Source organism: Dermacentor variabilis, chromosome 3 (genome assembly GCF_050947875.1).
Source record: "Dermacentor variabilis isolate Ectoservices chromosome 3, ASM5094787v1, whole genome shotgun sequence".
Classification (NCBI taxonomy): Eukaryota; Metazoa; Arthropoda; class Arachnida; order Ixodida; family Ixodidae; genus Dermacentor; species Dermacentor variabilis.
The window spans coordinates 36,071,209-36,973,862 of record NC_134570.1 but is presented as its reverse complement, the minus strand read 5'-3'; the positions used below and the strand labels follow the sequence as shown (position 1 = coordinate 36,973,862).

At 48.9% G+C, this 902,654-nt stretch overlaps 3 protein-coding genes, 1 long non-coding RNA gene and 1 pseudogene across 13 annotated transcripts in view; 4 read left to right on the top strand and 1 right to left on the bottom strand.

Moving 5' to 3' along the window:
• Positions 1-100,321, top strand: part of Eph (Eph receptor tyrosine kinase) — a 273,768-nt gene extending 173,447 nt beyond the window's left edge. The window contains exons 2-16 of one of the 8 annotated variants that reach the window (XM_075684779.1): positions 54,724-54,803; positions 68,279-68,710; positions 71,161-71,392; positions 76,029-76,184; positions 83,393-83,695; positions 84,201-84,497; positions 86,648-86,759; positions 87,876-87,943; positions 88,706-88,750; positions 90,392-90,789; positions 91,248-91,346; positions 93,604-93,714; positions 94,005-94,199; positions 94,769-94,911; positions 95,775-100,321. In XM_075684779.1, coding sequence (XP_075540894.1) covers positions 54,724-54,803; positions 68,279-68,710; positions 71,161-71,392; positions 76,029-76,184; positions 83,393-83,695; positions 84,201-84,497; positions 86,648-86,759; positions 87,876-87,943; positions 88,706-88,750; positions 90,392-90,789; positions 91,248-91,346; positions 93,604-93,714; positions 94,005-94,199; positions 94,769-94,911; positions 95,775-96,042 — 2,939 coding nt within the window. In that variant the 3' untranslated portion in view covers positions 96,043-100,321. Of the gene's footprint in view, positions 1-54,723; positions 54,804-68,278; positions 68,711-71,160; positions 71,393-76,028; positions 76,185-83,392; positions 83,696-84,200; positions 84,498-86,647; positions 86,760-87,875; positions 87,953-88,705; positions 88,751-90,391; positions 90,790-91,247; positions 91,347-93,603; positions 93,724-94,004; positions 94,200-94,768; positions 94,912-95,774 lie in introns of those variants that run through there. The other 7 variants (XM_075684782.1, XM_075684783.1, XM_075684781.1 and 4 more) reach the window with 7 other exon arrangements.
• A 48,107-nt stretch (positions 100,322-148,428) lies between these two features.
• LOC142575417 (uncharacterized) lies at positions 148,429-777,814 on the bottom strand. 3 transcript variants are annotated; one of them, XM_075684777.1, is made up of 20 exons: positions 777,607-777,814; positions 704,657-704,815; positions 635,800-635,886; positions 517,945-518,053; positions 436,376-436,437; positions 248,652-250,039; positions 181,073-181,569; positions 176,371-176,563; positions 163,558-163,648; positions 163,373-163,460; positions 158,014-158,178; positions 157,292-157,508; positions 156,582-156,883; positions 155,375-155,955; positions 154,771-154,899; positions 154,416-154,539; positions 154,090-154,275; positions 153,330-153,728; positions 151,380-152,228; positions 148,429-150,273 (listed from the first exon to the last, which is right to left on the bottom strand). In XM_075684777.1, the coding sequence occupies exons 6-20, from the start codon at positions 250,000-250,002 to the stop codon at positions 149,002-149,004; spliced, it is 6,444 nt and encodes a 2,147-aa protein (XP_075540892.1). In that variant the 5' UTR covers positions 250,003-250,039; positions 436,376-436,437; positions 517,945-518,053; positions 635,800-635,886; positions 704,657-704,815; positions 777,607-777,814; the 3' UTR covers positions 148,429-149,001. The 3 variants fall into 3 exon arrangements, with proteins under 3 accessions (XP_075540892.1, XP_075540893.1, XP_075540891.1); XM_075684778.1 differs by lacking the exons at positions 635,800-635,886; positions 704,657-704,815; positions 777,607-777,814 and adding an exon at positions 598,774-599,706; XM_075684776.1 differs by lacking the exons at positions 436,376-436,437; positions 517,945-518,053; positions 635,800-635,886; positions 704,657-704,815; positions 777,607-777,814 and adding an exon at positions 345,008-345,881.
• Positions 343,986-427,656, top strand: LOC142575419 (uncharacterized). Its single transcript, XR_012826640.1, has 3 exons — positions 343,986-344,050; positions 425,895-425,997; positions 427,073-427,656. It is a non-coding gene; the product is annotated as an uncharacterized LOC142575419 (long non-coding RNA).
• LOC142576937 (U2 spliceosomal RNA) lies at positions 384,920-385,101 on the top strand (annotated as a pseudogene).
• A 106,786-nt stretch (positions 777,815-884,600) lies between the features above and the next one.
• LOC142575416 (E3 ubiquitin-protein ligase LRSAM1-like) lies at positions 884,601-893,341 on the top strand. The gene has a single exon (XM_075684775.1). The coding sequence runs from the start codon at positions 884,743-884,745 to the stop codon at positions 886,879-886,881; it is 2,139 nt and encodes a 712-aa protein (XP_075540890.1). The 5' UTR covers positions 884,601-884,742; the 3' UTR covers positions 886,882-893,341.
• The last annotated feature ends 9,313 nt before the right edge of the window (positions 893,342-902,654 follow it).

Sequence of the window (902,654 nt, the reverse complement as noted above, 5' to 3'; positions counted from 1 at the left end):
GTACGTGCCGGCTGCTCTTCCTGCGTCGTGCTTTCCTTTTCTTCTTCCCGTTTATTTCGTTATTTCCCCTTTATTGCCTTCCCTGTTTCTCTATCCGCTGTTTTCTCTAAAGAAAAAAAATAAAACGCCTCGAATTTTGGCGGTGTGTATTCTTCCTTAAGGTGTTTTCTTGACGGTTTTTCCTATTTCGTTATTGCTTCATATATTCTTCTTCTCGGGCCTTCTCTCTGAGTATGTATGATACAATCTGCAGTTGTTGGCCCTATAAATATAAGCCCTGCTTCACGAAAAAAAGAAGAAAAACCCTATAGGAAAATCTTTCCGAAAACAGGGCCGTTTGCCTCCGTGTGCAAGTGGCAGTGGTAGTGGTGGTGGCGTTCGATCTGCTTTGTTAGATCGCGCATGCGGTCGAACTGGCTGTACGCCGCTAGCTCGGAAGAAAGAGGAAGGCTGCCTCGGTGTCACGCAGCGACGCTGTTGACGCAAGAGCGGGAGACGCGTTCGCTTCGAAATTCGGCCGTTAGTGGTGAGGACGCCATAAGAAGTGGGGACATAGGCGGACCGAAACTTCGCCCGTGAGCTGGCTGACAAGTGCACGGCCGTTGTCGATCTCCTGAAAGTTGGTCGTATAGATGCAAACAGCGGCCACATGCGCGCACATCGTGCCACCAAGTCACCTTGGCGGGTGTGCGGCGGAAAGCCAATGGAAATGCTTAGCCTTTCCGCTTATTACGTGCCGCAGCTTACGGAATAGTGGAACGCCGGAGTTATTTATGGTCGGCAGCAGTAGCTGTGGTAACGACATCTTGTGGTTGGTTCGTTGAAGCACGATTTACCGCAAACGTTATTGTTTCCTGCCGTTCTATATGCAAGGAGAGGAAAGAGCTATATATATACATCCGTGATTATCTTCCTGCTTTCACCTTTCGCACTGCCGGTCATGTTTCACATAGACCTGTTATTGCTATAATAGCTGTATGCGCTGTGGATGAACTGAACGTCGCAAGATGGCGTCATCAGCGCTGATGTTTTACGTTGTTCACCTCTATATCTCTGGTGTTCCCTAAATTATAATACTGATAAGCTAAACTCTCTAACATAAAGACGCGACCGCCTCGTGGTGGGGTGGGCGGAGTGGGGTCGTGGGGAGCTGTATCAATGAGAACGAATAATCGTTCTCAGCTCCTCTTACTATCTCATCAAACCTCCAAGGAACTTCCATCAAGGTTCTTGCTTCGTTTCAACCCCTTATTCCACTCGCATTCATCCGCATGGTATAATATATGCGGTGCTGCATTATCACCATAATTATCCAGTCGGTGTTCTCGCTATTTCCGTATGCGATTGTATACCCCCAAGCGCGAACCTATCGACGAGAAAATACATCTTTGTCAAGTTGCGCCGAGATAAAGCGACGGAGAACACCCACGATTTCGTTATCTGTCTCCGCGAAATGAATTGAATGCTGTTACTGAAACGTATCAAATCGTTATACCGGAATGAATGAATGAAAAAAAAATGTTTAAATATATGTCGAAAAACGGGAAGCTTACTTTGAGCGAAAGAGAAGCCCCTTCGGTATCTCATTTTTCTTCCGTCGTTATAAGCTTCAGCGTCTCGTCGTATAATTGCCACGCGCAATACATTACCCTTCGCGCTCCGTCTCCTCGGTAGGTGTCGCTTTGCCGGGTGATTAGGCGCGCGCGATTCATCTAAATCCGCCGCCCCTGCCCGTAACCGACACCCCCGTCTCTCGCTCACACTCGTCCTTTATCTCCGAAAGCCCTCGCGGGCTCTTATTCCCGCCCGCGAAGTGACGGCGCTCTGCGGTAATTGTCGCGGCCGCCGTCCTGGCGTCGGGTTACGTGGTGTACAGTGTAGAAGGGCGCGCGACCGCAAACGTCGCCCGAGCTTATCGCGTTCGCGAACCCGAAGAACCGCAACGGCGGGTTGTTTCCGCGTTTTCTCATCTCACTCGGCAGTTGCCGCGTGTATGCTTGCTTGCCCTCTCTTTTTTTTCCTTTTTGCCATCATGCATGTCGATCAGACGGATCCTAGTGCATTTTCCTCTTCTATATCATTACTGTGAAACGCGCGCAAACGCACGCACGCACGCACGCACGCACGCACGCACGCACGCACACGCACGCACGCACGCACGCACACACACACACACACACACACACACACACACACACACACACACGCACGCACGCACACACACACACACACACACACACACACACACACACACACTTTCGCTCTCTCTCTCCCTCTCTCTCTCTCTCTCCTGCTAAGCTGCTTTCTGGAGATATAAAGGAAGAATGATTATCTTTTCCTTCGAGGGTAGAAAACTTGAAACTACTTTGGCAGTGCCGCTGAAAGAAATGAGTCTACTTAGGCGTAACAAAAGAAGCCGTGTCGCGTAACAAGATCGCATAAAAAAAACCAAGAGAAAGAAAGACACGAGGATGAAGGATGGGAATGAGCGGCTCGTTAAAGTGTATTGCCTTCCGCGCTCGCTTATATTTTCTTAAGTCTCGGAGTTAAGTGGAGATCGGCAGAATCGAAATACGGAATGCTTCCGGATCGCCGCGCGGTGCTGGGAAAAGATCATCGCGCCTCTTTATTTAAAGCCACATTCTGTTTCCAGTCATCTAAATTTATATCCTTGAGATCGCTCTCTGTGTACTTGTTATTTTAGTTCGTGCTATCTTTTTTTCTTCGGTTCCGTTCCTTCCCAGCGCTGTCGAGCTGTGGCCTCAATTGTACTTTGAGGTGACAAATTCGGCGTCAATAATTATAAAAGTTAACCTGAACGGTGAGCTGCAGTAAGTAGAAGTAAATGTTCTTTCTCTCAACTAAATTCCTCCAGTATATGTGCATCCTTGTACGAGTAACTTTATAGGTTCTTTTTCTCTGAGTAACTGCATACAAACGGGAAAATAAGCTTCATTAGAGCCAAGTTTCTCAAGACAAAGTTAAAACGTTCACGCTACCGCTTTTTGGTGGTACACGTATACGCATCATGTATACATAGACATACTGACCATATTCAAAATATTTTCAGTTCTGTGTGGCTGGCGGCAGTCACAAACATTTGCTGGCTTCCGGTGAACACTTTATTGCTCAGCAGCCATCATGACCGCAATAGGATAATTTAGAAATACCTTCTTATTTTTTCGTCTGGCGTTTTTCTTTATTTCCTTGTTATTTTTTTAATGTGTTTGTACAGCTCGATAAATTTACACCGTTCTGTCACAAAACTCCGAGCGGACGTTCACCATATAGAGAACTCCAAGTGGGATGTCTCGAAATATCGATACAAGGTTCTCTCAGTGGATCTTACAGCGCATTGGTGCACGTTCTTGTGACGGATCGACGACCGACTGTTTCGTTACTCGCCCGTATACGCATATCGCATAGTTTTGTGTTTCCTTTCGCTCTCCGCTTCAGTTTGGGATTACGGGAAAAGTCTACAAATTATTTCATGCCACCCTTGCTTTGTTTGTATTCTTCTTATCAACACTCCTCCACTTTTCTCTCGGGCACATTTTATTATTATTATTTTTCCTGCTAGACACGCCTGGGACTTGTGCGCTGACTTTCTCGCTTTCCCGACGCGGCGATTCTCCGGTGGCTGGTGCTCGCGTGTGTGTTATACGTTCACGTACGTACAACGGGACAAGTTGTCGCGGCGCCGCCCACGCATTCGTGTGACATACGACCAGAAATGTTCGCCGGAGCTGGTTGTTCTGCGTGATCAACGGTGCGCGCGCTTTGATCGATGGTTCGCGCGCATTGGCGACGCGGGTGGCACGCTGTCTCCAGCGGCGACGGGAACCGGCGGCCGAATCGGGGTCGACCGCGACCGGGCTCAAACACTGACAGGCGCCATCGAGGGAAGCGTTTTTAGCCCTTGGAATGGATATCTCGGGCACCTATACCCGCGCACGGAACTGGCTTTAAGAGCGTTTTTTTTTTTACCTGCCGGTGTCGAGCCTTTTTGCTAAATCGAAGCGGACGCTCGCCGGAGTTGATGGAGAGACTATATGCGGAACGGAGCAGGAATTAAAGTATACTAAGAAATCTGGAGTTTGTACCTCGTATGTCTGGAATGCGATGGTAGGATGTAAAGAACAGAGAGGAAAAACGGAAAATAAAACGGAACACTGCTTCTATATTTCGTGACGGGTGTCAAACGCATATGCCACCTTTGAGACCCTCTTTCACGCAGTAAAAACGTTGATTCCGGCGTTTCTTGTCGAATATGGGTACATAAATCACTGCCTGCCATGGCTTTTCTTTCGTACATCACTGATCTCCACAGCCGTTGGCCTCTGGAATTCTCCGAGTCGTTCTTGTTTTGTCTTGCAGATTTTCTTACGCAAGCACACTGGTCGAGAAAACGTTTCTTAAAAAAAAAAAGAAGAAACGTCTAGAAGCAAGAAAGGCGCTTGCTCCTGCTCACTGAGCAGATGTATGCCACGCCCGGCCATGACATGGGTGTATAACTCCTTGTAAGCGTCGGCGTGTGGTGGTCAATGTCGCTTTGTTTTCGACGTCCTACTATAGTGACATAGCTATAAGTTTGTCGATCTAATGAGTGATCTAGCAAAATGACGCGAATGCTCACCAAGCAGTGATTGCACTCTTATTATTATTATTATTTCTTTAATGCAATGCCTTTGACCACTTATAGTTATACATTACTGAAAATCGCGATGGATGGTCGCTCTCAATTCATCGCACATTACCTTAGATGCATACCGATATCGTGCCGCTAGTTTCTCTTCTACACTAGGACACCTGTGTTCCTTGCGCTACAAACAGGAAGATAGAAACAACAACAATTAGGTTTAGCTGTGTAAGTCAGGTGGAGAGGTTGAAAAATAGTGCTGCTGCATTTAAGCTTTATACGGCCTGAGGCGCAATGCGTGGTGAAGCTTGAAGCTTACTTCAGATAAAACATTCGCAATGAACAGCGAAACGACAACGACTGTAAGACCGTCGATGTCTTTGCCACCCTCTGATTTTCAGTATGATCACCCGCATCGTATCCAGAATCAACATATATAGGGGTCCACCCATGAGTCGCAATAGTTGTTCACCCACACGTAGAGAGAGAGAGATAATATTTAATGGCAGAGAGGTGGAGAGGTCGGCCTGAGTGAAGTGCCTCTAGCCTGCTACTCCACGCTGGGGAGGGGGTTTGGGGAATAAGAGAGATAGGGTGTGAAGAGGAATGAGGGTGGTGGTATGGTGAACCTGATGAGGGCTGCATAGCATACTGTTTCTGTGCAGTTCGTACGTGTACACTTCACAGCACAGCACATGTCATCTACGCGGGCATAGCACACACACGTAAACCTCGACAGAACGCGTTGGCCGAACCGAGCCTGCAAATCTGTCGCGACGTAGTGCAGTTCTCACTCTCGTCACCACCGTTCATTGGCCGCTCGCAGGAAATGCAGATAAAGTAGAAAGCGCGAAAAATGAACGAAAGTATAGAAATCGGGCATCGGATGCCACATCTCCGCGCATTTCTTGTCTGGAGAGAGAAATCAGGGGCGAGTAAGAAGACCGGGGCGTTGCGAAAGTATACGAAAGAGAATGTCAGACGAAAAAAAAAAAAAAAGAAAGTAAAGGACGAGAGCAGCTGGCCGGCGGACGTTTTCGCAGCGGACCGCGCAAGCAGAGACGTTCGATGGCCCGAGGAACATAATTCGAAGCCTACACGATGGTTGTCAAGGGATCAGTAACACGAGAGGAGTGGTGCCTCTTCATCTCGTTCTTCCCTCTATGCTGCCTTTTATTTTCTGGGAGCCACACAGCGGCGCGCTTTCGGTAGGTCTCTGCCATGAACGGCGTTCTTTCTCCCTGTGTCTCCTCCCCCCCTCCCATTGCCTCCTCTCTCCAACAAAGCAAGCAGAGTTGACGCGGCCAAGTAAATACTCGGACACTCTCGTAGAGTTAGAGAGAGAGAGAAAGAAACAAAAAAAGAGTGCCAAAGACAGGAGGCAGGCCGAAGCAGTAATCGACAGTGGCTACAGAATAGACCGGCCTGCCACGGCTTCATCTCTTGGGAAAGAACCAGGAGGAGATGGTGGGAGGCAGGATGATGGGAGTCCGAAGGAAAAAAAAAACTGAATAAATAAATAAATAAAAAGAATAGAGACCGTGTCTGGCCGATGGTGCGAGAGGGGTTGGGGAGGTGGTCGAGAAATGCCTCGTGGACGTTTTCACTCTATTTGTCTTACGCCGTCGTCCGTGCGTTTGGTGTTCACTGTGTTGGGGAGGCGCCCGGTTGGTCGGTCGGTGGAGGGCACAGAATTCCCTGTCCGTGTCTCGCGATGCGTTTCCTTTGCCCTTTTCGTTGGGAAGCGCCGCCGCCGCGCCATAACTGCAATCACGCAACGAGGCGCGGTTCCGATGTTTGTTTCCTTTTGGCTGATATTTGAGAGACAACAGGCAGACGGCCCGGTTTCTAATAAACGCGCGAACGAGGCGCACTGCGACGGCGTGCCGACATGGTTCTTATAGAACGCCGTAAAGAATGCGCTGTGCGAGACGCTATAATGTTTCGGTTGGCTGAAACGAAGAGAAAGGATGACGGCTGAGGTGAAGTACGGTTCGGCGCTCGGACTGCGTTGCAAAAGCGAAGATGCCTTTGTACAAGCGACCCTTCGTTTATTGCAAGAACACGGCGCAATATTTCTCGTCTCGAGTAATTGGATAAGGTGTCGAATAGCAGAGCGATGACCGCGTAACGTTGTCTGACCGTTTTCTCTATATAGCTTTGTCAAGATCAGCTCCGATCGGACGAGATTTCTCCGAACAAGTTCGAGGATATAGGGGGCGTATACAGTTGTCTGGGAAATTCGTCCACGTCGTGATGGGCGACGCGCTTACGACACCGCGATGTGTGCGCAAAGCTGGCTAGTCTGCGGCTGTTCGAGTGTCTCTGGCGTATGTCTGCCTGTCTTCAACCTGAATCGTGGTTTTGATGGGCACGCTTGATGTAAGTAGAAAACAAGGAAGAAGTTACCCAGCTGTTCGTTTTCCATTCCTATTCATTCTTGTTATTGGAGACATATACATGTATACACTGTATATCGACATGTGTGCTTGCTTATCTTTCTCTGTTGACCGCTTTTCACCGGCTAACAAATTTTAAACGAAATTGCTAGGCGCAGGAAATTTCCCGAGTGTTAGCAATAGTTCCATCCGTTGTCAGTTGTCACCGAACCTTATGTAATCTGATTGTATGTGCCATGCGAATTGTGTAGCACTTTCTGGAGGGCACCACGCGAGCACCAGCGATTGCGCTGGAGGCTTCGACGAGTCATGTATAAAAGCCATCGCGCTTGACCCGCTGATCAGATTTCGGCGATCGCCTACTGTGCTCGCCGCTAACGTTGTGCTTCGAGAGCTTTCGTGGGCACAGGTTAGACTTGCAAAGGTTACAGTCTTGCTACTGCGTTCTTCACCGTCACTACGACGAGAGAATATAGATTCTCCGCGTGCTAAAGTCGCGATTTTTTCATCACGCCTTGACGCTATCGTTGTTCAGCGGCTATACCGCGGTAACCAAGGTGTTATAGCTCCACGCATGTTTGGGAAGCTCCAAATTGGGGTACCCTACCTTGTGTGTGTGTGTGCAAGATTTACGGTGTTTCTCAAGGTCGCAGTTAAAGCGCTGTGTGCTTTTGCGGCTTAGTGCTGACACACCGATCGCGGCAGCCCAAAACGTGGGACCGTCCGCGGTCGCACGTGATGAAAAACGCGTCGTGGTCTAGAGGGTCACGGTAGTTTGGCCCAAAGATGATGGCGCGAGTTTTCGGTGCACCGTTATTCGCCGCGCCTCCTGCGTTTATATTCCCGACCGTGTTATCTTCGCACCTCACCGCACTGAGACTCGCGCGCGCCTCTGTAATAAGCGCGCGGCAGAAGGAATCGGAAAGGCTGCGTTGTTGAGAAGGGAGGAAGGAGAGGGGGGCGGGAGGGGGGAAGGGTAAATGACATAATGGCCGCGCGAAGCTCGGCGGGAACAAAGCATCGCGGCCGCGCCGCCGCTGTCAAGTATACTGCAGCAGGGTAGCACTCTTTCGCTACCGGTCACCCCCGACTGGTCGTGCGAAGCCTTTGGCTCAAATTTTCTTTCAGAAGGCGGGCTGTAGCGCCGCGCCGCGCGTTTGTGAGCGCCAGTGGAAGGGCTTACCGGGTTGCCTGCTTTTGCCGTTGTTATTGTTCTTCGTGTACTGGACGTACCCTTGAGCTGTACTCCACCTGCCCCTCCAGGAAGCGAGAATCGCGAAGTGCGTTGCCGAGCAGACTCCTGAGTCTGCATGCCGTCGCGTGGGAACCTCGAGAGAACCTCTCGAAGCTTTTCGCCTCTCCGCATCGCTTGTAGCTACGTGCTATATTTCAGAGGTAGGACTGCGTACTGCTTCTGCTGTAAGTTTGAGATGTCGCTGATTTGATCGACTCAATATGGGCTACTCCATCAAGTTACCTTGAATCCCTGCGTTCTTACGTCCCCAGATTCGAGTCGTGGGGAACAAGCGTTTTGCGCCTCGCTAATCCGAGTGTATAGGCAAATTTGTTACTTTCAGTATGATAACCGCCACCACTGCCTGAGTGGTCTTCCACTCGAGGAACCACTGGCATTGACTGACACGGCAAAGCTCCGCTGAGAGGAACGCATATATATATTCTTGTTGTCGACATGTTGTTTACGTCAAACTTGGAAAAACAAAAACAAAAATGCAGCGTTGTGGAGACCGTCGATCCTGTGCCTCAAGTGCGCACGGTACGTCGCGTTGTACGGCTCGCAGTTTGCCCTAATCCTTTGCACGTGTCCACTATATCGCAGCTTTCATGCTGCGATATAGACCAGAAAAGCGATGCTGTGCTTTTGCGAGCGCAGAGGGTCTTCTTTCCTGTCCTTGTGCGCACGGCGCCCCAAGGCGAGGCTGGCTGGAGCGATGACGAAGCCATGGAAGTCCCTGAGGAGCTTGTTTGATCGGAAGGAGATCGCCGCCGCCACACCGCGCGGCTCTGCGGAAGAGAATGAGAAGGGAGCGAAGCCTGTTCCGAGGATGACGTTGCTTCGTCCCCCCTCTCTCTCGATTCTGTTCTTCTTCTGGTCTTATTCGGTTTGCTTGTTCGTTCACGTACATTTTGCTTGTTGCACTCTGTTTGGCTTTAGGATACAAGCTCTACTTCCCTCTTCTTTGCAAACCCCACCCTCACCCCCCTCTTTTCTCGTCTTCAAACTGCGGTAACTCGTTGTTTCTAGGTGCGTGTGTGTGTATATGCGCGCGCGCACGAGCACTCTTTCTCTCTCTCCCCCTCCCTTTTTATCGTGCATACATTGTTCATGAGCTTTCTCTGTGTCTTCTTCGGCCCCCTGCGCGCCTTCACCCCAGGACTGGTTTGTTCCCCACTCTCCTTCCTCGTCTTCTTCGCATCTCTCTGCGCCGCGTCCTCTCCGCTCCGTTCTTTGCCTCCGTCGCCACCGCATGAATTATGGGTTCTCTCATCGCGTCTTCTCTGGCCTTCCTGCCGCCGCCGCCGCTCCCCTTGCCGCCGCTGGCTGCTCCGGCCGCTCAGTCGCTCCCTGCTGCTGCACTCTGGCCTCCGTGTGCTCTTTCTCTTATTCCTTGGCTCTTTCTTTTCTTTCTTCGTTTTATTTCTCACCTTCCTTTCTATTTTTGTGTCTGTTCTTTTCTTTCTTTATTTCAAACGACCTGTATGTTTTACCGATCTCGGGCTCTCTTTTTTTCTTATTTCGCCCACAGCAAGTTCTTCACCCGCGTACGCCTCTCTTTCTCTCTGTTCGTGGTGTGTGCGTTTGTGCGCGCCAACTCGCGAGCGCTCCGCGAAATTAAGGGACTACTACTACTACTACTGCTGCTGCTGCTGCTGCTGCTGCGGTGGTGCCCGGTTCTTGTGCGCCGTCTTTCTGCGGTCCGACCGAAAAGGAGGCACTCGCTTGCTGGCACGATCCCGCGAGGGTTGGCTCTCAGCAGGCAGTGGTGGTGGCCTATACGCCGCTGCCTCGGGGGCTCGGGTAAGGCTTCGCGCACAGCCGAAAAGCAAGGAGGAAATGGAGGGAAAAGGACCGTCGAATCTGCAGCAGCAACAGCAATAGGCCCGCGGCTTGGCATATAGAGAAATGAGCCCGCGCAGGCTCTAGGAGACGCTCGAGGGTTATCATTTGGATACACACGAGATTCTGTGTGCGCGCGCGCGTGCGGCGTATGTTTGCCCAATCTGAATACGGCGGCATAAGGAAATGAACTTCGGCAGAGCGAATGGGTGAATGTCGTATACTTGATGAGACGTAAAAAGGAGGGTCGTAGAGGAGTTCTCGCGACTGTTATATGGCCATGCTCTTTTTTTTTTTTTTTGAAGAAGCGAAAAGACTTCATCACTGTTCTAATCGCGGGCTCCGTACCGTCTATGAAGATGAAATTAATAATAAAATGGAATGATGTCTGATCTGACGCGCAGAGAGCGCTTCTGTGCGTCATGTATAATTCAAACCTTGTCATGCTATGATGGAAGCTTGTAGCCTTAAGGAAGACGGCCTCGCGCTCAGGTATATATATAACCTCGTTTGTAGTCGTGCTGTTCTGTCGGAGTTCGTACTGTTGTGCGTGCGCGCGTAGCATATCGCGGTTATTTAATGCACCCAAGGGAATATTATAAAAGAATCTCGATTCATCTCCAGTATTGCGGACCAGCTTATGCAAGGAAAGAAACGAATAAATAGCAGCAAAACGAGAATTTAAGAAATGAAGTGGTGTGGGAGCTTTCAGGTTTATTTCCCGCCTGTCCTTGGAGAAATGAATGCGAGGACTGTACCAGACGGGGGACTTGCGTCATAGTTCATGCAAGCTGTCACGAAACAGCTTTTTCTTCGCCGGGCATTAAACGCTGAAATGAAGTGGTGCGTGAGTTCCCAGGTTTCTTTTTAGCCTATCGTAGGCAAAATACACGAGAGCGCTATATCAGACGGGAGGCTTGCATCATAGTTCAACCTGTCACGAGACAGCTCCTCCTTCCCCCTCATTTAAAGGCTTAGTGGCTTCTCTGCGCCTGCACGCTTCAACGCTTCGGGCGGCCGTTGGGTTTCACGACTGTATATATGTGAGACCTTCCGCGCCAAGGGTCAGTTCTCTTGAACAGGGAAGGCTCATTCGCTCGCGCCCACTGCAGCCATGGCTTCCCAACTTCTCTCGGTTCTAGACAGGCTGATTACGTTGCCCTTAAGGATGTGCCTTTTCTGCTGCTGCGTCGCTTCCTCCACACAACTGCTCCGTCTTCTGCTTTCCTCGCCTCGACGCTTGGAAAGTGCTCGCTCGCCTTGCTCGCCGGTTAGCACTCTGTGGCCAAATAAACGGGAACAACAACACACCATCGCGCTCGTGATGAATGGACACATCCACGTGCCTTGTTCTCCTCTTCCCTCCTCTCACCGCTTCTTGCTTGGCGCGTGTGCTTGAAGCTATCGTCCATGCTTTTTCTGCCTCCTTTTCTTTCGGGCACTTCACACTTTATTCTCGTTTTGTTTTCAATAAACCGCACGCCAGCGAAGTAGTATACACTGTTTCCAAGAAATGGGCAGAACCTGCAGTGGAGGCGCCGCGATGGTGGCGTCTTCGCGATCGTCGAGGAAAACAACGTTATGGATGGTGTGCGCACCTACTCGGCCGCCACCATTTTGGTGGCGGCCGCGAAAAAGGCGAGCGGAAGAACAGCAACGCCAGCAAACAGCAGCATCAACAGCACCGTCGACGACGGCAGACTTTGAGCTCGATGATGCGTGCTGACTGGCTCCAAAGCCGAGTGCGAAGGAGGGGAAACACTTTGCGTGATGGGAGACGTAATGCACTTTTTTTACATCTTCTTCTTTTCGAAGGAGTCCGTTCGCCGGCACGGCGACGTCTTCATCTTTAGGTTGCACGCCAAATTGAGAGAGGGCGCGATAGTAGTTCACTGCAGAGGAGGCTCGACGAAGCGCTGGGCCTGCGTCCCTTTCCTTCGCTTATAGCTTGTTGGCGGGTGCGCCTTTCGGATGTTACGGTATAAAGAAAATTCAACAAATAGAGAGTGACAAACAGAGCGAGAGCAAGAAAGCCGTTGGGGAGGACAACTGGGAGGAGCCGGAAAATGAGATAACGCCACGAAGACGTGCCTCGACGTTGCGCCTGCCTTTTAGGATGCCGCGGCAGCTCGCTCGACCTGTGGCACCGGCCGTCGCGGGGCCTTATCAGTCGAAATCCCGTCTCCGCAGTGTGTGTCTGCGACGAAAGGCTTTTCCGTATACCTGTTTCCGGCACGCACGTCGTCACGTATTCGCTAAGTACGCCACGTTTTGAAATCTCTTGCGTCTCTCATTACGGAGCCCTTGTCCTGGGCTCCCTGCCTCCAGCCGGCAGAAGCCGCAGAAGATGCAGGGAGCAACATTACTGGTGGCGCCATCTTTCGATGGCCTTTGAAGTTTGGTTGTGTCCGGATGCCTCTTTGGGGCATTTCCGGATTCCCTTACCAGCTGACTATTACAAGACGGAATCTTCTCGTTGGTTCGCGTTCCCGGTTGCTCGTTTGGTGCCCGATTTGTGCCCGTTCCTTTGGTTGCAGTTCATTGGCGTGGCCGAGACGAGCGTATGCTGACACAGCATTGGTATAGCAGCTAAACAGGCGCATATAGTTTTGGTCGTTGAGAAATTACTGGGAAGCAATTTACGAAGTATAGCGCTCGGTGCTTCTGCTAGCGCTTTATTTGCACGTCGTAATTCATTATCATAACGATCATCGTCATCATTATCAGCAGCCATTTCATGTCCACTGGACAGTACGGAAGCATTTCTGCAGCATGGGTACAGTAACGGCCCGTGTGAATTCCTGCTGTACACGTATCCGCATGGTCATATATGATCGATTAAAAACTGGGTCATCTTTAGTTTTTTTCATGGTGGGGGGGTGGGGGTTGCAGTAATCTAGCTCAGCAAATGGATAGCCGGCCAATAAGCACTCGCGATGTCAGAGATTATCGGCTCCCTAGTAACGTGCGCTTCGACTAGGTGACACGAAATTAGCGGACACGACGTGAATTATTTATTGTTCTCTTCCTGCTACGGCGGCTCTCGACACGGAATGCGTAATGAGGGACACGCGCTGTCGTGCGGACATCGATGGTGGTTGCGGGAAAGAAACCGTCGGGTGGTCCCTGCCTTTTACGAGCCATTTTACGGTTATTGCTATCGTTACATTTACAGCGTCCTTGTTTTCATTTCTCTCTCTCTTTCTCATTCCCTACTGTGCCTAGCGCTTGTTTTGTGGATAACTACATCGTTTCTCTTCCTTTCTACATAGCATTGATAGTAAGTGACCCTAAAATTAACTCCAGAATAACAGCCATGTTCCGCAGGGCGTCGCATACGCTCGGAGCGCCACGGCGCCCAACGGAACACAGTTTATATTTAATTGTGTCTACGTTTGCGGGGAAGTGAAGACAGGCATGTTGAAGTAGTTTCCTCATTGTTTTTTTCCCTTATTGGTAGCTCAGTGAAAGCACATATCTGTCGTGCTTCTCGTCATTAATCAGCTATTCGTGTAATGACTAATAAAACACGCTCGTCGAAGCACCGTCCTTACAGCCTACCGGGGATCGTTCATTTCGGCGGTACCTTCCAGAAAGTGGGTTGATTTAAATATAGAAGTAGACCGGGCCTGGCTGTGACGCTGTCGTAGAGCATATATTTTGCAAGGTGACCAGCATTCGTTATATATAATGTATAGGTTCCTCAAACGCACTGTTCCTTGTTGATCTCTTTCCTGTTCACTCTGTGCGGCTTCTTCTATTTAAGTGATCCTTTTACCGTCGCTCCAGTAGTCCTAGTTGTTCAATAGTTGTAGTAGTTTAACGGCACACTAGGTAGCAGGGTAGAGTCGGGAAAACGTTGGGGCCCGTCTTATCGAAGCGCAACAACTATTCGGTTCAGCGCACAACGCTATATATCGAAGCCTTCATGTACTGGAGAGACGAGCAAGTCCAAACAGGCGCGCAAACTATGTACCAGTAGCCCCAGCAGGGCCCGGGCACACTTCCGGCTAGCACTCGGGAAGTCGAAGTATTGAACGATCAATCGGGCTTGTTTATATACAGCGTGTTTCATCGCAAGCTCCGGGCCGCAGCGAGCGAATGACCCGAAATCATAAAAAAGGAGGAGTCGACACCAGGCACCGGTATTAGTTTCCCCGATATTATTGTTTCTGCGTTCGTGGGCGCTCTTTATTTCTTTTTCTTTCACTGGCGTGCTCCCCTCGCCGGCTCTCTTCGCCCGTGGTGCTTCTTTTTCGCACGTCGATTCATATCCGAATCATTAAGGGATCCGACCCCGTTTGGTTAATGATGCGCGAGCTTTATTAATGAGAATTAGCTTTCTCTCGGGTAAGTTTGCTCCACAGCGTTATGTGTACAGTACGTATACTTTTTAATCATCTTTTTCTTTTTTTCTCTCGCTCGCTCGGGCTGTGATGTCAGGAACGCCACGCCACGCGCGAGCTAAGTTAAGCTCGGCCCGTGTGCGGACAGTGGTGGTGATGCACGGGCGAGCGCGGACGAAAAACGAGGCTGGGAATTAAATATGAAAAGCGAAGGACGGGCTTCAACCATGCAGACCCCCCCACCACTACCACCACCTCATCCCCCTAGGACCCACTCCTCGTTCCCGTGTGGTGCGTTTTCGTCGGGCCGCGAGAGATACGAGAGTCTGCAGCTTCTTGCCTAGTTCACAGCCCGGCTGCGTTTTGCGCATGAATGAATGTACAGAGGTGCGTGGCGTGGTACAGCGTTACGGATCGTTAGGAAGTACACTTACGAAGTAAAGAAATCAGGAAGAGTAAAAAGAAACAGAAGAAAAGAAACTGTCGCTACGCGCATGCAGCGCTTGAAAAGAAATGGGAGAAGGCCTCCAATCTGCGAGCCGCGGGAGTTCCTCGCTTGCGGTCACAATTAACGGGGCGTTACTCGGTATTTGATTGGCGCGACGTTGATGTTCGAGAAATTATATATGCACAGTATCGAGCCATTTTGCCACACTTTTCTAGCATCTTCCCCCTCTCTTATTATTAATCTTCCTTGTTTTGTTAAGTACACGTATGCGCGCACGTGCGTACGGCTTGCAGAGGGTGCGATAAACTAAGGACGCAGTTAGGTTCTTGCCGTTAATTAGTCAGCGCGAATGAGAACGCGCGCACAGTTCAGCCAGCCTTATTATAGTTGCCCGCATCGGCAAGTTAGTTGCGTGCAGTCTTGCATATGGATATCGCTTCATGAAAACTGCCCAACTTTTCATGAAGTGGCCGTCTCTACAAGTATAGTCACAAACCACTTAAATATCTTTAAGTGTTGGCGAAATTATTGTGAGTGCAGTTAGCGTCTATTTACTACATAAGCCTAGAAACGGTTTGAACACCCCGTGCACATCTTTATGCATGAAGCATGTGAGTTTTACTGTCTTCAGCTGGTTTTCCTACCCCTGCTTTTATTGGTGAGCCGCTGCTGCACTCAATATCGGCACTCGGGTTATACCGCCGTGTAGAAAGAGTGCAGTAAACTAAATTATCGTCGTTTAGTCGCTGCACCAAATCCGCGCGTTCCGCCATAGAGGCAGGAGGGCCCCAACGAAAACGCGGAAGATGGAAACAACAGCCGACTCGGCGGCGCGTGATTACCGACCCGGCAGTCGTCGGCCTCGACTTCTTGCGCAGTGGTCGAGCTTCCTCGGCGCCAACGAACGCAATTCCCATCGCCCAAACTCACTCGCGCCCGCAGATACGCCATTCGGCTAAGGTTGTTCGGGGGAGGAAAGTAATTGGGCGGCCCGTCCGCACCGGTCGCGAAAGAGTAACGGAATTAGGCGCCCGTCGTCTCTCGGTGACGATCGTTAGCGACCTCGGATTTGTCGCGAGCGATGATGCGCGCGCTGGTTTGTTTATCTGCTTGCTCGGTCCGTTCGTGCGCGCGGCCTGTGACTTTGTCTGTGCGGTTGTAGGCAGAGGCGCGCTTATTGCTCACGTTCTCCTTTATCGGCATGGAAGTATAGGGCGTGCTCTTATCTCACTTGTAGTGCCGTGCAGGGTTGCTAGAGCTATAACCCTCGCCTGTCGATCAGTATCTTCATAGATTTGGATGGCAGACCCTTCAGCAGTCAAGATGTAACGCGTTTGTCGCAGCTAACGACAAGGATCGAATGAGCGAGCGACAAGGACGAATTTACAGAAACGTTTGTAGTACGAAACGATGCCTTCAGAATGGATGCCACATTCATTGGCTATATTGTATGCGTGAGAGGGAGGCCACAAATTATTCAGGAGTGGAAATATCGAATCCTCTTGTGGAAATAGGGTACTTAAATATTATCGTGCTTCTAGGGCAAAATGGCTATTAGTGATAAAATAACTACAGTGCGGAAGGAACGACGTTTGAAGTGCAGTTATTGCACTTGGAACGCTTATACTTTACCCGCTCGACTCGTACAGTACGTTCGCTATGAGCTCGTGCCACGTATTGCAAATGCTTCGTGCAATACGGACAACTATTCTGTGGTGATTATCCAGCGTACTGCGGCAATCAGTCGCAAGGCGATGCTACGAGCAGGCACTTTATATGTGAGACCTACATAAGTTTACATGACGCCAAGCTGCAGGTTCGGCTATGCTGCACTGTACTATTAGGACCGAGTATCTGTTGCGCCTAGATACTGCGCGACATATCGCAAGATCCGAGAAGTTTGGCCACGTATGTTCCGATGTGCCGGGGCACATCCTATACATATAGAGGCAGGAATAAGGGCCGAGAAAATAGGGGGCAAGGCAGAAATAAGAAGGATGTTTGACTTGACCTGGCTCTCTTCTCGCACACGATGCCGGCGCGACTAGGGCGCCTCCCGTGGTGATCGCCGAGGCACTCGCGAAGACGCCGGCTAATAGAGCCGGGGCAATAAGGGGCCCGGGCGACGAAAGAACTCGCCGGTCAGAAGCAAACGAGACGGGAGGAGCGCCTTGCAAACGAGCCTGACCCCGATATGAAGAGCCGTCGCCTTGATATTGTGTGTGGACTGGTCGCTTAAGTGCTATACACAGCCGCCATGGGCGGACGCTCCAGACGTACACAGACACACTCGTGTACGGTACGGCATGTAGGGCGTGCTCGCTTAGTCAAGACCGCGGCATACTGCAGACTGTAACGAACAGGGGCAACCTTGCAATGAGCGTGTTTACATATCGGCGCACCCACGCCGTGTGTCTGTGCGATCGTGCGTGCGTGTGTTTAAAGGCTCAGTGCCAGTGGGTGAGGAGACAAAGTTGGAAGACGCTGATTGAGAGATGGAGAGAGAGAGATGATGAAAAACAAGAGAACCATAAGCGCGGCATGCACTCGGGGCGTCCCAGTTCGCGTAATATATGTGTGAATCGCAGCCGCCTGGCTATATGTATATGTGCATAGTTGCTTCTTTTGCTTCGTACCCGTTTGTATGCGACTTGTGTGCGAACTTTGTTTTTGTAAACGCGCACGCATGCGCTCTCAGCGCAACGGTGCGCGTACTAGATGCACTCCCGCCCTGTACGTATACAGGGTGCTTCAGCTAACTATAGCCAGAGTTTAGAAATATGCCGATGCACTCTAAGACATCGCTACCAAATGCATGTTGCTCGTTTTTGTACGTAGTGTGTCACGCTATATCTTGTATTTTGCTTAATTAGATAACTAGTCGAAGATTAATTAACCCACTTCGGAAGCAATGAAGCTAGCAAAAAAATGAAAAATCGAATTAGAAAGTTGCAGAGCGGTTCGCAAAACGTCCGATTAGACAGTTTATAACTTTCTATCTATTAAGTATTAGTGTTTTTCAGCTTACTGCGTATGCGCGCGAAAAAAAAAAAAAATACCACGCGACACCAGCTTGCGCGCCGTGATTACAGCGCTCCCAAACTGTCCACGTACAAACGAACATGGCATCTAGCAGCGCGCGCTGCCGCTTAAAAGGCGACAGGGCAGTGACGAAAGCGTTGGCCGTGTGATTTACGCCAGCGATGTGCTTTCCTCGCGGCGGTTCATGATAGCGATAAGCAGACGCAGCGGCAGCACACCCGGTTAAATGCATGATGTGTTCGTTTGTGCGCGGAATGCTTGGGAGCAGTGCAATCACGACGCCCAAGCGGGCATGTCACGTGGTTCCTTCTTTTTTTTATTTTGCGGGCATCCGCAGTAAGCTGCAAAACACCAATATTTAATAGAGAGAAAGTTATAAACTGTCTAATCGGACGCTTTGCAAACCGCTCTGCAACTTTCCAATTCGATTTTTTTTTTTTTGCTAGCTCCGTTGCTTCAGAAGTCGGTTAATTAATCCTGACTAGTTATCTAATTAAGCAAAATACTAAAACATAACGTGACACAATACATACAAAAGCGAGCAACATGCATTTGGTCGTGTCGTCTTTATACTATGGCTAAAGTTAGCTGAAACACACTGTTTACGTGGGCCACTTGCATGCAGCAGGCGTACTCCGCGATTGGCAGGGCAAGCGAGATACCGATCTTAATGCTCTCAGTTGGGACATGAGTGCCGCTGCTTGCAGTGATGAGTGTGTGTGTCCACGTTTTTATGTCGGCTCTTTTTTACAATCGTTCCTTTTTTTTTTTTTTTTTTACCCCTGACCTCGCGCTGCTCGACGCTGATCGTCGTTGCGAAAACGGTAGTTGTCCTTGCTCGCTTTTAATTTCTTTTTCTTTTATAAGGGGGAGGATCACCGGAAATCCCGGCTCGCTATATTACTTACAAATGGGTTCGAACGACGAACGGTTAATTGAACACGAGTGAGCGTATATAGACCCCCGTAGCGGTGTTATCTCGCATGGCTTTAGGAAGAAAAAAAAAAAAAAACGTACGCGAACGCTAGCGATTTGTCGATGGGAAATTTTGGATGAGGCTCCCATATACCCGTTACGCGAAGCGTCTTTTCGCGAGCGTCTATTATCGGACCGGGAGGGGAGTGCGAGGTTGGCATGGTGCGCGCGTCGGTGGTGTGTAGCGGGTGTTTGCCACGCTGCGTGATATACGCGGGCCTGGACTAGCTGCGCGGAGATCTGTGCACGACAGGAAGTACTTCAGATTCGACCCGCCGCGAAACGCGCGGCGATTCTTTCTTTCTTTTCCTTTTTTTTTCTTTTTTTTCAATCGATCCTGCTGCGTGTGCTATGGCGTCTTGCCGCACACCGCGTTGGCTGTGAACGGAAACTGCAGGTTCAGCGGTAGTGGCATTCGCGATCGAATTGGTAGGGAGGCGCTGGCGTATGGCCCCAGGTAGTTTCTCCCCCTCCCTCTCTTTTTTTTCTTTTTACGTTTGACATCATTAACACATCCTTTCTTTGTTCTTTCCTCTTTCTTTTTTTTCTTTCTCAGTTGGCTAAGCACGAGGTCGCGGGATCGAATCCCGGCCGCGGCGGCCGCATTTCGGTGCGGGCGAAATGCAAGAACGCCCGCGGTTCTGTGCATTGGGGGCACGTTAAATAACCCCTGGTGGTCAAAATTAATCCGGAGTTCGACCAATATACGGTGTGCCTTGTATTCAAATCGCAGTTTTGGCGCGTGAAACCCCAGAATTCAGTTCAGTCCAATTTTTTTCTCAACTATATTATTATTATTATTATTATTATTATTATTATTATTATTATTATTATTATTATTATTATTATTATTATTATTATTTGTTTTTAAAACATGGCAGGAAACACGTGGCAGGAAAGGGAAAGCGAGAAGCACGCTGGCAACTGCCACCGGAAGGTGCACAACGCCTGCATATTCTTCAAAAAGGAGGAGACATAAACATTGAAATGGAACATAGGAAGAACGGGAGGAAAGGGAGAAATAAAGAGAAAGATGATAAATTTAAAAATAACGAAGCAGAACACACACAGTACAGGTTACACACGGCACAGGTCGCACACAGTATAGAGCCGCTCACTGCAGGTCACGCTATTAAGGAATGTTAAAATAGAATCGCGTCTGAAGTATTGTCATTTAAAAAATTAGGCTACAAACGTGAGCTTAAATTAGTTACTTCTAAAAAAAAAAAAGGAAGGAAGGAGCGCGCGATCAGCCTGCGCGTCGAGGCGCACAACCGCTGGGGTTACAAACCTTCGTCGAGTGTCGTACACCGCAACAGGACAAGGAGGTGACAGTCTCCCCCACTAGCGACGTGCGCTGCGCAATGTAAGCGGGACGCTCCAAAGTCAGTTCAAAGTCAGTCAGTGTCTCGCCGCAACCGCAAGACGCACACTATAGACTGGTCACACGTCTTTACGCGAGTCGTCGTTAAAATACGCACCCAGAAGTGCACAAACACTCACCCTCACAGGGAGAGAGAGAGAGAGAGAGAGAGAGAGAGAGAGAGAGAGAGAGAGAGAGAGAGAGAGAGAGAGAGAGAGAGAGAGAGAGAGAGCGAAAGAAAGAGGGGGGGGGGGAGCGATAGACGCCAGCATTCAGAGGTATTTAAAACCCTGATTACAGCAGGTCAGTTCCAGCAGCTGCATAGGGACCGGAAGTAGCGGCGGCAGTGGACTCTGCTGCCGTGCAGGGAGTGGCGCGACAAATCAGCGACAGCAAGGCTGCTGCAGCAGCACTCGAAGCCCTCTTAGGCTATGATTACAGTTTAGCGTGTCGAGCTTGAGCGCGCGTTCTTTTCCTATATCATTCATCATGTATTCGAACGTGGGGGCACTAAATCACAGGAACGCCTTTTCGGCGGTGTGTGTGTATGTGTATGTGTGCGTGTTTTTACACTCTTCGTGTTTCTTTTTCATTGCTTTCTCTTATATTTTTCTCCTCTATGTAACGTAAGGTCGCGCTGTGTCGAAATTTTGCCAGTGGCACGTTCGCGCATCTGGTGTGCCTTACTGTGTGTGTGTGCAAGATTTAAATTATGCGCGATTTGTAGTTTAGATCTACTTAAGTCGTCTTAGTATTCTGCGTATTTCTATTTTATCTTATTTTTTTTATCAATATATGCCGGGCATTTAATGATAGATTCAGGCGAAACTACGGGAACAGTGACCAAAGTATTTCCCAGGAAGCCAAGATATAAACGCATATTGAATAAAGAAAGAATATTGATAGTCAGCGCACCGTGAGTCTGTTTAGCTGCAACTTGCTTTCATGCGCAAGACGGTCAACTGTTAAAAGGAGCGCATCAGCGCAGAGCACGGGCGATTTGTTCCATGTGGCAAGTGCGATGTTGCCCCGGCGTATACCAGCGGATTACCCTCGGTTGGTGGCGCTGGCACATCGCTGCACACACGGGCAGTGCATTGATTTGATTGTCACTTCGATTTAGTTGTCGCTCTCACTGGATTGGCGTTCTCGATCTTTTATTTTTCTCGTTTACGTTTGCCCGTGGGCGCTTCGGCAAATACCATCCCCAGCGGCACAGAGAGCGTGGATTGACTCAGAGGAGGAAGGGGCCGAGAACGCTGCTCATTTTCGCCAGCCCCCAGAACGCGAGCGAGTAGGACCCGCTAATGGTCGTCGCGTTCGCACACAAAGTTCGTCGTCGCACGTGCGGGACACGATGGGACCGGAAATAGCGCCCTCCTCACTTTCTCTCTCTCCCTTTTTCTCTACACATACAGAGCGCGCCAGCGCGTAGAACGTAAGCGGTTTTTCTTGGAAAAGCCTCCGCGAAGCGCGGTGACGTGACTGATCGAGCTCCTCCAGGTCCGTGGGACTTGTTGCTGGCGCGCGACCGACCGACCGACCGCGGCAGTGTGCAGATTGCGTCGCACGCTGTGCCGGTCCCGCTGCAGGGGCGGCATTCGTGCCGGAATGCCTTCTTTTTTTTTTTTTTTCAATGAGACCAGTGAGGAAGTGGCCTGATTCACCCCGCGACGTGAACGGTACTTCACTTGATAAGCGATCGAGCAGCGCTGCTATTTCGGCTGTGGGCGAAATTATTTGCGCGGCCGTGGGATAGTAGTGCTGCAGTAGAAGCACCTACTGTGCTGTATTGTGTTCTCTTTCTTTCTTTCTTTCTTTCTTTCTTTCTTTCTTTCTTTCTTTCTTTCTTTCTTGTGTGTGTGCGTGTTGGAGTAATCGTAGCGGTCAAAATTCACAGCGTCCATCCTTCTTATAGAAAAAATAATGGGTCATTACACTCTGTGAAGGTGGGTGACCAGCAGAGCTGTTTAGCACACGGCACAGAGGTAACACAGAATTTTGTACGAAGTTACAAACACATTTATTGTCTTGATCGGGGGTCAACGTAACGAAAGGTACGCGCACACATTTATTTATATACGTTTGCGTGGACGACTATATATAGATATGTATAGCCTCAGCTTTACGAGAGGGATGAGCCATTGCATATTTTGCTTTGCTTAGGGGGTGCTGAGCCATTGCTGATTGATGATGGTAGCAGAACGAAAATGCACGGAAACCCAGCCATACACAGCTTCGCCGTAAAACGTGTTAAAGGAGTAAAAAATTGCCATTGCTCGAGCGAAATCGAGTTGAAATCAAATTGAACTGTAACTTCCGAGCACTTGACAAAGAAAGCAGTGACAGCAGTGATACACAGTGAAACTTGTACAGTACCACACGCACAATCGTTCAGCGAGCGCCACGTCGACGCGTCCTCATTAGTCTAGTGAAGGGCATATACAGCATGATACACTGTTCAAGAGAAAACTTAAAAGATGCTAGAGAGATAGCTCAAAGGCTAAGGTTCTTCATCTTTATCACGATAAAATAGTTCTCATATGAATCCCCAGGCAGACATTTATGCATATAATTGTTACCTTCTTGCTCGCAGGTCAAAACTTGCCAGTGGCAAAGTACTAATGATAGGTGTTCCCTTTAGAAGCGACACTCGTCAACGCGGTGACCTTTCGGGTGCGCATGGGTAGATATATGCTTGCCTCGGTATACCTGAACTTGTCGGACATTTAGTCCAGAATGCGTGCCCGATATCACAGTTATCCTAGCTCGGCGTGTTCTGGTGATACAGCCAGATCAGATTGTGGGAAGCACGGCACTCAGCGCGGCGGTGTCTAACACGTAGTCATCCTCGCGCTCACAGTTGGTGCATATATAGCGCGCTGACTTGCAGAGCGCCTACGATCGGTGGAGCAGAAACGACCGGAGCCAAGGGTCTCTGCTGCGAAACCATGCTCGGGGGGTGATTTTATCTCGCTGCTGCGTATCTCTACTTCCTTCGCGGCTGGCGCATCGCGAAAACCGCGTCCCTAAAGTGTACTACAGTATATGTATGTGCTTGTTTCTTTTGGATCCACAGCAATCCCAGAGTTTTCTTTATCTCTGTGTCGCTTTGCCGGTTTTTTCTTTAATCAAAAGATTTCCTCGAGGCTTTCTCCCTCTCAGGGGATCCCCACCCATGCTGGAGCCAATTTATCAAACTGACGCTTTTAGAATCATCGCGTTCGTCACACCCTCTTACGCAAATAAAAAACGAGCAGGCTTGCAGTGAGGGGAATGAAAAGGGATAAAACAAAACAAACCGAAACAAAACCAAACAAAAATGTCCGGACACCTCCCCTACCCTTGTTTCCGGTTCGCGCGTGCTATCAATCCCGCGCGCGTCACTACTTGAAACGCGATAGAGAAAATGATATAACAGAGAAATGATAAATAAACCAGACCGAGATGCTGGGACCGGGGAGGGGGTGGGTGGATTGCTCTGGAGGAAAAATCAGAGAAGCGAGAAGGGGTCTGTGCGTACGTTTTGCATCGCAGCCCTTGCATGACTCTTTATTCTTGTATCTCCCTCGCGCATGCGGAAGGTTGGTGTCTAGGGGAAAGATGAAAATAAGGACGGTTCGCCGCGGTCGAGAGCCTGATACGAAACAACGAAAAGGCGCGTCAAACAACCGCGCACTCTCGCGGAGGGAGGAGGCGGCCGGCGTCTGCTGACAAAATTAGACGTGGCGTGAAATTTGAAAAGCGCACCCGATTTCGGGCGTCGCCGTTCTTGCCGGTGCGTGAGCACGTGAATGAATGCGCAAGCGCTCGCTCACATCAGCGCATACGCGATGCATATAAACGATATGCGCATAACATCATTCCCCATACGACGCCGTGTCGCGGAAGTACGGGCGGAGGGCAGCGGAGAGGGGGGGGGGGATTTGCGAGAACCACTGCAGGGCGCTGGGTATAGTAGGCAACGCGTATGGGGAATACCGCTTTTGGGCCTGCTGCATTGGGCATGCCTGCGCTTTGACGTGACAGATGTAGTACATCGCGTAACGTCCAATTCTGTTTTTTTTTTCTTCTCTGTCTCAGATCTAGATGACGATAACAGATGGTGAGAATGGAAGAAAAATGCGTTTGATCGGTCACTCCAGACGGGTAGTATTGCAAACGCGCAAACTCGAGCTTACTTATCGTGAATAAAGTGCCTCTCGGTATTTGAAAGACACAAAGTAGTAATAAGTGACCTCTGCGGGTGAACAGTTTAAAATGTTCCTTTTCAGTGTGAAATAGTTGTTCTCACTCGCCATTTTTGCCTGCGCAATATTGGCAGCCTCGTCACCGGCGAGATTCGACGATTCGTGAACCTTTAGACACTATAAAGGGCATGCAGTGATCGCCGGATTTCAGTGAGTCTACTTCCGAGAAATTCTCCAGTGCGACAAGCTCCTTACTTGATTACATCTCTGTTACGCTATACCGCTATCAGCCCTCGTAGTCTTATATAACGTGTCTGGAGTAACTAATCTCCGTCCTCTATGTATGCAGATTGGGGCTACGGCGCGCCTACCCATCGCGATTTCTTGTTTGAATCGTTCAACAACGGTATTCGAACGCCAAGAAGCGTTGTGTTCCTATGTCAAGTTCTCCGACTTCCACCCGACTCCCACGAAAGACTCGTGATCAACTCAGGGTGTGTCCTCGCTCTCCATGCTCTCCGTTTACGAGCCATTGTGCACGAATCGAGGTCCCTCCGAACAATCTACATTGCACTACGCCGCTCGCACAGTCGGAACCATCCGCAAGACTAGTACACGCTAACATTCATTGAGCGGCGCCGCTTGCACGTTTAGAGAGCACGGTTTCTATACGCTTTCGATCGGCCGAGTGAACTGTCTACTTTCGTTTCTCGCGACTGCGCATCGTGGCGGAGCGAGATTCCGCCGTCGCGCGCTGGCGCTCTCCGGGGTGGTTTCGCGCTAGCCCCATGCGTGTGCGTGTGTGCGACGACGACGGGTGAACGGCGCCGCGCGAGCGACGCCCGGCCGACGCGTCGCGTGGCATTCGGAGGCGAGGCGAGGCGACGCCGCTGGGCGCTGCGCGGCGGTCTCAACGGCGTCGCGCTGTGTTGCGCTTGCTTCTTTCAACCGCCGCCCGACGCTTGTTTCAGAGCCCGGGCTCTTCGCCTGCGAGGGAAGAACAACGGCCGCTCATTCTCCTAATGAAGGCGACACGCGAGCGCGTCCCGCGAAGAGGAGCCTTGTCGTCGAGCGGCGCGCGTGTGTCTGTGCGGGCGCGAAGGGAAACGGGAGACCGTGCGCCCTTGGTTCCGAGCAGTTGCGTGCAACCGGTGATGGGCTTTTGAAATTGTGCAGTATACGGTCGCGAAGGACGCGCTCAACTGGCAATACAGCCAGTGTGACGGGAACATATTCAATTACCCAATTAATGAGAGAGAAAGAAGGAGCTGATTCAATGGTATTGGAGGAAAAGAAACCTTTATTGACGGATGCTAGAAATATTTGCCTGGCTAAACGCCTGGCATACTGCTCCAGATGGCGAAGGTGACGTATGAAATGACACATTCGTACACGCTACACACGATACGAAGTATTAGGCAAACATGTGTACATGTGTGTGCAGGACTCCGTGCGATATCTTAACCGCAATCGATAGCGAAGTACAAATTAGATGTTCCTTTCAAGACTGTCATATACTATACTGTACACGACAAAATCTGATTGAAAAGACACGAGGAGAATCTGACCCCGCCTGCCACGCTATTTTCTCTGTTCTTTCTGTTTACTTTCGCGCAGGTAGAGTGACGACATGCGTCTCGAAGACGTTTGCAATCCCCTTTCATTGCATCAGTCGTCTTCTAAGTGAAAGGGCACGCGTCGATAAGGACCGCTAGCTAGACTTGCAAACGGCATCTCGGAGCTGTAATAGCATATAGTCCGCGCCTTGTGTTGCATCATTCGCGGGGCTATAACAACAAGCGCTCGCGGAGTACTAAGTGTATTTCGCCAGTCGTGCACGACACGTCGAAACTGTGTGTGTGCTGTCTGCCCATTGCCCACTCTTTTCCTTATGTCACTTCTCGTGCTAAGTAAAATGTATATGCAGTGTGTTCGAGTGGCTAGCTAATGCGAAGTACAACACTCCGAAGCCGCACTGCTCCCCTTCTACCGTTCACAGCCATCGTTGCGACACTCGGGCCAAATGACGTCCATGCTCACTATTATGGGTAACTAACGGGTGGAACAACGCGCAGAACTTCAGTCTTAGGACACCAGAGGCGCTGCGTGCAGCATTCCTTCGAGTATATATCGGATGACTGCGTTCGGGAGCATATTTAGTAATATTTGTCGCATTGAGGAGATTGTAGTGCGCTATCGTTTAACAGCGGCTCCTGATAGCACTTGCCACGCGCGTTGTGCTTATACACCCCTTTATCTGCGAACGCAGGTGCTCCTTGTCCCGTCTGGGTACGCGGCAGCTTGAGCTGAGCGCAGCTGCATCTTGTAGTCTGCTTGCTTCGTTAACATCCTGTCTTGGAAAGGAAAGATGGGACAGGGTGGCGGAAAGGCGGCTATAGAGGACCGTGAGCCTTTGCCTACGCTCTCAACTTTCGCACGCTGCTGCATAGAACTGAGCAAGCAGACACAGGCCAGCTGCTAGCAGCCAGCGCGCGGGTCCCATGCCCTACTATGCAGGCGCGACCATTTTCTGCGGTTTTCGCGCCTTGCGTGCCATGAAGACCGTTTCTTTCTCTCCCTCGCGCCTTTAGCCTGCCTACCTTGTTCTCTTACGTGCGGCACACGACGCTTCTTCGGGGACTCTTTGTCTCACTTATTGTTCTTTTTTTTTTTCTCGAGTGGCGACGGCTTGGAACGGCGAACACGTCACTGCCGTCGCTTCTGTTCAGTGGGTGGAGGAATCCTTGTGATAACAGAGTGCGCATGACAGGACGCGCTCTTTTTTTCTTTTTCCTCCTCCGGAAAGACTCCAAAATGAGCATGTGGGCTTGTTTAAGCCGTTTTTGACTCTTTCTCCTTGTCCTTGGTTCCATCTTGACATATTTTAACGCCGTGACTGCGAATTTGGCGCGAGCGTGCTCGGGTCCAAGTGACAGTGACTGTCGACCCAATGTCTGTGTGCGCACGTGCGAATCGCGTATGTCACTTTCATGCACGCACCACGCCGTTGGTATGGGGCGCCAAGTAGAATGTGCGACCTCTTTATTTTGGGCATGTACTGTGTTAGCCACCATTCACATTTGCCCTACGGAAAGTACTCGACGCATGTGGCTGAGTGTACGCTTCCGCCGACGTCAGTAAGCGCCGAAAGCAGCTCTGTTTCTCAGTGAAGCGGTATCACTGACCGACTCTTCTGATGCGCATGCATATATAGGGTCTAACCAATGTTAAGATAACCTTCATTTTTCGTGTTACTGCGGTCATGCGCATTGTTAACTCAAAAAATATTACCTGCACTTATTCGCATATGTTACAGCACATGGTAACAATATAATTCAAGCGGATTTGTAGTGCGCTTTGCCGTGTAGGCTCAGCGCGCCATGGTGCAAGAGCATCCCGTCGCTTTAAGGAGCGCTTCACGAGGTGCGTAACCGTAAACCCTTGAAGACAGTTAATGTTTTTTTCTGTTGAAGATTCAGTCGTCAGACGCGCCGCAAAGGCACACGGGCAACGTTACAGGGACCGTGTAGAAAATATTCGTCTGCAAACGCCACACGTGAACACGGAGGAAGAGAAGTCCCCCTCTGTAACAGGCAACAACATTTGTGCATCCTCGCTCTCTATCTGACGGTATTCGTGCCTCCTTCGATTGCCAGCGGATTCGGTTCAGCGACTTCTTAGGGAATAACAAAGCCTCCGCCCCCTTTCCGCTTCTCTGAAATGACCACCTCACGCGGCGCGTGCGACTCTGTGCGACCGCGCGCCGCATGCTCTGTAACGGCCCCGTGTATGTAGGAGTACGTACGTACGGTACGCGTAGCGCACCGGACCTCAGTGGTGCCGACCAGTTACGAGACGAGAGTCGCGGCAGCGTTGAGCAATTGCTTCCGTATGCGGGCGTACACGGGGTTCGATTTCCCAGCGTCTCTTTGTTGGCTCCATCGCTTCCGCGGCCCCCGGCCAGATTGGTTCCTGTTTTCATTGTAGCCTCCCGTGGCCCCTTCTTGTTCCTTTGTCTTCGTGGCACGCATCCTGTACTCCCGCTCTCCCGCCTCCCTCTTTCTGTCTCTTTTATTCTTTTCTCATTTCTCCTTGAGAAGACCGTCGGTTGCGTATACCCGTCCCGCATAGTGCGCGGTTTCTTTCAGCTTCCTCCCAAGACGCTCACCTCACGCGAGTCGGAGGATTCGAACGATGTCTCGAGAGAGGACGAAAAAAAAAAAAAAAAGAGGAGGAAACTGACCCGCCCTTTCTGACTATGACGCGTTTGCAGGGACGATGCTTGCAGTCGTCCTCGACTGAGCAGCGGTTATTTCACTCCGCCACGCTTTCCTGATTCGCTTGATGTCGCTTCGGGTATAGCTGTAACCGCAGCAGATATATATGGTCAGGCCCCGCGTACGTTAACGACTGTCTGGAGCGATTAGCGAATACGAGTGCGTCGTCATGGTCGGCTGTCGTGGGTTAACGGGACGCCGACGTGACAATCAAAATGAAAAAAAAAAAGTGAATGGTTTTTAGTTGGCTTGAAGTTCGTTGTAGGCTTCGCTGAGCTTTATTTATTTATTATTTTGAAGCGAGTACTAAAGGCGCCGTTATTTGTCTTCCATCAACCTAAATTATTCTCTTCCTTTGTGTACGCGTTTTCATTGTCCATTCGGGTCTCATTTGTAGACGACAGCACGTATACAAATGTGAAATTGCAGCTGAAGTCATGGGGCATAGTGAGGTCGTCCTGATTTTGAGGACCTGTGCATGCTTGTAGGTCGAAGTGAACCATACGCCGGGTACCCATATAAACATTGCTATATCCCTAAATATATCTTCTCTTCAACGACATGCATAGTTAAAGGTTAAGATCCCGCACGAGCTTTTGATCAGGTTCGTGAATCGCAGCCGTCTTGGCGTTGAGAACTGACCATGCGCATGGTTCCTTGCTGCTACTCCATTGTGTGCTAACACCGTTGCTTGCTTTAAATTTCTCTTCCATGAACCTTCGTTGATCTTTCTAGCTTCGTTTGAGGCAGCTGCGGCACAGTAGTCCAAGTGCATCTTACCCTTTATTCTAGGATGCGCTTGTATAATAATAATAATAATAATAATAATAATAATAATAATAATAATAATAATAATAATAATAATAATAATAAAGAACCGCGACTACCCTTGCGGTGGTTTCCGGTCCTTACATTAAACTAAGGTATAGTTTGCAGGGTGCTGCAGGCAGGTGTCCTGTACATCCTCCCTCCGCCGTCCTAGAGAAGTGTGACGCTAGGGTAAGAAACACAGGAAAGAAAAGAAACTGCCGTGAACACGCACATTCGAGACCAAGAGACCACGGAGACAAAGGGAGGAAGAAAAGAAACCATCATGGCAAGGGACAAGAGCAGCTAGGCCCGATAGTGCATAGGATGAAAACAATGAGTCCCAGAGCACACGCGGCACCGCGTATACCATACACATCGAGCGGCGAGTGAATCACGAGGAGGCTCTCGTCTCGTCTAGGGTCCGCGAATGGGAGGGGCCCTCCACGACCGGCGAGGAACGCTCCTGCTCCGTTCTTTTGCGGGCTTTTTGGAAGCGAAGGAGGTGGCACGCACACGAACACATTCACGGGGTGATGTTCTTCTTCCGCACGCGCGGTGGTGTATAGGATGCGCCGGAGAACGACCACATTCGTGCGCGGAAAGAAAGAAAACCGCACGACGACGTCGCCGACGAGGCCTCGGAAGAAAAGGAAGAGGGGGGCAAGCAGAGACCGGCTGTCGTCGCCGCGAAGCACAGTCCGAAACGACTCGCCCGCCCGCCTGCCTCTGCGCGCTCTATACGGTCCGGCCGGCCCCGTTCTTCTCAAATGCGTTTTGTCCCGGGATGGCCCCTGAGGGAAACCATCTTGTTTCCACGAGCATAGGCCTCGGGCGGACCGCGCCTTTGCCTTCGGTCGAAGTGCTGTGCTTCGGGGCCGCCGCGCAAGTGCGTGCGTGCGTGCGCGCGCGAGCGAGATGATAGCGCCGGTACAAAACGGCGCAGGGCGCTGGCTGCAGGCGGTTGGAACGAAAGGATAGGCAGCGCCGACCCAAGTGAACGCGAAGAAAGGCTGAGTGGAGGGGGTTGGGGGGTGGGGGGATGATAACAGAGGATCTAGCGCTGCGGGTGTATGCGCGCGGGACGGTTATTCCGTTTTCTGTCGCCGCTGGCCGGAGTATGCACACGCGGACACTTGCTTGCGGCGGTGCCCTACGGTGGTGAAACGAGGAAGGCACTTCTTGACGCTCGTTTGAGGTGGCCCCGCTCCTGCATTTATTTATATTTTCCCTCTTGCGAATGATTTCTTACTCTTCTTTTCTTGTTTCTTTTTATTTTTCAGCTCGCGTTATGTTTTGTTGCCCTCCGTCGCCTCATTTTGCGCGTCGTGGTTTGCAAATGCGTTGTTCGCGGCCAGTGTGTGCGGGCGTGCCGTGCGTGCAGTGGTTTTCTGATTCTGTCAGGTGCGCGGCGGCAGCATGAGTGGCATGTCTCCGTTCCCTGTGAATGTGCGCGTTCCATTTTTGAGTTCTTGCGCATATATATATATATATATATATATATATATATATATATATATATATATATAGCTTGAGGACTGCGTAACGAGCGTCGTCTGTCCTCGGGCGGTTTCTTTGGTTTTCCCAGCCTTTGGCGATCTTGCTCCAAAAATGAGAATGGAAAGAGGATGAGGTACACTAGCCACTTGAATGGGAAAGTAGAGAACGCTGACCTACTCTACATATACCATAGTATTTGCGCTCCAGTGTTGCTTTGTATGGCTTGCACGATGCGCCTTGCTGCAAGTCTTTGTCGCTTAATTTGCCTCTCGTTGCTCCGTGTTTCGAAAACGCGTGGTTGTGTTTGCGCTGCGTGCTCTGCGCTTTGCGGGAGTTCGTGTTCGCCGTTATATTACCAGTGCTCATCCGCGTTCATCGGTAACTATACAGGGTCGCGAATATTTCGCTGCGCATGTTCGAAGAAAGGCTTTACGGTCACCTCTGCACTGTTCTTGCTCAAATTTTGCAGAACGACTGAATTTTGTCGTCGACTTCGTTTGGTATAACACTTGGAACAGTCAATTGCTTGGTTTTTAACAAAACGCGCAAATTTGTCTGCGCTAATGGAGACGCGAGCTGCTGCCGCGACGGGCGCAAGCAAAAACTTATTTCGCCGCCTTCCGTCAGCCGTGAAAAGCAGCCTTTCAGGGAAGGCTGCCGTGTGTTGCCCGCTGCTGGAACAGGCGACTTCCCTCCCATAAACGCTGCTTGTTGAAGCTGACGGCAGACGGCCGCACAAGTTTATGCTTGCGCCGTCGCCGGCAGCAGCTCGCGTCCCCATAAGCGCGGGCAAGCTTGCGCCTTTTTCTTGAACACCAGGCAATTAACTGTGCGTTAGTAAACGAAGTCGACGCCAAAATGCGATCGTTCTGCAAAATTTGAGCAAGAACAGTGGAGCGGTCAGCGCAAAACCTTTTTTCGAACACTCGCAGCGATATATTCGGGACCCTGTATAGTACGTATAGAAATGAGGGTATACGTCACCGAGAAACGAGGATGTTTAGAAAATCGGAGAGCATGTACGGCAAGGCAACGGAACTGCAGGCACCGTGCTTTTGATGCTTTCTTTCTTTAATGTTACATCTATTGTGCTTTCCCTGCAAGGGCACGTTTGACACTCGATGGATATTCTATGAACGTCCGTATCAGGATTATAAAGAGTAATATGTCCACGTGATCGTTGTTGTACACCACTAATCCTTCGGCGCACACCGCGATACCGACATTTCCGAGCAAGGAGCCCGTCATGCGCCGTGTTATAAGCTCCGCATTACGCAAACATGCCCTTCACACCCCGCCCTCTCCCACCGCTTGCTAAAGTCGTGTTCCATTCAGAAAACGTTCTCGAAGCATGCGCGAAATTGTCCTCTACTTTTCGAGCTCAGTCGCACGACCATTCGACTCACGACTGCCTTGGGCTCAGCCGTGCGCGCCGTCGCCCATCTGTCACGGCCTCGAGTTAAAGGCACTGTTTATAAAAAAAGCGAAGCGATGCCCTGCGTTCTCTGCCCTCTGCGGTTTCTGCAAAAAAGAAGACTGCGCTAAATCATAAAAGAAGTTTATCTCCGTCCGTTCAGCCCCTCCCTTCATTCTCATTCTTGTCTTCTTCCTCGTCGCTTTTGTTAAAGTTGTTGCGGGCTCGTGCTCAGACTTCAATGCGGTATAGAACAACAGACGTTTGTGCGGGGACGTCGCCTGCTCCCGCCCGTGTGGTGCGTCGTAACGCGTGTATCGCGACTGTCGCACCGCATTCGTTGTTGTCGCTGACACTCGAGCCCGTACCGAAGCATGGATCGTCGTAGAGGCTCGCTCGGTGCGTTTAGGCCTCTCTTACACGGTATAGTCCCGACGCAAGGAAGGAAGGAAGGAAGGAAGGACGGTGTCTAAGAATGCTGGCACTGCGCACGTTGTTTGTCGATCCTGTTATTCTAGGGTCGATGGACGTGAAAGAAGAAAGGAGGGTGGGTTGGGGCGTAGTGGGTGCGTCATTCGTAAGGACTGACAGACACCGGAGAAGAGGAGGCTTCGTACCAGGCGCAACAACGGCGGCGGGCGACGTTTCCTTTGTATGCCGTGGCTTCGGGATGCCTTCGGCTTCGCGCGCGTTTGTATATAGATGCTCGGCTCGTCTCGGAAACGATTTGCCGCCGTCGTATAGTGGATCCCGGCGTAGTACACGCTCGATTTGGCTCGGAGAACGAGCATGTTCGATACATGTGTGCGTTGCCGCAGGTTTCGCGAGCGTGAACCGCGACGCTTGTTAGCGGTCGTCTCTGCGGCGCGCGCTTCCCGTATCTCCCGTTACTTCCCGGATTTCCTTGTGTGTGTCCCGAGCTGTTTCCTCCTCAATGAGGCGTGTGTGCGTGCATACATTGTTGCTGGTGTTTTGTGCTGTTTATGTGCGTATCATCTTCCAGTTTAAGCACAAAGCGCGTTCCGGTATCTTCCCACTCACCCCTCCCTCTCTTTTTCACCTACGTACACACAAAGTTTACTTTTTTTATTTTACAGCGAAAGCGGTTGTCGACCGTACCGCCCCTAACCGCACCCTTCTTCTTGTATTCGGTGTCGCAGGAAGCTATAGACTTGGCTAAGGCGGCGCTGGCGGAGTCGCGTCGTTAGAACTGGATGGGAGATTTATTTCGCGGAATATAATAGCCCCTGCTTTGTATGTGCGCCTCCTTCAGTGAGCAAGCCGCTTGCAGGTCTCTCGCGGCCATTTCGTTCTTTCTTCTTCGTTGCTGTCATCATTTGGAGAGCTCCGGGCTCTTTTGTTCGCTTCGAAAGCGCGGTCTTGGTCGCCGCTAAGTTAGTGTGGGCGCCTACGTCCATGTTACCGCAAGCTTGCCATAACTCGGGAGTGGTTCAGATTGCGTATTCGCGTCATTTCGACTTTTCCGTGCAGTAGAGTGCTTACTGTCTTTTCTATATTTTTGTGCAATATCCTGTTCTCGTGGGCCAACTTTTAAATCATCATGACCACAACAGGACCAGGGCACACAAATTCCGACATGGAAGGTTCTGAGATGCAAGGTACACCACGAGTGTGTAACAGCTTGTGACAGAACAGCGGCCAATTTCAATATCACTTTCAAATTCACACGGTTATTTTCTGGAGCTATGGTTTAATTTATTTGAATGCTGTGGCGATAAACAGACATTGACGGTAAAGTGTCATGAACCTGTACCTTTTTGCAAGTAACCTGGTGACTGGTTTGGAAATCGTCTCACGAGTTCCAAGTAATCTGCTTGTTGGGCGTTATCTAACATCTATGTCCATATTAGTGCGTCCCTGCAGTGGCGCAACTGTGACGAGAACAAAAGGAAGTACAAAATGTGAACACGATGCCCCCTCAATCTATACTTCGATCCGCGAAATGTTGTCTTTGCCCTTGTATCCTTGCGCGCAGGATTTTTAATAGCCAGTCACCACCGAAACGCAGCCGTTTCACACGTTCAAAGTCGAACCCGCCACCCCGTGCCATGCACTGAGAGAACACCACCACGTAACCGCTGCGCCAACGCGGCATATCCTAGCATTTTCTCGAGCATGATGCCTCTGGCCGTGAATGCCGTAGCCCTACTGTTTAATTGCGTTTCTTAATCGCTTCTTTGTTCTTTAATTGCCACCTACTGGGACCACCCCCTCATTCTTTTTTGTTATTGTTGTTTTCGCTGCTTTTCCCGTCCTCCGGGCGGCGTTTTTTTTTTTTCCCCTCCCGCGATCTTTCGCCTGCCTGCCTGGCTAGGTGACTGGCTTTGCTGTATACGTGGCTGGCTGCGTAGTCGTGCACATTGCGGGCGTTGGGCGAGAAGGCTGCTGCCGTGCCTGCATGCCGCCGCCTCTCGCGTCGTCGCCGCTAACGAGGCGCTTGAAAAGCGGCAGCGCCGACACCGTGCCACGACCGCTGGCGCGTGGAGCAAGTTCGAAGACCTCTCCTTCTTGCTTCACTCTTCCTTTCTCCGTTCTTTATTATTTATCCCCCCCTCCTCCCTCGTTGCCCGCCTCTTTCCTCTGTACCTTACACGCTCGTTTTTTTTTTCTTTTCTTTAATCATTATGCGCCGCCCTATTCTCTCCTTCCTGCTTTTCCTCCGGAGGCTACTACGCTAATATACGCAGCGTCTCGCTTCGGCATCTGGATGTTTGTTTTTGTTTGTATTGCACCCTTTCTTTCTTCGCAGCGACATGCTGTTGTTGTTTGCTGCTTCCTTTTTGGCGTAACTGCTGTCGCCCGGGCTTCTTGCCTCTTTCTCTCCTTCTTCCTCGCTTCGTAATCGCCGCCTCCTGCTCTGCCTTTTGCCGCGTCCGCGCGCTCGGCTTCGGCTATTTATCCACGAGCGCGCGCGCTCGCTGGCTCGCTGCGTCTCGGAGGCTATTTTATCTGCCCCGAAAGCTCCTTGCATTCGCCGGCCCTCTGCTTCTTTTTCTTTCACTTTTTCTTTTTCTTCACCATTTTCTTTTTTTCGCTCTGTTGCATCACTCTTATTAGGATCGCGCTGTTTGTCTTGCGCTTTCTGGACGCCCACCACCCTCCTTTCCTCCTGCTTGGCGAATTGACGCCTCTCTCTCTCTCTCTCTCTCTCTCTCTCTCTCTCTTTCTCTCTTGCGTGGCGCGCTCTTTTGCGGTGGCTGCCTCGACCATCTTCAACTCCTTGCTTGTTTATTTCAAGCTTTCTTTCTCTCTTGCTCTTTGTTCCTTTCTTGTTTGCGCTCAGGAAATTGCTGCGCCTTTGTTTTGCTTCGCCTCTTCCGCGGTGCCTCGCTGGTATAACTTTCGCACGCGCGCGCTTTGTGATCGTGCGGGCATTGCATTCTCTTACCGCACGCGTTTGCCTTGTGTGTGCGTGTGTGTAGGCTAGAACCGCGCAGCAATGAGGTCTCTTGTTTCTCTTATTTTTCCCATATGGTGTATAGGCGTAGAGTTCCCCGCGCGCGCATGGTGTGGAGTTTAGACGCTGCAGTTACTCTTCTTGGGGGTATCACTTCTGGTTTACTTTATTTCTCTTTTTTCTTCTCTCTCTCTCTCTCTTATCTACGTTTTCGGTTACTTTTACGTGTGCGCACTGACTTGTGTGCGGCTGGACGCACGCATGCGCTGTAGCCTACCGCACGACCGCCGTTTGTCATCCCCATCGCGCCGGTGTTTTGTGGCGAGCAGCTCAAGTGAACGAGTGTAGTGGCCGCGCTGAAAGGTGTAGCGAGGAGAGGAGGAAAACGAAGGAAGGAGGAGAAGGCTTGTTTTTAAAGGTGAGGACGTTGAAACTGGCCACTCGTCGTGACCCTTCCCGCTTGTGCAATTATTGCGGCTGTGCCCGGAAAAGGGTAGGCTGCACCGGCCATTCCTCGGCCGTCGCGTGGTCGTTAGAAGTTTTTCTCACGAATTCTTTTTTTTTATTTTTATTTGCCGGATGCGTTTGCCCGGCGAGTCCATGGCACTTTTTCGTGGTAGATTTTGCCTTTGCTTGAGAATCGAATTTCTCTCTGATTCTTTAAATGCTTACTGCGCACTATTTCGCGCCAGCCTGTGTTCGTGAGGAGACCCTACGGCAAACAATTATGCTTCGGGGAAGCGAATTTCGCCAGAAGAAGAATGCGAAAAGAAGGGAACGGCAAGTGTCTGCAATCAATATCGCGCGTCATCGTCCATGTTCGCATGGTTCGTTTTTAACGACTTTCCATCTTCGAAAGCATCTTCAAGGCGCCGCTCGCGAAGAAACATTCATTTCCACGAACGGGAAGGCATAGACGCGTCGTGGCAGAACAGCTAAGGGGTTGCTGAGACACAAGAGGTACGCACGTTTCTGCTTAGTGCGTCCGTGAGACGCTTGCAACGCAGCGTCGTCGGGAAGTGCCGAGTAAACCAGGAGACCACGGGAGACACACTGCAACACATCCCCGATTATTTGCAAATGCTCTTCAACCAGTTCGCAGGCCGTCTTTGTTCTTTTCCGTTTTTTTTTTCTTCTTGAAACAAACTAGACGTCTGTGCAGTTTCCAAAGTCTACACGTATTGAATTGTTACGAAGGAGCTTGTCACAGCGATTCTTCTCGACTTCCAATGATGCGCTGTTGGGTTCCCTCAGCACGTGACCGCAGCAGCTGCGCTCTGATGGCTCTGGAACGCGAAAGCGCCCGTTCTTGCTTGACTTTAGTGTACGTTGAAGGGTCCGACGGCTACGACATTACTAATGGGAAAAAAAAATATTTTATCAGTCACCCGAAAGTTACTCGAAGCTGCAAAGGACGCCCATGCGACTTCAATAGGAAGAAAGCTCACTCCTGGTCCGAGCTTGGGAACCATCGTCACCGCCTGTACAGGAGCAATCACTCTAGTTGCGCTACACGGAAATGATTTCATGATCTCCCTGAACACTCGCGAAACGTCCACACCACTGCATGTAATTAGTTGGAATGGAATACCGGTCGGTGCTGGTTGGGGAAAGGGTTCCGCTTATACTCTATTTGTCTCTTTTTATTTATCCCTCAGCATCTCAACACGGAAAGACTCTCGGGCGAGGAAATGTAATGAAGGGCTTTCGAAAATGGATTAACTCCCGTCCCTCCCTCACCGGGGAGAGCTACAGTGCGTGTGCGAGCGCGTGCGCAGGCAGGCACGCGCAAATTTCGCGACGCCGTCTGGGACGGAAAGGCGTTAGTCTGGAACGAGGAAAGGTCAGAAAATAAAGAATGAAGACGCCCTGGGCACGGGCCGAAGACGGAAGGAAAAAGAAAGGAGGAAGAATAAATAAGTTGTAGAAAGAATAAGTAGAAAAAGAAGGAACAGGATGAAAGAGCGTCAGCGTCGCCGCTGCTGAGTTGCTCAGGAAAGTGCAGAAGAGAGAGAGAGAGAGATAAAAGAAAAAGAAGGACAAGGCTTAGGGAATGGAAGACGGTTTTTCTTGCGCAGCGAATTTGACCAGTTTCGCCTCGTCGTACTCGTTTCTGTCTTTCGCTCTCTTTCTCCCTATCGTTGGCTCCTTTCTTATTTTCTTTCCTTCCTCTTATTTTTGTGTCGCTGTGTCGCCGCGCTGGAGTAATGGTGATGAAAGGGACTTATTTCCAGCTAGAAGCGAGCGGGGCAGCGTGGCGATCTCGCGCAACAGAGTATTGCTACGCAAAGAGGCTTAGGTTAGGAATTAGCTTCTCAGGATTCTGCAGCCTACCTTCGCACTTCTGTTTTATTTGTTTATTTGTTATTATTTTTGTGTCCTTCGCAACTTGTCCAGATTGCTAGGCTGAGCTGGTGTTTTGCTTTTATAAGCACTTGGGGTGTGTGTGTGCGGGGGGTGGGGGGTGATCGAACCGATAACTACTACCTCCGACGAATTGTTTCTCTTTCTTATATTTTCTTGCGTGTTTTAGACGATATATGATAAATTATGCGGCTGAGGACCTGGCGTCCACACTCTATATGCGAAGCCGAGCACATATCTTGATTGCTTTCTCCCTCCCCCTTTTTTTATGGTTATGTACTTGTTGAGTTGAAACACGAGAGCAGAACGCGCTCAAATTTGTCAGCGTAAGGTTGCTTCCAACCTCAAAAAAAAAAAAATAGGAAACCAAATATCAGATACGTCAGACTTTACGCAGAATGAGAAATTATAACAGGAATTTGAAGAGGGTTTAATTGGTTCAGGAAAAATGCAACGTATTGCCGTGCACGTCGTCGTATTGACGCCACGAAACCTCGACGGCCGACTAAGTTGGGCGTAGATTTTCGCACCCTCGAGCAGTCAAACTTATATTGGGCTCACGGCTGCCATCCGGCGTACACTGGGAAACCTACCGTATGAATGCGGACTTTACAAGCACGTTACGTGTACAGGTTACAAATTATTGTTTACCTTTAAGCGGCACCAAACGACGGAGGAGGACTCAGCTTGGTTGGAATGCTGTGTGGCTAGGGGTCTCGTTTGTTATTGCTATATATGGCTCTTACCGTTTCCTGGCTCAACCCTAAAGGAAAATGCAAATCGCGATAACTCTTACAGCTGGGGCAACGTTGTGGTAACAGAAAGGCAGGTACGCAAGTAGCTGTGCACCGACACACATTCGAAAAAAGCTGGTCGGCGCTGTCCTTCTTTTCTTTTTCTCAACATTTTGCTAGCTCCTTTGGTTTTGTGCCGTTTCCTCGTGGGCATGCATGCCCGCATGTCCCCGCTGCTTTGGGGCTTGGCACCGCTCTCGGGCCTTGCACACTCTTCCTTCTCCTGCCTGGCCGTTCGTTCATGAGCCACTCCCACGTAGGAAGAAGTCCTCAATGGACGACGCATGATGGTTTGAGGGGCCTTCGGGATGGAGACCGACGCGGGGAAGTCCTCATCATAACGGCGTCAAATTACAGCGTGTGCCGGTGCGCCGTGGGCGAGTCAGGAAGGAATCGTCGCCCCTGGGCGTTTGCGGCGCGCCTTTTTATGCGTCGTGTGCGTGTGTGTGCCTAAGCGGCTCGGTCGACGTGCTACTTTGCGATTCGGAGCGGGCGTGCGCTGTCATCGCTTCCACACGAAGAGGGGGTCACGCTTAAAGAAGTCAACTCGACCGAGGTCTCTTGTTAGCCGCTGGCCGGCCAGCTCCACCTCGTGCCCCGACCGGCTTCAAGTTATCCGCACGTCCTCGGCAAAGCCGGAGTAGATACCCGGAACGTCGAGAATGTGACGCCGTGCGTGATATTATTGTGCATCGGGCAGTGGGGAGCGGCATTCAATGTGCCCATAGTTTGATTGCCGGCGCGAGAGGCCTGCCGAAATAAGCATTGAATTATTATCATAACTAAGCGAAGGAGAAATAACGTTCAACTGAGCGCCCTACGTTACTGAATGAAGTGACTGTGACCACTTATTCGCCAATTCTTAAACATTTGCACCTTGCTCATGCCTGGAAAGGTGCGGAAATGTTATTAAATTTTATGTTTAGCTGTGCAAAGCCGCTTCTATTTTTCCAAGCTTCCAACTCTGTAAAGACGTCTTTGATTCTTTTGCCTTGTTATGTACGGTGACCATCATACTTGACCCGAGCACACCTTCAGAGCGTTTTGCTTTTGCCGCGGTAGGTGTTACATTTTTCTGGCGTGGGTTGCTTTGAACACTTGCTATCTTTCGATGTTCGCTATACCCACATCCCGTGTTTGTTGAGTTCGGCCGCCATAGACGCATCTTCGCAATTCTGGTTAAGTCTGACTATGGCTCTACCTTCACTCCTTCTGCATTGAACTACGCACGGGAAATACAGTGCGCGTTAACTTTCGCGGCTCTCGACAGAGTCTTCGCGATGTAGCGGGCAATCGCCGCCCATTGGGTCGCTGCGGATCACTGCTTCCCTTCAGCAATTGCAACATTGTCACTGTACTTCGGAGAACCGTTCTCAGTTTCACAGAGGAGCAAGAACTACTAGGAGGACGGGTATTACGCGCTCACAGCTACCGCCCCACGTTCGCTCGCTTCTTGGTGGCCAAGCGGCCGCGCTCGCCGACCACCGCGCATTCTTCTCTTTCGAGCGCTCGCTGTCCCTTGCGTTTATATACGCAGGCAGCGTAGCTGTGCGCGCCACTTTCCATCGGAAATTGCAGGTCTGCGTGCGACTAAAAGCAAACATTAGCTTTTCGCTAAGTAGCCGCGCGGCGCTCAGTCTGACCCCCCCCCACCCCCCCTCGTCATCCAACGTTTGCAGCTGTGGACGAAGCCTCGGTCCCTCTGCCTTTTGTCGTCGAAGCTTCGTTTTCTGTTCTTTTGTTGCGTGCGCGTTAATGTCCGCGCGCGGCCTCGCCCTCCCCCCCCCCCCCCCCCTCGGTGTGTGTATAGCCGCGTGTATACCTGTCACGCGCGCACGGTGGCCGCATCGTGGCGGCCAGCCCCGTTCCTTCTGACCGGTGGCCCGACGGTCGTTGCTTTTAGACAGGTCGTTAGCGATACTCGCACTACGTTCGCGCTCCTTCGTGAGTGACCGACATTGGCGATGCGGCCGCGCGCCGGCAACACGCGCACCTGTTGTCCGTGAGCCGCCTGGGCCGAGCAGCTCGTTGTCCTTGACCTTACTCTTGTTGTGTTTCCTTTCTTTCTTTCTCGTCTCCTCGCTCCGCATTCTCTACCGTCTTGCACCGGAGACGCCGGGCTATTAATTTCTGTCTGCGGGAGCGCGGCGAAGTGGCATGGGATTGTCGCGGCCGCTGTTGGCCCCGAAACGACGACGCTGCAGGGAAGCGGTGGTAGTAGTGGCCCTCTTGTCGTTTCTTTCTTACTTCCCCTTTCCCTCGACATCTCTCTCTCTCTCTCTTCGCCATGTCTCCCGCATGAACGGATTCCGGGTACAGCGTACCTGCGGGAGAAAGAAAAGCGGCGGGCTACACGTGGATGTGACTAGCGCGAGCGGCTTCGTTGTTCGAGGGTGTTTGTTCTGCGCGAGAAGGACTGTTAGGCTTAGCACGCGGGGCGTCGCGTTTACGAGCGCCACAAGGAGGAGGAAACGAAGCACAGGCACAAAACCAAATGAAAACGCCGCGCGGACCTTGGGACGTCTAGCAGGTGGATATTTTTATAGCTTCCAATCTACGTAAGTCACGTCCCCCTTACCCTGTGCTCTCCCCCTTTTCGGGTTCTCCGGTACAGCGCTTCTTTCTTTCTATTAGCTTATCTTCGTCTATCTTTATGTTGACTCGTTCCGCTGGAGAAGTGCCTGCCGTGCCTGCGGCGTACGGTGGGTGTGCGATGGCTATCGAAGAAAATTTATCGTCGAGTTTGCTTCGTTTTCTGGTCCTCCTCTTGCTTCAATGTCCACATTTCGCGACACATGCCGGGAGGAGGAAGGACGCGCGCGCGTGGTCTGGCCACGACTACTAACTTGACTAAGGCGCCATGCCTTGCTCTGGTGCACGGACACGTTGACGGAAAGTAACGAGCCGGCGTAAATCTCGAGTCCTTCTTGCGCGCTCCTCGTCGCTCGGCTCCTTTCTTGCGCGTTTGTTGCCTCCGTGGTTAATATGTGGCCTCATTATGCATATCGACTGTCTCCGCCGTCTGGTCACTCATTGGAATCTCCGTCAGATATCAAGATGTTGCTTAATTTCATACACGTATAATCGAAGACTGGCGAATTCTATCTACTGGCTTCTGCTAGGGCTTCACTAATGGATGTAGTTGGTCAGGTGAACACACACACACACACACACACACACACACACACACACACACACACACACACACACACACACACACACACACACACACACACACACACGCTTGAGACATAGAGAGAGAGAGAGAGAGAGAGAGAGAGAGAGAGAGAGAATACAAACAGAGGCCAGTATAGTCTATCTTGTCTCCTCCTGCTCATTACGACTCGGTGGGCGTATTGTTGTATGGGTCAAGAGAGCACGCAATAAAAACTCTGCCGCCGCTTCTACCCTCGGCTACTCGGCTTACTCGACTGCGTCTCTCTCGTCACTGTTTTGTTGTTGGCGTACACACCTCCTCCCGTGCACTGTTCGCTTGCTCGCCCGACGCCAGACCTCTTGCAGCTGTCGCAGCTGTTTCCTTCCATCTCCAACGGAGTCAGCAGGCCGGCTGCCAGAGGACACGGACCGCGAGGGAGCGGCGCGTTTGAACTGCTCGGAGGCCGGCCCAATGTTTGCGCTGCTAACAACCTGTTTCATCGAGATAACAGCAGCCGTCATCCTGTATCTCCGCGTCTTGTCTCCCCCTCCCTCCTTGCCTAGCTTTCAGCGTTTCTTGCCGGTTCTCGCTCTCTCTCCACATCGTCCGTAGAATTCCTTTAAACGCTTTAATTGCGCACGTTTATTGCGGCGTGACGCAAATTATCTACAGTAGAGCAACTAAAAAAAAAAGCAATAGGAAAGCAGGAAAGGGGCGCCGCCATGCTGGCGTCGCTTAATATCTCGCCGTTTGCGGTCTCGTCTTCGACCTCTACTTCTGCCATGGCTGCCGCCGTTTTACTGCCCAGAGCATCTTCGGTGCTGCCTCGGCGGCGGCGGCGGCGTGGTCGCAGTATATATCCTTCTCCGCGAGGAGCTGGCTGCCCTCCGTCGTAGCCGCCCCTTCAAGCGTGGGCTCGGGTTGATTTAGGTGCGCCCCAGTCGACCGCAGAAGCAGCCCCCCCCTTATCCCCCCACCCCTTTTTATTATTTCTTCCTTCTTTTCTCTCGGCTGGCAACGTCGCCGCCGGGAGAAAATGAAGGCTCGTTTTTATATTGCCGACGCCGCCATTTCGGCGTCACGTGCGGTTTAGCCGCACCAGCCAGCTGGATTCGTCGCGCGGGTGTCGGTGCTCGCGACGAGGGCTTTCCTCACTAGCGCGATGATTTACGTGCGACTCGCGTCCGCCACGAGACGGCGTGAGAATGGGACCGTGGCGCGTGGGTTCGATTTGCTTGTTTTGGTAGAGTTTTTTCTCGCCTTTTATTTCCCCGTAGCAGTTGCCGCTGTGTAGTGTTCGCCCTTCTTATACCGAAGTCATCTATTTCTCCCGGAATGCAGCATAAGCTGCCTGTCTGCTCAGAGCTGTGAGATAAAAAGAATACGCTTTTGTTGTAGGTTAGACTCGAGGGATTAGGAATTTGCATTAGCAAATTTAGGAATCAGGGAAATGAATATTAGGTGCTAACAAGTCCAGACAGCTAGATCACGTAAACCTGTTTTTATTAGTTATTGGCTTTATGCCACAAATTTCGGTTGCTAAACAACCATGGACACGCGCTCTGATATCTCATTTTCTACAGCCCTTCTTTCCCCTTCTTTCTCGTGTGTTGCACTCACGGATTTGACGATAGCGTTGGTTAGCCATGACACTACGACAGCAGTTACTCTTGCTTCCCTGCATTCCTTTGTTGAAATGTAACGAAATTGTCCGGAAGTTCGCGGAGAAATGGGGCGCTGCAGTGAAGAGGAACCTGAATATGCTTGCGCCGGACAACTAGGGCCACCTGTCGGTGGGGGTCTGAAACCGCCACTTCTGCGCGGTACGTTTCCCAGGTCCGGTCTTCTTGTCGGTATACATACATTCGAACTTCATCGGAAAAAGTTAAACGGTCGTCAGGAAAGTGATTGCTTTAACCAAAGTTTCTGTAACTGGTTCCTAAGTGAGCTTGCTACCTGCTCGGAAATGTAAATATTAGATGTTCTTTTCTGGAAGCTTTAGTATGTATGGTACCTCCCTTTGTTCTAAGAGCTCCAGTTGAACCACCTTCTATTGATTGGTCGCATCGCCGTGTGCGACTTCCGCAAGGAGCCCTTTACGGACCCACCGAATCAGTCGAGTCAGCCGACCGAAGCCTAAGCGAACTGCGAGGCGGATATCGCCCAGCGTTAGCGCGTAGCGGCTGGGATTGCGATCCCGAATTGGCCGGAAATTAAGCCGACCCGCCTCAACGGCGCCTAGCCGGCTTCTCTAGCAGCGCAATCTCCATGCAAACATACGAACGAACGCCCACGCATTCGCATTGTGCGCGACCCTGCAAACGCTCGTTGCCGATCGGGGGCCATACACGGATGGCGTTGAGGACAACACGGTGCTTACTCATGCGACCTTGTTTGCGATCCCTCTTATGCCTACTTGCCGAAAAGCTCGTGTTTTATCCTCATGCGTGACCTTCGTATGTGCTTTATCGCGGCTTCCCAGGGGATGACCCATCGCACTTTTTTTGTTGTTGTTGTTTCGACCGGGGACGTGCTACGTAGGCCCTGTGCACTTTCACTGCGTCGTTCTCTGCGCAGCCGTGCGCATTCCAGTTTGCAACCACGCCCTGATTGTCTCTCTCTTTCGTGCTATCCGTCTTCGCTTGGAGGGCTTATGTCTGCCCTGTAACAAAAGATTCGGAAAGCGCGAAAGGACGCGGAGGCACGCTTACAAATACTGTCTATCTCTTTCTCTCTCTCTCCCACAAAAGCAAACCCGCAGAAGAGAACAACCGAACGAACAACAAGCACACGTTGCAAGCGGATGCGCGAGCAAACACGCTCGTAAACCCGCACGTTCGCAAACAGTAGCGCATCCTCGCGCCGAAAGCGCGGTTTCCCGGAACACGATACTCTCATTTTGCTAATAACCTGCTTCTGTATCGCCATCCTGGTCGTTTTCAATCTTCCCGTTCGCGCGCATTGCACTTTCTTCTTACTTACTCTCTCTTTCTCTTTCTCTCTCTCGCTTGTTTAGTGTTTCGTCCTTAATTATTTCCCTGCGCAGGCGTCTACGCCTCAGCGCCTGGCGAACTTTCTACTGCCTCGTGCCGTTTCTTGCCCCCCGCTATATGGCGGCGCGGACGCAAAACTCGCTCGAGGAAAATTAACAGCGGGGTGGAATAACTCGATTAAAACTACACCGCGACCAGGCGCAGCGGTTTCCCTGCGGCTTGCTCTGCCCGTCTGCTCTCTCCGGGCTTTCGTATCACAACCACGCACGCTGCATGGACTTTCCCGTCGAGCCATCCTACATGCCAGAACTTGGCGTACGTGCGCTAGGGGGCACTGTGCTCGACATTTCTGCACGCGCGTCGAGGTCCCGTGCAGATTGCCCTGTTTGCTGTCAGATACATCCTTATCTCGACCCCAGATGCTGTCTGGCGGAGCCTAAGGAAATAAGGCGTGCGTATTTTTTTTTTCCTTTTCCTGCGTATGCGCGTGCTGCAGCGGACGCAGTCTGCGCGTATACTTTGCGCAATATTCATAATGCGCGTGGTGGATTTTAGAACCGTTGCTGCATGGGCGTCGCCCGCTCAAATCACCGCGATTTCTGTGTTGTTCACCGCCAGTCGCGTGCATGTGGCTTATTGATCGTTTGACTGAGGGCCAAGCCCGTTGCGCGGAGGGATGGGACGCGAACGCTTCTTGTTTGTTAGGCATTTCCGAAATTTAAAGGTCCCTCTCAACTTCTCGTCGCATATTTTGCGCCAGGAAGTCGCTGTGCATGACTGTGCACTGCGTTGTGCCTTCAGTGAGCGGTTTCCTTATGCAGAACAGAACATGTTTTCGAGATAGTAGTTGGAAGTGAGCAGTAAATACATGATGTAGTCTTTGCATTGTCGCACGATGGAATAGATATTTGGCAGCTAATGGGCTTTTGGAAATTCGTCTGCCTTGACGTGTTCGCGCGTCTTTGCGGTGCCCACCATAGCTTTCTGATTGGTTTCAACTGCTGTTGGCACGTCTTTAAGAACCTTCAAGTTGATTTCGGCAGCCCTGCAATATATTAGCCCTTGTTCTTCCGACTATATTTAGACTCTCCTGTGCGTTGCCTAACTTGCGTTTTCAACCATGCGCATCGCGCGGTATGCATGAAACTTGTCGCATCGGTGCATCGCAATTGGACGCAGCGTCGTCATCAGTGTTCTGCGTACGGCACACGCACGGTGTGCGCACATGTGGGCTCCCGAGGCCCCGACCATTCGGTTGCCTTTGAAACGAAGTAAATTACGTAAGCGGGCTTTACTGCACAAAGCCTCTTATTGTGGAGAAGCCAGCTTTCCCGAACTCCACGGCGGTGAAGTGGGCAAGCATGCAAAGACATCATATGTCAAGAAGTCTCGGTTCGATGTCCCCGTTCAATCTGTGGCAAATGGACCGTGCCTTGTCTGCAGTCTAATTCTCTTCTTGTGGTACCGAAGAAGGCGGCGGCTCGCTTCCGCCTCTGACGTTGGTCGATACGTTTGCGATGGCAACCTGCACGCCATTCACTAGGGTCAATAGCGCACCTGTGACGAAGCTGTTTCGATTGCTTTCATCTTTCTGCTTCTGATGTCAGTACAGCGGGTCCCGGGTAGAGAGGCAAGCGACAGAATTTCTATTCCGTGAAGACGCTAAGTGCCCGAACCTAGTTGTAAAGTGCACGTACTGTGCGAGTACATGCATGACTTACTTCCACAAACCCCCTTTCTTAAGGATGACCGGCCAATTTTGAGACAACACCGTTGGTACCGAATTTTTGTCATGGAATATTCCAGACATTAAAGGCAAAGGAAAAAAAAGTGTCTGCAGGTGCAGAATTGGATTACTTGAAACAAAAGGAAAAAAGAAGGGGGGGGAGGGAATAAGTGACGCCAGTAAGAAACAAATTTGCAGAAGCACACGTCTTTCCTTTTGTTTTAAAGCTAGCCACTGACTATTTCTACCGCTTCCTGTCGTTCTACCCCCGGCAGTGGTTTCATCTTTCTAGCTGCGCCCGTTTCTTGCCTTCACCGCTCTATTATTATTATTTTAGTTTCGACTGCCGCCATTACAATTCGTATTTCGTTCCGCGCCGTACTCGGAACATATTTTTCTTAGTTTTCACTTCCTCGCCGCTTATCGCTCGCTTCCTCTTTTCGTTCGTTCTTTCGTTCGTTTCTTTCCCAGTGCGCTTGTTTCTTTCCATCGTCATGTTTCTTCGCATTATTCCGCCTCCTTATGCGCGACGGCCATCTCGGAAACTTTTTTTCTCTCTCTCCCCATCTGCATCGGTCGTCTCCTTTAGCGTCGTCGTTTTGTCTCTCCGGTACTGAATTCAGCCCATTCCCCTTGGCTTCACACGCCCGCATCTCTTTTCTTTAATCCTTCTTTTTTTTTCATCTTTATCTCTTTTCCTTCGTCTTCGGCGCTTCCAAATTCATTTTCTTTTGTTTCTCGCTCTCTTGAGCGCGCGCCCGACCATCTTGAGCCTGCCGGGGGCGCGATATGTCCCGCGTTCTGTTCGTACTGCCGCCTCTTCTTTGTGTCGTTCTTGTTCGCGCTTTCATCTTCGTTCTTAGCGTCTGTTCCTATCTAAAGCGATTCTTTTCACCTCCCTTCACCGCTTCTCAAGACAGAGACGCTCGCTCTTCTTTTTTCTTCTTCGGTCTCGCCTTAGCTTTGCCCTCATCGTCTCCATTTCATATCGTCTTTGTTTCCTCTAGCTTGATACTTGGCTCGCGCGAATCTCTAGGTGTGCGGTGTCTGCTTCTCCCTTTCTCTCTCGTGCGGCCGCGGTGCGTCCGGTCGTATATATATATATATATATATATATATATATATATATATATATATATATATGAAGGTTGCTTGAAACGGCTCGCCTTTCACGTGGTGATGCGATGCGGAATGGCCTTCTGTACGGCTGTGTATGGCTTCGCGGCCGTAGTTGGTAGATAGAGGCAAGGGAGAGACAGAGTGGACCCACTTTGGGAGCAGGGAACAAAATGAGAGATATGCGTGTCTTCGCCCTCATTCGTTGTACTGCATTTTTGTTCTTGCTATTCCGTGCAGCTGTGTCTTTTTTTTTTCTTATCCTATCCAGGAAAACTGCCCCAGTTCATCGTGTGTTCTCTTCAGGTCTTGTTGCATCCTCCATCGCTTTTACTTAATTTGTGTGCGGTTTGTTCGGGATCTTTTTAATGCGTTATAAGAGCGTCACTGGTTAGTTGGCAGCTATGTGGCACTGTATTACAGCACGAGAAAAAGAAAAGTCAGTTGTGCTTATATTCTTGAGCTCATTTCGGGCGTTCATTAGGGAGTCTAGAATTCGATATATGATGTTTAAATTTGCTGTTGCACTGCTTGCACTTGCTCAGCTCCTTTCTTACCAATGTTTGCTGAGCTTTGAAAATATCTGATGACCCGTGACGACCCCGTTTCGCATTAACGACTCCAGAGGCGCGGGGAGGAGTCTAATGAATGGAGCCATACGGTATGCACTCTTTAGTACCGTAAGCATCAATGGACCACCCAGTTCTTCAATACGTATAGTCCGACCTGTTTATCCTACATTCATTTCAGTCCGCTAAACACGCCATTGTTTGCCAGTGGGTGCTCGTGTTAATCATTCTCCCGTAATCGAACGGTTGGTTCTCTTTCAGACGCTACAGTGTCGCTCAACAGGCGGTGCTGTTTATTTCTCGAACAGGGATGTTCCGCTGAATGAACCAATTCCTTCAGCTTCCACTCCCCAACCTTTGAGTACCGAATATGTTTTGACGCGCGGGGTTCGCACCCTGCTTTCGACGCGTCCTTCGTATGCACTGCGCAATCACGAATCGTCACTCGCGGTATCGTCGCCTTTCGCGCGAGGCCTTTGATGCCGATACTTCAGTTCTGACGCTGCTATAAGCCTAAGAAGCGACAACTCGAAATTTCTCGAATTTTCTGCGAAGTTTAAGTGAGGAGTTAAATGGCCTTAGGCGTGGCCATTTCATCAGCTGGTTGCTCTTGCCACTAGAGCACCTTACTCTAGTGGAAGCTCCTTATGCAGGAATAAACAGTTCAGACATACCACAATTGCTTGATTTTCCCAAGGCTGCACATGCTATATTGTCTTGGCAACCAATGCTGCTGGGAGCCTTACGGCTGAGGGTCGAAACGGGCGCTGGTAAATGCCGGCGTGCGCTTCAAAAGAAAGTGAAAAAGGGGAGTGAACAACAACAACAACAACGACAAAAAGATCTCCCTGATGCGGAATACCTGTGCCTAGAGCTAAGAAGGAAATAAGAGGAGGCGTATACCAGAAGCAACGCAGAGGCGTGCCATCGCCGTATATATAGATATATGTGCATGTATATATACGGCGGTATTTTCCATAACCGCATTACTTAAAGTGGCCGGGGGTCCGGGGCGGGGTGACGCCCGACACATTAAAGCAGCGACTCGCAGCTTCAATCCTCTCTATATGTTTTTCTCTCGGTTCATCTTCTTTTGCTTTGGTCTATCGTTGTCGTGCTACCGTTGCCTGGCCCACCGCCCGTTTTGTTGCCATCAGAGCGCGCTTCATCGCGGCTCCCAGCTTTGCTGTGTACTGCTGATCGCTCGCGTCTTGCATCGCGATCAGGGTCGGGATCGCGCGGCTCCCGAGATAAGGGATGGCGCCGATGTGTGCGGGGGCTTCGTGGGCTTAGACTTATAATGCGGCAATAGGCGCCGATCGTTATGTTGCCTGCTGTTTTTGTTTTATTTTTGTCTATTCGACCGAAGCATTCGCACCGGGTTGTTCACCTCGTCGATCTTACTCGGCGTATAGACGTTGACGTAATGCGACGTGATTCGCCATTCAGAAAGCTGAATCTAATTTTCTGACTGGTGCCCTTTGAAGTACTTCTACTGGTTCAGATTTTTGCGTGCAACTGTCACAGAGAAAGGGAATTAGACTGTGTGTACGTCCTGCAAATGCTGTGCATATTAGGGGAAAAAAAGTAAGGTTTACATAAGTTGTTCGTTGTGCATCCCCCCCCTCCTTGTCGTAGACCACAGATGGGAAGTCAGCACGTTGATAATTTTAGTCAGAACTTGTCGTATGCCGTAAGAATGGATGTCGTAAGAATCGATTCGTGTCGTAAGAATAGATTCAATAGGAGTAGCCGTCGGTTTCGTGCGGTGCCAAAGTTTCTCATATTTAACTTCACTTCAGTAGTACTGTGGAACTGGTACAACGTTGATCGCGCTCTAAAGATGGAAGAAACGGCTTAAGGAATGCAGTGAATGTTGGGTGTTCGTGTATGTCACTAACCGTGCTTTCGAATAGCTTGCTTTTGCTCCATTTTAGCAATATTCGCTGCGGGACCAAACAAGTTTGTGCACTACACTGCGCAGTCTTCAAAAGGGAGGCAGCTTTCGAAAAAAAAAATGTTTTAATAGCGCAAGGTTGAGAATGACAAACGTGGAGAAAAACGTGTCTTCCTGGAGGCGACGTTGAGCCGCGGGGACCGAACCACGTCTTCGCACTTTCAGCTACACACGGTGGCTTCCGCATATCGCGATGGAAGTCTGGGCACGCATGGCTCCGAGGCGTTGGGAACTGTCTCGCGTCGCGGCAGTGGGCTTCCTCTCAAACACGTGTGCTATGTAGTGAAGTCGTAGGCGAAGAGGGGGGGGCGAAGGCCCGGGGGAAAAGGGGGGATTCGCCCTAACTGCTGGCGCCTCTGGAGCCGCCGCATTGCTTCCGTTTTGGAGCCGTGCTCGCGCATTATAGAGGTTCCTCCGTTCATAATTTACGACCGTCATTTCGGGCACTTTCTCGATACCGTTATATAATATGTATAGAGCGACTCGGCGACGCCCTACCGCCAGCAGCGATATCCTGTAGTCTTGTGCTTTATTGTTCACGTGAGGCGTGTTTTCTGTACAACTTGGAGCTTTTTTTTTTAAATTTCATTTTGTTTTGGTGTGTGGGAGGTTTGGCATTGTGCTCTATAGTCGCTGCAGCACCTAATTTCTGTTCATCGTGAAAAAAACAGAAGTGAAAAAAAAAAGAACTTTCGCGTGCCTGAAGTGTTGCGTACCGTATCCGGTACTCGTTTCCTGTTCTGCGACCAGAAAATTTTCTCTCTGAAAGTTGTATGGATTTCTTTAGGTCTTGTAATCAGTTATTATGGCGCGATTTCGTCGCTCGTTTTGTTTTTTTTTTTCTTTATGAACATGTGCTAAAAAGGTTTCACTTTTCTTTTTGTGTATTGCTGCGCAGCCGCTCTAAAATACAAGCGCCGAACACGCAGAAAGTGCGAGGCTTCCCTGTTTCAGACGCACATCACGTCCTAGCGTCGACTATACGGAAGCTCTGGCAGTGTCAGTGTCTTCCTGTGCTGCAACGTTAAGCGATTTCGGCGTTAACGGCCGTTTTTCGCGCACCCGGAAGCGTTGAAGTTGACCAAAAATAAATAAAAAATGATAATGGCACCTTGTCATCCATCAGCGTTGTCTTTCGCTTTTGTACACAGAATTTTAGTACTTCGCTTCACGCGACAGTTTTGCTCATTTAGAGTACTGGAAGATGCTGCAAAACGACGCTTGCCGCAGTTCGCGCGGTATGAAGTGATAACAAAGGGCTCGTGCGTGCAGGCAGATAAGGCGATAAAAATGATTAACCATGGAAAGAATACGTAGTTATATATAACAATGTCATGTAATAAATATAGGTTTGTAGAGTTAAGAACAAAACAAACAGAAACTCTTATACAGAGCAATCGCTTGTTTGGGGGGGGGGGGGGGGGGAGGGGGTAGGGGGTGATGTACACGGAACTTGCGTGTGCACTTATCTGCGTGTACACTTGCGGTTCTATTAGCGACGTCATTTGAAAACGCACAACAAATTAAATATAAACATAAAACATTGGCAATGGGAAATATAAAGTTGGTTTATTCCAATCTGCACAGATTAAAGCATTTTCAACTTCAGAAGGTAGATTAATAAATCAAGGAAATAGGCACGAGCGTGCGAAAAAAGAAAGAAAAAAAGAAAAACAACTGAGAAGCGAGGCGTGTTATCTCCTGCAAAATATTTTTTAGTCAGAACGACCAGTATGATAACGACAAGAGGAAAGCGTCAACGTTAATGTGATGCCATAGACAAACGCGCTCTCTATATATGCAAAGAGAAGCACGTTGGCTCGGTCAAAACCGTAAAAGCACGCAGCTGCGCTCAAGAAACCGAAAATTCGAGGATGAGAAGTGCTTGATCGGTTTGCGAACTTGAAAGAGATTTATGGGTAGTGTCGTGCACCGGAGAGATTAATGGCGCGTCCGCATTTATTTCCGGCACACGCTGGCACGTCGAATCTAGAGCGCGCGCGGTGAAGTAAAGTAGAATTTGGTTAGGTTGAAGTTTTAGTGCACGCAAGACGGTACCGTTTTCGTCTCGGATGCAGTTGAAATCGCTCCACTCTATGCAGACAACACACTTAGGTTAGGTCAAAAGTTTCCGCGAAGCGCGGCAGCTGCAGGGTAAAGCTCGTCTTTACCGTTTCCATGGGAACCGTGCCGCCTGGCGTCACGATTATACGACGACTGCTGCTCTAAAGCAGTCGTAATCGTAGCGAGCGCAGGAGGGAAGCGCAGTTACACAATGCTGGGGCAAGAGAGCGAGCGGGACAATTAAACGCAGCCGTGATAGCGCGAATACGAGACGTTAGAACGGCTGAGCTGTCGGGAGGCGGGGGGTGGGGGGGGGGGGGGGGCACATTACGTTTCCCGCGCCCTTCGCGGTTGGGAGTGAAGGTTCATTCATTTGGCGGGTTTCAACCGAGCCTCGGCTTCGCCGGTCCTAGCCCGCGGGTCCTGCACGCCCAGACTCCGAGCGGGGCATGTCCGTGCCGCTCGGTCTTGGCTGTGTGCGCCCGGGGTACTCCTCTCTGTTTCTCGTCTCGAATTCGGCGTCACCCCTAAACTCTTTCCGGGTTTCCGTTTCTTCTTTTGGGGACGTGATTACGATTAACTCCGGTGGTCGCTTTGAGAAGCGTGCGACGCGTAAGAGTACAGTGAGCGCGCTCCGAGTGTGTATAGCGCGTACGGGAACCGGGGTTTCAGCAGTGAGGCGGGGAGATTCGACGGCCGATGGCAAAGAGCAAGGGACACTCTCTCTTCTTCAAACGAGGAAAATATGCAAATGACGAAGCGCGCACCCCCCCCCCCCCCCCCCTCCTATCCTATACATGCGCTTCGCTTCTTTCTTTCCCTGCGCGCGAACTGCTTGCCACCAATCACGCCTATATGGAGTTTCTTGATAAACTGGACCGCCGAGCAGCGGTGACAGCGCCCGCTGAGCGTGCGTCCCGGTGCTCGCGCGGGTCCCCTCTTCGTTCCCACCCACGAGCCACCCACGGAGCTCCGCGCGTGTGCGCGTCGTACGAGGCTACGAGGTGTCCTGCCAGGCTGAGGGCACACACGCCTCATAACTCGGCTTATGCCGCGCTCGTCTATACGCGCTATATTTGCAATTGGCTCTCGGGTTTCTGCGCGGCTAGCGCGCACCCGGTGAGCCGGGCGTGTCCGCCTTTCGGCGATGACCTCCCTCTGTTTCTAATTTAGGCAGGATATCGCTTTCTTTCTTGCGGCCAGACCCGGTTCTGGAAGATTAGCTTCGGCGCCGCGTTTGCCGGGCCGGAGAAGTCTTGTTTTCTCCTCGCGACTTTTTCTCGACTCGTACGCGGGAAGAGCGAAATAAAGGAGCTCTGCGCCAGCGTCACGGGTGCTTTTGTTTGACGTTCGCTGCTTGTGCAAACGATGGCGAGTGAGGCCGATTTGTCGTCTGCGTTGCGGGCGTAGTGACCTATCTCGCTGACGTTTACGAGACCTTATTGAGCTGGAGGGCACACAAATGGATTCCGGCTCCTCGTTGCAAGCGTCGCTTTGGAAACGGTGTTTGCTCCGTTAATGTTGATCGAACATTCACTCGTGAATTTGATTTTTTGTGTGTATGGTAAGCGCATTACGACCCTTTAATAAGACCTTGCAACCAACGCAAGGTGTGCCTTCGTACAGCGCTTGCAGCTTGCATATTCTCGTTGCTTTACGCTTAGGCTGCTCGCTATAGAACGAGACGTTTACCGGTGTAAATCGATTAACATTAATTTCTTGCCGACGCCAACAACCACTCGAGATTAACCGAGGTTAACTCGAGATTAACAAAACCACTCGAGATTAACAACCACTCGAGGTTAACAAAACTCGAGGTTAGCCGCTTAAAAGCGGTTAACCTCGAGTTTTTATGAGTTTCTGCAGTGTGAAAGTAAGCTTGTGGAAGTTTTTAATTCTTGTTTGTTTCCTAGCGTGCACACTTTAAGCTTGATCGTCGCGGCTGCCTCGACAATGGTGCGAACCCCCCCCCTGCTGGTGCACTTGGAACTTTCATTCTTATCGTGGCGATGGCTGTTTTGTGTGGGCGCGTTTTATGTAGCTTCATGTGTGAATATTTTCCTAACATGGCTCCTCCTTTCTTCTGCAGTTGTCCTCCTTGACACAACGACAGAGAGCATCCTGAACTGGACGCGGTATCCTTACGGGCCTCAAGCGAGAACACCTGGGGTGAGTTGACCCGCTCGGCGTCCTGCATTTGTCGTTTTATCTGAGAATCACGGCATACATTCTAGCATGTGGCTTTGGGAAAAGGTCGATCTAGTCAATGACAGGACTAGGTGAGCTACCCGGTACAGATTCGGGAACAAACAGCGCTAAGCGCGCGACGAAGAACGAAAGGACACGCGGGATCCGGCAAAGCTTGACCACAGAGTACGCACATGCCGAGTTCATGATACACGTTCTCTTACTATACCGTGCGTATAAATAATGTAGAATACTTATTATTCTGTTTTGCAATCTATGCAGGAAATATTTGATGGGAGTAAAAACACGTAGGATGGGCTTCAGTGATAACAGACATATAATCGATTATTTATCGCGTAAGAAGGACATTCATGACTCAATAACCATAACCTATTCGACGTGCGCCAACTAAAAACCGACACAAATGCTTATTGAGCTGTACACGAGAACAGGTCACCTGCGCGGCTTTGTTCAATATTGCAGTGCTGCCTTTTAGCGTATACAAGCACCGACGTCTCTTTCCGTGTGTGGAAGCATATGGTGATGCGAACGCAGACAAAGAGTTTTGACTACGATTCTAATCACTCTTCAGAGAGAGAGAGAGAGAGAGAGAGAGAGAGAGAGAGACAGAGAAGTTGAACCATCATCTGTATTTCAAAAGAGTAACGGGAGGGGAAGTCAAAAGCGACGGCTGTCCGCGGCGATCCACCGCTATGGGAACCGAATCATAGTTAAAGGACCCTCTGGGAAACAGATACTGGAATGACGGCGAAGCGTGCACTTGGCGTCCGGATGCCTCCGAAGACGCTGAGAAATAAAAAATAATAATTAAAAGGAGGCTTTTAGCCGCGGGACCTGCCGGTCCTTTCACACGAACGCACGGATCTTTTGTCATGCACGCCCGTACATAAGCCCGCGCCACTGCGCCACTCGTTAGTTTCATTTACCCGGCCAAACCGTACACGACGGGGCTTTGTGTTTCGCCGAGCGCTTGAGCGTTCGAGTCGACCGAGCGGCGGCGAAGTCGGAGAGGGGGAACGCAGCTTGGGTTAAAAGAAGCCGGCGTGCGTGTCGACTTTAGGAAAGCCAACACCGCAGCGGCGGCGACGTACGGCGCACGCACGCACTCACACACGCACGCGCACAACAGTATCCAGCTGCGGACAGCCAAATTGCGTGGCTAAATAAGTGACACCGCCGCGTTTTGCCTCTCTCTCCGACCTCTCCCCCTTCACCCACTAAGCCTTCTTTCCCTGCTGTATGTCGTACATCTCCCTGGCGCTGATTTTCGTCCAATCAAGGCGGCAAGCCGAGCGAACCGAAGCAGACATCTGGTGCCGTCGGCGCGCCTCTGTGATGCAAATTTTAATTCGCCCAAATTAGGGGTGTTTTGCCGGCGTCGTTAGCCAAGCGTGCGTTGTTGCCTTCTCTTAACCTTTTTTTTTTTGTTTTGTTTTGTATTCGTAGCTTCTCGCATTGTAGTCAGCCTTGTCCGGGTCGGTTGTCTGTTTGGTTATCGGGCTTCACTGCGCGCCTGGATATCCGTGCTGCCTTTGAGCGTCGCAATTCTTCTCATGGGCTTCCTTCGTTATTCGCTCTTGTGCGCACGAAAATCTTGTGCATACTTCTGCGCGTCTCTTCTGCATTGCCATTTGTTTTGTTGAGCTTTTGCGTGAGGAGATGGCTTCGCGAGTATCTTATTATTATTATTATTACAGGGAAACTGTATATGTCTAGGTTTCCATGCATTTTTGTTCTCCGTGAACGAAAACTATCATCATCAATGGCTCATACCCCTGTAATCAAGCAAAAAATGCAATGACTCATAGGCCCTTAAGGTTCATGGCTACTCAGTTTGCGTGAATTAGCTGCGATGACACTACACCTGTTGTCGTTGCCGGTGATTTCGATGTGGATGTGTCGGTACAGAAAAGGGAGCGGTATACGCGTTTCGTGTTGCAGACGTATCCCTTGCGCTGCCACACCGACACGGCCTAACCGAGCACCCAGCGGCGTACGTGCATCGATTTGACATTATCAAGGAATGCGATTGCTGTTGCGAGTGAAATAATGACCACCGAACAAGACAATAAATGAGTTCGTACCTTTGTTCAAAATCACGTGTAACCTCCGTGTTGTGTGCTAAGCAGCTTCGCTGGTCAACCATCTCCACAGAGTGGAATGAATCATCATCATCATCATCATCATCATCATCATCATCATCATCATCATCATCATCATCATCATCATCATCATCACCACCATCACCATCGTCGTCGTCGTCGTCGTCGTCGTTATTATTATTATTATTATTATTATTATTATTATTATTATTATTATTATTATTATTATTATTATTATTCCGCTAGTTTGAGTGCAAGTAACGTCTGAGAGAAGATGCGTTTGGTGTTGTGCTTCTTGCATAGCAGTACTGTAGTGTTTGATGGTGCATGCTATCTATTAACCAAAGCGAATCGAAAAATGAGAGGAACGACGCGGCAAGAGAGAGACACAACATGCACAGAGAATATGCTTCCTGATAATCAGCAAAATGGCAGCGACTTCGTGCTGTGGCGCACGATATAGAGGGGGAAAAAGAAAGCAGATTAGAAAAGTTAGTTTTCCCAGCGCAGCTAGTTATCACTGCGTGCACTTGTGAAGCGTTAACGTGGAAAGTAATTAGGCTTGAAATCAAGCTTCTGTCAGAAACAGCAGCCAAATACCCGCACCGGCTGAAGAAGCTTTCGCGAAGTATTGCGCAAATCCGAGCGCCCTGAATTTCGCGAGACGTCCTTAATTTACACTGCAGGCGTGAACTGCAAACGCGCACACACGCACAAGTTTAATCGTGCGCGCGCTCACTCATTTCCATCCAGGTCTCGCGATTCTCTGCTGCCTTCGCGACGAACGATTCAAGTGCTCGTGTCGGCGACGTCTCGTTCGCTTTTTCTTTTTTTTTTTTCCTTCGGCGTCCCTATTTACCAGGCGCACTTCCCAGGCCGTGTTTTCACAACCGTACCTCGTTGCGGCGCGACGCGTTTACCCAAGAGCGGTGGACGCGCAAGCGCGAGCGCGCGCTAAAAGCGGTGCTCGCTCTCGGAGCGAGCTCGACGAACGGGCACGCGAGGCCTTGTTTGCTTTGTTCTTCCGCGAATTCCCTCGTCCTCTCGCGTCTTGTGTACGCAAGGAGAGGAACACAAGACGCGGCGAGGCTCGCGGTACGCCTGCACTCCGCGAGTCGCGGGAACCGCCGAAGCAGTGCCATTGCTTGCTCGCTCGCTAGCGTGCTTTGCCTTCTTTTTTCGTTTCCTGGCCTTACTCTTTTGTTATTGTAAACTCGGCAGTGTCTAGACTAACGTTGTACTCTTTCTCGGCCACGCGAGCGCTGGGAACGCAGGCATTGTTAAGATGAGCCTGAGGACTTGGGAACCGAGGTTCAGTCTCTCGTTGAGATGGTTAACCGGCTAGCGTGGTTGCGGTTTCGCCTGTTCGAAGATGAATGCTTTGCCGGTCATGATATGTACGGAGGAGGTTTCAGCTGCCTAGGACAACTCGAATTGTAGTCTATTAAAAGCCCTACAACTGCCCAACGTTCCTTGCACAGTCTGTACTCGTTTCGTTCGATCAGGAAGAGGTACCACTGCTTAAAAGTAACTCATCTAAACTCGCAAGGCAAGTTGCGCGGTGTCAAATTAGGGCTCCGGATCTTGGTACCGGGACGCCAGCTGATTGTGTTCGCGCACTGCCAACCGTCGCACCATTTCGCGTAGTCTGGCTTCAGTGGCGTCGCCTTCTATTCTCGGCTTCTGGAGTATGTTTCGTATAATTGGAATTGTTAGATTTCCCTTGCTAACGTCTTCCCGCTCAAACAAGTCCATGATGTTCCAAATATAAGGCGATAATTTGATCGCTACTGGTCTTCCAGTTGGTCTCTAGTTGGTGTGTACCTCCTGTAATCATTTCATGTCATATTGCCATAGAAGCTGCATGCCTTCGTGATGCGGTAGTGAGGCGCGAGTCTTTTTTTTTTTTTTATCTTGGTATGGCTAACATGACGAATCATAAGGCTTGCGTACGTGAGCTCATGCATGAGTATTCACGCCCTAATAAGACGGTATTGGTTCCAGAAAACGAGTTACGTGGTCGTTCTGTATCGCTCCCCGACACCTCACTGTACCGGCAGCAGTCCTCGCCTGATGACTCAATGAGAAGAGGGATCGAAGGGAGGGGCCTTAACGGCGAACGCACCGTCCGCACCGTTTTCGCACGTGCCGTTGTGGTCTACGCACGTGTACATATAGACGGAGATGAATGCAACGTGACGCGGACGCCCTGACGAGACGGTTTTCCCGCAGCTACTAAGAGCACCGCGGTGCAGCGAAGGCGTCATGCCGGAACGGTCGTTTTGAATTTGGCCGAAACTAGGGGCGCTCGCTCGGTCGCGCGCGATTGCGACAAATCACGTAATTCGAGCTTATCGGCGGCCATTAACAGGCCCGTGACGGCCATAAAAATGCCGGTTTTATTGCGCGGGCGGGCGGCCAGGCGCGCCCGCGTGCGCGAGCCAGGGTACCCCTGCATGCCATTCGTCGCTCGGGGTGTGCCGAAGGGAGGCAAGGGAGAAGGAGGGACGGGGAATTCGCCAGCCTGACGGGACGAGGATGCACGCTGGTTGTCCGCGGGCTTTAGCCGTCGAGGGGACCCGGCGTTTGATCTCGACTTCCGCGGGAAGCCTGGATTCTGGCCCGGCTCGGCTGCCTGGCGTGCGATTTATATCTCGGGTGTACGGCGGCGTATCCGGCCAGGCGGCAGCTCGCGACGGTCGTTCCGGGGTGGGGGCCCGGCTGTGGGCTAACGGAGATTAGCATATATCGCGGCTTCCGGTCATGCCAAGGTATTCGATCTTTTCCTATCGCCCCCCTCTCCCCCGCTGCACCGCAATGGCCCTCGTTCCTTGCGATGGCCTTTCCCTTCCTGCACCCGCTTGTTTGCTTCCGTTTCGGGGTGAAGCCACCCTGGAATCGTACTGCGACTTTCCGCGCTTCGTGTAAACTAGTTTTCTTGCTCCTATGTTTTTTTTTTTCGTCCTGAGACCGAAAATATTACTTTGTGGGGCCGTATTATTCAGAGGGGATTTCTCGCATGCAGTGCCTGCAACGTGTCGGCTTCGTAAAAGGCTAATTGGGGTGCACGCTGCACGTGCAGGTGAGAGAGCTGTAGGCGTTATCTGCTTCAACTTTTATTTCGATACCAGTGCGTTCGTGCACCACCAGGCGCCACCCACATCGTAATCTTTCTTTCTGATCAGCTTAAGAAACACGTTCCACCACGTTTTCCTCCTTTTTGGTGTAGTTTGTTGAAGTATAATGCCAAATTATAAAACGAAATATTCAGATGCAAACTGAACGCCCGACATCTAGCAACTTCCAACTTTCTCTATGGCTTACCTGGAGCTTGCACGACCATCATCGATGTGGTTAAACGTTGAATTTTTTTCTTTCAGTACTGATTAGAGACTAGTCGCTTTTTATTTTCTAAACATATGAAAGAATAGAACTACTGTTTACTCATGCGCGCTTTTTTCATATGTTGTTCTAGTGTGGGAATAGGCTTTAACGTGGCTATGGTAAGGCGCCAATAACTCCTTCCCGACTTCCTTCGCTCTGCTCCCAGCAGTACGCGCGGAGAGGAAATCAAACGGGTCGATTTGCTTCGGAAGGAAAACAAAGATCCGTATATATATACGACACGCGATAGCAAAGTGGCACCGAGCGTATATACCCGTCTCTGGTCCTGGAAACGCCCTTTCGCCGTCATTACTCCGTGCGCCGTCCATCGTTCGCCGCTCCATGCGCGGCAACGGTCTCAGGTAGACGAAAGAGAGATGGGGGGGGGGAGGGGGGGTCGCTGCCATCTCGACCCGGTGTCTCGTTTCAACGCAGCCATCATCGTTTCCCCGATTGCGGTCTAGCAAACCGTTTCGAGACGCCTCTTGCATTCCCTTTCCTCCTGCCCCAAGACTGCACTGCTTCGTTTGCAGCTGCTGCTTCTTGGATTTCTTCGTCTCCGAGCCCTCGCCGTTCCGCTGAACGTTCTGTTTGTGTGCTTTGCCGCGTTTCTGCCTCTCTCTGTTTTCAGTTTGTTTTGTGCAAGAATGGCTAAGGCCGCATAGTGGAACTTGGCTTTCGCGTCAAGCACCGTTCCTTTGTGTGCGACTGCCCGTTTCAATGTGTTTCTTGCTTTTTGGAAAGCTCGGCGCTGACTTTTTGTACTATATGTGGGTCTCTGTTTCTGTTCCATACCGACAATTCTGCACGTAAAAAACGTTTTCTCTATCTCTCTTTCCTCTTTTCTAACGATTCTTTGTTTTCTTCCTGCTTTGATAGTTCACTTATTTCTCCCGCTTCATTACGGTAGCGTGGCGTGCACCATTGCCTCCTTTTAGTGCCCTTTATTATTTTTTATATTTTTTATTCGACCTTGTAAATCCGGTTTTAGCTCGTGAGCATTATGACACTGAAGTACGCTTTTGTTGGCTCTTCCTGTGACTGCGCTCGCTTTGTTATTGTAAGGCAAACCTTCTACAGTGCTGGGACCGCACAATAGCTGATAGCTACTGCTTAGCTGTGATTAACAGTGGTTAAGCCGAGCGCTGACTCGTAACAGGTTGAGCGCTTCCTTTCTTCGTGCCGTTGCATTCGTTACTGCCTCCCCACCCCCCACCCCACCCCGGAGTTTTTGTGCGTTCCTGCATTAAGGCAGTGCATACACTGCACGTGTGTGGCCGGCCACTTCTTCAGCCATTTTCACGTGCAACGCGTCTTGAATAATTGGATGACAGGTGTGACATCCGCGCATGCAAATGCGGTCTCGCGAAAGCCAACGCTAGAAGAAAGGGCTGTCGTATAACTAATTTCCCAGTTTAACGTGGCTGTCGCTGCTGTGTGCGAGCAAAAAGAGAGACGAAAGAAGAGTGGAAGAAAAACAAAAACAAACCGAAGCAATAAACGACAGCAACGCGAAAGCCTTGTTAGTCGCTTTTTCAGTCGTGCCCAATTACGAGCGAAATGCTCGTTATGCAGTTTGCTTGTTTCCACGGGTCTTCGCTGCTGCTTGCCGTCTTGTCTCGCGTTCTCCGTCCTCTTCGTCGTATAGTATTTTCGTCTTCAGAAGCGCGCTCTCCTTTTTTTTTTACCTCCTCCACAGCGTTCCGCGCTGCTGTGCTCTTTCTGTTCTGTGTCGTCTCTCGTTCCAGCGCCGAGAGGCCTCGTTTTGCCACTTTGTGCCGATTCGTGGCGTGGCCGCGACACTCTCATCTACACCGGAGGTAGAGAAAGAGAGAGAGAGAGAGCTTACCGTTGTTCTCTGCTTACTCTGCGACTGGGAGCGCGTCGTTGCCCGGCTCCCTTGGCAGCCGTTTGTGCGCTGTGTTCCCTCTCTTTTTGTCTGATCGTGTTTTCTTGCCTTCTGTCCTGGACCTCATCTCGTCGTGTCCGGCCCCTGTCTTGACCGAGCCTGGGAGTCGTCCTTACTGCGCCAAGACTTCTCGCTCGCTCTGACCTCCGCGTTGGCGCTTTTGTGCGCTGCCTCTCACTCCCACGCCCCGCCCTTTCCTCCTCTCTGTTCTCCATCCTCCTGCCTTCTAGCCTGATGTCCGTCTCCCCGCGCCTGCGGCACTCTGGAGCTTCCCCACCCCTGTAAAGCCTGCTCTTCTTCTTATATACTAGCGTCTGCCCTTGCGGCGTGCAGCCTTTCCTTCGGCCGCCGTTTCGCTCTTTCTCGCAATTACGCAGAAGCGAGCGTACGCTCTTTTACGTTGTTTATTATTATTTTTTTCTCTCCCCCGCCTTTGTCGTTTTGTGCCTCCTTATAGTGGTTGTTCCTGTCCCCGCGCCGTCTCGCCGCGTCGTTTGACGCCCCGGCTTCGTCGACTCTTTCGTTGGTTGGATTGGTTGTTCCGCCTTCATCCACTTCTTTGTTCTTGGACCTCTTCATCGAACATTGTACACACACCCACGCCCGCCGTGTGGTATTGGCTCGAAGGTGGCGTACTACGACTCCCCCAGGAACTTCCTCTGCTTCTTCTAATTTGCTCCACTAGGTCTCGTGACTCTTCTTTCTGCTGCATTTTCTTCTGATCTCGTTCTCTCTTTCTTTAGGCTGCGCCCTCCAGTGCTTAAGAGCGATTGAACTGGACTGTCGGAGGGAACAGTTGTGCTTCTGAAAGGTGTTTCACGTAGAGTTCCCGCGAAAGGAATAGACGTATAGCAATGGTATGCGAATTCACAAAGCTATGGTCATTGTGGTAACGAATGAGACAAAATGAAGACGATGAGGGCCACGAAGCTACGTGTATGTGTCTTTATTCTATCAGTACAGCAATAACAATATAAATCAATATATTTGTCAATATAGTCATCCCAATACAGCTTCGCTGGCTATCTTTCCTCATAGAGTGGAAGGACACTGTTTTTTTTTTTTTAGGGGAGGGAGAGCCCTTTGAAGTGAAGCTCTTAACTTCAGGGGTAGCAATGTGTGCTTACATTGCAAAATGTCGTCTTACAAACACCACAGTGGCCATATAATGTTAGTGACCTGATCCTTGCGACTGCCTTCGTTTCACAGCTGTCTATCACGTTAGTTCTGCTTTCTACGGTATTTCTTCGCGAAGAGCGTATGCGCTCCTTACTCATCTGATAAAACATCGTTAACCGTAAACACCCTCTCCGTGTCTTACCATATAAATGTGTCGGGCTCAATTTCGACCCCATTGCATTAATTCTCCACCTCTCTTCTTCCTGCCTGCGTACATTGCCTCAGCTCCTGCCATCTACGCCCGTCAGCGAAACGAATCAACGTTAACTATTTCCACGTTTAACGGGAGGTTACCGAGCGGAAGAAGGAAAATAATAATAAAGAAGACAGATAAGGAAAACGCGGCAGTATTTTTGCGCGATAGTGCGCATAAACTTCACTCCGTAAAGAGCGAGAAGAAAGCAGAAATATAGCTGGCAATAAAGAGAGAGCGAGGTGGCCAGGGAGAGGGGCGCAAAGGCCGCGAGTTTTCTAAACGATCGTGCCGGCTGATAGCTTACGATCGAGTCGGGACCCTGCGTTCTGCGACGACGATTTCGAGTCGGCGGCGTGCGGGAGTGCAGGAGCCAAAGCTAGACGCCCCTCTCTCACTCCTCCCATATTCCCTTCCATCCCAACCGCGAGACGACGACGGTGGTGGCATAGGGCGCAAGCGATGCTCGGCGAGCCAAGCGGAGCTGGCGGCGGCTTCCCCTCGTCTCTGCGGAAGCCGTTTCTGCCACGCGACCGGCCATTTCCGCTTCCGCTTGACCCGCCGCGCCTTGCCTCGCTCCGTCTGCCTTTTGTCCCCCCCTCCTCCGTCCTTTCCTTTCCACCGGCGGCGGCGTCCCTACGAACGACTTCCAGTTGGCGGCGCCCCGCCGACTGGCTTCTCCGCAACGCACACTCTTCCCCCGCCACCCCGACCGCCCTCTTGCTCGGACCTCTTTCATCATCATGCCTGGGATTCCTTCCCACCGCTTGCGGCCGCCGATCGAACGTGGTGCGCTGGTCCCTCCGGTCGCCGCAGTGGCTCCAACCCACACACTCACCACGCTTGCCCTCTCCAGCCGGGCTCTGTTCCTTGTCCCACTGTAACGGCGCTGCTGACGTCAATGCGGCCGAACCGTATTGGTCCCTGCCGCTGCACACTACGGTTCAACATTGAAAGCTTTTTCCTTCTGACATTCTTCTCTCCGTCCTCCTTTTCCGTATGTGTGAGAGAAAAAAGAGAATGTGGAGGGGCGTGAGACTTGTTTAGCTGTTATCAGTGGGCGTTTGTAAAGCTGCACAGGGCGAAGTCGAACTTGTAGGGCTCTGGGTGCAGTCAAACTTCGTATCGGACAGCATATCGTACCGGGGGGAAGGGGGGGGGGCGAAGTGCAAAAACATCCGTGCACTTATATTTAGGTGCACGTTAAAGAACTCCAAGTGGACAAAATTAATCCGGAGTCCCCCACTACGGCGTGCCTCGTAATCGAATCACGATTCAGGACGTAAAACCCCATAATTATATTGGGAGTAGGCTTGTTCTGCGTGTTCTTGTATTCCAGCACATTGAAAACGTCCATGAAAACGATAATATCTTAAAGCAACACTCAAAGCAGATATAGGGGCTGTGTCCAGCTCCTAGTTTGTGACGTCGTAGTGTTAAATCACGTAGCAAGTCCACTAGCCTGGATATATTTCCCATTTACGTAGCTCCTGTTTTCTTGATGCACTAGCTAAAGGATACCGAGCTAAGTATGCTTGGTATTACGGAACTGGGCCCGACATTCTTTCTGCTTTGTCTCGTCAAGTTCAATGCGCATTTTCCAGAACAAGTAGCCCGGCTGCTATATTATATTTCAATAATATAGCAGCCGGCTACTTGTTATGGACCCAGGCACAATGGCCGGGGATATTTCATTTCCGGCCATTGTGCCTGGATGTTAATTATCCGAAATAAACATTCCCTTCAGCACGTGACCCAGTGTTGCCCCCCCCCCCTCCCCTTGTTACGACCGCACATTCGCGGAAAGCGGACGCCCGAATCGTATTCGCATCCCATTTACTGCGCTAGCGTACGCGTCGAAACGTGCTCGACAGCAGTTCTGTTCAAGCTATATAGACACGGGTGTCAAGGGAACGTTCATTGCCGCCGGCTCCCTTCGACACCGTGACAGCCGGCAGCTCAGTCGAGAGAATTCTCTCCGACGTCAAGCCGAAGCAAGAGCATCATCACGCTTACTGGCGTTAGAGTCGCGCATACTGGTAGACAAGAGTGGCTGAAAATTTACTCCTGATATCTTCCTTAGCGCCGGAGAGACAGGACGTCATTTCCTGCTTGAACGCCGTAAGCCTTTAATTTTCTCTCTTTCTCTCTCCTCCCCCTCTTCACCTCCTCTCATAGGCGGTTCCCTCTCGGCGCTTTGGAAAACTGTCTCATCAGTTTTACTCGATACTCCCGCTTAAGTTGTCTTGTTCGCTTTCTTTGGCCTCTTATACTTCCTTTCTCTCTCTCTCGCTTGTACGTGAGCGGTTCTCTCCACGTCGTTTCAGCGGGCACGTGTTATTGAATTCGGCTGTGCGCCGCGCTGTAACAACCCCAACTGCTTCGTCGTCGTCCCAGGAACGCGCGCACGGGGATTGAAATTATGGTAATTCTCGCGTGGCGCCCGCCGCTTTGGTGCTCGAGTGTGTCGCAACGTTCATTTATTTATCTCGTCGATTCGCTTGGTTCGATATTTTCTTTTTTTTAAAGTTCCGTGCATCTCGCAACCCCCTATGTGCTGCTGCGAGGCAGCAGCGGAGTAATATTTCTTTTTCTGTTCTTTCTCTTTCTCTCTTTCTTTCTTTAGTTTTGTGCATCGACATTTCAACCTTCCTTTTCTCGCTGCATTTCTTTCTCGCGCTCACCGCTTCCCTAGACGATGAGGCGGGTTTGCTTCGTTTGGCGGCTGTCATTGATTTCATTTGGGGCCGCTCTTGACAGTCTGTCGCCTTGCATGGTCTCTGCTTGAGACGCTCTTTATGAAAGTGTCGGGCTGCCGGTGTTAATGCAAAAAAAATAAAGGAAATGAAGAAGAAGAAAGAAAGAAAGTAAAAAAGAATAACCTGATGGGGCAAAGAAAGGACACGTTACTGCTTACAAAACCGGATTTATATAAGAAAAGGAAGATATTCGCGCGGAGAGTTGCCACTTTATCTTGTTTTTGTTTCTCTCTTGTGCACGATTTGGATGCAATTTATATTTTTCTTGATAAGAATACTCCTAACTTCTGACAATGTCGGTTGTTCTGACAGTGAAGGGGGTTCTTACGTTATCTGCGACGTCCCGAAGCCTTACTTATGCAGGCAATTTTGAAACAGATGACGGGCTTCAACCGGTCTTTTTCTTTATTAAATTTTTGTGGGGGGGGGGGCAGGGGGGGGTTATCCTTGCAGCAGATAATTGTTACGTTTGTTCCTTTTCTTTTTCGTTCGCTCGCTGCTGTTATTATTATTATTATTTTTATATACTTGACATGCAGGAAGGTAGCTATTCTGTATTTGTAGACAGTGAATTCTTAAATTAATGGTTTCCAATCTAAATTAAGCATTGGCTGGCTGGCTGTACGATTTCTGCGCGAAGATTTTGCAGCGATGAAAGTTGGTAACGGTGTGAACCCACACAGCCGATTCATTTCTTGTTATAATGAAGCCTTATGATTTTTCTGCCCACAAGGCTTCTCCCCAAGAACGAATCTTATGCAATGAATTCACTTTTCGATTTTGCTTCTACAAGAATAACGGCTGCGTGTTTAATTTTAACAGTGCTTAGTTAGGTGGCCACGTGACCACTTTTCAAAGGGTGCCTAGTCATTGTAGTACGATTGGCAAACATCTCGCTGAGAGTGAGGCAAGATCGGTATTCTCTCCCTCTAATGAAGTACGGATTGCTTATTCGCGCCCTGACACCAAATCTATGATCAAGACACTCATGCAGGACCTTACAGAGGCATACGGAGCCTACGATGACAACATCCACAGACTTGCTTTCACCCGTCGTCGCTTTCACCCGTCGCTACGCCCACCTCATCGGCCAGTTGAACAGCCCTGATTGTGAACACTGCCGGACGCCTGAAACGCTGGAACACATTGTGCGATTTTCCAGCATATATGCTGGAGCGAAGGACGTTGGAGAGTTCCCTAGCCAGCGTTGGCAGGCAACCACTTTCGGAGGGCGCTGTCTTCGGCCCATGGGCTGACACTGTAACTTCAATTCGGGCAACTAAAGCGCTGTTGAAATTTCTGCAGGACACCAAGCTAGACGAGCGGCTCTAGTAGGGCCACTGTCTAATATACATAGGCACTCACCACTTGGCTTATCATCATCACCCATCCCAGTACTTTCACTCCCCTTCCCTCCTCCCCAGTGCAGAATAGCAGTCTAGAGCGCACTAGCTCAGGTCGACCTCTCTTCTTTCCTGCCAATAAATTCTATCTTGATGCGTCAGAGCCACTACTGCCCTCCCCCACTCCTTCTCTTTTTGTGTTTTTATGCCCCTAGGTATTGCACCTTTCGCACGCGCCATGCCGACTTGTCACGTTAAACATATGCGTTACCTGCAAGTTATTCGTCAAGCAGCCACATTCTATTATGTTAGGCATTCTTTATGCACGCGGGTTCCACGGTATTTTAATTTCTTTGGAGTGTTATAATGCACGCCTGCGTCTCCCGCTTCATTTTGCTTGTCACGTAAGTCTTGTATGCCACCTACTGCACACATACGCAAACGCGAACACCTCGTGATCGCACTCGCTCTTTTTCACGCTCTAAACGCACGTGTTCCTACGACTCTTGAGCATACTTTCGAGCCCCCCGCCTACATGTTTTTTGTGTGCCTATTTTCCTGTCGCAGTGGGTGGAGGAGAGCTTCACCAACTTCGAGCAGGGCATCAACTGGCGATCGTACGTGGTCTGCGACGTGGCCTACGACAGCGTCAACAACTGGCTATGGACGCCGTTCATCGAGCGGGGCCCCGCGCACCGCATCTACGTCGAGGTCAAGTTCAGCATGCGCGATTGCAACCTGTTCCCCGGCATGGCGCTCTCGTGCAAGGAGACCTTCTCGCTGCTCTACTACGAGTTCGACGCCGCCACGCGGGAACCGCCGCCCTGGGAACCGGAGTCGTACAAGCCCGTGGACCGGATCGCGGCCGACGAAGGGCGCTTCACTTCCAACGCCGAAGTCATCATCAACACCGAGGTCCGCTCGGTGCCGGTCACCAAAAAGGGCGTCTACTTCGCCTTCCGCGACCAGGGCGCCTGCCTGTCCCTCATCGCTGTCAAGGTGGGTCAACGTCGCGGTGGCGTTTAGCCGGAGCGATTCGCGAAGTTTAACGTCGCAGAGCAACGCCGATCAACAGCGGCCGAACGAGAGGATCTTCAGCCTCGAGCCAACGTCTAGGCAAGGGGAGTTGTCTTTGTCCAGGGCTTCCCCGGGGAAGACTAGTGCCCCTGTCGGAACGTCGGTTTCTGGCATTCTCTTGTGCGGTCGCTTTCGATCACTTTAAATCCCCGTCTTCCTCTGAGTTTCCATCTCCGAGTCTTCACGTTTCTTTCTTTTGTTTTGAAAGCAATACTGAACAAGAAGTCCATGAGACACGCCGCAGTGGAAGACTCTGGATTGATTCTGACCACTTGAGAGCGTTCAAATTGCAGCCGAGAGTCGAAACGCTAGCGTTTTCGCACACCGCCAGCATCGGAATGCGACCGCCGCGGTCGAGAAGCAAACCTTCGACCTCTCGTCCCAAGCAGCGCAATGTGCTGGAAGCTAGCGCGGCGAATGCACCGGCTAGCTGCACCGCATCGTTAGATTTGTGTCTGTTGTTTGCAAGCTTTAAACGCTGTGGAACGCTTCATCCTGCGTGCGCGGAAATCTTTTTCTTTTTTCCCCATTTTATAATAACCTCTTCTACCTTTTCCCAGCAGGGAGTAGTTAGCCGGATATCTTAGTTAATGTCCCTTTCTCTCCAATCTTTACGTTTTGACTCTCACATGACAGCACGAGGCTTCGGTTCTCAGATGCGTGACGTCATTTCTTACCACATTGTAATGGGTAATGCAGCTTCCCGTCTGCTGAGGCATCCCGTAAAGGTTACAGAAGTTCATGAGGTCAAAACTAACCCGGAGCTTTCTCCGAACGGGTCTCTGAAAGCCTTGGTCAATACCACTAGCTATCACTCTGCGTGGCGTCATGTTATTGTTCCCGTCTTCCTTCTAGCTTTTTTTTTCCTTCTATTTTAAGTGCAAGTACGCTTGCCGAGCTTCAGTTGCTATTAGCATCGTAGATGTAAAGCTTCAATGAAAGCTTCGAGTCGTGGGTTTAACTCGGCTGCAGCTGCATTTATTCGGTTTTCTGTTCGCTACTGATCAACACACGTATCAAGACCACGAGCCGCAATCATCGATCGGAAAATCGTAGGGAAAAAAAAGAAGTTTATTCATTTATTTGTTTATTTTTCTCTGGAGAATTGGTTAAATCATGGGATTAATGTGTAAAGCGAAGACGCTGCAGCTGCGCTGTAAATTTTAATGAGATAAAATTGAGAACAAAGAACAAAAAATAAAGCGCCGTGGACCCTAGGATCGAGCATCGGTCGAGTCCGACGTATTAATGGTAATTGAATCTGTAAACGTAATTAGAGGTTGGAGCCAAGCAGCGGAAGGCCGTTTTAATTGCAGCGCAAACCTGGGCAGACGCTTTTATTGTTATTACTCCTTTCGGTGGCTTTATTTAGCCTACGTACTTCGAACTGTCCTTTAGTTTTGTTTTTTCTTCACTTTAATCTAGCCCCTTCGTTGTCCTAACGAGGCTCCTTAACTAAGTTATGGGCGTAATTGCAGCGCGGCTTTTTTTTTAATCAATGCACCTGACCTCTCGATTTTAACATTTTTAATTTTTAAGCCCCTCCCAGTAATTATGTAATTGCTATATCCTGTATTCTGTCAGTGATAAGACTCAGTATGCTTTTCTATGTATTCGCTTTCAGTTCTTTTTATTCACGTGAGAGATTTTGTTCCCCTCCAGGGTTGCATTATGTAGGCTTGTATCGTCTTTTCGCGTTCATTGCTAATGCTTAGTGGTTTCGCCAGTTATAAAAACACGGCGTCGCATTTACGTGTACAGATTTTGTGCTACTTTAACAGGAGGCATGTTTTGGGTGTTCGTTACGTCTCAGTGAAATTTAGAAACAAACTTGTAGTACTGCAGTAGATCTTATACCTAAATCGGTGCCCGTAATGTTGCATGCAATGTCATGTGAACATGTGATATGTATTGCAGCGTTTGCTTTGTAAAGCGCCTGCTTTGAATGAATCAAAATGCTTTCTTCACAAACATGATATAAAAGAAAATTCAAGTTCACTGAGATGCTTGTAGCACTCGATTACACCTTCAAGTTTCATGCCTTCATAACTATCTCATTCAGCCCTACACAGGACACAGGCCTGCCTCAGAGATATGATGTTTGATTTCCCACTTGAATCGGGCCTGCCCAATGCGGCCACATTGTGCAACTTCCCTCAGTAACACAAAGCTTTGCGCCTTAGTGACGTCAGAGGAATGCGTCGCACCAGCCCCGTTCTGTGTTTGCCCTTGACGACATCGTTTTGGAAAATAATTCTCCTTTCCCATTTTCAGCAGTGTAATCTTTGGGCAAACTTAACGCGCGTTCAGCCATGCAGCTCGTTTCGTTGTGGCGGAGCTGACCTTCGACTTGCTCCCGCGTCGGTGCGCAGGTGTACTACATGGTGTGCCCTAACGTGACTACGTCGCTGGCGCACTTCCCGGAGACGCCGACGGCCAGCGAGGTGACGGCCATAGTGACGGCCGAGGGCCAGTGCGTCGCCAACGCCCGCGTGGCCGGCTCGCCGCCGCGCATGCTCTGCAAGGGCGACGGCAACTGGACGCTGCCGTCGGGCGGATGCGCCTGCATACCGGGGTACCGGGCCGTCGGAAACTCCTGCCAGAGTAAGCTGCCCCCGTCGTACCCATTTACGCGTTTCCTTGCAGTGAGCGAATGGTTGTGTGGGCGTAATAGTGTAGTTCTGATCTTCTCGCGCAACCGGGGGACTTATCTAGGACTACTCCTCGCGCGAAGTAGTTGCGATGCAGCTACTCTTAAGCGGTAAGCCGTGGCTATTCTTGTGCAGATACTCAAAACGCAGTTTCGTTTGTTTATGCGCACTGGAATAAGCGCGACGATTCGGGGCGCGCTCACGTTGACTCTGAGTTCTTGTTTTGTACTCTTCTGGAAGCGCTCTTTCATTTCATTAGAAACTTTCGCTAAGAGGGGACAGTTTTCATATATGCCTAACTGTCGACTGAGTGACCAGTTAAATGGTTCATTTAGGTCAATTGTTCATGTTTTCGCCGTGCTTCTTGCACCTTGTATTACGTTGCTGAGGCCGCTTTGCCACAAAAACATTGTACTTGTGGTAAAGCACGCTTTACAGGAGGGAACGCTTCGCAAGTTGTGGTTTCGCACCGTTTAAAAGATTTAGAATGTCATATGCTTATTGCTTTGTTCACTGCAAGTACACTGTAGGTGGCGTTGTCTGCTTTCCCTGGGTGTGGAGTGGGCTAGTCATTGCGATTAACTGTAGCACTGCGGAGGTTTCTTGAACAATCTAATGCAGAGATACAGTGACGTCTCGGCGGTGCTAGAGGAAGCTTGCCTGCAGTGCTGAAGAGAGTAATTTCTCTGTTGACGTAAATTCTGCCTTTTCTTTTCATGCCTGCGAGGCTTAACTTTTTTTCTTGCATTTACAATTGATCTCGCTCTCAGACGCTGACGTGTCCACAAGAACAACGTCATCTGCGATATCTACATGCTTGAGCATCCGCACTTGTTGAAATGTAACAGCAGCCGGCGCTGTGCGTTTAGTTCCGGACGTTGTTGTACAGCAGTGCCGTTTCTCGCTGCAGCCAGTTTTATGGTTATCGTTATTGTTAAACTGTCACGTTACTGTGTTACGTTGCATTTTTAAAACGGCGCTGAGCGCCTTAGTACCTCCTAGCGACCCGCACCTCATGCGCGTGTGTCTGTTTATCTCTCTTTTGTTATTTCCTCGTCTCCTTAACGGCCGCCGGCGTCACTCTGGCGTACGAGCGCAGTTACGGGGGGAGGATGAAATACGACATCGTTCTCGCGATTCCGTGGCACCAGCCGGAAAGAGCCCAAGTTTGCTGTTGTACGCTGCGCGCGCGATTTGGCGGCTGAGAGGGAGGGAGGGAGGGAGGGAGGGAGAAAGAAAGGGAGGGAGGGGAGAAGCAGAGTCGGCAACCTAGGAATGGGGATTCCTTAACGGTGAACAGAAGTGCGGGCACGAATTTCGAGGCGTGTTGTAGGGAGCGCGCGCCCGCACGATAACAACAGATGCCAGATCTTTCTCCTCGCTTCTGGCCGCCCGCCGCGCGCCGTTGGGTCATTTGCTTTAGACTGGCGTACCATTACAGCGGCAGTGACGTTGCCTCGGCGACGACGGTGAAGACCGGTGTATGGAGTTTCCGCTGCTTTTCTTGTCTGGTCATAAATGATGGCACCGCAGTTCGCTCTCTCTCTCTCTCTCTCTCTCTCTCTCTCTCTCTCTCTCTCTCTCTCTCTCTTTACGCGTTTGCTGTTTTCAAGCGACCACTGTGTGTGCTTGTATAGTTATCGTTTGCTAACGTTTAGTCGTACCCTGCGTTTCTCGCAGCTCCATTTCGTTTCTTTGGAAATGTAATATGCAAGTTTAATCTAGCAACGTTGTTGCAGCTTGACCGCCTCCTAGTATACTTTGTCATCTTGTTGCTGTTTCTTTTCTTGTTTTCTTTCTGCGATTATTCTAATTTAGTTGCATTGCACACTTTCAACTTGCTCTCGCCACCTGCTGGTTGCTTCGCTTTCATTATTCTGCGTCAAAATGCGTACTCCAGCACGGTTGTTTGTACAACTGCGAGGCCGTTGTACAGTCATAACTTTTATTCATTTGCTGAGTGTTTCTTTGTCTTAGTTATAATTTTTAAACTTTTTATTTAAAGGCACGGAACATTTTGGGTTGCGTTGCATCTGGTTGCTTGTACCGTCGCGCTGTCAGGGATCCAGGTACTCTTTGTTTCTCATCTCGGAAACGGACCAAATAGATGTGTGCCGCGAGATTCCTGTGCGTTATGAAATGCGCACCAAAAATTACGACCGCATTTATTTATGAATCATTTCCACTAAACTGATTTCTCGCTTTCTCTCTTTCACCGATTCTCGAACGTAAACAGTTTCAGTGTTGAAAGCTTAATGCTTCCGGTCTTGCTCAAGTGCGTCGATCAAGGCTGAAATGCACCTCTCACTGCGTTAATGAACTTTCGATAGTGTTGAAAAACACTCGGGGACTCACGTCGTTTCCTTCGAAAAAAAGAAAAACGATCTGCGTGCTTGCAGCCACCGAAAGGGAGAACTGCGCATCTGCGGTAAAGCACGAAAAAGAAGTTTAATTGGTTAGCATGCCGTATATATTTCGGCGCGTCGCGCAGACTTCCGCTCGTTGAAGCCAAGTCTGCCGCCTTTAAATGCTGCTGATAGAGCGCGGTGTGTGTGTGCGCTCGATGAGAGGGGAGAAGGTTGCGAACGAAGAATTGCAGGGATTTGGAGAAGTTGGAAAGAGGCCTCGCTTCTGTTTACGCGGCGTGAGTCCTCCCGTTTCCACGTGGAGCTAACCTCGCAGGGCCGTGAGGGCAGCAAGGGTTGTGCGCAGCGATAAGGGGAACCGCGAAACTGGGTATCATGGCCCTGGCGTATAAGGAGTGTCGGATCCAGGAGCGCGGCTGATAACTGTTGCGCCATTGCCGTCGCGGCTTCACCGCCATGCTTCGGTGTTAGCCGTCGGTAAATAGGAGCAGTCGATAAGGCGCATGCCGATGCCCGGTCTTCCTCTCCGTTCCCGTGCTTCTGGAAGAAGGAGAAGCACCGAGTAAAGCGTCCGTCCGCTCCCTTCCTCCCAACTTCCTCTCTTCCCGCATTTTTTTCCCTTCGTTAAACTCTTCGCGCTTCCCGAGCTCTGGCTTGCCGGCGGCCTCGCGTCTCCCCCCGAGAGCTCCTTTAGACGTTCGCCTAAGAAGTGGGAGAAGAAATATCAGCAAGCAGACGCACTCGTCCCCGGTAACACTCCCTCCTCGCCTCGTATATCCAGGAAGCGTGTTTTTGTTTTCGTTTCATCATCTTTCCTCCTCCGCGCTCGTGTCTCTTGGTTCGCATTGACTTCGTCGTTTCTGGCTGCCCTATCTCGCCCTCGGCGCTGTCATTTCCTCGTCGCCTTCTTTCTTTCATTTCTATTCTTCTTTTTTCTTTGCCGCACGCTGTTATTTCTCGTTCGCCGCGCGAGCTTCTCTCATCTTTCGCTCTCGCTCCCGCGAGGTCATTACCGCCACCGCGCTGTTTCGGAGAGATATCTCTCATGCGGGGCGTTATTTAGTCGTTGTCATCTTTATTTTTGCTCTTTTTCTTTATTTCTCTTTACTTTTTGTTTGTTTGCACACGTTGTAGTTCCTGTATGGGATATCCTTAATTTTCTGCTTCCCGTCTTTCTGCTTTCTTTTTTCTTTTACTTTCATTTTTTTTCATTGTCATCACATTCACAAGCTTCTGAAAGCAGATCCCTGTCCTGATGTTTCTGTTGCTGCGCTAGCTGCAGCTTTCATGTTTGTTTGTTTATTGGCACGGGACTGTGTGACTTTTTGGGGTGGGGAAAGGCAAAATGATGAAGCATTATTTTGCGTTGGTGTTCTCATTCTTTCCAAAGAGCTCCTTGTCATCACATCACATCCCCATTACATGCATTCACTGATGTAAGCACTTTTTCTTTTAGTGTGCACTTAAAGCTTGAGCAAGAGGAATAGTAGCATAATGTGCTCCTGAAAAGCTTGCTATCTGCTTCTCTTAATATATACTGACTGTAGCATGAATTCTGGAATGCAAGGCAGGTGTTAAATTTGTAAACCTATTGTTTAATGTGAAGTCAGTATAAAGTTAGCCAGGAATACAGCCAAAAATTTCCATGTTTGGATGCATCAATTCGTCAAAATTTACTAGGTAAAACAACATTATGGTACAGACTTGAGGTTGAAGTTCCCGTCCCCACCTGAGCGAATTCAGCATTGTAGGCTAAAACTAAACTGTTGTCCGGTCTAATGCCACTGGAAAAAGAAAGCAAACCTTCTGCTTTATTCTTATGTTAAGCAATCACTGTGTCTATTTGTCTGCATGTATAAATATGCACAAAAATATTCCTCTGCCTGCAGTAAGCAATCAGGTTTTAGTATTCAATGTGCAAAGTTCTTCTGTATTACTGAAACATTTCTTCACGTTTTTCCTGACATTCTTCATATCTCATTACATGACATTTGTTGTGTGATGCCCATTCTCCAGTGTCTATGATAAACTGTTTGTTGTGAGTCATTCATAGCCTGGCATTCAGTGTGTGCAATCTATCTTGTCATGCTCAGCTTGCTGTAACATCGCTTGTGTGTGGCGTCCATTTGTGGGCTACTGTGCGCTTGCCCAACATTAACCAGCTGCTTTTCGCTGCCAGCGCCTAACTGCTTCTTGTGCTGTGGCCCCTCTCTGCTGCTTTAGTGTGTCCGCCTGGCACGTTCAAGCCGAGCTCTGGTGATGGTCCCTGCCTGCGCTGCCCTTCATTCAGCGTTGCCCCACAGCCGGGCTCCACGGAATGTCGCTGCAAAGAGCGCTACTTTAGATCCCCCACTGATCCCAAGACTATGCCTTGCACGCGTGAGTTTCCCTCATCTTTGCTCTAACATGGAGTTTCCTACTAAAATTACTAGGTGGTAACCTTTGCATTGCGATCATTCAGCTACCATGGGAATAATGGGTAGTACATGGATTTGTCTAATCTCCACACTTGTGGCTTCAGATGTTCTTGTGACTTTAGTTATTCCACTTTATGTTTTAAATTTCGGAGCAATCTTATTTTTCTGAATGCATAAACTAAATAAGTCTCTGTGCATATGCGTAATTATTGCAGAAGCACTTATAACGCAATATTTTTTTTTTTAATGGTCTGTTTGCAAAGTCACTTGCAAGGTCACTATGTCATTCAAAGCCAGGAGGACAAAGTTTAGGCTAATTCGTGTGCTACCTACTCATCGTTCCCGTGCTGGCCGAATCAGCAGACTGTTAGCTCCCATAGTCTGTGAATGCCAAATTTTCCTACAGTAATATTTTTTATTAAACTTTATGTCTTTTAACACACTGGCCTGTGCATGAGATGGGTTTGTGGAAGCAAGAAGATTACGGTGAGGAATGGTCATAGGAGCCAGATATTTATTTAGTACGAGATAAGTAGGTGGGTTTGAACTGCTTTAATAGCAGGAAGGGTAAGAAGGAAAGGCAGAGGGAGTGATTTTGGGTGAAAATGTTAAGAGAAGCAGAAACATCATACCAGCAGTTTGGTCTGAAAAGCTCCGTGTCAGGTGCACTTGCCCACCAATGAATCAAAATTTCACTGGTGGGGTTTCTCACATGGGTAGAATGGTGTAAGGTATTGGAACTCATGCTTTGGAAGGGAGTGAATGATGCTTCAGATCTCAGAAGAAAGGGTGTCAGAGTAACATGTGCACACATTATTTCATGTTGATCTACCAGGGCTGGTATAATGTAAGCATTCCATTTGCTTGATTCCATACCTTTATTGTATTCCACTGCTCATGACCGGCCGGTCCCGGCGATAACATAGGTGGAGCTCTACAACACCACCGATGAATCACAAAAAGGAAAATAATTGGAAATGGGTCATAACATTGTTCCGGCCCATAAGTACAGACACCATCATTTTATTATCCAGTGTAGCCTGCTTATAGAGTTCCGCTGGTTCACTGAACTGCGGGTATGCAACTTCGCACAGGCTTCAACATCTTGCACAAAATGTACACCTGTGAGCAAAAGTATACGGATCAGGGAGTGCACAATAAAGCTGACTTTCTCCTCTGCTTCTGAATGTAACTCGAAATTGAGGACTGCAGTTCAAACTTGGCATTGTAAACTTTCCGGTCCACTCTTTGATTTCAGTTTATGCATGTGAATTCTGAAGAAATTCAGTTTTTTCGGCGACCCTGTGGTCCGTATAGTTCTGCTCACGGGTGTGCGTGACACAATGCACATGAAACTTAAACGCACCACCCTCTTACTTCCCATCAATAAGCATTAAAATGACCATATATATTTTATAACTTTTTCATGCTCTTACTGAATGGTAGGCCGATGTTATTGAAGCATTCTTAAGTTTAATTTCCTTGTTTTCTTTAAGTAGTTGCAAGTAACCAAGGTTGAGATTTATGATATAAAATAAAACAAGCTTTTCAGTGTTGCTCTAAAGTTACAAGGGAATATTGACAGAGCATAATAATAAAAAAAGAAACGTTTGACGTAAAATAATCTATTAGAATGTACACAGTTTGTACTTACATTTGTTTGTGAAACACTTTTTCTATTGATGATACAAATATATACATATTGTGAAGAGGTTTATTGGCTGCAAACTGATAGTGGCTAATGCGGCAGTCAAGCAGCAGTAAGAGTCCCAGCACGAGCGGCGAACTTCATCATGCCTAGCGCTAATGATGATAATTGGCCAGCGTTCGTCGTCTTCACTACAATTACCCCCGAAAATGAAAAGGAGCCATCCTGGTGACATATGAGTTCACCACAATGAGTGGGTCATAGTGCGTCTTCAGGCACTACACATGTGCAATATCTCATCCCCGGCGGCGCAACTCCAAAGACGGTGTGAGTGGTTCAATGACATAATTCACAGGAGATGGGCGATGATGCAGTAAGGGCCCTCGTACTCGGGCAGTAGTTACGAAGAGAGACTGGCTGCAATGGCAGGAACTGACAGCCATACAAGTGCACCAGGAAGGAAAGTGGGCACGCCGGTGTTGTCGGGGCGGCTGCTCTCCTGGCATTCCTGGTCAGATGAAGTTAAGGCCCATGAGAGTTCGCAGCACTCCTCAGCATGTCTCGTAGCGGCAGAAACGGGTGCACACTTGGATGCATCAGGCTGGTATGGGAGAATCATGTAGATAGTGTGACATGGATGGTGGCTGTACAATGAGTGCTCTGTATCATGGTGTTGTGTGCGTAGGTGACAAAGTGTAGAATGAAGTCACAATTTAAATGACCAGAGGCAACATGCATTGCAAGCATGTCGCCAAGCGTACAGTTGAAGCGTTCACTCAGCCCGTCGGTTTGAGGGTGATAGCGGTAGTTGTCTAATGAACAACACATTGCTGTTTGAGTATAACCTCAGCGACTTCGGGCAGAAAAGGCACACCCACGATCACTGAGCAGTTACTGGGGTGGATTGTGGTGGAGAATAAAACTGCGGAAGAGGAACGTAGCAAAATTACATGCTGTATCGCATGAGATGATAAACTGCGATGATGGCCCAGTGGTTACCAGCAGTTGTTGGGATTGTTAGGGGATACAAATCAATTCTGACATGTTCAAATGGCCACGCAGGGCAAGCTAGGCACTGTAGAGCACTTGGCGACTGGGGGGCAGAAGATTTGTGGAATTGGTAATCGGGGCAAGAGTGAACAAACTTTTGAACATAGCTGTACATCCCTTGTCAGTAATACCGCTGTCAAAGACGTTAGTAAGTTTTGAAAAATCCGAGTGCCCACACTGTGGGTTATCATAGAAAGATGCGCAGATTTCGAAATGCAGGCTTTGAGGTATTACCGATAACCACTGGCTGCCGTCGGAGAAATAATTACATCGGTGAAGCAGGTTATCGCGAATGGCAAGATGATGCAGCGTGCAAGCTGCCGGTTGTGTTGACGAATCACAGAGAAAGTCTATAAAGGAGGCAATCTAGCGGTCCTTGCGGTGCTAAATGCTGGTTTCATTGTCAACGGATGAAATGGTAGACTGAGACGCTGAGGTACAGGAAATGCTGTCGGGCAAGGGAGAGCATGACAGGGCGTCAGCATCAGAAGGCTGGCAGCCATTGCAGTGCACGACGCGGATGTCAAAATATTGTAGCCAAAGTGCCCACTGAGCAAGGTGGCCTGAGGGATCTTTCAATGATGAGAGCCAGCAGAGTTCATGATAGTCTTTGAAGACATTGAATGGGTGCCCATACATATAAGGATGGAACTTAGTAATAGACCAAATGATGGCTTAACATTCTTTCTCTGTCACACTGTAGTTGGTCTTGGCTTTTGTCAGTGATCGACTTGGATATGCAACAAAGTATTCACCGAATTTAGGTTTGCGTTGCGTAAGGACAGCGCCGAGACTGACCCTGCGGGTGTCCGTGTGCACTTCCGTAGGTGCTGTTGGGTCGTAATGACTCAAAATTGCGGGTGAAGTAATGAGACTGCGTAGAGTTGTGAAAGCGTCCTCGCTTTCTGATGACCATGAGGAGGGAGTGCCATTGCTTTTGAGCAGCTTCGTAGGGAGTGCTATGATGGCGGCAAAGTTTTGAATGAATCGTCTGGAGTAGGAACAGAGTCCAGCGAACTTATGTAGTTCTTTTATCGAAGTTGGTTTAGGGAATTCAGCGATGGTGCAAAGTTTGGTCGGATCGGGGAGGATACAACATGACCGAGTAATGTAAGCTGTCTTGCTGCAAAGCAGCACTTTTTCAAGTTCAGCTGTAGGCCAGCATTCATTAAGCATGCCAGGATGCATCTGAGCTGCTGAAGGTGTGTGGTGAAGTCTGGAGCAGAGACAACCACATCATCAAGCTAGCACAGGCATGTGTGCCACGTCAAGCCACGCAATACTGTGTCCATCATGCGCTCAAATGTTGTGGGTGCATTACAAGGTCCAAAAGCCATTACATTAAATTTGCATCACCCATCAGACATAACAAATTCTGTCTTTGGCCGGTCGGCTTTTGCCACTGGCGCTTGCCAATATCCCAACCGTAAATCTTATGAAGAAAAGAATTCCGCGCCTTGCAGACAGTCAATGGCGTCATCTATACACGATAGGGGATATACATCGTTGCGAGTGATCTTGTTAAAGCATCGGTAATCTACACAGGAGTGAACAGAGCTATCCTTCTTCGTAACAAGGACAACAGGAGATGCCCACAGACTATATGAAGGTCGAATCACCTGGCAGCAAAGCATGTCGTTGACTTGCTTATTGATGACATGACGCTTTGAAGCAGATACACAATACAGGCGTTGTCGCAATGGCGGGTGGGATTCGGTGTCAATGACATGCATAGCAGGGAACGTGCAGCCCAAAGAAGTTTTTGTGACATTGAAAGAAGAATGAAACTAACTTAAGATGCAAGGAAGCTGTGAACACTAAACCCTTGTAAGATCATCAGCGATGGAGGGACCAAACACATCTGTGGACAATGCTGTAGACGTAGATAAAGCACTCGGGGCAGGGTGGGGCGGTTGGCAGAGGCTCCGTTGTCCAATACATCAATGATTTGCTTGCCGTCAATGGCTTCCACACTGCCCAGCCATTCTTGTCGGAGTAGGGTCACAGGATATGGAAGCGGGTTCGAAACAACGAGATTGGTGGTGCCTTCAGTTATGTCAGCAGCAGCGAAAGCTAGCACAACAGCTTTTAGTTTAAGGAACAGGCCACATGGAGAAAACAGTTTTACTGCGTCGGAGAAGCTGCTGCAGCACAAAGCGCCTGAGGTGTTGGGGGGAATGGTCGTATCTTTCTTCATGAGCAGTTTACAGGGAATGGGCGGAACATCTGCTAAGATCACATTTACCATGAGTGATAGTTCAACCTCAGCAGGTGCGCAATGAATGACGCTGTTATGGCACGAAAGAAAGTCCCAGTTGACGATAACGTCATAAGAACACGAAGAAATAATGTTCAACTCAATGGTATACAGGATGTCCTCAATGACCACATGCGCCATGGACGCCGCGAGAGGGTTAACATCCTGAGCCCTTGCTGTGCGAAGAGAGAATCCCGAAAGTGGCATCATAACTTTACGAAGTGAGTGAAAGAGTTTGCATCCATAACAGAGACGGCGGCTCCAGTGTCCACAGGAGCAAATGCGCGTGCGGCTTCAACACGAACTTCTATAACATTTCATGGTCGATGGTAAAGACTTTTGTAGTTCAACGGCGCCGTAGTCCTTGCCTGGGGGACTGCAACAACCAGTTTTCTTCCTCTCGGGCCATAGAACGAAGTAGCATTGGCGATAGTGAGCAGTGATGCGGTGAAGGTGAACAGTGGGTAACGGTATCAGTCGAACAGATGATGGGGCTGAAGATGACTCATAAGAGCTGCAAAATGGCCTTGGCACGCCTGTACCACGGGACTTCACAGGTGATGTGGCACCAGTCGACTGAGTTTGTTGACAGCAGTGGGCAGTGTGACCTGCATAGCCACAGGCAAAGCAAATTGGCCGATCGTCGGATGTACACCACAAGTTAGTGGCAGCAGGTCCAGTCCAGGTCACAGGAAGCAGTGGATGTGGCATCTTGTGAAAGAACAGGACAGCAGGGCTGCAGCTGCGGTGTATGGTCGTGACCTGGTGACCACTTCAGCATAACTGAGAGGTGCCACTGCATGGATCTGTAGGTGGTGTAGAGGCAAGACCTTGGTGATTTCCTGCTTAATCTCATGGTAGACTGAGGGCCCGAAATCTGGAGCAGGCTGTCGAATATTCAGGGGCTGAGAAAAGGGCACTAAGGAGAGCTGGCGGACAACTTCCTCATGCACAAACGCCTTTAGCTCAGCGAGCAGCGTTGACTGGTTGGAAACGGCAGCCAATCCAGCCAGATGTCGGTCGTGCGAAGAAGGTCGGTGGGTTAATGATCGCTGCCTTCACAGCTCCTCGTAGCCTTGACACTAAGTAATTATTTCTGCCACAGCGCGGATTCTTCACAAGCAGCACGTTGAAAACATCGTGCACTATTTCCTTCATAATATTCTTGGTTCTGTCTGACTCTGGCATTGTCTTGTTGACTCTCTTGGAACAAGTCTAGAATGTGTTCAATGTAGCTCGTGAATGATTCATCCGGCTGCTGAGCTAATTGCCGCAAACACTGCTCTGTGCGCAGCTTGCGAACAGCAGGGCGGCCTAACACATCTACGAAAGAGGTCTTGAATGCTGACCACGTCTGAAAATCCCTCTCATGGTTCTTGTACCAGAGGCTGGCCACACCCACAAGATAGAAAATTACGTTGTTCAGTTTTGCAGCATCACCCATTTGTTGCGCACACTTATCCTCTCATAGGACGAGAGCCAATGTTCGACATCATTGTCATCGACACTGCTGAACACAGCAGGGTCCCTTTGGCTGAGCACACCGGAGCACACAACCGATTAAGGAAGAGGCACCTGCAGGGATGCATTGTCGGGCATGGTAGACGGTAGCGTGCGGGACCGTAGTTCCAACGTGGTTGTCTTTAAAACACCCCACACCTTCTACCAATCGTGAAGAGGTTTTTTGACTGCGGACTGAGAGTGGCTAATGTGGCAGTCGAGCAGCAGCAAGAATCCCGGCACGAGTGGTTATCCTTGTGCCTAGCGCTGGTGACCATGATTGGGCAGCATTCGTTGCCTGCACTACAACACACACGCACGCACGCACACATATTGTTGAATGTATCATTATATTTAGTCATTTGTACTCTATAGCACAACTTCTTGCTTTCTACTAAAAACCTCTGACTTGCTGCTCTTAGCAACATTTATCGGGAAGGCTTTATGCTCACATGAAGTTCTATGCATCGGAAACATCTTTGAAAACAGCCCTTCATTAAAATACAGAGTGTTTCTGTCATGTTATGTTGCATGCCGATAACAAAAGACTCAAATTTGTTTAGGGATTGCCCTGTCACTTCACACAATGCTCATCACATCACACAAGCCACAGCGCCAATTTGTAAACAGAGTTCAAGACAGTGTTGTGTTGTAGAAGCATTGAAAAGCTGCCATGGGAATATTTTTTTCACACTGCATTGTTTTTCTCATGCAGAACCTCCTCGAGCACCTCAAAACCTGAGTGCAAGTTGTGTGGACCAGTCGTCGGTCACACTGACATGGCATCCACCAGCCAACCTTGGTGGCCGTGAGGACACAACATACCGTGTTGTCTGTGAGACTTGCAGTCCTAGCGTCGTGTTCTCACCAGCGAGGCAGGGCTTCAATGAGACCAGCGTCACCATCACAGGACTGCGTCCAGTCACTCCCTATCGCTTCCAAATTTACGCTGAAAATGGTGTCTCTGGGTTTGACAAGGGCCACTATGCCGAGATCACAGTCAAGACTGATGCATCAGGTATGTGAGCTCAATGCATCCAACATGCCTGTGTGTTGCATATGTTAGGTGTGCTATGTGGAAGGGAAGAATGTGGCAATTTACCTTGTAAAGTAAGTGTTCTCGCACAAATGTACTGTAAGCAGTGAAAAGCTCATTCGAAAGAGATACCAGAATAAAGTTATTAACCATAGTTCATTATAATTTCTGCAGGCAATGTTTAATCTTACTGCAGTTGGCCAATGAGGACTATATTCATTTCGGTAAACATCTCCAAAGAACATATTGTCGGGCAACTGATACCTTGGGCAGCCTTGTAGAAGCTTCCGTTAAGACACCTCGATCCGAACCTTTGAAGTGATTCTTTGTTTTCTTTCTTTTTTTTAATGTTTGTAATACAATTCATGTGGCCAGTTGCACTTTGTGCACTCTACAACATCTTGGTCTAGGCACAGAAAGCCTTGATTAACATGTGCAGAGAAGGCATATGCTGATTATTTTCTTTTGCTCGTTTTTCCTGTTGCAGTTCAAACAGTGATCTCCAATGTTCGTGCTAAGGCCATCAAGAGCACTGAAGTTTTATTGGCATGGGATGCACCACAAGACCCATTCCCCGAAATCGATCGCTACGAAGTGCGTTACTTCCCGCGAAAGTGGGCCAAGAACGAGACAGTGTTGCAGTCGCACAAGTTACAGCTTGCAGTCACCGGGTTGCGGTCTCGAACTGAATATGGCTTCCAAGTGCGTGTCAAGACGACGCGAGGCTTTGGAGAGTACAGCGACACTGTTTTCCTCACCACTGGCCAGTACACTCACAGCCCAGGTGAGTTGCTCTTGTGATGAAATCGGCTCGTTTATATAATAACCTACATTTGGAATGAAATCATCTACTTTATATGATCCAGTGAAGTTTAGGAAATTAAGAACTATATGTCTTGCACAAGTTATGCCTGCCTGTGCATACCTCATCTTAAAAGGAAGAATTGCTCTTTGTGTGACCTCTCTACAAATTCATTCAAAAGGAAAATTGCCTTGAAGAAAGTGAGCAGAATGCAATAAAGAAGTCACACAACTTTGTATGTTAAAGCTTAATCTAGGAGGGAGGAAAAAGTGGACTTAGGCAGAACTGGTTCAAGAACACGGAAAACACAGACTAAAAAAGCATACACACATGCACGCACACACATACACACACACAGGCGCATAAGAGGACTGTGCCTATGTGTGTGTGTATGTGTGCCTTTCTTCATCGACACTTTCAGTGTGCTTGACCCAGTTCTTAAAAATGGAATACCGATGTGCCCAGACTGCCACAGGACTTGGGCAGAACCATTGATACTCAGAGCAATTAATTGGCATGATGTCTGTGACAAAATAGCTACCAAAGGAAAGAAGCAAGCAGAATTGTAGGAATTTAGAAGGAGTGGTGGAATTTTCCACTTCAGAAAGGGAGTGCAAAGGGTAACTATTATCTGTATAGTTATGGTCCTTTCATACACCAAGGGCGAAGATATTAGCTGGAGATGGTGGAGCATAGGCAGGAAGAATGTTTCCATGATGATAATGATGATAACGCTCATTACTGATTAGTTGTTTACATACTGTACACAAAGCGGACTACTAAAAGATTTAAAGGGACACTAAAGGTTACCAGAAAGTCAAGTTAAAGTGGTAGAGCAATGTTCTAGAACGTCTAAGGCGTCAATATAATCGCGAACAGAACTTTAGTTACCGAGAAATTGAGGCAAGTGCATGACACGATTTGAGACCCTCCAGCGACATTCCGGTACTAGCCCGATGACGAAAGCACTCCTCATAATTTGTGTTACTAATACTCAACTACTCGTATTAAAAATATAATTTCATTCGATTATAAGACGGAAGAAAATGCTACATGACTACGTCTATTTGATTCTAAGAAAAAATAACATTTTGATGTTACCCTTCAGTAGTATGGAGTATGGGTGGTCGAAAGGTTTCGTTTTCGCTCGACTCTGCGCTGCGCACGCTTTGGAGTTTCGGTAGTTTCGTTATCGCGTCGTGCTGTGCGGGTTCTGCTGGCTCATGAAACTTTCATTTCGAACAAGCAGTGAGAATGCCACGTCCATGTGATGTCGTGGGAAGCCCTCGTTGCTTTCCCACTCCGGAGAGCCGGTGTCGAGGCCGCCGTCATAGTACGCAACGACGCCGGCAGCGCGAGCCCTCAGCAGCAGGTCGCGCTCGTCAGTGCTCAAATCACTGAAGTTGAGCCCAGAATCGCGAGCCAATCTGTCGTTGTCAGGGTCCATTGCGACGAGCGTCGAAGTTTGCATCATAGAATGAAGTACCAGCTTATGGTCGCGCGTTTCTCCTTCCGCTAGCCACCATACTCCTGCTTTCGCTCTGCTGTCGGCTCTGGCTTGGCTCTGTTTCTGGCTGCGCGTTGTCGTTTTGCGCAGAAAAGCCGTAGCGCCGTCTGCGGACGCCGTTTTACTCACCGACGGCGCAACGTCACTATGAGATCATGATGTCAGTACTCCTCGATCGGAGGGCGGGCGATTTGAACTGCGCTAGAGGTATGCGGACGCTTCAGAACGCATTTTCTCTTAAAATAAGTCTCTCCTTGGCACGAAACAAGCGTTTCGAGGTTTCTGGGATGGTATTTCAACAGTCCACGTTGACTTAATAGTAACCTTCAGTGTCCCTTTAAGTAGCACGAAATATACAGAATGCTAAGTGCCAAGCTTAATGCTTTTACTAGTGGTTACACTTAGCATTTACATGGGTTTATGTCATCTTGTGTGACACCTCTTGTTTGTCATATGTATAATCACGTAAAAAACTAAAAGAAAGTAAAAAAAGGAAACAAGGGACCTGCAGAATTTCTCAGTTGCCTTTCGTTTGTGACTCTTTACTGTTAGAATGTGGAATATGCAATCATTTTGTTTAGTCTGCTTTAACAAGTTGCTTTCTTCTGCTTGTCTTCCCATGCAGCTCTGGTGGGTGACGAGGACAAGGTCCAGGTCAGGATCATCGCTGGAGCCACGGTTGCAGTCATACTTCTAGTCGTCATAGTGATTGTTATGATCATCCTTTACATCAAAAGGTCTGCTTTAATTTCATTTCTCGTTACTTGTTTTAAATAATGTAACGCACACACATGAAGAGAATGTTGTTTGTGGCTAAAGATATCTGGATCATTTTCTCACATTCGTTTTGCTGAAAGTTATCCGAGACCTGCAGTTTAACAAAAACAAAAGCAATTGGGCAAACACAGTGACATATAGACAGATATGATGTCTTTGCGGCAAGAACATATCTGTGCTTGAAAAAGCACACTAAAGCAAGTCACTTCGAAATATGTCATCCATGCGATTCATAACTGTAAGTCAATATTAGTGAGACTAGAAACGATAAGGGGACGAGTCTTTATGCAAGGCACACCAGTTCATACCTATATGTAAAAACATTGGAGATATGTGGTATATATAAAGTCAGCAGTGTATAAAACATGTCACTGTTCATTCCCGTTGTCAGTTTATATATGTGTAATGTATAATTAATCGTAGTATGTTACCTGCTGCTGCATTAAATATAATAGTGTTTGAATAGCACAAAAGATGACTAATTTGAGTGGGCATGTTGCATAGGGGAGGCAGTAATATAATGGTTGCTTACGTTTCTTCAACCTATTCTTTAAGGCTACACAAATAGTTTCACCTTTATAAACCAACAAAAGCATTCCTCCAGAACCAAGACTAATGTCCTAATTATACCAGTTACATAAAGCAGCTGGTATCTCTAGAAATGGCTATTTACAACTATTGAACATATATAAAGCTTTAGCAATCAGTGTGTTATGATGCTGATTTGAAGACAGTTTTATGACTGTATTCTACAGTGTTTAAAAAAAGTTTATCTTCATGTAATAATCAGTGCAAATGTTAGGTAAGAAATGTCATATCGTAATGGCTGGTCAGTGTGTAAGGAATATCAGCGACAGTCATTATAAATTTCAGCTATTCAATATGCTAGATCTGAGAAAACTATTACTGTAGATATTACTGACTTATAAAGAGTGGTCTTATCGGTTTAGTGCAGTTAGAGCCAGGAAAACTATTCACCTATTTAGTTTAATGCGATACTGCAATTTCCATTGTGTTCTGGGTCTACTGCTGCCTGCCTGTATTCATTTAAAACTAACCCTCCTCCTTTTTTTCAGAAGTTCTGACGACTGCAACAAGAAACAGCCCAGTGACTGCGACACTCTGGAATACCGTAACGGGGAAGGTAAGAAATGTAAGGATGCCAATTTTTGTTTTCAACCTCCTCTGTTTCCTGACCTTGGGCATGATGCTTCCTAGCCACTCAGAATGATTGGTAACAAAGCATAATTCACAGCTTCATAATGTGGTGATAGCCTGGCGTAAGCATGAAGAACTGGGTTAGCTCAAATTCACAGTGAATACCTCTTTCAAAATACAGTTTAGATGGTTTTCTAGTATTAGTACGCTGCCTGAAACTTGCATTCATAGTGCTATGGTGGCTAGACATCCTCTTTTGGCTAAGAAAGTCCTGTCCTATGGGGTCAGTGCAACTACGGGTTTTATTTTCTCAAAATACTGTATATTATCTCCATTTTTGCAGAAGAATCAATAGTGTTCCAGTTTAATGTCGAGAAAAATGTCCCTTATTGACAAACCCTGTGAATGGCAGACCAAGTTAAAGAGTATACAGATTCCCATGTACAAGTATGAATATGTTCACAGCACTCTGGACAAGTGATCTACACAAATCCCAAGACATTTATGTGTTTTTCGAGTAGTAGCCTATTTTATAATGATTCTTCATGCTAGCTAGACGATGCTCTAGCAGCTTGTTGACTACACCAGAGAAGCACAGTGCTGTTAGGTGACAAATAGCACCAGTAATTAACATCATGCTTAATTTTATCTAAACTTCACCTGCTTTCTTCTTCTGCTCGCTTTTCTCTGCTGGGAGCGGCTGGGTGCTGGTGAACTGACGCTTGCCTTTCCTTCTCTGCTTCTGTAGTAGTCCCTGCTTTGGAACACCCTCCAATTGTTCAGACTGCTCGGTGTAAGTATGAACTTTCTGCTAACGACTTCGCCTGCTTGCATGAATTTCAGCAACTGTCTGGTTTCTTTGGTGGCGTCATAGGCTGTCTTTTAACACTTTGACTAATAAAGCAACTGTCACAAACTTTTACCTTACAGTTAATTTTTATCAATGTGACTGTGTTGTGTTAGTACTGCTGTCCAGGATAAAAAGCTTGAAAAATTCTATAAGCAGGCTTCTGCACGCTCCTAGAGTGCAACCAATAAGACATGCCTATACCTATGCAAAACAAGCAAGTTATAGATTGGGTATGAACAGAGAGAAAGGGATTGCAGCATCCATGAATGCGCTTGATGCCTTTTATGTCCTTTTTAGCAAGTATTGAAGACTGCATGGCAACAGGGCTTCGAATTGTCATGCCAGGTACTGAAATCCCGCCGAAACACTCAGAACTTGAACGCGGCTGAGGCTAATAGAGATATACTGCCTCCCGCTGCCGCTGAATTCTGCTTGTGGTGTGTCCTACCTATTGTAGCATTTAATCAAGTACTATGGGCACTATAGCATGCCACTGTGCACGGTAGCTCAGCGCTACCGACTTTGGCAGCACTCATATGTGTCGACACAAAATGCTACACACACAGCAGTAACAAAACACAAAGGTATGGGCACTGCACCTCGCATCTTTGAAAGCTAAACAGTTCTACCGTTTCCCACAAGTCTTAATAACATGTAGTGTGCGACAATCGGATAAAAATAATTGCAAATATACATACAGCACTGTGCGTATATTTCTGTCTGTGTTTGTCTCATTGTCATGCACTGAAAGTTGTAGATCATGAATCATCTAGCCTGTACGTTTATGTTACACAAGTCTGAGAGGGGACTAATACTACGGCAGGTTCCAGCACCAGTTCTTGTCCCAAACGCAGTGGCTTTGGAAGTTTTTACAAAGGCGGTACCTGCTGTGACACTGAGCTCCACCACTTTAGTGACAACACAGAAACCACATGCCTGCTTACAAAATTTAAATATCTCTGATGAGTTTAAGAAAAATGAGAAGAGCTGATAATAATGCTAGCCAGAGATTTATTTTGCAACCAGATTAAGAAATGTCTACAGTACAGTTGCAATCTGATCATTACATTTTATTATTTTTTGAACACTATTAGTGTAGTCAGGCCCCACTATAATGAAAGTACATCCAGCATGAAAATACTTTTGTTAAATCCAACGTTTGATATAAGCATACATTTGTTACACTGTGATATCAGTAAAAGAAATTCTATATTTGCATTGTTATATTTAATAATTTTTTATATCCATGTTTGTTGTATTGAGATTTGAGCAGGTGCTTCCTTTCCCGAGAAATATTATTTTCTTTGGCCTACATATCCTTGCTGTACTCGCAAGTTTATTTCAGCAAATTTTTTCGCAGATTTTTTTTTTCTTTCAAAATACGCCTACATTGAAATCTGAGCCTTGTGGCTTTATAAACAAATTATTGAAGTGTGCCTATAAAAAAGTGCCACCCTCAATGATACTAGACACTTTTGAGATTTCGTTCAAGGTGCTACCAACTAGCTTGAGCACGTAAACTAATTCTTAAAGTTCTTAAAAACTAATTGTCTTTCTTCGTTTCTTTTTTTGTTCCCATTGCAGTAACAACACCTCTGTTCACCCACTGCCCCGGAGCCACTTCAAGGGCATACATCGACCCCCACACATACGAGGATCCCAATCAAGCGGTCCGCGAGTTCACTAAAGAAATTGACGCGCTGCACATCACAATTGAAGCCATCATCGGCGGGGGAGAATTTGGGGACGTGTGCCGTGGGAAGCTCAAGTGCCCTGGCCGGCCGGAGGTCACGGTTGCCATCAAGACACTCAAGCCAGGCTCCTCAGACAAGGCGCGAATGGACTTCTTGACTGAGGCTAGCATCATGGGGCAGTTCGACCATCCGAACGTCATCTTCCTCCAAGGTGTTGTCACCAAGAGCAACCCCATCATGATCATCACTGAGTACATGGAGAATGGGTCCCTGGACACCTTCCTCAGAGTGAGTGCACAGAAAGCTTCACATGCGACTTTCTTCTGATATGAACAGAGCCCAAGAAGGATGACTTCATCCCAACTAGTGATTACAATGATCGACCAAACCAAGCAAACCATTGCATTGGGGCCTTGAGGAAGACAAACTCCATTGTTTGATATTTTACTCCAAGTTGATGCTTTTTTTGTTTGGCCACTTCTGACATGTGTGTGTGTGTGTGTGTGTGTGTGTGTGTGTGTGTGTGTGTGTGTGTGTGTGTGTAAATTTAAAAATTCATAGCCTGTTTATTGTATAATAAACCATGCAAATGTATAATGTTAATGTATAATTTGAGATCAAAGCATTTTTCATACAATTCAGGATAATTCTTGAAATGATAGCATAGTTCCTAAGCAGTTTGGTGTCTCTGTCAATATATGTGCGTATGCTGCTAATGCCTAACTTCGTCCATATTTTTCACACAGGCCAATGATGGGAAATTCCAAACAATTCAACTTGTAGGCATGCTGAGGGGGATTGCAGCAGGAATGCAGTATCTTGCTGAAATGAACTACGTTCACAGGGTAAGTACATTGGTTTTCTGAAGCACCTTATCAGATTTTAAGCGCATACAGTCATCCACCTATGCTTGTTTAAAAACGAAGCCACAATGCTGAAGCTGCAGGACATGTGTAAAGCATAGAAATCTCATTGCACACGTTTTTTGGACACTAATTAAGATGCAGAAGAGTTTTGATATGGTTGTTTTCTCTTGGATGATTGGGTAACATAATGTTCTACTGGGTGAACCTGTATATTTTATTACCTTACTTCAGAGAGATGACGACAGAGCATGCGTGGGAACCCAATACTTTCATTCCGCATGAGAATCTCATGCTTGCAAGCTCTTGTAAATGGATCTAAGTTACCTTTTGCAGACTTGGAACTTGACTGTTTCGAACTTGGCATTGATGGTAACGGTGTTCTCCATGAAGAAAACACAAAATTAGGCACTGGTGCGAAGCCGCAAAGCAACTTGTGCACATACCATACTTCCTTCCAGTTCTTACACTGCTTCCTTTTACAACCTGTGTCTGTGCTCCAGAAGGTCTGGTGACCTTTGTTGGCTCTTTTTTCACAATGGACCTTGACTGTTAAGGCTGTCAACACACTCTCAGATTTGCATTTATGTCACTGATGTATTGTCATGTTGCCAAAACAGTTAATAAATAGTTTGAGTATTTCAATGTTGTTTTTAGAATTTCTGTAAGGTACAGATACTACCGTATTTATTCGAATTTATGTGGATAGTTTTTTTCAACTAATCATATTCTAAACTTTAGGGTCGGCTTAGATTCAAGGATTTTAATGAACTCGCCAGTTTTTCATTGAAACTGCTAAATATGGTGGATAGCTAGCGCCATCTGGAAAAGTCAGTATCGCAGCCGCTACTAGCCATGCCAGTAGCCAACCGTACACAAGCGAGGTCGCCATTTTGACCTGTGTTGTGTTGGCCGTATCGGCGTGCAGCATGGTGTTATCGCGATGGCACCAAGCAGGAGATGCCACTACAGTGCCGCTTTCAAGCGAGAAGTTGTGATAGCCGCAGAGGCATCGTTGAACCTTCAAGCCGCACGGGACTTCGGCGTCGACGAGAAAAACGTCCGTCGTTGGAGGGGACGACAGCAGCTTTTTGCGTGCGTCACAACAAGAACGGCATTTAGCGGACCAAAGAAAGGCTGTCACCACGAAGTGGAGACAGTTTTGGCCGACTTTGTTCGGACGCAGAGAGCAGCTGCCCTTCCAGTGACAACAGAAGCGCTCCAAGCGAAAGCTAGGGAACTTTCAAGGGAGTGAGGCCTAACGCCAAAGAATTTCAAAGCCAGCCGGGGCTGGCTTCAGAAATTCATGAAGCATTTCGGCTTCAGCCTCTGACGTCGCACTTCAATCACCCATAAGCTGCCAAGCAATTTCGAAGAAAAGCTGATAGCGCCGCTACGTGCTGCGAAAGAGAGGAGCGGCAGGCTACAACCTTGGGCAAATCGGCAACGCTGACCAGACGGCTGTGTATTTTGATATGCCAGTGGCGTACACCGTGAATGAAAAGGGTGCCAAGGAGGTGAAGGTGCGCTCTGCGAGCTACGAGAAGCAGCGCGCAACTGTTTTGCTGTGTTGCACAGCTGATGGATATAAACTCCCTCCTTGTATGATATTTAAAAGGAAGACACTGCCTGCTCGAGAAACTTTCCCAAGGAATGTCAAAAAAGCAAAACGTGCGACAAACTTCTGCTAATCTTCATCTTGTCGTCAAGCAGAGGCAATTAGTTTTCACGAGTTTAAAAAAAAAAGAAGCAACAGAAAGCATGCATGGCGGCATCCTTCCTATGCGCACCCTGTGAGCACTAAACGAGCGAGAAACAAGCGGTCGCCCTTTAAGCGATTAGTAACGAGATGGCCATCAGTCTTGCAAGTGCAAGAAGCCGAAACCGCCCACAGAACAAGACCCAAACCGCTGCCCGCCCGCATGCCAATGCGCGAACGGTAGTATATAGACGTGTGGGAGCAAACTAGCTCTAAAACAAACCATGCAACGAAAACCGAGAGAGGGAGGCACGCAAAAAAATTCCCTGTATTCCCACATAGTGGCAGCATATGACAGAAAAGAAAAAGTTAGGAAATTGGCACGCTTTTTAAACGTACAGACGGCACCGTAAATAAACGCCGTCGACAATTTTGAACTTGTTCGCGGCGCCGTATATTTATGTCATTGATCCTGAAAGGGTTAACGAATGCATGCATGAAACCTATACCTAATACTAATACTCTGCCCATTTGTTGCAGGATTTGGCTGCGAGGAACGTGCTTGTTAACGCCAATCTTGTGTGCAAGATCGCTGACTTTGGCCTGTCCCGTGAGATAGAGAGTGCCACTGAGGGAGCATACACAACAAGGGTGAGTCATGTGAGTGCACATTTTGTGCAGCCTTGTAAGTGTGTTTTCTTTCTCCTTTGCATTAGAATCCTTTCACGGGGCATAATATGCATGTCTGGGTCCATAGCCACATAATATGTATAAAACACCTTCATTCACATGGCACTGCCATCTGAAGTTGCCCCTATGAAATATATTGACTTGCCTGTATTTATGCATCCATGCTAGTATGTACTGTTGAACACAACACTCTTTCTGGCATTGAAAGTGAGTTACTCCCATAAACTTTCCTTTTTTTTTTCCACAAATAGGGAGGCAAGATACCTGTACGATGGACAGCACCCGAAGCCATAGCATTCCGCAAGTTCACATCAGCGAGCGATGTCTGGAGCTTTGGCATTGTCTGCTGGGAGGTAATGTCCTACGGCGAGCGGCCTTACTGGAACTGGTCAAACCAAGAAGTAATCAAGAGCATCGAGCGGGGATACAGGCTTCCTGCCCCCATGGTTAGAATTTGCATTCATTTGGTCCAATTATGTTTGTTATTGTTTCCAAATGCTGGGAACAAAGTGCTCAAAGGGATTGCAAAACAATGGCTGTATTCTGTGCATAATATATGCAGCACACACATCTGTTTCTCTTTAACCATCCTGCATTTTCTGAGCCATTACCTAAGCAACCATACCACTCCGTCAGCCTTTAATCTTGCTTCATTTGTGAATTTCTCCAACAAATAAGTTCCTTCTGCCACTTGATAAATGGTGACAAAGTTGACAAGTGTCCTGAAAAATAACTGGCATGCCATCTAGCCTGAATTAGTACTGGCGTGTAGTGTGTCTATTAAGTGCAACAAGGTGTAGGTTTGGTGGAGTCGATAGTGCACAAAAGTTGAACTGACAAGTAGAAGATGCCAGCTGGGATAAATCAAGGCACCTTAAGTAGCCTTATTTGTCACGGAAAAAGACGAGTGTCCTTGACAAATCATTTACTCCCTTGTTCAACCACTCTCAATCACTTATTTGTCACACCTTCATTTGTCGCCACTTTCCCTGATTTGGTGTTGTGCTTATTTCAGGACTGTTCGGAAGCTGTCCACCAGTTAATGTTGGACTGTTGGCAGAAGGACCGGTCACATAGGCCTCAGTTCAGCACCATTGTGAAAACACTAGACAAGCTCATACGCTGCCCCGAGAGTCTACGAAAAATTGCTCAGAACAGGTAAATCTTCCTTAGTCCCTTCTTCAGTTGAACGCCGTTCACAGAAAATGCATAGGCAATTTTTTTTCTCTAAGGTTATGCATATCCTGAATACAAGATGCTTCCTCCAGACCCAGAATTGAAGAGTGCATAAGAAATGTGTAGATTTTTAAATGTATTTTATTGGCAATGAAGCTGGTGGTGTGGCAAAGCGTTTTTATGAGAATTGAATTACAATTAAAACTCAATTGAGAAATATGATAATTGGTATGAAAAACTGAGAGAAGCAAAGAAAGAACTATAATTTTGAGTACTACTTTGCCTTCACCACAGCTTGTATGTCTGTATGAATGGAATTTCATGACTGTGTACTTACTATGTAGCGATTATGCCCCAATGATTACATGCTTAATTGGGGAAACATAAGGTCCAGGCTGAGGCTCCCCTTACACACTCGCTGTTCATCAATACGAGTCTCTACCTCCCATGACCCCTTTGTCTTGTTTGCTTGCTTACATATTTATTGTCTAATGTATGTCGACAATTTCTATCTAAGTACAACCTATCCGACTGTCCCAGCTATGGAGATTATACTGGAATCTCACACTGAATTTATTTTCCACATGCACAATTAGAGTGCATGGAGTGGCTCCAAACAGTGCACATAATGCACTCAGCTTTGCATATTTAAGTTTCCATTATTTTGTCATTTTGTCATTTCATCATAGTCTCTCATTCTTCTCTACCTTTCCCCTTCTCTGCCATTACTATTTTACCCGGCACGGAGCAGATTGCCGGACTCATGTTCCTCCAGCCGAACTCTCGGCCCTTAATTCTTGCCATTAAGTGTTCTCTCTCTCATATTTTTGTTTGCACAAATGCAGGCACCAGAACCCACTGGATCCTAATGCTCCCGACATGACGCAATTCAAGACAGTCGAGGAGTGGCTGTGCAGCATCAAAATGGCGCGCTACCATGAAAGCTTCCAGAGGGGTGGCTTCACCACAATGGAGGCTGTGTCGCGGCTTACGCTCAAGGACTTGGCCGCGCTTGGTGTTGTGCTTGTGGGGCATCAGAAGAAGATCATGAACAGTGTGCAGACCTTGAGGGCACAGATAAACGCCACCATGTCTGATGGGTGCGTCGTCTAGGCACACGGGACTGCTCGTTGACTTGATCTCGTGGCATCTGCTTCCTTAACTTAAACAGACCTGAACATGGTGCCGGAAAATGGGAAAGCAGCAACAGCAGTGGTGACCCAATGAATTCTTCTCGCCACGCGAGAAAGGCTTCCACACTTGCTAGTTCATTCCAGACACATACAAAAACTAGCAGGTTCCATGGATGGAAACTCGATTTTCGAAACTGTAACAGTAATTCTCCGGGTTCTCATTATTCTTGCCACTGCTTTCTTGTTTCCTGCGCCACTCCAGGTTTGTTAAAAAGTAGGCAAACGGTTTCCCAGACAGTAGAAGTGGACAAAGTGGGGCCGTTTGTTCTGACTGCACCTGATCTAGTTGGCAAAGGTTTACCTGCTTTGAGGGCTGCAAGAGATCCTGATCTAATGTGCATGTTAGCAGAGAGACATGGTTGTGTCTGCTCAGCTACTTAATCGCACATTTTAAGCTCTAAGAATTTTAAGCTTGAAATTCCCTTGCCAATCTAAGCCCTTCTGTAAGCTTCTGGTTTGATTGGGAAACTCTTGCTGCAGTTCTTGTAGGCAAAGCAGGGCCAACTGCATCAGGTCTAGATGAACTGAGGATTATGATGCCCCCCTGGTATGATGCAAGTGCGTGCTGAGCCTTGTGTGAACGGACAAATCATCGAGGCATGCAGCGCAGTGTGGTGGCGGCAGACTCTACTCGCTATGCAACGTGTCGCAACGAGCGTGCATCTACAGTGCTGCGGTTGACTGCCACATCTTGTTTTGGAGACTGCGGAAGTGATGGGGACAGTTGAAGCCAAGGCATGTGTGTGTGTGTGTGTGTGCCTGTGCGTGCTTGTGTGTACATAGCTGGAACTATTATAACATATCAGCGCGAGAGATGAATGGAACATTGAGACAAGGACTCATCTCACGTGCTCCTCCCCGACAAGCCTGCATATCATGCCAACCTTCTTTGCCCCCCCGTGTGCTCGCATCGTTCCGTGTTTGTCGGCAGTGGGGGAAATTCCTAGAGGTTGTTTTCTTCCCTTCATATCAACTGCCTTTCTGCAGCCCTGCTGAGTCGGCATTTGTTAAATTGTGTCATTGTAGGCACTGCTTATTGTGTATGCTGAATTCTTTTCTTGAGTTGAGCATGTGCATGTTACTACAGTTTACTGCAGCGAAGTACTCCGTTTTGGTGGGAAAACACTCAATCGAAACTTTGGAAGATTCTCTTTCAATTCATTTTTTTAGTGAAGAAAATTTTATTTCATGCAAACCATCTTGGGTTTCTTCTAGCTGGTCATACTTTTTTTAACACAAGCAGCCTACTTATATCGCCGCTTAATCTCAGCCGATAATTTCGTTGTCATCACTCACACGACAAAGAATGTTCGTCACCTGTTGCTTTTCCAAATATTTTTTATGGATGCACTGTTTTTTTTAATGACAGTAGTACAGTGACAGCCCTGCTGGAGCTGTGAGCTGGACACTTTTTTTCCACTCTTTTGACTCCCTTCCGCTAGGTGTGCCATCATTACTCAATAGGTGCTTCATGCTATATGCAAAGACATGTTTCCTGGGCTGTCAGTCATTGCGTGTGTTCTTGCCCGTTGACAATGCCACAACGACGTCTCTAGGCTTTCGGTCGTTCTTGTTTTTCCTGTGAACATGTACACTTCCCTGTTGGGTCTATTGTATGCCATTGCTCAACGAACCAATGCTGCCATGTTAGAAAGACTGAGTGAACTGGGCAGCACGCTGGCTGCTGAAAACGGAATGTTAGCAACTCTTTATTCTTCCTTTTTTTTAAAGATGCGTTTCATACACAGAACATGTTGTGCACCAGAACACCACAAAATCATTCTAGCAAGCCATGAGATATTTCTAGCTTATGGTTTACATGCTGCATTCCATTTCACATTATCTATCCGCCTATGTTGCATGACACATGACCAAATCAAACCACAGTGGTTCTCTAGGTGGCTGATTAATCTGTCAACTTATGCATACCGTGACAGATTAATTAAGTGGTAATGTCAAGGTGTAGCAGTTGAGGTGTCTGCTTTTTGTTGTCAGTCTAGAAAACAAGCAAAAGCAGCCACATGTGCAAAAAGTTTCAGCAATCCCGAGTTTTCTTCTGAATGGCCCCTGGAAGCTCAATGTATAAAGGCTTGGAAGTGACCGATTTTGTGAGTAGCTGCATAAGCACCGCAGCTGTCATAGAAAGATTTAAAGCTGCATTTTCTGAAGCCTGTAAATGTGTCGTCATGTAGGAAAATATGGGAGTCTGCAACACGGCAGACGAGAGGAAAGAAATTGAACTAAGCTTGCTCTGGGCGCAGTTTTTCATTCCACTGCCTAACGCTAGCGCAGCGCATGTCACACTCACAGTTCCTTTTCAACCAAAATGACAATGGAAAAGCTTTTAGTAGCTTCTTTTCACAAAATTTGTCAGTATGATGCATTTTGTAAACTTCTGTGCAAATCAGGAAAAGGAAATAGTTTGAAGGCTAACATATTTATCTTTTTCTGTATTCAGTGCCAGAATACTAATCAACTGTAGCCTGTAAGTGTGACACGGTGTGCACGTTGTAAGACTAGCACACTTGTGATGCCTTAATTGTTTATAATTCGCAGTGCCATTTACAGATGTCTCCTTTTCCTGTCATTCTAAAGGAACAGTTTAGGTCAAATACAGATTATACAGACGACTGCACAGAGCTTGCACATATGACATTTGTTAATTATTCACTGGTTCACAGGGTGGTAATTGATTGCTTACTAAGCAAAGCTTTCTGAATGCGCACTATTATTAGACCGCACTACTAATGGCAGCAAGCATGCCATTCTGGAATTTCTTATAGTACTACTTCAGTTTAAATTTTTCAAACTGTCAGTTCCCTTTTTATTTTATTTGATTCCAAAATTTTTTTCTTCGTAGGTTCTCGCATGATTGTAAGTTCTTTATAGAGACGAGCAACAAGCAGCAATAAGGTAGCCTGTTTCAATCACAAAATGACGCGAGGGCTCCACAACTGCTATCCGTCTGCTATAGCCCAACAAAACGAGATGCATGGAAGTGGGGAAGTTGTTGATGTTTATTTATTTTGCACTTAGCAACTGCCTAGCTATCCTTTCCTCATTATCTTTTCTTGTTTGTCCCGAAGATTAACCTGAGCGTTCAAAGAAAGAAATTTGAAAATGTCTTGGAATGCTATGAGTTGGAAGTTATTTATTTCGAGCTTAGGACAGCATATGCTTGCTGTTAGTGTCAGAGAGTTGTTGTAATATAAATACGAAAACGAAAAAAGAGAAGCTTGTGAGAGTGATAGAGAGAAAGGGGCAGAGGGTGAGGAAATATGTTTCAAGAGAAATACTCTTATGTATTATATGAAATCCTCATCATCGTCTGTCCAATGACAAAGCACGTCGGCTAAAGTGTGTATCTGTAAATGTTTTTTTTACGTGTTATTGTTTTCTCTGTGTCTGTGGCTGTTATAGTCAAACTTTCTGCGTGACACATTTATGACGGAGTGTATACTTAGGGCGGTTTCCCTTGTGAATTCTTGTTTCAGCGTCGTGTACCATGCATTTTTTTTCCTCATGGGTGTTGTTCGTTTTTATGTGAGCACATTTTTTATTTAAATTTTTTTTAAAGGATTTGTGCATCGTGAAATGAAAGAAAGAAAAGCGTGCAACGAGGTCGCCCAGCCTATGCAGCATTGTGCGGTCGTGAGCACGCCTAGTCACACACTTTTGTTCGCATACTGCCCTGCTGCGATGTACTGGCGCTTGTGATTGTCTTTTACTGCCACCGTGAACTGAATTGTGAGGGAGGCAGCTCGTCTTCGCTGTTATAGGCTCTTCGTTTTTAATTTTTGTTTTGCGTTTCAGCAGTTTCTCTAGGCATGAATACGAATTTCTTGTGTCACCGAGCGCATCTGTTTTTTTTTTCCTCTCTATCCATGGATGTGCTTCTTTCTTTTCTTTTTTTTCACACTCCCTTGGTTGTTGCGCGAAATAATCGTGCCCCTTCCAGTCTTTTTGCGTCACAATTAAGTTATGAAAATGTCGGCGCGCAGGTCGTGTGTGTTACACGAAATTGCACAAAGGTAGTGCGCGGCGATCCTTTGGACATACGTCTCATGTAAACACACACACACAAAAAAAAAGACACCTATGCTCCCGGTCTGTACATTTTGATGCATATACGAATATAATTGCGCCCCATGGGACACACTATGAAATTCTTTCATTAATAAAATTAATTTTTATGCTAACATTGTCCTGTTTTTTCTCCTGGAGCATCCTGCACGGATTGTGTGATTTGTCGTTTGCCATTTGTTTAACTTGGATGGCCACACTTAGTACATCAAAATGAACTCACTTCCTTAATAGCAAGGTGCATGCCTTCTTGAGCGTCTGAAGCTGGAGATGTTTAAATTACAGCGTAGCTGAAGTACAGTTACATTGGTTACTCTGGTATAGCAAAATACGTATGTACAGCTTCCATCAGACTCGACTCTAACAATGAAGTCACATCTATAGCAGCTTAACTTTAACAAACACAGGCTGTAAGGAGAAAACGCTGAATGTTCTGGAAGTCTCATTAGTTAAGCTACTATCCTTTCAATGCGTTACGACCTGAAATATCCAGGACTCAACAAAAGAAGCAGTAATATGTGCCCAAGGAGCATTCACGTTAAGTATGATGGTAACTGTTCTTGTTCGAGTCAGTACACAGATATGAAATTTAAAGAGGAATTCCGATTGCTTGAACTAGCTGTAAAATGCGAAGCTTGCGAAATTCTGGCATCAGCTACTCTTGTTGATCGGGATGAAGATCGACCGAACAGTTTAATAAAAAAAAATCAAACTAAATCATTGCAGCCAATGAATACAACATATGCTGTTCTTTTAATATGTCTGTGTGCTTTAGAGAAACTTATGAACTGACAATGTAGGTTGAGGAGAACGCTAGCATGATAAGCGGCATTGGAGCCAGCTGTGGAAGAAGACGACGAAGGCACAAGCGATATATTGAGGCTAAGAACTTGAGACCGAAATCACCGCACCGACTGGCTGTGGGCCAGTGCCGTCAGCGCCTTTGCAGAGGGAGGGGCAGTATGGGAACGCTTGGATGATGAGCGGCAAGGGAGCCAGCTATGGAAGAAGAGGACGACCATGGAGGAAGGAAAAAAATTGAAGAGAGGCCCTACCTACAGAGCTTCATAGTGAGAAACTCTACCCCTCTGCGCGCTAGGAGAAAAATGTGGAGGAAGTGACGTGGTAGGTTCTTTTTTTTTCTTTCTTTCTTTTGCTGTAGCGGCCATGCTTTCGGGCTGCAATGGCGGCTTTGTTACGGTTCTGTGCGCTCACACATGTTGCTCATCCTAGGTTTCGTACCGTGGCAAAGGAGTCGTGTGGGCAGGTTTGCGTTAGTCTCCGTGTTTTGTTGCGCTGTGTTGTCTGGACCGTGCTTGCCCGGGTGTTGCTGTGGCCAGGCGGAACAGGAGGAACTAAAGCTCGTGAAATGAACGCGCATGCAACGCTGTACACAATGTACCGCGCCACGGCGACGAAGGAATATCCGCGTGAAATTTTGCCCTCTTCGGCGCAATCATGCTAACGGGCCATCGCAGGCCGAAACCGACGCGTTTCAGAGTCTGCATAATGAACGCCTTGCAGGTCAGTGATTTCTGCTTTTGACAGCGCATGGTGCATTTGAGGCGCGTAGAACGCACGTTAGTCAAGATTGCATAATCCTGGTTCTAGAACGATCGTGTTCGGTAACAACTTGCTTTTGTGCATATATTAAAACACTTGTTGCGTTACACAGAATATGTGCATTTTGCTGCCCTCGGCACCGTGCACCGGCCAGTCGACGCTTCATCCGGGAAGATGGGAATCCTCCCTACCGCAGGCGTATGTTATGTGTGCGCGCAAGAAGCGCCAGGAGTTGAAGGTTAGCGGATGCGCTGCAAGAGTGAGCAAGGCTCCACAGAACGTACGCCAGCTGCGAACACATCAAACGGCCGTTCCATGGTCGCACGTGCGTACCGTTCTGCACCGTGCGCCGGCTATCACAAAAGTTTGGTTCCGTGAAGCTTCACTTACCGTGGGAAGAAGGCACCTCAGGCCGCAGTCAATGAATCTAAACGCGGAGTCAGAAATGACATTCTGCTTCCCTGCTGGCGCGCTGTCGTAGTGATGCGCGGCCACCCAAAATTTGTTCCATAAAGCGCGGCGATTCCTCAAGCCGCAGCGAGAATACGTGTTTGTGATAATAAACTCCAGGTGGGTCGCAAATGGGTTGGTGTGTCGTACGTGTATCCAGCGTATTCTTGCAGTACAGTGACACCGTACGTTTTTTTCGTGTCACCAGACGTCTAGCTCGCAAGTCCGTCTGACAGCCCCAGGAAGTCCAAGAAGAGAAAAGCAAGTAGAAGGGAGCGATAACGGCGGCATTTTTTGAAAAACACTCAAGAACTGGGCAGCGGCTGGGCTGATAAAGCATGTTTATGTTCATAAAAGGCGGTAAAAGCAGCCGATTCGACCTCACGGCCTAACTTGCGAAGTTCATTATGAACTTCTTTCAACATGACTTCGCCAACGGTAATGCTATGAGACATGGCGATTACATCCTTTTGTTTAGTATTGCTGCAGGCCGCACGCGTCCTAACAGCCCGGTTGCGCGCAGCGAGGCGTGGTTTCGCGAGAAATGTAAACAAGGGAGGAGAAATGGCTGACATGATGGCGGAGCACCGCCAACTTAGCTTCACTTAGCTTCGCAAAGAGTGACGTCAGGGCCCTTCCTCAGTTTTTCCCTTCCTCCATGAGGATGACGAACGCGTGAGCAGTGACACGAACCATTGCTGATGATCATAGTTTTTACTCGCACACATGAAAATGTCGCGGAACCCTAGCCATAAGCAACTTTGCTGTAAAACATGTATATGATCATCATTAGCCTATGTTATGTCCGCTGCAGGACGAAGGTCCGAGTCCAACTAGCGCCCTAATTTCCTAATTTCATCGCCCCACCTAGTCTTTTGCCGTCCTTGACTGCGCTTCCCTTCTCTTGGTACCCATTCTGTTGGTTCAACGGTTATCTAACGTGCGCATTAAATGACCTGCCCAGCTCCATTTTTTCTCTTAATGTCAATTAGAATATCGGCTAAACCCGCTTGCTCTATGATCCAAGCCGCTCTCTTTCTGTCTCTTAAGGTTGTGCCTAGCATTCTTCGTTCCATCGTTCCTTGCGCAGTCCTTAACTTGTTCTCAACTTTCTTTGTCAGTCTCCAAGTCCAACATGTACCATATCTGATTAAATCATGCAGGCCAGGTGACTATCTGTCGCCGCCCCGTTTCAAAGGGATGCTAATAACTCATCATCACCATCGAGTGTGAGCTATTCGGCGAGAACGCGCCGGAAGCAGCAGCAGGCAGCAGCCACGCTCAACAAGAGAGGCGCAGGGGAGTTCGCAAACAAGGCTTCGCTTTAAAAGAAAGAAATTCACACGATGGGAAACAGCTGGTGTGTAACGCGATACTTTAGTGTTGGCGGTGGTGCAAGCCAGGTGTTCTTGTAGCCAGCTCGGGACTCAAATATATAGCAAGGCACTCCCCTTTGCGTTATCGTGTCTTGTTTCCATCATTTTCATCCAATTCACCGTCTCTAGCTGTTTCTCACACTTTCTTTTTTTTCTGACTCCTGGGGTGGCTTGCACGAATATTTAATAACGAAAATAATAACGAATTGAAGAACGCGTTCTTGTGCGGACTATGTTGTCTATGGAACATTTAAGAACGCGTTCCTAAATTCGTTATTATTTTCGTTCTTAAATGTTCATGCAAGCCGCCCCTGGTTGTCTATTTAGACTTTCAATTACCCTGTACATGGTTGCCAGCTTTCTTGACCTTTCTTGACCTGGCAACTTTCCTGTGATGCGTAAAGCCCCTCAAACTTTAGTGATGCGAGCTTATACAGTAATTCTAGTGATGCGTGGACTGCAACACCATCTGGTGACGTTGCAGGGAATCGAGCCCTGCAACGTCACGTGACAGAACCTTCTGGGGACGGCGACGACGGTGCGAAACTGAGAAACGAACTTAAGGAAGTCAGCCCTTTAAAACAGCGGTGTTCCAAAGTTTGGAAGACGAAACGTTTCCAGATGATGGGGGTACGCATGGGTTTTTCGCACATTGGGTGCAGAGCCGGCACGGACGTCAGACACGACAAAAGCCGGTCCAGAGGCAAGTAAAGGGGATAGTTACACGGAGGCGTTGCGCCTATAGGGAGTATTCAAGTGACGTCACCGCACACCAGTTTATTGTACTTTTCACAGCTTCCACAGCGCTTACGGAGATAAGCGGATTGAGATAACACGCAGGCTTTCACCGTGCTCGCTGTACTACAATATGGTGACCTTAATGACGTCAGTGCCTGCCCCGTATTGGAGCGTCAGTTCTCAAGCACCGTCAACGTACTGGTCGAGCGACGTTGATTCACGTTACGTCGTTAACTGTCGAATGAGCCGATACGAGAGTACGTCGGTGCCCTCCGAGAGTTAGCAAAGACTTGCGACCTCGGGCATTTCTTGGAAGAGGCTCTACGGGACAAGGTTGTTGACGGGATACGGAGCACTGAGTTGCGACAGAAATTGCTCGTGAAAGGGTCACAACTTACGCTCGCAGAGGCAGCAGAAATGCCGCAGACGTACGAGCAGGCAGCGGAGGGTGCGGCGGTCTATGACCAACGGTCGCCACAAACGGACATAGTGTAGCGCGTATCTCAAGGCAGAGGCCCAGACAGCGACTCGGCAATGAAGCCGGTGCGCAGGTGTTACCGGTGCGGCTCTACAAGGCACCTAGATAATTCACAGAAATGCAAAGCACGGGGGAAACGCTCCCAGTGCCACAGGATGGGACATTTCCGAGCGGTCTGTGGCAGATCGGCGGAGCGGGACGTGCGGACGGTCCGAAACGACGGCGCTATCGAGGAGGACGTGCTCACTGTGCTGGCGGTCAGACAAGTGGAACGAAGTATTTTGGTCGTTGACGTCGTTATTGAGAACGAGTCACTTCAGTTGCTGGTGGATACTGGGTCGTCGGTGTCTATTTTGCCAGGCCACGTTTATTGAGCCAAGTTCGCCAACAGGTTCCCTTTGAAAGCGGCTACAGCGACGCTGCGGGATTTTTCACAGAAGAAAATTCCAGTCTTGGGATGGTTCACAGCCAGAGTTGTACGCGGGAACAACTCGACTTGCCTTCGATTTTACGTTCTTCCCCAAAGCATGACATTACTAGGACAGGATGCGGTGCACCAGCTACAGTTGCACATCATCGCTTCTACACTGGAGTGCCTACAAGTAACGGTCAGCCCCCAGTCGCTTCCTCCTGAATTATGTGAGTTTTCCTTTCTTTTCACTGATAAGTTGGGATTGGCGAGAAACTTTGTACATTCTGTGGAGCGCCGCGCAGATGTAAAACCAGTCGCACCGAAGGGTCGACGTTTGCCCCTGACGCACCGAGAGAAAGTAGCGGCTGAACTGGCAAGATTATTGGATGAAGGCATTATAGAAAAGGTCAGTGCTGCGGAATGGGTGTCTCCTATAATGGTTGTGCAGAAGAAGGATGGAACTATTCGTCTATGCGTCGATTTGCGTGAGCCGAACAAAGCAGTAGTCATTGATGGATTCCCTTTGGCGCACACGGAGGAATTGTTGCATGCGCTGAGCGGAGCAGCATGGTTCTCGAAACTGTATCTTGCTGCAGCCTACCATCAAGTGGAATTAGCCGAAGAGAGTCGCGAAATAACGACGTTAGTTACGCACGAAGGCTTATTTAGGTTCCGCAGAGTGTGTTTTGGCCTCGCATCGGCACCGGCCGCGTTTCAGCGAATGATGCAAGAAATCTTGAAAGGCTGCAATGCGTGTTGTTTTATAACGACGACATCACAGTCTTTGGAAAGACCAAGAACGAGCACAACCGTAACCTTCGCGAGGTATTGCATCGGATCGCTGAGGCGGGGCTGCAGCTAAGTCAGAAATGCTTGTTCGCTGGCAAGGAACTCTCCTCTTTGGGTCATCATGCGAGTGCAAGTGGTCTTGCCCCACTCAAGTCAAAGGTGGACGCTGTGATTAAAGCACAAACGCCTGCCGATGTAGTCTCGCTGCGGTCTTTCCTTGGGCTCGTAAACTATTACTCCCATTTTCTTCCCAATTATACAGAGGTGGTGGAGCAGCTGCCACGGCTTCTTCGTAAAGGACAGAAGTTCGTGTCGGACCAGAGCACCAAGGATAGTTTTTGCAGGATCAAGCAGATGATGGTCGTCATGCGGGGTGGTGGCTATGTTCAACGGGTCTTTGCCTGGACAAGTGGCCACTGACGCCTCGGCATATGGACTGGGAGCTGTGCTACAGCAGGTAGTCGACGGAGAAGTACGTACACTGGCGTTCGCTTCGAGGACACTAACTCGAACAGAACGCAAATACTCTACCGGGAGCTAGAGGCGCTGGCATGGTTATGGGCGTGCGAACATTGGCACGTTTATCTGTGGGGCCGCAAGGTTGTCTTACGATCTGATCATCAGGCTTTGGTGACACTGCTGTCCACAAATGGGGTTGGAAGACGCCCACTGCATATTGAACGCTGGTGTGCTAGACTTTTGAGATACAACTTCACTGTGCAGTACACAAAGGGGAACACCAATGTCGTTGCGGATGCGCTTTCTAGGTTACATTTGACCTATGCAGAGGACGAACCTGTGGAGGAAGTAGTTGCTGTGGTTTCCAGCATGATCGCCAAGAGTGAGTTGCAAGCAGCAACAGCTGAGGATTCATTGATAAATGAGGTGGCGCAGCATGTTATGTCCAGATGGCCGGAAAAGGGCTGTTTAGCTGGAAAACTAGGGTTGTTTTTTCGTATACAAGAACTGTCGGTTATGTACGGGCTACTGTTTCGTGCTGAACAGGTCGTTCCCCCAGCGACACTCACTTCCAGGCTGGTAAGGACTCGTGTGTCATGATGGCATATGAATCGTATCCAGGCATAGCAAGGACCAAACAACAAGGACCAAGTTGAATCTCTGGTTAGGAATTGTGCTATCTGCAAAGCATTAGCTAAATCTGCAAAAACCATAATGGCGCCGTTGGAGCCAGTACAGTGGCCCGAGAAGACGTGGGAAGAGCTTGGAATCGATATCGTTGGCCGATGGAGCAGGCCCCTCCGGAGCGCAGGTTTGCGATCACTATTATTGACTACCACAGCAAGTGGCCCGAGGTGGCATTTGTGTCCACAATCACTGCACAGGCAGTAGTGAAAGTGCTTTTGGAACTTTTTTCGAGAGAAGGGTACCCGAAAAGCATTGTGACTGACAGTGGGCGTCAGTTTATGTCGACATGTTTTGAGCAGTTTTTACGAGATCGGGGAATCCAGCACTGCGTTACAACATTGTACTACCCGCAATGCAATGATCAGGCTGAGTGGTTCAACAGCGTTCTCAAGGAATATATTCAGGTTGCGGCATTGGAACGAAGACCACTGAAGGAAACAATGTGGGACTACCTGGGTGTTTACAGGGCCACTCCACAGGAGCGTCACCGGCTTACCTACTGCATGGAAGAAGACCCAGGACAAGATTGGAAGTTGTTGGCCTCCCAGAAAGGGAATTTTTCGAGGAGCCGCGTGTCGCCACGGAAAAATTGGAGGACGCTTAAGCTTCGCCTTCAAGAGTGGAACGCGATAGCGTTACAGCACCCCATTCGCACCGCCCACTAATTCGCTCGGCATGCTCTTGAGTCACACAAAGACAGTTTTCATATACAACACTTCTAAGTCCACAGCGCAACCTTTTTCTAATTATTTGTTCCAGGAGCACCACGCAGACGCACGACTTTTCGCCAGCAGCACGGCACACATCGCAGGGGACGCTTTCCCACCAGACGCGCTACGGCGCAGCGATCGCGTTAGAGGCGTCCTGCATCGGACGCTGCGCGTAGGAATCGCGCTGTGAGCTCAAAGAGGAGCAGTGTCGCCTAAACACGAGGGTTCGAGTGGCGCACGCTGGAAGTTGGAATTGGAGAGAGCGAGAAAACTTATTAAACGCAAGGGTATTAGGGCATCTTCGCACCGGTCCCCGCACGGCCCCAATGCGCTCAAACGAGACGAAGGGGAGAAGCGAGTGAGTGGCGCGCCACCTGTCGGGGCAGCGCCGTACATTGCGAGGAGGGGGTCTTCTGTGTTTGCAGCAAGATGGCTCTGCGTGCGCGCCAAGCGCACAAGAAATCTAGCGGAGACGTACTTCGCTACTCGTTTAACTGCGACTGCTGTAATATACATGCTCATAATTACCGATATACACCGCAGTATAACTTTCTCCGCGTCGTTTCTAAGGCAACGCCGCATTCACTAGAGGCGCTTTTGTCATGATTTGAACGGTCGAACTCATGGCTGAGTGGTAGCGTCTCCGTCTCACACTCCGGAGACCATAGTTCGATTCCCACCCAGCCAGCCCATCTTGCAAGTTGTTTTTATGTGTGAATTGCCTTCCGGGATCTTTCGCTCATGGCCAACGCCGCCGACGACACCGGCTTTTCTGCGACAGGAACTCCTCAACGCTGTCGCGTTAAAAGTTTAAACAGCGCGTTAAGGAGCAACAACGAACAACCATTGAGCCAGGAGATTTCGTAAAACTAAAGCAAGGCGGACCAAAGACGAAACTCAAGTTTTCTTTGCCGATGCAGGTGGAGAGACGAGTGGGCGCGAATTCGTTTTTGCTGGCAAACGGTACGAAATGGAAAGCTTCAAAATTAACAGTAATTGGCAAAGTAGGGACAGAACAAGCACTAGCTGACGCGGTTACAGCGCGACGCAGTGTAGCCTCTGGGTTTTCTGCGACCTAGATCTTCACATAGGGAAGATTACGGAGCGAAATACCCTTACTACCGTCGAGAATAAATCTGAAATGGTGCTATCAGAAGACGTCCAGGGAAGCACTACCCATTCTGGCTGTGCACAGCCCACAGTAACGGAGTCTATACTAGAGGTTCCCGATCAGCAGGACATCTCTCGGTCGCAGTTCGCCACAACCACAGCACCACCACGCACCAGGCCGGAACGAACAAGAAGAATGCCAGCGCGATATCAAGACTATGAGCTTACCTGACTGCAAGAACGTCGTTCGTGTGAAGTGCTGTGAAGTGAGTGCACGAAAGAGGATTGATTTCTTTCCTTTATCTTTTTTTTTATGAGGGGGGAATGTGTTGGTGTATAGGGGACGCTGTCAATTATATCGGCTGTATATAAGCGATTGCCATCAGAATAAAGTTCAGTTCCGTGGTTCCCCGTCAATGTATAGTCTTGTCTTATCATTCGGCGCTTCGCGTCACTACAGGTATGCTTGATTGCATGAACACTTTTGTATTACTCACTTATTACTCGTATTATTAATTTTGTATTACCGCATAATACCAGTGTACTGCGGCGAAGCTAACTACAAAGATCCGATAATTATACAACGTATATAAGTCCCTTGCCCTCACTCACACTCATTTTCACGTCTACTCACTCACCGAGACTCACTCACTCTCACGTTCACGTTCATATTTATGTGTACTCTCAAATCCTTCTTCACTCACTCGCATTAACACTGACATCTTCGAAATGAGCATGACTGAGTATGCCCATCTGAGCAAATTGAACCTCGTGTGATTGTTGACTTCTTTGCACGGCGGACGTGCTGAGTGGTGAAGCGTGACCCGCCAATGTCTGGGGGCACGGGAGACGAAGCAAGCGATTTCGTAGGTATAACTGTACCTCCTGTATAAGAATTAAGTATTGAACAGGAAGTTAGAAAGGCGGCGAATATTCCATGAAAGGATAGTGCGAAGAGCTAACGTAAGATGACGATACCGCTATGTCACCTTAACAAAATGTACGGGCACCGCGTCCTGTTAAAGCCACTCAAGCGTTGTGTGGTATCACGGTGGCATCTCGCGACGCAAAAGGGAAAGGACTGAGCGTATTTCCCTCAATTGCCGGGAGATGGCGGGAGTCACCTATAAAAACTTTAATGACGCATTCGAATAACTGGGCGCGGAATCGAGTCCCTCGGCGTCGTCAGATTGGGGCATCGAACCTGGTGAATATTCTTGGAGTCTTAATAAAATGTTTCATATTATTTTAATTTGAAGCCACTGTTTGCCTACTCTTGGCATTTCCAGTCTATCTACCTAGTTATCTAGCCTCTTTCGCCGATCCAGTGACCCATTGCCTACCAGCTTCGTCCAATATTTGCATGTGATCATGATGCCGCCGGGGTCGTTCTTCTAATTTATATATATATATATATATATATATATATATATATATATATATATATATATATATATATATATATATATATATAATGTGATATATGCCATGCATTATATCACATTACTAACGCCTGGTAAAGCTTTCCAGAATTTCAAACGATGCTGGATAGCCAACTTTCTGGAAAATTCTTTATATGACATCGATACCCACATTGCGTTGGATCTCAATAATTTGTTATTGCTAGAAGGCTTGTCTCCTTTTTTATGACGAGGCTACTTTCGAAGGCCTGATGTTTGCTGTCAGAATCACGTGTTGAGGTAAACAAATGGCGTATACTTCAGCTATAAATGTAGTGGACATTACATTTAAAAAAAGATTGTTTGCTACTAGCCTGTGAGGACCTTGTAGAAAAAGTTCTTTCTTTGTCTGTCTGTCTATCTGTCTGTCTGTCGGTCGGTCGGTCTGACTAGGGCATATATAATCTATGGGTACGGTACCATGCGAGATAAATCTGCATAACACTTAGAATGGGTTCAAGCAATACAAAAATAGTTATTAAAGGGAAGCTTTCCTTGCCTGCCGAGTATATTCGAAAGGAGCACCGACACATGATTCCGAATAGCAGAAAAATTACTACTGTATGCTTCTCGCTACTGAAAGGGCGAGAGTTAGCAAATATTAAGTTTTAGAAGCAGTTGCAAGATATCTTAATTTGATACTAATGTTTTTACACATTTCATTTGGTACACGGCATCATGACACGTAGCAAAATTTGTTGATATCATGTAGCAATAAGGCTAGGTGTGATGTGGCGTCCGTCATAAAAAAGTTAACAGCTGCTGCATGCGCTTTATTGCCATTAGAATTCTTAGGACATTTCACGCTCGTTTAGGTAGGTTTCCACGTTTTTAACCAATTCCCGGCCAACTTCACTCGCTAGCCTTGCAACAGCGCACAAAATCCAGGACGGATCAGAAGAACCGAAACACACCATCAGCACTGCCGTTCTTCCTATTCGTCGAGTATTTTCTACGCTGTAATACATCGGAATGATGAACTTCCAAATCGACCAAATCGCAATTTTATTTCGCTCGATAGTCCATTGTATATAGATAGAGAATCGGACTGCTGTGCTGAGAGAACCGTGTTCGACACGAATCGTGCTGGGAGGATTGGAACCCACGCCGTATACAGTTAGAGTCTTGCCGGAATAATACGCGCCGACTAGAAGGAGCAGCGTGTCCAGAGGGATGCAAGAGAGAGGAGCGCGGCTGCAGCATGACGCAAAACACATGACGCCTTTCGGAAGTGGCACTACGGTGTGTAATTCAATGCTAATCGCATTAACGTTGACATTCATCGAGGTTAGCATTGCCGGAATTTTCGGTCTTTATTTTTTTTTTTCTCGCAGCGCTCAGCGCTCGCCGAAACGTGGTGACTCAGTACATGTATCATGGCGTCGTGAAGCATGTAATTCCTGTAGATGTGCCGAAAACTCAACTGGTCTTAGAATCAAATGTTGTAGTAAATTATTTAATGCACTCGCACGCCTGTCAGTATTAACGCGAAAGCGTTAAGGGCTCCGTGTCGCAGAAGATACGGCGTCGGACGTCGTTTCGGCAAAAAAATTTTCGAACCACCGATATCCAGGCCCTCTATGTGGCGCAAGGAAGCTACCGAACTAATTGAATTTCGCAAGCTAAAATACGTATAAAAATCCTAAAGTACGAGTTACACACAACCTACAGACATGATAGCGTGAGATTGTAATTTGACTATACGAAGAGACATAATTGTATTACGCGAAAACGCAAAGAAACACTTTTTCCAGTGTTTCTACCGTTTATAGACCAGCCGCGGCGGGCGCCATTAGGCGCGCCGCGCGTCTACCGAGCGGCGCGCCCGGTTCTTTGCAATATCTCCGTATGGCGCTCGCCTCTGGCGCATCGTGGCCCACGCAAGAGGCCGCATTTCTACCAGGAAGCCCGCCTTCGTGCATAGCGCTCGCGGCCGGCGTTTCCCGGTAAAAATTATATACGGTTACATACGCTCCAGATGCCGGGAAGAGTGATAAACAGTCAAGGATTTTTTATTGCTATCGCGTTCTACTCTCAAAGGCGAAGTTTAAGCGACTTCTATCGCTTTTTTCTTTACGTTTTATGAAGTTTGAACCTTCATTGACAGCCTCTTCCTTATTTGAAAAGAAACGAAATAATTACGGGACAAGCTCCACTGGTGTTGTCTAAATATGCGTGCGCATTGCGCCACTGGCTCACCTCCACTCAGCCCGGTGTCATTATCAAACTTATCAAACTTGATCCCACCAGAATAAACCCTTATCAATCCTTATCGCTCGTTATAAAACATATCGGACTAGGCCGACCATTACCACCCCTTATTCGACTCGATACGACCCTTAACAATCCTTATCGATCGTTATCAACCTTATCGCAATCTATCCGATCCTTGTCAACACTAGTCTGCCCTTATCAAATTTGTCGGACATGATCCGCCTCTAATGAACTATTATAGGTACTATCAAACTTATCGGACTCGATCTAACACTTATCAATCTTATCAGAATTGCTCCGATTTTTATAAGCCCTTATCGCTCTTTAGCGCCTCATCCATCCGCGTCGAACCATTGTCAACCGTGATCAGGACCATACGACCCCTCATCATTCCTTATCAACTTGTTGACTACTTATCGGTCTGTGTTGCTCGACACGATGCGCGTGAGCCATAAGAGACCGCTGGTATTTCGGTCGGTGAAGGAACGCCTCAACGAAAGACGCATCCTGCGACCACCGAAACCCAACGGGAACATGGCGAGTTTGGCATTAAATCTTGGAAAAGTAAGAATTTTCCTAGTGTATATAATGCTCCAAGTCGGCTCTACGTGTGGTCCTAGGGATTAGATTTATTCCGCCATCACAAATCTTTCAAGAATGCCTTCAAGAAACTGTTCTCCTTTGATACTTGCTTTTTTACCGCAGCTACAGAACGCCGATTAATACGCTGTATAAACGGACACGCGCAAATTGGCTTGCCCAAAATACTGAAAAAAAAGGTAAGCCTAAAACCCATGAAAATGTTGGCCCAGCCAGGTCCACTCCCTCTTCTCTAAAGCGCCGGCTCCATGCATATAGCGCTCGCAAGGCCCGTGCAGACGCCGATTAACTCGCCGCATACACAGATACGCGTATATTTAGCCTGCCAGATATGGTAAGCCTATAGCCCATGAACATGTTGGCCCAGTCAGGTCCCTTTTCTTTCACAAAAGAGCTGGGTTCGGCGCATGAAGCGCTCCCAAGGCACGTGCTGACGCCGAATAACGCGATGGATAAACGGTTCGCGGAAATTGGCTTGCCCGCAAAATTGAAAAAAGAAGGTAAGCCTATAGCTCATTAAGATGTTAGCCCAATGACATCCCTTTAATGCTCTCAAAAACGCTGATTCGTAGCATAAAGCGCTCCCAAGGTACGTGCTGACGCCGATTAACGTGCTGCATAAACGGATACGCGCAGATTGGCTTGCCCGAAAAACTGAAAAGAAAGAAAGCCTATAGCCCATGAAATCGTTATTCCAGTCAGCTCCTCTTAATTTTCTCGAAAGCGCTTGTTCAGTGCATCAAGCGCGCCCAAGGCACCTCCTGACGCCGATTAACATGCTCCATAAACGGATACGCGCAGATTGGCCTACCGGAAAAACTGAAAAAAAAAATAAGCCTATAGCCCATGAAATTTTGGCCCAGTCAACACCTCTTGATTTTCTCGAAAGCGCTTGTTCAGTGCACAAAGCACTCCCGAGGCATGTGCTGACGTCGAATAAACTGCTCCATAAACAGGTATACGCGCAGATTGGCCTGCCGGAAAAGCTGAAAAATACGTAATGAAAATGTTATTCCAGTCAGCTCCTCTTAATTTTCTCAAAAACGCTTCTTCAGTGCACCAAGCGCTCCCAAGGCACCTGCTGACGCCGATTAACAAGCTCCATAAACGGCACGGAGCAAGAAATATTTAGGAGTGGAAACTCCGCTGTTTGCGGCGACCAGTAAAGGCCACAAGCCCGCGGATATATTTTCATGCTGGCGGCACCTGGCGGCATGGGAAGAAATTGCCGCCGTTTCGGTTGCCAGGGCAACCGGTTGAGCGTGTTTCTCCCGTTCGGAGAAACACGCTCCTCTTAATTTTCTCGAAAGCGCTTGTTTAGTGCATAAAGCACTCCCGAGGCATGTGCTGAGGCCGAATAAGCTGCTCCATAAACAGATACGCGCAGATTGGCCTGCCGGAAAAATTGAAGAATAGGTAAGCCTATAGCCCATGAAATTGTTATTCCAATCAGCTCCTCCTAATTATCTCAAAAGCGCTTGTTCAGTGCATCAAGAGCTCCCAAGGCACCTGCTCACGCCGATTAACATGCTCCATCAACGGATACGCACAGACTGGCCTACCGGAAAAACTGAAAAAAAGTAAGCCTTTAGCCCATGGAATTTTGGCCCAGTCAACTCCTCTTGATTTTCTCGAAAGCGCTTGTTCAGTGCATAAAGCGCTCCCTAGGCATGTGCTGACACAGAATAAGCTGCTCCATAAACAGATACGCGCAGGTTGGCCTGCCGGAAAAACTGAAAAAAAGTAAGCCTTTAGCCCATGAAATTTTGGCCCAGTCAACTCCTCTTGATTTTCTCGAAAGCGCTTGTTCAGTGCATAAAGCGCTCCCGAGGCATGTGCTGACACAGAATAAGCTGCTCCATAAACAGATACGCGCAGATTGGCCTGCCGGAAAAACTGAAAAAAATTTAAGCCTATAGCACATGAAATTGTTATTCCAGTCAGCTCATCTTAATTTTCTCGAAAGCGCTTGTTCAGTGAATGAAGCACTCCCGAGCCATGTGCTGAGGCCGAATAAGCTGCTCCATAAACAGATACGCGCAGATTGGCCTGCCGGAAAAACTGAAAAAAAGGTAAGCCTATAGCCCATGAAATTGTTATTCCAGTCAGCTCCTTTTAATTTTCTGAAAAGCGTTCGTTCAGTTCGTAAAGCACTCCCGAGGCATGTGCTGACACAGAATAAGCTGCTCCATAAAGAGATACGCGCAGATTTGCCTGCCGGAAAAACTGAAAAAAATTTAAGCCTATAGCACATGAATTTGTTATTCCAGTCAGCTCATCTTAATTTTCTCGAAAGCGCTTGTTCAGTGCATAAAGCACTCCCGAGGCATGTGCGGACGCCGAATAAGCTGCCCCATAAACAGATACGCGCAGGTCGGCTTGCCGGAAAAACTGAAAAAAAGGTAACCCTATAGCCCATGAAATTGTTCTTCCAGTCAGCTCATCTTAATTTTCTCCAAAGCGCTTGTTCAGTGCATAAAGCACTCCCGAGGCATGTGCTGACGCCGAATAAGCTGCTCCATAAACAGATACGCGCAGATTGGCCTGCCGGAAAAACTGAAAAATAGGTAAGCCTATATAGCCCATGAAATTGTTATTCCAGTCAGCTCCTCTTAATTTTCTCGAAAGCGCTTGTTCAGTGCGTAAAGCACTCCCTAGGCATGTGCGGACGCCGAATAAGCTGCCCCATAAACAGATACGCGCAGGTTGGCCTGCCGGAAAAACTGAAAACAAGGTAACCCTATAGCCCATGAAATTGTTATTCCAGTCAGCTCCTCTTAATTTTCTCGAAAGCGCTTGTTCAGTGCATAAAGCGCTCCCGAGGCATGTGCTAACGCCGAATAAGCTGCTCCATAAACAGATACGCGCAGATTGGCCTGCCGGAAAAACTGAAAAATAGGTAAGCCTATAGCCCATGAAATCGTTATTCCAGTCAGCTCCTCTTAATTTTCTCGAAAGCGCTTGTTCAGTGCATAAAGCACTCCCGAGGCATGTGCTGACGCCGAATAAGCTGCTCCATAAACAGATACGTGCAGATTGGCCTGCCGGAAAAACTGAAAAATAGGTAAGTCTATAGCCCATGCAAGTGTTATACCAGTCAGCTCCTCTTAATTTTTTCGAAAGCGTTTGTTCAGTGCATAAAGCACTCCCGAGGCATGTGCTGAGGCCGAATAAGCTGCTCCATAAACAGATACGCGCAGATTGGCCTGCCGGAAAAACTGAAAAAAGGTAAGCCTATAGCCCATGAAATTGTTATTCCAGTCAGCTCCTCTTAATTTTCTGAAAAGCGTTTGTTCAGTTCGTAAAGCACTCCGAGGCATGTGCTGACACAGAATAAGCTGCTCCATAAACAGATACGCGCAGATTGGCCTGCCGGAAAAACTGAAAAAAATTTAAGCCTATAGCCCATGAAATTGTTATTCCAGTCAGCTCATCTTAATTTTCTCGAAAGCGCTTGTTCAGTGCATAAAGCACTCCCGAGGCATGTGCTGACGCCGAATAAGCTGCTCCATAAACAGATACGCGCAGATTGGCCTGCCGGAAAAACTGAAAAATAGGTAAGCCTATAGCCCATGAAATTGTTATTCCAGTCAGCTCCTCTTAATTTTCTCGAAAGCGCTTGTTCAGTGCGTAAAGCACTCCCGAGGCATGTGCGGACGCCGAATAAGCTGCCCCATAAACAGATACGCGCAGGTTGGCCTGCCGGAAAAACTGAAAACAAGGTAACGCTATAGCCCATGAAATTGTTATTCCAGTCAGCTCCTCTTAATTTTCTCGAAAGCGCTTGTTCAGTGCATAAAGCGCTCCCGAGGCATGTGCTGACGCCGAATAAGCTGCCCCATAAACAGATACGCGCAGATTGGCCTGCCGGAAAAACTGAAAAATAGGTAAGCCTATAGCCCATGAAATCGTTATTCCAGTCAGCTCCTCTTAATTTTCTCGAAAGCGCTTGTTCAGTGCATAAAGCACTCCCGAGGCATGTGCTGACGCCGAATAAGCTGCTCCATAAACAGATACGTGCAGATTGGCCTGCCGGAAAAACTGAAAAATAGGTAAGTCTATAGCCCATGAAATTGTTATTCCTGTGAGCTCCTGATTTTCTCGAAAGCGCTTGTTCAGTGCATAAAGCACTCCCGAGGCATGTGCTGACGCCGAATAAGCTGCTCCATAAACAGATACGCGCAAATTGGCCTGCCGGAAAAACTGAAAAAAAGGTAAGCCTATAGCCCATGAAATTGTTATTCCAGTCAGCTCATCTTAATTTTCTCGATAGCGCTTGTTCAGTTCATAAAGCACTCCCGAGGCATGTGCTGAGGCCGAATAAGCTGCTCCATAAACAGATACGCGCAGATTGGCCTGCCGGAAAAACTGAAAAAAGGAAAGCCTATAGCCCATGAAATTGTTATTCCAGTCAGCTCCTCTTAATTTCCTGAAAAGCGTTTGTTCAGTTCGTAAAGCACTCCCGAGGCATGTGCTGACACAGAATAAGCTGCTCCATAAACAGATACGCGCAGATTGGCCTGCCGGAAAAACTGAAAAAAATTTAAGCCTATAGCACATGAAATTGTTATTCCAGTCAGCTCATCTTAATTTTTTCGAAAGCGTTTGTAAAGCACTCCCGAGGCATGTGCTGACACATAATAAGCTGCTCCATAAACAGATGCGCGCAGATTGGCCTGCCGGAAAAACTGAAAAAAATTTAAGCCTATAGCACATGAAATTGTTATTCCAGTCAGCTCATCTTAATCTTCTCGAAAGCGTTTGTTCAGTGAATAAAGCACTCCCGAGGCATGTGCTGAGGCCGAATAAGCTGCTCCATAAACAGATACGCGCAGATTGGCCTGCCGGAAAAACTGAAAGAAAGGTAAGCCTATAGACCATGAAATTGTTATTCCAGTCAGCTCCTCTTAATTTTCTGAAAAGCGTTTGTTCAGTTCGTAAAGCACTCCCGAGGCATGTGCTGACACAGAATAAGCTGCTCCATAAACAGATACGCGCAGATTGGCCTGCCGGAAAAACTGAAAAAAATTTAAGCCTATAGCACATGAAATTGTTATTCCAGTCAGCTCATCTTAATTTTTTCGAAAGCGTTTGTAAAGCACTCCCGAGGCATGTGCTGACACATAATAAGCTGCTCCATAAACAGATGCGCGCAGATTGGCCTGCCGGAAAAACTGAAAAAAATTTAAGCCTATAGCACATGAAATTGTTATTCCAGTCAGCTCATCTTAATTTTCTCGAAAGCGTTTGTTCAGTGCATAAAGCACTCCCGAGGCATGTGCTGAGGCCGAATAAGCTGCTCCATAAACAGATACGCGCAGATTGGCCTGCCGGAAAAACTGAAAAAAAGGTAAGCCTATAGCCCATGAAATTGTTATTCCAGTCAGCTCATCTTAATTTTCTCGAAAGCGCTTGTTCAGTGCGTAAAGCACTCCCGAGGCATGTGCGGACGCCGAATAAGCTGCCCCATAAACAGATACGCGCAGGTTGGCCTGCCGGAAAAACTGAAAAAAAGGTAACCCTATAGCCCATGAAATTGTTATTCCAGTCAGCTCCTCTTAATTTTCTCGAAAGCGCTTGTTCAGTGCATAAAGCACTCCCGAGGCATGTGCTGACGCCGAATAAGCTGCTCCATAAACAGATACGTGCAGATTGGCCTGCCGGAAAAACTGAAAAATAGGTAAGGCTATAGCCCATGCAAGTGTTATACCAGTCAGCTCCTCTTAATTTTTTCGAAAGCGCTTCTTCAGTGCATAAAGCACTCCCGATGCATGTGCTGAGGCCGAATAAGCTGCTTCTTAAACAGATACGCGCAGATTGACCTGCCGGAAAAATTGAAAGAAAGGTAAGCCTATAGCCCATGAAATTGTTATTCCTGTGAGCTCCTAATTTTCTCGAAAGCGCTTGTTCAGTGCATAAAGCACTCCCGTGGCATGTGCTGACGCCGAATAAGCTGCTCCATAAAGAGATACGCGCCGATTGGCCCGCAGGAAAAACTGAAAAAAAAAGGTAAGCCTATAGCCCATGAAATTCTTATTCCAGTCAGCTCCTCTTAATTTCCTTCAAAGCGCTTGTTCAGTGCGTAAAGCGCTGCCGAGACATGTGCTGACGACGAATAAGCTGCTCCGTAAACAGATACGCGCAGATTGGCCTGCCGGAAAAACTGAAAAATAGGTAAGCCTATAGCCCATGAAATTGTTATTCCAGTCAGCTCCATTTAATTTTCTGAAAAGCGTTTGTTCAGTTCGTAAAGCACTCCCGAGGCATGTGCTGACACAGAATAAGCTGCTCCATAAACAGATACGCGCAGATTGGCCTGCCGGAAAAACTGAAAAAAATTTAAGCCTATAGCACATGAATTTGTTATTCCAGTCAGCTCCTCTTAATTTTCTGAAAAGCGTTTGTTCAGTTCGTAAAGCACTCCCGAGGCATGTGCTGACACAGAATAAGCTGCTCCATAAACAGATACGCGCAGATTGGCCTGCCGGAAAAACTGAAAAAAATTTAAGCCTATAGCACATGAATTTGTTATTCCAGTCAGCTCATCTTAATTTTCTCGAAAGCGCTTGTTCAGTGCATAAAGCACTCCCGAGGCATGTGCGGACGCCGAATAAGCTGCCCCATAAACAGATACGCGCAGGTTGGCCGGCCGGAAAAACTGAAAAAAAGGTAACCCTATAGCCCATGAAATTGTTATTCCAGTCAGCTCATCTTAATTTTCTCGAAAGCGCTTGTTCAGTGCGTAAAGCACTCCCGAGGCATGTGCGGACGCCGAATAAGCTGCCCCATAAACAGATACGCGCAGGTTGGCCTGCCGGAAAAACTGAAAAAAAGGTAACCCTATAGCCCATGAAATTGTTATTCCAGTCAGCTCCTCTTAATTTTCTCGAAAGCGCTTGTTCAGTGCATAAAGCGCTCCCGAGGCATGTGCTGACGCCGAATAAGCTGCTCCATAAACAGATACGCGCAGATTGGGCTGCCGGAAAAACTGAAAAATAGGTAAGCCTATAGCCCATGAAATCGTTATTCCAGTCAGCTCCTCTTAATTTTCTCGAAAGCGCTTGTTCAGTGCATAAAGCACTCCCGAGGCATGTGCTGACGCCGAATAAGCTGCTCCATAAACAGATACGTGCAGATTGGCCTGCCGGAAAAACTGAAAAATAGGTAAGCCTATAGCCCATGCAAGTGTTATACCAGTCAGCTCCTCTTAATTTTTTCGAAAGCGCTTCCTCAGTGCATAAAGCACTCCCGATGCATGTGCTGAGGCCGAATAAGCTGCTTCTTAAACAGATACGCGCAGATTGGCCTGCCGGAAAAATTGAAAGAAAGGTAAGCCTATAGCCCATGAAATTGTTATTCCTGTGAGCTCCTAATTTTCTCGAAAGCGCTTGTTCGGTGCATAAAGCACTCCCGAGGCATGTGCTGACGCCGAATAAGCTGCTCCATAAAGAGATACGCGCCGATTGGCCCGCCGGAAAAACTGAAAAAAAAGGTAAGCCTATAGCCCATGAAATTCTTATTCCAGTCAGCTCCTCTTAATTTCCTCCAAAGCGCTTGTTCAGTGCGTAAAGCGCTGCCGAGACATGTGCTGAGGCCGAATAAGCTGCTCCATAAACAGATACGCGCAGATTGGCCTGCCGGAAAAACTGAATAAAGGTAAGCCTATAGCCCATGAAATTGTTATTCCAGTCAGCTCCTCTTAATTTTCTGAAAAGCGTTTGTTCAGTTCGTAAAGCACTCCCGAGGCATGTGCTGACACAGAATAAGCTGCTCCATAAACAGATACGCGCAGATTGGCCTGCCGGAAAAACTGAAAAAAATTTAAGCCTATAGCACATGAAATTGTTATTCCAGTCAGCTCATCTTAATTTTTTCGAAAGCGTTTGTAAAGCACTCCCGAGGCATGTGCTGACACATAATAAGCTGCTCCATAAACAGATGCGCGCAGATTGGCCTGCCGGAAAAACTGAAAAAAATTTAAGCCTATAGCACATGAAATTGTTATTCCAGTCAGCTCATCTTAATTTTCTCGAAAGCGTTTGTTCAGTGCATAAAGCACTCCCGAGGCATGTGCTGAGGCCGAATAAGCTGCTCCATAAACAGATACGCGCAGATTGGCCTGCCGGAAAAACTGAAAAAAAGGTAAGCCTATAGCCCATGAAATTGTTATTCCAGTCAGCTCATCTTAATTTTCTCGAAAGCGCTTGTTCAGTGCGTAAAGCACTCCCGAGGCATGTGCGGACGCCGAATAAGCTGCCCCATAAACAGATACGCGCAGGTTGGCCTGCCGAAAAAACTGAAAAAAAGGTAACCCTATAGCCCATGAAATTGTTATTCCAGTCAGCTCCTCTTAATTTTCTCGAAAGCGCTTGTTCAGTGCATAAAGCACTCCCGAGGCATGTGCTGACGCCGAATAAGCTGCTCCATAAACAGATACGTGCAGATTGGCCTGCCGGAAAAACTGAAAAATAGGTAAGGCTATAGCCCATGCAAGTGTTATACCAGTCAGCTCCTCTTAATTTTTTCGAAAGCGCTTCTTCAGTGCATAAAGCACTCCCGATGCATGTGCTGAGGCCGAATAAGCTGCTTCTTAAACAGATACGCGCAGATTGACCTGCCGGAAAAATTGAAAGAAAGGTAAGCCTATAGCCCATTATATTGTTATTCCTGTGAGCTCCTAATTTTCTCGAAAGCGCTTGTTCAGTGCATAAAGCACTCCCGTGGCATGTGCTGACGCCGAATAAGCTGCTCCATAAAGAGATACGCGCCGATTGGCCCGCCGGAAAAACTGAAAAAAAAGGTAAGCCTATAGCCCATGAAATTCTTATTCCAGTCAGCTCCTCTTAATTTCCTCCAAAGCGCTTGTTCAGTGCGTAAAGCGCTGCCGAGACATGTGCTGAGGCCGAATAAGCTGCTCCATAAACAGATACGCGCAGATTGGCCTGCCGGAAAAACTGAAAAAAGGTAAGCCTATAGCCCATGAAATTGTTATTCCAGTCAGCTCCTCTTAATTTTCTGAAAAGCGTTTGTTCAGTTCGTAAAGCACTCCCGAGGCATGTGCTGACACAGAATAAGCTGCTCCATAAAGAGATACGCGCAGATTGGCCTGCCGGAAAAACTGAAAAAAATTTAAGCCTATAGCACATGAAATTGTTATTCCAGTCAGCTCATCTTAATTTTTTCGAAAGCGTTTGTAAAGCACTCCCGAGGCATGTGCTGACACATAATAAGCTGCTCCATAAACTGATGCGCGCAGATTGGCCTGCCGGAAAAACTGAAAAAAATTTAAGCCTATAGCACATGAAATTGTTATTCCAGTCAGCTCATCTTAATTTTCTCGAAAGCGTTTGTTCAGTGCATAAAGCACTCCCGAGTCATGTGCTGAGGCCGAATAAGCTGCCCCATAAACAGATACGCGAAGGTTGGCTTGCCGGAAAAACTGAAAAAAAGGTAACCCTATAGCCCATGAAATTGTTATTCCAGTCAGCTCATCTTAATTTTCTCGAAAGCGCTTGTTCAGTGCATAAAGCACTCCCGAGGCGTGTGCTGACGCCGAATAAGCTGCTCCATAAACAGATACGCGCAGATTGGCCTGCCGGAAAAACTGAAAAATAGGTAAGCCTATAGCCCATGAAATTGTTATTCCAGTCAGCTCCTCTTAATTTTCTCAAAAGCGCTTGTTCAGTGCATAAAGCACTCCCGAGGCATGTGCGGACGCCGAATAAGCTGCCCCATAAACAGATACGCGAAGGTTGGCTTGCCGGAAAAACTGAAAAAAAGGTAACCCTATAGCCCATGAAATTGTTATTCCAGTCAGCTCATCTTAATTTTCTCGAAAGCGCTTGTTCAGTGCATAAAGCACTCCCGAGGCGTGTGCTGACGCCGAATAAGCTGCTCCATAAACAGATACGCGCAGATTGGCCTGCCGGAAAAACTGAAAAATAGGTAAGCCTATAGCCCATGAAATTGTTATTCCAGTCAGCTCCTCTTAATTTTCTCGAAAGAGCTTGTTCAGTGCGTAAAGCACTCCCGAGGCATGTGCGGACGCCGAATAAGCTGCCCCATAAACAGATACGCGCAGGTTGGCCTGCCGGAAAAACTGAAAACAAGGTAACCCTATAGCCCATGAAATTGTTATTCCAGTCAGCTCCTCTTAATTTTCTCGAAAGCGCTTGTTCAGTGCATAAAGCGCTCCCGAGGCATGTGCTAACGTCGAATAAGCTGCTCCATAAACAGATACGCGCAGATTGGCCTGCCGGAAAAACTGAAAAATAGGTAAGCCTATAGCCCATGAAATCGTTCTTCCAGTCAGCTCCTCTTAATTTTCTCGAAAGCGCTTGTTCAGTGCATAAAGCACTCCCGAGGCATGTGCTGACGCCGAATAAGCTGCTCCATAAACAGATACGTGCAGATTAGCCTGCCGGAAAAACTGAAAAATAGGTAAGTCTATAGCCCATGCAAGTGTTATACCAGTCAGCTCCTCTTAATTTTTTCGAAAGCGTTTGTTCAGTGCATAAAGCACTCCCGAGGCATGTGCTGAGGCCGAATAAGCTGCTCCATAAACAGATACGCGCAGATTGGCCTGCCGGAAAAACTGAAAAAAGGTAAGCCTATAGCCCATGAAATTGTTATTCCAGTCAGCTCCTCTTAATTTTCTGAAAAGCGTTTGTTCAGTTCGTAAAGCACTCCGAGGCATGTGCTGACACAGAATAAGCTGCTCCATAAACAGATACGCGCAGATTGGCCTGCCGGAAAAACTGAAAAAAATTTAAGCCTATAGCACATGAAATTGTTATTCCAGTCAGCTCATCTTAATTTTTTTCGAAAGCGTTTGTAAAGCACTCCCGAGGCATGTGCAGAGGCCGAATAAGCTGCTCCATAAACAGATACGCGCAGATTGGCCTGCCGGAAAAACTGAAAAAAAATTAAGCCTATAGCACATGAATTTGTTATTCCAGTCAGCTCATCTTAATTTTCTCGAAAGCGCTTGTTCAGTGCATAAAGCACTCCCGAGGCATGTGCTGACGCCGAATAAGCTGCTCCATAAACAGATACGCGCAGATTGGCCTGCCGGAAAAACTGAAAAATAGGTAAGCCTATAGCCCATGAAATTGTTATTCCAGTCAGCTCCTCTTAATTTTCTCGAAAGCGCTTGTTCAGTGCATAAAGCGCTCCCGAGGCATGTGCTGACGCCGAATAAGCTGCCCCATAAACAGATACGCGCAGATTGGCCTGCCGGAAAAACTGAAAAATAGGTAAGCCTATAGCCCATGAAATCGTTATTCCAGTCAGCTCCTCTTAATTTTCTCGAAAGCGCTTGTTCAGTGCATAAAGTACTCCCGAGGCATGTGCGGACGCCGAATAAGCTGCTCCATAAACAGATACGTGCAGATTGGCCTGCCGGAAAAACTGAAAAATAGGTAAGTCTATAGCCCATGAAATTGTTATTCCTGTGAGCTCCTGATTTTCTCGAAAGCGCTTGTTCAGTGCATAAAGCACTCCCGAGGCATGTGCAGACGCCGAATAAGCTGCTCCATAAACAGATACGCGCCGATTGGCCCGCCGGAAAAACTGAAAAAAAAGGTAAGCCTATAGCCCATGAAATTCTTATTCCAGTCAGCTCCTCTTAATTTCCTCCAAAGCGCTTGTTCAGTGCGTAAAGCGCTGCCGAGACATGTGCTGACGACGAATAAGCTGCTCCATAAACAGATACGCGCAAATTGGCCTGCCGGAAAAACTGAAAGAAAGGTAAGCCTATAGCCCATGAAATTGTTATTCGAGTCAGCTCATCTTAATTTTCTCGAAAGCGCTTATTCAGTTCATAAAGCACTCCCGAGGCATGTGCTGATGCCGAATAAGCTGCTCCATAAACAGATACGCGCAGATTGGCCTGCCGGAAAAACAGAAAAAGAAAGGTAAGCCTATAGCACATGAAATTGTTATTCCAGTCAGCTCCTCTTAATTTTTTCGAAAGCGTTTGTTCAGTGCATAAAGCACTCCCGAGGCATGTGCGGAGGCCGAATAAGCTGCTCCATAAACAGATACGCGCAGATTGGCCTGCCGGAAAAACTGAAAAAAGGTAAGCCTATAGCCCATGAAATTGTTATTCCAGTCAGCTCCTCTTAATTTTCTGAAAAGCGTTTGTTCAGTTCGTAAAGCACTCCCGAGGCATGTGCTGACACAGAATAAGCTGCTCCATAAACAGATACGCGCAGATTGGCCTGCCGGAAAAACTGAAAAAAATTTAAGCCTATAGCACATGAAATTGTTATTCCAGTCAGCTCATCTTAATTTTTTCTAAAGCGTTTGTAAAGCACTCCCGAGGCATGTGCTGACACATAATAAGCTGCTCCATAAACAGATGCGCGCAGATTGGCCTGCCGGAAAAACTGAAAAAAATTTAAGCCTATAGCACATGAAATTGTTATTCCAGTCAGCTCATCTTAATTTTCTCGAAAGCGTTTGTTCAGTGCATAAAGCACTCCCGAGGCATGTGCTGAGGCCGAATAAGCTGCTCCATAAACAGATACGCGCAGATTGGCCTGCCGGAAAAACTGAAAAAAAGGTAAGCCTATAGACCATGAAATTGTTATTCCAGTCAGCTCCTCTTAATTTTCTGAAAAGCATTTGTTCAGTTCGTAAAGCACTCCCGAGGCATGTGCTGACACAGAATAAGCTGCTCCATAAACAGATACGCGCAGATTGGCCTGCCGGAAAAACTGAAAAAAATTTAAGCCTATAGCACATGAATTTGTTATTCCAGTCAGCTCATCTTAATTTTCTCGAAAGCGCTTGTTCAGTGCATAAAGCACTCCCGAGGCATGTGCGGACGCCGAACAAGCTGCCCCGTAAACAGATACGCGCAGATTGGCCTGCCGGAAAAACTGAAAAAAAGGTAACCCTATAGCCCATGAAATTGTTATTCCAGTCAGCTCATCTTAATTTTCTCGAAAGCGCTTGTTCAGTGCGTAAAGCACTCCCGAGGCATGTGCGGACGCCGAATAAGCTGCCCCATAAACAGATACGTTCAGGTTGGCCTGCCGGAAAAACTGAAAAAAAGGTAACCCTATAGCCCATGAAATTGTTATTCCAGTCAGCTCCTCTTAATTTTCTCGAAAGCGCTTGTTCAGTGCATAAAGCGCTCCCGAGGCATGTGCTGACGCCGAATAAGCTGCTCCATAAACAGATACGCGCAGATTGGGCTGCCGGAAAAACTGAAAAATAGGTAAGCCTATAGCCCATGAAATCGTTATTCCAGTCAGCTCCTCTTAATTTTCTCGAAAGCGCTTGTTCAGTGCATAAAGCACTCCCGAGGCATGTGCTGACGCCGAATAAGCTACTCCATAAACAGATACGTGCAGATTGGCCGGCCGGAAAAACAGAAAAATAGGTAAGCCTATAGCCCATGCAAGTGTTATACCAGTCAGCTCCTCTTAATTTTTTCGAAAGCGCTTCTTCAGTGCATAAAGCACTCCCGATGCATGTGCTGAGGCCGAATAAGCTGCTTCTTAAACAGATACGCGCAGATTGGCCTGCCGGAAAAACTGAAAAAAAAAGGTAAGCCTATAGCCCATGAAATTCTTATTCCAGTCAGCTCCTCTTAATTTCCTCCAAAGCGCTTGTTCAGTGCGTAAAGCGCTGCCGAGACATGTGCTGACGACGAATAAGCTGCTCCATAAACAGATACGCGAAAATTGGCCTGCCGGAAAAACTGAAAAAAAGGTAAGCCTATAGCCCATGAAATTGTTATTCGAGTCAGCTCATCTTAATTTTCTCGAAAGCGCTTGTTCAGTTCATAAAGCACTCCCGAGGCATGTGCTGATGCCGAATAAGCTGCTCCATAAACAGATACGCGCAGATTGGCCTGCCGGAAAAACAGAAAAAGAAAGGTAAGCCTATAGCACATGAAATTGTTATTCCAGTCAGCTCCTCTTAATTTTTTCGAAAGCGTTTGTTCAGTGCATAAAGCACTCCCGAGGCATGTGCTGAGGCCGAATAAGCTGCTCCATAAACAGATACGCGCAGATTGGCCTGCCGGAAAAACTGAAAAAAGGTAAGCCTATAGCCCATGAAATTGTTATTCCAGTCAGCTCCTCTTAATTTTCTCGAAAGCGCTTGTTCAGCGCATAAAGCGCTCCCGAGGCATGTGCTGACGCCGAATAAGCTGCTCCATAAACAGATACGCGCAAATTGGCCTGCCGGAAAAACTGAAAAAAAGGTAAGCCTATAGCCCATGAAACTGTTATTCCAGTCAGCTCCTCTTAATTTTCTGAAAAGCGTTTGTTCAGTTCATAAAGCACTCCCGAGGCATGTGCTGATGCCGAATAAGCTGCTCCATAAACAGATACGCGCAGATTCGCCTGCCGGAAAAACAGAAAAAGAAAGGTAAGCCTATAGCACATGAAATTTTTATTCCAGTCAGCTCCTCTTAATTTTTTCGAAAGGGTTTGTTCAGTGCATAAAGCACTCCCGAGGCATGTGCTGAGGCCGAATAAGCTGCTCCATAAACAGATACGCGCAGATTGGCCCGCCGGAAAAACTGAAAAAAAGGTAAGCCTATAGCCCATGAAATTGTTATTCCAGTCAGCTCCTCTTAATTTTCTCGAAAGCGCTTGTTCAGCGCATAAAGCGCTCCCGAGGCATGTGCTGAGGCCGAATAAGCTGCTCCATAAACAGATACGCGCAGATTGGCCCGCCGGAAAAACTGAAAAAAAGGTAAGCCTATAGCCCATGAAATTGTTATTCCAGTCAGCTCCTCTTAATTTTCTCGAAAGCGCTTGTTCAGTGCGTAAAGCGCTGCCGAGACATGTGCTGACGACGAATAAGCTGCTCCATAAACAGATACGCGCAAATTGGCCTGCCGGAAAAACTGAAAAAAAGGTAAGCCTATAGCCCATGAAATTGTTATTCGAGTCAGCTCATCTTAATTTTCTCGAAAGCGCTTGTTCAGTTCATAAAGCACTCCCGAGGCATGTGCTGATGCCGAATAAGCTGCTCCATAAACAGATACGCGCAGATTGGCCTGCCGGAAAAACAGAAAAAGAAAGGTAAGCCTATAGCACATGAAATTGTTATTCCAGTCAGCTCCTCTTAATTTTTTCGAAAGCGTTTGTTCAGTGCATAAAGCACTCCCGAGGCATGTGCTGAGGCCGAATAAGCTGCTCCATAAACAGATACGCGCAGATTGGCCTGCCGGAAAAACTGAAAAAAGGTAAGCCTATAGCCCATGAAATTGTTATTCCAGTCAGCTCCTCTTAATTTTCTCGAAAGCGCTTGTTCAGCGCATAAAGCGCTCCCGAGGCATGTGCTGAGGCCGAATAAGCTGCTCCATAAACAGATACGCGCAGATTGGCCCGCCGGAAAAACTGAAAAAAAGGTAAGCCTATAGCCCATGAAATTGTTATTCCAGTCAGCTCCTCTTAATTTTCTGAAAAGCGTTTGTTCAGTTCGTAAAGCACTCCCGAGGCATGTGCAGACACAGAATAAGCTGCTCCATAAACAGATACGCGCAGATTGGCCTGCCGGAAAAACTGAAAGAAATTTAAGCCTATAGCACATGAAATTGTTATTCCAGTCAGCTCATCTTAATTTTTTCGAAAGCGTTTGTAAAGCACTCCCGAGGCATGTGCTGAGGCCGAATAAGCTGCTCCATTAACAGATACGCGCAGATTGGCCTGCCGGAAAAACTGAAAAAAAGGTAAGCCTATATAGCCCATGAAATTGTTATTCCAGTCAGCTCCTCTTAATTTTCTGAAAAGCGTTTGTTCAGTTCGTAAAGCACTCCGGAGGCATGTGCTGACACATAATAAGCTGCTCCATAAACAGATACGCGCAGATTGGCCTGCCGGAAAAACTGAAAAAAATTTAAGCCTATAGCACATGAAATTGTTATTCCTGTGAGCTCCTAATTTTCTCGAAAGCGCTTGTTCAGTGCATAAAGCACTCCCGAGGCATGTGCTGACGCCGATTAAGCTGCTCCATAAACAGATACGCGCCGATTGGCCCGCCGGAAAAACTGAAAAAAAAGGTAAGCCTATAGCCCATGAAATTCTTATTCCAGTCAGCAACTCTTAATTTTTTCGAAAGCGTTTGTTCAGTGCATAAAGCACTCCCGAGGCATGTGCTGAGGCCGAATAAGCTGCTCCATAAACAGATACGCGCAGATTGGCCTGCCGGAAAAACTGAAAAAAAGGTAAGCCTATAGCCCATGAAATTGTTATTCCAGTCAGCTCCTCTTTATTTTCTGAAAAGCGTTTGTTCAGTTCGTAAAGCACTCCCGAGGCATGTGCTGAAAAAAATAAGCTGCTCCATAAACAGATACGCGCAGATTGGCCTGCCGGAAAAACTGAAAAAAATTTAAGCCTATAGCACATGAATTTGTTATTCCAGTCAGCTCATCTTAATTTTCTCGAGAGCGCTTGTTCACTGCATAAAGCACTCCCGAGGCATGTGCGGACGCCGAATAAGCTGCCCCATAAAGAGATACGCGCAGGTTGGCCTGCCGGAAAAACTGAAAAAAAGGTAACCCTATAGCCCATGAAATTGTTATTCCAGTCAGCTCATCTTAATTTTCTCGAAAGCGCTTGTTCAGTGCATAAAGCACTCCCGAGGCATGTGCTGACGCCGAATAAGCTGCTCCATAAACAGATACGCGCAGATTGGCCTGCCGGAAAAACTGAAAAATAGGTAAGCCTATAGCCCATGAAATTGTTATTCCAGTCAGCTCCTGTTAATTTTCTCGAAAGCGCTTGTTCAGTGCGTAAAGCACTCCCGAGGCATGTGCTGACGCCGAATAAGCTACTCCATAAACAGATACGTGCAGATTGGCCGGCCGGAAAAACAGAAAAATAGGTAAGCCTATAGCCCATGCAAGTGTTATACCAGTCAGCTCCTCTTAATTTTTTCGAAAGCGCTTCTTCAGTGCATAAAGCACTCCCGATGCATGTGCTGAGGCCGAATAAGCTGCTTCTTAAACAGATACGCGCAGATTGGCCTGCCGGAAAAACTGAAAAAAAAAAGGTAAGCCTATAGCCCATGAAATTCTTATTCCAGTCAGCTCCTCTTAATTTCCTCCAAAGCGCTTGTTCAGCGCATAAAGCGCTCCCGAGGCATGTGCTGACGCCGAATAAGCTGCTCCATAAACAGATACGCGCAAATTGGCCTGCCGGAAAAACTGAAAAAAAGGTAAGCCTATAGCCCATGAAATTGTTATTCCAGTCAGCTCCTCTTAATTTTCTGAAAAGCGTTTGTTCAGTTCATAAAGCACTCCCGAGGCATGTGCTGATGCCGAATAAGCTGCTCCATAAACAGATACGCGCAGATTCGCCTGCCGGAAAAACAGAAAAAGAAAGGTAAGCCTATAGCACATGAAATTTTTATTCCAGTCAGCTCCTCTTAATTTTTTCGAAAGCGTTTGTTCAGTGCATAAAGCACTCCCGAGGCATGTGCTGAGGCCGAATAAGCTGCTACATAAACAGATACGCGCAGATTGGCCCGCCGGAAAAACTGAAAAAAAGGTAAGCCTATAGCCCATGAAATTGTTATTCCAGTCAGCTCCTCTTAATTTTCTGGAAAGCGCTTGTTCAGCGCATAAAGCGCTCCCGAGGCATGTGCTGAGGCCGAATAAGCTGCTCCATAAACAGATACGCGCAGATTGGCCCGCCGGAAAAACTGAAAAAAAGGTAAGCCTATAGCCCATGAAATTGTTATTCCAGTCAGCTCCTCTTAATTTTCTCGAAAGCGCTTGTTCAGTGCGTAAAGCGCTGCCGAGACATGTGCTGACGACGAATAAGCTGCTCCATAAACAGATACGCGCAAATTGGCCTGCCGGAAAAACTGAAAAAAGGTAAGCCTATAGCCCATGAAATTGTTATTCGAGTCAGCTCATCTTAATTTTCTCGAAAGCGCTTGTTCAGTTCATAAAGCACTCCCGAGGCATGTGCTGATGCCGAATAAGCTGCTCCATAAACAGATACGCGCAGATTGGCCTGCCGGAAAAACAGAAAAAGAAAGGTAAGCCTATAGCACATGAAATTGTTATTCCAGTCAGCTCCTCTTAATTTTTTCGAAAGCGTTTGTTCAGTGCATAAAGCACTCCCGAGGCATGTGCTGAGGCCGAATAAGCTGCTCCGTAAACAGATACGCGCAGATTGGCCTGCCGGAAAAACTGAAAAAAGGTAAGCCTATAGCCCATGAAATTGTTATTCCAGTCAGCTCCTCTTAATTTTCTCGAAAGCGCTTGTTCAGCGCATAAAGCGCTCCCGAGGCATGTGCTGAGGCCGAATAAGCTGCTCCATAAACAGATACGCGCAGATTGGCCCGCCGGAAAAACTGAAAAAAAGGTAAGCCTATAGCCCATGAAATTGTTATTCCAGTCAGCTCCTCTTAATTTTCTGAAAAGCGTTTGTTCAGTTCGTAAAGCACTCCCGAGGCATGTGCAGACACAGAATAAGCTGCTCCATAAACAGATACGCGCAGATTGGCCTGCCGGAAAAACTGAAAGAAATTTAAGCCTATAGCACATGAAATTGTTATTCCAGTCAGCTCATCTTAATTTTTTCGAAAGCGTTTGTAAAGCACTCCCGAGGCATGTGCTGAGGCCGAATAAGCTGCTCCATTAACAGATACGCGCAGATTGGCCTGCCGGAAAAACTGAAAAAAAGGTAAGCCTATATAGCCCATGAAATTGTTATTCCAGTCAGCTCCTCTTAATTTTCTGAAAAGCGTTTGTTCAGTTCGTAAAGCACTCCGGAGGCATGTGCTGACACATAATAAGCTGCTCCATAAACAGATACGCGCAGATTGGCCTGCCGGAAAAACTGAAAAAAATTTAAGCCTATAGCACATGAAATTGTTATTCCAGTCAGCTCATCTTAATTTTCTCGAAAGCGTTTGTTCAGTGCATAAAGCACTCCCGAGGCATGTGCTGAGGCCGAATAAGCTGCTCCATAAACAGATACGCGCAGATTGGCCTGCCGGAAAAACCGAAAAAAAAGGTAAGCCTATAGCCCATGAAATTGTTATTCCAGTCAGCTCCTCTTAATTTTCTGAAAAGCGTTTGTTCAGTTCGTGAAGCACTCCCGAGGCATGTGCTGACACAGAATAAGCTGCTCCATAAACAGATACGCGCAGATTGGCCTGCCGGAAAAACTGAAAAAAATAAAGCCTATATCACATGAATTTGTTATTCCAGTCAGCTCATCTTAATTTTCTCGAAAGCGCTTGTTCAGTGCATAAAGCACTCCCGAGGCATGTGCTGATGCCGAATAAGCTGCTCCATAAACAGATACGCGCAGATTGGCCTGCCGGAAAATCTGAAAAATAGGTAAGCCTATAGCCCATGAAATCGTTATTCCAGTCAGCTCCTCTTAATTTTCTCGAAAGCGCTTGTTCAGTGCATAAGGCACTCCCGAGGCATGCGCTGAGGCCGAATAAGCTGCTTCATAAACAGATACGCGCAGATTGGCCTGCCGGAAAAATTGAAAGAAAGGTAAGCCTATAGCCCATGAAATTGTTATTCCTGTGAGCTCCTAATTTTCTCGAAAGCGCTTGTTCAGTGCATAAAGCACTCCCGAGGCATGTGCTGACGCCGAATAAGCTGCTCCATAAACAGATACGCGCCGATTGGCCCGCCGGAAAAACTGAAAAAAATTTAAGCCTATAGCACATGAATTTGTTATTCCAGTCAGCTCATCTTAATTTTCTCGAAAGCGCTTGTTCAGTACATAAAGCACTCCCGAGGCTTGTGCGGACGCCGAATAAGCTGCCCCATAAACAGATACGCGCAGGTTGGCCTGCCGGAAAAACTGAAAACAAGGTAACCCTATAGCCCATGAAATTGTTATTCCAGTCAGCTCCTCTTAATTTTCTCGAAAGCGCTTGTTCAGTGCATAAAGCACTCCCGAGGCATGTGCTGATGCCGAATAAGCTGCTCCATAAACAGATACGCGCAGATTGGCCTGCCGGAAAATCTGAAAAATAGGTAAGCCTATAGCCCATGAAATCGTTATTCCAGTCAGCTCCTCTTAATTTTCTCGAAAGCGCTTGTTCAGTGCATAAGGCACTCCCGAGGCATGTGCTGACGCCGAATAAGCTGCTCCATAAACAGATACGTGCAGATTGGCCTGCCGGAAAAACTGAAAAATAGGTAAGCCTATGGCCCATGGAAGTGTTATACCAGTCAGCTCCTCTTAATTTTTTCGAAAGCGCTTGTTCAGTGCATAAAGCACTCCCGATGCATGTGCTGAGGCCGAATAAGCTGCTTCATAAACAGATACGCGCAGATTGGCCTGCCGGAAAAATTGAAAGAAAGGTAAGCCTATAGCCCATGAAATTGTTATTCCTGTGAGCTCCTAATTTTCTCGAAAGCGCTTGTTCAGTGCATAAAGCACTCCCGAGGCATGTGCTGACGCCGAATAAGCTGCTCCATAAACAGATACGCGCCGATTGGCCCGCCGGAAAAACTGCAAAAAAAGGTAAGCCTATAGCCCATGAAATTCTTATTCCAGTCAGCTCCTCTTAATTTTTTCGAAAGCGTTTGTTCAGTGCATAAAGCACTCCCGAGGCATGTGCTGAGGCCGAATAAGCTGCTCCATAAACAGATACGCGCAGATTGGCCTGCCGGAAAAACTGAAAACAAGGTAACCCTATAGCCCATGAAATTGTTATTCCAGTCAGCTCCTCTTTATTTTCTGAAAAGCGTTTGTTCAGTTCGTAAAGCACTCCCGAGGCATGTGCTGAAAAAAATAAGCTGCTCCATAAACAGATACGCGCAGATTGGCCTGCCGGAAAAACTGAAAAAAATTTAAGCCTATAGCACATGAATTTGTTATTCCAGTCAGCTCATCTTAATTTTCTCGAGAGCGCTTGTTCACTGCATAAAGCACTCCCGAGGCATGTGCGGACGCCGAATAAGCTGCCCCATAAAGAGATACGCGCAGGTTGGCCTGCCGGGAAAACTGAAAAAAAGGTAACCCTATAGCCCATAAAATTGTTATTCCAGTCAGCTCATCTTAATTTTCTCGAAAGCGCTTGTTCAGTGCATAAAGCACTCCCGAGGCATGTGCTGACGCCGAATAAGCTGCTCCATAAACAGATACGCGCAGATTGGCCTGCCGGAAAAACTGAAAAATAGGTAAGCCTATAGCCCATGAAATTGTTATTCCAGTCAGCTCCTGTTAATTTTCTCGAAAGCGCTTGCTCAGTGCGTAAAGCACTCCCGAGGCATGTGTGGACGCCGAATAAGCTGCCCCATAAACAGATACGCGCAGGTTGGCCTGCCGGAAAAACTGAAAAAAAGGTAACCCTATAGCCCATGAAATTGTTATTCCAGTCAGCTCCTCTTAATTTTCTCGAAAGCGCTTGTTCAGCGCATAAAGCGCTCCCGAGGCATGTGCTGACGCCGAATAAGCTGCTCCATAAACAGATACGTGCAGATTGGCCTGCCGGAAAAACTGAAAAATAGGTAAGCCTATAGCCCATGGAAGTGTTATACCAGTCAGCTCCTCTTAATTTTTTCGAAAGCGCTTGTTCAGTGCATAAAGCACTCCCGATGCATGTGCTGAGGCCGAATAAGCTGCTTCATAAACAGATACGCGCAGATTGGCCTGCCGGAAAAATTGAAAGAAAGGTAAGCCTATAGCCCATGAAATTGTTATTCCTGTGAGCTCCTAATTTTCTCGAAAGCGCTTGTTCAGTGCATAAAGCACTCCCGAGGCATGTGCTGACGCCGAATAAGCTGCTCCATAAACAGATACGCGCAGATTGGCCTGCCGGAAAAACTGAAAAAAAAGGTAAGCCTATAGCCCATGAAATTGTTATTCCAGTCAGCTCCTCTTAATTTTCTGAAAAGCGTTTGTTCAGTTCGTGAAGCACTCCCGAGGCATGTGCTGACACAGAATAAGCTGCTCCATAAACAGATACGCGCAGATTGGCCTGCCGGAAAAACTGAAAAAAATTAAAGCCTATATCAAATGAATTTGTTATTCCAGTCAGCTCATCTTAATTTTCTCGAAAGCGCTTGTTCAGTGCATAAAGCACTCCCGAGGCATGTGCTGATGCCGAATAAGCTGCTCCATAAACAGATACGCGCAGATTGGCCTGCCGGAAAAACTGAAAAATAGGTAAGCCTATAGCCCATGAAATCGTTATTCCAGTCAGCTCCTCTTAATTTTCTCGAAAGCGCTTGTTCAGTGCATAAGGCACTCCCGAGGCATGTGCTGACGCCGAATAAGCTGCTCCATAAACAGATACGTGCAGATTGGCCTGCCGGAAAAACTGAAAAATAGGTAAGCCTATAGCCCATGGAAGTGTTATACCAGTCAGCTCCTCTTAATTTTTTCGAAAGCGCTTGTTCAGTGCATAAAGCACTCCCGATGCATGTGCTGAGGCCGAATAAGCTGCTTCATAAACAGATACGCGCAGATTGGCCTGCCGGAAAAATTGAAAGAAAGGTAAGCCCATGAAAGGTATAGCCCATGAAATTGTTATTCCTGTGAGCTCCTAATTTTCTCGAAAGCGCTTGTTCAGTGCATAAAGCACTCCCGAGGTATGTGCTGACGCCGAATAAGCTGCTCCATAAACAGATACTTGCAGATTGGCCTGCCGGAAAAACTTAAAAAAATTGAAGCCTATAGCACATGAAATTGTTATTCCAGTCAGCTCATCTTAATTTTCTCGAAAACGTTTGTTCAGGGCATAAAGCACTCCCGAGGCATGTGCTGAGGCCGAATAAGCTGCTCCATAAACAGATACGCGCAGATTGGCCTGCCGGAAAAACTGAAAAAAAGGTAAGCCTATAGCCCATGAAATTGTTATTCCAGTCAGCTCCTCTTAATTTTCTGAAAAGCGTTTGTTCAGTTCGTAAAGCACTCCCGAGGCATGTGCTGACAAAGAATAAGCTGCTCCATAAACAGATACGCGCAGATTGGCCTGCCGGAAAAACTGAAAAAAAGGTAACCCTATAGCCCATGAAATTGTTATTCCAGTCAGCTCATCTTAATTTTCTCGAAAGCGCTTGTTCAGTGCATAAAGCACTCCCGAGGCATGTGCTGACGCCGAATAAGCTGCTCCATAAACAGATACGCGCAGATTGGCCTGCCGGAAAAACTGAAAAAAAGGTAACCCTATAGCCCATGAAATTGTTATTCCAGTCAGCTCCTCTTGATTTTCTCGAAAGCGCTTGTTCAGTGCATAAAGCGCTCCCGAGGCATGTGCTGACGCCGAATAAGTTGCTCCATAAACAGATACGCGCAGATTGGCCTGCCGGAAAAACTGAAAAAAAAGGTAAGCCTATAGCCCATGAAATTGTTATTCCAGTCAGCTCCTCTTAATTTTCTGAAAAGCGTTTGTTCAGTTCGTAAAGCACTCCCGAGGCATGTGCTGACACAGAATAAGCTGCTCCATAAACAGATACGCGCAGATTGGCCTGCCGGAAGAATTGAAAAAAATTTAAGCCTATAGCACATGAAATTGTTATTCCAGTCAGCTCATCTTAATTTTTTCGAAAGCGTTTGTAAAGCACTCCCGAGGCATGTGCTGAGGCCGAATAAGCTGCTCCATAAACAGATACGCGCAGATTGGCCTGCCGGAAAAACTGAAAAAAAGGTAAGCCTATAGCCCATGAAATTGTTATTCCAGTCAGCTCCTCTTAATTTTCTGAAAAGCGTTTGTTCAGTTCGTAAAGCACTCCCGAGGCATGTGCTGACACAGAATAAGCTGCTCCATAAACAGATACCCGCAGATTGGCCTTCCGGAAAAACTGAAAAAAATTTAAGCCTATAGCACATGAATTTGTTATTCCAGTCAGCTCATCTTAATTTTCTCCAAAGCGCTTGTTCAGTACATAAAGCACTCCCGAGGCTTGTGCGGACGCCGAATAAGCTGCCCCATAAACAGATACGCGCAGGTTGGCCTGCCGGAAAAACTGAAAACAAGGTAACCCTATAGCCCATGAAATTGTTATTCCAGTCAGCTCCTCTTAATTTTCTCGAAAGCGCTTGTTCAGTGCATAAAGCGCTCCCGAGGCATGTGCTAACGCCGAATAAGCTGCTCCATAAACAGATACGCGCAGATTGGCCTGCCGGAAAAACTGAAAAATAGGTAAGCCTATAGCCCATGAAATCGTTATTCCAGTCAGCTCCTCTTAATTTTCTCGAAAGCGCTTGTTCAGTGCATAAGGCACTCCCGAGGCATGTGCTGACGCCGAATAAGCTGCTCCATAAACAGATACGTGCAGATTGGCCTGCCGGAAAAACTGAAAAATAGGTAAGCCTATAGCCCATGGAAGTGTTATACCAGTCAGCTCCTCTTAATTTTTTCGAAAGCGCTTGTTCAGTGCATAAAGCACTCCCGATGCATGTGCTGAGGCCGAATAAGCTGCTTCATAAACAGATACGCGCAGATTGGCCTGCCGGAAAAATTGAAAGAAAGGTAAGCCCATGAAAGGTATAGCCCATGAAATTGTTATTCCTGTGAGCTCCTAATTTTCTCGAAAGCGCTTGTTCAGTGCATAAAGCACTCCCGAGGCATGTGCTGACGCCGAATAAGCTGCTCCATAAACAGATACTTGCAGATTGGCCTGCCGGAAAAACTTAAAAAAATTGAAGCCTATAGCACATGAAATTGTTATTCCAGTCAGCTCATCTTAATTTTCTCGAAAACGTTTGTTCAGGGCATAAAGCACTCCCGAGGCATGTGCTGAGGCCGAATAAGCTGCTCCATAAACAGATACGCGCAGATTGGCCTGCCGGAAAAACTGAAAAAAAGGTAAGCCTATAGCCCATGAAATTGTTATTCCAGTCAGCTCCTCTTAATTTTCTGAAAAGCGTTTGTTCAGTTCGTAAAGCACTCCCGAGGCATGTGCTGACAAAGAATAAGCTGCTCCATAAACAGATACGCGCAGATTGGCCTGCCGGAAAAACTGAAAAAAAGGTAACCCTATAGCCCATGAAATTGTTATTCCAGTCAGCTCATCTTAATTTTCTCGAAAGCGCTTGTTCAGTGCATAAAGCACTCCCGAGGCATGTGCTGACGCCGAATAAGCTGCTCCATAAACAGATACGCGCAGATTGGCCTGCCGGAAAAACTGAAAAAAAGGTAACCCTATAGCCCATGAAATTGTTATTCCAGTCAGCTCCTCTTGATTTTCTCGAAAGCGCTTGTTCAGTGCATAAAGCGCTCCCGAGGCATGTGCTGACGCCGAATAAGTTGCTCCATAAACAGATACGCGCAGATTGGCCTGCCGGAAAAACTGAAAAAAAAGGTAAGCCTATAGCCCGTGAAATTGTTATTCCAGTCAGCTCCTCTTAATTTTCTGAAAAGCGTTTGTTCAGTTCGTAAAGCACTCCCGAGGCATGTGCTGACACAGAATAAGCTGCTCCATAAACAGATACGCGCAGATTGGCCTGCCGGAAGAATTGAAAAAAATTTAAGCCTATAGCACATGAAATTGTTATTCCAGTCAGCTCATCTTAATTTTTTCGAAAGCGTTTGTAAAGCACTCCCGAGGCATGTGCTGAGGCCGAATAAGCTGCTCCATAAACAGATACGCGCAGATTGGCCTGCCGGAAAAACTGAAAAAAAGGTAAGCCTATAGCCCATGAAATTGTTATTCCAGTCAGCTCCTCTTAATTTTCTGAAAAGCGTTTGTTCAGTTCGTAAAGCACTCCCGAGGCATGTGCTGACACAGAATAAGCTGCTCCATAAACAGATACGCGCAGATTGGCCTTCCGGAAAAACTGAAAAAAATTTAAGCCTATAGCACATGAATTTGTTATTCCAGTCAGCTCATCTTAATTTTCTCGAAAGCGCTTGTTCAGTACATAAAGCACTCCCGAGGCTTGTGCGGACGCCGAATAAGCTGCCCCATAAACAGATACGCGCAGGTTGGCCTGCCGGAAAAACTGAAAACAAGGTAACCCTATAGCCCATGAAATTGTTATTCCAGTCAGCTCCTCTTAATTTTCTCGAAAGCGCTTGTTCAGTGCATAAAGCGCTCCCGAGGCATGTGCTAACGCCGAATAAGCTGCTCCATAAACAGATACGCGCAGATTGGCCTGCCGGAAAAACTGAAAAATAGGTAAGCCTATAGCCCATGAAATTGTTATTCCAGTCAGCTCCTCTTAATTTTCTCGAAAGCGCTTGTTCAGTGCGTAAAGCACTCCCGAGGCATGTGCGGACACAGAATAAGCTGCTCCATAAACAGATACGCGCAGATTGGCCTGCCGGAAAAACTGAAAAAAATTTAAGCCTATAGCACATGAATTTGTTATTCCAGTCAGCTCATCTTAATTTTCTCGAAAGCGCTTGTTCAGTGCATAAAGCACTCCCGAGGCATGTGCTGACGCCGAATAAGCTGCTCCATAAACAGATACGTGCAGATTGGCCTGCCGGAAAAACTGAAAAATAGGTAAGCCTATAGCCCATGGAAGTGTTATACCAGTCAGCTCCTCTTAATTTTTTCGAAAGCGCTTGTTCAGTGCATAAAGCACTCCCGATGCATGTGCTGAGGCCGAATAAGCTGCTTCATAAACAGATACGCGCAGATTGGCCCGCCGGAAAAACTGAAAAAAAAGGTAAGCCTATAGCCCATGAAATTGTTATTCCAGTCAGCTCCTCCTAATTTTCTGAAAAGCGTTTGTTCAGTTCATAAAGCACTCCCGAGGCATGTGCTGATGCCGAATAAGCTGCTCCATAAACAGATACGCGCAGATTGGCCTGCCGGAAAAACTGAAATATAGGTAAGCCTATAGCACATGAAATTGTTATTCCAGTAAGCTCCTCTTAATTTTTTCGAAAGCGTTTGTTCAGTGCATAAAGCGCTCCCGAGGCACCTGCTGACGCCGAATAAGCTGTTCCATAAACAGATACGCGCAGATTGGCCTGCCGGAAAAACTGAAGAATAGGTATGCCTATAGCCCATGAAATTGTTATTCCAATCAGTTCCTCCTAATTATCTCAAAAGCGCTTGTTCAGTGCATCAAGCGCTGCCAAGGCACCTGCTGACGCCGATTAACATGCTCCATAAACGGATACGCGCAGATTGGCCTACCGGAAAAACTGAAAAAAAAAATAAGCCTATAGCCCATGAAATTTTGGCCCAGTCAACTCCTCTTGATTTTCTCAAAAGCGCTTGTTCTGTGCATCAAGCGCTCCCAAGGCACCTGCTCACGCCGATTAACATGCTCGATCAACGGATACGCGCAGATTGGCCTACCGGAAAAACTGAAAAAAAAATAAGCCTATAGCCCCTGAAATGTTGGCCCAGTCAACTCCTCTTGATTTTCTCGAAAGCGCTTGTTCAGTGCATAAAGCGCTGCCGAGGCATGTGCTGACGCCGAATAAGCTGCTGCATAAAAGGGCATGCGTAGATTGGTTTGCCCGAAAAATTGAAAAAAAAACGTTATGAAATAAAAGGTCATGAAAAGCATTGCCCCTTCAGGTCCTTTCAATTTTCTCGAAAGCGCTTGTTCGGTGCCTAAAGTGCTCCCAATGCAAGTGCTGATGTTGACTAACTCCCTGGATCAACGGATACGAGCAGATTGGCTTGCCGAAAATGTTGAAAAATAAGGTAAGCCTATAGCCCATGAAAATGTTGGCCGTCAGAGCCCTTCAAGTTTTCTGGAAAGGGCGGTGCATAAAGCGCCCCCATGGCCCGTGCTAACGCCGATTAAGGCGTTGCAAAACGGATACATGCAGATTGGCCTGCCGGAAAAGAAAGTAAGCCCATGGATATGTTGGCCCAGCCAGACTCCTTCAAACTTTCTCGAAAGACCTGGCTCGGCGCGTAGAACGCTCCGAAGGCATGTGCTGACGCCGATTAACGCACTGCATAAAGGGATACGCGCAGATTGGCCTGCCGGAAAAACTAAAAAAGGTAAGTCTATGAAGATATTAACCCTATCAGGTCGTTCTAATTCTCTCGAAAGAGCTGGTTCCGCGCATGAAGTGCTCCCAAGGCACGTGCAGACGCCGATTAACGCGCTGCATAAACGGATACGCGCAGTGTAATGGTTGGGGTCGGGCTTGAAATAGATGGTAACTGGCCCATGCCGTCGTCCAACTCATCCACGCTGAGGACCTGGTTGAAAGGAAGGGCTTGTTCTCATCGAGAACGAGGAATATGGGATTTATTTGCAGCATCTACATGAGAACGTTACAGTCCATCTGTCTAGCATGACCGAAAGAGAATGCACAACCAGCAGCCGCGCCACGGCTGCTTATAAACCCTCTGTCCTCCCTAGATCCCTAGGTGAGGGAAAACGGCCGTTCAACCGTCGACCAATTCGGAGCGTCCAAAGTCATCGTAACGATGATGATGTTTACGATGATGTGTTCTTTTTGTCCATCCCTTTTTGACAGCTCGGGGAATAAAAGGGGTGACGCTGTTTTGGAGAAGAAGGCGATTATGTCGACATGGGGACGCCTGCATGAACGCTTCTTATACTTGAGAGGTCGATGTCCAGGCTTACCGTAACACCCTTTTCCGGGAAGAGGCAACTCATCTTGTGATGGGAACGTAAGCATGGATGTCTCTCACACTTTACATGTCGATAATAACAGCGCTGTTATGATCGACCTGTCAAGTGTGAGAAGCATTTAAACGGGCTTCCCCATGTCAACATAATTGCCCTCTTCTCCGAAACGGAGTCACCCTTTTTCCCGAGCTGACACAAAATGATGGAAGGAGAAATACAAACCGTAGATCAAGACAGCGCCACCCCGTTCCCCACGAGCTGACTCAAGGGATGGATGACGAAAGCACTACTACTTCCACAGCCTCCGGAAGAAGACTGCGACGACCACAGGACTACCAGGGGCTAATTAAGGCCATGCTGGCCCCCATGTTAGGAAGAACCACTCGAGACTCAGATGAGAGTCACATCCATGTACCAATGAAGTTAATACAAACTTTTCTACTTTTCTTTAATCATCACGATGCCCGGCTTCTTCGTCGTTTCCTGATTCTTGCTGTGAAGACCCATCCCACTCGGTCGAGATTGTATCAGCGCATAAAGCGCTCCCATGGCACATGCTGACGCCGATTATCGCGGTGGATAAACGGATACGCGCAGTTTGCCCTGCTGGAAGAATTGAAGAATAGGTAAGCCTATTTCCCTATATTGTCCTTGATGTCTTTGTTTGTTGGCTTCTTATGATAAATAAGACTAATAAAAATCGGGCCCTCGGTTAACCGCCTTTCATCTCGTTCATTATACAGCGAAGGTCTCGAATCTGGCAACATTGATGCCTTCAGGTAGCATGTGTGGGTTTATCGACCACTTGCCTTTACCCAAAAGGATTACGTACTCGTGAAGCACGTGGCTGAAAGGATGTTCCACATCCACCGCCAAGGTTTGTGAGTGGTGGCGCTGGCGAACACTCGCAAGGTTAGTTGTAGTAGTAAAACATAAACACCCAAGAGAGTGGTGGGAAGACGGCGCCGCGGTAGCTCAATTGGTTAGAGCGTCGCACGTGTATAATGCGAAGGCCTGGAATCGTTCCGGACCCGCTGAAAGTTGTTTTTTCAGCCACCTTAATTGCCATTAATTTATCATTTCTTTAAATAAATTAATAAGGGCAAGTAATTTCCTCTATGTTGTCCTTGGTGTCTTTGTTGGCTTCGTGTGATATTTCGTGTGATATTTCGTGTTTCGTGTTTCGTGTTCGGGTTTCGTTTTCGTGTTTATATATATATATATATATATATATATATATATATATATATATATATATATATATATATATATATATATATAGTACTCTTAAGGAAAACAGCGGTGAAAGAGTACAATCACCGGTACTGGAAATTCATCTGTGTTCCCGCAAGCAGAATGGTTATCTGGACCCTCCATAGCGCCAAGAAAGAGGCTGATGACACTTTTGGGGGTGATGACCGACAGTTAGAGAAAAACTGGGTTAGAGCATCGGATCGTTGCACTGGGGGCCGAGGTTCGAATGACGGTGCCGGACTTCCTTAATTTTTCTTTAAGTGATTGCAAATCTACTCGACGTGAACCTGACCTGCGACCGAGCGGCTGACAGGCAGAGCAACCGACCGACGCTAAATCATAAAATGATATGCAAAGAAAGCTTCAATTTAATAATAGACGCATGTAATAACTTTGGAACAGTCAGCCAGCGCAACTAATGATCAATGCGGCGGATTTTAACATCCATTTAAGGAGAGGCGTGGCGTAGTACCATACAGATAGCGATGGTAATACGTTATTTGAGTTGAACTGCGTATAAGCCTTTGTCTGCTGCCTCAAGGCTGCCTTGAATAATTTGCAAGTAATTTGTCCTGCGCTTTGCTGCGCTACATTGTCAGTTGGTCCCTCTTAGTTGTTACTAAAATCGATCTTTTCGGTTCTTTCTCGAATACATGTACGAATCAGTCATAACATATGGTGTCCACTTTACGTTTCCTCTACTCCCCACACACAATCATCTTATTGACGGCTCTCACAGAGCGACAGAAACAAATCTAGGAGGTCATGCTTTTAGTTGAACTGCGGTCAGTCGAAAAGACCTGTTGCGCCGGCCTTTTTGTGGACCATATTTTAGGCTGTCGTATTGTGGCCTATACCAAACCGCCACTGGACGTTTGGTTTGCTCTGGCGACCTCTGGAACAGGAGGTTTCAACCGGAGCAGACGACGAGACAAAGTAAAAGAAGAAGAAAAAAACGGAGTGTTGTATGTTTCTATCACATCCTTTATTTTGCGGAAATGGGAGACAGGATAAGGGGGGAAATTTGGGGATCTCAAATGTAAGGCACACACAGCACTATTAAAAATCGTGATCACATCCCTCTATGTACAAGAGGCACACACGCTGAACAGTCTCGATATTAAATAACATTTGTGCAGGACGAGACGAAGAAGGAGGAGGGGGAGAAACGAAAAGACGACAAAAAAAAAAAAAGAGAAAGAGCAAAGATGAGAAAAAACAAAAGTACGAAAAAAAAGAACGAAACAATAAAAAAGGCCTTTGGAAAGCAGCTTAAATAAGTTCGCTCATCTCTGCCTTGAGGCATGCTAGTCGACGTGTGCGAACTCAAGACAAAGGAAACGGGTGAACAATGCGAGAGGAACAGCTACTGCGGCAGCGTTGATTGAACATTTGGTCAAAGCGTCGGTTGCGAGAGTTTTATCGGGGCCCGTCATTGTGCAGTGTTGACAGGGCTTCCGCACGCCACAATGTTACAGGAAAACACAGATACAAAAGTAAAGGCAACGCCAGAACATATCGGAATCACTTAAAGGCGTCAGTGACAGGTCTTTCGGGGGGCAAAAATCAAATCTGTTGCTAAAGGCGGGGTAAATGCCTGCAGACACTGCAACGCTAAGTCCACTTCTTCTTTGTGTTTTGCGACAGATCAGTCGACCAATCAGTCGATCAACCAATCAATGTACATCGATGAGTGTTGCTCGGAGCATATTTATGAACAATTTTGTGCTAAGTGTGGACAACAGAAAAAAATTGCGCCTAGACAATGTTAAGCTTACAAAGTTGCATGCATTCATGCGACCTTGACACAACGGAAGCAGAAGAATGTTTCTGAACTGCCGGGAAGACAGGAACACGAAAGCCCTTCGCGAAAGAAAAATAAAGCAAAACCAAAAGTTTGGGCACAGAAGCTGTTCGGTTAAGTATATCGTACAGGAACAAAATAGGAAGAGAACAAGAGATAAATGTGGGCTACCCATTCATAAAAACGACAAAGTACACTGAAGGAACCTAAGGAAAAAAAGGAGAAACGTGTGGCTGGGCTATACCACGACACTGAAATCCAATAAACGGTGGTTAGGGGGAACGGGCAAGTAGTATGCATAGTTTATCTGACCACTGTAGGTCGCAACACGTGCCCTGCGCCTGCTGGTATATTTATGGTATGTACAAGCTTGAAGAAGAATATAATAAAGGAAGGAAGTAAAGGAGAAATGAGCGCAGAATTGGTTCCTGTATTGCGACAGGCTGTTAATCTCTCCCTAGAAAAATAATGCTGGGTTTTTCTCTCTTTCTCTCTCTCTCTCCTGCCTCGGCGGCTCGCGAAAAAATAAAAAAAAACATGACCCGGACAAGGAACGACGATATATAGTTTCGTCGTCCGGCTACTCGTCTTTAGAAGCCAAGGCCAGCCAGCCACGCTCTTTCTGTACATTCGGCGGGAAGACGTGTTTCATTAACGCGAACACGCGCAGTTATCTGCCCTGCAGCGGTTCAGGCTCACGCGTACGGTCACCGGGTTGATTACACTTTACCCCACGCTCACTCCCACGGGGCGCTAAGAGGAGCGGTATAAAAAAAAAAAAGCTGAGATAGCGGGCGAGAAGAGTAAGCTACAAACTTGGGCGTCTCCCTATTTAAAAAGAAATAAAAAGTCGAAACCCGCAAATGCTGCCATCGGGAAATTGCTGAACCGATTTAAATAAAGTTTGTTAGTGTTAAGAAGGAAAGGTTCAGAGTGATTTTGTATTGAAGCCCTCAATATTTGTTAATAATACAGGCCAAGAATAAGAAAAGAAAGGTAAAAATAGTTAGGGCGCAACAGTATCTAAATTTGCAGTAATGAAATGCACAACAATGTTGCTATCTGCTCCCGTTAGAGCATCTAAAGCGGGTAATACTGATGGATTGTGCAGTGGGCTTTAATATGTAGGAATAATTTGGGAACGGCACTTTTGCAAAGTACGCGCAAATGAAGCGAGGGTTTCGCATAAACTGAAAACTAGTACGCTAGGTTCGTAGACTTTGGAGGCATCAATAGGTATAGCAAATCGAAGCGCAATATATATTTTATGCCTCAATAATGAAGGTGAAGACCCAAACATTTTTGTTTGGGTCGTCCTTTCAGCACTTCCCAACATTTGGTAACATTGTGATATATTTGTGAGCGTATATTAGGCCAGATTTCTTGCTTCAGGGGGTCTTATAAATGCAGTTTACAGAAATGCAACGCGCCAGATCTTGCGCAGTCCGAAAGTTGTGAACTTGTTGCGTAATTATTTATGAAGCTTGACGTCAGACTTTGTAAAAAGATTCCAGCACCCGGTAAAACTGCGGGCGCTGCCGCCAATCACTAGAATGTAGCGCTTTTTTTTTTTTAATGTCAAGAAATTCATTAAAATCGACTGGGCGGTAGTTTAACGAGAGTCATTCCTGCATTACACGTGCATTTCAATAAGAACATCGGAGTTATCCACGAGTTTAGGCTTTCTCTTGAAAATAACAAAAAATAATAATAATCAGTTATGTACACGAAGGGGGAGGTTATATAATTTACCGCCACTTGCTGAAATGCTCTGACATACAGTCGAGTGTTGGTGTGCCTGCACTGGCACACTTCAACGCCTCGGGGACGCGATCACCGGAAGTTTTCATCAAATGAAGTAGCATTCGCTACCATGTGCTAGAAGAGTACAATGAAACAGAACCGAGAAAGCAAAGCGCACAAACGATTCACGAGTGACAAAAACGGCTCTCAAAACTGGGTGCCATGAAAACATAGTGAAGACTCTTTTGAAAAAAAAAAGAGCGACATTCAAATTACCGACAGCCTGTCCAAATGTCGCCTTTGTCTCTCCAGTTTAGGCCTACTGTTAGCTTGTTTATATAGTGTGAGGCACCTAACTTGTTCAAGAAATAACCGATGAGATTGAAAGAAACAAGAAGTCATGCGCTACAAATGAAGTTCACGTGATGACAGTGCGCCAGTTGCAGTGCGTGACGTTGACCTGCAACGGTACAGACAAGCTGATATTCGAAATTTGAGTTAAATACAGATATAACCGACGACACACTACACGATGTTTATAAACTTTGTGAGAGTACACAGCCTCGTTTACAGACGACAGTGCTGCTTTCGGACACAGAAACACAGGTGGGTAATGAAAGTGTGTTCCAACGCCTAGAGTATCTAATATGTTTTCCTTTGTTTGATGTACCGAACAGACTAAGCAAATGAACTGGACAACAAGTGCAGATACAATCATTTGTCATACGGTTTCCTGAACCACGCTCTATCATAAATGCAAACACAGCAGCTCCCTCTGAGAGGCTTCTTTTTCTTTTGCACTTTTGCCGTCCTTTCATCAACTACAGCACTTCACACTCTCAGTGCTCAGTTTCGCTGTGGCGTGATTTGTACACATATACATTGGTGCATACAGCTCCATTGACTCGTTTTGCTTTCGCGATATGGACCTGCCTGCTAAGCCATCAGCAAAGCACGCAGCTGCCTTTCACGTCATCGACAAGCCAGCAATCTAGCTTCCTTAACCTAAGCTGCTACTCCAATATTAACTTTCCTCGACATGCGAACGGACCAACGCACGCGTGAAGTCTTACCGCACGGTCTTTCTTTTCACAATTCTTATTGCCCTGATTCTTGTCACCTTGCATAGAGTCAATATTACAAGTGCCGCTGGCGAGTCCTTTCAGAAATGTATACCTTCTTCATATCGAAAGTGAAAAAAGAAAGCGAAGGAAAAGAAAGGTTCAAGTTGTCTTGGCATGACACACGAAACACGCGTTCAAATATAAACTGTCAACTACAAGCAAACGACACAATTCTCTTTCTTCTTTTTTTTTCAGAAGGGCGAAAATTTCTAGCACTTCGCTCCCATTAGCGCGACGCATGAATGTTGTTGTGCAAGTCGTGATATTCCGCATTCCACGAGAAAGCTTAGACTTACATCACTCAATTCAGTAAAAGGCGCCAGTAAATTGGAAAAGTGAACCGCGCAACCACTCGTGGGCGTATAGACGTAGCTAAAAAAAAAAAAAAAACACATGCTCGCACCGCGCTGGTTGCCCTGCAGGTATGTGCAAGAATAATAAAGAATTTGCGTGCGCGCACTGACGAACAGCAGCGCTGATATTAAAGCACCGGGAAGCCTACAAAGCCGCTTTGCAGATCGTGCACACGTACGTACAGCTTGTCGTGCGAGAAGGGGAAAAATGGCAATGTACAAAATTACTGCCTCTGTTTTAGTGCATAATCTTATTTCAATTATACTGCATGACATATATGTATATATATACGTGCTGTGCAGTCTGTAAACAGTATACAGTGGCCTCACGACCAAACGGTACCGAGGGCCTAGACTTCCACCACGTTGCTTAGTGGAAGAAATATTTAAAAAAAAGTAATAATGAAGGAGAGAGGCTCGACAATCCAAGCATTGCACACGTTGTTCACTACGTCACAGACACCGCAGCCCACGTTGTCCATTTGTTCTTGCTCGCTCACCGTACAGGTTGAACGCTTAAATACACACACTCAACCAAGACCTCGACTGTATTGTGACACATAACCGTGTGACGTAAGGTCTCCAAACAAAGAAAGAAAACGGATGCAAATGTGATGACACAACGCCATCCTACTCGATGACACCAAAACACGTTTCGATGCACAATACGCCAACGAAACATTAAAAGGAAGAGCAAAGCAGGCCCAGGGAACAAGTGTTCACTATTAAGTCAGAATGCTTGGCATTCTCTACATTCTTAGGTTCCTACAGTTCATTGCGACAGAAAACAAACAAAAAAGAAGAAGATTGCTCGTCCCTAAGCGCGCACTGCGGGTGTCGTCCAACACCCACTCGTCAGACACGCGAGCGAGGAGGAAGAAGACGGACAGCCTTCTCAGCCACCACCACAAAAGTGCCGAGTACACGTGACCGGCTCGCGCAGCGCGTCACGGACGCCGCAACGCACACCGCTGCGCCCGCCAGCGCCATCAGTCAATCAGTCCATGTGGCGGTACTTGTGCGAAGACATCTGCGACAGGCCCAGCACCGCGTATTGGCACTTGAGGCAGTGGTAGTGCGTCTGCTTCGCGTTGTAGTTGCAGCTGTCGACGCCGCAGTTCTGCGAGGGCGTGTACTTCTCGAAGCCCGCGGCGTTGATGCTGTCCAGCTTGGCGTGCTGCCGGCGGTGCGCGACCACCTTGTTGGTGTCCGTGCACACGAAGTCGCACTTGAGGCAGTGGAAGTGCGACGCCTTGTTGCTGCCGCCGCCGCCCACGCCGCCCGGCCCGTTGGCCGCCGCCTGGCTCGCGGCGTGCGGGCAGTCGGCGCGGCCGCAGTGCACGTTGGCGCGGAACTGGCGGAAGTCGCCGCCCATGAGCGTGTCCAGTCGCTCGTGGCGCGCCGTGTGCTGCACGAAGCGCGTCTTGTCGCAGAAGCTGTAGCCGCAGTCCTTGCGCGTGCAGTGGAAGTGCGTCTGGTGCTCGCGGTAGCCGCAGTGCCGGTAGCCGCAGTCCTCGTTGAAGCGGAACCGCACGTAGCCCTCGGGCACCGGCTCGTCCTTGAGGATGCGTAGGCTGGGCATCTTCATGCGCTTCGCCTCGCTCACCATGGTGAGCGGCTCGTCGCCCTTGCAGTTTCCGAACAGGGGCCGCTTCTGGTCGGACGCCGCGGCGGCGGCAGCGGCCGCGGCTGCTGCGGCGGCGGCAGCGTTCATCTGGTTGGCCGAGTTGTAGAACATGTCGCCCGACGGGCACATGAGCGCCAAGTGCTGCAGGTCGATGTTGGGGTGGCCCGACATGTCGCCCAGGCCCAGCAGCGCCGGGTTGAGAGGCGCCATGCCCGGTATCATGCCGGGAGACGAGACGGGCGGCCAGAACATGTGCTGCATGTTTTGCATGTTCTGCATGTTCTGGATGTTCTGCAGGCTCAGCTTGGGAGGCGTGCTGAAGAACGGGTGCTGTTGCTGCTGATCCTCGTTGTTGCTGTTCGCCGTGGTGCTCGTGGGAGGCTGGTAGCCCTGGGGCACAAGCTGAGGAGGGCCTCCCTGGGGCCTCGGGTCGGGCGACGACCTCTTCGAGGACGGGGAATCGGTGCGCCCAGGCGTCTCTTGCTCTTCGTCGCCGTCCGAGTCTCCCTGCGCCGTCGAGGACACCGGCGAAGACTGCCCGGACAAAGGTGTGGTGCGGCCGTCGGGGTACACGGGCACAGGACTTGGAGCGCCCGAGTGCTTGCCCACGTGCAGCCGGAGTCGGGAGAAGCTCGAGAACGCCTGCGTCACACGGGAAACATCGCGGAGGGTTGGCTTCTTAGCATTACCGGTTACACAGTGGCAAAGCCGCCATAAGGCGGCGATTTCTCATGTAAATACATGTAAAAGACAGAAAATCGATCTTAGGGAGCTGATAGAACGACTTGCACAGAACGATTGCATCTAATGTCGAGTACTATTGGCTCATGGTCACACAATCTTCACTTAAGCCTTGGAAATTTTACAGAAATAAACGTGAATCAACAAATATCAATTAATAATGGCAAGCTTAAAGGTTCCCAACTTCGTAAATAACAACAAACGATTATATTCCTATTCTGTGAAGGTTACTAGCACAGAATTTGAAGAGTGCCAAATCAATATTTTATATGTTGTGTAAGTGGCGCTTGTTACCTCGATTATGTGAATTCCGCAAACGTTTAAAGACAACATATGAGTGTAGCTTAAAGCGAAATGGTGTAGGTTTAACTTGGTTACATTAAATCACACATATGGTGCTGTACCAAATTTCAAAATACGATTTTGCATCACAGCAGTGAAGTTATTAAGTCTACATTTTACTCATCTTTGAAGAGAATTATGCAGTTTTCGTCTAATTATGCAAAATATTTCGGAGCCTAAATAAAAATACTGATACCTTCGGGCATGGAGGCTTGACTTCCTTTAAATTAGTTCGGTGGCTTTTTGATGCTGTTCAGCGGCTGCCTAACAAGTGTATTTGTTCTTTTTGCATGTACCGGGGCAAAAAAATTCGAGCTTTACAGCAGCTAAATATTCTTCATGCAAACTATCATTACAGGTAAAATGTCAATATTAGTCATTCACTTAATAGTGCCTATGATACTCGTCGTGTCAGCCATATCTTCCTGATGTCATTTCTCTACCTATCGAAATAGGCTAAACAAAGAACTCTTCTGAATGCCCCAAAGATGTGGCTGAAGCGTTCGCAAATCAGCCAATCGAACTTCATCGAATAAAGGTTCTCACACATAGAGAAACGTTCCTGCTTCCTGCTACGTCGGTAAACTTCGTGTTCATCAATACGTAACTTATCACTACGACGCCGAGAGGGGGAAGTGAAGGATATTAACAGAAATGGCTCTCACCTGATTGCATATGTTGCAGTGAAAGTGCTCCCGTTTCTTCTTCTTGCAAAAGGGCCTTCCGCAGCTCTGGCACTCGCTGAACATGACGTGCCTCTCCATGCCAGGGATTATGTTGGCCACCGGCATGCTGGCCGCCGCGGTCGGCTTCATCAGGAGCTTCATCAGTGGTTGCTGGTCCGTGTCGGGCAGCGAAGAGGCCGTGCTCGAAGCCGGACTCGTGCGAAGCCTTTCCTTCTCCGCGTCTTCGTCCTCGTTGTGGCTCCCGTTGTCATTGCCCGTCTTGCCTGCGCCGCTGTTATTGTTGTTGTTGCCGCCGCCGCCGCTATTCGTGAACGCAGAGAGCGGGTAGAAGGTTCCGGAGGACTTCACGACCGTCTTCTGGGAGCTGTCACTAGCGGCCGGACTAGCGGTTCGGTCGTCGTCGCTGGAGCAGGACTTCTTCTTCGGAGGCGAGGGCCCTTCGTCCTCTTCCTCTTGCAAGGGCGAACTATTGGGCTGCTGCCGGAGATGCTGCTGAGGGCTGCTGTGCTTCTGTTCGTGCAGACTCATGGTCGAGTAGCGGACGAAAGAGTAGCTGCAGTTGGGTCGCGTGCAGTGGAAGTGCCTGTTGACCTTGTTGCTATGGCAGCCGGGCAGCCGGCAGTCGACGCTTCGGTCGTAGAAGACGAATCCCTCGATGATGTCGATGTTGTCGTGGAAGTCTTTGGAATGCAGCACCAGGATGTCTTCCCGGTCGGTCACGTAGTGACACCGCGCCTGGACGCAGTGGAAGTGCCGCTGACCAAGGAAAGCGCACAGGTTGTCCGGACATACGCTGTTCTCCGGGAAGATGAAGAAGCCCTCGTGCACCTGCGGGAATGTTGAAGAATTCGTTGATATAATCTGCGCACCACTGCTGCGTTTATGAACGGAAGAACTGAAAAAATGGAAAGGATGTGCTAAAGAACCATGCACGGTAATGCTGGAGAACGCAAAGATGTTGTTCTTAGGAGGAAGCTTTGGCTCGGGTCCAACTCCGATACCGCCTATCCAAGCACATATAAAACGCGGAAATTCTTTCGTGAGATAACCTCTGAAACAATTTGGATGAAATTTGTTTAAGTTGAAAGACAAAGTTAAATTCCATTGACTGTAGAAAGCAAAAGGTTGATTTACAGTCTTAATTTTCTTACATACATTGGCGAATATTTGTGTGTTTGAAAAAAAAAATATTGAAGCACGAAGCTTACAAATGCGTAGTTCTGCACTAAAGACAGACATCGTAGTTCAGTAAACTTCATCCGTTAAGGCATATAAAGCAGACAAAGTTGGTATTTAATTTACAGATTAAGTGACAATGTTTACAAGGCAGTTGCAAAAGTACTGTTCGCAAGCTAGTCACATATTTGACAGGCATGTATAATGCACCAGTTCTTTCTGCTTTAATGTGTTAATATGTGCAGTTCGCAGAACTGCGATATCGTTTTTCTTTGCTGAGTTAGAGCTGTAAGTTTGATAGCTTGGTTTTTCTAGATCTTGCAATTTCCAACAATCTTAATTTAAAGGATTAAGGGCCTGAACAAGAGTTATCTTCCTACAGTCACTAAGTTTTCACTTCTTTTAAAAAAAATTTAACAAACTTCATCAATTTCGACGCTGTGGTCACCGAGGAAAACTATTTCTCTTTTCTCATGTATTCTGCAGGTTGCCAGAGCTAAAGCTTTCTCTTAGGTATGTACTTTATAGCTACGTAGACATTCTGTGTTTCTGCAGTCTCTTGACAGATAATGCCGCTACAACGCATATTATTGTTGAGTTGACGAGTTGACGGAAATGTGTATTTGAGGATTGTGCCAGTGAGCTATTGGCGACTCCATTTCTCCGGCGGCGGCGTTTTCGACAGACCGTGAAAAACGACGACGCAGCGTAATCGTGTCAGAGAACGTCACCAGACATTTCCACTGTACTCACGTCAGGATTGGTCGTTGGCTGCGACGGCGTGGGCGTGGTGCGAGGCGCTGTCGTCTCCGGCTCCGACGGCTCCTTCGGTTCGGCTTTGATTGCCATCAGAGCAGCCTGTTCAGCAGAGTGCTTTTCCTGCTGCTCCAGCAACTTCTCCTGGATGTGCTGGTGCTGCTGGAGGAACTGCAGTGCCTGCTGGTTCTCGACTGTGAAGTCCATCCCACCGGAGCCCATCGGCATGCGAGGCATGCTGGAAGGGCCGGGCATCCCTAGGAGACCACCGGTGCCGCCCGGTCCTTGGAACGGTGGGAAGAGGGTCGGCATGTTTTGACTAGATCCAGGCTTGGGAAGCTTGAAGCTCGCGTAGATCGCTTGCGACAGGTGGGGTGAAGCGGGGCCGAGCGGGAACTGAGTGCGGAAGAGATCAAAAAGGACCGTCAGCAAACTTCAACACGAAAACCACCATCATACTGAAAAACCTGGCTACTGTCTTCAACTCAACGCTGCTTCTTGAGCAACGGCGAAAATGGAATTCGTGCCGTTCACACAGCATGTGTTAACAGCAGCTGATGTCAGGACGCTCCTCAATAGCTATTCTACCAGGTAGGGCTTACAAAATGAAAGAAACATCTTCCAGCTCTCTGAGAAAGACTGAACACGTTAACGTTGGGCATGATAGCCCTATAAAGCTTCAGTTTTTATATTAGTTGTACACTGCTTACATACATAAAAGCAAATTTTGCATCTAGTGACAGTATGAGCTGCTCACCTCAATCATGCGGTTCTTTGGTGGCCGTCCCCGCTTGCGCCTGAAGACACCGTCTATGGGCACCGATGGGATGGCACTGAACTGGTCCCTGGACATGCTCAACTTGGTCGTGTACTCGTGCATCTTGTAGTGGTCCAGCCGCCGAAAGGGCTTGTCAGTACTGCTCACAATGTCCCTGCAACCATCCTGCAGAAAGAATAGGATCGTCATGAGTTACACAACATTACGCCCAAACGCAAACACCAAGTTACCCTTTCTTAGCTGTTGAAAAAAGAAAGGTTTCGATCATTCTGAGATGTCAAGTGTGCAAAAATTGATGTACTCACCCATTGGCAATGGTAGTGCTTTTCCTTTAATGTGAAGGGGCAATCAGGTGGGCATTCTCCATCGATGCTCTTTCCCACAGTGTGGTAGAAGCACTGCGTGATCTGATCCTGATGCTCGTGATTCCTGTAATTACCAAGAAGCATAATTAATCATTGATGAAAAATAAAACTGTTATGGGTTGGCCCTATGCTTGGTCAAAACAGCTCAAAGAAAAAAAAAGAAAGCTTGCTTAAATATAGATTCGGTGCACATTGCCTTAATTCACACAACTGTGTCAGTAAATTCCGCCAGCAAATTAATTTTTCTATGAAATTTAGAAGTAAAATGCACTAGCTGATGAGGCCAAAGTCTCACTTCGCATGTTCTTGAACTCCTCCAATGTCTTTTCCAGGAAAAACCATGGAACAGTTGTCGGTGGTGCAGTGATAATGCTCGCGGTAGATAAACTCGCATTCGGGTCGGCATAGATCCGTTGGCGAGTACCTGCACAGAGAGAACAAACATGGATATAGTAAGCATAGTAGCGGGCCTGTGGTCATCGCCAAACGAGCAAGCATAAAATAACGGCGCGACTTAACGCATTGCCTTCCCTATATGCCGCAAAAAAAATCTATCGTGTGTATTTTGTCTGCGCGTGTTTAGAGCAACCCGTAATCGCGCTAGTAAAGTTTCATTCCCATTTGCAGAAAACCTGAGCTCAAGTGGTAAAGTGATGTTATCACCAATTACCAAGACGTTTTGGTACTGCACAAAAAAGCAAGGCTTAACTCACACTAATTAAACTAGCTTCACTGTCGACATTGCTTATATGGTCAATTCATTCTACATATGCGTCGACAACGTGCACAGATCGCCTATCTGCTGCAGGCTTCTGATTTTGCGCCGAGGTGAGCGAGTCATCGCCAAGAATAGCCGCAAGGCCCTGCGAACGACGCACGTGCACGATAAAGGGGCTCACCTGACCATGTACCGCTGCCAGGTCTCCTCCACTTTTGCCGCATCTCTGGCGGCGTCGAGCGCCCTCTGACCGTTGCTCGGCGGCGCGCAGCCGTCGTCCTCTTTCGCGCTGCTGCCGAAGCCCTGACTGGTCGCAAAGTTGAACGCCAGACCCGGGTGCATGGCGGCGCCCACGCCCGAAGCATTGGGCAGGAACGCCGACAGGAACGCCGGGTCGAGCATGTTGTGCGCTTTGGGCTGCTGGCTCGCGTCGGACGCGCCGGGCTGCGGCGCCGAGCCGCTACCGCCGTTACTGCTGAGGCCCATGCTGCTGAGCTGCTTGCTGCCGTCGAACGACAGCGCCTGCTGCTGCTGTTGCTGCTGCTGCTGATGCTGCTGATGGTGGTGGTGGTGGTGGTTGCCGACGAGACCCTTAGAGTCCGCGGCGGGGCCCAGGCTTCCTACTCCTCCAGACGCTGTCGTCACGGGCGTAGCGGTGCCGATGTTGGCACCCTGCTGAAGTGGCGACGTTCCGGAGGGTACGCCGCCGGGGAACATGCTCTGCACGGGCGAGCTGCTCAAGCTCTGCTCGCACAGGGCCAGCTGCGAAAGAGAGAGGAGCAATGCGTGAGAAATGTACCGTGCGATATACCACGAATGACGCTTCCGGGCAATCTCGAGTCGCTTCACCCCATTCCCGCTGCTGCTGCGAAAATATGTTGATCTGCTGCTTTCCATAGGATTTCGCAGAAAAGTGGAATTGATGACAAGAAAAAAAAATAGTTTTTTTGTTTTGTTTCTACCTCTTCGGAGCAAAACATATTTCTGTAGAGAAGGACAGGTGGCTGAAGTATCTCGTTCAGTTTAAGCTTCGACCTTCCGCGAAAGATGTTCAGCTCGGGGATGACTTTCGAAGTTCAAATGCGGCGCGAGGACCGTGGGCGGCTGCTTGCGAATTAATTTGCGAAGAACCGCGGGACCATTGACTTGGTGTCACTGCAGCCTGGCACTGCAGAATCGTGATGTGACCAGTACCAGCAGCCGAGGAAGTGCAACGCCCAGTACACACGACCTGTCTAGCCGATCTGCAAGGCCGGTGAGGCTGTATTGAATATCGCCTCGCAAATGTTCTTGCACGTCCACGCTGCTTAACTGTTCTGGCGATGTTTACGGCGCGGCACATAGAGCAACGCAAGTTCCAGCTTGAACCGCAGGGTTCGCTGACTTACCTGTTCGGCGGTGATTCCGGGAGGTAAGTCGCCGGGCTGCCCGTAGCTCTTGAGCATACTCTGGGCCAGCTTGAACTTGCGGTAGGCCATCTCGGTGTCCTGGCGCTCGTGTTTGCGCTTGTGGGAGTACAGCTGCCCGCTGGAATGCAGCACGTAGCTGCACCCCGGCCGGATGCAGTGGATGTGGTTGCAGATGCGCGAGAACCGGCAGTTCTCGTATGAGCAGTGCTCGTGCTTCATGAACTTCTTGAAGCCGTCCTTGTTCAGCTGCTCGTCTTTGATGTGGTATGTCTTGTGCTTCTCTGCGGGACGAATGGAGAAAGAAAGGAAAGACGGCATTAGAAAAGGGCCTAGAAGATGGCCCTTCTGCACCCTAATATATAAGCCTCACAGATGGCTCCTCTTAAAGAAGAGACCTACATATCGTAAGCATTCACAGTGCATGGTGGATCCAGATTTCACCATTCACCATAGGCTAAATGTGGGCGCCTCCGTTATTCTTGACGTTGAAAAACTGAGCCGTAACAAGAGGAATAAACGAAGTCACGTCGGCACAACTGCACCGACAACTGCGTTCACATGATCCTTTTTTCAAGGGCGAATGAAGCCCAAGTGAATGAAGTCGCAAAACGCGTGCAACAATGCTTTTTATTTATTTTTATTTTTAATTGACAGCGTGCGTGTGGAGCAAGACATGTTGGTGCGCTTACCGATATCAGCCTTGTTCTTGAAGGTAGTCTTGCAGCCTGGTCGGCGGCAATGGAAATGCGTGGTCCTCTGCCCGTAGAAGAGGCACGTCGGAGTGTTACAATCCTCGGTTGCGCGGAACCTCTGGAAGCCTTCCTGGATGATGGCCGAGTCCTTACGATGGTAGTTGGCATGCATTTGAACGTCTGACGTGCTGATGTACACCTTGTCACAGTTATCCTGCAATGTGAAAGAAGAGACAGATGTGGCATTCAATTCTCGAAACACTGATAGCGGCAGAGGTTTACCGTAAACATCTAATGAAGATCTGTGGCCTAACGCACAGAGCTCTTCGTCCACAAGAGTTGTTTGCAATTGGCTGGTCACCCTCGCTAATAACATGTACAAAAGCACAATTTACTGGCAACTGCTGCGCTCATAACTGTTCTAAGATAATTTTTATGAGTACAGCTCGTTAAATTTGAACTGGCGCCAAAATGTTTTAAATGCACTATCCGAAACAAACATTTTGTTAATTTTTCCAACTGTTACACGGTTTCGGTTTCGTGCGAACAAGTTCAAAACAGGAACAGATGGGAAGTGGGTCGACTTGAAAATTTGACACACAACGCAGTAGTTCCGACATTCCAGTCATTGCCTTAGCTCAAGAAATAGAACAGGAGTGATTAGTTCACATAACGCACGAAAAAAAAAAAGGAAGCATAAAAATCGCGGCAAAGCTCACCTTTAGACAATGGTAATGTGTCTGTTTTCTGTTGTGAGCACAGTTGGGGAACTTCTCCGAGCAGTCGTCCATGGGACTGTAGCGCAGGAAGCCGTGCTGCAGGGACTCGTCTCGCTTCTTGTGCCACTTGAAGTGCCGGATCATTTCTTCCTTTTTCACAAAGACCTACACGTATGGAAGCAAGGAGGCATCTCCTGTGAGCTATACGCTGTGTCCAGCAATCGGAAAACAGGTGAAGAAACAGTAAAAGCTGACGTGTCTTCATGACAGAAAAAAAAAAGACGCGATAAACAGCAAAAAAAAAAAAAGGCCGCCATCTTTTTTTTCTTTTTTTCCGTGACAACGCGGTACCAGCAAGCTCATGTGCAGACTATTCTGCAGTTGGGATGGGCGCCAGATCGTAGCGACCGCAGGAAATAACTCCGAAAAGATGTCATAAGGTATAAGCCGCACGCAGCGCCAATAAAGTATATTTTCCTGTGGTTTCACTTACATTTTCTTTTTGACCACGAATTTTAGCGACCACATTTAACAATAGTGTGCCCGTAGTTAGGTTAAAACACTGCCTTAAGCTCTTCTTGATAACAGGGCTGCCAGCACATCACTCATCGTGCTCGTGGCAACTGCCAACAGGAAAGAGATGGAAAGAGAGAAATGTATACGTCTAAGAACACTTTGACAATGCTCCCACATGACGCAGTTTGCCTGGCAAAGGGTACGACAACCTTCAGATTCGCTCGGCAAGAGTCAACAGCTGTCATTTCTAAATTCTGAAAGGAGTGCTCAGTTAGTGATCTGTTCTAACGTATATATATATATATATATATATATATATATATATATATATATATATATATATATATATACGTTAACACAGATCACTAATGATCATTAAGAATGAATGATCACTAATGAACGGTCCCGTAAGGTATTCACGTCACCAACACTCTTTCTGAGCGTCTATATACACTTTACACACTGCAAAATTTTCTCGGAATCGGAATGTACATAGACCTGCGCCACAGTACAGACGTAAGGCTGCATTAGTAAAGGTAATGTAGAAGCTAAGAAGCAACGTTCATCGAACTCGACATCCGCACACAGTTCAAAAACCCGTATGGCTTCTTGCAGTCTCCTCCACGGGGCAAGTTACCGCGGCGCTGAAGAATATGCTTCTGCGATCCGCCAATAAAGACAGGTAGCGGGCAAAGTGCGACGTTGGCAACTTTGTCCCCTACTTAACTCCTACTTCAGGACTATCTCTGCTCACCGATATCGCCAGCGTGCTTAGAGGACAAAACAAACAAAGCGTTCCAAATTAAATGCCCAATACTTTTTTATGCGCTTCCTCGTGTGGCTCGGCGTTCGCCCGTATATACAACAGAAAGGTGGCGAGGATGAGATGCATTAGCCAGGCATTTGCAAATGAAGAAAGCGCGGAAGCCACAAACCAGCATCCATTATCAACGGGAGCCGATGGGGTTGCTCAGTAAACGGATAAGAGAAGCCGGAGCATCGAGACACCCGAAAGGTGCTAGCATGCTCGTGCCGTCGAGACCGCATTCTCGTCTCTGTACGCCCGCTATGGCGCCTCGAGGCGCCGGCGTTATCGTAGGCCTACACGCACTGCCGATTTCTTTTGCTTCCGACGAGCGCTCCTTGAGGCCGCTCGGCCATACGCATAGGACTATATTTCACGCCGCTTCTGGCGCGGTCGCTCCGTTCTCGGCGCCGGTAATATGCGCCCCTGGGTTACCACTAAAAGCTTGACCATTCGGTCGGGAGCGAAATGAAAAAAAAAAAGAAGAGACAAGCAAGAGCACGGAGCAACTGACAGCGAGAGAAAAAGTAGCACACCACTGTGGTAATCAAGTTCCGCGCATTCATTTCGCGCGCCTCCCTAACGAGGATCGTTTCTTCGCTTCTTTAGTTTTGTCTTCCTTTCTTTTCTTTCTCTCCGTTTTCCTGGTCCTCTGCTTATTGCCGTAGATGTGTTATTTTCTCTTTCTTTCTTTCTTTCTTTCTTTCTTTCTTTCTTTCTTTCTTTCTTTCTTTCTTTCTTTCTTTCTTTCTTTCTTTCTTTCCCTGGCCCTCTACTTCTGTGGTTCGTGTGCAGAGGTTAGGCCAGTACACACTTAACTTTTCGTTACTGCGAGGCACCTGCTTCCAAAAGTGCGTTAGTTTCAGCACAAATAGAGCAAGAGAGAAACGAGCGCCAGGAGTCAAGACACGGCGGGCATCACGCGTTCTTGCTGCGCTTTTTCGGAGTGAACCGGGCGCTGTAAGCACGAACTTGGCGGGGAGCACCGAACGAAGGGCGCTTAAAACTTTAGAGGCATGCAATTAAAGCAAAATAAACAAAAAAGGACAGGATAAAAAAAACCGAAAGCCCTCCCAAGGTCGAGCGAAGGAACGTGTTCAATGGCGTCGTTTATATTTGGTTTAACACGGCCGACTTCGTGCCGTTCGGTTTCTCACCTATCTTGAACAAACACATATGGAAGACCAAGTGATGAGGGTTCTTCGGTTCGCGGAAAATAAGAAAGAAAGAAAAAACAAACAAACAAAAAGAAAGCAGATACGACCACCACCTTTGCAGCTCTGAAAGCGTAAAGTCACGAGGCTCTTCACGGAGCGCTCTTCAGTATCATATAAGCTATATTCCGTGGAAGAACTGTGCTAAATCTATAGTTCCATGTCTTGTACTGCCTTGTCTCGAAGACATCACGTTCTTTCAGGCTCACGTTCTGAGGAATAGTTCCAGGAAGCCAGGAACACAGAGCAATAGGCTCCGATGTAGACTTTTCATTGGCGACTAAATAAGCTCGCATAGAGTTGTGGCCAATGCAACAGCACAACTCTGGACGCTGCAGTAAACAGCAGAACATCGCATGCTTCAATCGTGGTGAGCCCTGCGGGAGCTATGCACCCAAGTTCGCACTTCGGTCTAATTGGTTGCTAATCAATGAAAGAAACTTTACACTACAACACAACGCACAATACAGGTAATAACAAACACGACAATGCCACTCCTGTTGTGCTCGTTCCTTACTTCACTGTCCTTTTTCGATGATTGCTAAGTCACTTCTTCAACGGTCACACGGGCGTCAAAGTGACCCAGGCAGATCCGCGGTCACTTCGCTCGTTAAGACAAAATGTTGTGCGCGACGACACATTTCCTTGACACGTCTTTCCTAACCGGCGTAGAGGCTGCCAAATGCAATAAATAGTTTGCGAAGTGTTTCGTTCATAAAACAGGTCCAGCGGCCTTCCGCGTGATGGAAATGCTCTCAGGCGACGCCTGGATAACGTACGGCCTGCGCGCACCTTGCTCGGGCGGCGCGGTATTTCCCGCCAGTTTCGTGTTTCCCGTTTACGACAGCTGTTCTGTGTTTTTTCCAGTTTCGCGTTCTTTTTCTTGCGCTTGCGCCTATAATTGTGACCAGCTAGCGCGGCCTGTTTCATGGCCTCCTCACCTCTCACTCCTTTATTTTTCTTCTTCTCTTCGCACCAGCTACATCGTTGATACATCATAGAGCGAGCAAGTATATAAGAACATTGAAGTATTTTGAGAGTTTACCTTATTTTCCTTGGAAGTAGCCAAGGCAGAAAATATAGTAATAATACATTTGCTCAGACAGAGCGGTGAACACTCATCTAGCTCTAGTAAAACCAAAGTTTACAAAATAAATGCGGTTAATATATTTATGAGAGATCAATCTATACAGATAGAACGCGGAATTCGCGGTACATGCATCCTGCCCGGAGGTTTCGCAATGATGAAAACTTGATCGTGGGGGATTGCCGCGTTCAAATGCCTGCTCACTATAATGTTAGTAACCTCTTATATCGGCTAATTAATGCTTAATTAACACCGTCACAGTGATTTGTCTTTCCAAGCTATTTGATCTTTGTATTAATTTTAGATGGAGCCAGTGAACAATGAATGCAGATAGTCGGGAAAGTGTCTTGATGCGTGTACTTTGGACCGTATTGGTTTGAGATAAATAATGCGATTTAAATCGAAATGCAGATACGTAGGTCGAATATTACAGTATTTATCGCAATTTAATACCACATTCTGGATGCGTATTAAGATTGCAGTGCTATGATGAGATTAACCACGAGCTCTTAAATGAAAGGATATATGGAATGAGGAACTCGGCGGTGGACTCAGTGGCATTGCCGCTTCCTTTCACCAAAGACTATCACGAAAGCGAAAGCACTTGTTGCCACGAACAGCTCTAACGAACGAACTTCTTCCTTGTGCCCAGATAAAGGAGGGCCCAGATAAATGGAGCCATATGTAAATTATGAACTTCGCAATCGCTAAGGCATGTTTACGAGCTGCTTTCACGCGTTCGTGCGAGCACTCTGTTGAACAAAGCTTTTCGGCACAAGTCAAAAGACTAACTGATGTGCATCGTTGCTGGTGACTTGGTAAAAGAACGCCGGAAAATAAACTATGCAGTCATAGCCTTCGAAATCTAGGCTTGCTGTCATTCCATAAGTACAACGTGTGGCCCATAACATTACGAAAATTGCGGCTAAGGCAGGAGTGAGGGTTGTGTGCAATGCCCCTAATAAACTGAGCGAGTTTTGCAAATTAGTCAACAGGGTGGATACTGTCGCGCGAAAAACTGCTTCAAGAATCATGCTCGCGGGTTCATTGACTGTACGAAGCAGGTCGTCTATAAAATCACGCTCGATCGTAGACGTTGCTATATCGGGCAAGCGGAGAGGTGCATTAATGATCGCCTGCTAAATGATCGCCACTATAAGGAAAACCTTACAGCCATCTGGCTACCCGCTGTAACACATGTGGTTGCACCCGGATCTTTAAGAAATGCGAAATAATTGGAAAATATATAGTGAAAAGCGCGCGCGAAAAATCTTCGAGGCCTTTTGCATATTCACAAGTGGCGACGCATTCGTCAGTTCTGCGTCCCTCCCACTATCAACAAAAGAAATGGATTATCTCCGTGGCTAACGCTTAACCTTCTTTTTCTTTCTTTTATGTCAGCTTCAATGATTTCTTTATACTAAACTTCTGCAAATAAAGCATCTGAATGCTAGTCAGCGCGTACGGTCCTGTGCTCTTTACTCGCTCGCCCCGTGTCGCGCTGTTGCTGTTTTATTCCAATGATGAACCAATCAGTCCCTTCGTACACATTGGTATACAGCATATAGCCTCCGCCAAGATCTCCTACCCGCCCCGAACTTTTGTGCTATCGTCACGCCTGTACCTTCTGTCACTTACCTTCCTGCGGTCAACCCCTATCACCTCATGCCTTGTAACCACATTCTTAATCTATGACACCGCAGCGAAGAACGAAATGTGCGATAAGCGGTAGCTTACCCTGGAGTTGCAGTCGAGGCAGTGGAAGTGCTCCCGGTAATTGAGGTCTTTGCAGTAATTGCTGCCACACTGGGTCGCGCTGGAGTACCTGCAATGCGCGGACACGTCGCATGTCAGCGCTCCTCTTTTGTTAAAAGGGGCGAGGGAGATATTCTTGCATCCGATAGCATGGAGTCGCGTCTCACCTGCGCACGTAGCGGGAGTAGTCGATGGGCGGAACCTTTGGCTGGTCCAGCTTCACCGACAGACAGTTGGCCAGGTTAGTGCTCATGAGACCTGCAGGAAACAATAAAAAAAAGCACGCACACATTTAGGGCCCATAACGTGTGGCAGGACGTTTTGCAGAAGGACTCTGTGTCATTGGAAGCGCCTGTCAACACGGCTAAATAATCTGTCCTTTTTTTTTTTTTTTCAGGCGCTAGAGCGTAAAATCAACCTCTCAAATGTTTGTTGTGCGCACTTCTTTAACGTCTTCTGCCTGCTATTTATGCTCAATTTCACTTTCTCTAAATTTGTAGAAACCTTATTCCCTGTTCAACGACTCGCTGTTGCCTAGAATGGCCGGTACTTAAATGACGATCAATGAAATCAAGATTGACAGTTTCCAGTGCTGGCATTCTTTCGCGTATCGCGTCGCTTACTAGTTACCTTGAATATGTTTCTTTAACGGAATGAAGGTCGCGTCCAATAAAAAATTCGTGTCGTCCCCGCTCGCAGCAGTGTGGCTCGGCTTCAAGAGTGAGTGAGTGAGTGAGTGGCTCGGCTTCAACTATGAGGCAACAACCAGTGCCTCATAGTTGCCCTACAGGTTAGCGGGCAACCGTTCAAGTCTGAAGGACAGTAGGACTGATTTCACTGCAACGAGACGCTTTCTTGTCAAGCGACGTATTACGGTTAAGCTCACTCAACCTGTCGCTAGCGATAACGAGCTACTATTACGCCAAAGGAAACAAAGAAACTGGCAACCTTCCCTGTGGGCGGAGTACGTAACCACACATGCGTTCCCAAGCGATGAATTGAAGGCTGAAAACGACACAAACTGCCCCAAGAACAAGGAGTGGCTCGAACGAGCGGTTTAAGGACGATACAGTGTTGCACGTATGCCAGGACCACGACAGCGTCGGCATTGCGGCTCACGTGACGCCGGTACACACTGCGCGCTATAGAAACCGCGACGCCGGAGTAAGCGCGCGCCTCATTACGGCAGCTCGCGCGTGTGGCGCGCTAATTGGCGCAACGGCAGAAACCGCCGCGGCATGGGCGCAGGAGGTGGCCGCCGCCGACTTCGCGCAATCTCCTGCGCGTGAGCCCTTTGTACAAACGCACATGCGTGCGGCAGGCGACCGCGTGCCGCCACCGGGACGTTTCGGTTAGCGCTTGTGCTCTCCGCGGTGCGATCGGCCGATCCATCATGCCTGTCTTCTTGGCTCTCCTCGGGGCCTCACGCGCCCACTACTCCCCCCCCTCCCCCTTCCCTATCCTTCTCTGCAGCTCGTCCCACCCGCGGCTATTGTGTTGCGTATACAGAACTAAGGCACGTTCACGAATTTGAGCATACAAAAAAAAAAGAAAACGACCGAAAACTAACAATAAATGTGAAGCGGTGGAAAACGCTTCGCAACACTATCTGCGCTGCTCGTATCTTTCTTTCTTTTTCTCGGCTTTCGAACGGCCGAGGTGAGCGAGTGGGCAGGCAGGCGGACGCCGCCGCATTATCATACGAAAATTAAAGCGATCGAACCAAGCCACCGGTTGGTCACATGCTGAAACTTTGCTCCCGCTTCTTTTTCTCATGTGTGTGTATGCGTTGCTTAATATTTCTTTTTACCTGTTGTCAGTCTCGAACGCATCTAATCTTGAACCTGGCATTCCCCGCTCCAAGTTCTATTTCCTGTTCTATTTTTTTTTCTGCCCACGGACAAGGAGGGGTCATGAAAACAATGCGAAAAATAGGGAAGCAACGGTCTGCTTGCTGCAAGTTTCGTCACAAAACTGACGCTGGCGCCCAAGAAAAGGCCTTTGCTGGGAAAGGCAGTGGTAACATCGTGCGCCGAAGACCACCAAAAACTTAAACAGGCCGTAAGAAACCAACCATATAATCGTTGAGACACTGCTGGCACAGGGTCTTATCGTTTTCTTTTTCTGCCGCGCATGAAAGGTCATGCTTTAGATGTACTCATGCGAATTCATGGCCGCAAAATACGAAAAAGAAAATTACACTAAAAAAGCATGCTTGCACGTATATCTGTTAAAGCGTCGGTCATTAGTGTAGAAAATGCCGCAAATTGGATAAAACGCATTTCTTGGGATGAAAAAGAAAATTAAAGAAGAAAATAAGGAGAAACAAAGACGCATCTAGCATAGTAGATGGGAAAGCGACTATGCGCGGCTCGCACATGAAATACAAAACGTCGCTGAGCTCTTTCGAAACCACAGGCAGCAACACAACACCGGCGCACTTCTACGGCTATGTCACAGACAGCTTGACTGACACCCGTTTCGATGCGAAAGCGTCAACCGGCGGCGTCTGTAACAGCGAAACGGCACCTAACTTCCCATTGGCTGCGACGCCACGTCGCAAGCGCGCTCGTGACGCTGGCTCGCGCCGACTGGCTCCTTCCTCGACGGTGCAGAGCGGGCGAAAGGGAACACCTATACCGCGATATTCCGCGAGGGGAGAGGGCTTCGCCGCGACGCCACGTCACCCCCATTCTCGCTCTCGGAAACCTATGTTATAGGTGGTGGTGATGTTACCCGCGCGTTTCCTGTGCGCGCAAGCTCTCACCTACCTTCTAACTGCGCCTCGGCAAGGTCAAATCAAAACGCGCCAAGCGTTTCAACGCATTCGCTTTCGCGCAACAAGTTCATAACCCAAAGAACCGCACAGCGGCGTTCAATTGGATATTAATGATTTCGCATTCACAACTGAGAAAGTGCTTAGGTATCCGCGGATTCTTTTTTCGATGGTACAAACATTAAAAAAAATGAAAGAGGAAGAACGAGAAACGTCGAACGAGCGCCTGTTTGTAAACTACCTGTGTCTTTCGTTCTTAGTGCTCTCTGAAGTTTTACCGTGAGCAACGTCCTCAAGGCAGCTCACCCCGAATTCAGCCGCATTTAAAGGTGCACCCTGAAGGGCGTGGGAGGATATCAAGTTGTATTCCTGGCTAAAAGCGTACATTGCTGTGGTAGCTACAGCTAGCGTGTCGGCCGTTGAGAAGCTGAATTCGCCAAACAGTTCGTAAATGAGATAAGAACTTTTGACTCACCTGTGCCTGCGAACTGACCCATAATAGGGTGCTTTGGCAAAGAGTTTTGCGGCATGGTTGCGTAGGAACTGAGAGTGTGGTGCACAGCGCTACATTGATCAGAACGCCCTATGCATGGCCGGCATGTGATCAATATATGCAACCGTCCACGTAAGCCTGGGACCGATATTACTATGCTTTCACAAGGCGGTTGTCTAACGACAAACAGTTCTTAAGGAAGACTGTTCAGGGAGTGCACAAATCATTGCGTTCATGCAGAAACTGTTCGTCACTGACAGGCTGTGATCGCTAATGCGGCAGGCGCGCGTTTCTTGCAAATTCCTCAAACGTTCGAACCGCTTCTCGAATACGTGCACCGTAACGTAAGCTGCAATGATAATCACCTAATCACGTTCAACGATACAGCGGGCGGCGTCTCGACCAATGCCAGAATGCCCTAACAGGTGGCTTTCACGAGTTCGACCACAAGTCCGACGGCGCCAGTAGCCTCTAACAGCGCTGCGCACATCTATAGCACGCAGGGGCTAGCGGTATATATCATCGGGGTGGCGTCGGGTTGTTTCCGATGGCTATCGATTCCTGTCGCCCTCTCATCTCTCGCCCCGGCGCTGTCCGTCGGACCGAAATGAATCGGGACATTGCACAAGGCCTCGATCGCGGCGGTCGCTCAGCGTTCTTCCACGACTTCCATTCTTCTTTTCTCCGACCGGTTCCATCGGTGGTCCGGCGGTCCAGCGTGCGCGGCGCTGGACAGGCGTGCAGTCTGGAAGAGCCTCGAATGCGCGCGCAAGTTGAGAGAGGGGGCGGAATTGGAAACGTTACTCGCGTTTCGGGAAAAACCGGCCCCTGACAATTAGGCGCATGCGACCGGCCTTTTAGCGAGCCGCTGAGGCGTAAAAGGAGGCGATAGCCGGGCAGGGCCACGACAGAGGAGCAGCTCTCGTTTCTGTTTTCCCATGGAATATGTAATGACGGCCGAGTGAGGCCACGCGCGCGCGCGCGATGCATGCAGTAGGCTTCTATATACATATACACACAGGCGCAACACCCCTCCCACCCACCCCTCTCCGCTTCCTCCATAGCGTAATCGCAGACTTCGTATGCATATCGCTGTTGCCGGAGACGCCAGTAAGGGGGGGGGGGGGGGGGGCAGAATTTAATCGTATTATTTTCGATCCGTGACACAAACTTTTGCCGCTGCCAAAGAATGTGCGCTCGGATAAGACGGAACATGGCCTTCGAAGAAACAACTCGAGCATCGAAGAGTCCTCGCCGAGGCGATCGCCAACAGAAAGCACCGAATGGGAGAAATCGTGATTCTTTCTCTCTGTTTCCCTATTTCTTTTTCTTATTGTTTCTTTTCCTCTGTTGTTTTGGTTCGCTGGCGGCCTTAGGTCGCTCGAAGATGGAAAGTTTGGTAGAGAAAGAGAGATTCCGAAACGGGGACGGCGTCTGTGTGTGCGTGCGTAACTTGGCGACGGCGACTCACTCGACGGCGAGATGGATTGCCCACTTTGGGGAGCGTTCGCGGCCCCCTGTACATAGCCTCTGACCTTCGCGATAAGCAGAAGGTTTTTTTAGTTTTTAAATATCAGCGGTGAGTGTAGCGATGAGCGATAACTCGATGTTATTTCTACATATCTCATGCGGCCGCCTATAGGCATGGGAGTGTAATCAAATGGAAATGAAGCAGGTATATCCAGCTTTTCCTCCGCGCATAGGACGGTCGACGTTGAAGAAGAAAAAAATAAGCTAGGCTCACGTCCATAAAATGTGAGCAGTTCTGCCTGATCACCATCTCGGTTACCGTAACGTAGCCTGTGAAGCCACCTTACAGCTCAATATAGGTTGTATTTCATTTCTATTTTTCAACTTCGTCTTTTTTTACGCTGTATCGTATTAAGTACTGACACAGATGTCTTGAATAAATTAAGCAGCAGGCTTCTGCTTATTAAAAAGTTTGCGCCGATAAGTACTGAATAACGTGTTATTGTGAAATATTGTTGACGAATTCAGGTACTTCCTCAACCACGAGTCATGAACGTTTTAAGAGTATAACGCCAAAGGCACTACGTTACACATACAGCAAATTAACTCATTTACAGCAGCTTGTCATACCTTATCAGCAAAGTAATAATTACTTCCTTCCGATTTTTGAAACATGTATTCTCTATCGATGGAAAGGAAAGAAAAAGAAAGGAAACGTTCATTGTAACGAGTCCGCTGTGTCACTGTGCATTTGACATACGGACTCGAGGTGCAGCTTTATTTCCGACCACTCCTTGCTCAATGTTTTCGTGTGTACCCGTTTCCTTAATATTGATCAGGTGACAAAAGCGACGCAATAACCTTTAAAAGAAAAAGGAAGTAATGAGAACTAGAACAAGTGTCTCTACAAACAGGCGATTCTGGTAAATCGTAGGCAAAGCGCAGCATTCCTTTTTTGGCCATCCAAAAGTGGGGCTCGTTCTGCGCTTACCTTTCTTGTAGTCTGTTACGTCGTGCGTCGCGAGAAATATATGGGTGGCTATTCTGGTACCTATCTTTTTCTGAATGGCGCGCTTATTTAGCTATTTATTTTTGTATAGCCGTTCTGCACTGACGGACGCTGTATTTTATGCAACCCTACCCGCTTAACCAGGCCGGCCAACGGGAAACCTCGAAGCGGTTTCCCAGGCGTGTTAAGAGGAAACGCCTCTCTCGGCCAAGCTGACCCCAACCCTAACTAATCGAACTGTCTCATCGGGCCCTGTGGTAAACAAGTTCTGCGCTAAGAGACAAAAAAGACCGCTGCAGCAGCAGTATCTACGTTTCCTTTTATTTAGGTCATTCCGTGCGAATGTCTCTGGCGCGCCGGAATTGTGATCCCCTCTCTGGTCAAATCGGAATGCCGTTCCAACGAGCCAGAACGTTCCTGTCGCGTCGATTTGTTTCTTTATTGACCGGCTAAGTGGAAAGTGATATGCGTCGAAAACTTGACTGTTACGCTAGTTTATTTTTAAACTTAATCGATACTGTCGCAAGACCGTCCCACGGTGTTGGAGTCTGTCGAGGTTGTTTGTCACAAAATCCTGAGCTCTTACTGCACCGGTTGCAGATCTCGCTCCTCGAAGAACGTATTTTCATTCCATGACACTTTCTTCAATATCCCCTTTCTTGTAATAAGCCAAAAAATTATAGTTTACAAAATAAAGCATTTCCTCAACCAATCAATATACCAGAACATTAAGATTTGTTAATTTCTGCCACGAAAAAAAAATTTTTTTTCGCTTTGACTAAAACGATGACGCTAAGTTTTCACTTTCATACCGATTCAAGGATAATTCCACATTTTGTCAAGGACACTGCCCTAAGCACGGTTAATAACAATCACCGAAATTCCACATTGGGGGCGTTCCAATCAGACCACAAGCGGCATAAGAAAAAAAAAAAAAGAGGTGGAAAAGTCAAACGTGTTCTTATACGCGGACACTTCGCTTTGAAAAATGCCTTGCCGCGGAATGACCCATTTTCGTTTTTGGTTATTCCCCCTCCGCCGCTCACGCACTGTGCTTATCTCACCATCGCCAGTCCGTTCATCGCGGCGCTGCAGGGCGGAATTCATGTCCTTGGCTCCGAGCGTGAAGCAGTACTTCTGCGACACCTATTCGCGCTCTCGCGTTCAAAGGGACGACGTCGCACCGCGTGGGTTGAAAAAAAAAAACACGGAAACAGGCATGTATAATTCCTCCCGTCGACTCGCAAAAGTAAGTAATTCGAAAACTACGGAAAGATTGCTGCGAGACAATGCGTATGCGTGCTCCTACGGATATGCAAGCAATAGAGCCTCCTAGGCGCATTGATATATATATATATATATATATATATATATACTTGCATACGTACGCAAAGAGAAAGCGATCGCTTAATTTGCGGGCTGTTTTCGCACCCAGACAAGAAAGGAGAAAAGTAAAAGCAGTCGCGACAGGAGAATGTGACCACACCGAAGCAATCCATACGCTTGAAACGCCTGCGGATTTAGGTTTCGTCGCGGAATAGTCTTTTTTTTTTATTCCATTTAGTTTCTTTGTTACTCGGCCCGCCCATACGTTAAACCTAATCATACCGTGTTGGAAGAAATAGCGCGATGCATGCAGATGTCCTTGAGCTCGTGGATTACTGAGCTTCGACACCTTATCGGCGCAGTTTCGCGCGGTCGAAATGTCTCAGTTTGAACACGACAAAAAAAAACAGCATAGCTTCAGGGTATGTAAATGGAGCGAGAAATAAGAACAAGAAGAAAAAAAAAAGAAAACTATGTGGGCAGGCGACAGACGAGCTTACTTATAGAGTCGAGGCCATTCCAAGACTGGGGGAACTAATTTGAAGAGTCAGAGCAAAGGAAGGGTTCTCGCGAGATGTGGAACGCATTGGCTTTCGTTGGTTGCGCTTATAGTGTATACCATTACACATTATTCGGGCTTGTTTGGGAGATTAGCGTATAGCTAAGAAACGGAGCCTGGATAAATTCTTTGCCTTTCCCTTATCACTTCTGTTTCCCCCTCTTCAAGCAAAGTAGCGTTTGCTGTCCGTCTGATAGCACGCGAACCTTAGTTCACTTCAGTTTATACTCCGTACTACGCAGAATGTGCTCTCTCTCTCTCTCTCTCTCTCTCTCTCTCTCTCTCTCTCTCTCTCTCTCTCTCTCACACACACACACACACACACACACACACACACACACACAGAGCGAGAGAGAGAGAGAGAGAGAGAGAGAGAGAGAGAGGGAGGGAGGGAGGGAGAGAGATCAACAGAGAGGGAGAGACAAATAGAGGGGGAGAGAGAGAACACATTCTGCGTGGCAAATATAACCACCGTAGTTGTTACAGGGCATAAGGAAAGAGCATTAAAAAAAAAAAGAATGACAGTGAACGAAAGCCTATAAATGGAACGGATTCTCGTCTATGCTTACACCAGTGCCAGGCGAAATGACGCGCGCATGCCTACGAATAATCACAATGGCGAGCTCCGCAGGACAGCAAGCGCCGCTGCGAACAACAGTCTCAATATCGGATTCGCCCCAGCAAGCAGACGCGCGCGTGTAGTATACAGCCCCATGCTCACTCCTCGTTCGAGCCTTCTGCTTATACTTCGTCCGCATTTTTGATTCACCAGAGACGCGTCTGGCCGTAGTTGGCTTTCCATGCGGCTGTTCCCCGTCTTTTCTTTATTATTGCTGTTCTTGACTCCCGATCGAATGTCTTCGGCCGACCGAAACGTCCTCGTCCATGCCATTTCCACCAGGCTCAGAAACGCAATCCCGTTCAAATTACGGCAGTCACGCCACGACTGGCGCGATGGGCTAGTAATAAGAGCGATGTCGCACTTGCACTATAGCGAAGCAGCTGCCCACTCGATGCTTTGTTTGGCTTGCCGAATGCGTCCTGTATACGCGACTGTGGCTTCGTTAACGCTGATAGCCCCAATGGAATAAACAGCCTGGTGTAAACAGCGCAAAACGTAGACGAGAAGACGAGACGAGAAGACGACGTCTCGTGTCCCGTCTGCATTTAACACCAGGATGGAAAACCAATAAGCCCAAGCTGCTACTCTAGCGGAATAAACAAGCCGCCATTATATAAGAAGCGACATCATGTACGTGACTTGAAGATCGGCAAGCAGGCGCCACGAGTATGAAATCAAATGAACATTACCTTGAAAGACGAGAGCAGGAAGCGCGCAAGTGTTTTACGGGATGGCGTAGAATTGGAGAGATCGACGTCGGTCGAACAATGCGTGCCTGAAGCTAGAGCCAACTTTTGAAAATAAAAGGCAAGTCCCCTAGTCGAAACGCGGGCTTAGGCATTCCTTGTTCGAGCACTGTTGATAACAGGAAACAAGCATTCATTCGGCAATATGTTATAGCGATTTCCCGCTGATTTCGGGGAAGTCAAAAGAAAAATAATGACAAGGGATGAAGCAGTGGCATGCAAATGCAGTGCTTGAAATGCGTACAATCTTACGTCTGCAACTAAGCCCGACTTCGACTTCGTCGCAGCTTTTCTTTTTCATTTCTGTTACTGTTTTGGGCTCCTCTTAAAACACTAATGTGCTCGGCAACGTTTAAGACGTGATATAGGCTAGTTTGTTACCAGAACAAAACTCGTCGGTTTAAAATTCGGAACTTATCAAACGCATAGATTGTCGGTACCTCTCAGACATACAAAGAAACGCTACCTTATATGCAGCGAGATGCATTCTTTACTCTCAGGCAGGTTGACTATTTTTTCTTAGCCTATCGCTGCAAATTTTTATTTACCACGTCAGCACTGCTTGACCACTTACAGTGTAAGATTAGACCCGACATTTGTACGAAGGCGAAATCCCTCGTTTTATTTTTTTTTTTAGAATCATCTTCCACCATATACTTGCAATCACAAAATGAAAATCGTTCCCGTCCGTTTTAGTTTTCACTAAGACGACAACAGGACTCACTGCAGAATAACACGAATTTAAAGCCCACTGCATGCTCGCGTGCTTTTGATGAACGGTGATCACGTGACACGAAAGCGCATGCACGCAGCCAGGTGTCTAAAAACAGTCTTCCCTCCACATCTACCTGCTGTGCTTTCTATGCGTGCCATCCTTATATGGTCAGAAAATTCCGAGCTTACCCTTATTTATTATTTTTTTTTTAACTTTTTCATTTGAACAGTCGGTCGAGTGAAGCAGAGCGAGATCCTTTTCCCGAACAGCCGTGTAATGGATTACGGCTGCCCTTCTGTCAACCCCTGCTATCGCTTCCCTCTCGCTCCCCCCCCCCCCCCCCCCCACGTGTGATCAGTTCTCCTTACGACGCCGAGCTCAACCTTGCAAAGAACACGCATTCGCAACGACGGCGACGTCACCGCTCTCGGACGTCCAAGACAAGCAAACAGAGCGGCTCTGTTCTTCTCCGCTCCGAAATAGGTCTTATCTGTTTTGCAAGGGATATAGCCAGTTTCACGGGCGAATTACGAAAAGGCAAGACGAAAGAAAACGTAAGTTAACCCCGCCGGTCCGCGGCGGTGAAAGCCAAAAAGGGTCGATTCGTTTTCGAAACATCCTCGCGCTTGCCGCCATATCTGACTTTGCATATTCAACTAACTCTCGACGCGCTCCGATTTTAACCTGCTTCCTCCTCCTCCCCCCCCCGGCGACCAGTTTGCGCGGTTTGTCGGCAAAAAGATAACACACCGCGAGGAGGACGGGACACAGGTCGAAAACTCGGGGAATGAATGCCGCCCGCTGTATACACCGACCACACGAATGCGCGCTTTCTGGAAGGTAGACAAGACGGTGAACAGCACCAAAAGAAAGAAAAAAGACCAAGAAGAAGAAAGGAACAAAGACAGCATCAGCCAGCGTGGTCGGCGATCGTTGCCTCTACCAATGGATAAAACGAGAGAAGAGATAAATTAGTGCATGGGCTGGCCTTCTAAATACTGGTTTTGCTTCGATTATTGCGTTCGTTCCATCGTATATATAGCCTTTCTTCTGCATCTTTTTGTTTTGTTGTATAGGAGCAAGTGTAAAACTGTAGCCTCGCTGTTTGCCGACGACATATGTAAGTTTTGATTAACAGGACGTTTGCCTGCCGCGAAATCTGTGGGTGCATCCGGCGCGCTAACGACGGGAAGGGCTATAGACGACGTGTCTGCAGCTCCTGATATAGCAAATAAACAGAAGAAAAAGAGACGTGGGAGGAAACAAAGTAGCACTTCGCTTTGACGAACTTTGAGGGTCATCGAGGAGTTGCTCGCTCAAGTATGCGTGCATTGACACGAAATGAAAAGGAGCTTGCTGTCGGCGCGCCATGTCATGTACAATTGCTCGTTGACAGTGTATAGTCGTGATTTTCAAGTGGTCTTCGATGTACTGGGCAGAATAGCACGAGAATGCAATGCTGCACTTTACGCTTCTTTGATTGACGACGTCGAGTGCTTGGTAGAGGCAGAACTTATTAGGTCTCAATTATCTAAGGTAAAGATAAGCTTGTAGAAACGTAGTAATGGCTGATTAAATTGTTAACTGCAATTTGTTGCTACCTCCTTCCTAAATTACTCTCATTTTTTTAAGGATTACTTTACGGATTAGTTTAAGGCGTTGAATTTCACCCTCTGCTTATTTTATTCACAGCTGAGCTATGCTCGTCGCTTCTATCAGAACCTGCGGCGTCGTAACTAAACACCAGAGGCCGCTTTGTTTTTTTTCGTTCTCGTAAGCAATATACGTTACTCCGCTGTTACGAGGATGAGCGTCGGTTTTTAATTAACTCCCGTACTCCCGTGCGCGACCGCGGATTGCGCCAGGTCACATCGAGCGCCTCGCAAATATATATGACTTATCGACGCGGCGTCGCCAGAAGGGAAGAAAGAAAAAAAGTAAGGAAGACAAATTCGCGTTTGGAAACTACAGTATATTAATTACGCCCAAGGTCGTGTTCTGGCTTGTATCCCCGTTTCAATCTTGCTTCCTCTCTTCTTGTCTCTTCGGCCTGTAGGCATGCACGCACGAGGACGCACACACACACACACAAACGCGCACGCACACTCGCACGTTTGTTCGCTGAGCGCTGTGACCACTCAATTTGGGACTGGCGTCGATGTTGTCGCCAACGAATCTATAGCACGCAGCGCGCGCGCGCGCTGTGAAAGCAATTTTTCTTCGAACCGTTTAAGCGATATCGTAAAGTTGTCCCATAGCCGGGCTTCTGTTCACGGGGAAAGTATATATGGAACGCCCGAGAAAAATGATCCGGGTGTTCTGGCCTTGTAATGACTTCGATTAGCGCGAACCATGCATGCGCAGAAGTGGCCTGACCGTGAAAGGAAGCCGCGCGCGCGGCGTCTTGCTGGTGGGCACCGGCAGCGACAACTTGACGAAGTCGCGAGCTGGTCCGAGAGCTGCACACGAGGTACCCTGTCTACACTGCGTCGGCGTTTCCTTAATGCCGGCATATACGTCTGAGCTATAAGGAGCTCATGCCGCCGCCGACAGAGTTATAATGGAACTGGCTCTGATGAGGTTCCACGACGAGAATTTCGTCATTATATCAGGAGTGCAACAAAGATCGTAGCGCATATTAATGACATAATTGCGTGATTATAGGTTGTTGCACCGCTGTAACTTGCACAGATTAAACAAAAAGGCACTCAGTTACAAACGACACGTACAATATTTACTTATGTTTACCAACTAGCCCAACGTAAAGCTGTTCCAAGACGTAGAAAAAGCCTTCGAACCAGTTTATAATTTCTGGTGACGTGTACGCCCGAGTGGAGCAAAGCTTTTTCCCACATTGAAAACATTTTTTCTTCCCCACGTAAGTGCAAGCTTAACTGGACTTTTTCTGTGGGTGAGTTTACAGGTGCGCTATAGGTGAGCTTCTATCGGTGACATGTACAGGGTCGGGTAGACAGCCCATATAGCGCGCTCCTTTTTCGAGCCGTTTGTCTCACGAAGGATAGCTGCGTTTCTTGTGTTCTAGCTCCGTTTCCCGTGTGGTATCCGAATACGATACGAAAAATCATCGTAGAAATTTTGCTATGTTCCTGTTGAGCACCTGTTACCTCGAGTGGACTTATGGGTTTTGGCAAGGGTATATAAGTAGAAAGCCTCTGAGGCAAGGTTCCTGTCGTAAAAATGTTGCCCCAAGTTTTTTTTCTTGCTTGTCCTACCGTTCAAGCTATCATCTCGTGATAAACTCACCGGCCGCATGGCTCATGGTAGGCACTGCTGCGAGCGGGCTGCTTCCGCCGCCGCTGGAAGACGATGACGAGACGGGAGCGTTGGCCAGAACGCCGCCAGCGGCGAGCGTGCTGTTCAGTGCCTCGGGCGCCATCTTGCCGCCGAGGGTGGCCAGCGTCAGCAGAGTGGTAGCCATGTCCTGAGGAAGCATCGCCTGTCGAACAAAGTCAGCAGCGTGAGAAGTTGTATATCTTTTTTAAATCGGAACGTCCATATATGTATCATTGGGCTAGAAACCTATAGCTAGGAGTTGTCAGCGAAGTCGTCGTCCACATATAGTGCCGTTCAAGAATTCAAACGGTTTTTCGCACCGCTGACAACAGAGAGTTCTAGTATATATGACGTGCAAGTCATATATCCGTCTTCATTGTCTTCATCCTACTTTAATGCAGTTACATAGCAAGCATAACTTTAATGCGGTTACAAGCATAACTTTAAAGTCGTGACGTCAATGTCAGTGGCATCATAGCCCGTATGCACAAAAAAGTTTTTAAGTTAAAGTGTTCGCAAGGACAGGCGTCAGTCAGTCGCGAGCCAGCCTCACGATATATATATATATATATATATATATATATATATATATATATATATATATATATATATAGAGAGAGAGAGAGAGAGAGAGAGAGAGAGTGTGCTCTGCACTTTGACAATGTATACTGAAAAATGCGCGTATCTGAAAAAGAATAAAAATCGTGGGAACACGGTGAGCGCGTTTAGTTTTCTTTTTCGAAAATTGGCTCTCTCTTCCCAGTCCGGAAGAACAAGAAGTGCAAGAAGAAGAAGAAGAAAAAGCAGCTGCGCAGGACGAAGAGCTCAACGCTGAACACCTGTGTTTCCAAATACTCTCTCTCTCTCTCTCTCACACTCTAAATTTTTTCTTTCCTTTCTGAACTCAGACCAGGCCGCCGGGTAAACAGACGAGAAGGCAAGAGGAGCGTAGAACCATTGTTGTGACTGGAATTCGCAGCGCTTGGAGTAGAAGCCCGCCGCGGTGGAACACGCGCGAGCGTGCGCACTTACAGATGCACGCGCACGCACACGCGCACACACGCGCAATCCAGTACGAGTCGCAGACATGCAAAGGTGACTGCCGACTGCTCCTTAGACGCGCATCTGTAGCGCGGCACTGCCTTTTAGCTTACACGTAACACGTGTCAAAATTTCATCCTCGGCGTTCTTTATTTCTCGCGCAACAAGCACGTTGATAGCTTCACCTCTCGGCCAGTGAAGACAACAAAGTAACTGTAAAATTACCAAATGCCGAAGCCCGATGAAGGCACCCGAAGTTCCAACACGACTTTCAGGAGAAAACAAGGACGCACACATCATGACGGGAAGAACACTCGTGAACAGTCTGCCGACTAAAACAACTGGCCGTTTTATCGACACGAAATTCGCGAAGCCCGAACAGCAGCGCGGATCTATATTGTCTGAGCCTGATGCTGTTGCACGTTCAAGGGTGCACAGCGTGTGCCGAAGCAATTAGTAAACGTTTAGTTGCTGTTAAGCAGAGTCCGTATTGCTTCGTTTTGCACGACGCGCCCATCCTCGCTGTAAGCAGAAAGTCGTATTGTAATTGTGGACGAGTTCAGGCGAAAGCAACAGCTCACCTTGCGAAAAATATCGCTGTTTCGCAATAGCGGCGTAGCAATGAATGCGATAGCAACATGTCGGGGTATTACACTAAGTGTAAGGCTCGTCGCTGTAGTGGCAGCGTGAATTGATCGAAGTAAACGTAAGCTAAGTAAAAACGAGCTGATGTGGTAGGAGTCATCTGTTTGAATCCTGCCATCGGACAATTCGATTTATGTTTATTAATTAAAGCCTACGTCTTTCTCAGCGACTTTACCGCAGCCTTTTCTTATCGGGTATATTTCAAACCTCTTTCCTGGGCCGATCCCGGAGCTAGTAAGCAGCGGCGCAAAAAAATCACATCAATTTTAGGTTCGAGCACCGTTATTCTTTCGCACTTTGAATATTTAAGTCTGAGTAGGTTTAGGATAAAAGGCATGAACTATCGGTGTTTTGTGTCACGACATTTGTTTGTGGGCTGCCATTCTCAAAATTCTGAGGAATAATTTGGTCAAGAATGTAAGACCCGGTATAAGCAACTTTGGTAATAGAATGGCGTTCCAAAGTAACCCGCATGTAGCGCATGTCACATAGCATCACGTGGCATATAGCATACATTACCTAAATATATATACGGAACCGCACGGCGACGCCGACGGCGACGGCAAAAAATTGCTAGGGGTGTCCACATAATTGCTATCGCAATAAATATAAATACGTAAAATACTTCCTTCCCGCATACACAAGTATTACAACGTCATTGTCGCAAAGGCCGAGAACAACTGCAGAAATTACACAATTAATGAACGCAAGCGTTCTAGAGCCCAACAGTTCTACAGCGTATACAGACCAGTTCTCGCTTGAACTGCTGAGGCCGCTTCGCCGAGAGCAGTGGGCACTAAAAGAGCCGTCCGGAGCGCTGTGACGGGCCGAACGCGGGAGAGGCGGACAAGCCGAAGCTGCCTTTTCGGGCAATGTATGCGCTTTCCTTCGCAAACTCCGCACTTGGCGCCACGTTTGAACAAAAGAAATGGATACACAAAGGCGCGATGCCCCGTCGGGTCTGTGTGCGTGCGAGGGTGAGTTTACGCCCGCGGCCCTCTTGAACTTTGACGAACGCGCCGGCAGCACGAAAGACCCGAGACGCTGCAGTCTCAAGCGCGGCGAGGGAATCCGAGGTGCAAGAAAGAAAAAAGAAAAGAAAGAAATGAATAAAGGAGGCGGGGGGGAGAGTGGAAGAACAAAGAAATGAATAAACTAACGAATCCGGCGGGGGCCCCCCACCACTAGACGCGCACTCGTCTCGCATATACGAACTGACCGGCTGGCTGGCCGCGTTATCGGCTCGACTAGGTTCTGCATTTAAAGTTGTTCTCCTTTCTTTTTTTTTCTAACTATTGTGCTCGAATCGTTGCGTTCCTGAAACGTCGAGCCGCCCCTCGTCCTTACTTTCCCGGGATCTGCCAACCAAGGCTGGCTTCTCTTTTATTTCGAGCTTCATCGCGTATAAGAGGGAGAAATGCTTCAGTCAAGGTTGAACGCCTCGGCTCGACCCTTCACGCCGCCTGGTCCGCTAATAAAGCTCCCACGAAAAGGAGCGGACTCGAGAGGGAGGCGCAAGGTTTGCTTTTGTGTGTAGGCGCCGTCTAGAACAGGCGTCGTCGTCGCTGCTGCTGCTAAGCGGGGCATAAGGCGCTCGCCTTGCCGCGTATAATAATTCAAACACGGAAAACACGCGCACGCACGCATAAGCGCGCTGCTGCGAGACAAAAGCCGAGGCACGAAGGCAATCAGGGCCGGACTAGTGTTGCTGCTGGTCGTCGAACAATCAGAGAGATTAATGAGGCTCGCCTGCGCGTTGTTAATGAGTGCCGATAAAGCGGGGTGTTCGAATCCCGGGTAAAGCCCATAACGCAGATTTCACTGACAACTCCATCAGCGAGCGGTCAAGAAAGAAACTCCGATAAAAAAAGGGGGGCCTCTGGCATGGCCATCTCGTAGTGTTCTTGAATTCCTGACGCATACGGGGGGGGGGGGGGAGCAGTTGGCCCCCCGCACACACAAAGCTTGTGTGAATATAATGGCAGTGTGCGAAGAAAAGCCGCGAGTAAATGCGCGAGGTCTTAAGTGAAACATGAAGCCTGTTGCAACGTTACAGGAGAACGCAAGATGTGCGGGTGGTTGGAGAAGCCAGAAGTGAATAAAGAACTGCAGGCTACCCTGTATGAAGACATTAAACAACCTGTCTTGCGAGTGCGCGGGCAGGATAATGCAAAGCAAGCGCTGCGTGCACTTTGTACCGGCAGTATTGTTCCCGTTCTCCTGGTTCAACCTTTGTAAGCGGACGACTTCATATTTCATCGGATAACGAGGACTCAGCAGGTGCATGCGTACACCAGCCCGTACGAATTAAAGTAGCTCTTGGGGTATTTTTAATCTAACGCACAATCCACGAACGAGTTGAATATGTCCCAGTTCGTGGAGTTGCTTCGCGACGTATATAGAACGCACCATCCTGTTGAAAAAGTGATCAATGTTAGGTAATGGTACGGATCGAACGAGCAAAACCTTCTGACTTGTCATAAGATGCGTGCCTCTCTTACCACTCTAACAAGATCTTACACGTTCATATAGTTCATAGACACGTGTACGTGCAGTCTTGTAAGCCGGGGCTATTTAAAGCTGCCAGTCGTCGCAACAACAGCGCTATACCCTATTTATGTATGAGATAGGAAAGTACAACAGAGAACGCCGCGTTGCGCTTTGAGCGCACGTCTTCTTTGCCTGCTGTTCGAAAAGCGCTGTCCCGAACTCGTATTAAAAAAGCCCTTTTTATTCATGCAGCGGCCACACGGACGCGTCTTAGCGCGCTTCCAGACGCCTCTGCGATCCATGGTTCCCATACAGAAGAAAAGCACCAGAAACATTTTCCGAAATTCCTGGTGGAGCTTTTTTTGCATCCGCTAAGCTTTCGCGTCATTTGACTGGGGCCGCTTCAAGCAAGCGCGTAGGCCTGTAGCCACATGCAGGCGCGTGGTTGGCGCGCGCATATGGCTAGCGCCTCAATACGGCGGGTTTCCTCACGTACCTGCGCGTGACTGCCGAGTAGAGACTGGGCCGCGGCGCCGGCGATTTGCAGCGCCTTGTTGGCCACGTCACCGGGAATGGAACCGGCGGACACGGTCCCCTTGTTGCCCATGACGTCAGCGGAGCACGGGGCCGCCGGCGCGGGTGACAGCCGCGGGGGCAGGGCGCCGCGGCCGGACAACGCAGTGGTCGCGTCGGTCAGCGAGGCGCCCGTGCTGCCGCAGCTCGAAGAGGCCGGGCTCAGGGGTGGCGCCGACAGAGCCCCTCCTGGACCGGGTGCCGTCGAGCCGAGGCAGGAGACGAGCACGGGTGGGCCACCGCCAGCCGTTCCCACCATTGTTCCCGTTCCCGTTCCTCCGGATTGCTGGTGCTGGCTGGTGGCACAGGCGGCGGCCGCGGCCGCTGCCTGCTCTTTGGCTCTGGCGACGGCTTCGATGTTTTGCAGAAAAGCTTGCGTGCCCAGCAGCGCTCCCGGAGACATGCTCTCCAGGATGTTGCCTGCACGGAAGAAAGTAGAGACGGCGGGTTACTCGAAGATGCGCACTACTCAACTGCGCGTGCGGCAGGGCAGTTCGGTATAAAGGAAATCAATAAGACCACTACCAGCACAGTACTGTAAAGCGCCACAACCTGCACGCCTGCGTTTCTACTGCGGATACTGAGGCAACTTTGTCGCGCCCTATAGGGCGAGCTTAATAACCATACTTCTAGTTCAACGCGCGAGGAACAGACAGAGTTAGCCGATCTGACGCACCACGAACCATTTATGTTAGGGGACTGCTCGTTATCATCCGGATCGGACATTAGGGTGGCTGAAAAGTAAACTGTCGAACAAGGTTATTTATCCTTCTCTCTCTCTCTCTCTCTCTCTCTCTGATCAGCATTGCTGACAGAGGGAGAGAGAAGTCATAAGGAAAAGGTAGGGAGGTTAACCACGCTGAACCCGGTAGGCTACCCTGCACTGCGGTAGGGGAAAGGAGATTGAAAGAGGAGAAGGAAGAGAGAAGTTCACACTTTGCACAGTTACACAGACAAGCGTTCATAGCTTAATTAGTCACAGATGGTCATACGGGTTGGGGTATAATCCTCGTTGCAATCATGAAGATGGCTGCTGCGAATTGCGAAGAGCTCATGACCTTCTGCTGCTAAGATATGTGGTTTACAGATTTGATTTCCAGCAGCAGCCGCCGGTATTCCAACAGGTCCCCAATTTAAATCCGACCCTGTGTGCTGGCACTTTCATGCACGCCACTTCGGAGTGCTGCGTTACAGTCTCCCTTGTAGTTTATAATGTCGCTTTCAGCCGCAAGACCAAATCGATTTCGAATGCGAATTGAAGCAGCAATCATACCCAAACATAGTGTGCAACGTTTCGATGCCAGCAGCCCAGAAATTGCGTGGCCACTTGGACACATTTACACGAAAACGTCATCGACCCTGAACAGCTACTGCGCTCCCAATGGGTGCGTCTATAAGTGTGTATCAGGAATCGAAACGAAAACATCACAACCCCCGAAGAAATTTCGAACGCATGCTACGTAGGATACAAGGTTCACATCGGCCCAAACAACGCGTCATCTCAAGGGCTTTTCTCTTTATTTTCGCTCTTTATTTTTGCGGAGGAAATGACTGGTTAAGAAATGCGGTCGATTAAGGTTCGTTCGACCAATGTAACCATGTCTATGCCTCGTTGTGTTACGCTTATTTCGGCTTGTCTTAGCCTGAATGTCGATACTGTAACGCAGACCGCCGTCGTAGTTATTGCGAAACGCATGGCATGGTTATCGACCTGTCAAGTACGCGAAGAAAAACGCTTTATTCTTCATGCGCATGGATGATCCGTCATATTGGGAAGCAAAATGTATCGCTGTCCGCGTCCCTTATCGCCTTTCTGTTTCTCCCTTCCGGAAAGCGCCGCGAAAGACGTGGGTGTCGCAAGTCCGCGGTGTCTACATTCCGCGGTGAGCAATTGCACCACGAGCGCAGTGCAGGGCACACAGCGTATTATTCATACGAATGCTCGCGCTGCGAAAAAAAAAGAAAAAGAAAGAAAGAGTCCTAGCGCATACTTCTCGCAGCGGGGCGTTGGAAGAGATTGCGAGCAAACCTAACTCTGTGTCAACACTTTTAAGAATGAAAGGCCGACCGAGTCGGTTCCTCTACGGAACGCTTGCTGCAGTGTTGATTTACAGTGTCGCCGTTGCGATAGCACCACGGCGGCAGACCGGGACGATTCTCCACTCTTGCTTCTGTCTATGCATATATACGGGTGCACACACATCATCTTGCTCGGCACGGATAACGTGTTCCCTTTGGAAAAGCAAAGCTGCGATGCGCCTACATGGTACAAATTTATTTTCTTCTGATCGCACGGACGCAAGACTACGAATAAACCTTCGGAGAGCTGAGCTTCATGTACACATTCATTTTACGCCTCTATCCGCGCGAAAGGTTGCTCAGTTGGAGCCTTCCGGACGACGAGTGTGTTAACGAAGGCACCTAAAGAATGACGAAAAGGGACGAGAACGAAAAGAGGAAGAAAAACGCAAAACGCGGCAATGCTCGCACATAGCTGGTGCAGCACCGACACGGTCTCTTTCCTTTCGCGGTCCTGAGAAGCGTCGGGCGGAGGTGCTAATTCTATTTCTTATTCTTGAGTCGCGGTCCGTGGCGCGGCTTGATTAAACGGGGCAGGGCAGGGCGAATTCAAACAGGCCGCGTGTTAATTGCATTTCGCGCGCCAGAGTCGAGCAGCCCCTCCCCCCCTTCCCTGTCTCCCCATTCACCTCCCCACACCTCAGAGACGCCCAGGAGATGCATTCAGTGACAAGCCTCAATGATGGATTGGGAGCGTCCGCACGCCGACGGCGCTGAGAAGGACGACAACGAACCGAGCATGCGCACTGTCTCTGTAAGCGGAGGATGTTGAAAGAGTGGCGCGATACTTCTGGCAGGTGCGTGCATGAAAACATGGTGAGAGAGAAAAGGGGAAAGAAATAAAGAAATAAGATGAGCCTGTACAAGCTGTCCACCGAACAGACAGCTCTCTCTCTCTCTCTCTCTCTCTCTCTCTCTCTCTCTCTCTCTCTTGAAAGCCGTTTTGCTTCCACTGGCATAGAGGCAACGAGTGGCGAGGAAAAGAAAAATCGAATCAGCTTCGGAATCTGCGAGCCACTCCTTGTTTGAAGTGCTCGTTTTCTTGCTATTCGGTTGCCTGTCTGGACATTCCGCCTCTGCTTCCCTTCGGAAGACAAGTGCGGTCGTCGTTGCACAAGGAACGAAAATAGAATGAATTCGCGTAAGGACGCCCGGCTCGGGATCTGGCGCCCGCCGCGGCGTGTGTGTGTGCTCGTGTCCGCTTGGCAGGCGTTCAGAGGAGGCGTGACCGACTGCTTCGCACGTTCGATCAAAACGCGAGAACGAAATGTAGCAAAACGCTTCGAATAAAGGAATGTTTCCTTTGACTCAGACCCCTGATACGGTCCCTGCTCGTTTAATTTGAGAAGTCGATCCGCGCACGATACGCACGCTCGCGGATCCTTCTTTAATCGCAGGAAAAAAGAAATATGGACGGACGGTGGAGGGCAGAAAAAAAGAAGCGACGAATGACGTATAGAGAGTTATTAAGTCGGGCAAGAAGGCACGGTTCCGGAATCCGGTATGAGAATCAACAGCGCGTCTGGCAGTGGGCGTGGTCATGACGATGCAGATGTGAACGACGATAAGACCGTTTCTTTCTCTCGTTCTTTCTCTCGCTTTCTTTCGTCGTGCTTACGTAAGAAAAACTAAGTCATTTGAATATTTCCTTTCAGATGCAAGAACATCTTACAGATTATAGCCGATTACATGTCAAAGGCTGTAAGTCGATAGAGAAGACATACAGTTACAGACTTTGGCAAATTCAGTCCGTAGACAGTCAATGCACACAGAAATTTTTAGAAGGTAGTTTACAGAACGGCATCCAATTGTCACTATGTTTGAGAGTTCAGACGCGTCTATGGACGTCTACTAGACTACGTACGAAAATAGGTCCAGTGATGAGAAAAGCGCCATCATCCCATTAGTCATAAGCCAACGTGTATTATATGTGTAGTACAGTCGCGCTGGGCTATACGTTTCTGGAAAAGACGACACATGTAGCGGCATTTCTTGAATAAAATAAGCCCTACGCTGCTTTATGTCAACAAAACCGACACTGCTTCGAATCGAAAGTGCTTTTCGACAAATAAATTCGGACGATCACTGTTCTTTGCTGAAATTGAAGCGATCAGCTGAGCGCTCTATTCGATAACGCTATATTTTCTCCTTCACGCTAATCTGCACTCCACCTCAGTAACTTGCTGCAGTGCAGTGAAAGCTACCAGGTTCGCGTTAATCAACCAGAACAGGTAACTATGGAAAGGCTCCTACCCTGCCCGCCTCTGTTATCGTTTTCCGTGTGACTCTGACTGAATGTAAGAGTCACGGAAACAATGGTAGCGCACAATTTGCGACCCATCCTCCACTCTCTGGAAGACACAACCGGCTCTAGCTACTGATTGGCTGACAAGAGTCGTAGCCTTCACTGCAGTGCCCAGGTGTGGTGAGATGGGAGTCGCGGCGGCACTGGAGTGCCAGCAAGGAGTTGAGGAGCAAGGTTGTGCCAGACAGTATACCTACTATTCACGCATTGACGCCGCATGTACAGTAACCGCAATAAGTACTGGACACGGGGCATTCGAGGGTACAATCCAGGAATAGCAAACTTGAGAAGAAGCGTCGAAGGCGGCACCGAGTGAAAAGAAAGTAGCAGCGCGTCCGCTGGACGCACGCGGAAGCGAGAGCAGAGAAGGCGCTTTAAAAACGGTCTGCAAACAACCATCGCGTAGTGCGGACAGCTCACGCAGACTGCGGACTATAGTGCGACGACGGCAAAGCCTGAGGAGCGGAGGGCACAGGTGCGCGCCGAGCAGAGGAAAACGGGCCGGGAGGCGCGAGAGATCGTAAATAAGAGCCTTATCTGGGAAACCGTCTCGGCGAAATCTTGTTCAGCAGCGAGCCGGTGGGCACACACGCCGCGAGCGGCGCTAGAGCACGCCTCGCACGCGCGTGTACGCACACGCACGTACGGACGCGGTCAGGACAAGACGTGCATACACGCGTCGCGCTGCTGCAGGCGCACACGGACTTGCAGAGCCGCGCGCGCGCTCAACACGCAAGTTTGCTGGTGCTGCTTACTGGTGCTTGCTTCACGGGGTTCTTCCCCCCCCCCCGCCCCCCCCGCGCGGGTCTTTCGGCGAAGGATGACAGAAAGCACCTGAAGACAGTGCCGCAGAGACGAGGAGGAGATCCTTGCTTCAGCAACAAATTAAGCGCGGCATCTTGCGACGCGATCGGTGTTGATCACTGCTGTTGTAATGTGTTCCCATATCACGCCGACCGTTGCGGTACATTGTCGCCTTTGTCATCATCGGTATTGCACTTATATTTATCGTCGGATCAGTTTAGATGCTGTAGGTCGCATTTAAAGCTTTGTATTAAGCGGCCATACAGTCTTTCTAAAGGGTGTCTTCCTGCTATATAGATTGCATGACACCCAAGTCACCGAGGCTCTTCAGTGCTAGTGCGCCTATAAGCCCGTGGCCTAAGCTTAAAGGTGCGATGCAAGAGAGAAAGCAGGTAAAAGAATGTGCCAGAGAGGGCTTCGGGAAACAGCTACACCTGTAGTGTTTAGAACAAAAAAGAGAGAGTAAGAAATAAAATTCAAAACCGTGACGCTTTCGCCTCATTGGTCCAGTTATTCTACTGCGTGTTCGCCTCGTTCATGGTTATCGGTGCGACGAGTTGCGACGCGGCTACAATTAATTTTTGGAATAAGAAAGAAGTACAGCGAATAAGCAGAGTGAAGGCAAGACGTCCGGATGGTATAAAGAAATAAAGAAAGGAGGCCCAAGAGCAAGCGGGCGAACCGATCGAATTGACGGATCGAAATGGAGGCGCCAGCTGTTCGCGTCGTGCGCAGACCCCGTCGGTGCTTTCAGCGGGAGTGAAAGAAGGAAATGGAACTCGCATCGGTCACTCCGGCGCAACGTTAATCAGCAAAATAATTGCGAGAAAAAAAACAGAAATGACAACCTGTGTGCTGGATCCAATACATGTACGACCGAGTTCCTTCCATCGTTGTATGTATGTCACTGTTCTGCAGTCCTTCCTTCTTTTTCTAGCAGTATAATGACAAGGAGGAACGAGGAGTTTGTCGTAGGTTAAGGGACATCGAGTTGACGAATATAGGAGTACGAAATTCTGTTCTAGACAAGACAGAAAGCGCATGAACGGAGGAGAACATGATTATGAACCGTGCGGAAGTTTCGAACGATCTGCGACTTTTTTTTTTTTCAGTGAATCGGTGTGTTGGTTAACAGAAAGCGACTTTTCGAACATGCTTTATCTGAACTGGTCAGTAAAATAGGTGGTTTTGACTTTGGCTCAAAAAAAATACGAAGTATTTGATAACGAAGCGAAACCTACCTGGGCGCGCGCCTTTGGCGCAAGGAAATTAAAACGCATATAACAAAGGAGCAAAAGTTATTTACAAATCCTTGTAGTTGATTTTTGCATTGTTCAGTTTATAATTTTCGATTGGTCCAGTCTGATGAGGTCGCCATTTCCACTCCTTTTGTCAAATAAAAGCGTTTTCATGTGTATGTCTCCACAGATTTTCGAAATCACTTTGGCAGCATAAACAAAAATCCAGCGGCTCGAGCTACCGTTGTAATGGCGCTGCTATATGAGCAGTTGCAGTCGTGTTCATTCTCGTATACATATATCCTAAAGCGTTAGGGGTCAAGGGTGGTCATCAGGACAGCGAATGCGGATGTCGGCGAATGAATTTCCCCTATAGCGGCTGAACACAGCCTAACTTCCTGCCTCCTGATGACCCAACAAAGAATAAATTAATTAATTAATTAATTAATTAATTCTATTGGTGCGACATGTCGACGAAAGAAAAACTGAATTTCACGAATTAAATTACGTGTACTATACTATGACTTGGCGAGCAAACCCTCTCAGGCAGAGCAATTCATTCCAACGTACAGGTGCGAAATACAAGGCTCTATAGTGCATCCTGGCTACGAGCTTAAGATCTGGTATTGGCAACTGTCCAAGTACCGGCATGAATGTTGAGAAATGCTACCGGCGGCTCTTCAAGTATCAGCAGCCGATTTCGAATAAGGAAAGGAATAAGGAATAAGCGGAGGCGCGCATATGTTGCCGGACGTGGATAGAGAGCTAAAATAATAGCAGCGATTTACATTCTTGGTGGGAACGTTAACGAGGCACGAGCGTTTTCATAGCAAGGACGTCACTTCCTCGTCACATTACGCTTCAGTCTGCAGGCCACTTTGCCCGTTCTTGTATACTTTTTCCTTTCGTCTATCGAAAATCCGCAAACTGGCTGCAGAGAAAAGTCGCTATCAATTTTCTTTTTTAATCTGCGGTGGTCCACAGGCTTCCCAAACGGTTGTTTACAGATTGACTGCAAACGTTAGCCGTGAAAAAGTGTCAGGCACCAAGCCCGCAGGCGGTACGTATACGATCTATTGGTACTTCACAGAACATGTCAAGAAAACCCGTGGTTCGCAGAGCGGGATCAAGTGTGCGTGGCGCATAGGAAACATTCCCAGCTTGAAGAAACAAACGCAGCAAGCGCATTGAAACGAAACGAAAATGCGGCTTGAATGAAAGTTTCTGTTTATGTCCGTCGTCTTATGCAGAATGCAATAAAATAAAACAGGCGTGGTGCGAAGCTCGTGTCGTATGGCGAAGAGCAGACAGAACAATCAGAAACCAGCAAGAAAAATACAGAAAAGAAAGGTGCTGAGTCATCAGGATTGTCAACAATGATATCACTCAACTGAGAAAGGACGCGCTAAAGAAATTCATTCGGTTTGCCTTCTTTCTTTTCATCTAGTCGACTGCGTAGTGATATCTGCGCGCTGCTTGTTATTAGATGCAAGTCCCGTAACGCCCGCAGCAGGCTTTCCCGAGAGATCGGCGCTTGCATTTTGCTTTCGGTGTTTGCCATCGCAGCACCACTACAGCAGCCTCATGCGTCGGGCGCACACAACAAGATAACCGCTAAGTGAACCGGGGCCTCACGCTAGCTCTAAAGGAAACGTGAGCAACAGCATAGAGAAGCAAGAAAAAAAAAGTGAAGTCGGAAACAAGTCAAAAACTTGGCGCGAGCGCACGCGCGCGTAGACAATTCATTTGCGGAAGGGTGCTAATGAACGGCATAAAAAATAGGACCCGCGGAACAGCGTCGCGAAATGGAAATATGCGACAAGCAAGCAAAACAACCTAAGCTCTATTCAAAAGCAAAAGTAAAAGACAGGCACGGGTACCCAACCCAACCCAATCCGACCTCCCCCCCCTCCCCCCTTTCTCTACCGCGCTGCACGACTGAGCACTTTTCAAATGGCACAAAAACAAATGAGTCTTAACAGCAGCCAAATAGAAGCCAAACACGGGGTACAACACAGAAGAAGAAAAATAAATGAAATAACGGAAGGAATGAAACATAGCATGGCATGCACGCAGCAAGAAAGAGCATCAGGACGACAACGCGTTGCTTCATGACTCACTGCAGAGAGTGCCGCGGCTTCAGCCCACATCTTTGGCGGGGCCATTTCATTTCCTTTTCTCGTTTCATTTTTTTCTGCCGCGGCGCTTCTTGCGTCGCTGTTTTCTTTCTGATTTTTCTATATTCCTGCAATCGCATTAATTGTTATTTTCTTTGAGTGCTTTCCATCGTTACAACATGTGTGTGACTGCCAGGTTGGAAGGAAAAAAAATAAAACAAGGAATGAGAAAAAGGGAAACACAATAACGAAGAGGATACTGAAGGGTGCGAGGAAGGCACCGACTGTTTGTTATTTATCGCCTTCCTTTCGTTTATCTCGAAGAACAGAGCAGGGGCTTCCAGGAGAGATCTAGAGAGAAAGGAACAGTAATAAAATAGGAAAAGTCCAGCTGCATCAGCCGGGTCGCCTCTCAGTCGGTGCGTGCTTTTATTTAACCACAGCGACACGCCTTCGCGCGTCGTATGCTCGTCGTGAGTCATGTGTGTATTGCTTCAGGCTCTTTCCATTTGCGTGACGGGCCTTATAAGTCCCGGCGCGAACGAATGGATCGACGATGCATGGAGATAACGCGAAGGAAACAAAAATGACGAATGCCCAGTTCTCAGGAGAAAAAAAAAAACGAGTAAAGATTCCCTTTTCTTTTCATTAACAAGGCCTATAAAGACTGCACCATTGTATGCGTAAAAAAAATTGTGAATGCAGCTTCAGCGCACATATTGTAATCTATATGTGAAGCGAAGCTATCATGAAGCGGTCAATCGAATGCTATAAATTTGCCCGTTTCATACCTGCGTCTTTGTGAGTAAAGGAAACTGGCTTGCGCGTATTGTGCTCTTGCGGCTCGAGCTATAGTTGACGTTGACACGATAGAAGTATACGTGTGATACTGGTCCAGTGAATAGAGCGTCAGACTGCTGTGTCGGAGGAGCGATGTTCGATTCCACCGTCAAGCCATTCTTTCGGTGAGAAAACAGCAGCAACCAGGAGCAACACAGTCAAGAAAGCCCGCAATTGTTTTCAAAGAAATCTTCGCCTGAAAATGGCGCACGGTTTGTATTTGCTGGGGCAAGCGTTTAAAGCGTGCCTCTATACCATGGCCGAAACGATTGGAACTACAGGTATACGCCAAAAGCTTTTGAGCGCAGGCTGGTGCTTGTTATGCATGATCACTAAATTTTGCGGTTGTGCATACGTTCTCGGCTACCGCAACGAGAGCGATGAACGAGCGATTCCTCTAAGATACAGGTTTTACCTACATTGTCTCCAGGCTTATGGCCCTTTAACGAGCAGTGGCCATTCCTCATAATTATAGTCAACCTGTTTTAGGTACACTGTAGAACGAATGCCTTTCCCAGCGACGGCATGTTTCAAGAGTTAGCCCAAGTATCGTCGTTTACGCTCTCTCGCTATACTACCCCATTACACAACCGAACATATCGGAACACCGGAAGTTTGCCACGCCCTCTCCACTGTCATCACGTTACTCGATGTTACATAAGTCAACAAAGATCGCTGCTTTAAAATACGTTATTGGCGTCTTCGGACCAAATCATAACGAACTGACTGCGACAACACAAAAAAACGATTTTTGCCCTGTCATTCTCTTGGCAGACACCTTGTCTGTCAAGGGAACATAACGAGAAGCAAACAAGATAACAAATATACAGCATCTGTATGCCAAGGCGGCATACATATGCGAGCAAAGGTTTATATATATGTGAATCATCCACTTCAGGCTTGTAAATGTTGCAGCCCCTTGCCCACGTGACCTCTATTCTGGAGTTTATAGGTATAGATGGTGTTGCGTTTCGCCTGCGACACGTGGTTTTGCCGGCGCGACGGCGGCGGGGCGGCGGACATTTTGGCCCGATCGTCGTCACCGCAACACTCATCGCCAGGTGTTTCCAGGCGCGTCTGCGGCGATGCGACCGCCTAGGGATTTCGTTCCAGTCATTGTGCCCGAAACAGGCGATGCCAAAGCAGGGATCTCATTCCAGTTATTGGGCCCGAAACAGGCGATGCCAAAGCAGGGATCTCGTTCCAGTCATTGTGCCCGAAACAGGCGATGCCAAAGCAGGGACCATCTTCTCGTTACAGTCATTGTGTCCGACCGGCAGCGCCACGACAGTGTGCTGCGCAGCGCCACGACAGTGTGCTGCGCAGCGCCACGACCAGGTGCTACGAGATCGTGCGCAGCGCCACGACATGGTGCTACGGCATCGCTACGACAGTGTGCGTCACCATTAGCCCATTGTACATTCACGTGCTCGTCTTTTGAGGGGTTCCTTCTTGCCCTCAACTGCGAGAGTATAAAAACAGCTGCCCCCGGACGCCAGAAGAGGGCTCCGATTTCTTCAGTTGAGTGAAGTGCTCTCCCGTCTCTCTACGTCGGTCAAACCTGACCACCAACTCTTTGCGATGTTAAAATAAACAAGTTGTTTCGTTGTTACCTGTCGACTCATGCTTTGCCGGGACCTTCGGATGCTTGCAGTTGTACCCCAGGCCGCCAGGCCAACGCTACCCTTGGGGCTTGCGACCCAGGTACAACCACGGGCGTCAGCGCCGAGTTCCCAACCGACCGCGCCAGTGTCGAGATCCAAACATCTGGTTGCCAGCGGTGAGATCGCCTACGACTTCAAACAACTGTCTGCCAGCGGCGAGATCACGACAACGGAGGCCAGCAGCAAAGAGATGCAGTTGACAGTATGCTGAGCAGCTCAACGACGATCCGGGAGCAGTGCAACGAGCCCTGTGTGACGACTGGTTGCCTGCAGCGGAACGACTGCGTGGAATTCCTGCCTGCGAGGTTTGGTGAGTGCGGGACTTTCTTCTTCTGAGCTTTGCCAGGCTTTTGTTAGTGTCAGAAACAGAGCTGGTAATTGTGGTTGTCGTTGCTGCCGGGTTAGTTTGCGGCAAGACAATAGTAAGCAGTAGAGAAAGCAGCATTCAGAGCAGCCATGGATTTGAAGTCGTTGCGCAAACCGAAATTGTTGGAGCTTGCAAGAGAGTTGGGTCTGGATGTCTCGGACAAACTCAGAAAACCAGAACTGATAAAGGCTATTCTTGAGTTAGAGGCTGAGGATGACGAGCTGTCGGAATGCCTTGAGACCATGGAGGAGAGGGAGACTGCAAAAAGACAGGAGCGCGAACTTAAAGAGCAAAAAGAAAAAGAAGAGCGCGAACTTAAAGAACAGAAAGAAAAACAAGAGCGTGACCGTCAACACGCTTTGGAAATGAAGCGTCTTGAGGTAGAGATGGAACGCGCTCGTAATGGAAGTCAGGCACACGGTGCAGGAGAACGCGTATTGTTCAAAATGACTGACCTGATGCGGCCGTTTAAGCTTGGAGAGGACATTGGTTTGTTCCTGGTTAACTTTGAGCGAACGTGCGAGAAGCAGGGGTTCTCTCGGGAAACGTGGCCACAGCGCTTGCTCACTTTGTTACCCGGCGAGGCGGCCGACGTAGTCGCTCGCTTGGATAGAGAGGAGGCAGAGGATTTCGACACAGTGAAATCGAGTCTTCTAAAAAAGTACCGGCTGTCTGCGGAGGCGTTCCGTCGGAAGTTTCGGGAAAATGAGAAAGGCAGAAGTGAGTCATATACAGAGTTTGCGTATAGGCTTATGTCGAACATGCAGGAGTGGCTCAAAGAAGAGAAAGCGTTTGGTGACCACGATAAAGTTCTGCAGTGTTTCGGGCTAGAACAGTTTTATAGTCGGTTACCGGAGAACGTGCGATACTGGGTCTTGGATAGGCCAGACGTGAGTACGGTGGCTAGAGCCGCTGAGCTAGCCGAGGAGTTTGTGACGCGTCGAGCTCGCGGAGCTAAGGACGGTCAAAAGGGTGAATTTGGCTCCAAGTCTGAGAGGCCAAGGTTCACGCCCATGAGATTTAAGGGGGACACGCGTAGTGAGGATGCGAGTGAAAGCAATCCGACCAAACGTAAAGAGACGGCAGCCGAAGCCGAACGCAGAAAGCGGTTCGAGATGAGGCGAGCGGGCGTTTGTTATACGTGCCAGAAGCCGGGTCACTTTTCGGCGCAGTGTCCGGAAACAACACCAAAAGTTGTGTTTTTTTCAATAGGCAGCACGGACGAGAACATGAAGCTTCTCGAGCCTTACATGCGAGACCTCCTCGTGAACGGGAAAGAGTGCCGAGTGCTTCGCGATTCCGCAGCTACGATGGATGTAGTTCACCCGTCTTACGTAGAACCCCATATGTTCACGGGCGAGTGCGCATGGATCAAGCAAGCCGTGGAAGCTCATAGCGTGTGTCTGCCGGTAGCAAAAGTGCTTATTGAAGGACCTTTCGGAGCGCTTGAGACGGAGGCGGCAGTGTCATCTATGCTGCCACCCCAGTACCCGTACCTATTTTCAAACAGGTCCGATCACCTCCTGCGCGAGAAGGGGCTTTTGTTTGGTGAAGCTAGTGTTCAGGCCTTAACCAGATCGAAAGTTCGGGAGCTCGCTGCAAAGGCGGTAGTTGCGGGGCCGACGTTATCAAACAACGAAAAAGGGTCAGAGGCGCAGCAAGCTGATATTCAGAGCACGCCCGAACAGAATAAAATTGAGTCTGTAGCGTTGAAGGCGCCAGATACTGGAGAGGAAAATCCCGACGCGGGAAAGTTAGAAGAGCTATCTACTGATTTGCTCATCGCGCCTACGTCAGACGGACTTGATAGGTTGCTAAAAGTCAGCCGGACGGCTTTGATAGCCGAGCAAAAAAAGGATGGCAGCCTGGAAAACGTGCGCTGCAATGTCAAAGAAGGTATCGCCAGGAAAACTGCGCGTTTTGTGGAAAGAGGTGGAGTCCTGTACCGGAAGTATCTAGACCGCCGAGGAGTGGAGTTCGATCAGCTGGTCGTGCCTCAATGCTATCGTCAGGATCTGTTGCGCTTGTCACATGGGGGTTCGTGGTCCGGACACCTAGGAGTTAAGAAAACTAAGGACCGTCTCTTGCAAGAGTACTATTGGCCAGGGTGTTTTCGGGACGCAGACCATTTCGTGAGGACATGTGACACTTGTCAGCGGGTGGGCAAACCAGGGGACAAATCGAGGGCGCCGTTGAAATTGGTACCTATCATTACGGAGCCTTTTAGACGGCTCGTTATTGATACAGTGGGACCTCTGCCGGTAACAGCCACGGGGTACAGACACATTTTGACTGTGATCTGCCCAGCGACAAAGTTCCCTGAAGCAGTGCCGCTTAAAGAACTCAGCTCAGTTGAGATAGTTAATGCACTACTGTCCATATTTGCGCGAGTTGGTTTTCCTGCAGAAATTCAATCAGATCAGGGCACAGTGTTTACTAGCGCTTTGACGACAACTTTTCTCGAAAGGTGTGGGGTAAAGCTGCTACACAGCTCAGTGTACCACCCACAGTCGAATTCCGTTGAGAAGCTCCACTCCGTCATGAAGCGCATGTTGAGAGCCTTGTGTTTTGAACATCAAACTGACTGGGAGCTGTGTCTGCCTGGGGTGATGTTTGCTTTAAGGACCGCGCCGCATGCGGCTACGGGGTTTTCGCCAACTGAACTGGTGTACGGTCGCTCGCTTCGATCTCCGCTTCGCATGCTTCGAGAATCATGGGAAGGTAGGGGCGACGACCCAGTCGTGGTGGAGTACGTGCTTAAGCTCCTCGAACGCTTAAGAAGGGCACAGGAGTTGTCAGGTGAAGCAATGGCAAAGGCCCAGCAGAGGGCCAAGGTTTATTATGATCGGACAGCCAGGGCCCGTCGTTTTGAGGTTGGCGATGAGGTCATGATATTGCGCACATCGCTAAACAACAAACTAGACGTGCAGTGGGAGGGCCCGGCGCGAATTGTTCAGAAACTGTCGGACGTTAACTACGTGGTAAGTCTGCCAGGAAAGCGGAAAGCACAGCAAGTTTACCACTGTAATCTGCTCAAACCTTATAGACAAAGGGAAGCAGTGGTGTGCATGATGGTAAACGTTCCTGAAGAGCTTCCGGTCGAGCTTCCGGGACTAGGCTCAGTGACGAACAGGGAAGACACCGGTCAAGTCATTAGTGACCTTATCAGTAAAGCACCGCTGTCGCCTGAGCAGAAAACCGAACTACACCAGCTATTACAAGAGTTTCAAGGTCTGTTCTCTGAGAGGCCTGGTAGGACTTCTGTACTTACTCATGATATAGAACTTACCTCCACAGAGCCAGTACGATCCAAGGCGTATCGGGTGTCACCCCGCCAGAGCGATATTATGAAGGCTGAGGTAAAGAAAATGCTACAGCTCGGTGTTATTGAGGCAGGTGAGAGTGATTATACCTCCCCTTTGATTTTAGTTGAGGTACCGGGCAAGGAACCTCGTCCTTGCGTCGACTACCGCAGGCTTAATTCCATCACTAAGGATCAAATTTATCCGATCCCTAACATCGAGGAGCGCCTTGAAAAAGTTAGTAGCGCTCAGTTTATTTCCACCCTAGATCTTGTCAGGGGTTATTGGCAGGTTCCACTTACAGAAGAGGCTAGTAGGTATGCGGCGTTCATTTCACCAATGGGAACATTCCGTCCTAAAGTGTTGAGTTTTGGTTTGAAGAACGCGCCATACTGTTTTTCAAGTCTCATGGATAAAGTGTTGCGGGGACAGCAAGAATTCGCTTTACCGTATCTAGACGACGTAGCGATATTCTCCGCATCCTGGTCTGAGCATATGACACACTTGCGGGCAGTGCTAACCCGCCTGCGCGAAGCAGGCTTGACAGTAAAGGCTCCTAAGTGCCAGTTAGCACAGGCCGAGGTTGTCTACCTCGGTCACGTGATTGGTCAGGGTCGTCGCCGCCCCTCTGAAATAAAAGTGGCCGCTGTGCGAGACTTTCCGCAACCGCGCACAAAGACCGATATTCGGTCGTTCTTAGGTGTCGCCGGCTACTATCAGAGGTACATCCCTAGGTACTCTGATATCGCGGCTCCCCTGACGGATGCTCTAAGAAAGACAGAGCCTCAAACAGTCGTCTGGGACGAGACAAAGGAAAGAGCTTTTAGCGCCCTAAAGAGTGCCCTAACAAGCCAGCCTGTGCTACGATCGCCAGACTATACAAAAGGGTTCATTGTTCAGTGCGATGCTAGTGAGCGAGGCATGGGCGTTGTACTGTGCCAACGGGAAAATGGAGAAGTAGAACACCCCGTCCTGTATGCTAGTCGTAAGCTGACCAGTCGTGAGCAGGCGTATAGCGCCACCGAGAAAGAGTGTGCATGTCTCGTGTGGGCCGTTCAGAAATTGTCATGCTATCTAGCCGGCTCGAGGTTTATCATTGAGACAGATCACTGCCCTCTCCAATGGCTGCAGACCATCTCTCCCAAAAATGGCCGCCTCCTGCGCTGGAGCCTCGCTTTACAACAATATTCCTTTGAGGTGCGTTACAAAAAGGGGAGTCTCAACGGTAACGCCGATGGCTTAAGTCGAAGCCCCTAACGTAGGAATCAGCCTCAAAATTGTTTGTTACTGATGTTTTTCTTCCTGAGGCAGGATTTTTTTAACATATTGCTTTTGTTTAGTGTTTCAAAGTGATGATATGCTTTCTAGTGCAATTTTTCAATTTGTGGACGCGTTCTGAGTGATGCTAGACTACTGTAAGGAACTAGGCAGTGGTATAAAAAGGGGAAAGAGCCTGGCAGGGCTTAGTGAGGGTTGTGCCGTGCTTGCTGACTGAGCGGTTGAGTTTTCAGCGTAGTTCTAACGCTTGCCGGGAACGAGAACAAAAATGTGAACTCTCCCGAAGTCACTTTGCAGTGTCCCGTGCGAACCTGAACGAGAGAACGAGGCCTTCTCTGTGCGCTGCGCTCAAGAAACGTCAAGGGACGCCCGACTTCGGTTATGAGCATCATCGAGCGACATCCCTCCGGACAGCGGATGCAGTCCCCTGTCCATCGGGATCTCCTTTCCCCGGCGGGGCGGTCTGTTGCGTTTCGCCTGCGACACGTGGTTTTGCCGGCGCGACGGCGGCGGGGCGGCGGACATTTTGGCCCGATCGTCGTCACCGCAACACTCATCGCCAGGTGTTTCCAGGCGCGTCTGCGGCGATGCGACCGCCTAGGGATTTCGTTCCAGTCATTGTGCCCGAAACAGGCGATGCCAAAGCAGGGATCTCATTCCAGTTATTGGGCCCGAAACAGGCGATGCCAAAGCAGGGATCTCGTTCCAGTCATTGTGCCCGAAACAGGCGATGCCAAAGCAGGGACCATCTTCTCGTTACAGTCATTGTGTCCGACCGGCAGCGCCACGACAGTGTGCTGCGCAGCGCCACGACAGTGTGCTGCGCAGCGCCACGACCAGGTGCTACGAGATCGTGCGCAGCGCCACGACATGGTGCTACGGCATCGCTACGACAGTGTGCGTCACCATTAGCCCATTGTACATTCACGTGCTCGTCTTTTGAGGGGTTCCTTCTTGCCCTCAACTGCGAGAGTATAAAAACAGCTGCCCCCGGACGCCAGAAGAGGGCTCCGATTTCTTCAGTTGAGTGAAGTGCTCTCCCGTCTCTCTACGTCGGTCAAACCTGACCACCAACTCTTTGCGATGTTAAAATAAACAAGTTGTTTCGTTGTTACCTGTCGACTCATGCTTTGCCGGGACCTTCGGATGCTTGCAGTTGTACCCCAGGCCGCCAGGCCAACGCTACCCTTGGGGCTTGCGACCCAGGTACAACCACGGGCGTCAGCGCCGAGTTCCCAACCGACCGCGCCAGTGTCGAGATCCAAATAATGGGAATTAAAAAAGAAAACATCCAATATTGCGTTTCGGTTGTTTTTAACATCGTACGGGATGTGTGGCCTCAACAATAGCTCATATGTACGGAAGTTGCTTAAAAAGGAAGAAAAAAAAAAGGCTCAGCTCAAAATCCACTTAGCAACCGACGTGTCTCAAATCTCTTCGACCCTTGACTGTATACTTCTGTAATCATCTCGTCAACTCCCAGCCTGTAATTCACGGCAACTCTTCTTAATCCCTGCATTCCCTTTCCACTCTCCCTTTAGCAATGACTACGCACCGTGCGTGTTTCGCCTGAACTCCAGCAGGCCGTAAAATCAGCCACGCAGCTAGGCAGTCGTAGGCCTAGGGACAAATAAAAATACAGCACAGACACCCTAATCGCACGAGCCAGGAGCAGTGCGAGCAGTATTAGCTGGAGAAAACACCACTGCGCGTCGGTTAGGAGGAATGTATCCCCCCCCCCCTTTTTTTTTCCGCGCTATGTGCAGTGGGCACCCGAGCGTTTTCGCATCGTATACGCGTTCGCCACCGCTCCTCCCCGCAGCCTATCGTCAACGGCGGCTGGCGTGGCGTAGCGCTGGCTAGCGAGCGAGCGAAAGAAAGGCCGGGAGTGGAGCCGGCGAGCGATCCACAGTCCACGCGCGCGTGCGTGTGTGCGTTTAATCCAAACACCCCGCGTCCCTTCCCACCACCCCCACCTCCCTTCACCGACCTCCCTCTCTCGTGCGTCGCGCACCTCGTTCGAATCCATGCGGGCTCGCGAGCGGCGCTGCTGCTGCTGGAAGGGACGGGAGAAAGACCGTATTCCAGCTCTTCCGCATCATTTTCGCGCGCACGACGTCGGTCGCGGTTCTCTCCTCCTCCTGCGTTGGCCCTCTTTCCACAACGCTGCCGCCGCCTCGCGCAGGCAGCGCTGGCTCGCCAAAGAGAGCGAGGGAACGGAAGGGCTGCTGCTCGCTGGGTTGAATGAAGGAAAGAAAGAACGATAGAGAGAGGCGCTGTGGCTGCGAGCGCCAGGAAAGAAAAAAAAACGCTCCGCCCCCTCCTCGTTGGCGAAAGCCAATCGGGAGCGACCACCTTTCCTCGCCGGATACGCCCCCGCTGTAAGAAAAAATAAAGGGGGGAGGAAAGTTCTGAGAGGGTTGCTTGCGCTGGAAGAGGGGGGGGGGCAGTGGCGAGGGAAGGGGGGCGCTAGCAGCAAGGCACTCTCGCTTTGTACAGCTACTTTTTCGCCCCGTTTCGCTCCCTGCACTCGCCGGGTTTCGTCTCTGTTTCTTCTTTACTTTTAATGGCACATCTGCTATCCTTATTTGATCATTTCAACGTAGACGCGAAAAGAAAAAAATAATTGAAGCGAAGAAAGCAATGGCTCCGGTGAGAGATGGGGAAGTAGACATATGAACTTAAACACAAAATACTCCTTATAAAACGAACGAGAGAGACGAGATGGCTCGAAACAGGAGTGAAAAGGAAAAAAGAAGAAGAAGGATTTCAATCCCGGCGGCCTGCGCGCATCACGCTGGTGACGTCAGCTCCCGGAGAAACAATAGACGACAGACAGACGCTGAATCCACCACTCCCCTCCCCCTCCTTCTTACAGGGAGACCTCCGCCTCCTCTTCCTTCCCTGCGGTAGACACACGATGCTCGGAGGCGGGAAGGAAATATATTACAAACTCAGGGACGGCTCCGAGGTATGCCAAGGCTTTTGAAATCTGCGGCTCTTTTTGTGCCTGGCTTCGTTTTTCGCGCCGCGCGGCGCCGAAGCGTTTACTGTTACGGCGTTTGTTCTTTGACGACCGTAGACGGCGACGCTGCGAGCTTCTCCTCTCGAGAAGCGCGCGCGTACGTGCGCGAGCGTGCCGAGTGCTTCTGCGGCTTTCTTTTTCGCCTCGCCCGAACACAAGCGCAGGAAATGCGCTCGAATGAAGCGCGAGAGGGGATCCTCTTCAAGGTTGAACAAAGGTGACTGACGTCGCCTCTTTCTCGGGGGGATCAATAGAGGTCGCAGAATGTGGCGCCATACACAGGGAACGATGTAAGAGGAGAAACGGGCATCGGCTTCAGTGAGCTGCGGCGAATCAATAAAAAATAATAATAAAGGAATTACCCGGCGCGACATGCATGACTCTCTCCTACCTCATTCTTATTTGCCACCTGTTATTGCAGCCTGCTCAGTCACGCTATAGCCTGAGCAAATTGTGCGTCACGTATCGAAAAGGCTGCAAGAAAATTTGTTAGCACTTAATTTAGATTTCCTAAGTGCGGTACATATTTTCCTTATTCAGAATATCAGTGCAGGCGCTGCCGACATACGGCAGAATCAAAACTGTCGTGAACACAATAAATTGCGTGTGGTAGCTCACGCTTCTTGGATATAGAAGAACTCAACTAAAGACAGTATATTTAACCCGGACGCCGAATGCAAGCTTCAAGCTATATTAGTTAATATGCACATGCTCTCGAGATCCAGCACGACTTGCAGCGCCAGAGCACCACACGTTGCAGCGGCGACTCTGGTTAGCACGAAGGGACCATGGCTTTATTAGATCGCAAGCAAGAAAGGTGCACGAGGAGTGCTCACTCTTTAAGGCCCTATTACTTTCACACGTCTCAGTAGAGTACGTATGCAGAGTAATAAAGGGAGCGGCTTGATACTTTTTTGAATGTGAAGACTATAAAGTTTGCGCCCTAGGTGGAATAAAACGGGAACGCATCTTTCGTCTCACCGAAGGTAAACGCCTCTTCGGTGAGGGGCGTGTACACCAAACGGGATACAGCACACGCCCAAAAATAAAGTCGACAAGCCACATATATCATTTCGCTTCGTGTCCCCTAACGAGCGCCTACCGCCTGAAACCTTTTCTTCGTTCTCGGAAACGTCGTCTTCTTGCTCGAGGCATTAACGCGGCTGACTTCGCAGTCTTCTCGATGCGTGCACGAACACGCGCATATAGGCGGGCGAGCGCGACATACACATAGATGGTGGGCAAACGACATGCAACTTCTGTCATTCCCAATCGCGATGGCGTGTGTCAGCCATTTGTCAGGGGCGCCCCGGAAGGCAAGACGTCGGCGCGACGATGGAGCGAGGAGGAAATGTAGAGAGAAAGAGAGAGCGCATGTGCCAATGTCCTGCGAGAACGAAGGCAGGAAGGGATGCCGCATTGGCGCGTGCACTTATGTGTACAGGCGCACGGAGGGAAGTGACCGGCCTGCCTGTTTACGCGAAAACAAGCAGAAGTGAAAAAACAGAAGCAATAGAAAGGACCGGTGGCAGGGATCCGGGCTACACCCTGCTTAAGTAATAGTGCGCAGCGACAGCGAAGGCATGCACGCTGGCCAATCAGGGGGGCTGTATAGTTCGCATCGCAGTTAGCACGTGATAACAGTTCGCGTTTAACAGCTCGCACGCACGCCGGTCGATCACGACTATGCCCACTATGCGAGACAGCCAAAAGACTGCGGACAACCAGGAAGCGTTGTTAAGTGCCAACGCGGCTTTGAGAATTCGTCAGCCGATCCGAGTGAAGCGCTGCTCAGGCGGCCGTATAGCGCTGCACGCTTCTAATGAGACACTCGGCGCATAGGAGTCAGCGGCGGCTCCGCGCTGGCGCCGGATTCGGTCCGCGGACAGAAACGAGACTCGCGTATATGCACGCACAAATTTCATGCGCGCGCTCGCGCGACCATCAAAAACAGGCAGCGAACGCGGCCGAACGTGAGCGCAGGAGAGGAGGGCAGTCGAGAGAAGGGGATGGGTATAGTGTGATCGCATACCTGGCCAGTCCGTGCAGCTTACGGAACGTATACATATACTAGACGGCTCACAAGGGCGACCAACAGAAGCGAGCGAAGGATTTCGACTCACGATTCGACGGCGCCAGCAACTGCATGTATTTTTTTTTTTTCCTCGCTCCGTCGAGATCAAACTACACACAGTATAGGTATATTGATGGCGAGCGGGTAATGCGATTCCAGCCCGGACGCTATGCGCTGCGCTGCCACCGGTGGAAGCGAGGCAGGCCCGGTTCGAAGAAGCGTTATGGAGGAAAAGCTGATCTGAGATAAGGTTCGCGTCGCATTGGACTTCTGGGAGCGCAGAAAATGGGCGCCCGCGATGGCGTGGCTCATAAAGGCGTCGCTTGTTCGAAATGGCGTTGTGTGCTTCGTATGGAAATGAAACAGACCGTAAAAGTCCTGGCTTTGCCTGTTGAAACAGCAACGACCGAGAGTTCAAACGGGAGCACGCCTCCTGTATAAGTTATGTAACTACTGGATTAAAGTGATATTTGACACACGTATATATGTAATGACACTACCCGGGACAACTCGCTGCGGCATTGCTTTCAACTGCATGCACTGTTTCGTTACCATCACCAGACTTCAGTAAATATAAATTCTTTGTAATGTCCCCTTCCTACACATAAGCTATATATACGCTTTGACGACTCGAGCAGGTGATTAGCAGTGAAGTCGTCGCGGCCGCTGTGTTGGCGAATCATTCACACAGTCGGAAACCTGCGGGTTCCCGTTTTAAGCTAATATATTCAAAGAGCGCGGTATAGGAGCTGCGAACAGCGATCGTTCGTGACTTGGCGTGCAAGCCACATGTAGGTATGTACGCATCACGCCGTTCATTTCAGGAAAGGCCGTCCTTCCATATAGGCGTACACGACGACGCAAGCGACATCATACGACCAAACGACGAGGTGTCGCGACAGTGGCGACACGGCGCGGGCGCAGACGTACTATCGCGTTATCATCGCAGCTCAATGAAACCGACAGACGTGCCTCATCGCGCACACGAAGATGAACAAAGCAGGAAGGCAGGCGCGGGACGATGGCCGACACGAGCAGTTTAAACGCGGGGAGCGACGTCGTTGTTGACTCTGCGCGGCGTGACCGGATACGCGCTGCGCACAACCGGCAGGGCACCACGGCGTGCAGCAAACGCTGCCGGCCGATGGCGACGCAACCACGACGACAGTGACAAGGCTTCTTCCCCCGTGGTGTCGTGGTGAGCGCGTGACTCGTGATCGTGCAAACACGAGCGAGCCTGCACGCGGACAGATCAAGGTCTGGGACAGCCTCGTGGTGTGAGGAAGGAAGAGAGATAGAGAGCAAGGACAGCAAAGGCAGGAAGGTCAACCAGACGAGCACCAGGTTTGCTACCCTACACTGAGGGTTGGGGGAAAGGGGAATAGATAGAGGAATAAAGGGAGAGAGTAAGCACTGAGTGCGTGTAGGAGGGACACTATACACAGGGACACGATAAACGGTTTCTTAAGCCGGTGCACTTCAAGTATTGTACTAGTGCACGAATCGCTTTTCGTGCCAGTGACGGGTGTGGCCACGGTCCGAAAATCTTTGACTCGGTGAACGGTCTCGAGTCCAGTTGGTGTAAAGTTGCCCGCAGAGAGAGGCGTTGGACATCGTAGCGAGGGCAGGTACACAATAGGTGCTCGATGGTTTCCTCGCACCCACAGGAGTCGCGCACCGGGCTCCACACAAACAAATCGGAATGAGCCTAATCGACACTCGAACACTTCCGTCCGGAATATTCTCATGCGAGCGCAAGATCGTATTGGATAAATAAGAGATGATAGCTGAATGCTGAGCAGCCACAAAAGCCAGCGAAGATATGCTGTGGTAGACCTGAGATTAGGTGGTCATATACTCACTGCGAAAGGAAATGAAAAATGCGACGTGGAGAAGCCGAGCTATAGTGCATCATGTGAAGACGTACCTTCGTCAAAAGTTTAGGGAACACCTCGAGTGTATGACGAGAGCTGACCAAGGGAGACGCGTATAGACAGGTTTCTCTTGCAGCGTCCACGCATGTCTTTGAAAAAGCGAGCATAAATCTAGGCGTCCCCTTCCACTGGTTATAGAAAAAAGGGCCACAAGAGTGTCTACGTGAATTATTGATTCGGTCACGAGCGTGGTGTCTCGTATGCAAATATTCAGAAGGCTTATACATTTGTTGATAAAATTCGGGTTCGATTACTTGTCTGGTATTCGTTGTATATGTGATGCAATAAGCACATTTCTCATCACTTCTTTTGCTTAGCAGCACAGCTCTGTAAAGGCTGTACCATGTAATTGCTAACCGAAACACAAGAAAAAATAAAGACACAGGACGCATGTGCTGAAGGATGATATATTTGCGGAACAACTTCCTGCTCAGATCGCTAATAAACTAGCAGTCCCTTCACGAATCGTGATTGGCTATCGCTGGTGCATTCGTCAATCATGTGAGATTAGTTCTGTGAAACCGCAGGACCGAATTTCGCAACGATTCTTCCCTACAGCTTGCGCCGTATATGCACTGGTTCACACGAAGCCCCGGTTACCGTCGGGAACGGCAGCCCAGCGCGCTCCGAGAATCTGAGGAATGAATTCCCCGACGAATTTAGTTCCTTTGCCAAGTGACAAGGAGTAGCCGGTGCCACCATAAAGGCGCCAACCTCTCCTAATATTCATTACAATTAAAAAAATGCGAAATTTGACCGCATCTCTACACGTGTTCTTTTTTTTTTATTTCGCTGGCGCGGACAACCTGTCTCATGCGGCACGTTGCAAACGGAGCGAAGTGCGGCGCGACCGTTTCGCTAATCTGGAGATGGCGATAGCCAGCGCATAGGTGACGCATGGGCGCGATCCACAGCAGCCGCCGCCGACTGACCTCATAGACGACGCGTGCTACTCTGGCGCCATCTCGTAGTCGTGGTCGCCGCACTACATATTTATTCTCCCGCTTTCGCCATACCCTCCTCCGCTTTCCGCCTCATGGTAAAGCTGCACCCTCCTCTCCGCTTTCCTCCTCGCGTCTTTCATTGCCCGCTGCATTCATCTCTCTCTCTGTGTTCGTTCGCTCGGTTATGCCGCCGCCGCCGCCGCTCGCCGCTGGAACAAGAGCCTAAAGCCCGGAATACATGGAGCGTTTTTGAGGCGATTTTCGCCTCACGGCGCCTATTTGACGCCCGGCGTCGAGAAAAACGCCCGCCGCCGCCGTTCAGGACCGGCTAGATTTTGACGCGGCGCGCACGCGTCTGACGCTACCGGAAGTGCCTGTCGGAGTCACTTCCGTCTGTTTTCGGCGGGAGCGGCCAGCCGTCTCACCGTTCCTTGCCGTTTTGCCGTCCCTTGAACACTTCGCGCGCGTGCGCTGAAACTCTGCGCAATCCGCACACCCGTTTCAGTCGCACAAGGTCGCCAGACGAAACATTTCCGGCCAACTCTCTCCGCTGAACATTCACAAAAATATCGATACAATACTAAACTTACCTGGTAATGTGTATAGACATATTAGTGGGGTATTTATTGCATAATTTATTAATTATAACACAAACAAACAACATATAAGCATTGTTCGTTCATTTAGTGGTAGCCAAAACATTTTTGCCTTGTCTGGCCACACTGCGGCGGCGTTCGCCGCTCGTACGCCTCGTGTAGCCTGGCCGGCGTCCCGCCAGCGCGTTTTTTTTCTTTTTTTTGGCGCGCGATAATCGCAGAAGAAAAACGCCCCATGTAGCCCCCGCTTAAAAGTTGCGCTCTGAAATATTCCTTACGAAATGCGGCCTCTGCTTTCCCATCATTTCGAGCGCTTTAACGCTGGCGGCAAAGCTTGGCAACAGCGCGAACAAAGGAAAAATAAGCACGAGGCAGGCGTTCGTTATCGGTGCACATCTAACGGCCGCACACAGCGCCGGCATATTCCATCGGCTGCCGCGCGCACGCGAGCGCGTGTTTCAGAGCTTCGCTGCGCGTAGTGTATGTACACGTGTATACGGGAGGCAGTAAACAAGGATCAATGCCAAAGCCTCCGGGCGTGTGGCGATGTCTCGAATTCGTGTATATATATGTGTGTGTGCGCGTGTGGTCGCTTCCACGCTCCGCGACTCCAGTATACGAAGGCGTCTTCAGCGATTCAAGCGACAAGCTTCTAGACGGCAACGCTGATAAACAGGTATGCATGCACACACGAAGCTATGTGAAATGGCGAGGAACTGCAAAGGCACTTTAAATCACCGAGCACAGGCCCAAAGACGGGTCTGATGCGGGTCCGTATTCAAGAAAAAAAAAATCTGGTATTGGACCTATCATTACTGACGGCGACCGGGCTTTAATACCGGCAAAGAGTGCTTGCAAACGAAAAGCTTTGTAACTTGGGCCCGTGGTCTGTTGCCCTAACGAAGACAATCGTTCCTTTCTCGAAATGTTAGTTCCAGCGATATCACTTGCTTGGCTCCTTTTGGTCACTCCAAGTAACTCAGCTAGTGAACTTATATTACATAGATCTTCGCAAGCTCTGGATCAAGTGAATAAAACTCCACAAGCGGAATGAATCGACTTGGGCTGCGCTGCTCGCCTAAAAGGACGGTGACCCGAGATGCATATGCGGGAGCGCTAAAAACATACAGGCACTTTAAGCAGGCAGGCTTTTACATAGTCTCCCCACTCACATACTGTGAACGCTAGCTGTCGTGCAATTAAAAGTAACAATATTAAAAAGAAGTAGAAAAGAAACAGCGCTCGTGGAAATAATCCATGGAATCCGCGCGGATATTTGACACCGTTCAGATATGCCATAAATTTGTACTGTTTAGAAAGAAAGCCACTGCGCCTTTAGTTCTTTATCAAAACCGCTGCGAAGCAACTAAGGGCATACATCCCATGAATGCGTGTACGCAACACAGTCAAGAAAACTATGGACAGATCGAAAAAGCGGGAGGCGAGGCTTCGCACACGCCTTTTCCCTCGCAATTTCTATACGCGCAACAAATGGGCGCATGTGTATACGTTGCCACGTAGAAGACGCGTGTATTGGCAAATCAAGTGCGCGCTGCCGACGCCAGGTTCCAATACCACTTTTCACCGCCACAATGGAATCTGCCAGTCATGCGCTATAAAAGGAAGAGAATAATCGTCACCGGCATATATATATATACACGCATTCGCCAAAAGACGCAAGACTCAACTACTACGCACAAGAAGAAGAGAGAAAGAAAACGAAAACATGGAAAGAGGAGGAATGATGCAGGATTAATGCGTCTTTCTTTTTTCACCTTTTCTTCCTTCCGTCTTCTTTTCCCGCAATTTCTGGCGGTTATATAGACTTGGCTGCCGACTTTGCGGCGCTCACAAAGCGAGACACGCCCAGTTTCTCCGACATTCGAGCGCGCTTTGGACGCTTTTATTCGGTGTTTATTTCTTTTTTTCGGCCTCTCTCACGTGCCGCTGTGGCCGGTGTCTGCGGTGCGAAGGCGTTGACATAACCCCGCCACGAATTCGCTTATTCCTCTCTTATTTTCTTTCTTTCTAAACGCGGTGTCGCAATCTCCTCTTTTACAGTCAGCCGTCCGTTGTATATGAGGGCGTAATAGGCTTCTTCGTTGCCTTTCCCGCTGTTGCTCGGAACGGGAATAGATGCCAGTGGGCGTCAGAAAGACGAAATAGCTGGAAAAAAAAAAAAAAGAATACGCGAAGAGCGATGGCTAACGCTGCACGCGCGCAAATACGCCGTTAAAGAAAGAAAGAAAGAAAGAAAGAAAGAAAGAAAGAAAGAAAGAAAGAAAGAAAGAAAGAAAAGCGACTAATGCAGAGAGGCGCGACCTGGAAAAACGCAGTAGCAATAGGGACTTCGTCCTTTTGTCGCTGTGTGAAAAAAAGAAAGAGAGAAGAAATGCTAAAGAGAGAAGGAGCGTTTTAACGCCGTTCTCTCTTTTCCAAATCTTTCGACTCACTCCTTTTCTCGGTGCTTTCACAAAAACAGAAAGAAGGTTATTGTTGTTATTTGCTTATTCTTTCGCAACACGCCAAAGTGCTGCCGAGCATTGTGCGCTTCTGAAGGCTTGGCAAAAAAAAAAAAAAAAAACATACGGAAGAAAAGAAGAAAAAAGTTTGGAATGGCTAATGGACGCCTTTTGAAGAAAGAGGCGCCTACTGAATATTATTACCCCACGATCGTGAAAAACGCTTTTGAGAAATGCGTCGGCGTTGCAACGCCTGCAAATATTAGTCTCGAGCTACTTTAGTGTCGCTTTTGCTGCCTGCCTGCATTTGTCCACGAGCAACGATTGTTCGCAAAATAAACTTTAAAACCATTTTGGTTATTCTCTTTAAGATATTGTTTTCAATTTGGCGGGCGGCCCAAAGCAGGTATATTCAGTTTACGAGATCGTTGTTTCTCGCTACTGGAAGGGTTTTTAAATGGCGTAATGGAAGTACTGAAGGTCAAGAATAAGTAAATTTCGTTCGTTTTTTCGTTCTTATTTTTAGTGGTTTGTTTGTTTGCGAAACGCCGCCAACGATCTAGAAATGACAGACTGAAGACAAAAGATGGCGAATCGCTATAAAACTCGCCAGCAAACCGATTGAGGTTCATTATCTGCATAAACACTGTCCGAGATGTTGTCAAGTGCCTACATTTGGAAACGTGTACACCGTTCACATCTCATACGAAAATAAGGTAGGACGCCTAAGGGACAAGAGCGCCATACAGTCCGCCATTTGGGAAGTGCGAGTCATTTTTCTTATTCCTTTGAAACTAAAAAGTACCATGCTTGCACGATGAGATGACTTTACCTATAGGCTGTGCTGCAAGCTCAAGATCGAAATGCGCACAGTGGTTATAAGGCAAGTGAAGAAGCCGAAACCAAGACTACATTTGTGTCAAATTCACCTCACGTTGAGTTCACCGTGAAGGGTATCTTTAACTGACGTGCTGACGGAGTCGCTCGAATGACAGCAGGGCTGGACAAAAATACTGCGCAATTATATCATGATACCGTAGAAGACGTTCGGGCAACAAGTACTTGAGATAGAGGTACAAGATACTACCGAAGTTATTGTATCCGATACGATACTTTCCATTCTTATTTTAAGATACTTCGATACATTCGCAAATTTCTTATTATACATCTATGTAATGCAGCAGCAAACGCGTACGCAGGAAAATGTTTGCTTGGAAATTTCTTAACGCCGACAAACCTTGTTTCATTTGAATGAATTGTCTTTTGGTACCTAAACTGTTAGTATCAATTGTTAGTAGTGAATTGCTTTATAGCTGCTTAACGCCAATGCTCCTTATATGCTACGCTGTCACCGGTTGCTACTTGCGGCTTTTGTAAGTGATGGGAGTCGCTGCTCCGCTTGCGGACCAGCCAGCGGGTCCACACTTAACCACAAGAAAGGCGATAGGAATCCTCTGCACGATGAGACAAACACCGCTGTGGAGTTTTACCTAGTCCCTAAGCGTATTAACGTTGACGCAATACCAGATCACCGGACAGATATACAGCAGCAACTTGTAGCGACATCTCTTGTGACGCATCGTGTATACATGAGAGCACAGCAAAGCTGCAGTGACCTTTTATATTCTAATTATCTGCTGACCTAAAGCGGTCGTTGGCGACATTTTCATTAAGTGCAGTCCTTTCACGATCTTTATTCTACGAGAAAACGTGCAGCCGAAAAACGTTTCATACATATAGGGTCACAAAGCGACGCAATATAAGTTGGAGGGCTCTGACAGAAAGATAGAAGAATGTCGCTGCCTTTAGTTTTATTCAAGTGGATTAGTAGCAATAGTATCAGCTCGATAAGCGGAGTTCAGCCTACGTTTATAGTTTCGCAGGGTGATGTTGCGAGAGCAGTATCTTGTATCTTAAGGTAAATGATGCATTCATTCATGTATCAGAAATACAGATACTTATACACGTCTTGCCAGAAGTATCATGATACAGACACAAGACACCTAAAGGGTATCTAAGATGCATTTATCTTTGATATTGCCCAGCAACTAATGACAACTATGACCCCTTAGCCCTTTCGATGATCGCTACACAAATGACATTACCAGAGAAGTGTAGTGCCATGTGCACGCTCAATGGTGATAACGCAGACGTCGTCAACAGTCATATTCGCGACGAGAATTCATAGCAATAGCGACAACTAAGTCTGAAGACCAACAGTAAGAGGTTGCGTGCCCGGATATCACCGGTGTCGTCTTCATTTTTCTTGCACTCTCATTCCCTTTCAGATCACATAATTCTATAAACAATAAAGACGAAATTAGCACTCCCCTGCACCCAAACCACTTGCTGTTCCCCTACGCTTTTCTATAGGCTACGGTTAATGATTAGCTTCTATCACTCCCAACTTTTCCACAATTCTTTCACGCAACGAGTACACGCAAAAACTCTAGGCTATTTACAGCAGCAAACTATGACGGCGCCGCAGATTTCCGGTGACGAACAAAGACGTCAACGCACAGCCAGGCAGGTGATCTTCGCGTCCTCCTCTCAAAAGGTCACGCTCGAAGGGCGCCCTCTGGTTGTGGTTTAGAAGTCAAGGCGCGACCGGGAACGCGCCCAACTCAGTCCCGGAGGGTTTGACCGCCCGACAACACGGGGTCGCCCGAGCCGCGCAGAAATAGTGAACCAACCGAGCGCCCTCATTGAAACACAGAAAATAAAGACATAAATGAAACAAGCTCACCCTTTCTATAGCAGATGCAAGCGGTCCGTAAAGGGGTGTCGTCGGCAGACAAAGGGCAGACCTGTCCGTTAATGCTTCTTCGCGAAAAATTGCCACTCTTGACGTTCTCTTAGAGCGCCTCGTCAGCCTTTTCTCTTTCATTCGCTCTTACATCGCCCCCTCCCCTTTTCTTTTTCTTGCCCGCAGGGGGACACTCGAAGACACTGGTTCCCCGGAGACGTTTTCACAAGCAGACTGCTTTTCAAAGCGCCACCTCCCTCTCTGCGTAATCTCTCTCTCTCTCTCTCTCTCTCTCTCTCTCTCTCTCTCTCTCCGTATCCTCACCAGTGCTAACTTTTGTTCCGCACGTGGGCGACACGCGACAATTATTGCGCTGACGGTCCGCTTCGCCTTCCGGGCTCGGTTGTTTGAAACGGCCGCCCGGCTTATTAAGAAGGAACGGTCGAGGCTGAGGAGAGAGAGAGTAATGCGACAGACAGGGGAGCAAACGAGGAGAAAGGGTGCTGCACGGCGATCTCCTATTGAAACGTTCTTCAGACCGCGGCCTCTGTGTCTCCCAAGGGCCCCCGGCCAAGTCGTAGAGAAAAGGGAACGAGAGATGAATACCGGTGCGGCTGCCATATCAAAGAACTCGGGCAGGCATGCATGACTGATGCGCCATGTGACACGGGTCAATGTTAGGGCAGGTAAGAAAGGAACGAAGATAGATCTCGGAATAGAGTTAAGACAATAACGTTTCGTGGCGTTTTTTTTCCCTCTCTCTCTTTCTCCTATCCGGAGTGCGCGAAGCAAACGAAAATGGAAGCGGCGGCCAAGGCTAGGAAAAATGAGCGAAAACGTATTCGATCTTGTTATACGTAGCGTTCCTGGAACTCCTTTTCGCAAGTTTAACGTCGACGTCTAAAGTCACCGTTGCTCCTTAGAGCGAGCTATGACGTCACTGCGAAGGAATATATTAATTAATTCGCAGTGAAGAATGCTCGCAGGTGACTCCGCCAAAGTGCACATCATTTTTAGCAAGCAAGCGGTCACACCTAACGTCAACACTTCTTTAAAATATCTTCGCAGTGTTCTTTTGTTTTCATCTTCTATTTAAGGGTATCCACGCAGAAAGCACTAGCATTTAAAAACCGAAGTCGAAACTGCACTGCGTACGAAGTTTGCATGCGAACTTTGAACCCTTCGTTCACTCCCTTGCAACCTATAGGATTGTCGCTCATTCGAGCGGCATGCAAGGCGAACGTGACACCATGTTTCTCTTTGTAAGACGCATCACGAAACTCCGGCGCACCGACGAAATGCATAGCGGCGGGTCCCTGCCGTTTGGCCTCTATACAGGTGGCCCCCGGGTTCGCGTGCAACCGCCTTATAGCGCAGGCTGCAGTTCAGACTCCAGCAAGACAGAAAGAACGGCGACCACCGTGAAATCATTTTTTGAGACGCACGTGCGCGAACAAAAGGTGCGCTTAGCGCCGTTCCTTGTGCTTCGGGCCCCCTCATAAACATTCTTCTTTTCGTCTTTGTTCTCCTCCTCATCCACCTCTCTCTCTCTCTCTCTCTCTCTCTCTCTCTCTCTCTCTCTCTCTCTCTCTCTCTCTCAATTTCGTTTTTTGTAACTCGGAACATGCACACCACGCGCGCGTGCGTGGCCGACCCGTTCCGGACGCGTGCCCGTAACCCCCGACATGCCTGCGTCGAGCGATCTTTCGCCGTCTCTTTAGAATTTGCATAATGAAGAGCGGGAAAGAATAGAATAAAAAAAGAGGGACGGCTGAAAGGGTGCAAGGTGGTCGCGGGAAAGAGAGGCGATCTCCCCGTTCAGTATCCTGCAGGGCGCGCGCCGAGGTGGCAGAACAAAAGACTTTGCAAGGGCGAGGCGTCGGCAACTGGGCTTCGCCGAGTTGACGTTGGAGGAGGTGGCACCGCGGAAACGGGAAAAATAAGGTTTTCACGCCGTACATTTGCGCTCCAGCTAATCAGATCGCATTCTCAGAGTGACGTGAAGTGTGCACCGACGTGGTTATGTATAGAAAAAGAAACTTTCGTGCTCAACAAGAGGAGGAAAGAACGCGAATAAGATAATACGGTGTCCATGTTAACTTGAAATCTCGATTGAATTATTGAAGTTCACTGCTTGAGCGTCTTCTGCTAGTAAAACGATCGTAAGCACACCTAGCGAATATTTAGAGGGCGTGATGACCTGCCGCGAAGACGTAGCAATAAGGGAAGGCGCGATGGTGTTGGAAGGAATGATACGCCTCGCGTTTAGTGAGCTAGACGCATTGGTGTCTATGCGCACTCCGCTCAGGTATATATGCGGCCGTCTTGCATGCGACGGCTTGCACGGACTGATCCGAGATTCAGCTATTGCAATGGCGGATATAAAAGCACCCGTCTGCTAAAGTTTTAAAATTAAGCCAAGTGTTATTTGATCAGTGACCTAACAGTTCTGTGATTTGTGTCTGCACTCTCCTCTCTTTGCAAGGCGACGCCATTCCATAGTTCGGACTTGGCGATATCGTACATCTCTAAAGAATTACAGTCAGTAAAGCACCCTCTTACGTCTGTAGATTCTCTAAATTTACACACACACAAAAAAGAAGGTGGAAGAGGAGGGGGAGGAGACTCCTGTCAATATTTCTACGACATTTTAGTTGGCGTCGAAGATGGCTAACAATTCTAAATGTATTCCCCCTTAGTACGCCATTTTTCTGCATTGCTTTCAAGAGACCACCCTGTGAGACGCCGAAGGGCAGCAGTCTCTTTAAGAACTACACGGTCCGCTAAGCAACTGACGTCAGAACGAAAGTTTGCGATACGCAAAGCGTTGACCCGTCGCCATTGCAGGCACTTCAGATGCAAGATCTCGGAGCACGTAATGCTATTATAATAACAACGAACAATGACCTCGTTGGATAACCCATAAATGCAAAATAAAGGGGCATCAACTGGGAAAGAAATAGAGTGCACAAAGACCGGTTTTACAGTGACAAGAGCTGCTATTTAGGGAAACAACGCAACAAACTATATATACAGTGGACATGCATAAGGGAAGTGTAAGTATACTATGCGGAAAGAACGAGAGAAAGATCATCGCGCGGGGCTTAAAATAGCGCCAGTTTCCGACAATACGGGGAAGCAACATCAGCTTTTTCCGAGCGAGCCGCAATTTTTATCGCGCTCTAATTGAAGGGCGAGGAGGAAAGACAGAGAGGCCAAGGGGTGTGGGGTACTTGCGGCTCGCGGAGCAGAGGAGGGGGGGGGGGGGTGAAAGGCCCGCCGCGTGCACTGACCCAGCACGACCCAGAAGGCGACCCCGCGACGACGACGACGACGACGGAGAGGATCCTTTTACGCATGCACCGCCTCGCAGACGCAATCTCGCCGCTATATTTCTGTCCCGCGCATCTCTTCGCATCTCTTCGCCCAGAGGCTAGTTACGTCGTCCGAGCAGCCCTTCTTCGTTCGCCCTACAAAGACAAAAGGCGAGCCGCAACCCACCCGTGCACGTCTCACACTGCAGGGTGGGAGGGGGGGTTCTAGATACGGCGTCGCAGGGGCCACGTAATCACGGGATGGAAGAAACATGGAGAAATGGGTGGATGAGGACTGGGAACCGTGCGTGGGGAGGGGAGCGGGCGCAAGCACGCATGTCCGCCACTCACATGGCGACGACGCGCAACGCGGCGTATACAGTTAAAGGCGCGTATCAGAGTGTGTAAGCACGCATAAAGAAGCTGCGTGACGGCGGCAGCGACGACGACTGCAAGAGAGAGAGAGAGAGAGGAAAAGGGCGAAGAGTGGTGTAAGCGGAGCAGTGCCATTAGCGAGGAAAATGCAGGTGCGGAAACAAAAGGATGCGAACGCGTGGTCTCCGTTTCCTCCGCACTTATAAGCCTGGAAAAGAAAATGCGGGATGATTGCGTGTTTCTCATTGCCCACGGCTGTAAGCGCGCGTATAACGGGTTCCGCAGATGCGGTCGCGGAATTGTATGTTTCCTTATTTATTCTTTTCTCTCACCCTTTCCGTCTTTCCTTAGATTTTTTTTTTTTGGTTTTGTTTTCTCGCGGGCAAGATGTACAAACAAAGGCCGTGCGCATGCGCTGGGCGTCGCATTTGGACGGCGTGAGGCATGCATGAATCTGCTTAATGCGTGATTCAGATTTTTTGTGACATCTTCGGGTTTTTGTCGATGCGCTATATAAGCACGCAGAAATGCTTTGACGATATAGACACCGTGAGGATCGTTCTTCAGTTTTGCGGACTTAAAAGGATATGTTTTTCACTCGAAAACTATGTATCTGTGTCACGTAGCTGCACAAACTCAATGCCTCTGAGAGCGCAAAATCGTAAGAAAGGAAGAAAGAAAGAAAGAAAGAAAGAGAAAAGGACATGTCTGCTTTTGTTCTAAATACTCAATGGGCAGCACACCTAGGAAATCCTGTGACATTATCAAACCTATTTGTCGTATCACTGTCAACCTGTTCTCTTTCCATACCACTTCTATTTCGTACACTAGAGCTCAAACTAATTTTTATTACCAGTGTGAACCGCTATACAGTGCGCGTATAGTCGTCCAGACAAACAAATGCGAGTTGTGCGAGGTCGGACAGAAACGCTCCTAATTTAGTATACAGTTGGAAATGCAAATAATGTTTACCACCGATGACCGCGTGAGAAGCGAATCGAGATGTCTTGGGCGATAAGGCAGTGCCTAAACATGAAGCTCCTTGGCCATCACGCAAGGACGCACGACTAATTCGCGTTTACTCCGAGACCACTAAAAGAAGTAAGGAGAGAGACGTCGTGTAGTCGCTTTACTGGGTGCACGTTCGCATGCACTATATGTACACACGGAGAGATCGCATCCCATCAGGCCAACCTGAAGCACACGCGTTCGCGAATTTGCAGGAAGCGTCGATTGCGCAATGTAAACGGAGAAACACGTCACATTAAGCGTCGTCAGCTGCATAAGCGACGACGGCCCGAACGCAAGGAAACACGCGTGCAACTTACGCATGCGAAACGCGAGCGGAATGCAAACCAGAGCAGGTATCGCGTTAAGGCGCGCGGGGACACACTGGCGTTTCCCACGGTAATAAATGCAGAATAGGTCTAACCTCGCGATTCAACCGCTGTCTCGTGCTTATTTCTTTTTTGTCTTGAACGGGGAACGCATTAATCGCGCAGAGTCAGGGACTTGCTCGCCGCCGCAGCCTTTCCGCATGTTGGGGCTCGCCAACGCAGACGTCGTGAACGAAGGTTTTTCCTTGCATGCGTTATACGCTTCTTAATCCCTGGACAACGGCTTACTATATCTGCGCCTTCTGAAAGGCTCAGTTTTACTGCGACAGCAGTTAGAAGCTCGAAACCAAGTTTGTCTAAGAAGAAGAAGAATATAACGATGATAAATTTATTAATCATCACCTTGCCCATCGTCGGCTTCGTCCTTCGCCAAATGGCCGAGGAAACTCAAAACTTTGACCGCCCCACCGCCACACGAATCGAACCCACGGCCATGCGGCAATTGTACCGTTGAGAGCAGCGGGCGCTCTAACCACTGAGATATATCGCACCAACACCCCTGTTTGGATGTACCTGTGCATAGTCTTGAGCGTCATGGGAGTCTCAGAGTTGCGGAGTCAGTTCATGCATTTCGGGGGGAAAGGGGGGGGGGGGTCGGAGCACGCATAGCCGGCCATTACACTGTAGCTGAAGAAGACGACGTTGTTCTTTTAGTATAATCGTTCTTGAGAAGATATAGTGGGGTCAGTCGTGAGAGCCAGCATCCACTGCTGGAAGAGCTCAAGGCCCGAGGAATCGCCGAAGTCTCTGCCTTCTTACCTTTTGGCTCAACTACATTTATTTTATTCAGTTTTCCACGCCATGCGCAGCTCGTAAAAGCAACTCACAAAGTGGATTCTCCCAGTTTGGGAGAACACCTGCGACCCGCTCACATATTTTCACCTTGCCGGCTATGTTTGGAATGAGAGATACAGCCGCGTTGTAGTGGGCCGCGTGCTGTTGTAACCTGTTTACGTTTGCTTGCCATGTATCTGCGCAATCACGTTCACGTCGCCCTACCCCTCCAGTTTTTGCGGACACATAGATGTAGATGAATGCGAACGTGTACCTCGTGGTGCAGCGCTGTTAGAATAATAATAACAATAATAATAATAATAATAATAATAATAATAATAATAATAATAATAATAATAATAATAATAATAATAGCTCTGACAGATTCCGTATAATGGAAAGCTGCAAAATGGTTTTGACCACTTGGGGCTCTTTGAACATGTGCTCAAATTTAGATACGCAAACATTCTTTTTTTTAATGCAGCCGACTGTCCCTAAGTTACTATTATTAAGGTAACGTTTCAAGCAGACAAGTAAAGAAATGAACAAGAAGAAGAGCAAGACTGAATGCACGAGCACATAGCGTTATACACTAACACGGGCCACAGGCGCCCACGGAGCGTCTATTCTACATCACAAGGGTCCCTTCAAGCATAAATCACGCTGTTGAGAATTCATGAAAACGGTTGACCAGGCTAGCGCACTTTCCACAACAGGGCTTCCATTTAAATGAAGACCCAGTGTAAATGATGATCAGTTACAGCGGAACCGCGTCACATTATCAAGTCAAAAGAAGAACTACAACAACCACAGCAATGACGAGTACTGAGGCAAGCGAGCAGGTCGTGTTCACAGTGTAAAACGCGCAACTTGCTCCTGTTCCACGACCCTTAATTCCACAGATAACCGTATACGCCTGGCCAAGTCTATTGCGAGCACCGAAAGTCTGCTTCTTGCGACGAAAATGCAGCCGGAATGCCACAAGCATTTTCTTTTTTCTCTCTCTCCCTAACGACTACGTGGACCAACGATGGAGCGCTATTTATTTTACCCGTAAACGCGGCTTCTTTGCAGCAAACGCGCTCTTTCGTCGGCACAAGCTGCCACGAGGAGACCGCTCATTTGTCTCACGGTTCGGAGGACGTGATAAATAGCTCGTATTTTCGTTTCCATAAATCCACGGCTGCTTCTCTGGCAAGACACGAGCCCTCTATGCGCGCGAGCTTCACTTGCACCCCCCCCCCCCCCCCCCCCACTCCGACGTCAACTCGATGTACCCCTCTTCTCTCCCCAACCCCCTCACACTTGGTCCCATCAACGACCACACCTTGCTCTCTCTTGTGCTCTCATCGCCGCTTGTCTGTGGCTGCTCGTGTGGACTTTGGTAGAGACAAAGTGTCCTTTGGCGAGAACATATGAGGACGCGTAAGACAGGACGCGAAAGGAAACAGGGTGGGCGATGGCGTCTATAGGAGCTGCACGAAGACGGCGAAGTGCGCCTGTACACAAGGGTAGGAAAATTGCTCCAACTAGCGTTGACACAACCGATCACTGACTTTTCTTTCTTTCTTTCTTTCTTTCTTTCTTTCTTTCTTTCTACAAAGCTGCTCTTTCTGCTCACTTAAGAGCGGCGGAATGCGGCTAAAATTCAGAAGCGCAAGCCCTATACAGAAATGGCAAACGAGGGAAATCAAGTAAGCTAAATAAAAACAAAAAGAAAGAATAGAGGCTAACAAGAGAGAGACAGAGAGAGAGAGAGAGAGCGGAAGCCACTAAAGGGAAGGGCGGTGTCAGCAGGACGCACAGTAGCCACGGTGGCGGCCCGCGCGTTGAAACACAGCAGCGCATCTCGTCCGCACGCACACACGACACACACGCACACGCGCGCGGCCAGCTCGGCGCAGGCTTGAACGCGCGGCGGCGCGATCCGCGGAGAGCCCGTAATAAATAGTCCCCTTCCCGGAGGACTTCCTCATTTGCCTCGAACGCCAAAGCATCGGTCGCACCAGCAGCAGCCGCGGCGGGCCTCACCAACAAAATTGACCTTCCTGTCCCTACGGGCACGCGGGTTCGCGCGCTCGCTCGCGCCGCTGTACACAGCGGACAGGGCCAGAAAGCAGCAGCATCCCGACGCTGCACAGCGCTGCGAGGTCCCATCGCAAAAGAAAATAAGCGAAGCGGAATGAAAGAAAGAACATCATCTGGTCGAAAAGAAGGAAACGAAAGAAAAAAAGGGTCTATCAACGCGCGGCCGCTCATGAAGGGAACACGAGATGGCGAGGAAATAATAAAGCGGGCCTACGCTACAGTAGCTATAGCTCGCTCCTCGGTGGCTCAAGCCAAACTCCCCCCCACCTCCCCCCCTTGGTCCTACAGAAATGGCAAAAAAAAAAAAAAAGAGCGGGCGTCGGGAAGAAGCACATAAAGAAACGAACGAGAGGCGGCGGCAGCGTGCAGCAGCAAAGACCGGGGGCGCGCGCGCGCGCATCATGAAGCAAAACTGACCCCGCAGCGCGGAGGCACCGCCAACCACGTGGTTGAGCGGCCAGCGCGCGTATCGAGTGATTGTAGGCGGCTGCCGCCGGGTAACCGCTACTTTTCTATTTCCTGCCCGTGTGCACGCACGCACGCACGCAGGCGTATATGTAGGAAAGGACGGAGGAGCTGTTTGGCGCTGTGGCTCAGGGGGTGTCTCAGAGGCAGCGTCAGCGCCACGCCGAAGTCCCTCCGCGGGGCCAGCCGGCCGAGCGGCGGGCCATCGGATAGAGCTGCCCGGCAGCTAGATCACGCGCGAGCGTGGCCCTTGGGAGCCGAGCGCGCGCACGAACTGCCTAGCTGCCACCGCGCTGTCGTCGAATACACGCCGGGTGATGCTGTTGGCTTGCGAATCACATCCCCGCAGCTGTGTGGGAAGCCACGGTGGCCCGAGAAAAAGAAGAGGCGAGGCGCCAGGCAACCTAAAGAAGCTCATACTTTTGAGAGAGAGAGAGAGAGAGAGAGAGAGAGAGAGAGAGAGAGAGAGAGAGAGAGAGAGAGGTTGCTATATGCACACTGGCACCTTTGCTTCCCTAGAGCGCTTCGGGGGCTCACGAAAAGCACGAGATCGGGCCGAAGCGAGCTCTACGAAGGGCATGCTTGCTATACAAACGGACAGACACGCGCACGCGGGGTACAAAACCAAAAGACGAGGCGCCGTGTATAGTAAATGGAGACGAGGTAGCGACGGGCAGGTCGCGGCTACCGTGACTCCCGAGCGAGGCGCATACCTACGTGCGCGCGTTGCGCACGGTTCCGTGCGAGCGCGTTCGTGCGCAGATGGCGCAGGGTGCGCGCCAGCGACCACGGAGGAGGACGAAGAAAATTTCTTGAAGGATCAATAAAGCCAGACAGGCGGCGCGCATAGGGGGCAGGGAAGGGGGCCGGCAGAAATGAGTCTCTCGGGCGGTTAATGGCTCGTTAAATTATTATTAAACGGGAACGCCCGGCTACGCTTCCAGGGGCCCGCAGAAGCAGCAGCAGCGGCAGGAGTGAGAAGGCAACGACGACGTGTTTACCATGCGAGCCCGCATGCTGCTGCGGGACGTGTTGCCCAGGCGATGTTGGCGTCACTCTTCACATCGCTCGCTATAACCCTCCCCCCCCCCCCGGCTTCTGGTTTTCCTTTTCTTCTTTAAATTTTTTTCCCCGTTAATTACGGTGCACATGACTTTATTTATAATGGGAGCGAGGTTTACTTCCAGAGGGGAACCGCTTGCGCCGTCTTGACTGCGTGCCGTTGCCATACGCACGTTTAACAGCGCGCTTTTATTGCTTTTCAGGCGTCAACAGACGCGGCGAGACGCGAGTATACGTTAAAGCGGTAATGTACACTATATACCACGGCGTCCCCGCAGGCCGTGGTACCACTTGGTCGATAACAGGGCGTGTCGCGTTTTAGGAGTCGCTATATGTTCCTGTAGAGAACATAACGAGCTGTCGAGGGACCTTCGCGCAGTTTCCCCGAATTCAGATTGCAAGTAACTATAGAACGACAGTTTCTGAGTAAGCGCGCTATCGGGCAGTGGGTGTACTCGCTATACGTCGAATGATATAGTCACTAAATCTTGGGCCGTTAAATTAAGATTTTGTTTTCTGTAGTTCCTTGCCGTGACCTCTATACATGATCCGGGACTCCTGGCCCATGCATATATAGAGGTCACGCGTCATGAACCTGATTAAAGTACACACCGCTGAATCTATAGACCCATCGCGGACTTTTTTTTTATAGGGTAAAGACATCATGAATAATGCACAGGTATATAGGCTGCGTTTGATTAGCATTCCATTCGTGGACATCACGTGAGCGAAACGGGACCTTTTTTTTTTTTTTTCTTTCAGGAATGAGTCCCCGTTTTGCGCAGGTGCAGAGACAGTGCACTGCTACAGCGCCACTGTCAACGAGGAATCCATAAGAAGGCGCGAGAAATGTCGGAGGCGGTTACCCGTGCGGGTTAGACGGTGGTTACTTCCTCGGCGACCCAACCTTAATAAGCGTGCCTTGCTTAGGAGGACAAGGCCCTGCGGGCACACACGACGCGTGGAGTCACCTCTCTTATAGCATGTGTATATATATACGGGAGGCGGTCACTGCAGTCCCGCTGCATAGGCTGTCGTTTTTCCGCGCAATTTCCCGACTCGCCGCATGCAAAACCGCTCTCGATCCTAAGTACCTGCAGGTATGAAACGCACAACCAAAGCAATCGCAAGTAAATAATGTCGCCGGGACCACCCATAGGAATTACGCGAGTCGAGGCATAGGCGCCGGTCGCGCTAAGCGATTGCAGTGTCCTCTGCGTCTCTGCCCCGTCCGGCCAATATTCTTTTTTTGTTGTTGTTTCGCCGTTTGCTCGCCGACCCTCCGTAATGCCACCGCAAGCGTTCTTGCTAATGTCGGGGAGGTATCTACGAAGATTGGCGTCCGCGTAGAATGCTCCATTTCTTTTCTTTTTCTTTCCCTATTTTCCGGCGCACCGTTGGCCGTTCCGGAACCCTCCTCCGTGCACGCCGCCGCGACCTGGCGCACGTCGCGGTTGTGAAACACTGTACACGCACAGGCCAGCGTTCAGTTCCTTCTTGCGGGGACCGCGCGGTCGCGAGAGAGACAATTGATTTGCGATGTAGGACCGAGCATACTGCCACGCGTGCAAACGGGACCGCCGCAGAAATCGAAAGAGGATAGCGCCCGGAGCCGGAAATGAATGGCTGAGCCCGGAAGAGCGAGTCGTGTGACGATCGCCGACTCCGCATTGAGGACAATATCCCACCCACTGGTTCTCCGTAATGTTTCGATGGGGTTCGGCCGCTGCGGCCGATGAAATCCCTTGACCGGCGTCCCTCGACGATGCGCGCGTTTGTGAACCGCCTTCCGTCGCAACCGCACGGGCGATGGTGATGCTTCGCCGGCAGACACAGCGCGAAAGACACGAACAGAGGCCCGTGTGGGCCTTCTAACGCTTGCACTTCAGGGAGAGCCTAACTTCGCTATACTCGCATTAAAGAAGTTATCAATTGATTTTGTTCGCGACTTTGGTAATTCGTGTTTTCTACTCGTCGTTAAATTCCGAAGTACTTTGCCGATAATAGGTAACAGGGCGAAATATAGGCTCAAGCGCATATAGGAAGGAGAGGTGAGGTGACATTTCTTACGCATTCTATAGATCATTCGCCGATAGTACATAATCATCATAATCATCGTCATCATCATCGTCATAATGATGTCCGCTGCATGAAAAATACGCCTCTATGCGAATTCACTTGCTTCAGTATGCATCATTAGTCATTGAGTGTTTGCACCAGATAAGATTAAATTTTATGACGTCAGTGGCCAAGGCTGGTGAGAAATAAAACTTTTTTTTATTCCGGCATATTGTAATACAATACGGTTTGACAGCCTGATCTGGGTCCTTAGCTTGCGTGGGTACTTTTGGATCGATAACAGTATAGAAGAGTACGCGGTAAAATCCTAAAACCCGTAATCAAATAGCCAAGTTGCAATTAACCTTGACAGAGCGCAAAAGGCGACGCTGCAGCCAGCGGACAACCTTCTCTAAGTTCCTGGCGGCTTTTAAGAAGATTTCCGAAAAGTTTAGTTATTTCTCTTTTGACTCCAGCATCAATCAGTTAAATATCGCATTTGAAATTACTTGCGAGATTTTAAGGCTAGGGCTCTCAGCTGAAGCTCTTCTTGGCGCATGCCCACGAACAGTTTGCATGCAGATGTGCTAGAGTTCTCTCTGTATTTTTAATTGCGCAAAAGCTAAACTTCTTTTTGATGAATTATAATTGGGCCGACATAAGCTCTTGCGAGAGAAACGCAAGGTTATAGCACCTCAGGGGCCAAGCACGATCGAGTCCCGGCGTTGGGAATGTCCTGTACTACCACTTTTCCAACTCTCTCTCTCTCTCTCTCTCTCTCTCTCTCTCTCTCTCTCTCTCTCTATCTATCTATCTATCTATCTATCTATCTATCTATCTATCTATCTATCTATCTATCTATCTATCTATCTATCTATCTATCTATCTATCTATCTATCTATCTATCTATCTATCTATCTATCTATCTATCTATCTATCTATCTATCTATCTATCTATCTATCTATCTATCTATCTATCTATCTATCTATCTATCTATCTATCTATCTATCTATCTATCTATCTATCTATCTATCTATCTATCTATCTATCTATCTATCTATCTATCTATCTATCTATCTATCTATCTATCTATCTATCTATCTATCTATCTATCTATCTATCTATCTATCTATCTATCTATCTATCTATCTATCTATCTATCTATCTATCTATCTATCTATCTATCTATCTATCTATCTATCTATCTATCTATCTATCTATCTATCTATCTATCTATCTATCTATCTATCTATCTCGACTACATAAACTCCAAAGCACCGAACTCAACTTACAACCACGAATTTCACACGTTTACGTCACGCGGTAAGGTAAAAATAAGACTTGGCGCCTCGTTCGTGTCAACAATGCATAGCGAATGCCTGTAACTTCGCGAGTGGAAAAACGTTGACCTAATAAAAGATGATCTAATAAAGATTCCCCAATAACAATTTACTGCAGGGAGTGCCGAAGATCGAAACGAGTTTGTTTACTGCGGATGGACTTGGCTTTCCCTAGGAGCTGCCATACTTCATTATCGCTCGGCGCGACGCAGCATGGTTTCCGAGTTGCTGAATTAAACCGAACCGCGTCACATCTCCTAGCCACACACACGCACGGTCAACAGCACACGAGTTTCCGCAGCATGTGAAGCGAGGTAAAGCTAAGGGAGGGGTAGGCGACTACAACCGTCCCTTATTTGTGGCGTCTGCACGAAAACTCGTTCTCCCGGCGAACACAACTGCTTGTGTAAATCGCTCGCACAACCGACGAGCGTGTACATAAAACCGCGATGGCCGTTAGCCCGTCACGAAGGAAACGCTCTGTGCGGCGCCTGCCGCGAATGTATACTACACGCTGAAAGAGAGAGAGAGAGAGAGAAAAAAAGGATACGAAGGAAATAAGACAGAAATGTGACGTCACGCGCAAGATTTAAATCATCGCGGCGCCCAGGAAAAGGTCGTAATAAAATTAGGCACCTCACACATATCTTTTCTATTTCTGTTTATTCGGTACTTTCTTTTTTCCTTTTTTTGTCTTTCGCCGTCTTTCCTCTTCTTCGCTTCCTCCTTCGCGCAGCTTTATTTTCCCCCTCTATATCTCATTCCTGTCTTTTTTTTTTCTTTTTTTTTTCTCTTTTTCTTCGCCGCTGACTTCGGCCTGTTTCTATGCGAACGACGGTGTACAGGAGGATCAGGCGCGAAGCAAACGAGGTCCCGGAATGTTAATAAGCTCGAAGAATTAATAGAATTAAAAGATAATAAATGCGGAGACAGGACCACACCTTTTCATTATTTTCTTCCCCAGAAGGAAGTGAAGTACAAAAGTACTAAAGAAATCCAAGCGATGTGTGCCGTCCGAGAAAGTTCGAGAAGGGAAAATAAAACCCTACACGCGTATTTCTTTTTCTAACGCAAGAACATTAATAAAGAAGGAGAGAAAGAGAAGTGCACGAACAAGGAATATGATAAATAAACGCGCGAGAAACGTATAAGGCAAAGTCCTGTCAGTTTTTTCGTCCTCTTCTTTCCTGCTATTTATTCTCTTATTTTAGCCCGTCCTGGCTTCTTTTCTTCAGGGAGCGAGCTGGGAAAAAAAGAAAAAAAAAAGCATTGGTCACGACAGTCGATCTCTCTCCCTCTCTCTCTCTCAACACGCATATACATATATGCGCCAAAGAAGCCATTTCTCACGAGAAATTGCTTAGCGATGTCTTCTGTTTATGCCGCCTCTTCGAAGCAGCCAACACGTATATTTCGCTCTTCTTTCGTTATTCCGTCTAGCCTTCTCCTTTTTTTTTCTTCTTCTTTAGTTTATTATCCGCAGCTCACATACGAGGCGCATGCTGCCCCGAGCTCATAACGAGGACCATAAACTGCCGGAGACTAACACTTGGAGCTCGTTTCGAGGCGCCTCGGCGATAGAAATATCTGGCGCGCGCGTTTTTCACGAACGCACCGAGAAGAGGAAGGCGAGAACGAAGAAAACGAAGGGAGGAGAACCGTAAGTATACGATCGAGGAGGAGAAATAAAAGAAGATAACGAGTATTCAGCGAAAACTCGTGAATTAATAAAGACCGTCCGGGATCGTGAACACGCCGTGAAAAAAGCTCGAATGTGAAAGAAGAGGCGGTCCATAAAGCAAAAAAAAAAAAAAATAAAAAATAAAAAATAAAAGCAAGAAGAAGGAAGAAGGGCAAAGAAAAAGAAAGAAGATTAAGCATACGAAGAAGTGGAAGAGGCTGAATAAGAATTAAGACAAATATGGCGCGGAGGAAGAAAATGAATAAACGCCGGAACTAATAAAAACGCATCCGGGAGCGCCAACGCGAGCGGCCGGACGGCTGAAATGTAAAAGAGATAAAAAAAAAAAGATTCGTAGGAGCCGGAGTTGAGCCATCGCAAAACGAAGAAAGAAGGAAAGAAATTGAACAGAGCGTGAGAGAGAGAGAAACTACAAGTGTAGTGAATTGAGAGTGCATGCGTGGACCTGCGTGAAAGGCCCGAGCAAAATGGAGGAAAATGGACGGAAGAACAACAAAAGTGCCGTACTGCAGCGGCAATGATTTGAGGCTCGCGAGCTTTACGTCCCCCCCCCCCCCCTTCCGGAGCCGCGCGAATTTAATACGAATCTCGATACCGTGCCAGTTTCGGCCGAGCCCACGGGCGCCGCGCATGAAATATGCATGCAGAGTTGCTACAATTACAGCAGCAGCAGCGGCAGCAGCAGCGAAGGGAACGACGAAGCGGTCCAGGCATGTGGTGCGGAGCAGTCAGAGTGAACTGTACGAGTTAAGAGGGAAAGAAAGATAAGAAAGAAGGAATGAAAGAAAGAAATTGAAGAGAGATGGATAGACGAAAAGAAAGGAAAAAAGAATGAAAGAAAGAGAAAATGAAGGAAAGGAGAACTTTGAAAAATGTTTAAAAAAGAAGTATGGAATACGCGAGCAGACATTGTTAAAATCACTTCCAACTTTTGCTGCCAGTGAGCTCGGCGTTGGTGTGTAGCGAGTGTAAAAAAAAGAAAAAATGAGAAAGGTCAGAATAAATAAAACCGAAGGTGTGCGCGGAGAGTTGTTCGCCTTCGCTGCGGCGACTGCAGGATCGCGCGAGAGGCGGTTTGCATTAAGAGGCTGCCCCTAATGACCGCGTCGGTGCGAAGGGACTCGGTTGGGCATGGGAAACACGAGAAAGAAACAAAACGAAGGAGAAGGAAGGAAGGAGAGGAGGAGAAAGAAAAGAAAAGAATGCATGTGTTTAACCCATATATCCACGATCGTCGTTATGTGTGGTGCGTGTGTTTGTTGCGCGTATACCGCGAGAGAGCGCCCGCGGTATACAGTCACTGTGGGAAAGGACGACGAACATCCCTCAAGGATTGGCCGACAGTTCTGGAACGCTTGGCTCTGGCCTCGTGCCGCGCTCCGCAGTGATCGTGGCTGAGAGGTGCACGCGTTTGCGGCGCGCCGAAATGGATGTCAGCTACACTTTGGGACCAGCAGCGACGAAGCGGAGAGAGACGGCGAAACTAAAAGCAAATATTCATAATATTGGGGCATTCATTTCTTTTGCGGGTGACCATATTCTTGAACGCGCCACCAAAACATCCTAAACACGTAAAAAAAAAAAAGAAAAGTCACAAAGGACAGAAAAACGGCGTAGTATACAGGGGCGCGCGGACATTATCCGTCCACCTCGCATTTCTGCCCATTTTTACTTTTCTTTATCACCCGCCGTAGTTGCTCAGTGGCTATGGTGTTGGGCTGCTGAGCACGAGGCCGCGGGATCGAATCCCGGCCACGGCGGCCGCATTTCGATGGGGGCGAAATGCGAAAACACCCGTGTGCTTAGATTTAGGCGCACGTTAAAGAACCCCAGGTGGTCAAAATTTCAGGAGTCCTCCACTACGGCGCGCCTCATAATCAGAAAGTGGTTTTGGCACGTAAAACCCCAAATATTATTACTTTTCTTTATCGCATTTACGTATTTATAAGAAGATCCCACCTACTGCATAGTGGCCATGTTACTCAGAACTGAAATTATGATGGTGTAAATACTGCGTGACAAATAATGAATTGCCATACTGCTCCCTGTTGAAGAGACAAATACAAGAAGATAAAGAAAGGAAGAACAGGACCGGCAGGTTAAAGCGAGATATACGTACGGTTGGCTGCCTTACGCCTAGGGACGGCGATATGGGAATAAATGGTAAAAAGAATAATCAAGCTTGATGGGCACTGAATAAGGCGCAGAGACCAAATATAGGTGGTCACGTACGCAAAATCCGTTGATGTCAGGCAGCAGCGTCCTGGTTGTGATTACAATGCACACGCACAAACAACAAAGGGACGGAAGTGGGACACGTGGATGTCTGTGGGACATGTGAAGTGGCACGGGTGGATGTCTGATTTTCCCTTCATTCCTAGCGAGAACTCCGAGTTGTAATACATTCCGCTCGGGTGAAATTGTGGGACTGCTTTCGCAATCTCCTAGCATCCATAAGCTATTCGGCGCCTGTTTAGTCGCCTAAACGTACATTATAGAGACACAGAGGTATCAAGCAACAATTATGCGCCTTCAAATTATGGACGTCGCACAAAGCCATCTGGTTCGGTCAACCGCCGCAGAAGACGCCCTTGCCCTTTAAAATGTCGCAGTTGCTTCACGTTGCCTAATGTGACGCTTCCTCCACAAAATACCTCGAAGAACGGACTACAACGAGATATTAATAAAGCACTAACATAATATCCCCCCCCCCCCCACACACACACGCACACGTCCGCGCGCGCGCGCAAAATCCGTTGATGTCAGGCAGCAGCGTCCTGGTTGTGATTACAATGCACACGCACAAACAACAAAGGGACGGAAGTGGGACACGTGGATGTCTGTGGGACATGTGAAGTGGCACGGGTGGATGTCTGATTTTCCCTTCATTCCTAGCGAGAACTCCGAGTTGTAATACATTCCGCTCGGGTGAAATTGTGGGACTGCTTTCGCAATCTCCTAGCATCCATAAGCTATTCGGCGCCTGTTTAGTCGCCTAAACGTACATTATAGAGACACAGAGGTATCAAGCAACAATTATGCGCCTTCAAATTATGGACGTCGCACAAAGCCATCTGGTTCGGTCAACCGCCGCAGAAGACGCCCTTGCCCTTTAAAATGTCGCAGTTGCTTCACGTTGCCTAATGTGACGCTTCCTCCACAAAATACCTCGAAGAACGGACTACAACGAGATATTAATAAAGCACTAACATAATATCCCCCCCCCCCCCACACACACACGCACACGTCCGCGCGCGCGCGCAAAATCCGTTGATGTCAGGCAGCAGCGTCCTGGTTGTGATTACAATGCACACGCACAAACAACAAAGGGACGGAAGTGGGACACGTGGATGTCTGTGGGACATGTGAAGTGGCACGGGTGGATGTCTGATTTTCCCTTCATTCCTAGCGAGAACTCCGAGTTGTAATACATTCCGCTCGGGTGAAATTGTGGGACTGCTTTCGCAATCTCCTAGCATCCATAAGCTATTCGGCGCCTGTTTAGTCGCCTAAACGTACATTATAGAGACACAGAGGTATCAAGCAACAATTATGCGCCTTCAAATTATGGACGTCGCACAAAGCCATCTGGTTCGGTCAACCGCCGCAGAAGACGCCCTTGCCCTTTAAAATGTCGCAGTTGCTTCACGTTGCCTAATGTGACGCTTCCTCCACAAAATACCTCGACGAACGGACTACAACGAGATATTAATAAAGCACTAACATAATATCCCCCCCCCCCCCACACACACACAGGCACACGTCCGCGCGCGCGCGCGCAGGCATATTACGTCCTGGTTGTGATTACAATGCACACGCACAACCAACAAAGGGACGGAAGTGGGACACGTGGGTGTCTGTGGGACATGTGAAGTGGGACGGGTGGATGTCTGATTTTCCCTTCATTAATTACTTCTCTCCACCTTGCGGGTTTCCGCAAAACTACTACGACAAACACTTGCCTTTGCTTCGTGTTGTCGACAAATTCGACTTCGCCCTGCCATCTGCTAGCCGCCTGGTTAGCTCAGATGGTAGAGCAGCTGCCCCGGAAAGGTGGTGGTCCCAGGTTCGAGTCCCGGATCAGGACGAATTTTTCTTCAACTCTGAGGCTTTTCTTTCGAGGAATCCGTATGGTTTTCCTTTGTAGCAATTGCTACGAACGAGTGGATGTCTGATTTTCCCTTTATTAAGTGGGACACTACAGTTCATTAAACTACCAGTCCCTTTTTTCGTGCGTGTGCTTGCGCTTGAGACAACAAAGCAGCGTCAACAAGCCCGATTACACGATCTTTCATATACAGCACGTTTTTGGTCGGTGTCTTCACTTATCGTTCAAGCTCTTCTAAGCCCGGAATTCCCCCAACTTTCAAGGCAGAAACAGAGGTTAATTACCTTGAGCGCGCGCCAGAACTAGGACAGGTGCACGCCGTTAATTACCACCCAAAGCTGCGCTATAGGATGTTCCTGCCCTGGGTTGTTATAAATGGACCTGTTGGGGGGAGATGGAGGAACAAAATACCTCGGATACTCCATTTCTTTCAGCTCCAAGAAAAAGAAAGAAGGCGAACTAAAAGTATTATATTTTAAATGGGAGAGAGAGAGAGAAGCGGTTTACAGCTCCACACAAATACCTGGATTCACTTCCCAATATTTACCATTTATCGAGAATCTGGATTAGAGGACATGTCTACAATACACGTGTATAAACCGCCTGTAAGGACATGCATAAACAGCTATAGAAGCGATAGAAGTTATCTACAAACAAAGAGAAGCCGCGGCATACATCTCGCGTGAGCTCCGTATACAGGGACATCAACGTAAAGAAACATAAACTGTGCGCGTGCGTGTATGTGTGTGTGTGCGGGGGGGGGGGGGAGGGGGCATGGCGCTCATTAAATAAAGGAAAATCAACGTAGCACCACCTGCGGCATCACCACCACTCCCCGAGACGACCTTTTTTTCCCGGCCCGCGTGTTCTGGCATACATGCGGGGCAGTTGATCACCCTGCTCGCTCGCTAGCACCCACCGAGAGCAGGCGTTCTCATACGCACCCGTGGCTCTAAAAATAATAACGAGGGTAGCCAGCCACTTCGGGGGAGGAAATCAGCCCACATTCATAACACAGAACGGCACTAAACGCGCGCTTTTCGCAAGGGCTTGGGCACGAAACAACCAAGAAAAACACTTCCGATGGCAAGAAATAACAGGCCACGTGAAAGCGCGACAGAAAAAAATAAAAATACATGAAGAACGGGGGCTTTCCGTAACATAAACTCACGGGCGCACCCATAGAAGCAGCCGCAGTCCGCTCCGCCGTAAGCATAATAAAAATGCGAGAGACCAGTACACCAGAGGTCATCTGGTTTCCTGAGCCTGCACGACACTCCTCCTCGAAGCGATCTTCCTCGTCGAGCTCGAAAAGTAATGTTATTAGCATTGAAACGAGCGCGCCTCACCGAAGGGACGGAGGTTGAGAAGAAGAAGAAAAGAAAAGCCAGTGTGAGTTCGAAAAAGAAGTTTTCCCGGCTCTGCGCCTCCTGCCGAATCGCTTCTTCCTTTACAGTGGCCTTAATCGAAAAGGCTGGGATGCATTGCTTTCTCCCCAAACATTCTGCACCAAGAAATGAAGTGCTTGTTCACGACTGCACGCATACAGTGCTCTCTATCTCTCACGCGCTGAACACGCACGCACACACGAGCCAGACAGGGGGACCACGGCAGCCCACGGTGCAGTGAGCAAGTGCCGCCGCCATATTGTGGTCATCCCAGGTGCGTATATTTCCAAATGCCTTCCTCTCTTTCACCCCGACCATCTCACATATTTATTTTATTCTATCGAACACCTCCCGCAGTATGCATTACTTTTCTCACTTCCAAGTCTTTCTCGGCCTCACTCTATCTCTTATCATCCGAACTTCACCTTGCCTTCATTCCCGAGGCGCCACGGAACTTGCCATGAGTGGACACTCCGCGGTCGCGACTCGCCAGAGAGATTGAGCAAATTTGAATTGATATAAAAGAAAGAAAGAAAGAAAGAAAGAAAGAAAGGGAAAAGGAAGGAAGGAAAGAAAGAAAGAATCGAAATGGCGGCGTCTTTCTTTCTGCGTTTTCTGGGAATTCGCCCACGTTTTTACGGGTTTGCGGCTTGCGCAGCCCTCCGCGCGGCCTCTCCTTTTCACCGTATTCAGCCTCTTTATCTTTTACCGCTTCATTTTTAAGTCGCTGTTCTTTCTCGGTCCAACGCATATCTTTCTGGAATCAGTAATGGCGTTCTTCGCCTCCTTTAATTGCCGATATGCATCTTTTCTTCCCCCTTGACGGAATCCAGCTCTTGTATGCGTGTACGCGACAAAACCGTGGCTGCTCTTGAGCTCTAGATATTTTTTTCTTTTCCCGACTTGCAAATACTTCTCCGCAATCGTGGGTTTTGGTGCGAGAACTCGCTATGAAAGACCTTCATTCGTAATCACTACGGGGGCGCTTCGCAGAGCGAACGTTTCACGCAAAAAGAAAAAGAACTTGTTTCAAAAGAAAAAAGGAATTCCAAAGAGCAACCTCGAATTGAAAACGCATATCGATATTACCGAACCAGAACAGAATCGAACGCACGCGCTCCCACAGAGCGCGCAGCTTCTAACTTTTATCATTGTTATTTTATCCTCGTCTCTCTCTCCCCCTCTGACCGGCTTTAGTTCACCTTCGCTGCAACTAATTCTCGCCGTGAGACGACGGGAGAAAGAACGCGCTAAGCACGCAACGCGGATTAAGTAGAGAGAAGGCTTATATAAGCAAGCGAACAATCTAACACGCGCGCGGGATTCATTAGTCGTTCGCCTTTCTTTTTTTTTTTAATTTTCATTTTCACACTTTAGCGGTCGTGGTGTGGCAAGGCGATCCAGCAAAACGACATTCCTGTTCCGAACCGAAAAGTCGGCTTTCTCTCTCGAGGCGTCGTATATAGTGTATGCGCTAAGGACGTACGCCAAACTCTCTCACTTCTCGCACAAGTGTTGCGCTTGTGATAAAGCGATCACACGTGGCTTGCGGGTGACTTTCGCTCGAAGATGAGTTCGTACGTTGTAAAAGACAATGGAGGCACCTGGGAACTCCTTCATGTCGAAGAAATCGTTTGTCCCGTATCGAACTCCATTTTTGGAAAAGTCTAATAACTCTGCGGGCTTGCGCAACATGAGAGTACAGATATTATTAAATTATGGCAGGAGGGGGAGGGTGGCACGCTGCGTGGTCGGGGAAAGGAGGGAATCGGGGGGGGGGGGGGTGATCGATATGTTCGAGAACTGCTGGAAGTTGAGTTCTACGTTGGGATAATCAGTTTCTGCAGCAAAAAGGGAGTTTGTATACTTTTAGAAAAAATTGGTAACTCTCAGGTGTTCAAGGCCACTGCAGCGATGCCAGGCTCCGCTGTGAACGGGAACGGCCAGATGGAAACAGCTGCTAAATGAAAATTTTCACGCCTGCCTGAACGACGCATGCATGCATGGACAGTTCGCCGGGAGCGGGAGAAGCCAGGAATCTATTATTTCCCTAAATTATTTTTATCTGGTCGGCTTGCACGCTGAATAATGTTTACCTGCATTTCGTCTGTACAGTAGCTTTCTTGTAATTAGTTCTTTGTTTAAACTGGAAGCATGTTCTGCAGAAACCACTATCGAGCATAATATGTCAAATCAAGGTCGCGAAGGCGTATCGAAATTGGTTTGCGTGGCGCGAAAGAAATCATACCTACGCACTTCTTTGTAACGTAGGAACAAAATCTAGGACGGAAGTGTCACGGAACGTGAAGTATCTTAACTATATATCTATAACTAAAGGCTACTAATAAGCAGCGCAAAGTCGTTCATTATGCGCTAATCGGACGAAGACTCGATTGAGCTCGGCTGTGTCTGCGTACCGACCGCCGGTCGTCGAGTTAGCTAGCTCGAGCAGGCTCACTGACGCCGGCCGGGTTAGATCAGTCCGAGATTAAAAACCAATTTCCCGCAGTCGCCTCCCACAGAAGTCCTTATAGCGTTCTCGCGAGGCTCGAGAAGCGCACGGGCCCGCACGCATACAGACGCTAAAAGGTTTGTAACCTTGCGGCGGTCGTGATGGCAACATCAGAGCTTGCTTTCCGCCTTGTGGTTGATGAATGAACCGATGACAAGAGGAACTTCCATTGTTCCGATTCACTCTCACCGCCACGCGCGCGCGGGGGCCTAATTGCTGGAGCTAACTATGTTTCTTTGTTGTCTTCCTCCCCAGAAGCGTGAATCGTTCGCTTGCCCTCGAGAGATCCGAACCACGCTTGACGACGGCGGTTTCCTGCCAAGCGGACGAAAAACGTTTCGGAGAAATCGACTTCCTGCATCACGGCTTATGTACTCGGCGTGACCAGGTTTCACCCTTCTCACGTCCCACTTTAGAGGACAAGAAGAGAGCGGAAAGAAACCTGGACGAGTAGCATGCTGCTCGTAAAAAGAAAAAAAAATATGTCGATGCAATATGGGATATTACATGAGGCGAGCGGTCACGGTGTAAGCGAGCAAGCATGCAAGCACGTGTATTCTTTTCTCTGCTTCACAAGTATATGTGGTGGGCTCTGCAAGATGAGTCATGAATAAGGCTGCACGGCTGAGCTCGTGCTCTTCCTCTAAAGCCCTTTGTTTCGCAGTGAATCAATCAGTGTGGTACGAACCGTTCTTCCCTATATAGGAAGTCGAGCGTGTATACTTCCGTGACGGTGCCTTTTTCGTCTATTCAGTATGACCCGCGTTATGAATATCATCGGGTTGTTACTGTCTCGCGGCATGAGGGGTTGCTCGCCAAACCACCAGAAAGTCGCCAAAGAGTGGCGAAATGTGTTTTGACTAACTTTACTTCCTCGAGCTTCCTCAACGTGACGCAAACGATAAAACACATTTGAATAAATCACTGAGGAAGAAATTCGTGCAATACCCCGAAAACACGCACACACGGTTGGTAACGAGTACCTATATGACCTGGCGATGGCTACGGGAGGAGAAAAGAGTGAACCTTCTAAAAGTTAGGGAGAAACGTTGTTTATAGAGACACAAGAAAGAAATGCTATACGTTAAGCTACCTTGGCAGCCTACAATTTCTTATCACCCCTCCCCTCTATCCCGAGCCTAGGGTAGCAAACAGGATTTTCCCATCTGTTTAACCTCCCTGCCTTTCCCATTTCTCTCTCTCTCTCTCTCTCTCTCTAAAATTGCTGATAGGTCAATGTTGCCTCCAGCAATGACATCGTATGCCAGAAAAAGACGCAATAATTAAAGGCAGCTGCTGAAGCCATCTTGAATTTTCGGCAAGGGCTACGCATGATGTCACAGACGTTGGTAGCGCTTGCTAGAGGCCAATCTAGTTTATAGTGAAGGAAAAGGGTTACAATAAATGCTCGCAAAAGGCAATTTTCGTATAGCTTTCTTGCACAAAACGGCCCCAATACGCGAAAATTCAGCTAAATCCCCAACGGCTCAGTGAGGTCGTCGGTATTGTGGGTTGGTCGCGAAATACAGTACGCCTAAGCCGTGAGTTAGTTATCTCCTGTAATAATTTACCTATTCATCGAAAGGAGTGCAATAAGTGTTTTGGAAGAGTACTTTGCCGTCTAGTAGTGCTTAAGTGTCTTCGACTAGGGTCTCTGTGGAACGTGGACGTTTAGATTTCAAACGCACGTGTCCCACCTGTACGTGGCAAGTGTTGCCGCACGCTATGCCATCGAACGCGTAGCTTCCTTTTCCAGGCCTCTCATACATATCTGTAAGAATTTATGTAGCTCTAGAGTCGAGGCGTTCTCGCGAAATCTTCGCGTAGCTGTTAGGGGGCGCTGGCTGGAGACTTACCTCGCCGCGCGGACAAACTAATTACGCGGTCTCTCCCAGAGGCTCAAAGCAAACTATTTCGGGCCTGGCACTTGTCGATCATTATAACGAGCGGCGCCCCAACATGCTATTCACGAGACGGGGCCGAATTCTGTGGGCGAGAAAAAAAAAAAGAGGCCGCTGACAGCGCTTGTCACTGTTATCGAGCAGGCCCTACGCTGAGCATGGAGAGAAATACGGTCAGCAGAGCGGGCAATTATTTTTCTCCTCTTTTTCATTCTTCTTGTGTGCAGCTGTCGCACCAGACGTGCCCAGTTGGGCCATTTCTATGCGTGCGTATGCGACGCATTGAACAGCTTTAGGTTCGTTTTACGCCCAAACGCAGCCACTCTGAAAGAGCCGACGCAAATTAAATCGGGCCGTTTCACCGGTGGACACTTCCTGCTCATTCATTCATTCATGCTATCTATCTATCTATCTATCTATCTATCTATCTATCTATCTATCTATCTATCTATCTATCTATCTATCTATCTATCTATCTATCTATCTATCTATCTATCTATCTATCTATCTATCTATCTATCTATCTATCTATCTATCTATCTATCTATCTATCTATCTATCTATCTATCTATCTATCTATCTATCTATCTATCTATCTATCTATCTATCTATCTATCTATCTATCTATCTATCTATCTATCTATCTATCTATCTATCTATCTATCTATCTATCTATCTATCTATCTATCTATCTATCTATCTATCTATCTATCTATCTATCTATCTATCTATCTATCTATCTATCTATCTATCTATCTATCTATCTATCTATCTATCTATCTATCTATCTATCTATCTATCTATCTATCTATGTCCGTCTGTCTGTCTGCCCGTCCGTCTGTGATAGCGATTCCTTAGTCGTGTTCTCCGCTGCCACCACAGACCCTGCTCTTTCCTCGTGCTGCGTCCCTCTGTATGTCTCACGCATGCTGAGCATATACGCATACTCCATGGTTGGGCATTGGCAGAGACTGGGAGAACCGTTTTCGGTCGCCTTCAGTTGGGGGTATATCTGTACTATTCAGAGGCGCGTTCCGGCGCCTCAGTTACTGATTATCTCGTTAATATTGGGCCAAAAATAAATGTAGAGAACCCCGTAGGTGCATCACGCTCTCATCGTTCATTTTTTTTTCTGTAGATGAAACCAACAATTGCTTACAAGGATAAATACAAATAACAAGTCTTCAGTTCAGGTCCTCCGTAAGTACCAAAGTTGCCAAGCCTCCATACACGCGCACACTACAATGCTCACGTACGCTCTCTCAGACAATGCAATAATCACACAAGGTCGCGAAGCACTCGAGAACGCTCACGGCATATTTCACGAACACATTCTGGCGGCTACGGTCCCAACAGCTCGGCAGTTGAGACCTTGGCGGCAGGGATCGAAGAAAGAAAGAAAAAACCATCTCAAACACCCGAAGAAGCCGCTGCAAGTGATTAAGTAGCGCAGCCTGCATATACATAGCGCGCCACACCAATTAAAGCAGCCTTGTCGATCAAAGTCATTCCCAATATAGTTGGCGCAGTATGCGGCACGAATACGTCGACGAGCAGCGACCGCGTCGGCAGCGGATAAAGAATGTTGATTAAGAGGTTGCCTTAAAATTCAGCTGGCCCAAATATATGCCTTCTAGCTCGCCCGCGCCTACTTTGCCAGCGCACTCATAATATGTATGGAAATTAGCATCCGGAGCCCACAGAGAGAAAATATGCAGGCGAAACGGTGGCACCCTCTCTGGCGTTAGCAAGAAGCGCAGTTTTATGATCCCAGCAAGTAGGCGCGCGCTGACGCTGGTAAGTTTAAATGAGATAATTATACAGCGTCAAGAAAGTACACGTACCAAGCACGAGTGTACACAAGTATATAGCTAAAGGCGTTGTTTTGAGCAGGAAATTGGAAAAGGCAAATGACAGAAATATGTAAGATATTGTAAGTCTGAGCTAAACACCCCGGAAAGAAATATTGCGAGTGATAATACGACGTGCATAAAGCTTGGTTTGGGGGAATGAAAGGGGGTGGGGGGTATTTGGAGTTAAAACAGTACCAAGAAAACTGTGTCGCAAACTTTGCGAAATGAAAAAAAAAATAAATAACTAAAACACTGTTAAATTTGACCTTCAAGTAAACGGAGAGACAACATGATCGCGTGGGACATTAGTCTGAACGCAACTCGCAGAACGGCGAAATAATAAGCGGGCATACCAGACTCCGTGGAACCTAAAAAAAAAAAAAAAAAAAAAAAAAGCTCTGGAGAGAGCACTAAACAGCTTACGTGAGCGCGTAAATTGCTCTGTGCTTGCGAAAAAAATTGGCTTTTTTTTTTTTTCGTTTCAGCAACTCCGGGAAAACAAAAGGAGCGACAGTGGCGAAGCCCCGAAGAGACACGCAGAAGGAGGCAAGGGTCGTCGCAGTCAACGACCGCCGCACGCCGGCGTTGCAAACCGTCGTCGGCGGCACCTCGGCGCGCGAGCGACGCCACGCCACAATGACGCCTCACAGAAGCGCGGCGGAGGTGACTCCAGAGGACGGGGCCGCTACGAAACAGGTAAAGGAGCAACGCGAGAGGTCGCCGAGAAAAAAGAGCCGCATTGTGCAAGCACCGCTAAAAACACAGGCGAGTTGTAAGGAGTGCGGGAAAAAAAAAATTAAATGGAATGAGTGTCGTAGCCGGGAGACGAACGGGGGAAAAGAAGAAAAAGAGAGGAGCAGCATCGTTTCCAGCGACGCGCGAAGAAGCGCAGAAAGAAGACGAAGAGGCTAAAATAATACGCGTACTAGAGAGAGAGAGAGAGAGAGAGAATGAAGGAGCGAAGTTCTTGGCCATCCATGGCCGCCTGACCCTTTGCCTCGAGGCGCGACTGGAGGCGGCAGCTGCGTAACTCCTCGAGCGCCTGAGAGGAATGAGAGAGCGAACAAAAAGATGAGTAGCTAAAGGAGCAGAGTTCCTTCATCCATTCCTAGCTGTCTTTTTTCTTTCTTGCTTTCTCGCTAGGTCACTCTCGCAACGCGGGCACTTCCCCGTCGTCAGGCTCTCTTATCCAAACCACCCAAATTACGCCTTTTCAAAAGTAGCTTCTTCCCAAGTTTTCTTCTTCTCCTTCGTCTATTTCTTTCTGCCATCATTTTTTTTTTTCCGACCAGTTCACCCGCGCGCGCACCATTTTGCCGTCGCCCGCCTCCTTCCCACACCGCAGCCCAGGTTCATCCTCATCCGAGCGTCTTCTGTCGCACATAACCCGCGCCACTCATCTACCTCGTTTTCCATCGCAGATTGTGCGTGCTTGTACCCGCACTACGGAGAGCCGCGTGTCTGTCTGCCTGCCTGCCCGTGTGCGTGCGTGCATATCAAAGCTGCCACTCTACCAGAAGCACTCACGCACACGTGCAAGAGGGCGCGGAGAGGGCGTACCACGTGCAAAGAAAAAACGAGCGGCGATGATCCCAGACGGCTTCTTTTCGCCCATTTCGACGGCGCTTCTCAAGTCCTATTATGATTCCCCTGAAGTAAGAGCGCGCAGAGAAGAAAAAGAAAAAAGAGCTTTCCGCGAGAAGACGATGGCAAAAAAGACGAAAAAGAAATTAAACACGCTAGGGAACGGAACGCGATCCCTTCTTTCTCGCTTTCTCTCCGCCTAATTTCTAATTCACGTGAAAGAGCAAAAGCCACAGCTGTTACTTCCCCTCTCCCTCTCGACTACCAGCTCTTTAATCGCTTTCTTTCTCACGGCGTTTTGCTGCTTCTTCCGCCATCTCCTCACGTGAATCGTCGTCATCGTCGTCGTCGCGTTTCGTCCCTGTATTTTTTTTTTTTTTTTTCGAAGCACCGACGAGAACCTTCGTGGCACGGCTGCCTCATTACAGCACAGGTGCCTTGCTTCTGCCGTCGCGCAAGGCGGAGGGAACGGAGTCGAGCTGGAGAGGGGGAGGTGACTGCGGAAGGGCACACGGGGCCACCTGCGAATTCGCGGCGATTTTGGAAGCGCCAGTGGAGAGCGCGTGAGGGGCGCTCTTTCGTGGTCGCTCCCGCGGTTATGCTCGAGAAATAACCTTCTTTTATGCTCGCTTCTACACCGCACACCCGCTGTTCCTCGCGCGAATGTGGAATCAACCCCCCCTTCCCCGTCTATTTCGTCGTTCTCTCATTGCTACTTGGGACGCCTAGCTAGCTCTGTGTTCCTCCTCTTCCTCATATTCCGGCACTGTTGTCTTCCTAGTTGATCTTCGTGTCAGCTGCCGGGCAGCGCAAGGACTTGCTGTTTGTTCCATTTGTTACTTTTTTTTTTTTACCTACCGCTATGTCTGGCTTCGCTGTTCTGACTGTCTCGTGCGCACAGGTCGATGGCAGGTGGGTTGTCGAAAAAGCTAAATAGGTAAAGAGAAGGAAGTGAATAACAAAATTAACCACCGTTGCCGAAAGAAAATGCAAATGACAGTTCCAAGAGAGACGTGACGGCTCGCGTATACATACAATAATCTGAGGAAGAAGAGAAGGTGGGCGGATGGGGACGACCGGAGGCTAAGAAGATTGGGCAATGCCTAGAAAAAAGGGCAAGAAAAAGAAACATTGCTCATCCGAAGCTCTATGCAGCTGCAATGACAGACGCTGACATGGGAAACGATCGCCCTAAGCCCGCCTCGCTACTCCGAGTTTGGAGAAGATGTCAGGGAACGGGCGTTGAGCGCAGGCCAGGCCGAGGCAACAAGAGCTGTGGTCAGAGAGAGAAACCGAACGTATCGGTGCCGCGGACGAATGCGCGCGCATGCAGTCGACCTTTACGCAGGGTGATTGAAAGGTGGAGGCGGAGCCTGTTTGTGCAGGTGACTGTCATAATTGTGCAGGTGTAATATATGCTCTGCATGAGACACGCAATGTATCTAGATCCTGTGCCTTCGTCGTGAAACTCTTTCTCAACGACATAAGAGATTATACAAGTAACGAGAGGGGAAATAAGACGAACGTTGAAAACGCACAATACACAAAGAAAATTTAGAAAAAATACTTAAGTTGGAAAATGATATAAACATAACTGCTTAAAATGTGGCAACAAATGTGACGTGCTCGGTAAATATTGAACAAGAAGCCGCCATAACTCCTGGCAACGTAATACCAGACGGCGCAACCGAAGCTCTCTGCTCTTTCTTCTTGCACCTAAATATCTTCGTACTATAGTATACGAATGTATGAAATTGGCAAATAGCAACGTCTAAGTAAGGGCCAGCGTTATGTTATCCATGCAATATGTCCCGGGCTGCACACGACGCACGTGCTGTCATACCACCAAAACGTGAGCACACCACACTGGTATACTACCGTTTTGAGGCACATACCACTTTTGCTATGCTGCTAGCCCACGCACGAAGAAAATAAATGAGGCACTTTGCGTCTATGCAAGTTTTATGCTCCAAAAGCGAGAAGAAATAACCACCCTCGCACACTCTAGCCCCTAGCCGAACACCCTAGCCGATTGCTGCAGCCCCGGTGCATTCCAAACATTTTTTTTTTTTTAGAAAATCACTAGACGGCGCTTTGTCCGAACCTGCGTCTGTGGCATGCCTCAATAGGAGGCGTGGTGACTTCGCGAATAACAAAATAAATGAAAAAAATAGAGGGCGGACGACGAAACTGTTGGGAAATAGACCAGCACGCACGCTTCTTCGTCGGGCAAATTGTCGCATGCGTTGAGCTGACCGGCAAGCTTATGGCTGTCTCCTAAGATTTCCATTACAGCCCGCAGTCCCAGCGCACGCAGATTGGCGACTCCGGCACGGTAGCTTCGCGTGAGGACGGCACATTTCAGCCGTCCTCGCTGGCTGACACTCGCGCGTATGCGTCCGTGCGCAGTGGGGAGCCGAAACCGAGATGAATAAAAAGAAGCAAGGGCAGTCGACCTCCCAGCACCACACCATAAGTGCCCGGGACCTTTGCAAACCTCCGGCGAGCGAGAGAGCGAGGTCTCTTCTATTACACTCCGAGAAACAAAGCCACGTCGGAGAGCAGCTCAGCAGGGAGAACTAAAACGGCACTTTGAGTACAATTTCTTTCTTCCACTTCTCTTCTTTGCTGCGCGCCAGCGTTCCTTGGTCGCTTCTTTTCCCTGACCTCGAACAATTTGGGAGCCTGGCTCGATGGCATTAAAGCGTGTTCTTCCTCATTTCGGGGCACATCCATCCCGCTTGCATTCTACAACTGCCCCGCTTCGCTGTACACCCCCTGAAACCACTCACCTCGCGTCTTCTTATTTTCTCTCCTACTTCTTCTATTTCCAGTTGGCTCCTGTTTTTTTTTTTTAACTCTGTGCATTCGCAGAGGAGAGAGGGAGACCGGCAGGCCGTGTATTCGCGTATTACGACTAGTTTTGCGAGAGAAACTTGCTGCGCAGCGAGCGGCGACGACCAATTATGTGTCATTTTCTGACGGAGACGGCAAGGAGGGTCGCCCCGGCGAGGCAGAAGAAGATTCTCAAAGAGACGCGAAATATACTTGGCGTAGTACTAAACGAAGGAGGAGCATAATGCGGTGTCGACCGATGCTCCCGTAGGGGAACACGTGACGCAGAGAAAGAAAAAGAAGCGTAACCTTTCCGCGGAGCGGGCTCGAAAAGGAGAGAGACGTAGGCATCTGGCAAAGAGGCCCAGGAATGACACAGGCGAGGATAAAGAAATATATATAAATATAGGATAATTTGGCTCCCATTCGCTCGGCTGCGGGCCTTTATATAGACGGAACGGGCACGGCACATCGTGTTAGAACACCGCGAAATAAACAAATAAAAAAGAAAGACGGGAAAAAACTCGAAATCGTTCGGAGCCGCCGGTTTCTCATATTTCGTCTTGGCCCCCGACGCGAACACTTCTTGTAGTAGCCCGAGGCGCTGGATGGGGCCGAGCAGCGTAACAGAGCGAGGCGTTGCAGCAGCATTGCTCTTGGCCGTGCACCGGGGTCAGTTTCCAATTGGCCGAGCCGCCAATTAAGACGCGCGAAACATTCCGCCGCGTTGTTACGACTGTTGCCACACGCTGCGGGTAAACGACTGCGGCGTGAGGGAGGAGAAAGAAGTATCAAAGAAAAGCCGAAAGAGCAGCGAAGTGCGATTTCGTGCCGTCCACGTGTCGTCGTTCTCACGCCTCGGTCAGGAAAAAAATGACGCCAGCATGTCGGCATTGGGCAGCGTAACGAAAAAGCGTACGAACGTGCGCATATATACGTCATCGTTTCCTTGCGCCCCCGATGGATACAGCAAAAGGAAACACCGTGTGCCGGCTTCCTTCAGAGGATCGGCGCCGCAGAGCTAGCTCAGTTCGGTGCAGGGCTTTGGAAGGGATATCACATTGCAAATCGTATTTTCTGTTTTTACTCCAGGGCGCAAGTATCCCGGAGCAGTGCGCAATCAGCAGGATGCATGCATATGTAAGAAAAGACATTTCCTGAGTTTTATTGCCCTGTGCGTAGTACTTCAACGATCTCCTAACCGGGACCAATTTAAGTACGACACGAATTGGCTGTGCCATGAGTTATGTTTTGACGTTACGCCGTTTATTACACAAGCCATTAGAATGATGATCTCGTAAGCGCGGTAGTTAAGTGCTGAGAGTGCGAGATACTTCCGTAGTATCTAAAAGAGCCGGTTTCGCCTAGTAATGCTCACAATAAGCAAACTAAAGTGGTACTGTTGCGCTAGCGAGCCACGTCTATTTAATTTACTGCTCGGCTGATTACAGTGATCTACAGTGGTACATAAGATACCCAAAGAAGAAAATTATAATTGGAAGAAATAGATATAGCAATCAAATAGAGAGAAAAAGAGAACGCGTCACTGGCTTGCGTATAACAGCAAGATATCGTCGCATCGAAGAAGCAATGGCAACGAGGTTATCAAGAGTGTCGTTCCCGTTGGTCGCGTCGCGTCAATTTGGCTCTATGCTATACAGAAACAACCGATTACACGTATGGACTCTTTGCCGATGATTGACGATGTTGTTGCTTTACCTGTGCCATCCGGCGAGTCTAACGACTTTTGTAGAGCAATTTAGTTGCGTCGCAATGAAGCGTACCAGGTGTTGTAATTCATTCTTTACTGTCATTCGTGCACGGAGCACTTCAACCAATGTAGCCGGCATGTCTTCAAGTATGCATGCACGGCTGAAAACATAGGTGTGTCGGTACGGCCGGAGAGATAGACAGGCACAGAGCTTTGAAATCGGCTGTTCGGTAAAGTTTCATGCTCATATATGGGCTTGTGAACTGGCGATAGCCATCTGCACGGACAACTTCTGACTATACAGCCGGTGACGATGGTGGCGTCCAGCAGGCAAAAGCATCTAGTGTGATCACACCTTCACAGGTGGCGTAACAGGTACCAAGTACGTAGCAGGTATTAAAGCCCGGACTAGATGGCACGTGACAGAGTAGCGGGGAGCCGCGCGATAGGCAAGATCATGCTGATGTCTGTCACCGAATCGAAATTATGAGTGAGCTAGGTTGCGTGAGTATCGAAAGTAAGGGCAACCGGCAGAATCGTTCACTGAGATGAGCCTGTTTGGATTCGCTATTTAGACGAGAGCACACAATGCGCTATTGTTACAGTGCATACCCAAACACCTCAGGTAAGAGAAGCAAGATCGGCTACGCTCATCAACAGTGCCGAGATTTGCGTGCTGTTTCTTCACGCACTGGAACAAATACTGCACGCGCGTGTATGCGGCACGTATGCGCATCGCATACAAGCACAGGAACGCGCATGCGTGCAATGAAGGAGCGCCACATGCATTTTTGCTCCGAGGGTGGTGACGGCTGTGCGCGCGCTGCGAGCCGACGAAAATCGCCAGTCAGCGACCGAATACCCGGCGCCCATTTCCATGTAATTATTCTATCTGCCGAGTTCCCCGAAAATAATTGGCTCCCGGCATCATGCCTTCTCTCAGCGGGCAAGAGTTATATAGCTCGGTCCGAAGGGCGCCCCGAGCGCGCGCGCAAGGGGTAAGCCGATTCTGCGGAGGGCGGCACAAACACCCCCGAAGCTAGTCACGTGACTCTACTCGAAGCGCACCCCGCGCGCGATGCATGCAGACGCAACGTGTCTCTCCTTCAACAGCGCTGCTGCTAAGTGGCGACGACGCCTGTTTACCCCAAAACCGCACGAGCTAGGATTCCGCGCTCCCCTCGCCATGCATATGCATGGCCGATCCCCACAGTGGCGAAGGCCCCCAGAGCATGGCGTCATGCGAGGGAGGGGGTATAACCCGCCCATCTGTATATCTTGAACGACGCTTTCTGTTTCGCGCGAGCTTGCGTGTGCGTGTGTTATGTGCCTTGTTGCTACACCCCAACCCCCTTGTTCTCCACACCTCGGGTCCCGTCTGGCCTTTTCCGTCGGTGCACGTCTGGCGGACGTCTGGAACGTGCATGGAGCGCCTGACTTTGCACCTTGCTCGCGGCATTATACACTTTCTCTCTGCAAGCGGGCTTTCGCGAGAGGCCTTTTGTATTCGGCTGCGTACTAGAATGCGCAAGTTGAGGGGCAGGTCGTCCGCCACATCGCTTAACCTGCCCGCGAAGCCGAGATCCGACGAGACTGATCGAAATGGAGGATCGGATGAAAACGAGCTTGCCGCACGAGGCCACGGTGTCACGCGTATGCAACCTATAGTTTCACATTCTTCGTCCCGCTCGCGCATAGTCTTTGCCAAAAGTTTAGAAGCCACAGCGCGAGAGATCTGAGCTGTCGCTGAGCCGCGTGTACAGTTGCGTGGCCTTGGGGAACTTCAAAAGTTTCGAGACTGAAGAAAGTGCCTCGACTGATCCAACCGCGATGCCTCAAATAAGCTTGGGCGAACCGAACGATCCAGCAATATACATGGCCCTTGGTGACAGCTGTGGAATCGCGAAAAGGGGCTTCGAAACTGTCGGCGAACTCTGCGAGCGTAGGCAAGGTAGAAGACAAGTAACACATGCTTTTGCATCGAGCCAGGTCCAAAGCCTCGGGAAACAGATGTGTTGTAAATGTTACGTTCACGCTTCAATCATTCACAATTAGCCCCCGAGAGAAACAGCAACAGCAGAAGCTGAAAGGCAAATAATTGTGGGTTTCACACGCGCGGCGTTTATTTTCGGAGTTTATATGCCCATTCACTTCGTCCCTGAGCTTCAGCCTTAACCAGAGTGTATAGTACATGTTCTGTGCATGATGGGTTCGCGATGGCAGTGTCCGAGTTTGCGTTTTCTTCGCACCACTTCGTCGCCGCAGCCGCTGCTGCTGCACAAATTGAACCATTCGCGAGCGAGACAACTATTATGGTAATCACCGCCACCTCTTTCAGGCGGCCGCTTGCACGGCAGCTCGTACGGGGGCGCATGGGATCCGCGCTGGTGCCGCGGCAGCGCGTGCGAAAGATCGTTTACATGGGATCGCGCAGCGCCTCGCAGCTGACGCCGCGTGCGTGCGCGTGCACGCATACGAAACGCTGCGCTCGGTGCAGTTCGGAAACCTTGCGAAACGGGGCTCCCAATACCGAGAAGAAGAGGGCCGCGCTATCAGACAGCCTCTCTCCGAGATCACGCGGTGCCCGTTGGCGGCGTTCCCGGGCGCCATACTGGCACGATAGGACGCCCTCTCCTTGTTATTAACGGCGCCGGACACAAATTACAATGCCCCGCGCGCGAGGAATTCGGCGCTTTTTATCGCCAACTCGATCCGCGAGCTAATTAGGGTGTCCATGTGCATGCAATATGGTCCGCTTCGCAGCATGCGAGTGAAGGTGCTTGCGCGCACGCTATGCAGCGCAGGCAGTGCTGAAAAAAAAAAAAAAAAGAACTGCTACAGAGGCCGTCCTGGTTACGCACGCACATGAGCTGCCCTTATAGCAAAGCGCGGCCAATCAGGGATGCAGTGTCCCAAGAGGTGCGGAATAATTTAGACTATACCAGGAGTATACCTCGAGCGCCAAAGTATTAAGCGTGTATAGTAGCGCAGTTGCTCTCTGTTCTTTCTTTCTTTTACTTCTCATCGCATCCACGAAACCTTAACGCGTCCGTCTGGCATAGGAGAATCGTGCCTGCAGGCTCAATATCTGCAGTTGATCGCTCGCTCCACCGCGGAGGCTGCCTCACATATATAGGATGTATCGACACGCTCTGTGCCAAAGCCTTTCGCACAGGCGTTGAGTGTCCGCTTGGCGGCGTGCCACTATTGTGACAGCGCCAGGAGCAACGGCGTCACTCTCTTTCAACTACGCCATGTCTAGAAATGCGCCGAGAAAGCTGAAGTAAGGAAATCCTAATGCAGGTCAAGGAATTGTATAAGAGAGGCGCACTGAAGCGGCGTATATATATATATATATATATATATATATATATATATATATATATATATATATATATATATATATATATATATATATTTATACGTGCGACGTAAAAGAGAACTATGGTAGTTATTACGCCCTGCAGACCGGCGCACAACGCAATTACTGATTTCACGCAGAATGGCGGTATATCCATCCGAAGGCGCCTAATGCGGCTTTACTGTATACACACGGGCGGACAGCGCATGTAACCACCGAGCGAAGGTTTCGTATACTATTGCCAGAATTTGCGGCGTCGTGTCGACTGCGCAGTCGTAAACAAAGACAAAGGTACAAATAGACAAACAACAAGACAACAAAGCAGGGAGGCAGCTTGTCGTGAAAGTAGACAACGAAGCCCCAAATAGAGTCGGAGCAGCAGTTTGAACCATGTATTTTGTACGCTTGAACCACCGACTATTTAGGCGCTCTTCCGGATTTCCTGCACGGAACAAGCTGCTCTCTGCATCTGTATGTTCGCCATAGGGAGATTATAATGTATACGCAATTTCGTACTGCCAGTGCATATAGAAGTATATAGGTGTCCGATAAGGTGTCGGCGCCCGTTTTTTTTTTTTTTTTGCGCATAAATAACACACCCTTCCCTTATCGTGTAACACTGCGGAGCCTTCAACAGCCGAGATCTATGGGAGTCCCTGTGGGCAACCAAGAGAACGATCGACCTTACACATGCTTACACGCCGCCGGGCACGCGATCGCAACTTGCTACGAAGTTCGCTTCCCGCGGCTCACGTTTTCCTCCCAAGGCTATATCTCGCCGCCTGTTTCCCACGATCTCGGGGCCTTTCTAGAGCGGGGAAGTAATAAGAGCGCACCACTTCGTCACCTATTCAACCATTTAGCTCGAAACTTTGCACCTATAGCTCGAGCTGGTCTGGCACCGAAGCGTGAGATTCAAAAAGCCACGCTGTGCACGCATGCCTCGAAAAGGACGACTGGCTGCTCGTGTATACCAGCGGACGCGCGAACGAAGCAAGTATTAACTATCAAATGCGGACGAAAGAGAAGACAATGAAGTAAAACGACGTAAGGAAGCAGTGCGAACGAGGTCGCGTTCGTGATCCACGATCGTCAGCCATCCATCAGAATCCATCATCATCGCGCGTACGCCGCACCGGTTAGGAGGGTATACAGAACACGGTAAACGTCTTCCGGTCGCGAGGCGTATGGCCACGGAACGGGGCGTGACATTAACAAGAAAAATATCGCAACGAATCTTACTACGGCTGCTGTTCCATGAAGAGAAGAAAGGAACAGGCTACGGCTGCAGGAGCAGTGATTGCCACGTGCATGTGCTGCCCTGAAAACGTAAGATATAATCCACGAGAGAGACACATCAACGGAAGACGTGAAGAGAGCGAATGCCCCGACAGATGCAGCAGTTCAGCGTTACCTGAGCAGTTAAACGCTTAATACTTCATTTTTTTGTTTTTTTTTTTTGTTCCTGTGTTTCAGGAAAGTAACGCTGATTTATGCGAACTCACAGCTACAGCGTGGCGCTCTGAGATAATTACGATTCTTACTTATTTCGGCTGGTTAAGATCTAACCTATAGTAGTGACTCAGTGGGGCACAACATAATGTATGCCGGCAGGTTTCAGCTAACTGATAATAATAATAATAATAAAGGAGTGATCTTTTGTATAGATAAGTTCGAGATTTCCACATAGAAACGACATAGGAATGAGCGATCTGTGTGAGTGCACAAGCTACTGATTCTGATGCAGTCCAGCTTGCAAGATAGTGCAGTTTGCGTTCACTTAACCTGGCAGTTACGCTCTCAATTTGTGCCTTAGGGATAAAAGAATAACGTGATTCTCTTGACTGAGTGCTCTGTCCCGGAATTTTAAGGAGAAACAAAGGTGAAGTATCACTCACCGGAAGAGAAGTGATGCAGAGGCACGTGCTTCGTTATAGACTCGACCACATCGTGCAGTCCGTACATGCTCAGCAGTTCCTTCATCGTGTTTTCCGCATAGTCCTTCATAAGGCTAGCGTCTGCAGCTCGGTGCTGATGGTGCTGAACTGGAGGTTGCTGCTGCTGCTGCTGCTGTTGCTGTTGCGGTGGGTGCGACTGTTGATGCTGATGAGGCGGTAACTGTTGGTGCTGATGGTGATGGTGATGATGATGATGTAGGAGATGCTGCCGCGAGCCGCCAACAAAATGCGACGAGCCACCGCCCACGTTCACAGGGGGTTCGTTACAGGGTGCTTGCAGGCGCAGAGGAGACGGCAATGACGCGGACGACCTACCGTCTTCCGCCGCGGAGGTCGGCCCGTCATCGTCGTCGTCCTCGCTCCTGCGACCCCCACCACCACCACCACCACCACCACTACCACCACTGAGGTCCACCACGGCCTCTGGAAAGCTGGAGAGCCTCGGCAGCGCCAAGCCCCCGCCTTCCGCGGATATCGCGCTACTGTTGAACAGCACCCGTTTGACGGGCTGCTGCAGTTTGCGGCGCGTCGAGCCACAGTCACTGAGGTCCAGGGGTCCTTCCTCGCGAACTGCGCCGGAAACAGCACCTTCCGAGCAGGTCGTCGGCACTAGCGGAGGAGGCGTCGTCACTGAGGACGCGGTAGCTTCCTTGAAGCACGCCGACGGCGAGAGTGCGCCGTCGTCGTCCTCGTCGTCGCCGTCGTCGTCCTGGGCGGCGTCCGCCACCAAGGGCAGTAGCAGAGAAGGCGGCGGTTGCGTGCTCTGCTCGGCGTCCTCCCGCTCGTCCTCGTCTTCGTCATCCTCCTCTTCTTCGTCCGAGTCGGCGAACACGGCGGCGGCGATGTTCTTTGGCTGGAAGTTCTTCCTCTTGTTGCGCATGCGTCCGTCCAAGGCACTCTCAGTGTCCGGCCAGGGACAAGGCACTTCGCTGAAGGCAGTGCCCGTGGGCATCGAGGAGGCGGCGGCTGTGCTGACGGCGACCAAGGGTTCCTGCGGCGCGTCGTCGTCCGCTTCGTTGTCGTCCGAGTTGTCGTCCGTTAAGGCCCCGTTCAAGGCAGCTTGCGGCCTCTCGTCATCGAGGTCGTCCTCTTCGGCCGGGTCCCGGAGAGGAGGGGGCGGCGCCCGCGGCGAACACAGGTCGTCGGGCGCCTCGTCGGCGCAGGCGTCGTCTCCGCCCGCTACCATGGCGGCAGCCAGGTCTTCCGGGTCCGAGCTGCGGGCGAGCTTCTCGCAGATGGCGTTCAGCTTGAAGGCACTGCTGGGCGGCCGGCAGGCGGCTTCCGACGTCATGTCCGCCGTCTGGCCAGCGCGTTACTTGCTGTCGGCCCTGCGCAAAATAAGAAAGAAAGGAATAAGAACACTGGGCCTGTCAGCTGTCAGCCACTATTTTATACGAGCTCCGTGCGCGGAGAAACAAGAAGGGCCATCGAGGCGTTCGGGACAGGTTGTTTTGGAGGTGCTGAACGGGTGTATAACGACAGCACAACTGGCGACTAGCTGCATACGCTAATACATACAGACTCGATATTTGTTCCTGTCACCTGTATGCATCCACTATAGGCCGAATCCCTGAGGCGGGGGCAGCCCGCGTTCTTTCTATTAATCGATGCGCACGTGCCTAGCATGAGTTACAAACGTACAGCGCTCGCGCACTGTACGCTTTTTATGTTGTGCGACCACTGAAAGTGCAGCAAGGCCAACCCTCTCGTCCCAATGTCAAACCCTGGGTACCTACAAAACAGAAATGTACGAAGAACTCTCGGATTCTGCATGCTCTAATGCGCACATAGCACTGGCAGTGACTCGAGAGTCACAAAAGAAGAACGGCGTCGCATTCCAAATGCACTCACACACGATATGTGATCACCGTATGCGCTAGCGATTATCCTCCGCCTCGCACGCTCAGGGGTTTCCGAGAGGTCGTCGTCGTCGTCCATTTTTCGTTACACTTTGCTTCGTTGCGGAAGTGGCCTACACGTCCGCGCGGAGACACCGTCCGCTCGTTCCGAAAGGAAACGGACAATCTTTTTTAGAGCACGAAAAACTATGTACCGCCCGCATTTGCACAGCGATCCCACGCAAATTGCACGCCGCAGTCACAGGGGTGAGAGGTCGCCCACGCTCCCCCTATCAGGAGCGCCACGCAGCTCTCAACCCACGCCCGGAATCACAATACAAACAAACGTGTGTAGTATATATCTCACGTTGAACTCACGGGCACTGCGAGAATATACATAAAGACGATGTGCGCGCAAATATCTCCGTAATGCGTCTTCGGGAGGGGGTAAAGGGCGAACGTGGAAGAGGGAGGATTCGTGGGTCTAACGAGAAACAAGAATAAGATAGCCGGGCGCCTCAACCACCACATCGCCAGGCGCCACGGACGCAGCAGCCGGGGCAACGCAGCGGCTGTAAAGGATCGGCGCGCGCAGTCGTGCCCGCATTCTCACGGGACCAAGGGAGCGCGCTCGCCCAGTTCCAAAGACACCACCGCTATGCTCTCTCTCTCTTCCTCCCGTAGCGTAATCACGACCTTTTGTAATGACACCTCATTAAACGGACGGGAAAGACCAACACGTGATTGTGCGACGACAGGGACCAGAACGCAGATGGGAGAGAACAAGTGCAACGATAGTTCGAACAAAGGATAGCGCGAGCGTTTTCTGATCGTTAGCGGGCCTGAGGCCATCTTTCCTCTTTTTCTTTCCTTTCCCGCAGGACAACCAGTTCGAAGACCGAAGATTTCTACTTTCCCTGAGCAGTTAGGCTACGGTTGTTCTCAGTGTAGGTTACCACTGAGCTTTAGCGGCGTGTCTAATTCGATAGAGTGCCGGGGTATTACGAGGCCCAGGCTATAAGTGGCCCGCGTAATTTGCAGCGACTGATTGTCAGCGTGGTCGTTAACGACCGGCTAAAGCAGTCGGTTAGCTAACGACGGGGTATAACTCCGTTCAAGCAAGCCGGCACAGCGTATCCCGCGGTATATACGCTGACTGCTTCATCGGGCGTTGTCTTACAATCGCGGGATGTGCAAGAACTTGGAGGTGGCCACAGGTATCGAACCATTCTCGACAAAATTTAGCCAGGTCTTCTACTTTAAACATTGTGATGAAACATTGTGATGAAATAATGGCTGAACATTTAAATGTGTGTTCAATGAACGAAAGACAAATTTGCCTCAAAATAAATAGCACTGACCAGCTGATCCGCCTTCATATTTCTTTTTCAAGTTGCCGAAGCAAGCGTCAGCATACCGTGCTTACGTGTATATATAGGCGCGACGATAAATACAGCCCGGAGAAAGGCGAAATCGCGAAATAATAAATGTACAAAACTCACAGCAGTCAGCCAAATACCGCAGTAATCGTCACACGGCGGCATTCCGTGACATATCGCCGTTCAGTGCTGCACGACGTCTCAATTCGCGTCGTCGCACGAACCACATGCAGCGTCGGCCTGCGTGCCAGACCACAGCGCGACGGCTTCAACTGGCAGAGAGAAACACGAAGGGGGGGGATGGAAGGGTAAGAGGGGGGGGGCACAGCCATACCCGAGCACAACTGATTGCAATTACGATTTCGTTGATACCAGCGCGATGCGATCCCTGCATCTTCGCTGCGATGGCTAGCCTATAGTGGGGTACAGAGTGGGAGAGCGCATCATTAAACGTCGCTAATTGCGGAAGACCCCCGAAATGAGCGGGGCAAAATGAGCATGTGCCGAGGGCGCCGGCTGTGAAAGGAGCGAGCTTGTTCCGCACCGAAGCGTCGTCCCGCATGTCAACCCTTTCCCCCTCGATTCGCCTTCTCGGAGAAGACGTTCTTTAGTCGCATAACCGAACATACATGTACGTGCTTGCGCTATCATCTCGACACACAGTCATTTCTGTAGCGCCCCAGAGTCCTGCCTGTGTATATGCGGCCACTCTCGGAGACGACATACATGGGTGGAGCTATCCGCAATGCAGCAATTAAAGATCGCCCGAAGAGCACGTGACCGTGCCCAGGCGACGGTCCCGCTGCAGACAGGGCATGTCTGTACGGACGCGGTGCGAAGGGGGCAAAGGAGGGCGGATTCCCTATGGCGGTGTCGCGCGCTCAGCCACGCCATCACCGCAAGGCAAAGCGGAGAGCCTAATAACGTCCCATTTGCGGTAGTGGGACGTCCTGCCTTTGGCGAAAGGCTTTGCTGCGACGTGTGGCGGCTGCTTCGGCGGCTCTGAGCCGGCCGCAGGTACGCCATCATTGGCGTATATTAATGCGACAAATGATACCCGTGGACTCGTATTATTCTGTCATTTATCTCATTTTTTCTCATTTAAAATTAGGCTGGACAGCCTCCGCGGTTTAAGTTGGAATTAAGCGTGCGGGAAGTGCCTTCCATCGCATAGAAGGGAGCCCTTGTATGAACTGGCGTCTACGATCTCCAACCGACGCCCGAGCCAATGGCCACACTGTGCGCAGACGGGCGCCAGCGCTTACAGAAACTTCCCACTCGCAGCTGTGAAAAGTAATCCACGGCGATCTCCACAGTGGAAATGTAAACTATATGTGAACTCAATCGGCACTAATATGGGATGGGTCTTATTGGGTTTACCGCGGCATACACGATCGAAGAGGGGTGGCTCGTTTCGCATTAGAGGCGGCCATAACGAGTTTGATATCTTCTCATCACCGATTCGAGCCGACTCGGCATCAAGGTTCGCCGACGCACAGCTATAGTACACAGGCGCGGATAGCTATGGGGATAAGACAGATGACTAAGTCTAGAATCGAGATAGCAATGAACAAAAGAGCCATAAAACGGCAGAAAAACGAAAATAAAAAGAAATCAAATGGGCGCGCACGGGGGGGTCTCTATTGAGTCCATATATACGCGAGCAAGCCGTGCTGGAATCCGCTATGAACTATACACTCCCACCCCACCTCCCCCGAACTCCGGCAACTGCCATTATTACACGCACGCGCGCGCGTCCTGACTCCTTAAGCGGGTCAACAAACTCCGCGTTCATAACCACTCCCACCGGCATCCCGAATGTAGCAACAAAACGCCGCAGCCCAGTGCATTTATTGTGCGTATAAAGGAGGAACCACGGTGCGTCGAAATGCGCAGCCATACGGAGCACCGTCGTACAGCATGCAGCCGCCGCCGCAACCGCCAAAGCTCCCAAGACGGAGGCCCCCGCAATCCTCCACGGTGGGCTTGGCCTGACTTGACTAGGAACTGGCAAACTCGTGTATCGGTCGGCTCGGGCCCCCGACTCGCATCGCGCCTCTAGCGAAGTGAGCGCGAACAACCACGGACACGCGACGCGAGCGTTCCGTAGATGATGGACGGCCCCAAGAGCTCTTCGCAGCGGGGATCGCGAAGAGAGAGAGAGAGAGAGTCGCTGTTGCGAGTATGGAGGGAGGGGGGGGGGAGCACGCGAGATGGCGTCCGAACGCTGCAAGGTCTGTACGATAAAAGAACGAGAGAAAAGTTGATTCCAGAGCATTTGTGAAATAGGTCACTGAATGATGTCGGAAACAAGACCGGCGGTGTTTCAGAATCCCGTACGCACTCGCTATGCACATCCCCGTATAGATAGATCCCAAAGCATTCGACGTCTTGCGAATTACGCCCCGAGTGGGAAAAAAAAATATTCCGATAATCGATTTCATATCGGTCGCTATTCGGAAAATAGGTAATTGACTTTTAACAATAATAAACGCATCGTGGGTTGACGAATCTGTCGATGAATCTGTCGAACATTCGCCCATGCGCCAGAGTGCGTCGACAAATGTTAAAAGCAAAGACCCTGACGTTTCGCGAACCGCACGGATTAATTAATATCACCCATTCCGAAACGTCTAATGCTGTACCAGCGCCGCGAACGCGTTTATGGTTAGCGTTGGTCAATGACCTGCTTTCCGAATGACGCATATACCGGGATGCATTACCAAATCGGTCTATCGATATCTTCCCCTCTGCACAAGGCGCACGGTTACAGGACTGCGCTAGAGACAGTGAAATTTTGTGAACATTCGGGCCACGTACCGCAGTCCTACGCGAACCGACAAGGTTTTAATAAAAAACGCATAATATAGTTGGCGTGCAGGTTTAGCATTGGCTGATAGAGTAGATTGAGTAAATATATTTAATTGTGCTTTTACCACAACAAAGTACGAACAGAAGTGCGCACGTTTGAAAAGACCAGATTCTGATAGCAAAAAAATTAAGCACGAACGCCCAAGTAACACCACAGCGTGAACACTTTGTCACCCGCGGCGCGAAGACGTCTCAACTGGCAGGTCGTCGTTTCGCGAGCTAACCAGGAGTGAAACGTCCGTGCCATCTTTCGAAACTGGCTTATCTACACACACTCTAGTCTCGTGCACTTAAGTCGTTGAGAAAATAGATTCGTACGGGCGCAAAGTTACCTCCTAGCTTCTACAGCAACCACCGTTTCTGTACATGCAAAAGACAGAATTAGGCGACGCAGAAAGAGGGCGAAAAAAAAATAAATAAAGCAGGCGCGCGAATTACCGTGTACTGATGCAGCCAGCAGGAGCAATATTTCATCTCTCGAGCTTCCAATAGGGCCGAAAAAAAGAACCGCCCGTCTCCGAAACCGAGATACGAAGGTCGTAAAGGCTCCTTTTCCAGAGTTTCTTTGCTTTTACGTGGGCGCCCGGGCGATGGGAGAAGACTGAAATGAAGTAGGCGTTGTAGAGTCCTTCGGTGATTAATAGTGCCCAGTATCATTTGCATCATTCGCGAAAACGGGCGTAGCGCCGAACGAGGAGACAGAGCAAGAGAAGGGGGGGGGGGGGAGGGGTTGTGAAAGAGAAAAAAAAAAAGCCATTTGCTAGTGAATACACAATATCGTGTTCTCCACCGGAGACCTCCACCTATTGATGGTTCTTAAGGGACGCGGGAGAGATATATGGCGCCTGGAGGAGCGCGGCATAATGCGGTCTCTGGTGTTTGGCACATGCTGAACGACTGAAAGCTGAGCATGCAGTGGGGAGGGAAAGAGATGTTGAAGAAGAAAAAAAAAGGAAAATCAGGCTATTCTCGATGTAAATGCAGTAATGACAAATAGGTTTGGAAAGGCGCGAGACGCGTATTGAAGGAATGCTAGGGTCGTTACTCACTGAGGCGATGAGTTTTCAGTCGATTTCTAATGAAAAATTAATGCCAGCGCACTTGCTGTCTGCATAGCACAACGGTCCTCTTGCGCCGCCTCGTTTACTTTGCATAGCGGCCTTCCTATCGAAGCTCGCGTACTACTTTTGAGGCAGGATACCGAGCTTATACAGCATAAAGAAAGGACGATATCTCGTTTCCATGGCAACTGGGATGTCAACATTTCGTTTCATAAAAGGCAAAGATTACCATCAGAAACAACTTAATTCTCTCTGCAATTATTATTATTATTATTTTAGACTCGACACCCGAACGGCCTAGCTGCGTCCTTTCATGGGGGTGGGGATAACTGGACCATAACGTAGCCCTCCTGCGCCTACAGTATCGTACGCTCTTAAGGAGAACATCAATTCGCTTATTATTTCGCCATCTTTTACAGACCAGATAACTCACGAACTATATAGCACACTACTTCTTTCTTTAATCACGGGTACGTTGCTTATAACACATCGTATCGGCCACATTTCACCGATAAAGTTGAAGAAACGATGCAGTTATGCGGGCTGTAGTATCATCAAGGTACCAGAGACAATAGAGCTCGTATAGACGATAGTGTACTACAGGGTGTGTGTGTGCCCCCTATTAGAGAGACAACGGAGCTTGCGAGAAGGGATCTCTTATTAAATAAAACGAGGGAATTACTGGCACGTATACTCCGCAACGCCGGGCGCGACGGCGACTTCCAGCGCGATTCGGGCAGCAAGGGTTCTTCTCTGTAACAACAGGCGTTTGGCTCCGCGCTATCAGTGGAGCCATTCTACTCGGCGAAAAGAAGACGTCTCCGCGCGGAGCCCACTTCTCACGCGCGGGAGCCATGCGGACCCTGCCGCGACGACGACGACGCTTCTCGTGGAGAGAGCTTCCCGCTCTTTAATACCGGCGAGACGCGCTGGATCGAAGGAGCTCGGAATGGCCAGGAATTATAAACGCGTGCGAGCTCCGCAGCAGCAGCAGGTGGCGGTGGTGGTGAGGAGGTGCGTGTTGGTAAGAATACTTACTTATGCGCGGCGAGTCGAGACGCGCGTGAGCCGAGGAGCTCCATAGAGCACGGCGCCCGAACCCGGAAAGCATCGAACTTTTCAGAGAGGTGCCAGATTGCGATCGAACGACGACGCCTCGAGAAGGGTCGAGCAGAGAGCCGCGGACGGGACCGAATTCAGTGTGTGGAGTATTAATTACGAAGCATTAATCACCGCCCTAATTGGCACCTCTAGCGCTCCTCCGGAGCCACCGTGAACGCGCACGCATGCATGCGCGCTATGAGACGGGACGAAGAAAAAGCGGTCCCGGGAACAAAGGGGAACCGAGGTGACACCGTTTTGTTTGTTTGTTTGTGTTTGTCCTGTGCGCGCACGACGGCGGCCGACCTTTCATGCTCGCCCCGGCTGCTCTTTTCCCTCGTGACTCGGCTGAGGCACAAAGGCGGTCATCGACTTCCTGGGTGCTCGACCACGCGGTCCTGCTCGTGCTGTATTATCTCGCCGGCATTTCTGGCTCCTATTATTTTGTTTTCATTCGCTCGCGATGGGTGCCTTCAAGATACCTCTTTTTGATCGTTGTTTACGCTCCAGGTCGTTGCTTACGTTGCGTTAACTTTAGTTAGAGGCTAGGTTGCACGCGGCGGATAAGCCTTATTTATTCGACAAGACCAGCCCGCGTTCAGTACCATTCATGGCGGCCCCGGCCAACCAACAAGAGCAACTGCGTGCTGTACTTCCTTGCTCCTTTGGCACTGCTTGTGATAGTATGGCTACCGGTTTGTTAGTTCAGTCTGTCGTTGTTTCACTCGAGCGGATACACGCCCTTAATTCTGATGGATCAATCGATTGAAACCCTCTCACCCCCGCCTTTCCCCTTTCACTGATCTAATCACTTGATGTTCACTCACTCACTCACTCACTCACTCACTCACTCACTCACTCACTCACTCACTCACTCACTCACTCACTCACTCACTCACTCACTCACTCACTCACTCACTCGCCTGAATCAATGATGAGTCAACCAATGAGTCACCAAACGACGCGTCTTTTCTTCTCCTTCCAGTGTACGTGAATTCAAATCTAAGGCAAACACCCTGTAGATCCCTTTATGGAAGTTCGTTCTCTTGGAGCTCGCCACGACTCCTTACACTCACGTCCTTCAGGCGTCAGCTCCATTCGGCTTCTATATAGACGGCACTGCAGGCGCATCGCGCACAGCAGCCGCGAACCTCTGGCACCTACAGCACAGCAACAGTCCGTGTGTACATGCGTATGTGTGTGTGTGTGTGTGTGTGTGTGTGTGTGCGTGTGTGTGTGTGTGTGTGTGTGTGTGTAGTTTCTTTTTTGTTTTCCTTTATCCTTATCTCGCTCACCTATCGCATCCCCCCTTGCCCCCTATCCCAGCACAGGGTAGCCAACCGGAGATAATCTCTGGTTAACCTCCCTGTCCTTACTCTCTCTCTCTCTCTCTCTCTCTCTCTCTCTCTCTCTCTCTCTCTCTCTCTCTCTTATATATATATATATATATATATATATATATATATATATATATATATATATATATATATATATATATAGCTCAGCAGGCGCGTCCAGGCCATTGCTGTGCTATATGCAAACCTGCTGGTGACCTGGCGTCAAAGCCGCCCTTTTTCAGCTTCATTTATTAGGTTCACCACTCCCAACGGGGAAAAAAAAAAAGTACAGGAGAACATTGCTGAGACCGAAACTGTCGAGGAACAGGAAATGTCAAACTAAGAGAGAGAGAGAGAGAGAGAGCAGAGGAGGATGTGGGGACGGGGTCTAGATAACGAAGCACACATACAGACATGCGCTCTGCGAAGAGTAGACCCGTAATACACGTACGTTGTATGGAGGCAAGAACAATTATCGCAACGCTGTGAAATGAACGGAAAGAAAAGAAGACGCGAAACAGAGAAAAAGCTCGCAAGCGGAGTGGGCGCGACCAAATGCAAAAACCCTTATCACAAAGGGTAATAAACGTTTCCGCCTCCTTCCGAAAAAAAAGAAAGATGAAAAAAAAAGGCCTCTTCGACTTGGGACACGTACTCGACCCTTGAGAGCGAAGTAAAGCGCAAGGTAAAAATAAGGCAAGGAAGGGTTCGCGGATGTTCCAGCGTGACGAAAAGAGAGTTCAAACGTGCATTAGTCGGCGAGCTAGAAGGAACGCAGAAATTAGGCGGCGCGGCGGCGGCATATTAACATAAATGGAAAGAAAAACGGAGAAAACGGAGCAGTAAATGAAGAAAAAAAGAGAAACGCCCGAGTAGCTAATGAAGGCGTACGCGAGCACAAAGGAAGTGATGAGAAACTGCATATATAGCATGCCGCCTACGAGAGATGAAAAAACGCCTCCTAAAGCGAGAAAAGGGTAAGATAAGAAAAGATAAGGAGCGGGTTTTCTTTTCTCTTTAGTTTTTTTTGTTTGTTTGTTTGTCGGGCGAGAGACACGGTGGCGCGAGGCCACGGTCGGGCCCCTCGCGAGCCGAGTAAACCACGTCATATCCGGCTTGTTAGAAAAGAAAAAAAGTAAACAAAACAAACACGTCAAAATGCAGCAACACATGGGAGGGAGAGACCATAGCATTCTCTCGGTTCGCTCGCGCCATTTGCAGCTTAAACGTCGGCGCGCTCTCGAAAGCTCGGAATCGCGCCATCTTGAAGGAGTCAAAAACGCAGGCCGCGATGTGGGATGGCCCGTTGCCGTTGGCCGCCCACATTCAACCAGACGGGTGGAAGGGGGGGGGGGAGAGAGTGAGATGCATGGGCCGGCCAGCAAAGCTCTGCCGCGGAGCATGGGTGGGGATCCAATAATTTGGCGCAATTACACGGCAGGCGCGATATGAGTGGTCGGCTGGAATACGACGGCTCGCGCGCGCTATACCGCGCCTTGCGGGAAACGCGCCAGCGCCGAGTTTGTACGCACACACACACGTACACACACGCACGGCGTATATGCCAGATAGACCGAACGCGCTCGCTACACGTGTAGCACGTATCCGTCGACACCAGGCACCGCGGTGTCGTTTCGCGCCTATGTAGCCGATGGGCGCGCCGAACCGTTGGACGAGCAAGAAGGAACTCTACTACGAGGCGTGGTACAAGCGTGCGTACACGTGCGTTGTACATTGTGTGTACACGGGTCGAGTGGTGGTCGTCGGCACACGGTGGGGCCTCCCGCGCCAAATGCGGGGCCGGGCCGGGGAAGCGTTGAGATTGCTCGAGATACAACGTGCGATTCGAGAGCGACAGTAGAACCCGCGCCAGGCCCTTCTCCCTGATACGTGCACGGGCCGAATGTATGCGCGCGCGTGCCGGCGGCTGCGAAATAAATCGTAATAATAGAAAAAAGAAAAGGGCAAGAAAGAAAAATGAGGAACGCGCGGATCGTGGCGGAATGCGGGCGGTTTCGGGCATACCGTGAGGGGCTTCTGTGCGTTGGTGCGACGGAATTGGAAACGGGGCTGCCAAACGGAAACGGCCCACAAGTTTCCCAATTTCTAGCTGAAACAAACCACAAAACAAGAGAAAAACAAAGAAAGAACAAAAAAAGGCCTTTCTTCATTGCAAGATTATACAAGACACCAGTAAGAACAAAACTTGGCCCCTATTAGGGAGCTTTAAATAGAGAGTTTTAGTTTAGGAGACGCAACCGGCTTGCGTACGCAACAACTAGGAGCGACGGCACTGCGCATGCACGGACTCCAGCGTATGCGCATGCGCAGTGCCGTCGCCCCTAGTTCCTGCGTACGCAAGCCGCTTGCGTCCCCTAAACTAAAACTCTCTCATGTTGCATGCCCGAAGTTAGGGGACGCAAACCGCCGAGCTAACAAAAATAGCACAAAGGGCCTACAATTAAGTTTGGGTGTTGAGTTTGCAAAGCCGCTTAGGTGCGGTATTTCTAAGATTGCCCATTGACAAAAAAGGTTCTTACGATAGAGCTGTTCTAAACAATACACGTCAGCCAATCGTGATGTTAGACAAACCTGCTATAGCGAATGCGGGCGGCCAAAGGCAAACGGCGCTGACAACTGAAAAACTTTGTGGATTCGTTCCCCGTACCCACTAATATAGAACATAAAATTAAGTTTCAAATATGCACATATTATCTGGCGCTGTGACACTCGTGAAGAAATCTTAATCTCGTTGTAATAGTTGAGTCCGCAACAAAGCACAAAAAAGAAGTACAGATGCAAGAATAAAAACGACGTCAGACGAAAGCATACACAATTTCACTGTCACATGAGAAAGTCATCCTAGCGATGCAGTGAGATAAAAATACACATCGCGAGGATTGCACACTAGTATTCACAAAGCCCTAATCGGGTCATTGTCAAGGGTGAAAAGGAAAAAAAAAAGGTCGTATTGCATTAAAAGCTTCTATTTTGTTAATAGCAACAGGACCAGCTAGGGTCTAAGCGTCTCTGTTAGCAGTCAGTTTAATTTAGTCATTTATAAAGCATGAAAAAAGGGGAGCGACTTTATCAACCTATACTGAAGAACAAACTGAAGGATTCGCCAATTATGCTGTTTATGCCGCGGGACGGACTATCAGACGATAAGAAAGATTGTCTCATTTCTATCTTCTCTACATACTGACGCGGTTAATTAACGTAACGCCATGCTAAACATGAAAATAGGTCTGATTTATGTGTTTAGGGGCACAAGTAAACGTGCTAGCAAACAAGTAAAAACATGCAAAAGTACATGTGTGCGTAGGACGTTCAGAGATGAAATTTAGTTGCGAGTTGCTTCTTCCAGAAGTTCGGCCTGTTGATGCATAGATACGCACACAAGTAGGTTGTTGCTAATTCAGCAGAAAGAAAGCGCCTATAATAATTATGTCAAATAAAAAAAAGTTATATATTAGCGGCTTCGTAGCGAATTATGATGGCAAACTAAGAATCTAAAATTAAAAAGAATGATGTTGTAATACTAATGGCTTAGCCTTCTAATAAAATGCATTCAGGAAAGAGAAGGGCTGCTGACTTAATTAAGATTTTTCGTACAACAGGAAAGCCAGTGATTCTCTTTCTTTTTTTAAAATTTAATGGCGCTATTTTCTCCACTAATTCCGCTATCACTCGATCAGGGTCTCGGGGAGCCGCGAGATAACCGCGAAACGTCGTCTGTAAAGGGAGAGGGTGCGTTCTCCCGAAAGCACTTTCGAAGATCTCATTTTACAAACTAATTTAGATGTTCTTAATTGCGACAGCAGGGAGGCACACACGGAGCAAAGCGCGAAAGAAAAATGGGCCCCAAGATATGAGAGGGCTGTCTTGTCCACAACGGCTTGGCTCGGATTACGGACGCCTGCCTCATCATTGCCGCAGCCGCCATCGGGTTCGCCGTCCCCTTCGCGCTTTCCTCTCTGTTGCTATTTTTAGATACACCCTGGCTTGTAAAACCGCTTCGTATTTGGGCTTTTGGATAAAAGGCAGCCGCCTTACCTCAAACATGTACCCCGTTCTTGCGTCTTTTCCTGGCTTACCAAGTCGCCGCTCGCAGTAAAAGTGGTCATTTCGCTATTCCGCAAACGTTGCTCGCTAATACTGCTTAAGTTATTTTTTGTTTCCCTCTCCAGTACCCCTTAGCAGCAGTGCAATATAGATAAGAGACTTCGGGAAGACGTAATTCATGTCGCCAGTGTAATAAACTGTTCGATCATCACTGATGTGTATACTTATAGGATCACTAACCAGAAGTCGCTACTTCTGCCGCTAACCGGTTGCTTTGAGGCGCACTTTGCAGTTTCCCACTTCAAGCATGTCTCTGCTCGGAGCACATTCGCTTCTTAGCAAGTATATCTCGAAAACAGTTCCGAGAAACCCCTCTGCGAACTTTCACCAAAACCTCAGAGAACCTCGTTCACAGGCAACGGTGAACGAATGTTGTTGAGTAAAGAAAAAAAGAAAGATAACATAAAAGAAAGCGAGTATGCCATATATGAGCGAAGTAGAGAATAAAAGAAGGCTGAGCGCCGACAATTAGCAGTCAGACGTTGAGAGACTTCATCCTGCCGCATATAAGCGTATCATGCCCAAAGCTACATATGCACGCGCGCGCTCGCATGCCCTCGTGACAGCGTCAATCCAGCCGATCAAGCAATCAACTACATTCTCGTGCACCCCAGCACGGCAGCCGCGCTGCTCCGTCAATTGTTGACTCACTGTGTAAGCGTGCTCGCTTCAGGCCAGCGCTGTTCTCGATTCGTGGGAACCGCAGGCACTGGCTATGCGCGAGCGCCATCGAGAACCCCCCCCATCCCCCCTCCCAGCGCCTGCAACGACTTGGCCTACGGAAGCTACGTACACAGGCAGAAAGAAAAGCCGAGGGCTGTCGAGATGGGGCAAGGGTGTTCGCATCGCGGTGCTCCTCCGCAGACACCGGCTACGCAGGGGCGAGAAAGGGCGAAAGGAGGCACGTTTTAAGCATATCGTGCGCCAAACCAAACGTAAACCGAGCGAGAGAATAGCCAGTTAGCGACCGTTCGCAGTAAACAATGGCTCCCTAGCAGCCATATGAAGCCAACAGACAATTGTCTGTTGGCTTCATATGGTATGTGGCTGTACCAAAAAAAAAATAAAAAAAAAACAAGAGAAAAACCGCGCCCCTCGTTTTCTCTTCTCGTTCACTAGTGACCACTGTTAGATGTCTGTAGAACATTCTCTCGATGACGCTTGACAATATGCGGGGAAGAGATATGTGTACTTTGCGAATACTCTAAAAGCCACCACAGTGCTATGTGATAGCGTAAGAATTTTTTATACGTATGCGCGGTTGCTGACAGTATACTGACTTTACTTTATGCTAGGTTGGTAACCTTGTAGTGTTCGCTATAACTAAGGCTGACCTCCACGTTTTTCCTTCGTAATAAACGCTCCTCCTCTTTCCACTGCTGTCTTTTTCTGTTTTCTTTTTTAACGACGTCCTTTTAAAATTTTCTTCATTCGTCATCTTCATTCGGCAAGAGATAGCTAGTGGGACCACCAAGTAATGTCGAACATTAACAAAAGATATCGCGACTAGGAATTAAGAAAGAGAGAGAGAGAAATAGAAGACAGGGGAGGCATGGAGGTAAACCAGACGCACCTCCGGTTTGCTACCCTACACTGGGGGAAGGGGTATGGGGACTAGTAATTAACAGAGCAAACTAAAGTGTGCCAATGCGCATTCGGCAACGAATAATATCGACGCTTTGCAGTAATTCCGCCCTTTGCGTTTGCCTACGACTTCCAGACGTAAAACAATATGCATCAACATTTCTCGTGAGTTGATCTATCACGTGTTTGTGCCGCGATTTACTTCCTAATATCACGTTCGAGCTCCGCTCTGCTTTTCCAGTTGAGCATAAACAGATCCTCGGAGCAAGTTTTAAGCCCCGGCGGGTTCTGCCGCCACTGGAAGAGAGATGACATGATGTTAGACCAGGCGCAGGAAAGGGCAGAAACAATTCGCCTGTCAGGCAAAGCCATTTGCGTCGTCTGGCAGCGACGGGAAGTGTAAACCAAAGTCCAGAACCTAACGTAAACCAAACAAACTATGTCAGTCAGCGCGTCAGGAACACGGAGAGTTTGCATGGGGAGTTTACATTAGTGTGCCGCTTTATGTCTTTGTTTTTTAAGGCTTCGACGAAGGGCCTTACGCTTCGTGGAAAACGAGCTGCAAGAGCGGATCACACCCCGTTAGGCTTAGAAAAGCATCTTCCCGAAACGCTTACGCAATATAGGACCCGAAGCGCGATTCTAACTCCGGTTAGATCCGGTTAGATCCGGTTCTAACTAATTCGAAGAAGTATGTGAGAACGATTCTGAAAGCTTACCGAAACGAATCCCTTCTCAAAGTAGTAAGACAACGCATTCATACAATATGCTGTTCGCGTCTTTCCTTTCTTCTGTTCTTATCTTAAGCGTAGCGGTTTTCTTTGTTAGGCTGTTCACGATAATGTAGGAAAACGGCCCTTAGCGCTAGTACAGATGCCAACGATATTAGTAGTGAGCGCCAGGCTACATGGCAGCACCAAAAATCGAAACGCGCCGCCGGAAATAACAACAAAGCCATTCGCAAAGGCCATCTGGTCTGAATGCATGAGAAAAACGCCCTGCCGGCTAGAGGATCACGTGATCACGTGGATTACAGACACGGACACTTCGCTTGCAGGACGCTTTAACAAGGCGCCGTGACAACGATGTAGGATAAGTGCTGATATCTCCGAGGCACTATTACCTAGCCTACAACGGATCACTTTCCTTCCGTCGCATTCGAGAATGACAGGTGGTCAAACGCTGGGTGTTTTCCGAAACAGAGAACCGGCTCCTTCACCGGGGCGCTAAAGAATGCGTAAACCGCCTGGGAGCCCGCGGACAGCACCGGATGTGTCAGCGGCTCGCTGGACGCTTGGCAGATGCGAACCGACCACCGCAACTTGGCGGGTGGGGCGCTGGGAAGCAAGGAGGGGGCAAGAAAACAAGCGTCACAAGCGGACGTTGTGGGCCGTGGCGTCAGGGCAATAACGCGGCTTCGAAATTATCTTCGTTGCTGCGACGGGTGAGACAGAGTTGCTTTCTTTATCGGCTCGTCCGCGGGTTGCCTTAACCACTTCGCCTCGTATGCGCCTCAATTTCCATAGTTTTGTGTCACTTCGAATTTTCGCGTAAGCGAAGGCATTCGTGACGATCGTAAACAGTAAACCAGTTTAGGTCGTGCGATGCTGACGCCGCATATAATTTTCAACGCACGCATGCCTTGTCAGCTATAGGGAACTCGTGAGGCAACGTCTCTCACGATCACACGTAGGGGAGGTCACAACGAGCTAACGCGGAATAATTTCGATGTTGCAAATTCAAGGCCCATAAAGAAAGCTCAAGGAGAAAATGCTACAGTAGCACCGCTGTCAAAGTGCATCATACACGCTACAGAACACTATAAATAAACGAAAAAAAAAGGGAACCGTAACGAAACTTCCACAATTAATCCCCGTCGTCGAAAACATGTGCCTTCGAACAAAGATGTTTCGCCCTGCCTGGTAACCTCGTAAGAACAATATAGCAGCAAAAGAATGACAAAATGCGTCGGTTATGCACGCATGCACGGTTATGCCCCGGGAAATGCACGCGGCCGTAACTTTTGCTCCTGTCTCAACGTGTCAAACTTGTGAGAAAAAAAATAACTCAATTCGCGGCAGAGACAAATGTTCCCGACCACGCACTGGTTGTTAACGCGCGGGGAGGATGAAACGGAGCGAACCGGGCTGAGCACACGGACGAGCTAAACAGAACCGATCCTCGAAAGACGGAGTAGGCGGCGACTCGTGTCTGAGAGGTAACACGAATATCGCTCGATCGGGCTGGGTATAAAGCATCTTGCTCAAACAGCCCCACAGTAGCATCACCAAGAGAAACAGAAATACGGCAGAAGACGCCGATTACGACCCGGCGCGGCGCTCCGTAGCTCGAGCTTCTTTTCTTTTCCTTTTTGTTTTCTTGTCCCGGTGCAACGCACTTCATTAACATTCATTCAGCGAAGGATGCGCCGTCTCGGACCGCGTCACACAAGCATCGACGGTCGGAACAAGCGAGACGGTACACCGCCCGCGCTACGCGAACGCGTGCTCGCGATTCCCAGACGGTCACGTGATTTCCGCGCACGCTACACTGTCAAAGACGTCTTCGCTCGCCTCGGCCCAACCGGCGCACCCTTCCGTGATCTCTCCGTTTACCCTGTTATGCGCACGGGCCATACATACACGTATGGATGCCCGCATCGCAGAGATAAATGGCGTGCGGTGTGCGCGCACCTTACCGGTTCGTGAACAGAAGCTTGTCACGTTTATGCAAGTTCGCCGAACAAAAACTAACTCTTCTTTATTTGCTTAGTTTATTGTCTGTTCTTTTTGATTTTCTTCGCTTACGCACCTATCTGTTTATATCCACGTATGCAGGAATGGCAAGCGAGCAGGAAGTCGTCGCGAGTCGCACCGAAACAGGCAGAAAAAGTCATGGAGTTATCTACGACTGCGTTCTGCTAGCGAGCTGCTGGAGGTCGGTTACTCAGTACCGGGCTGCTGAGGCCATATTCACGTTATAGGGCGGAGCGCAAAAAGATACGCTCGCGTACGGAGTTCCCAGTTGTCAAAATTATTGAGGCGTTATCTGCTACGGCGTCTGACGCAGCCGTGCAGCTATAGCGTAGGAACATAAAACCCCACCGTTTATCATCCCTGCAACTTACTCCCAAACAAAGAACACAAACGAAAACTATTTATGCACAGCTCTTAAGGGCCTCTATGATGGCTCGAGTTCGGCGAGGTTGAACGACTGACCAGGCACATTCCGTTTGGATATCAATAAATAAATGAATGAATAAATAAATAAATCCATATTTCATGGTCTTGAAGGAAGACGCATCACGCCACTCCGACATCACGTCCCAATCTTTCCTGATGTCGCGCTAGAGTACTCGTTACGGCGATGCCAGTTACGCAATGCATAACGAGTACTGGCAATCTTTGCAGCTAACTAATTTATTTTTCCATCTGTCTAGTGACGTGAGCATATCTTGCATCGGGGCGCTATACATTGATGTATATCGTACCCAGTCATCTTATTGCTATTGTGTGTGCGTGTGCACGCGTCCACAGCGCAAATAACGAAAGATAAGAGAATCGAGCAGCATGAAACGCATGCGCATGCCAGACAACGAAATGAATCTAGGCTGGTGGGAGTGCATGGGCAGCCGTTAATATTTTAAGCCGGCTGTTCGCCAGTCATTCTTCGGCTGACGCGATCGACCACACGGTTGCATTAGTTGCGTGTCCAACAGAACAAAACGGCGTATTATGCGTTTGGGAGTCATGCTTACTACCAGGTCGTCGAGCATGTAGTGAAAGCAAAGTATACCGGATAATCCTCCTCCTGCCTGTCCTTACTAGCACGTCGTGCTTATGCCTTTCGTCACTTGCTTTCGGTGAGCTAGGCTCGCGCTGGCGAACAAAAATTGGTCAGGTTGGCGCGGTCTACGCGGTGCAACATTAGAAGGCAGGTTTGCCAGAACACACCAGTTAAGTAAAAATACAACGTTCGCAAGCCCCTCCACTATTCCCCCCTCGCATTCAGTTCCTTCAACCGAGTAATGCTCATCAAAATATTTATTTTAATTAAAACATTAATTGACTAATCGAAAGATTACCGATCATTCGTCCAGTCGTGTCCACCTTCTGTCGACGAGGGCGGTCGTCTGGGTTTAGAGCGGAAAATCACTGCTACTGTAAAGGTCAAAAGGGAGAAGCAGACGACAGTGTAAGACCAGAGTCGTGTAGTAGTACTCCTTTGGTACCGGAGTCGCGCTAGAGGGATGCGTTTCCTGCAATGGCTGCGTCACAGGCTATAGGCGTATGAGTCACTTGCAGTGGCGGACGCGAAGGCGGTAACGATTTTCCTGCTTCCCCCCCCCCCCACCCCATGTGTCGCTTTCTGTTTTTGTCTTTTTGTGTTGAGAAAGGTATACAGCGTAGTCGCCATATCAATGCGAGTCGCATCGGTCTGGTGTTGAAGCGTGTTTGGAGTTCTGGCATTATGTCAGCGCGCACTATGCAGCATGGACTGAACTCAAAACGCAAAGCTTAGCCATTTTCCTCCACTCCTTCTTGAGGGTAAATATACGCTAAAAGTTTTCAAAGCGCGTTGGAAAGGCCGAAAAGAGAGAGAGGTAAAACTAACGGAAATGCAATGACGTTAACCAAGTGATATATCTGGTTAGCTGCTCTGTACTAGCGGAAGGGAAACGGTGCACGAAAGATGAGAGAGAAAAGAAACAAAAAGCAAGAACGAAGGGAGGAATCAAACACGTAGAACTAGCAATTGTGGTGGCACTGCTAAACAAGTACGCGTCGAGTCGACACATAACTTGCACACCGTGTCAGTGTCCCACGCACCGAAATAGACATCGCGCAGTGCACTGCATCACTCAGTCACAATTTGTCGCACTAAGAGACGTAGCACCGACACTAACACATATATAACCGAGTCAAGGGTACCTTGTGCCTTCTTTCGCATTGTTGGGTGAAGCAAGTGCTCGTTCCTCCTTTCTCAATGTTGAATCAAGTTCTCGATAAGTACGCTTGCAAACAGCTCCTACTGACTTCGCCTGTAATAGCCAAGGCAAAGAAATGCTAGATCACGATCAAGCAATAAGAACGAGTGCTTTTTTAGATGAGGGTGTGATCGTGCCATAAGTGGTATATCTAGAGCATCTTGAAAGATAGCACAGGCAAGGTTTGGATTAATGATATAATTCCGGCAGACATCGCATCTCAACCCCCCCCCCCCCCCTCAATTCTATTCCCCTCGTTGCTCCCAGCTTTTGCAAATATGCAGTTAATTAACGTTACTCACCGCCGCCATCCCAAATTTTTTTCCGAAAACGAAAGAAAAGAAAGAAATAGGAAACACGCGTTGCAAAGATCGACCTATAGGCGACTGTATAGTGGTGTTTGTGTTAGTGCGTTCCTTCGAAACGTAATGAAGATGACGCCGGTGCAAAAGCAAATCGGAGATAAGAATCTCCCGCGAAACGGCCAATTGGCGGTAATTTTCGAGACGCAGCGGGAAGAAAAACAAGTCGAACGGCGGCTCTGGCCGCGCAGCGCTTCGTGTGTATAGAGGCGGCATGATTGGGGTTGGAAGAGGCAAATTTTTCCTACCCAAGGCGACAGCTAGAGAAGCACACCGCGCATAGGTTAACACACTCGCAGGCTTCATCATAAAAGAGCAATGACGCGTGGTATTTGAAAAGCTTCATAGACCGGGAGGAATTTGGCTTCGCTTTTCCTGCATTACCTGCGCTCATTCCTCTGGAAAAAAGAGAAACGGTAAAACAACATTAAGAGAAGACAGGTGCAGAGGCCGAGCGTGAAAAATAAGGCGACCCGCGACTCTGACCATTCCGAACAAACGGGGGACGGACACTGCTTGCAAGAGCTAGAAGAGACGGCGTCGTCTGCTGCCGCCGTCTGCTACGGAGCTGGAAAGCTCCATCAGTGTCGGCATCACAACTTTCATTATTTTTCTAATACCTCATCGCTTGTGGAAGTTACACCGAGTAGTGCTACTCCCTGCAAGAAGCTAAGGTGCGGCCGTGAAAAAAGCGAGGGGAGGGAGAGCTGAAAAGTTGAGGGTAAAAAAAAACTGAACAAATAAATGTCGGTGTCCGAGGATCGTCGCCATTTCCTTTTCTTTTCTTGTGCGCCGTTTCTTCCAGCGTTCGGAACAAACGCGCGGAAAGCTTTTGATTAGCCTGGGCTCCATCTTTATTCGACAGCATCTTGTTTTCTGTTTCCTGCCGTCCACGAGGTGGCGTATACGGTAAAAGGCACCGAAGATTGCTTGAAGAGGGCAAGGCGGCCGCTTGTTCGATCATTTTTTCAGCCTTTCCGCTTATTAATCCCGAGAAAGAGAGACGCGGTTCCTTTCTTTTTTCTTGCTCTCGTCATTACACCGGTCGTTTTTCTTTGTTTTGTTTCTTTCCTTTAGTGTTTCTTGTATTTATGATTTTTTTTTTACTTTTTTTCTTTTTTGCGCGCCATCTAACTCCTGTACGTCGCGTTTCTAAAGTGGGGCCGGTGCCGCGCAGACGTATACGCGACTTCGGCTCAGAAAATTGGGAGGCCTTCCAACTTAATTACTTTTTTCTCCCTCCCGTTCGCGGCGCTGTCGCGTTGCGACGCCGTCCTCCGATATCAGCGTGAGGCGATCGCTCGTAAGAGCAAAAGAAAACTGAGAGACCCCCATTTTTTTCCCCTTTTAAAGGATAAAAAAAGATATCAAGAGGCAAATGCAATCTGCTGTCTCGCCCGCGTTTTACAAGCACGCCGGAGAGGAACCGCGTGCGTAAAGGAAGAACACAGAGAAAAAAAAGAAGACGGAAATAAAAAAAAAGGAAGGGACTCATGCATACAGAAAATGCGTACATGTACGTGTATACTCTATTGAAGGACAAGCGATAACGCGAAATTTTCCACGAATCCCAGACAGGCAGAGCAGAAAGAAAGAGGGGGAAAAAATGAAAGAATGTACCCCGGCCAAAGCATCAGTGCGCGGAATGTTGGTTATTAGCGACGACTAGATAGAGAGCAAAATTAGTCAAGCGGACCAGAGCTTTCAGTGGACTGTTTTTAAAAGAATTCCACGGGCGAAGAGTTAACGTCGAGAGGGGAAAAGAAAAACAAAATGTGCCCCCCCCCAAAAAAAAAAGAAAGAAAAGAGCGTACGTGATCCATTTTTATGCAGATTAGACAGAGACGGCTGTATGGCTGTTGGATCAGCAATATGACCTCCTCACAAAATGGAGCTTCGCTTCACAAAGCGTTTGACGGGCAATATTTCATGGAGAGACGAGGCGCAGTTCACTAACGAGAAAAAAAAATAATTTTTTTTAGTTAAGCGAGCGTCAGTATTCCAGCCTAACTTCGCCGCCGCCGACAGATCTGGCCACGGTTATTCGGGTGCGCTCTGTTTTAAAACCAGACTGCGTTCGTAATGGTCAATTTGCTGGAGCGCGCGCCTGCAAGCCAACGGGGGCATTTCCATCAACCAAAACGACAAGCTCGTTCTCTAATTTGCAACAGTTACGAGCACTAGTACGAGTACTTGCTAACGCGTTTGATTATGTTTGCTTCCAGTTGGCCCCTCCACGGTCTCTGTAAGGCATTCCACAGGCCACTTGGCGTCGATGTTAAAAGCGCATCCAGCAGAAGATAAGACAAACGGGAATATTGCTATACAAGGCAAATCTTCGAACCATGTAAAGTACTTAGCGCAAGAGTTTTGATTAAATAATCCCCCTTGCTAGGAGAAGCAAGAGGTCCGTATTTATACACAAACAACAAAAATTCTTACGCTACATACTGTTCCTATGGGAAGAGATTCCAAGCAAACATGATTTCGAACGCGCTATTAGCGATGGCGACCGGCCAATGGCAGACAACTCTTACCAAACAGAAGCTTTGTGAGTTCGGCTCCGGTGTAGTCTGAGCCAGCACCTAATCGACACGAAAGCATCGAAAGAACGCTGCTAGACTTCGCAGCTTTTGTCGCATGCACGATAAAGCTCGTCTCAGCCGACTCTTAGACATTGTTGCAAACCTCGCGGCGGCAACGCACAATTCCGTTGAAGGCGTCAGTCTTCCGTCCCTCGTTCGCCTCGCTGACGGCCAAGGCCCAAAGTGATGCCGCCAGTCCTAGAGTCACGCGCGCGGCACAGTTTTCCAGCACTCCTTTCATCGCGGGTTGCTCCGTTGTTTCTCGCGCGCGCACCGATCGACCAGATTGGCGGTTTTGGGGAACGAAAGCCGCCCGTATGCCTTCTGATCTCGCAGCTAGAACAAAAACTCGCACTCGACGGCGACAACTACCAGCAGCAGTGGCAAGCAGGAGCAGAGAGCCATACCATGGCGAGCATCAATTGTATACGCCGCCGCTTCGCGTCGCATTATTATACGGGGGGGCACCACGACCCACCGCGACGAAGACAACGCGTGAAGCGCTTTCGGCCAGGCGCATTATAGCCGCAGAAGAAGCTCGCAGCGCTCGTCCACTTCGGCTTCGCTACAATGCATCTCCGCTGTGTATTTCTTCTTCTACTTCTTCCTGGCACCCTTGTGTGGGACCTTCTGTGCCGCGCGTTCCCGAGAAGCTCGGGAGAGGGCGAAGCAGAGAGTGGCAGGGACAGAGGTGTCACGGCAACGCTTCGCTGCGCGATCCGCTCGAGACGTGTGCGCGTTACTGTAAAAGCGGGACGCGATGGAGGCGTACGGACATCTTAGGATGGAGAGAAGACAGAAGAAAGAAGAAGATGAAAAACGGCAGACGGGCCGCGGACCGGTATGCGCGGCGCAAGGGGCTCGTGGCACCCGGCTGGCGGAGTCTCGAGCTGGACGGTCGTCGCTGTGACCCAAATAGGCGTGCGAAAAAAAGGTGAGGTGACCGTTTGCGAGGACAAACGGGATGCCCGCGTGCACAGAGGAGAGAGAAGGCAAAACAATGTAATAGTAGCAAAATGAAACACGACGGCGTGTCTGTAACAGTGAGCGGAGAGTGAATGCGCTGGGCGGTAGCGGCGGCGGAGTTACGGAGGTGTCAGCGGCGTTAATGGTGTATCAGTGGAAAACGGAAACAGACCGCGCCGGCGACAGTGAGCGCGTGCCGCCTCGACATAAAAGAGTCGTCGTGACCGATGAGAGAACTATGGACCAGCTGGGCGATTCTTACTTCGGCTCCGATCGCAAGCCTTTCGTTGGGCGTTCTTATAAGAAGCAGCGCGAGATCATCGACATTAGGCATGGCACATGCGGCTGACACAGAAGAACAGAGAGAAGGAACGAGCATTAGTACGCAGTTAAATGATAGCAAATAGTAGTTATATATACATATATTTAAACGGCTGCGTCACATCATATGAGAGGCGTACTGGCTACACTTATGGCAATGCCCGCCCCAGCGTCCGCTTCCCTCCACCTCTTCTATTTTAAATAGATATGTGCACAGCGCACTTTGTCTACACGGCTATTCCAATGAGGACGAACCAATTGCCTAGTTCTATTTTCCTTGTCTTCGCACGGTACGAGTCGCCTTTGCCTGCCACGGTATAGTTACTTCAGTTCACAAAATCTAAGCGCATTATCTGGGCTACAGAATGGCAGGTGAGACTGACGCGTTCTTGTGTAAGGAGCGCGGTGCAAGAACAAGCGAGATGGGGCCAGTAAAAAAGTCCGGATCATGTTTGAGGAATGAATATGTTGCGCGCCGCCGGACAAAGCTCCGATTTTAGAACGGCCGGGAGCGGGCGATAGCAGCTGTTCCCAGTAGCGAGAGTTCAAAGAGGCATGCCGCCGATGCATGTAATTTAGCTCGTGGCAGTTAATTAAAGCCAGACAAACAAGCAGCGACGTCGCATGTCAAACAAGGGCCCGGGACACAGTGGAACAACTGCTTCTCGTTTCGTTAGCGTTTCGCCATAATTCTAACTACCAGCTATACAGCGCAGCTATAGCGCTGTTCTGCATCGTGTGACAGTATTATGCACGAGCGAGGAACTTCGCTCAAACGCAGTTACGGTTTAAAGGCTCGGCAGGCAGCAGACAAATAAACGAGGATGCAGGGTAAGTCTGAACGGCTGCGCAAGAAAGAATCCCTGGAATCCTCGATGCGGGCTTCCAGCTGATCCACTCCTTGACAGAATCTCGAAATCGTAGCCCGACGGCGAAGAATTCGCCGTAGCGATTCAATTAGTGGTTTGAGAGATTTCGTGGAAACAAAGCGCGAATAAGTTTTAAGTGAGCCTACGTTTCCAGGAAGCAGAAATAGGGTTATATGGATAGCTGCTGGAAATGTGGTGTTTGCAGCTATGCCAACAATGACAAACTACAAGAAGAGACAGGCTTCCCGAGTAGCTGCCGTTAAATGTTGTATAGCGAAATTACAATCATGCGAAGGTACTCTGAATGAGCTAGAAGCCTCACTGGAAAGCTCGCGTTTGTCCGGAGGCCTGGACTTTCGTTTAGCCTCTCGTCACCCCTTCATTTAGCTAACTATATTTGTTTTTGACGGGGCTTGCGATATATTTGGTATCGATCGATCGATCGATCGATCGATCAATCAATCAATCAATCAATCAGTCAGTCAGTCAGTCAGTCAGTCAGTCAGTCAGTCAGTCAGTCAGTCAGTCAGTCAATCAATCAATCAATCAATCAATCAATCAATCAATCAATCAATCAATGGACTGCCTTATTCTTAAACCTGCTGTTTCCCAAACAACCTTCGAACTTCGAAAGTATTATTTCGATGCAAGGACACTTATCATGTCTCATTTGGTGGATATTTCCATAACATTTTGTAGCTCATGGTACCTATGGTCCTCAACAATAAAAATTATTGCTTTCACACGGTTGCATTCTTTCTTTTTTCGTCCCTTGGAGATCTTTCTTCCCCTTAACCCGGGTCTTGCAACGCGCTTCTTAGAGCATATGAGACAGCGACGTATACGCACAGAACTCACGCAATCTTCAGTCAGCCCCTACACAATGCAGCCCCTACACAAAATGTAGAATGGTCAAGAGGTTAAATCTGGACCGATTGCTTCTGGAATAACGGCGGTTCTAGCAAAGATGCTCCTCCAAGAGCTCACAAGTTAGTCGTCCGAATGCCACAAACAATATTCCGAGAAAGGCTACAGAGAAAGGAAAGAAAGACGGCGAGAACTTGGCATTCGAAGACTTTCAGTGCAAGAGAAAAGAGAACCGAAGGACGCAGCAACAAACGGGTGGCACCGAAGAAGCGGCCGTCCCGTGCGTGCAGGGGGGCCACCGAAAGCGACGGCGTGCCTCAGGCCCCGCCGCTAATGTACAGCGTCAGCGTTATTAACGAGAGCCTCCACAGAGACAGCTTCTGGTAAACATGCCTGCGGGAACGATCGAGCCACCGATATGATTAACGACGACCCGCGAAAGAGACAGAAACACTGCGGAGGCCGGTCAATATGATTAAAAGAAAAAGGAGAAAAGGGTGAGTCTGTTACGCATGCCCCGTGTATATTAGTACATAGCTGCAGCCCGGCCCCCGTGGACACAATGAACGCCAACGCGAGGCGGGTGAAGCACGCTTTCTGCCGAAGGCAGCGCCACAGTGCGGAGGCTTTCGTGCTAATATGTACGCGGCAAGCAAACGGGAGCAGCGAGGGAAGGATGAGAAATGATCGACGGGGAGGACCATTTGTTTTTGACCGAAGTCGCGGAGCGCTGACGACGTGAGCATGACACCGTCTATAGTCGGTAACGCAGTTCGTCGCAGCGCCAGCGCACTCTCTTTCACTGAAGACCGTTTAGCCTATGGATAGACCGTAGTTGGTGCCCGAAAATTAGGGACTGATTTCTCGAAACTTTCAGCATGTGATCACACCAACGCCGAATCTCTACAGATAGTCATCGGCAGAATTAAGTATAGCTGTAGTATAGGAGAGCTGTAGGCCAATTCTATTAGTGAATTGCTTATATAGAGAGATTTCGGCAAGACTTTACAAACTTCTATACAAAGCCACAAAACCACTGATCTATGAAGCGCAGGCAAAAGTGTGATGCCAAAGACCCATAGCATATCTGTAGACAGTCGTGACTTGTGGCCGCAAAGGTATATGTAGGTTTTGTAAAGACAAACGGTAACCTTTCACACAGGTGCAAATCACTTTAAAAAACCTCTGTGAGATATCCGTGAGACGTTTATGTACTGACTATGGACACCTCAAATCTATTGCTGCTCGTGATTCGACGATGTGCATGTGCACGCGCTGGAGAATTACGCTAGCCGCCTTGCCCATCTTTAATTGCAAGCAGACTGTCGATCGAACCCGCTACCTCGTGGTCTGCAGCAGACGGCTAGCCACTAAGCATCAGCGGTGTGTAACGAGCCGGCATATAGTATCAAAATTGACGTCGGCGAGTCGATTTGGGAGAAAAGAGCACGTAGTCGCGTTTCGCAACGTTGCAGTGAAATGTGCAGTGCGAGACCATGCAAAGCCAACTAGCATATAACGTCGCGCTCTGTCACATCTTAATTTTCAATCGAGTGAAGAAACAAAAATAAAAATAAATAAATAGCAAGTCGACTATCCAAATATCCATGAAATTTGACAGCCTTCCTGCACTAGCGGAATTCTCGCCGTGCTAGAAAAAGGTTGTGCAATTCTCTAGTTTTCCTTTGGATGGGTAGTAAAACATTAACTACGAAGAAAGCGAGAGACATTATTATAAAGTATAGTAAAATACAGGTACCGTATACTGTACGGCATCGCTGACGAACAAATGAGAGCGAGTGAGCGAGAGAGAGAGAGACGCACAAATGGTTAGCGCAGCAACATGTTTGGCGAGGCTGCGCTACTTTTTTTTTTTTCCTTACCGATACGACCGTGTTTGGAAAAGCTCGCGCTGTCGTAAATAATTCTCATTTTAGCAGATCCCAACATGATATACATAAATGAAATTCGCTTCATTTTCCGGCTTTGGTCATGCTGATAAAAAAACGGCTGTTTGTAAGGAAAAAAGAAAAAGAATAAAAGAGACCTTTCACTCATGATCCCATTTTAGCCGATTAGTTTTGGGGGGAAAAATAATGAAGAGTCCAATAAAATTTTAAGCCACAACGTTCAATTAACACACAAATTCCGCAGAACGCTGGAACACAGAATGGCCATTTAAATGCTTACGAGCCAGATAACCTATCAAAGCCACGGATAATTATTGTTCGTTGCGAAACATTAAATCACTGCTGCATTCCTAAAACAATGGAAGGACATAAAAGGTGAAGGCATTATAACAGGCGTTCACTGGATGCACTTGCCCGGCGAAGCTAAAAAAGGCAGAGATTTAATTTCACCGTGCTTTCGTGGCATCAAAATGGAAACTATACGAACGTAACTTTTAATAAGGCGGGAACTACGCGCTCCAATACTGCAGCCATTGAAGGCTTACGGATGCCGCGTGCTGGTATATGCGTTAATCCGAAAGATATCCTAGCGTATGGAAGACGATACGGCCTCCTTTAGTTTGGCAACTCGAATTACTGGGTTTTTGTTCCACGCTCTATTATTCTGTTTATTACTCCCCGAAAGAGAAGGCTTCCCATCTAAAACATTCAACGTTTTACAGCTCAGCGTTCTTTCTTCTTATTATTATAATTATTTTCTTTATTTAGCGCAGCATCCCTTTCCTATACGTACCCTCACCCTTAAACACGAGACCCGTTTAATGAGTATTTCTCGCAGGCAAGCAGACAGTTACGGATTTACGACGATGGGAAATCGTTACACTTCAGCTGCTATCTCTCCACGTTACTGCTAGACTTTTGTTCTTCAACACAAGCACTATACTCGCTTCTTTTTACGCTTTAACCTCCCACCTGCCTTTTTCTTTTCTTTCCTTTTATTTCTTTCGTAAGAACGCATTTTTGCCTCGTTTCCAGCGATGTCTTCATCCACCCGCATCTTCTCGGGACCGTAAATTATTTGCGCTGTAAAAAGAAAATAATAATAAGAAACTCTCACACCAAGCGCCGTCATTACTAAAAAAGAAAAATAAAAGAAAAAAGACTTGCACGAGAGTGCCACATTTTTCTCTCTCACGTTTATTTCCTTCCTCGCTCTGGCTCAAGGGCTACATTCCTCGAAATATTTAAAACGGCCACATCACTATCCTATCCCCCTCCCCACCTCCCATCTATTTCTTCCTTCCCTTCTCTCGTCTCACGGAAACGTTGTGAATCTTCGCGCCTTGAAAGAACAAAATCAGAAAGGAGAGAGAGAGAAATATTCGAAAATGAAGAAACCCAGAACACAAGAGAACTCCGCCGCCGCAGAGACAGCCGAGAAAGGGGGAGGAGGCGGGAGTGAAGGATGCGCCCACTGAAGCCGTAAAACAAACTTTAGACGATACGACACTTTGCTGCGCATCCTCGCGCCGTATCAAAATGCAAGAGAGAGAGAGGGGGGGGAGAGTCAAAGAAAAAAGAAAGACAAGACAAAACCGACAACTCCGAATAGCTCGACTGATAGAGAAGGAAAACTAAGAGAGGAAGAAGCCTTCCGAGAGAAGGTGAGAGATTTTTTTTTCTTTCTCAGAACCAGATCAATATATATCGCTGCAGTCGCGTCGCGTCGCGTATATGGCCTGGGGCGAAATAAATTTGTTCCCGCATTCGCGACGTTCGCCATAGCGAACGACTCCCCCCCCCCCCGTCTCTCTCGTCATCCATCGTATATTATTTTAACACGCGATGCGTAAATGGCTCTTTCTCTCTCCGCTGGCCTCCGCGTCATGATACCTCGGCCCTGCCGCGCACTTCTTTACTGTTTCCGTTGCTTTAAGCGAACGAACATTTCCGACTCGGGAATCCAGAATCAAGCGACATATATAGCAGACGCCGCGCAGACATGTCTCTCGTGGCATTTCTTTTAAATTTCCGTCTCTTTATTTCTTTTTTTCCCGAGCGTTCAAAAGCCACGTGCGTACGGTCTTTTCTGCGAGGACGTGGCAAGTGACACGACAGTGAACGTTGGGACCTCGCTGAATAGATAATAATCCCAGCTGTGACTACTGAGACAAAACGGCCAGAAAACCTCTAAAGCGTCAGGTGCATGGCTTGCTCTTGTGAAGAGATTTGTATTCAATGCAACTTCGTCTTTCTTTCTTAACTTTTTGCGTGTGCGTGTGTGTGTGTGTGTGTGTGTGTGTGTGTGCGTGTGCGTGTGTGTGTGTGTGTGTGTGTGTGTGTGCGCGTGTGTGTGTGTGTGTGTGTGTGTGCGCGTGTGTGTGAAGCGCTCAATGCGAAAATGTGAAGGCACACACTCGCCGTTTGTGGAGGTGACGCCCGAAAAAAGATATAGAGACGTCATCCGCACCTCCGTTGTTTCTTCAGGAACGCAAGCACGCATGCATTCAGGGGAAGTGCAGCACGCTGAGCTTGACATTCGGCTTCGCTATAAATGCAAGCAGCACTGTGGAGGCTGTAGACAGTGAACCTTTAGCCAATTATAGAACCAATTATGATTTTGTGGAGCTGCTTAGGCGCCACTATAACGCTTCGTCATTGGCTGGTGACAGTCTGCCAGGCAATCGATGTGGCAAAGGAGACGATACTCATACACGACGTCACATAGGCCGTGAATCTCCAGCAAAACGTCTGGGTGCATGAATTCGGCTCCTCATTAAACAGGACACTCCGTAGCTCCCAAATAACGCTGCGCGTTACTGAGGAGGCTCGTAACATACTATAAAAAGAACTAGGTCGCTCGCAATTCCAGCTTAAAGAAAGAAACGTGACCCGCTGGTTAAGCCTGAATGCCCGACGCAAATAAAATAAGAATCCGGCAGGTGAAGAGGAAAACAAGGTTGACATTATTGTGTAAACGATTCTTGTTCGTCGCTTCAGTTGAAGGGGAAGGCGTCCTTCAGCGTTAGAAGCGCAGTAAATGGTAGAGGAGAATAACGAGAGAAAGACAGAACCCCTTCCCACTTCGTGGAATTTGTTGCCGGCTACACGGTTCGTAAAATACTGCCTCTTCTGAACGTGGACCATTCTTTATTAACGAGGTGTCAGTAATTGAAAGAGACACGATCGGGAGTGAATGACAGGTGAAAGACAAGTCAGCTGCATTTGTATAACACGTTACCTCGCTTTATTCGTTTCGTGCTCCTGGTGTCTCAGTCGCGCGTCCGAATTATAATTCTGCGCGGCGGCCCATTTCGCAAGTCGTATACATTCAGATTCCTAGGCGGAGCTTTTCAATGCTAAATATTATCTCTCTCTGTCGAGTCGCGCAAGTCATGACAAACTGCGACTTGACTGAATGGGAGGTGCGGGCATGGAAAGAAACGTGTCAATGGGGTATAACAATGCGCGTTATAACTATTACTATTATTTCTTTTTTTTCTTTGCGAGCGCCGAATGTTTGCGCAGGTGAGCAGTACTACAGGCAACGCTTAAATTATATACGCCCTTTCCATATAGGTCCAGAACTTGAAACAAGATAGACGGGTATTCACTTGTGCAGAGCAGTATTCCACACGTAGAGGTGTCAAAATACTAAGACACACGACAGAAATCTATCAGCTTACAATTAATAATAAGTGAGTCGGCGCTCAACAAGCTCTCAATCGTAGGTTTCTTAAATAAGAGAGAGAGAGAGAGAGAGAGAGAGAGAGAGAGAGAGAGAGAGAGAGAGAGAGAGAGAGAGAGAGAGAGAGAGAGAGAGAGCCCTTTAACGATAGGCAGAGATTTTAGCCGGCGTATAGACATCGCTGACATGCTACTCTGCGTGGGGAAGGGAATTGGGGAGAGAAATAGAGAATGAGAGAGGCGAAAAAAAATAATAAATTTTTAAAAATTGGCCACTGAGTTTTCTGACTCATGGACAACGGCGCGCTATGGTAAAGTCCTTCAGTGTATGCACCGTCCTACAATGAGGTGACAGAATTCGCTCGTGAGAGGTGCATGAAGGTGACAAAATAGAACTACAGTTTGCCGAATTGACCAATGTTTTCTAAGTATGTGAACAAGAAGTTCATCGGATTGGATTTTTGCGAGAGTAGAGAGAGTAGACCGGACCTGAGGTGTCGCCCTGGTAAGTATGGAGTCCGCCCACCACATCGTTGGAAAGAGAGAGAGAGAGAATGTTGAGACAAGGAGAGCGAAGAGCAAAATTATCAGAAACGCAGCCAGAAATAACGCTTCGACACGCTTGAGTCCTTCAAGCTTACACTTCATTGAACAATAAAGCCGCATCCCTCCATTCCGAAAGTCCTCTCGATACATCGTGCTTCGGCGTCAAAAATGCCACCTCCATTTTATCGGCGTAAGCATACAGACGGGGCGGGGCGCCAGGAGAGAAAAATCTCGGGAACTCCTGCCGCTGCTGGTGCTACGAAAAGACGCTATCCGCATCAACGTCCGTCAAGCGGCCATCGAGAGCAAACACGACCGCACCCGCCCGCCATTCGAGGCGTCGCCAGAGATAAAAATAGAAAAAGTAACGAAAAAAGGAAAACGGCCTCAGGAGACCTGAAAAGAGACTCTCTATTGGTCTGCGGAGGTGAGGCTCTACCTTTGTAATACACTGCAGCTTTGTGGAAGGCACATACCGCGTCAGCTAATCTTCAGAGAGAATGCATGCCGCAGTGCCTTTTGTCCTTTGACGTATTTCAAGAACAACACTGCAGCTTTGTGGAAGGCACATACCGCGACAGCCAATCTGCAGAGAGAATGCATGCCGCAGTGCCTTTTGTCCTTTGACGTATTTCAACAACAACGTCAACACGACGTCGACTGCCTTTGGAGCAGATTAAACACACGGCCACTGCTATAGACAATCAACGTGCACACAAAAGCGCTTCGATGGGTGATACACATCAGTAATGTCACAACTGAAGCATAACTCTTCGATATAACCATGCGTATGATTCGTCTCTCCTGCAATGCAGACAGCGCGCGGACATAGTCGCCGTTGCGTTCTGCTCGTATGAAATCAATGAATGTGTTAACTCTTTTCTGCAGTAGTGCGGCACCGGAGTGGAATCTGTGCAGCTGGCGTCAGTCTGACCATGCGTACGCGCGTGATTCTAACGCCACTTGTCCTTCAACGCGTCAGGGCAACGGCTGCTCAGTCTCGCGAACTGTCTCGAGCAGCAGACCACAACCTGGCCGCTCGTACTCCAGTGTCACACTACAGCGAACGGAAATACAAGATGGACCTGTCCAGTGCCCTTGATGAACAAGCAGTTTATAATCATTAAGTGGGCGTACGAAAGCGAGTGAAATTGCCAGAAGCCTGCACTATTTTCTTCTCCGCAACATAGTAAGTGGCCTCCAGCGTGCTTCACAGCATAGACCGTGCTGCGCACGTACCGGCCTGACGTTCTGGGAGCTATAGCAACGGAGGTTTCGCTATGTAGACGCCGAAGCCGTTCCACTCGATGAGAAGAAGAGGTTCGGGCGTGAGGCAGGTCGGCGTGTCTTCTTTGGGACCAGAAAGAGACGGCCGGCACCGAGAGGCGGCAAAAAGGCCAGTGAGCGGGGAGCGGCCGCAAACGGACGTCGTCGTCTGGACAAACAGAAACGCGCTCGGGCGTACAGGTGACCCTGTATATACATACTACAGCTTGCCACCCGGGCAGGGCAGGAGCATGCACGCCGAGCGAAGCGCCCTCTCTGCAGCCTCCCTCGAAGGAGGGCGGTTATTAAGCTTGACAGCGAAAACGTATTAATCAACGAAACGACGTTCGTTGTTACCGTATCACTGTTATTACCAACGCGGAGAGGCCAAGCGCAGAGGCTATCGGCCATCGGGCATCCTTCTTCGGCGCAAAAAGAGGCGCGCACGTTCCTCGACGAAGCGAGCACAGACGCACGAGTCGGCTGCAAAAAGACGTGCGCTGGTGCGTTTGTATGTGTGCGAGCAGAGCTCTCACGTTCCTGGACGTTAGGGATTCGACGGAGGCACTGCGTACAACAACAGCGAGAGAGAGGGGGGGGGAGAGGCGCACGCGCGGCCATCTCTACGGGAATAGCAATGAAGCGAGTAACAAATGTACATCTTCGAACGTACACTCGAAGAGAAATAGAAAGAAGAAGACGGCAGGGCTATTCTTGCTTTTCGTTTTTCTCTCGTTTGCAGCTCTCACTGGTGCGTCGCTATTACGGATGGAAATAGCTATACGGATCGGATTGGCAACGGCGAAGCCAAATTTGCTACAAAGCGGCGCCTGTCTGGTAAAAGGACGAAAGTGGGGAAGCTGTTATTGGAGAGAGAGGGGAAGAACATCGTGATAGCAAAAGTACGCAGGTTACATTCCAGCCCATTTTTCACGAATGCGGGGAGCGCGTCAAAGAAAGGCTCTGGGGGGAGGGCGGGAAGCCCCCGCCATGACTCGTTCGTGCTTGATGCTATGGTATATAGTGTTGCAAGTTGTTGGCCGAGCTACGGCTGCATCGCGGCTCGCTTCAGACGCTATACAGTTGCAATTTGTGCCGCACTGGTAAGAACTTGCTCGGTCCCAATACACCTGGCTCGGGCGTGTGCGAAGCATTTCTCGGGTGCGCGGTGTCAGTACTGCGAGACGCCGTATACCACTCCCCGCAACATTAATCTCAACGTGCGTCCTGTTCGTATAATGCGAACGTCGTATAAGGAGAGACAATACACACCGACAGCATGGCGATCAAAGCGACGGCCATCAGGAGACAAACAAGCAAGAAACGAGGTTCAGGGTGAGACGACATGCGGGATATTTTAGCGACTCCTATACGTCGGCGTGAGCTGAGCGGTCGCAGTGTCTGATTGTCGTTCGAGATTTCCAGAATGGCCCCAGACAACGATGCACGGATGAAGAAATGTACACGGTACCCTCCCTCCCTCCCTCCCTCCCCCTCTTTCTCTCTCTCTCTGAGCGGTCAATTGCTCTTAATAGGCCACGTGCGCAGTTATCCCTCGGGGCTTACATGGATTTGAGGTTGCGAACGAGCGACGATCGCATCGTTTCGATGTGCGACTTAAACGTAGGAATGATGAATGACTGCAGGAGACGGGAATGACCGCGTATGTTGCTTAATGACTACACGCAACGACGAAGCGAGCAACAATGGCACAGTACAGGAACTCACTGCTGGGGCCACGAGAACGACATAGTATATTACGAAGGGGAAGAACGCCAGGCCTCGTACTTACTCACTGAAGTCGCCACCATATCTAGCCGTCTATGCGGATCCTTTCTTCTCGGACATTACATGCGCGGCGCTTCTTTAACGACACTAAAGAAGTATTCTTCGTTTTTCTTGCGCTTTCTCAGCTACGTGCCGATACGCCTGAATGCCTCGGCGTCACGGGTCGTTCTGTTTTCGTTTTTTGCTAGCAAGTGGACAAAAAACTAAAGAGAAACAACAAAATTAGAGCGTCGAAACAAAGAGCGCCAGTCAAAGCAGGCGAGAGTTGGACGGCGGCGGCGTTGTGCCGAAGTTTCGCGCGTTATTATCGTTCTTTTATGCTGGAAATCGCCCGACGCTTCCTTCGCGCGTTATTATCGGAAGCCCGTGGTATATAAACAGCGTAATTGGCCCGGCTGGAGAGGAGGTGCTAGAGGAGAAGTGGTCGAAAGGAAACCACGTAACAAACCCCAGAAAGCAGCTGAAAAAAATAAAAAAAGAAGTATAAAGAAACGCACCCGAAACGAAGCAAGCGAGAGCAACAGAAGAAAAAGAAAGAAAGAAATATAGAGAGAAAACGTTGACGGCTTTATCGGCATGGAGAACAAGTCTCCGCTTCCTCTCAAAGTCAAATCTCCCTCTCGGCAGCTTCGATATTTTTCTTTTTCTCCGGGTAAAAAACGACGAGGAAACGAGAAGAAAAGGCGGCAGCGGCGCGTTTGCTTTTCGTTTTGTGCCGTTCATTTCCTGCATCCGTAATGAGCAACAACTGCGGCCTTTAGAGGAGCTCAGCTTTATCTGCTCCAACGTGCCCCCGCCAACACCACTGCCATTCCCCTTCCCCTCGCCTCGACCCCCTGCCCCTCTCCATCACGAACACCTCAGCCTCACTCGTTCTCGCACTCTCTGCAATTTTTCGATAAACAGTGCCGAAAGACAAAAGCGACGGAAACGAGCTTGCATGAAGGCAAGATGCAGTTAAAAGGAAATAAAAAAAAAAAGAAAGGGTTTCCGCAGGGAGCGTGTGAGTCCGGTCACAAATGAAAGCGAAGAAAGCGCGAGTAGCACGCGTTGAATACAAAATACTTAGTCGGCTATATACCTGAACGAAGGTGAAACCTATCATGTTTCCATCGCTTTCTCACAATCGCTCGTTTTCCGCTGACAACATCAACAACAAGACTAAAACAAAAGCGCTGCGCATAATGTATCCGCATTCAAGGCGAGATCATGCACGTTCCAAATTCACAATGAGACAAGCCTTGGTACGTGCTGAATTCACGCGCCGACATCCCCTTCTTATCTGGTCCGCAAATAAGGGAAGTTCGATACTTTTACTGCAACAAGTGTCGCTCGAGCTTTGTTATGACTAGTCAGAGAGCAATGAACTCAAATAACCCACGGCGCGTGGACAACAGGCACGGAAGCCGGCAACGCAATCCTTATAATTGCGCTCAAGGAACAGAGGTCGGCGCCTGCACAAGTGACTGCTATCGCAGTAACGAAAGACGCGTGATTGGAAACTCGCTTAAGGTTTAAGAAAGTAGCAATAATAGAAAAAGACAGAAGTAGCACCGATTTAACAAAACTTTTCTGTTCATAAGTGGTGTTAAGCTTTTGATAATAATATTATGTTCATCGGTACGTCACGCTGGTATACGCTTTTACGAATAGTTTTATCGCGTAAGAACGTATTTTGCGAATACGGGCCACGCTCTGCCTGAACGAGCTCAGCTTACATAGTACAACAAAGTATGTTCGCTACCACGTTCTTGGCATGGAGCGCATAAACTCACGACCCAGCTAACGTATACGTCCTTCTGTCTCGAGAAAGAAGACAAACTACAGTAAGCCTTGTTTACCAAGCTAGCAGCAAAACAGAATTGCCGTTGCGACAGACCCTGCACACAGTCGAGGGCGCACAGGTGCAGCCCATGGTCTTGCGTGATTTCGCCTCTCTCACTTTCTTGTCTCTTTCTTTTTTTCTCCAAGCAAAAGGAAGAGAGAGTTCCGCGCGTGCGTGGTGCTTCTCGACCACGCGCGGCTTGGCCCTCTTTAACTGTGCGATTACCCCTAAAAATACTCTCAAATCTGCGCGCTCTCTCGTCCGACAGCAGGAACATGTCAAGATGCGGCCGGCACCTCCCCTTTCCTTTCCCCCACACAACAGGACGCGCTCCACACTAACGTTCCCCCTTCCTTCCCCCCAACCTTGCACATTTCCAGCTCTTTCTTCCACTTGGCTCTCCCGAGGCTCGCATCCACATCTCGCTCTCCACTGAACTGCGCCACCAGTTTTCCACGCTCGATTCAGCCGCGCGCGCCGCCGCCTCTTGCCGTCATTCTCGGCATTCTTTTTGGCCCTTTTATTCGGGGCTCTCCATCGTGCGCACGCACGCGGCGCCGGTAGTATGAACCAACAACTCTCACTGGACGCTTTTAGAACGCGGCTCGACATAAACAAGGGCGCTCCAACAACGAAGCCTCAGAAAAGAATCAAGCGTCGGAGGAGCGAGTTGAAGTGAAAAAAAAAGGTTTATATATATATATATATATATATATATATATATATATATATATATATATATATATATATATATATATATATATACTATACAGCACCAAGGAGCGCGTCAAAAACTAAACGGCAAAGGCTGAGTGGCGTCGTCCCATCGCCGAGCGTGTATTGTGTATACATATAGCGCGCGGGGACCCCAAACGGAATCTCGTGAGGTCTCGCCCCATTCCTCTCGCAATCTTGCCGGGAAAGCTTGCGCTGCACACTGTTTCAAACCATTCGTTTTCCGAAGGTTTAAAAAAAAGCAAATCGCGCCGCTATTGCCAAGATGCCGAGCAGTTTCTGGTCGGTTCGCGCGCGCGCGCCACCGTGTTTTAATTGTCGGGCCCACCCGTGACGACGCTATGTACACTCTTATCTCTCCCGGAGCGAGGTATTCTCGAGGAGGTCTCGTCTTTCTTTGTCTCTTATATTCCTCGACCGATTTACTCCCCTTCCACTCTCGTGTTGTTCCCTGCGTCGTTGTTTCTGTTTCTTTCCTTCCTTCCGGTGCCTCAATTTGTCACCGTAATCTTTGCTTCCTTTCTGCTCCTCGTGACGTCCCAGTGTGACACCGCTCAGGCGTATCTTCACAATACGAATTCCACCAACTTCTGTGGTCCTCCATCCCCCCCCCCCCGCTCCCCTCTCTAGCCGTTACCGTTCCAAGGTTCCGCTATCTCGAAAGCCTGGCGCAGCAACCGCAAGCTCGTGCGCAACGCGACGCTATTTTCAAGATTTGAACCCCGGCGTCCCGAAAAGAGAAGCCAACGCCGCCGCCACGCCGACCGCACTATCTCTCGCGATCTCCTGGGCCCGTTCCTTCATCCTTACCGCTCTTCTTCTCCGGGAGAGCCGTCTTTCTCGGCGCGATCGCGACGATTCCGCATCAACGGTGAGGCTCGCTGCCAAGATTCAAACTCGTCGCTGACTGCAGTGAGGGAGGGAAGGGGTGGGGGGGGGGAAGCAGCCGCCCCACGAATTTAGACGCGCCGCCGCCAATGCGTATTCGGCAGGACTTGCGGCAGCTGCTGACGGCGTCATCATCTTCCTCGTATAATCGTTTTCGAAAAGCCGAGAGAGTTTCGCAAGGCACCGGGAAAAGCAGCAGCGGCAACATACGGAGATGCCCTTGCTGGAAGGATTCGGGGCGCGTCGTGGCAGCGTGGGTTGACAGCCGGGCGGCCGGAAAGTGCGCGGTGGTGGTGGGCTCGAATCGGGCGTGTAACGCAAGACGCGGAACATTTTTATCCTTGATCGAGCAAGAGGCGTGAGCGCGGATGAGAGATAACATAACTGGGCTGCCTGAACGAAGAGAGAAAAAGGGTTCGGCCTTGTACCCGAGATACGAATGTCTCGCCCTATACTGCCCATGTGCTTGCTCGCCGAGAATGTGGCAGACAGTTTTGGAATAGCGTATGTCGCCTTACGTACGCTGAACGCGAGCGCATTAGCGGAACGTAACGGTGCGCGTCCCTTTAATATACGTTTAGCTTAACCAGCTGGTTTGACGCACGGGGACGTGAACGTAAGGAAGACGGTAGAATACAGGCCGCCGTTTGGTGCCTCGTGCCAAACATATCCAACTTGAGACGATCCATTAGCAACCATCCTCTCGTTTGTATGTCGACACGTCTCGTTAAGTCTATGCACACCGGAATCTCCGAACGACCTGAGAAATTGGTCGCGCTATGCGCTGCTAACGCAGAAGGCGTTATTCGCATATCAGGCGAGTTTAGAGGAAGCGAAAGCTCATTTGAACAGTTAAAGATCACCCGCGCAGAAGGTCTTATTCGCGCTGCTGAGATTCCTGCGGCCTACGGGGTTTCACGATAGACTTTAAAGGGACGCCAAAGTGAAAAATGATTTCTTCTGCATCAGTAAATTGCCGTTCTACAACACCAAAAACACCACTCTTACAACGATGAGACGTTTGGTAAGCCAGAAAAAGCGCAAGAACGAAATACGGGTGGCGACGCCAACTTAAGTTCCCGTACCTGAGGGCTGTGACGTCTTGGATTTTGATGGCATCTTCTAGGGCCTACTAATTATATATAGCGGTACAGATTGACTACATTGTGTTCTAAAGGAGCCAAATATTAAACACGGCAAGTTTCGGGAACCTTTACTCAGCCAACGCGGCCCAAATGCGAAAACATACTTTGGAATCCCTGACGTCACGCCGACGTACCGGCGCTGGGGTTTCGGCGCGAAATTCAAATACTGACACTTGGACCTTCATTTTCTCGTCTAATAATCAAACTATCTTTTTTAAGTGACTGCCTGCAGGGTTCTCAAACAATGCTTCGTTAGTCTAAACTGATTTATTGTTTCGCTTTAGTGTCCCTTTAAGAAGGCCGCCCCCTAACGCTCATATAGTTTAGGCGGTTTGTTTGTGATTGTCTCTCTCTCTTTCTCTCTCGCTGTCTCTCTATTTTTATCCGCCTACTCCCTCTCCACGTGCAGGGTAGCCTACGGGAACAACCTCTGGTTAACCTCCTCGCCTTTCTTCGCATCCTCTCTCTTTCTGACAATCGACAATAGCGAGAGCGTAGTCATCACGAGAGTTCACGCAGGAGCGGGAGGCGCCATTTTCGACAATGCTATTTCTTGGCGATCGCAAACATTACGTTGTGAAACTCGCCCTATAAGAAACGTTCGTATATAGTGTACGTAAACCGTGGTACCCCAATAACGTACGGAGCATGCACAGTGAGAACAAGGCTACTTCTTTAGGTACGTAATGCGCTTACGATTGGTTGTAAACGCCATTCGAAAGCTCTCTAATATGTAGTCGAGCCACTTAATGGCATCAGGCTAGGGAATGCGTCACTATAACCGCGGTTCGCAGGAACACCCTAGCGATGCATTTTTTTTTTCCTCGGAAAACCTTGCTTGAAACATCACCAAGAATTCCGGAAAACGCCGCCTACACGCACTGTTTGAAATGAACGCTGCTTGCCAGCTACATGTGTTTTCGATAAAGTTTTATCGGCTCTCTCAAGGAGAAGTACAGGGTGGAGCTTCCAGAGCGCACTACTTCAATCCACGCACAAGAATATTGAAAAAAAAATTATACGGATAATCCAGTTGGTGCAGCCAGCTGGCAGCTCACGACGACCACTTGATGTAGCAACCGGTACGTTTACTACGTCACAAAGGCAAATGTCCTATAGAGTAAGAAGAATTATCGGAAACAAACCTAACAAACTTGTACTCAGCATGACCCATTTCAAGCACGCATTACGCATAGCTCTCGAAAGCATAAAATAAGTATTATAGTGCTCAACAATATCTGTGCTAGGACTTAATACTAAAGTGCTTGTGAGCTCTACAAAAGAGAGCAAAATAATTTTTCATTTACTGACCAATTCATACTATGAAACATAACATTTCGGAAAATATACTCGTTCCTTATGAAAATAAGGATGAGAGGATCCTGTCGTAGAGTTTAGCTTGACAGGAAGTTAACGTTTACCATCATGGCAAATCTGATGGAACTGCAGAATATCTATCCTACAAGCAAAACTGTTTTAGGAACACGACTCTGAAACAAATTACTCCAGCATAGATTAATCGTTCTTCACTAGCGTAATTTCTCATAGCCATAGTTCACGTAGAAAAACTTCTTCTTACCTTGGTGGTCACAACATTTTAGCAAGCATTTCCGGCAAAGCCTCGCGGTTTATGATGCATGCGATGCGTTACAAACCGTCTCAAGTATAAGCTGCAGCTAAATTTCCCGCAAAGGTCATACAGGCTCACTGGTATATAGGCCCGACACACCCATACAGTTTGTTTTCGTTTAAATAGTTTTCTTCGTTCTCCAATTTGCCAAGATACGACGGGACACCGCATCCGACAGACGTTCCGGACGGGCACGCAGAAAGCGGTGCGGTTCGCGCCCGAACCAGAAACCGGAGATTCTCGCGCCGTAGAGCCGGAGAGATCGAGCGAGAGAGAGAGCGCAAGTGAGAACTGCGGTAAGGCATAAAAAGATGGCCCGCACCTAAGGCCGACAGCAGACAGCGTGTCGCTTTATGCAACGCCGCTCCGCGGCGGGACGACCACGCGTTTAATTTTAAACTCCGCGAGAGTACCGCGTTTCAAGGGAGAGCAGCAGAGGGGGGGATTCATCGAGAAAGACAAGCCGAGACAGCGGTGACTGCGGGGGGAGGAAGGGAGAAAGCATCGTTCCGCCCGACGCGATTTCAGGGAACAGGTGAAACCGAGAAACGACGCCGCTGCAAATAGGAGAGGAGCGGCCGCCGCATGGATGGAGCTCGGTCCGCATGCAGTTGAGACTTTCTGTCTTTCCGTCGGTTTGTGACTGGCGCTGCGTCTCCTCCTCCGTCTGTCCCGCAGGTCGCGTCATGGCAACCGGGAAAGAGAAGGGCATGCATCCCTCTACCGCCTCCCCCCCACCCGCCTCTCCCGCGTCCTTTCCCCGGGAGACCCCGTTGAACACCGATGCTGCTCATTAGACGCGACTCCGAGCTGCGCAGCGCAGCACGCGGTGTTGAAGTCCGCCGGACAGGAAAACAGCTGCAGCTGTCACGCCAGGAAAGGGGCGCGCAAAATTCCGGGTCAGAGACTGGGAAAGAGATTCGTGTACAGTACGCGAGAATTGCTCGCCTGCTCGCTGAAGCAGACAGGCCGACGGCCAATCTCTGCGTATACTAGTGATATTATAAGCTTAGATAATGGCTAATCACAGGCAACCTTTAATTAAGAACACGGAGCTTGGCGAGACCAGGTTTTCTGATTGCATTCGGAAATATTTTCGTGCGTAAGGAAACTGCTCGTCCTTGGCCGGCGCTTAAGAACCGTCGCGGGCACGTATTGCTCTGCGAATACGAGCCTAAACGTTTGTGTCTGAATTGATGGGGCCGGGAAAAAAGTGCTTGAAGAAAAGCAAAAGTACCTTGAAAGCGAAGAAAGCAGGCCTGGGAGTGTAGACTGGCTCACATTGTTGTAAGCGAGGAGCCGCAGTTTCTAACCTGTGAGGCATGTTTTGCGCTGCCTTGAGCCAGGAACTTTCAGTTCAATCCGGCGTGTCATCATTGTTAGCCTCCACTGAGGGTTTCACGTCCGGCTTCGACGCACCAGAGGCGTGTAACCGATTCCGCCAAACTGCGAAGAGTATCCACGAATATAGGGTACCTCGCTGACTTGACACCGCTGCTCTATCGGGCATGCCGCACTCCCTCGCGGGCCGCCTTGCACGTATATAGCTGCCTCGGAATAAAACTGGCGGGAACCGAAGCTGATTTGTAGCTCCCGCATCGCGGCGAGAGTCCGTTATAAATACGCCGCGTGCCGTGGTGCGACGCGGCTTCTGGAAACCGCTTTGCCGTCGTCAGCGGATGCCAAGGCGAGAAGGTAGGGGGGGATAAGGTGGGGGGGGGTCGTGAAAGAAAAGAAGGAGGGAAAGGACGAAAGAAAAAAGCGCACAAAGGGTTTATTTGACCGGTATTTTAATGAGCGCCCCAACGACGACGACGCCATTTCTGCTCTATGTATAGGTACCTCAAAACGGAGCTTTGTTTTCTTTTATTTCTCAAATGCAGCTTTTCTTACCTGGCCTCAGGTTCGCGCGCAAGTAAGACGACGTGGATTAATCATTGTGAGCGCGCGCAGCGGCAGCACGACGCAGCGTCCCCGCGCCGCGCGGCGGAAGTAAAAAAGACACAAAGAAATTAAAAGTCGGGGGAAAAGGTGCGCGACACGCAGCATGAAAAGAAGCGGAAAGGTGGCAGCCAACGTGCCACGCACTTGGTAGACTGCGCCCATTATTAGAACCGAAACAGCATGGCGCAGGAGGCGCACGCATTTTAGGCCTCGCGACGCGCAGCGTCTTCGGAGATGCGTGCGTGGTACAGACGTGCGCTGTCCCGTGCGCATTGCACCGGACTCCCCCACCCGAAACCGGAGAGGCGACCCGCGTAGAGGGCCACGTGTGCGTGCGTTAGGTTCTAACGCAGGAGGGGCGCGCACGCACGCACGCACGCACGCACACCGCCGCCACTGCAGTCGTAGATTACTCGGATGCAAAAACCGTGAGACAAACACCTCGAGGACCCCGGGCGCGAGCACAGCGCCGCGGCTTTGTTCTATTTTCGAGCGTCCCACCGCCGCTGGAACCCCTTTTTCCAGCATCCACGTCATCCGAATACACGGGCTCCGCGGAGGGAAAAGATGGAGTAAAACAGATAGATGTGGCACAACGCGATGCACAACAGGAGGACGGAATACCGCGCCGCGCGACGCGCTCTTGTCACAGAGAGAGGGAGAGAGAGAGAGAGAGAAGGAAGGGGCTCTTTATGAAGAAGGGAAACGCATGCCTGCTCTTCCATCTCCTCTCTCTCTCTCTCTCTCTCTCTCTCTCTCAGTACCTCACTCTCTATATACCTTGCGCCTGTTTTTTCGTCCACTCTCGCTGTTTTCGCTGCTGATGACGATTTAGATCTCATTTAGCGCAGCCGCTCGCTGCCGTTGCGCTTCCTGGGTTTCAACCGCCGGGACAGCTCTTGCGTCAGTAGCTGCAAAACAAAGGTTTCAGCTGGGTTCCAACCCCCACCGCCGAAACTCTCGTCCTCTTGCTCCAACCTGGGCGCACGTCGTTTATTTGTTAGCTTCTTTGTCTCCCGCTCATCTAAACGCGGTCGGAGTGGATTCGTCTGGAGAGCGCTGGCTGCATTCGTGGCACACCTGTCGCGGCAGCTCAGTGGTAACGTCACCTGTCGGCACATCCAGGAGATCGCGACTCCTTCAGTGGAGCCGTCAGCCTGAGCAGCCTCTTAATGATTGGGTTGAAATCTGCAGTAGACGCTGCTTGCGATAGGCAACGCTGTCTCAGTGGAACGATTTGCTACTCTTGTTAAATAGCTGCAATGTTTCACTTCACCAATCGTGACACTTCATTCATATAACAACTTAACGTTGTGGAGAAGCGGACAATATATTGTATTCGTTGCCAACGTTTGCAAACCACAATCAATCAATCAATCAGTCAGTCAGTCAGTCAGTCAGTCAGTCAGTCAGTCAGTCAGTCAGTCAGTCAGTCAGTCAGTCAGTCAGTCAACTTTGTTCCAGCAATTTCGTGTGAGAAAGAGAGAGGAATATAGGAAGGCAGGGATGTTAACCAGTCAATAGTCTGGTTGGCTACCCTACGCTGGGGGAAGGGAGAAGGGGAAAGAGAGAAGGCAGAGAGAAGGTGTAGACGCGTGTACGGGCAGCACTTGAGTTAAAGCCGCTCGCGCATACCAGAAGTTCTGAGAAAGCACAAAAGTGCCTTTACTGCCTTCTGAGGCGATGATCGGTCGGGACGGTGCTCTAGTACTGTCGGTTCACTCACACGACAATCATCTAATTTGCTCAATGTGTTGGACAAACATTGTCTTTGTGCTTGAAATTGAGGACAATGGCACAATAAGTGGTCAATGTTCTCCTCGCATCCGCAAACATCACATGCAGGACTATCAGACATTACCAGTTAGTGCTGAGTACGCCCGTTTGGCCAACCAGAAACTAGAATCAGAACAAAAGCAAGGCACATTGCTCGCCGTTGATCCTGCTGTACTTGACCCCTGTTGAATAGAAATATCACGAACGGATTAGCGGAGCACGAAAGGCGAGCCGGTTGTTTCTTCCACAAGACGTGCATTAATAGAACCGCAGCTTTCGTTTCGCTGTATACGGAAACCGTGGGACCTCCGGAGCAAAGGCACGAATTACACTGTTTAGAAAGTTAATACTCAGGTTTAGCGTAAGCCTATGGGTTCACGCGCTTCAGCATGGCTTCTGGCTGGGGCTGGTTCTGACCGCGACCTTTCATGGGTCATCATCACTGCATTGATTCTTGCGGCCACTGTCGCTCTCACGTGATTTACCCTTTTCACTCATTCTCTTGCATCCAGAGTTTGCGCCTCCATGTTTCCTTCTCGCATCGCAAATAAAAAAAAAAACGCACCGATGACGGAACAGGCGGTGAAATCGGGCTTCACGCGTTTGCTACTGTGTGGTTGCATACGACGGCAAAAGAAGCAATGCCGCAGTCGAATCGAAACGCGGCGACGCGTTTCCTTTGTATTGTTTTTTTTTTCCCTCCGCAGCGGAAACGTCCGTAACCACATCCGCGTGCGAATCAGCCGTTGCCAGAGAGTATATAGTGCGTCTCGGCCGAGCATGTAGAGTTTACACATCGGCTGCGTCTCTGAGACAGACATAACAACGGGGTTTTCCTGCTTCGTGTGAGAGCACGTGTGAGACGAGCGTCGGCTACAGATGCCGAAATAACATCGAGAGAGAGAGAGAGAGAGAGAGAGAGAGAGAGAGAGAGAGAGAGAGAGAGAGAGAGAGAGAGAGAGAGAGAGATGACAGCTCGAGAGCAGAAAACAAAGAAACACAGAAAGTTGAGATCCGGCGGAAAGTCGTCCAGCATATAGGCAGCGTAGCTGGGCCACGATCTTCACGCCGACCGCCAAAGTCCGCGATCTCACGGCGGTTGGAGCGTCACACGTTTTGTATACGCGGATAAACGGACGCAAGCGCGCTAACACTGTGCAAGCCACTCGAGCCGTTCTGGGAAAGAAACGTTGTTCTGTTATTGCATGTCTGGCGGCGCGAGTGACATTGGACGCGAAAGGCGTGATGCGGTCGGGCCTACAGAGATGCGCCGTGCGAAAGCTTCCTTGTTTTTAAAGTGGTCCCCAGAATTTTCTGTCGAGGAACGCTGGAAAGCTAAAGAGAAGAAGAGCATTTTTTTTGTATGGCGCGCCTGCGCGGTAACGTTGTCACACATGTCGCTGTCGCGTGAAACCGCCAAAGGACAGGAGGAACAGTCAACGTAAGCCCAACGGTGGCCCATATATACCGTAGATTGATTTCCGTTGGCGTAGCCTTGGAATTATATTAGCCCCGCTTCTATGGTGCGACTTGGGCACTGACGAGACGAGAAACTGCCTGAAGTCGAGGTGCGGTGGTCACTCGGCTTTCTTTTCTTTCTTTGTTGTCAATAAAGTTTACCAGCAAGGTAAAATATATATATATAATCCAAGACAAATATATTAAACTCTTTAGGAACCTTCTTTTGTGCAAGAAAGCGATGGCCCCTGCATCGAAGTTATACATTCTTCGGCACTGCTTCCTCATATAAATGCGAAATGTTTTGGAGACGGCATTCGACTAATTCGTACGAAACCTCTGCTGACTTCAAAAGAAGCGGTTACGCATGCAGATGTCATGAAGCGTATTTGATCTCCAATGCCAGGTGTCTTGTTGAAAAAAATAGCCATCAATTGGATACATTACTATATATTTTATTATATATCGATTCGCTCCCTGAGTAGACGATCTCGCCGCTGATTGTCCTGGGATTCTATAGGAGAATATTAACTTCAATTAGTGCCCCTCACCGGTTCCTAGAAATGAGCCTAAGCTATGAGGTGTAATGTATAAACTGCGAGATGCAACATGTATAGATGCAACTACATGAGTTGCATCAAGTTGGCAGCAATATTATGACTCGCCAGAGGTTATGATCGGCGATCGCTGACGGTGCCCCAGCGCAGTTAGTTGTAGGCCGGCGTTCGTCCGCATAACGACAGCTTCGTTCGCATGATTGGACCGGCAAGCTTGCGCGCGACATTTCCCTTTGAGGCACTCATTCTAGAACTGGGATCAACATTTGAATGTGAAAACAGCCACTGGCAAGCCGAACATTTTGTTCATGGCGTCACTCCGCGATAGCAATTTAACTCTAAATGTATATTCCCTTCCTCATATATATCGTGGATGGCACCACACCAGTCGTTTCAAGTGTAAGATTATGCGTGCGTCGAAGTTGACGTGGCTAATGCAGGAAGTGCCAAAGATTGCCAAGCACCTCAAGTGGACGTTCATATTATGTTCTTTTTTTTTTCTCATTGCGAAGAAAATACATTTGTAGTCACGCCTGAGGGACATAGTGCTGCGGAAACGCATCCCTGCCGGCAGTGTGTGCAAGATTTGGTTAGGTGCGTCGCTGCGAAGGAAATATATAGCGTCCTCTATAGGTAGCTAATTAAGACGTTTGCACAACTGCCCCACTAGTAAAAGTGTGATCAAGATACAATCAGCGTTCAAAGTTAATAAATGTGGTTCGGCGGATATATTTTCGTAAGAAATACGCTACAAAGTTTCTGTCCGAGAGATAACTCGCCAAATCACATTTGAGACCACCGCTCATCCCGACAAGGAAAACAGATACAGAATTCTCGGCTATTACCAAAAGGTTGGGGGCGCTAATCCGCTTGGCAACGACTCCAGGCGGTTGGCCCTAGCCTATCGGTAACTCGGGAATATTATAGCAGAACCCAAGCAATTACTAACGAGTGGTTCAGCGATATTTCTTCGGAGCATGTAGGCGCACTTCGCGCCGAGATTACGCATAATAATACTCAATTAACGACACGCAAATAAGCAGCGGTCAATGCTCGCAGTCCAAAGTCCCGAATTCGAGAAAACCGAATCGCAGGGAGCCGACGCCCTAGTGCTCCCTCGGGTAAAACCAATCGCATTTTTCGTGCGCCTGGCCAGTTGGCCCAAGCTGGTTCTCCCTTTTGCCTCGGCCCGTCAGTTACTTTCGTTCTATAGCTCTAGGAGAAAGTGCCTCCGAGCTGGCTCCGTATTTATAGGCGCCGCGCATGACCCGGCGCTGTGGGCCCTTGAGATTACGTGCACCAGAAGCCGCACGCTAGAAATAGTGCGGTTTAAATCGATATCCCGGACTGGAAGCCGCGGTTCTCTGCGCACCGTGGGTTCGGTCGGATCGAGTGGGCTTCTTCGCAGAGCAAGAAGCGAGCGTGTGTAGTGTGCAGTGCGCTGTACAGACTCGCGCGGGGTGTGCACGCACTGCCTGCACCACGTGACGCGGCCGCGTGGCACGGCAACGCCGCCGTGGTTCGGTGGTGGGCTTCCTCCCTCACCGATTATAGACGCACGCCAACTCTGGGTTTCTATGTAGCGTCGCCAGCCTCTGTGTATACTCTGGCAGAGGGTGCGGAAACCACGCGGCCGAGGTTGCAATTGCGGAGGAGCTGTTTCTTGGAGCCTTCGCGTTCAGGCGCAAAAGTATGGAGACGGAGGAAGTGAGCGGAGGTGTAGAGGGGAGGGGGAAAGGAGGAGGCGTGCTGAAGACGACGATATACGGCAAAGCGCGATCGCCGTTGATGAATTTCGGCACGCTGCAGAGAAATCACCGTTGCGCCGTGAAGCACCGCAAAGCACGAAACGATTCACTATAGTGAATCGTTTCGTGAGAAAGAGTGAGAAAGAGAGAACAGGTACCTCTATAGAGGCACCTGTTCTCTCTTTTTCAATTTCCCCTTCTGTATTTCAGAAAACTCTCAGCAAAGCGCAGCTTATAGCCGTCGCGTGTCATTCCGTGCGATGAGAACAGGATGCAAGCTATAATGTATTCCTCTTCCTCGAGTGCCGTTAAAAGCGATGGCACACGAAATACCGCGAAGTATATAAGCCTGTGTATAAACTTACCTATTCTTTCAGAATTTACATATTCCTGAATACTCTTAGAAAAGTCAATGTATGTTATAGTAACCATTCTATAGTCAGCTAAGCCAATTCTGGGGGACCTTATCAAGACACGGAAGTTCAATATGAGGCGCTCTCGCCTCTTGGGACACGCTTCTCATTCCGAGCACGCGCATTTGGGTGATATGGCAGTACGCTCGACGATGCCGGAGGACTGTCCGACATTCTGCGTGCCGCTCGAACGAAACACCGCAGTGGCCTACTTGTTAAAGACAAGCTTTAAAGCGAGCTTCTGAAGACTGCGTAACTCGTTTCCGAAGGCGTCTCGCGATGCTTGGCATGTCATTTCGCAACGCAACAACCACTGCAGGCGAGATCCCACGCGAGACAAGCTCGCGCGCGCCGCCGGTAGAACACTCCACGAACTTGTCAAGGATCCTGTCAGAACTTTTGCAACGGCCTCAACTTTCAAGTCGCGCGTCATTCCCACTCGTGTGTACGAATCGTTTGCCGTGTTGGCCCGTGCCGTAAGAAGTGACGGGGCGGTTTCGACAGGCTTCGGGAAAATACGAAACGACCAGTCCCAGCTCGGGCGGATTCGTGCCCAGCGCGTGTACGAGCAACGTGCAAGCGCGCGCGTGATTCGGGCACATGCTCGTCGCAAGAACGCCCGGGAGTTCAGCGAAGAAATCGATTGCGGCGTGAGCAAGGAATGGAAGAAATCTGGTCGCATAGTAAAATAAACTAAGAGAACACCAACTATTCTTCCGCCGTTGCTCCCACCCCCCTACCCCCTCTCACCCCCTCGTCACCTCCTCCTGATCCTCTCGCGAGGGAAGCGAAGCGAGAACGGCGACTCGGAATTTATAACTTCCGTCCCGTAATCCTTCGGCGCCGAAGAATAAAAGAGACAGATGCGGTGCAGAGAAAGAGAGATTGAGAGATAGAGAGGGAGGTGGTGAAAGTGCTCCCGCCTCCTGTCACCTCTGTCAATACTTACCGTGATGCTTTTGTGAGCGTTGTGTGTTCATGTCTGAGAAGCGATACACACTGAGGTAATCCCGTGTACACGCATCACTGAGCGCCGCACACTTCTTTTTTCCCCTTCACCTACGAAGGAAGAACCCAAGGCCGACGAAAACATCGGTATCCGTATATTTCGAGCACGCCACGCTAAGCACCGTAAGCAAGGATGCAAGGTCTGAAGATGGCTAGTAAACAGATGAAGATCGACAAAAGCGTAACACACTTAGGGGAGAAAGTAAGATTTACTAAACATATTACCCAAATATTCAGTCGCTTAGCTTCGCTAGCTTTAGCGCAGCCTCCCATTGGTGGAACTTGCTATTCCCACTACTTCCGAAGCGGCTACAGGAGGGCGGAATGCACACTTAAAAAAAAAAGAAAAAGAAATACGGTACAATTCTTCCGCCAGAGCTTTCCGTTTCGGCCTCTCTCTCTCTCTCTCTCTCTCTCTCTCTCTCTCTCTCTCTCTCTCTCTCTCTCTCTCTCTCTCTCTCGGGTCAAGCCCACCTTACGCGGGGCCAAGACGCGAGCAGCCCACCGCATCGAGTGAACATCTGTTGTGCGGCAGTGACATAAACCAGGATTGTTGGCGGGCCGACCGAAGCCTCGCCGAGGTAATTACGTCTCGAAACTCCGGTTGCGACACGGCTGCAGCGCAGCCACTGTCGTCGTCCACCCCACGCTCCGCACCCCCCCCCCCCCTCATCCACCTCCTTCACCTCTATCTCTCTCTCTCTGAGAACCGATGATGCTTTCTTTGCATCCACGTGGCAAACGTGGTCCGAGTAAGCGAAAGCGAAGGAAGTTTCACCACCTTTCATGTTTTGTTTTTTTCTTCGTTCTCTTGTTCCGCGCCTACGAAACGTAAAAGCGCTTGCGAGATAGCAGCCCTTCTTTCCCCACTTTTGTTTCTTTATTTATTCTAAATTCTGAGCAAGGTATTCATAAGCAAGAAGCGATATGTAAGCAGTAACCTTGCCCACGAGAGCGTTCGTGACTCGTGGCAATACTAATTCTAAGATTTTAAAACGTATTTGGACCGTGGCCGCATCCGTCATTGGCACGAAAAGCGATTCGTGCGCTAGTACAGTACTTCAAGTGCACCGGTTTGAGGGATCACTTGTGGTGCGCTTGTGCATCCTTCCACGCGCACTCTGTGTTCACTTTCTCCCTCTTTTCCTCTTTCTATTTCCCTTTTCCTTACTCCCAGCGTAGGGTAGCAAACGGAACGCTCGTCTGGTTTACCTCCCTGCCTTAACTCTCCTTGCTTTCGCTCTCTGTATATCTCAAAACTGTCTATAGTTCGTTAACTTCAGAAGTCAAAGTTTCCGGGTTAAATAGAGGCATGACTAAAAAATAAGAAAGAAAAAAAGAAAGAAAGAAAGAAAAAAGAAGGAAAGAAACCTCTTTCTTTGTTTTCGGAAAATGCTCGCGGCCGAACAAGCATTCTTTCGTGGTTGTTCATCTTTTACCTTTTATGACTGTCAAGGAAGTAAAGCTGTCAGCTATGAGTGTATTTACCTCTCTCGCTCTCCTCTTTTTCTTCCAATTTTCGACATCAGTCATGGCGGACATCAATCATGGCAGATTCCTTTCCGATCCACCTGAGTCGCTATATGTACCGTTACTGAAAGCGTGAGCAAGAACACTCCGTTAATTATTCATTTACTGTTCTTTGTGTGTAGCGGTAGTGGTCGTGGGTGGTGCTAGACGTCGAGATGCCCCTACGTTTGTCGTCACCGCATTGCATATCGGCTACCGCGTACGATCATCCTAGGCCTGATTCTTTCTTTCGTTCTCTATTCTTCGCGGGCAGTGGCATTCACGACCATTTTCTGTCGCAAGCTCAAGCTCGTCGATAAGCGGGTAGGTGGTGGGGGGAGGAATGATGCGCGCCCTTAACGGCAATCGGGTCCACCGGAGTCAGCAGCGGAACGACCCACCACGAAGCGTCCGTAAAGGTAAGGCAGACAAGCGCGACAGGAGATAAAGTAAAGAGCGAAAGAAAAGAAAACAAAAGAAAGACGTAGAGGCTGACGCGTGGCGACAACCCAGTCGTTTGGTCGCCGGACACGTAGGCATCAAGATTTCACGAAGGGCGGGGGAGACGTAGGAGCAGTGGTGGCGGCGACGTGGAAAGGGAATTGGGCGAAGGGAAGAGAGAGAGAAGGCACCGTACGAACTGCGAAAGCAGCCGGGTACTGATCGCGAGCAGGAATTACGAAAGGCGCGCGATGTCGTCTGGGCAGGCTAGACGAGGGATGTAAACAAACAAATGGCCGCAGTCAGACGGAGAAGGAAGCATTTACGGCCAGGTGTCTTCAGGTGGTGGAGGGTAATCGCGCGAAGCTCCCTTTTGGATAAGAACGATGCCGCAAGAAAAGAAGAGAGAGAGAACGCGCGCTCGCGCACGCACACGCAAAAGAGGACGAAAGAAACAATTGCGAATTGGTTCCTCAAGTGACATTTCCTGTAGCTGCTCTTCCAACTGTCCCCCCCCCCCCCCATATTTCTTCTTTTTTTACATTTCGTGTCTCCTTTTTCTGTTGTTTTTTAGAATGGCAGACCTGAGCGAATGCTTTTGAAAGAGTGGCCTTGCCTGCGCGCCATGGTTGTATTCGCAGTTTCCTCTCTCCCTCTCTCGTCTTCCTATTACAATCCTCCAGCGTAGGGTAAGGAACATAATGCTTTGCTGTTTAACATCCCTGTCTTTCCTCTCTCTCTCTCTCTCTCTCTACCCTTCATTTCTTGCTATGTTCATGTCTTCCGTTTCTTTCTTTCTTTCCTTAATAATTCTTCATAAACCGAAGTAGTGACAGTGATGTCGCGTACCGCGCAAGAGTGACGGACTGTAACTGACGATGTGTTTGCTGTGTTATGTGCTCTCTCTCTCTCTCTCCTCCTCCCATCTTTCATCCCCCCCATCCCGCTCCCATGTGTAGGGTAGCAAACCGGTTACGCTACACTGGTTAACCTCCCTGCCTTCCTTCTCCACTTTTTCCTTCCTTCCTTATTAATTTATTTCCTTTCTGCAGACCACAAAGAAACTGATTATATTGGGCGTATAGTTCTTTCAACGTCTGCGCAGCAACGCACAGAACAGCATCTTGGAGAACTCAACGCGCGCCAATAATATCTTAAGAGGCAGAAGACGCGGAAGGAGAAAAGAATATATAGGTATACGTCTTAGACATACGAGTCAAGGACGAACGCCCTAAAAAATGGGAGTGCCAACAGCGGTTCGCAAGAAAATTTGGGGGGGGGGGGGGTGTAGGGAAGATGGCGGGTTTTCGAGCATTCTGACATGAATATAAAAAAAAAGCACACACACACACAGAGGCGAATGTGGGTGCACACTTGACAGCGCTGAGCGAACGAACAGAGAAGAAACAACTTAAATGCGAAAGGTAAGCATCCGGGGGTGGGTCGGTAGATATCCTCAAAGACGCAAAAGGAATGAACGAAAGAAAGAAATAAAGAAAGCCAGGAACTTCGAGCGGTCTTTCTTTTTTCTCTCTATCGCTCTCTTAACCGAAACAAGCGATAAAAGTCGGGTCGCGAACATTGCGGTACCGTCGTGATTGCTTCGCCCTCCGATTTGTTGACAGTTGACCTCGATCCTGGTGGTCTCTCTCTTTCGATTTGTATTCGTGTGCTCGCGTCTGCATTCGCGTTTCGCTTCTTTCGACTGCAACGGTCTGTCGCTTGCCCGCAGATGCATCACGTAATCCGGGCTCTTGACAACAAAGTAAACGCGCGCAAAGAAAGAATGCAAACCGGCCATCCGATTTGTTATTTATTTGCTTTTGTTTTTCTTTTTCCTTCGTTTCCCCACTCCTCTTTCCCGTGCTTTCGCAGCACGCCCACACAACACCAATGTCGTCCGTATATCTATATGGCTTTTTCCTTAACGCTGGCTTATTTCGGTCCAACTTTTAACGATTTGACCGAACGCCACAAGTCGCTCGGCCTCTCTCGCATCCATCTGCCCTTTCTTGAGATTTTGCTAAAAACCGAGAGGGACACCCATTCGTCTTGCGCGCCGAGCTCGCTCGGTATTCGGCAGGCAAAAAAGCTCGCGTCGGCGAATGTACGTGAATGCAACTTTGCGCGCGGTCTGCCGTCGCGCGTAAAGTGTGTATCTCTCGCCGGGTCGTTTGTTTCGGCGATAGCGGAAGCTCCCCGGGCGCAACTGCGCCAGGATTGAGCACATTTAATCGGGCATACACGGATAAAAAAAAAAAAAAAAAGAACCGCACATGGGAGATCACGCTTTGCCAAATGTCGACCGGCTGCCGATGCGCATTACGATTAAGAACGAGAGACAGGTGATCGAATAAATAGACAAGAAAGCCTGGAAACGAAGAGATATTATGCGCACTTTAATCTCGTACGTTGTCCGCGGGTTTTGTACGTGTATACATGTAAGAAACCTTACGGAGACCCACGCGAATGACCTTTGACCGGTAGGAAGTTTCTCGTCTTTCTTCTTTCGCATGGCACACGCGCACTTGCGGCGGAAAAACCAACGTTGATTGGGAAAACTGCTTCGTTTCGTCGATGTACTTTCTTTTTTCTTTCCTCTTCTTTTGATCTGTTTGCCTCTCTTTCCATTCGTAGCAGGAGGAAACGTGCGCGTGCACCCGACGCCCATCGCTACTCAAATCGAGTGAGCATCGACACGAATTTACACAACACCGGGGTCAAAACGTGAGTCTCCGAATCTGAAACGGGCGGCGGGGTATTCGCGTTTTTCCGCGCAGAGATACGGCGTTGTGTGCGGTGCCCGGTCTGCCCTGCATGCTTAGCGGGTCGTCGTCCGTGCTTCTAGTCTGCGGTGATGAGCGCCCGCGATTACAACTCTTTATACCGGGTTGCATACAATTCGCTATAAAGTGGCTTCTATGGAAGACCTCGCGTGCTCCACCCCCCTGCGGAGCTTCGCACGTAAATCTTCCACGGCAAGCATGGCACACTTGGCCTCCTGATCTCCGTTCCTCCTTATGCTCGCTTTCTGAAATAGGCCTATAGATCCATCGTGAGAATCTATCAATCTGATCTAATCTACAGTCGGCGCACAGAGGCCCACCTGAGCGCTATGCGATAAAGTTGAGCAACACGTTTCTCGAACACATCTGCGTCGCTCGGAGTTTGTCCGCGACGTTCAAAACTGAACTTTGTGTTGCACACCTACTTGTCGTAGTAGGTCGCTCTCTTAGTTGGTGGTGCACTACTGAACCCCCCCCCCCCCAAAAAAAAAGAAGCTATTTAATTCTAAAGAAAAAGTATATCCCAAATATGAGTAAACGTAAATTAGCAAGTAAAATGAGAAACACGAACGAACTGCAGTACCCTTGATAAGAACAGTTTGCTATGAGTCCGCACGCGCAAATATATATATATATATATATATATATATATATATATATATATATATATATATATATATATATATATATATATATATATATATATATAGGAAAGACGGAGTCGTCCTCGAAACGGAAGAGAATGAAGGCACTAAAAAAGGGAAAGAAAGAGAGAGAGAGAGAGGCCGCATTGTATAACGAGATTACTGCGTACACGTTGTCGTGAAAGGTAGGAAATCTGCGGCCTGATGAAAAAGCAAAAAAGATAAAAGTTAGACACCCTCACAAAGGGGCAGAAAGAAAAGAAAAGAAGGAAAGGACGAGAACAAACTGCAAAAAAAAAAAAGGAGAGAAAGATTCAAGCGCATATAAAACAGGTGTAGCCGTCGGAATCGACTCGCCAGAAAGGCTCCGAGAGGAGCGGAAAACGAAGCACTAATAAGAGGAACAAAAAGCTGGGAGTTTTCCAACTACTCATACCCGGCCAGCCAGCGCTGTCAGACAAAGAACGGCGGCGAGGCCCAGCCGAGAAATGGCGAGAGAGGAGATGATGCCAGGGCGTGGGTTTGACAAAACCCTGTTGGAAGGCTCTCGACGTAAAGAGGTATAAAAGAACGAAGAAAGGGAAAAAAAGAAAGAAAAGGAAGGTCTAGCTAGAAGCGAAGGAAACGGCAGCAGGCATTGAAACACAGCGATGAATTGGAGAGTGGGCAGGCACAGCCCTTTCACCGTGCGCGGAAGGACGATACAAAGATTCTCGCGAAAAAATTATGCAAAGGAAAAAAAAATGTGTTCGCGAAGTAGACGTAAAAAGAACGAAAAAAGAAGAAGAGTTCAGAGAGAGAGAGAGAGAGGAGAAGGTAACAAACAAGCTGGTCGACGCAGAGAAGCGTAATTGCCAAAGTAAGCGAAAGCGACAGACATGCGAGGAGCGCCGCCAGTCTCGCGAGCGTAGGATGAATTCAAGGTCAACGTCACGCTGAGCTGTTTTCTTTTCTTTCTTCTTTTCTCTCTCTCTATCTCTCTCTCCCGATATTTTATTCATTTCCAGCCACAGAAGCAGCTTAAAACGCCAGATTGCAGCTGGTCGTTGTTCCTGCTGCTTCCCGAGCTGACTGATGTGGGCTTCTCTGCATAGCGCCGAGCCGTCGGTATCTATTGGCAAAGGACTACGACATGCGACAAGCGGTCATAAAAAAGGAACAGCTCCTGATTAAAAGAGGTGCGTCGAGGTGAAAGTTGAAGGTCAGGAGCGAACAAAGAAATACATAAGCTGACGTCGACTCTCCGATTTCTACTGAAGCTAAATTGGCGACAGCTGCGTTTGAGATATAGGCTTCACTGTACGGGCGCGTATACGAAGTGGTGGCACTTTCGAAGGTCACATGTCGGTACACTCTTGTAACACTGGCGGGTGGCGACATCTAATGGCTTGGTTTGTCAATTGACTATCTAAGGAAACCAATGTCTACAAATTCAATAGTGAGCCCTCCCCCTCCTCCCGCCAATATAACTATGCAGCTGTTACATTCCTCTCAGAAAATGACGACGCATTCTCACGGTCCTGTAACTGCGTCTAGTTCTTCGTTGTTTCCCATAGACAATGACGATCATAAAATTACCTCAAAATTTGATCGCATTTGCATAACCGTGCGAGCTGTTGGGCGTTTAATCTTGATGGGCAGTTCTGGATGAACGCGCTAGCTGGTGTTTCTTCTTCTTTCTTAGGCTGCTTTGAGCCGCTAACCACCTTACCCCCGCATACTACACCAAACCGGACGTAACGCCCGGTTAACCTCCCTGATCGAATTTCCTTTCCTCTCCCCTATACCCCCCTTTCTCTCAATATCAAGCCGATCATTGGCTCGCTAGGCAGCCCAACAGCAAGTATTGGCGGCGAGGAGTTACGGAGTCGCCATCTATCGGAAGCGCCTCGCTGGCGTAGTATGAGGGATCACGTGGCGCGCTCCTCATAGGTTTTGGTGTCAGCGCTCACTGAAAACACCACGCGCGAGCTCTCCCGGACATTTCTGTAAGTACTTTCGAAACGAGAGAAGTTTCTTACTGTCTAAATAATAATCTTGGGCAAACTGAAAGCACACAATCGTTTACAGACGCTATCTCTTTACCGAATACGTACAGTGAACGCCACTGCGCGCGGTCGCCGCGATGGAGTCTCCCGAACCGGCTTGCGTGAAAGGTAGGTAAACGCTTAGAGCAAACTATCTGAAATATGTTCTTATAGTGTTTGTATAACTAAATGGAGCTTAATAGAATGAAGCCTCAATGAAGCGATCGCGCAGATTCGCAGCGACCGACTGCGCGTCTGCATGCTTGTCCGCGCACTGTTTCGCTTTCTCCGCGCGCGCGTCTTCGCACCGTGCCATGAGCTTTAGGCCGCAGAATATGAGCATTTGACAGTATACAAGCAACCATTGTTGCGTGGGCGCTATCAGAGCTGTTCAAAAATAATTTCATCGTAGAGACTTCGACGCCTACGGGGACTGTGATGTGCCGTCGTGACGATTCAATCTTTTTTTTCTTCTAAATTCTTTGACCTTTCAATACCATTTCTCGAGTTGCGTCGCACTGTATGTTTATCGGTGTTCTCAGCGTGCAATTCCCCGCTGCTCCTTTTTTTGTAATCCAGTGCATTAATTCATAACACAAATATGACCATATGCCATGCTTTTTTTAAATGTGCTTCTTACCGCTGCCTTCCCACTCCACTGAACTTGCCAGTTTCTATAGCATCGACAGGTTCACAGACCAAACCGTCATGACATTAGACGGGCAGCGGACTCGGGCGAGCGTCTCAGTGAGCGTTTTCAGAACATCGCAGACCGGGCGCCGTAGCAGAAATGTTCCTCGCGTCTGTGCTTGCTGCATACCCGAGTTGTAGCCGATGACTGTTTTCCGGTTTTATGTTTCGCGAGCCAAGCTTCACACAGCTTCTTGTCCTGCGGCTACGTGTGAATAAGGCTGACACCTATGGCTGACACCGTGCTCCGTTGCGTGCATCCGGCATTGCGGCACCGAGCAGTAGCCTACCATGTTGTGCGCCTTCAAAGGCAGCCACTACCTATTGTAGTGCTTTCAAGCGTTGTAAAGGAGACCCTCGAAGCGGGAAAATCTCGCCACTAAATGAGAACCGCAGCGCATGAAGGAATTTAAACTCTCGTTTTCAGCTCGCTTCAGCGCGCCCGAAGCAGCCGACGCGGCCGCTATGTCCACGTGATCCCTCCTAGCACGTCACGCCGACGGTGGCGCCAGCTTTTCCAGTGGTGGAGCTCGAGGCCAATAAGGAAGAACAAAGCGCAGCAGCAGCAGCACGACAGGAAGAATAAAAAAAAAGCAATTATTATTATTATTTCTGTTTGAAGAATCGCAGAAAAGAATGCGCAGCGCGCCACAAAAGAGCTTCGAATATAAAGACGCAACGGTGCGTTTTCAATTGGTTTCTTTCTTTCCGATGACCACGCTTTCCTTCTAACGCATTTTTTTTTTTTTTTTGAAGCGCCGTCTCCTTTGTCTGCCGCACGTAACCAGCGGATTTTCCTAGTTTCAGACTAATATTGGAAACAAAAAATGTCACTGGAACGGGCAACGTCGCGGCTTCTGGATAACAAGCTGCATCCTGGAACAAGACAAATGACCAGTGGACCCATTTTCCTTTTTCTTTCTTTCTTTTCTTTAAATTATCTTCTTTGTCATTTTACTCGCTAGTCAGAAACGGGGCGAAGAACAATCGCTTATTCCTAGAATACACAATGGGTCAGAAAATGGGGGAAAAACGCAGACATCAGCATTTTCTGTGCCTCTACACGCATACGCTCAAGCAGACAAAAAAATATTTAAAAAAAGAAGTGAGATGACGTGGAAGGGATATAGATTTAATAAAACATAAAGAGAACAAAAACATGGGAAGAAACGTTCTTCGCGGAGCTCTATTTAAATGCATTTTTCAAGTAGTTTGCAAAAATTCGCGCCACTTTAACGTTAAGTTACACAAGTAAATCCGAGAAATCTCCGTTAAGTGTATATCGCTGTATATATTACAATCATCACCCAGCACCTGGATTAGCGTGTCAGGCGAACAGCCAGGATAGCATCTCCAGCCTGAATTCGCTTCAATGTATGTATGTATGTATGTATGTATGTATGTATGTATGTATGTATGTATGTATGTATGTATGTATGTATGTATGTATGTATGTATGTATGTATGTATGTATGTATGTATGTATGTATGTATGTATGTATGTATGTATGTATGTATGTATGTATGTATGTATGTATGTATGTATGTATGTATGTATGTATGTATTGTTGCGTTTCGCCTGCGACACGTGGTTTTGCCGGCGCGACTGCGGCGGGGCGGCAGACATTTTGGCCCGATCGTCGTCGCCGCAACACTCATCGCCAGGTGTTTCCAGGCGCGACTGCGGCGATGCGACCGCCTAGGGATCATCCTCGCATTCCAGTCATTGTGCCCGAAACAGGCGATGCCAAAGCAGGGATCTCGTTCCAGTCATTGTGCCCGAAACAGGCGATGCCAAAGCAGGGACCATCCTCTCATTACAGTCATTGTGTCCGACCGGCAGCGCCACGACAGGGTGCTACGAGATCGTGCTCGACATGGTGCTACGGCATCGCTACGACAGTGTGCGTCACCATTAGCCCATTGTACATTCACGTGCTCGTCTTTTGAGGGGTTCCTTCTTGCCCTCAACTGCGAGAGTATAAAAACAGCTGCCCCCGGACGCCAAAAAGGAGGGCTCCGATTTCTTCTGTTGAGTGAAGTGCTCTCCCGTCTCTCTACTTCGGTCAACCTGACCGCCAACTCTTTGCGATGTTAAAATAAACAAGTTGTTTTGTTGTTACCAGTCGACTCATGCTTTGCCGGGACCTTCGGATGCTTCCAGTTGTACCCCAGGCCGCCAGGCCAACGCTACCCTTGGGGCTTGCGACCCAGGTACAACCACGGGCGTCAGCGCCGAGTTCCCAACAGATCGTACCAGCAGTCCGATCCCAAACATCTGGTTGCCAGCGGTGAGATCGCCTACGACTTCAAACAACTGTCTGCCAGCGGTGAGATCGCGACAACGGAGGCCAGCAGCGAAGAGATGCAGTTGACTGTATGCTGAGCAGCTCAACGACGATCCGGGAGCAGTGCAACGAGCCCTGTGTGACGACTGGTTGCCTGCAGCGGAACGACTGCGCGGAATTCCTGCCTGCGAGGTTTGGTGAGTGCGGGACTTTCTTCTTCTGAGCTTTGCCAGGCTTTTGTTAGTGTTAGAAACAGAGCTGGTAATTGTGGTTGTCGTTGCTGCCGGGTTAGTTGCGGCAAGACAATAATAGGCAGTAGAGAAAGCAGCATTCAGAGCAGCCATGGATTTGAAGTCGTTGCGCAAACCGAAATTGTTGGAGCTTGCAAGAGAGTTGGGTCTGGATGTCTCAGACAAACTCAGAAAACCGGAACTGATAAAGGCTATTCTTGAGTTAGAGGCTGAGGATGACGAGCTGTCGGAATGCCTTGAGACCATTGAAGAGAGAGAGACTGCAAAAAGACAGGAGCGCGAACTTAAAGAGCAAAAAGAAAAAGAAGAGCGTGAACGTAAAGAACAGAAAGAGCGAGAGCAACAAGAGCGTGACCGTCAACACGCTTTGGAAATGAAGCGTCTTGAGGTAGAGATGGAACGCGCTCGTAATGGAAGTCAGGCACACGGTGCAGGAGAACGAGTATTGTTCAAAATGACTGACCTGATGCGGCCGTTTAAGCTTGGAGAGGACATTGGTTTGTTCCTGGTTAACTTTGAGCGAACGTGCGAGAAGCAGGGGTTCTCTCGGGAAACGTGGCCACAGCGCTTGCTCACTTTGTTACCCGGCGAGGCGGCCGACGTAGTCGCTCGCTTGGATAGAGAGGAGGCAGAGGATTTCGACACAGTGAAATCGAGTCTTCTAAAAAAGTACCGGCTGTCTGCGGAGGCGTTCCGTCGGAAGTTTCGGGAAAATGAGAAAGGCAGAAGTGAGTCATATACAGAGTTTGCGTATAGGCTTATGTCGAACATGCAGGAGCGGCTCAAAGAAGAGAAAGCGTTTGGTGACCACGATAAAGTTCTGCAGTGTTTCGGGCTAGAACAGTTTTATAGTCGGTTACCGGAGAACGTGCGATACTGGGTCTTGGATAGGCCAGACGTGAGTACGGTGGCTAGAGCCGCTGAGCTAGCCGAGGAGTTTGTGACGCGTCGAGCTCGCGGAGCTAAGGACGGTCAAAAGGGTGAATTTGGCTCGAAGTTTGAGAGGCCGAAGTTCACACCCATGAGAGCAAAGGGGAACACGCGTAGTGCGGATGCGAGTGGAAGCAGTGCGACCGAACCTAAGGAGACGGCGGCAGCCGAAGCCGAACGCAGAAAGCGGTTCGAGATGAGGCGAGCGGGCGTTTGTTATACGTGGCAGAAGCCGGGTCACTTTTCGGCGCAGTGTCCGGAAACAACACCAAAAGTTGTGTTTTTTTCAATAGGCAGCACTGACGAGAACATGAAGCTTCTCGAGCCTTACATGCGAGACCTCCTCGTGAACGGGAAAGAGTGCCGAGTGCTTCGCGATTCCGCAGCTACGATGGATGTAGTTCACCCATCTTACGTAGAACCCCATATGTTCACGGGCGAGTGCGCGTGGATCAAGCAAGCCGTGGAAGCTCATAGCGTGTGTCTGCCAGTAGCAAAGGTGCTTATTGAAGGACCTTTCGGAGCGCTTGAGACAGAGGCGGCAGTGTCATCTATGCTGCCACCCCAGTACCCGTACCTATTTTCAAACAGGTCCGATCACCTCCTGCGCGAGAAGGGGCTTTTGTTTGGTGAAGCTAGTGTTCAGGCCTTAACCAGATCGAAGGTTCGGGAGCTCGCTGCAAAGGCGGTAGTTGCGGGGCCGACGTTATCAAACAACGAAAGAGGGTCAGAGGCGCAGCAAGCTGATATTCAGAGCACGCCCGAACTGAATAAAATTGAGTCTGTAGCGTTGAAGGCGCCAGATACTGGAGAGGAAAATCCCGATTCGGGAAAGTTAGAAGAGCTATCTACTGATTTGCTCATCGCGCCTACGTCAGACGGACTTGATAGGTTGCTAAAAGTCAGCCGGTCGGCTTTGATAGCCGAGCAAAAAAAGGATGGCAGCCTGGAAAACGTGCGCTGCAATGTCAAAGAAGGTATCGCCAGGAAAACTGCGCGTTTTGTGGAAAGAGGTGGAGTCCTGTACCGGAAGTATCTAGACCGAAGAGGAGTGGAGTTCGATCAGCTGGTCGTGCCTCAATGCTATCGTCAGGATCTGTTGCGCTTGTCACACGGGGGTTCGTGGTCCGGACACCTAGGAGTTAAGAAAACTAAGGACCGTCTCTTGCAAGAGTACTATTGGCCAGGGTGTTTTCGGGACGCAGACCATTTCGTGAGGACATGTGACACTTGTCAGCGGGTGGGCAAACCAGGGGACAAATCGAGGGCGCCGTTGAAATTGGTACCTATCATTACGGAGCCTTTTAGACGGCTCGTTATTGATACTGTGGGACCTCTGCCGGTAACAGCCACGGGGTACAGACACATTTTGACTGTGATCTGCCCAGCGACAAAGTTCCCTGAAGCAGTGCCGCTTAAAGAACTCAGCTCAGTTGAAATAGTTAATGCACTACTGTCCATATTTGCGCGAGTTGGTTTCCCTGCGGAAATCCAATCAGATCAGGGCACAGTGTTTACTAGCGCTTTGACGACAACTTTTCTCGAAAGGTGTGGGGTAAAGCTGTTACACAGCTCAGTGTACCACCCACAGTCGAATTCCGTTGAGAAGCTCCACTCCGTCATGAAGCGCGTGTTGAGAGCCTTGTGTTTTGAACATCAAACTGACTGGGAGCTGTGTCTGCCTGGGGTGATGTTTGCTTTAAGGACCGCGCCGCATGCGGCTACGGGGTTTTCGCCAGCTGAACTGGTGTACGGTCGCTCGCTTCGATCTCCGCTTCGCATGCTTCGAGAATCATGGGAAGGTAGGGGCGACGACCCAGTCGTGGTGGAGTACGTGCTTAAACTCCTCGAACGCTTAAGAAGGGCACAGGAGTTGTCAGGTGAAGCAATGACAAAGGCCCAGCAGAGGGCCAAGGTTTATTATGATCGGACAGCCAGGGCCCGTCGTTTTGAGGTGGGCGATGAGGTCATGATATTGCGCACATCGCTAAACAACAAACTAGACGTGCAGTGGGAGGGCCCAGCACGAATTGTTCAGAAACTGTCGGACGTTAACTACGTGGTAAGTCTGCCAGGAAAGCGGAAAGCACAGCAAGTTTACCACTGTAATCTGCTCAAACCTTATAGACAAAGGGAAGCAGTGGTGTGCATGATGGTAAACGTTCCTGAAGAGCTTCCGGTCGAGCTTCCGGGACTAGGCTCAGTGACGAACAGGGAAGACACCGGTCAAGTCATTAGTGACCTTATCAGTAAAGCACCGCTGTCGCCCGAGCAGAAAACCGAACTACACCAGCTATTACAAGAGTTTCAAGGTCTGTTCTCTGAGAGGCCTGGTAGGACTTCTGTACTTACTCATGATATTGAACTTACCTCCCCAGAGCCAGTACGATCCAAGGCATATCGGGTGTCACCCCGCCAGAGCGATATTATGGAGGCTGAGGTAAAGAAAATGCTACAGCTCGGTGTCATTGAGGCAGGTGAGAGTGATTATACCTCCCCTTTGATTTTAGTTGAGGTACCGGGCAAGGAACCTCGTCCTTGCGTCGACTACCGCAGGCTTAATTCCATCACTAAGGATCAAATTTATCCGATCCCTAACATCGAGGAGCGCCTTGAGAAAGTTAGTAGCGCTCAGTTTATTTCCACCCTAGATCTTGTCAGGGGTTATTGGCAGGTTCCACTTACAGAAGAGGCTAGTAGGTATGCGGCGTTCATTTCACCAATGGGAACATTCCGTCCTAAAGTGTTGAGTTTTGGTTTGAAGAACGCGCCATACTGTTTTTCAAGCCTCATGGATAAAGTGTTGCGGGGACAGCAAGAATTCGCTTTACCGTATCTAGACGACGTAGCGATATTCTCCGCATCCTGGTCTGAGCATATGACACACTTGCGGGCAGTGCTAACCCGCCTGCGCGAAGCGGGCTTGACAGTCAAGGCTCCTAAGTGCCAGTTAGCACAGGCCGAGGTTGTCTACCTCGGTCACGTGATTGGTCAGGGTCGTCGCCGCCCCTCTGAAATAAAAGTGGCCGCTGTGCGAGACTTTCCGCAACCGCGCACAAAGACCGATATTCGGTCGTTCTTGGGTGTCGCCGGCTACTATCAGAGGTACATCCCTAGGTACTCTGATATCGCGGCTCCCCTGACGGATGCTCTAAGAAAGACAGAGCCTCAAACAGTCGTCTGGGACGAGACAAAGGAAAGAGCTTTTAGCGCCCTAAAGAGTGCCCTAACAAGCCAGCCTGTGCTACGATCGCCAGACTATACAAAAGGGTTCATTGTTCAGTGCGATGCTAGTGAGCGAGGCATGGGCGTTGTACTGTGCCAACGGGAAAATGGAGAAGTAGAACACCCCGTCCTGTATGCTAGTCGTAAGCTGACCAGTCGTGAGCAGGCGTATAGCGCCACCGAGAAAGAGTGTGCATGTCTCGTGTGGGCCGTTCAGAAATTGTCATGCTATCTAGCCGGCTCGAGGTTTATCATTGAGACGGATCACTGCCCTCTCCAATGGCTGCAGACCATCTCTCCCAAAAATGGCCGCCTCCTGCGCTGGAGCCTCGCTTTACAACAATATTCCTTTGAGGTGCGTTACAAAAAGGGGAGTCTCAACGGTAACGCCGATGGCTTAAGTCGAAGCCCCTAACGTAGGAATCAGCCTCAAAATTGTTTGTTACTGATGTTTTTCTTCCTGAGGCAGGATTTTTTTTTAACATATTGCTTTTGTTTAGTGTTTCAAAGTGATGATATGCTTTCTAGTGCAATTTTTCAATTTGTGGACGCGTTCTGAGTGATGCTAGACTACTGTAAGGAACTAGGCAGTGGTATAAAAAGGGGAAAGAGCCTGGCAGGGCTTAGTGAGGGTTGTGCCGTGCTTGCTGACTGAGCGGTTGAGTTTCAGCGTAGTTCTAACGCTTGCCGGGAACGAGAACAAAAATGTGAACTCTCCCGAAGTCACTTTGCAGTGTCCCGTGCGAACCTGAACGAGAGAACGAGGCCTTCTCTGTGCGCTGCGCTCAAGAAACGTCGAGGGACGCCCGACTTCGGTTATGAGCATCATCGAGCGACATCCCTCCGGACAGCGGATGCAGTCCCCTGTCCATCGGGATCTCCTTCCCCCGGCGGGGCGGTCTGTTGCGTTTCGCCTGCGACACGTGGTTTTGCCGGCGCGACTGCGGCGGGGCGGCAGACATTTTGGCCCGATCGTCGTCGCCGCAACACTCATCGCCAGGTGTTTCCAGGCGCGACTGCGGCGATGCGACCGCCTAGGGATCATCCTCGCATTCCAGTCATTGTGCCCGAAACAGGCGATGCCAAAGCAGGGATCTCGTTCCAGTCATTGTGCCCGAAACAGGCGATGCCAAAGCAGGGACCATCCTCTCATTACAGTCATTGTGTCCGACCGGCAGCGCCACGACAGGGTGCTACGAGATCGTGCTCGACATGGTGCTACGGCATCGCTACGACAGTGTGCGTCACCATTAGCCCATTGTACATTCACGTGCTCGTCTTTTGAGGGGTTCCTTCTTGCCCTCAACTGCGAGAGTATAAAAACAGCTGCCCCCGGACGCCAAAAGGAGGGCTCCGATTTCTTCTGTTGAGTGAAGTGCTCTCCCGTCTCTCTACTTCGGTCAACCTGACCGCCAACTCTTTGCGATGTTAAAATAAACAAGTTGTTTTGTTGTTACCAGTCGACTCATGCTTTGCCGGGACCTTCGGATGCTTCCAGTTGTACCCCAGGCCGCCAGGCCAACGCTACCCTTGGGGCTTGCGACCCAGGTACAACCACGGGCGTCAGCGCCGAGTTCCCAACAGATCGTACCAGCGGTCAGATCCAAACAGTATGTATGTATGTATGTATGTATGTGCAAAGTGTGCAGAGAACCCCTTGTAAAACAAATGTTTTTTTCTGATGGGGGAGGGAGTCATTATTATTTTTTTTTGTTTAAGAATAGAACAAGTGCCACCGCAAGAACCTGCCCAGGCCACGCAGCAAATTCGGAGACAGGTTTGTTGGTCAATTGACCAGTACGTACATGTATACCACCGGAATCAGTATTAGATCATGACCTGTCTGGACCCGAAGAGCAAACCATTTACCGATTAAAAAAAGAAGGATTGCCAGTAATGAAGACATCCTAAAAATTTTTCAGGCCACACATACAGTAGCGCAAAAATGTTTCTAGCATACTACTAACATCGTGTTGTGTTTCTGTTGATCTCAGTAGACTTTCTCGAAGAGTATAAAAATTCACTTTCTACATCTGTACATATCATAAGAAGCCAACAGACACTGACACCAAGGACAACAAAGGGAAATTACTTGTGCTTAATAAATGAAATAATATGACTGATAAAAATCGGGCCCCTCGGTTAACCTCCTTTCTTTTCGATCATTACATCTGTACACGTGTCTTGAGAAATTGTCAATATCTCGAGCTGCTATAGCATTGGTCAGGAGGCAGTAAAGAAACCTACGATGCATAGACGAGTGGAGAACATTGAGGCACAAAAAGAAGAAAAAAAGGAAAACGTCCGCCAAAGGGCATCTTCAGGGTAAGTTGAGGTTAAGGAAAATCGATAACCTTATGGAACGTAAGATTGCACGTAAGTCAGCAAAGCTTGTAGACACGCATACGGACAAACGAACACAGGGGAAGTGAGTATACGCCTGCCTTCGGCCGGCATGCGCACATGCCATTTTCGGAGCGAACGTCACTTTCGATTTTTGGCGAGCGCCTGCCTGCCTGCCTGCCTGCCTGCCTGCCACGAGCTGCGGCGCGCGCGATTCTTTTTTCGTTTTCTTGCTCCCCTCCGCCCCCCCTCCTTTCCCGCCCCCTCTTCGCCGCTTCCTCCACGGCGTTTTTCCTCACGCCTTCACACTTCGAAACGACAAATATGTTTGTCCTTCTTTCCATTTTTTTTTTCTCGTGCTCACGCGCGCGTCTCGCTACTGTCCTTCGCGTTTTATTTTTCGCTTCCTCTCCTAAAAGGCAGCGGGGAGAAAAAAAAACCGCCGCCGAACCGTCTAATTTCCTCCCACGACTCACTCCCCCGCACCTCCTTCGTATAGCTTTCTTTCGTTTATTTTTCACCTTTTCCTTTTCTTTTTCGTTCACTTGTGTTTCCATGTTCTTGTGTTTCGTTCCTTCCCTCAGCGAGAGTCGTTTCCGACGCTGCCTGGCGTGACGCGCGTTTCGCGCACGGAGGCGTGTAGAATAAGCGTGTACGTACTAATACGAGCACGGCGCGTCATAATGCCGCCCTATGTGTGTATGCACCTCAATTTCGAGGTACTCTTAGCGCAGCCACCGAGGCGAGCGAAGAAGGCCTCTTTCTTTGCGGTTTTCCACAGTGTTGCGGTTTTCGTACACACACGCACGCGCACACGCACACACACACGCACACACACACACACACACACACACACACACACACACACACACACACACACACACACACACACACACACACACACACACACACACACCGCAGCGCCTGTGCTCGCTCGAAACGCTACACGTTGATGGCAGGGTACCGCAAGTGAGACGTGACTGGCTGATTGAGGCTATACACTTCCAAATTGCTGCCGCAACTCTCGTAAGTTTGTTCTTAACGAGCGACGTTAAAACGTCAGGCAGAGGCGAGCGAAACGAAGGAAATAGTTCCTGTTTAACAGCCTCTGACGCACTGCGCAATCAAGTTTGCTGCTTGTGCAGACTGGCACAGTGCACTATATAGTGGCTCACACAATTGTAGGCTGTTCGTTGAAAGCACGCGTGTCAGCTCAAAAATGGTCTGCTACAATCGATGGGCTTTTACGACCGCTAGAACAAAGCGCGGTAACATTCCTATCGCTCTGCTGGCCCTCCAAAGGCCTGGAAGTCATACCGCCCGCGCCCTCCTCACGAACTTCCATTTCGTCTTCGCTCGTTTCTATATGAAAAAAATGTGCCAGTGCTTATAGATAGGACTAACGAGAACCTTAAGCAAACAGTCAGTTGAATAAAGAGCAGCGATATAAAGAATTTAGAAGAGCTGATGATGCTTCATTTATGCACGAAGCGTGATGATGATGATGATGACGACGACGACGACGACGATGATGATGATGATGATGATGATGATGATGATGATGATGAACTCTAGTGGCACCCCCTTAGAAAGGGGACGGCCACAGAGGGTCACCTAGCCTGCTTGCAGCTAATCAGACACGCATACAAGTCTAGGCTTTTGTCTATCTCTCCTTGATCTTTACAATCGTCATTCAAATTTCTGCCTCTATATTCTACAGTTACCTATGCCTGTAACGTGAGGCGATCAGCGCCACCGGAACACAATCAGTAACGCACGCGGTTTGGTTGCCCAGTTACATTAACAATGTTAATTAATTAACATTAACAATTAACAGTTAATGAGCAATTAAGCAGCCTTCTCAGGGAAAAAAAAAGCCTTATTTGAAGTTGAATCTGGAAAGGTATGCCTCACTCTAGAAGGTGTCACAAGAAGTTTGTTGTCGCCGTTTCTCTGTACACGCAAAGAAAGTCGTACGGTATTCCTCTCAAACTGATTAGCTATTTCTCGTTCCTGCTGTTCGGCTGTTTCAGAGGGGACAAAAAGCAAAAACAAAAAGAAAGCGCCCAGCCATTGATTAGCTGTACCCTTTCCCTCCACTTCGGCAACGCTGCTCTCCCCCGATTCACGCATATATGTCGTTTTTCACTTCGGCTGTCTCGGCAAGCATGATCGCCGAAACCGCGTCGTAAAGGAAGGAAATACTAGCGTATACGCGCACGCAGCAGTAGACGGACCCCGAAAGCGCGCGTCTGTGCTCGCATAGAGAGAAGAACCTCGCGAGCTCGTAAAGTCTCGCCAGGCGCCGGCAGAGGAGTTTCCCGAAGACGAGGCTCCGCGGGAAGACGACTGGATCGAATAAACGGAACGGCCAGAGGCGCGCCTACGAAATGAGCGTAAACGGGGAAAAGAGAGACGTCAAATAAAAGATAAAAGACGCGGCCCCGCAACTGCCGGCAGAGTCATATGAAAGAAACCGACAGCTTTTCTTTCCTTTTTTTTTTTTCGTTCTTTTGTGGTTTTAGTTTCTCGCGAGGTGCTCCCGTGTCAGCAGTAAAGTTTTACAAGCACGATTTTTTTTTAAACTGTCATCTGCACTGCTTTCAAAAGTTCGTTGAGCAATTCCCGCCGGGAGGTAATTGGCAGAGACAGCGTGTAGACGGTTTTGCAACGAACTTTAAGGAAACCTCTCAGTTGAAAATATATGGGGTAATAAACGTCAGTCACTTAATTAGTGGTTGCTCAGCTTCCTACACGATTTGCTTATCTTCTATAGGTAATCAGTAGGGTGCATGAAAGTTTCCTAAAGTTGGCCACATGGTCTAATAAATAGGGTATAGATGGCATATAAGAGCGTAACGCCGGTGTCGTCCGGATGGTATGGAAGGACTTGTAACCCCTGTCGTGCATAAGGGACGCTTCAGCGTGGAGCTAACATTTGGATAAATGCCCTTGTCGAAATCTTCATCCCAGGGTGAAAAGAATTACTGTCAAAGTTTGCAGAGAATTCAACTTCGGGGCCTATGGCGACCTCCTTCATTGAATACACTGGAAAGGAGACACCACTCGCGCCACCTCCGTCCCAAGGGTGGTCAAGCGATCGTAAGTGCAATGGTCGGCCTAATCGATACCTTCATCGGTTACCCCAGTCAATAAATGTCTGTTGCTGCGGGTACACCGAGAGAGACGCGATCGCAATCGGCATTGGCCTTTCCTGCCCTGACGCAGCCACCTTGAAGACTGTATAAATTCATGCATTACAACTTCTGAAATTGTATTCAAGAAAAGAAAGAAAAAAGTGGGCTAAGATGATTATGTGACGATGCGTTTCCCGCACCACAGCAGAAGAGAGAGAGAGAGAGAGAGAGAGAGAGCCTGACGTTTTGAGTAAACGCGGTATACGTTATTCTCATCATACTTTGTGACGTCGGTCTATCGTTTCCGTGCACGCAAACTTGATAATATATCGCACTAGAAAGCGGCGTCAGAGCGCGCTGGGTACCAGCATCGATTTCTAATAGGTTTTGTACAGGCAACTTTTGTGCGACTTTCCTAGTTGTTATCTTCGCGTGAGTTTTTCCCAGGCTTTAGTTAGCGGCTGTCTGGCGCCTCTTATTATTTCCCCGTTTAGTCGTGCGCATTAGCAATTGTGGTTAGAGTTTTGTTTGGGATTTGCATACACGAATAGGTTTTTTCTTTTTTCTTTCTTTCGAAGCAGACGCTTCACGCACGCTGATCCACAGAATCTGTTCGGTTTTTTTCGCAATGCATACTCTCTCTCTCTTCATTTGTTTTTGTACCTTTGTCCACACCCACCCTAGTGCAGAAACGTCTGCTATGGTTGCTGACAAATTCTTTATTACACTGCTCAACACGGCAACAGCATTTCTAGATATTATCAACTCATTATTCCAGCAACCTTGACACCCTTTACTTGTACATTTCTTTCTTACCTGCGGCGTAGGCGTTCTAATCCATTTTTAAAATCGTTTTCTTCTTTAAAACATAGCTCCCGCTCTAACGCGAGTGTAATTGTGTAACATATAACATTTCTCTTCTTATTAGGGGTGTGTGCTTCTTCACTCCGTTGAGCACGATTAGAGTTTCTGCGAAGTCATTGTGGTTACTGGGAAAGCCACTGTAAATACAACAAAAGTGGATGGAGACTACAGCGGAAAAGCGAACAGAACCTTAAAGGGTAGTGTGACGGAAACACGCAGTATTTAATGCTTACACCTGATTTCATGCAAAGGACAGCCGGCACGTTTCCTTCTGTTTTAAGCACCTATGCATCAAAGTACACTCAACCAACGGTATTTCAATTAACGCACAATGCAATTTCGCATCTGCCAGGCGGTCACGCTTACAATTGGAACGCGGGTCATCACCTCTAGCAGGCTCCCTTCTTTTTTTTTCCCTTTTTGCCCTACCAACAATCTGCACACCAGAATGTAGGAAAGAGCCGGCAGGTATGTAAAACTCACCAGACGAGGACGAACATGCCTCGCGCAGGAATCAAAGCATGCGTGTCGCGTCTTAAACACGCAGGGGAAGCAATCGATGCATGCGCTTTCGCGAGACAATGAAATTCTAGAAAGAATCGATGAGCGACGCTTAGAATGAAGAGCAAGAAAAGAGGCGACCGTGTGCTTCTCGGGAAAAAAATAAAGGAATAGGAGCGGAGACAGTCGCTTGAGCGGCGATAACTATACGAGCCGCATTTACGTATACGCATCTATATGCAGGCCGGAGTTTTTGAAAAGCTACGCAGTCAGGAACCAAAAAAAAAAAACACGAAAAGTAGGCACGGAGAACGAAGTTTCGAGAGAGAGATAGAAAGAAAGAAAAGAGCAATACGAAGGGAATCCTGAAAACCAATTCAGTTTTACGTCATCATCCATCATCTTTTTCGGCTTCACGGAAGCCTCGAATAACAACGGTGGCGAGGAGGTAAGGATGACTGGGAAAGGTGGGAGGCGATAGGGTGGGGGACAGGCAAAGGTGGGTCTCAAGAAATAACGCCGCGTATAGGAGTCGGCCGAGCTGAGCCTGTGGCGGAATCGCCGCGCGAAAAGAGATACACGAGAGGACGACACCAAGGTTGGCGGCGCCGGAGCAGACTGTAGGGGGGCAATGCGAGCCGAGGAATGAGAAAAACATCGCGTAAGGGTACAAGGGGAGAGATAGAGGGAGAGAGGGGAGAAGAAAAAAAAAATGTTTCGAGGCGAGCTGCGAGCGAGCCGCAACCAGGAATGCGTGCGGACCGAGCGAAACAAACGAATTGGTTATGAGGGCGAGGGATGATCTGGTTTAATTCGCAGCCGCTGATTGATCGGACCAGATATCGGCGACTGCAGCATACGCTGCTGAAGCTATTGCAATCTTCGATTAAGGCCAAGGCATCCCGAGCTTTAGAAGGACTGCTTGCCCCGAACTGGCGAGCAGTCAGCGCGCTTTTCCGTTTGGCCGCTGATGCACAAAGTTGAACAAGCAGCGAGACAAGCAAGGTTATGTATATTTCTTTTATTTCTAAGTTGTTTTCTTTTGTTCGTTGCCAATGACGAAGACACAAGCCTTCAAGGTTGTAGAGGACAAGTAGGCCAGTCACCGGGTGTTTGAAGCCAGAAGGAGTTGGAAGACACGCCCAAATGCTTAATCAGTCCTTAAAACCCTCGTTACGGCGCCGTTCTATCCGTGAGAGCTGCATCACCAAGTCGCGACTAAAGCCCGACTAAAGAGTAAAAACTAATAGCTAGGAAGTAAACTGATAGTTATGCAGAGTCATCAAGGGAACGCACGTTTTCTCTTTAGTTAAATTATGTTTGCCAACAGCCCCGGGCCTCCAGGCATACGATTGTTTTTCTCGCTTTCGGTAGTCATATCAATCAAGTTTTCCTTGCATTAGGCACAGGTTCATCTACGAGGGTATATCAGAAAGAGTTTGCCCCTATTTTTTATTAGCCAAAATGAGGTGCACATAGGTAATTACAAATATATGTGCAACTCTATGTACCTTACACTATTTTTCCACAAAGTCCCCACACCCGATCAGACATTTGTCCCATTACAGCACTAAATCTGAGATGCTTCTGTGGTAGAATTCGACCGGCTGAATGTGGAACCACTGTCGGACTGCTGTCTTGGCTTCATTGTTGCACGTGAATCGCTGTCATGCCAGGAAACTCTTCAGTAGACCGAAAACGTGGAAATCACTAGAGGCGAGGTCCGGTCTGTATGGTAGGCGGTCCAGACTCTCCCAGTGAAATGACCGGAGCTTGTCGGCGGTTGCGATTGCCACACTTCGTTGCTCGTACGCTGTGGACGTGTGAAGCACAATCGCCATCTTCAACAACTGACAGCAGCGACACGCCGCGGAGCTAGCGGCAGATAAGGATGCGCCGGTCCAAGAAAGGTCCACCGCTGGGAATGGATACGTTGACTTCACATTTACAGCCGTAATTTGGCCAAGAAAAGGATAATGGCAAATACTTTCTGATTCGTCCTCATATATTTGAGGAAAACAACAGGGGGGGGGGGGGGGTATAAAGGCGGCAGACGGTGTCTTGCCAGCCACAACATGTGCAGCGTCACGAATACGCTCCTTGGGTATGTCAACTAGTGAACCATTAACAGGAGTGGTTAAACACAATGAACCGTCTAATGTTAAAGGTACGTGGCATTTCAAATAGCTGCGGTACCCGTTGCTTTTCATCGAGCGATATTGGACGCAAGGCGTACGTTCTTAGTTTCGGTTAGGTCAAGAGTGACGACACAATTGCCTTCCCCTCCCCCCTTCTCGCTCCCGTTTTAACCCATCCTTACACGTATGCGACACATGCTATCTATCTTGCCTTTCATACTCCATTGTCCCTCCACTCCTTGGAATCTGAGAACTGGAAAACAAACAACAGTCCTCAGAAAGTAATCCCGAGGCGGTCAGAGTTGGCTGACGCTTTCCCTGATTCGGACATTCTGCTACCGCAGCTGAAATCGAGCGGCGGGCTTGATTTCGCCGAATCCAGCGCTGCTTTTCCGTTTCGAGAAAAACGCGATCGTTGGCGTGAGCGCGCGCAATCATAACTCTCTATAACTCTCCGAGGGCTCTGCGCAATGTAATGTAGAAAGAAAAAAAAGGCAGCCTTTTACGAGGAGGCGCCCCGACGCACCGAACGAACGAAGGAGCGATAGCTGCACGCACACACACTCGCAGCCTTCAGAGAATCTGGCCGAGCGAGCTGCTGAAGCAGTCAGAAAGCTCTAAGAAAATGGGAGCCCGCGTTTCGGTGGGGCTAAATAAAATCCTAGCCGGCAGCTGACGACGACGTCATCGCGGTCGATCATCGTCGCTTCGAAATATGGTTCTTCTTCTTATTTTTCTTTTTTTCGAATCCTGATGCGGGGCGCGTCTCTCCGTATAGACTCGGGAAAAGGCGCCGAATATCCGTTCAAGGCAACTTCCATATGTGACAGCCCGATGGAGGACAACGGCGGGCTTCGCGATGTGACAAGGGAGAGAGGGAGACATAGAGATAGAGAAAATATGAACGCTGGCAAGAACTAGAAAAGAAGCAGACAGGGAGCGGCCTGAGGAGAAACGCGAGAAGACGACGTTCGCGCGAATACGCTATGAGGCGACGCAAATAAGCAAACAAACGAAATAAAGAAAAGGGCGACGCGGGCGCGCGCTGGCGCGCGAAGAAGAAACGTCCCTCTCGAGGAATACGACGGCACAGCGAGCGCAAAAAGTCGCGCGGCGGCGGCGACGCAGGGATCCGCCAAGTCTTGAAAACATGAAGCGCCGTCGTCCAAAAAGCCGTCGCGATGAGGCAACGAAAAGAGAATGGGCAAAGAAGAAGCAGAAAAACGGGAGGACCCTTCTTCGAGGGGCAGACAAATAAATAAAAGAGACGAGAACGGCGGTCGTCGTCGCGGCGTTCTGTCCTTGGCTCTTCGTTGCCGCGTGCCTTTTGTCGGCATCAGAGGAGCGGCCGCCCGGGCAGCATCAGCGGCGGCGGTGGCGGCGTGCGTGCTTGCTTGACGCCACCAGTCGTGGCGACGACGATGCACATCACACACGGGCAGCGCAATACGGTGCATAGCGCCGCGCTCTGCGGCGCCGTCGTATGTCGTCGAAGCCCTGGGAAGCCTTCGCGGCAGTCTCTGTGCACGCCACGCACGGTGGGTGCCGCCGGAGACCGCATAATGGCGAATGATCACGTGTCTGCGACAGCATAACAAGCGGCCATCAGGCTCAGCGAGGAGTGCAAAAAGTGTGGACTCTTTTTGGAGCCGACCCGACAAGATTGCGGCCAAGTATCCCTAGAACCTCGCGAAGAGCGTGGGCAGACGTGCAGTTGTCAGCAGGGTCTTACCCTGGCACCTTCGTCTAGTTCAGGGACGCCCCTGGGAACTGTCTAGATACCATGTTAGCGTATACGGCGCGCTAATATCCCGACGTGTCTCTTCTTTTTTTTTTTATTTCCCCCTTTATCTCACAGTCAATTCTTCCTGTCCCTTTGTGTCGGCCATTATCAAAAACACAGTTGTTTGTGTGCTTAGCCATACCGGATGGGACCAGCCACTGGATAAGTGACGTGCACGGCATAATCGGCGCGGCACGTTCAGCTTCACGATGGCAGACGTGCAGATGAAAATTAGCCCACTGCCTACATCAACGCTGCCTGTCGTTCCAGCGGAAGCGTGGCGGAGGCAAATCACGATTCCTAGGGCAAGCTATTGGGAACTTAGCCATCGCAAACAACCACAACGTTCGAGAAGTTCCTATATTTGTAAACTACCAAAAGTGCCCTTGTCAATTCGAGAATAATCGAAGGTGCTACGGCGACTCAGGGGCTAATCATGCCATAGGGAAGTGCTCAAAGGCAACAGGCAAAAAAAAAAAAAAAAGAAAAGCCTCCACCAGAAGAACGTTTGTTGCTATAGAGCAGAATCTTCAAACTCACTCAAGGCATCGAGATCTGCTCAAGGTACTCTGTAGCCTGTCGGCCTTGCACGCATATAGAGAAGAAGAAAAGCGTTGCTTAAAGAGTGGGAAGCTCAGGAGAAGATTAAGCACGATGCATTCAGACTAGAACAGCGCGCGTTTGGCACCCCTGGTAGTCAGAGGTTTCGAGCTCCAGAACTGCCACGGGAGTTCCAAGAGAGGCATTGCTCAATCGTTTGACCATGCGCGGAATATCCTCGACACTTCTGACTGATTACCACTGTGCACAGCGCGCATGAGCGTGTACGATCGAGCGGAAAAACTTGTATCGCTAACATGACAGCAGTGGTAAAGTCACCGCGAGACAAGGCAACTCTGTAGTCGCCACAAATGCGAAGAAAAAGCAGGGACTCCGAGAAGGAGACAAACAGTGTGTCCCTCCAGGAAGAGGATCGAAGCCAGCCGGAGCGGAGAGGGAGAGAGAAAGAGAGGCGATGGTGGGAGAGCAACGCGACGCAAGAGCAGCAGAAGCGACGGCGCGACAGCAACAGCGAAAGCAGCCCTGCTATTCGCAATCTAGTTTAGCCTAATTCCCAGCTTCATCGCAAACGCCGCGGGCAGGATATCACCACTTAGGCGACAACCTCGACCACCGCCGAGCGAATACATGCACGCACAGCAACGACAGCCGCCACCGCCGCTCCTAGTCGCCGCCGTCTGGGAAAAAAAAAGTCGCTCGGGACAGCACGAAATGAAAGGAATGGAGGCGAAAAGAAAGAAAAATAAATCGGCGTTCACACGGCACATAACCGAAAGTCGCACGCGCAAGCGTTGGGGGACGACGCCGATAACGGAACGACTCGTCGGCAAGCGCGACGAAAAACGGATCACCCACCACCCGCCCGCCAGGACCGCGGTTCGGGAACGGTCTTTTTCGGGACGCCAAGCTTTAACGGAGGTTCCGCTGACACCTTTCGTTAAATACCACGCAGGTTCTTTGGCACTTCTTCTCGTGCCTTTCGTTAGTGACGCGATAGCGTTAAGGGGCCCGGCCCCATATGGCAGAAAATCAGTCGCCGGCGTCCCGCCTCTGACGTCAACCGTCGTTTCGGCAAAAAGCATTTCTAACCACGCATACCCAACCACGCAGGCCCTTGACGTAGCGCAACGGAAGTTACTGAACTAATTGAATTTCTCAGCTTAAAATACGTCAGAAAAATATCTTAAAGTACGACTTACACACAAGCTACAGACATGATAGCGTCGGAGTGTAATTTGAATATACGAGAAAACGTAATTCCGCTACTCGGAAACTCGACTCAATTCAATTCTATTTATTGACCAGAAGATATCCTGGCTGGACTCCTGGGCTAAAAGCTGCAAGAAAACAGCTTGACGGGGCCCAGGAGACCATACATACATGGCGACATGTGACAGGTAAACTGATAACAGATGTGTAAATGCATCACGCACGAAGGTTATTTACACAGATAGTAGAATATAATTATACATTAACTAAGAACGTGTACTCTTGCTCGAAAGAGAAAAAAAACAATGCATCTGTGTTGTAATGCACAACAAACATAAATTGAAGAAACTAACAAAGCACAATTCTATCATAAAACGTAACACCAATTTTACTAACAGAAAGAAATGGTAACACCATTAATACAAAAGCCAACCCCGTAGTAGTATAATATAACATCAGTTATATCACAAAACACTAACCCCTTTTCCAGCGTTTCTATGTTTGATAGAGCAACTATGGCCTCCGAGATTCGCGCAAACTTCAAAGGCCATAAGGCGACCCACCCGGTTTCTTGAAACACCTCCAGATGGCTCTCGCCTCCGTCGCATCGCGGCCCCCGCAAGAGGCTGCGTTTCTACCAGAAAGCTCGCCTTCGTGCATAGCGTTCGCCGTAAGCGTTTCCTGGTAAGCATTACGGTTACATAAGCTGCAGCTGCCGGGAAGCATGAGAAGCAGTCAGGAATCTTTGAATGCTATCGCGTTCCACTCTTAAAGGTGAAGCTTAAACGCCCTCTATATTTTTGCAAGCGCTCTCGATGATGCATCAGGGGGCTTCGCGCAGCCCGCGGTGGCATTCAAACAATAGGAAGACTGCGCGTGACGTCACGAAGACAAAGATGTTTTCGACTCCGTAAAACTTGGTCTAAGTACAGAGGTTTCAAACTTTCTACATAGTCACGCATCGGCCGCATACAGACTGCACATGGCCTGAACATGTAGGAGGAGGAGGAAATAAAGAGAGAAGGCAGGGATGTTAGCCAGAAATACGTTAGCCTCAAATCCAGTAAACACAGGTACACCAGGAGCAGCCCAGCACTGCCACTGTACCGACAAGCGCGAGATAAGTGTGACGAATGCTAATGCCGGATCATAGGAACACACAAGGTTCTCCGTCCTTGTGTGACCGCCAGCGGATAGGAACATACACGTTTCACATCCTGAAAGTCATCTTTGTTAACGGGCATTAACTACAGGTGCGAAGACGCCGCAAACTTTCCTGTTTTGTGCTGGTATTTAAGTGGACCGGAGACAAAGCTATAGACTGCTCTTACGCTCAGCGGTGGAAACAGCACCTTTCGACTAAGCTCAACAGCCGTAGCCCCAATAGACGACAGCGGCATAATGTATATCGACAAATTTCTTATACGTCGCACAGTTTCATCCTTGTGACGTAGGCGGTGCCATTTGGCTGCTAGAAATGTCGTGCACACAGGCGCATGCGTAGGAAAGGAAGCTATATTTCGTACACTTCGTGGTACGAAGAGCCGCCATTATAGCTCGTGCGGAAGTCGGAAACCGACGACAACAAAAAACACTATCTCTGACAAAGGAGCTCTTTTAAGGTAACCGATAACTAACCAACGCGCGTCAGAGCCGCAACAACGGTAATGAAAGAACAGCCCATTTGCGTCACCACTTCGGCACGCCAGCATTTAAAACCACGCCATCTGCTTTGCATAAGGAGAGCCCGCACTGAGATATTCAACAGATGCTTCCCGCGAAAGCGCATTTAAAGACACAATGAGCACTGCGAGACAACCGTTTTATATCTCATTGGCTTGTTATAACTCCCGCGTCGTTTGTCGTTCTGCTGATTCTGCGCTGTTAGTTCCCAGTCTCCTTACAGCATACTCAGACAATGCCTGCTCCTTTTTGTTAAAACCGCGCGCCTGGCACTAATGTCTTGCTCGCTTTTGCTCTCTCTCTCTCTCTGTTTTGTTATGCATGAGTTACCGTGGAGAGCTTGAGATAAAGAGTACCTGGGCTGCTTCATTTCTCTATTCTATAAGCAAAAATATATAAAAACACGCATAGGAATAAATGGTGATGCTCAAATAAATAAATCAACAAAAAACAACAATTAACCTAATAAATATAGGCCCATCACGGAGACTTCCTTTGACTTCTGTTCACGCCGCTAACTAAATAATATGTACACTTCGTAGCCGATCGTAGTCAGAGTCAACTTTACGACCTCTAGCACCAATAGATAACGCGGGTTCAATTTATTACGTGTCCTCGGCGAATTATCTTCGTACCTTCTTTCGCGTTCTGTTTTGGCTTGAACTTTAACACGAACTTCGACCTAGAGAGTCCCGACTGTGCTTCTCTCACATGCAGCGGCGTAGCAAAACAAAGATACTTAGGGAAACGCATTAGGGTTCCATGAAAGCGAGTCAAGTTAACCTAAAGTATGGACCAAGAAAAGTATTCCATATCAATATGCTGCTTCGAACTTGCCAACACATGTTAATGACTTAGTGAGTCTAAAACGCCCTCTCATATCCGCACAGCACTATCTTTTCATGCAAGAATGGAAATTTGAGAGCCTCTTCCCAGGAAACCAGCTTATCTTCCCAAAACAGCAGCTGGTGTGAGAAATATATAATTATGGGTGCGATACGCAGGATTGAAGTAGAACTAATTAAGATGAACCTACATGTCTGAGCGCTCTATGATGGAGTAGGAATACCGAAACACAATAGTGTCCACCGGAGTCTAATAAATGTGCTGCGCAACAAAAGCGGCATTTACGCCGGCGGTGACATGACCTCCAGATACACCATTAGAACGGGCGTAGCTGCTGTTCTCAACATCGTCGCCCAATAGTGCGAACAGTTGCTGAATAGTTTTAATGTTGCTACAGAACGTTGACATGAATCCGACGTGTGTGAGCGGAGAAAACACAACAGTCTTGCCCAATCAAGTTAGGTAATTTGCAGAAATGCACTTTAGCAGGGAAGAAGTTTGGGCGTGTTGGTGGGATACATACAAAGTGGGATACATAGCGCAAGAATGGCACAAGGACGAAGCAGAAACACGGTACGAGCGCTATGTATGAACGTAGCGCTCGTCCCGTGTTCATGCTTCGTCTTTGTGCCATTCTTGCGCTATGTATCCCAGTTTGTAAATTTTCAGAAGCCTGGAAACGATTCAGATCTGTTTCAAGCGTTCACCGTTTTAAAGCTAAGCTTTTCTTGGTGAACATCGCCGGTTTTCATGACCGTGTCTGCAGCCTGGCTGTTCCCTTGCCGGATAGGGGAGCCAATCTCAGCGGAGCGCGCGCCCCGCTGGGTTCCTTGCAGCACCACCAGATGGCGCTCGCCTGCGCGGCAGCGGCGGCGCCGGCCGTGCGGGGGAGAGAAAAAAGAACCAGAAAGCTCGCCTTCGCGAATCCTTGGATGCGAGGTAATGAGGAAGTAAACGCTTCTTGCAGGTAGAATGGATTCGAATTTCACTACGTACGTATGCGCATGCTGCCTCTGAAACCATGGTGCGTTCAAGCCGTCCGTCGTGTTGGCTGGTAGTCAGCAACTCTGCTTAACAAAGGCTCGGCACAATTTGTGTGCAGCCACGTTTTCGCGTGCGTTTGTGTACGTGCGTGCGGGCACTCGTGTTTCGGCTCTTTATGCACTCACGCAAAGCTGCGCTTTACATAGATTCCAGCTAGTGGGATCTGCTGGAATTTTTTTTTCTTTAAAGTAACCACAGCGTTGCGTAGTAGTGAAGTAATCAGTGAAATGTATTTAGCGAAATGTAGTATTGCGCCTTGTGAATAATTAGGACGCAGCAGCGTGAATAATCTCAGTGTTTAAATTTCGTAAACGATTCACAAGTTTCTCAATCGCTCCTTAAGACGGTCTCGTTGTTGTGTGCAGTGTGTCCAATGCACCTCTTGAGTGGATTACGTGCGAGTAGCGATTTATTTTTCTTCTTATTTTTCCCCATGAATCTCTAGGTGATGGAACGTTTTCCGGAAGTGGGTGGCAAAGGCATCCGCGCAGGCTAGCGAATATTTCTCGCCTGCGATGCGCTCCATGGAATGTTTTTTGCAGTGCGAAAGTCTTAAACTATAATGACAGCCCCAATTACGAAACCCGGCATACAAACACATTAAGAAAATAAAACAAAATAAAGATGCATAATTCCGGACTATAACAAGATCTGTATAGAAGATCTGTATAGTTACCGAGTTCATTATACTCCTTAAGTCTCCCGAAAAGCTAATCGAAACGTCGCGTCGTCGACCTACGAACGGTATAAGCACAGCGACGGATTTGGCGGACGTAGTTAGCTTTTTTGAGCGGTGCGTATTACGTCGGCGGAAACTGATGGGCGAACCCGAAAAGAGAGACACAGAAGAAAGGAAAGAAATCAGGGAGGTCAACCAGAGGGGAAGATCCGGTTTGGTACCCTACGCTGGGGAGAGAGGGGAGGTATAGTTACAGGAAAGTAGAGAGAGAGAGAGAGAGAGAGAAAAAAAACGAGCACAGTTGGACAATCACAGTCGGTCAGCCTCGCCGCATACTATTGCAGCAAAGCACAGCTAGTAGCACTTGTAACCCTTTAAAAAATCAGTTCAGGCTACAACCGCTTGACTAAGCCGGTTGTCATTAAAAACTGAGTCAACAATTAGTAAGAGAAGCGGGTTTTTTCAATGTATACAAAGCGGCCACGCGCAGCGATAAGCACTGCGCGGACCCGCTATATCACAACACGCGTGTTTCACAATCGGCGACTGACCCCTTGTCGCCTTAGAGTTTATTTAAAGCCCGGAGTTCCGCAATTTCTTGCACATATATAAATGAAAAAATTTTACACGGAACACGTATATCGGCTGATGTAACTTTTTTCCCTCGGTAAGAAACAATCAAAGTATCAAAATATATGGGATGTAGCTCCTGTTGAAATGCTACTGCAGAGGTATGTGGGAAAATGCGAATTCATAAATGTTGATTAGAGAGTACAACGACGGCAGCCCTTCTCCAATATGCCGCCAAAGTCAACTTAGGCGAATTAAATAGTACCCGAAGCGTCTCTAAAGTTCCAGACCAGCGACTTGACTAGACTTCGCCATGGTTTTGTGAATGCCGATCACCTACCTACAGCTAGGGAACAAACCGCCTTAATTACCGGGCCTAAGTCTCGCTATTTAAGTGGAATTTAGAAACACTCATATTTAAACACCATGCTTAGGTTTCGAGCGATGAAACATCCCACACCTGTGGTTCGACAGGCAGTGGGGTTATATTAGACGAGTCTGTTCAGTTCTTGTTTTTTTTACATTAATGTTAAAAGCATTGGAACTTAAGGCCGATGCTTAAGTCTCGAGCGATGAAATTAGACGCACTTGTGTCTCTACATTCTTTGCCACGCTTCTAGATTCATGACGCAAATCGGTGCGTACAAGAATTTTGTTATGTGATCCTCCGCCTGCCGCCCGTACCATCTGGTTGGCGTTTTCTTTAAGACAAAACAAGCTGGAATATTTCAGGAGCAAAGACGACAAAGAAATGGGGAGAAGGGAGAGAAAGAGAGAGAGAAAACGTGCTGTTTTATGAGGCATGCTCGCACCGCAGGCTAGCGGTGCCGGAGGTTTCGCGAACATTTGACAAATTACACGCTGCTTTTGAATTTTCGTTTTTTATTGTCAAGCGCGCTACTCAGCATACGAGTAAACAATTTAGAAAGAAAGGAATAGCAATAATAAAAGCGAGAAATGTCAAGGCGCTTGAACTACGTCGTTCCTTGTAGCGGAATGCCAAGAAATGAGAAAAAAGAAAGAGAACGCGACAAGCGAGACGATATCTGCGAAATGTCACTACCGAAGACGCAGAATCTAAAAGGCGCACGCTGGAAAGCGAAGGCTGCGAAGACAGATATTTGCACACCAGCGCTGAAAACGCGCGCCCGCGGTACAGCACATATAGCGAACGGCCAGAGGAGGGAGGGAGGCTTGATTAATCACCGTTCATTGTACACGTCGGTTCTATGGTGCCTGACTGGCTGGAGCGCATTGAGAGTGCGACTCGAACAAATTGGTTCGATTGAAACCGAATACTCACAGTTAAATATTTTTTTTTACTTTCTTTCTTTCTCACAGAATGCCCAAAAGGAAGGGAACACAGATTGACTGATCGCTGTCCCCCGTGGGCTTCTTAAGAACACCCAGGTGCGGAGTAATGGCGGAACAAAACACGCCTTCCGCCCACAGTGTGATTCTTCGAGCGCAAGGATATCTGGGAAGCGCCCGCCCCGTGACAATGTATACATGTACGACAAAGAGAAGGAAGGGGAGCTCTACAAGCGTCGATGCTTCTATGCTGCAAAGCCTCGGTGCCCTCTTTTAACATTTCTAGAGCGCGTACGCGATGGAGGCACCATCAGAGGCGTTTCGCAACTCCATCTAGTCAATGGAATATCTTCCCTCACTTTCGTCTTGACGTGCCAGACCGAGTGTACGACGCGAGGTTCGCTGACCTCTGCGTCGGCAGGTCGCGCTGCGTCAGCGCTGTAGCTCCGCGGAAAGGAGAGGCTGATCGCCGAGCATTCGCATTCTTTCCGCGTGTCCCCACGACGCTGCTGGGTAGCGGGCGGTCGACGCGCGTGGAACGGGAGTACACTAGCAGCGACCTGTTGTAAGACAATGGCAAGAAACCGTCGTCTTGTCTTCTTCTTATTCTCCTTCGGAGTCTTCTCACTCACTCACTTCGGCTCCACCGCGGCAATAACTGCGAAAACACGGTTAACGCTCTTGTATGCACGATGCGGCTTTCAGCTCGATAGACCAGCGAAGAGGCTCGCAGACTCGCTCGCCTACTTATTTTTTCTTCATTTGCTCGTTCTCGGTCTCCCTTTCATACACTGTGTTCTTCCCTTAGCCTTCGACAATGATGTTACTGCAGTACCCTTTCGGTATACGAAATCGATACAGAACGACGTCATTTCACACGCGTTCCTCCGCGTTCAAACTTCACTCTCCGCCGAACACGCAAGCGTGGCGGGAAAGGAAGTGCGAGGCAAAAGGAACGATGAAGAGAGATAGATAGAGAGAGGGGGGGAGAGGGAGAAGGGGGGGGAGGCACTCCGTCAGTATGCACAACATTATGGAGTCCGAGAAAGCAGTCGCGCCAGCCTTGTGAAAGAATCGGGTTCCGCTTCATCGCTTTTCTTCTTCTACTTTTATTTATTTATTTTTCTTACCTCCTTTATGCAGCGCGATTTCTGCGTTTTGCTCGCAAAGCGATAAACGCGCGTGCTACGTGTGCGACCCATAGTGGCGGCGGCCGGTTGACTGGCTGCACTGCAGTGCACGGCACCCGGCGGAGAAGATGCCCGAACGCCGCCTCGCTTCGGTCCTCGCAGCCAGCTTGCCAGCCCCGAATGTCTGCCGCGCCGATAACCACGGCGAATGGCGCGCCGCGACTGTTCCCACGTCCTGCCGGACGTTCGTGTTCCGCGGCGAAGACGGCGGCAGCGGTGGCTACGTTTGAGCGCGATACAATGTGCCGCCAGCTTCGCTATGATACGCCGACGGTCGCGCTCATGCGTGGAAAAGATTCGAGGGGGAATAGCGGCCCGCCGTGTCGAGTAGTCGTTGTACGACTGTAAACACGAGAGAACATAGGCTGTTTCCTTGCACATACGCGGTAAATGATGTCGAGTCAAGTTTCAGTTTCTTCTATAGCAGTTTTCGTTTCCTGTCTTCTATCTTTTCTTTCTCTCTTTCTTTTTTTTTGCAGGAATTGCCGCGAGAGATTATCCCGAAATAAGTTAAAGAAAATCAAGTAGCCCTGCATCATGTAGAAACTGCGGCAATGTCTCTGAGAACTGTAGTGATAGCTCACTAGTTTAAAGCAATGGAAGCCTCACGTTCTTCCCAGAAGCCACGAACAAAACTGACGTTGAATGCCTCGCTTACGACGCACTACTGCTGGTAAGTCTCGAAAAGCGCATCCACAGAAACAATCTCGCGCACGCGAATAATAATAATAATAATAATAATAATAATAATAATAATAATAATAATAATAATAATAATAATAATACACTGTTAGCCACTGCGCATGCGCGATGCACAACGCTGCAGCTTTCTGCGCATTCGCGTTTTCGTTTAGCACTTTTATATATCGCGCCTAAAGTCAACGACTACTGCAAGTCGGAAGCAGTACTAGTATTTCGCAGTCTAGAACAGACTGCGGTTCGCGGCCAGGTGACACGCCACGCAATACAGGCAGACATGCGTGGCTCACTGCTATAATTTTCCGTATGCGGGTGCAGAGAGGAACATCTGCGTGATGTGCGCGGCTTCCGCGCCACATGGGCGAAGCCTGGCTTCCTGTGCAATGCGACGGCTGGTTCTAACATGCGAGCCCGCCTCTCCAGTAGCTTCGTGTGCTCATTGCAACGCGTGCACACGTTTCTGGGGCTGTCTCAGCCTTGCTGGAGAAATCGATCGAAGCACGTCGAATGCTTGGACAAAGCGTGTTTCGCCGAGGAATTTTCGGCGCGTCCGTATTATAGCACACGTCCGAGTGCCACAGTCGCTGTTGCGTTCTGCTGCAGGGTACGGGTTCGTGGGTGCGATTGCGAGTCGCAGCGATTTTTCTATGGCTGTTGGCATAAATCCTCGTCTCATTACTCTCTCTCTCTTTCTCACACACACACTTTGTTTTTCTGTGGAAGAACATGCACATATAAAGCAGCAAAGGTTTGTTCGTGCCTGCATTTACACTCATGCACTGCAAAGAATAGCATATAAGACTTGCTGAACTGAAACACTAAGATGAACGAATCGACATCACCGCATGGCAGTTATGTGATCGAACCTCTCTTCGCAATAGTAATCGAACCAAACTGGCTGGCACGATGTGGCAAGCGGCCGCCGTAATATCTTCCGTGCAACGCATCCCTGTTCGGGTTAAGTGTGTGCACGACCGTAGGCAAGCCCGATGGCATCTCTTCCGGACAGCGCACCTGCCGAGCCCAAAGAAATTTGTGTGAAAACGATAAAAAGAAAGCAACACCGCGCTATACCGCGGGCAGAACTACCAGCCACGACAGCACCTAGTCGTGGCAGTGGTGAAAACTGACACTTCCAGAGTTCGAAACATGTTACGAGGTTGCAGCGAGCGCCGGCCGCTTGTAACTGCGGGCATGACATCGATCCCGGTGCGACCGCTGTTCGCGATTCGTGCCGATCGCGTCGGCGCGCTTCCTCGTCGTCGGACAGCATATGGCGACGACGTCGCTGACAGCAAGTGCTGGTCTTGTACCCGGCACATCCTGCAAATGACGTCCGAACGACGTGGAAGGAACGCCTACAGGCCCGAAGGAGGGTTTGACATACACCCCATTCATTCCTTCGACGTCACTCGCAGGTATCTCGAGCGCGCCTTGCGGGGTGATCCGTGCGCGCATCGCGACTGGAATGCCGACGTGGTACAGACGTTAACCACTAAAGAAGCGGATCTATGGAAATGAGTAGCGAGTTGCTCACGGGAAGGAGGCGAACGCGTACTGGTCTGCCTGCACGCGCGTGCACGTTCTTTTGACGAAGGTACGATTCAAGCGCGCATAATTACATCGCTCGTATAGCCAACGTATACGCCACAAAACACACGATTTTCTTTTCTCTGCAGTTTCTCCGCAATGTCGGTCGGTCTGTGTTGGACAGCTAGGCCGTATGGGCCACTCAGAGGCAGGCTACACAACTTTTGACACAAATTTTCCAGCAAGCAAATGCAAGCTTGCGTCAGAAACACGGGACATGAGGACAGTTCGTAGTCACGAGCTAACTTCGATGTGCGCTGTTATGAATTAAGTTCAATCGGATGAGCGTTCTTCCTTGAAGTATGCAACCCGTTCGGCAACCTCCTCCAGGCTTTTTCCAACGCTGACATTTATACTTATTCGAAAAGTTCGAGGAAATTACGATACGATAGAGTAAATAGAAAGACAAGATAGTGTAAATTAACAGTGTTCCTGATTCTTTAAGCAGAAGTATGGAGGTACTCCATCGCGTCACATTTTGAGTACTTGCACTTGTGCAACTGAACTGTATAGCTAACCACCGTGTAAGAAGTCGTCTTGTTCTTTTTCTTCATTTGGAACAAATACAGCTAGTTCAACAACAACCCCACTCAATCACTGGACTCGTCAGGCTTTGTCAATGAGGGCCAGCCACCTTCTAGGCATTCACTTTCGAAACGAGCACGCTATTGAAAACGCAAAACAACGTAATGCCATGAACTGAAAACGACATGCAAAGTTAGAGCGCCTTCGTGCGCCACGATGGGAGCGCGATAGGCGAGCGCGTGAGCGTTTGGTCGCTGACGTATAAAGAAGCCACTCCACGCTCTTCAAAAAAAAAAAAAAGTCACCTTACAAAATAAGGCTGCTCCGACTTTTTTTCTCGAAGCTTACAACCAGCGTTTCCTTTTTTCTTTGTGTGTGTGTGTTATTTCTTGTGTGTGTGTTTATCTGTAAGGGTTAAACCACAATCACAGATCTGCCATCCTGTATATATACACACACAGACACTACGACCTGCCGAGATCTTATACTTTCGAAGAAAAAGCTCATCCGTCGGGTTCAGCCGCCTCTCATCGAGCGAGTCCATCGCAGGACATTTGCATCGCGTGAGTCGTTAGTACCTGCACTGCACTGCGCCCTTCAGCCCGCCTTTTTTTTTTTCTTCTTCCTCCTTTCTTTTGCTTCCGCGCATTTTATTTTTTCTGTCCTTTGCAATCTTCAGACACCCTGCGCGGGGTTCCGATAAACAGTCGGTTAGTACACCATAAATCTGGAAATTCTTGTTTTCCGCTCGTGGCGCCGAAATCGATATGCGAAATGCGAGCTTTTGCCGCTGCTTTATTTTCTCGTTGGTTTCCTTGACCTTTGGCGTGCCTGTCTCGCGCATAACTCAATCTGGTTTTCAAAGAAAGCGCGACGGTGCGACTCAACGTGGCGTCTTGGAAGACTGGGAGTCGAGAGAGAGGCTCGCGCCCTTAACGAAAATCGATGTTCTCCGCACGCCAGCTTATTTTTATTCTTTATCTGTATATATCGCATAAGGTGCCGAGATGGAGAAGGACTGTTCCGAACGGAAAACGAAGTTTGACGGGGACAAAAAAGAAAAGAAAGGAAGAGAAATAGTCTCGGGTGGGAAGCTTTATCACGATAGCAGAGGACGTTAACTTGTGGAGACCGGCAAAACCGTGGTGAGTCACATGCGTCCGTCCGGAAAACAACTTCCATAAGCGGCGCCTTGGAGGCTGTCGTTCGCTTATGCATATGTACAGCCGGCCATAAAGGCTTGCGGGACACAATATTTGAGAAAAAAATAAGGGTGGGGGGGGGGGGGGGAAGGCAGCGTCAAAGACCAATTTCTCGACGAGTATACCTAAGCCACCGCTGTCTCAAAGCTCTCGTCGTGATAGCTCAGTGCATGGCTATGGCACCGTGCACGTTAAAGAACCCCAAGCGGTCAAAATTATTCCGGAGCCCTCAGCTCTGCCGTGTGTCATAATGAACTATGCAGTTTCTAGATGCTAAACAGCACAAATGAACTCTTCCTTATTTTGTCGCAGAGCATGCTGGTGGTGTTCTTAGTGGGCTCAAGGGCAACTATAGTAAAATGTATGTTCTTTGCGCTCTGATAAACCCGCTTAGCCCAAAGATCAGAGAGCACGGGGTGAGATTAAAGAAAAGAAAAGAATATCTACAATAAGAGTCGAGTTGAGGATACGCACCTCCCAACTTGGTGCTAATTTAACTAGAAAAAAAAATCTACAAACGCATTCTCCGGAGCATTCTTCTCAAAGTTACTTTGAAGCCATGCACAGCGGGAGAGAGGACTACTGTCATCATGGCGCCGGCAAAACGGGTACGCACGCGCTTTGAACGTGGCGCAATCGGTCGGCGCATAAACTTGAATTCAATGTTTCAGATTGTATTGCAGCGTTTGTGACCTATACCTAATCATCCATTAAATTAGAAGCGTCGTGCCTCAACTGAGCGAAAATTCCCATTGCCCGCGGTAGTCTCATCCCGTGAAATTTCGTGGGTGACGATACGTACATGCTTTTCCTTCCATGTAATGAGTAAATGTTTAGCTCAATGTCTAACTCGCATGCTTCAAGTTGATGGCGCGGCCGAAATGGCCAGGCAGCCAAAATTCACGGCGTGCTACGTCCGACGTCGAGCGCACTGTAACTTGGACCTTACAACAATGGCACGGCTTGACCAAAGTTTCATGGTTCTCTTCGACAGTTTCTTTTTCCTTAACCATGCAGTGGCGAAGATGAGCCTGAGGCTGAGAAAGGAGGCCTGGAAACGATGGAGTAACGGAAAGGTTTTCCTTAGTGCATTTTTCGTTTCTCCTTCTTAGAACAACTATTCTATTTAATCTTACGCTGTCTCCAGCTGCCCGGTTCTTGGACTATCCCCCTTAGTGGACACGCGCCAAAGATGAAGGTCCTCCTCCTCCTCCGCCTCATCATCATCATATGAATGGGCGGACAGAGCGAACTGAAGTTGCGAGTTTTTAACTTTCACTGTAAAAGACCGAGGTTAAGCATGATGGAAATTGCTACCAGGCTGAAACAATGGTCCATACTTTGGAACTCTACAATTTCTCGGGTAAGGAAATACAGCGTGTCAGAATATCAGCTCGGGAATAAATAAAAAAAAAATGAAGGAAGACTATCGATTCTCCGAACGTGCCAAGCTAAACACTCAGCATGCATCGGCGGCAGTAGCAGCAGCAATCAAAAGAAGGAAAAACAAAAGTAGGAATAATAATAACCGTCGCCATCACGTTCCGCACCTACCGCCGGAACTGTCGACTTGATTAATGGCTCTGGAAAAAAAGATGCCGTATACGGGGAAAAAGGAAAAGAGCTTCGCCAAAGCAAGCAGAATGCGGAAACCGCTTGTCGTCAACATAAAGCTGTGGTTTTACGGCTAAACTAATGGACACCGGGGTTGGGGAAACTGATGTAGTCGCTGACGCCAGCGAGCCGCTTTCGTCCCGGTCGCTCCATTATCGAGCCGAGAGGCAAGCATAATTTGCAACTGTCTTTCCATGTTTGTCCATCGTGAGTCAGCCGTCGAGCTCGATTGCCACAATAGGAGCAGGTTGACGCACTGTACAGGCTGCTCCGACTATGTGAGTGAAACAAACCTTTCGAGTGAGAACATTTAAGTATAAAACCCAGTCGTCAGTGCTTTGCGAGTAACCGTTATCTGGTTAATCAGTCATTGAAAGAGTTGAACGAAGGAAAAGTGAGAGAGAATAACTGTGAAAGAATCCGGTTCGCTACCCTGCACGAGGAAACCGGAAAATAAGTCTAAAGATAAATGAAGGGAGAAATGTCGGATCAGTACTGGAAATCGGCGCAGAAGGCTCTGAGGTGGCGCACCGTCACTCAGCCTATCTCGCAGGAACGTATATTAACAGCAGAAAGCAAAGTAACGCTGCAGCTGCCTTTAACAGATAAGTACGTCGTGACCACTGTTTTGACAGTACGTGGCTGTCTGCTGTGTTGGGGATGACGTTGTACATGCACTGTTAGCAGGGCAGACTTGGTCGGTAATTGCACCTTCTTAAGCGTCGCTTTCCGTCTCCCGAATATGCATCGTCATAAGGTAGTCTGTTTAGTATCTCGCAAAAAATGCGAGTAGAATGCGCGACACCTACTAGCAGAATATGTGCGGTCATTCCGCGAAATCGAACTGTTTCACATTCTCGTAAGTCAACCCTTTTCTTCTGTCTAGCACATCTAACGCTTTTACACATCCCTTGCCTCCACGTGGGCAGATGCAGTCATAATCAGTTAAAGCAACCAATAATAATCCCTAAAGCAACTAAGTCATCCAGTAAGATATATATGTAACGTGATGCACGCTCCTTTATTGCCTGAGCTTTTCAGTGAGAAAGATGCAGACACCGCTGACCACGTTTTGTATCCGTAGAGCTATGTTTTACATCTACGTGCAGTTATTACAGCCCACCTTAATAAAAGCAAAGAAAGAAAGTATGAACACAATGCAGATATATTTGTTGCTATAGATGGCGCAGATCTCACTGCTATTGTTGATGCCTTGCTTTCCTGAGCGAAAAGCGAGAGAAGGAACCACACAATAGTCGCGGCGTTTCGGAAAAGCTGCATTTCAGCCGATTAAGGCTCAATCTGCAGCAATTGAAATCTACCCCATGGCTATTAATTAAATAATCACTAAGTTTGCTTGTGAGCGTCGTTAAACAATCAGCAAAGCACACGGAATAGACGTCGGAAGCTATAGGATGTAGTAATGGTAGCAACAAACAGTTGATCCTAGTACAGAGTACTCAGCCCGCCTATACACTGGCTAACCCCTCCCTACCCCCCCCCACCCGCGTCCCCTGACTTTCCCTTTCCTCTTCCTATCCTCCTAGGCGCCATAACCATGAAGCCTATACTATCTCAAATTTCTTTATAAATGATCATCACATTCCGCATGCAATACGCTGTACGTGTTTCCCAGCTGGCGTGAATGTCATAACAGATCTCTAGACAAAAAAAGAAAGCAAAAAGGCAAAGGCCACAAAGGCGCTGCTGCGTTTCTTGAAATGCGCCAGCCTGTATTTCTGACTGTGACTGACTCAGCGATGAAAGCTTGTGTGCATAACAGTTCAAAGTGTGAATTTCTGTCCTTCTACCCTTTCCATCCGCTTCCCGCTTTCCCCAGTGCAGGGTAGCCTATCGGGCTCAACCTGGTTAACCTCCCTGCTTTTCCTTTACGACTCTCTCACTCTCTCTCTACAAAAAGGAAGGCCGTCTGAAAATGCCTGTAAAATGGGTTTCGCGATGTGGTCAGGGCTGGTGAGAATGCGGTAGTGTTAGGTGTAACATACACAGGTGTTAGCGGAGAAGAGAGAAGTAAAAAGAAAGCTCGGGGACGGGGGAGGGGAATGCATTACCGCAGCAGATGTTCCACGAAATGACTGAAAGCTGTTTCCTGCCACGTTAAACATTTTCCCTCTGCGTCGTTCTTTGTTTTATTTGTTGCTCTTGACATTTCTTTTTATGATAAAATCCGGTAAAAGCTGACTGCTGCTACGTACGCGTCGAGGACCACGTCGTGATCGATGGTTTCGTGCGTTCCATAGCAACGTCGGCAAATGAGGTGCAGATCTTTAAAAGAGACTAAAATGTGACTCGGCAGCCCGGAAAGTTTCTTTGGAAATTGTTCTAAATCAAGATGCAAGTAAAGACAAAAATGAAATGAAATGACGCCTGACTATCGTGTAAAGAGCAAGGCGCAATAGACCAGGACAGAAGAAGAACACAAACGACAGGACCGTTGCCGGTTCTGTCGTTTTTCTTCTTTTCTCCTAGTCTATTGCGTCTTGCTCTTTACACATTCAAGCATGAACCAACTAGCCCAAGCAAGAGTTTTGCTTGACTACCACGTGCAATTTAAGCCTTTGTCGGGGCATCTAACTGTCTTCAGGGCAAGATTTTCCGCACTTGTAGTTTAATTTTCATCGCCACATGTTGGTTGACCGGTTTGACTCCCGGCCACTTCTCTCAGGTGTATGCGTGTGAGTGATGGAATGAAAGGGAACAGCAGCAGCAGCTATACTCTACCGTCAATCCAGAAGATTTTTCGCTGTTGTTTACCAACTGCGACACAGTAAGGGAAAGCTTTGCTGCTGTAGAATTAGCAGTTGCTTCCAGTGCGAAGAAAGATAGAAACAAATAAATAAATAAATAAAGAAAGAAAGAAAGAAAGGTCATATTTTCGTATTTGAAAACTCGGGGGGAATAACGCCTGACAGCTCAGTATCGTACGAACAAATTTTTTAAATACGGGTGCCACGCCTGAAGAAATGTTAATTATTAGAAGCAACTTGAAACGTAAGGACTAGCCTCTGACACAAGACACGTAACAGCCAAAGTAAAACCTTTCTTCGTCACCGTGGAGAAGTACACGCATATAATTTGCGCACGCAGGGTGTGTACAAATGTACGAACATGCCATATTTCCTTGCAGCCATAGATCTGACCATCATGCTAAAGCGACATTAAGTATATCCAGTGTTCTACTGAGCGTTATATTTTGTGTCGCTATTCTCTCTTTTTATGCAAATTTGTTTCGTTTGTCAAGTGACAAGGAGTAGTTGGTGCCACCATAAGGGCGCCAACCTCTCCTAACATTTCACTTCAATAAAGAAAAAAAAAATAATAAGGAACAAGAATAACGAACGTTTGTTGTACGGCTCAGTTTCTTATGTCCTTCGGTTATTCGTCGAGCAACGTTTATTTTCTCTAATTTCTTCCTCGAGACCTCTGCAACATGAATGTGCTAAGGAATTTAGTTATTCGAACACACACGCTGCAAATTGGAAGCGAAAAAAAAAAAAACAATGTGGACTGCTAACCTACCATGTGCACGCGTTACTACCGGTCTGTGAGCGTGCCTGCTCGAGTACTTTTATCGAAGGATAGGTAGTTGGCGCCACCACGAATTCGCCGACATGTCTTATCATACGCATGCGCTTATCAAAGAAAAAGAGGTAATAAAGCACACGTCCAAGCCGAAACACCTAACCATATGGGCAATGCTTAACGACGAAGTGCTGAAATACAATATTATTCTCATTAAATACCGTTATGCTGATAACACAGTGAGAACAACGTGGCATAGCGCAAGAAGTGCACGAGCACGACAGCGTGCACGTAACGGCATCACGGTGGGTGGTGTCTGGCTTGCGACGCAGGGAGAAAAACAAGAATGAAAATTCCGCAGAACGAAGCCGAGAACGAATCATTGAGTCGAGTGGGCAGTTTCGCAATCAATATTTTTCGACACAATGAAGCTTGAAGCCGCGGTCGCGGCACAGTGAGATTTCACAATTACGTTCTCCCTCCTGGGAGGTAAATGCCAGCAGCCGCCTTCGCAGTACCGCCGCGCGGGCGACTGCTGTTCACGGCCTAGCCGAGACACGGTGACGTAGCGCAGACGGCTGCGCATCGCCCGAGTTTGACGGCGGAAGACGGAATCTCGTGAGCACCGCTTTTTGTTTATAGAATCCTTTTCTTTTAAATTGCACTTGGATGCCTTGCGCTTGGCTGCGAACTGCTTAGCTGAAATGTTTCACTTCTCCAATCATGTACCTTTACTGAACAAGTTAAGCTGCGAGAAGACGGAGAAAAATTGTGCTTGTTGCCAGCATTTCCAATTTATAGGAAATCAATGGATGAGTGAATGAGTGAATCAATCAAACAATCGCTAACACTGCTATGCAGCGAAGCCTTCTAGAGACACGGTGACGTAGCGCAGACGGCTGCGCATCGCCCGAGTTTGACGGCGGAAGACAGAAACTCGTGAGCACCGCTTTTTGTTTATATAATCCTTTTTTGTTAAATTGCACTTGGCTGTCTTGCGCTTGGCTGCGAACTGCTTAGCTGAAATGTTTCACTTCTCCAATCATCAACCTTCACTGAACAAGTTAAGCTGCGAGAAGGCGGAGAAAAATTGTGCTTGTTGCCAGCATTTCCAATTTATAAGAAATTAATGGATGAGTAAATGAGTGAATCAATCAAACAATCGCTAACACTGCTATGCAGCGAAGCCTCCTAGCCCCCCCCGCCCCCCCCGTTCAGGATTTTTTTCATGAAAACGTTAGCGATGAACTGGACTGAAAACGTGAACAGTCCACTGTTCATCGAGATGAACAGTGGTTCATCTCGATGCCGAGTTGCTGACTACTCGGCCAGAAACGGTATTGATAGCGATCAAAAGTACGTAGGACACGGTGCCGGTCGTGTTCTATAGCTTTGGTCCAACAGCAATGATCCGAGACAGGTGGAGATGTTTCTCTGTCTCGACATTCAAGGCAATAGATGAGAACTGAACGAAGTGATGGTCGATCTCGACGCCGAGCTGCCAACTAAACTACCGCTAATGAGTGTGCAGGCGATTGAAAAGCGTAGAACGCGCGACTCCGGTAATGTTCTACGTAGTTTTGGTTCTACAAAATAAGGATCCTTAGACATGTACAAGTGCTTTTCTGTCTTGACAGTAAAAGCAACAGATCAGGACGGTGGCGAAGTGAAGTCGGCGAGACGTAGTTGGAAGACACGAGAGTATAGTTGAAGAATGAATGGAGTAGACTGGTTATTTGGGCTGCGCCCGCGTCATTCACGATGAAAAAGGAGTCTGAGGAGCACTCAAATGTGCGATGCGGGTGGCACGCTCCGAAAGGAAGATAACGCGCGACACATCGCGGTCGCGCGGCGAGACCCCCCTTCGCCTTCCTTGTTCGGCACGGTTCGACTCACCTCGGTATCCCGTGCGAGTGGACTTGCAGTAATCCCACGCTGCCGCGCCGCTGGTCACAGTCGTCGAAGGTGACGGCAGCACATCCGGCGTCGCCGCCGCGACAGGCAACAAGCACGAACACGAGCCGCTGTTGTGGTCGACGACGATGAGAGAGCACGGGAACCGCGAGAGCACAAACGAGCACCGAGCAGGCGACAGTGAGTGCAGCCGACGGAAGCCGTTATGGGCGGACTTCTTCAGCGCCGTTGTCGTCGTAGTCGTCGCGGCCGTTGATGTCGTCGCAGAAAATTTTGCACGAGAAACGGAGTCGTTGACGGCCGGGGCAAAAGGAGCGACGGATCCTCGCGCGGTGACTTTAGCCGATGTCGTCGATGTCTTCCTCGCTCGCGTCGCCACCGGAGCGATCCGCAGTCCCATCATGCCGGGCTACACACCGGTAGAATGCGAGGCGCGCGATTCGAAGGCGTGTAGATTGAAATGTGTCCACGGGTCGGCGACGATTTCTTCGGTGGAGAGGCAACGGTGACAACCACCACGAACGGTATGGCGAGATAAAACACGGATACGCCGATCTCTCACAGTGGTGGCAAATAAAAAAAAAAAGAAGGCACAAAAAGAAGGAACAGAAGGGGGCGAAAGCACACTTTCCGTGGAACGATACACCACACACGCGCGCGCGAGCGCACGCACACAGTGTTCGCGCCGCGCGCACGCGACCACGATGCACGGAGAGAGGCCGGGAGCGCGAACGGCCTGCGGTGGCAGCGATCGGGAAGAGAGAAGTGAAGAGGAGATCGAGGCGGCTGCGGCGCCGCTCGGGTCGGAAGCGCGCCGGCCGAGTCTTTGCCGCCGCTGACGGAGCGCGACTCGAAGCGCTGCGCCGGGCCGCGTACAGGCGCGCCTAGTTCGCCGCGCGGCCGCGACGTGCCGCTGCCTCCTCGCGAGGGGTGGGCGAGAGGGGAGGCGGCGCGCCCGCTCTGCGGAGGAGGGCACGAGACAACCACGACGACGGGAAAGGACGCACGCGTCACACTCGCAAGCCGCTTGCTGAATCGCCTCTGCCGCTGTTGCCGCCGTTGCTTCTCTCTACGTGGCGACGCGATTAAAGGCGAGGGGAGACGAGCGGGTCGAAATAAGAAAAAAGATAAGGGGGGGAATTGAGAGCGAGCGAGAAGCGAGACAAAAAAAAAAAATATGTACGAGGAGAAAAATGAAATCTTGAAGAGGAGGAGATTGGGAGAGAAGGGAGAAAGTAAATAGTGGCAGTCGCGAGGGGGGGGAGGAAGGACGGGGATTGCCGGGGGTAAAAGCACGAAAAGAAGTGTATGCGTGAATATATGATGAGGAAACAACAAAAACGATGTCTGCGCAGAAGAACAAGAATGCGAGGAACCATAAACAGGCACCCTCCTTCAGACGCTATAAAAGTGTACAAGGACGGGTGAATTGAAACTGGAGACTCCGCTCTGCTCCCAGACCCTGTTAGTCCTTTCCTTTATGAGGGCGCCATCCTCAATACAGTACTAACTCCCGCGTCTTGCCGCCCGTGTATCTTTTTTATATCGAAAAAGAAAAGAAAAATAGATTACGTCCCTTAAGCCTGTCATATTCGCAGGCACGCCGCGGGCAAACCTCGCCAGATTCAAAAGTCGACTGGTGCGCTACAGAAACGCCATACTGCCAGAAAGAAAGAATAAAGAAAGAATATCTTTCTCGTAAATCAGTGCGCACTTCGATTCCAGAGAACACAGCTTGAAAGCGTGCTGGCAAAAATCCAACGTGATTTCAGTTGCGCTTCAGTGAATAGTTGTATGGCTCGTAGCCAAGTCTGGCCAGGGCTCCGGTATTGGATTGGCGATGTCGCCCGGTCAGGTGAGCTGATATGAGGTGAGCGCAGGTTTTGCGTGAGACATTCTGACACATTGGCCTCTGATGTGATTTGTGCAGAAAGCTACGAGAACAGTGATCCGACCTTTGAAGAGAAGAGAACATTTCATTACCATCTCAAATAGCGTGTCGTCATCAGCCAGATGCGCAGCCGTGTGCATTCGTTAACCTTCTGTCTCGTTATTATGTGTTTGTGCGAGAACGCCCTGTGTGGACCAATTACGCTGGTGCGTATAGTGCGCGTATAGGGCACATCCCCCTTACTGAACAATGTGCATACATTTAGTGCATTGTCGCCTGCCATTTGCATCTCCCTTTTGCGCTGCAATGAAAAGTGGCGGGCTATAACATGATCTTCACGACGAACTGTCCTCGTTTCCCGTCATCAAAACTTCCATTTTCGTTCTTTAACTCTCTGCCTCGACGCAGCGTAGCCAACTGTGCGCTACCGTGCAACTTCCACAGCTTTCCCCCGTTCTAAAGCACTATCATTCGATGCAATACAAGTTAGTATGTGTCTGGGAAGCTATTAGCCAACGTGAGATAAGCTGACGCTTGGCAAAAGACTACAGAAAGAAAGAAAAGAAAAAGAGGGCTGTGTTCGGTGACAACCTAGAGTGAAAGAAATCAGTACAAACTCCGCCCATGAAAGCAAACTGCAGCAGCTCTCCGGGCATCCGAAACATGTGCAGTTCCCGAAAGACGCCCATTATTGAAAGTTTAGTCTCCGAGGTCGCGAGCATGAGACAGCGATCTGGCACAAGCGTCAGAACGTCGTTCACTGGCGTCGCTGTTGTTTACGAGCATCGCACGGGTGACGTCATCTCTATGTTTCCGTTTCCAAGAATAAGAGCAATGTCGCGTTCAGGCCTAGAAGGTTACCGAGCAGTAGCAAGCGAGACAGCAACGAAGCAAGGAAAAACACATTGTATAGACGTCTTTATTATTATTTTGTTAACCTTTTTTTTATCACTTAGGAATAACGAGCTTACTTTGGCAACGCTGCATGATGGCGAAATGAGAAGCAGTTCAAGCCTGTGGCTTATGTACACGATCGCAAAATCAGGAGTAGTTCGCTGAACAAGAAATATCGAGAAATCAGACTTTCTAAAATTGCATGAAAACTGAAAGTTTGTCGGATGCCTAAACATTGCACGCAGAAAATTTAACGGCCAGCTTCGACGCTTGAATGACTCCAGACTTGAATGACTTGACGTTAATTAGCTACCTGAAAAATAGTTTAATGCGCTGCGAGGTTGCAGTGGAGGCGTTTAAGAGGATTAACAGACAGTTCCTGCGATCCACATTGCTTGGCCAAGCAAAATCTATATTCCAGTGTAATCACAACAAGAAATCCCATACCGCTATCTTCAATCCAGCACCTTTTCATTTTATTATCAGCCTCCGGACGCCCTGCAGAATGAAATTAATCCTCCTGCACAGACTCTATAGAGCTTCGAACCGCGAGTAGTTTATCGGTAGCTGTATATAAACGCGCTCCAAGCTGCAGCAGCTGCTCTCGCATGCGCACTGGCCTGCGTACTTATGACGGCCACTGCATGCGAGCGCAATGGTAAGCAAGTGCCCTCGAAAAGAAATGGAAGAAAAATATGAAAAGTGTGAGCGTTAATTGCGTGCATTGTCAGGTCAGAGGGCCTGAATTTCTAGGGTACAATCAATTAGGCACTCTCAGGTTTAACAAACGCTGATGAATGTGCATAATATGGAAGCGAACTGGAGGCCTAGATGCAAGTTCAGTTTGGCCACGCATTCGTAGAAAAAAAGAAAGAGGAGCGGGAGGGATTATAAAGTGAATATGAAGAAGGGAAACGTTCGCTCCACCTCTTGACGACCTGAGGGGTCAAGTTCGTGATTCTTGTTTACCACAGCGCTGCCTCGGCGAGGAGGCGAGTGTCCCCTTTGTTATATATATATTCAGGGATTCCCTTCGTAATTAGCAGAAATTCTTTTGAAGGCCCCAAGTTGCGTCGTTCATTGGCGTGCCTTTACCCTAATTGTATCAGTCGAAGAAGGAACGGCAAAGAACCATTTTTCTTTCTACTCGGGCAATAAATATATGGGCACCCGTTTAGGGGGCTGTATATACCCGTTGCTGGCATCGTTGTTGTATTGCTGTTGTTTAACGGTGAGTATATCAGAGAAAAGGGAAAAGCATTTTTTTGTTGTTGTTTTGCAAAACCGGTGGTGTAAATATGGTGGTGCCAATAAGAACAACGTTTAGGGGTTGCCTTTTGACGCCATCGCTCGCTTTGTTTTCGTGTATCCTTGTATACTCGCCTATAACAACGTGGGCTAGATGGACAAAACGGTTGCGCAGAAGACCGTCTTAAAGAGTAACCAGATCGAAAGTGTCTGCTTCGGACGCTTAGGTCGATATGATTTATGCACACCAGTATTAAAGCTTAGTCACTCACTCACTCACTCACTCACTCACTCACTCACTCACTCACTCACTCACTCACTCACTCACTCACTCACTCACTCACTCACTCACTCACTCACTCACTCACTCACTCACTCACTCACTCACTCACTCACTCACTCACTCACTCACTCACTCACTCACTCACTCACTCACTCACTCACTCGTTCGTTCGTTCGTTCGTTCGTTCGTTCGTTCATTCATTCATTCATTCATTCGGCTATAAGATAGCCACGGATACAGGTTCACAGTGGCGGCAAATACCCGCGGCGTAGTAAGGCATTACAGTGCAGGCCTAGTAAAGACATTAAAGAGCAAAAGAGGAACGTTTCTACGTAATACTGCTTCTAAATGGCGGCGCCTGAAACAACAACGAAAATCGTCAACACGCGAGTTGCAAGAAAAAGGCAAACACGGAAAAGAGAGCACGCACATCGTTTCTGCACCGTATACACGTATATTACGCGCGCTCCCTGTTTTTCATCTGCCTTCTCTCACGCACTACCACCGTCGTTTTGCCGGCGTTGATCGCCTCCGCGGTAGAGGAAGTGAGGTCATCAAAGACAAAGCGCGGCCGTTTTATTTAAATCTGCTATCGACTCGTCTGGCGCGTGTTGTTGTCTTTGCACGCGGTTGCTATAGAAGCCGGCTGCTGGCAGACCGGGTACTGCCCACTGTGTACTCTGCAGCTGCCCCCGAACTGCTGCTGCTGCTGTTAGTTGCACCTAGCTCCCCGGGTATTTATTTGTTACGATGCAGAAGGCAACAAAAAGACTAACGGAGAAGGGTAAAACTAAGCCCACGGGCGTCTGCTGTCGAGAGTAGGCTGGTACGATCTCAACGGTGGCGCAGATGTAGTTGTGTAGTTGCATCAAGCGATCGTATCGTCCCCGCTTGTTCACTTGCGAATCTGACGGCGCGTATTTGACGTGCACTGTAACTGTGCAATGGAAATGAAAATAGTTGACTGAAACGCTGCGAGTTAGTCACCGTAATGACGAGATTTCCTTGTTTAGGGTGAATCTTTAAACGAGTTTCTGACGATACTGTGCTGACCCGTCGATATATATATATATTTTTTAGATAACACTTATATGTGAAGTGCCGCGTGGTTGTTTCAACTCACTTGTAGCGAGGACTTGGGAGACGTATAGCAAGAGAAGCTGGGACGTCGACGGGACGACATGAAATATCGTTTAACATATTGAAATTTAATTTGAGTTCCGTCGATCGTTATTTTTTTCTTTGACCACGGCAATTATATAGAGTAGAGAGTAGTACGCGTGGCCAACAACTTTAATACAGAAAACTGCAAGAAGACTCTTCAAATAAATTACAATAGTTCCTTTCGGCTTGTTTTGAGATAGATTAGAGATACATGATATGATCATATCGAACGGACATAGCGGACGTACGGCTTCTGACTTTAGGCAAAATACTCCAAGCAACTGGCCAACTGCAATAGAGAAATTATGCCGGTTGGTCGTGGCCACGTCGTTAATGCGTGATCCAGTGTCACACTATACGCCTGAACACACTGCGTTTCATTCACTTGTGTGGACACTCTAGGCAAATTTTCTCCGTTACCGTGATATTCCGTATATATCTATGCATGTATGCTACATGTTCATCGATACCGTATATGCAAGGCAGATGCTACATTATTCAAACGACATAGTTGCTCAAACACCATCCCGGCTTTTGTCTGATAATTCCTCAGAACTATTTACAATTAATGGTTGCGGGCAAACAACAGTCGTTAAACATTCGATTCACCGCGCATGCCTTTTATCTTAATTCTTCGCAGGGATTTAAAAAGCGCAAAACAATATCACTGCTCGCAACCTGAAATTGATGTTATTTAACTGGCGCCGCTCTTTACTAGGCAGCTCTGTGGCGCCGGTGCGATGCCATCACAGGGCCTGCAGGGCGTGCTAAAGCATTTAAGGATGCCAAAACTTTTTATGCACCCGCGTATGTCGCATCCCTATGTAGTTGTGTCTGCGTATAGTTATAACGTCGTCCGAAGAGTTCAAGCGCAACGCTAAACCTGGCTATCAATGTGAATTCTCCTCCGGGAGAAACTGCCGATCTTCTTTTTTCTTTTCTTCTTCTTCTTTAAACTTGCGCTCAAGCTAAAGTAATTTTTCTATGCGAAAGCTCGTCCTGTGGCACAAAACGTTTGATGCCCCCCACGCAAGTTACAAATAAATCAAAACGCGAAACTGTACAGTACACGTACCGACTCACACGAGGCGTTCAATAACCCCACCCGCGCATCTCCTATATATGAGAAAACGTCTCTGCCCCCCCCCCCCCCTTCCCCATCGCACCTGCACGATCTCGCATAACTCGTGCATCAGTGGTCAGAGCCAGTACCGGCAGTTCAACGCCGATTTTACATTCACCTGCATCATAGGAGGAGGTGAGCGTCCTGACAATTAGGTTACGGCTCGCGTTCGAACGCATCGCACTTTCGCCACGGCTTCGGTCAGGCATCGGTGACCCGTCGCAGTAGCGCAGGAAACGGGTTCTTTCTCGCAGAACGCGGCTGCAGTGGGGTGAAGAGAGCACCTGCTCCGGGGCAGACGCTTGTCGCGGCAGTGAGTGCCGCCTATTTGGATCCGACTGCTGGTACGATCTGTTGGGAACTCGGCGCTGACGCCCGTGGTTGTACCTGGGTCGCAAGCCCCAAGGGTAGCGTTGGCCTGGCGGCCTGGGGTACAACTCGAAGCATCCGAAGGTCCCGGCAAAGCATGAGTCGACTGGTAACAACGAAACAACTTGTTTATTTTAACATCGCAAAGAGTTGGTGGTCAGGTTTGACCGAAGTAGAGAGACGGGAGAGCACTTCACTCAGCAGAAGAAATCGGAGCCCTCCTCTGGCGTCCGGGGGCAGCTGTTTTTATACTCTCGCAGTTGAGGGCAAGAAGGAACCCCTCAAAAGACGAGCACGTGAATGTACAATGGGCTAATGGTGACGCACACTGTCGTAGCGATGCCGTAGCACCATGTCGTGGCGCTGCGCACGATCTCGTAGCACCTGGTCGTGGCGCTGCGCAGCACACTGTCGTGGCGCTGCGCAGCATACTGTCGTGGCGCTGCGCAGCACACTGTCGTGGCGCTGCCGGTCGGACACAATGACTGTAACGAGAAGATGGTCCCTGCTTTGGCATCGCCTGTTTCGGGCACAATGACTGGAACGAGATCCCTGCTTTGGCATCGCCTGTTTCGGGCCCAATAACTGGAAGGAGATCCCTGCTTTGGCCTCGCCTGTTTCGGGCACAATGACTGGAACGAAATCCCTAGGCGGTCGCATCGCCGCAGACGCGCCTGGAAACACCTGGCGATGAGTGTTGCGGTGACGACGATCGGGCCAAAATGTCCGCCGCCCCGCCGCCGTCGCGCCGGCAAAACCACGTGTCGCAGGCGAAACGCAACAGACCGCCCCGCCGGGGAAAGGAGATCCCGATGGACAGGGGACTGCATCCGCTGTCCGGAGGGATGTCGCTCGATGATGCTCATAACCGAAGTCGGGCGTCCCTTGACGTTTCTTGAGCGCAGCGCACAGAGAAGGCCTCGTTCTCTTGTTCAGGTTCGCACGGGACACTGCAAAGTGACTTCGGGAGAGTTCACATTTTTGTTCTCGTTCCCGGCAAGCGTTAGAACTACGCTGAAAACTCAACCGCTCAGTCAGCAAGCACGGCACAACCCTCACTAAGCCCCGCCAGGCTCTTTCCCCTTTTTATACCACTGCCTAGTTCCTTACAGTAGTCTAGCATCACTCAGAACGCGTCCACAAATTGAAAAATTGCACTAGAAAGCATATCATCACTTTGAAACACTAAACAAAAGCAATATGTTAAAAAGAATCCTGCCTCAGGAAGAAAAACATCAGTAACAAACAATTTTGAGGCTGATTCCTACGTTAGGGGCTTTGACTTAAGCCATCGGCGTTACCGTTGAGACTCCCCTTTTTGTAACGCACCTCAAAGGAATATTGTTGTAAAGCGAGGCTCCAGCGCTGGAGGCGGCCATTTTTGGGAGAGATGGTCTGCAGCCATTGGAGAGGGCAGTGATCTGTCTCAATGATAAACCTCGAGCCGGCTAGATAGCATGACAATTTCTGAACGGCCCACACGAGACATGCACACTCTTTCTCGGTGGCGCTATACGCCTGCTCACGACTGGTCAGCTTACGACTAGCATACAGGACGGGGTGTTCTACTTCTCCATTTTCCCGTTGGCACAGTACAACGCCCATGCCTCGCTCACTAGCATCGCACTGAACAATGAACCCTTTTGTATAGTCTGGCGATCGTAGCACAGGCTGGCTTGTTAGGGCACTCTTTAGGGCGCTAAAAGCTCTTTCCTTTGTCTCGTCCCAGACGACTGTTTGAGGCTCTGTCTTTCTTAGAGCATCCGTCAGGGGAGCCGCGATATCAGAGTACCTAGGGATGTACCTCTGATAGTAGCCGGCGACACCTAAGAACGACCGAATATCGGTCTTTGTGCGCGGTTGCGGAAAGTCTCGCACAGCGGCCACTTTTATTTCAGAGGGGCGGCGACGACCCTGACCAATCACGTGACCGAGGTAGACAACCTCGGCCTGTGCTAACTGGCACTTAGGAGCCTTTACTGTCAAGCCTGCTTCGCGCAGGCGGGTTAGCACTGCCCGCAAGTGTGTCATATGCTCAGACCAGGATGCGGAGAATATCGCTACGTCGTCTAGATACGGTAAAGCGAATTCTTGCTGTCCCCGCAACACTTTATCCATGAGACTTGAAAAACAGTATGGCGCGTTCTTCAAACCAAAACTCAACACTTTAGGACGGAATGTTCCCATTGGTGAAATGAACGCCGCATACCTACTAGCCTCTTCTGTAAGTGGAACCTGCCAATAACCCCTGACAAGATCTAGGGTGGAAATAAACTGAGCGCTACTAACTTTCTCAAGGCGCTCCTCGATGTTAGGGATCGGATAAATTTGATCCTTAGTGATGGAATTAAGCCTGCGGTAGTCGACGCAAGGACGAGGTTCCTTGCCCGGTACCTCAACTAAAATCAAAGGGGAGGTATAATCACTCTCACCTGCCTCAATAACACCGAGCTGTAGCATTTTCTTTACCTCAGCCTCCATAATATCGCTCTGGCGGGGTGACACCCGATACGCCTTGGATCGTACTGGCTCTGTGGAGGTAAGTTCTATATCATGAGTAAGTACAGAAGTCCTACCAGGCCTCTCAGAGAACAGACCTTGAAACTCTTGTAATAGCTGGTGTAGTTCGGTTTTCTGCTCAGGCGACAGCGGTGCTTTACTGATAAGGTCACTAATGACTTGACCGGTGTCTTCCCTGTTCGTCACTGAGCCTAGTCCCGGAAGCTCGACCGGAAGCTCTTCAGGAACGTTTACCATCATGCACACCACTGCTTCCCTTTGTCTATAAGGTTTGAGCAGATTACAGTGGTAAACTTGCTGTGCTTTCCGCTTTCCTGGCAGACTTACCACGTAGTTAACGTTCGACAGTTTCTGAACAATTCGTGCTGGGCCCTCCCACTGCACGTCTAGTTTGTTGTTTAGCGATGTGCGCAATATCATGACCTCATCGCCAACCTCAAAACGACGGGCCCTGGCTGTCCGATCATAATAAACCTTGGCCCTCTGCTGGGCCTTTGTCATTGCTTCACCTGACAACTCCTGTGCCCTTCTTAAGCGTTCGAGGAGCTTAAGCACGTACTCCACCACGACTGGGTCGTCGCCCCTACCTTCCCATGATTCTCGAAGCATGCGAAGCGGAGATCGAAGCGAGCGACCGTACACCAGTTCAGCTGGCGAAAACCCCGTAGCCGCATGCGGCGCGGTCCTTAAAGCAAACATCACCCCAGGCAGACACAGCTCCCAGTCAGTTTGATGTTCAAAACACAAGGCTCTCAACACGCGCTTCATGACGGAGTGGAGCTTCTCAACGGAATTCGACTGTGGGTGGTACACTGAGCTGTGTAGCAGCTTTACCCCACACCTTTCGAGAAAAGTTGTCGTCAAAGCGCTAGTAAACACTGTGCCCTGATCTGATTGAATTTCTGCAGGAAAACCAACTCGCGCAAATATGGACAGTAGTGCATTAACTATCTCAACTGAGCTGAGTTCTTTAAGCGGCACTGCTTCAGGGAACTTTGTCGCTGGGCAGATCACAGTCAAAATGTGTCTGTACCCCGTGGCTGTTACCGGCAGAGGTCCCACTGTATCAATAACGAGCCGTCTAAAAGGCTCCGTAATGATAGGTACCAATTTCAACGGCGCCCTCGATTTGTCCCCTGGTTTGCCCACCCGCTGACAAGTGTCACATGTCCTCACGAAATGGTCTGCGTCCCGAAAACACCCTGGCCAATAGTACTCTTGCAAGAGACGGTCCTTAGTTTTCTTAACTCCTAGGTGTCCGGACCACGAACCCCCATGTGACAAGCGCAACAGATCCTGACGATAGCATTGAGGCACGACCAGCTGGTCGAACTCCACTCCTCTTCGGTCTAGATACTTCCGGTACAGGACTCCACCTCTTTCCACAAAACGCGCAGTTTTCCTGGCGATACCTTCTTTGACATTGCAGCGCACGTTTTCCAGGCTGCCATCCTTTTTTTGTTCGGCTATCAAAGCCGTCCGGCTGACTTTTAGCAACCTATCAAGTCCGTCTGACGTAGGCGCGATGAGCAAATCAGTAGATAGCTCTTCTAACTTTCCCGCGTCGGGATTTTCCTCTCCAGTATCTGGCGCCTTTAACGTTACAGACTCAAGTCTATTCAGTTCGGGCGTGCTCTGAATATCAGCTTGCTGCGCCTCTGACCCTTTTTCGTTGTTTGATAACGTCGGCCCCGCAACTACCGCCTTTGCAGCGAGCTCCCGAACCTTCGATCTGGTTAAGGCCTGAACACTAGCTTCACCAAACAAAAGCCCCTTCTCGCGCAGGAGGTGATCGGACCTGTTTGAAAATAGGTACGGGTACTGGGGTGGCAGCATAGATGACACTGCCGCCTCCGTCTCAAGCGCTCCGAAAGGTCCTTCAATAAGCACTTTTGCTACCGGCAGACACACGCTATGAGCTTCCACGGCTTGCTTGATCCACGCGCACTCGCCCGTGAACATATGGGGTTCTACGTAAGACGGGTGAACTACATCCATCGTAGCTGCGGAATCGCGAAGCACTCGGCACTCTTTCCCGTTTACGAGGAGGTCTCGCATGTAAGGCTCAAGAAGCTTCATGTTCTCGTCAGTGCTGCCTATTGAAAAAAACACAACTTTTGGTGTTGTTTCCGGACACTGCGCCGAAAAGTGACCCGGCTTCTGGCACGTATAACAAACGCCCGCTCGCCTCATCTCGAACCGCTTTCTGCGTTCGGCTTCGGCTGCCGTCTCTTTACGTTTGGTCGGATTGCTTTCACTCGCATCCTCACTACGCGTGTCCCCCTTAAATCTCATGGGCGTGAACCTTGGCCTCTCAGACTTGGAGCCAAATTCACCCTTTTGACCGTCCTTAGCTCCGCGAGCTCGACGCGTCACAAACTCCTCGGCTAGCTCAGCGGCTCTAGTCACCGTACTCACGTCTGGCCTATCCAAGACCCAGTATCGCACGTTCTCCGGTAACCGACTATAAAACTGTTCTAGCCCGAAACACTGCAGAACTTTATCGTGGTCACCAAACGCTTTCTCTTCTTTGAGCCACTCCTGCATGTTCGACATAAGCCTATACGCAAACTCTGTATATGACTCACTTTTGCCTTTCTCATTTTCCCGAAACTTCCGACGGAACGCTTCCGCAGACAGCCGGTACTTTTTTAGCAGACTCGATTTTACTTTGTCGAAATCCTCTGCTTCCTCTCTATCCAAGCGAGCGACTACGTCGGCCGCCTCGCCGGGTAACAAAGTGAGCAAGCGCTGTGGCCACGTTTCCCGAGAGAACCCCTGCTTCTCGCACGTTCGCTCAAAGTTAACCAGGAACAAACCAATGTCCTCTCCAAGCTTAAACGGCCGCATCAGGTCAGTCATTTTGAACAATACGCGTTCTCCTGCACCGTGTGCCTGACTTCCATTACGAGCGCGTTCCATCTCTACCTCGAGACGCTTCATTTCCAAAGCGTGTTCGCGCTCTTCTTTTTCTTTCTGCTCTTTAAGTTCGCGCTCCTGTCTTTTTGACCTCTCCTCAATAGTCTCAAGGCATTCCGACAGCTCGTCATCCTCAGCCTCTAACTCAAGAATAGCCGTTATCAGTTCCGGTTTTCTTAGTTTGTCTGAGACATCCAGACCCAACTCTCTTGCAAGCTCCAACAATTTCGGTTTGCGCAACGACTTCAAATCCATGGCTGCTCTGAATGCTGCTTTTTCTACTGCTTACTATTGTCTTGCCGCAAACTAACCCGGCAGCAACGACAACCACAATTACCAGCTCTGTTTCTGACACTAACAAAAAGCCTGGCAAAGCTCAGTAGAAGAAAGTCCCGCACTCACCAAACCTCGCAGGCAGGAATTCCGCGCAGTCGTTCCGCTGCAGGCAACCAGTCGTCACACAGGGCTCGTTGCACTGCTCCCGGATCGTCGTTGAGCTGCTCAGCATACTGTCAACTGCATCTCTTTGCTGCTGGCCTCCGTTGTCGCGATCTCGCCGCTGGCAGACAGTTGTTTGATGTCGTAGGCGATCTCACCGCTGGCAACCAGATGTTTGAAGTCGTAGGCGATCCCACCGCTGCCACCAGATATTTGGATCCGACTGCTGGTACGATCTGTTGGGAACTCGGCGCTGACGCCCGTGGTTGTACCTGGGTCGCAAGCCCCAAGGGTAGCGTTGGCCTGGCGGCCTGGGGTACAACTCGAAGCATCCGAAGGTCCCGGCAAAGCATGAGTCGACTGGTAACAACGAAACAACTTGTTTATTTTAACATCGCAAAGAGTTGGTGGTCAGGTTTGACCGAAGTAGAGAGACGGGAGAGCACTTCACTCAGCAGAAGAAATCGGAGCCCTCCTCTGGCGTCCGGGGGCAGCTGTTTTTATACTCTCGCAGTTGAGGGCAAGAAGGAACCCCTCAAAAGACGAGCACGTGAATGTACAATGGGCTAATGGTGACGCACACTGTCGTAGCGATGCCGTAGCACCATGTCGTGGCGCTGCGCACGATCTCGTAGCACCTGGTCGTGGCGCTGCGCAGCACACTGTCGTGGCGCTGCGCAGCATACTGTCGTGGCGCTGCGCAGCACACTGTCGTGGCGCTGCCGGTCGGACACAATGACTGTAACGAGAAGATGGTCCCTGCTTTGGCATCGCCTGTTTCGGGCACAATGACTGGAACGAGATCCCTGCTTTGGCATCGCCTGTTTCGGGCCCAATAACTGGAAGGAGATCCCTGCTTTGGCCTCGCCTGTTTCGGGCACAATGACTGGAACGAAATCCCTAGGCGGTCGCATCGCCGCAGACGCGCCTGGAAACACCTGGCGATGAGTGTTGCGGTGACGACGATCGGGCCAAAATGTCCGCCGCCCCGCCGCCGTCGCGCCGGCAAAACCACGTGTCGCAGGCGAAACGCAACACGCCGCGCTCATTTCGTTGCCTATTTTTGGTGTCCATGTTTGTTTGTTTGTTTGTTTGTTTGTTGCTGCTTCTCGCGGATCCCGAACGTCCTGCAGTAGGCTCAGCGGCGGGCCGCTAAAACAACCCCGCGCAGAAACCTTCCAAGCCTAGAAAAACAAAAACCCAAAGAGGAAAAGAAAAGAAAATAAAGCGGCACTAAATGCACTCCCTCGCACCGTCCTTGATGGAGACGAAAAATCAGCAAACACGACAAACGACGGCGTACATACACGCTCGTTCCGCGTTGGCGGACTCTTGCTTTCTCGATTGTTTCGTTCGCATGCTTCTCGCCAACAGCGCGTGCCTCCACCTTTATGGTCCATCGTCGTTTTTACATGCACGCCCCGCCGTCGGGCGCTGCTTCCTCGACGATACGCGCTTTCTTTCTGTCTTCCGCCGCCGATGCTGGCTTCGCTCGCATAACGACGACCACGGCAGCGAGCGAGCACCTGGCGCGTCAGCGGAGTGTGAGAAGAGTTTTGGCGAAAACCGTTTCAACGGACCGCTGATTCGCTCAACGGTTGTCTCCTCACTTCCGCGCGCCTCTTTTATTCGTTCATATTTTTTTCCCCCTTCTACGCACTCTCTCTGTGTCGCGCCCCTGCATGCTACGTGCCTTTGCCGCGACGCGGCGGCCGCCGTGACGATGACGAGACGTTTCGGTTCGCGGCGGTGGCGTAGTCGTCGGCGCGCATGCGGCATGGTATATGTGCGCGAAGCAGGAAGCGGCCGGAAAAAAAAAAAAGCGAGAGTCGGCACCGCTTTAAGAGCTGTCCATGCGTGGAAAAAGAAAGCGTCCTTCTCTCGGCCGATATTCCCCCCCCCCCCACCTCCCGTGGGAACATCGGCTGGCCCCCGTCGATGGCTCGGACATCAATCCCGGTTTGGTCACGCTAATTCTACATCAGCGTCGTCGCAGGGAAAAGCCAACCAGCGTTTCCGCGCGACCCGTCTCTGTCGCCGGTGCATGTACCATACACATGGCATCTACGTACTACATAGTTGTCCACGCGCTAAAAATGGGGACAGTCGGTAATGACCGGAGTGGTTCTGTGCAAAACCGCGAATTTGTGATCGCGGCACCCTGAAAGCATCGCGCTCGCGTGGCCACAGAAGAGTTCAAAGGCGGGGGATGGTGACTCGCCCTCCGTACGTCTCACAACGTTGGCGGTGTTCCTGATCTGTGCATGCTTTGCCTGGGCGGAACGTTGACTTCTGAACATTAGTTGCATTTATATCTACAGCTTAACTATACTTATTCACCCTACATCACGTATGTACCGTGCCACTGTCTTTTACGACGCCTAGCTATATCATTATTGCGTAGCTGCTCGCATTTTACTCAATGGTGCCTGAACTTTAGAAGGATGAAGTAAAAGCGGTAACCCACTTGATAGGAGACGGAGAGAGGAAGATGCTATCAATGTGAACACGTGCAGTTGTCCGTCACTTCACGCCTATATTCGATCACTGAGGCCAGTAGATTTCATGAACTGTAGCAATGCCCGCGTCGCTTTGTAAGCCTGCGATACCTAGGGCTCCGAGAATCATCGCCTCTCAATATGGTCTGCTATCTAATCGGTTTAACACTGCGAAGAACGTCACGTTCGATGTCACAACGATCGCAATAACACAACACGTGTTCGATCGTCTGTTCACACTTGCATGCGTCACAGATGGATGTGTCTGGGATTCCACTAAGGAATCAGAAGTGATTTCGTAAGAAAGCTTATACTACAGAATATACATATACATACACATACATAATATACATATATATACGTTTACAGTTAATGACTCGGCATGTGCGCTTTATACCATCTTTCTTTATCCCACACTATTTGAAATCTATGAATCCAAAGTTTCAGCGCGTTCGATTATCCAATGAGCAAGTTCTATGGTCAATAGCTTCGACATAGCTTCGACGTATGCACCCTTCCTTTCTTCTATTCCTGGAATGCACCGATAAATTAAGCCTGCATCCTACGGCTAACCATGACATTTCTGATAATTCGACGGCCGCGCCACATACGACGCACGGTGCGAAGTTATGTAAGCGTAAAAAAATAAGAAGAAGAACGCGCGTGCTTCTACATAGCGCGCGCGGGAACTGGCTGCATACGTATCACTCGCGTTAATTTTCGCGCATGGCTCATCCGTTTTCTGCGTAAGCGGCCGAAAATTGAGCTATACAACAAAACAGAGTCGATGCCCCCAGAGAGTGAGAGAGAGAGAGAGATCGCAATTACGCAGGCCGGTCACGCTCGCTTGTAGTTATCGCGCATGCCGTTTACATTCCCATTGGTTACACCCTCGATAGAGCGGCGGGGCGCGTAAATGAGTGTACACACACACACCGGACCAGACGTACACTCGAACAAGATCAAGAGTAAGAAGAACGAGATGATGAAGAGAACGAGAGGGGATGAGACAGAAACAGTGTCCGTGAAACAGCGCTGTTTGGCTGCAGGGGCAAATGCCCGGCTCTACAAGCGCGCCGAATCACTCCCCGTCCGAGGCGTTCCCCACCCTTGAGCGAAACGACAGAAACGTAGATTGTGCGCGACGACTCCGAGGAGAAGAAGAAGCAGGAGAAGTCGAGAGGGAGTGTGTGTTTGTGAGTGAACAGAAGAAGAAGCAAAATCTTGGTTACTAAATGCGCTACGAAGAAATAAAAGACAGAAGATAAGAAGCAAGGAGACTCGCTCTTTCTCCGCGAACAGCTCGAGTGTGTGTTTGCGCGCGCGTATTATACACAGAACAAATTGCAAACGCCGGGACAGAACAGGTGCGGAGCTAACACCGCTGTGTACGAGGGCGCGAGAGAGCTTCGCCGACAATTTCACGCGCATAAAAGAAAGCGCGCGGTAACGAGGAGAGCCGGCCGAAGGACAGAACGGTAATGGAAGCACGGTGCTAAATAAAAACAAGAAAATAACGAGAGAGAAAAGAAAATAATAGCAGAGAAGGGGAGAAGAAGGCGTGTGTCTAGAGTGGGGAGGGGGGGCAAGGAGGAATGTCCCCGACGGGGGAAAAAAAAAATACGCCGGTAATTGCGAGACCATTTTTCAATCGTCCGCGTCGTCATCGTCTTCTTCTCAGTCTTCGGCAGCGCGAGTGTCCGTCGTGAGAACTCGGAAGGTCGCGCTAATTGACGACACGGATATAACACGACGCGAAAACGAGTTCGTTCGGTACCGCGCGAGGCGAGCAGCTCACGCTCCGCGCTTCGGCTCTGCTCGACACCGCTGCTTCCACGCAGAGCCAGACGCGCAGCAGACACTAGCAGCAGCCCTCTCTCAACCGCCTCTCCACTTGGCATTAGGAGCGCCGGCTCGACCGCTCGACCAGCGTCGGCGGCGTTAACGCTCACGGTGTCATGGGAACGAGGCTACGGCTACATAATACGTCTCCCCTTTCACTCCTCGATTTGGACACGCTCTCCCCCTGCTCCTTCTCTTAGTCCTGGGAATACGCGCTGGTCAAACGACAGCCACTTTCAGCGTCGCGCACCGTTCCATTTTATTTCTCTCGCCGAAAGTCCGTGATCGCCGCACTGTGACGCGCTTAATAGCGTGCAGCTTTTTCGGAAGTCGCAAGCGCGCCTTCAGCCAATCGGAGGCATAATTTACAAGAGTGTGCGCAGCTAAGAAAGTGTGCGTGATCAGCTGGCAACCGTGCAGCGGTCAATCGCGATAGTCTGCGATAAGATATACCAAAAGTATACCTGCCAAATAACGCGTTGCTGAGTGAGATTAACTGTGTGACGGCAGTCTCTGTGGCATGATTCCAACCGTATCCAGGTCCATGATTCCAGGTCCCACAGACACGCTGCACGGTTTTCTTTCCGAGTAAAGGTCTACCAACGACTACAGTTTGCTAGAGTTTCTGTATATATGCTACCTTTAGTAGCATATAAAGTAACTCTACACTTTGCCAACGCACAATCTGCTCTATCAGTGCATCAGCTGCCCTTCCAGCCAGTGCGTCGTTCGCGTGGGACATTTCGGCCAAGGGTCACTTTTCGACCGCCCTTTCCTCGTGGCCCTAGCTAACGCCGGCGCCGAGAGCTTCGCTTCTCGAGCGCTCGCTCGCGATGGGACACTGCTTAATTGCGCCGATGCGAAGAGAACGCGCGACGAAGAATTAATGGTACACCGGGCAGCGCTAGATGACCTATGCCGGCCCGTCGATCGTATTAGCGTTGCTCGGCCGTCGCAGGTTGGATGCCGAGGTTTCTCGCTGGACGTGTCGCAACCTCTATCGAAGACAAAAGAGGGCGCCTTTTCGCGACCGTATTATATACCCTGCGCTTCATTGTGCGGCGATGCGGGTGATACTGCAAGGAGCAGCTCCCTTAGTACAGCTTCCTCGGAGCCCTTTCGCAGAACGCGATTTGCTAAAGCACGCGTGCTCGATCCCATAAGGATCGCGCGGTGCATTTGATCGAGCTGAGACGGACGAGGTCACCGAGGCGGGCAACTTACGCACCCGGGGCGGCCGGCTCCTGCAAATTGGTCACTGAGGAAACGATACGTGATAGAGAGGGCACAGCGAGGTGAGTTAGAGCCGCATAGGAGCGAGAGCGTGTGAATGGGAAGCCCGTGAGAGCTTGTGCCCAGAAAATTGGCGTCCCATAGTCAAGGAAGACAGAAGGACCTCTTCGAAATGAGGAAATGTTCTGGAGAACATTTGGTGCTGTTTGGTGCAGGAGGTCAGCTGCATGCGCGGGACTGTTCAAAAAGGCACACCTGACGGTACAGATAACTGACCGAGGTTTCTAGGTTGCTCAATGTATCCGCAAGGCGACAGAGCCGAATTCCACTCGCAAAGGTGCCAATTACGCATGTATATACAGGCGAAAAAAAAAAAGAATAAAGCAAACGAAAAACACCGCAGGAAGTGCGCTTCTGCGTAGTTGGTTACGTATATCTAATAGAAAACTGGGGATTGGTTGCGGAGTCGGCTTAATTCTTCGGGAAAGGCTGCATATTCTCGCGGTGGTTTAACTCGCTTCCCTTTCCTTCCATTTTCTTTCTTGCAAAAAACACAAGAACTAAAAGAAGAAAGCGACGATACATGGCTGCCTCACGCAAGTATCAAGAAGAGCAAGCACAGTCCAACACACACTCAATTATACCGCCCCGACATCTTGTCAGTTGGCGGCGACCAGTAAACCCGAGCAATATATAGTGCATGCAGCAATATAGCTCCCTTCGTGCGCAATATGCACAACATAAAGTAGTACACAAAGCGCGCCTGCAACTCGACCTGTCTATACCTGTCCGCACTGATGCCACTGTGCGAAGGCTTATACTTTGGCAAAAGTGCCTTCGCACACGTTCGTATAGCGGTGCGCATTTTCCCCAAATCGCCGCACGGATTCGCGCAAGCTGACACGCGCGCCGGCGCGCGCGCGTGGTCAGAGCCGGGAAACCCCTTATTTCGATTCGCCCGTGGCAGCATTAGTAGTAGCAGCGCCATGGAGGAGGAATCCAGACAAGCGTGAGCGTTGGAGGCGCGCGAAGCTGGTTTCTGGCGCCGCCGCTGCCACCAGACTTTTCATCAGCAGCGACTTACGACGTTCGACATGCGGCGTGCTCTCGCCGTTGATGGATAAAATGTGGCGTCATCCGCTCGGCTCGTTCGCATCCGCAGATGGGTAGGCGAGCTGCACAGGCCCGAAGGCGAGCGAGTTGACGGGGCCCGGTCGGTTACGCGTGAAGAGGAGAAAATGAGAGTTTTTTCACGTTTTCGGAGATGGAAACGAGATTCAGCGAGTTCCTCCCTTTCGTTTCTTTCTTTTCTTTTGCCGTTTTGCTCTACCAGAAGACGTTCGAACGCCTCCTTTCGAAGGTGTGGGCTCGCTTGTCGATTACCTACGGGAGCGCGCGCGCGGGCGCGCGCTTTTTGCGGTGGCGTTGGATGGAAGTGGATGTCGTCGTCTTCTTCTTACGTTTTCTCATTCTTCTCCCGGCAGGAACGACGAGCGCCGAATACACGTGCGGTCGCCACCTTATCAGCGATATGTATCGGGACGACTCGCAGGAGTCCCTTCCAATTTGCGCCCGCTGCCCCCGACAGGCGGCGTGACGGCTGTCCAGAGAACCTGCAGGAGAAACCCCCAAATTTCTATTTTCGCCCGCTTGTCTGTCCCCTCACCCCCTCCCCCCCTTCGGCCCCCTTCCTACCCACCCCCCGGCTACTTTGTTTTGTTCTGAGACATGTGCAGACGCACAGGAAGGCGGTCGCCAGTTTCGGACGCGTGTCAGTGATGCCGCATCGCAGGCACGTAAATTCCTGTTCGCTCAGTGGCAGACACTGTTTGCTAGAAGGCAGCTTCGGTCCTTTAAGCAGCGGTTTTCGAAGCGAGAGGGGAAGAACAACGACCCTGTAAAAAAATCGAGTTATGCTTTGACAAAGAGAGAGAAATCTCTAATGGTTAAACTGCGGCGATTTTCTAACTCACATGATGCTTCAGATGATATGAAGATAACCTTGGAAATTCATGTTACGCGATTAGCTTTTTTTTTTTTTTTTTTTGCGAATGGAGTTTACGGTATTGTCAAATAAACCATTGGTTTTTAAATAGATATCTTGTGCCTATTGGACTCGCCCTAACTGTCCAAGTCCTGAAACAATGACACTATAATGAAATCCTGGCGATGGGTGGCGAGGGAGGTGATGGTGGTGGGGCGGAGGGGGAAAGAGTACGCGGGGACAAGTGGTTTTTCACGAACTCCCCTACCGGCCCGCTTCCTCAGAGCCCCTCGTCAGGCTGTCTACGAGGTTCTCTCGTCCGTTCTGCTTTCGTGAAATCGTCGTCCGTCTAGACGACCGCAGCGCCACCCAAGTTTTTATTCGATTAAGTTGAAAGGAAAAAAAAAAGAAATAAACGGTTGACAGGAACACGCGGAGGTCGAGAAACGGCGGGCGCGCGAGAAAAGGCGGTTTCCTTTCCTCCGTCGTCACGAGCGGCTCTTTTGTTCCCCTAATTGCGACTTCCCGTCGACCAACTCAGCGTAACGGGCCCCTCGCCCAAAGGAGGAAGAAAAAAAAAACATATTAATAAACCCAAATCGCATACGCTGGCGTGGAGGGATGGAAAACGACGAAAGAAACGACAGTAATGATAATGAAAGAAAGATGTACGACAACGAACGTTCCAGGCAGTCGTGGCGGTTGCGCGAAGACCGGAAAGCCAAACTGACGGTTTGGCACTTCAATACTTCACGTAACTCGGCTTTGTCCGCACCGCCTTCTCTCTCTCTCTCTCTCTCTCCTCTGAACGCAACTCCTGGCTTTCCCCTTTCACTTCCGTTCGCGCTCTCTTCTGTAACGACAGAGGTTAAATTAAGCGAGTGGGTGGTGCATACTCGGACGCATCCCCCATTGTATAACCGATAGCTGTTAAGCGTTGTAATTCATGCTTCAAGATGGCTGCCATGTGTATCATCTCGTTTAAGATCCCTACGTATAAGCACAGCCCGAAGGAGCCGCCAAGAAATGGAATGCTATTCGTCTCCACCCACGATTTAACCACGCGACCGCGAAAGTTGAGAGCCATTGGCTGTCGTCGTCGTCCTACCGTCACCAGTGTCTTTGTGCCAACGTCATCGAGCATTTGATAGAAGTTGTCGTCACTGTTCTCGTGCCAACGTCCCCGTACGCTCACCATCGCTGACGTCGTTGTCTTGGTCAAACGTCGTCGTGCCTTCATCGCCATCGTGCCCTCATCGTCACTCGTTGGCTTTGTGCAAGCGCCATCGTGCACCTGTCGCGTCGTTGCCCTTGTGCCAAGGTCATCATGCCACTGTCCTCATAACGTAGTAGTCGTGCCGGCGTCGTCCTTGTCGCCGGAAGTCGATGTCTTGGGTGGAATTTGAGGCTCTTCTTTACATAACCGTTTACTGTTAAGCACACCTGATAAAAGGAGTGCAGGCGATGTGCCTTGTGAATCGCTATGGTCGCCACACTTCTCGGATGGGTGGCTTCGATACGACGAAACTGAGCAGACAAGAGCGGACAGCTGCAGTGAAGCTGCGCCCGGACAGATACACGCGTTGGACGTCACGTGGCCCCCCTCGACACGCTGGCGTGCACCGAAAAAGCGCGGGACGAATAGAGTGAGTTGTGCGAGCTCAGGTGCGAGAGACAGAGCCAGCATGCACACAAGCATGCATGCAGTGGCGCGACGCCTGCTTCGTCTTATATATATACGTATATATGTATACTCAGTTCGTTGCCGTTTTTGGTTAACCGAGAAACCATGAGTGATTCCTGCGCCACTCGCAAATAAGGAGAGGAGGGTGACTCCGCTCTAAGGAGTGGCAAAGCGTTCAAAGCGGCGCTTGCTATAGCTTGTTTCGTTTTGATTCATGCGCTGTGACCAGAGTCAGCAGGTCGGAAAATTGACGGTTGCGCGTTCGCAAGGGGGAGGGCGCTATGTTTACTTCGCGTCGCAAGCTGCCCGGCCTTACGGCCCGCTATGTTCTCCAGTTTTCTTTCTTTTCTCTTTTTCAACTGCGACCCGCTTGAGAGACGGTCGCCGTTTTCTGAAGTGTTTTGCGGGATGGAGATAGCGGTAGCCGAGCCAGAACGGACTAACAACGCCGGGGGGGTCTCGCGCAAGTGGGCACGGAGGCAGAGAAACGGAGGAAACACGCGAAAAAAAAAAAAAATGAAGCTTTAAGAACGAAGCGCGGTCGCGAGGGTGTGCCTCGTGCACACACACGCGTGCGTTCTCGCCAAGAAGCGTGCAGGCTCTCGTACGCGACGCGTGGCTCTGGAAAAACGGCTGTGGTTTCGCTCGCGTGCGCTGAAAAATTGAGCGTGGCAAAGGAAAAGCAACAACAACAACAACGCTGGACGAAGAACAACAGCGAGTACAGCGCGGCAGTATAGTGAGAACGGGGAAAATGCCTCGCATTTCTGCGCAACAGAATTTGGCTGCTAGCCTGTCTCATTTGTCTCTAAATTTCCCAGCGCATATCTTTTCAGTTTCGGCGGCGCTCTTGCGCGCCATTTGTGCCTTCGTCAGCGGCATATGTCTTTATTTCTATTTCCTCAATTCTGTTTGGAGTGAGGGATTAAGCGTAAATTAAGTTATACCTTGCTCTTTCTCGACGTTTTAAACTCGATGGCATTTGTTCAACTTAAGCTTAGTTGCCTATGCTCTGTAGTCTCCACATGTTACTTGTCGAGTAAACCATAATGCTATAGGAAACGCTGCCCGATCACATAAGAGGTGACATTACGTTAAAGCAATGGCCAAATGAGACAAACGTAATCGACACCATCGACAGCTGCGTTATAAATTTTAGCATATAAACCGAAAGCGAGCTTATTTGCAATGTAGCATCTGTCGAGCAAGAAAGCATCGCTAATACCATTAATAGAAAACACCATTTTTGTTAACATTCAACAATGGAGAAAAAAAAAAAAAAGCCTGCACAAGAATTGACGAGTTCTGTATACAGGTGGCGCCTGACTGTCTACGCTCTGCTCGATGCGAGAACGCAGACCAACTTCGTTGTCGTTGTTTCACGGAAATGGCCGTGGGTTAGGCACAGACCGAAAAGACGTGTGCCGACAAATAAATGCACGATGACCGCGCAGTCGTACTAGCGAGATCCGTACAAATCGTACACCGTGCCATGTGCGACGTAGACCCAAAAGCCAGCTATGTGTATACGAATACCGAAGGGATCCGCATTACCTAAGCGCGCCGCAACGGCCTCTGATAGGCAGCCTTCGAGTGTGGAGCGTAAGCAGACAAAGAAAGCAAGATTGGAATTCGTGCTTCCTATAAATACGGTAGCAGGATCGATCCAAGCCCAACCGTGCGCGCACGTGGAAAGCGAACGGAGGAGCGACCGTCGCACAGGAAGCGGTCCATCAGCTGCGACGAGTGCGCTTGGCAACCGCGCGGAGAAGGCGATCGGCACGACCGTGACAAGATGTCCGGAATAAAAAAAAAAACCCATCGCAATCGATGATGAAGAGGAAAACAAGAAAAAGACAAGTCACTGGTCGGCTGCCGGGCTACGCGCAGCCGTGGCAGAGCGTGGAAACTCATTTCTTCTTCCTTTTCGTGAAAGGTCGAACCAATGCGATGTCCGGCTCGCTCGATCGACCACATCGCGGCCGAGAAACTTTCTTTCACTGCCCGGCCTGTCCGCGCGCGCGCCCAAGATGAGAAGGAAGTGGAATATGAACGCTAACGGCGTCATCGTTGCTGCTTCTCGAGTGGTATTATACGCGTCCCGCTTTTCGTTTCGTTCTTTTATTTCCGTGCGCGTCACTGACTTGGCACCGACAGGCGCAGAGTCAGGCGGCGGCAGTTGCATGGGTCGAGGCGGAAATAATGCTTCGCAAAAGGGGACGCAGCACGACACGCATATTTTAGTGCGCATGCGTGAAATACTGTTCCCGAACTGACGAAGGCGAACTTACCGCGGTCCTTTGGCGAAAACTGGAGAGGTTCGTTTGCATGCCCTTATACTGCGGGCGAACTGGTTGCGAAGCGTTTCTCCATACTAATCCGATGCAGTCAACTTCAGCCGACGTTTAAAACACGCAAGACTTCGGCGCAACTTCAGTTTATTTCGCACGCCGCATATCGCATAGAAAGTAAAGCAAGGAGCAGCGCCGAAATAACTCGCGCGCTCATGCGCACGAGCACTGTCGCGAAAGAACAATGACCTTACTGAAAAAGTGTCGGCAACCAGTTGTTTTTGTCTGTCGTTTAACGCAAACACGTTGTTATTTGGTTGCGTACAGGCACTAAAACGACGACACCTTGAATATTGCAAAGACCCGCCGTGGTGGCGTAGTGGCGTTGGTTTTGCGCTGCTAAGGCCGAAATTTCGGGATCGAATCCCGGCCGCGGCCGCCGAATTCCGATAGGGGGCGAAATAAAAAAAAAAAAAGATGCCCACGTGCCGCGCGTTTGGAGCGCGTTAAAGAACCCCATGAGGTCAAAATTAATCCGGATGCCTTCACTACGGTGTGCCTCGTAATCATATCGTGGTTTCGGCGCGTAGAACACCAGAATTAAGCTAAATTACATTCACAACCATGGACTCAAGACAGGGGTGCATGATGGGAGACCACTGGGAGCGACATCGTCACGCGCGCGTGGGCATAGCACGTGAGCTACTGCCGCTGCGGCCGCCGCTGCTGCTGACGATTGAGTTTCTAAAATTAAAGCGCAGTCAAGGAATGTGTCGACTTTATTGTGTTATAAATCATAGTTAGAATAGTCTGCACTCCAGACGTTTTGTATTTCGAAAGAAACCTGGCAGACTTGACGTCTGCAGCACCCCGTGGAGAGTGTCAACACAGGCAACCTCTGCACAGTGATCTTTGCAACAAACGGCCGCACAGACGATGCCAGCCGTACCGCTATAGGTCGCCAGACTCTTTTTTCATTAGTGATTTCTCTTCCAAGTTAATTTTAACTGCTTCTGACATTTTCACCAGCATTTTTTTTGCGTAGTCTGAAGTGTTCAGGTTGCAATGACACGGCGTCAAGCTGGGCGAGATACGACGCTGTTCAGCCCGCCTATCTCGACAGGATGTCTAGAAAATTGATATTGGGCCGTCAATTGAAAAAAAAAGAAAGGAAAAAAGCGTCATAGATCACTGAGAGATTTATTTTATTATTAATAAACGATTATTCTGATCATTCACAAATGATGTCGAAGTCTGTGTGACGCACCAGAGAGCTAAATTTCAATATGACGTCAGTAGTCTTCTTCGTTTCCTTTTGGCATACGGGTATTCGCTTACGGTAATGGAGACCTATCTGCAATTCCAAAAGTGTAATCTACCAACATATTTTAACTTAGTATTTACCTTCAGTGTTTCCACAAAAAAGAATAATGATATGGAGATTAGCATGAGCACGTTCTGCTTGGCATGTGCCATCCGCAGAGAGAAATAAAGAAGTTAATCCAGAAATTATGTTAAAAATAGAAAAGAAATTAAGTTATTGTGCGCACGGAAGCGATAAAGCGTGTAATAACTTTCACAGTCGTTTTCCACGATGTGGTGTTATTCCTCGAATAGGGATTCAATGTGGTCAAGCGCTGTACTAAACAAAATGGCCCACGCTGAGAACATCGTTTCTTCGCTGTGTGCCTATAGTACATTATATATATATATAGACGGTTATAACGCACAGACTTATGCTGAAGAAATATTTCGATATATCAGGTAATTTGTTACACCCAAACTCACTCAAACCAAACTTAAACGAATTTGTTGTGATGACTTCGTTATATACGGGTTTGATATCTACCCTGGAGAAAAGAAGCGGGAAAGGAATTAATTTCTGCAAGACAAGACACGCGTAGTTACAAATAATGGTAAATCGATCGGATCTCGCTTCTATACCCTTCTGATACGCTCCAGGCACTCTTTGGAGCATGAGCGTAGGTAAGCTAAAGAAGGAAAAAAAAAATAGAAACTAAAGAAATAAAAACTACCACAAAAAAAAAAAACAGGAATCCGCTTTAACCAGTTTCGTTATATTCAGATTCGACTGCAGACTCGAACCCGTACAACCGACACACCGATTTTGACGAGCGAACAAATGCTTGGCAACGCAAATATTGCTAACCGGAGTATTTTATCAGCCTGTTAAGCCAGCTCGGCCAACAATATTTACGCCACCTAGCGGATACACCAGTCAAACCGAAGACGAAAGACAGACGTTGTGCCGCGCCGCGAAGGCTAAACGAGCTGTTTCAGCGAGTGACGACTGCAGAGACAAAACGCTTCCCCGTCGTAGATCTTCACCCCCAACGCAGCGCTCCCAAAAACACCTGCTGCCTTTTCAGCTGAGTACATGAAAAGATAATACACAAAGAATGAATACCGACCTGATATTCCAACAAAACGACGAAGCCTTTCACGATCGCTGAAGTTGATAGCAAGAAAGGACGCGCGTTCCTAGATGACGGTTAAAGCAGCCCGAACGGGGGGAAGGGGGCGGGAGGGGGGGGGGGGAGACGGATGAAAAAGAAAGAAGAAAAAAGAAGCGCAGCGCTTGAAACAAAAGATTTAAGTAAATGAACGTATCGACCAAGAGGAAGCTCGTTCCAAGCGTTGCCAAGGCGAAACAGGGGACACAATTCGGCGAATTCGAAGAAGAGCGAATGCAGCGGGAGAAAGGGAGACGCTCGCAAATCACGGAGCCTGCAGACATTTAATAACAATAAACAGCGAGCGACGCATCCCTCGCTACCTACGAGAAAAATGGTGGACAGATAAAAATTGGATCCAAGCTGCCGCATCACAACGACTACAACAGGCGAGAAGAGAGAGGGAGAAAGAAGAAAAGATATAGTCAGCCAAGGGCTTGTTGTATATAGGCAAGAAGAAAGCCGTGGCGCCGAGCAGGCACGTCTGTCAACTGGGATCTTTTCGGACGTGATTTCTGGTCCCCATTTCTCGACACACGTGTGCGCACTAAGGTAAAGCGCGCAGGTCGTGTATCACGTGATTTCTGAAGGGCTCACTTTGGAGATGTTGCAGACGTGCGCGCGCGCACACACACACACACACACACACACACGGAGAGAGAGAGAGAGAGATTGGAGCCGTGTCAAGAGGAATTCGAACCCAGAAAACGACAGAATAAGCTGGAGCTGCAAGATGGGCAGATGGAACCGAACAAGTGCGAACGAGGCGACGAGCGCTCGGCAGAGAGGACGAAAGGCCTCGCAGGGGTGGGAGTGAGCGCTGCTACCTGTTCTCGGCGTTCTTTCGCGCGGCTGTTTGTCTTTAGTTTTTATCTCCCAACAGCCGCGCGAATGCACAGTAGCCGCTGCTGCCGCGGCTGCCGGGCACGAGAACGGATATCTATCTCCCTGCCGGGGTCCAGTGCGCGGCGACCGCGCGTCGTCGGCGCCGACGCAGAAGCGCACGAACTCGGCGCAGAGGGAAGCGGAGGAGGAGAGAGAGAGATAGAGCGACGGACACGGGAGCGAGACGGAAGTCTCATAGCAGCAGCAGCAGCAGCAACGACGCCGCAGCTGAATCGTACAGGCGCGCGAGCTCCTCCGAACGGGATACGGGCCCTGGCAGAAGCAAAAACGGCAGGCAGGCCGCAGGAGCCGCCGATGTAAAACAGAAGAGACGGGTAATGCGCGCGTTTCGCCGGCCAGGCGCTCACGTAAGAGAGGAAGGCGTGACTGCGTCCGACAGCCAGCGCCGACCGCCGCCGCGAAGAGACGTCGTCCCATTCCTCGACTTTTCAATCTTTCCTCTTGGTTCCTCCTCCTCCTCCAGCAGCAGCGCCAGCAGCAGCTATCCTTCGTGTTCCCCGCAGCAAAAGCTGCTTTCCTCTTGATCGGCAGCAGCGGCGGCGGCGTGTCGGCTCCCGGCCGTGGTAGATAGTTTCGGCAGTTTTATAAGCGTTTCTCACGGCGTCCTCCGATGATGCGGGCTTCCTCCCCCCCCCCCCCCTCGCTCGACTCGGCCCCTCTTCTTCGCTTTGCCAGCTCTTTTCTGCTCTCCTCCGCTCTGGGCTTCTCCCCTAGGTCCCCCGACTCCGCGCGGCAGTAAAGCAAGCCGTTTTGTGTTGTGTCATTTTTCGGCCGTCGTCACGAATGGCAAAGCGATGGGGCCCCTCGCTGCGCGTCGACTCAACACGACCGGATTGGCAGCGAGAAAAAGCCTAGAAAAGCGGCGCTGCGCGCTCACGGTTGGTTTACAAGGCGTGCAGGGGAGCAATTTTTGCCTCCCCCTTCGTCTCGCGTCCAGGGCCAGGCTCGGCGTGGCCGCAAGGCGAATTAAAAGGAAACCGCGATCAAGCGGTCCGGGAGCAACGATCGCTGCCATCTGACGAGCGCCGCGGCGACGTCTGCCTGTCGCCCGAGAGACTCCGCCGGCCCCGTCGCCGCCGTGTGCGCGCGAGCTCTTGCCCTCCCGCGTCGCGGCTGTTTTTCCAGCGCTCATTATGGGGACGCCGGCCTTTGGAGGAGCGTACGAAGCAACAACGAGCGAAGCCCTGTTGCCTACTGCCCCTTGTGCGCAGAAGCTGCGGGTGCACGATTGCCGCTAAGGGGGAAAACAACTGTGTAAAAAAATCATCGATGATGATTGTCGATGATTCCTGAAGAATGATTCTGATGACTCTGAACGAACGAACAAAGGAGCGAACGGAAGAGCGAGCGAGCGAGAGAGAGAGAGAGAGAGAGAACGAAGGAACGAACGTTTTCCTTGCCGAGTCCAACCACCGAACACCTACCTACCACCCACCTACCACCGACCTACCACCAAACACGACCAACCGCGAAAAATTTGGAGGACGACAACAGCGTGTATAAGAAAGCTACAGCGAGAATCGTGAAAGCGACGTGCCACCAGCCACAAGCGATATCTGCTTCGACTAAGCGACGACAATGGCACAACCGCAGCTGCGGTACGAGTGCATCCTGACGACGATGATGACAGCGGCAAGATTACGACACAACGGATCTCACGTAGCGGACCCACGTTCGAGTTCATGTGCGGAGAATAGGATTTTTCGTTTGCAGTGGCTCCTCTTGCTATATGCCGTGATGATGATAGACTTGAATGCGTCTGCGATATATTATGCCGGCAGATCTGACTAAGCTACACTCAATGGCTTTCGCTGTAAAGGATTGATTTTTTTCATTTTTTAACACCCTGCTCGATTGCCACATTGTGCACGGCTCAACTAACAAGTTCTGCCGGAATTGAAAAAACAAACAAACAAAAGAAAACAAAAAACTGAGGTGCTTTCAGAAAGAGAACGTTTGTCATCCATCCGCCTCTTGCAGAAACCTATGAAGGGGTGCCCACATGGGTAAATATTAAGAAATGAGACATCGTGGCTAGCGAAAAAGCTGTTCTTGAGTTTGCTGCATTCTGCTGGTCACGGGCAGGATGGATGACAAGAAAAGGAGAGTGAAGAAAAAAAAAAAGGAAAGGCAAACGAGGGTTTTTTTACGTCCCAAAAAACTTGTTTAAGCATGAGGGGGGCTTCGCGCTAATTAAAAAAAAAATCATTTTGACCACCTGGGTTTGATTCACGGGAACCGAAATTTACGTTTAAAATATTTGTTCTTTTCCGCGACCGGGAAAGGAACGCGAGACTTCGTGCTTATAGCAGCAGGAACGCCACCGCCCTTGAGCTACCCGTCATGTCAATCCCTGGTGGAAGCCTAGAGCGCTAGGAATATTTTACGGCCACCGCGCTAATTCTCGTCCATTTTAGCCAACCATATGGCACAAACGTACTTTGTCAGTAAGGTATATTCGGGCTTTCGACACCGGTCTAAAAGCACGGCATGCTTTAGCCGTGCGGAGAAACTCGTATGCCACATGCAGAAACTTGTGGTCGACAGATGGAACAATGAATAAATAAATAAAAACATACCACGTGCAGGATTCCGTGCAACGCACAGCGAAACCTCACTTCTGGCGTTTCGTTCCCCGCATGTCCACCAACGCTGCTTGCCGCGCGTGTAGCGTGCTTCCGTGTGTCTGCATGCACGACATAGATCGCTACCTCTAAAACCCCAGTAACTTACGACATTAGCCCTTTCATACATAAAGGCTTTCATACAAAGGGATCGTCGTGACCTAAGTGTCCTCGGCGGTAACAAGCCCCCCCCCCCCCCCCCCATGTTAAGCAAGTAACCACTACACGAGTTAAGGCTGGGGCAAGCTGGTTGTGCATTTTCAATGATCGCAGCGCATTATTGTGAAATAAAACGCACCTATACGAAAAGAAAATGAAGTATAGGGCCCTACAACGTAAAAATATTCCAATATATTTTTATTACAATCTCCTGACGTCAAATTTGCGTAACCGCCGACGCAAGCATCGGGCGGTCACCCGCAGGGTTGTCTGAACAGACCAATCAAACGCTCTCCTCGTTCATAGGAGGTCACTTTTGCTTGCTTGAAAAACGAATAACATTGCCTGCCCTGAGCGGCTTGTCTTATCTAATTGGCTCACAAGAGGCGAGGAGCACGTTCAAGTGGAGAGGGATTCGATAGGGCCGAGCCACTGCACTAAAGATCGATAACCAGATGAAGAGGGTGGTGCCAGCGTCTGCGATTGGTCCGCTTTCCCTTACTTAGCTTGCGGTGGCTCGTCGACAATCGCGACGGCATGCAACGGAAGCTTCAGAATGACGCTAAAACGGATCCTCAGCAAAGGAGTTGGCAGAACGAGGTCTTAAACGTGCCGAAAGTGCTCGAAAACGTTACACGGCCACGCAGAAAGTTTTATTACACGCAAATAATTCCATGCTCTCCAACAGGTGCAAATCCAGTGCCTGAGCGATCGGCGGCAGCCATCTCTTATTCCTTTCGGAACGGGGCAGCCTGCGGCTATTCAGAAGAAAATTCAGTTTTGTTCGGCATATTAATGCATCTTTATCGCGTACACGTCACTTTGACGCGGTGAATTCTGGCGGTTTTGTGACGTCGCTTGAGAGGCAGGTGAAGTGGGCGCAGCCGGAAAACTTTTGACCAATAGCCAAGGGCTAATGGCGAAGAGGCGTCGAATCAGAAGTAACTATTTTTTCTTTTGTTCGGTCAAATCATGCATAATCTGTGTGTACACGTTATATCAGATGGGGAGCTATCGCGGTTTTCGTGACCTCGCGTGACAGACAGGTGAAGTGGGGGTGGTTTAAAAAGTTTTTGACCAATCGCGGTGGGCTGATTTCAGAATTGGAATAGAAAAGTTTGGAATAGTTTTACGTTATAGCGCCCCTAGTGTAGTTTTCGTCCTTTATTTGTGTCCGTGCGTCGTACTTCATAGTATAGCGCGCTGCAATCATTCAACAAGTACGAGGGCGAATCAGAAAGTATATGCCCCATTTCTTATTGGCCCAAATTAGGTACACACAGGCAATTGCAAGTATACCTGCTATTCTACGTACCGTATACACTATTTTTGCACATAGTCACCACACCGGTTCGGACCTGTGTCCCATCGCAGCACTAAACTTGAGACGCCCCTGTCGTCAGTCAGCGATGCGTGCGGCCTCCCTGAACGCTCATTTTCATGCAAGTCTTCACGGCCCTTTTGCGAACTCGCACCACCACCACCACCTCACACTTCCCAAAGCGAGACACCTTTCGCCATACGTGGGCTGCATTTCCCTGTGGATTATTGGCGTTCGCCCCTTGCTCCACAGAAGACGAATCACACTTCGTTGCTCGTACGCTGTGGACGTGTGAAGAATGTTCGAAATTTCTTTGAGGTGTTGCTGTTTTTCGCTACATGCACCAAACAATTGTGGACAGGAGACACATAAAAGAGAAAGAGAAAAGCAAAACCGCCATGTTCAGCAACTTACAACAGCGCCGTGCAGCTGAGCTACCGGCAGATAAAGCCAAGCCGGTCCAAGAAAGGTCCAACGCTGGGAATGGATATGTTGACTTCGCATTTACAGCCGTAATTCAGCTAAAAAAAGAGAAGGAAAATAAGAAAAGAAAAGAGAGAAATAGGGGTGGGGACTTTCTGATTCGTCCTCGTATAAACACGCGTGTTGAGAACTGCGTTCTCACTCGCCCATTCTCCCAAGTGTTCACGCACTTCCCGCATTGAATCAGGCATCCTCCTCAGGCATATACTTTGTGAACACCTGACGGCGACGGCTCATGTGAGCCGGAGTCACAAGTGGAATCTGAAACGCGCCGTGGCCATGGTGCTGGAATATTCAGATTTGCAGTGCTGGGGAACACGGCATTTGAGCCAGACGCTTGGCAGAACAATAGGAAGCGTGAGTACGGGGTAGACAATATGGGTGCAGCCGCAGTGTTAACTCCTCTGCCTGTCGTCCACCATCAGCATCGTTATTAGAATTATCCCTCTCTTCTTTATGTTTCGTTCTTCGTCTTCTTATCTTGCTAAGCTTCGCCGCAAAGGGCGGATTTCGTATCGTTTGCACACAAGGTTTGACTACGCTCTGAGCCGGCAATTAAGCGCTTTTTGCTATTATGCTCCTTTTGCACAAACACGCGCTGCGCTAAGCACTTCAGGTGCTTTTAGAAATGAAGCGATAAGAGAATGATTTCCAAAATGTGCTTAACGGGATTCACTCGCGCCAAGTTTTCGGCTTCGTCCTGCGTCTAAAGCTGTCCTTACTACGTACCAATTCAACGGCTATGAGTTTCATTCGACATCTGTGTTGAGCAACACGGAAGCAGTGGCGCAAGCATTGTGAAGGGAGCGACCATTAGAATGGGTAAAGCAAAGAAAAGGAAAAAAAAAGACAGCTAGAAGAAAGCCCACAAAAAGGGAAGGAAAAGAATCGAGTGGTGCGGGACGATGGGTGCAGCAGGCGGTAAGGAGCACATTCCCGCCTATATGCGCAATAGCGAATCGCACGGCGCCGGCGATTCGCGGTGCAATTAAAGGTTCAGAGAGCCTACGGCCGCACAGGACTCAAGGAAGAGAAAGAAGTGCGTCGTACGCATTTACAGCGTGGCGTGTCCGAGATAACAACGCAAGAACTACATAAAAAGAAATACCAACGATAAGAGAAAGAGTGCTGAAAAGCGTGCCAGACGAGAGGGACGAGACGATGGAATGGGAAGGCGTAGGCGGGCCTTCGCGGCCTGGAAGAGAAGGCAGGCGAGAAAGAACACGGCCCGAGGATCATCGCGCGCGAGTGACGACGCGTATGCGATGCCAACTCGAGCTGCGACCAAGCCAAGCCAGCCAGCCAACCAGGCGGCGAGCGGCCATAATGAAGTCGGCATTATTTGCAGAGCCAGGTAGTCGTCTCTGCGCCGTTGCGCGGAGCCCTGCCGCCTTCTCCTCAGCGCAGCTACTGCTACACCCCCTTCTCCACGCCCTCCCGCAGATCCTCCGTCTTCGTCCCCTTCTTCGTTTTTTGACTTCCTTTTTTGTTTTCTCGCTTCCCGTTTATATTTTTCACTTGTCCTGCTTCCTCATCATTCACGCTTGTTCTCTGTATCCTGACGAGCCAGCACTTGATGATGGTGTCGTGTAGAGTAAAAAACCACTTTACCAGCAGAATCGGCAATGGCGTACCGCCGAATAGTAAAAGATAACAGGTTTTTAATACCTTGGCACTAAAACAGCCAAACCCTGTCATGCCCGAAATTTCCAGATATGTTAACGAAACACATGCACTAACCACTGTATTCTTCTTACCATTCATTTAATTGTTGCTAATTGTATGATTTATTGTGTCCGAGCTTTTATATTAGTGTATCGTTCTCGTAGCAACTCAACATGTTCGATGTATGTTAGCATTTATTGAACATTCTTCCCCTATTATGTCTATCCAACATGTCAGAGCTTATATTATGTAATGTTTTGTTTATTTTATTTATTGTTAATTGAATGATTTACTCTGTCAGAGCATTATCATTGATGTTTCATGTTTGTGGCAGCTCACATGACTAATGTATGCTGACATTTATCGAACGTTGTACCGTCCCCCTTCTCCCCACCCGCAAGGGGCTTTAAGTGTATACTAAATGGTGGTGGTGATGATGATGATGATGATGATGATGATGATGATGATGCTGATGATGCTGCTGCTGCTGATGGTGATGATAGTACGCGAAAGTATGGTGACGAAGATCACAGGCGCCTGCCTTTGCACAACATCTGCGGGTGTGCAGACGACCAAGAAGCAAACTCAGCGCGAACATACCTTCTTGACTGCACCAAAGTTAGTGATGTAACCATATCCCTTATAAGTGTGCACAGTAATAGTAAATGACCCCGCGCCTTCGCCAACAACGACAGAAACAACAACAATAATAACGACAACAAATTAATTCTTTCTTTACTGCTAACTGGGCAAATTTTCCCTCGCCAGCAGCACCAAATAACTACGGTTGGCCCGCATATGAACGTCTGAGCCGCTGGGAGCTTCCAAGAGAAATCTTGTCAAATGGTCAAAATGGCCGTGAACAACGCCCGTACACAATTAAGAGCGGGTGCGGGGGGACGCGTTGAGTGGCTAAATCTGAGGTGTGGAGGCACTTGAAATAAAGCAGTTGCCCGCTCCACTCCGTCTACAGCCGCGCTTACCTGGTGCTCTTTAGGAAATGCGTCCTGGCGACCTGCCTGATATGAACAAGGCGGCTGCGAGCTATAAATGAAAAACCTTCATTCTTTTATGTCAGATGATTTGAGAAACGGCGTACAGGGAGACTGCTTGATGTAGTCGTAAATCCTTGACGGATATATATATATATATATATCAGTGAAGCACAAAATCACAGGATCCGGCACAGAAATAGTTTAAGGAATAGAAGCCTGCAGGAAAAATAACATGACTTTACTGACGTTTCGGTCGGATTGAATCTCGATATATTGCGCCTGCGAGTGAACGGGAGCTCTAGACTCGGTCTTTACGACACGGAATTCAGACTTATTGCCAACTTTTGCCGTGTTTTGTCCATTGGGTCAACCGGAGAGGATGTGTTTTCCGCCTGGGTCATTCGATAGCGGCGCTCACTTTATCCCCTTCCACTTTCTGTTTCGATTTTGCACTTGTGGTAAGAAATCTTATGGTTTGAAACTGTTCAACCGAAGCAAGATCGCAGCCCTTGACAATGCCAGCTATGCCTATGTTAGCTGGCGCCTAGTCGGCTCCGGTGCGTTGCGCCTCTCGATGGCAAAATGATCCACTGAATCTGCTGAGAATTCTACCGGCCCGAACCTATAAGCTGGCTTAAAGCAAACTCTTCTGACCGAGAAATGAGAAACACCGTGATATTATTGCCAGTTATTGCACAACACCTCGGCAGTTCGTTCCCCGTAGCATGCACATAATGTTGATAAAAGCAAAGAAAAAGAAAAGACAACAACAACAACGAAGTGCGGCGATCGAGCCCCCCCCCCCCCCCCCCCCCCATTTCGCGCGCGTGGCACGTGGTTTCTTCGTCTCCTTGCTAGGATATACGGCAGCGTCTGCTCTCGGCTTTTCGGGCATATTGTCCTTTACCGTACTTGAAGCGTGGTCTACCGGACAACGAGGTCATCGGACTTTACACGGGTGCCGAAGACCTGGACCGGCTTTCGTGGAGTTCATATGAATGCAAGTCGCTAGTTATAGTAAACAAAGGCTGGGCACTGAAATAGTCTTAATATCAGGGACTTCTCTGGACCTCGTATTCCACTCTTGGGCAAGTTCTGTCGGAATCTCGCAAAAGCTTTAGGAATCTGGGCTTTCCGGAAACGCTTGATTTCCTTCCTAAGGTCTCCCGAAACCTAGCCAGATACCTACGCCCCTATAGCTTCTTCAACTCCAAACTCACCACTTCAGGCAGCGAAAGCGCTGTTTTCTCGAGTTTCGCATTCCCAAAAAAACGTGGGCGGCAGCTGCGCTCGCTCATGTTTCCCCTTCCAGTAGTGTTCGAAACGTCCCGAAAATGTCGCCCACGTACGCGTTTACTGACGGGGCGAGTACGTAGCAGGCTCTCGCCGGGACATTTAACACAATGTAGCGACGTGGTCGGCCCGTTGGGCGCGCACGTTCTCTCCACGGGCACATCTCGCACGAAGCGAAAGGAGCGAAACTCGGCTTTGTGCGAACGGCGCTGGCAGCTCGCGCCGGGTATGGTCCGCACGTTGAAACACTCGAGTGCGCACCTGCTCCTCCGCACCCAGCGGGGACCACTGCGCGCCCGGGGGACAACAAGAACGTCGCGACGTCACCCGGCCGAGACAAGAAGAAAGAAACAAAGATATCGACAAAGAGGACGCTGCGTGCAGGCTGCGCTGAGACAAAAGAAGGGGTGAGGACGAGGGAGCTCTTGCCGAATCCAAACACGACGATGCGTACTGCGCGAGATAAATTTAAAAAAGTAACGACGCTGATAACAAAGAAACGAGCGAAAGAAGGCTGCTGCCGCACCTGAAACGGGTCACCGATTTCAGCTGCGTCACGCCAAGAGGGCCAGATCGAATGAAGCAAAGAAAAAAAAATAATAGAGAGAGAGAGAAACACACACAAGAGGGCGCGCGCGCGCGCGCGACCCACGGCAGCGGTGGCAACGCCAGGAATACTATAATGAAGAAGGGAGATCAAGAATAAGTGGGGGAAGGGTGGTGGGGGGGGGGGGGTCAGATAGGAGCTCCAGAATTGTTGTGGAGACGAAAGGGACTACGCGAGGGCGGGGGCTTCGTTTTCCGCGGCTCAAGAGTCACCGCTTGGAGCGCTACTGTCGAGGTGGAGGTGTAGCCGTCGCCCTTACTACGCACGGACGACGCAGGGAAGCGCGGAACGCGCGTGGATGGCAGTGCGTGCGTGCGTGCTTGTCCGCAGTGTGCGAGTGTGTGCGACGTTCGTCACGCGACTATGGAGACGCGCCGTCACCTCGTTGCTCGTTATGCGGCACCCGTTCGCGCCGTGGGAATAAATTAAGTGGAAGGTGGCTTGGGGGGCGAGCCATCGTCGTGTCTCTCCGGGCGTATATTAAAAAAAATAAAGGAACTTAGAGATAGATAAAGGAGACGAGACGCGTCAGCACACGTGTATAATGATGCCGTGAAAAGAGCGAGGCGCTCTGCTCTACAGGAACGCCCCGAGTCGCGCAATGAGAGGCCTCTGTACAAGGAATCGTAGCTTCCCAAAATAAATTGGTTTACGCTGCACGTATAGAGCACCTATAGATGGCTTTCTGCGACGACGACTGGGTTTATATATGCAGAGCTTGTTATCATATGGCCTTAAAGGAGTACTGACGCATGTTTGGGAATTTTATAAATCACGGACCCAAAGTTAGGGGACGCTGTAGCTGCAGGCATAGAAGACAACTCAAGAAAGAGTGCAAAATAACGCAAAAGGCGCACGAAAGAGTTTTTGAATTTTTGGACTCGTAAAACCACTTAGGGACATTATTTCTGAGCAAAAAACAAGCACTGGTGCCTACATGGCGACCGCGTTCCTTGCACTGTTTTATCTTTAGAATCATGTACCAACTACCAGAACAGCAAACTGTTGTTTATGCGCAAAAAAGAAAAAAAAATCTAAATATAAGTAATGTTCGTCTAGCGAACAATTTGGCTTGATCGGTTGCAATACATCGGTTTAAAGAAGGAAAGGGGGGCAGCGGAAAGGTGTTACGTACAAACCTTGTTGGTCTCGGCGGGAAAAAAGAGGAAGCCGCCTGATCACGCGTTTAGTGATCACGATGTTAAAGAGCCCATAGTGGTATATCATTTCGAGCATATAAATAATGGCTCTCCTAGTTTTAGCGATTAACTTGAGCAGTTGTAACCACGATTACTAAGGGCAAGTTAGCGCTAAACACGGAAGAGATAGGTACAAGAAAAGGAGTGCAGAATATACAGAATACGAGTACGAAGTTGCCGGTAACCTTATAGCCCTTTCTCGGGACGCTTTCCGCGGGCTTTCTGAACTGCATATGCGTACAGGAGTCGGTGTTGCGGAGTTTGCACATGACCCACGCAAGACCATTCTCGCAGGGAAAGCCCCGATGGCCCTGCGTTAAGCTGTTCCGTTTCACACTGAATGCTCCCCGTTAGCGTGTTTCGAAAGCTCTCTTGTAGGCGGTGCACTGCTTCAACCTCACCAGGTGTGCTCAATAGCATAGTATGTGGTTGCGTACGCTGCGAACTGAGCGGCACAGTGACCCTCACTTTGATGCTGCGGTCTTCCTAATTGAACGATGCGTTTGCCTCGCGGCCTAAGCGACGTTAATTCGAGCACCGCGATTCATAAATGCGCCTGATCTGTCTTCGTCCACGCGTTGAAAGGCGAAAGAATACACGATGGAGTGGCTTACAGTTCAGTTGCTCGGACCTTGCTTCTCGGAACGCGTTTTGCCAGAGAGGCCGCAGCAGTCAGCGTTGCTATGGAAATCAGAGCGTATACTGTCAGCGATCGGGATCAATTAATTTCGAAATCAATAATTTGAATATGGAAACTGAGCCGCTATCTGCGAGCTGCTTCCGCCCGGCATTGCTAATTAGGCCTTAAATAAATAAAAAAAAAAAGAACAAGGAAAAGTTGAGGGCATGTTGGACTTTCCTGCGCATGCATAATTAAAGCGCCTCATGAAAAAAAAAAACTCTGAAAAGAGGCCCGATAATCGTCGTATTCCAGCCTTGTAGAAACGAAAAGCTGCCCTTTTTTTTTCTTTTTTCGTTGGCGGTCGGTACTTGATTGCTGCAGTCCAATGTTTAGTATATGCAATAGTTCTGAGTATCGAACGGGTTAGCGTTTCACAAAAGATCGCAGCGGTTGCTTGATATTAGATAAAAACAAAACAATAAGATGAACTACACTACAAAAGTACACTGTTCTATCTATATATATAGACAGATTTAGAAAGAGGGAACGCATAGCTAGGGGACACTATGGACCAAGCTTACAAAACATTCAGTGCCATTCCGCTCTCTGGAGGTGTATGACTAGCGAAGCTGCGTATGTGGGCCTCTTAATGGCGAACTGTCCATTGCCGTGGGACAAACGCCGTACGCACATAAATGGAAGGCGAGGCGTGACCAGTCGCTCCTCCACGATGTTGAGCCTCGGAAGATGATGAGGCACTGGGAAGTATACATACCCATATAATGTTGCAAAACGCGGCACGACACATTTTACTAACGAATGCCTGCACGTAGAACAGACACGCACCTCCCGAACTCCGAGGGCACACACTGTTTCACCGTAATCAAAGCGATCGTGTGTTGGTCGACGTCCCGCACTGTAGTAACGGTTGTGAGGTCACTCGAACACCACAAGCGGTCACACACAACACAGGCCACACCAAATTGGTTCCCCACAAACTCCCCCTGAAACCTTGCCGTTGCTCTGGTGAAACTTTCGAAGTTGCGGGATCGGGGCCACATGCAAGGTTCTCATTTCCGCCTCGCAGTACTGGCGGGTGGAAAGGAAAGAAGGTACACAAGCACTTGGAACGCCGACAGAGAGAGGGAGGGCACTGCGAACGTAAACATGGCCGACGCGAATCAAAGTGTAGTATCTGTTCTTATTAGCTTAATGTTTGCTACGGGTTGTATTTGGACCCAAGATATTAAACTTACTTTTGCAAGCTGGCGAAGTGCTTGAAGCCTGCTTCACCTCCACCGCGGGTCGACCCGGTATTGCCCAATTTTCAGGATCGCCCCATGGTTTCTCTGTCAATGCGACTTGATAGACGGACGCAAAAAAATTTCAGAACCTCACCTCCATCCCCTCCCCCCCCCCCATATGCAGCTACGCTATTCAAAAAAAAAAAGCGCGGAAAAAAAGTACAAAATTGGAAGGATGTTTCAGTTTCGGAGTGAGACCAGTTGGGTGCGCTATTTCGAAAACTCCGTCATGTAAAAAGGGTGTAATGTAACACCCTGGTGTAAGGGTGTTTATGTAAAATGTAATGTAATGTAAGTGTTAATGTAATGTAAGATAATGTAAAAGCGTGTAATGTAATACGTAATGTAACCCGTGTAAAGTGCCCTTTGCGTTAAATGACTGTAATGGCTCAAGCTGCTGATATTCCAAGTTGCATTCTTTAATTTGTTCAATTATTATCCGCTAAAACGATTAGCAGAAATGAGTTGCGTTAACCGCGTTCGAAATGTTTGTGTTTATGCTGCGGACGCAATCGTGCAGACCTTCTGTTTCTTTTCAACCTCCTTCACGGTAACCTCACCTGCGCCGAACTCCTCAGTTGTATCATGTTTCGTGTTCTGCGCAAGGTCACCAAAGAACGGAAATCTTTCCGTGTCCCTGCCTTTTATCAGCAACACTCAGCCGTCCACAGAGTGCCAAGTCCTTATAACGCTTGTTCTCATGATCTCGATACCTTTTTTTTCAAAACTCGTTGTCATCGTTCTTTTCCGATCTTTGCGTTGTTGTGCCATAGTTTCATGCATTGTTCAACTGCCTTTCTCCTCCTTTTTCTTTTTTAGAGAGGCTAATAGGCTAAAAGACCACTTAGAAGACAATAATATGTACACTCACAACATCGTGGGTTTTAGGTCCACATTTTCCACGCAGGATGCAATGAAGCAAATGAAACGCCACATACTCGACGGATATTCTAGAAATACCAAGGTCATACTTGGATAAGACTTGGGAAAAACGTTCGACAACATCAAGCATGAGTACATCCTCAAAACAATAGAAGACATTGGACTCGGGTTGAGGACTTCTAACTACATCAAATCCTTTCTCGCAGCACGTACGGCGAGGATAAAGGTCGGAGGAAAAAACTCGGAAGTGGTTCAGCTCGGAGATCGAAGAACCCCCCAAGGATCGGTGACCTCTCCCGTACTTCTCGACCTGTGCATTATTGGTCTGTCCAGAAAGCTGGGCAACATTAAGCACATTGACCATACCACATATATGCTGATGGTCTCACTGTATAGTGTGCTGGTGGCAGCGAAGGGAACATACAGGACGCGTTAACTGAAGCGATCAGGACGGTGGAGGAATACCCGAGACCCACTGGACTCAGGCGCTCCCCAGATAAATCATAGTTGCTACTTTATAGAGGTGAAAAAGGGGGCAGGCCTAAGGGCTGGAAACCTCTAGCGGAAAGCGATACACACCTACTTACGGAAAATGGTGCTAATATACCCAGAGTCAACGTGATCAGGGTACTAGGCTTTTCATTGATGCCAACGGTGGAAACCATACGGAGCTCAAGAAAATCACCCTTAAAACGGATAACGCGTACAGGATTATCAGACGCCTGGCAGGAAGACACAAGGGCATGAAAGACGATAACTTCATCAGGTTAATCAGCTCTTTCGTACTCTGTCATATTTCATACGCCGCTGCCATGTACAAAAGGACGCAGGTTCAACTCAGAAAGCTTGACGCTGCGATCAAGAAGGTTGTTAAAAGGGCATTGGGGCTCCCAATTCGAGCCAGCACTGAAAAATTGCTCAACTTAGGAATTCACAACACGACCATGGAGATCACGGAGGCTCAAGAAATATCACAAATAGCGAGACTATCTACAAATAGCAAGGGAAGATCAGTCTTAGACAAGATCATGATCAAATCCATTACGGATCCAGCACAGTACACTAAAGCTCACCAAGGATTCGCAGACAACATAATTGTCGCACAGCTACCCAGGAATATGCACCCAACACATAACATCAACAGGAGAGTTGCACGAGCCAGGGCGTTAATCAAGAAAATGGATAAAGGGGGCAGATGAGCTTGCTTTGTTGATTCGGCTGCCTACAAGGATTGAACTAAGTTCGCGGCGGCGGTAGTGCGTCTCCAGGGCAAATGCACCAACTCTGCCACGGTCTACACTAGCAAACCTGAAGTCACTGAACAAGTTGCCATTGAATTGGCACTAACAGCCAATAGATGCACAGAAATATATAGTGACTCGAAAACAGCTATTAGAGCTTTCAAAAGGGGCGAGATTGCCCCCCACAGAGGATAATTAACACAAGACAAACAAATGTGACACATTACATTTATTGGTTCCCGGCGCACCTTGGTTCACTTGATGATATTCCCGTCAATCCAAATGAATCGGCCAACGGCGTCGCCCGCGAACTTACAGACCGGGCCGCTTTTATGGCTTTTATTCTGCTGCATTGGAGAACCTACAGAGAGATACGCTCATGCCATACAATGAAATTACAAAACATTACTACATGGGAAAGAGAGAGTTTGCACCCCCTCACTATCGGCTAAAAACACAAACACAATCCTATGATTCACCTGCACAAATGAAGGAATGGTATGACATTGCAGACATGAATATTAAATGCAAAGCATGCAAAAAGGAGAAATGCACGCTTGAACATATGCTCTGGGAGTGTGGGTCGCTCGGTCATGGCATTTCCCGGAATCAGTTTTCAGGAATGACTAAATCCCACGATCACATCCCTCAAGTACTGGCAGTCGCGTACGCCCGCAATAGGAATAGGAGGCTTGACCTCCCGGTCCCAACATGGGGCTAGCCAGGCAGGTGGCAACACCTTGTACAGGACCTGAATAAAGTTCTTTCCTCCTCCTCCTCCTCCGCCTCCTCCTCCTCCTCCTCCTCCTCCTCCTTCACAGCGTGTATTGCGCACAGGCCTGTGACTTCTTTATTTACCATGCGCTTTGTTGTAGCTACACTTTTCTTTTTACAATTGCTCTTTTTATGCGTTGCGTTTTTTTTTACCTGTCTTCCCCTGTTTATATTCCACAGTAATTTTCGTTCTTGTTTTTCCTTTTTTTGTCCGTGCATACGTACACCCTGACCTTGGAGTTGGTCCTGGACATGGTAAATAATTGGCTATTATTATTATTATTATTATTATTATTATTATTATTATTATTATTATTATTATTATTATTATTATTATTATTATTATTATTATTATTATTCGGTATCTTTCATGCTCTCTCTTTTTTCTTGTGCATCACATTACTGACAGTGAATATTCTACAACAATTGCTTCCCAGTTTTGATGAGAGCTTGTTTAACAAAAGTTTGTAAAACTTTCATACACTAATTCTGCGTCGAGAAAACCTTAGAAAATAGAACGACCTTTATTCAGTTACCTGTCATGCGTTGGAATTTTTTTCATGTACATTCGCATGACGTCGGGATATTTCCGAGAAGACACCTAGATGCGCAGTTGTCAAATGTGAATGACTAATCCACATTATTCCGAAAACTTCGTCACCCAGGACGACCTCTCTAAAGAACAGGAAAGAAGATAATGACGAGAACGCGACAAATCCCTTCTTAGAAATCTCCTGGGACTCTGGGAAGAACGCCTTCATCGACGACGATTGGAATTTCAGCGTCATCTTCGAGCGAAAGGAAAGAAGAAAAAAACACAGCGAACAATTGGGAATACAAGTCAGTTTATAGCCACATTATTTTTTTTTTACCGTAGCTGTCGCACGGACCATTATTCATGCGAAATCTTGTCGACGTGAGGGGTCGTTCACCAGAAATTCTAATAATACATGCGTTCAGAAGCACGCTGATGTCAAAAATTCTTTACTCCGTAGAGACAATCCATAAAGTGCATGTTTGAAGATGTTATTTTCCTTCTTCTTCTTTTGGAAAACCATCGGACGTCACTGTAGAACTGCCAAGAATGCTAAAACGTCAACGACGTGGAAATTTCTAAACAACAACAACAAAAAAAGAACTTGAGACACGGTTTTTGTGCGGTGGCAAAACCTCGCGAAAGTGATCGTGTGCCGCCCTTACGCGACCAACAGCGTTGCTGACAAGGCGCGAAGTTACCAAGCTTGACACGGGGCCGGGAACGCTAAAGCTAAATTAATTAAATTATGGGGTTTTACGTGCCAAAACCACGATTTCATTATGAGGCACGTCGTAGGCGACACCGGAAATTTGGACCACCTGGAGTTCTTCAACGTGCACCTAAATCTAAGTACACGGGTGTTTTCGCCCCCATCGAAATGCGACCGCCGTGGCCGGGATTCGATCCCGCGACCTCGTGCTTAGCAGCCAAACACCATAGCCACTAAACAGCCATGGCGGGTACCAGGAACGCTATATAAGCCGACTTGACGCAAAGAGCTACGCGAAATCTCGCGAAAGTGATCGCACGCCCGAAATTGATCGCACGCCCGAAAGTGATCGCACGCCCGAAAGTGATCGCACGCCCGAAAATGATCGCACGCCCCAACGTGATCGGTCGAAAAACGCTGGCCCAGGAGGAGCAAATTTAGACAAATCCGCGTATTTCAATCACACTGTTCATGGTGGCTGGAGCGCCCTTTAAATTTAGAATTGAATAAATTCTGAGGTTTATGCGTGCCAAAACCACGCTCTTATTGGGAGGCATGCGGCAGTGGGTAACTTCGGATAAAATTTGACTGTACCCGAGATTCTTTAGCGTGCACCTGAAACTGAGTACAAGGGCGTTATTGAATTTTGCTCACACTGAAATGCGCCCGCCACAGCTGGGATCAAACCCATGACCAAGAGCTCGTCAGCATAACACCGAGCACAACCCTAAATGCCCTGTGCATGCATAATATTGCTTGTCAGCAACACTCGAAGAAGCAGGCTCACAGTACAGGGAATTTGGGATTTTTCTGCCACTGCGATAAACCGTGGTGTGAGAAAAAGGGTGCACGAAATCACTGATACAGTTTCGCTGCCGTTGATGAATCAGTTGTCAGATTGGCATACAGCTGTGAAGACATTTTTAATGCGATTAGCATTATTTTCCTACTTCAGGAGTTCTGAATCTATCTATCTATCTATCTATCTATCTATCTATCTATCTATCTATCTATCTATCTATCTATCTATCTATCTATCTATCTATCTATCTATCTATCTATCTATCTATCTATCTATCTATCTATCTATCTATCTATCTCATCTCATCTCATCTCATCTTACGCTGACTCAGTGGCTCAAGTTGTCTACCTGCTTGGGCCACTATTGGTACGCGGCTGTAGTGCTGATGCCGTCGTCGTCGATGCATCGTCATTTCAGCTGCATCATGTGACTCTCGTCATGGCATCGCCGTCACACCTTATTGTCTACCCATTGTCCCAAGATGTACAATAGTTTGGCCCACTAGTTATGCGCTCGTGGTCGTGACGCCGCTGTATTCCTTGCGTCGTAGAAATTCCAGCTTTGTCATCCGTCCCTCGACCCATGCCATCACGCTGTCTTCGTTCCGCCATCATCGTCGCACCGTCTTCAAGACACAGACGTCTTCACGCCATAGTCGTAGTATACACTCGTGGTCATCCCGTTGTCCTTGTACCGTTGCCATGTCGCCGTCGTCGTCATTGCCTTATCGTCGTGCAGTCGTCGTCGTGCATTCGTTGTCACACCTTCGTCGCGATGCCGTTGTGGCGTTACGCCGTCGACATTCTAACGTCGTCTAGCGACTCTCTCGCCATGCCTTCGTTGTCTCACCTTCGTCGTCACAATGTCGTGGTCGCACCCTCGTCCTCGTGCCGTCGTCTTCACGCTGTCGCTTTATCACCGTCATTACTTCATAAACGTCAATCTCCCTGTCGTCGTGCCGTCGTCGACATACCGAACTCGTCACACAGTCAACGTCACCACGCCGTCCTCATGCCGCCATTCTCGTGGGCGACCTTGGCGAGCGAGTGACGTAGCAAAGTAGGCCGATGTCGCAGACGGCGTACGCAGCGTGTAGCCGAAGCAGCGGAAGCCTCCGAATGAATGCTACAGATTTTGAACAAACCTGACTTCAGCAATACAGTGTGTCGCAACATTGCTTGAATGTCACAGTGACCTTCTACAGTCGTCGTGAGATGGATTCAGCCGTAATTTCTTTTCACTATATTTCTTGCTTAAAAAACACATGAAATAACAGTCCCCGCTATAGTAAGATATGCAGCAAGCACTTTCAAGTGCTTGCTGCCTCGGTAAGGGCATTTTTGTTAGTCCATGGGGAAAGAAAGCAGTACATAAACAAAGAGAATTCTCCGATGTCAGTTGGTGTCGCGTTGGTTAAGTTGACTTTTGTACGCAAACGCGGTACGACGAACAGGAGAAAGCGCTACTTCCAAATAAGCAGTAATAAAATAATAATAATGATAATAGAGGAGAGGGGGATAAATAGCGCAAATAAGCAACACATTATACGCCGCGAGTGTTCGGGATCGCTAGCGTATATTTCTTCATCCCTTATGTTTTCGTTTCGAAATCATATCGGAAACAAAGCGCAAATTTTGAAATCAAACCTTTGACATCTGAGCAGCATGAAACGGAGAATAAAGAGAGAGACCCTAAACCAGCTTAGACTGGTAACGCAGTAACGTTCTTTCAAAACCACGTTTTAGTTAATTTTGCAGTCATAGGTTGAATATTACAACAGAAAGTCAAAGTGCTTCCTTTTTTTTTTTTTCGCGCCTTAACCACAGCGCTGGTACGTCGATCTGATGTCACGGATTTCGAAGTGGTTTTTAGTATTTAGGTCGCAGAGAAACACTAAAGGTTCCTAGAACTTGCCAAGTTCGGTTTTTGGATTTGTTTAGGAATACGGTGTACTCCCTCGTTAATATTAAATAAATAACCAGGTCCGAAAAGACGCCATCAAGATTTGTGACGTCCCGGCAGGCTGGTGAGGGAACTTTAAGGCGGCGGCGCCACCCGTATTTTGTTTTTGCGTCGTTTCTGTTTTACCAAGCCCCCTCTAACGGTAAGAGCTGCTTTTCTTTCTTCTTTTCTTTTTTGTTTTGGTATTGCAATAGGATAGTTTATTCATACAGCTTATTTTTTCCCTTTTTAGTGTCCCTTTAAAAAGACGCTCTAGGTGGAAAGTTAAAGTTGAATGCATTAGTAAACTACGCAATGGCGAAGTGGTACCGTGAAATGAAATCACAACTCAGAAAAGGCGCAAAAATTAGCAGACAGGTGGCGACGCCGCCGCGAGGTTTCGGCAACACTGCAGTTCGCCATGACGTCATGATTTTTGACAGCATCTACAAGCGTATCGTTGTTCATTTATGGGTTAATGAAAGATGCAATGAATTCGTAAAAGAACAGAGACAGAGAGAAAGAAGGAAAGAAAGAGAAGAACTTAGAACCGTTTCCCCTTCAATTTTTGTGCCAGTGATATATCATTTTCTGCCTCACAAGTCAAAATAGCATGTTTAAAATAGTGCTCTACTAGCCTAGATATCTTTCTTTTTTTTTCTTGCGCTGGAAGTGTCCCTTCAACGAAAGAGATCCGGCAAAGGCGCAGTGCGCGCGCACAGTTTGTCTTGGCTCGCGCGCTTACGGGCGTGCGATATTCATGTAGACTCATGTATGGAGATACAGAAGAGAGAGAGAGAGAGAGAGAGAGACCAAGAGGGCGGGGAGGTTTTGCCGCTGCGTGCGCGTTGCTGCGGCCTTAATTGGGAAATGCGGAGACGGCGGCGGAGTAGGTCTGCCGGAACTTTATAATTGCCCCCGCTCGGCGAAAGACAAACAGCAGAAGGCGCGGCGGGCGGCGACGGAGATGCGAAGAAGGAGCAAACCGAGCGAAACTCGAGTGAATGCATCACTGCTCGACCCGGCTGGAAGAAGGCTTGGATGAGGAAACAATAACGCACAGAACGAGCGAGCAGAAAGAGAGAGCGAGCGATAGGAGACCCAGCGAGGTAGAGAGCGGATACCGTCCCTAGAGGGAAATAAATAAAAAAATAAATAAGAGCATCATGGCACTGAAAGCCGGTGGCAGGGTCGCGCTCCGGAACGCCGACCACGCGAAGAAGTCGACACGACGTCGCTCGCGTTGCATTGTCGTCGCCGAAAAGAGAAGGGCATCCTTGAAGAGAACGCAGAGCGCTTGATTGCTGCGGCAAGCCACGCGAATGTGCGGTTGTGCGTGCACGTTCACGTGAGTTGTTTGTGCAGGTGTGGCTCCTTGCGCCGGCGACGCGGAAGCAGTTTCCCGCGCTTTTCTGTCCCGGCCGCGCGGTTTATTTGCTTCGGCAAGCGTGGCGCTGCGACACAGAGACAGGCAGCTCGTGACTCACTGCGTCACGCGTAGTGAAGCGAGCCTGTTACGCTTCAGGTGGAACGGTTCTGTATCTGCCACGAGCCTGGAAGGGATAACAATCGGTTCTCGTATTATAATGAGGGTGGTTTCCAACTAACTGAAGAGCGGCGCCATTTCAGGGTGTGATTTCCACCCCTTGGTGCTGTATAGGGTCACGCGCAGGCGCAGTTAATCGGTAGTCGCGCAGCTCGTCCCGATTTGCTATCGAAGAGCGGCCTGCCACTACATGATAGCAAATGCGGCACCGAACTGCGCGTCGACGCCCTCGTAGAGCGACATACTTTTGACTGAGTCTGAGTGGACGCAAGAGATGAAATAATTTGAGCCAAGAATGACGCTCGGGAGATATCTCCGACTTGCCGAGAGAAAGTCGACGCAGTAGCGAGGCAAAAGTAAGAAAAACGTGGCCTCCCAGACAAATGGAGCCTCGGTAGCCCATCGAATGCAACTCCTGCGCCGCCCCTTCGTTTCTTTCACGCCGCTGCCAACTCAGTCTCTAGAAAAGAAAGAAAGTTCCTTCTACACGTGATACACCGACGTCTGTAACCGCTGCAGACACATCGCGTGTCTTCTCGTGAGGCGCCTACCTCGGTATGTCACCGTGAGTTCAAAGGACGAGGGCGTACCCCCATACGTGGCCTCGCACCCTCCTCAAACAGTCAATCCGAAGGCGGCTCTTCGAGCCGCGATGTGAGCTCGAACGCCCACAGCTCGTATCGTCCGCCACGCGCCGACCAGGCCGCGCGCCACCGTCAACATTACAACCGCCGCGTCAACTTCGAAGGGCAAACCGCTCACACTCACGCCCACGCAACTCGCGCGCCCTCTCTGTGGACGCGTGTCACCGCTGTCCTCCTTTTAACACTGCGTACACTGCGTAAGCACACGGTCCCGTTTCTGTCACATTCAAGGTCTCCCTCCTTTCTCCCTTTTTTGCAGAAGACCGAGCCAGGCGCGTGTACAAGCTGTTCTCCAAATCACCAGTGCGGTGAAGAACGAGCGAGAGAGAGAGAGAGAGAGAGAGAGAGAGAGAGACACGGCAAGCCACAGCGGCGCTCTCCAGCGCACTGCCCTCTCCTGACGCCAGCGCAGGCGCGCAGCTCACACGTCCTCCGCCGCCCGCTTTCGCCTCGGGCAAGCTTGTTTATCCTTTGGACTCGCCTCTCTCTCTCTCGTTCTCTTCCGCATTTGCGAGAAAAACACATCGTTTCGTCCTCGTTCCCACGCTCTTGCTCCTCTTTTTCCGCCGTGGCGCCAACGGTGCGGCCTTCCTCTTTCTCTCCGGCTCGCCGCAGTCCGGTGTCCGTATTTCTCGTTCTCCCTCATTTCTGAAAGCCGTTGCCGCTCGCCGCGGTTACGCCGCCGGCTCAGATAGCGCCGAAAAAACAAGAACGAAGCGGCGGCGTCCGACGGCGTCCGACTCTTTTCTTTCCGCAACCGCTCCGTCGCTGGCGACCTCCACGTCCGACCACTGTCGTCCCGACGTTATGCAAAGTACCCCGGTTTATATCTTTTCGCTTGTAAAACAAGGCCGACGAGCACCGAATAATAGAGGAGATACCGAGAAATTGAAAGATAAATGAAGGAACGCCTTCGCATGCGCAATGAACACTAACTCAATCGGGTTCTGTCGTCTCTCTCTCTCTCTTTCTTTCTTATTTGTTTAACCGAAAACCAGATCTACAGTCAGACAGAATGGCCGCTGCATCCACAAAGGCCTACCGCGGGGCGAACAGTAAGTAGGGAGATAAAATAATTAATAAAACAAAGGTTAGAAAGCAATCCAAGCGGTCCGTTATCTATTGAGTTCGCGTGCCGACGGAGCGCCGAGCAAAGGAAACCGATAGCAGTGCAGTTTTTGAGATGATTAAGAAGGACACGGAAGATAGCAAGAAGAGCGCTGCAATTCAGGAAAATGCAGGAGAGATAAGCGCGAACGCGAAGGAACTGAACGCGGCGACTGCCTGCACATGGTGGGCAAGAATAAAGAGAACACGTGACCGAAGAACTGAAGACAGCAGTGGTGCGGCAAGATAAATGTCAGTCGGAAGTGCGCGGACAAGACAAGGTAAACGGCAAGCAGAAAAATGGATGGCGGAAGAGGAGCAACGTTTCATTCTTTTGAGGACCGGGTACAAATACAAAAAAAAAAAGAAAAGAAAAGAATCCGTCCTTTCAAGCTGGCCGCGAATGATCCTTGCGAAAGTTGTCTCTACCATTCAGAACGCGGTCCTCTGAGGGCGGTCGATTGGAAGAGAAATAAAGGAAAGAAAGCGGGAGAGTATTGCCTGAAACGAGCAGTACATACGGCCGCCCCATCAGGACGACCGTTTTCCTTTCAAAGAAGACATTTCATGTCGAAACGAGCCGTTTTGTGAGCTCGTTGCGCCTTCTTCGGGGCACTTTCTTTTCTCTTCGTTCTCTATAAGCCAGCTCGCCTTCTCCGCTCTTTTCTTCCATTCTCGGGTGAAATCGATAGCCCAGATTTTACGTTTCTTTTAAGAGGTTGTCAACAATAGATATGCGACGAAAAAATAATGAAAATAGTTGTTTAGGAGAAATAACAACAATTTGAGCACTCTTTCAAGAAAGAGAGCACATATTTGTATGTGTTGTCTCCCTTCTTCTGTATGTATCTCCTTTCGCACTACCATCATGGCCGACGCTGTATACTGTATACTGTGAGGTTTAGATCAGTAACTAATATCACGAAAATACGATGACGTCTCGGGACCCGCACAGTTCTCATTACTTGAGGAAAGGCTGTCAAAATTAGCAAATGAGCTGCTTTCACAAGAACCGTGCTATAACCTGAGTATAGTGTCGAGTCATCGACAAGACTATTGCACCGTTTAGTCAAACACAGCTGCTTATCACCCAGCACCCGGGGTAGCGTGTATGGCGAACAGCCAGGCTAACATCGCCAGCATCTCATTAAAGCCCCTCCCTCACTCTCTCACCCAATAACGACATCTCAGGCCAGGCGCTAAATGGAAAGCCTGAGAAAGTAGTTTTTCTGTATCAGTTAAGACTCGGATCAAAGGGTCTACATGCAGTCCATTTGATACAGTGAATGCCATATTACATCCCTTCTGGTGACACATGACTTCTCTAGGCTCTATAATTGTTTCTGTCACAATCGCGATCGAGGGGTGCACTGAACTTCTCTTGTTGCACGCACTGTATACACTCTTCAAATGTACAGGGTACTGTTTCTCGGACTCCTACGTTACAGTCTACCAGTTTTGTCAAATACATGCAAGACGAACACTCGCGCTTTGGAGAGCATACAAGGTCAAGCCCTACGCACGTGTTTAGGGCTGTTTCGGTGCACCTCTACAGCAGCAACATTGCGGCAGACCATATGATCCGGACACACGTAGCTGTCGATTCTGTCAGAGCGCACATTCGCCATCTGTCAAGGATCCCCGACCATCATTTCACCTCCCTACCAACCGGGAGACCTCAAGCGACCTCTTCAAGAGTGATTAGCGCTCATCAAGAGTGCATACCGGCATCTTATACACCGGTGGTGAAGCCTTCATCGCCCCTGTGGTGCCTGCGACAGCCTCAAGGGAAATTTGCTTTTCCTGGAATTACAAAGAAGGCCAATCATCCATCGCCTGCTCTGAAGTAACTTACGCTCCTATTAATATATATACCGATGGTTCGACCTCACTTACCAGCTCAACTGCCGCATTCGTCGTTCCAGCTAAGCAGGTTAAAGTTAGATTCAAATTGTCACGCATGACAACATCTACGTCTGCAGAACTTGCAGCTCTCCATGCCGCTATGACGTACGTCACCCAAGAGCCAACACAGAATTGGGTCGTATTTTGTGACTCTAAGGCAGCCCTTCACAGTATCAAGTCTACATTACATCACAGAACTTACGAGCAGATGATACCTGATATCAGGGAAGTGCACCACCATGATCTGGAAAGAGGGCACATTGTCTTTCAATGGACTCCTGCTCACTGTGGCACCGTCGGCAACAACCTTGCTGACAAGGCTGCCCGGTCTGCCCACGAAGACACCCAGACACGTTCAACAATTTTGGCGAGGTCGGCCGCTGCCACGGAACTTCGTCTACTTGCACAAAAAAGGTGACAAGATCTCTGGAGTTCAAGTGCCTTCAATTGCCGATTGCATAAACTGGACCCCACGCTACGGCTACAACTGCCATCTAGCCTTTCCTGCGGAGAAACAACCTTGCTCTGCCGCTTGTGGCTGGGAGTGGCGTTCACGAACGCCTACTCCTATCTTATGGGAATGGCCGAGAGCCTGGTATACGACTCCTGTGGGTGCGAGGAAACCATCGAGCACCTATTGTTTATCTGCCTCGCTACGATGTACAACGCCTCTTTCTGAGGGCAGCTTTAAACCGACTGGACTCAAGACCCTTCCCCGAGTCAAATATACTCGGACCGTGGCCACACTCGTCACTGGCACCGAAAAGCGATTCGTCCACTAGTACAATACTTGAAGTGCACCGGCTTAAGAGACCGTTTATAGTGTCCCTGTGCATCCTCTCACACGCACTCAGTGCTTATTTTCTCCCTTTTTCCTCTTTCTATTCCCCTTTCCACCAACCCCAGTGTAGGGTAGCAGACCGGTTGCTCGTCTGGTTGACCTCCCTGCCTTTCCTGTGCTTGCTCTCTCTCTCTCTCTTGAACGATGTTCCTTCTGCCATTGCATAGATCTCGTTCTGCAGAATCTTCGCTTTCTCGCTCCTCGACCATGAACTTTCCCACAGAAATTACTTGGTGAAACTCTGGCGCGGTGATTGTTCAGCTGTCCTGGGAATGATTGTTAGTATCCATTGAATTGTCGAATCTTCGTGCTTTTGGATTCAGACGTTCTCGTGGCGTTAATTACTGCGCTGAATTTCTTAAATTTCGAAGCGATCATAACTTTTTAAACACTTCGAAGCAATAAGCCTCGGCGTGGATGCGCAATAATTGCAAATTTGTTCATTCATGACGCAATATCCCATATTGTGGAAAATTGTTTCTTTGCAGAATCACGAAGCCGTTTGAAGCCGCAAGTACGAAGTTTGCGGCAATGCAAATACTACCTATCATTCCCGCCATGCTGACCGAAATGCCATACATGCAGCTCCCGTACGCAATAGCACCAGAGTTCCTTCCAGCAACTTTTGTACGAAACTCTATGCCTTAGAGCACACGTTGCCATCGCATCGAGAGCAGCGGCCCCAACGCGGCCCCCCCGCCGTGCCCCCCTCCCCCCTCCCCATTCGGTTGGCCAGGAACAGCGAGCCCCGTGTCTATAGCTGTCCTCATTCGATAGTGACCAAGTGCGGGCTCACTGTGCGCCATCAGCAAACGAGAAGATTACATAGAAAAAATACGAGGAGGCGTGGAGACTGCCATTATTTCTAAAGGACCGGGGTGGGGCGTAAACGGAGCTACACATACAACGTGCGGCGGCCGGCGTTCTCTATAACGTGGCCGGCGCGCTTTGACGACCCACCGCCGTTCGTGTTCCTCGCAGGGCCCTTGGCTCAATTCCGCGCCCTCGCGTCGGTCACAGAGAAGCGTGCTCCCAAGGCGGAATTTTTCGTGTGCCGCAAAAGTGACGTGTACAGCAATGGATCTGCCGGCTCCTACGTATATGGGACCGTTTGCTGCGTCTAGTAGCGTAGCTAGATCATTATTTCGGGCGGGTGTTGTCGATCTGCTTTCAATAGCGAAAAGAGACAGATGGGGAGGTGTCCTAGCCTGCTAGTATCCTGACCCGCAATGACAAAACTTTTGTGATGTAAGCGTATGTACGTTTCGTAATAGTCCGACGCAGTCAAGATAGAGATTGGTATACTATCGAGGCGGTCGTTACGGCGAGAAAGAGTTGCAATATAATCCTACGGCTTTTCCTTTATCTTTTCCTTTTTTTTTCTGTAGGCGGACCCCGTTTTTCTTTCATATGAGGGTGCGCTCCTGGTAATCAAAAAAGTTCGTGCATGTGTGCGTGCAAGGAGAGGAAGCGAGGGGAAAGAGGATGCCTATTGTCAAGCGAGATCTGCATTACGCTTGCACCATAACTTCGCCTTTAACTTTTTTTTCAAAATTCGCCGACGAAATACTTATACTAACGCTGATCTAGATTTTACTGTGGATAGCATATATGAAAGCCAGGTCGAAGCATATTCAGCTATCTATAGAGTGAGGTCACCGAAGTATACCTCCGTAATCTTGTTTGTTAATTATGTGATTTCGATGAAACTATCGAACATCTCCTCTGTGGGTCTTTCTGGTTTTGCAAACAGAGACCCTCACTTCTGCCCTCGACAGGCCAAGGGTATTCCGCTTTCCATATATAGAATGGATATATAGACTTTGGGCCTCAACATACATTTACACTGCATGCTTTAAAAGTTGTCATATGTTCTTCAAATACGACACGCTCATGCGAAACGGCGTAACCGTATACGGAAGCAGAACACTAAACATTGTAAGAACTGCAAGGCTGACATTTTCTTATTTAAAAGGTAACCCACGCTTTGTTATCTCATATGTCAATAAGGTCCGCACGAGTTTGGAGGTTGTGAATATTTTTTTGCAAAGCTTGCCTAATGTTAACTTCAACTGAGCAAAATATAGGGGAGGTAATCATAGAAAACTGCTGCGCCAATCGACATGTCATAGCATGTGCAATAACATGGTGCCCTTTAAGCGAGTCTAATGACAATCATACTTACAGGAAAATAATAATAAGCACTTTCGATCGTACCCGGCTGTTACCACTATTCAGCGTAAAGGAGCTCCGCTTATCCCTTAACTGCGAAACGTTACCGTAGTTACAGCCTTAACGCCCATGTTTCGTTCTTTATCTTGTAATCCCTTTATCTCCATTCCTCTGCGTGAAGCAGCGCACCAGGTTAATTGTCTGGCTAAGCTCCCCGCCTTTTGCTTTTGCTATTTTCTTTCTATCAGCGCCAATACGAACATCTGTAAACGAAGAACGCCGCTACATACAAAGCATCAAATAACAACATGTGTCATATAACGTGGTTATGCGAGCCTCCCGCACAGGCTAAGACTAGGTGTCACCTTCACGCGACAATATTTGCATCGTATCCAACGCGCGCACTTGCCAGACTGCGACATGGGCAAAGTAACTGAGACCACGCAGCCCATATTTGTTGCTTATCCCTCTCTGCTAGCGCTAATTAAGAACAAGCAAACAAGGAAGAGGAGGAGGAGGAAAGGCAGGGAGGTCAACCATACGCACATCCGGTTTGCTACTCTACACGGGAGAAGGTGTTTAAGAGATGAAAAGAAAGAAAGGAGAGGGAGGGAAGAAGGTACTGTCAGCGTGAACAGGTGCGTTTGTCCATCACTTTACGCCTACAATCGGTCACTCTGGCCAGTCGATTTAAGAATCGTAGCAATGCCCGCGTCGCTTTGGAATTAAGCCTGCTACGCGCGGGCCATGGTCCAAGAATCTTTGTCTATAGTGAGAAAGTGTTATAGGTCCCTCGGCAGTCATGAAAGCTCACTTAGAATATTTAGCGAAAACAGGCCTAGATGCGGGAAGGAACACGCATATAATCGCATCCTGTACTATGTTTCCTCATCAACACTTCTCATGAGTCATCACCCCGTTTTTCTCCCCCTTCCCTCTGAGCAGAGTATCAGGCTAGAGAACCATTACTCTATGCTGACCTCGCGTGCGTTCCTTTCACTAAATCATGGTCTCTTTCTCTCCATAGTTACTATAAAAAATGTCATTCTATAGTTCTTTACGGCCAACTGCACTGCCGTCCTCATGTACAGACAGCTCACGAGATCAGATCACAGCCTTCTAAATAGTTGAATACATATTTATAAGTAAATCTCGGCAAAACAGCTGCATCGAATTGCGCCGACGAATGTTAATTCCTTCGGGAGAATGCGACCTTTGCAATTAGCAAAAGACTTTTCGTTGACAGTGGAAAAGTACCGAATGCAACTACATGACCGCGGGAGTCGGCGACAGTTTCTGTCTGTACACACGCAATGCAGGCGCGATTTTCCTGTAACCAAAATAGTTGGCTCAAGGTCATGCTCCGCTAAACACGGATGCTCTCTCACAGCTGTCCGAGATTTCCTTGTGGACAACAGCAACCTAATTTATTACCTGTATGTGCTTGCGAACACCACTTGTGTTGAGTGGTTGCTTTTAGGACTGCTAAAACAATATATTGCATTCAATGATGTGGCTACAACAGTGTTTCTCAAAGCAGTGTAGGCTTGAACTAACCCGCGCGTGCATATGAGACGTTGTTCTGGTTAGCTTTAGATTTTGTATTGTTTATACTTAGGTTTCTTCTGTCTACAGAATTAATATTTTTTTTTATTTAGCATGTGCGTGCGTGTTACATGGGGAAAGGGGGTAACCTCAGTTTGTTAACTGTGTCTTGGGATAGTGAGCTCTGATGGTAGCCTGCCTTTACGTTCATCAACAGTTACCAAACAAAACAACACGTATATATACCTATTTTTTGTATTGCTTCTATCCTATTGAATAGGATATCTCCAACGCTATTCCCGTAGTTCTGCAAGTTTTGCGAAGTCTCGGATATCCTGCGTCCCATGGTAATGGAGTGCTCGGGACCAGCGGGACCCCCGCAACAACCGAAGACGGAAGATGAAACAGTCGAAGGAGGGAAGACAGACGAGGACAAGGAAGAACTGCGGTGAACCATGCTGTCTTGCTCAGGGATGGATGACCAGTGACAGTTGGTGGAGCGGGCCAAGGTGGCAGCGAGAACCCACGGATCTTTAAATGAGGAAGCCGCCCACGTGAGGGCGAAGAGAGATCTCACTCTCTGTCACTCGCTAGTTTAGAAATAAACGCTTATTTCTCAAGAGGGTTTGAAGGCGAGCTCGTTGGTAAGCATCCATGGTAGAAAACAGCGCTAAAGACGCGGACTAGAAGGAAGAAGACAGGACGTTCTCTCTCTCTCTCTCTCTCTCTCTCTCTCTCTCTCTCTCCATGTGACTCCTCTTCCCACGGGAGACCAATAAACTGGGCCGGTTGGTTTTCATTCACGTCTCATTCAGAGTAGAGGAACTACCTACGCAGTATAAAAGATACGCACAGGACGACCGAACCAATCGCTGACATGAGAACACAGAAAAGAGCCTTTGGAACAAGAAATTCCATTAACGAGAATAGCAAACTAGACAAATCGGTATGTTTGAAGGGTAACGCGAAAACCTACACAGGATACGCAGCCCGAAAGAGAGACACGGAACTGCTGCAGAAAGTGCTGACATTGGAACCCAGAGACGTGGCCCTGAGTCAGCCGGGCCGCCAAATGAAGGCGCCGCGGCGACTCGTCAAGATGTTTTGGAAGGAAACTCAAGAAGACCCCGTGAGTTTCTCTCGAGGAACGGAAGCAAGGTCGGACTGCTATAGTTGTGAAAGAATTACGGGCGCTGCCGACTGCATGACACACGCGCACCCCGTTCCGCAGATGCGTCGTTGCGTTGCCACATGAAAATTGGCGCACAACTGCCACTTACAGCGAGCTTACCGAAGTTGACATGTAATAACATATTTTGCATGTTCCCATTGTTCACTGCCATTATGTTTATTGACTCCATGTGACTCAACTCTCGGTGACACTTCTTGTAGCCATCGTTTGTTTGCTACGAATGTTTAAAGCTTTAATGCACTAGTCAGCGATACCACGTCCGGCACAGCCCATTCCGGCCCCACCCTCGTCTATAACTTCTGAGTAATTAAGCGTTTTTTGAAAAGTCGTTATTGACGCATATTTCTTAACGTCGAAGTGACTAGAATGTCGCCAATTGTACTGTCACGCCGCTAAAAAGTGTCGCTCATCGTTAAACGATTCAAATTTGTCGCTAACACTGCTCATTAGTGCATGCATATTGCAATAAAAAGTTCGGCGCCTCGCAAATGCATAAGCTCTCCGCTTCAATGACAGAACTGTCAAAAGCCCGCCTTCTAAAGTGATAATTAATAGTAGTATATAAATAAATAAAACACGTATATTGTCTTGGTGACCTGCGGTAGACTAGGGGAAATGTTTCATATACGTGTGAAACCACATGTCTAACTGAGATGACATTTCCCGTAGGTGAGTTGTAAGGGCGCTTCGTTGCAGCTGTCGCAAGGGTTAGTTCTTCGGAACATTTCATACAAAACGAGGCCTTGCTCTTGAGGCATTTCATTTGATTGCACTTGGCACGTCCTTATAGGGTGTTTTAGATTTTACGCACCCAAAGTTGGGGGGGGGGGGGACGCAAGCCAGCAGGCTTAGAAAAGAATGTAAAAAGGTATACAAAAGAAAGAAAAAAGGGTACAAAAAAAAAGAAACGCGAGCAGGGTATGGTGCTTTGGGTGGGCCAGATTTAAATCTCCCGAATAGCTTTAGTAAGTTTGCGCCTGTCCCCTCCCCCATTTCTTATTTGACCCAAGGCCTTTTTAGCCATAGCGCTTGAAGTGTGCTTCCCTGTTGCATTGTTGAGTTGCAATGTTCAGCGAAGGGAGCGTATCAACATCCGGTGTTGCGTTTCGCCTGCGACACGTGGTTTTGCCGGCGCGACGGCGGCGGGGCGGCGGACATTTTGGCCCGATCGTCGTCACCGCAACACTCATCGCCAGGTGTTTCCAGGCGCGTCTGCGGCGATGCGACCGCCTAGGGATTTCGTTCCAGTCATTGTGCCCGAAACAGGCGATGCCAAAGCAGGGATCTCGTTCCAGTCATTGTGCCCGAAACAGGCGATGCCAAAGCAGGGACCATCTTCTCGTTACAGTCATTGTGTCCGACCGGCAGCGCCACGACAGTGTGCTGCGCAGCGCCACGACAGTATGCTGCGCAGCGCCACGACAGTGTGCTGCGCAGCGCCACGACCAGGTGCTACGAGATCGTGCGCAGCGCCACGACATGGTGCTACGGCGTCGCTACGACAGTGTGCGTCACCATTAGCCCATTGTACATTCACGTGCTCGTCTTTTGAGGGGTTCCTTCTTGCCCTCAACTGCGAGAGTATAAAAACAGCTGCCCCCGGACGCCAGAGGAGGGCTCCGATTTCTTCCGTTGAGTGAAGTGCTCTCCCGTCTCTCTACTTCGGTCAAACCTGACCGCCAACTCTTTGCGATGTTAAAATAAACAAGTTGTTTCGTTGTTACCTGTCGACTCATGCTTTGCCGGGACCTTCGGATGCTTGCAGTTGTACCCCAGGCCGCCAGGCCAACGCTACCCTTGGGGCTTGCGACCCAGGTACAACCACGGGCGTCAGCGCCGAGTTCCCAACAGATCGTACCAGCAGTCCGATCCAAATATCTGGTTGCCAGCGGTGAGATCGCCTACGACTTCAAACAACTGTCTGCCAGCGGCGAGATCGCGACAACGGAGGCCAGCAGCAAAGAGATGCAGTTGACAGTATGCTGAGCAGCTCAACGACGATCCGGGAGCAGTGCAACGAGCCCTGTGTGACGACTGGTTGCCTGCAGCGGAACGACTGCGCGGAATTCCTGCCTGCGAGGTTTGGTGAGTGCGGGACTTTCTTCTACTGAGCTTTGCCAGGCTTTTTGTTAGTGTCAGAAACAGAGCTGGTAATTGTGGTTGTCGTTGCTGCCGGGTTAGTTTGCGGCAAGACAATAGTAAGCAGTAGAGAAAGCAGCATTCAGAGCAGCCATGGATTTGAAGTCGTTGCGCAAACCGAAATTGTTGGAGCTTGCAAGAGAGTTGGGTCTGGATGTCTCGGACAAACTCAGAAAACCGGAACTGATAACGGCTATTCTTGAGTTAGAGGCTGAGGATGACGAGCTGTCGGAATGCCTTGAGACTATTGAGGAGAGGTCAAAAAGACAGGAGCGCGAACTTAAAGAGCAGAAAGAAAAAGAAGAGCGCGAACACGCTTTGGAAATGAAGCGTCTCGAGGTAGAGATGGAACGCGCTCGTAATGGAAGTCAGGCACACGGTGCAGGAGAACGCGTATTGTTCAAAATGACTGACCTGATGCGGCCGTTTAAGCTTGGAGAGGACATTGGTTTGTTCCTGGTTAACTTTGAGCGAACGTGCGAGAAGCAGGGGTTCTCTCGGGAAACGTGGCCACAGCGCTTGCTCACTTTGTTGCCCGGCGAGGCGGCCGACGTAGTCGCTCGCTTGGATAGAGAGGAAGCAGAGGATTTCGACAAAGTAAAATCGAGTCTGCTAAAAAAGTACCGGCTGTCTGCGGAAGCGTTCCGTCGGAAGTTTCGGGAAAATGAGAAAGGCAGAAGTGAGTCATATACAGAGTTTGCGTATAGGCTTATGTCGAACATGCAGGAGTGGCTCAAAGAAGAGAAAGCGTTTGGTGACCACGATAAAGTTCTGCAGTGCTTCGGGCTAGAACAGTTTTATAGTCGGTTACCGGAGAACGTGCGATACTGGGTCTTGGATAGGCCAGACGTGAGTACGGTGGCTAGAGCCGCTGAGCTAGCCGAGGAGTTTGTGACGCGTCGAGCTCGCGGAGCTAAGGACGGTCAAAAGGGTGAATTTGGCTCGAAGTTTGAGAGGCCGAAATTCACGCCCATGAGATTAAAGGGGGACACGCGTAGTGAGGATGCGAGTGAAAGCAGTCCGACCAAACGTAAAGAGACGGCGGCAGCCAAACGCAGAAAGCGGTTCGAGATGAGGCGAGCGCGCTTGTGTTATACGTGCCAGAAGCCGGGTCACTTTTCGGCGCAGTGTCCGGAAACAACACCAAAAGTTGTGTTTTTTTCAATAGGCAGCACTGACGAGAACATGAAGCTTCTCGAGCCTTACATGCGAGACCTCCTCGTGAACGGGAAAGAGTGCCGAGTGCTTCGCGATTCCGCAGCTACGATGGATGTAGTTCACCCATCTTACGTAGAACCCCATATGTTCACGGGCGGGTGCGCGTGGATTAAGCAAGCCGTGGAAGCTCATAGCGTGTGTCTGCCAGTAGCAAAGGTGCTTATTGAAGGACCTTTCGGAGCGCTTGAGACAGAGGCGGCAGTGTCATCTATGCTGCCACCCCAGTACCCGTACCTATTTTCAAACAGGTCCGATCACCTCCTGCGCGAGAAGGGGCTTTTGTTTGGTGAAGCTAGTGTTCAGGCCTTAACCAGATCGAAGGTTCGGGAGCTCGCTGCAAAGGCGGTAGTTGCGGGGCCGACGTTATCAAACAACGAAAAAGGGTCAGAGGCGCAGCAAGCTGATATTCAGAGCACGCCCGAACAGAATAAAATTGAGTCTGTAGCGTTGAAGGCGCCAGATACTGGAGAGGAAAATCCCGACGCGGGAAAGTTAGAAGAGCTATCTACTGATTTGCTCATCGCGCCTACGTCAGACGGACTTGATAGGTTGCTAAAAGTCAGCCGGACGGCTTTGATAGCCGAGCAAAAAAAGGATGGCAGCCTGGAAAACGTGCGCTGCAATGTCAAAGAAGGTATCGCCAGGAAAACTGCGCGTTTTGTGGAAAGAGGTGGAGTCCTGTACCGGAAGTATCTAGACCGCCGAGGAGTGGAGTTCGATCAGCTGGTCGTGCCTCAATGCTATCGTCAGGATCTGTTGCGCTTGTCACATGGGGGTTCGTGGTCCGGACACCTAGGAGTTAAGAAAACTAAGGACCGTCTCTTGCAAGAGTACTATTGGCCAGGGTGTTTTCGGGACGCAGACCATTTCGTGAGGACATGTGACACTTGTCAGCGGGTGGGCAAACCAGGGGACAAATCGAGGGCGCCGTTGAAATTGGTACCTATCATTACGGAGCCTTTTAGACGGCTCGTTATTGATACAGTGGGACCTCTGCCGGTAACAGCCACGGGGTACAGACACATTTTGACTGTGATCTGCCCAGCGACAAAGTTCCCTGAAGCAGTGCCGCTTAAAGAACTCAGCTCAGTTGAGATAGTTAATGCACTACTGTCCATATTTGCGCGAGTTGGTTTTCCTGCAGAAATTCAATCAGATCAGGGCACAGTGTTTACTAGCGCTTTGACGACAACTTTTCTCGAAAGGTGTGGGGTAAAGCTGCTACACAGCTCAGTGTACCACCCACAGTCGAATTCCGTTGAGAAGCTCCACTCCGTCATGAAGCGCGTGTTGAGAGCCTTGTGTTTTGAACATCAAACTGACTGGGAGCTGTGTCTGCCTGGGGTGATGTTTGCTTTAAGGACCGCGCCGCATGCGGCTACGGGGTTTTCGCCAGCTGAACTGGTGTACGGTCGCTCGCTTCGATCTCCGCTTCGCATGCTTCGAGAATCATGGGAAGGTAGGGGCGACGACCCAGTCGTGGTGGAGTACGTGCTTAAGCTCCTCGAACGCTTAAGAAGGGCACAGGAGTTGTCAGGTGAAGCAATGACAAAGGCCCAGCAGAGGGCCAAGGTTTATTATGATCGGACAGCCAGGGCCCGTCGTTTTGAGGTTGGCGATGAGGTCATGATATTGCGCACATCGCTAAACAACAAACTAGACGTGCAGTGGGAGGGCCCAGCGCGAATTGTTCAGAAACTGTCGGACGTTAACTACGTGGTAAGTCTGCCAGGAAAGCGGAAAGCACAGCAAGTTTACCACTGTAATCTGCTCAAACCTTATAGACAAAGGGAAGCAGTGGTGTGCATGATGGTAAACGTTCCTGAAGAGCTTCCGGTCGAGCTTCCGGGACTAGGCTCAGTGACGAACAGGGAAGACACCGGTCAAGTCATTAGTGACCTTATCAGTAAAGCACCGCTGTCGCCCGAGCAGAAAACCGAACTACACCAGCTATTACAAGAGTTTCAAGGTCTGTTCTCTGAGAGGCCTGGTAGGACTTCTGTACTTACTCATGATATAGAACTTACCTCCACAGAGCCAGTACGATCCAAGGCGTATCGGGTGTCACCCCGCCAGAGCGATATTATGGAGGCTGAGGTAAAGAAAATGCTACAGCTCGGTGTTATTGAGGCAGGTGAGAGTGATTATACCTCCCCTTTGATTTTAGTTGAGGTACCGGGCAAGGAACCTCGTCCTTGCGTCGACTACCGCAGGCTTAATTCCATCACTAAGGATCAAATTTATCCGATCCCTAACATCGAGGAGCGCCTTGAGAAAGTTAGTAGCGCTCAGTTTATTTCCACCCTAGATCTTGTCAGGGGTTATTGGCAGGTTCCACTTACAGAAGAGGCTAGTAGGTATGCGGCGTTCATTTCACCAATGGGAACATTCCGTCCTAAAGTGTTGAGTTTTGGTTTGAAGAACGCGCCATACTGTTTTTCAAGCCTCATGGATAAAGTGTTGCGGGGACAGCAAGAATTCGCTTTACCGTATCTAGACGACGTAGCGATATTCTCCGCATCCTGGTCGGAGCATATGACACACTTGCGGGCAGTGCTAACCCGCCTGCGCGAAGCGGGCTTGACAGTCAAGGCTCCTAAGTGCCAGATAGCACAGGCCGAGGTTGTCTACCTCGGTCACGTGATTGGTCAGGGTCGTCGCCGCCCCTCTGAAATAAAAGTGGCCGCTGTGCGAGACTTTCCGCAACCGCGCACAAAGACCGATATTCGGTCGTTCTTAGGTGTCGCCGGCTACTATCAGAGGTACATCCCTAGGTACTCTGATATCGCGGCTCCCCTGACGGATGCTCTAAGAAAGACAGAGCCTCAAACAGTCGTCTGGGACGAGACAAAGGAAAGAGCTTTTAGCGCCCTAAAGAGTGCCCTAACAAGCCAGCCTGTGCTACGATCGCCAGACTATACAAAAGGGTTCATTGTTCAGTGCGATGCTAGTGAGCGAGGCATGGGCGTTGTACTGTGCCAACGGGAAAATGGAGAAGTAGAACACCCCGTCCTGTATGCTAGTCGTAAGCTGACCAGTCGTGAGCAGGCGTATAGCGCCACCGAGAAAGAGTGTGCATGTCTCGTGTGGGCCGTTCAGAAATTGTCATGCTATCTAGCCGGCTCGAGGTTTATCATTGAGACAGATCACTGCCCTCTCCAATGGCTGCAGACCATCTCTCCCAAAAATGGCCGCCTCCTGCGCTGGAGCCTCGCTTTACAACAATATTCCTTTGAGGTGCGTTACAAAAAGGGGAGTCTCAACGGTAACGCCGATGGCTTAAGTCGAAGCCCCTAACGTAGGAATCAGCCTCAAAATTGTTTGTTACTGATGTTTTTCTTCCTGAGGCAGGATTTTTTTTAACATATTGCTTTTGTTTAGTGTTTCAAAGTGATGATATGCTTTCTAGTGCAATTTTTCAATTTGTGGACGCGTTCTGAGTGATGCTAGACTACTGTAAGGAACTAGGCAGTGGTATAAAGAGGGGAAAGAGCCTGGCAGGGCTTAGTGAGGGTTGTGCCGTGCTTGCTGACTGAGCGGTTGAGTTTTCAGCGTAGTTCTAACGCTTGCCGGGAACGAGAACAAAAATGTGAACTCTCCCGAAGTCACTTTGCAGTGTCCCGTGCGAACCTGAACGAGAGAACGAGGCCTTCTCTGTGCGCTGCGCTCAAGAAACGTCAAGGGACGCCCGACTTCGGTTATGCGCATCATCGAGCGACATCCCTCCGGACAGCGGATGCAGTCCCCTGTCCATCGGGATCTCCTTTCCCCGGCGGGGCGGTCTGTTGCGTTTCGCCTGCGACACGTGGTTTTGCCGGCGCGACGGCGGCGGGGCGGCGGACATTTTGGCCCGATCGTCGTCACCGCAACACTCATCGCCAGGTGTTTCCAGGCGCGTCTGCGGCGATGCGACCGCCTAGGGATTTCGTTCCAGTCATTGTGCCCGAAACAGGCGATGCCAAAGCAGGGATCTCGTTCCAGTCATTGTGCCCGAAACAGGCGATGCCAAAGCAGGGACCATCTTCTCGTTACAGTCATTGTGTCCGACCGGCAGCGCCACGACAGTGTGCTGCGCAGCGCCACGACAGTATGCTGCGCAGCGCCACGACAGTGTGCTGCGCAGCGCCACGACCAGGTGCTACGAGATCGTGCGCAGCGCCACGACATGGTGCTACGGCGTCGCTACGACAGTGTGCGTCACCATTAGCCCATTGTACATTCACGTGCTCGTCTTTTGAGGGGTTCCTTCTTGCCCTCAACTGCGAGAGTATAAAAACAGCTGCCCCCGGACGCCAGAGGAGGGCTCCGATTTCTTCCGTTGAGTGAAGTGCTCTCCCGTCTCTCTACTTCGGTCAAACCTGACCGCCAACTCTTTGCGATGTTAAAATAAACAAGTTGTTTCGTTGTTACCTGTCGACTCATGCTTTGCCGGGACCTTCGGATGCTTGCAGTTGTACCCCAGGCCGCCAGGCCAACGCTACCCTTGGGGCTTGCGACCCAGGTACAACCACGGGCGTCAGCGCCGAGTTCCCAACAGATCGTACCAGCAGTCCGATCCAAACACCGGCCAAATTTCTTAACTAAAGAAGTGCGCAGATGGTGTTGCAAGAACACAGAAGGCGGGGAAAGGAAAATGACACTGAGAGAAGAAAAAGAAGATGAAGCTCGTGAAGGACATCGTTGAGCAGCTGTCAGGAAGGGTGAACTAAAGATAAACAGAAAAGTAGAGCGAATGGAAGGAAAGCAAGATCTGTACAAAGTGACAGCGTTTCTAGGAATTCTGAATCCCACAAGCCCGGAAGTGACTATGGCGACAGAGTACATACGTAGCAAAGAGTTAGAAGTATTGCAAAAAGCGTTAAAGAAAAAAGGAAGGAAAATAAATAAAGACAAAACCATAGGTAATTCCTTTAATGCCAACATCCCTTGCTTACTTCAGCCGTTTTGAGCCTGCCTGCCTGCCTGCCTGCCTGCCTGCCTATCTATCTATCTATCTATCTATCTATCTATCTATCTATCTATCTATCTATCTATCTATCTATCTATCTATCTATCTATCTATCTATCTATCTATCTATCTATCTATCTATCTATCTATCTATCTATCTATCTATCTATCTATCTATCTATCTATCTATCTATCTATCTATCTATCTATCTATCTATCTATCTATCTATCTATCTATCTATCTATCTATCTATCTATCTATCTATCTATCTATCTATCTATCTATCTATCTATCTATCTATCTATCTATCTATCTATCTATCTATCTATCTATCTATCTATCTATCTATCTATCTATCTATCTATCTATCTATCTATCTATCTATCTATCTATCTATCTATCTATCTATCTATCTATCTATCTATCTATCTATCTTACGCCGACACAGTGGCCTGTTTACCTGCTTGGGCCACCAGTCATGTGCTCATAGTCGTGATGCGTTGCGGTCGTTCCAGTGTCGTCATTCTAGCTTCGTGATATCTTACTCTCGTCATGCCGTCGTTACGCCTTCTGTCTCGATCCAGTGACCCAAGTTGTCTAATAGCTTAGGCCACCAAATATGGGCTCGTGGTCGTAATGCCTTCTTGGTGGTTGCATCACCGTCATTTATGTCGTCGTCATACCGCCGTCTTCATACACCCCTCATGCTTTCGTTGTAACATCGTCATAGTGAGGCCGTCGTGGTAATTCAATCGTCGTCACTCCAGCTTGGTGATCGGACTCTGGTCATGCTGCCCCATTGTTATTCCTTCTATTCCAATCCAGTGGTCCAAGCTGCCTAATAGCTTTCACATTTTATTCGTTTTACTGCTTTTCCCAGCACAGGGTATCCAGCCGATACTTACACTGGCTAACCTCCCTGACTTTCATTCTCTCTTGTCTCTCTCTCTCTCCTGGGCCACTAGGTATGTGTTTGGGGTCGTGATACTGTATGGTCGTTGCGTGGTCGTAATTCCGGCCTTGTCAGCCGACTCTCGTCGTGCCGTCGTAATGACGCCATCGTCGTCACATAGCCGTCGTAATGCCGTCGTCGTCACGCTGTCGTTTTAACATTGCCATCACTTTCCTCGTTTCTTCGTCACTGTATTGTAATCATACTGTGGTCATTAAATGGTGATTAGACAGCCCTTATCGTGCCATGACAGTCCCACAGCGGCTATCATGCCTCCACTGCCTGACCGTCGTCGTAATGCCGTCGTGGTCATGCCGCCTTTGTCCCTCCTGCCTCGTCATCCGACTCTCGGCATGCCGTCATCGTCACACCATCGTCGCCATACAGGTTTCGTGATACAGTAATCGTCACGCCATTGTCATCATACGCTTGTCGTCATTCCATTGTCATCCTGCCGTTGTCATGCCATCGTCGTCCCTGTATCATCGTCATACAGTCGTCGTCGAGCACTCGTTGTCATACCGTCGTTGGGGTGACGTCGCGGTGGTTTCATTGTCATCGCTGTAACTTCGACATCCAACTCTCGTCATGCCGTCGTCATTATACGTTTGTCGTCGTGCCATCGTCGTCACGTTGTCATTTCAGCATTGTCATCACTTCAGTATAGTCATCCCATTGTCATCAGGTCATCGTCGTCATACCACTTTCCCCGATCCATGGACGCCATTCCTTGTTTGTCATTAGACCCGCCGTGGTTGCTCAGTGGCTATGGTGTTGGGCTGCTGAGCACGAGGTCGCGGGATCGAATCCCGGCCACGGCGGCCGCATTTCGATGGGGCGAAATGCGAAAACACCCGTGTGCTTAGATTTAGGTGCACGTTAAAGAACCCCAGGGGGTCAAAATTTCCGGAGTCCTCCACTACGGCGTGCCTCATAATCAGAAAGTGGTTTTGGCACGTAAAACCCCAAATATTATTATTATTATTATTATTGTTTGTCATTCTATCGTGGTAATGCTGTCGCCATTCAATCATGATTATGCCCCCGTTGTCGTGCCATTGTCGTCACTGCGTCGTTGTCGTCGTCGTTACACAGATGCTATCATGCATTCGTTGTCATACCATCGTCGTTATGCATCCTTGGTGACGTCATCGTTGACATTCCCTCTTCTTCATCCGGTTGTCTTCATATCGTCGGCGTCATGCCGCCGCCGTAATACGGTCGTCGTCACATCATGGTCCTGGTGTCATGGTCAAGTTGTCGCCTTTATACAGTCATCATAATTTAAATAATGGCATTACATTGTCTTCATGCCCTCGTCGTTACACGCGTTTGTCATTCGATCGATATAATACCTCCTTAGTTATTCCATAGTCATTGGGTCGGCTACGTCACACCGTCGTCGTTATGCCTCCATACCCATGCGCCACCTTGGCAAGTGAGCGCCACAGATAAGTGGAACGATGTACGTGGCGTATCGCCGAAGCAACGAAAACCTAATAATTACCACTATAAGCACGTTAAGTAAACGAGACTCCAGGAAGATGATCTGGCGCTACATTGCTCGATTGCTATTTGCATTACCATCGACGGTCATCGTGAGATGAACCCTACCGCAACTTTTTTAATAGAAGAATGCGGCCCCGGAAAAAAAAAAACAGAAAAAGAAAACAGTGCCAACGCAGCAGAGAGGCTCGGCCTTTCTCAACAGACGTGGGAGCAGCCCGCTACTTGCTGACGCGCGTTCCGAAGGACCAGAATAAAGTTTTACCGTATACTATACCATCTGCAATACGCGGAACAACTGGCTCACAACAATAAAAATGCCAGAAACAGTACTCTTCCAGACAAAAAATAAAACAAAATAAATGTGACAAGCCAATAATAAGAAAGAAAGAATATGCGCATTGGAGTAACATTTACTGACGCATGTCTCGTCGGTAAGAAAGCGCAGTTCCTTGAGGTGATGAGAGATTAAAGAAGAAAAAAAAAATGTCGTTCTACGTGATTCATTATTCTCGATGACGTCTGTGCGGTTTTCTTTCTTTTTCGTAAATGCAGTCAAAGTTTAAAAGCCAGTATATGAAGCGAACAAAAATTAGCGCTTCGTGGCCAATCAGCCTGAAGTACACGACCCTCGATGACGCACGGGCAGGAGCCAACGGCAGTACGTGATAGTTAATGTTTTTTTTTAGATGTTTCAAAATCAGCCTCGGAACATAATTAGAATAATCTCATCTATTGCGACTCAAATAGAAATCGAAAAAAAGATCTATAAAGCGTACGTTTCATATCTCCAAGTAGACGTTATCGATTGAAGCATTGAAATCGATAATGAAGCTGCGGCTCTCGGAACTATGCAAATAGGCGAGAGCGTGCTCAATATATTTTTGTTAACCGACAAGATCATGTCTGTCGCGATAGCTCCGAGCTTGTGGTGCACTTTTGCTGAGTGCGAAAAGCCATTACTGAGTGCAAGAAGTGCACTTCTTCAGGTGCACCGGCCTTGAAGAGACCCTTTAGAGTCCACCTGCACGCTCACAGTGCTACCTCTCTCTCTCTTTCTATTCTCCCTCTCCCTTATCAGAAGTGTAGGGTACCATCTTGAAACTGAGCAGCCAAGTGAGACCGTACGTAAAATATTTGTTCTTGAACAAGAAGAGAATATCTGACACGAGCGTGGACGTATATACGGCCTTGTTGGTATATGGCGTGCTTTGGATTGTTTAAGCGCATACACAACCGGGACACGAAAGCAGAGACGTCACACAAGCATTAACTTTGTTGCAAACAGCAGCACATATTTACAAGCACGCATATCACACTCATGCGAAAGCAGGGATGTCGTTTGCGCCCTATATGACATTCAAAAGAGATAAAGTGGGGAAAGGAACCCAACGATGCTTAGAAAATACATGCAAAGCGCTCAAAAGGAAAGAAAAACAAGACAATACATACAATACGTATTGTTTTGTATGTATGTATTGCTCCATAAAAATAAGCGCATGAGAGTACATACATGCAGAAAGCAAGAAAAACACAATGAAAGGAAAGCTGCACAGCTCGGTAGCACAAGTTTTCACGAGCGTTCATTGAAATTTCGGGACTATCCGTCAGCGAACCGCTGTTTATGCAGAGCCATCTTGTTTATTAAGACATTCTAACGCGACTACGAGCATGATATCAGCAGCGCGCAGAAGAAAAAAAAGATCACCCCGCGGCCAATCAAGGAGGAGGAGGAGACAGAGGAGAAGAAAGACAGGGAGGTTAGCCAGTGTAAGTACCGGCTGGCTACCCTGTGCTGAGGAAAGGGGTAAAGGGAATAAAAGGAGAAAGAAGAAGAGGAAAAAAACACCGAAACCAGAAAATTCACACAGTAACGCGGAACTACCCGCTACAACATTCAAAGGCGGTCGCACAATTCGCATGTCCTTAAAAACTTCAGCAAAGCCCTTAAGGCCTTGAGTGCCGAAGCCCGTCTGGACCAATGTCCTAGAGCTTTTTGCTCTGTAAAGGGGCGATTATCCAGTTTTTCGAGAGCGGTCACGAGCACTATTCTTGGCACTTTGTAACGGGGACAGTCACAAAGGAGGTGCTCAATCGTCTCCTCGCAGCCGCAATATCGCTACGCTGCATTGGCATAGAGTCCTATATTAGCCCGCAGCTCACAAAGCACCGTGCAGATGTGCATAGCTAACTGCGATATCGCCTCCGACACTCCAGTGTGACGCGTCACTTTCAACCGTAGATCTCGGAGGCCCATTCCTACCCTTATGAATCGCACCGCTCTCTTGGTGCCTTCGCAATAGTACACGCAAGACTCCCCCCCCCCCCCATTAATGAAATGCAAAAAAGAAGGCGCTCAAGCGGCACCTTGAAGTGCTTGCCGTTGATCTTTAAATATTATGATGATCTTTAAATATTATGCGATCAGGAGGAAGCCAAGGCATGGTGGGGAAAACGACAAGAGAGATTATTAACTCAGTTAAGTGTACCCTCTACTAAACGATCACACAGGTCTGTTTCATGGGTGCAAAAAACGAATCCGACACTCTCTACTCGCGCGGGACCCATGCTTGGACCCCGCTGGATACTGTCAGGATTAGGGGCTCAATCCCATCGCTCGTAACCCGTTGTCAAGATTGGAGTCCGGCATGAATTCCAAGGTAGCTTGCCCATGCCGTCGTCCAACTTATCCACGCTGAGGACGTTGATGAAGCGAAGGACTGCTTCTCGTCGAGAACGAGGAATACGGGTTTATTTACAGTATTTGCATGCAGTTCATCAGTCTAGCATGAATGCAAGCGAAAGTACGTCAGTCTAACACGACTGCTTGAGTGAGTGTCTCAGTCTAACATGACTGCTTAAGAAAGTGTGTCGAGCATCCGCACAACAGCGGTTTATAAACACTCGGTCCCCCTTGATTCCAAGGGGACGGAAATGTTCGTCCAGCCATTGTAAACACGCCGCCTCTCTCCGGGACGGCTTACACACACGCACGCACACACACATACACAGGTTCACGGTCCGGTCCGGAACCGACGTCACACGGACTTCGTACAACCCGGAGCTGCCCCTCGCAGCGCGACCGGATAGCCATTGTCCTGCGTCTTGGTCGGCGCGTGGGAAGGGGTCACCGACGACGTTCCCGCGGCAACTCCCCCGCTCGCTGCCGACCCGGTTGGCGGTGTCGTGTTGCGGCACAAAGCCTGCTTCGTCGAACTCATTGCGTCCCAACGGCGACGAGGCTAGAGCGTAACGGTGGCGTTCCTTGAAAGTTGACGCCGGCGTCGTCGCAACTGGCTGGCAACACTTGCACCTCAGCTGGGCCGTTCTTAACAATACAAACCCAACGCACATGGACTGCAATGCGAGATCCACAGAGTTAAAAAATATCCGGTAAGAGTTCACTTCACGTGAAATGTACAGTCCACTAGGTGGGCTCTTGCAAGCCATCACCCCCCCCCCCTTCCCCCTGGTGGCTCGATTGACTTTTTAGCTTGTCTAGTTCATGCATTACAATAGCCCCGACCATTAGTTTCCACTGTTTGTCACGTTTCCTAGAACGCATTAGCAACAATAGGAGATCGCCTGGAATAGCACGCCAGGTCATCCATCATGCAGGATGTCACTAGGTTTTCATAAAAGGCAGCGTCTGGCTGGCTTTGTTCCCGTCTTTTCGGGCCGGCAACATTGCCAAGCATTTCAGGCGGTACAATTTCGCGCCAGTGATGAGGTGACAAGGCCCTCGACGGGAGAGACCCATTAATGTAGCAGCAGTATATCACACCAACCATTTCTGTTCATTTACCAGCTGCTTTGCGCCATTAAATACGCTATATACGATCAAACGCACTTTCAGGAATGCGGAAACTCAATACAGGAGCAGTAACAAGACACTGCCGCCGTAAAAAGCGCCCCTTGGATGATCGAGGTCTTCCCTATGTGCGTCATGTATTCGCCTTACCCGGGACATTACCTCTACTCCGTGCCTACGAGTCTCTTAACCCGCCATAAACGCGTCCAACGCCAGAACGACATACAGGCAAAGAAGGCGAAGAGGCCCCTGGCTGAAGTAAGATAGCCATATCCAACACAGGCCGCTTTTGTTTCAACGATCGTAAACGTCCAGGATCACAGACTGCTTCTTCCTGCAGTCCTTGGTCTCCAGCATGCAAATGACGCGTTGCTGCTTTATTGGAAAAGCAAAGCGAGACCAACACGATGATTCAGCGGACACAGTGCCCTGCTGAAGAACCACGGAATGACCTCGGCGTTCCTATTGGACGATATATATTCACGATCTCCCATTCACATGAAGCTTTGCTACCAACATGCTGCGGCCCTCCACAATATATTGTCTCTTTGGTGCATAAGACAAAGTTAGGTAGTTCATAATTAAAAAAAGAATATTTTGAAATAATTTACAAGTTCAGACACAAGTGTCTGCCGAAACTGTTTGATCCCATAGTCAATAGCTATCAGCAGGGCCATTAAATATAATACAATGGGCCATAATGTATAAGCATATAACACATGGTGGCCAATATGCTCAGTTAACCACAAAGTTAAGAAACACTCAAGAAAAGGAAATACAAGAAATTATGCATGATAACATAGAAGGACTGCAATCAATTCGCCTACGAAAGTGCCGCCACAACTCTAATTTCAGCGCACAAGAAAGCGTAGAAAACAACTCAGCTTCAAAAAAAAAAAAAGCCATTAAAGGCATCACGTATTTTATTTAGGTGGTGGTGGTGGTGATGTTGCAGCATGCGAGGTTCGCTTGGCATACATAGCCGGCAATCGTTCCATCTGAGCCTCCTATAAGTTGAGATCAGGGGGTGCGTCACCAGGTGCTGATGAGCCCCGTGTCTCTATCTTCTATCTAATGTATATCTTACGTTCATATCTCATGCAAGATCTGTATGTTGCATGCAAGACGGACTACCCGTTCGGAATGCAGGACAAGACGCAAAATTAGGCTCGCAAGGCTACGCAGAAAGCACCGCGACCAGCTCCAGAAATGTTTACGAAAAAAAAAAATGTTTACAGAGCCAGATCATCTAGATATTGCAGCGGGACGCGTGATACCGTGATTTCCCCCTGAAGCGTAGGCTGCAACTGTACATCGCAAGCCGCATGAGCCTTTGTCTACAAAAAGAATTGGACGAAATGCGTCCGCGCTCCGATCTATGTTTTGCCACTACTGAAAGACTTCCGTGTCGTCAAAGGGAAGGACCAGTATACATGCCATGCACGTCAACAAAAACTTCAATGACGACGGCATGGATGCGCGCAAACGGGGGCCTTCGCTTCTAGCTTCTTTGATTATTTGCGTTTTATTTACTGTCATTAGATATTATTGTAGCCCTGCGTAATTGTCAGAGAGGTACAACGTTGACAAAGAAGAATTGACCGGCACTGAACAAGCGACAATCGGAAGCACCTTACCTGTGTGCGAACGTGTCATACATGCATTGGCAGAATTTGGCGGTTTGTCACGGGGGTGCGTCGAGTACGGCAGGTGCGCTGAGAGCATAAACGTCACGAACAAACTGAGAGAAAAAAAATTATTTTAGGAAGGAAGTGGGGAAGGAGAGGGGGGCCCGTAAGCGAACGCCATAATCCAAATGATACATTTCAGTAGCTCGAGAGGCCTGCCGCCCATCGTTCTGTTGGACATCACAGCCCAAAACAGTGTCACAACAATGGGCTTCGATTGATGCGGCTCCTCGGAAACGTGCATCGTTATTATTCCTGTCCTATAACGTTCCTGTACATATTTTTTTTCAGGTCGCTATTGTTCAAAGCAAATTGGTTTCCGTGACGTGATTCTACGCATTTTGCTGCCTGTTAGTTTCTGTCCGGATGACAGCGTCTGTCACCTTCACCATCGAGCAGAAAACACGGAGGATGCGGGCGGGCTTTAGTTTATTTGTATTTTTGAATACGTGTTAGTGGCGGTGCATTGAGCGCCGACGTTTCTTCCCGCCGTTCGCCCGCTATGGAGTCCCGCCCATTGTTGCAGCCGATCACGCTGCAACTATTATGCGCGATGACATTTCCCGTTTATTCGCGGTCCCATTTTACTTCCACATTTTTTTTTTCATCGTGCTTAAACATCTCTGTTCCTGCCGTGTGTGCAACTTGACAGTGTCTCGCATTCAATGCGTCCAGGTGTAGGATAGAACAAGAATACGACGCTTATACCTCCCTAATGGCAACGTTTAACACCCGAACTCTCTCGAGTGAAGCTAGCTTAGCAGGACTCCTTGAAGAGCTATAAGGCATTGTATGAGATATCATTGGCCTTAGTGAGTTTAGAAGAAGTGGCGAGGCTTACACAGTACTGACTAAGGGCCACGTCCTCTGCTATAGAAGACTCCCAGATAAGAAGCAATACGTGGTAGGATTCCTAATCCATAAGGACATAGCGGGCAACACTGACGAATTCTACAGCATTGATGAGAGGATAGCACTACCCGTAATAAAACTTAATAAGAGGTATTAAAAGCAATCTACGCTCCAACCTCCACTCGTGATGATGATGAAATAAATCAGTTTTACGAAGATGTTGAATTAGCGATGAGAAAAGTGCAAACTGAGCATACTGTAGTAATAGGCGACTTTAATGAAAAAGTGGGGAAAAAGCAGGTTGGTGAACAAGCAATTGGTAACCACGGCGTCGATTCTAGGAACGCTAGATAAGAGATGCTGGCAGAATTCGCGGAAAGGAATAAGCTGCGAATAATGAACACCTTTTTCAGGAAGCGTAGCAACAGAAAGTAGACCTGGAAAAGCCGTAATGGGGAAACAAGAAATGAAATAGATTTCATACTTTCTGCCGATCCCAGCAAAAGGCAGGATGTAGAAGTGTTAGGTAGGGTAAAGTGCAGTGATCATAGGTTAGTGAGGGCTAGGATTCACCTCAATTTGAAGAGGGAAAGAGTAAAATTGGTCAAGAAGAAATTAGGCCAACCTAGACGCAGTAAGGGTAAAAGCAGACCAATTCAGGCTGGAATTTTCAAACAAATATGCAGCTTTAGAGTAGAGAGTTGAAGATGACATAGAGCTAATTAATGAAACCGTAACTAGACTGGCTTCAGAAGCAGCAATTGAAGTGGGAGGTAAGGCACCAAGGCAACCAGTAGGTAAGCGCTCCCAAGTAAAGCTGTCAGCGAAAATCTCTGTGCGGCGTGCGCAGCAGAACGATTTTTTTCGCCCCAATCGCGCCATTTGAAACAGCCTTTTGGTATAAGTATCATCGGCGAATATCTCAGCAAGCTTCAGTTTCCAGATGAAAATGTACTGTTCAGCAACACTGGAGAGAAGTTACAACAAATGATTGTGGACCTTAACAGAGAGAGTGTAAGAGTGGGGTTAAAAGACAAAGCTAATGATCAATAGCTGGGCAAGGGAACGCTCAGTATCGCAGTCAGTCAGCCTGAGTCTCTGAAGGAGTACGTTTACCTAGGTCAATTAACTGAAGGGGACCCTGATCATAAGAAGGAAATTTACAGAAGAATAAGAATGTATTGGAGCGGCATACGGCAGACATTCTCAGATCCTTACTGGAAACTTACCATTATCATTGAAAAAAAAAAAAAAGGTGTACAATCAGCGCATTTTACCGGTGCTAACATGTGGGCCAAAAACTTGGATACTGACAAAGAAGTTTGAGAACAAGTTAAGGACCGCGCAAAGAGCGATGGAACGAAGAATGTTAGGCGTAACGTTAAGAGACAGAAAGAGAGCGGTGTGGATCAGAGAGCAAACGGGGATAGCCGATATTCTAATTGACATTAAGAGAAAGAAATGAACCTGGGCAGGTCATCTATAGCGTAGGTTAGATAACAGGTGGACCATTAGGTTTACAGAATAGGCGCCAATAGAACGGAAGCGCAATCGAGGACGGCAAAAGACTAGGTGAGGCGATGAAATTAGGAAATTGCAGGCGCTGGTTGGAATCGGTTGGTGAAGGACAGGGGTAATTGGAGATCGCAGGGAGAGGCCTTCGTCCTGCAATGGACATAAAATAAGCTGCTGCTGCTGTTGATGATGATGATAATGATGATGATGATGGTAGTGATGATGATTGTGGTGGTGGTGGTGGTGATGGTGGTGATGATGATGTCCCCAATATGAACAAGAATGTAGTCGTAGAAATTATCACATGTTATACAGCTTACAGATAACTTACGCTAAGATTGCTTCGTTTGCGAAATCGTTTAAAAAAGCTCGAAACTGGGCACTCAGCATCACGCTAGCTATATCTGTGGGCCTGTGCACCGGTGTAAAAACACTGCGCCTTGGTCTCCGAAGTAGTGCCAGTGAGTGGAACTTTGTTGGGCCCAATGAAACAATAAATCGGCACATGAAACATGTACAAACACTGTCGCCTCATAGGTATCTCTAATGCAACATATATATCTCACTGAAATAGCGCCTGATATTCAACAATTTCTTTATCAATATTTCATTTGTCCTACTCCCATTCTCGGACCAGTGCGTATGCGCCCACTACGTCCTGTGCCCGTTCTTGGTCAATACTCCAGAATGGGTATGCATCGCTGTGACACAGAGGGGATATAGAAATATTTAAATGTGCTTAAATATCGGTACTGCGTGAACAGAAGTGGAATATTACGTAAGTACCACTATTCCCTGACAAGGATCAGATATCGCCTTCGTCGTGACCTCTCAGCGTCGTCGTCACACACAGTGTGCATTCGCATAGACTGCTGTTTGCGCTTGCGTATAGCTTTTGAACGGCGTTACGCATGAACGTAAACACTGCGAGACATTTATAACCTTTAGGGTGCGCGAACAATAGCATGAGAATACCGTGGCACAAAACTAAATTACAGATAATGGCATGAATTGGATTTAATTCTATATAGAAATTGATTAGCCGCTTAACGATTCCATGCGCATATACTATTCCGCTCTCGTCATCATCATCATCTTCTTCTTCCTCTCCTTTTGTCCGCCTTTCCCTGTTGCCCCAACGCGGTGTAGCACGCTAGACATCGAAGTTCAGGCCAGCTTCCCAGTTTTCCTGTCATAATAAATATCTCTCACAAGGTATCGTGAGATATCGTGACTCTGTTTTGCTCTTCAAACAATAAATCGCCATAACATGCCCGCATATGCGTAGCTGGCTCACAAGCATCTCAAAAGTAGACAAAGCTGACGCAGATGGCGCTTGCAAATGAAAATGCCAGGTGTTGTGCATAGGAGCTCAGCTCTAACTGCGCTACAGCTATACCAGAGGGAAGGCGGCCACATTGGTCAAGGCAAGTTAAATGTGCGGTAAAGCCTGCTCACGGACCTTTGGATATCGTCCATTTTCTCGAGCATACAGGTCCCCCTCGCATCGGGCACCTACAACCTACATACACTGCCTCGGAAAACAACGTTTCAGCTCCCTCGCTTTGTAAGGACTGAAGCAATGTTATTCAGCAAGATTACAAGTTTGATGTGCTTAGCATCTTAAGCACCATTAAGAGCTCTATATTTATGTCTCTCAAACATGGAAACATAGAGCTGACGGACGATATAAGTACGTGACATTCGCAAATGACATTACTGAAATGCACTCATAAATTCGTACCTGCCTATACGATGCTAGACTCTTAGAGGTTATGCGTCAGTAAAATGATGATGATGATTATGATGATGATGACGATGAGGAGGAGGAGGAGGAGGAGGAGGATGAAGGAAATGGTGGTGTTGGTGCTATAGCTTCAGGCGGATCTAGCGTTGCAGAAGCACGCCGGCACTTGTTCCGCCGGAACAACTCCTGTTAAAGTGCGGAACAGGAATGGGCAGTATCAGCAGTTCATCATCATCATCATCATCATCATCATTTATTTACCCTTAAAGGCCCTTGGCTTAGGGCATTACATAAGGGGGGGGAGCAGTCGTTACATATACAATGGTCGGTAACAACAAAAAAGCAACACAAAGTTCAGGATTCATGTTCAACATTAACATCATTAGAAGCATCAACACTAAGATAGACACAGCGGCTCAAGAACAACTTGGAAACAAAACAAAACACGCATACACATTCAAAAACACGGCAAAATAGCTCAGCTCTTGAAATGTACTGTTAATAAGTGCCTGAATTTATTAGGTTCTATTTCAGTAACTATGGAATCGGGTAAGTCATTCCACAATGTAATGGAGCTAGGTAAAAAAGATTTATTAAATGAGTTTGTGGAGCCATGTATGCGCTGCAAACTTAAGGAGTTGAAAAGACGGCGTGAGGTGTAGTCGCAGCATGGGCTAGAATGCTGTGACTCGACCCCAGTTCATCCCGTATGCAATGAGACTGCCTGCTGCATCAAACGATTGGTGGCGTTTAGCACTATTAATGCTAAAGTCGTGCGTTGCATTTACCTTCTGCGACGCGACAAGCGCGTAGCGAACTAAACCCAGCAGCTGTCCCACACAGTCTACAGCGGCAGTCTAGAATATTGCACAAAAACGTGACGAAAATTAGCAAATTATATCTATAGAGTTGGATAACGAAACGACCAACTCAGGTGGTCCTCTGATGAAAAAGTGGTTCAGGAGCTTCAGAGATAGCTACCTCTATCATTTAAAAAGGTCACTTCGGGGAAAATCTCAAATAATAAATAACGTAGCCGTTTTCCGCGCCAACCGACAAATATGATAATACCAAGAAACGAAGGGCTAGCCTGTTCTTATCGAGACAGTTGCTTCGAAAGAGCACTTTCCTCTTTTTGTCTTTCCCAGAATCGAGAGAAGCACCTGAAATCTCGTTGGCGTAGCGCCTTAAAAGCAGGAATGCAGAACCTCAGAAAAAAAAGAAAGGGGGGGGGGGGGAATCGCGAGTAAGGGCGCGTGATGATGCGCTATAAACATGACAGCCTAGCTCATAAATCAAGCTTTGTTGCCCCAAAGTTCGTGCGACATTTCAAATCATCGCTCGCCTTTCCACCCAAACTCGTCGAGTGTTTCAACGCGCACGATCTCGACGCCTAGGCGAATAGCAGTAGTACCCCCGACCACGAGGAACGCCACGTTGATGTTCCATCAGTGCGGGCAGGCGATCAGGCGGGGCGCCGCTATGCGCGGGCTTTCCTGGCCTGATAGGCATCTGATAAAAAAAAGCAGCCGAGACCACGCACAGGCCGCTGTTAATGAGGCCCTTATTGATCACTCTTAAAGTCATAAACTAATCGCGGTCCCTATTGACGTCACGATTTGCAGTCATCTTTCTTGCCTTCTAAATAAGGCTCGCCCCGTGTTCTTTCGTTATGTTCCTTTTCCTAACATTTACACCTGCCTTGTGTAACGCGTTTCACGGCGCGGACAGCTCGCGCCATCTCAGCCACGGGGCGGAACGTGACCGATACAAAAATGGATAACGTCTGAGCGCGCCTTGCTCTGCAGGCCTCTTGAGCGCATCATTGTTAGCAGAATGGCTGCGCTTATACGCTGCGTGAGTTCCCAGGTATCGAAGGGACATTATACTACGTACCCAGCTAGTGCCAGCAAAGCTTTCCAACGAAAAAAAAAGGAACTAAAAATAATAACACGGTGCAAGACAATTATAGGACCTACTTTGTTCGGTTTCAGAGGTTTGACCACCCAAGAGCGTATGTAGTAAAATCGTATCTTGCACCGCATATTTATAATCCTTTTTTTTTCCCCTGAACAGCGCGGCTAAAGTTTGCTGGGACCTAAAGTAACGCAAATATTAATTTGGAAAAGTGTGATTCTAGAACATTATCTTAATAAATCTGGCGGGAAAAGGTTTTTGTTGTGGTAGCGAGAAAATGAAAGAAAAAGACGTTGGTTTTCTTCAATATCGCACCGAAACCTCAGCTTTTGTGCGTCAGTGCGACATGGCTAAGTTCAAAGTATCTTCTCGTATTAGACTCGTTTCTAGCACCGGAAAGTTTATCACAATAGTTGAGCATTTTATTCCTTCAAAAATGCAATGGGGCTTTCTTTTACTTACATGAGTCCGTGACGTCACAGCGACTTGGTGCACGCGTGAGCGCACGCGCGTTTCCTACGTGCGTGTGCTTCCCGACACAGTCTTCAATGCGGTGAAGAAATGTCATTTTGAGAAATCGTAAAGTCTGTCGCAACACGCGAAAACTGTGCGTTGCTCTTAGTACCGCATTGTTCTGCATCTGAGTATACAGCCTGTGAATGTGCGTCTCCCGAAACGCTGCGTGGTTTTTCTTTTCTTTCAGACAAATATTCGTTAGCCTTCAAAAGACGCTCGGTGCAACGGACGTTTGGAGTGACTACAAAATGTCAACGAATATTTCTAGCAACATCTCCTCACGCTGGTTGGTATGTTCATGCAAACATTTACGATCTCTATCACAATGACGCTATTTCATGTTAGTATTAACGTGCCGTCTTAGCCCCAGCCGTAAGAAACATCAACATTCGCTGTCGGAGCATGCTTGAAATGCTAGGATGCGCGTCGAGAAATACATATATTTTTATTATTATCTGACGGAATGCTAAACGATGAATGTGCGACATGAAAGAATAGACATGAAAATATCTTCATGGTGTATCATATCAGTATAGCTCAAGAAAGCCTACAAAAAAAACAAAGTCTATTGAAGTTGACCAAATACTAATCCATTTTCCTGTTTTGACAGCCAGAAAAATCTCTTCCGTTAAAGTACGCGGCATTTTTCTTTGCATATCGCAGATTTTCTGCAACGCGTGCGTATTCTTCTTTCCGAGGATGAAGTTATATTAACCTTTAAAGCCCGCATTAACACTGGATCACCGACCTTTCGAAATGCCTCTTTTGTTAGTAGGACTCAGAATTGGCGAAAACAACGTTTTCTTTATTCGGTATGTTTTCTTTGCATGTGAAATGTCATATCTAACGTTTTCTTACAATGCCAGATCAGGTACAGCTTTACTAAGAAAAAAGAAAGAAGGAAGAATAGCCAAAAAAAAAATGCTTTACCTTGTACTGTCCACCCTCACTCTCGTATAACGATTAAACAGTTTGTTCGACAGTGTTTTAACGATACTGACTGCTTTCTGACCCCCCCCCCCCCCTAACAGAAAGAGATGAATAAAAAAAATAACGGCAGGACTTGTGATCGCAAAGGTTACAGCTCTTCAGCGAATGCGTACGTCAAGACAAAAAGTGCGCACATATTATGACGATATCAGCAAAAAATATTTCGCTCCATTTCTCGGAATTACAAGCTCCGCAGCTATGTAAAGTTCACGCATAGCGAGCGGCGTTTTGCGACAGATGGCTATGTTCTGCTCGTAAATCAACGAGGAACGATCATGTTTTTTTTTTTTTTTTTACCGGATGTCTTGTTGTCTTTCTTTTTTTTTTCGAACAAGATTTTACAAATCGCATGGTTATTTATTCGTATTCCACCAGGGTTACCACGAGCGGAAGGAACACTTCTATGCCGCCTGTGGCTCGGCGTGGCATTCACGAACTCTATTCCTTCCGCACTGGAATCGCCGACAGCCCTACATGCGTCACCTGCGGCTGCGAGGAGACGATTGAGCACTGTGACTGTCCACGTTACAATGTGCCGAGAAAAGTGTTCGCGACCATGCTTGAAAAAACTGGACAGTCGCCCCTTCACAGATGAAAAAGTTCTAGGGCACTTGTCCAGACGGGTTTTGGCACTCAAGGCCTTAAGGGATTTGCTGAAGTTCTTGAGGGCTGGCCAAGTGTGCGACCGCCTTTGAATGTTGTAGCGCGTAGCATCGCGCTACGGTGTGAATTTCTCGGTTTACTTTTTTTTCTTTGTCCTTTTATTCCCTTTACCACTTTCCCTAGCACAGGGTAGCCATCCGGTACTTCCACTGGCTAACCTCCCTATCTATCCTCCCATTTCATTTATCTCTCTCTCGCTCTCTTCAGGCCGATTACCCGAATAAACGGACATTAATTGCATGACAACTAGCAATTCCCAGGTGGCTACGTAACAAAAAGAACGAGAACTGACTGATTTCCTTCACTCGAGGGCACATTTTGCAAATGTAAACTCGAAGCCCAGCTATAGCGAAATGCTCTGCAGAAATCCGAATGAATCGTTCACGATAGGGAATTCGGCGACTACGGCGACCAGGATTCTACTGCCGCCGATAGGAAGCCTAGCACGACTTTCGAGATATGCGAGCGGCTTTGACTCCAGTACTGTCCGTGCACGTCTCTATACTCCCTCTCTCTCAACCTCTCCCTTCTCTCTCTTACCCCCCTGTCTTCCCCTTCTCCCTACTCCCAGCGTAGGGTAGCCAGCAGGACTCTTGATTGGTAACATCCCTGCCTTCCTTACATCCCTCTCTATCTCGCCCTCTACGACCTCCAAATCGCTTCAAAGAACGCATTGGCGTTCCAGTGGAAGTCGTTCCTTACTGCTTCGCGCGGGCTCTCGAGAAACTGTCAACTGGAGCGCCATTGTATTTCGCAACGGAATTTAAGGCTGCACAACTCGAAAGTGGTGCTTGTCTTGCGATTTGTGCTAAGGCAACGCGACTTCACTAATGCTCGTCTTCACTTTTTCGTCACAACGTCTCCCGCTAAACTGAATAATCAGTAAGTTAAATAATGAATTTCGTATTATTAACTACTTGGATATTCCGACTTTTCGTGCTGGCAATCACCGCCAGCTTCAGAAATTCATCTGAAAATCGCACGTCACAAAAAAAAAAAGAGACAAATAAAAGAAGAAGAAGAGAGAGAAAGAAGGCGCCTGTAAGGTATACACGCGCATCTTTTTCTAGCAGTTTATTCAGACAGGCAAAGAACAGCTGACACATACATGACGCACGTAATATCTTTTTCTCCGTATTGAGCGAAATGCCAAACGCAAGAGAGAAACTTGAACTTCCGTGCTAGAATATTTTATTAATTTATTATTTTTTTCCGTGGATGAGGAAGGATTTGCAGACTTCAGCAGTTTTTTAACTTGAGTATTAATTTATGTCGTAGTGATGCTTCCTCAGAGCGGACTCATGTGGTCATATGACGATGATGATCCATTAATCAATGGCATCGTTCGACAATAACTTCTCTGTTCTGTTCCGCCACAGAGGGGTTGTTGTGAAGAGATTGAGGTAAAGAGTACCTCAGTTACTGCATTTCTATGTGTTATGCGGCCAAAATAATAAATAAATAAATGATAAGAATAACTCCTCAGTTCCGTATTTAAAAGGCAACTACGACAAGAAAAATGACAACAACTTTCTTGCGATGTCCACAGCATCGTCTTCGTCCATTACAGCGTATATACAACTACTTTACCTCAAATAAATAAATAAATAAATAAATAAATAAATAAATAAATAAATAGAGAAAGAAAGGAAAGAAAGAAAAGGGGGAAGCGAGGCGCAGAAGACACCACACACACAAGCCTCATCTGCCATTGTCTCCGTTCTTGCGCTATTACTCTCTCTGAAGCTGAAGATGAAGAGGTGTGGCCTGACAAGACGGCACGATGACAGCGTAACGGATATGTTGGACAGACGGAGGAGGAGACGCAGTGAACCCAGTTCCGAGCTTCTAACTGCTGTCGTGGTAAAGCAGTAATAAAAGGAAGAACTCGGCCAGATTCTGTTTCCTTTTTCTTGCGTGTTTGTGTGTGTACGTTTTTACACGGGAGGTAGGTGAAACGTTACGCATCAACCCCGTCATGTTACGGGTACGAGGTTTCCTCAACAGGGACGTTGTATGGCGCTGGAGTGGTACGCTCCACTATGAGAGCGAGAAAAGGAGCATACAAGCATCTTTCCTTCTCCCCCCCCCCTTTCTTTTCCCCTTTAATTAGTTGTTTTTCGCGTATCTTCCTTCACGCACTTTTGGGGAGTTATCGCACATCCCGGTGGGTGTCGCGGGTGGACTCACCCAAGGTGCATCGATACAATGGTGCCAGGACACTTATTGCATTGTTATCGGTGCACCCCATCCGTTAACCGCTACTCCAGGGCATAGCTGGTGTGTGAGAAGTAAAACGTAGAACGTAACTCGTACTGTGCGGCCGCGCAGTTCCCCGGGCAACTCCGCAGGACGTCGACATACTGGTGCAGCTTGCTTGCGCAGAAATGGTTTTTGCAAGAAATGCCTCGAACCCGCAACCTTATGTGATACTCTGATGGGATTCTCGCCGATCGCGTATCCACGACGCTATAGGAGCGTATATTCACGCGCAGACACTGGGATGAGTTGATGACGCACCAGGAGCCTAAGGGCAAATAGGCCGACATCGATAAGGGCCGCGATCCCTATCAGATGAGGTAAATACGAGCGCGTGATTTCGATCCCACACACATGTATGCAATCAGAGCTGAGGCGTTGGCACTCAGTACTGTCTATATAAAGCCAAGTCCCCAAGCCCATTCAAAAGATCAAAAGTTATTTCGCTGAGCGAAATACAGGCTCATATATATATATATATATATATATATATATATATATATATATATTGTAAGGAAGATGACGAGCGTGCGCTCAGTCAGCAGCATCAAGCGCGCAGCAGAGGCTCGAGCTCGGCAAATGCTCGGTGCATCGTAGAACCGGCGGTCGCTACGAACCCCAATAAACCTCCTTTATTAGTGGTGGAGGTGCGGGGTAACGTTCCACTCTACCATCCTGGAACTCCGTTCTCGGACGCTACCCTCCGCCATGCCGGACTGTTATGTTTGTGCCTTGGGATTTGCCTGACGGGAGGCCAGTGCTGTGGTGTGTCGACCGTGGAGGCATCATTCATGCCCACATGGTGCCCGCTTCGGGCACACGACGACTAAGTGCACGACTTGGGTGTCCTCGCGGCTGCACGGCGTCAACTACGGAAGCGGCCGCCGGCTCACCGACTGCTATTCGGCCCCTCCTCGTGCGGGCAGCAATGCACCCCCTCCCTCCTTTGTGCGGCGGCGCCCAGGGGCAACCCTTTTAGTGACCACCCAAGGACTATGTTTCAACACCTTGCCTTGCAGAGTGGTCCCTTTGTCGTATGCCCGGCCATTGAACTTGCCCAGCGCACCATACCGACCGACCGCCAGATTGGCCTGACGGCGCAGCGCGGTGCCCGGAGGCGCCGGCCACTGAAAGCGGCGTTGGGACCACGGAGGCTGCCCGGACCCTCTCTCTCTCGAAACTGTTCGTCCTTAGGGACTGTCTGGGGAATCTGGGGACGGGAAGTGTTATTTAAGCAGCTTGCAGCTGCTCTGTTGCTCTCTCCTGATATCTACGCCAACTTGTACATACTGTATAAAGAATTCTTCGCCGAGAAAGCTCTCCTCGTCTCTGACTCTGCGTGAAGCGGGGTCCAGACCTCCTGCCGGCCACGCATGCCTCGGCACACGCAACAGCTGGATGGCGAGCGGTGGGATCGAGCCTGAAGTATGACGGATGACAGCACACCGAGATCACGGGGACGGACAGCTTAGGGCTGGTGAGTGTTGGCTTTGCTCTTTTGAGTGACCAGGCTGACTGGATAGAGGTGTAATCCTAGTCGCTGGTAGGGACCTGCCGCAGAAGCGTGTGTTTTGGTACTTCTGGGTAGAGGTCGAGGCATTGTCACACCAGTGTTCCGCGATGGATCTGAAACGGTTGCTTAGAACTCAGCTCATAACCCTATGCGAGGAGCTAGGCGTTGAAGTTCAGCTTCAAATGACGAAAGCAAGTATCATTGAAGCGATTGAGAGCACGGATCTTGCGAAAGAGGAAATCGTAGAAATGTGGAACGAAATCCTAAGGCGCAAGGCGGACGAGCAGAAGCTAACAGAGCTTCAGATAGAGAAACTTCGACTTGAAGTCGAGTTGAGAAAGACAGGTGTGGTTCCGGAATCAGAGGGAGCAGGTAGACATGACCTTTATGATCTATCTAAACTTATGCAGCCCTTCAAGGTTGGGCAAGACATAGGCCTGTATCTAGTAAATTTCGAGAGAACTTGCGAAAAGTCAAAATTTGTTCGCAGCACTTGGGCGCGGCGCTTGCTTAGTTTGTTGCCCTGCGAGGCAGCAGATGTGCTTGCGAGGTTGCCTGCGGATGATTCTGACGACTATGATCAGGTAAAAGAGAGCCTATTGAAGCGGTTTCATTTGTCAGCAGAGGCATTCAGGCAGAGATTTCGAAGTCTGAACAAAAGGCAGGGCGCGACTTTTGCTGAGTTTGCTTATGAGTTAAAGGTAAATTTGGCCGAGTGGTTAAAGGGCGCCAAAGCTTTTGGAAGCTTCGAAAAGGCGTTAGAAGTGTTTGCCTTGGAGCAGTTTTATTCAAAGATGCCAGAGGCAATGAAACTTTGGATCCAAGACAGGGATCGTGTCGAGTCGGTGCAGTCAGCCGCTGACCTGGCGGATCAGTATGCCTCACGCAGAGGAATTAAAGAGGAGGCTACGATCGCCGGTGCGGTGGAAATGAGAGGCTGGAAGGGTACAGCTAAGCCCAGTAATGGGAAGGATGCTGCGAAAGAAGTGGAGCCGAAGGTTCACGAGCAGCCGGTAGGGGAACAAGAGAGAGAGATTCGTGAGAAACGTTCACAGAAGAGCTTGTTCGAAGAACGGAGGCCGGTGACGTGCTTTAATTGCAACGAAACCGGTCACATAGCTGTCGGCTGCCGCAAACCAAAAGTTGTGTTCGCGTACGTTTCTGACACGCAGATTAATGATGAGCTGCTCAAACCGCACCTGTCTAAACTGCAGGTGAATGGGAAAAACTGTAACGTGTTGCGGGACAGTGGAGCAACCATTGACTTGGTGCACCCAGATTATGTGAAGCAGGAGCAGTACAATGGCAAATGCGCTTGGATAAAGCCTGTGTTAGAGGACACGATTGTCTGCCTTCCGGTCGCAGATGTGGTGCTCAGCGGGCCGTTCGGTGAAGTGTGTGCTGAGGCGGCTGTTTCTAACAAGCTGCCGCCGCAGTACACTTACTTGTTCTCTAACCGCACCGATCGCTTACTGAGGGACCAGGGTAAAGATTGGGTAGAGGGTAGCGTTCCGGCTCTAACGACATCTAAAGCGCGTGCCTTGGCTGCTAAGCTGGAAATGAAAGAACGGGATACCGACGTGGAAGTGAGCCCACCACTCGGCGATGAGTGCGAAATTGAGCCAGAAAACCCTTCAGTATCTGTGAGTAGTGAGGGAGAGACAGTTAAGCATGAGAGAGAGATTGCAGAAAATGCAGAGGTGAAGGCTCTTGGGCAATCAGGCAGAACAACCAGACAAACCAAGTTCGAGAGCGCATTGATGAAGGACGTCGAATGTGTCGACAGGTTATTTGTCCTCCCGTGCTCTAGCTCGCTAGATAGCATGCTGGCAAAAGTGACGAGAGAGGTTCTCATTAAGGAGCGGATGCTAGAAATTCAAATAATCGAGCCTTGCGAGAGCGCTTATGCTTCTCCGCTCATTCTTGTAGAGGTCCCGGGTAAAGACCCACCACCTTGCATTGATTACCGGAAGCTGAATGCGACAACCAAAGATCAGATCTGTCCCATTCACCAATATTCAGAACTAGCGGCTACACTGACTGATTCTCTAAGAAAATCGGCTCTCGAAAGAGTAATTTGGTATGACGCCAAGGAGCACATGTTTCAGGGGCTCAAAGCGGCTCTCTCGGCTTCTCCCGTGCTGCGTGCACCGAACTACGACCGACCCTCCATTGTACAGTGCGATGCAGGCAATCGTGGGTTGGGGGTTGTGTTGTGTCAGGAGGGTGACAATGGTAAAGAGCACCCAGTGTTATGCGCCAGCCGAAATCTCACGGTACGAGAGGAGGCCTATAGCTCATTGGAAAAAGAAGGTGCATGCCTTGTTTGGGAATCTCAAAACCTAGCCTGCTACCTTTACGGAACGACATTTGTCTTTGTGACTGATCATTGCCCGTTAAAGTGGCTGGCTCAAATGTCAGGCAAGAATCCCCGATTGTTAAGGTGGAGTCTAGCCCTTCAGGAACTGAATTTCAGCGTGCGCTATCGAAAGGGAGCGGCCAACGCCAATGCTGATGGTTTAAGCCGCGCCTTTTAGTTTATCTTGCCAGCTTGTACTAGATTTCTTTTGACTGCAACTGTATAGTTTTGTTTATTTGCCTTGTGAAGAAGCGAGAGCACTTGTGTGACTGCCAGAAGTTAACGAAGTACATGTATAGGAGTTTTCACTTTCAATGCCAGCTTGGTCGCTTGGGGAGTACGGCTTGCACTGCCGAGCCAGTGGTTTCGTTCTACGTAATTTAGGAGAAAATCAAGAGATAGGAGGCGAAGCAGATCTGTTCCGTCGAGCAGCTGAGACTTCTCACCGTACGAGATCTTCCCCGTCGGCGGAGGAGCTGTTATGTTTGTGCCTTGGGATTTGCCTGACGGGAGGCCAGTGCTGTGGTGTGTCGACCGTGGAGGCATCATTCATGCCCACATGGTGCCCGCTTCGGGCACACGACGACTAAGTGCACGACTTGGGTGTCCTCGCGGCTGCACGGCGTCAACTACGGAAGCGGCCGCCGGCTCACCGACTGCTATTCGGCCCCTCCTCGTGCGGGCAGCAATGCACCCCCTCCCTCCTTTGTGCGGCGGCGCCCAGGGGCAACCCTTTTAGTGACCACCCAAGGACTATGTTTCAACACCTTGCCTTGCAGAGTGGTCCCTTTGTCGTATGCCCGGCCATTGAACTTGCCCAGCGCACCATACCGACCGACCGCCAGATTGGCCTGACGGCGCAGCGCGGTGCCCGGAGGCGCCGGCCACTGAAAGCGGCGTTGGGACCACGGAGGCTGCCCGGACCCTCTCTCTCTCGAAACTGTTCGTCCTTAGGGACTGTCTGGGGAATCTGGGGACGGGAAGTGTTATTTAAGCAGCTTGCAGCTGCTCTGTTGCTCTCTCCTGATATCCACGCCAACTTGTACATACTGTATAAAGAATTCTTCGCCGAGAAAGCTCTCCTCGTCTCTGACTCTGCGTGAAGCGGGGTCCAGACCTCCTGCCGGCCACGCATGCCTCGGCACACGCAACAGGACGTTGACCAGCAGACTCTTCCATCGCCACCCGTCCCTTGCGCTGGCACCGTTCGCCAGCGGGAGCTTCCCATCTTGAGCGGAACCGACGACAACGACGTTGAAGAGTGGCTATCGTCCTACGAACGGGTGAGCGTTCACTACAAATGGAATGACTCGGACAAGCTGGCTTACGTATCATTCTACCTCGCGGGCATGGCCAGTCTCTGGTTCAGCAATCATGACAGGGATATCCGAACGTGGTCAGCGCTCAAGACGTCGATTACAGAAGTATTTGACCGACCCGCCGTCAGGAAACTCCGAGCCGAGCAGCGTTTGCGTACACGCGTACAGGACATGGGTGAGACATTCACCAGCTATATAGAAGACGTTCTCGATTTGTACGGGCGCGTGAACGCTGCCATGACGGAAGCGGAAAAGATCAAGAACGTCATGAAGGGAATCTACGATGACGCGTTCCAAATGCTTCTGGCCAAGGACCCGCGCACTTCAGCTTGTACCAGAGCTATGATGAATTGCGTAAGCGGCGAGCTCTGACAAGACGACATCCCACACCAAATGCGGCATCACTCTGCAGCCTTACCACCGGCCCAAAACAAGCCTCCCTGATAACGCAAATAAAGGATTTCGTCCGCGAAGAAGTCGTACGACAGCTATCTCTGGTGTCCCTCACTCAGGAGTCTACCAGCACTTTGCCGTCTCATATCCGTAAAGTGATCCATGAAGAGGTCGCGGAAGCGCTGCCGGCTGTTCACCAGCAGGATGTCGTGACTACACCAGTCACTTATGCTACGGATGCTACAATGGAATGTATAATGCTGTCGTCATATTTCAAGCTTACACGCTTATGCACGAAGCGCTTTACCTGTGACGTCTAAATGGTGAATGAGAAAAGGCGAGGTTTCATGCCAGAAACGGAGTCTGTGACGACTCATTCTGCACTGAATGCCATGCGGTTTGCGATTTACGTCAAAGCATTCCTTCGTCTTGTTTCTAGATCAGCTCTGAATCGAAGCGGGGATCGCGGGGCTTCGTACCAGGCCGTTCGTCGCAAATGTGTCCTTCACTTCGATACGCGGACCTCGTTCATTTGCTAGTGTCGCGAGACACTTGCTCCGCATTAGCATGTATAGGTGGTTGTGAACGGCGCTTCTGCAGGGAGCTGCCCGGCAGGGCGAACGCCTTAGAGGACCTCTAGGCTCAACGAAACGTACAAATCGACAAAAAAAAAAAAAAAAACGGGGGGGGGGGGGAGAAAAGTATATGTGGAAGAGGATAGGGGAAGAAGCTTTCTTTTTTTCTTTTCGCAAACAGGCGTTTGCCTCTAAAAAGCGTTACGTTTGAGGAGGAACGTGAAGCGGTTTCGTTGTGTGACACGAACAAGCCTAATTAATAATCATGCGGCGAGTGGTCCCGGTAGCACGGTCGTTTAGTGGTTGTGATATTGAATTTAGTACGGCTGCACTAGGATTCAAAGCTCGTGGTTGTCGTAAAAAAAAAAAAAAAAGCTGTTTCTTCCCGTACGTTTAAGGAAGGTCACATCGTGCCCCACGCACATAATCGCCGGACACTTCGCTCTACAATCTACAAGTGCGTCTTACAAAGCTGTCACCTTAGAAGTACTTTCGCGTCCGTTTCGCGTGCAATTTGAAACGGAAGCTCCCGTTTCTTTATTTTCTTTTCAGAAAAGCTGGCCTTAACCGCTCCTGCAAAGGTTCAGGTTCACTCACCCCATCGGATGCAGAGCCTTATCCTGCTGCAAAGGACACCTTCTGTTCCTTTTGGTTGGTCACTGCGTGAAGAAAAAAAAAACATAGAAAGAAAATAAGGGACAAAAATGGAACCGCGTAGAAGCATATTAAAAGATGAAGAAAATAATAAAGGGAGCAAGCCGGTGTAGAAGGCGGTGTTTTACACAGCACCGTACTTCATAGCACACTGGTCACGTTGCTTTGAGTCAAGCCGTAGCCGATTGGTATGCCCACCAATTTTCAAGCGATCTTTCACGAGGCGTTAGGTTATATTATACGCACGGCGCAAAATTACATGGAGGGTGTCGGTTCACTGCATCTCCGAACCACGCCTCCTAAGCGAGAGGCCTGCAGTCTAGCAACTGTGGCGTCACGTTAGTGTGCTGTACGTGCGGTGTGAACCCCCCCCCCCCCTCTCTCCTTTTCCTTTTGCCTCAGCACTGTGCCTTTCTTTTTGGTCTACCCTTCTTCATGCATGCCCTTACCCTGGGGCGAGGTATATAGTTGCATGTCCCCTAGTTGATATCGATGTCTTTCCGTGCCTTTGCATCGCATCTATGTTTATCGGTATAACTGAGTTCGCGCACCACAAGCCCAGGCCCTACACCCGACTTGTACTGCTGCATAGAGTTAAAAAAAAAAAGAAATAAAGAAAGGGAAGGCGAGGTGACACCTCGAGATAAGCGTGGTGTTCGACCACCATTCAAAGAGACGGCGAAGGAGCCACATGAATCGTGCATAGTGCAGCGCATTGCAGGCAAAGGTGACCACAAGCACAGAGCGAACGTATAAATTTGTGCGTTGTCGTTCAGCTCGAAAGTGCGCATCATTCGTGGGATTTACTCGTCGACGGTTCCAGTGCAGGCATAACATTATGGCCAACAACGAGGGTGTAAGTTTCAGGCATTTGAAAGGAAGGGTATGGGGAGACGGGGGGCTTATAATTCGCGTAGCTCATTCTCGAGAACAAAGTAACTGCGCCCGACAGAACACCGGCATATAGAAGAAGGCGTGGCACATAACGCGCAAACTACCATTTCTCGTTGCAGATCGAGGCGTTAAATCAAGGGGCACTGCTGCCGCGCGCCGAAATCGCTACCGCCTTGATGACAGGCACATTTCAAGTAACTCTTATCAGATCATGCGCACACGTTTCGGGCGGCGATACACACTTAGTCAACGAGGGATAAAGGCTTCCTTACTTCTTTCTTGCCTCAAGAGAGGCGGCCCTTTGTATAGCGCCGACCGTCACGAACGCATTAACCCGCATGTCCAATTTATTTTCTTCCTGTAATCAGCCCTGTTCTCCAGAGGTGTTAATAGCTTTGCGGAAACGGCAAGCTCGCTCGAATAAAAAAGAAAGACCCAAGTACGTCATTGGCGTGCCTCGGTTTTCTTCACAACGAGCCAGGTAGCGAAAGTGAGTGAATGGGAGAAAAACATCTTCAGGAATTTTCGGCGTTCTTTTACGAGCACGTTCAAAGATCGAGAAAGAAAAAGGTTATTCCTTCAAATGTCAAACGTCGCAGACAGGCTGCGAATGACTTTTACGGGAATCGAAGTGCGAACGACGAGAGGCACAGTGCAGCAAACGTTGCCTCTGCACACCGTAAAGGATGCTCCGCCTCCTACATTCTCAAACACTTGCCCGAGAATAAACGTGAACCTGCAAGTGAAGCACAGACACAACCGAGCAGCTGCGCAGGCAAGTATACCTACGCACGCACGCACGCACCCACGCACGCACGCACGCATGCTTGCACAAACGTACAGACACGCCGAATCTCAAGAAACGTAGATATCGTTTGTGCTCTAGGAGGGAAAAAAGAAAAAGACACCTTTCAGCAGAAAGAAAGGGCGCACATTTCTCAGAGGAGATAGGGATCGCTTTCCACACAGAACGCTCGCAATACGACGTCGTGTGAGCGAGACCACGCGTTCAACGAAACCCGCTCTTCTGACCGAGCCACGAAGAACAGTCAACCGCGTTCCCGTTCTGATTGGACTGCAAGCTGGCTGGCAATTTCGACTCGATTGCAACATCCTCACGTCGTATCTCCTTTATTCTTTTTTTTTCCCTTCTGCCTTCCCTCCGTCCGGCAAGTATACGGGGACACAAACTGTAGCCCACAATTAGACATCGTCGTCGTCACGAAGAAAAAGAAAAAAGAAAAAAGCACGATTGGAAGGGGACAGACACGGTGCAGTGAAGGTGGTGAGGGTTTGGATACGGATACAGCGACGGTAGCGAGGGCTTCGACCACAATGAAAACAAGAGCGATCGCGAGACGTCCTGCCCGCAGCTGCAGTAAGTGTCCGCGCGAGCGAGCGCCCAGGCTTGGCTGTATGCGCGCGAGTGTAGACAGAGGGGGTCGCTCGGAGAAATGAGCTCTATACATCACGGCGGAAAACGACGACGCGTTCGTGTAAGCGTTGTAAAGTTCGATTAGGGGCGCTAGGCGATCTCATTGCGATCGCCGGGGCGAGCGGGGGTTCATCAGACTCGCGCGGTATTCATTGGCGTCGTCGTGGCGAGAGGTAGCGCGGGAACGAGGAGGAAAAAAAAGAAAGAAGGAAGGAAAGGAGGAAGGCGAGCGAGTGAGTATACGCACGCGCGCGCACTTCCTTATCGGTATTTAATCGCGGAAGCGCAGGGGGAATTAACCGCAAATGCGGCCCGATAAATAATTGCGAGGGTATGGAAGAAGGGAGAGAAGAGGGGCTGCGCGAGGAGCGCGGACACTGGCGCGGCGGTCAGCGACGGTGTGAGAAAGAAACGGGGCTCACCACGCCGCGGCTCTTGGTCCGACTCATTGTGAGTATTACGCGTCCAATTTTCTTCCTTTCTTTCTTTCTTTCTTTCTTATACGTGCGCATCGCAGCTCAGGAAACGAGACGACGCCCGAGAGTCAAGCCTACGCGCTGGCATTATAGGACGTAACGAGGGGACCGAAAGGCCCCGTGGATCGAATCCCGCGCGGAGCATTAAATCAGAGCGGCGCGCGCTCGGCTCCAGAGTCAACAACTTTTCGCCGAAGGAGGCGCACAGCGAGGGTGATAATGTGGGGATTCTTTAATGTTGCTTGCTTTCTTACTGCGGGCCAGAAACCAGCCTTATAGACCCTCGACGCAATATACACGTGTAGGAGTGGCGGACTTCGCATCAATCAGGTAGCCAGCCACCTGGTGCGTTGCGATGTTAACGAACAGCGTCTCCCATCGCGTATAAGCAAACAGCGAACCAGCGTGGGTCGTTGTCTTGCGTTTAGGGATGCGACAACGGCAGCTTGGGCTGAGTCAGGGAACTGAGTTAAGCAACCATGCGTCTTAAATCTGCGTTTATTTACATAGGCGTGGCATAGCGGCGAGCATGTTACACCGCACTCGCGTGATATTCCACAGAACGCTGCGATGGTTGTAGTCTATCGCTGCATGGAACGCCGCTGAATGAACGCCAGATTTTCGATTTTGTTCACGCACTCCGCCACCTACGTCACAAACGCTGTTAACACTGTAACGAGTTGCTGGCATGACTGGATGCGCCCTGAGAACTTTGGCGCGATCTTTAAGATGCTCGCGAATGCAAGCATTGACGACCGGTATGTCAACTGCGCTGTCGCCTGTATTCCTCCGCTACTTCCATCGAATTAGCTTACGTGGGTCTGCACTACCTGTTGGTTATCTGTCTTAAGCATTACGTGGCTTATTCAAGCAACACTTTCTGTTAATCTCAACTATAAATGTTACCCTCCACCACAGCTTGCTTTCCAATCTATCTGTCACTTAACGGGACAACAAACAGGGGAAAAATATCATTTGAGCAGCATGAATAAATTACACTACTAGAGTGCAAATAAAAACGTCGTTTTCATCCTGGTAAGCCAGAAAAGGTAAGCCGGGAAAGTCTCAAAAACGAAAGACGAGCGCCGACGTCGCCTTGAAGTTTCCGCCTTGAAGTTTCCGGGTGCAGTTAATTTTTCTTTATCTATAAAGATTGAATGCATTGTATTCTAAAATGATCAAACACAGAGCTTAGCGAGCTTAGCAAGCGGCCCACGTAAGAGAATATACTTTTAAATAAGTGACGTCACGCTGAAGTACCGGTGCTGAGATTTGCGCACGAAATTAAAAAAGAAACTGAACTGAACAATTATATTTTATCTTGCAATAACTAGCATGTTACCGCCAAATTAACGATGATAAGAGTTTCGAAAACATACTTTATCAGCCTAAAGGTTAAACTCACTTCGGTGCACCTTGAAACGTTGCTGCGATCAATTTTCCTTTCGATAACTCATCTCGCGGTATTCAGCATGTTTTCAAGCTTCTTTGTTATCCGACAGGTTTCGGTCACATGAGTTTGCGCCGACAGAATGAAACGTTCGGTTTCCCAATCCGCTGGCGCCATCTGTCGTGCCTACGCCACTGTACGCATCCGCAACAAGACAAAAACGTCCTCGCGCACTTTCACGCTGGGGTGCACGGGTTTCGCAGCACGGGAGAATGATCTCGCGAATATCAAGAAAGATCACGAGACAAGTGTCGCCGCCAGCGCTGCATAGCGTGTCGTTACACGCTCGAAAGCTTTGTTCTCGAATCCTTGCACATTCCAGGCGACGCCCGCTTTCAAGGTATAGGCGAATCTCGGCTGACAAAATTGCCAAGGAAAAAAAAAAAAAATATCAAGCGAGCGTTCTTGCAGGATATCTGGCAGCAATATTTGCTTTTCGCGTTCCATTGAACAATATGACATTCGTGTCTGTACGTGCGTACAAATATCTATTATTGAGCAGTGTACTAATTAGTTTGCATTAATTACCCTAACACGGGTACACACGGGAAGACTCCTCGTGGTTAGCCTTATTTTTGGTTTTGCTTACCTTTAATGATTTTATTCTGAGCTTGGTATAAGTGTTTGGGCTTAGTTACGGCCATTTGTTGTTTGAGGAAAGGGGTAGCGTCAATTTGTTAAATATAACGGTGTGTTGGGACAGCCGGCTCTAATGTAACCTACCTTGCCGCATGTCTTCGGGGTTAACATGCAAAAACAAAAGAAAACGAGAAGGCATGTCCTGAGCGTAGCTCGCACATGAACGCATTAAAATTGTGCGTCCTGACAGCAACGTGTACCGCTTCGACTTCTAAATGGGAAACGTCGAGTGTTAGCTTTTGGTGCGTATGGATGCTGTTCAATACAATGTACGCATGAACGCAAGATGAATAGTATGCTTATGAGTGATGTTTGGGCTACGGTGGAGCGTGCGTATGAATGATAATACTGGTGCTTCGCATTAGCGCTCGTATAGGTGTTGCCGCCTTGCCGATTACGTGTTCGTCGAATCGGAACGCGTTGTCGGCGGTTACGCGGCTTAAAACCGCGCACGCATCGCTACGTAGGACAGTCGAGCCAGTTCTTCTTGGGAAGTCGTATGCATGAGCAGCTGTAGTATTTGGCGCACTGGTTTTAAGGCGCCAGGCCACGCCCTGGAAGGATACCACCGAGCTAACGTCAGGAAGTTGCGATAAGGGTCTAAAGCGAAACGATCGAGGGCTCGGCCCTGCACGCGACCGCACGGGACTTTGACTTGCGGAAGAGTCAGCATCACGCATTTGAAACAATGAGCATTTTAATCTGTTGACCTAGTGCGCTTATTTTAGGTGAAACTCAAACTCATGTGAAAATGTGAAATGCTTATAGGAGGTTTGAGTATGATTAGCGCTCCTGCACAAGCGACTGTAGCACTGTGCACAGTGTTGATTGTTATGCTGTGCTATGAATGGCTGTGATTATGTGTGTATGCTCTCGATTTTGTTATCTTTCTACGTAGCCCTCCTAGCGTAGGGTAGAATAACCCTCAGTGTAGGGTAGCAAACCAGAGAGAGAGAGAGAGCAAATGATAAAGGAAAGGTAGGGAGTTTAACCAGGACTGAGCCCGGTTGGCTACCCTACACGGGGAAAGGGAAAAGGGGACGGGAAGATTAAAAGAAGAAAAGAAAGTCTACTGGGTATATCGTTCGGTCACTCAGTCCATATCACAGACGCTGATTCAATCCAGTAGCCTTCAAATATCGCAGCAGAGCTTTTGTGGCCTTCTGTAGCTGCGATATGCGAGGCCTTGGTCCCAAGATCTTCTTCAAGATGAACGGTGTTCTATCTAGCTGATTGAGAGCTGTGCAGAGGTCATGTCTTTCGTTTTGAAAAGATGGACAGTAGCACAGTAGATGTTCTATAGTTTCCTCGGCACCGCAGGCATTACAGTCGGCGCTATCCGTCATTCCAATCAAAAACGTATATGCATTGGTGAATGCGACGCCCAAGCGTAAGCGGCACAGCATTGTTTCCTCATTTCGCAGAAGCCCTGGTAACAGCCGCAGTTGCATAGAGGGGTGGAGGGAATGCAAGCGTTCTTGGGTGAATTCAGGTGTGTGCCACTTCTCTAATGTCATACGGTGTGCTACCTTGCTTAGGTGTTGGGCTGCGTCGGTCCGCGATAAAGGTACAGAAACAAGGGTTACTCCTTCGTGTGCTTTCCTAGCAGCTTCGTCAGCGAGGTCGTTGCCGGAGATGCCGCAATGGCCAGGCAGCCACTGAAACACGACGTCGTGTCCTTCCGCTATCATACGATGGTGCATTTCTCGTACCTCCGACACTAGTTGTTCACACGACCCGCGACGAAGAGATGACGGAAGACATTGTAAGGCCGCCTTCGAATCGCAGAATATTGCCCACCGATTAGCGGGTTGGTAGCAAACCAGATTGTTTACTATGGTAAACCTCGCCTTCCGTCTCTCCCCCTCTCTTATGCCGGGAGGACTGGCCGTAACAAATATGGGGAATAAAAGAAAATCAAATAACAGCTTCCAACGCTGCACTGTGCAGCAACTGCAGCAATGTCTCTGCAAATTTATTGCCCGTCATCCAACCGGCGTAGTTTTCAGGATAAGAATTAAAATCTCAAAAAAGGCAGGAGCGAAGCTAGACGTGTACACTGAAAAGGCTATCTCCCTCTCGGCCTCAAGCTGTTAGCGTTCCTCGTTTTCCGAACATCACGTGTCTAAAGGTGCACGGGTTCCACCGCTCGTGTTCTATGTCAAATAGGGTCAGTGCCGCTCAGCGCTGTGCGGAATCTGTCAAAGGTTTCGGCGCCACTCCAGAGAAATTGCTGACGATTATATAAGGCTAGTCACCGCGAATATCACACCCTGGCTAAAAGTTTGGGAAAGGCGAACTAACGCATCCTCCTTATACTTCTTACTAACACGCTCCTCTGTACCGTTATCATGAAACATTTTGACCCTGTGGTCAATGGCAGGTGCCAGCACTGTGGGGAGCTAGCCGATACCTACCACGTGGCCTGGGCCTGTCAGTGTCGTCGTCGCAATCATCATCATCATCATAATCATCATCATCAGCCTGGTTACGCCCACTGCAGGGCAAAGGCCTTTCCCATACTTCTCCAACTACCATGGTTATGTGCTAGTTGTGGCCATGTTGTCCCTGCAAACTTCTTAATCTCATCCGTCCACCTAACTTTCTGCCGCCTCCTGCTACGCTCCCCTTCCCTTAGAATCCAGTCCGTAATTCTTAATGACCATCGGTTACCTTCCCTTCTCATTACATGTCCTCGGCGTCCCCTTTCTTATGGATTAAGATTATATTGGTGTTCTTCCAAGATTCCGGTAAGCTCGAGGTCATGAGGCATTGCATATACAGGGTGTGTAGTTTTTCTAGAACAATCGGCCCACCATCATTCAACAACTCTGCTGTTACCCTACCCGAGAGGACTGCGAAGCAGCCCTGCTTCGTTGCTCAGACATTCAGGCCTAGAAGTCCTTGGTTCAGAGAGCCAGGCTGGCGGCTTCGACCAATGGGATTCCGGACTAGGGGCTCCGCCTAGTATGTAGAGCCCCACTATGGGGCTCACACCTCTCACTACTGTAACAAAGGCTTTTCACCACTGCCACCACTACGAGCGACAAGATTTGTCGCGGGCTGACTTGTCGGCTGCCGGGTTACAGTTCACGTTTCTCCGAAGCTGGCTCCCCGAAGCTCGGGACGATGAGCGTAGCACAGCCGCTCACCTTCACGAGAATCCTGCGAGTTCAGTAGACCACGGGTCAGAAAGGGGGAAGGGGAGGGGTTCTCAAGTCGCCTTCCCCCCCCCCCTCATTTCGTACGGTAACAGAGCTAATATCCCGTCACGTTGGCTCATGCAGAGATTACGGTGTTCTACTGCTGAGCAAGAGGTAGCGGGTTCGATTGCGGGCCGCGGCAGTCGCATTTGGATGGTGGGAGAATGCAAAAAAAGAAAAAAAAATGAATAGAAAATAAAAATGCTCGTGTACAGTGCTTTGTGTGCATGGTAAAGAACCAAGTGAGGTCAAAAAATTAATCCGGAGCCCTCCACTACGGTGTGCATTATAACCCCACTGCGCTCGAGAGTACGAAATTGCGCTAGTTGGTTTGTGAATACCATGGCGAGCAGTGTACGGCGCAGGACAACTGCAAAAAAAGAAAGAAAGAAAGAAAGAAAGAAAGAAAGAAAGAAAGAAAGAAAGAAAGAAAGAGCAAGTGTTCCGTCTTCGCTCTCCTATCGTCCGCGCTGTTCATAATATCCACTGTGTAGATGTGTGGCGTTAAACCCTATACTTTAAAGTAACAGCTAGCTAAGATTTGTATAATGTGATTAGTGTAGTAAATAATGATTATCTTATTAATGAAACCATTCCTAGTCATTGTGGTCGCTATGGGCTCCGTGACAAGTGGACACCCTGCGCTGTCAAGCGGCGTAGCTTCGCCTGTATAATTGTAACCGCGTCTGTTTACGTTCCAGCTTGACTGTTTAGGACGGAACATGTTCTTTCTCGGCTGTATAAGAACCGAGAACCTCCTTAAAAACAAAAGCGCTCCTACATGCCTGCGCGCTCCTGCAAGTTTTGGGGCATCTTCGAGAGATCGTGTGTTCACCAATGGAATACGTTCGCTGTTACTAAAGGCGAAGGCAGAGTGAACGTACTTTATGTAGTAGTACGAGAGCTTTTGAACTGTAGTTAATTTTTGAGACCGGCATCTACTCCTACAAAAGAAGTTGATATAATAATAATGTCCAACCGCCTCCCTACGCAATGCCTCATGACCTCGAGCGTACCGGAATCTTGGAAGAACGCTAACATAATCCTAATCCATAAGAAAGGGCACGCCAAAGACTTGAAAAATTATAGACCAATCAGCTTACTGTCCGTTGCCTACAAACTATTTACTAAGGTAATCGCAAATAGAATCAGGAACACCTTAGACTTCTGTCAAGCAAAGGACCAGGCAGGATTCCGTAAAGGCTACTCAACAATAGATCATATTCACACTATCAATCAGGCGATAGAGAAATGTGCGGAATATAACCAACCCTTATATATAGCTTTCATTGATTACGAGAAAGCGTTTGATTCTGTCGAAACCTCAGCAGTCATAGAGGCATTACGGAATCAGGGTGTAGACGAGCCGTATGTAAAAATACTGAAAGATATCTATAGCGGCTCCACAGCCACCGTAGTCCTCCATAAAGAAAGCAACAAAATCCCAATAAAGAAAGGCGTCAGGCAGGGAGATACGATATCTCCAATGCTATTCACAGCGTGTTTACAGGAGGTATTCAGAGACCTGGATTGGGAAGAATTGGGGATAAAAGTTAATGAAGAATGCCTTAGTAACTTGCGATTCGCTGATGATATTGCCTTGCTTAGTAACTCAGGGGACCAATTCCAATGCATGCTCACTGACCTGGAGAGGCAAAGCAGAAGAGTGGGTCTAAAAATTAATCTGCAGAAAACTAAAGTAATGCTTAACAGTCTCGGAAAAGAACAGCAATTTACAATAGGCAGCGAGGCACGGGAAGTCGTAAGGGAATACATCTTCTTAGGGCAGGTAGTGACGGCGGATCCGGATCATGAGACGGAAATAATCAGAAGAATAAGAATGGGCTGGGGTGCGTTTGGCAGGCATTCTCAGATCATGAACAGCAGGTTGCCATTATCCCTCAAGAGAAAAGTATATAATAGCTGTGTCTTACCAGTACTCACCTACGGGGCAGAAACCTGGAGGCTTACGAAAAGGGTTCTACTCAAATTGAGGACGACGCAACGAGCTATGGAAAGAAGAATGATAGGTGTAACGTTAAGGGATAAGAAAAGAGCAGATTGGGTGAGGGAACAAACGCGAGTTAATGACATCTTAGTTGAAATCAAGAAAAAGAAATGGGCATGGGCAGGACATGTAATGAGGAGGGAAGATCACCGATGGTCATTAAGGGTTACGGACTGGATCCCAAGGGAAGGGAAGCGTAGCAGGGGGCGGCAGAAAGTTAGGTGGGCGGATGAGATTAAGAAGTTTGCAGGCATGGCATGGCCACAATTAGTACATGACCGGGGTTGTTGGAGTAGTATGGGAGAGGCCTTTGCCCTGCAGTGGGCGTAACCAGGCTGATGATGATGATGATGATGATGATGATGATGCCTCCCTGCCCTACACTTCCCCTTCCTGCCCTTCCCCTACAAGCACACTACTTATTTTTCATTTCTTATAGTGCACGTAACTTCGGAGTATCCATATTGCTGCTATTGCGAAAGGCAACTGCTGTTGCGTGGGATTGCGGAAAAGAGGTATTTGGTTAAGTTTAACGTTCGTTATTTTCCAAAAGGGCCACCATACTTCTAAGAGACTCCCAGGCGATACACTTTCCGAGATAAAGGCGCCACCATCCCGACAATCACAATGATGAGTGCAGACATTCCCCCAGTGACATTTACATGCAAGATGTGAACGTCGCGATCTAAGTGAGCACAGACGTGTCTGTGACACACATCTGCACACCCGCAGTAACTTGCCTTCCTCCACACGTAACCACGTTGGACCGGAACTAACTGAGCGAACTTATCACCGGTGGCTGACAAATTCACTGGCCACCGCTCTTACGTTCCCGTCCCGGTGCCAACGCGAAGCGTATACAAAGAAGTCGCGCCTCGTAGAACTCGCCCGAAGAACGGGGCGGCAGGTGTAGCCTTGCGATCAAACCGCTGGCACCGGGCCCAGGACGTAATCTATGTAACTGTCTCATGTTCTCCGCTGGAGCGAGCACTATGCTCACTGTCGAACTAATCTAAATCGATGCGTACGCGAACACGGCGAAGGTTGTAAAACGAGGGAGAAACGGCTTGCGGAGCTTCGGAGACCGAGAGCGGTCGGGCTGTGGGAAACGAGCGAAAGCAGCAGAAAAACACCATAGGAGGCACCGCGGGCAGGCAGCTTCGCGGTGCCCGTAGCCTCGCCTCCCGCTTCGTCGGGGCCCCGCCTTCCGTTCCAGCCGATCGCAAATCGCCCCGCTGCGTCCGACTTGAGTAATTGCGCGACGGGCACTAATTAGCATAAAAAACACTTGCCGCCGCCAGCGCGCTAGCGAGCGCGCGCTCACTCGGGCGCATTCGCGAAATATACACGCCTACACTCGAGCATTTTGACTTCCAAGGCAAAACTGCCGCGCGCGCGCGGGGCTGTTTGGCGCAGAGGCAGCGCGAGGGGAGAAACGTTTATGCTGCATGATTGATAGCGCGGAGGCGAATAAAGATGGCCGAACCCGATACGCTAAAAACGAACGCTCTAATGCGCGGCGCACCGAGTCGAAATCAGTGCACCGGTTCATTGCATGCAGGCAGGCAGCCAGAGCTTCATTTGCTGGGTAAGGCTACATAGAGTGTGAGGGAGGTGGGCAGGGGACGGGAGGTTGAGGGAGTCGGGAAAAAAAAAAAGTGTTTTTCGAGAAAGCGTGCTTCGACGCGTCAGGAGCAGACTTGCGTGTGTCGCGGATGCTAAGATAGGCGCACCTGATATAGCCTTTCGAGAAAACCGCATCGATCGAAATGTCTTCGACAGACCGAGTACAGGGCCCTAATGAATGAGTCCATTCATTAGGCGCGGTCCGGAGACGTCGAGGACGCGGCGCGTTAATGATTTGTTTATTGCCGTTTACTTGGCCGCCTCGCTGCGCAACCAACCCGCCCTCCTCTTTGTCGTTCTCGTTCGCTTCTTCAGAGCGGGGCAGCATTTAACAAAAGCCAGATCACTCGTTAGGCCTGGGATTCGGGAGAAGCTATTGTGTTTTGAGCATGTCCTTGATTTTTGGAGAGCTAGCGGCCCTCGGTGCGTTTTGGCGATGTTATTAAACGGTTTCTTCATTGAGCCGACTTTCGTCATTTGGGGCGATGCATGGTGTTTATTAGGACTATACGTACGAAAAAGAAAAATAAATGAGAGAAATAAAAGGGGTGGGGGAGGGAGAGTGAGTTGCCCTCGCTGTCTTTCGCAGCTCGTTTACAGCAGCAGCTGCTCGGAGTTTGCAGCAACAAACATTCCTGGGAAACTGGAACCAGTCGACGACGACAGAAAATAAACGAAAGGGGAGTAACTGCTCCAAATATTTACGACAATGCCACGTGTAAGAGACAGAAACGAGAAAATAGCCGACACCGCAAGAACAGCTGGCTTTTACAGTAGCGAATGAGAGGTCCCCTGTATATTTCACGAGGGACACAGCTCATGTACTACAGCGGCCTGCGTATTTGTGATGACAACTTAAAAAAGTAATTCTGAATTTACGAGTTCGTACGTCTTCAGCGTCTAAACCTGACAGAGCGTTTCGCGGTTTACTTTGTATAGAAAGATTTTTGGCGTCGCTCACCTTATTCATGCGGTGTAAATAGCAAAATTAGAAAGAAAGAAAGAAACAAACAAAAGAAAGAAAGAAAGAAAGAAAGAAAGAACAGATAAACAAAACTTGCAGCGATGAGTGCTTAATTGTACGATGCTTATAGGCAATGCAGGCTCCCCAGCCTGACGCTATCCATGTACTGACATTAACACAGGGGCACAAAAATCCCTGTTCATCCCTCAATATTCACGAAAGCTTCGATTCACCGAGGTGCCAATATGCGCGTTCGATTTGCATTTTCCTTTCTTTTTTCTTCTACTGTGTGTCAGCCGACTGTGGTGAAAATACACTAAAACTCACTAAACACCAAACTCTTTTCCCAGTTCGCTGTAGCAGGCTAGAGGGACGTCGGCCAGGCCGATACCCTGCACCTCACTCCCTCCCATCCCTCTCTCTTTCTATAGGCGCTTAGAAGGCTCACATACGTGTGCGCAGCACCTGATAGCGTCGAGCTAGAAGCCGGACTGGAAACAACTTGACACGCCAAATGTTAATCAAGTCCATTCATGGATGACCGGGATTCTATAGCGTCATCTTGCGTCGACATAAAAAAAAAACAAAGCAAATCGTGGGCTCGAGACGTATCATTCAAGCGGACCATGATTCGATCTCTCTGTTTGAACACGCACCAGGCAGGTGGCAGCTGCGTGCCCATGGGACGTATGCGCTATTTATTTTGGTCTCCTGACTGTTGGACAGTGTTGCGCGTTTTACTTTTCGTCGTCATGTATACGGCGACACATGCCTTATAATGGCAACGGATGACAACGGTCCTTCCTTCAGAAACAGAATCATGGTTTGGACCAGTTCGCCCTTGTTTTGACTCTTACTCGGATCAACGCGTGTGAAGGTTTGTTGACGTAACGAAGAACCTTGCACCCCAGGCATTCCCATCAGGCTGTCAGCGCGGTTTCCGATGTCCATGCACATTTTCCAGCCGTCTTTGACTTGCACGTCTATTATGTTTTGACTTCTGACGGCGCAGCTTCCCAAGCACAGGAATGTATTGTGCAAGTTGCAGCACTAAATTTCATCTCTCTTTCTCCTTGTATACCAGTACGAGTCCGGTTCTGTGGATGATGGCTGCCGCGACGGAGGTACTTCATCACTCAAGAGGAGACATGCACGAATCAGCGCCACGTGCTGTTCTTTCCCTGGGACAGTGAAGTCTTCGGGAGGCGATATCGTAATTTTTGATATCTAATCATCCAGCCATGTTGTCGCTTGTTCTCGCTGGGAGACTAGCGACCAGACTAATGTTTCACAGTCTGCATTGAAGTTACGTTCTGGAGCGACTGGCGAACGCGTCACAGGAGGTTTTCCTGAAGTATTTTTTGTATCAGTACGGCTCTACATTTTACAAAGTGTTTTGCTTTTCATCACAAGTCGGGGCAAAGGAGCAGCCGGTGTTTCAACGAGGCACCCGCATCTGCATCGATGTGGGAACGGCCTGTTTCAGGCTAGGAATTTAGAGCGACCTGAAGGAGCTGAATAAAGCTTTTCATACCATACCATACCAGCATCTACTCACGCATGCTTACGAAAAAAAAAAAGCTAAACCAAGGTGCTCTTCAGTGCACCGAAATACTTCAGATAGCTGAACCCTCACCACCGGCGACGAGACTACTAAATTATTACGCTTGCCTGATCAATAGAAACTGTTACAGCATCATGTGCTCGCCAAGCGTCCAAACAACTCTTGGGATTTACTTCAAGATCCCCTTCGTCATGCAGAATAGCAGGTGGGACGTCGTTGAAAGACGTCGTAAGCCGGACAGCTTTCGAGATTCATGGCTACTTCAAGACGTTTCATTGAATGCTTTCACTTCTCTCGTGCGCGTCGCTGCTTATACAGTCGAAGATGTGAGGCGTCTCTTCGGTGTAGCATCGCCAAAAGCCAGCTTTTGCGAAATTATCAAGCTATCCAGTGACACTTAAGCATAGCCACTTAAGTATCTGTCAGCAAACCACGAGACAAGCCAGCAAAGAGTGCGCCTGAAATGGGGAACCTTAGCGGAAACACATATGAAGGACGAAGAAGAGATGACACATGCAGGCACGAGCACTGGGGCGTCTGGCGTGTCTGCCATGCTCCCTTCGTTCTGTATATTGGCGCTATAAATGTCCACCATGATGGGCACATAAGGCAACGATAGCGACAACTCTCTGCGGCTGTTGAGACTCTGCGTGTATACATTTACGTCTACACTGAACAACAAGAAGGAAGGGCAACGAGTGGCCCCATTTTGTTAGTCACAACCATATATATGTACGCAAGTAATGCTCTCTCTACCTTTCTCTTTCCTTCTTTCTGTCTTGTCGTCCCTTTATTCCCTTCCCCCAGTGCAGGATAGCAAACAGGACATGCACCTGATTAATCTCTCTCTCTCTCTCTCTCTCTCTCTCTCTCTCTCTCTTTCTGCGTGTCCACCCACTGGCCCCGCAATCAACAGTTGTAGGGTAGCACATCATGCATCTGAAAAACCAACGTTTCGCTTGCTCTAAACGCGACCATTCCATCATTAAGCCGTCGAAAAATAATTAGACCTTGGTGGAGGCTTACTGCCTCGCATTTTTTTAACTGCGGCCTTGAGACGACTGACAGAATTTCCGTCCGTTCGGAGCACGTACTCGCGTTCGTACGAACTTTACCTTTAGGCCCTGTAGTAGAGTTTGGTGTGTATCTGTTTCTATAGCCAAGTGCACACGGCTGCCTCGGGGGCAGACGAACTGGTCACTTGTACATGAGCCGCCCTGGGAGGTTTTCCGCGGAGAGCACGCGCCGCATTTTTTTTTTCTTTCTTTCTTTTCTGTGGTCCCGAGAGAGCGATGGCGGCGCACGGGCGAGCGACGGCTAAAAGGAGAAGAGGAGGCCGTGACGGGACCAATTGAAATTGGCTCGAAGGACTAAATACCGACCTCGGCGGCGGGTTCGCGAATGAGCGACTCACGATCCACCCCGAACACGCGTTCATGGCAGGCGTCTGTATATTGAAGAGAGAGAGAGAGAGAGAGAGAGAGAGAGAGAGAGAGAGCACCACGCACGGTGCATATAGCCTGTCGGCTCCCTGTAGTTGCCTGTTTCTCTCTCTCTCTCTCTCTCGTTTCATTTTTCTTCTTTCAGCCTTGTTTGAGCACGAAGACAGACAAATGAAACGAGGGGAAAAAATTGGCGTTCCCGGAGGAAGTTGTGTACGTTCCGGACGTGATGTCGACGGGCTTTTTGAGTTGCTTGGGCCCGCCTTGCACATACGTGCGTATACACGAGATGCCTGCGAGGCACTGAGTTAGAATTCTGTGATGCTTTCTTTTTTTTTTTCTCCCCCTGCCCAAACGAATAAAAGACTGCGCAAAAAGCTACCGGATGGTCTGCGTGTAGCATCTTCCCGCTTTCGCACTGACGTCTCTCTCTTTTCTTTTTGTTCGGTTTCCTCGCGAGGATTCATTTATCGCCCCTTTTCACTCTTTCTCCTTCCCTCCGTCTGCCGTTGGACCGCTGCATCATTTAATTGTAGGGAAGGCGGCTGCTTTAGGGGAAAATCGAAGCGAATGCAAATTCGAAACAATCGGGGAGCCGGAAATAGGAGCGTCAAGATTAAGAACCGCACGGCCAAGCACGAACGCGAAGAGTCAAGGAGATCAACTCATACTTTATAGCTGAAAGCGCCAACACGCGGATGTGGACGACAATGCTACAAGTCCGCACAGCACGGGTGAGAGAGAAGATAGCGCGAAACACAACGATGAGGGCCAGGCCTGAACTCGACTCGCCCTCAGGGTTGGTTCGAAGTCGAACGGAAAACAATCTACTTCGGGGCCGAGCGCGCGCCCCCCTTCCTCTTTTTGCGCGTTATTATGCTAATGAGGGACATTTATTCATCCGTCTCCGCGTTGCGGCCGCTCACGGAACAGCCGCCGATGGACCGGCGAGCATGTATACGTAGTATACTAATACACGTGCGGCCCGTTGTTGTGCTTTCCGATCGCACTCACTCTCTCGCCTTGGCGAATCCGCTTTGGAACTCTTTTGGCGCGTATGCGTATGCGTGTGTTCGGCTGCGATAGTCTCTGGCGGCGGGTACGTATGAAAGGCAATACGGCGACGCGCGGTTCTCCTAATTGTAATTGTTGCCTCACGTTTTCGGGGCGGATCAAGGCGGCGAGCCCGTTTCGAACCGCTCTCTCCCCTTTATCGACGCGGCGACGCAGGCGCGTTCGCCGCGTCGCCTAATTCTCGCATTTTCTCTTCTGCTTCCTCTTCGTCTCCCCGCACGGAGAATTGTTTCACATTTCTGCGATTACGACGGTCAGCTATGACGAGTGGCTCGCCATTACAGACACCGCACACCGTCGTCGATGTCCGCAGATATATATATTCGTAAGCATGAGCATGATTGCCAGCGCCTGTTTCTCCAGTTGCGCTGCTCACCACGAACACTTCCCCTCCCCTATCTCCCTCCTTTCCACATCCTCCTCGACATCTCCCAGTTTTTACTTCTCCTTCTCGCGTCGACTCCGGCCGCGGGCTCTAGCTACGTGTGTGTGTGCGTGTGTGTATAAGGGCGGCTTTTGTTTTGCTGCCCCGAACGGTCGTGCCGTGTCGGCATCGCCTTTGTGCGGTTGTCCCGCGGCAATGAATAATGTGCCCGAGTTACTGGGAGAGCAAGCGGTGCGGCGAGAGTCTACCTGCGCGCCCATGCTTCGATTCGATTCTGCTCTTGTTTACGCCGCCACCGCCACCACACGATCTCCGATCGCGCACGACGTCGACAAGAAAATTACGCGAAGCGCGTTCTGCGCGCACGGCCGGTACAGGTAATACATGCGCGCGGGCCTTGAAATGACACGAACGGACGGAACTGCTCCGCGGCACCGTTGATTACAGGCACTTACTTCTCGCCTTGCCTGAACCACGTCCTGTTCGTTTCACCTGACTCAGGGGAGCACGCGGGAATCGCGAGGCTTCTTAGAAAATGCCTGTCTCTGATGAGACGGCGATAGGCATCGGGAGTCCGGGCTTTATTATTTTGCATTTATCACTCACGTCACATAGAGAGTTCCACTTGTTTTAATATTCAGAACGTCATCATCAACCTATATGTGTCCACTGCTGGACGGAGGCTTCTCCCACTGATCTCCAATTGCCTCTGTCTTGCGCCAGCTCAGCCAATATATTGCATGCAAATTTCCTAATCTCTAGAATGCCGCCTCGGGTTAACCTCTCTGCACCTCTCTCTCTCTCTCTCTCTCTCTCTCTCTCTCTCTCTCTCTCTCTCTCTCTCTCTCTCTCTCTCTCTCTCTCTCTCTCTCTCTCTCTCTCTCTCTAATTTCAACATCTCATGGAGTTCCGGTGTTGTTCCCTCTGAGTGGAAGCGTAGCCGTCTTGTCCCGATCTTAAAGCATGGAAAGTCTCCCTTTGAACTGACGATATCGACCTATTGCTCTCACCAGCTGTGTTGGCAATTTGACGGAAAGGATGATCCTCACACGCCTCGAGTGGTTTCTTGGACATTACATTGTTTACGAGACGCGATGACAGGTTTTCGACGTGGCCGTTCGTCGGTCAACAATGTCATTGATCTTGTGTCTTCGACTCAACAACAGAAATCATCTAAACGCTTCTCTGTAGCGCCATTTCTGGATGTGAGGGGCGCTTATGATAATGTTTCTCACGAAGCCATTCTTGACGCGCTCGTGGCTGCTGCGATTGGAGGCAGCACCTTTCGGTGGATTCGGAGCTGCTTGATCCAAAGGAGCTTCTTTGTATCCACAGAGAATGCTTAAAACCTATAAAACGTATTTAGAATCAGTTTTACGCTTGCAGAAACGTGCTGTTCGTACCATAGCCTTTGCAAAGACAACCGACCCTAGTCAACCACTCTTTCAAGAACTGCGAATATTACCGGTATCAGTTGCATACAAACTAAAGATAGCTCAAATAATAAATACAGTAATAAGAACTAATGATCCATTTCCTCTTACACTGTTTAGATTGCCGCTGAGAGAAACAAGAGCCGCCGCTGATAATAGATTTAACCTACCGGCTTGTCATAACACTTACAGTCAAAGGTTATTAGAGTACAATGGTGCTCAGATATGGAATGAGATTCCCGATGACATCAAACCCAAACATAATTTTTCGGCCTTTTTGAAAAACATTTTTTCTTGTCTGTCCAGAACTGTGGGACTAAATACCTTTGTGTTTGGTTTTGTATATTCATAAAGCTATTTTTTGTTGTTTTTCAGAATATGTATGCGCTTTACATATTTGCAATACCGCTATTGTAGTATATCACGTCTTATTGTACATGTATTTTGAATTTCTGCCATTTCTTAAGTGAATATCTTGTATTTGGACCTTTCAGTAGCCGAGCTGGCTATGGGTCCAATCATGTTTTGTTGTATTGGTGTCATGTGGTAAAATGATGATGATGAAAAAAAAAACTTCCGACCATTACACCAGCCATAGAGTTCCACAAGGTGGCGTTTTGAGCCCGGTTTTGTTCAACCTGGATTTGACTGGGCTGGCGCAATCCCTGCCACAGTCGGTCCGTCTGTCAAGTTACGCAGATGACATATGCATCTGGGCTTCAGGAGTAACTCGCCCGCAGGTTCGCGAAAGGTTACAAAACATTGCAACGATGACATCTACTTATATTCAGAGACAAGGCCTCGAAGTTTAAAAATTCGCATTAGTCGCCTTCTTGCGAAATTTGATGACTGGATACCCGTTGTCCATTAATGTCAGCCTTTCTTGTAGAAGAGAACTCCTAGATTTCTAGAGATCATTGTCGACCGCGACCTCTACTGGAGGCCCCACGTATTTTACCTAAGGAAGAGACTCCTCTGGATCAGCCACCCTTTCAAAGCCATCGCTGGAAAAGCATGGGGACCGTTGGTGTGCTCTATGGTTCAACTGTACAAAACGCTCTTCATGGGTTTCTTGCGTTAGAGCACTCCGGCGCTGCCAAGCACTTGGAGGACAAATCTCATCGAGTGCTTAAGAGCATGCACGCTCAAGCGCTTAGAACATGTCTTGATCTACTGCGACATGCTTCAACAGCCACAACAATCGCCATCGCCAGGGAACAGCCCATCAGTACGCATATCGCCACAGACAACGTTAGACATTATGTCTGCCACCTTTCCTGACTCTAGCCTCAACGCCTTGCCTCTCTCTCTGAAAATAGACCGGAGGCAACTTTATCGGGCACTGTAGCCTCGTACCGACACTCTCTTCCATCAGATTTCACGCATGCAACAAGATCACCCTATCCTTTGTAGTGTCTCCGGCAGCCACAAGTGCGGCCTTCCATTCCAGAAGTTGGAAAGAAGTACGACCTACCAACTTGTACCCTCAATCAAGCAGCTCTACATCCACTGTATGATTCATACTCCAATCGAGTTCACATATTATACAGATGGCTCTTCGACTCTAACCAGCTATACTGGTGCAGTAGTCATTCCGTCGATGTCTGTCGAAACCACCAAACATCTCCTGTATGACTGCCCCACATACGAACATGAGAGGAGTGCCCTTCGGACAGCTTTGGGGCACTTAGACGACCGTTCTTTCACAGAGGAGAAGATCTTGGGCCCGTGGCCTCGGGCGTCTGCTGTGTACAAGGCGACAAAGGCGCTGGTGCGTTTCTTGAAGTGCACTAGCCTGTATGACTGCCTGTGACTGACGCAGCGATTAAAGCTTGTGTGTGTAACAGTGCAATCTGTGAACTTATTCCCTCCTTCTCCTCTTTCAATCCCGCTTCCCCAGTGCAGGGTAGCCAAGGGCTCAGCCTCGTTAACCTCCCTGTCTTTTCCTTATGATCTCTCTCTCTCTCTCTCTCTCTCTCTCTCTCTCTCTCTCTCTCTCTCTCTCTCTCTCTCTCTCTCTCTCTCTCTCTCTCTCTCTCTCTCTCATTTCATCATGTCCCCTAGTCCTCTACCGTCCTTGACTGCGCTACCCTTCTCTTGGCAGACATGTATATGTCTAAAAGACAACCGGTTATCCGGCCTACGTATTACATGCCTAGTGAAACTCCTTTACTTTTTCCTAATGTCAACTAGAATATCGGCTATACCCTCGTTTTCTCTCTAATCCGCCCCGCTGCTTTCCTGTATATTAACATTACGCTTAACATTTTTGTTCCGTCGTTCGTTGAGAACGTAATTTTTCTTCTAAAAAAAAAAAAAAAAGGCGGTAGCCACGACAGACAGAAACTGTGTCGAGACAGAAAGTGTGTTCTATTTCGGTCTAATTTTCCTTTTTATATTATTTTGATGTATGCGACATCTTTTCCATCCAGAATTGTTAAAACTGTAAAATAATGCTACTTCTGGCAGCGGTCGCCCATTTCCTTGTCCCGAGCACAGTAGCTCCTGGACGGCGCTATCCTCGAAATGTAATTTTATGAAATGCACCTTGGACGATTTCTCGGCTTGTTCTGGCTTATAAGGGAGCTCACGGATGTGAAATGCATAAGGCCCACTATTGCTCTTTCTTATCTTTGCGCGTATTTCACGTAGTAAGGTAGCAGCAGTAGCCGCTTTGGTCAATGACTGAACATATGCAGGGAGGATATTCTTCTAAGGGTATTTCGGGTCTGGTAAACGATTGCGGAAGTAATTTCTAGCTCGAGACATCTGCAAGAGGTTCAAGCCAAGAGCCTTCTGCGAGCAAGCTACCGCGAGCACGAGGCAGCTAGCCGCCGCTCTGTTCATACCGAAAGCCTCGAACCGAAACGAGCGCCCGAACTGCATCAGTCTCGTGTAGGGAGGCAAGAAAGACGCTCGCGTCGCTATTAATACGCCGCTACATCGCCTTCTACACATCGCCGTCATAATGGCGCGTCCCGCCCACAACTGCGCTCTCGCATGGGCGCTGTTAAACAACGCAAACGCGCGCGCAGCCCTGTTATCATCAGGAAGAACAGATCTTTATTAAATGCCGCCCTCTTTTTCCTCTAATTCCCATGGAGCTCGGCCCTCACTGTCTGATCGGGTAAGGCCGCGATAGCCCCTTGTCTAGTAATTAACATTCAGCAAGTATGTTACACGGGCCCCGAACGCCCGCGTACCCTTCCTCGCACTGCGGGCGAGCGGCCCAGTATTTGTCTAGCGCCGTGCAAAGGATGCTGGCCTTGCTGCACCGCCCGTATTACCTCAGCGCCAACTCGATGAACGGCGCAAAACGCAAAAAAAGTACACCCCAGTAATCGCAGGTGGAGGCGAGGTGGGGGGGGGGGGAGGGAATGGAATAAATACACCCGAAGAGACGGAGTTGCGGCGCTGCATCGATACCACGTGCGCTGGCGTGTAATGTTCAGGTTCAAGAAGGATGCCGCCGCAACGTCGAGGTATAGAAGCGTCCGGCGTCGAAATAGTGCGCGAGAACTGCGAGGCTCTCCGAACACGTATACTTCCGAGGCGAAGCGGCGAGCCCGCGGATGCCACGGCGAAGCGCACAAAGAGAAACGGAGACAGGGGGATGACTCGGCGCGGGGGTGCGCTCTTCCTATATACGATAGCGCGCGGAGATGGCGGCGACGGAGAGATGTTTCTGTAGGCGCAACACGGAACAAACGAGCAGGGCCCACACCGCGAGGATGCATTCCGAAGGGGGCGGAATTACATCTTGTTCACTCGCACGCGCGGCCACGGACCAAGCCTTCGGCTGGCTCGGCGTCCCTTCATGCGTCTTGTAGTTCGCTTTCCTTTCCTTTCTTTCTTTTTCTGCTTTGTTTTTTTTCTTTCGTTATTTCTGCGGCTACTTCTGACCCTCTCAGCAGTTTGCCATTCGGTGTGCCGCAATGCGCGTGGCTCCGGTCCTGCCTCGAGCTGCCTCGAAGCACGCGGCGGTCCAGCCGTTTTCCGCCTTCGCTCGGTTTGTGTGCACGGGCTTGCGCCAGACACGGACCCTGTAATTGAGGCTAAAGGCGTGGATTTGGTCCGGCCGATTCGCAGGAGTCGAGAAGTAGGAGAAAGAGGCGCGCGCTAAAAATACTACCCTTACTTCTTATTTTTTTGGCGACATTTCTCTTGTTTTCGTTTACGTTCTCGCCTGGATTACGACCCCGTAGGGTACGTTTCTTCCTTTCTCGAGTTTTCTTTTTTTGCGCTCGAGTGCTCGTCATTACAGCGTTTTCTCGCCCGCTATCGCGACAAGCTTGAAACATCGTTCGAATCGAGACTGCGCTATGATGAGGGTGGCACGGGTGGGCAGACCTCCGCCCCCCCCCCCTCGCCTCCCCCCCAGGAACGGCAGGAAAGCGCGCGCACGACTCCAAGCAACTTGGGCTGCAGTCGCTTACGGTTCCGATTTGGGCGCAGCGCCATTAGGGAAGCAATGCTAACCAAAATCACGGGCTTTCGTTACGTTATTAGCGTGCGTTAGCGGGCTCTGTAACACGCTGAAGGCGTGAATAACGGATAGATAAGTAGACGTGGGTGCAGTCTCCGTTGGGCGACCGCGACTTGGGAAGTCGCTCTTGCGGGTGTCTGACAAGGGTATGTCCGCCTTGTGCGCACCGCTGCGGGTTCCGTGTATAACCCGGAATGGCTGTCGCCGTCAGTAAGTGAATCTGCGAGCAGACGTTTCTACGGGCTCGTGGATGGAGCAGTGTCTCCTTAACACTGCAAAAATGGCGACGCCTGCGTAGAAACGGCTCGCTCGTTTTAGCACACGCTCAACTCATTCACTCACTCCTCTGCAGCTCGCAGTCCGCGCACTTGCTCGCGCATTGATGTTCACGTAGTAGTAACCTCTCCCATCCAATTTATCATCAACTATACTCGCTAATTCACTCACTGAGAGCTCTGAGCGACCGACTCCGCACTTTTCTCTCTCAGACACTCACTCGAACTTGAGTCATTCAGTAGATCCCTATTGCAAGCTTGTACCTTCGCCTCTGCCTCACTAAATTGGTCAAGGTTTGCGACAGAGCTGAACCTTTCGCTCTGTTCGTGCTCGTTCTTGATCGCAGGCGCTCGTCTTCTTTTCGCTCTCTTGTTTTTGGCGCTGATTTCAAAAGTCGCGACTCTAGAACTAGCTCTGACTCGTTTGCGACGAAGGATAAGATGTCCGCGTGGCGTCTCCCGTCACAGTCATCAACAATCGGGCGAAGAAGGGCAAAGTTGTCTTCAGACGCGGAAGACGTGGCGAAGGGCAACTCACGCACACGTCATCATCAAGACACCTTATAAAACAAGCTGCTTGACAACGGAAGGAATTTGCTTTATCCAAAGCCCTAACTAACGAATTTCAAGCATCTTAATATATTTCTCTGTTTTATTAGGACTCCAGTCAGTTCGCACTCTAGTGAAGTAAAAAGCAATGCAGAAGGAAGCCTTCCTTTTACCACGTATTGCTCTTGTGAAACAATGCATACACTTATCCTACCGCCGTCCGTTAGAGGCGTCCACTTAACACGCCCAAAGGTTGCAGGCTCCATTGCAGCGAGCCCAGGTCAGGTGATCGCACAAGCCGCCTTTATACCTTGAACTGCGAGCAGGCCACTGGAGGGCGCAGTGTACGCACACCGGAAGCAATTCTGTCACTCGGTTGCCACTCGGATTCCCGAGCAGCTGCGGGCGTTCATTCACCCTCGGGCTACTGCTCGTCCCGCCATTTTTCCTCGCATCGAGGCAGGTGTGCCACGTGTGCACGGGTATCGCCGAGATTCCAGGGGATGACCGCAGCGCATTCTGTGCGGCGAGGGGGCATCACCGCCGACGCTCGAGCGTTTACGTACGTTTGCGCACGCGGACAGGCAGCCGCCTGACGTGTATTGCACGCATGACACTGCAAGGCACGCTGCCGTGGCACGGCTGACGTCCGGGCCTCTCTCTGCAGGCAGGTATACAAACGCACGTAGCCCGAACCCCGGTGAGACGAATTTCTCTCCCAGGGAGGTAGCAAACAACTGCCACACGGCTGTATCCGCGCTAGTCCTCGCTTTATACCGGAGCGGTCATCCTTTCAGCTGAATGCGCTTGTTGTTACTCGGCCGCTAGACGTATACGCTCCCTCATGCATAGGTTCCACCTAAAACTCCTCCTCCCCCCCCCCCCCCCCGCCCCCTCCCTCCTCCCGCTCCTTCGTCGCCCAGCTCCGAGAGCTTCGCTGACGTTGCTTCGTTGTTATTGCATTACTGTCGCGCTTGGCCGGTGCAATTTCCAGATTCCGAAGGTTTGCTTCTTGCTTCGCAGACGCGGCCGGCGAAGGATAGGCAAATTATGGGTTTCGTATACAAGAACGGACAGAAAAAATAAAAAACGTCGTCAAAATTTTTTTTCTTTTTATATATATATCGGCGGGCAGGCCCTCCGCTTGCGTAGGTATTTTATTATCGTCACGTTTTCTTTGTCTTCTTCTTGTTCTGCCACTTCGCCCCCCTTCCGCGCCGACCTGCAGAGAACATCGCGCGTTCCGGTGCGGGGCAACTTTCGTCTCGCTTTTATGGGAAGTTAACGCCCTTCGCGCAATGTGCCATACCTGCTCCATCGCGCTCTCTCCCTCGCTTTTCTCGATGCTGCTGCTGCTGCTGTCGGTGTGGTGGCGTGGCGCCGGCGTTTAATTTTGGGGCCACGCACGGTGCGGGCCAGCGTCCGTAAAGCACCGCCGGCGAGCGGGCATAAAATAATGCATCTCCGCCTCGTTCCGATTAGGGAAAGAAGCGAAAAGCGCGCGCACAATTGATGGACGCGAAGATCAGGGAGGCTCCTTGGGAGCGCCCCGTGATCTGCTTTCCACGACCACCGGACTGCTCGGGTCAAAGTGATTTTGCCCGGAAAGAAGAGAAACAAAGATACGCCGCTCCGAGGAATAGAGAGAGGCGAAGCAGTGTATAACGAGACGGCCTGCCTTCTGACGTCGGCGTGCAGGCAAGAAAGAGCAAATTAACGAAAAAGAAAGAAGAAAAGAAAGACGACTCGCACGTCGGAGATGGCGGATGATTTACAAGAGAGCAAGATCAGCTAACTCCGCGCCTTAGGACAGAGGGAACTAGAAGTGGGCACAAGGGTAGATAGTGTGTTTCTAAAGGCTTTTATCGTTCGAGATGTGAGGCGACACTTCTCAAGATTATTTTCGTTTCTGCCAGATTACTGGAGGAGTATTGAAACTGTTTCCTATCCACTTGTCTCTCAGTGTTGAAAGTTTGCATGACATGCACGTTAACATGTGAAGAGTAGTGGAAATGTTTGCATGCATCAACGCCGACAACAATAACGCCATTAGAAAAAAAAAGAAATACTCACGCAAATTTACTGGACCGCTACTTTCACGCCCCGGCTATGAAAACTGGATGGAAATCCATGAACGTGGGCGACAGTGACAGAATGTATCGCCGCGCGCAGGTTGGCTTTGCGAAATCGGCAAGCGTAAAACAAAACGCGGACACGCATAACCTCAAGCGCAATAAGACATCGGGAAATCAAGGCTGTTTTCCACAGTGTCTGAACAAGCATTCTATTTTTATATCGCAGTTTATTCCACGCGTGTTGTTCGGGTCTGAATTCCAAAGCCACTCGGTGCACAATTCATTTTCACCCCCCCCCCCCCTCCCTCTTTCACACAAGACGGGTCATGTCGAATGCTGCGGAGGCCGAGGATAGAATCGGACACGCTAGCCGCGTGCTTTGCCCAAAAGATTCATTACTACTTGTTCCTCGAGGAATCCTCACTAAAAGCATCGCGTACACGAGGAACGCCAAAGTGTCCGTAAGCGAACACGGGCACGTATAAAATCGCGGCGACGCCTTCCAGATGGGCCGTCGCGCACTCTGGGCGCATTGGGCACGTCGTTAACGAGTCACCGGCGACTTCGCAAATCGACGAGGTGTCGGGGAGAAAAAAAAATAACAGAAACAGGAATATCTCCAAGGCGAGGAAGCAAGGAATGGGACCAACGCGCGCGGACCACCCCCGAAGGAAGCTCTCGCGAACGGACCGCGACCTCCGAGCGATTGGTGGCGTCTGCTGGCTGCTCCAGATCAGAAGGGAACAACTGGCCCCGACACACGGGGCCCGCAGTAGGTCCTATGGCGTCCACGCCTGAAGTTTGGGATGTAAAAGAAAACGACCGTGACTTTTTGTCGCATTCCCGAGTGATACACTGACAACCGAGAGAATATCGTTTGAGCACACGAAACACACATGTGCGTGAGAAGCACCCGGGCCATCGCTCGAGTAGTACCAAGAACGGCGTTCGACAGATTCCCATAAGGTTTCCGATATGTCCCACCAGTAGGCTCCAACTGTCCGAGCAGCCACATTTTCCGAAACGTCGTCTCAAGGAGGCACATGTGGCACAGGAACAAACCTTATTCGAATGGTCGCCCTCTTGACTGTCTGATACCAGCCGTGGTTCTGTCATAGTTTGTCACTTCTGGACGCAGTCTCTCTTGTGGGCTAGGGGAGCAAGCTACTATATTTCAACCCTTCTCTAGATTCAAACCGCATTTCATTCATTGATATCCATGAGTCGAACAAAACTAACGTCGAATTGATTGTGCAACACACGCGATTGCAAACTTTCGTTCTCGAATCAGAATACTTTCGTTCGGGCACTGAATTCAGGTCTATTGTTCTTTTGCGCCCTCGGCAAGGTAGAACCTTCACAGATTACTCATATTGATGCACGGTAGGCGTCATGGCACTTCCTAAGCATTCATTCAGTGCCCAGGCCACTTAGTTTAATCAATACTAATGGGCTACGACATTCGTATCATGTGACAACCCGGCAGTATGGTGGTTGCCTCCGAGGTCGGAAAGTACAGTTCACTACGCATCTTTCTTGTATACATTCAATCCATGAATGTGATTGATAATTGTGAAGGCTGTTCGACGCGACGTCACTTTAATTCCGTCTGCAGAGTCGAAACTCGGCAGAACAACGTGCGTAGTGTACTGTGTTCTACTTTAGTCTTTAGATTTGTGCTGTTGCTCTTCCTTCCCTCTTTCCTCCCTTCCTTCCTATCTTCCATTTCTGTGATGCTGTCACCTCCCTTCAGAAGAGTAGGCAGGCGTTGTGCCCCTTCCGGTGGCAGTTACCAGCCTGCTCCTCGCTTTCCCTTTCCTGTTAACTGTATATATGTGTATATGTGTTCAAAACAAATAATAATAATAAATAATCCTTTAAACACCTAAAAAGCCTCTTTTTGGAATCGACTTATGGTACAGTCGCCCTGGCTAACAGTATAAATTCAAGCAAAAAATAAATGAAACAAAGAGGTTTTGCGAAAGCCTCCGTGTTAAACACAGGAACTTTCGAGCCATGTGCACGCCAGTCTTTCATTACGTGAATGTATGATATGCAGATCGTTGGTACTGCATTTTTGGAAGCTGCCGAAACATGAAACGTAGGAAAGGAAAACACCAAGCCAGGTTTCACAATCACCGTGTCCCCTATCTGTGTCCCTTTAGTAGGCACTGCGAATGCGTGTTTTTTTCTTGTTTGTCTCAAATGTGCAGCGCATGAAACTGTCGACTATAGTATGTACCTAAGTCACGAACTGCCGCCAGCTAGCGTCTCAGCTTAGATGGCAGAGCAACAGCCGCAGTAATTCGCAGGCCTCGGGTTTGATTCCCGTACCACGACGAACAGTTCGCTAACTGCGAAGTATGCTTTTCGATGGTCCGTTACTTTCTCTACGCGATTGATTATTACACACATTACGCCATTCGACCGATCCTTTATCATTTTTTTGTAATTACCGCGCCTCGAGTCCGACTAGATATAAGAAATACGATTTAATTGGTAACCTACTTGACACGCATGAAATTGATTTCCTTTGACTTCGTTTCCTTTGAGCTTTGATCGTCAGAGGAAAGTGCGAAACTCTGCGGGATCTTCGACTGCATTTTTGGAGGCAGCAGTCCGGTCCATCTTCGTCGCTGATGGACTTGGCTATCATATGTGTCAAACGAGGAATGCGTCTTCCTGTGTGCGCTGTCTATCTGGATCTATCTATCTATCTATCTATCTATCTATCTATCTATCTATCTATCTATCTATCTATCTATCTATCTATCTATCTATCTATCTATCTATCTATCTATCTATCTATCTATCTATCTATCTATCTATCTATCGTGTATGTGGTGTGTGTGTGTGTGTGTGTGTGTGTGTGTGTGTGTGTGTGTGTGTGTGTGTGTGTGTGTGTGTGTGTGTGTGTGTGTGTGTGTGTGTGTGTGTGTGTGTGTGTGTGTGTCTGTGTGTGTGTGTTTGCGCGCGTGTGTGTGTGTGTGCGGGGGTGAGGGGGGTTGGACTTCTCGTGTTGTTGCTGGAAAGTTGAGCGTGGTGCCGTGTCTGTCGTTTCGAAGTCTCTCACATTACATCCACTGTCTGCGGCCTTGAGGGTTGCACGTCGCACATACAGTCATACACACCCTTTCATTGGTTTCATCCCCGGAATGAAACGATGTGTATGTACAATGTGCGTTAGCATAATGGATGTGTATGCGCGTGCGAAACGCTGCGAAAGTAAATGACACTAGCTCACGGTGTCGGAGAGGCAAGCAGACCATAGTTTGGCGAGACCGCAGTAATTTCAGGCGAGATGAGCCTGCGAGAGAGAAGGGGCCAGGGGGTAGACAGACAGAGAGACAGAGGGTGAGGGAGAGGGGGGCCAGCTCTCTTTATTATCTGCTCCGCGGGCAGGTCAACAGTCGTCGGACCGCTCGGGGCGAGTAGGTGGAGCTTATCGCGCCCGCCAAAAACGTGCGCACGCGCGCGCACTTCGGACACGCGACGAGTTGGCCGCAGGTCGCGAGCTTCCACGGGGCCACCCCGGGGCGCCCATTAATGGCGCGGACGCCAACGAAGGGGTGAACAGGGAGAGGCGGAGACCGGCGCTCCAACGACGATGACCGATCTGCCGTCCAGATTAAACACACCAATGCTCGTATATAAAAAAGGAAGGGATTTACGCAGCCGGTGTGGACTTTTGCGGACAATCCGGGATCGCCAGTGAGAGAGAGGAGGAAAGGAACGTGGCAATGAACGTGATAAGCCTGCATCGTGATGCCGCCTTTTTATTTCAATTTTGTTTGCCACTGCCTGCTGTTAGCTGTGAGCCATAGGATTAGACAGAAAAGAGAAGGATCGTTGGTGCGTGCAGTCGAGTTTATGTTTAGTGCGCCTTGGCGGCACAAGTACGCGGCAGGTAGACGCCGTGCTTTCTGCTTGCGTCAAACATAAGTTTTTTTCGTGCGTGTCTCAGACTATGTGAACAGTGTGCTTGGCACATGCTAAATGCATTACGTAACCATGCCCTATTTTAAAGAAATTTCTGTGCTCTGTCCGACTGGCAAGGATTCCTCTAACGAACTCACGAACATCAATCTAACAGAAACGAATACAAAACAAGCCTTGAAGCTGTCACTGCGGGTAATGCGCTTGGCTGCACATTGTGTCTGGTCAGTTTACCCGAGCCCGCAGATCTGTTTCCGACAGAAACGCGGGGAGAATGCCAAAAGAGGGAGGGTAGGTGAGAGGTGGAAGAGCGGGCAGGGGGCGCGCAAGCTTGTCAGAGACGACGCGGGAGGCAAGACGGTTCCGGCGCAAAACGCCTCTCATGCGTATTTCGGTTTCTTTTTTGCACTCCCAGAGGACGCCGGTGCAATCTTGATTAAGGGGCCGCGCATTTCACGGCGCGTTTATGCCGTCACCGTTCCTGGAAAATCAGGCTGATTTGTCATCAGCGACTGGAAACAAGGTGACATCTCTCCGGGACGAGGGCTTCTTTTAGCCCCCGAAGAGCAGAAAACGCGTCCGGCGCCTTCTTCACCAGAACGGCGTACGCAGTCGTGCGCCCATTACGACTGCGCCGGACGCGCCGTTTTCACGCTGACATTGCGCAAGGGTCTTCCAAGAAGAAGCGAGTTCGTTTTCTTGGCACGTTTTCTTTCAAAAACAGTGCTTCTTTCTTGAGCTCCCTATTCCGAGAGAAGGGAGCATGGTCTTCCCGCAGTTTTGTGGATTTCGTGCAATCAACAGGCGTATTGTATGCACGATAGCTACATCTGCCCCAAAATCACGAGGTAAAATCTAGATAACATGCGAGGAAGCAATCTCCGTGAAGGGATAATCATTATTTATTTTTCTAAAGAGAAAAATAAGAAAATGAGCAAAGGAACAAAAATAGCGACGAAGGGGACGGTTCACCACAGCGCGGACAAAATGCAGACAACACCCGAGATGGACAGCTTACTGTCCAGAGACTCTTAATTGAGAATTTCGTTGATCATGCCTCTTCTTATTGCGTTTCTGTGAGACGATTTCTTATATACATATATATATCTTTTCATCTTTTCTTGGGGGGGGGGAGTGTTCGCTGTGGGTGGTATGTCACCTCACCACATATATAAAAGCTATTTCCAGAACATGCGTGTTCAGACGGTTTGTAGTCTGAAATTATGAACTCGTGCAGATTTGTTAAGAGCTCGGAAATTTTAGTCCATGGACGCCATGTAACACACGGCACGCACCCGAACCATGAGTAGAAACCGCGTGATTTGTATCATTTTGCGTTATCTCTGTTGCCATACCTGTAAGCATTTGGTAACAATAAGGTAAGTTAGCTAATCGAGCAAGTTTTCTGCGGGAGATAAGCTCGCCCAAAGCGACGAACTTGTGTATCTTCATGTGGCTTAGTTTTCAGTCCAAGGGGTATGTATCAGTGAAGATACGTGAACTACAATAATAGAGAAACCACGCTTGAGGAGCGTCCGTTATGTTTTTATGAAAGATAAGTCATTCCCCCGCCTCTACTGAGTGTAACAATGCACCCAGGTCGTAGAACAGGGTCAACAACACTACGGGACGTGCGGTACGCGATTCCACGACGCTTGAGTCATCGTATTCTTTCGAGCGCAAGGACACAGACCAACCGTTATGGGTCTCGCGGCCCTTCTGTGAGATCCTTTGGCAGGAAGAGCTGCAACAAGGATCGTCGAGGAGGCAATATCTCAAGAATCGTCCATTTATGGCAGCGGAGCGACGGCTTTTTCACACACATCGCTGCTCTACAATGTCTCGCATAGGAAGAGCTTCGCCACCAAAGAAAAAGCAAGGACAAAATAAACGAAGCTTCAACAATGACAGCGTGCTGTACTCCCTCGTAGCTCGGTCGCGGCTCCCCAGCGTTGAAATAAACGGCGAGAAGAATATGCTACGATCAAAGTGTTCAGAAAACAACAAGAACGTATACGGCCCGCTGAAGAAAAGCACGACATCAGACTGAAGTCAAAGGAGAAAGAGAAAAAAAAATGCTAGGAGAACATCAGGCAGTCGGTATAAAGAGACGAGTTGGCGTGCGAAGAACAGCCCAACAATGGGTCGTAAAGATATCATTACAGGTCGACCAAGAAGCGCATCCTCCTGTCTCGCGACACACCGCTCCGCCGCCGCCACCAGGAATGACGACTCAAGTGCGGTTTTTCGAGACAAATTTTATCTACTTCCTTGGTTATTTGGCCTCCCTCACCCACCGCCGAAGTATACCACCCCCACAGTCCTACGCGGTCGTTCGACGGCTGTTTGGGGGCTCTCTTTCGAGCTCGGTGCGTTGCCGGAGATGAAGAGGAAGCGTTTGGCGTATATACTCAACTCGAAGGGCGACTCCGTCGACAAGGGCGCGCTTGCATGAGCAACTCGACTACGTAACCGGCCACAGGCGGGCATCAAGAAGCAGCGAATCTGAGAAAGAAGAGAAGGCTGCTCTTCTGTTGTCCTCTCTCGAGAGAAAAAAGAAAAGAGACGACAGGGGAGGACAGAGAAGAGCGGTTGTTACGCGGTCACTGCGCAGGCGGCGTGCGGAATCTCCTGCTTTTTCAAGGTGCGCGCGGCACTGTATAGCGCATACGGACGAGCTTGTATACCCCGTTCGTTCGTGCGTGCGTGCGTCAGCGCGGACATGCAGGCGCAACAGGCGCCGGCGGGCGAACGACTCTATATACTCTTCTTCCGGACGATCTGGACGCGGCTTTTGCGACGACTTCGCCGCCGATTCTCCGAGATGTGCTCTGTTGCCTATCCTCCTTCCTCCCCCCCCTTTTTTTTCGGCTATCTTTTCTTTTGTTTCAGTTCTTTCTACTTCGCTTAGTTCGCGTCGGCGTTGCTTCTCCCGGAACCGCCACCTCGTTCACCCCGCAAAGTCAAGTTCACCGCGATGGCCGTCGTCGCTCTGGGCTCACTCTTGTTTTGTGTCCTCTGCCGGCAGAAGAAAAGAAAAACTCGGAAAGAGAGAGCGCGCTGTCGGCACAACGTGGAACGGTTGCGTATGTAAGCGAGACGACGAAGAAAACAAAAGATAACCGTTCAGTGAGTCTTGTGCGCCTGAGAAGGCTCCGGCCACGTACGGCCCGCTTCCGTGTACACCCGGGTTTATCTTTTCTTTTTGTAATATTATGCTTTCATGCGCCGAAGGACTGCGAAAAGCTCAAGAGCAAGCGCACTGTATACGGATGCGTGGTTTGGTCACAAACCTCCAAGTTCCTGTTAGCTCACGTTGGTAATGTTTAATATGTTTGCCAATATAGCTATATATATATATATATATATATATATATATATATATATATATGTGTGTGTTTTCTTCGAATTGAGGAATCAAAACACTCGAGAAGGCCACATGTTTTTGTCACCTCTGATTACATTCTACGATCAGTGGTTTATAAAGTGTGGTGATTTGTAGGGGATTAAGGAGTAAATGTGGAACTCTGCCCGAGCTCGCCGATGTTATCCGATGTCGACGGGAGCGCTGACGCGCAAGACTCTGAAGGCACTTGTGCGCTTTTTAAAGTAAGTGGCTACGACTGCATGACACTTTCCTTTTGGACGCATCGGTTCAGGAAATCTTCTAAGCCACTTATCTTTATATCGTCTTTTCTTCATTCTCCTTTGTACATATATGGTAGCCAACCAGAGGCCCTTCCAGGTTAACCTCCTTGCCTACCTCTTCGCACCCTATCTTCATACTCTCCCTATGTCTGGAGTATTGATGGTGCCTTTTCTATCCCGAAATACTTCAGGTATCGCCATTGGCAGGGACATTTTATCTGACCCTTCCCTATTTCCACTATTTCCACTATTCACAACGTCTTACACACACGCACACACATACACACACACGCACGCGCACACACACACACACACACACACACACACACACACACACACACACACACACACACACACACACACACACACACACACACACACACACACACACACACACACACACACACACACACACACACACACACACACACACACACACACACACACACACACACACACTACTCTTCGACTACTGGCATATGTTGACCCTTCTCGCGGAACAGTTTGTTCTAGAGAAATGAGATGGCGCTTTCGGCGGCGCGCTGGACGTAGCCTCTGTTACAGCACACGAATACGAAACCACCACCGATTCCACCTTGCTTCTGTGCGATCAGATTTCGGTAATGCAACGAACTTTTCACTAATGCACTGTGCTTCAATCATGCTGGATTGAATCATGTGGATTGAAAACGTGTGCAGTAGTCTGTCGCAAAAATAGTTACTGGCATATTGAAGAATGGAATGAGTCTGTGCGGCCAAGTTCGCGGAACGCTGATGCAACTGTCCGTACGTGTCGCTGGCACTGCGAGATGTACGGCTTTCCTCGAGGATACAGAAATTTGTGAATCCGCCAGCGTTGTATCGTTAGCGTTCAAGGACAGTGCTTCAGCCACGAAACGTCGGCAAGAGTGAGTACCACTCGTTAAACAATGACAAAGGGAGTAGCGCCGCGTCATGTCATCGTAAGTTTCGCGCATAATACCCCAACACACATACACCCCAACGGGCACGGATACTTATGCCCACTCTATCGTCAACGTGTCAATGAGTGAATGGACGCGCACGTGAATATAGGCGCATCATATGCGCACAATAAATGACGCACTACACCGATAGCGCACGAACGGTCGAAGCTGAGTGTTTCGTGACGGTCCACAAGAGTAAGCGAGTTACTAGCGATAATACATCTTTGCTACAAGGTACTAAAAGGCAGAAAACGGCGACGTTGCAAGCCTTGCGCGCAGCAAGAATTCGAATCTATCGGAACTGTGAGCTGTTAGGCAGAAAATAATCATACAGCGACCGCACCAAGGTAATTTACTGAGTCAGAAAAGCGACAAGCCGCTGATTCAATACATTCGCCAACTAAAGAAAGAAGAGGAAAACACACTAATCCTGATTCATTTCATGAGGGGAAAGTTTGGATAGCTTGGAATACTTATTTAACCTCGCTTTTAGAACAAGCACGATATGCGCTGCTCGCGCCGTTTGGGCATAGCTTAATCAGCTCCGAAAGCTTTTGCATGTTCTCTGAACCATTGGCCGAAGCTTCGTGTCATCGAGCCATCACCGTCTACGATATCTCCCGAAACAGAGGTTTGCTAAGCCGCACCGGCGTCGTACACACCCATTGTAAACTATAGGAGGCAATGGAGGCAGTTGAGGCAAGCAATGGGCGCGTTTGACCACGTGGCCATGTTTGACCACGTGGTCAAACATGGCAGCGCCCGCGGGATCGCCGCGAAAAGGGTTAATATACAAACTGGCATGTATACCTGAGAGCATGCCGTCCCTCACAGCGCGAAGGACAATCTTAACGAGCGCAAGTCGTATTCCTCCCATATTACAACGAAGCTGTATATGCCTAGGCGAAACACTCGTGTTCCCACCACAGAAATCCTACTGCGGCGGTATGGGGGGTATGAGCCATTGGCGGTATGAGCCATTTAGGGGGAATGAGCCATCGCATTTGTCTTCAGTGACCGACGGACAAATTTCTCGTTGAGTAGGCATAGAAATTACGTATTATTGCAGGGAAGCGACACAGAGGGGGACGGGGTTGAGACAATTTCATGGTGACATAATTAAAGAGATACTTTTAGAGCGCAGCTGTACATGACCTAGGCGAAACGCTCGTGGTCCGACCACAGAAACCCTCCGGCGGAAGCTTCGGCGCGCCTTTGGTTAAGCCGATAGCGACGTCGTTTCTCTCTCGCAGCAACGGTGTGGCGCGCCATTGGCTACACCGATAGTTATGACATTTCCCTCTCGCCGCAGAGCACCGCGCGCAGCATTCTCTCTCTGACTTCGCAATAGGTTAAGAAATCTGTCCCTGTCTTTAATTAAATGAAGTGCCCGGCCCCGGTGTGTCATTTGGTAACTACAGCGCACAACCGAATCATAAGCAGTATGACTAACGCATAACGAAACACAAATGCGTAACATAATTCAGGAAGACTTTGATGAACCCGCTGGGTGAACGCAATGAATCGCTCATTTCACCCCTCCATGATGGTGATTATGCGAAGCTCAATGTGCGGCATTTCAAATAAATACTGTGATAAACCCAAGCCAAACGTGTGCGTAACCTCATTAAGAAACACAAAGACGTAACCAATAATTGAGAAAGAGTTTAATAACCCGTCTGAATATACCCAGCGATAGACATCGGGGCCGCACATTTCAGCTTCGCTGTTCACTATCTCTACGAGGTGCATGGGCGGTGTTTTTTTATTCTACAACCTTCAGCTTAGGCATCTTTCTTTTTTTTTCTTTTTTCCATCCCAGGGACAGGCTTCTAGCATGAATGGTTTGCAGGATTTCGCGAAGAAAACGACCTGAGCCTACTAGGTCTTCGAGACCTTTGCCTCGACTGGAATCGGGGCTGGCTGTCGCAACATTTTAGCGGCTCGCACAGTTTTCCTTTGAAAAATGCGACCCGTGGACGACTTCGACGTCCGCGAAGTTTGCTCTGCGCCCATAGGCGCTGCTTCATTTGTCATTCCTGGCACCGGGACTCCTGCCTCCCTCGCATGCGGCCTGCTGCGCTCCCGCTCGTCGTTATTGTTTATTTCCAACGAGATTGTTTGCGTTGCTGCAGCATGTTTGGATCGCACCGCTGGTACGATCTGTTGGGAACTCGGCGCTGACGCCCGTGGTTGTACCTGGGTCGCAAGCCCCAAGGGTAGCGTTGGCCTGGCGGCCTGGGGTACAACTGGAAGCATCCGAAGGTCCCGGCAAAGCATGAGTCGACTGGTAACAACGAAACAACTTGTTTATTTTAACATCGCAAAGAGTTGGCGGTCAGGTTTGACCGTAGTAGAGAGACGGGAGAGCACTTCACTCAACAGAAGAAATCGGAGCCCTCCTTTTGGCGTCCGGGGGCAGCTGTTTTTATACTCTCGCAGTTGAGGGCAAGAAGGAACCCCTCAAAAGACGAGCACGTGAATGTACAATGGGCTAATGGTGACGCACACTGTCGTAGCGATGCCGTAGCACCATGTCGAGCACGATCTCGTAGCACCCTGTCGTGGCGCTGCCGGTCGGACACAATGACTGTAATGAGAGGATGGTCCCTGCTTTGGCATCGCCTGTTTCGGGCACAATGACTGGAACGAGATCCCTGCTTTGGCATCGCCTGTTTCGGGCACAATGACTGGAATGCGAGGATGATCCCTAGGCGGTCGCATCGCCGCAGTCGCGCCTGGAAACACCTGGCGATGAGTGTTGCGGCGACGACGATCGGGCCAAAATGTCTGCCGCCCCGCCGCAGTCGCGCCGGCAAAACCACGTGTCGCAGGCGAAACGCAACAGACCGCCCCGCCGGGGGAAGGAGATCCCGATGGACAGGGGACTGCATCCGCTGTCCGGAGGGATGTCGCTCGATGATGCTCATAACCGAAGTCGGGCGTCCCTCGACGTTTCTTGAGCGCAGCGCACAGAGAAGGCCTCGTTCTCTTGTTCAGGTTCGCACGGGACACTGCAAAGTGACTTCGGGAGAGTTCACATTTTTGTTCTCGTTCCCGGCAAGCGTTAGAACTACGCTGAAACTCAACCGCTCAGTCAGCAAGCACGGCACAACCCTCACTAAGCCCTGCCAGGCTCTTTCCCCTTTTTATACCACTGCCTAGTTCCTTACAGTAGTCTAGCATCACTCAGAACGCGTCCACAAATTGAAAAATTGCACTAGAAAGCATATCATCACTTTGAAACACTAAACAAAAGCAATATGTTAAAAAAAAAAATCCTGCCTCAGGAAGAAAACATCAGTAACAAACAATTTTGAGGCTGATTCCTACGTTAGGGGCTTCGACTTAAGCCATCGGCGTTACCGTTGAGACTCCCCTTTTTGTAACGCACCTCAAAGGAATATTGTTGTAAAGCGAGGCTCCAGCGCAGGAGGCGGCCATTTTTGGGAGAGATGGTCTGCAGCCATTGGAGAGGGCAGTGATCCGTCTCAATGATAAACCTCGAGCCGGCTAGATAGCATGACAATTTCTGAACGGCCCACACGAGACATGCACACTCTTTCTCGGTGGCGCTATACGCCTGCTCACGACTGGTCAGCTTACGACTAGCATACAGGACGGGGTGTTCTACTTCTCCCTTTTCCCGTTGGCACAGTACAACGCCCATGCCTCGCTCACTAGCATCGCACTGAACAATGAACCCTTTTGTATAGTCTGGCGATCGTAGCACAGGCTGGCTTGTTAGGGCACTCTTTAGGGCGCTAAAAGCTCTTTCCTTTGTCTCGTCCCAGACGACTGTTTGAGGCTCTGTCTTTCTTAGAGCATCCGTCAGGGGAGCCGCGATATCAGAGTACCTAGGGATGTACCTCTGATAGTAGCCGGCGACACCTAAGAACGACCGAATATCGGTCTTTGTGCGCGGTTGCGGAAAGTCTCGCACAGCGGCCACTTTTATTTCAGAGGGGCGGCGACGACCCTGACCAATCACGTGACCGAGGTAGACAACCTCGGCCTGTGCTAACTGGCACTTAGGAGCCTTTACTGTCAAGCCTGCTTCGCGCAGGCGGGTTAGCACTGCCCGCAAGTGTGTCATATGCTCAGACCAGGATGCGGAGAATATCGCTACGTCGTCTAGATACGGTAAAGCGAATTCTTGCTGTCCCCGCAACACTTTATCCATGAGGCTTGAAAAACAGTATGGCGCGTTCTTCAAACCAAAACTCAACACTTTAGGACGGAATGTTCCCATTGGTGAAATGAACGCCGCATACCTACTAGCCTCTTCTGTAAGTGGAACCTGCCAATAACCCCTGACAAGATCTAGGGTGGAAATAAACTGAGCGCTACTAACTTTCTCAAGGCGCTCCTCGATGTTAGGGATCGGATAAATTTGATCCTTAGTGATGGAATTAAGCCTGCGGTAGTCGACGCAAGGACGAGGTTCCTTGCCCGGTACCTCAACTAAAATCAAAGGGGAGGTATAATCACTCTCACCTGCCTCAATAACACCGAGCTGTAGCATTTTCTTTACCTCAGCCTCCATAATATCGCTCTGGCGGGGTGACACCCGATACGCCTTGGATCGTACTGGCTCTGTGGAGGTAAGTTCTATATCATGAGTAAGTACAGAAGTCCTACCAGGCCTCTCAGAGAACAGACCTTGAAACTCTTGTAATAGCTGGTGTAGTTCGGTTTTCTGCTCAGGCGACAGCGGCGCTTTACTGATAAGGTCACTAATGACTTGACCGGTGTCTTCCCTGTTCGTCACTGAGCCTAGTCCTGGAAGCTCGACCGGAAGCTCTTCAGGAACGTTTACCATCATGCACACCACTGCTTCCCTTTGTCTATAAGGTTTGAGCAGATTACAGTGGTAAACTTGCTGTGCTTTCCGCTTTCCTGGCAGACTTACCACGTAGTTAACGTCCGACAGTTTCTGAACAATTCGCGCTGGGCCCTCCCACTGCACGTCTAGTTTGTTGTTTAGCGATGTGCGCAATATCATGACCTCATCGCCAACCTCAAAACGACGGGCCCTGGCTGTCCGATCATAATAAACCTTGGCCCTCTGCTGGGCCTTTGTCATTGCTTCACCTGACAACTCCTGTGCCCTTCTTAAGCGTTCGAGGAGCTTAAGCACGTACTCCACCACGACTGGGTCGTCGCCCCTACCTTCCCATGATTCTCGAAGCATGCGAAGCGGAGATCGAAGCGAGCGACCGTACACCAGTTCAGCTGGCGAAAACCCCGTAGCCGCATGCGGCGCGGTCCTTAAAGCAAACATCACCCCAGGCAGACACAGCTCCCAGTCAGTTTGATGTTCAAAACACAAGGCTCTCAACACGCGCTTCATGACGGAGTGGAGCTTCTCAACGGAATTCGACTGTGGGTGGTACACTGAGCTGTGTAGCAGCTTTACCCCACACCTTTCGAGAAAAGTTGTCGTCAAAGCGCTAGTAAACACTGTGCCCTGATCTGATTGGATTTCCGCAGGAAAACCAACTCGCGCAAATATGGACAGTAGTGCATTGACTATCTCAACTGAGCTGAGTTCTTTAAGCGGCACTGCTTCAGGGAACTTTGTCGCTGGGCAGATCACAGTCAAAATGTGTCTGTACCCCGTGGCTGTTACCGGCAGAGGTCCCACAGTATCAATAACGAGCCGTCTAAAAGGCTCCGTAATGATAGGTACCAATTTCAACGGCGCCCTTGATTTGTCCCCTGGTTTGCCCACCCGCTGACAAGTGTCACATGTCCTCACGAAATGGTCTGCGTCCCGAAAACACCCTGGCCAATAGTACTCTTGCAAGAGACGGTCCTTAGTTTTCTTAACTCCTAGGTGTCCGGACCACGAACCCCCATGTGACAAGCGCAACAGATCCTGACGATAGCATTGAGGCACGACCAGCTGATCGAACTCCACTCCTCTGCGGTCTAGATACTTCCGGTACAGGACTCCACCTCTTTCCACAAAACGCGCAGTTTTCCTGGCGATACCTTCTTTGACATTGCAGCGCACGTTTTCCAGGCTGCCATCCTTTTTTTGCTCGGCTATCAAAGCCGACCGGCTGACTTGTAGCAACCTATCAAGTCCGTCTGACGTAGGCGCGATGAGCAAATCAGTAGATAGCTCTTCTAACTTTCCCGTGTCGGGCATTTCCTCTCCAGTATCTGGCGCCTTTAACGTTACAGACTCAAGTTTATTCAGTTCGGGCGTGCTCGGAATATCAGCTTGCTGCGCCTCTGACCCTTTTTCGTTGTTTGATAACGTCGGCCCCGCAACTACCGCCTTTGCAGCGAGCTCCCGAACCTTCGATCTGGTTAAGGCCTGAACACTAGCTTCACCAAACAAAAGCCCCTTCTCGCGCAGGAGGTGATCGGACCTGTTTGAAAATAGGTACGGGTACTGGGGTGGCAGCATAGATGACACTGCCGCCTCCGTCTCAAGCGCTCCGAAAGGTCCTTCAATAAGCACTTTTGCTACTGGCAGACACACGCTATGAGCTTCCACGGCTTGCTTGATCCACGCGCACTCGCCCGTGAACATATGGGGTTCTACGTAAGATGGGTGAACTACATCCATCGTAGCTGCGGAATCGCGAAGCACTCGGCACTCTTTCCCGTTCACGAGGAGGTCTCGCATGTAAGGCTCGAGAAGCTTCATGTTCTCGTCAGTGCTGCCTATTGAAAAAAACACAACTTTTGGTGTTGTTTCCGGACACTGCGCCGAAAAGTGACCCGGCTTCTGGCACGTATAACACAAGCGCGCTCGCCTCATCTCGAACCGCTTTCTGCGTTTGGCTGCCGCCGTCTCTTTACGTTTGGTCGGACTGCTTTCGCTCGCATCCGCACTACGCGTGTCCCCCTTTAATCTCATGGGCGTGAACTTCGGCCTCTCAAACTTCGAGCCAAATTCACCCTTTTGACCGTCCTTAGCTCCGCGAGCTCGACGCGTCACAAACTCCTCGGCTAGCTCAGCGGCTCTAGCCACCGTACTCACGTCTGGCCTATCCAAGACCCAGTATCGCACGTTCTCCGGTAACCGACTATAAAACTGTTCTAGCCCGAAACACTGCAGAACTTTATCGTGGTCACCAAACGCTTTCTCTTCTTTGAGCCACTCCTGCATGTTCGACATAAGCCTATACGCAAACTCTGTATATGACTCACTTCTGCCTTTCTCATTTTCCCGAAACTTCCGACGGAACGCCTCCGCAGACAGCCGGTACTTTTTTAGAAGACTCGATTTCACTGTGTCGAAATCCTCTGCCTCCTCTCTATCCAAGCGAGCGACTACGTCGGCCGCCTCGCCGGGTAACAAAGTGAGCAAGCGCTGTGGCCACGTTTCCCGAGAGAACCCCTGCTTCTCGCACGTTCGCTCAAAGTTAACCAGGAACAAACCAATGTCCTCTCCAAGCTTAAACGGCCGCATCAGGTCCGTCATTTTGAACAATACGCGTTCTCCTGCACCGTGTGCCTGACTTCCATTACGAGCGCGTTCCATCTCTACCTCAAGACGCTTCATTTCCAAAGCGTGTTGACGGTCACGCTCTTGTTGCTCTCGCTCTTTCTGTTCTTTACGTTCACGCTCTTCTTTTTCTTTTTGCTCTTTAAGTTCGCGCTCCTGTCTTTTTGCAGTCTCCCTCTCTTCAATGGTCTCAAGGCATTCCGACAGCTCGTCATCCTCAGCCTCTAACTCAAGAATAGCCTTTATCAGTTCTGGTTTTCTGAGTTTGTCCGAGACATCCAGGCCCAACTCTCTTGCAAGCTCCAACAATTTCGGTTTGCGCAACGACTTCAAATCCATGGCTGCTCTGAATGCTGCTTTCTCTACTGCTTACTATTGTCTTGCCGCAACTAACCCGGCAGCAACGACAACCACAATTACCAGCTCTGTTTCTAACACTAACAAAAGCCTGGCAAAGCTCAGAAGAAGAAAGTCCCGCACTCACCAAACCTCGCAGGCAGGAATTCCGCGCAGTCGTTCCGCTGCAGGCAACCAGTCGTCACACAGGGCTCGTTGCACTGCTCCCGGATCGTCGTTGAGCTGCTCAGCATACAGTCAACTGCATCTCTTCGCTGCTGGCCTCCGTTGTCGCGATCTCACCGCTGGCAGACAGTTGTTTGAAGTCGGAGGCGATCTCACCGCTGCCAACCAGATGTTTGGGATCGGACTGCTGGTACGATCTGTTGGGAACTCGGCGCTGACGCCCGTGGTTGTACCTGGGTCGCAAGCCCCAAGGGTAGCGTTGGCCTGGCGGCCTGGGGTACAACTGGAAGCATCCGAAGGTCCCGGCAAAGCATGAGTCGACTGGTAACAACGAAACAACTTGTTTATTTTAACATCGCAAAGAGTTGGCGGTCAGGTTTGACCGTAGTAGAGAGACGGGAGAGCACTTCACTCAACAGAAGAAATCGGAGCCCTCCTTTTGGCGTCCGGGGGCAGCTGTTTTTATACTCTCGCAGTTGAGGGCAAGAAGGAACCCCTCAAAAGACGAGCACGTGAATGTACAATGGGCTAATGGTGACGCACACTGTCGTAGCGATGCCGTAGCACCATGTCGAGCACGATCTCGTAGCACCCTGTCGTGGCGCTGCCGGTCGGACACAATGACTGTAATGAGAGGATGGTCCCTGCTTTGGCATCGCCTGTTTCGGGCACAATGACTGGAACGAGATCCCTGCTTTGGCATCGCCTGTTTCGGGCCCAATGACTGGAATGAGATCCCTGCTTTGGCATCGCCTGTTTCGGGCACAATGACTGGAATGCGAGGATGATCCCTAGGCGGTCGCATCGCCGCAGTCGCGCCTGGAAACACCTGGTGATGAGTGTTGCGGCGACGACGATCGGGCCAAAATGTCTGCCGCCCCGCCGCAGTCGCGCCGGCAAAACCACGTGTCGCAGGCGAAACGCAACAAGCAGGAGGAAGCGTCGGAATACGACCGACTTCGCGATCCCGAGCAAAGTGAAACACGCTGCAAACGATTTACGCGTGAACGTAGAAAAATGACTGTCCCAGTGGCCTTGCTTGCGCTAGCAAGAGTGTCATGCGCTTCGGAGGCGACGCAAACGTCCTAGTTAAAGAAAGCTATAGAGTGCTTATAGGTAGTGAGACTCTCGTTGGGATTCTGGCCTGTTGTAGGTATACAGTTGGTCTCCTTTACAACGAACGCCTATACGACGATATGACCTGTATAACCAAGGAATAATTCTGTCCGGTTCTATTGCGAGGTGTGCGGTGTGTGACCTTTACAACAAAGTGACCTGTATAACGAATGATTTAGGAGGCACCAAGCACTTTGTTATAAGGGTATTCGACTGTATGCTGTTACGGCGACGCCCGTCGTATAAACCACTCAACTTCTTTATTCGAAGTCCACAAATAAAGTAAAAAGGAATTCGACAGCTATAAAATGATAAGTACCGCCACGTCCCTGTCTTCAGCTAGACCGATGTTTATATTTCTAATCAACACAAACTAAAGCAGCGTTCTTTCTCTTTATTTTGCTTCTCCTGCAGAGAAGAAAGAAAGAAACGGCGTGCTTGTAAGGCCGCCCTGATTAAATACATTGTATGACAGTACAATAAATTGGTAGCAGCTAAGGATATCACGCAAATACTGTAGGCATATTACAGTTTCTGTCCTCTGACAAGTGACCAAGTGATTAACCATCTTTATTGTCTTCCCAGTAGGGCCTGCTGCCCCTGCCCTTGAATACCTTTGAAATGTGGCGCGGTTTAAAAGAAACAAATGGGGCACTTCGGCCGTTCTCTCGGTGGTGACAGCACGTCCAGATCAGTCGCGGTACCGCGCTGCACTAGCCGATAAGTTTATTCATTAAAGTCACCATGCACTTGGCGACTGTGAGACTGTGAGTGTCATGGATACGTAAGTACGAATTAAGAAACACCCCCCGAAGCAGCAAAGCTCACCTGATTGGATTGAGGTTAAAGGGAACTGTGGTCACCCCTATGCAGGAATTGAACGCTTGCGGCTAATGCCGAACATGAAGTCAACATGTATATAAAATAATACTCTGCGCTGTACTATACGGTTCCCAGTACACGTGATTCACATTTCGCAAACTGCATGCCACAAACACCTATAGTAGCCTGCGACTTAACAACTTGGCATCGAAGCGGAAACGAATACGGACTCGCAAACAAACACACACACACACACACACACTGTACGATTGCTCTCGCCATTCGGCGTATACGATTCTCAGTTTACGTCTTACACGCGTGGGGAGCGTGGGGTGGACGGAAGGATACGCACAAGCCGCCGGCATATAATGAGACAAGGGCGATGTATAGGTGTACTGCACCTTCCTCGCTCGGGCAGCCGCTATGTAGACACGCCATTCGCGTGGTCAACCCATCCCCTTCCTCAGCCCTGTGAAGGGGGAGAGAGTCCGGCGAGCCCCAAGCCAAGGAAGCGGTGAGGGAGGTAGTGGGGGGGATTGTGCTTCGGTGGCGGTAATGATCCAAACGAACACACCCCGCTATCCGGTGCGTGCATCTGTCTGAGCGGCGGCGCTCTGCTCCAGAGGGCAAAAACGAAACGGCGGCATCGCGCGCAATGGCTCAGCGGCGGCCAGCTCGCTGATGCAGCAGGTATGCGCGCGCCAACGACCGGCTTCGCAAAACGAAGGCACGCGCGCGAGCGCGCGCGCACGTGTGTGCATGCGTTCGCTGTGCGCGAGATAAGGAACTCGCCGCGGAATAGGAGGCGAGAGAAGAACAGAAAAGAAAGAGGAAAACGAAGACGGCGAAAGAGATCATCGGGCAGCGCAGGGCACCGCATCTCTGGCTTGCTTGCTGCCCCGCGCTTCTTCCACGGTGCGAGCGGAGGAGAGCGTGTGCGTGCGTTTGTGCGTATAAAAATGCAGAAACTCCGCAACAGGAATGAAATATAGTCGCCGACGGGGCCAGTTGCTGGCTTTGTTGCGCATGGATATGAGCTCGCTGGTGGTGGTGGTGGCCCAACCCGGCTGGCTGCCCGGTTGGCATAATGCGCGCGCGAGCGCGAGAGAGCGCCCTTTCGAAAATGTGCGCCTCCCTCTCTTCCTTCCTTCGGACCACGGGCGAACGAACGAGGACGCATGAGCGGTGACCAGCGGGTGCGCACGAGCTTCCTTCTCTATTTCGTGTGTGCGCTCTCGGGTTTCAAGTGTAGGCAGGCCCAGAAGGAAGGGGCCAATAGGGGACGCGGCTAATGGCCGCATAGCCAGAATCAAGCCAAGCTCGAAGACAGTACCGGTATGGTCTCTGCCGTCTTTGTAGCACCACCTCATTATTCTTTCTTTTTATTATTTTCTTAAGTCGTCCGCACAATTGTTTAGGATGGCGACATGGCTTAATTGGATACAACGTAACACACACACACACACACACACACACACACACGCACACGCAAACGCACACGCACACACACGCACAAGCACAAGCACACACACACACACACACACACACACACACACACACACACACACACACACACACACACACACACACACACACACACACACACACACACACACACACGCCATATGCCTGACCCGACGGAACCTCGTCGCATAAGGACGACGACATCGCTTTTAATAGTCATTGAGACGGTGTTCCCTTCGTATACGTGAATCCGCCCTAAATGTGCTCGGAATTTGGAAAACAGTCTTATGTGGAATCTACCGTAAAAGCTAGAAACGTTGATCAAATCCAAGCATGAGCATCTAGAGCCTGCAGCTACAAAATAAACCCTGTGCAGGCCCAAACTGCGGTATGAGTGTACCCTTGGAGGCTTCAACCTTCGAATGCGAAATTGTACTTTTTCATTTTCGTATACCTTCTGCATTCTAAGAACTCGTGAGAAGCAGGCGTACAACCAACGAGCAGACTGAGAGTTTATGCTTAAACACGATGCGCCTGACGATTGAAACAACGGATCCTCGACAATAATTGGACTCGAACGAACTCCTTCCAACAAGAACGACAACTTCTCAGTGCCGAATGCATAAAGTTCGCAAGCCTCTCCTGGAACTGCAAAAGGCTCATTGCGAACGTCTTCGAAACGGTATAAAATGTGTGACTAAGTGCGGCAAACAAACTATTCGGTTAATCACTACCAGCCAATCATTACCGTTGCCAGAACTTGTCAACAGAGACCGTACGGTGAGCGAGAGTCAAGCCGATGCTCCACGTGAACATGGAGTATACTCACTCTCAACTAGACGACATGCGCTTCAGTTTAGGTCTTCGCCAGCCAAAAAAGTGATCAGCTAGTTAAGCAAGCAAGCCTGTCCTTCCCGGAGCGAAGCACCGCCTTCATGCAGACAGGACAAACAACAACGGTGGTACTTCCTGCGCAACTCTTCGGACTGAGCAATTGCTCTCGACTAAGAGCGAAGGACACCGTGAAGCATCGCTCCTCTTAGCCGACATGGTAATAAACCTTGCGATATAAATAAAGTCTTGGTCAGGCTTGTCAGGCACGTAATACGTGACGAGCCAGACAAGCCCAGCCCACATGCACGTATGCCGGCGAGTTTCTTGGCGCTTGATCTCGCACTTACATATCGTAAACGTGAACGACAGCACACAAGAAATAAGCGCTTACGAGGAGCTGACATATATCCAGCTCGGCAGATCTTTCTTGATGACAGGCTTCAAAATGAATATGAGTGTTAGACGTTTGATTGGCCACGTTATGGAGCAAAACGGCTAAGAATGGGAAATTCGAAAAACAGCGCTCAAAAACAAAAGATTTTTGTCACTCGCAAAATAAATATATGGTTTCAAGTCAGAGTATATATGTTTGTATCTTTTCCTCATTCCGTTTGTCTGCACTTTTCTCATCTTACTGACCATTACAGGTGGTAGTAGAAATCTATACGAACCGCAAGATCTCAGAAGAAAGCTGAATATTACCGCAGCCTGGGCATGCTTGCATGTCTCAATTTCACAGCTTGTATATTGTATGAAAACAGTATAGTGTTGTACGAATTTACTGGTTATGGTCACGAACTGCTCGGAAGTTCAACGTTTTGCGGTAGATCAAATTTAGACGTCGACTGTGCACCACCTGTCCCGGCGAGAAACTTACCTGAGATTCGAAAAACTGCGTTAAAAAACGAAAAGCCACTGGTCCAACGAAAGGCACTGCAATACTTGGATGCTGCAAACGAGAAATGCTTTGAGTTGAAATATAATGTATACTACTATACTCCTGATGTCCAAGGACATGCTTCGAGTCGGGCTGAGCTGTTTATACTGTACGCAAACTTGTAAATTACATTAGTAAAGTGCAATCACGCATCCTTTTCCTGCGCAGCTGAAGCTTATTCTTGTGCTAATGGGATAATCAAAAAAGAGTTAGCCACCGCACAGTTTCTGCGCGGCATGAACGAGTCTAATCTATACTTCTTGTTTACAACATCCTGTTCTTTCATTTATCCACCACAGGTTCACTCTCGGTATCGCTGCGAGTACGACACCTGCGCCTGCAAGCATGCGATCACCCTTGGCCCCTTAGTGAAAGACTCGCATGCATAACGCACTGCAGCGAGGGATGGCGACGGCGCATGCGCGCCCACGCAACACGACCCCGCACGGGGCATTTGCATATACGAGGGAACGGCATCGCGCTTTACGAGCTGCAACCGGGTACCGTGCGTACGGAATGCATTCACTACACTGCTACGAGCCACACGCTGGGTGCGTACAGGAATTTCCTGGCCTGAAAGCGAACTAACTGGCCTGGGTGAGAGTTCACGACCGTAGCGTCCGGCCCTCTGCTAAAGCGTGGGCGCTATCGCCCACTCAGCGAGACCATTTACATCTGCGGGTCTAATTACGGCGTGGATATCGGATTTTCGAGCTTGGCGTCTCGGTTCTCCGTGCACCAAGCCGTTGACGCTGGGAAACGACGAGCGGGTAACGATGAGAAAGTGCGGCAATGGCGCGGTAAGGATGCGACGATAGCTGTGGCGTAATTGGCCGAACGAGAAGACAGATCGTAAAGGACATATACTGGACACAGTGGGTGTCCTTTCGTCCTTTACGTGCCGTACATCTTCTTATTGAGCTAACCCGCCGTGGTTGCTCAGTGGCTATGGTGTTAGGCTGCTGAGCACAAGGTCGCGGGATCGAATCCCGGCCACGGCGGCCGCATTTCGTTGGGGGCGAAATGCGAAAACACCCGTGTACTTAGGTTTAGGTGCACGTTAAAGAACCCCAGGTGGTCGAAATTTCCGGAGTCCTCCACTACGGCGTGCCTCATAATCAGAAAGTGGTTTTGGCACGTAAAACCCCATAAATTAATTAATCTTATTGAGCTAATATGTATCAACTAAGCTATCAGCAACTCACCCAGCAACAAGTAGATAGTTAACTATTGGGCGTTATTTCGAGTAAGTGTGCAACTAGAGCTGAGACGAAAACAAATAAATTAAATACCGGGATTTTACGCGCCAAAAGTACGGTATGATTATGAGTGACGCCGAAGTGGGGGGATGCTGGACTAATTTTGACCACCCGGTGTTCATTTACGCGTGCGCCCAGTGCGTGGTACACGAGCGTCCTCGCATTTCGGCCGGTAACGAACCCGCGACCTCGAGCTCAGCAGCGCAACGTCAGAGTCGCCAAGCGATACCACGGCGGACGATGGTGACACGATGCTATAGTTGCGGAATCAGAGGGATTGTTGGCTATATTGTACATGGATGCACTCGTTAACGCGCTTGGCAACAACGCCTCACGTTGATACTCCTGTGTACTGCGCTCCAATGTGCAGTTTACTTCCCTATCTATCATCGCGTCTTGACAAATTACGATGTTGGCAAGCGTGTCTCTTTCTTATGTAAGTATGTTTTGCAGCGTTTCGCTTTGCCGATTCTTTCATATAAACGGAAATATTATGTCGGTGTATCCTACATAATTACTTTTCTTTTTTTTTTTTTTGCTATTCTAAAAATCTCCTTTACTACCACTGCACTGTCTGTATACATTCGTAGTGGATAACTTTATTCAAGCTCTGCTATACTTTGCTGTCCTTGCACAACTGATTTACTCGCAGGGGCGGCGGTATTTCGATGGGGGCGCAATGCAAAAAGGCCCGTGTACCGTGCATCGGGGTAAAATTAAAGATCCCCCGGCGGTCAAAATTAATCCGGAGTTCCGGCCCCCACTACGGCGTGCCTCATAATCAGATCGTCGTTTCGGCACCTAAAACCCCAGGATTCAATTCGAGCACAACTGATTTATCTGTCTGCTGTGTAGAATGCACTATCTAATATTGCGCTACTACTATGCACTATTGCGTGCAGCTGTACTTGGCGTCTCATCGTGGAGCGCACAATTAGCCGAATAGCGAACTAGCCATGGATGTGATTGATAACTGTGGGGGCTGTTCGACGCGGCGTCACTTTAATTCCGGCTGCAGAGTCGAAACTCGGCGGAACAACGTGCGTAGTTTACTGTGTTCTACTTTAGTCTTTAGATTTGTCTTGTTGCTCTTCTTTTCCTTTCTCCTCCCTTCCTTCCTATCTTCCATTTCTGTGTTGTTGTCACCTCCCTTCAGAAGAGTAGGCAGGCGTTGTGCTCCTTCCGGTGGCAGTTGCCAGCCTGCTCGTCGCTTCCCCTTTCCTGTTAACTGTGTATATGTGTATATGTGTTCAAAACAAATAATAATAATAATAATCAACTCTTGCTTTGTCTATGGCCCGCATTTCCTGTATTTACTGTATTTACAGCATTTGCTGTAATGACACACATAACCGAATTCCGAACCCTGCGTGCGCGTTGAAGCCCGGAACTTGCTCCGTATTCCACGTGCACGCCAAAGCTAAACCCGATAGCCAAATCAACGACGTCAGTATTTCTTTTTTCTCTTCTTCTTCCTTCTTTTTTGCGATAGTAACTCAACTCCCAACTAGAAAGCCGTATCACCGTGTTAAAGAGGTTTATTTTCCTCACGGAGTTATAGAACGCGTGCAGACAGGCGTTCCGGTCACACGGGATGTGAGCTCCGTGCATACGTTACACATGACGCGACGCGTTACCAGCACTAACACGCCTGGAAGCTACACGTCGGAGAGAGATTGCCGTCGCGGAGTGACGTTCTTCTACGGGCCTCGGTGAGGGTGTATACTACAGTCGTTGCAACTATACCACCACCATCGCTACCAGCACAGCCGACCCGGAACCTCCGCGTGTAGCGAGAGAGGCAAGGGATGAAACAACAGGCAGGCGAATCCGGTTCACGAGTGCGTCGGTATCGGCTCTCGAAAGAAGAGCGTGCAGGGAGACTTCGCCAGTGCGAGTATAAGAGAGAGAGAGAGAGAGAGAGAGAGAGAGAGAGAGAGAGAGAGAGAAAGAGCAAGCGAGTTCATTGGGCAGGCGAAGTTCGGAAAGGAGAGAGATGGGGGGGGGGGGGGGTAGGGTGGGGGGGGCTTATCCAAGATTGCTCCTCATTTATCACGCGTGCGAAGATTCGCTCACGGCTAGACCCGGGGACGAACGCGGATTTCGGCCCAAACGGCGAGAATGGGAAATGAGCGTGCGAGCAGGGCAGAGGCCGTGCCGGGCGTAAGTATATACCGTAAATGTGTTACCGGACGTGGTGGAAACAACACAAAGGCTGAACGTGCATACGTGCGGGTACCATTGTATAATCGGTTCCAGAAGAAGAGGGGGAGAGAGGCATGGGGGTACCCGGAGGCTCCGCGAGATGTAATATAGACCGCGTTTGTACTTCCGTGTGATCGTATGGAGCACTTCCGGATCGACAGCCACGCCTGTAACCGACTTGAACGCCCGCTCACGAGCGGCTCGAGAATTAGCGCAGTGCCACTGTGCGCTTCGTGTCACTCCCAGAGCAGGGCAGATCTTGCATTGTGTCGTAGACGAGATGCGACCGCAGGAAAAATAAAATAATGTTTATAAGATAGCACAACAACAACTACGAAAAACAGAAAGACGTCGTTATTCTTGCTATACAGAACAGTCGCCGGAGTCAGTCAAAACAAAAACGCGTGGCGTACGAGTTAGCTTGGCGAACTGGTGCGCACTCCGAGAAAAGGTCGCCATTGTGACGCCCGCCACTATATGTACACCTGCTATGAGCTCCGGGGAGGATGTATACCGCGTAGCATAACGTACATACGTCGTTGGGTCTACGCGCTGAAAGGACGGGCGTCCGAGAGCGCACTCGGCCCTCTTGTGAAAAAAATAATAGGGGGCGACGGGGAGGGAGCCGAAGGCGAATAAAAGCGAGCCGAAAAGGGTCACCGCTTCGTCCTCAGCTGCGCGGGCCAACACGGATGAATTCATTCGCGCTGCGCTGCTGCGGCTTGATTCCAGCGGGGGCAGGAGCCGCGCGTTGCGAAGCCACGGTCTGGCGCGTCTTGCAGCGTCATCGCGCGAGGCGGAAGAAGAACGGGCGCCATACTTTTTCGTCTCGTTATAGAAAAGGGCCGGCTGCAGCAACCGAGTCGAGGAGACGACGGCGCGAGAGAAACAATGCGACGATCCCCGCCCGAGCCCGAGCCACCGCCGCCGCCGCCGCTTTAATTAGCACGGGCGGGGTTTGGCGCGAGCATTCGGCTTTAGCGGGGCGCTCGGGCGGTCTCCCTGAGAACGAGGGGAAGAGATATAAAAAAAAAAAAAATGAAGGAAGGGGTCAGATCAGCGGCTCGTTTCGAGGCTACTCACAATGATCGCCGTATCTTCTCGGTCGGCCGCGACGCAGTAGTGCGCGCCTGAATGCATCGCAGAGCGCGAGGCCATCCCTCCCCCCCCCCCTCACTTTGTTTTTTAGCCGGAATGAAATCAGCGAACGGCGCCCTCGCCGTAAAGCCTGCCGCCGCCCAATGCAACGCAGCCTTGCGGACAGAGCGAGCCCTACGTGGAAGCGCACTGCGCTGAGGAGCGAGGGCGCATGCGTAAAAGACGTTTCGGGTATTGAGGTTCTTGGACTGTTGGTCCTGTCTTTAGCGCGGGTTGGCGCTTCGTCGGCTTCAGGTTGATTGGGACTTGTAGGCAATTAGTGCAAAGCATCCAAAGTGCTTGCATATTAGGTGCAAGCACTACGCGCGGCCTTTCTGGTTCGGCGCGTATAGATGCGCACGACAGGCCAAGTCACTGATACGGTCCGTGGGCCGGGATATCTACGCCGTCAAACTCCGCCATTCTGTCAAGTTAGGCTTCTTGTCGACTGTGACCGATTGACACCTACACGTAAATGTAGTCCCCTTCTTTACTCTATACCGTCTCTGCCATCCTCTCTCCGTGTAAAGGACGAAAGAACGCCCGTGTTCCGTGGATTGGGGACACGTGAAAGATCCCCTGGTGGTCAAAATTAATCCGGGGTCCTCCACTGCGAGGTGCCTCAATTTCAAATCGTGGTTTCGGCACGTAAAACCCCTGAATTCAATTCTCTCCCTGTATTCTTACTCACCTACCGCTACTCTCGCACTGCTGAGTGCACGTGCTGTTCAGTGGTCAGCAGACTGCTCTGGTCAGTTACAGTGCATTCAGCAGTGATTTCCTTCCCTTTATTTTCTTTCATTTTCCTTTATTTATTTCAATAAACAACCAATTACTACTACGTCTTTGATTGGCTCAAAATGCCAACATGGAGGAATTTTACATGGATAAATTTGTCAGCTTCGACAAATGGCACCGTATGGCGGACGAACGTGATGTGGCCAACAGACACAGAATCATGCGGCGCATGAGGCCATGCTCCAGGCAGGCTGCTAGCGGCACTTTTCGGTGTTGCCAGATCAGCGTGAGTCAGCAGTTTGATCCCGTGTTTGAGTCTGCTTAAAGTGCGCAGACCGTTGTTTTACGGGAATTCTCCGGAAACCGTCCCAAGGATCAAGCGGCAATTCGAAGCGACGCGTACGTTCCTGTTGCTGTGATGCCTACTCTTATGACACGAACATTTCAGGAACGAGACACTGCGCCACGATATACAGTTTGGAAGATCTCCGCGAGGACGTGTACGCACCCGCACCTCTAACAGGCGCGGATTTAAAACAGAGCGAAACAATAAACAGAGCCACGGGAGAATTGCGTAGAGAACGGTCATTCACGCGTGGCGCTCTTTAACCCCGGGGCTCTCTTCGCCGGCGTTAAAGCCGAAAAGGGAGGGCTACAAAATGATGTGACGCTAGGCTTTCTAGTGGGCCGCTCTGAAATGAGCGTGAAAGGCGGCCAAACGAAGCCATAAAACAAAGAACGGTAGCCGGAAAAGTGCCGAAGGAACCAGAAGGAAGAAAAAACAGAAGTACAGGGAATGGGACTAAGCGGGAGGGGGTGTGAGGGGGGAGGCGTATCAACAATGGCGCCCAGACCGCGAGCTGGCCGCGTGAGATACGAGCGGCCGATAGTGCCAGCCGGAAGCGACGAGCCGCCAGCCAAGTGGAGTACAAGTCGTCGTCGTCGGTGCGGCTTTTAACAAAAAACCCCGCGAAAGGGTCACAGGCACGCGGCGGCGGCGCCGGGGAAAAAAAAAAAAGAAAAGAGCACCCGAAAGGGCCGCCGCCATCCAACCCCCAGCGCTATATAACGGGCGTCGGGTCGTTCTGTGGCTGCGGCCATTTTCTCTCCTCTCCTTTTGTTTCTCTCATTTCAGACATGACTCGTATCTTCAGTCCCTCTTCTTTCTCCTTTGATCTTCTTTCTTCTCTTCCGCTTCTTCTCTCTTCCTGGCGTATTTATTGCCCCCTCTCCGCTTAAGTGGCGACCCCCGGCAACTTGACGTCGGCGAATGTGCGCGTTGGTGGACTCGACATTTTCCAGGTGCTCTCCCATTGCATGCCTGCTCGTTGCGTCTTTCTATTTTTGTCATTTTTTTTTCGCTCTCTTCTAGTTGAAGCTCAGAGCTAATGGAAGAATTAAAGAAAGTAATGGCAGCCAATGGAAACGCCGGGACCTTTCATTTACATTTCCCCATTCCATCGACGTGAGCAAGCGCTTAACTGGTTTGGTCAGAAAACTCGAAGCTTACCCCTGTAGCATACACAGCCGTGGCCACGGGAAGTTCCCCATAGTTGCCTCTATATGCATGCCGGAAATTCTGCGCTGTCAAAGCTCAGAAGTGCGATGAGATGCGCCACGTACGTTATATAGGCTGCCTGCTCTCGTTACGCACTTAAGAAAGCGGAAATTACCGTTTCTGAACCGCCGAATGAAGAGATAGTTGCGCGATATGTGCGCTCCTTAAGAGTTATTTCCCTCTACGGACGAATACAAAACGACGACCTTGACGGTCGTATTTCTTATATTCGAAACGAGCTTGAACTAAATTATAAGCGACAGCAGGAGTAGCCCAGAGAAGCTGCTTCGGTGAACGCAGATCGAAAGGGAAAGGTGAACCGCTGCCCTTGCTGTGTCCTGTACTAGACTCTCCATTTTCGCTCCACGTTCTACAATGGCATACGATAGAACTCCCCATCCTTTTCTTTTCCTTTCACGCATTTCGTTTTCCGATCGTCGAGTTGTTCAACTACCGCGTTCCTGTTATGACTGTACTTCGAGTTCATTTCAGCACGCCTATTTTCACGTCATGCAGCGTCCGTGAACAGCATTTCATGAACGCGATAGACGTTGCGTCCCTGGTACAATCCTTAGTGCTTGTGTGCCTTTCGATAACGTTATTTAAGCACGACGAACAGCGCTTTGTACAACGCATCGGCTCTATGAATGCAAATCTTTTCCGCGTAAAGAAAGAATAATAATGAGAATAAGGAAAAGCTAAGCAACACTAAATTGGCAGGAAATCCGTCATGCGAACCGAATGACAAAGAAACATTGGGCCACTTGCACTCGTCATGCTTCAATGACAAAAAGATAATTTGGCTGTCCGAATGACCCGTCTGAGGTGGCAGTGCACACTACAGATACGTAAATCCATTGGTATATACGCCTGGGTCATCTGCAGAAAGTATAGGAAATTGTTGGAGCCAGAGGTTGGTGTAAGGAACGAAACACACTTCCCCCTTTAGGAAAGAAAACAAAAGTATAGGCAGCCACCCTCCAGAAACGCCACGTGCGGGTTGACGGGTGTCCACGACACGGCTCACAAAAGGTGAACAAAGACGCGAGCCAGAATGGCCCGTGGCCCAACTCTGCAAACAGAGAGGTCGCCGAAATGCGAGTATTCAGAGATCCTTTCCAACCGGTCGTCGGGGGTCCCTTCATCTATGGGGGGCGAAGAAAGGGAATGGACTAGAAGATCTCCCCGGACAAAGAGCGGGGGTCCGAACTCCGCGGCGCGCTGTTGGCCCAAAGTTGCAGTCCTATTGTAAAACAATCAATGCACGCCACGGGCTGGCTGCAGTTTGAATGACAGTTGGCGCGTGTCCGAGGAACATTAAAAGCAGCCTGGAAAAAAGACGCGTTCGAGACCCTCCATGAGGTGCCCGCGAGGGGCGAGCGTTTTACCTTTCATATATTCTCCGTCCCCCGTGGTTTCTTTTACACCTGTTGGCTGACCCTGCTTTCTGCCGTTGCATACAATAGACTGCGGCTCGAAAGCTGATATTGGGGTGTCTTTCTTTCAATCGCCCCAATTTTCGTGAATTCCCGAAAGAAAAAAAAAAAAAGGAGAGAGGGGCGAGGTATACACGAGGGGCGTAGAGTGCGGTTTTTTGGAAGCAGTAGGCACGCGACCGCCCCGCCCCGGTGGTGTAAACACGATGCCGTAGCGCAGAACGCTTATTTGCGCCCGCTGCTACTTGAGTGGGGTGTCGCAGGTGGTTACACCCGTTTAAGACGGAAGCGTTATATTTTCCTTTGGCTATTCTTGTCGGTGTTTTCCACATACTTTTTGGGAAGCTCTCTAACGGGGCTTACTTCACCACACGCACATTAGTCAATTAGTGAGCAAGATCTAAAGAAGCATCTAAGCCTGTTTAGCGTAGTATAGCAAACCAATTTGCCCGTTTAACACCGGAGCACTTTGCCACATTTGCACTGACACGTGGCCACTTACGCTGACCCGCTAAAATTGCCGGGATGTTTCGACGCGCCGATCAACCACGTAGCTTTTGACTTCGCTTAATTTTGGCATGCGTGCGTGCGTGTGTGTGTCGATATTAATTAAACACAACACTCTGATATCGCCACTTCCACCAAGACGGTGAAGAGGCGGCCTAGACTGCAATGCCATTCTAAAAGCAGCAGAGCCACACAGCGCTTAGAACACAGCCACTGACCTCTTCTTGCTGTTTGTACCCTCTGGCCCGAAAAAACCGTTGTCACGAAGTTTCTATTCTCGCAGCGACAACAATTATTTGTCTTCACCGCCGCGCATGGGACAAGCGTGGCGGAGCCGCAAGTTCAGGTAAAAATGGCGCACCGACAAGAGAAGCCGCTAATTGGTGGAGCGAACTACTGTGTAATGAGAGGACGCCATTTCGTGAAACTTCAGAGCTTTTCCTGCCTCCGTTAACGAAAAGGAAAAGAAAACAAAGAGAAGGAGAAAAGAACACAAAGCGTTTCAATTGCGGCAGCGGCGGCAGGCGTTTGAGGAAAAGCGCGCTGGGGCAGGAGTCATATCCGGGAAGCCGCTTAGAGAAGTAAAGAAAAAGAAAAGAACATAAAACGGACGCAAAGAGAATAGGGGTGATATAAGAGAGGTTACATCAGTAGCCGAAAGAAAAGTGAGAGACAGACAAAAAAAAAAACGAGAAAAATAAAAGAACGCGAGTGCTGAATCACGTGAGGAGAAAAAAAAGCACGAAAAAAAAGAATGGATAACCACCTGTACACGTAAAACACATTTAACGGCGAACGAATACACGTGTACAACAACGATGATGGCACCACCCACACGACGGTCATGTATACGTGTGTCTGTAGAACTCAGCGCGAAATACTGCCAGCTGCAGCGACAAGGGCGTGTATGTGTTTCAGAAACATCCTCGAATAAAAAGGAAAAAGACAGGGGGGGGGGGCGTAAATTGAAAAGAACGAATAGGAAAAAAAGAAAGCGAGTGAGTGATCAGACTTCCTGGTTTTGTCGAAGGAACGCGCGCGCCTGTGTAAAACGGCGCTCTCTCGAGGTAATCTGTTTCTTACGCCTGTCTAATTACACCTCTTAAGCGCTCGCACGCGCAAAAGCCATGATCTCTCTGCTCGCACCGGAGAGAAATAAATAAAAGGTGCGGACCAAGCGCTGGCACCCGGCCAGGAGCCGATTCGCCGCACGCAGGTACGTATACGCGCATTCGAGACAGCATTCTCTCTCTCTCTCTCTCTCTACACGAGCCTACTAAACCCCGTTCCACACCCCACCAGCCCCATCCCCAACATGGTGGTATGCGTACAGCGCGTATACAGCACGGGAAAGTGAGCGTTGCTGAGGCAGGCGCGAACGTCACCGCCGCCGGTGACTAATATCTGCGTTCGCGTGGCAGAGACGAATGGCTCTGACGACAAACGAGCTCGTTTCTTCAGTGATGCATCTGAGGATGGGCACAGACGCTGCAGCCGCCGCTGCCGCAGTGGAGCTTCTTTTCTTTAATTTTTGACCAGGCAGTATATTTAATTATCCCGCTTACGATTCTGAAGATCGGTCGCGTAAGGGGCCTTGTTCCCGTCACGACGCGTGATAACTACGAGGAATGTGCAATGAGAGCGGTCTGCTCGTTGGTGCCGCGTTATCGCAACCCGTTCAAGAATGCAACCGGCGCACTTAGCAAAAGTTACTCTAGTGCTTCTCCCAGCGATATACTTCCCATCTGGAACGTGACACCAAGTGGCTCTACTGGTCTCACTATATTTAAAAAAAAAAATGTTGTCGCGGTGTACTACAATGTCGAAATTGCCACCACGTACGCCACCGTATCTGTCGCGAGAGACGCATTATTTTGCTGCCAGTCATTAAGTAACGGAGCACAGAAAATTCTGCACCACTGGAGCAGTCAGGAATACCAGCCGAAATGTGTGCGCCCTGAATCATGCACTCTCACATGATAATATACTCAGACAGTGCTGATTAGATCCTCTAGCTGTCCCGCTGGTGTTCTGGCAAAGTGCGCGCAACGAGCTGGAGGACAAAGAAAACCAACTGAATGCGTGCGTAAACTAAGAAAAACAACGGCGGGACAACAACCAGAACTGGATAGTACAAAACTTAGAAATAAGCTGGTCAAACCAGCTCTGTGAAGGTATCAAGAGAGAGAGAGAGAAAAAAAGGCAGGGAGGTTGACCAGAAATCAGTCTGCTACCCTACACTGGGGTTGGGAGATAGGGATTAGAAAGAGGACAGAGAGGGAAGGGTTGAAAAACACGCACAGGCACAGACACATTTCCTTACCCGATAAGGACAAGAATGGAGTGATGGTGCATCCGAATATTTTACAAAAAATTTCTGTTACTTTCATAAATTCTAGCGTGGATTTGTCCCTGCTGCTTCGTTTGTCGTTCGTGTTCTTTTCTGGGCTGTCTGATCCTTGGCACGCTGCTGAAAGTTTCTGTTCGTTAAGTACTTACCATACTAATGTCAAACAATGCATTCTACGCTAATCGCTACTTCCGGTTACGGGATGGGCGGTAATTTCGAAGCGCGTAAGCGCTATGGGACAAGATGTCGCCTCGCAACCTGATCTCAAGCATCCGCATAGTAAAACTCATGCATCCCAATCTTCGTCATCTTGCCATTAGGATTTAAACTTTGCGCACAACAATTACTTCCAGACGCCCCCGCTGCACTCCCAATCCCAGAAAGGTAATTTTACAATAATTCCTAAAATGGCGCCCGAAACCGCTGTTGCTGGTTCGGCGATGAAAAGGCAGTCGGGAACGGTGACTCACACATTTGAAATCCGGGGTGAAATACTTAAGGAAGGCATATATATATATATATATATATATATATATATATATATATATATATATATATATATATATATATATATATATATATATATATATATATATTCTGGCTCGCGGCTCTCTGGGATAACGAGGCCGCCAACCTAGGACGCACAGTGTGCTTGCTCAGAATAAAAGTCGACTCTCTCTCTCTCTCTCTCTCTCTCTCTCGTTTGTAGTCCCTTATCTCAAGGGGATATAACGATGGCGCACGTTATCACGATACTGCTACATACGGACGCGCCTCAAAAGTTTAACTGCCAGCAAACAGGCTGTCGCTTAATATTATAAAGCCGTGTGTCTTCAACGTTTATCAAAAACTCGCGTGTCCTTGCAACCCAAACAGGCAAAACAGCTTGCAGATTTGCCGCACAGGGCAAATCTGTTTAAATTCAACAGAGCATGTCCACAACAGCCGTCCCTCCAGCACAGGACGTTTCTCAGCGGGCTGAGAACGTGTTCAGGGATCGAGCGGGCACCGCAGTGCATGCGCGACTGAGCGTCTCTCTGCCGCTGCCGCCAGCGGACGTGTGCTGCCAGGTTTACGCATCTCACGCGCCGCGTGCAGTGGTCGTCAAAAAAATGGCCCCGAGCCCCACGACGCGCCAAGGCGGTCCGGGACCGGCAGAGTCGCAATGCCCGCGTAGCCGCTCCGTCTCCGCGGCGGTGGATTCTCTCTGACAGGAGACGACACGGTCGTTTTCCACGCCGAGGGCTGCTATCGACAGTCGGGAGCCAAACGAGCCCCCGGGCCAAGTCACGACTGTGGGCTAGTTGCGTGCAGTCCTGCGTAGCCCGGAAGCGTGCCCAACCGATCAGAGGAGTTCCGGCGTGGCAGTGTTCGGTCCTCCGCTATGCTCGAGCGATTACGAATGAACCAACGGGGAAGACGATAATGAGTTCATATCTGTGACGTGTACGACTAAGACGAGACAGAGGTGCGCATCGGTAGATGCGCAAATTTTGTTACTCCAGGCAAAGGAAACCGCAACATTAGAAAAATACAGTTTGCAATGAAGGAGACTTGTCTGGGCGTATTTTCGGTAAGCGAACATGTCACTGTGCTGTTGAGAGGCATGTGAAATATTTCAGCGACAGCGTATTGTTCGACATGCAAGCGCTCAAATCTCGGTAAACCTGGATTACTTATGATATGCAAAGGTGGGGAAGTGTGAAGAAGTGTCGGGGAGAATTGTGCAGCTGCACTCTGACGGCGCAATTACAGAAATCGGTCACTGTCGGCGCGCAAGCGCAATACTTGCGTGAGCTGTGAGAAACAATCGTGGAAGCTTACACCGGCTGCCACATTCCTGCCGCCACGTTTCTTCAACGCCACGGACACGCCGATAGCGACAGTTTCGAGCGCATCGGACGAAGCGCAACGTGACGTCACGCCAAAGCTATCCTTGCCGGCCCACGAGCTGACATACGCAGCTCCGGTCTTTCACCGTCGCTGCACCGTACTGCAACCGTTCTCCGGTTACGTGCGCCTCCAACGGCGCCGGACTCAACCGCCGCCGCCGCCGCCGCTCCATGACCGCGCGGCGTGCGCATGCAAATGCGCGGCCACAGTCGCAGCAGCGGTAACGCGCCGGCTTCTCAACGCGCGGACAGAGTGAGAGGGAGGGGAAGGAGGATTGCGAGCAGCATCGCGGCTTGCTCCCTCTGACAGATCGACGACCTTGGTCGGCTGTCGGCGCGCCACCACCACCACGCCGCTCCCGCGCGCCGTCTTCACTGCACCGCGCCGCCGTCGGGCCCCCCTACATTCGACTCGACGTACTCTTCCTTCCTCCCCGCGTGAGATGTTTTCTGCTAGCCGTTCCGCCTCTCTCGACCGAGCGCCTTTTTACGCTCCATCCTCCACCACCGTCAAACTCTTTTTCCTAGCCTTCCACCCTACCACGCTGTTCACCTTGTTTTCTTTCTTCCCTCTGTCTATTCTTTTTTCTGCATCTTTCCGTGGTGCAACACGGTTGTTTGCGTTGTAACCTTTACGCGGAGCACGCGAAAGGAATCAAGGCTGAGACAAGAAACGCGCCCAACCGGGGAATAAAACGCGCCGCACCTTCAGCGGGTCGCCGCGAAGCGGGCAACGACGCACGCGCGCGCGTTTTCTTTGTTGCGCAAGACGCCGCCGCAACAGGATCGCCGTCGAGATTTTTAGTGCCGCGGTCACTTTTTTTTTTTTTTTTGGCTCTGCGTTACTCCCGGATGCAGAGACCGCACGTGTGGACCGGGACCAGGAACCGTGGCGCAGAGAAGGGGCGTGCGATGCAAAGAGAATGCGGCGGGACACTTTTTTAGCGGGCGAACTGCCGATGAACGCTAATCTGGTCCAGGCCGAGACAAACTCGGCCTGGAAGTCTAGACCCGTGAAGCGGCGATATATGAATACGAGAATATCGGTCAGACAAAAACTGGACGGTTTCGGAAGGACGCCATTTCTAGCCGCAGTGCAGCTTTGTTTTGTTGAACTAGTAAAAAGATTCCGGCAGGACCCACCTCACGATGGGCGCACACGTTAATGCGGTTCGTATAGAAGCAATGCAGCGGAACATCGCACTGCCACCGCGCAAACGCATCATGCATGATGCGCGTATCCAGCCGGGATCTTCTCGCACGTTTCCCTCTGGACAGGATGCGCCATCTAGCGGTGCCGACAAAAAGTCCATGTATGGCGCATGTGCGAATATATATTCCGAAAAGCTTGCCCAGAATAGATATGACGGGGGGGGGGGGGGAGTGTTCCCGCCCAGCACCGCGCAGAAATTTATATATATTATTGGGCCCAACTTGGTCCAATGATTTGTTTGGGGCCCGGTTCCCTCAGCACAGCATCCCGTTGCTCTACCCAATAGACGATGGACTACCCAGTGACTCAAGTTGGCGGAAAAACAGCTGGAGACACTGACGGGTACATAATTAGGTAGTGCGTCAGACAAAGCAAAGTGGTGAAGTATCCTAAGGATGATCATTGCTTTAGTATTCAAACGATGGACCAGCCATTCTAGAGTTCCAGGAGTGCAAACGCAATCTCTTGGTTTACGTACTATAAGGTGCTAAGTGCACTGTGACAAAATAAGGTTCAGTTTCAATTCGCTGTGGCGCCGAACGAGTATGCGAAAACACTTCTTTTCGGGTAGCATGAAGAGGGACACAATAATGCATTGTGGTACGTCATACAACCGTTCAAGATAAAAGCGACGACTATCTCATGCAGGATCAATGAAGCACACACGAAAAAAGAAGGAAAACAGGCATGTGCGCCGCCGTATGCGACGTTCTTGGAAGGCGTTCACTAATATATCGTTCACATCCAAACAGATGCGTCCCCGATAGCAGCATAATAATTACCATTATCGTGGCTCTGCGGTGAGGGTACGTAATCCTGTGACACGGAACAATTATTTACTGTGCAGCGTGACGCATGTCACGTCGCCACGTCATCACTCAACTCCTGTCAAATCAGAGACAAATGATTAAATCTTGAGAAGCTTGCAACTCCGTCCTGCAGAATCAGATTCCTTCCTCACGCGAAGCAGCTATAGGGGCCAAGGACAGGCACGTTTCGCTCGAAGCTCAAACGACGGCACTGCTTAATGGACACGTGACGAAATGATAACGGAGCCCAGAACCACACCAGAAATCACGCGCTCAAAGAGAGCGAGATAGAACCGCTCCTCGGGCCACACCGCCTCCCGAGAGTCAAAGAAAATTATGACGAGCACACAGGAGGAAGCCTCTGTCCACAACACACGACTCTGCTGTGTGCAGGGCTACTGTTAGTCCCCGTGCGACTGGTCTGGCATTATGCTATCACAAGATCTCGAACAAAGTGCGGGCGACGACTGCGTTTGCCCGGAAACAGCTCGCGTACGTACATGAAAGCACTATAGTATACCCGCTGGAATCTTTCTACGTTCATGCATCAAGAAGAAAATCACACACACACACACACACAAAATGCACCAATCCCCTCCCTCCTCATCAGCGCTGTCCGTTCTCTTTCTGCAAATATCACGAGCCTCCCGTCCGTAATACGTCGCGGACGGAACGAGCAGCGGCCGCTCCGCGGAAGCCGCCGTAAGAAAATAGACGGGGAGGCTCGTCGTACTTACGCCGCGCTCCTGCCGCCGCCACCGCTGCCGGAGTCTGCGCCAATTTTGCCGGCAACTGTGTGTACACAACGCGAGCTTTCTTTCCCCACTTCATCGTAGCCTCTACTTACGACGCGAACGGGCGCACGGAACCGACCATCCATCAGGCGCGCCGAAAACAGAGCGGTGAACAGTAAGTATAAAAGGAACACGAAAAAAAAAAAAGAGAGAAGAAAGGGTACCGGTTGGGCTTTTTATTAGGGCTCAGGTCGTCCGGTCGCACGGTCGATGTCAGTCAGTCCCTCTGTGAGCGACGGAGCAGCCCGAACGGCAGGGAATCCGCGCGCCTGAGCCTGAATGCTCAGCGCACGGACGTCTACCGCTCCGCGAAAAACAGCAATTACCTGCCGAATGGACAGCGCCTCAGTACATCAGCCCTTCGTTCGAGAAATCGGAAGCCGACAGTTGATCACCTGTTTTTCTTTCTTTTTTGTCCTTCCCTCTTTCCTGCGCTCTCTCTCTCTTTCTCCCTGGCTCGTTCTCTAACGCACATGCGCATCAAAAAGACAGCCACGTTCGCGAACACCATTGCGCGTCTGAGAAGTGCTGACAGGTTTGGCTCAACGGCGCGCCTACGTGGCTCAACCATGCACATGCAGGCGCCGAACAGAGCATCGTTGCAAAGCGTCCCGACAGAACGAAGTTCTCCTGGATTAATGTAACGTGACACGAACCGTTCTTGGCTCTAGTACAAGGCTCTGAGCATCCGACGAGCGCGAAGTGGGTAGGGGAAGCCACTTACCAAAGGCAAACGAGTTCGCAACAAGTAAGAAACCAAGTAAGCGCGCAAACGCACGCACACCCCTCCACGACGGCGGCGCGTCCGCGCGGGCCACATAGCTGAGCGCGTGTGCGTTTCGTCGAGGTAGGGAGCGATAATTTGGGCCGAGCGTCCACCTCTTCCGTACCCTCTATCGGAGGGCTTCATCCATATACTTTGGCACGGAGGACCAGCACGCGCGTGACAAGACGCCAGCTACGCGAGATCGGCTATATGCGTAAGACGCCAACCAGAATTCCTGCACGGGGGATGCCTTGCCCGGAATCAGCCCTTCATTTGGCCACTGATTTGGCCTTGAGCTGCATCGTGGAAACACCGAGGAAGCTACGTACGCATGCGTGTCAGCGTCGCGCTACGCTTATAGGCCCGCTCTCACCACGCCCTCGGACGAGAGGCGGTACAATGATCAGGTCCGTCAAATTGCGAGTTGATGATCAGAGTTGGACACTCACCGAGTTAGCTTCAGGATTCTCGGCGTTGACATGCAGACGGAATTCGAGAATGATTTTGGAAGCTATCCTGGTTATTTAACCAACGATGCCGGAGTGTTCGTGACTTATTCGCATGAACTAAAGTGAGTTCTAGTGACGAGAGGCATACCTACAAACCCGCATCGAAAAATAAATAAATAAATAAATAAATAAATAAATAAATAAATAAATAAATAAAGAGAGAAAGAGAGAAAGAAAGAAAGAAAGAAAGAAAGAAACTCACTCAAAAGCAAGCTATAACTGCCATTCAAAGCAGCGGCAACTAACCCAGCCACAAGGACGACGACGCACTACGACGACGACGGCTGGCAAATGAACGACGGCGGCGGCGCGACGACAACGAGAAGCGCACTAGAACGCCAACGTGGCTAACAGATTCAGAATGGAATCTTGGGTGAGGACAAACAGTTTTCTTTTCTGGCGAATGCTTCTGCCATGAACGGTAGTAGTAAGAAGTGATGATGATGATGATACTTGCGACAAATGCAACAAGCGCTGGATGATATACCCTTAGTGACTATATCGCTGTGAAACGGGTCCATATGCCCTCATAATGCTGTCTTCCCAGCCTGGTCTTATGAAGCAGTTCGTATGACAGAAGCTCCAGCCTCTAGCAGCCCGGGAAGCAATGCCGGTGTGCAGTTGGGTCAAATTGAGCCGACGTCAGAAAATCCAGGCATAACACTGGTCCCACTTATACTTGGGAGTTGACGGGGGCAGCCGTTAAGAACAGGCACCGGCCAGTCGGCATAGCGAACGGATCTTATAGTGAATGTGATCTGCCCATGCCACCTCACATGAAGGAAAAGCCTTCTGGACTCGTCCTTTGATTCTTTCGGAGTGGGTGCCGTCAAATGACACACTACGGTGTGATTAATAACCAGGCACACCTGAGGGGCACAGCACAATGTAGTGACATTCAAATTAAAGGTCCCTAGAAGGGCTACCCGAGCTGCTTACAATGTGAAAAACTGACGCGTTCACTAGCCTTTTCTCAAGCTCTCATTAAAGTAACATCCTCCTTATATCTTTATGCTCTCTCTTTCTACTTTCGGTCAGTACCAAACATGCACCTCGTGTTTTACCATACGTACCCTTACCCCTTTCTACCCAACAGAACTGCTTTTATTTTAACACTTCCCTTTCATAACGCCACGCAGGTAAACAGGAGGACACAGTGATCTCAAGCGAGACGTGTTTTTCTCATTATCTGCCCACGGGTCCTCGAGCGAGTTCCCACTTTAGAGAGGGCTTCGCGCGGCAGCGAGCGAACCAAATGAAAACTGCACGCGAAGCAAATGTTTGAGCAAGACACGCCCACAGTGTACGTTTGCGGAGCACGTGAGAATTCCATATTGAATCGACGCAATTCGTCGCCGCAGGAAGCCCAACGTGTCCATGGGAGGACTCGCCGGTGCACTTAGCCGGCTTGCCGTGGGAGGAACACGGTCGCTCACGGGCGGCAGCGCAACGAGCTGCTGCCGATGACGAAACCTAAGTCGCCCGGGACCACTCGTTCAGCACGAAATGATTGAACAGCCGCGCACTGGGCGTTACCGCTGTGCTTTGCGGCATACTGGCTTGATGGATGGAATTTTACAGAAACGAAAAAGGAAAAGCTAGAAACGGAATCCCAGAAAGCTATATAAGCGAAAATGTAACATGGGAGAGTTTCGAGGCCGCGTCATATAAGCTTAGAAAATATAAAGAAAAGGGACAAGTAGAAATTGATGCCCATGATGCCTCTTGCTTGACGGTGAGGGGAAGCGTATGATCGAAAGATGCGCAGGTTTTACTCTTCCGTGCACACCGGAGTTGGCAACAGATAGTTTCAGCCTTGTCGCTTTCACAGAAATATTTTCACGCCAGGAAATGTTAACGTGTACATCACATTTTCGCTGCGCGTAACTTCCGAGATTCCCTCAATGTGAAACAACGTGCAGTCAAAACACGTTTATCTCAAGATTTCCGCCCCCACGCTCTGAGACATAACTTCGAAGCGCGAAGATTGATAAGAATTATTCACGGACGGAGGTTGCCACAAGTAAGGTAGACAGAACTTTGGGCACTAAAAACGCGTGACTGCCAACGTGCAACATACCCTATGCCCTATAACCTATGCGTGAGCGAAGCCAGCGACCAAACTTATACGTGCCAACGGAGGAAACAAGGACGGAAAGAACACAGCACAAGCGCTCACTTTTTCATCCTTTTCAATGACCAGGCACCGTGTAAGACTTCAGAATGCGAACTGTCAGTAAGACAATGCAAGCAAGCAAGCAAGCAAGCAACAGCGGAGAGCTGTTCATAACAGTAACATGGCCGTGCAAGCACTTTGGTCCAGGAGGCAACAGTAATGCGTGTCCACCCGTAATTTATCTCACGTACTGTTCTATCTAGATACGCACTCCACTTGTCCTGCGCGAGCAGGATAAATAGAGAGTGAGAGAGTGGTAGATAGGACTAACGAACTTGAACAATGGTTACACACGCTTGACTGAACACGCCGAACAGGTGGGAGGAACATCGTTTCTTCATCCGCTTTGAGCTGGCAAGGGAGGGCGGGGGATGTAGGCAGTCCAAAATTATGTAACGAGTAACCACGTGAAAAAAAAGAACGAAAAAAAAGAGGGAAAGAAAAGAAACCGTGGCCATGAAAAACTACGTACTTCGTTTCCTTCGAAATTCACGGCTGAGAATATGAAGTGGGAAAACAAACGCATGGGGCAAGGCGCAAAGACCGCCTGCAGCACAATGTGGCGAAAGAGAGGAAAACAAAAGACAGAAAAAGAAAGGCGGAAGGCTGGGAGGGCCAGTAGCTAGAGGGCCGACTTCTTTTCAAAACACGCGAAGCGTAAAGGAACATTGACAGTGGTATATATGCACGAAACGTCAAGGTAAGCGCGAGTGTTTCTCCACTTGCGCTGTAAGACAAAGTAATCAGAAGAAAAGCGAGTGGATGGGGATAAAGGAAATGTGACGGTGCGTGTAGAAGGCACTCTGGGGGCAGCCGCCACTCTTTCTGTGGCGAGTATAAACAGTCTTTTTTATATACAAATATATTTTTGTCAAAAAGGAGCTGGACAGGCAGAAAGGAGGGCGAAACAAAGGTTAAAGGTAACGTTGCGTCGACACAGCGCAGACTTTTTTTGGCAGCGATAGTAAAACTGCCTCAGTATTTGTGTCCCCGCCTGTGTCGATCTTTTAAGTAATTCCTTATCAGACCTATGAAAAAAAAAAAGACTTGTTATGAACTTATGATCATGGGTTGCTCCAATCGGGGGAGAAAATGCAGTAACGAACTAGGTTAGGTTTCTTTTCCCTTATTTTTTTTTATAAAGTGCAATGGCTAAGTGGGCGTGACGCGTTCTGCAACTTAGCACAAGATACACGATCGTTTACTGGCCCCAAAGGCAGAATATTCGTGAGTACTAAGCGTGAAGATACAATTTTTTTTTTCTTTCTTTACAGTACGGTGTCTGCCAAGAAGAGACAATTCGGAAGTCCAGAGTAAATTGTATTCCTGTACTAAGGTGTCCCGGATGGATCATATCCCCATACCTTTCGAAGAACGTGATCGACAATAGATATTCGCAAAAACGGGTTTTCCTCAGCCAGCAGTAGCGTCTATCTTTGTTGCGTACGTCAAATCCATATGGGATCAAACCAATGCTATAGAACGATCCATTACTTTTCTTAATTTACCTTTTTTCTATCATTTGTCGCGGCCAGTTATGAATTGTCGAGCCCAGTGGCCGATCCCAGCGATAGCGGAAGCAGCCAAGCCAGCAGTGACAGGCGAGGAGAATGCGACATAATATTTATGCCGACAATATACGGCCTTACAATCACAGTAGACAACATCTTTAATAGTCAGATGCTTTTCAACTGTATGCCAGCAAATTCACTGCCATAAAATGCAGTTGCTTCCATGTACACCCGGCCACAAAAGTTTGAGGACCACGGGATCTCGGAAAACGTTCAATTCCCGAGCAGCCTGTAGTAGCAGCACCTAGTAAAACTGTATACGACGATGTTAGCATATGCAAGTCGAGGCCCGAAATGCAAATAACAGGCTGCGTTGTGATGTTCCGGAGATATTCAGCTTTTTCTCGGATTTCATGGTCCGTAATATTTTGTGGCCGGGTGAACTTTGTTCAGGCTCCTCCACCTGCTTCTCTCTCTCCTCTCGAAGGTTTATTTTTAAATGCCTTCTTTTTAAAGCCCACTCGAAACGCTACCGAAGAGCAGGCTTCGCGAAAGGAACAGAATAACAGCGGGCGCTTTTCAAAGTCTGGGCAGCCGCTATTCTCTCGTTTCTGCACGGATTGTTGCCCACGCCCAGTCACCCCCTCACATCTGGGCTTCTCGACGATGTCCGCCAGCGAACCGGCGTGCAAACAGAGAATTCGTTTAGGGCACCGAATTGACGTCGTCCGGTCGAAGTCGACGAAGGGAACGCAAACACGTCTCACGAGAAAAGAGTATAGGGCGAAAAACAAAGGAAACACTCAAAGTTGGCACAGTGGATTGGCAAACAGCTGCGAAAAGAAGGCGAGCACGAAGGCGAAAACTAAAGAAAAGAAATAATATAAGGAACAAAACCAACGCAACCGAGGACAGCGACGCCGCTCGTTCGCCGTAATGCCAAGGAAGAGGGGCGGCCGTAACAGGTGAAGAGGCTTGCGTGGCCAGAGCCGCACCCATGGAAGGCACATGCTCGGTGTGCGCGAACTGGAGGTGCGAGAAGCGGTGCGCTTCCAAACGCGTGACGCGGTAAGGGAGGAAACGAGAAACGAAGCGGGCTCGCGCGAAAGAGACAAAATAGAAAGTTTTCCAACGGCAGAAAGCCAGCGCCACCGGAGAAGGAAGATCAAACAGCTTCGACCAGAAGAAAAGAAATAAGGAAAGGTGACAAGGCGGCTGGTCGCCGGAATGAACAACGATCGGTTGGGTAGCTGGGCTGGCCCGAGCTGCGCACGCTCTCTCTCTCTCCCTCGCCTGGCCTCGTGTATATTCACGCACACATATCTGTCCCGCTCCAAAGTCAGGACGAAGTAGGAGCGGAAGAAAAGAAGCAGCAGTTCGTAGCAGCAGCAGCAGCAGCAGCGGAGGCGTTCAACAGACGCCAAGCAGCGAGTGAATAACGCAGCCGACGAGCCACTCTCTCAAACACGCGAGGAGCACCGAGAGCTGTCTGTCTGCCCGCCGCGCCGCACAGACACACGCGGGGGACTGCTCCGCCAGAGAGGAGCAGCGGCTTCGGGCGCACGAACGCACAAAAGCGCAAACATTTCCAGGATTGAAGCAGTTTCTCGTTCCGCGCGGCGCTTCGCGTGCGCGCTCGCTGCTCTCGCTTTGCTTGTTTTGCACCCGCTGAGTGTGGGAACCAAGATGGTGGTGGTGGAAGAGCAACTTGAAATTGTTTTTCTTCGCGCGCCTTGGGGTCTCCTCCTCTTTCTCTCTGCTTCACCCTTGTCGCGCCTTTTCGGTCCGACGCTTGTTCGCGGCGGAGGCGCCGCGGCGTTTGCTTCTCGAAGCACTCGAAGCCGTCGTCCTGGTCCTCTTCTCGATGCGGAGAGAGACGTGGCAGCGTCGCTCAAGAGAAGCGAGATTTCAAACCGTTGCCGCCGCAGGACGAATGTCGTTCCCGGTATCGGCGGAGGAGGCGTTCGACGCGCCGGACGACGACTTTGCCGGACGTCCAGCCAGGGAAAAAAAAAAAAAAGAAAGAAAGAGAACAAGTCAGGGAAGAACAAGAGCGTAGTCTCAAGCAAGAAACTCTCGGTGTAAAAGCCCATACGAGAGCGAGACAGACGCAGGCGAAGAAAAGGCAAAGAATGTTTCTCGAGCGCGCTTTTTCGACGTCCGTGATAGCAGCAGAGCCGTCGACGACCACGAGCAGACGGTTATCGCACGCGCCAGTTTCGACTCGACTCCAGTCGTCGTCAACGGGGAAAAAGAGAAAGCCGGCGCCTTGTTCTTCTTTTGAGATGAACCTGCGCCTTTTATTCCCGATAACATTTTGGCGTGACTTCCTGACGGTCGCGAAAAGTGCAAAAGGCAACCATAGCTGCGCGTGAGGTCCTCATGACCTCCCCCTCTCCCCCCCCCCGCCCGCCAGCCCCTGCGGCACTATTACCTAGCCCGCCTTCCCCACCGTTCTTCAACGCGATGCCCAGACGTCCGGATGGTTGCGCAGCTGATTTCCCGGCCGCTCGCCCTTTTCCCACTGAGGGGTCGGAAGAGCGTGACTCTCGCTGAGGAGACCACAGGGAGCCCCGCTTGCCCATTTGAAGTGAAAAAAAAAAAAAAAAAACTCTTCTTCGGCAGGCTTTCAATTACCACAAGCGAGTTCCCGTGGGTTTACAGTTTAAGCTTCCGCGTTCATTGGCGTGGCATTGGGGCTAGAAAAGCTCTCGCGACGAGTTGTCGCTTGAGGTGCTTTCGCAATGAGCGATAAGAATACGGGGATCCGAGAGACTCGTATTTTTATTACTCACATGCATGCAAATTAACAGAGAACGAAATCAGAGAAAGAGCAGAGGAAGTTCATTGTTATGATTAATTATTATTATTATTATTTGTTTTGAACACATATACACATATACACAGTTAACAGGAAAGGGAAAGCGAGGAGCAGGCTGGCAACTGCCACCGGAAGGGGCACAACGCCTGCCTACTCTTCTGAAGGGAGGTGACAGCAACACAGAAATGGAGGATAGGAAGGAGGGCAGGAAAGGGGAAAGGAAGAGCAACAGGACAAATCTAAAGACTAAAGTAGAACACAGTACATTACGCACGTTGTTATGAGTAATTGAAGTGTAGGAATAACAGAGTGAAAGGAAACAGAAGTGGACAAAAAGATGACTTGCCACTGATGGGAGCTGATACACATTACGCGTTCGGTGCTTCACCAAGTACGCTACCACGGCAGCCATCCTCCCGTTCGTCTCGGCAAAATGATTTTCGAACCACCCATATACTTAGGCCCTCCATGTGACGCAAGGAATTTACTGAACTAATTGAATTTCTCAAGCTAAAATACGTGAAAAAATCGTAAACTACGACTTAAACACGACCTGCAGAAATGACAGCTCTCGGATTGTAATTTGGTCATACGAGAAGACATAATTCTGTTGCGCGAAAGCACAAAGAAACCCCTTTACACACACATATCGGCCTCGGCGTTCACAGACCGGCCGCGGCGTCCGCCATTTGCGCGCGCCGGCCGGTTCCTTGCAATGCCTACAGCTGGCGCTCGCCTCCGTCGCATCGCGCCCCACGCAAGAGGCCGCGTTTCTACCACAGAGCCCGCCTTCGTGCATAGCGTTCGCGGCCAGCGTTTCCTGGCAAACATTATGGTTACATGTGCTCCAGTTGCCGGGAAGCGTGAGAAGCAGTCAGGAATCTTTTAATATTATCGCGAACCTTAAACGTCCTCCAACTTTTTATGGGTTTTTGCCTATTTGTACAAGGCTAGCCTTGGGAGTGCTAGCGAGCGCCGCTCACGGTGAAGGCGTCGGATGTGGAACGTCCTTTCTCCAGGCACAAGCGTCACGTTACGCTAGCTTAGGCTCAGGGAACTGTCTAATAGACCCTCGTATGCTACATCGTGACATCAAGACTGCAAAATTGGAGGCCTTATTCGATATGCAGTGAATATTTAAACGTGTACTTTATATATGGGACATTTGCACTGATCAAGCCACCAGAGCATCGTCCTTTCTCTTCTGCGTAATAAACGACGTGCGTCGCCAAAATTCAGATTGCTGCCCTTCACAGCTATATGAAATCTCCTGATATTTGCGTTGTCGAGAGTTGACATATAGGAGCGGAGATTTGTTGATACGTACCTGACCTGGTGGACCTGCCGATTTACCGGACAAACAAAGCAAACAAGAAGCACTTATCTATATTTATTTAGTGATCTTTCGATGACAGCAATGTGTCAGAGTTCCAGAGTTTGTTAGTACAGTGATCGGTGTATTTCATTCCTCTTTGCGCATGTCCATGTCGGGCGCGAATTACATATGCTCGAACGTTCTATGCGCCAGATGAAGCGACTCGTCTGAAAGGCGGGAGCATGAGTTCCGCATAATTTCCTACCGTGTAACTTCTTCCGTAGACAAGGATCTCGACGGCACACCTGCTTCATGCTTCGTGCGAATATGAATGCGAGCTGCAAATCATGCCTTATATTTCCTGCTAGTAAGCCTGCAGCACGACTAGCGAGGTCCACTAGCCGCCAACCATTCATAGTTAATTGTACGAGTCTACCACCGGGTTTTAGGATCTGAAACATATATACTGCTAACAAAGACGAATCTCACACGCCGAATCAGCACGCCGCATACATGCAGGTTGCTCGCTTGTGCGTGGCATGCTCCCACCGCGAAACAACCCCGTCACGGGTCATCTCACGCCTCATCCGCGTGGCCGGCAACATTGAACACCCATTGCTCGAAGCGTTCTATTAAACATACACCACTGGCGAGCTACGTGCTTAACGAACCGATCAGTCACGCCGCACGGAAGCTCAGCACCTGCAGGGTCCCAGAAGCACCACGAACCGCGGTAATCGGAGACCGCAGAAAAAAAACCAGCCAAGAGCTCGCAGATGCTGCATTCGCTCTCGGCGCGTAGTAAAGCGCACCACCGCGCCCGCGCTCGTGGTTCTGCGGAGAATACGGACGGACAGAACCGAGGGAGGCTGTATACGCGATGGCCCGGCGATCGTTTCTCACTCTCGAGTCCGCAGCGTCTTCGCGAACAAGCGCACGAGGAGATGACCCGTGTGCGATGGTGCAGATAGCCTAAGGCCACCCGTGTAATCCGTCACGATGCTCTTTTCTTGCCCACTCCTCCGCGTGTATATGTGTATTCCTGGCGGAGAGGCACGGACTCGGAAAGAAAAAAAACACGCTTGCTTGCTTGCTTGCTTGCTTGCTTGCTTGCTTGCTCTGGCGGCGATCGCTATCGGCAGAAGCTCCGTGGCCTGCAGCCTTCTTCCTCTTCTGCCGGATTCGGAGCGTCGTCGCCGCATCGCATCGAAATGGCGGCCGCACGCGATTAAGAGCTTACGTGCGCGCCGGCCTTTGGCGTATATTAGCGCGCCGTTGGACGCGCGCCCGAGCACGAAATGCGCAGATTCGCGTGAGCACGAGCTCTTCTCTGCCCGCAGCCGCAGTGCCCGGGCGTGTGCGGCTATCTTCTCCGTTTCTTGGGCGAGTTGATCACTGCGGAAGAACGCACGAACTCGGAGAGAGAAAAAAGTAAACAGAAGAGAGAGAGAGAAGAGAGAAGAAAAGGGCAATCGAATGAGGTGACCAATGATACCAGTACCGGCTCGCACGACGGTGCCATAAAGAAGAAGACGGTTCGCAGCGCAACAACGGCCGTGAAGCCGCACGGGTGCTTTTCCTTTGTCTCTATACGGGGCCGTATAATGGGCACAAACACGCGAAGGTAAGCGGCCTAGGAGGACTGCAGGTGAGAGTAGGTGTGTATATATGCGGAAGCGAAAGTGGCGTCAAGATAAGTCACTGAGACTCAATGCGGCTTCCTCGACGTTTCTCCTATAATTACAATGCCGCAGAGGAGCAGTGGACTTGTTGTTTTCGAGAGAGAACACTTGACTGTAATGCGCAAACAGTGACGTTCAAACGCTGATCTTAGTAAGAATTATGTTCCCATTAAGCTCACGGCAGGATTGTGCAGCCTGGGCATGGCTGATGAAGAAATATTACGTGTGGTTTACATGAATGTTACTGCAGAATGCCACTTATGCAGAAACAAACAACTCGCTGCGATTCCTTCACACGGACGTCGCAACCGTGCCATCTTGGAAACAGTCAGTCACGCACGACCACGTTATATCATCCCCCCCCCCCTTTTTTTTTTGCGATTCAAAGGCGTCATTACGAACTTCACAACGAACGGCGACCCTTCAGCGCCCCCTGGAAGAGAATCCTTCACTATCCGCCGGCACGCGAAGAAGCAACCTTTACGATGACCCTCGCAATCAAAAATCGACCGGCAAGCTTCTGGCCGCCCACTGTTCGAGCCGGCGCGTCTCGTTATATTATTGTTCGCAAGACGCGGGCTCCACATACATCGTCGCTCGGCCATCGAACAAGCGGATCTCTCTCCGCCGCTCAACAAAAAAAAGCTCGCGAGAAAGCCCCGAACACAGCACACGCACGCGCGCATATAGGCGCTCGCTCGAGTGGTTGTGGATAGATTCGTGCTCTCCGTGTTTCTCACGTTCGACCGGCTGCTTTTCGCATCTTCACGCTCATCACGCAAGCGAGGCGCGCTGAGACCTCGCGGTCCCGATCTCGAGCCCGCGCGTAAAATGCGCACGCACGAGAACCGGCGAGAGACCGAGGGAGAGAGAGCCTCGTGCACGAAGAACAGAAGGGGACGTACGCGAGCACGCCGCGAGAACCGCACGCTGCCGCATCTCGTCGTCTTCTCTCGAAGGGAGAGCGGATCCGAAATAAAGGGCCGCGCGTATTATAAACAAGGGAAGAACCGAACGGCGGCGAGACCGGGAAAGGCATGCTTCACGCCCGTGCCACATTGGAGGCGCTTGCAGCAGCAACTACAACAGCACGCCGAAGGTGTACGTACATATACACGGGACAGGCATACGGGGGGGAGGCGAACAACACGAAAATCAAGCATCAAAATCTCTTTCTGGGCGCTTCGCCGCGGTCGACTCGCGGACATGAAGTTTGGAGACCGATAAGGCGCTTCTCGCCGTTACCGCGCACACCCTCCCGTACATAGGTGTACACTATAAAAGCACGCGGCGACGTGGAGCGAGATATTTCCATACAATCAAGCAGGGCGAAAAGAAAGAAAAGCACACTCTAAAGAAAGCAATAAAGGGGTGCACGAGGAAACGCACCCGAGTGTATCGGATTCGTGCCTCCGCGATTTCTTTTCGACGCACACACAACAACAGCATGCACCAGCAGCAGCAGCAGCAGCACCTAGCTTCTTGTCATGCACCTCGTGCTCGCGCGCGCGGCTGAGACCAGAGCAGGGCGTCTTATTATCATCAATATTATTATTTTTATCGCATTAACCTTTTCCTTCCTCTCGCACCCATTATCTCGGACGAACTCGGTAACCCTTCCTGAAAGCGATGAGCGAGATCCTGTGTAAATCACGCGAAGAATATTCGCATCATGCCTGGCACATGAGCGCGTGGGGGAGGAAGGAGGGAGGGAGGGGAGACCATGCGGGCATGGCCGGCATGAATATCCACAGCGCGAGAACTCGTGGCGCTCGCGATCTGGCCATGCAAAGTGAGAAAAGAGGCATAACGCTCCGGCATGCCCGCGATGGAGTTCGTTGGTCCTAAATAATGCGCGCTACCTCCTATCGCTGTCCGCCGACGCCTTATTTAATTGCACGCCGCGTGCGTCGCGTATGTAGCGTTTTCGTTTAGCGTGCTCTCTTAAGTCGGTTTCTCCCGGGTAGGAAAGATACGTACACCGCGTAATCCATACAGGAGAAGACACGATGAACTGCGCTGTGTTCATTTTTTTTTTTCCCTTTTCCCATCGCCCACGTATAGAGGTAACGACAAATGTCAGCAGCATCGCAGCTGGAAAGAACAAGGATTCGCATTGGAGAATACGTTCTCACCAGTTTGATACCGATAACGTTAGGAGTAAAAAGAGGAGAGCGGCAAACGAAGAAAAACGAAAACCGCGCAGAGGCAGAAGGAGGCCATATTTCTGCCCCTCCACACCACAACTTTTCCACAGCTTTTTTTTTTAAGTGTTCATTTTTTTAAGTGTTGATGCCAGCTGGATTACCTCTCTTGCTCTCCTTGTGCTGTATACACATTCGCGAAAAAGAAAAAAAAAAGGAAAGAAAGAAAGAAAAGCTGTATACGATTAACCACACTGCGGTACATTGTGCAGTATTAACAACCTCGCGTAGTCCCGGAGACCAGGCTGGCATAAAATGGGAGGGGAGGAGTAAACGAAGCGCCTTTCTGACTCTCAAGGTTGAAATTAAACGCGGCGGGCCGAGAAGGAGAAGAAAAAACAAAGCGCCCGATTGCGAAAGGCCGCACCTCACGAGAGCGAACTAAAACGAAAGGCCGTTGAGAGCTGCGCTTTTCTTTAGACTTTTTTTTTCCCCCTCTCTTCCTCTCCATCTGCATTTGCTAATCGGCAACCAAGGGCCACGCCGAAGCAGCAGCGAAGCCTCGAACAGGCCAACACCATTACCTCAATAATCGGCAACGCGGCGAAGCCCTCTGCTGCTGCAGGCCGCACCTGATGACCCGCGTGCGCACCGTGCGCTTTAGCGGCCATCTGGCGGCAGAAAGAAGAGACGTCGGCGAACTCGGATGGACGACGGCGCCGATCGAAACGCGGTGGTGTATAACGCCGAACGGAGAGGCCAGCCGCTCTATGCTGCAGCCTAGTCTAGTACACTCTACCATAGCCCTAGTTGTTGCGCGAGCGAGAGCACGGGGCACGAGAGAGAGAGAGCATTAAAAGCGTGCGCGCGAGCCATGCGGGAATGAAAATGAGAAAGAAACCCAGGAATTTCGTATACCTAATCGCGGTTGACTCCTCTATGGTCCCGGGCTTGGCGGGTATGCTTGTTGCCGTTGTTGCGTGCGAGTGGGAAAAATAAAATGCAAGGAAAGAAAACCAAGAAAAGATTTCGGACAGTGCGCGGGGCTAGTTCGCTTCATTTCCATAAAAGAACCGTCAGCAAACGCGTCGGGCTTCTCTCTCTGCGCCTCTCGGAGGCGCAATTATTATTCGGTTCATGGCTAAAAGAGAAAGAGTGGAAAAGAGAGGAATAAGAGCGTCGGCAGGTAAGGCAAGAAAGAAGAAGACGAAGGAGCGGGCAAACCAAGGAAAAAATAAGTGCGCGCTAGGAGGAGGAGATGAATAAACTGCTCGTCAGGAGACTCGGAACAAAAGACTGTTCGAGAGAGGAGCGTCGAGGGTGCAGAGAGCAAAACATGCAGGCGTCGTTGCATTAGGAGCGCGCCTCCCCCCTTGGCTAAAGCGGAGGAGCATCGCGGCCACCACCACTACTGCTCTGCCTCGGAAGAGGTGAAAAAGAATAATAATCATAAACCGGCGGCGTTTTGCATAGCGAGCGCTGGCTCACAGAGGCCGGAGGCGATCCTTTTAATTCGTGCACCTTCTATACACCATCTTGCCGGGCTTCTCCGCATTAGTCGCACGCGTGCTTCGTGAGAATGGCCGCAACGAATGCGCATGCCGACAAAACTAAAGAGATAGACAGTGCACGGACTGCCTGTACAATTGAATGGCGAGAGCAGCGAATAAATCGAAACTATATTTTACTATGCCTAATTCATTGTTTTATTTATTTATTTATTATTTCTCTTCTTCTTCATCTTCTTCTTCTGAGGCCGGATGTTCTGGCTGTCATTGTTGAATAGTCCTTGCGGTGTTTTTCTGCGCTCAGGAACGGCTTTATTTACTTTACGTGGCGGTTCAAAATCTGAGCGAGAGATTTCACCAGAATTGCATCAACGGCGGGATATGACGCCACAACTGTACGCCGGGTGCACCGTTTGCACACGGTCCTAGCCCGCAAACTGCGAGCTGCTCCGCGCCAGACCCGCAACTGGAAAGGCTTGCTATAGCTAGCGCGTTCAAAGATGCCAGGTGCACGGGAGTCCGAAAATGCACCGTCCCCACTCAAGGCCCTTGTCTTGACTAATCGGCCACGGTACCTTAACGTGCCTTAGTGTCCGACACGTTATGCGGCGGCATGTGTTAAATTGTGGCGTTGCAATGGAGTTCACGGTACTTTAGCACGCTCGCCATTAATTTGAGCACATTCGCTAACGATGACGTTAGCGAATGTTAGCGAATGAAATGTACAGTTAAGCATAACTGGGACATCAACAGGTCGAAGGAGGGTAGGTGCCAGCAATTGCTTCCGGTTACTCCATCGAACTTGCAAATGTGCGTGGGAACCCCATGGCTGATTTGCGTAGGGAGCCACGAACATGCACGGCGCTCTGGCCGAGGAGGCGTGCAACATCCGTACCTCGAACCGTGCATCATTTGTGCGGAGCTTCTGGAAGCAGTAACACTTCCGTGCGACGGACACATTGGGAGCGCCAGCCCCGTGGAAATGCGTGTTATTTAAGCAAGAAGCGAGCACGACACCAGAGCGGTTTCTCGGAGCTAGGGTAAAAAACAAGCGCGTCGCAAAGGGGCAAAGCAGCTCGATGGGGCGTAACCCCGGGAGGAAGCAAATGGGGAGGTACGGAAAGCGAGCCGCACGCCTGTGACCAAAATGACGCAAGCGTGCGTGCAACGCTATAGCGACTTACGTGTGTGTGTGTTAGAGGTCGGGCTTTGGGTGTCGCGTGACCAGCCCGCATTTGCGGGAAAAAAAGCAGCCCCGGAAAATGCGGCGCCGGGGCAACGAAAAGTGGATACACAGCGCCGCGGGAGGGCTTGCAGAGATACAGACAAGAACGCACACACACACACACACACGCACACGCACACGCACATGCACACTCTGCGCGGTGAACGCGAAAGGACATGAAAACGCGTCGTCGATGATATAACCCCTCCCCGCTCTTATTGCTTTTTTTTTTTTTTACTCAGCGGTTTTACTGTGCATTCTCCGATATAACCACCGGCCATTAGAGCAAATTGTCGTCGGCTACGTGTCTGCGCCCACCCAAAAAGACGCCACACGGTGAAGGAAGAGCAACAGCTAGTTGATGTTTATGTCACTTTGTGTTGCTGTTTTCTTTTTTTTTTCGCTACTAAGGTCATCTCTTCCGTAGCCAAAGGAAACCAAGCGCACAGCAAGCTCCATACATCCAATCGCGCGAAGCGCTCCCACAAAAGGGAGGCCGAAAATCGCTTCGAGTTGCGAAAACGCGTCTGTCGCTCGGCGGCGCCTCTTTCCGCCTGTGTGCCGCATCGCCAACGTTATAAGCGCACAAATTTTGCGGGAAAGTAAGCCCGTGGCACTTTTTATTATTATTATTCTGTTCTCTGTCGTGCACTTACGGGCGTGCGGCCCTTTTCGGAGGAAGCTTATTCCACGCCAAAGGGAGGGGGTGTTGACGAGAGCCAGTTTACCTTTACACGAGTGGGCACTCAACACCGGGAGTGTTGTTGTTGTTGCGTGCGAATCAAGCGGCGGATGCACAATGCGCGGTGCCGAAGATGCCGCGTGTTTGACGACAATGACGCGGACGGTGAGTGACCTAGCCGCGGCTGTGGCGGGGCTCCGCTGCGAGAAATAGCGAAAACTTGACTCGGCGTTGGACTGAAAGCGAACGGGGCTGCCGACTCGAGAGCGTGTCTGCATGCGACGCTTCTGTGCGGTGAAAGAACGCAGGGCGCGGCGGTTTCCTTTCTTTGCCGCAACTCCCGCGACCACGCATCTATAGTCATTGAACTTCGACTCCACACACACGAACATTCACCCTTGAAAAGCGAAGACGCGGAAAGGTTCTTGCGTTCGTCAAGCACGGAGGCCAACGAACTGTGAAGCCCTGGGCGTACACCGGAAGATTCTGAGATATCGAGACAGACAATTTCATTTTTTTCTTTTCTGATGTGCGTAGGAGTTCGCAGGTAAAGCTGGGTGTATGCCTCTGGTGGTCTGCAGATCTAGCTTCGTCGCACGTAACCATAACCGATATGGTCCTAAGTGACACCTGAGGAGGGGTATCATGCCTCGATTCCGTGTCCGCTTACAATGTGGTGAACACTTTGCGTCACCGCCACACCATCGGTCAAAATTATGCAAACAAAGAGAGAGAGAGAGAGAGAGAGAGAGAGAGAGAGAGAGAGAGAGAGAGAGAGAGAGAGGGGGGGGGAGAAGGAAACGCACGAAGGTTAACCAGACTGAGTGAGTCCAGTTTGCTAACCTACACGTGGGGAGGGGAATGGGGAGTGAAAGAGAGAGAGAAAAACATGAGCCTATACCGCACGTTCACATGCGCTAAGTTAGGTGCAGGATGTCTATAGTCGGGCACTCAAGTCTGTTGCTTTCAGGTAGTGAAGAAGCGCTCGAACTGCTTTCTGGGCTAAGGAACTGTGAGGTCAGGTTCCCAAGATCTTTGCTTATGTGAATGGCCTGTCGTCCACTCTACTAAAGGCACACTGGAGAGACTGACGTTGGTATCAAAGCGACAACAGTGGCACAGAAGATGACTGATCATTGGCCTCTTCACACTTGCACTTAGCGCACAACATGCAACCAGGTTACTGTGTACCTTAGTATGCTGTTTCGTTGTGCTGGTTTTGTTTTCTTTTATGCGTATCAAACGAAGTTTTACCCCTACCCCCCCTTTCTTTCTAAGGTCATTGCAGAAGAGAAGCCATTGTAACCTAGGGTCTTAAAAGATGTCATTCCTACATTTAATATGAGTCGAAAATGCTATGAGCCGTAGACGTAATCGACCTGTGTGTACGCGTGGTTTTTTTTTTTTTTATCACTTATGTTTGTAATGTCAAGCGTTCGTTGTGAAACATTTGGAGGCGCTGACTCGCTTCGGTAGCTTGTTACGACCAGCGTGAAAGACCCTAAGAAGTGAGAGGATGACCGTGTCGTGCAGGGTCGTTTCCACTTTGTACGCTGCTCGCAGTGTGTAGCCTAACGTTGCTTACCTCGGCTGGTGGTCGGGGTGTCACATGGCGATTTCCGGTTATCACGCATTTTCTAAGAGCAGACGTATTGCTGAAAGGTCGCCCAGTCGTCGCAGAGGATCAATGCACCCTGAAATAGAGAGCGAGAGATATTAATCGAAAGTTCAGGCAAACATAGTGCACTAAGTTCAACAGAGACAGTTGTACGTCTGATAGCGTATTGCTCACTTCCTGATGAGGAATAACATCTTGCTCGTACTATAATGGATGTTGTCTGTTGCATTTAGATACCATGCGCGATCGAAGCCCGCCCCTCTAGAAGGCTCGTCAGTAATAAAGTAGATTACGCACAATTAACTAAAAGACAAATCGAAGAAAGGTGGAACAACTTAAAGGGAAACGAAAAAATGAACATAGGCTTAAGTACGCGAAATTTGGCGGTCAGTTGCAGTTATAGAAATTATTCATATCATTTGCCGTGAAAATATATGTACACTTTAAGAAGAACAATCTGAAAACAAGGAGCAGGCTGGCAACTGCCCCCGGAAGAGACACTGTACCTGCCTACTCTTCCGAGAGGAGGAGATAGAAACATGGAAATGGAAGATAGCAATAACGGAATTACGCATTATTGAAAAGGCCATCGACCTGTGAAACATCCACAATGCACTGTGCTTTCGCGTTGCGTCAGTACTATCGCGGGTCTCCGGAGCTCACAAGGCCAGAACCTGAGCGCTTGAAGCCGTGACGTCACACGCGTGAATCCGCATCAGAGCGATGCGTGCATGCCAGCAAGCAGTCAACACCTTTTGCTCAGCGTTAAAGCAGGAAGTTGCAGAGGCACAGTAGTAGTAGTAGTAGTAGTAGTAAACGACTTTATTGCGGTCCTGAAGACCTAAGCGGGGGCCTGCAGGTCCCTACCCAGCCGTTGGCTAGTCCCATGTCGGAACACGGGCCCTCTGGACAGCCAGGAGCTGGACGTCTTGTTTCGGGTCTGTGATGGCCTTCGTCCAGTCCTCTTCTCGGTTAAAATCCTGTAACACAGGGCATTGCCAGAGCGCGCGATTTAATGAGCTACATTCAGTGCCACAATCTGGGCCGAGTGGATCAATGTCCGGGTGGAGCACGTTCACAAAGCCCCTAGAGGGGTAGGACCCCGTCTGGAACATGCGGAGCGTGCTAGCTTGTGGCCTGTTGAGCTTATGATGGGGGAAAGGAAAACTCTGCCTATTCGTTCTGTAATGTGACGTGATTTCATGAAAAGTAACTAGTGGATCACTGTGGACGAGCTCTCCCGAACTCACCCGAGACACCATCCCATCGCGGCATACGAAACCTCGTGCACAGTCACAGCTGTCGGTTATAGTTAAATGAACGTACAGAACATCGCCAACAAGCTCTACTGGCGTTAGCTTTCTTGCCTGAGGATATTAATACTTGAGGGCAAGTTCTCAAATGCTGCTCGCCTTATAACATTGTTCGAAGTGGAAAATGTCTAAAACGCAACGAAGTGTCAATGTGTTTGTATGCTCTTTTTGCGTATAGTACATGTCCCCGCGTTCTCTTTGTTTAAAAACAAGAAGCTTTAAGCGCTGCGGCATATACTAGCATCTGAAACACGTCGCGTGTTCCATAGTTTCCCGTTGCACCATCAAGCGGCGGTGTTTACCCGACGGAAATGTCGTCCTCCGCTCTGTTCACGACTTAACCTGCACGCGGTCCCTTTACCCTACAGTCTGTACCACACTGCGATCCGTAAGAACGCTTCTTAGGTAGCCGTATAATTTAATTCGCACATACAACGGTAACCTACGCAGGTTAAGGCTGCCTCCGAGACGGTTCAGTTACAATCAACCTTTGAAATCCAAAGTTTCATGTTCGATACGTCTTGAGATATGGCACCTGGCTTTGCAATTATGGCGCCGATATTTCCTACACTCCATGGTCGCTCCACCTATAAACTTCCGATTCTCTCGCCGTGCTCGGAAAGTAATTGTTTTCTTTTTTTTCTCTTCCTTTTTCTCTCAAGACGCATGTCGAAATACGGAACAATGCACTCGCATCATTTTGTCAATACTGGCCAACCGAGCCTCGCAGGTTTTGCAAAAAGAAAGAAAAAAAGCTGAGCGTATAGATGTTCCCCAAGAACACATGTGCCGACAAGCAAGACACCCTCGGCCGCAGCAGCATCGCTTAGCCCAAAACGGGCCGCTACAGAAAGAAAGCCTCTCTTCGCGACAAGCGAATCCTCGATTCTCTCCAGTCTCGATACAACGTTGCGGGAAATCCCGCCAGCCGCCATTCTCCGCAACGTCTGCGACCTACAGACTTCTCTAACTCGCGCGCGCACACACACACACACACACACACACACACGAAGGAGTCTCGTTTGCTTTCGTCGTTCCGCGTAACATTCACGCGTCTCTCTTCCTTTGACATTCTTTGTATTTCTCGAATCTTCACGGCTCCGATGGCAGGCGGCAAACGCACTCCACATACGCACACACGCCACGCACGCACACACGCATGCGTACAGACGCACACACGCACACACACACCCGCGCGCAGGGCGGGCAAAGGTCGCGAAAAGGGTAAAGAGCACATCTGCTCGCGCCGTGGCCCGCGCGCGGCGTGCAGGCCGTCCAAAAAGAAGCGAAAGGCGCACAAAAGCAGAGAGAGCGAGAGCCCGCGAACGGGCCGCGCCCGCCGTTGCGGCAAAGAAAAAAGTGCTTTGACCCCAGGATTTCCAACCGCGACGGCAAGGGAAAGCCAGAAGCGCCTCCTGCGTCCTGTTTTACGTAACCGCCACTTCTCGCGCAGCCTGCGTTTGGAGACAAGGCGGCGAGGGAGGGAAGCGACTGTGCGGTGCAGAAAATAAAGGGTGAGGCGGAAGGCTATACGAAAGGGAAGCAAAATACAGAAAGACGATTTAGGTTGGAGGCAGGGAGGGAAAGGAAACGTGGAAGTGACGCAACTGGCAAGGAAAAGGAAAAAAAAAATTATGTGACATTGATCGGCCCTAAACAGAGATGCTCAAAATTATGCTTTCGGTGCTGGTGCCCGTAACGAGACAACCTTTGTGCGCTTGTCTTCGTGTGTGTATCGCGTTCTCTGAAACTTCCTTCTTTCTTTGTTCTTTTCTTCTTTCTTTTTGCGTAACGAATGTGGGATTTTCGGATAGTCGGCTTTGACGTAGCCTACCTTCCCATGCTTCTCCGTCTAATTAAATAAAAAGATCTATATGGCAGGTCTGTAAATTTGAAGCATTGTTTGCAGTAACTGTATTTTTTTAATAAGAAGCTTTGTGTGTTTTTCTGTCCGTTACGATGTCGAGCGCGACCTTCTCCGTACATTTACGAGAACCCAGTAATTAAGTCGGCTCGAGCCGGCTAGTCGGGCCGAAAGTCCAGTCGTTGGGGTTCGCGTAGGCCTTAAGGTGAGCAGGTCAGGTCGTGCGAGCATCGACGCGAGTTCGGTCAGTCCGCTTTCAAGCGGTGGGTTGACTCGCCGAACCCGCTTCGCAAAACGCATGTAAAAGCTGCCGGGTCGGGCTGGGTCAACTCGACTTCTGACTCGACCAGCTCGCATCGAGTTCACGTAAACGAAGTTCGAAGCTTGCGTGAAACCGGCTGGAGTCGAGGCCTTCTTCAGCAGCAAATATTCTTCGAGAGCGCCTTCGTACGTCGTAGACTCGGAAATAAATGTGGCCATCGGCATTGCTGTATTGCCATTGAAAACTGGTGATGTTTTCCTAGCTTGATACTCCAGGTGAATGCGATGATAAAGAAAAAAAAAAGAATGCAAGTGTGTTCGTAAGTGAGAGTGATGTTATTAATTGAGAAAACGAATTAATCTTTCTAGTTGCACCCTTGCCACGTGCAAATGGTAATTACACTCTGCCTCTTTTTTATCTTTCTAACCTCGCCCTACTCCGTCCCGCAGTGCAGGATAGCAAACTGAATTTTCTGACCTCCATGTTACTTCTCGTTTCTCCACCAGAATGCTACGAGCGGAAAGACACAAACGAAAGAGGCTATTTACAGGCTATTTACACTGGAGCCAGGCAGCCAGGCCGACACTCGCTCGCGCCAAGTGCACAAACCAACTTCATCGACGGCGTTCTCGCGGCGGCTCGTCTCTTGAGCATCTCTCTATGATATCGTAATACTATCTCCATTTCTCTCTTTTTATATGCCTTGCCAACAAGTTTAGCGTAGAACTACTAAACACCCCTCGAAGCTTTCAAATATTTCCCATCGCTTAGTATGCGTTAGAAAGCTTTTCCCAAGTGACGACTCATATAACAGCTCCTCCAACAGCAGCAAAAAAATACTGCTTCCTGTACGCGCGTGAGCATCGTAGCGACTTTGTGCGCTATAGGTACACAGGCTCCGCAAGGAACACACAGAAAAACACACGCACACATGACACACGCAAACGCAACACATGCATGAAACGCTTAGCTGGCACCCAACAATACGCCCTCTAAACAAACCAAATGTAGGCATGGGACAGGCGTTTTCTAGAGTAAGCAAAATAGAAATTCGCAAGTCTCAAGCAACAAGCAGGGAAGCTGGCAGTGGGGTCAGTCTCATGCAGCGCGTAGACGGTCCCTTTTTTGTCCCCACGCGGAGCCCTTCATTCCCTCCGAGCTTTTATTTCATCTCGAATTTTTTATAACAACCCCACCCTTTTTTTATACTCACCTCAATCCGCGCCATACACACACGTACAGATGGATTGCCTTGTGTTCGTACGGCGCCAAACAAAGAACGGGAAGGCGCTTTCGTTGCATAAAAAATAATGCCGAGTGCGGGCAGGTCGAGTCAAATGAAAAAAAAAAGAAGAAGAGGGGGGGGGGATACGCTTTGGGAGCCGAAAGGGTTGAATGAGTTTTGCGAAACACCAATCTATAAATACCTCAAAGAAAAGAAAAGCAAATATAGCCTGCAGCTCTCACTCTGCTGAATGCGCTGCTTCCCTCCATCATTCTTTTTTTCATTCTTGCCCTTCCACCGATGCGTCAACACACAAGCGAAGGATTGAAAAAAAATGGCGTAGGAAAAAAAAATGTTGAGAGGTAGTTAGGGTAGGCTGCCCAATAGGCATAGAACGAGAGCGGTAAAGCAGCGAGCGAAGCGAAATATATACGTAGAAAAAAGAAAAAAATGAAAATAGGAACACTCACGTCGTTAAAAAAAATGACGTGACTGAAAAAATAGAGGAGGTGCGGCGTACGGAGATTCGTGGCCCAACCCTTCCGTTCCCAAAGCCTAGGGAAAAAGGGCTGCGTTTAGTGGAGAGGCGAGAGGGACGCCTCGGGTAAGCCCCGGTCTTCGAAAAGTACAGGGAGGAAGAAGACATGGCGCCGCATAGCGGAAGGCGTACACAGGGTCTGAAGCGGGCCCAACAAAACATTCTCTCGCGTCGCTGTCTTCGTAGTGGTGGTGTGCTGCTTCAGAGAAGTGCCCTACTATTAAAATGAAACAACACAAATAGAAATGACAGGTGCAGTATTTGGTGTGTTTACTTGAAAGTGTGCGAAGACGTGGAGCACAGCGTTATAAAAAAAGAAAAGAAAAAATGCGCTGGCGCTGCGTGTATTTTGTTGTGAGAATAACATTAGATTATTTCTTAACTCGAGTGAACTCTGTCACTGGGGTAAGGGAAGAGAATGTCTTGCAACTGTGCCATTTCCATGTATGTCTTTGTGTCACCGTGGGTACGTACGGTCGTGGGAATCTCAAGAAGCCACCGGCAAGTTGGCTTCTGCTGTACGAGCCCCCCCCCCCCCCCCCCTTTTTTTTATTTATATATTGAATGACGAACCACAATGATCACCAACACATCATAGTAAACAATCTGCCATGAGCACAGTGTGAGAGCGAGGAGTGGGAGACGACGGGATAGCAAATTTTTTTTTTTTTTTTTTGCCCACAAAGGATTACTGTGCGCAATTTCTTTAAAAAACCCGAAATGTACGCGTAGGCCGAATGCGCAAGACATTTCATGTACACAACAGCAGCGGTTTTCTTCATCAACTTTCTCTCAAGAAAATCACAGAAGCACGAAATTTTTGCCACCAGCACCGACCACACTGAGTCACTGACATAATCAGCACGAAGTGTTTAATTAGACAACGATAGATGAAATTCCTGTGATGCGCAGTCACGGTAACTCGAGCTGTGCTAGTTTGTGGCACGAGGACCTCTCCTTGCGCGTACATACACCAGACAAGACGAATGGAAAATGACAAGGCGAGTGTTTTCCAGTAGTTAAGCGCATACTCGGATAGACAGTCTCTGCACTCTACACTGTACAAGTCGTCAGTTTGTGTGTTTTTTTTATATGTCTTAATTTCTAAGCGGAATAATAAGTTACTAAGTAAAGCGCTAAGAAATTACTAACTGGTACCCGCCGTGGTTCCTTAGCGGTTATGGTGGTGGGCTGCTGAGCACGAGGTCGCGGGATCGAATCCCGGCCACGGCGGCCGCATTTCGATGGGGGCGAAATGCGAAGAAACCTGTTTACTTAGATTTAGGTGCACGTTAAAAAACCCCGGGTGGTCCAGATTTCCGGAGTCCCCCACTACGGCGTGCCTCATAATGAGATCGTGTTTTTGGCACGTAAAACCCCATAATTTTCTTAAATTAATAATTGCCCTTTTGAAAGAGAAGAAAGGGAACCGAGGGGCCCGATTTTTATTGATCATATCATAAGAAGCCAACAAACAAAGATACCAAGGACAACATAGTGGAAATTACTTGTACTTACTAATTGAGTTAAAGTAATGATAAATTAATGGAAATGAAAGGGGTGAAAGAACAACTGGCCGCAGTTGGGATAGGAATCCGCGTCTTTGCATTATGCGTGCGATGCTCTGACGAATTGAGCTGCCACAACATGAATATCCCAAAAAGTGGATGGGAAGACGGCGCCGCGGTAGCTTATGATATAACTGGTCTTTTGTCATTTCGAAAGCTGCAAAAGCCGCTGTAAATCACGATAATCTGCACGGTCATCATCATACTTTCCTTCTCTCTCTCTCTTATTCTTTTTCTTTCTTTCTCGGGCAAGCCCAACTTCAGCAAAATTCTATATTCAGGCCATCAATGCAATGTACACCAAGCAAACGGATGAGTTTTGCTTCTCTCTCTCTCTCTCTCTCTCTCTCTCTCTCTCTCTCTCTCTCTCTCTCTCTCTCTCTCTCTCTCTCTCTCCGAGAACCTTGTAGCACCTAGTCCCTGAAAGAAGTTACCAGAAGGGAAAATGATGTACCTCTCGCTCTCTCTTTTGACAATAACGTAGCGAAGCGCAGACAGACATCAGTGAAGTCCACGCTGTTCTTTTTACACTTCCCGTCAAAACAACCAGACTGATTGTTAGCATAGGCCGAGGATGATTAACCCTAAGCGGAGAATAGCCCGCGTATCAATGCGCACATCGAAGCCTGTCTTATGGCGACGGCGTTCTGGCCTCCTTGCTGCCGACGTCACCGCTGCCACATGACCTCGCGCCCCTTCTCCGACATTTTTTTTTTTATCCCTTATTCTTTTTCAGTCTTCACCTTTGTCGCAGTTTCTTTTTCTTTTTTTTTTTTTTTGCGCTCCCCAAAGCACGAAGGCAACAGAAGCCGCTTCTTGTCGCAGCAACGATCCGTTGGAGTTCGTTGGAAGCGTCTTGAACACTGTGTGAGGTGCATGTTAGGACTAAGAGAACGAAGAGGGAGCGTTACTTCTTCGAGAACACTTCTTATACGCGTATGGTGAAGGAGTTAGATGGCGAGTGGATGGAGGGGAAGGGGAAGTGGGAGGGCGGTGTAGCGTTGCCAACCGCTTAGGGGCTGAATGTTCGAAGACGAGGGCTCTGCGCGGGTCTTTCAAGAAGAGCGACGGGCCGTTGCTATATAGCGTTAAAAAAAAAGCAAATGAAGCGATTCGACTATATCTTCGGGTGCGTAACCCGTTCGCAATGGCGGAAGCACTGTTGGTCTTGTTATTGGAGAAACTTGGTTATATATGGTGTTATAGGATAGAGGATAGCTCCAGATTGAGGTGCGATGCTTCGGGATTTTCGTCGTTCGTCTGCGAGGGAGAGAAAGAGAAGTTGCGCGAAAGGCTGTTAAGCATTCCCAATCGGAAGAGGTGTTGTGTCGATTTCCCTATGCAGAATGGAGTTGGGGAAGAAACACGCGCAGGCGCTGGAACAGCGTCCCGCCTTTGGAGTTGCGCGCAAATCTAGTAGCCAAGAGGTTCACTAGAGGATGGAGACATGAACTGATCAAAAACGGCCTAACAAGGGAAGCCTCAACTTGGAGCTAGCAACCGCTTCGACGAGAAACTTCTTTTCGTCCGGGCAACAACTGCTTTTCTTTGTAGCGTTTGTGTAGCTCATTCCTCCGTATAGCCTCGAGAGGAACGGAGGGTTGTTGATTGTATATTGGCGCATGTATTGACCTGTAGGCTGACGAACGGTGAGGCTGTGGTTACAATAGTTTCTTAATGGACAGTAGTTGGTCGCAAAGTCACATCTAACGCCTTGGAGAGAGTGGATGTCTCAGCAAGTAGAATCAGGGACGTTAGCAGAATAAGTGAGCGAAAGTTTCTTAGTATCCGCAGACACACAGCACATGCCATCGTTAGCCATTCCGATTATAAATGAATGAAAGTAAATAGCAGACACAGGCTAGAACGGGGAATCAAATGGCAGGACCGTTGTAGTATCATGTGTTCGAACTCTTTGTAAACAAAACCCCGTGGTTTCTAGCTATTGAGATACGGCTGTTACGGACCTCATTTCATGCAGAGAAATTCCATGCCATCTCCGACGACCGCTCAAGCTGATTTGGGATGCTCAGCTCATGCCTGCAGTTCATGCTGTAGTGACCCAATGACACAGTGCAATGTTGACTTTAACACTAGAAACAAAAGCCGTAAGGCGGGGGAGGGGGAATAAACGTTTATTTTCGAAACAGTATTCCCGAGTAAGCCCCGGAGAGGTCTCCTCATTCCTGGAACCCTCTGGCCTTCGCTGCCTCCTTGGCCCTGGCGATGAGGCGTCGTTGTTGTTCCAGGTCCTCGGAGACGAGCTTGGCCTCCCAGGTTTCGATGAGGTCTTCGCTTTCCTGTGTGGCGTTACAGTCTTTCGGCGAAGGCGATTTGTCTGTGTCTAGATGCCATGGACACTCGAGGATCAGCTGCGCCAAGGTGACCGGTACGCCGCACATTGGGCAGTAGTATCCCTGTAGCGTTGGGTAGAGTCTGTGTGTGAGTGTACCGTGGGTGTAAGTGTTACTCTGTAGTCTTCTGAGCGTAAACTTACAAGAGAAGTCGTGCCTGGCACCTTTTTATTCGTGAGGTGAAGCAGACACAGAGGCCGCCAATTATGCCGGCCGCGACGTATGAAATTCTTTCTTCTCGGACACTCTTCTTATAGTTTTTTCAGTTGCATTCCTTACGAGCGATTCTGCTCTCGTAAGTCTGTCAAGGTTGCCAGCATCTCGACCTATTACGAGCCTGGAGACTTGCGGCTTTGCTAAACCTTTCCCACGAGCAGATCAAGCACCTCGAGATTACAGTGTAGTGTAGGCGAAAAACAGAGACGCACAAGCATGTGCTCTTGGGTATAGCGTCATTATGAATGGCTGAGCGAACTCCGCTCTTCCGAAACCCTCGACATGGTGGTTCGTGCGTAAGCGTTTGTAAACGTGTCGGTCTCCACTAACGACAAAAAATAAAGACGCGAGAGCTCAAAGCAGCTAGCAGGAGCACACCTTTGCATGGCATCTGGCCACCTTGGCCGCATCGACCTAAGGCAAAAAGAACGACGGGCGAGAAGAAGAGAAAATAAAGCGAGAAACAAGAGGTAGGGGAAAGAAAGACAGACGCGTCGGCGGCGCGAGCAAGAGCACTCTACCGCGGGGCCGCGACCGCTGCAGTCCGATGGCGCGCCTCGACAGAGCCGACAAGTGAGATGTCTTCTTCTCCTCGTTTGACGTGGACGCGCCCACGCCCAAATAAACCCGCAACGACAACGCACGCGGTCCAAGCCAGAAGAAGAAGTAGGAAAGAATGCGACAAGAGAGAAAGACAGAGAGAGAGAGAAAGAAAAAAAATCGAGATGCAGACACGAAGACGAGGAGGCCTCCTCTTCGTCTTGCAAGAAGCCGGAAGACAACGCGTCTCCCTCGCTGCACCGCCAGTCGAGCACAGTTGAAGTCGCAGCAGAGGACGACCGGCACCGCCTTCTTTTTCACGTAGTACACGGGCTCCGAGAAAGGAGCTTACGAGCAGATCGAAAGTTGCGTCAGACAGCGCGGAGATCGAGCAAGCCTCGCTTACGCTCTTTGCCGCATCCGCTAAAGCTACCAGCGCTGCGTATTTAACCGAGACGAGCTCAAACAGAGACGCCAAAAAGCGAGGCGGACGAAGCGCGCCTGTCTCCCTTCGCGCGAGCCGCGCGTCGTCGGCGATCATCGTTGAGCGCCAAATGAACTGCGCCGAGGCCGAAGGCCGTCGCTTCCTCTTTTCTCGAGGAAAGGAAAGAGAGAGAGAGAGACAGATGCGGCTTCTTGAATCGGAAATAACGTATATCCGCGCGTTGCTCGCATCCCACCACGTATACCCTCGCTCACGCAGGCGTTGGAAACCCGACAACGGATACGTGGCGCGGCACCGGTAGAGGAATGAGAGAAAAACTCGGCGACTTCTTCTCTTTGTTCGTTCCCGTTCGACTCCATTCGTCGTCCCTGCCGTCAACTCTTCCACGAAAGGTGAACGAACATCGCCGCGGACAGCAGACCCTGCGTGATATACGAGTATGCATATATATATATATATATATATATATATATATATATATATATATATATATATATATATATATATATATATATATATATACGAAGCCATTCGTCGGTTTGTCACCGGTCGTTGCATCCGATCTTCCGCGTAGCTGCTCCTATCGATTCTTCCTCGTTTGCGCCTTGGATCTGCTGTCCTGAAGCACCGATCACTATAGGTGGCGAAAGTTTAATACCCCGTCGACCGCGCCGCAGACAGGGAAGTGAAGCTACGCGTGCAGTATAACGTATACCGTTCGGCATATCGGGCGGGTTGGGCGACCTTCAGCTTTATAGGCGAAAGCGGTGTCGCACTTTAAATCGTGACCGGAGAAAGCGGCGACGTTATACGAACTTTGTCACTAAAGCGAGTAAGCTGAAAGAAAAATAAATGCATTTGCTGTACCAGCTGACTTGTCTGTTGTGAGTAAAGATACAACACTGTCGAAGGCACGAAAAAAATGCAGTCGGCTTCCCAATGTGTCCGTTTCCTTTTTTTCTTAGATTTATTCGCATGGATTCTGGGCTAATGTATTGCTTCTGTACCAGTGCTATTCCTTCAAGAGCTTCGTCAGTGGTCCGAAAGACGAACCGCTTATGTCACCTCTGGAACAGTCCGGCCTTTATTGGTGGTTGATAAGATCCTTGATAAGAAAGGAGTAGCGCTGAGCAAAAGAAATCTTTGTATTATGACGGCCATGATCAAAACAAAACATCTAAATCTGGTACAGCCTGTCTGTTACGTTTCAGTTTGTCGCACTGACGGCGGCGAACGTGACATTGCAAGTCCCTGAAATGAAATATTGGACGAGTAGCTTTCCCACTCTCTTTTTTTTTTTCGTCAAAGGCTCACGAGCGCATATATCCTAACAGCGCGAGACAGGGAACAGTAGGCGATCCAACTAGCACCGCTAATCCAAATCAGTACGTTGCTGAAGTAGTGTTGCTAGTTCACGGAAGCGTTTGAGTGCCGCCATCTTGGACTGATAACACTGCCATTTACCTGTACCAACTCGGTGCACGGCACTGCATCCGAATCATATTTACGAAAACAGTATTGCAGAAGCGCTCGGTGTTTCATGGCGACGTTAGTGGGACGTAACTGCGCACGAAACTGATAAATTGTTCGCATAATAGTCCAAAAAAGGAATGGCGAGGCCCGCGAGCCGAAAATAACGCGTGAACACTCTGCACCGGACAGGCGTGGAAGCGACGACTCCTGCGCTGTGCCGTCGTCGCGTTTACCGCATTCGTGACTGACGCGTGAGTATATACGTTCCCGACCGGAGAGGTAGCTGCGCGTTTCGCGCGCTTCGTCATCGTCTCCGTTTTCTGCTGCTTAAGTATAGCAGAAAACGCAGCGCAAGAAAACCGGCGCGAAGCGGCGGCGGCGGCAGTGACATTGGCGCGCGCTTTTCCGGACCGGCGACTCGGGCGCGCATCCATCTGGCTTTGTCACTCGGAATTAGGAAGAGCGCGGTGGCTGCGGCGGCGGCGGCTCGCCCCTTTCGTTCGACACCGCCAGAGAGAGAGAGAGAGAAATAAAATAATAATAGTAATAAGAACGGAGGAAACCGTCAAGCCCAGCCCACGCGTGACTTCGTCGTGGCGGCGGGGGCACACGCGAAACGCCACGCCTACGTAGAATCGCGAAAACGCGCCCGCGAACAGGACCACGAACAGCACCGGCGAGCTGTTCAACCGCTCGCGCCAGCGCCGGACAGGCTGGGAGACCGGTGCGAAAGACGTGTGCCAACATATATATATATATATATATATATATATATATATATATATATATATATATATATATATATATATATATATATATATATATATATATATATATATATCAGGCATCTTTGAGCGAGCGCTTCTTGTGCGTGTCGCTGCAACTCCTTTCTCGCTTTGTTCTTCCTCCGTTCATTTCTTTCAATCTGTCCCCCCTATTAAATCGAGAGAGCAGCCTGGGTCAATTGCAGAAGCATTCTATGCGCGTAAGAGCTGTCAGTGCTCAAAAATCATTTGCGCGAGTCACGGTTATAAGCTGGATTCTCACGATGGGGCGGGTAGCTATAGTTCAGTCCGCAGACGAGCGCGACCGTGGTCGAGCGGCGATGAATCGAGTCGTTAGAAGCTTATCTATGCTGCGTCCGTGCTTGCATGATACGGCGCGATTCGGCGACACCGAGCCTGTATACGTCATGCTCACCTGCAGACTGAATCAGCGCTTCGCCACCGCCGCGTGAATTCAAGCTTAAGTTGACGCGGGGTAGGTTGTCGAGCGAAATAAAGGAAATGAATGCAGCTGGTAGTTCAGGTTAAGGAATAAAGGAGCAGATGACCAGTTGTCTACTAGAGTAACGAATAGAGTACCAGGAGGGAGAGGGGAATATAAGGAAGGCAGGGATGTTAACCAGTCACAAGTCTGGATGGCTACCCTACGCTGGGAGGGAAGGGAGGGGGACAAGATAGAAGAGGTAGAGAGAGAAGGGAGAGAAGGTGTAGAGACGTGCACGTACAGTACTTGAGTTAAAGCCGCTCGCGCCATCCAGACGTTCTGAGAAAGCAGAAAAGTGCCTTCACTGCCTTCTGAACCGGTGATCGTTGAGGGCGGTGCTCTGTAGTACTGTCTGTCCACTCAGGGGACGATCTTCTAATTTCCTCAATGCATTTTCTACCAGGGGGTAGAAAATTCAGTAAAGTACGGCGTAGGATTTGGTGCTGTGGCGAGATTGGGAAGTCGGCAGATATATAGAAGGGAGTTGGCCGACGTAATACAGTAGAAGATTACTGGGAGAGGCGTTCGTCCTACGGTATAATGATGATGATGATGATGATGATGATGATAACAACGCTTCGCGCGACCGGCGCCACGAGTGACATGCATCGCTGGCAAACGTGACTTTTCAGTCCTCCTTTCACTAACGTAAATGATAGCGAAATATCGAAGTATGGAAGCACACGGACATTTCCGCATAACGTCGACGCAGTATCCTGAGCACCGCACTTCTCTGCTGGGCGCTGCTTTCTACACGCGCGTGCCGCGGCTTTATACCAACCGACAAAGACAGCCAGTGAAATGCAACACATGGTTCTCTGGTCGCTATTGCACTGCGTTATGGTTAGCGCCGCATTCCTGAACGTCGTTTTTGTCACGACTTCTCATCTCAACCTATCTCGATCAGAAACATTCGTATGTCCATTAATCTCCACACTGCATGCCACGTATGGTTATTTGGGACGCTGTATGAAAACCCAGATGATTGCAAATTATCAAATGGAACTCATCGATTGTTCAAAGCAAAACACTCCACACAGAGAACGCAAGTGAGCGAAACTGACGGTGGCTTCGGGCATATATACTGCGTTGTGCCCTTCCTATACCCCATGTACACGTGTGGCAGAACTGTGAACTTCCGTGTTCAGTGCGTAGCCATGACATCTCACCAACCAGACCTAACAGTCGACTTCTACTTACCATCTGGAACGCTTCGGAGTGAAAGTTGCAAGGAAATATATTTTATTATTACTTTTCTTTAAGTAAAAGATAGCAGTCGAGAATGATTAAAATCGCTGGTATGCGCTCATTCGTTTGCGACATAAAAAAAAGCATGAAAATGATGAATGCCCGACACAAACCTGAAACCCATATATTGTGGCTTGCCTGGTTGGTTGCGTGTTCCGGTGACATCGCGGTTAGCGGAACGCCGTCATTTACAGGTGTTTTCTTTCGGAGAAAATTAGCGGCACGGAGAAATGCGCGGCACCCGAAGCAGCGCTGTAGGAAGCGACGCACGGACCCCCCCCCCAACAAACCCCACCATCCCCCATCAGTCGTTACTTATACGTTCTCATTACCGGAGTGGCCAGGAAACGTCAGCAGCGGCAATTCAAAGCAACGCTTAGACAGCTGTTCCCCCTGGCGAAGAGGAAACAGAAAAAAGTAATAACCAACGCGTAGCAGTCGTCAAAAGAGATGCCGCACGCAGTCACCGCCAAACGCTCATATATAGACGCCGAGACTGGCGTGATTTCTTTCTGTTTCTCAGTAAATAAAGAAAGGAAGCCCTCTGTTAGGCTTGCCACCTCTCTCCCCCTTCTCGGCCCAATTTAGCTTTCCCAGTTCTCCCGACTCGAAACTGGTGTAGTCACGTGGTGTCGCTAACGATCTCTGACGGCATCCGGGAACATTTTGACACCAATGACTACAGGTGACAGAGTGATTCCGACGCTGTCTTCTAAAAAATTCTAATTTAATCTGGGAACTTAAAATCCCCTGAAATCGACATCATAAGTTGTTCGCATGCTGTCAGGACACCTACTCTGTTCAGTTATGTGGACGTGCTAAACAATATACGTGACATATGCCAAAGCGCCCGTATCTATACTGATCGGGCGGAGCTTTGTTGCCTGACAGCGAAGCCCTGTGCCGGCGACTCTGGAGCTAAACCGTGAGCTATGCCATATAGGTAGCAGCTAGTTTATTTTTAAGCAACAATTACTCGCGGTACGTGGATCGCAACGGAACAATTTGATGTTTGCTAAATAGTCTCCCTGTTAAGCATGTTGTCTGTGCTCAACTTTCCTTGTCGCCACAGATGCTCGGCCAGTATGTCCTTTAGAACGAAAATTTCAATCTTCATTTTAATAAATGTTAATGGCAGTACGCAGATTTACCACGAAGTGTTTGAATAACAGCAGTACCGAGGTGTGAATTCGCCTGGTACTACGAGGTCTAGCAAATTTCAGTGTCCTTGGGGGCAGAGAGCGAGGTGGGTGGAGGAGGTGCAATGCGGGTACGTAAGCGTGCCGTGTAACACGCCCTACGTCTCCTCCGACCTTCCTCGCGTTTACGTGCTATTCTATACGAACACAATCTGCATCACACCCGAGATCGCGTGCGCTCACATTTTTACGAGCGACGAGACAAAAAGGAACCGACAACGGCACCCCTAGGACTGCTTCGCCCATCCGAAACGAAGCACACCGACATAACGCGCGCGAGATGACGGTTCGGAGAAAACGAGACGCCCACGCACGGTGCTGCTCGCTTACTATGCGAAGCAATGGATATGGCAGGCGAGAGCTCCCGTGACGTCACAAGCGTTGTCACTAACGATTCCATTGCGAGAGGCGCCAGAAAACGTAGGCCGCCGCGGCGAGTCAAAGCGCCGGCGAGAAAAGACAGGCTTAAGGTGCACAAAGGGAACAAAAAAAAAAATCTATTGGTGTCAAGGGAGGAGTTGGCACGAACCAGTGCTTTTCCTTTGCGCCACGCTCTGACTCATTTATTCTGAGCAGCATTGACGATACAGAGAGGCACGGAATGAAAACCGCGTGGACGGCAGCCCTTCGAGATGTCTGGGACCTTTTACGTATATGTTGCATGACGCGTCTGAATACACGTGCATGGTATAGCATCACAACCATATAGTCGTCGGACCTGAGTGTAACTGTCGCTTTATGGTAGTGGACAGCTAGAGACGATGCCACGAATACCACCTATTTTTGGAGGCATCATTGGAGCTGTTGCAGGTGCTCAGATGCATCGAGAACAAGGATAACATATATAGCTATCATTCCTGCCGAATATGTCTTTGCGAAACTCCGAGGCTATTTCTCAAGGGAACACAACAAACACGATATCGTTTGCTTTTCATGTAGTGCATCATGTTGACAATGATTATGCTGATGATCTGCTCTCTATGTTCCCGTGATGCAGTACTCCTTTTCCTCATCCTCAGTGCGTTGCACATGAAGTGCGCTTGGTCTTTCTATATATAAGCTGTCTATACGAAATGTCACAGAGGCAGCTTCCCTTTTCTTCACACATTTGACGACACCCGTAAAATGAGCTGGAGCTGCAATACCGTTCTTCTACCGGCGCCATAATTGGGCGCTTCGTCGTGAACGAGGTCTGTCTTTCGAGGTCCATTCCACCTATTTGCACCTTTCTGGAGAACTGCACACAACTAATTATGCAACGTGCGTGTGCAGAGCTCTACACGCTCCTGCCATCGACGCCGACGTTCGGTGGCTTCCTCCGGCTGGCTGCTTTTGAAGACGAAGACGACAGTTTGAGCTTCTTTGGGCGGCGCTCTTGCCGTCGCTACCGACCGATCAACGCTGGCCGTACCGTGGATATTATTGCTCTTCCCGACAATGGCTGCATCGGTCAGGTTCAGGCGTAAAGAACAATGACGCCGGGAGGCCCTCGTTCTTCCTGCGTGTCCACCTACCTCACTCGGCGCTCCACCTCATTGCTCTCCTTTTAAGAGCTCGACGGAGCGACAAACGTGGCGGCGGGCGTTGATTTGCACCGAGTGCGGCAGAGAGAGAGCGAGAGAGAGAGAGAGAGAGAGCAGACGGCAGACAGGCCGCTTTTGATTCGAGAATGCCGCCCGACGCGGCACCACGGAGACGGATGAAGAATGGCTTGTCAGGGTGAAATCGAATGCGCCCCGAGCAGTCCGCGTCGACTGCGCACTGTAGGAAAATGTCCGAGAAGTGAGGCTGGCATCTTTCTCAAGCTTTCTTTTTGTTTAACGTCCCACCTCCGTCCGTTGCCCAACCCATTTGCGAACGCTCGGGGCATTTTCGTACGCTCGGACGCGTGGTGCTTTAATGTTGCACAATGACTCAGAGAGTACACCCACCGCGCCCTACGCAGTGCGTCACGTCTCTCGCCGCCACGGATTTTTGTTGTGCGGTTTCCGCCGCGCCGCGGCCGTTGCTGCCATAAGGTCTCGCACTTGACATGCAGTGCAGATCGACAGTCCAGTGCAAGACGCACGGTTTTGAAAATTACCGCGGGAAGGGAGAGGCCAGCTTTCAGCTCGCACGTAGGGACTCGTGATTGATTTTGGATGTGGTTGCGTCATCGTTTTCCGCCACAAGGACGACTAACCAGTTTGAGTTGACGTCACGAATTAAAGTAGTGTGGTCGGACATTTGACGGGGGAAAGCGTCTGCGAGGCAGGTAAAATCAGCGTAACAATTGATAAACTTGTCGTTAACAAAAACCCGAGGTCTGTTGTCCGTGCACGGACTATCAGTTGTTCGCAGCGCGGGGAACTCCCGGTCATCGATTTAAGGCCGCTGATTTCAATTGTATTGACATACAATTCAGCGATTTCTCCCTCTTTCAACTCGTTCCCCTGCGACAGCAGCAGGGTCTCACAGAGGACACCGCCATCGTCCTTGCTTTGTTGCTCGGGATATAATGGGGCTATCTTTTCGAGATCAACTTCGTTGCGATATGTACAACGTATTCGTTGTCCGTTACAGTATTGCCTACTGCGCCCTGTTAGGGTTGGCGTCTGACACCACGTGGCGACAGGTCATTCACCCTACCCTCTGAGCCGGAGCCCACGGGCGACCTCATCCCCTTCACCTTCTCTTGGCCGGACCCCACGGCGCCGGAGAGGTCATTCACCCTACTCCCTGAGCCGGAGCCCACGGGCGACCTCATCCCCTTACCCTCCTCTCATGGTCGTGGCATCGTGTGTGCTTACCTCATCCCCTTCTCCTTCTCTTGGCGGGACCCCACGGCGCCGGAGAGGTCATTCTCCCTACCTCCTGAGCCGGAGCCCACGGGCGACCTCTCTCCGTGCCTGTCACGTGTCATTCTACGGAAGCAAGATCCCGCCCACACTTGTAGAGAGCCTATTTAAGGGGCTCCGAAATTTACTTTGAGAGAATTCATACTTGAGACTTCATACTTGATACTTCATACTTCATGCTTTTCTTATTTTCTTTCAACTACCTTTGAATAAACCGTGCAAGTTTCGCACTAGCAAATCGTCTCGCCCCTGCTTGGTCGTGTTTGGATCGGACCGCTGGTACGATCTGTTGGGAACTCGGCGCTGACGCCCGTGGTTGTACCTGGGTCGCAAGCCCCAAGGGTAGCGTTGGCCTGGCGGCCTGGGGTACAACTGGAAGCATCCGAAGGTCCCGGCAAAGCATGAGTCGACTGGTAACAACGAAACAACTTGTTTATTTTAACATCGCAAAGAGTAGGTGGTCAGGTTTGACCGAAGTAGAGAGACGGGAGAGCACTTCACTCAACAGAAGAAATCGGAGCCCTCCTTTTTGCGTCCGGGGGCAGCTGTTTTTATACTCTCGCAGTTGAGGGCAAGAAGGAACCCCTCAAAAGACGAGCACGTGAATGTACAATGGGCTAATGGTGACGCACACTGTCGTAGCGATGCCGTAGCACCATGACGAGCACGATCTCGTAGCACCCTGTCGAGCACGATCTCGTAGCACCCTGTTGTAGCGCTGCCGGTCGGGCACAATGACTGTAATGAGAGGATGGTCCCTGCTTTGGCATCGCCTGTTTCGGGCACAATGACTGGAATGAGAGGATGGTCCCTGCTTTGGCATCGCCTGTTTCGGGCACAATGACTGGAATGCGAGGATGATCCCTAGGCGGTCGCATCGCCGCAGTCGCGCCTGGAAACACCTGGCGATGAGTGTTGCGGCGACGACGATCGGGCCAAAATGTCTGCCGCCCCGCCGCAGTCGCGCCGGCAAAACCACGTGTCGCAGGCGAAACGCAACAGACCGCCCCGCCGGGGGAAGGAGATCCCGATGGACAGGGGACTGCATCCGCTGTCCGGAGGGATGTCGCTCGATGATGCTCATAACCGAAGTCGGGCGTCCCTCGACGTTTCTTGAGCGCAGCGCACAGAGAAGGCCTCGTTCTCTCGTTCAAGTTCGCACGGGACACTGCAAAGTGACTTCGGGAGAGTTCACATTTTTGTTCTCGTTCCCGGCAAGCGTTAGAACTACGCTGAAACTCAACCGCTCAGTCAGCAAGCACGGCACAACCCTCACTAAGCCCTGCCAGGCTCTTTCCCCTTTTTATACCACTGCCTAGTTCCTTGCAGTAGTCTAGCATCACTCAGAACGCGTCCACAAATTGAAAACTTGCACTAGAAAGCATATCATCACTTTGAAACACTAAACAAAAGCAATATGTTAAAAAAAATCCTGCCTCAGGAAAAAAAACATCAGTAACAAACAATTTTGAGGCTGATTCCTACGTTAGGGGCTTCGACTTAAGCCATCGGCGTTACCGTTGAGACTCCCCTTTTTGTAACGCACCTCAAAGGAATATTGTTGTAAAGCGAGGCTCCAGCGCAGGAGGCGGCCATTTTTGGGAGAGATGGTCTGCAGCCATTGGAGAGGGCAGTGATCCGTCTCAATGATAAACCTCGAGCCGGCTAGATAGCATGACAATTTCTGAACGGCCCACACGAGACACGCACACTCTTTCTCGGGGGCGCTATACGCCTGCTCACGACTGGTCAGCTTACGACTAGCATACAGGACGGGGTGTTCTACTTCTCCATTTTCCCGTTGGCACAGTACAACGCCCATGCCTCGCTCACTAGCATCGCACTGAACAATGAACCCTTTTGTATAGTCTGGCGATCGTAGCACAGGCTGGCTTGTTAGGGCACTCTTTAGGGCGCTAAAAGCTCTTTCCTTTGTCTCGTCCCAGACGACTGTTTGAGGCTCTGTCTTTCTTAGAGCATCCGTCAGGGGAGCCGCGATATCAGAGTACCTAGGGATGTACCTCTGATAGTAGCCGGCGACACCTAAGAACGACCGAATATCGGTCTTTGTGCGCGGTTGCGGAAAGTCTCGCACAGCGGCCACTTTTATTTCAGAGGGGCGGCGACGACCCTGACCAATCACGTGACCGAGGTAGACAACCTCGGCCTGTGCTAACTGGCACTTAGGAGCCTTTACTGTCAAGCCTGCTTCGCGCAGGCGGGTTAGCACTGCCCGCAAGTGTGTCATATGCTCAGACCAGGATGCGGAGAATATCGCTACGTCGTCTAGATACGGTAAAGCGAATTCTTGCTGTCCCCGCAACACTTTATCCATGAGACTTGAAAAACAGTATGGCGCGTTCTTCAAACCAAAACTCAACACTTTAGGACGGAATGTTCCCATTGGTGAAATGAACGCCGCATACCTACTAGCCTCTTCTGTAAGTGGAACCTGCCAATAACCCCTGACAAGATCTAGGGTGGAAATAAACTGAGCGCTACTAACTTTCTCAAGGCGCTCCTCGATGTTAGGGATCGGATAAATTTGATCCTTAGTGATGGAATTAAGCCTGCGGTAGTCGACGCAAGGACGAGGTTCCTTGCCCGGTACCTCAACTAAAATCAAAGGGGAGGTATAATCACTCTCACCTGCCTCAATAACACCGAGCTGTAGCATTTTCTTTACCTCAGCCTCCATAATATCGCTCTGGCGGGGTGACACCCGATACGCCTTGGATCGTACTGGCTCTGGGGAGGTAAGTTCTATATCATGAGTAAGTACCGAAGTCCTACCAGGCCTCTCAGAGAACAGACCTTGAAACTCTTGTAATAGCTGGTGTAGTTCGGTTTTCTGCTCAGGCGACAGCGGTGCTTTACTGATAAGGTCACTAATGACTTGACCGGTGTCTTCCCTGTTCGTCACTGAGCCTAGTCCCGGAAGCTCGACCGGAAGCTCTTCAGGAACGTTTACCATCATGCACACCACTGCTTCCCTTTGTCTAAAGGTTTGAGCAGATTACAGTGGTAAACTTGCTGTGCTTTCCGCTTTCCTGGCAGACTTACCACGTAGTTAACGTCCGACAGTTTCTGAACAATTCGTGCTGGGCCCTCCCACTGCACGTCTAGTTTGTTGTTTAGCGATGTGCGCAATATCATGACCTCATCGCCAACCTCAAAACGACGGGCCCTGGCTGTCCGATCATAATAAACCTTGGCCCTCTGCTGGGCCTTTGTCATTGCTTCACCTGACAACTCCTGTGCCCTTCTTAAGCGTTCGAGGAGCTTAAGTACGTACTCCACCACGACTGGGTCGTCGCCCCTACCTTCCCATGATTCTCGAAGCATGCGAAGCGGAGACCGAAGCGAGCGACCGTACACCAGTTCAGCTGGCGAAAACCCCGTAGCTGCATGCGGCGCGGTCCTTAAAGCAAACATCACCCCAGGCAGACACAGCTCCCAGTCAGTTCGATGTTCAAAACACAACGCTCTCAACACGCGCTTCATGACGGAGTGGAGCTTCTCAACGGAATTCGACTGTGGGTGGTACACTGAGCTGTGTAACAGCTTTACCCCACACCTTTCGAGAAAAGTTGTCGTCAAAGCGCTAGTAAACACTGTGCCCTGATCTGATTGAATTTCTGCAGGAAAACCAACTCGCGCAAATATGGACAGTAGTGCATTAACTATCTCAACTGAGCTGAGTTCTTTAAGCGGCACTGCTTCAGGGAACTTTGTCGCTGGGCAGATCACAGTCAAAATGTGTCTGTACCCCGTGGCTGTTACCGGCAGAGGTCCCACAGTATCAATAACGAGCCGTCTAAAAGGCTCCGTAATGATAGGTACCAATTTCAACGGCGCCCTCGATTTGTCCCCTGGTTTTCCCACTCGCTGACAAGTGTCACATGTCCTCACGAAATGGTCTGCGTCCCGAAAACACCCTGGCCAATAGTACTCTTGCAAGAGACGGTCCTTAGTTTTCTTAACTCCTAGGTGTCCGGACCACGAACCCCCATGCGACAAGCGCAACAGATCCTGACGATAGCATTGAGGCACGATCAGCTGATCGAACTCCACTCCTCTTCGGTCTAGATACTTCCGGTACAGGACTCCACCTCTTTCCACAAAACGCGCAGTTTTCCTGGCGATACCTTCTTTGACATTGCAGCGCACGTTTTCCAGGCTGCCATCCTTTTTTTGCTCGGCTATCAAAGCCGACCGGCTGACTTTTAGCAACCTATCAAGTCCGTCTGACGTAGGCGCGATGAGCAAATCAGTAGATAGCTCTTCTAACTTTCCCGAATCGGGATTTTCCTCTCCAGTATCTGGCGCCTTCAACGCTACAGACTCAATTTTATTCAGTTCGGGCGTGCTCTGAATATCAGCTTGCTGCGCCTCTGACCCTTTTTCGTTGTTTGATAACGTCGGCCCCGCAACTACCGCCTTTGCAGCGAGCTCCCGAACCTTCGATCTGGTTAAGGCCTGAACACTAGCTTCACCAAACAAAAGCCCCTTCTCGCGCAGGAGGTGATCGGACCTGTTTGAAAATAGGTACGGGTACTGGGGTGGCAGCATAGATGACACTGCCGCCTCCGTCTCAAGCGCTCCGAAAGGTCCTTCAATAAGCACTTTTGCTACGGGCAGACACACGCTATGAGCTTCCACGGCTTGCTTGATCCACGCGCACTCGCCCGTGAACATATGGGGTTCTACGTAAGATGGGTGAACTACATCCATCGTAGCTGCGGAATCGCGAAGCACTCGGCACTCTTTCCCGTTCACGAGGAGGTCTCGCATGTAAGGCTCGAGAAGCTTCATGTTCTCGTCAGTGCTGCCTAATGAAAAAAACACAACTTGTGGTGTTGTTTCCGGACACTGCGCCGAAAAGTGACCCGGCTTCTGGCACGTATAACACAAGCGCGCTCGCCTCATCTCGAACCGCTTTCTGCGTTTGGCTGCCGCCGTCTCTTTACGTTTGGTCGGACTGCTTTCGCTCGCATCCGCACTACGCGTGTCCCCCTTTAATCTCATGGGTGTGAACTTTGGCCTCTCAAACTTCGAGCCAAATTCATCCTTTTGACCGTCCTTAGCTCCGCGAGCTCGACGCGTCACAAACTCCTCGGCTAGCTCAGCGGCTTTAGCCACCGTACAAACGTCTGGCCTATCCAAGACCCAGTATCGCACGTTCTCCGGTAACCGACTATAAAACTGTTCTAGCCCGAAACACTGCAGAACTTTATCGTGGTCACCAAACGCTTTCTCTTCTTTGAGCCACTCCTGCATGTTCGACATAAGCCTATACGCAAACTCTGTATATGACTCACTTCTGCCTTTCTCATTTTCCCGAAACTTCCGACGGAACGCCTCCGCAGACAGCCGGTACTTTTTTAGCAGACTCGATTTTACTTGGTCGAAATCCTCTGCTTCCTCTCTATCCAAGCGAGCGACTACGTCGGCCGCCTCGCCGGGTAACAAAGTGAGCAAGCGCTGTGGCCACGTTTCCCGAGAGAACCCCTGCTTCTCGCACGTTCGCTCAAAGTTAACCAGGAACAAACCAATGTCCTCTCCAAGCTTAAACGGCCGCATCAGGTCAGTCATTTTGAACAATACTCGTTCTCCTGCACCGTGTGCCTGACTTCCATTACGAGCGCGTTCCATCTCTACCTCAAGACGCTTCATTTCCAAAGCGTGTTGACGGTCACGCTCTTCTTTTTCTTTCTGCTCTTTAAGTTCGCGCTCCTGTTTCTCTTTTTGCTCTTTAAGTTCGCGCTCCTGTTTCTCTTTTTGCTCTTTAAGTTCGCGCTCCTGTCTTTTTGACCTCTCCTCAATAGTCTCAAGGCATTCCGACAGCTCGTCATCCTCAGCCTCTAACTCAAGAATAGCCTTTAGCAGTTCTGGTTTTCTGAGTTTGTCCGAGACATCCAGACCCAACTCTCTTGCAAGCTCTAACAATTTCGGTTTGCGCAACGACTTCAAATCCATGGCTGCTCTGAATGCTGCTTTCTCTACTGCTTACTATTGTCTTGCCGCAAACTAACCCGGCAGCAACGACAACCACAATTACCAGCTCTGTTTCTAACACTAACAAAAGCCTGGCAAAGCTCAGAAGAAGAAAGTCCCGCACTCACCAAACCTCGCAGCCAAGAGTCCAGCGCAGTCGTTCCGCTGCAGGCAACCAGTCATCACACAGGGCTCGTTGCACTGCTCTCGGATCGTCGTTGAGCTGCTCAGCATACAGTCAACTGCATCTCTTCGCTGCTGGCCTCCGTTGTCGCGATCTCACCGCTGGCAGACAGTTGTTTGAAGTCGGAGGCGATCTCACCGCTGCCAACCAGATGTTTGGATCGGACCGCTGGTACGATCTGTTGGGAACTCGGCGCTGACGCCCGTGGTTGTACCTGGGTCGCAAGCCCCAAGGGTAGCGTTGGCCTGGCGGCCTGGGGTACAACTGGAAGCATCCGAAGGTCCCGGCAAAGCATGAGTCGACTGGTAACAACGAAACAACTTGTTTATTTTAACATCGCAAAGAGTAGGTGGTCAGGTTTGACCGAAGTAGAGAGACGGGAGAGCACTTCACTCAACAGAAGAAATCGGAGCCCTCCTTTTTGCGTCCGGGGGCAGCTGTTTTTATACTCTCGCAGTTGAGGGCAAGAAGGAACCCCTCAAAAGACGAGCACGTGAATGTACAATGGGCTAATGGTGACGCACACTGTCGTAGCGATGCCGTAGCACCATGACGAGCACGATCTCGTAGCACCCTGTCGAGCACGATCTCGTAGCACCCTGTTGTAGCGCTGCCGGTCGGGCACAATGACTGTAATGAGAGGATGGTCCCTGCTTTGGCATCGCCTGTTTCGGGCACAATGACTGGAATGAGAGGATGGTCCCTGCTTTGGCATCGCCTGTTTCGGGCACAATGACTGGAATGCGAGGATGATCCCTAGGCGGTCGCATCGCCGCAGTCGCGCCTGGAAACACCTGGCGATGAGTGTTGCGGCGACGACGATCGGGCCAAAATGTCTGCCGCCCCGCCGCAGTCGCGCCGGCAAAACCACGTGTCGCAGGCGAAACGCAACAGTCGCCATGATCTACCGGATGCCTGCAGCCCAGTGACAACGCCACGCTACCCAATAAGTAATGTCGGTCGAGCTTCGATAGGCAGGCGTCGCTACTTCTCGGCAGCAGTGCGGTACGCTACCCTGGAGTACGCAACAGCCCCCTGATGTGAATGCACAGACGCCACGCCATCACATTTAGAGTCTTCGTGGCACACAAAGTGCCACAGCCACACATACTGCCGAGCGCAAAACACTGGGCGACAGCTCAGCGGTGAGCGCGTACGGTTACCTAATACATATCGCCGCAGATGCCAAGTTTCATAGTTAGTGGCGGCTCGGCGACAAAGTTTCGTTTTTCTTTCAGGCATGTCAAGGTGAAATCGGGGATGTCTTGGTGGGGCATGGCGATGACGGCGTAACGGAGAGGGCAGACACGACAAACTCAGTTAACAGCTCTTCATCGAAGTTGCAGTGATAAATACAGTATTCGCCCAATACTTCAATCTATGTTTAGCAGAAGTTAGGCTTCCCTGAATAGTTCCGCCTCCTTCATATATAGTGTAGGCAGGGCATAACGCATAATGAAAGCATGGAACTGCTATCCCACCTGGTAAAGCGGGTTAGTCTCAAATGAAACAAAGCAAAGAAGAAACAAGTGATGCTCGTAAATATCTTCCTCCTTAAGCGGCGTGCTTACTGCTCCCTCAGCATATAACGCCTTCAGAAGAACTAGTTTGTTAGGTCTCTTCCTGGATGCAAAATTACGGAACAACATGAAATTCTAACGAATGAGAACCGGATGGTGTAACATTTCTATTCTTTCTGTTCGCTGGAGTCAACTTCAATCATACGTCTTAGTCACGGTTCATTAGGAGAGCTTTAAATGTCCCCACGCCGCAGTACTCGGCTGAATGGAAATTCTGTTTTTGGCGTCAAAAATGACGGCGGCGAAATAGTACGAAAGCGGTGCGCGGTTGATTTACGCACAAAGTTTGTGCTTTGCCTTCTGCGGAAAACAGCCAGAGCTACGGTCACCATTAGCGTCACTGGCGCGCCATCCGCAATTATGAAATTAAATCGCTCGAACCGAGACAGTAGAGGACACCGAACGCATCTAGCTGTCAGCGCCGCTGAAAGCTTGCTAATTTTACGCCCAGTTCCTTACAATTTAACGGCGTATATAACATTACATTTCAAACTTTTTATTTCTTGGTTTAAATAAATGTTCTTGACCAAGAAACCCTTGAAAAAAAAGAAAATGCTAGCTAACTTCAGAGCTAGCGCCCTCAATACTTTACTATAATAGCTTTCCTACGAACTAGGGCCCATAAATTCACAGGAAGCTTTTACGCTAAAAGTTCTTTTGTGAGATGAAAATTGAGCTAATGTTGATGCTGGACATATATGACCACCAAAGGCGGCCGGGCAATGGAAAAAAAGAAAACAACACTTACGAACGAAAAGCTTTGTGAATTCGGCCCCAGTTTGGGTTATAACGTGGTAGCAGGATGATGCACCGTATTAACACTCGTCTCCCATCCGCTCTGTAGGCGGCTATGTTGCTACTCACTGGGCAGCCCGATGCAGCAGCATAGTAACAGACCCAACGAGCGAGTTGGAGCAAGTGCTACAGAACATTGCGATGTTTTGTGGACATGACTACAGTCTGCATCTTGTCGTCATCACATGTACACCTCCTGGCAAACGAAACCTAAACTGGTCTGTAGAAAAGCTAAATAATAAAGAAAGAACTGGTGGTTTACATGCCAGTTGGTGACTCCGGTTTAATTCCGACCACCTGGGGTATTAGAGAGTGCATCCAAAGCGCGGCGCACGAGTGCTTTTTTTTTTTTTTTTTTGCATTGGGTATGTGGCACAGTTCTAGCTTTCAACTCTCGGGGTTGGCGCATGTCAGGTATGATGGCACGCATAGCACGCGGTGTCTTTTTACTCGAAATTAAGTCATTCATTTTTAACTTACTAATATATGGCGCGAAAGCCAATGAAGCAATGACAAATCAAGCACAAAAGTGGAATGACAGGTACAAGCTTGTGTCCAAGCCCAACAAGTGACCGAAGAGAAGCGTTCAATTTCTTCTAAACGGAGCATCCCATCATCCAATGCACGGAAAGGTAAAAGTTATCTAAGCCGGCACAGCATATTTTGAGATGTCAGCGATATGCAGCGCCGGAAAATACTGCCTCAATGGAAATAAACCAAACAACGACGCCAGACAGTCAGCGTAGCGCTGAAAGAGCGGATGAAACAACTGCGTCTACATATTATCAATAAGGTTATGTTTTTAACGTGCCCCACGGTTTGCAATCAATCACCGCCTCCAGGCGACGCCATATGCACAGCAGTGTATGCAGACGATGAGACGTCGAAGTCGCGCCTTCGAAAACAGCAGGACACAGCACCGGGAAACGATTTTACTTTTCCATTATCATTCCGAACGCGCGTCAAAGCGATCTGTATACAGCAGGGTGCTAAAAGAATAAAATTGTATTTCTCTCTCTCTCTCTCTCTCTCTCTCTATTCGATCGGTGCAACTGCGCGAACCAGCCTGTGTAATCAGAAGCACGCGGCGAAACGGGCATCGCCCTCCTTGTATCCCTCCCCCTCCCCCCTCTCTCTTCATCTCTGGCATAATCTGAAAATCCCGCTCGCGCAGCGCGACGTTCAATTCTCCGGAAGCACAAAAGACATTCTTGGAGTCTGACGCGAGCATGCACGCCCATCAGACGAAGGAAAACAAAACGAGAAGACGTCGACGGTCGCACAGAAGGAGCCTCGCTGCCGAGAAGCACAGAGACCACGTCGACAAAGACAAGCGCCGACAACGACGTAAGAAAAAGGGGCGGAGGGGGGTCTCGAGAAAGAATAATCATATCGAAGTGTATTAGATCACCGCGAAAAGGAGGCTCCGTCGCCCCCCGCTGTTTAACCGAGTGGCCGAGCGCGTCGCGATTCCCGAAAGGTGCTGTGCTAGAAGCGCCGAAAGAAAGAAAAGGAAATAAAGAAAGGAACGAAAGAAAGACGCCTCGAGATACAAATAGAAAGCAGCGCGCGGTACGTTCTCCGCGCATGCGGCCGAAATAAGAATTAGCAAGCGCACGGCTGCCGGCCTCGCGTTCTTCGCTTTAAGAGAAGAAATGCGACGGACGCGTCGCGTTGAGGAGCTATAGGTAGACGCCGCGCGCTTAGCCAAGCCAAGCACGACCGCCCAGCCTCCCGCCGTACTTTCTTACGCGATTGCCGAACACGCAAGCGCGTCGACGAAACGACGATGCGGTCAGTCGAAAAAAAAAAAAAAAAAAAAAAGAAGCAAGGGAGCATCAGGTATGAGAAAAATAAAAAGTTAAGCGAACGGAGGAAGGGCACGCACACAAAAGATGGAGCGAACAAACGAAGTGCGGCCAGCAGCAGCGGTGCGACGGCGGCACTCTTCGAAGGGGAGGCAAAATCCATTTTGAGCCAGCTACGCCCAGATTTTTTCGAAGCCACTTTGGCCGGCCCGGTCCCTCCTTCACGGTCTCTTTCTCGGCTTTGCCCGATCGCACCGCACTTGCCTCCGCTGACTCTGCCTTGGACGGGCCGCATGCAGCTAGAGGTGCTCGAGAATTGAGTCCGAAGAGGACTGGGCGGTGAAAAAGAAAGAAAAGAAGGAAAACAAAGAGGGGTGAGGGAGAGGGAAGACAGAGGGAAACAGCCAAGTGGTCGCTCGCACATTTCCCTGCTACGGCGGCAAAAACAAAGGCGAAATAGCGAGGTCCGAGCCAAAATGCATCTGGTCACGCACTCGGCTTTTCCTCGCAAAAGAAGAAGAAGAAGAAGAAGTAAAGAGGAACAAAAGAGCGTGACGTTAAAAGAGCGTGACACGGGTACGATATAGTTACCCGCCCCAGCGTACGTCTCAGTAGACTCTACGGAGTTCCGCTTCTAAGCAATCGGTCGCGGGTTCAAACCCCCGGAAGCGGCGGCAGCACTTTATTGCGGGTAGAGTGTATGCACGCGGGATGCTTCTTAGACTTGCGCTGACTTTAAAGGGACCTTAACGAGAAATATTACGATAAGCTGTATTTCTAGAGTGCTAAAAAAATATACCAGCTAGCCCAACAGCAAAACTCTTTTGCAAGTTACGCTTCGACAAATAACTAAAAGTAAAAGGCCACTCTTAGCGCGAGGGGAGTCTATAGGTAAGACGGATAAGACGAAAGGCGGGCGGTGGCCCAGCCTTGAAGTAAGTGCGAAACCGCTCCCCATGACATCACAGAATCTCACAGCCTCTACTCAAGTTCAGTGAATCGCTTCATGGTTGAAAAGCGACCACACTACACTCCGTAGACGAACTAAAGAGCCAATACAAGAAGTATCGTCAATTTTTTTTTTCATCGCCTGAACAACGGCTTAAACAAAAACGAGAATATTCTCTCTAAATACGTTACGTGACAATGACGTTCCAACGCTATAATTTCGGAGTGAAATTCAAGGAAAGCCTACACTAAGCGAGGACAGACGGAACCAGGAAGGACTCCCCTTTGTGGCAGGCAATCGACTGCAATGGTGGTGTGAACACACGGATGTGTTTTCCAACTACATGACCGGTTTTCGACAAAATCGCTGTACAATGGATGCAGTATTAGACATTGTCGCATGCGTCGAACATGAACGAATGTGTGGAAATGTGATAACAGCAGTATTCTTAGACGTTCAGAGTATTCGACACTGTAAGTCACATGCACGTCCTTGCTGGTATGTTAGAGCTTGGCCAACACTGTCGAACACTGCGGTGACTATAAAATTTCTTGAACGGAAGAAAAATATTTATGGAAACAATTGAAGGAGAGAGAAATTATCACAGTATCAAACAGTGCGTTCCGCAGGCCACTGTTCTCAGTCCGTTTTTATTCAACGGTGCATTGGCAGCCTTACCACAAAAACTACTGTCTGCTCTACAGTATTCTCTGTACACAGTTGACATCTGCATATTGGCCTCTGTATCTTGTATACAAGACATTTAAACAACGCTGCAAGAGGGTCTTGATAGTTTGACACCTTTTTAAAAGAAAGAGGCATTAGTCTTTCATACGCAAAGTCAGCCGTACTTCCTTTCACTAGACGACAGCTGAATAATTTCCAACTTACACTTAATGGGCAAACTTTGATGTTCGTGAAAGAGCATAAATTTATTGGGGTTATTCTTGACCGCCAGCTGACATGGGCATCACAAATCCGCGCAACTGAAAAGCAGACCAATGCTGTAATAAGCGTACTTCGTTGACTTGCTGGCACAACGTGGGGGGATCAGTCTCTTCACTACTACAAGTTCATAACGCACTCATAAAACAAAAAAATTGCTTACTCGGCACCTTTTCTACATGTTTTATCGCAAACTTCTGAGAAACGTCTTCAACGCCTATTGGCAAGGGGGCTGCGAGTATGTCTTGGGGTTCCGCAGGCTACCTCGAGTTCTCTAGTAATTGCTGAAGCCCGTCACCCACCATTTCGAGTCATACGAACGGTTGAAACATGCCGACATAATTATCGTATCTTAACGCAACACGAGACGCATCCATTAAACCTCGCGCTTAACGAACGAAACAAATGCAAAATTCATCATGTTCAAGAACATAAAGCATTATTACAAAGATTTGAATTATGCACAGTGGATGTTAGTTACGCTCCGTGGATGTTAACAAGTCCTAAAATAGAATTATCGGTCGAAGGGATTATATCTGAGACATGTTCATCGTAGCCGCACAGCAACTGGCACTTTTCCAAATTTACTTATTATATGCCCTGTACATCCACGTATATGCAGACGGTTCGTGTCATAAAAATTACTCGACTTCAGCATTCGTCATTCCACATTTATTGCTAGAGCACACATTTAAATTATACCGAGAGACATCTTCCACCGTGGCAGAACTGTGTTTGCAGTCCTGTGTGCTTTGTGTTTCATAACATAAGAAAAGCATTCGCAAAAATGGGTTATTTTTAGCGGCTCGCAAGCCGCTTTCACATTACTACAAAGCAATAAGAAAAATTATTTGAACAGTTTGCTATTGGTATGAGACGCTCAAAGAACATACAAAAGCAAGCGAAATGAACCATGTAATTGCATTTCAGTGGTTATCTGGGCACTGCACTATTCCTGGTAATACTGCAGCGGATGCAGCTGCAAATCGGGCGCACAATAACGTAGAGACAACCAATCTTCCCCTATTGCGTAGTGAAGTCCGTCTGCTCCTGAGACAGATTTCCTGTCATCTCAACAAAACTACGTGGTTTGATAAGCAGTTTAAGGACTCGGAGTCATGCTTTATAAACCCATGTATAGAACTATCAATTCCCGAAAATCTAAAGGAAAACAGAAAATGCGAAACATTGGTGTGCCGCCTGTGCCTTGGTACTGAATTTACGAGACACTTCTTACACAGGATAAAACGTACCTCTAGTCTGCAGTGTTCTTGTGGACATCCAGACGAAGATGTGTGTCATGTCATATTCGAGTGCACTAAATACGATCCACAACGAAGGTTATTGCAAGCAAATTTGTTTCTTTTAGACAGAAGACCATTAACTCTAGGAACGATACTTGGTGCATGGCCAACTGCACGCCTTCAGAAAAGAGCGCTTCTTATTTTGAAGAAGTTTTTCGAGGACACCAACATTTTGGGGAAATATCAAGTTTCAATTGCTCCTAATAAGCTAAATCACTGATATGGGTGTTGTTCTGGGTTAAAAATTTATTTATGTGGTGATCGCTAGTTTCACGCAGTATGTGACTGTGTTCTGTGCTTGCAGTGTAATCACATGTGTTTTGTGTTTAGCTATTCAAAATATATGTCTTTATATAAGAAAATGTGTATTGAACTCATAAAAAAAACTTTGGGATTCATGTACTGTTAGACAGTGTAGTTCTTATTCATCTGGTGTACTATAGAGCGTCATATCTTGTGTCAATATTCTCCCTTCTTACGCAAATTTGTTTTCTTTGCGGAGTGACAAGGAGTAGCCGGTGCCTCCGTAAAGGCGCCAACCTCTCCTAATATTCATTTCAATAAAAAAAAAGAGGTCGAGCACATGCGCAGCATATGCGCAGGTGCGCATTGCGTTTTAATTTCCGTCTGTCCTTGGTTTTTTGCGCTTCACTTGCAGCGTATTGTACGAACAAGGCCGAATCTCTATCCCTTCAAAAGTCTCGAGTTTTATTTGTGCAGTAATAATGAACATTTACCCGCCAAATGAACGAAAGTAAAGTTTCGAAAGAATACTTTACCAGTTTACACTGATTTAGTATATTTCTTTACTGTGTCTCGTTCTACATGGTAAAGGAAAACGCTAAACCAGTGTAAACTGGTAAAGTATTTCTTCGAAACTTTCGCAACCACTCCCGCAAATCTAAGCATCTTTATGCTCATTAAAGGTGCTTTTCTCTCTCTCTAGAACGAGAGATCTCTCGTTCTAGGACGCCAAGTGACCGAAATGATGCGAAAACATTCCTTTACTGCGTCTGTCACAGCCTTGCAGTTGCCATGAGGCGTTAAACAACGCCATTCAACTGTTATTGTTTAAGGAATTCATAGGTACACTTGCCACGGCAAGCATCCCCCGTGATCGACTGTTGCGCAATAAATTGCACGTGCGCATGCGCCGACGCTATCCTCGACCAAACCAAATAACGTTGCTTCTTTCGAAGCACGTGCGTCTAAAGGAGAACAATATTTACTGTGCATCATTTAAACGAACGCTATTGCGACCACGCACGTACGGCTATACTTCTACGCAGAGCAATATACGTTGCTCTGTTTACAAAACACGCTCTCAGGATAGGCTTTCTTGTTGCTGATGCATTAATTAAAAAAGCGTAGCGAGGGCCTTGTTACAATACTTGAGTGCATACACACCAGTACACTTGTATTGCATGCGGACAGTCTGATTTAATGCAGTCCACATATCCGCGCATTGAGATAGCACGCCATTGAGGCCAGTGGCGCAACGTTTTAGCGGCTGCTTTACGCAAGCCCACAGACGCCACGGACACGGGCTTAATATTTGTTTTCCTCTGGGCTAATTGGGCAATGTGCTAATTCGCCATCAGAGCTGGCTTCATCAGAGTATGTACTTTAATGTTCATTCAGCCTTTGCTCATAATCGACATGCAGGACGGAGCACATTTATTCGCATCGGACTCAATGTAACCTATTAACTAACTATATTCTCAGCACGAACAAACAAACAAACAAAAATCAAGAGTCAGGTTTGCCAACGTGTTCTAATAGATACAAGGATGCCTGAAAACTCCTACCTGACGGTCGCAAGAGATTCCGGCGAGTTTGCGTCACGACTAGCGCCTCGAGCAGTTGACGTTCACGGCCCATGGAGAGGCATTGCCGGCGCGTTGCGTGCCATGAATACGCTTAGTTACGGAATTAATAAGGAAAACGCAATTTAACTAGACACTGAAATAGGCAGCACGCGTTTGCAACAGCTGCGTACGTATTCACAGAGCGCATCTGTCACTCTATATGTAGAGTACAGAGCCAAGCGGGCCTCCAGTTATGTTAACATAAGGGCTTTAACTGATCTTTTATTTATATTACTCAATACAGCAGGAACCTGTCCAGCCTAAATACCAGCTTTTTAGTCGTCATTACTAATTCCATATATGTATAAGAGAAGCCATTGCAGGAATGGAGTCCTGCAGAGACCTCGACGATATACGCATAGCTATTTGCACGTGCCGCACGTGCCTACAAAATTTGTCCGGACCATTTCGGGGACCCATAAGTGTGTCTTACCAACAAGGCTGTATGTCAACGCTTGTTAGCCTTCATATAGCTGTTATACTTTAGTGTTGCTATCATTGCTTCCACTTTTGGGTGAAGCTTCAACTTTTTTTGCCATTGAAATTCATTTTTTCCGGTTGCCTGATAATTTGATCAGGTTTACGCACCCTTTTGGGTAAGAGAAATTTTCTGTGAGTATAAATAAATTTATAAAAGGTCAAATTTTCATTCAACGAAATTTTTATACAACGAAGTAAAGTGTTGGTTTTACTGGCTTCGTTATGGAGGATTACCTGTACGTGCAAATGAATTATATAAAATTCCAATGAACAGCTGCTAACACACTGACCTGTTCTTTATGCATGCCAAAGAGCTTGGCGCCAGTACTGGGATGTTTATCTTCATTCTGCCTCTGCTCTTTACAATATCGTGGTGCACACCTGATAACTGCAGACCCTGGCTCAAAGTACATAACGTATGACTGACACTAGCAGTGTGGCCTGCACTTAAACATAGCATAGGGCTTCAATTTGTTATTCTTTTATTAGAAAGCTAGAAAATCCTGCATGCATCGGTAATCCTATGCTGTATTTCTTTTCCAGACTACACATGCTCCAAGTTTCCCTCTGCCAGCCTCTCCTACATAAAGAACATCATCTCCTCAATGCTGGCAAGAGAAATGAAGGAGCCTGAAGCTCAATAAATTTGTGGGCTATTGTATAAAAGGAATTATTCACATGCTTTTTGTTAATCACGAAGTTGTTTCTTTTCATAACACCACAGGGAAAGAGGCCTTGCAACGGAAAGCTAGAAAATGCACCTTGAAAATGTCCCGAGGCCAAGCGATGCCTCAACGGCGAATATCACCATTAGTTAATTTCATGTTGCATTGCACCTTACAATCCATAAATTTAATATTGCATTCCACTTTACAATCCATAAATTAACACTGCATTCGACTTTACAATCTATAAACTTAATGTTGCATTCCACTTGAAAATCCATAAACTTATTGTTGCATTCGACTTTACAATCCATAAACTTATTGTTGTATTCCACATTACATTTCATGGAAATACAATTGTTCATCCATGGGAATTCCATAGAAAGTCAAGACAATAACTGGTAAATGAAATTACAATGGTTTCACGGTGGCCACTTTTCAATGCTGGTCAACAAATCTGCAATAGTGGTACAATGATATTTCAACAAAAGTTTTGTTGATTGAGCAATAGGACCGCAATGGGATATCTACTAAAATTCAACACTAATTTTCATAAGGGGAACGGTTGTTTGTTGTGACTTCAGCGTTAGTATGTGTCTATTTCTTTCTTCATCCGTGCAAGGGTGCGCTTTTTTTTTTTTCGCCAAGCAAACGCAGGGACACAAGGGACTGCGATGACTTCAACAACGTACTTCTATTGTAAAGGTTACGTAGCGGTCATGACGGCTTGTTGTAATTCTCTTTTTAATGGTTTACAACTGTCATTAGAGACGCAACTATATATATATACATATATATATATATATATATATATATATATATATATATATATATTCTTTCTTTGAGCTCAGGCAACATAGTCCATTGATAGAAGAAACTAGACCGCTGGAATACAGCCTCGACGACATCCTCCAGCAGTTGAATTTTCCAAACGGTAAAGGGAGAAATAAATAAAGGGATTAGAAAAAAAAAAGAAAGAAACCAACGAGTAAATTCGACAGGTTAGGCCCATAAAGAATGACAACGTAACACGAATTGTAGACGAATTCGATGCAACAGGGAGGTAACAATGGAGAGCAAGATATTGGAATACGGGAAAGAGAGGAGGTTATCGAGAAGGAAGCATTCAGTTAGACCATTGCAGCTTGAAGCTTCAGGTATACAGGAAAACGACAGCAGGAAAGGGCTGAGCTGAGTCGAAAGTTCCAGTTGCTCCATCCTCCATTCGACTGTTTTTTTGACAGACAAGCCTCGAGGGAAATGCCCGTTAAAGTGAACGCGCTAAAAGGTTGCGCGAAAGCGACAGGGAAGTGGCGCTCTCATGTGCATACGCTGGAGCTTTCGCTCGCCGCTGTGGCGTTGCGTGCCCTGGCACGGCGTTTAATCGTGTCAGATTGAGAGGGCAAGACACAGCGCTAGGCTGATTTCCTACCTGTTTTGACAGCCGGAAAGGAGAAAGAACGAACTTCGGAAAGAACAAAAGGGAAACGCGCTCTGAGAACGAAGAAGAAGAAGAAATAAGGCAACCGGCCGCGAGCTCGCGCACAACTGCATCCGATTTTTATCTCGTCGCCTCGCGGCAGAAGTGTCCAGCGATGGCGCTATAATCTCGACAAGGCGAAGCGTGTCACTCGGCGCGAAGCAAACGTAAGAAAACGCGGCGCCGCGTGAAAGCTTTCGAAGCACGGCAGGCGTGCGTCCGACAAGTGGGAGATCAAACCGGCGGTTGCGCAGGACGTCGCCTTTGCACGTCCTCCAGCGGTGGCATAGCCGGCGGGCAGCGGCAGTAAAGCTGCGCGGCTCTCCGACTGCGCAGAGATGGAAAAGCCGGACGCGCCGCATTCGCGACTCACTCCCTGACGCAAGCTACAACACCGGCGGCGAATTGAACCGTCAAACGGTCTGGGCGTATACACTTTTCGGCTCTCTCCTCTGCTGCTGCTGCTGCGGCCGTGGTTCACCGTCAGCTCAGCGGCAGCGCCGAAGTTTCACGCAAGCAAGGATGGATCGTACAGAAAGGAGCGCGCTACCCCCGCAACGGAGCTCGGTTCCTCCTTCGAGGCTTGTCGCCTCGCCGCCTTCCTTTTCGTTTAATGCGCCCCGCGGTTGATGGATAACCGGCTGAGCGCGAAATGAGGCACCGCCGCATTTCGCTTAAGGGCCTTCCCCCCTTTCCGTCAGTGTGTTTTCCTTCGCAGCTACTCTTCGACGTTACGCGCCGCGTACTACGCGTGCCAGGTCAGTCGTCGAGAGGGCGACCGACGGACGAATGCCACCACGGCTTCCGCCGCCCTCCCCTTGACACTCGCCGACGACGGCGGAGCGGCTTCTCTGTCGAGACGCACCACGTGGGACGACGTGTCGCGACAGCGGTCCAGTGCACGCAGCGTTCGCTAGTGGCGCGCTCTGTTTGCGGGGGCCGCGCTGTCCACAGAGAATTTGTCTTGGGACGGCACTCGCTCGTTGGCCGCATTGGCCCGGCAGGGTCGTAACGTATAGTGTAACGAGCTGCGTGGGAGAAACGGAGCTACGTCTCGCGGCGTGAAACAGATGCGCTCTGTTGCGGCTGATGTATATACCGTCGTCGTGCGATTGCACGCGAAGAGATCGAAGAGAGTGAGGTGTTGACTCTCCAGTGTGAATTGACGTTGGTGCGCGAACGCGGGGAAAGGAGACACCAAGAATGGAGACGTAAGGGTGCGTTGCTCGAAAGGCGACGCCCCCAGCCATGGTGGCTCGGTGACGAGGCTGAGCGAAACGTTGCGGGTTCGACACCCGAGCCGCGGCGGCCACCTTCATATGAACGCGGAATGCAAAAAAAACGTTCCAGTATAGGTGCATTGGGTGCACGTACATTGAAGAAACCTAGGTGATCAAAATTAGCCAGCAGCCCTCCACCACGGCGTCCATCATAGCCCGCTGTGCAGTTTCGACACGTTATAGACACCACAATTTAAATTATTTATCGGTGGCACCGTCATACGCGATCTCGAGCTACATCCACCTTTATTCTGGAAGCACGGCCTACAAAGGCTCGCTGCGATGCCAAAGCCCGCATGTAACGCCTCAAGATGGTGCTGCATGCTTCAGGCACACATGTCAGACATTCTCAGGATGTCGTGGCTTCTTTTCTGCCGCGTCACCATGTTCTCAGCAAGAAATGTGACGCATCTTATGCCTCCCTGCACGCCGCGAGCTAACCCAGGAAAAACGTATTGTACGCGCTTTGTGACAGCGTCTTGAAGGCGGGTAAAGTCAGTGCCTTTTAACCAGGACACTTAATATTCCTTTTGGAACACTGTTCATCGTCCGTTTGAAAGGAGAGCGTACGCGCGCCTATCGTGGGCGAAGGAATAAATCTCGAGAGAAAAAAAAAATGAGCAGCCTTGAGACTGACAGGCACTTCACCGATGGGAGGAAACGTATGAAAAGAAATAAAATAACCAAAAGGCGTCCTAAAGAAAGCAGGAGCAGACCTAAACGCTGGACGCCCGCTTTGTGCGTGCACGCTCCGCGAAATCAAGGTTCCCTTCGTCGCGGGATTGATGCGGCGCCGTTCGTTCGGGTCCCTCGGAAGAGAACGCTTCCCAGCCTCTCCCATGTGAGTGTGTGCGCGCAAGATGTGGCCGGCTCAACGAAGCTGCGTGCGTACGTGCGTATGCGCGCCGCGTGTGTGAGCACACGCGCTGACACTGGGGGCTTTAAGCTGCAACTCGCGCTTGCGCTACATTCCCACTCTCCCCTCCCCTTCTCCCTCGCTTTTTGACGGCGTCGGCGCGCCGTTTTTCAAGGTTTCGCCAAAGATTGATCCCTCCGCGGATCGCGCTGCGTCCGGCCCTGCAGCGGCAGTGGCAGAGACCGGCCGGTTGCGCTGGCTTTTGTGAGTTCCCTCCCTTTGATATTCATCGCACGAATGACGGCCGGAGAAGACTGCGGGGGAAATCAAGTTTTGTAAACTGCGCGCGGCGCTTGATAGCCGCTCCTTTATTTTACCTGCGCGCGTTTTCTCGCATATCCGCGTCCCACTGAATGGACGACGATGCGCGTCGTGTTAGCGGCGGCCTATACCTCCCGTGCATACAAATCTACCGGTAAATGACGGGCACTATAGCGAGTGTAAAGGTGAATGCGTTTTTGCCGGAGAATAGGATGTTCGACAGCATAGTGGAACGCCTGTCAGAACAAATAGCATTAGGAGCGAGCAAGACGCGGAAACCCACCGATGAATCAGATTAGGCGCCGCCATTTTTCTTCTCGTTTTATTGCAAACCAGAACTTTCGTGTCTTGGGAAGCCACCCACGAGACTTCAGATACATTTAAATGTACGTGTGCCGGTGTTATGCGAGCTTCCCATCTTTGTGTTTGATAATCACGACAACTGCTTCGACTTCTCGATATTTATTGAGCACGAATAATTTGCTTAGATAATCATTGTTCAGCGTGTCTGCAAATAAATAAATAAATAAATAAATAAATAAATAAATAAATAAATAAAGCAGCTTTGTCACGCCGAAGTGACGACGAATGCTGTCGTAGGGGCTGCTCATGTCTTCTTTCCTTCGCAGTTACCCTCTGCACCTCAAACATCGAACGCTGTACCAGCAGGCGTTCGACCTTGTCTCTACGGAAAATAAGCGCACAGGAGGGCACACACAAACAGCCGAGAAAGACGCACGACAGGCGCTACCTGTGTCTGCACCTGTCTTGTGACTTTCTCGGCTGTTCGTGTGTGTCTTCCTGTGCACACATTTCCCGTCGACCTGCAATGCACCATCCAGCCCGCATGAGGTGTTGTTAGACCTTGTCTCGACTCCCATGCTCGTGACAGCTAAGAAATTGTAGAATATCGTTGGTTAATCATTCCAAAAATTTTTAAAGTTTTTTTTTCCCAGAGGTGTGGGTAAAATATTAGTGTTGATAGGCAATGTGTCTGTTCGTAAAGTTTTGTGCGCGGTCAGTCTCTGGACAAAATATAGATCCGCTAGACGAACCATTAAGCTCGTCTCGAAACTCCTCTTTTAAGCAAAGTCGTCAATATTATGACGCGTTCTATACATGGTTATCGTAAGACGGTTACGAAGCTGACTTCTCAATCCTTTCTATAGTGGCCGATTGGTCTTTCATGCGCCATGACCATTTTACTGCTATAGCATTTATATACACCGGCACCGTCGTTATGTCCCAATATCAACGGCGCATGCGCAGTCCACGCTAGGAAGTTTAGAAGGCCTCCAAAACGCGCAGCCGAGTTTGGCTGCATGCAGCCAAACTCTGGCTTCGTCGTTTGTGCACAAACGACGAAGCCAAGTGGACGCACCATTACACTGCGCTTAATTGGCTCTGCCGGAGCCAGGGAAGAGTTCTGGCCTCCACTGCTGGCACGGGTGTTGTGCGCGCACAGATATTAGCCATGCCACACCGCTGTGTCTGAACTGAACGGACAGTATACGTAAAGATCAAACTAAATGTTTATAATTTTTTTCTTTAGGTGCCGACGGTTTTCCGTCGATCTCATCGCGTGCATCACCGATGTGTGACGCCTGTAACGCTACTGCCGGTATTATTCCTTGACACACCAGCGTTGTGAGACGCCTGGTATCTGCCAGGGCGCTGTTTCTGGTGCGCAGCATCAGCTGTATCGCGTGATGCGTTGCCCCATTTTCAGATCCGCGTATACTGTCGCACAGAACAGCGTGTGAGGAGCTCGAGCGCCACAATAAGCCTTGCTATCGCTTTCCGCGCTTCCCTTCCGGTCAGAAACGTAATTTATCTTTTTCTGTATTTTTGATGAGCGCTGATTGGGTAAGCTCTCCGTTGTGGGCTACCAGAGAGAGAACGGAGTTGCATCACCGGAATCCGGACTGCCGCGATTCATAACAAGGCTCGTTTAACCTAATCGGTCATTCTTATCGGCAGAAAGCGCGCCATGTACAGTCGACCACCCGTTTCTGGTTTAGCAGACGCGGCGTACATACACGCTTAATTTTTTGCCCTCTGTAATATCGGTGGAAGCCTGCGAACGCCGACTTCTATATAGTTTCAACTGAAGCTTTCTGCTGATCACCGCAGCTTGTTGGCACGGGGAAAAATATATACAACAAATAAACGCCAAAATGACGCTGCCGTAAAACGCGGATGACTAGAAAAGGAAGCACAAACCGGCTTCACGAGCGAGAGAAGACGACAGGAGTCGCTTCTGACACGTAACCGAAAAGCGCGAGTGAAACAAAGACCGAAGGAGCAAAGTGTATCACGTAAGGAAGACGTCGAGGTCAAAGCCGTTGGCCCGCGGCATAGCGCCGTTGCGAACGCGGTACAGAATGTGTATAAGCTATATATACCTGTAGCGCGCTGCGCCGTATAGGCGCCTTCGCGAGACGGTCTCGCGCAGGCTACATAAGGGCCCGAAAGCATGCAAATCCGGCGTGACCGAGGGATTACGTACGCGGTCGCTCCATGGGAACAAGCCGTTGTATAATGGCAAAAAGTGCCGCGTTCCGGCACTTGCCTCTCGCTTCCGACGCATCGCGCACGCGAAACACTGCATCCGAGAGATTAACGCCGAGCGAGAGCAACTCGGCGGGAACCGCGGCAAAACACGTTTCCAGCGCGAATAGCTGCCACGGCCCCTTAGGACGTGTCAGCGTGCATCTAACGCGGTATAGTGTCGTTCGAGCAGCACGCAGCGGTTATTGCAGCTGCGCGGTCTCGGGCGAGTTGCGCATTTGCGCGCATACGCACGCCTGCGTCGTATCTTCCTGCCGTCGCCGCCCTATAGACATTGAGAAACAGGATAAAGCGATTCCCGCGGCAAGTCTATACCGCAACTGCTACAAGACCAGCGTGTATACGAGGTGGATCTCGCTACCTTGTCTGTTCGCGTCACCGGCAGGAAGACCTGGCGACACGAGCGCAAACATTCCATAATGCGAAAAAAAAAAAAAAAAGAAGACGAAGCGTCGCAAACATTGGGATCAGTCGTCTTCATACACTTTCTTTTCTTTCTGGATTGAGATAGCGCGACTTCCTGCACAAATCAGGATAAACCTGCCGCGGTGGCCTAGCGGCTATGGTGTTGAGCTGCTTAAGCACGAGGGCGCAGGATCAAATCTCGGCCGTGGCGGCCGCTTTTCGATGGGGGCGAAATGCAGAAAGGCCGGTGTCCAGTGCATCGGGGGCACGTTTAAGATCCCATGGTGGTCAAAATTAATCCGGAGTCCTTACAATCAAACCGTGGTTTTGGCACGTAAAACCCCTAAATTCAACCTTGTCAGGATAAGGACATGAACAATGCGCGCCCGAATACTAGTGAGGACAAATTGGGCAGGTCCCGCTGGAAAACACTTTATTATCAGAATTGTTTCACTTGTTCGTTGCTTTTGGTAGAACCTTTTTTTTAACCGGTTCATTATAGCGGCATGCTTTGATAAAGCAATTCATAGAAGTTACAATTGCAAATAAAACAATGATAATAAATAAATCACAACTATGAGGCTCGGAGAAATTAAAGAAGAGGAAAATAAGCATACAAATCTAAAGGCATAATATCGCTGGAAGGGTCACTGTTTCAGTTCTTTGGGGGCAAAGACAACGCAGAACAGCAGAGACAGTATTAAACAAAGACAGTCTTGCAGACACGCAGAACAGCCCTGCAGTACAGTACACCGAAGAAGAAGACGAGGAGGAGAAGCAGGATGAGAGATTAGACCTTAGCCAAGTAGACTATGTACCAGAGCAGGGGAAGAAACACGTGTTTGGATGCAAACATCAACTGTGCACTCCCCTACAACCTCGACCTATACACCGACATACATGACTTCTTTGTCGGACGTCTACAATGTTTCAAGCGGAAGACGATGAATGTCCAAAACAAAAAGAAAGTTTCACGCGGCCTCTCTGTGGAACATCGGCTAGTTCCCGCCTCTCCGAGGTGACAAGTGCCCCTATATCTGCGAGAAACTGGGCAACGCGCAAATTGAACAATAAAAGAAAAAAAAAAGGAAACGGGCCAAAGAGCATGCACGCGAGCAGTCGGCAATCATCACCTCGCGCAAGCGCCGCAAGAAAATGCGACGAACAATGCGACGGCGTGCAAGATAAACTGTAGCTGCTGTGCCGTCGACGGCGGCCGAGCGCGCACCGTGTGTGTTTGTGTCCACTGGCGTTCACTTCCGTGGAAGCCTTCGAGCGGGCATAACGCGCTTGACCCGCGCGAGAGAAAAAGAAAATGCGGAGCAGGACCGAGCACCTTCCGACATTCTTTCTTTCTTTTTTACTATTCCCGAGGTTATGTTTTTGTTTCTTCCACTGAGACCCGGAAGAAAGAGAAACGGGAGAAACAGCGTGGCAACTTGTATTTGCTATATGTGCCACTTGCATCTGTGTGCGCGCGGTACGTTGAATGCTGCGCGCTAAGCATCGTCGCCTGCTTCTCGCGAGCGCGCGAACCTCTAGCTTCCGTGCATATTCAGCTCCTGTCATTACAAACGTGACCTAACCTAACTTACCTTAGCAAACCAACCTGAGTAAGCCATGGGCCTTGCGTTAGGTCATTGCGTACACATTACGTAAGAAGGCGAGGGGAGGGTTCTGTAGTGCAAAGAGGACAACGGCAACTACAATGGAGTGATGTAAGGTCACTACAGAATGCGACAGCATTTTCGGCTTTATGTGCCAAAGCAAAGTAAAAATACAAACGAGCGCTATATAGGTAACCATTAAGCGTAGCCCCCCTTGTGGACATAGAGGGATGTTTGATCTGGCATGGATATATGAGGCCCTCATTAAACGTCTGCGGTATTTGAACAAGCCTTATCATTAGTGAAGGTTGCAAGTACCTCACCGGTGACAGGATACTATACAGAAAGCGAAAAAGAAACTGGGACCTTTTCAGCGCTGTCTGCGATCGAACAATAAGGATAAGATTGCCGAATAGAAATAATGGTGGTTTGAGAGTGGCTGAATTAAAACATTTTCGCGTTTCATGAATGCCAATGTGTAATTACGGAGAGATTCCTGCGAATCGAACGAACTAGTGCTGTTGAATCTATTCGTTGCTAACGGACGCGACCCGTACGTGCTTTTAAGTATGCGAGCAAACAACTCACCGGGCAAAGCATACATTAAAAACAAGGGAGGCAGGCGGAACGGCTTTGATGGCCGGGTTACGAAAAATCACTCGATGCGATCGCTTAGGCCGGTGCGCGCGTTATCCGGACAACGGACAAGGCGCCGGCCAGCATGCTGTTCCGTGCTCCGAAACCTTACCGCGCATTCGCGTGAATTTCCATATAGCGCGTTGACGCCAACAGGCACTAACCCGCTGTGCATATGAGAGCGATGCGGCAGGCGCCGCGTGCGATTGTCAGAAAACCTGCGATGTGGAATTATTCAAAGACGTGTGTATAGCTGGATCTCCGCTTCTTGCAGACAACAGCGCAGTTGCAAGCTTCTTTTGTTTTGTTTTTAACGGCACTGGCCCCAGACTGGTCTCGGTAGTGCAAGTACTGATAAATGTTGTTCCACCAGGACCGAGGGACCCGAACTCATTTGTCCTGTTGTGCGCGGACTTTCCATTTTACCGGTATATTTAGCCTTTGCAGACTTCATGGTGCGTCGGCGAAACCTATGGGCGTCAAGGCGACCTGTGAAATCACCCCTGCCATTCACAACATTTATTCTGCCCCGGGTTCTATACAGGTATAAAATGAGTTGCATTCAGGTAAATAGCAAGAGTCTATGAGTAACGTTGCCATTTAGAGGATCTTCCGCTAGATCAAGTAGATTTCGGGTACACTTAGTAGCCAAGTCGTGCACTTAGCGAATCTGTCAAGTCGACTATCGAAAATTATTTTGTAATTGCTTATCAAATAAAAGGAATCCACGTCGCAGTGCTTCCCACGGGACCCCGGAGTAGCAATACAAAACGACCACTCGCTTCATGCAGAATGGAGCGCGTTGGTTTATCACACATGTCAATTAGTACTTTGTTGTGCTTACATACATAGGCATGGACACTACTTTTCCTCTACGGCGTTCCACGGCGAAGTATCGTACTACGGTATCACTTGCGTGCTTGAAGTATTTCCCATTTAAGAAGACTCCCTTGGAGTCACTAACTGCATTTTACGCGTTCTTTAATATACAACCAACCAGATAGTTTGTCACACCAGCTCTAGTATCCTTAATGAGATACAAACAATTTTTACTGAAGCGGGATGGTGTAGTACACGCAAAAGTATAAAGAAGGTCTTAAAAACGATTTTAGTTGAAACGCTCTGTTGTATTGTTGGGCAGCTGATCAATGTACAGCGAAAATATGAAACCTGATTAACAGCGACGTCGTCCCTGCATTGTTGTGCGCTATTATTATTATTTGTTTTGAAAACATTTATACATTTGACAGGAAAGGAAAAGCGAGGAGCAGGCTGGCAGCTGCCACAGGAAGGGGCACAACGCCTCGCTTCTGTTCAGAAAGGAGGGGATAGAAACAGAAATGGAAGTTAGGAAGGAGGGGAGGAAAGAGCAAAGAAAGAGCAAAGAAAGAGCAAGATGGCAAATGTCAACGAATAAAGTAGAACACTCAGTGCAGGTTACACACTGTAGGGGCGGTCACTGCAGGACACGCTACTACAGAATGTTAAATAGAAGAAACAGTTTCCGATCTACAAACGTGAACTTAAGTTAGTTAATTCTAGAAAAGCAAGTAAAGCGCGATGAGCCTGATCGCGTCGAGGCGCACAACCAGTGGGGTTACAAACATTCCTCGAGCATCGTACACCGCAGCTGGCCAAGGTGATGATAGTCCGTCACTACAGCGACGTGCGCTGCGCACTGAAACAGCGGGACACTGCAATATCAGGTGCTGGTCTACCTAGAATCAACGCACCAACACGTCCAGACCTATACGTATAGGTTTGGACGTGTTGGTGTGTCTTGTAAGGCTATACGGGAAACGGAGTAACCCGCGTCACCCTCGATGCCACGTCTGCGGCACCCACATTTAATAATAACAGGCAGTGGGGTGCAGAGGGTAAGCAGCGCTAACTGGATATTTCCTTACTAACACCTATACCGCTGCGCAGGCGACAATCCAGGAAAATGCGCTGCTAACTATACACTCCCGAAGAAGCGAGAGCTCGGTATAAGATGCGCTGGGTTGCGTGCTGGGGCTCCGTAACCTGGGGGCGGCCCGTGACAAGGAGGAAAAACGCTCGCGAGACGCAAACTACATATACGCGTCGTCTACTTTCCCACCGACCAGAGCTCTTTCTTTCAGCCGTTCTCACGGAACACTCAAAGCGCGACTGACCGGGTCTCCTGGACTCGTGCGAACGGCGTTCGCGCTCTCTGGACACAGGGGGCGTTTAGGAACGCGTACGACACAGTTTACGCGCCCCGACGAGGAAAAGAAAAGCGGCCGAAAGCGAATTAGACTCGCTCTGACACGCGCCCCCCCTTTGCCCCCCGGAGCAGGGCTTCGACTCACACCTGCTATGTACGTTGACCTGCGTTGTAAGTGAAACAGGCGATGCCCTCCGGACGCTGACTGCGCCTATGTATTCTTCAGTTAAGGTGTGCGCATTTGCGGACGCGATCATTTTTTTTTTTTTTGCTAATTCTGTCTAGTAATGGCAAACAATAAACCGAGGACATTAAGCTTTGGGTAAGTTGAAGCCCATGCGACCTCAATTTAACTCAGCAACGTGGCAGACTGGGAACGTTGCTGTTCCGTTTTTAAGAACTGTACAAGCGCAAGGAAAACACGGACGAAAAATGGTACAAGTATAACACACAGGCGCTTTTAATTCCATAGTTTACCTTCACTTCAATTCGGTGTGCTGAGTATTGTGCACATATTGCTAATGCACTCTTACGTATTACGGGACGTTCGAAGTGTCCGACGTGCCGCATTCCAATACAATGGTGAAAAAAAGAAGTTCTCTTGCCCGCAGTGCTAGCACTCAATAAATAGCTTGAGCTGAATATTTGAATTTATGAACACATTATTTTTACAGACACGTAAACACACACACGCGCGCGCACACATACATGCGCACACGCACGCACACACGCACACGCACGCACGCACGTACACACACAAAGTTTCTTACGCACAGACTGTTCGTAAGTGTAGGTGCCAGCCAATGGTGGCGTTGCACATAGTATTAACGAAGGTTACCGGCTAATGGTGAAGAACACTTACGAACGATGAGGTTTTGTGAAATCGACATATGATCCAATCAGGAGCCCTTCTATTATACTTTAATCCGCACATTTCATCGGTGCTCTGTTGGGACAATGTAGCTTCAGCTTTCTGTTACGTTAGTTTCTAGTGCAAGGAATGAGTTCGTAATGCTTGTTAGATATACATACTACTTGTCACTGTATAGGCCACTTTCTATGGTATTGCGCTTCTGAGCTTAAAGTCACGATTTCAATCTCAGCCACCATGGCGGCATTTCGGTTGAGGCGAAATGCAGAGCCTTTCATGCGCGTAGATTACGTGTGCGCTAAAGAACCATGGGGGGGGGGGGGGGCGGTCAGAATTATTCCAGAGCCCCCAGAACGGCATGCCTCGCAATGAGATCGTGGTTATGGCTGCTGAAAACGCGGAACTGATTATTTAAACATGTGCGCTGTTTTTGTCGTCATCTTTAAAAACACGTTATTTAGTTGCGTTAAACACATTACACCAGTTAGCAAGATCTAAATGTCTTTTGTCAGTTTTTTCCGGCAGCACGTATTTGGAAAATTAGCGGTCGTCGCATCAATGTGAGGAGCAGCTTCACATTGCAGCTTTCTTCGTGTGCTTCTAATGCGAAAATGATCGACCACACATCGGCGAGGCTCTGAGTGCACTTCGGCATTTCTTGGATCGTAGTAGTTGATAATTTTTTTTCGAAATTGGACCCCTGCATGAGCACCACACATGAGTGAGAAAATGGAGCGTTTGTTAAGCAGTCCTCACCTCGTAACTACATATGCATTCATAGATCGTTCTTCTACGACACGGGACGATGCATGCCCAAATTTCTAAACAGAAAGCCATTACCGTCTAGGCGGTTCAATAAACACCAGCGTCAGTATCCTGCACCTCTTAATCATCTCTGGCCGCCAATGAGTAATAGTTAATCTACGTCACGCGGGCAGCAATTCGTTCTCCTGCATCGTGAGACCACGCATGGTCTGGTAACCCTATACAGCCGCTTAAAACTGAAGCGTGGCGATCACCTTCACGTACCACGAGCTGCAAGCGGTCACAATTTACACGCGAAACACGAAGGACTTTGTGCGAATACCGCGTGAACTGCTTCCAGATGCCCTCAGAGCGCAGCGTGAGCAATTATGCGCAATGCCTGTTGGAGGCCTCGAGCAAGTACTCCGGCGATGCCGAGAATTTCACGCCTCCTTGGCGAGTGCGCCTGCATGTTTCGAAGGGTGCCGAAGCGAACGGTCGTGCACTGTGACCGCCGCCTGCCACACACACACACACGATCATTATATACACTACCGCGCACGCGCAGTACGGCGGCATGTAAATATTGTCGAAGGCAGGCCGTTTTCGCGCAGCTTTCTCGGCCGCCGAGACGTCGTTATGACGACACCCTCGCTGCTGCCGACTCGAATTTTCGTTTCCCACGTCCCCGTTTTATTCGTACGCCGGCAACGAACGGACAAAGCGACGCCCGCGGCTCCAGCGAAACGCCGGGCAGCCCAGCGAAATTGGCGAGGAATTGACCGCAATCGCCGCTCCGGAGACTACGCGTGTATACATCTTATATGCTGCCTGCTTGCCCCCCTCCCCTCCCTCTCTACGGAGGCGCCCCCTCCTCCGCAGCGATTTCGCTCGTTCGGCAGGAAGAAGACCGCGCGGGCGCCACACGCGGATGAACTGCCTATTCCAACCGGCCGCCCAGTGCGTGGCTCTATAGCTGTACCGTGCAGCGTTCTGGATGCTTTACGAAAGTCGCTAAGGTGGGCACTGTCATTACTATATAGAGCAGTCGGCAGTGCAGATCAGCATCGTTTGAACGACACTATCCTAAACCTACCGAGAAGAACGGTATTCTTCTCCACCTACCAGTTGAGAGGTTACCAATCTCACTATCTGCCATGAGACCAATTGGAGCGGAAGCAGGCGTCGAGGAAGAAGATATCGGACGAAGGAATTTTAGTCATTGACAAATGGGCTTCAAAACATACGCTATAGTTCTCTATTTTGCATCATGCAGAAGTTAAAGCACCACAAAGAGTGACCGTTCGGCCTCACTGCGTTAAAACGAACACTAATCAACAATATATGCATATAGTTTCTCTCTCTCTTTTTCTTACGCACCGTGCATGCAAGCTTCTCATTTAGTGCGGAATAGCACGCCTCTACGAATCCCTAAAGAAATTGGGCCTGAACATGCGTCTGATCTGCAACCCTGTTTACATATAACAGTGTGAATGTTTGCGCTACAGGTCATCATCTTCTCGCCTTTTGTCCACGCGTTTCTACCGCGTTTCATTTAAGTTATTCACACTAACCCAGTACTCGCTTCTCTTGAGGCGGCTGTTCATGTGTCCGCGTTAGGCAGTATACTCCTACATAGTAGTTACTGACATTGTTTCGTAGAGAGTTACGAGGCAGACCAATCGAACTCTGCGCTTCGTTCTATTCTATCATATTGGCACACCTGGAAAAGTATTAACAACAGTGCATCTCGCATCGCCATCCTCCTGCGTATAACAGCAGGCGACACCGGCCGCGGATGCTTGAGACGCATTGCGTGTGGAATCCGCTCGCTCTTCATTGCCTTGCTTCAACGCTAGCTTCAACAGTGCTGCACAGTAGTATAGCAACCCTAAGACGTAGGACCTTTCTCCGTGCGAGAGCGGAGACGCCTTGAGGCCAGCGCGACTATCGGAGATGGCCACATTTGTTTGGTGGCAGCTGTAGGACTGATGTATACAACTAAGGGAGTCAGCTAATGTCGCGGCGCAGTTCCCGAAGGTCGGCCAGATTGCAGGGTTCTACATATCCATTCGCGACAGGCGAGTAGATATGCAAATTTTCTTCTGGCCAGACCGAGCTGCGCCTCCGTGTTTGTATACGCTGGGAAACAAACATCGAAGCCTAAAGGCGGCACAGAACCACCGTCCGAAAGTAGCGCAAAAGGAGGAGGAGCACTTCTTGCCCGCCAAGATGACCCGGCATTTAGACCTGATACCGGGTTGCATGGTCTTCCTGGTTTAATTAAGGCAAAAAGAACGATTGGGGGTTAGTTTAGGGTATTTTTGGTTAGGTCTTACCCGATACCGTGGCGGTGCGTGGGAACCGTTTCGTCTTCCTCAATCATGACCTCGTCATTACGGTTGATGTCTATACACGGCGGCCTCGTGCGTTCTGTTTCATGGTAAAATCAACACACTCCCACAGCCCCTGCGTCTTCACCGTAGAAAAGCTGTTCGGGGGACGTGTGGCGAGCCCAGTGCTTTGCTTAGTTACCACTGGCTTAAAAGACTGCCCTTTGTAGAATTACAATTCGCGGGACGTAATATCACTTTACATATCGGTGTGACGTAAGAGGTACTGATGTCTTATCACAGAAATGCTTAATAAAGCATGACTTCATAAAGCATGATCGAGCTTTATATTGATCGACTGCACAGTGCCTAGAGAGAAAAATACAAAGAGATGATGATGTTTGGCGACAAGGAGAAAGGTTAGCCTCTCTACCTACAAACCCGGCAAGACCTTTTGTGGTGTGCACGACGTAAAGTTAACGAAACATATATTAAAGTAAAAAAAATAAAAGAAAGTATGCACGCGCACGTAAGCATATACGTGCAAAAGCGCGCACGCGTGCGAGAAGCCCTCATGACATGCGAACGCCAAGCAATTTATCGGACTTGGTTGGGGTGCGCGTACCACAAGAAGTGATGACCTTGCTGTTCACCATTATAGGTACACCTGGCAAAACTATTTATTGCACAAGCGCATAAAAAAAGAAAGCCTTATCGCGCATTTGGTAAAGTGAATCAAGAGATTTTATCCGCCCCGATCAAGCATACCATTTTAATAGAGAAGGACGCCGGCGTCTTAATAAATCAAGCGCAGGTGTTTTCAACTAAATTGAGGTGCCTGACCGTGCTTGGTCTACTCATGATTTTGCTTTTAATTTCTTCAAGAAATCTTGGTAGTTCCTTCTTTTTTTGTACCATACACGCATCTCTTATCTGCTTTTACCACGCCGGGTGTCGCCAGGAGGAGGAGGGAAGAAAGAGAGAAGGCAGGGGTGTTAACCAGAAACGCGTCTGGTTGGGCGTCGCCGGATTTATTGCACTCAATACCGGCGCCCAGTCTCGCACATTTGTTCGCGCACGGTCGTTGCAAACGGCGCCGGAGTTCAGTGTTGAGGGCAACGCGAGGTAGTGTACGAACTCGATGCGCTGGCCGGAATGCCGTTTTCGGGATGTATACATTACGAAACACTGCTGGAGCGACCGTTCGTTGATACCATAGCGAGGTGAAGATGATTTATAGGCACATTTATATCTATCCGCAGTGGGAGACCACCGGCGAACGTATTCCTTTCGAGTTCCTCTGGCGCGTATATGAATCACGCACGCCTGTATTTTCTTTCCTGTTTTTTTTTTTAATATTTGTCTCTGTCGTACTGCAACCAGGCATTAGTCGCTCGCACGCTCATACATTTCCCGACCTTTTTCCGGCGTCTAGGTCGACAGGAGAAACATCTTGTTAAGCAAATTTGAAATTGAAATTAAACGTGCGTTCCCCACTCTCCTTTCCTTCTTTATTTTTCTTTTTTAGAAAACGCAGCGGCCACGCCGTGTAAGTCGGTATAATGGTTTCACTTCCAGCGCTTTCGAAGGGCCGTTCTGGCTTTACAAATGACCAACGCTCTTTCATAGAAACGGACGCCCGGGAAAGAGTTATGCGCAGTCAGTTCAAGGCGTATAGGGCGCCCTTAGCATGCAGATCGCGTGTTTCATTACGCGATTGAAACCATACTGCCGGTTTGCTGTGGCCTTATATGTTCAACGCATAGCCAGGTTACTCCTCGCGGTTATCGTTTCCGCATGAACAACCCCGACCGCAACGCGATGGTTCGTATCTACACAAGCACTAATACCGAACGGTGCCCGCGTGATCGTTCAAACTATACGAACAAGAGAAACAGATTGCAAGGGGTGGGATTAACCAAACCTTACGCAACTACCTAAAAGCACCAGTGATCGGCAGTTGTGTGGCGCGAAACCTGGTCGGGAAGGCGCGCTCGTTTTTCACTATTACAAACGTCGTGTAAGCGGACCCGCTCCATCTATGCCACTTCACAGGTTGTAAAGCGAGAAGTGAGTGAGCGGTCCAAAGTGACGTTACTGTGTGGGAGTGTATCTGAGACGTAAGCGCCCGCTACGCGGATAATACTTTTTCACTCAATCGTGCGTCAGGTCGCGCCATCGCATCGCTCGACGTCTCCGCAGGTATGCGCTGTTGTACGAGTAGCGAAGCATCTTGTTTTCGAATGATTTCGGGATTTTGCTAAGACATTACCCGAACATTGGTCATCGAACAATGCGCGCGTAGCACACGTGCAATGTACAACTTAGACTATTATAATCGCAGACGCTGCGAAACCTAAAGGACTACTTTACGAACTATAACTTAGGCGTCGTTACGCGTGGTTTCCACCTTCAGCTGTGTTGTTGAATCACGGTGGTATGCTCTCTCTTTGCCGAGCGATGCAATAAAATATGATTCTGATGGCTTGGAACACGAGCCTCGCCTAAGCCCTGCAAAACTGAATGATTGCTTACTCTGTGTACCTGCGTGTGTTGTCTTTCGTGTGCCTACACCATAAGGATTCCGAGTGGCTACAGCCGTAGTCACTGCCGTGCCTGAGAATGTGGTCCGTGTATAATCGAATAAAGTAAAAACGAAAGCATGATGTGCTACACAGTCGGGACGCATGGCATGGAAGTGCTGCCACTATATAGGTAGCAAACGTTTTTTTTTTTCTTTTGCCAAAGGTTTCGATAAAGCCAATTTCTACGACTCCAATCGTTACGCAGACGTTCACAATTCGTATAGGTGCATGCCACCATGGCCTTCAGAGTATATATATATATATATGGGCTTCAATAAGTAACCTAATCTTCACTATATTCTACAGGGCCGTGGAGTACGGACGCTGTATTCCTTTTTTACGCTTAAGACAGGACACCGCGACAACAGCGAAAAAGGCGACTGTGTGCCACCTTCTAAACGCTACACAAGAAAGGAGGCGACGTATACGGAGTCCAGACGTGAAGCAGCTTCACGTGCGCTCGCTTCAAGGCCGCGCCGGCTATACCGCAAACCAGGCAAGGGGTCAGGCAGACCGTGCGCGATCGTTTCCGAAGCGACTTCTCACAAAAGCGAGCTAAGCGAGGCACGGCTGCGAGCGAAACAAGAGGGGACGATCGCGTGCACGTCCGCGCGCTCAGGTTCCCGCGGCGCGACGGCGGTGGCGTGTGCCGTGCGACAGCGAGCGACCGCGGAGGCCTTCTGTGCCGCAGGTACACACGATCGCGACCGAGAGCTTCGTGCGCCGAAACGTTCGAAAGTCTCGGAACCAGCGCGAAAGGCAGAAGAAGAATACAAAAATACCAGACGGCCAGGGTCTTTCTTGCGAACGGCCGTGGACTGCAGTAGCGGAGCACCGCGCGGTGGCTTTTGAAAAAGGCCCACCAATTATCGACGCGGTGGGAGGAACAGACAATGGACGCTGCAGACTTCAAGGACGCACGCAAACTGAACAAGCTCGAGACAAAAGGAAAGACACCGCGTGTACACTTGTTAACCAGCGAACCCCTTTCCCCCCGGTGTTTTTTTTTTTCTCCATCGAGAGACTGAATGGTGCAAGACGCTTTCGCGCGCACATTTAAGCCTCGAGCGGAGGAAGACAAAATATAATGGGGAAAAAGAATGCAGGCTCTGGTGCGTTTTCTTTCAGAAGCGCTTGCCGCAAGGCTGGCAAAAGAAAGTACTCGGACCAGGTACTACCGCTGCGTGCAACAACGGCAAGGTATATATGTGCTGCTCTGACGTACGAGCGTATACACCTCTACACTGTGTGGCTTCTGCGCGGGGTTTGCGAACGTGGGACTCTATGGCTTCGTTTCCCACGTGTTCAGTGTGTACAGGGCGAAACAGTACCCACTCATACACGGTCGTGACAGTCGGTGGCATTTCGTCTCGTGCTGTTTTGTCTCCCCGATTTACGCTCGATTCGTGGCCATCTCGTATATCCTCTTTTCGACCTGTGGTTGTTCTGGGCGATTCAGCCCCTGTCTAGATTGCGGCTACTACGCTTTTGTTTTCGTTGCGTCCTCGATATTTGTCTTGCAGCGGACACACCTTGGGTAACTCTTGATTCCTATAGCAGCTCGTCAGTCTTCGCTCCTCATTATTGCTGCAGGGCGCCATTGGTGCAGGGCGCCATTGGTGAGTTCATAGTACTCGCCCAGCACCCATGCCTTAAGATCACCGCCTTTAGTGAACTAAGCGTAGAGAACTTAGAAATCTCAGTACATTCTTTACGCAGCGGGGAAAGGTGACATAACAGGTAAGGAAAAAAACAAACAGGAAAGGCGGAGGGGGGAAACACTGCACGCTATGCAGAAGCGTCGAGGTTGGGTTGGCTGCCAAACCGAAGCGCGAGCGAAACGGGAAAGGAAAGGGGAGCGACGCGGGCGAAGAGCGACAGCCGGACCCGAAGCGTCGCAGTCGGTTCACCGAAAAAAGAAACTCGAGTGCCAATTATTTACGATATCGGAGGCAACAGATCGGGGGAAAATAAAACATAATATAGTAGAGGGGTGCCTGCGGTTCTGACAACGTCAACTGCCACTTCTCCGCGACCCTGTCGCGCTCTCGAAGCTCGCAGGAGAAGCGTACGGCCGAGCGCACGGCACGCACGCGTACGGCACGCACGCACGCACGCAGGCACAAGTGCACCGCCGAGGCGCAGACGCTTGGCCCGTATATCTTTGAAAACGGACCCGCGGGCCACCAAAACTGGAGTCAGACAGCGCCGTCCTCGCATGCAGCGGCACACCTTCTCGTCCTCCTGCTGTTCCTCATTGCCGCTTTCTCCGTTGCATGTCTATGCCATTTAGACCCTCTTGTAGCGTTTGCCTTCCTTTGTTTTTTTTTTTGTCTGTTGCCGCCCACGCGGATGCCCCAAACCTGTCGGTTCGAGTTCCCTGTCACGCTCGCGTATTTTGATTATTATTCTTTAACTTTCCGCTTTCTGCTAACTTCTCTGGATACCCGTCACTCGGCTATTGCGGTCGCGACACTTTCTTTTCTTCAGTTTCTTTCTTCCTTTCTTTCTTTCTTTCTTTCTTTCTTTCTTTCTTTCTTCCTTTCTTTCTTTCTTTCTTTCTTTCGATCGTGCAACGAACGACCCTTTCCTTCCTTTCACCTTTTGGCTGGTCCACTCGCGAGTGCGCGCGCGGACTGTTCGATGTCAGCTTCCGGAACTTGCCACCGAGCGGGGCCGCGCATTCCGAAACGTCAAGAATCTTCCCCCAGCCAGTCAGCGAGTAAGCGAGCCAGTCAGCCAACGCCGGCTGCCGACGACGTCCGTCGACAACCGCCGCCGCCACCACAGCGCTGTGACGAGCGAGCGAACGACGCCAGCGCAGTTCGCGCGACACCGAGCGACCAGGCCCGCTCCTTCTCTCTCTCTCTCTCTCTCTCTCTCTCGAAGTCCCGGCCACGGAGTCTGGGCGACGGTTCTCACCCAGGAAGGCGGGTTTGCCCACCTGGTGACTCAGAGCCCGGACGCGGTTGTCGCGTGGCAGCGCGGTATCGCGGGACTTGAAGTACGCTTGCGGGCCCGGATCATGTGGCTCGTCATAATTATCAAGCTACGGATGTAGCCTTCTCCGTTGTCTTACACGCGTGGTATACCAACTAGAATAACCACAGCGACCAAAGGCAACGCGACGAGAGCGCCGAGGTTCTTTCAGGTAGCGTTACAAGCGATTGAGATTGAGAACTCAGTGATGTAACGGTAAGGGCCAGGACGAAATCGCCACGAACGCTTCCAAAATGCTCATCTGGTGCTGCCATCACCGCATGCTTGCATCATTTGAAAAAAAAAATCTGTTGCAGCTTTCCAATGTAACTGATAGGAATTGGATTGACCTGTATGTTCTATATACAGTTGGCACAAAATATAAAGATACACGGAATTTTCAAAAAAAAGGTCGATCCCGCGAATCTAGACACACAGCGTCGAAATCAAGGCTTCAATCTGTAGTAATTTTTGCGTCCTGCATACCAATATCTTAAATTAGAAGCGCCATGCCTTAACAGAGCAGAAATTAATGTTTGTTGCGGAACCCGTCCCGTAAACTTCCGTGGCCGACTGTACGCGCTTTGTTCGTGCTCGTGTCGCTTTCTCTCTATCTCCCCCTTCGACTCTCTTTCTCTTTTTATCCCCCTTAACCCTTCCCCCCGTGCAGGGTAGCCAACCGGAACTACCTCTGGTTAACATCCCTGCCTTTCTCTGTATTCTTTTCTCTATCTCTCTCTCTCTGCACGTTCAGTGACACTGGAAGAGGACGTGGACGGCAGTGCATTGATTTAAAGCGTAGGGGAGATAATGGAGACGATTGGCGCTAGAGTGCGTATCGATTGGCTCGTGTAGACACTGCTACAAATGAAAGAATAGCAAAAAATATAGCGTAATTGACCAGTGCTGCAGTTTTTTATGACACAAATGGTAAGCGATAATGCAGAGAAAGTATAGCACAGAATCGAATGAACGTGACTGCAACAAAGCCTCAAAGAAATATGCTCAACTAAAGATCTTGTCGTTTGCGTTCTTCTTCTGTCCTGGTCTATTGCGCCTTGCTCTTTACACACTCAAAGAAAAGTCGCGGAGGGGGGGGGGGGGGGCTCAATAAGAGGTCTTGTTCTGAAGCGTGCGCGTGAAGTCATAATAGGAAACAAAGCAATGAATAAAGACGTACAGTGTAGGGGAGAAGCCAAAAATATAGCGTAATTGAGGGCCCGACGACAACGAATCCTAAAGACAGGAAAGAAGAAGAGGGAAAGGAAGAAACCTATTCTCGATCCAGCCGCCTCTCTGCTCCGCGCTTTCGGTTGACTGGCGTCCCCCACTCGAAGCCTCGGCTCGAAGCTGTCACGCGCTGAGCGCGCAGCGGACGTCACTCTTAATTGCGATCTGGGACAAAAATCCTGGAAGCACTTCCTCTCTTTTTACATCGAGATCCTCCTCTCCGTTCTTTAGCTCGGCCTCCATTTTGTGTTCATTTCTCTTCGAGAACCTGCCTGTACAGACATTCAATGCGGCCTTCCGGCACTTTCGGTATTTGTGTGTTCGCACTTCGCATTCTGTGCTTTTCTCTCGCGTTGGCAGCTCGAGATAGCACATAGCTGTGGACGTGGCATGGCGTCGTTTTCAGTTCGAAGGCCCGCGGCAAAATATAGTTTCATGGAAATTGAGGTCGGCCCTGTCACCGTCACACTCGCGAAACGCTGGCTGTTGGGAAGAAGGAGGCGTCGTTGTCAGCTTAAAGTGGCATGCTCCACGCATAGTCTTTCCTCGGGAGTCAATCGCCGCACATTACCGAGTTAGAACGTGCAACCGCTTTCTGGAGTCGTCTGACTGGATGACTCCTTATCTCTGATCGAGTAAATGTGTAAATGGCCTTTAAAATGTGGCGATGAATGACTTATTCTTCTGTGACCGCGCGTTGAGGACTGACATGTATACCGGTGTAGACAGGCATGTCGCCATAGACTGGCGTGACATGGAGTTGCCTATAGAACAATCCATACATAGTGTGAGAACCCCAGATGCCTAGCACACTCAAAGGCATTTGGACGTGGTTGCACCGCAGAATAGTCTAACACATATTTCAGCCAATGCAGGGGTAGTACTTTGCAGGCTTTAAAGTAGCGTCGCAGTCTCTTTTCTGTGTCTGTTACAGGGGATAATTTAATGGAAAGTGTACGAACTTTCCAGACAGTGTCCCAATCGAAAGCCATATAAGAGTTTCCTCGTGTGTATAGCGGATGATTGGCAATACGAGTACGTGCCTACGGCAGCAAGAATATTCGATGAAATAGCTTCTAACCGATGACATTTCTACTTCATCCAAATAAAACAAACAATACACTTTAGTTAGCTTTGATTTCGAGCTTCTTGGAACTTGGCTGATTACATGGAGTGGACCCAGGAGTACTTTTATATGAGGCTAACAAAAACAGCATATTAGTCAACGATGCGGAGCTAAGTAACAAAATAAGCGCGCATATGAAAATGAACAGACCCAGTTCATTTTCTGATAATTCGGAGGCACTGTACGGTAGATCTGCAAGGACGACTTCTCCCCGGCTTGCTTATTCATCGCGAACTTGTGAGCGCAGCGTATAGGGTAGCAAACCGGAGACTAATATTTAGTTAGCCTCTTCATATCTCTTTCTCTCTCTCTCTGCTATTCACCATGAGCGCATGGCATGGTTATAACCTCCTCTGCTCGCACTTTCATCTCGTCATAGTCCACAGGGGGCTTGTACGTAGAAGGGGGCTCGAATGTGCGAAGGAGATTAGCGCCCGATGGCACTTTCGACACCACCCATCTTTCCATTTTATGCATATCGAAATGTAAGCAAGATATCGCGAGGGATCCGATGATCGACATGATACAACACGTCCTTCCTATTATCGCGTCACATACGGAACGAAGATGTTAAGGCCCGTCATTCGGTGTATAATTGGCTGCGTTTTTCTCACCATCCCCAGTTTGTTTATGTGTACAAGCTGAAATAAAGACTTGACTTGGCCATTGTTATACTTCAACGCCTGGCCGCAAGTATACATCCCCGAAAAGCCTACTTACCCCGCGTCCATCACCGGCCCGCAAGGTTTCTCACCAGTTAACGCAATGCGAGGACGTGGGGAATCAGCATTTGCAAGACCAGCATTTGTGACGAAGGTCCCAGCACCTCGAAACTTTGTCCTTCCGAGTTTGGTGCAGACATTAAGCGAAAAGCGTCGATGGTACAGAAAGCCACGAAAGCGCTCTTGAAGTACCTCAAGTCGACAGGTCTTGGGAACCGTGCGTAGACTCGGTGCACTGTGCGGTCCACTGTGCTCGAAACTGTGCTCTCTTTCTCTCTCTCTTCATCCCCATACCCCCTTCCCTCAGTGCAGGGTAGCAAATCGGACGTGCGTCTGGTTAATCTGCATGCCTTTCCTGTCTTCTATTTCTCTCTCTCTCTCTTAAGCGAAAACCAAGCTGCTAAATTTTGGCGACGCTCAGACCACAACCTGTGCTGAACCCCCGAGTACAGAGCGAGCAGTCTTTTGAGCACTCGGTCTGGAGAGTGACGAAATGACTTACGAGATTAGGAAGTTTGCGAGTATATAAGATGGAGTGAGCTGACGCAAGACAGGGGTCATCTGAGATGGCTGGGACAATACCGGACAAAGAATGATGATTTGCAAACCAAGTGACGAGCCTGGGCGACTTGCGGGGGGGGGGGGGGGGGTAGTGCTACTTAATTCATACGAGTGGCTTACGTGTCCGCAGACCCTCTCCGCATAACCTTTATTGCTAGAAAAATGACTATACCGAGAGGAAGAAAGGAAAACAAGAAAGAAAAAAAAGAAAGTCAACCGACGAAGGAAAACTAGAAACTTTCGAGATCCGTGATGCCGGAGAGAAAGAAAAGGGCGAAATAATTCGGCCGTGCCTCCGCGTGCTTTACTTCGTGTGGACCACACCCCTGCGCACTGGAAGATAACGAACCACGTAACTTCTCCGCGTGGCGTTGGCTGTACGCGGCTAAGTGAGCGAGAGCGCGACGGCGGCAAAAGGAAAACACGACGAAAACAATGGGGCGATCGTGTGCGCGCGCTGGCGAAGAATGAAGCCCCCGCCGAGGGCTGGCTACTTTCGTTTTACCAAGATCGAACACCGCCAGCTCTGGCGTGGCGGGCAAAAAAAAAAAAAAAGAAAGCAGAGCGGGGTATGTGGCGCGCAGTGCATGTATATAGCATGCATAAGGGCGCCGGCTCGGATGGAAGGCTATTTCGCGCTCGAGCTTTGGCGAGCTCCGCGTTTTTGCCTCGCCTCTTTCGGCCGAGCACGCGCATCGCACGCTGGCGCGCACCTAGGTAAATTGCCGAACGGAGGAAGTAAAATCAAAAGCGCACGAGGCACGCGAGAGAAGAAGGAGATAAGTTCCGCGAGAAAAGCGGGAATACGTCACGGCGGTCAGCGCGTGTGCGCGGGGAGGAAGAGCGGAGGAGCACGCGCGCACCTTTTATTTATGCGCGCTTACGCAGGTGTGCGCGACCGTGCGATAAATTACGACAGCGCGTAGTAAGGGACGCCGAAGGGAAAGAAAGAAAGTAGACAAAATGTGGGAGGAGAGAACTGGAACGTGATGCAGCGAGAGCGGAGAGGACACGCCGCCCTTCGTATCGAAAGCGATCCCGCGCACACAAAGGGAGCACAAGATAGCTCGGAACTTAAATGCATGCGGAGTTAAAGAGAATTCTACATCGACGTTGAGACACCGCGTAGACCATCATTAACATGGAGCTCCACTTGCTCTCTCAGATGAATGTTCACGAACGCACGAACAATCTATGGTGTGGGCAAGGTAGTGTACATAAACTATACGTTCGTGTGCCTCCAAGTTCAACGACATCAAAAACAGCTCGTAAAGACACACGAAAGCGGGAAAGCAGGGATTTAAAGGAGGAAGGCGTGTACGGAGACGGAGGGAAAGGGGGTAAGCGTGGAGAAGGAGCGTCGTGCTGGTCAACGGGGGAAAGACCATTACTCAAGCGATTGTACGCCCTTATTTTTCCTACATCTCGGTGTTTCATGATGCGTGTAAGCATATCCACGAAAGCAAGCCTCGCAGGCTCGAGAGGAACGTCGCGCGGAACAAGATGTATATTCCTCGCGAAAAAAACAAATAAATAAAAAGTAAAGCTGAGCTCTTTTCTCCCCGTCTTTTGTGCTGTCTTCCCAACCTCCACCGTATACCGTAGCCTCGTCTTCAGCGCCCCCCCCCCCCCTTTTTTTTTCTCCCGAAATCTCAACCGCGCGCACGCATGAAGCAGGCTGCTATCGGAGCGCATCTAAGTTGCTAAACGAGATGACCGCGCACCGCCCTCCTTCGTGCCGTGTATACCTATGGCAAGGCTCACGCGGGCTCACCCCGGAGGTTTCTAGAATTAATCAGCCCTTCCTCCTTACGCGCCGATTTTCTCTGGGTATTTTAAGAACCTCGGGAGGCAGCGCCCACGATATGAGCCGAGGAACAGGTAAAGACCGCGCGTGCAGACTGCAGCGCGAAGAAACGAGCGGGGGCACAAAAGGGCGGCATGGTGCGTCGCGTCGTTGCGCGGATATGGAGAGCGAGAGAGAGAGAGAAGTCAGAACGCACTGGTGCACCTCCGATCGTTACGTTGCACGGGGTTCGTGTTCCGGACGGCCTGACAAACGACGGCTCGTGCGCATGCTCTCGCGTCGTTGTTGTGCGGCCTACACAGCCTCCCGTAAAGCCTACCTGGGCTTCTTGTGTACAAGAACGCAGAGAAGAGAGCGCGTGTGCGCACGCGAAGCTTCACATAAGAGAGCACTGTAGAAGGAGAGAGATATGTGCGAGCTAGGAAATGGGAGCAACGTACACCACACATGAGACACATTGCGATTAGCGCACGCATCTCTTGGCCGGTGTGTACTATACAGCAGCCGCTATTCGAGCGAGCTCTCTTCTTCCATTGGTGCAGTGGGGAAGCAGCGTTGTTTTCTTCCCGAGGCGGCGTTCATCTCCATCCGCGGAAAGTGCGGAGAAGCCAGAGGGAGGGACAGCGTGTGCCGTAGGAGTTATAGGGTGCTGTGGCGGAGAGGCACCTCGCGTTGGCCCTGCAGCTTGGAAGAAGGCATCCGTGGACGCCGCGGGCCTGGCATATGCGGGGTCAGGGCAGGTCGCTCGCTCGCTCGTTTCCAAAGCGACTCGCGTGCGCGCAGGGGTGTAGCTACGAAACACTAACTGCGCAAGGAAGAGAATACCGAAGAAGGAAAAAGGCCGGGCCGAACCGGCGGCCGCGTCAATTATGAAATCATTTCGAAGATAGAGTGCGTTTTCCAGAACGGTCGGCGCCACTTCTCCTTCACGAGCGGGTCGCTTTTGGATGGGACGCCGCCGTATTCTTCGCATGCGCGAGCTGTATAAAGTGCGAGCGCGGGCATATTTTTGTCCGAGAAAAAAAAAAAGGCAAGGAGAAGAAAAGGAGATGTTTGCAGTTCGGCGCGCGTCTGCGTGTCTGCGTCGAGTGCGAGCGTGGTTTAGGGAACGCGTGAGACGTGAAGGCTCCGCGGCCCGGCGTGAGCGTCGGGCAACGCTGTGCCGGCCGGCAAGAGTCTCGACGGCCGCTGCTCCACCTGAATACGTAACAAGCTCGTACGCGCATCTCCGTTGCTCGTAATGGCCGCTCTCCTTAACCTGACCGCCGTCACTCCTCTTTTGTTGTTGTTCTTTTTTTAAGACTAAAACGAAGCATCAAGAGAATCCCGGGACCAAGTACGAAATGAAAGACTATTAAGATTTCATGGTGGTCCCGCGTCTTCCGTTCCTCATTTTTTTTTTTCTCCTGCGGGTACCCGCGCCACGCATGCATGAATCCTGGTGGTGCATGCGTTTAGTGCGTGCCGAGGCAACGCTGTCAGGATGCGTTGGGTTTCGGGCACGATTTGGGGCATTATTAAGGGCCTGTGTACGCGTCTTAACGCAGCTGATATAGAGATTCGGAGCGTTTCGGGCCTTGTTATCATATTGCCCATGGTGGAGCATATCAAAGGGGTATACACTACATTCACTAAGCTGCGCAAGACTACACAGCACGCCGAAAGCCACCTAGTTCGCAGGCCACTGGGAAACGTGAGTTCTTTTGCCTGTCTTTCCTTCTTATAGGGAGATTATGTGTAGGTCAGGCATTGTCTAAACTGCGGCTATACCCGGAGTAAGTGATACGACAAAGCGCATCATGTAAAAAACGCAAAATTAAACAAGTTTCGCTGTTGGTAAATTCCTTACCTTGCTGTACTTTGCTGGTTCGCGTTCTGCGTTTGACCTCGGTATAGTCAAACAGATATACGCGTTTAGCCGGCGACGAAAGTTTCCACGGCTTCCGCTGCAAACGTGAATTTCTGCTCTATTGAGGCGTCGTGGTTCTATACTAACGGGTCAATGTGTAGGTCACAAAGGTAATTCTGCAACACTGGAAATATGAATGCGAGGCTATGTCGCCAGGCTTCGTGGCGGTTCAAGGCCTGCATATATTCACGAAAACCTCTTACGCTAGAATTTTCCTACGATAAAATTTGAGCCAGTCCTGATGCTGGACATGTCATCAGCGAAGGCGGTGGTGCAATGCCAAAGAACACTTACGAAAGAAGAGCTTGGTGAATTCGGCCCCAAACTCTTTAGCAAATCCCGTGTCCCGACAACTTTTGTGGCTCACCGAGAATTCGCCATTTCCTTCGTTCTTTTGACCCCGGAACCTGAGAGTTCGGCTGTATAAGCGGAGTCGACCGTGCCTCACAGCTATTGTATTATACATAATCTGTCGTATCCTCTCCTTCGAATCCTTTTGACCTGCATATGCCGCACTATCGATTTTTTTTCTGCCGCTACATATCCGAAAACAACGTACGTGCACATCCGCTCTGCGCGTCTTCGCAAAGTAATCCGATAAGAAAACGCGTCTGAGGAAACGAGTTTAAGCTCGCCGCTTACTCGCGTTTAGAGACTTCCTCGTTCGCCTGGGAACCGTGGCGCCACACCGAGAAAAAAAGATTACCGAGCCCATTTTTCCGCGAGGTGACCGATCATTACGAGCTCTGCAAGATTGATTTACAAGATTACCCATGCGATACCGAACGGCCAGCATTACCTTATGCTTCGCGTAAAGAGCGAGTCGATTCTATTTATTTTTTTTTCGTTTGTATTTACGAGAAAAAAAAAAACAAATAGAACAAACAGAAGCTTTCGAGCAACGATCCGAGCTTTCAAGGAGCGAGCGCTCGATCAACCTGCAGCGCGCAAAACAAACCAGTCGGGCGCCACCTGCCCCACACACATGCATGCGCGCCGGCATGCACTACGTCCAGCTCGTTTTCCTGATAGATATTACCAACTGGACGGCGTCAGGTACAGCACCGCCCTGTGGTACACAAGCGATGCCATACGCACGCCACGCGTGCTCGTTTCTGACGGACAGCCCAAAATTGTTTCCTGCGCTGGCCTGCGTATAAGCTATAGCTCCGCCAGAAATTAGGCACTGGTATCTCTCTCCCTCTCTCTCCGGGGAGACTTGATATATCTACTGTCGTGGGCGGCCTATCGAGCGAGGGCGCTCCATAAGCGCAGCAATTGGTTTAAGGAGGCATGCATCGGTCAAGCCAGCGTCAGTGCGTATATGCGCGAGACAACAAAATCGCCCGCCTGCAAACAGCCCCGTTGTTCTTTCTCCTCGGCGCAAACGCATCGTACACATCGTACGTGAACTGCGGTGCATATGGTACATCTCTCCACTTCCTTCCCTTCCGCTACCCCCTGCCCCTCTTATTTGCCTCGCCTCCAGAGGCAAAGCACCAGGGTCGGTTTCCCAAAGAGGGTTTACTCGAAACCACAGCCCGATTATCCTTTTCTACGTCGCCGAGAAGAATGCTACATAGCCATGTGCGGTGCATATAGTACAGCCTTCTTCCCGACGTGTCATGCGCGTACGGAAAGTGGCTCCCCATCCATCACACGATGATGGCTAATCTGTGGCTCGAGCGCGGTCGTTGCGACATCGCTACACTTCAAAATCGATCAAGCTTGTTCGAGATCGGCTCGCGCATCCAATCGCGTCACCCCTTCTCCGAGCGAAGATCGCCCCCTCATTCATGACCCGCGGTGCGTAGCTTACAGTGCCGATGGGCGACGTTCGGCTATACACGTTCAGAACTGACACTCAGAACCGTCGAGGTTCCTCGGAACCGTATAGCGTCTTCTACACAGATTACCAGAGGTAACTCTGACGCTAATACCTGCGGGATCCGCATGGCTGTTCATGCTGCGTGAGAATGATGGACGTGCCCAAATGCCTAAACTTCGCCCGTCTGGCTTCAAACAGCTTCGTGACTTTTCGACCTGCAGTCCATACTTGTACGAAGCGTTCACTTGAACAAGGCGAGGGCGCGAAGCTGTAAGCTAGACCTTTTCAAGAGCTAAGGAGTAGCCGGCGCATTAAATTTTGCGTCAACATCTCCTCATGTACAGTGTCAATAAAAAAAATTAAAAAGCTGTTAAGAAAACTTTAAAGACACACTTGAACCTCGCACGCATATATTAATCTTCGTGTGACAAGTACGTCTTACTGGCGTAAGACGAAACTAAATTAAAATGGACGTTTGAAAATAATGAACGAGTTGCATGGCGAAGTAATTATTCCATTGATCCAGAGCCAAGGTGTTCCCAAGGAAGGTTATTAAGACAAATCAGTTCCTATAGTGCAGATGCCAGCCAGGAGTAGTGTCGGACATATTACTAAGCGAAGGTTTCATGGCCGGCCAACAGCAAACAGCTCTTACGAAGGACAACCTTTGCAAATTAGGTCCCGGATCCCCGCGTCTTGCATATCTTGCAATTTCCCCATCGTTCTTGTGATACAAAGTACGTATACGTACAGCAGTGTGCAATATCCGGCTCATCAGGTGGGGCATCCCGCGAGGTATAATTCTGCTACATTCTTTCAGACACGAGAATCCCTGCGATTTGTGAGAACATCAGTTCCACGTATTGTTCGGCGCCAGTGAGGGTATATAGTGGATGTGCACGCACAGCCTAGACTCTAAAACAAAATTACACCCTTTCAAGGTTCAAGGTTCAAGGTAGTGTCAAGGTTCTAGCGCACCTTGACACTAGACCATTGTCCCTCGACACGATTTTCACATGCCGCCGACAGAAGACATCGCAGGTGAAGGCGACGAAGAGACTACTTCGGTTTTTGAAAGAGACGGGATTGGACAAGCGGCGGTGACAGTGATACCACGTACCACGCCAGATTGCTGGACTCTAACGGACGATGTGTGTGTGCTGTGATATGCTCTCTCTCTCTCTCCCCCACATCTTTCATCGTCCCCATCCCTCTCCCATGTGTAGGGTAGCAAACCGGTTAAGCTAAACTGGTTAACCTCCCTGCCTTTCCTTCTCCACTAACTTTTTCCTTCCTTCCTTACACCCTTTGAGTCGTATCTTGCCGCACAACAACAAACGTCATCTCTCTTGTCCGCATTTCCTTTCTTTAACGGTGCGAGCCCGGTACTTCCCAGTAACGAACGGCATGCGCGTTATCAGCATGGCATGCATCCCCGACAGGAAAGTAGCGGGCGCGGCGATTTCAAGAAAGGAAACGCAAGCAAAGCAGATGACGATTATCATCGTGTGGCAGATATACACCCTAAAGGGTGTACGTTTGTACAAGAGTGTATACTGCGGACGTGCACCGAAGTGCAAAACTGTCCTTTAACGTCATCACCTGCGTCATGTGGGTCCTCATCCGAACCAGCCGTCATGTATACTTGCGCAACAGGACTCGTGAACCACATTTCCGCGGCATGTTGAACTTTATGCGGGAGACAAGGATTACGTGCAGATAATGTTTGACGCCGAAGGGCTCAACAATGCTCTTTCTTAATTTTTTTTAAAGGCCGCTATTGAAGAAAGCCCATCTATTATGTTACTAATTTTAGTTAGAGCACCGAGACTATGGGTGGTACACGCAACGGCAGCTAAGTTTAGCTATACGTCAGCTATAAGTATACATGCAGCTAAAGCATGGAGATTTCTTCCGAGTTGTACCCCTGACAGCGGCTAAGGTTAGCTTAAATCAGCTGAGTTTAGCTAAAGCATATATATTTTATAGTGGAACACGCAACGGCACACGCAATGTACAGAAACTCGAAAAGTTAGGCAGGAGCGAGAAAATGCGGATGAGGATATGGGCGCCCATTTTATTTTCCTCCCTACATCCGGGAACGGCCCGTAAAACCTGCCGCGTCCGTTCTGCCGTTCCGGGTATATACGCGATGGAATAAAAGAAAACAGAAGAAACAACGCGTAGGCAGCATCTTGGAAACCAAGGATGGGCAGAAAACGATAAAGGAGGCGAGAAGGGCAACTATAGGAGGAAGTTAACTGAGACGCGAATAACGCTAAAAGCAAACTGTGCGTCTCAAAAGGAATGCAAAGTTAACGCCAAAAAAACAAGGCTGGATCCGAGGAAGCCAGCTAATCGCACCCTCACGGTTGCAAGGGCAGGCAGGCTTCGGTATACAGACGACGTGGTCGTAAAATCTGGCGCGTAAAAAATTAATAATAAAAAAAAAAACTCGACATGGGGAGGACGCGAGTGCAGAGCGGGTCAGCCGCGAGGATGGTGCGCTTGCGACATCGTGTTGTGCAACGGAAATGACGTCAATGTGCGTTATATGCTTCTACGTACGTGACGATGTCATGCAGTGGGCAGCATAAAGTATGCTTGAAGACGTGGAGCAATTTTTTTAGCCATCCCACTCCAAAAATTTGCTAAAAGATGCATTGACACCGCAGTTAAGATCATATTGAACTGCTTGACGCACGCATTTGGTAAACTGTTATCTGGAGTGCCCGTGTATTTAATAGCACAATTTAAGGCGGGAGATCTCTAAAGTGGTGACAGTTTCAGCATTTCTGTTAAGCAAACGTGACTTTATTGCTGTTTGGCTTCCATTTTGAAATTGAAACATGTACCCTATAGTGAATAGTTTATATAGTAAGGTAATTAATAAATCATTTTAATTTGCCTTTTGGGCACTGAAATTTGTCGGGCATGTAAAATTCACCTTCTATAAGTGCACCTGAACAGACGAAACGCCGCTATCTGTCACAGGCGATTTTTTTGAAAAAAAAAAATGAGCGAGAAACGAGCAAAAAACAAATGGTATATATGCACATATAATGCTTACCACATCCTGTTTTCTAGTCCTGTATTGTTTTATTCTTCTTCATTTGTGCTCACAGAAAAGATGGAAGCATACAATACGATAGCGTTACTGATGTATCGACCTGAAACTCTGAACGCCCGTGTGGTCTCATTCGCGCAATGTAGGCGTCCTTGCATACAAGCAAGAGATTGAAAACGTGCAACAAACACCGCTGCGACCAGCATTCGAGGTGGGAGAAGAAATAGCTGCAGAAGGATATAGTGTGCTGGTTTGATGCAATCTGTCTGACTGTTTTACCCCCGCAGAACCATCAACATTTGGTCCTAAGTAGGCAACCTGGCTCCAAACAGCACTCGCTTGACTTTAAGTATACGGCGGTCCGTCCCAGGACGTACATCACTAAGCATAAAAGAAACGGCCCGTAGTTTCGCATACCCGAATAGCTCAGCATACCGCTGTCTGTGTAGAGTATAAGCGCGGGCAATTAGACTCGCTGGCACAGATAAATGGCACTCTAAAGATCTTATCGCGAATTCGAAGTCAGGCCTTATTCAGGCTAAAAGTGCCATAAGGAGGCGGAATGGGCAAAAATTACACTCGATGGTGCTATTATCCTTTTAGGAGCAGAACGTGGGGGGTATCGTTGGTTGCCGGTAGTATATATGTCGAACGAAAAAGCAATAATGACAAAGAAGAGAGAGAGAGAGAAAAAAAGAAGTGCAAGAACGCAAGAAGCTAACACATTTTATACAGAGGTTAAGTGTTTGCCATAATTATGAAATATACGCCGGGTTACTCGAGGGAATTTTCGAAAGCCTGCAAATGGGACAACAGCGTAAATTGCGCGATTGAGCGGAACCACGTGCGCACACCACATGAAAAGATGATAAATTTGCAAAAGTGCCCAGCTGAAGTTATATGCAAGCCGATATTGATTATTCTATCGAAAGGAAGAGGACGTGTTTCTAAGCTGTGAAAATATGCGATACTTTAGAGGATAACGGTTGATGTGTAACCCTGACTCACCAATATACGAAACGGCGAGGAATAAAATCCTGCGTGTAATTGAACAATAAAACAGAAACATTAGGATAATTGAAGTCAAAGGATGAGTCACACGAACGTCAACGGTGCCTTTGCATACCATTCATAAGCTAACCTATAGGTTTCTTTCTACTCCTCAACTCCTTTCTTAGAATTGATTTTAAACTGGTGGCAGCTATATAGGCGTCGCCGGCTGCGCCTTGTTTCAGAGCTCATGATAACAAGAAAACAAAACGAGAAAAGTCGTCAGCCATTCCACTCCGTGAAGGCTGATGACCAGCGAAGCTGGTTAGCACAAGACGCAGAGGTGAGACAGAATTATGAACAAAGGTATTATTATTGTTATTATGGGGTTTTACGTGCCAAAACCACTTTCTTATTATGAGGCAGGCCGTAGTGGAGGGCTCCGAAAATTTCGACCACCTGGGGTTCTTTAACGTGCACCTAAATCTAAGCACACGGGTGTTTTCGCATTTCGCCCCCACCGAAATGCGGCCGCCGTGGCCGGGATTCGATCCCGCGACCTCGTGCTCAGCAGCCCAACACCATAGCCACTGAGCAACCACGGCGGGTGAACAAAGGTGCGAACACATTTGTTGTCCCGATGGGTGGTCATCGGGACGATGGTGCGCACACACATTCTCGTATCACTTATGTTATTAAATGCGTAAGCATTTATGTGCCTACCCAACGAGAAATTTGTCCGTCACGTAAGTCAATGAATGGCTCATACCCACGTAAGCAAGCAAGCAAGCAAGCAAAAAAAGAAAAAAAACAACTACCTGAAAGTTTACTGATCTTGAAAATGGCGCCTGTTGATAACTAATCCACCGAAGATGCATAAGCTTTTGCATAGAATGAAGCCATTTTGCATCAAATTCGGGAGCTGAGTTTTTGCACACGCAGATTTGTTGACGGAAACCAAAAATACGGTGAACCCTAACCGCAAACAGCTTCGCTGTAAAAAAACTTGGAAAACTAGTAAATACATTTACAATTCCATAGACGAGATGGAACAATCCACAAACAATGTAAAGTTCACAGACTTACAATTCAACGATTGTGTGCAAATAATAACGACTACCATTTCGATATCTAAGCACAAACGCCCGACACCAAGTAAGCGGTCGCATTCATAAAGCTTTTCGTTGTCAAGTGCTCTTTGCTGTTGGCTGCCGGTACTCATTAATGATGTGTAAAGCACCAGGACTGGCTGGAATTCGCTCTTACGAACAATTCTATAGCGTCAGATGTTTTTGAGAATACCGGGCTCAGGGAGCCGAATTCACAAAGCTTTTCGTTCTTAAGCGCTGTTTGCCATTGGCTAGGCACTTGTTCCAATAATATATGCCCCCGATGACAAGTGGCTGTCACTCGCACTTACAAACATTTCTAGCGTAAATGGGCCCAGGTCGCGAAGGGAAGGCTGACTGCGAGTTCTCTTCCGAGCAGCGTGGCGATGTCACGCGCGTATCTCTGTTTCTTCCATCTTCGTATCGCCAACTACCGAACGATTTATTACGCAGCGCCAGACTCATGAACCCGGCAACCGTGCAGGCCTCAGCAGCCCTCTGTGTTTTTTTTCTCTCTCTCTCTCTCTAATTTCTTCGTTCACGGCGTCGAATTACACGTCCGGCACCCCGACGGTCCCCCACGGTTACGCGTGCAGGAAAAAGACCGGCTGCAAAGCACGGAGAGACTGCCTCGCCGCTGTATACTATACAGCCTCATATATTGCGGCCCACGGCTATCTCAGGGGGCACCCGCAGCAGCGCGCCAAAGTACCGTATACTACCGGATCGCGTCACGGCGTCGGCCGGTCGGTCACGCGCCCATTATCACGTGCGAATTGCGGAGCGATCCCGATATCCGCGTGAGACGCGGAAAGCCGCGCGCCAACGGCAGCACAGCGGTGGCGCACGGCGGAGAAATCCAAAACGCGAACGTGGGAATCGCTTCAAGGAAATAACGGGGCGGCAAACGGCGTCGGGGTTAGCCAAGCCACCAAAGGGTGAAAAAGCGCGAGCAAGAAGCAGCCCGTATAACATACACAGACAACAACAACGCAAGACGGAGACGGCTGCTAACGGGCTCCGCGCACGCGCTGGCATCGACGCGCACACAACGCGCGCCTTCTTCGCGGTAGCGCCAACCGGTGGTGCTGAAAGCCGGCTTGGCGCGGTGGCGTATGGTCAAGCAGCATGCGCTGAATAAACATGGCGCGCCGTGGCGGCCAATGCTCGGCCGGTCACCCTCATCTGCAGGCGGAGCGCGCGCCGGCCCCGACGAACGAGAAGCAGCGGGCGCGAGCCTCCTTCGCGGCCGCGATTATAAGCGTGTACGCACACACTATATACCGACCGCCGACTCGATTATAAGTCCCACATCCGCGGCCTTTTGTCTTTTGGGAGAACCGCAGCGTTCGAACGTATGGTGGCCGCGGCAATCAGTTTGCCCGTTGCAAGGCCGGCGGGCGGAAAGGTCCGCGAACGCTCCCTCCGGTGTATAGAGGCTATCGGTCGAGACTTGAATCGCGTAGCGTTGTTTCGAACCGAACGGCATGCATGCGATAGTTAGGAGAGCGCCGATCTCGTTGTAAATGCGCTGCGGCTGTGCACCACCGCGAGGGTGCGATTGATTATTCTGCGTGTGTTGTTACCGGAGATGGTGATGCGACACCAATACGTAACCGGTTAACCGGCTGTTTAACGTTGAGTCGGCGTGAATTACCGTATCGGAAATTAATCACGCAATACTTGCTCGCACTCGCAAATCTATAAAGAGTAAATAAAGTTTGTCATGACATGCATACTCTTGACGTCACGGATTCTTGATCGGGCCGTTATTCGCAGCTTGCGCCGTACTGTACCGAGCCCATATGCCGAAGATAAGTAAATGAGATATCGGTGCACCATGTTACTCTATACTAGTGGCTCTCAACGATAGCGGCGTTAAGGACTTGATCACATATAAGCCGTTTACAAATTATTTCCGTTTCGTTTCATCCTGGCAGTACAAATAAAGTCGACATCAACGTCGCATACCTCTGTTTCGTAACGTCCTTTCAAGTGTGACCCCTCGTATACTACACTGTATACCACGATAATTCCTATCGTGAATTCCATTTTAAAACTCCCACCACGCCCCAGGCGCCAATCGACACGCTCAATTCTCTCGCAGCGGCCGTTGCCTCTTTGTCTCGCCATCTTCTCGTCTTGGCTCCGAGCCGCGTGGTTCGCAGCCAAAGCTCGGGGCAAACGCGCACACTCGGAGTTTGCACATTCCTCGGGCCCAATTGTGCGGCAAATATACCGGCCAATGGCGAGCCGAAAGCGCGCGACCTGCCGACCTACCTACCTTCGCATATATACGGGGGCGGTGGCGGCGGAGCCAAGAAAAGAAAGCAGCACCGCGTTCGTGCCTCGAGACTCCCTGTTTCCATGAAAGCAACAAGCGCACAGGACTGAAACTGTATCCGTTGGACGAAACAATCCAAAGAAAGCGTCAGCGAAACAACGCATATACACGGCGAGCGACGTCGCGAAAATCCTCCGCGCGTGGCGCATTTACCATTGGCGCTCCTCTCGCTTCATGAAATATTTGTTTCTGCGATGACGTCTTCCCGGGAAGCTTAAGTTTGGCTCGTGTTCTTAGGCGGGCTCGACCTGGCGCATTCGAGCCACACACGGTATTAGTTACCCGCCCCCTAATACGTGTGCGCGCCCCTGTTTGCGCGAGGACGTGTAGGTGCTGCACTTCGCGGCAGCGTGTTCTTGCGCATCGTCTTGCTAATACAGTGCAGTATTATGGAAGCGGAAACTGTAGACGTTGTCAATTCATCGCGCAATAAATGTATAGAGCTCCTATATAGCAAGTGACCATGGCCTGTGGAGAGGCTAGCGCGTATACGTGTGCTGGCCAACCCTCGCAAGGAAACGATGTGACCCCCGATGGATGCACCGAGTCAAGGCAACTTTATGTGCTGAGGTCTGTGGGTTTGGCTGACAATTAGCCGTCTCTTATTCGTTGCGTCCTCCTTTCGCAACAGTGCACGATATTAAGTAGGCGCAGACGAAGTACGTATATACCGTCCTTTAAGTATGGCACGCGCGTGTGCGTCAGTCGTTGTGTACTATTTGCCTCATTCGTTCGCGCTATGCCCCAGGAAGGTTATTTAGGGATCACCTTGTTTTATAAAAGAGCCATATGGCGCTTCCGTCCGACGGAAATATGTAAAGAACAGAAAGTAGAGAGAGAGAGAGGACGAGAGCGCGGTCCTGTCCGGGGGAGACAAAAAGAAGCGACGTCGCCTGGCCTAAATTTCTCGAGCGCCGCCGGATGGGAGACGCAGGAGCAGAGAGCAAACATTTGCTCGCAAAAAAAGGAGCAGCGCGTTCTCTCCGTGACTGATTGACTTCGCGTGAACGGCACACCCGCCAGAAACGGAAGAACAAAATCAAGAAAATGCCGAACAATACGCGAACCGTCGTTGAGGGGTGAAGCAGCGAGAAGAGTGCCACGCGCGCGACATGTGCGCATCCTGCAGGTACGAGGCCGATGTGCTGTTGATCGCGTGCCTTCGCTGTGTGATTTCGTCGCAGCATGCTTTCGTTGTGACAATTTGGGTGGAGCGGTGCTCGAATGACCGACGATTCGGGGAAAAACAGATAGCATTGTAATATAGAATTGTTAAGATCGTCAGGTCCACATATAACAAAGGCAAAAGACTAATTCTTGCGTTCGCGTTGTGTCATTCTATTAGATCTTGTAAATAATTTCCATCACCCGCTGTGGAGGCTTACTGTCTATGACGCTGCGCTGCTAAACACAACGTCTCGGGTTAATTTCCCGGCCATGGCAGCCCCACACGCACACACACACGCGCGCGCACACACACACACTGACACACATATATTCCGACATCTCGTGATGCTGTTGAAACACAGCGTAACGGAATGAACGCAATGTCGTTATTGTTGTGGCGTGCCAAACGTCCGTCGTTCAGCATAAACCTTCCAAGCGCGCACACAGAGTCACCTCGAAGTCCAACACTTGCCCACAAATAGTGTCTTACTGCCTTCGCTCAATACAAAAAGTAAAACGTGAGCCTTTGGATCCCTGAAGGGCATAACGAAATAAACTAGGAAAAGGGAAAGAAATTTCCCATAAGGCCGCGCACCATATCAAATGCGATATAGCACCTGAGGTATATACCACGTCGATGTAGCCACCATACGCAAGAGGGAGGACGACCGCAACAGCAATACCAACAAGAGGGTGGGAACCGTAGCTCGCTACTGCCTACACACATTATACGCACATCATTGGGCGCGGCAAATTCAGCGACACGGACCCGCAACATCAGTACGCCAACAACAGGGACACAGTCACGCCACTGTCCCTGCCCGCCGTCGAAAAACCATCCGTCTCCCACCACGAAAGGACGGGCCGGGAGGAAGCCGCAGCGTAAACGAGCAGGGAAAAAAAGAGAGGACGAGAAAGGATCAACACTTTCCTGTCATAGTGACGCTTATTTATAAACAGCACTCACCGGAGAAGTGAATGTTTTCTGCATCAAAAGCGACGCGCACCTTTGAACAGCCTTCGCTGCGTATTATTCGTCAGGCACTGTGTACAAAGTGTTTTTCGACATTTCTCGCGCCGTTTTCACAGCTTCCATGCCGAAACGAATCCCGGTTGCACACAGTCCAGAGGCGCAGAAAAGCAATGAAAAGGGCGAAGGGGGGCTTCCATGCCGATAAAGAAGAAAGGCTCGCATAAAGGACAGCGCGGCCGACAATAAACTGGAGGATTTTCTGCTGCAAGAGAAAAGTATACCTCGCGTGCTCAGCTATGTGCGCATGTGCGCGTTTCGGAAACTTGCAACACGCGCGCGAGGCGAGATGGGCTTCAATGCGCGCCGCCGCCGCTATAGATTTGCCAAGCCCGGCGTCCCGGCGGCAGCTCCGATCATCATTCTCTCTCCCTGACCATCAAACCATCATTAATCTTCCTCTCCTCCTCGCCAGTTCCGTTTTGGGGAAAAGGAGCGCGCCTCTGACGACGACGACGACGGCGTGCGGTGGTGCTGGAGGCGACCTCGAGCGTGACAGCAGCCAGCGCGGCGCGAGGGTTGCCGAATATAGGGAAGCGGCGCCCGCAAGAAAAAGGAAACGGCGGATTCACCGGGACTAAAAGGGGGAAGCCGCGCTCGAGGAGGGAGAAAGACAGAGGGAAGCAGGGATCGAGCAAAAGGTAAAGCGTCGTCGAGGCAGGGTTCGCGCGAGAGGCCCTGGGACCGCTCGCTGGCCCTCTGTCGAAAGAGAGAGAGTGAGGGAGAGATTCCGCTCGGCTTCTTCACTGGTGCGTGCTGTACTATATCTGAGGCATACGGCGTATATGTCGGAACGGGTGCGGGTGATCGGGAAGCGAACGATGAGGCGAGCGAAACGGAGGAGGATGCGACAGATGTCCCTATAGCGCATTGTTCAAACGGTAGATTTCCGCAAGGAGGGACGGACTGTTGTAACCCTTCGCCGCACGGCGGCTAGAGGGCTTCTTTTTTGTCTGGCCGCCGGCTAATTGTGGCTACGGCTTTACGTGCGCGAGCGTAACGAATGGCGGCCTCTGGCGGCTACGGGCCGAGCCGAAACCCATTCGAAACTGACCGCGCGCGAAAACACACGCGGGGGTACACATGGGCGAGCGGTTGTGCTGCTGTCAGAGCGGACGAAGGGAAATGAGCGATTCGTTTGGCGCGCTTTTGTTTCGTGGCGGCCCGCGTTGGAGTGTATCCCTGCATGTGCGGCGCGCCGGTTGTCGCAACCTCTGCTCTGTGCACAAAGGCGAGGCCGGCTTGCCGGTTGACTTTAATTCTGGACTGCCCGCTGTTTGCTCTGCGAATTCGCGGACGGTACGCCTTATCCGCCAATAACCGAAGAATGACCAGGGTTTATATCACCCTCGCCACTCGGTTGGCGAGGGTGACCAGGAGAATGACAACGTTACCGAAGTGAACGAGTAGCGACCTGTGGGGATATATCTGCTTTTTTTTTTTTTTTTTACGAACGAGCCTAACTTGTGATTTAAAGCGTCGTCTTTTCTTTTCTGTTCTCTCCCGAGTTATAAAACAAGAATTAAATGCAGCGACTACCTGTAGTTGCCATTACGTGTTGGCAGTCTTTTTATGGATACTGCACAAATTTGCCTCGGGAAAAGGCCCATGTCACTTCCATAATATATGAAAGATACCAGACTATGGTGCTGCACACAGTGTAAGAAGATATCTACAAATAAAAACAAAAGCGGACGCAACCACCTTGCAGAACTTTGCGGGCAGCAGAAACACAGACGACGGGTTGTAGCAATTGTGGAAAGGCTCATCGTACCACAATGACGACATCAGACAGTGAAACTTCGTCGCACCAACAAATGCTCCGAATGTGTGCTTTTCGCTCGCTATACGGGAACGAAAAGAAAGAGCGCACAACGCAGAAGTACCTTAGCGCCTTCCAACGGGGGTGTGTAGGATAACCTAATCCGCGATGAAGAAAAAGAAATGACGACTGCGGAAGCAGCGGCGAAGGCCGTACAATGCATTGCCACGCGCCTGGACACGCGAAGAAACGGCGCAGAAGGCGAGGGCAGCCCCCGAGGAGGGACGGAGGCGCGTGTACGGCACGGCGAGAGGCCGTGACTGCAAGTAGCCGGAAGAAGGCGGGGGGACAGCACACGTCGGGGACAGGTGAATGGAAGGGCACCCAGCGCGCGAGCCAGCACTCAGCTCGCACGCGATGGGCCATTCACGGGAGAGAGAGAGAGCTGCGGACCCCTCGGAGCCCGCAGAGTAGCCCTTACAACGTCGCCCGCTCATGCCTGTTGTGCCCGCCCGAGTGTACCGTGTTTTGCGGCACCTTTACAGCGCCGTGTCTTTGGCCGGCATGCCCGAGTTCTGGGAAACTTGGTGAATATATTTATAATGTACACGAGGTGAAGGACGCAGAAGGCCTGTAGCACGAGCGCTCATCCTGTCCACCTGTGCCCTTCCGTTTACCTTTGTTCCCTCCCTTTATTTTTGCCGGGCCTCATTAGTCCCTTTGGTCAGGCTATTTTTCCTGTAGAGGGCTATTCGTAGAGAGATGCCAGAAGTGTTGCTTCATTTAACACTTCGAAGAAATCGCATCCGATTCAAGAAAGCAACAGCGTTGCTTGTGGCCTTGTGAAATCTCTACGGGCGTAATTTTTTGCCTGTCGAGCGTGGGCTGCTACATGATTACTCCAGTTTCTTTATTAATGCCAGTACTTATGCTCTTGTTGTCTTCAGAAGATCGCAGTTCACTAACACTACACTCAGCGGGATTTATGTACAACTAATATAGCTGGCCAACTAATATAGCTGGCCATGATGATCAAGCATTGCATCGATTATCTATCACAGTGTCGGAATCCGCCAGCGAAAGAGAAAAGAGGCGGAAGAATACTGCTTCGCCTAGACGGCGACTTCATGTCAAAGGCAGCTGCACTGTCACTTTTAACTCATCAGAAGTCTTAAAGTTAGAACCAGATCAATTCTACGACTTCATCTTGAGGAGCACCGCACACTCTAATACGAAGACTACAAAGGAAGAAGCAACGAAACAGGCACTTGACTAGCAACTCAAAAGTGTTACTGGAAGCAATGCAATATTCGTGCACGACATTGCTTATAAAAATCATGTTGATGGTCGTTGCTTCATTCTGTGTATAGTGCTCGTCTGCGCTGTGCTTGCTGCCCAAACATGAAGTCGAACGAAACAGTAGTCACAAACGTTCTATGGAACAAAGCGGCACAGTAACGCGTTCAGCTGTAAAGTAGGCTCTTTTTCAAAACACAACATGACTACAGCCGTAAGAACACAGCGTGCTCTTCCGTCCACATGCATGCTTTCTCGCGTACCTGTATATGCCGCTGGCCGTCATCTACAGTGAATCGCGAAGCGCTTAGACACCAAACACGCAGGAGGAGAGGCCGCGAGTAATATAGGGAGGAAAAAGCGATAGCAACCTCAGGTCGACGGAGCGACTTGAAAGGTGTATACACGCGGCACGGGCTTTGCAACACACTCGATCCTGACCACGTCGGGGAGGGGTGCACGCCTCGAAAGAAGGCAGGGTCAGACCACGAGCTCGCGCGCCTTCATCGCTCGTGCGGGAGAGCTCCAAACAAATGTCCCATCCGGACAGGGTCCGACGGCAGGCGGCCGGTGTTTCTTTTTTCTTTTTTTCGGTAGGATCATTCAGAAACGAAAACAAGCTATTGTCGAGCGCGGAAAAGAATCCCAGCACGTGTCCCGAGGAGCTTTTGACGGAACCCGAGACCGACCCTGGTTCGATCCTTTTTGCACGCACAGACAGGCTGCCTTTGCATGTACCACTGTACAGACAGAGCACGTCCCCTCGGCGCGTCTTTCTCGACATGCTGCGGTCATTGTGAAGCGTGCGCGTGCCACGTCTTGGGTATACAAGCCGCGCGGTCGCTCGCACCGCACACTCGCGCCCATTGTCGAAACGTGCCGAACTCGTAAATTGCCCCAGTGGCAATGAACTATTGTTGTCGGAGAGCGTCGACATCGGAGTGCTCGAATGCGTGAATGGAGCGGGCGTTGGAAGAGAATTTTTACGGCTTGTTGCATACAGCCCGCGAGTGACGGCAGTGATCCTTGCGTGAGGCGGACACTTTCGCCATTACGACGCTAGCTCGTCGTCATTAAGAACAAATTTTCAGTGAGAATTTACGTCTAACGCGTACGATTATTATTATTTTGAATAGCTAAACATTAAGATCACCTCCGTTTGCTTCAAGCTAGCAAAAGGAAATGGCTAGCACCGCCTTGTAAAACGTCACGCTATGGAAGTAAAGATTCTCTGCTAAACGTTCATTTTCATCATTTTATTTTTTTCTTGACCAATTCGATGCCGACGTCTTGAATTATCACTATATGAAGCACTTTTACGTTGAAAATAAAGGTGCGCTTCACTTCTGTTCGGTTCTATTGAGTTCTTGTCTGAAAGGTTGCACGACCGTCGAGGTGCATTTACGAGCGGGATATAAGGTGAAACAGTGCCTGCAGGATACGATGTTCTAATGACAAGGCTCTAATTCCGCATGAATATGTCGCGTCAATTGCAATATTCCTGTAACTGATACGACGTATAGCGCCACGGGTATTGCCATGTGTGTTGCAGCCAGAAGTTTAAATTTTCACGCTTTAACCACCGTAGATTGTTTGACTCCGATCATGCACACAGCGTATATACTTGCGCACATCATGACAATATTAAATGCTACAGAATTTCTTTCAGAAGTCAATACTCCCTGCTCAAATTGCGCCGTTATCTCATGCGCGTGTTCTCATAACACGGTTCTACATATTCCAATGCTCCTTTGTACTTATCACGTCGTAATCAAAGAAGTGAGAGTTAGGAGACTGCTTCTTCTTTTGACAGTTTCACTGCTCCCCGTCTTTCATAACACGCACTCGTACACTATTTGTCAGTGTAAGCGACGCACGATGTGAAAGCTTTTGCGAGCGTCGCGCTAGTTGCTGTTTGCCTAGCTTGTCAGTGTGAATGATATTTGCCCCAGGAAGATAAGATTAATGCAATATCTGGACAGAGTCAGTACTCTCACCTAAGCCTGAAGCTACAAGTCGTCGAACCAATGGATACACTGTAGACAATATTTCATCTTGAAGATCGGTCTGCGTAGGCGCATTACATATCGAAAATGTGTAAACTTGTCGCAGATTATCGTTACACACCGCGAGTGCAAAAGACTCTCAAAAGGAACAGAAGTCAAGCTCATTGTGGATGGTTATTTCCGGTATGCGTTATAGAAATTATAAAATCGCTTCATCGGGTGTGCAATATCTAATTGCAGCTATTGCAGTGCACTCGTATGTCATGTAAAAGCATTAAACTGCGGTGTGGTCTACGCGGGACAATATTAGTGCCGTTTTGTTTAACATACACGTCCACACATAGACTGTCTCTCTGTTTCACTCATACACTCAGGCATATATATGTCAACCGAGTTCCACTCAGTCACATGCACAGTAGCACACAAAACACAATACAAACTTCGATGGCATAAAACGATTGAGTTCTTTGTGTATATAGATGAGTGATAATTAACGTCATTATTTGAAGAACAGTGTCACTTGTCGTCTACCGTTTCCCCGTATAATTAACAGTAAGAAAGAAAGTGTGACCGCTCAAGTCGATACCACACAGCAAAACGCCGTCATCAAATACAATACTTGGGTTCTTGTTTTCCGACTAAAGGGGTACCTTTTATAGCTGATTGCTACATTTAAATGAACTCCAATATTGAGATCTTTACGAAACGTGTTGACTTATCGTTGACCTAATCGTTTTTTTAAACACCAAACATGACAGTTGTTGCCCGATCTGAGCTATCTTTACTGTCTTATCACCCTTGAATTTCACTCTGTTATGGTGATATAAAAACAGCTAAGTCACACGTGACTAATCCTATTCGCAGGTGCAAACAGTTATGCCGCCTGCTTGCATGTTTCTGCAGAACGACGGCAACGCATTCAATTTCAATACAGTATCGCCATGTCTTCGAATAAACCTATAAGAAGTAGATGCTCAATGCGGAGTATATAGAGCACGACAGCGAATAAAGGAACACATACAACAACAGCCGGTCATCGACAAGCTTCTAAAATACTCACCATGCCATTGAACTTGGAAGAGCTACGACAAAAGAAGCCGGGTCACCGTGAAAAAGTCGAGTGTTCGAGTCCTGGCGGCTTCGAAGACTCCCAGAAAAACAAGTGCCGAACTGACGTCACACAAGCGCACAGGAAATCGAATGTCGCGCTCCGTCGTTTCGAATCCTAAGCGCGGAGATCACAAACGACATCGACGGAAATCGGAACGGTCGTCGACACAAAAGCTCGCGGCGCACAACGGTCGGTCCACTTGCCTCGACACGCGCACAGTACACACTCACACGAAGCACCCACACACAAGTCGCACGGCAGTCACCGCCAACTCGGCGGGATCAGTCGTCGCTGCCTCCTCGGCGGCAGGTCCGGCGCCGCCGTTGTCGTCTTGCCGACGTTGTGCGCGATGCGCCCGCCGAGGCGTCTGTCACGGGCTGCCGACAGGCTCATGACGGCTGGAGCGACGAGTCACGTGATCGGTGCCGCGCACGAGTGCTCTTCATCACTGCCCCTCCCAAAGTGCTGCGAGCCACAAACGCGTGCTAAGGCTTTGCTTCTTCAGTTTGCAACAACGCCTGCGCGATCAACTCGCGGAGTTTGTTTACAAGTTCGGAGCGTCGCTTCAAGAATGGGAACCCAAAAGTGCGAGCGGAGCCGTTACCGAAGTCGATGGGGAAACCAAGCCAGGTACATGCGGGTCTCCTTTGGTCACGTGAAAACGCCTCGGTGAACAAAGTGCGACGAAGGATTATTGGAGACCAGACCGGGAGCAGCGGAAGAAGATTCCACGCTGCGCTGTCCAGCGGCTGTCGAGTGACGTCGGATCTCGTCACTCACTGAGGAAGGAAACTGGCGTTAGCGTTGTCACCGCTGGCAACGACCGTGCTCACCCGAAAACGTCGCTGACGACAACGACGCCGGTCGCGAGCCGAGCCTGGAGCTCGCTACATCGCCGCCGTGCCGGCGGAATCGCACTCGCGACACCCGGAGGGGGAGGGGGGCTGAGAGTGGGAGAGAGGGGCGCGAGAGGGAAGGGGAAATGCGCTAGAGGAAGAACACGCACTCGCGTCGAACCAACACGCGGAGTCGAGGAGCTCGGGCTACGGCTTTGCTGCGAGACGAACGACGAAGGTTCCCGAATGTTAAGCCTCTCCTCAGTGAATAGGGAAGAAAGAGGAGGGAGAGAAATACGGGAACCCTTTCCAAACGATACCGAGCAAACACCAGGACAGGAGCGAAAAAAATAATAAGCAGGAAGAAAAAAAGGGAGGGGTTATGAAAGAAGAAAAAAGCCATAAAAAACGCTTTGGAAGAACCAAGAAAAAGAGAGAGTGATGGAGGGAGAGAAACAGAAGGTGGAAGGCAGCGGAAGAGACCGTTTCCAACGCCAACCCTTTCCTCTCCAGCGCTTCCTTCCCTCTCGTGCGAGCTCGACGAACTCCCTCTCCCAAATGGGAGGCTCCTTTCCCCTACGCTTACCTCTTGCCACCCCTAATTTCACCCCACCCCTACCCGGCCCCGCGTTCGCTACTACTTCTCTTTGCCTTTCGTTTTATTTTGATCGCCGTTTTGTTCTTTGATATTATTAGTTATTCTTAACTCCCTTTCGCACCCGCTACGGCTTCTTCTGATTTCATTTTGCGCTGCTCTCACTGCCACACCCGTTTTCCTTTTCTTTGCTGTAATATCTTCTTCTTTGATTTCAGATTTGCGATCGAGCTAACACGCTGTGTAGAGTCTTTCTCCTCTCGTGCCTGGCCTCTATGCTCGTTTAGGTAACGTGTCCAAAAGCAAGAGCTAACTAGGCCTTGGTCGTACCTATAGCTTGAGGACTCGGAACTAAAGGCACGTTAGCCTCGAGAAATCAGTCGCCACTAGAAGGCTGCTCGGTGGAGCCCTGCGCGCGAACGTGGGCGGAAGTCGCAAGATACGACGAATTAATGCGGTGCTTACTTACTTAAGTGACGTAAGTGAAATAACCCAGGATGTAGAGAGATATCGAGAAATGCACTTTGTTCGTAATGACGGAAACGTATCTCCGAGAGTCGGCCTCTTGGGGCATCGGAAAAGTGAGTGCGCGGCGTGTTTATCGCGCGAGTACATGCACGACTTGCAAGCTCGCGACCCAGACAACTTGCATGGAGGCAGCAAGCATAAGCAGGCAGGGTATGAGTTGCGTCAGTAAAGCGATTCGATGGGCAAGGATATGTCAGATGGGCCGCCTCTCTTGAAGCAGCACCGCTGTCGGGTAACCGTATACTCGAAAAACTTCTCTCGCGCAATGCCTCCCGCGGTTGGCTCTTGCCGAGGCAATCGCATTTCTATCGCGCCAATCGCTATCGTAAGTGGCGGGAGCCCAGACTCACCAAGTAGTGCAAGCGCAAGCGTACGTAAGGGAAGCGTTGTGGTTGAGCCCATGAAGTCTTGCACGAGGGAGTTAACCTAGTTCTCGGAAACGCCAAGTAGTGTTTGAGTATTCGTATTGCAAGTATACGGAGCTCATATGCGTGCTGACTTCAATGCAACAAATCCCAATTGTGTAGCTCAGTTGCACTGGTGGCTTTTCATGGGTAAAAGTTAACAGGCGTAATTGTTCAGGGCGAGATTTCCCACTTACGTAAGCATGAGCGCAGGCGAACACTTAGAAAAGAGAAAAAGCTCCTAGTGCATTTGAATTTTCTTGAATACTCTTTCGCTGTTGAAGCTTTTTTTCTTTCTTTTTTTTTCTGCTGCTGCTGCTGCTTTGTTAGCGCAACTAACGCCTGCCTCTTCTCAGCTGCTTTCTCCAGCAGCCTATAGCTTCGCTCCGTTATTTTGCCTCTTTCTCGCAATATTTATTACTGTTATTTATGGTGAGGCTGGAAAGAGCACTCTAGAAAAAAATACAATAAATAACTGCTGGGCCATTATTTAATGTCCTCGAACACTTTCCATGAAGAGGTGCTGAAAGCTTACGAGCACGGAATTGTGATTCGGAACTTGTCACGAGTGTTATACGTGCATTGTGTAGGGTGACCGAAGCGTGTCCTTTTTTGCCGAAGTTGCCGTGTCTCATGGCCGCAGCCCTACGGGCGTGCACTGACAGCTCAGCTGTTCCATAAAGATTCGCAATTTGCAAGTTTACGTCCAAGTGTAGATGCCTGCTTCTTTAGTCCCTTATATATATATATATATATATATATATATATATATACAAGGGACTAAAGAAGCAGGAATCTTAGTAGCTCCCACACGCGCATGAGAGGAATAACCGCTGCAGAATGGCTGCCTAAATAATGCGTGATCCTCACAAGTGTATAGATATTTCTTTCGATGATTTGCAGTTTTTCGTTAGTTACAGGTTTTGCTGTTGGCGCATTCTGTTACTCAATGCCACGAGCGTCGCTCTCTCTCGCATAGTGTAACTACATATGCGGGGTTGTCAATTACGAAATGTTTACAGTCGTCGTAGGCAATGTTATAGTTGCCTTTTATAAAACAATGGTTCAAAAGCGTTTCGTTTAGAACTGCCTTTTTCGTGTTTTCTTTCTGTTATTATGGACAGACGCCGAGTCCTATGTTTGTATCAGGATAGTGCCAAGTGCCCAGTTTGTATCTTTCGTCGCTTGATCCTTGATGTTTAGTGAAATCTGAATAGTCAAGCCTCGAATTTTATCAAACTTTAGTCCTTTAGAACGAGTTTTATCAACGCCACAAAGTGTTCTATAGGTTAACAATCTTGAGCTTGACGTCAGCGCTATTCAACGAGCTTAGGAAACTACGGACATGCGTCGCGGGCACGTAGTATAACGCAACTGAGTTAGAACTACGTGCAATGGGTGGAATATCTGAGTAGCCTACTTAGATTTGCCGGATATATAGTGGTAACCGGAAGCTTAATACTGCATGTACTCTAATGCCTTCTGTTGTCGTCATTGACGAAAGCAATAGGTGGCCTTCGACAAACCGTTCTCACGAGGTGCTTTTTCAGTTCTTGATTATTATCTGCGCCTTTCCCGAGAACAGTTACAATCAGGTACGAAAAGTCCGGAATCAAACCGTTTTATACTAGCGCGCTAATACGTGCACAGAATTCTCTGGGAACCGAGATGCGAGGAAGAAAACAGGTTATCACTTTCCCACCGATAGGGAAATTGCAAGTAAACAGCTCCTTCATCCCCCCCCCCCCCTTTATAGTAACCTCGAAGAGGACGCAGGTTAATGCATTCGCTAACATGGTAAAAGCGGCTTGTTTCCGCGCTATATAGACAAGCGTGTTCTTTGAAACTGGCTACTCTAACGGTTTTATTCGGCGCCGTTGAGATCTGATAAATGCCTGCTCTACGCTCTGTTTCAGCGCGATACTTCTTTTCAAATATTTCTGTGTATACAGACGACTGAGCGAGGCGCATCGGTGGTCTCAGTAGTGCGCTCTATTATCGCGCTCCAACCACACAGCTCGGCCCCAAACGTCGTAATGAAAGAAGAGGAACTGTTTGCAAAGTAAAACGACAGAAGTGAAAGGAGGCGGCATAAATGCAATGGCGGAATCCACGCGCTAATTAAGAGACCGTGGGACCGCAGCCGCACAGCGAGACGCGCTCAGCGTTGCGGATGTTTTCCTCGATTAACGCGCACACGCTCGGCCGCAGGCCAGCAAGTCGACGGGACGCACTGCAAAACGAAGAAACGGGAACGAAAATTCTGCGAGCGAAATTCTCGGACTCCGAGGGAGGACCGTGCACTCGGGACAGTAAGGGGGACTTCGTGCGACAGGAAGACAGATGACAAACGTAAGAAGAGAGGCGGTTTCGCTCGGCGAGCACGTCAACTCGGTGCCGTGGCGTCGCGTTCGCGCGACGTTTCCCCGCCTGAACCAGAAGGGTATAGCGATGCTGCTGCCGGCGCTTTTCGAGAAGGCGGGAGGCGACGTTGATGAGGAAAGGAGGCTCCGGGGACAAGATGTTCAGAAATGCGAGTGATTAAGAAGGAGAAGGAGAAGAAGTTGAGTGGCAGCCAAGTCAACCCGTGCATACCGCGACGAAATACTGCGGTTCGCTTTGTGAACGATCCGGCCTTCATGGAACGCGCGTATCACAGGCGTGGATTAATGCGAGGGTAGTCGTAAATGAAGATGACGAAGAAGAAGAAGAAGAAGAAAAAGAAGAGCATGCGCAGAACAAATGTCAAGAGAGCCTCGCTGTTTCTTGCTCGGAGCAGTCGCACTGCTTTCTTTCGTTCATTTCTTTCCCCTTTCTCTCTCACTTGAGGAGGGTCGGTGACCCGCTTCTTGCGTTGACGTAATAAAGGCGCGACACTGGGGCTTTATGCATGACGGGCAGATATTTCAGTTCCGGACGGAACCGCAAGATAGATTCGTCAAAAGAACGCCGAAGTGCTCGTTGCTTGCATCCTTCTCATCACGACGTCTGGCAATAAGCAAGATATAGCACATGTCTCCGTTCCAATACGTTGCTTTAAGGATCGTAAGTAAAGACCAATATACTGAACCAGTCTCAAATGGCATGTCAGACTTTATAAATTATATTTGCGTGCGTTTATCGAAAACGAAATACTTGATTATTAGCTAAGAAAAAGAATGTTCGCTTCCAGTATTTATTCACGCGCCGTAGGCGTGGTATCGATGACGTCAGCCTAATGTCATGGTATATACACATATGTGGGCCCTTCCTACGGGATGAAAATTTTAAAATAATGTTGCCGCTGACGTCAGCGTGGCCAACGTTCAGGCACCAATTTCTGAGAGGAAGAACTTTGCCCTTGGTATGCCTTCATAAATATTCAATCCATTTCTACAAAACAGGTTCAACTAGAGTTCGGAAAGACTGTTGTGCCAGCTAAATCTGCCTGAGTGTTTCCGGCCTCTTCGATAGAAACTGTACTGTACACGACGAAGGCGGATGTCTTCTTGTATAACGCAGGGACCAACTCGTCTGGTAGTCTATAGTACACGGACGCACGGTGGCGGAAAAGCGGACACACAAGATCGAGGCGTGAAGCCGTGATTGAACACTCGCTCAGCGTTCAAAGCTCAGCTCGTAGCGCCTTCAAACCGGGCCGGAACGAAATTATATTCCCGCGCATGGCAAACACGCCGAGTTTCTCTCTCTCATTATTATTATTATTTCTTTTTCTTTTTTCTCGACCAGAGCGCCATTTCCGTGCCGACAGAGACGTCGCCACTCGTCTCGCCGTTTCCTGTTGAACGAAACGAATTTTCCCGCACGAGTAAACGTTCCACGGCCGCAAAGAAGCAGCCTGGCGCCGATGTTCGGTCTGTTGATGAACTATATAAGAGTGGGAAGTGGCTGGCCGGCCGTAACTTGGTATACTGTTCATCGCTTGCCACCATTGGTCTACGCCGACAATGTGCGGGAAAAGAACTTAGCGTCCCGCTTCTGCCAGCTTTTCGATCATCGTTAAAATCCCTAGACAGAAAGAGAGAGAGCGCGTGCGTTTACGCTATGTGTGCTCAGTGTAGAAAGAAGAGAGACGGAGATAAAGACGAAATACACGAAAGGTTTCCTGCCCGGAAGTTTGAGCTTCCTCGCACTCGACTATGCCCTTCGGTAAGGCGTTCCGTCGGCGGCAGGTAGGTCGGGGCCTTACGGAGGCTGCGATATTTGAACGGCTTAAATAAGCTCGCGCCAACATCTCCTTTATCGAGTGTCAATAAAGGCGAGAAAAAAAAAAAACAGAACAAAAACCGCGCCTTTGCGAGAGCCTGCTGCCGTGCGATCGGTAGCTTTGCCGCGTATATAGTGCACTGCTGCCGCGTACTCGCAATGCGACGTTTAATCTACGGGAGTTCCGAAAGGCAGCAATGCACAGATTACGTACCTATTACCATGCGTGGTGCTTGTGATGGGTCCCACCTGAGCGCAAACATAGCGTTTACAGCTCACGCGGGCGTGCTGTAATGTCGGCACCCTATCAGAGCAGCCCGAGGGCAAGACAGGAAAGGTCTGCACAAGAATGACACGAAGCATGCGGTAGACTTAGGCGGATAGCCTCGGCTGGCGCTTGGTGAAGTGAGGAAATCTGTTGCGAAAGAAGAGAAACCTGCACGTCACACTCCGGCATAAACTTGCTTAAAATATTGGCGCCTGAGGATCGAGCGTGTCGTGTGTGTTGTGTTTTTCGTGTGCGCGTCCTTCTGTCAGTGCTTCACCCCACGGCACGTGTATCACAAAGTAGAGAAAGGTGGCAAGCTTAACGTTTGCAAGCAGGCGACCATCAGCGTAACGAGAGCAGAGTTTTCAACCACGGGCCACCATATACGCAACGCCAGTGAGAAGCATTAACCCATGAATCGAAAATATTTAAAATACGCAAATGTCAGAGATGCCATGTACTTGTTGCTGGTAGTGCCAAACGTGGAAATGCCAAGTAGTCAGGCATCGCAAGATGTACGTGCTGAATACGGCCCATGTCCAGATTAGCAAAAGGAAAAAAAAAAAAACATTGTGATTTCCAGCTTTAAACAGTATCGAAAAGCCACGGAAATTGTTCCGATACTCTCTTCGCTCAGGGGCGACGTAATCAACTGTGTGAGCAGAGGAGAAAGGCGATGACCGAGCGCAAATACAGAGCCTTTCACCCGTGGGGGCTGACGTTAACAGACATCCCCGGAACTATAAGGAAGAAGGCAGCCTACTCGGCGACCTCTAAATACTATAGAAATGCGTGTCCTCCAGCAGCTTATCATTAAAAAGAAAAAAACAAAAGCAAATACTCGATAAGTACGACTTCGAAGACGCGCTCACGACCTTTGAACGCAGTTGATGGAGCCACGGAGAAAACCCAGTTTTAAGCGACTCCGCAGTAGACGCGGACTTTCGCGTTCGGAAAAGTAGGGGCGGGCTCCGGTTCGGCAGCCATTCTGTGTCCGCGCCTGAGAACCGAGCGCGCCGGCTCATCCATCAAAGCCGTGGGCTTTCTCATTTTCGGCTCAGAAGTGCGCGCTCTTCCGCACGCCTGCAGCCTTGGAAGTGAAAGGCGCGCAGCAAAACATGCATCTACGCGATCTCGCGTGAACACTCTCGCTACAGATAGATAGTGGACAGCCTGTATAGAGGAGACTCTGCGTTTCTGCTATAGTGCAACGTCAATTGTCTCGGGTGTGTGTTTGTGTGTGTGCGCCTCTGCGGTGTCGCGTGCGTATGCGTGCGTTTGACTTTTCACTTCAGACATTTGGCACTTGCGTATAGGGAGCGAAGTGCTGCCTCTATAGCTTTAGATTTTGTTTGTCTGTCCGAACGCTTGATGCCGTTGTCACGTAATAGTGATGGATTTGCGAGTACTGGCCAAGGTTCCGCCACAGCGACAGCTGTCTCGGGCACGTAGACATCTGGCTTTCTTCCAAGAACGATTTTAGCGAGAAAAAAAAAAAAGAACGGAAGAAGAAGAGGAGCTGTTAACGGGCTGCATAAATATTTTCTTCGGCAAAATGACAAAAAAAAATTACGAAGAATTGACTCATGCGAAAGACGGAAAGTGGCAGCGGACGAGCAAGCAGGAAAGCTCGAAAGAACATCGAACGTATTTTAGACGCGTCTCATGCGAATTTTCGGTGAGGTGACGCACAGTCTTAGGGCACGTGCTGCTGATGATCGAGATGTATCTACCGCATAGTTCATTATATAGTTCATAATTGTTAGAGCTGAAAATCGCGCAGAGCACTTCTTGTCAGACTTTGCAGCGAAGACATTGTCGACTGCTTAAGATGAACGAGCAGACATCACACCAGATGACCGCCGCGCCGGAAGTACTGCGAAAGTGCATTCTATTTGGTTGCTGCAAGACTTAACAATCGCACGAAATTTTGCATGAACGCGCCACCTGTCGCAGCTACTGAATACGCGACATATTGTTTGTACGGGGCTGCGGTGATGAGCGCGTGTGGTGGGGCGCAAGTATTGGTGTTTCGCTTGCGACAAGCAAAGCAGCCAATAAGGGTTGATGACACGGATATTGTAAGTGCGGAAAGAAATAGTTCGGATTCCTGACGAGATGCTCCTCGTTAAATCATGTTTCGCGTCGAAGAAAACCTGTTCCTCTTCGACGAGGTCGCGTCCTCAGATACTCGTGTTTTCTCAAGGGAACAGCGACACGAAAGAGAGCGAGAAAGGAAGACGAAGGTGATCGAGACCAAGAAGGGAAAGAAAGAAAGTAAGAAAGAAAGAAAGAAAAAGAAAGAAAGAAAGAAAGAAAGAAAGAAAGAAAGAAAGAAAGAAAGAAAGACGCGGATGAGCGCTGGGAAAATGTAGCCGAATGCGGTAACACCAAAGTGATCGTATTTGACGCGAGCTGCCACGTATATTACAGCACATTTTCGGCGACCTAAAAGCAAGCAGCAACCAGAGGCGGCAGCCGAAAGAAGCCAAAGCGCCGGGAAATAAGAAAACTAGAGAGGCTGGAAACGAGTATAGGGAGTACAGCTGGGGAGCAGAAAAATACGAAAACTGGACGACACGATACAAAATGCACGCGAGGCGACGTGTCGGCCGCCGGAGGCTGAGAAACAATAATGAAAAAGAAAGAAAAAGAGAGGCGATAGAACGAGCACTGACGCCGGTGCTTGTGGAAGAAAAATAAAGGGGGGGGTGGGGCGGTCTCCGAAACATCGTCCACTTTGATCGGACACGTCGACGATCGAGCGGCGACGAGACGACGCGCAGCGGAACCCAAAGCAGCAGCCGCACGCTGCGCAAGTCCTTGGCATAAAAGACACGACGACGATGTGAAAGGGGGGAGGAGGTGATGGGGGGGGGCGGAAGCCATCAACGCAGAGAGTTTCAGCTCCTTTTACGCGAATTCTTCTCTTTCCCGAAGAGAGCAGTGGTTGACCCCCCCCCCTCTCTCCCTCCACTGCTAACCCCCGCACGTGCTTTGAGGAGACGTCAAGGCACCCCCCGCCGATACTTCAAGTGTTGCCCGCCGCCGCCGCCGAATGCACCGCCGCGGCGTCGGGAAGTCATGCGTCCGCTCCGCCGCCGATGCTGAGGCGAAGCGTGCAGTCAAGGCCTTTTCAATGTGACACGACGCGCCAACGAACACAAACCGCGTCAGTGCGGCTTGCTCCCGCTCGCATGTGCATACGTTAGGACGGCGGCGAAAGCCAGCGTAGAGAAGCGGCCACGATTCTGCGGGCCAGGAGTTTTTCTCTCTTCCCCTCTCCGCCGTCTTTTCTTTCTTTTTCTTTTCTCCCACGGCTCCGCCGACAGTCTCCCCTGTCGTCTTCTCTTTCTTATTCTTATTCCTAACCTGCAGCCCCGTCTTTTTCTCCCTTATTCCACCGCAGAAACCGCGTTCCTGATGACCATGCCGCATGCTCTTCCCTCGGCTTCCTCCTTTTCCTTCATTTTCTTCGTTCGAATCACCGTCGTATCTTCCCTTTCCTTACGTGTCGATGGTGTGACGATGACGCCGAAAGTACAAACCGGTGAATACAAATCCGGGTCCACATCGGATGTCAGCCGGCACTGCGGGAGTGCTGTGTACACATGCGAGCCGAAACCTTGTACCGTCCGGTTTGTATTTCGTTGTTTTTAACTTCAGTGATGTCAGTAGCTCTCGTGACGGAGTTGGCGCTAAGCGTCCTTGCTTTGTTAAAGTTGAGGAATGGGAACAATAGCAGGGTCCATATTCCCAAAACGTAGTTACGCTAAAACTGTTCGTAAGATAAAATTGGAGCCAATGCCGATGCTGAACATACTATTTGGGAAGGCGACTGGCCAATTGTAAAGAACACTTGCGAACAAAGACCTTTGTGAATTCGTCCTCAAGAGCTTTTTCGAACATTGGCCATTAGATACAGCTGCGAGAACAGCAAATGCGAGCATAGTACCCGGAAACTTAAGCCCTCAGAATTGACAATTCATTTCTCGATGCGGACACTTGTTAGCAAATGTTTAAGGAAATGTTTTTCATCGAAAAGCCAAGGCATACAGCTGCGTTTCTACTCTCGAGCCGTCGCGGACAAAAGCTGCAACAAGGGTTGAACCTCAGCAGGACCTACAACGAAACGTCTGCATTCGTATCGCACTTCGCGCACATTACGGCGATGTAATGCGCTCTGCTGTGGAACACGAAACAGATTGACAGAAACACTTTTGGCTGATATGACTACTTTCTGTGGTCAGTCATAGGTCTCAGTTGTCAGATGTTAATCAAGCAATACATTTTGCATTCGGTGCCGTTGAGTCGTACTCGACAGAGCGATGAATGTCTGCCGACACAAACTATATAAGATTTCAGAAGGCAGCTCACGAAACACACAGCTATTAATAAAAACGCACTGGCGTGTCGCGAATAAGAGTCCTGAGATCTATCTGCACGAGGCACTGAAGCAAAATATGATCCCACCCCGTTCCTAGACGCGCGTGTCGACTTCTCGTCATCCCTTCTGGGGGAGAGCCCGATTCATTTCCAGCGATATGCGCACACGCCACCCCTTTCGTGGCCACGTTCCGCGACCCTATCACGCTGACAATTCATTCATCTTCACCAAGAGGACCGCTGCGGCGGCGGCAGGAGAAAGTATAGCGGCAGAGACAGCAGGAACGGGACGCTTGCAGCTACGCCGCTTGGGGGAGGGGGACCAAAGAAGCATGCGGAGAACGCTCCTTCTTCTGCTCTCCCCACTCTCCGGGATTCGTTGCCATTACCCTCCAACCCTCCCCCCCCCCCCCCGCCCACCATCGGCTCGCTTGTAGAAGCCTACAGCGGCAAGCACCAAGCCCCTTTTGTGTGACCCGTGACCACGTCCAGGATGCGTTTGCCTTCTTCTGCCGCCGTGGTCTGAGATGCGAGGTACGATCGCGCGTCCAAAAGTAACCGTGTTTCCAGACAGCCAGCCAGCCAGACGGACGGACACAGAGGTACCGGGCCTGACGCTCTAAACATAGCCACCACCCAAGAAGAAAGGGGTGCTCTTCGTCGTCTCCGAGACGGCGGTGATAACGGGGTCGAGAGGGGTGTCGGACCTCCGGGCGAAAGGGCCAGTGCGGAGCGCATTTGCAACGGAACTGCGCGCGCGGGACACAACGCGACGGCACGGCGACGCACCAGCGCACAACGGGGGGAACCGTGGCGGACGCGGAGCAGGCAAACACAATAAGGGCGCTAGGCGGCCACGAGGAGTGTACTAATAGGTTGCGGCGGGCGCGGGCTTGGTGCCGGAACCCCTCTATATAGCGAAGTCGATGCCTCTCCGCGTGACGGTTACGCGCTCTTCCAATTGCTGTGTCCTATTCTGAGTGTTCGTCGTTTCGGTTCCTCTATGCGCCTTTGTACGACTTGCTTAGTACTTCAGCGCGCTAATGACTGAGGCTATAAGCCGGCAACGTGCCAAGTACTGCGGCTTAAGCTAATCATCGCAGATTTTGGCAGGAGGCGCGAGATTCCGAACTCTGGTAATTCGTAAAATCGAATGCGTCGTTTTGAATCCGCAGGCTCTGGCAGGGCCATCTGCGGACATAATGTATCCTATACTCGTGGTGCTGCAAGTGCTCAGACGTAGCGCCGAATGCATTCCTTCAGTATCGTCAGCCTTAATCATGATGCAACAGCGACCCAAATATGAAGTGAGGTTGGCCAGCGCTCCTCTGGCGAGTTATCTTCTAACTGCATCGCTTCTTGCGAGGTAAAACATGCACGGCAACGTCGGGGGGGGGTCCCACTTTTTGTAACGATTATTCTTTTTCCATTTTTATTTCACCCTTCATCGTTGGCCGCCGCAACCGCCGTTATCGGCGGGATCGTGCACTGGGCAAGACGGATAAGAAGAGAATAGAATAGAAAGTTTTTTTTTTTTTTTTGCAAATGAAGTACAGCCTCGCCCTGGTCATTCGAGCAATGGCGTGACCAGACGTAGGCAAAATTGGTGCGTGGAACTAAGCTTCTTGACCGAGTTGCCGTTGGCGCTATACTTTCGACGGCGTAACCATGACGCTAAGGTTGGTGACACTGCGTCAGACTTGATGACCAAAATCTGCCCAGTCGTTGTCACAAACCACGTGCCGCGACACTTAAAAGCGTCAGGCGTCTGAACCGGCCGATAACCTCACTAATTGTTTTAGCATATAGACGACCGCAGTCTCGCGTGGACTTGCGACAAAAGGGGAAGAAGACATTTCCAGAGAAAACGAGCGCGCTTAAAGAAAGCATGAGCGTTTTCTCCACCAGTTGGACATAGTCTACACTGCTACTCAGCTGCCATTCCGTACTCGCTGCTCCAAGAACAATGTTGTGGCTGCGGTATTTAAAGAGAGAGACCGTCTTTATTGGTCAGCGCACGGATAGCTTTGATGCAATTCCAGATGACAAGAATGAAGTTATAGTTTGAAGTTATACATACGGAGTCAAACATACGCGCACAACTTCGGCATTCGTGCATATTTGAATATTTACCGCGCCTTCCACTCCCTGAAGATGGTCGAACAGTGAAGCTATGTTAAAGTTGCACCGAGTGTTACACCATGCAAGTCAAACTTCGCAAGCAGTCTATATTGTAAATCTATTGTTTCACTATTCTTGAGTGCTTCGCGTGATGAGCATGCGTCAGCAGTTTTTTTTTTCTGTTCTTCCAGTGTGTGTGTGTGTGTTTGTGTGTGTGTGTGTGTGTGTGTGTGTGTGTGTGTGTGTGTGCGCGCGTGTGTGTGTGCGTGTGCGTGTGCGTGTGTGTGTGTGTGTGTGTGTGTGTGTGTGTGTGTGTGTGTGTGTGTGTGTGTGTGTGTGTGTGTGTTTCGCGTGAGGCAGGCCCGACGACGACGACGCTCGCGGTAGGCAGCTTCTTCCTCAGGGGTACGCACAACTCATGTTCTTCCCATAGTTGTAGCTGGGATGGAATGTGCGGAACCGCTAATCCAAAAGTCCGTATATTTGGAGCAAGGCCCACCACTGAAGATGTGGGCGCTGCAATCGTTTTGACTATTGATTGGATTGGTTTGACAATTGACGTCTTTGTGTTTCTTAATGAGGTTACACACATGCTCGGCTGCGACGGAGAGAACGACGTCAGCGACGGTATTCCCGCAGTCCACCGTTGTTGCTTGCGTTCGATGTCTCGAGTTTGCTCGGTGGCGTGGTTAGCAGCCCCCGCCCGGCATTCCCGCTAGCGAGTCTTCACAATTAAATTTCTTCATAATTAAATCTGCCCGCCACGTAAGACAATGAATGGCTCTTACCTCCTTAAGGAATGGTTCATACGTACCCCTGTCATAGGATCAGTAGCTGTCACAGGGACGTCAGTAGCTGTAACTGCATCAGCACCAGGACAGCATCAGTAGCTGTCGGTGCTTCTCGGAGACGACTGAGCTACGTGCATGCACACTTCCGACGAAAACGAACCCCCTGGACGCAAGCTAAGAAGGGGTTTGTGGCTAACGGATTCCCGCGGAAAACGGGCTAAATATGGCAGACCACCCGCATCAGGGAGTTCCTTTTCCGAGTTCTTTCCCTTGACCTACTCGAGTATGTAAGGTATTTAGCTGAGCTTCCAGCGCAGACTCTATGTTGTTATAGGGGCGTTCTGACATGTTTCCCGACGTTTTAACTGGGAGAGGGTACTTGAGGCACGCAAGCATGTACGGATGTAAATTATCTTCGCTTACCGTAAAGGTTTGATTTAGGCGAATTAGTGGTCGCTTAGTGGCTTTGGCGTTGCGCTGCTAAGAACGAGGTCGCGGAATCGAGTCCCAGCCGCGGCGGCAGCATTTCGACGAGGGTGAAATGTAACAACGCCCGTGTACCGCGCATTGTGTGTACGTTAAAGAACCCTATAGGTGGTCGAAATTACTCCGCAGTCCCTCACTACGGGCGTACCTCATAATCAGATCGTAGTTTCGGCGCGTAGGACCCCAAAATATAATTTATATTTAAACGATAGGGCTATGTGGCGAAATTAAACATAAAGTACAGAGAGGATAAGATGATGTCCCTGCGTCATTCTTTGTAACAACACAAACTACTAGCCAGCATTACGCGCGTCTCCCATGTCTTGAACAGGGAACAACTAAACCGATGATACTGGTTTGCATTAAACAATAAACAACAAAAAATAAAGAGGAATCGCAACGGATTACCTCTTTATAACTTCTGCAGATGTGCAATCAAACTGCTCGATAAGCATCGATTCATTCGTCCTGTGTGGCTGCACCGAGTACTCGTTTCCTCGGAAGTACTTATTCGATTTACGAGTGATAGTTATTGTCGCACAAAGTGCGCTGCTCAAGGATACGACAGAAATTTCGGTACCGTCTTCACTATACACCGCCCTTTACGGAACAGAACCAAAAGAAAAGGAGCAGTAAAAAAAAAAAAAAGAAGCATCGAAATCGTGTGAGTGACAAAAAGAGAACGCGCATGTCCCACAAGGGCTTCTTCTTACTCATATGACCGAGTGTTTAATCTTCCGCCATCGCTTGTGCGGCACCCAGGGTCACCCCTCGGGGGCCGTTACTTTCTCCGGTGCGAACTGGAGATGTTCACTCGAAAGCCGGGAAACACCTCGCCAGGGAGCTGTTTCGGAAGCCACCAAAAACACGGCTGATATCGCTTCATCTATGACAGCCGCTCGACGCTATGTATATGGACGGAACGCATAGTCGTCGACGGCAACAGACGGGGACAGGAGCAGCACACAGCAGCCGTACAGCGGCTGGAGCAAAAAGAGTAAGAGCGCCGAACAAGAGGCGCGGTGCACGCCATATGCGACGACGCGGGCGGCGACGACATAAAGACAAACACGCTCTCGCACCCATAAATCCAGGCGCGAAGAATTTTATGCCTCCGGGAGCTACCGATAAGAAATGCGCATCAAAAGGCATTCCCCCCTTTTCTCTCCCCTCATCCCTTCCCAACTCTCCCTTCGCCCTTTCGTATACTTCTCTTCGACGACATCTCCCTTCAGTCTGCGCACACACAGCCATCCGCTGCCGCCGCCGAACTGAAGAAGAAGCGACAAGGGTGCGTCAACCTTCGGATCACGTCCCAAAATGGAAGACGGGTTATACGCATCAGATGAAAGGGCGGCATCGCCGGCGAGCGCTATGTGCCTCGAAAGTCTTTCGTCTCCGGTGAGACAGGCCAGCGAACGGGTCGAGGAGTCAAGAGGGTAACAAACGCGTGCGCAAACACACACACACGCACGCACACACACACACACACACACACACACACACACACACACACACACACACACACACACACACACACACACACACACACACACACACACACATACACACACACACACACACACACACACACACACACACACACACACACACACACACGCACGCACGCACGCACGCACGCACGCACACACACGTACGCACGTACGCACGCACACGCACACACGCAAAGAAAAAAGGCACAGATGGTGTAAAAACGGCAGGCGAAAGTATGCAGAGCGCCAGACGGAGGGGGTGAGCCCATGAAATTTGGAAGGAAAGCGAAGTAAACGCGTAGCCCCCGTTATGCACTGGGAGGGAGGCCGGTGAAAGTGCATGGCGGCAGTGGAGACGGAGCTCTCTCTTTTTTTTACCGAATAAACGGGGGTGGAAAAAAAGAAAACGGATCAAGTGAGAGGATTCATTTTCTCGGCCCCCTCGCGCGCGCCGTCTCCCACGATACATCTCCGCGGCCGTCACATCTTATCGCTCCACGCGCGACGGAAAGCGTTCTCATGCAGATGCGCTGGAGAGACCGAACTGTATGAGACCCGCGGATCGAGCGTGGGACGGCCGAGACGATCGCTGTGCACCGTTGCTTTCTTTCGCTTTCCTTCTTTAGGTTTCTGAGGAACCGGGACACTTGCTTTTACTTAAAAGTGTATCATACATCTTATTCATTATTGTGAGCACGAAAATACCGACGGTCTTGTTTCCAAGATGCTGGCAGCGTGGATGCAGTAACTTTGTGCACTTCGATTGCTAAAGTCTAGGACATCTGCACTAAGCGTGTTTCTCCTCTGGAGTGACAACTTCATTTGCAGTGCATTGCTTAGCTGACACAAGAACAACTCCACATATTAACGGCAGCAAAGTTCCTTCCTCCTCTGTGCAAGAAATCACTACCACAAAAGTTACACGAGTCTCATTAAGACCTCTATCCCGCAGGATTGCTACGAGTACCTTAGTGGCTCGTAGTTCAGAGCTGCAGCACTGTCAAAATTCTAAGCCTCTTGCAGCTCAAGTCGCGTATCGTGTTGCATCATGTTTAAAGAGTCGCGTGTATGTATTAATGTGTGTGCGTACTTTTTGTTGTTATTGCTTTCTTTTTCTCTCGCTCCCTTTCTTTCATCCTTCACCAGCTCATCTGGAATAGCACGCAGAGAGAGAGAGAGAGAGAGAGAGAGAGAAAACATTTATTCGGACCATCGAGGTGGTTGCTCTTGAGGTCGAGTGGGTGGTGTCCTCATTCCAGGACTCCACCGGCCGTGGCTGCTCGACGTACTTGCTGGACGAGAGCTTCTTGTCCCGCCATGGTATCGCCGGTCAGCTGTACCTCCCACCGCTCAAATGACGTGCTAGGCGTCTTTAAGTGTTGAGGTTTGCTCCCGCACCCTCACGAGATGTGAAAGAGTGTAGGGCGTGTGTCGCCGCACCAGGGGCAGAGGCCGCGATATGTATGTGGGAGCATTTTACTGTATCTGTGTAGGTTTGGAAATGTGTTGGTCTGAATAAGTCGCAGAGCTACGGCATCTTCAGTGCTGAACTTTCTGTGAGGCGGAGGATAAATCCTGCAGTTGAGTCGCTGGATCTCGAGTCGGTCGCAGTAATTGGACGGCAGGGGCATGAAGGTAAAGGGTGGGGATTGATGAGACGATTGGTCTTGCCCCGCTCGATTGATTAGCGCTCGAGCTAGGGCGTTCGCCCTTTCGTTCCCCTCCAGACCCGCGTGGCCCGGAGTCCACGTGATTTGATGGTATTCTTGTAGCTTCGGGCCTAGAATCTGAGCCACCAGCAGCGGTGTTCGTCCATTGGTAAAGCACGCCGATCCTGTCGCGATGCTAACCGCTCCAGATCCCATTAAAATTTCTCGCTCCCTCTTGCGCAGAACAACCAAAGCAAGATTCGTGAGTGCTGGTCGTGACTGCGGGATCACCCGCAGTTTATAACTCTTGGTTTTCCGCTATGCCATAACGACGACCATCAACATCAGACACCAAAGACGCCTGATGAGTTGACAAGAGATATCTGGTTCCCCTTTCGCTTAATATACATTTGCAACAACACGTACTCGATTGCGGGGCTACTTGCAGAGGAAGGAGAGAGGTTTATCTGAGCTGGCGCGGTCTAGTCCCCTACTCCGCACTGGAAAAGAAAGAAGGGAGTGAAAGTATATGGATGAAGGATAATCAGCAGAAGCAGAATAATGGATGCCTAAGTACATTAGAGAGTTGCCATATATACTAAAGCCACTTGTGTAGTCTCGTGGCATGTAGGAATTTCAACAACATTTTAGTTGTCTGCATTGCATTTGCAGTCAGAGATACGCATCGTCCGACAGTGGTTGCCTCCCAACGCTGGCGGGTAAACTGCCCAGCTTCCGTCTCTCTGGCATGTGTGCCTGCTGCGCAATCACACAATATGTGTTGCTGCATTTCAGGCATCGCAGTGTTCGCAGGCGACAGCACGCACAGATTCAGACTGTAGCTGGCCCCTGCTATAGACCTGTAGAATATAGGTCTATAGCAGGGTAGTCTATAGTGTTTGGTAGTTAGTAACAAATGCATATCCAAGTAGGTGGCACTTGAAAAGCGGTAAGCAAAGAGAGACGCCTCGATTGCAAAATGTGGAAACGGCGAGCCTCAGGAAAGCTGACATAAGTGTCTGTGAGTTTTACAACGCGTAGGCTTAGTCGTTGCTCAGGGGGCAAAAAAAAATAAAAAAAATAAAAGGAAACGAAAAAAGGAATATTACGCTCGGTGGGCGGCGAGAGATAAATACAAAAGATGCAGCCTTTGGAATATAAACGACGGTGACGAAGTGCAGCTGTCAATGTTACCATCTGTTGCCTCAAATAAAGCAAACATAAAAGCAAAGTTGATACCACTCAATGTTACCTAACGCATTACCAAACCCACATGTCAGCGCAAATGTAGAATACCTACTTAGAGATGGCACCCAAGCGTTGTGCATCCAGGATTTTTGGACATGCAGGTAAGTTGCGCCGAGGTATCGAGGGCATCGGAGCCTGCATTGCCTGTATATGAATTTCATTCTCAAAACCTTCAGACCTCTCTATAATGCAGCTCAGCTATTATTAAGAGGTTGCAGGTCTCCATGTTTATTTGCAGCTTAACAGCTAAGCTAAGCTATGTCAAGCTGTACTATCAAGTCTTGGGGGCAGAGGTTGACATGTTGACGCAGCGAAAAAGGCTTGCGATATTCATTTACAGAGGACAAGGGAAATGAAGGGAGGTTAGGACAGCTCGTGTACCTACCAAAATGTATGAAAGCTGGAAAGAGGACAAGAATAAGTAAAGAACGCATAGTTCTGGAACTCACTGGATGAATCTGGCAGGCGTGCACAGTTCAACTGGAAAACCCTTCCACACCATTATTGTTCAACTGCGTGCGCAAAATATAGCGAAGAGTTCCCTCTTTCTCGCATGGGCTCCAGCATTTTTCTCACAAGTTATCTCAACAACTTCCTTTCGGAGTTTAAGTCATTACCGTGCTCGCTCATCCTACCTCTCCAGGGGATTTTTTCAGTTCTTGAATAGCATTTATTTGAACTCTCCTCATTCTAAATAGTGCTGCGTTCGAGCAGCTTAACTCGTTCGCACGGCTTCTGGTACAGTCGGGAGATCACGTGGTATCCAACTGGCAGTTGCCTTCTGTCGTACACGTATACGTACCGTGCCACGCTGAGCTCGCGAGATCACGCTCGGGGGCAGCAGGTGGTGCGAAATCCAAAAATCGCTCAGTAACGCCCGTTCCTAGTTCTTTTACACTTGCGAAGGCAACGAGAGAGAGAGAGAGAGAGAAAGAGAGAGAGAGAGAGCTTTTAAAACACAGACGAAGTACGTCCTTGGATTCGCAGCGCCTTGCATGCCGTATATACATACATACAAAAAAAAAAGAAGAACGTTCACTGCTGACCTATATTTCCCTTCGCACGCGAGCGCGGCGAGATGCGGACCGGCCGAGGTGCGCAATAAATAAATTACGTCGCATTCTCCGACCTATAATACCACCCCACGAAGCCAGCCGTTTTCAGGAAAAATAATAAATTCGGGCAGTGGGCAACCTCGCGGGGGGCCCCTCGGCGAGCTGAAGAGCATATAGGGGAACCCCAGAAAAGTCGACAACTGTCGGAGAAAGCTTTGGAGAAGGGACTTCACGGTAGATGCGCAGGGGGCGAAGAAAGTACCGTTGGGATGCAGGCGGAGAAGGAAAGTAATAAGGAGCGAAAGAAACACGCATGCACGCTGCCAGCGACCACCAGGTCTGCCCGGGAGTGCGTTTACTGCGCGGGAGAATACGAAAACAGCCTTGAAGAAGGCGAAAACCCGATGAAAGAACGAGGCCCGGGGGTGGAGAGAGAGGCGGGGGGAGACGAAGACGAGGGAGGTGGAGAAGAAAAACGTTTTCCCATAAAAGTCGGAGAAAAGCGCTTTCATGCATGCTTGCCTGCGCACCGGTCTTGGCGGCTGCCCTACTGTCTCCCCCCCCTCCCCCTCCCATGTATCCTCCTTGCACCCACCGCCTGCTGTCGCAGTTTATTTGCACGCCTTCCTCTTTAAGGTACACGGCCGGAGAGAGAGAGACCAGAAGGAGGAGGAGAGGGGGGCGGGAAAGCGGGGTGACCGTGGTCTTCAAGACGCAGCGCGAGGCGTTAAGCCTCCCTTTCCCCGGGCGGTTATGTTTACTTCATCACGCGTTATTTCGCTGGAGAAGTGGGAAGGGGTGGGGGGCGACACCGTTGTTCACATTCTTCTTGCCGCAGCCGCCGCCAAGCAGCGCGTCGTTGCCTGCGACCCGACACGGAAAGCAGTGACGCATGAAGGGAATAAATATGGGTAACGGAGGCCAAGTTCACGGGGCGAAGAGAAAAAAGAACGCCGGTGCAAGCGTTCGCGCAATGCGGAGAAAAAGAAAGGAGGGGTACTTATAGCAGCGACGTGGAAAGGAATAAAAATGCGGTAGAAACGGTCGGAAAAACGGGCACCACACACGCAACGCTGGCAGGTTCAGCTAGGAAGGTAGGTATGTAGGTAGGTCCGCATATCGCTGTATGCTACGGCGAATACGGCGACGCGGCTATAGTGCTCACGAATGGGGAGAGAAAACAAACCAAAAGAAGCGCCCATGTTGTGAAATCTGTGAAGAAGTTGTGTGACATGGAATATTGCTCTTACGGAGCACGCGAAGAATGGTGCACGGTGATCCAGGGAGAGTCAGGTGAATATAACGACAGAAACATGTAGCAAAATTTATTGCGACAGTATTCGAACAAAAGCTGTATTTTTCCTCTGTTGAGTGCAGCCTTGACCGGTGTTCTAGCAACCAACGGTTGCGACCTCTGAGTTGTGTCCGCATTCTTTTCACGTAAGGGGATGAAAATAACATCGACGCTCAAGCCGGCTCACGAATAAAGGCAGTCTTGTTTCAAGCACAGGATTAACAAAAAGCAAAAGTCTGAAGAGCAAAGTACCTTTCTTTTATCTGCAAGCTGGGGATTGGCTGAACGAAACCACGTACGAAAAACACATACATGCACGCTCACGCGTATAAATTTTTGCAGTAAAACAAGACGGATCATCGAAGGCGGCTTCTCCTCACGCTAGCGCCTACTGCGGCGAAGCCAGCTTTGACAAGCGCATACACATGGCAAGCTACGTACACATGGAGGCGCAGCTTCCTACGATAGTCGCAATAATATCGCATGCGGGCTACACCCTGCAACAGGCCTGTGAATGGCATTGTAATTGGATTTCACACACGATACGCGCGCACACCACCGCCAACTTCTGCTGCGCCGCACTCTGCACTCTGCCTGTGTTTCGCCGCGAAGACTGCCACGATGGGACCAGTACAAGCCATTTTATAACATTTGAACGCTTGCGACAGCGGATTACTCTGCGACTGACTCTGTGAATGGCTGACTCCATCATTTTTCTTTTCTCTCCTTATCTAGTCTTCCCCATTCCCCCTCCCCAAGTGTAGGGCAGCCAACCGGGCACGTCCTTGGGTAACCTGCCCCCTACCTTTACCACTTCGTTTCTCTCACTCTAGAATTGTGGGTAGTTAAATATAGACTCCATTTCATTCAGGTCGCAGACATGCCTTGTCAACAGACGCACTTCGCTGTTTATCTAAGACACGTTAAATATAGCGAAGAATGCAAACACGAACGATAAAAGAGCCGCCTAAACGGCTATCTACATGCATTTAATAAAATAACGGAATAAAAGTAAAGCAATGCTGTTACAATGGCAGTGCTTGACATTTCAGCTTCAATACGATGAGTAATTCTTCCTCAAACCTAGGCACATGATGGACAGCACTAAGACGAGTTGGCCTGTTCGCACATTAGTAAAACAAACAAATGTCGCGGTATGAGGAGTCGGAGAACGAAAAATAAATAAATATCAGGCCGTCGTCGTCGTCGACGTCGCCGTCGTCATTGCCGACGTTTTCGACGTCGTCGTTGTTGTTTTTGTTGTTGTTGTTCTTCAGCTACGGTTTGTATTCTCGCAGATTGGTGTGGCCAGTCCGGGAGGCTGCTCAGGCATGAGTCCTGGACTAAAGGCCACTTTGTCACCTTCCCCCCACCCCCGTCCTTTCGCTGGCGCAAGCAAGAAGAACAAAGCCTGCTTGCGTTTTCCTCTTTTCTTTTACTGAATAAAACTTGTTCCTCCTTCTCTGTGCATTATAGAGGTATAGTAAGGTTAGCTTCAGAGTTTTTCTGCTGTCGTCAGAAGAGGTCACTAGAGAAGCGGCATGTTTTAGCCAGTAACATAAAACAACGCAAAGAAGCCGCGGTGCCACTCACGATCAGTGCGCTGTCCAGCCGTAGTATAACGGCTCTTCCTGCGGTCGCCAATCCGCCACCACTCAGCGCCACCTGCACAAGCGGGGACGACTCGGTCCAGAGCCGTCAGGCAATAAAGTGTTCTTTCCTTCCTTCTTTCCTTCCTTTCTGTGATTACCTTTCTCAAACGTGTGTCAATAATGAACAACGACAAAAATGAAGAAAGGTTCATTGATTAACCGATTCTGTGCAGGCACGTATCTTTTACGTACGTCTACTTCGACTGCGCCGTTCGTTAACCCACCAGTGCCGATCGTAAGATGAACGTGATAAGCACTTTCTAAACTGGGTATTGCCGCATTAACTTTCTGTAAACCTCTTTGCCAAGGAGGCGCATAACCGGAAGAGAACATTTTCTTTTGTTAGACTCTCGCTCCCCATTTGATTGCTGCCCGAATGTGACGAATTTTTTCTTGCTTATAGCACGGGTGTCTTCTCAAGAAGACTATAGATTGAAGTTGCCGCAACGTGCCAAACGCTGAAACAGGTGGCAGGCGACGCTACGAGGCTGCGCCGTAAATCAGCCTTCGAATAGTATTGCTAACTGCAAACCAGCTGGCATCGTCTTTCTGTAGGGACCTTCCAGTGTGCTTTACAATTTCGCATCACGTTCGTACGGCCTGTCCCATGCCGGTCGCGAAAGGCATCATTACATTCTTCAAAATGAACCATTTCATTGGCATACGTTACGTTCTTGCTCCCCGCGGTTGCATTACAGTGACCCTTTACCGTCTCCTGTAGCTGCAGTTTGCTTGCGGTGACATACGTATCCATCTTTTAGTGTCGCCCTTAAATGTCACCCAAGAACGCAGTCAGTAGCTGCTGTTTCAGAATATCGCGAAAATTTTGGGTAATTCATTCAGAATACAGAGGCAGTTTACTAAATGCGAACGCGCTGTTATGCGTAACGAGAGAAAGAAAACTATCTTTATTTGGAAAACAACAAAATAAGAATTAAGCCTGGTGGTTCTTGTATTTATGCGAATAGATTGTGAGCTGCAGGTTCGTCTTTGTAATGTTAAGGTTAACTATAATAAAGTGACACTAAAGAGAAAAATAATTTCTTCTGCGTCAGTAAATTACCTCGCTAGGACACCAAAAACACCACTCTTACTACGATAAGACGCTTGGTAAGTCAGAAAAAGCGCGAGAATGAAATACGGGTGGCGACGCCTCCTTGAAGTTCCCGCACCTGGTCGCTGTGACGTCATGGATTTTCATGGCATCTTCTAGGGCCTACTTAATTATATAGCGGTACAGATCGACTACATTGTGTTCCAAAAGAACCAAATATTAAACATGCCAAGTTTCGGGAACCTTTACTCAGCCAACGCGGCCCAAATGCGAAAACATACTTTGGAATCGCTAACGTCACACTGACGTACCGGCGTCGAGGTTTCGGCGCGAAATTCGAATATTGATACTTCGAACTTCATTTTCTAATCTAATAATCAAACTGTTATTTTGAAATCATTGCCCGCAGTTTTCTCAAACAATGCTTTATTAGTCTAAACTGATTTGTTGTTTCGCTTTAGTGCCCCTTTAAATACTTCAATGAATAAAAATTGGGGAGACAATGTCGTGGAGGGCAGCCCTGTCGAGTGTGCAAGGTTGCCTATTAAAAAAAAAAGTTATGAAGATCCAACGCGGCACCCGCGAAGCGTAGCTTTCGCGAAGCGGTTAGTTAAATGTGGCATAAACTTGCTCATTTTAATTTCTGCCTCTGTGGCGTAAGAGAAACTGACGCACGTACGTGCTCTCGCGCAACCGCGCTGCGCGAAGTGACACAGGCGACGTTCATCTCAAAGATCCAGTTGGCGTTGGCACAATCGAAGCCTATATACATGCTATTGCGGCCTAATATTAACCCTATAACGTTAAGGGCCCCGTGTCGCAGAAGATCAGGCGCCGGCGTCGGCGGAGTCGTTGTCCGTGACCGAAAATGTCTGTGTTTAGAAAAAGTTTATGTCAACAAGAGACGATACGAACACTGAATCACAATGACGGGACAATTCCACCAGGACGATAACATGTACAAGAAACGAAGCATTGTATACACGGCACGTTCTCAAAGTAGTGTCCGAGTCCTCACTCCCTAACATATAACCACTTAGACCCACGGAAAAGCACAGTTACAAATAAACTAACTGTCACATGTATAAAATGATGTTCATATAAACAGTGTATACATTGGTTAGGTACAATGATGATGTGACAGAGACACGTTATGTTTAGGTATATGTATTTTTTTGTCTTTATTATTTAGCTATACGTATATGCCACGCCTTGCTATATGACATGCGCGATGCCACACCATTCTAGCGCTGAAGTTGCTCATACCTTGTTTTACACTCTTGAGAAACTTATTCCTCGGAAGTTTGAGAATGACGTGCCCACAAGCAAACGTCAATAAACAAAACATCGACAGCGCATGCCTTTTATGTTAAATCTGCTCAGATTTAAATATTAAAAGTGCGAAACAATAACAGAAACCTGAAAAATGACGTAATTTTTTTGACCCGGCTGTGCCCTATACCTCCGGTATGGTATTGGATTGGATTGGATTGGATTGGATTGGAGAAACTTTATTTATGCCTGCAGTTGGGCGCTCGCGCGCCCCGGCTAGGGCGTACGTCCTCGAAGTTGCCGTTACTCGGCGCGGGTCTCCGCTCGCCGTTGCCGGCTTGCTGGGTCCGTGCCTTTCGAGCGCCTCGAGGACCTGCTGGACGGCCCAGAGCTGATCGTCTCGGTCGTAGCTCTTCACGGCTGCCTCGAGCCGCGGTGGGAGTGCTCTTGATTTAGCGTCTTCTGGATATTTAATGCAGTCCCACAAGATGTGCGTGTAGTCTGCGGTCTCCCTCCGGCAGACTCTGCACATATCTCTCGGATATGTCTCGGGGTACATGCGATTCATCAGTTTCGGGCTCGGTAGCGATCCGGTCTGGAGCTGTCTCAGTACTACCGCCTCCGCTCGACTCAATCTCTGGTGCGGGGGTGGGAGAGTCCTGCGAGCCAGGCGGTAGGCCTTCGTGATTTCATTGTAATCCGTCATGCGGTCCTTGGTTCCGAACCACGTCGGACGGTCTGTCGCCGGGGCGCGGTTGGTTAGCGCTCGCGCCTCTGCGTGTGCCGTCTCATTATGGTTCTCATTGCGTTCCGACGCGTCGCCCGCGTGCGCCGGGAACCACTTGAGTCGTACTTTTCGTTCTTCTAGTTTTACTGCTCGCAGTACGTTCTCAGCCTCCCTGCAGATTTGCCCTTTGGCGAAGTTTCGCACCGCCTGTCTTGAGTCACTCAGCACCGTGTGGCAGAGTGGCAGAGTGGCCGCCAGCGTTTCCCGGTAAACATTACGGTTACTTAAGCTGCGATCGCCGGGAAGCGTGAGAATCTTAGAATGCTATCGCGTTCCGCTCTTAAAAGCGAAGCTTAAGCGTCCTCCAAGTTTTTTTCAACCAACCGTGAATATTTACCACCTTATTTTTTATTTGTTTCTTCTATCGGCGTTTATTCCCTTTAACCCTTTCCTCAGCATAGGGTAGCCAGCCGGTACTTACACTGGCTATAACTTCCCTGTCTTTCCTACCTTTGTTCTTTTTTAAATCTCTCTCCTTTAGCGTTACGCTTAAATCTCTGTACCGCAAAAGCTTTAAATTTTCGGTATAGCTGAGAGCTACGAGCAGGCCTTTGGCAACAACTATTTTTTTGTGATTACAAGAGCTCCAATGTGCCAGATCGTACATTTAACGTTTTCGCCGCGCATTTGCAATTTTCTTATGGTCATCAAGTTATGGGGGGGGGGGGGGCAACAAGTTGTGATACACTCTTTGATACATTTCTGCTCGTTGGATTGCATAACCTGTAACCGTTGATTGCATAACCTGTTGGAATCGAAACACCGAACCTATATTTGCATCAACTGATTTCATGCAAATGATCGTCCAACTGAAAGATTCGATATGAACAGATCGAATTTCGCCGAGATTGGCATTCTGTAATGGGAAGGTGCTTATTCTTACCACCATTATACGTTGTGTTTCTCGGCCATGATCTGAGAGCTCGTTTCAAGAATGAGTATGAACTCTAAGGTATTCTTCGTATGGCGTTTTCATCACCATGCAATTGGAAGAGACTTCTTCGCTCGTTTATCTGTTTAGGTTTCCCGCAAAGCCCATTGGTGCCTGAAGTAAGTACCACGAGAAAACAAAAATATCGTGGCCTAATGGTTAGCGCATCGAACTGCTTTGCTAGGGGGCTGAGGTTCGATAACAGCATCGGACATGTAATTCATTTTTTTTTTAAGTGTGAGATATCCGGCAGATCAGCAGCAGCATCCGGCATCCACGGTCAGGAAAGTCCGGGAGGGCTCGCAAAGAAAGCTTCGCTTTAAAAATAATAAGCGACGATGTACTTAGCCCTCTCAATGGGTGTCGTTTACAGTGATAAGCAGTTAACTTGAGAAAGTTTTTTTTTTACTAGACCAGCTTTTTTCACTGCTTATGTGCGGGCTTTATTTGCACTCCGATGTTCGCGGTGCTCTCAATAAGCTCGCTCTAGATTCTCTCATAGGTTCTACACGACCTACGTCATCACCCGACATTAAATTACCTCATATTGGGCATGTAATTACGGCACTTATGATTGTCTCGCGTCCTCGAAACACCGTAGCTCATTTTGTCAGATGTTTGACTCGCAGCATTTTAAATCTTATCTCCGTATCTTTCTTCATTCGCGCATAACGACCGCTCAAAGCTGGCGAAATAAGCGTGATGTTAAATTACTGCCTTCGTTATAGACAAACACACTCTTATAGGACTTAAGTCTTTGCCGCAGTTAAAAAAAGATCACAGCTGGGTGCACTCAACCAACCGGCACCACCAACATGTGATAGATAAGCGCTGGCAGACGATGTAGAAGAATAAAATGGGTAAATATAATAAGTAAAGATACACAGCTGAGGCTATACTTCTTTAGACTTGATCTATGAAACGTACGTCCGCTTTAATTGTAGTCAAACAGCGGGTGCAATTACTGATCGTGATTGCAAAATTGAGCAGACTTCGTGATTCTCCCGGCTGTCAACTCAGTTACTGCGACAACAGCATGCTATCTCGCAAGTCACTGCCATCATGCTTAACTTATTATTTGCATTTGCATCATGCATCAACTTATTATTTGCGATGCCCACAATATCGTCTTCGCCAGGTAAATTAAATTAAATTCTGGGGTTTTACGTGCCAAAAACCACGACGTGATTATGAGGCAGACTGTAGTAAGGGGAACTCCGAATTAATGTTGACAACCTGGGGTTCTGTTAACGTGCACATAAATTTGAGCACAGGAGCGTTTTTACCTTTCACCCACCATTGAAATGCGGACGTTGTGGCCTGGATCGAAGCCGCGCACTCGAGCTCAGCCGCACGTACAACGCCATAGCCACTGGACTACTGCGGCGGGTATCTTCGTCAGCTACAACATAGTCTCTGCAGTGATCTACTGCGCCACTCGAAACACACGGACAGGCGCCAGAGTGCTCTGAGAGCCTGCGTAGCGCATAAAACTTAGCACAAATTACCCAAGTGTGAATGCTGCGTGACTGCCGAGTGGATTGGCCTGTCCAGGGGTGCTATTCCGCACGTCGTCAAATTACTCCACGGTGTCGTACTCGCCATTTTGTCAGCTCTGATTGGCCAGAGGGCTGCTATGGTGTCTCTGATTGGCTCAGAAAATTACAGAACTGAACAATGTGGCGGAATCTGACGATGTCCAGTATAGTTCTCACCATCACCAACACACTGCGCCAGTGGCACGAGTTCGACCCCTAGGTGCGGAGGTGGTCCGCAGCGGATCTCCAGCCATGTGTGAAGGCTGAAGCTGATGTTGAGGAGGTGGTCTAACCACGAGGATTGCGGTGTAAGAGAAAGGATGCACTGGCGCACAAAACCCAGTTTCGAGTTATAACATGCTGTCGCAGGAAAAATAAATAAATTCATAAAGTGGCGGGAGGTAAAAGCCAGAAAGAGAGAGAAGGGAGAAAAAACGTCTATGAGTGCCACAGGAAACGGTTTCTGGCACGAGCCAACGCGTGAGCATTTGGAAACAGTTGTTCGTGTATGCCGACACGTTTGCCGTACAACCTACAAGCATACATTCCCACCGCTATTATACGAGTAAAAATCGCGTGTTCTGGCGTCACAGTGTCGGCTAGCTTAGCTGCCCAGGAAACCGCCCCTGTAATGCATGCGCACCAGATGCATTCTAAAGAGCGATTCGAAGAAACCTGGCGCTTTGAGATGCCTTATCGCCGCTGTTTGGCCGTCGTCCGAGCCTACCGATTTAGCCCCGCGCCCACCGGCGAGGAGCAGTCCGAGACTCTCTCTGCGAGACGTAACCGTAATGCATGTATCGCAATCTCCTTTAACAACACAGACTGCATTCTGCTCGCTAGTACTGCTGGCAACCATTATTCCACAGTAAATGCGGTTTTAATGCACTTTCAGTAGCGGGAAGCAGCCAAGAGGGGACCTCACTGTCAGGGTTTAATCGCAGATCCTTCCGGAGAAACAAACCAAAGAAAAGAAAGCGACAGCGAGACCACCGCTTTTCAGCAACACCAGATGAAGTATTTCGCAGTCGATTTATGTTTGAGAGTGGCTAGTAACATCTGTTTGACATAAGCACTCAACGCACGTTTATCGTCTCACTGCTGTGCCGCGATTACTTTCAAGTGTCGACAACCAGGCAGGGTTTCTGGTTGAACCTGTCCTTGTCAGCTGCGCCCTCGCGAAATTTACAATTCAGCGCGATAAAAAGGCCTGGGAACTGCTGTTAAAAACGCCCGCCAACAGTCGCATATGCTACCTTGGCAATCGTTTCTTAGGACTATTCGGGAACACCCCCGAACTCGAACGGCATAGAAGGAGCAATCAAACCAGAAATTGTTAGCCGTCCGGCCAAAACGTTCTGGCGTTCTATCACACCAACGCGCATATGTACTAGAGGTAGCATGACCTCCGCAACGTCAGAGCGCGGGTCTACATTTATCATCCCGGTCAGGCCCGATACTAAATGGCGGATAGAAAAAAAAATCCAATCTTTCGCAGCCAGCAACAAAACGGACGAAGCCTTGGAGAATGAGGGATTAATGCGGCCGCGAGGCTGAGAGAAAAGGCACGCGCGACAGGTTCGCTCCCCGCGCACAAAACGCGCGTCAATAGTCGCGACGGGTCCCTCCCGTTCGCGCATTTGTACTCTCTCCTTTGGCAATCTTCCCCTCCCGATCGCTCGCACTGTTCTCAAGAGCGCGCGTACGAAAAGTCACTCGCGGGCATCAAAAGCACAGCGTGTGAGCGCGTTCCAGGCGTCGCGCCAGCCACCGACCGCTCTCTCCTTCACGCAAATGCGCGCCGGGCGAGGTGGGGCAGGCCGTCGCTTCATTTCCGATGACTGCAGCGGCGGTACACCTCTGCGACCGCAACCGCGAATCGAAAGAAACGAAAAGAAGCCGCAGACGCAACCTCGGGCGACCGAGAGGACCTCTCTCTATCTGGACAGGGGCGGAAAGCTATATACAGAGCAAGAGTTGGAGGGCGGAAACAAGCAAATAAGGTAGGCCGGGCGAAGGAACAAAACGAGCAAACTCTACTGCCAGCGACGAGAACTCGAGGCGCGAGAAAGCGGGCAAAAGAAGCGAGGCACACACGGAAGGAGAATACAACCATCAAGAATGGAAGGGGGAGGTCGAGGCGGCACATAGGAGACGACGGCGGCGGCGACGCTTCGAGAAGGACGAAGAACAGAGGGCGAGCGAGTCGAACGCGAAGCGACGGCGCAAAGTCGTCCATCAGTTTAGAGCGGCGGCGGCGGGCCTCCGCCGAACCCGTTTTCATTGAGGGGTCTTTGGCAAGCCGAGCAGCGCTGAGACAAGGCCTGACGTCTCCTCCCGCGGGAGTGCACATAAACACGCGCTCCGTCGGCGACGACGACGACGATGCTGCTGCTGCGTGGAACCGAAGAAACAAAGGCGTAAAATAGTTGGGACGGCGCGCGGAGCGTATAAGGGATGACGAAACGACAAGTCCGCAGCGGCAGCGGTGCCCGCTCGCTCGCCTGCCCGGAGAGATGGAGGCCGCCGCATCGCGTACACAACGCGAAGCGAGGGAGGTGCGAGCGTAAAGAGGCAGGTGTGGCCGAGGGAGGCCGTGCAAAGTCATTCACCGGAAGAAAAATGCACTCCTCTCTCCTCCTCGTCCAGTGCTCCCCCGCGGCAGGCACATCCACTTGCGGTTGGCCTTAGGTAATTCTTCTCTCCCCCTTCTCTTCGTTTTCTTGCTTACTTGCCCCTGCACCACGGTGCGTCTACGAGGTGCTCTGTTCGAGTGTGTATGCGCTCCCGTTTATCGCCCTGCTGCCTGCTTCCGCTGCGCGTCCTGTGTAGTTCGCGGTATGCTATACGTGCGACCGAACAGCGCCGCCACCGCGGGACGACGATCAATCGATCAGTTGCGTGACCACGCCGGAGTAGTATCTGCGAATCGATTAGTGGCGTCGCACCTGCAGGAAGTGCTGATCACGATGATAGGACCCTCTTAAGAGCGCCAAGCCGAGACAGCGACAGCTCCGGATTTGTCACCGAGGCGGAGGCGCTCCGTGAAGAGCTTGCTGGACAATAACGGAGGAAGGGAGGGATGGAGGGAGGGAGAGGATGCTCCACCTGAGGGTTTTTTGTTTCTTCCCGTGCGTTCCTCACTACTGTGCGCAGAAGCCCCGGAAGAGACAGCAAGATAGAAAGAACGAAGAAAGAAACAGTGGCGGAAAGCAGCTGTACTTAATTCGTAATCCCCATCGCCTAATGGTACTCGATAACTTACGTACATCCGGATAAACGGGCAGAAAGTGGCAGCTATAAGCAATGCGTGTAGATAACCCGTATATATTCTTGCCTTGGAAGTGCGCCAGGCCAATATCTTGCGAAATAAGCGAACATTCAAAGCAGAGCGGCAGTAGGGGCGCTGCCGATAAGGAGGTGACACTACCTTTCTAAACCTCGATGGATGGCGTTTACTTTGCTTATTACGGCACCTTCACACCGATAGGCCAACTCCACACTTTGATCTGCTATGTCTCCTGCAGGTGAATGTTTCCGCGAAGGTTGTTGGGAAGAATGGCCCTCAGGCAGCCCACATTTCGAAACTACGTCACCCAATGAAGGGCAGTACCCTACCCATCAACGACTCATTCTCAAGCTCTGTGCCTTGCGGAGAGACAGCGGGATTCAATGGAGACAAGGCCCTGGTCCAATGAATGTTCGTACACACATAGAAACGAAAACGAGAAAGAACACGCGTAAGAAACGTGTGATACGTGTCTTCTCTTCTACGCCCCTCTCTCGCTCTCACCGCATCACCTGCGTCACCGCTTGCGGCAACGAGGTGCCACGCTGCCGAGAGCCAATCTGGGAAGCGGAGTCGATGCAAGCCAATCCATGTCGAGTCCAGCCAGTCGTCTGCGAGATGAAATACGACCGCGGCCTTAGGCGACGTCTCTATGCATATGAACGGGGCCGACGGCGGGAACAGAGGGGGCGGGCTGCCATGGAATCGTGTATGTATACGCGCCGCTGGCGGTGCGGACGAGTGAACGAACTGTACCCGGCGTAGACCTGTTGCCCCCCGGACGACCTCTGTGCGCCTGCCGCCGCACCACATATGGGGGCGCGACGTCCAGAGCAGATGCGCGATTGCGCGGGCAAGAACTTGCCAGTAAAACAAAGGAAGCCTTCCAGAGGAGGAACGCTTCAAGCGCTGGCCCCGAGGCTGTCGACACGACTGTGCAGGCGTTGAGCTTCCGGTACCTGTTCTTTCCTGCCAGTTCTTCACTTACTGCGGTGAAGTTCTAGCCTCCAAACTGCGACATCCTTTCACGGCTGCGTTGCAGCTGCGGCAAATCTACAATAACATAAGCGGCACATCTTACGCACAAGTTCAACTATAATTGAAAACGATCGACGTGCGCATCTTCAATGGATGCTTACTGCTAGCTCAAGGTCGAAACAACGAATCTGGTGTGAAGCTGCTCTGCTTTCCTTGCTTTGTCGCAACTGTCTTTTTATGCTGTAGCGCTGATGTAGTGACCTTATGCTGTAGCACATACCTGCTAACAAGAGCTGTCAAGCACTAAGCTAGTCAAGGTCAGCAAAAAGCTGCTTTCGAGTTCTTGGCACATAACAGCATGTGTACGAGATGAACAGCTGGTTGAGATACTACATCATATATTCTTGAATGATTTGTTTGTTGAGTCGTAGCTCTTTCTTTTACTGTAGAATGCAGTAAATAAACACTGCCTGAGAAATAGAGAGAGAGAGAGAGAGAGAGAGAGAGAGAGAGAGAGAGAGAGAGAGAGAGAGAGAGAGAGAGAGTCACAAGGGAAAAGCAGGGAGGTTAACCAGGCTCAGCCCGGTAGGCTATACCCTGCACTGGGGAAGCGGGAAAGGTGATTGAAAGAGGAGAATGATGGAGAGATTTGGAGGATAGAGAAATTTGGCTGCATGGTTGCACGCGTAACACCCGACCTTGTGGTAACAATGAACTTAGGAAACAAACACACACAAGCAAAACAGGCACAATGAACACGCGACCTAAAAGCTGACTGCAGTGTCTGCTAAAGGTTGACGCCCGGAAACAAACTAAAGAAAAACAGTCAAAGAAAAATGCTTCAGTTGAGCACAATACGCAAGGCGGTGCTTCTCCGGTCACCGCGCCTATCAATATGCAGCTACAGCAACAAGCCCCTTTCTATCTTTTCTCACCGATTTGTGCAATGATTGTACGTACCATTGGGCTCTCACTGTGGCACCTGTGTCAGCAGTACGCAAGATGTCTTGCTTCCGAAAGATAGCGTCGTTTGCATTTGCTGTGTACAAGCGCCGCAATGTGCTGCAACGAAGCTTATGCACGCCTAATGTATAACCGAACGCTTTCGACGAGCCTTATCGAACAATCACACTATGGCGTTCGTGAATCGCCATTCGAGGGCACGTGGTCGTGTTAACACGCAGCAGTTGACATGCACATTCAATCATAAATTAGTGCATCGCTACTTAACTACAGCCAAAGGTATAAGGCTTCTTCCGGCTCCCAGTTTGACCACGCTTATTGTGCGGTTTTCATCCAAGAAATGCGAACTTAGGTGGAATTTCGCTCGTTATAGACGCTGAAATTTGCATGAGGGCACGATAACGCTGCTCTCAATCTTTCGCAATCTAAATTTTCTTTGACCGCCTCGGCTAGAATGCTACGACCTTCTAGAGTGCAAAACTATAGCGCCATTTCTCAGCACCTCCGACATTGTATACCGCTATGTGGAAGTATTTAGATTGAATACCCAGTTGGTACCCTTTCACTTCTTTCATCGCACTAGAAGTCCAACCCCTACACTTCTGTACACTAAAATTACAACCGCACGTACTCCCGAGCCGTACACCTGCCCTATACACCTACCCAGGTGCCATTCTCCCCAGCCATGCCAATAAATGTCTCTGCGTACCCTCGCTACCTGGCCACGATGTTCTGCTCGTGAAACGACGGGTGTCAGGTGTCAGAAACGTGTGGTCGCGGTCTAAAGCGTGTGGCATGGCTTAGGCGGCGAAGAATGCGCATTTACTCAACAGGTAAAAGCGAAGAACAGCATCGTCTTCGCCATCAAGGAGGAGAAACACAGAGGCACATCAGACCCCGAAAAAGTAATCGCGCGCGCGTGCGCACGCGAGGGCGGCCCACCCAAATCGGGCCGATTCGGGCGCCCCGCCAAAAGCACGGCGCGCGCAGAGACCTCGTCAGGTATATGCGCGCCTGCTCCATCCAGGACTGTGGCCCTCACTTTTACGTGGCAGGAAGGAGACACGGCGACGGCGGCAGCAGCAGCAGCAGCGAGCCACAAGACGCAGCGAAGACTCTCGGCGAGCGAGGCAACAAAAATACGACCAGAAGCGCGATATTAACAACAGCCGCGCTACATTACTGCAAACGCCGCGGGGCGAGGCGGCCCAAAAGAAAGCATCTCTCCGTCTCTCAGAAACCTAAAGTTAGCGAACGGGACGCTGCTGCTGCTGCTTTCCTGGTGCTCGAGTAGAAGGCAGCGGGAGAGGCCGGCATGCGCGCGTCGTGGACAAACGGTGCGTTCGTGTGTGGCGCCCGCCTCCGCAGCCGCACAGCGATGGGATCCCTGCCCTGCCTCTGCCACGACGCCCGAATGCACGCGTTGTTTGTGTTGCCCGGAAACGCCTGGGAGGCCCCCAGAATAAGAGGAGCCCGAAGCACTGGGAGAAAGAGGGGACGGCTAGAATGCAGTGGGAGTACGCGACAGGTATATACGCGAGGTTGGCTCGCGGCGAGCTTGTGTATATGCTACGAGGACGACGATGCAGAGTTGGTGGCTGCCGGGACGGTCCCGAAAGGGACTGTGGACCGGGGTTCGCCACGACTAATCGGCCGCGCACTTGAGCCGACTTGTGTCGGCGTTGCTGTCGTTCTTTTGCTCACAATCGCGCGCAACAAGATGACAGGGAATTGAAACTGCAACGGGACAATGCAAGAGAGAGACAGAGACCAAAAATAGAGAGGTTGACCAGAAGCAAATCTCCGATTTGCTACCCTGCACAGGGAGGAGGGCAGGAGGGGGATAGAAAGAAAACAGGAGGAGAAAAAGAAGCAAGAGCTAAATGCGTTCACTGGGTCCTGTAGATCACAAAAAAGCAGAACAATTCTTTGGAAGCTTCCTGATAGGATAGTTTAGAGTCACGCCTACGTTGGGGAACTTGTTGAGCTGTCGAACTTGTTGAGCACGGCAGTAAGTGAGAGTCCCTGTGCATGATACTGCGGACACTGGCACAGAATGCGGCTGACGGTTTCTTCTTCACCGTAGTGGTCATAGGCTGTGGTGCCGACCATTCCTTTGCAGGGACAACGTAAAACGTCTGTGGTTTGTATATGACGCAGGTTCCCACGGCACAGGCAAGCGGCTAAGTCCCGTGCTTTCGAGTTAAAATTTGATCGTGATATTGAACGCGACATTTTCGTAGGCATTGTCTCTCGGGATTTGGTCCAACGCGGAAGAACTGCGATTTCCATCGCAACTGTAAAACTCATTGAGAGGTGTGGATGAAGATAAAGAAGATTGATTTTAGAAGCAAAGGGAAGTTAGTTTCGGCAAAGCAAGGAAGAGGCAATGCTTTACTAAGGTATAACTTCCTGCCACGAAGCGTGCGAAGGAGAAGAAAGCGGAATAAATGTTTCGAAAACAATGCAAACGAACTTGCTGCTGGGCGATTATTGCTAATCCATATTGCTGCACGCATCTCAAGAGCCATATCAAGTCGAAAAATAGTCATCTCACGAATGGGAACTATTCGATCGGAGAAAGAGCAGTATAGAAGATAACGCAGAATGTCACAACAGAAATGTCAGAAGTGGCAGGCATATACCAGTAGGAAAATCACGCTATACGTTGAAATCTCGCGCTGTTACTAAAAACAACAGTTTCTCACACTTCTCCTACTGTCGTGTGCTCGCGCGAACAAGTCGTCTTTAGTCGTTAAAGAAAAAAAAATGAAGTAATAAGCAGTCACATCCGGGCTTTCGTTGTGATCAGGCGCGTCACAGCGCGTGTGTGCGCTCGCGAACAGTTCCTTTTTGCCAATAGTTATCTGCTATCTCTCGTTTGTTATCACTTTACCTCCCCTTGCCTTCTCTTCCCAGCGTAGGGTAGCAAACCGGATCTCCCCACTGGTTAACCTCCCTGCCTTTCCCTTTCCTCTCTCTCTCTCTTCGTCCTCCTCAAGATTAATTTTACTCCGTTCTACGAGCCCTTGCGTAGCTAACCGGACATTTGCTCTTATTAACACTGCCGTCCTTCCTCTCGTATCTCTCTACTCAGCGTCCAAGTTGTAGATATATCTACATATCTAGATATGTAAATGCATGTCCTTACTGCGTTCAGTCCAGCTGAGAAGAGCGTAGTTTCCTTCGCCAACGTCCGCAATGCCAGACACTGTCACTTGGATCAGCTCGAACACATCTGGGAAAAAGAAACACGCGCGTTTAAGAGAGCGTAGCTAAGAAAAAGAAAGAAAACAAGAAAAAAAAATTGGTGTTTTCACGCGCTTGAAGCAAGTTCTGCTCGCGGTTGAATATATCGTTGGTCCCGCTTCATGTTCGTCCTGGCTTTCGCGTTGCTGAAGTGGCACGCAATGCTTTTGTGACTAAATCTTAGACATGAAAAGCCCCCGCACTAAAGCTTGCCAAAGAAAAAAAGAAAGGAAAGCGATGTAGTCGAGTCATATTGCTGCATTTGTTTGGAGCCCCCTGGCCACTCACTTCGGAACGGAGCCGTTTTAAGATCCGGGATTGTTTTGCAGCTAGGAGAACGGTGGCCGAAGCTCGCTAAACGTCTGTTCCTTGCTGGCCTGTATCTCCCGGTTTACGTTCCACGAGGCGGTGCTTGAGTAATGCCTGCTGGCCACGAAGCATAAATCACGCCCAGATTTGAAATGGAAGAAAGAAAGGAAACACGAAGAACAGGTTCCGTCAATACGGCGGCGATATGACGAGCGCAGGGTGTGCTATACCCTTATAATAGCGTCGACCGCACTCGAGATGAAACCCACTTGCGTCACGCTCCGAACGGGCGAGATGCGCCCACGTTAAACGTTAGTATAGCGCACATCCTGCGTGGCTTCCCCAAGAGTCTTTTAGCGGTTGTGCTGAAGCAAAGAAAAAAAAAAGGAAAAGAATGAGAGCATCGAAATAAAGCAAAACGGTCTCATAGGTATTTATAAGCGCGCCTGGGAAACGCGCTGCGCACAGGGTGGTCTGACAGCACCGCGCATCTCGGCAAAACACAGCGGCGCCGGACAGAGACACCCGCCAGCTGGCGTTTCCGCTAACGCGTGCCTTTTCGCGCTCTCGATGCGTCTTCCCTCGGCCTGACGCAACGGTAAAACAACGCGTCCGACTCTTTCGCTAATAAGGGCGCTCGGCTGTTCCCCCACACTTTTCGTCAGCGATGTGCTCTGGCGCTCCGACGCCACTCCTTCACAGCCCCCGCGCCCACCCGCAGCACACGCTGCTCCATCTTGACGGCGTCGAGTTAGGCCTAAAACCGCGCCCGCCCGCGGACCGATTTGGGACGGCATCTCGCACGAACGACTTTGGGAGGATCGCGGAATCGGTGGCAACACGTCGCTGCTAAACGCTGCGATTAAGCGGTGACTGTGTACGCCGAAAAACCTTTCTTTTTTTTTTTTTTTTGGGGGGGGGGGGGGCGTTTTTGAAAGATAGCGTTTCAGTTAGCCTTTATGGGCAACGATAAGCGAGATCGTCGGTCTATCGTGAAGGAAAAAAAGAAAAGGAAAACAAAGAAAGGCCAAAAGAAGAAAAGAACACCTTTCTGACATTTATGCATCGTTAGCATACTGAAAAGTAGGATACGTCCGCGAGATCTGGAGCGTGATCGTGCAAAGCATGTCATCTCTTTTATTTTCATTGGGCAAAGGTATTCACACACGTGAATGGCGTTTGCACCGTGAGATTTCATAGCACCTTTGAACGTGAGGACGTATATATATGTTCAATACATGATGGCGTGACGTCACGAAGGCGCGGTGGTGGTTGAAGTTAGTTTCTGCGTAAACGAGAGAAAGAGAGCCGTCCAGGTTCAGGCGACGCGCATGCTTGTCGCCTGAACGCGTTAATTACGCCCTCATGTGACAGCGTGCACGCGTGAACTTGAGGGCGTAGTTAACGCGTATTTGCGACAATCTCTCCTTGCGTCAGATTTCTCGAAAGACAGTAGTAATGCTTCGGGCCAAACTTCTGACAGCTTTCTCTCGAGGCTCAAAGCCGAATGACAGAGAAGAATATGATAAACATTCGAGTACATTGCTATGTTACAAAATCAATGACGAGGAACATTTTCCACCCGATGTGCTCATTTCCTCTTAGGCTTGCGAATGTGTTTAGGCATATAGCAGCATAAGCCACTTGACTGTGGCCATGAGGAACTGCACACAATATCGAATACTTATCCCCCTCTTTCTTCCTGTCTTTTTATTTATTTATTTATTTATTTATTTATTTATTTATTTATTTATTTATTTATTTATTGTGCGTAAGGTCATTAACGCGAACATGGCCGCGAAACTGTAACAAGAGATGAGGGGCCGAATTCGCAGGGCTTTTCGTTCGTAAGGGCTGTTTGCTAATGGCCGGCCTCCTTCAGCTAGTAATCTGTCCAGCATCGAAATTGGCAAGCATTTGCCCTCACGAACAATCCTAAAGCAAATGTTTTTTTTTTTTATGAATACGAGCCCAGATAATTTTATAGATTACTGCAAAAGGATCATATCAAATTTCTGCAAAGAAGGCCATATCAATTTTTGGCACTGGTAACCATCTTTGCTTTTATGCTCGTGCATGTCTGCTGTGCTTCCCTTCACTGTCCTCCTTTCTCTATCTTTTTGTCTACCTTTCCTCCTTCTGTAAGCCAGCCAACTGTGATTCCTCGGCTTGCACTTACCAAAAGGCTCTTACACTAGAATCGTCCGTAAGAGCAAATTCCAACCAATCCTAATGCAGGCCGAATTATAAGGAAAAGCTCTCAGCGAATGGCAAATAACGCTTACGAATGAAAAGCTTTGCGAATTCGGTTCCTGCTCTTGAGAACTTCATATAGTTATCCTTCGTACCTTTTGCGGTCGATTATCTTTATCTATCTGACATAGTTTGGTGATTCGTCAGAAGAAAATATCATCAAGGCCATCGTGTTTCCGCGCAAGGAACTGGTTATAAGACTTGAGGTTTCCACCAAAAACAGAAAAAAGAGAGTTCTACCAGTAGGCCACGCTGATCCAGCGTTGACACACACGAAAGAGACCCTGCGGAAGGTTATTGTTGGTTTTTAGTGTCTAAGTAGGTAGGTACAGGTTAAATGGGGTTTAATTGGAGAAGTTGGAAGCGTTACGCCCCTCCCGCTATTTAATTTCACTTATATGCTAAAAGTAAATTTGGTTTAAATTAAAAAAAAACAAAGAAAGTAATAATAATCGAAATGTTAAAATAATACTTTAGGGCGCACAGACACTCACACTTACATGAGCTAAAGAAAAATAAACTAACGAAACATAACAGCGAAGTGGAGTCACCGCTCAAAATCGTCCATACTATGTCGCGCACATGTCCGTACTCGTAAAAAAGTATTTTACGGCACTGAGGGCCTTTATCACAGGGTCACTGACTGACCATGGCCCAATTGTACTAAGAAATGATGAACGAGCCCCAAGTTTAAAGCGCATCTGTTGCCTTTGCAAGGCGTATAGTGCGCAGTCCAGCAGCACGTGGGCTGTGTCCTCGTTCGCCACTCCACAAGAACAGAACGCAGAGCTTGCATGATGAAACTTATAAAGAAAGTCTTTTGTGAGTGCCACACAAAGGCGAAAGCGGCGAAACAACGCTTTCGCCCTTCCCGGTATCTTCCCATATACACCGAACTTCCAACTCAGGGTCTGCAGCACATAAAATTGAGTTTTCGAACTCTTCATCAAGCCATGCTGCAGATGATATTCTTGTTGGGAGCTTTAGTAATAACTTGTAAGTTTGTAACTTTAATGTTGAACGTATGAATGTTGCCTTATTCTCCATGTTCGTGCGCACGTTCTACCAATTCGTCCGCTCGTTCATGTTTAGTTATGCCGGTATAAATGGTAACCCACTGAAATGCAATTCAGTTCCACAGTATACTCGTGTTGCGATACATGCGGCATGGCTAAGAGCGGTAACGTAGGCAACAGGAGCGCCGCACACAAATATACAAAACGACGCGGCTCCATAGTCTCGGACTCCTTCGCGGTAACCAGCGAATAGCAGCAGATCGAACATAACTGCACGTGGAGTTATCACTAGCGCACGTTCATTATACCTCTAGTCCTTTTGATCTCATAAGCTAGAGTGCGCCGGCGTTTGCAAGGCGCAAGAGATTCGCGGTAGCGACAAGCGTGCTAGCGATATTAACGCTGCCGGAACTCATTTAATCATATGCTCGACGCCCCTAATATTTTGTCGCACCTGTTATTCCCGACTTCGTTCGTGCGACACATTATGCCGAAATGGCGCGCTGCTAGGGGGGACAGATAACCGTCACCATAAGGAGTGCAAGGTGGCCTTTCACGACTCTTGTTGCTGCATGCATGCATAAACGCGTAGCACATGGATGTAGCAGGCGCTTGTCGTTATTTCCTGCAGTGTGTGAATATGCATACGTGTAGCATGAAGGCACAAAAGTACACGACGTAGACGAGAAATTTGCTTTCTTTGTAAACGCATTCGTTCAACCTGCAGTATTCATGAAGGTCTGTCGTAATGAATGCCTGAATATAATGAGTACCAAAAAACTTGCCATTGTACCAGCGTTGCAGGCACAATAAAGCGTTATTTTGTCGGTTTACGTCGACTCGGAAAAACGAGAGGGCTTACATGCGGGCAGTCTTCTTTTTTTTGTAGGACGAAAACATACGCAAGCGAACCTCGTCGGGTTAATTCATCGTTGTCTACTATTTGTGACACGCTTCGGTAATCGATCTCGGTATGTTATATTTGCAAGATATGCGCGACAACTATATATACTGGCCTGAGAGCAAGTGTATACGTGTGTAAGCGTTAGTAACAAAAATGACCGTTGGAACCATAGGGAGTTGTTTGCAATCTATGCGGTTCAAGCCAGTCACAACACGTGCCATTTACACAGTGCAGAAGCTTCGCGATGTTGCATTTAGACGCACACGGCGCGGCATCGAAGGGGCCATCCCCAGCATACACCCTGTTCTTTTTTTTTTCTTTCCTATAAAACATCGCATCATAATTTGCACGTCATACGCAGCACTTTCTGCCTGCAATTTAACACTTAAAAACACCTTTCAGGATGCCAATTAGCAGCTGGATATTTAATATACACGTTCCTTCCTGCAGTAATCTTACGCGTCCCACGGCACTATGTAATCTGGGACCGTTTACGGCAGTTATACGGACGCGGGAGGGACACCACTTTGCTCTGTGCAGGAAGCGACTAAACCAAAACGAACGGTCAAATTATGAATTAGGAATGCAAAGAAAGAAAAGAGAAATCTCACCGGGACACATGCGCCTCCTCCCTAATAAACGGCCCATGTGTGTCCGTTGCCCAGTGGACGCTAGCGTGTGTCACACACCCCCTTTTTGTCGCAATGTCGACGCACGGATAATGTGACTTCAACGTGCACACTATGCGGACGAATCCTGGTAGACATTCCTCTCCGGAATTCGGGGACAACACCTCTGACGACGGGCAGACTTTCGAGGGGAACGCCTACGCACACAATTCAAAGACTTTGCCGAGAAGCCATGCAGGATGCGCTTCGGAACAAAACACTTGTAATGCTGCTCTTCGATTTTGTGAACAAAGCATACAGGTGCAATGCATGTGTAGAAGGGAAGTGGCGGTTTTGGTGAGAAAAGCGAGCGTTGCCCCTCGCGCTCGTGTGATCGCCAGGATTCGCCAGTCCTACTGGTCACGTGCACGCTGCATCGCGCACGCGTGATCTTTATCTCGAAAATAATTGCCGCGTCTTTTTGTTCGTTTGTTTCTGAAAGAACGCTCAAAGGAGAGACTCCACTGAGGTCACCCGACGAACGCTAAGTATTCGGCAAACGAAAACACAAACGATACACGCAAGCCGAAGTTCAGGGTGCGCCGGCCATATAGCTTACGCCTCAGATTTTTCAGTGCCACGGAGTGTATCGGCAAAGAAGAAGATCCAAAGAACACCGCACATATGCGGATCAAGCAGCCGGTGCAGCATTAGCTTCTTGATGGTTGGAAATGAATTATACGCCACCCCGGTTTCTTCGTGTTACGAGACCGCACCACCCCGGCAGCGCCGTTTCGCCTATAGGAACGCCACGGTCCCTATAAAAGGCCGAGTGATTGTTTGTGGACACAGGCGATAAGGCGGCCGCCGGTGGGCGAGACGGTGCGTTCGTGTGTGCGTGTATGCGTCCGTGCGCGAGCCCGTAGGGACTCCGAAGAAATATAAGGCACAGTTCGGCACGGGAAAGAAGGGGAGAGAGGGGGGGAGGGACCGAGGCATCGTGTGCGCACACTAATTTCGTTGACTCGCTAATTACCACGTGTGGCAGGCCTACCTCCTCCGCTGTTTAGGCATAAGATAGCGAAGAAAAGAGAAACAAGAACGGGCCCGAGATCGAATTAATGCCGTGTACGCAAGCACACTATGATGTATCAGCGCCGCGTTGGCGAGCCGAGTAAAAACGCGAGCGTATTAGAGAGGATCGGGCTCGGCCTCTCCGGCACCACTCCCGAGACCGGCCCTTCGCCTGATCGGCGGGGGGGCACACGCAGGCTCGCCGATGGGTGCGATACGGAAAAAAGAAAAATGGGGGGAACGTAGGACGAACGCTTCCTCTTGTTTCTTTGTTTGTGTCTTCGTATTTTTTTTTCGAGGTGCGGTCGTCTTTGCCAGAGGGCTGTGGGTGGGGGTGCCGGTCCAATACCACCCCCCCTCCCCTTCCCGCACCAGACGTGTCTGCTTCCAGACGCACGGGCGACGACGCAAACACTTCCGCCTTGTTCTGCAGCGAGAGAAGACCATTACGGCTTGTGTGGACGAGCATTGCCGGAATTCGGCTTGCGCAACCCTTCTTGTACCGTCTTTAGCGAGACGCGTGACTTGACCTGCATGATTGCATGGTGTAGGTTACGCTTTCGTAGAAACAGGGGTTCACCTTGTCTCTCGTAACGGAAACATTAAACTGTTCGCAAGAACTAGCGCTCCTATGAAGTCGGGAAGCTAAAATGCTCAACAAGACTGCATTTTTTTTTTTTTGCACTGCGCTATTAAGTTCGCAACTGCAACAGAGACGAAAGAGGTGCACTAATTTTGTGTCTATATTTTAGTATGAATTCTAAAAGTATAGTTTCGCTTTGTTATTTAGCACTTGTGGTTCTGTAACATTGACAAATGTTAAGGAAAGCTTGTAGGAGGGAATGAACGCGAAAACGTTTCGTATATCGAACAGTGCAGATTAATAGCAATTTCATCCTCGGAGTAAAGTTGGACTGGCATGACAAACGCCCATTACACGCAATCAGCGTTTCGTGTCTGAAAGCAACTCCTGATATATGGTATGCGCCATCGAGGATGCTATACTATTTTGTGTCTGACGCAAACTAAGTCAATGACGATTTATTCGACCACCCAGTCGAATAAACCGCGCGCTACTTATGGCGCTCTAATACCAGGCACACATACCCCAACTTCTCGCATTATACTTTAGGATCGGAATGCCACTATATCTGGGAGTCGAACGAGCGACCTGTAGTACTCGGTCGCCGAGCCACAGCGGTGCGTTAAGGCAAGATTAAGGCTTTTTCTTTATCTGAAGCTCTGTCAACGCTGACACGTATGCGCACCGGCTTTTACGGTTGCCTTATAAGCTACAGTTGATTCTTTTACGCATTTCATGCGTCTAAGAAACGCTACTGCCAGTTAGATAGCACTGTGACTCAACGCAGTATGTTTAAGAACGCAAGATTGCGAGATACATTCGGCGGTTGGCATTCTCGGCGGACTCCGACGCCTCGTAATTAGAGACTGAGCACTCTAGCCTAGTCGACCGGAATATTTGGGCCACTTGCACTTAAAGGCGCTCGCAACGAGGCGTAAAGCGTCGAAGAATTTCTTCTCCTATAGTCCTTATGCCCTCGCTGCTTATAACGCGCGCGCATTTTCGATGGCGCCCACAGCTCGGAGGCGAAGCTCGCTTTAAACCCTGAACGCGCCCGAGATTGCAGGGTTCGACAGAAGTCGCGGCCATCTCTGTCCGAGATCTTCGACTATGCGAGGCGAGAAGCCACCGCGGAGTGATTGATCTCAGATAAAACAGCCCCCCCCCCCCCCACCCCTTTTTTCTTTTCTATCGGCCTTCCTGGTAGCGTCGCCTTGTCCACGGTTCAAGTATAAAAGCATTATTCGCAGATGTATACGCGATACGAGCTGTTAAAACACCGTGTTTATTTTGGTTATTTCTTCCCCCTCGCGTTACACGCGTAAGCACCGGCGAGTCCTTTGCCGAATTTCAGGGTGCCCCCCGTGCGTCACTTGTGCTGTCACCCCGCGCTGTCCTGCCACGCGTGAAAATAACGGGTGTGGGCGCTGTCAGGTGCGGGAAAATATATTCCGGCGACGCGAGCGAGACTATACGTCCACTTCTGGTCCTGGCACAACTCACGCGAGGCGATCGCTGGAGGAGCAAAAATAGGAATAAAAGGTACGAAGTAAGCGAAAATAAATTTTCGGGGCCAGTCCTGCATATACACTCCGTGCAGCCGCGTCCCGATCGATCATGTTTTTTAATGCTCGAGAACCTCCGACACCCTCCGAGTAAGCTCGTGCTTTTTTCGGGCCGGCGAACATATTATACGTGGAAACGGTTCCCGCGTATCGCCTCCGGAGACAAACGGCTTAAACAGCGCTATTGACCGGCCCGAACGCAAATTTGCTCGGACAAGCAAATCGCTCGGTTATGCATGGGACCAAAGGCAGACCAGCCGCCGTTCTTCCTGCCTTCATTTTTTTTTCTTAAATTTATTGTCCTCTTTGTTTTTTGTTCTCGGTAAAAGCGAGACCGATTCTGGCCACGGCGCAAGAAGAAGCTTAGAATTACGCGGCGCTTCGTGTTTATTTCTTTATCGCGAGAGATATCTATCAGTTCGGCCACGATCACACTTCTTTTCTTACCACTGTGTTTTCTCATCGGCCGCGCATTTGCTCGCCTGTTAAATTTTGCGACCGCACCCCCGTGAGTTTGCACCGGCGTTATGTGCGCGCGAAATACGTTCTTAGAAGTGCCTTCCTCCTCCTCCTCCTCCTCATTATCATCATCGGCGCGCCACTGCATCGCCAACAGTCGTTTCTTGCTTCCTCATTGAAGCGGCCTCACCTATCGGCACGCGCAACCTGCGAGGTGCGCCTACGGCTATACAGCACGCGCCATTTTAGCGACTGACCTTTCGGCCACCTGCGTTAGCGCCTGGTACGGGCGGTCTACGCTGCGTGTTTTTAAAGAGGGCGTCGTGCTGCGCAGCCAATGACTACCCGCCGGGCTAGATAGAGTTCGTGGGCTATATAACGTTGCGCTGCTAATATCGAGGGCGCGGGTTCGATCCCATGCACAGCGGCCACAATCCGATGGAGGTGGATATGCAAAAAAAGGAGAGAGAGAGAGAGAGAGAGAGAGAGAGAGAGAGAGAGAGAGAGAGAGAGAGAGAGAGAGAGAGAGAGAGAGAGAGAGAAACGCTCGTGTATTTAGATTTAAGGTGTACGCTAAAGAACTCCAGGTGGTGAATAGCTCCCGAGTCTCCTATAATGTACGACGGGCCTCATAATGAGATAGTGGTTTTGGCACGTAAAACCTCAGAATTTATTTACGAGTCAGTGATTTCGCGTATGGTCTTGCGTGAGCTTGCCTGCGAGCTTTCCGTATACGCGAGACAGGTGCCCCCCACGTATTCAAGTAAACCGCCGTGGTTGCTCAGTGGCTATGGTGTTAGGCTTCTGAGCACGATGTCGCGGGATCGAATCCCGGCCACGACGGCCGCATTTCGATGGGGGCGAAATGCGAAAACACCCGTGTACTTAGATTTAGGTGCACGTTAAGGAACTCCAAGTGGTCGAAATTTCCAGAGTCCTCCACTATGGCGTGCCTCATGATCAGAAAGTGGTTTTGGCACGTCAAACCTCATAATTTAATTTTTTCATGTATTCAAGTACTGACCATTGTCGCGCGGAGCAGCTTGTTGGTATGGCATTTTCGGCGGCGAGCATGCGCGTTGCCTCAGCGAAAGCGCGCGAATACAAAATCAGTAACTACTTCTGCCCTGCTACTGTGCGATCAGCTGTCGAAAATGCAAGTTGGTGTTCGCTAACACACCGTGCTCAATTCGTGCTACAAAAATGTGGAACGATAGATGAAAGAAGATAGAAGACCCGTGTGCGGCAGTGTGGTGACTGCAAAAAATGAGGACTCCCACATTAAGGAATGGAAACATCTTGTGCGACAGCTGCTACATGAGAACTGCTTGTCTTGCCGGCTCTTTGCGATGCATGGCTTTCCTGGAGGATTTAAAAAAAGAAGAAGGTGTGACTCATCCGCCAGCGCTGTATCGCTAACCTCCTGACAAAGTACGTCAATCCCGTAACGTCGGCGATTAATAGGGAAAACCGCTCGTTACAAAAGAAAGCAGCGCAACTTACTGGTACATTAAGTTTCTTGCACGTTATCTACACGCATACACCCCTACTGACGCGCAAACTTCAGCCCACTCTATCGCCAACGAATCAAGAATAAGTGATATAATAATATTTGGGGTTTTACGTGCCAAAACCACTTTATGATTATGAGGCACGCCGTAGTGGAGGACTGCGGAAATTTTGACCACCTGGGGTTCTTTAACGTGCACCTAAATCTAAGCACACGGGTGTTTTCGCATTTCGCCCCCATCGAAATGCGGCCGCCGTGGCCGGGATACGATCCCGCGACCTCGTGCTCAGCAGCCCAACACCATAGCCACTGAGCAACCACGGCGGGTAAGAATAAGTGAACGGGCGCACACTTGAATCAATGCGCCGAAGCGCGGCTGATGGTGACTGCACCGACAACACACGAATGTTCGAAGCTGAACGTTTCGTTACGGTCCACAGAGCAAGCGAGTGACTAATGCTAATATGCATTTGCTATAGACTATCACATATTGCAGCACATTTACATTCCGAGCCTTGTACGTAGCAAGAACAAATTATCGCAACAGAGCACATCCGCTAGCGATTAGGAGGAAAATTAACACTCATGTAGTGACCACACCAAGGAACCTTGCTGGGTTCCTTAGTGGGTTCATGCCGAGCGGCGGTATAAGCGCACGAAATCAATCGACGATTTGAGGGAGGCGAGATGGCTGCATAAGATTCAGCGCCCAATCAATCTACTCTAGTCTCTAAGATGAAAATATTTATGCGAGTCGCTCGATCCACACAAGCCTCTATCTTAAATATGGAGAATTGTTCGCGGCCTACAAAAATTGCCACAGCAACATCGCCCCTTCAAATGCCTTGCTCTCCACCAAGGTCGTCACGGAATTGAATTAGCAGAAGACTTCTGCGCGAGGGTTGCCGGTGAGGGGTTCGTGGTTCGCGTTCACCGCGACCAATCTAGGAAACGCACCGATGTCACGAGATTCCCGGATGGACAATCTGTTCTCTGTAGAGGAGCTTCAAGCAGCTTTGGCAGCATGCAGGTGTTATCACCTGGACCTGATGGCGCCACCTACATGGCCCTGTGTAACCTCGGTCAAACAAATCGGCGTGTTATTCTAACCGTATACAACGACTCGTGGTGCAACGGATTGGTTCCTCCTTCGTGGAAGTCCAGCCGCCTCGTTCCTCTTCTCAAATCAGGCAAATTCCCTCTGGACCTGGCTTCCTATTGTCCAATCGCACTAGCCAGCTGTTTTGGAAAGGTGATGGAGAGGATGGTATAGGCCAGCCTAGAGCGCTACCTGGAGCATAACGAGTTATACCCTGATGCTATGACCAGCTTTCGGCGTGGACGGCCCTCTATATGTAATGTGATTGACCTTGTGTCGTCTGTACAGCATCAAAAAAGCCTAAAGAGATTATCTGTGGTGATGGTCTTGGACGTGCAAGGGGCATATACGACAACGTATCGCATGAAGCTATTCTGGACACCTTGGGAAACATTGGATTGGAGTGCCGTGTCTACCAATGGATTTACAGTTATTTGAAGGGCAGAACCTTCTTTGAAGTTATTTGAAGGGCAGAACAACGCACCACTGTACCTGTTGCGGTGTGCCTCAAGGTGGAGTCCTGAGCCCTATTCTCTTTAACCTTGCGCCCATCGGCCTTGTTGATGCACTTCCAGGTCCGTGCACCTGTCAATATACGCAGACGACATCTGCATCTGGGAATCACGTGTGACATGTGTACGCGTACGTGCCAGGCTTCAGATAGTGGCTACACTGACGTCAAACTACCTTCAAGAGCGGGAACTAGAGCTGTCATCTGAAAAGTGCTCCCTGGTTGCCTTCACGCGCAAGGCGATGGGCCCATAAATCACTGAAATCAATGACCCGGCTATTAGTTGTGAGAAGAACCACCGCTTTCTGGGAGTAATAATAGATCGCGACCTGTCCTGGAGCCCTCAAATTGCCTACATGAAAAGGAAACTCACAATGATCACCTGTGTGCTGAGATTTCTTGCGGCAAGATCGTGCATGGGGTGCATCTGTGCAAGCGATGCTTCAACTTTATATTGTACTTTTCCTCGGGTTCATGCGCTACAGCTTATACCGGTGCTGGGCAAGACCTGAAGAACAAACTTGCACTTCCTCCAGTTGGTTCAAGCTCAAGCACTGAGAATATGCCTTGGCCATCCGAGATGTGCATCTTCAGCAGCCATGGTAGTCATCGCGCGTGGTCACCCAATCACAACATATATTAGCGTCGATGCCTTAAAAATGCACATCAGGTGTTTCACCCGGATTCCACCCCACCACCTCGCTTCACTTCCTGCTTCTAGGCCACACTCTGCATTCAGCGATATTAATGCTTCCCATCGTGCAGTGCTTCCCTCGAACTTCACGCCTGCAGCAAGACTGTCATTACCGTTGTGGTGCCTACATCCCCTCGAAGCCCTCCTAACGATTCCTAAAATCCAAAATAAAACACAGTCGTCATTTTTAGCCTTACAACAAGCCACATTACTGCTCCTGCACGAGAAACACAGCGGACGCCTTCACATTTATACGGACGATTCAATTTCTTCAAGTTCTGCAGCAGCAGTGGTTATTCCCGCGAAGTCCGTCATCGTAAAATTCAAGACATCGCATTTTACATAATCGACAGCTGCAGAACTTGCCGCCCTCCGTGCTGCTCTAGAATTCGTAATTCAAGAACCGTCACAGGTATGGTCAATCTTCTCCGACTCCAAGGCCACCCTCCAGTGCTTTATGTCGCTATTTCGTCATGAACCGAATGAGCAATTAGTCACTGGCATAAGACTACTTCATTACCACGAAATATAGAAAAAAAAAACACAACATAGCATATCAGCGGATACCGGGCCATTGCGGTATCTACGGAAACGACCGCACAGATGAGGCCGCCATATCTGCTCATGATATGGTCCCCACTGTGTAGTTACACCGTTATCGAGAACAGGCGCAGCTACAGGACTTCGTTCGCTTGCACATGAACTTATACACTCGCACAGTGGAACTCGACGGAATTTACCAACGCTCGTCTCCACAACTTGGATCTGAATCTACGGTTGCGTCTTCTGTCAGGATTACCTAGAGCTGAGGAGAGACGCTTCTGTGCCGCTTGTGGCTTGGCGTGGCCTTCACGAATGCGCACTCATTTCGGATAGGAATGGCCAACAGCTCTACATGCGATAACTGTACCTGCGAGGAAACAATCGCCCACCTTTTCTGTGAGTGTCCTCGCTTCAGTGCGCCCAGGAAAGAACTTTCAAGAGTGCTAGACAGTCTTGACAAACGCCCTTTGTTGGAGGAAAAGATACTGGGACACTGGCTGAGACCGTCCTCAGCACAGAAGGCTTTGAAAGCGTTGTTGCGCTTCTTGCGGAGGGCTGGTCTAGAGACAGACCTTAAGCAATGCCGCATTCTCCTTTCTTTTCTCTCTTTTATTTTTGCTCTCCCCCCCTTTTATTTTGTAATATCTCTTTTCTGTTATCCTTTATTCCCCTTACCCTCTTTTCCTAGCACAGGGTAGCCAGCCGCTCAGAGAACTGGCCAACCTCCCCTTCTTTCCGTCTATTTCTCCTCCCCCTCCTCCTTCTTGCTAGGCCAGAAACATCACAAGCGGCTGCTTCAAAGTGATTTCCAAATAAAGAACGAAGAGTAAAACACACTGATCCTGATTTAATTCGTAAGCGGAATACATCTCTGGCCCTTCTTTTAGTACAAGCACTGTATACGCTGCTCGCGCCGTTTGGACAAGCCGTAATGAGCTCTGAAAGCACTTTCATGTCCCCTAAAGCTGTTGGCAAGGCTTTGTGCCGTCCACACAGTCACCGTCTACGATATCAGTCGACACGGAGGTGCATGGCATGGCACCGTACCTGCGCCATGCGCATGCATTGTAAACGCGGATGCAACGGAGGCAGCGGAGGCAAGCGATGGACGCGTCACCGCGTGATCAAACACGGAAGCGCCCACGGTATCGCCGGAAAGAGGTCGTTATACGGGATACATTTTTAAGCTTTCCGGAATTTTTAAAAATCGCCTGTCATAGATAACGCAATTCTAGTGTTTGAGCTGGATTATTCACATAGTTGGACAATACTCGTACGAGAAATTGAAACATATATTCAACGAAATAACCTATTCACTAATTAATCTCTTAATTAGTTACATTGCGGCACCTACTGCAATTTTCGAATCGCAGACGGTGAGTTTGCAAGGCATATCCACTTGGAATGATCGAATTTCCAGAATGACATCAGTTTGGAGATATACGCCATCAAACTCGCCGTAAGAACGCATTATTGTTGTACCTGCTCTTTTAACAAAACGTTCTTATCTGCATTGAAGCACAAAAGCAACTGGAACGCCCATGTATATCGTCCCACACTTTGGGTATTAACATCTCGAAGCTGGTGACGTCGTGGATATTCATTTCAAGTGGATACGTCTTGCAAACTCACTAGCTACAATTCATAAATTGCAATATGCGCCGTAAAGTAATTAAGTAGCAAGTTAATTAGCTAATTTTCGTTGATTAGTAGAATATCTGTTTCGATTTATCGCGCTAGTAATGTGCACCTCTCCGAATAATACAGCTCAAGGGCAAGTGTATCTGGCACAGACGATTTTTAAATATTCCTGAAAACTTGAGAATGATGATCAGCCCGTATATTGAAAGTGCCCGAGATAGCGTAACATAGTTTTTTGAAAATATGCTAAATCGCGCACATGACACTGTGTCACCCAAGTTTACAATGCGCACTGCGTGAAACTGTTGTAAGGTGACTATAACTCCTTTCTTTTAACACTCGTTTCAATATTGATTTTATAAGACAATACAAGTGCCTGATGAAATTTGCTTCGGAATAAGCAGATCTATGATATGCTGCTATGAAATAACGATTAATGTTACATTTCTGGCAACCGACTGTCTAATGCCATCGCTTAAATCGTCCTTAGACAGATTAACTCTAAGTCGCAGGTGTTGGAGCAGTGAACCAAACGGCGCTCGTGCACTGTGACGTAGTAAACTTTGCGCTGACAAATTCTGCTATATAGTGAGACTGCGAGCAGCGAAAGCACAAATGAACAAGCATTCGCCTAATCTCCTCTACAAGCCAAAAAGGATATTCTAGAAGAGTGCAAAAATAATGAAGAAATAAAGAAGAGAGTCACACGGATCACGCATTTCACTAACCAAACTCTAGATAGCTCAGGCCGACCTCTCTGCCTTTCTGTAAATAAGTCTCTCTCTCTCTCTCTCTCTCTCTCTCTCTCTCTCTCTCTCTCTCTCTCTCTCTCTCTCTCTCTCTCTCTCTCATCTCTTTTTCCGGAATCTCTGGTTAAACACACGAACTTGACCGAATGCGTAGTTCTGCATGTATATTCCCTATACACACGAAACGCATGGAGTGTGCGTGCATGATTCGCAACGCCTGCGGTGAGCGTGAGTGGAGTTTCTTTCCTGTGTTGCATTCTATGTTTCCGCTCCTGCTTATTTGTGTCGCAGACGCAGGTTTCTTTGGCCTCTGCAATAGCGAATGAAAGAGCAATGCATTCGAAAGATATCCGGTAACCGTAACCAAACCCGATTCTTTCGACTGCAGTTTCGAAGGTTAGAACTTACGTTTCTTTCAGAACGACACGGTGAGAAGTGCAGAAAGGAGCTAGGCGCACACACACACACACACACACACACACACACACACACACACACACACACACACACACACACACACACACACACACACACACACACACACACACACACACACACACACACACACACACACACACACACACACACACACACACACACACACACACGCACGCACGCACGCACACACGCACGCACGCACGCACGCACGCACACGCACACGCACGCACACACACACATGCACACACACACACACGCACACGCACACACACACACACGCTCGCAAAGAAAAAGTAACAGGCGAAGGAAAGAAAAGATAGAAAATAGCCAGGAGTCGTGCGCGCTTCGACAGAGCGCCTATTTTCCTCTGAAAATTGAGACGTTCGCGAGACAGGGGATTTCAAGAGGAAGAAGAAAAGAGTCAACGCTCCATCTGATCCGGATAGCGCGTCGGAAAGTGCGCGGAGAAAATGGCAGGGCAGGCAAAACGCGCGCCGCGCTCGATTTCCTTTCGCTATAGTATAGTTCACCTTTGTGCACCGGACAGGGCGGTTGTGTAGTTGCGAGATACCCTATGGAAAATCACTGCGTCAGGCCGCAAAAGCGCACGGGTAAAACACAACAAAACGAGCGGGCTCCGGGGAAAAAAAAAAAAAGAAGTGATAGACCGCAGTGCCGAGAGAAAGGAGCGGGGTGTCTGCGGTCAGCCCCTCTCACGAAGCTGGAAAATCATACTTCTTCGGGACGCCAAGACTCTCACGCGCGCGCGAGAATAGACGCGTGAAAACGTCGCTGTTGTCAGTCTAGTCGCGAGATTGTGCGAGTGCGTGCGTGTGTGTGTGAGTGAGTGCATCTGTTCGTATATAAGTCGGCATGTTGCGAGTGTGTGTACAATGAAAGTGTCGAAGAGCGCGCGCACTACGCGAAGCCATGGCATGCATTCGCGTTGCTGTCGATGCCTCTTTCATTGTTTCTTTCTTTCTTTCTTCCCTTCTTGCGGATACGGTGCTCGTGGTTGGGCGTTTGTTTCCTACGTGATTCGTATTGTGCGCACCAGACACACGCTCACGCGAAACCACCCATTGAAAGTGCAGGGACGCTAGGAGGTGACCCGAAAGAGCCAGGCCGACTGTACGATGCTCGACGCTGTAAGTTCGAAACAGAAAAAAAGAAGGAAGGAATCGCAACCATTTGCTGCAACATACAAACTACGACTTACAGTGGGTTTCCTTGTCTCTCGCCGATCTTATACACCTCTTTCTTGCTTCTCGCGTCTTTCTTCCTTTCGTCGTGCGTTGTTTTCGCAAAGAGCAACACACGCAAAGCGCACAGCTATAGGGCGCCAGCTCAACACGCACTTCCCATCAGTTCTGTACCGAAGGCCGAGAAAAACGCGCTATAGCTCGTCCCGATGAAAATCCCTGTGTTTCTGGCTCAGGTTTTTCGCGTCGCCGGTCTAATCGCCGATGCAACAATCCCGGAATTCGAAGGCGGCGCGGGTGAGCGCGCCCCCGTAATCATAACTCTGCGTCGCAGGTCGACACTTCGCCTTCGGAGGAGAAGTGTGCGCGTCTGTCGGACTCGCTGTGTGCGCCCGCGATGCACTCTCCGAATGGCGAAAGCGCCAACGGCGGCGAAAGATTCGCGTGATGTGCATGCAGCCAGCGAGAGTGCACGCGTGTGCGTGATACAAGCACGTTGTATAATACGGCGTGCATGCACAACGAGCATTCTCTCGCGAGCGCTGCATAGCTAGACGCACATCTTTCCGATACATACGGCCTGCCACAGAAGGCGTATCCCGCGAAATACCTGATACAACGCGCGTTATCAGTTCTCTTGTTCACTTTACGGCACTTGTAGTTTCATCAAGGGAATCCGAATAAACTTCTTCTCCTTTTTTAAAACCCCTTTAAGACTTTTTTGTATGTGCTGATGATAATTAGCTTTGATTAAGAGAAGCTACACAATAAAGGTTGTCGCTGCGCCGTAGAAACAATGTCACTCAGTGAGCGTGGAGTGCTGCGAAAGCTTTCGTTTCTTTGTGAACGGCTTTCTTTCTTGGTGGCTTAGACGTATTCAAAATTCAATTGTTGCTGGTGTCGTTCGCATGAACAGCCGCCGCTCAACTGTGATAAGGAAGATAATATCGGCGGAGATGAATGTTCAGTGTGAGAGAATGCGTGCATCAAAGTAAAGACTTTGCGGCACTTAACCGAGTGGGTCCCCATTCAGGAATATTTGGCTCACAAGAAGCATAAGAAGCTTACGAAATGCTATCTGAATATGGGGTCTAGGTCCCTGTTCCCAAAGCAGTACGCGTACCGCTCGAGTTCTTCCTATGAACAGGTGTCGGGTGATAGCGGACGCATTACTATAGCGAAATCGACCGGTCAACGACAAGCAGTCTGTACGAGCAAGGTGTTTCATGAATTTGCGACCCCTGTCTCGTAAGCTGTAAGTGGAAAAACATTTCCTTTTCTTTGCTTTTTCTTTTTTCTACGTTGGCTTCATGTGAATCTTGCTCTCTAATTCCCAATTTCTTGCTCTCTATTAAGCTCTCTATTTCTTGTTCGCTTATATTGAATGAACTGGATGCCTCTCAGAACTCTAGCTGTCACTCAGAATGTACGGTGCTCAGCGAATCAAACGCGATGCTCGTACCGCATGGTGGCCGGAGCTTTTTTTGCGTAACTGGTGAGTGCTGTGTGACTGTTGCGGTGGAGCGAGGGGGTTGAGGGCTGCAGGTGCAGTTACAACACTTAATGAAGGCTCGCGCGTTCACGTGATGCAAAAATGCATCAACTGGCGTAGCCACTCGACACCGGTGGCGCAAAAACGCGCTCCGAGTATCGCGTTTCAATCGCTGGGCGCTGTATGCATCATACAGAATGCCGACAGTAAAATCAAGAAGGCAAGTCGGGCTCAGATGTTGATCATACGGAAGATGCCGAAAATGAAATCAAGATGTCAAGCCGAGCTTTTTTTTTTTTTCACTTTCTTCTGTACTCTCATCTTTTTCGCGGGCCTTTCTTCCTCTCTTCTTCCTCTCTCCGCTGCAGAGAAGTCTGATGTGGCACACTTTTACGCCGGCAAACCTCTCTGCTTTTAAATTAAGCGTCATAGCTCCCTAACACGAACACATCCAGAGTGGTTCAGTAAACTCGAGCATGAAACGCGCGTGACAGATGGAGACAATGAGGCGCTGATCTCTTCGGATTGCCTTCACATTGTACGATACCATCTGGCTCGAAGAGTACGCAGGTATTTGCGGTATACGGCGTACAAACCACGACGATCACTGTAGCACAGTTCCTCGCCTCGCGAGGTGCCGAATGCATTGCGTGCCAGTGTCGAACGAAAGCGTTGTGTAATGGAGCGCGCCGTTACTCGGAGATTCCGCGCCGGCTCGTAGGTTTTGTCCCGAGGCGGTTGTTGGGCGACCCCTGCGATTTGCAAAATAGATTCAGCGAATGCGGCGGCGGCGGCGGGCGCGCACTATACCTCAGTGCGCATATAGACAGACGCACACATACCGATGCGCGAGTTTCCCACGCGAGCTTGCATTTATGAATCCACGCGGCGAATTTGCGTGCGAATGAAAAGCAGCGACGCGTCCTTCGCGCAGCGCATGCTAAGCACACACACGGAACAAGTGGAGGCGAGAAAACTTGCTTATAGGCGCTATAGCGTTGTGTGCATTGTTTTATTTTGTTTGTTTGTTTGTTTTTCTCTTCATGCCGCAGGTTATACGTGCCTGATTGTTCGACGGTTAAGCCCCGTAATCGATTTCTCCTTATGACGAGTTATCTTTTGTTCTGGCTAAGCGTGCGCAGTTAGAAACACAAACCTTGCACTTTGGTTTTGTTTAAGAGTCTGCCTCGAAGGCTCTGTGAAACGGGACAACGCGAAAGTGCGCAGTTATCGACTTTTTCCCACCTTGGTTGTACTGTTTCGCATAGAGCTATGCGACGGGCCGCTCACTCATTTATCTCTGCTTCGTGGATCAGGCATCTATTGCAAGGAATGGCGGCCATGGTGGGAGACTTACTGTACTGATTTTTCTATCTTTTTTTTCTCTCACAACACGAGCCGATGTGAGACGACAATCACAGGGATTAAGTTAAAGCTTCCCTTCTTCGTTGAAGCCGCGTGACACATGGTATAAGATTTCTCACCCCCTCCAACGTACGTCAGTGGAAGTACCAACAACCCTGCGTAACAGGTTTCCAGCACGACTCTAAGAATCGGAGCGGCCATCTTTCAGGCTCGTCGGGCGTCGTATCAGCCGCCGTGTCGCACCACGTGTCTTTCGAACTAGAAGGCACGTGCCATATGTGACACACCGTCTGGCACCACGTGAGGGTTTTAGAAAAAAAATAGATGTTCCGAATGTTAGAAATTTGTTGGTCGCATTTGTATATGAGAAAGAAAGAGAGAGAGAGAGAGAGATTACAAAGAAAGAAAAAAACGCAGAAAGGTTAATCATAGTAGATAGTCCTGTTTAAACGCTGCTCTACATTGGAGGACTGAGGAAGGGGAGCTAGGAAAATAAGAACAAAGTAGAAAGATAAAGTAGGATCATAGAGTTTTGTACGAACAAATAATTAAACAGAAGATATCCTTGATGTCTGTCTATGTAAGCGAAGCTTTCTTAGTTTTGGAGAACAGTGCACTGAAACAAAATGCATGCATGGTATGTACAATGTGCAGGTAGGTTTGTTTATTCGCAGATTACGACGTGTCTGTGCATGGTTTCAGATCGTTTCTTTTCTTCTTGTTCCACAACCATCTGTATCTTCCGAGGAGGCGCCATTCACAACTAAGAGAAAGGGTCTCCTGCAATCTCCTTTATTTACGCCTGATAAAATCAAATGTCACTTCCTGAATGGTTAATCAGTCGGCCTACCTCTTTTCAGTTATTTGCGAAACGCGACTGTTCTTGCCACTGCCGAAAAAACCCGTAGGGGATGATTCCCGCACGTTTAAATGGCTTGCTAGTATGCACATGCGTTAAAAATCCCGTGAGTGAACTAGGAACACATGTAGCGCACAACCTTTAGTCAAACGTCACAGTGGAGTTGGCCGGGGCTCATTAGATATTCATGAGAGTTAAGAGTACGGAGAGAGTGCAGAACGTAGCGGTGCGAATGGAATGCATTCGCAGCAAGTCGATAGCGGTTAGAAACTGTTAGTAATGGACACCAAAGTGGGAGGAAGAGGACGAAAAAAAAAAGAGAAAAGGAAAGGAAGTTTCGTTTTAGAACTCACCAAGGAGAACTCTAGTGCTAGCATATATACGGCGTACGAATGATGCAGTTATAGCAGTTCAGCCAGCACGAGCATATGTGATAGGTAGCGCATGGATTCGCCCAAATTTCGCCGTTCTGGCTTCTAATAGCTTGGAGACTTTTTTCCCAAATTGCTCATCTTCTCATCAGAAATCGATTGCTTTCGTGCGCTTAGAAAAAAGAAAAAGCGATTTATGTGAATTACGAAGGCGAGTTAGAAAGTAATGCCTCCAAGCTCACTACTTTGCCAATAGTACTACAAACACTTTGAAATTTTTGTAGTTTATTCACTGATGCTTAAGCTATGGAACGTTACTTGCCTCACCTTCCTATCTCTTCTCGTTCCATAGTAACCGAGCAATTTATGGCATCCAGTGGTCAGGTCCGGTTGTCACAGCTCTCTTCAGGACATTGTTTTCCCGCGCGGGAACCGATTGTGTAGGAAGGAGGTCTCTCGCCTTCTGTTAAATTACCTACAGGACACGGATTTGGCTTCCACATGGTGAACTGAGGAGTGACCATTTGTAATTGGGAGGTCTGTGTCTGATTATGTGATTTATTTATTTTAAGTGTCGCTACGGTGGAGCAATTGCCGGCAGCAACTGCAAGGCTAATCTCACCAGTAGCCTACAACAACTCAACTCAACTCAACTCAACTCAACTCAACTCACAGTGGGCTGTAATTGAATTTCTGACTGTGGAAGGTTGCGCTCCCATCCGCATTCATCGCCGTCTGACTGCAGTTTACGGTGATACCTGTGCGCGCGGACGTCAGCACTAGGCGGAGGTGGGCGAGGACTGTGAAAGACCAAAATCCAGCCGCGTCAAATTTCCAAGATCAGCCCCGAAGTGGACGGCCCGCCACGGCCTCTGATGAGGATCATCAACATCAGGGGGACGAGTTGATTCGGGGCAATCGCAGGATCGAGCAACACGAGATCGCAACAACACTCACCATTTCCGTTGGTTCAGTGAACCACATCATTAAGGACCTCCTGCGTTACAAGAAGATTCGCGCTCGTTGAGTACGCTTCCTCGACTCTTTCATGTCAGTCGTCAGTGGCCGTGGTACCCGGCAATCAGCGACATCAGTGTGCCGTGCCCATCGTTGACACGGTCGCAATCGCAGCGCCACGATTTCTTGTAGTAAATTTTGCAGGAAAGCTCTGTGGTACACCAGCAACTGCGATCAACGTGGCCGGCTTTCAGAGCTGTCGCGCATCGTATTAGACACCATGTCGTATACGTAGCATGTGTCTCTTTAAGCACGCGGCGTGTGAGAAACACCGTCCGATATGACGTGTGCCTTGTCGAAAAAGTTAATCTGACTGTTATAACCTGCAGGGAACTTGTCGCAAGCTTGTTGGGTGCACTTGCTGGTATACGACTAGACGTACGCCGGATCACAGACGAAGTCGTGCGAGGTTGTGGTTTGAAAAGTTTAAGCGCAGAAAACACGGACACGAGGGGACTGAATTCAGAAAGCTTCTCGTTCGTGAGCGCTCTTTGCCATTGGCTGCGACTGACCTCGCTTATAATTTGTTCCACCATCGGGATTGGCTGCAATTTTCTCTTACGGGCGTTAGAGAAAACAGGTTTCTGTGAATTGGGGCCAAGAAGAACAAAAATGACTCTGCCGTTCTTTTCGTTCTCCTTGCGTCTGTGCCTTCCTTTTGTACGTATACGCCCAATCTTTCCAACAATCATTTCATACTAACTCGCTCAGCTTTCTGTCCTTCCTCGTACGATGCTGCTCCTCGAGCACGTATTCACGTATAAGTTCTTACGCTAGAATTGTTCCTTACAGAAAATGCCAGCCAATCGTGATGCTGTCCGCATCATTATCGTAAGTGCGGAAAACAGCACTTACGAACGCAAAGCTCCGTTTGTAAATCCGGCCCGTAGATTACCAATTTATCGCAAGTTACAGCCGCAGAACACTGCCACGAAGTCGCAGCGAGCTCCGACGAAAGCAGCACACCAGTAAGGCAGCACTGCGAGAAATGCTGGAAACTGTCAATTTCCGAGGTCAATGCCCTCGGCGCTCGTTGCGATATCCGCGTGGACGTTCCCGCGGTGCTTTAGCTTTATTTACGTGCGAGAGGCTTCTTCCATATAAGGAAAGTGATGCAAATAGGACGAAATGCCGGCGCTCGCTAAGAGAACTGCGGATGAACGAAAAAGAAAAAGAAGGAACATAATTATAAGAGAGGGCACCGCTCACACGATCGTCCTTCCAAAGTGCGGCATACACGCCTTTCTCTATTTCCTTTCTCGCGCCTCTACGAGCGCCGGCTACGGCGCGAAGATAGGAGATTAAAAAGAAGGCAGGAGAGAAATGAAACAAAAAAGAGAGAGAAGAAAAAAGAAAGAAAAAAATCATGAGAAGCGCCGCCGCGAGATTCGCGTAGCGGGTGAAACTGGCACCGGAAGTCATGTGACGGCGACTGTTAACTTGGCCCACTGTACGATGCAAGCTGCATCACCCCTCCCCACCCCCCTCCGCCCTCATCTGCCCCCATCTCTTGGTTGGAGGGACTTTTGCGCCGGTTTTTCGGCGCGACGTCGAAAGGGGTCTTTGACCCTCGCGAGACCGTAACCCCGCGTTTGACTCCATTCGCCACCAGAAAGCCTCGACCTCCTCCTCCTCCTCGCCGTCTATCTCACGCTCACACATGCTTCGATAAAACGACGCCGCAAACCGAGCGCGCGTGTGTGTGCGCTCGCCAGAAACGAAAAAACCCAAACATGCGTTAGAAGAGAAGGGGAAAAGGGGGAAGGGGGGGGGGGCTCAGTGGCCGGGTGAGCTGTTGTCTAAGAGCATCGGCGCAGTAGGAGTAAAGTGAAAGAAAAATATATACATTTTTTTTTTTAATGGAGTAAATGAAAACGTGTGATTGCGAGAGGAGACTAGACCTTTGACTTTCTCGAATTGTACGAAATGCGTGAAAAAAAAATAAATAAAATATGTGCGCAGAAGAGAAGAGAAGCAAGATGGATAGATAAAAAAAATATAACTGCAGCAGCCTCGTTACGGCCAGGATTAAAATTGCCGCCGCCACCAACTACGCCAAAGAGCGGTCGTCGCGCAAGCGTAACTGCGCACTTTGCCTACAATTTTGGGGTCGTAAGAAAGAAAGGAACAAATATGGCGCCCTAAGACAGCGACAGGCACAGGGAGAAGCAGCGATAAAAGAAGAGTCAAAGTACGGCAGGCTGAGTAAGATTGAATAAGCAAGGAAGGCGCCGGCGGTTGGCCTGGATGGAGGTCTCGCTGCATGGCACGGGGCACCGTCAGCAAGATCCATACGCAAACCGCGGTTGTTGCTGCGACGTCGCCGTCTTTAATAAACTGGTCGAGAAAAAGAAAGAAATGAGAGAAAGACGACGACGCTATATATTAAATCAGAGAGAAGCGAGAGCCAGATCGAGTAGATAGCACTTAAAAGGATAGGCGTTCAGATCTACGAACAAGCAGCGAGAAAGAAAGAAGAGAATTAAGGACGAACAGAAACAAAACAAAAATGAAATCGGGAGGGAATGGCGGCGGGGGGAGTTGGGGGGGGGGATCGCATATTGCAGCTGTTTTCTCTCGAGTCGACGAGCTCTTGGGAACCACGGAGGAGGCGAGCGTAAACAGACACCGAGAGCGCAGACGACGACAGAAGGCCAACAGCGGAGGAGTGCTGGTGGCACTGGCAGGCGGAAGCAAGAGCTGTCCTCCATCACGCACGCCCCGCGAGATCCCACCGTTGGGCACAGAAAAGCGCCGTAAAAGGCTTCAAAGGGACGACGTGTCAGTGCGCCTTGCCGTATGCACGGCCGTTTTCAGCCGGCTCCGTTGACTATACGTGGATACAGTGCTGAGCTGTATAGTGATGGTCTCCGCAGGGGCTTCAAGGGCTCAAAGGCCCAAATATGGCACAAGAGGTTTGCCGCAGGAACATGGAATTGGGTTGTCAGTGACAGGTTCGAGAATACGAATACGTAAGCCCGTGAGCAGCAGTGTGCGGACGAGAGGCTAATTTAATGAAATAAAATAAAAATAGAATAAAGTAAAAACAACTTATTCGCGATGCTTACGCTCACTCACGTCCGGGTTGAGCTACATGTGTAGTAATGGTGAGGATCTGCGAGGTTGTACGGTTCGAGGCCCCAAATATGAAATTAATAATTGGACGAAACCTCGTCTGATGGAGAAGTAGATTGGTATTATAAAGACAATAAACGGAACGCCTACCAAAAATGGTGATGTTAAAGGGGCTGACGTTTTGGCTTTCACAAGGAAGCCTCATTCACTCTAATTTGATGACGAACATTCGCCGCAAGAACAAGCGACCGTATTGTCAGTGATAGGGTTGAGTACCAATACCTACATTCGCGAGTAAATGTATACGGGCCACGGGCTAGCCGAAAAAGCAAAATTTATTCGTCATTTAGATACACAAACTGAGATCGACGGGTGCACCACAAGTTCGCAATGTCAAGTTTGGGCTGAAGTTCTCAATTTCTAGCTACATTGATAGGCTAATTAAAAGAAAGATTGGCTTTTTACCCGTATAGCTATACAGGGGGGTATGTCTAACAGAGCTGTAAACAGGCCTGAATATATCAGTGACTGGGCAGGTGCCTTAAGAAACTTAAGCATTGAGCGTGTTGCAACGTTTGCAGAGGGAACTAAGCTGTTAGGATGACCATAGGGGTAAAAATTGATCACGATATCTTCATCAGAACTCTTGAAGACGTGCGCCCCTTGTACCAGTATCCACATCGCACACACAGTATTGCGGCTGCGGATGAATGATCACTGTACTTGCCTCTGGACAATGTGATCTTCGAAGAGGCGCTGTTTAAGAAACGCCACGACAGCAGTGCTGCTGTTTTTTTTTTAAGTCAAGCCATTTCATTGACAGTATATGACAAAGAAGTGAAAGAGAGGGAGTAAGTTGAAGGAAAGTACGTCATGCCGACTGCCACCGGTTGGCTACCCACTCTGGAGGGGGATGAAGACGAAGAAAAAGTATAAAGAGGAGGCTACGGGACGTAGCCGTCCATTTCAGACGAATTGGAATGTTCAGCGCCGACGTATAGACGGTCACTCAATCAGGTAGACTGCATAAACAGCTGCAGCGTCCTTGCGACTTCCTGCAACCATTCTAATGTGCCTTAACACCTGGCTGTACATCAGTGAAGTGTTTTGTACGAGTCCTTTGTACGGTTTTTTTAACCACATATATTATCTTCCTTCACTTAACTGTAGGGTATACAAACTGGGTATATCTTGCAAGATCTGAATCTTGCTCTCTGTCTCCTTCTCACTATTTTGGGTGACTGACACTGCGCGACTCTAAAATGCCAGCGTCACATTTCGTAACGAGCCATTTCACAAACACTTTTTTTGTCCCTCTTTCACTGGATGAAGAAATTAAAGTTTTCATTGTTCAGGATGAACGTCAAACGTACATCGCACCATGCCGCAGAAGTGCCTAAGCCGACTGCCATAAAATACTTTTATCTGTTCACGTGGTATTACATCATAGATCAGGTTCAAAGCACAGGACAATACTAGTTCTCGGACATGGGAAAGCATCGTGACCGAAATTGCTCAGCGAAGCTTATTTAAGTAGCGGTAATATCAACGTCCGCGCTGAGTCTCGCTGCCTTCGAAATTATCACGTCATGTTCAAAAAGAAAGAAAAAAAAACGCTCAAAGCGAAAGCAATTGTTAACGGCCGGATTTTCATACGAATCGCGAAGTGATCATGAGTGTATACGTGTGTTCGTGTATATGAATGCAGACGGGAGTCGCTCCTGTCGAAGAGCCCGGCGTGTCAGAGACGGCAGCGCCAATCGAATAAGTTGGTCATAAGTAAAAGACCATGAATGGCTAGTGAGAAGTGTTCGGCTCTTCACTACCCTTCGTGCGTGCGGCCTCCAGCATGCAGCCCTTTTTTTTTTTTGTATGGACTGCATTCGCCGTATTCGAGATATTGCCACGTCGTTCGCAGAGCGTTCAACTGCAGGTGTATTCTAGGCATTCATCCACACGCTTGCCATTTCTCCAATACCATCGGAAACTCCACTGACGGCAAAGAGGCCGAAGTGACGTCGGCGCATGGTTCTCGTTTAAATGTTCACATCGTGAAGTGACGTCTATTCGCAGCGCGGCTATTACGGCGTATACTGTAAGCCGTAAATAGCGACAGTATGAATGATGCCCGCTGCCTTCTTCAGAAAGTTCACAAGTTTGAATGCCCGAACGAACTGCGGCTTTCAAATTCCCCACTTATATATAAACGAATTGCACTGGAGGCGCAGCTGATTCGGGTTTCAGTATGCACCATGTCTCTGAACACCTGCGGTGCTTCATGTTCAATACAGGATTTTTATTACTGAGAGTTCGGGAGTCGTAAAGGCTCCACAACAGACATCGTTCGTGCGCCGTCGCCAATCATTTTTAAGGACGAGACAAATAATGTTGTCGACTATAGAAAAGGAAGGAACTTACGCGAGTTTTGCGTAGTTAAGTATAGACGGAATCACTCTGGGCAGCATCTTTCTTCTACAGCTTTCCGTACAATAGTCATATTGTGAACAGAGTTTCATCTGCGCTACTCTTCTGTCCTCTTGATAAAATTATTCAATACAGGGTAAAAGGGATACAGCGAGTGTATGAAAAGTTCTGTGAGCGCTCGGCAAGTGACTGCGGCGACTTGCAAGCGGTGCACTTAAGGGAACTTTCGGAAGCACTTTCGGAAGACAGGCCCAGAATATGGACAGAAATAAGCTACACCCGTCTAGCTAACCTGCTAATCCTGCCAACACTTACGCCTCTGAGATTTTTAACACAAAATGGCGGCGACAAGAAAGCCAATGCGAAGCAGCCTATATTCATCGCAAACGGTATAGTTTCACGCAAGTTTTCAAAGTTTCATGATTGTGCAGCAGATAGTTACATTTGGTGAGTGCACGTGATTCGCGACAATGGTGGTTCGCTAGTTTTCGCAAATACATTTACGTTAGGCGCGTAAGCAGCGCATCGGATGTAAACAACTTACTTTTTCAGTCTTGCTCTGCCCAATAGTTGTTTGTTTCGAAGCTTCCTTTAAGCCTTATGAATGTGCTTTTCATGTTTATGAACGGCGAATTCTGGCAATGATACTGAATAAAAGGCTGTACTTGAAAGCCCAGCCTAGTGCCATACTCAAGTTAGTTTATTTCTTTAGGAGTCCCATGCAGCTACTCTGCGATAGGTGGGAGTGTTCGTTGCTTCTCGTACGTTTCTTCTGGCATTATAGTATATAGCACAAACACCTCGACAATTCGGCGTTATGTATGAAACATTCGAAGCGCTATACAAACTTGCGAAGAGGCTGTAAGTGCAAAGCAGGCCAGGTGCTAAAGACAAGACGTTGAAGCAGAAAGCAAGAGGCGGCGTTCTTGTTCGTCGTTCAATCTTGTCGCGTCTACTCTTATGGCTGTACATATGCATTGTTTCGTTCCGCATCACATACCTGTTATCGACGCTCAACATCCTGATTCGCTGCTCTGTAGTTCTCAGACGGTGTGAGGTCACTCTGAAAACTTCAACCAGCTAGACCGCAATAAGTAGACGTCCTCGGGGTCACAGCTGTAGCTAGTGACACCATGGAAGCACCGATGGAAAACATTGTTTTACGGGAACCGAGACGACTGCGTCACGAATCCAAGGGGAAGAAGAAACGAAACAGATGTATCGCTTTCAGCGTGTTCCAGCATTTTCTTTCCTCGAGAATATGGGAGTGGATTGAACAGGTAAAATCCAGTCAGAAAACAAAGGGTCAGCCCGAGGCTCCATGCCGCTTGGCCACTGTTGCCACTATACTGGAATACAATGAGAGGGACAAGATGAAAATTAAGGAAAATAAAACGACAAAGCTACGGAGCCAGTTTCCAGTGACGCCACTTTTGTCAACAGCAACGTGACTGTTTGCAGCAACTTTCGTCGTGCAGGAAGAACGAACCTTTGCGCAGAGTTAAAGCGCTTCTCAATACGTTACGTTGCAGCCCAACTGCTACCACTACCTTGGGGGGAAATATAGAAACAAAGAATGTCCAGATGTGTCGCGCAGGACGTATGTAACGGTGGCGTCCTTTTGTGAGTCAACAACTAAAGACAGAGAACACGCCCTGGTGACAAAAAGACCTGGTCGCACCCATGTCCCTCTTATTGTTTAACCGAAGACCAAAAACAAAAACTTAAACAATGAACATTCTCGCTCTCTGAACTGTGGGAAAAAACGCGCTGGAAGAAAAGAAGTGTGGCGAAGCGATGTAGATGATTCCATTATTGCGAACCCCACGGACAGGTATAAGCAGAACGGCTATACTACATTCTTGCGCACTACTCCCACAATACTGCGCACCTTACAGGACGCCTTGACATCGCCTGCAACAGAGCTGTAAGCATTGCGCAGTTACCACGAAGGAAGCTACTTTCAGCAAGCTGAAGGAAGCCAACGGTCGCTCTGTATAAGCACGTAAGCTCATTCTCGTTTGAGCGCTCAGTTCACATCGATAAATAGGCTATTTTCCGATTCAGAAGTGCGTTGTTCTAAATTTCCTGTTTCCTACTTTTTTCTATGGGCAATTGCTTCATAACTTAAATAATTATTTTGTCGCGAAATTGCTCGCAAAACGGCCTGATGGTAGAAATTAGAGGATAAATGCGACTAATTGAGGATATACAACAAATCTCTGACGATAGCCTGTGCTTCAAGAACGATAATGCAAGGATGACATAAGGATCGCGGCGTTTGAAGCCAGAAATACGAAGTTAGGCAAAACCATATATATAAACCGCATAGCCCGCCCTTCTCGTGCTGGCTGGACAGCTATACTGGCTGACACCAGTATCATATTTTCGTGTACTGTTAGTAGAAACTCAGTGCTGCAAGCTGCCAAATTCAAATAGCTTAAAAGGTTATGGTGCATCGCCAGATCAACGGCGGAAACGAAGACAGCGTGCTTTGAAGGCCAAGTTCTTGAAATATACAGCAGAGAGTTAACACAATAACTGCAGGAATAGAACGCGGTCAAGTCTACTTCCTGTCTCCTGTAAGGCGCTCACCGTGCTTCCTTGCTTCAGTTAGGTTATTTATGCTACCAGCCTGTTAGAGGCGATTCCCGAGATTCCGACAGCACCCTTGCCGCCCCCCCCCCCCCCCCGCTTCACCGTTTACACGCCGCTTCTCTGCCACTGCACATAAAAGGGCTTTCTTTATATTTTCACGCGAGGAAGGAAGCGCCAGGCGCGCGCTTTTTAAGGAGGGACCACTCGAAAGTTTTGCATGCAAATTATCTCGGTTCCCGAAGCGTAGCCAAGGCATTCAAGCGCTCGAACACGAACTTTCGAGTTGCCAACAGCCGAGGAGCACTCCTCCACAAACACGAGACCACATCCCACAATGCGGGCGCGTCTGACAACAAAAACAACGACTCGCGGGCTGCACCACTTTGTTCTTTTCCTTTCCACCGCGTTCACTTAATATTCATTCCAGCATCGATCCACCGACGAGGGAGGCACGAAGTAACGGCATTTAGCTGAACAGCTTCCTCTGACAGCGCGCACGCGGCATAAGAAAAAAACAGAAAAGGAATGAAATGAAGAAGGTACAATAGAATGCAGAACAGCGAGGCGCATCTTAATTTAGTCCTTACCAGCGCCTTCTATAGGCTGCATTCTAAATCATTTTTTTTCTCCCCCTCTTCTGGCGTTCGTCTGCCGCACGCGTGTAAGAACTGCGTGTAAGGATCGCGGTAGGGTCGGAGAACAATGGAACTCGATCCCAGAAGCGACGCGCCAGCGCTAAACATGCTAGCGCGTGCTTCGCCACGTAGAGGCCGGGGGAGAGATCGACAAGGAAAAAGAGAAGGGGGCTTGCGTTCTAAAGAAGCCCCGCCAAATTGATTTAGACCTAAAATAATACCGCGTGCACCGACCGCCGATGTTGCCCGCGGTGGACAAAAAAGAAAAACAAAAAAAAATTGCCTGACGCATGCATGCTCCGCGCGGCATCAACTGGAAGAGAAACAACTGCACCGACATGGTGGGCGATAAGCAAGAAGGCTCTGAAACGAACGACGACGCTGTGTTCGTGGCGCGGAAAACGGCGATGTTGTAAAAACAACGCTCAACTCACTCGAAGAGAAAGAATGTGTGAGGGACAGAGAGAGAGAGAGAGAGAGAGAGAGAGAGAGAGAGAGAGAGAGAGAGAGAGAGCTTCAATTACAGACACGGCCCGCATGCGAGCCCATGGCGTCATCTCCGCCTGGCCTAAACTCGTTCGAAGCCCCGGTTAATGCGCTCGCGGCGGTAAACGTCGAAGCAAAACAAGAATTCAGGCTTTCGTCTCGAAAATACGAGGACCGTGCGAGAGAGAACAAAATTGAAGAAGAAGAAAAAAAAAACGGCCAGCCATATAGGCGCGGGGCGGATGCGCGGGTGTCGTTTATTGCTCGCGTTAGGAAAAGGGCGTCGTGCGGTTCTTGTTTTACAGTTGTCGTTCGTTCGTAATGCCGTGCACGAATTTAGCGGCGAGAGAAAAAGGACTGTTCATTTGCACGGCGGGCGGCAGTGGGATCGGTGAGCCCAACCCCCTCCTCCGAGAACGACTATGCGTGTCGCCTCTTCACGTCCGCTGCATTGCGACGAAACGCCAGCGAAGCTTGACAAGTAGATAAACAGATACACAGTCATCCTCGGATAGAGAGTGAGAGTGAAAAGTGAGACAGCAGCGGCAAATGAATGTCGATTAGCGGTAACGAAACGATAAGCTTCCCCTCCAGAGCTGTACGCAAAGCCGGCGAGGCAGCTGTACCTAAGCTGTTCTAAAAACTGCGCCGACACGACCGCAAAAGTGAGGAGGACAAAAATAGAGAGAGAGAGAGAACATGGGGGAGGAACGGGAAGCATCAGCAAACACGAGCGAAAAGTGGGCGATGGTGCGATAACGCAACACGAGAACGCGGCCGCGTTGGGCCAACTGCGCTCAATCGCCTCGCATTGGTAACACCTCTAATGCGTGCTGCGAGTCTTCATCCCTCCGGACAAGACACAAAATACAGTGTAAATACACTGAGAACAAAAAAAAATACATCGGTGCCATTAAGTGTACGAGTGCTGAGCAACGCGCTCGCAGTCAGCGAAAATGAGAAAAAAAAAACACATTAAAAGGTAGAGACCTAATTACGCCTAAAAGAAAAAAAAAGATTACGGATGGAAAGGAGACTCCCAACAGACCTCCATCCCTAGAAGGGAAGAAGAAACGAAGACCGACGCCTACAACTCAGTCTTTTTATCCCCGACCTACATCTCAGTCTAAATATTCCCGCCTGACGCAGTCGACAGCAGGCTCCACACCCGGTGCCGTTATATTGTTTTCGACGCACGCGGCCTGTGTGAGTGTGCGGCGCGTCGCCGTATCGCCACCCTCTCCACTTCTGCGCAAAACGCTCCCGTAGGCCTCAAACGCGAGCCCCTCGCTTCTCTGATTGGCCCGCCAATAGCGCGGGAGCGGGGGAATATGCAAAACGGGGATCCCTCTCGGAACTCCCGAGCCCACCCCCGCCATTTTTCCTGTTTGCCCTCTCCCTACGCCAGCACTCCCCCGCTTTTTCCTGCTGCTGCCGCTATGGCTCGGGAAGTACTCTCCCCAACCCGAGGATCACTTAGGGTGTGGGTGAGAGGAGTTTCAGAACGACGCAGCAGGGAAAAAAAATATGTGATATACACTACAGTCCCAAGATAAATCTACAATTGAACAAAACACAGGTTAAGAGAAAACGGTGCCACAAAGCAGAAAATAAAAGAAACCTTTTGGTCGGTTGCAAGACAAACTAAGTCGGTGAAACGCGATTCAACAGAAGATAGTGCAAGAACGTAAGATTTGGAAGCGTTCATGATTTTTGTGGCATATCTTTTTTAACGTCTTTCACCAAGTACTTTTTTTCTTATTCTGTGACCAGCAATGCTTCGGATTTATTTTTCTTCTTCGCTTTCAACTAATACAGATACTGAACAGAAAAGAACGCCCCCGTACCGCTTTCAATTAAGCATTGGCATCGTAGAAACGGGAAAACAAAAAGCTATCGGTGATAAAAAAAATTGAAAAGTAATATTAAGGCACAAGGTGACGCAGAAAGAATTAACGCGTCCCGTTGAAACAAGTGGCAGCACTCTAGAGCCCCAGAGCAAAAGAAAACCTCCCCCCGAAAAAAAAAATTAATAAACACGCAACGGAGGTCGATCCTCCAGAGCACTGAAGAGTCGTTCCGACGGCAGCGCCAGAAGCGTATAGCATCAGCAACTGCGCGCCACAGTCGGCGGCGCGACGAAAAAGAGAGCTCCCCAAAACTACCGCGGCGCGCCGATCTTTTTCCTCCCCAAAAAAACATCCCGGTGCGGACCAATCCCTTGGCTGGAAACACACTCATTTTAATTTCCCGACCACCACACATTCCTGCCTTCCTTCAGGGCGAGAGCTTCCATGAACCCTGGCTATCTTTCCATTCTTGCTTTTCGACATTTTATTTCATCTTTTTGAGCCTCTCCTCTCCCTAACTCCCGCGTCCGCCACAGTTGGGGAGAGCCCCGAAAAGCGCCGCCGCCACAGCCGCCCAACTCCCACCTTTTCTTTCTTTTAGCTCGTTCCCGAAATAGGGAACAAGAAAAAAGAGAGTGAGGCGGAAGAAAATGTCGACCGAGGGAGAGGGTTTGAGCGTGGGTGGGTGGGGTGGTGCGGGGTATGGCTCAGTCGAAGCCACCACGAGTTTGATGCCTAGCCAACGCCTCCCTCTTATACTCCTCTGGGAATGAGTCTACATATCGATTTCGAGCGAGCCGCAGTGGAGGCAGGGGACGGGGAATAACAAAAAAAGGAGAGACAGGAATGCCGGCATAAAAAGGAAAGGGCGGTAGGGACATACAGGAGGAAAACGGGAAAAAAGAAGCCCACGTCAGCTGGACACATATATAAATGGGTTGCGGGAGGAAGTGGGCTGTAATGTTGTAGTACTGCTCGCTGATAAAGATGAGCAAGCGCCAACATGGGTTGGAGGGGGTAGACAGAACGAGCACCCGCAAAAAGAGTGCTAGCGCAGGAAATGTTTTACGATTCCCCGGCACTTCCCCAATTTTCTCTTCCCATTCCACACCCCCTCCATCCTTGTCTTGCTTTTTTTTTCATTTGTTGGCGCTCTGTACCGCCGTTAGGTACGGAAAACCCGGATAGACCAGTGGGAGGAGCCTAGGCCCCTTCCTCCATCCACCCGCCTCCGCCGCCAACGCCGGCGACGCGGCGTCGATGGTTTTCGGTTCCGTCGAATCGTAGCGCGGAGCGCTGCGGTGCTCCGAAACATTTTGTGGGCCTTCTGGCAAATTTCGCATTCCGCTCCCCCCCCCCTTCCGACACATCCCTCCTCGCGCGCTCCCCTTTTAAAGTCGTTTTGTCCCAGGAACCACGGATTCCAGTCGGCGACCGCCTGCTTACACTCTTTTTCACAGCCCGCAGAGCAAAGACTGGCCGACCGCGCTTCACACCAGTATATGCGCGCGCGAAGCTTGAGTCTCTCTGAACCGAAAGAGAGGACGCGGGGCTGAAGTGCTTCACGAGCCTCATTTTCGTGGCTCCCGCCGGGTACGATGTTGACTCAGTGAGCTGAAAAATCTCTTCTTTTTTTGTAATCTTCTCAAGCAACCTCCGCAAACAACGATCCGAGGACGAGGGAAAAAAGAGTCGAGTCTCTATTTGCGCGTCGGTCGCGTAATATTCAATTTGCTCCCCGGAAGCACATCCGTGACGTGGTCTCAGTTTGGTTCCTGTGGCTTTATATTTAGCAGACTGGCTGCTTTCTATAGTGAGCAGTGTATTAGGAAGAGAAAAAAAAAATCTTGGCCTGGGCAGGAAGGCTTGCCTTAGTTGTTTTGTTTTTAATGTTTGCTAAAGCAGGTGACGACTGAAATTTACGTCCGTAAGCCACGAAATCATGTAATGCTTGTCACGCCTGCATCTGACGTCTATCGCATCTTTGTAGAATAAGCAGCACCAACTATACAATATGATTTTCATTTATAATTATGATAAAATAGGAGACGTCATGTAAATACGGCGCCAGCTACTACATGTAATCTAAAACAAGTCTGCAAGTCTGCAGGAACACGGAGTCTTGAATTGACTAGGTGCGGTCAAGAAAAGGAATGTCGCTAGAGGCAACGTTTCGACAAGAGGACTTGTCTCGCCCTAACGAAGGAAAGTCTCCTTGTCGAAATGTTGGTTCCAGCGACAACAGTCTATCACATTAACAGGTAGTGTAGCAAACGTATCTAGTCTTATACGCATATGCACATTGGGCAAGCGAAGCAGGTTGTAGCAGGAGGGTTGACAATCAAGATTGTTGCGCTGTCCCCAAATGTTTTCGTGGACGTTGCAGTATTCAGTGTACGGATAGCGACAGTGCAACATAACAGGCTACACAACATTACTGAGGAACACTAAAAGCAACAACAAGGACAGCAACGACACTAGCATTTAATATGCAAAGAGAAAATACAAATAAAGTACGCTCATACAAAACATAACGCCGCTTTACCTAGACATTGCTCCAGAAGAGCAATGTAGGCTGTACGCAGTATACACACGTGGATAGCGCCCAGCAATGCCACCTTCCTGAGTAATGTTTTCTTGACAGCTATCTAAACCAGTTTTTCAGGGCTCTTGTTGGCAACATTGTTACGCGTAATGACCTACGATTCGATGTCATTAGTGAAGATTGCAGTCGGCATTCTTGGCGATAGGCGCCCGGATTCTGTCAGATTAAAATTTGGTTTACCTCAGCCTCCGAAATTTATCGCATGGTTGTATATTTTGTTTTCTTTGTGTACTTACGCAATCATATATATATATATATATATATATATATATATATATATATATATATATATATATATATATATATATATATATATATATAATCCCAGAGCAATGTTTCGCTATGCACCCATGTGACGGTTCCCCGCGTACATTTAAGTATGCCAGGCATCTTTCGTCTTCTCTTGCGAACTACGACGTTAAAGCTCGCCGAGGCGTTGCATTGCACTTCTACAATACCGGAAGGCCCGAAAAAAATGAACAGACACAAAGAAAAGGAACACCATCAGCAATACCAAGCATGCGCATTTTTGCCGAAAGCTTTTATTCTGCGCTAATAGTTGTATAGATAAGCGCATGACAATGTTGAGTGCTAATACGGGGTCTTATAGAATTTTTAAAACTCGCCTATGGCAGATAGCATAGTTCTAGTGCTTGAGCTGGATTACTTTCGTACATGTGTGAAAGATCGAAATGCGTAATCAAATTACTAACAAAAAATACAAATTCAGCTTTCACATAATTATACATTACTGCACATATTGCAATTAACGAATTATAGCCGCTGAGTTTCCAACGCATATCTGCTCGGAGCGATGCCTGAAGATGGCACCAGTTTCGAGATACGGGCCATCAAATCGACGTTAAAAATGCAGTGCTGCTGCACTTACTTTTTTTTAATAAGATGCGGTTTTATACACTGAAGTACAAAAAAATAACTGGAAAACCTATGTGTTAAGTCGCAGACCTTCAGAACGAATGTCTCGAAACTGGTGTCATCTTGAAAATGCATTCCCAGTGGATAAGCTTTGCGAACTCAGTGGCTACAATTTGCCAATTACAATAAGTGCTATAAAGTAATGAGTTACAGTTTTATTAGAGAATTTTCGTTCATAATTCAATTATACAGTCAGATGCCACGTGCAAGTAAATAGCGCGTCTGCGAGTAAATACGACATCCACTTCCACCTTACGGGCCACTTGTTTTTAAGATGACGTATATTTAAGATGTCGTATTTTCAGCTCCACAGATTCTATCAAGCATACGTTAGGCTACCGATGCATTTGGAAAGACTCGGCGAGGATGCGCGATGGAAGCACCAGTGGCCTTTTGCGCCCTGCGCACGAGGTGTCGTTCATCGGTTCCCGTTCTCGTGCGGCACTGTCCGTAGGGCAGACAAGTATAGATGCCTCAATGAGACATCAAGGGAGCATAGGCAAAAATTTAACTGTCCTCGAGATGAGCATGTTTCAGTGTACTGTGACGATTGCGGGCGCGGACCTCTCTCCGGATTGCTTCGGATTGCTCCGGATTGCTCCAGATTGACGGATTGCTCCGTCATGTATAGAAATACGGATAAGGATAGTCGGGAGATTGTCGAAGCAAGCTTGATTGCAAAAGAGGGTGCCAACTGCGTCAGCGCACCGTCGACGACTCTGAGCGGAAGAGGAAAAGCCAACCACCCTTATTACTATATTACAAAAAATTCAATTTTATTAATCAATATTCACACGTGCGAAATACATGCAAAATACGTGCGAGATGCATGCTGTTTTTATACCTCATCTTGACATGCGCGAAGTGTCCATTCTCTATATATGAATTTTTCCATACGTGCATTAAACGTCACTTGTGAGTGAGCGCGGGTTGTGTGTGTTTCTTCCTCTACGCCTTTCTTGTTTTTAGCGCTCTAAGTTTTTATTAATATGCGTTACCAACTAGCCCACCTATCCGTCCTATTGCGGAACAGAAATTGCCTATCTGGAAAATGCAGGTTTGCACGTGCGATGGTTTCTACTTTGTATTCGTTTCGCCGATACAACAGTCAACAACAAAAGTTGACGGACCACGGGATCTCAGGAAACGTTCAATTTCCGTGCAGCCTGTAACAGCAGTCAGTAAAACCGAACATCACAATGTTGTTCACAAACACTGGTAGAGGTTGTAAATGCGAATACACAGGCTGCGTTCTGAGGCTGTGCAGAGATTCCGTTTTTTTTTTTCTCAGATATTATGTTCCGTAAAATTTTGTCGTTCACTGCACAATGCCCTTCTGAAATAAAATCTGTTGATAGTTAGCGCACGTCCTGCCACATTTCTTGTCCGTCACTATTCAGCGATATGGCCTCGATTACCGCAATGAACCAACTAGCTCAAAGATAGATAGATAGATAGATAGATAGATAGATAGATAGATAGATAGATAGATAGATAGATAGATAGATAGATAGATAGATAGATAGATAGATAGATAGATCAACCAGAGGCGAGTTTCCGGTTTGCTACCCTGCATTGGGGTGGGGAATATCGGGGCTCTAAAGACGACAAAGAGCGAGAGGGAAAAAATCATAAAAAAAAATGAGAAAAAGAAGAGACAGAAAAAAAACCAAGCCCAAAAATCTGTACTCCTGCAATTGATGTTCCATGCTTTCTTACCGACATACTCCGCGAGACCTTACGCGATTGTTTTGCCCGTTTCCGCTGTGCTAGAAATCTCTGCGTGATCACGGGCCTCCGCTAGCTTCCGCTCCTGGCCAAGCATTTTTTCTGGCATATACAGTGCTTTTGTTGGGATCAAACTAAATGAAATGAAATGAAACGCGTGGAATCTAATTTTTTCACGTGTGAGCGATGTGTTCCACTTCGTGTGCTTTTTTACAGAAAAGTAGATTTTTTTCTAGCAGCCGCAAACCGTGAGTAAAACCTTCTTGGATTTGTTATCTCGCGAAAGTGCCCTGAGAAGTCCAGTGATGCATTCTTCACAGACGGCGAGAATAAAGTAATTGTGCGTTTTTCTTAGGTGTTTCTCTATGTTGCTTCAAGCAGCTATTATTTTTCTTAATGTAATGCATTTATTACATAAATCTTTCGCAGTAATTTCATTTTGTGGCCCCAATTTATTTCCACTGTTAAACCCCGATAGCATGTTATGACACAGTATATTTTTTCTAATTGTTACTGATATCAGTGCGTTCGTTTTTACACGCTAGTGAACTTGCCCTTACTGTGAATTTCATGCTGTAAATTTTCTCTTGGGGTGTAACAAATCTAAATGAAAACTAACAAAGAAAAATAAATGTTTTGCTCATTTCCCGTAAACGGACTGACACGTCGGATTGGCTGCTGAGGGTTCAGAGTGTCTCTCTTCACATGCACAGCAGAAGAGTGTGTGCCGTGACAGCCCAGGATGCTGCCACTTGATGTCACGGATTAAAGGTTTCGGTCCCGCCTGAACCAGAACTATACACGCCGCCAAAGAGTGCCACACTAGGGACAGCTGGAAAGTTTTCCCTGATTCTCCGAAATGTATACGGAACGAGACGATGGCGTATATACCTGACCGTGCTTCCTCCATTCCCAGCGTTACGCAACAGGGTTTCAGTGAATTACGTAACACCACTGAAGCGATTGTGTTGCAGACTTCGGGACGAGCTCGGTGTCACCTTCCTTAACTTTTTTTTTTCTTCCGAGTAAGGTTCGGGACGCTAGCGGTTCTCCGATCGTTACTTGGGAGGAAAAGGGAAAGACGTGGAAAAAAACGACAGAGTAGAGGCAGAAGCAAAAAAAAAAAGAATTGGTAAAGAAAGGAGACTGATCCGTGGTGCATCTATAGCATACGCCGATTGCTTCACCGTTTTTTCATGCATGAACGAAGTCAGTTTTTCGTGAACCATATGCTCAACCTGCGTGGATTGAGCGGGAGCGTAGAAGAAAAAAAAATGGAGCCAGAGATGAGTGTGGAAAAAAAATACAGACGGAACCCAAGGCAGCGGCGACTTGGGAAAAGTACGCGAAATGAAGCGAAACTCAAGAGAGGCGCGGCAGCGGCGTCTGTATCCAGCACAAGAGCGGTGCAGGAGAAAAAAAAAAAATGCGCCTCGGAAAGAGCGAGCCGAGCGCAGATTATATAAAACCTTGGATCTATCGCCAGGAGGCCCGAACCCAGATTTCTAAAGCTAAAGTTCACGGCCACACGGCGTTATGTAAGAGCTCCGAAGAAGAAAAGGGGTGACGGAGATGCCCGGGAGAAAGCTCGCGCGACAGGCATCGGCGGGGGTCCTCTTTTTTTTCGGGGATGGGGGGGGGGGGGGCTCTCTCAACAAAGGTTCGGAAGAAGGGTTAGTTCGGTCGGTCTTTGGGCCTCCCTTAAGCGGAAGGCGAAACTTTGTCTTTGTATGCTAGCATAACCAAGGGCCGCCGCTTCGGTGTCGCGCAAGGAAAAACGCAAAAACGATGTTCCGGCGTTCACCTTCACCTCCGTAACGCTTCTGAAACCCCTTGGGCCCCACCCTTTCCACCACTTTCAGTCTTCACTCGCAACGTAACCCTCCCCCCCCCCTTTTTTTTTTTCTTTCTAAGACCAGGCACTGGGACAGACGCCCGTAGAGCCCAAGGCGTACGCACGCCAGACGGTGCGCGGAGGGTCCGGAGACGTCGAGGAAGGAGACCATTCGCTCCTCCGTCTCGAAATCCACGCCACCCCGTCCATACGTATAGGTGCGAGACACGACTGGGGCGCACAATATACTTTCGTGGCAACGTCGGCGGCAGCGACGGCAACGCAGGCGGTGTCGAACTTTGGGGGTTATGCGGAGAAAAAAGAGATCGAGCGAGCGAGCTCCTCCACTGTCTGCCGTTTCACGTTTTCTCTCTTCCTGCTTTCTTGTGCATGTTATTTCTTGGCAACGCACTACTCCGTTGCGAAAACTTTCACGAAATGCATCCAGGCCTTTGCACGAAGGGTCGGCATTCTGGCGCGGAGGTTACGAAAAGGGGTTCGCCGGTGAACACTCTCCTTTTCGGCGAGTGTTTCGTCTTGGAGGTGCTGCTGCCGCTGCTGCTGCTAGTACAGACGAAGACAGCTTTGTAGGATGACGGGGCAGAGGAGGTGAGGGTGTGCGTCCCGAGCCGTAGCGCTAGCGAGAGAGGCGCGATTGCCGAAGGAGCACCTGGCGTCTCACCGTGGAGGGCGGTGGATCCGCCAGACGTACGTCGCGCACCCTTCTTCTAATTTCTTTTTTCTTTTTTTTTTTCGCTCTCAGAGGTAGAAAAGATAGCAGCCGCTAGGTCGCAGTTCTTTTTTTTTTTCGCTATGCTATTTTTTTTTTTCAAAGACACGCGCGCAACTGCGCACTCTCTCCTCTCGTATTGTATCTTGCGTTATAGTTTCCTGCGTTTTTCTTTCCCGGCGTCTTTGCCTTCCGTGGCCTAAACTACGGGCGGCCAACTTTCTCTCGTAACACGCAAGACCAGGTTCCGGTTTCTCACGATTAACTCGACGTCGCTGATGACGCCGGCGACACCGTGCAGATGCTGAGAAGCTGTGGAAACGAAGCCAAATTGGAGCGAGATTTTTCGGGAACGAGCAAATCACACCACGGGCGACCGCATATCTCTGTAGAGGTCTGCTGTTTACGAGGGCACAGTATGGAAAACGTTGCCGCATCGAAGCATTTGACGTTTTAGTCGAGTAGAGAAAGACGCCCGTCCCACAACAACATAAAGAAGTCAATACAAATATCCTTGCCAAATAACTGATCCTACAACTCAAACATGCGTCGCGTAAGCCCGGAGGTTCAAACCACACTCGCTTGTTTGAGGGTGTCGCATGCATGTTAGCACCGAGGAACGCAACACACAAATGACGCATTTGTGAGTTGTATCCTGTTATGGTTCATACTCGCACTTGATCTTATGTCAGACGGACCACTTTTCAAACATTTGAGTAACTTTCGCGTTGTAAGGGAAGATGCCCGTTAGGTGATAGACGGCAAGGCTATCTGCATGTTTTACACTGAAATACTAGCGTCAGATGGTCAATATCTGAAATGCAGCTTTGTTTCGTTCCGTAGGAATTATTGAAGGTTTGAGTTTGTGCCTTTAAAGTAAGGTAGCACGTTGCTTCTGCTGCGAAGTATAGGGAAACACCAAACTGCAGCTAGAGTGCTTCGTATTTCGCATTTCGTGTTGTGTATGTGTCAAAGGAAGCAACCGCAGCCCCGATGATACGCTACTGAAGAGAGCGCAGCTGTATGCGGGCTATACCGTCTTGGTAACGCGCCAGGAAGAAGCGAGAACTTACTCTAAAGATTCCATTGTTTTGCAATTTAATTGAAGAACAGTTACGCGCAAACTTTCAGCACACACTCTGTCCACCAACGCAGTCCTTTTTACCTCAGTAGGGCGGGGAGATAGCTAAAGCTCACTGCGCACAAAGAAAGTCTCTTCCATAAAGATAAGTGACGATCATATGATGGCTAGCGCTTCGGTGTAGTAACGCCTCTTGCTGGGCTATTTGATTCATCGTGATAAAAGGTAGAGGAGGACAAGCTTGGACAAACATTTCATCGTTCATTGTTTAATTAGGCTTGCTCGTTGCTTCTTGCATCGGCGTTATGACGGCACCAGATGCTGTGCTTTAGGAGATAACGAGTTGAATTCTTGTAGTGCGACTTCAACCGTCAATTGCCCCTGCCATCCCTCCGGCAAATCTCTCCGTGCCGCTTTATGATAAGTTAGTAATTAGGGATTACTAGGTTATCATCAGACGGCGAACGCGTAGTCGACTTGCCTCTGTGCTACCAGCCTCCGTCAGAAACAAGCATCTGTTCTCCGGTGGATCCCGAAAAGTTGTTGTGCTAAGCCGAATATGTGTAATTGCCGGCAGATTGAGCCCTCGCAGATTCGGGCCGCTTGGCGTTCTCTCATCCGTTCACATCCCGCAGCGAGATCTGCGGGGATTTATCTGCCGGCGTTCGGCAGGTGCGTCTGTCTCACAAGTCAGGCTGTGATGCCCCGTCGAAGTGTTGGTTACTGCACGTAGAGGAGGGGGGGGGGGGGGGGCGGGGGCAAGCGGCAGACGCGATACGCGTGCATGCTAGGCTGTAATTTATGGCCACGCAGTCCTCATTTGCCTTCTTCTTGCCATTTAATTTTACTGTTTCCGTCCACTCGGTGCTCGCGTACGCTCCTACACTCTTTGTTCTCTGAGGATCTTGCTCTTATTGACGCACTAGCGCGCCAATTCAATATCTTCTTTCTTGCCTGTTTTGAATTTTTGAATTTGAACTAGTCCTCTCATTACAGCGTTATTTGATCGTCTTTGACGATGCGCCGGCTTTGTGCTTCAGGGCCGAAAAACAATACAACATCTATGGCAGTCGGGGTCAGGACACTGATGACGTACGAGACATCCAATTACAGTTTCCTGACAGCGCCAATTTGAGTCAACGTTGAGACGGGCCTTTCCAGCTGCCGCGGCCGCAGAAACAGAATTGTTTTGATTAAGTCCACAGCCCGGGCTTGAACGTATAGTACGTGCCCGTGTTCCTCTGACTGCTGACGTAAGCGTCCATTTCCGACGTGTTTGACATCAATAGAGAAGAGCAGCGTGCTGCAGAACCTCGGAGCTTGATTATGCTCGACGTTTTTCTCAGCATCAAAGGCGAAGCTTTAGAATTATCGGAAATAGAAGGTTTTGCTATCAGCGACGATGTAAAGTGCAACAATGATGCACTTGAAGAAGCGTTCAGCGCTGCCTACTAATTAATGCCGTGACAACCGCATTTTCGGGGGGTAATATGCAAAAAAGCTCGAGTACTTATATATTTAGGTGTATATTAAAGAACCTCAGGTAGTCAAAATTATTTCGGAACCCTCTAAAGCCCCCGCCCCTCCACTACGGCGTTCTTATTATAAAACCGTGCTTGTGGCACCTAAAACTAAATAACTTTTTTGTAGGCACATATACACAGTGCAAACGAGCAAAGATGCATGCAATTCTTTTACCATGTATGTGATCCTACTAGCCCAACGAGATGCTGCAGTGAAATTCAACGGCGTTTGCTTCTGTGAGATCTGTATTGGCTATGAAATGCTCAACACCGTACCTACCATTTAGCGACCCGTTCTCATTAATCCAATGCGGTCTCTGTACTGTCACAGGAAGGAGACCCCATCATTAATCACTCGTAGCAAATTCATTTTTGTCGTTTTCCACAAACATCCTCATGTTCAGCTGGCGAAAGTATACAGACACAACCGCAACAACGTGAGCACGGGTACACAGCGATCGTGAAAGCAGCGAGGATTTTCGGATGTCCAGCATTCCCGTTATCTGGCACAGTGCATCATTTCCGAACACCTTCTCCCAAAATAATCGGCTGTTTTAACTGCCTAACGACAGGCCTGAGCTCGTATTAAGGCAGTTTATGGAGTTCCGCAGTAAGAACTCCATGGTTCTTCTGGCGCACACCGAAAAGTCACTTTCAACAGGTGTTCTTGCGTGGTACTTTCACCAGAATACACTCACCACGACTCGGATTCGAACCCACATGCAAAAGAAAAACTCCACAGACCTTGAGCAATCGAAGCTGGTTCCACTGCGCTTTCAGAAGTGAATCCAAAACTTGCAGAAAACCATGCCGGTTCGCCCACGTCAAGCTCACACAGGCAGATAAGCGCAAAGCAAGGTTTTCTTCTATATCTCAAGAGAAACGCAAGCGTGGATCTAGAAGGTCGTACAGCCAGGTCGGCTGCGCGAAATCGAAGAATAACGAAAAAATAAGCAAGATCCTCGCTCCGCGTGTCTCCGAAAACGGTGCCCGTATCAAGCATCAAAGCGCCGACATCGTTTCTTCGCAGTCGCGGTCATATATTTGCGAGTCAAAATGAGACACTCTCTCGTAGTAACGCCGCGAACGCATACACTCGTAGCTGCAACGCCAAAGCAAACTAGCAAGGAAATGTCGGGATAAGAAATCCAGCCGAAAACGGCGAAAGAAACAAGCAAGCTGCCCGCGTGAAGAAGTATATAGATGCCGGCGCCATTACTTTTACCAGATGTTCGACATGCAAGCGAGGCGCAGGCGCATGCACGAGGATAACCAGTCGTTTAATCACGTAAACGAATTCGAAGTCAAAGAAGCGCCTTTGCATCGCAAAAAAACCTCCTGCCCAAAGAACTCAAAGCCGCTTTCTTCTTTGTTTCTTTCAAGCGACTTGCCTATAGACGAGTTAACCACGACCACGCGGAGATCATATTTTCCTTCGGAAAGATTTATATCGGCCTCCTTCACAGCGGGGAGCCACATGCCGAGAGAAATGTAACGCCGAGACTGCAATATGCGAAATGACGGCTGCCCAGGGAACGTTAAAAAATAAAGACCGCGCGCGCGCGAATACGCGAGTGGTCAAGCGAGTCATTCCTTGTGCATGACCTGTGATAGGAAGCACGAAAAATAAACGTAGTTACGCTGCAAGAAAAAAAAATTGCAGCTGCGTGGCTAAGAAAGAAAACACTTTACATACCTGTTCGTGTGTCCAAAAACAGTGCACCATTAATAATACTCGCTCCGATAGTTCTCCTCCGAGCTGACATTCAAGGAAGCGGGCCTTCTGTGTCTGCGCACGATTTGCTACACAGCAAAACACGTGTTTCTTATCCGAGACTAAGAAGGTCGTATGTATTGAGCCGAGGATAATTCGCGCAAGGTTAGAGACACTGTTGTCTCGAGGCGCGTTATTGATTGCCCCAACGTTTCCGCGTATTGAGATAATGTTTCGAGTAGCTTAGCGTCCTTGTACGGCCATTTCTCTCGCCGCGCTCGAATTTCGAAGTTACGAACCGTGCTTGGTAAACATTTCGTGACACTAATTTATGCTCATGTTGTCAGCTAATCAAGCTCCATGAGCGAGAGATCAATTACTATGTGGCGACCAACAATTATTTAATCCAAACAATTAACAAAAGTTGTAGATGGATTGTCCGAAGCACTGGATTACACGTACAGGCTTACAATCAATTCTCTCCTTAAAAAAATTGCGGTCCAGTTCCCCTCAGAGCACTTGTAGATATAGCCTTGAGAGCTGATACTCCTCTTTCCACCTTTTAAATGTTAGAATGCAAGAGCAATCACAACTGACACTTTTTAGAGTGCAACTGCACGCTGAATGCTTTTTAGAAGTATTTTAACTAAATGTCCAAGCGTAATAATCAACCTTACCAGCACAGAAAGATACTCGAGCATTCTATGAAGCTTTCTTCATTTCCGCGAAGCTCCCTTCCGCAAACTCTGCAGTGCGCGATGTGTGCGACGACTTGAACAATTTTTTCATCGTCTGCACGTGCTTTGTGGCCTCAAAAGCTACCCAAAAATATGCTGCAAATTTACGTAGCAACTCCTTTGAGTTGCACCATGTACTTGGGCTTTGGAGCATGCAGCGCCGGCACGTGGCTAAAACGCTCATAACCTTTTGAAGGTACACTGGCTCTGACCTGACACTCTATACTTACCTATTAACCCCTTTCGTTTGGCGTAGTAGCATGCTAAGCGTATGGCCAGGCAAACATTTCCAGCCTGCAATAAACAACGTTTCTCTCTGTGCCTTCGCTAATGTGTACGAAAGTTGAAAGGAAAATGCGAGAACGGTCGCCAACCGTCCACTACCCCACAAAATACAAGCAAGAGATGCGCACGCAGAAATAATGAGGTCGCAACGCAAACCTAACAATTCAAGTTTTTTCAGCAGCACCAAGCGCCTCCAGCAGAACTCCATCGACAGGGTTGCGAGTGTTTATATATGTCTTTCAAGCGCACACAAGAGAGCACTGCAGCTGGCTCGACCCCCAACGGCTACTATAGAGAAATTAATCATTTAACAAGACTTTACACAGCTGGAACAAGAAAAAGAAGATAAAGAGTCTGATACCCATCACCAACAAACTTTGTATGCCATCGACGCTCCGTCTTAGCACCAGGAAGAGATCAGAGGCGGAAATTATGCGCATCTCCCGAGAGCACGACAGGGCGTTGGAAGAGATGGCATCAGCGCAAGCCTCCCGCTCGCGTGCGCGGACGAAGAATGCGCACGAAACAAAACTTGAAGGAGAGGCCCCTTCGATGCGGTATCGCAGAAGCTGCGCTAAGATAGCCATCATGCGCGAGCACGGCAATGCAGGGACAGTGCGTTCAATTCCGCCGTCGACCGAGTGAAACAAATGGGAAGGCGCAGCCATCTTTGTCGGCACTGGATTTCAAGCACGCCGTCGTCTATGCGGCGCGAGCCAGCGCGCGTGCCTTTTCTCCGAACGGTAGATCATGCTTCGGTGCTCAGAGAATTCGGCAGAATGTGGCGCGGAAAAAAAGAAAACAGAAAACGCGAGACAGCGGCGAGGCTGATTCCCCCTTCCCCTCCTCTTTCTTTTCTTTTCTTTTTTTTTTCCCGGATATTTTATGAACGGAACTCCGTGCCCGCTGATCAGAAATGCGACCGAGCAAGGTTCGGCAGTTGCTGCCCTCATCTACGATCTGGTCGAACTGTGTGGACGCTGCAGACCTTGTTACATGAAAGCGCATGTTCTGATACGGCGCGCACGGCACCGGTATGGCGACATCGAAGAAGCCTGCTTTGCTTAAAGAGCCTTCGGAGGATTAGTCCCCGTTCAAAATTCCGACGCGACCGCGCAAGCCACTGCCTATAGCTGATAAATACAACAGCTTATTTATGGTTGCGTTTATTTTCATGTTTGTTAGCTTCGAGATGTCCACCCGGTTTCTCGATAGGAATACTTTAGACATTCGTCACTATAACAACAGCTCGTATGAAAAATTAATAGTTTTAGGCACCTTCAAAGCAAATTAGTCGTTAGGGAGAAACAAAAATAGTTTTTTTCTGTATGCTGTATTACATTGACATCACATGACCGCGTTAATATATCGTCAGAGATTCCTTTTCTTTATCATTGTGATTGATTGGCTTTAGGCCAGTCGTTATGCGCCTACTTCAGGAATGTACGTCCTTCAGTCATCAACGCAATAACCAAAGCAGCATAGTGTATTTCTCACACACACACAAAAAAAAAAAAGATCTGCTATATCAACTAAAGCAAAAGCGTATAATTCTGACTTTGTACGCTTTCGCTCGAGAGACTGAAGTTATCTCTTTCTGTAATCAGCTTCCTATATAGAGTGTGACCTATACTCGCATACTCATTTCTTTCGTTCATAGCCTTTATGCCAAACCAGACTAAAGAAGCATCCGGCTTTTTAAGATAGGGTGCAGGGTAGAAAACGGGATATCTATCTTCCGGTTAGCCTCTCTCTCTCTAGATAAGATAAGCATCATTTTTCAAAGTGACTTTTTTTCAACGCTCTGATGATAAACATTCACAAATGTCATCTATGAAGCCACTATCAGGTTTCCTACCGAGTCTAGTCACCAATTCAAGTGAACCTAATAATAGAGGCGCTAGGTCGAAGATGGTGTGTGGGACTCCCCTGCGTGAACAGCACAAGCGCCAAACAAAATCTTTATAGCATATAAAGAGCTGCGATAAGCGGCTCTAGCACGGCGAGCACTTTAGGGCACTTTTAGCGGCCGGAGTCTCGAGACCACCGAGAATGACGCGCATTGACAGTTCCGCATAAGTCTAGTAGGTGCCTTATATATATGAAGACATCGTGTTAAAATACGCGGCTAAAGAGTTCGAAATATGTGCGCTAAAGCTTTTGTATACTATATCCGAGACGAGTATGTGAATAGATTCCAAGAGAATGCTAAATGGTAATTTAACCGTGAAATCATTCAGTTTCACGCGCACAATCTGCCCACGGTTGCATGCAGGAGGACCCACAATCGTACAAGAAGGTTCACACGTGGTCTAAGGAAAGAAAGCCTCCGTCAGCGCTTTGTGTATCATTAGGAGACAGCCCTAACGGTTGAAATAGGCGCGCCGCTGTGAATCCTAGTGGTCGTTCTGCTTGCTATTTGTAAACCAATGCTGCGAATCTGCGCTTATGCTACGCGGAACAGTGCCGCAGCAATGCGAGTGATGTTCGCCGTCGCGGTGCCTCGCAGTGCAGATCATTCGTTTTCGTGGAACGCACGAAGAGATCGACCGCCACGATAGGGAAGAGAAGTGACAGCGATGACTGAACACGCCGATAGAAAGCATGCCCACCCACGAGAACATGCGCGTTATACATTCCCCCACAGCGCTCCGTAATATGTCATACTCGGGAGCAAACCTTTGCCGTAGGCGATATACTAAACATTGCGGCGCATACAAATCTCTCTCTCTCTCTCTCTCTCTCTCTCTCTTTGGAGCTCCGGATTCGCACAAGAAAATCGACTCGCTGTGTGTAAATGCCTACAACAGACATTGGCAGACTACATCTGTACATTACTGCGGTCAAGCAAAAGAATAAGGAAAGACTGGACTCGAGGGAACCCTTTCGCGACTAGCGAATCTCCACCGCGGATCTTGGATTCTCCGTCAGAGTGAGCGCCCCCTATTCCGGGATGCAGACAGGTTTCGCGGGTGAGCGCATGGCCGCCGAGATTCTCGTTGTTTTACGTAACAGCGCGGCAAGATCGAAGGAGCAGCGGATCGCACGCGCGATCGTCGCGGCCTCGAGATTAGATCGCGGAAATCGCGCGTCGTTCATGTCTGCCACGCAGGGTGAGCTCGCTTTTCTGGCACGTATACTCGTGGTGGCCGAGGCAAATTAATAACGGAATAGCTGGGCCTAGCGCATCGAACGCAAATATAGGCGACGGCGACGTCAATGCAGTTTCTTTAAGCAGGGATTACTCTACGGTGATTGGTGTCAGCGCCCTCGACAGGGAGGTGAGCCACAGAATCGCGCAAAAATTCGTCCGGTTTCAGCTGCGCGTTGGGTGACCCCGAATTGAAGGCTTTCACGCTATGGGAACAGAACGCAGCCTTTGCCGCTGCGCAGTTCACGTGTGTAATACCTTATATAATATCCCCACTAAGATGTGACCGCAGGTTTCCCTCAACTCTGTTTCAAAGAAGAATACGAGACCAACGCAGCTTAGCGACCATGTATGAAAGTTACCAGTGCTCCTGCATAGTTAATCATAAACATATTGCTTCCTTAACATCCTTTATTTGGTGTCGTGCGCTCGTACTCCAGTGGTGACATGCACACTTCGTCGCAGCGTTTTAGCGTAAACTATGACGCGGCCTTCCATATATACCGTCCAAGCTCGTTACGGCAACACTATAAAGCTTTCAAAAGTTCACCGTCACTGACGCCAGAGACAGTCTCTGTTCGGTATAACAGCGCCCTTCTTCCGATCCATTGAGGCGCCCTTCGAACTACATAGGGTGCGGCCCCCGTGAAGAAAATAAAGCTCCGAGCTAGAGTGCCACATTAGACATTCACAAAGCGCCGGTCCGTTTTAGCCCTTTTCTCCTGTTTCTCGGTCATGGCGTTTATTCTTAGCAGACCTGCGCACAGCAGCCCAGCGAAGCGGGGAGAAAAAATAAATCCTTCCGAAAAGCTTCTCATTTCCTTTTCTTACGCCAAGTTCAAGGTTATCAATCCTTTCAGACCTCGTAACATGGTGCACTTTTTGAGACCGCCCTGCGTTCTTCAGCTTCCTTTCCGTTTCATTTTTTTTTCTTCCTTTACCGGCGACGCCTATTCAAAGCGGTTATATAACTCCGCGCTCAAATCATTTCCCCTAGGAGCGACAAGGAAGAAAGAAGCGCGAGAGATTCCCATAGAAACTGCCTCTTTCTTCCACTTCCCAATGCGTATTACTTCGCTCTTTTTTTTCTTTTCTTCCCCATAATGTCTACTTTTTTTCTCCCTCTCTCCTTTTTTTTTTCTTGCCCTAAGAAGCGATTATTTTTTTCATCACACTCGGCTCTTCTTTTTTTTTTTCGTTTTTTGTTTAGACGTCACTATGCTAAGAACCCACAAAGGGATGAAATAAGATGGCATATAGGCTAGGCACGTTCAAGTATGCCACGCAACAGGCACCACTCGGGCATAACAGAAAGTAACAGTTGACAGAGGCAACAAAAAAAAAAAAAACAAGGAAAGATGCAGGCGACCGATCACTTTTCCCGTCGGCGTAGGAGCGCTTTTCCAAGAGAGCTCGGGCCGTGTCTCCCCCACTTGGGCCTTTTCTTCTCGGCCATCTTTCTCCGATGCGGGCCAAGATTTCGGTGGGCCTCGAGAAAACGCACGCACAGCGCAGCAGAACGCGCACCCCGCTGTCCTCCTCTGCCTCCCGTATCACCAGCGCACGAGCGTGCTTGCGCGGAGGAGATACGTGGAGTCTGTGCGCGTCAACCCCGTTTTTCCCAAGCCGGGGAACCTGCAGCGTCACTCCTCGCGTCTTGGCGATGTAACGCACGGTTTCCTACACACCGCGTCGGATAGAAACGAGGGCGCTATTTATATGCATAAGAAAGACGCCCGCTGGCAGAAACGGCGAGAGTGAGAGAGATTACAAAGAATGGTTCAGTAAAATATTGGCAACACGAAAAGGAAATAAAAAAGAAAACTGAGCCGTAAAAAAAAAAGGGGTGAAAAGGCATCAGAAGAAAATCAGCGTTCTTTTTTTATATATATTCTGTGCGATGTATCTCTTTCTATTCCATCTCTGTAGCTGTTTCTTCTTCATTAACTTTTATTTTTCTTTTACGCAGCAGCAACGAATTGCTTCGCTTTCCCCGCGTACGTTTTCACTCCTTCTTAACTTCCACCCTTTTTTGTGCCCGCCTTTAGAGATTCACCGACACTTCCTTTTTTTTTTTTAACCTCTCGTGGCTACAGCTCTCCAAACTTCTTTTTCTTCCTTTTCTTATTCTTCCGGGCTTTATAGAGCCCGGGAATTTATTTCGTGACTGCTTGGGTCGTCTCTCGGCGTCCCAGTCTCCCTACCCCTCTCAATATTTTTTTGGCGGGTAAAAAAATATATATCTCTGTGCATACATCGACTGAAGGTGGGGAGAGGGGGGGGGGGACCTGCCCGTCGTGAGTCCCAAGGAAAGTCTGCGTGGCGCAAGAGCTCACGATGACGGGGCGGACGGGAGCTCTGCGCGCATGCGTGTGCACACACGCACAGACACGCACTCCAGAGCAAAACCCGGTCTTAACTCCTCGCGGCTTCATTTAGTTCTTTTTCTTTCTTTCAGATCTTCTTCCATCACCACGCTTCCCTTTTCTTCCAGCCTCACTCGCATTTTCTCCAATTCTGTACACTTTCACTTGTTCACGAAGGGAGGACCTCGGGGATTTTTCTTCTTCTTCTTCTTCATCTTCTTGCGCGGCTTCTCTGCCTTGCTGGGAGAGAGAGTCCACGTTCATGATGTAGCTTTCGGGAGCCCCGCAATACCGTCGCCTTCTCGGTGAGCTTCTTTTTTATTTTTTTTTACACCTCCTCATTCGCTTTCTTTCCTTTTCCTTCTTTTTTCTTCAATCATGACTCGAAGCTTTACCTCTTCGTATTTTTTATAGCTTTAGATCAGCCTTTTGCTTCGTTTTCTTATGCTGTCGCATTCAAACCCGGCGCATTGAACGATAGGACTGCATTTTTTTTTTCTCAGCGCGCATGGGGATAGAGGCCCCAAATTTATAGTGTCTCCATGAAAGGGTTTGGACGCCTTTCATTCTCTCTCTCTCTCTCTTAGTCCTCGCCTTTTTCTACCGTTGGGGGCGTTATTATAGTTTAGCACCTAAAACACGTCGACGTAAGAAAAGTCGAGAATCCTGAGACCGGGGCCTTCGATAACTCGTCGCGTTTGAGAGCCTGATTCGAACCGGGATCGCGTATGGAAGCATTCATTCCCAAGTTCCGACTCTGCCCAGAAAAAAAAAAAAAAAGAGAACTGCAAGGTTGCTAACATGAAATGCCCGTTTCTTCTAGGCTCCCAAAAAAGAAAGAGCTTGTATTTTTTTGGTGGTGGCTTCAACAACATGTGTCTTGCGAGCTGTCATTTGAAATGTTGTTGCGAATTACGGCGGTATCAAGCCAACCCTCTTTCTCCCACTCTTGTTTTTGGTTTTCAGTGAAAAATAAAGAAAGGACGCAAAATATAATGGATTCATGAAAGCTACATCTTAGTCTGACTAAATTATGAGGCAGCAACGAGAAAGACCTAGGAAGAATTACAGAAGAAAATGGACAGGAGCCGTCATCTTGTTAAAGCTGCACCAGGTATTCGTGCGAAGGCCTGGTCACTCACTGTTGATCACCGCATGCAAGACACGTTCAACGAGATCATGCGGATGTTCGCGACCCTCCACGCAAAAACGTATAGCCTTCTGAGCTTGGGCGCAGCCTTGAGCACAATTCGATTACTATAATCGATTAAGCACTCTATTATAGTGCTCATGTCGTCATAACACCTTACATCCCGCACTTAGAGCTGGTCGCTATAACGACCGTAAACCGACTAGGCCGGCTGCACGCAATGACGTTGGTCGTTTTCTCTTTTAATTACGTGGTTTAAGAGCTCATAAAACATTAGTTCTTCGAACAGGATGCGGTAACTGCAGTGCACGCTAAGTTTGCTTTCTGTGCTCGGCAGTATTTCGATTAGATGTCATAGAAGAACTTTTCTCTTTTCACGGGTTGGCGCGGTCGCGAGAAGTGTCGGTTGACGGCACAATTATCTTCTCTCTTCACCATTCCACACCCACTCTAAAGAAAAAGTTTCACTTCTACGCGAACATATTAGTTGCACCACACGGTACCCAATACCTACGATGAGCCCATCTTCCCCAATCTGAAGATAGCGCGTGATCCATCCTTCAAACACTATATAGACCTTTATATTAGCGCAATGCCGCGTCACTCTTTCAAAAAGGACCTTGTTGTCAGCGCTACCATCTTGCAAGCATCCCGGGAGGTACAACGAGTAGATCCCCCCCCCCCCCCCCCCACACACACACACACACATGTTAAGGTAACGTGGCGGTCACGTATGGTGCTACATAGAAACAAACCTGCTGCACCAGGAGAGTCCAAGCCTACCAGTGAGGCCTGGTCTGGGGCCACAGTTTCGTTGGAACTAAGAAATATTATGTGCGACTTCTTCCTTTTAGCCTAAACATCAGTGCCTCTCTCGGTGACAGGTAATACAACTCCCTCGAATTCGTTTCGATTCAACTTAGTACACGTTCCCTGGCTTCCTCTGCCTTCGAAGTTACGCTACGACTCGTACAGTGTGTGGTACTTTTGCAGTGAACAATGCGCGTTAGCTCTCTAATAACCTCTCCCGTCGCCCTGTACAATAAGCACATGTGCGTTTGTATATACGCCCACACAAATACCTCACGACCAACAGAAAGCTTTTGAAGAAAGGTAAGTTAAGCGAATTGGCTGTTTCTTCATTGTTTCTACACCAAAAAGGGGAAAGCTCTGCGGTTGCTAAGTTCACTGTAATTTACTCGGTTTTCTGTACTTCTGGTGTTGAATTGTTTTTGCCAGATAAATGGCAGTGATGACGTTATGAACATGTCCGGGGAAAATCAAAGCTTTGTTGCCTTTAAAAATGCCTTGTTCAAATCACTACAACTTCAGTTGCTAGTCAGTCTGCAGTCTTGTCATTCCTGTGTTGTTCGTCCTTCTTGCGACAAATATAATGAAGGAGAGGCTTTTGCACTGCATAACTTCACTGACACACCACACAACAGTCACGCAACCCCTAACATAATTGCAGCGGAGGACGAACAGCTGAACGTAAGTCTAGGTAATTTGTTGTTGCTTTCTTTTTTAAATTCTCCTCTAGCGTGCCCCGTTGCCCACAGAATATACGGAAGAAATAAAATCAAACGCCTTATGGCCGTATCGTGCTTTGCGCTTCGAGTTCGACAGCGAAAGACCAACGCAGTCAGTCGACGCCCGTCAATAGATGACAGCGTTTTCTCAAGGGCACCAGCATATAGAAATGAAGCTCGCAATTTACTGCAGCGTAGAAGCGAAAGCAGAAAAGTCGAACTACGATGTTTATTCAACGAGGCGCTTTATTCAGCCTTCCAGATTGTTTCGCGCGCAAAAGCTGCGAGGAACTTCCTTCGCTTTCACGGAGTATAAAACGAGCCGTACGTCTTCTCATATGCTAACATATGCAACGTGACTTTTCCGTCGTTTTCTCGAAGCGAATACACGGAAGAGAAAAGTCCGGAGGAAGCGCTCAAGATTTCAATCACTTTCCCTCAACGCTTTCACGGCCATCCTCCCCTCCACCACCCCCTCCTCAACCTCCGAGCCAAAGAGACGCATTCAGGAGGCGAAAACCAGGATTGATCGAGGGTATAAAATGGCTCAAAGCGGGAAAAGTCAAACATGATAGGACAGGACAGGACGCGTCGCCGCTGTTCCTTTGCGTCAGGAAAACGGTGCAGCAGCTTGAAAGATACGCGACGCGCTTTGTTAAAAAAGTCGAATCCGCGAATATTTTTCTGGCCAGCTGTCACGGTAAAAAGCGTCAAAGGGAATACTAACTAACCAGTCGAAAGTTTGATGTGAACAACGTTCCTGGAAATTTATAGAATATCTGTTACAAGTAATAGCACCTACTCCGATCTCCTATTTCAATTCCCGTTCGGAAGGTGTTCGTTTAGGTTCTACGCAAAGCGTGGTAGAGAAGTGTTAATTGACGTCAGTGTGGTCAGTGAATGCGTTTCTCCTCCCCAGGTTCGAAGTAGCACTGTGTTCTTGCGTTGTTCAACCAACATTTATCGCTGGACCAGTTGATGTGACGTATACCAACTGCAACATCGCCTTCACACAAGCACGTATAACAGCAGCGTCTTATGTTATACCAGCGCGACAACTCGCATGACTTTTTCGTTTCTTAATACCGTCTGCATGCTGCTTTCGGGAGCAGCCGACGCGGTGGCTACTCGTGTGCGTGCGTAGCGGCGCAAAGGTACGCGGCGCGTTCGTGTTTCAGATCGCTGTCCCGATTGGCCGACACCAGCCGTAGATTACGCAACAGTGCACGCTTTTATGTGAGGCAGAGTGCGCGGCCTTCGCATAGCCGAAGGTGTAGACGAAGAGGGGAGGGTGTGCTCGCGAAGAGAAGGCGGCAAAGCGCGACGCCGAGGACCAGAGAGCGAGAGGAAAGCGGAGAGAGATGGGGAGAGAGCGTCGCCCCTTCTGGAGAAGAAGAACAGCGCCTGCTTGCTTGCAAGCGCGTGCACGCATAGCGGTGCGACAGCGACAGTGACAGGACCCCGTGCCTCGGCGCCAACACAACGTCTTCACATTTGTCAACGCCAACATTAATCACCTTGGCGCGCACACGCCGCGCGAGGAAGCGACGGCAGGAGCAAGGGAGTGAGTTCGCATAAAAGAGAGCGGCGGCGGGAGGCGAAGAAAAATACGCTCGGCGCGCACGCGCGCTTTTCCTCTGGCAGGACGGGAGAAAGGAGCCGGCGTGGGCAACGGCGACAGACTTCCCACCGGTTGACGTTCGGCTCTTCATCGATTTTCCATCAATTTGCCAGAGTCGTCGCTCAAGGACGACACGCGAAGCTCCCGCGCTCAAGCACCACCCTTTTTGCGCGAGCCCAAGGCACCCCGCGAGAAGGCTGCAGCATCTGTGAAACGGCTCCTCGGTAGCCGCGACGCGCTCAGCGCATGTTCCGAGCCTGGAGTTGCAGACGAATATTGAACTATAGTTGGGTGCTGTCCGTGTAGTCTCCCGAAGGCCCCAAAACTATATCCGAACTCCTTCGTTCAACAATGGCCCTGTCCGGGGAATTGTTCAAGGGCCGGATTCGCCGACAAGTTCTTGCGCCAGAATTCTTCGTAAGAAGAGGTGTCAGCCAATCACGGTGCTGGACATATTAATAGTGAAAGCAGATGGCCGAAAGTAAAAGCTTTCCGAATCCGGCCTCATGTGTGCATCTTAAATGGACAAGCTAGTCACGGGAGTCCCCGTTCCGCCGTTCTTGAATGTCGTTTTTTGCCAGAGACTATCTCTCGGACGAATTGGTTTAGTTCTGTTGCATTAAACGAGTTGCAACGATATATCGAATATCAAAGGTTTCTGTCGATGTGTGTGCATAAGTGGGCCCATGTTGGCGTGTCATAACGTATCCTTTGTTGTTGTTGTTGATGTTGTTGTTGCGGTTGTTTATCGGGCGCAATTTTGTTTTTTTTCGTTGGGGAAACGAAGCAGCCTGATGCGTGCTGATTGAAATCTCTTCATCTGGACCCTATTTTATCTACCTTACCCTTATAGCACTAGACTAAAACGAAAAGAAAATACTAAGCGCGTACACAGACGTGCTCAGATATTGAGGTAAGTAACACCAAAACCATATGGCCATGGGACTGCCTCCATATAAGCGCCCGAAGAACTAAGTAATAAAGAAAAACCCTGTGCACAGGCGGAGATGTGTATTTGTACTATTGCCGGCAAGCGGTCTCTTTAAGTAACCTTGGCGTGCATGGCTTAGCACGTCGAACGCCGTGGATCGTACACAACCGCAAACGGAATGTTCCCCGAGGAAGGCTCGGTCGCACATCTGATTTAGATGAACGCGAGTTGAATCTTCTCGAGGCCTGCCGCGCGATGGCGCAAATTAGCGTTAAAGCCGCCGTTAATCAGCCGACGGCGATCAGGAATCGTGTAGTGCCCCTCCTCCGCGGGATGGAAAGGCGGTTTTGTGTGTTCGCGCGGCCCGCTTCGCAAAACGACACAAATAGATCGACACGCGCGCGTCCTCATCAAACACTGCGTTTCCCTCCCCGGGCTCGCAAGCACTGCCGCTGCTGCCCTCTCAAGCACAAACAAGATTCTACGGCGCGATTTTCCCGAGGCTATCAGCGCCTTGGATCACTCGATCTTCTTCATTACCGATCATTATCGCAGGATGAGTGCCAAATGACGCGAAGGGACCTGCCCGCTGAGCTCGCCGGCTCGCGCTGCTTCCGTCTAGGAGACGCGGTCTTCGACGAGGTATAGCGGGCCATGACGCGAGAATCGTAATTGGGCTCGTGAATCTGCACGCATTCAATCTCTTTATAGCGCAGGGCGTTAGTACAAAAGAAAGAAGTAATCGCAGCTTTTCGATTGGAGTAACCACAATGTATTACTAAATCACCAAAAAAGTGCTTTTGAATATGACGCCCGCAATCCAGCAAACTCACTCATGAGTCGAGTTACCCACTCCAGCTCCAAGCTATCCAAGAGCCCGATTATAAACGAGGCGCCCGTGTATGTGCAAGACTGGGCCTGTTTAAGCCGTAAAGTGTGTTAGGGTGAGTGTGAGTATGACTGAGTCGAGGTGAGCCGAAGTGGGAGTGAATCTCAAACAGTGAGATTCTGAATCGAGTGCGATTCCAACTCTTTTGGGATCGACACTCTGAGGGATTCCTAGGCTAAAAAAATATTTTGAGCAAGTCTGAGAGAGTTATGTTTACTTCGACGGCTATATATGGCTGCACCCACTAAGTGAGAAAACCAAAAAGGAAGGGATTTTAAAATCCGATAATAATTAGATGCACAGAAGGACTATTGAATATGCATGTGACTGCATCAATATTAGACAATTTTAGCCAGACATACCACATACATTCGCCTAACCAAATTTGTGTAATCTGAAGTGTACGCACCAGCAGCAGTTGTTGCTGGTGGCGACACTATGCAGCAGACTGTTCAACCATAATGTGCACATAAGAAACGTTTTTTTTTTTTTTACTCTTTCAGACTGTTCTAGGGTAGAAGACGTCACAAATATATCTACGATGACTTTGTTGATACCAAACATGTCGCATTAGCAAGCAACTACGGCATAGTATGGCGTTTCAATCATTGCAATAAGCAATACACCTTCGCGGAATACAGTGTCATAATACTTCGCTGATAAAAATGATCTTTCCAGTTACGCCTCAGTGTCATGGTAATTCAAAAATGGTGATACGCGCTCAGCGAGCTAGAACTTCCTATTGATTGAATGATGCATGCTGTATCATCTGTATGAGCTGTCTCACTAAACAATGCAGCGTTGTAAAAACTGTAGCTATATCATTTCATCCAGAGGCGGCAGCTTCAGTATCTTTTGCTGCGTTATAGCCGGTTCAATGTCATGTTATTCGCACACTACTAACTTTGGTGGTTCCACAATCATCCGTTCGATGATGAAACCCAAAGTTTGACGGCAGCGCGTCTGGAAGGGAAGATGCATGCTGACAAAAGAGGCCAAGAGAAGCGCCGACCAAAAGTTAAGAACATTTAATGACACGTCGGCTTCCACACGGGATATCTGTTGCATGGGAAACAATGCACCGGCCGGGGCTTCTACCTGCTAGAATAATTATTCTTTGAGGGGTTCGTCGACCTCGACCAGCACACAGCGCGTTTGGCAGGGTCGCTCTTTAATATTGCCGAATGATGCGCGAACTTTCGATGACGCCGACAGGACGCAGTTGTCCCATCGCACAGGGCGTGCGCAGCGGCTGCGCACAGCCGAAGCGGCAACATGCAGTACTCGAAAGCTGAAGACGTCAAGCGGCGCCGGTCTCACCTCCCGTTACCTCTTTGTTTTTTCATTTGCCTTTTTGCTCGTTCTCGTTACGGAAACAATTGCTGCGCGAGAGGCACCTGACGAGAGACAAAGATGTTTTCCGCACAGCAGGCACATCTGCGGCAACAGGCGCGTGAACAACGCGCGCGCGCACTCACAGACACGTACACTCTCGCGCGCACCTCGAACGCCTAAAACAAAAGGAGCCGCGGCCACCGCCTAGGCATTGCATGCGCCGGACGACAGCGGCGCTGTGCCGGTGGGCCGTCTGACAGTGCATACGAGGACAATGCGCGCAGTCCGCAACAAAACAAAGGAGCGCCCTGCGTTGATCTGCGTTTATGTTTATATTATCAGTCGCTTCTGGCAGGCTTCTTCGAAGCTGCACGCAGCAGAAGAAGAGAGAGAGCGTACACATCTGCGCGACTTTCTCTTCGTCAACGGAAAGGCGCCTCGCACCTCCGGCTGTGCGTCAACATTGTTGCGCCGTCATCTTTCGACGCCCTTCGGGAATCGGCAACTGTTTCCGAGCCCGCCCGGGTCGCGGCAGCGCCTGGCGGCGTTTGAGTGAGCGATGCCCGCTGTCTTCGCGTTGACTGCTTTACTCGGTGCTTCGCGTGTCGAACGTTTCCACTCAGTCAACGCGGATGGCGGTGAAGATGAAGAATGACTCGCTTAGGGCGCTGGAAAACACAAATCCCGAAAGCTGTGAAAGCCGTGAAGCCCGAAGCTGTGAGCATGTGGACAACGTGAATGCAGCTCCACTTTGTTTGCATAGCACGAGTATATAGGAGCGTCCCGCGAAAGCCTGTCGTCCATAGTTTGGGAGACACTCACAAGTCTCTTTAGATCAATGCTAGATTACCTAATTTCTATCGCTTTTAGGTGAGATTGACACCACGATATGCAAGCGCCGTCACTTCACAAGGCCCCTAAATGTTAACCGAGTCTGTGGAGACTAACTATATCGTTGCTTGCAACAAAGCAATAGTTTCTTTTCTTATACCATATCGCCTTTAATCGTCATAAAAATCTCGCTATTGACAAATGTTACCGGTGAGTTACAACTAAGCACTTTTGGGATCACGCCGAGTCACATTCGTCCGAAGTGACAGCAAATTTCTGGGCGAGAGGACGAAATTGCACAACCGAGAAGGAGACCACGGGATCACTCCTCTCTCCTGTGCTGCGCAGTTTTAAACGTTAATCGAAGTTGTGCTATCTATCCCGCATTATCACATTTCTTCCACTAAATTTGTCTGCGCAACAAGGATTCTGAGAAAGCTCCTTTTTGAGGAAATGTAAACAAGTGCGGCAATTCGACAAAACCAAACTTTTCTTGGTTCGCCCTATGTTGTCACCGCAAGTAACAGGCAGGAAAAAGGAAAGGAAGAAGCATTAGAAATGCACACGCTACCCACTCGACATCGGGCCTATTATAAAGAGACAAGGACGACGTCCTGTGAAAGGTACTGCCGAAGATATCCGCCATAAAACGGCGCACTATATACTGCAACGCGGACGTTCACGCTGGGCGCCGGACGGGGAAAAAAAAAACGACCACCGCGGAGATGCTTGAGTGACGAGTGAAAGGATCGGCAAAGGCTTGCGAGAAGGACGAAAGGGGAAGAGGCGAACCGCTGGCCCACATACGCGGGGCTGCACCCCCGAAGCCCAGACACCCACTGCACCCGCCGGCACCGCGGTGTCCTTGCAGCCGTTCAAGGTTAGGGAATAAAAATCTCCACTTTCGTGCTGCCGGGCGGAAGGTCGCTTCGCCGCGCACTTCCACACGCAACTCCCTTGGAACAGCCCTAGCATCTTCAACCCCCCACCTCCCTCTTCGACCTCATGAAGGGCTCCGACGTAACACACCGCTCCTGCACACGGTCGCCCCACACGCGGCGTCTTATAGACGACGCATAAAAAAACTGGGCCCCGAATAATGCTCCTGCGCGTCAGGAGTGCGCCATAAAGAAACCCTGCTTTTCTGCTCTCTTCGTCGTCTTCCTCTTCTCCCATTTCTTCTCTTTTTTTATTACTTTTTCTTCCACTTTTTCTTTTCTGGTTCCATAGCCCGAGACGTTGTATGAGGAAAGTGTCCGCGTTCCCTCCTACAGACATCCCCTAGGCTGAGTTCCCCCTCCTTTGCAGATCGTGGCACGCAGTTCTTGCGCGGCCGGGCGATGGGGAGGCGGGGGGGGATGCGAGGCGGCCCGTATTTGGGAGCTGCGGCTATTATTTTCCATTACTGCTCTATAAGGCCGCGCGCCCATTGTTACGAGCACCCTGCTCTTGCGGGCCCTCGGCGCGCACAGAGGGCGGCCCGCGACGTGGATATCGCGGACGCCGTCTTAAGTCTGCCGGAGGCAACAGGTGCACCAAGGGCGACCCGAGGAGGGCATCGGGATCCTTGGCGCGGTGGTGCGCGGGAAGAGAGAAAGGAAAAAAAGAAATAAAACGGGAAGGACGCCCGAAATGGGAAGCTCGAGCAACGGGCCGTGATGAGTGGCGTGTTCGAGGAAGAAGGAACCGGACGCTGGCGGCGAAGACAGGAGCGTTGGATGCGTACGCAATAGACAGACTGGCGAGACGGTGGCGCTCCTAACGGACCTACGAGTGCCTTCGAGATGCGGTGCCAGATTCACCGTGTACAATGACAAAGCACAAACGAAAATTAGTATGCCGGATTTTTAAAGCCTACTATAAGTGCTATGTGATTCCGTGTTCGACTTTGTTCAGCTTTTGACTATCATAATATATTGTCCAATTAGTTCAGCTTAGTGCGTGAGCAGCGTAGTTATGAGCTAAGAAAGAAGCGGGTCGGGTTAGCTTGTTCCTTCTTCACGCTTTGATTCAAGCAAGTAAAAAAAAAGTGCGGCAGATCCAACGCACCTGTTGGAATCAACGTTAAGCGAAGCTTCAATCGGTTCCATTATAGGCTATGGAAGGAGACATGTGATGCAGGTCACTTTACTCTTCTTCCAAATGACGTAGTCGTTTACACCTCTTGCTTACAACCCCCCTCCCCCCTCTGAACCTATCCTGCGAGATGACCTTTGTCCTTCGTAAACGCCCCTTGTACTGTAAGTGTTTCCTTGTGCTTCCCCTCTCTATGAGAGAGCTGTGGGGAAAGCCCCTCGCTTTTTCTATATTCGGCGGGACACCGACGCCAAACCTGGAGAAAGGCTAGGCCCACATGATACTTCTGGGCGACTGTAATGCGATGATATTATCAGGTTTATCAGTATTGCATTGCCTCCAGGGTCGGCTCGCTCGCGTTACGAACCACATCAAACCCTTGCGACGAAACAAGAAGTGCATGAATTGGCGCCAAGAGTGCCTCACCGTCACCACATTTTATTACAGACTGGCGGTTACAGAAACAGCTCAGTTTTGGTCAATCAACTCCGTGACTGTTCCTGTTTACTGGACGACCTACGCGAAACCTAGGAGACAAAGAAAGACAGGAAAGGAGACAGGCAAAGAAAGTTTCGCTAAAGAAAAAGACATGCAGATACAACGCACACGATGGAATGTATGTGAAACGAGGCTCTTGTGAAACAGTCGGTTAAATGCAATAAAACTATATAATCTTCTGCGCAGCGTTTTGTAGCATAGAAATTACGTGCCAGCTCGACAACACAACAAAACGCCCCCTCCCCGTACACCCCCTCTCTTTCTCTCCCCTTCCTCCCCCGTGATCCACGCGAGTGTGAGTTATGCAGTATCCGAGATTGGCCCAGTTCACTGTTGCGCTGCTTCAGGGATCAGTCTACTTTACTCGCTGAGAAACCAGCCGAGCAGACCCGGGCAACACTGGCGAAGAAGGCATAGAAAGCTTCGCTTTGATAAATTCATTACGTGCGTATGTTTGCTGAAAAGTGAGGATTTTTATGTAGCGTTTGTCTCGTCATTGCACAATCCCGCAGAGAACATGTAGCCAATCACCGGCACATCCGTAGAGGCAGCACGGGTAGCTATATATATAAGCCGATTCATTATACGGTTCTTGTCCTGTGCATGAGATATCCGACCAAGACGACGGCGACGAACACTGCAAAGTACACCTGAACGAAGAGCTCGCTTACCAGACGTGTCTTGCATATCCTGCTTTAACAGGTACATTATAAGCCGTTCGGTCATGGAACGAATTGATTGATTGATTGATTGATTGATTGATTGATTGATTGATTGATTGATTGATTGATTGATTGATTGATTGATTGATTGATTGATTGATTTTTCATGTACAAACGCAACGTAGTTACACGATAGGCCTAGAGGAGGGCTCCTCGGTATTTCTGAAGACTGCATTACATTTAGCGCGCGCCCAAAGCTTGGTGCACCTAATGGCCCGATCGAAAAAGCAGCCTTCGCGGACGGGGATCGAGCCCGCGACCTCGTGCTCAGCATGTGAACGTGATAGTCACTGGACCACTCGGGCGAGATCCATCGTGAGCCGCAGCAGCTTGCACACTTTCCTGCAATTTCTCCAGCAAAAGAATCATTAAGGACCTACATAGTAAGGCGCGCGCTCACGAAAACGTGAGCTAGACAGCACGGCGGCGTTCGTGTGCAGGTTTCAATGCGAGATAAAACAAACGACCGGAGCGATCGCCCCCGATGGCCTAACCTCGCCCGTTCGGACACGCGCACTCTCCGTTTGCGGCCTTTTTCATTTGGACCGAAATTGGCACAGCGAGATTAAGATCTGGGAGGCGTTCTTTACGACCGAACGCCAGAGAAAAACACCTTCATCCGGCACAGTTCGCTGGGTCAGTAATACTTGCGGCGGATTCGTTACGTATGCCGTCCCGCGCGGGCCGAAAAATGATGGCCCCCCATGGTGTGTATACTACTATAAACATTCGCCATGATTTCGATGTGCAGTTTTGAGGCAGCTGCGACAACTTGGTCCACGAAAAAAAGAAAAGGGTTCTTTTAAGCCTCCCTGTGCTTAGTTTCTTCGTTGTTCTTTATATTAAAAAGAGGAGGATACACAGCGTTTTGGATATCACGGTTTTGCTTCCGCATGGCACATTCGTGAAACTGCGAAGGGCTGTGGGGTAAAATGGCGACTGTCTCGAGGCAACTTATTTTACGAAATTGTCTTGACAGTACGCAGCACATTTTGATCAACTGTCGTGAGGACAACATAAAAAGGTCGATAGGTTAACACCGAAATTAATTCGCGCTGACCGTCGACAAAGCTTTTTATGGACAACATCTGTATGCCATTGGGCGGCTACTGCCTTGGCTAATATCATGCTTGCCAACCACGCCTGGTTTCGGCCTGTTCATATGAGTCGTTCGAGTGTTGGGAGCACTCTGTGAGTGCCGACCACTCCCTGGTATAGGGGTACCGAATACTACGCCGCAGTCCTTCCTAAAAATAGGCGGTCGCCAGTTTCTGATATCGAAGAGAGGATTAGCATTATACAGTGCTTTTTTTTTTCAGCTGCACCAATTTTGTTAAAAATTGCCTGTAGCAGATAATACAGTTATAACCCTTGATCTAATTACTCGATGGGGCGGCCATTACTTCTAAAAGAAATCGAAATGTTCAAGTGAAAAATTAACGTAATTACGCTAATTAACGTTTCAGTTAATTAATCTATATCACATACTTCAATCAAGGAATTATATGCGCTAAGCTCACGAGGCGTGTCCAACGAGTTCTCTGGGCAGCAGCAGTCTCGAGATATTAATTTTCAATCTGTCCGACGAAATGCATTGGTGTTCTAGTTATTTTTGGGCTTCAATGCATGTGACAGCAGTTCCATGAGAAATTCGTTATTATTATTATTATTATTATTATTATTATTATTATTATTATTATTATTATTATTATTATTGCTACTACTACTACTACTACTACTACTACTACTACTACTACTACTACTACTACTACTACTACTACTTATTTAGAAAACGTGACAGAAAAAGTAAAGCGAGGAGTAGGCTGGCAACTGCCATCGGGAGGGGCACAAAGCCTGCCTACTCTTCAGAAAGGAGGAGGAAACAGAAACCTAGTAATGCTAAGCGTTAGTGTCCAAAGGCATCGATTCGGATCAGTTGGTCTGTCATGCTGGAAAACTCAAGAGCGCTAAAGAGACAGGGTCAGGCATAGAAACGACAACACACAAACGATAAACGTTAGTTTCGTCACACTTGCGTGTCTCAAGGACAAGGAGTATAGCCGACGCCTCCATAACAAGCGTATAGAAATAAATAGTGGGATAAAGTGCTTTCAGAATTGAGCACCTGATCAGAACAAAAAAATAAAAGTAGTTTGGCTGCTGTAGTGGGAAGTTAGCTCCGTAGTGTGCGACCCATACGCTAATCAGTGGACAAAAGGGACACGGAGTACCTCGAGTTGATTAATCAAGTCGCCGTCATCGGCGCATTCGTAACAATCACAGCTCATGATTCTCAGCGCAGACGCTCACTGACTAGAATATGAAGCAGATAAATAGATTAAAACTTGTGGCTCCTTTTCATGCTTTTATCGCGGATGTGTTTCGCAGATGTTACGCAGGCGGGCGTCGCGATGTTATAGTGGAATACGAATTTGAACGAAATAAGGTGCTACAGAGCCCGTGATAGAGCAAAAAATAAGGTGTTCGTTAAATAAACACAGCTTTACGGTATACTTACGCTACTTTATTTCTGAATTGGTTCCTTCGATTAGAAGGCTATAAAAACAGCCCACGCATGGAGTTATGTTATTCTGGACATTATATACACTATCGTGCTTAACATATGCCGTAAAAAGTAGAGACACGGTATATCGCCCAAGGCATGATCTATTTTCCTGTTTTCTTCAAGCTGACCACCTAGTGTTGCGATTTTCATGACCATAGCCGGTCTGACGTTTGTCCGATTGATCTCCCTTCCTCTCTCTCTCTTTCTTTCTTTGTAGCTCCGATCTGTGCGCCACTTATTGCACTCAGCTACCACAGGACACCTCTTTCTCATCGTCGTATTCTTTGATTTCGCGCAATCGATCAGTCTGCGACCACTGCACCGGAGGCAAGGCGCATCGCCTTAACGTAAACTCACCACGGGCGCCCCCGGTTATACGTAAACGTAGCCGTTTTTCCTAACGCGGGTAAAATTGGGCTCGCATCGAATGAACGCCACGGAAAAGGCCGTAGAAGACAACACCTAGATGGATGGGAGCTCATAAATATGCTTTCGCGGTCTCCGAGTCTATCTCTCATTGCGACTGGGCTATCATTCGCGACCGTTCCAGCCGCCGTGACTATTTATATTGCTATGTGCGGAGGGGGAAAAAAAACGAAAGAAAAACGAAAGCCGAGCTAGGAACGGAGCTGCCCCAGCAATAACGGCGCACTACAATGGCCTAGCTGCGGATCCGCTGACGATATGCCATAACAGATGCACGCCTGGAGTTCCGTCCACGTTCCAACTGTGTACGGTCCCTCTAATTATCCGAGAATGACGCACTCGAGACGGGAATCGTGCAAAGTGAGACCAATTGAGAGTCGTTTCAACACGCTCATTAAAGGCAGTAAAGCGACCTCTAAGAGCTGACAGCCTGTCAGATCCTTTTTCGTGAAGGCTGCAGGAGTAGGAGTTAAGCGTCGGCTATGAACCCTCCCTCGAGCGTAAGGCCCGATCAATGCCAGCAAAGAAAAGGAACACAAAAAAAACACTGAGGAACATTGATCTACGTCGTTATTTGCTTCAATTAGTCGCTTCTGGGAAACAAACAAATTTCGTATGGAAGTTCGAACACCGGAAATGAAATTACCGTTGACTACATGCAACAGTTTAGAACAGAGAACGCGGCTGCCACGACCACAACTGCGTCTCGTCTCCTGATTCGACCCGTCGATCAATATCAGAAGCTCTGCTCGTAACAAACAAAAAGGAAAAAGAAAGAAGATAAGAAGAGAGCTCTTCAGATTAGTGTGCGTTACCTAACGTTTTCATGTGGTTTGTGCAACTCAGAAAGTTACACTTAACTTGAGCTGCAGCATAACGTGCACCTGCTATATGAGAGGTAGTTTCGTTACAAAAGTGACAATACAGAGATGAGAGAAATGGTTGACAATGTTGCAAACAATAGTTGGAGGCAGTGCATAAAAATAAAAGGTCGCCCCTATTTTTTATAGAATGTGTGAGTAGGAAAGGTCAGCACGGAAGATGCCAACTGTTACTTTTCTCGTGAATAATGAAAGATGATACGTCCACTGTAATAAATATAACACAATAAGATATCAAATAAATAAAAAAGATATATTCACGTAGATTTACATTCGCATACATATTCCCCACAGTTAAGATATCACAAGTACACCGTTCAGCAAGCATAGAATCGCACTTAAAGGCTTACGGTTAGCGTACTCGGTGAAGAACTGTATTCAATTAATTGTATTGTAATTGTAATTAATTAATTGGTACAACAAGCGACAGGTGAAACAAAAACATAATAAAAGAAAGCTTACTTTTCTCGCAGCTTCCTCGTTCCGAAATTTTTAACGGAGCTCACTCTTTTATGGGAGCAAAATGCAAAGGCACTCGTTTCCCTAGATTTATGTGCAAGTTAAGGAAACCCAAGGTTATGGTTATGTTAGGTTAGGGCTTGGTTAAGCATAGGTTAAGGTTAAGGTTAATCCGGAGCCCTTCACTACAGGGTCCCTAATAACCCACTGTGATGTTTCGGAATGTAAGGCCTTAAAATAATAAAGGAAAATATCACGTGACGCCGACGGGAATTCCGTGCCTTAGAAACAGAGCACTACTGGGGAAAACGAATGCGGTTCACATAATTGATGCTATTGCTAATACAGTACTAAGCACTTTTCGACTGCATGGGTCAACTATTTCATTACGACAAGCCATGGTCAGGCTGCAAAGACTATAGAGACTAATCTTGCGTGCGCTCCACCAGTGTGCTTGCGTAGTTCGTTGGGAGGAAGCTCGTGAGTCCAGCGAGCCGTGGAATCCGTGAGCTAGCTGCTATTTTGGTTATTTAGCCAGCTGCTATGGTTTCGCAAAAATTGTCAGAAGAACAGGACGTATAACGTTTGGCGGCGTTGCGCGGAAGCGTTTTGAAAAGGCGTGTCGCGACGAACGACGATACAAAACTAACGAAAGAAAGGTCGTCACAAAGTAATTCATTAACCACACACGCGGGAACAAAAACTGAGCGACCTCTTTCTGTGAGTATTGAAGAAGAAAATGAAAAAAAAAAGAAAGAAGTGCTGGTGGACGCGCCCCGCGCTCGAAGTAGTACGATATCCCCTCGAGAGATAAAGTGGACCCACCTCGTTTGGCGAGACGATTAAGGTAACTCCCCCGTGGCCCCTGTCGTGGCCGGCCGCCGAGTGAGACCGGCTTGCCGCTCGACGCGAAAGCTAATCCAGCCGGATCGGTGTTGCCGCCAACGACAGGTACAATCTCGCAAATGCGCCGTCCCGCATCATCTGCGCGAAGAGCAAGAAATCAATGACAAGAATTAATAATGATAGTAATAAGAGAGAGGCAGGGAAAGAAAACAATTAACGCCAGTCGACGGGAACGAACGGAGAGAACCGTTTCCTTCACACACACACACACACGCACCCGCATGTGCGACGACAAAATAAAGCGAGCCACAAGCTGCGAGAAAGCGGATGCAGGCAAAGAAAATATTGCACGAGAAGAGGCAGGCAGAAAGAAGAAGAAGACGAAAAGGATGCGAGGAGACGCGCGTGATGGAGCATTAGGCGTCGCGGGCGTGCACGAAAAGGAAGCATCCATCGCGGACAACGCGGATCAGGAGGCTCCAAAGACAGTGATATCTAATTACTGCGAAGCGGGTGTCCCCTATAAACAACTCAGGTGGGGGGGCCCCGCGCAAACGCAAACAGCGTGGCCGCAGACTGGCGCAAATGAAGGAAGAGGGAAGACAGGACGATGGAAGAAGGCCGGACAAGGGGCGGCCCTCACGCACGAACGTTCTTTTAATGAGGCTCACGCTCGGCCCCGTGCGACGGCTTCACGCAAAAACGCCACCCGCCGGACTGCAGAGAGCCTCGTGCGGGACCCCAGGGCCGACTGACTTAATCCTTTCGGCTTCTTCCGGCTCGGCGTTTAGCTTCGGCTGCTACGTAGCCAGGAAACAGCGGCTTTGATTGCGCGCTAACCTGAAATTACAATCAATTTGCCGAGTTCCCGAGACCTCACTGATCGTTGTACTATGTAACGGCTATGGTGAAGAGCTTTCTACCGTGCCGTTTCACAGTCACCTAAGATAAGATCGAATTTATTGACAAGAAATACAGAGAGGTCGACCTGAGCTGGTGCGCTCTGGCTCAGGTCACATCTACGTGTAAAAGCGATGCTGTAGTGGCGACACCCTTACGCGAGAGTAGCTGCCATATGCAGTTAACATCCTTTCCGAAAGTGCCCTTATTCCTAATGGAATAAAACTATTCCGGGTTCGTGAACGAGAATTTAAGCCTAGCATCATTGCACGCAGTGGGAGAAGCGGGCTATGGACGACCGGTAGGTCATGATGGACTTGAAGGCATGAAGACTATTGTATGACCCTCTTTCTTTTTGTTTGTTTGTAGGTCTCATAAGCCATAGCCCACAATCACAAATTGGTCTATCAGGCCTCCATGCTTTCATTTAGTTTCATTTCAGCATTACGCCACGTGCGACCCAGGCAAATAAAGAAAAAATGAAGATATAAGCGATAGACGGCACTCAGGGACATCAACTATCGGGTACGAATTAGCCCGTAGCCAATAACTACTAAAACTCGATGAGAATCGCAGACGTTTACCTATTTTGTTCTTGCAAGTAAAGTTCCTAACATTATTATTACGTGCATATGATGCGCGTAATACCATACTTTTGAAGAATAATAATAAGTGCGGAAGTTAGTGCCGCAACCGGAACTGTTGTTACGAGCGATGAAGTGAGTGAGGCAAAAGTCTCCACTTTGAAAGGTGCACATGCGTCACGGTATAGGTGCACATGAAAGCTGCCCTAGAGTTATGGCACTTCTTGTACTGTAGTACGGAAAAAACGTGGAATCTTATTTAAATGAGGCGTTATTTCTCAACACTATTCTCAAAAGAGCACAATCATAAGTTTTTTTTTTTTTCAATTCTTAGGAATGTCCTGAATAAGTTGGAGGAGCGAAGTCTACCACTGCAGCCTTACGTTTCTTGCAGCCTGCATTGACAACCGTCTCGCCGTTTAAAAGTGCCACTGATCTTTGTAAAACGTTGAGTGTGGTAAGAGACGCGAACGAAGAGATCAGTTTGGAAGTAAGGTTAGAGACAAGGCTAGACGCAATTTTGAGAGCAGAGTCGAAAGCTGTATCAAAATAAGTCTCCCAACCGTAGTTGAGCAAGCACTACACAAGTGATTGCGCATACCCACCCTCAAGGTGCCAATTGAAAGGAGTCTCTCGCTGTTCCTTTTTAGAAATTAATACGTCGTGCTTCGGGCTTCCAGCGGTCAACGATGCTCTAAGAAACAATTAATGTTACAAAAGAAAGTTGCGTTCGTAGTTGATAGCATGGCTCAACTTAGTGTGCTTATGCTACATAGATTTGTCATATTTAGATGTTTTCAGAGTCAGGGCAAGCGCGCTTTGTCGTTCGCCCTCATGTTTTGTGGCGTGGCTTTGTGCTCTCTCGCCTACGATATGAAGCAGCTATCCCGCTTCGCCGCTCTTGCGCATCTACAGCGGCGAAAGATGATCCAACAATATATGAGAGAGAAGCAGCCAGCAAACGTCGTCCACACTAATTAAACACAGGGTGTTGGCGAGAGCTTCCGCGAAGTATCCGTGTACATCTTGTGTCCACATAGTTAGGCGCCACGCCAGCAGGCTCAACTAGTGCGGCGCTTCCGTACGTCGTTTTATATGCGCAGACGTGTATGCCGCTACGGGCGAATACCAGAATGTCGCTAAGTATTCCATTTGTCAGCATCATTGTATGTTACAGTTTGAAGTGATCCATACATTTACTGAGAACAAACAAACAAACAAAAAAACAAAAAAACAAACAAACCGCGAATGAAGTGGCCCAAGTTTACTAAGTGTAATGTGTCACGTGAATTTTTCGTTTCCTTAGAGGTGCCCGGAAAAAGCAAGTCAGTGGTAGAAAAACGTTGGCGCAACGTTCGTGGTACATAAGATGGCAAACGGACGTCACTCCGTCGCTGGCTCGATTCTTAACATCCTAAGTTTCAACATATATAAAAGCTTGGCATTGTCTAGCATTCGGTTCGTTCAGGGCTAGCTTCTCAACTCTTGCGATGGTATTTATCGAACACGTGGCGCAGATATACTGAACACAGGGAAATGCACAGACGTGCATTTTTGCGTCGACTTGGCGTCAAGTTGTTCTCAAATAAAGCACTCTCCCTTCGCACTGTAAAATTTAGGTAGGTTTCCCGCATAGCTTCATTCTTTATGGTTATCGCTTCATCTAAGGCACTTATCACAAACGAGTGCCTCTGTTCTACATAAACAGTTGAACCCAAATGTAACAAACCCCGATAAAGCGAATTGTTTTCTATGCCGAACAGGCAGAACTTGATGGCTGATGCTTATGTACATACACATCGTTCATAATGAGCTGGACGTTGGATATATCTAACTCGAGGTGTCCGCTGCCAGCGGAATAAAGCCGTAAAGGGAGATGAACTGGAGCAGTTCTACACAGCCTCCCGCACCGAGAACACTACTATTTATGCTGCTGAGATACAGTTCAAAGCAGAGGCGAGAATTAGTGACTACTGCGCGTAGTCTTGTTTCTTCAGTAGATAAATTCTTTCCTTGTTTCTTTCCTCCACAGTGGAGATAAGAAATCCGTATATTACGGAGACATCGAAAAAGTTTGTTATAGGCGAGTTTGGGTATATCGAATCACCTTATACACCGAACTACCACTGCGCATAACCCTGTTCGTTATAAGTGAGTTTGACCTTCGACCGGTGCGTCACTGCCGTTGAACGTGTTTGTTTCTGGTCAAAGATTCGTTCCTCCCCTGCATCCGCCCTCCTCTCAGCGGCCAGCCACGCAACACGCAAGAGTCTGGGTACACTAGCGGCGGCAACGTGCAAAGACAGACAAGCACAGCAACAACCACCTATAGAACAACCAAAGGACCGACTCCAAAAAACTACAAGAAAAGAGACCCCCCCCCCCCCCCCCCCCACCCTCATCTTATTGGGAGATCCAGGGGAAGATTATAGCGTATAAACGGCCAAGAATGCGGCACTCGCGAGACGCGATGTATCGAAGAGAAGGGCCAGCGAGTATATATCGCCGATCACTATATACTATAAGAAATAGAAAAGAGGTTGGAGGGGGGGGGGGGGGTTTGTAGAAGGAGGAGCCGGCGTCGGGGGCACGGCCGAAGCGATGGCAGCGGCAGTTTCCTATCCGCGGCCAGCGCACAACAATGGGTCGAATGGAGGAAATTAACGACTCGTTTTCCCCAGAGCACGAAACGCAAGCTGAGATATCGCTCGTCGTGACCGTCGGGACGAACAGAAAGAACGAGCGTTTCGCCTGCATTCAGGCGCGAGGCCCCCAGAGAAAACGAGTCGTTTGCTAAAGACAAAGAGTGTGAAGAATAAAGTAAAAAAAATCACGCAGAAAGAACGAAGGTTGGAGAGGTATACAGGAAAGCCTGCAGCATTACAAGGTGTTTAACAGCTACAGCATCGCCCTCTCGATTTGCGGGGAGCTGTACGAAAAGGCCAACGGAGGCGGGAATCGGCTGGTGTTGGAGCTCGGACATCTATACTCGTCGTCGCAATGCGAGAGATAGCGCCAAAGAAGAGGCGAACTGCGTGTGAGAAAAGGCCAACGGAGGCGGGAATCGGCTGGTGTTGGAGCTCGGACATCTATACTCGTCGTCGCAATGCGAGAGATAGCGCCAAAGAAGAGGCGAACTGCGTGTGAGAGAACGAGGGGGGAGGGGGGCGGCATGGGTATTGAAGAGATGGGGGGAGGCATGAGTGTACAGTAGGCGTGTCTCTTTGCTGGCCGAGAACATCTTGGCAACCCGCGCCGTCGTCGTTCGTGTAGGTTTGTCTGCTTTTCTCTCCTCCATCTTGTTCTTCGCGGCGGCGCCCGCCCACGTGACCTCGGCGGTGGCTTCCGTGCCAATGGCGGGAACGATGAGAGGTCAGACTCATGGACCCCGCGCCAAGCAGCATCGCCCCCCTTCCTTTAAGCGTCTTCGCCGCGATACAGTCTTAATGAGGAATGCGCGCACGCCGGCATGCTTGCCAAGAAGGGTCGCGTTCTTCACTCGAGGAAGGGGAGAGGAAAAAAAATGATATCCTGGCTGGCGTAGAGATGAGCAAAGGGCGAAATAAAGAACAACCAAAGAGAACGACCGAATGACGTTTATTACGCGCATATGACGGCGGAAAGCAAGATATTCCAGATAACGAGCGCCCCCCCTAGGACGCATCTATTTAACCGAAACCTCTCGATGTGAGTAAGGCGAGAGATTGTACGGGCGCGCATTTCTTGTACACAGGCCATGGAAATAAGGAGCGCCTCGCAGTTCGTTAGAAGCATCATCGTTGGAAGCCGCTTCGCCACTAGGCAAGAAGTGCAAAGCAAAGTTTGCTGATTAGAGATCCAAAGAAAGATCGAAGACCTGCGTCTACATGTGGGACGTCGGCGTTTTCGACTAGTACTGTATGGAGACCTATATCGCACTGCCGATGAGCTAGGTGCTCGCTATAACGATTCGGCTTCGCATGCGGCGGTAGCGTTCTTGCCATTCAGAGCTGTCACGACGGGTACCCTTCTGGTTATTCTTTTCTCCTTGTTTTTTTTTTCTTTTTTGTAGGGTAGAGGAGTACGCGTGAATATCAGAGACACGCGGGAAATGGCAAAGTCAGCGTCTCAAGACTGGCAAAGAAGAACTCCGCCCAGTATATTTTACAACGCCGTACAACACTAATGTATATTCTTCTTTGCCTTTACATACATGCGCGCGCAATGGCGCGTCAGTCAATACGAAAACCACAATCGCTTCACAATCACTGTCAGAAAATCGGGAGGGAGGATAAGGACACTTGGAGGCTCTTCCGCGAGACATAAAGATTAAATAATCCAACGACACGTCAGCTCCTCTTATGAGTTCTGAATGTCTAATTGAACGCCACTGAGCGGTCGTTCGAGTTTTGCGCTGCGAGTAACGTGCCATGGTGGTACGTGGTACCATGGAGGCACCAAGCATGCCCCCATGCCACCTTCGTCTTGCGCATCCAGAGACTCTCCCCTCACGCAGCACCTGGCGCGCTAACGCGGAAGCAGGTGTTCCCTTAGCCCACTCTGCTCCGTCGAGGCGCGCTCGAGACGCGGCGTCGCAGCCAATGGGAACGCAGGTGCCGTTTCGCTGCTCCAGACGATAGATGCCGGCTTTTTCGCTCAATGTGCCCCCCATTTGAAGCTTTCGCATCAAAAGAAATAAAGAAAGACTGGGCATGGCCAGCGTATCACTTGTTGGTTATTACATGGTTTTGTCCCTATGTGTCGCAGATAGTAGAAACAACAGCAGCACGTGTTGTGCCGGTCCGGCCTGGGTGCGTTCGCAATGGCAAAAGAAGAGAGGTATAGTCGCAATGGGAAGGTGGTGGAGGAGGGAATAGGAAAGCACACATGCAGCTGTGTCAACGCCACTGCTTACTTTCTGCTCAACGCGTTGTAGAATTGAAGGCAGCCCTGCTGCTCTCCACCTCGCTACGTTTCATAATCTTTCCGAAGTTCCACTGCACCACGGCGTTATTAGCCGCTTCGCCGAAGACAAAGTCCAGTCTCCAATGACCGGTTTTAATGCGACAGCAATTAAACGTTTAAAGCGACACGAAAGAGAAAAAATAATTTTAGCTGCATTAGTAAATTACGCCTTTACACTACGTCTACCTCTACAAAAATCCGAGGACACCTAAGCACTTCTTATGAGTTGTGAATGCGAAAGCATTCCCGTCCAATTGAACGCCGCTGAGCGGTCCTTGGAGTAGTTAACTTCTCACAGGCAAGCGAGCGCGTTGAGATGCGTGGCACGTTTTGATTTGGCCTTACGGAGGCGCAGTCGCAGGCGAAAGCTTGCGTGAAGAGGGAACACGCGTATAACACAGGCTTCCGAGGGCGAGAGCGAGAGTCACGTGGCGTCGCGGTGATGACCTCTCCCCTCACGCAGCACCAGGCGCGCTAATATGACAGGTGGTGGTCATTCTCACCCGCTGCGCTCCGTCAAGTCGCGCTCTCACGTGATGCGGCGTCGCAGCCAATGGGGAATTAGGTGCAATTTCGGTCCTGCAGTTGACAGATGCCGGCTCTTTTTCTCAGTGGGCTATTTGAAGCTTTCGCTTAAAAAAAAACGCTCTTACAGTGGGAAGTTCGGTAACAGAGAAAATACGCATAAACGAAAGCCGAGCGGAGACGTCGCCTTGGAGTTCCTGCAGCAGCTAGTCCTGATGTGATGGACTTTGGCAGCGTCTTATAAGGCCTAAGGTAGTTTTTCACCCGTAAATATAGATTTCACATTCTTCTAGAAGAGCCATGAATTGAACGTTGCAAATTCCAGGGACCTCTACTCAGCCAAAACAGCCTACATACGTGAAGTCATTTTTAAGTCCGTGACGACGCACCGACATGACGGCTCCGGTGAATCGGGGTGAAGTTCAGAAAACCGGACGTTCGCGTTCATTTTTCCTTTTAGTAATCAACCAGTTACAGCGAAATTAACGAGACATTAATCCTGAAACGCTTTGAAGAAACACTCATGTTTCTTGAAGAAGAAATGAGTCTTTGAAAAGCTCGACGCTTGTTTCGCGGTTTTCATGCGTCTGTTCTTTCAGTTACAACGACGGCCATCTTCATCGTCGTGAAGTTGTCGCTGGGTCATTTCCTCATCCTCAGTTTGACACATGCATTTTGGAGGTCACAACACTGCAATATTGTAGCGAATAAAGACGACACTGCATGCATCACGCAACGAAGTCGATCTAGTAAATGTGGCGGTGCATTCTATAAGAGCCTGCTGTCCGGTGTCGCTGTAAATGATTTCATTGCCGGAGGAATGGCCACAGTGCGCGGATTTGTTTTCTACGGTACACATCAGAAAGCCTGCGTGACTAATCAACAAAAATAAAGTTCGCAAAGAAAAAGGTGAATGCATTATGGTAGCGATATGTTTTCTTGTATGTTCGTTGCATGTTCTTATATTTTGGCGCTTTCTATATTTTTCGTGGATGACATGGGGCTTGTGTTCCAGCTTGGGAACTCGAAATGTGAACTTACGGCTTGTGTGTCACGACTTTTGAACTACTCGCGGAAACATTTAGAATCGCTGTGGTTTTGTTCTTATCAGGGCGCTCCCCTTTTTATCGCATGTCGGAGCACAGGAGTTGCCGGCACCTCTGCTAGGCGCCAACTACTCTTTACATTCATTAATTTAATTAAAACAAATACAAAAACACAATGGATTGCCAAGTCACTACATGCAACCTCACCGTTACAACCAGTGTCTTACACCCATCCTTGTATCACGCGAAGGAAGAGCCACGACGGGAAGAGAGAGGAAGCTGCAGACACAAAGGAGTGCGAGCTCTGACGAAGCCTGTCCTGAGATACCCATTAAGAAGGCGGCCCTTTAAATATAACTTAAAGGAATCCCGGAGCACGTTAAAGATTGGGCCCCTTTAAGTGTCCTCTAAAAGGCCTTACGTGTCAGCGACGCCAGTGAAACAAGACAGTGTAAGTTCTACGAAGAGCTCAGCACAACGCAACGGCAACAATACAGCGCACCTCAACTCAGTAAAACAAACGGCGAGATTGTAAAGAAGGAGACGGAACACCTGAGAGGGCGTCGACAATGGACAAAGTTTGGTCCCAGGAACACGACGTTACGAAGAATTGATCTGCGAGCGCAAAAAAGAACTCTGGGATAGATCATCGAAGAATAGGAACAGAAAAAGAAAAATGTATCGAAAAAGGAAACGCACACAGGAAGTAAAGCCAGGACCGGAAAAAGCAGCAGCGGTGGCAGCCCCTGTCGACGACCGCCTCGTCGTCCCGCTCATCCATCTATTTAACCATTCATTTCATTTCATTAAAAACAATCAATCCTAATTCTTCTTCTGCCGTCCGCCCCACCCAGGGGTTCGGGTAAGAAAAAGAAAATAAAAGAAATCGAGCTGTGAAACAAGAATAAGAAGAAACGATAGATAAAGCAAATTCACGCTGAAACGCGGAAGCATAGAGTATACGAAAGTCACCATCGACGAAAGAGAGCATCAGTCCCAGTAACGCACAAGCTTTGGCGAGCGCGACAAGAAAACCGGATAAAGTGAAATGGTGTTACCTTAATCGAAGGGACGCCGTGCCATGTCCTCGTTAAGCTAAAAGTTCTAAAACGTTGTCCATTGTTCTTCCCCGACACTAACCAGTCGTTTCATTACATCTGTAGAACCACGCCCCGAGAAAGGTAAAAGAAAAAGAAGAGAGAAAAAAAGAGACGTACTTCGGAAATTCTTCTCAAAAGTGGTAGAAGCACTTTCGCCTTCGCTGCCCCTCATTTCGCGAACAAAATAGAACAGACAAAAGAGCTACCTTTCTTAGAAAAGAAACGAAGAAGCGCTTTCGTGGTGCTAGAACGTTTTCCGGAAGACCAACTATACGCGTGGCATGTTCCGCAAAGCGACGAGATTGGATGAATGTCACGTTCCAGAACTAAAAAAGAAACATAGTCAGCTTATAGTAGCAATAGTAATTAAAAACGAACGTAATGGCGAATTGAGAAAAAATAGAAGCGCGCAAACAAAACTCAAATGGTAAAAACACGAACTGTACAAGAAACATAAAAAGAAAAGAAAAGAAAGTAAGGAACAAAGTCACGTGAGTGCGCCCTCTGTCGCCCCCCTAGCGAAGCCGTCGCGCGCCCTCGGTGCCCTCCGAATCGTTAATGAACGGCAGCCGGCCAGAATCAATCAATCATCGTCATGCGAGGCCGAGCTGCGTCACACCACGCGAACCTCTGAACCAAAGAAGGGCGTCGGGCTCGGCCGCTTTATGCGTAACCCCTTCCTGCTCCGCTCCACTTTGGCTTTAGTCTCTTCTCTCATCGACTAAGTCTCCTCTCTGTCTGTCTGTCTGTCTCTCTCTCTCTCTCTCTCTCTGCTTTTCGTTTGAAATGAAATTGCCTGGTGAATCAGTGCTAGAAGGCAAAGTGCAAAAAAAAAAAAGAATGTTAAGTTTGAGATTTCATTGTCGCTGTGGCCGGCGAATCTCGTCTTAGGCAAGTTGTTTGTGTGTCGCCATAGCAGCATGAAGCCAACAGATGATGAAACCAAGTGAAGAGTAAGGTAAATCACTTGCTTTAGTTTAAATGCAGATGCGATAAGTCGAAGGGGAATTGAAAGCGGACGAAAGGAACCTCATGCCGTAGGCGGGATCCGAATCCATGTCGCTGCCTGCAGTTGAAAATTTGATACGCATCCGCCCCGATGGTTGCGGGTTGTGGCACTGGCCAACACTCCCAGGGCTAGATCTAGTACACATATAATATCCAAGAAAGTCAATGGGAAAATGGCATCGCTAGAGTTGATTTGGTAAGAGCATCGCAAGCTTAATGCGAAGACGTGGATTCTTATCCCATCATGCGGCAAGTGGTTTCATCTTATTTTATTTTGTCATTCGTTACGATTAAAACAAGGAATTTACTTTACCCTTTGACATGATTGCATGTTGCTCTATCCAAATGTATGTTGATTAACCAAGCAATTGTATGTTGACTAACCAAACTCGGGCTCCTCCATTCCTTTTATTCTCCATAACAGCATGTCGTACGTACCCGTCGCCCCTTTTTGTCATACTCTCCATCCCGTCGAAACCTCTCAGGCAAGGACGCACAACCTCTTCAATGTTGTTGACTGCAAGCTTGTAAGAAGTTGCCATACCTTTATTTATTTCGGTTACGACCACCAGGCTTTACTAATAGTTTCACGTTTGGTGGAAGGGGTATGGGAAATGGGAGTGGGGTGAAAAATGTATTCGAGATACCGGACGGTCAAGTTTAGGAGCAAGAAATGATCAGTGGAGAATATCTCTATAAACTCTGGGTTCCATTGTCCTGCTCAACAACGCTGAACAGAACTTGCGACAAGTCATTGAGCCCTTGAAGCAGCCAAGTCTCAGAGTAGAGAGAGAGAGAGAGATAAATGAGGTGGAAAAGGCAGGGAATTAGAATTGAAGAATTGAAGGAGTGAGAATTGATATGTGAACGACTGAGGTGATATTAAATAGCCTGGCAAGTGAAGTAGCAAGTGATGCTGTGCAGAAGTACATTTACCCAGGCTAAATAGTAATAGGGACCACAATCACCAGTATAAAACTTCCACGCGAGAGAAAATAGGGTTGGCCGATGATAAAACACTCTAAAGTCAGGAACGACAGCTTACCGTTATCCCCTAGATAACAAAAGCATACAATTACTGCATTCCGCCAGTACTAAGGTATGGCGCTTATGCTTAGAGGATAAAAAAGAAGCTTGAGAAGAATATAAGGACTAGAAATATTAATGTTTCTGTGCGCCTCTCGACTAAAAAAAAAAAAAAAATGCGGCTCACTGCACGCGAACGCTGCGCCATCGTTCGCCTTTATAACCAGTTTGACCCCGAGCACTTTGACCTCGGAACTTTTGTTAGATGTAGCACATTTTGATGCCATCTACGGCCGTCGCTGTCTCTGTAATTGCGACATTCACCTTTCATCTCTTTGGTCATAGTAGCAGCCGTTTCTTTCCTGTCTTTAGTAAATAAAGTAGGACTAGCCTCTTTTGTGGAAACGCACATACCTACTCTCGAGGACTGCCTAAAATGGAGATTACGTTTTAGATTATTGTATTAGAGAAGATTTATATGAAAAAGAAATGAAACGCCATATGCATACCAGCAGAACGATGAAAAAGGAATTGGAGGAAGATAAAGACAATCTCAAAGTTTAAGAAAAGCGACAATTTGTTTTATCTTTGCTGTTTCTCTTCCGTCATCAGCCCTTCCTCTTAAAACAGGGCTAGTAGTCAATATTGTAACATGCTAATTACTTAATTACGTGAAGAAGATGAAAGCAGAGAGGGACTAGAGTACTTTGTCGATGTTCATGTGTGTCAACGTTTTCAATGTATTTGCGACAGAGAAAGCCAAATCAGAAGACGACAAAAAAATTTACGGAATTAAAATGACTGCAGCGTAAAAAATACGAAGGGTCTAAAGATCTGCTGCGACTCAGGCGACCAATGAGGCTCCATTTCCCGAGTAGCATTTTGTCAGGGCAGAGTTCACGTCTGGCATTATTTGAGGGAACGCTGAAGCCGCAAACGTTCAGCTACCACATAGGAACGATGGTTATTGCACGCGTGAATTTGTTTAGCATTCGAGCTTGTCGTAATTAGGGCGTTATTGAGGCGTTACTCATTATGGTTTAGATTTTTCTAAATTTCCGAGCAATCACACATTTCATACGTGCGAAGGCAATACATATAAGTCTCTGCGCGCGTGAGCTATCATTTCGAATTGCTGCATTTACAGCGCAAACATCTTGCTAAAAACGATCAATTTGTCAGGCCACAATGTCTTTCAAATCCAAAAGGACGCAGTCTACCCAAATCGCTCCACTGTCCATCATTACCGCACTGACTTAACCGCCATGCTTGCAGCTGCCGTAGAGCACTAGCGCCACATTCTCATCTAGTAATATGGTGTTCTTTTTTTTTTTTTTTTTTTGCTGAAAACACTATGATGTCAGGGCGTGTGTGGTTTTGGTATTTTGGACACGATTAACAAATAGACGGTGTCCATAGCATGGCGCCTATGACGTATTTTCGGTTCCGCAACTGCTTCCAGTGCATGCAGTCAACAAAGCATGGTCATCGAGATCAGCTTCTGTCACCCAGAGAGAGCCGTCGCTGGGGCGCGGATCTGATCACCACGCACTTATTCCAACATATTTTTATTTGTCATTTTTGTCAGTTCTGGTTGGCCCATACGGCTTCTGTGGCCTCTCTGATAGGTTCAAAACACTGCCTTCGCAGATTTTGACTGTGGCAGAAATCGGCAGTGTTCGAAGTAGCACACTGGGACAGATAACTGGTGTTATGCAAAGAAAAATTGCCGAAAGGAACTTGAAGCTTTACGGCCCGGCTGTCGGACCTACGTATCAGGGGCTTCCGAATTAAAATAAAGTTAATTAGACAGGAGTCAAAGGTAGATATTTAGGAAGCAAGAAAATATAACGATAAAGGGATATCTACCATCAGCGCAACCAGAGCCAAGAGGACAGAGTGGTTGTCGGCTTTATCGATGTGAAATTACGCTATATAACACGAAATGAAATAGGAACTTATAATACAAAACTACCAGTTGTCATCCCGGTTAATATTTTTCTCCGAATGGTGAAAGTAGTCTCGATGTCTTCACTGGAAGTTTTGAAGGCGAGATTCTCTTTAGACGGGAAGATGCCGACGTCCGCCCAAGATCTGTGTAGTTTGCGTTTGTACAGGAAGATACCTTGCTTGTCCCGAAGAAATCGTTGAGTCCACTCCTGCGCGTTCTGACCGCGGCGACGACGACGACGAGGTCTGGAATCGTGGCGGCGGCGGCGTCCACCCTTCTCTCACGAGCCAGCGGCGCCTAATCTGTGCACCAATGGGCCACTCCATCGCACCGTTGTCACATACTACTATCGCGAGTGCCCCGCGAACCCCCCCGCACGCGGAACGGCGCAGCGCTGGCAAAGTTCGCTGAACCCTGCCACACGCGTAATCTGAGCTGGAAGTGACAATTTCTCTTTCGTTCGCGTGTGTCTCTCCCGACGATGGCGCCCCGGAGTCGTATACGAGCAGCGCCCCTTCCGCCCAGCGCCTCGTCGTCGTCGTCGCCGGTGCCGTTCTTTTCTTGCGGCGCCCCCACACGTACTTGCCGTTGCTGCCGGCGCGGTGCGGAACATCTGTTTTCCGCACTCGGAATCGCTCGTCCCTGCCACATTTCATCCGCTCCTGTCTCCGAGCGCCTTTCTTCCTCCCCCACTCTTTCTCTCTCTCTCTCGTCACTGTCCTCGTTGTGTCAGCGCTGTTGCGTCACGACCCGCGCAATATCGAGAGAGAGAGAGAGAGAGCATTGCCACTCCGCGTAAAGTAGCACTTCGCTGTCACTTCGCGCTCTTGTTGCCTGCCGCATTAAATGCGCAATCTGTCCAGTGCCAGACAGTGGTTTAGATTTGTCTTGCGACAAACAGAACAGCTGAGCTTGAAGGAGAGAGGCGGAGTAGGAGGACCTTAGGAAGTAGTAAACCATTTCTTATCTCGTTACTCAGCAAATTAAACGGAATTAATTCATTTGCTATTAAGTGTACAAACATGGTAGCGACAACGCAACGTTTGACTCTCCCAGAGAAATTACTTTGGAGGGCAGGGAGCGGTTGTGGGGAGGAGAATTTATTTTAACATTAGCATCAGAATTGTTTCTTCAACGAACCTAATGAAAGTCCCGTAGCTTCGTCCGATATGCTTAGGGATGCGCTAAGATCAACCTTAGTTATGATTATTTCGACGCTGAATAGAACTATCATCTCAATAATACTGAGAATAACGATCGCAATGCCAACAATTTTTTTTTTTGGGGGGGGGGGGGGTGTACCGCAAACGCAATATGACAATATGGAGGATCTTGAATATGTTACTGTAGTTTGACAATACTCAGAAATTTCAGGCAATTGTGACAATAGCCATCCATGTACAAGGAAAGAAGCATTCATTTCTGTGCAGAAGAAATGCTATCCAAGTCTGAAGCGGAAGAAAGAATTAAATTGCAAATCTCTCGACTTTGTTTCCTTCTTTCGTTTCATGTTATTGAAACCTGATCACTACGGCGCACGGCAATTCGCAGAGCCCACATTTTACGTCACTCATCGTCACACACAAACACGAGGAGCTGAACAACATACCGTGCCATTCCGACCACGGCAATCATTACTGACGTCGTCAATATCATCATAAGCCTCGCCACCACTGATTATAGAACATAGGTGATGTTCCTAAGCGCTTTAACCATGTGAAATTTAAATTCAGTTTAATCATCTCACTGTTCTTCAAAGTACGAAATATCGTGCGGCAGACAATGACCAATCAGCTCTTGATCAAATGCTACCCTTGATGGCACATCAGCATTGCTTGTTCAAAGTGACCAACGGGATACATCCAAGCATCGCAGTGCAGTATATTGCACTAGTCGTGCAGGTCCATCGCCAATGTAGTTCACTGCTGCATGATGGAGCCCAAACATCATCCATCCAGGATACATTCTGATGTTTCTTTCTGAATTGCTAAGCGGTGTCAGAGAATAAATACTAATCGTGATGCTGCACTCATGACTTCTCTACCTCGGCCAGTGATGGTCACATTGCAATCAATTGAGAACCCTGCATCATTAAGCTGTACACATTTTTCTAAGATGTCAAGACGGGGCTTGCTCGTGATTCAATACTGATTTCCCACTGCGCCGACAACGCACAGACCGCGAAATAAATAAATTGACAGTCACTTTAGCATACGCAAAAGAGGGTGAAGGCGAAAGCCAGCGCACTCACGAGACATTCATTAATTTACTTGACATTCTCATTCGAATGCGTTGTTACTTCCTGTTACTTGTTTTCTCCCACCAAAGGTGGTGGGTTCGAGTGCCTTAATTGACGCTATAATAATTAACAGTGCTTAAAACCATCTTCGTCTTTACACCAAACGCACTGGGTTCGATTTCCAAATAAGCTCGAGGGTTAGACTCCCACCTGAGGTCGCGGGCTCGAGTGCCTTAATTAAGTCTACTTTAACTAACTTAGACCCCCCCCCTTTTTTTTTTCTTTTTTTTTTTTCGAGGGGGGACATGATGGGAGCGGCATCGGAGCCAGCTGTGGAAGGAGACGACGACGAACGCGCCAGCAGTGGCACGAGCGCGTGTCCACGCAAGGCGAGCTCACATGACTTTCCGTACCGCACGCCGCGTTTTCCAGGCAATCGGGGGTATGAGTCACTTAAGCTTAATAAACAACACGAACGCTGTGTGTATTTTCTTGTAGAAAGTCACCCGAACTATCTTCACGACAAGCATCGCCACTCTCGCGCAATATCTGCGCGATATCCACGGATTTCAAGCGAGATGGGGCGCCCTCTGGTATACGAAGAAATACGTACACCGCCAGATTACGACGAACGAACGATCCGCGAGAGTCCTACTTGAGACCGTGGACGACATAACGGCACTTCAGCAATGTTTAGTCCTTTTCTGGTGATCTGTCTTCGTCGATAGCGCCTCTTCCCAGCACTATATGGCAACGAGCTCTCTCTCTCTCTCTCTCTCTCTCTCTCTCTCTCTCTCTCTCCATACTTTACTTTTTCATCGCCAGAAGAAATTTGCTTTAATCGCGCTCCTAACTTCCTGTTTGCCGCAACGGCCGTATCTTTTTCGCGTCACAGAGAGAGAGGGGCCGGGAGGCATGGTGCTAGAAAGGCCCGCGCGAGACGTCACGGAGTCTGGAAAGAAGGGGCACCGGCGACGAAGACGACGAGGGGCAAAAAGGCAGCTTTCTCCAGCTGTACGCGCGAGCAGGCGCCGGATTTCCACACTTGTCGCGCGGATGGTTCTCTCTCGACTCGAGTCAAGAAAGCCCTCCTTCTTTTGCGTATAGCGCTCGCGGAAAAAGAAGGCAAGAAAAAAGATGGCCGCGAAAGAGAATAAGCAACCAGAGGCTGTTAACCCCTGTTGCTGCTGCCGCTGCTTGCAGCCGCATTTTGCTGGCAGCAAGAGGCGCGCCCGCCAACGGTGCCTGGGGTAAAATGCAGCTGCCACTTTCACTATTGTGAGTGTGCGAGCATGACGCGCGAACTCCGGAATCCGACCAGGGACGGGGGAGGAGAAGGCGTAGGCAAAAAAGGAAGAGCCACGAAAAGAGAGGCGCGTGTACCGTTTGACGGGTAATCTGCCCCGGAGTTCTTTGCCCCCGCGGCTTGTGGAGAAAAACCGTAATCTTCGTGATCGCAGCTCCGATCGACGACGGGCTCTTCGCTCGAATCTCGCGATTCTCGAATTCACTACGTTAGTTTTTCGTTAATGTCTTGGAACGTTTCGTTTCATCTTTTCTTGTCACACCCGTGGAAACGGGGCTCGCAATCGCAAACCGGTTCGCACTGTTTGAGTGTGCAGACAGTTTTCGGTGAACATTGTTGATGAGCGTCACCGCACAAGTAATGGATGAAAGAAAGGACGTGTCAAAGAATGGGTGAATATAAGACAGGAAGGACTGTATCCTCTTGGAAGAGTTGTCTTTTGCACGGCCAACGCACTCACTCTAAAAGAGATTGCATATAAAGTTGCTCCATGCTAGGCTTTTGAAGGAAACGAAACGGAGCGTTACGATACCCTTAGTATAGGCCTCCTTGCCCTAGCGTCGGAACGCTGCACACAACGTGACGACTCTTTAACCGCCTAATAAGATCTGCAACGGCTTAAGCTCATACTAGGCAGCTCCAGGAAAGGTGGTGGACAACTCTTAAACTTGCTCGGGGTTGCCACTGAATTAACATTACTGGCGTTGCGATGTAGCTTAAGAGCCGTGCTGTACGGTACATTTTTTACTTTCTAAGACACTTAGCAATTGCCATTAAATGTGAATAAAGAAGAGAGCTGGAGAGAGATAGTAACAACTAAATAACCATTTTACACCAAGTATCATTACATTGAAAGAAGGAAAGAAGGACACGAAGAAAACGCTATTATTAATCTTTACGTTCTGATATTGTGCACGCACATACAAAGCTAGTAGGATTTGTATGTGTTTACATGCTTGTATATTTCTATGTATACCCACCCTGCTATGATCTGATTTCAGATCGCAGTATTTATAAATAAATAAATAAATAAAATGAACATGCTGCCAAAACTAGTATAAACGGTCATAAAAAGCTCGTCAAAAAACGTGAGTATCAGGTTAGTTATGCGTCCATCTTATCACTCCATGGCCATCTCAGGGTTAGTGTGTACCGATTACTATTTTAATTATGCTCCTTTTCACCCTTCGTCAGCGGCGATAGCGGCGCTCCGGCTACGTTATCACCAAAGTCAGCCATCTGTGAGCGGTGTGTGATAAGAAAAGAATATAACCGAGTGAAAGGAATCGATGGATGACACTTGCCCAGTTTTGTTGGTTTCATTGTGACTGGCGCGTGATAACACATTCTGATACCATATTTCTCTATACAATGACCTGCAAATATTAGCTCGCACTGCATTGAACGAAGGGTCTACAGTTTTTCATGACGTACGCCTTCGATGTTAACTATTCTTTGTCTTTCAAGTAATCAATACTTCGAGAGCATAATGCTTCTAGGACTATCAAAGCATATTACAAGAAAAGTCATAATTTTGGTTTCAGAAAAAAGCCTAAGGTGGTACTTAATAAAGAAGAAATCCTTTTTGCATCGAAGAACTCCATCACACACACACAAAAAAAAAGTGTAATCGTTAATGCCCCGATACCTCGCCCTCCGTATTACATCAACCCCGAAATATTAATTTAACGAGTGTCGACGGAGCCCATGACGTCAATGCTCTTATACACTGCAAAAGCAGCGGCGCCACGCCCCTCATTTTAGATTCAACGCCGCCCCCCTTAGCTCTCCTACATCTATCCGGGGAGAAAGAAAATTCGCGAAGGCTGGAAAGGTGATTAGGGCAAGTTTAGCGTCGTGATTTTTTTCTGCACTGTTCTTTCATTTCTTTATTTCTTTTCTTTCTTTTTTCGCAGAAGCTGCAACGAAGGGCGTGGTGCTCCGCCCTTTCGATGAAGCGGCTGCAGTGGTGAGCACAAGACACCATCTCGCCATATCGTCAGTCCTCCGGAGTCTGAAACAGGCCTGCATGTCGCACATGCCGACCGGGCCTCTGTGTGTCTACACAATGTGTGTGTGTCTATTGAATCAGCGCTGTGTGCGGTTAGGTTGTTGTCCACATGTCTTAACGAGCCGGAAAAACAGCAACCGGTACTTTCGCGAGGTGAGCGGGCTGTTAAAGCCTTTAGGACACTGCTTGTTCCTTATAGGGCCGAATTCACAAACGTTTTCGTTCGTTAAGTTGTGTGTGCCGTTGCTCGGCCGCCTTCGCAGGACATTTCCGACATCGCGACTGGCTGGCATGTGCCCTCCCGAACAGTTCTAGCGTAAAAGACATTTTTTGTGAACACGAGCTCATGCTAAGCTGTGACGTCAGAAGGGACTCGTTGCATGGTGGTGTGGACGTAGACGGACGCTGGAAGAAAGCTATAGAACGGCAAGGCCTCTGGGAGTTAAATAGACTCCGAGAGACAAGTCTAGTCAAATAGGCTAGTCAAATAAACTGAATAACGAAGTAAGTACGCGGCACTTTCAAACGTGTAACAAAGTCGCCAAACCGTGTCATTTTTTTTTTCATACAGTAGTCGCCGTTTACATAAATGCTACTATAACGTTATCGCATTTCTTAAATAATCAATGGCAGTACACCGTGCGACAATCTTTACGAGTGCCGCATCCCGCTTCGTCCAAAACTAGTCGCAATCTGTTTCCCGCAAGAGAGAGAGAGAGAGAGAGAGAGAAAGAGAGAGAGAGAGAGATTAACGGGTTGGGAAAGGCACAGAGGTTAACCGGAGGAGATTCTGGTTTGCTACCCTGCACTGGGGGAAGGGGAAGAGGAAATGAAAGAAGGAAATAATAGCGGAGTTTCTCCGGTAAGTGCGTTTTGCCGGTAAGTAGAGCTTTGCCGGTAAGCAGAGGAGGGCATGCGCCGACAGCCCTCTCAATTTTCCTCTTTCGCTCAATGCGATACGCCAGCATTTATATGCGTTAGGTAGTCTGCCCTTCATGAACGTCCCCTTCAATCGTAGTTACTAAGTAGGGATAAAGTGCCTCAGAAAGGCTGGCCAACGTTTCGATAGGTGGACCTATTTTTGTCAAAGATAGGCACACCTATCGAAACGTTGACCAGTCTTTCCGAGGCGCTTTATCTTTGTTTACACAACTTCTAAACCACAGTGTGCTACTCTATCTGTCGGCCCCCTTGGTCACTGTATTGTTGGCAACAACAAAAAAGAAGAAGCAGAAGTAGAAAAAGGCACACAGAACATAACTTCAAAGAAAACGCCCGAAAAAGTAGCGACGAGCATGGTTGCGGGACAAAATTAGATTGTACAGGGTTCAACATACCGTCGAAGTCGTTTGGCCTTCGTAGCATTTTGTCCTGGTTTTTACCATAAGCGCTGTTGTTTGCGTAGAGTGTTGGGACGACACCCGTCGGTTTTCGTGAGTCTTTTTTGACAAACTCAAAACTATATATATATATATATATATATATATATATATATATATATATATATATATATATATATATATATATATATGAGAAAAAGAGCAGTTCTGGCTCCGGGTAAATATTCACAGTGAAGTAGACGCGCGTATGAAGCGGTTTATTGACGTTTCGGCCGGGGTCCGGCCTTCATCAGAACCTGATGAAAACCGGACCCCGGCGCCCTAACGTGAATAAACCGCTTCATACGCGCGTCTACTTCACTGTGTGTATATATATATATATATATATATATAACGCCGCTTCCTGCCTGTTTGCTATCGTCAGATAATCCGTCTGGTGCTTCAGCATCTCTCCTTGCATGATGTGATTATAGCATATTTCCAGGAATATGATGGAACTGTGAATTACAGCCCACACCGGGACAAGGACAGAAAAGAACGAGCACAATTAATAGTTGCGGCTGACGAAGTATAGCGGCAACTTCAGATCAGTCGGCGCATTGCTCGCCCAGAAGGAAATGCAAGATGATGATGATGATTCCATATAAACTGCAATTTGACGTGGATATATAATTCATTCGTAAAGAGCACACATTTCTTTCGCCACTTTTTTTCTAAAGCAGCCACCACCGATCGGCCCACCGCTACGTCGTAGCAAAAACAACACTCCGACTTTCCGCGTGGCACTGCAAACTAAAGAAGAAGAAAGAAATTAATGCGCCCTCTTATTCGGCCAGGTGCGCCAACAATCCCCCTCTGCATACGGTTCCTTGAGAGCGGGATGCCCAAATCGTGAGCGTTGCGCAAGGTTATACGGAACCCACGTCACGAAATGCAGCGAAACGCGCGTTTATGGAAGCCCCCTCCGCAACGGCGGCGGGGCCATATAACATACGAGCGCTCGCGTTCGTCCGATTCTCCGTCGGGTAACGAAACAAAAGCGTAACAAACACCGTAATGATCACGCGGAACGCCGATTCCCTTCAGCCCTTTTTCGCCCCGTGCATGCGCACTCGATAGAACTAATCGCGGGCAACTGCAGAAGCCGAGACAACCGGAGTACGTCAAGGGTTTACCGAGCACGAATAAACGTCCCACCGCCGAACGCGCAGAAGTCACGAAGGACTTCCCACGGCCCCAGAGAACCGTATTCGCCGCATGCTACGCTGGCACGAACGCAAGACATCGAGCTAAGACGCTATACCCGCAGAGCCCGCAACCATCGATGCCACAACAATCCATCAGATATATGCGTATACTACGTTTCTCTCAAACGCGTCGTCTCTGGACTCCGAGGAGTCGTATAAGCGCGTTGTCAAGCGTTTTGCTCCCGATCCAATCCCAAGTCAGTTTGCTCGAAGGCATCCATCTTGTGTCTCTGGGCTACTTTGTGCTTGCCTTATAGCGTATCTTTATATACGCGTATGCGACGCCACCGTACGGAGCGCTCTATTGTTTTCGCGCATCTCGCATAGCGGAACAGTCTATCGTTACTCCTTCACGCCATCACGCGGAGGCCCCCAGAACGCCCTTACGCGACCGGCTTAAAAACAGGCACTCGGGAACCGCCCCGTGAGAATTCCTTTCCGAAAACCTCTCCGGGGCCCAACGGGAGCTTCGCTGTATCACCAACCTTCGAAAACATAAACAAAATGTTCTTTTTGTTTATTCGGCACAGAGGATACGTACGCACGAGCGGACACACTCTCAGGCTATCTTGGTCACGGAGTGAAACGCGCGAAGCGTTCTGCGGCATTGCCGCAAGTGGGTGCACCGCGGAAGCAGCTGTATACAGCCCGCGTCTACGCTACACGCATGTTCGTCGACGAGGAATTCATTCCATTTCGGTTGTTTCTTTCCTGCAACGCTCCGAACGGCGCCACAAAGCCATGCAGCCGAGTTTCATGCTCGCAGGAGCAAGGCGGCAGCCCTCGTCGCTTGTGCTGTTGCTGCTCCTCATACTGCCGCTATACAGCCGCGTCGTGGTTGGTGTATACACGTGGTCATAAGGCCGCGCGCAGCACTGTTACGACGTTTTGTGTTACGGTCGGGTCGCATGGGAAAACGATGCCTCGAAATGCGTTTTCGGTGCAGCGGGTGGCTACTGTTTTCCGTGACCCGCGCGAGATGCGGGCGGGAAAGGACGAAGTTCGTGCGGCGAGCGCCCACAGGGCAAGCGGGTGGTGCGGGGCTCGCGGGTACACGGAGCAGCCGCGCGTGAGGAGAAGGATATCGTTTCTGAACGCTCGGACTCGATCGGTATATAATGTTCCCAATCCGGGAGCGCGCGTTATAACCGAGGCTCCGCATCGCGACCGGTGTGGGAAACGGGACCGGCGGCGCGCATCGACGATGGTGGTGTCGACCATTCGGCTGCGCATTGTCCACCGAAGTTTCTTTGTCTTTCCGTGCAAGTCAGTCTGTATGCACACGCACGCGCGCGAGTGAACGGACAGGGCGATCCTCGCTTGCGACTGCGCGTGATGATCAATGCGAACTCGCGTGTTCTCGATTCGCGACTTCAATGGAAGAGTTAAAGGGCGCTGTACCGAACGTCTCGTCTCGAGCCCGCGACGCAGGATAAGCCTCGACAGCACGTGCAGTGGTAAAATGGCCCGTCTGTATTTCTTTACTAGGTCGCATAACAAGAGGCGTAAAAAAAACAAAAACAGGCCTACTTGGCCCGCAACTTGAGTTTTATGCTTACGCTTGGTCGCGCTGCCTGAGCCTCACTGGTCAAGCTTAATGCGCCATTTTATACTCAGTGAAAGAAGCATGTGCGTCGGTGCAGTGTTTCTCTCACACGCACACACACACACACACACACGCACACACACACACATACATACATATATATATATATATATATATATATATATATATATATATATATATATATATATATATATATATATATATATATATATATATATATATATATATATATATATATATATTTGCACTAGAAAGAGCTTGCACACAATTCAAAACGCAATAGCACGTTATTGTTCGCACCAAGAAGCGCTGCTTCAGTTGCGACTTGAAACTAATGTACTTGCAGAACGCATACCCCTTATTATCGTCCATTCAGGTATGGATTACCAACACGCCAATTTGTATATACTATAGGCGAAAGTGGCTTCCGTTTCCACAAGAAATCTATATTGAGTAGAGGCAATAAACTGAAAAAAAATCAAGTTACTTTGACAACGCGAAAAAGATAGCCGGTCCCAGGAACTCAAGCTCCGGCGATAGATGGAAACCGAAGAACTTTTCGTGCATTGCGTTTGTAGTAGACTTGTACATAACGAATTACAGGTCGATGCCATTAGGTACTTGTAATCAATTGAGTTTTTGGGTAGTCTTGTAGTTTAACGATAACTTTGTTTACTCGGTAACCCTCTCTGTCATTTACATAACATTTTTCAGTAACCAAACACATGCAACCAGTTACGTTTCTGACGAAACTAGTTATAACACGTGACGCAACTTTGAATACTTAAATTTATTGGGAACTACAGAGTCCAAAAGGGTGAAAGCCGGTACATGGGTTATCTCCTTCCGGCGATCAGCGTTATCTTAATCTTTCCCTGTCCTTTTTCTTTCCCACAGTGCAAGGAATCTAACCAGGCTCACTACTGGTTAACTTCCCTAGCCTTTTATTTATCCCTTCCCTCTCTCTCCTTCTCTGTCTGTCTTTCTCTGGAGTACACACCTCAAGCTTTGGAACTTGGCAGGCTTGCAGATTCGCAAGTTGGACCTCTGAGCTTTTCGTTTATACGTGGACTCTCGTAAAACGAAACTTCCTCAGGGGCCAAGGTAAATAAGTTCCGTTTATAATGAGTTACATTTACCGAGAGATTGAGCTCAATGGTACACAAGATGCTTTTTTGAAATGGACAGGTACGTTATTGTCAACAGCAGATAATATGTGTAGCAGATCTGATTGCAAAGCTTTTGCAAGACTACAACATATCTATTTGCACGCATCTGCTGACTAGAAGTAGTAGCGCAAACCATAATTACAAAAAGTAGCAAAAGAAAGTCATTTAGTAAAAAAAAAATGTTCTGTCTTAGTGAAATAACCACTTTCCAAATCACGGATAACTTTGATTTTTCTCCTTCAGCGTGAGCTGCACTGACTGCCGTACCAACAAAAGCCAGTAATAGCAGCCTTGGCGATGACGCGTTGTGACTGACAATGAAACACGAAAAGGTAAGGCGAGAACAGTGACGCCTGTCGCGATATCGCTGCAACTTACCACTCAGTTTCATCCTCGGTGCTATCTTTAGATGCGTTTGCCCGGAGTTGTGGAAAAATATTGCTCTGTTTAACGAAATATTTTGTTGTTGTTTTGATGCAAAACGAACCAACCATAACGCTTTTGTTCTGTTTAAGCGACAATTCCGTTTAAATGATTTTCGTTTATGGAGACTCAACTGTAATGAATTTCTCTCTCTCTCTCTCTCTCTCTCTCTCTTTGAAGCGCATTTAGGCGTCCTTAATTCATAGGTGGTAAGAGCTGCTGCTGTTACGTTTCGCCTACGACGCGCGGTTTAGCCGGCGCGACTGCAACAAAGCGGCAGACATTTTGGCCCGTTCGGCGTCGCCGCTACGCTCCCCGCCAAGCGCGTCCAGGCATGTTCCGATGCCACGTGTCTTCATGTGCGTGTGTGAGTGTATGTGCCATTGTGCCCGACCGGAGGCGATACGACAGTAGAAGTCACCTTCTCCTCCCAGCCATTATGCCCGACCGGAGGCGCTACGACAGTAGGAGTTACCTTCTCCTCCCAGCCATTGTGCCCGACCGGAGGCGCTACGACAGTAGGAGTTACCTTCTCCTCCCAGCCATTGTGCCCGACCGGAGGCGCTACGACAGTAGGAGTTACCTTCTCCTCCCAGCCATTGTGCCCGACCGGAGGCGCTACGACAGTAGGAGGTACCTTCTCCTCCCAGTCTTTGTGCCCGACCGGCGGCGCTACGACAGTATGCGTCACCTTATCTCATTGTACAATCACGTGCTCGTCTATTGAGGGGTTCCTTCTTGCCCTCAACTGCGAGAGTATAAAAACAGCTGCCCCCGGACGAAAAAGGAGGGCTCCGATTTCTTCTGTTGAGTAAAGTGCACTCCCGTCTCTCTACTTCGGTCAACCTGACCGCCAACTCTTTGCGATGTTAGAATAAACAAGTTGTTTTGTTGTTACCAGTCGACTCATGCTTTGCCGGGACCTTCGGATGCTTCCAGTTGTACCCCAGGCCGCCAGGCCAACGCTACTCTTGGGGCTTGCGACCCAGGTGCAACAACGGGCGTCAGCGCCGAGTTCCCAACAACTCGTGCCACCGGCGCGACCACAACACTGCTCAATTTTCATTCGCTTAGTGCAGTCCATATGATTTCTTCAATATAGACAGAGGCCTTTAGTTGTTAAGCACGCAAGCTTGCTATATATATATATATAAACACGACACATATACGCCTATATTTTTGTAATTGTAACACAGAAATTACATTTTGGGGGCAGAATATTATGCAGTATTATATTCGTTTACATTACAGATTGGACTACTTTTTTTAAGACGAACGTTTGCTGGCGTCCGTTACGAGATGTCGGCCGGCAATTTGGAACAGCGCTTCTATGGCTGGATAGCAGTGGCCACTTCGGACGTCGACAATGGGGTATACCCTATGAACGATTTCTTTCTTCAGTTTTTCATTGGCCCTATCGTGAACGCTTTTCCCTAGCCCCAGCCCCAACAAAGCCCCGCGCTTCATAAAGACATGCCCCAACATCTCGGCGCTGAGCAACCGCAATCTTGCGAGCAAAGTGTTCGCGCGCTATGACAAAACTCTTCAAGATCTCCAGCTCGCACATTGAGCGAGTTTTCAGTGTCGTTGCCAGATGTCTTCGCAAGAAAACGAGGGGAGATGATCGAATAAAATTTTGAAAAATAATTCTTTGCGAAAATAAACAACATTGCGAAGGGCTGCAGAAGGCGCCTTGAAACAACCACACCAGCTTGTTCTACTTACTGTAATTGTGCAAAGTTAATAAACCCAGGAAGCAGAGTAACGTTCGAGTAGTCAGATTACCTTCTAGCAATTACTCAAATACTTTCGTTGAGCAGTAATTGGCAACTGCAATGAATTGTATTTTTGAAAGAAGTAATAGTAATCGTAATCGGGTACTTATTTTCCGTAATGGGTAAAAGTCTGGTTCGTGGACCACGGTAATTCCAATGTGAGGAAATGTACAAATTTCTGCCATTTTTGAATTAAGACTCGCGGTACCGCAAATGATATCTTTTTTTTCTCTCAGAAGTTGCTGGCCCCTGCATGCGCCATATGTTCGGCGCACAATGCTTACGCCTCTTTAGCACTTTGTTAACGGTGCTTCCGGTGTCTCTCGTCTCAAGTAAAGTAAAGTAAAGTAAATATAAGTAAAATGCGCTTAAGTACTTTTTTCTATTATTAATAGTAAGAAAATGGAAATAAAGGTAGTTTTATAACGCGAATTATGGAAAATACATTGCATCATATAAACCGAAGACTTCCTTAGATAGTCGCGACAATGCTGCACCCATCTGAAACGCTCATAGACTTGTGCTTTACTAATTTACCTTTAAATAAAATAACATCCGGTGTAATTTTGACGAGCTTAAGTGATCACCTTCCTTTTTTTGCCTTCTTTTTATTGGTGAAAAAAAAATGGATAGAACTAAATTCCTCCGACGAATAATCAATGAAAATAACATTGCGCAGTTCCATTCACTGACGGCTGATGTAGTCTGGGATGATATATATAGTGAAAGCAACCCGTGTAAGGCATATAACATTTTTTTAGAGAAAGTGCTTCACCACTATAACAGTGCTTTCCAACTCGTGCCTATAAAAAAGCACAGGAGGATAAGAAAAGAGTGGATTACTCCGGTATTATGCAGACGTATAAACAGAAAAAACTGGCTGTTTGCTCGTTTCATAAAAACGAAAGATCTGGTTCATTTCACGGAGTTTAAAAAATTTCGTAACAACTTAACTTCAGATCTTAAGAAAGCAAAATCGGGTTACTACGACAACAAATTTTCCACAGTTATGAACAGTCCTAAATTATTGTGGCAAACAGCTAACAACATCATAAAAGGTGGCAAAGCACGCATTCCGCTGGATTTTTACATCGACGGTAAAAGATTTTCAGGCGTACCACTTGCAAACAAGTTTAACGAACATTTTCTCAATGCAGGTTCGCCAAATTGCTTACGCATGAGCCAAGCGTTAACGCCTATCACTTCATATGGCCATTCCACTAATAGCAATTCACTGTTTCTGATACCTACATCGGAGGAAGAAGTAAGTGTTGTAAAGGCAATGAAGGATGGATGCTCGCCAGGAAATGACGATATTAGTGCACGCCCCATCAAGGCCGTACTTCCATTACTTGTGGGTCCTCTAGTATATATTTGTAATCTCATATTAGAGACCGGTATATTCCCTGATAACATGAAAGTTGCACGCGTAAGCTTAATATTCAAAGGAGGAGGAAAAAATGATATGAATAATTATAGACCTATCTCTGTTTTGCCGCTCTTTTCTAAGATCCCCGAACGCATAATATACACGAGGTTAAACAAGTTTTTAAATGCTCATAATATAATATGTAAACAACAATATGGATTTCAGGCAGGAAAATCAACGGAGACAGCACTGCTATTCATAAAGGACCGTATTTTTGAAAACATTGAACAGAAACTATATACACTGGGCATTTTTCTTGACTTCCGAAAAGCCTTTGATTCGATTAAACATGAAATTCTGATGGAAAAACTGGGAAAGTATGGTATCAGAGGAATAGCACATGAGCTGATAGACAGTTATCTCAAAGGAAGAAAACAATAGACTAGTATGAATCAATTTCTGTCAGACATAGGAATAATTAAGTATGGTGTGCCGCAAGGATCTATTCTTGGGCCTTTGTTATTTATTTTATACATCAATGACCTCGTTAATATCCCCCTGACACCTGATATTATCCTTTACGCGGATGACACTAATGTCTTCTTTTCTGGTCCAAATCTAGCCTCACTTGAAGAACATGCAAATCAGTGGCTGAGTCAGCTACAGATCTGGTTAAATAAGAACGAACTTGACTTAAATATAAAGAAAACACAATATATTATTTTCCGCCCCAAAAACAAGCCCTTGAATCATCACGTCCAACTACAGATATATAATACCAATCTATTGCCAACAAATTCTTGCCGCTTCCTGGGCGTCTGTTTCAAATATGACTTAACATGGACAGATCACGTGGATCAGGTTCGTTTGAAAGCATCTAGGTCTATCGGTTTGTTGCAACGCGTAAAATATCTTTTAGCTCTGCGTTTGAGAAAGCAGATTTATTTTTCCATAGTTCACTCCTATTTCATGTACTGTCAGCTAGTTTGGGGTACATGTAACAAATCGGATTCAGACCGCCTTTTTTCGCTTCAGTTCAGGGCATTGAAGGCGGTATTCCGTTCCGCACCTATTACCAAAGAATCCCTGTACGACGCAGTTAAGGTACTGCCATACTATCAACTTTACAGTTTCTCATTGGCTGTACTTATTTTTCATAACATTAAGCATGATTTTACATCCTTCTGCACTAAGTACTTAAACAGGTACCTTACCCATAACTTGCGCACTGTATCTATCGTTTGGTCGAAGTCACGCACAAATTATGGTACTCAGAACATAGACAATCAGATAGTTACACTCTGTAACACTTATCCTTTAATGATCAACTGTATAAATGAATGCAAAACCCTTTCTCAATTTAAGAAAAAAATGAAAATGATGCTTTCTTCTCCTGCCTCCTTTGCTTTCTTTTATCTTGAGCAAGTGCAATCTGAATGATTATCTACATCATTGTTTCCGTGAATTAGAATGATGTAATCAATATATAATATCAAATAATAGGATAATTTGTCATATGTGACGCAGCATTGTATTTCTGAATTTCCACTGATTTCATTGATCTCACAATGTAGTGCAGTATTTTGACATGCCGACCTGCTGTCATAATGTGTGATCCCGAGGTGAAGGCCCTGTCAGGAGGCATTGTTGCCTCCTTTTGCCGCGCCTCGTGGACATCCTGTACCATCTATGTATGTCCAAATAAACTGAATTGAATTGAATTGAATCTCGCTTACCTTAGGAACGAACATAACCTTCAAACAAAATTATCACGCAGCAAGGAAAAAAAATCGCCGAGTAATGCAACATGGTCCGCGAACGGCGGAGGTCCGAATTTCCCGAGTTAATAAGCCAGAGTGCTTCTAACTGCATTTTCTTTTCAGGAGGGGTGTATTTCTGCGAGGTTAGCTGTCAAATACAAAGTACCTTTAGCTATTTCAGAATTGAAGATGTTCGTCTTTCAATTTCTTTGACGCTTATTCAGACAGGGGCATTCGGTGGTGGCGGTGGTGGCGGTGGTGGTGCAGCAGCAGATGCGGTTAGCCTGGTATGCTTATAGGTGGGAACTGCTCCTCCTGAGCATCTCACACATTTTTAGCAACAGCGTGTCAGCAGACTTCTGCCGAACACACGTGCGTGCATCCGCGTGTGCTACACTTGTGGCTGTGTAACATGTAACCCGTGATTCCAGAGATGTGTTCTTCGTTGTACACTCTTGTATTCTAGGTGCATGGCGTCTCACCACGGTAACTCAGTTTTCCACGCGGACTGCATTGGCTTAACTTCTACATTTGGCTTGTGAACATGTGACTTGTCCGAATTTGTTGAGGTAATAAGCCAAAGTGCTTCTAACTGCATTTCATGAGTTGTGAACTATTCGTGGTAACACGCATTTGCGGGTTTCTTTATCTTGTGGCTATATGGTTTTGTGTTTCTCAAGGTGTTCATTTTATTGCACGTCGAATCAGAGGACTGACCGGCGCTTCTACGATGTGTCATCTCCTTACATACCTTTAATTTAAAAAAAACTACTACGTTTCCTTCTTGTTTTTGCCTTCTCATTTAAGAAAGGCAACTGGAAATGCGGGTTTAGAAAGAACGAAAAAGAAAGGAAAAGAAAGAGACAAACAAACAAAAAACGATACGCGAACATTAAAAGAAGAGCGTCTGCATTTACTAGTGGAACGGAGTAGATCGTTTCAATTGGTCACGACGGGCGAAGAAATGAACACACAGAGAGCGATGTAAAAACAATCTACGTCCATTGTGATACGGTGCTCCAGTTCGCACGCGAAGGCTCTGTCTTGGCGAAGCCGTGCGCCCACCGGCCGCTGTAGCACGAGGGTCATTTCCGAGTTCTGAGCCTTGTGTCATATGCCTCATTCTTCCTCGGCCACCGCGTTGGTCCTTTGGCCTTTCGATGAGATCGAGACAATGGGACTTCCACGTTTCGGTCCGGTTCGGTTCGGGTCGGGGCAGATTCCTTTTCCTCCAGGAACATCACGGTTTTTCGCTACGCCCGCCGTGTAATGCAACGTCTTTTTTTTTCGCGTGCGAAAAATGGCCGTAAGCGGTCCTTTTTCCTTTCTCATTGTTTCGCCAGTGTACGTTCCATTTGTCGTACGTGAAACCGTCTGCATTTCTTCGGATGAGGATACTTGCTGCTCATTTTTCCCACGGCACTGAGAACCCCCCACCGCAACGAGTGCTATGGAGCAAAGAACTAAGACGGCGTACACGTTCGTTTTTTATCTCTTTTGTTTAAAATGCACATACTATGGACAGCCGCACACTCCATAGTGCTTCTGCTACGAGAACACTGCATTCCTTCCAGCTGAAATTATTCACCAATCGATTTCGTGTCGCATTCAGTGTTATCGGTGTTGTTCACTAACTGTCATATACCTTCTTTCGAACCTGTTATAATAGGAGGTAGGCCGCCATCGACGCGCAAGAGTTTGTCACTCGTTGTCCTCCAGTTTCCGCGCATTCGGCTGCCGCCGTCAGACTAAAAGCCCCGCTATAACTGTCACGGACGACCGGCACTCCATCACAGGACTCTCGTCAGCGAAGAGGACGTCACTCGTCATTCGGTTCGCACGGTCTCTGTACAGCACGGAAAGAGCGCGCGCGGACGACTTCCGCGAGTGCAGCCGGCGCTTCGCCTCCGCTCCGCGCCGATCTGTACCTCCCTCTCGCTTTATCTGCGCGTGGATACCGGGTTGGCACATGCGAGGTACGGGCTCGTATCTATGCAGACGACGTCGTGTCGCGTCGCGCTCGACCAACGCGTGCAGACGTGCGAACGCATCGGCAAAGCGGAGGAGGGCGCGCGTACGAACGCGGCGGAGGGGAACGCGGAGAGAGAGAGAGAGAGAGAGACTCAACGTCGTGACGCCTTCGGAGCGACGAAGACGTCGTTCTCAGCCGTAAAGCTTGACGCCTCGTTTTGCTGGAAATGAAGGGACAATGGCCAAACAAAGCTTTCGCCGACAGCATGACAGCTTGTCACGTCGAAACATTACGACGCGCAAAAGGAACGGTAAAAAGGCGACCGCAGCGGCACCGTGCGAGCGAGCGGCGCCGGCGGAGGTGCATCTTCATCGTCGACCCCCTTTGGCGTCGATGCCGCTCCACTCGCGGTTTGCTTCCTTTTTTTTTTCTTTTTCTGCTCTAGCTCCGTCTTTCGCTTCTTGCGTTTTCCTTTGTGGCTTCCTGCGATCTTGTTTTCGCATTCTCTGATGATCGACGTGTTTATGTCTTGGTGTTGTGCGCACTGCACGAACTGCGAATGACGTCACGTGCCGCCTCTGCCACGGGGGGCTTCGAAAGAAAGAACTTCCGCGGTACCGAGGCAGGTGCGGAAGGCGCCGAGCATTCCGCACCTCTTGGGAACGGACTTGGCAGGCACCCTGGAGCAGCTCACTCGCGATCCCTGCCAAAAATACGGCAGTCACGAAGCACACGACAGGAGGACCAGTGTACCACGGAGTCTATAGAGGCAGGAAGAATCATGTTTGCCGATAAAGACCATGCCACTGATCTAAAAACGAAAACAAAAGGGCTGTCGTGTTGGGGTTGTGAGACTAACAGACAAGTAACCATCAGCCCTTGTGGCAATTGATAGAAAATTTTCTGGAGACATTTTTATCAAGCATGTTTCAAGGTTTTTTATATCTGTAGCTACAGACCATTGAAGGAAAATATATAAGCAAGTACAGAGAGACTGACACGGCTACAAAAGTATCAATTAGAGTTCGGACACCTCTTTCATAAGCCCGATAAGCCAAGTCGCATTCATTTAATGGTTATTCACAAGACAATTGCTAAGAGCTGGTGGCCGCACTGTTGCCGAAATACGCCATAGAGTTTCTGTGTCACCCCGTGATGATGCGGAGCTCGGAAGGCATGGACAATATTTGCTTTATACCTTAGCTGAAGAATTCTCATTATCCGGCTAAGGCAAAGGATGTTATGCTGCTACTACACACCAACACTTGGAATGTTCTTCAAAAACATATCTATGACATTTCTTTTAGACTTCGACGACCTGAGAAGACTTAGAGCCTAAATTTAGAGCACAACCAGCGTTGGAAAGCAAAATGAGGGGCGCTATGCCGTAAAGCTATTCCCACCTTTTCTATCCCATTTCAGTAATCAGCCCTTCGCGATTGGTCAAAAACATTTTTGGACCACCCCCACTTCACCTGCCAGTCACGCGACGTCATGAAAACCGCGATAGCTCCCCGTGTGATGTGGCGTGTAACCACGGATTATGCATGATTTCACCGAACAAAAGAAAAATATTTATTTCTGATTTGACGTCTTCTCGCCATTAGCCTTCGGCTATTGGTCAAAAGGTTTCGGGCTGCAGCCACTTCACCTGCCTGTCACACGATGTCACAAAACCGCAAAAACTCACCGCGTCAAAGTGACGTGTACGCGTTAAAGATGCATTAATATGCCGAACAAAACTGAATTTTTTTCCGAATAGCCGCAGGCTGCCCCATTCCGAAAGGAATAAAAGATGGCTGCCGCCGATCATTCAGGCACTGGCTACTCGCTCCTGCCGGAGAGCATGTGTTCCTGCCGGAGAGCATGGAGAGCACTTTCGGCACGTTTACGACCCCGTTCTGCCAATTCTTCTTTGCTGAGGATACGTTTTAGCGTCATCATTAAGCTTCCGTTGCATGCCACCGGGATTTTCGACCAGCCACTACAAGCCAAGTAAGGGAAAGCGGACCAATCGCAGACGCCGGCACCACCCTCTTCATCCGGTTGTCGATTTTCAGTGCATGTGGCTCGGCCCTATTGAAACCCTCTCCACTTGAGCATGCTCCGCGCCTCTTGTGAGCCAATTAGATAAGACAAGCTGCTCAGTGTAGGCAATGTTATTCGTTTTTCAAAGAAAGAAAAGTGACCTCCTATGAAGGAGGAGAGCGTTTGATTGGTCTGTTGAGGAAACCCTGCGGGTGAGCGCCCGAAGCTTGCGTCGGCGGTTACGCTAATTCGACGTCTGGAGATTGGAATAAAAACATATTGGAATAGTTTTACGTTATATGGCCCGAGGTGTACCGAAAGAAAGGAAACGGGGAGGGGGGGAATACGACAATGTGGGATCAGAGAGGCCTTTGATTTATGTGTACCACATAATGCTGAAATTTCCCTCACATAATTTTATTTATTCTCTCACAATACCTCATATGCCACAGCAGCAGGGCATTACATTGAGGGATAGGTTGTACTTTATCTAAAGTTGTAATGAAGTCGTCAGGAGAGGATATGTACTTTTGTAATAGGAAGTATTTCGTTAAAAGCGGCGATTGTCTAAGACAACCACAGTGTGCACTCCAACAGCGCGCGAACTCTTAAAATGCATGTAAAACACGTTAGTGTTCGATGTGGCGACACGACGGCAGAAAAGAACATCTGCTGACACCCGTGGGCAACTGCATCATCTGTCTGCTATCATCACGCCGTACAGTCAGGCCCAGGAAGTTGCGGCCACGTGGTGGAGTGACTTTCGCAGTGGTCTTTGCCTTTCCAAGTTAATACGAATATACGCAAAGGGTGAGCGCGTATGCTGGGCCATGCAGTCCCGTGCGGGTTTCCCGCTTTGCACTTCGTACTAAGCTGAGTCCGGCACGGCTGCACTTGGAATAACCGGGTCTAAATTGCACGCACTGCAGTCGGTACCCTGGAAACATCGGATAATACGATATTACAGATAAAGCGATTTCGCTATAACGAGGATTTATTGTACAGTATCTTCCATGGCTGTCTTGAAATGAGGCAGGCCTGAGGCTGCTTGACCGCCATGGCTCGGTATCGTCGGGAAATGGGTTCCATTTGGCACAATGATCTTCTTGCCCGTTTCTGTTTGATTCTACATAACACAGTTTCAAACAACATCTTATGTTTTATACTGCAAAAAGAAAGCGTTATCGTGCACGTAAGCTAGACAACGAGTTCACTTGGATTTAGAGGAGTCCAAGTGTAATTTCCTGCATGACTGTGAGCGCTCGGGCGTCCCGTATCGCCGCCGCATTTCAGGCGCCGTCCCGGAAAAAGTGACAAATGACGGCTGCGCGTTGCTGTTGCTGCTGCTGTTGACCGCGAGCTCGTCTTGTACGCCGCGGGGGAGGAGTGGAGGAAAAGAGTCGAGAGACGGAATAAAAAAAAAAAAACGCCAGCGTTCCGGGACAGAGCAACACGCGCATCTGGAAACAGTCTGCATGCGCCGCAGCCGCTGGGCTTCGGGTTTCCATCTCTGACAAGATCCAGGCAGAACAAGAAAAACGCGAGATCCCCCTTCCCCCCCTCGTCGTTCTCCCCCTATCCGCATAAGTGCCTTTTGTTTCTCTTTGCCGTTTACTCCTCGCGGAGCGCGCCCACATAGGCTCGCGTCTCCATGGAAGGGGATCGGAAAAGCGAGCGCGCCAACCCGACGCGCACCCGATCGCGCCGTCCGCGACCTTAGCGACAGGGCTGTTCCGGAGTGCCGGTTCCGCGCAGGCAGCCGCTCTTCAATTCATACGGACCAACATCGCGCGTTTTCCTTGCACATTACACCATGTACACTCATGTATACAAAAAGAAAAAAGAAAAAACAGTCCACTACATGCCTGTGGTGAAGTAACGGTAGATTGCTGCATGACTGAAAAAAAAAAAGGATAGATAGATAGATAGATAGATAGATAGATAGATAGATAGATAGATAGATAGATAGATAGATAGATAGATAGATAGATAGATAGATAGATAGATAGATAGATAGATAGATAGATAGATAGATAGATAGATAGATGCAGGGACGTTAACCAGAGGTAGTTCCGGATGGTTACCCTGCACGGGGGGAAGTGTTAAGGGGGATAAAAAGAGAAAGAGAGCGGAAGGGGGAGATAGAGAGAAAGCGAGACAAGCACTAACAAAAGTTACACGCAAGCATATTACGTGCCTCGCAGGAAACAACTGTGCTATAAAGGTTACAGACAGGGTTAAGGTGCCTCAGAAAGGCTGGTCAGTGTATCGACAGGAGGACCTGCCTTCGTCAAAGGCGGCCTCGTCATCCTCGGCAGGTTAGTTTTAACGGCTTAATAGAGGATGTCACGTGCGGTCACGAGAAAGAAATCGACCGTACGTGACGTCACTCTACTAACCCGTTAAAGCTAACCTGCCCAGGATGACGAGGTCGCCTTTGACGAAAGCAGGTCTTCCTGTCGATACACTGACCAGCCTTTCTGAGGCACCTTAACCCTGTCTGTAACGTTTATACCACAGCGCTTACTCCACCTGTCAGCCCCATTCTTGATTTTGGATTCCCAGGAAAGAAAAATTTGTTTGATGGCGGTGGTTAGCCTGGCCGGCAACTATTCCGCCTGTGCTTATCTTACGTTCATAACGTGGGTGTTTCACTGAACGCTCATCGACTCAGTGTCTTGAACGAAGGGCGCAGAACTTTCTTGCTGATCACTTTCTGGGTCCTTCAGGCACCAGTGCGGCTTAGAGGCTCGCGTGAGGAAGACCTCTATTTTGCAAGCTGAACCAGTGTCTTCCTTTTTATGTGGAACTGAGGGCACAACCATACGATGTGTTCCACATCACTAATCTCGCCCCATATGGCACAAAACGGGGAACCTGACCCTCCGCCCCCACCCCCCCTTTTCCTCTCCAATAAGCAAGCATGTGTGAGTTAGAAAGCGATACAGGAGGTTAGGATCTGGCTCATGCGATTTATTGTCCCGATCAGCACTTGGGCTGTGCAAAACGCCACAGGGAGGGCCCAATGTTTAGTGTACTCTGACTACCTGTGCTACTTTAATGGGCACATATATCTAAGGACAGCCAACGAGAATTCATCAGTTGCAAAAAGGACAGACTGCTCTAAGAATATTGGTAGGGTCTGGTGAAAGATCTTGTACTTACACGTCTCGTAAGTTCTGGCTAAATCGTTGTTCGGTGGAAAAGAAATAACGTCTTGATTCAACACACATCATGAACTGAACGTCACACAATGCCATCTACTCTGTGGCCACAAGGAGCAAGAAGGAAGAGAACGGGCGGTTGTAAGTATCGCGAGACGCGACTCGCCGTGGTTGCTTAGTGGATAGGGCGTTGCGCTGATATATAACCACGAGGTCGCGGGATCAAATCCCGGCCATAGCGGCCGCATTACGATGGAGGCGAAATGCAATAACATCCATGTAGCGTGGATTGGGTGCACGTTAAAGAACTCCCGGTGGTGAAAATTAATCCGGAGCCCCCGACTACGGCGTGCCTCATATTCAGGTCGTAGTTTTGGCACGTAAAAGCCCCGAATGTAATGCAATGTAATTGCGAGACGCATGTTTAAAACCAAATGCGCCCGTTTTACAAATGCCTATTACCCTGATTATTTTTAGAGCTCTAAATTAATTACGTGGCTTAACGAATGATGTGTCCACGAACCGCTCTCAGCGTCCCCGCGTGTAACTTTGAACTGTCGTATCTGTGGCTATTAAGTAAAGAACACTTAAGGAACATTCAAATCGCACTTTTATGTGCACAGGCAAGCGAAATGTTGAGGAATATCCGGGAAGTCATGGGTAAAACTTGAACGCAACCTTTATAGGAACAGATATCCTTCACCTTTAGGCGGAGTTGATCGCAAACAGCATGGTTGGGCAACACTGGCGCGAAATAGCGCAGCATAGCTTTAGCAGACACAACTACGCTAGAACGGACATATTACCACATTTTTAGCGTACTTGATGACAGCCGCCTCACTTCGCTTTGAGTGTGTAGAAGTGTAGCCAGTTAGATATCTGCGATAGGCTTAAACTAATTAAGGCCGACATGTACAAGCTCAACGCGATGGAGACCGGTGAACTAGCTTAAACAAACATTCAGGGCTTCTCTGGAACTCGGATGCTTCTTTCAACGCCGTCCAACAACTAAGCGCCCGAAGGCCCGGAACACGTTAAAATGAACGACGGCCGCGAGTGTCGTAAGATGTCCACGCGGTGCATACGACGAAAAACACGCGTCTCCATCTCGGACCTGACGGCGACAAATTGCGTCCCGCGGGTTTCGCGAGCTCGACGGGAGAGGGAAGAACGATCGCCTCTCAAACGAGAGATTTGCTGGAAAAAAACGAGGGAGTTTCGCGACGCGTGAGACAAGTGGCTTCACGCCATTCCGGACAAAACCAAATACCTAAAGAAATAAAAGAAAAAAATAAAAAGGAAAGAAACAACGCGAGTTAAAGGTGCGCAGAGACCGAGGAGGCACATCAGCGACACCGAGTCGCACCAGCCGATGCGCCCGCTGGGACCTACCTTCTCTCAAGCTCTTTCCCCGCCCTGTTCTCACGGTTTCCTTCCGTTTATACTTAGCAAAAAGCAAGCGTGCTGGAAAAGCACGCGAGCGTGCCTTCGGAGGGAAAGGCGCGGTCTCTAGAGGGGGAGGGAGGGTGGCTGAGAATCGCGCGTGTTTTTCGATGTCCGTATTGCGCCCAGAAAGAAGAGGAGGAACTATTTGGAAGAGACACAATCTTTCTTTCTTTAGTTTGTCTTCAAATCCACCCCTTTCTTTGCCCCCGAGGCGCTCGCTCCCCGAGTCCCTTCTCGCCGCTCTGGCCAACGGCATCGCCGTGAGATTCCGCGCTCTCCTCCCTCCGGGCACCCGTATTTTTGGGAGGCGTTCGTGCGAAGCCAGCAAAGGGATCTGAGAATAGAGCCGTTTTCTCGGCCCCTCAAGCCATAGCTGTCGACCGGCCGGTCTGCGCTTTTTTCTGCTGTGCAGCCGAATGTCGTCGTTGCCCCGAGAGATGTGATACGCTTTATGGACGCCTCCGCACGCGTTGTCTTTCGTCCTGTGTCTCGTTCTCCCTCTTTTTTATTTTCTTTGTGTCTTTCTTTGTTGTTTTTTCTCCCCTGAAGCGGCGGTCCTTTTAAGAGGGGCTCTAATCTGAGGAATCCTATATATAAAGGGAGTAGATGCTCCCGGGCTTCCGGCTATCGGCTTTCGTCAGCGAGTCTGTGCGACTCCCGGGACGAACTTGAGGGCGCGCACTCGTCGTTTCCATTTTTCGCTCCGTCTCCGCCGCTGTTCAATTATGGCCTCGAGCGCGCTTCTTTCAGTTGAACGTACAAGCTATTTTGCGACAAGAGATTCATAACTGAGAAGGCGTGTCCTACTCTCTCGCGGTGTTGTGGAACTGGTGACATGTGTTTCAAGTGTTGTGCTATCGCGCTTCAATCAAGAAAGTAACTCCAGAGTGTTACTCATCATGCCGTCTATTTTCACTGCGGTTTGTTCAGCCTTTCAGTGTGGTGTAGGCGTTCGAAGGGCCGGCAGGCTTTGCTGTTCAATAGCAGCAGCTGCTCGTTGTGATCTTATTATTCTTTCTTTTTGGTTGGTTGGTTGGATTTGTTCTTTTTTGTGTTTCTTTTGCGCACTTCACTTCCTGTGACATTTAAATTAAAAATTAAGTTCTGGGGTTTTACATGCCACAACCACGATATGATTATGAAGCACGCCTTGCTGTGGACCTCCGCATTTATTCTGGCCAAGCGGAATTCGTTAACGTGCATCCAGAGCAAGTACACGGGTGTTCTTGCATTTCGTACTCATCGAAATACAACCGCCGAGGTCGGGATTTGACTCCGCGCCCTTGCGCTTAACAGTGCTATTAAACCCGAAACCACTAATTCACCACGGAGGGTTGCTTAGCTTTTTTTTTTTTTGGTCTGCTATTGGTTGTGTTATCAAACGCGTTTGACCAATCACAAGAATGGTGGAACGCGGTGATCTGTTGCTGAGTGCCTTTCTTCATATTATTCAATTATTGTGCTCGCAGATTGTTGGACATTTTTTTTATTGCTGCTATGCGTCCGTTTCACCTCGCGTAATAATTATGGTATTAACAAATTTACACTCTACTTAGCAGTCGCCGATAATTTAGTTGCAAAAAATATTTATCAATATCTAGATCAATCAATCAACCGGTATGTTATAGCGCGCTCTGTCCTCAAAGTAATGATCTGATTGTAAGTTTCATGACTTCAAGTTTTTTAAAGAAAAGAACACGAATATCGAAAGAGCTGGCGCTCAAACGGGAACTTGAAAACTCGTATACGATATTCTGTTTTCTTAGGATGCTTAACTTCTGCCGTTCTCATATGACGCAGCAGCTTTCGTGCGCATTCATATGCCTGTCGCTTTGACATGCAAATAAATTCAAAATTTTCGAAGTTAAATTAGACGTACTGGAGGGAACTTGTGTTATCAGCTCCCCGTCCTCCGTCTTGAAACCAAAGAATACTTGCTTATTATATTGAGCAACATTATCATGACCGTAAATATTCTCATGATTGCCGATCTGGAAACTTATACACTTCGGTTACTGGTAAAGCGACTGCACTGAAGTCGATAAAATATATTCAACAAAAACTGCGTCCGTAGTGAAAGTATGTTCTCTCAAACTTTTCCAAGGAACTTATGCTTTCTTGGCAAGAAAAGGCAATTATTCGAAAGCACGCCAAATAATTCATCAAATAAAGTGCGAAGTGCGGCAGAATTCTTTCCCGTCCAAGTAGCTAAAGGAATAGGGACAAATATCAAGCGATTTGCATTTTTGCTGCGCGTTCCACGAACGATTTGCTGCAGTGTACTATCTTGATGTAAGGAATGTGACACGGAGTTCCTCGAAATTTTCAATCGATGGGGCGCAATTAAGAGAGGATTCACGCGCAGAAGACGTACTACGCCCGAACGCGCCAACTTAATTACTTTACAAATCTAAAATCGATTTTGCCATGCAGTTCTCAGTATTGCACTGTCACAGTCAACTTGCGCACCAACCAAGAAAAGAAGGGACCTGCGAAATCAAGAGCAAAATTTCTCGGCATTCCATCTACAGCCTTCAATTACAGCTAGCGCTCGACGCTAGTGAAATGTGTTACGATTTTACTTGACATCAGCAAAATCAGGGGAAAGCCCGGATCGAGTAATAGCCGTTTCGGCAGCACGCATAATTTTCTGCCGGAGGTGGCAACGGAGAAGAGCCTCTGACGCTGCGCGTTTTAATATGCGTCAGAGCTTGAAAAATTGAGAGACACTTTCCACGACTGTGTCAGTATACTTGTGGTACTTAATATGTATGGGCCTTCTGCCTTCTTCTTCTTCTTCTTCTTCTTCTTCTTCTGAAGCTGCGCGGAAATGGAACCAAGCACAGCATCTGCACAATGAAATTCATTCGGTTTGCCAGCCACCGAAATCGAGGTAGCGGGTTCGGTTCAATACCATACCGTTGTGACTTTACGGAAGCTTAATGCGAAAACGACCTAGTGCTTTCAGTTCCTGTTAACGAAGTTCGCAAATCGAAAACATCATTCTTCGTAACCTGGCACTTTTACAGTAGGAATCACCTTAAAGTTCGCTCTCACATGTCGCAATCGCGAGACTTGATCAATTTTTACCTGCTATATCGGCCGGACGGTGTTTGAGAGAATACACTGCATAGTTACGACGGCCGAGTTACAGGGTACTAAAATTATATTCTAGCACACTGTTGCCAAGTTTTACAGTTGTATACCGAAACTCACACTCAGGTGCTGAGGAGACTATAAACTTAAGGAAGGTTTTCTTTTGTCTTTTTGTATTTTTCCCCTAAGCGGACAAAAAAAAACTTCGATTGTAGCGAACGGCGAAGGCAGGAAAGTACATGTTATGTATTGGTTAAGCTCAAGAAGAGCGTTGAGGCCGCAGGAGAATCTTGTGCGAAATTTACTGGCGATTTCGTTCTTCTGGCGGACTACTCGCTACATGACGTTCTCATTGCGAGAGATCAAAGCATGGAAGTGCCTTTCTCTATAGAAGAAGTGCAAGCGGCCTTGGCTGCGTGCAAGCTATCGTCATCACCGGGTCCCGATGGGGTGACCTGCGCTGCCTTAAGGCACCTAGGTTCAACAGCACAACGTTGTCTTCTGGATACATTCAATCAATCTTGGCGTGACGGCATAGTCCCCGACGGTTGGAAGTGTAGCCGACTGGTGCCTCTACTGAAGCTTGGGAAGTCTCCGCTGGACCTTTTATCGTACCGGCCGATTGTACTTGCGAGTTGCATCGGTAAGGTCATAGAGAGGATGTTGCTGACACGCATGGAATGTTACCTCGAATACTATAACATTTACCCTGAAGCTATGGCTGGTATTCGACAAGGACGGTCTTCAGTAAACAACATCATTGATCTCGTGACATCCCTGCAGCAACAAAAAACTATGAAGCGCCTCTCTGTTGCACTCTTCTTAGATGTAAAAGGTGCCTTCGACAACCTAACCGATGACGCCATTCTCCAAGCTCTTGAGGCTGCAGAATTTGGCGACCACGTCTTTAGGTACATTAGGAGCTATTTCTTACAGAGATCTGTGTTTGTGCTTACAGAGGATGGCGCGACAAGTAGATTTATCTGCAGTCGTGGTGTCCCACAAGGCGGAGTGTTGAGCCCCACTCTTTTCAATCTCGTTCTAGTGTGGCTTGCCAAAACGCCAACACAGACTGCTAATGTCTCGCTCTACGCTGACGATATTTGCATCTGGGCTTCCGGCGTGACAAGGCCACAAGTGAGCGCCAGAATATAGAAAGCGGCAACTCTGACAGTGGCATGCCTTCACCGAGAAGGTCTGACGATTTCTACAGAAAAATGTGCACTAGTGACGCTTACACGAAAAGCGATGTCTTTCCACCTGGCGTGCATCGAGGTCCAGCCCATCGCGTACAAGAAAGCGCACAGGCTCTTAGGCGTTATTGTGGATCGTGACCTCACCTGGAGTACACATGTCTCATACATGAAGAAAAAGCTCATTTGTATTGCGAATATGTTCAAATTCGTAGCTGGAAAATCGTGGGGACAGTCCGTGCGCTCCATGTTGCAGCTATACGCGGCCCTTTTTCTCAGATTTCTTGAGATACACTTCGGAACATGTCTTGGCCTCCCGAGGTGTTCTTCGATAGCTGCAACGATTGTGATTGCACAGGAGCACCCGATCACCTGATATCGTCGGTGAAACGCTAAGAGCCCAAATTCGACACCTTTCTCGGCTACCATCCCACCATTTAGCCAACCACAGGCTACATTCTGTGTTATTGTGGCGAGACACCATGACTCGATACCACCTGGCTTCAAGCCTGCGAAACGCCAAACATCGGCATTGCGGTGTCTCCGGCAAATTCACGTGTGCCACTCAATTCCTGGGATTGCTAAGAAGGCAGACTTGTTAGCGCTAGCCTTGAAGCAATTGTCTCTGATTCTCATCAACGAATCTTATTTTGACCGCATACACATTTACACGGACAGTTCCAGCAATTCAAACAGCTCTACCGGAACAGTGGTTGTTCCATCAGACGCCGTCTCTTTGCAGCTTAAATATTTGCGCACGACAACAGCAGAACTTGCGGCTCTCCAAGGGGCACTCGAGTACGTGTTCTCGCAGCCACCAAATCGTTGGGCCATATCCTGCAATTCCAAAGCAGCCCCACAAACTCTGCAGTTTGCCCTACGTCATGGGTTACACGAGCAGCTAGTGTATGAAATAAGGTACGCTCATAATCATGCGCTAGAGAAAGGCCACGACATTGTGTTTCAGTGGTTGTCAAGCCATTGCGGGATAGTCGGCAATGACAGCGCAGATGAAGCTGCGCGTTCGGCTAAACGAAAACATCAGCGGGTTCCTATACCACTTTCAATAACTGATGCTGTTCGGCAACTTCAATCACTTGCTCGCCACATCACACCTCTACGACGGAATTTACCGGGTTTCACCAACTCACGCTTGCACTCTCTGGACCCTAACTTGCGACTTCGCCAGCCACCTGTAATCTCCCGTCGCGAAACAACTTTGCTGTGTCGCATGTGGTTGGGCGTCGCATTTACAAGTTCCTATATTCATTCCTGATAGGAATGGCCAACAGTGCGGCGTGCAATTTGTGCGGGTGCGGTGAGAGTCTAGAGCACCTACGTACTTTACAAGTGAAATTTAACCTGCTGTTGCTCTCAGAAGAAAAGATCCTTGGACCATGGTCTATGCATTATTGCATGCAAAAGGCCACAAAAGCGCTCCTGCATTTCTTGAAGGACACTGGATTGTATGAACGTTGGTGATAGTGGAACTGTCACAAACGACTGACTGTGGACGACTGACTTATTTTTCTTTTCTCTCCTCATATCTGTTCTTCCCTTTTCCTCCTCTCCAAGTGTAGGGTAGCCAACCGGGCACGTCCTTGGTTAACCTCCCTGCCTTTCCCTCTTCGTCTCTCTCTCTCTCTCTCAAGAAGAGCGAAGTCTTTACTTGGCCCGGCAGCAGTCAGAATTTGACGAAAAAGCTTCACGTCGCATCTGTTGGTCTTTGGGTATCGAGATGCATGAGATGCGTCGCTGCCGGCATCTTTGCGCGGCGAGTCCGGGCGACGTAGAGAGCCCGACTTTGCACGGACATACTGGTGTACGTGCTGTTCACGTTCGGAGGCAATGCAGCAAGGAATCCTCTGACCTCTTTCACGCAGGATTGGTGACGTAGCGACTACAAAGAGTGAAAATGACTGGCCACGCTTTGTCCTAAAAGTCGTTAAATGTTTCTAGAATTATTCTTTGTTGGTCTGAGTTCCAAGACATTGCGAACAGGTCTATCAGCCGTCTTATTCTCCGCTACGCGTCCATGCGACGGAATCTATTGAAACTTTATATATTAAATTCGAGGCTGCGCAGTTCTTTGAGAAGGCATAACGAACTGTGTGTGCACATCTCCAAAACGAGCCCTAGCTGCAGCAACTGCAGAACTGGTTTTCTGTCCGACAGCGCAACTACCCGCTGCGGCCGAAAATGGCCATGATCTCGCATACTGTCGACGAGACGACGTAATGAAGTCGGGCAGCCTAGTGCGTAGTTAGGAAGAGGAGGAGGAAAGAGAGAAAGAAGGCAGGGATATTAATCAGAGGGGTAGGCAAATTCCGAACAAGGCCCCAGGCTTTATTTTATTCAACCTATGTATGATACGGTTTATCAGGAAGTACTCAGCCGGAAATCAGAGGACGAGCTGACTAAGAACTTCGCATGCTCCGTACCTCTGGCATGGGGAGAAGACTCCACGTCAGAACCCTACATATACTAGGTCCTGCTCACCGCATGAGTGCCCCTCTGGAGCCGTATCTTAAGCTAGCAACGTTCTGTGCTCGCTCGGCTTGTTCAGATTGTTAGACGGGAGCGCCTCCTCCCCCCCCGTAATATAGAGAATGTAGCTCGTGGAATAAACGTTATTATTACTTAAAGGCGGCAGGTACTTTGCCAGGACAATCTGTAGTCTGTCGATGACAACAGAAAGAGAGGATGGGAATTTGGTCCATCTATGGGTTGCGCTCAGCTTTTCCAATGCCTGTAGTTAGAAGGGCAGCAGTTTAGCGCGTACACAGGGCATAGACAACTTCGTATAGGTTAAGGGAATTTTCACAAGCAACTCCGGTAATACGGCTAAATCGAGGCCAGAATGTGCGAAATCAAAAACAAGAAGAATTAATCCGTAAGCACGAGAGTTTACAAAACAACACAAATCAAAAGAATCTGAAAGTGATCACGAAAAGCGCACACGCAATACTCGTGTCACTCAAAAAAATATAGTAGTATTAAACTAAATTGAATTTTATTTCCAACAATGTTACAGGAGAACAATGCAAAAGCTGAATAATCAGCTTGAAAGAACCTGGCCTCCACACGCTCACGTCAACAAACGGTATAACACACTTTGTGTTATCCTTATGTTGCTGGGAATTCGTCATACAATTTCCCTCCGCAGGTTCGCACAGTTTGGAATCGTTTGGTCCGCCGAGCAAGACATACTGGTTGCATCGGCTTTCATCAATAGCACCCCAGTTTGAGTTAACTGACAGATCACCGGTCGGTTTGTCCATTAAGAAAACTATCGGCGCGGACAATCAACATGGCTGAGCGAATAACCCAAACGGCGACGGTATCACGCTGCCGAAAGGGGACAGTACACAGCAAAATCCTAATCCGCCACGACTGCCACGGTGCCATCAAACCTCACGGCGTCCCTTTATTTCCGCGTTGACCTATTCATTTAGAGTCCGGTTCACTAAGAGCCCACTGCCGGTCGCTCAACGCCCCAGCGCGTTTGTCAAAAACCTTTCGACAGAAAAGACGGGCAGGCGGGCGGTCGTGCCGTGACAGCCGCCACAACAGTGCCAGCGGCTCCCGGGAGTGACTCGCTCGCGATGGGGAGTAATAGAACGACGTGACCCAATTGAACTGGAAAAGAAGAAAGCGCTGGAATCTAATAGGTCTGCTCCGCATCAGACGACGCAACGACGACGACGTTGACGACAAGCGAGCACAAGCACAAGTGGCTGTCACACAAGTCTCTCGGTATGCGTGTGTGCCCGACGAACGACGCGCCTTGCGTGCATCTGTCCACGTCGACCTTATTTTGATCGCTCATTCAGGCTTTCCGCACGGTTGTCCCTCACATGTTCCCGCTCCTTTTGCGTCGCCCTGCGGGACGTCCACTACCCCGCTACACTTATTCGTGACGGGGCCGCTCGTTTAAGGCCACGGGCTAACCAGACAGGGGCTGCGATGACTGCAGTACACACGCTTGCCCGATCGGTTGCATGCGAAAAATGTCCGGTAGTGATAACTCAGCATCATGTTGCGCAAAAGAGATTTCCCTATCACGCATATCGAAACGTCCGGTTTGCCAACGCCATTTCGTTAGGCACTACGCAACGTAGGTATAGAATAGCGCGGGACTCCGATGAAATGACAGAGCAGTGGAAGGTAATCAACACAACCTTCCGGAGGACATTTGGCGTAAGAATGCGAGGACTGCGCTAGTGCAAACAAATTTCACAGGGCATTATGAGTGGCCCTTTTCATTTTAATAATTACCTCGTTGTGCTCATTAAAATAGGATACCAGTTTTGGTAAAAAAGAGCTAAATGGCCACACACGTCTAAACGGGACTAAGGGTTAACTAAGGGAAGAAGAAGAATAAGAACTGTATCTGTTCGGTCGCTGTCTTTGTGTGGTGCTCTGATTTTTCTGCTTTGTTTTTTACATTTATGGTCAGCATGGACGACTATTGATTAACATGACGTTGGGTGAAGATTCAGCGGGCCGGGCGACTTACAGGTAAGACATTTCATTTTTGAGGACCTGGATATTACCCTGCCACTACGGTGGTCTGAAGCCGAGAACACCGTCACGAGCCTTATGCTCGTCCGAGTGTAGCAAGCCATATGAATGTTAATACAGGCCGTAATGAAAAGGCTGGGGGCTTGTAGGCGTCACAAAGCTTCATAAAACCGGCACGTTTGGTTCTCCACAACTCGGAATGAACTTCGGCAACTCCAGGGATAATGACTGAAGCTGAAGCCAAAAGCAAGAAACTTTGTCTAGAGGACACCAAGTACAACGATACAAGATCGAATTATGAGCTAAGTGATGAAAAATGGATGGGTGAGGAAGCGCCATTTACTTTGGCCACGTATAAGAAAAAACGAACAGAAGGCATCCCGGTTGTATTTCGCCCAACAAGCGAAGACACATATTGAAGGGGCGGCGCAAGTTGTGAGTTCAGCGCTGTCCAGTGTGTTCCTGCCTTCTGTATTCGTCGTCTTACTCCGACCCTTCAAGATGTTCAACCAGTACCAACTCGCCCACCAAATGTCGATCCTTCTAAAACAAAGGTGCTATGTTTGGCAAGTGAATCCAAACCGAGTGTCAGCCGAAATAGTTTCCTCTGCCAAAGAAAAAGTACAGTCTTTTAGGACGACCAGAGATGGAAGTTTCAATGTCAACGTTGCTTCCTTCTGAGGCTTTCAAGTGTAGGTGACCTAGAAGTCAAGCCCTTCATCCCAGAGTCATATACGCGAAACGATGGGAAAGTAAGACATGTGCCACTGCAGTATGTCGCAGAGGCACATGGGGTATGTGCGGTATACAGACGAGCAACTCCTAGACTTCTTGAACGATGCAGAAGTTATATCGGCACGCAGACAGATAAACTATTACCGCCAGGAAGACGGAGCAGTATAGTCGCATCCACTTCACACAGTAATTCTGACTTTCAGAGACGATTGCCGTGTTCCAGGAAGAATTTACTTTAGTTTCACCAGTCATCCTGTCGAGGAATACATAGGACCAGCACTTCGCTGCTATAATTGCCAGCGATTTGGGTACATGGCGAAAAACTGCCGCAACACACGTCGATGCAAAATCTGCTCAGAAGATCATGACCACAAGAAATGCAAGTCATTCCTTCAGCCTAAATGTGCCAACTGTGCGTGAAACCATGCTGCCTCCTGCTCAGGCTGCACTCAGAACAAGGCAGCGGAACAAATGCATCGACATGAACTTATCCATGGAAGACAACCGCTACACAATAAACCCTCCCCAAACCTTGAGATTGTTCATCCAGTGCAAGATCACCTTCCTCAGCGGGCACCGATCACAGCCAAGAGCACCAACAAGCTGTTCCTCCTCAAGAAAACAACGAAGAGGGCAATCAAGAGACTAATCAAGAAAGTCACATTCGAGCACCCCTCCTTATGAGTCAATGCTACGGAAACTCAAACGACAACAGGAAGAAGGTGATACACCAGAGAGCTCCAATATTCGCACACATTATTTTCAGTGACCTTACGCACCTACTGCATAAGTAACGCCAGTTGATAGTGACCACACCACTGTATCAGTGACGCAACTGATTTTGCCAATGCTTTTCGCAGCTCTTGAGGCAATCCTATCTGTTCTGACGGAAGCAAACAACCTATTATAAGTGAAAGGCTTGTTGCCTCTCGAAGCACTATTGTGCTAACAATTCGGGCCTGAAGTGTGGCAAGCAGTACATGAATAACCGCTACAAAAATGACTCCATATTTATGTGGAATCCCAACAGTCTTCAAAAAAGTGTGCTGACTTTCGTAAACTGCTTGTACAATACAACTTTCCAGTACTTTGCATTCAAGAGGCGGGAATCAGTGACGATTTTCACCTCTCGAATTATGTGATATACAAGATGTCTCGTCAAGCTGCTGTTAGCAGAGGGCTCCTGTGCATCAGAATGGACTTACCATCTTATCAAATTCAGCCCAGTGATTCAGACTTCTCGCAATTCATCGCATCTAAGGTATCCTTTGGTAAGCTGTGCATAAGAGTGATTAATCTATATATACAACCTTCAAACCGTTTTTCAGCAGAAGCACTAGTGGATATCTTCAAAATAGCTCCTTCTAATCCATTTATTTGTGGAGATTTCAATGCACACAACATCATCTGGGGCGGTGATCATTGTGACGCACGTGGTAATGCTATTGAGTGCATCATAGACAAATGCAACTTGAGTGTTTTAAACGATGAATCGCCAATATTTCTTCGTGGATATAATTATTCAAGCTGCATAGATGTTACCCTGTGTTCACAAGGTCTAGTGAATGGTGTCGAATGGACAACCTATATATTTATTATTTTTTTATTTATTTATCGATACTGCAATCCCCACTGGGGATTATGGCAGGGTGGGATACAATACATATGTAAAGAATACTATAGCAGTGGCACAGCAAGACAACAAATTTTTTCTCAGTACTTGAAACAAATGCTGAAAGTGATGATTTTAAAACTTGGTGATTGGTTAGACGATTCCATTCAACTACTGTTCGTGGAAAAAACGAATACTTAAAACAATTATTACGCGTGCTAAAGGGGGTTGTTGTTCGACTATGTCTTTGCCTATTAGCATACCAGATGAAAAAAATAATTATTCCCGTGAGATCTGTCTTATAGCGACCGTTAATAACTTGAAAGGGGAATTTTAGTCGTGATACACAGTTTCTTGGGGTTAATTCATGGTGGTAGGGTGGCTTTTGTTAGGAGGTCTATCACTGAAGTGCGTTCGAAGGTGTTATAAATGAAACGAGCTGCTTTTCTTTGCACCATTTCTATCTTGTTAATGTCAGTTGTAGTAAAAGGGTCCGAAATTATACATGCCTAATCTAGCATCGGCAGCATTACAGCTTTATATGCGAATAGACATACAGTGGGAATAGAAAGTTTCAAAGCCCTTCTCAAAAAAAAGAAAGAAAGAAATCTTGTCGTTAGCATTAGCTACTACATATTCAAGCTGCTTAGTCCGTGTGAGGTCATTAGTGATCCAGAGTCCGAGATACTTATAATGTGTTACTTCGGAAAGAAGTATGTTATTAGTCGATGAGGATAGCTATAGGGGCTTGTTGGTACGGCATATCTTATTTTCTTGTAGCGCAAGCTGAACAAGGACAACAGAAAGGCACATCTGACACACACAGCGCTGTGTGCGTCAGATGTGCCTTTCTTTTGTCCTTGTTCAGCTTGCGCTACAACAAAATGTTATTAGTACCGTACGGAAATGTTAGTTTATGCTTCTTATGTGTAATGGACATAAAAACAGCTTTCTCGAAGTTAATCGACATTTGCCAGGCATCGCACCAGACAACAATTTGTCGAAAAGCATCGTTGAGCAACTCCTGGTCGGTACTATTGTCTATTTCTGAGTACACTACACAGACATCGGCGTAAAGCTTAACCATAACAGGAATACCATGCCGCATATCATTTATGAATAAAAGGAACAAAAGAGGCCCAAGGACCGAGGCCTGGGGAACACCAGAGTCTACCGGAAGTCATCGAGAAGCATGACCATTAAAAACAACAAATTGTTGTCTGCTTTCAAGGTATGCTGTGAGCCAATTAATTAGTCTGGAATGTTTCAGTATCTTGCTTAATTTGTGAAGTAGTTTTTGGTGAAAGACCTTGTCGAAAGCCTTTGAAAAGTCCATGAATATAGTGTCTATTTGTTTCCCATCGTTAATTGCTTTCGCAAAGTCGTGCACTGTTAAAACCAATTGGGTAATTGTAGAGTAACCTTTTCTGAATCCGTGTTGATGCTTTGTTACAATACTATAGTTGTCCAAGAATTCTGAGATATGATTATGGCATATGTGTTCCAAAAGTTTACATACCGTAGATGTTAAAGAAATTGGATATGTAAACGCGCGGAAGTGATCATTTTTCCATCCTTGTGGATCACCCTGGCATGCACAATGTTATCATGCGTTACAGCAGACTAACCAACTGGAAAGGTTTTCTGTACTGCCTAACATATCAAATTAATCAGCATACAACGGTTGAAAGATTTACTGAATTACTGCAGGATAATGTGAACATCTGCGCAAAGAAGGTCTCAATTCCAAAAGATTATGCTGCCGTTGTCGGAGAGTATGAACACCTAAGAGCCATCAGACGCTGATCCGAAAGAGCGTACCGACGGGGCAGAAGTTTAGAAGCATGCAAATAAGCTCAGAAAATTCCCAATGTAATGCGCGGACGCTTGGGAAATTTAGGCAAACAGCGCTGGCGCGATTTCTGCGGCACTCTGTCTCCTCACACGTCTGCCCCACGAATACTTCTAGTCATTCGTTCTTTAAGCAGACCTGCAACACAGAGCTACCCATTTCGTGCTCTCGCTGTAGCTGGGGACACGTGCCAGGTAATAGTTGCAGGCGACTTTTGCGAGCTTATTTCCAGACCTACTTTTTCATCAGAATGTGCAGAAGTTCACAATTCAGTAGTGTTAGCTAAGCAAAAAATTGCTGCTTGCTATCGCGCACAACATCCTCAATTAGATCCTGCTTTCACATTAAGCGAGCTTCAATATGCAGTTGCATCATGTCGCCAAAGGTCTGCTGCTGGGTCGGGCGGCAGTACGTACAATATGCTAGGAAACCTCGGACAGACAGGTACAAATGCTCTCTTAGAGATCTACAATAATCTACGAATAGAAGAAACTGTATCTGACTTATGGAAAGTCGCTCGAATCAGCCCAATCTTAAAACCGGGTATGACGCCCTTGTGCTTTGAATCCTTCCGCCCAGTTAGTCTGACAAGTTGTTTATGCAATGTAATGGAGAAAATGATCGACGCACGACTTCAATGGTGGTGTAATGAAACGGATGTGTTGTCCAACTACTTAGCAGGTTTTAGAAAACAGAGATGCACAATGGATGTAATATTGGATATAGTAACCCATGTGGAACAGGAACGTGCATGTGGAAACTTGACAATGGCAGTATTCCAAAGTTCAAGAGGGCATTTGACACAGTTAGTCACGTTCATGTTCTGCTAAATATGTTATTACTCATAATGTCTGGCAAGTCCTTGCGATGGATTTCTGAATATTTATCATGTCGCAAGATATTTGTTTAGACAGGTGAAGGAAAGTGTGCTGAACATGTTGTCAAACAGGGCGTACAACAGGGAAGCGCATTCAGCCCTTATATTTTTAAGTACGTTATGGCTGATTTAACTAGAGGGCTGCCATCACAGTTAAAATTCTCGCTGTATGCAGACGGTGTATGCAATTTGGACATCCGGGTCTTATGATCAACTACTTCAGACGGCATTGCAAGACGGCATAAATATCATTAACCAACTTTTGAGAGAGACAGAGAATGATTCTATTACACGCAAAGACGGCTGTATTGCCCTTCACTCGGAGGCAGTTAAAAAATGTCGCTCTTAATTTGGAAGGACATCCTCTAATGATTGTCACACAGCATCGATTTCTTGGTATAATACTTGATAGGCAGCTACCATGAGCACCCCAAATTAAAAAGAAAAAAACTTGAGGACGAGGTCAATGCGATAGTGACTCCGTTTCCAGTTAAAGCCGTTTGCAGTTATGAGAACTACAGAAACATGCCGACATCATTTCCGTCTTCAAACACAGACTAAAAGCTACCCGTTGGCTCTAGACATAATGAAAAGAGCTAAAGTTATGTTCGTAATGAAATTCAGGAAAATCTCCATATATTGCCTAGAAATGAATTTTCCAACTCAGACATCGAATATCCTCCATAGCTTAATTCTTACACTTCCAATACTCGAATTGTCAGTAGACGGGATATTCAGAAGAAGAGACATGTTCGTTCAGGCTGCTCAACAACTAGCACTTTACCAGATACAGACACGTCTATACAGATGGCTCCAGTACAGCAACCTCTTCAACTTCAGCATTCATTATACCACACCTAAATAAACAAGAATCATTCAAGTTATCCCGTGCGACTTCGTCGACAACGGCTGAACTGTTCGCAATCCTATGTAGGATAATATTATAACTTCAGTAAGAGATGCGCAAAAATGGGTAATTTTCATTGACTGACAGGCGGCTCTAACATTGCTCTGCAGCACAAAAGGAAAAACAATCAGTGATAGTATAATATAAGAAACACTTAAAGGCCTCACAAAGGCAAGCCAAGCGAAGCATGAAATAGCATTCCAGTGGATACCAGATTATCTATCTATCTATCTATCTATCTATCTATCTATCTATCTATCTATCTATCTATCTATCTATCTATCTATCTATCTATCTATCTATCTATCTATCTATCTATCTATCTATCTATCTATCTATCTATCTATCTATCTATCTATCTATCTATCTATCTATCTATCTATCTATCTATCTATCTATCTATCTATCTATCTATCTATCTATCTATCTATCTATCTATCTATCTATCTATCTATCTATCTATCTATCTATCTATCTATCTATCTATCTATCTCTGTCGAAGATTCCTCCTCCGCATTAGCAAATCATCTGCCGTGGAGAAGACGCAACTGCTACGCTCATATAAAAGCAAGAATTAAAAAACGCAAACTTCGCAAGCGGCTCGCCGTACGTTGCTTCGTGTTTCTTTTTTTTTTAATAAGAATTGTTTTCCCGAACAGCCCTCGGTTACCAAACGCGCAGCCTAAGAAATTACGCGTTGCTGCTCCGGAAGCGGCATTAATTGCATATTTAAAAAGTTACGGTCCTCAGAAAGTTGCGTTTCGATTTTTACGCTCTTGAGGGACATTCTCTCTTGATCTCTCGCTCTCTTGTTTGTAGAACGCAAGCCAAATCGTACCTGCCGCTGACGTGCTGCACTCCGTAACAAAGAATCGATGATTACTTCTTGTAAGAAAACACACGCTCGCTATTCTGAGCGCTATCCCGAGGGGCGCACAGAGAACAGGTGAAAAACTGTCTCACAAAGCGATCGCAAGGTTCCTCGAAACCTTTTTTTTTTCTTCTCAAAAGCATGCTGCCAAATTCCAGAAGCGAAACTGCCTCGGTCGCCCTCGGGGCAGTATTTCTCGTGTGCCATTTTCCACTGGGCTAATGTCTGCCGCAGAAAAAAAAAGAACAGAAAGAGGAAGGGAGTCGGCCGCCAACAGCGTTGGTTTCTTATTTAAATATATGATAATTAGGTCTGCGGAGCGCGCCGCATAATTAGAGCAGTCGCTGTGGCTGATCGCTTTCCCCATTCAAGCGTAAAGAGCGAGCGCTGAAGAGAAACTCTGTTTTCTTTTTCCCTTTTTTTTCACGTTCTTGTTCCTGTACGGCATTTTCTTTCTTTCTCTTTTTTTAAGTCAGCGTTATGTTCGACGTAAGTAAATACAGTAATAGCCACTGCAACTGACTAAGACGCTCTGTGAATTCTCTCTTTCACCTATACCTCTCATATTCCCTCCTTTTTTTTCTTATATCTATTTTTTTTTCTTCAGCACGCCCACTTGAAAACACGCCCATACGAGATGCCTGGGAACTTTTGCTAAAGTATACGCCGCCTCCCAAGCTCGCTCAGCGTACCGTGTGAGAAAACTTAAGCGCCAGTAGCTGGCACCGGCAACCTCCACATACGTGGACTAATGCTTTTAATAAAAACAAGTTTCCTTCAAGTATCGACAACGTACAACCTCTGGTGAGGTCGAACACTTGTATCATTACGGCGCAGGAATGTTTGGGGCAGCGTTCCTGCAGGTGGCGTTCACTGTATCTGTTCGCGCATTTTTAAAGTTTCTGTATACTCTGAGGCCACACAGGAACCTCCGAGAACAAAGTGAAGGTAAAGGAAGCGATACCGTAATTTGTTAATACGTATAATGATTTTGAAAGCAGCCCTGCCATCGTGATGTGTTTCTACTTAGCGACACAAGGGATTCCCGCATGTTCGTTTTAATTAGTGAAACTGGCCACTCTGCAGCGCGCAGAAAGCCAGAAGATTCGTTATTTTCGACGTCGCGGTCGCGTTTCGAGCCGGAGTAGTGCTTCCAACAATTTATTCACGCAGAGTGACACAACGTGGATCTAACGGTCCGAATGCGTGTGCTCTGTGAGCTGCGTGGATTACACGGATTGCGACCGCTCGCAACAGCCGCTCCATACTCTGAGCCAGAACTTAACTTGGACACATAAGCTCTTGCAACACCACGCATTCGCTGGTACGAGTGCTGTCTATCATGCTGTCTATCATTTCCTTTAGTACCAGACGACCTTTCAAGTCTGAATCGCCATTTTGTGAGAGAAACACTGTTTCATGTCTGAAGGCGTTGCTGCCCACTCAGCAGCGTGTACTCACCGACAATATGCCGCCGCATTATAGTGCCTACAAGCGAGAAATGAAATTGCGCACAGTCCACGCCGAGAAATCGCCGATTCCTCGTAGGCGCTCTCGCCGGCTTTTCATGCCGCAAGGACGGACAGCACGTGCAGACTCTCACATCGCGCGTCACGTGACAGCGGGCCGCCGGGAAGCAGCTCGTTTGGCCTCTGATTAACGACTCCGCGAGCGAGCGTCCCGGGAAACGGAAGCGGCTCCGAGTATCCACCACGCCTCGTTTTCCAAGTTCACTGCACTGTGCAAGACTGCGCGCGATACAGAACGCGCGAAGGAAACAAAACGACGGGAAAGGGGCTCGCACACGGGGCAGCGAAGAAGAAGGCCGAACCCACGGCGCAACAAGAAGCGCAACAGCTTTCTCGCTCGTCACTCTGAGAAATGGGCCGCGAGTCCACGGCGACCTTGGAGAAAAAATAAAAAAAAAATAAAGGAAAGCGCACGCAATATTAGCGGGCTCAAAATTTATGACGGATCTGAGCGGGAACGTCCCGGGAATACATGGTCCCCTTCCTTCCTTCGCTGTTACTCGCCTCTTCCTATTTCTCTTCCTTCAAGGCGCTTCCAGAACATATACCGAGACAAGTCGTACCACTGCTTCCACCGTCGAACGAGTACATGGCCTTGCAGGTTGCGGTAATTGAATGGTACAGAGGTGGGATGTGGACGGGGTCCTACGTGCGTCGCTGGAACTTTCAGTGCTTCTTTTTGTTTGTTTGTTTTTCAGTTCGTTGTGGCCGTCAGCATGTATACTATAGATTTTACGGGCGTTCGGTATAGCATACATGAGAAACGCCGCGTATTCGACCGCGTAGTGAATACATAAATACACGCTCCTTAAGCAAAGTAAAGGTTACTTGCCCTGGATATTAGTTACGAGTTTTGTTTTCGGAGCGCGCGCGTCCGTGCGTTTGAAAGCTCGGGCGCAAGCGTTAGCGACATCGTGAATGCTCGAGCGGCGTCCTTGCGTTGCCGAGGGTGCTGCGTGCTCGGGGTCTGTTCCTTCCGCTTTTACGACGAACGCACGAGTGGTGAGTGTGCGTACGACCGCGCGTGTTTTTATTGCTCCATACAGCTGCTTTCCTGTTTTTAACCAGGCCGCGGGCTCGCTCTGACACATGGGGCGCGGAATTTCCAGCGTCGTCTTTTTCTCACGGACCCGATCCTTTCTCAAGACCACACGCTTGTTGCTGTTCTCTTGTTTTCTTCGTTCTTTCTTTCTGAAGCGAGTCTTGCTCTTGAGTAAACGAGGCCTCAAGGGTGCAGCCTTTCACGCTCATGAACGCCAGAGGCGGGACCGCCGCGTGCGCGTCTCCTTTTTGGTCGACGAGCGCCGGTCGTGTCCCACGCCTGCCGTGCACGACGACAGCGCCTTAATTCGGAAGGAGTCGCAATTAGCGAGTCGCAGGCACGAGCCAAGGGGCGGAGTCGCTCGCAGTTGACGTCCTTTTTTATTGTCGGCCGCACAGTTAGGCCGGATTCTGGCGCCGACATCCGCGGCTCCTCCGGTTGTCCTGGACCGGCTTGCCCGTTAATTTGAACACGTTTGCAAGAGGAAAGTACGTAACCCTGTCATCAGGAACGTTCCTCCGCCCTACAATGCACCTCGAGTCCAGAAAGCGGAGGACCGCCCCGGCCATCCATACCCGAGCGCTCGCCAAACGTTGACAACACCTCTTGATGATGCGCGTTGAGCGAGAAGTTCTCAACTATACGAATGCTCACAATCTACTCGATTGCGCTAGAGTAAGGCGGGTGTCTTTAATTAAGCGACTCCCTGGCATAAGAAGCACGGAAGAGCGTTCTTGGAGGTAACTTTCAGTCAATGGATGGCGCTGTGCTCAAATCAGCTATATTGTCAGGGTTGGAAGTTAACCACACATCGGTGCGCCGGCTGGGCCTCCTTTGAAGTTGGAGACGCACAGAGAAAAAATTAGTTTTGAAGACAGATTCAGGAACATGGATCAAAATAAATTAGTGGCTAAAGTGCATAAGTTTCTGTACCTGAAAAATGTGGACACAGAATGGAGGGGCAGGTCAAGAAAGTTGGCAACCAAGTACAGGGTAATTGAAAGTCTAAATAGACAGCCAAGAGTCACCAAAATATAATTGATAGGAGCAGATACAGTGAATTGGATGCAAATAATGGAAATAAAAATGGCTACCGATATTCACAAAAAAATGAGAAGAAAGGAATTAGAAGGAGAAATTTGTGCAATTACCCACTGGGCACTGACTTGCTATTTGAGGCTCGAGCTGGTTGCTTAAGAACAAGAGCATGCCGGAGCAAATACTCTCAAGATGAGGCATGCGTACGCTGCAGCAAAAATCCGGAGACCATTCAGCGCAACCTAATAGAATGCGAAGGGACTCACCAAGTGAGACCCGCAGGTAACGCACACCTTCCAGAAGTGCTTGCATTTAATGTGGACGGAAGCATCAACCGGACAGCAGTCGAGATAAGCAAGACACGTTTAGAGTATTGGCGGGAGAAAAGCAGGGAAGAGATTGATACGACCGGATTTGTTACTGGTATAGGTAGCGACACAAGGTAGATAATTCTTAAGAAAGAGAAAGCAGATTAAGGAGATGCGTAAAAAATGCTAAAATGAAAAACATGTATAGCATAGCTGATTAACTCAAGCAGGCTAGGGGACTATTTGTCAGTGCCCCGTGTAAGGGGATGTCAATATATATATATATATATATATATATATATATATAGCTTTTTTTTCGTCTGCGTCTTCTTACGTAACAATATCATCATTATCATCATCATTATCATAACGACCATCATCATGAAGTCTAGCAAGAGCTACGAATCATGACCTGTTGGTGAATATGGGGTTTTGCATAGTTTTTCCAAGAACATCCGTGAACGTGAGGGAGTCATTGTAACATGACGTCCGTAATTGGCAGTGCCATTGTCGTCGTCACTTCATGCACCATATATACGCGCAGGTGAAGTACATGTGGGCCTTGCCACATATATGCGTTTCCCACAAATGCTGTTAGGTACTGCGCTGCTCTCCGAATGCTATATAACTACTGCGCTAATCAAAGTGTGCGGGCAAAGCCACTGGACTGAAATCCCAGCGTGAGATTTTAAGGCTTGTAAAGCGTCTGTAATGTAATAATGGTTCACCATCGGCTCCCTCGCCGAGTTCAAACGACAAATTTTGCAAGTGAGAGAACCGAACAGAAGGGAGAAGGGCAGAGAGGTCAGCCAGAACAAAAAATCTGGCTTTCTTATACTTACACTGGGGTAAATGGGAGGGGATGTAGAAAGACAAGAAGAAAGTAAGGACAGAGACACCGATGAGAGAGACAAACGATCACATCCAGTAACGATCACAGCATACTTCAGTATAACAGCACACGTTCACGGGCAGCTTCACTAACTCCAATTAAGGCTAAAGCCATTTTTGTAGGTTATGTGACACCATACGTTTTCTTTTTCGTTCTTTTTCTTTTGCGCTTGTACTCGCTACCCTGTACAGAGACAATCAGTCGCCACTGCGAAAGCGCGCGTTCATGACAGACCATTGTTGAAGCATACCATTTCGGAATGACGGCCTTTGGAATGCCGATCACAGTAGGTGACGACCGAGGCACTATTACAATTCTGAAGGAGCCATATTCAAGACAGTGATACGACCAGTAATGCTCTATGAAACCGTAGCAACTTCAATGGAAAGGACTGACATGCGAAAATTGCCAGTGCTGGAATGAAGTCGCCTATATAGACGCGTGTGTGGATCAACAGAGAACGGTTAAAAGAACTATATTCAAGCAGCGGTTAGAGTCGCGGACATTGCAGCAAATGTTCAAGAGGGGAAGAAGGTTTGCCTAGACGTAATAATATAAGTTAAAAAGCGGCAAGAAGGCGATCGTTATACAGACTTTAACGGCGAGAAGAAGGTAGGTCGATGTACCGAGAGGTGTCAAGGCAATACCCAGGGAGATTTCAGTGTCAAAAATCTGAGCAAGGCAAATTACGTTATTGTACCAGGACCGCTGCTCCAAAAGAAGGGGGCTAACGTTGAGTTTCTTCTTTCGTTTCTTTTTTTCTTCTTTTTCTTCATCTATGTCTATTTCTGTCTCATCACACTTCATCCATTCCTCAGGAGAATACTAAAGAGGAAAATAATTTGACCTGTATTGGTAATTTATCAGTCTACGATATCAAAAAGGCCACTCTTGCCTCAAGAGTAAGCTCAAAAAAGAGGGGGGGAAATGCGTAGAACATGTGTCCGCGCCCCCTCGAAGTTCCCGCACCAGCTCTGTGTGACGTCATTGATTTTTACGGCGTCTGCTCACATCTAGTTATTTTATTATCAGTAAAGATGCACCCAATCGCTTTCTAAAAGAGCCAAAGATTTAACCATGGCAAGTTTTGAGAACTCTTACCGGGGCACAACGGCCCAAATTCCAAGAAGAAAGAAAGGAAGAAAGCTTAGAAATTGGTGGCGCCACACTGAGACACAAGCGCTGCCCTTTCGGCATGAAATTCAGGAAATGAAACTTGGACTGCATATTCTTCCATAATAGTTAACTTCTCACGACGAAGTTAGCGAAGTTAGCGTTCCAACAGCACGCTTCCACATGCCAGAGTGATTAAGTGCTTCCTTTTAGACTGCCTTTCAGGTGTCACGTACTTGGAAGTTGGTTCCCTCGTTAGTTGGAGGGCAGCCTTTGCAATAATGCCTGGCTTCATTAAGGCGAAAGCCTTGGATGGCTCATGGATCGAACAATTGACCGTCAGGCTTTATTGCACCAAAATTCAAGCGCATGTATTTCTTTATTAATAAAAAAAAGATATCTACATTATCTCTGTTCTCGTCGAACGGGCACCCTTCTAAATAATCAGTGTGGCCACAAAAGGGTCTCCATGGGGTTTCCCCGGTTTTGTTCCTATTTGCTGAGCAACGTACACGTGTGATATCACGTTTTGAGGAGTATAAGTACGCCTGCGAGAACTGTAAATAAATCTGTTGTTAAAAGTTAGCCCTGTGTGTTTGTCTAACTTGCCTTTCTGTGGCCCTTTCATTCTGCCTGCGCTACAACAAAGTAGGAGGCACCATATGCACGAGTCCATGTAGCTGCCATCGTCGATTAAAGTGTTAAAATAAAACCAGCATTTCTTTCTTAACGGTCTTCATAGATTTCCCACTGCCGTTCTAACGTGACATTAACCACGCAGAATCAGTGTGGATGTCTAGGCGACCGAAAAAGAGAACAAGTAAGGAGAAAAGCAAGCAAAGAGAGAACAAATAATACGAAGTAACAACGCATTGGAATGAGAATGTCGAAGTAATTCAATGAAGGTCTTGTGAGCGAGCGGGTTTTCTCCTTCATCCTCTTTAGCGTACGCTAAAGTAACTGTCAACTTACGATAACCTGGGCACACGTTTAAAACTCACAGTTGTCTTGGTTCTCAAGCGAATATAAGGCTGAGGTCTCATGCTTTATGCAAGGACTGCAAAAAAAAAGTTAATAAAAAGAATGGGCTACGCGGGAGGTTTGCAGCTATCGTAGCGTGTTCCGCTTCCTTATCACAGCACTGTGTTTGCTGAGCTCAATCCTCTAGCACCGTGTTGTGCAAGATACTCTATCGCGGGAAACGCGTGTGAAGGTTTCACCCTTGGCGAAAAACGCAGTTTCTTTACAGCTGCAGCGTCTGCTGCATCCGTTCCCTGTTGCTTACGATTCTTTCAGCGGCTGGTGTTTAACTTAAGTGAAATGGAGGATGCGGCGCGACATGGGTCTCGGTGGAGATCGCTAAGTCGCAAAAGGAAAGCCCAATTTTTTTTTCTCCTCGTAAATTCACTTTCAAACTCTGGGCCTCCGAGCGACAAGGGACGCTTTTCTGCACCGAGATATCAGGGGGGGGGTGGGGGGGGGGGGGGGGGAAACGGCATTCTTCGTTTATGCGTATTTCTGCAGGTGTCTCCTTTTCGTCATCCATCGTGAGCCCAATATATGGGTTTTATTTGACCTGACTTTGTTTGCTTCTGTGCCTGACTCCCTGTGACCATCAAAAACGCCGTAGTCGTCGCCGCCGTCGTTGTCGTGTTGTCCAGCTCCACGGCTCGTGTGCCTCCAGAAACGCGGAGTGAATTTCTCTGCAACAACGGCGAAGCGAAGTGGGCGCACCGTCGACGCTACGCTATACCTCATGCCGGCCAGCTCCTCAATAGGTGGGTGTCCTTCCAAGCGTCTGGAACTCCCGCAGTTGCCGAGTACCAGGCCGGCAGCGCGCTTGTGCCAATTTCACCTGCAGGTATTCGGCGGCAGCACCCGTCTGCCTCCCACAGTAGCGGCGGATGCTCGACTATTTCACCAAAGCTGTGGTGGTGACAAGGGGCGACTGGAGGACCTCGAAAATCTCTATAGAGCCCCCCTTCGAGATGAGAACCCGTATAAACAACTAAGCGCGAGGTCGTGGCACATCTCTACCCATTAGAAGAAAAAGAAATAGAGGAATTGATCTCGGTACCTCCCGCATACGAGGTGGACGCTCTACCATTTCACCCCCGCAGCGGTTTCAAGTAGCTAGGAATGCGAGTAAATAAATTTCTAACGCCGACCAACCTCGTTCCACTAGTTCCGTATATGGGTGTTATCGGGACCAGGGACAATCGGTGAACCGAAATGTAAAGCGCAATGTTTCTCAAAAGTATAAGAAACTGAAGGCCTGTAATGAACGATTCATGAATAAACTTTAATTTCGGCTATTTCTCCGCAAGAAGTACGTGGTCTTTCGTCATCAAGACTGTCTTGAAGGTCTTTTAAACAAAGAAGATCGTACGCTTGTACGATCTTGTGGAATCGCAACCCGATTTCCAGCGAAGTTGTTTCTTCCGAGAAGTTGTATTAAGTATGTCAGTCGCCTGAACGTGTACACGGTATTTTAAAACGTTGCCCGCATATGACTTGCCCGTCCGGAATCCTCCCTGCACATGAAGCTTTCGAGCACTTAAGAAATGTTAACCAAGGCGGCGATTCATCCACAAACATTTTACTTCACCAGAATATTTATTGGTCATAATGCTACTCAAGGCGTTGTCGATAAAGAGCGATGAAAGAAAGAATAATATATAAGAAACAAAAAAATCATGAGCCATTCCACTCTGTGAAGGTGGTTGACCAGCGAAGCTGTTTTGCACACGGTGGAGGTGATACATAATTTGGAACAATGGTACGAGCTCATTTGTTGTCTTGATGGGTGGTCATCGTGACGAAAGGTACGCACACTCATTTATTGTCTTGATCGGGGGTCATTATTTCACTCGCAACTGCAATCACCTTCTTTGATAATGTCAAATCGATGCACGTAACGCCGCTGGGTGGTCGGGCGGGCCGGATCGGTGCGCCATCGCAAGGGATATGTGTGCAACACGGAACGCGTAAACCGCTCCCTTTTCGGTACCGAGACATCCACATTGAAAACACCTACAACAACAGGGGTAGTGTCATCGCAGCTAATTCACGCGAAGTGAGTAGCCATGAACCTTACAGGACTATGAGTCATTGCATTCTGTGCTTGCTCACGAAGGTATGAGTCATTGCTCACGGGGGTATGAGTCATTGCTCACGGGTATATGAGCCGTTGCTCACGGGAGTGTGAGCCATTAATGATGACAGTTTTCGACATGCTGTTCTGTATGTTGTATGCGCGATTAGAAAGAATTTAAGCACTGTTCGCTTTACTTTGCTGAGTGCGTGTAGCCTGTGCCTTACGGGGCTATGAGCCATCGTATTTTTTGCTTGCTTACGGTGATATGAGCCATTGATGATGATAGTTTTTGTTCACGGAGAACAAAAGCGAACGGATCCCTAGCCATATACAGCTTCGCTGTGAAGAGACGAATACACACACGGTAAGTATATTCACACACAGATTATTTTCAAAGTATCATTGAAGCAAAGCAGAGGCAGGACACCACCACGGTCCAAGAACGTTCCACACTTAAACAAAAAGAAAAGCTGTCTGCGTTAGACCTGCAACTCGTAACTGGCGACCTTCGTTATTAATGGTGCCTGTTTGCGACATATCTTTCGTCGTGCTGCGCATGACTAGAATTCTAGATGGGGATAGAAGCCTTACAATCCACGTCGTGCGTTCTTTTCAGCACTTATTTGTCTCGGTTATTCGGCGACACAAGATTATGCATAATGAGCAAAATGAAAACTGCAAGATATCGATGCGAAACCTTCCGAGGATGTGCGACGCGCGCAGGAAAGACGTACGCGCGCAACAAGAACAACGTTCCCGCCGTAAAGAAAGCTCGCCTGCCTGACAAAAGTGAATCGCAGTGGTCCATTTCCCGGCGCGCCTGTCTACCGCCCTCCTCGCCTACCTCCTCCTTCTTCTTAGAAAAAAGAAGAAAAAATATATATTTAGTTTTCTTCCACTCCCATCCGCTCTGCTTTCTCTTCTCGCGAATAACCTTGCCCTGCCGAGCACTCCGTCCTTAACCTGTCCGCCGCTCGTCTATGTACGAGCGCCCATGCTTACACGGCCGCGCTGCGGACCTCTTGTCTCCTCGCCTCGCCGGGCGCGTCTCTCTTCCTCGGCGCAGCAGTTTTTACATAAGCCTTTGTGCCAAGCCTTCCGACCGGCTCAGATTTGAAGGTTAACTGCGAACACACCCCGCCTAGAGAGTCTTCCTCGCTGAAAAAATGCGAGAGAACGCCGGGAGTGAGGAGATAAAAATGGCAAGCGCGAAAGCCGGAGGAGCATCCATCCGCTTGACTCTCGTCGAGTGATGGAACAAGAAAAGGGCGCGAAAAAAACACGGAAACGCAAACAGACACAAAAAGAAAGAAAGCTGGCATCCACGAGTTCGCGCTATCTCGGGACCAATCGCGTAAAGGCGGCAATATTTTCTTTGAGAACGAAATGGATGTTCGAGCAAAAGTGCCAGCAGCGCGCCTCGGAAGCTGTCTGCTATATAGCAACCATTGAATCAAAGAAATAGAGGGAAAAAGAATGAGTGATCCGGGAAAAGTTAACATTGAATCAAGACGCGAAGTGTCAGGGGGAGATGAAATGAATAAAAGCCTTGCGCGAGCGAGCAAGAGCGTGAAACGAACGGCCGCGTTAGGAGGAAAGAAGAGCCGAAACGTCGCGTTTCTCGGCGCATGACGTTGATGCCTGGCGATCCGTCAAGTTTGATCGGGCGTTCGTGGAAAAAAAAAAAAAGAGGGCCCCGTTTCCGCGGGGCACGATGCGCGTTGGAATAAGAATAAGAAAGCGAGGGCACGAGTTCTGGACGGCCATGCATGGGAAGTTTGCTCTTTCCGTGGAAAGGAGAAAGTGGTCGCGGCGTGCGGCGGCTGGAATGTGTGAAGGAAATGCATTAAGTATACACTATAGTGGGTGAAAGAAAAGTGAAAGAAAAGTGAAAGAAACCGCGCAACGCGCCTGACGCGGCGCGCGATGCCGCAAGTACGTAGCACACATGCCTTTCAAAAAAAGAAATAAAATTGAAAAAAAAAAAAGCGCGACAGGAAGCCTCTGCAGCATAGCTCTCGCGAAGTAGCCGTCGGCCTTCGCCGAGGGAGTGGGCTGCGAGACGTGACCTTCGCATAAACGCCTATGCTCGACATGCGCCAGTCACGCGTCTCGCGCATGCATGACAGAAAGTGATTTTGGCGCGCTCCCGCCGAAGATCAAACACGGGTATTCTGTGCGTGGAAATAAAAAAAAAGGGAGGGAGGGGGGGAGAAAACGCTGGCGTTCGCCTACACACTCCCTGAGTCTATACAGCGTTTATTAAATTATTTTGTGGCGTTTGTATCGTCTGTACATGCGCCTACACCTAACCAGACTTTAATAACACTGCTTCGCCTGTCCAAGAGACACCACGCTACTGCACTCGTCGACGCAAGCTGTTACAGCGGAATGGTGAGAAGGCTGGCGTTGATGTCTCTCACACGAAGGTGCTGCGCGCTGACTTGTCGTTGGGTGACGATGGTTAAAGGACGTAAACGAGTTGAGCTCCGTGGAATGCCGTGTCCGCAGTACGTGAGAATGTGGACACGGCATTGGTACGTGCATGCGTGCATTGAAATCGCACACTGCGTGCCTCACGGTGGATTATCTCTCGATGCAGCGCACGCAAACAGCCGATATCCTCTTATTGCACTTGTGTGAGTGCCGGACACGGAAGCGAGAGGGCCCAAGTTCTATCCGATCTGATGAGTGCGTCCTTGCTCGTTCGTTCGTTCGTTCGTTCGTTCGTTCGTCCTTTCGAAACGGTACTTACTGCCACAATCAAAACACGTCCGGTCACATCACACATGAATAAATAAATGCGCGGTCGACTTTCGTTCTCCCACACTTGTAAAAATCAGATACTTTAGTTCGCGAAAATGAAATTTTGATTTATGCGCCACTGTTGTTGAAATTGCACTCAAAGACTGAATGAAACATACTAATGAACAAAGTAACCATTTTACTTACGCCATCGTGGCGCCATCAATATATGCTGTTGAACAGCTTACTGCAGTGAAAAGTTTCGCATTATGGCCATTCGCGTACATGCGAGAAAGCTGCGAGTATGACAGCCATATGGCGTCACGTGTATCCTTTTTATGTCATGCAGAAAGGGAGGAACAAGAAGGTAGCACTGCGTAACGCGGCTGAAGCCAAACGAGTCGGCGCGACACGTGATCGTGACGTCAGAGCGCGTTGGTAGGCTTCAGTGCTGCTTCCCTGGCAGGCGGAGCCACGGCAGAGCAATCGAACAAGTGCGCATCAATTGAGAACTATAGGGAACCAAACATCATCGGCCAATACGCCAAATGTCAAAGGTAACGTGTTGCGCTGACTTCACTGAGAGTTGGCTTGCGAAAGCTAGTTGCGTGGCGCGATTCTCCCGCCTAGGTTATTTTTTCTCCTTCCATGATTTTTATACACACCGACCGTTTCTCTAACAGCTGTTAGACCGGAGCAAATAGACGACCCGATCGCGTTCGCGGCGACCGCGTTGGTGGCGCCATCTCGTAGCGGTACGTGTCAAATTACGCAACAACCTGCGTAGCATGCATGACCACGTTTCGGTTACTGATGCTTTGGAAAATTCGCCTGGTCAGCCGTCTGACTGCTTGTTCTTTCTGGCCGGATTGCTGTGCATTGGAAGGTCAGAAGAGCTTAAGCTAGTCGAAAGTCTCGTTTTAATTATGCTATTTTCAAACTGTACTATAACAGCAGAACAACTAACTGTTTGAATAAATGAAAATGCTGAATTACCTCCTAAAAATGTTCCTGTCCTTGCTAACTTAAATTTCGCGTCTGCAAATAATTAAATAAATAACAACAAGAACAACAACAACAATTATTATTATTATTATTATTATTATTATTATTATTATTATTATTATTATTATTATTATTATTATTATTATTATTATTATTAATTCATTTATTTACGAGTATTCATATGTCGTGCCGAGGAACAACCCTAAAGTCTGAGTGCTGGCGAAGGCACTGTACATTAAAGACAAAACAAACAAAGACAGAATACAGGGGGAATATAGTTATAAAAAATACAATAACAAGAAGAATATTGAAGAACGTACATACAACGAAGCGCAACCTAAATACAAAAGAAAAAAAGGAAGGCAGCTGAACAATGTGTGAAACTATGACACAACAACGCAATCTCGCAAAAGAACAATGACCGCGAGTTATGAAAAATATCGAGATCATGAAACTAAGCGTTATAAAGGCAGTATCCTGTGCACGGTTCAGCGTTGGTGATGACAGGCAGGAACACGGAAATATATATGCTCTCTGGTGATCTTGCGCGGAATACGGAACATGATACATACAACTGAGGAGTTCGGGGCAAGCGACGATACCGTCAAGGAGTTCGAAAAGGAACAGGTCAGCGTGATTTGGTCGGCAGCGAAGTAAACGCAATAAGAATAATCTAACAGTGCTTGAACAAGGTCCAGTGCCCCTGTTAGCGAGGCGGTGAAGAGGTATGCTTAGAAACTTTTTTCTGAACCCAATCTCTAATATGACTGTTGTATATATAAATGCAATTCCATACGACCGACGCGTATTCGAATTTAGGAAGAGGGATTGTTGCGCACAGCTTGTGGAACAGTGTAGGAGTATCGAATGGCCTCGGTAGTCTGCAGGACAGAGCCCAGACAGTGCATACCCCGCAATGCAACGCGTTTAGTGCGAGCAGAAAAGCGTAAGGTTGTTTTATAAAGTATAACGAGATCATTGAGCTCGCAGACCTTACACAATGGTAAAGAAGCTACAGAATAGGAAAAATAAGAAAACGAAGTGTTTGCTGTTTTTGCTTGTGGGAGTCATGATTTTGGTCTTGGCAGCATTCAAGGTGAGGTCATTATTTTTGTACCATATAGAAAAAATAAAACGGGTCAGACTGTAGGATGCGACAGCCATCGACAGTGGGAACTTTTTTTTTTTTTTTGGTACACTGATGTCACCGGCATAAAGAAGGAAAGAATTCCGTATAGCGGAACTAACGTCATCAATAAATCAAAAAGAAAGCACTGGTCCTTATACTGATCCTCTAGGGACGTCGCTAGTTGTCGTGTGAGAAGAAGACGTTTGGAAATTGACGTTAACATAACACGATCTATCAAAGAGATAGCTGCGCAAGAAATTGACAACTGACGAGTCAACACCAAAGTGCGTAAGGTTGATCAGAAGCAGCTTGTGGCTGACAACGTCAAAAGCTTTGCTATGGTCACAGTAAATAATAATAATAATAATAATAATAATAATAATAATAATAATAATAATAATAATAATAATAATAATAATAATAATAATAATAATAATAATAATAACGAGTTCTTAAAGTTGGCATCTCCCTTTAAGGCTCCTTCTTGCGGAGAAGCCGACTTCGACGGACGCTTTGTAGCTGACTCTTGTTGAACATGAGGCAATGACGTGTGAGAAGACTAAGCACTCGTGCATGTGGACGCATAGAAATATATCTTGAGGTTTGTTATAGACGGTGGCTTGTAGAGTGAAATAAAGTCAACAGTCGCAATAAGAGGGCACTGGCTACCTTCAGGTAAGACCATGAGTGGGTATCGTAAGTGTTATACGATATGCTGATGTCTACTGCAATAGTACACGATGTTCCTGGTTCGGTTTTTAGCCACAGCTGTCGTATCTGAACTGGTCTAAAATACGAATGTGGCTGCTTATTTAGTTCTAGGTGCGCGTCAGGGACTCCAAGATGGTCAAAACTCAACCAAGTCCCTCGGCAATGCTATATCTCATAGCCTACTTCCAGCTTGCGGGCATTGTACTTCACCAAGGAAAAAAAAAAGAAGAAAAGAGACGACAACTTTGACAGCGACACACGAACGTGCTAAATAATGCGAGTAATTTCTCTCCGCGCCGTTTTTGTTGATAACTTCGGCTAGCGGTATTTTCCCACTAGTACCTTACAGTGGCATGTGAAACGAAGGGATGTCCCCATGCTAATCTAGCCATGTAAGGAGTTGTTCAGCACTCTACGTAACGATGAATTTTTAATGAATAACAAAACCGATCACCCTTCGCCGATAGAGTGGTTTCCGGCATTGTTTCTGCGTACGATCTTTCTCGACGAAGGATTCAGTTTCTTTTACGCGCGAGAAACATTTTGATTAGGCAGCTTCCCTGAGGGATGTGCTACATTTCAAGCCACAGCATACAAAGAACTCCGAAAGCCCACGTGACTAACCCGAATTTAAGAACGCAAATAGTAACCAACAAGCCTAACTAGTTTTTTTTTTCCTCATGCAAGTTCTCCCGAACACGTTCCCTCTTTCTTTCTTTTTTTTTTTTAAGTGGTAGTACCGCTTCTTAAATTTTTTTCGCACTTTCAGCATAACAGGCATTCGTGCCCCCAAAGCGTGCTCACCATTTTTCCAGCCCTTGCTTTTTCCAGCTCTTACAAAACTAAGTTTTCATCACGCGTGTGTATACGCCTCCCTTTCCTGAAAAACGCATTCGCATTTGTCTTATAAATCACGGCAACCTTACGAAACCTTCCAGAATGGTTTTCGGCTCCTTCCTCCGAGAAAGCGAGAAAGCGTCGGAAGAAAAAAAAAGAACGAAGAAGAAATTCATAAAATGAGCGCTCACAGCTTGTGGGCACGTAATGCCCGCGCAGCTGCCTGCCTGCTGCGTTCAGAGGCCATCTCAGTTAGCCCCCGTAAACGCAACACGCAGAACATGCAGAACCACGATTTGTGCTGACTGCGGAAGAAAGCGCTTTTCGTGACATAACGTGTCAGCCTTTCACTCAGCGGCCCAGACAGCAGCTATGCGAGAGGACTGTAATCCTCCCTTTTCAAGAACCTTGTTGACGCGAATCTTTCTCGCTGTCTTTATTTTTTTTTCTTATTTTCCCCCTTTTCTTTCTTCGCGAGGCGAGTACGTGAGTCTGACTCCTCGCTAGCGCGAAAGAAACGCAAACCGTGAATACAAGGCCGTGTAATAGAGCCCTGCTTTCGGCGCAGTCACGCGTTTAGGCAGGATTTCTAGTTATGCATGCTGGGGCCTTTCCGTGCGCCGTAAATTTTCGTGCATAAAGAAAGCGTAAGCGGGTTTGCCTGAACGGTGGTGACAACCGCGTTCTAACGTGAGCTGGTGTTAAAAAGAAGCACGTCTTGTACCGTTCTCGGCAGCGCAGGTCATAGAGCGGAGTACAGGGTCGCTAACTCGTGACCGAGCTTGAAACAAGTATTGTAGGCTGCACTTCACAAGCGTTCATTTGTGCTTCCATGATGTGCTCACATTAGCAGTCTCTCTAATCTAATCTAATCTAATCTAAATCTAATCTAATCTAATCTCTCTAATTGCATGGTGAGAACTTCTTAAGGTCTTAACCAGCGTTAGAAAACCGTGCGATGGCCTAAACGCAGCAATGGCCGACTGACATGATATATACTGGCATCCCGAAAGCTATAGATACGTACAATATGTGCAAGCGTGTAGGCGGTCCCGCGCTAGCTACATGTAACTTCTCGCTTTCTTCAAAAATTTAACGCGATCTCTGGCATGCTGCCCCAAGACGACATTACAGATCACTAGATAAGATAAGCGTAGAGTATAACGTAATCGACCCACTGTAGTGACTCGGTGGCTAAGGCACTGTGCTGCTGAACGCGAGCTCGCGCGAGCGGTGCCAGTCATGGCGGCCGCAATTTGACGGGAGGAGCAATGTAAAGAAAGCACTAGTGTGCTTAGCTGTAGGTGCCCGTTAAAGAACGCCAGGCGGCAGAGAATACCTCTTAGACCTCCACTATGGTCTCCCTCATAAGCTGCCGTCAAGTTTCAGGAAGCTAAACCCCACAGCTAATTAACAATTTAGTGAGTACAACGAAAGAAAGGTCGATATGCTTCAGGCGACAAGCCGTGCATTCGAATGTGCTTCAATATTGCATTGTCCATAGGGAATGTCTTGCCATTCAACTTACAGTTATTGTTCGCAAGTACCGCGAACTACGGGAAATGTAATTGAGGAAAATTTCACAGTGGGCTAATTGGATGGACATACTTACATAACACTGTTCAGCAGAGCGACGAAAGGACAGGACTTGAGCAATGTGTCGGGTGTCTCAGGTGTCGTGTGTTGTTTTCCCGCTCAAGTATTGTCCCTTCGTCGCTCTGCGAAACAGTGTTAAGTACGGGGAAATATATACGCTATCTTGATTGTTATAAATTAACAATGTTATTCTCATATGAAACGGTATACTTGATTGATGTTACTTTTGTTTCTTCGTGCTGTATTTTACTGTTAGCGTAAGCCAATTTGGTTTTAATCATGTGCGCTGTATCACGCTGACGCCAAAATATGTTTAATTATAGGGTTCGTGGTCTCCTCAAGCTGCATAACTGCAGTTCTTAGCTGCAGTCCTACCATCAGTTTGCTGTACATGGCGGCTAATATACTCGTTCTATTCCATTTCATTTCATTTCATTCGTTAGTAGACGTTATTGCAAGTGCTATGAAAGATACTTAGGTACTTTTCAATGCTCTTGATAAGTGCTTCAATATTCATCAGTAGTCCTACACCGGGGCAAATGGCCCTATTCTCGGTAACAAAATCAGGAGCGATCGTGGATAAACACGGCACTGTAGTTTGAACACAGTGTGAGTTGGTTCTGATCCATAGCGTTGCTTTTGCACGAGGTGCGAGAACTAGTGAGCTAGCGTAAAACGGCAAAGCGCTCCGTCCACTAATTAGCAAATGCGCAGGGCTAAAGTCATACCGAAACGAGCCCAAAAGAAGGTGACGTCCTTCGAGGGCCGGGTGAACCTGTTCACGAGCTAACACATGAGAGAGGGTGCTGTCTATATCTCAGGCCACGGCAGCCACGTTCTGACGAACGCGTAATGAAAAAAAGAAAGGAAAAAAAAAGCGATGAAACGAAACAGCGAAAGAAAGAAAAGGGAAAAAGCATACCGCTTATGTATTAGTGCTTCGGTGCACGTTGTGGTCAAAATTATTTGCCCTCCTCTGCCACGTCCCTCAACGCCCCTTATTAGTATGGGATGTCAAACCCCACGTACTGTGTGAGGAGTGTAGAGAACGTCTCCTCGGCGCCTGTTTCCGCTATGACGACCGGCGCATTAATCTCTTTGCAGAAGTTAGACTCAATATCATTCTCGGAGACAGAGGTCCTTGGGTCGTGGACACAGGTGTCGCAGGCTCAGGAACCGTCACGTGCATCGCTGCAGTTCCCGACGTCGACAGACCCTACCTAGTCCGTCAGTGCACCCTGCGCATGGAAATACCCCCACTGTTCCCTATTTTCCCTTTCTTTCTTTCTTTTCATTATTCTTTTCCTTCTTTCCTCCTTTTTTTCTTTCTTTCTTCCTTTAACCTCTTTTTCCCCTGAAGAGGTTAGCAAGCCAGACGGGCGTCTGAAGTCTGAAGTTGCGAGATTCCCACAGTCAGCACAAGCCACGCTATTGCAAAAATAAACTGCGGGGACTTTGCCAGACGAAGCATCCAGCAATACTACCTCTGCGGCGCTTTATCACGCACGTGCACGTTCTATCAGGCGACTTTTTTCCCTTTCTAGCAAATACACACAATAAATGCGGGGGATGGGGGAGAGATTGTGCGTATCTGCACCTGCCTGCACGCAAATGTATCACGCGAGTTGGTAGAGCTCAAAGGTCGCATCAGAGTTGCCAGAAATCTCCCAGTATGTCGCGGCTGTCTTACTCCGTTGTGTGTGCTATTTACAAATGCACCACTGCTTGTTCGCCCCCACTGTCACCGTAATCGGTCTACCGCCTATTGTCATTTGCCCTCGCCTGTCACCACGTGCATGGGCGCAAGACCTGCAGAACTCGACCACGTCACGCCGAGATTTCAATTTCTTTCCAGTTGCCGGTAACTCTGGTTCTTTGAGCAGTTTTCGAACGGCAGTGAGTGTCCGAGTGAAGGACAAGTAGTGGGCACTACATTCTCTCTGAGCTCACTCCGTCACTAAAGCACATGCGAAATCTAGCGCGCACTAAGCAAAAGCAAGAAACAGAAGAACAAAGAGCCACAGAATAGTGTGCTGTGCGTTCACAGTCAAACGGCCTGGCAAAGTTGAAGATCGGCTTAGATCCCTCTAAGCAAGTATCCAAGTCAGTGCGCAACGCCGGAATGTAAGTAACTCATTGCTCATGAATGATCCGAGAGCAAACGTCACAGTGCAGGCTGACGCTCATTCCGTTTCTCTCTCAAAGCGGCTACGTTTTCCGACACCCAGTTTCAGAGGACCCGACTTGAAGCGCCGCTAAAGATCTCCGATAAGCGCGTTATGTTTTGTGCTGCCGCAAGGCACCAACGTGCTACACTTACGGTTGCGGAATCCGACGCTTCCTTTCGACGCTGCAAACTCCGAGCCCTGCGCCTTGAACTCTGACCCGGGAGACTCCGAAAAAAGGCCGCGGCGCGAGCCCTTGGCTCAGGTTGCGGACACGGTCGAGCTCGCGCTCTCGCCGTCGTGTGTGTACCTGAGCGGGCGACCGCGGCGCTACCCGGAAGCGTCCGCGCGAAGGGTTTGTCGTCCGACGCGGCCGGGAAGAGACTCTCACTTTCCGCAAATTTCGCTTTCGAGCATCGGCGACGGTCCCCGCGGCGCCCTTTCCGGACATCGCGGCGTTATCGCCTCCCTGCCGCGGCGCTAAACTGATAAACGCAAAACGACGCCGGTCCCCGGAAAGGGGTGGACGGAGAAGTGTGCGACAAACACGCGGCGCAACGAGAGAAAGAGAGAAGACGAGCCTGAAAATGCCGCGTCGCTCTGGATTGCGTGGACAAACAGGCGCTGTGCGCATCGGTGTAGACACACGCGCGCACCCGCGTTGGCAGCTAAGAAAAAAAAATAATGAGTGGTGTAGCGTGAAATAGAAGACCGAAGATCACCAAAGCGCGAGCAAGTTTAAGCGTAAGCCAAGCCTAAGTTTAGGTGTAAGATCTCGATAACAGTGTGCCTACGTTCATAGCAATCACGCAGTATTAAGATCCCACATTCACAATAATCTCTTTCTGTCGAGAGCTTGCCGGGGTCTACTCGGTGAGGTGACGCCAATATCGGTGCGGGAACGCGAAATACGTGATATAGGTCCGACAACGCACGAAACAAATTTCTATGTTCTGCCCGTTTAGTAGTGAAGAGCCGGTAAACCCCTCGTAATTAGACGCGATTGAAATCATCGGCAAATCGAGCGTTTCTCATCAGAAAAGCTAGCAGCCACGGGCCACCGGTGAAATATTGCTGTGGATGCCATCCTATCACAATTGGCTCATTAACGGCGAATGTATTCACATTCAACGTTACTAGAGTACTGTGACTATTATTTTATCGTGGAGCCGCAGTGATGTCGCAGTAACTGCGTCTTCGTAATTCTTAAACGAAGACGCAGTCACGCAGTGACAATGCGTGCTCTTTCACGTTTCCTATAGTGACACGGGCCTGGACTCACGCCTGTGATACCTGTCGTGTAATGTGTCCTTCACCTCGTTCCTCCCATTATCATCCCCCATTGTGACACTTTTTCTTCCCCTCTTCCCCTTCCCTTACGTAGAGTAGCAGGCCAGATGCTCCATTATCCGGCCGACCTCTCTACGTTTTACAGTCATTAAAATACTTCTTCTTAAACGAATTCGTATTATCAACGCGAACGAACATGTACTTCCTGGTACTTTAGCATACCGAAGTTGTATATGTAAAATCGATCTTTCTCTTCAGGCAGCTAGCTTTAGTTTTGACGCAATGTCCTGCTAGTTACAACCACATGAATTCTCTAGAGCCCTTGGAGACCCTGGGTTGCTCTTGTTGTCTCGTTCAATATGAACCGCATGCTGAAGGTTCTATGGGACCGTCATGTCCGCGTGGTCTTTCGCAGTCAGTAGCGTTTTCGCGTTACAACTACCACTTGGACCGGAAACAAATTATAATCAGGTTTCTACATATCTATATCTATATATCTATACCTATATCTACATTAAGTTCACAGATGGTTAACCAGCAAAGCTGAAACGTGCGGCCCAGGGGTTTATCGCTGGGTAAACCCCGAGGGTTCATTAAAGTCTTTCTCAATTAATGGTTGCGTCTTTATGTTTCTGATTGATTGATTGATTGATTGATTGATTGATTGATTGATTGATTGATTGATTGATTGATTGATTGATTGATTGATTGATTGATTGATTGCGACTATGAGCGCGGTAGCAGTGGCACGAGCGCGTTCGCGCGGTGTTGCGTTTCGCCTGCGACACGTGGTTTTGCCGGCGCGACTGCGGCGGGGCGGCAGACATTTTGGCCCGATCATCGTCGCCGCAACGCTCATCGGCAGGTGTTTCCAGGCGCGACTGCGGCGATGCGACCGCAAAGGATCACCCTCTCATTCCAGTCATTGTGCCCGAACCAGGCGATGCGAAAGCAGGGATCATCCTCTCATTACAGTCATTGTGCCCGACCGGCAGCGCTACGACAGGGTGCTACGAGATCGTGCTCGACATGGTGCTACGGCAGCGCTACGACAGGGTGCTACGAGATCGTGCTCGACATGGTGCTACGGCAGCGCTACGACAGTGTGCGTCACCATTAGCCCATTGTACATTCACGTGCTCGTCTTTTGAGGGGTTCCTTCTTGCCCTCAACTGCGAGAGTATAAAAACAGCTGCCCCCGGACGCCAAAAGGAGGGCTCCGATTTCTTCTGTTGAGTAAAGTGCTCTCCCGTCTCTCTTCTTCGGTCAACCTGACCGCCAACTCTTTGCGATGTTAAAATAAACAAGTTGTTTTGTTGTTACCAGTCGACTCTTGCTTTGCCGGGACCTTCGGATGCTTCCAGTTGTACCCCAGGCCGCCAGGCCAACGCTACCCTTGGGGCTTGCGACCCAGGTACAACCACGGGCGTCAGCGCCGAGTTCCCAACAACCGATCGTACCAGCGGTGCGATCCAAAACATCTGGTTGGCAGCGGTGAGATCGCCTCCGACTTCAAACAACTGTCTGCCAGCGGTGAGATCGCGACAACGGAGGCCAGCAGCAAAGAGATGCAGTTGACTGTATGCTGAGCAGCTCAACGACGATCCGGGAGCAGTGCAACGAGCCCTGTGTGACGACTGGTTGCCTGCAGCGGAACGACTGCGCGGAATTCCTGCCTGCGAGGTTTGGTGAGTGCGGGACTTTCTTCTTCTGAGCTTTGCCAGGCTTTTGTTAGTGTCAGAAACAGAGCTGGTAATTGTGGTTGTCGTTGCTGCCGGGTTAGTTTGCGGCAAGACAATAGTAAGCAGTAGAGAAAGCAGCATTCAGAGCAGCCATGGATTTGAAGTCGTTGCGCAAACCGAAATTGTTGGAGCTTGCAAGAGAGTTGGGTCTGGATGTCTCGGACAAACTCAGAAAACCTGAACTGCCAAAGGCTATTCTTGAGTTAGAGGCTGAGGACGACGAGCTGTCGGAATGCCTTGAGACTATTGAGGAGAGGTCAAAAAGACAGGAGCGCGAACTTAAAGAGCAAAAAGAGAAATATGAGCGCGAACTTAAAGAGCAAAAAGAGAAACAGGAGCGCGAACTTAAAGAGCAGAAAGAAAAAGAAGAGCGCGAACACGCTTTGGAAATGAAGCGTCTCGAGGTAGAGATGGAACGCGCTCGTAATGGAAGTCAGGCACACGGTGCAGGAGAACGAGTATTGTTCAAAATGACTGACCTGATGCGGCCGACGTAGTCGCTCGCTTGGATAGAGAGGAGGCAGAGGATTTCGACAAAGTAAAATCGAGTCTGCTAAAAAAGTACCGGCTGTCTGCGGAGGCGTTCCGTCGGAAGTTTCGGGAAAATGAGAAAGGCAGAAGTGAGTCATATACAGAGTTTGCGTATAGGCTTATGTCGAACATGCAGGAGTGGCTCAAAGAAGAGAAAGCGTTTGGTGACCACGATAAAGTTCTGCAGTGTTTCGGGCTAGAACAGTTTTATAGTCGGTTACCTGAGAACGTGCGATACTGGGTCTTGGATAGGCCAGACGTGAGTACGGTGGCTAGAGCCGCTGAGCTAGCCGAGGAGTTTGTGACGCGTCGAGCTCGCGGAGCTAAGGACGGTCAAAAGGGTGAATTTGGCTCGAAGTTTGAGAGGCCGAAGTTCACACCCATGAGAGCAAAGGGGAACACGCGTAGTGAGGATGCAAGTGAAAGCAGTCCGACCAAACGTAAAGAGACGGCGGCAGCCGAAGCCGAACGCAGAAAGCGGTTCGAGATGAGGCGAGCGGGCGTTTGTTATACGTGCCAGAAGCCGGGTCACTTTTCGGCGCAGTGTCCGGAAACAACACCAAAAGTTGTGTTTTTTTCAATAGGCAGCACTGACGAGAACATGAAGCTTCTCGAGCCTTACATGCGAGACCTCCTCGTGAACGGGAAAGAGTGCCGAGTGCTTCGCGATTCCGCAGCTACGATGGATGTAGTTCACCCGTCTTACGTAGAACCCCATATGTTCACGGGCGAGTGCGCATGGATCAAGCAAGCCGTGGAAGCTCATAGCGTGTGTCTGCCAGTAGCAAAGGTGCTTATTGAAGGACCTTTCGGAGCGCTTGAGACGGAGGCGGCAGTGTCATCTATGCTGCCACCCCAGTACCCGTACCTATTTTCAAACAGGTCCGATCACCTCCTGCGCGAGAAGGGGCTTTTGTTTGGTGAAGCTAGTGTTCAGGCCTTAACCAGATCGAAGGTTCGGGAGCTCGCTGCAAAGGCGGTAGTTGCGGGGCCGACGTTATCAAACAACGAAAAAGGGTCAGAGGCGCAGCAAGCTGATATTCCGAGCACGCCCGAACTGAATAAACTTGAGTCTGTAACGTTAAAGGCGCCAGATACTGGAGAGGAAACGCCCGACGCGGGAAAGTTAGAAGAGCTATCTACTGATTTGCTCATCGCGCCTACGTCAGACGGACTTGATAGGTTGCTAAAAGTCAGCCGGACGGCTTTGATAGCCGAGCAAAAAAAGGATGGCAGCCTGGAAAACGTGCGCTGCAATGTCAAAGAAGGTATCGCCAGGAAAACTGCGCGTTTTGTGGAAAGAGGTGGAGTCCTGTACCGGAAGTATCTAGACCGCAGAGGAGTGGAGTTCGATCAGCTGATCGTGCCTCAATGCTATCGTCAGGATCTGTTGCGCTTGTCACACGGGGGTTCGTGGTCCGGACACCTTGGAGTTAAGAAAACTAAGGACCGTCTCTTGCAAGAGTACTATTGGCCAGGGTGTTTTCGGGACGCAGACCATTTCGTGAGGACATGTGACACTTGTCAGCGGGTGGGCAAACCAGGGGACAAATCGAGGGCGCCGTTGAAATTGGTACCTATCATTACGGAGCCTTTTAGACGGCTCGTTATTGATACTGTGGGACCTCTGCCGGTAACAGCCACGGGGTACAGACACATTTTGACTGTGATCTGCCCAGCGACAAAGTTCCCTGAAGCAGTGCCGCTTAAAGAACTCAGCTCAGTTGAGATAGTTAATGCACTACTGTCCATATTTGCGCGAGTTGGTTTTCCTGCAGAAATTCAATCAGATCAGGGCACAGTGTTTACTAGCGCTTTGACGACAACTTTTCTCGAAAGGTGTGGGGTAAAGCTGCTACACAGCTCAGTGTACCACCCACAGTCGAATTCCGTTGAGAAGCTCCACTCCGTCATGAAGCGCGTGTTGAGAGCGTTGTGTTTTGAACATCGAACTGACTGGGAGCTGTGTCTGCCTGGGGTGATGTTTGCTTTAAGGACCGCGCCGCATGCGGCTACGGGGTTTTCGCCAGCTGAACTGGTGTACGGTCGCTCGCTTCGGTCTCCGCTTCGCATGCTTCGAGAATCATGGGAAGGCAGGGGCGACGACCCAGTCGTGGTGGAGTACGTACTTAAGCTCCTCGAACGCTTAAGAAGGGCACAGGAGTTGTCAGGTGAAGCAATGACAAAGGCCCAGCAGAGGGCCAAGGTTTATTATGATCGGACAGCCAGGGCCCGTCGTTTTGAGGTTGGCGATGAGGTCATGATATTGCGCACATCGCTAAACAACAAACTAGACGTGCAGTGGGAGGGCCCAGCACGAATTGTTCAGAAACTGTCGGACGTTAACTACGTGGTAAGTCTGCCAGGAAAGCGGAAAGCACAGCAAGTTTACCACTGTAATCTGCTCAAACCTTATAGACAAAGGGAAGCAGTGGTGTGCATGATGGTAAACGTTCCTGAAGAGCTTCCGGTCGAGCTTCCGGGACTAGGCTCAGTGACGAACAGGGAAGACACCGGTCAAGTCATTAGTGACCTTATCAGTAAAGCACCGCTGTCGCCCGAGCAGAAAACCGAACTACACCAGCTATTACAAGAGTTTCAAGGTCTGTTCTCTGAGAGGCCTGGTAGGACTTCTGTACTTACTCATGATATAGAACTTACCTCCACAGAGCCAGTACGATCCAAGGCGTATCGGGTGTCACCCCGCCAGAGCGATATTATGGAGGCTGAGGTAAAGAAAATGCTACAGCTCGGTGTTATTGAGGCAGGTGAAAGTGATTATACCTCCCCTTTGATTTTAGTTGAGGTACCGGGCAAGGAACCTCGTCCTTGCGTCGACTACCGCAGGCTTAATTCCATCACTAAGGATCAAATTTATCCGATCCCTAACATCGAGGAGCGCCTTGAGAAAGTTAGTAGCGCTCAGTTTATTTCCACCCTAGATCTTGTCAGGGGTTATTGGCAGGTTCCACTTACAGAAGAGGCTAGTAGGTATGCGGCGTTCATTTCACCAATGGGAACATTCCGTCCTAAAGTGTTGAGTTTTGGTTTGAAGAACGCGCCATACTGTTTTTCAAGCCTCATGGATAAAGTGTTGCGGGGACAGCAAGAATTCGCTTTACCGTATCTAGACGACGTAGCGATATTCTCCGCATCCTGGTCTGAGCATATGGCACACTTGCGGGCAGTGCTAACCCGCCTGCGCGAAGCGGGCTTGACAGTCAAGGCTCCTAAGTGCCAGTTAGCACAGGCCGAGGTTGTCTACCTCGGTCACGTGATTGGTCAGGGTCGTCGCCGCCCCTCTGAAATAAAAGTGGCCGCTGTGCGAGACTTTCCGCAACCGCGCACCAAGACCGATATTCGGTCGTTCTTGGGTGTCGCCGGCTACTATCAGAGGTACATCCCTAGGTACTCTGATATCGCGGCTCCCCTGACGGATGCTCTAAGAAAGACAGAGCCTCAAACAGTCGTCTGGGACGAGACAAAGGAAAGAGCTTTTAGCGCCCTAAAGAGTGCCCTAACAAACCAGCCTGTGCTACGATCGCCAGACTATACAAAAGGGTTCGTTGTTCAGTGCGATGCTAGTGAGCGAGGCATGGGCGTTGTACTGTGCCAACGGGAAAATGGAGAAGTAGAACACCCCGTCCTGTATGCTAGTCGTAAGCTGTCCAGTCGTGAGCAGGCGTATAGCGCCACCGAGAAAGAGTGTGCGTGTCTCGTGTGGGCCGTTCAGAAATTGTCATGCTATCTAGCCGGCTCGAGGTTTATCACTGAGACGGATCACTGCCCTCTCCAATGGCTGCAGACCATCTCTCCCAAAAATGGCCGCCTCCTGCGCTGGAGCCTCGCTTTACAACAATATTCCTTTGAGGTGCGTTACAAAAAGGGGAGTCTCAACGGTAACGCCGATGGCTTAAGTCGAAGCCCCTAACGTAGGAATCAGCCTCAAAATTGTTTGTTACTGATGTTTTTCTTCCTGAGGCAGGATTTTTTTTAACATATTGCTTTTGTTTAGTGTTTCAAAGTGATGATATGCTTTCTAGTGCAATTTTTCAATTTGTGGACGCGTTCTGAGTGATGCTAGACTACTGTAAGGAACTAGGCAGTGGTATAAAAAGGGGAAAGAGCCTGGCAGGGCTTAGTGAGGGTTGTGCCGTGCTTGCTGACTGAGCGGTTGAGTTTCAGCGTAGTTCTAACGCTTGCCGGGAACGAGAACAAAAATGTGAACTCTCCCGAAGTCACTTTGCAGTGTCCCGTGCGAACCTGAACGAGAGAACGAGGCCTTCTCTGTGCGCTGCGCTCAAGAAACGTCGAGGGACGCCCGACTTCGGTTATGAGCATCATCGAGCGACATCCCTCCGGACAGCGGATGCAGTCCCCTGTCCATCGGGATCTCCTTCCCCCGGCGGGGCGGTCTGTTGCGTTTCGCCTGCGACACGTGGTTTTGCCGGCGCGACTGCGGCGGGGCGGCAGACATTTTGGCCCGATCATCGTCGCCGCAACGCTCATCGGCAGGTGTTTCCAGGCGCGACTGCGGCGATGCGACCGCAAAGGATCACCCTCTCATTCCAGTCATTGTGCCCGAACCAGGCGATGCGAAAGCAGGGATCATCCTCTCATTACAGTCATTGTGCCCGACCGGCAGCGCTACGACAGGGTGCTACGAGATCGTGCTCGACATGGTGCTACGGCAGCGCTACGACAGGGTGCTACGAGATCGTGCTCGACATGGTGCTACGGCAGCGCTACGACAGTGTGCGTCACCATTAGCCCATTGTACATTCACGTGCTCGTCTTTTGAGGGGTTCCTTCTTGCCCTCAACTGCGAGAGTATAAAAACAGCTGCCCCCGGACGCCAAAAGGAGGGCTCCGATTTCTTCTGTTGAGTAAAGTGCTCTCCCGTCTCTCTTCTTCGGTCAACCTGACCGCCAACTCTTTGCGATGTTAAAATAAACAAGTTGTTTTGTTGTTACCAGTCGACTCTTGCTTTGCCGGGACCTTCGGATGCTTCCAGTTGTACCCCAGGCCGCCAGGCCAACGCTACCCTTGGGGCTTGCGACCCAGGTACAACCACGGGCGTCAGCGCCGAGTTCCCAACAACCGATCGTACCAGCGGTGCGATCCAAAACAGCGGTAGCACCGAGGTAGCGCGGTAGCGCCGACGAGCCAGCTGTGGAAGAAGACGACACTAGAGACATTGCTGATGACGATAGTTCTTTTCTCCATGCGGACACGATACCGGGGAAACTAGCGCTTACCAGCCTCGCTGTAAAAAAAAAAAAAGAAGGGAATAGTAAACAATAATGAAAACATCTGTTCCCTCGCTTTCCGTTTTGTACGTGCGCGTCAGTAAACAACTTCGCGGCTATTTACCCGCCATTACCAGTTCTGCGCCCTGCTTCCATTCCGCTTGTACTGCTCTGCTGACTGCATGGCGTGCCTGCTTTCCTTTTTCGGATGGTCCCTCATCTCTGTACTGTGGTTTCCGCACTAGCCGGCTTGAGCCAGAGCCAGAGCCCGAGAAGGCCGTCAAGAGTGGCAGCGTGCGCGGCAGATTGCCGCGAGTGTCCACTCACGACCTCTGGCAGGCATCTTCCGCCAACGCCACCCCTCCTCCTCCTCTTCCTCGTTGTCGTGTCCCAGAGATAAGGGACTAAAGGGGTTATTCGAAATGTTGCAGAGTGGAGTAGCGTAATCTTGCAGCGCGAGTGTCGTGCCTCGCGGCGAACGCAGATAGCGGCACCCGAGGACGTGCGCACGCGCGTGCATACGGAAAGAGAGGAGCGAGCGATCTTCGACGAACACCGCGTCCGCGGCGTTATCGCATTTGCGTGCAGCGCTTCTTCGATATACATGGAGTGCGGTTGCGCTGTCAGAGGGGCCCATCTCCGGTGAAGGAAGTTAACCGCTTTATTAGTTGCAGTAGTAGTTGTAGCAGCAGCAGCAGCAGCAGCAGCAGCAGCAGTAGTAGTAGTAGTAGTAGTAGTAGTAGTAGTAGTAGTATCAGCAGCAACAACAGTAGCAGGATTAAATGTGTGGAAGGAGATGTTGGTAGCTGTCGTAGGGGCTCCTTAATTATCTTTTACTGCGTGTGAAATTATAGTAATAATAAACACAACGACGTTTAGTCAAGAGTTCGATGAACACTCGTCACTTCAGGCAGCGTATGGCATATAGTCATAGAAACAACGGGTCCTTGCTTGCTGCACAACTTATGTAAAGAAAGAGAGCATGGTCCATTAAGACGTTTCTTTACTCGACGTTTCGGACGAGTATCAAGAGCCACACTCTCGATAAAGTACGGGAAAACACACACACACACACACACACACACACACACACACACACACACACACACACACACACACACACACACACATATATATATATATATATATATATATATATATATATATATATATATATACAACGAAGATTAATAAGTACCCGCCGTGGTTGCTCAGTGGCTATGGTGTTGGGCTGCTGAGCACGAGGTCGCGGGATCGAATCCCGGCCACGGCGGCCGCATTTCGATGGGGGCGAAATGCGAAAACACCCGTGTGCTTAGATTTAGGTGCACGTTAAAGAACCCCAGGTGGTCGAAATTTCCGGAGTCCTCCACTACGGCGTGCCTCATAATCAGAAAGTGGTTTTGGCACGTAAAACCCCAAATATTATTATTTAAGATTAATAAGAGAATGCCTTACGAAGATTACAAATAAAAAGTTAGCTTCTTGTCGGGTCCAATACATGACCACGCTGTGCCTTTGCGTCGTTACCCTGCTGCACTCGCGTTTTACTTACAGAGGTATTATGCGAGAGCGGCTGACAAATTGTACGCATAACCCTTGCTCATTGAAAACGGTCGAAATGGTCCCTCTACGATGCCCCGCTCTGCGCTGTTCTGACTCATTGTTCAGAGTATGGCTCTTGTTAAAGCACACTATAGTTCCTTTTCTTTTTCTCCGTTGCAGACGCATGCAACTGGTTAACGTGCAAGGTTAACGTATACATGTGATTATCACGTGCATCACATTGCTAAAGGCGGTGATTCCTGTGTGGTGAAGACCTTTGTTTCATTAACAGAAAGGAAAAATGGTTTCCGTTGATGTTGGGTAGATTGCCAATAATCATGCGCGTGTATTTTCCTTAGCCTAATAATAGCAGTCGGGACTTTCTCTTTGCTCCCGTGTTTGCAGTGAAACCGGAAGGCAGGGGGTCTTTGCCAAGCTGCACCGAACTAGTCGGACGGCAAGGAACCGGCTATCTGCTGTGGCGTCGGTCGCGCTTCAAAGGTCGCGGAGGCGACGGCGACATCTACGGAGGTGCTGCGCGACGCTCGGCTCAAAAAGAATAAAAAAAGAAAACGAAAGAAAAGAGGAGAACCATAATAAGAAAAAAAAAAGAAACATGCAAACAAGAAGCAAATCTCACGGCAAACTCTCGCCAAAAGACACCTTCGCTGTCTCTATTTCGCTCAGGAACAATGCTTTCGGGCGTCTGAACCTGTTGCATCGCGTATTCACCCACCTGCTCGTTCTAACATAAAGCTTCGCGAGCTACGCATTTAAGAAGAGATAATACGCGCAGCATCAATCTCAATTATCATAGGCGCCGCGGAGGCAGCTGTTACTGTGAATATGCAGGCGAGATGCAAACCGATATTGCATACTACTGCAGTGTGTCGAGAGATGTGCTTCGCATGGTGTCGTCACAACGTTTGTGTTCCTGTTGCTCACGTTAGCTTGCGCAAAATAAAGCGGCGCGTGTAATGAGATTTACATAAGCAGAACCTAGGGCCCTAATTTGACTGATTCACAAAGAATAACTTGTAAGCTTGAGTCTCTATGATAAATGGCGTAAGATAAAAAGAAAACGCAAGAAAATGGCAAAAATGCTATATATTTCTCACGTCACTAACACACACGCTGTGTTTGTGTGTGTGTGTGTGTGTGTGTGTGTGTGTGTGTGGTAGCGCAGCAGCCTAATGTGTCATTAGCTTATGACATTAGCAGCCTGCTAATGAATTCGTGAATTCAGGTGTGCCTGTCCTCACATTCCAGATAGATTTGCTCTGTATCTTCCAGCGCACGTCATGCATGTGTCGTGTCGTCATGCGTTCGTCGTGCATGTGTGCACGTCGAACGCATGAAAAAATGAATATCGACTGTGGAATTATTGGCTGATAGCAATGTTTAACCTCGCCAGATGGATTGTTTCCTAGCGAGCTGACAAGATCACCTTAGCGCACTCCGAAGCATATCAGTTCAGTTGACACGTTTGTTTACCCGTCAATAACCAGTATAACGAGAATATGCGGACGAACAAACCATGCGATGAAAGGCTGTACAGTTTTTTTTATCTTTTCTATATTGAAACCATATGGACTAAACGTTGTATGTGCAACCCCGAACGTTGGCAAACAATCCGCAGCAGTAAAGCAGTGGCTGTGCCTCCTCTTTGCTGAGCAGAAGGTCGCGGGTTCGAATTCGGGCTTAAAGGGGTCCAAATTATTCCAAACCCATTCATTGCTACCCGTCTCATGGCACGGGTCATATTTAATATGCCAATTTATGAATCATTCAATCAATCACTTAATTAACGAACAGCCAAAAGCACGAATTTGTTTCCTGTTTCTCAGGTTGGGAAGAAGAAAAAGAAAAGAAATTTTACATAACAGCCTTCCTATCTAGAACTCCGCCGTGCGCTCGCCGGTCGCATATTTGGACGTCGCGACTGAAGTTGCGTGCATAGAGTCTTACATGCTAAAATGGCGATCTGATTATGAGACAGGCCGTAGTGGGGGACTCCGGATTAACTTTGACCACCTGGGGTTCTTTTACGCGTACCTATGTGTAGGTACACGAGCGTTCTTGCATCTCGTATCTATTGAAATGCGGCCGTCAAAGCCGGGATAGAACCCGCATCCTAGAACTCATCAGTGCAGCGCCATAGTCACTAAGCTACCGCGGCGTCTGGAATGCGAAAAAAGAAAAACAACTAAACTTTAGTAGACAACGGGACCTACTGAGATTGCGATTCTGTTGCAGGCTCCTTCAAACGAATGAGCTGGGAACGACCAGTTCCCATGGTTGAACCTCGGATAACGAGTGCCGAGATCATTTCATTAAAGGCGTTTCCCCACAAAATCACCTCTCGACGGGAACTTCACGCTCCATCCTCTACGCGGTGAAAGAAAGATACGCAAAGAAAAACAACCGAACCTACAGTGAATGAGGAGTTGATCTAATGGGCACCCTCTTCAAACGCATCCTCGGGCGGTATCGAGGTGATCGACCTCTTTACCGCGGAAAGCATCAGTGCCGCCGAAACTCGCCCGAGCCAACCGAGAGAAATGACAGCAAACGGGACTTCAACACCACGACGCCTCTCCGTCAGCGGCACACAAAAGAAGCTAGGCGAGAAAGAGAGACGCAGTGGTGTTTCGCGTGTAAGCGTCACCTTCCTCTTTCCCCTTTCACCAAACCTCGCGTCGCGGGCCGTGCCCACTTCGTCCCGATAGAATAACAATGCCTTCCATAACGGAACCCGCGAAATTCTCACCAATCCCGGCGAGAACACGCTGGGTACGATGCGACGACGTTGGCGATCAAACCGAGGCGGCGGCCGGTTTTGAAACTGAAAATCTCGTTAGAAAGGAAGGCTGGATTCAAAATGTGAACTCCATACTATAAAGGTGAACGACTTAGCCAGGGCCTCTGCTGGAAAGCAGAAAGGACTATAGCGTGTTGCACCGAACGGTACAATATTGAAAAACTGGCGCCTATACTCACCAATGCCGGGTATAATGCCATTCACATGAAGAAGCAAAGAAGAGGTGGCTTCAGAAGTGAAAGAAACGCGACACGTAAACGTCGACCGACAACGTGCGGAGGAAACGGTGGCCGCACGCATAAAACAAACAGAGCGTTATTCAACGAGCGCTTCGGCTTCGACAAAATCGAGGAGTTCACTGACCTAATACACCGGGCACACATATAACTTCTTTCTTTTTTTCGCCTTCGCAGATATAGTTTTTTGCTTTGCGTAAGTTATTTCTTTTTCTCTAATTCATTTTGTCGTTCCGCACTCTACTCTATTTTGTCCTTTCAGAGGAAGCGGCGAGCGCGAAAGGGTTGCGGGAACTGCCAGACCTATAGCAGAGTCCAACAACCCCCTTTAAAAAAAGAAACCCCGTTGGTCCCACCACAGCGTTTACTTTTTTCACCCTTTCTTCGCCAACGGTAGTGCTAGCACGTAGTGAAAAAATCACGCGCGAGAGTGCCGTGCGAAAGATGTATACACAGAAAAAAACCTATCCTCAGAATACTCGGCCCACAAAACTCGCCTCTGGAAAACCCGTACAACTCTTTGGGTCCCACAGTTCGCTTTTCCCCCTCAAAAAGTGATGGGAAAGCAAAAGCCTACAAGCGAAGAAGCACGGGTGCTATAGCACAGGCGCGAGAAAAAAGAAAATATACAAGCATTCAAATGCAAACACATGTAAAAGAAGGACTATCGGGAGGGAGACCCCCATACCCCTTTTAGCGCCAAAACACTTTTGGTTGTACTTTAGTTCTTGCGCCCGCTGCGCCAGGTTCCACTTCAGGAACACCCCCCCCCCCCCCCGAGGGAGGGAAAGCGCGAGCGAGCACGTGCATAAAAAATATCGGACGGGAGAGAAAAAAAAAAAGATGCGTAGCCATGAATGAGAAGCACATACGCTTTACCCACGGTACAGACCATGGGTCTCGGCTCTCGTATGGCGCGGGCGTACAAACAGAGCGTTGAAAATTTCTGACCATATTTTTTTTTAACTCGTGTAGGTGGCTCTGAAAGTACAGCTGAAAAAAAAATACACAGAAAGGAGAGAACTTCGAAACAATATGTTGGACAGGCGTGTTTTGTTGTCTCTTGGAGTGGGTGAGAACAATGTCGTCGCGGACGATGGTGCATCGATTAGAAACGAGCCGATGAATTCGTTAGGTCGTGTAGCTTCAGGGGGACCGAACTGAAACAAACAAGCAAAAAAAAAAAGATGAAGATATCTATTTATTTCCTTGTCTTTGTGTATAGCCTTGTGACGCGAGCACATTGTTTGTTTGGCTTAACGGCAAAGAGAAGCCCTTCGAAGGCGATCATGTAAACCTTTGTCGTCTGAAATCAGCCGAGACGAAACGTATACTGTGACGGCAGCGAGACGAGAGTGTGGCAAATGGCGAAGCGATCGCGACAGTGCCGCCCGTGGTGCTGAGAAGCATGAATCATAGTGAACCGTTATGTTGTCATGGTATTCGTAGATTGTGCGGCGACCAGATACAGAAGATCGTTCATAAAGACATGATCTATACGCGCAGGCACTTCATGCGTATATCCGTCGTGAAAACCCCAACAAGCAATGACATTTGTTGGCACTACTTGCCAGGGCAACCAAGATTGCTGGAGGAATGTCACATTGTTATTCATAGAAAAAATGAAAGCTCACTATCTATAGAGTTCAGAAGAAAACACAAAAGTGTACGCGTTTCGTGAATCCACCAACGGTGTCAGTGTTCTTGCTTCGCTGCGCACTGCAGGCTAGCAATCTTTCACTTGCTAGCGGAAGCCTGTGATTTCACAACCTAAACTATACATTAAGACAACTACAGGCTCGCTCTACAGAGTAAGTATTTCACGAAATAAGGTATTCGAGTAAGTAACCAGCCGCTGATATGGAAGCTTGACGTCGATACTCTTTTCACGATCGAAGTTCCAAGCGCGCGTGAAATTTCGACGCAAAAAAGCAACTTTCTTTGTAGTTGCTTATTTCAGGCGAGCTTAGGCGTTACACTAACGTCAAGAATGCTTTTGTTGCAAGCCGTTAATGGGTGAAGTTGGTTTTACGTCACCCGTTTGACACAGCAGTGCATTGTGCCTAACGTAAAAAAAAAATGTCCTTGTAAGAAAACGGCAAATAAAGGTGTTCCCAGTTGTGCATTCATGATCTCCGTACAAGTGAAGATGTTGGCTAACGCAATGGCCAACTGGTGGACAATATCTTGGCTGGCTACTGAGAAACATCTTCACCAGTGCGAATAACCCCTGTGAGAGGTCGCACAAACTGCCCGTAAACACCGTAAACGATTGAATAACTAGTTTTTTTCTTTTTTAATTGCGACTGATAATCTCATCAAGAAAAGAAGTATTTGTGGCTTTCCGTTTTACCACTTGCTCTTGTCTAAATATGACACGCGCAAACTGAAGCACAGTTTCTAGAGTGATATGACCCCATGTCTCGCAGAAGTTGAGCAATGTGATTTCGCCCAAAAGGCAACGTAATATACATTTTCGACTTTGCTGACAGTCAACGAACTTATTGAGCAGTGAACATTTAGCTCCCGACTCGGCAAGTGCGAAATCAGCGGCGCCCAGCAATCTCATGGAATGACGGTTGACCAACCGTGGATAAACGGCTGAACAACGACTGGAGCAAAGTTCGACATCGTACTTCGAACTTCATGACGGATTAAGCTTGGGTAACAATACTAATAGCCAAGCAAAGACATAGAGAGTGTCCGGTTGAAGTAGCCCAAAGGCCTTTCTACGGCTGTTTTGTTGCCTTCGTTATTCGCACACCTAATATCAGAGGGACAGTGTCATTCAAGGTGATACATGTGTAAGTGGAGTACCTAGTCAATTCATGGGCTCTTTGCTTTTAGATAAGATAACATTTACGTACTCAATGGGTGTAACTGTAAGTTTTGCCGTGACTGCTCGCGTTAGACCTCTTAAATACTTCTCACTGTTATGGTTTTTCGTTCAAATGAAAATATAGCGAAAATTATTTATTCGGCAGCCATGAGGGAATGCGGCGAAATATCTGAACGCATCTTCGCAGTTGAGCTGCGTGGAAATAGACGTGACTGTCCTTGTTCGCAAACTTCCTTTTAACTTACCGTGTTTTTTTCTCTCTCTCTTTCTTGGGGCTAGACAAAGAAAGCAGTAATTCAAGATATGGGGCATGATCAAAGAAAGCACACGCCAGAAATTTCGCACACGCGCTCACGTAAAAGAGGAATCATGAATGCCTTCGTTCTTATCTGAGAACGTTGCAGGTACGGGTCCCTTTACTAAATCAGTGACTAAATCAGTGACCACCGCACGTTCTTATTCAAAGTAGAGCATTGTTTCAAAGCGTCGCCCTTTTTTTAACCGCTCCTCCCTGCCACACCTCCACTCGACGCAAAACAACGTATACGTGAGCTCTAGGAATCTTTTCTTTTTCCGAATTATTCTTTCTTCCAGCCTCTCCTCGTCCAGGTACAACACGGAGTAGTATCAGGAGGCGGTTCAAAACAGAGGCGCCACAGAATCCACCCTTGCCTTATTTCTTTGTGCACGCTGCTCATACTACAGCACAATGTTACAGCCGTTAGCACTCTTGTTGTACTGGCTGCTGCGTTCTCGTCCACAGCATTCGCGTGGTGTCCGTTGCTGTGTTCTCGCTCACAGCGTGGTTATGCATGATGCGCGCAGAGAAAACGACCAACCAGTTGCGCAGAGCTACTTTGTTTCTACTGGCAATGTTACCGTTTCTGCTTAAAGAGCGAAAGGACAATAAAAAATGCGCCTCCCTGTGAACAATGCTACGCCTTTGTTTTTTCGCTCCCCTTCGTATAATCACAACGCCCGTGTTTTTAGGACCCGGCTTTTTTCACCGGTCCACGCATCCTGGCCAGGGACATAAAAAACAATGCCGTATGGTTCCGGTGTCGCTTTTGTTTCTGCCTACCGTTTCATTCATAACTGTCTCGCGAATAACTTTAGACCGACTGTTACATCTTCTCCTCGGTATGGCGTTCTTCTTTTTTAAATTTTGTTTATATATGAAGCTGAGATAAACAATACTTAGATGCCAGTATGTTTAGTAACGATCCTTCCGACGCCCCTACCGTGGACGAAACAAGCGCAGATTGCGTAATCCCAAACCCCATTCACGCGTAGATGTACCTTTGTTTCAAACTGGCCCCGAGAGCTCTCAGATTTCGGGGCCGCGGACACGCGCATCTTTCTTCCCAGCCCAACCGCTCTTGCTTGCCGGTGTTTACCCACTACGGGGCGCGTCGCATCTATCTATATGACCACCACATTTTTTTTTCTTCAATATTTTTTGTGATCTTTCAAGTGCGGGACACTTCGTCCCTCTCGTTTTTTTTTTTTTTTTTTACATACCTCGCATTTGTCACCCCAGAGGGCGCCTTTTATCGTGCTTCTGCAAGCCCTATAGCGGTGTTCCGTATTGCGCACTGTGCTGTATCTATTGCGCGGGCATTTCAAAGTAGACGGGCGATAAGACAATGAGTATACTGAAGCTCTAACACACACAAGAGAAAAAAATATCACCGACTCAACCCATAAAAACAAAAGCCATCGGCGTTGGAACCCCGTTCCTCATTCACGTCCCAAAGCTCCCCCACCGCTTCTTTTGTTCTCGCTTTTTTTTTCATTGTCCTAAAAAACGGTTTGAGGTGTCGGACCGCTCTTCAACAAAGACGGGAGGTAACTCAATGGCGACATCAGTGACCACAAATCATACAAATTTCCATCTCTCTCTCTCTCTCTCTCTCTCTCTCTCTCTCTCTCTCTCTCTCTCTCTCTCGCTTAGTCCCTCGGTCTTTTTTATATACGCGTCAGCGGGCCTACAAAATAAGAGCTCACGAAAAAAATGGCAGAAGTTTGGAGTGTACTGCCACGGGAAAAAAAGGACGAGGGTGCAAGCAAGAAGGGGAAAAAAAAGTACGATTTGCATTTCAACTCCGGACGGGTGTTCGATCGGAGAGCTTTTTCCTTTGTACATACGGACGCCGGTGTGCCTACAAAACAGGCGTAACGGAATACGAGTGAGTGCTGCCGGGTACGGAGGAAGGAAGCGTATAACTCTGCGACAACAAGCAAACAAAACTGAGAGACGCTTAGTCAACCGAGACGGCCGCAAGCACACCCCTCATATTTTGAGCATTGTTCCTTCATGTTTTGCTTTCTCTCTCTTTGTCTCTTTTTTTTAAATCTAGAATTTAGACACAAGTAAACGTTCCTACTTGTTCTTTTTTTTTTAACTCCATTTCTTTTTTGCCTAATTCAACACACTGAACTGACGTATGATGAAGGATTTCAGAAAGAGAATAAGCGGGAGCGCATAAGCCACTCGAAGTGAACAAATCTATCTGCCTTTTGTCCTGTTACGACATCATTCGCCGCTATTGGATTGTTCATTTGCTCTGTACACAGGTTACATGCACTTGTTTCTTTTCTTTTTTTTTTCGATGGAAAGGCAGAATGGTTTTTTTTCGAAGGTTCCTTTTTTTTCTTCGCTCGCGAGTATGCAGAGAAAGCGAATGCGCGCTGTGTGTTGCTCAAACGACCTAATAGACGCTCGGCTCCAGTCAAGTGTTTCATATGACGCTGTCGTACTACCTACCACTCAAGTCAAAAAGGCGGTCAATGCAGCGACGGTTCTTGGCGGAGAGGAAGTGGTTACATCTTAACTTTGAGCAGGTGAACTGTAGGCGGCGCGCGCGTGCGCGCGTTTGTAGCGGTAGAAGCTCCGCGTCCTGACGGGGAAAAAAAGAAAAGTGGTAGGAAGAGAGCTGGTTGCACTTAGGGATGCCGTCGTATATTGCAGACTGCGTGCCTTTTCGCAGCGCTTGCTTACTCAATAGCCAATCAATTCCGTATTTGTCGTACCTCTCGTGAAATGGCGCTGTTCAGAGTGACGTCTTTCTTTCGAGCCTTTCTTTTTTTATTTTTGGCGCGCAGCAGTCGTTACGTGACCTCGATGTGCTTTTAACTTTGGCGAGGTTTTATATGTATGAAAAAAAAAAAGAAAGCAGAGCCTGTCGAAGCCTTCAATGAGCACGGAGCAGTGGTACGAAATGGGAGTCGAAATGAAGACGCAGCTGCCAAGACTTATACGGACAAATTGCGATTGCGTTCACCTTGTGTTTGCTTTCGTTTTTTTTTTTTTTTGAGCGTATCCTTTTTTGCCTCACTGCTCTCACCTGCTCGCGCACTGAGCACTTAGTGACGTTTGTCAACGGCCAGGTATACTCGTATTGCAGAGAACAAAACTGAAGTGAATCTATTCGTTTCGACATTTCTCGAACCTGCTAGCGCTGCTTGCACAGAGAACAACACATGCCAACGACTTGCACCCGCAACCGTACCTCGGTCTTCGATTGCGGTGGCTACGGAACAGCAGTATGGCAGCGCAGATCAATTCGCTCAACGAACGTAACGAACTTTCGGTTTGCTGCGCATTGCCGAGTGCCTTATCGACGTGCGCGGTTGATACGAATGGCGCTTCGATTGATCGGGGTGCACTAGTGTTTCGGGGGTCAGCGACATCGACAAAGGCGATTGTTGGCTGTCATGCCAATTGAAGTGCCAAGCCAGCACGCTTTGAATATCTGGTGACAGTATAGTAACCCTGCAGTGTATAGCGTCGGAAAACCAGCCGCCGAAAGTGCGTCAAGCAGCACGGCACCATTGTCGAGATTCCTTGTAGCGAGAGACGAAACTAGTGCGGGAAGGCTACTCGTGTCACGTGACAGAGGAACGTTCACAGGTGTTCCCAACGGCTCCCTTTAAACAATTCTGTTGTCTACCGCGCCTTTCTCGGTAAAATGGGCAGCCGGCCTTTTGGTTCGTCAGGTGCCTTGCACATGGCTGACATCGGGCGGCTGCGTCCGATGGGAACCCTGCTCTCCCATAACTTCCACGACGCCCCTCGCTATCACATGTACTGCTTATATCTTGTAGCTTTCTATCGTGAAGGAAGAAAGCCAGTGCGAGAACTACGGAGACGTTGCTTGGGTACGCCTTGGTATTTCTCCAACAAAAGCTTGCTCTTTTGTAATGCTTCTTTTCTTTTCTGTTCCTGTCCCCGCTCTATCTCAATGAGTATTACGTGCCAACTAGATGTATAAGAATGTTGTGTACCTTGTCTGTATACATTTACGACAGCGGCATGAAATGTTTGCTCGTCGGGTTCAAGTTCTCTCGCACGATTACCACAGGGAGTTTTGCGAAGCCTAGCGTGAAAACGAAGTTTAAGGTTGTAGCTCTTCTATTACACATTCAGTAATTGTTGAGATGACTATACGTAGGACTGGCTTGAGCTCGTGAGCTCATCTAAATATATTGTAGTGGAGAAATAATTTTTTCTCGGCAACCACTTCACTGACTTTGATGAGATGCTCTGTATTTAAAAGTCTGTGTATTGTCTCTTACCAGTTCATTGTATTTAAAGAATAATAAACTGAAACTGAAACTGAAATGAAAAATGTTTAGTCTAGCAAGTGCAGGAAAGCATATATCTTATTTAGGCCGTCATTTGTTTAAGAAAGTGTTGAAAATGGTAAAACTAAGAAAAAAGAAAAAAAGAACTCAGGTACCAAGTTTGCAACGCTGTCACGAAAAAAGAAAGAGATCTCAATTCTGCAAATGGTATCTGTACTAGCTAAAGCGGGCAAAATTAATGCTTTATACAACGCTCTGAAATGTTACAAAACATTCGCAAGCATCGCACCACTTCACCTAGGCTGCTAGCTCATATATGAAACTTGTCGGCTTCAAGTACTCTAACAGATGTAGTTTTCAGAACGGCGATGCCTGCTTTTGGTGCAGAGTTACAGATTTCTAAACTTCGTGCTTCAATTGTTTTCTGAAGCTTACCAATTTTGTGAAATTTTACTAAATCTTTCTGGGTGCTAAATCAATCCATGGGCTGACTTGAGTTCGTTCCATCAGAAGACGACGACAATCACAGTTCCTTTAAACTGTGCAGCTATCTTGTTTCTTCGTTCCCAAAGGTGATTGCTCTTGTTTATCTCTCTGTGAACTTTGCAAAACTATGCAATTGTTATTTTCACTAGAAATAAATCTGCGTTATTAGTATCTTGTGTTGTCTGGTTCTCTTTTCCTGTGTTCGTGTCTGCACGCCTTACCGTTTTTCACGATGAATCCATGCCAACTAGCACAGCTTTCTGTAGTTCTAAGTTATTAGTCTACCGTTGAAATTTTAAAGAAGAAGAAGAAGAAGCAGGAAGGTCAACCAGACGCGCGTTCGGTTTGCTACCCTAGAGGGTAGAGGGTTTGAGAGATGAAAGAAAGAAAGAAAGGAGAGAGAGAGAGAGAGAGAGAGAGAGAGAGAGAGAGAGAGAGAGATGGGGGAGGGAGGGAGGAAAGTGCTAGCAATGCGAACACGTGTGGTTGTCTATAACGCCTGCGATCGGTCACTGAGGTCAGTCGATTTCATAAGCCGTTGCAATTCCCGCGTCGTTTTGTAAGCTTCACGAACCAGAAGTATACCGTCTTCACGTTCGCCGATGGTATTACTCGTGGCCTGCACATCAGTACTTGAACGCATTCACCCTAAAGGTGTTTACTTAGCACCGTTTTATAGATGTTCTCTTAGTCTCTAAACGAGAACTAACACGAAAATACGAGCATCCGCGGGCGCGCACACGAACAAACATAATTATCAAAGAGCTACAGTCTATATCGGAAAAAAATAAACGTCTGAGTCGGTCGTTGTCGGCAATGGCTGGCTGGCCTTTGCATTCTCGCCCGACTGCTAACCAGTCGTCAGGGAGTCATTTGCACTTGTATGTAGCCGCCGGTTACGCCCACAAGCGACGTCTTAAGTTTCCATTCGGAGTTTACAGTACGGAGGGGTTGACGCACTTCGCAAGGACATGAATCAACTGCGCGATAATCAAAACCGAATAAGAACGGAGACGAGGGGAGCACGGTTACATGCTCGCGCAGCAGCCGCCCCCCCCCCTCAGTCACCCTCCCCCCCATTTCATGTTCGTCCTTCACTTTACCTCTTATTTCGAGCTCGCTATAATTATACGTACGCTAACCCGGCTCGTCCGTGTCTGGCGACTGACCCCCCCTCCCCCCCCCCCTCCTCTCCGTCTCGAGCCTTTCTGACCTCCGCCACGTAGCCTGCGTCCCAAAACGGTGTTTCTCAAGGAAACTTGGGTCGGCGACCCATTACTCGCGCCCGCCGGTAAAGGGGAGAAATGGTGCACGGTGTTAAGTGCGTGAGCGTGTTTACGAAGGTGAAGGAGGGGGGTGGGGAGGAGGGGGTCCGCATTTTGGCGGCCGATATTATCTCTCGATCCGGCTCGGAATCGGTGTTCCTATACAGAATCGGCTCTAAAATTTCCCACACCAGAGCGCGCGCTAGGCGATGAGAGAGTGCCGCCGGCAGTTTTCGGTGGAAAACAACGCTGGGACTGAAGAAATAAATAATAAGAGACAGTGGAAGAAAAGGAAATTAAGAGACTCTCTGAGAGGGAAAGACCCCTCTGTGCCTGGGCGTCGCGGATGTACCGTATATTACTCGTGCAAGGCCCGGGCTCGTGTAGTAAGGTCGGAAAACACCCATCTTTGGTGCTACGAAACTTGGAAACAAAAAGAAACCTTAATCAAAGCGCGCTCGCCGCATCGCACGCACCGCAGCAGCCAGGATTCAGCGAAAGCGACAGTGATAGCCTTAAAGTGCACTCATTGGATAGATTCTCTGGGGTTTGATGAGTAGATGCACGTTTCGTGCAGATCATGGCAACCACAGGCCTGACTCATGACCCGAAACCCTATCGAGATCTAAAAATATATGACAAATGTATATCGCAGTACTGTTTTAAAGCGTGAGGCAGTGACAGTGATAGCCAGCGTTGCAATACGCCCCGTAAGACGCTATTGCTTTTGCGTGCAATTGCGCCCTCATAGCGTAAAATACACATTAACCTCTATTGTTTTGCTTGGATCCCCGTATTTCGCCATATATGCAAGTTGGTGCCACTCGTGTGGCGCTCGAACCTCCGGAGAAAGCCATGGCGACTCCGTCGCAGTGTTGCAGCTTTCCTTTCTCAGGTCTCGGTATGCTTACGTTGGCACACTTTTGTTCAGGTACAGTGAATCCCTTTACTCTTCGGACGGTGTTCTTACAACGTGTCCTCGTGGCATGTTTTCAAAGCCTGTAATTTACAGCCGCGCCACTGTGGCTTGGCGGCCTGTCTAGCCCACAGCCCTGCTAAGCCAGTGCTCCTCTTCGTTTTTCCTTTTCTTTAGATTGGACGCTCAATGAGACGTGATGATGGAAACATTTGACACGCAAGACGCTTCAGGCAAGACGATACGAACCAGTGCGGGCATTCAGTACAATTTAGTAAATCTAGTAAACCTAGTAAATAATGTAGTAAATTTTTGCGTGATTGCACATCTCGGATGCACGTATGACACACGCAAGAGGCTTCATGAGCCAGTGCAGGCACCAAATTGTAGGTTTCTACCGCAAGTAAGAAACAAAGAACAAAGAAAGCTTGTAGTCTTCAGCTGCTATGGGAAATCTATGCTATTCAGGAGGCGCTACAACAGTTCGAGCGTGTAACTGAAATATGCTGAGCCGTCCAGTAAGGATGTCACGAAAAATGGTATGACAGTTTGAATATTAACAGTAACAGATGCGCGCCTGTATCGAGGTTTGCTGTAGCCCGATGTGCCCAGCCAAGAAGATCTGTCCATGGCCATGTGCGTTGTCAGGCACACATGCCACTCCTACACGTTTTAGCACGTCGGTTCCCAGTCCGGTCGGGAGCTAGCCACATGTGTCTCATGATGAGCGGTAAATTTGCTGACTGCCAAATCACACCATGTGCCATTGAGAACTGTTACCCACGCTCCATATTTTCTTGGGCTGACGTGAGGAAATAAATTAAACAAGGACGAGCCGAAATGAACCACAATGAACAGGTGAAGCTCTCAAGCTTTCGAGCATTCCTGACACTTTCTTTCCTCCGCTCGCTATACGGCGCTGCTGTTAACATGCGAGCTTTCAGCTCTGTTCGCCCACACAAGTATGCCATTTCATGTACCATGATATGCGCACCGAAGGCCATGCTTTGGGAGATATCACTGCCACTCTGTTGCAACGGCGGCGTCATACGGCAACGCCGCGAATGAGACGAGAAAGACTCCCCTACAAAAGGTGTCGCTGAAAAAAAAAATGTGCGGGTCTTACGTGAGCAAAAGCGGGTTGCAAAGCGACTATACGTCGTTCTCTCTTCCTCTCTCTCTCTCGCCTTCTCTGCGCGCTTTCCATCCGCGGAACGGAGAGCGGGGGCAGACGGGGGTGAAAGGGGAGCAGCCTCCGCGTCTCCCGCACACACAGCGATCGCAATTAATCGCACAAGACAGAAGAAGGGGGCACCCATTCCGAGCGAGATGGTGGTGGCGGCTCTGACTCGTTTCTCGGTCGCTGTGTGTGCACGTACGTGAAAGCGTGCCTCCTTACACAGACTGCGTGCATACGTTGGGAATGCGATGAGATGCGGGCACCCACACGTGGTGGCCGCCTTCGTCGTTTATGGCGTTCCCGCTAATTTGCAGCGAACGCGGCGAGTGCGGCCGACGGTCATGCGTGCGCCTCGATGTGGCGGCCATCGTTGTCGTGCAGCTATGCTATACTGGAGACAGTGTAACCTGGAGCTATGTCTCCACATATACGTCTTCTGTTTTCTTCCTCGCTCGTTGGACTTGATAAGATTAGGCAAGGTTAGTTGAAGAAGGCAGTGCTTTCTGCGCTGTTGCAGCAGTGGCTGTCGGGTTGGACTGTTATGCGTCGCCGGGTACTGCGAAAATTGGTCTTTCAATTAATAACTTAAACCACGTCTCTATAACAGTTTAACGCTCTTTTTTTTTCGTCGTCAGCGTCTGGGTACAATGTTACGGATAGGGGTAGGAGGTGGAAAGTACTGAAGCAATCGTTGGGCCAATGATGCGACTCGTAAGCAGTGAAGATGAGAAATGCGTACATGCGTTATTCGACGCCCTTGTGGCACAAGTTATGCTTGCTTGCAAAAGTGACTGAAATATTAAGGCCGTATCGACTTCTGGAACGCGACCGTGAGCACTGGACCTCGTCTCCTTGCTAGTGCAGCGTGGAATGCAGTTACTTCTCTTAAAAAAAAGGAGAGAGGAATAAATAATCAACTCATATGTTATCGATATCTTTGCTTCCTTGCTTCTTGTTCACTTCTTCGAGAAATGGGAACAGGTGTCTTGAGGCATGAGTAAGTTCACGCCCACCTACACCGGCCATCAAAAAGCACCATCCATGATCAAACAGTTCCTCCTTATTTGCAATGCATGCTCCTTGGCAATGCGCCACATTTTTTTTTCTTACACGGCTCAAGGTACGAGAGAGAGAGAGAAAAAAAAAAAGGCCTCCTACGTACTTACGCAATAGGCATGCGGAAAAGCATGTCGAGACGAACATCAGTAAAGCGCGATTAAACACCGGTACTTCCGCCATATCATAAGTGCAGTGCCTGTCACGGCATGAAGTGTTTTTCTTTTCATTTTTTTTTTACGTTTACAGGAAGCACCATAAGATCGCAACACCGTGCTACAGAGAGACAACATTTATTTTACGGTAAAGGTTTTCGAAAGGTCAGTCATATTTATAACGTTCTGACACTAAACCGCAAATAAATGGAGACTAAGCCACCGTTCACAATGCGCATACACAGACAAACCGACAAAAGGCAACGAACAAGCACGTAAAATGCAGACGGATGACGCCCGTGCACCGTTAACCTGTCCGTGGACCCAAGATGACCGCTCCGGACAATGCCACTCGAATGACGCCAAGTAGGCAGGCTGCGTTGCTGAGATTAACAACGTAACTCGATAGCAGAACCAAGTGTAATCTACTTCTCGCTGGAAACCTGGCGTCGTCCAGGTTCTCAGCCCTCCTTCGAGACGCTAAACGCCCGAAGTACTGTCGCGTCCTGACCGAGCAAAGCGTTTCACACGGGTCCCGCGAAGCGCCACTGAAGATCCGCTTTCGAGTCTCGAGGGCGCGCGATACCACAGTGCGTGCGCTCGTTCTCGCAGCCTCGTTACAGTGAGCGCAGTGTCCCACGGGACCTTGCTCACTGCAGCGAGTGAGACGAATGCATATTGCGATGAACGCTGCCTTTTGCTGCCATCGTCTCGCTTCTCATACTTCTGAAAACAGCCTCGTCTCCTGTTCATTAAAACTATTAGGCTTCTATGTCCACTTTCCTCTTATGGCAAACATAAGACCACAAGCTCGCTAGAGCGCGTTTACGGCAGGGTCGCCAACGCGAAATATATCAGAACGGGTTCATTGGGCGCGTTAGTGCGCGAGTTTCAAGCATTGGTAACCTTCTCTTCTTAGGCCGTTAGGTCCAGAAGAGACATGCAGAACTCCAGGTGATCTCCTACCCCATTTATTTCGTTTCTACGATGCGACCAATCTAGAAAACAAATTCATTAATTCGAATATATATTCATGACAAGCCAAAGTTTCAACCCTGGCGGCGCGATCTGCAACACGCAATGATGCTGGAACGAGCTTCCAAACTCAATTGCTCGTATGTTGCACCTGCAGTGGTTAGCCTTTTCCAGCAGTTCAACACCAAGTTCTCGTGTTTTTGTTTAATTCGTTTCATGTCTATGTTTTCTGCAGTGCGTATTTTCTGTATGGATATTAAAAATAAACACTTACATCATTCTGGAAAACAAGTTATTAAATAAAAATACGGTCTGCGTTAAGTGGAGGCTGAGTTTGTTTTCTTTGATGTTCGCCGATTTCTTATTTCGCATGCATGAATACCAACTTTATAGCAGTGATAGGTTGCCACTGCAGGCGTTAATGCGCGAGCTTTGTACACTGTAAAAAATGTTTACACCCTTACGGGTGTTTTCTTGTCGCACTCGTAGCATCCTCACCGTTAGGGCCTTACAAAAATTTATAGAGGCCGACAACGGAGCTCTAACAAGACGTGCGGTGGCAGAAGACGCAGTTGAAAACTCTGTAACCATTCTGATAGCCTTAGGTGCATATAAATATCTGACAAGAGAATTTGACGGGGAGAAATATGAAACTCTTGTAGCACTATGTTCCACTCGGTTTGTGCTGGTCTTCAACTATCCTCTTTGAAGACAACATGGTTCACTGGGTATGCGCCAGTAGACGAGTGCCGCTCTTCATTGAACGCCGTTGACGCCGACTTGGGTAGCTAGGTATATGCCACGGGGAAGGTGCCTCTATAGAATGACGAAAAAGATCCCTTGAATTTCTCCGATGCTGAGCGGAATCGAACACACGTCACAAAGTCTCCTTAATTAAGGACAACCCGACGCTTTAAAAGGCTGCGCGTGTGCCGCTTTTCAGTAAACGTCTTTCACGCCGACACTTTATTGAGGTGCACCACGAATGCATTGGGTATGTGCCGCTCTTCACGTTTCGCCAACTAGCGTACATTGTATGTACCACGTGTTTCTTACGTCACAGTCTTCCTGTGAAGACGTTGCGTGATAAGTCCTGCATGGTGCTTGTGTGAAAGGGTTACTTGATATGTAATCTTGAACCCTCTATGTTGTATGATGAAAACCATTCAAGAAATAAGCAGTAGCCGGCGCCTTAAATTGTTCGTCATCATCTGCTTGCATCATATCAATAAAAGAAAACTAGCGTCACTGAGTGAGTGCCACTGAGTCTGCGGAAAGCGAGGGAGTAATTCTCAGTGTTTACATGCACTTGCGCGCCAGGCTTATCGTCTCGGAGGCAACGCGCAGACTTCTCGGCGATGGCGCTAGATGGCGCCGAGTGTTAGGGAAGTGTTAGGCATAGTGTTCCTGTATGTGCTCCCGCAGGGAGCAGAGTGACGCATAGGTGCGATTTATGATCCAGCTCTGCAGTGGAGCCACTCCTTGAGCGCGCAGGAGGCAAATGCCGCGCGGTGTTCCATTTGCTTTTTTGTCTGCTGGTCGCGACCTACATGCGGCAACTGTACGCAAGCTCTGAGCCAAATGACAGTCTTTAATGCAGGCTAAGCTCGAACGATTGGCGTAGCCGGAGAGGTGTCGACCCCGCCAAATGTTTAGTTTGTGTGTACATATATACACGCACATATACAAACACAAGCACGAATGTACATATAAGGAATACAACACTCCTCGATCCCTCGAGATAAAATCCTGACTACGCCCGTGGCTCGAAAAGCTCAAAAATTTGCGTGCGAACGCGCATTACCTTGCAACAAAAAGCGGTGCAATGTTTTTCAGCATGCATATGAAATTTTCTCGCGGAGGCGGAAGGCAAGAAATTTTTAAAAGGTGTTTAGAGAAAACTTCACACACGTGTGGTAGACAATTATGTGAGCACATTTTGGCTGACGAAAGGAGACGAATAATGAATGTCGCCAACAGAACTATCGCGCCTGTAATTATGTCAGTGACCGTTGACCGTCATTCATCACTAAACGTCGTTCACAGCAACCGCATGTTTTCGATATATGCGGTGTGGACACGTAAATTTAAACGCATTTCGGATGTTCACATGCGCACATCTTATGCAAAGCTCATTTTTACGATTCATACCGCTAACTTAACAGCTGCTTCGTAGCAGCAAATCTGCAAGTGGAAAAAGATTCAAGATGCACGAGCTTCTAGATCAAGTTTATTTCGTACAAGGGAATGGGTGAGCAATGGCTGGTGGCAGCAGGGGATGAGTTCTGGTTCTTGGAGCCTTGGGGCGCACAATTCAAAGCCACTGGAAAGGCAACAAGTTATTAAGAGTAACAACAGGTTATTCTTATTGGACTAATCACATAAGATGACAAACTGGCAAAGTAATTATTCACACATTGCAGACTGTAATATGACAGCACATTTTTCTTTATCTCTTCATACTACTCAGGTTAATTTATTATAACACAGCGCTTAATAAACGTACAAAAATAATTTCACATTCTTCACGTCGACTATAAGGCAAGATCGAACAAGCAACATATTGCGGGCTGTAAATGCTGAAGCTATCGCAGCTGTCTCATCAGCGGGAGCACACGGTGTTTTCGCTTACTACAAAACAATGAACACCAGCACATCAATCGACTTGACATGAAAAATCAGAACGCCGAGAAAAATAAACAACAGAGCAGAGAAAAGCCAGGGTGCAGCGGGCAAACTGTACCTGCTAGTATTTACTCTGTTCTGAACACACTTTTCTGGAGCCACATAGTCAGAACAATCGTACCAGCAACAAGACGAATTGAGCGAGTTGGTAAGTTAACATTCTTGGCGTATATGTGCAGCGCTACACAGACGTGTCGTCCTTTCTTTGTACCGCGTCTGTGTCGCGCTGCACATATACACCAAAAATTGCACAAGTAAACAACCTCTCATGCCAGGCGTACACATTTCAGCGTGTACAGAAGTGTTACTTAAGATAAATGCCGCTTTAGTGTAAACAAGCCGAACTCACCTCTGTAAACAAGGCGAACGCACCTCGCATATTATGGTCCCTTTCGGAGCCGGCCAGTCTCGTCCGTCCGCACGGCACCACGTAAAAAGTTTTGCCACCTTCTGTGCGATTTGCGCAGTTTGGTGCGCTGCAACCCGTCATACTGGAATACAAATGTCAAAATGATCTGCTTCGTAGCACTTCGCTAAAGTCATTAACTTAATATCCTCGAATACGTTACCTGCAACCCGGAGCCGATCGTTGCTACGCAAGCTCGACGGTCCGCTGATTGCGATTTCGATGGCACTGACAGAAACGAGTCGGCGCCGTTTCCGTAAAGTTGGCTTCGGAGCGCGTAGTTGATCATTTGACGTTATTTTGCACCACGTGCTTGCGCTCGGCGAATAGCGGTGTGAGCGGCGCCGGAAAAGTTATGCGCGACTCTGCTCCCTGCGGGAACATATACAGGAACACTAGGGAAGCACAAAAGAGCAATCCCGCTGGAGTAAACGCGTCATACATAACGCGTTTCGACGGTGGCAATACGTTGTGTGGCTACACAACAAATCAATTCTAAACGCATTACCGTCGACAGACATCATGAGATGAGCTCTGCCGATTTTTTCCCAAGAGTAAGGTGTAATCTACTCGGCAAGAATCCGACCAGCGACCGACCGACTAACGAGCGACCGGCTGACCCAGGCAAGACCATGGGATGTTAGACGAATATAGCTTCGCTTTAAAATGGGTAATTTTACTCGAAGGGCGAAGCATTGAAAGCGATAGCATGGTTTAATGTTGCGCTGAAGCGTATTGAACGGTATTCTAAGAATACGCGGAGCTGACATGCTGGTGCGAGACAGCACGCAAAGCAACTCTTGCTGCGCAGCAGGGACAGCGTCCCGGTAGGTTTACCACCGGCGTCGCACTTCAATCCTTGAATAGCGTACGAGATGAGACCGAAGGGGAAAACGACAACATCGTAGTTTGAAGTTTACCGTTCCGCTAAGCCATCTGCATGCACCGCGGGGGGGGGGGGGGGGGCGGTATCTGATACAGCAGGAACGCTAGTGTTTGCAAACAACCCTCATGCCCACAGTTGGAGGCAGGACAATTCCCTGGCTTCGCTGCAGGGCCGATCGAGCTGACGATGATGGTGCGTCCATTTGGCTTCGTCGTTTTTGCAGCTAAAACGCAGTGCGTGTCTATCGCTGCTCTGGTGACCTTCTAATTCTCCACGCTCGGGACCGTCACGGTCCCGAGCGTGGAGATACGCCAGCGCCAGCGGCGATACCGTCACGGCACGGCGCTGGCGCAGACAGCGCGATGGCACCTGGAGTGCCCGCAAGTGTGTCCCGGGTCCACGTGCTTATTGCTCTCGCGATAAAAAAAAATTTACACGCCTCCATGCCCCATTCCAGTATCTCAGTATTGCATGTTCCATTCCAGACACTTGCAGTCACTAAACCGAACGTTTACTGTATTTTTCTTTGGTTGCTTTCTAGGAGCCGTTACGAAAATAAATGACAAGACGTTTTGCACACCCCCAAAAGTGTTTGGAGGGGTCGGTGGAAAGAAATGGCTGAAACCGCGCGAGGTATCCAGGCGGCGCATGCGGGTCAGACGATGCAGCCTGACACCTAAAGATCTACGGTGATTTACCACCTATGTAATGTCCTTACTCTACCTCACCAACTGCTCCTTTGCTTTTTTTTCTTTGTGTAATCTCCCGTTTTATTGTCTCTCCCCTATGCGTCTTTATTACTGCCTTCGTGCACGCCCGCGCCGAGCGCTTGAACAAGAGGAGATGCCTTCTTGCTCTACATACCTATACCGTCATCGACCCCGAAAACTTGCTCCGAAGTTCGGGTTATCGCCGAAGCCCCATATACGCACCTGACTCACGCGCCCGGCTTTTGTCTCCTTAACTGCCCTGCCCCCTTTCCTATACCGCTTACCACAACGGCCACCGCGCAGCCCGGTTTCCTGTCGTAAAGTGGCGCCCCCCCCCCTCTCTCTCCCTCTCTATTTTTTTTTTCTTTTTTTCTTGAGCTCACCTACCGTAGGTCGAGCACAAGACAAGACAGAACATATCGTACATCGCTCGTCTGCCTGTACACGCTTCCCAACACTTCGGATTGGTCTACGTGACAAAACGAAACAAACAATAAAACAAAATAAGAAAGAAACGGAGTTATTTCTATCGAGGAGGCCCTTAGCAATGTCTGGCAATGTTCCTCCTTTTTTTTCTTTTTCTTCGCGCGCACCTCGCAGTCGCATCGGCAGATGGCGCCGCGAGCGGATGAAGACGGGACAGAGGCGAAAAACAAAACGGCGGCGATGCGTCTCTCTTGAGGTCGTCTCACGTGTACGGCTCGACGTAGACGGCGACGACGCCGACGACGGCCGCCAAGGCAATACAGAAAACGCTGCCGAGCGGCGCCGCCCGTGCCAACGGCTTGCGGTGCCAGATGGCGAATACGCCCGCGACCGCGAGCGAATTCCATTTGTGCTCGTGTTTCTTCTTCCATTCGACGGCTGCGGCAAGTGTAGTTTGCCCTTGAGGGAAGACGCTGCTACTCTCGCTCACCGCACGTCTTCCCGCCCGCTTCTCGAGCAATTTCTGATGCGTCCCGGCCGCGTGGCGTCTGGACGGCCTGGTCAGTGAACCCTTCCCGTATGCCCTCAACTGTGCTTCGCTCTCGACGGCAGACCGAAGTGTAGCCTGCGTGAGCCCCTCGCAAGAAGAAATATATGTATATATGTGTTGGCAGTTTGTAGAATCTCTATAGACGTCTCACAAGCGTCTATATATATACTTTATACAGACCGTCTAAACAATGATTTCTACGGTCTAAAGTGTATAACTCCCTGACGTCACCCATTGTGAGATGTCTGTTAATTAACTTCGAGAGAGAGAGGGAGAGAGAGAGAGCTCTTTAATGAAATGCAGATAATTTTGCAGGCGTGTGTATAGTCTCCTACATGCTACTTTGCGTAAGGAAGCGGATCGGGGACAGAAAGGACAGATCGGGGACGCAGCTGGCGAAGCGAGCGGAGGCGAACGCAACGAGGAGGAACGCGTGTGACGTCATGTGCCTCCTCGGAGCACGGCCACGGCGAAATCGCAAGTTCGACGCAAGTAAAGCTTTCGTTTTAAAAATGTTGGGACCATAAACTGAACCGTCATCCGCGCAGAGGGTCAAAGGAGCGCCGCTGCATTTTTTGAAGAGATCTGGCTGAGCTCCACGACTGCCTTTGATGGCGTCGTGAACGCTGTTGTGTGTGTGTGCGCACGCGCCACGTCTGTACCCCTTCTTTCTTCCATTCCTTTTATTTTATTTCTTACCTTACGCTTACCCCTCCGCGAGTGTAGGGTCTGAAACCAGGTGAAAACTGATTAACCTCCATGCCTTTGCTTTTCATTTTAACGCGATAGCGTTAAGAACCTCGTCTGGCAGAAAATCTGGCGTCGGACATCGCGTCGGCAAAAAGAACTTCAAATAAATTTCTAACCACGCATACCCACCCACTCTTCTACCACCAAAGTTTCTCATACCTTGTCTTTCATTCTTTACAAAATTATTCCTCAGAATTTTGAGAAGGGCAGCCCAAAAACAAATGTGATGGGTAAAAAATAAAAAAAACACCGACAGCGCATATCTTTTGTATTAGCTCTCCTAAGACTGAAATATTAAAAGTGCGAAACAATAACAGGAGATCGACCCACGCAAGAGGCCGCGTTTCTGCCAGAAAACTTGCTTTCGTGCATAGCGTTAGCTGCCAGCGTTTCCCGGTAAACGTTACGGGTACGTAAGCTGCAGTTGCTAGGAAGCACGGAAAGCAGCCAGGGGTCTTTGAATGCTATCGCGTTCCACTATTAAGCCTAAGCGCCCTAAATTTTTTTCTCTCTGTGACTGCTCGTCTTAGACGCTTAGAAGACTGACCATTTTCTAATTGAAAGATCCTGGAACCGTGGCAAGGTAATGAATATAAGCAAAAAGTAACTAAAACATCCCTACATGTACTTCCTTGAAGAGAACTAGACTGCACGACCACCTGGGGCTGTGTTACAATGAATGTTCCTCTACTTACGGATGCGGCTCCTGCAGCCTCTGCTTGTGAGGCTCTCTTTTTGTAATTTTCAGACCCCCGTTGCCCTTTCCCAAGTGTAGGGTAACTAACATGAAGCGAGATTCGTTAATCTCCATGTCTTAATTAATTAATTTAATTATCGTGTAGAGAAGCGAGCGAGCACATTTCCAGCTTAAATCCTGTTAAGAATGCTGCTGAGCACGACGTCGCAATTTCAACTTCCAGACGCGGCTCCAGGCGCGCGTGTGTGTATGCATCGCCTACCTGTTTTCTGTGAGGTATTTTGTCGGTATCGCTCGCAGCCAGTGTGTTCCGAAGAACGTTAAATCCAAACCAATCACTCGAATCAATCTATCGCCCCGCCCACCGAGGCCCAGACGACCGCAAATTGGCGCCGATTTCGGTCCGCCTTCGCGACCGCGCACGATAGCCCCGACGGCGCCAGCGACGTATATATACACCCACCGAATGAGACGTCCTGGACTACGCCGCGCCGAGCAAGCCCAGCGTCACGACGCAAGGGGCAATCATTACGGAAGGGCCGGGTGAAGCGCGGTTCGGCCATAAATCAAAGCGCACCGTAAGCTTACGCGGAGAAAAAAGAAAGAAAAAGAACGTGACAGCGCGTCGAGCCACTTCCGAGCGCGCGAGTGTGCCTTTTACGTGGAAACGGCATTTTGCTTGCTTGCTCCAAGCCCTCTTGCATGTAGGCGGTGGAGCGCGCATTCAGATTAGCAAGCAGCTACCGTCGTATACATTACGCGCCGACGTAGCGCGCCTTCGAACGCGCAATTGAAATGCGCGTCGCGCGCGGTTAGGTATACTCGCACCGTGATGAATGGTGGCCCCGAGTTTGGCTCCCTTCCCTCGCTCGCAAGCGCGCCCGTAACGGGTAGCCGAACACGCTAACCGCACGTGTTTGTGCGGCTTCGGCCAGTGAACGCAACAAGGCATTCTGCTTATACGTGAACGCGACAGTATAGCGTAGCATTCGCTTGCGCGCCCCCTTTGTGTAGGAAACACTACACTACGCCTGGCTGTAGGGTCATATATTACGCGAACGAAAATATATCTGCGTTGTTTTGGAAAAAAACAGCCACAAGAGCAGCAACGACACCAGCAGCAGTAGAAGGATCCGGGCCTAATTACGGGAATAAGCGAAGCCCTGACTTTCTCGTTTAAGATTTGAGCCCGAAACGCAACGCCCCCTTTCACGCATTTCGCGCATTTCACAGTACCTGTGTGTTATTTCGTCGTTTCTCTGCACAACAAACAAACAAACAAACAAACAAACAAACGTTCCAAGATTTAGCCTTCATCCATTCATCAGGAGTAGTATTAATTTACAGCTAAAGCAGCTGGCTTTCGCCGCGGGCACCGTCATCTTTTCAGGAACTCCTTTACAATATTCACAACGTCGGCCTCTTGTTGCGGCCTCCAAAGATACTTGCATAGTCTGCGTGGAATACTGAACATTGCACAAACTGCCACGCCATAGTCTAGTTCTCTGACCATTGCACGAAAACCCATTTTAAGCAATAAATGTTTCTCTCTCTCTCTCTCTCTCTCTCTCTCTCTCTCTCTCTCTCTCTCTCTCTCTCTCTCTCTCTCTCTCTCTCTCTCTCTCTCGTTGTGTTGAGCTTGCCCGCTCCGCTCACTTTTCACGCGCTCAGGTGTTGGTTCAGGCACTCTTCATTGATTTCGCATTTGGGAAAAGCGCGTATCGAAGAAAATGCAACGGTAACGTGGGGTCAGCTTAGCTACAACATGACCACCGTGAACACGACAAATAAAAGCCAAGCAGCGCGCACCGTCAAGTTCCTGGGTATACGTGACTATACGGGAAGCGCTAGTCGTGACACTGTCAAATTCTGCCATGTTGACGTTTTAAGCCGATCAGAGAGGCCGCAGCAGCCCTGTAAGCCAATCTGAGCTTGCAAAGTGGCGAATTTGACATGGTGGTGCAATTTGGCGGTGTCCCGAATAGCATTCCCGTCCAAGCGACCCTGGTTGCTTCTTCAACGACGAAGCCAAGGAAGCGTTCTGCCTTCCGTTTTCTAGATGAGCGTCACGCGTTCTCGCTTAGCCCCAGCTTCGTGCTAGTTTTGATTCCAATAATTTAAAGGTTGGCGCTACTTTCGGATACCGCGACAGTGTTTACGCTAACGTACGTAATACTAAACGATCCTGGAGGTGACGGCGATATTACGTTGAAAGATATAGGCTGGGAATATATTTCTTTATCGCTGCTCGATTGTTTTACGTCGGCTGCTATCGATGAATAGGCATTAAGACAACCCCCATGAAGGCGACTGAAATAACTACGGAAGTTATGTTGTTACGTTGTCGTTATGCTGCTATTTTATATGAAAGCCTGAGCCTTAACTGCGTTTCGGCCAGCAGCCGGCCCTCGTCGCGCCTCACAATGTAAGGTTTAATTTAGCAGCCTGATTTGGCAGCGATTGATCAAATCTGCTTGCGATGGTCTAAAGGATGAATGTGTGAAGAGCTCTGAAGGGACCATTTGGTGGTTGTTCATACTTGATAGTGAGTTCTAACCACTTGAATCTGATGCTGGTGTTTCAGGTGGATGTCAAGCTCAAGAAGGTGCCACGGCGGTGTTTTGTCACCAATAATGATAACAACGACAGAAGGCAGGTCCACCGCGCATGTTGGAATATATGTGAAGCGAAGCTCAAGTAAAGCGGTCAATTAAGTGCCGTATATACAGCTAATTGCGAGGCTTACAATAGTGCTTATTTTTATTCTTAGCAAAGTGTAAAGACAGAGTCATTGAATTCGGTTTGCATAGCATGCAACATTAACATATATGCGGCCTATGTTTCTCTCCCTGCGGCAGACCGTATTCCAGAGAAAGAGCGCTTCCTGTCTCCCTCACTGAAGGCGAAGAAGAAGGAGGTGATTATGTTAAAGAAGGAACTTGGAAATAGCGCAACACCAGCGCGCGATGGCTTTCTCTGGGCGGATCGCACTACTGTCGCATACTTTCCGAGATTGCAGTCCAGATTCTCTCGTCTACGCGGGAATCCAGACCACGAATATGCTGCTCTCTCTCTCTCTCTCTCTCTCTCTCTCTCTCTCTCTCTCTCTCTCTCCGTCTATGCTGCCACGACTTTCTCTTGTGTAAGATGCTAGAGCATGCGCACACTCGCAACCAGACGACTTCTAGAATTAGGCGCAAATCTTTGCAGGCCAGTGGCGTGCTGCTTAATGGCGCCTTGATCTCTTCTTCCCTGCGAGATTACGCCAAGTAAAGAAAGAGTGAGAATGTGCATAAGCGAAGGGGGAGGGACAACTTCTGACACGCTGTTTCAAAAGCACGTGCGCTTCAGCATATACATTCCAGGCTCTTATAGTTTTCTGCCTGCCCTCCGTTCTCCTAGCTGTGCTGCAGATTCCGCTCTGATGCTTTCTTTCGTTCTTTCTTTCTTTCTTTCTTTCTTTCTTAGCGTTGTTCGATTTGCAAAGTCATTAAGCTTCCTCTACGGTTTCCACTTGTGTGCGCTTTTGCTTATTTCGAAAGATTAAAAAAGGAGCTCCTCCGCAAGCCTATTTTAGCTGTCAGTATACATAAAAAGAGGAGGGGGGGGGGCAGTGCGGATGGCGGTAGAAATTAGGAGGTGTAGCAAAGCATGCGGTAAAAGGAAATCAGCGACATTCAGTGAGCACGGAGAGAGAAGAAGAGCGAGAAAGTGAGAGAAAAAAAAAAAAGAGAGCCCGAGGTTGAAGAGGGACGGCTTCTTGCAGAAACGTCCGCTCCTTTCGGTAACTTCTTTGGACTAAAAAAATGCGCCACGTCATTACGGCGCTCGCGTTCTTTGCCGCCTCACTTTTAGGCACGGAAAAAAATTAGGGAGGGGGGGGATAAGTTTCGCTCTTCTTCCTCTCTTTGTGTATGCCTGTGTGTATGTGCTTGCGTTCATTTGATTTTACTACTTTTTGTAATCAAGTAATGTTAGGCGTGCGGTACGGTAACGGTATTTGAGTACCGCAAAAGTAACCAGCTCCCACGTTTCGCTTCTACGCCGCATTCCGTTGCCGCCGCAACGTTACCGAGCCCGTCGCGCCATCTTATAGCCATTATTCTAACGAACATGCCCGGCGCCTCGGTCCGCCTACGACGACCGACGACGGCATCGCGTTGTAGGGTTGGCGATGAGCCCTCCACCGAGAGCCAGAAACAAGCGAGTAGGACCCGCTAATTATTGTCACAGCCGGGGCCCCGCTTTGTTAATTGTGGCCATCAGCCTAATGCACAATTAATGTCGCCTGGCCCTGACTTCACGCTGTTCGCCACAGACGTCGTCGACGCACGACGGCGACGTGGGAAACAAAAATTGAAAAGAAACTTAGCCCTTTCCCCACTCTTCTCAGACCTAGGTACCTCCCCCCCCCCCTCCTTTTTTTTTTTTTTTCACGGGCTGCCTCCTTGATTATATCTTATTTTTTATTGACTTTATTTTTCGCCTAAGTCTTTCAAGCTCATTTACGCAAGAAAGACAAGGCAAGGCGCGCAGATCGTGCAGGAGGTTGAAGTTTCTCCATCAAAACAGGAACAAAACTCGTCAATGTCACCGGCATGCCGCACATCACGACGCCTGCGCGTGAGTAGATTCGCCCGTTGCCAGCGAGCGTTGCAGCGAAGAAATTATCAAGGCATTCCCTTTGCGCAAGTCCTCCCTGTTCTCGTGCAAATTAGTTCATGCGGCGGATGCAAGCGGCTTCGGGGAAATGGCTTCTTCCAAGAAGTTTCTCAGCGCGGCGGTGGTGGCTGCAGAACGGCGAATTCACGAAGAAAATAAATAGATATGTGCTAAAACTGTCTGTTAAAGCAGATGACATCCAATATTGACGTCGAACTTATTATTGGCTAAGGTGGCCAGTTCTGTTCTTATGGCTTGTGTATTATGGCTTGTAAACGAACTAACGAACGAACGAATAAATAAATAAATAGGTTGCAAACAACAATTACAAACATTTATAAAGGTTTTCTGCATTCGGACCCGGAACCCGCATTCACAAAAACCTTCAATTCTAGAATTGCTCGTAAGAGCGCATCCCAGTCAATTCAGAGGCTGTACATATTATGAGCAAAGACAGTGGCAAACAGCACTAACGAACGAAAAGCGTAGCGAATTCAGCTAGAGAACAGCAGCACGACGGCTGACGCCTTTCACTTTCAGAAATTTCCCCTTTCGTCATTGAAGCGACTGCTGGTTTTGGTCTTTAGAGGGAGCGTATACTCTATCACCAAGAGGCTTTCTTCTTCGTTGTGTTCGCTTTCCTAAGTTAAACTAGTTCAACTCAATACCATATTCCGAAGCAAAGGCTCCTGGACAGTGGCCGTATACGCATCACTGGCTCAGATAGCAGCGCGAACATCGGTGCACTTCCAGATTGCGACTGACCTCTGCGGCTTGCGACTGTTGGAGAAGTGCACGTCGGCGTGCCTGCTCTGCACCTAGTGTGTGAGCTTTCTTTCTTTTTTTTTTCTCCTCTTCGTTTTTATCGGGCTTCTAGAGCAACTGCTCCTCCTCCCGTTTTTTTTTTTTGTTTTTCCCTGCAATACATGGCATAAACAGGCTCGCGCAGGGAAGCAAACACTACGTATTGCAATAGTCAACTTAAAAACACGTGTTAGCTTGCCGCGCTCAATGTGCACCGCTCATCTTCCCGTGCCGACATCCGTGCTGACATTCGTTGAACCTCCCGTTAGGGAAGGAGTATCGGTAAACAATGATGATGATTAATAGATTTTATTGGCACAAGAGTTGTGTAATGACCTTGTATAATGCCGTCAGGCCTTCAAGGCGATAATAAATGAAATGAAATTGAAGGGCCATGGATGGATGGATGGATGGATGGATGGATGGATGGATGGATGGATGGACAGACGGACGGACGGACGGACGGACGGACGGACGGACGGACGAACGTATGTATGTATGTATGTATGTATGTATGTATGTATGTATGTATGTATGTATGTATGTATGTATGTATGTATGTATGTATGTATGTATGTATGTATGTATGTATGTATGTATGTATGTATGTATGTATGTATGTATGTATGTATGTATGTATGTATGTATGTATGTATGTATGTATGTATGTATGTATGTATGTATGTATGTATGTTATGAGCGTCCCCTTTGGAACGGGGCGGTAGGTTGCGCCACCAAGTTCTTGCTATTATACTGCCTAATGTCCTACCTAGGTTAAAAGATAAATAAAGAAGAAAGAAACAATATGAACTCCCAGAACCAATTTTTCTGACTACCTATTGTTAACTTTGCTTTTGTACGTCTCCGTTTTCTATCGTTTCCCTACTTTTCTTCCACCTATCTTCCAATCCCCGCTTACTAATCTCTATTGCGGAGATGTTTACTTCACCCCTGCTCTCGCTGTGCCTAGGGGCTTCAAGCAGGCCAATGATACCTAAATCGACCGCTGGGCAGATATCTTAACGTTCTAATAAAACATACTCAATCGTTTCCCTAGCTTTACCGCAGTCCCAAGCACATGCTTCTTCTTCCTTCTTATATCTCGCTTTATAGGCGCGTGTTCTAAGGCAACCCGATCTCGCTTCGGAAAATAATGAGCTTCCCTTTGAGTTATCATAAATTGTTTCTTTCCTGATTTCGTTTTTTTCCCTCTTAAGTAGTTACCCATGGCAGGTTTCTTTTTCATTGCCGCCACCCATGAGATTATTTCAGCCTCTCTGACTTTCCGCTTGACGTTCTTTGTTGCTGTGTTGGCCACCCTACAGGCCGCACACTTGCTGGTAAGCTTCCTAGTTCTTCTCCTCCACTGTGAATCAATGTTCTTCCTGCACAGATACCTCAACACTCTCCCAGCCCATTTACTTTCTTCCGTATTCCTCAGTCGTTCTTCATAATCAATTTTACTGTGAGCTTCCCTCACTTCAAAAGTAGTCCAGCCCATATCACCCTCTGCACAACTTCATTTTGCACAGCTTCACAGCGCTCTTCGGCCAGATATGGCCAAAGAGCGCCACCGAGCGGTAAAAAATGAGCCGGCTGTTCATTCTTACCAGTGCCGTGTCGCCCACTTCAGTTCTCGATCTGTCCGACGGAGCTATCTGTTCATTACAAGCTGGGGAGCCAGAACATGGAACTGAAATGATCGTGATTAGACTGAACATAAGTGCGGATCGCACGTGCACATGTCTGTTGTCCGCGATGTTCCGTCACATAAGACTGAAAACGACGTCCCTGGCGTTTCAAATCAATAGAGAGCCGCGCATGAATCCACCGCCTTAAATATATCTGTAACGTACCGATTTGTGAAAAAACCAGTTTAACGACCTGGAAGAGGTCTCGGTAGAGTGGTGCTTGGGACCTCCTAAACTTGTCACTTGAAAAAGTCAGTGCTTACTTTTTTTTGGCAACTGCCATCTTTGACATACCTGCTTTCGGAGTAGCCATTCCTTCCAGCGCTGATGTTTTTTTCTTTCTTATTTTTTGTACTGGTTTATTATTAAGAGTCAATTGTTTATCGTAATTTTAATTAGTGCTCAGCTGCTTAATGTAAATTAAGTTAAAAAACAACTAGTGCGCACGTGGTGGTCAGGATAACTACTTTGTCTTTTTCATGGAACACACGGTATGTCCAAGTACTACGACCACAGTATACGCATATGTGCGTTGATTACTCTTAATTGACATACTTTGTTTATGTGTGCTCCTCGTCGCCATGCTTCCGCTGTCCTTCGGGTGTTATGATATGCCCGCACAGCCATAGATTTTTCTGGAACAGACTCCGTGTAATGACGCAAATTACCGGTCGCTCACAGTCGCAAACTCTTCTCCTTTCGCAGCTATACCAAACATGATGTGAAAGCGGTCTCAGCGAGTAGAGCTCAAGTGGTTAGAAGTGGTTATTGACTGTAAGAACAGCAAATTAATGACGTGTAATTAGGCAGGTAATAGCTCCAGCGCAATGCTCCTCACTATTATTTTTCGCGCACGCGATCATCTGGAGAGGCGACAAAAATTTACCGTCCGCATGGATGCCGGCGGGATGATTCCGGAACAGCTCTGCGACAGACCTCCTCGGAGTGGCTTGTGTCTGCAACGCCAGTCCGGTAAGCTGAGGCCAGAAGTGGAGGCAAAGGAAAGCGCATAACGTTCAAAAGGAAACGGCAATTGGCGCGGCTCGATCTGTTTAAATCCTCCCGTGTCGTACAGACGGAGCCGGAAACGAATGCCTGGTAAGACAGCGCGAGAAACGGCAGACAGCAGAGTGGAGACACCATAACTCAAGGGGGAAAACACAGTTATTAGACTCGCGTATCGGCCTCCCAATTGCGTAATTATCACAGAAAAAAAGCGTCTCCCTCGTCCACGCAAGCTGTGCCATCCTCGCGCTGCTGCCTCCACCCTGCCCTCAACATGCACCCCCCACCTGCCCTGCACTTTCTCAGTCCCTCCCCGCATTGCAGGTTCTGCCGAACAGGTATATCAGTTACCACACCATGTTGACCACTGTACCCGTCTCTTTTCCTTCTTTTTTTCGCGTTCTTTGTGACGACGCGTGTAAGACTGTTCAGCGGAACATCAGAGTTCCAGCGAGGAGAATCAACTCGGCCGTGGTGGAGCAGCACCTTCTGGCAGACCGCTCAAACGAAAATGTCACAATGTGCTCTTTTGATGGATACTGCAGTGGCCGAATTGACAAAGCTTTTCTTTCGTGAGTGCGGTCCGGTCGCTGGCCTACCGCTTTCCCTATGAGGATGTGTCTAACGTCACGCAGTCGACTTTCCCTCCCATCTCCTCCTTTCCCCAGTGCAGGTTAGCCAACTGGGCTCAGTTCTGATTAACCCCCTTGCCTTTCATTAATCCTTTTCCTCTCTCTCTAACATCACGACGGGCCGGCACATGAGCTTACGTACAATTCAATATCGTAAAATGACCTTGTGTAACTGTAAGGTCATTCGAAATGGCGCGAGGACGAAGTCACCCGTCCTGTCCGTGATAGAGACTGCATGGCGCAATACCGGCCCGGCGTCAAGGGCAGGTGCTACGAGTAAGCTACGCAGATTGGCTCTTTATCCTACTTTGACACGAGGGAGCTAAAGTGACTTCGCGAATTTTTGCCTGCGTGGAGTTCCGCTTTCCTCCGAGCACGCTATGACGGGAAGCAACACTCCTGTGCCGTCCGTGGCACTGCGTGGCACCCTCAAACGCTCACACGTTTTGCCATAGCACGGCTCACGTGAAGTGGAGTTCGTCAAGCGGATGTCACACATTTTGTATGTGACTGTCCACAGTTTTGCGAGTACAGGCAGGCGCGCTTCCTCCGACTTCGATCAATTTAACCGCTCGCTTCGTGAATGTAAGATTCCGGCCTCTTGGCATCCGAGAGCGTTTTCCCAGCAGGATATAAGGAACCTGCCCCGCTTTTTTTTTTTAAGCTTACGGGCTGATCTGACAGGCCGTGACCCTGTCAGGCCCGCGTGTAACTCTTTGACAAATCACGTATGCCAGCGAGTAATCCTATAGGACAGGCATGGCAAATTAACTATACGAACTAGCGCTCACCCTCTCTCCCGTAACACAGCAATGCAACATGGTCGCACACGACAACGCTCGCGCTATACGGACTTGGTTTGAACGCAGCGCAACAAGCACAGGCGGGATCCGTTAATATCATCGCCAGCGCGCAGCTCACCGCGGCAAGCGGCGAACCACACGTGGCACACACAGTATTCTGACTCGCTTTTCGAAATTTAGGGAGAACGCGGGCGAACAGGCACTTCCCTCTGATCGGCCACTGCTGCAGCCGTTCTTTTCGAGGATCTCGGCACCGAATGAGCCAGAAAGATGCGCGCGGGTGCGCGGGCGAGATACAGAGCGATATTTTTTTTTTTCGCCGTCTCTTTCCGTTGCAGTCCGAGTGGTCTCTTCTTTTTCTTCTTCGCTCCACCCAGAGATATAAATGAGCGCCAAGGCGAAGGTCAGCGGCTATTACGGGGGAAAAAAAAATATCCTCTACTCCGCCGCCGCCGCCACCACCGCTCCCGATCAAAGGAACAGAACACACCGAGAGGGAACGCAGAACACGTTGAACCGAGTCTCGCAATCGTGTGCTCCCACCGTTTGCGTTATTCGTCTTTGCTTTTTAGCGCTCCGGGTCTTTCGACTTGTTCGCGCCGCATCGCAAGCAGCCGCTCTAAAAGCGGAGTACAGACGCGGATACGTGAATGCCACTGCATAAAAGCAGGAACGAAAGCAGTAATCAACAAAATAAAAAAAATACGAAAGGAATAACCAAGAATTGGCGGCCGCCCCGAACTAAGGGTTCACAAGATCTGTGAGCGTGCGGACGCACTGGCGGATAATTGTGACGGGGGATTCGTTGCTCCGTCTTTTATAAGGTCTGTATCTGTGATCTCGGCGATGCTCACTCTCCCCTTGGCTTGGTGCCGTTGCCTTTACGTTATCTTCCTTTCTTTGTGTGTGTTATTGCAACGCGCCCGTTCCTTATTTTCTTTCTTACTTCGTGAGCTCGCTTCTCTTGCTTCGCTGCTCACTCCGCGTGTGTGCAGAAAAGCCCGCATGCAGGCAGTGAAATCATGCGGGAAGGCGCGGGAGAGAGCTCTAAAAATAAAGAAATAAAGACGTGGGGGTGGGGTGTAGCGATAGCACTGCTGCGCGAAAGGCCCCTTGATTGGTCTCCTCTGACTGCTTATTTGATTCTTGGGTGTCCGTTCTTTCCCGCGCACTTGAACCATTTCGCCTCAGCTTTCTCGTCCGTGCGCACGTGAAATATATCCGCCGACAGAAATGCGTACGCGCAATTTGGCATTAGTATTCGAATCACGACTCGATATCTCTCTCTCTCTATCTATCTTCAGCATAGCACACGCCCGCTTCTCTTGGAGAGTTGCCGGCCTTTATTTTGTTCGATGGCGGATATTTGTAACAATTTGGAGGGTCCCGTCCTAGATTTCTTGCGCAACTGACATACCTTCGAGGCTCGAATAAGTTGGATTGGAAACACATACGTGGGAATGGCAGCTGGTAGACACTGGCGGCTGGTACACACTTTTTTTTTCTTGCCGCAAAGCACCGACTCGTCTGTGTTCATCGTTTGAACTATCCTCAACTCGGCAGGACAACATAATGAGAGAGGTTCACTGCTGTCTCTTCGTATTTCGATGGAGTAATGCCTTATATGTACGCGGTAAGGGCCGAGTTGTGTATGGGCATAAGTCAAGGAATGTTTCGTGGTGTCTACTATCGTGAGGCCAGTGATCATAGCTGCATGTTGCGCTGTTAGAGGGGCCGACTTGCAGGAGAAGAGTGGAGCGTTCCGGTCGTAAGAATGGACAATTCCTTGTTAAGTGTGACGCTTGCGCTTCTTTCACTAGCATTCGGTGGAGTGTGTAGTCCTTTTCAAGTACAAGGGAGAACAGGTGTAAAGGCTACCTGGGCCGCAACATTCTAAGAATGCCCGATTTCGTCCGGATCGCTGGCCGCTTTTCTGAATGCTGGCTTGTAGATTCTTGAGTGCCCGTTACCGGTTTAAAACTAAGGTTGTTTCCTGCCGTTGCACATAGAAATTCATTCTGAATCGCAGCTATACAGTGTAAGCTATGAAAGAGGACTAATTTAGTCGTGTTTCAATACCGTGCGCTCACCCTGTTAGTTTGAGTACCTGTCACGTACTAGGCGTTATGTGGGTTGCCCAATTTTATGTCTCGTTGTATTTAATATTACTTGTTCACCTCCAGGTTTCAGCCTATCAGGTAGTGCACTAGAGGGTGACTACACATATTGAATTTCTACCACCGATAATAAAGCATTCGTTTAGTATGTACTACGCAAACAAATGCAGACAGATAACATTTTCACGGGACAGAAATGGGTGCACAAACCGAGTGACAAAGGCCATGCTGCTTTACGTACGCCAGACAGGACTTTTAGACACATTTAAACCCTTTGAATATCTAGAATCGGTTTCCTTTATATTGATGGTTATTTCGTTTCCGATAACGTTTCTTTTTTTCTGCGCCCTTTTCATATCATTTCAGTTACCTAACTTAAGTAGCCAAGTTTTGCATTTAGCAGGGCTGACATCTTTAGGTTTTGTTAAACTCTCTCTCTCTTGTTATGCACATTTTATTTTACGCATTTTATGCAGAATGCTGGTAGCCATCCGCTAGCGCAGCAGCAAGGGCATCTGCTTGAACGTTATGCCGCTTGCTCTGCTGCCATCAGTTCAGGCGGAAGGCGTCCACGCTAACAACCACAGAAGGCGAGGCCCGAGGGCTCCAAATAAAATCACCTACGAGAGAACGAGGAATCGAACGGTCCACACACGGAAAACGAGGACAGAAGACGAGCCGATAAACAGGCAAATTAGCGTCGGCCAACTCGTGACGTGACACGCGCAGCGGCATCGATAATGCCTCCTTCACGTTTTCGTAATTTCGCGCTGCGCTTTCGTGGCTCGGCGCTTCGCGTTCGATGCGTGCAACCTCTCTGTCACCTTACTCGGAACCGAAACAGAAAAAAAACAACGAAACTTTCGATCCTTCGAACGGAATTAAGCCGGCGACCGGAACAACCTGCATGCATTGGCAACCCGTTTCTTCCGCACCACCTGCGACTACCACGAGAGCCCGTGTCGGAAGGTGGGACACGAGTGAAACGCGCGCGGCGACGAAGGCAAACACTTGGCGACGAGGCTACGAAAAATAACGAATTTGAGGAGGTCGAGAACGCTAGACTGTTTTGTAGTTTTTTTATACTGCGTTCTTCTCCGCATCGCATGTAAGTTACGCGGCGAAACGCAACAATAGGAAAGTGAAATAGGCTCAACAGGTGTGGTGTTCTGAGGTGCAGCGCATACGTAATGCAGATGCGGGTCACGATGGATAAGGAATGACGTGGCAGCGGAACGACTGGGGAACACAGCGTGCATGGAAAGAAGGACCCGAACAACACGGTCATCTCACGACGCGACAAGTATAGGCCGCTATGGGACGTTTTCTTGCAAAACGTCGTGGCTTGTACGAACTGCTAAGGTTCGGATGTCATATCGGTGCCCACTAAATTTGGCAGAAGCCCCACATCGATCGTCTGTGGAGTACGTGAAAGCTGAGGAATCTGTGAAAAAAAAAGCCTGAGCTGAAATATAAAGGATCCGTTAAGAGAAAAGCTGCCTTAAGGTCCAGATTGTGCCCACATAGCCTTCACGGCTGCCACAGCAGCACCGAGACGACATAGAAGGACTGCGATAGCCTTTATGCACGTAACATTAATGTACGGAAAAGAAGACCGGCCCTATGGCCTGTGACCAGCTGTGAGAATGGTCACAGGCCAGCTGTGAAAATGCGAGTGACAGCCAGCGATGTTCCATAGAGGAAAGTGCCACATTTCCATTGCATTTGCGGCCGAAATACCTTGACCAAAATAAAAAGAAGAAAAATAAGAAAAATAAGGAAAAACGTCCGCAATAGTTTAATAAGTTACGCGAGCAGCGAAAACATTTGAAAATTGGTCCGTTGAAAAAATAATTAAAAGTTGCAACACTTTTTTTGCAGTTTACAGCTTTTGTTCCATCCGAGATAGGCAAGTGCCAAAGGAAAGTGATTTAGTATTCCAAAATAGAGAACAAAATGTTGTTCTTGTCATTTTTGTTGTTGTATTTAGATGTTGCAACTAAAACGTTGCAAAAGTTTCGCAGTTTATTGCACAGGATTTTTAAAAATTTTCTGCGGGAAGCAGTGACCAAAATAAGAAGTTTTTGTGTTTAAGCAAAGGAACATCACTGAAACATCACTATATGTCAACAGAGCCCTGGTGCGCTATTTCTGACCATCCACTGAGCACAGTCTCGTAGCGTTTCGTCAAGGCGTATGACAGCAATTGCACATGTAAAATCGATGCTCTGCAATTACCACGGTGCAATATCGCGCGTGCGCGCGCGCGCGCGCGCGAGAGAGAGAGAGAGAGAGAGAGAGAGAGAGAGTAATATAGGAAGGCAGGGATGTTAACCAGTCAATAGTCTGGTTGGCTACCCTAAGCTGGGGGAAGGGAGAAGGGGGAGCGAGAGAAGGGAGAGAGAAGGTGTAGATACGTGTACGGACAGCACTTGAGTTAAAGACGCTCGCGCAAACCAGAAGTTCTGAGAAAGCATAAACGTGCCTTCACTGCCTTCTGAGCCGATGATCGGTCGGGGCGGTGCTCTAGTAACGTCTGTTCACTCAGAGGACGATCATCTAATTTCCTCAACGTGATGAAATTCCCTAGAACTGGCTGCACCTTAAGTCCTGAAATAAAGCAACTGCAACCAACTCAGTATTGGCCCTGTCATCTTAAACAACTCAGAGCTTCTTTTCTTTCTCGTTTTTTAGTGAACTTAGATATCAAATTATAAAAGTAGATTCAAATAAAATTTTGAGCTAACTTTAAAAGTAGTTCGCTTAAGGCACAAGTTGCAAAGCATATTCAAGAACATCCAAGTCATTCGTTTGCTGGAAGACAACTGGTGTAGGTCCAATTTTTGCTAAGCTCCCAAGAAAAGCACGCAAGAACTAAAAAAATATGCGCCGCGTTCACAAGACACTTGCGCGTAACGGCATATTTCTCTGAAACACGTTTCTAAAGAGTTGCCTGTGTTACAAAACGTATGGACAAACTGATGGTATGAATAACCCGTAAGCGAAAAAAAAATGATGGTTCCGGGACTACAGCTAGGACTGTGGTTTCGAATGCCATCGCTAATCGCCTTGAGAGCCGCTTCACTCTTTTCGCAACCCTATCAACAGCAAAAGCGCCAACACTGCGTCAATAGTTTTCGCTCGCATTGTATCCTTATTGCCCCTGGTCGCATCCCTTCAACACCTGGCGGCAAAACTAATGACCCAATACCACTGTCTGCAATCCATCACCATCACTTACGGCTTATATATGTGCCCTACTTGCGAGCATCACCCCTGGTTCATACGGAACATGTTTGGGTGCACTCAAGTCCCGGCCCGCAAGCGAAGTGCCTATATTTACGTGCGACATTATCAAAAAACAAACAAACAAATTGTTCCTCAATGCGCTTTGAAACTTCTCCATAAGAGGTTCTCAAAGGTTAGTCAATTAGTTTATGTTAATCATTCAATTAGGCTCATCGCAACATATACTCTGAGTTGTCCAAGAGGGCAGCGAACCCTAAAGCATCATTCGAAGAAATACGCGCACCTAGGCCTGTGTTCACAAAAAGCTCTTACGCTGGAGATTTTCGTAAGAGAAAATTCCGACCATTCCAAACCCTGGATGCATCATTAGCGAAGGTGACGGGTCAATGGCAAAGAACCAGTGGCGTTGCTAGGTCGTCTGGCACCCGGGACCCATATGTCTTCTGTCACCTCCTCCCCCCCCCCCCCCCACGTCCGTCCGTCCGGGTGTAGCCCGCGGAAAGAGGGATGTCTTCAGATCTATATGACACCCCCCCCCCCCCATCTGGCCCCTTGCACCCGGGGCCCACGGCCCCCCGGCCCCCCTCGTTGCTACGCCACTGCAAAGAACGCTTACGAACGAAAAGGTCTGTGAATTCGACCTCTGTTTTGCTAAACCTCCAGATTGCAATATCTCAAGTTCCGAAAGCGGGTGCAGAACACTTCCTCCTTTGAGATGTTCGAAAGCTGGCTTTGTACGAATCCACATAAGTGCGACATCTTTGATGAGTATTAAAAGAATAAAAAAGCTTAATTAAATATGAATCGATTGTAATAAACCGTAGGCGAGCTTCACTGCTGAACGTGTCTAGTGGTGCTGCCGATTCTTGAGACAGAGAATGCCATCATAGCGGATGTTCTCTGTTTTGTTGTTTATTCCTTCCTTTTTTTGCGCGCGGGTGTCAATGCTTGACATTTGCACCGCAGCACCTATTACTAACGCAATAGCACAATGACAATGCACCTACACTACAATGGGAGCTAGCTAATTGATAAAGAACAAATCGTCTGTGCAGGGTAACATGACTCGAATTTTTGCAGCTATGACGCACTCATCACCATAGAGATACGTATACCCGTGATCTTAAGTGGGAAGAACGCGAACTCAGTACTCAAACCACCATATTATGAGCACTGGCCACGAAGATCAGTTTCAAACGACAGTCTAACGCTCTATAGTACGACATAGTGTCGTGCTCGTTGATGACCTTCACACTGAAGCACGTTTAGCGCAGACGAGAGAACTTCCGACTCGTCGTTTGCTGAAGGCGGTGTCCGTCCTTCGCCGTGCGGCTCGCCCGCGCTGACCATGTTCCGTCCGGACACACAGGCTCTTCGCGTTATTCGAATCTCTCGCTTCCTGCTCGCATTCAGCGAGCGCTTTCACGAGCGGCTAATCAGAAAGGTGGCCGGTCAGAAAAAGGGCCGCGCACATCGAGCACGTATATGGCCCCGGTTCCCATCCGCATGCATGCAAATGCACTCGCGCAGCGCATGCTCGTTCTTGATCACTTCCACAACGGCGCGCAAAGCGATAAGCTCTCACGGGATGACTGCTGCCTCCCCCCTTCGCCGCGCCCAATCTCGACCACCCACAGCAACTTCGTTGTGCCAGGTTTACGTGAGCGAACGCGCATTTTATTCGGCAAAAGGAGCGTGCGCGCGCACGTGCATATTCGTTGTACTAATCGGTGCAGCGCTGATGAAGCCGCAGATTCTGGTGGTCGGCCGAAATTTCGAGACATACACCGGGGAAATAAATCCCGTGTTTCGGCAGTGACGATGAACCGCACATAAAATGATATTCGGCTCGTCCGACCTGCGGGCGACAGCTGTAAATCAGTAAATCTGCAAATCTGCAACTCTGTTGTAAATCTGCTATAAATCTGCTGTAAATCATGGCTCACAAGGTGCGCTGATGGGCCTTTTTTTCAACAAATCGACGAACAATAATCTGAAACCACGACGAAAGCTTGAAAAAATCAGGGCCCGTCATCGCAAAAGAATCTTACGCTAAAGTTATTTGTAAGAGGAAATTCCAGTCCATACTAACGCTGGACATATTATTATCGAATTCAACGACGAAACGCGTTTAGGAACAAAGAGCTTTGTGGATTCGACCTCAAGAGCTGCTAGAACTCTGCGTTTTCTTGCTGAGTATAGTCTGCGTTACGAATCGCTGCGCAAGACGAGAGAACGTTACCCGCCGTGTTTGCTTAGGGGCTATGGTGTTGGGCTGCTACGCACGAGGTTGCAGAATCAAATCCTGGCCACGGCGGAAAAGCAAAAAAACCCGTGTACGTAGATTTAGGTTCACGTTAAAGAACCCCCAGGCGGTCCAAATTTCCGGAGTCCTGCACTACGGCGCGGCTCATAATCAGATTTGGCACGTAAGACCTCATAATCTAATTTTTAACGAGACGACGTTGTCACATGAGGCGTATCTTAACGCTTCACGCAGTACACAACAGAAAGTGCGTTGTCCTGTCTTTCGTATGCAGTTCGCTGACGTCGGCTCTTAGCCGTTCAGTCAAGCCGTTTTATATGTATACTGATGTCATACACACACACACACACACACACACACACACACACACACACACACACACACACACACACACACACACACACACACACACACACACACACACACACACACACACACACACACACACACACACACACACACACACACACACACACACACACACACACACACACACACACACACACACACACACACACACACACACACACACACACACACACACACACACACACACATGCACACACACACACACACAAAAAAAAGCGCTGCCTGTAGTATATACGTAGCCCTCTGTGAAGGGATGATGACCCCTTGTCAAGCTACACGTCGCGCGACACACAACGGAAAGCATGATGCTTCAGCATTGGCGCATGCATTACGCGCCAGACGAGCATGCGCTCCTATGCACTGTTGTTTATGAGTTGCGTCTGTTCCAGCGCAACTGTTACTGAAACTACGCCGCGAAGAGTGTCTCTGACTTGAACAAGGCTACTGTATCCTTATATTCAAGATAGCTTACCACTGTTTATGATGCAAAATCAGGATCTAAACGCGGTGCGTGCGCGCATACCTCAAGGCCCCTGGCAGCAATCAGTATGAACGTCATACCCAAGCGCATTGTTGCTGACAGTAAAAAAAAAAAAAGAAGAAGAGAAATTTGGCAGCGTTCAAGCAACGCGTGAAGCACGCTTCAGTTATGGTCAGTCAGGTCCAGCTCTCGCAGAACGTCTGCGCGGCTCGATCAACGGTTCCAGCGCGTAGTTATCGCAGGACATGTGCTTGAAAACATCGAACGTCACGGGCACGATCTCGTTGTATACCGACAGTTCCTGGCGCGTATAACGGCCCGACAGAAATTGAGTGCAGGCCATTCGGTAGATTTGAATACACCTCCCCCGGATATGCGCGGAACAATCGCTGCACGAAACGTGAAAGTATGCAAATTTTACAAACGATACAGATCTGCATATAGCCGAAGAAAAACGGGCTCCGCACCATACACACTGCACGGTATTGGTGAAAGCCTCCTCGAGAGCACGCGCCATCGCGCACTGCAGCGATGCACTCGCACGTCGCTCGCGCTGTGCAGCAAGGAGTGGTCGAGGGAACGCGCAGTATACTACCAGCGCGGTGCGGCTGATGGATCGGATTATGGCTAGGTGCTCGGGCCGCCATTTCATTTCCCCCGTCTCGCGGGTGCTGACGCCTCGCACGGCGTGTGGGCAATATTTTCGCGTAAAGCACCAACCAGTCTGCACGCGCTGCAGGCTCCAGACACATGTACGGCGCGCCTCTATTACTCTGGCGCCGTTACTGTACATAACTGCCTCGTCGCACTGTGCAAGCTACGCTGCGCCGAGAGAAAAATAAAAGAAGAAGGAAGAAGCCGGATGCTGAGCTTAGGTCGCGTCGGACCGAGCGGCTCGTTGGGTAAATCATAACGATTATTGCGCAGATGTAGACATCAACACCCGCAAGTTCGGCTCACGCGATGCAGGGATGTCTGACTGCAAACACACGGTCGTGTACGGGCGGCTATGGTATAGCACTGCGTGAGATAACATTATACACGTGTAACACTGCTCGTATTGCAACGCTTGCGAAAATTTACGAGCGCAAATTTGACTTCTGCTTGTTTATCGAAGCACAGCATATATAGCACCGAGAAATGGCATTACCTTGTCGGAAATGCTCATGTTTTATCGATAGATGCGTCTTATTGGTCGAGATGGTAGAGACGGCGTATGTTCCGTCTTCATTATCGTTGAACAGCAACCTCCGCACGAGTCCAATAGTGCGTACGATATGTGAGAAACGGTTCTTGCGCGCGTGAGCGGGCGAACAACTCCGATGGGGTTATCTCTGTCTCTGCTGGCAAGAAAATTAATGTATGCAATAGGCGCGCGCATGTCGCCATTGCCTGATCTATACCGTCCTTACTTCACTGCGATCTACCGTGGATAACTTCTTTATCTAGGCGCAGGACGTACGCTTATGAAGCCAGAGGGAACGGCGCCGAAAAAGAATTAGGCTCTTTCAAGCTGTCGGACGTACTAATCCGCGAAAATGTTCTTTCTTTGTTTGCTTGTTTTTCTTCGATAGAAAAATGGACAAAATTGCATCGACTATGTGCGTATGCACCACACTAGAGCGCTCAATCCGAATAACGGTTCAATTTGGCTATCGTTGGCTCTTGCCGCCCGTGTTGATGGTGGTCGGTGGTCGGACTTTCATCGCCGATGTAATGGCACGTGCTCTCTCGCGAGAGCTTTGTGGTGTCTGAATCTTTAGATGCCGTGGCCGGTGGTGACACGAGGTCGCGCTCCTTTGCCTCTTGGGCGTATACGGTTGCGGGGCGCTCTCGTTACCTTGCGAAGTTCCGCTGCGCGTCCTTTGTGGAGATGCGCCGTTTCGAGTTTGTGGCTCACCCTGCGCGGGCAGCTTCGCTTAGACCGGCTCCCGCATGTTCGTGGGATACGTGCGATTTTAAAGAGAAACGGTCGGAGGAGTATCTTGCTTCCGCGTGATAAACGAGCGGAAACGAAAGCGCCGGTGCGTATAGCCGTAACTGTCATGTCATCGTCGTAGCACTGTCGTGATTCTGTTGTCGTATGTGCCGTCTTAGTCACGATGTCGTCATCCTCTTCATTGTCGTCACCACATTGTCGCCAGCACGCCGTCGTCATCCAACTGTCCGCCAAAACATCGCTGACTATAATTTGTGCCGCGATCATCAAACACCGTTATCGACGCCAGCGGCCGTACTTCGGTAGCACTGCTAATGCGTGCGCCCACCATGGTATTTTTCGGACGTTACCAGCAGCCTCAGTGTACCCCAACTACCGGCGAAACGCGTCATTTCAACTGCCGAAGCAAGGTTTCTTGTTCTATAGACCACTTGAGCACAGCGTTTCAAAACAGATATAGCTGCGCAGCGGCATTCTGTATGCTCTCCCTTGATGTGTCATGGTATGGCCGCCTGGATCGCGTAGTTTGGTCTACAACAGTAGAAAGTGCCGCAATTAGCGCGGCCTTGCGAAAAATACGCACGTATTCTGCACGTGACATCGCGGTGCTGACGGACTCGAAGTCAGCGTTACAACGCTTACACCGTGACCTACCTCGAGAGAAGTTTACAAGGCGATCTCTGGCACTGACTAAAGTTGTAATGAGCGCGGGATTTAACGTAAAATTTCAATGGATCCCATCCCACGTAGGCGCTGAAGGAAATGAAAAAGCTAATGCTCTTGCACACCTAGCAGCAACATGTGTCCCGAAAGCAAGAGCGCCAAACATTTTTTCAGAACCCCAAGGATGTAATCCGCAATCACTCTAGAGCGATCCCCAAGAAGACTCCACACCAAGCCTGTGCAGCCCATGGAGTTACCCGGGAAGAAGCAGCGGTGTTGTACCGTATCAGAACCGACTCCGCGTACACTCCGGCTTGGTTATTCAAGACTGGATGATGCGCTTCCCCGCTCTGTGCCTTCTGTGGTGATACCGGCGACATCGAACATTTCATTTGCCTATGCCCGCAGTTCGACACAGAAAAGCGATAATTGACAGCCTGCAAAAGAATAGTCTTTCGCACAGGACCTTTGAAGACGTCCGGAAGGCCTGCGGCAGTCAGGAAGAGAGTGCAACGACTGCTGATTGCCTTCATGCGACACACGGGGCTCCTCGACGTCTGGTCACACACATAATGATTCACTCATAGAAGGTTCAGGCAGAGCAATTGCCGGTTACGTATGCCAGGCTAAACCAGCCTGCTGCAACACCACCGCCACCATCGATTCGAGTCAGCAGCCCGCATAAGCTAATCGCCTACTTTGACAATCGTCTTCTTGTCACTTAACCTCTTTCTCCCCTTTCTCCCAAGCGTAGGGCAGCAAAACCTTCTGGTTAACCTCCCTGCTTTTCCCCTTCCTTCTGTCTCTCTTTCTTTTTGACAATCATGTTCGATAATTCCTGCCACGATATTGTTCTTCTTAATCAGCGACAAAAAGTGCGATTTCACAATTTATAAATCCTTGACGTGTAGCAACCTATATTTCAACGTTGTTTTACGCCACCACAAAACAGTAATTAAGTAATACTTAAATGCATCGTGACAGAATTTTAGAAAATACTTTTTTCTGAAGCAATATTTGTAAGACAATAATCGCAACTGCCTCTTGATTAGGCGCTTTTCTTTATCACACGTTGATATACCCCCTTAACTTGAAACCTCTAGGCAAATAAGGCTGCTCTCATATTCATCTCTCTCTCTCTCTCTCTCTTTTTTTTTTCGGTAAGGTGCACCATCCGAGTATGCACCCTGCAGGTTTCCCCACCATGGGTTTCCCTCACCCCTTGAGCACGCTCGCCCACACACAATGCCATGCTCATGATACTATGTACTACACCTCGCCAGCATGCACCTCTTTCTTTTTTCTTCTTGACACCCATGTAACAACATACCTTATCGCCAGAAAAATAATGGCCCACGCAGACGACACGGACCAAGGCACGCGCATGCGTGCCTCGATCGTTCGTGCTCCGCTCTCTCCTGGCACGTCAAAAGGCGACGCAATTATACTAGACGCTGCGTCAAAAACAAACTGGATGAGACACGTTGGAAGGGGGCACGATTTACGCGTGATGCCCCGCGACTTGCCCCCTTCGTCCTACCTGCCCCACTAACTTTGTGGGGTGTACGAACAGGCCCGGACCGACAGAAACAAACAAACAAACAAACAAAACAACATCAAGGTACAGTGGAATCGCACAAAGCAAGAAAGACAACGACTCTGGCGCAAGACTCTATCTCATTCCGCGCATCCTACATCTGTATCACGTTCGAGAGCCAGCAGCGTGCAGGATGCGGCGGCGGAGAACACTTGCGGCACGACGATGCGCGAACGAGAAGAAACAAGAAGGAGGAGAAATATTGTTCTCTCGACGCCGGTGAGAGTAAAAGTGGGGAATTAGGAGCTGGCCGAGGAGTACGCGCGAGGAAGAACAAAAAAAGAGAATCGTGCGTCATCCTTACCCCCTCCCCCACCCCAATCCTCACTAATAGCACACAGAAACTCAATGCAGGTTCACACGACGCCGTCTGCGCGCAACGAATGAATGCATTCGGATCCTCACGAGCGCGCGCAGTAAGGAGAGAGAGAGAGAGAGAGACTGCGGCGTCTAATGTGGAAAACGGCGGCTTTCTCATCAACATAAATAACGCGATCATGTCCGTCCTCCGCGCTTCACTTTTATCCTTCCATTCGTTCCTGTCTCGGAGCCTCGCGGGCCCCTCGGCCGCACGCACCTCGTTTCGCGTCTTGCCTGCCAACTCGCCTGCTGCTCCGCTGTTGCCGCTTGATATCGAAGAGGTTGCAGGCTCTGAGATCGGGAGTGCTCCAAAGGAAAGAAGAGAACCCAGTCTTCTCCTCCCTAGAGAGATAGAAAGGAGAGGGCGAGCGAGGTGAGCGCACGATGGGCTTTTTTTTTTTTTTTTTTTCTCGCAGAGAGACAAATGTTCGCGGGGCCACGCCGCGTCAGGAATGGGATCAATTTTGTTTCGCCGCTCGCTCACTCCGCGCGCCTCGCGGAACCGAGTGCGCGCGCGACGCAAGCACGCGGATGTGTTGCGCTCGCCGGCAACGCAAGTGCCGAGCACGAAACGCACAGACAGACGCAACGTTGTGTACCGGTGCGCCCCCCGGTGCACTATATGCACCACCGTTTCCTATATACCCTTCGCGTCTGTGCGTTTCTACATCTGCCTATCCCGCACGCTCTCGCGCGGTCACACACACACACACACGCGCGTGCGGGCATTGCTTGTTTTTCACGCTCCGATAGACGACCGCGATGGTGGTGGTGGTGCTGCTGCTCACTCGGTTCCTTGGCAATTGCCTTGTTCTTTTAAAACGTGCTTCGTTGTTGCGAGAGAAGAAGTGAGTAGCGCACGGTGGTGCGCTCAGGTTCCGCGTTCGTGAGTGCGCGCTCTCGTTGTGCGTCCCATGGTGAGCCGCCCTCTTTTTCTTCACATTCTTCTTCCTTTTTTCTTTCCTTCAGATTACCTCCCGTTCGTCTGTTTTGCCCGCGATGCCGTGATGTTCATTAGCAATTCATGACCACCGCCGAAAACACACAGGGGCGCCAGCAGCTATTACGCGCGTTGCACACGCTGCTCCTGCGCGCATAAGGGCACGACCACCCGCGATTTCGAGTGCTCCGATCGGTGTGTCTCCGAGTGGAGGAGTGGCGGGCATCCCCGAGGCCGCGCGACGTATGCGCGCTGCGCCGCCTCGCCTACACGTGCACACACACGAACAACGATAACAGCAACAGCAAAAAACGATTGAATGAAGGGAGGCAATGACAAGAAAGAGCGGCGCGGGCGCGAGGCGGTTTGCGAACGCCGCGCAGGCGGGAGATACCCAACGTTAGCCAGACTCGTACGTATACCGTACGATGCATATCAAGCAGCTGTTCACCTGATCGGTATCTTCGGAAGTTCGCGCGAGTAAAACAAGTGGGACGCAGGGCAAGAAAGAGGGCGGGATGACGTAGGAGACACGGTATATATATGACCTAGCCATTCAATCTGGCTCCCGACTTCGTCTGCCAACGGCCGAGTCCAGCAACTCTACAGCAAATTCCACACAGTGTCAAAAGGCGGAGCTACATCCGGCCGCGTTGTTGCTGTTGTTTACTAAATGATGAACTGGAGGAAAATAGCCCACCCATGGGCCGGCCGGCTACTCAATCGTCAAAAATAAACACCAGCCATGGATAAGGAATGAATTAAATGAAGAAAGCAACCAAAAAAAAAAATAAGAAATATCCTGCCGGCTGCGATCCCAAGCACGTATCTTTGAGGTACATCGCCCTTCCTATTGGGCAACGTGTCATATCGCATGCATGTCTACTGCTTAACGCTCCTTCTCAGCAGTACCATTATTTAAGAATAAAAAAAAAGTGGTTTAACGAGATTGTGTTGGCACACTGGACAGGCCGGAGATTTCATAGGTACACAATCAGCTGAGTTTCCTAGCTAAGTTTTTCTGGGTTAGCCACAGTTTATGCTTGGCTGCAGTACAGTAGTAGTATGCAGTGACCGCTGAACTGTATCGCACAGCTCACGTCTTTCCCATCTAAATTCACAGCGACATAAGATTAGCGTTCAATACAAAGGACTGAAATAACGAAGAGAACAGAAAAGCGCAGGTTGTGCTAACCAGTGTTGCACTCTTTTCATCAATACGATGAGTTTGTGGACCGATCACAGTTGCGATAACCTTTCCCATCTATACAGCAAGTGTTAGACGTCGCTAAGCCGTTTAAGGCAAGATCAACATTGAAGATATCACAGAGAACGGCGCCGTTCTTCTGTGAAATATTAGGCTGTAACTGCCCAAACTTGCAAATCGTTCGGTCTGTGAACCTTTCACACGATGTTGCTGTTTGGTAACTCTTTCTCAATCCCCCTCACCCTTATGTGTTCACGCCACCGTATACCTTCTCTTGCCGATATAGTCCTGTACTTCATGGAGTTGTCTAGTTCGGCTATGACAATGTCCTAACTCCAGAAGCCTCACTCAGCGTATAGCACTTTGGGTTAGGCAGCAATTTCGCCCAAGAAAGAGAAAGAAAGAAAGAAAGAAAGAAAGAAAGAAAGAAAGAAAGAAAGAAAGAAAGAAAGAAAGCCGCCGCAGAAAACTAAGGGTGCAAGAAACAGGCGCCCGCGCCCCGTTTGCGACTTCGACGGCTTCCAGCGATGACGTCACAAGCGTGGCGCAGAAGATAGAAGTTTCTGGGCAACATTGCTTCTCATACTCTCGGATTATTAGCACACTGCCACAGAAATTATTTGGACGTTTGTACTTTACAAATGAACAGAAGCCCACCGTGTTCCTGCTAACTTGCGTAAATTTGCAACACGTATATAAAGGTAAAAGAAAAAAAAAAAGAAAGAGAAGTCCTTACGCCAAAACTGTTTATATGTAAGAGCACATGACAGCCAATTGTGATGTTATAAGCGAAGACGACCAACCAATAGCAAACAGAACTTTCAAAAGAAAGGCTTTGTGAATTCGGGCATGTCTTCAATCCAATTTTGCTATATCGCCCTCGAGACACCGAGCAATCGTGGCCGCCTTCACAGTTCAGTGATACGTACGAGCCCAAAAGTGACTATTTAGACAAACGCCTAATGTAAGGTTGTCTCCAACGCTGGTGCGAGGCCACGTCATCATCCCCTTTGCGAAGCGCTAACACGGTCTCGGCTGCCGCTCGCTTGTCGCCCGGGCAATCATCGCTGTCAGCGCAGGAAAGACCCGCCCAAAACCCTACAGACCCGCACTGAACAGGAGAGGCTGTACTACGCGTTGTCCGATCGCTTTTGGTGTTCTTCCTCTGTCGTCTGCTACGGCTGTGCACTTCGTTTATCGGACTAATGGCGTATCGTCGGCGATACTCCTCTGTACGAGCTCCCATGTCGCGACATCTGTCCGGTTTTATGTCGCGCGTATTCCCGCGCACTTATAAGGCGGCTCGTTCTTCCGCAGTCGGACGAGACGCAACGAAGAGAACAGGCAACGCCGGTTCCTTCGGACAACCGTTTTCTTCTCCGTATCCAAGCATAATTGCTCGAACGTGAGCGCTGACACCAGAAAGACGGCCGCGATGTCATTTGTATGCCGCAAAGTGCGTCATTAAACAACCAGTTGAGGTAACTGCGCGGCAAGGACACCTGAACTACCTGGGCGCGAGCTCCGTGACACCCGAAGGGGATGAAAACGAAGAAGAACAGATCGAAAAATACGTCACGACGCAAGTTTGCCTGCGGATTGTCGTTCGCGCACACAAACAGATGCCGCGCGGCAACAAGCAGCAGCAGAAGAAGGCGTTTTTGTAGAGACGCGAGTGCATTGATGATTGCGAGTAATTGGCGGCGCTTGCGTGGCGAAATAGTTTCCACGGGCCCGCAGGATTATACTGGCGGCGAGACGGCGGGAACGTGGGGGAGATAAATGAAAACGACCTCCGCTTTCTTTTTTTTTTTTTCCTCCTTCTTATTTGGGCGGAAACGGTCGCCCGGCCGCGCGCGTGAAACCCGCGAAAGCACACCTTGCGCACTCGGCAGTCGAATCACGTCCTCGTTCGGCCGTAATCACAGCAGTGGGCGACGCATCGGGGCAAGCGGCAGTCGCCCGGCGGCCAAGCCGGGAATGGGACCCCCTCAAGAAGTCCGAATCCGGCAAGCTGCTCCACGCTCGCGCAGCGGTGGTCACGAGTCCCTAACGCTAAGTTTAAGTGAACACATCGATAGATTTACTACAGATATTTTTTACTATAGGCGCAGAGTGCGGAGCATAAAGCGAGGGGACAAGGAAGACACAAAGAAGGACTACTCTGTATATAGGTGTTTTGCTATATAAGGTTTGAAGACTACGGGCTGTAAACCCATTTGCATCCTTAAGCATCCTGAGGAATGCAAATCGGCCTGTAACTGACACTTTTACACCCATAAAGAGTACCAGGGTGTGAGTTTAGACAGAAAGCACCTTTAGGGTTGCAAATTGGCTTCCAGTACGAAAGTTTATTATAATCTTGTTACTTTCTCCTCTTCCTTGCTTTTGGTCTGTCATACAGTCATGCGTACTTTCTGTATTCTATTAGAACGCAAGGCATGTCCAAAATTTGAGTTTACAGAAAATATATGAACTGTCTAAATTCATATTTCATAAAGTATGTGTGCAATCCAAATTTTGCTCAACATATGTGACCGTTTACGGCAACATTATGTGCCCGCAAATTAGGCTATACAGTTGGTGGCGTGATTTTAATTAATCGTTACAAGGACTGCTAGAAGTACATAGTGCATTGAAAACAGCACGAAAACGAGATAACACTGCAATATTATGCCTCTACATGAAATATGACAATTTATGACAAATATGAGAAATATGACAATCAAGGCACTGCGCGCGACACGAATAGGGAAAGAGGCTAAGTTGGAGGATAGAGTAAGAGAGCGTAATTGCTCACGTGTGCACAGCAGAGCCACCAGGTAAGAATTTATCGATAGTTCGCTTTTGCAGTGAGTGACGTGCTACATAAATTCAGAGTATTTGTTGTCATCAGATTACGGCGCTCCTCGTACACTGTCCGAGTGCCGTCGCATACGCAGCTGAGCGCGTTGTGCGCCTGATCCTTTACCAAACTCGCAAAATGTCGACACTTTAGAGGCATGTTGATACTAAACGTTCTCGAGCGAAAGCGCATGCTTCTATGATTGGACTTGCGTCGCACCGTAATCCGAATGATAGCCGCGGTGAGGCAAAAGTTTACTGCTTATCCAAAATTTCCACCATCGCACTTGCGCTTTGTGTGAAATATTCTTAATCCAAGTTATTTAGCGCGAAGTAATGCATGTGACGGATCTCGGATAAAAATGGCCTGTTTAGGACACGCACCGGTTACATTTAAGGGTGACTCCGTCACCGCATGTAGAAATCGGCCACTTCCAACACAGTTCACCCATTTTTTCTGAACCCAGTCCAATGCAAAGATTGGATTGAATTGGGAGGACTTGAAGAGTGGAAACGTGAATAGCGTGCTTACAAGCTTCAGGAGTGTGCACCCGATTTGCGAATAACCGCGCGAAAGACACCGGCCGTGCGGCCATCTTCAAGCGAATGCATGTATAGTTCTCGTGGCAGCACTTCCAAAGGCTGTCCTCGAATTAAGAACGATTTCGTTATCTATCACAAGACAAGGTAACATTAGGTAACAAAGAAGCCACTGACATTTTTCGATGTCGCCGACGTCGCCACCGATGGTCTTCCAGGCAGACTACTGCTGTGAAAGCGATCTATATACATTCACCGCATTTCCTACTCCTCCAGCGCTGCGCGCAACCGAAGTTGAAGGCACGTCGGAGACAAAACGTGGCAAGACTGACTGTTCGGCCTGCACTTTCATATACACACGTGATCAGTGAGTCGTAGCGTGCTGGGCCTACTCAGATACGCACTACGCCTGCTGAATAGAAAGTTAGTCACAAGTGGGTCATATAAGCACTGCGAACATTAATGGATGTTGTCTGTATGCTCTTAAACAAGCAGCACACAATACGTCTGCTCAAAGCGCAATACATGTACTCGATACACTTACTTTGGCGTTCATTCAGTAGAGGAATGCTCCACAAGTTAGCATGACTTCGTGCCCAGAAGATCTAAAAGTGGCCTCGCCGACTGCAGGCCCGCGTATACATAGTAAGATGGTGCGCTCCCTTCAAACAGCCTTTGCGAAAGACTACCCTCTGCAACTTCTTTTTGATGTCGATTATGTGATGGGGGAGGGGGGGGGGGTTGTTCTCCCCGACGGTGCACGTCTGTTATCTTAGCTTTTATCTTCATTTTTTTTCCTTTCTTAGTGCAGGGTAGCAAACCGAACGTTACCATTGGTTCATCTTCCTGTCCCTCCCTTTAATTTTCTATCTTCCCCAGCTAAAGAATATACATCATTAAAAACCATGAAGCAGCTACCTGCAGCTCAAAAGGCGTAAGCATTGGTGCTCGCCACGCAATATCATGGCGCTGATTTCATCGAAGGTGCACCGTATAGTAAAGTGCTCGCGCTCACTGAGTCATATCATGGCATTAAAGTTTTTCGACTGGCGCTTGCCAGCCTCAGTGACCAAGGAATCTGCAAGGGCTCCGAGGCGTCCCTTTATTAATTTCTTTTATCCCATCTTGGTTTGATCAGTGAACGCAATAACTTCTTCATATTGTTGCGACTCGGTGTTCGAAGATCTGGTATATCCTTTCATCGTGGAGGAGTAAGGGAACGTGGGGCTGGGCCCGATATCCAGGACGTTTTACACACAAGTTTATATCACGTATTTATAAGATTTTCAAAGTACAGAAAAATAAGTTCAAGAAGAAGTTGTAGCAGCCGATGTCTCCAGCGGTCCGTCGCTCTTTTTATGCCCTGCGTGGTCATTGTTCAGTCGCCTCCCCCAATCCGGCGTCAGGAGACCAATGACTTCAGGTCCCACCAATCCGGAGGTTTGTTGCCCTTTCCCTCCGAAGGGAGCTTTGTCGGAAGCACACGCACATCACTGGGCACAAACAGGGGATGGGGAATTGCACATTGACCCCGTCTTCGACGTGGACGCGCGAGTTTGGGTGGCTGACAGGTGAAGGACGGTCGCCTCGCTAATTGCCCAAACCTCTCCTGACAGAGGTATCCTCTGGTGGCCATAAGTCATCCTATTTGAGAACACTTTTGAATGAATGAGCGCTTATCCTTGCCGCCTTACTAGTGTCCCGTGTCCACTCTTGCGCTGGTTATATCAGCATGGAATACCAACTAGCCCGGTCTCACACCTTGACGAGGCCGTTGGCCCGTTCTCCATAATCACGGTGTCCGCGACCGGCGGTTGGCGCGGGGTGAACGGCCGATCACAACATGTAGTATGTACTCTGTTAGCCAAATCGCTACAGCCACCGCTACACAAGGAGAGTATCGGGTGATGTATCGTAGCATCCAGCAAAGCTTTGGAAACATTGTTGTATACCAACAGCGCATCACAGTCCACAGCTCGGAACTCCGCCAAACAACCGAATCTGTAACGTATGCGCGCGCAAGTAATCAATTTTTGTCGCTACATGCATTTTTCGCTTCCCTCCGTATAACATCCCCGCTTCATTAGTAATGCGCACCACCTGGCCGTTCCATACTATAAACGCGTTTATACCTCCATTTATCTTGAGCGCGGCTCGGACGTTGCACGCGGGAAGGCCGTGCAGGTCCAAACGAAGAACTTGCTCTTCGCGAGCTGGCCAACCGCAGTCGAAAAGGGCGACCGCGTTGCCGGTTCGTCGACTACACTCGCGCCGCGCGATTGCGCTACACCCCAAAGGGACTCCCTCACAAATGGTCCAGAGCGCCGGCAACCAGAAGGCATCGCCGGCCACTTTCAGTTTTCGCTGCGGCACCAATGACAACTTGATTACCGGGTTCCGACTATAGCGCGCAGGATCGCCGCGAACATCTCGCCGCGCTGTGGCTCGCGCTCAGCGCGCGTGCATGCACGCACTTCGACGTTCATCGCTGTAAGCGAGACACGCGTGAGCTGCATACGCAGTTTTCTTTTTTTATTTTTTCGTCCCGACGTTGTTTCAACTCCTTTCCACGTAGCCGCGTAGTAGTACATAGTGCTCGCTACAGTTGTGGCCATAGCCTCCCGCGCGATCAGCACGGACCGCGGCGAGCGCGCGTCTCTCGAATGATAGGGGGCGCCTCGCGAGAGCGGCGCTGTTTCGCAAGATGGCGCCCGTGCCCAACCCGCGCGAGAAACACGAACGCCCGCGGAACTTATTTGGCTCGCGGATCTGCTGCTGTTCGACTCCGAGCTGCATGTCGGCTATTACGCATGCCGAACGGCCGAAAACATAAGTTCCCCGACCGCAGTGGACTCGCGTGTGCAGCGATATCCGCCCGGCGCGGCCCCGGAGGATTGGCAACGACCGGCGTTGTTCGCACATACGGTATATGGCCAATGCGGCCTGGGATCCACAATCGAGCGCTGCGTTTTGCTCGGCTCGAAATTGCCCTAGAACGGCCGCGGCAGGAAAGCGTGGCGAGGCAGGAAAGGAACGTTCGTATAAACAGTGTGCGAACGAAACTCTCTCGCGCGCGTATAATGTGTCTGCGCTTTGCCCACCGCCTTCCGGTACGTTTGTATAAAGGTGGAATGAGTATGCACATGATGCATGGTATGCAACAAAGCCATTGCCGTACGCGCACCATCGAGATATTTCTCTGTAGGCTTGACCCGTTACGCTTGCAATGCTTCGCCCTATACGGTCCTGTCATTATGATAGTTTTGATGCTGTTTCAATGAACACGTATACGCGTATACGTCTGCGCCACATTTTGGCTTGCGCAACGCGGCTTTGCGATTCTTTATGATAACGCGAAGGTACACGAGTGGTTATCAGACGTGGTTAGAAAGATTTACGAAGGCTGGATTACACATGTGCCATAGTAAAGCGATCGTTCTGCTTCTTGCTACCCCCGTAACCCGCGTAGTAAGTCTGGTCTCTTTATGAGGCTGTATATCAACGATGCGGAAGAAGAAACCCGAATAATTTCTATTGCATGAGATCAGTACCAATGTTACTAGAATCCATAATGTTGATCGTCGCTGTATATCCCTTCCTGCGTCGCTTTTCTACAAAACCTTGTTCAGGGAGAAATATTCGTAGGAATGGTATGCTCACATAAGCTTACTCTGTTACTAGAACGTTTTAGTATGCACAGTTAATGCTTTATCAGGTCTTTCACCATCCTACCCAAGACAGAGCTCACACGCTTGCCATGCGCAGATATGACACAGGGCGGGGTCGAGTACGGTACAGCTAAGCGCCATGCCAAATATAGACGTTGCTACCGTGGAAACGGTGGAAAGACATCATTTCTGAGCCATGTACACATGCTTTTATCCGCGGTCACCACCGTTATCTGTGAAAGCCAGCGCTCTGGTAATGGAACTTCGCAAGCTGCTACCTCTGAGCTTTGAGACTTCAATACCTTAGAGATTCCTTAGTGGTTGTTCAAGAACTCGACAATCTTCGCAAGGCAATGGGTATCTGTGATGCCATACACAGCGTGAGAGCGAGAGTGAGGGAGAGATATAGATTTTATTTACAGGATAGGCAAAGAGATCGGCCTCAGCTGGTGCCCTATAGTCTGCTAATCTGCGTTGGAAAGTGAGGAAAGGGAGTGGAAGAATACTGATGAACGATTATGAAACCCTGACTCAGGAAGCAGGTACCCGCGTCAAGGTACACTGGATTCAAAGCCGTGCTGTAAACCCTCACAACATTGCCGCTGACAAGCAGGTATACAGCCCTCCTAATACAGATCCTCCCTCAATCCCCCAGCCGCCTCAGCCCCTCTTTGTTCCCTGCGCCCGTGAAAATTGTGCTCCCTTCACCGTCAACTTATACTATAAGATGGGAAAACTTGTGCTTAGGTGCCCTGTACATTAGTTATTACATGTATTCGGAACTAGCCGCTCTGTCCGCTGGGTGCAACATGTGCAAACTTTCTTCTTCCTGTGATGGAAACACATGTCATGTCACTTAGTATGGGCTCGTGCAGGCTCGGAATGCTCCCGTCTCCTACTGCAAGCTGACCTCCGCTACAGTGCCACGACCAATCAGTTATGATCACTGGATACGTGACAGCAGATACCACAAAACCATGCTTGGATTCACACACAACAAAGGCTTTACAGCACACAAACGTATAATAACAAACAGAATCGAACGCCTCTGCGACGAACACCTCTAAAGCGAAATGAACGGGAAAGAAAGAAACCGAGGGGCTTGACTTTCTGTTAATCACGGCCACACAAAGCTGACCGGCAAGGAAACCAAGGAATACGCAAGAGTAATTACCTGTGGTTGAAATTGAAATGTAGAAAATAACGAGGAAAGGGAGAAATGAAATTGGACGAAATAAATCACTTGTTGCCGAGCTGAAACCATAAATTTCGCATTACTCGTGCGTTGTACACCAGTTGTGCTACGGTGGCGGCGACGAGCTGTGTTTTCCTCTATACAGTTTCATTTTGAAATTGGACAAAATTTTGAAACTGGCGCGACCTTTACAACGAAATCATCTGTATAACGAAGGACTTTGGAGGTCCCGCGCATTTTGTTATAAAGTTGCAAGTCTACATCGCACGCACACAAAAAAGCGTTCCTTAAACATTACCGACCCGCAAAACGCTGCAAAGAAAAACAACATAGTGAGGCGCAGGAAAAGCGAGCTGTTAGATCTTCAGATCGAATATGCGAATAAAGACAAGTCCGAACTCACTCAATTCCAAAGGGTTTACGGAAAAAGAAGGTCGACATTTCAATAACATAGAACATGTACCTATCGCAACGTCGATCTAAAATCGCCGCCCGTCTTTGATAATTCCCAGCGATCGCGACAGACAGTGGCTTCGAGGGGCTTGCACCCAGAACCTCCAATGAGTGCCGTTTTTGGAGGTGGAGCCGTTCCTTGAATGCGCTGAACCACCGCAAGTCTCAGGAGCGCGGGATGGAATTCAGCATCGCGAAAAACGTTATCTTCCGCCGGAGTAGACAAAACTGCGCGGCGAGCTGGTGTACGTTCGTTGCGAACAGAGCAAACCAACTTACGCTGGGCTTCAAAAAAGGTACGAGAAACATTTAAAACGGGAAGATGGAAAGAAAACAGTGAACGAACACCTCCTCGGTGCCTATAGTCGAGGTCATGCGTGCGAGCTTCCGTCAGAGAAGGTGCCGTTCGAGGATTTACGATTTCCTCCCGTTTCGGCCTCAGCTCCTCCCATCCACCGCTGTCGGCACCGCTTTTTGATTTGGCACCACGACTGCTTCGTTTGACTTCCTTCTTTCTTTCTTTTTTTTTCATTTCTTCGTACTTTCTTGTACAATCACCTTCTTCTCCTGCTTCTCCATTTTTTTTCTTACGTCGTTAGACAGTTGTTTTTTTTTTTTTTTGCACGCAAAAGACGATAAAAAAACGAAAAAAGATACCTTCGTCAGAAAGTGCGATATAGCCGCTAAGCGGGACCTGCACCTTTCTCGTTTCCAAAGCCTCTGTCTCGGACCGCGCGACGGAGTCAGGGAAAAGAATTCAACTCGCTCCGTGACGCGAGCCGCGCTAACAAAACCTGAACCGAAAATTTACGCGTCCAAACCGACGCCCACTCGTAAAGATGCGGGGGGGAACTCGGCGGGGCTCACCGTGAACGTCAGGAAATCCGGCGCCCTCTTCTTTTCTTGCGCACTCGCCTCCTCTCCCGCCTTCGCTTATTTCTTTGTTGCACCGCGGAAAATACAAGAAGTCATTCGGAAGGACGCGGACTCGGGCATTCTTGAGAGCCCGCGCGTTTGCGTCTAACGGAGTTGGAGTAGGCTGGCTCGATGATGGCATTAATAATGCGACGGGCGCCAGGCTGCGCAAGTACGCTTGCAGTTTCCCACCGTATAGGCTCGTTGGAGACATCGGCTGAAGTTCGGAAAGGGATTTAAAAAAATACATATAGAGAAAAAGGAAAACGAAGGAAAGAAGGACCGAATGACACCGCCAAGGCTATGCGTCGAATTTACGAGCGATCATTTTCGTGCGCCCACAGAAACCTCAGTTCCACCCAACACTCGCCGCCTCCCCGCTCCCTCCACAAAGTTTAAGGACTCGCAGGGAAATACGTGCAAGATATGTCGTCAAAGACGCGCTCCGAAGGAAACCGGAGACATAAATCGGCATAAAAGGCCATTATTGTTCGACAATTTACGAGGAATACTTACGGTTCAGCGGAAAATCGGGGAACTTTTCCATGGGAATATACTATACGCTGCGCCGAGGTGTTGGATATTTAAAGCCTCGAGCGAGCTTTCTTCTTTCCTTCATGAACGAACGAATTCGTATAACTAGAGTCTGATATCACGCTACACAGATACGCGTAACAAAGTGATCTCGGATGTGCACTGATAAGGAAGAAAACGGTAGCTGTACTGTACTGGGACGTCCAGAAGACGCGGATTCGTGGCCCGACGCAAGATGTTCTACAAGAACACGAAGCAAAGCTTCGTGATAGAGGCGAGGCTGAATTCGGATCACGTGCTTTAATCGGTACATTTCATATATATTATTAGTTTCTTACAGAAATATGCGCAAGAGTTAAAGGCTAGCGAGAGACTTGGAAGTCATATAAGCCAAGGAGGTTAACCAAGCTGAGCCCGGTATAGGCTACCCTGCACTGGGAAAAGGGGATTGAAAGATGAGAAGGAAGAGAAGGAGTTCACACTTTGCACTGGTCCCCACACAATCAATAGTTAATCTCTGAGTCAATCACAAGTGTTCATATCGGCTCGTGCATTTCAAGAAACGCAGCAGCGTTTTTGTGGTTTTGTACATATCAGACGCACGAGGCCACCGTCCCCAAGATCATCTCTTCTGTGAAAGGCCTGTCATCTAAGTACCCTGAAGCTGTTCGAAGGACAATCCGCTCATCTTCGTATGTTGGGCAGTCAGGGGGGAGATGCTTGATCGTTTTTTTCTACACCACGTGTGTTGTAATTGGCACTGTCGGCCATTTCGATTATATAGGAGCGAGTAGGCGTTCTTTCCCCTAGTCGCAGGCGGCACAATAACGTTTCTTCCCGTCGAGTAAAACAGGGTAAGAGTTGTAATCTCATATGTGGGTCTATGGCACACAGGCGCCGTTTGGTGAATGCCGGTGTATATCATTTTCTTAGAGTGATAATATGGGCAAGACCACCGAGGTGCCGCGCTGCATCCGTTCAGGACAGTGGTTCGAGGTACTTTCGCGTTCTCCATGTGCCTCACGGGCAGCTTTGTCGGCACTTCCATTGCCAGTAATGTTGCAGCGTTCAGGTAGCCACTGAAATATTATATCGTAGCCTCTGTCCACCGCTTGATTCTAGTGTAATCTTATATATGCCATGAAGAATCGATTGACCACATTTTGTGCACCTGCCCGCAGTACAGTCCACAGAGGGAATGCCTTCATCACGAACTTGACCACCTGGACGACCAACCGCTATCGGAAAAAAGAATTTTACACCATTGAAAGGACCTACCGTCACAGAAGAAGGCCGTGCAAGCACTATTGCGCTTTTTGTGATCTACCGGCCTTTGTGAACGTCTTTAACTGGAACGGCTTTTGTGTGTGTGTGCCTCCGTGTGCGTTTTTTTAACGCTTTCCTCTCTGTCCTCTTTCTAACCCCTATCTCCCATCCCCAGTGTAGGGTAGAAAACCGGAGACTGATATCTGGTTAACCTCCCTGCCTTTCCTCTTCCTCTCTGTCTCTCTATATCTGCCTCCAACGTTCGTGTGGGCCACGATGAAGACCTGATAAGAGTGATTGTAGGGCTGCCTTTGAATCCCAGAGTATAGCCCAGTTATTTGGTTACTCTTGATGCACATAAAGCACTGCGCTATGGAGGGCGACAAGTTCGGACCATATCGATGTTGTGACGTGGCTGATCTTGAACTACTTGTAGATTTACGTCGACGGAAAGACTACCGCACCAGTAGAGCTGGTTAGAGTCGAAGAGACATCGGTATAAATGTGAACTCGATTGGAATCATGCAGTAGATGTAAAGCGGCTTGATTCAGGACACAAGTTGGTAAGTCAGACTTATTGCGTTTGCCGAAGACACTGCAAAGGACAAGGTGATCTTGCTGCAGGAATCAAATTGGATGGATGAGAGGATCGGTATAGGAAGCTACAAATGTCGAAAATGTTGCGTCTAGTCTACTTTCTGAAAGAGAAGCAAGGCTGGTTGAGTCAGACTCGAGTCGAGAAAGGTGTCAGACAAGAGTTCAAAGCGTGTAGGTGGCTGTACGCGTACTGATGGGATGATCCCTGGCGGATGCAACGGTTGCGGCTGTTGAGGCGCATACCGGCAAACCAAGACAAGTTCCAAGCGCTTGGGCTTACGTGCTCTCAAGCATTCTGAGATTTGTCTTCCGGCTGCTTGACAGCATGATACTGCTGTCACGCAAGAAACCGATGAAGAGCGCTTTGTACATGTGGGGCATAGAACAAACCGAAGGTTCCCATGCTTTTCCAGTGATGGCTCCGAAAAGGTGACTGATCTAGAGGAGTCTCTTCCTCAGGTAGGTCACGTGGGGACTCCCCGATAGGTGGCCGTCGACAATGGTCCATGAAGATCGATGGGTTCTCTTGTGCGAGATAGGCTGACCATTAATAGACACCGGGTATCATGTCATCGATTTTCGGGTGCTGGCGATTAACGCGCGTTCTTGCTGTTCAGACGCCGAGGCCTTGTCTCTGAAGATAAGCAGACGTCAGCGTTGAGGCCTTTTATAAGCTTGCGCGAACCTGCGGGCGAGTTACTCCTATATTCCAGATGCAGATGCCATCTGCGTAACATGACAGACTGACCGACTATGACAGGGATTCCGCCAGCTCAGACAGAGCTAGGCTGAACAAAACTGGGCCTAGCGAGCGTGGCTTAGACGCTTTGCTTCTATTAGTAGTAAGTCAGTCCGTAGTTTCATTCACTGTTCACATGCATAATGCATTGTTAATACGCAATAGTCAATACAAGGTGGAGCATGCATTGTACGCTTGCGGCTACATGTTCAAGTACGTTTCACACAAAATGCTGGTGAAAAAGCTGATAAATATTGGGCCAACAAAACAAGCCTCACCCCGAAAACAACTTTTCTACAGAGGGGGTTGTGTACAATACAACTGCTTTTGTACTTAAAACATCCTGTTGTCGAAATGTTGGCCTAGGGCTGAGGGTTGCTTTGTTCGCCCACTGAAGATTTCAGTGGCCACTCTCTTGTTTGTTTGTCGTTTTTCAATGTACCTTATAAAACGATGTCTATGAATGATTTATCTACAGATGAAGTTGGAAAGGTTGACAACTATTACATCGTCGCTTTCGGTGGAAACAATCAATTGTTCAAGGATCAAAAAATTATAAACTGAGGTGATATGAAAATATTTGCGACAATAAAGCACACATTGCAAATGTGCTTAAGCAGTCAAAATAAGAAAATAATGAAGCTAATCAGTTCTGTGAAATCATGCAAGGTGGAGCAAGGTTAATGAAAGAGAGAGAGAGAAAGAGAGATTAAATAGAGATCCTCTCCGGTTGGCTACTGGCTCTACCCTCTACCGGGTGAGAGGAAAGCGATGCTATATATGAAAGAAAAAGAATACGAAAAGAAAAGAAAGAAATGCACACACATACAATACAGAACTGTTTCAGTGAGCGCTGTCACGCAGTCTGCGAAGGCGTTACATTGTGTTACCCACTGGCAACGTCCCATTATTACGTTCTACGTCACACATTGTGCACTCACAATTTGTCACAAGAGGAAGCCCGTCATCCCCTTCATGACAATTTTCCCTTTCAGGAAAATAATAAACGGCAACAAAATGGCACGCTCTGCAGTATCTGCAGTTAAACTGGGGGTAATTGATGACTTAAACCGAGTTGTATACGAATTAACTGAAAGTACGCACAAGGAGACGCAAATGTCACTTTCACTGAAGGTGACCGTTAAGGCTCTTAGAACAGATCGTCGTAATGACGCGTTGCTCCGGGCCCAAGCAACTATTATTATTATTATTATTATTATTATTATTATTATTAGTAGTAGTAGTAGTAGTAGTAGTAGTAGTAGTAGTAGTAGTAGTAGTAGTAGTAGTAGTAGTAGTATATGGTATTTAGGAGATGTTGTCCCCTTTAATTGGCGCCGGCTACTCCTTTTCAGTAGGGAACTTAAGAAAGAAGACTAAATCATAATAAGAAATGTAATGAAATGATGATAACACAAAGTCTAGTCACATAACTAGACTAAAATCAAGGCACACAAGAAAGTACGGATTTGATTCATATAAAAGTACATAAAACCAGGCATTGAATTGGCCAGAGTCGGGTAAAATAAAAAAAAAAGTTATAACATAGAATGCGCTTTTCACATTTAAACATTCTACTCAATAGTTCCCGCAAAAATTTCTCACTTCTAGAAATCTTTGAAGGGCCAGTAACGCTCGTCTTTGCAATGAGTAAACTTTTCTACAAGCGAATGAGCATCAAGGCGATCCATTCATGATCTCAAAGCACACATTTTCTGCGCAAGCTTAGAACAGCTTGTGAGAACGTGTTCTAGATTCTCCCAAGAATGCGCGCATGCGCAAGAAGGCAGAGCTGTACGTCGTATACAATATAAAAAAGCTACCTGTACACGCCACTTCCAAGCTTAGACAATGTATCAGAGTGCCCATGTCACGATCTGCACCAGCAGTGGTCGGAAACTGCGGATGGGGGGGGGGGGGGGGGGGGTTCAACTGCCTGGAAATAGAGCATTCATATATAGAAACGGCATGGAATCCAGAAACTAGTCATAGATGTGTGTGTGCTCGCTTTGTTTATTTTTTTGTTCTAATTTTGGCATCAGCCACCACGAATTAATATTTAGTGTGACAAGGATAGGATTTATGCGCATCTCTACAGCCAGTCTGTCGGCTTCGGTCTTTCCTCCGATGCCGACAGTGTCCGGGCATATATTACAGCTTGTCGGGATCTGCGATATAGCACGCCAACTTCTCGTGGACTGCGCGTGCCGACAGCTCCCAGTACGTGATCGCGACGCAGCTATCAAGCGTGGCCTCATGCAAGAGTCGGCGCCCCATTGTGCACGTGCAGTGATGGCTTCGCATTGCAGCGACTGCAGCAGCTACAGCGGGGAGGCCGTGTGCGCAAGGTGTGATGCCGCGCCGAGGTGAAAGCTGGTTGCACACACGAGCGCCCGTCAGTGAACCGTTTCTCAAGGTTGACAAAGTCGAGAAGGGAGAAATCGGGTCACGACGAAGAAGATAACGCGAGAATCGCCAGACGGAGAAAAAGCAGACGATCTAGAGGGCATATTTTTTGAGGGGAGGATAACCTAAAGTCTAGAAGAACTGCGCTCAGTCAGAGACGCGAGAGAGAATAAGAAAGGGAAAGAAAAAAAGGGAGCTTAAACGGCCAACAACTGCAGAACAGCGGGCGGGGAGGAGGACCGCCGTCAACGGGCCACATTTAGGCAGACGGGTCCGCGCCGAGACACTCTTTTTTTATTCTTTCCGCCTCAACGGATTTAATCTGCGAGGACATCGCCATCCATCTTGATCCCCGACCAAAGTAAACGGCGCGCGCTTGGCGCCGCCATTCACGAGCGGCGTCGGAGGCCTTCGTCATCACACAGACGTCTTCTCTGGGAAGGACACGCTGTGGCCAAAGACGATGCAGATGGCGCCTTCGCCGGGGAAAGAAAAAAAAAAATGTCGAAGGAAATAAAGTAAGACGGGGGAACTCGCGGCAACAACTCCGAGATGCCGTGCAGGGCAATGCGTTCGCCACCACCTCGGCCGGCCCGCGTTGCGCATACATTAACGGACCCCAACGCCACCTCGCTCTCTTGCCACGAGGGCATAAGCCGCTTAGTCACGCGCTAGCGTGCAAAGATGGTGCGAAGTCAGGTCGCGCTCTCTTCGTTTGGGACTCTTCTCTTTCTCTCTCTTTCCCCCCTTTTCGCGGCCTCTTCATCTCTCCTCCACTTCATCCTCTCCTTTCCTTAGCCACGCATTCAGGACCGGCGGAAGAAAGCCGACGCTGTCGCAAGAATAACGGGACGAAGACGACGACCACGACGACGGAGGACAAACGCGTTGCCGAAGTTGCATGGTGGTGGGTGTGTGTGCGAAACTCTGCGCAAGGAAGGCGCGAGAAGATGATGCGACCACGCATGCTTTCTCCGCCGGCCTTTTTTCGCCCTCTTTCTTCTTTAGTTTTCCCTATCTGTTATTTCGGCCCTTCCGTCTCCCTCCGTCGTCTTCGTCCAAAGGAGAAGAAACCGTCGACGACTACGACCATGTGTCAAAAGATGCGATATCTCTCGCGCACGTCCAAACACCGCGACAGGCGTGAAAGCGTCGTGGCCTCGCGGGTCACCCCTCTTCGACTGTTTAGCCGCTTCTTCGCTGAAAGGAATCGGGAAGAGGAAGAACTGGGTCATCGTCGTCGCTTCTTATCCTCCACGTGTGGCGACAAGCTTTTAATCGCTGCGAAGTGTTCGCTGCACCGCGTGCATTCGATGAGCCTTGAGGAACTAGACTAAACAAACAAAAACGGCCAACGTTTGTCGTGGCGAAAGTAAGCAATAGCGTTATCCCTTACCGGGGAAAAATAAAGGGTGGGGGGGTAGATTTGAACGGGAAGTCGAAAGATTCCGGCTGAGCTTATAATATTGAGTTTTGGCATATGGTCCGTGTTGGGCGTTTGTTTTATTCATTCAACATTTCAACCAATCGGCGCACATATATTCATTTAATCGGGTTCGGCCAAGGCCTGTCCGTTCTGAATTTATTTTATTTCTTTAAACGAGAAAATAGAAAGAAATCAGATGCGTGGCTCTATAAAACGATGATGGCAAAGTTTGCATTAGAAACGTTTCAAGTGGTAACCGCAAACTTTTAATGTTGTTTCCCTTTGTCCCTTAATATTACTTTTTTTTTTCGTTTAAGCATGGGAGCATTGGAACTCCTTGGTGGGCTAGTTGGTGCATATTCGATAGCATAATTGTCGGCGTGTAGAAACCACAAACGCACGAGGATTAATTGACAGGGTAGCTCGTCCTGTCAATGCGTCCTTGTGCGGTTGTGTTTTCACTCGCAGAAGATTGCGCTATCATATGTGAGAGCTGAGGAGCTGGAGCTTTTTCGAATTCCCTACGCTGCACGTTACATTCGAAGCGTAGTGTCGTGAGTTCGCTTTTCTTTTTTCGTGCACTATATTATTTTCGATAAGTTCTTGGGGTCGAACTTTTGCTGGACAGTGTCCTACAGAACGAACGGGTTAGCGCTATGTATTGGTAACGCAAGTGCTTTTCACGGTTTCGAGACACTATATCACTCGAAGAAGCGATCCCTGGCGTCAAGAAATACAAAGAGCAGCGTACAAGCTTACCTACCTCTCCCTCTTCGTCTCTCTCTCTCTCTCTCTGCAGATCTAATCAAATGCTTTGCTGCCGTACCGAAAGCGTACTTGCTGCGACGGTCTGAGCCCGCATTGCAGGCGCTAGTTAATCGGTTCCATTGCTCCTTGTACATGTATTGCGTGATTGGAGATATTACATTTGCAGAACGCTTTTGAGTCGGCTAAGTCTCACACGAGGGCAGGTTCCGTATTTCCTCATTACGTTCAGTTCTTGGTTGAGAGAGCTCAAGAACTGCATTCAGTTTTCGCCTATTGAAATATACATATTAGATCTTTGTCTCGACACCGCGCTCGCAAAAGAGAGAATCACACTGTCTGCATGCAATGAGTCTGTGCACGGCACTAAGGGTCTCCTCCGCAACTGTGCGGTTGTGAATCGGACGCCAGATTTTTTTTTTTTTGTGTGTGTGTGTGTGTGTGTGAGACAGACGCGGCTTGACTCAATGTAAAGCGCTGTCTTATACATCGTACAGTTGACTTTTCCCTTCGGCTGTTTTACTTGGTGACTTGCGCTGAGCCTGAGGTTTCACCCAGAAGATCAAATGTTTTCTTTGCTCTTTCTTTTTTTTTTTTTGCTTAGTGGTTTAAGCGTACGTGCATGGATATCTGTTGCAGGAAATTCCGCTAACAGTTAATTATACAGGCAACTAAATTATGTTAATACAACGTTTAATCGTCTAAGCGAAGCGTCAATAAGTCAGTTAAAGGTTACGCGGATCACGCGCATTTTCGGAATCGGTGGACGCGAAGCTTCTGGACCGATTTCACCACACTCCCAATACCGAGACGCGCGTGGTGGTCGCGTGTGTTGTATAGCTATAATTGAAGGTGCAGGTGGATGGGTTTATTAACAAGTGCGACACGTAACACTTGACGTGTAACGCCTCTAAAAGCAGCCTCTGCAACGGAACGATCGATTTCACCATTCAATTCGACTGTGTTCGATATGAGTTAGAACATGTCTTTCGGGGTCGTACAGAATTACATACGAAATCCGTTTATGACGTGCAAACCGGCGGCACTACGCAAGTGGTTCATCTTTGAACTCTTCCACGCTAACATCGCAGCTGTTCCTCGTATATTTTCCCTCGCCGCACCTCAGCTGCGTGATAACCAAACACGGAGAAAGATTCAAAGCAGCTTAGGTCCACATGCTACACCTGAGCGACCACTATGCGAGATTATTATTAGGATCGGTCCACCCACGACTTCGGTAGCACTGTGGATCGGACGGAGTTACAAACCGCATTAAAATTCTTGCAAGGAGCCATATATCGTGCACTGGTGTCAGGATCGGCCAACCAAGTCACCACCTTTGATAACACAGCCTTTGGGGTCTTCCTATACAGATCTAATTGCATCATCTTATACGCGAGTTAGGTCTTGTAGACATCCTTTGAACAGTTGTTACTCATCTGGAATCTATTTCTTTATATAATCGTAGTTACTTGTTTTAAATGCGTAGGCATCTCTATGGTTACCCAACGAGAAAACTGTCTGTCCGTCCCTTCTTCGCGTAAGACGATGGCTTTCAAGTTTGGTTTGGTTTGGTGCCTACGGATATGGCTCAAGCCACTACGGGGGACCGGCCATGAATCGGGCGGCAGTAGGTAAGAAAGGACGATAGAGCCAGCCAGCTGTGGAAGAAGACTACGATCGCGTCTCTGCGACCACGTGACGCGTACAGTCGGGCACGCACCAGAAATGTGGAGCAGTCTTGGCTTCGGATCGAAACGTCATCGGCGCACCTGGCGCACCGCCACCTGCAGTAGTTTGCTTGCCTCATCAGTTCACATTGCGCCGCCTTCCGCAGCAGTCTGTGTCGCCGCAGCGCCGTCGCATTTGCCGTAATGGCGGCGCCAAGACGACCGCAACCGCTTAGTGAAGAAGAACGGAAACGCAGGAATGCGGAGTATCAGCGTGAATACAGATTACACCAGAAACAAATGGACGACGCGGCGCAGAGCGGTGTACTACAGAAACACACTGCCGTACGCCACAAACAAGGCGCCGTACAGACGCTGCCCGATACCGACGTTCCAGGGAAAGCTACACTCTAAAAACAGTTGCACCCTTTGGGGTGTATATTTGCCACACAACAATAATCGTCATCTGTCTTGTCCGGATTTCCTTTCTTTAGCGCGGCGAGCCCGGTACTTTCCCGTAACGAACGGCATGCGCGTAGTCAGCAGGACATGGCATTCCCGACAGGAAAGTAACGAGCGCAGCGTTTTCAAGAAAGGAAATGCAGGCAAGAGAGACGACGATTATCGTTGTGTGGCAAATATACACTCCAAAGGGTGTAAACTTTTCTTAGAGTGTACATTTCCTTCATTTCCTACATCTCCCGCGTCATTTCATCCCTCGTCTACATCCGCTGCGGGCTCTCGATTGGGGGCGAGGAGTTACGGAGTCTCCGTTTGTCGGAAGTGCCTCCCTTAGTATGAGGGATCACGCGGCGCGCTCCTCATATAGGTTTCGCTTACGGCGCTCAATAAAAGCACTACGCGGCAGTCCTCCTGGACATTTATGTAGGTACTCTCAAATCGAGGGAAGTTTCTGACTGTCGATATAATAATCTTGGGCAAACTGTGTGGGGACTGCGTAGCCCATTTCGTTGCAGCGCCATAGCGCAGCACGTTTTGGGCATAGGAGCCGAGCGCGGCGAGGTCGCTTTCGAACTTCGCGCGCGCGGTCCACCGCTTTCCCTCTCTCTCATTCCTCCGAGGGCGCCGAACGGCAGCGGGACCGTAAAAGACTTGCTGCCGTCCGCCCCCGAACGGTCCAGGGGCTCACCCGATTGGTCTGTTTGGGTGGGAACCCGCGTTCCCTCTCTCCTGGCGACTCAAGTCGACCGAGGAGCGGCAACGCGGGGGGAAGCTCTCGGACAGCGAAACGGTGCGTACGGACTTCCCATTCTCCCGGTCATCCCTTTGGTTGGCCGGTCTCGCCGAAGGTCCTCGACCCGAGGCGGTTGCGTACCTATTCGCTGCTCCTGTTCTGAAGGCTACGCCGAAGAGACGCGGCTCACTTGACGTGCGCGGTCGTACTGCGCCGAGTCGCCCTCGGAGGCTACCCCGAGCTGAAAGAACGTTGCCCTGGTAGCACGGTCGTTGGGAGCCATCCTCCTGTAGAGCGGCGTGCTACCGCGTTTTGAGATAACTGAGTGTCACCCCTTGACTTGCGGGAGCTTCGGCTCATGAGCCTCGCGCCGAAACGGGTGTATACGGTATATCCTGAACGCCAAGGTGGTCGTACAATAAACGCCTTCCTTGTACTCTGGGCCTTCTCCTTGCGGCGCTCTGTTTCGCTCCCATAGGAGACCGAACGAGCGTCCGCTTCGGGCACACGCTACACTCGCGGCTGAGCTGATCGTCCCCCTGAGGGGCTCGGATCCTCGGACCCGCGCGGTGGTCTAGGTGACTCCCGGCGGAGCACCGCTATATAGGCGGAGACCACAAAGTGGCGCCCAACGTGGGGCCAAGGGCTCATTAAGCCTTTGGCCGCTTGATAGCCGAGCCAGAACGCTTTAACGATCAGGCTCGCCGCGTCAGGTCTGGTAGCAAGAGTGGCCCTTTGCTGCTTTCCGCTTTCGGACGACCCTCTGCCAAGTACCGAACGAGCGTCCACTTCGGGCACACGAAACACACGCAGCTGAGCGTATCGTTCCTGCGGGATCGGATCCTCGGCGCGCGTGGTGGTCTATAGGTGGACCCTTAAGGAACACCACGTGAGAGAGACCACGAAGTGTCGCCTGCAACACACGCGGCTGAGCGTATCGGTCCCTTTGGGCTCGGATCCTCGGCATGCGTGGTGGTCTAGGTTGTTCCCATAGGAACACCACGTGAGAGAGATCACAAAGTGGCGCATAAGTTCGTTTGCTGGCAGAATCATTCTCGCGCACGCTCGCTGCAGCCCACATTGGGGTTGAAAACACAGCGTGGTGCTACGCTATCGCTCCCACTGGAGCGGACGTAGTGCGTTTGGGAACGGAGCCTTGCTTCCCCCAAATTATGCGTGTTGGTACAACTGCCTGTAACGGCTCCCTGCGGAGCTAACAGCAGTTCGTCCCCACCTTGTAGCGTTGGCTACAGCCCATTGTTGAGTTAGTCGCCTTTGCGATTTGACTCGTAGTGTCAATTCCGCTAGCCATTGCGGCCCCCTTGCCGCCTTTCGCTATCGGACGACTCTCTGCCAAGTACCGAACGAGCGTCCACTTCGGGCACACGAAACACACGCAGCTGAGCGTATCGTTCCTGCGGGATCGGATCCTCGGCGCGCGTGGTGGTCTATAGGTGGACCCTTAAGGAACACCACGTGAGAGAGACCACGAAGTGTCGCCTGCAACACATGCGGCTGAGCGTATCGGTCCCTTTGGGCTCGGATCCTCGGCATGCGTGGTGGTCTAGGTTGTTCCCATAGGAACACCACGTGAGAGAGATCACAAAGTGGCGCCTAAGTTCGTTTGCTGGCAGAATCATTCTCGCGCACGCTCGCTGCAGCCCACATTGCGGTTGAAAAGACAGCGTGGTGCTACGCTATCGCTCCCACTGGAGCGGACGTAGTGCGTTTGGGAACGGAGCCTTGCTTCCCCCAAATTGTGCATGTTGGCACAACTGCCCTAACGGCTCCCTGCGGAGCTAACAGCAGTTCGTCCCCACCTTGTAGCGTCGGCTACAGCACATTGCTGAGTTAGTCGCCTTTGCGATTTGACTTGTGTCAGTTCCGCTAATCACTGCGGCCCCTTTGCTGCTTTCCGCTATCGGACGTCTCTCTGCAAAGTACCGAACTAGCGTCCACTTCGGGCACACGAAACACACGCAGCTGAGCGTATCGTTCCTGCGGGATCGGATCCTCGGCGCGCGTGGTGGTCTATAGGTGGACCCTTAAGGAACACCACGTGAGAGAGATCACGAAGTGTCGCCTGCAACACACGCGGCTGAGCGTATCGGTCCCTTTGGGCTCGGATCCTCGGCGTGCGTGGTGGTCTAGGTTGTTCCCATAGGAACACCACGTGAGAGAGATCACAAAGTGGCGCATAAGTTCGTTTGCTGGCAGAATCATTCTCGCGCACGCTCGCTGCAGCCCACATTGGGGTTGAAAAGACAGCGTGGTGCTACGCTACCGCTCCCACTGGAGCGGACGTAGCACGTTTGTGAACGGAGCCTTGCTCTTCACGAATTTTGCGTACCTGCACATTTCTGGCAACTCATTTGGAAAGCCTTAACGCCTGAGCGATCTGGCTGACCGCACCATGTCTGCTAACCAGAGCGGCCGTTGTCCCCTCATTACGTTAGCAGACGTTGCTTTGCGCGAGACCGGGGCCTTGTCCCCCCTCGAGCCGAGCATAAACTCACGCTCGCGTACTGCCGCCCCCAGTGGGGTGAACACGACAGCGAGGCACTATGATACTGCTCCCACTGGAGTGGACGTAGCTCAGTACGGGAACGGAGCCTTGGCGCTCCCCGAACCGTGCGTGTCGGCACCGCTGCCTACAGCTGTTCCCAGTGGAGCTAGCGGCAGTCTGTTGCCACTTCGCCCCTCATCGGCTCCCTGTGGAGCTCACGGTGGGCAGATCGGTACAGTGGCCTCAGCCATTTCCGAGTTCTGCCCGTTGGCTGCGAACACGTTGAGCAGTGAGAAGGCACCGTGGTCAGCTGTGACCCCCTGTGGGGCACCCAGCCGTTCCAGAAACAATTCTGCTTCTCAGGCTCCCTTTGGAGTGCGTGGTGCAGCGCCCAGTGGCGCAGCATCGGAGCAACGACCCATTTTGTCAACGCTGGCCGAACGTGGCTTAAGCGTCTCCGCCGCTCTGGGTAGCGACGGAAGACAACGGGACGGTCCCCCTAGGAACCACATTTGTTCCGGGGCTGGCGCGGACGGAACCCCCTTGGATTCCGCGCCGCTTATCGAGTTGGGAGCCATAGCTCCTTCGCTCGAGAGCACCTGCAACGCTCCAACAGTTTCCTGCGAAGCTGGAGCAGACACGTTGCTGCGCAACGCTGCAGGCATGATCCAAACCCTCTCGGAGGCGGTGAAAGCCCTTGTCGCTACGCCGAGGCTCACTCGCCCAGCGGTAAAGTTGGCCATTCCGATATACCGTGGATACGGCGATCTGGTGAGTGCCCGAGAATTCATAGAAAACCTGGCGCATTATCAAAGAGCCCTGGGATTGGATGAACACGAGGTGCTGGGACGCGTCGTTCCCGCAGCACTGACTGATGCGGCTGCCAGGTGGTATCGACTTGTCGGCCACCGAGCAGCAAACCTCGGGGAATTTCGCGTGGCCTTCCTACGCGAATTCCTACCCGCAGACTACCATGGTAGGATGCGGCGAGAGCTGGAGCGACGCACACAGGCTCCGGATGAGTCATTGCAGGAATATGTGCGAGCGATGGAAGAGTTATTCTCTATCGCTGAGCCCCAAGCCTCAAACGAGGAACGCGTCGACCGGGTGATACGGCAGGCACATCCGACTTTTTCGGCCTACCTGCGTGGCAGTCGGTTCCATGATTTAGAGGAACTGGCCGCCGAGGCGAAGCGCATACAGGGGGACATTCTCTCCACTCGTGCGTACCGCCCGCCACCGCCGGTCAGCGAGGCCCTTGAGCCGCGCTGTGCGTGGGGTGGAGCCATGCTCTTTCCCCCCCGGCGCCCCGCTGAGGCTGCCTGTGCAGCGACAAGCGGGACGAACAACTGGGAGCTGAGCGAACGAGCTCTGGACCCGTTCTCCTATGAGAGGCGCGTGGCTTTGACTACGCCGTCGCTCGAAACGCGCGTAAAGGGACGTCATCCGTCTTATCGCGTTGAGGAGCCTCAAAACAGAGAGCCCCGCGGCACTCCGTCGAACCAACCCGGGAGGAGAGCAGCTGATCCAGCCCGTGATCGAGATCGGGCTGGAATGCGCTGTTTCCGCTGTTCGCAGCGGGGTCACATGGCAAGGGAGTGCACCGTTGACAGGCCTCCGGCGAGGCAGGGAAACGGAAACCGCGGTCGCTCGTGAGCGCACGATCGGCCGAACCCTTGTCAGCTCCCTGTGCGTACCGGGCAAGCTGTGATGCTGGTGCGCACGCGCCGTTTATTCCGATCACCCTTGCTGGTCGTGAATTTGCGGCGCTACTGGACACGGGCGCTAGCGCCTCGTTGTTCGGCGATGAGGCTTTCTCCCATTTGAGCAAGCACGCAGTGCGCTTGAGAGACAGCCGAACGACTTTCAACCTTGCGAAAGGCGTGGCCCATTCGGCAGGCGCCGCAAGGCTGACCGTCAGATGGGGGGAACGACTGAGACGCACGCGTTTCATTCACCTCCCAGGGCTCAGTGTTCCTGTGATTCTCGGACGGGACTTTCTCCTGAAAACCGGGATCGTAGTGGACATTGCTAATGGTGGCTATCGCGACGGACCTTTTTCCTCGCTTAAGCCGTTCATCAGCCCGCCGGCGCCGACTCTTGCCCGTGCAGAAGAGGCGTTTGGACCGTGCCGCGCGCAAAGTTCGGGGGCAAGCCCCTGCGCTGTGCGCTCGCCTGCTCCTAGCCCCCATTGGCATAAAGCGGCACGGCACGTTAAGGCACTGCACCCGTTGGCCGCCAGTGCGGTTCACTTGGGTGGTGCACAGAAGGCTCTGTTGTCGTCACTATTACGCCAATACGATGAGCTATTCACCGATCTACCTGGCTGTACCGATCTAGTGAGCCACAAGATCGAAACCGGTGATGCGCTTCCACTGAAGTGCAACCCTAGGCCTGTCAGTCTGGCCAAGAGGCAGGTGATTGACGGTTTGCTGGATGAGATGCTAGCGACGGACATTATCCGACGCTCTTCCAGTGCCTGGGCGTCTCCAATTGTGTTGGTGCCTAAGAAAGATGGCAGTCAGCGCCTTTGCGTAGACTACCGCCGTCTGAACGGAGTGACTCGAAAGGATGCCTACCCGCTCCCGACGATTAGCTCCATTGTAGGAAACCTGGGCAGTGCGAGGTACTTCACTACGCTAGATGCCTCCAAAGGTTACCTACAGGTCCGGATGGATGATCGTGACCGGTGCAAGACCGCGTTCACGTGCCACAGAGGGTTGTTCGAGTTTACTCGTATGCCCTTTGGCCTCTGTAATGGTCCGGCGACCTTTCAAAGGCTGATGGACCGCGTTCTCGGGGAAGCCAAGTGGTCACACTGCTTATGCTACCTCGACGACATCGTGATCTATTCACGAACCTTCGAAGAGCACTTGACCCATGTTGCCGATGTGCTCGAGAGGGTGTGGGCAGCCGGGATGACTTTGAATCCGGCGAAAGCCCAAATCGCGCAAACTCGAGTTCAATTACTCGGGTTTACGCTGGGCAGCGGCTCCATTGAGCCGGACGGGGAGAAACTTCGAGCCATACTCGATTTTCCCGTGCCAAAGGACGTACGCGGCCTGCGCCGCTTTCTGGGAATGGCCAACTACTACAGGTCGTTCATTCCGTCCTGTGCCCGAGTGCAGGCACCCTTGACCAAGCTATTGGGAAAGTCTGTCGAGTGGCATTGGGGACCTGAGCAGCAAGAGGCGTTTCGCCGTCTGTCTAGCGCCATTGCGGAGACAGCGCAGCTCCGGCTCCCCGACCTGACCAGAGAGTTCGTTGTCCAGACTGACGCGAGCGATTTGGGATTAGGAGCCGTCCTCCTACAGGTATTTGATGGCGTGTTGCAACCGCTGGCCTTTGCCAGCCGCTCCTTAACACCCTCGGAGAGGAATTATTCCGTGACCGAGAAGGAATGCCTCGCCATCGTGTTTGCACTACGTAAGTTCGATGTCTACCTTGACGGGACGAAATTTGTCGTGCAAACAGACCACAGTGCGCTAAGCTGGCTGATGCGGCTCCGCGAGCCTGCAGGCCGGCTCGCGCGCTGGGCCCTCCTGATACAGCATTATGACTTGTCAGTGCAATATCGAAAGGGGAGCACCAACGTGGTAGCTGACGCGCTATCTCGTGCTCCATTGTCCACCGGGAGCCTTCCTCTAGGTGCGACAGTCGATGGCGGCGCCTTTGCGCCAGCAAGTATCAGGGGCGAGACGGTGGCCGAGCCGCCGAGCGGTGAGAAGGGAGAGCCCGCAAACGGGCAAACCCGTGCCGCTATCCAGGCAAGCAGCGTGCCGCAAAGCAGGCGAGAGGGGGAGCTTCTTGAAAGCGAACCCACGACGCCGACGCGGGCGGTAGGGATGGCTGCAGTCCTGAGTGGGGACGAGACTAGGCCCGCCTGCGTGGGTACTGGAATCGCATTCAGCCGGAAAGAGCTACTGACGGCCCAGCAAAATGACCCGTTTTGTCGCGCTTTGAGCGACGGTCTCCGGGAGACAGAGCGCCGAGACGCTGCTTGTACTGCAGCGGGCGCGGTGGAGGCGAAGCCAGCGTGTGTCGCTGTGGCCTCTGGGGATTCATATTTGCTGGATAATGATGGGCTCGTGCTGAAGTACATAGCCACCGATGATGAGTCCGTAGACGCCTTTAAGGTGGTTATCCCCAAGAGTCTGAGAGGCACACTGTTGCGATTCTCTCACGACGAACCCTTGGCCGGTCATATGGGTGGCTCCAAAGTTTTTGCAAAACTGAGCCAAACTGTGACCTGGCCGGGCATGAGGCGGGATATACTCCGCTATTGCCGCTCCTGCCATGTCTGTCAAATGGTGAAATCACGAGGAGGCAAGCCACCTGGATTGATGAAACCAATTGACAGTGTGCGTCCGTGGCAGATAGCCACCTGCGATTTAATGGGGCCTTTCCCCAGGAGTAAGCAGGGGTATAGCTACTTGTTGGTAGTTGCTGATCATTTTTCGAAATGGGTTGAACTGTTTCCTCTTCGGAAGGTGACAGCACGGGCGGTGCTAGGAAAGATCCTAGAAGTGTTCAATCGGTTCGGCTACCCGGAAAGGCTGATCACGGACAATGCGTCCTATTTCACCGCTCGGGTGTTTGGTGCGACGTGCCGTTCCTTTGGAATTGATCACCGCACTACTTCGCCCTACCATCCCCAGTCCAACCTGACAGAGCGAATGAACAGAACGCTCAAACCCATGCTCTGTGCCTTTGCCGAGCGCCAGAAGGATTGGGCTGACCACTTGAACGAGCTCGCGTTCGCCATCCGAACCTCTGAAAATCGTTCAACTGGTTTCTCTCCTGCCTTCCTCAATTTTGGAAGGGAGCTGGCGAATCCTATGACCAGGATAATTCGCCGCCAGCACGAGGATGAGAAGGCGCAGGCAGACCGCTCTGCTTACGCATCGAAGCTTCGGGACCGTCTTTGTCAGGCTCTCAGTAGAGCAAGGCAGAGCTTGACGAAGGCCAGAGCCCTGCAAAAGGCTCAGTACGATCGCAAGCACCGCCACCTCTCATTTAAGGTGGGTGATCTGGTCCTGAAGCGGAACCACGCGCTTAGCGATGCTAGTAAGGGGTTCTCAGCCTCGCTGGCACCTAAGTGGCTTGGTCCGTACCGAGTGCAGAGAGTTTGCTCTCCGCTCGTGTACTTGTTGAAGGGTCCCCCTTCGGGGAAACTAAGTCGTGCCCATGTCGCAGACCTGAAAGCCTATGTCGCTCGGGCTGGCGATTTCACGCCCGAGCCCGTTCGCACAAGGCGCCAGCGACAGGGCACACCCGTTGTGGCCAACCACAAACGGTACAGTCTGAGGAAGCGATCACCTGTGTGATATCGCGCCGGACGGCGGACCCTCTCCGCCACCGAAGGCCCTCAGGCAACGCGCAGCCTCAGTAGGCAAACTTCTTTCTCGACGGGCGTTCCCCGAAAAGAGGTCTTGCCGCAGCCCATGCTAAGTAATTTTGCTCTAAGTGCATGTTCATTTCATTGTGTATATGATATTGCGTGTTGCTCCTGCGTAAGTACTTTTATTGTCGTGGATGTAAGTGCTCTGACTTTCCACTAAGCATGTGTTCGTCCTTGTTTTGTTTTGCTGTAAATAGCGACGAGCCGCAGTTTTCCGTGTAGTTAACTGGCCGTCAGTGCGGTGTCGCGGGTTTTCTTCGCTGGCCCATTCGGGGCGGTGGCCGTTGCGGGAACGCGGCGGGGAGTCGCGGGTTTTTGTTTTGTATGTGTTTTTGTTTGGGAGGCCAGTTTTCACGTCGGCTACGGCTTCCCCTCGAGGGGGAAGCTGTGGTCGCCTGGCTGTTGCTTCCGGATGTGCGCATGCGGGAGGACCATCGTAACGGTGTTGCGGGGTTGTGGTGTGCTGGCGCGGCTGGTTGAGGGCGGCAGCGGGAGTGACTGCCGAAAAGGCGTGCAAGACGCTTGTTGTGTTGTTCTTGTGTCGGGCTCTGCGACGCGGCCGCAGCCGCTTTGTGTGCGCGCGACTGGCGGCATTCCTGTGAACGTGTTGCGTGGGGGTGGTGTGTGCGTGTGTGAGTGCGCCCGTGCCCGGGGCGAGTGTGCGTGCGCGCTTCGTTGGACGCCCTAGATGGCCGGTAGCATCCCCGACCTTGTGCCCCTACTCGCACCTCCCCGGGGAAGGCGAGCGAAACCCACTGCGGCCCGCGACGCGAGACCCACCTCGCTTCCCCCGGCTGGCGGGGGGGGGGGGGGGATGTTTTACGGCATCGGTCCTGTCTCACAGTAACGGGATAGGGTTGCGCCGGCGGTCCTGGCCCAATGCCCTGAGCGCAACTTTGAACCGTCGTTTACGTGTGTGTGTACTGCCGTGTGTGCACTGGTGGCCGCCTCGGTGGGGGTCGAGACGGACGGGCGAATAGGGAGGCTTCCCGCGTTTTTTCGGGCGCCTCCGTAACTCTTGCGCGTTGTGCGCGGGCACTTGTCTCCCCGACTTCGAGGCGCAAGGTGTACCATCGATGGCTCTGCAGTTCTCCGCAAGCGGCGACCGTCGCGGCGACTCCGCTCTGCGGCATCCGGGGCCCGGGGCAAAAGAAACCCTTGGCTCGCAACGGGACCTGGTTGAGGCCGGCCCGGCCCCTCGGCGGAGCCGGACATCCAAGAGGAACCGCCGGCCGGGTCAGACGAGTGCTCGGCGCCAGGACCGGGCTGCGAGGAGTGTGGCCACGTGGACGTGCCAGCAAGATGGGGCGCCACCCCTGACCTTCTGCAGCGGCGCCCCATGGAGGGCGCAGAGGCGGGTTCGCCGAGATCGCGAGGTGAGCCTGGCGCCCTATCCATTCCGCGGCCACACGGTGGCTGAAACGAGCGGCTCGGCGGCGGCACAGTTCCCTCTTCCCGACGGCGTCCGCTGTTGCCGGCTATGTGCCACGCCGGTCTACTCAGAGAGCCATTTCCGAGGTTCTCTGCACCGGGCTCGGGAGAGGGCCCTTTCCGAGGCTGGTGCTGGCGACCGCAATCCGGCACCAAGCGGCCCTAAGATTGCGGACTCGGAGTTGGCGGCCCTGTGCCGGCAACGCTTGCAAGAGAACCCTGGCTTCGCGGCAATGGTCGGTGCGGCGACACCGACGGCGGCTATCGAGGAGAATACGGCACCGGGCGTCAAGACCAAGGTGACGGGCTGCGGAACTTCCCCCACACCCCCGCGTCATACTAACGAACTGATACACGAACTGGGGGGGCTTTCGTGGCCGTGACCGGGCGTTGCGCAGGGGGAGCGTGGGCACGGACATAGCCCTATGGGACTGCCGTGAGTGCCATTGTCCTGGTTTGGGCCACCCTTACTATTATCATCTTATTTTATTGTGTTATCATTTTGTGTTTTGCCTTTAACTTTACTATACTATACGCGTTTTCTGTGTGTAATTGTAAATAGTCTTCGTTGGGGTGGAACTATTACCGTTTCCCCCGCTCCTGTATTGCTGTTTTTGTTTGTTTATTTGCGTGTGTGTGTTTTTTTTTCGTTGGGTATATGCCGTGACTTATAATAATAATATACTGATGTAACTTTATAAAATGGTTTCCGTTCGTGTTTTCTTTGTATCCATCAGTAGTTATTTTTTTTAATGGTTATCTTAACATAGACATGCATGCCACTATTTACGAGCAATGGTAGAAATTTGGGCTGACCTGAGGTTTGCGCGCGCCCCGCTAGTCTGACCACGTCAGGCCGGTGGGAGGGCAATTTAGGAGGGGAGAGTGTGGGGACTGCGTAGCCCATTTCGTTGCAGCGCCATAGCGCAGCACGTTTTGGGCATAGGAGCCGAGCGCGGCGAGGTCGCTTTCGAACTTCGCGCGCGCGGTCCACCGCTTTCCCTCTCTCTCATTCCTCCGAGGGCGCCGAACGGCAGCGGGACCGTAAAAGACTTGCTGCCGTCCGCCCCCGAACGGTCCAGGGGCTCACCCGATTGGTCTGTTTGGGTGGGAACCCGCGTTCCCTCTCTCCTGGCGACTCAAGTCGACCGAGGAGCGGCAACGCGGGGAGAAGCTCTCGGACAGCGAAACGGTGCGTACGGACTTCCCATTCTCCCGGTCATCCCTTTGGTTGGCCGGTCTCGCCGAAGGTCCTCGACCCGAGGCGGTTGCGTACCTATTCGCTGCTCCTGTTCTGAAGGCTACGCCGAAGAGACGCGGCTCACTTGACGTGCGCGGTCGTACTGCGCCGAGTCGCCCTCGGAGGCTACCCCGAGCTGAAAGAACGTTGCCCTGGTAGCACGGTCGTTGGGAGCCATCCTCCTGTAGAGCGGCGTGCTACCGCGTTTTGAGATAACTGAGTGTCACCCCTTGACTTGCGGGAGCTTCGGCTCATGAGCCTCGCGCCGAAACGGGTGTATACGGTATATCCTGAACGCCAAGGTGGTCGTACAATAAACGCCTTCCTTGTACTCTGGGCCTTCTCCTTGCGGCGCTCTGTTTCGCTCCCATAGGAGACCGAACGAGCGTCCGCTTCGGGCACACGCTACACTCGCGGCTGAGCTGATCGTCCCCCTGAGGGGCTCGGATCCTCGGACCCGCGCGGTGGTCTAGGTGACTCCCGGCGGAGCACCGCTATATAGGCGGAGACCACAACTGAAAGCACAGAATCGTTTACAGAGGCTATCTCTTTACCGAATACGTACAGCGAACGCCACTACGCGCGGTCGCCGCGATGGAGTCTCCCGAACCGGCTTCCTGCGTGAAAGGTAGGCAAACGCTGAAAGTAAACTATGTGAAATCTGTTCTTATAGGGGGCTGTCTGTATAACCAAATGGAGCATAGCAGAATGAAGCCTCAAAATGAAAATAAACTATGCGAAATCTGTTCTTATAGGGGGCTGTCTGTATAACCAAATGGAGCATAGCAGAATGAAGCCTCAATGCAGCGATCGCACGGGTTCGCAGTGACCGACTGCGCGTCTGCAAACATGTACGCGCACAAAGTTTTGCTTTCGCTGGGAACGTGTTTTCGCACCGTACCGTGAGCTTTAGGCCGCAGCATATGAGCATTTGACAGTACACTAGCAACCATTGTTGCGTGGACGTTATCAGAACTGTTCAAAAATAATTTCGTTATAGACACTTCGACGCCTACGGCTACTGTGATGTGCCGTCGCGGCGATTCAATCTCTTTTTGTCTTCTAAATTCTTGGACATTTCAATATTATTCCTCAAGTTGCGTCGCACAGTATGTTTATCGGTCTCCTCGGCGTGCGATTTCCCGCTGCTTCTTTTTTTGTAATCCAGTGCATTAATTCTTGACACAAACATGACCATATGCCATGCCTTTCTTTAATGTGCGTCTTACCGCTCCCTTTCCGTTCCAGTGAGCTTGCCAGTATCTAGCATCAGCAAGTTCATAGACCAAAACGTCCTGACATTAGCCGGGCAGCGGGTGCGGGCGAGCGTCTCAGTGCGCGTTTTCTGGTACTCACCGAACATCGCGCAGTCCCGGCACCATAGCAGAAATCTTCCTCGCGTTTGTGCTTCACGTGGCCGCTGTGGCCGCGTGATCCCTCATGCCACGTCACGCCGACGGTGGCGCCAGCTTTTCCAGTGGTGGAGCTCGCTGCCAATATAGCACGTGAACATTGCTTCTACCCGCCTCTTCTATACGTCATCTTGTGCAGGTCTCACTTAGCAGTTCGGTGTTGAAACAGCGCTTCTCCGTTTCACGGCTCTTTCACGGTCGTTTTCGCAATTATACAAACACACCAGCGCACGACCACTCAGCGCCACGTCGTTACTATACTAAATGCTTACGCATTGTTCAGATATACTCCCTGACGAGCTTCTAGATACAATTTTTTTTCTTTCTCTCTCTTCTGCTCTGCCTGTATTCTTTTTTTTTTCGTGTCATCTCGAACACCTCAAGTATATATAGGATGCCCTGCATGAAAGAGGGCAAAGACATCTTAGAGAAAATCAAAGCACTCGAGCACGAGAATGCTCAACTCAGACGCACAATGACAGAACTGGCTAATGTGAATACATTGCTTAAAACACAAATCAGCACACCAAATGCACAGACACAGGACATGCACATGGACACTTCACCCAGTCCGAATCCCTCCAGCGTAGCGGAATCAGAAACGACTAGTCAAACCCTACTCGCGGGCACACCAGCCACCAAGAAACGCAAGGCCAAGACCACGGAATGCGACACGCCTGCCAAGGACATAGACGGTAAATTGGACAAGATCCTTAGTACCCTAGGTCAACTCCAATACGATGTCGAGTCACTAAAGAAGGGGCACGACAGACTAGTAGAGGCGGTCGACGGCCTAAGTAGAAGGGGTGAAAAACGGCTTCGGCGCCTGGATCGAGGGTCTCAAGAGAACCGTCTTTACTCACTCCACGGCACCGGTCAACTCCCCCGCCTCCCCCATGGTCAGAAGGAACACTGCAACAAGCGATATCGTCACACCCAAAATGGCGGTAAAGTCCGCAACCATAGTAGAAAGCAAAAATGGAGAAAGCAAATAAGCGAGAACCAGCCGAAAAGCACAGGCGCGAACAAACAATCAAAGCAAGCTTATAATCTGGCAATGGAATTGTCACGGGTTCCGCAACAAGAAATTGGTCCTGCAACAACACATCAGACACACTACAGAAAAGCCGGACAGCATAATCATTCAAGAGACCAACACCGACACATCCACACTTCCGGGATATGAAACAATTGCCGTCCCGCCCACAAAAGCCTGCAGCGGCGTAGCGACGTTTGTCAGTAACAGGCTCGCGTGGACCGAAATTGACAGAAGTAATCCGGACAGCAAATGCGAGCACTTGTTCATCGAAGTATTTCTCAAAGGCAAAAAGGCCAAGAGAATACTAGCACTCAACACGTACAGCAGCACGAACCACAGAATGCAAAGTTTCAGAAGACTGTTGAAGAAGGCGAGGTACAAAGTCGGGGACAACCCGCTGATTATTGCCGGAGATTTCAACGCCCCAAATGTAGAATGGGGCTACTGTGTCAACAGCGCCAAAGGCAGAAATCTTGCCACTGATGCAGAAGAGATGGGCCTCAACCTGATCACGTCCGCTGTCTACCCCACCAGGATGGGCAACTCGGTCTCGAGGGACACCACCCCAGACCTCACGTTCGTCCTCAACACCGAGGGGGCCACCTGGCATAATACCGGCGACGACCTCGGCAGTGACCATTACATTGTGGAAACGTCAATAGCAATCGCCTTGAAACCACTACGAAAGTGGAGATACACGGATTGGAATGCGTTTAGACAGGTAAGAAAGGAACGTACCGACAAGCCCGCTACACTAGAATAGTGGACGCAAGAACTCAAGGAGGACGCCCGCAATATGACCAAAGAAATAGAAACAGATTTCCAGCCAATCGGGATGGACGCTAAGCTCGCTCACATGTATGCTGGAAGCGAAAAGATCCATACTGCAGAGATGGCGTACCCAGAGACTCAATAGAAGACTTAGGAAAAACATCGCACTACTGCTCAAGGACATTGAGCACCACTGTGTGGTACTCTCCAACCAACAATGGGACGAAGCATGTGCAAGGACCGATGGCGGCATGACGTCAGGAAAAACCTGGAACCTGCTCAAACGCCTTCTTAACAAAGGTCAAACCAGGAGCTCCCAGACCAAGGCGGCTGACAAGATAGCGAAACGCGAACTCGAAAACTCCAACGAGCAGGAATTTATGGCAAGACTTGCCGAAAGATGCATGCCACTCTCGAGCATCCACGAAAACGAGGCTGAGGCACCCGGTTCCCCGTACACGGGAACGGACAACCCCGACCTCGATGAACCCTTCACACTGGAAGAAATCAGGACCGTCCTTCAAAACCTAAATGGCACATCGGCCCCAGGTCCGGACGGTATTAGTAAAAAGGCACTTCGTAACTTGGACGAAGACTCCGTCCGGTTCCTAGCGGATCGAATCAATCAGATCTGGGCTTCCGGCAGAGTCCCACTGGAATGGAAGAACGCCACCACGGTTCTCATCCTAAAGCCCAATAAGCCCTCGAGCGTCGAGAACCTCAGACCCATATCATTCACGTCGTGCGTGGGTAAGGCGGTGGAACACGCCATTCAGAACAGAATATCCAGATTCCTCGAAAACAAGGACTGTTATCACACACCCTCATCGGATTTAGACCCGGTCTATTAACTTAAGACACCATGATTTTAATCAAGCACCAAATCATTGATGACCGCATTAGAAACGCAAAGGCCATTCTCAGGTTGGATCTCGAGAAAGCGTTCGATAACCTCTCTCACCAATACACTGTGGACACCATTTCCGAACTCAACCTCGGAGCTAGATTGCACGCGTACGTCAAGTGATTCTTGGATAACAGGACGGCTACGCTCCGATTTGCCGACCTCTCCACGGAGACACACTCGCTGCGGAGCAGGGGCACCCCCCAAGGCTCGGTCATCTCCATTATGCTTCTCAACCTTGCCAGGGGGGCTTGCTGAGAAACTCGGACAGATCCACGGGCTCGAGCACACCATACACGCGGATGACATCACCATGTGGGTCTCCAAAGGAACACCGCGCATGCTGCAGGACATCTTGCAAGAAGCAGTGAATACCATAGAAGAATTTCTAATTCCCAGAGGACTCAGATGCTCGCCTACCAAGTCGGAGCTGCTCGTACGCAGAGCCACGCAGAAGGGCCGCAGTACATACTCGTCAGACTTCGATTATAATCAGGAAATTACCGTACGAACCAATTCGGGACACGCCATACCGTGCGTCGACAAAATCAGAGTCCTGGGTATGATCGTAGAGACTAAAGACGTCAATGCCTCTACGGTTCAGAAGCTCATCACCCAAACCAGCAACGTTATCGGGCTCATCAGAAGAATTGCCAATAGACACAGGGGCCTCAAGGAACATAATCTCATCAAACTCATACACACGTTCGTCACCTGTCACTTCGCATACGTTCCGGCAATGCTCAACTGGTCACGATCCGAAAAAGACAGACTTAATGCCCAAATCAGAAAGGTCACCAAGCAAGCCCTCGGCATTCCAACCAGCACCAGCAACGAGAAGCTGGGACACCTGGGCATTGTTAGGGTTGGCATTGGACACCACGGGCGATACGTCATCCCCCTACCCTCTACTGGGTCGGAGCCCACGGGCGACAGGTCATTCACCTTACCCTCTACTTGGTCGGAGCCTACGGGCGACAGGTCATTCACCCTACCTTCTACTTGGTCGGAGCCCACGGGCGACAGGTCATTCACCCTACCTTCTACCAGGCCGGAGCCCACGGGCGACAGGTCATTCACCCGACCTTCTCCCGGATTCGTCAAAAAGAGGATCGACTTCTCATTCCCGTGCTCGGTAATGCAGGAGGAGGGGCCCTCTCTCTGTGCCTGTCACGTGTCATCGACGGAAGCAAGACGCCGCCCACACTTGTAGAGAGCCTATTTAAGGGGCTCCGAAATGTACTTTTGAGATACTTCATACTTCATGCTTTTCTTATTTTCTTTCAACTACCTTTGAATAAACCGTGCAAGTTTCGCACTAGCAAATCGTCTCGCCCCTGCTTGGTCGCCATGGTCTACCGGATGCCTGCAGCCCGCCGACAACGCCACGCTACCCAATAAGTAATGTCGGTCGAGCTTCGATAGGCAGGCGCCGCTACTTCTCGGCAGCAGTACGGTACGCTACCCTGGAGTACGCAACAAACTGGCTGGCAGCGGTGGGATACGGAATCCTGGAGACCCCAACTTGGACGACAACTACGAGATCGTAGCCTCTTCGTCCTAGCAACAACGTTCGGAAGGAAGGTGTCTGGATCATGACTGCATGTCGTGAGTGCACGGCTTTTCTTTACTGAGATATCACTTGGCTTTTACGTATTTTTTGGAAAGTACATTGCAGTGATTTTTCTTTAAACCGTTGACGGAAGTTTGAGTACGTCAAGGTTGTATAGAGTGAAGGTTTAGCAGCACTAAGGGCAGCCATGAACTTGAAGGCACTAAAGAAGCCGGAATTGTTGAGCTTGGCCAAAGAGTTGGGCCTCCAAATTGCCGAATCAAAGAGAAAGCCGGAGATCATTGAGGCGATCGAAGCGATCGGGGCAGACGACGAGGAACTGACGGAATGCCTCGAGAGCTTTAAAGAAAAAGAAGAGCGTAAGCGCTTCGAGAAAGAGGAAAAAGAAGAGCGTAAGCGCCTAGAGGAAAAAGAAGAGCGTAAGCGCCTAAAGGAAAAAGAAGAGCGCAGGCGCCTAGAGGAAAAAGAAGAGCGCGAGCTCGCCGCACGTGAGGCCAAAGAAGAGCGCGACCTCGAAATGAAGCGCCTAGAGATTGAGCTCTTGAAAGCACAAAATTCTGAAAGATCTAGCACAGAGGCACGCGAAAATGAACGCAGAATGACAGACTTGATGGCACCCTACGCAGTAGGAGGGGACATAGGTCTTTTTCTGGTACAGTTTGAGCGCACGTGTGAGAAGGCAAAATTCGCGAGAAACACGTGGCCGCAACGCTTGCTTACGTTACTGCCACGTGAGGTAGCTGATATTATCGCCCGCATGGGGGAAAGAAGAAGCAGAGGACTTCGATGAAGTCAAAGCAAATCTGCTTAAAAAAGTATAGATTATCAGCTGAAGCATTCAGGCGAAAGTTCAGGGAAGTCGAGAAGACCAAAAGTGAGTCATATTCAGATTTTGCATACACCTTGAAGGTAAACCTGAAGGAATGGCTCAGAGAAGACGGTGCACTCGGCGATGCCGAAAAGACAATGCAGTGCGTTGCCTTAGAACAGTTCTACCGCCGGCTGCCAGTAAACATCAAGCATTGGGTTCAGGATAGGCCAGGCGTAGACACTATCACGAGAGCGGCCAATCTCGCTGAGGAGTACGTAACCCGCCGTGCGTTCGAAGGCAACGAAGCTCCTAAGAAGGAGGTGACTAAATACAGACCCGACTAGCCAGAGCGTTGGTCGTAGTCGAATCAGTATAAATCAAAGGAAAGGTCAGATTCAGTGAAAAGTAGTGACGAGAACAGCAAGGGAAGGGAGGAGTCACCCGAACAGAGGGCAGAAAGGCAAAAGAAAAGGGCTTTCGAGGCCAAGAAACCGGTCGTTTGCTACAACTGCCAGCAAACGGGGCATATCTCCGTGGGATGCAAAAATCCCAAGTTAGTGTTGATGTCGCTAACTAGTAACGAGGAAAACCTGAAATTGCTAGAACCGTACATTCGAGACCTCGTGGTAAACGGCAAACCGTGTAGAGTGCTTCGCGACTCGGCAGCCACAATGGACGTAGTGCATCCGTCGTACGTAGAGGAAGGCCAGTTCACGGGAGAATGTGCTTGGATAAGGCAAGCCGTGGAAACCTCCAGTGTTTGTCTCCCGGTGGCCAAGATTCGTATCGAAGGACCCTTCGGAGTGCTAGACACTGAAGCTGCCGTCTCGGCACATCTCCCGCCTCAGTATCCATATTTGTTTTCTAACAAATCTGAGGATTTGCTACGACGCAGGGGAATCGGGTTTAGTGAAGGGATAGTGCAAGCCTTAACTCGTTCCAAGGCACGGGAGCTCGCGGTCAAGGCAGTGTATGAGGGCCCAGTAGTGGAGGAAACAGGTTTGAAGGAGGATTCGTCCACCATTACCGAACAGGACAGCCCTATAGGGGATGATGCGGAAGGTACACCAGCTAATGAAGAAGTCAGGAAAGCAGCAGAGCCTGAAATGTCTCGCGAGGCAGAATGCAGGCAAAGGTTATTGAATGTAAGCCCTGCCACATTGATTGCTGAGCAGGAAAAAGATTCCACCCTGCGTAACCTAAGGCCTGACGCTAAAGAAGCTGTAGCCAAACCGAACGTGAAGTTCCTAAAGAGGGCAGGCATCCTCCATAGAAAGTACACCAGTCGAAAGGGAGTGAAATTCGACCAACTCGTGGTGCCTCATCCCTATCGTGAGCAGCTCCTGCACCTGGTTCACGGGGGCTTTTGGACAGGGCATCTGGGCATTCGTAAAACAAAGGACCGCTTATTGCAGGAATTTTACTGGCCCGGCTGCTTTCGAGAAATAGAAGCATTTGTAAGAAGCTGCGACACATGTCAACGCATAGGCAAGCCCGGAGATAAGGCTAAAGCGCCAATGAAACTTGTTCCCATTATCACGGAGCCATTTCGCAGGCTCGTAATAGATACAGTGGGACCACTTCCTGCGACGCAGTCTGGCTATCGACATATTCTTACTGCACTATGCCCCGCAACGAAATTTCCCGAGGCAGTGCCTCTCAAGGAACTAAGCTCGGCGGAGATCGTCAACGCGCTTTTATCTATCTTTGCGCGAGTAGGGTTTCCCGCAGAAATCCAGTCAGATCAAGGATCCGTCTTTACGAGCGCACTGACCTCGACGTTTCTGGAAAGGTGCGGTATTAAAATTATCCATAGCTCAGTGTACCACCCGCAGTCAAACGCGGTAGAGAAAGTCCACTCAGTCATGAAACTGCTTTTGCGAGCCCTTTGTTATGAGCACAAAGCCGATTGGGAGAGTTGCTTGCCTGCAGCAATGTTCGCGCTTCGAACTGCACCGCGCGAATCAACAGGTTTTTCACCTTCAGAGCTCGTTTACGGACGCTGCCTTCGCTCCCCTCTCCGCATTGTTCGAGAAGCCTGGGAAGGCCGGGCAGACGATCCTTCGGTTGTGGCATACGTGCTAGAGCTGTTGGACCGTCTGCACGCTTCTCAGGAATTAGCAGGGCAGGAAATGCGTAAGGCACAAAGCAAGGCTAAGCGGTACTATGACAGGACGGCTCGCACGCGGCGCTTTGAAGTGGGGGAAAAGGTAATGATCCTGAAACCCTCGTTGAAAAACAAACTAGAGGTTCAATGGGAAGGACCGGTTGACATAATTCAGAAATTATCTGAAACAAACTACGTAATCACGGTACCGGGAAAACGAAGGACACCACAAGTGTACCATAGCAATCTACTTAAACCCTACAGGCAGAGGGAAGCCATTGTGAACGTGTCCCTTAACCAACCTGAGGAAATGCCTGTTGACTTTCCAGAGTTAACAGCAGTGACGGAGACAAAAGACATTGACGAGACCATTGTTAAGTTAGTAGAACAGGCGGAGTTGAATCCCAATCAATGGGCCGAGCTGAGGGAACTCGTGTTTGAATTTAAAGACGTATTTTCAGACACACCGGGCAGGACAACTGCGATCGTTCACGATATCGAGTTAACCTCGTCGGACCCAGTTCGTTCGAAAGCTTATCGCGTTTCGCCTCGTCAACGTGAAGTCATGGCCGCTGAAATAAACAAGATGTTAGAGCTAGGTGTAATCGAGCCAGGAGAGAGTGATTATACCTCGCCTCTTATCTTGGTTGAGGTCCCAGGAAAAGAGCCGCGGCCATGTATCGACTACCGCAGGCTAAATTTAATCACGAAGGACCAGACTTATCCAATAACGCATATCGAGGAAAGGCTTGAAAAGGTGAGCAATGCTAATTTCATCTCTATGTATACGCTCGATTTAGTCAGAGGGTATTGGCAGGTTCCGTTGACCGAGAGGGCAAGCAGGCTTGCAGCGTTTATTTCCCCGATGGGAACCTTTCGTCCGAAAGTCCTGAGTTTTGGATTGAAGAATGCGCCATATTGCTTCTCTAGCCTTATGGACCACGTGCTACGAGGAATGGAGGACTTTGCACTTCCCTATCTCGATGACATAGCTATCTTTTCTTCATCATGGGCGGACCATATGCAACACCTGCGAACCGTGTTGTGTCGTCTACGAGAGGCCAACTTAACTGTTAAGGCTCCCAAATGCCAATTAGGGCGCGCGGAGGTAGCTTATCTAGGTTATGTAATAGGGCAAGGCCATCGTCGGCCTTCCGAGGTTAAACTGATCGCGATAGACAACTTCCCGCAACCACGCACCAAGCGGGACATCAGATCCTTCCTTGGCTTGGCGGGTTATTACCAAAGATATATTCCGCGGTATTCCGAGATTGCGAGTCCTTTAACGGATGCTCTCAGAAAAACAGAACCACAAACGGTAAAGTGGGTTGACGCAAAAGAAAAGGCTTTTAGTATGCTGAAGAACGCCCTAACGAGTCAGCCAGTATTGAACGCGCCCGACTACTCTAAGCCATTCATTCTTCAGTGTGATGCCAGTGACAGGGGTATGGGGGTGGTGCTCTGTCAAAAGAAAGATGACGAGAACGAACACTTTGTATTGTACGCCAGTAGAAAGCTTTCAGTTCGTGAGGAAGCATACAGTGCATCAGAAAAAGAATGCGCCTGCGTAGTTTGGGCGGTACAGAAACTAGCTTGCTATATCGCTGTCTCAGGATTCACCATAGAGACTCACCACTGTCCCCTCACATGGCTGCAGTCCATGTCTACGAAAAACGGTCGTCTTTTGCGCTGGAGCTTGGCTCTTCAACAGTACACCTTCGATATTCGCTACAAGAAGGGTAAGCTTAACGGCAATGCCGACGGTTTAAGTCGTTGCCCCTAGATTATCGAAAGCCCCATGCTCATCCGGGTTTCCGTGGCATTTTTTCGTGCATTCATATGTTTTTCCGAAGTGAAGCCGATTGTTAGCTGATTTTAATAACCACCTCCTAACGCCTTCAAGAAATGGCTGGTTTTAGTGTTGAGGGGGGAGGACGCGCGTAGGGAATGGGAAAGGTGTAGCGGGTTTTCTTTTTTTGTTAAAAGCCAGGTGTGTCTTGGGGGAGAGTGGCCTTGTGCTCGCTGCTTTGTGGTTGTGGGTCCGGCACTGTTCTGGGGTGATTGCTTGCCCACGCAGGAGACGAAAAGTTGCGAGACCTGCTTGCAAAGACCAATTTCACCGGACCGGACCAAGGAGAAAAGTCACAAGAGCGCCACGAGGACGGATGACCACGCCCCGGAATCTACCTGCTACGAACGAAGGGTTCGTGACCTCTACGGGGAATCCTGATACCGAAACGCCGATCCCTCGTACAGCGGCTGCTGGCCCCTACACGTCGGGATCTTCCTCCTCCGCCGGAGATGCTGTTAAGGTTGGCGTCGGACACCACGGGCGATACGTCATCCCCCTACCCTCTATTTGGTCGGAACCCACGGGCGACAGGTCATTCACCCTACCCTCTACTTGGTCGGAGCCTACGGGCGACAGGTCATTCACCCTACCTTCTACTTGGTCGGAGCCCACGGGCGACAGGTCATTCACCCTACCTTCTACTAGGCCGGAGCCCACGGGTGACAGGTCGTTCCCCCTACCTTCCACTAGGCCGGAGCCCACGGGTGACAGGTCGTTCCCCCTACCTTCTACTAGGCCGGAGCCCACGGGCGACAGGTCATTCACCCGACCTTCTCCCGGATTCGTCAAAAAGAGGATCGACTTCTCCTACCCGTGCTCGGTAATGCAGGAGGAGGGGCCCTCTCTCTGTGCCTGTCACGTGTCATCGACGGAAGCAAGATCCCGCTCACACTTGTAGAGAGCCTATTTAAGGGGCTCCGAAATGTACTTGTGAGATACTTCATACTTCATGCTTTTCTTATTTTCTTTCAACTACCTTTGAATAAACCGTGCAAGTTTCGCACTAGCAAATCGTCTCGCCCCTGCTTGGTCGCCATGGTCTACCGTATGCCTGCAGCCCGCCGACAACGCCACGCTACCCAATAAGTAATTTCGGTCGAGCTTCGATAGGCAGGCGCCGCTACTTCTCGGCAGCAGTACGGTACGCTACCCTGGAGTATACGCAACAGCATGCATGCACAACACCCTGTAAGAAATTGCCGAAGCCCAACAGCGCTCCCAGCTTGCTACGCTTTCGACGACGCCTCCGGGGCACACGATCCTAGGGAAGCTAGGCTTTGCTCAAGGAGACAGAAAAAGACTTTGCGGGCCTCTCACAGGACATCCGCGCCAAGATCACTGTCCGACCTATACCCAGAAACGTACACCTCGAAAACAACAGGGGCAGACGACAAGCGAGAGGACAATTCCTCCTTAAAACCGCGAACGCTCAGCTTTTGTGGACGCGGCGGCATACGCGGGAAACAAAGATTTCGAAGTGGCGGTTGTGGACGTCCGCGTATCCACAAGATACGCATCCACGTAATTGCAAGGAAGCCTGAACAGGCCGAACAGGTTGCGATCGCTGTTGCGCTCACTGACGGCAATCTTTCCCATATCTACAGCGACTCCATAGCCGCTATCAGAGCTTTCCAAAGGGGCACGGTCTGCGCACAGGCTCTCAGAATTGTTACAAAGAAAGAGATTAAGAACCACGCCATATACTGGTTCCCGGCAGACTTAGGACTAAAGATCGGCGACGTCCCCACCCTTAACGAGGCGCACAGGAGGCTGCGCGCGCGCTTACAGACCGCGCGGCTTCACCCGACCACTCGGAGAATAAGGACGCCCCCACTACATACAATGAAATCACTAAACACTACTACCTACAACGTAGAGAGTATATCACGCCACACCGCACGCTCACTCGAGCTCAAGCGGTTACACTCAGAATGCTACAGACAGACACATACCCCACGCAAAACAGACTACGCCATTACGTGCCTGAGCTCTACAAGTCTTATTGCACCAATTGCAATACGTCCCTTAACGTATATCATTAACTCTGGCCGTGCTCGCAAGCTCACATAAACTCCGAACCGGACAAGCGCAAGTTTCAAAAAGCAATCCGGAGCGAAGAAGTCGCTCCCCAATTCTGGGCCGTCCAGCAGGTCCACGACGCCGCCAGGAAACTCAACCTCCCGGTTCCGTCGTGGCAGACGCCCACTCCATGAGAGCCCAAAGCACTCGTGGCCTGCAGGACCTCGAATAAAGTTGATTTCCTTCCTTCCTTCCTACAATTTTAGTGGGCCTATTTAAAGGGCTCCGCAATGTACTTTTTCACTTCATTCTCTTCTTATTTTTCACCAACCATTGAATAAATCGTGCAACTTTCGCACTATAGAAATCGCCTCGTCCCTGCCTGATCGTCATGGTCTACCAGACGCCTGGAGCCTGCCGACAACGCCACGCTGCCCAATAAGTAACGCCGGTCGAGCTTCGAGAAACAAGTGTCACAACAATGGCTATCGCATGGCTTCAAACTAGCGAAATTTTTGGCTGTGTACAAAGGACTGCCGAGGGTTAGTTTGCGATGTAACGCTTAGTGTCCTAAGGACAGTATCTCTTTCTGGCGTGCGTGTTCGGCTTGACAGCGGCTGCGCAGCGGCAGCCAACTAGTCACCCTGGGTACAGCGACGATACGGTGTCCATACTTTTCCATTAGCTTCCGTCGCAATGGCTTTCACTATCTCATGGTGCTGATTATTATTATTATTATTATTATTATTATTATTATTATTATTATTATTATTATTATTATTATTATTATTATTATTATTATTACATGTGCATCCTTTTCGAAAGGAGGTAGCAGCACAAGCCAGCAAGGTAATTATTTTTGCCTTTCACGTGAATCCGTATATACCATCGTTATATACACACTGAACTGATTTGTCAAAATGAAAAATTCGCTTCACTGCATATTTTACTTTACTTTGGCCCACCGATCATCCGGCCATCAGTTTCGGTTGTTTTCTCCTTAAATCCGTCCAAGTCTCAAACACTCACGTAATGTCCCTAACACCGAAAGCCTTGGACAAGCACTTTTCGCATTTGCCACAAGATGGATAGTGTGATATAACTCACAGAACACGCTCAGCAGTTTGTGGACCACACTTCCAAACGGCATGTACAAATTATCTAGCTTTGAACAGCAGGGCACTGTCACTTTTGCATTTCAATAGTTCCAAGCCACTGCGAAATTGTCGGCAACGTCAGCGCAGATGAGTCTGCGCCTTCGGTTCACCAAAAACATCAGCGGGTTCCTATACCACTTCCAAGAACTAATGCTGCGCGACAACTTCACTCATTTGCTCGCCACATCACATTTGTACGATGGAGTTCACCGAGTTTCACCAATGAGTGAGTGAGAAAACTTTATTTAGAATCAGAACGATTCGCGTCCGGCGAGTTAGTGGGCTGGGGCACCCGCCGAGGTTACGGCCAAGAGTTCTTGCCTCTCGGCGGCTTCCTTGGCCCGCTGGACTGCCCATTGGTCTTCCAGGTTTGAGCTGAGCAGCGCGGCCTGCCATCGCGCGCGGAGGCTGTCGATGGAGGCTGCGCTCCCATTGTCCTGCATTAGTTCCTGGCATTCTCATAGCATGTGTTGTAGCGTGGCTCTGCTGCCGCGCACTTTGCATCTATCTGTTGTGTATATTTCCGAATAAATAGCGTGCATTAGTAACGGGCTCTTGTAGGATTTGGTTTGTAGTTGTCGCCACTGGACAGCTTGCGATCTAGTGAGTTGTGGATGGGGTGGAGGATAAGTGCATCTTTGCATCTTGTAATGTTTGGTGATGTAGCTGAACCTGGTCAATCTGTCTTCCCATTCTCATACTTCGCAGGGCCCTGTCGAGGAGTCTACGTTCATCGCAGCTCGGAAAGTCGGTCTTCGAGCTACGTTATGTGCCTCGATCCTGTTAGGGTTGGCGTCTGGCACCACGCGCAGAAAAGGATTTCACCCGACCTTCTCTCACCATGCCTCGTCGAAATGAGGCGTGACTGCTCCTGCTACGGTTGGTGTCTTGCACCACGTGCAGAAAGAAATTTCTCTCACCCGACCTTCACACACCTTGCCTCGTCGAAATGAAGCGTGACTTCCTAATTCGCCATGACCATTTCGAGTGTCTGCCGGTCTGGCGGAAGCGCCGCAGTGTTTACAGGCCTCTTTTGTGTGTGTGCGTGTGCGTGCGACATTAGAGGCGCCCTTTCCTCGAACGGCCAAAGTCTACAGGAGAACTTCCACGAACCAGCAACGCGCAAGAGTCGGACAAGCGTCTACAATTCCAGAAGGCGGGACGGCCTCCTCCTTGCAGCAGGCTTTCTGTGCCGGTCACGTGACGTCGACGGAAGCAAGATCCCTCCCACGATTGTAGAGAGACTATTTAAGGGGCTCCGAAATGTACTTTTAAACACTTCATGTTTTTCTCATTTTCTTTCACCAACTTTTGAATAAACCGTGCATGTTTAGCACTAGAAATCGTCTCGCCCTTGCTTGGTCGCCATGGTCTACCGGATGCCTGTAGCCCGTCGACAACACCACGCTACCCAATAAGTAACGTCGGTCGAGCTTCGATAGGCAAGCGCCTCTACAACTCGGCCGCAGTACTATACGCTACCCTGGAGCAAGCAACACTCCGCGTTAGAGTTGTCCTCTCCCGTTGAGTCGGTGGTGTGGGCTGGTATCCATAGGATTTGGACGCACCTGACTTCCCTTGTTGGTTTGCCTTTTATTAGTATGTTTAGCGCCTCAGCAGAGATACGGCCGTTCGCGAAGTTGCGTACTGCCTTCTGGGAATCGCTGATTATATAGTATGCGTTGGTTTGGGCTATGGCTAACGCTATAGCCGCTTCCGCCGCCGTTTCGATGCGTGTCGTGTTTATAGTCAAGCTTGTGCAGCATTGTCTGTTGTGGTTAAGTACTGCTGCGACAAAGCTGCGTTTGTGTTTGCAACGTTAAGCGCCTGGTGAGGTCTGGTGTGGAGTCGTCGCCGGCGCTGTTGCCTTGCCTTATGGGCGTTGCTAGGTCCGTGACGAGGGTTAGACCTTCCTGTTGGGAGTCGAGCCATATATTTTTGCCTTTGGTGTGGATGTACTTGCACCCCCACGTGGTGTGGGCGGCGTTAAAGTCTCCACCTGTTATCACCTTCTGGTCACCTGCTATGTCGAGCGTGCGTTTGAATAGTGTTAAGAATATGTGCCTCTTGAATTGTGGACTGCTGTATACGTTTAGAATGAATATACTATTATTTGTCTTCCTTGATGGTATAATTTCAATTAGTATGTTGTCCACGCCTGTGATTCACCAAGTCTCTCATAGATAAATACTAAGGGAATGTTGAGTGTTTATCAAAGCATCATACACAACTTTGCGTGTTGAATTTACAGACATTCTTTTTGCGCATAACATAAGGAAAGACACAGCGCATATATGATATTGCAAAACCAGTAGACCCCTTCAGCGCTACATAGCTTGCGATATCCAAGCGGCAAATTTTCTCGACTAACGCGCTTTTGAAGAAGAAACTGGGGTTCAGGCATGGCAGCAGAAGCCGACATATCATTTAATAATAACTTCGGCTCGAGCCACCCGTACCTTAAGCATACACGAAGGGATCGAGCGCGCGCGGCAGCCGAGCGAGCGGCGTCCTGGCTTTGACGTCACTCGCGAGAGGGCGCCACTCCAAGTTCTCGCTGCTAATAGCAGTCGGGCAAGGTAGCATGACGTCACAGATAGAAGTGCACCGGCCTTTGGTTAGAGGTGCAAAATAAGAAACGGACTAAGAATTAACAGACATGAACAAGCGCGAATGTGCGCTTGTTCTTGGTGAGCTAGGTAAATCATCACGCTGGATAGATATAATCAAAAGCGTCTTTGAATTATCACGTTTTTTTTTTGCTTAACAAAAAAGGAATATAAATATTTTCATACAGGAACCTGCATGACAGTGTTTCCTCTGCAGAGCATGGAAAACGCAGTATTCACGGTCACTTTCAAGCAGATGACATGCGACTAGTATGAAAATGCCGAACAGCACAGCGATTACACTTTCAGTGTTTTGCTTTCCGACAGGCGAGCACGAAATCAGACTACTTACTGCTCCTCTAAATAGAACTGGCGCAAATTATTGACCTTCACGATATATGTTGGTTACGATCGCGATCAGGTTCCGTGCTCTTCTAGGCTTGCTTTCAGTAGAATATCACAAGCTTCGTAGTCGCGTGGTTATGTTCTCGTCCACATCTCCTAAAACTAAAAAAAAAAAATGCTTTCAAAGATGCAATAGACGGTTCCACACTACATTTTAAAATGTACCATAATGCTAATATACTCACATCGATGTAATCGATGCACAACTCCTTCGAAATTGTTCACTTTCGTGCGTTCCTTATATCACGCTTGCTGGGAGCTATGTTTATGTATTGTTGGACCGACCTATCGTCAGTCGATGTTCACAAATGGACTTACGAAAATTCTATGCACACATATAGCTTCCTTGTCATCTCAGTCTCAGATGTCAGCTGGTCTGCGTCGTCTGCAACGCACGCTGCTTGTATGCCTGCTGGGATTGAAGAGCGGTGCCTCAGCTGCACTTGGCCAACATTTATACGAAGGAAAAGAAAAAAAGGGGAAACGTGAGGTGCACGTGTTCAGCTAATAGAACTTGTTTACCGAGGACGCTCGGCGCACCAAAGCATACCTGTGGTCTAGTGACTAATTCGGTATTGCAAGCGCTGCTTGCATGTAGACTCCCTACGGTGATGATGCAATGCGGCTTTACCCTTTGCAACGGGTATTTATGTCGATTGCGCACCCTAGCCATGAAAAAAAAAAAAGAACACAAACAAAGCATAAATAAATAAACAGAACAGTAAACAAACAACCCGCAAAAGGGGAGAGAATACTTTCAGGCGTGTCGCCCCATCTATGTGGCAAGCAAAATACTATTTTGCAGCCTTTGAGATTCGCATGCAGCCCATACTGCAATCTTAGAGGACTTATTACTGTGACTGTTATCCGTAAGCTGGCAGCACAATGCAAGAAGTTTTATTTTTTTTGCAAATTTTTGCTGGTTGTGCGTCGTGCTCCAGCGTCCGTAGTGGTTGTAGAGTGGTAGCGTAGCAGGTGTTTCGTTGAGTAAACTCGGCTGTGCGCGCGATGTTTACTACGCGTAGTACGGCGGAAACCTTTTGAGCGACTTCTGTAACATTTCTTCTCGTCAGATGTCTGTCGCCGGGAACCAAGTAGCTGTAGGTATGCCACTGTTCAAGAAGTCCAAGGAGTCCGACGATCATCGAACCAAGTTGCAGAGAAAACTGTATATCGCCCAGGAAAGTCCGGACAACACTTTCGATTTATCGGAGTGCGCACTCAGTGACGTGCCGTCCGGTGTGTTTTCCAAGTGCCGTGTGTTTCGCAAGACGACCTTGATACTGCGAAACAACAAACTGACTTCAATTAGTGGAGGAGGTTCATTAAAGGACCTTTGTGACATCACAGTGCTAGACTTGGAAAGCAACCTCTTGGCGAAATTACCCGACGAGTTCGGTTTCCTTCGCAGCTTGGTTGCGCTCAATCTAAAGGGCAACGCCCTGAAGAAATTACCTGGAAGCTTTGCAAACTTGGCGAGTTTGCAGTCGTTAAACCTTGGAAACAACAAGTTAAAAGACTTTCCGCTACCGATTCTCCGACTGCGAAAACTTCAGCACTTAGATATAGCGCAAAATGCCATCACGAGACTGCCAAACAACTTCTTCGAACTGCGGTCGCTGCGTTCGCTCGTCTTGGACAGCTGCAACTTCACCTTTCCCGACGCCGAGGTTTGCGGGCAGCCACTCGAATCTCTCATGCTGCACTTGTGCAATCTTGCAGGCGTCGAATATGTCCCGCCGCTTGATGAACCCGACACGAACGACTGCAAAGGCGACGCCGCAGCAACCACAGCCTTCATTGGGTTTGACCTGGAAGACCAGTACAAGCAGTTTGAGGAGCGGAGAGAGAGGCGCCATCAAGAGCTGTTACAAATGGAAGAGGAGCTACGGGACAGCGCAATGAATCATGCAGCAGTCTCGGAAGTCACGAGAAAACGCAAACAAGAGCTGCTGCTTGAAATAGCACGGGAACAGGACACATTGGAAGACGCCATTCTAGATGTACAAAGCAGGAAAGATTTGGAAAAGCAAAAGCTTGTATCGCTACTGCTGCACTTGGAACACCACTCGGCTGAGCTTATTCACCAAATCTCAAATGATATGAAGTTAAAGAATTCTGAAGTGCTGGCACGTGCTTTAGAACAGGAACAACTGGAAATGAAGGAACTCTTCGATATCCAACAGCAAGAAATGGACGCTTCTCGACGCAAGGAGGTCCTGCGTTCAATGGCTGAAATGCTCCACCAGGAAGAACAGCAACGTCTCTATAGACAAGCCAAAGACAGCATTGTTAAAGGAATCCAGGAAGAGGAAGCAGCTTGTGATGAGTTGCTGAGAGGTGCTATATTCTCTAAAACGAAGCAGCAGGATGAAACCATTTGTCGCATTATCGATGAAGAGAGATATCAAATGGAGGCCTTCAAAGCACTTCAGTTGAGGAATGATTACATGCATTGTCACCTAATGCAGCAAATTATGCTGATTGAGAAAGAGTTAAAGAGATTAACAGATGTTGAGTTGAAGAAACGGGATTTCAAAGTTATGGCTGACCTTGACATCCTTTCAAAGCATCGTGTTGAACTAGCATTTCTTCTTTCACAGTTGCTTGATGAAAAAGCTGTACGGGAGAAGCAATTGCAAGATCAACTAAAGGCAATAGAAGCTCACAGAAGGCAAGAAATTAATGATTTTTGGTTGATACAATACCAGAAGCTCCTCGACAGGAAACCACAGGACATATGTTACTTGGATGAGCAGCTGGACTCACGCATTCGTGACATCCTGCTTTTGGCGAATGCGTCGCACTATGCTACAGTTTTTGCGAGCAAGAATGTTGACTGGGAGCACTTTGTCCAGTTGGAGTGGAAAGACTTCAGGAGTTTGGGAATTAACTCTGACACTGTTATACAGATGCTGTTGTCCACAAAGGATCAGTATCTCGATGAAAACCCAGCTGCAAAACCAAGTGCACCTTCTCCAGAACAATCGCCACTTGATGAAAAAGCTGCTGCTGATGCCTGTTCTGCAACATTGCAAGTGCGTGACCTAAGGCTTTGGTGTAGCTCAGAGTGTGTCATTTGCTTTGAGGTGACAAGGCTGCTCGTATTTGTGCCATGTGGCCACGTCTGCTGTTGCGAACAGTGCAGTGTGGGGGTGAACCAGTGTCCTCTGTGCAGAGCGGACGTCGAGGGCAAATTGTCAGCTACATAACTGGCTATGTGCAAATGTGTATGTGTTCTCCTTTATTTTTTTTATTTTTATTTTTCATGTCACTGCTAAGCCTAGTCTTTTCTTAAAGCATGAGGTTGTGCAACTTTTTTGACAGCAGTATTGTTATGATGATTACACTTATGATGTATTTGCTCTTGGACTACCTCCCATTGTCGGAACAATTGCACGTGTTACGTCTGGCATGCTTTTCCCCCGTTTATTGACAAAGGAAAATGTGCTTTTATATTTCTGCATAACTGACAAAACTGGGCCGCAATTTTGTGTTGATACCGTTTCCGATGCTAATGCCTTTCGGTGCTTTTTGTGTTCGTGAGTGGGGCGGAGCACAAACCCGGCCACTCACGAATTCGAAATGTGCCGAAATGCATATTAGCATCAGAAAAGGCATCTCTAAAGAAATCGCAGCCCTGAATTGATCACTTGAATGTGCTGTGCGAGCATGCAGAGTCAACTCATGTTTAGTCAAACTCCTTGGAACCACAAGTCTTGCAAAACAATGCATAAACAATGTACAAGGGTGAGTGATCGACTACTGCTTGCATGGTGCAGAGGAGAGTGCATTACTCTATATGCACATTCAGTTATATCGGAGCTTGTATCGGGTGACTGAATCGGTGGCATTGTCTGTAGTCACACCTGGAAACATGCAGAGCAGCTTTAAGATCAAATTTAGGTGCACTTTGACCATGCATATTTTAGGACGCCCCCTGATTAGCCATTCCTCATCATGTTGCCCTCCACTGATAAGCCGAACTGTTTGAACGGCCCATAAACCTTCATCAAATTACACGGATTTTAGGTGCACTGAAGCCATAGTGGATCAACTGAAATGTTGAGATTTGTTCTAATCAACTGAATTGCCAGAGCTTCAATAACCTCGAGCCAGCTGTGCATGCTCACACCTTTGGCATTGTTTTAAAAGGCCTAGTCATGTTCCAGCAACAAACATGCATTAAAGAATGCCTGTTGTGCTAACGCTTTCAAAAGAGGAAAGAAAGCAGCTTTGTCAGCGGGGCGAGTGTGCTGACTTGCCACTATACTGCCAATTTTGGCAGTTTTGGCTTCAGCATTGCATGGTGTGATTATAAATGAACAAAACTGTGATGCCTAGGTGCCACTCCTGTCACACAACTGCTTTAATTGCTCATTGAAGCCGCTTTTCACTGAGATTTTGAACTTGACTAATGCATGCCACTGCCGCATAATCTGCTGGATGGATGGCTTTTATGAATGTCTGCTTTGTAATGGTATGATGGCATATTCCACCAAACTTGGATCTTTTTACCATTTTGCTACACCTTGTCAATACCCTTAAGATTGACTGTTCATGGTAACGGACCATAAGGTTATCAAATACATGTACTTGAAAAGTTGATGAGAGGGCCAAGTTATCAGATGTACAATGAGCAGTGTAAGGTGTGCCCAGACTAGTAGCTTGTAGATTATGACTGCACCTTTGGCCACAAGCAAAAGGCCACTGTAAAAGCACTTTTCTAGAAAACAGCATTGCCATTTTATGCTTTCTCATGGAAAAGAACTTTTGCATGCACTCAATTTATATTCCACTGCTACTGTATCTCATTGGGGGAGTGCTCAACACAATCTGCATTGCATTCGCTGTATGTACATACTGCAGTTGAAGTGTACCCTGAAAAGTTTAAGGGGGTTGATGACTTGGGTAGCACAACTTTGAAAACAGCTACTGTCAGCTCTCGGCCCGACAGGACGATGCTGGTCATCTTTGATGGTTTTCGTGCTATATAAGTTTTTTAATACCCTGACTGTTGTCAATGCTTAAAGGGGCCCTGAAACATAACCTCTTTGAAACATGAGCGACATGCTGCAATGAGTGTGATGCCTTTCAAGGAATATGCCAGTCCTGAAAAGGAAGTTTTTGAAAAGGACCTAATATGAAAGAAGATACAAAGAGTGCAATGTCTATGTACTTTCCCAATTACCCAGCAAGTCATCAGTTCCTCTCAGCTGGAGAGGTGTGGTGCCAGTAGCCATTATATCCCTATCACTCTTTCCTTTTAATTCTTTTTGCCTTGGTGCACTTATGGTAACCTTTTGAGGTACGAGTCTTACATAGGTACCTGAAAGCAACAAAGGAGTGACGACAGGATTGGTGGGATGGGTCGACAACTGCCTCTTCCTGTTTCCTGAACAGTCTGGAGATATATGAATGCGTACACAAGCATTTATACAAGATCAGCAGTAATTTGTCATCGGGAACAATCACCCAATGGCTGGCATCAATTGGCTGCTGCCACGTTATGGCAGCTGGCTAGAATTAGAAAAACAGCAAAGGGGAAGTCTGCCCAATGACCCACCATGGCCACTGTAGCATCATTGCTGGCACTGCATAGGGTGAAAAAAAGTGGACGGTTCAAAAGCTGCATGAGAGAGCAAGCAATCTATTAATCTAGATTGTAGGTGCCCTGCTGCATGCAACAGAATAAAATTTGGCTCAAGTGCTCATGGCAGCATTGTCTCCAGAGTGGCAACATTTTCTTAATACGCTCAAAAAGTGTTTCAGGGACCCCTTAGTCCCCACCCCAGGCACTTGAAACAGCTAAGGTGGGATGGTTGGGGGTATTTTCAACCTCCTAACCCTCCACCTGGTAGTGGCTCAGAATCACTGCACTTATTTTCTAGTTTCAGATCTGATCATTGCAGAAGAGTTTGTATTTATAGTCTGGTTGGTCCATGACTTCGACCCTAAAATAGCCCCCAAGACACATTGTGGGTAGATAGCCTATGGAGTTGCTACAAGGTTTCATGAATCAGGCGGTGTATCAACCAACAGAGGCCAGCCACGCATAGCAGGCAGAGCTATTTGCTTCTTAAAGTTCACCAAAGCCAATGTATAGTTTCAATGGCACTGCAGTTGGCAAACTAATTCAATTTCAGTTACAAAGTCTTGATGACGTGGACCTGGCATTTGTAAATTTTCTATTGTTAAAATTTCTGCCTAATTGTAGAAAACGGTCCTGGCATGTGTTCATGCATTTCTACACCGGAAAAGCCTGTTAATTCTACGTTCAATCCAGACAGTGTTCTGAATCTGACAGAGTTCTAGAATCTGACAGAGTTCTAGCTTGTCCATACACGGTGTTGAGCATGGTGCCCATTGTTGAACGCTCCCAAAAATACACAGTGGCACCAACCTATGAAAAATTGGTTTCATTAATACCAGTGATTAGAATGGTGCTTAGTAGTCCAATATTTCTTATGTTGGCACTGCCGTGCAGTCATGGAGTCCCTTCAATCACATGCACAGTGTTGCAGCTCATATTGCATGCGACTGTACATTGCCTTACGATGCAGTTCTGCATCATGTAGAACTGCAGGAAGCATAGTAGTCATTTGGACAAGTTGTAAATTGCCAGCCATTACTTGAGTGCACCAGTGAAGAAGTAAGGAAAAAAGCACATGAAATGTCGGGCACCATGAGAGAAGGGTGAATTGGGCAAGTTGGTATTTGTTCGTTTCTTTTTTTTTTATTACAGCACAAAGGACGAAGACTACAGGGGAGGTATTCTGTAAGAGTTCACCTAGTGGGCATGTCCATTTCGTCTGTTGTTGACGTTCTGATTGGCCGGGCTGGGCTGCGTGTCTGCAGCAACCAGCCGCCACAGCCAATCGACACTTCACAAAATGGACATGTCCGCTAGGTGGACTCTTACACAATACCTCCCCTGGTGGCACAGATGTGATAGGACCACACACTGTCTAGCAGCTTTGTCACCTCTAGTATTCGGCACTTTAGAAATAATAGCACTGTCTTCCGGTGACTACATATTTACTTTTTAGGTTACTTTTGTAACTTCTTAAAAGTTGTACTTGTGTGATTGGTTGAAATTTTATTTGCGCATGTTCCTGTACAAGTCTAAGTTTGCACGTAAAGACAGCAAAGTGTTTTATTTATTTGTGTTCTTGTACTATACATGCTCTTTGGATCACTTCATATCTTCTATAACATAAGAGATGATCTCATTTCTGCAAGGTCACCTGTACAGGATCCATTTTCTAATGCAAGTCCCTGACTGTGTGAAGCATTGTTTCGAGTTTATAGTGCAGCAAAGTGAAGATTTCAAAGCCACACTTAATTTGGCTTTCTGATAGCCTGAACCAATTCTATATGTCTAGCAAAGGCTGCTCTAATTCTGAATGGCTCAACGAGCTTTGAAACTGCTTGTGTGACAAGGGTGTAGACTATATGTATTCATGACTCTTGAGTGCCTGAAACGAACCCATAGTCCAACTTTCATATGTGGATTGTTTCGTCTAGATGCAGTCTGTCATATGGCACCACTTTTTTTCCCATTTATCATTAAGTCATGATGGCCTTTAGTTGCACCGTAAAAGGTGCCATGTAGAACAAACCAGAACAAAGAAACCACTGAATGGTATATAGCCCACTTCGTGAAGCATGCATAAAAATGTTTCGAAACCACTTTGTAGAGGACAGGAATCGTCACCGAGACCTGTGTCAGAGATCCAAAGCTTCAGAGAATGAGGGGCATCGTTTCTCTTTCATCTGCTGATTGGCGAAGCTTCCACAGAAGCCCTGCTACGTGGATATGGCAACCAGTATTGGCGATGCAGAAAATGACCTTGAAACTCCTGATGAAGACTAACAAGTTGGGGATATCTACAGTTGGTGTGATTACATTTGGCCTATCTGCCGTTAAAGAGCACATTTTAATTCTGTGATGTCAATTATGTTTTTACGAGTTATCTGTTGATACTGTTTCTTGGGTGTGTACATTACCTCTTATTAACGCAGGAGGTAGTTTGTTTAATTGCTTTATTGCATTATGTTTAATGTCAGGTTTTTTAAGACTGGCGAAAATGGTTGTAACAAAGCAATTTCTTGAAAACCACAGAAAGTTTGTTTTTTTTGCTACACATTTAATGGTACTACTGTATGTGCTGCCATAATTGATAGTGATGTGGCATGTACATAGGAGGAAACATGATAACGAAAGAATTTCCACAGTGATTGTGTGCCTGTTTGTATTACTTGACCCTTGTCCTGGCTATGTTTTGGCAAAGCCATATGAGTTGGCCTGGCAGAGTTGCAGGCGTGACAGATAGTATTGCAATTGCAATCACACTCTAAGGGTACACAGTGCACTCTACTTATCACAATACCATGTATAATGCTACAATTGGCTATAATTATTACAAATAACTTACACCAATGTGTGAGATTTATAGTATTGACTTTGTTGGTTCCACACAAAATTAAGGCATATGCAGCGATGAAATTACCGCATGTCCGGCATGAATATGACATCCAAACAATTATAAAGGTGGTTCCTGCTCCGGGAGAAACAAAATAACCAAACACTATGAAGCGTAGTTCAACTGAAGTGTTTGCAGACGGACTGCTAAGTGCTCTGCACTATCTGGCCTGACATGATGCAGTCTGTGCAGCTTTCATCGCCTAATTATGTGCAGTGACTGACTGTTAGACGCACGATGCCAAGCTACAGTTCTTGCAGAAGCAAGATTTGGTTTAAGCAGCCTCGTAGTGCTAAATACTCAATGTAATAGTTTGTTTCATTGAAAGAAATATAATTGTTGGCTAGCTGTAGAACAAGAAAATTTTTTTTTGCTATTCATTGTTTACCATATGATTTGTTCAGTGCTCAAGTGTAGGTTCACGCATATAGTCGAAGAGCTGCACCATGTAAAAATGCGCACTATCTGATGCGGCTATCTGATGTTGAGACTGCTTAGGAAAATGAACAATCTGCCCTGGCACATGTAGCGCTGTTCCTAAGTGGTAAAGTTTATTTCCAACATAGCGACAACCATGTGCAACACTCAAGTTCTCTTGCTGTGTGGGCACTGCTTGAGTAGATTGCACTGTAGTTTTTTTGAAGCCTGCTACTTATTATGCACCAACCTTTTGTTGACTGGGCAGTGGTTGCATGCACAACTGAAATGCAGGTGTGTGCAACAGTTCCCATACTCGCTTGTGTTTGACTGACTGCGAAAGTTCAGAATGTGCAAGAGCTTGCTGCAATTTTGTACTGCAGGCACTTATGATTATACGTCATGCTGAGATTGAAAGTCCTGAATTTCCTTGCTTACTGTGAGCCAGCATGTTGACATAGTCACTCCCAAGATGGTGCTTGCAACCGTTGCCTTAAAAAATTTACTGAACAAAGCTATGTGAACAAGCTGATTACTTGAAGCATGTTCATTAGATACATAGAGCACCACATTGCAATAATTTGATTATGCTATACACAGCATTGCTTTGCAATTTTGCATGGCTTTCCTAATAGTGCAACAAGTCTTTTTGAACATGTTACATTTGTATACAGCTTTCAATACCTCTCTGCAAGTTGTGAATTTTCAGCAATGTTTACAAATTATATTGTTGATGCAATGCTCATGTGTTTCAATAAAGCTGAGAATATACAAACACATTTATGATTCACATAGATAAGGGGGCTTTATGGACCACTGTTTCTTTGCTACAGACTTCACCTGGTTACAGCAGAAAATTGTGTGGCTTCTGCAACTGACTATATATATTGTGGTCATTTAGTAATTTCTGCCACTCTTCAATGTTAGAAAAAAGCTCTGACAACCTAAATTCTTTACGTAACCTTGCGGTAAGAGACTAGCCAGAACTAAAGTGTACAGCCAGCATATCACCACTGATGACTTCCACACGATGAAGGCCACAGTAATGTTGCAGGAAAGTGGAAAGCTGGGTATATAGTTGGAAATGTTGATATCTAATAATGTTATATAATCTCATCTGGTCAGGGTGATTCATGGCGAGTAAAGAACACAAGGACACTAGTCGGCAGTGTCAAAAGGAATCTCTAATGCCCTGATCAGCTCTTTCTCACATTTCAGTTCTTTGCAATATCTCATGCTCTCTATGGTATGTGCTTGAAAGAAGGAACTGTCATTGAATGGAAAGGTTACCATCGCTAGGTTTGCTTTAATGTTTGAATAGACCACATTCACTGGCCGATGAGAGAAAGAATATGCAGGAAAAAAAAATTTTGAGACATGGTTTCTCGTAACTGGCCTAGCTTGTAAGTGATATGTGCAGAGCATTGTGGTTGATTTAACATGTTTGCAATAAGGAAAGAGGTGTGGCTAGAGGAGAAATGGAAACAAATAGAACACTGGAATGACAGAATATTTCGTTAGCTGCGTTGCATGTTAAAAGACGGGCACCCAGTGTGCACAGGAGGCTGTTTCACATCATTTCAATATCCAGAATCTCCGATGCTCATGGTAAATTTAGCTGGTTACCTTCAAGTATGTGGAGCACATTTGCCCGATCGAACCTGCGCAGTTGGCAGTGCTCTTGCTTTCGAGCAAAAGTGCTATCCAACGAAATTCTGGTAAGGTGATTTCTCTGACTGCACTGTGGGCAAGCTGCAAACTAAGTCCTAGCAAGGTATCAAAGCTGTGCAATGCAGTGGTGTAGCCAGAAATTTCGTTCGAGGGGGGGGAAGGGGGGGCTCACGTTGGAGGTTGGCTTCCTCACAGAATTTGTTGAGGGATCAAATACATGAATAATAACTGCATTGGCATTGCCAAAGATGCTGCAAACAAATTCTTGAATGCTACGCACTGTCAAGACAAGTAAAATATGTATTTTTTCATAAAAGAATATATTCTTATCTTCTAAAAATTGTTCCAAACATAACTGATATCAATGCTTCCATGTTGTTTGTCTATTTATTAAGTAATAAAATATCACACGAACTTTAGAACTATATCAGTGCGAAACCAGCAAAGCAGTGCATGCCGCTGATATAATAAATGTAAAGGCCGTGGAATGAACAAGTTGAGGACAAATATGTTAATGATACTTTGTCATTCGAAAGCCTTGTTTACATTTTTGTACATATGCAACGGCCAGGGAGAAATCTCAGTGACGCTGTCTTTCATTCCAATGTACTGTCACCGGTTGCGTATTGTAATTGCACCAAAATCATAGTCGCAACAGAAATCACGTATAAAAAGCAGCAGTTCTGCAAAATATACATTAGAAATTCAAAGTACAATGGAATACACAAATGCGAAGATAAAGATTGATAAGAAGCAAAAAAAAGTGTCTCTGGAAACAAAGTTCACTGCATGTATCCACAAAACCTAGCAACAAGATATTTAAATATACGTATAAGTAACCAATAAATGTACGTATCTAAGCAAAAGTCACTTTATACAGGGTGCTTCCGCTAATTTTAGCCAGAGTTTAAAAATATGCTGATGCAGTCTAAGACGACGCGACCAAGTGCATATTGCTCACTTTTGTACGTAGTGTGTCACGCTATATTTTGTGTTTTGCTTAATTAGACTTTTAGTCAAGATTAATAAGCCAACTCCTGAAGTAACGAAGTTAGGAAAAAAATTCCAATTAGAAAATTGCAGAGCGGTTTGCAAAACGTCCGAATAAACAGTTTCTGTCTTTCTATATAAATATTAGGTATTAGTGTATTTCAGCTTACTGATGATGCCTGCGAACTACAATACTAGTGACATGCCCGCTTGCGCGTCGTGATTGCACTGCTCCCCAACGTTCCGCGCACAAACAGCCATAGGCACGCTACCACTTAAAAGGCAACAGGGCCACCACGTAGGCGTCGGCTGGGTGATTTACGCCAGCGATGTGCTCCCCTCGTGAAGGTTCGTTATAACGATAAGCAGACGCAGCGATTATCGCTTGTGCTGCCGGAAGCAACAGGTCCGTCATTTCGCGATAGCTCTAAGCAAATTGAACATCTCTAAATAAAGAAACTCAGTTTTGACAAGGCTGAAAATGGTGGAATAAGAGTATCATTAATGACCAGACGCAGTCTTTCACTGAATTTACGTTTATTTTTCATGCGCTTTCACAGCAAGCGCTCAAAGGGGTCACCTTCTGCAGCGATACAACACTGGGACTTTCTGAGAACGCTTGCTGTCGCTTCCTTGAACATCGTCGGTAAAATGCTGTGGCAGACTTCAATTATCTTCTTCTGTAAGGCTTCTGGAGTCGTCGTTTCCGTCGTGTATACGTGATCCTTAATATAGCCCCTGAAGAAAAAGTCGAGAGGGTTGAGGTCGGGTGACATTGCCGGCCACAGCACAGGCCCCGTTTCTCCATATCAGAGGACTGATAGCACCCCAAGCGCAGAAGATTCTCTCTGGCACTCCTCTCTCAAGGCAACGCCGCGTGCAGATCATCTGGGCCCCTGGTCACTCGGGTCTGGCTGGAAACGAAGCCGCCCAGGCACGTACCCAGGGGGGGGCCCGGGGGGGGGGCCGCCCCCCCCCCCGTAATCAAGTGGCGTACCCCCCTTCCTCCCCACCCACGCCACCACTCCTCACACATTCTTAAAGCGCCGCAAGATCAATGTTGAGACTTCGCAGCTGTTCATCGGTCAGCATTATGCTGCCTTTTTCACTCTTTTTAGATGGTGGTAGTTATCGGCATCTCTTGTAATGTGAAGGACAGTTTTCTCGTAGATTCCGCACCCGCGCGATTAACTCGAGATACGTTCAGTTGTCACCATCTATTCAATCGTCACGCGCATAGCTGTTGCTTTTGTTAGTTCAACCTTCTTTGTTTAGGCTGATCCTGGGACCAGGAGAGAGATGCGGCTGTTACTCAGCTGGTCTGTACTCTCATGGAACGAGTTGCGGCCGGAGAAAACGCCAATTGCGTTTAACTTATTCCTTTGCTTCATTGTTTCCTTGAGTTACGGCTCGCCGCGACGCTGGCAGATGCCTGGAACCATATACACGTGATATGAGTTAGATAAGGTGGGAAATAAAATAATGTGAAAGAGCGTCCATCATGAAACCCTGCAATAACCCTTAAACCCATAAGCAAGATGACTGTCGCCCGTTACCTCGTCTGTTTTTCCCTAACCGTATAGCACTTTTCGTTCAAAATTGGCAACCGGAAACAACAATAGCAAGGAGTTGAGAAATTAAGCGATCTACTAAGGGAGAGAGCCAAGGCAACAACCAAACTGCAAGCAAAAGCGAATAATAAAAATGTTAACCGTTGTATATGAGTATATTTATGGATCAACACCTTTTTATTTAAAAAGGAAGTAGAGAAAACGCCGCCGGAAGTGGAGAACAATTGCTTGTTTTGAATGACGCTTCTACAGTTATCGGTCGAACCGCCTCACGTAGCCACTTCTCTGCTGTGCTTATGTGGGTGTTTTTCTAACCTTTCGCAGTGAGCGCAGTACGTCTAGAATCGCAGAGTCCTGCGCTCTACGCGGTTATATGGGACGGGCGGCCGCACAGCGTTACGCAATTCGCGGAACTGTCAAAACTGATCAACAAGGCGAAAATAACTGATATTCGAAACTATAACATGAGAAAGACTGAAGAAGCCGAAAAAAATGAACGCAGCCTGAAATCAATAAAAAAGAAACCTGGCATAGGACAAACCATGATGTATGCACTAAAAGATAAGAAGGATAATATCATCAGCAATCTCGAAGATATAGTAAAAGCAGCGGAAAAATTCTAAGCTGACCTGTATACAATACCCAGAGGAGTCACGATAGTTCACTTAGAAACAGTAATGAACACTACACAGAAACTCTCCTATAACTAGCGATGAGGTCAGAAGGGCCCTGCAAGACATGAAACAATGAAGAGCGGGAGGATAACGTGGAATAACAGTCGATTTAATCAAAGATGGAGGAGACATAATGCTTGGAAAACTGGCGGCTCTTTATACGAAGTGTCTATCGACCGCAAGGGTCCAAGAAAACTGGAAGAATGCAGACATTATACTAATCCACAAAAAGAAGGAGACGTTAAAGAATTGAACAATTATGGGACCATTAGCTTGCTCCCAGTATTATATAAAATATTTACCAAAATAATCTCCAATAGAATAAGTTTAACACTGGATTTTGTCAACCAAGGGAACAGGCTGGCTTCAGGAAGAGATATTTTACAATGGATCACATCCATGTCATCAATCAGGCTATCGCGAAATCTGCAGAGTACAATGAGCCTCTCTATATGGCTTTCATAGATTACGAAAAGGCATTTGATTCAGTAGAGATACCAGCAATCATAGAGGCACTACGTAATCAAGGAGTACAGAACGCTTACGTAAAAAGCTTGGAAAATATTGCTACATGCGTGAGGTATTTGTTTGTTTGAACTAGGCGCGTAGGCGCCTTCACTCCAGAAAAGAGGAGGAAGAACGAACTGGGCTCGCGCTGTGAATCTAACTGGTCAGCGCTGCAACCGTTGTTGTAAATATAATCTGTAAATAGCTTCTCGTCTTACTGACTCGTCTTTCGCGTTAGAATATCTACAGAGGTTCTACAGCTACCTTAATTCTACACAAGAAAAGCCGGGAGAGACCTATAGAGAAAGGGGTCAGACAGGGAGACACAATTTCTCCAAAGCTATTTTCTGCATGCTTAGAAGAATTGAAGCTATTAAACTGGGAAGGCTTAGGAGTAAAGATCGACGGCAAATATCTCGGCAACCTTCGGTTTGCCGATGACATTGTTCTATTCAACAACAATGCAGACGAGTTACAACAAATGATTGGAGACCTTAACAGAGAGAGTGTAAGAGTGGGGTTGAATATTATTGTGCAGAAGATGAAGATAATGATAAATAGCCGGGCAAAGGAACAAGAGATCAGGATGGCCAGTCGGCCACTAGAGACTGTGAAGGAGTACGTTTACCTAGGTCAATTAATCAGAGGGAACCCTGATCATGAGAAGTAAATTCACAGAAGACTAAATATAGGTTGGATTGCATACGGCAGACATTGCCAGCTCCTGACTGGAAGCTTGCCATTATTATTGAAAAGTAAGGTGTGCAATCAGTGCATTTTGCCAGTGCAATATGTCCAGTGCCAATGCATTTGCTAGTGCATTTCCCAGTGCATTATGCCAGTGCATATGGGGCAGAGACTTGAGAGCAAGTTAAGGACCACGCAAAGAGCGATCGAACGAAGATTGCTAGGCATAACGTTAAGAGAGAAAGAGAGTGGTTTGGATCAGAAAGCGAACGGGTATAGACGATATTCTAATTGGCATCAAGAGGAAAAAGTGTAGCTGGGCAGGTCATGTAATGCGCCGGTTAGATGACCGTTGGACCATTAGGGTTACAGAATGGGTACCAAGAGAAGGGAAACGCAATCGAGGACGACAAAACACTAGGTGGAGCGATGAAATTAGGAAATTCGCGGGCGCTAGTTGGAATCGGTTGGCGCAGGACAGGGGTAATTGGAGATCTCAGGGAGAGGCCTTCGTCCTGCAGTGGACATAAAACATGATGATGATGATGATGATGATGATGGAGGTGGTGGGCCCCCCCCCCGAAAAAAAATCCTGGGTACGTGCCTGAAGCCGCCCACGATGCCGCCCGAGCTCTCGCACACCGGGCGCATCATCCTTCTCCTGCGTCTTCCGATCCCGACCAGCCCTCTGTTCTGCATCGCGGTCACACGCGGGACCGAATGGTCACGTTCAGAGAAATTCTCCTGCACTACCGCAGAGAGCGGTTGCGCTACCCCCCAGCACACAAAACACTGGATAAGTCTCAACCTACCACTTGGCGACTCATTCAAACACGAACTTGATAATGCAAAAAACAAACGGTATAAAATCCCGAAGAACCATAAATGACACCACAAAGAGACCATCCCTGCATTCAAAGTCTTAAACATAAACTGTTGTAGCGTCGTCAATAAAGCTGCAGAACTTGAGGGCATGCTGTTCTCGCATGATGCAGACGTTGCCATATTTACAGAGACGTGGTTGAGCAGTGAAATATTTGACAGTGAGTTTGTTCCTAAGGGCTATAAGGTATTTCGGGGTGACCGCGACAGAAGAGGTGGAGGAGTGGCCATTTTGTACAAATCATCAATGCAACTTTTTAGTGTGCCCGATGCGCAAGATATTGAAGCTGTCTTTTGCAAAACATACATCAACAAGGTCCGCTTCATCCTTGGTGTTTTTTATAGGCCTCCAAACTCTTCTGCAGCGGTACTTGAAAACTTAAGGGAATATATGCACTGCCATGTAAAATCAGATGACAGAATACTACTGGCAGGGGACTTTAATTTACCAAACATTGATTGGCACACCTTTTCATTGCATTCTGCTCACAGTATTGATAACACAATCTTTGATATTGTATTCACGTTTGACTTACTGCAAATGGTAAATAATTTTACGAGAGTACAGGGAGCCGTAGGCTCAATTCTGGACTTATTTTTTGTAAGTGGCGCCATCCGAAATGCGATAACCTGTGAAGTCACAAACGGGATTTCTGATCACAAAGCTGTCTTGTTGAGCTTGTCAAATGTCTACCCTGATCACAAAAACGGTGTTCATTTGTTTCCCAATTTTGCTTGTGCTGATGATGAATCTATTCTGGATATGCTTGCATTTTACTTTGATGACTTCAGAAACAGCACTTGCAATGTAAATGACTTGTGGCTTTCTTTTAGGGGAATTGTCTCTGAATGCATCCAACGATTCGTTCCCACAATTGTCTGTGCACCGTAATCCATGGATTTCTCACGAGACGTTACGCTTACAGCGAAGGCATAAAAGGTTAAAAGTGAAAGCAAGAACAAATGTAACCTTAAAATCTATTGTAGAAGGCACTTCAGAACAACTAAAACAGAAAATAATTTGTGACAAAGAAAAATATTACGGAACGATCCTGCCTTCGTTTATGAAAACGTCTCCCGAGAGATTCTGGCGCCAAATCACACCTAAATCTTCTTCTACCAGTGGGTTCATGATAAATGGCAAATGTGTAAGTGATGAGACTCGTTTGTTCTGCTTTTAACAAATTCTTCCAGACGGTATTTACCAAAGATAATGGTTGCCTTCCCAACTTTTCTATATCGCTTCCTGTTATATCTGACGTCATTTCTGAGAGTGGCGTTCTTAATTTGCTATTGAACATTGATACTAAAAAGTCACCAGGACCAGATAAAATACCAAACGCGTTTTTAAAGCGTTATGCAGAATGGTGTGCTAAGTACCTGTATGTCGTATTCACCAGATCTTTACGCGATGGTTCCCTACCGGATGACTGGAGGATGGTCGAAATCAAACCTTTACATAAATCCGGGAAAAAAACACACATAGACAATTACCGACCAGTATCTCTTACATCTACATCATGCAAAATTTTAGAGCATATAATTCATAAACATATATTAAGTTTCTTAGAAGAGCACAAGGTACTTACACATGTCCAACATGGTTTCAGGCATAGGTTTTCTACATGTACTCAATTAGTTGAGACTGTTCACGATCTCGCACAGGCAATTAATGAAGGGAAGCAAACAGATATTGTGTTCATGGATTTTCGTAAAGCATTTGACAAGGTATCACATAACAAATTAATCCATAAATTAGGGTATTATATAAATAATGAGCAGATACTTACATGGATCAGAGCCTATCTTACTAACAGACACCAATTTGTCACCTTAAACAATACTTCTTCTAACAATACAGAGGTTGCGTCTGGAGTCCCCCAGGGATCAGTTTTGGGACCACTTTTATTTCTATTATTTATAAATGACATAGTCGCAGAACTTTCAGTTTCTGTGAAACTTTACGCAGATGACTGTATTTTGTATGAAAAGATATCTTCTGTTGATGATCAGATGAATCTAAATAATGACCTGGCAAAGGTCACTGCTTGGTGCGAACAATGGCAAATGTCTATTAATTTTGAAAAAACTGTTTTTATGAGAATCACCCATAAGAAAGAACCTCTTCAATTTGCATATAATGTTGACAACGTATCTCTATCAGAGGTAAGAGAGTACAAATATTTGGGCCTATGGATAACCAATGAGCTTTCCTGGACGAAGCACATAGATACTGTTGTTGCGAATTCTTTGCGTAAACTGTTTTTCTTGAGGCGCTCACTGAAATCATCTACGTCTGATGTTTGTTTACTGGCGTACAATTCCTACATTCTTCCGTTGTTGGAATATGCCGTAATTATTTGGGACCCATTCACTTTAACCAATATTAAGAAACTGGAACGTGTACAGCATAAGGTAGTTAGGTTTGTTTTTAGTTCATACGGCCGCGCGTCTGTTGGTGAGCTCATAAGGCACAGTGGATTACCCCCGGTGACTGTGCGCAACCGTATCTGTCGATTAAAGTTCCTCTTTCAACTTGTAAACGGCCATTATAAGGTTAACACTTCCAAGTTCTTTACTTACTCATCAGGTTATAACACGAGACGAAGGCATGCTTTATCGATAACCCCCATCAACGCACGGAATAACTGTTTCAAATATTCTTTTTTTCCTAGGACAATAACAGACTGGAATAATCTTAATTCTCATATTGTTACCCAGAATTCCTTATCAATGTTTGAAAAATGCTTGGAAATGTTATGAATTCGTGTGCGTTATCTGCTTGGATGTTTTTTTCTTGTATGTTATGTATTCTTCACCAATGTCTGAAAATGCCTGCATATGTGATGGATTTGTATGTGTTTACATGCTTGTATATTTCTATGTATACCCACCCTGCTATGATCTGATTTCAGATCGCAGTATCTATAAATAAATAAATAAATAAAAAATAAAACTTTTCCGAACCCCGAGCTTTACAACCGCATGTACCCCGATGCATACTCCCCACTCTGCAAAGCGTGCGAGGCCTGCGCTGACCTCGATCATATTATCTGGCAATGCCCCAAAGCCTCACCCACCAACATCTCCCGCACTAACA

Excerpts from the sequence above, each read along its gene's own strand:
- LOC142575417 (XM_075684777.1), bottom strand. The coding sequence starts at position 250,002 with ATGACGTCGGAAGCCGCCTGCCGGCCGCCCAGCAGTGCCTTCAAGCTG. Across the intron at positions 163,461-163,557 it reads TACTCCCGCTACGTGCGCAG|GTACTCCAGCGCGACCCAGT; the intron begins GTGAGACGCGAC and ends CGCGCATTGCAG. Across the intron at positions 156,884-157,291 it reads CAAGAACAAGGCTGATATCG|AGAAGCACAAGACATACCAC; the intron begins GTAAGCGCACCA and ends TTCGTCCCGCAG.
- LOC142575416 (XM_075684775.1), top strand. The coding sequence starts at position 884,743 with ATGTCTGTCGCCGGGAACCAAGTAGCTGTAGGTATGCCACTGTTCAAG.